This window comes from Phocoena phocoena, chromosome 4 (assembly GCF_963924675.1).
Source record: "Phocoena phocoena chromosome 4, mPhoPho1.1, whole genome shotgun sequence".
NCBI lineage: Eukaryota > Metazoa > Chordata > Mammalia > Artiodactyla > Phocoenidae > Phocoena > Phocoena phocoena.
The window spans coordinates 22,592,141-23,745,573 of record NC_089222.1 but is presented as its reverse complement, the minus strand read 5'-3'; the positions used below and the strand labels follow the sequence as shown (position 1 = coordinate 23,745,573).

Genomic DNA, 1,153,433 nt, shown 5'->3' with positions numbered 1-1,153,433 from the left:
TCTACCTGCCAGTGGGTCACGGCCACCTCCCACAGACAGGAACATCTTGCCCAAACACCAGCCTCCCTCCCCCGCAATAGCACAGCAAATCAGATTGCCCAAAAAGTGCAAGAAGAGGCGCTCCCAGCTCTCCCTGGTGTGGGCAGCATCCACTGGAGTGAAGATGCTGTGGTCTGAAGCAGCCAGCAGGGCTCCGCAAGTGGCTTCCCCCACCACGCGCGGGGATGAGGGACGCTGAAGCGGGCCGCGGCCACAGCTCAGGGCCCTAGAGGCTAAGCTGTGGAGGACGCACCCCTCAGCAGGAAGCCTTAGCTGCCCACAGTGCCCCTCACCTCACCCTAGCTGTGGCATGAGGACAACTGCTTTGCTTCGTGGAAATTCTGGAGTGCCCTCTGAGGTCAGAGACCCAGCTGTCAAAGCCTGACCCATAAATTGAGCTCTCTGCCCCCAACAGACACGGAAACGAATGTCTCTGTTGAGATAAGGTATCTCTTTAAAGTCTGATAAATCGAAGGACGACGTTTTGGAAACAGTGCAGCACGATGGAAAACCTGGGTAATGGACTCAGCCTGGATTCAGGGAAGACACCCACTTCTTTACTAGACAAACACTGAGTACCTGTCACTCAGAGGGTGCCAGGCTGGGTCTGGGGCCACAAAGATGGTTCCACCCCACAGCTGAAGGTTATCCTGGGCAGTGGGGCATCTGACATTCAACAACCTGGCGAGGGTTGAGGGGATACCCACAGAAGTGTGTAGACACTCAGAGGGAGCCTACCCAGCCCCAGTGTGACCTTGGGCTAATTACTTACTAATTCACTACTCAACAGTGAACGAATATTGAGCTAATTACTCTTCGAGCCAATCACTAAAAAGAAAGAGTTGCAGATATCGCAGTTCCGCAAATGCTCCAAAGGCAGTGCTCCACAGGTCAGGTGGCCCATCTAGGCCCTGGTGCCCAAAAGTAGCCTCCCAAGCATCATCAGTGAGGGTGGGCTGGCCAGGAGCTAATCTGTAGAAGAGACATAACTCCTACAAGTCCTTTCTCTAAAATAGGCAATTAACTTAATCCAAGACTTACTGAAAGCCAGGAGAAGGGATGGGGCAGGTTCATGCACTGGCTTTCTGGCTGTCACCCTGCATCTCCACCTCTCTCCAGGGAACACGAGGCTTTTCAAACCACCTGCTTTAGATCCTCTTCGCACAGATGTCCTGACGGGGCACCAACACCTCCGAGGAGGAGTTGTTGCCAAGCTCCGTCCGCAGTCACGTCACGTCTGTGAGGCTGGCTGGGCACTGCCTGCTCCACACTCGGGTTCACCCGCGGGCCTTCTGCAAACAGCAACAAATGTCCCCAAGTTGTGGAGCCTTCTTGAGGCTCCCTTGGCCGTCCACCCCACACTTGCCCATTCGCACGCGATCTGATTCCACATCTCTCCTGATTTTACTTTTCGAATGCTTACAAAGCATCCTTGTGTTCCCACGAAGGCACTGGCCACCCAGGAGGGGATGTCCTCCCTCCCCTCGAAACGCCCCGCCAAAACGGGAATATATGGCTCCACATCCTCCGGCACTGCTAATCCTTTAACCACCCACACTTACACCTTGAAAGACCGCTGCAGCCGCCAAGAAGGCCACCAGCTCGAAGCAAAACCAATTTCGTGTGTGTAACAAAGCCGGCTTCTTTAAAAGACTGCGACCTAAGCAATTTCTCGAGCAAAAACAACGCCGGGGGCTGTAAACCACGCAGTCCTAACCTGAGCATCCTGGAATGTTAACCTGCGGACGCAGCGGCCCCCTCCGCTGGGCCCCGGGACTACCGGGCGCAGGTAGCTGCCGGCAGGAGCCGACCCCACCCCCCGAGGAAGACGGCAGAGAACTTGCCGTCACCGCAGCCTCCTTACCTGGAGACCAGCTGGCTCGCCACGGCCGGCGAAGGGGGATCCTGCGAGCTCCAGTTCCGGCAGGAATCAGGCGGCAGGGGTGCGGGGGCCGGGCAGGAGTGGGCTGGAGGGGCGGGACCGCGGATGGAGGCAGGCGAGGTGCGGGGCTGGAGGTGGAGAAGCAGGACGCAGCGCGGGTGAAGGAAGGCACCCACCGGAGGCTGCAGGGCAAAGGCCTGGGGAAAGGGCGGCGGAATCGTAGGCCGGGTTAGGGGGCGCTGGGGCTAGGAGAGGGGGCGGTGGATGAGAAGGCGGGGACTGGGATCCGGTCGCGTGGGCGTGGGGGAGTGGAAGCGAGTCGGGGGCTGGGGTTTGGGGAAGGGGCGGGGATGGAGGAGGGAACTCAGTAACGGGGTTCAGACCCGGAGCTCGCAAGCGCGCCCCCGACCCCCCACCCCTCTCCCACCGGAGTCACTGCCCGGTCGTCCCGGCCTTGGCGCGTCTAGAGGACCCCTTCGGCCTCCGAGACCGGCACCCCGGGACACCCGCCCGCCTCGAGCCTCCGCGGGAGGCTCCGCTCAGCCTCAAAGGTAACCACCCCGACCGCGGCCCGCGCCGCGCTCACCGCCCATGGTCCCGGCCCGGTCCCGGCTCCGCCACAGCGCGCCCGGCTCCGCGCTCGCCGCCCGCTCCGCCCGGCGCAGGGGGAGGCGAGGGCGGCGCGCGACGACTTCGGGGCAGCGCGACGGTGCGCAGCGCCCCCTAGTGGCCTCGCCGCCCTGGAGCTCCGCCCCGGAGGCGGCGATGCGGTGCGGCCCGGGTGGCCGGAAGGGAGCAGAGGGACTGCGGAGAGGACACTGATTGGAGGAGGTCAAACACAGGCCCCAGAGACGGGCCAGTCTTCAGAGATCCCAGCGTGCGAAAGTCACGGTCACGGGCACCCTGAGTGCGCGGGGACCGCGGCCACCTGAGCGCAGGGCCTCTGCGCGCGTAACAACGCGGGACTCGGGATCAGAGATGCATGGACGCACGCCTAGGCCGGGTACACAGAAACGTCCCGGAGCCCTAGTGTGGGTGCCTGTGGACCGTGTGCCTGACCCGGCGCCACCCGGGGGCCGGTGCTGAGCTGGACGCGAGTGTTTGGGGTCCACCATTGCCGGTGACTGATCCAAACTGTCACGATTCTCACCACCTTGCCTCCCCCCACCCCCCACCTTCCCCCCCCGCAGGCTACTCCACGTTTCCCTTCTGGCTCCCACCACATCCGGCCCTGTGTGTCAACTCTAGACCTTCACCCTGCTGTCTCTGAGTGGCCTGCAGGCGCCCTGGCGAGGTCGCGGCCCGGGCAGCGTCTCTCCCCACCCCTTCCCTGTCCCGTGGTTCTCAGCGTTCTCAGAGCTACTGGAGAGCCACAGAGCACTTGACTGATTTCTGTAACTCCCTGTTAAGACACCCGAGAGACGTGCAGTTGAACTTGATATGATACCGTATTGGGGGTCATTTCTTTCAAATGTTGGGTCCCAGCTGGTGGTGATTCCTACCTGATTTCTCTGCGTGAGATGATCTGACCAACTGCGACTGTCAGAGAGGACTTTGGTGTCAGTTCAGGAGCTGCAGTGACCCCTACGTGCCCTAGAGCAACTGGTCTTGCGGAAAATAGGCTCTTAAGTATATTTACTATTGACCTCCCGGGCGCACTTCCTGGAGGAGTTTGTCACTTGGCCTCTGCTTTCACTCCTGTATTGATGGCTCCCTAATCCACACTCGACACGGAGATACTTTACCCATATTTCTACCTACTCTCTGGTTTTCTGCTTAGAACTTTCCATCTCAGTTCAGCACTCCCAGTACCAAATTCTATCTCTTGCCAGCTCCCAATTGCGTCTGCTCTATGGTCTCACCATTTACGCAGCCCCCTGGTTTGCCTTCCTCAGCTGAAGGCTCAATGTCCAGGGAGGCTTTGCTTCTAAACCCTGATAACCTGCTTTTCTCTCCCCATTTCTGGGATGCCACACTGTGCTCAGCTCCTTCCTGCCCTGACCACTGACACAACCCCTTCCCAGTCATGAACCGCACCTCCCAGCACAAAATCCTTTCACTGTCCACCTCAGCATCGCCCCAGACTCTCCCACCTGTTTCTCAGTCCACTGCACCCCACCCCCACCCAACACCTCTCCTCCTTCCCTCCACGATCCCGCTGGCTGTCCTCTCACTAATTCCAGGCTCTACCCCTTCCCCGGTGCTGCCTCCCTCTTCCCTATAGGAGTTAGGGCACTTCCTGCTCTAAATGACAGGCAACCCAATTCACACTGGCTTAAACAAAAAGGAATTGATTGACTTACGTAAACTAAAAGCTCAGGGCACTGTCTGCTTCAGGCCCTGGAAACCAAAGCCTTCAAGGACTCTCCATCTCCCAGCTTTGCTTCCTTCCATGTGAGCTATACTCTCAGGCTCCATGCGAGACCCCAGCAGATCCAGGCTCACAACCTCGCAGCAGCAAGGCCAGCAGAAAAACGGCTTCTCTTTGCCCACCCTTCCTGCAAGCCTGTGTCCCGACTCTGCTTGGCATAACTGGGTCACCTGTCCATCCTGTTCTCCCAGCTACTGTGACCCCTCCCTCTCTGCTACCTTCTCATCCTCCACAGGGAACCAGTGCCTGCTCCTGGATCCCTTCTCTGTCACAGTGGGACTGAGGGTGACACGGGACACTATTGCTAACCATTTCCCCACAAAAATACACCACAATACGCTTCACCTAGCTGCAGCCCTCCTGTGTTGGCATGGGGTGTTTTGTTCCAAACAAGAAGTGGGGCACAGGCCCTCTCTGTTTACAACTTCCTCCTCAGCCTATCTGGGATTTCTGTCTTTTTATCATCTGTAAGTCAAGACTTGGTACGGAGATGGCCTCAGGCCCCTCGGGGAACCAGACGTCATATTCTTCCTAGACTCACCCTCTCAATCTCTTTCCTCACTTGCCCTATTCTCTGATGGCTTAATCCCCCCTTCCATTCTGAAGGGGGTCTCCTCTCCCTCCTCCCTGTGGATTTGGGCTTCCGAGCAGTACCCACCCTTCCCTGCCCCTGGGGCAGTAACACTTCTTGGCTGAAACTTAAAGGAGGAAGGGGCTACAGGAAAGAAAAAGATTTCCACAGGGAAAATATATATTGGGCAGCATCTCAAAACCATTCCCCCCATTAAACCTCTTTCCTCTGTTGTTGTTGAGGTAAGATGGGGCCTGAAGCAGCCGGTGGTCTTCTGGCCAGCACCAGGGGATGCCATGCCAAAGCCCACACAGAGGAAAACAGAGTCGAGAGACAGGCAGCTTTCTGTTGCTCCTAAAGCCGGGACCTGGATTTTTCAAGTACATGTCCAGTACATCCCTGCTTTTCCCCAAGCAAACTGGAATTGGTTCTACTATCACTTGTAGCCAAGAGTCCTGAGTAGCACAAACCCATAGCACAGCTCCTGGCACATTGGTCCCTGCAAAAGAGTAACCGTCAGCATCTTTGTTCATCGGATACAGGAGCAAGCTATGCCCATCGATGACGATAAAACAGAGTAGAAAGAAAAAAGTGTAGTGCCGTTGGTTCCAAACCTTAGTCTCCCCTTCTATTCCCAGCATTTGTCCTTCCCACACACACATTTTGGCCCCCCAGGGAAACTCAAAATTTGTTCAAAGTCGAGCCCTCCCATCTTATAAAAATAGTCCCAGGGGCTTCCCTGGTGGCGCAGTGGTTGAGAGTCCGCCTGCCGATGCAGGGGACACAGGTTCGTGCCCCAGTCCGGGAAGATCCCACATGCCGCCGAGCGGCTGGGCCCGTGAGCCATGGCCGCTGAGCCTGCGCGTCTGGAGCCTGTGCTCCGCAACGGGAGAGGCCACAGCAGTGAGAGGCCCGTGTACCGTAAAAAAAAAAAAAAAAAAAAAAAGTCCCAGACTCAGCCAAGTCATGAATATTCTGGCAGGCAGGACTTGCTGTCGTTTGATGCAAGCAGTCCCTGCCTGAGCTGCTGGGAGCAGATGCCATCTTCAATTCAGTTTCAACCGGTTGAGCAAAAAAAAGCTGAACAAATATTTGTACAGCCTCCTTTGTCCTGCACTGTAGACTTAGAGGAACAATGGGCTACTGCTCCCACCCTGAAAGGGTTGACTGGGGGAAGACAGTTAGTCTCGGACAGAGTCTGAGGTAACTTAACAATACCAGGGAGGCCCCTAGGGGCCCAGGTGAAGTGGTTTATTAGCACCAGGTTCTAAGTTCCAAAGGTCTGTGCTGCCCACAACCCTGCCTTCCGACAGAGTTATACATCTGTACAGAACATTTCTTTTGTGACCACCACAATATCTAGATGACAAATGTTATTCTTAAGTTCCAGGTAGCATGGGTTTTGTTTCTCTGATTATAAAAGTTCCCATTCATTGTGAAAACTTGGGAAAAGACTAAGTACACATAAAGATGAAAATTTTAATTATCTGCAATAAATTGGTGTCAAATAATATAGTAAACATCAAACTAAGATTTAAAGTGAGAAGACTAATCCATACATGTTTCCATTTCACCACTGGCGACCCCAGGGCCTCAGGGAGATAAATATCCTGCAAAAGGTTAGGGGTCATTTCTTAGGTTCTTTCAAAAATCCTGCACTCTCCCTACCACACGTATACTTTTCAAAACTGCAATCCCGGCCTCCCAGCTCCAGGGTGGTCTGTGCTCTATTGTTTATGTGTGCATGATTCATTGTACTTGCAACTAGCTGCAACCTCTTCCCCCCACCCCAGCAGGCTTATTATACAAGCCCCTTCCCCTCCTAAGAGCAGCCAGGGAGCACAAACTCCTTTTACCATCTATCTGGGTGAAACCTAATTAGAAAGGCAAATCTGGAAGAACAGAACACAAAATAACCACGTTATATAAAAATAAGAGATGGCTTCAAACCTGACCTTGAGCCAAAAAAAATCACAAAGAGGGGCTTCCCTGGTGGCGCAGTGGTTGAGAATCTGCCTGCTAATGCAGGGGACACGGGTTCAAGCCCTGGTCTGGGAGGATCCCACATGCCGCGGAGCAACTAGGCCCGTGAGCCACAACTACCGAGCCTGCGCGTCTGGAGCCTGTGTTCCACAGCAAGAGAGGCCACGATAGTGAGAGGCCCACGCACCGCGATGAAGAGTGGCCCCCACTTGCCACAACTAGAGAAAGCCCTCGCACGGAAACGAAGACCCCACACAGCAAAAATAAAAAAATAAAGTTTAAAAAAAATCACAAAGAACTGAAGTAATCTGCTGATTCATAGATCTAAATATTTATTTTTGTCCTCTCACCTCTGAGCCCAACCAAAAGATGTTTCTAAGGAAAAAAGAAACAAGCAAGCACTAGATGAACTCACACAAATCTTATTTAGAAATCATAAAAGGACAACAAGGATTTCGGCTGTCTATTTCATCTACAACAGTGCCCAAAGTGCCAAAAACTGACGTATAAAAATTGGATGCATGGATGAATGGGCCAGGAGCCCATCCCTCTCATTTTACAATTAGAAGCCAAGCAGGAGGGAGACAGGAGGAGAGTGGGAATCTGGTGGAGCCTTCTGCGATCTCATGGCCGCTTGGGAGACCAAAGAAAGACAGGAGGTCAGTGTCCATGAGAGAAGTGAGGCCCAGCTGACACCCCAGACTTCCTGTTAGGACCCAAAACAGAAAAGATGGAAGCTAGGAAACAGCCTTAGAATGCTGAAAGGAAGTCATTGCCAATGTCGAATTCTATGTTCAGAGAAAACGAGAGACAGAGGGTAATCAATTTGCCCCAAATCAATCACAGTAATGGGTAAGGATGTACATTCTGCTATTATTGGGTGGAATGTCATACAAATGCAAATTAATTCAGTAGTGTTTTTCAACTCTTCCAGATCCTCACTAATTTTTTTTTCTATCAATTATTGAGTGAGAGACTTCGGAGCAACTGAGCCTGTGCACCACATCTACTGAGCCTGCCCTCTAGAGCCCGCGAGCTACAACTACTGAAGCCCACGTGCCTAGAGCCTGTGCACCGTAACGAAGAGTAGCCCCTGCTCTCTGCAACTAGAGGAAGCCCACGTGCAGCAACGAAGACCCAATGTAGCCAAAAGTAAAATTAATTAATTAATTTTAAAAAATTATTGAGTGAGTAGTTGACGTCTACTATAATTACTATAACTAATTTATTTCTCCTTTCAGACCTATTAAGTTTTGCTTCATGTGTTTTTAAGCTTTTATTAGGTGCGGAAATGTTTTGGACTTTTATGTACACTGATGAATTGCCCCTTTATCTCTTTATCCCTTTTAATATTCTTTGATGTGAAATCTACTTCATCTGATGTTAACATAGCCACTCTAATCTTGTTTTGGTTAGTATGGCACATCCTTTTCCTTCCCTCTTCCCTTTAATCTATTTGTGTCTTTATATTTAAAGTAGTTTTTTGGTAAGCATCAAAAAGGTGTACATTGCTTTTTTATTCAATCCGACAATCTCTGCCTTTTATTTGAGGTGTTTAAACTATTTTTATTTAATGAGATTAATAATTTGGTTGGGTTTAATGGTATCACTTTACTATTTGTTTTCTGTTTGTCCCATTCTATATTTTTTTGCTTCTTTTTTGTTGAGTATTTTTTATTATTTCTTTTTACCTTCTCTGCTTATTTGTTATATCTCTTTGGTTTTTTATTTCCAATGGTTGTATTCGGGTTATAGTGTACATTTTTAGCTTATCACAGTCATGCTAGTTTTGTTTTACCACTTGATGGTCAGTATCAGAAACCTATTAAAATATACTTCGGTTTCCCCCTCCTGCTCTTTGCAATATTGTTTTCATACATTTTACATCTACATTTGTTACAGACTCCATAATACATTGTTATCATTCTTGCTTTAAAACATCAACAATCTTTTAAGGTGGTTTTTAAAATAAGAAAGAGGCATTTTATGCTTATATACATATTCACCATTTCCGGCGCTCTCCATTTCTTTGTGTAGACCCACATTTCCATCTAATATCATTTTCCTTTTGCCTAAAGGACTCTCTTTAACATTTCTTGTACTATACGTCTTATGGTGATAAATTCTTCCAGCTTTTCTATGTTTGAATAATATCTTGACTTCGCCTTTGTTTCTGAAAGATATTTTCTCTGGGTATAGAATCCTAGGTTGACCGTCTGTTTCTTTCAGTCCTTTAAAGATGTTGCACCACTGTCTTCTGATCTGTATTGTTTCCGACAAGAATCTACTGTCATTGTTCTCTCTCCTCCTCTTTATGTAATGTGTCTTTTCTGCTCCTGCTTGCTTTTATAATTTTCACTCTATCACTGCTTTTAAGCAATTAGATGATGATTTGCTTTGATGTAGTTTTCCTTTCATTTCTCCTGCTCGGGGCTTAGTGAAAAACCTCTCCACCTGACTTTGATGAGGGCTCACAAGAGTCCTTCCACTCTTTAGTTTCCCAAGAAACTAAAGCACTTATTAGATCTAGCTGCTCCCTCAATACCAGAGCACCCAGTATATTCTTATACATCTTACAGGGAGCAAGGAGCTACACAGCCCTCACCCTCCCTCCTCTGCCCCTTCTCTCTATCCATCCTACCTGCCTCCAACACCCTATCCCACTCCCTTGGAGCCTCCCTGGGTTGCAAAATGGTCCAAAGTAGAGAAGCTGAGTTGAACCATATCTGGGGTGGAGTGGAAAGCAGGCCTGGGACAACTGGGGATGCTCCCTGCTGTTCTGGGGAACCAAAGGGGGGATGGACCCAAGTCCCTTTGGAAGAGTGAGAGGCCAGCATAAGGGCAGTGTGGAGGGGTGGGCAAAGAATGGAGAGGTTGCAGGAAGCCTCCACTCCCCATTCATTCATTTATTGAGTGCCTAGGACATGCCCAGTACTGTGCTGGGGGCCTCGACGACAATAGTGAATCGTCACTGCCAGAACAGCCTCCAAGGCTTATCTGGGGAGACATCTGGCCAAACGGGCAACATCGCAATGTGATCACTGTGGGTTCAGCAGGAAAAAATGTAATCCCATTTTATGTAAGGGATAAAAGTAATGGCTAGAGAGGTTAAAGGGCATGCCTGGGTGACCCAGCAATCTGGTGGCTGAGTTTGTATAAAATCAAGGCCCAGGGTAGGTTTCCCCAACCCTCGCATCACTGCAGCCCTCCCCCACAGATCAAGATGCGCCTCGCAGGGCAGAACTGTCCAGCATGCATGTCATGACATCATGATTCTTCACCAGGGTCCTTTGTGCAGGTCCCAGGTCCTTCAGCAGGGTCTGTACAGCCCAGAGGCGGGCCCCATGCAGCTCCTGATGCCTCACGTGGCTGTGCCTTGTCACTGCAGTAGGCCTGTAAGCTTCTCAGATGGTGATGGCGCTGAATCCCCCAGAGTTTCTCGCGATCAATAAACATCTGCTGATCAAGTTCCTGTTCATGAATGGCAACGACTTCATCAGTAAATATTGATGGATTTGAGGCTCCTGCTCACTCTGGACAACAAGCCAGGGCTTTGGCCACAGGAGGCAGAAAAGAATTTCCAATAAGCTGGATGTGTTCCAATCTCTTACATGGACAAATCTGTAATTGATTCAAAGGGGTGTAGAAGGGGAGGGGGGTCTCTCTGTTGTCATGGTGACTCTGAAAAATTTTATTTCTTTAACGGCATCCCAGACATCAAGACTCTGAAGCAATGGCCCTTTTAAATTGAATCATATTAATAAGATCTACCCAACTGAACGATGTTTCTTTCTTTCTTTTTTTTATTAGATGCATTATTAACTTGGCTAGCAGCAAGACCTCATAAATGCAAAGTGCCCATTCAAGAACACCGCTTCCAGCACAGAATAAATAAGATACAACTCATTAATTCCAGAGATCCTGGCGTATAAAGAATAAGCTCTGAATGGTGATCTTCGGGTTGTAGATTCTTGAAGGGCCTGGGTTGTGTGTGGGTCACTTCCCTTGAGTGAATCCTCAAAACCTGGGGCAGCCCACACAGGCTAGCAGACCAAGCGGGTGACAAAGTATCAGAAGGACGTTGTGGGGAGAAAAACAAGTAAATTTCACATTGTGCAAGAGAGAAACTGCAAGAGAGAAAGCTCTCCTGCCCAGTGCCATCTTTTAACATTGGATTTAGTAATATTTGGCATTTATTGAGCAAGTAATGTGGCAGATAGACCCTAAAATGTCCCCCAGTGATCCCCACCTCCTGAGATTCCCACTCTTGTGTCACCCCCTCACCTCGAGTGACGGCAGGACCTGCGACTTGCTTCTAAACCATAGAATAGGGCAAAGGGGATGAGATGACACTTCTGCGATTATGTTACCTAAGACGTAACTTCTGTCTTGTTAGCTGACTCTCTCCCTCACTGGCTTTGATGAAGCAAGATGCCATATAGTGAGCTACACTACGGAGAAACCCCCCTCTGGCAAGCAACTGAAGGCAGACTCTGGCCAACATCCAGAAAGGAACTGAGGCCCTCATTCCAACAACCCGGAAGGAACTGAATCCAGCCAACAACCACGTGAGCTTGGAAGTAGATCCTTTCCCAATCATACCTTCAAATGAGACTCCAGCCCTGGCCAACCCCTTGATTGCAGCCTCATGAGATTTCCTGGAGCAGAAGACTCAGCTAAGCCATGCCTGGATTCTTGACCCACACAAACACAGAGATAACAAATACCTGTTGTTTTAAGCCACTAGCTTTGTGACGAGTTGTTCCACAGTAGTAGGTAACTAATACAAGCCCCTACCGATGTTCTAAGTGACATGGACACACTGGTAGACAAGGCAGAGAGTTTGCTGTCTTCATGGACATTCCCTTCTAGTTGTAAATAAGTAAAGTGAATTAATAAATTATTAATAAGTAAATTAATAAATTATTGCCATGAAGAAAGGGAAATTAAGGCAAGAGAATAGAGGAAGAAGTGGATGGTATTTTAGATAGGGTTAATGAGTAATGTTGTCTGAACGGAGGGAACATTTGAGCAGAGAACTGAAGAAGTGGGCATATCAGAAGGAAGAGCATTCCAGGCAGAGGAAAGAGCAAGTCCAAAGGTCTGGGTGGGCTCAGGATTGGCAGGTTGAATCCCAGTTAGTACAGGGAGTAAGAGCTGAGCTCAGAGAGTTAGTGGGGTCAGATCACAGATGGCCCTGCAGGCCGTGGGGAGGGCTTTGCTTATATTGGCTACGTGAGAGGACGCCCCCTGAGCCTTCTGAGCAGGTAAGTGACATCATCTGACCTGAGGGTAAGAGTCTCTCTGGAAGGACGATCCTTGTCGAATACCCACATGAACTGCACAGAAGCTACACAGGGCATGGAAAGTGACAAAGAGCCTCTCATCTATTTTTCTTCAGGGATTCTCCCAGAAGCCCTGTGGAGTAGATGGGGCAGGTACAGGAATTCCTCCCCAACTTTGCATCCCTCTAGTTCAAAAGGCTGATCTATATGGTTGGACTCTTGAGTCCTTTTCCCACACTCAGGAGCCCCATTAGAATGGAGACAGGACAAATGGTGAGTCACTCCAGACATGACTCGGGGGCCCTGATCATAATGTCAAGAAGGTTGTGAATATTTGCATGGGAGATGAAACAGATGAAAAACAGTGCTTTTAAGATGGACGGTATTTGCAGCAAGGCAAGTAGATGTATAGAAAACTTTTTTTTTTTAATTTATGGTTATCTTTTTTTTTAACATCTTTATTGGAGTATAAATGCTTTACAATGGTGTGTTAGTTTCTGCTTTATAACGAAGTGAATCAGTTATACATATACATATGTTCCCATATCTCTTCCCTCTTGCGTCACCCTCCCTCCCACCCTCCCTATCCCACCCCTCTAGGTGGTCACAAAGCACCGAGCTGATCTCCCTGTGCTATGCGGCTGCTTCCCACTAGCTATCTATTTTACGTTTGGTAGTGTATATATGTCCATGCCACTCTCTCACTTTGTCACAGCTTACCCTTCCCCCTCCCCATGTCCTCAAGTCCATTCTCTAGTAGGTCTGTGTCTTTATTCCTATCTTACCTCTAGGTTCTTCATGACATTTTTTTTTCTTAGATTCCATATATATGTGTTAGCATACGGTATTTGTCTTTCTCTTTCTGACTCACTTCACTCTGTATGACAGACTCTAGGTCCATCCACCTCACTACAAATAACTCAATTTCGTTTCTTTTTATGGCTGAGTAATATTCCCTTGTATATATGTGACACATATATACAACGGGTATCTTTTTGAAATTACCCAGAAAAAAGATTCTGAAAATGTTTACTGTGAATGAGCTATATAGGACACATTATTGCTAACCTAAAATGTTTCAAATGCCATTCAGATGTGGTTTTTTTTTTTTTTTTGAGTGTACTCTATTGTGTTCTTTTAGAGGCTATATAAACATATTAGGCTTTTTAAAAATTTTTTATTTATTTATTTTATTTATTTTTGTATCTGTTGGGTCTTTGTTGCGTGCATGGGCTTTCTCTAGTTGTGGCGAGCGGGGGCTACTCTTTGTTGCGGTATGCGGGTTCTCATTGCAGTGGCTTCTCTTGTTGCAGAGCACGGGCTCTAGGCACGTGGGCCTTCAGTAGTTGCAGCACGCAGGCTCAGTAGTTGTGTTGCACTGGCTTAGTTGCTCCGCAGCATGTGGGATCTTCCCAGACCAGGGCTTGAACCTGTGTCCCCTGCATTGGCAGGCAGATTCTTAACCACTGTGCCACCAGCGAAGTCCCTAGATGTTTTTTATACTCACATTTATTATTAATCCCTCAAACTTATTTTTTGTAAGGTTTGAGTTCCACACGTACAAAATTTTTGTTAAGTAAACATAAAACTCAGGTTTGAAAGAGAAATCTGTATTATCCCTGAACTTAAAGAGTTTAAGTAAAGGGCCTCTATGTTTTCTCAGTGGGTCATGCTAGCTTGGGCAACGGGAGAGGGAGAAGGCAGCAAACCTAACCGTGTTGGAAAACAGGTGACTGAAACCTCATGCGGCCCTCCATTCATCCCCTCATCCATCCGTGAATCCACCCAGTCCATCCATCCACTCAAGCATCCATCCCCTCATCCACCCATCCACTCAGCCATCCAGCCACTCATCCACCTACCCATCCATCCAACCTTCCACTCATCTGTTCATCCACTCATCCATCCATTCACCCATCCATTCATTTATTTATTCACCCATCCATCCATCCAACAAATATTTAATGAGCACCAAACAGAACCGGATGTTGTAATAGAAAACTGAAGATGAGGCAGACACTGCCCCTGTCTTCATATAGTCTAATCTTTGTTCTCCACACAAATTTGGGTACCTTACCTCAAGCACCAAGTCCTCCACTGCTCTTGAGCTCCATTTATGCAATCACACATCTCAGCCTTGCTGGGGGATGTCCAGATAAACTTTGCTCTCCAGTCTTGGGGACCAGAATCCAAGAGATTCCCTCAAATCACTCTCTGGGACGGTTGTGATCAGATTGGATTAACAGAGGTCTCAGAATCCAGTCCAAAGTCCTTCTGGTGCCTAATTCGCAAAGAAGCTTTTCTAGGTACCAATACTAATTGCACAAAACCTCTGAAACAAATACAGTAAGTCCCCTACATACAAACTTCAAGTTTTGAACTTTTAAAGATGTGAACGTGTATTCACATGTCCAATCATGTCAGTTCTATTTGAGGAGACACTGTTAGTTTTTGAGGCACAGGACCTGAACGTAAAATGGTACAGAAAGTTTGTAGCACCCGTTCAGAATGCAATCCAGTGCTACTGTGACATCTATGACAAGAAAAAAGAAGTACTACCCAGACATCACTGGATCATTTTTTCAAGAGGGTAGATAGAATTGAATCCAGCGAGGAACCAGAACCTGTGCCATCAACGTCAGGTGTGAGTGAAATTGCAGCTTGCCCTCCATCTCCTGTTGCTGACGATCCTTCAGCTCTACCATCTCCCACCTCCTCTCCCTCTTCCAGTCAGTAACTCTTCTTGCCTGTTCACGCGATGCCAGCCCCTGGATGCCAGCTGTTGTACTGAACTACTGTACTTTTCAAGGTACTGTGCTGTAGGATTAAACATGTTTTCTTTACTTTTTTAATGTATTATTTATGTGAAAAATATTATAAGCCTATTACAGTACCGTACTATATAGCCGATTGTGTTATTTAGGTACCTAGGCTAACTTTGTTGCACTTGCGAACAAAATTGGACTTATGAACGCGCTCTTGGAATGGAACTCGTTCGTATGTCGGGGACTTACTCTATTCAAATGTGTTGAATAATTACTACATGCTGGCAGCATTGATGAGTATATTCTTATTTTCAAAACCTACATGGTTCTTCTAGGTCCTGCTACTCTCTACTGCTTCTGCCCTAATCTTGATGTGTTCCCCAAGGCTAACTTCTTAGCCTTCCTCCTTATGTACCCTGAGTGATCTCATCCACTTCTTTTACCAAATCTGAATCCTGGTCCAACTAGATTTCCTAAGCTCTTGACTTGCGTGTCTGTTTTCCTGCTGAACCCACATGTCCCAAGAGGACACAAACTCATTGTGTCCTAAACCAAACTCTTACGGCAAGTACAAAAGCAAGGTCCCAGATCCCTAAGATCTGATGAATGAAATCCATAGGGGATGTCTCCTGGACTGACCAGAGTCAGAGAGACTAGAGCTATTCAGAGACATGAACCCAGCTCAAGAAACAGGCAGCAAAGAGAGGGTGAGTTGTGAAGAAAACCAGGGGCTCAGGGAGAAAACTATGTTACTGTCCAAGGAGGTGAGACTCTGGATAGAGGGGTTCTGGGCGGTCCTGCCATAGAAAGAGACCTTGGCTGTGGGGTGGGAGATTATTTTAGGGCTCTCTGGTTCAGGGTCCATGCTTCCTAAGCAACTGAATGATTAAAATGTTACCTCCTAAGCCCATTGACACCTTCAGAACCTTCATGACTCCAGATCAGGAGCCCACTCTGCGAATATACCCCCTTTCAGGGGAGAGGGTACACCAGTCTCCTGTGAGTATGGTCAGTGTGAGCCAGATGCCGAAAGACATCATTCTGAGCGAGCTGAGAACCCTAGCCCAGCCCGAACCTGGACTCCCCAGGTTCTGGTGGCCCAGGGAGGCACCGTCTGTTTTGTACAGCATTAATGACATCCAGTTGATCCACGTTTGCACCAAGTGGGCAAGACCACCTTCTTGCTGTGATTTCCAGGACTATCGGTTCTGCCATTTCCATTATTTATTCAGTAACAGCTAAGTGTTCACCCGTAGGCGCCGTCACTCCAGTGGCTAAGGCTTCCATGCTGTTTAAATACAGTTTGCACATATATAAATTTGTTCAATTTGGGGAGTATTTGCTAAAGATAAACACCTACTCCATGATCCAGAAATTCCATTTCTAGGTCTCTACTCAAGAGAAGTGAGTGCATACATCCAGCAAAAGACATATATAAGAATGTCCATCATAACTTTTTCCATTATAGCAAGAAACACAAATGTCCATCAATAGAAGAATGGATAAAACACTGTGGATATCCATACAATAAAATATTACCCAGCAGGAAAGAAGAATAAAGTAGTGATACATGTAACAATATAGATGAATCTTATAGACGTACAATGAATGAAAGATGTCAGGCACAAAAGGCTCCATACTCTATCGTTCCACCCATATGAAATTCAAGAACAGGCGAAATTAACAGTAATAGAGGTCAGAGTAGAGGTGACCTCAGGGTGGCGGATACTGACTGAGAAAGGGCACAGAAAAACCTTCTGGGGGCTGGACATATACTTTATCATGATCTGGGTGGTGGCGACATGAATGTATCCATATGTGAAAGTTCATTGGCTGTACATTGAAAAATAGTGCACTCTTGACAGTTTACTTCAAGTCACCCTTTTTCAACGTCACAAAAGAAAACGAAAATAGGGAAAATTTTAAAGAATGCAGTTAGTCCTGAGCAGGGTAGTCCTCGAATCCAGGAAGAACAAGTGTATTTAATCTCTCATTCAGGCTCTAATCAAGCTACATTTTTCTTAAGAGGCAAATAGTAAATATTTTCGGCTTTCTGGGCTATACCAGCTCTGTCACAATGACTCACCCTTGCCCTTGCCCCAGGAAAGCAGTCACAGACAATAAATAAATGAGCTGTGTGGTTGTGTGCCAATAAAACTTTATTTACAGAAACAGGCAGTGGGTCAGATTTGTCTGCAGACTGTAGTTTGCTGACCCTTGATGCAATCCATTGGCGGTGACTTTCTTTCTGGGAAAACTAGGTTGAGATCCCTTCAAGATTCACCAGAGAAGAGTGCAATGACCCATTAGTCATGTCTGTCAAAAGAATGAGCATATATATATGTATAACTGAATCACTTTGCTGTATGCCTGAAACTAACAAACATTGTAAATCAACTATACTCCAACAAAATTAAAATTTAAAAAATAAAGTAAAGGGCTTCCCTGGTGGCGCAGTGGTTGAGAGTCCGCCTGCCGATGCAGGGGACACGGGTTCGTGCCCTGGTCCGGGAAGATCCCACGTGCCGCGGAGCGGCTGGGCCCGTGAGCCACGGCCGCTGAGCCTGCGCGTCCGGAACCTGTGCTCCGCAACGGGAGAGGCCACAGTTGTGAGAGGGCCGTGTATCGCAAATAAATAAATAAATAAGTTTAAAAAAAAACGACTGAGCAGTCAGGCAATCACGTGGCAGTGAGCACCAGCCAGTTCCTCAAACTGAGCCCCCGGGAACCCTTGCTTCACAGAAAACAACCCCTCTTCGTCCTTCCCCTCTAACCCAAGTCCTCCTCCAGCATCTGCCTTCACTGTCTAGCCCCTGGGCCACTGCTCCCCTGCAGGTTTCCTCACTGCAGGTAACTCACCTCCTTCGTGCCTCATAACCCCAGTCTTCCTACTCCTCCTGGCACTCCCAAACCAGCTGGCATGAAATCCCCTCTCCTTGGGGTTCTGGCATACAACCACATCGCCCTCTACCCCTGCTTAGGGCTGACTTGTGTTACCCTCCGGGCTGCTTTCTTCCAGGTACTGTCACTAGCCCGGGGGCCCCAGTGCCTACAGGGCTGACCCTCCCAATATCCTAGCCTCTCAGGTCCTAGATGGCTATGTTTCCCAGGACCTTCACCTTCTCCTACCTGAGCCACCCATTCCCATAGCCACACTGCAGACCTCCCATCACGTAGCCTTAGCTGCTCTCCACGATGAGCATCCCGAATCCCCCTGTTACACGTTCTAAACCCAGCCCGTCTTCAGCTCTCCCTCCCTCCTCCCCAGTACCTGCCCCTCACCTCCGTGAGATCTGCAAACATTTAGTAGACTCCCGCCAGGCTTCACAGCTCTTCACGCAAGCTTTCCTTCCTCTCACGGTATCCTCCACATCCTTGCCCCTCTGTAATCTTATTCAACCCCCCCAACTCCCCAGTTCAGAAGGAATCCAAGTGTCTGCTCCACTGTGCTCACCTCCCCGTGGCTGAGAGTTTCTGGGGAACGTCCCACAATCTCTGGCTGGCAGCATATAACCCCATGGATGCAACTCAGCTGGGTCCTCAATGCCGCAGGAATTCTGCCCCCAAAGTGCCACAGCAGGTCTTTGTAAACCTCTCCAAGCTCCAGCCCCACCCCTCCCCTCACACTCTCAGCAGGTGACTTTGCCCCCACTTCTAAGGGGTGGGGGGTCTTTCAGCATCCTGCCGGCACATCATCAAATGTTAACCCCCTTCCCACATTCACCCAAAAATTGTCTGCACATACCTGGGGGCTCATATCCCCCCATCCCTTCTGGTCCTGAGTGCCTGCCTCAGTGGACCCCTCAGCCTCACTCCCATCCCTCCCGCTGGCTGCCCCCTCCTCCCTACTCCATACCTCCCCTTTTTTAATGCCCACATAAAACCACTGTTGGGAAGAAGACTTTTCCTCTTCCAACTTGTGTCCTATGATTGAGGGCCTGCAAATTAACTGAGAAAAGCCAGACCAACAGGAGAAAAGACAAGGTTTATTTTCACACGTGAGAGCAGGAGATCCCAGTAAAGGAAAAACTCACAAAATAGTTCAAACTAAAATTATTATATATATATATATATATATACTTAACAAAAGTGGGAGTTAGTGCTTCAGTGGGAAAGTATGGCGGGAAATTCTACTGGGCTTTTTTTTTTTGGCCGTGCCAGGCAGTATGCAGGATCTTAATTCCCTGACCAGGGATCGAACCTGTGCCCCCTGCAGTGGAAGCACAGAGTCTTAACCATTGGACCTCCAGGGAAGTCCCTCTACTGGGCTTTTTGATGCTATGGGGAATGGGCAGTTGGTCTTCTAGGCAGCTGTATATTTGTAAGAAACTCCCTGGGAAGGGATTCAGCAGCTGTGTTTTGGGGAGGCTCTACTTTAGTCAGATAAGGTTTCCTTCCACATCTTCTGTTGCTCAAATGCTTTCAATTTAAAATAATCTTTATACCAACTCTGGGGATCTGAGAGGGAAGTCATACCACTCATACAAAGTATCATGGGTATGGTAGATTTTACTGATCATTTTGGCCACCAATGGAGTTTAGATCATAGAAGTACAAACAACCTAAAACTGAACGTTAGAACTTCCTGTTTGTAAAATTCCCTCAGTCTAACTAACTTGTGCCAATTCGAGTACGTCTTCGGGGCACCACTCTCCCTTGCCCTCTGCTTCGCTTTTGTTCACAGCCCAGCAATGGCAACACTCCTCCCCCACTTCTTTTTCAGAGCACTGTCGCCCTCCCCAGCTTCTACACTTAAATCACCCCAGACCTCCTTTTACGTGGCCAAAGACCACATATTCAGCTAAGCAATGGGCACCTCCTGTGAGTCTCTGCAGTACCCCAGTCTCTGCCAGGCTCAGGAGAAGGAGAGAAATTCCTTCCCCCTCTGACCCTCTGGTATGAGAGAGTGGTGGTGGGGAAGAAGCCACAGCCAGTTTTGACTTTATTTATTTATTAACATCTTTATTGGAATATAATTGCTTTACAATGGTGTGTTAGTTGCTGCTGTATAACAAGTGAATCAGCTATACATATACATATATCCCCATATACCCTCCCTCTTGCATCTCCCTCCCACCCTCCCTATCCCACCCCTCTAGGTGGTCACAAGGCACCGAGCTGATCTCCCTGTGCTATGCAGCTGCTTCCCACTAGCTATCTATTTTACATTTGGTAGTGTATATATGTCAGTGCCACTCTCTCACTTCGTCCCAGCTTACCCTTCCCCCTCCCCGTGTCCTCAAGTCCATTCTCTACATCTGCGTTTTTATTCCTGTCCGGCCCCTAGGTTCATCAGGACAATTTCTTTTTTTTTTTTAGATTCCATATATATGCGTTAGCACATGGTATTTGGTTTTCTCTTTCTGACTCACTTCACTCTGTATGACAGACTCCAGGTCCATCCACCTCACTACAAATAACTCAATTTCGTTTCTTTTTATGGCTGAGTAATATTCCATTGTAAATATGTACCACATCTTCTTTATCCATTCGTCTGTTGATGGACACTTAGGTTGCTTCCATGTCCTGGCTATTGTAAATAGTGTTTCAGGGAACATTGTGGTACATGTCTCTTTTTGAATTATGGTTTTCTCAGGGTATATGCCCAGTAGTGGGATTGCTGAGTCATATGGTAGTTCTATTTTTAGTTTTTTAAGGAACATCCATACTGTTCTCCATAGTGGCTGTATCAATTTACATTCCTGCCAACAGTGCAAGAGGGTTCCCTTTTCTCCACACCCTCTCCGGCATTTATTGTTTGTAGATTTTCTGATGGTGGCCATTCTGACTGGTATGAGGTGATACCTTATTGTAGTTTTGATTTGCATTTCTCTGATGATTAGTGATGTTGAGCATCCTTTCATTAGTTTGTTGGAAATCTGTATATCTTCTTTGGAGAAATGTCTATTTAGATCTTCTGCTTATTTTTGGATTGGGTTGTTTGTTTTTTTGATATTGAGCTTCATGAGCTGCTTGTATATTTTGGAGACTAATTCTTTACCAGTTGCTTTGTTTACAAATATTTTCTCTCATTCTGTGGGCTGATTCTTCATCTGTTTATGGTTTCCTTTGCTGTGCAAAAGCTTTGAAGTTTCATTAGGTCCCATTTGTTTATTTTTGTTTTTATTTCCATTTCTCTAGGAGGTAGGTCAAAAAGGATCTTGCTGTGATGTATGTCATAGAGTGTTCTGCCTATGTTTTCCTCTAAGAGTTTTACAGTGTCTGGCCTTACATTTAGGTCTTTAATCCATTTCGAGTTTATTTTTGTGTTTGGTGTTAGGGAGTATTCTAGTTTCATCCTTTTACATGTAGTTGTTGAGTTTTCCCAGCACCGCTTACCAAAGAGGCTGTCTTTTCTCCATTGTATATTCTTGCCTCCTTTATCAAAGATAAGGTGACCATATGTGTGTGGGTTTACCTCTGGGCTTTCTATCCTGCTCCATTGATCTATATTTCTGTTTTTGTGCCAGTACCATACTGCCTTGATTACTGTAGCTTTGTAGTATAGTCTGAAGTCAAGGAGCCTGATTCCTCCAGCTCTGTTTTTCTTTCTCAAGATTGCTTTGGCTATTCGGGGTCTTTTGTGTTTCCATACAGATTGTGAAGTTTTTTGTTCTAGTTCTGTTAAAAATGCCATTGGTAGTTTGATAGGGATTGCATTGAATCTGTAGATTGCTTTGGGCAGTATAGTCATTTTCACAACGTTGATTCTTCCAATCCAAGAACATGGTATATCACTCCATCTGTTTGTATTGTTTTTAATTTCTTTCATCAGTGTCTTATAGTTTTCTGCATACAGGTCTTTTGTCTCCTTAGGTAGGCTTATTCCTAGGTATTTTATTCTTTTTGTTGCAGTGGTAAATGCGAGTGTTTCCTTTATTTCTCTTTCAGCTTTTTCATCATTAGTGTATAGGAATGCAAGAGATTTCTATGCATTAATTTTGTATCCTGCTACTTTATCAAATTCATTGATTAGCTCTAGTAGTTTTCTGGTAGCATCTTTAGGATTCTCTATGTATAGTATCATGTCATCTGCAAACAGTGACAGTTTTACTTCTTCTTTCCTATTTGGATTCCCTTTATTTCTTTTTCTTCTCTGATTGCTGTGGCTAAAGCTTCCAAAACTATGTTGAATAAGAGCGGTGAGAGTAGGCAACCTTGTCTTGTTCCTGATCTTAGAGGAAATGGTTTCAGTTTTTCACCATTGAGAATGGTGTTGGCTGTGGGTTTGTCATATATGGCCTTTATTATGTTGAGGTAAGTTCCTTCTATACCTACCTTCTGGAGAGTTTTTATCATAAATGGGTGTTGAATTTTGTCAAAAGCTTTTTCTGCATCTATTGACATTATCATATGGTTTTTATCCTTCAATTTGTTAATATGGTGTATCACATTGATTGATTAGCATATATTGAAGAATCCTTACATTCCTGGGCTAAATGCCACTTGATCATGATGTATGATCCTTTTAATGGGCTGTTGGATTCTGTTTGCTAGTATTTTGTTGAGGATTTTTGCATCTATGTTCATCAGTGATATTGGTCTGTAGTTTTCTTTTTTAGTGACATCTTTGTCTGGTTTTGGTATCAGGGTGATGGTGGCCTCGTAGAATGAGTTTAGGAGTGTTCCTCTCTCTGCTATATTTTGCAAGAGTTTGAGAAGGATAGGTGTTAGCTCTTCTCTAAATGTTTGATGGAATTCACCCGTGAAGACATCTGGTCCTGAACTTTTGTTTCTTGGAAGATTTTGTGTGTGTGTGTGTGTGTGTGTGTGATTCCTGGGCCTCTCACTGCTGTGGCCTCTTCTGTTGCAGAGCACAGGCTCCGGACGTGCAAGCTCAGCGGCCATGGTCCACGGGCCCAGCCAGTCCATGGCATGTGGGATCTTCCTGGACCGGGGCACGAACCCGTGTCCCCTGCATCGACAGGAGGACTCTCAACCACTACACCAGCAGGGAAGCCCAGTTTCCTGGAAGATTTTTAATCACAGTTTCAATTTCAGTGCTTGTGATTGGTCTGTTTTTATTTTCTATTTCTTCCTGGTTCAGTCTCGGAAGGTTGTGCTTTTCTAAGAATTTGTCCATTTCTTCCAGCTTGTCCATTTTATTGGCATATAGTTGCCTGTAGTAATCTCTCATGATCCTTTGTATTTCTGCAGTGTCACTTGTTACTTCTCCATTTTCATTTCTAATTCTGTTGATTTGAGTCTTCTCCCTTTTTTCTTGATGAATCTGGCTAATGGTTAATCAATTTTGTTTATCTTCTCAAAGAACCAGCTTTTACTTTTATTGATCTTTGCTATTGTTTCCTTCATTTCTTTTTCACTGATTTCTGATCTGATCTTTATGATTTCTTTCCTTCTGCTAATTTTTAGGGGTTTTTTGTTCTTCTTTTTCTAATTGCTTTAGGTGTAAAGTTAGGTTGTTTATTTGAGATTTTTCTTGTTTCTTGAGGTAGGATTGTATTGCTATAAACTTCCCTCTTAGAACTACTTTTCCTGCATCCCATAGGTTTTAGGTCGTCGTGTTTTCATTGTCATTTGTTTCTAAGTATTTTTTGATTTCCTCTTTGATTTCTTCAGTAATCTTTTGGTTATTTAGTAGTGTATTGTTTAGCCTTAATGTGTTTGTATTTTTTAAAGGTTTTTTTTTTTTTCCCTGTAATTGATGTCTAGTCTCCTAGTATTGTCATCGGGAAAGATACTTGATACGATTTCAATTTTCTTAAATTTACCAAGGCTTGATTTGTGACCCAAGATATGATCTATCCTGGAGAATGTTCCATGAGAGCTTGAGGAGAAAGTGTATTCTGTTGCTTTTGGTTGGAATGTCATATAAATATCAATGAAGTCCATCTTGTTAATGTATCATTTAAAGCTTGTGTTTCCTTATTTATTTTCATTCTGGATGATCTGTCCATCGGTGAAAGTGGGATGTTAAAGTCCCCTACTATGATTGTGTTACTGTCAACTTCCCCTTTTATGGCTGTTAGCATTTGCCTTATGTATCGAGGTGTTCCTATGTTGGGTGCATAAATATTTACAATTGTTATATCTTCTTCTTGGATTGATCCCTTAATCATTATGTAGTGTCCTTCTTTGTCTCTTGAAATAGTCTATTTTAAAGTCTATTTTGTCTGATATGAGAACTGCTACTCCAACTTTCTTTTGATTTCCATTTGCATGGAATATCTTTTTCTATCCCCTCACTTTCAGTCTGTATGTGTCCCTAAGTCTGAAGTGGGTCTCTTGTAGACAGCATATATTTGGGTCTTGTTTTTGTATCCATTCAGCCAGTCTATGTCTTTTGGTTGGAGCATTTAATCCATTTACATTTAAGGTAATTATCAATATGTATGTTCCTATTACCATTTTCTTAATTGTTTTGGGTTTGTTATTGCAGGTCTTATCCTTCGCTTGTGTTTCCTGCCTAGAGAAATTCCTTTAGCATTTGTTGTAAAGCTGGTTTGGTGGTGCTGAATTCTCTTAACTTTTGCTTGTCTGTAAAGGTTTTTAATTTCTCCATCGAATCTGAATGAGATCCTTACTGGGTAGAGTAATCTTGGTTGTAGGTTTTTCCCTTTCATCACTTTAAATATGTCCTGCCACTCCCTTCTGGCTTGCAGAGTTTCTGCTGAAAGATCAGCTGTTAACCATACGGGGATTCCCTTGTATGTTATTTGTTGTTTTTCCCTTGCTGCTTTTAATATTTTTTCTTTGTGTTTAATTTTTGATAGTTTGATTAATATGTGTCTTGGAGTGTTTCTCCTTGGATTTATCCTGTATGGAACTCTCTGTGCTTCCTGGACTTGATTGACTATTTCCTTTCCCATGTTAGGGAAGTTTTCAACTATAATCTCTTCAAATATTTTCTCAGACCCTTTCTTTTTCTCTTCTTCTTCTGGGACCCCTATAATTTGAATGTTGGTGCGTTTAATGTTGTCCCAGAGGTTTCTGAGACTGTACTTAATTCTTTTCATTCTTTTTTCTTTATTCTGCTCTGTGGTAGTTATTTCCACTATTTTATCTTCCAGGTCATTTATCCGTTATTCTGCCTCTGTTATTCTGCTATTGATTCCTTCTAGAGAATTTTAAATTACATTTATTGTGTTGTTCATCATTGTTTGTTTGCTCTTTAGTTCTTCTAGGTCCTTATTAAATGTTTCTTGTATTTCCTCCATTCTATTTCCAAGATTTTGGATCAAAATATTTACTATCATTATTCTGAATTCTTTTTCAGGTAGACGGCCTATTTCCTCTTCATTTGTTTGCTCTGGTGGGTTTTTGCCTTGCTCCTTCATCTGCTGCATATTTCTCTGTTTTCTTATTTTGCCTAACTTACTGTGTTTGAGGTCTCCTTTTTGCAGGCTGCAGGTTCGTAGTTCCCGTTGTTTTTGGTGTCTTCCCCCAGTGGGTGAGGTTGGTTCAGTGGGTTGTATAGGCTTCCTGGTGGAGGGGACTAGTGCCTGTATTCTGGTGGATGAGGCTGGATCTTGTCTTTCTAGTGGGCAGGACCATGTCTGGTGGTTTGTTTTGGGGTGTCTGTGAACTTAGTATGATTTTAGGCAGCCTCTCTGCTAATGGGTGGGGTTGTGTTCCTGTCTTGCTAGTTGACTGGCATGGGGCATCCAGCACTGGAGCTTGCCTGCCATTGGGTGGAGCTGGGTCTTAGCGTTGAGACAGAGATCTCTAGGAGAGCTCTCTCTGATTGATATTACATGGGGCCGGGAGGTCTCTGGTGGTCCAATGTCCTGAACTCGGCTTTCCCACCTCAGAGGCTCAGGTCTGTCACCAGGCGGGAGCACAAAGACCCTGTCAGCCACACGGCTCAACAAGGCCAATCTGAATCTTTCTCAGGGATGGATAAGGCTGCTGAAGAAGAGATGTTTTTCTCTCTTTCTGTGAGATCATATTATTTGAGGACCAGCTTATTCTACAGCTTCCAGGAGCCACTGACACCACCTGGAGATAGAGAATTGCACTTGCAGAAGAATTTTCATTAGCAAAAATAAATGCTAGGAAAAACTGACATGACATCTTCAAAGAGCTGAAGGAATTCTATACTAGTTCAGCCAACCTCCAAGACTAAGTGTGAGGGTTCTTCATCTGGCAGTGTGGCAGTCTCAAGTTTTGATTTTAGAAACCACTCTTTTCCCTGGGACACAGGTCTCCCATGTCCCACTCCCCCAACACGCCCGCCCCCTCCCCCAGTCAGTCCCCCTCAATGGAAGAGATGCTCATCTCCCTAGAATCAAACCGCCTGAGTCTGCTGTTCTCACCCCTCCTGCCTGCTCCCTCCTCCCTCATCTATTTTTTTCCTCTTTCTCTGCCTTTGAACTACTATCTCCATTGGCTTCTTTCCATGTGGATTTAAAGACTCTAAATTCTCTTTCAGTCTTTGGGGGAGGAAAAAAAAAAGGAAAAACCCAAATCCTCGTTCCTCATTTTTTTTTTTTTTTTTTTTTGTGGTATGCGGGCCTCTCACTGTTGGGGCCTCTCCCGTTGCGGAGCACAGGCTTCGGATGCGCAGGCTCAGCGGCCATGGCTCACGAGCCCAGCCGCTCCACGGCATGTGGGATCTTCCGGGACCGGGGCACGAACCCGTGTCCCCTGCATCAGCAGGCGGACTCTCAACCACAGCGCCACCAGGGAAGCCCGGGAAGCCCCACCCAAACCCTCTTTAAATCTCGTCTTCCATCTCCAGCTGCTGCCCTAGTTCTCAGCCAAGATCTGGAAAAGTCGTCTCTGCTCGCGGTCCAGGCGTCCCCAGTCCCAGGTCTCCCATCGGGGTGCCGCTCTCTCCACTCCACAGAAACCTGCTCCGTTTACACCACGGGCGACTTCTCTGCTGCGAAATCCAGTGGCCACCCCGCTGCCCCGCTCCTCTCTCTCCGCTGCGTTCCATGCTGGGAACATGCCCTGCGCTCCCGGGTCCTCAGGCTCCGGGACCTTACCCTCGCCCCGCTGGCTTCCCTCCTGCGTCTCGGCTCCGGCTGCCCCTCCACGTGGTCCTCCCCACCGCCGTCCGCCCCTGTAAGGGTAGTTCTGCCCGGCTTCGTCTTCAGGCACCTTCCCACTCTGGGTGCTCTCGCTGAGCAATGCTGGCGTCATAACCATCATTTGTCACACCACGCCTCTCCCTGGAAAGTGCTGGCATCTTGGGGATGATGATTATAGCAGGACTGCGGGTTGCATCTATTCTCCCCTTTTTACCTAGTAACGGATCCCCGATATTTACCTGGGTACGTGGTGGTCCGCAATAAAGACGGCATTTCCCAGCCTCCCCTGCCCGAGGTTGTGGCCATGGGACTCGGTCCAGCTGATGCGAACGTGTTATGCGGGATTTCTAAGAAGACTACCTCAGAAAAGCTCACTTCACTCGGGGTCACCTCCCGCCTACCTTTCCCACTTCCTCCTTTTCACAGACTGGAAGGAGATGTCATGCCTGACTCCACTGCCATCTTAGATCATGAGGCGATTTTAAGGATGGCAGCCCCAAGTGGTAGGTTAAAAAGATGGGAGCAGTCTGGATAACTTGGTAGAGCCTCAACACCTGCCCTGCGTGCCCACCGGGACTTCTTTTATGGGAGAGGAAAGCAAACACACAGAACAGAACACTTGTGCAGTGTGTTTAGGTCCCTGTTGAATCTTTGGAGATTGGGAGTCAGCAGGCATCCTGATACATCTGTCTTCCTCTTACCCATTAAGTTGATGACCTTCTCCCGTCCCAAACTTGCTGCTCGTCTTGTGTGCCCTACCACCCCTCCCTCCCAGCTCCCTTCCTGGCTCACCCTTTGTCCAGACTGGAAACCGTGGTGTCACGTTCAATTCCCTCCTATCTCCTTAGACCCACCCAGTGATCAAATCCTGTCATACCTGCCTTGCCACTGCATCTCAGGATGCACACTGCTTCTAGGCCCTGTTTCAGGCCACCATGAACCACTGCTCCATGACCACCTACAGCTCTCGGGGTCCTGGGATGCTGGGAAACTGCTGGACGCAAGCAGCGATCCTGGGAGCTAAGCCTGAGACGAAAGGGGAGGTGAGAGTGCCTGCGAGCTACGACGGTAGAATATATTAAAAATTACAAAAATTTGTATAGGCAAACCATTTCCTTAAGTTGATGGCCAAATGTGAAAACGTTATTTTTCATATCATTTATAATCCTGTCACAGTCCGCTTAACGAAGTTTGGTTAGATTTCAGTGAAAATTATCTTCCAGAGTAGTTTTCCCCTCCCCGGGAAGCGGGGTGGTAACTTTACTATGATTAGCATACATGGTGCAGAATTTCATGCAAATGAGATGTGCCAGCAGTGTGATCATTTAAATGTATTTAAACAAAAACAAAAAAAGGATGAATGCACAAACTTGCATGGGTGAAGGTGCCTGGGAGCTAGGCCTGGACCGCCTGAGACAAAAGGGAGGAGGAACCCCTGAAGGGACGTGAGGCCCCAGGGACAAGCCCCATCTGCCCCACCATTTCTTCCGGCGCCAGCCAGCTGGGGTGGTGTCACAGGCAAAGGAAGAGCCAGGCCAAATCTCAGCATTGGCATTTTAGCTCGGCTGCAGCAGGCCCTTCCTGGGGACTTCCCTCTTTCACCCCAAAGTCACTTCCAGCCACTTCTTCTTCGGGAGACTTCTTATCAACTCAAGGCCCCCGGCATTCTCAGGTTTAATCTTCCATCTGCTAAGTACCTGCTGTGAGCCTGGTACCATGCTGACAACCTCCACCATCCTTTGGGAGAGTTTTTCATGCCTATTTTGTAGGTGGGACCCTGGGACTCAGAGTGGTGAAGTGACTCGCCCAGGGCAGCCAGGGCAGCACAGCTCGAAAAGAATGGGCCTGAGATTGGCCCCTGGGTCTGTCTGACTCCAAACCGCTCCTCTTCTCCTGTTCACCAATTATTCTAAGGCGGGGTAAGGATCTCCATCACCTGCAGAGCTATTAAGAATTCGGATTCTGGAGCCAAACCCCAGAGATTCTGCTTCAGCTGTTTTAGGCTGGAGCTGGGGAGTCTGTGTTTCCTCAAGGGCACCAGGTCTCCCAGGTGATCCGGACACTCAGCAGGCCCAGGACTGGCCCTGCATCAGGTCCCGCTGCCTCTAGGTGATAGAAGCTGCCGCTTCCCCAGTGCAGCAGGGAGGGAGAGCCACTTGGTCGGCCTTGATGAGGCAGCTGCTGCCCTGCACAGGGGTCCGGCCAAGTATGAAAGAAGGTGTGCTTAGCGGTAGGCCCAGCAGAGCCTGCTGAAAAGGGCAGGTGCCAGGAGACAGCTGTGCCCCTTTGTTATTCCTCCCCAGTGCGGGGCTCAGGGATTGTTGCTTTGAATTCTTTGTGCATTTGACCAAATCTGTCTCTCTTCTTTCTATCCCCCCTACACAGAGGTGCCAAGTTAAGCTGCTGGGCACAGCACTGCCCGTGTCAGCCCGTTTGAACATTTTCATGGGCTCCTCCGCGACCAGAGGATCCAGGTGAAGCTCCTGGCCCCCAGGTGGTCTGACCTGACCTCCTCCTCCTGCCTTCTCTCTGGCTGGTCTCCTTCAGGAAGATGCTGGACCCTTTGCTCTGCTTCCCCCTTCTCCCCCTCCCTGGCCTGGAATATGCCCTAGAGCCCTTCTTCACTCCCCAGATCCCCCTCCAGCTTGAATAACCCGTCCTCCAGGGAGCCCTTCATGACTGCCCTGGCCCATATTCCTTCCTGGAAGACTTGCTGTCATTTATGCCTCGGATTCTGCTGTGTCCTGTGATCTCTACATGTTTGTGTCCTAACGACACAAGCAGAGGTCACTTATCAAGGTCACTGGCTGGGTCTTGAATGTCTTCTTGACTCTGCACCTGCACTCCCCAGCTGTGCCCCAAGCCTTGGATTTTCCTGACAATCTTTTCCCTCCTTCCCCTGTCCTCAAAACTGAGCTTCCCTGTGGCCCTTTACTCTGTCATAGAATCAATAAGCCAGTTTGTGATAACTCAATCATATATTTAATTTTTTCATTTTATTAGAAGAGATAAATTTTACAGCACATCTGCCTTTTTCTAGGTTTTTGGCCTCAGTTATTTATTCATCACAAAAACTCTCTGAGGTAGGTGTAGTACCCATTTTATTGATGCGGAAACTAACGTTCGGGAAAGCTAAGCGATGTGCCCAAGGTCTCACAGCGAGTGAGAGATGGAGCCGGGAGTGAGGTCCAGGCAAGGCCTGTTCAATCATTTCCGTAACAGCACGACGAACTCCTTTACCGCTCTGCAGTGTTAACAAAAGCCGCTAGGTGGCGTCAGAAGGCAGTCTCGAGCTTGGCTGGCCTGCATGGCACGTTGGTGGCATGCCGAACCTGTGGTGCCCACATTTACCACTAGGGGACAGGAGGGGGAAAGAAATGGCACATAGGGCCACACAAGGGGCGGCTCAGCCCCTATAGAACCCCCTTATCAAATGACTAGTGAACCCCATTACCTTAGGACTGGGGAAGGCCACGGAAGCTCATTGATTAGCTTTTACAAACATTACAAGTTTAAAAATGTGTTAACTGAAATCTTCCTTACGTATAATTGAAGCACCACAGCCTAAGCAGAAGTGTAATCTTTTTTGTTGACTTAAAGGCATCAGCATGGTTGGTAAAAAGAACAGAATTCCATCTCCGCAACTTCCTGGCTTGGCCAACAAAGAGAACCACCATTAATTGTCTCCTGTGTGCCAGGCGCTTTACGTGCTTTATCTCATTTCATCTTTACATCTTTGAGGGGTTCTGAGAGGTGAGGTAACTTGCCCAAGTTTACACAGCAGAGCCAGAATTTCAACTTCAGTGGATCCAAGTTCAAAGTTTCTTAAGCTCTCTGAGCCTCAGTCACCTCATCTGTTAAAGGGGCATAATTATAATACCTAGCCCAGTGTTGAATAAGGTAATGTATGTGAAGTGCTTCCGACAGGACAAAGATGTGGAGTGCTAACATGGGTGAAGTGAAAGATGCTGATTACCTGAGTGAGGTCTGTCACATAGTGAATTCTAAAACAGGTACCCAAGCACAGTCTCCCTTCTCTAGCACCAATAGCATTAGAAATTCCAGTGGCAGGTGTTTTCATATCTGATTTACATAAGAAACTGAGGCCAAAAGGGGGATGAGATTTGGCTGAACCCTGTGAACTGGCTGGTGTTCATTCATTCTCATTGATTCACATACTTGACAAACATTTATTGAATACTCAACACGTATCAGGCCTGTGCTAGGCACTAAGATATTGCCCCAAACTTCAGGTATTCACATTCTAGGGAAATCAGGACTGTGCTCTCATCCCCACTGCATTCTGTGAAGTCACCTCACCCATACATTCACTCATAGACCCACCCACCAATTGACCCATTCAGTCACTCACCCATCCACCAAACTAGCCATCCATCCATCCACCTATCTGCCCACATATTCATCCACCGATCTATCTACCCACCTAACTATCAATTCATCCACTCACCTATCTATCAATTCATCCACTCACCCATCCACCCATCCAAACATCCAACCATGAATGTACCCATTTACCTGTACATCCATCTAACAACTGTTTAGATGTTCCTTCCTCTGGGTGAAGGAACACCCTCTTTGGTGCTCCTGTAGTCATTTGTGTTCCCTTTATCACATCACTGATCACTCTGTTGCAATGGTCTAGTCTCTAACCTATATTCCCTTCTAAACAGCGAGTTCCCTGAGAACAGGAAACTGGAGAAGGGAAACTATAAGACATTCAGTAAATGCTTGTTAATAAAGCAGTGATGCCCAAAGCAGGAGCTGGGCAGTCAAGATTTGTCTAAGATGATCCACTGGAATGCAGGAAGACCATTTTAAAACTTCTGTTTGCATTTTAATTTTTAATTAAATAGCAAGAACATAATTAATCCTCTCCTGATACTTGATATCCAGATTGACAATGGTGTCACTGATGTACTGGGTAGTCCTGTCTCACCCTGAGTAGGTGAAGCATCCTGAGAGGAGGATGGGAGTTTCCACCTGTGGGTGGACTACTGGGAACCCCTCTCTCTTGTTCGCTAGTTTTCAGGCAATTGCAAATACAGTCATTCTTCAACTGTGGTGTCACTGATGTTAATCTATATAAGCGAGATCTTCAAGTATCAAAATCTTTGTGTGACTTTGTACAAGATATTGAGTGACTAAAATTTTTGAATTAGTTGGTGGTTAAATATGTTTAACATCATCCCCTGAATTGGATATCAAATGGCAAAACTGGGCTTTATGTTTAGCAAAACAAGGGGGTCAACCAAGAAAGGAGACATGGGATTTGGGACACGGGGGATCCCCCATAGCACAGCAGGGCAGGGGATGTCAGAATGGCTGCTGGGCATCAGACCCAGAAATCAGCCAGCTCAGATGGAGCTGATGGCTGGAGGACTCTGGGGAAAATGACTTGCTGGCAGGCCTTGTGTTTAGCCAGGATATGGTCATTTAAGTACTTCTGAACTGGTTGTTAAATAATAGCTAACATGAGCCACCCTTCTTCCACTGCCCAGCCTCTTCCCAGCAGCTGGACCTCACCACGGTCCAGACCCAGACCCCAGGAGTATGCCTGGCACAACAGGGGGCTTCTAGCGTCTGCCCCAGGCTTTGGTGGCTAGCGCTTTGTCCACTCTGGTTGCTACCTGCTATGAATGATCCCCATATACTGAATTAAATTGGTTTCGTTGGTGACTGAATCTTTTCAGCATAATTCTCTGCTCATTAGAATATCTGATATGAAGGAAAGTTTGGAAACAAAAGTGAGGATGTGATGTAGACAAACAGTACAAAGAAAGGCAAGTAGAAACTCCAGGACAAACAAAAGGCTTACCAGGAAGATAGTTTGCTCATAGTATATTACAGTAGCTGGCTGAGCCGCCATCAGTATTTGCCTTATCATAATTACGTAAACATTGCTTCCCGATTTTCAGTTTTTAGACTCAGCCTGTAAACAAAGAACAGAAACCTTATTTGTAGTTGTGGAACAGAACAGTAATCATGAAGAAATAAAGTAAAGCTTACCAGCGCGGGGAGGAAGGAATAGAGAGGGAAATTGATATTTTCATCTCACCAAGGGAAAGTCAAAAGACACTGGGGAAGGATGGTGGGCTTAGGAGTAGAAATGTAAAGGTAGTATTTATACTGACAAAGTCATCCAAACAAGGAATTGCATATGAGTATCTGAACTCAGATTAATCAGGAAGCTAATAGATAATACCTAAAATTAATAATTCTAGAAAGCACGTTAAAATCACGTTAACTTGAGACACGGTGTGAACCACCAGCAAAGCAGGTGGAAGAATTCAGGGTGGCCCCGCTGGGAGCCCGGGAGGGTGACTGGGGCCTTTCCTTACAAGCTCCTCTGTGCTTCTTGACTTTTTAACCAACCTGTGCATGTGCTAAAAGCCCCAAAGCAGTAAATGGAGGTTTTTTGTGATTAAAATGTACGAGGTGAGGACTGTTTGACAATACTCCATTCCGTGGCAGTTCATGAGATCTAAAATTTATTGACAGACAGCTTTGATGAGACATCTGTTGCCATTCAGACTCTCCCCGAAGAAACTGGGCTTCTCTCCTCTGTTGGACCTCATTGAAGGAGGCCCGAGAGAGGTGACCAGGTGGGGTTCCAGGGCTGGAAGGCTGCCGATGGGGTCGGAAGGGGACTTAGGGCTCTTCAGGTGGGGATCCCAGGTGGGGTGTGGCAGGGAAGGAACCAGACCAGATCCCAGACAGCAGGAGCTTGGCCATCCAGGGCCCCCATGCCTCCTGCACATCCCTGACCGGGATGGAGGACAAAGGGATGGTGGGGGAGAGGTCATTCCTGCCCGATGAACTGGGTCTCAGGGCCACTTGCCTGCTGGGCCAGCTGCCCCCAGCCCCTGGGCCATTCTGCATTCCTCCCCGAGGACAGATGGAGGCAGTGTTGGCTGCCAGACACATGCACAGGTGGGAAGGCAGGTCCTAGGAAGGGTGGCCTGTCCTTCTCATTCCCCTCCTCCCCCCTGCCCCAATCTGAAGAGCTGAGAATACCGGTCGTCAGGGTACCCTCCTGTCCCTCCTACCACTCCACTTTCTGCCCACCCCAGACCCCGCCTGGACCCCCAGATTCCTCCCACCTTGCACACGGCCCTTGATTCCATAATAATGCACCACTCCTCTCCATCAACCCCCGACTCTCAAGGTCCTGCTCCTAACTGACCCGGATCCTTGCTACTCAAAGCATGGTTCTTGGACCAGCATCACGGGCATCACCCGGAAGCTTATTGGAAATGCAGAGTCTTGGGGCTCCACTTCAGACCTCCTGCTTCGGGAGGCGCCTTTTAAGAAAATTCCCAAGGAATTCACATGTGCTTTAAAGTCTGAGAGGCAGTGAGTAGATTACACCATCTGACAAATCAATTTATCCAATACTACTAGTTGACATTAAAAAAAAAAATCCTTCCTATGATCCAGGCTGTGTGCTAAGACTTTGCATGTCTTGTCTTTTTTTTTTTTTTCGCGGTACGTGGGCCTCTCACTGCTGTAGCCTCTCCGGTTGAGGGGCACAGGCTCTGGACGCGCAGGCTCAGCGGCCATTGCTCTGCGGCACGTGGGATCTTCCCGGACCGGGGCACGAACCCGTGTCCCCTGCATCGGCAGGCGGACTCTCAACCACTGCACCACCAGGGAAGTGCGCATATCTTGTCTTATTTAACTTTCACACAACTTTACAAAGTACGGACTCTGCTGAATCCATTTTCCAGATGAAGAAGCTAAAGTTTGGAGAGATCAAGCTGTTTGCTTACGGTCACACAGCAAAGAGCCGAACTGGGATTTGAAGCCAGGCAATCTGGCTCCAAAAAACTCTGAGGTCTCAAGACAGAGGTCAGCAACTCTGTTATCCATCTTGGGAGGCTTTGTGTTTATTTTAAAAAAGAAAAGCAGGGGAGGGTGTCCAGGAGCGGGGAGGAGCTAGGGACATAGTGGGAGTGGACTTGGGTTCAAGAACCACTTTCGAAGAGGGTGACTTTGGGCCAGTCACTTAGCCTCCTCTTTGGAGTGAGAATGATAATGACAGTTTCTGCTCCAAGGCGGCTGGCTGGAGGGTGGGGGGGTGAGGGGGCGGTATTTGATTATTCAGTGAGAAGGTATGCAAATCCCTTTATAAACAATCTTCCGGGCCAGTGCCAGATGCGGGGGATGTAGAGATGGGTGATGACACCCTGCCCTCTGAGAGTTCAGAGCCCGGGGATGGGAGGGGTCGGGGGACTGATGGATCCGCCCATATTCAATTTCCAACAACGCGGGGTGTGTTTGTTACTACATAGACGCGCGGGGGACTGTGGGGACCAGGGGAGAGATGTGGGATCTGCTATGAGCAAGAGGAAATGCTGCCCTCCTTGAGGTGCCCCCAGGATTTAGTTCGGAAGCAGTCAGGCTGGTGAAGGGAGGGGCACAGGGCCAGGGCTGGGATTCGAGCAGGGCACTGCCCAGCAGCTAGAGGGCAGGAGGGTCTGGGGAAGGCAGTGTCCGAAGCACAGACCAGGGTGTGAGAGGGCCGGAGATGGGTCTGAGAGCCAATGGGCAGTTTCCCTGCCCGACCCGGACAGATTGCCCCAAGCCCCTCCCCCACTGCCAGCCTCATCTGACTTCGTGTCTCTTGGCTTCCAGGCTCTTTCTGGCTTCTGACGAAGGCTTCTGATCTTTTCACTGGCATGAAATTGCTCTCCCCTCTCCCTGCTGCTGGGTTTGGAGACTGTGTTTTGGGCTAGCACCTCAGACCCCCACTGTTCTGCTGCCCAGCTTCCTCCTCAGCTCTCACTCATGTCTTGGGAAAACCGTCCCCTGAGTGTTGCCACTAGCCCACAGTGTGGTTTTGTGCCTCTTCCTCCAGGCAGACACAGCCCTGAGCCAGGGTTCACAGTAAAGCAAAAGGAGTGCGGACTGGACTTCAGTCCCACTCGCATTTCATTTGGGCCCTTTGTGCAGTGCTCAACCTGCACAACCGTACATGGTGATCCTGATGCTTAAGAAACTGCCCAGCTTTCTGCTCAGACTGGTTTTGGCGGGGGCGGTGGCGGCGCACCTTGGGAACAAAGACAGTGTTGTACTCATCTCTGACAGCCCAGTGTCCAGGAACAGAGCCTGGTGGGATGAGTAGGTGACCTCACACCCATGTCCTCCAGCTCAACTGTCAAAGTAAGGGCAAGGGAAGCCAGGAGACGCACTGCACAGCTGCATTGCACAGCCTGCCTGATGGGGCCAGGGCTGCACCTTCTGTCTCTACTTCTCCTCAGCTTGGACTCAGGGCACCCTATTTCTGCCCTCCAGTGGGACTCAGTCTAGGCAAAGTATCTGAGGCTAGAGGTGGGAGTAGTCTCTGAAATTCTTTTACACAAAGGAAGATCTGCTCCCCAAGGAGGGATAAGGGACAGGCCCTGCCATGAGGGAGTTATAACCAGGGTGGGGAGATATCACATTTTTCACGAGAACAAATAATGAATAATTCAAAGCCACGTTTCAGGGCCACACTCTGTGGTTCAGGCTTCCCAGACTCCACTAGTGAGCGGATCCACTGAGCTCCTGCTGGGGCCCCTGGGAGTCTGGGGTGAGCCTGTACTGCCTGCTACAAGCTCGAGGGCTCTTTGAAAATTACCTGTTTCATCTTAAAAATCCATGAGGATTTTGCACTCAACTTCTGGGCTTGTTTTAACGTAACGTTGTGTGCTAAACTGCTTTCCAGGAGTAAAACAGAAACTGCAGAAAGATGCCCGCGTTTCCCTGTGACTTCACATCCTGCCAGCACAGTCTCGGAGTGGAGACAGCTGTTGTTTATCCTGTCCTGTCTCCGTCCCTTTCTGGTACTGATGGCTCAGTTTCCCTTAGGGAGAACCATCCCTCTGCACTCTCTGTCCACAGTCAGACTCTGCCCTCTGTCCCTGGGGTTGGACCCCTAAATCAGGTTACATTCCTCTGAGCCCAGTGTTTGCTCGGGGGTGAACACATGGCCCAAGTTGAACCAATAAGCATTAGCCTTAGGACTTCAGCTGCTACTACTGGGATGAGAAGGCTTATTCCTGCTAGGATGGCTAAAGTGCTGCGAGATAGCCTGGAAGTTTGGGGGCTGCCTAGTAGAAAAAGCTGCCTGGGAATGAATCAATCCAAAGGATAGCAGAGCTGAAACATGGCAAGAGGCAAAGTCCCAATGGGTCATGTAAATCTCTGGATCTAGCTATACCTGAAGCCACTTAATTTTGGGGTTAAACTGGTTTGCATTAGGTTTCTTTCATTGTAACCAACAGAGTTCTGACTAATTCAACCAGTGGATACATGCCCCAGTTTAGCGGCCCAGTCTTACTGGAAAGAATTTCAGAGCTTTGGCATGGGAGCCAGAAGACTGGATTTGGGTCCCAGCTTTCCCACAAACTTGCTGTGATTTTAAGGGTTGGATTAGGTCATCTCCAGGGTTGCTTCCAACTCTAAGATCTTCTGCCTAAAAATCTTGTACAAATTTAATGAAAGGCAAATTTACCCTGGACTTGGGGTGGGATTCCTGGACTGCAAATCTGGAGATTCTCACTCTGTGTCTGGGTGGGGCTCAGAAATCTGTATTTGTAACGCAATGTCCAGGTGGTTTTGATATGTAACCAGGTTTGGAAACCACTCAGATTCTTAAATTCTTCTTCCTAAAGCAGCAGTTTAAAGGTGCATCTGATAGGAATTTACTGAGCACCTACTATATGTCAGGGATACCTTTTTCTGACAATGGCCTTCTTGCTGGGTGGGGAGGGTACCCCCCATCCTCATGCTGGACTTGGTATAAAATCCTAAAGCTGGCTCTGAGAATGAACATACATCACTGGTGACACACTTCCTCAGTCATTCAATTGCTTCATAAATGGCATTTAAAACTTTTATTGATGAATAAGCTATTCACTCTCCACTTGGTTCGTTTATAAACAGCAAGAGGTGAACGCATGTATTTATGTTGCTGTGGCTGTTGACGTCTTGTGTAAAACCTTAACAAGACCCGGCCATGACAACCGTTAACTCCCACACTACTTGAATTCAAATGGCTTATTATCAAGATAAACATTTATTCTATGAAGGTATGCAATATGAATGTCATATTTTATACATGGTTACTTGTAACATAGTTCAGCTTGGGGCCAACACCATATTGAATTATTTAAAAGCATTTCTCCATGGGTTATTAAAAAGTTCAGTAAAATATATATTAGTGTATAAAATTTTAATGCATAGTTCTCATTGCAGTATTTGCAAGCTCTTGGTCTTTAGAAGAGGAAAGCCAGGGAAGGCGCACTCCACACAGACTGTGTCTTTGAGAAGTTGCTCGACCAAACACAGCCTGTGCTTTGTCTCAGCAGAGACTTTCAGCCCCGTCAGGCTCTTATACAAGTTACGGGTGAGGAGTCCACAATAAGTGGACAGCCATCAACAGTGGCCCCGAGAGGACTTTGGGTCCCCAATTTCAGTGACTTTGACCCTTGCTGACTTGGCTACAGAGAAGTGTCCAGCAATTCTGTTATGTGTGACCCCTATAGCCCCTGGGTCGCTTAGGGGGTTAAACTCGGCTCTCTCTGAGGGGGACAGGTAGAGGCTGGAGCCTGGGGTGTGACGTTAGGGGGTGAAGGGGAAGCTGGCAGTGGTGAGTGCCTGCAAGGTGAGGATGATACTTCACTTTCATGGCAGGTCTTCTGAGGGAAGGCACAGATGCTGGGGACGGGACCCTAGGGTGTGTGACATTGGGGACCAGCAGTGAACAAATGCTGCCCAAGCTAGGCAGGAGGAGGTGACATCACCCATTTTAAATGGACCACATGGATGATGAGAATCTCAGTGGTGGTTTTAATGACCCGAAGACCAGAGATATTTCCTCAAGTTTTCAGGACTGTGCAAATCCCACTGACTTCTTGGGTGACCCTGGGGAAGAGAGGGTATCCCCAATCATGAGTTATGTTGGCATCTCACTGTCCTGCTAAGTCGGGGCTGAGAGCCAGATTGAACTTGAATTAAGAGAAAAGAACTCACAGCTGTCCCTCAGTATCTGAGGTGAGTGGGGGGATTATTTCCAGGGCCCTCTGCAGATACCAAGATCTGGGGATTCTCAAGCCCCTTATATAAAATGGTGTAGCATTTGCATATACCCTACTGCACATCTTCCTGTGTACTTGAAATCATCTCTAGATTACTTATATTACCTAATACAATGTAAATGCTATGTAAATAGTTGCTAGCATGTGGCAAATTCAAGTGTTGCTTTTTGGAACTTTCTGGATTTTTTTTTTTTTATCTGAATGTTTGCTATCCGTGGTTGGTTGAATCTTCGGATCCGTGGATACCAAGGGCCGACTGTCACGTGGGCTTTGTTGCCCTTGAGTGTTGTGGAGCAAATGCAAACCTATTTCAGTGGTTGGAGTGAATAAAGGTTTGAAATCAGACAGGAGAGACGCCTGAAAGGTGAGCCCTTGTACTGAAATCCTGTGTGTCCAGCACAGACACAGGGAGAAGCGTCTTTTCTACAGCAAGTGAAAATAGTGTCAAGAAGCTGGAACACAGAGCAGAGAATGATTTTTAAGAGACTGAGACCCCCCAAAATGCCTCTTCATCTTTAAAGACTCACAGAGTGTGTTGAGTCATGGAGAAGATGAAGAAAAGGACTTGGGTCTTATGACAAAGTCTAGACATTCAGGACTTTAAAACAGAGCAGGGGACTTCCCTGGTGGCGCAGTGGTTAAAAATCCTCCTGCCAACGCAGAGGACACGGGTTCGAGCCCCGGTCCGGGAAGATCTCACATGCCGCGGAGCAACCAAGCCCATGCGCCACAACTACAGAGCCTGCGCTCTAGAGCCCGCGAGCCACAACTACCGAAGCCCGCGCACCTAGAGCCCGTGCTCTGCAACAAGAGAAGCCACCGCAATGAGAAGCCTGTGCACCGCAACGAAGAGCAGCCCCTGCTCGCTGCAACTAGAGAAAGTCTGCGCGCAGCAACGAAGACCCAACACAGCCAAAAATAAATAAATAAATTTATAAAAATTAAAAAAAAGAGCAGGACATCCTGTTCCCCAAAGGCAGCCTGTCACTTTGAGAGATGGCACAGGTGGCAAATGGAGACGGGTTCAAGAAAGGCTTAGGAGGGAGTCACACCTGACTCAGGCAGGTGTGTTACTTGGGGAATTCAAAGACTGGGGCAACTGTGCCTGATGGAAGGACTCTCCTGACCTTCCCAAAACCACCATAGCCAGCGAAGCCATAGGGATGGGCAGGCCAGAGTGTGTGGGGTAGCAAACCACTGAGCTATCATTCTACATCCACGACGAAGGTATCAGTGAATACATTGAAAACAAGGTACCAGTAACTCAGACGTCCGCACCTGACAGAATGTACTGTTGTCCCACTTCTGTGGAAGCACACGGCACACTGGAGGGGAAATTAAAAACACCCAGAGTGCATCCACCTAATACACATGGAACAAACATGGTTAAACTGTCGAAGGGACGCCACATTTATTTATAGCCTGTGTGAGAAACTCACATGCCTCAGGCCAGCCCTAAGGTAATAATTCTAACCTTTGAGTGATGGAGGAGGTGTCTTTATGAAATCAGGGTCTGAAAGGCATCCATGATTCCACCAGAAGCACAGGGGCCTCAGCTGCAGGGGGAGGTGAGAAGCAGTAGAGTCGGCAGGGGAGGCCGGGGAACACAGGCAGTTCTGTGTGGCAGGAGGTGCAAGTTGGAAGTTTCAGGACAGGAGTTGGAGACATAAACAAATATCAGATCACGGTGGTTCCCTATAATTATAATGACCATCTATTATTCTTTAAATTGGGACACTTTAAAAAAATTAAACATTTTGTTTTGAGATAATTAGAGATTCGCATGCAGTTGTAAGAAATAATACAGAGAGGTCCTGAGTACCCTTTACCCAGTTTCCCCCAATGGTCATGTTTTGCAAAACTATAGTACAACGTCACAGACAGGAGATTGACATTGACACAGTGAAGATCCAGAGCCTCACCACAAGGATCTCTGCAGCTGTGCCTTTTAGCAATACCCAATTCTCTCCCACCTGCTGCCTCTTTAACCCCTGGTAACCATTTTCCTATTTCTATAATTTTGTCATTTCAAGAGTGCTATATCAATGAAATCATACAGTATGTAACCTTTGGAATAGTTTCTTTCACTCAGCATCCTCTGGAGATTCATCCAGGTTGTCACATGTATCAATAGTTCATCCCTTTTTATTGCCGAGTAGTATTCCATGGTGTGGATGTGACACAGATTGTTTAACCACTCACCTGTTGAAGGACATTTGGATTGTTTCCAGGTTTTAATTTTTTGAGCACCCTCCATACTGTTCTCCACAGTGGCTGTACCGATTTACATTCCACTAACGGTGCACAAGCGTTCCCTTTTCTCCACGTCCTTGCCAGGGGTGTTGTCCCTAATTTTTATTATATCTATTCTGATAGGTGCGCAGTGATATTTTATTTTGGTTTCAATTTGTACTTCCCTAATGGCTAATGATGCTGAACACCTTTTCATGTGCTTGTTTGCCATTTGTATATCAGTAAAGCGTCTGTTCATGTCTTTTGCCCATTTTCTAACTGCATTGTGGTTTTTTTCTTTTAACTTTTGAGTTTGAGTGTTCTTTATATATTCTAAATACTAACAGTCTTGCTGAATATGTGGTTTGCACATATCTCTCTCACCCTGTAGCTTGTCCTTCTATCTTCCTTACTGAGTCTTTCATGGAGCAAAAGTTTAAAATTTTACTTAAATCCAATTTATCATTTTTCCCTTTTATGGATCGTGCTTTTGGTGTCAGGTCTAAGAACTTTTTGCCTAGCCTTAGATCCGAATGAGACACATTGGGAGCAGATAGAAATAACAGGAATAAACCACAACTGCACAGGGCAAATCAGGGTGTCTGGTTACACTGTGTACATGTCGTGATAAATAGCTGTACTTAATCTTGTAGGTAAAGGAAAGTAACAAGATGAGATTTAGGTAGAAATGGATTGGCTGGGCTGAAACTGGAGGAGTGAACCCCTTAAGGAGGGGCTTTTAAAATTCAAAGAACCCAGAAGGTCAGGGTGGGAAGAAGCCTCAGAAATGAAGTTCCACCTTCTCAATACATGGATGAAGACACTGGAGCACCAGTGACGTGTACCCTCATCAGGAGATTCTTAATCACAAATCACGGAAACCTTCAGTGGAGGAGTTGAGAATTCATGCCGCTGGGGATCTTGTTAAAATGCACATTTTGATTCAGTAGGTCTGGGGTGGGGCCTGAGAGTCTGCATTTCTAATGCTTTCTCAGGTGATGCCTGTCCTGCTGGTCCACGTAGCAAAATTTAGAGAACATTAAATAGCTCTCAGAATTACCGGGTGAGCCAGAAAACCAGGGGAAGTGGCTTCAGGTCAGGAATAATGCTCAGATCACACGGGGAAGTAGGAACGGGCACTGCGGGGCCCTGCTGGCACTGAGACCCACACCGCTGCCACCCTTGCTGAGTGGATCCCATGGGGACCTGTTTCTTCACATCATGAGCTTCAGAATCACAGGCCGGCATGGGGCATCTGACTGGCAGAGTGGGGTTCAGGCTGGTCTCTTCCTGCAAGGGAAGCTGGGAAAGGGAGCTCCCCTAGTCCAGCTGGCCTAACCCATACAGTGGGGTATCTTCAAGCTCAGTTCAAAGGGGATAGACAGCCAGAAAGAATGACAGTTGTCCACTACATCCCTCTCTTGGGGACAAAGTCTACAGTCTCCTAACAACCAATAAGGTTTGAAGTGATGAAATCTGGGAGGGAGGACACATTCACTCAAGTGTGTGAGGACCAATAATAACTTTTTATTCCTCTACCTATTAAAGAAATGAGTGGGTATTTGTTGTCTGCTATGAGCAAAGCACTGAGGGGAAAATATCCTGTGTTCATATTTCCATCTCGTCAGGAACTAGGTTCCAGATATCTCTGCAAATTTCTTCAGGCTTATGACTTTACTCTGACCTGCAGAAATCACGGAACGGCCTCTCCTCAGGAAAGAGAAGTTTCCCTGGCATCCATGATGCCTTCGAACCTCCGTTCAGATTTCAATTCATTTGCACTAAATTGTTAAACTCCATTTACTTATTTTACCAGCAGGCTCATGGCACATTCTTCTTCATACAGAGGGGAGAATGGGCTGTCTTTCTGGAACATTCCAAGGCATAGTCAAATGATGATGATCTTATAACAATCAGAGCGAGATATGACACACCACAGATGGAAAAAGCGTCAAGATGTTCAAAGCTCGCAAAGTAACAAACAACGGAAAAGAAGGAAGATAGAAGTTGTATTTGCTAACAGATGGTCAGTATGAAAATCTGCAATCCTAATTCAAATATGCAGATATGTACGTTTATGAAGAAAACTGGAAATGGTAACTGAAAGGGTAAACCTGTAAGATTTTTTCTTCTTATTTAAATCTCATTGAAAAGATAATTGTCTAAACAACAAAAACAAACCACAATGGCTTTGGGGGGTTATAATATATATATATAAATAAGATATATGACAACAAAATCAAGAAGGCTAGGATGGGTGAAATGAAAGCATAGATTGTAAGGTTCTTATACAATATGAGTAGTGAATAAAACATCTCTTGAAAGTATAACATGATAAGTTAAAGAGGTATAAACCTTAAAGCAAACTACTAACATAACAAAACAAAGAGCTATAGCTTATAAGTCAACAAAGGCAATAAAATGAAGCATAAACAATACTCAGTTCATCCAAAAGAAGGCAGAAAAGGAATCAAAAGGGAACACAGAACAGATGGGACATGAACTCCCGTTTTTTAAAAAAAGTATTTCTTTTAAGCAGTATAAAGTTGGGTCTTGCTTTTTTATCCATGTAGAAAAATCCAGGCACAGATGACTTCACTGATGAATTCTACGAAAAATTTAAGGAAGAAATAATAGCATTTCTACACAAACTTTTCTAGAAAATTGAAATGGAGGGAATCCTTTCCAACTCATTCTATGAGGTCGGTATTACTCTGACACCAAAACCAGACAAAAGACATTACAAGAAAAGAAAGCCACAGACTATATCCATCACTAGATTGATGCAAAAATTCAAAACAAAATGTTAGCTAATCAAATCCAACAATGTGTTAAAAGGGATTATACATCACTGGTGAGTTTATTCCAGGAGCAGGGTTGGTTTAACATGTGTCAGCTGATCAATACAATTTATCATATTAATGAACTAAAAAAGAAAAACCCTACAATCATCTCAAATATGGAGAAAAACACTTGACAAAATCCAACATCCACTCCAGATAAAAGCTCACAGCAAATAGCAGTTCTTCTAAAGGAAACTTCTTCAAATTGTTGAACCACATTTATGAAAAACCTAGAGGTAACATCTTAGTTAAAGGAGAAAGACTGACTACTTAAGGTCAGGAGCAAAACAAGAATGTCTGCTCTCACTACTTCTCTTCAACATTGTACTGGTGGGTCTAGCCAATGAAAATAAGGCAAGGAAAAGAAATAAAAGACATTCAGGGCTTCCCTGGTGGCGCAGTGGTTGAGAGTCGCCTGCCGATGCAGGGGACACGGGTTCGTGCCCCGGTCCGGGAAGATCCCACATGCCGCGGAGCGGCTGGGCCCGTGAGCCATGGCCGCTGAGCCTGCGCGTCCGGAGCCTGTGCTCCACAACGGGAGAGGCCACAACAGTGAGAGGCCCGTGTACCACAAAAAAAAAAAAAAAAAAAAAGACATCCAGATTGCTAATAAAGAAGAGCCGTCCTTATTTGCAGGCAGCATGATCTCTTATGTAAAAAATCTGACGAAATCTATGAAAAAGACACTGGAACTAATAAATGAGTGTAGCAATATTGCAGGATACAAGAACACACACACACACAAATCAACTGTATTTCTATATACTAGCAACCAATGGTCCAAAGTAGGAAATATTGTTTAAAATGTACAACTGCAGCAACAAGTAATACTTAGAGGTGAATCTCACAAAATTTGTGCAAGACTTATCCACTAAAACTACTAATCACTTTTGAGAGGATTTAAAGAAGACCTAAGTAAATAGAGAAATATATGTTTTTCACGAATTGGAAGACTCAATATTGTTGATATCAATTCTTCCCAAACTGATCTATAGATTCAATGCAATCCCTATTGAAATCCAAGCAAATTTTCTTTTGGAGAGAAATTGACAAGCTGATTCTAAAAGGTATGTGGAAGTACAGAAGACTGAGAATAGCCAAAATACATTTCATGAAGGACAAAGTTGGATGACCAATGCTAACTGATTTCATGACTTATTGTAAAGCTGCAGTAGTCAAGACTATGTATTATTGGCATCAAGACAGACAAATAGATCAGTAGAACAGAATAAAGAGTCCAGAAAAAGTCCACACATATACAGACAACTGAGATTTTACAAACGTGCAAAAGCAATTAGGTGGAGAAATGCTAGTCTTTTCAATAAACGGTGCTGGGACATTTGGGTATCTCTATGCAATAACATGACTTTCATCAATGTCTTATAGAAAACACAAAAATTAACTCAAAGTGGATCAAAATCTCAAAGTAAAACCTAAAACTATAAAACTTCTAGAAGAAAACATAGGAGAAAATCTTTGTGAGCTTAGGTAAAGCAAAGATTTAATAAGACACCAAAAGCACAGTCTATAACAGAGCAAGTGAATGATTTGGGCTTCACTGAAATTAAAGATACCTTCTCTTAAAGGACCCTGCTAAGAGAATGAAAAGACAAGCTACACACTGGGAGAAAATAAAGCATACATCCGAAAAAGGATATCAGATGCAGAATATGTAAAGAACTCTCAAAATTTAATAATATAAAACAAACAAGCCACTTAAAAATGGACAAAAGATTTAACAGATATTTTAGCAAAGAAGATATATAGGTGGTAAATAAGCATATGAAAATATACTTAACAGCATTAGTCATTAGGATCTGGAAATTAAAACCTCAGTGAAATACCACTTTACACCTAAACTTATAAAAAAGCTGATCCTATCAAATGTTGGCAAGGATGTGAAGGAACTAGAACTCTTACATACTGGGAAAGTAAAATGACACAACTTTGGAAACAATATGGCAATTTCTTAAAAAGTTAAACATACACCTACCATATGATCCAGCATTCTACTCCTAGGTATTTACCCAAGAGAAAAGAAAGCACATGGCCACACATGAATATTCATAGCAGCTTTATTTGTAATAACCCCAATCTAGAAGCAACTCAAATGTCCATCAGTGGTGAATGGATAAGCAAATTGTGGTGTATCTATCCAATGGAATGCTACTCAGCAGTAAAAAGGCATGAACTATGGCAGCACATAAAGATATGGATGTTTCATAAAATAATTATCCTAAATGAAAGAATCTAGATTAAGAAAAAGAGCACATAAAAATCAAATATGTTCATTAGTGATCAAAAAATGAAAATAACAAGCTATTAAACTCCAAGTTTAGACTCCAGTCAGTGAAGAAAACACTGATGATAGGAAATGATTAGTGACCTGGAGATCAAATGAGGGGATTTTATTTTCATTTTCAAATGTTGATGAGAAATGGCAAGTTGATTTCAACAATCAGAATCTCCCTGATTACTAACTCATGTGATCAGATGTAAATGTCCATCCTTCCAAATCAGTTCACCTGCAGAGAATCCGTTCTTTTTATTATTATGGGCAATTTTAAACAATGAATAGAATGAACAGTATAATAACGTCTCATGTTCCCATTACTCAGCTTCAAAAATTTTCAACTCGTCACCTATCTTGTTTCATCTGTATGTCCCCACCCACTCCCTGTGCCTGCAGCCCCCAGCATCATGCTGTTTCATCTGGAAATATTTGTTTGTGTTCCTACAAGAAGAGGATTATTTTCAGTCTCGGTTTCAGATTTCTAGTAATTCAGAACGAGTGCTGGCAACTTCATCTGAAAATCTTGGAGGGGCTGGGGAGGAATAGTAATCACATTGATTAACCTGCCAAGAGATTTTTCTTTTCTTTTTTTAAAAAATAAATTTATTTATGTATTTATTTATTTATGGCTGCGTTGGGTCTTCGTTGCTGCGTGCAGGCTTTCTTTAGTTGCGTCGAGCAGGTGTTACTCTTCGTTGCGGTGTGCGGGCTTCTCATTGCGGCGCATCTCTTGTTGCGGAGCATGGGCTCTAGGCATGCGGGCTCAGTAGTTGTGGCTCGCGGGCTCTAGAGCGCAGGCTCTGTAGTTGTGGCGCACGGGCTTAGTTGCTCCGCGGCATGTGGGATCTTCCCGGACCAGGGGTCAAACCCCTGTCCCCTGCATTGGCAGGCGGATTCTTAACCACTGCGCTTCCAGGGAAGCCCAAGATTTTTCTTAAGAAAATTAAAAAATAAAAGATTTATCTTCTCTGTTTACAAAAAAAAGAAAAAAGAAAGTTGCCTTTTCTGTAGCTAGCAGGCAGTGATATCCTATTAGACTCTATGTGAAAATCCTAGGAGTTGTTGTGTAATGTGACCATTATCCAGGAAAGGAGTGTGCATTTTTAGATGGAAATGTGAAATTCTAGAACATATTCCCTGTGGTCAATGAGGCTTCTAAGGGCATCCACACTTGCTTTACAGGAGGCTACTTGATATGGGAAATCACCGAACAGATGTTGTGCTCCTGTGAGTTCTTCTGAGACATCAGCTCCCTGGAGATGATTTCAAAAGACAGTGAGATTCTTTGTTCTTCAAAACCTTCAAATCTCTCAGCCCCCTTTTCTTTTTTCTTTTTCTCTTTTTTTTTTCTGCTGTGGAACCATCTCCCTTCTCAGATGCAATAGCTCTACTAGCTGCTGCCAAGGGAAATACTGCATTGAATCCAAAGTATTTCTAGTGGAAAGGAAATAATTTTGAAAACAGAAATATTAGGGATACAGCTTCTTTTTTTTTTTTTTTGCATTTAGGTATGTTATTCATAAAAGAAGTGCACAAATCCTTAGCACATAGCTTGACGGGTTTTTACATATGTATGTATTCATGTAACCGTCACCTGGATACAAATGTGGAACTTTTCTAGGACCCCAGCAAGCTTCCTCATGTATATTCCCAAGATCAATAACACACCCCCTGCCCCCTCCAAAGTAACACTCTTCTGACTTCTACAATCAGAGCTCGGTTTTGTCTGTTCTTGAACTCACCTAAATGCAGTTATGTGTTCTCTTAGGTCTAGCTTGTTATGGTCAAAATTGTCATGAGATTCATCCATACTGTGTGTAGCAGTAGTTCATGCCTCTTCAAAAAAAAATTATTATGTACTATTCCATTGTATGAATATTGCCCCAATGTACTTATCTATTCTCCTGTTGATGGGTATTTGGGTTGTTTCCAGTTTGGGTCTGTTAGGAATAGTAATGCACACCCTGGTCAGTTATGTGTATGGTAACCATCTTCCCCCAGACTACGCCCTTGCCTTTTCACTTTCTATTATGTCTTTTGATGAAGAAGTTATTAATTTTAATGAAGTTCAATATATTTAGCTTTTTCTTTATGGTGACTGTATTATGTGTGCTGCTAAAGAAGCCTTGCTTACCCCAAGGACATGAAGATTTTTTCCTATGTTTTCTTCTAGAAGATTTTTGTTGTTTTACATTTCGTGTTTAGGTCTATAATCACTTTCAATTTAATTTTTGTCTGTAACATGAGATGGGGGAAGATTTGTATTTTTCCACCTGGATATACAATTGACACAGCAATACTCGTTGAAAAGACCATCTTTCTCCCACTGAGTTCCAGTAACACAATTCATTGACGATGTAAGCGTGGTCTATTCTATTCTATTAGTCTAGTCTAGTCTGTTCATTCGTCTATTTGTTTATCCATATGCAAATCAAACTATCTTAATTATTATATCTTTATAGTAAGTCTCATTATCTGGTAATAATAATTTCTCCTACTTTACTTTTCTTTTTTTAGATTGTTTATAATTATTTTAAGTCCTTTATGTTTCCAAATGAATTTAGAATCAACTTGTCAATTTCCACAACACAACTCAGAAAAATTTTATTGTTATTGTATTGACTATAGATACTTGGGGAGAAGTGACATCTTAACAATATTGAACCTTTCAATGGACATGGTATATCTCTCCATTTATTTAGACCTTCTTCAGTGTCTCTTGACAATGTTTTGTAGTTTTCAGTGTAGAGGTCCTGCACATCCTTCATTAGATTTTCTTATTTTTGTTACTATACAGGACACTGTTTTATACTTCATTTTCTAATTGTTGCTAGCACGTAGGCATACGATTTTTAAAAATTGACCTTGCATCCAGTGACCTTTCTAAATTCTTTTATTAATTCTCAAATCTTCTGTAGATTCATTTCTATGTATACAATGATGTCATCTGCAAATAACGTTGGTTTCATTTCTTCTCTTCCAATTTTTAATACCTTGTAATTTCTTGTCCTTGTCTTATTGAACTGCCTATATTTCCAATATAATGTTGCATAGAAATAGCGAGAATGGGCAAGCTTTCTTGTTTGTCAGCTAAGAGGAAAGCATTCAATAATTTATCATTAAATGTGATATTAGCTACAGGTGTTTTGTAGATTTCCTTTACTAGATTAAGACTGTTCCCCTCTTTCTAGTTTTCTGAAAGTTTTTTTAAAAATCACAAACAAGTGTTGCATTTTAGCAAATGCTTTTACCACATCTGAGATGATAATGTTTTTTCTCTTTTACTTGGTCACTATGATGAATTGCATCACTTTTTGATTTTTAAATCAACTCGTGAAACAAACTGACTTTGATCATGATAAACCTCTTTATATACCCCTGGATTTGCTTTGCATTTTCTTTAAGATCTTACATGTCCATTTTGAGTAGTACCTGGAAACGTTACGTGCATCGTGGGTGCTCAGGAGTGGCATAAACTTCTGATTGTGCCTGGGTCAGACTCTGGGTCATTGCTGGAAGGGCTTCACCCAGGCGTGGTTTCCTCACTCCTGTCTACTCTAAACCTCACTCCTGTATACTCTGACCTCGTCACTCTGCAAGGAGCACTTCAGGAAAAAGACCATTTTAATCTTAGGCCAGTCAAAATGTGCTCACTTTTGGTGGATCAGAATGGCACTGGGGTAATGCCAATCCCAGCAGTCTGGTGGCGTCCTGCAGCTGGCTCGCAACAGCTGATGGTTAAAATTTCAGGAATTTTGAAAGCTTGCTATTGATTACAACAATGATTAAAAATAAATTATATAAACTTGCAATTAAGTAAGTCATATTTTGAAAAGGTAAGAAATACCCTAAACTCATCACTTTTAATTATATTGCTATCGTCTTTGTCCTATGGGTAATTTACATTTATTGTATATATATGCTGGAAATACTACAAAGGATTGGCCACTGATCATCATTTCCCAACTCTGTATTTAGTGCCATCACGTGGGAGCTTGAAATCAGCTATGGTGCGAGTATCTACACTATGGAAAACAGCAAACACTACAAATCAGGGTTTTGAATTTTTCCCCAGAGAGCTGGTTGTTAAACTTTTGCAAGCCCACCACTGTAGCAACTTCCCCATCTGCTCCCTACGTCTTTTCCCTGTTTGGCAACGTCCAGCGTACTCTATATTTACCAGCTTACTTGGTTGTGTACTTTTCCTACTAGAAGATAAATTCCATGAGGGTGGAGAGTTTTGTTTGTTTTCTTCACTATAGTATCCTTAGCACCACCCACAGTGCCCGGCACATGGCAGGCCTCGATACACAGCTGTTGAATGAATGAACGAATGGATGAGTGAATGAGTGGATGGCGAGTGTCCTCCCATCTACCCCTGCCTAAGTCCTGCGGGCGCCCAGTCATCAAGCCCCAAGGATGTGGGCCTTCTGCACTGGCTCTCTCTTCACCCCCCCTACTCCCAAGGGCCCCTGGGACCAACAGCCTTGCCCTGGATTTCCCCACCTCTACTTTCACCTGCGTGCTAAGTCCCCTTCCACAGACCCTCCAGGAAGGCTGTACAAAGACACGAACTAACCCTCATCATTCCTGCCTCAAGCCTGCTGTGATTCCTGCAACAGCATTTAAGAAATCTAGGCCAGGCCCTGCACCTGCTGCTTCTTGTTACTCAGAAGGATCTCATTTTGACGGTAGCCTAAGGCTCCTTGGAGATGCTTCAGCTGTTTGTCATCTGATGTTCAAGTGGGAGAGGCAGAGGGGTGGGCTTCAAAAGCACCCCCAACACACACATCTGGAACACATTGGCTTTTATCTATTTCACTAAAGTTTGGGATCTTTGCAACTGTGTTTGAACAAAGAATTTCGCAGATCTCTAGGATAAAGTCTATGGGCTGTTCTCTTGACACCCATAGATCCACATTCTCCCTTCTCTGCCCTGCTCTGTAGGACTTCTAAGGACAACGCCAATCAGGTTCCCTTGCCTGCTGTGCTTCCTGGGGTTTCAACCAATGGGGAGGCATGGATGGAGATGGGAGGAGGGACAAGAGATGGGTCAGAGTATTTATGCCCCGGCTCCCTCCTTGCCAGATTGTGGTTGGCACAGGCTGTGTCCCTCCATCTAAGGCCACAGCTCTCTTACAGCTGCAGGTCCCCTTTTTCCAGTTACTGTTCCCCTCTTTTAGCCCTCTGAAACTAGTGACGTAACAACTTTCCCCTCCCACTGATGCAGGGTGCTTCACAGTGGTTGGATTCCCCGAGCCCTGCCCACACCTGTGTATGCAGCCCTTTTATTAACTCTCCTCAGCCTCCCTTTTGAGTGTGCTGGCTATGTCCTGGAACCCCGACCCCTCCCAAGCCCTTATCCCTGAGTGTGCCTTACAAGCCCTCATTCTGCATCGCTGTGCCCTGCCTCCACACAGCTCGTCTTCCATCACCTGGGCGTTCCCTCCCACACGCTGAGCCCTTTCCCACCTCCACGCATTGCTTCTGCTGGGCCTTCTCTCCTCTGGGCCCCTTGTTCACACTGTCAGCAGGCACTGGGCTTTGCACCCACCAGTTTGCGTGTCAGTCCCTCTGCTGGGGTGTGGGGTACCCCTGGCGGCAGGATCAAGACACCCCTTGGGGCTGGCACAAAGCCTGGCACACAGCCGGTTGTTGACTCAAAGTGATGACTGAATGGCAACTTTTTCCTTCAAATGCCAACCCTGTGCAGCAAGTCATTAGCATATTATCTCTGCTGGATGGAAAAATCTCCAGGCACGGGGCCAGTATAACAGGCCTCTGTGCCAGCCGGAAGAAACGGCACTCACCCTGATTCTCCCACACAGGCTGGTGGGCTGGGCACTCAACCAACGCCAGGGCTCCTCAGGAAAAGAGTCTTATTTGTTGCATAGACAAAGCAGGTAAGGACACGGTCGCCACGCCAGAGTTGGCTTGTCACTGGCTCATTTACTCCCAAAACCCATCAAGCAAGTGGAGGGGGCACCATTATTATTGGCCAAATGTATCAGCTTCAGTCTGTCCCATACCTTTTATTCTACAGTTTTTCTGATGGGTCATGGCAATGCTCCCTGAGAAATTCTCCACACGCCTCCAGCCCCACAGGACAGGAGCGGGTGGGGTAGAGTCAATCCATCATGAATTGTGCAGCATCAGGACCGAAGTGGCTGGTCCTTCCTCCCCGGTTCTGGAGAGCCACCAGGTCAACGTCACTAGAGGAAGGAAGAGGATTGGTAAGGACTCCCTGCCTTTGGACTTAATCACACTGGTGACAAGCACCATTCAAAATCTTCTCCTCTTTGAGAATTCTGGGTGGGCTGGGGCAGCTTTCTCTAGTCTATGATATACAGTTGGCCCTTCGTATTCACTACCTCCGCATCCTCCGATCCAACCAACCAGATCAGTCTGCAGTTGGTTGAATCCGCGGATGTGGAACCCGTGGATACCGAGGGAACTTGAGCATCTGAGGATTTTGGTATCCCTGGGGCATCCTGAAACCGATCCCTCGTGAATACCGAGGGACGGCTGTACATTCTAACCTCAACCATGTCTTCACTGAGATGACGTAATTCAGCACCTTATCTAGGGGAGCTCAACCCTGGCTGCACATTGGGCTGACCTGGAGAGCTTTAAAAACTATCAAAGCAGGGACCCCAACCCCCAGAGGTCTTGATTTAATTGGTCTGGGGAAGGACCTGGGCCCTGGGACGTTTTACGAAGTTCCTCAAAGGGATTCTACTGTGCAGCTGGGCTAGCCTAATCATATCATCCAGCTCATTAACAGGAGAACCCAAGAATTCTTGTCTTCGTGCTCGAGTTCACCGTCTAACCACAGGTCATCTTTGGTGTCTGGGCAGAGATCCTGGGTGTCTGTGAGCTCCTTGGACATCAGTGGCTGAGCATGTGAGATATTTCAAAGTCAAGTCCGGAATTAGCAGACTCCCCTCCTGAAGCCTCCCTTGGTTGGGGTATGCATGTGTGTGTGTGCGTGTGTGCGCGTGTGCGCGTGTGCGTGTGTGTGTGTGCGTGTGTGTGTGTGTGTGTTTACCAGCTGATGTATGTCCTGGTAATAGTCCAGAGAGGCGAATGCAGAAGTCATGATCCAGACCCAGACAGTTAACGCCAGGAGGGAGACAGTTAACGCCCAGAGAGTTAACGCCCTGATGTGACTTGAGAGGGGTGGACCCAAGGGTGGGTTACAGAACAGAGGCCCCTTCTCAAGGGGCTGACACTGCTCAGTCTCTGCCAGCATCACCATCAAGGAATGTGTGCCTGGTCTTACTACACCTCCCTAATTTTCAAGAGGAGTCAGAAATCTGGATTTTCTGTTCAATTACTTGACTTTTCTGAGTTGAGCTCAATTTTATTAAACCACACACACACACACACACACACACACACACACACTCTAAGTAGGACAACAAAACACATCTGCAGACTGGGATGGGACCCAGGCCCCCAGAACTAGAGGGAACAGCAGACCAACTCCTCGTGTTTTGGATTAAAAGTGGAGATTTCCACTCCTTGTCGAGGACCTGAAGAGCAATGCCGCAGTCTCCTGTCCGTTTGCCGAGGCACAAACGTGCCTTCTGTTGCAGCCAGGTCCCGGGGAGCGGGCACAGCTGTCCTGGCACAGATCAGTCACCACGTAACTGTGCTACTTGCCACCTGCTGCCCTTTGGGCGGTAACATCGTGAGGTGATGCAATCTGTTTCTTGGTGAAAGGCAGCCCCCTAAAGTAGCCAGCGGCATGGCATGAGTGATGGGGAGAAAGCCAGGGAAAGAGGGGCGGCTTTGATCCGGAAAGTGGGAATGTGACATTGGGGTAAAGTGTGAACGGGGGGACTCAGCAGGGCTCAGATCTGTGGGGAACCGAGCTCACCATATGCTCTTCTGCAGACCATTAAAAAGCGATTAGCAGGACTGTTTGAGCTGGTGCCGCTGTCAGGAGCCTCAGAGAACATGCCGGGGATGGGAGGGTCTGGGGCTGGGTGATGATGGGCACTGGCCCTGGAGGGTCATGAGGTGTCCAGGATGTCCACCAGGGAAAGGCCATCTGTGTGTGTGTGTGTGTGTGTGTGTGTGTGTGTGTGTGTGTGTGTGTGTGTGGTGTGTGAGGGTACTGATGCACAAGGAACCCTGGACATACGTTGCACACACACAGGCAAACTGAACAGGAGCCTGGGCAGAGTGCAGTGCAGGGCTTCTGACCTCAGCTCAGCTCATCGGGGCACAGAGCTCCCCGCTTTGAGCAGGATGGGGCAGCCGGAAGTTCCCCCTACTGAGAGAGCCCCCCACCACTGCCTCTCACGTGTTTCGCTCCCTCTTGTTTTTTCAGAACTCGGCATCTCCCCAGAGGCCTTCTTGATCACCCTCAGTAATGGGGTCCCTCTGCTCCCTGCTCTTAGCCCCTGGCCCAGCTCATCTCTTCCCTCTGACGTCATCTCACAGTTGCTTTTTTTTTTTTTTTTTTGCGGTACGCGGGCCTCTCACTGCTGTGGCCTCTCCTGTTGCGGAGCACAGGCTCCGGACACGCAGGCTCAGTGGCCATGGCTCACGGGCCCAGCCGTTCCGCGGCGTGTGAGATCTTCCCGGACCGGGGCACGAACCCGCGTCCCCTGCATCGGCAGGCGGACTCTCAACCACTGCGCCACCAGGGAAGCCCCTCACAGTTGCTTTTCTTCTGCGTCATCATCTCCCCCTCAGAACGTGAGCTCCAGAAGGGCAGGGCCACATCTCCCTCTTGTCCCCAGGCCGCGCTGGGTGCATGTAAATGCCCAACAATACCCGTGGAATGGCCAGGGAGTCAGAGGCGTGGTGTCCCAGAGGATCCAGCAGGAACTCCTCTCTGCCCCCAGGATTTTCCTTGCAGGTTTCATGGGCACCCCAGCTATAAAGGGGGTATCTTCTCATTCCCCACCACCGCCAGGCCTTCTCTGAGTCTATGTGTCTGGCCCCAGGGCTGTGTGGGAATAATGGCACAGGTCCTACTGTCCCAAGGCTCACAGCCTACTGAGCAGATGAGGCCACAAGGCAGAGAGGGGCTCCGTTCCAAGTGTTTGGGTGAGGGTCCTGGGTGCCAGGAGAGGTGTCATCAGCCCAGGAGGCATGGAGCTGGCTCTGAGAGTGGGCAGAGTTTGGTGGGTGGTTAGGGAGGGCTTCCTGGAGGAGGGTGGAGTAAGGACCAGGAGGGCACTGCTCGGGGGAGGCAATTGCATAAGCAAGGTGGATGCAGCCAAGCTGGAAAGCTGGTGCTGAAACGGGGACCCTATGAGTTGGGATAGGGAGGGTCCTCATCCACTGGCCACCTGGTTCAGCCCCTACACCGTGTGGAGGAGGAGGTGACTTATCCAAGGTCACAGCATATATAAAGCTGGGACTCAAACCCAGGCCTCCTGACCCTGAGCCCGCGCCTATGCAGGAAGCTGCCCTTCTACAGCCCAAACCTGCCTGAGGCTGAGCCCAGTCAGAGGTCAGAGTGGTGGTGGAGGACACAGCCCCTGGGGGCAGGTGCAGCATGTCTGGTTCTTTTGGTCTGTTCTCACCAAGGTTGTCTTCCCTTAAAAAGCAGGTGTGAAGAGTGCTTCTTCCTCCAGGAAGCCCTCCCTTCAGGCCCTATCTTGCCCAGCCCCTTCGTGAGCTCCCTCTCACTTTATTAGGCTGTGCTGTAAACGTCTCCACTGGGGATGGGATAGATCTCCTCGAGCTCTGGGTCCTCAGAGGTTGGCACAGTGTGTGTCGGTGGCCTGTACTACTGAGTGAGTACTGCACTAGTCCTGACCCAGACCCCAGCCTGAACTGGCTCCTGACCTCACACGCTCACCCTTCAGCAACTTGCACCGCTTCTTGGTGACACCATGCACTTCCAAAGTCGCATCCAGCCCCACCTCTGGGTCACTTTGTTGGCCCTTAGGGTTTACCCTGCTTGACCCTCTGCCCCCTACAGAGCCACCCTGTGGACATCGTGGCCCTGGCATCAATAATTTGGCCTGTTTTTCCACCATGGAAGCTAGCATTATATGGCTCCAGGCCCCAGGCCCCAGGCCCATTCTCTCCGCCGGGGCAGGCCTTTGTAAAATGACTAGAGTCTGGGATTACATGGGGACAACCGGACAGAAGAGACGGGAAGTGCCTGGGGAGGGATGCACAGTCCTGCCTTCTGAAGGTTTGGCAGCCAGGTTGATAGAAGACACCCTCCCAGTCCCTTCCCAAAGAGCACTGAATAAACTGAAGGACTGAATAACAAACTTTATTAGAAACGCTCTTCATTCGTCGAATTCACATTAAAGTGGCAGGGGGCAGTGCCGTCTGGGGCTCTGGTGTCCTGCTGCTGTGACAATTTCCAGTTAAAAATCAGTCTGGGCAGAGAGTGTTGGAAACGCAAGAGATGCCTGGTGGTGGCAGCGGCGGCAGCAGCATTGTTCCCGGGGGGGAGGACAGGCTGGGGCGGGTGGAGAAGATGCCTCACATCTACCCTTCCAGTTACAAAGCTGCCCCCATGGCCCCAAGCTGATAAATAAACAGCACATCACACACACACACACACACACACACACAGAGACACACACACACACACACACAGACACACGTGAAACAGAAACAAACTCGTACAAGTCTCCTCAAGTGAAAAAATAATTCGCTCAAATAAAGCTTTGTGGCAGCCAGGCTGTATCCTGAATGGACGGTTGCCTGGAGACCCTCAGCCCCCCAGGAAGGCTCCCCAGCCCGTGGACATCACCCCCCCGTGGGTGTCACAAGGCCTCCAATTCCCCCATTAGCACCTTTGGACTAAGTACTGCCCTCACCACACTCTTTTAAAAGGCATCGCTACTTAAAACAATAATAATAAAGGATACACTCATTCCCTGGGGTGAATCTGTCAGACTCAGCTTCCCTGAATAGAGGTGCCCTGGGCATCCAGAGACTGGGGGTCCGGGTGGGGAAGGACGGCGAGTGAGAGGGGAAGTAAACAACGTTCAGAGAGGTAAGCTGGGAGGTGTCTCAACACTGCTTTGTCCACTTGCCAATTCCGCAACTGGGCATCCCTAGGTAACGGTCTCTCAAAGGGGCACAAAGTCCTAAAGTGTCATGACAATCCTACTGCCCTGGGAAGGGTGGGGACCCAGAGGGGCAAGGGCATCAAGCTGCTTTCACCATGCATTATTTAGAGGCAATGTTCTCCCAGAGCTGGCCAATTTTCCCCTGGCCCTGTCTGCAGCGGGGCACACAGCAGAAAGTGTCCTGCCCCAATGTTTTATTCATTCTCTTGAATAAGGAAACAGGCTCTCGGATCAATGCCGGTGGCTGCCTGGCTGCTGTGTCCTGCTCAGCGGGCAGGATCTCCACCCAGCGCAGGCTTCGGGCTCTTTCCGGCTTCCAAGGAGGTGTCTGACTTGGGAGGGCTGCTTCAAGGCGGCAAATACTGTTGGCAACAGACATTTCATTTTCAAAGTTGGGAAGATGTCCTGGCCTTTCAAAGAAGTGAATGTCCTGGGGAACCAGGGTGAGGAGGGAGACTTCCTCCTGATGTACAGTGTGACCGTGAAGCGACAGGCCTGGGTCTGTGGGTGCCCTCCGCCGCCCCTCCATCCCCGGCTCACTGGTACTGCAGATAGTTTTTGAGAGATTGAGGCAGGGGCAGGGAGCCGATGTCCTGTAGGCGCTGGCGGCCCAGGGCCAGGCGGATGCATCTCCGGCACAGGTCCGTCAACGGCAGGGGCTCGGCTACAACGAGAGGGAAGAGAGTTAAGTCTCACTAGAGCTGTCCCTACACCTCTCACCCTTACCCAGCCCCTGCTCACCCCCTGCCCGCCTGCTCCTGAGCTGCCCTTCAGGGCCCCAGGTTCCTCAGAGAAGCCTTCTCTGGTTATAGTAGCTGAAGGCTTAGAGCAGTGTCTTTCACATTGTGGGATGCAACCAACCCGACTAAAGACACATGGAATCAATTCATTAGGTGGTGACCAGTGATTAAAGAAAAAAAAAGAAAGAAAAGGAAAGAAAAGAAAAGAAAGAAGAAACAGAGAGCAATGCCACAGCAAGGGGTGAATACTGCTCCACGAAAGCTCTGTCTCTGATGTAAGTGTTCAGCGTGTCTCAATGTAAAAAATACTTTTCACTGCAGGTCGTGATAAAATGAGAGATGCTGACCTAGGGTGGGTCTGCAGGGGGCTTCCTCTTAGAAACAGGTGAGGTGGCGGGGGCTGTTTGAAATGGCCTTGAACCCTCAAACTTCTCCTCTAGCCTCTTTTGATGGTGAGTGGAGGAATGCATTTTCTTCAAATGTCCAGTTCTAGAAAAAATTCATGAATTAGAATTCATAAGCCATGGAACCTCTGGACATAGGACCGAGGTTTAGTTAGGTTTATTGCAGACATACTTGTGAAGCTCTTATTCTCTTCCAGGCTCTCTAATTGGACCGAGGGGATACAGAGATAACTAAGCCAAGGCCAATGGCAGCCCTGGGTGTGAAGGAAGGCTCGAGGTCTGGAAGTTTAAATATGTGAATAATTGTAGCAGAGTGTAACATGTGCAATAATTCTTAAATGCACAAGGACAGAAACTGAGCAGTTCCTATATGGAAGAGTCGCTTGAAAGCTTCCAAGAGAGGATACTGGAAAGGGGTTTTGAAGGGTGATTAGGAGTTTTATGTGATGTGAGGTTGGGGAGGGTGTTCTAGGCAGAGAGAACAGGTAAAAGCATGGAGGCATAAGACAGGACAGGCTGGGAGGTCTGGAGGGAGAGGAATGGTGCTGATCAGCTGGGTCTGGAATGAAGAGGGTGGTGGTTGCATGCTGTTTCATGTGGCTTCTGCAGCCCTAGTTTCCCCCAACCCACAGAAACATGCTAGAGGCCTGATGCTGCATCTCAGTACTTGTTTTTTTGTCAACAGAACAGGTGGTGTTTTAAAAGCATTCTATAACGTGCTAAGATACAATAAAACTGTAAGTGGTAAACACTAACACAAGAGTTGTGAGAGGAATAATATCACAAGGGAATGGAAGGAATGGGAAGGTTGTTGAGAGTGTTTTATAGGAATTTTCATTTACTGGAGATGCAGAGTTAATGAGGAGAGTCACTAAAATCAAACCCAGACTTGGCAGGTGCGTTGGAAGCCATGCACAAGAGCGTACCCAGCCCTCCTTCATGTGGGGCGAGGCTGCATATCCTCGTGGAGCGTTGGTGGTTTTAAACACTCCCACCTCCGTATCCTCTTTTGATCCTCATACAAACCCTTGAAGTTAGTTAGGGAGGCCTGGGCACCCCCTCTTTCCCAGGCCTAGAAAGCAGATTACAGACATATGGGAACATATGTATATGTATAACTGATTCACTTTGTTATAAAGCAGAAACTAACACACCATTGTAAAGCAATTATACCCCAATAAAGATGTTAAAAAAAAAAAAAAAAGAAAGAAAGCAGATTACTCACCCTGAGTCTTGCGGTCACATGGTCACCATGCCTAGGCCAACAGACACCCCCCTCGAGGTGTCCCCATCTCTCCCCTAGCAATGCCCCTGCACCCAGCTCTCCTCTCACTGTCTCCCACCCGGTTCTCATCCAAGCTTTGCACAGTCCCCCAAATTATGCCTCTGTGAACCCCTTTCCCTGCCTCCCCACCCGAATCTTCCCATCCTTAACATCCTGACCTGCCCACCGCAAGTTCCCATGATCTCCTTTTAGCTCCTATAGCACCAATGCTTGCCGCCTGTGCCACTGGACGTTGGGGAGAAAAAAACCTTTAAAAGCCTTATTTAATGACCAATTGTTACTTATTTACCAAGCAACATGAGAGATGAAATATAATTGTAGCTACTGTTTATTGAAGGCATATTATGTGGCCAGGTGCTGTGCTAAGCTCTTTATCTGTACCAACTCACGTGAATTTATGTATCAAACTCATATCACAGTTACCTCTTAGGGGTGGATGGACCTAGAGTCTGTCATACAGCGTGAAGTAAGTCAGAAAGAGAAAAACAAGTACCGTATGCTAACGCATATATATGGAATCTAAAAGAACGGTACTGGTGAACCTAGTGGCAGGGCAGGAATAAAGATGCAGATGTAGAGAATGGACTTGAGGACACGGTGGGGGGGGGGCAAGGGAAGCTGGCACGAAGTAAGAGATTAACGTTGACATATATACACTACCAAATGTAAAACAGATAGCTAGTGGGAAGCTGCTGCATAGCACAGGGAGATCAGCTCGATGCCTTGTGATGATCTAGAGGGGTGAGATAGGGAGGGTAGAAGGGAGGCTCAAGAGGGAGGGGATATGGGGATATATGTATATATATAGCTGATTCACTTTTTTGTATAGCAGAAACTAACACAACATTGTAAAGCAATTATACTCCAATAAAGATGTAAAAAATATAAAAATAAAAAGGTAATACAGTAAAAAAAAATTACCTCTTAGGTTAGGAACTATTATTATTATCCCCATTTTAAGGAGGAAGAAACAGAAACACAGAGTGGGTAAGTCACTTGCCCAAGGACACACAGCTGGTAAATGGCAGAGCTGGGAGTTAGACCCAGGCAGCTGGAAACTGGAAACTGTCTTATATTTAACCACATTCATCGAGCATCTGTTCTGTCCCTTTGCTACGTTAGGTTTACAGTTAAGTCCCCTACATATGAACAAGTCCTGCTCCAAGAGTGTGTTCATAAGTCCAGTTTGTTCGTAAGTCCAACACAGTCAGCCTAGGTACCCAACTAGCACAATCAGCTACATAGTACTGTACTGTAATAGGTTTATAATACTTTTCACACAAATAATACATAAAAAAGAAAAAATAAATAAGCAAACATTTAAAATCTTACAGTCCAGTACCCTGAAAAGTACAGTAGTCCAGTACAACAGCTGGCATCCAGGGGCTGGCATCGAGCGAACAGACAAGGAGAGTTACTGACTGGAGGAGGGAGAGGAGGTGGGAGATGGTAGAGATGAAGGATCGTCAGCCATTGGAGACGGAGGGCAAGCTGCAATTTCACTCACGCCCGATGTTGATGGCACAGGTTCTGGTTCCTCGCTGGATTCAATTCTATCTACCCTCTTGAAAAAACGATCCAGTGATGTCTGGCTAGTAGCTCTTTTTTTCTCGTCATAGATGACACAGTAGCGCTGGATTGCATTCTGAACAGGTGCTGCAACCTTCGTGTACCTTTCTACATTCGGGTCCTGTGCCTCAGAGACTAACAGTGCCTCCTGAAATAAAGAAAATCCCCTGCCATTTTTCTGCATGGTGAATCTCTTCGGTTCTTCAGTTACTTCTTCTTCCTCTTGTCTCTCTCGGTCCTTTCTCTGGGACGAAGAGAATTCAAGAAATTCCTGGGCAGCTACCATATCTGCACTCGCTGCCTTGCCGCTTACTTTTACCTTGTGAAGGTTGGCTCTAGCCTTGAACCGATAAAACCAGCCAAGGCTGGCATTAAAAGACGCACCCTCTGATTCTTCGCCGCGTTTCTTCTTCAAGTCTTCATAAAAGCTTTTAGCTTTCTCTTGAATCAGCATTAAGCTGAGCGGGACGCAACTCTGATGCTGCTGCTGCGTCCGCGCGCTGAGAAGTTTTTCATCTCCTCCATCACTTTCCCACACTTCTTCAATATCACAGCGGACTTCACATGCTCCACGATCTTGCACTTGTCCTTTAGAATCGTGCCGACGGTTGAACAATTCATGTTATAAGAACGAGCAACGTCTAACCATCTTTTTGCCTCACTCCACGCTCTCAGTTATTTTCACTTTTGTTTCCATCGTTATCGCTTGGCACTTCTTAGCAGTACCAGCAGTACCAGCTACAACTGCCACTTTTACGCCTGCTTCCGGACATCCTGGGCTTGAAATAAAGATACTGTACTACTCTACTCCATACAGTACTGTACGGTAAAGTACACAAAAGCACAACCACTTGTAGAGGATGCACGCACGTGACAGTGTACGCCAGACACGTGGACTAACTTACGTGACCGGACATGTGAATGAATGTTCGCATCTTTGAAAGTTTGCAACTTGAAGGTTCGTATGTAGGGGACATACTGTATCTCATTTAGAGATGCCTACTTCAGAGAAAAGGAAACTGAGGCTCAGAGGTGAAGGGGCTTGTCCAGAGTCACACAGCCCAAAAGCCTACAGGTGGAGCATCACGGTGCCTCCGTTAAACACCATGCAATAATGGAAGATCGCTTTAAGGTACAAAGCGAAGGAGAGGGTCACCTGCCTCCCAGGCTCACACAGTCCATAGGCTCTTACTCTGGCTCCGACCGCTTTCCAGTTCACCAGTGCCCACCTCTCCTGCCGTGAGCTCTGCACCCACCTAAATGGGCCGCCCTGCCACCAAGATGCCTTTTCTGCTCTCATGCGCGCCCATTTCATCGTGGACCCAGTCAGCCACTTTCCCTTTCTTCACGGCCATCAGACCCCTCTCCTCTGGCACATCCCAGGGATCTTCAGAAATCTGGAGTCCCTGATTTCCAGCTCCAGCTCTGCCAACTGCAAGTCTGTGCCTTTGTGAAGGTACTCTGAGCGCTTGTTTCTTCCCTTGTAAAATGGACCAACAATCTCCAGCCTGGGCCTGTCACAGGGGAATGGCCCAGAAACCATCTGTTAAATGAACAAATTGACTTGCTTCTTTGGGGGCGTGTCTTCTACAGCTGTTTCAAGCTATTGAAATAAATTGCTCTTACCTGACAAGGTTGCTGTCTTGAGTTCCCGCTCTCCTGTAAACCCCCTGAGAACAGGGCAGGTCTTAATTGACAGGAGGCTTGTGGTGAGGGTTAAACGAGTTAGAGAGTAGAAAGCACTTGGCACAGTGACCAGCACATAGTAGGTGTCCGACATTCAGCACTTCTAGCTATCTCGTCCCCATCCAGGCATTTGTTTGGTCACCCTTTGTGAGGATGAGCTTGGGCAGGGCTGTTAATGAGGTGGGGTCTGCTAGGACGCCAGCAGTTCCTTCTCTGAATGTTGGAAGATGGGCTCGCATTCTGCATCGGGAAAATTTTGAGCTGTTAACGTTTGGGAATCATTGCCAGGGCTGAAGAACTTCTGTAATCACTTTAAAGCTCTAGGCACATACTAGGTCCTCAATGTCCAAAATGCCAAGCCTGGTCAGCAAACTCAATTCCCTGTGTGTTCCCTGCCCAGTTAGGTGCTGAAGAGAAGGAAAGAGCTGTGTTTCTATTCATTCCTCTGCAGTCACTGAAATCACTCCAGAGCCTAAACTCCAAAGGAAGTGAGGGAGGGGGGAGGGGCCGGAGTTCAGAGCACACCTTTAGCTCTAAATGTGAAATATAAACCATCTCTCCCGGGGCTTCCCTGGTGGCGCAGTGGTTAAGAATCCGCCTGCCAATGCAGGGGACACGGGTATGATCCCTGGTCTGGGAAGATCCCACATGCCGCGGAGCAACTAAGCCCATGTGCCACAACTACTGAGCCTGCGCTCTAGAGCCCATGAGACACAACTACTGAGCCCATGTGCCACAACTACTGAAGCCTGCGCGCCTAGAGCCAGTGCAACAAGAGGAGCCACCGCCATGAGAAGTCCACGCACCGCAACGAAGACCCAATGCAGCCAAAAATAAACAAATAATTAATTTAAAAAAAAAGATCTTGCAATTGTTAAAAAAAAAAACCTCTCCTAATTTCTGAGGGAACTTTAACTGATGACTTCACAGTAACCCCAAAGCGCACAGAGAAAGTAACTTCCAGAGCTCCAAGGATGCCCCGTGTGGCCTAGGCCATCCCCCAACTCCTCTTTCTAACTCCCTTTGGCTTTAGAACTGCCAAGTGTCAAGGTTTAGAAATGATCACCCAGGTGGGAAGAGAAACACAGCATCTTTCAGCCTGGAAGCCATTCTTAGAAATATTTTCCGACAAAGATAAACTTAAAAAGGAATCATTGTTGCAAAAGTGAATATCCAAATAACCAATAAATATACGGAAAAGTGCTCGACTTCAAGAACCATCAGAAAAATGCAAATTAACACCATAATGTGACCCTGCTATATGCCAACAAGAATGGCTAAAATGAAAATAAGACAGTAGCAAGTGCTGGTGAGGATGTGGAGCAACTGGAACTCTCATATGGCTTCAGGTGGGCGTGGAAACTGGCACAAGCATTTTGGAAAACTGGGAGCATCTATTAAGACTGAATCTAGGGCCCACAGTCTCCCCCTGGTGTACACATGCTCACCAAAATGCACGCACACGGATGCTTAGAGACGCGCCCAACTGGAAACAAGCATTCTACTCTCCGCCATCAGTGGAAGGCACACACAAACTGCGTCTCTTCTGATAGTAGAATGCTAATCAGCCGTGAGAATGAAGGAACCACAATTACATGCAAAAAAGAAACATGGATGAATCACTCAAACATCATTTTGAGGGAAAGAAGTACATTTTGTGTAACCTCATCTGTATAGAGTTCAATAGCAGGGTGGTGAAGTTAGGGTAGTGGTGACGTTAGTGGAGAGCAGTGATTGGGGGGTGGGTATCGTTCTGCTCCTTGATTTGAGCTCTGGCAACACCAGTGTGGTCAGTTTGTAAAAATCATCAGGCTTAATCACCTGAGATTTGTACACTTTCAGCATATATGTTATACTTCAAAAACAAGTTTATATTAAAAATATCAGTCACTGACTGAGTTAGGAGGGCCCTGGCTCCCTGGTGGGTGGGTGTGATATGACACAAGCCAGGCACCTTCCCACCTGTCCCAACAGGCAAAGTGGGGGGGAAGGGACTAGTTTGGAATCCCAGCTTCTGCTCCCAGGGAATTCCCTGGTGGTCCAGTGGTTAAGACTCCATGCTTCCAATGCAGGGGGGCCGGGTTTGATTCCTGGTTGGGGAACTAAGATCCCGCATGCCGCGTGGCAAGGCCAAAAGAAAAAGGAATGCAGTAAACATTTATTAAAAGAAAACTATCCAGCTTCTGCTCCCACCACCAGTGGGCTAGACAGCTGGCTCACCTTCACAGAGGCACATTTTTCTCATCTGTAAAATGGGGGCATCAACACCTCCGTCCATGCCTTGTGACAACGGTATGACACAACATGCTCCTTGTTCCAAAGGCGTTCTCTCTACAGTATGTCTTATTCCAGGCCATCAGCCCAAGAGGTACCTTTAAAAAATAGTAATACTTTGCTTATTGTGGTCCTAAAAATGTCCCAGTATATCATCCTAATTGACAACAGTGCTCTGCTCTTGATGAAGACTTACGGGGGCCAGGGCTGGATGTCTTGTTCTGTGCTAAAAATATCGCAAGGCAATCATTTCCAAAGTTCTCCAGGAAGCTGAATTGTCCATAATTCTCCACCACTCACCCCCTACGTGACCCTCAGTAAGCCACAGAACTGCCCAGGGACTCTGTTTTGCTGTCAATAAAATGGGGGTGTTAGCTCATCTGGTTTTGATGGTCTATGTCTATGATGAAACAGTGGAGAGCTAGGCACTTTGTGCCTTAAGCTTCTTCTCTGGGCCCCTTTAAGTCTCCTCTGCTGATGGCGAGGAGATGCCAAGACGCGAGTCATCACCCTACCCCCATTCCTGCATTTATATTTTGAAAAAAAAAGAAGATCAACATTTTTAAGGTCAAGAGGTGAAATTCTTTTGGAACAGTTTAGACAATGGTCAGCCGATGGGGGAAGCTTTCGGTGACAGCCCTGAAATCTGAACTTAAGTAGACATGGTTTTTGGGGGAAAAAAAGGTAAAGACATGCATGTGGGCAAGCACACACACTCTACGAGTCAGACACTGTGCTAATCACTTTTTGCAGACCATGGTTTTGGTGTCCAAAGACTCAGTGTGTCCTCCCCTCATGCTATCGCTTCAGCGAGAACATCCTCCCCTGTACTGCCTGTCAGAAGCCTGTCTTCTCTTTCAGGACCCAAATCAAGTGTCACCTCCTCCCCAATGACATGGCTCCCCCACCTTCTGGGTCTGCACCTGTCAAGTGTCAACCCACTTAGCTAACTACACAAATGTGTCATTACCTGCTCACTTCTAAAATACGCCATACCTCTACCAATTGGCCCTATCGTGGCCAACAGAGACCTCAGCTCACATCTAGAAATCCCCTGGAATCTGGAGGTTTCTCTTAGCAAGCTTTACTGTTTCCCCAACAAAAAGGGTATGACTACAGCTGGGACAAAAGCAGCATCTTCAGATGCACTTGGTTCCAGCAAGCATCACGGGCACAGACGGAAGTGCCCGAGGGGCTGGCCTGTCCACCAGCTCCCCGACACAGTACTAGACAGCAAGATATTCTCACCTAAAGACTCTGCGCTGCTCCCAGGCAAAGGGGAGCTATGTGGCTGTGGAGTGAACAGCAGCTGCATTTTTAGATGTGTTCAGTGGCTCTAAAGGAAGAGCCTCTACCCACCCAGCCTGAAAGTTACTTAAGGAGTTATTCCAGCAAAATGAAAAAGGAATCCAAGAAACAGGATGGCACAAGCTTCCAGGAAAAGGGGGGAGTAAATGGACCACAGAAGCAAAGGAAGGTAGAATGAGTGATACGAAGGTCCATTAGATGGTGATGCTTGGAAGAGCCTCCTTCCAGTGGCCGTCATGTCTCTAAAGTGCCACACCCACAAAGCTCCGTGCCTCCTGACCTCTGACCCCAGCCCTTGGCTTCCCCACCCTCAGAGCTCCCATTGTGCCCTCTGGCAGTGCCACTCCACACAGAAAACTGCAACCCAACTTCTTTTCTGAGAGCTCCCTCCACCTCCCGCCTTAACTGAATCCAGCTTCCTCTCCCAGGACACCACTGCCCTTCAGCCTTCCCTGGGCGCTGTTGGTGTCTCAGGGCCAGGAGGTGGACAGGACCCCTCGCTCCTTTGCCACATACGAAGCTCTGCAGCCTCCATCTGCTATGAGAAGTCCCAGCTCCTCCGTGGCTCACACCACTTGGCCGGGTCCTCTTCTGGTCCTTGTCAGGGCTCTGGCTTGGCCTCCCCGGTCCCTTCTCAACCCACACCTGCCACCCCCCCGGTGACAGAATCCTCCACAGGCACGACCCTCTCATCATGCAGCCTCCTGGGGCTGGAGGCCACGCCCATCCACCCAGCTACCCACATCCTGGGCCACAGCACGGACTGCAGCATCCCTCCTAAATGCCCCTTCCAGGACCCCAGGGATGCTGAATCAGCCACCCCCACTTTGACCATTACTTCCTGCTCTCTTTTGCTCAGTCCATCAGCATTGCCTTTCTTCACCTCCCTCCTCACCCAGCTGACCAGTTAGCTATTCTCAGGGACAAAGCACACGGGGGCAAGGCAGGCAGGACGGTGTGGGGGGGCTGGTGAGTAGCTGTGGGGACACCAGGTTGGGGGCTGGACAATGAATTGGGGACAAGAAGCCTCTGGCATTCAGGTCATCTGTGTTCAGTGCCGCTTCAGAGCGTCTTCTCCCCAACCCAGCCTCACCCTAGTACAAGGTCAAGGCCAGTCTGTTTCAGCAGCAGCTGGCAGCCCTGGGCTCTGGCCGGCCTTGGCCACCGTCTAGCAGAGCGGCCTCCCCAACCTCCTTGGGGCCTCAGCCTCTACCAGTGTGGCAAGTGGCTTGGGAAGAAGGCTGGGGGTCCTTTGTACCAGCTGACACTTGACAGAACAGAAGTCACATTTAATCCTGGCAGTGGAAGGACTCTGACTGCACCCAATCAAATCAGGTTTCAACACACAAGAAAAAGTGAATGGCAAGGCCAGGGATGCCTGTGAAATACATGTTAGATGATGAGTCTTGGTAATCCAGGGCCGTGGCTCCCAAGCTGCTGGCACAAGCCAGGCAGGCTTCCTGGGGGAGGTGGTGCTGAGCCAGGTCCAGGGGGCTAGCTGGTTACAATCTGCTATTATATCAAAAGCAAGACTGGCTGCTCAAAGGCTGCCCTCAGCTTTACCAGGTGAGGCTCATTTTAGCCACAGCATTGTCAAAAGAACGAGGGATCCGGTGACCTGAATCCCCTGTCCGAGGGCCTTCCATCCACCAGTACTCTCTGCCCCGCTGGCCGAGATCTCGGCAGGGCTGTAGCTGCCTGTCCGCCCACCTTGCAGCCATGCCTGGCTCTGCTGAAGCCAGGGGGGTGTTACCTGTTGCCCTTCCCAGCTCTGAGGCTGAATGAATGGCTCCAGGTGGGCACTGGGGACGTCCCTCCTGGGGTGGTTTGGGGCCTTCTCAACCTCCAAGCAGATGCAGCCTGGAGGAACCTCTGTGTGCTTGGGTTGGGAAGGAGTGGGGAGAGGGAAGAGGGTCCCATCACCTGCCCAGCCTCTGAGAGCCTGGCTGGGGTGTAGGGAGCTGTGCTGGATAGGACTCTGAGCTCAGCCTCCACCCTAGTACAAGGCCAAGGCCAGTCTGTTTCAGCATTAAACTTGAACCATGTAAGTGATTGGTGCATTCTGCGGATGGAAAAATCAAGGCACGAAGAACATCACTGTTTTGATCGAAGGCTTCTCAAGAAGGGTTTGGAGGGGTATCAGAGTTCTAATGTCATTTTGGGGACTCTGAGGATAAAGTCTTGTCTAACTTGTGATGCTCATCACACATGCATGTATTCATCAGACTTCTACTTACAAACGTGCTTTGCAGGTCCTGAGCAGACAGCCAGGCCCACAGAGGCTCACGGGGCTACAGACAGGACAGGGAGACTGAAAAAAGCACAGAGGGGTCTGTGCTTAAGAGAAGGAATTGTAGGGGGAGCTGAGGGAGCCAGGAAGAGGGGCACCTAACCCAGCCAGGGGGTGTCCAGGACGGCTTCCTGGAGGAGACTGCAGCTAAGAGAAGTTTTAAAGGATGAATAAGAGTTATCTCTGCTGAGGGCTGAGAAGGATGTCTGTTGGCTCTGAAGGCATATCTCTAAGATGCATTCAAAGAAATCTCTTTTGTGTAACATTGGGAAAAGTTCACAGTTTTCCCAGAAGACACTTTGAGGAAACAATGATCAATTGTTGGAGAAAGTCTAGTCTGTCAAAAAAAAAAAAAAAAAAAGTCAGTGCAGACTGTGGGCTCCCACAGGCAGGGACTGGCTCTTGTCCTCGCTGCCCAGCCCCGTGGCTCTGCTTTGGACATCGTGGGTGCTGGGCCAGTGGGAGGGTATCTGGGGGAGGGAAGACAGCTGCAGTGAGCCTTCACCTCTACAAAGCAAACTATGGCCCAGCTCTTCTGGTGCAGGGAATGAATTTTAAAAGTAGCCCTTTCCTACTGCCCTAAGTCAGCTAAAGAACCCTCCGGCAAGGTTCCTGCAGGCTGACAGAATTAGCAACACACTGTACCGGCTCCGCGGGTCTGCTGGAGGGATGCTCCGAACTCAGCTGAAAAATTTCCCAGAAAATCTGACTGTTTTCAATTTGGAGCCCGCTCCAGGGAGCTGCACAATGACTGGACACCCTGGCCCTGGCCGAGGACAGCCTCTGGTCACGTGCGGAGAGCCTCAGTGGGGGAGGGCCTGGCTGGCGTGTACCCTGCACCACGGACCATCCCAACACCTCTAGAAGTTATCTCTGCTGCTGCAGCCATGGGAGCAACCCGGTTGCCCCTACAGACACTGAAAGAAGCACGTCCAAGATAGGGAGACCAGGGAGGGGAGTAGCGTCCTTCAGAGACAGTTGGTACTCATCCCATCCAGGGCAAGGTTGGGGCCCTCAGGGATGGGACCCCCATTCCTCATGGTGTGTCCCCTTCTAAAGAAGAAAAATGAGCGTTGGGATAGCCAGCTGGAGAGCAGGACTTACTTAAAGCCATGGGAATGAACACAGTGTGGTACTGGGAAAGGAAGAGGCAAACTCGAAAGTTCGAGAACTAAACTAAGCAAGGTGTTATTTAGACACATACTATAGGTGTCTAAAAAGTCTGCAAGGAACAGGAAACACAGAATTCAGAGGAGTGGTTGCCTTGAGGAAGAGGGGATGGGGGCTGGCAAGGCTAGACCATGGAGGCACAGAAGCGCCCGGTTGTCAATTTTCGAGTCCTTGGGTTGGACGACGGATTCGTGGTGGCATTAAATTAGTAAGAAATAAATATAGGAACCAGCAAAGCAGAATAAAAGAGGGCTATGCACGGGACCAATGATGACAGTGTATTACAAGCAACGATTCTGTTTAATCCAATTCTGTGTATCAGTTAAAAACAAAAAAAGAGAAAGGGCAAAAGCGAATGAGAAGAGTCATGAGTTGGCCTTAATCTGGCTCAAATGAGAGCTTGGCTAGAAGATGAATTACAGTTAAATTCTAGTTAATGGGCAGTAACGCTCTTGTCTGTTGAGAACTTAGCATAGCCGCGGGGAAGGCGTCACTGGGAAGCAGAAGCACAGGCCTGGGGTGAGAAGGCGTAGAGCCAGTTCTGGTCTCACAGGGCAGCTGCTTCCTCTGTAGCAGGGGCCAAGCCCCGCCTCACGGGGAGCTGGGGCAGGACGAGAGGGGGGCGGAGGATAGGTACCCGGCGTAGGCCCTGGCACATGTGGGCCATCGTCAAATGACAGCTATTTTGTTTTCAGAGCAGCTAGTCCTTTAGGACAAAGTGCAAAAAAAAAAAAGAGGCAGCTGGTGTGGTGAGCTGAGGACCTGACGCCCTGTGTGGGATGCCTGCATGTCGACAACCACAGATAATTCCCACCAGAGGTCTGAGCAGGCCAGGAGCTGGGGTCCAACCCCAGCCCTGTGGGACCCTGATCCAGCCCTATCCCTCAGCCTCTTCTACTTTGGGGGATGTTCCTTCCAATCTTTCACCAGAAGCGGAAGCGTGAGGACACTCACGAGTGCTGGTAGATTTTCAAAGCCCATCTTGGTGTTCTGGGCTCTTTGGCTGGATTGCTGGCGATGATGATGATGTGAATAGTCACGGCAAGGACTTACCTAGCACGTCCTGTGTCGTCAGATGTTCTAAGCAGTTTATGTCTTACTGTACTTATACTTCACTATGACCCGACGAGGTAGTTACTATCATGAAAGCCCATTTATAGACTGAGGAAACCAAGGCACAGAGTAACTCACCGAAAGCCACAGTTAAGTAGTAAAAAATGCGACTGGAATTCAGGCAGTGTGGTTTGGGGTGTATTCTGTTGCCAAACTCTCCTGGGAAGGTAGGGTGACAGTCCCTGCAAAGGAGATGCAGCCCTACTGATTCTGTCACTCAGTGACAGTGCCCCCATGCCCCGGCCCCCAACCCCATGTGGTAGGGCTAGATCACTGTCTGTGCGCTAGAGGCCCCTGAATGGACTGGAGCGGGGCCCCTGACCCAACAAAGCCCAGCCCTGGCTGGCAGGTAAGCCATGAGGTGGCCTCGATGAAGGACCCTGCCCATGGGGATAGTTACTAATGGGTTGTTCAATCCACCTGGTTCTGTCTGGGATTTGGCCTGAAGACCAAATCTTCAGGAGAGGAGAGGAGAAGGAAGCAGGTGCAGACCACGTGAGGGGTCTTCTCCTCTCCAGGGCCAACCACCAGAATCACCCATCCCTTCCCGAAGCAGCCCTGGGGCTGTGTTCCTTGCAACTACTAAGGCCAACTGGTACCGTTGACCCTTGTTTTCCAGCAAATCGCCAAGGTCAGGCCAACTTCCACTGGGGAAAGGGCATCACGTTAGCTCTTGCTAAACAGCACCAGCCCCAGGTGTTTAATATGAAGGCCTTCTAATGGATTTATTGTGTTTATTTGACCTTTCCCAGTGCGAGCCCAGAAACAGGCCCAGAGGAGGGTGGCAGAAGCTTGTTTTTCTTAAGCTAAGGAAAACTGAGGAGTAAACTGAATCCTTGGTTGGCGTCTGCTGAGTTTTCTCACCCTGGCTCCCCGCCTCCCTTAGTTGCAAGATCCAGTTAGACTCAAGAGGAACCCGTGTTTATGGGATAGCTCTGGAAGAGGAAAACCGTGTCTACTAAGAAGTGGTAAATGACGAGGTCTGCAGATAAATGTTTTCAGTGTGTCGAGAGCCCTGATAAAGGATAATCGGTAGTGTATTTAGCAATGACTGCTCTATTTCCACTTCTAGTCTCAAGGCAAATGATTTCTTGTTTTAAAATAACTTTTCAAACAGTTAATGATCAGTGCATGAATGAAACCACTTCTAGTATCACAAGTATGGTTGGGTTTTTGACCAGAGGCTGCAAACTCCAGTGCCTAGGGGCCAGGCAGGTACCCTAAGTGACCAGTGCGGAGCAGATGAAAGCAGTGGGCAGGGGGAGAGGGGTGGGGTCCACGGACGCCGGAGACACACGCCAGGGGTCATCACTCAGCTCTGGCCTCAGCTCCAAGCAGGAATGTGGGCCCCTGTTACCAGATTCCCTGCCCTTTCCAAAAAAGCCAAGAATCCAGATTTTTTAATGTGACATTTCTGAGTTACTTTAATTTGGTATGGCCAAATGAAATATTGACATTTCTAGGCCCAGACACAGCCCTGGGCTGACAGTGTCACCTCTACTCAGAGTGAAGCTTATCTACCACCTTGCTGGGAAGTCGGAACCTGCCCACCCCACACGGGGGGCAACCCATCCCCCATGAACTGCCAGAAGGTCTGATCCAACCACAGAGGCACAAACTCCAGGGGATCCACGAGTTTGCCCCCCGTCCTTCCACAGCCATAATATCCACAACTGCATGCGAAAACCAGAGCTTCACGAAAACCTATTTTCTCCCTTTGGTCTCCGCGTGGATCCTGAGAGTCCAGATTGAGCAAATGTCACTCACCCGGTCACCAGACACACCCACTCCTTCCCCCCACCAGTTCTCCGTGAGTGTGCAGAGGTGAGAACACTGGAGGAGAGGGCGCCGCAGAGATCCCCACGGGGGGATGGTAGTGGCACCACCACCTCTGCGGCAAGTGCGGAGTTCGCCCGGGCAGGTGCTGTGTGAGCACTGCCCAGTCCTCACAGCGCCTCTGCGCAGGTCCCGTGTGCCCTCACTTTAGAGACGAGCAGAAATGGCACAGCCGTGGGCTCCAGAGTCTGTTCCTCACAAGACACCTCTCAACACCCAGAACATTACTGTATTTGGTGTAAGATGCCTATAACATCTATCTTCCCATAAAATCAGGTATCTTCTTATTTCTTATTTTACTCTGGACAAGGGGCGGCGGATGGTAGAGGTTTATGGACAAAAACATATTAGCAGAGAAAAATGACAGACAACATCAACTTTTTTGATTGTGGGAGGTAAGAAAATGCAGAAAAATCCCTTAGTTCAGGATGTGGCAAAACCAGTTTCCAAAAGGAACGTAGCTTGAGAATCCCCTTGACCTTGGATAACAGTGATAATCACCGACTAATACTGTATTATATACATGCAAGTTGCTGGGAGAGTAGATCTTAAATGTTCCCACCACAAATAAGAAATGGTGATTATGTGAGATGACAGAGGTGTCGGCTGACACTACGGTGGCCATCATTTTGTGATAGATAAGTGTATCAGATCAACACGTTTTGTCCCTTAAACTTACACAAGGTTGTATGTCAACTGTATCTCAATAAAGCTGCAGAAATAAAAGGCTTATTTCCCAATTGAAATAACAATAGTAATAACCTAAGGCAAGTAGCGGCTGCCCTCTGCTGAACCCTGCCTCTAGGCCAAGACTGGCCCGGCCACAGGGGGCTTAGACGCATCATCTCACCGGGCCAGCACAGTGAGCGTAGACACAGCACCACGTCCCGTGTTATTTCGCAGTGAGGAAATCAAGCATCGAGGCTGGGCTGCTGGCACAATACTACATAGAGGGTGAGGGGCGGGCAGACCCAATGTGTATTCGCTATCTTTTTACCACCAGGAGTCCCATATTTCTTGAGGATCCGCTGTGTGCCAGGCCAGGCGCTGGGGAATCACAGAAGTCAGACACCCGCAATTTGAGAAGCGCACAGCTTCCTGAGGGGCCTGGGAGGTGAAGGGCGCTTCCCCCCGCGCCATGCTCAGAGTGCACTAAGTTCACCCCTTGGATATTCCTGCGTGCACACAGTTGCCCTGTTGATTGAAGTCTGGTGACAACTTCCTTGCACGGAATTTCATTTTCTAACTGGGGTGAAGTTTGCATAACATAAAAGGGACCGTTTTAAAATGCGTGATCCAGTGGCATCTGGCGCATTCACAATGTTGGACAACCATCACCTCTGTCAAGCTCCAAACCATTCTCATCACCCGCAAAGGAAACCCTGTATCCATTCAGCAGTTCCTCCCCATTCCTTCAGCAACGGCTAATCTGCTTTCTATCTCTAGGAACTGATCTGTTCCGGATACGCCATAGAAATGGGATCATACAATACATGACCTTTGTATCTGGCCTTCTTCACTCAGCATGTCTTCGAGGTTCATCTGTGCTGTAGCATGTATCAGAATTTCGTTTCTTTTAATGGCTAAGTAATACTCCACTGTATCAATATACCCCATTTTGTTTATCCTTTCAGCCACCGAGGGACATTTTGGGGTGTATTTCCCTTTTGGCTATTGTGATTAGTGCTTCTATGAATATTAGTGTATAAGTACCTGTTTGAGAACCTGTTTTCATTTCTCTTGGGTATACACCTAGGAGTGGAATTGCTGGGTCATGTCGATTCCATGCTTAATTTTTTGAGGAACCTGCCAGACTGCTTTCCACAGCAGCTGCATCGTTGTGCATTCCCACCTGCAATCTGTCCATACACTCACCATTTCTTATTTTCAAATACTTGAGTTGGATAAGATTCTTGAAGTGAGAGACAGAAGACACAGGTCTGTCTCTGCCACAAATTCATTGTGATAGTAATAACATATATATTAATAATAATAATGACAGTTAGCATTTCTAGTGAGTTTACTGCCCCAGGCACTGTTTTAAGAACTTCCATAAATTAACTTATTTAATCCCCACAACCATCAACATCTTTCTTTACAGATGAGGAAAGTGAGTCACGGGGCGGGGGGGTCATAATTGGCCAAGGTCACACAGCTAGTGATCTGGGATTCCAACCCAGGCAGTCTTAACCCAGGTCTAAGGGGCACACATGGCAACAGTTCTCAGCCTGTGTGACGAGGAAGGGCAGGTCTCTTTGCCAAAGCAGGAGAACCCCTTTGCCAGATGAAATTTTATGTACAACCCCAGTCTATTTAGCAGATAGAAGGGAAGCTGCTGGAAGGATGGGGTCCCAGTTTCCCACCTTAAGGTAGGGCCTTGGGGACTTCGGCGGAAGAGGGTTTTGGAACCCTCTGGCAAATTCCACGATTCTGAGATACTGAGAAGTGAGTGAGAAGACAAAATCTCAGACTCTTGACCAATGGCAGGCAAGGGCACAGCCTTTTGCTTTTAAATTTAATGTGTGAGAACAATACCTTAGATTTACAAAGCACGTTGTCTTTTCCGAGGACCTGTACAAACATCCTATTTGCTGTCAGAGTGAACCATTCCAAAACACATTCAAGGATCTATGAGGTCCTAAAGAACCTCTATGGACTAGGATACAGTACTCAGGAACGTGGGAGATGCGCTGATTTCAATCATGTGCCAACTGGAGGAGCCCCACTGTTTTCCTGCTTTTGTTTCAGCTCTTGTGGGGCCTCTTTCCTGCCTCGTCCGTCCAACCTAGGGACCCAGAATCACCACCAATGTCTGTGCACTTACTATGTGCTGGGCCTGTGCTCAGAACTTCTTTTTTTAAAAAAATAAATTTATTTATTTATTATTTTATTTATTTACTGTTTCTGGCTGCGTTGGTGCTTCGTTGCTTTTCTCTAGTTGCAGTGCACGGGCTTCTCATTGCGGTGGCTTCCCTGTTGTGGAGCACGGGCTCTAGGCATGCGGGCTTCAGTAGTTGTGGCTCACGGGCTCTAGAGCGCAGGCTCAGCAGTTGGGGCGCAAGGGCTTAGTTGCTCCGCGGCATGTGGGATCTTCCCAGACCAGGGCTCGAATCCGTGTCCCCTGCATTGGCAGGCGGATTCTTAACCACTGCGCCACCAGGGAAGCCCACGTGCTGAGAACTTCTGACACATCATCTCCCTTCATCCTCACTACAACCCCTTGAGGGAGGTGAGACAGATCTGTGGTCCCTTATCCAAAACCCTGGGGCAGACTGTTTGGGAATTCTGAGTTCCAGAGTTTAGTAATTAGGTTGCATATGCCATGTGTTGCCTAACATCCCAGGGGTCTGGGGCAGCGTCTGCAATCACACACGTTGATGTTTCTATAGCGAAACCTATGACTATTCACACTGAGTGAAATAAGAAACGACTCAAAACAGCCTCACACCAGTTCAGGTTGATCTGGCTGTCAAAGGAGTTTGCCCCAATCTTAGGAATGAAGTTTTGATTTTCAGAACGTAGTCTTGTGCTAACATCTTCATCTGACGAAGAAATGAGGCTCTAAGAGGTGGAGTGGCTTGCCTAGTGAGGGTAACGCAACAGGTGGGTACTGGAGGTAGGATTCAAGCCGGAAGTCTGCCTTGAGAGCCCATGTCTAAACATGGGAAAAGAGCACAGATATCTGGGAGAAACAACAGGGGGTTCGAATCCCTGCTCTGCCACTTTGGAGCTGTGGGGTCCGGCTTCACCCTGGGACCCTCGGCTTCTGTAGAGGTTGTTAGGACTATTCTCAAATATTCCAGCTCTCACCCTCCGGGCACAAAATCACCTTGCCCTTTCCTACTCACCGAAGTTAGGTGCCGCCATAAGTCTTGCCTTGGCCAAAGAGTGGAAGTGCTGTGTGTCACTTCCACCTGGAAGCTTTAGCAGCTAGCTGGTCAGGGCATTGCTGCCTTCTCTTTTCCATTAGTGACCATTAGGATCTGCTTCTAGTGACCCCGGACCTGAAGTGAGGACACAAACCTCGCAGAACAGAGCCTCCAGGGGACTAGTGATGAGCGCGCACCAAGGGCAAAGACAAATCTTGGCTGTTTGAAGTCAGTGTGACTTGGGGCTTGTCTATTACTGCAGCAAGACCCGGCCCATCCTGACTGATACAGGCTCCTTCTCTATAAAGCAACTGGGGTGAAGACTGAATTAAGTGGCACGTGTAAAGTTCCAGGAGAGTGCCCGACCAATGACATTCGTTGATTCCCTTTCCCATGCTCAGCCTGAATTCCCCAGCTGTAAAGAAGGGTGGGGGAGGGAGAGTGGAGGAAGGCGGTAATAGTTACCTTGCTCCGTTTAAATAACTGAAACTACTGTTAACCCATGAGGTATTCATGGAAAGGATTTTGTGGATGTTTACCAACGTATTGAGTCATGTGCGTCCCTCATCCCGCCCTGGCATTGACGGAGAGGCTGGGTGGAGGTGGAGGGAGGTTGGGGATAGAATGTCAGCCCCGAGACAAACAGCTGCCCAAGGACTTCAGGTTCCTGATGGAAGTGACAGCTGTGGACCAAATATCCCCAAAGGCGGGACTGCAAAGGGCCCGCTTGTGTCAGGAGGAGGTTAGGAGGGCCAGGCAGCCTGCTGACAGCTGCTGAGCACGGGGGAGGCACCACTTCCTCCGAGAGGGGCGCCAGATGCAGGGAGCGAGGCTGCCTGGAGGATATTCTCCGTGATGAGAATGTGCAGTTGCCAGGGGACTTGCATTAAGACCCCATTTAGCAACACCGATTAAGGAGCTATAAATAGCACCTGAGCTCTTTCACAGGCCATAAGACATACTTCCCTGCATCGTTCCCAGCCAGCAGCCTGCCCTGCTTAATTGGGGCTCAGAATAAAATACCTGGGATGCCACTTCTGGATGGAAGGGCCGTGTTGTCTTAGGGACCAGCTGCTGGGCTAGGGATGGGGCAGAGGCTGGACACAGGGCTGCTGCCGCAAAGGTGGGAAGGAGGAGGAGAGAGGAAGGGGAGGGGAGAGCACACGTCTGAAGGTGACGATGGAAGTCTGGAGCCACACCACAAGAGGTAGTGCTACATCAGCTGACGGCCTGCAATGGCCACCCAAAACGGCAGCCGCACCCCTCACCTCTGCCAAACCGCTGGTCTGACAAATGAGGACCACCAAGGCAGGGAAGTGGGCCTGGTTGTCCCTGTGTCGATGTGAGGGCAGAAGACTAGCGTTTCGGTCCTATCTCAGTCACTGGACAGCTGGGAGACCTGGGTGGGGGGCTCCCCACTTTCTCTGGGTCTCTGGTCTTTTCCACTGCAACACGAGGGCGGCATGAGAGGTCTCTAAACTCTAGATGCTCAGCCTGGGGCGCTACCTCGGAACTCCCACCAGCGTCAAGAAGAAGGAAGAAGCCCATCATGTGCTGAGTCACCTCCAAGGTCCATGAAGCGGAGAAAGAAGGGTGTGGGACTTCCTGGTGGTGCGGTGGTTAAGAATCCAGCTGCCAATGCAGGGGACACAGGTTCGAGCCCTGGTCCGGGAGGATCCCACATGCTGCGGAGCAACTAAGCCTGTGCACCCCAACTACTGAGCCCGTGCGCCACAACTACTGAAGCCCACGCGCCTAGAGCCCATGCTCCGCAACGAGAGAAGCCACCGCAATGAGAAGCCCGCGCACCGCAACCAAGAGTAGCCCCCGCTAGCCACAACTAGAGAAAGCCCACACGCAGCAACGAAGACCCAATGCAACCAAAAATTAACTAAAATTAATTAATTTTTAAAAACAGAAGAAAGAAGGGTGCGTGTCAGCAGGGAGGGGAATACTGCTGTTTGTGTATTTATGAAAAGTATCTTAGAAGAAAACAGGAGAATCTGACAGCACTCGTTGCTTCTGGGGAAGGTGGCTGGAAACGGGTAGGCAGGGAACTTATAACTGTTATTTTAAATAAACCTTATGAATGCATGTAGTGTATATAAAATCTAAATTTAAAAACTACGGGACTTCAGAAGGCCCAGGTTTTAATGAAGGAATACATGACAAACTAGACCAGTGGGGTCTCTTTCCATGAACTAGTCTCTCCGCTACTACTCTCTGCTTCACGTGCTCCTCAACTTGGCTGTGTGTTTTAAGCCTCTGGGCCTTTGCACATGCTGCGCCCACCCCTGAAATGCCTTTCTCAGCAGGGCCCAGGTCTGATTCTAGGGTGTATTGGGACCTGGCACAGAGTACCACTCAGCACAGCACTCTGGGTCTCTGCGGACTCACGCACACACACACAGCATTCATTTCCGATGATCCCCTTGTGGTTTATCTGCAGAAAATCAAGTCTCTGCTCTCACACCACCTCCTCCCTTGGCCTCATCAGAATGTGCTGGGAAAGTTAATTTGTAACATTGGCCCGAGCAAAATACAATTAGGAAGGGATGCCCTGTAGCAACAAGTACTTGCAATAGAGGTGCCAGCAATGCCACAGGGAGGGGCCTGACTGGGGAAAACTGATTTTGTGATTATTCATGGCACAGATGTCGTCTGGGCCTTCACCTCGGCTGCCTTCCTGCCTGCCAGCTCAGGAATCCCATGGTAACGAGGCACCCCTGGAGAAGGGGCTGCCAGGCGGAGTGTCTTGGCTCTGCAATTCAACTGGCTGGAGGAACTCAGCAAGGCCCTGACCCTCACTCGTCCCGTCCACTGCCTGGGGGGCTTGGGCCAGGGTCCCTCTGACCCTCTCTGGTTCCCATCCATACCTTGGAGGGGGCTTGGACCAGGTCCCTAAAGCCCTCCCTATTTGGAACTCTATCTGGAATTTTAAACCTCAGCCAAGCAGGGCAGAACAATGAGAGAAGCCCACTCTAGATAAATAAGTAATATCTCGCAGTGAACATCAGAGACAAGAGGAGGGGGTGTAAGGAAGCCCCAGTAGTTACAGGAAGATATTCACATGCAAGGCACACGCCCATGTGTAAACCCCAAACCCTAAGAATGGAAGTCACCATTTTGTTTTTTTGGGTTTTTTTTTGCAGTACGCGGGCATCTCACTGCTGTGGCCTCTCCCGTTGCGGAGCACAGGCTCCAGACGTGCAGGCTCAGCGGCCATGGTTCACGGGCCCAACTGCTCCGCGGCATGTGGGATCTTCCCGGACCGGGCCACGAACCCGTGTCCCTTGCAGCGGCAGGCGGACGCTCAACCACTGCGCCACCAGGGAAGCCCGGAAGTCACCATTGAAATGTGTCCTCAGCACGACTGTCCTCTGTGGATGGTAGCATGGGAGGACAGGATACGGTTGCTACCAAATGAAACTTCCCAGGGGCAATGAAGTGACGCTATCAGAAGGATGGCCTTATCACCCTGATTTAACTGAAAGATCAATCATTTATAAACTTCCATTCTACTAACCCTTATGTTAGTTACTAATGGATTCCTGATGGTTTTGCCTCCAGCATCCTCTGCTTCCTTTTTTAGTAAAACATCTTTGGATTCCCTTGTGGAGTGTGTTTGTTTCGAGACTTTGCCCCCTCCCACCTTCTGGGGTGGAGCCTGTGACAGCGGCTGAGCCAGTCAGCACATTCCAATCCAGTGGCCACGGTGACTGGTTGGGGGGGGCGGGGGGCGGGGGGCGGGGAATGTGACCCAAATTGGACCAATCAGAATGCATTCCAGGACCTGTGCTAGGCAAAGCTAGCGCAAGCATGCTGGCTCCTGCTGGATAAGGAGGGAAGTTCCTGCAGTCATTTTGGGATGCTAGAAAGAAGACCCCAACCATGGGGCCTCCATCCAGAACGTGTGTGTGTTGGAGGCGCTTAGGGATGGTGCTCTGTGGGATGGGAGATCTAGGGATCAGTGTGGAATCACTGTCTTTACTTAGATTGTGTCTTTTCATGTAGGTTGAGAGTATGAGGACCTAAAGCCCCATAAGACACCCCTAAGGCACCACTAGGCTTGAAGGAAGAAGGGCTGAGAAATAGAGAGAAACCAGATCTAGATCCTGGCAACGGTGTCTGAACCCTGGATACAGGTGAAGTTGAAGCCAAATTTACCCCAGCACTAAAAAGCACATACATTCCCTTTATCAACGTAAGGCAGTTCGGGTCAGGTTTCCGGTTCCTTACAAGTGAATACAACTAATAACCTCCCCCACTGTGCTAAGTCTTCGCTAGATCCTGAACTTAAATTCTTGGACTACAATCAGAGGTCATTCCTGTTGGAAACACCCTAGTGTGTGGAAGAGGATCTCTGGTCCCCTGAAGAAAGGCAGGGGGCAAGAACTGACCTTAAGCGCCTGGAGTCTGAGAGAATCCCAGAGAAAGAGTGAGAACCCACAGTGGGCCAAGCCGCCCACTTGCAGGAGAAGGTGCTACCTTCACACAGTGGCCTGAAGGCTCCGGAAAGCCCTACTTGCCCAACCCCACTTCCCCCTGTGGTGCCTCAAAATCTACCTGCATAATTTTCCCAAGTTCAATGCAACATAAGAGAGACAACGAAGAGTCAGGGAATGTCTGTTCGAAGGGATCTCCAGGAAGAATACCAGTCCATGCCGGAGCTGCACAATCAAGGATCTGCTGTCAAGAGAGCTGAAGCGGCTGACTCAGGGCCAGCAGGGTGGGTCTAGGGCAGGGCACAGACTGGAGCCCCTGGGCTCTCACTTCCAGCACAGAGTCCCTCCCACTGGCTGCAGTTGCTGTCTGGTTAAGTTTTTTTTTTTTTTTTTTTTAACATCTTTATTGGAGTATAATTGCGTTACAATGGCGTGTTAGTTTCTGCTCTATAACAAAGTGAATCAGTTATACGTATACATATGTCCCCATATCTTTTCCCTGTTGCATCTCCCTCCCTCCCACACTCCTTATCCCACCCCTCTAGGTGGTCACAAAGCACCGAGCTGATCTCCCTGTGCTATGCGGCTGCTTCCCACTAGCTATCTATTTTACGTTTGGTAGTGTATATATGTCCATGCCACTCTCTCACTTTGTCCCAGCTTACCCTGGTTAAGTCTTTGTTCTTCTCTTTTAAATCTCTCCCCTGTTATGTATGCAAAGACTCTGCCACCAGGTGGCAATATGGAGTTACCGCATTCGGTGTGGAATTCAGTGGGCCTCATAGATTTGCTTTTACATAAAACTGTATCTTTATTCATCTCAAAAGATAATTGGCATATGAAGCTATGATTAATTTGAATAAAACCTCGAGGACAAACCAGAAGATTATAATAGGGTTACACACATTGTCTCTTCTTTACTAATTACTTGCCTCTTTCTAACACTGCTGAGGGAGGGAGTTGAGAGAAGCTAGCTAGGCTTTGAAGTCAGACTGGCCTGGCTGTGAAAGCCAGCTCTGCTTAGCTGTGTCTTAGCTGTATGTGTCTTAGCTGTAGGTCTTAGCTGTATGTCTTCGAAAGTCACTCCTCTTTGAGCTCCACACGTCCGTCCATCTGTAACAATGGGTTCACTACTACTCTGGACAGGGCTGCCGAGAAGGAGAACTTCCTTGTTGCATCCCCAGGGCTAGCATACAGCAGGTGCTGATTAGATCTCAGCTGAAGCAATGAACGCCGCACCTACTGAAGTGTTTGGCATAATACAGTAAGTACTCTATAAATGACACTTCTTATCAGAGGCAGAAGGGAAGCAGGTCTACCAGTGAAATTACAGGCCATGGGCAGTTAAAAAAAAAAAGGGAGGGGGGGTTTGTAGGGGATGTGAGAACTCAGCGGAGGCCAGAAATCACAGTGTGTCCGTGGCTGCCCACGAGCTTACTGCATAAGGTTGATGCTTTTCAACCTCAGTGCACATCATCCCCCCTCACCATGCACCTCGGCTCTGAAACCCTTCTAGAATTCTCTCTGCCTCGAGAGGAGGGTCTGCAGGACAATTCCCATTCAACTCTCTCCGTGAGCTCCCTGAGCTCACCTGTGGGCAGGGGGCTAACGGTCCCCAAAGCATGGTGTTAAAGAAGATTCTTGGGGAACAGGGTCTCCTCATCTAACACCGGCTCGAGGGCTGAGTTCCCAGGCTCAGGGCCCCATTCTCTCCCTCTGCAAAACCTGCAGCTGGCTTGGCTGGTGCCCACGTCCCCTCCAGAGGGAACACCCCTCGCCCTCGAGCTGACTGGCCTTCCCAGGGGCACAGGATTCACGTAACTTCAAACCTTCTCAACTCTAAAGGAGCAAATTATGCGACACTTTATTTTTCCCAAGTTGAACGGGCAGAGCCAGCACCTCATAAAGTGATCGGGAAAATATCTGGCTGGTTTTGTAAGCCGGGGCCACAAAGGCTCACTTGTGATGGGCGGCCCTGCCCAGGTCTGGGCAGCGAGGTCCGCAGACAACCACTGCCCGCTTGACACCGGCCACCTGCGTGCAGGCCACGAGGCCTGACAGCCTCTCAGCCCCGCCAGGCCATCTCCTCCCACCTCCCACACCCTTCCAGACCCTGAGCTGCCAAAAACAACACCAGACATCGGCCCTGCAGGGGGGATTCTCGGGGTGGGGGGGCAGGGAGGCCCTCAAAGAAGCTTCTGTGGACTGGTCAGTGGCAGCCACCCAGGAGAGGTCTGCAGTGTGTCTGGGTCATGGTCTGGCCCCAGGAGGGCTCCCCTTAAGGAATCCACCCTCGGGCCTCCCAGCCTCCTTGCCTTTGCTCCCGCCATCCCCCCGCCTGGACCACATCTCCCTGTCCTCTCCACCCACCCCTCCCCAGCCCTGCAGCACATCCTCCATCCTATCACGCTGGGCCCACAGGGACTGTTCCCCTGCACGAGCTGACAGGACTCACCGCCTGTGCCTCTCATGAGATAATGAATCACACCCTTCTTGGGGTGCCTCTTATTACTTAATGGTGGGATTATTTATTTCACTGACACCTCATTTATTTGAAACTTAGGGAAAGAGCTTTTTCAACGTCAGTGAATTTTTCTGACAAGTTATCCTTGTAAGTACCAACTTACTTTCAGCTTGATCTCTTTGGGTGGGAGTTTTTCTAAAATGCATTATGCCTTCATTTTTTTTTAATTTTATTTTTTCCGTTTTACTGAGATATAATTGATACAGGACACTGTATAAGTTTAAGGTGTACCACAATAATTTGATATATGCATATACAGCAAAAAGGTATTATGTCCTCCTCTTAAATGAATTATCCCTGGATGGAATGGAGTCCATTTTTGAGGATGCAGAATTACAAAAGAAAATGCCATCTCTGGTGCCGTGACCTTGCTCTGTTCGGCTCCCGAGTTGGGGGCTGTGTGCCCCTTTGCTGACTGGCCCCAGATGGCGATGCTTTGGGAGCTCATGCTTGCTGTCGCTGTTCTGTGTCCCTCCACGTGGGTAGGTGGTCCATGCTGCGGGGGATGAAGTTGGTGTGTTTGCCTCTGGCCTCACCTACCCCCTACGCGCCCATCTGCTGTTTCTATTCTGTGAAGGGAGGGGGACGCAGATAACAAAGCGTGTGTCAATGCCAGTAGGATGTAGATGAACAGCAAACAGTATCTGAGAAGGGTTCCTTTCAAGGCCCCAAGTGAGTCTTCCCGTTCGCTCTCAGGGTTGGGGTTGTGTAGAGCTGAGGGTGCCACATAAGGGCACCTATGCTGATGCATCCGTGGGGTGGTGAGAGGGATCCCTTGTGCCCATACAGAGCCTGACCCAGGGTAGCTCAGACACAGGACCCAGCTGACTTACTTTGGGATGTGTGACCTGGATGTGGCTCATTCCAGAGCTCCATCATCAGCTCTTACTTTAGAATCAATTGCATCCTAAAAGGGCAGCTGGGCCTGCAGGTGGAGCTGGCTCAGCCTCACCACGGGCTCCCAGGGGCCGTGGCTTCAGGTCGCTGGCGGCTGCCGTCTCCAAAGGGTGTGGCTTTGGGTCGGGTAAAGATTTCTAAAGCCTTGTTGCAAACAAACGCTGCATCTGACCTGTGGTTCTTGGGAAAACAGAGATGTCCAACAACTTTTTGCGGCACACAAGACAGGCATGGCCACTTACGAACCATCTGGTTTCTTGAAAGTTACCACAGCTGGTTCGGGCTGCAGTAAATCCTCTTTTAAGTCCTGGGAACAGAGGGGCTGGACAAAGCGCAAGCTGGGTGCAGTGACTACAATGCACTGTCAGGATCCAGGGACGGGGGAAGAAAGGGCCTAGGAGGGCCCTGGAGACCCCGGGTCGGGTATGGAGGCAGAGATGTGGCCTCTCTCCTCCAGGTAGGGTGGCCCTGCTGCCCTGAAGTTGATGAGCTCTGCCGGGCAGCGTGCTCCTCCCTGGCGATGTTGCTTTCCTCGAGTGGCTACTTTGACCACGAGGCATCTCGAAGGTACCACTTGGCCACCTGGCCTTGGGCACTGTTAGTGAGCTTGTAATCTCGCCCATACCCCAAATCATCCTCACTCAAAATTCTTATATACACAGAGCTTTACTTCCTGCTTGCTTCCTTTGACCATTTTTTTTTTTTTTTTTGGCTGCACTGTCCAGCATGCAGGATCTTAGTTCCCCGACCAGGGATTGAACCCACGCCCCCTGCAGTGGAAGCATGGATTCTTAACCACTGGACTTCCAGAGAAGTCCCAACTTCCTTTAATCTTTGTGAGACCCTGCCTGCCCCCCACTGCCAGCTTTGTTTCCTGCCATGCTCCATGTGTGCCACCTGCCATCTCCATTCCTAAACTGTACCAGGCTCCTTCCTGCCTCAGGGCCTTTGCACATGCTGTTCCCTCTGCCTGGAACACCCTTTTCTTCACTCTCACCCCACAGCAGACACTTTACTAGTTTGTTAATTTTTCCTCTGAGCTTACAGGGTCCCTAGATTGGCCTTCTCTGATGCCCAAGACAGACCAGGCCCCTCACACACTCTCTCAGTACCCTCTGCTTCCCCAGTGTGATGCCTAACACAATAGGAACCACAGGATAATCTCTGTACTTGGCTGTGACATGTCTCCCTGTGGACTTGTAAGTTCCATGGTACGGGGTCCCCGGCTGCCTGTCCATGGCCTTATCTCCAGCACCTAGCACAGGGCCTGGCACATAGTTCACAGTCAGTAAATACTTGCTATTAATCAATGCCCACACCCTTCACTCCAACTCGAGCCATGCCAGGCTGCCCCCAGAACCCAAGCCCTGTCATAACTCTATAATTTCTTGCTCTTTCTGCCTGGATACACCTTTCTTGCCTAAGTAATTCCTGCTCTTTGATGAAGGAATGAATAAATCAATGAAAGCGTGAACCAATAAACAAACTATCAGAATGTCAGAGAATTCATAATTTTCAGAGGCCCTCCACTGCACGACTGAAAAGGCACCAAATGTGTGGCAAGAGAAGTATTCATAGAGGAAAAGGCCCTTGAGTGGGAGTACTGCCCACAGCAAAGCTCCATGAACGCACAAGCATCCTTCTAAAATGCTTTTGGGAAATCCTAAAAAGTCTCTGGTGAGCAAGGGCTGGTGAGCGGAAATGAATAGCGCGGAACCTACTATGATGAATTTGAGATGGGTGTGCGTCATCAGCGCACCTTGAACTTAGGGTGCTGTCTGTTGCTCAGCTAAAGGAAGGGGAAAACATCCATAAGGTGGAAAGAGCCTAGGTGTCTGTCATCTGGAGAACATTATGCAGGTAGTAATAAGAGCTACCTGGCAGTGATCATGTCAGCATGCCAGCGCTGTGCTAGGCAGTTGGTATGCCTTATATTATCGAATCCTCAAGAGAACTTTGAAAGGTGGGAGTTATATCCGTGTTGCAGATGAGAAGATGGAGGTTCGGAGAGGTTGAGCAACTTGGCCAAGGTTACAGAGCTCGCTGTGGCAGGGGTGGGCTTTACCCCAAACAGCTGGACTCCCAAGTCTCTGCCCCGGCTACAGAGCGAGGTGCTGATCAGGGGTCTCCGGGCAGGCGTCCCCCAAGCTGAAGGTGAAATGCTGCCATGGAAACAAGGTTCCCAGCTTCCGGCCCTGCCAGGTCTGCTTCCCAAGTCTTTAACCAGGTCTCCCCCAGCCTCCCAGCCTGGGGTTCTGCAGTGGCCAGGGAGGAGGGGAAGGGCAGCCCTCAGACCACTCGGGCCAGGCCACTAGGGCACATGGGGCCAGCCTGTAGTGGCGTGGTGGTGGCAGTTTCCAAGGGGATAGCAGTTGGGCTCTAAGGTCCCCGTCCTTCTCCACAGGGACCTCGTCCATTGCCGGCCTTGGACAATCTGGGGGGCGTGGTTAAGGGCAGCCCCATTCACCTCCCACCTGTCTTTCCATGACTGCAGAGCTGCAGGTCCCATAAAGCCCGTCCTCGGCCTCCCGGAAGTTACATCCCCGCGTGGTCACCATGTATCTCCACCACCAGAGGAGCAGCTAGTTGGCTTGGGCCCTGGAAACGGGGGGGCTCTGAGCCATTCACAGGAACTCCTTGTCAGGTTCATGCAAGAAGCATTGCCCAGAGAGCTACTGTGTGGTTAACTGTCTGGGCACCGAGGGCACCCTTGCCTTCTCTCTCTAGGCTCCAGGCTCAAGCCCAGGGCAGCCAAGTCCTGGGAGGTAGGGTGTCCCCTCTACGGGCTCTAGTCCCCTCCATCCCTCTCCACCTGTTCAAGCCATCCTGAGGCACCATTCCTGAGCAAATGGAGACCTGTGTTGAGCAGGTGAGGCTTTACCCTCTGTGCTAGTTAGCTAGGACTGCCGCTACAAAGTGCCACGGAGATGTATTGTCTCACAGTTCCGGAGGCAGGAAGTCCACGATCCAGGTGTCAGCAGGGCTGGTTCCTTCGGAGGCTGAGAGACAGAGTCTGTTCCAGGCCTCTCCCCTAGCTTCTGGTGGTGTGCCACCTATCTCTGGTGGTCCTTGGCTTATAGACACATCCCACTGATCTCCGCCTTCATGTTCACGTGGCATTCTCCCAGCAGCTGTGTCTCTGTGTCCAAATTTCCCCTTTTTATAAGGACACCGGTCGTATTAGATTAGGGCCCACTCTCACCACCCCATCTTAACTTATTACATCTTATTTCCAAGTGAGGTCACCTTCTGAGGTACTGGGAGTTAGGACTTCAACATATGAACTTCAGGGGCACACAGTTCAACCCATAACACTCTGTTTACTTTATGCAAGGGGAGGCCAGGGTGATAGGAAAGAATGATACAGCCCAGCAGCTGACTATAGCATAGCTGGGTTGACAAGAGCCCCCAGAACACCACTGGAGAGCCACGAAAGAAAGTGAGACATTTTGCACAGAAGGTAGCACAGGGTGGGCAGAGCCACGGCAGCCAGAGCAGGGGGCCACGTGGTTGCCGTGGGGCCATAACAACCGCTGCAGCAGACCCGTGGCTGCCCAGTCAGGCCAGGACGAGACCAGTCAAGACAACGCTGCAGCGCATGTCTGAGGGCCGCACAGTCTACCACAGCGCCGAACAGAGGGGATTCTCAGAAGGTGAACATAAGCCATGTTGGACTTTAGGTCAGGGGGCCCCAAGAGGCCGGACAACCTCAGCACCAGCCTATTCTGATGCCCCAATCTCTTGTTCTTAACTAAATCTGAGTTCACAGTAAAATGCCTTCCCGACAGGACTAACAACCAAGCTCACTTAACATAAATTCCCTCTAAGGAAACGGTGCCCACCCCCCAACCCCTGGCCCGGGTTCTGAGACTCTGCGAGGCACTGACCAAAAGGCTGAAATATACAAATGTTATACACATGTATATCAAAATACACAAAATACAAAATACTTCAAAATACACATGTTAGTTTAATTAATTAGAGAATCCTTTCCTGGAATATCAGCTGGCACTCAGTATCAGCAATCTCAAAAACGAGCCATTATTTTTACTCCTAACAATGAACCATGCTGATAGAAATAAAAAGGACAGCAAGTAGAAGCAGAAGCATCACTGAAGCATTATGTGTAAAAGGGAAAAACTGGAAACAACCTAAATGCACAGAAGTGAGGATGGTTAATTACATGACGATATAACCAAATGGTGACATATTATTTAGTCATTACCAATTAAATTGTCCCACCACCACTACTTAGCACCCTCCTAGAAGTACTGGCCAAATAATTAGGAAGAGAAAGAAAGAAAAATTGTCATTATCTGCAGACAATATGCTTGTATACCTAGAATACCCAAGAGGATCAGAAGGGAATCTACTAGAGGAATACGAATTCAGTGAAGCAGAAAATCACTAGTAATCAAAAATCAGCAGCTTCCCACTGAACCAGCTAGGAAATAGAACGGAGGACAGGATTCCTTCCATAGTAACTACAAAAAAGATGAAATACCTAGGGCTAAACATAACAAGATATGTGTAAGACTTGTAAGAATAAAAATTTAAATCAGACTATAGGACCTGACAGAAAACTTGAATGAATGGAAAGGCATTTTATGTCTGCAGAGGAGTACTCAATAACTCAAAAACGCCAATTATCCCCTAAAATAATCTATAAATGCAGTATGATCTCAATGAAAATACCTTCAGGTTTTGGGGGACCTTACCAAAATGATTAAGGTTTGCCTGGAAAAGTAAACACAAAAGAAGAAACAGAAAAACATTAAAATAAAGAATAATGAGGCAGGAGCAGTCCTACGGGCTATTAAAAGATTTTTAATCATAGCGCTACAGTAATTAAAACCATGTGGTCCTGGTGAAGGCCTAGACGGATGGATCAATGGAATGCTGCATTTCTCCAAGAATCGGCAAAAAGCTGCTGTTCGTAAGAAAGTGGTCTGGTGGAGAAGGAAAGGCACGGATTTGAGAGCCAGACAGACCTGGGCTGTCCTCCCAGCCTGGGTGGCCTTGGACGCCTGCGGCTTCTGTTCTGAGCCTGTTTTTGTTTCATGTGAGTATCGCGAGAACTTAAGAAGGTTATGTATGTAAAGTGCTCAGAACAGGGTCTCAAATGTACTCACTGAAAGGTCACTATTGCTATCAATAATTTATTATCAATATTATTTGTTTTAAATTAATTTAGGACTTCCCTCGTGGCGCAGTGGTTAAGAATCCACCTGCCAATGCAAGGGACACGGGTCCGAGCCCTGGTCCGGGAAGATCCCACATACCGCGGAGCAGCTAAGTCCATGCGCCACAACTACTGAGCCTGTGCTCCAGAGCCCACGAGCCACAAATACGGAGCCTGTGCGCCACAGCTACTGAAGCCCGTGCACCCTAGAGCCCACGTGCTGCCACTACTGAGCCTGCGTGCTGCAACTACTGAAGCCCGCGTGCCTAGAGCCTGTGCTCCGCAACAAGAGAAGCCATTGCAGTAAGAAGCCCGTGCACTGCAACAAAGAATAGCCCCTGCTCACCGCCACTAGAGAAAGCCTGCGTGCAGCAACGAAGACCCAATGCAGCCAAAAAAAAAAGTAAAATTAATTTAACTATTGAATATTACCACTCTGCCACCCAATCAGAGGCCCCCTGGCCTTGTGTTCTGTGGCACCAGCCACACCCCAGCTCTCCATCTGGTCCTCCCTCCCTAACAGAGCTGCCTGCAGATCCCCGACCCATCCCTCCTCGCCTAACAGAGAGAGGCCAGTCCCCGTCCTTCATGGGAGACAAGCAGGAAGTCCAAATGAAGAGACCTTAAGAGATGTTCCCAAGAAAGGATCAAGACTTTGGGAAATGTGAGTCTTCCGAGAGATGGTGGTCAGCCTCGGAAACACAGTCTCTCTTGTTTAAAAGCCTTGGTCGTGGGCCCAGGACGGTATCATTGAAGCTCTTCCCCTTCTCAGGGTGGGTGAGGGCGGCAGCAGCGGAAGAGATGGAGGAATCGGCATCGTGGGCCCAGGAGTCGACGAAGGCCCTGGCCTGACTTCAAGGATGGCCTGCGTTAGGGCAGAGGGTCACTGGGTCACACAGGTGCTGGGAGCTAGTGATGGAGAGTCCCCCCTGCAGGCTGAGTGGTCTGGCCTCGTTCTGGCCACGAACACAGACTTTCAAGAGAGAACGGAAGAAAGAGAAATGGTATTTCAGGGTGATAAGCTGGAAGCCATGTAACCAAAGGCACCAGGTTGAGGACAGGGGACCCAGAGACAGGAAGGTCAGCCAGGACACTGATGCAGCTGACCAGGAGAGAGGGGAGAAGACAATGGGCCTGGTTCAACCATGGGGCACGTCAGGCACAAGACTCTGGACCACAAATTTTTCAAGGGCCTTAAAAAATGTTTGAGGACTAGGGTGAATGTATTGATTCAAAAGCTACTGAAAGAAAATTGCAAAGTTAAAATTAACACGTTAGTTGAATATTTACTCAAAAAAAGCATCATGTCAAGAAGTCAAGTGCAACCCAGCTGACAGTGACACCTTCGTTATATTTAATGTAGGATGTTGTGCTTTTTTATGGTTGTTGTGAATTTTTAACGTGTTTGTTATGATGATGTTACCACCTGCGTAAGCAGCACAAGCTGGAAATGATAGATAATACCGAGCAGGGAATGAGAAACCCAAATGCCCCCCACAGTCTAGGAAATCTTGCATAGTGCAATAGGACGGAGCCCATCAGGGATTCCTATAGAGTTCTGCTCTTAGGCCTTGGAAGTAAATCTGGCTGGCAGGACATATTATTATTCTGTGACATAATATTCTGCGAAAGAGAGTCACAAGCTCCCTGAGACTGGAAAATGAGAGCCGCCTGCTCAGTTAGCTGAGACTAACAGAGACCACATCAAAAGAAGTATGAGGTTAGGGCTTCCCTGGTGGCGCAGTGGTTGGGAGTCCGCCTGCTGATGCAGGGGTCGCGGGTTCGTGCCCCGGTCCGGGAGGATCCCACATGCCGCGGAGCGGCTGGGCCCGTGAGCCATGGCCACTGAGCCTGCGCGTCCGGAGCCTGTGCTCCGCAACAGGAGAGGCCACAACGGTGAGAGACCCGTGTACCGCAAAAAAGAAAAAAAAAAAAAAAAAAAAGAAGTATGAGGTCCAAATGAAAGGAGGCAAGGTCCCACTGTAACTTGGGTTGGAGAGGCCCTGACTGTGCATCATACCATCTACCTCCTTTGGTCACTAAACTCACCTGCTGTCTTATTAACCTATTTAGCTGCTTCCACCTCTGGCCCTGGGTGGTCATCACATCCGAGGTTTTCCTCTTCCAGAGCAAAGCATATAAGAAGCTTCTGACTGAGGCGGAAGATGCCTCCAGCTCTTCTGCCTTGGGTGTTATTTCTACCGCGTCGATGCTCTTCTTATAGATTCCTGAATCCAGGCGCGGACTCAGCCCAGACTTGCTTGCAAGGGTCTCCTGGCTGCCCACCGGTTTGAACTCAAGATCTCTAATGATGCCACATCTGCTCCCTGGTCCTTCCTCATCCTGTGAGAGTCCCTCTGCCCACCTTGCCAGCCCTGGGTTATGCACCCACCCCCCGGCCCCGCCCAGCCTTCTAAGCCGAACGCACTGGGGCAGATTACCTAAAATGTTCCCGGGGGACAGGGCACCGAGGGTTCCATGCCATTCCAGCATGCCAGGTCCCAGCTGCTTCCCAGGAAGTCTGGGTAGGCACGGGCCCTCCCCAGTCACTCCCCTCACAGAGAAAAGTGAAAATTCCCTCCTTCCTCCTGATGTCTGGGGCCTTGCAGTCAACAGAGCCAGATGACATTAGGATTTATATGAGTTTTGACAACATGAAGTCCCAGCAAAGTCTCAGGGGAGCCGGGAAGGGAGCAGCTGGGGGAGCGAGGAATGAAAAAGTCTGTTCTGAGCCCCAGGACAGCCTCTTCCATTATGCATTTGTATTCATCCTGTAGTCATGGTGCTCCAGGCAGGGGCCCAAATAATACAGAGGACACAGCTGTTGAGGAGCTTACAGTCTCAAATTTTCCGCCTCAGAGTCGCCCGGAAATCCCTTCCTGAACATGCCCCTCTGCAGTCTCAGCCGTGGAGCAGGCCCCTCCCGGGGCACTGCAGGGGCTGCAGCCTTGCCCCCACACCTAGCGTCACTCCGTGCGGCGGTCCCCGCCTGCCCGGGCCTCCCGTCCCCACTGCCACGTCCAGGCGGGCCCAAGACAGGGGCTGGGAGCGCTCTTCAAGGGACAGGCTGGTCACGCCCTGTCGGGGAGCAACTATATATAGTTAGATAGTCAAGGCTTTATCTGCCACACTTTCTCATAAAATGCTTCCCTGGTGCCCTGTGAGGATGCTGCTAGATCCCCCCTGTTCTCTGAGAAGGAAATGCAGCTGCAGAGAAAAGGTGTCGGGCTGGGGGACAAGAGAGTCACAGGCAGGAGGGTGGAGGCGCCACCAGGAGGGGAGTGTCCTTACTGCAGCTACTGCCGTGAGCGCCGGGGGCATAGCCACACTCAGGGTGACCCCACCTGAGGGGCGAGGGAATTGGGGCGTTCACAACCCCCCTCTAGCGAGTGACTGCAGCTGCTCCAGGGCAGTGGGTGGCCCAGCGGGGGCCCAAGGTTTCAGAGCTGGGGCAGGCACAGAGGTCAGGCCACAGGGCGCGGAGAGTCGGCCGAGAGTGACGGGGCCTCCTCCAGTCTCAGCCCTACCAGGCGAGTGGTTTCCACGTGTTTGTTGCAGGACTTTTGAGGTGGGCTAAACAAAAGGCCAGGGGCAAGCACAAGATCCAACCCGTGTTCTCCTCAGGCCGACTCAAAAATTGCCTCCTCCGAGAAGCCTGCCCTGCTCTGCTCGCCCTTCCCTGGGCTCAGGGCACAGAGTGTGTGCAAGGAGCAGCTGTGCAGCTCCACCGCCTCCGAGGAGGCTCCCCGAATCCGGGCACAGACTCAGCCCACACTTGCTTGCAAGGGTCTCCTGGCTGCCCACCAGTTTGAACTCAAGATCTCTAATAATGCCACATCTGCTCTGGCACTGTGGGCAGAGGGACTCTCACAAGATGAGGAAGGGCCAGGGAGTAGCTGGGCGGCTCCACTGCCCCACCGGCCACGTTGGCCTGGGGAGGGCCAGCAGAGTCACTCCTCGGGATGCCCTGTGGGAGCCAGCACAGACCTGCCCGGGGCCAGAGCGCAAATTCCGTGATTTACCAAGTTCCCAAGCACCTACTGTGTGCAGCGCCTTGGTGGAGAGAGGGGTGGACGGCACCCAGTCAGCGCGGGGACGTCCGGGCGGGACAACAGGGGCTGCCGGTGGGAGGCATGGGAGGAGGGGGAAGATGGGCGCAAGCTGTGTCAGCTGCAGAGGGTGCCCACTGGACTCCAACGAGCCCCGGGCAGCCAGGCTGCTGCTCTAGAAACAGCATGAGCATATGCCCAGCTACCGGTAACTAAAGGGAACCGGGCCAGGCTGGGTGGCATCTGTTCAACGTCCACGGCATGCCGGACACTTGGCTGCCTTTTTCTATAGACGCCACCACACTAAAGCCCCCAGACATCCCGGGGGGGAGGTGCCGCTACCCCCCCCCACTTCCCAGAAGAGGAAACTGAGGCCCAGAACATGGCCAAGACTGCCCAAGGTCCCACAGGAGGTTTACGTGGTATTGGGGGAAGGGGCTGTTTGGCCCGAGTTCAGCAAGGCGTGGCTCAGGCTCTGGATGGCTGAGGAAGTAGGCACATGGCTCTTCATACCCAGCTGGTAAGAAGGACCCTTGGCTCCTGTCTGGGCCCTGTTGCAGAAGTTGAGCTGCTTCGTGAAAATGTGTATGTGTGTGATCGATGTGTGTGGGAGGAGGGGGGAGGGGAGGGCGCAGCTGGGCCTGGCAGCTGGCACACAGCTCTCCTCCAGCACTGCAGGGCGGCAAGGTGGCTCTGGAGATCCGGAAGCTTCCCCAGCTGTGACTAATCCACTGGGGCCTCGAGCGCAGGTTCACCTCTCTGGGCCTCCTCTTTGTCGCCTAAGGTGGAACGTTCTGATGAATTAAATTACACCTCAGTCAGTGAAGCAGAATAAGCATGTTTTGGGAATGAGAGAGACTGTGGTTTGGATCCTGGCTCCGCCACTTATTGGCTGGGTGACCTTGGGCGAGTTAAGTGACCTCTCTGAGCCCAATTACCTCATTTACAAAGTAGAAAAGGAAGTAACATCTGCTTGGCAGATTGCTGGGAAGACTTACAATATGAAGAGGGCTTACCACGATATACGGCACGACCACATATTTTATCATTGTTGCCGTTGTCATTATGTCCAGCTGGCATTTTTAGCTTTAAGTTCCAAGAAGCCTTGATTTCTCCCTACAGACTCTATTATGAAAAGGAACAGCTTCATCTCCCTGCATGACCTCTGCAAATGTTCCCGCATCCGCGGGGCTGCCCAGCCTCCTGACCTCTTCTCCCGCCTCTGCGTGGGGGTCCTGGCACCTTTCATCTCCAGGCAGGTCAGGCTCAGCACTCCACGCCACCCCTCTGCTCAGAGCCACAGTGCGGCCCACAGCCCCTGCTGAGCAGGGCCGAGGGAGGGAGACGGAGTAGCAAGAGGCCAAGCCCGAGCATCAGTCTGTCCTGGAAATAGCTCGGCCAGGTTGCTTTACCTCTCTGAGCCTCTTAATACAGGGAGAGCAGCCCCTCCCTGCCGTGGAGCAGGGGTGAAGGAGTTGACAAGATAGCCAGTGTATGCTGGCACAGGGAGGGGCTCCCTCCGGGTGGAGGGGGCACTGTCTCCTCTCTCTCCCCGCCTTGGGTCAGTGCGGGGCTGAGTCAGCAAGTCAGCAAGCTTGGGAGGCCACCGGAGATGCTGCAAACCCCACAGCAGGGGACTGAGCCCCCTTGCCAGCCATTCCTCCAGAGGACCAACTCATGGGCAATGGCATGGCAAAGCCGGCAGCTGCCTGGGCTGCTCCAGCAGAGTGTTGCTGGGTCACAGCCTCAAGCCTCACTCCTGCTGCACAGGGGCCCACAGCGGTGCTAACTGGAATGGTGATGAAGGCCTTCAGCGCAGTATGTCCTGATCACCCCTCCGTGATGGTCGAGAACGGAAGATGTGGTTAGTGAGGGAGCAGGGCTTGGTTGAGCACCGGCTGATTTCACCCTGGAAGTCTTCCTCTTGTCTGCCCATAATATCATCTACTATTTATCCAGTCCTGTTTTGCACCACATACTTTACTTCCAGTGCGTGAACGATGCTAAGAATCAAGCCCCCCGCCCCACCTTGCAGAAGAAGAAGCTGAAGCTCGAAGAGGTGAAATACCCTGCACCAGGGCTCCCAGCTGGGGACAAAGGAAGCTGAGATGTGAACCCTGCTCAGCTTGACTCAAAGCCACGCCAGGCTCCTCCACCCCGTACTGCTAACTCTGGGTTCATGGCTTCTTGCAAAGTGTGTTTCCTGCTGGGTCGGACGACACACTGACCACTAAGACAAGCAGCAGCTGGGTGGGCCGGGTGCAGTGAACGCCAGTTTTGCTGAACTAGCCCTACCTCTGCAGCTGCTTTTCAAGAGGAAGTTTTCCAACAAAAGGAGGTTGCCCTGCCCTGTCACTACCGCTGTAGGTTTCAGCCTGTGTCCCCTGGCCTTTCCGCATGAACCTGGGCCCCTGGCACTACCTGCGGTGGGCACTGCCATGGGAGCTTGTCCCAAGCAGAGCTGGCGTCCACATTCTCAAGGGCAAGCAGCACCTGCTCTGTTTAATTAAGTCGTTTGTCAGCGTTAACAGGCTGTGGCAGAAAGATCAGAGAAGCGGGAGTCTGGGGTCTGCACTGGAGCCCTGGCTCTGTCACTAACATGCAGGGGAGAGCTGAGCACCTCCCTTAAAACTCTCTGAACCCGGGCTTCCCTGGTGGCGCAGTGATTGAGAATCCACCTGCTGATGCAGGGGACACGGGTTCGTGCCCCGGTCCGGGAGGATCCCACATGCTGCGGAGCGGCTGGGTTCCGTGAGCCATGGCCGCTGAGTCTATGCGTCCGGAGCCTGTGCCCCGCAACGGGAAAGGCCACAGCAGTGAGAGGCCGGCGTACCGCAAAAAAGCAAAAAAACCCACTTTGACCAAAACTCTCTGAACCCCAGGCTTCTCACTTGCCAGATGGAGCTAAGTATGTCCTGTCTTATTGCTCAGGACGTTTTGGAGGGTCAAAAACCATAGAAAGTGGATTTAAAAGTTGAAAAGCCCCTGTAAGAGGCATATGCTTGCTGAGACAATAATTTCTATCATTATAACAATGCTTGTTTATGGTCCTCTTACTCTATGCCATTTATTATTAGAGACTTTACATGCACCATCTCACATAATCTCCACAACAGCCCCTAGGAGGTAGTTATGGTTTTCATCCCTGTTTTACAGAAGGAGAAAATGAGACTTGGTTTCTAAGCATTACGGTGCCCCAGGGCTTGGTCCTGAGACCTCTCCTCTTCAGTAGCTACATCCATTACCCCAGGGATTTCACACTGTGTCATGGTTACAAAAACCATCTATATGCTGGACCTCTCCCCTGCACTCCATATCCAACTGCCTATACAGCACCTCTTCTCGGATGCCCTGTGGGCATCTCAACCCTTACATGTCCCAGGTCCAGCTCCTGATGACCCCCCCCCCCCAACCTGCAGTCCTGCCCATCTTAGATAAAGGCACCTTCATCCTTCTAGTTGCCTGGGCCCCAAACCTGGGAAACATCCTTGACTCTTTTTTTTTTTTTTTTAAAGTGTTTTCAGCCATTCTCTAATGTGGTTTAATTAATTAATTTATTTTTGCTGTGTTGGGTCTTCGTTTCTTTGCAAGGGCTTTCTCCAGCTGTGGCAAGCAGGGGCCACTCTTCATCGCGGTGCGCGGGCCTCTCACTATCGCGGCCTCTCTTGTTGCGGAGCACAGGCTCCAGACGCGCAGGCTCAGTAGTTGTGGCTCACGGGCCCAGTTGCTCCGCGGCATGTGGGATCTTCCCAGACCAGGGCTCGAACCCGTGTCCCCTGCATCGGCAGGCAGATTCTCAACCACTGCGCCACCAGGGAAGCCCCCATCCTTGACTCTTTGACTTTTCTCTTTCTCTCAAAAAGAGAAAGCGTTGGTCCCACTTTCAGCATACATCCAGCAACAGCTACCTTTCGTCAGCTACACCATTACCATCCTGACCCAAGCCACTAGCATCTCTCATTTGTACTGAAACAGCCTCCTAACTGGCCTCCCTGCTTTTACCCTCCCCCCTCCCCCCAAAAAACTTATTCCCAAGACTGCAATTAACGTGATGGCTGAAACCTAAGGCAAATCAGGTCACTCCTCTTCCCCAAACTCTGTAGTGACTCCCCATCTCGTTCAGAGAGAAAACTGAAGGTCATACTTGGTCTGCCTCCCCCCACCGCCTGGTTCCTCTCTGGCCTCACCCCCTGTGCCTCTTCCCTTCACCTTTCAGTTCCAGCACACGTGACCCTGTGACTCAGGGCCTTTGCACCTGCTGTTACTTCTGCCTGGAGAGCTCTTCCCAGATACACCCCCACCTGGCTCATTCCCGCTCCTCTTTCAAGTTCTTTGCTCAAATGTCACTTTCTCAACAAGGCCTTCCTCAGCCACCTTATTTAAAAATCGCAAACTCCAACTTCCCCCAATACACTCTAGCCCCGTCCCAGCTTTATTTTTCTCCATAGCACGTATCACCAGCGAACAGTTTACTATTCACTGATTGGCTGATTGTCTACCTCCACCTACTAAAATATACGCTTCATAAGGACAGGGATTTTTGTCTGTTTTGTCCCTGCAGTTCTGTATCCCCAGTGCATGGGATAGTAGGAGGTGCTCAATTAATATGTGCAGAATGAATTTTTAAAAAATTACTTGCCCGGGGTCGCATGGTAGTAGAACTGGGGTCTAAATTCTGGGCTGACCCTATGTATATTCCCAATCTGGGAGGGGGAGAGAGAGAAAGAGAGAGAGAGAGAGAGAGAAGTGTTCTGCTTAGTATCCCCCTCAATTTATAAACAAACTAGAAGGGCAGAAGGAGCAGAAAAGAGGGGTGGGTGGCCAGCATCACCCAAGACTGGTGTTCATGGATGTCCCCGTCCCTCCCACAGTAGATATACCTACATCTCACTTGCTGCTTTGAAGAAACAAAAAGAGCAGTTCCAAGCCGGCTCTAAAGTGACTCCCCAGGTCACCCAGCTGATTAGTGGCGGAGCAATCAACATCCACAAACTCTGAAAAGATTTCTGTGAACTCCCTGAAAATTGGTTTTTTTCAAAGATAACTGGCTTTTGACAAATTCCCTACAGAATAAGGTAAGGGCTTCTGTCCAAGTGCATTCATCATCTCATCTGGTTCCTGACCCTGAGGCCGCTGGCACACACAGACCTGCTTGTGAAAGTCTGCATAAAGAATTCATTGCAGTCAGGCTTCCCTGGTGGCGCAGTGGTTGAGAGTCCGCCTGCCGATGCAGGGGACACAGGTTCGTGCCCCGGTCCAGGAAGATCCCACATGCCGCAGAGCGGCTGGGTCCGTGAGCCATGGCCGCTGAGCCTGCGCGTCCGGAGCCTGTACTCCGCAACGGGAGAGGCCACAACAGTGAGAGGCCCACGTACCGCAAAAACAAAAAAAAAGAATTCATTGCAGTCGAAGAAAATGATAGGGTCAGTTGTTAGAAACACCCCATGTGCTCACCGTCCTACTCTGCCTCCCTGCCCCCACCCCGTCTTTCACACTCCACACCTTTGCTCCAGCAGCCCCCATGGCCTACCTTGCTCCTCAGGCTCTACCCAACCTGGCAGAAGTCCCTTCCTCTGCACAGCCCTCCCCGATTGGATATCTGTGTCCCCTGTGTGCCCTCTGTCCCTGTCTGAGGACTGTGGGAACCTGGGGCTCCTACTCGACTGTTCTACTCTTGCTGGACATACGGACTGGACCATGTCAGCCCCTCTTTGCAGCTGTAAGGCCTCAGCCCAGGTCTGGCCTGCTGGGGGAGGTAGAGAAGGCTCAGCCAGTGTTTGGACAGTGCATACTGACCGGCTGGGCGAAGAGAGGATTGGTCCCACACTCCCTTTCCTTGAGGACCAGTAACCTCTAGCTGGGGTTGGTCCCACTCTTGGGGGATGTGGGTGCCCCCATAAACAGGATCGAGGTTGCCAGGAAGGGCTCCTGGCTGCACCGACCGGTGCGTGAAATCCCCGAGTGTCTCATCCAGTCACGAAGGAAGCATGTTGCAGAATGCTCCCATTTGTGGACTTTTTTTTTTAGTTTATTCAGTAAATTTATTGAGTAGATGGAATAAGCATAAAGAGAACAAGATAGGAATCTGGAAATCAGTATTTGGATACAGACACAGATGCACTTGTGTATGCCTAGAACACATCTGAGATGCTCTACAAGAAAGTGGTCAGGGTTTCCCTGGTGGCGCAGTGGTTGAGAGTCCGCCTGCCGATACAGGGGACACGGGTTCGTGCCCTGGTCCGGGGGGGATCCCACATGCCGCGGAGCGGCTGGGCCCGTGAGCCATGGCCGCTGAGCCTGCACGTCCGGAGCCTGTGCTCCGCAACGGGAGAGGCCACAACAGTGAGAGGCCTGCGTGCCAAAAAAAAAAAAAAAGAAAGTGGTCAGAGTGGGCCTGTCTTAGTTGGGGTTCCCCTGAGATGAGGCTTTGGGTGCCGGTAGTTTTGGGGGGAGGCAATCTCAGGAAATAAAAATGAGGGAGAGGGGAGAGTGAAACAGGAAAGGGAGGAAGACTAGAGAGGGTGCGTTAATGAGTGGACACAGCCGGGGGCTTGTGCTCGGACCCTCTGAGCGGCTGTGTAGAATGTGCCTCAGGGCTGTCCCACTGGAGGCTGGGGAGCCAGGGACACTTACCCACTGAGCCCTGTGCTCCCAAGGCTGCCCTCAAGGTTGTACCTGTGTCCAGCTGAGTGGCCACCTGCAGCTCCAGGGAGAGCAGAGGGCATGGATGCTGCCCTTCAGGAAGCACCAGGCCTGGGACTGCCTGCCACTGTGGGGTGGAGGGGATGGGGGGTGGGCTCCCCAGGAATCAAATAGGAAATGGGGATGGTTAGAAAGCGTTAGACTTTCCACAGTTCTATCCTTCTGTAAGTGTTGATTTGGAAAGGACATTAAGCACAAAGAAGCAGGAAATTCACCTCTTCTCCTCCCACCTAGATACCGTGCGTGGGGCACAGCCTTGCAGCGTTATTTTTTATAGTGTGTGTCAATGCGGTCCCTGTACTTTGTGCCGTCTTTGTGTGTCCCCATGTAGCACGGGTGACGCCTCCCCTTGGAGCTGGTGCTAACAGCTCAGCTGTCCAGGGGAGGGGGATGGGCGGCCGCCGGCCCACTTCCAAGCCAGGCTTGGGAAGGAGTTTGAGGTCCAGATGGAACTCAGAGGGGAGGGCGGCCCCCCACCCCATGGCACAGAGCGGATTTATTGCTGACACCGCCGCCTCCGTCCCAGCTATTAAACACGGTGCTGTCCAAGGGGCCAGCAGGGCCTTAAATCTCCGCCCTGGGGTCACTTCCATTTTCCTGCTCACCGAGCACGACCAAACTTTTGCTTCCTAAAGAAAAGTCTATCCTTTAAGGTTGTAAGCGCAGAAGTGTCCCAGCACCCGGATCCCCGCCACAGACAAGGCAGGGACTCCTCAAGGAGGTGGCTGGAGACACTCACCACCCCTCTCCTCCCGCCGCCAGCCTTGGCAGGTGGGCTTGGCACTCGGCTCTGGGCCCGGGTCCAGCTCTGCTGCCCCCGGCCAGCCCAGGCAAGCCCCTTCGCCTCTGGAGCCTCTGCTTCCTTGCCTGGAAAATGGGTACGGCACACCTGCTCCCCAGGACAATTTGAGGATCAAACAAGGACATGGATGTGAAGCAGCTGCGACGGGGCCTGACATTGTTGGGACACCAAAACTGGGGGCCTCAAGAGCACACCCTGGACTTTTCGCCTCCTGCTGGGTCCCTCCCCTGGGTCCCTCCCCTGGGCCCACCTCCCTACGTGGCCTACCTCCCTCCACCATCTGCTCGCGTCCTGTCTGCCCCCCCTGTCCACAATCCCACCCCCCCCAACTCTGCTAACACGGAATCCTCTGGACACCTGGCTTTCACATGCTCTTCCAGCCCCTCCCTCGCCTCCCACTGTCCACACTGCCTGCCACGGGAGTCCCACGAGGACAGCCCTTCTTCGAGACAGGCCCAGAGAGCTCGTGCTCCGAGCAAGGGTCAGGCGAATTGCAGGCAAATTGGACTACGAGGGCTCAGAAGCCCTGGTCCTCTGTGTCGCATGGCACCTCTGGGGCAGCTGTCCCTGAAGCTCTGGGCAACCTCCACGCCCAGCCCTTTCCCCCTTAAACCCAAGGCTTGCTCCTGTTCAGGACCAACGTTTCCACGTAAGACAGCACGGGCTGTGGGTCAGCTGACCCGGGAGGTCAAAGCTCAGCTTCATTTTTCACCAGCTGTGTGACCCTGGGCAAGTCCCTAGGCCTCACTTTCCCCAGGAGGAATGTCACTAGCAGCCTAGCTGTCTAGTGTTCTTAGGAGGAAAAGATGCTGATAACAGAGCCTGGGACACGGTCTCGTTATTATAATTGTCACCATAGTGCTGACTTGTTGAGTGTGTCCTATGTGTCACTTTACAGCTGTTCTGTCACTAATCCTCACTCTGCAAGGCAGGTCCTGTTAGCCTTGTTTTACAAATGAGGAAACTAAGACCCAAAGGAGGAATTTACCCAGAATCCTAGCCCACACCTGCCTGGTCCCAAAGACTGTGCTCTTCAGAGCCGTTACCTCTTACATGCACATACCGTGTGCCAGATGTGTAAGCCCTTTATGTGTATATTACGACACGTATGGGCCTTACAACAGCCCTTCAAGGTAGGTACTATTATTATCATCATCGCCATTTCACAGATAAGGAGACAAAGGAACTGAGAGGTTAAGTTATCATACACAAGGTTAAGTAACATATACCAGCAGCAAGGCCAGAATTGGAACCCAGGCAGTTTGAGGCCAGAGCCTGCGCTCCTAACTGCTACCCTCTGTGTCTCTTCCCTGCTTTGCCTTCCTTTGTTACATGTGATCCTTCCAGCAACCCCTGAAGACAGGTAGTATTAACCCCATTTCACAGCTAAGGAAACTGAGTTTCTGACACACAGCAGGTGTGAAATTAAGCCAGGAGACAATGCATTTCCAGCTGTGAAATAAAATGGCTCAGAACTTTCCTCAAATTCTTTCTCTATTATGACCTTCTGGAAAAGCTCTCACTGGGGGATGAGGCTGCAGTTACCTTAGTGACACTGTATTCCTCTCTTGTCCTCCAGGTCCATGCTCTAATGGCATGGCCCATTCTGCAGACTCTGGGCTTGCTGAAGCGCAATGGATGCCTTAAGGACGCTGTAGATCAGACACAAAATCAGACTGCAAAGCACCAAGAAACCCTTCACCCAGAATTCTGCTCAGCTCTGGGGCTTTGGAGAGTGGCTGGCCGTGTGCCTGGCTCTGTTTGCAGGAATTGCACCAAACACCTTGGGAATCCCTGGGGAGAGGACCTCCTGGCGGCAGACCAGCAAGACAAACACTGGGATGCATCTTGTCGGCTCCACGCCCACAAGGAAGGGAGACATCATTAATCGAGCAGTGTTCTTTCCCACAGAGGCAAGGTAGGGCCTCTGGATCCTTTGCAGAACAATGTTCTAGTCAGCACTTATTGATCAGAACTACATTTCTCAGCTTCCTTGCAGCTAAGAGTGGTATGTGATGTTTTAACCACTGAGCTATATATAAGCAGAAGCAGAATAGGGTATTTCTGAGACATCCTTTTTTTTTTTTTTTTTTTTTTTTTTGTAGTACGCGGGCCTCTCACTATTGTGGCCTCTCCCCTTGCGGAGCATAGGCTCCGGACGCACAGGCCCAGCAGCCATGGCTCACGGGCCCAGCCGCTCCGCGGCATGTGGGATCCTCCCGGACCGGGACACGAACCCGCGTCCCCTGCATCGGCAGGCGGACTCTCAACCACTGCGCCACCAGGTAAACCCCTGAGACATCCTTTTAAAGAGAGACAGTGTGCCCTCCAGCTCTTTTTCCATCCTACTTCCTGGAACGTAGGTGCCAAGGCTGGAGGTCTGGCAGCCATCTGAGTCCATGAGGTACCTTAGAGAACAAAAATCACAAGCCGGGAAGGTAGAGCAGCAGGCAGGTGGAGCCTGAGGCACTGATCACCTCCTGGAGCCCTACAATATCCTTGGATTGCCTGTTTCCAGACTTCTCTTAAGTGAGAGAGAAATGAACCTCTACTCGATTTTAAGCCTATTATTAGGGATTTGGGGTTGCACACAATCAAACCTAATTCATACTGATATACCTCTAACCCTCAATCATCCTCCAGGTATACTTCTGGCATGCTCTCCAATTTGCAGGCCCCTGAATCTATCAAGCTGCTTTGCACCCCGAGCCAGTACCTGCTGCATGCCATTCTTCTGTCTGAAACACACTCCCCCCCTCCTCTAGTTGGCAAACTCCAACTCATCCTTCAAGACAGCTCAAGTGCTCCTCCTAGAGAAGCTGTCCTGGATTCCCAGGTTATAGTGCATCCACCTTCTGAGTTCTTATGATGCTCTGGGTCCCCTGCTCACCCTGTCCTTAATTATCTGTAGCTGTCTCGGGGGGCTCCTGGTAGCAAGGCAATGTCCAAGCGTCCCCATGGGCCCAGGCAAGGAAGCACAGTGAAAGGCTGTAGACAGAGTGAACAGTGTCTGAATGAGTGCCTGGAGGGTCAGACAGGCTCTGCTACAGAAGCTCCAGCAGTGGCTCTAGCCAGGGAAGACTTCCTGGAGGAGGAGGCAGAAAGTGGCACAGAGCATACCGGCTCAGGCTATTGGGCCAGGCTACTGCCTGTGGCACAGAAAGCAGACACCACAAACCCTCAAGAGATCTTTATATATGGCTTAATGGAATGTCTCCAAGACAGTCTCTTAAGCGTCTCTGTGAGGTCATGGCCCCCAGCTGCTGCCAGGCCTAGATCACCAATTGGTAGTGATTGACAGGGCAGCTGCCTAAAGAATCTCCAAGGCCCCAGGTCAGGCGGGGGAGGGGTCAGGCATTGTTGGAAGCTGAGCCTACTCTGTGCTGGTGTTATACAGCCATCTGGTTTGGGTCAGAGGTCTCCAGGGACAGGTTTGATTTATAGGCCGGTGCAGCCGCCCGGGGGGCATGGAGGGAGGGCACAGGGAGGCCAGGACGGGGCGGGGGGTGAGGAGGAGGAGGGAAGGGCCAGGCAGGGTCCCCCTCAGAGGCTGAGGGAGCACCGTGCTTCTGCTCTCAGCCTCGAGCACCTCAGGTTGCTTTTAATAGAGAAACATCGCAAAAGAAAGTATTGGAAGAGCCAAGAAGTCTTTACTGTGTGCCCACTGTCTACTCAGGGCTGTATCTCAGGCTGTTCCTATCTGGGAGAGGAAGGGAATCCACGTGAGCGCCATCCAGGGCAGCCCCTCTCCAGCGCTGAGCTGGGCTTGCCAAGCTGACAGGTTCCCTGACCCCTCTCTGCCACCCTCCAGCACGGCCATCGTTAGCCGCCCTTTGCAGGTGATGACACCGAAGGGAAAGCACAGAGAGGCCGCAGCCCGGAATGGCAGAGCTAGGATTCAAACCCGGGCTTTCTGCCTGACTTCCCTCTGCTCTGCAGGGCCCCCAGAGGATTCCGGAGCTCAGACGAGGAGAGGTAAGCGGCGGGCCGGAGTCGAAGGAAGACGCGCCACGGAGAGAGGCGTCGGAGCGCTGGTCACTAAGAATGCGGTCGTGCCTTCAACTTTTCTGAGTTGTAAGGTCCTGCACCCCCTCTATCCACCCAAGTGCGCTCCAGCAGCACAGAGCAGAGCTGCCAGTATGGACTGAGGTCACTGGGGAGCACTTCACAAACGAAGTTGGCATCTCTCTGAGCCTTGAGAAAGGACAGCTCTGGGCAGATGGAGATGGAGAAGATGGCATCCAGGCAGGAGGCACAGCACAGGCAAAAGCGGAGGTGAAATCTGCCTGGTGAGATGTGAATGCTGGCCTGAGCACTGGGGGCCCGCTCTTGGAACAGAAGTGCTAAGAAGCCGGCTCTGGTGAGGGAAGCCACATACGAGGTCCATCTCCTTGGGTCTGCCCTGAGGAAGGGGTGCAACTAAGAGCCCTCACTTCCCAGGGCAGAGTCAGCTGTGCTCTCAGAAGGTCGAGAACATGGGGCCCATGCGGGGCTGATGCCTTTCCCACGTCCTCTGCTGGACACGTTCTGGGATCGAGAGGCACCACCAGGGTCCTACCGGGGCTGGTGAGGGTGGGTAGCATGGGGACAGCAGTGACTGTCTCCTCAGAAACCATGGAGCACAGTTCCCCTGGGCCCCTCCACGTACCTGGCACCCCACCACTCCAGTTCCTTGGATATGTGAGGTGCCCCCACTGTCTAGTGAGGGCACCTGGGGCTCAGAGGGGTTCTGTGGCTGGCCCAGGTCACACAGCTCTGCAAAACCTGGCCCTAAGCCCACACCTAGAGAAGTTCAGGTCACCACGCTGAGGCTGAACAATGAGAGCAGGGAGCATTTCAGGTGTTGCAAAACCCCACTGTGATCAGATGGAAGATACCAGAGGCAAGAAGGAAACTTTCAGGACATTTGAACCTGAAATGGGAATCAGACAGACTAGGGTCCACATTCCAGTTCTGACCCTGTGACCACTTGGCCTCTCACAGCCTCAGTTTCCCTATCCATGAAATGGGGATGTTAACATGATTCACCAAAAAGAACTGAATGGAACTGCATATATATAAAGCATTTAGTTTGGGGCAGGGAAGTGTTTAGCAAACGGTTACTTTGACTTATCTTCACAGCCACTTCTGCGGGGAAGCCCACCAGCCGTATGGCGGGACAGGTGGCTCTGGTGGGCTTCAACTCCCCTTTCCACGTTCTGTGTGTCTTGGTAGGGACTTCATGAAAAGCCGGAGCCAGTCCTGAGCCATGAACCCATCCAGGGCTGGGGTGCAGCAGGCAATCCATCATCCACAGTCAGCCAGTCGAGTCACCTCCCAGCGAGGAATGCAGATGAAAGCCCATTTCATCATGAAACTAGACACCAGGCTACTTCCTGCCAAGTGCACCCCTTGCGAGATGCCAGCAAAGCCCCGCTCTGGCCTTTGACCTCTGCCCTTGGTTTGTTTATACACGGCGGGGCTGGGGTCAGAAAATGACAACCAGACCCAGGCAGACACACACATGTGTCAGGGACAAGGAAAGTGTTGGACAACTCCCGGGGCATGAGCACATGCCGGCGAAGGGCCACCAGGTCAGGAGGAAGGAGGAAAGAGCCAGGGGCCCCCCGCATGGTGGCCACCAGTGCCGTTCTGTTCAGCTGCAGTGGGACAGAATGGACGGAAGCCGCCTGCGTGCTCAGGGCTGCAGGGACATGGGAAGAACACACCCACCCCTTCTCCAAAGAGCCTACTGCCCAGATGGACAGACAGGACAGACACCCCAGAACCTTAAAATCACCACTGAGGGCAGCTACGATTACAAGTCAAAACGGACACTCAACCGGGCCTCGTGAAGCAGTCTCTACCGCGATCCGGGCCACCATTTACGAAGGGCTCTCAAGGGTCTGGTTCCATTTCATCTCCTTAACAAGCCTCTTTCTCATTCCTCCCCTTTCACCCACAAGGAGGTGGAGGCTCCGCGGGCTCAGGGATGCTCCCAGGGACACAGACTAGCGAGGGGTTTCCGCTGCTCCCCCAACCTGCACTGGGTGTACCGGGGCTCTTGCTTCTCTGGTGCAGCTGCCCCTCCTCCCCACCAGGGCTCCTGACCCCTGCTGTCCCCCAGGCCCTCCTCCTCGCATTCCTGGCATACCTCCTGTCCTTGCCCCCTCCTGGCTCTCCCCACCCAGTTCTCCAAGTATTCCTGGTAGTGTGGCTGCCCAACTCTCCCTGGGCAGGCAACTGTGCTGAACCTTCTTCCTGACCCACCATCCTGGAGCTGGGCCCTGGGATAACTAACTCATGGGAGAGCTGAACCTCCTTGCAGCCCCAGATGGAAAGAGCCCCATGACGGAAACAGTGGCCATCGCCCTTTCCATGAGGCTCCCCAGTCCTCCCGGTGGCTCTAAAGCAGCACTGTCCACTAGAGTTTGGGGCGATGATGGAAATGTTCTACATCTGCCCTGTCCGATATGGTAGCCACCAGCCACATGTGGCTATGGAGTACTCAAATGTGGCTACTGCAACTGAAAAACTGGATTTTTTTTTTTTTTGCGGTACGCGGGCCTCTCACTGCCGTGGCCTCTCCCGTTGCGGAGCACAGGCTCCGGACGCACAGGCTCAGCAGCCATGGCTCACGGGCCCAGCCGCTCCGCGGCACGTGGGATCTTCCCGGACCGGGGCACAAACCCGCGTCCCCTGCGTCGGCAGGCGGACTCTCAACCACTGCACCACCAGGGAAGCCCGAAAAGCTGGATTTTTAATTTTATTTTCATTAAACTTAAATATAAATAGCCACACGTGGCTAGTGGCTACTGTATTGTACAGCACAGCTATATAAAGTCTGTCATCCAAAAGATCAGACGAGCGGACAGCCTCTGGATGTTAGATACCAATGAATAATGGACTCTTCCAGGCTATCTTGTCTAATCCCTTCTTTCCTGTGATGGAGAAACAGAGGCACAGAGAGGGGAGGTGATTCGCCCAAGGTCACACAGCCATTGCCAAGCTGGAGGGGCCCAGCCAGGTTTCCTGGCTCCTAGTGCAGTGCTCCTTCCAGGACCTATCCCCCCCACCTTGTCCAAGCACCTCCCGACAACTAGTACCTGTAAACCTGGGACATCTCTGCTTAGCCACCAGCACCCCCCTCACTACATGACCCTGCAACCCTACTCACTCCAGCAGCCTCCTTCCAGCCAGGCATCTCAAGGAGCTGACTTCCAGCCAGTGCTGCGTTGATGGCACGATCAGCTGGGAAGCTTATAATACACACACACACTTTCCAGGGTCCATGGATTCAGAGACAGCCAGAACCTGTGTTTCTCCCACTCTCCCTGAGGGTCGCTGAGGTCCAGGCAAGTGTGCCAAGTGGCCAGCTCCAGGATTCCCCACAACTAAGGGAACCAGCAGGTGGGACCCGACCCAGAGGCACCAGTCAGAGGGCTGGTGGGAACCTCTGTCTGCACCTGAGAAGCGCTGACCCATCAGAGACGCTCAGGACTTTAAACCAAGACCTGGGAAAATAACGTGTCAGCTAACAGGGAGGCGGAAGCGGTCAGGGACCAAGGAGGGGTCAGGGTTCTGGTGAGCTATCCTCAAGAGATACCCAAATTATGAGGGAATAGAGATGACATAGGAGAGGTGGGGCACAGGTGGACGGGAGGGGGTCTGGGGCAGACGTGCAGTGGAGGCAGCTGTGGGGTGCCTGAGAGCATCCCATTCCTGGACCCGCCCACTACACATGCAACCTTACGCCCACCCCTTCCCTCAGGCAACTTGGATCTCCTGGGGTCTGGATTTCCAAGGGAGCCTCAATTAAACGTCCCTCCCCTTTCTCGAAGCTTGGCCCCTGGGTGAGTTTTGTGAGTGGCCCTGGGCTGTGATTCTGGCCCCTCACCCCAGAGGGAGCCACCCTCAGGGAGAAGACCGGGATCCCACATGGCACCCCCAGCAGGGCCCAGACAACAAGCAGAGGGCTACTGTCCACCTCAGTAGGCACTAGGGCAAAACCGCCCTCACCCTGGGACACCATCGTGGATGCATTTTGAGGGAGAGACCTCAACAAATGGGACGAGATCTGGAATGCCCCTGTGGCTCCGAATGGATTGACCAAATGGATCCAAATGGGTCGACGCTTCTACTTAAAGGATGACCATGTCTCTGCTGGCAGCTCTGGCCCTCAGTGCTCCCTGGTGAGGTCATGGGCCTCGGAGGTGTGAGAGATGGGGACCTCAGGTGCCTCGTCAAGTGGGGCCCCAGGGCCCCAGCATGGGGCAGCCTGTACCCGTTGGGGTTCCCAGCAGGCAGGTCACGAAGCGGGGCTCGCAGCTCTATTTATAGAAAGCAGCTGCTGCGGAGGAGGAAGAACTGGGGAGAACCAGCTCGGCAGTATTTTCCAAGCTCACCCTGTCTCGGCTTAATTTCATCCCAAGCAAATAAATCATTAAGGAGGCACCGAGTCCTGGGAGATCTGATGAAGAAGGGCCATTAAACGGCACAGCCTTAACTTGAATTATGGAAGGCCTCAGACGAGCAGCCTTATTAGTGTCTGGGTTAGGCCATAACTCATGCTAACCGCCCCCTGGTCTTAACCAAGCGAGGAGACGGGGACAATCAGCCGGCTCCCTGGCCTCAGGGATAGCCCAGCAGGCTGTCTGCTCTCCCAGCGGTTTGAACACCCTCCTGCAAATGTGCTTTGCTCTGTGCCTTGCCTTCCCGGCAACACCCACTCCCACGGGCAGGGGTGAGGACGGATGACCTGGCTGTGCGGTATTTAAGGGTGTTCACAGGCTGTGGCAGTGGGAGCCGCCGGCACCATTGTGTCGGGGAGCCCTTCTGCGGAGCACAGGAAAGCTGAGGCCTGGGAACACCCACAGAGCCACGGCAGACTCACGTGACCCGAGCGGCATGGAGGTGAGAGGCGTGGGTTCAAGGTTGCCGGATGGCTGCCTGCCAAGCTCCTGCCATGAGCGGGCTCTTCATCCCCCCTCAGCCTCAGTCTCCTCATGAGTGAAGTGGGAGAGCAGTGCCTTGTCATCCATGGACAGAACGAGATAACACGCACGGAACGCTCACTGGCGTTTGCACGGGGCTGTGGCAGTTTAAATCAGATGGCGCACGTGCCGTGCTGAGCTGCTCCTGGCCTCTCGTTAAGTGCTCACGCGATGACTGTTTAACACAGAGCTGTTTCTATTTGCGGTAATCCCTTCCCAAACGAAGTCGCCCTCGCGGGAAATTCATGGATAAGAGTATGGATTCACTTGGTGACGAGCCGTCGTGGAGGCCTTGCCCTATGCCCCCTCCCAGCGGCACCCACGCCAGTCCCACCGACGCCCATCGGCAGGGGTGAGCGCGAATGGTCTGGCTGTGCTGTACTTAAGGGTGCTTCCATGCGGTGACAGTGGCTTCGGGAAACCCTTCTGCTGAACAGACTGCCCGATGCCTCAATAGGCTGCATCCCCAGCGTCGTCAGGAGCTTGTCAGGAATGCAGTCTGGGGCCCTACCCAGACCTGCTGCGTCAGAACCTGCTTTTAACAAGATCCCCAGCGGACGTGAGTGGCACATGACAGTTGGTGCGCAGCCGACTACGAGTCTGTGGTGAAGCCCCAGCATCACACCCACTGTACAGGACGGAGAAGTTAGGAAAACTACGCCCGGGTCATCCAGGTAGTAAATGGAGAGATCAGTTATGTCTGGTCCTGCCGGCGCTGAAACCCCCTAGTTCTGTGGTCTGAGCAGGAGGAGGGTATCTGACATGTGGGAGGCACTGAGAGGCCACGGAGGGTCTTCCTATGTGTCGATGTGGGAGTGGGGAGCACCTATTCTAAATTCCACCCAAGCTCCAAAGGCCCTTCCACCCTCACCCATCATTCTCCTCCTGAACTCCTACGTCCTCCTACACTTACGTCGGGCTTTTCAATATGGACTCATAAACTGCACTGAATGCTTAATCTCTTGTTTCTGGCAAGGTGCACTGTCAAGGAGGGATTGGAGGCCTGGGTTTTAGACTGGTTCTGCCGCTCATTAGCGGGTGACCTTGGGCCAGTCCTCCCAGCTCTCTAGTCCATTCAGCTCCCACCTGTAAAATGTGGGTCTTGCACAGGCTGCTGAATGGCCCGTTCCAGCCCTAAAGCCTGGGGCCTGTCTTCAAGCCCTGCTAGTCCCAGAAAGGTGGAGACCGGCCGTCTCCTCCTCACTCCCTTTCCTGCATGGTCCAGTAGCGGCCAGCCCGCAGCCAGGCCCAGCAACCATCTGTTCAGAGGCAGATGCTGGTCTTCAGGCCCACCACCTCACAGCCCATCCCCGCTGAACACACGTGCGGGCACAGCTGGCGAGGACACCACTCGTTTGGACATCCGTGCTGAACACATGCTCACCAGGCAAGTCACCAGTGGGAGCTACAGAGCGCTTGAGCCAGACATTGAGCTGGAAGCCTTTAAGGCTGCTCGAAGGGAAGGCTGAGCACTCCCAGCTCACCTGTGACAAGCTCACAGTGGCCTCTGAACCTCACGTGGCGTTTCCTTCATGCCTCCTAAAGAGAAAAGAGTCCAAGACCTCCCCAGACCAATGTATTCCCTTGTGTGGAATCCCTCAGAGCTCACAGTGTGGACCCAAATTTAATAACAATAATTATTTCCACATCTAATAACACTAAGTAACTTTAACAGCCTACGGGAGCTATAATAGTTACAACCGGCAATTTTTAAACCTACCTTTGTCAGTACCTTCTATGTGCCCGGCACCAGCCTAGTCACTTCCCATATATGACCCACGATCCTGAGGGATCGTGGCAAAGTCCATTTCTATTACTATTACAGATGAGGAAGCCGGCTCAGGGGTGAAGTGACTCACTCAAGGTCACAGCTAACAAGCAGTCAAGTCAGGACTGGGCCCAGGGCTGGGAGATCCCTGAGCCGCAGTTCTTCCCATGACACCAGGCTGTGAGCCTCTGAGAAAGATGGCAGCAGCTCTGCGGTGGCCCACGGTGACACCTGTCCCAAACGGGCCTGCGTTTCAAAGCTCCCTTCTGCAGGCAGGACTTCCTGGACTGAACCTACTCATGACTGTGTTAATTGTGGGGAAAAAAGCCCTCAAAGCAGGGCCACAGCGTCTGAGTGAAACCTTTTTTCAGCTGAAAGTCTGTTCCTTTTTAGTGGGAAACAAAGGGTAGGGGCCAGTTTCTGAATGCTGAGATCCTGAATTGAACTGCTGGGCCATCGTGCAGCCTCTGCTTGGCCCGGGTGTGGGGACAGATGTGCTGTGCACGGTGCACAATGAGGGGTGGAAGTGGATCACTCTGGGGTCAGGCTTCAAGGGGGTGACAGCTCAGAGCCAGCCTCACTTCGTTCCAGGCAACTATGACTCCAGTCCCGCTGCGATGGAGAAAACGTGCACGTATTGAGCACCTACTATGTACTCCGCTCTGAGGGTGGCTGAGGCGGCTAGGATGCAGTCCCGCCTCAAAGAACTGCCGCTCTCGGCAGGAGCAGCAATAACAAAAGAGCAAAACACACCTCTTATGAACCTGCTCTGTTCAAGTAAGGGGTCCAGGGGTCTCACTGTGCTGACATACACCCCATGTAAGGACTGATCGTGGTCCAACAATGAGTCTGAAGCCGTCTTAACTGCAAATTTATGTGATCGTGCCGTATTTTAAATCAGAGACCAAATCTTTCACAAGCATTCATCGGGTGCCCAAGACGAGCTCAGCACTGGGCAGAGCACAATCAATGATGCAGGCTACGTGTGTGATATCAACAGCTCCCCTCCACCCCGCACCTAACGTGAGCCACATGCTGGACCACGCTGCGTTTCCGCATCTATCTTAATACTCACCAACCCTGCGAGGTACATATAATCATTCCCACTGCACAAATGGCAAAACAAAGGCTTGAGGATGTCAATTAGCCAGCAGGGGGCAGAACTAAAATTCAAATCAGGACGAGAAGTTTATTCTCAAAGACTGGAAACTGCCTGAAGGTCCCAAAATAAGGGTCTGGATAATCCAATCATGATCCAGCCACACCATGGAAACCCATGCAGCTGTTAATAAGGAGTGAGGCAGCTCTACATTAATCATATGAAACAATCACCAAGATCGATTAAGGGGGAAAACGAGGTGCAGAGCGGTGTTCACAGTGTGATCACATATGTGTGAAACTTCTCTGTCATAAGATTCTGGAAGGACGTAGGAGAAAGTGATCATGGCGGTCATCAGCAGGAAGAGGGGCTGGGGAGCTTCGGGCTGGAGGTATCTCACCAGGCAGGCTTTTGTAGCATTGAAATTTGTTGCCACAGGCATTCTTTACCTTTCAAAAGTATTTTAAAGTCCCCAGTGTGCCCACTTCCCCACACATGCCTCCTGGCTGACCATCTGTGCCCTGGGGAGCTTCACACCTACCCAAGAAGGCATACACATGTGGAAAAGTGAGTGACTGGGGCAAAGCGGGGATTGGGGAGGGGGGGATGGGAGGAGGACTCAGCCTTGAATTGGGGGTGCAGGGGACAGAGCCCTGGGTTGAGGGCTGTGGTGAGCTGGAGTCAGGGCAGAATGATAGGGTGCGGGGCAAAGGGGAGACCAGGCCTGGACCTGGCTCAGGATGGGGGAAGAGGATGGTGCCACCCAGGAGACACAGGGGAGCTGGGCAGGAAGGTCGTGAGTGCAGTGCACACAGCTCTTGCAAGGGGACGGTGTCCTTGCAGCCATCCTGGTAGAAAACTCTCTCTGCCCTTCATCAGTACCAGAAGCCTTGGCTGGACGCCAGCCTCCTCTGCTGAGCTGATGTGCCAATAAATGCTGGTTGGCAGATCAATTAAACCATCTAGGAATGACGTCTGGAACGACAGTTTCCCTGGCTCAAAGCAGGTGGACAAGGCTTCCCTGCCCGCTGGGCCTGAGATCCTGGGGTACCCGCTCGCCGTCCCCGCTTAGTCAGCCCTGGGCTCGGACACCTGCTCTTTGGAATCAGCGGACAGAGTGGAGGCAGCAGGGCCGGCCCAGGTAGCAGGAGGCGCGGGAATGGTCACGGCGACCTGGGTTTCAGGGCAGCTCTGCCACCGGCTAGCCGTGCGGCCTTAGGCTAACTCTTCACCTCTCCAAGAGTCAGTTTCCTGTCTATAAGATGGGTTGAATAACAATGACATTGCCTCAAGGTTTATTGCGTGGGCTGACAAAAAAAGAAAATGAGTAAAACACTTGGCCCAGGGCACAGAACTTGGGTGGATTCCCCCAAACGTATAATTATTATGACCCTCAAATCAAAGCTGCTCCGTCTGGGGTCCCCTCTCCTCTTCCTGTGTCACTCGCGTACTGCTCACCACCACAAGAACTCCAAGACAGGAGACAAAGCCGTTCTGTCAGCCCTCCTGGCCTCCAGCATGTGCAAGGAGGTGCCAGGGGCTGGAGGGCAATTCCAGAAACCAGCCCGGAGCAGATTCCACGGGCCACCCTCACAGCAGTTGGGACATTTTCAGTGACATTCTCCTGTTAGCGACCGAAGGATGCCTGATTCACAGCCACCGCTGGGGCTGTCTGTATGCAACTAGCTTTTCAGAAGGCCCCGCGGAGTGCTGTGCTCAGCCAAGAGCTTGGTGGGCTGGAGGTGAAACCGGGGGGAGGGACAGCATCTCAGGGCTTCCTCCAAACTCACCGCTGAAGGAAAGGGTCCAGTCCTTTGCTGAGTGGCCACCCAGCCCGGTGGAGCATCCTCTCCTATTCCTTCTCTTCCTGCCTTGTCTGTAAACGTCTCCACAAGGGACCCACTAAGCCAGTGTGCCTCAGTTTGATCCAGTTAGTAGCTGTGTGACCTTGAGCAAATTACTCAAGCTCTCTGGGCTTCAATTTCTTCATCGGAAAATGAAGATGCTAATAAAGGTATTAGCTCAAAGAGTTGTTACAAGGATTAAACGAATTAAAATTTGTAAAGTGCTTAGAATCTAGCCCAGCACAGACTAAGTATCAGAGAAGTGTTGTTAGCGTGGCGCTGTTATTGCTGTTATTATTTGACCCTGGACCCAGTCATCCGGAGCCAGCTGGCCTGTTTGCCTGGCCTCGGTTCTGCACTTCCCAGCTCACTCGGATGGCAGAGCCCCTGGGCGTCCTGCAGCTCTCTACTGTAAACCCCCCAAGACGCTGAGGTGTTTCGTTCCATGGTGTAGCCGAAGAACACATTTGTAATAGGAAAAATGCACTTCCAGGAGCTCTTGTCCTCCACAAACACATACTTCAGAGTTACAGGCAGTTAGCTCTTTCTCAGTCTTGCTTTCATAGTCATAAAAATCAAAAATTGAGAAAATCATGCCCATTAACTTCCTTCCTACACATTAGAAGGGAAGTCTCTTATTGAGGCCACTCTTGTTTTTATCCATAGGTGAAGCCCCGGACCTGGCCCAGCTCACCTGGTTAGTCAAAGCCGCAAGCACCAGTCGCTGTGGCCCTGCTCTGTGCTGGCGAGCTTTATCATGCCTGTTTTACAAAGGAGAACACTGAGGTCCAGAGCGAGGAGGTAATCATCGTCCAGGGCCTCCTGGTGAGTCCTGGGACCAAACTCTAACCCCATCTGTTATACCCTCCATGGCCTTGTGGGGAAGCAACCCCAGAGAGCGGCCCTGCCTTTCTGCCCTAGAGTCTGTCTCTAACTGTGGTCACCTAACCCCCTGAATTTGGGGACCCACCTTCGTGTCCACAACCAACTGGCTCAGAATTCTTTTCATGCACAGAATTCCACCTTGAGTCACCCTACCTGCCCAGGGACTCCCTAGGGCCAAACCCTTCTCGGTGTCCAGGGATCCACTGGACTTCAGCCCAGGTCACTAGCTACAGGCATCACACAGTCCCTTCCCAACCAGCCCGTCAGACTCCCCTCAGCCTGTTCTTTGGTGGCTCACCCTGTAGTCAGGGCTTGTTCAAAAAAGCTGAGCTCCCCCTTTCTGCAATCACACCCTGCCCAAGATAGAGAACATCACTCCTATGTGGAGAAGGGGCCAGCACCACAGCACTCAAGCCTAATCCTGTCACCCAACAGGAGATGCCACAGGCTCGCATCATATGACATCCTGGCCTTGTCTCCCCTTGCCCCCTGGATGGGCTTTCTAGCCTCAGCCAACCTGAAAAAACCACTGCCAACAGGGAGGATAGAATGCTCCAAGTTTTAGTTTCACCAAGCATCTCCAGCCACCTGAAGGATCCAAGAGCTCAAAATGCTCTGATCACAACTGTCCTCTCCCACCCAGCCTCCACCCTCAGCAGCACACCAAGAACACCATGGCTTGAATACCCTTGGTCCTATCCTTCGTGGCTGCAACCTTGTTAGCACCTTAGTTTTGTGCCAGTAAACCAATCAACAGACGATAGTCCAAGCGTGGATCAATACCCAAGAGGAAGCCCACCTTGGGGGCCCAATAGTTGGCTCAGGTAATTCCTCTGGGTATCAGTGCCAGCCTTTAATCCCAGCTACCATATTATTGGTGCCGTCACACAAGATCTCACAGCAGCTATGAAAGGGACCTGACACTGTCCCATTTTACAGATGAGTAAAACGAGCCCTAAAGCATTAGAGTGACTCACCAAAGACACAAAACCAATGAGCACTGGGGATGCAGTGGGAAATGAGGCGTGTCAGACCCCAGAGCCTTGGTACAACAAGGCCATCCTTGTAGTCCAGTGATCAGCTCTGGCAAGTAGATTTTCCAATTCCATTTAAAGAGAGTATTTGTTGTTGCTGTTGATTTTCTAAGCACTGGGGTTTGCCTGGTCATCATGTCTCTGAGGGTTCTCAACATTCTCCACAAGGCACTGCGGTGACTAAACTAGCCCGATTCAGGACACACTCAGCCTCTCTTTACTTAACCAGTTAATCAGAGAAAACAGGCCACTCTGCCATTCGATGGCAACCTGAGTCCAACAACCACGGAAATGAAATATGAGCAAGAGTGTCGCCAATGGTACCACAGAGTGGAGCACACCAGCCACCTTCTGGCGGCCTGTCACCCTTGAAAATGGTCTACCCACGCTAACCTGAGTCAATGTCAATTTTTACTTGAGTCAAATCTTGTTCTTGACCTCTTTTCTGGAGTGTCACTCTCAGCCCCTCAGCCAAAGGGGGGAGCATGGGAAAAGAGTGGGCTTCGGAGGCTGACAGACCTGGGGAGGTTCGGGTTCTGGTTCTCCATAGCTCTGCTCTTGAGTTTCTCTTCTCTGAAGAGGGGCAATTATATCTCTCATTTAAAATGAATAAGCTAGGGGCTTCCCTGGTGGCGCAGTGGTTGAGGGTCTGCCTGCCGATGCAGGGGAGGTAGGTTTGTGTCCCGGTCCAGGAGGATCCCACATGCCGCGGAGCGGCTGGGCCCGTGAGCCATGGCCGCTGCGCCTGCGCGTCCGGAGCCTGTGCTCCGTGGCGGGAGAGGCCACAGCGGTGAAAGGCCCGCGTACCGCAAAAAAATAAAATAAAATAAAATGAATAAGCTGGAATTCTGGCTTTAAGTGCCCAGCACTGGGAGCTTCGTCAGGGATGTGGCAGGAAGCCTGTTTGGACGAGGTGTGTACAAGCTCACAGGTGACTGACTCCAGGCCCCACTCGGCTGGGATTCAACACGGGACAGGCAACCACATGCACCTCTGTCCAGAGGCCACCCTGCCTCCCTAAGTGACTCCCTCCTAACACCAAGAACTATTTTCGTTACTAGGATTTTTAAGCTGCCTCACAGGATGGTTGTGTATATTAAATGAGAGGAGGCCTTAGATTTGTCAGCAAACACAGCAGCCTGTGGGCTTCTGTGCAACCTGCGAGGGTGTTTTGTGTGTCCACACGGTGTCTTAAGCAGCTGCCAACGTTAAAAATTGGAATAGTTCACACAAAATCTAGATTTCTAGGTCCTCTTGAAAGAAATCAGAAGATTCCACAACTTGTGGCTCTCGTTCCCATGAGGCAATAATCAGCCAGATGCCCCCTTTAACAGAGAGCTCAGCAGGGAGACCTAGATTTGAGTGTTCAGCCCCTGCATACAGTAGGTGTTCAATAAATGATAGTTATCACTACTTATTATTTATCAGTAACTCGAGTGCATGGGATTCAAGTGCAGAGATTGTGTCTTCTACTTGTCACTCTCCTCCCACTGTGAACTTGAAGCCAGAAACACGGGAGACATCGTTTTGCACAACCCTTACAGAGACTGAAACGTTCGTAATTAGCATCAACACCCAAATCACTTATTAGGCGCCAGTTCTAAGCACTGTCCTAAGCACGTCACATATATTATTATCTTATTTGATTTCTCACAACAACCCGGAGCTAGATTACTATCATTGAGCCACTTTTGCAGAAAGGGAAACTGAGGCACACGCCAAGATCACCCAGCGAGCAAAAAAGAGTCGAGGTCCAAACCCAGGAGCCTGGCCTCGGAGTCCACGTCCTCACCATGAATTCAGGATTATCCCAAGTGCTGATGGAGGATGGGGCCTCAGGAGGATGTTTTCCCCCGTCTCCCCGCCCCCCCCAGTTCTGCCTGGGACAGGCAGCCTCTGCCCACCCCTTCCCCCCTCAGCAGGCTGCACTTACGGTCAAGGCCATTGATGTAGCGCATGGTGACTTCACAGTGGCCCCACACGGCACTCACCACCGGGTAAAGCTTCTTGCCCTTGAGGCCACGGAAGGCCACGCCCAGGTACTGGCCGTCCACGACGAAGCTGAGTGTGCCCTCGTCCATGTCCAGCACCACGAGCAGCGAGTCGGGCAGCGCGAAGGCCTCATCGGGCCCCAGGAAGGCGGGGTAGGCCACGCCGGGTCGGTTCTTGCCGTCGTGGTAGAGGCGGCTGCGGCCCAGGTCCCAGCCCCAGGACTCGGCGTCGCTGCCCACCAGCGCCGTGTAGCCCACCGAGTGCAGCGGGGCCCGCGCCGTGGCCACGCCCACCACAGCGTGTGTGCCCCGCTGCCGCGCCGGCCAGTGGATCTGCCAGGCGTGCAGGCCGCGGGCGTGGCCCACCTTGCCGCGGATGCCGTCCGTGCTCTGCGCCACAGGGTGCCGGTGGAAGGTGAGCCGGTCATCATCCTTGACGAAGACGTTGAGCGAGCGGTCCTCGGGGTTCCACGCATGGCGCAGCTGCACCGCCAGCCCCGCTGCCGGCATGTCCAGCAGCTGGTCCAGCCGCGCCGGCCGCCCCGGCTCCGCTCCCCGCAGCTCGCGCTTGGCCGGCCGCAGCGCCGGCTCTCGCACCTCCACCGACTTGAGGCTCCCCGAGAGCTTCTGGCCCATGGCTCGCTGCCGGGACGGGGCCGCTGCGGGCCACCGCTACCTCGTGGGAGCTTCCGGTCCCCGCAGCCAGGGATGGGCCACGGGGCTGGACACCAGGCTTCCGGACCGTACACGTCCACAGCCTCTGCGGGGCTGGGGCAGGGGCCCAAGCTCCTGGAAGGAAGCAAAGGACACGGGTTATTACAGCAGCCTCGACAGCCACTTATGCCCACGCCTTGGCTGGGCCCTGGGCATGCATTAATAACAGTAACTAATGAATCGAATGATATCTGGCACTTATCTAGAACTTGCCATATGCCAGACACTTTTAAGTGATTCATATTTATTAGCTCATTTAATCCTTAAGACCTCCCTATAAGACATTCATTATCATTCCCATTTTATAGATGAGAAAAGTAAAGAGTATAGAGGAGATAAGTAATTAACCAACGTCTACGGTTAAGAAGGGGCTGAGCCCAGATTCACACAGGCCACCTGGCTTCAGAGTCTGTGTTCGGCTCTTAGAGTAGTCACAGGCAATTTTATTTTAGAAATAAGGACTGAGCCCAGAGAAGTTGTGATTTGCTCAAGATCACAGAACATAGAGAACCCCAATGCATTTGGTCCCAAGAAACAAGCCCTGTGCCAAGGTTGGGGGGGACAAAGTGCCCAAGACAGGGGGTCAAAGATGTTTAGGGTGTGGCCCATTGGTTCCCATCCCTGGCTGCCCTGGGGAGCTTAAACAGCATTTAAAGTGCAGCCAGGCTTGAGAAGCCAGACACTGAGCAAGGATCCACCAAGGTCACCCAGGGACGTGGACACGGACATAAGATAACCATCTGAGGAGGGGGTGGGGTCTCCATGGGAAGGTGAGTTGGAGGCAGGGGGATGAGAGAGTTGATGTCCAGACTCTGGAGCCAGCGAGAAGTATATGCAAATCCCTCTCTCCATCGCCTAGCTGTGTGTCCACAGGAAGGTCTCTTTGCCTCTCTAAGACTCCAGTTTCCTCATTTGTTGAATGGGGGTAACATGCTCCCTCCAGGTGGTGTGGGAAGCTAAGAGACAATATCAAAAGTCAAGCCTGAGATTCTGCGGGCTCTATCTTCTGGGCATCCTGCATATACACCTTCCCTTTGGATGGGCCAGCTCTTTCTTTAGGCATATAAACATAGTTAACAGCATTGACCCTGGGCAACCTCCGCTGAGACAAGATCCTGGTCTTCAGGACTTGGCCACCATCACTAAGAGACTAGCCAGAATCCAGGGTGCTTGCGCTGTTTGGATGGGCCCCGGGTGTGGGAAGAGATGGAGAGCTGAGCACTGCAACCTGTCCAGAGCATAGGTGTATGTCCTCCCCTCCCTGGTCTGAGAGCTCCTAGGCTTTCCTTGAGATAGGTCAGGAGGCAGATGTTTTTCATGCCCCGCTCTGCCTGGCCATGACCTCCCACCCAAACAGTGGCACAGTCCCAGCCAAAGTGCCATACAGCACAGGCAGCAATGATATGCATTGCTTTTTTAACCCTCCAATTTTATTCTCGACTCCCATTTTCTTTCCTTTCTACTGTCAGACCCCAGCTTCAGCTCATGCTGACCCTATCCAGAGAGTTCTGGCTAATGTTTAAGGAAATATCAGAATACATAAAAATGTACAACACTAGACAGTTCTAAGATAGCAGAATAGTTACTCCTTTTCATATCCAAAATCACCCAAAATAAAGGAGAAAGAGAAAGAGGAATGCAAATTTTGTCTTCAGCAAAACTAGAACACATTTGTAATCCAACCACAACTTATAAAGAGAGGCTGCCAAAAAAATGGTCAAGGGTTGCCAAAACCAGTGAAGAGCAAACGAGGTGTGAGAAAACACCTACAGAAGACACCTGTGGCTGCAGATCTCAGTTGAAGATGGCAGAGCCAGCCAGTAGCTGGCACTCCCTGAAGGAGAAAACCAATGATTCCTAATCAGGAACAATGGGAACAGGGTATGCGGTCTAACCGTGGGAGCTGCCTCTGACACTGTGGGGAAAGAGGAGGGCAGGGCTAACAGAGAAAACTTTGCAGGTCTGCCATCTTCACAGGAAGCAGTGTGTTGCTGAGGTAGAGCGGGAGAAGGGCCTGAACTGGGGGAAGCCCAGGGCTGCAGATCTCTGCTGACTGGGTAGAAACTAGAAATCACTGCCACAGTCCTGTGAACAGAGTTACCAGGAACCGGGGAGCAATCCTGCTCTCCTAAAATGCCTCCTGGCATCTCCTCTCCATGCATCCCTTGCAAAATGCTGATTCAGGAAGGTCCGCCTCTTCTAACTAGGAACCAGCACATGATGGAGTCAAAGATGCTGGAAAAGAAACAGAGGAGGAACAGAACAGGGAAAAATATGGTAAGCCAAGAAAACTCACCGTAAGAAAAAGCTGTCACAAAGCAGATAAAAATTGGGAGCAAATTTGTAAACTAATTTTGTGATCACTTATTTGAGAAGGGAGACAACTAGTACAGCCTAAAAAAAAAAAAGATTAAATACATTTTTACATAGTTACAAAGGCAACCTCCAGAAGAACTCCAGAAGAATAAATTACAGATCTTCCAAACTGTCAAAATGAACACAAAATAAAACACCATACTGAAAGATTTTGCTTTAAGAAGCAATAGAGACTAAGAACCAAGATGGCGGAGTAGAAGGACGTGCTCTCACTCCCTCTTGTGAGAACACCAGAATCACAACTAGCTGCTGGACAATCATCGACAGGAAGACACTGGAACTCACCAAAAAGCTACCCCACATCCAAAGACAAAGGAGAAGCCGCAATGAGATGGTAGGAGGGGTGCAACCACACTAAAATCAAATCCCATAACTGCTGGGTGGGTGACTCACAGACTGGAGAACACTTATACCACAGAAGCCCACCCACTGGAGTGAAGGTTCTGAGCCCCACGTCAGGCTTCCCAACCTGGGGGTCCGGCAACGGGAGGAGGAATTCCTAGAGAATCAGACTTTGAAGGCTACTGGGATTTGATTGTAGGACATTGATAGGACTGAGGGAAACAGAGACTCCACTCTTGGAGGGCACACACAAAGTAGTGTGTGCACTGGGACCCAGGGGAAGGAGCATTGACCTCAGGGGAGACTGAACCAGACCTACCTGCTAGTGTTGGAGGGTCTCCTGCAGAGGTGGGGGGTGGCTGTGGCTCACAGTGGGGACAAGGACACTGGCAGCAGAAGTTCTGGAAGTACTCCTTGGCATGAGCCCTCCCAGAGTCTGTGATTAGCTCCACCAAAGAGCCCAGGTAGGCTCCAGTGTTGGGTTGCCTCAGGCCAAACAACCAACAGGGAGGGAACCCAGCCCCACCCATCAGCAGTCAAGCGGATTAAAGTTTTACTGAGCTCTGCCCACCAGAGCAACAGTCAGCTCTACCCACCACCAGTCCCTCCCATCAGGAAACTTACACAAGCCTCTTAGATAGCCTCATCCACCAGAGGGCAGACAGCAGAAGCAAGAAGAACTATAATCCTGCAGCCTGTGGAACAAAACCCACATTCACAGAAAGATAGACAAGATGAAAAGGCAGAGGGCTATGTACCAGATGAAGGAACAAGATAAAACCCCAGAAAAACAACTAAATGAAATGGAGATAGGCAACCTTCCAGAAAAAGAATTCAGAATAATGATAGTGAAGACGATCCAGGACCTTGGAAAAAGAATGGAGGCAATGATCAAGAAGATGCAAGAAATGTTTAACAAAGACCTAGAAGAATTAAAGAACAAACAAACAGAGATGAACAATACAATAACTGAAATGAAAACTGCACTAGAAGGAATCAATAGCAGAATAACTGAGGCAGAAGAACGGATAAGTGACCTGGAGGACAGAATGGTGGAATTCACGGCTGCGGAACAGAATAAAGAAAAAAGAATGCAAAGAAACGAAGACAGCCTAAGAGACCTCTGGGACAACATTAAATACAACAACATTTGCATTATAGGGGTCCCAGAAGGAGAAGAGAGAGAGAAAGGACCCGAGAAAATATTTGAAGAGATTATAGTCTAAAACTTCCCTAACATGGGAAAGGAAATAGCCACCCAAGTCCAGGAAGCACAGCGAGTCCCATACAGGATAAACCCAAGGAGAAACACGCCGTGACACATAGTAATCAAATTGGCAAAAATTAAAGACAAAGAAAAATTATTGAAAGCAGCAAGGGAAAAGTGACAAATAACATACAAGGGAACTCCCATAGGGTTAACAGCTGATTTCTCAGCAGAAACTCTATAAGCCAGAAGGGAGTGGCATGATATACTTAAAATGATGAAAGGGAAGAACCTACAACCAAGATTACTCTACCCAGCAAGGATCTCATTCAGATTCGATGGAGAAATCAAAAGCTTCACAGACAAGCAAAAGCTAAGAGAATTCAGCACCACCAAACCAGCTCTACAACAAAAGCTAAAGGAACTTCTCTAAGTGGGAAACACAAGAAAAGAAAAGGAGCTACAAAAACAAACCCAAAACAATTAAGAAAATGGTCATAGGAACACACATATCGATAATTACCTTAAACGTGAATGGACTAAATGCTCCAACCAAAAGACACAGGCTTGCTGAATGGATACAAAAACAAGACCCATATACATGCTGCCTACAAGGGACCCACTTCAGACCTAGGAACACATACAGACTGAAAGTGAGGGGATGGAAAAAGATATTCCATGCAAATGCAAATCAAAAGAAAGCTGGAGTAGCAATACTCATAACAGATAAAATAGACTTTAAAATAAAGAATGTTACAAGAGACAAGGAAGGACACTACATAATGATCAAGGGATCAACCCAAGAAGAAGATATAACAATTATAAATATATATGCACCCAACATAGGAGCACCTCAATACATAAGGCAACTGCTAACAGCTCTAAAAGAGGAAATCGACAGTAACACAATTCTAGTGGGGGACTTTAACGCCTCACTTACACCAATGGACAGATCATCCCAGATGAAAATAAATAAGGAAACAGAAGCTTTAAATGACACAATAGACCAGATAGATTTAATTTATATTTATAGGACATTCAATCCAGAAACAGCAGATTACACTTTCTTCTCAATTGCGAACGGAACATTCTCCAGGATACATCACATCTTGGGTCACAAATCAAGCCTCAGTAAATTTGAGAAAATTGAAATCATATCAAGCATCTTTTCTGACCACAACGCTATGAGATTAAAAATGAATTACAGGGAAAAAAACGTAAAAAACACAAAAACATGGAGGCTAAACAATACGTTACTAAATAACCAAGAGGTCACTGAAGAAATCAAAGAGGAAATAAAGAAATACCTAGAGACAAATGGCAATGAAAACACGATGATCCAAACCTATGGGATGCAGCAAAAGCAGTTCTAAGAGGGAAGTTTATAGCTATACAAGCCTACCTCAAGAAACAAGAAAAATCTCAAATAAACAATCTAACCTTACACCTAAAGGAACTAGAGAAAGAAGAACAAACAAAACCCAAAGTTAGCAGAAGGAAAGAAATCATAAAGATCAGAGCAGAAATAAATGAAATAGAAACAAAGAAAACATAGCAAAGATCAATAAAACTAAAAGCTTGTTCTTTGAGAAGATAAAAAAAATTGACAAATCATTAGCCAGACCCATCAAGAAAAAGAGGGAGAGGACTCAAATCTATAAAATTAGAAATGAAACAGGAGAAGTTACAACAGACACTGCAGAAATACAAAGCATCCTAAGAGACTACTACAAGCAACTCTATGCCAATAAAATGGACAACCTGGAAGAAATGGACAAATTCTTAGAAAGGTATAACCTTCCAAGACTGAACCAGGAAGAAAGAGAAAATATGAACAGACCAATCACAAGTAACGAAATTGAAACTGTGATTAAAAATCTTCCAACAAACAAAATTCCAGGACCAGATGGCTTCACAGGTGAATTCTATCAAACATTTAGAGAAGATCTAACACCCATCCTTCTCAAATGCTTCCAAAAAATTGCAGAGGAAGGAACACTCCCAAACTCATTCTATGAGGCCACCATTACCCTGATACCAAAACCAGACAAAGATACTACAAAAAAAGAAAATTACAGACCAATATCACTGATGAATATAGATGCAAAAATCCTTAACAAAATACTAGCAAACAGAATCCAACAACACTTTAAAAGGATCATACACCATGATCAAGTGGGATTTATCTCAGGGATGCAAGGATTCTTCAATGTACGCAAATCAATCAATGTGATACACCATATTAACAAATTGAAGAAGAAAAACCAAATGATCATCTCAATAGATGCAGAAAAAGCTTTTGACAAAATTCAACACCCATTTATGATAAAAACTCTCCAGAAAGTGGGCAGAGAGGGAACCTACCTCAACATAATAAAGGCCTTATATGACAAACCCACAGCAAACATCATTCTCAATGGTGAAAAACTGAAAGCATTTCCTCTAAGATCAGGAACAAGACAAAGGTGTCCAGTCTCACCACTATTATTCAACATAGTTTTGGAAGTTTTAGCCACGGCAATCAGAGAAGCAAAAGAAATAAAAGGAATACAAATCGGAAAAGAAGAAGTAAAACTGTCACTGTTTGCAGATGACATGATACTATACGTAGAGAATCTTAAAAATGCCACCAGAAAACTACTAGAGCTAATCAATGAATTTGGTAAAGTACCAGGATACAAAATTAATGCACAGAAATCTCTTGCATTCCTATACACTAATGATGAAAAATCTGAAAGAGAAATTAAGGAAACACTCCCATTTACCATTGCAACAAAAAGAATAAAATCCTAGGAATAAACCTACCTAGGGAGACAAAAGACCTGTATGTAGAAAACTATAAGACACTGATGAAAGAAATTAAAGATGATACCAACAGATGGAGAGATATACCATGTTCTTGCATTGGAAGAATCAATATTGTGAAAATGACTGTACTACCCAAAGCAATCTACAGATTCAGTGCAATCCCTATCAAATTACCAATGGCATTTTTTACGGAACTAGAACAAAAAATAAAATTCGTATGAAGACACAAAAGACCCTGAATAGCCAAAGCAGTCTTGAGGGAAAAAAATGGAGCTGGAGGAATCAGACTCTCTGACTTCAGACTGTACTACAAAGCTACAGTAATCAAGACAATATGGTACTGGCACAAAAACAGAAACATAGATCAATGGAACAAGATAGAAAGCCCAGAGATAAACCCACGCACCTATGGTCAATTAATCTATGACAAAGGAGGCAAGGATATACAATGGAGAAAAGACAGTCTCTTCAATAAGTGTTGCTGGGAAAACTGGACAGCTACATGTAAAAGAATGAAATTAGAACACTCCCTAACACCATACACAAAAATAAACTCAAAATGGATTCAAGACCTAAATTTAAGACCGGACACTATAAAACTCTTAGATGAAAATATAGGAAGAACACTCTTTGACATAAATCACAGCAAGATCTTTTTTGATCCACCTCCTAGAGTAATGGAAATAAAAACAAAAATAAACAAATGGGACCTAATGAAACTTAAAAGCTTTTGAACAGCAAAGGAGACCATAAACAAGACGAAAAGACAACCCTCAGAATGGGAGAAAATATTTGCAAACGAGTCAACGGAAAAAGGATTAAACTCCAAAATATATAAACAGCTCATACAGCTCGATATTAAAGAAACAAACAACCCAATCCAAAAATGGGCAGAAGACCTAAATAGACATTTCTTCAAAGAAGACATACAGATGGTCAAGAAGCACATGAAAAACTGCTCAACCTCACTAATTATTAGAGGAATGCAAATCAAAACTACAATGAGGTATCACCTCACACCAGCTAGAATGGGCATCATCAGAAAATCTACAAACAACAAATGCTGAAGAGGGTGTGGAGAAAACGGAACCCTCTTGCACTGTTGGTGGGAATGTAAATTGGTGCAGCCACTATGGAGAACAGTATGGAGGTTCCTTAAAAAACTAAAAATAGAATTACCATATGACCCAGCAATCCCACTACTGGGCATATACCCAGAGAAAACCATAATTCAAAAAGACACATGAGGGGCTTCCCTGGTGGTGCAGTGGTTGAGAGTCCGTCTGCCTATGCAGGGGACACAGGTTCGTGCCCTGGACCGGGAAGATCCCACATGCTGCAGAGTGCTGGGCCCGTGAGCCATGGCTGCTGAGCCTGTGCATCCGGAGCCTGTGCTCCGCAAAAGGAGAGGCCACAACAGTGAGAGGCCCGCGTACCGCAAAAAAAAAAAAAAAAAAAAAAAAAAAAGACACATGCACACTAATGTTCATTGCAGCACTATTTACAATAGCCAGGTCATGGAAGCAACCTAAATGCCCATCGACAGACGAATGGATAAAGAAGATGTGGTCCGTATATGCAATGGAATATTACTCAGCCATAAAAAGGAATGAAACTGGGTCATTTGTTGAGACGTGGATGGATCTAAATACTGTCTTACAGAGTGAAGTAAGTCAGCAAGAGAAAAACAAATATCGTATATTAATGCATGTATGTGGAACCTAGAAAAATGATACAGGTGAACCGGTTTGCAAGGCAGAAATAGAGACACAGATGTAGAGAACAAACGTATGGACACCAAGGGGGGAAAGCGGCGGGGGTGGGGAGTGTGATGAATTGGGAGATTGGGATTGACATGTATACACTAATGTGTATAAAATTGATGACTAATAAGAACCTGCTGTATAAAAAAATAGATAAAATAAAATTTAAAAATTAATAAAAAAAGAAGCAATAGGAACAAAAACACAGAGACATAAAATATGATAGTAAAATTATGACCAAAATACTAGCTATGGGGCTTCCCTGGTGGCGCAGTGGTTGGGAGTCTGCCTGCCGATGCAGGGGACACGGGTTCGTGCCCCGGTCCGGGAGGATCCCACATGCCGCAGAGCGGCTGGGCCCATGAGCCATGGCCACTGAGCCTGCGCGTCCGGAGCATGTGCTCTGCAACGGGAGAGGCCACAACAGTGAGAGGTCTGCGTACCGCAAAAAAAAAAAAAAAAAAAAAAAAATACTAGCTATGTTAATGATTGGCCATAGTGAACTACTAAAAAGAAAAGATTGTAAGGTTGGGGAACAAGACAAAACTCCCACCGTATTGCATATTTAAGAGATATCCCCAAAGCAAAGTAATTCAACAATGTTGAAAAAATAGGAAAGGTAAATATATATCAAGTAAGGGCTACATCAAACTAAGCAGGTACAGTAACCTTAATATGAGGCAAGTAAGGTTGAATTCAGGGCAAACGATATTAAGTGAGACAAAGAACATTTTATAACAATAAAGAACATAATCCACAATTGAAGACGGAACACACCAAATAACAGGAAATACAAGAAAGGTCAAACAGATACACAGTAGAGGCAGATGATTTTAATTCACCTCTTTCAGCTCATGACAGATCAATGCACCAAATGAAGTAAAGACATAGAAAAACCAAAATTGCATAAGTGATGACATTTAATTGATGTATACATATTTCTAAAAATTGCCCATATATTAGGCCACAAATAAAACCTCAGCAAAAATTCAGACATAATACAGAACCTGGTAACACAGAAGAAAAACTAGAAATTAATCACAGAGTTATGGATCACAAAATCCTACCACCTGGACGTTTTTGAAAACTCTCTTTTAAACAACTCAGATCAAAAAAGAGACCTATATAGAAATTGTACAGTATCTAGAAAACAAGAATATCAAAAAACATTCCATATATTGGAACCTGTGGGATCCCGTTAAGGTAGAGCCCAGAGGAAGTCATGGCTGGTGTACTTATATTAGTAAATGAAAAAGAGTGAAAATATACAAATTAAGCATAATAAAATAGAAAAATGAAAGATCTAATCAGCACAGCTGTCGGGGAGCCCAACGCGCCACTCCGCGTCCTGCCCCATCTGTCCCCTGGAGTCGCCGCCCGCCGTCACCGCGCCATGACCACCGAGCAACTAGTCCTCCAGGGCCCGGGACCGTGGGGCTTCTGCCTTGTGGGGGGCAAGGACTTCGAGCAGCCTCTCACCGTCTCCCGGGTCACTCCCGGAAGCAAGGCTGCTATAGCTAATTTATTATGTGTTGGAGATGTAATCACAGCCATCGACACACTTGGAAGCTCAGGAGAAAATCAAGGGCTGCACAGACAACGTGACTCTCACAGTAACCAGATCTGAACAGAAAATCTGGTCGCTTCTGATGACAGAGGAAGGGAAACATTATCCATACAAGATGAATTTAGCCTCTGAACCGCAGAGGTTCTACACATAGGAAGCACCCACAGCCAGAGCGCCCTGCCCCTTACCGCCTCACCTGCCTCCACTTCTGCCCCAGGGTCATCACAAACCAGTACAACAACCCAGCTGGCCTCTACTCCTCTGAAAACATCTCCAACTTCAACAGTGCCTTGGAGTCAAAGACGGCAGCCAGTGGGCAGGAGACGAATGGCAGAGCATTAGACCATTCTCAGCTTCCAAGCGGACTCATCATTGATAAAGAATCTGAAGTTTACAAGATGCAGCAGGAGAAACAAGAGTTAAATGAGCCTCCAAAACAGTCCACTTCATTCCTGGTTTTGCAGGAAATCCTGGAGTCTGAGGAGAAAGGGGATCCCAACCATCCCTCAGGATTCAGAAGAGTTAAGGCTCCAGTCACCAAAGTGGCTGCATAGATTGGAAATGTCCAGAAGCTGCCCATGTGTGACAAATGTGGCACCAGCATTGTCGGCATGTTTGTGAAGCGGTGGGACCGTCACCGCCACCCTGAGTGTTATGTGTGCACCGACTGTGGCAACAACCTGAAACAGAAGGGTTTGATTTCTTTGTGGAGGGTCAGATCTACTGTGAAAAGCACACCTGGGAGCGGGTCACTCCACCCGAGGGCTACGATGTGATCACCGTGTTCCCTAAGTGAGCCGGCAGCTCTGCACATAACACTGTTCTGCAGCGAGCCCCTGCTGCATCTTGTCCTCTGAAAGCTCTGGCCTCTCTTGTCTTGAAAGTTCTCGCTTACTTTGGTTTTATCCCTGCTCGTTAGCTAACTGACTCACGCTGGCTGTGTGATGCCCGCTTTTATAATTAACGGAAGATGGTTTTGTTCAGTGTCCCGTTACCAGCATCACTGTGTCTTCTCTTCTCCTCCAATCATCTCTGCTGCAAATGGACATCAGCCAAATTTGAACCAAGCTGAATTTAATATGTCTGACAATGATTCTTTTACTCAATAAATTAATAGACTTCAAAACAAAAAAAAAAGATCTAATCAAAAAACAGAACAGGGCCTCTCACGGTGCCGACTGTAAGCAGCTCTGTGGCCCACACGGGGCATTTCTTAGGGAAATTGCTTTATCCTTGTGCACACCATGCCAACTTTGGAGCTGTTGAAAGACACCTTTAACATATTTGAAAGAAGCGGCCAAGCAGCAGCCCCAGAGGAGACCATGCTGGGTCATGGAGGGCCCGGTGCTTTCCTTGCTGGCCTCGAGACCTCTGCCCCATCAGTGGCAGGTGGGGGCCTCAAAAGCTGCCCACCCTGGCGACGGTGGAGTGGACACACAGCAGCCCTTTGCTACTCCCCCCAAGACAGGACCCAGAGTGAAGTGCTCATGTCCATTATTGGCCATCCACTAAGGAAAATTAGTGACGGCACAATATAACGAAGGGCAGGGTTTGAATCCCTTCCTGTCCATTGGGCCCTGGCAAGGGCTTACCCTCTCTGAGACTCATCTGAAAAGTGCTCTATGTGCTAAGCTTGCCTGTCTTTGCAAGGATCAGGGGAGACATCTGTAAAGTCTGAAATGGCACAGGGCACCTGGGAGGCACCCAGTAAATGTTAAGTGCTCCTTTAAACTGTGTATGTCCTGCGACATTGCCATTTCACCACCTGAATGCATCCTAAAGAAACACCAGGGCGTGCACTAGGATTCAGCTACAGAAGCAAAGGGCAGGGTGGTTCATAGAACCAAAAGGTGGAGATTAATGTAAATGCTCACAATAGGGGGCTATAACTTTTTCATGGGGTCCCCAGCTTCCAGCCAGATCTACTCTGCCCGTACCTCCCCTGCACCCAGCTGGGATGTTGCCTCTGCAGTCCTCGTCCCGGAGAAGTTCCAGCTCCTATGGTCTCCTGCAACTGTGACTGAACTAACAAATGAATAAAAGACGGGCTAAGTAACTCGGTTTTATTCCCCATGGAACCTGTCAAAGGTAGTGGTCAGGATCAGAAGCCAGAGCTGGGAGACAGGAAGTTACTAATGCAGATTCCCAACTCCTAAACCGGGGTCACAGGTTTATCTTCATGTCTTTGTCCAGGCAGTTGGGACCCCCAGTCCTTCCTTCCTCACCTCCTCAATCCAGCCTGAGAGCCCCACCTCCTCTAGGAAGCCCGCCCTGATCCCCCCAGGGCCTCTAGGTGCCTGCCCCACAGTTCTGTCACCCCTGAGCCAGCCACGACTTTCTGGTCCACTGATCTGCGTTTTTCTACCTTGAGGGGCATTCCTCTGGGGACAGGAAGCTCTCCCCTGGGCTTCTTCACCAACTCCCATCCAACCCCACCTAGCACATATACAAACAAGCACCGTGCTTTGGAAGACAGGGAAGAATACATGTATGGGTGTGAAGAGGAGATTCTGGGCTTCAGCAAGTTCTCACGTTCTGCTCTCTCTAGAGGATTCAGCAGGGAAAGGGCCGGGGCTGGAGTCAGGAGATGAGAGCACGGGGCCTCGTTCTCCATTAACACAGTCACTGCCTCTGAGCCGCTGACCCTGGGCTGTATCCAGTCTACCCCTTGTTATACACTGCTGTGCAGCCTTCCTGCTCCCAGCCTCATTTATTCTTTCAACAAACACTTGGTGGATGGCTGTCATGTGCCAGGCTCTGTGAGGCTGAGAGCTAGGGACACGCAGCAGTGGCCAAGTCAGGCTCAGCCCCTGTTCTCTCTCTCCAGACGGAGGGAGCAGGTACTGGTCACCTTTCTCCTCTTGTCTCCACCATAGCTCGTGGCGCTGGGCCAGGCACAGAGGAGATACCACAGAGTCTAAGTTCCTGGTAGGAATAACACTGTCTCTCAACCCAGCAAGCAGACAGCATACTGAACGATTCCTCCATCACATTTCCTCAAACCAAACTTAATTTCTTAGGCCATGCTTGGATGGGGATGCTTAATGACATTATCCGGAAGGATCCGCCCCAGGGCTTCAGTGATGGCTGCGCAAGAAAACAAGAAGATTGCCAATTGCCTTTCCCAGGACCCTGGTGGGTATTGCAACCTGACAGGGGAAATGAGGAGACACGAAGCGTGGATGTCGCACTTCTTCAGGAGCCTCAACGGTTTGCAAGGTGTGGCGCTCAGTCTTCAGAGGCCCAGGACCCAAAATCCCATTCTCGAAGTCTTGTCTGCTGGACTCAGCCAGGCATGGGGTCTGCCAGGAGACAGGACTGCCGCAGGATTGATCATGACTGGGTTAAATGCCCTCCCCTCAATGCGGCCTATGGCTTTGGACTTGCTGAGGTAGGGGTTGGGGGCGGATTTCATTCCTTCATTTAACCAGCAGTAACGATGCCTCCCTGGGGATCTGAGGCTACAGGAAAGTGTAAGACCCGATCACTTCCCTCCTGAGAGAGCTCACGCCAAAGGGGTCAGACCCAGTGACAGGTCTGAATAATGACAAGGACTGTAAAAAGCAGTGCACTTCGATACCACTTGAATTCCTATAATAGACTGCATATTGGTTTCAAATATATACGACACCACTCGTAAAAATGCAAAGCTGATCTAATTCACTCTCCCTGCTTAAAATGCTCCACAGGCTCTCCACAGCTTTCAGGATAAAGTACAAACTCCTAACCCTAACCCTCCCCAAATGCTCCCTGATGCTTCCCTGACCCTCTCCCTCTGTGAAGCCCTTCATGGCGTCCCCACTAACCTGCGTGTCCTGACCCTCTGCTGCCTTCACCCCTTCCCCCTCCCTTGCACGCCCCCCCTTGCACGCCCCTCCACATACACACACCTGGGCAATTCATTCTACTCGGGTATCAGTGCCCCTGGGGAGCTCCCCATCCCGTGCCCTCAGAGCCCCTGCACCTGTCTCCATCACAGACTTCCCACGAGGGGCCCTTACGTCTCCTCAGCTGCCTCCCTCCCACCAGACGGGAGACAATGCAAGAGCAGGGGCTGGGTCTCCTCACCGGAGTCCCCAGGACTCTGCAGGGCTCTGGCTCAGAGAAAATGGTGGATGCACAAGCACGAGCAAAGAAATAAAAGCAACCTGCCACTTTAGAAAGAACCTCCACTGAGGCATGACTGGGAGAGCAGAGCTCCCTGAGCTCGGGCAAGTCGTTTACATTTTCAGCCCTCAGTTTTCACCTCTGTGCAATGGTGCCAACGGTACCCACTTGGACCTGGTTAGGCTGGGATGTTTCTAAGATTTTCTTAGTACAAATATTAAGTAGAGAGGCTATTCTATTAAAAGATGCTGATTCAGAATGAACCTGCCAATGGTGAATGAGCTAAAGAACCTCCAAGCTTTTATTCACAGGCGTCCATTCACTTTTCTCTCTGTAGACGTGCATGGAGCTCATGCGACACTGGGCTGGGCAGGCCCTTTCTTCCCAGGAGAGCCATCTGTGCAGCTCCAGGTGGAACCATCTCACACCCATCTTCCTGGACTGTGAATCAACGAGGCTTCCCCGTGCCTCTCCTTCTTGTGGGGTTTCCATGGGAATCTTCCCACGGGTGACCGAACCAGGAGCCCCCAGGGCGGAAGCTCAGGCTGTCAGCCAGCAAGGAATGCAGGGGATGGGATGAAGGAGGTCAGCATGCTCTGCCAGGTCATTTGAAAGAGACACACCTCCAAGGCAGGAAGGCCAGAGGCCCTATTTCCACGTGTATTCCTGGCGGGTCTGGTCATCGCTCCAGCTGTCCCTGTGCCCTAAGTACACGTGGGTAAAGTTCTGCAGGACAGCTGGCCTCTGTGAGACCCAGCATGGCTCAGGCTGGAGCAGAGCTAGGAGAAAGGGGACAGGGTGGGTGCTGCATAACGGGACCCTCTTGGATCAACTTCTATGACGAAAACACAATGATCTTCATGTCTGGCCCATCATTTATCTCATGAGCCGAACTTTGCCCACTTAGTATAACTGGTTGTCTGAAAACTCGGGATGCCTGAATGAAAAGGGAAACTCAGGCTTGGTCTAGGAGATCATAGTAGGAACCTGCTGGGATTTCTGAAGGTCCCTCTGTTAAGCTTCAGCTGTCTCTGGGAGCATTTTTGAGATACGGGGGTGGGGGTTGGGGGGTGGGGGGGCATTGCTGGAGACGAAGAAGGGATGGAGAGGAAGTGGGGAGACAGGGAGACCCAGAGAGAGAGAAGAGAGGGAGGGAGCCCCAGGGAGCAGAGAGCCACTCTGGCCCCGGGAATCTGTGTGACTTGCGAATCTCACAGAATGTGGCTGACAGGTGAGAGGTCTCTGCGGACTCAGCCCCACGAGTTTCTGGAGAAGTCAGAGCTCCAGGCTCACTCATAAGTGACTTTTCACAGCACTGAAAGCCAGGTGGGGTACTTGGGAACTGCTCTGGGCCTCTCCCTCTGCACACACCAGCACATGGAGGTGTAGAGCTCGGGGCAGTCTCCTGCCACCTCTCGGCTCTGAGGTCCACTTGGCTGGCCTCATAAATGGGGCACACCCACTGCCGCATCTTCAGTGTCTGCTGTGCCCTCTCTGCATGCATCTTCTCTTATGACTGGCAGTTCCAGCCCTCTGTGGATCCTCCCAAACGGAGTCTCCAGCCCCGCTTTCTCTCCTCAGCACCAGACCCACCTATCCCAAGGCCTCTGGCCACGCCAGACTAGGGTCTCCTTCAAACGACCTTGTAAAGCCAGCTGGTCTCTTTCCCCTAGGACACGCCCACCCACTCTAGATATCAGACCTGGGGTTTTGGGGGCCACTGGCACCTCAGAATCTACATGCCCAGGACTGAAAGCAGCCTCTTCCCTCTCCGGCAAACCAGGTTCTTCTCTCGTCCCCATTTCTGCCATGGATCCCCCTGTCTCTCGGTCTCCCGCAATGCCTTCAGCTCTCCCTCAATTCAGATCTTGCCTGGATTACTAAATGGTCTCCCAGTGGGGCTCCCCGACTCCAGTCTGTGGCTCCCAAGCCACCCTCCATGCTGCCACAGGGTAAATCTGACCAAGGCACACACACATCTTTTGTTCAGCTCACCAGGTGGCTTCTCCAGGGAGAAGCCGCACCCCTTAGCTTGGCATGTAAGAGTCCTTAAGATCTGTTCTTGCTTACTTCTCCCACGCCTAGTCTCCCAGCACGGCCCCCATCAGACCAGTCATAGCAGACTCCCCTGAGAGACCACATCCTGCCCATACCTTGGCCTCCGGGGGCCTTCCCACCTTCCCTTGCCTAGCTGACAGTCATTCATTCTCCTCCCACCCGCAAGTGGGACCGGGCACCCTCTGTGGTGTCCCTCCATCCCCCTTCGGCCTCGTCCTGCATCCACAGCTGTCTTCTGCACCCCGTGCTACATTTCCTGCTGGCGAGGCCAGCACCCAGCCAGCCTCTATCTCCTACCAGCACCATACGGGCATCTGCTACCTCTGTCTGCATTAGAAAGCACTTCGCAGACTGAAGAAGAAACTTCCACTCCACACCTCTTGTATAGTCTGCATTTTTAACAACAAACATTTTTCTTTTGTAACTTTTCTTTCATTTTTCTTTCATAGCATTTTAAATGGGGGTTAACTCAATATGTGTAGCAAAAAATCACATGCAATCAACACCGCCCTGGAAAGTTCTTCTGAAGAAGGTTCATGATACCCAATTTGGGTCTACCATCCTCTTTCCCAAGGGGTTCAGCACAGACAACTGTTTTTCCTCCAGCTTCAGAACCGATACAGCCAGTGAGACTTATTTAGGGACCACGTTTTATTTAAAATGGGGACTTCCCTGACGGTCCAGTGGTTAAGACTCTGCACTTCCACTGCAGGGGGCATGGGTTCGTTCCCTGGTCGGGGAACTAAGATCCCGCATGCCGCGCGGCATGGCCAAAAAATAATAACAAAATAAAATGTGTTGCTGTTTTATTTAATTTTTTTGTTGTTGATCTTTCTTGCCAAGTATGTTTGGTTATGTTCACATAAGTTAAGTGCATGTATTTATGTACTTATTTTTTTTAACTGACTCAGGCAGAGACTTCTGGTAGCTTTGCTCCAGGTACCTTCACACCCCCTGATTTTCTGTACCGAGTGGCCTGTTCTACCTGCCGGGCTGCCTGAGACCCTTCATTCCTGTACCAATAGAGAAGGGGCCTTTCAAGAACCTGGCAATGTTACAACAGGTCAGGCAACTTGGGGAGAATCAATTAGCCCCCATATGGTGAATGGCACTAGGTCTTTTCCCAGAGGGATGGGGAACGCTGCACTGGCCCAGGTCTTGGCCACTTTCTGGGGTAGAAGCAAAGCCTCCCAAGGACAGGCCTGTCTAAACGAGGAGAAGGAGCCAGTCTTAAAAAAGCCAAGGGAAAAAGTCCTTGGAGTGTTGGAGCAAAACCAAAAAGACCAGGGGGTGGAAGGTAATGAGAGAGGCAAACAGTGAGAAAGGGGTGAAGGGAGCAGTAACCAGACCCGGAGGGCCCTGGGGGCACCTAGATTTTACACCCTGGCAACCTCGAGGACGTTCTAAGACTGGGAGGGATTTGATCTATTTTATATTTTTAAAAGATGTTTCTGATAAATTATTATTATTTGCTAATCTGATTTGTGAAGAACTGTATCTTATTGTAGTTTTAACTTACATTTTTCTTACTGAGTGAGGTAGGGCAGCTTGTCTTATGTTTGCTATTTCAATTTTATTTTGTGCATGTGAACTGTTAATGGTCTTTGTCTGTTTCTGCCCTTTTTCTTCTTGACTTGAGAACATTTGTACACATTAAAGAGATGAGCCCTTTGTGACAGGAGTGACGATTCTCTCCCCAGTTTGTCATATGTCTTTTAACTGTTTCTGGTGATGTCCCTGTAGATTTTCTTTTTATATAATTCAGTTTATCAGTCTCTGAAATAAAATAGAAATACAGACTGGAGAGAGATTTGAGTGGAATGGCCAGCAAGTTGAATTTTGTTTGCTGTTTGTCAAAAGTGGCTTAAATTCCTTTTATTACTACTTTTAAAGGAAGTTTAAAAAATGGAATCAATCAGAGGGTATGTATCTCAAGAGGATTATGCCCTTGTGTCAAACATGTTCATATCATGCTACTGACACAGTCTTTCTACAAACTCCATTAATCAGTAGCACTTTTTGAAAAATGAAGGTGTGGGAGATGAGGGATTCCCCCATCACCCTCAGTGACGGAGGCTTCAGGATTTTGTTGGAGGATAGAGGCACCAAGGTGGGAAAACAGAGGGAGAGACAGGAGAGGGGAGAGACGTAGTGCACTGATGCTTCTTCCCTAGGTGCGATGACCTCCTGGAAGGGGGGACAGGCAGTTCCTGGATTCTCCTTTTAATAGCTTTTTTCTGAGGCTCAGGCACGCCTTCCTGATTTATGCTCATCGATTGCAGGGGGACAGAAGGTGCATGGAGGAGGGAGGCTCAGATTCCTAGAGAGGAGAGGACTCCTACCTTCACCCCCGAAACTCCCCCAGGAGGAGGATGGGGCAGACGAGGAAACTGAGCTGGGAGAGATGAGAGTACTTGCCCAAGGTCACACCGCTGGTGTGGAGGCGGAATTCGAACTCAAGCCTTACTCCAGAGCCCAGAGCTCCCCACCTCCTAGCGCTGGCGGCCCAGAAGTGCCCTCCTCTCCTTTCCAGTCCGCAACAGCCCACGCTCCGCCATCCGGGAGGCAGGAGCAGCCACTCCCCCTTGCTTCTCCCGCCAGGGAGAGGTCCTGGGCTCGCGTCCCCTCCTGGCTCCGAGCCCGTGGCGCGTCTTGCGCTACCCGGGCGGACACATTCACCGCGCTCCAAGCTCTGGCCTCCTCCCTCCTTCCCAGACCCCACCCCCACGCCCTGCCCGTGACTCACGAAGCATGCGACCCCCTCCCTTCTTAAGCATCGCCAAGTTTGCCTCCGAGCAAGGCCAGGAACTGGCCCCAAGCAGCGCCCGGACCGGGCGACAAGCCTCACTATCCAGCGTCAAGAGTAAACGATAACAGTCACCACTTCACCAGCGCCCACTGCGTGCCGGGCGCTTGATTTCCACCGCTCTGAACACGCCCCACCAACAACCCAGATGAACAGACCCCTGGAAATTACTGTCCCCAATACATACACGAGAGCTGCTGCAGCTCTGGAAAGTTGGATAACACGCTTGGGCTCACACAGCTAATAATAATGCTGGCTAACATTTGATCGAGTATCTCCTATGTGCCAGGCACAGGTCCACGTACATTACGAGGACCACCCCATAGATCCTACCAATAGCCCTATTAAAAGGGCACCATTATCATCCCCATCCTATGGATGAGGAAATCGAGGTTTGGCGCCTTGCCCAAGGTCACCCAGCCAGTGAATGACAGATCATGGACCCAACCCAGGCAGGGTGACTGGGGGGAGGGGGGGAGTTTTTTGTGGTGTCTCCATTACGCAGAAAAGCAGCGGGCTTCGAACCTATGGCACCAGGGGCCGGCCCTCAACGCCCCATGGCTGCGCGCAAACCAACCAGGTCGGACTGCCACAGCCTTTAGAGAGGAATTCCCGAGGACCTGGACGGGACCCACGCCAGGAGCGTCGGCTGTGGCGAGTGCCGGCCCGCACGAGGTCCGCGCGGCCAGATTTCGACTCCCGCGTGCCCCTCACCAGAAGATGGAGACTACTCACCATAAAAGAGAGGGCAAGCGCCTGCCCTGGAGGAATCGCCAGCGCTGGCAGGTCCTGGACTGCCGGGAGAGGCGTCTGCCGCCGCTGCCGCCCACTCAGGGGCGCCCGAGCGACCCCGAAGATGCCGGCTGGCTCCCCGGGGCCAGGGTCGCGTCCTCACGGCCCGTGCCCAGGAGCAGCGCCCCCTCTGCCCAGCAGGGTGGCCTGGAGTTGGAGCGTTCTTGGGAAGTTGGCGCTCCGGCGCGGCGGGAGGGCACAGGAGGCCGGGTGGAAGTGGGGAAGCGCCTTTCTGCGCGGATCCCGGGGGCGCGCCAAGGCCCGCGCTCCAGCGGTTCCTAAGCTCCGCGCCAGACCCGGAGGGCGGCGAGTCCCGAGCTCGGGGCGCACGGGCCGCGCCTCGGCCTCCGGCCCCTGGCGCGCCCAGCGATTTCCCCCGCGCCCTGGGCGCACGCACTGGTGGTTGGAGCTGGGGCCCGGGCCCGGGCTACGGTGCGCTCATCGCCCTCCCCAGGGGCTGGGCGCCTTTGTGCGCGGGGCGCGTCGGCCGCCGCGGCCAGCTCTGGATGCTGCAGCCGCCACCGCCTCCCCCTCTTCCTCCGCCGCCGCCCGCTCCCCGCCTTCCCGGCCGGCCCGGAGGCTGCAGCTGAAAGCCGATCCGGCTGAGCTCATCCCTGAAGGCCACTAATCCAATAGCCGCGGAAGGCGCGGCCGCCGGGAACGCCCCTTCCCCCACCATCCCGCGCCCCGGCCCGTCCCAGCTCGGGCCGCTGCCGGCGCCGCCACCTTCCCGAGGCCACCAGCTGGCGGGAGAGGGAAGTGGAGCCCGCGCCCGCGTCCCCGTGCCGAGTCGGCGCGGTCGCCATTCACCAGCCCGCTAGCCCGCGCACTCCCTCACTCACGCACTCATTCATGCGCGCCCCTCCCTATTCATTCAAGAGCTCCGGGAGCGCCGGGGTCGGTACCCCTGAGCTGGAGGGGACACACACAGTCACTCGGCAGCTTTGCTGTCTTTACCCAATGCATGTGGGAAATAGCAGCCGGGGAAAGGGCATGGTTTAATAACCTCTTCCTCAGACACGTGTCTACACTTAATTTTTTAAGATCAGGATCCAACTCATCTTCTAAAGTCCAATTTCATACCGCACCTGCTTCACGGAGCCTTCCCCGCCCACCCAAGGCGCAAGTAGGTCGGTCTCTCTACTCTGCCTGCTACCAGCGCTGAAGGTGGGCAGCCTCTTTGCCAGCAGGCGCAGAGAGATAAGGAAGAGGGCGTGGCCAGAGCGGAGGCCAAGCGAGTGCTTGTAGCATCAGTGCTTCCTTGGGGATATTGAAAGTTACTGGTCTGGGTGCCTTCGTCTCTGCTCCCAGAGTTGACCTCAGTTCATTCCACAGTCATTTGGTCTGACCCCAGCCCTCTCTGTGCCAGGTACCAAAGAGCCTCGATGCAGAGCGCCCATTCATCTGGGACACAGGCAAGCAAAGGCAATCCAACCTAGTGCGAGAAATGTTTTGGTGGCGGCTCTGGGGCTCCTTTCCCAGACTGGGAAGGGCAGTCTGGAATTAGCTCCTGGAGGCAGAGGGATGGGATGGTCACCTGGCTAGGTTCCTATCACAGCACAGAGCCTATGGTATGACTGGAATGTAAACAAAAAGGTAAGATGTAGCTGGAGGGATGGACAGTGGCTAGGGTCTTGGGAGCCATCCAAAGAGTTTGACCGTTCCCCCAAGATTAGTTGAGGCCTTTAAGCAGGGTAATATTTTGTCAGATTTGCATTCTATAAAGATCTCTCAGTAGCAGATTAGGTGGATGGAGGAAATCAGCTTGGAAGCTACTGGAATAGTCCAAGCAAAAGATGATGCCTCATAAACCAGGGTAGCCGTGGTGGGATGGCCAAAGGGTGTATTGATCAAGTATTTGTTGCACTTATCCTATTGTTTTGTCGTTGCCTGTTTGTATGTCTGTCTCCCCCCTAAGGCTGTGAACCCCCCAAAGGGCAAGAATACATTTTATACATCTCTGGATTCCCTGTACCCAGCACAGAACAGACATGGAGTAAATGTGATTTGAACTGACTCGAGTGGCAGTTCTGATGTACATTCACACTTACTGTGTTTTGGGGGTCTCCACAGCAGGCCTTTCTATCCCCCCCCCCCCCCCCCGCATTAGGAAACTCTTGGAGCATCTACTCTGCAAGTTACTGAGGGGGCTATGGACGCAGGTGGGGGGCAAGAAAAGAAAATCTGGGGAAAAAGATATAGAAGCAAAGGGGAATTGAAAGAAGACTTTCGGTGGCTTCTCCACCTGAACCTAATCTGGCTGATGGGGTGGAGGAAGAGGATGCCATCACTTTCCCTCTTTGCTGGAAACATGACAACAGCTTCAAGGACAAGATGGGGAAGGAGAAATAGCCACAATTTGAGAAACTAACTTCCCTCTCCCTTGGGGGCTCCAGATAGGTTCAACATACTGACCCTTCCAAATATGCCTTAGGCCCAAAGGAGTGGCCACAAGAGCCCCCCAAGTGTCCCTGCAGGCCCTAAAATACTCCAGCCCCTGGATACCAGGTGAAGCAATTTGTCATTTTGGTAGAAACCAGAATAACCTGGCTATTAAAACTCTTCACATTGAGGTAATCAGCCTCTAAGATGTCTCCAGCAGTCTCTGCCTCTCGGTTTCACACCCTTGTGTAACCCCTCTGCTTAGGTGTGGGCTGGCCTCATGGACTTGCTTCTCACCAAGAGAATAATGTGGAAGTGATTAACTGATTCACTTTGTTATAAAGCAGAAACTAACACACCATTGTAAAGCAATTATACTCCAATAAAGCTGTTAAAATAATAATAATAATAATGTGGAAGTGATGGATGACCCATCCAAGATTAGGTTATAAAAAGACTGTGCCTTCTACTTTGAGCATTCTCTCTCTCTCTCTCTCTCTCTCTCTCTAACTTTCTTTTGAATTAGCTCTCTGGGAGAAGCCAGTGCTATATGTGGAAGCAGCCTTGTGGAGAAGCCCCTGTGGTGGGGACAGAGGCCTGCCAACAACTCACTTCAACTTCTAAGTGAGCGAACTTAGGAGCAGATCTCACCCCCCAGTCCCAGCTGAGCCTTCATATGAGACGGCAGCCCTTGTCTGACACCTTGACTGCAAGTTCATGAGAAACCTTGAATCAGAGACATTCAGCTACACTGTGCCCACATTCCTGACCACAGAAACTGTAAAAGAATAAATGTTTATTGTGTTAAGCTGCTCATTTGGGGGGTAATTTCTTGTGCAGTAATAGATAACTCATGCAAGACGTTCTTAACTGTCCAAGGTTGATTCAAAAAATAAATCTCAAAGAACTAGCCAGTCTCACTCCAAAGAAAACACAATATTTCATGCGTATGGCCAGGCAGCCTTTATGTTTAATTTCAATTCAGACTCTTTGGGTCTTAGCTTTCTCATTGTAAAATGGGGACAGAAGGATTTCCTGAGTATGGTTATGTGTTGTAGCATGTTACATACATAGTAGCTGCTCAGTAAGTCTTTTTCTTCTACTTCTGAGCAGTAGGTGAAGACCTGCAGCATTCTTGGGATTTCTCGGGCTAAGGCAAAGTCATGCCTAGAGCAGAAGGTCCACTGGGGGGCTGCTACAGTCAAGGGTCCAGAACCTCTGTTTGTAATGCAAAGCTGTGAACCCCACCATTTGCTTGCCTCTTCTCCCAAGCGGCTTAGAATCTACTTACCAGGTTTCAGCAACCTTGGTCTCCTTCTCAGTCTTCCAAAAGTATCAACTGTAGTTTAATAGAAGGTGAGGGAAAACCGTCAGTACTGAGAAATTCTGGCGCTTGAGGCTTGCTCCGAGGAGATGCATGCCAGGGAGGAGAAGGGTGGTGTGTGCTGTCGGCACATCTTCTGCCCTCCCTCAGAGGAAACCCCATTTGAGCCCAGCCTGCAGTGTGGGGTTGCCCATAAGGGGCCCTCCTCTCTGGTCCTCTCTACAGCTCACTCACCACCATCTATCCCCAACTGCTGCAGCGCCTCCTTACTTCTGCTCCACAGCTAGAGCTGGCTTCTCAAAGTGAAAGTCAGCCCTGCTGCCCCCTTCAGAGGATGGCCCACAGGGTGGTTTTCCCACTTCTTAGCTGAATCTGGCTCCTGTGTGCTAGCCTCACTTTCCTGCACCCTTGCTCTGGGCCAGGCCACCTCTGAGCAACTCCAGGGAACCAAGCTTCCTCCCTGACACCAGCCTTCACACACACTGACCTTTCTCCCTGGCACAGACTTTGCCCGGGTAACTCCAATTCTCTGCTTGTATGCATGCCCTCTCCTCCAGGAAGCCTTCCTGAAAGCCTAGTCTCGGTGTACCCCCTCTTGTGTGTGCCCTCTGGCCTGTGCCCTCTCTCAGGGCCCCAATTCCACTGTTGCTGCTGCCTCTTTTCTTGCCATTCTCCCCTCCGACAAGATGTGAGCACTTCCAGGGCTGAGCTGTCTTTTTCTTCTTTACAGCTTTTGCACTCCCACCTCCATTTCCAACTCACTGATTTCTCTAAGCTCTACAGACCTCCCCAGCAGCCTCAGGTGGGTTAGGGAGCCCAACAGCAGCTTGTTGCCTTACCTCTGTCACAGCACATCGCAAACCCTTCGGGAACTTCAGACTCCCGCAGCAGACAGCGGCTCTCTTAAGGGCACGACTGTGTCTGTTTCACTTCAGTGCTCCTGGCACCCAACCTAGGACCAGGTACGCAGTAGACAGCCAATAAAAGGTCATGGAATAAATGACTGAAGTCATGGCAGAAGGAAGGAAAGACAAAGGTTGGGAGGAAGAAAATCTATCTCCATTACCCCCTCCCTCCCTCCCTCCCTCCCTCCCTTCCTTCTGACATCAATGCTGAGAATTGGATTAATCATATTCCTTGGTTCATGACACACTGTCGTCATTAACCTATGCATGGCCCTTACATAGTTATGTATTTATTCATAATATAGTAAACACCTATGAGTCCACCATCCAACCCAAGGCACCTACATCTCCCATGTGCTCCTTTTCTAGCCCATCATTTTGCCTCCCCATCACGTAAAACCACTCTCCTGATTAAGATTTATCATTTCCTTAGATTATTTTTTTCAAATATCTCTACAGTTGACCCCTGAACAACCCCAGGAAATGGGGATGACAATCTCCACGCAGTTTAAAATCCTTATATAACTTTATAGTTGGCCCACTGACCCTCTGTATCCGAGGTTCTACATCCAGGGATTCAACCAACCACAGATTGTGTAGAACTGTAGCACATATTTCTTGAAAGCCATCTGTGTGTAAGTAGACTCGTGTGGTTCAAACCCAAGGGTCAACTGTGTGTGTGTTTTTGCATGTGTGTATATATATACACACACACATATATATACACAATATATATATGCTTAAACATTATTTTATTTAGTTTTACTTGTTTTTTAAACTTTATTAAAAGATGTTATACTGTATGTAGTTTTCTAGGACTTGCTCTTTGGAGTCAACAAGATTCATCCATATTGATGCATGCAACTGTAGCTCATTCATTTTCATGGCTATAATAGCTTATTGGGTGAACAAACACAATGTTAAAAAATTATTCCTGACATTTGTTAAAGATGGTAAGGAGGGCTTCCCTGGTGGCGCAGTGGTTGAGAGTCCGCCTGCCGATGCAGGGAACGTGGGTTCGTGCTCCGGTCCGGGAAGATCCTACATGCCGAGGAGCGGCTGGCCCCGTGAGCCACGGCCGCTGAGCCTGCGCGTCCAGAGCCTGTGTTCCGCAACGGGAGAGGCCACAACAGTGAGAGGCCCACGTACCGGAAGAAAAAAAAAAAAGATGGTAAGGAAAACTCTTCCATGGGGGCGGGGTGGGGAGGTACAGGGGAGAGCGATCAGGTTCAACTCTGAATACAACAAAGACAAGTGGGGATTTATAGCCAAGGAGCAAGGATGGGGGTCAGGGGATGGAAAATTACTAAGAGCAAACACAGGGGTAGGGAGGATTCTTGCTAGACTGACTCAACAGGGTCCTTGCTGAAGACAGGCCAGCATGAGGGATGAGAGATTTGATCAGATGTTGAGGGTGGTCAGATACCAAAGGGTGGGAGAGTTTTGCTATACTGACTTAGCAGGATTCCTACTCAAACGGGATTCTAGGGGAACAGAGAGGGAAGCCCAAGGTCAGGCCTGGATGAGCAGAGGAAACATTAAAGTTTGGTCAAAAGAAAGAGTCTTTGCCAGCAGTTTATTTTTCCATGGTCCTTTCAAGGAGTGTTGGGATTGATTCTAGTTTGGGGCTATTATGAACAGTGCTGCTATGAACATTCTTGAACAGGTTCCCTACTGCATCTGTGCTAATGTTTTCTTGGGCCTATTCGTAGGAGTGGACTTGTTGATTCACTGTCTAGCCTGGGTCAGCCTATCCAAAGCTATGCTAAAAACTGTTTCAATCCTCCACATCAAATGTCATCAGGGGGATGCAAATCAAAACAAGGTATCACTACGCACCTGTTAGAATGGGTAAAATCCAGAATACTGACAGCATCAAACACCGATGAGGATGTGGAGCAACAGGAACTCTCATCCATTGCTGGTGGGAATGCAAAATGGTGCAGCCACTTCGGAAGACAGTTTGGCAGACTCCTAGAGGAGTTGAAAACCTATGTTTACACAAAAACCTGCACATGGATGTTTACAGCAGCTTTATTCATAAGTGCCCAAATTTGGAAGCAACCAAGATATCCTTTGTAGGTGAACGGATAAATAAACTGTGTACATCCATACAATATTATTCAGGACTGAAAAGAAATGAACTCTTGGGCTTCCCTGGTGACGCAGTGGTTGAGAGTCCGCCTGCCGATGCAGGGGACACGGGTTCGTGCTCCGGTCCGGGAAGATCCCACGTGCCATGGAGCGTCTGGGCCCGTGAGCCATGGCCGCTGAGCCTGCGCGTCTGGAGCCTGTGCTCCGCAACGGGAGAGGCCACAACAGTGAGAGGCCCATGTACCGCAAAAAAAAAAAAAAAAAGAAATGAACTCTCAAGCCTTGAAAAGACAGGGAGGAAACTTAAATGTATGTTTCTTACTAAGTGAAAGAAGCCAATCTAAAAAGGCTACATATAGTATGATTCCAACTATATGACACTCTGGAAAAGGCAAAGAAGTATGGAGACAGTAGGAAGATCGTTGGTTGCCAAGGGTTAGGAGGGAGGAAGGGATGAATAGCTGGAGCACAGATTTTTACAGCAGTGAAACTACTCTGTGTGATGCTGTAATGGTGGATACAGGTCGTTAGACATTTGTCGAAACCCACAGCATGTACACCAAGAGCGACCCTAAGACAAGCTATGGACTTTGACTGCTAATGATGTGTCGGTGCAGGTTCATCAATTGTAACCAATGTATCACTCTGGTGGGGGATGCCCATTATGGGGGAGGCTGTGCATGTGTCAGAGCAGGGGGTGTATGGGAACTCTCTGTACCTTCCACTCAGTTGTGCTGTGTCCCTAAAACTACTCTAAAAATGAAGTCTATTTTTTTTTTAAAAAGCTGTTTCAGTACAGCTACGAAACATGGAGGGTTAAAGGCACCATAAATAATTTGCATCATTCACAGGACACAAAAATGATGGACCCAGGGATGCCCAACACTATTTCCTTGGAATCATTTGCATACAAATGATTTGCATACCAACATAGCTGCAGATCCCAGGTTATTCCATTCCCCTTCCTGTTGCCCTTTACTTCCTAGATGAGCAGAGCTACTAGGGCCCTGAGGTCTGAGCACCCCAGGAGGACTCTGGAATACACCCGAGTTAGCCTGTAGTAAGAAAGAAGACAGGTGAGACTCAGTGGCAGAGACCCCAAATTCATCCAGTGAACACTGAACTTGATGCAGGACAAGGTATTAAGGATACACACACCCACACACCTACACCCAGAGTTCTGGAGAGTTCTGTGGTCATAAAACACCTCGGTACAGTGGGATGGGGTGGCGGGACGGAGGGCAGAACACGGCAGGGTCACACCACAGAACTTTTAGCCTTTAATGGATTTCTATAAGCCTCATTTTTCTCATATAAAATGGGAGAGATACTATCTAGCACATAGAGTTGTACGGATTAAAGGAGGTGATGTCTATAAGGGCTTGCCCAATGTTTGTTCTTCAAACTGTGATCTTGCACAAGTTACCAAATGTCTGGGAAGTTCAGTTTCCAACCTGTGAACTAATAAATGTACCTTTCTCTAGTGGCATTTGTCACATTGGGACCCTGAGCGGCTGAACCACCTTTCTAAGCCTGAGGAGTTCCCCTCTGCGTGCATCCAGGTAGGAAGCAGAGTCGCTTCCTGCTGATGGATAAAAAGCCCAGCGCCCAGTCATGGCTCTCAAATCTCTTGCAAACCCTCTTTGCATTTTATTTTTGGTAAAATCAAACAAATAAAACCCCTTCATGGGACTTCCCTGGTGGTGCAGCGGTTAAGAATCTGCCCACCAATGCAGGAGACACGGGTTTGAGCCCTGGTCCGGGAAGATCCCACATGCCGTGGAGCAACTAAGCCTGTGCGCCACAGCTACCGAGCCTGTGCTCTAGAGCCTGCAAGGCATAACTAATAAGCCCACGTGCCACAACTACTGAAGCCCATATGCCTAGAGCCCATGCATCACAACTAAGAGTAGCCCCCGCTCGCTGCAACTAGAGAAAGCACGCACACAGCAGCAAAGACCCAAGGCAGCCAAAAATAAATAAATAAATTTATAAAAACAAAAACAAAAGCCCCTTCATGTCCTAGCCTCCCTTTCCCTGGATGGGGGTGTGATCTGGATTCTACCAGACAAATACACCAGTCAGATTCAGAAGTTCGCTACTGCAGGAAATTCTCTAGGACTACGGTGTTAGTTCTGGCTGGTACTTCTGGGGAAGTAGAGGCAACTCTTTTCTGGGATCAGGGTAAGAGTGGCAGCTTCCTCATCACAGCTGTGGTAGAAGCTCCCTTACCAGGCCTGTTCTGCAGTGTAGACAGAAGTATTTTCTAGAAAGCTCAGTTCAGAGCCTAATTTTCAACAATCTGAATGATTCCATAAGCTATTTAATCTGTTTTACTAAGTCCCACCTGCATGAAGTAGGTGGAGTGGATTCTATCGTTGACAACTAAGAACCCCTTCTGTTGCCCTCCCTTTTCTAGTCTTCCTGATGGCTTGGCCAATCAGAACCTCCCTCCTGGGTTTTCAAAGCTGGAATCAGCTATTCCAAAAAAGCAAAGATGGTGGAGAATTCATTCTTTGTTTTTGTTTGTTTTTTTTTTTTTGCGGTACGCGGGCCTCTCACTGTTGCGGCCTCTCCCGTTGCGGAGCACAGGCTCCGGACGCGCAGGCTCAGCGGCCATGGCTCACGGGCCCAGCCGCTCCTCAGCATGTGGGATCTTCCCGGACCGGGGCATGAACCCGTGTCCCCTGCATCGGCAGGCGGACTCTCAACCACTGCGCCACCAGGGAAGCCCGAGAATTCATTCTGATGGAGGCATTGGCAGCAGCAACATCCAGATCCCAGGGATGCCATTAGCACTGGTACCCACTCCCATGTCCAGTGATCAGTGCTGGGAATGGCAGCTCAGTAGTTTGGGTTTGGGGTGTGATTCCAGCTGCCCGGCATTTGTTGTTGATTTTATTGTTGTTGCTGCTCCTGCCTGTTCTTTTTCTGGATCTTGCTCTCCAGCTTTCCCAGGCGTTCTGTGATTTCCCAATTTCCCTTCTTTTTAAATCTGGTTATACAGTGAATTACAGTGATTGAGTTTTGAATGTGGAACTAACTTTGCATTCCTGGAATAAATTCCACTTGGCCACGACATATTATCCTTTTAATACATTGTTGGATTCCATTAGCATATATGTTCATGAGGCATACAGTCTGTGCTTTTCTTTTCTTGTAATGTCTTTTGCCTGGCTTTGGCACCAAACTAATGCTGGCTTTCAAGAATGAGTTAACAATGTTCCTTTTTCTTCTAAGAAAAAAGAAGAGTTTATATAGAATTGGTATTATTTCCTCCTTAAACGTTTCATAGAATTCACCAGTGAATTGATCTGGCCCTGGAGTTTTCCTTTTTTTATTTTATTATTATTATTTTTTTTGCCTGCGTTGAGTCTTTGTTGTGGCGCCCGGGCTTCCCTCTAGTTGTGGTGTGCAGGTTCTCTCTCTAGTTGTGGCACGTGGGCTCCAGGGTGCATGGGCTCAGTAGTTGTGGCACACAGGCTTAGTTGTCCCGCAGCCTGTGGGATCTTAGTTCCCTGACCAGGGATCGAACCCGTGTCCCTGGCATTGGAAGGCAGATTCTCTACCACCGGACCACCAGGGAAATTCCTGGAGCTTTCTTTATGGGGAGCGTTTTAAATAGAAATTCAATGACTTTAACATAGATATAGAGCCATTCTGTTTCTTTTTGAATGAACTATAGTAGTTTATATCTTTCAAGACATTTGTCATTTCATCTAATTATTGTATATATTGACATTAAGTTGTTCATAATTTTTCCTTACCATCCTTTTATTACATGAAAAATCTGTAGTGATATCACCTCTCTTGTTTCTGATACTGGTAACTTGGGTCTTCTCTCTCTTATTTTGTCTGTTCAGTCTGGCTAGCAGTTTATCGATTTTATTGATGGTCTCAAATAATCAGCTTTTGGTTTCACTCATTTTCTCTATTTTTTTGTTTGTTTTTGTCTGTTTATTTTTTGGCTCTATTTCCTTTCTTCTGCTTACTTTTGGCATCCATTTGCTCTTTCACTAGTTTCTTAAGGTGGAAGCTGAGATCATTGATTTTAGACCATTTTTCTTGGCTAATATAGGCCTTTAGTGCCATAAATTGTTTTTTAAGTACCGCATCTCACAAATTTTGCAATGTAGCATTTTCATTTACATTCAGTTCAAAATACTTTGTAACGTAATTTTTTTTCTTTTTGATGCATAGCTTACTTAGAATTGTGTTATTTTGTTTCCAAATATTTGAAGATTTTCCAGACATCATTCCAGTATTGATTTCTAATTTATTTCTATTGTGGTCAGAGAACATTCTTTGTATAACTTAAATAGTTTTAAATTTACTGAAACATTTCATGGCTCAGAATATAGTTGAACTTTCTAAATGTTTCGGATCCACTTCAAAAGAACATGTATTCTGCTGTTGTTGGGTGGAGTGTTCTGGAAATACCAATGAGGTCAGGTTGGTTGTGTTATTAAAGTCTTCTCTATTCCTACCGATTTTCTATCTATCTGTTCTGTCAGTCCTTAAGAGAAGGATGTATGACTATACCTGTGGATCTATCTGCTTCTTGCAGTTCTATCACTTTTTGTTTCATGTGTTCTGAAGCTTTGTTTTAGGTGCATATACCTTTGGGTTGTTTCATCCATTTATGAAATGACTCTCCTTGTGCCTGCTAATAATACTCACTGCCCTGAAATCTGTTTTATTTCTTATTGCTATATCTGCTCTCACTTTTTAAAATTAGTGTTAGCACAATGCATCTTTTCCATCCTTTTACTTTTAAAATATGTGGGTCTTATAAAGCAGGTCTGATGGTAATGAGTTCTTGAGGCTTTTGTATATCTGAAAAAGCCTTGCTGGCCCTCACTTTTGAAAGCTTTTCCTCTTGGTAAAGAATTCTAGGTTGATGGGTTGTTTTTCTTTCATTGCTTTAAAGATGTTGCTTCACGGTCTTTTAGCTTGAATTGTTTCTGACAAAAAATTTGCTGTCATCCTCTTTGCTCCTCTGTATGTAATGTGTTTCCTCCTTTCCTCTACCTACTTCCAACATTTTTTCTTTATGAGTGGTTTTAATCAATTCAATTATGATGTGCCTCAGTGTCATTTTCTTTACGTGTCTTGTGTTTGAGTTTCTTTAAGTTTTTTAGGTCTGTGGCTTTAGAGTTTTATTCATATTGGGAAATTTGGGTGCTATTATTTCTTCAAATATTTTTCTGCTCCTCCATTTCCTTCAAGGACCCCTACTTCACATGCCCAGGCTGCATGAAGTTGTCACACAACTTGCTGTCATTCTGTTCATGTTTTTCATCTGTTTCCTCTCTGTGCTTCATTTTCAACAGTTTCTATATTTTTATGTCCTCAATTTCACTAACTCTTCCTTCTACCATGTCTAATCTGTGATTAATCCCACCCAGTGGGATTTCATCTCAAACATTGTAGATTTGTTTCTAGAAATTTAACTTGGGCCTTTTTTTTCTATATCTCCCATGTATTTATTTAACATACTTGGTATCTCAAATAGTATCTCAAATGTATGGGATACAGTCATAGTACTTTTTAAAATGTCCTTGTCCACTAATTCTATTATCTGGGTCATTTCTGGGTTAGTTTCAATGGATTGATTTTTCTTCTCACATTGGATTGCATGTACCTGCTTTTCTGCATGCCTGGTAATTTTTTCCCACTGTGGAGCAAGAGCCTTTTCTTATTTTGCCTGATGACCACTCTGGCTGGTAGGGAGAGAAGCTATTTCTAGTCCTAGGTGAGCTCCAGAGATTGTTTCCTCTAGTTTTTTTTTTTTTTTTTTGCGGTACGTGGGTCTCTCACTGCTGTGGCCTCTCCCGTTGTGGAGCACAGGTTCCGGACGCGCAGGCTCAGCAGCCATGGCTCACGGGCCCAGCCGCTCCGTGGCATGTGGGATCCTCCCGGACCGGGGCACGAACCCATGTCCCCTGCATCGGCAGGCGGACTCCCAACCACTGCGCCACCAGGGAAGCCCATGTTCCCTCTAGTTTTATTGGTAGTTACTTTCCATGCCTTGGATAGTTTCCTCTTGTGCACGCCCTGATCTGTGCTCAGTTGAATCTTCTAGGGGGACCCTTTGCAAATCTCCATGGTCCTCTCTCTGTGCAGCTTTCTCCTTTCCAGTACTCTGCCCTGCAAATTTTAGTTGCCTTGGCCTCCTTGCTCTCGGCTCCATATTCCCAAACCAAGGAGAATACCAAGCTCTGCCAGTCTTCCCCTTTTTTTGCAAACTCCCATATCTCAGAGCTTACTGTCCTTCATTGCCCATTATACAATATCTTAAAAACCATTGTTAAAAAAAAAAACATTGTTTTATATATTTCACTGACTTTTTAGTTCTTTCAGGTGGGAGGGCACATCCAGCCTGTGTTTTTCCATCTTGGCTGGAAGCAGAAGCCTTCCTTTTGTACTTCCCTTTGTACACAGGCAGAGTAATTTTCTGATGTTTACAATGGAGAACACTGGGTGAAACTCCACCTTGTAAGATTAATGGGAAGATTAAATGAGAGAACACATATAATTGCTCAGGACAACGCCAGCACTGAACAAGTGTTCAGTTAATGTTGATGTACTTGTCAGCCTTTGCTGTGGCAACAAACAACCTCCACACCTCAGTGACTTACGATAACAAACACCTCTAGCTCATGGGTGTTCTGGTTTATTGGTCTTTATCTGTCATGACTCAGCTGTGCTTAGCTCACCTTGAGCACCAGTCTTTCTCATTCTGGGACCCAGACTGACAGTAGGATCATCTGAGAAGACAAGAGCATGAGGCCAAATAAATCACTGAAATGCATTTAATGTTTTTGCTTTGGTGTGGTGCCTGTTGCATGCTCTCACATTCCATTGGCCATCCTGAAAATCAATGGGAGACCACTATACTCCATCCTCAGAGAGTGCTGGCAGAGAAAGGATGTGTGATTCTCTTACAGAAGAGGGAGCTGATAACTGGGGACAAAACATAATTTACAACAGCTGGTGATTGTTATTCACATCTTCGGCAAGTACGTTTCCCTGTATGTTTTTGTTCAAAGCGATACTTTGTAAAGAGTATTGGGGTGAACACATCTCTGTCCATTAGCATTTCCTTTATCTTGGGTTTATATCTGTCTTCCACTTGGTTTGTTATTGCCCAGAGGACTCTGATGACTGCAGGAGTTGGAACGATTCATTCACAGTGGGCCCAAAGGCCATTGAGACAGATGGATGTTGAGAACTGGCAACTCAAGGACACACAGTATCAGTGGCCTGGGCATTGGGCGGATAACTTAATGACTTCCTTCAGTCTTCAGTGTGCCACTCCTATCTTAGGCATCCAAGTCTTTATTCATTATCGTTGGTGCAGGAAACAAGGCTCCCAGGATGCATCTGAGAAAATCAGCCCATCCGTGGAGGATGCCAGTCACTTCCCTTCTTCATGTAAGAATCTACTCCACCCACCTCTGCCTGAATGGTTCTCTCCTCCACCGAACTCCAAGAGCCTTGATTTCAGGGCATCTCACTTGCCAATTACTTACAGGCAATTTTGTAACAGGTCTCCTGTTACATTATTTAACTACCACATGGTTTGAAGACAAAGGAACTCGGATTGTCTCAGGGCCAACTTTGTGCCAAGTCCCTTACACGTAGCAGCTCTTCTAAACCTCGTGATGACCTGACCAGGAGGTTATTGGTGGCTCTGTTTCACAGGTGAGGAAATAGAGGTATAGAGAGGTTAAGTGACTGTTCAAGGTCACACAGCTAGTAAGTGGCAGAGCTGGGATTGGAACCCAAGTTTGTGTGCTTTTCATTGTAAGTATTTTGGGTCTTTAGTGGGATTTTATGTTCCTGGAAAACAAGGACTACTTCTTATACTTCTTCGTATCATCCGCAAAAATCCAATACAGAGACTGAGCAATGGTTAGGTATTTAAAAACGTTACTAAATGTCTTTATAAAGAGAGAAGCAGGTGACTTAATGCTCCTTGAGTCCTGGAAGAAATACCAGGTATGGTGTAGGAGGAAGTATCGCTCCCCTCTGCTCTCATTCCTTGGTGGTCTAATCCTCAGAGCTGGCTGAGGCCATTGTGTGGCTGAGAGGATGTATAGATAAGAGGGCTCTGTCAGGGCACAGAAGTAAATCCATGAAGTTGCAGAGCTACAGTAGAAGAGAACTCACCCTTACAATGTGTCTCTCTACTGGGCTTTCATCATTTGTTATCTCAGCAAAGGCACATAATATCTTATAGGGTCATGTTTCTTAACCCCATTTAACACCCCGGTATCAAACAGCAATAAATAACAGAGCTGGAATCTGAATACAGGTCTGGCTGACTCCAAAGCCCCGACTGCTGCCTCTACACCCCACTACTGACACGGATAGCGCACCCTCTGTTGAGAGGAATCCTGGTCAAGCCATCACTGAGGATGGCCGGCCTTGAGCAAATGGGGAATTAATAACTCAGAATATATTCCACCCACACAACTGAAAGTTACCCGCTCCACGCTACCTGATCTATTGTCACTGAAGACTTTTTTTTTTATCAGCTATTACCTGTGTGGTAGTCAAGCATTTCATTACTTTCACTGAATTATCTCATTATGTTCTTGACATAGTCTCTCATTCCCTCTGAAAATAAAGTGGTTTAAGATGAAAACTGCAATTACAGCGCCATCTATTAAAAGGACCTGGGGGTTTCCCTGGTGGCGCAGTGGTTGAGAGTCCGCCTGCCGATGCAGGGGACATGGGTTCGTGCCCCGGTCTGGGAAGATCCCACATGCCGTGGAGCGGCTGGGCCCGTGAGCCATGGCCGCTGAGCCTGTGCGTCCGGAGCCTGTGCTCCGCAACAGGAGAGGCCACAACAGTGAGAGGCCCACGTACCTCAAAAAAAAAAAAAAAAAAAAGGACCTGGGGGGCTTCCATGGTGGCGCAGTGGTTGAGAGTCCGCCTGCCAATGCAGGGGACATGGGTTCGAGCCGTAGTCCGGGAATATCCCACAGGCCGCAGAGCAACTAAGCCCATGTGCCACAGCTACTGAGCCTGCGCTCTAGAGCCCTCAAGCCATAACTACTGAGCCCTCGAGCCACAACTACTGAACCCACGAGCCACAACTACTGAAGCCCGCACACCTAGAGCCCATGCTCTGCAACAAGAGAAGCCACCTTAATGAGAGGCCTGAGCACCACAACGCAGAGTAGCCCCTGCTCGCCACAACCAAAAAACAAAAGAAAGCCCACATACAGCAACAAAGACCCAACGCAGCCCAAAATAAATAAACTTACAAAATTTTTTAAAAGTTAATACCACCAATAATGGGACAAATCAACATCACTGCCTCCTGATATGTTGCACTGAGAAGAACACTACATCACTTCTGTGGTGTTCTGCCCCAAAGTATAATACATAACCTAAAACTAATAACAAGGAAATATCAGACAAACCTAAATTAAGGGACATTCTACAAAACAATTGGCATGACTCTTAAAAATGTCAAAGTTATCAAAGAAAAAGACAGGATGAGGAATCCTTCCAGATTAAAGAAGGCTAAAGAGACCTTAACTAAAGGTAATATACGACCCTGGATTGGATCCTGGGCCAGAAAAAAAAAATTTGCTATAAATTATATTATTTAGACTATTACAATATGGACTATAGATTAGATAATAGTGGTTTTCAATGTTAAAATCCCTACTGTACTGTGGATATGTCAAAGAATTCTTTGTTTTTAGGAAATATATAAGGAAATATTTAGGGGTAAAAGAGCATGATGTATGCAACTTATTCTCAACTAGAGAGAAGAAAGATGACACAAATATGGCAAGATAACAATTGGTGAATTGTGGTACAGCAGAGATGGTCACAAACTTATTGTTACTCTTCTGATTGGGAGACAGACTAATTCCTGTCTTTAAATCTGAGCTGGTCTTAGTGACTTGTTAGACCACTAGATTGTGGGGGAATTGATGCTCTGGGATTTCCTTGATTACGTCATGAGAAGCTTTGAACTTTCGACCTGGGCTACTTTGAAAGCTTTCTCCAGGGGCCTTGAGCTGCTACAAGAAATCCAACTCTGGCTTCCCTGGTGGCGCAGTAGTTGAGAGTCCGCCTGCCGATGCAGGGGACACAGGTTCATGCCCCGGTCCAGGAAGATCCCACATGCTGCGGAGCAGCTGGGCCCGTGAGCCATGGCCGCTGAGCCTACGCGTCCAGAACCTGTGCTCTGCAACAGGAGAGGCCACAACAGTGAGAGACCCGCGTACCGCCAAAAAAAAAAAAAGACATCCAACTCCCTGAGACCACCGTACTGAAGAGGCCCTGGATAGGTGCTCCTGTCGACACTTCCAGCTCAGCTCAGCATTGCAGCCATCTTCACCAAGGTGCCGGACTTGCAAGTGAAGCTCTCCTGGATTCTCCAGATCACTCTATCCACTAGCTGAAGAGCATTCCATGACCTCTGTCAACACCACATGGAACAGAGATCACTCACCTGAGCTCTGCCCAAATTCTGGACTCAGAAAATCATGATACATCCTATAATGGTTGTTGTTTTAAGCCATTAAGTTTGGGGGCAGTTTTTTTTTTACACAAAAATAGATAACTAGCTCTAGGTAGATTGATTTTTTACAAGGGCATTCCTTGCACTGTTCTTGCAACTTTTCTGTATGTTTGATATTAATTTTAAATGTAAAAAAAAATTAGGGCTATCAATTCACGGTTAACATGGGTGTGTATTTTTGCTTAAACCAAAAGCTCTTTTTTTTCAGCAGGAAAAACATTTAGCAATTCCTTAAATCTATGCCAACCTCTAGACCCAAGTTGAACTTTTTGAGTGAAACCTGGTGAGTCAATACCACAAAGGGGGGACTTCCCTGGTGGTGCAATGGTTGAGAATCCGCCTGCTAATTCAGAGGACACAGGTTCGAGCCCTGATCCGGGAAGATCCCACATGCCGCGGAGCAACTAACCCTGTGCGTCACACCTACTGAGCCTGTGCTCTAGAGCCCGCGAGCCACAACTACTGAGCCCACGTGCCACAACTACTGAAGCCTGCGCACCTAGAGCCCGTGCTCCACAACAAGAGAAGCCACTGCAATGAGAAGCCCGTGCACCGCAATGAAGAGTAGCCCCCGCTCGCCGCAACTAGAGAAAGCCCGTGCACAGCAATGAAGACCCAACGCAGCCAAAAATAAATAACTTAAATTAAATTTAAAAAACCCACAAAGGTGTTTGTTGAACTTTGATGCTCAATGTGGAAACCAAGACTCATAAATTGGAAACACACCTGCTAAATGTCTCACCTCTATACTCCATTGCCATTGGATCCAACTGCTTCTTCTACTTTCCCCCTGGATATCTCAGTGGTACTTCAGCTCAACATCTCCTAATCCTAACTCACGTTCTCACCAACCTGAGCCCCAGCCCCCCACCGAAATAAACAAACAATAAATATATCTATTATCCCTAGCCCCCCTTTAGTGCTTGCTATATCGGAGAGTGGCTGCCCTGTTGCATCATTTCAGTATCAGAACAAGAAATCTGGGAAATTCTCCATCATAATTTGCATTGGTTTTGCCTCCTGATCGCTCTCCCATTTGTCCCCTTCAAGCCAAGCCACCATCACCTCTCACCTTCTAACCACTCTCTTTGAATTTCATCTCTCCCTCCTGAGACTTGGTCTCCAGTTCCCTGGGCAGCAGCCACGTTTAGAACACAAATAAGATCGTATCAACTTTCCCGCTGAAAAACAATTCGAGGCTTCCTTTTGTTCTTGGACTTCCTGCAGGAAGCCATAAAGGAAAACTTTAAATTTAACTAGGAAAAATGTATCAAACTCTCTGAGGCAAAAAAGAATACATATAAATTATCATAAAGCAGGCTAAAAGCAAATAACAAATTGGAGGGAAATATTTGCAACAAATTTTTGAGTAACAAAGAGCTATATTCCTCCTTTATATAAAAGACCTCACGAGGGCTTCCCTGGTGGCGCAGTGGTTGAGAATCCGCCTGCCAATGCTGGGGGCACGGGTTTGTGTCCCGGTCCAGGAGGATCCCACATGCCGCGGAGCGGCTGCGCCCATGAGCCGTGGTGGCTGGGCCTGCGCGTGCGGAGCCTGTGCTCTGCGGCGGGAGAGGCCACAACGGTGAGAGGTCCGCGTACCGCAAAAAAAAAAAAAAAAAAAAAGACCTCACGAATCAACAAGAAAAGGATCAACCTCTAATAGCAAAATGGATCTACAACACAACAATTTAGTTCACAATAAAGAGAAAAATGATATAGAAATACACAAAAAATGTGCCCACACAGAAGTACACAAAAAATGTGCCCAACTGCCCTCATAGTTAAATAAAAATGAAACTAAGAAACAAACAAAAAAGTTGCCTATCAGCTTGGCATAGATTGAAAGTTTTGAAAATACAAAATGTTAATGAAGGTATAAGGGTTCAGGCAATTCCCTACATGGTTTGTATAATCAAGGCCATTTTAAACCTTTACAGATTTCAGGCACTCTTACTGTCAGAAACCATGCCCTACATCATACACTACAATACATGTATATCCGATAGTAAGTACAATTTTTGCTGATATTGAAATGTTGAAAGGGTTCTAATAATTTTGCTTTTGAAGTTACTTGACTGTAAGTAATTCTTAGCATGAGCTGTTCAATTTATGACAGGCTATTTAATTTATAACAGCCTATTTCTCAACAGTCGCTATACGTACTTGTGAATTCTTGCAAAATAAGCAAAATATATAGCCTACAGATTGTTTTCAGATATAATGAACTTTGTATGAATAACAGCTTTACAAGTAATACGTTGTAGAGTTATTTAATTAAATATGTATTGATCTCGAATTTGCAGTTTCCCTTTGTGTCAGGAAGCTAATCCATACTGTTCAGTGCCCAGACGTTTCCCTAGGCCCCTGATGCTGAACTATGCCTATAGAACATTTTAATGGTAAAAGGGCCCTGGACAAACATCTTCAGAGGACAATTAGGTAATGCCTCTCAAAATTATACAGGTGCGTACTTTTCACCAAGAAATTCCACTGAAGTGAATTTATCCTACACGTATATTCACACATGTGCCCAAAAATGTCTTTATAAGAGTGTTCCTGGCCACATTGTTTGTCACAATTAAAAATAGTAAGAACTTAAAATATCCATCAATCAGAGATTGAGTAAATACATAATGGCACATCCGTGCATTGGGGTACCATGCAGCCCTTGGAAAAAACTGATGTATATCCAACGGCGCTAATGTGGAAAAGTCTCTGCATGTGTTGTCAAGAGGAAAAAAATGAAGGTATGAAACACTGCAAGTAGAACTCCATCCCCCTTCCCCTCACACACCAGCTGTTTCTTAGAAAAAGCTATATATTACGTGTGTGTGTGTGTGAAATCACTCTGGAAGCACATATGAGAAACCTTGACAATGGTTATCTCTATTGCATGGGGCACGGATCGGGGAGGGCACTGAGTTTTCTTTGACTATAACCCATGAGTCATTTTCATAATAATTTAACAAAGGGATACGAGCAGAGGGAGGATGGGGAAGGGGAGGAGAAGGAAAAACAAACTCCTAAACTGGACCACAGAGTTCGAGAGATCAGGCACTTTCGTGATGCTGAAAGGCTTCATCTTGTGCTCCGGCCCCTCCCGGGCCTCCACGCTCTGGTTGGCTTGTGTCTCTCCCTTCTGCGCATTTCCAATCCCCCCTCCCATCTCTGAGTCTTTACACATGCTTTTCCTTCTGCCTGGAATTACCCCTACTAGCACACACACTTAATTAACTTTTACTCCTCTTTCCCATGATCTCTCACTCCTAAGGAGGCCACCCCTGACCTCTCAGGCTGGACCAAGCTCCCCATTATTCCCTCTTATCTATGCTTTTAATGCAGGGCATGAGTCACAGTTTCAAATCCTACACCTGTGGGTCTTTTCGTGCCTGGCTCCCTTAGTAAATCACTGATAGTCATATTCCTGTCATCTGGCACCTTATCTGACACATAGTAGGTGCTCTGTAAATATTTAATGAGTAAATGAATCACTTACAGAGCTGGGGGGTATCTCCCCTTGTGGAAGTGTGGCATTGTTTATCCAGCACGGCCCCTCTCCTGCCCTTCCTACCCCCATAATGTGAGCTAAAGACTTTACCTTCATCAGAGAAAAGCATTCCTCAAAGGGCCTCCCCCAGTGCTGTTAGAACACACAAGAATGAACACTTTCTTGTGGAGAGCTTGAAGGGGTGTCAACAGGCTTCCTTTTAATAATCTTACGTTTTTGTTGATGTCACAGCTGTTAGAATTTGGCAAAACGAAAGTCCATTTTATATTGGACAATATTTTGTCAGACATATGTTTAAAAAGCCTAAAATAAATTTAAAAGGAACGTGATATAGACAAAACAAAGGTAAAGGATATTTCCACTGCCAATATGGCCAAAGGACCTGATCCTCCCTGAGGAAACAATGAAAACTTTGGATAAATGTACTAAAAAAAAAAAAAAAGACCTGAAGACACTGAAGAAAGAACCAAAGCAGGCAGAGCCTGGGGACGAGTCTATCCTTGGAAAACAATGAATGGCACAGGGTGAGTTACTCATATTCATGGGTTTTAGACTTAAAGTAAGCCTAAGTTAGCTCCACACAAGGTCAGTAAACCTCTGCTAGAAAACCTGCATTTTTGGCCTGAAAATGAAGAAGACAGAGTTCAGGGCAACTGTAGCCACTTGAAAAGTGAAGGTGGATCCTGTAAAGGAGAGAGCCAGAGAGAGGAAGTCCTGAATTCAGCGCAAAAGCTCCACTCACATCTCCAGAACCACTGACCCGTGCATGCCCAGGGCAGACTGTGAACAGCCTCATTAAGAGAAAAGGAATAAAGTGAGATTTGAGCTGCTACTAAAGAGAATTTGCAGTCGGAATCCAACAAAGGTAATCGCCTACCAAGAAACAAATGAATAAATATACAAACCAGAATCTTGAGTTTCTACAAAATAAGATGCACGATGTTGGGGATACAATTCAAATTTATTTGAAATACGAAGATCAGGAGAATTTAGCCCATCAGGAAGAAAAAAAGAAAATTAAAAAAGACCACCTTGAGATAACTCAGATGTTCAAATGAGCATGTAAGGATTTTAAAGCAGCTATTATAACTCTATACTATAATTCTACACGAATTCTTCCAGGAAATAGAAGAGAACACTTCCCAACTTATTCTATGAGGTCAGCATCACCCTGATACCAAAGCTCAAGACATGGCAAGAAACGAAAACCACAGACCAATAGGAACATAGATATAAACATTCCTTTAAAATTTTAGCAAATTTAATCCAACAGTCTATTAAAGAAGAGACTACATCATGACCAAATGCGGTTTATCCCAGGAATGCAAGATTGGCTGAACATTCAAAAGTCAATCAATATAATTCATAATGTCAACAGGCTAAAAAGAAAACTATGTGATCATCTTAATAGATGCAAAAAAAGCATTTGAAAATTTGCCTTTCATTTAGGATAAAAACTCTCAGCAAATTAAGAATTAGAAGGGGACAAAGGGAAATTTCTCAACCTGAAAAAAGAGTATTTATTAAAAGCCTACAGCTAAACTCATACCCCTTGGTAAAGATTGAAGGCTTTCCCCCAAGAATGGGAACAAGAATGTTCACTCTCAATAAAAAATAAAGAATAAATTTGTTACTTTGGGCTGGAAAAAAAAAAAAACGAATGTTCACTCCTACCAACATCATAGTGGAAATCCTAGCAAGAGCAATGAGGCAAGAAACAAAAGCGAAAGCCATTTAAATAGGAAAGAAAGAAACAAAACTGTCTTTATTTGCCAACGACATGACCATCTAGGTAAAAAAATTCCAAAGAATCAACAAAAAATCTGTTAAGACTATTAACTGAGATACGTGAAATCAGAAAACAGAGTCATAATATAAAAATCAATTGTATTTTTACATACTATTAATAACTAATTGTACATTGAAAATTTTAAAACGGTGCCATTTATAAGAGCATAAAAATCACTAAATACATAGGGGTAAAGTGTTTAAAGTATATGCAAGCTTTGTATGAGAGAGATTAAAGAGGACTTAAATAAACAGAAAGATATGCCATGTTCATGAATTAGAAGACTCATTACTAAGATTCAATTCCCTCAAATTGATGTATAGACTTAGTACAATCCCAATCAATAATCCAGGAGACTTTTTTAAATTGACAAGCTGATTCTAAACTGCATATGGAAAAACAATGAATCTGTCATAGCTAACCCATCGGAAAAGGAAGAATAAGTAAACGGACTCACATTACCTGGTTTCATAACTTTCTATAAAGCTATAATGATCCAGACAGTGTGGAACTGGCGCACATATAGATCACATAGACATATAGATCAATGCAACAAAACAGAGCTGAGAAATAGACTAATTCATATATAGTCAATTATTCTTCAACAAAATTGCTAAGGTAATTCAATGGTTTCGAGCCCTGGTCTGGGAAGATCCCACATGCTGCAGAGCAACTAAGCCTGTGCGCCACAACTACTGAGCCCGCATGCTGCAACTACTGAAGTCCGCTGGCCTAGAGCCCACACTCCGCAATGAGAAGCCCATGCGCTGAGAAGCCCATGCGCCACAACGAAGAGTAGCCCCCGCTCGCCGCAACTAGAGAAAGCCCACACCCAGCAACAAAGACCCAACGCAGCCAAAAATAATAAATAAATGAATATATTTATTAAAAATTTTTAAATGGGCAATAAAATGTGTATCTGTACACAAATACAGAATGTTAATAGAAGTATAAATTACACTTTTTTATACTTAAGGGAAAATAAAGTGGTATCTTGGAGATTTTCATTATTTAGGGGTGTGGGCTGGGAAAAGCACTAGGCCATAGGGTGAATAGGGGTACCCAGTGGGGTGTGTGTGTGCGTGTGTGTGTGCGTGTGTGTGTGTGTGTGTTGTGGGCATCCAAGGTCGCTGGCAGGTCAAGATGCTAAGATGGCTTCTTTCCTGTGGCTTCCTTTCTTTCATTTGTGTGTGTATTTTCCCCTCCTGCTGTCAGGCCTCCTCCTTGGCTTTGCCTCTAGGATTGCTTCTCATCCCTCCTGCCCTGGCTGGGGCTGCCCCTTCCTCCCCATCTTCATTGCTTCCTTCTCGAGGCCATCACAATCAGCTGCCTGCTCTCTAGCCGGAGCTGCTGCATTTCTCCCCTTGTCTGTCGGGAGAGATGCCTGAGCCACTGTGGAGCATGCCTGGACTGTGAATGCCACAAATTAAAAGAAGTAACAGGGCTCCCGGGATAAAAAGCAGCACCTGTACAGAGAACAACTGCTCTTAATACTTTTAAGAATTCCTCCATATCTATTATCTCACTTAAGCCTTAGGACTGCCCTGAGCAGTGGGATGAGAGATCCTCACTTTAGAGGGAAGGAGACTCTGGCCCATGGGAGACCAGGAGTGCTGAAACCAGTGCAGACTTTGGAACCTGGGAGAAACTCAGGTCTGAGTTGGCTTCCACTTGCCAGCTGTGTGACTTTAGGCAAGTCACTTACTTTCTCTCAGCTTTCATTTCCTGTGCTCTGTTGTAGTAATACTACTTGCCTCCCAGGATTATTAATGATGATCAAATGCACAACGAAGATAAAATTCTTCTACAAGGAACTCACATACAGATGGCCAAGAAGCATGTGAAAAGCTTCTCAACATCACTAATCATTAGAGAAATGCAAATCAAAACTACAATGAGGTATCACCTCACACCGGTTAGAATGGGCATCATCAGAAAATCTACAAACAACAAATGCTGGAGAGAGTGTAGAGAAAAGGGAACCCTCTTGCACTGTTGGTGGGAATGTAAATGGATACAGCCACTATGGAGAACAGTATGGAGATTCCTTAAAAAACTAAAAATAGAACTACCATATGACACAGCAATCCCACTACTGGGCATATACCCAGAGAAAACCATAATGCAAAAGGACACATGTAAAAAAAAAAAAAAAAAAAAAAAAAGGGACACATGTACCACCATGTTCACTGCAGCACTATTTACAGTAGCCAGGTCATGGAAGTAACATAAATGTCCATCAACAGACGAATGGATAAAGAAGATGTGGTACATACATACAATGGAATATTACTCAGCCATAAAAGGAGTGAAATTGGGTCATTTGTAGAGATGTGGATGGATCTAGAGACTGTCATACAGAGTGAAGTAAGTCAGAAAGAGAAAAACAAATATCGTATATTAACGCATGTATGTGGAACCTAGAAAAATGGTACAGATGAACCGGTTTGCAGGGCAGAAATAGAGACACAGATGTAGAGAACAAACGTATGGACACCAAGGGGGGAAAGTGGTGGGGAGGGGTGGTGGTGGGATGAATTGGGAGATTGGGATTGACATATATACACTAATATGTATTAAATAGATAACTAATAAGAACCTGCTGTATAAAAACAAATAAAATAAAATTCAAAAAGAAAAAATGAAAAAAAAAACCTTCTACAAGGAACTCATTTGATTTCTTTCTCTGTGAAGACAAATCTGCTTATTTGTGATTTTTTTCCTTTGGGAGTGTCTTTACTCACTCATTTTATTTTGAAATATTAAAACCTAAACATTCTGGACTTCCCTGGTGGCACAGTGGTTGAGAATCTGCCTGCCAATGCAGGGGACATGGGTTCAATCCCTGGTCTGGGAAGATCCCACATGCCGCAGACCATTTAAGTCCGTGTGTCACAACTACTGAGCCTGTGCTCTAGAGCCCACGAGCCACAACTACTGAGCCTGCATGCTACAACTACTGAAGCCCGCGTGCCTAGAGCCCATGCTCTGCAACAAGAGAAGCCACTGCAGTGAGAAGCCTGTGCACAGCAATGAAGCCCCAATGCAGCCAAAAAAAAAAAAAAAACCCTAAACATTCGAAGCCTCATGTTATGTATATAATTAAAAATGGAACTGTCTCCCCGCCCCACTGATTATTGGAGACTATTCTTTTCCTTCTCTGTTTTACCTTCCTCTATTCCCTCCCCCTGGTCTTTTGTACATCATCAGACACCCTCAGTCCATGAGTTCTCCCTGTGCTTGAGTCTAACTCAGAAAAAATCCACCAAAGTAAAGGGAACCCTTGTGCACTGTTCGTTGGGAATGTAAACTGGGGCAGCCACTATGGAAAACAGTTTGGACGTTCCTCAAAAAATTAAAAATAGAATTACTATATGATCCAGCAGTTCCACTGCTGGGTATACCTCCAAAGAAAAACAGATCACTGTCTTGAAGAGATAGCTGCAACCCCGTGTTCATTGCAGCGTAATTAATCATAGCTGAGATATAGGAACAAGATAAGTGTTCATCGACAGGTGAATGGATAAAGAAGATGGAATACTATTTAGCCATAAAAAGGTGGAAATCCTGCCATTTGCAACAACATGGATGGATCTTGAGGACATTGTGTAAGTGAAATAAGTCAGACAGAGAAAGACAAAACTGTATGTTCTCACTTATATGTAGAATCTAAAAAAGCTGAACTCACAGAAATAAAAAGCAGAATGGTGCTTACCAGGGCCTGGAAGGTGGCGGTAATGGGGAGATGTTGGTCAAAGGCTACAAAGTTCCAGCTATAAGATGAACAAGTTCTGGGAATCTAGTGTACAGCATGGTGACTATAGTTACCAATACTGTATTGCATAATTGATAGCTGTTAAGAGAACAGATCTTAAATGTTATACACACATGTAGAAGGAATTATGTGAGAAAATGCAGGTATTAACTAACCTTGTTGTGGTAATCATTTTGCAATATATGCATGTATCAAATCATCACATTGTATATCTTAAACTTACATGTGATATGTCAGTATCGTAATAAAACTGGAAGAGAAAAAATCCACAGAGTCATTGCAAGAAAATTATAGGAGAGAGAGAATTATCTTAAAGAATGCCACCTGAACACACGGAATGGGTTGGTGCCCAAAAGGGGGGAAAATACACAGCCCAAGGAGACAGAATTAACTTTGCATACAGCTCTCATAAATCCAGACACACTTGTGCTTCTAGGCCTACCTGGTCCTGAGCACAAGCTCAGAACCATCCCTGCTGAGGAAACCGAGGGCTGGGGTGAACAGCGAAGGAGTCTGGGAGGCTGTGGTGCCCTGGGGCCATCCCTGTCTTCTGTCCCTCACATTCCTATCCACAAAGTCCCCCTCTGACGTCCCCTGCAAGGGCTTCGGCTATGCACCCATCTGGGCTTGGCTGGGCTGGGTTTGGCTGGGAGGAAGAGAGGTCCCCAGGCAGACACAAAGCAGGGGTCTGACCCAGGCCCCGGAAGGCGTCCTGCATTGCTTGAAGGGAGGCCCTGGGCAGCTCCCGGCTGGGGGAGGGGAGCAGGTGGGACCCTGCCAGCAGGCAGCACCCTGGCAAGACAGGTGGCGTAAAAAGGGGACAGACAAAGGTGGTGAAGGCCCCAGGGCAGTCCTCACCAAGCCCCCCACCACACACACACACACACACCTGCTGCCTCAGACCATCCTGACACTGGGGGATGGAAGCTGCCCTGTGTGCTGGTCTGCCTGGGCCGGATCCAAAGAGTTTCTCTGTTTAAGTGTCACAGCCAAATTCCAACTCCCATTTTACAGATGAGGAAACTGGGTTTAAGAAATGCTTGTTCTAGGTCACACGTCAGGATTTAAACCAAGCAGTCTGTTTCCAAGGCCAATATTCTTGACCTGCTTCACTTGATTCTTTCCCTAAGGTAAGTATTGAGCTCTTGGCCTCTTGCACGACTTCTAACCTTGGTCAGAAAGACAAAACACTGGGACTTCCCTTGTGGGGCAGTGGTTAAGAATCGCCTGCCAACGCAGGGGACACGGGTTCGAGCCCCGGTCCGGGAAGATCCCACAAGGCGCGGAGCAGCTAACCCGGTGCTCCACAACTACCGAAGCCCGCCGCCTAGAGCCCGTGCTCTGCAGCAAGAGAAGCCACCACAGTGAGAAGCCTGCACACCGCAACGAAGAGTAGCCCAATGCAAGAGTAGCAGTAACAAAGACCCAATGCAGTCAAAACTAAATAAATAGATTTATTAAAAAAATAATAAAAATTCCTCAACCTGTATTATCAGAAGCCAGGATATATCAGAATTCTCCATGGGGACAAATGAATCAAGTTACCAGATTTCTTGTCTAGAGGTATTCATATCACAATAAAATGTGTGTTTTCAGATGTTTAAAATCGCTGTTTTCAAAAAGAGAGAGTTTTGACCGCACACAGATATGCTGAAGGACAACCAGTCTGAACCGCCACTGGCTCCACTGAACACGTTTTGCAAATATCTGGAGGTGGCCTGACCAGTTGCTGGGTACCACTACTCCTGGGCGGGGTGGCAAATTGCAGGGCCTCCTGGTACCACCGAGCAGGAAGGGTGGTGCCAGGAGGTAGCTGTCATGCAGCACACACATGCTGGCTCGAGGGCTGCCTGTAGCACAAGCTCTGTCTCCATGAAAAGGAATAGAAATAGAACCATTAGAGAGTGGAGGTGAGAACAGTTACACTGATCATATTACCGTGCGCCACAGTTTTGCAGATCCCATCGACTCCTCACGTAGGCAGGATCATCTCCATTTTACAAATGAGGAATGGGGGCTGAAGATGATGATGTGATGAAGGGGTATCTATGTGTCTCCTCTGCCAGTGCTTGCATCCCCCTTCTTCTGGCAATAGCAACCCTTGCCCCCCTCACAGTCAACTATGACTCAGGTCCCGGGATGCACATCTGACCCAGCCGGGTCCCTCACCAATTCAATCCGTAGGACGCAGCGATTGGCTCAGGGGTGTGAAAGTGACCCAAGTCAGCCAAGGAGATTCGGTCAGTCCTGGGGCTTCTGCTGGCTTCTTGGGAAAGAGGAGCTCTCTCTCCTCTGGAATGGCAGAAATGACAGGTGCTTGGTTGGACTGGGGGCATTTTGTGGAGTAAGAACCTTCCTGAGACTGAACCATATAGAGCAGGACCAAGAGACGAGTGAGACCCAGTCCGAGGGTCCTCTGAGTCTGGCATTGCTTGGGCCTTTCATGCATGTGAGCAAAGCAATACCCAATTTTGATTAAGTTCATTGGTTTTCTTTTTCTGCCTATTTCCCTTTGCTTCCCCAGCTCCCCTTCTCTTCTTTTTAACCTCAAGTTCAGATGATGGGGCTAATCCTATTCTTCAGTCATGACCCATTGTCGTCAGCCATTGGCAGGTCTCAGGGGGCAGAGGATGGGCACATGGGAAGATGTATCTCCCAGCCTCCCTTGCAGTCAGCAGGAGACGTGACTGAGTTTTAGCCATTCTTCTTTCAGCTATTCTATCCATTATCCACTCATCTTTATTTTTTTGAGCATACTAAAGTAAATTCTAGACACCTTATCATTTGACCCTCATATAAGGACTTAAAAAACATTACTGGACTTCCCTCATGGTGCAGTGGTTAAGAATCCTCCTGCCAGTGCAGGGGACATGGGTTCGAGCCCTGGTCTGGGAAGATCCCACATGCCGCGGAGCAACTAAGCCCGTGCACCAAAACTACGGAGCCTGTGCTCTAGAGTCCATGTGCCACAACTACTGAGACTGTCTGCCATAACTACTGAAGCCCTCGCGCCTAGAGCCCATGATCTGCAACAAGAGTAGCCACCGCAATGAGAAGCCCACATACCACAACGAAGACTCAACGCAGCCAAAAATAAATAAATACATAAATAAATTTATTAAAAAAAACATTACCACATACCATTATCACACCCAACAAAATTATGGTAATTTCTTAAAATCATCTAATACCCAATCCATGTTTGTGTTTCCCCAACTGTGCTAAAATGTCTTTCTGTAGTTGGTTTGTCCAAATCAGAATCCAGTTATGTTCCTTTTGCATACAGCTTATGTGTTTTAATATCTTTTAAATTCATTTTAATCTATAATAGTAGCTTCTTTCATTCTTTACCCTACATCATTTATTTATTGGAGAAACAGAGTCATTTATCCTGTAGAATTTCCCACATTCTGGCCTTGGCTGATCGCATCCTCTGCTTAATACGTTCCTCCATCCCCTGCGTTTTCTGTAGGAAGATCTAGAAGTGTGGTTCTATTCAGGGTCAGTTTGGGGGCTAGGGATACTTCATAGTAGTGCTGTGTATTTTCCATGGCATTGGACCCAGAGGCATATCACATCTGTATGCTGCACTTTGTGTGATGTTAAAATGGATCAGGGGGTTCATTAACCATCATAAAGCCCCCTTGCCTTTCACTGCCTGGTTTTAGCAGCAATGATGACTGTGGCTTAGATCCATTATTTCAACAGGGGTTGCAAAAATAGTGGTTTTTCTAATCAAATCATGTTTCTTGCTTTTATTCACCATGATTCTTCTCTAAAAATAAACTTTTCCCCATCAACTCTTTGATTACTCTGAAATATAGTCTACCCAGTAAAGACAGGATAAGTGCTTGTTTCTTTTTTTTTATTTACCTGTTTTCAGAATAATGACTTACTCCTTACCAAACTTAAACAAAAACCCCACAATACATTCTTAGTAAGTATCATTTAAAGAGGATTTAAAGTATATATGATATTTCAATAAATTACGATCATTACTCTTTTTGATGCTCAAACTGTCTCATCTTTGGCCACAGAGAGTCCCTTCAAGTGGATTTATCTCCTTTCCATAGGACCCAGGGAGTCCTGAAAGCTTCCTTGTTTTCTGGCACAAGATGTCCCAGACTTATCTTGTCCACATCCTGCCCCAGCCCTGGGGTTAATCATTTTTCCTAGGAGCCCTGATTCCTTTTTGGTGCTTAAAAGAACACAATCATTTTTAAAAATTAATTAATGAAATTTTTTTTATTAAACATCTTTATTGGAGTATAACTGCTTTACAATGTGAAGAACGCAATTATTTTAAAAGCTCTCCTCCTGTGGAAGTGGAGCAGACAAGCAGTTCCCACAATCGCTGGTCAGATCTTTTCTGGTGCCGCCAGGAGAGACAGATGCTGCAAAGAAACCTTACTGCTTTCAAGAGTTTGGCCTCTGGCTGGCCCCGCCGGAAAGGACAATGGAGAAAAGCCCAGAAAAACCAAGCCCAGCTGTCTTCGCATCCTTCCCGCAGAGCAACTGGCCAAGAGCTGACAGGTGTGAGGCGGGGGTTTTCCTGGAGACCCGCTTCCTCTGCTCACCAAGCTGATACCTCAGACAAAGAGTGACAAGTTTCCTCATGGAGGACTCAGTGGTGCTACTGCGAAGTGTGTAATTGTGTCTGTGTGGGAGAGGAGAGGTGGATTTCCTAAGGGCTTTTGTTAAGGCCTACACCAACAATTTAAGGCTCACATCCATCCTAAGAGCTAAGTACCATTTCTAACCCCATTGTACAGACAAGGAAAGTGAGGCTCAAAGAGGTTAAGTCACATGGTTAAGGTCAGCACATAATAAGTAAGTGGATGGGTTATAGTGTGACCCAAGTCTCTTGGACTTCATAAAAACGAAGCTCCCTACACCTGGGGAGGGAGGTGCTTTTACAATATCAGAAACACTAGCAGCAGCAACTGAAATTGCTAAATGTCACTCCAATATCCATTCTCCCTTTCTTTCTTATTATCAGAACTCTGGGGAAAAATGTGCACAGCTGAAAGACTACATTTCCCAGCTTCCCTTGCAGTTAGGGAGTAGCCAATGAAATATAAGCAGAAGATGTTGGCTGGGACTTCTGGGTAAGCTCCTTGTAAGGGAACAGACAGCTGCTGGGTAGCCATTGCCCTCCTCCTTCCTAGCTTCCTGCTTACACTGTGGCCAGGATGACTGGAGCTCCATCGTCCTCTTGGATCATAAAACAGCACTGAGAATGGAAACCTGGCATAAGGATAAGGGAACAAAAAGATAAAAGGAGCCCGGGTCCCTGATGATGAGGAATTGCCATGCCAGGTGGGACTGCCTATGACCAAGATTCGCTACTTGGTCAAACTCTAGTCAGTCTCCCCTGAGCTCTCTTCTCAATTAGACCCTGACTTTTGAGCCTCCCGTGTTCATCTCTGCATTGTTCAGTTTTAACAAGAATCCTGCTGAAGTAGTTTAGCCAGAACAGTGCCCCAGCCATCAATATCTGATCACCCTTGATATCAGATCAGCTTCCTCGTTCTCCACCATTGTCCAGGCGATGTCTGATTGCACTGGCCTGCCTTCAGCAGGAATACTGTTAGGCCATTTTAGCCAGAATCCTCCTTCATCCCTGATGTTTGCTTTTAGTAGTTTTTCATCCACTTACCTCCTACCCTGCTCCTTAGGTATAAATCCCTACTTGTCTTTGTTGTATTCAGAGTTGAGCCTGATCTCGGTCCCCTGCTACAAAACCCCATTGTAGTGGATCCCCTTGAATAGAGCCTTCCTTACAGTCTTGATTGTCATGAATCATTTGTTTTTTGACACCTATCTTTGGACTTCCTTTATGGGAGAGAGAAACAGAACTCTATCTTGTTTAAGCCATGTATTTGGGTATTTTGTTCAGGGTAGATGAGCCTAATCCAAATAGATATAAACAACAACGTCAGACGCAGAAGCACTGCAGAATTCCGGATCTTCAGTGATGCCCTGCTTCACAGGCTATCAGCTTTCCCGAGAAAACTTTCCTTTTATATGACAAATATCTTGCAAAGTTCCCTTTATCATCTTGAAATAAAAATCAGTCACATGTAATATATCCAAATCAGTATAATGTCCCAATTCTAATGTTATGTTAGGAGAAACGAAAAGAAAGTAATTTGTAAAAATATGTATTTCAATATATAAATGCTTGTGCAATTATACCAGCAGACACCATGAAGTATATAGTTAGATGCTAATACCTACACCTAAAATCGCTGTGCTAACCTGTGTGTTTTCTTAGTGACTCAAATACAGGAGTGGTTTCAACTTTCTAAAATGGCAAAACCCTCAGTAAAGTTTCAATCAGAATGAAACAAAGCATAATCTTACCTCGATTTACACAGTTAGATGCATTTCTAGAAAACACAATATTAAAACCACACAAGAGGGAAGAGACATGGGGATATATATGTATAGCTGATTCACTTCGTCATAGGGCAGAAACTAACACACCATTGTAAAGCAATTATACTCCAATAAAGATGTTAAAAAAATACTATGTGTTTATATTAAAAAGTTCCAGGATGAGCTAATTAGGACCAGGTTTTTCATCTACATGAGTTTCTGGTAGGACAATGAGAATTCGTGTGGGGTGCAGGACAGCTTTGTGGTTTGGAGCTGTCCCACACATTGCAGGAGACAGTGGACCCCTCCAGCGGACCTGGGCGCTAAGAGCACTTTGCAAGCGCTCCCTAGTGTGTGGGACTGTCCTGGCTGAGGACTGCTGGCAGCACAGCTGAAAAAATGGCCTCTGCAGCCCCACAACGAGAGCAGAGTCACCACAATGAGGGCTGTGCTTTCTTCTTCAGGTTTCTGCTGGATTCCAAGGCTGGGGTCGGGGAATCACTGTCCCCATTTGTTGGATGAAAAGGCAGTAGACACTGGGAAATTGCCCATGCTAAAAGAGCTGAGCCTTGAGCCCCTCGACGACTTAAATCCTAAATTTTTGTTAGAAGAGCTAACAAACGATAAGAAGTGTAACCATCAACACACTTCTGTTTTATACACAAACACCTAGCCAAGCCAACGCTGCACATTTTTCTCGTAAGACACTTGCCGATTAAATTGGGTTGGCTAATTAATCCTTAGATGATGTGAAATTATAATCTAACCATGCTTTGCTTGCAGCATAAGAATAGAGAGGAAACGCATTTGTGGCAGCTTTCTGCCGAGCTCTCAGCCTGAAATGCGACAGGGATGAGCAGGATAGTCACAAGAAGGACCTTATACGAGCTCCCAAGAACCGTAACATGAGAGGAATCAATACGAAATACACCAAAATTCATATTTCTTCTACCAAAAAACTTGCCAACTTTTTTGTCTTCTAACACCAGATTGGTTTTGCAGAACTTTGGGCGTGGCACATTTATATTACGATTTCTCTCCTTCTCTCTGTAGGCACTGGGTGAACTCAACTTACTGACATAGCCCCTCTCACTGTTTTCATATATGTTTTTCATTTTAAAATAAAGGAAAATGCTTTCTTTACCCAACTCTTTCCTTTGCACACAAGTTTCTACTTTTTTTCTTGAGACAGCAAAGACTGACACTGGCAGAAATTTCTCGAAGCATAGGTCAGGCAGATAAAGGGTTTTAATAAAGGTGGAGTTGACAGCTTTCCTTTGGGCAAAATGGAATGCCCCGCGGGGTACTGCACTTATTGGCGTTCTACTGGGTAGCAGGCCTACTCACAAGTGTATCTCACATTTAGTGCTCAGAGCAGTCCTGTCGGGGCAGGTATCACAATTCTCATTATATAGATGGGAAAAATAGGAGAAGATGACTTAAGTTCCCAGAGCGGGGGGCAGACTCAGGATTTGAGCCCAGATCTGTCTGTGCTAGGAAACCATGGTGATTCTCTCACCCCCTTTGATAATTCCCCATTTGAACAGCTTTGCCCTCCTCTACTTCCTTACCTGGGGCAGGGCGTTCACTGCCCATCAGGCACAATTATTTTGTGGGGCACAGCGAGCTGGACTTTCTGCGCTGGGACTCTGTCTCCGTCTCCAAATCGGAAACTCCAGGGGCGCAACTGTAAATGCAAATTCTACCTACCAAGTCCTTTGGAAAGCAGTTCGCTCTCCTAGTTCTGTCTCTCCCACAAATATAACTGAGTGCAATTATATTGGTCTTTCATAAACAATGAAGAACCGTTGAAGGAAGTTCTAAATTCAAGCAAGCTCTGCCAGGATTTCTCTGTAACTCAGTAAACACTGCTGAATATTAGTAAACAAATAAACAAGAAAACTGATGAATGTGCTCTGTGCTTCCCTAGACTGTGAACACACTCTCGGTGATGGGGGCCGAGGGAACGGCAGGGACAGGCCAACTGCAGTCATTGGCTCTTCTCCTCGTCCCACCTACTTTAAAGGGAAACCCTCCGGGAACAAAGAGGAAATTGCACCAAAAAACACAATATTACTTTAAATCCTTGATTTCCTGTATGACACAGCAAAGTATTTACTCTAATGCCCACTCAAGTCAGCATAAAATCCCATGCCCCAAGAGGAGAAGGGCTAGGGGGAGGTAAAAAGAGGGCATTTATCACAACTGCAATTAGAATCAGTTTTTAAGATTTGTAAAGATACAATTAAAGAATTGTATCTTGAATCGTTTTAAAGATACAATGTCAATATTTTGCATACGATGCCCCTATGGGGTAGAGATTCTAGGAGTACCCAGCTGCTGCTTTCAAATTCGTAACTGCACTCTGGCTAAATTATACCATTAAATCATAAAATTATTAAGACGCAGCCCATTTTTGGACATATATAACCAGTACCAAATTGTGTCTTTCTTAGAGGACAAATACCTGATGGTGAAAATATTTATTCAAATTACATTTAATTTGTTCTCTATCATCACAGAAGACTATAAAATCATTCTGTATTTCTCTCCATGTTTTAATGTTTGTAATCTACCGGGCCCTTAACCATCGCCCAGAGTTTCCTAAAATGTTACTGCAATGAACTTTTGGGGGTACTCCTCTGTGGGTGCATGTTGTTTCCAGGTTCCGTGGGTTCTGAGTGCCAGCTGCTGGGCTCAAAGGGGAAGAACCCCCTGCAGAACCCAGGAGACAGACCGGGCTGCGAGCCCTACAGCAGCTGCCGGGCGCCCCCTAGAGCTTCGGGAGGGGCAAGATGCCTTATTTCTATGTAAGTCTTAAACTCGGTCTATTCCTGAAGCCTTTTCAATTAGAAACAGGTTTGCTGGGACGAAGTGAGAGAGTGGCACTGACATATATACACTACCAAAAATAGATAGCTAGTGGGAAGCAGCCGCATAGCACAGGGAGATCAGCTCGGTGCTTTGTGTCCACCTAGAGGGGTGGGATAGGGAGGGTGGGAGGGAGATGCAAGAGGGAGGGGATATGGGGATATATGTATACATGTAGCTGATTCATTTTGTTATACAACAGAAACTAACACAACATTGTAAAGCAATTATACTCCAATAAAGATGTTAAAAAAAAAGAGAGAGAAAGAAAGAAAGAAACACGCTTGAAATGCGAGAAACGTTACTCACTCTGATGAAACCATCTGCCCTGTTGTGAACTGCACTGTAGCAAGGAACTGAGAGTGGCTTCTGGTCAAGAGTTATCAAGCATCTGAGGCCCTCAGTGCAAGAACTAGTGAGGAACTGAATCCTGTGGATGATCACACGAGTGCGCTTGGAGGCAGATCCTTTCCCAGGCGAGCCTTGAGTTGACTGCAGCCTCAGCTGACACGGCAGCCCCCCGTGAGTCCCTGGGATGAAGGACGCAGACCCACAGAAACCGTGAGACAGTAGGTATTTGCTGCTTTAAGTTATTAAAGTGTAGGCGTAATTTGATGCAGTGATAGATAGGAAGGAAAAAATTTTAAATCATCAGACCCATCAGCAGCTTGAAGAAACAGAGCATCAGTTCCTTCAGTGTCTCCTCTGTGCCTATTCTCCATCCCACCCTCTTCCCCTTTCTCCTGCCAGAGGTAACCACCATCCAGCATTTTTAACATTCCCTTGCTTTTTTTTTTTTGTCTTTTTTTTGCGGTACGCGGGCCTCTCACTGTTGTGGCCTCTCCCGTTGCGGAGCACAGGCTCCGGACGCGCAGGCTCAGCGGCCATGGCTCACGGGCCCAGCCGCTCCGCGGCACGTGGGATCTTCCCGGACCGGGGCACGAACCCGTGTCCCTTGCATCGGCAGGCGGACGGACTCTCAATCACTGCGCCACCAGGGAAGCCCATCCCTTGCTTTTTAAAAAACACACATATATGTTTGCCTAAACACATTTTGTTGAGTTTTGCAGGTTTTTGAACTTTATCTTATATAAATCGAGTTACACGTATGCTTCTGTGATTTGCATTTCTTATTCAAAATTAAGCTCCTGAGACTGAACCATGCCGATCATGTGGTTCATTCATTTTCACTGATGTGAATTTCTCCACTCTTTTGTCCTTGGACACTTAGAATGTTTTCAGTGTTTTTCTATTGCCACCAGCCTGCTGTGAACATTCTTGGGCATGACTCCTGGAACATGTGAGCCAGGGTTTCTCTGGTGTAGACACGTAGGAGTGGGAGGGCTGCTTAGGTATAAGCATCTTCAACTTTATAATATAATGAAAATGTTTTCCAAAGGGATGATACCACTCTACACTCCCAACTGGTGTGCAGAATTCCTCTGTTCTACATCCTTTTTGATCGTTATAAAATGACCTCTTGTGATTTTAATTTGCAGTTCCCTAATTACTACTAAGATGAACATTTTTTCACATGCTTATTGCAGATCAGGTTTTATTCTCCTGCACAATGCTTATTTATGATTTTTGTCCAGGTTTTTATTGGGTTGTCTTTAACCGATTGATTCACAGGTGTTCTTTATACATTCTGATACTATACCTTGTCAATTACATGTGTTGCAAATATATTCGTTTGGCATTATCTTTTCATTCTTTTTGAAGTATTTTGAGGAAAAGAAGTTATAAGGTTTAATGTAGTCCAATCTATCAATCATTTCCCATCCGATGTACACTTTTTGTGTCTTGCTTAACTTTCTCTCCCACTAGTTTATAAAGATTTTCTCCTATATTTTCTTCTTAAAATTGTAAAATTTTGGCCTCTCACATTTACATCTAATCCATTTGAAATGGATTCTTTTAGTATGGCATAAGGTATCCACCAACTGGATATGAATATCCAATTTTATAATTTTTCATATGGATAACCTTGAACCAGCACCATGCTGAATGGTCCATCCAGTTCTCAATGATCTGTGATGCTATCTCAGATACAATCAAGTCTCTGTCTAGGTGTGTGTCTGTTTCTGGGCTCTGTCTTCTGCTCCATTGTTTCAGCTGTATATCCTTGTGCCAATACCAGAAGTCCTAATTACTCCAACTTTATCATAAAAATGTCACCTTGGGCTACCCTGGTGGCGCAGTGGTTGGGAGTCCGCCTGCCGATGCAGGGGACACGGGTTCGTGCCCTGGTCCGGGAAGATCCCACATGCCGTGGAGCGGCTGGGTCTGTGAGCCATGGCCGCTGAGCCTGAGCGTCCAGAGCCTGTGCTCTGCAACGGGAGAGGCCACAACAGTGAGAGGCCCCCGTACCGCAAAAAAAAAAAAAAAAAATGTCACCTTATCTTATCCTTCTTTAGAAGCATCTATGTTATTCTGGTCCTTTGTTTTACCATGTACATTTTATGATTACTTTAATTAAATTCTAAGAAAAATGCTGTTGATCTTAAATCATATAGAATCCATAGGTCTATTGGAGACAATCACTATTGCTCTAAGTTTCCCTACCCATAACATGTTTTATTTCTACAATTATTTGGGACTTCTTTAATAGTTTTCCAAAAGAGTGCATCATTTTGTATCATTTTCTCCATATTTTCTGAGCTTTAGGTCCAGCTATGTTATTTTTCACTGTTGCTATTGTAAATGGTATTATTTAAAGTTTGTAATATTTTGTTTGTTGCTTCAATAAAACACAATTATTTCTATATACCTAGCAACATTATTAAACATATGTTAATTCTAAAAATTAATCTATAGATTCTTTTGAATTTTCCATGTGGATAATCATAATAACTTAGTCTCTTCCTCTCTAATTGTTTCTGGCTAGGATCTTAAGTACAAGGTCAAAAAGTGGTAATGGCAGCATTCTTGACTTGTTCTTGATTTCAAAGGAACTATAGTAACATTTCACTTCTAAGTATGATGGCTACTATAGGTTTTTTGGAGATGTTTCTTATCAGGTTAAAGAACTCACCTTCTACTTCTAGTTTGTGAAGAGTTTTATCATGACTGAATATTAAATTTCACTGGAGGCTTTTTCCACATCTGTGATGATCGTATGGTGTTTCTTCACTAATCTGCTGATGTGATAAATTTGCATTAATACATTATTTATGTTAAACTAGCCTTGTGTTGTTGGGATTATCCCAATTTGGTCATAACCTACTGTGGACAAAGTGTCGCCTGCCATTTCAGTAAACAAAGGATGTTTTGGAGGTCTTAAAGCTATCAGCCACTACAGCCGCTGCCCTCCACTCCTTCCCTGGTGTACCCTGAGGGGATTCAGGATGGAGAAAAACAGGATACTGGCCATGCATATATAGTCAACTAATATTTGACAAAGGAGACAGGAACATTCAATATGGAAAAGATTGTATCTTCAATAAATTGTGGTGGGAAAACTGGATAGTCACATGCAAAAGAATGACATTGAACTCCGATCTTACACAAAAATTAAGTCAAAATGGATTAAAATTTAAGTCAAAATGGATTAAAGACTTAAATGTAAGACCTGAAAACGTAAAAGTTTTAGAAGAAAATAGGGGAAAATCTCCTTGACATTGGTCTTGGCAACAATTTTTTAGATATGACACCAAGAGCAAAAATTAATAAGTGGGACTACACCATACTAAAACGTCTTCCGAAATAAGTTAGACAGAGAAAGGCAAATTCTGTATGATCTCATACGAATCTAAAAGAGCTGAACTCATAGAAATAGAGAATAGAATGGTAGTTGCTAAGGGCTGGGATTGAGGGGATCTGGGGAGATCTTAGTCAAGGGGTACAAACGGCCAGTTATGAGTTCTGGGGATCTAAAGCACAGCATGGTGACGATATTTACAATACTGTATTATATCCTTGAAAGTTGCTAAGAGTCCGATTTTAAATGGTTTACCAGACACACACACACACACACACACTCAAATGGTAATTATGAGAGGGGATGGAGGTGTTAACTAACCTTATTGTAGTAATCATTTTGAGAAAGGAAGGGAGCAGGGCACAACCTTTAAAAGAATAACATAGCCCGAGGACATGACATAAACTGATTAGAACCAAATAGGTCCAAGATGGCAGATGACTAGACCTCGAGCCTCAGTATATGCTCATTGTAACACTTCAGCAAACGAAATGATACATCCACAGGTGCCATGGCAGTTTCAAGGCTGACCACAAAAGGTCAAAAAGTGGGCAGTGGCCCAATTCCTGGAAATCCCCACTCCTTCCCCAAAATAGCTGGAATACTCCTCTCACTCCTTAGCCTATGAAATTACCCACCCCTATAAAAACTGACCACCCCATACCCTGGGGCCTCTCTCACCTTCCCAGATGGCCCACACTCTGACATATGGAGTGTGTTTCTCCCTGAATAAACCTTCTTTCACTTTGCTATGGCTCGCCCTTGAATTCTTTCCTGTGTGAAGCCAAGAACCCACACTTGGTGGCTATCCCAGGGACTCAGAGGTGACCTGGGATGTGACCATCCTCTCGTGCCCCACTCTCTTTCCTGCAACAATTTTGCACACAAAAGTGTACTTTCAAATCATCATATTGTACACCTTAAACGTATACAATGTCATATGTCAACTATATCTCAATAGGGCTGGGGGGAAAATATTTTTGTAATAGTATGGGGAAAATACATCTAAAAGTTCTATTCTCTGAACTATTTCCCCAAATGATGGAATTTTGCCTACCGATTTATAGCTTCTCTAAGATAGGTAACATTTTGCACTTTAAAGAACAATGACACCACCAGAAAAACAAAACAAAACTGTCTGCATGATTTGGATATATGCTGAAGTATGAGAACCACAGCCCCAGTGTACCCTTGGAAGGGGAGTTTTGAGAATCACAGAGCCTCAGTTAGCTGAGTCTCTAAAGGACTGTTAGAGCAGAACCAACCTGTTCTCAGCCCAAGATCCTTAAAAGAGCAAGCAATAAATTCGTATTAGGTTGAGCCATTACGTATTTGAGTCTCTAAACTGTGCCCTAGCCTACCCTAACTAATATAAACGCTTACCTCATTAATCTTCAGCCTTTTTTTCCTTTTATAATATATGGGCTTAAAAGGTAAAATTTTCTCTAAGGACTGCTTAAAAAGTTATCAGTTTTGACATTTAGACTTTTTGTTATCATTCAGTTTAAAATATTTTGTCCATTTGACTGAGGGGATTTGTGGATTCTTTAGAAGCATGTTTCTCAATTTCCAAACTTACAAAGTTCTTCAGTCTTCTTGTTGATTTCCAGTTTAATTGCTTTGTGGTCCCAGAAACTCCTCTGTATGACTTTAATACTTTGAAGTTCGATGAGACTGCTTGGGTCCATTTTTTTTTTTTTAACATCTTTATTGGAGTATAATTGCTTTACAATGGTGTGTTAGTTTCTGCTTTATAACAAAGTGAATCAGGGCTTCCCTGGTGGCGCAGTGGTTGAGAGTCCGCCTGCCGATGCAGGGGACGCGGGTTCGTGCCCCAGTCCGGGAAGATCCCACATGCCGCGGAGCCTGTGTGTCTGGAGCCTGTGCTCCGCAACAGGAGGGGCCACAGCAGTGAGAGGCCCACGTACGGCAAAAAAAAAAAAAAAAAGTGAATCAGTTATACATATACATATGTTCCCATATCTCTTCTCTCTTGCATCTCCCTCCCTCCCACTCTCCCTATCCCACCCCTCCAGGCGGTCACAAAGCACCGAGCTGATCTCCCTGTGCTATGCGGCTGCTTCCCACTAGCTATCTACCTTACGTTTGGTAGTGTATATATATCCATGCCTCTCTCTCGCTTTGTTGGGTCCATTTTTATCAACATTCTGTGTATGCTTGAAAAAGCACGCATATTCTGTAGATGTTGAATGCAGTGTTCCCACTGGGTCAGAGTTGTTAATCATCTTGTTGAAATCTATATGCTTACTGTTTTTATTTGCTTGTCCTATCAATTTCTGAGTGAATTTTGTCAAAAACTACCTCTATTGCTGTGGGTTTGTCTGTTTCTTCTTGTGGTTCTTTCCATTTTGGCTTTATACAATGAGAAAATGTCATTAGATGCACGAAAATTTTAAATCATTGAATCATTGTGTTTTGGTGAAACAAATCTTTTATTAATATGTGGTGACTAACCTTCTTGAATTCTAGGAATGTTTTCTTGCCTGAAAGTCTTTTTTCTCTGGTAGCAATATAGTTACACTTATTTTCCTTTGGGTAGTATTTTTACACCTTATCCAATTCTTTTACTTTCAACCTTAGCATGCCCTTATGGTTTAGCCATGTCTTTCACAAAGTTGTTGTTTGTTTTTAAATTCAGGCTGAAAATCTTTAAACTGGAACATTTGGTCCTTTTCCACTTAATGTAACTACTGATATATTTGGATTTAAAACTATCTGTATTTCATGCTTTTTGTCTCTCCTTTCTGGCCTTCTTTTTAACTGAATTTCATGTTTTCCCCTTCTACTAGTATGGGGAAGAGGCCTTTCATTGGTTATCCTATGTCTTACAATGTATATTTAAAATTTTAAATGAATCAAAATCTTTGTCTTCCTTCTGGTTAATACAAGGTTCATAGAATGTTCAAACTCCCACTTACCTCCTTCCTCACCTTCATAAAATTGTAATGGGCTCGGGGCCTCCCTGGTGGCACAGTGGTTAAAAATCTGCCTGCCAGTGCAGGGGACACGGGTTTGAGCCCTGGTCTGGGAAAATCCCACCGGGGACACGGGTTCGAGCTGTGGTCTGGGAAGATTCCACATGCCGCGAAGCAACTAACCCCGTGCGCCACAACTACTGAGTTCGCATGCCACAACTGCTGAAGCCCGCAGACCTAGAGCCTGTGCTCCACAACAAGAGATGCCACCACAATGAGAAGCCCACGCACCGCAACGAAAGAGTAGCCCCCGCTCGCCGCAACTAGAGAAAGGCTGCGCACAGCAACAAAGACCCAATGCAGCCAAAAATTAAAACATTAAAAAAAAATTGTAATATGCTGTATTTTTCTGTTATTTAAAAAAAATGCCACAATTATCTCTTTCATATGGTTAAACACCTTTTGCATTTACCTGCCTAACTTACTGCTTTTTTGTTTACCATTTTATCTTGCATTTTAGGCCTTCCATTTGGTCTCAGATTCCTTCTGCCTAAATCTTTTAGGATTTCCTTTGGTGAGCTTCTGTTGATAGCAAACTCCCAGTTTTAATTTTTCTGAAATTTCTTTATTCTATTCTCATTTCTGAAAGATTTTTACTGGGTATAAAATCCTAGTTTGGCAGTGCCCTGGAAGGAATTGTTCCATTGTCTTCTGTTATTAATGTGGAGTTAGTTGTCAGCCTAGCTGTCATTGCTTTGAAGGTTCTGTCAAAGGAAAAATTCTGGATGCTTTTTTCTCAAATTTTTCTCTTTGCCTTCGGTTATCTAATTTCACGACTTTGTGTCTAGATAGGGGCCCATTTTTATTTATTCTCTTTGGGATTACCTGGGATTTTGAATCTGTGGAGTACTGTTCTTCATCAGTTTGAGAAAATTCTTAGCCTTTGTAGCTTCAGATGATCTCTATGATCCGTTTTCTCTCTGCTTCTCTGGGACACCAATCAAACATCTATTGGACTTGCTGTGTATCCTGCCTGCATCTTACTCTCTCGTAATTTCTTCCCCTTTGCTGCATTCTGCATTTCTTCTGCTCCATCTTTCAGTTCCACAATTCCCTTCAACATTGTCCAACTGCGGTTTAAATTTTGTTTTTCATTTCTAGAAGTTATATTTGGTTTTCAAATCTGTTCTACCATTTTTAAGCGGCCCATTCTGTTTTCAAGTAGGCCTTATATTTTTAAAAGTGTACTAGTTTGGCAATCTTTATTTGATAACTCCAGAATCTGTTTTTGTTTTTTTTGGTGGGGGGAGGACAGGCTGTTTTTGCTTCTATTTTGAGGGTTTTCCCCAGTGGTGCAGTCTCATAGGCCTCGGAAAACTCTGGATGTGGTTTTACCACGACCTGGGATGAGGGATGAGGATTGCTTTTTCCAGGAATGAATGGGATTTGCTTCTGTTGTGCACTTGAGATTTATATTTCTGGAACCACTTTCATTCATGACCCGAGGGTCCCCCTCCCCACTCTAATAATGCAGATTTGGGCTTTAATTCTGCTCAAGGGTCAGTACTTATCTACAGTCTCAGGGATAGGCTCTTTTCCTCTTTCAATTTTTCTTCTCAGTTCTGCTCAGCACCAAGGAAACTTTGTCTGGTCCCAAGGGGGCAGAAAAAAGAATCCAAATGTACTTCTGGGGTCCCAGCTTAACGGGAAGGGTCTACTAGGCTCCTCAACTTAGGGGAGGCCTGCTTGGTCATCTGCTTCTGTCTCCCTTGTTCTGAAAGGCTATCAAGATTATAGTCAGATCAGCAAACACGTCTAAGTGCCTATTAATTTTATAGGTTCTTGCTGTATCTTGGATTTTGGCCTGCTTGTTCCTCATTATTATATTAACTCTAGGATGATAAGATTTTTGAAGTATTTTATCTAGTATTTTAATTGCACTCATTAGAAACTTTGGCCCTAAAACGTAGCCCATTATGCAGGTAGCAGAAATCAAGATCTTCACCTTGTTTTGATGTTCTTCAGTTTCACTATGTGTATAGGCATGATTTAATCCTACTTAGGATACACTGTGATTCGTGGATCATGGATCCATGTTTATCAACTCTGTGGATTTTACCTTTTAAAATATTGCCTCTTCTCTATTCTCTTCATTACTTTAATATAATGTAGTATTAGACATTCTCATTCCATCCTCCATGTCTCCTAACTTCTCATTCATACAGTCCTTTTCTCTCTCTTTGCTGTCTTCTAGGTCAATGATTTAGATATACCTTACAGTTTAAATCACTTCACTTATGTCTAGTCCATTTTTGACTTATCTATTGAGTTGATGTCAGTTCCTGTATTTTAACTTTTGGTCTGTTTATCCCTTATGTTTCTTATTGTATGCTCATCTTAGTAATTACAGCTACTCTGCATTTTCTCTCTTGACATTTGGAACCTATTAAGTGTTTGACAGTGTTAAATGTGTTGTTTCCGTGTTTCTGTAATCACTCACAGTGGCTGGTCTTAACGTGTTCAGTGATCATCAAGTAATGCTATGAGAATTCTGTAGGCCTAACTTGGAAAGTTTTCCTCTAACGATTTGATTCTACTTCTACTGGTATCCCCATCCTGGAAGCACCTCAGCCTGCTCTGACTCCCCTACTCTTCAGCCCCAGACCCCAAATATAACTGCTCCTGGTCATCTAAGCTGCAGCACCAGTCCCTACCCTGATTGATCCAGATTTACTCTAATAGTTTAGCTTTGGGCTTTGGGTAGAGGAGTGGAGGGGGAAAAGTCCTTGGGGAACCCTTCTATTTTTTTGCCAGCAATGCCTTAAGAAGCATGTTCTAAGATTAGCTGTCACGGAAGAGGTGAGTTGCTCAGAGGTCCAGCTTACTCATGATACCACAATCAGATATTCACTTGTGAAACCTCCATTTTATATATTTCTTGAAACATATTAAGCATGACTACTTTATGAACTGTACTTTGATACTTCCAGTATCTCAAGTCTTCATGGGTTTCATTCTGTAGCTTTCACTCAAAATTTACTCTTTTCCTTAAGTATCTTTATTTCACGTTATTTTTAAATACGTTTAAAGTGAACAAATATTAAATGTACAGTTAATGATTTTCATATTGTGTACACACCTATTTAACCACTACCCAAATCAACATGTGAGAGATGGCCATTATTCCAGAGTTCCACTAGGCCCCCTTGTTAGTCAGCTCCTCCCCCACACCTTCCAGTAAACATTAATTGGGCTTCTATCATGTTGAGTAGCTTTGCCTGTTCCTGACCCTCACATAAATGGAACAGAGGATATACTATTCTGTGCCAGGCTTCTTGCATCTAACATGTTTTTGATACTCATCCATGCTATGGCATGTATCAGTAATTCACATCTTGCTTTTTGTTTTGCTGTGCAGTATTGCAGTGTATGAACATAAAGTGACCTTCTCTTGATGACCACCTTTAGTAATAAAGCTGCTATGAACATTTGAGGACAACTTTTCATTTCTCTTGGGAAACTTTTCCTCCCCACCTGGTAATAATTCTGGGTGATACAGTGGATATAGTTTTAAATTTTCCTAGAAATGGCATCTTTCCAAAGTAGCTGTACCATTTTAACACTCTAAACAACAATGTATGAGTCCCAGTTGTCTGAACATCCTCGGTATGATGTTTACTTGTCATTGTACAGGGTGCACTGTAGGGTTTCCTTGGTTCTAATTCATTAATCATGTTAAGTATCTTCTCATATGCCTACTTTTTTGTAAAGTGGCTGTTCAGGTCTTTACCTTAAAAATTTTCCTTATTAAATGTCCTGTCAGATATACTGTGAATATTTTGTCTGTGGCTGCATTTTTACTTTTAATGGTGTCTTTTAAATTTTGATGTTTCTTCTTTTTAATGGTTAGTGCCAGTTTTTTGGTAAACTTCAATCCTTGCCTACTCCAAGGTTGCAAAGATATTTTCTTCTAGGTTTACAATTTTAATTTTTACCTTTAGACCTATCATCCATCTTTTGTGTATGGTGATGTAATTGTTCATTTTTATTCATATTATTGTCTAGTTGCCCTAGCATACTTATCAGGGGTGTGGAGACAAAAAGCAAAACAAAAAATCAGTATATAGTTTAGAAAGATATAGATCAAATAATCTGGGCCACTAAAACTCACAGTTCATACAATTTTCATCAATCTTATTGGATAATCTTGAAAGCTAAGGTTCAGAAGTAGCAGTTGAAAATGGACTATTCTTGACAATGAGACTCAAGGAGGAATTATGAGGTGGTTTTTTTTTTGTTTTTTTTTGTTTTGCCATACACGGGCCTCTCACTGTTGTGGCCCCTCCTGTTGTGGAGCACAGGCTCTGGACGCACAGGCTCAGCGGCCATGGCTCACAGGCCAGCCGCTCCGCGGCATGTGGGATCTTCCCGGACCAGGGCACAAACCCGCGTCCCCTGAATCGGCAGGAGGACTCTCTACCACTGCGCCACCAGGGAAGCCTCTATGAGGTGCTTTTAAGAGTAGGGAACTGGGTAACAGAAAAGGAGGGTCTAGCACTAAATTTTGTTGGGCTAGATGTAATGAGCTCCTTTGAATTTGACTAGGTTTAGAATCCTGGATCTACCACTAGTTTTCAAAATGTCAAGACAGTTACTTTTGAATCAATTCCCAGGAAAGAATAAATTATTTTTCCTAATGGGCTATTAGAAAACTTTGATCTTTACTTCAAGGAACACCCCTTCCTGTATCAGCCCATATTTCCATCCCTGTTTCAAAGTCTGGGTAAAAATACTATTTTTTTCCAGGCAGCCTTTCCAGATTTTTCTAACAGAATTAATCACCATGACACTTCAGAGAAAATACAACATCCCTGAGGTTCACAGGTAGTATAATTGAGGGCTGCCCATCTAAGACAAACTGAACCTATTTGTTAAGTCTGATTTTCTATGATGCTTTGGAAAAAAAAAAATCCACTGCTGTTCTAGTAGCCTCAGGACTTAATCTAAGCTCTATATATAGATCAGTTTCAAAGACAGACAGGCCATGTTGTTCCAGTTTACTTACTGAGCTCCATTTCTCATGACTCCCCAATGTTTCATTCTAAGCCAATCCCCATCTATCTTTTAGTTTTTTTTTTTTTTTTGCGGTACGCGGGCCTCTCACTGTTGTGGCCTGTCCCGCTGCGGAGCAACAGGCTCCGGACGCGCAGGCTCAGTGGCCATGGCTCACGCACAGCCGCTCCGCGGCATGTGGGATCTTCCCGAACCGGGGCACGAACCCGTGTCCCCTGCATTGGCAGGCGGACTCTCAACCACTGCACCACCAGGGGAAGCCTTTTTTTTTTTTTTTGTAAATCATCTCAGTGTCATCTCAAGTGCTGATGAATAACCTAGTGTAGTGAGTAAACACTAACACCCAAATTGAAAAAGACCAGCTGTAACTAACAACCCTTTAAATATCATGTGTCTATTCACCCAACATACAGGCTTTTGGGAAATCACATGAAATCACTGTATAAACACAGCACTCTACAAATTTACTGAGTTGACTCCATACATAAAGGTAGTCAGGGGGTCTGTGCAATGCAAAAAATTAACAAAGGAAATCATTTAACTACACTTTGCTTGCTTGCCTGAGTATCAGTTGTACAGATGTCACACTTGAACCTTAAGAAATCATTAACTCACAGATTCCTTCTTCTATCACAGCTCCTGATATTTGGTAACGAACACACATCCACACAATTTACACCTGGGACACTTGAGCTAAGTCATACCGTTATTTTGCCAATATCTTCACTCTACCCACCATTTCAGTCTTCAGTGGAAAGAGTACTGTCAGGAGGCCAATTTCAGCATTATGTTGACAAATGGAACATGACAAATTTGTCCTGGTTTCCTTACTAACAACACTAGGTGGTTTGATGGTTGCTACAATTTGGGAAAACCTAAAAAAACAAAACAGACAAAATATAAAGTGGGTAGGCACTACATAACACTTATACCTGTGTCACTTGTATTTGATTCTATCATATGTGGATTCATTTGGTTATTATAACAAGTTTCCAGCTCTTTACCTTTAATATTCTTAGCTTTCCCAAAGGCTGAAATTAAAACAAACAAAAGCTCCTATTGTTAAAAAAAAAATTACAAGCTAGGAAGGAATCAATCAAATGACCTAATCAGGCTCCAATTTCTCAAATATTCTTTGCAAATTAGATATTTTGATACACGAAATGTCCTGGATTTACAGATCAACAAACCTGTGGAAAATATGCAAGAAAAGAAATTTCTTCCTGAACTATGAGGGAGTGGGATTATTTGACCTTTCAATTCCTAGAGGTATCTATCACTAGGTCTAGCAGGTAGGACCCTAACACTTAACTTGAAAAAAATGGCCATGCACTTTTGTTCTACACATTAATCCTAAGAAAGTACGATTACATTCTCACCATACCAGAGTATTAGGATACATTATAGAAAAACTGAAAAACGAACACCGGATTTTCATATGCATATTTTAATTTTTGGAATTTTAACAATTCAAATAAAATTCAGCTAGTTAACATAAATACAGAGTAAATGCACATAATTTACAGCCACATACAGGAATTCAATAGCAAATGTCACATAAATGGTCAAAGGATATCAACTCTTTGAAGTCGATTATTTAGCTATGACTGACAGGTCATAATTTAATGGTTCACATATGCAGGGGTACACATTCAAAATGTTTATTAACACAAAAACTGAGTAAAACTAGAATTTTCAGTTTCTAAAAGGAGTAGCATAAAAAGCAGAGTGTAGATTGAGAAATATAAGGGCACAATGGAGATTTGTGTGGGCCGAAAGTTAGTACATTGTATTAAATACTTTTATATAGTTAAAATCCCCTTCCAATTTAAATCATTTAGAAACATCTATATTCTTAGGAATGTTAAAGTCATGATCAATACTAGAGGAGAAAAAGGCTGAACTATTATTTACCAGCCCCAAAGGGGTCCCTATACTGCTAACAGTCCAGGCAGAAGAGCATGTAAACAACAAAAGACAGCACGAACAACGCTGGAAGGGTAAAGGATAAACTGATTCCTAGCACTTAAGTCCTTCAAGATCAAATCAGTATTTGTAGTGATCTAAAACAAAATCTAAAAATGGTGACGTATTTATACTCCAGTAAAGAGTAAACACGCATTATTCCTAACAACCCAAACTCAGCTGGTCCTAATAGAATAATGCTATTCCACAATGGGCATTTGGTTTTAGGAGACAAAAGTCTGGATTAAATAATTTAATGATATTCTCTCTTGGTGTCAGAGTTAAAAAATCAATTGCTTGAGGGTCCCATCTAGTAAGATTGGTTCCACGAAATTACATACATAAGGAAAACCAAGACAAAAGCTTTGGTGATACAGTTTTTTCCCTGGATTTAAAAGCACTGTATGGTACCCCATAATCACAGGTTGGTCATTCTCAGATTTTTGACTTTGAAATCTAGTAAACTGTTTCTGTAAGCCACAAGTACCAGAGTTCCTATCTGCTGCTCTATGAGTATGTTCTTTCAGTAGGTACCACTTTAACCCGAAAAGTTCAATTTTCTGAGACAATTCTCCAATAAAAGTACATACCAATTTGAAGAGTGCTGACTACCTCTACACTAGAAATAAAAAGCTATCTGATAGAAAACAGATGAAAATAAAACACAGTTTAAAAAAGAAGACCAATGCTTTTTGTTTTTTTTTCTTTTTAAACGTTTGCATCAATTAAAAAAAAATCTCCAAAGAAATGTTTCAAAGACAAACTTTATGTACAATTTTTATATAAAGTTTTCTTTTAAAATTATCTTTGTCATACATAAACTACAGCAGATTGTACTTTGGGGGGAAAAAACAAACTTCATTGCTCCTTTCCAGTTGTCGCACAAAGAAACAAAGTCTGAGACTCTAAGATCTTTTCCTTCCAGCACGTAAATATACTCACTTTTAAAAGCTGAAAAAAATGCACTAAAGGGTCAATACAAATACAAACAGGAATAGAATATGAGTTCATCCTTGAAGGACACTTGTTATGAATTTGCTACAACTAAATAAGATGTTCCTTAGCTGCTGGTTTTTATATCATTCTTAATCATTTGTGGGGTATTCAGATCACTAAGATTAGAGAGTCTCTGTCTGACATTCAATACAACTAATGTTTACAGATCTTCACAAGGCAAATTGCACTGTATTAGGCAGTGTAAGTGGCACATGAAAATGAAAACACTATATATTGACACTTTCTTTACAGATTTAAGTTACAAACCCCATTACTGTTTTTTTGGGGGGGGTGGGGGGCATGTTCCTCACAATATATGTCAAAGCTGAAATTCACCATAAAAGGTATTAATAATCCCAAAGGTAATGAAACTGAATTTGCCTTTGGTCTCCAAAGAGATTGGAATATTTTAAATTCCAATCGAAGCACCTCAAAAACATCCAGTTACTGTTGATTGCAAGGAAGTTAAGGTATAGGAATTTAAGAGGGCACTGTGTCTCACTGGTGACAGTGGAGAAAGCTTGCAATGACATGCTATGATTTTTTTATATGTTAGGGGCACTACAGTGTACATAAGAATACTTAAAACATTTATAGTAAAGATCTCCAAAATATACCTAAATCCCAGAAAAATGTTATGAACACTGTTTCTGCCTAATACATAACCAATACTTAAAAAAAGTAATCTTGGGAATTCTCTCCTACTCTCTCTCTCCCTCCAAAAAGGCCACAAAGTGCATTCACAAAAAGTCATTCTTAAGATAAAGCCATTGCACAAAATGTACAGTTCATGTATACTGAAATGACTACCACACTGGAGTTTAATTGTATAAGTTTCATACACCAGTATAGCAACATCCATAAGCGAAAGTCTTTTAATTGAATTACAGCAAATATCTTCATAAGGGCCATACATATAATACATTTAAAGTATTAAAAGGTGCAGTTGAACTCAACAGCAAAATGTAAAAGCTATATCCTGTTAACACGCTTAATCTGAATTAACTTGAATCTTTCTATGATTTACCATTCAAGAAATTCGGATGGAATAAATTCCTTGTCCAAAGCAGTTTGTTCATTTATAAAACTGTAAGTTAATTAGGATCATTACCTGCCCAATCAGATTGCAGAGGGCCCTCCGTCTATAATGTTTATGCTGCCCCAGGTATTTATAACATCATCTTAAAAAAAGAAAACACCTTGTAAGGACAAAGCTAAAAATTACCATTTTCTCTACTAAATAAATGCAATGTATGCAGAGCTTCTGGAAATAATTCAAAGGTTCAAATTCTTAATGTGAAACCAAATAGAGAAACATTCAGAAGCAGTAAATGTTTTCCATTTTAAGAAAATGATACCTAGGTATGGCAGGGGATAATTCAAGTTCATAATTAATAAGTCACTGAAAAGACACTGCATTCATTCATGTATCATTAGGTTAGAAAAGATAAGAGGACATGCTCAAGTCACTGAAATGGCCAAGAATCAACATTTTACTGGTTGTGTCCCAAACTATTACCATTTGAGTTGATACATTAACAAACAATTTAAGTGTTCACATTATGCTAAACATAAAGCACCTGTGAGCAGTGGAAACCAAAACATTTTAAAGCTAAAAATAAACATGTTTAGACACTACTTCATTTGTCGTCAAAAACACTGACTACTAATCCCAAATGATTAACTTTAAAATATAGTGCCAGATCCTCTCAAGGAAATGTGAAAATACTATATCACTGTTATTTTTCAATTTTATAGGAATTATGCAGAAATTAGAAATTTATGACTGTCAATACTATCTTTGGATAGTTATACAGTTACAGATGGCTCTGTCTAGAAAACTGGAAAAGTGCTCATGGAATAAACACTATACTCTGATTGCCATAAATCAACAAAATGCCAACTGTGTCCTGTGGACATGGTAGAGAAAATGGCAATTTTGAAGAACGAGCGCTTCTAAAGGCTTTTTCTTGGAGGCAGCCAAGGTTTTTTTTCACATTACTAAGAAGACTAAGTAATGTGGTTATGATTACTTTAATTCCTACAACCAAACTTCCACTTAGGTATAGTTCCATGTTCCCACACTATTTTCCTTCTGTCCACCAAGCTGGCTTCGGTACTCCATGGTCCACTGTATCTTTTGGTCTTCCCTCTTTATAGTACAGCAGCCTGGTGGTGCTATCCGTTGAGCAGGTAGACCACTAATTCATAGGTGGCCATCATAATGGCTGTGTTTGGAATCTGTCTCACCAGATGAGTTGTCAGACCACGGTAAAGAGACCCATAGCCTTCTTCTTGAACAAGCAAAGACAGTGTCTGAAAAAAGGATCTATATTTTGTTCCCTCCTCACGCAGTCTTGTTCTTACAACTTCTGTATGGGAAAAAAATAAAGTCATTTTATTTAAACACCAGTGTGATATCTTTATACCCCTCCTAATACTGGACACATCTCATTTATCAGACTGTAAGTGTAAGCTCAGGATAAATGAGGAGTAATTTTTAATGTGCAACTAGTTACCATAGCCATGTCTTTCACCAAACTCCTAAGCTAGCTGGCTAAAATCACATATACTAATTATAAAATTTCAAAGGTTCCTGAATGGTAAAAGACAGAATAAACAAAAATATCAGCTGTATACTGGATATAGATAAAAGGGAGAATAGATGTGATAAATAAAGGTAAAGTCGGAAAGAGAACAGAGGTGGTATCAAAGATGAATACAAAAAGATACAGTGAGAAACAAGCAGGAAAGATTTTTAAGAAGTGGACATTACAATGAAAAAGTAGAATTATTAATTTATTCACAATGGTCCACATACACCAACATGAAATTTCATGTGGATAAGTCTGAAAATGCTTGAAATACTAGTGTCAGCTAAAAGGCCACATCTGGGAAGCAACCAGGCAAAAATCATAAACCTTTAGAGCTGTAAAGGATCTTAAAGGTTAGTCTAATTTTTCTTCATTTTAAAAGGTAAAGAAAGAAATGGGGGCTACTAAGAAGTTTTAGTCAGCTGAAGGCAGAGGCTGGGACAAGAATTAAGAGTTTAAACTGAAGAATCTGTTCTTGCCACGCCCATTATTTTTCGAACTTTTTCAACACAATGCTCCTGATGGGCCTGAGGGAAATGGTTGAAAGTAACTTTCACTGCAAATGTTAACATTTGAAATCTCCTACGTCCTGCCTTAAATATCCATGTCATTTATATATTTCACTCCAAAATACTGTTTATAAACTGTACCTCTTCTTATAATGATATCACCTCACTTGAAGAGACAGGGTGCTTGCAATTCCAAAACCCTCTCTCTCTCTCACCTGAGCAGGTCACAGTCCCATAGGAGGCCAGAACCTACCCAATGCTGCTGGCACTGTCCTCTTTTGATTTCTCTTAAAGAAGTTAGGAATGGCCCTCAGGAAACTGGAGGTAAGCTGACAGTCCCATTTTGTTCAAGAGTTGTTTTTATTCATAAATTACGTTTTAGAGCAAATACTCATTTTCTAGCTGTATTTCATTTTTCCTGACAGAGCTTTAATCACATAGCCTTAGCTTTACAAAGGTGACTGTAAACATTAATCAGCATAACAAAAGTGAAGCACTTAGATGAAAAACCCAAACCAAACTAAACCCTCAAATATACCAAAATCAAAGTTTACACTTTAACAAAACAACAAAAATGTTACAAAAAAACCCTCAGCGTGTTACAGAGAAATTCTTAAGTGGTCTTCTTAGTTATTAATGAAAAAGGCTAATATTATAAAACTTAAAAAACGAAGTTTTAAAAATCATTAATATATACTTATTTGCCAACATGAAACAATGCAAAATAACTTGGGTCTTTGGGATTATAGACTTCAATTCAAATTTGAGCTCCACCACCGAGTAATTAAGCTATGTGACCTTGAGCAAGTTACTTAATCTTAACATTTCCGGTTTCCCATCTGAAAATGAAGACAACTCTGGTTCTGTCCTGGAATTATCTCTAGACTTGTAAGTACTCTGCACGATCTTTGTGCAGATTAGCAATAATGTATACTGTATATATGTACGTAGTAATAAAGTATCTAGTATGGCACCTACATCCATACTTTTTTAAAAAACAGAAACTTGCCCAAGTCACCTGGCTGGAATCTGACTCTGGGCTGAAATCTGACTGTCCAGAGCCCATACCTAATCGCCACCGTGCTACTATAGCATACCTACACTGACCTATTAAAACAGCCTTACGTGACTCACACAGGTTTAATCCCATTACGGTTAACTGTATTTAGTTATACTGTAATTCAGTAAAATTATAAATACTCTAATAAGTTGGCCATTGGCTGGGGTGGGAAAATATTTCTGATTTAACAGAAGATTACTCATATACATTCAAGTCCTCTTACCATGTGGATATGCTATAGTTGTGGCACACGTTTTTGAGGTGGCAGCAGCTAGCATCATTCCCACAAAATCTGATGCTTCTTTTACAGACTCTTCTTCATTTTCCATTGTAGAAGCAATCTTATATTCCAGTAGTTTTTGCTTAATACTTTCATAAATAACAAAATGGATAACAGTCTCGGATATGCCAGCATATGAAGCAGACATGCCCCTATAAAATCCTCTAAGTCCATCTGTCTGATACACTTTACGGACACACTCAAAAGCGCCCATTCGCTTTTCCCCACGGTTCCTGAAAAGCAAAAGGGAAAAACCTTATTAACAAAAATAAAGCAGTATAGGTTTTTAAATAAAGTAAATGAAATATATAGAAATATGCCACTCTACTAAAGAATAACCCTCTTTAATTCATGAGGAAGTAAAATCAGAATTTTAAAACATTCATTTTAGATTTCCTATTCTTCTGTCCCAAATTTGTCATATTAGACAGGTAACATATAGTTTATTTTACTGAATGCAAAATAACTACTTTGAATCTTCAGTTTCATTGAAGTCTGACTGTATGAATAAGCAACAAAATCCACTGTGACTGTGTTCAAACACACTGTGACTGCAGCTCAAGATAAAAACAACAAAATAAACAAAAACCCCGCACATTATATTAAATGTAGTTCTAAGTAAGCTGAGTCTTTTTGCATTTAATAATATATAAAAAGAATGACTGGGACTTCCCTGGTGGTGCAGTGGTTAAGAATCTGCCTGCCAATGCAGGGGACACGGGTTCAAGCCCTGGTCGGGGAAGATCCCACAGGCCGCGGAGCAACTAAGCCCGTGCGCCACAACTACTGAGCCTGCGCTCTAGAGCCCGCGAGTGACAACTACTGAGCCCGTGTGCCGCAACCACTGAAGCCCTCGCGCCTAGAGCCCGTGCTCCACAACAAGAGAAGCCACCGCAATGAGAAGCCCGCACACTGCAACAAAGAGTAGCCCCTGCTCGCCGCAACAAGGGAAAGCCTGAACACTGCAACAAAGACCCAATATAGGGAAAAAAAAAAAAAAAAAAAAAGACTGAGACACCAATGATAATAGAATATCACAAAGCAAGGAGTATAATTAAGCTAATTTCTGTGTACCTGGGGGATTCTTCCAAGCCCACCCAGTTCTTCCCCAAAAGTGACTGGGTGACTTTAAATCAAATTTCCTATGATCCTTTGAAGGTAATGGCCATATCTTTCACCTCAGTAAATAGTGAATGAGGACTTCTACAGTTATCAAGTATTTATGAAGCACTGTGCCCAAGAAAACTTTCTTAGTGCTACTTAAGGGTGCAGCATTTACTCTTTTACAAGTATATAATTTTGAGTTTGTAAAAGTATTTACTACCTTCATTATGATTCCCCCAATAGAACTTTATCTGTAAGAAATGGGTTTAAATGCCACCCACGGGAAAAGAAATAGAAAACTTAACTATTTATAAATTATATACAACTGGATAACATAACAAAATAAAACCACAACTAAGACACCTACCTGATAACCTACAGATTCCTCCAATTTTATAAACTAATAATTGTCTTGAATCAATGACTATCCTCAACTAATGGTACTGAATAAATAGCTTCTTAGTTGAATGATCCATGCAACCAACTGTAATTAGTTTCTGCTGTCAAATCCTTTCTTACAAGGAAGTCCAGGGCTGTGAGTCCTCAAGGTCAATATGCAAACACATCAGCCCTGTTCCAGATCTGTGCTGTAAGGGAGCGTCCTCAAATCAACCTTTCACTACTACCCCAGCCCCATCCCATTTCCCCACCCCTAAGCCTAGGAAATTGTGCTAGCTTGATTATTATTTTTTTCACTTACAACATTAAAGAGTTTTAATCCATGCTTTTCCGGGATCACCTACAATCTACCCTATAGCATACTGAAGCATGCCCCTGGTAGTTTATCACAGTACAGTAGGGACTGGCATCTCACACTTTTTAACCTCTGGGTTGGCTTACCTACCATTACCTTTCATATCTCTGGCTTTAGGAGATAAACTCTGAGTCCTGCTGCAACACAACTTAACATTTCATTAAAAATTATTCTAGATGAAACAAGAATTAGACACTGCTTTTCAAGTCTCCAAATAGCATACAATTCCACATGACAGGATGTGGAAAACAGAGCTTTAAGCAGGCATAATTGTTAATGATTTCTTAGATCAGTTTTATTTATAATCTATGATATCTACACTAGACTTCCCAAACCCTAAAATATAAAAAACAGTGGAAATTGTTATACACAGTCTACTCCAGACTGAAAGGCTAAACAGTTTCAAAACTATCAATGTGATTATTATTATTATAATACATCAGATAAGGTCATTTTGCTCTACTTACAAGTGTTACTTTCTCCCTGTCCTCCATTCTGAAGGCCAACAGGAGTTGAGATGGCAGGACTCTAAGCCACACTGCTTCTAGCTTTGTCTCAGCTGCCAGAACACGTCAAAGGCCCTAAACTTAGGATATGTGAGATTTGCACTATTGCCTCTGGTTAAAAATGGGCTCAAAAAACCATCCCTTGACTATTCCATTTAAAGTTGGTCCCAACTGTTTCCTGGGATATCTCTAGAACCTACCAGTACCTGCCCATTATAGATGTATTGAATGAATAATCTTGCTGCTATGAAGTGGCTGGCGGTAACAGATGAAGTCCATGAATACACGAGAGCTAAATTCCACGCCAGAATGCTCTGGGTACAAGGTTCATGAGTTTGAGCAATGATCCTTAAAGACTCAGTCTAGACTCATTGATCATGTTGTTTATTTAGGTGTCAGGAGGCCGATTATAATCACACATGGAGTGAATGAAAGTATCACAGCTCGGGCTAGATTAATAAGTCGTTTTTCTTTCTTCTTCCTTTACTGAAAAACACAGTGTACAATATACTTTCTTTCCTAGAAACTGTCATACTGCCAACTATTAATGTCACTTTTGCCTCTGATGGTACAGCCAAGTTTTAAAACCAAACCAAAAAACAAACAAAACAAAAAAAATCAGCAGCAAATGAGGGGAAAAAATGTTTAGATACCTGGCACTGAGATCTCATTGATACAAATTTATAGAAGAAATTTAGTTGAAGCCAACTTTAACAAATTTTGTTTTAATGAATTAACATACCTTGCATCAAGCTGTAACCGAGTCTTTATAAGCCAAATGGGGTTGGTCGCTGTGATTGCGGTAAAACCTAAACAAACATGTTTAAAATGAACTCTGGTAAAAATTAAGAACACACTATTAACTTCAAGATTTTTAAAACTATATAAATCTATATTAAAGAAAATAAATATTTAAACTATCAACTGATGTATGCTTTACATTTTTATTTTACAAATCTATTCAACCATGAACATCTGTACTTTTTATTTCCAAATCAGTCTCAAATTCTGACCATAACTAAGATTCTTTTAAGAGCAAAATATGATTATATATAAACTCCTCTTCCAACGTATTCAGAATATCCTATGGGTGGCACTCTCTACTCTCTAAGCTAAATTCAGAAACCCATTTCTACAAAGAAACATAGAAATTTTGTGTATTCTAGGGCTTTTTAGCATGCAAACTCTACAATAGCTAATTGGGGTCCAACTAAATCACAAACCACTATGTTCAAAATGGAGTCTACATAAACGTCAGCATTTACCAATATCTGATCTTAAGTTGATTGTACAACAGAAAGAATTGTTGTTTGGCCTTGTGAATACTTTATATAAGCACACAATTACTAATAGTCTTAAAATAATGGTATCACAGAGATAAGGTTTCTGTTAGGGTTAACAGGACAGATCTATTTTTCATCCAAGCACTTAAAAACATACAAAAACTTAAAAGTTCAAAAAGTTACAAATCAGAACTTCCCTCTTACTTTTATAGACACTGAAGAGAGAAACTTAAAGTAGAAGGTAGTTCTATCTTACTTTAAAACTAAAGAACTATGTATTAACTATCAAGAAGGGTGGTCCCCTAAGATGGCTCATTCCAGGTAGTAAAGTAAGATCTCTGGAACAGTATGTTTCTAGGCTAGTGCATATCTTTTACTTGCTACCTTCCTAGTGTTGTGGGAAAATAGCAGCACATGAAATGCAATCTCGATGATGGAAATTTATGAAGATTGCTTCATCTATACAAAACAGGATTTTCATATAATACTTGTGAACACTTAAGATCACTACACAAACTTGATATAACTTACATCAACCTACATTTATTCATTTGGCCTTTAAATTCAGTGAAAACTTACATGCAGAAATGTCTAAGGATCTTAATTTTTAATACTTGCTATCAAATACTAGCGGGTCAAGCACATTATTTTTAGAAAGGTTTTGAAATATAACCAGCGCACTTAATATTAGTAAAGTACTTTCAGGAACAAAAATGCTATGGTACACTTAGGAGTAATTTGTTTTTTTAGTTAACATATAGTGGAGAACTAATCATAAACCTTTTTTTGCTTTCAAAGTTAGTATGGGTATATCTACAAAGGCAAAATAATTTTACTGAATTGTTTACAAAGTAGAATTTAGTCTCACAGGTTCTTTCCCCTTCTATAATGTCAGATAATTAGCTAACTCAAATTTTACTCCCTTAATCCACTATATTAATACTGTGGAAACAGCCAGATGTTTCACAGATGCTCAGACTGACTCTATTATCAAGCAAAATAACTGAAATAAGTTTGGTTTAATAACTCCTTCAATAATTTTGTAATGATTATATAGTCTCCATTTCTCAAGTGCTTTTAATACTACATACATACATAATATAAAACTAGGAAGGGACCGACAATTTTGTAAGCATCAGCCAGTACTAAAATAATAAAAATTTAATGTGTTGGACAGGGTGTCAGGAAGATGTTTCAAATAAAAAGTTCTTTTCATGCATATATTCTTGATAAAAGGAAAGAGAAGAAAAATATGAAACCAGATCAGTTTAAATATTTTGTTTGGAAAAGATTTTTCTTGCATGTTGGCTTAACTGAGAATAAAGTTATGGAGTTCAATTTTTTTTTCTCTTGAGCCCCATTATTCTCAGTGAAAATGTCAAACTAAAGATATTCAAATTATATTCTAAAGCAAATGTGCACCTGACATCAGAATTCTGGTCATAAGCCTAATTTAATGATTCTTTATTTTAAACTTAAATATGTGCCTTAGCTAAATGTCTATACAGTAATATTAGGAGTTTATTAGTAAAAAGCTGCTCGGCAGCACAAACCAACAAAACACTCTGCGTTACTCACAATGGTTTTTATTAATTATTATGTGGAAAGTTTAGGAAAAAACCATTTGCTTTTTACTAAATTTTGAAAGCCTAAAACTGGGAATGCTTATACACAACTTTTAAAAAAGCAGTCTGTCTAGGTAAAAATCTCATTCAATTTATTATACTTTACTTGAAAAGAAGATGAGTATCAAAGCTTTTTTTTTAAAAAAAGTACAAGTTCTATGTCTAAAAATATAAGCTCAGGACCCAAGCTCATTAACACTCTTCTAAGTCTCAAATTCCTCAATTAGAGGCTGAAAAAAACCCCGTATGTGTAAACTTTAAAATATTACAACACATATTTATAAATATTACTAGGAATAAAATTTTAAATACCCATAATGCTGTGTACATGTTAATAAACTAAACAGGAAGCAAACAACAGGTATTTCTCACTTAACTAAAATTCATTTCCAGACACAGATTGACCTATGGAACATGACACATTAAAATTTAGGTAAGTGAGAGAATGTCATCATCTTATATCTATACAGCTTGTGCTTACTACAGTTGGGGCTCAACTCTCCCAGTAACAAGCTAGTTCTTAATAAAGACACTAGCCTAACTGCTAGCAAACCATTAAGTTAGACAAAAGAATCAAGGCATAATCCACAGGTTTTTAGCTATTGGTCCTTTACCAGTTCTGGTCCTTGGATTTTATGCTATTACATCCTCTTAACCAAAGAAACTCTAAGTATAAACTTATGGAGACAGTACTAGGCTAATTAAATCTAGAAAAATATAATCTATTAATTCAAAACATGAAACAAGCAGGAAGAAATAAAAATTTATTACTAGCTTAGAATTATATATATGGTAAGGCAGTCTGAAGTTGACAAACAGTCAAAGTTAAACATATCTTCCTACTCCTTTTAAGACAAACAAAGATACTGGGGATGGTGCCCCTGAAATTTAGAAACTTCCTATTACTTTTTATTTTGACATTTAAATTTTTTGACATTTTGATAATATGCTGTTTCATATTAATATTCTGAGCACCCCATTAAACATTAAAACTGATTTAGAAGTATATGAAGAATCTACCTGTAGGTTAAGAAGAATTAATGTTGCTGCTCCACAGTCAGTTAAAGCAAAATGGCAGTATACTGGCCATACTATTAGTAGTATAGTTAATAGTTTATTAGAAAGTTAAAAAAAAACTTTTAAAATGCAATTTTTAAAGTTCTGTTTCATCTAATATTCCATCTGATAATGTAAACCAATTAAAAACCAGATTAACAGAAATCCTGGTTATAGTAAACTTGCTGAAAATGTCTATTTCATTAAGTGAGTGATACCTGTAGTATTGCATTTTCAGTTCTTTTTATTTCAATTAACTTCTGTAAGAACAAAACCCACCTAACCTTCTAAGAAAAATATATTAAAACTACTAAAAAACCCCCAAAAATACCTAATTAAAACAAACAAGATCCCATATATTCTTGTCCCATATTTGGAAAGTAATGGTAGGTATTAAGATCAATGTTTTTGTAAGAAAGTAGAAAGCCAAGTATCAACAGACAAGAGAATAGAAAGCACTGTATTAGACTTTTAAAACGTTATGCTAAGCGAAGAGAACTACTGTTTTTTCTAAAAGCTGTCGAACGGCATGATACCATTAATAGCTACGTAAATCTTAAATACTGCTAAGGAATTCTTTGGAGGTCAAGGCTACTATGGCCAAGCTAACGACCCCAAGCTTTTAGTACACGATGACTGAAAAGTTACCCATTTCTTCCTTCTAGAAGGAATATTATAAAGGAATCAGAATTAAAGTTTTATAAAATAGATAATGCACACACAAATTCAGGAAATAAAAATTCATTTCCCGCCTTCTATTAATTCCACAGCTATTATAAATTCCCAGGGTGTGTTTCTTATAACTAGAGGCTGCAAGAGATGCTCAGATCAGTACTCACGAGGTTTAAGTTAGTCCATATTTCTACAGGAAGTGACCTGCGGATGGGGAGCATGAGATGACACGATCTCACTCTTTTCTCGGGAGAAATGTACAGTAAATGCCTAAAATAGACACAGGCTTTTCTGTATCATAACAACAAGCAGTGATCTCATCAGAAACATGTGTACAAAATGAATCCCATTGGAAGGATTTGAGAAATATTTACTGTGAGATCTAACTTTTTGAAAATTTTAAGTTAAAAAAGAAAAAGAAAGGAATATAAGAATGGGCCATAATTTTTTTTAAAAAGTACCGAGTACTGAAAATTCTGCCATCTGTAGCAGTTTCAGAGTCCAAATACTTACCTAAAATAAGATCAATTTTGCCTTAAAGAAAAAATGCTAACCTTGTCAAAGGGGAATCTAAGAAAATATTTAGAGGGGATTATCATATCCCATTTTCCTACCATTCTACCATGCTCAGAGCTGAAATCACAATTTTCTATTCCTTAATAATCAGCCTACTTAGTAAAAAACAAAAACAAAAACAGGGGAGTTCCCTGGTGGCCCAATGGTTAGGACTCAACATATTCACTTCTGTGGGCCCAGGTTAAATCCTTGGTGGGGGAACTAAGATCCTGCAAGCTGCGCAGCATGGCCAAAAGAATTAAAATTAAAATAAATAAATAAATAAATAAAACAAAAATAGAAAATTCAAGTAACTTCATTTTGTAACTGTAATTTTTTTAAAAAAATAAAGTATAGGTGGCTACAATAGTACCTTTCACCTTTTGCACTATGATCAGTAATATTGCACATCCATTTTTATGAAATATTTTGGATTATTTTGTATTCAGTTTCTTGTGCTCTACAAAATAAAAAAACAGGAAGAATGTTTACATACAAACACACAAAACGTCTAGCCATCCATTTGGCTAAATAAACTGCCATGGACAAATTATTTAAAAGAATATTTTATAATGCAAGACAAAATTTCTACTTAATGAGTAAAAATTTAACCTTTAATAATAAGTCAAATAGAAAATGTATCCTGAAAAATAACAGTGAATGCTATAAGCAAATAAAACCCACTAGGTATGTAGTAAATGTTAAACAATTACATTGTTGGTATTGAAAAAATTAAGCAATCACTGTGTTAATATATAATCCAATAAAAATCAGAATTCATTTCTTTTAAATCTGTACCGTTGTATAGAAACGTATATACAACCTAGATAAAAACTTCTGAAAATTGGGAGTTACTATAAAGAAGAAATGTAATACTATTTTTTTTGTATACACGCCTGTGTCCAAGTGTATACAGAGGGATACGCAAATTCATTTTAACAAATACACACAGAAACTCTCAAGAAAATAAATACCCTCAATAGCTAAGATACACTTAGTCTGGCAAATGTCATATGGGGAGGGGGTGGGGGGAAGGCAGGTAAAACAGAGTCACCATTACTTGATTTGATTAAATAGCCTCACAACTGGAAAAAAAATTTTCAATGTATGAAAATTCATAGCTCAAATTGAGAGGTTTACAAATTCTTATACTATTCCCTTGAAATACTAAAACAAAAGAAAACAAGATGGCCTTTAAACAAACTGTCCTTTTAATTAAAAAGGTTTAGTATCTAAAACACTCAAGTTCATATTAATAAAATACAAAATACAACTAAATTGAGGTTACTTGGAATAAAAACTACGTACAAGCTATGTTACTAAAGCTTAATACATGTGCTACTTGATGTGGCAAAATCTTGCAGACACTATCATTAATGGTGTATTTTAGTGCATTTTTGACGATAAAGTGACAAGGTTAGCATTTTTTTTTGAACAGCCAGTTAAAAAACAAGTTTTCACATGACTGCCTCTAAGCACTTTGCATCCCCAATTCACATTTTGAAGATCTCTAAAAATTATCCTGAAGAAAAACCAATGCAGTCTGGTCTAGACTCTTACAAGAATGAAGGGAGCAAAAGGCTACCTTAAGTCTGCATGGGACCATTCAGTTTCACCAACCATGTAGCTATGTATAAAAACTGCAAAGCTAAATGTTATTGCTCATGAATACTGCAAGGAAGCTCTGAAGGCATAGTTCTCAGAAAAATCTAACTGCAAACAAATGGAAGAAGTATTTTCAAATTACACAATAAATGAATAGTGCAAAACTCTCTGAACAAGTATAAGACTATCAATTTACCAAAATTCAAGAAATTCAAGTTGGGAAATAGTATCAATGTATAAATAAAACTGAAAACTATGAGTTAACATTTGTACACATTTGAGAAAAAATACAAAATGGCAATTCCACTGAAATTCTCTGCAATGTGATACAAATATAGTAATAAATTCTGATTAGATATGCCAATGAAAAAAGATGTTCCAGTGGGAATTAAGAGATTCTGAAACTCTAAATTTGTAATACTGAATATATAACTATCCTCAACTTAAAATAATTGCTTACCTACTTTCTTGGCATCAATTCTTTCAAAAAAGAAAGATTAACATTTCTTTACAATTTTCTGGGGTTAAGAAACAAAAACATGAACACTGGTAATCCAGAAATATAAAGACCCTAATACAGTAGTTATGTAGTTTGAAATTAGCCACTAACTTTACACTCAAATTTGTAGAGGGAAAAATCATATCTAGTTGTATTCAACATCTGTAAAAGTACATTAAAAAATTCTAGTTGTAACTAGATGATCTCTGTGGTATTAAAGAACTAATTCTCAGAACATAAACCTATGTAGAGCAACCCACTCATTACAAGAATAAGGTAATGGAGATTCACATAAATTACCTAACTTGCCCAAGATCTCTCTTCATTGGTAAAGAGTATTTCACCACCTTGATCTTTAAAGCTTTACCTTCCAGCTTTAAAACTTCAATGAGTCAGTCAACAATTACTAAATATAAAAAGCCATGAAAATAATTTTTAAGGTACATGCTAGATTTATTATATGGCTATTGACCTTTCAGAAATTAGTATTTCAAACTTACTCTTAGTTCATTAAGTATGTGGTTGAAATTGATCCAATTTATTTCTAAACAGAAAATGGTTAACAGTTTAAGGCACTCATTATTAAGCATCTAATTGAAACTCAATATACTGATCAGTAGTTGACAAACGTAGTTATAATTTGCTTTATAAAGTCACAGCATATTTTGGAAATATGAGACATGGTTAAATATACAACAAATCTCAGAAAAGTATAGAGAATTTTTCTAATGAGAACCAAAGGTCATGGCTTTGTCTAACATGCAGGGCAGCAAATGATTCCAGAACCACACTAGTCAAACCAATCTCCCAGTTTATCTTTAAGGCAGTGCAGAGGCCCAGGACTAGTTGTTTTAATTCAGAATCATACAGTCTCATCAATGATGATAGAAGAGTTCCTGGAAACATTTCTAGAGCAAGCATGTACACATATCTGGTACCTACATTTTGAGTGTTATCTTAGTGCGGTTTATGTGGAATGATAAACATATTTTTCAATACATACGTTACAATAACTCTGAATTATCAATAATATATCACTCACAAAAATTTCAGCATTTGAGCACAGGACAAAATGAATACTTTACCAAGAACTGCCGGCACATTTCAGACAGAAGCCAAAACATGCAGCAAAAAGGGAAAAGGCACTAACAGAAATTGAGGAGAAAAGAGTAAATTACAGCTCTGTAACTTGTAAGTGTAATTATGGTTGGATTCTTAAAACTGTTAAAAGTGATCACTAAATATTCAGTGTACTACACAAGACAATGTAAATATTATATTACCTGCATGCTATCACAAACTCCTAAATACCAAAATGCCAACTGACAAGATTTTACATATACCACCTAATCAAATTTATTGTATACTAATAAATGTAAAAATCATGTTTACAGATGCTAATCAATGAAAAGCACATTAACTGCCTTAACTTTACAAGGTTAAATTCATCAAAATTCAATATTAAGTCTCTAGGTGTCAGAAAATTTTTTGTCTTTTAATATCATATATTCATACCTGCCATTGCAGCTGAAATCATGTGTACCTGGGTAGAATCAGGATCAAATAAACCATTCAACTTTTCCTTGCAGTTTGAATAAGCAGCAAAGTATATTGCTCTAAAATAAAGATTTAAATTTTGTCAATAAGCACGTTGCTTAATTCATAAGATTTAAAAGACATATAAATTGATCTTTATTATTCCAGAGTCCAGAAATCTAAAAACATAATGCCTTAGTTTTTATTTACATTCTCATGTAACATCACATACATATTTTTTCATGAAGACCATGAAGTACTTTTTGTATCAACTCATTAAAGATAAAGCATCCTCAGATAGTCCTACCCCAATAATCCGACAGCAACTAACTGAAAAAGTATAAGACTTTGGCAGGCCTATATAATGTTAATAAGGCTAAGTTAAATACACTGAGTTAAGTAAACGTGATATGAGTACTTTATGTTTTTTTGAAGAGAGGAAGGTAGAACTGACTCAAGTGATCAAAGTATATGTTAAACAATTGTGAGATACTGTGCTATATACCAATCTATACTACACAAAGAGTAGTTCACAGCACCCTTTAAAAGAACAATTGCAAAAGAAATCAGTCCCATCAGGTCAGATCTTGTTTTCTAACATTTGTAAACATTCCATTAAATTTATAAATATTTTCCCTGTTAACTCATTGACTGTGACTTCATGCATCCCAACTACCTCCTCACTGTTTAGCTTTCCAGGCATGAGCTGCTTGCTGTATCAAATATCCTGCTATTGCCCAACAATCCTGATTATCTGTCCAATAAGGGGAAGAGTAAACAAACAAGTAAAAATGGGGAGAGTATCACTGCTGTGCTTTTTTAATGTGCTTAAGAAAAAAAGGAAGTTAATATGACTGAAAATGAAACATTCTACTTCATGAAAAAGAAAAAAAAAAGGATACATTGAATGATACCAAATTAGCAAGGGGAATAAATAATGCATTACTAGAAATGAATAAGAAAAAAAAGCATCCTAAATGAGAAAATGGGCAAGGAATATACATAGGTAATTCACAGAAGAGAGATACAAATGACAAATAATTACAAGAAGGAGGACATGAAAGCACCAAAATAAAACAAGTGTATATTTTTAAAAAAAACAGTGAAAAATCATGTTTAGTCTATTTGGCAAGTATTAAAAGACACGGATAGTAGCCAACATTGGTAAAATGTGGATAAAGAGCAACTAATTCCCTATCTGAGAATAAAAAGATGGCATGCCTTTTCAGAAGGCAATTGAGCAATGTTCACTAAGTTTAAATGTTCATACGCCCTTTTATCCAGAAATTCTACTTTTCGGTAACTATCCTAAAGGAAAATACTTGCTTAAATACTCAAGGATAAAGGTACAGCTATGTTCACAAAACCATTGTTTTTAACAGCAAAAATCTGGAAATAAATCTAAAGGTTTATCAATAAGGGATCAGTCATACTATACAATTTTTAAAAGCTTCACTTATTTTCATGGAGAAAGCTTCAAAACAAATTTGGTGAAACATGATTCAATTTACGTAAATAATAATAAGTCTACATATTATGCATTTTATGTGCATAAGCCAGAAAAATTAATGCAAGACTCTAAACCAACTGCTTATCAATGGTGGTTATGTATGGGGAGGGAAGAGGAGTAACTGTGGAAAGGTGCACACGGTGAGAGGTGATGGGTTTAAGGTAATATGTCAACCTTTACACTACACTTTTTTTAGTCTTTACAATAAGAATGAAATTTTGGATCATTTTTAAAAAAGAAAGAGCCCATAAAAAGTTGAAACCCAATAAATAAGATATGGATCTACTACACTGTTTGAATACAGAGAGCTGGGTACACATTTTCACTCTGAATGTGAACTCTGCAGTGTTCTATCATGTGAACTCTGCAGTGTTCTATCATGGAAGAAGTCAATCTAAGATAAAAAGAAATCATAGAGAAAGGTCTTTTGGCCTTTCATCATATTAAGGCCTTCTTGGTTTTTTGAACTTGGTGCAAAAACTGCTTCACAATGATCTCACTAAGAGGTCCTCTGCACCTGCACACGGTACAATCTGCCTATCCTTTTAAATGGCTACTGATACCCATTTGTTATACCATAGTGCTTTATCTTGATTTCTCTTCAGGATCCCCCCTCATGAAGCTTGAAACAAGAAACACTACCACAATTTGATTAACTTAAATGTATTTTTTTTACCTGGAAGGGGCCACCCCCACTAAATTGGGGCCTAATCCTCTAAACAGGGAACGAGGCCCTTCTTTTTCCAAGATCACCCTGAAAGAGAAAAATATTATTTAGAAAGAAATGTCCTTCAATGTGTGGTACTTCATTTATATGGCAAATGTAGAGTCTAAATTCCCCACGTTTGCACTATGTTATACTCTTTTGTCAGTGTTGCTCACTTATAAAAATCTGTTTTTCTTGACAAAGTATAAATTAATAAAGATTGATAACAGATTTAGTAGCAATAATAGAAAGAACTCCTTTCAGATTGTTTCCTAAAAGTTTTCAAGACATAATTATCAATATAGATTTCTACATTTATTTTCATATGATCATGCTACTCTTATCTTCAATCTCCTCCATTTTACTACCTTTACCAGCAAATTCAATTCCCAATTAGAAATGTAGTTCCCTCCTAGTATTTGAGGTCCTTTCCTTGATATTGGACAACTCCCTCATACTGCAGCATTATCTTATCCAACCATTCCAGTGAAACGCCATGGCAAAATTCATCACCCTAACATCCTTTAGGGTACTAAAATGGTTAGTCCGCTACTATTCCTTCCTCTACTTAGTTAACATTTACTATATTGTAAATATATTTACAATATATTTACTATATTGAATAGGTACTGTATAAAGACTAAGCAGAGTAAGGAGACAGAAAAGAGGGTAAGGCCCCTGCCACTGAGAAGTCTGCTATCCAGTCGTGGAAAAAAGAATTATATTGAAATAAATAATTTAACAGACCATATCAATAAGCAAATACTATACAAGCTAGATATATATGCCCAGTAGGAAAAGGAACAGAGGCATGTCCAAGTCATGGAAGGCTTTCTGAAGGTGAGTTACTAAATGAAGTTTTGGAGTAAGAAAGAAAGATTGAGGAAGAGTAGGTATTTTAATTCAGACTTAACAGACTGCGCCAGTGGTTCTGAAGCACCTGTACGCTTAAGAATGATCTCTCGAAAGGCAGCTGAGCAGAATGGTTAATTAAGGGCCTGAACTGTGGGGCCTGACTTCCCAATATAAAGAGCTCAATTTTGGTAAGTAATGACTTTTATCCTTATTTTCATCAGCAGTAAACAGAGAAAAACAGTACTTTTGGGGGAAGGGGGCAGGTAGAGTGGTGGTTACTATAAGGAATAAATAAGTTAATTAAAAAAAACAGCTTAAGAGTTCCCTGGCGGCACAGTGGTTAAGACTCCGCCTGCCAATGCAGGCGACATGGGTTTCAGCCCTGGTCCGGGAAGATCGCACGTGCCATGGAGCAACTAAGACCGTGCACCACAACTACTGAGCCTGCGCTCTAGAGCCCGTGGGCCACAATTACTGAGACCGAGCACCACAACTACTGAAGCCCACGTGCCTAGAGCCCGTGCTCCGCAACAAGCCATCACAATGAGAAGCCTGCGCACGGCAATGAAGAGTAGCCCCCGCTCGTCGCAACTAGAGAAAGCCCGCATGCAGCAATGAAGACCCAACGCAGCCAAAAATAAATAAATTAAAAAAAAAAAAAAGAGCTTAAAAGAGTACCTGGCCCACAGTAAGCACTTGATAACTCTTACTATTATCATTATTACTGGAGCATTTGTTCAAAATGCAAATTTCTTAGATCCCACCCTCAAAGTATTCTTAATTCAGCAGGTACAGGACAGTGCCCAGCAATCTACATTTTTACCATGCCACCATATGACTGACACAGGTGATACAGAAGCACTTAAAAAAGAACGAACGAAAGAAAGAAAATTTATTTGGCTGTGCCAGGTGTTAGTTGCAGCACATAGGATCTTCACTGCAGCATGCATGTGGGATCTAGTTCCCTGACCAGGGATCAAACCCAAGCCCCCTGCATTGGGAGTGCAGAGGACCGCCAGGGAAGTCCCCAGAAGCACTTTTGATAAAACTAGATTAGACAGAAGCAGAATTAAGAATGACAAATTGTAGAGCACATTTTGAAAATTTCCGTGTTTGCTAGCCCTTTCTGTTAATAATCCCTTTGAGAAGTAAAAGAAAGGTAAGTGTCCTTTAAAAAAAAACACATTTGCAAACACTCACAATTTTGCATACAATTTCACCTAATTTACAGACCTCTTGAAGCTCATCCAAGAGCCCCTAAGAAATTGACAAAGCCTGGGGGGAATTCCTAAAGTTCCAGGTTAAGAAGCCATGAAACACTTCATAGCCACTAGGATGGCTATAATCAGAAAGACAGATGGAGTAAAACAAAGGTTGGTAAGGAATTTTATTTTATACTTTATTTTATTTTTTGGCAAGGAACTGGAAACCTCATTCATTGGTGGTGGGAATGTAAAATGATGTATCCGCTTTGGAAAACAGTTTGGCAGTTCCCTAAAGTGTTAAATATAGTTACCATACAACCCAGCAATTCCACTCCTAGTATATCCCCCAGAAAAATAAAACATGTGTTCCTATAATGGCATTACTCGTAATACTCCAAAAGGGGAGACCATGCAAATGTTCATCAACCAATGGGTGGATAAATAAAATGTGGTACGTACCTATACAATGGAATATTTGGCAACAAAAAGATATTTGTTACAACGTAGATGAACCTTGAAAACATACTAAATGAAAGAAACCAGTAAAAGACCACATACTATATAATTTCATTTATGTAAAGTGTCCTGAATATGCAAATCTATAATGACAGAAAGTAGATTAGTAGTTGTTGCCTAGGGCTAGGGGGAGAGGAAGAGGAGAAAACAGGAGTGACTGCTAACAGGAAAGGGCTTCTTTTTGTGGTGGTGATGAATATGTTCTAAATTTAGAGTATGGTGATGGTTTGAACAACTCTGTGAATATACTAAAAACAATTGAATTGTACACTTTAAATGGGTGAATTTTATGGTATGTAAATTATCTCTCAAGAGATGTTGGGAAATTAAAAACCAAAGGAAGAAACCATGAAACAGGTTGATTAGGACAGAGCCCCAAAATAAGGAAAAAATGGGAATAAGAGTCAACAGAGTTTAAGGCAAGAGAATGCAGAGTCGGAAGCCATCTGGACACCGATGACAGGTGAAACATTAAACTGACTCTTAAATGAGAAATTAAAACAGAGCCCAGAGGGATTCCTACAGTTCCTCTGAGGAAAGTCAGAGAAGGCAAAACCACTGAAAAATAGAATTTAAAAAATATAGTATTGTCACAAAGGTCAAAGGAAGAATTTTAAGAGGAGCATTACATTCGGTAATAACTGTCAAAATCATGATATTAAAATACTCTATTATTAAGCAGATAGAAGTATATATCTACAACAATGGCATTTTAACCCCAAATTGTTAACAATTTTATTCTACCTACTCATGTACTTAAGTAAATTTGAAAAAAGAAAAGAGTGATGAAATCTTTTGGTAGTGAAAAACACACAGTATGAGTTTACTTGCTACTACAAAATAAACACCACTGAACTAAGCTCAAATAGATTATGTCCCAACTGAGCTGAAAAGACAGACACCCAGGGCATTCAGTTACATATCTAAGTTTAAACATATAAAACTCAATTTCAATAGTTTTGAAATTTCAAATCTAATTTGTAACACAATGAAGTATGGTAAAATGTAAAAACACATCTTTTTCAAACCATTAAGAAATGCCTATCACTGAAGTACATTTTAAAATCAGTAGAACTCTGCTTTAAACCTTAGTTATATTTAGGTCATATAAAAATCAAACTGACATAAATTGGATGTACTTACTTGTGTGAGCACTTTGAAAATTAAAAATACACATAAAGAGTTAGCATTTAACATGATCACATTTCAAAAATAAATGAATTTATTTAAACAAAACAAAATACCTATAATGTCTTGAGAAAATAAATCCACTGGATAAATGTAGAAAAATACTCCAAATACACATGATTTGGAAATAATATTACATTTTATCCAATGTACATATTATCCAATTTACTGTTCCTCTCCATTAGGGATTATTGTTTCTACTGAATTTATGGGAGTAATTCTGTCATTAAGTTTGTAAAAACCTTTTTAAGTATGGCAGAATATAAATAAACAAACATGGGCATCACTAAGGTAAAGCCGACAAAAAAAATTCATGAATACTGTGCTCTCACTTTAGACAATGGAGAGGTCCAGGAGACACTACCCGATTGACACTGGCTCCAGCCATGGTGTTCAGCTGAACTTCAGAGATATAAAGTGTCACAGAAGATGACTGCAGCCGTGTTTTTACAACTTCCAGTGGACATGTCAGAATAGCTCCCACCGTACCACCACATCTACAAAAAAATGCAAAGAACAAAACTTATCTACTTAATTCACAAATTAGTACACATGCGCAGAGCTAAGAAACAAATGAACAACTGGGGCTTTGTGAAGGTACTAAAATTTACGATTTTTGATTTTAGAAGACTAAGTAATTTTTTAAATGTTTCACTTATTTGACTGTATACAAACACCTTTAGTAGTTAAAAGTAACTGAGCTTAATATCTACCTAGCAAGAATAATTAGCTGAAGATTCCAAACAGTGGGTATTACTACTGAAATTTACTGGTACATCATATCATAGCTTTTAAACACTATTCTAGGGCTTTATTTGGTACTCCCTGCCCAGATATTACTTGTGTTGAAACCTAGACCATTATTTGAAGTATATCCTATTTCTCAAACTCCTATCTTATCTTTCAAAATTCAAGAAATGGTCTTGAGAGCAATATGAAATAAACCACTGATGGATAATCATACATGTCCCCTTATTTTAAATATCCAAATACTCAGAGGCATTTCACCTACAAATAAATACGGAATTTGAGTCTCAAAATCTGTATGTTAGGCCCACCATACGGGAATCTGTGCAAAGTAGGTAGGCTTAGCTAGAAGAATCCAATTTAAATATAAGGACTGATCACCAAAACAACAACAAAATAAAAGCTCTTAAATGATATTATTTAAACTTTTTGAAAGTATATAAGAGGCTGAGTAATTTATTCTTTTTAAATGCAAGACTGGAAAATAATTTTCTCTTAAAGCATTAATAGCTACTCAATGGAGTTCTGAGAACTGTTTTCTAACCAGAGGAAAATCACTCAAGAGACCTCTTACTGCATTGAAAGAGAAAAGCAGACTGAGTCAGAAGTAACCTGGACCTCCAAAACAGGCATTAGAGCAAGAAGAAAAACAGCTCACCACAGAAAGATACTAAACAATTCTACGTATAGAATTTTAAAAATGTGTATATACAAAAGATATAATAAAAGGAAAGCAGGCATGAAAACAATACCATTCCAAAAAAAGTTAAGACAAGAAATCATTAATAAGAGTATTTCATATTAATTTAACAGTACATGCCATCAAGAAAATAAAACTGAAACAAACTTTATCCAATAAAAGTGAAAAATTAACACAACAAATGAAAAACAGAGAACATCAACATGTAAAATAAAACTTGATTCTTACCTCTTATCATATTTTAAAAAGTAACTCAAAATGGACTATACAAAACTTCTAGAAGGAAACATTTGGAGAAAAATCTTTTTGACTTTGGGTTAGGCACACATTTCTTAGATTGAACAACAAAAAGCAAACGCATGAATCATAAAAGAAAAAAACTGATAAACTGGACTTCACCAAAGTTTAAAATTCCACACTCTGAACGAAACTGTTAAGAAAATGAAAAAAACAAACCAGTCTGAGAGAACTATTTGCAAAACACTTATCTTGTAAATGCTTATATTCAGAAACAAAACTCAAAAATAAAAACAACTAAAAAAAGATGAACAAATACTTCAACAAAGATATATGGATACAAATAAACAGAAAGATTTTTCAAAATCATTTTTCATCAGGAAAATGCAAATTAAAACCTCAGTGAGGTACACTGCACATCTTACTAATGGATAAAATTAAAAAGACTGACAATAACAAGTGTCCATACAGAGCAACTAGAAACCTCAAACACTGCTGGTGGGAATGCAAAATGGTAGATTTTTTTTTCTGGGGGGGCCACACTGTGTGGCTTGCAGGATCTTAGTTCCCTAACCAGGTATTGAACCCCGGCCCAGCAGTGAAAGTGCAGAGTCCTAACCACTGGAACACAGGGAATTCCCGCAAAATGGTAGATTTTGGAGGAAAAAAAAAAAGTCACAGTTTGAGAAAAAGTCTGGTGGTTTCTTACAAAGTTAAACATATTACTGCCGTACATCCCTGCAATCCCACTCCTAAGATGTTGACCTGGGAAAAATCAACACATACAGGCATACTTAGAGAGATTGTAGATTCAGTTCCAGACCATCCCAATACAGTGACTACCACAATAAATTGAGTCACATGAATTTTTTTTTTTAGTGCATATAAAAGTTATGTTTACACTATACTGTAGTATATTAAGTGTGCAATAGCATTATGTCTAAAAAAAGTACATCTTAATTTTTAAAAATGCTGATCAAACTTATAAGTTTTTTGCTTTGACAAAATAGATGAGTTTCTTTTTAAAATTTATTTTATTGACATATAGTTGATTTACAATGTTGTGTTAATTTTTACTGTACAGCACAGTGATTTGGTTATACATATATATTCATATTCTTTTTCATATTCTTTTCCATTATGGTTTATCACAGGATATTGAATACAGTTCCTGTACTATAAGAGTAGGACCTTGTTGTTTATCCATTCTATAAACAACAAATTTATAAGCTTCTGCACAGTGAAGGAAACCATAAACAAAACGAAAAGACAACCTACAGGGCTTCCCTGGTGGCGCAGTGGTTGGGAGTCCGTCCGCCTGCCGATGCAGGGGACACGGGTTTGTGCCCTGGTCCGGGAAGATCCCACGTGCCGCGGAGCGGCTGGGCCCATGAGCCATGGCCGCTGAGCCTGCGTGTCCAGAGCCTGTGCTCCGCGACGGGAGGGGCCACAACAGTGAGAGGCCCGTGTACGGCAAAAAAAAAAAAAAAAAAAAAAAAAGACAACCTACAGAAATGGGAGAAAATATTTGCACATGATGCAACTGACAAGGTATTAATTTCCAAAATGTACAAACAGCTCATACAACTCAATATCAAAAAAAAACCACCTAATCAAAAAATGGGCAAAAGACCTAAATAGAGATTTCTCCAAAGAAGACATACAGAGGGCCAACAGGCACATGAAAAGAAGCTCAACATCACTACTTATCAGAGAAATGCAAATGAAAATTACCATGAGGTATCACCTTACACCAGTCAGAATGGCTATCATCAAAAAGTCTACAAATAATACATGCTGGAGAGGGTGTGGAGAAAAGGGAACCCTCCTACATTGTTGGTGGGAATGTAAATTGGTGCAGCCACTATGGAGAACAGTATGGAGATTCTTAAAAAACTAAAAATAGAGTTACCATATGATCTAGCAATCCCACTCTTGGGCATGTATCTGGAGAAAACTCTAATTCAAAAAGATACATGCACCCAATGTTCATAGCAGCACTATTTACAATAGCTAAGACATGGAAGCAACCTAAATGTCCATAAACAGATGAATGGATAAAGAAGATGTGGTATTATATACACAATGGAATGTTACTCAGCCATGAAAAAAAAAAAAGAAATAATGCCATCTGCAGCAACACTGGATGGACCTAGAGATTATCATACTAAGTGAAGGAAGTCAGACAAAAAGACAAATATATGATATCACTTCTATGTGGAATCTAAAAAAAATGCTACAAATGAACTTACAAATAAACTTATGGTTACCAAAGGGGAAAGGGAGAGTGAGGGATAAATTAGAGTTTGGCATTAGCAGATACAAACCAGTATATATAAAATAAACAACAAGGTCCTCCTGTACAGCACAGGAAACTATATTCAATATCTTGTAATAAACTATAATGGGAAAGAATCTGAAAAGTATATATATAAAAATAACAATCACTTTGCCGAACACAAGAAACAAATACAACACTGTAAATCAACTATACTTCAATTTAAAAAGAAAGAGAGAAAAGCATACAATTTATTTAAGTTTTATGTGTAAAACTTTATAAGAAAACAAAGACCCTAAGAAGTGGCTAAAACTGAGCATTTTTATGCTAGGTTTGATGAAGAATGGAAAATCATGGGAAAATGTGATAGGACAGAAAAAGGGTATGAGCAAAGAAATAAAAATGCTGTTGGGAAAATGGTTCTGATGGACTTGCTGAACACAGGGTTGCCACAAAACTTTGTTTTTTTTTTAAAAAAACGCATTATCTTCAAAATACAATAAAGCAAAGTGCAATAAAATGTGCTATGCCTGTATATGTCTACACAAAGACCTGTCCATGAACATTTACAGCAGCTTTACTCTTAATAGCCCAAAACTGGAAACAACCAAAATGTCCATCAACTGATGAAGGATAAACAGATTGTGGTCTATTCATACAATGGACTACTGCTCTGTAATAAAAAGCAGCAACCTGGATGAATCTCAAAAACATTATGCTAACTGAAAAAAACCAGCACAAAAGGCTTTCATTTTATAACATTTTCATTTTTATGACATTCTGTAAAAGGCAAAAAAACTAGAACAGAAGTAAGATCAGTGGTCACCAAGAGGCAGCTGAGGTGGGAATAACTGACCGCAAAGGGCATGGAGAAATTCCTGGGATAACAGAAATGTCCTATGTTTTGATTATAGTATAGGCATACATCATTTTATTGTGTCCCACAAGCATTGCGTTTTTTAATAAATTGAAGGTCTGTGGCAACGCTGTGTTGTTAGATGATGGTTAGCATTTTTTAGCAATCAAGTATCAATACATTTGGGTTTTTAAAATTTTATTTTATTGGCAGCACCTCGCGGCTTGCAGGATCTTAGTTCCGCAACCAGGGATCAAACCCATGCCCCCTGCAGTGGAAGCGTGGAGCTCTAACCACTGGACAGCCAGGGAATTCCCAGCAATCAAGTACATTTGATCCTTGAATAACCTGGGTGTTAGGGGTGCCGATCCTCTGTACAGTCAAAAATCCACGTATAACTATATAGTCAGCCCTCCTGTATCCGTGGCTCCACATTTGTGGATTCAACCAACCATGGGTTGTGTAGTCCTATGGTATGCATTTACTGAAAAAAATCTGGCTATAAGTGAACCTGTGCAGTTCAAACCCGTGTTGTGGTGTGCGGGCTTCTCACTGCGGTGGCTTCTCTCATTGCGGTGGCTTCTCTTATTGCGGAGCACGGGCTCTAGGCACACGGGCTTCAGTAGTTGTGGTGCTCAGGCTCAGTAGTTGTAGCACACGGGCTTAGCTGCTTCGCAGCACGTGGGATCTTCCCGGACCAGGGATCGAACCTGTGTCCCCTGCATTGGCAGGCAGATTCTTAACCACTGCGCCACCAGGGAACTCCCCGGGTCATCTGTATTTTTAAATTAAGGTATATATGTTGTTTTTTTTAGACATAATGCTATTGAACACAATAGACTACAGTATAGTATAAGCAAACCTTTATATGTACTGGGAAACCAAAAAATTAGTATTTCTCAAAAATTCCATTTATGACTTTAAATAGGAAATTAAAAAATTTAATCCCCCCAAAAGAAAAGATCAAAACCATGATTATATTTTCAGAAATCAAGCGTCAATTAGACAAATAGTAGGGCCATGAAAGATCTGAAACAAAATTAAGCAGGCCAAGGGAGAGTTCTACACTCAATGAATAAGAAACTGATATTTTTAAGCAGCTATGAAATAGGCTTAAAAACCTAATTATAGGGCTTCCCTGGTGGCGCAGTGGTTGAGAATCTGCCTGCTAATGCAGGGGACACGGGTTCAAGCCCTGGTCTGGGAAGATCCCACATGCCGCAGAGCAACTAGGTCCGTGAGCCACAACTACTGAGCCTGCGCATCTGGAGCCTGTGCTCCGCAACGAGAGGCCGCGATAGTGAGAGGCCCACACACCGCGATGAAGAGTGGCCGCCACTTGCCACAACTAGAGAAAGCCCTCGCACAGAAAAGTAGACCCAGCAAAAATAAATAAATTAATTAATAAACTCCTACCCCCAACATCTTCTTAAAAACAACAACAACAAAAAAACCCCTAATTATATATAAGGCCCAAGGAGAGTCTTAAAAACAGAAGCCATAGTTTATTTATGTTGATTGTTGACGCTACGTAGTAAGAGATATGAATCATCACAGTATACACTTTAGTACATACTACAGAACTCAAGAGAGCCTACATGGTAGACCACACTGTATTCACACTACAGTAGTGATTTATTTATAGTAACTCATATTTGTTTTTAATTCAAATTTGCCTAGCTTTTTGAAAGCTGTTTAATATATTTACGTAAGCTTATTGAACATAAACCCCAATAGACCCCAAATTTGTAATAAAATGCAAATTTATATTCTGTAAAACCTAAAGAATATGTCCTTGGTTTTCACACTGAACATGAATTACTTACATAATTAAAATAAACAAAAACAAGCAAAAAGCAAAGTTAGCACATTCACAGGAATGACTACCTATATCATACTCAGTCATTCCTGGTTCCGAGAGAATAAACACATTACACAAAGAAAACAACCAACCAACCTACCAGGGAAGAACAGTATCTATGCCTCACAGGCTTGTTGTAAGGATAATTTACGATAATGATATAACCCATGACATGACACATAGAAAGTACTCAATAAGCATTAGCTACTGAAGTTGTCAGCATCTATTACTGATTATAGCAACTAAATTAAACATTTTTTTTTTTTGCAGTACGCGGGCTTCTCACCGTTATGGCCTCTCCCGTTGCGGAGCACAGGCTCCGGACGCACAGGCTCAGTGGCCATGGCTCACCGGCCCAGCTGCTCCGCGGCACGTGGGATCTTCCCAGACCGGGGCATGAACCCGTATCCCCTGCATTGGCAGGTGGACTCTCAACAACTGCGCCACCAGGGAAGCCCAGCAACTAAATGTTTTAACAGAACTATTACAAATACTTTATGGCAGACGACAGACATATATACTATGATTCCTAAAAAAAACACTTCAATAAATAAAATACATGACGATATAAACTGTACAGAGCTGCGGGGGGAGGGCGGTATAAGTGGGTGTATACACAAGCACTTACACTGTCCTGAAGCAGTTTTACATTATAAAATGCAATAGGTATACAGTACAGGAGTGACACTCCAGTGTTTCTCATGCTGCTTTTTATCTTAGTCACTTTAAAGTAATTATTTTGTACACTGAAATCATCATAATTGATGCAGAGAACAAAACTACTGCTGTCAATAAACATTTAAAAATCTCTATGTATGAAAGCAGGATTAATTACATTAGATTTATCTCTTCACCATGTCAAAACTCACTGTCTAAAGGAAAATGCCACAAGGACAAAGAGAGGAGAAATTAACACGATTTCAAGCAGAGAAGCAAACAGTTTTGCCCTGCTGAACTCCTTACAACAGGCCTAATGACTAAGTGCACCAAGTACTCAAGATGGAGGTAAGGCTAAGAATTTAAAACAGAAGGACCGGCTGACGGGTAATGTAGCAAAGCTAGGATACCAGGTGGTATTCTCTTCCTCCCCACCATGGGTAAAACTGTATTCCAGGGCAGAAGGCTAATTTTCTGAAGCACATGAACTCAAACTGTGAGCTCAGGTTTAACGGGTACAATGGATGCAAAAAACCCACATCAAGTTACAATATTGCAATCTTTCATTATACTGGAGACAAAGATCTCATAAATTTCTAGAAAGAACAAAAGGTCGCATACACAGGAAAAGTCATAATAGCATCACATTACTCAACAACTGAAGATTACTTATTCTAGAATTCTACGCCAAACCTAACTATTAAGTAGATAAAATAAGAAGTTCCCGCTGGTAAGGAGACATGGGGGAAGGGAGCAGGGAAACGTTGGTTTTTATTTCAGCAGCTTTTTAAAAAACTATACGTATAAACTTCTTTATTTTTAAATAAATATTTAATCATAATTTTAGCAGTAAGTATCCTTTAAAAACAGCACGGGTTTTTAACTGGAGAATGTGGTTGATGTTTCTGGGACCCAATGGACTCCATGAAAAAATGATGTATTTGCGCCAGTGTCTTTGACTCAGAACTCCAAAATAAATCCAGAATCTTGACCACCTCTCACCATTTCCACCCTGGTCTAAGCCACAATATTTTGTCGAAGTTACTGGACTAACCTCCTAATTAGTGTCTCTCTTCTACCCTTACCCCACTCCCTCAATACATAAGAGTGACTGTATTAAAATCTTGTCAGATTAAGTCATTCCTCTGCTCAAAACTTTCCAAAGACTTCCTATGTCATTCAGAATAAAAGCCAAAGTCCTCACAATGGCCTACAAGATCTAACACAATCTGATCTTCCCTGATTCCTCCTCATCTCATCTACTATCCACCTTCTCACTCACTCTGTTCCAACCATACTGGCCTCTGCTCTAATTCTAATTATTAGAGTTTAACACACCAAGCATGCTCCTGCGGTATTGGAGGCTAACAATCATCAGTTCGAAGGGAGATCAAAGGATAAAGAGGCCTTCTGATACCCGACTATCCTCAAGTCTCACTGGTTCTACATTCTAAACTTCCTCTTATATTTCCCCTCACCATCCACACTGCAAGTGCCTTAAAGCAGGGCCTCATTTTATTTCTAGCCTTCTAGCTGGTCCTGAGTCCCTTCTGATCCAGTGATGTGGCCAATGTGTCAAGATCAATTGCAAGGTGTCACCAATATAATTTGCTACTAAAGAAAGTACTAAGTTGGATGCTTTACTGTTAAAAGAAAAAGTTACAATTCAAAGTCTCTCATTCATTTGCTTTAAATGCTTCAATTAGCAAAGAATTCCAAGGAGAGAACAGCCAAGTTTGAGAGCAGAAGAGCATATAAATGTGTTATTCTGTAATATCAAAGATCTAGAAAGGGGACTTCTCTGGTGGCGCAGTGGTTAAGAATCCGCCTGCCAATGCAGGGGACATGGGTTCGAGCCCTGGCCTGGGAAGATCCCACATGCCGTGGAGCAACTAAGCCGGTGAGCCACAACTACTGAGCCCGTGAGCCACAACTACTGAGCCTGCGTGCCACAACTACTGAAGCCCATGCGCCTAGAGCCCATGCTCCACAACAAGAGAAGCCACTGCAATGAGAAGCCCGTGCACTGCAACTAAGAGTAGCCCCCGCTCGCCACAACTAGAGAAAGCCCGCACACAGCAATGAAGACTCAATGCAGCCAAAAATTAAAAAAAAAAAAAAAATCTAGAAAGGGGGTTTCTAAGGTTATAAATCAAATAAAACTGTAAAATGCCCCTATACCCTTGGTATACCCACATTAGAAAATCTCAACTATGTGTTCTTCGTAAAACTATTTGGATCAATGCCAATTTTAAAGTTTCAAAGGCAAATGTCATACCTTTTAAAGATATGAGGCCAAGGTTGCTTGGTGAGAGTCAGGTTATCATATAACTATGCATTGATTTTAGAGAATATTTAAGAATTGTTTGACATGGTTATCACGAAACACCTTTACAAGACATTTAAAACTATTCTATTTTCATGATGTTTGAGAAATTATACAATAAGTCAGTCAAGTCACCCCAGGAATTTACTGGAATGTAGACACATTTTTAGCCTATGGTAATTTGGGAGTAAATGTCTCAGAACTTTCAAGTGTGGCTTCTACTTGTTTACTGTATATAATGAAGATAAAATTTTTTGACACGTCAGGGGTTCTAACTACTCAAGGGCTATGGATCCCTTGAGTAAAGCAATGGCTAAAAGCTGCTTAGAATGGAAATTTTTTTTTTTTTTTGAAGCTAGGCACAACGGAACCAAGAAACTGGTTAAAAAAAACAAAACGAAACAATCTGGGAAAATTGATCTTTAAGAAAGAGAAAGGACTCTGAGGGCCCTAAAATACCCTCCCTCACCCAAGTTACAGCAACACAAGAATCAGAAATGTGGGAGGTTGGGGGAAGATAGTGAAGGGGAAAAAGAAATTGTTCACCAAGTAAATATTAGTAACAAGCAGATCAGTTCAGCCATTATGCCAAGAGTCATAAATCCCTAGTCAGTGCAGATGCAAAACTTGATCAGCAGGATAGCCCCAAGGGCCTGAACCACTAGATTCAGCTCCCCTGGCTTTAGAGAACTTAACTAAGCACACCTATGGAGGAATTAAAGGTGCCCCAGGTTTCTGCTAAGGAAAGGATGGGTCAAGGAAAAGAAATGGGATTCTAAGACTGTGGCTGTTACACACATATCTTTGATTCTGACCTTTTGAGCATGTATGGATCAGGACACTTGTTCTGAATAGGCAAGGTTAATTTATAAACGGACAAAATCTATTCTGATTGGGTCCACAATATTTGTGTATGTGTATGTACGTATATACACACATATATATGTATATGCAGGTACTTTAGAAATATATTTCTGTTAACATTAAACAAAACTATTTTGTCAGATAACTGCAGTGTCTAGCTTTGTAAAGCAAAGTGAATAGGTTAAAATATTTTGTCATTTTTCTGCTGCAGGTAACACTCCCCTGTAATTTCCTAATTAGGGCATTAGTCATATTAAGAAATACCACTAAGAAAGAGATTCATTAAAATGTTAGCTACAGGGACTTCCCTAGTGGTCCAGTGGTTAAGAATCCGCCTTCCAATGCAGGGGACAAGGGTTCAATCCCTGGTCAGGGAACTAAGATCTCACATGCCACGGGCCAACTAAGCTGCGTGCTGCAACTACTGAGCCCACATGCTCTGGAGACTGGGCACCACAATTAAGAGAGAAGCTCGCGTGCAGCAACAAAGAGCCCTCCTGCTGCAACTAAGACCCGACACAGCCAAAATTAGATAAATAAATATTTTAAAAATTAAAAAAAAAAAGAAATGTTACCTATAGAGTTTTGCAATCTCAAAACATGTAGCCTGTCTCTGAAATTCCATAAAAATCATTTAGAAAGTCTTACTAAAGATTGTTTCTCTGATAGTATATTTGTAGAGGTTATTTCTTCTGAAGCTTTAACGTTCAGGCAAGAAACAAGTTCTTGAAGAATGAAGGACATATTCTACATACTCGACAGACTAACTTATGAAAAGTCAAATATAAGAGTGGTTGAAAATAATGGTATTTGGCTGGGGGGGTACATGTAGTGTTTCTCATGCAGGAAAAAAATTAACAAGCTAGGCTTATTTGAAATACTAAAGCAAAATCAAAACACTGATAAACTGAAAAAAAAAGAAAATGTTAACCAACAACTTTGATAAACATGGAAACACAGAGAAAAGCCATTATCATACAGCCCAAGATGTAGATGTATAGTCTTCAATGTAAGGAAAAACAATGATATCAAGACTAAAATTCACTACAGAAGCAAAATATGCTGAAGGTATGTGGTAGTTTTAGTAAAAGTAACACCCCCCACCCAAATTACTCTTTTGTTTCTTTGATCCCCCTTTGTAACAAATCTCAAAATCCTTACTGTCTCTAATTTCTCTCCCACTCCCATCAGATTTCCTTCCCCCTGCTCTGCCTTGGAAACTGCTGGTCAAGGTAACCAAAGGTCTCCACAATTGTTAAATTCAATAATTAATAGCTCTCAGACCTCATCTTAATGGACAATAACATACGTCCTTCCTAAATACTGTATATTTGTTTCTTCATTTGACTTTCAGAACACATTTTCTTGGGCACTTTTTAAGTCTACTTTGCTGGTTCCTGCTCTTCTGATCTCTTTTGCTGAAATTTCCTCTCTTCTGCTCTATATTCACTCCCTTACTGACCTCGTCTAGGCTCATGTCATCATCTATGTTCCACTAACTATTAAATGTGTTATCTCTAGTCCAGAGCTCCTAACTGGAGTTACCTACCTGGAGTTACCTAATATAACCAGCCACCTAAACAACTGGCTTTTTGACTTCTCTACTTCTCAAATTTTTGTCTTAAATGGAACTACATACTGATCTTCCCCCAACCTTATGCCATCCACAACCCTCCCATCTCAGTTAACAGCAATTCCCTCCCTTCTTTCATTTTTTGAGAAAATATCTGCCAAATATTCAAGTCTGAATTGTCATAGTCTCTCTATCAATTGTTCTTTTAAGAGTGGTTCTCATGAAAAAAGAGGCTAGTTCAGCTTGAGGATGAAACAACTGTAGAAATGCTTTACTCATGTTTCCCATTTGCCAAACAGAATATGAAATGAAGATGTGTACTCAAGAGTCAAGATTTTTTGTTTTTGGGCCGTGCCATGTGGTATGTGGGATCTTAGTTCCTTGACCAGGGATTGAACCCACGTTCCCTGCAGTGGAAGCGTGGAGTCTTAACCACAGGACCACCAGGGAAATCCCAAGAGTCAAGATTTAAAACATTAATTTTTACTGCTTCAAGAACATTCTTAAGAGACCCTGTGTTTTTAAATTGCAAGCGCTAGTGACTACTAGCACAGTCTGGTGATGCTGCCTTGATGTATGCTAAGGTAACAGCAGCTTCACCAGTCATTGTTTTTGCACCATCAGTCCAAATGTCAACACAGTGAAAAAGGCAAATAATGTGTTATTATTTTTATGAGAAGAGCTTTAATGTCTCAGACCACCAAAAAGGTCTTGGAAACTCCCAGGCGTCCCTGACCCACAATGCTATACTACACTAATCCCCTTACAGGAAAGTAAGTTTGAGAATACATCAGGATAAGCAAATTACCTTAGTCTTGCAATCTATTAGTAAGAATTAAAATGTATTTTTAAAAAGAAAAAAAAGGTTATAAAAATTATGGAAATAAGGCTAATAAAAAATGTAGACAAAGTGTAAATAAACCACATTATACTTTTAAGTAGTCTACTTCTGCCCTGATTTTACAAGGAAACAGGTGCAAGTAATTTAACAAATATTATGACAAAATTTCTACAGAATCAACATTATCTGACACCCAAATGGAGTTTCTTACTGAATAAATGAAAAATAAATGATTTGATAAATGAATGGATTAATTCCAGGATATAAAAATAAACCATTTCTTAGATAATCTGAAATTACTAACTGTATGTATTAAGCTCTCGCTGTCACAGGAGCTACAAAGGAATGAGATTCATCCACTTAAATGTTGAAGGTTTATTCCTCCCATTTGAGGCAATCTCTCTCTCAAATGGAAAAAAACCCAAACTGCCTCTTGGTGGACATATGCAGCTGACACACAACTAAACAATGTAGATCTATAAAAGAATTTAAAAACATACTGCTTACGTCTTCATACACAAACATATAGTGTTATTAAAAGCATAGCTAAAATTAAATCATATTTACACCCTTTTGGGGCAGTTGTGAGTAGCCTCCGTGACTCAATCAACCTAACCGATGACCTTACAAACTCTGAATATTAACCCTGACAAAAACATAATGGGACCAAAGGGTGTGTTAAAGAAAGCACGAGTTATGCATGTGAGTCGGTCACCCAGACCCAAGGTCCAGTGCTAGTCTGTTTCAAGTTTTCCTGATTTAATAATACATCTATAAGGCTACTAGAAATCTGAGATCCTGATAAACACATATTTGAATAAATACGATTATAACCATCAGGAAAACAAACCAAAGGCTCCACCTTAAGACAATTTTTGTCTAAAGATTAAATGCCACTGTGAAATGTTATTGGTTATTGCACAACGGCTAATAAAAAGATCTCTCGCCTTTTCTCTATCTTGTTATTATTAAAGTAAAAAATAAGTTTCCTAACTCCTAATTTACATAATTCTATCATGATAAAAAAATGAAATCTAGTTTTCTATGAAGAACGTCCAAAAAATGATTGCCTAAATATGCAACTTTGAGATATACTAGACATCTTCAATTAAGAACAATGTTACCCACAACTCAGTTTGCATTTCCATAATGCTTAGCATACAGACTTCCAGAATATTCTATAGAAATTTCATACAGAAATCTATTCTAAATGATTTCATTTAATATAGAGCTGGGAGGTTCTTCAGAGATTATTTTAACTCTCATTTTACATGTATGAAAAGCTGTTTAATGTTGGGTAAATTTTTTATACCTTGGTATTTTCCCATATTTTGAAGGGGCAAAACCAGATGATCTTTACCATCCTTCCTAGTTCTACTGTTTCTCTAAAAAAGGTAAGCCAAGTTTTACTGGAATGACTTATGAGACCACATATAAACATGAAATCGAAATGGGATGGAAAAGAAGAAAATTTATAAGGCTGAGTCCCTATCTTGTGTCAGGACCTATAAACAAGTACTTCATTTAATACTCTAAAAAACCTGCATATGCTAGGTTCTTTTTGGGGGGGGGGGTAGAGGGGCTCCTAAATCTATTTGGGTTTAGATGCTGCAAAAATGCCCCATTTCTGTTTTTAAAGAAAACGCTAACCGTAAGGGCCTTGACAGGCATTAGTAACAACAACGTGGCTGATGATCCTAATCCAAACTGGGAAGTTAGTGCAATCAAGCTAACATTTCAAATAAATTTTAAACAAAACTTGACATCTGAATCTTGAATGCAGAGCAATAAAAATGTTAGGACCTAGAATAGGGCCTTAGAGATCACTTAGTACAACTTCTTCATTTTACAGATGAAGATGATTTAAAATCAAAAAGTGCGTCCATTTTTCGCTCAAAATAGTGGTCAGAAGTAGATGTGTGGTATCCTAACTTTCAAAAATTACCTTATGATCTAATTATGGGAGGGAACCCAACTATGTGCACATCTTTACAAGAACATCTACATGGCTAATCGTTTTTAAAAAATGATTTCGTTTGCCAAGATTATTCTTTCGTATCAGAAATATAGAAAGCAAACCCTGCCTAAACCCTGTCTCACGAATTAAATGAACAGTATTAAATGAAAAGTATTTTAATGCCAGAACAGTGCCTGGCCCATAATTGGTGTACAATAAATGTTTGTTCAATGAATGTGCCAACTCAAGGAAAGTACTGTCATAACTGGCAATAGAGTCCACACGTTTAACTCCAATCAAGCCACTGTGAATAGAACCGCCTATGTATTACTTTAATATTCTTAAAGTAGTCGATTTAAAAACAAACTGTATGCTTTAAAGGGATGCGACTTTATATGGTCATAATGGCAGCAAAGCGTCTCAGCATAATTCACCGTAGCCATTTTTGATAAGACTATGATCCTACAGATAAGAAGTAACTCCTAAATTTAAAATTGTTACGACTCTCTAAATAATTTGGAAGGAACAACCTAAAAAGGAGACTAAACTGGGTGAACAAAAGATCTGTAGTACTCAAGTTGGCAATCAGGGAACTGAGACTTTAAGTTTAGTCTTAATCTTGTACACACAGTAACTACTGCCAAAGCTTCTGACTTCTCCCCTACCCCCCACTTTCTCCTTTTAAGCAGACGAAAAGCAGCGGGTGTACAAGACGCCTGGTTCTCAGGAATAGACTCCGACCCCAGAAGCACTGTCGCTTTGTAGCGCATCTCGCAACCTGGAGAAAGGAAATTTTCCAAGACCTAGAAACCTACAGCTATTGCGGGCGACAGAACCCCAAAGCCTTCCAGTTGGCGCCGGAAGCCCCGACGACCCACCGGGGCCGAGGAGGGCCCGGAAATCAGCTGCCGGAGATCCGAGGCGGGGCGTGAGCGACGTGAGGCAGCCCCGCAGCCCGCGCGCCAGGGACGGAAGGAGGAGGAGGCCCGGCGCCCATTTTGTCCTCGGCCTCCGCACTTCCCGCTTTCCCCCCTAACGCCGCCCCGGCCGAGCAACCTACGTGAAGCCTGCAGTTACTGGCCTTACACGGCCCCGCATCCCCGACGTCCGCTAGGCCGCGGCGCGTGAACTGGGCCTGCGTGGACGCCAGCCCCGCCGGCCACTCTCTAGGCCTCGCTCCGGTTCCGCGGGCCCAAAGCCTGACGTCCTGCCGGCGTCGCCCTCCCACCCCTCCCCGCCTCGGCCTCAGTCCCGTGGGCTCCCTCAGCTCCCCCGGCTCCAGTCCCCTCACCCCTCCCCGCCCGGGCCTCACTCGGTTCCCGGGGCTGAAGCCCCTTCTCCCTTCTCGCCCGCGTCTCAGGCCACGGCCCTCGGCCTCAGCCCAGCGCCCTCAGCCCCTGTCTGCAAGCCCCTCCTGGGACGTACCCTCCGGCAAACAGATGCACCAGCGTGTCCCTCTGGCTCATTCTCTCTCCCGCATGTCCTCCGGGCGCTGAGGCGGGACGCGGTTCCGGCCGCCGCGACGGCCGCAGCTTCCGCCCCGGACTGGAGCCGCACGGCGCCTCAGTGACGGCGACGGGAACTGACGGAGACGCGGCTGCAGAAGGCAACCGGCGCGGCCCTCCCCGCCGCGCTGCAGCCACGCCGCCTCCCACCCTGGCTAGGTTTCACCACCCGCGATAGAGGGCAACTCGGCGGCAGCGGGGGCGTGAATATTCCTACCCTCCCCCCCCCCCCGCGATATAAACAGAAGCTACCATTGGTCCGCACTGCGTGACGTCAAGCAGCCGGCTTGCCTCTTTCACGTGATTGCTAAGGGGTTTCTCAAAGGCAGGGGCCGGGAGGCGGGGGCTAGAGCGCGTGCCCGGAGGGTAGTGGGTCACCAGGTCCTCGCACTTAGTCCTTCCTCCCGGAGGGCTGCACCGGCTGCCGCCTGGGCCCGCGCAGACCTGGGGATTCGAACTTCACGCTCCCGGCCCCGACCACGTGAGAAACGACCTGGATGCCCGGTAAGCAAGCGGAGTTGGGACGCGAGCCTGCCCAGTCTCTGATTTACTTTTTTTAGACTATTTTTTTTTAGAGCTGTTTGACGTTCACAACAAAATTGAAAGGGAAGTACAGAAATTTCCCATTGGCCCCTGCTTGATTCACGTTTTAATAATTGGATCTATGACCCAGCATTTATGCTTCCTGGTGTCTACCTCAGAGTAGCATTCAGTGCATGGAAAGGCTTATACAGACACTCGTACAGGATCACAAACAACAGTATGGTGTTTACAAGCAATTTTTAGTATAGTATACTATTAGTGTAGAATAAATATTCTTTATTTTAGAAAGAATAAAGAAACTGGCATTTACTCATTTTTCTAACCAGCAAGTTTTTTCTTGTATGTATATACAAGAAAGTCAAAGACTGAGGGAAAGAAAATGTTTTATCCCTCTACAACATGATTAAATATTTTAAATTTTTGTTAATTAGTAATTATTTCTAAGGTGCAGAAGTGCAGGAAATAATATAATCTGTATTCATCACCCACAATGAACAAATGTTGATATTTCCCGCCTCTTTGGTAACTTCCATTTCACCTGCAGGGTCCTCACCACACTTTCCCACCCATGTGGGGTTATCCAGGGCTCACCTTCCTTTCCTTCCAGGGCCATTTCCTTCACGAAGTCCTCCCTGATTGCCTTAGCTCTCTATGCTCATTACCTGCTCCTAAATTCCCACAAAATGTACAGACTGCATGTCACTGGCAAGTGTGCATCTACTCCACAGTAAATGCTCATCTGTAAAATGGGCATAAGAATACCTACCTCACAAGGCAGTTGTGGGGACTAAACACCTTAAAATTATGTAAAGCACCACAGCAGTGCTATGTAAGTGCTACCTATGATAATTAGTAATGTTATTTTACTGCACTGTATTCTTAATAGCAAAACTGGCAGCAGCTAGTATTGCTTGAGCACTTACTAACATGCCAGGCTCTTATCTACAGCATTCTCTTATTAAACTCTCACAACTGCCCTATGAAGCCATTGATATTATTCCCCCCATTTTTCATGAGGAGACTGAGATTTAGAATAATTGACTTGCCCAAAATTATCCAGTTCATCCAGAAAGAGATTGGATTTGAATCCAGCAGAATCTCTCTGATCCCAGAGCTTCAGTTACTGAAGTAATAGCTGCACATTAGAGAGGGAAATTTTGAAAAAAAAAAAAACAAACAAAACTCCAAAAAGTAGGAATAAAAATTGACACTCTGGCCATACTTCCCCCAAACTTTTGGTGGGGGGGTTAGTTCTATCTTTTTTTTACAGCAGTTTTATTGAGGAATCTTTCACATACCATAAAATTCACCTGTGTATAGTGTACAGTTTAGTGGTTTTTCATATATTCTTTTTTTTTTTTTTTGGTTTTTCATATATTCTGATGGCTGTAGAGCCATCACCACTACCTGATTCCAGAACCCTCTCCTCACCCAAAAAGAAACCCCACACTTGTTATCAGTCACTCCCATTCTCCTCTCTCCCTATCCTCTGCCAACCACTAATCTACTTTCTATGGATTTGCCTAATCTGGACTTTTCATATAAATAGAATTATACAATATGTGGCCTTTTGTGTCTGGTTTCTTTCACTAAGCATAATGTTTTCAAGGTTCATTCATGTTGCAGCACACATCAGTACTTCATTCCCTCTTATGACTGAATAATAGTCTGTCATATGACTATATCACATTTTGTTTATCCATTCTCAGTTGATGGCCATTTGGATTGTTTCCACTTTTTGGCTGTCATGGATAATCCTGCCATGAATATTTGTGTACAAGTTTTAGCATGCAGATACGTTTTCACTTCTCTTGGGAATACACTTGGGAGTGTCACTGCTGGGTCATATGATAATTCAATGTTTAACTTTTGGAGTAACTGCCAGACTGTTTACCAGAGTGCCTGCACCATTTTAGATGTATTTCTTTTAAAGACAATGGCTGTAGCTCCATGTTTTTGGCATAGTGAATGCTGTGGTAATTACATTTAATGAAGCTTCTGAAACTGGTAAGGAGGGAGCCCAAGTTCTTATGTGGAGTAAATTATTCCTGTAAGAGCAATAGCAATTCATAATGTGACGGTTTACTTTGGAACCTCATTCAGATGGCATCGTGGAAGGAGACTCTGCCCCCTGCACATTCCGTCCTGTAGCCCCTGGGGCTGCCCACCGGGGTGTGGTTGCTGAGGCCTTCATTTTTGTGGGGATTCCAGGGTTAGTTGGCTGTCATGTTTGTTGAGGTTCCACTGAACTGTGTCATCTGCCAGATCTTTTATAATTTTCCTTCCTCATTGCTGTTGCCTAATATCTTTAAGTGATTCCTTCAGGACCAGCACAAGATGAGGTTTCTTGAGCCCTTGCCCCTTAAACAAACAAGCTTCTAGGTGCTTTTCCAGAATGATATTAAGGCAGGGTGGGTGGGGCTAAATGAGCTTGCTTTAGGGTCAGGCACACCTGTACCTCTTCCAGACCCCCATTCCTACCGAGGGGGTCTTCTGGGAGCTGTAGTTTTTAACTGAATGTAGAAAGAGAAACTGATGGGGAAACTGTGGGTGGCCACAACTGGTTGCTTGGCTCAAAACAAACAAATAAGCTCATTGTGAAGTAGAGGAGACTGCTACTTTATTTCCTGATTGGTACTAACCTCAAATTTTAATTGCCGCTGAACTGCAGGAGACAATCGTTCTAGACATGGCAGTTGAGGAGGAGGGAGTGATTGGAGGGGGGGATTGGTTTGGTATGCACTCCTGCACTCCACACCTCAGAACGTTATTGCATGTGGATCGGCTGCTTTTGGAAGAGTATTGCCCAGAAGAAGAGGTGTTTGGTTTTCACAAGCCAAAGATATACCAAAGTAGAGAGGGCTGCTGTATTTGCAGAGCTAAATCCTCCAGTTCTCGATTCACTGACAGTAAACTCTATGAAAAGGACTTCCAGAGCTGCTGTCGGTTACATGAGACTTGATCAGGAGACATCTGTAATGCCTGTGTCCTGCTGTGAAAAGATGGAAGAAATTACCATCAGGATCAAAAAAACAAAAACAAAAACCTGGAATCACGTGGTAGATGCAAGGGCAGGACCCAGTCTAAAGACTACACTGAAACCAGAGAAAGTGAAAACTCTTATCTGGAAACAGGATAAAAAGCAACCAGATCAGCAAACTGCCAAAGGAATTTAAACGTCATAATTCTGATGCTCACAGTACCACCTCAAGTGCCTTTCCAGCCCAATCTCCCTGTTATAGTAACCAGTCAGATGATGGCTCAGATACAGAGATGGCTTCTGGCTCTAACAGTGTTTTCCATTTTGGATCTCACATACTGGATAAGACAGAAAATATGCTGTGGCATTATCTATAAAGGCTGTCTTGGGGAAGTCCTCATCTGACACACATCTATTCAAGTCTTGCTGCAGCAATGAGAAAGCAGCTGCTGAGAAGCCAGAGGCACAGGGGCCAGAGCCTCTGCCCATCTCCACTCATGCGTGGTGACTGAGGTTTATGTAGAAAGGAAACAAAAAACAATTTAAATTTTGGAAAACAAAGCAACAAAACGACCCTCCTATTTTTAACTTGGATACCTGCTATTCTGCCAAATGACGATTTCTAGAATAGTTGGGTTTTTTAATAGAGTTTTTAAAAAATTTATTTATTTTATTTATCTATTTTTGGCTGCGTTGGGTCTTCGTTGCTGTGCGTGGGCTTTCTCTAGTTGTGGCAAGGGGGGGTCTACTCTTAATTGCGGTCCGCGGGCTTCTCATTGCAGTGGCTTCTCTTCTTGTGGAGCAGAGGCTCGCATGGACTTAGTTGCTCCGCGGCATGCGGAATCTTCCCGGACCAGGGCTCGAACCCGTGTCCCCTGCCTTGGCAGGTGGATTCTTAACCACTGCGCCACCAGGGAGGCCCTTAGGATAGTTTTGAGTGGGTTAGTTTTCCTTCAGTTCCACAAACTCTGAAGCCAGTGTCTAGCTTACTAAAAGAAAAAAAAATGTACATAATATCGGGTTGGCCAAAACGTTCGTTTGGGTTTTTTCTGTACAATGTCATGGAAAAACCCAAACGAGCCTTTTGGCCAACCCAATATTTAAGATGCTGAGTATTTCATAGGAAAGCTGAATGCGGCTGTAAAGTGCTTTTAAGTCTTTTTTAAAAATCCCCTTGGGCTTTCCTAGTATCCATTTATTTAAAAAAAAAACCCCTTCTAATGAATGAAATTAGGGGAATTTCAGGGGACAGAGGGGATTTGTTTTATGATAAATGTATGTAGTTTTAGTCTTTCTATATTCAGAAGCAGTGGTTAGAGCATTTTTTTAAGATGGCTGGCTATACTTGTTTTCCTTCGTTATAATAAATTTGTCATAACTCAGTAAACATGGACTCGCCCCTATAGGTAGTTGTTAATAACTTTGAAATATTAAGGTCTTGCCAAGGTTCTGATGATTCAAACCTGTACTACTGAATATTAAGCAGGGCAGACTAAGCTCTCTGGTGCGAATATCTTGAAAGAGTAATTTCTAAATATACAGAGGTAACTTGACTGTATATGTTGCATCCCGTGTCACCTCCCTTCATATTGATGTTTGATAAAGATTTTAATTTAGATGAAACTTCTAAAGCGGAAGTTCCTCTTGGGGAAATGTCAAGTCTTTAGGATAAGCAGTCCTATATGAATAGTACCAAAGCATTACCACTTGGTAGAGAACACACTCTATTAAAAATGTTAAATTATCTGAAAAATAAAATGCGCAGGTCTTCAGGATGGCACACGAAAAAACAAAGTTAGTGCTTCTTGGGGCACATTTCTTAGAGGGCTTGCAAGTGTGTAAATAATTTGTTTATGTTGCATGACTGGTGACTTCCTTGAAAATCTGCACAATTCACTTTTAGGTCTGGATTACTTCAGTTGACCTCTGTGAAGGTTTTATCTGTGTAGAATGGTTGTTTGACTTGTTTTAACCTATTAGGGCTTTGGGTTTTTGTGGGTTTTTTTTCATTTTATATTAAAGTAAAATTCTACTAAAAACAATTTTTTTAATTGCTATGGGCTGAAAAAAGTTCTTAATAGCTATTTGCGGGGAAGTGGAGCACAGATGGACCACCGATGCCATTTTCCCCCCACTTAGCCTTTGTTGGTCTTGTAGGTACAGAAAATTCATATGGGTTCTAGATTGGCAACATTAGTTTTAAATATTTGGGTAAGATTTAAAAAAAAAATCTTTGTGTCTTTTTAGCTTTTAGTGGGAGGTTGGAGAGATTGTTTGCTATTCTCAGCCAGATGCCATTAAATTTTTTTCCTTATTTTGCTATTAATAAAAAGTAACACATTCAAACAATACAGAAGTGCGTGAGTTAGAAATTAAAATCGTCACTTCAGCCTCGCTTCCTAAATCCTACTCCTCAGAGGACATCATTGGTAAGAGTTGGGTAAGCGTCCTCCTGGGTACTTGATGCCTTGATGGTAATCATCTCAAAGAGCTTCAGACGTGTACAGTACTCACCATGTGCCAGGCTTTGTTGGAAGCACTTTTCATGTATTTTAACTGGAGAACCCAATGAAGGACATTTTATAGACGAGGAGACTGAGATACAGAGAGGTTAGAGGATTTGTCAAGGTGACTCAACTAGCACGTAGCTGAGTTGGGATGGAAACCTAGGGAGTCGGGCTACAGAATCTGTACTCTCATCCTCTATTCTTCACCATCTCAATTGTTCATTGGTTGAATGAGAATATTAGCTATAGTTTAAAAAAAAAAGGGTGGGGTGGGGTGGGGGAGAGGGGGCTTTTGAGAGAACTTAAGGAGATGTGGTGCCCAGAGGACAAAATGTATACTTCTATCTGAGCCCCAGATGGAGTCATGAGGGCAGTGGCTCCCAAATGCAAGTTTCATGTCCCATTGAGCCACCTCTCCCATCAGCAACATCAGTTACTCAGTGTCACATTTCAATTCAGTCATGGTTAAAGGCTCTCCCTAGATACGCAGGTGATAAGCAGAGCTTGCACTGGAAATATATAAGGAGCTGGTAGAAAATGGATTTCCCCCAGAAGGATTCAGTTAGCTTGTTGGAAACACTGTCCACCAGGGAGCAATTTAGGAATGTGTCCCAGGTGGCTTGGAGAAAAACCCAAAAAAACAAAATACGACTTTTCCTACCCTCCAGGACAGGAGTATTAGAAGGGTAGTGACACCTTGCAAAGAAATGCATAGATTTTGTTGAGATAGGGTGTAACACACTTTTGTGTGGACAATGCCTGGGACCTCAACGGTGTGTGGTAATGCAGAAGTTGTGCCCTGCCTCCCATTTAAGAAACCATCTAAGGGCCTTACCAAGGGTCCCTGCTTTTTTTTTTCTGTTTTTTTTTATTGAAGTATAATTGATTTACAGTGTTGTGCTAATTTCTGCTGTACAGCAAAGTGATTTAGTTATATATACATTTAAAAAATAAATGTATTTATTTTATTTATTTGTTTTTGGCTGCATTGGGTCTTCGTTGCTGCACGCGGGCTTTCTCTAGTTGGGATGAGTGGGGGCTACTCTTCGTTGTGGTGCATGGGCTTCTCATTGCGGTGGCTTCTCTTGTTGCAGAGCACAGGCTCTAGAGCGCAGGCTCAGTAGTTGTGGCGCATGGGCTTAGTTGCTCCATGGCGTGTGAGATCCTCCCGGACCAGGGCTTGAACCTGTGTCCCCTGCATTGGCAGGCGGACTCTCAACCACTGTGCCACCAGGGCAGCCCCAGGGTCCCTGCTTTGAAACCCAACTTGCCTGTTGGCATTTGAATCTTGCTTTTAACATTAATGCTTTGTTTTTATCTCAGAGTAATAAAGGCAAACAAACAACCCAATTCAAAAAAATGGGCAAAGAACTTGAATAGACATTTCTTCAGAGAGAATGAAAAGATGCCCAACATCACTAATCATTAGGGAAATGCAAATCGGAATCACAGTGAGATCCTACTTCACACTGATTAGGATGGCTACTATAAAAACGAAACAAAACAGACAAACAAGATCAGAAAATACCAAGTGTTGGCCAGGAAGTGGAGAAATTGGAACCCTTGTGCATTGCTGGTAGGAATGTAAAATAGTGCAGCTCCCGTGAAAAACTCTATGGCAGTTTCTTAAAAACTTAAACATAGAATTATCACATGATTTAGTGATTCCACCTCTAAGTATGTACCCAGAAAAACTGAAAGTGGAGACTCAAACAGATACACTCACATTAATGTTCATAGCAGCACTATTCGAAATAGCCAAAAGGTGGAAACAACCCAAGTGTCCATCGTCAGATGAATGGATAAACAAAATATGGTTATATACAATGGAATTTATTCAGCCTTAAAAAAGGAGGGAAATTCTGACACATGCTGCAACATGGATGAATCTTGAAGACATTATGCTAAAGTGAAATAAGCTGATAAACAACAAATTATATTGATAGGATTTCACGTATGTGAGATGTCTAGAATAGTCAAATTCATAGAGAAGGAAAGTAAACTAGTGGTTCCCAGGGGTTTGGGGAAGGGAGGAATGGGGAGTTAGTGTTCAGTGGGTATGAAGTTTCAGTTTGTGATGGTGGAAAAGTTCTGGAGTGGGATAGTATGGTGGTTGAACAATAATGTGAATGTACTTAATGCCATGGAATTGTACACTCTGAAATGGTTAAAATGGTAAATTTTATGTTATGGAAATTTTACCAGAATAAAAAAAATACTTCAAGCAATGCATATGGTTGTAAAGTAAATATATAGTATTAGAAAAGTTATAGTAACTTTCAGACTTCCTACTGATTCCTCAGTCTCCTCATTTTTGCTCCTAGAGGTAGCCACTTTCAACCTTTTCTTTAGTTCCCGATTTCTCAATTATAGCAATTCATGCTGTTTTTCTTGATTTATTAATTTCACATGTTATCCATTACACTCCAGGTTATCAGAGATGCAGATTTATCTTTCTTACTCCACTCCTAAACTCCCCATTTTTCCTGCTTCATCTTCCTAATAGTTGTATCATGATGTTTTAGTTAAATTGACAATTATTTATCATCTCATGGCTATATAAATTTTGTCCACTGCAAAGCCAAATGGTGTACATGCTGTTCTTGCACGACTTTTTACTTTTCTTGGTTAACAATTGCCCTTTTTTTTTCTATTTGGTTAGTTTTCTCTACCTGTCCTAATTTTTTCCACATACTACATCATATCTCTCTATCGATGGTTAAAAATATTATTTTCTAACTGTTTTAAGATCAGTCTGTCAACCCCCTTTTCTTCCGCCTCCCTCTGGAGACCTCCCTCCTGGATTCTTCCATCCTCCTGCTCCAGCCTGAACTAGTTCTAGTTACTGTCTTGGATGCACAGTTGTCATCCTGGGATTTACATCCCCTTACCTGTTTCCTGGATCTCATGGTTTTTGGTTTTTGTTCTTCTTCTTGCTGCTTCATTCTGCTGAAGTACATTCTTCAGCAGCTGCCCAAGAAGAGTTGCATAGGAGGCGTTATTATTAGATTCTGCATGCTTTTATTTTATCTTCATATTTGATAATTTGGCTAAGTGTGGGATTCTAGATAGAAAATCATTTTCCCTCTGACTTTTTTTAATCGACTTTTTAAAAATTAATTAATTTACTTATTTGGGGCTGTGTTGGGTCCTCGTTGCTGCGTGCAGGCTTTCTCTAGTTGCGGCGAGTGGGGGCTGCTCTTCGTTGCGGTGCGTGGGCTTCTCATTTGCGGTGGCTTCCCTTGTTGCGGAGCAGGGGCTCTAGGCACGCGAGCTTCAGTAATTGTGGCACACAGGCTCGGTAGTTGTGGCTCGTGGGCTCTAGAGCGCAGGCTCGGTAGTTGTGGCACACAGGCTCAGTAGTTGTGGCTTGTGGGCTCTAGAGCGCGGGCTCAGTAGTTGTGGCACACGGGCTTAGGTGCTCTGTGACATGTGGGATCTTCCCAGACAAGGGCTCGAACCTGTGTCCCCTGCATTGGCAGGTGGATTCTTAACCACTGCACCACCAGGGAAGTTCCCCCACTCTGACTTTTGAAGTCGCTGCCCCATTGGTTTCTAGCATCCAGAGCTAATATTGAGAAGCTTAGCTTGACTCCATTTGTAGCTCTGGTCTTTATATAGAACATGTTTTTTTGCTATTTTAACCTTTTAGGATCTTCCTTTTATCCCTGGTTTTGGGAAATTTCACCACAAAGTACCATGATGGTGGTGGAGTCTGTTCATTCATTGTGCTGGGTACCCTATGGGCCTTTTAAGTCTGTAAATGAAAACCTAGAATTCACCCTTGGAGTGTTCTTTAACGGTTTCTCGTGTGCTGGTTTGGGTCTTTCAGCCCCCAAAGCCAAAAAGTATAGTTGATTTTTTCTCCCCTGAACAGTACCTGGCAAGAAGTTGGCACTGGGTCAATACCCAGAGTCAATGGCCGAAAGTTAAAAGGATAGACTTCTGGTTTGGCAGCAACGCTGTGCAAAGCGGCACTTGGCAAATATTTGGTGGCGAAGAGAGTGATAACAGTTTTATTTCATAGGTGGCCGATTCCCTTGAGTCTGGGTCCCCCCTCACGCCCCACCCCAGAACTGCTTCAGCAGCTTTCCACCTTCTCCATCCTTGACCTCAGGCCATGCCCTCTTACCCTGCTTAGTAGTTGGGTGAACAGAAGAGAAACAGAAAACAGGACTGGGAAGTCTCACTGACCTTGGAGTTAGGGTCAAAGATCAGTGTCGGGGAAAGCCCCACAGCCTGTAGTCAGAATTACCTTGGAAAAGCCTTTAAATCTCCAAGAAGTATGAGGTACTAAGAACTTCTTTTACTTTATGTTTCTCTCTGCTCCTCAATTAATCCCTTAATGTCTTCTTTCAGGATGTCCGTGAAACCATCGCCATCCAATTTCTTGGCCACAGCGAAACTGTTTTTCCTCTTTTCATTGATTGGGAAGTACTTAAAGTTGTTTTCCCAGCTTTTCCATAATTTTGGCTCTGTAAGACTTTCACTTTCAAACAAAATGGAGTAACAGGGATCAGAAATATGAAAATCCAGGCAAAAAATATATATAAAACTGTAAACAAAAAGAACAAAGAGCATTGCTCATCATCCCCTTATAAAGAGAATTAAGTCACACCCCACAGTGCCAGTGTGCCCTGAGGGGAATTCAGGATGGAGAAAGCTGGAAGCATTCTGCGCTTTTGGATGTGCGGTGCCCTAGATAGTTATTCCAGTTGATGCACTTATCTATTACAGTTACACAACTGACTTTTATTCAACAAGTTTTTATCAGTTAGGGATCTGACATGTTGGTGGATGCTTTCCCATGTATGATATCATTCTGTCCTCACAGCACACCTATGAGGTTGGAGTTATTTTTTTCTACTTATAAGAAAAGGGGGGGACTTCCCTGGTGGCACAGTGGTTAAGAATCCGCCTGCCGATGCGGGGGATATGGGTTTGATCCCTGGTCTGGGAAGATCCCACACGCCGCGGAGCAACTAAGCCTGTGCGTTACAACTACTGAGCCTGAGCTCTAGAGCCTGCGAGCCACAACTGTTGAGCCCGCGAGCCACAACTACTGAAGCACACGCACCTAGAGCCTGTGCTCCGCAGCAAGAGAAGCCGCCGCAGTGAGAAACCCGCGTGCAGCAATAAAGACCCGATGCAGCCCAGAATAAATAAATAAAAATAAATAAATTTATTTTAAAAAAAGAAAAAAAGAAAAAGGGAAGGGAAGGAGGGAGGGGGCAGAGAGAGGGAGAGAGAGATTGGAGATGAAGAGGAAGAGGCAGAAAAACGAGAGAGACAGAGACAGAGGCAAAGAGAGAGAGAGAGAGAGAGAGACAGAGAAGGAAGAAGAGAGTGAGACAGAAGCGAAAGGAGAGAGAAGAAAGTTCAACTCCCCTAGCTTGGCATTTAATGGTGAAGTCCCTGTCTACCGCCCCGCTACTCTCCTACCCCTTCCTATAAGCGCAGGTCCCTCTAAGCCAACTGAACTGCTGGCGTTGCCCACATTCACACAGTTGCTTCACTCCTCTGGGCTTTCAGAAATGTCCCAACACCTCCCTCCTCTGCTGTGTGCTTGCACAGCTCTGTGCTGGCCTCTCCAGACCGTGCCCTGTCCACCCTGCAGGCTCGTGCACTCCCTGAGAGCCAGGATTCCTGGCCAACCGCGGGCCCCACGCTTCCCCAGGTTGGGAACCATTTCATATTTGTCTTTGTAGCCTCTTGGGCACTTGGCATCGTGGACATTAAATAAATATTTTCCACATGGCTACCCTGTGCCACGTACTGTCCTAGCAGAGCAACGAGACGGACAAGGTGACAGCCCTCACAGAGTTTATATTCTACTTTACAACAGACGATACGCTGGTCAACAAATCAAATAATTTCATGCTGTGGAAATATTTTACCATGAAGAAAATTAAGTGATAGGAAGATGTAGTTTAGACTGGGTGGTGATGGACATACTCTCTGGGGACATGGCTTTTATGTTGACTGCTGAGAAGGATAAAAAAGAACCAGCTGTGTGAAGATGGGGGTTGTATTAGTTCCCTAGGGCTGCCATCAGGAAATACCACAGACTGGGTGGCTTAAACAACAGAAATTTATTTTCTCACAGTTCTGGAGGCTCGAAATCCGCGATCAAGGTTTTGGCAGGTTTGGTTTCTTCTGAGGCGTCTCCTTGGCTTGCAGATGGCCACCTTCTCATCGTGTCCTCATATGAATGTCTCCCAGTCCTTGTGTGTCCCTGTTCTAATCTCCTCTTATAAGGACACCAGTGCTATTGGATTAGGGCCCACCCACATGACCTCATTTTACCTTAATTTCCTCTTCAAAGGCCCTATCTCCAAATCCAGTCACATTCCGAGGTACTGGAGGTTAGGACTTCAACGTAAGCATTTTGGGAGGACACAATTCAGCCTGTAACGGGGTGAAGTGCATTTCTAGGCATAGCAAGTGAAAAGGCTCTGAGTGAGTTTAAGGAAAAAGGAAGGCAGTGGGGCAGAGCAGAGTGAACAAGAAAAGGCAGGTTGGAGATGGAGATGGATAGGTGGACAGGGGCCAGCTCAGGCAGGCACCTGTAGGTCTGTCGACCGGAAAAAAAAAAAAAAAGCACAACCTACAAGTTGAGAATTATGTTTTATTCAGCAGCCTTACTGAGGACTTAAGCCTGGGGATTCAGCCTCTCAGAGAGTTCTGAGGAACTGCTCCGAAAAGATAAGGGAGGGGCCAGGATATGCAGGAGGTCAAACAAACAAAAAACAGGTAGTCAGACATCAAAAGATTACTGCTAATTAAAGAAAACCGGACATCTTAATGAATTTAGCACTTTTCTGTGTATGGGAAGATGCAAGAGTCTGGGCTTATTGAAATCATTCCTTTGATAAGCACCTTCACTATCCAGGGCCAGTATCCTGGTTTTTTTCCATCCTGAATCCCCTCAGGGTGCACAATTGGGGGTAGTGGCTGCTGGCTTGATGGCTGCAACATCCTTTGTTTACTGATATGGCAGGCGACATTTTTTGTCTGCATATTCTAAGTGAGAGGAAAACCCACTGGAGACTTTTAAGCACCAGTAGTGCAAGGACCCAGTTTTCTTTTTCCTTTCTTTATTTTGGCTCAGAGTCAAATACTGCATTTTATTTGAATAGTCAGTTTCCTATCTTTTATGTAACTTTCCCCTGCCCCATTGCCCCACCCTGCAAACTTACAAATAGAGCCACTTGGTTAGGGAAATAATAAAGATACAGACTTCGGAATTAGAAAGATCTGGGTTTGAATTATACTTCTGCCACTTTGTGATATCAAGCAAGTTAATTAACAGTCTGTGACATTCAGCTATTTCAAATGTAGAAATGAAATATCAATACTCACCTTACATCATGATAATTTCAGTTATGCCTCCTAAAGTAATTGCCATAAACTAAGCATACAATCAATATACATTGAATAATTTTCTTACTGAAAGCTATATAGATTGTTTTAAAACATCAATTGTATTTTATGTCTTTTTTCTCTTAACCATTTTTTAATTGAAGTATAGTTAATGTACAATGTTGTGTTCATTTCAGGTGTACAGCAGAGTGATTCAGTTATATGTATATATATTTATGTATTCTTTTTTAGATTCTTTTCCATTATAGGTTATTATAAGATAGTGAATATAGTTCCATGTGCTATACAGTTGGTCCTTGTTGTTTATCTGTTTCGTATATAGTAGTGTGTATCTGTTAAGGGACCCAGTTTGCAATTTCAAAAGATCACTCTGGTAATGTGTGGAGGCTGGGTGGAAGGAGGGCAAGAAAGGAAACAGGAGATGCCTTAGGGGTCTGTTGCAGTTGGTGGCTTGGACTGAGTGCACACTCTCAGGAGTAGTGAGTAGGCTGGGGTGAGGGGAGAGTAGGGGAATGGGGAGGATGAAGAAAGTCCATGATACCTTTCATTAAAATGTAGTTTTCAACCAAGATTCATCATCATGGTGAGTAGAGGTGCTAATTTAAGAACACTTTCCACGAATAGAGCAAAGTTATTCCAATGAGTCTTGGATAATTTGATTGTTGCCATTCATTGAGCCTTGACTATGTGATAGATACTTGCTTTACGTGTAGTTTCATCTCATCTTCATGACAACCCCTTGAGGGAATTACCACCATCATTGTAGAGATGAGGAAGCACAAGCTCTAGTGAAACCACGGGTGAGCATCAGAGCTGGAAATGCACCCTCGAACTCCCAGTACCCTGGTTTTCCCCCTGCTCTGGGCCCTCCCAAGATGCTTTGCTCACTGCTTACTGTGGGGCTCGGAGGAGGGCTGCTGGCTCCTTTACCTTCTCTGAGCCGCTGAGCCCGTCTCAGATCTGCCAGCAGAGGGAGGCTCACAGACCTGCCGCACAGGCCTTTAATGAGATAGAGCTGCTAAAAGGAACATTTAGCAGCATGTTTTATTCATTTGTTTTCTGTGAAATATTAATCATGAGCTCCTGCTAACACCAGGTTTGGGAAGCAGTGAGTAACTTTGACTTAGGGCAATCTTCAAAGTACTGAACCTGGGACGTCCATGGCAGTCCAGTATTTAAGACTATGCTTCCATCACCCTGATACCAAAACCAGACAAAGATGTCACAAAGAAAGAAAACTACAGGCCAATATCATTGATGAACATAGATGCAAAAATCTTCAACAGATACTAGCAAACAGAATCCAACAGCACATTAAAAGGATCATACACCATGATCAAGTGGGGTTTATCCCAGGAATGCAAGGATTCTTCAGTATACACAAATCAATCAATGTTATAGACCGTATTAACAAATTGAAGGAGAAAAACCATATGGTCATCTCATAGATGCAGAAAAAGTTTTTGACAAAATTCAACACCCATTTATGATAAAAACTCTCCAGAAAGTAGGCATAGAGGGAGCTTTCCTCAACATAATAAAGGCCATATATGACAAACCCACAGCCAACATCATCCTCAATGGTGAAAAACTGAAACCATTTCCACTAAGATCAGGAACAAGACAAGGTTGCCCACTCTCACCATGCTTATTCAACATAGTTTTGGAAGTTTTAGCCACAGCAATCAGAGAAGAAAAGGTAATAAAAGGAATCCAAATCGGAAAAGAAGAAGTAAAGCTGTCACTGTTTGCAGATGACATGATACTATACATAGAGAATCCTAAAGATGTTACCAGAAAACTACTAGAACTAATGAATGAATTTGGTAAAGTAGCAGGATACAAAATTAATGCACAGAAATCTCTGGCATTCCTATACACTAATGATGAAAAATCTGAAAGTGAAATCAAGAAAACACTCCCACTTACCATTGCAACAAAAAGAATAAAATATCTAGGAATAAACCTACCTAATGAGACAAAAGACCTGTATGCAGAAAATTATAAGACACTGATGAAAGAAATTAAAGATGATACAAATAGATGGAGAGATATACCATGTTCTTGGATTGGAAGAATCAACATTGTGAAAATGACTCTACTACCCAAAGCAATCTACAGACTCAATGCAATTCCTATCAAACTACCACTGGCATTTTTCACAGAACTAGAACAAAAAATTTCACAATTTGTATGGAAACACAAAAGACCCTGAATAGCCAAAGCAATTTTGAAAACGAAAAACAGAGCTGGAAGAATCAGGCTCCCTGACTTCAGACTATACTACAAAGCTACAGTAATCAAGAGAGTATGGTACTGGCACAAAAACAGAAAGATAGATCAATGGAACAGGGTAGAAAGCCCAGAGATAAACCCACGCACATATGGTCACCTTATCTTTGATAAAGGAGGCAGGAATGTACAGTGGAGAAAATGAACAATCCAATTAAAACATGGGCAAGAGATCTGAACAGACACTTCACCGAAGAAGATATACAGATAGCAAATAAGCATGTTCAACAACATATGTCATCAGGGAAATGCAAATTAAACAATGAGATACCACTACACACCTATTAGAACGGTCAAAATCCAAAACACTGGCAATTCCAAATGTTGATGAGGATGTGGATCAATAGGAACTGTCATTCATTCCTGATGAAAATGCAAAACGGTACAGCTGAAATAGGAGGGAAGGGAGCAGGGCTCAACCTTTGACAGAATGACTAGCCCAAGAACATGGCGTAAACTGATTAGAACCAAATGGGTCCAAGATGGCAGACAAGTCGACTTCCACTAGACCTTGAGCCTCTGAGCATATGCTCACTGTATGGTGCCTTCCTCACCTTCTGAGATGGCCCACACTCTGTGGAGTGTGTTTCTTCCAAGGCCTCTCTCACCTTCTGAGATGACCTGTGCTCTGTTGGTGGAGTGTGTTTCTCTAAATAAATCCACTTCCTACCTATCGCTTTGTCTCTCACTGAATTCTTTCTGTGATCAGACATCAAGAACCTGAGCTTTGGGACTTTCCTGGTGGCTCAGTGGTTAAGAATCTGCCTGTGAAGGCAGGGGACATGGGTTCGATCCCTGGTCCGGGAAGATCCCACATGCCGAGGAGCAGCTAAGCCTGTGCGCCACAACTACTGAGCCTGCGAGCCACAACTACTGAGCCTGCGTGCCACAACTACTGAAGCCTGTGCACCTAGAGCCCATGCTCTACAACAAGAGAAGCCACTGCAATGAGAAGCACGTGCTGCAACAAAGAGTAGTCCCTGCTCACCGCAACTAGAGAAAGCCCGCGTGCAGCAACGAAGACCCAAAGCAGCCAAAAATAAATAAATAAAATAAATAAATTTATTAAAAAAAAAAAAGAACCTGAGCTTCATTAAGTCCTGAAACCTGGTGTGTGATCTCATTTGGAAGACTGTGGGTTTTGTCCATGTTCGACTCCTGGCCACATGGGTTCAAGTCCCAATCATGGTTTTGGACAGGTTTGAGTACCGACACGCGGGTTCGAGTCCCAATCTGAGGTGGACGGTTTCACAGCCACTTTGGCTTCCACTTTGGAAGACAGTTTGGCAGTTTCTTACAAAACTAAACATATTCTTTCCCTACAATCCAGCAATTGTGTTCCTTGGTATTTACCCATAAGAGCTGAGAAGTTATGTCCCCACAGAAAAATCGGCACACAGATGTTTATAGCAGCTTTATTCATAATTGCCAACATTTGGAAGCAACCAAGAAGTTCTTTGTAGGTGAATGGATAAATAGACTGTGGTACATCCATACAATGGAATATTATTCAGCACTAAAAAGAAATAATGAGCCATCAAGCCATGAAAAGACATGGAGGAAGAACCTTAAATGCATATTCCTAAGGGAAAAAAGCCAATCTAAAAAGAGTACGTACTGTATGATTCCAACTACATGACATTCTGGAAGAGGCAAAACTATGGAGACAGTAAAAAGATCAGGGGTTACCAGGGGCTGAAGGAGGGAGAGATGAATAGGCAAAGCACAGAGGATTTTTAGGGCAGTGGAACTATTCTCTATGATACTATAATGGTGGATACAGGTCATTTGTCAAAATTACACATTTGCCAAAACCCATAGAATGTACAACCTATGGTAAAACGTAAGGTAAACTACAGACTGTGAGTGACAAAGATGTGTCAGTGTATGTTCATCAGTGATAACAAATGTGTCACTCTGGTTGGGGATGTTGACAGTGGGCAGGTTGTACGTGTGTAGAGTCAGGGAGTGTATGGAAATTCTCTACTTGCCACTCAATTTTGCTGTGAACCTAAAACCGCTCTACAAAGTAAAGGGTATTAAAAAAAATTAAACCATCAGAAACAAAACAAAAAAGCAGAGCCAAGCAGTACTATTCATAATAACCCCAAACTGGAAAAGATGCAGTAGATGAAAGGATAAACGAATTATGGTTTATCCATATAATGAAACACTACCCAGCAATACAAAAGAAAGAAAATATGCACAATAACATGGGTAAATCTCACAGATGTTAGTGAAAGAAGCCAGATACAATTCCAATATGACATTCTAGAATAGGCAAGACTAATCTAAAGGGAGAGAAAGCACACACGTGATTGCCTGGGGTGGGGCTGGAGGTGGGGATTGACTGTAAAGGGGATGGAGACACATGGAGGGAATTCACTGGCTGGAACTCAATCAGTGAGGTGATGGAAATGCTCTTAACTGTACTGCTGATTACTTGGCTGTATATATTCGTCAGAACTCATTGAATTGCATACTTGAAATGGGTGCATTTATTGGGCATAAATTATACCTCAATAAAAGTGATTTGAAAATGAAACCATAAAATGTTAGAAGAAAATATGAGAGACTTCCAGAAAGTGAAAGACAAATACCATATGATTTCAGTTGTATGTGGAATCTAAAATATGGCACAAATGAACAGACTCACAGACATAGAGAACAGATGAAAAGGGGGAAGGAGAGGGATGGACTGGGAGTTTGGGGTTGGTAGATGCAAACTATTACATTTAGAATGGATAAACAACAATGTCCTGCTGTGTAGCACAGGGAACTGTATCCAATCTCCTGGGATAAACCATAATGGAAAAGAATATAAAAAAAGAATGTATATATGTGTATAACTGAGTCACTTTGCTGTACAGCAGAAATTAGCACAGCGTTGTAAGTCAACTCTACTTCAATTAAAAAAATTTTTAAGAAGAAAAGAAAATATGAGAGACTTCAGAAAGTATATAATTTTGTCTTGTCTAAATAGGGCATAAAACCTAGATGGTATAGAAGAAAAGACAGACAGATTTGATTATAGAGATGAAAATTTTCTGTAGAGCAAAAAGATGCCACGTACAAAAGAAAACACGTGACAAATTGGGGGAAATATTTACAACTTGGTTTCTCTTGTTCTTAAAGAACTTGAACTGAAACAGTGTGTAAATATAATAAACCTGTGTTGTCTCAAAACTGAGCCTGGGTGAGGGATATAAGGGCATGTATGTTTTGAGGACTGTGGGTGGTGATTGGAGTTGTGCTGGGTTAATCGTGGAGGACTTGGCTTGCTAGAGGAAATGATTTATATATATATATGTATTTTTATTTTTATTGGAATAGAGTTGATTTACAGTGTTGTGTTAGTTTCAGGTGTACAGCAAAGGGAATCAGTTACACATATACATATATACACTCTTTTTTGGGATTCTTTCCCCATATAGGCCATTACAGAGTATTGAGTAGAGTTCCCCGTGGGAAATGATTTATATTAACAGGACTTATCCCATGCCCACCTGAAACTGAGAGATACAACCATAAACTCACCATCCAACTTTGGTCTCAGACTACTAGGGCTGCTGATGTTGTCATTGCTGCCGCTGGTGGTAATGACCTCTCGTGCTTGAGCTTAGTGTATCTGTGCACAGCAAGGTTGGATAAGGGGGCACTGGGATCTAGGAAGATTTTCATTCCCAGGATAGCCTCATTCCCTACCCCTGTGTCTTGATCAGGATGTAGGAAATAGCCCTTTCTTATGAGCTTGAACTGTTTTCCCAAATGAAATCTTAAAAAGGAAACAAATGGAAAACTTCTCCTGGGCACTGCTCCCCTCCTTCACTGCCTTGCGTCTAAGCATTGTCTAGGAACTTGGTTTCTGATTAACCAAAGTCTAGTTCCGGATTAGACTGGCTGACCCTGCTGATCTCACACTTGGCCCAGGCTTCTTTTCCCTGTGGCAGCTCTGTCTGAATACTAAATAAAGACAACCTGGCTTCTAGGCCAAGGTCAACTGGTTGGCATAAAGTCCAGGCCTGGTTAGATGCTGTGTCCTGCCCAGAGCTGGCTTCCTGGTCTCAGGCCTTGGGCCCCAGGTCACCCCCCCTCAGCCCACTCTGAATGGTATTTCCACTCTAAGCCATGCTGCCAGGTTGCCTTGATCCCAGCCCTGGCCCCTGGCTTCTTGAAGAGGAAGTCCCTTTCTTGTGTGTCCCTTAGATCCCCTCCTTGCTCTTCAAGCCACTCCCCATTTGCTTTGAAGTTGCTTGTTTTTCTTCTTCAGGAGCTTTCTGTGGATCTGAGCTCCCAGAAATCCTTCTGAACCTTCCTGGTTACCTGCTATGTGCCAAGTACTTAGCTGGATGCCGGAATCAGCCCTGCCCTCAAGTTGCTAAACCTCACAGTTTAGTGGAGGTGGTCAGACAAGTAAACAGGCTGTAACAAATCATGGCTGTGATAAAGGGAAGCACGGGATGGGGAGGAACAGTGGGAACCTAGAAGGCAGAGAGAGTCACCCAGCTAGGGAGATCAGAGGAGATTCCTGCAGGAGGTGATGCTTGAGCCCAGATCTGAAAGACAGACAGGGAGACATGTCAGGAAGATGCCCCAGGCAGAAAGAATAGCCTTTCTGCTAGTCTGCTATTTCATGCTTCTGTAGAAGCATGAAACAGGAGAGTGAGCTTTGGAACATGGAGGTGATGCTGAAAACTCAGCCTGTGTGCACCGGAGCTGAATCGAACCTTGGAGACAGAGTTTTGGGTGAAGCAGAAAAGAATAGCTTTATTGTTTTGCCAGGCAAAGGGGGGACACAGCAGGCTCCTGCCCTTGAAAACTGTGTCCACACCCAGCAGGATTTGGTGAGGAGTTTTATACCAGTAGTTCAAGGGTGGGGTTGCTGATAAGATTAGGGTGTGTGCACGGTCTGCACTCCTTTAATCTGGTCTCAGGTAATCTTTTTTCTTTTCTTTTTTTCTTTTTTGACCATGCCACATGGCTTGCAGGGATCCCAGTTCCCCAACCAGGGACTGAACCCAGACCCTTGGCAGTGAGTCCTGACCACTGAACCACCAGGGAATTGCCCTCGGGGACTCTTTTTTTTTTTTTTTGCGGTAGGCGGACCTCTCACTGTTGTGGCCTCTCTGTTGCGGAGCACAGGCTCCGGACGCGCAGGCTCAGCGGCCATGGCTCACGGGCCCAGCCGCTCCGCGGCATGTGGGATCTTCCCAGACCGGGGCACAAACCAGCGTCCCCTGCATCGGCAGGCGGACTCTCAACCACTGCACCACCAGGGAAGCCCCGGGGAATCTTTTGATGAGCTTTTCTGGTTACTTTAATCTGACCAAAGGTGGTCTTCTCTGGAATGAAGAATGCTGACATCTTCCACTTGGGAGTTTTAATTCTATTAAGAGCTTAAAGATACTGTTCCTTGTATCCCGTGAGGCAGAACCAGGACCCTGCTCCAAGGCTGCACTATTATTTCTTGGGTATTCTTCCCTTGTCTCTGCATTCCCTCCCTTCCCTGATTAGCAACTGTTTGAATCTGCCCTTTGGGACTCAGGGAAGGTCCTGGAGGCTGGAATCTGTTCCCTACAAACAAGGAATGGGGAACCCAGAAAGGCTTCCGTGCCCAGGAGCCCCACAGGGTCCTGCTCGGTTTCAGAGGTAGGAGCTCATTTTCCTCTGTTGGGCTATATTTGTCAGGAGCTTCTGTTCCTTTCGTAAGGCCCGTCTTACCCTGGATTAGCTATCTAAGATCTAATATAAAATTTAGCAACTTAAAACAGCAAATGTTTATTATCGCATACAGTTTCTGCGGTCAGGAATTGGTAGCAGCTTAGCTGGGTGGTCTGACTGAGGTTGGAGAATCTGCTTCCAAGCTCACTCACAAGGCTGTTGTCAAGCTTTGGTTTCTCACCATGTGGTCTCTCCATAGGGATGCTTATAACAAGATATAACATGGTAGTGGACTTCAGTGAGAGAATGGTAGAGAAGGAAGCCACAGTCTTTTGTAATCTAATCTCAGAAGTCACATCCCATCACTTTTTTTTTGTAAATGAATATATCTCCCCATTTGTATTTGCCGTTGAAATGGAAGTCTCTTATTCTTTAGGACATTTTTTAAAAATTTATTTTTGGCTGTGTTGGGTCTTCATTGCTGCACACGGGCTTTCTCTAGTTGCGGCGAGTGGGGGTTACTCTTTGTTGTGGTGCACGGGCTTCTCATTGCGGTGGCTTTTCTTGTTGCAGAGCCCAGGCTCTAGGCGCACGGGCTTCAGTAGTTGTGGCACGCAGGCTTCAGTAGTTGTGGTTTGTTGGCTTCAGTAGTTGTGGCTTGCAGGCTGCAGTAGTTGTGGCTCGTAGGCTGCAGTAGTTGTGGCTCGCAGGCTTCAGTAGTTGTGGCTCTTGGGCTCTAGAGTGCAGGCTCAGTAGTTGTGGCGCACGGGTTCAGTTGCTCCGTGGCATGTGGGATCTTCCCAGACCAGGGCTCGAACCCGTGTCCCCTGCATTGGCAGGCAGATTCTTAACCACTGTGCCACCAGGGAAGCCCCATCCCATCACTTTCATCACACTCTTCTGATCATACAGAACAGCCTTGGTACAATGTGGGAGGGGATTACACAGGAGTGTGAATCCAGGAGATGGGATCAATGGGGCCATCTTGGAGGCTGGGTACCACATATCCTACGGCTAAACTGGATTGCATCATCTATGATCTTAGGCATAGTAACATGTAAACTTACTTTCCCAGCCATCCATGTGGCTTCACTGGGGCCCCTCATCTTTACTTGGAATCTCTTAGAAAGTTAGACATTTCCTTGCCTCTTCCTGCTTGAGGGGTGAGGGCTTTCCTTTTGGCCTCCCATCTTTTGTTTCTAGTTTGTGGAAGTCGCTGCTTCTCACTCCACTCCTTGGGGGATTTATCAATAGGACACACTCTGAGCCAGATGAATAACCAAATCTTCTCTGACTCAACTAACAAACCGTGTCTACCTTTTGAGCGTCTAGGTACAGCCAGGGGGTAGCTTTTCTTGAATCATGTTACTTTGGTTTTACAATTCCAAAATATTAAAAGGTAACATTCTTCAAGGGAAGAGGACGGCGCTGTTGTCTACAGCTTGGAGAGGTGGTATATGTGGTGTGGTGGAAAGAACAGGGGCTTAGGTTGGAGACAAACCTGATCCTATCATTGGCCAAAGTCCTTAACCTCTCTGGGCCTGTTTTCTCATCTGTGAAATGGATTGCTCTGAAATCAAATGAGATAATTCATGCATAGCACTTGCTGGCAGTAGCTTGTACAAATTGATACTTTATTTATTTACTTTATTTTCTCTTATTAATGATACTGGTTTTAGTTTGATCACTACCATCTTCTCTCAAGATCCAACTCAGTTTTTACAGCTACTTCAAATCTACCACAGTAATCAAATCAACATTGCCATCTCCGTGTTCTAAACTCAAATAGCATCTGAATCAGCACTTCATAATTTAATGCTTCATTACCTATCATCTTACGTTACTTTCTATTTATTTTGTGTCAGTCCTGTCTTCACAGTTAGATTCTGTCTTTTCCTAATTGCTTGACATTTGTTCAAGATACTGGGTGTTCTTGGGAAGTTGGCTACAAAGTGAATTCCCTGCTTTGAGCTCAGAAGACTTTCAAGTGGGGAAGAAAAGGGAAGGAGGAAGGAGCAAAGTAGCTAAGTACAGATATTATCAGGAATCTCTGCATGTAAAGTGTTGTATTTTATTTCACTTGCTATGATTTTGTTGGGTTTCCAAATTAACTGCTAAAATCCTCAGTACAGCTAGCAACCAGCAGGGAAGCTATCAAACCAGATTGGATTCATTTCTTTAAAACAGTGTGAATTAATCTGACTTCTGCAGAGGAAAACAGGCTCTCACCCTTTAAAACTCTGCTTAAAGTAAACCAATCTAATATTAATTTGAAAATATCATGTAAACAGTTCTCCCTGCAACACAGAAGTGCTACTATTTTTAAAAAAAAAAAAAAACCCAAACCTACGTTTCTTTGCCACAGTTAGCAACATATTCATCAACGTGGAGACTGTTTTGCAATAAGGGAAGAATGGTTCCATTAAGGTATCAGATTTGTGGAATCTAGTGGCTGGCTTCAAATGCTATTTTAGGGCCTCTGTGACATGTATAAATGTCTGTGTTGACAGCTCTAGCTTCTTGTTACCAAATGTGAATCAAATTAGTCCTCATTGAAAGAAGGAACTTATTATACAGAGAAAGTCGAATTACAGGGTTTGTTCATTAGTGCACACATTCCTTTTATAGAACCTGCTGTTGCAAATGGGAAGGATCTCTAGCACACTGTACATTGTTGGAAGTTTCCGCAGAAGAAGAATATTGCAGTACTGCTCTGGTAATGACCTAAGCAGCAGGTCATTCTGTGGGTACCTGCTGAAGCCAGGGAAGGGACTGTTCCCCAGAAAAATTCATAGTCATAAATAAAAAAATTTGCAAGGGTTCCATTGATTGCTTCTAAGAGTCAATGGATCCTTGGTTAAGAAACTCTAGGTCAAGTTGACTAGGGAGTTTGGGGTTTTAGGAGGAGGCTGGGAAGTCAGTGACGGCCCGGAGAGTATGGCCGTGTCTCACTGGCTCCCCTAGAAGCCAGCATGGAGTGCTCAGGGTGTTTGAACGAGTGAATGAATGAATGAATGGATGGGTGGCTGGAAACACGGTGAGTGCTGATGTCTATTTAAGATCACAATCGAATCAGGTCAGTGACTTTAGGGAAGAATAGCAGTGTCGGTGATGACCTCGTATATAATCCCTTTTGTCCTTTCTCATGTTTGCTTGGGATAGCAGGTTGGTAAACAGAGGGGTCATGTTTGCATCTGATCTCTGACCCTGTTTGGAGAGGAGAGAATCCAGACTCAGCCAGAAGGCACACACATTGTCCCTTTGTGGGTCCTGCTTCTCCTCTAGGAACCCCCGTGCCCTAAGGAGCTCAGTCTCCCAGGAGGGCCCACCTTGCAAGTCTCCCCTTTCCATAGAGCACTTGGGGCCTGTCTGCACCTTCCTTTTCTTCCTGGCAAGATGCCCACGTCCTTGGTGCCGTGATCTCAGAAGGCAACCGGGTAAATGAATTCACACCAGCCAATGTGTAACACCTCAGCTCTGTTGCTCAAAGGGGATTACTCTGTAGGGGTGCTAATTTGATTACCGGGACAGGCCGTTGGGAGAGGCATTTGTGAGTGGAGTAGCCCTACCCAGGGTGCTGACAGCCTTCTCTGCCAATGAGCATCCCTTGAGACCTCGGAGCACAGGTCCGGGTTTGGGTCCTGGCTCCTCCCGTCACCAGCTGTGGGATCTCAGCCAAGTCATGTTAATTTCCTTTAAGTCTCTCTTCTCTGAAGTGAGGAAATAACTCTTCCAGGCTCCCAGGGTGGATGGGAAGAATAGACGAGTGTGTGAATATAAGAAACTATTGGGCATTTGGCAAATATTTTAATGAATATTATGCATGGACTAGCCTTGTTGGGGGAGGCGGGTAAAGTCTGGGGTGTTGTAGAAATGAGTCCAAATAATCCCATTGAAATTCTGGTATCTAGGGGTCAGGTTTGGAGATAAATTTCAGAAGTGATTGAATTCTGTGGGGCTCCCCTACCCCCGCTGCCCCCAGTGGGTCCCAGCCAACACTGGAGGCCCCTCCGAGAACCTCTTCAGGCCTCCTTGATGAGTCCTCCAGGCCTGGGCGCCACACAAGCAAGAGTCCCCGTGGGAATAAAGGGTAAGAAGTAGAACGTGATTTGAGCTTTGCTCCCTTTCCTGTCTGGGAAGTTGCTGGGGAAAGCAGAGGCTCTGTGTGTCTTGGATGTTTGTGAAGGAGATTTGTGAATAAACAACTTGTGTCAATGTCAGGCCACATTAGGTCAGCCCTTTCAGATGTCCAGCACAGAGCCTTGTCGCTGAGAGGCCCCCCAAGAAGGGGCAGTGTGAGGGAGGCCATTGCTGACTCACCTGCCCGACTAGGAATGCATCTCATGCATTCCTGATAGGACTCTTAAGCACTCGTCATAGAGATGCATTTTCTGAGATCACACGCACAGGGGGAGAAGCAAGGTGGAGTTCAGTATCAGCCAGAGTGGGATGTTGTGGAAATGCTCTGCAGGCAGCTCTTGACGCCGCTGGCGGAGAGAGAGATCTGGAAGCCACCAGTCAGGAGGTGGCAGGTGAAGCTGTGGGAGCTGATAAGCTCTTTGGGCAGGTGTGCTGAGTGACAGGAGGGATGCCTACATCTAGTGGGCTGGTGGGAGCCTTTGGCCTGGGTACAGAATTAAGGGGAGCACTGTCTGTAGATCATTTAAAAACAGTAATAAAAACTGATTAACAGTCAGCTTTTTATTATCATGAGTGCAAGTGATTCTCAACAACATCAATGATAAAATTCTTCTTTCTGCTGGGGCAGAGGGCTCCCACACCCCATCCTTGGTATGCCAGCACCTGTGTCCCCTTGCATTTGTTCATTCCTTGATTGGAGAATGACTTCCCAAATGGCACACCACTCTCCAGGTATGCTCTGACCAAGAACTCTGCTGGTTTTTGCCTGAGGTGCTTGAATAGAATTACAACATGGTGATATCCAGAAAAAGGAAGACAAGAGCTTCTAGAGATGAAAGAGATTCCTGCATCTGGAATTTGTTGGAATCCAACAAATTTCCTATGTGCCTAGTTTAATTTGGGTTTTTGTCACCTGCAATAGAAAGAATTCCAGTTATAGAAATATCATATTAGTAACTATAGGCACAGGAAACTCCAAAAGCATTTGGTTGTACACAAGGTGTTCTGATTGTCACCTAGTAACTGAGGTAGAGGCTACGGTTTCTAGGTTTTTCTTGGCTTTGGTGACCTCTGTAATCACCAAGCAAACAAACACAGTTGGCAGGTCACAGAGACACCTTTATGTACACACCAGAACTCAGTAGAAAGCTGCTTGGACGCCATCCAAGGCAATTATTTACAGAAGTTCCCAAAGCATATAATTATAGGGCCACAGTGCAGGACCCTGCCCCATGAGGGCAGCTCCTGTGTGTAACCAAGAGTGTTAGACAAGAAAATCACTGAACTGGCTGAACTTGCATTTAGGATTAAAAAAAAAAATCAATCAATAAAATAAAATAAATAAATATTCCACTGCATAAGCTTAAAGCGAGGAGACCTGAATCAACAGCATTTCACATGAGAAAGCTTCGAATATTTCAGAGAGGCAGAAGAAGCTGTCTTTGGGTTTTGAATTTATGCCACTCCCAACACAAACAAGTAGTTGACACAGTGGCTAAAAAAAAAAAAAAAGCTGACGTTATATTCCCAAGCAGGCCCTCTCTCATTAGTAGGAAGATGGGTTCAGCACCTTCAGGCTTATAGGGTCCTTGTAGCTCATGATCTCTTAAAGTGAGAGATCCTTTTTTTGCCTAGCAGTTCCCTAAAATAGCTGTGAATATGCCTGCTTGGATGATGTACCTATCCCTGAACTAATCACTGCCCAAGGGGATAGGAGGGAGAGACTGACTTGTCTGGGTCCCTTGCCCACCCCTGTGGAGTACGAGGGAACATCCTCCCTGACTGACAGCCCCACGTAATCCCATGGGTTAGTAAAGGGTAGTTCCACAAAACGGGGAGACAGGGGTGATAGCAGGTAACAACTGTCCACAGGAATCCTGTGAGTTTCAAAACCTCATTTTCTTTCCCATTGCTGTTCCCTTCTTTCCGATCACTTTGTTTAAAAACTTAAGAGTTGGTTAGAGTCTGTCATCAATCAGTTTCCCCCTCTAAACTCCCCTAGGCTGGAAGCCTGCAAACTACATTCCCCAGTCTCTTTCAGCTTGCTTCTGGTAGGATCTTCCAATAGGAGACATTGGCCAGAGACTGGAAGGTGAGAGAAAGACCCCCCAGTTTCTGGTAGGGCCTCTGGGCACAGTGGGGACAGGAGCTGTGGCCAGCAAGCGCAGGCTCCTGGGTATGACAGCCTCAGAAGTATGCTGTGGGTGACAACAGGGCTCTGGGTGACAACACCATTTTCTCCTTTACGTCTTCAGCTCCAGGGTTAGCATGTAGTGGCCCTGCAGTTGCTAATCCTTTGGTGATTTTCCCTCTTTTGCTCCTTTCAATATCTTGTAACCAATTCCTGGTACAGTATTAACGCCTTTTTGTTTAAAATATGTGGAGTGGTTTTTGTTTTTCTAATTGTACTAATATAGTCTTCATTTAATTTTATTAGAAATTCTTATTTTTTTCATTTAAAAAATTTAAAACTTGTGGCAAAATACACAACAGAAAGTCTATCATTTTTTTTTTTTTTAATTTTGGCCTCACCAAGTGGCTTGCCAGGGATTGAACCTGGGCCTCGGCAGTGAAAGCACTAAATCCTAACCACTGGGCCACCAAGGAACTCCTATATCATGACATTTTTTTACAGTGTACGGTTTCGTGACATTAAGTACGTTGATATTGTTGTATAGCCATTACCACCATCCATCTCCGCAACTTTTCCATCATCCCAAGCTGAACCTCCCCATTTCCCCCTTCACCCAGCCTCTAGCACCACCATTTCACTTCCTGTCTCTGTGAGTTTGACTCCTCTAAATACTTCATATAAGTGGGATCATACAATATTTTGGGACTGTCTTAGCATAATGTCTTCAAGGTCATCTATGTTGTAGCCTGTGTCAGAATATCCTTCCTTTTTAAGGCTCAGTAATATTGCGTTATATGTACATAACCCATTTTGATTATCCATTCATCTGTTGATGGATACTTGGTTGTATATCAGCTTGCTAAGGCTGCCATAACTAAGGACCACAGACTGGATGGTTTAAACAAGATAAATTTATTTTCTCACAGTTCTGGAGGCTAGAAGTCCAAGATCAAGGTCTCAACAGGACTGATTTCTTCTGAGGCCTCTCTCTCCTTGGCTTGTAGATGGCTGTCTTCTTTTTGTATCTTCACATGGTCTTTCCCCCGTGTGTGTATGTTTAATTTCCTTTTTTGTATAAGGACACCAGTCATGTTGGATTAAGGCCCACACTAATGACCTCGTTTAACTTTAATTACCTTTTTAAAGGCCCTATCTCCAAATATAATCACATTCTGAGGTCCTGGGGGTTAGGACTTCCATAAATGAATTTGGGAGGCAGAATTAACCCCATAACAAGTTGCTTCCACCCTTTGGCTATTCTAAATAATGCCACTATGAACATGTACAGATATTTATTCGAGTCTCTGCTTTCAATTCTTTTGAGTATATACCCAGAAATGGAATTGCTAGAGCATATTGTAACTCGATGTTTAGTTTTTTGAGGACCTGCCAAATCATTTTTTCCCAGCATCTATACCATTATACATTCCCATCAGCAATGCACAGGATTCCAACTTTTCTACATCCTTGCCAACACTTGTTATTTTCTGTTATTATTTTATTTTCATAATAGCCATTCTTATGGATGTGAAGTAGTAGCTCATTGTGGTTTTGATTCGTGTTTCCCTAACGATTACTGACGTTGAACATCTTTTCATGTGCTTGCTGGCCATTTGTAAGTTTTCTTTGGAGAATGTCTATCAAGTCCTTGGCCCACTTGTAGACATTTTTATTTTTCAAAGAAACCGTATACACACTATAGCAATAGTAAGTGAATGAAATGGGGAAAATATTCACCAGTCATCCCTAGATGTGAGATGACCACAGACAACTGGTACAACCTTACAGAGTCAGCTGTGGCAAGGTGGCACAGCAGGTGGACTCGAGAGTCGCCATTGCCTGGGCTTTGATCTCTGGTTCCTCCACTTACTAGCTATGTGACCTCAGGCAAGTTTCTTAATCTCTTGTGTCTTGGTTTTCCTACTTAAGAAATGGGAGTAATAATACTGCCTACTTCATAGGGTTGTTACAAGGATTAAGTGAGTTAACAATTAGCACAGTGCCAGGTACAAATTCATATAAATTAACTATCAGCATTTATTCTCTGGATCCCAACCTTCTGGGCTGCCTCCACAGCTGGGCTCCATCTTGTGTCCTCTCCCGCCACTGCCGGTGTTTCTCTTTACCCAGTGATCCACCAGGCAAATAGATCTATGTAGCAGATACTGTACGCTAAAAGCTTTTTACATACTAACTTTAATTTTTTACCATTACCTTCAACAATAGTCTAGTGATCCTGGGCTGTGGCTCAGTGATCAGCTGGGAGGGAATCTGGGTTCAGATCACAAATCTCCTCTTCCTGTGTGACCTGGGGCAAGTCACTTCACATCTCTGGGCTTCAGTTTCTTCTTTTTTTTTTTTGGCTGCGTTGGGTCTTCGTTGCTGTGTGCGGGCTTTTCTCTAGTTGTGGCAGGGGGGTGCTGCTCTTCATTGCGGTGCACAGGCTTCTCATTCTGGTGGCTTCTCTTGCGGCAGAGCATGGGCTCTAGGTGTGTGGGCTTCAGTAGTTGTGGTTCACGGGCTCTAGAGCGCAGGCTCAGGAGTTGTGGTGCACGGGCTTAGTTGATCCGCGGCATGTGGGATCTTCCCGGACCAGGGTGTGAACCCGTGTACCCTGTATTGGCAGGCGGATTCTTAACCACTGTGCCAGCAGGGAAGTCCCTGGGCTTCAGTTTCTATATTTGGAAAATGATGAGAGTCATTCCGATTTCACAGGGTCACTGAGGGGTAAGGCCTGTAAAGCACTTAGCACACACAGTGCTTGGCACATAGTAAATGCTTAAAAGATATATATTACTATTATATCCATTTTACAGATGAGGAAACTGAGTGTTAGAGAGCTAAAGTTATTGCCCAAGGTCATAAACCTGATGTTGAGAGAAGATGGACCAAAATCATGTTCTTTATTATTTTCTTCAGGTCTGCATACATGATTTTTGTGCAGTTCCTGTTGTATGATAAGAGTGCAGACATAAGTTTGTATTTTTTTTTAAATTGCATTAAAGCATGAGTAATTTTCATATTGCTATGGAGATATGAAGACCTAACTATGTAATATATTCCACTGAATAATCCAGCATCTTCATACCCACTATTTCCTTCTCTTGGATTATTTCCTCGGGATAAATTCCCAGAAAGGAATTTGATATGTCAAAGGGTGTTAACATTATTTTGATTTTGGATACAGGACATCATGTTGTTTTCCTAAAGAGTTCTGCGATAGTAATTATATTTGTATGACTGTAATTTATTTTCTGGTCTCCTTGAAATAATTGAACATTGATAAATAATGATGTAGATAAGTAATCTCCAGGCTGGAAAAGAGTGAATAGGTTGGGATTAGATGATAATCCTGTTTGGAAACATGTGACTAAGTAACCCCAGTTACTGGATGTGGGTATGTATTAGTTCTTGTCTACTAGATGGGATGCTCACATCATCCGGTTAAGGAGTGTGTATGTTATCCATAACTGACCAGCTCAGTCTCTGGGCATGTGAGGGTATCAGCAGAAGGTATGGCTTGTTTACTGGGTCCTGCTGAGCACTTGGCTCACCTCCAGAAGAGGCCTCTTGTTCTGAAAGGAACCTGGATCTGAGGTGCCTGAGTGGGAGCCATTCTTCAAATTCTTAACTCAGGGTGTGGAGTCCAGGAGAACAGGGCTGACATCCTTTCTCCTTCACTATTAGTCTTGGGATCTACAGAAAGCTCTGAGAGTCTCTGTTTCTTTATCTGCACAGGGGAAGGGTGATAAAGTAGATAGTAAATGTTTAACAAGCCTTCAAATGGCTTCACATATATTAAATCATACCATTCTCAAACAACCCTATGAAGGAGATATTATCACTAATCTCATTTTACAGATGAGGAAGCTGAGGTACAGACTGGTTAAATAATTTACAGTCAGTAAGTGGAGGAGCCAGGGTTTGAACCCAGGCTCTTGGGCTCCAGAGCTTCAGACTTCAACACCACACTCACTGTTGAGTAATATGGAAGGTTAACAAACCTTAGCTTTAAGGGCTATTGTGAGGATTGGGGATGATGGCACATTGGTACGTGGCTCTGGTCTCGCTATTCTACAGAAATGGTCACTCTTGCTAAATTTATCAGTGACGTCCATACGACCAAACCTAATAAAAACTTTTCTGTTTTCATTTTCTCTGACCTCTCAATAGCGTTAAACCCAGTTGACCATTTCCTCATTCCTTTTTTTTTTTTTTTTTTTTTTGCAGGACGCGGGCCTCTCGCTGTTGTGGCCTCTCCGGTTGCGGAGCACAGACTCCGGACGCGCAGGCTCAGCGGCCATGGCTCACGGGCCCAGCCGCTCCACGGCATGTGGGATATTCCCGGACCGGGGACTCTCTCAACCACTGCGCCACCAGGGAAGCCCCTCATTCCTTTTTTTTTTAACTCACAGGCCATGAGGTAGGTTTTTTCCTTTTTCCTTTTTTTTTTTTTTTGTTTAAACAAATATGAATCACAATGGTTCAACAAGTAAGGCAAATTCCACGAATATAAAAGCTGCAATTTGCAGTATACCATATCTAGAACCCAGGGGAGGTGAATTAGACAGAAGTGGTAGTCATTCTAATTAAACAATCAGGTGACATCATGACAAGTTGGTTTTTAGCGTCAAAACTGTCCATTGAAGTTTCTTTTTCCTTAATGATCAGAGGTCCCATGTTGGCTCCAGCCTCTTTGTTGTGTTTCGTGTGTGATCCATCACAGAATGGGAACTTTTTGGCCTCTAACAGCTGCAGCTGTCCCAACAGTAATGATAACAGGCTGCAATCCATTCAGTTCTAAGCTGGAGGTTGCATTCATGGCGCTGTCACTTCCAAAGTGTGTACACAGGACACCCAGCACAGACAGCTCGAGTAGCCAGCCCGAGTCATGGTGCGAGAGGTGTCCCCAGGGCACCGATTCCAGGCTGCTCACTCCTTCTTGAAACACTTTTTTTTTTGGCTTTAGTGACAATCCACTCACAAGGGTTTACTCCTACTCCTCTTGGTTGTTCCTTCTCAGTCTCTTTTTCTCTCTTTTCCTCTTTTAACTGACCTCTAAGTGTTGGTGTGCCCTGGGCTGGTGTCTCCTTAGCCCTCCTCTCTTTTCTTTCCCTGGGAGATCTCACACAGTCCTGTGGTGTAAGATATCATCTGTATTATATATTTGTTGATGACCCCTGTATTAGCCAGGGTTCAACCAGAGAAGCAGAACCAGTAGGAATATACAATGTATCAAGAGATTTATTGCAAGGAATTTCTTATGTGATTTTAAAGGCTTGCTAGGTAAGCCCCAGATCTGTAGGTCAGACTGTCAGGAAGAGCAGGCTGGAAACTCTTCCCCTGTCCCCACCCTGGCTAACCTCCACCTCCAGCCTGGACGACGACTGCCAGCGCCATTTAACCTGTCTCTCTGCTTACATTCCTGCCTCACTCTCATTGTTTACATTCTTGCCTTACGCCACCCATTTACCGGAGTGTTTCTTTAAGGTGCACAGAAGAGTGATTTGACTTAACGTACATCATGAAAGGACTGTCCTAATAAGTTTAGTGAACGTCCGTCATCTCATCCAGATACAAAATGAAAGAAAGAGAAGAGAATATTCCTCCCTGTGATGAGAACTTTTCGGATTTCCTCTCTTAACAACTTTCATCTGTAACATCCAGCAGTGTTCATTCTATTTATCATGTTGTACCTGACATCCCTAGTACTGATTCATCATATAACTGGAAGTTGGTACCTTTTGACCGCCTTCCTCCAATTCCCCCTCCCCGTTCCCCAACCTCTGGTAACCACAAATCTGATCTCTTTTTCTATGACTTTGTTTGTTTGTCAGAGTGACCCTTTTAAAGCATAAACCAGATTTACCTGATTCCCATATTTGAAACTCATCAGTGACTTCCCGTTGCTCTTAGCTTAAAATGGAAACCTCTTACCTTGGTGGAGTATATTGCAGAATTGGTCACAAATTTTTCCCATCCCTGTCCACATGCCCCTTTGCTATGTGACTTTGCCACTCCTCCCATAAAGAGGAGTAGTCCATTTTCCTACCCCTTGGATCTAGGCTGGCTTTGTGACTTGTGTTGACCGATAGAATGCAGTACAAGTGACATTATTTGACTTTTAAGGCTAAGCCTCAAAAGGCCTTGCAGCTTCTACTTTTATCCTCTTGGAATGTTCCCCTGAGACCGACATGTGAAGAAGGCTAGTCTAGCCTCCTGGAGGATGAGCAGTCATGTTGATAGAGAAGAACTCTTCCATCCGAGGCCCTCTAGACTGACCGGCCAATAGCCAGCACTAACCACCAGACGTGTGTGGGAAACCGTCATAGATCATCTAGCCCCAGACGAGCCACCAAATGATGGCAGCCACCTAAGTGACACCAGGTGAGACTGGTGGTTCTTCTGCTAATCCCAGCCCAAATGGCTGCCTTCCAGAATTGTGAGCAAATAAATGGCTGTTGTTTTAAGCCACTAAGTTTTGGGTTGGTTTGTTACTCAGCTCTGAATACCTGTTACACTTCATCTACAAGGCTCCATATGCCTTTGACCAGCTTCTCTAAACTTATTTCATACTGTTCCCTCCCTTGATTGTTCTACTGTAGCTCCACTGGCCTCGTCCTGTTCCTGGAATATTCCAAAGTCTTTTCTTCCTCCAGGCCTTTGCTTCTTTTGGCAGTTGTATGCAGGTTCATCTTCATCTTTCAGTGTGTATTAAAATACCATTCTTCAGATTAAAGTCAAATACCATGGAGCAGTCTCCCATGACCACTCCTCTATGTAAAGTTGCCTCTGCCAGACACTCCCATGTTAGGATTTCTTTCCTTACCACAGTTTAAAATTATCTTGTTCCTTTATTTGTTGACTTGTTTTACTGGAAGGTAAGCACCACGATTCTTCTCAACACAACACTACAGACTGCCACTATCAAAAGATAAACCCTAGCCCCTTTGTAGGCAAAGAGCATGGTTACTCAGTGAGGAAGACAGAACAGCCGGGAACTCTGACAGGTGGCTGAGGGGCAGCATGAGGGAGAACCTCTTCAGTGACTCAGAAGCTGCCTTTAAGTCACACTTCAGCAAGGTTCATCCCTCCCAGGCATCTGGCCCAGAGCACCTTGATTTCTCTTCTTATCAATCCTGCCTCAGTTCTGGGAGTTGCTGTGTATAAATTATCTCAGTCTCAAGGATCGCTCTGGAGACTTGGGATTTTTGAAGAACTACTAACAATGGTTAATGTTTTCATTCACAAATATAAAGTGTAATTTAATTAAACAGATTTTCTTCCTCCTGAACTCTTCATACAAATCTTCAGAGATTTAGGCTCCCTGCTAAAAAAAAAAAAATTTTTTTACTCCTCAAAGTTGGGACAAAGGATGTAAGAAGAGACATTGTGAGAAAGTTCAAGAAATACTGTTTCATTTTCATTTTCTTAGGTTTAAAAAAACCTTAAATTCGAAGAAAAAAGAATTAATCAGAAAACTGACCTCCTGGAAACAGCTGTGGGAAAGCTGAATTAAAAGGGGTGAAGTGAAGGGGCTTCCCTGGTGGCACAGTGGTTGAGAATCTGCCTGCTAATGCAGGGGACATGGGTTCGAGCCCTGGTCTGGGAGGATCCCACATGCTGCGGAGCAACTAGGCCCGTGCACCACAACTACTGAGCCTGCGCGTCTGGAGCCTGTGCTCCACGACAAGAGAGGCCGCGATAGAGGCCCGTGCACTGCGATGAAGAGTGGCCCCCACTTGCCACAACTAGAGAAAGCCCTCGCACAGAAACGAAGACCCAGCACAGCCAAAAATAAATAAATTAAAAAAAAAAAGTAACAAATGTTCAAGTACAATTGGTGTCAAAAAAAAGGGGGTGAAGAATGACAGCTTTATTCCGGATATGAATCTCAATACTTCTCAACACAGGAAATGCATACAATTACTGCAGGGAAATAAGACATATAGCTTATTTATTTAATTGAGTTGAGAGAATCATAATTTTCTTTAAGCCTCTGAGCAAAATATAATGTATTCTAGCACTCAAGAATAATATTCAGAGAAGCCATAGGACAGAAGACTATTTGAATGAGAATGGAGTGGTGGAAGTGGAGGGGAGAGGGAGGGGAGGAGGGTTGCTGATTACTCCTTGTTCTGTGCCTCTCAGATCCATTTTCTTCCCTGCTCTGTGTCCCAGCAGTAGGTTCTCTCCAGCCTCTACCCTCTAGCAATCAGGTCGGGTCCAGCCAATGGAAAACATCAGCAGAGGATTGGAAGATGGAAGGAGAGAGAGGTCAGGGCATTTACACCTCCTCACTGCGGTTCTGCTCCTCTGAGGCAGTGGGTCTCAAAAAGTGATCAGCATACCAGCAGCATCTTCATCACCTAGGAGCTTCATAGAAATGCAAGTTCTTGGCCCAACGCCAGACCTTCTGGGGGGCCCAGCAATCTGTATTTGAACAAGCCCTCCAAGGTGATTTTGATGCTCTGTAAAATCTGAGAACCAATGATGGACAGCCACAGCTTCTGGTGGGCGGACCTTTCTCTGCAGTCCCAGCTTTTACTAGACTCCAGTAATTCTGTCCCCTTCTTTTGTCCTTCAGGTCTGGGGGTAGAAAGGGTTTCTCAGCACGGCTGGTACTTAAGTAGCTCATAACCTCTTGATGGTTGCCTTATCCCTGCCTATTGTGCCTTTGCAAAGTCTCTTTAGTTAAAAGGTTTGAGTGCACTGCCTGTCTCCTGCTATCTGCCTGATTGATTTGCAGAGGCACCAACTGTGGGCAAAGGCTGGAAAGCTAACTGGCCATGGATAACAGAGCACAGGCATATCAGGCTAGCAGAGCAGGGAATGCATGGGAGTGAGCCTCTCCTACGTACCAGGCGTTCACTCGTTTAAGGCTCACAAACCTCCTAGGGGAAGGTATCTTCTGTGTTTCACTGATGATCACCTGAGCCAGACCCCAGACTGCACCTCTGTCATAGACTGGCTGATTCTTCTTTCTGGCCAAGGAGACTCTTCCTGAGAATCCTGCCCCTGGAGTCCTCACACAGGTCACACCTTCACCCCTCAAACCATCATGAAGTTGTTGTTAGGGGCTGGGGGGAGACTGGTAGGCCCCTTAAGAGCTGTGTGATATTGGGCACGTTGCATGGCCACTCTGAGCCTCAGGTTCCTCAACTGTAAACAGGGATTTTAATGCCTGCTCTGTGGTGTGTTGGGAGGATTGCACCAGGTGACATATGTAGAGCACCTGGAACCACATCTGGAACAGAGTAGGAGCTCTATAAACCTGAGTGCCTCTGCCTTCCCCGCAAAGGTGTGCTAGGGAGAGAACCTGACTGGCTAAGTGAATCAGGTCTCACTTTTTAAAAAATATTTTATTGGAGTATAGTTGGTTTACAATGTTGTGTTGGTTTCAGGTGTATAGCATAGTGATTCAGTTATACATATACATATATTCGTTCTTTTTGAGATTCTTTTCCCATATAGGTGATTATAGAAGAATATTGAATAGAGAACCCTGTGCTATACAGTAGGTCCTTGTTGGTTATCTATTTTATATATAGTAGTATGTGTATATTAATCCCAAGCACCTAATTTATCCCTCTCCACCATGTTTACCCTTTGGTAACCATAAGTTTGTTTTCGAAGTCTGTGAGTCTGTTTCTGTTTGGTAAATAAGTTCATTTATATTATTTAAAAAAATTAGATTCCACAGATGAGTGGTATCATCTGATATTTGTCTTTCTCTGTCTGACTTACTTCATTCACTTAGTGTGATCATTTCTAGGTCCATGCATGTTGCTGCAAATGGCATTATTTTGTTCTTTTCTATGGCCGAGTAATATTCCGTTATATGTATGTACCACATCTTCTTTATCCATTCCTCTGTTGATGGACATTTAGGTTGCTTCCATGTCTTGGCTATAGTAAATAGTGCTGCTATGAACATTGTGTGCATGTATCTTTTTGAATTAGAGTTTTCTCCAGATACATGCCCAGTAGTGGGATAGCTGGATCATACGGTAACTCTATTTTTAGTTTTTTAAGGAACCTCCATACTGTTCTCCATAGTGCTTGTGCCAGTTTATATTCCCACCAACAGTGTAGGAAGGTCAGGTCACACTTTTTATAGAGATGTTGGTCTGGAAACATCATATCCCCAAGGAAAGGCACTTCCAACAGGTGGAATCCTCAGGAAGTCAAGAGGACTTGTCTAAGCGCTGAAGAACTTGGTCAGTAATTGAGGCTTGGTGAGAGAGAGGCGGGGCTGACCGCTGGATATGCAGTTTGTTTGTCTTTTAAAGTAAGTTATGCTCTGGAACTTGCCCCCAGTCTCTCTCCTGTGCTCCTCCTGTCTCCTTGACATGGTGATGACCAGAGGAGGGCAGTGCCTAAGGGGTATCTGGAGGAAGAGTTCCCTTAATGTGACTTTGCAAGCTTGGCTCCCTCTGCTTGGAACTATCTCTATCCTCACCCAGGCCAACTCCTGCTAACTCCTACTCTCTGCTCAGACACCGTCCTTTGGACCTGTTCCCTTGCTCCAGCCATTCTAGGCAGAGTTAGCTGCCCCTGTTCCACAACACCCAGCCCCATGCATTCCTCAGTTGCCACAGTTGCCAAGGGTGTGGGGTCTGTTTCCTCTCCAGGCTCAGGCATTTGTCTTGCTCACTTGCATCCCGGGTCTAGCCCAGGACCTGGTTGGTCTGTGTTGGGGCTCAGGGTTCCCAGATGCTCAGCGGTGCATTTAGGAACAGCCTGGGAGAGGGCTTGCCTCAGGCCTGATCCATCTCCCATTCGTCCCTGGTTAAAGCCCATACACATGTATTTCTTCCACGGATGTTGGTGGAGTATATGCTGGGTTCCATTCTGGATGCTAGAGATGCAGGAGTGGATTGCATGCAGCTCTCCTGGAGCCTGCAGGCTAATAGGGAGGACGACTGTACACTAGGTAATACTGATACACAGCAGAAGCCCTCAGTGGCCCAAGAGAGGTGCCAAGCTACGGGGATTAGAGGAAGAAGGGGTGACTCCCTGTTGGGCTCAGGGAAGACCTCACACACAGGTGCTCTGTTGCCTTCCCGATAACAGAATATCTTCCCAGCAGTTATAGCACATTTCTAATATCGTGATAGCTGCTGTGGTGAGGTGGGGTGATCACAGACACACCTATCTCATGGTCTCTTTGCTTGCCTAATCTATGGGTCTCAGTCTTGTGTCACGACTTCTTTTAAAACAATGGCCCTAGCCAGCCCAGGAGGTGTTCTAGAAATCTAAAACAGAGGGGTTTTAGAAATCAAAATGTTTTAGAGATCTCAGTCAAATGGGGACCCATTTGAGTGGCACAGTGATTGGGGGACCTGCTGGCAAGGTCAGGGTGAGGTCAGGGATGCTAAACATCCTGCCAAGCCCAGGACAGTCTGGCTCAGTGAAAAACGGTTGCAGATTGTACATGACTCTCAAGTGCCCTGCCTGACACTCAAGTAGGTGGAAAACTTGTTTATAATGCTCTGAGCCTAAAACCTAATCCCGTTTTATATGTAAACACAAAAGTATTTTCTGCTCAACTTTAATAAACACTGAATTTTCCAGGGGTGCAACTACTGCGTAAACCAAAGAACAATGTACTTTATTTTGTTTGGAATTTTGCCAAGGGTTGTTCAAGGGGTTGGAAATCATGTCACCAATGGCAACACTGTCAGATTTGATGCCCAATTTAACTTTCCTGTATCAGTCTGCATTTATAGCTGCTGCATTTGTATTGATTTAAACCTTATTTTTAAATGCCAAAAATAAAGAAAAAAGAGTTGACAATATATATGCTTTAAAGCAACCATAACAGAGATTATACCCAGTGCTGAGGTGAGATGGGCGGGTGGTGAGATGATAAGTAACTTGAGAATGGGAGTTCTTTTAGGTACAGAGGTAGAGGAATCCTTTCTGCAGAGGGGACATGAGGTGAAAAGTGAAGCATGACAGAGCTAGCCGTGCAAAGGCCCTGAGGTCGAAGTAGCTGGACATGTCTTAGGAACTGTCAGAACCCCCAGGTAACTGGAGTACAGGTGAGCAAGGGGAGCAAGGGCGGAGAGCATCAGGGATTGAGGCTTGAGAAGTGAAAAAGGGCCTTGAAACTGCAGTAAGGATTTTATTCTCTGAAAGTCACTGAGGGGTGTGAAGCAGGGGATGACCTGGCCGAAATCATCTGTTAAAAAGATGAAGCTGCTGGGAAGGTTCGAGGTGAGCCTGGCATATTTTGCAGTGCCAGAAAGCAAAGAAGGCAGTCAACATGGAGACATTACACATGTCATTTTCCTGTTGTCTGGAAAGCTTAAAGGGAGAGAATAAGTGCTCTGTAAATATTTAATGATGCCCTGTGTTGATAGAAACTAATCACAGAGGACAATGCATGGCAGTTCTGTATTGTGGATCTGTGTAGAGCTGCACTGTTTAATGCAGTGTCACTAGCCGTATGTGACTATTAAGCACTTAAAATGTGCCTAGTGCAACTGAGGAACTGAATTTTAATTTTATTTAATTTCAGTTTACATTTGAAACTTGACTCAGTTATTAGAAAATGTTTAGGTGTGTTGAGAATAATTTGATGGCTCATTAATAATTTTATATTGATTACATGTTGAATTGATAATACTGTAGATATATTGGATCAAGTAAGAGACTTTATTAATATTACCAGTTCTTTTTACTTTTAAAAATGAGGCTACTAGAAAATTAAAAATTATATTCTGGCTTACATTATTTTTATTTATTTATTTATTTTTTTTGCAGTACGCAGGTCTCTCACTGTTGTGGCCTCTCCCATTGCGGAGCACAGGCTCCGGACGCGCAGGCTCAGCGGCCATGGCCCACGGGCCCATCTGCTCCGTGGCATGTGGGATCTTCCCGGACCGGGGCACGAACCCATGTCCCCTGCATCGGCAGGCGGACTCTAAACCACTGCGCCACCAGAGAAGCCCACATTATTATTTTTTATTTTATTTTTTTCTTGGCTGCAACGCAAGGCTTTCAGGATCTTAGTTCCCTGACCAGGGATTGAACCCCGGCCCTGGCAGTGAAAACGTGCTGAGTCCTAACCACTGGACCACCAGGGAATTCCCTCTTTATTGTTTTTTTAAAGTTTGTCTACCCTTAGTTGTTTTTTTTTTATTGAAATATAGTAGAGTTACAGTTTTGTGTTAATTTCAGGTGTACAGCAAAACGATTCAGTTATACATACATATATATCTATTTTTTTCAGATTCTTTTCCCTTATAGGTTATTACCTGGCTTACATTATATTTCTAGGAGACAGAGCTGCTCTAGATGTTTTAACGATGAGCCCTCAATGCTGTTTTCAACCATAAAAAATCATTACACGGACAAGGAACTGTAGCGACTTCCACTGTTGAGATTTAATGTTCCAATTAAGTGGAGGCTATAAATGAGATTAATGGGAAAAATAAAGGCAAACCCTGGCCTGGGTGTTGATGAAGTTAGAGGGTAACATGCCAACTTCTCCTTCCTCTTTGTCCTTAAATGCACTCCCTGCCTTTGTGTAGCGTTTCTTTTCTAAGGAAAGGGGGTAAGGTTCTGTAGTTCGCCCAGTCAGAACTTCTGGTCTCCCTTTTCCTGGTCCCCTTCCTGCCCTTCCTTCTCAGGGTTTCACATCCCTTTACCCTCCATATCACCCATCTTCTCTGGAGAAACACAGGATAGAAATTTAACTCTAAAGCAGGCAACCTTTCTTTGTAAAGGGTCAGAGTAAATAATTTAGGCCTTGTGGCCATAGTCTCTGAGGCAACCCTTCAATTCTGCAGTCGTAGAGTGAAAATAGCCACAGACAATGTGTAAACAAATGCGCTGGGCTGTGTTCCAATAAAATTCGATTTATGGATACTGAAATTAGAATTTCATATAATTTTCCCATGTCATGAAATAGTCTTCTTTTGATTTTTTCCTAACTCTTTCAAAATGTAAAATCCATTCTAGACTCAAGGGCCATACGAAAACAGCCTGGCAGGATTGGCCCTCGGGTCCTGGTTTGCTGACCCCTCTCTAAAGTATAAGTGAAGACTCAGTGTAATGAGCTATCCTTTGGGGAATATTGGGGCCAGAAAGATCTTTTCATTCCTTCACCATACAGCTCAGTCCCAGCCAATTGTAAGTACTCAGTACTCTACCTGAGTGACTGAAATTTCAGGAGCCCTGTCAAGGTCGGGAGGTTAAACACTGTAGATCATCGAGGACCTGGATGGCTGGAGGGACTTCTGTGCAGTAATCACTCTCAGCGACAGTTCCCTGCTCCGAGTCCTGTACTCTAAAGGGCCTGCTTTGGCCCTGGTCTGGCTTTAACCTCCCCAAGGGATGAAGAATCTACAGGGCAATGGAGACATGCCCATTTGGAGACTCACCCCTTCCTCCATGCTTCAGGTATTGGGACCCCATAACTCCCTGCCCAGATGAACTCAAGTCCACTTTTATGCTGGTGTGGCCTCTACCCTGGGCCCATTCTCCTGTGCAGAGACCACACTGCCAATGTGCTCACACTTGGGCCAAGGGATGGCCAAGCGGCTGCCGTTTGCGCAGGGTGCAGTGGAGCTTGGAAGCACGACTAGGGCTGTGTGTGTTGCGGTGAGCAGGGGCAGGGGCTGGGCCTGGGATAGAGGGCCAGGGGTGGCTTCTTCTGTCTGGCTGTGTTACGCATAGAATTTTAAATGTAAACCTGACTAGGTAATTATGATGGTATATTTGTCATGGCAGCAGGATAAGCGATATTTTAATCAAGAGTTTGTTAGGTTGACTTATAACTTAAATATTTAGACATATAGTCTTTGGGCCTCCATTTATATCCTCACGCTAAACTCTGCAAATGTTAGGGTAGGCCTGCTTCCACAGTTGAGTTAACTTTGCAATGGAGGTGGAGGGTGGGTGGGAGTCAGTGGTGTGGTAAAGCTGACTTGTACTGGCTGCTGAGAGCCCATTGTGTGCCTCTATTCCCAACTCCATGTTCAGTGATGCCATGTTGGTAGCTTGAAGTTGGTGAAGGTAGGAGTATTTACGCCATGGAAATGGCAATGCCATGAATCAGAGTTTTGGGCTTTTTTGTTTGTTTTGAGAACTGGTTGCTAAGCATTTACCAGCACACCACATGCCGTGTAACTGGCCATTGTTTGTGACAGAGGCTAGCTTGTCCCCACCTTGCCCCGTAGAGTCCTCATTTACTATATGAAGAGAGAAGACCCGGAGAGATTTTCAAGGGACATGTTCAGCAGAAAAGTGTAATTGAAGCTTACTGAATCATTCACTCATTTGTAAGAATTTCTGAAATAAACCAAGTTTCTGGTTGTCCCGAGCCACATGCTTGCATAACGCCAAGCTTTGATCCTTAGGGCAGCATTTGTATAGAGAGGCCCCACTTTAGACTGTGGCTGCTGGTTTTGATCAGCTCTAGCAAGACATGAACATTCCCAGCCTCATACCTTGTGTTTGCAGAATACCTCTCAATTCAGATAAACATGTAACGTTTTCATGGTGAGAATTCAGATGCACATGGTGAATCCCTAGATTCCTTTCCCTGAAAGTACTAGTAGTAGCAAAAGCTATGGGTTTCTCCTCTTATTTTCCATGCCTGCCCTCTGATGTTGAATTGAGAGAAATACAGGTAATTCCCATGAATGCCGTAGATTCTGGAAGACAGGTTTGCAAACGCAGCTACCTGCTGGGCCAGTGTAGAAGAATGAAGATGGCAGGGTGTGAGAAGAATGGGGAGTTGTGGGGTGTACTGGAGAACTCAGGGCCCGTCTAAAAGGGAATGACCCTACTGACTCAGGGTGGAAGGCTACTCCTAAGATTATGAGTCTAGACAGAGGTCATAGCCTAGGAGCCTACAGATAGGTGTCTTCTGTTTGGCCTTCACAGTGTAGATCCATGCAGTGTTTCAAAATAGTTGCGTACATTAAAATTTTTTTATTTCCAGAATTTTGGTAAATATCTGAATATTTGGGGTTAAAATCAAAAGCAAATGGGGACCAGTCTTGAAGTTTCCCTGAGCAGACAAAACCAGCTTAGTCATTAATTGAGCTTAATTACCAGTTACCACGAAGACACTGCCTTCTCACTATCTGAGCTGTTTTGTAATGTTGTACCCCTGAAACTCATCCCAGGTTTGGCTTGAGGGCTCCCAGTTTGCAAACTGTCTTTTTGATGTTGTGCACTATATATATATATGTTTTTACTAATTACTACTTCTGTGATTCATAGGTTTTGTTCTGGCTATTTCTGAACCTTTAGCATGGGCAACCCCAAGTTCACACTGCCACATGGCAATAATTGGGTGATATAAAAACTATTAGAGAAATTTTGAAAATGGCAACTGACATTCAAGAGCAAGTTACTGTAATTTTCCCAAGCAAGAATTATCTCTACGACATCCCTGACAGACGAGGCCATATGTTTTATGCTTTAGGAATTCCAGAAATAGGGAATCCATTATTTTTCATTTGCTTTTAATTTTTTATTATAAGACATTTCATACAAACAAAACTATGTGCGTGCGCGCACACACACACACACACACACACACACACACTATAAGGTATGTAGTATAATAAAATAAACAGCCTCCTCTCCACCATCTATCTTAAGAAATAGAACATTACCAATGCCTTTGAAAGCTACCTGTGTTCTATCTCTGTTGAATCCTCTCTCTCCCCACTGAGGGTAAATACCATTTGTTTTCCTTACCATTCCCTTGCTAAACTTAGTTATTCTGAGAATAATTCTAATAATTTGTTTATTGTCACTTTGGGTTTTTCTAGGTCGAGAATCATTTCATTTGAGAAAATTAACTGTTATTTGTTCTTTTCCAATCCTTGTATCTCATTTCTTTTTCTTGAATTTTTGTACTGATTAGGTTCTCTGATTCAGCAGTGCTGAGAAGTGGTAACAGTAGGGGCATCCTTGTTTTATTCCTGATTTTTTTAAATGTTTGTTTCATTGTTAACTATAATGTTTGCTGTAGGTTTTGATAAGCACACTTAGTTAAGTAAATTCCCTTCTATTCCTAATTTGCTAAGAATAGCAATTATGAATGGTTGTTGACCGTGATCAAATGAACTTTTTCTGCAACTATTAAGGTGATAATATGTTTAACTTTTTATTATGTAATGTACACAAAATTAGAGAGAATGTTATGATGAATCCTCATGACCCATCATCCAAATTCAACAGTGATCAATTTCCTGCCATTCTTGTACCATCTCCTCCCCCACTTTTTTTTTTTTTTCGGGTATTTGAAAGTAATTCCCAGGCATCATGTAATTTAATCTGTAAGTACAGTAATGTGTACCTCTAACAGATAAGGACATTTTTTAAAAAAATCTATTTTATTTCTTTATTTTTGGCTGTGCTGGGTCTTCGTTTCTGTGCGAGGGCTTTCTCTAGTTGTGGCAAGCGGGGGCCACTCTTCATCACGGTGTGCGGGCCTCTCATTATCACGGCCTCTCCTGTTGTGGAGCACAGGCTCCAGATGCGCAGGCTCAGTAGTTGTGGCTCACGGACCTAGTTGCTCTGCGGCATGTGGGATCCTCCCAGACCAGGGCTCGAACCCGTGTCCCCTGCATTAGCAGGCAGATTCTCAACCACTGCGCCACCAGATAAGCCCCCTGGCAGGAGTCCTTTAGACCCAACCAGGTTGTCAGTTACTTGCCACGCAGTCTTAATTTGGATGTTTGGTGGTCGTCTGGGTGGATCTTTTCAAGTCCAAAGAGATAGAGCAATAGGAGAATGAGAAAGACTGAGGGGGAGAAGCCTTGGCCTCAGTGCGCTTCTTCACGGCCAGAGAACTGGTCTCTGCCGGATCCTGCAGGCGACGTCAGCTGCCACTTAACGGGCTACTTGAATCTACGTGGCTCAGGATAAGACCCAGCCACCCTTCAGAGGGGAGCCATAGCCCAATAGGTGGATCAAGATTATGACCTATGAGGCCCCGCATTGGGTGCCAGAAAAGATGTTGCAGGAAAGAGAGTGGAGTGTGAGAGGATGGTCACATCCCAAGTCATGTCTGAGTCCCTGGGATGGCTGCCAAGTGTGGGTTCTCGGCTTCGTGCAGGGAAGGATTCAAGAGCAAGACAAAGTAAAGTGAAAGAAGGTTTATTCAGGGAGATACACACTCCATAGACAGAGTGTGGGCCATCTTGGAAGGCAAGAGGCCCAGATGAGGACTTTTAAGAAGCATAGCCACAATACCCATGATTACTCCCCCACCCCCATAATAATAATTCTTTAATATCATCTAATATCCAGTGTGAGTTCAGTTTTTCCTGATTTTCCAAATTATTGTAATTTTTTTGTTGGTTTATTTGAACCAGGATGCAAAAAGTTGCACACATTTCATTTCGTTAGTGTGTTTCTTAAATCTCTTTAGACTGTAAATTTTTTCTCTTCTTTTTAAAAATGCTATTTATTTGGTGAAGAAACTAATTCATTTGTACTATAGGGTGTCTTGCCTTCTGTATTTATCTGATTTAATTTTGAACTGTTATTTACGTGTTATTCCATCCCTTGTGTTTCTGAAAGCTAATAATTAGAAGCAGAGAGTTGGTTAGAGTTAGGATCTTTTCTTTTTTCTTTTAAAAAAATGTTTAAAATTTTAAAATGTTTATTTAGCAAAATTTCTCTATAGGTGGTGCTGTGTACTTCCTATTTCGTCACATCAGGAGATACATAATATCCGATTGTCTCACTTTTAGTGATCTTAATACTTATCAACTTGTTCAGATGGCATCAGCCTAACCCATCTATTACAGTCTCCCATTCACCTTTCATGCCATGCTTTTGGCAGCCATTGTTGATCATTATCGCTATGATTTCATTAGAGATTGCAAAATAGTCATTTTCTAAGTCATTAACTCTTCCTACATTTATCATTTGTGATTTTTCTGTAAAGAAGAATTTAATCAATTATTTGTTTACCGTGAAAAAGAGTCTGAATGGGAAAGGCAAGATAAATGCTGGATTCTTTTTAAGTGTCAATTTCAGAATGAGTTGACATCCTAGCAACCTCCAAAGACATCCAATGATGGCTTTATAAAATTATCATTACAAATCAATGTATTTTTATATATTTGTTGTGTGGTTTTTTTTTTTATAATATTCTTTTTTCTTTTTTTTAAACCCCACATTTGTTTATTTATTTATTTTTGGCTGTTTTGGGTCTTTGTTTCTGTGCGAGGGCTTTCTCTAGTTGTGGCAAGCGGGGGCCACTCTTCATCGCGGTGCACGGAGCCTCTCACTGTCATGGCCTCTCTTGTTGCGGAGCACAGGCTCCAGATGCGCAGGCTCCGTAGTTGTGGCTCACGGGCCTAGTTGCTCTGCGGCATGTGGGATATTCCCAGACCAGGGCTCGAACCCGTGTCCCCTGCATTAGCAGGCAGATTCTCAACCACTGCGCCACCAGGGAAGCCCTATTTGTTGTGTTTTTTAAAGTATACTTTTATATATTTGGTGTTTCAATCTATTGAAATAATAATTATTGTTATTTTTTAATTGAAGTATAGTTGAATTACAATATTGTGTTAGTTTTAGGTACACAGCAAAGTGATTCAGTTATACATATGCATATGCATATTTTTTTCAGAATATTTTCTATTGTAGGTAATATTATAAGATATTGAATATAATTCCCTGTGCTATACAGTAAATCCTTGTTGCTTATCTGTTCTATGTATAGTGGTGTGTATATGTTAATTCCAAACTCCTGATTTATCCCTCCCCTCATCACTTTCCCCCTTGGTAACCATAAGTTTGTTTTCTATGTCTGTGAGTCTGTTTTGTATGTATTGATAGATTCATTTGTATTAGTTTTTAGATTCCACATATTAGTGATATCATATTTGTCTTTCTCTGTCTGACTTCACTAAGTATACTATTCTCTAGGTCCATCCATGTTGCTGCAAATGGCAGTATTTCATTCTTCATTATTATTTTCAATGCTTAAATTTTCCCATCTTTGGCCAGCAGGAGCTTCTTCAAGCTGTTCCAGTGTACTACTGAGATGCCCCCAGTAGCCTTTGACATGTTCCTTGATTTCTGTTACAACAAGATGTACCAGGATCTTTTTGTATATTTCCTTCCCCAGATGTGGCAAAATTTGTCCAAAGAGCCCTGGTTCCTTTTAAAGGGTAATAATATTTATACACCATAATCTTGGGGTTAGGGATGTATTTATTGATTCTACTCTTTTCAGAATAACCATACCAATATTACAACAGACAACAAGACCGTTGAATGCAGCTTTGATTCCTTTTGATCTTTTTTTTTTAACCCTGTGATCTATCCTACTAGGGTGTACAGTCAAAATACTGTGTTTAAAGTCACTTGAGGGACTTCCCTGGGGGTCCAGTGGTTAAGACTCTGCATTCCCAAGGCAGGGGGCCCAGGTTCCGTCGCTGGTCCGGGAACTAGATCCCACATGCACGTCACAGCTAAGAGCCTGCCTGCCGCAATGAAGATCCCAAGTGCAGCAACTAAGACCCGGCACAGACAAATAAATAAATATTAAAAAAAAAAAGAAAGGATCACACCTGAAACTTACATGATATTGTAAGTCAACTATACTTCCATAAAAATAAATAAATAAATAAAATAAAGTCACTTGAAATAATTCTGTGTAGTTATGCTACCAGACTGACAAAGAATTAGATTATTTTGTTTGTTTTAGTTTTAATTTTTAGGGGTTGCTTTTTATTTTTTGATTCAATTTTGTGTTTTATTTATGCAAAATATTTATATGATTCCAAAGTCAAACCATTGTTAAAAAAGAAAATCCAACTGAGTAAATTTTGAAGATCTTATAGGTTTTATTCAGTGATTCATGAATCAGGCAGCATCCCATCTAGCAGATAGAAAGGAGCTCCAAGAAGCTGTACAAAATGAAAGACTTTCATAGGCAGAAGGGAGCAGGAACAAGGAAGTTACACTAGTCAAAAAAGTGGGTTGGTTATTGCAGGGTTACTTTCCTTTAGGGGATGACAGGGGTCTGTCAGGCAGATTACCTAGCTAGTGCTGAATAGGCAATTTCTCATTGACTGGTTTAAGATGCTATTTCTGGTAGAGTCAAACTCGTAATTAAGTTAAGTCTTGGTTTGGTGACATGGAGCTTAGCATAAGCAACCCTATTTTAGTCCTGTTTTCTTCCTTTTAATACCATAATACAAAGTACATTCAGAGAACTCTAGCTTCTACCTTATCCCAGCCCATCTGTTCTCTTCCTCCCTTTTTATATGACCGTTTATTATTAGGTTTTGGTTTATCTGTTCTTTGCTGCAGTGACTTTTGACACTAACCACCAAGAGTTAGGCCAGACTTCATGGGCTAAGAGCACAGTGCTCCACAGACTGGCCTCACTTCAGACACCAGCCAAAGCTAGGGGGTTTCTAGGGATCCCCCACTTCTGAATAACTGGCTATAGATATGGGGGTTCTCACGACCCAAACAGGTTTGATTATTTGCTAGTGACTCACAAAGCTCAGGAAAGTTCTATAGTTACAATTACAGTTTTATTATCGCAAAAGGGATACAAGTCAGAACCAGTCAGAAGAAGAGACACGTAGGGTGAGGTCTGGGAGGGTCCCCAGTGGGAAGCTTGCTGTGTCCTCTCCCTGTGGCATCAGGACAAGTCACCCTCCCAGCACACTGATGTGTACTGATATGCATAGAGTGTTGTCAACCAGGGAAGCTCACTCGAGGTATCAATACATTTTATTGGTTTTTATTGGGATTTCATTATGTAGGCATGATTAATTGAATCATTAGCCATATGATTGAATTCAATCTCTAGTCCCCCCTCCCTGGAGATCTGGTTGCTATCACCTGGTACGAAGCCTCAACCCTCTAATCACATGGTTGTTCTTTCTGGGTAGCCAGCCCCCATACTGAGTCATTTCCTTAGATAAACTACCTAGTGGCCCACTGTCAGGGAGGAAAACATTTTCGTCTACCCTTCTAGGTTCTTCTGACTTGTGTAAGAATTAAATGGACAATGAGGTGGATTAACAGGAGAAAAATCAAACAAAAAGTTTAATAACAGGTATACCTGAGAGAGACCCAAGAAAACAGAGTAACTCACCAAAGCCCTCACCTTAAATACCATCTTCAGCTAAAGACAAAAGAGGATGTTAGGGGTAGTAGTTTGGGACCTCAAAGGGGAGAAAGGGAATTCACATGGATATGGAAAAGCAAATGTTTGGTAAACAGATGTTTGCTGGGCCGTGCAGAGACAATGGGACACAGAGTGGACTCTGATCTCTGGGTCTTGCTGGGTCTCCCCTATCACAGCTAGCCCATATTCTTTGTAAATATTTCTGGCGATGGCTCTATTCCGGGAACAGGCCCTTTATCCAAATTCCTTCAGGCAGTTAAAAGGGTGGTGACAAGACAAACTTCCTGAGTCTTCTGTTTTTTAAAAACAATCAGCCAAATTAATCCTCATGCCCAAGAGACATATTTTGGGGCAACAAAGTTTGCTCCCCTACCCACCATGAGTCATGTTAGCATAAGCTCTGGGGTGGTCTGAAGAGCCATCATGAATAACAAAGACATTCCTAGCACTCAGGAAATTCTCAGGGTTTAGAGGCTGACTCCCAGGAATGGGAGACAATGGCCAGCCAGATCCTTGATTATATAGGAATTGCTTATCCAGTTTTGAATATGTAAATTGTATTTTTTCTTTAATGTGTTAATTTAATTGAGTACATTAATGCCTTTTCTAACATTAAGCATACTTTGAATTCCTAGGATAAACTCAACTTGGTAATGAATATATTTTTCATGGGTTGCTGGATTCAGTTCGCCCATATTTTATTTATGATTTTTTATCTATGTTAACCTTGATTATTTTATCAATGTATGCTTTTAAAAAAAATTTGAATTGGGTTATAATTGATTTACAATGTTGGTTAGTTTCAGGTATACAGCAAAGTGAATCTGTTATACAAATACATATATCCGCTCTTTTTTAGATTCTTTTCCCTTATAAGCCATTACAGAGTATTGAGTAGAGTTCCCTGTGCTGTACAGTAGGTCCTTATTAGTTATATATTTTATATATAGTAGTGTGTATATGTCAGTCCCAATCTTCCAATTTATCCCTACATCCCCCTTACCCCCTAGTAACCATAAGTTTATTTTCTACATCTGTAACTCTATTTTGGTTTTGTAGATAAGTTCATTTGTAGCCTTTTTTTAGATTCCACATATAAGTGATATCATATGATATTTGTCTTTGTCTGACTTCATTTATATGAGAATCTCTAGGTCCATCCATGTTGCTGCAAATGGCATTATTTTGTTCTTTTTATGGCTGAATAATATTCCATTGTATATATGTACCACATCTTCTTTATCCATTCTTCTGTTGATGGACATTTAGGTTGCTTCCATGTCCTGGCTATTGTGAATAGTGCTTCAGTGAACATTGGGGTGCATGTATCTTTTCCACTTATGGTTTCCTCCAGATACATGCCCGGGAGTGGGATTGCTGGATCATACGGTAGCTCTATTTTTAGTTTTTTAAGGAACCTCCATACTGTTCTCCATAGCGGCTGTACCAGTTTGCATTCCCCCCAATAGTGTAGGAGGGTTCCCTTTCCTCCACACCCTCTCCAGCATTTATTGTTTGTAGACTTTTTGATGATGGCCATTCTGACCAGTGTGAGGTGATACCTCATTGTAGTTTTAATAATTAGGGATGTTGAGCATCTTTTCATGTGCTTTTTAACCATCTGTATGTCTTCTTTGGAGAAATGTCTATTTAGATCTTCTGCCCATTTTTTTTTTTTTTTGGTGGCTTATTTTTAATTATGCAGATATTTTAATCCAATGCCAAAGAGGCTTGGAGACAACTTTAACAGCCAAGTGTCCAAAATGCAGTGATATATGCACAGAGAAACTAGGTAGGGGGAGGTTTTTAGGAAAACCCAGACACTCGGCTGTGAGCACAGGGAAAGCAGAGGCCTGAGTCTCTGTGTGGTTTCCTAGTAGTAAATGTTGTTTGTCAGATCGGTTTTTCTTTCCAACATTGTGACAGGAGCTTAAGGATGGAGGACACCACTGACCTCAGGGGAAACAAAAACAGGCCTCATTTTCCAGGACCGGAAGACCCACCGTGTCTCTCCCGGGGGCCTCTCCCAGGGCCTCGCTTCAGCCTGGTCTTCAAGGTGGGTAGAGAGACTGCAGGCGTGATGGGGGATCACCTGAAAGGGAGCTTCTTGGGGAAATCCTTTTAAAGAAGCATGTGTCATAGCCCAGGTGTTCCAGTAACATCCGCCCAGTTCAGAACATCTCCGCTGGCTGGGCCTCTTAGGAGGAAAGGGATGGAGGAAGGCATAAAAATGCCTCAGCGGACTTTCCCTCGGAACATGGACCCTCCAGGGCGGCTGCACCTGCACAAGCTCTGAGACCCCGTTCCTGGGGGACAGCCCTCCTGGGGGAAAACTTGAGAAATGTGGTCCTCACGCCTAGCTCACCCTGTAGTGGAGCTGGGTGCGTGGGGCTCAGAGAGGAGCAGAGGCTGTTCCAGCGTCGCTCAGACGGTGGATGGGACACCGAGGGCTCCTGTGCAGCCTCCGTCCCTTGTTGCCTCGGACAGGAAGATGGTTTGACTTCTGCAGAACCTGTCATTAGGTCATCTGGTCCAGGACTTTCCAAAACGGAGGACAGTGAGCTCCTGGTGGCCTGGGTCCTGGTGGCCTCGTCCAGCGAGCAGGGCAGCTGTGCCAGCTCACAGCCTGGAGCCAAGCCTGGGGCCGAAGCCTCATTTCCGCGCCCCACATGCCGGGCCTCCGCCATGCCACGGGCGTCCCCAGGCCTCCCGGGGCCTCGGTCGGCGGCCCCACCCCTTCCGGCTCTTCTACCCATTTTTTGATTGGGTTATTATTTTCATATTGAGCTGTATGAGCTATTTGTATATTTTGGAGATTAATCCCTTGTCAGTTGCTTCATTTGCAAATATTTTCTCCCATTCTGAGGGTTTTCTTTTCATTTTGTTTATGTTTCCTTTGCTGTGCAATAGCTTTTAAGTTTAATTAGGTCCTATTTGTTTACTTTTGCTTTAATTTCCATTATTCTAGGAGGTGGATAGAAAAAGATCTTGCTGTGATTTATGTCACAGAGTGTTCTTCCTATGTTTTCCTCTAAAAGTTTTACAGTATCCAGCCTTACGTTTAGGTCTTTAATCTATTTTAATTTTTGTGTGTGGTATTAGGGTGTGTTCTAATTTCATTCTTTTACGTGTAGCTGTCCAGTTTTCCCAGCACCGCTTATTGAACAGGCTGTCTTTTCTCCATTGTATATTCTTGCCTCCTTTGTCATAGATTAGGTGACCATAAGTGCATAGGTTTATCTCTGGACTTTTTATCCTGTCCCATTGATCTAGATTTCTGTTTTTGTGCCGGTACCATATTGTTTTGATGACTGTAGCTTTCTAGTATAGTCTGAAGCCAGGGAGCCTGATTCCTCCAGCTCCGTTTTTCTTTCTCAGGATTACTTTGGCTATTCATGGTCTTTTGTATCAATGTGTGCTTTTGATGTCAAGGTTATAATAGCTTCAAAGAATAAAAATGGGAGTTTGAAATATTTGTTCCTTGAAAGTTTGGTGGAACTCACCTGTAAATCCATCTAGTCTGGCTGGTGTTTAACTGTGGAGAAAATTTTAAACTACTGCCTGAGTTTCTTTAATGATTATAAATCTATTTAAATTTTCAGCTGAGTCAGTTTTATCAGGTTAGATTTTTCTGGAAATTTATTCATTTATTTATATTTAAAATTTTACTGGTATAATATTGTTCACAATACTTTCTTATTCCTTTATTCTTAAAGTTTAAATTTTGAAATAAGTTCAAACCTACAGAAACATTGTAAGAAATATACTACAGAACTATATTCTTTACTTAGATTTTCCCACTGTTAATATTTTGCCATATTTGCTATATCATTCCCCCCACCCCTGTGTTAAAAAACAAAATTCAACTGAGTAATTTTGAAGATCTAATTGACTTTATTCAATGGTTCGTGAATTGGGCAGCATCTCATCTAGTAAACAGAAGGGCACTCTGAGGGGCTGTACAGAATAGAAGGTTTTTACAAGTAGAAGGAGGGAGGGGCAACGAGGCTATTAACAAAAGAAAACAGAGGATTGTTTCAGGCCAGGTCACCTTTGTGGGGAAGGGCGAGGGTCTATCATACATTTTACCTCTGCTTCCTTTGGAGGGCTAGAGGGGTAACACAGGACAGATTACCTCATTGGTGCTGACCAGAAAAAATCCCAGACTGGCGGATTAAGACAGCATCTTTGGGGAAGGTCAAAACCACAGTTAGGTCAGGTATTAAATCTAGATTTGGTACCATGAGCTTTAGCACAAGTGATGCCATTTTAGTCCTGTGGTTTTCTCTTTAACACACTCTCTCTCTATTTTTTCTTTTTTTCTCCTGAATCGTTTGAGACTAAGTTGCAGATAATCATGCCTCTTCGTACGTTAGTACTTCAGTATTTATTTTCTAAGAATAAGGGTACTCTCTTACATAACTACAGGGAACTTAATGAATTCAGGAGATTTAATATTTAGCGAACTGTTAGGCAATCTGGCATTATCTAATATACACTTCATATTCCACTTATGCTAGTTGTCCCAATAATGTCTTCTATAGTGAAGGGGTACAGAGTCTGTCACCCCCAAATACACCTTTTTGGCATAAAGATCATTTTAAGCTGATTAGTTTTAAGAAACAGCAGACATAGGAAAGCTCTGAAAACTGAGTAGAAGTTACCCTTTTGTAAGAGACATTTACAGTGATAAGGGAAATCTCGATTTGTAAGGGCATCTCCCTGTCTTTACCAGGAAGAGAAGGGTGACTCTAAATCTCAGGAAACTTATCAATGGAGAAAGCAACGATGCAAATCTGTATAACAACTTTATTCTTGTCTACTGTGCTTTTTTCCTGGTCACCCCCCATATGTAGCCTCTCCCCTCCCCTGCCCCAATATCTTCTTTTGTCTGTAGCTAGAGATTTAAGGTGGTGGCTTGGGCCATTTCTCTGGGGAGTTACTCAGTTTTCCTGGATGTCTCCCATGTATACAGGAGGTACACATGTTATTAAACTTCTGTTTTTGCCTGTTAATCTGTCTCTTACTACAGAGGGTCTTAGCCAAGAACCTAGGAGGGTAGAGAGGAAAATACTTTTTCCTCCCTAACGTTATTTTTTTCTGGTTCATGACCCAATTCAAAGTTACACGTATTTGTCATTGCTCTTAGATTTCCTTCAATCTTGAAGAGTTCCTCAGAGATTCCTTGGTCCTTTTTTTTTTTTTTTAATTTTAAGTATTTATTTACTTGGCTGCGTCAGGTCTTAGTTGCGGCAGGCGGGCTTTTAGTTGCGTACGCGGGATCTAGTTCCCTGACCCGGGATGGAACCCGGGCCCGCTGCATTGGGAGCACAGAGCCTTATCTACTGGACCACCAGGGAAGTCCCTCCTTGCTCCTCTGTGACATTTACATTTTGGAGAGGACAGGATGGTTGTTCTGTAGAAGTCTCTCATGTTGAACTTGTCTCATGTTCCTCATGGTTAGATGTGAGTTATGCATTTCCTTGTAGGAGCACTACAAAATATTGTTTGCTTCTCAGTGCATAAGTCATCATCACAAGTCAGTTGATGATGATTTGTTATGTCAACTTTGATCACTTGGTTAAGGTGATGTCCAACAGTTTTCTCCACTGTAAAGTTACTATGTTACTTTCTGTATTAAATAAGTAATTTAGAGAGGTACTTTGAAATGATGGAACTATCCTATTCCTTATCAAACTTTCACACATGAGTTTTAGCATCCATTATTGATTCTTGCCTGCATCAATCATTATGATGATGGTTGCAAAACAGTAATTTTTCTAGCACCTTCATTGCTTCTTTTTTTTTTAACATCTTTATTGGAGTATAATTGTTTTACAATGGTGTGTTAGTTTCTGCTTTATAACAAAGTGAATCAGTTATACATATACATATGTTCCCATATCTCTTCCCTCTTGCGTCTCCCTCCCTCCCACCCTCCCTATCCCACCCCTCTACGTGGGCCTCTCACTGTTGTGGCCTCTCCCGTTGCGGAGCACAGGCTCCGGACGCGCAGGCTCAGCGGCCATGCCTCACGGGCCCAGCCGCTCCGCGGCATGTGGGATCTTCCCGGACCGGGGCATGAACCCGCATCCCCTGCATCGGCAGGAGGACTCTCAACCACTGCACCACCAGGGAAGCCCAGGTTGGCATTCTCTTTAAGGAAGAGTTCTTTCTTCTCCTCCAGTTATTTATCTTAGTCCTTTCAAATCTCATCAGCATCCATAGTTTTGTCTTCTTTTTAATTTGCAATATTGTTTATTTGTTCTTTCTCCTTTACTGGTCCAATATTACCAGAATTTTGTGTATTTTATTAGACTTTTCAAAGAACCAACGTTTTGATTTGTTGACTGCCTTAAGTTTGGTCGCCCAGAAGCAGACAATCTGTGGCTTTCAGATAACGGTGCTGGCCAACTTAAGGCCAACCCATAATTGGAATATGTATCTTTTCTAGTAAAGGTGAATTGTTGCCTCCTCCAGGGTAGAAGAGATCTAAGATAATGAACTTGACGCCAAATGGCTGCGTATGTCCTTGAGAGATTGCACCGTATTGGGGGCGCGGCATTGCTCTGTACAGCTGATGGTCAGGTACTCAGCAGCAGTAGTAGCTAGGTCTGCCTTGATGAGAGGCAGCCCATCATGTCAAGCTACTATGACTAATCCATTCATTCATGAAACTTTTTGCAAGATTGAGGTGGCTCAGGCTCACTGGCATTCACTGGATGAGTCATCCTATCCATCTGCTTATTCAGTGCTTCTGTTGCTGCCACTCACACTTTCTGGAGAGCATTGATGTGGGCCAGAAAGATCCACACACTGTGTGCCCATTGCATACTCCATCCACATGCCTCGTCCATCCTCAGACATCCTTGTTTCCAGTCTTCCCATCTTGATCCTTCCAAGCCCTTGACCAAGCAGACGAACCATTTGCCATTACCTGGAAGTCTGTGTGTATCATTACTTCAGGCCATCACTTCCCCCACACAAAGTGCATGACCGATTTACTTTAAACACTGCCCACTGGGAGGCTTTTTCCTCACCACGCTTTTTCAGGGCCATTCTCTGTAGCAGCAGCCCATTTTTAGTTTACACCAACATATTTGGCTGACCTAACTACTATCAGACCTTTTATTTTTTTCTTCCTCTGTCAGCTGGTTGTAGAGAGATCCCCAGGGGCCACTGATGTGGGTTGATGGTAAGGCATCAGGGCGAGAGATGCAGGGTATGTTGGACCTGGACCACCTCTTCATACTGTTTTCTTATTTCCTCCATACCTGCGTGAGCCTCATCCCAAATGTATTATTTTCATTGTGTGACAGATTGCAATCTTGCCTGTCTCAGCTTATGATTTGGTGGGTCTGACAACTGTCCCAGTTGATGATGTTCTGTGGTCAGACCTTCATTTTCTCCCAGGGTCCAGTACTGAGCCAGAAGCTGTCTTTTGAATGGCCCTGCTCCAGAACCTTAGGGGTCTGGGCTGCAACTCTCATCCAGGGTCTTGCCAGAGACTCCACAGAGTGCCCTTAACTACCACAGATGCCTCTAGTATCACTGGACCTGCCAGACCATATGCACGAGCATTAGGGCTGCTTGTACTACAGTCTGAGTCCACCGCAAATCTCTCTCTTGCTCTGGCCCCACTCAGAACTGGCAGCCTTCCATGTTATCTGCAAGGTGTTCAGGCAGTATTACCAAGTGCACTATAGGCTATTTCCAAAACCCGAAACAAGTGTTGTATTTCTTTCTTAGGGGCAGGTGCAGTAACTTGTCCTTTATTTTGGAGAGCATGTTCGGCATATTCTAGACCATGGACTCCAAAAAACATCACTAGATAGGTAGGGTTCCCAACCTTTGTTAGGGTTTATCTGCCACTCCCTGGCATAAATGCTTATTTCCAGGATGTTCCGAGTACTTGTCACTTCCTAGTCTCCATGTCCAAATAATGTGAAATCATCAGTATAGTGGACCAATCTTGGAATGTCAGGACGTTCAAGATTCCTTCAAGTTATATTGTGACAGAGCAGGAGAGTTAATACAGCCCAAGAGCAAGGCTGTAAATGTGCACTGCTGTCCATTCCAGGTGAATGGGAAGTGATTTGGTCATCCTTCCTGATGGGGCCAGATCAGTAGACGCATTCCAAGTACCAGAGGCTGTGTTCATCTGTTCTGTCAATAATAAAGATACTGTATCTGGCATAGAAGCTGCAAATGTGGCTACCTGTAGTTCAGTTTATAGTAGTCTACCGTCACCTTCTATTATCCATCCGGTTTTGCAGGGATTACAGTTAATTAAAAGGGGTGTATGTATCTTTAAGTCTTTGAGAATGGCACTAATCTCTGTCATTCTGCCTGGCATTTTGGGGCCCTGGTCTCAGTGTCACCTCACAACTTGTATATAATAACACTGTAAAGGTCTGGGTATTTTGCTCGCTCCGGTGTACAGCTACTCTGATAAATGGCAGGAGGTCCCTTTGGGGGAAGAATTGGGAGAAATGCTACTATACTTTGTGAAAATTAATAAAAGGGACCTCAACTAAACGTGGAGTTGGGAAGGCCTGCAGAGGGAGCTCTCATGCCCTATCATGCCCATCGTCTGTTACCCCAAACAGGAAGACTTCAGTTACTGACCCCAACAGGAAGAGTGGTACCTTGCACTGCCAAGCAGGTAGTACAACTACTTTACTCCCACAGTAAGAGAAAGGAAGACTTCTTTCTTGCCCAGCAGCCAGCCCCAATGGAAGACGCCACGCAGTTCAGCCAATGAGAAGCCGTACTCACCTGGACTTTTACTTTCCTCCAATGAACTTTCATTTTTCTCCTCCTTACTGATGACTTCTTTTCCTTGTCCCAAAAGCCTGTCATGTGTATCTCCTTGGAGCACCTCTCTGTTTGCCAGATGAGACGTTGCCTGATTCATGAGTCATTTAATAAAGCCAATTAGATCTTCAAATTTACTCAGTTAAATTTTGTTTTTTAACGACCTGTTGTGCAGACTTGTATGGGATCTGGTCTCCCCTTTTATAGACAGCCTCTGGGTTTGAGCAGCATCTGCCTTCTGCTAACTGGCTCTTGTTTTGGTTATACAGTCATCTGTTGGTACCTGCAAGGGATTGGTTCCAGGACCATGTGGATAACAAAATCCATGGATACCCAAGGCCCTCCAGTCGGCCTTTCATATCTGTAGATTTTGCATCCATGGAAAGGGAGGGTTGACTGTGTGAGTGAGTCACAGATCCTTGTTATTAGTGGTTTTCTTACTTTGTTACTTACTATAACAAAGCCCAAAATTAATTACTTATCTCTCCTCCTAAACTTACTTTAACATTAATCACTTTCATTCCACTTCCATCTGATTTTGTTTGGTATTTTAAATCTGTTTTGTATTATTATGTTAACCCCACAAATTATACATTATTTATTACTCCTTTATATAATTGATACTTGTTTAGATTTACTCATATATTTTTTAATTTCTTTGCTCACCATTTCTTCCAGCATATTAGACCTTCCTTCTGGGATCACTTTCCTTTTTTTTTTTTATATTTATTTATCTATTATTTATTTAACTTTCCTTCTTCCTAAAGTGCGTTGTTTGGAAATATTTTTGTGAAGGTCTATTGGGAGTGAATTATCACCGTTTTTATTTGTCTGACAACACCTTCAGTGCCTTTTTTTCTTTTCATGAGCTTTTATACTGAATGATAACATAGAGACAGTGAAGTGCACAGTATTAAGTATAGAGCTCGATGAATTGTTTCCAAGGGAAGACACCCATCCAGCTCCCCAGAAGCCTCTCTCCCGTACTCTTCCTCTGTTATCCACCCCAAAGGTAACCACTTTTCTCACTTCTGTCACCATCTGTTCTTAAATTTTATATAAATGGGATCATACATTAGGTAATGTTTTCTTTCTGGTCTCCTTCTTTAAACATTATGTCTGAGAATCACCCTTGTCATGTGTAGCAGTGGTTCATTCTCTCTTTCTATTCTTTTATTCTTTGTGCCCTGAACATTCCGCTGTTTCTCTTGAGTTGCTATTTTACTCAAGTTGGTCAATGCCCACGTTCCGGTTTTTTTTTTTTGGACTTGCCGCATGGCTTTCAGGATCTTAGTTCCCCCGACCAGGGATCGAACCTGGGCCCACAGCAGTGAAAGTGTGGAGTCCTAACCACTGGACCACTAGGGAAGTCCTGGTCAACGGCCATCTTAAAACATGGCTGCAGGCTCCACATGTGGTCTGACTAACCCAGAAAAGAGGGAGGTATTTTGTTTTTTTGGGAGGAGGAGTCAGGAGGCAGTGGAGTCGGGCAGCCTAGGCTCCAATTTCAGCGATGCAACGGACAGTGAGTTATTTAACTTTACTGAGCTTCAGCTCCCTGGTTTATAAAATCGAAACTACAAGGGATCTGTTTGATGAATCCCAATGTCCTCAGTGCCTGGCACTGTGTCCGACACATAGTAGGTGCTCAGTAAGTGCTAGTTGACTATATGAATGAATAAAGTAATAGTACCTACTCTGCAGGGGTTGTGAGGTTTAGAAAAAATACATGTCAAGTGCCCAGCAGAGGAGCTAGGGCCCCAGAGGTGCTCAACCAAAGGCAGATATTCTTATCAAAAAATGATTGCCTAGGCCAAGGTGCTCGTGGCTTTCTACATTTTCCAGGATGAGAAAGAGTATAAACCATCACTTTGGGTTCTGATGGATTACCAGGCTTAAACTGTCACACAGTACACATTTACTATGGAGTCCCACTCTACACAGGGTGCATCTGGATTGCCAAGCACTGCACTATCCCAGTATGGTAGCCACCGGTCACATATACCTACTTAAATTTAAATCAATTAAAATAAAAATTCACTTAGTCACAATTGCCATACTTCAAATGCTCAGTAGCCACAGGTAGCCAGTGGCTGGCATTTCAGACGGTGCTCATCTAGAACATTCCATCATTGCATGAAGTTCTGTAACATCATTGCATGAAGTTCTGTTGGATAGAACTGGCCTAGAGTCCATGGTGGCAGAAAGCAATGTGATAGAGTGTGGGCAGAACCATAAATTAGGAGGCTGAAATACAAATGTGACGTGACAAGCTTCTGAACTTCAGAAAATGGAGAGGAAGGACAGGTCCTTGGGACATGTTGGACGAAGAATGGACAGGATTTTGTGGCAGGGTGAGGAAGGCAGATAGCACACAGGCTCTGGAGCTTGGCAGGGTTGAAATCCTGGCTCTTAACATCTCCCAGCCCAGTTTCTCATCTGTAAAATGGGAGTAATAGTATCTACCTCACAAGGTGGTTGAAAGCATTAAATTAGGGTGAATGGATTAAGTAGAAAGGCTCAGCACAGGGACAGTCATAAGTAGGGCACGATAGATGGTAGTTGTACTGATATTAAGGTTCTAGTTTCGGGGCTGGGGGAAGAGGTGTTGATTGACAGAAACATCTCTCACTGCACATTTCCTTTCAGGACTCTATCCCCTTCTCCCAGAAACTCTGGTGTCCTCTTTCTCCAGAGGCCCCAGTGCTATAGATCTCTGTATGGTCTCCCTGGCAAGGTCCCAATCATTGGACTCTTGTCCTGTCATTATCAAACTTCCCTGTCTTGGGTTACACTCCCACATCTGCAAGATGACTTAAGATAATGGAGTCAAGTTTTAGGTTGGAAAATACCAAAATGGTCATGTGTCTCCCCCTCTCCCCTAAATCTGATGTTTGAAGCCATTCTGCTGTAAGATTATCCACCATAATTCTAATAGTAACGTCCATACTGGAAGGTCTTCTGTTTGCTAGGACTGTGCCAGCCGCTTTATGTGAGTTGTCTGTCACATGGCCACATATTGTCCCATTTTCCCAGAGGAGGACACTGGAGTTCAGTGAGATGCAGAGACTCTCTTGTTACCCCCTCAGAGAGTAAGACATTGAAGATGTCTTCAGTTTGGTCATTCCCCTGTTGGTTGTTTTGCTGTTTTCCTGGGGTTAGTCAGATGTCAGCATGCTTCACAGGAAGCATGGCAAGAGGGAGATCCTTTTCCAGGAGGTAGCAAGGCTGAGGATGGATGCCACAGGGCAGAGGGGGCAGCCGACCTCCTGGAGTCTGTAGGAAAGAGGAAAAGAGAGCAGGGAGTGTGCCTGGGGTGCGGTTGTGGGACTGTGGGTGTTCCCTCGTGTCTTGGACCTAAAGGAGGAAGCCAATCTTTCCAGCAGAGGCAGTGGAGGTGGTAGCTATAGGTCACATGCTGATTTTCCTCCACCCTAACTCCAACTGCCGTTATATTTCTCTTTACAGAATTCATATCTTTTATTCCCCTCACAACTGCGAGTAAGATATTATTTCCATTTTATGGATATTAAAAACAAAACTCAGAGAAGTGAAGTGATTTTTGCACATCATGAATGGGGGGACCTGGAATTTGAACTCACGACTCTCATATGATGCTCTCCTCTCTGGTTTTTGAATGAAATTCTAACAATATTCTTTTTATAGTAAGTGCTACTTTAATTTGATCTTTCCTAACTTCAAGGAATTTCCCTGTGCCTGTTAATACGTTTTTAAAAGATCTGTTGGAACGTTTGGGTGAATCAGCTGCATTGAAGAAATCTTGCCAGCAGGTGGCGACACAAAACCAATAACTCGGGATCCAAATCCGTGCTTTTCAGAGGACGGAATGGTACTCGCTGCTGTGTCCTTTGAAGGATGGGTGTCTGGCTTCATCTTGTGACTTCTGGGCTACTGGATTCTCCAACTCAGCTACCTCGGGGCTCACCTTGGTTTCCTAAGGCCCTCAGGACAAAGTCCCCACGCCTTAGCCCTGCTCAGACCCTTCTGGTCTGGTGAGTGAGTTCCTCCTCCTTTTGCCCTCCTCTGCTCCCTGCCTTCTGGCTTGATGCTCCTCACGCACCTTGCTTTCCACATTCCAGGCCTTTGTTTCTGCTGGTCACTCTGCCTGGAAGACCGCTTCTGTCCTCGCCCATCTGGTTAATTCCTTCTTATCCTTGGGGACTCAGCACAAGGCACTCCCACAGGAGACCCACTCTGCCTGCCCCTCCCCGACCCACCCAGGACGGGTGGGGCTCCTTCACCGTCATCTGCCTGTTACAGCACTGGTGGCCCCCGGTCCTACTCTTTTCTGCTTGGCACCTTCCTCCTAGACAGTGCCCTTCAGGGTAGGCACTGTGTCCCATGCATCTCAGGTTATTCCTAGTGCCAGGCATGGAGGAGGTGCAGAAAAAAATCGTTGCTGAATGAATGAACAAATGGATGTTTATGGAGAGGGCCAGTGACCTGTCCGGGGACATTCTGTCCGCGGGCTTTTGTGGAGCCCCAAAGGGCCGAGTCTCTTGTAGTCTCGGACAGCCATCACCGGGAGGGCGGCTCTCCCTGGCCTGCAAGGTGGGGTATTTGTGTTTTCCGTGTGGGGCATTTCTTGCGTCATCTCAACAGCCTCTTTGATTCTCCTTAAATACCTCCAAGGAAGGATGCATCTTCTCAAGACGCAAAGAAGAGTAATTTAAATAAGTGGAAGGAAAATGCATTTTAATTGTATTATTATACTAATTTATGTCTCCTGCCTCCCTCGAAAAAGTGCTTTTGCACAGTGTGGAAGGCCATTAGGGCCGAGAGTTGAAACATTGTTTCAGATGGCTGCTGAGAGACGATGGGCTTTGTTTTCATAGCTCTCGAAGCAGGTGGGTAAACAGGCCTGTTTCATTCCCTCTGCAAGGCCAGATCGCGACTCAGGACTCAGGGACCCCTGCTGCAGAGTCTGCGCTCCCAGCACCGTGTCGGGCACACAGTAGGTGCCCAGGAAGAATCTGCTTAGTGGGTTCACGAATGAACGATAGGGGTGGGGCTGGACGCAAGAGTCAGGGGGACACAGGGTGGTTGGATCTCTTCCTGATGAAGTCCCGCGAGATCTGGTTGTAGGGAGCGGAGGCAACATCGCACGTCTGCTGGACTCCTGCTTGCCCCTCTCGCGGAGCGCCACTGCTCACGCTTTCTGGGGTGAGCCTAGTTTCCAGATCAGCGAGTTGAGGCGCAGATGGCTAAGTACCTCGCCCAGATCTCAGTGTCAGAGAGGGGCAGAGTCAGGATGAGGAGCTGGCCTGTGTGATGCCAGCGTTCAGGCTCTTCCCTCCCCCAAGTCAGGCTCTTTTAAAGGATAGCTACCTCACGTGGAGCGCCTGCAATGTGCAGGCACTAAATGAGGCATCTCTATATATTATCCTAGTATCTGGTACATAGACAAAGTCGGGTAATGGCTGCAATCACTGTTAATAAGGATCCTCACAAAATCCTTCTGAAGGAGGCATTGTGATTTACACGGTGTAATAAAGTGCAGATCCTGGGTCGGTAGTTTTGGGGTGCCCCCTGAGATTCTGCATGTCTAACAAGCTGGATCGTGCGGGTCCACGGTGCACCCTGAGTGGAGGGATGTAGAGAACAGAGCTGAGGTAAGGACACCCTGCTGTCTAGAGCTCAGCTGCCTCCTCTCACATTCTCCAGCCTCTAGGCCCCCAAGTCAGGTCCCCCAACCAACCCTCTGGGCAGACCTCTGGGACTGTGCTCTCACGGTGGTCAGGACACTCTGCATGGGGGCCAGCTGGGGCCAGCTCAGGGTACCCAGGTCAGGCCTACCCTCTCAGTGTGAGCACCACTGCTCCAGGCCAGGTCCGTCCATCTGCCCAACCTCCTTCTCTGTTTTTGTCTGGTGCTTGTCTTCCATTAAGTCACCATTTTTTGTTTGTTTTTTGGTAACTGCTTGATTGAGATGTAATTTACGTACCACATAATTTACCCATTTAAAGAGTACAAGTCAATGGTTTTTATTTTATTTCTTAAAATATTTATTTATTTATTTGGTTGCACCGGCTCTTAGTTGTGGCTCACAGCCTCCTTAGTTGCGGCTCGCCAGCTCCTTAGTTGTGACATGTGAACTCTTAGCTGTGGAATGCATGTGGGATCTAGTTCCCTGACCAGGGATCGAACCCAGGCCTCCTGCATTGGGAGCGTGGAGTCTTATCCACTGAGCCACCAGGGAAGTAGTATATTCACAGAGTTGTGCAACCATCACCACAACTGATTTTAGAACATTTTCATCACCCCGTAAAGAAACCATACACCTTGTAGTCATTACCTTCCAACCCTCCCAGCCCTAAGGAACTACTATTCTGCTTTCTATCTCTATGGATTTACCTATTCTGGACATATCATACAAGTGGAATTGTATGTGGTTTTTTTGTGACTGGCTTCTTTCACTTAGCATGATGTTTTCAAGATTCACCCACGTTGCAGCATCAGTATTTCACTCCTTTTTATGGCTGAATAATATTCCATTGTATGGATGTATCGCAAATATCAGTTGAATATCAGTTGGGGTTTTTCCACTTTTTAGTTGTTATGAATAATGCTGCTATAAACATTTGCATTCAAGTTTTTACGTGGACATGTTTTCATTCTCTTGGGTATCATATACCTAGGAGTGGAATTTCCAGGTCAAGTGGTAACGCTATGTTTAATTTTTTGACAAACTGCCACACTGATTTCCAAAATGGCTCCACCATTTTACATTCCCCCCAGAAAGGAACAAAGGTTCTGATTTTTCTAAATTCTTGCCAACACTTGCTATGATGTGACTTTTGGATTGTAATCATCCTAGTGGTGTGAAGTGGACGTCACAGCATCTCAACTATTGTGGTGTCAAAATAAGTTTTTCTAGTACCTGCCCTTCAGCTGTGCTATGTTGACCTCCCCTTCTTTCCAGATGGCAGTAGCTGTCACCTGATCAACCTCTGCACCAGAGATACAGCTCTTCAGCTACTTCTAGTTATTAGAAGAGTCTCATTCCAGTTAAAGACTCAATCCTATTCGCTCAAAAAATGCAACCTCATGTCTGATTCAAAACTCTCCCTCCCAGAGCTGTGTCTCTAAATGTTAGTTTGAGGGTGTGACATGGCTGTGTCTTCAGTCATCATACTCTCCTCTTCCTTTCTGTTCTATGTTCTGGCTTCTCTTGTGGGAAAATAAGAGGGTACCTGTCTCCTCATCTGGCATGGAGACTGCAGGTCTCTGGTGGTCAGTGCTGCTACTCCAGTCAATGCATCTGGTTCTTTCTTTTTTTTCTTTAACATCTTTATTGGAGTATAATTGCTTTACAGTGGTGTTTTAGTTTCTGCTGTATAACAAAGTGAATCAGCCATCAGTATACATATATCCCCATATCTCCTCCCTCTTGCGCCTCCTTCCCACCCTCCCTATCCCACCCCTTTAGGTGGACACAAAGCACCGAGCTGATCTCCCTGTGCTATGCAGCTACTTCCCACTAGCTATCTTTTTTACATTTGGAAGTGTGTATATGTCCATGCCACTCTCTCACTTCGTCCCAGCTTACCCTTCACCCTCCCCATGTTCTTAAGTCCATTCTCTACGTCTGCATCTTTATTCCTGTCCTGCCCCTAGGTTCTTCAGAACTATATATATTTTTTAGATTCCATATAGATGTGTTAGCATATGGTATTTGTTTTACTCTTTCTGACTTATTTCACTCTGTATGACAGACTCTAGGTCCATCCACATCACTACAAATAACTCAATTTTGTTTCTTTTTATAGCTGAGTAATATTCCATTGTACATATGTACCACGTCTTCTTTATCCATTTATCTGTACCACGTCTTTATCCATTTATCTGTACCACGTCTTCTTTATCCATTTATCTGTTCCATTGTACATATGTACCACGTCTTCTTTATCCATTTATCTGTCTATAGTAACTTAGGTTGTCCTGGCTATTGTAAATAGAGCTGCGATGAACAATGTGGTACATGACTCTTTTTGAATTATGGTTTTCTCAGGGCATATGCCCAGTAGTGGAATGACTGGGTCATATGGTAGTTCTATTTTTAGTTTTTTTAAGGAAGCTCCATACTGTTCTCCACAGTGGCTGCACCAATTTACATTCCCACCAACAGTGCAAGAGGGTTCCCTTTTCTCCCCACCCACTCCAGCATTTATTGTTTGTAGATTTTTTGATGATGGCCATTCTGACTGGTGTGAGGTGATACCTCATTGTAGTTTTGATTTGCATTTCTCTAATGATTAGTGATGTTGAGCATCCTTTCATGTGTTTGCTGGCAATCTGTATATCTCCTTTGGAGAAGTGTCTATTTAGGTCTTCTGCCCATTTTTGGATTGGGTTGTTTGTTTCTTTTGATATTAAGCTGCATGAGCTGCTTGTAAATTTTGGAGATTAATCCTTTGTCAGTTGCTTCATTTGCAAATACTTTCTCCCATTCTGAGGGTTGTCTTTTCGTCTTGTTTATGGTTTCCTTTGCTGTGCAAAAGCTTTTAAGTTTCATTAGGTCCCATTTTGTTTATTTTTGTTCTTATTTCCATTTCTCTAGGAGGTAGGTCAAAAAGGATCTTGCTGTGATTTATGTCATAGAGTGTTCTACCTATGTTTTCCTCTAAGAGTTTTAAAGTGTCTGGCCTTACATTTAGGTCTTTAATCCATTTTGAGTTAAATTTTTTATATGGCGGTAGGGAGTGTTCTAATTTCATTCTTTTACATGTAGCTGTCCAGTTTTCCCAGCACCACTTATTGAAGAGGCTGTCTTTTCTCCATTGTATATTCTTGCCTCCTTTATCAAAGATAAGGTGACCATATTGCGTGGGCTTATCTCTGGGCTTTCTATCCTGTTCCATTGATCTGTATTTCTGTTTTTGTGCCAGTACCATACTGTCTTGATTACTGTAGCTTTGTAGTATAGTCTGAAGTCAGGGAACCTGATTCCTCCAGCTCCGTATTTCTTTCTCAAGATTGCTTTGGCTCTTTGGGGTCTTTTGTGTTTCCATACAAGTTGCGAAATTTTTTGTTCTGGTTCTGTGAAACTTGCTGTTGGTAGTTTGATAGGGATTGCATTGAATCTGTAGATTGCTTTGGGTAGTATAGTCATTTTCACAGTGTTGATTCTTCCAATCTAAGAACATGGTATATCTTTCCAACTGTTTGTATCATCTTTCATTTCTTTCATCAATGTCTTACAGTTTTCTGCATATGGGGCTTTTGTCTCCTTAGGTAGGTTTGTTCCTATGTATTTTATTCTTTTTGTTGCAGTGGTAAATGGGAGTGTTTCCTTAATTTCTCTTTCAGATTTTTCATCATTAGTGTATAGGAATGCCAGAGATTTCTGTGCATTAATTTTGTATCCTACTACTTTACCGTATTCATTGATTAGCTCGAATAGTTTTCTGGTAGCATCTTTAGGATTCTGTATGTATGCTATCATGTCATCTGCAAACAGTGACAGCTTTACTTCTTCTTTTCCGATTTGGCTTCCTTTTGTTTCTTTTTCTTTTCTGATTGCTGTGGCTAAAACTTCCAAAAGTATGTTGAATAATAGTGGTGAGAGTGGGCAACCTTGTCTTTTTCCTGATGGTAGTGGAAATGGTTTCAGTTTTTCACCATTGAGGATGATGTTGGCTGTGGGTTTGTCTTATATGGCCTTTATTATCTTGAGGTAAGTCCCCTCTATACCGACTTTCTGGAGGGTTTTTATCATAAATGGGTGTTTAACCTGTTTGAAAGATTTCTCTGCATCTGTTGAGATGATCATATGGTTTTTCTCCTTTAATTTGTTAATATGGTGTATCACATAGATTGATTTGCATATATTGAAGAATCCTTGCATTCCTGGGATAAACCCCACTTGATCATGGTGTATGATCCTTTTAATATGCTGTTGGATTCTGTTTCCTAGTATTTTGTTGAGGATTTTTGCATCTATGTTCATCAGTGATATGGGCCTGTAGTTTTCTTTCTTTGTGACATCTTTGTCTGGTTTTGGTATCTTGTGATGGTGGCCTCGTAGAATGAGTTTGCTATATTTTGGAAGAGTTTGAGAAGGATAGGTGTTAGCTCTTCTCTTAATGTTTGTTAGAATTCACCCGTGAAGCCATCTGGTCCTGGGCTTTTGTTTGTTGGAAGATTTTAAATCACAGTTTCATTTTCAGTGCTTGTGATTTGTCTGTTTATATTTTCTGTTTCTTCCTGGTTCAGTCTCAGAAGGTTGTGCTTTTCTAAGAATTTGCCCATTTCTTCCAGGTTGTCCATTTTATTGGCACATAGTTGCTTGTAGTAATCTCTCATGATCCTTTATATTTCTGCAGTGTCAGTTGTTACTTCTCCTTTTTCATTTCTGATCCTATTGATTTGAGTCTTCTCCCCCTTTTTTTTTTGATGAGTCTGGCTAATGGTTTATCAATTTTATTTATCTTCTCAAAGAACTAGCTTTTAGTTTTATTGATCTTTGCTATCATTTCCTTCATTTCTTTTTCATTTATTTCTGATCTGATCTTTATGATTTCTTTCCTTCTGCTCACTTTGGGGGTTTTGTTCTTCTTTCTCTCATTGCTTTAGATATAAGGTTAGGTTGTTTACTTGAGATGTTTCTTGTTTCTTGAGGTAGGATTTTATTGCTATAAACTTCCCTCTTAGAGTTGCTTTTGCTGCATCCCATAGGTTTTGGGTCGTCGTGTTTTCATTGTCATTTTTTTCTAGGTATTTTTTGATTTCCTCTTTGATTTCTTCAGTAATCTCTTGGTTATTAAGTAGTGTATTGTTTAGCCTCCATTTGTTTGTATCTTTTACAGATTTTTTCCTGTTATTGATATTTAGTCTCATAGTCTTGTGGTCAGAAAAGATACTTGATACGATTTCAGTTTTCTTAAATTTTCTGATGCTTGACTTGTGACCCAGGATATGATCTATCCTGGAGAATGTTCCATGAGCACTTGAGAAGAAAGTGTATTCTGTTGTTTTTGGATGGAATGTACTATAAATATAAGTTAAGTCCATCTTGTTTATTGTATCATTTAAAGCTTGTGTTTCCTTATTTATTTTCAATTTGGATGATCCATCCACTGGTGAAAGTGGAGTGTTAAAGTTCCCTACTATAATTGTGTTACTGTCGATTTCTCCTTTTTATGGCTGTTAGCATTTGCCTTATGTATTGAGGTGTTCCTATGTTGCATGCATAAATATTTACAATTGATATATTTTCTTCTTGGATTGATGCCTTGATCATTATGTAGTGTCCTTTTTCTCTTGTAATAGTCCTTTTTTATAGTCTATTTTGTCTGATATGAGAATTGCTACTCCAGCTTTCTTTTGATTTCCATTTGCATGGAATATCTTTTTCCATCCTCTCACTTTCAGTCTGTATGTATCCCTAGGTCTGAAGTGGGTCTCTTGTAGACAGCATATATTTGAGTCTTGTTTTTGTATCCATTAAGCCAGTGTGTGTCTTTTGGTTGGAGCATTTAATCCATTTACTTTTAATGTAGTTATCAATATATATGTTCCTTACCATTTTCTTAATTGTTTTGGGTTTGTTATTGTAGGTCTTTTCCTTCTCTTGTGTTTCCTGCCTAGAGAAGTTGCTTTAGCATTTGTTGTAAAGCTGGTTTGATGGTGCTGAATTCTCTTAGCTTTTGCTTGTCTGGAAAGGTTTTAATTTCTCCCTCGAATCTGAATGAGATCCTTGCTGGGTAGAGTAATCTTGGTTGTAGGTTTTTCCCTTTCATCAGTTTAAATATGTCCTACCACTCCCTTCTGGCTTGCAGAGTTTCTGCTGAAAGATCAGCTGTTAATGTTATGGGGATTCCCTTGTATGTTGTTTGTTGCTTTTTCCCTTGCTGCTTTTAATCCTTTTTCTTTGTATTTAATTTTTGATAGCTTGATTAATATGTGTCTTGGCTTGTGTCTCCTTGGATATATTCTGTATGGGACTCTGTGCTTCCCGGACTTGATTGACTATTTCCTTTCCCATATTATGGAAGTTTTTACCTATAACCTCTTCAACTATTTTCTCAGTCACTTTTTTTTTCTCTTCTTTTTCTGGGACCCCTAGAATTCATATGTTGGTGCGTTTAATGTTGTCCCAGAGGTTTCTGAGACTGTCCTCAATTCTTTTCATTCTTTTTTCTTTATTCTGCTCTGTGGTAGTTATTTCCACTATTTTATCTTACAGATCACTTATCCGTTCTTCTGCCTCAGTTATTCTGCTATTGATTCCTTTTAGAGAATTTAAAATTTCATTTATTCTGTTGTTCTTCATTGTTTGTTTGCTCTTTAGTTTTTCTAGGTCCTTGTTAAACATTTTTTGTGTTTTCTCCATTCTGTTTCCAAGATTTTGGATCATCTTTACTATCATTACTCTGAATTCTTTTGCCGGTAGACTGCCTATTTCCTCTTCATTTTTTTGGTCTGGTGGGTTTTTATCTTGCTCCTTCATCTGCTCTGTATTTCTCTGTCTTCTCATTTTGCTTAACTTGCTGTGTTTGGGGTCTCCTTTTTGCAGGCTGCAGGTTCATAGTTCCTGTTGTTTCTGGTGTCTGCCCCCAGTGGGTAAGGTTGGTTCAGTGGGTTGTGTAGACTTCCTGGTGGAGGGGACTAGTGCCTGTGTTCTGGTGGATGAGGCTGGATCTTGTCTTTCTGGTGGGCAGGTCCATGTCTGGTGGTGTGTTTTGGGGTGCCTATGAATTTATTACGATTTTAGGCAGCCTCTCTGCTAATGGGTGGCATTGTGTTCTTGTCTTGCTAGTTGTTTGGCATAGGGTGTCCAGCACTGTAGCTTGCTGGTCGTTGAGAGGAGCTGGGTCTTAGCGTTGAGATGGAGATCTCTGTGAGAGCTTTCACCATTTGATATGTGGGGCCAGGAGGTCTCTGGTGGACCAATGTCCTGAACTCGGCTCTCCCACCTCAGAGGCTCCGGCCTGACACCTGGCCGGAGCACCAAGGCTCTGTCAGCCACATGGCTCAGAAGAAAAGGGAGAAGAAAAAAAAGTAGAGTTATTAAAATAAAATAAAAATTAAAAAATAAAAAAGTAATGAAAAAGAAAAGAAAGAAGAGAGGAACCAAACAAAAAAACAAATCCACCAAGGATAAGAAGTGTTAAAAACTGTATAAAACAAAAACAAAAACAAAAGAACAGGCAGACAGAACCTTAGGACAAATGGTAAAAGCAAAGCTATACAGACAAAATCACTGAAAGAAGCATACACATACACACTCACAAAAAGAGAAAAAGGAGAAAAAATATGTATATATATAAAAAAGAAATGGGAAGAGAGCAACCAAATCAATAAAGAAATGTACCAATGATAATAAGCTCTAAATACTAAACTAAGATAAACATAAAACCAGAAACAAATTTGGTACAGAAAGCAAATCCCAAGTCTACAGTTGCTCCCAAATTCCACCGCCTCAATTTTGGGATCATTTGTTGTCTATTCAGGTATTTCACAGAGGCAGGGTACATCAAGTTGATTGTGGAGATTTAATCTGCTGCTCCTGAGGCTGCTGGGAGAGATTTCCTTTTCTCTTCTTTGTTCGCACAGCTCCTGGGGTTCAGCTTTGGATGTGGCCCCACCTCTGCGTGTAGGTTGCATTAGGGGGCTCTAGCTCAGGCTGGGGGGAGGGAGGGGAATGGAATGCAGGGCGAGCCTGCAGCAGCAGAGGCCAACATTATGTTGCACCAGCCTGAGGCGTGCCGTGCATTCTCCCGGGGAAGTTGTCCCTGGATCCTGGGACCCTGGCAGTGGCGGGCTGCACAGGCTCCCGGGAGGGGAGATGTGGATAGTGACCTGTGCTTGCACACAGGCTTCTTGGTGGCTGCAGCAGCAGCCTTAGTGTTTCATGCCCATCTCTGGTGTCCACGCTGATAGCCACGGCTCACACCCATCTCTGGAGCTCATTTAGGTGGTAGTCTGAATCCCTTCTCCTCATGCACCCCAAAACAATGGTCTCTTGCCTCTTAGGCAGGTCCATACTTTTTCCCGGACTCCCTCCCAGCTAGCTGTGGCGCACTAGCCCCCTTGAGGCTGTGTCCACGCAGCCAACCCCAGTCCTCTCCCTGGGATCTGACCTCTGAAGCCCGAGCCTGAGCTCCCAGCCCGCACCCTCCCTGGCGGGTGAGCAGACAAGCCTCGGGCTGGTGAGTGCCGGTCGGCACTGATCCTCTGTGCGGGAATCTCTCCACTTTCCCCTCCGCACCCCTGTGGCTGTGCTCTCCTCCGCGGCTCCAAAGCTTCCCCCCTCCGCCACCCGCAGTCTCTGCCTGTGAAGGGGCTTCTGGTGTGTGGAAACCCTTCCTCCTTCACAGCTCCCTCCCAGAGGTGCAGGTCCCATCCCTATTCTTTTGTCTCTGTTTTTTCTTTTTTCTTTTGCCCTACCCAGGTACATGGGGAGTTTCTTGCCTTTTGGGAAGTCTGAGGTCTTCTGCCAGTGTTCAGTAGGTGTTCTGTAGGAGTTGTTCCACATGTAGATGTATTTGTGGGGAGGAAGGTGATCTCCACATCTTACTTCTCTGCCATCTTGAAGATCCCCTCTCATGCACCTGGTTCTTAATGCCCTCTCTGTAGACAACATCCAGGTGCAGGCTGTCTTGGAGGGTTGCATCGCTGAGTTCTTTTGGGGGGGCTGTGGGCCGTCCTCAATCCACAGCTCTCTGATATTGGAGACGTGGCTGTGTCTGATGTCTTCTCCCATCAACCCTGAGACCCTGCCCAGGCTGCCCACCTCACAGCCCCACCTGTTCAGGTCTCCAGCGTGGATCTCCACTCCTAATGTAATCTCCTCCTTGTGTCACAGGGGAGGCAAGGGCTGGGGCAGGAATAGCCTCTCTCTGTGGTCACTCTATGCCCTCCAAAGGCTGAGGACCCCACACCTCTCATTCATTTCTCCTCCACCACAGGGGACTTTCTGAACTGAGAACCTGGGGGAATTGATCACCTTTTCCCCACAGCTTTGGATTTCAACAGTGATACCAAGAAAAAGGGTAGAGTCCCATGGTACCTCTTACTTCCTGTTCTGTGGGGCAGGGATGAAGAGGACTTCTAATGCGCCTGGCTGGCTTCTCAGGAAACTCAGGCAAGGCACACAGTCCATGACCTCCATGGTTGTAAATTCGAATGACATTCAAATGAAAATGCATGGAGAGCATTTCTGAGTTGCAGGTCAGGAGTGTGGAAGCAGACCCTAAACGTGGGCACAAGAGATTGAGAAAGCCCTCCAGATCAGCCCCAGCACACTTATCCTGCACTTTCTCAACACTTGCACACCCAGTCTGGATGGGATCGGTTTACATTTGCTGTTTCCTATGCCATTACTCAGGGACCCAGCACAGTGGCTGAGAGCCCTGCCACTCGATTCCCACTGCCTGGCTTCAAATCTCTACTCTTACTTTACTAGCTGTGGACCTGGACAGAGTCGCTGAACATTTCTAAGCTTTGGGGTCCTCATCTGTAAAATGGGAATATTAATACTGTCTGCGTCATAGGCTTGGGGGGACTGAAAAAAGACAATGCGTGTGTGTCTTAGTCTGTTATAATAGAATACCGTAGACTGGGTGGCTTACAAACAACAGAAATGTATTTCTCACAGTTCTGGAGTCTTGAAATCCAAGATCAAAGTGTTGGCAGATTAGATGTTTGCTGAGGGCTCTCTTACTGGTTCATAGGTGGCCATTTCTTGCTGTCCTCACATGGTGGGAGGGGTGAGGGAGTTCTCTGGGGTCTCTTTTAAGTGCACTAATCCCGTTCATGAGGGCTCCACCATCATGATCTAATCACCTCCCAAAGGCCCACCCTCCTAATACTATCACACTGGGAGTTGGGATTTAACATCTGAATTGGGGAGGAAGCAAATATTCAGTAGCAATGTGTCTTATGTGGAGTCTGTACAAATTAAGAACTTCATTCCTCCCCCAACTGAAAAACAATTTGCTCTCAATGAATAATTTAACATGTGAATTTAAATCACTGCCTTCTCTAATTGCAGAATGAAAACTTATTTATTGGTGTAGAGGAAACTGGTCACCAGTGGAGGAAAGAGGCCACTTGGAGAGGTGTGTCAGTTACCCTCAGAAGCTCTTCACCCTGGCAACCTGTCTACCTCTCCCTTCAACGCACAAAGTGGGCCCTCCACCCATGACCTCTGCCCGATCACGTGGACACAAGATGGAAGAGGGATGCAAAAGGAGATCTGGTGCTTGAAGATGCCTGGTCTAGAGCTATATTACAAAATTCAAATCTAGCCTGATTCCGGTGATTTAATAGTAACAAGAAGGAAATATTTTTAAAAGCTCTGCATTGTGTTAGACCTAGATAATAGTGGAAGCACTTTTAATTTTGTTTAAAGGTACTATAAACTTCTTCAGAAGGGAAGTCAAATTATAATTGCCCATTGCAAAAATGAAGACTGCTGGGATTTTATGTTTTGAAAAACCCAAAGAGGCAGGAGAAGAATTTTAAAATGTTCATTTTGAGTTACATCTCAAATTTATGTCATAAATATAATTAATCAACTGAGTACCTCCTACTCATACCACTTGATGACATTCCACAATTTTCTTAAACAAGTTTCACACTTAGACATCTATACAAATAGCCGGCTATCATTTAGATGAGTGAAAGTTAGCTCTGTAACATGAAAATAACACACGAAAGGGAATCTGGCACCTAAATACAGAGCAGAGGTGGTTATGGCTTGTCTGTCTTGGCACTTTCACCCCTGTTAATCCCAACTAACCAAAAGCTCTTTCCTTAGTTCAAACCTTGAATATTCAGTTTTCTTATCATTTTACAGAGAGCATCTTAATTTTAAAAGTACTTCTGTGTCCTAGGTAATGTTTCCATCATTTTCTTTTAGTAAGAACTGATTTTCTTATTTGCAAATGAAGCAACTTCAAAAAAGGATTAATCTCCGGAATTTACAAGCATCTCATGCATCTCAATACCAAAAAAACAAACAACCCAATCCAAAAATGGGCAGAAGACCTAAATAGACATTTCTCCAAAGAAGACATACAGACTGCCAACAAACACATGAAAGAATGCTCAACATCATTAGAGAAATGCAAATCAAAACTACAATGAGGTATCACTGCACACCGGTCAGAATGGCCATCATCAAAAAATCTACAAACAGTAAATGCTGGAGAGGGTGTGGAGAAAAGGGAACTCTCTTGCACTGCTGGCGGGAATGTGAATTGGTACAGCCACTATGGAGAACAGTATGGAGGTTCCTTAAAAAACTAAAAGTAGAAATACCATATGACCCAGCAATCCCACTGGGCATATACCCTGAGAAAACCATAATTCAAAAAGAGTCATGTACCAAAATGTTCATCACAGCTCTATTTACAATAGCCAGGACATGGAAGCAACCTAAGTGTCCATCGACAGATGCATGGATAAAGAAGATGTGGCACATATATACAATGGAATATTAACCATAAAAAGGAACGAAATTGAGTTATTTGTAGTGAGGTGGTTGGACCTAGAGACTGTCATACAGAGTGAAGTAAGTCAGAAAGAGAAAAACAAATACCGTATGCTAACACATATATATGGAGTCTAAAAAAAAAAAGGGTTCTGAAGAACCTAGGGGCAGGACAGGAATAAAGACGCAAACGTAGAGAATGGACTTGAGGACACGGGGAAGGGGAAGGGTAAGCTGGGACGAAGTGAGAGAGTGGCATGGACATATATACACTACCAAATGTAAACTAGATAGCTAGTGAGAAGCAGCCACATAGCATAGGGAGATCAGCTCGGTGCTTTGTGACCACCTAGAGGGGTGGGATAGGGAGGGTGGGAGGGAGACGCAATAGGGAGGGGATATGGGGATATATGTATATGTATAGCTGATTCACTTTGTTATACAGCAGAAACGAACACACCATTGTAAAGCAATTATACTCCAATAAAGATGTTTAAAAAAAAACCCCTGGTTTTCTTACTTAAAAATCAGGGAGAGAGAAGTTCTCATTTATTGCATCTGCCTTGGCCTAGTTTCATCTCAGCAGGCCATAGCAAGCCCTCAACGACCAGCAGGCGGCCTGACTCTGTTCTAGAATCTGGGAGAAGTCATCAGGTCAGGCTGTCAAGGATTTTGGTTGCTTTTCAACTAAGCGCTAGAGTCTCAGATGCCTCAGTAACAAGACGAACAGTGCCTCCTGAATCCCCAGTCCTCTGTGGTATAGCCACATGCCCACCTGCCTGCATTGCTTGGGGTAGCAGGCTTCTTTGTCATCTTTGTTCTACCAGAGGGCAGGGAATTAGGAATCATGCCCCAGTCTGTTGCCTGGGGTCTATCTCCCCCGCCACCCCATAACTTATCTTACCAGCTCCATCTTAGCAATGCCTGGCTCTTTTTTATTTTTTTAACTTTATTTTTGGCTGCTTTGGGTCTTCCTTGCTGTGTACGGGCTTTCTCTAGTTGTGGCAAGCAGGGGCTACTCTTCGTTGCAGTGCACGGGCTTCTCAGTGCAGTGACTTCTCTTGTTGCGGAGCACGGACTCTAGGTGCACAGGCTTCAGTAGTTGTGGCTCACGGGTTCTAGAGCACAGGCTCAGTAGTTGTGGCGCACGGGCTTAGTTGCTCTGCGGCATGTGGGATCTTCCCGGACCAGGGCTCGAACCAGTGTCCCCTGCATTGACAGGTGGATTCTTAACCACTGTGCCTCCAGGGAAGTCCCCCTGGCTCTTACTTGCCTATTCTTACTTGCTTTTGTTTCTCTTCTCCTTGAAATGACTTGGCTTGCTCCTGAGTTGCCCCTATCCCACTCACGTGTCTGCTTATTTTCTCTGAAGCCATACCCCCTTACCATGATATGGTTAATTATCAGTGTCTGGCCTGGAAGGGGACAGGTTTGCCAAATGGACAGTGTTAATAATTATCACATATTTCATGTATGGAGCATTCTTGTACTCCCTCTTTGTACACACACACACACACACACACGTTTAATTTTAAATATAATACATTATAAATATATGAAAAAAATAATAAGCATAATTGCTTTTTGAATATTTTGTATCTGTTTAATTTCCTTCATCTTTAGTAGTTTTTTCAGTTTTTTTTCAATTTGGGTCTGAAGTGGTAAACTCAGTCCTTATTTGTTTGAAATAACTTCACTGGGATATACTAGCCTGGCTGAAATTAGTATTAGTATAGATTGATGAGTGTATTCTCTTAGTACTTAAAAGATATTTTCCTATGGTCTTCTGCCCTTCACTAATGCTATTGTTGAAGTGTACCAGTTTAATTATTATTATTATTATTATTATTTGCGGTACGCAGGTCTTTCACTGTTGTGGCCTCTCCCGTTGCGGAGCACAGGCTCCGGACGCGCAGGGTCTTAGGCCATAGCTCACGGGCCCAGCCGCTCTGCGGCATGTGGGATCTTCCTGGACCGGGGCACGAACCCGTGTCCCCTGCATCGGCAGGCGGACTCTCAACCACTGCGCCACCAGGGAAGCCCTAATTAATATTATTTTGTAGGAAATCTGTTATTGTGAAGTCTGTACCAGTCTAATTGTTATTATTTTGTTGAAAGTTTGCCCTTTATCTCTAGCTGCTTGTAAGATTTTCTTGGGCATTCTTTAGTTTTGCTATGATGTGTCTAGGTTTAGATTTACTTATTTTCCTCATACTCATTATGGTTCCTAAATCTGAGAAGCTATGCCTTCATCAATTCTGGAATTCTCAGCCATTATTTCTTATAATTTTTTCAAATATTACCTTTCTCATTTACCTTCTTCTGGAAAGTTTATTAGATATAGGTGAACATTATTGCTCTATCCTCAGCTCTTTTAAATACTCTTTCATATTTTTACATCTTTTTATCTATTTGTGCCTTGTCTGTGGAATTTCTTCAGGTTCACCTTCCAGTTCATTATTTCTCTGTACAGCTTTGTCTAGCACTATTTTACTAAACCTGTCTTAAGTTTTTTAAACATTATTTCAATGGTTGAACTTTAAAATATCTTCATTGAGATATAGTTCACATACCATACAATTCACCCAATTAAATTATACAATTCAGTGATTTTTGTTATAAATGGCTGAATTTTTAATGTCCAAGAATTCCATTTGTTTATTTTAAAAATGTGCCTGCGGGCTTCCCTGGTGGCGCGGTGGTTGAGAGTCCGCCTGCTGATGCAGGGGACGCGGGTTCGTGCCCCGGACCGGGAAGATCCCACGTGCCACGGAGCAGCTGGGCCCGTGAGCCATGGCCGCTGAGCCTGCGCGTCCGGAGCCTGTGCTCCGCAAAGGGAGAGGCCACAACAGTGAGAGGCCCACATACCGCCAAAAAAAAAAAAAAAAAAAAAAATGTGCCTGCTTTAAAAAATATATAATGCCTTGTTTCTTATGATTACATTTCATTTATTTTGGGTTATTATTTTAAACACATTTATTTATGGTCTCTATTATATTGTCCTATTATCTGAAGCTCTTATGAGTATTCTGTATGTTTGCTGACTCTCACTCAAGGTAGGTTTGTTCCTCATTTGCTTTTTAATTTTAAACTTATGTTCAGTGGACATTTATCTATTGGAATCATCCACAATGTGGGATAAAATTGTGTCCTTCTGCAATGATTTTTCATTCACTTCTGTCAGGGGCTCTAGGGATAGTACCAGCTTGTAATAGATTTCTATGCTAATTCATCAGCTTGGGCTTTTCTGGGGTATGCTGATAGTGTAAATTTTAACTTTAAAGCTATGTGAGGGGGCTTCCCTGGTGGCGCAGTGGTTGAGAATCTGCCTGCTAATGCAGGCAACATGGGTTCGAGCCCTGGTCTGGGAAGATCCCACATGCCGCGGAGCAACTGGGCCTGTAAGCCACAATTACTGAGCCTGCGTGTCTGGAGCTTGTGCTCCGCAACAAGACAGGCCACAATAGTGAAGAGGCCCGTGCACCGTGATGAAGAGTGGCCCCCACTTGCCACAATTAGAGAAAGCCCTAGCGCAGAAACAAAGACCCAACACAGCCAAAAATAAATAATTAAAAAAAAAAAAAAAAAGCTATGCGAGGTATGGGGCTGTGATCATAAGTTCCCAGGGGATTTTGTTTTCCCCCAACACAGCTTGCAGAGTGGTGTCTTTTTTTTCTCCCTGTATTTATGGGTAGATTTTTTCCTAGTCTACACTGTCACTAAGAGTATAGTCCTTTGATGGTCCTGGCTTCATGTGGGCTTCTAAGCATCATTTCCTTACTTTGATTAGGTTGATGGTCTCATCTCACAGTGTCCCCAAATGAGAATTAAAACCCAAGCCCTGGGCTTCCCTGGTGGCGCAGTGGTTGAGAGTCTGCCTGCCGATGCAGGGTACACGGGTTCATGCCCCGGTCCTGGAAGATCCCACATGCCACGGAGCGGCTAGGCCTGTGAGCCATGGCCGCTGAGGCTGTGCGTCCGGAGCCTGCTCCGCCATGGGAGAGGCCACAACAGTGAGAGGGCCGCGTACCGCAAAAACCAAACCAAAACAAAAAAAACCCCAAGCCCTGCATATTTCCATCAGGAGACATATACAGGAGTGTTCATAGCAGCTTCATTTATCAAGTTTCAAACTGGAAACAACCCAAATGCCCATCAACAGGAGAACTGCTAAATAAATAGTGGATTTTTTTTACCATGGAATACTACACAATAATGAAAAGAGCAAATTGCTGATACATGTGATAACATGGATGAATGAAGTAGACATACTATTGAATTTAAAAAACTAGACAAAAAACGAATAGCCAATGTACAATTCCATTCTTACAAAAGTCCAGTACAGGCAAAGCTCATCTTTGGTGATGAGTCAGAATAGTGGTTACACTTGAGGGGAGATATTGATGAAGGGTTATGAAGGAGCCTTTTGTGGAAATATTCTAGATCCTGATCTGGGTGGTGGTTACATGGTGGTACACATATGTAAAAATTCATTAAGCTTTGCACTTAAGAATTGCACATTTCACTATATGCTGATTATACCTCAATAAAAGAGTAAACAAACAAAAGCTAAGATCCTCCAGAGCAGTCATAAGGTAGCTAACATGTTTGCCTCTGCTTTGGAGTTCCTTTGTATTTCTGGGCCATGGAGATTAACCTTTCTTTTTTTGTGAGCTCAGTTGAGAAGGTAAAAGAATATTTGTGATATGTTCCCCAGAATCCCTGCTGTTTCTTTGAGGCTGGCTCACATGGGTCCATCATATTGCAGATCAAGAAGTCTTAGGTCTCCTTCTGTCTTAAATCATTTTTGCATGCATGTAGCAGGTGCATCCAGCGTAATACGACATATTTTTAGCATAGTTGTTTCTCTACCTAGGTGTTCATGACAAATCACTTTGAGGCAGATTTGTGTTCAGGAAGAGCCCCTGGTGTGGGCCCTTTTAATTATGTAAGTGTAAGTCCCCCAGGACTTGGTAAAAGTACAGAAGAGGGCCTGATGTGGCCTAATGGAGATGAACCCTATCAATGATTCTTGTATTCAGAGCTGATTTGGGGAGAAGGGTGTGCAAATTTGCAGAGGGGTCAAGGAGTCTCCTGTGGGGAAGGCATGGAGATTCTGATTGCCTCCACTGAAATGTTCAGCTGTACCAGACCTTCTCTGATGGATTGGGGATGATCTAGTCTGAGGTCTTCCAGTAAGAAAATGGCATCCTCTGGAGAGGTGACCCAGGCTGAAAATTGGGGTCTCAAGAATCATAGAGGGGCCATATCTGACACAGGTTGCAGTTGAGGCAAGAAGCCCTTGATGACCCAGCCGCCTTTCCACTAGACTTATAATTGAGGCATACTGGCTGTGCATGTGAGTGTAACCTGAATGACTGCAACATGAGAACCAAGCATGAGACCCCCATGGCCTGTCCAGTGAACTGGAACAATGACAGCATCACCTCTGCAGTGGACCAGTTGTTGACAGCATTACTGCAAGGCAGAAACACACTCAGTGACTGATGACAACTTGGGCTTCCTTGTGGACAGGTCAGACTTTCCAGTTCTCACTCTACCTGGCCTTCAGAAGTAGAACTGAACCCCTTAGGTTGAATAAACTATAGAGCATGAAAAATGAACTTACTCAACGTCCCTTGCAGCTAGGGGTGGTCATGTGATCTAGTTTTAGCCAATAGGATGTAGGCAGAATTCCCATTTCAAGTGAAAAGAAAAATATCTCTTTTCCCTTTGCTCTTCCTCCTTTCCTGGAGGCACAGCAGCTTTCCTGTGACCACAAGAATGAGTCATAAACTAAGGATGCTGAGCCAGGAGCCTGGATCCTTGAGGACATCCTTGAGCAGTGGTCCAGCCCTGGGCTGCCTAACTCTGCATTTCTTATTATGGGAGGGAAATACACCCCATTTGTGTATGCCACAGTTAGTTGAATTTCCAATGTTTACAGTGGAACCCACTTTTAAGTGTTACTAGGGAGAGACCCAAGAGGGCAGACACTGTATTGCTTAGGGCTTGCAACTGCTCGAGTGATGAATTGGAAAAATGAAAGAAATGCGCTCATGTGTATAGCCTCAGCTGGTGATGAGCTGGTGATGATTGTGTGGATTTAGGCATTATCTCATCATTCCCCAAATAGGACTAGGACAGAAGCAAGGCAGGTGCGATCCACACTTGATACCCTTGGCGACTGAAGCCCAGAGATAGTCAGTGAGGGATTTTCTAATTATGAAAGTAATCCAGGTTCATTGTACAAACAGTGGAAAAATATAGAAAAGTATAAAGCAGAAATTACTTGAAATACAGCCCCCTCCAACATTTTGATGCATTTCATCTTGGTCCTTTTCCTTTGTGCAAGCACACGCCCATACTCACACTTTCTGATTTTTCATTGTTTTCTTAAGTGACTTTCCAGAGATTGCGTGGATCGCCAGTGTGGAAACCAGGATGCACGCTGGGGTTGTGGTGTGCAGGACTAAGAACAATCATTTTGTTTAGTAGATGGTAGCCTGTAGTGTAACTTATTAGCTTTTTCTCTTCAAAGAATAAGAAGAGAGAGGATGCAGAGAAGGGCAGGAAAGGCCAGAGTCTTTTCTCCCACTTTAAGGAGGAGCTGACTGAGGTGTACCGTACTTAGCGTAGAGCCTGGCGCACGTCAGATGCTTAATGTTTGTTGAGTAAATGTTGAATGAGTTCTGCATGTGTAGGCACTCTGACGACTTATAAAATCCATCCATTTGTTTATTATTCATTCAGCACACATTTATTGAGCACCTGCTATGTGCTTATCTGTGAACAACGACAAAAATCCTTTCCTTCATGGTGCTCACCTTACAGGGAAATGAATGAATAAATTAAGGACCCAGTGAATTGAGATGAGGAGGAGTTGTTGCTTGGATACCAGTTGCTATAGACTGAATGTGTGTGTCCCCTCAAAATTCGTATGTTGCAACCTAAATCCCCAACGTGATGGCTTAGGAGATGCAGTTTTGGGGAGGTAATTAGGTCAGGAGGATGGAGCCTTCATGAATGGGATTAGTGCCCTTATAAGAGAAACCCCAGAGATCTCTCCTGATCTTTCTACCCTGTGAGGACACAGCGAGAAAAGGCTGTCTCTGAACCAGGGAGAGGGCCTTCACCAGATGACAAAGCTGCTGGCATCTTGATTTGGGACTTCCAAGCCTCCAAAACTGTGAGAAATAGATGTTTTTTGTTTAAGCCACTTAGTCTATGGTAGTTTGTTATAGCAGCCCAAATAGACTAAGACACCAAGATACCAAGAATGTTTTCTTTCTGACCTTTGAAAAAGGAATAGTTGTAGAACTTTAGAATGACAGATATAGAACAGACCTTGGGGAACATCTAGTCCCATGGAATATACTTCTTAAAGCCTGAGAACACAGTGTTCAAGTAAGAACTTACTACAGACAGCCAATTTATAAAGCAGATAAAAGAAGCACTTCTTTGTATCTCTCTCCAGTTCCTTAAAGATGTTCTTTGCTTTTGAATCTCTGTCCAGTTGCCATTTCACTTCTCCACTTCCCTCACAAAAGTTGAAAGGATGTGTACACATGCTCTCTCCATGCTCTACGCTCCCACTCACTCTCCAACCACCCCTGTCCAGGTGTCACCCTTATCCTCCATCAAAACTGCTCTTGGCAAAGTTCTCCAGTGCTTCCGTCTCGCCAGATTCAATGGCACTCTTCTGTTCACCTTGTACTTGACCTCTCAGCAGCTCTGATATGCTGCTTCCTCTTCCTTGAAACATTCTCCCCTTTGGTGTCTATGGAATCATTCTCTCCTGGTTTCCCTCCTATTTGTCTGACCATCTTCTTCCATCTCTTTTGTTGGCTCTCCTCTTCCACCTCTACATTTTGTTGTTACTTTGTTTTTGGCTGGTTTGGGTCTTTGTTGCTGTGCATGGGCTTTCTCTAGTTGTGGTGAGCAGGGGCTACTCTTCATTGCGGTGTGCGGGCTTCTCATTGTGGTGGCTTCTCCCGTTGCAGAGCATGGGCTCTAGGCGTGGGCTTCAGTAGTTGTGGCTCGTGGGCCCTGGAGTGCAAGCTCAGTAGTTGTGGCACGTGGGCTTAGCTGCTCCGAGGCATGTGGGATTTTCCCAGACCACGGATTGAACCTGTGACCCTGCATTGGTAGGCAGATTCTTATCTACTGCACCACCAGGGAAGTCCCCACCTCTATGTTTTGAATTTCCCATGAGTCAGTCTTAGACCTTCTTCTCACTTATCCCCATAGCCACTCCCTAAGTAATCTCATTGATGCCCTCACTTTTAAATATCTTCTATATTTTGATATATTCTAGATTTCTATCGCCAGCCCAAATTTCTAATGAATCCCAGACTTAAATATTCAAATGCCTGCTTGACATTTTGATATCTCATAGTCAACTCAAGATTAGTTATCAAAGCTGAGTTCTCCATCTCCGCCATATTCACATGTCTTTAACTCCAATTTGCCCTCTCTGTATAAACGACCCCACCATTCAGCCACATGTGCAGTCCAGGGGATCCCCTGTGACTCTTCTCTCCTCCAAACCACACAGCCAACCCTACAAGCCCTGCCTCTTTCCTCCTCCCAAATATATTTCTCATCTTTCCAGGTTTTTCCACTGCCACTACTGTAGTTTCAGCCACATCAACTTTTGCTGGATTATTGCAATCACAGCCTCTTATCCAATCTATTTCCACTCTTTTAAAATACAAATCATTTCATAGTACTCTGAGGCTTAAAGATCCTTTCATGGCCTTGCAGTGCCTCAGAGTAAAATCTGAACTCCTTTCCAGGGCCTAGCAGGCCCTGTGTGCTTGGACTCTGCCGACTCTCCAGGGGCAGATCTTTCCACTCTCACCTTGACCACTGGGCTGCGGCCACATGGGACTTCTTTTGGTCTCCCATGTGGGGCAGGGTCTTTCCCGTTTCCGGACCTCTGCCCACAGAGCTCCTCCCTGAGCCTGGAACCGTCTTCCCTTCACTCTCCCTGTAGCTCTTTTTTAGTCTGGATCACAACTTAATGGCCTCTCCTCTGAGTTCTCTCTAAACATTCTACCCAAATATCTGCCTAATTTTCTTTATCACTTCACCCTGTTGGTTTCCTTCATGGCACTTGTCACAATTAGCAGCTATTTGTCTGTTTACCTGTGTATTGTCTGCTTCTCTCACTAGGTTGTGTGCTCACGAGGTCTGTTTTGGTTACTGTAGTGTATCTGATGCAATGTATACTCGTTGAATCAGTAATGATGGATGAGGTGCAAGCCAGATGGTTGGCTTTCTGGCCTCCTCAGTTTGTTGTAGGCTTCCCATCGGTGACTGGAGAGGCTACTGTTTTGGTTGCCCAGCACCCGATCCTCTTATTTCAACTAGAAACACACCCAGGTGGGAGTGGGTGCAGCATGTTGACCCAGCTGGGCCAGCAATGGTTCTCCACGACATGGCCATAGTTGCAACCTAGGAATGGGCATGCAACCCAAGCCTGGTCAACCAGAGTGCTTCTCCAAGGTTCTGCTGAGGCTGGCAGGAAAGACTCTTTCCTCATTAGCTGTGAGGCTATAAGGATGTTTGCTTGGAGCTGCTGAGGCAGTGGGCCGGAGAGAACAAAGCCAGAGAGGCGGAGACAAGGGGCAGGTGGTGGGGGTGTCCTGATGGTGTCCCCATCACGGGCAGCTCACTGAGCATGCTCCAGTCCTGGAATGACCACGTCTGTTAGCTCATTTCCCATCCTTAACACACAGGTTCACGGGACTCATGAATACTGAGAAGCAAGCTTCTTCTGGATGAGTGTTAATACCTTCTATTTCCATTATTATCGTTTTTTTTTTTTTTCCTTTGAGCTGCTGGGAGGCTTCCTTCTTCATTACCCGTGTCACACAGAGAGCTTGTATGCTGCAGGCTTTGATCTAAAACTGTTTTAAGCGAAACAGCTGCTTTTGCTGAGCAGTCTCACCCCAGGTCCCCGGAGAACATGATTGGATAATGAAATGCAAATGGTTGGACCAGGGCTCTGGGGTGGAGGATGCCCTGCCTGCCTCAGCAAACATTGGCTGTCTAAATCCTGCTCAAGACTTCTCCAAACCGTCTTTCCCATCCCCAGCTGTTCCAAGCATCTGAGAATGTCCACATGAACTTGACTTTTTTCCCTGGTCGCTACACGTGTTTAACCCTTCACCGGCATCTCACTTCACTGTGTCCATCCCCTGGCGCTGGCTCAGGAGTGCCAGTGCCTCCCAGCCCCCTGGTGATTGCCACTCCCATGACTTACATCTTCCGAGCTCCAGTTCTTCATCCTGTCTCACCAGTCATTCAATCTCAGCAGGCTTATGTCCCATGGAGCACTACCAGGTCTAGAGGGAGAGTCATTCTTCCACTTCCCCAGTTCCTCGTCCAGCCTCTTCATTCCTTGCAGCACCCCATCCTTCTGCCCTGATCCCAGGCTCTGACCTTCAGACTCATCTTGACCCTTCTCTTTAACTTGCTGTGCAGATCCAGGCAGCTACCTGGATCTGGTGATTTGTTGATTGATGGTTTCATCCAACCCAATTACCCAGGACTCTCTGTCAGGTCTGGTGTAGGTGCCGGGGAGATAGAAAATAAAGCTGCCGTCTCTCCGTCTCTTGCTTAGACCACTGAAGCAGAACGGCTGTGCCCCTCGCCCAAGGACAGATGAAAGCTCCCTAAACTGCATTTTTGTGCATATCCTCTGACGAAAATCCATCATGGCTCTCCGTGGTGCATAGAATGAAGTCCAACCTTAGAGCTGGCAGTATGGCACCCGCATGAAGCTATTGTGCACCTGAAATGTGTCCACCCTGAATTGAGATGTGCAGTAAGTGTACAATCCGTACGGAATTTCAAAGACTTAGCGCAGGAGAAAAAAAGAAGACTATGATATGCCTCATTAGGTTTTTCATTAATTACATGTTGAAATGACAATATTTTGGATACGTAGAGTTTTTAAATGAATAAATTTTACTTAAAAATTTTAATGGGGCTATTAGAAAATCTAAAATTACTTATGTGGCTTGCACTGTATTTCTGTTGTCAGCCCAGGTCTAGAATATGCAGCTTCCCATAATCTGACTTCTAATGACTTAACACATTGTCTCCTGTTTTCCTCACAATAGGCAGAGGTGGTTTGTGTTTTTACACCGTTTTACTGATGAAGGGACTGAGGTTCAGAAAGGAATGGGGGACTAGATAGATGGATGCAAAGGTCAGCATCGGGCACACACGCCTGACATCCCACAAGCCTCAGGAGAGCCCCGTGTAGCATCACATCCACGATGCCTGCATGCCATTGTCCTGTTGTTTCCTGTCTGCCGTTCCCCAGTGGACAAGATAGGGAAGAGGGTCAATAAAATCATGAAAGCCCTGACTGGACAGACCTGGTGCTGGAGGACCGACTACAATTATTTACACAGAGTCACATGTTAGCTGAGCTCAAGAAGAGCTCTAGTTGAGGTTCATCATTGTGGGTACCACTTGGTTGGCCTCCCACCATGAGTGGCCACCATGGTGGACAGAAAAAGTAAGCTTTGGTCTTAACCCAAGTTGGAGGTGTCTGGTGGCTGATTTCTTGGGTTTTGGAGGTTGCTCCTTGTTTCAGAAGTTGGTGGAAAGCAGCTGAGCTGGTCAAGAGTGGCCCCTGGAGCTGCAGGAGTCAAGGGGAAGCAGGACCATGCAGCTTGGGAGAACCTCCTGATATGCAAAGGACTCGCTGGGGCCAACCAGCTGTTAGGAGGTGCAGCTGGGATTCCAACCTCATTGCCTATGCTGGTTCTAACCACCGCACCGCACTGCCTCCCAGAGGACACTTCCCACTTTCTGTGAACCTCTGGCGTCAAGGATACTTCCGTGTACTTCGTGGGGCTCTGTGTACCACATCAGGGGGTTGAAATTTAACCGGAAGACACAAGGAGAAGTTGGAGAGGTCTGAGCAGGGAGTCAGATAGGGAGATTGATAGCCAGGGTCTAAACAAGAAATTAAACATGACTGCAACATGGATCGAATAGGCCTGCCAAAGACCCATTTGCATGATGCCTTTGGAGATTGTTGAACAAATTCATCTAAGGGAAGAAGGAGCCAGGCATGATGAGCTGGACCCTCGGTTTCTGCAAGAGTAATTTCTGTGCATCGAGGTCTTTCTCACTCATACCAGGGGACATGACATGCCCGGCAAGCCTGCTTGTTTAGAGTTAGTTGGCAGATTTCCAACAAAGGATGGCTGGCAGGTGCCTGGGGGATGTGTGTCGGGCAGCAGTGGTTTCTGCCAGCAGTCAGCTGGCATTGGGGAGCATACATGATATAGCCCCTGGAAGGACCAGCCCTGGTCAAGGGTAACTGCAGGGAACTGGAGTTCCCGTGTGAGCAGGCTGTGGGTGACAGGAGCCAGTGATGCTTAAGGCATTTCTGTTCATGTGGCTCCATCTGTCCCCATAGGCCCGGGGAATTTGGGGACTTTGAGCTTCCTGTGCTTGGAGCACCCTTTATTGATCCCTGGACCCTGGTGGGAAGGGAGCATGGCTCAGTGTCTGTTGGCTAATTTCTTCTAGAACCCCCTGGAGGGATTCGTGATTCTAGTGGACCACGGTAGCCCTAGGAGTTGCTCAGGGAGCCTTTCAGGGCCTTTTCCCCATTCTCTGATCACAGGGCAGCTTCTCAGCTTTGACAGATACGTGTATTCAAGGAACCACCTCTTCGGAACTAATCTTCGCATTTGTCTTGTGTCAGAGGTCCTGGCTTCATCTGTAGATGTGAGCTCCTTTGTGGCACACCTCCCAGGAATAGAGAAATGGTAGTCTGGGGCAAACAGCTTCATAGTTAACTGAGTGTAACTTTTTAAAAATTTTTGATTTTTTGCATCTGAGACAAAAATGGAGTGGCATGGGGCAGTGCAACCTCAGTGAAGTGCTTCTCTGTTCTTTTCGTTAAGGAGGCTCCTATCCAATCTCTCATCCACCCAACCACTCACTCCAAACACTTTGGCTTATCTAAGGGGCGAGTGGAGAGCTGGTAAAGCTGATTACTCTTCTTTAGTCAGCCTTTGAATTGGAAACATTGAGAGCAGACAGAGATCTCTGAGATCCTCTGATTCTGTATCCATGTTGCATAGATGCAGAAACAGAGGTTCCGGGAGGGGATGGGACTTATATAGTGGAGAGCTGCTAGCAGAGGGGCTGGGGCCAGGGCCCAGGTGGGTGCTCACTGGCTCCCTACATAGGCATTTGGCTCATGGAAGGATATCTGGGCCCCATCTGCCCTGCCATAGAGAGTCCTGTTCCTGCATTTCATTTGACTCTTGTCACTAGGGCGAGCATCACAGTGACATGGGAAAGGCTCCAGATATCAAGAGAACTGGGCTCCAGACCTGTCTCCATCTCACCAGGCTGGGTGGCCTGGGGCACACTGTCTGATACCAGCCCTGTACTTTTGCTACACTTCACTGCGTTTGGATAAGATGCCTCTTGAGCATGAAACACAAAAACTCCCCAATGATCCAAAGTCTGCGTGCTTTAATTAATACATGCTGTCTTAGTCAGTTTGGTCTGCTGTAACAAAGTACCATAGCCTGTGTGGCTTAAACAACAGACACTTATTTCTCACAGCTCTGGAATCTAGGACATCCAAGATCAAGGTGCGGGCAGACTTGGTTCCTGGCTTGCAGGCAGCCGTGTCCTCACATGGTGGAGAGTCCTGGTTTCTCTTCTTCTTATAAAGACACTAATCCCATCATGGGGGCTCCACCCTTATGACCTCATTTAAACTTAATTACCTTCCAGAGACCACACCTCCAAATACCATCACACTGGGGATTAGATTTCAACATATGAATTTTGAGGAATACAGACACTTAGTCCATAACACATGCATTTATAAGGTGATTATTAAGACCCACTGTGTGCTCAGCACTAGAAATATAGAGATGAAAGACATACTCCCTCTCCACAGGGAGCTTCCAGGTGAACAGGTGAGAGCCATGGAAATAGCATTATCTAACTTGGGCAATTTGTGGGTTTCCTGAGCCCAGCTGGGGGACAAGGAAGAAGGCATGATGCCTGCAAATGACATCTGAGGGGCAAGAAAACTGGACTCAGAGACCCTCTCCTCCTCTGTGCTGGCCAAGGACTCTGAGATTCACAGTGGTAATTAATTTCTCTCTCTTTCAAAGATAACAGGGAAAATGCGAATACTGTGGGGAGGGGACATTTTAGTTTTTTCCCAACCATCAATGTTATGACCAGTAGGTGAGCACCCAGAAGCGGTAGGTGGAAGGGAGCATTGAAGAGGGCCTGGGGCTGGGGGTAGGGCAGAGAGGGGAGGCTGGAGACAGGAAGACACCACTGGCTGCCTGCCTTGCTGGGAGAGCAGGTGCTTCTTCACCCAATGGGTGGGTGGTTTCCATTATGGGTCAGATGGTTTTCTCCACATGTTCCCCCCTTCTGTCCTCTCTCATTTACAGACCTTTTCTATGGAAGGAAGTCATTTGTTGAGAAGAATCTATGGTGTGGGTTCACCCATTCCTCATGCCTTGTCATTAAACTCCACCATTTTTACCCTCAAATGATTTTAACTTTGTTCTGTGAACTCTCAATCCCATTTTATCTTCCCCTTGAGGATTATCTCTAGCCAGCGTTAAATAAAGCTCACTCATTGGGCCACCTGCTGTGACATGGTAGCAAAATTATTCTCAGTATTAGTCTGAGTCATGTAATTGAGAACATAAGATTGTTTAAAAAAATCATTATTTTTGTGATTTGAATTATGGTTGGATTTCATGTGCATTTCAAGGGCATTTCAGGGTATAGTGCTAAATATATATGAATCAGGTCTACCGCACATTTATGTTTTTTAGGTCAGTTATATACTGATTTCATATTTTTATCTACTTGATCTTTTGTAGATTGGGAGAGGAACTAAAATTTCCTTACCATTTTTTTAACCTGTTTCTACTTCCAGGTGCTATAATTACTGTTTTTTGACCACTGCTTCTATGTATCTTGTTGCATTGATATTCATGACTGCTATATATTCATTGTGAATTACGTGCTTTAGCCTTATAAACAGTGCCTTTCTTTGTACTGTTTAATGCCTCATGCTCTGAACTTAACCTTGTCCAATATTTAGGTTATGCCCTCTGCTTTTTTCTTGTTGTTTGCTTTTACCTGTTATACCTTGGCCCATTCTTTTATTTTCAACTTTTCTGAATCATTTTGTTTTTTGTGTATCCCTTGTATATAACTTGGGGTTTAGCTTTGCTTTGTGATCTGATCTGAAATATATTTATAAACAGATAAGTCCATTTACATTTGTTAATATGACAAATATTAATATTTGACCTTGGTGTGGCATATTATTTTATGTTTCTCTTATGTGGTTTCTCAGCAAGTTGTTACAAAATGAATTTTCTTTGTTTGAAAAGATCATTGGCAGTTCTGATATTCAGCAGGGTTTGTATTTTTGTTCTCATGGTTACCTTTATAATTGTAGCTCTGTATAATATTGTGAGTGCTCTATTTCTCTAGACAGAATTGATTAGTTCTTTTGTATGAATAATGATAAAATTAATATGCTTCATGCTCCATACCCTCTTTTCCATCACCCACATTTACTTAGCTTTATGTTTACCATTGTCTTATAAAGTTGTTTACACATACTCCTTATTTGCTTTGTCAGCTTTGTATCATATTCTTTGGCTCCCCTATTACCAATGCAACAAGTTGCAAACTTACCCTACTTTTCATCTTCCCTACCCCTTCCCCTTTCTATTTTTTATTACTTGTATCACTTATACATTGTTAAGGCATCTAACATTTAAATTCTGTCACCTCAACCTCCAGCTTTGTTTAATTAATTAATTAATTTTTATTGAGGTATAATTGACATATAGCATTGTATTAGTTTCAGGTGTACAACATAATGATTCATTATTTGTATATATTGCAAAATGATCACCACACTCAGTCTAGTTAACATTTGATATTTAATCTTAATTTTGTGATTGTGGTACAGAGTACCCTTCACTTGCCTTTTTGCTGTAGTTTGTTTCCTCCATTATCTCCTGGCTGGCTGATGGTTGATCTCTTGTAGATTCCTCAAGAAAGGTTCATGGGACAATATTACATAAGTTTGAAAAGTTCAAAACTGTTAGTTTTGTTTGCTTTTGGAAGGAACATTCTTTGCTGGGTATAAAATCCTTGGCACACAAGTCTCTTTCTCTTTCTTGTAGATGTGTTAACTACATTATCTTCTTGTTTTGAATGTTACTTTGGATAAATCTGAGACATGCCTGAATTTCCCCCTATTTACTGGCTGATCTCTTTGCCTGGACGCCCAGAAGATTCCTTCCCTCTTTCTCTTCCTTCATCTCCTGCTCCCTCACTTTCCCCTTTTGCCCTCCTGTCTCTCCCTCTCCCTCTTTCTCTTTCACCCTCCAACCCTGTGGGATATGTCTCATGGCTGACTGTTCTCATTCAATTTTCCCTGGTCCATGGTGTACCCTTCTAATACGCAGAGTCGAGTCTTCTTTTATTTATTCGGTTTCATCGTTTCTGTTTTCTTCCTTATGGACTCTGATTTTGTATATGTTGGATCTCCTTTGCCTGTTGTAGGTATCATTTTCTTTCTAATCCCCTTTAATTCCATCTTTATTTCATTTAATCTTGGTTACATTTCTTGTATCTGTCCTTTATATCCTTTAATGTCTTTTCTACAATGTATAGTCTCCCTTGTAAACGTTCCAATTTCGTTTTAATTTTTCTGATGGCTTTTAAAAAATATATAAAAAATATTTTTAAGAACTTTTGGCTATGTTGGGTCTTCATTGCTGCACGCGGGCTTTCTCTAGTTGCGGTGCGCGGGGGCTACTCTTTGTTGTGGTGCGTGGGCTTCTCATTGTGGTGGCTTCTCTTTGTGCAGAGCATGGGCTCTAGGCGTGCGGGCTTCAGTAGTTATGGTGTGTGGGCTCAGTAGATGTGTCTCGCAGGCTCTAGAGCACAGGCTCAGTAGTTGTGGCGCATGGGCTTAGTTGCTCCACGGCATGTGGGATCTTCCTGGACCAGGGCTCGAACCTGTGTCCCCTGCTTTGGCAGGCAGGTTCTTAACGACTGTGCCACCAGGGAAGCCCGGTAGGCGGATTCTTAAACACTGCGCCACTAGGGAGGTCCCACTGATGGCTTTTTAAACTTTCTGTCAGTCCCTTTACAGAGTTCTGCTTGCTCACAGTCCATTTCCTCCTGTTTTCTTGCTACAACTTCCCTGAGTTCTGGCATTTCTATTTTGTGAGATTCTTTTAGCGGGATGGTTGCTTTATTAATTTTTAAGTATCCTGGTGAAATATTTATGTACTTTTTTTGCTTTATACATTTTTTTTGAACGAATGTTGTTCACCTGTTGGTAAATTTTGCTGCTCTTCAGCTTTTACCCTACAGTAACTTTGTATAGATGAGGTGATGCCTGTTCACCTTAAAACATCGCTTATCATTAAATGTGCTGAAGTTTTTAGTTCCAGCTCTTTACATACAGCGTCTGATGTAATGCTTCATAAATCAAAGCTTTCTTTGCTTTTCCCAAAAAGGACTGATGGCTGGAAATATGGTTTAACTGTGTCATCCTCTGTGTGGCCTTACTTCCTCTGTTTCTCTGAACCCCAGGGGGACTCGTCCTGTGCTTTCTGCTTCCCTCAGTCCCTGCACCTTGCTGCAAATAGGGTGATAGCTTACACACTTCATGGTGAGTTGCCTGCTTTCAAGAGTTTTATTTCTACTGACACTTTTAAGATCTGCCGTCATTAAGTTCTCTCACAACTCAATTTTTCTTTTTTTCCCTTTCTTCCCATGTGGTTTCTGTCTGATTCAGTTGCTTTTGTCAACCCTTAAGCATATTTTGGAGTCTGCAGATTATATTTGGTTTCTAGTTTCACTGCAAATGGAGTCTGTGGACATATTTTCTTCAATTCTCCTTGCTCCTTTCCCATGATGTTATGGAGAGGATGGACAGTAAGCTGAAATGGGCAGCCATGTTCATACCAGAAGCCCCTACGATGACTTTATTTATTATTGAAGTATAGGTGATGTACAATGTTGTGTTAGTTTCAGGTATACAGCAAAGTGATTCAGTTATATATGTATATATTTATATATCTAAAGACTATATAAATATATCCTTTTTTCAGATTCTTTTCCCACATAGGTTATTATAAAACATTGAGTATAGTTCCTTGTGCTATGCAGGAGGTCCTTGTTGTTTATCTATTTACAATGACTTTAAGGTTATCTTCCATCATAGGTTTTTCTTGTTTTGAAACATTGGAGAACTGAGGTCTCTGAGTCCTTGGAAGAGTCCCTGCCTCTGCCCCTGACTTAATAATAAAGGAGATTACAGATTATTTTAGAAACCTCATATCCTTGGCTATCCAGAAATTTAAGGAATATGTCTTTTAGCTAAACCTGAGTTAAAACTTTAAGCACTAGAATTTTTCACTTGAACCATTTTGGAAGAAAATTGTTCTAAATACTAATGTATTCCTTGCTTTCTTGGAGCTTCAAGAATCTACATAGGTGATTGGATACTAGGGGTTATTCTGACTATATTGTACTAAAACACAGTTATTTCATTGAAGGAGTAGAGGGTGTTGGCTTCTGTAAGAAGAGGCTCCACAACATAAGTTTGAAATTTCTTGTCATACATAGCTTTCCCCCCTTTTTTTCTGGTGAGTATATTTTCTGTAGGTGCCTTTCTTGTAGCTTTGTGTTTGCCTGTTATGGTCCTCCTTTGAGTGTGATGAAGTCTCAGCATTCAGACAACAAGGATTGATGGAATTATATATATAGTAAAAGTAAATACACTTTGGGTGTGACATGAGGGACTCTCCCATGAGGAAAGTGTGCAGACCTGGTAATATCTGCTTGAGTTGCTTGGGAATCTGTTGTTTCTTGGATCTCAGCTGCCCCATTCCTCTTTGGAGCACCCTGCCTAAAAGAAGAGAATTCGCATGGCAGTAACTCATCAAAAGGGCAGGTAGGAAAGTGAAGAATGCACTTCAGTGAGATAGGCAGGCGCTGTAGGCTGCATGGAGAAGGTCATTTGACTAGATCACACTAGGTAGGTTGCGTGTGTAGCCACTGCTAGAACCAAAGTTAGTTTGCTGACCTTTGGCAGAGAATAAAACAAAAGGGAAAGTAAGCTGAATTGTTACCTTTCTGACACATCACATGTTTCTGTGGTTTTGATTTTGTACACGCTTCCTGTTATTGTTGTAACCGAACATTGTAACTCTAATTTAAAATGCCACCGCTGTATAGTCTCTTTTCTCTGGAAATACCATGGAAAGTCTAAGGAAAACATTTGCCACTGCATTCCATTGCCTTGCAGAGAAGGGTGTCTGTGTTCTTAGTGCCCTGTTGTCCCAGCATTGGGGGAGGGGCAGATGTTCGTTATGCAGGCCAAGTGCACAGAGAAGGTTCTAAAGTTGTTAAGTGTAAGCTGCAAGATTCTAAGATTAATTGGGCTTCACTTTCCAGTGAGATTAGTGTATTATAAATCATAGAGGCATATTCCATCAATCTGGCACCTGGATGCAGGAATATGATAACCCCTAACTCAGCAGAAACGTACCTTTCGTCCATTACAGCATCTCTCCTGGAATGAGCCGTGTGCTCCTCAGATAGGGCCAGGGCAACAGACAGCATTTTAAAGACATCTTTGAGATCATTTCCTCCTTTTACAACAGGGAAGGCATTTCTATGGCTCCTTGGTTTTATTCTACAATAACTTTAAAGGAGACAGATTTAAAGAAGTATTTTCTGGGTACTTAGTTTTGTTCAGCCCTTGGGTAAGTTCTCTGGGGTTTCAAAATAAAGATATAATATGATCTCTACCCTAGATGAGCCTACCATTTAGTTGGGGAGAAAAGCCATATTAATTCTGATTATGTGATATTAATGCTAATTAATACTGTTTATTTAGCACTTACTATATGCATACCAATCAAATATACTAAGAAATGATTCATAGAATGTATTTCAAAATAAATGCTGACAAGGTCAGAAAAAGGAGAGATACGTCTTGGCTGGATTAATTGTGAAGGTCCCTAGAGGAGGCAGGCCTGTGCTGGGTGTTGTCCACAGGAAGGCTTTAGTGAGAGGAGACAGGCTACATTTCTCAGTGTGAGGGTACGGATTGCAAGAGATAAGTAATGTTAGGTAGGCAGTGAGGCATACAGGAGGAGGCTTGCAGGTGGCCAGCAGAACCACAGAATGTGCAAGAGTCCCTTGCTCTGCACCTTTTCAAAATGGCAGATGGAGAAGTGAATGCATTACAGCTAGATAGGCAGGTAGGCTACACAAAGATCATTTGACCAGATTATGTCAGCTAGGTTGTGTGTGTAGACACTGGTGGGACCAAAGTTAGTTTGCTGACATTTGGCAGGGTTATTAAATACGTTTTCCTCCCTTCCTCCCTCTCCTCTCCCTCCTTTCCATCCTCCTTTCTTTTTTTCCTTCTTCTTTCTTTTTTTTTTTTTGCGGTACGCGGGCCTCTCACTGCTGTGGCCTCTCCCCTTGCGGAGCACAGGCTCCGGACGCGCAGGCTTAGCGGCCATGGCTCACGGGCCCAGCCGCTCCGCGACATGTGGAATCTTCCCGGACCGGGGCACGAACCCGCGTCCCCTGCATCGGCAGGCGGACTCTCAACCACTGCGCCACTAGGGAAACCCCATCCTCCTTTCTTATTATGAACATTTCAAGCTTATGGCTCTGTCTCTGCTCCTTTAATCATCCTCTTTGATTCTCAGCTCAGTTCCCTTAGCTACAATGTCATGGCCACACACTGTTCATTCTACTTCATTCATTTTTCCCCTCAACAAGCCCTTATTGAAAATTCCGTGTGCATCCTCAGGAAATAGACAATCTTACAAGGAAGACAATTAAGACACAATTACAGTATGTTGTGACGAATACCTTGCAATGAGAAACACAGGATGCTATGGGAGCAGATGGCAAGAGAACTTGATTTTCTTAAGGGGAGGAGGGTGTCGGAATGGAAGTGACATAGAAATTGAGAACTAAAAGTGTGAGTGGAGATGTTCAAAACTCTCCCTAATTTATTTATTCAATCAGTACATAGCCCTTGAACAGTTCTGTGGTCTAAACAGTGTCCTGGGCTCTGTAAACCAAACAGCTGTAAACAAAACGAGCGAAGCACCTGATCTCACGGAGCTTACACTCTAGTAAGGATGAGCAGACAATAAATAAATCAATAAATATATATAATATTTGGGGTGTTATGGAAGAAAATGAAACAGAGTAAGATGATAGAGTGTATGTTCTTGTATGCGTGCGGTAGTATGTACTGTTTTAAATAGGGTGGTCTGGGCTTCTCTGTTAAGGGATATTGGAGCAAAAACGGATGCATTGACGGAGCTATCTGGGTGGTGGGGTGCAGCGGGGAGGGGACAGCATTCTAGGCCGAGGGAGCCACTAGGACAAAGGCTCTCTGGAAGATGTGTGCTAGGATTGTCCGGGAAACTGTAGAAAGGCCAGGTGGCTAGAGCTCTAGGAAGAGAGTGGAGATGGATGCGGTTGTGGAGGTCCCTGTGAGCCGGAGAAAGTAGGGTCTTGCCCCATATAAGATTTACATTTAAGAGGATCCCTTTGGCTTCAGTATGGAGATCTGACAGTAGAGGGGCAAGAGTGGAAGCGAGGAGATCAATTAGGAGCCTATTGTAATGGTCCAGGCAGAAGATGCTGGTAGCTTGCTGGGGTGGAAGAGGGAGAGGTGGCTGGATTCTGAGTATGCCTAAAGGGTAGAACGGACAGGTTTGCTGATGATTTGGTTGGGAGAATGAGAGAAGAAAGGGATCAATGATGACTTAAAGGATTTTGGTAGACCAGATTTGCCATTGACTGAGATGGGAAAGACCATGGGAAGAGCAGGTTTGGGGAAGCAAAGATATATTAAGTTTGTTATGCCATCATCCAAGTGGAGGTTTTATCTAGCCAGATCGTTTCAAGGGAGAGTTTGGTACATTGTCATGGAGATCAGTTGTTTGATCTCAACCCATGAGATAGGTTGAGATCATCAGGTGGGTGAGCCTAGAGAGAGAAGAAATGAGGTCTGAGAGCTGAGCCTTGGTGGGGGGCACAGGCTGTATTGTTTAGAGGTTGGGAACATGAGAAAGATCCCACAAGAGGTGGAGAGGAAGCAGCTGATGAGGTAGAAAAGTCAAGGAGTGCATGCTGCCCTTGACGCCAAGTCAAGAAAACGTGTTTCAAAGAGGATGGAATGACCACCTGTGTCTGACACTGCTGAGAGGTCAATGGAGATGACGTCTAGGGGTCATTGGGGACCACAGCAGGTGTGATGGAGTGATGGGGGCAAGGCCTGATAGGGTGGGCTCAAAAGAGGACGAGAGGAAGAAAGCAAAGGCAGCTCCTGGAGTCACCTCTTCCATGGAATTTGGCTACAGGGGAGGGGGCAGAGAAAGGAGGCTGTAGCTGATGTGGGAAATCGGGTCAAGAGAGGATATCTCCAAGTGGGAGGAAAGCAGCAAGTCTGTGTGTCTGTGGGAATGATCCAGCAGAGAGGAAACATGATGATGCAGGAGAGGGTGGCAATCGCAGGAGCAAAGTCCAGCAGGTGCGAGGGCGTGGGATCCGGCAACCAGCGCACAGGAGCAGTGGTCGCTCATTCCTGCAACAGGAGGGCAGGCGGGTGGGGGCCTGGGAGTGAGTGGCGTATGAGTTCTCTCCTGATGGCTTCTGTTTTCTCGGTGAAATGAGAAGCTGGGTTCTCTGCCGTGCGTGAGGACGGGGAGGAGATGTCAGAGACGTGTGCGGGGGCAGGAGAAGGGGAGGCAGCTGTCTAGGAGGGTGGGAGAACATGGACTGGGGCCCGAGATGTGCCTGGGGGTCAGCAGCAAGGGCCCCCTTTAGGCAAGTGCTCATGAATTAAAAAATGGCCCAGGCGGAATGGGTCAGGACAGCGTTTAACCGGGTAGCTCAGATCTTGGGCTTGTTAAACCCTGGCAGCGGACGTTTTTGAAAGAAGGATTCTCAAGATAGTATTGAACATTGCTATCGGCCTCATGTCGGGAGCGCAGGGCTATATCCTCAACAGGTGACCTCTGGCCACAGCCCTGCAAACCAGGCACAGGACCACGGGACTTCCCACGGGCAGGCAGGACCCCAGAGGCTGGCCACACGTGGTCACTGCATGATTCACTTCTACTTCCTTTAACTGTTGCTGGAGGCATGCTGGAAGATTATAGGAAAGTCATGCAAGCTTTGGGAGGCTTGTAAAGATTGACACACAAGGATTTGGGGCAGAGGTGTGTCAGTCGTTACAAGATAGCTCTTTAGTGCACAAGGAGTTCCAGGCAGAGGGACTGCGTGGTGAAAGCCTTGGTGGGTGGGGAGCATGGACGGAAAGGGGCATTGAGGACCTGAAAGTCGTTTGGAAATGTGGATTATAGGTGCTGCAGGCAGCTGTCCTCCTCACTGTCTTTCACCCTGACATGCTCATTTTAGCCTTTATTTATTCATTCATTCATTTATTGGCTGCGCTGTGCGGCTTGCGGGATCTTACTTCCCTGGACCAGGGATTGAACCTGGGCCACGGCAATGAAAGCCTGGAATCCTAACCACTAGGGCACCTGGGAACTCCCGTCTCTTTAGCGTTTAATCATGCTGGTTTCCCTACCGGGAACGCCCCTCCATTTCTCAGGGTCATGGGGCTGTACAACTCCAGGGGGTGCCATTAACACTGTCCTTTATGTTTCCCTCCTGAGTCAGCTCAACCTCCATCTCTTCCAGGACAGCCCCTTCTCTGGCTCCAAGCCACACTCACTTTCCTTTCTGTGAATTCCTAACCTAGAGGGTAGGGTTGCCAGATTTAGCTAACAAAAACACAGGATGTCAGTTCAATATCACATGGGACATACTTATACTAAAAAGCTATCGTTTATCTGAAATTCAGGTTTAACTAGGCATCTTGCATTTTATCTGGCAACCCAACAAGATTGGGAAACACACAGTTAAGCATTCATTCAACAAACCTTTGTAGAGGTAGGACATGCCCTGTACTGGACATTGCCCTCTGGGCTGGGAGGCACCAAACATGTATTTAGGTTACCAGCCAAGTAGGGTCTCAGAAAAAACACTGCAAAATGTTCAGCTTGAATAACTCCTCCAGAATTTTGCAATCATAATATCTAAAGAAAAGCTATTTTAATTTCAGTGTATATGAAAATTTTGTGACTTATTTCCAGAGTATTATAATTTTTTTTCTTTTCTTGGCCACGGGGCTTGTGAGATCTTAGTTCCTCAACTAGGGATTGAACCCCGGCCCTTGTCAGTGAGAGCACGGACTCCTAACCACTGGATCTCCAGGGAATTCCCCAGAGTACTATAATTTTTAATTTTAATGACATATGGGGATGGAGGCATCCATATCTTTTCAATGCTTTGGACATCGAAAAGTCTCCATTAAGACTTGTCTGTCTACGAGGAGTTTGTCATTTGTTATCATCTTCCACATCACCGCCTTTGGCATTGGTCAGAAGTGGCAGTTACTAGGCAGAGGCAGGGTGACCCAGAGCTGCACCCCTTCTGTGCCATTTACTAGCCGTCAGATCTTGACAGGTGAACTTGATCTCTCTGTGCCACGGTTTCCCCATCTGTACAATGAAATATAATCCTAATATCGACTTCAGAGGGTTGGTGAGAAGATTAAAGGGTTAAAACTTGTGAAGTGCTTGGAACAGTGCAACATTTATCTAGTACTTTTACCATGTTAATGCCATTCATGGGCGATGTTTCTCCGAGGTCACTGAGTTCCAAATACTCTGTCTCGCTAATTTCACTATTCCTGATTTACTTGTAAAGACCAAGGCAAATGTATTTAATTTAGGAGACCCAAGGTGAACTTTATAGATACCCTAGGAATGAGAGCAAATTGAGAACTCACTTACCATTCATATCTAAGTATACATTAGTATACCAGGTAAGAATCAGTTCCAACTGACGAAGCATTTAATAAATGACATTATCTAACTGAATTCCCCAAACCTCTGTGAGAGTTAGGTATTATTAACCCCACATTACATACAAGGAGGTGGAGGTGTGGAGCAGATAAGTAATTGCCTAAAGTCACCTAAGTAGTAGCTAGTTGACGCCGGGTTCAAGTTCGGGATTGTCAGATTTCAAAGCCCATGTTCAAAATGAGTAAGCATATTTCTCAACCTAAAAAGCTTGTGGAGAGAAGAGGCTTGAGACCATTCATTCATTCACTCTCTCACTCCATTCATTCAGGCATTCAGTGACGTGTGGAGCCTGCAGAGGTGTGAAGGACAAGGCCCTGCCCTCAGGAAGGTCACAGTCATACAGAGCTGGTTATAGCGAATATGGTAAGTGTTCTAGCAGAGGCAGGGTAACATAAAGTGCCGGAGTAACACAGAAGAGGCACAGCTAATGGTACCTAGGAATGGGGCGCTGGCTGGGGAAGGCATCAGAGACGAGGTGCCATTTTGCTGGACCGTGCAGACCAAGTAAGAGAAAATTGCTTATTTAGGCACTGAACGGGCGCTGTATCAGATTTGCAACGAATGCCACTTCACCAACATTACATAATAAGGAAACAAATATTTTTGAAATTCTGCTTGGTACAAAGTCCTGTGCTAGGCACCTTTTATGGACAGAGGTTAGCTTCCTGACAACCATCTCAGGTAGATTCTCTAATCTCCCTTATACAGATAAAGAAACTGAGGCTCAGAGTGGTTGAGATGTGCCCAAAGTGGGAAGTTATTACTTATTTAACAAATTCAGTTATCTGTTCATTCATTCAATAAGCATTGGTGATGTGGTTGGTTCTGAATATCAGTGGTGAACCAAGGAGAGCTAGACCCACCCCCCACAGAGACTACTGTCCAGTGGGGAAGACAAATATTATCTATCTATCTATCTATATCTATCTATCTATATAAATATATATATATATATATGGAAAACAATACATCCTTTGAGAAGAAGTTTCAAGTGAGAGTGATTGGAGAGCCCCTAGGATCTATAGTTGGGATTGTCCTCTGGCCCCATGCAGGCTTGTGCCCAGGTTTTAGGGAGAAGGTACCCTCAGTCAAAACTTCCAATGCAGCATGTAGGACTGCTGTGCCCCGAGTCTGCAGGGAGCACGGCAGGGTCCTGGAGGAGAGAGGAGCAACATGGTGGGCTCTAAAGGGTGATGGAAGAGACCGTTGATGTGCACGTGTGAGACACCCTTGGGGGTGCTGGGAAGGGAGGTTGGAGTGGCTACTGTTCTGTAGGGGAGAAAAATCTGAGCTGAGAAATGCAATTTTGTGCTCTAATTCTGATACTAATTTTACTTCTGTTTTTTTTTTAACAAAGTTCAGTGTTAGGGAGAGCAGGCTTCCCGGAGGGTGAAGAGCAGGGCTGCCATGTTGATTCAGACCATGGTACCCAGAGTGTGCAGAATCTGTCCTTGTGGCCATGTGCTTTCCCTGGGTGGGTGTGGTGCAGAATGGGCTCTGTGCTGGCGAGAGATTGGGTGAAAGCACTGGGCATCAGGAAGGCTCAAAGACAGGTTCAGTATTCCCTAAGACCAACTATTCCCCCTTATTGCTTTGATAAGGGCTGATCCTAGGAGGCGTGTTATTCATAGTGATGATTTCTTTGTTAGTTTAAGGTTTTGGTCACAAGCAACAGAAGCAGATCCTGTCTAATGCAACCAGTTGATTGAGAAATCTCAATTCACTGAGATATTAACATCAAATGTTTTATTTCATCCAGCTATACTAGTGATTCTCAAACTTTAATGTAGTTATTATTATTATTATTTTTTGTGGTACGCGGGCCTCTCACTGTTGTGGCCTCTCCCGTTGCGGAGCACAGGCTCCGGACGCGCAGGCTCAGCGGCCATGGCTCACGGGCCCAGCCTCTCCGCAGCATGTGGGATCCTCCCGGACTGGGGCACGAACCCGTGTCCCCTGCATCGGCAGGCGGACTCTCAACCACTGCGCCACCAGGGTAGCCCCTTAATGTACTTATGAATCACCTGGGGATCATGGTTAAATGCAGATTCTGGTTCAGCTGGTTTGGGCTAAGGGCAGACGTTCTGCTTTTCTAACAAGCCAATGCTGCCAGTCTGTGGACTGCACTTGGAGTAAATCTTCCTGCACTTGGAGGAAATCTACCTTATGCGATGCCCCTTGCCCCTTTGTGATTCTGGAAACATGATCCTTGTTTTATTTTCACACTTTCCAACAGTTGCATGTTCTACTCGTTCTGGAAGTCAAAGCTTATTCCTCCTGTTCATTATTTTAAAAACTTAAAGGTTTTAAGAATTTATTAGTCTCAAACATTTTGGACAAATCCTTCTCTTTCTCCAGTGCAGGCTAGAGTTGCGGTCCTGCCTTCTTAGATTGGGAAGGAGGTATGAGGTCTGGTCCTGAGGTTTCCCCCTCTCCCACCAAGTGCATCTCATCAGGGGTCTCCCTGGAGTCAGACAGGGAAGGGAGGCAGGGAGGGGAAGGCTCTCTCCTTAGCCTCCTCCATGCTGGCCATGGGAAGTGTTGCAGACACTACTCCGCTTCAGGCAGCTCCAGCCATCGCTGGAGCCCTTTGCTGGTTTCTCCATGACCGTGCTGTGTGGGGTTTGGGGGAAGTGCTCACCGTGGCCCCTCCATCTCTTGGGAACCTACCAGAGGGGCAGGTTTACCTCCCTTTGGCTCCTGGAGGTATATCCCAGTGGCCCTTTCACCAGGCTGGGCATCCTCTCACATGGCCCTGGAACCAGTTATTCCTGTGGAACCAGCCTCTGTGTCTGGTGCTGGGTCCTGGCTATGGGGCTGGTTGAGTGGAGTGGCCATTCCTGCTTCTCCCACTCACGCAGAAACCCCTCCGTGGGGATACAATACTAGGGTCCAACGTCGGGCCATTGGGCATCCCACGCCTTCCAGGACTAGGTGGGAAGTGGGCCGAGGCTCCCCATCAAACCGTCTCCACCTATCCCACTCCATGCCCAGAAGCCACTCTCTCCCCTCCTGCTTCCAGGAACCACCACCCTCAGAATTCAGTCAACACTCCTGACTTGAGGCTCGTGCTTCTCTTTGGGATCTTTTCCTCCCAGGTGAAGTGATCTCAGGGAAAAGAGGGGAAGGCAGAGGTGAGTCTCACAACACAATCCTTGCCATGTCGGTGCTGATCGCTTCCTCTTGCAGGCGTCCTACCTCTTTTTGGCCCTCCGTGGGCTGGATATTTGGACATAAATCTCTCCGTAGTCTAAGCCATCGCATAGCACCAAGTAGCAATGTTCCCCCGGTTCCCTATGGACAGAACCCTGGCTGCTGGCGGAGCAGCTCACCGATGAAGGTATTTTTGACAGCTCCGGATGTCTGAGGCCGTCAGCTGTGCGCCTGCTACAGGATCTGGACTCGTGCTTGTCACCATCATCTCTCAATAGGAAACTCTCACACATTCATCCAGAGAGACCACAAACCTGAGCCGTTACAAAGCAGACAGATCTTTGTATTTGTGAAAGCTCCCAATTAATACTTCATGGAGAAAAGATTAATAAAACATCATGCAGTTAGCTGCTTCCCTTCAGCCGTTACATCTCATTAAGGACGGCACAAGGCACCCCCAGGACTAACCAGCAAGCGGCTGGCCTGGGCCCTGGCTGGTGGGGCAGCCCTGCTGGTTCAGGGGAGCCACAGCCCCAGTTTTGCATTGTCTGGAGAAGAATTTTCTCCGCTAAGTGATGTGATAAATGGGGTTGGCTCTCAGCAGGACAGCTTTCAGCAGTCGCACCTTTATCTGTATCCCAGATTTTTCCCTTCATTTACTCATTTATTCATTTATAGTCTTCTGTGTGCTTGGTGCTGTGCTAGGTGCCAGGTAAGGAGCAGTGGTTTGTAGCTCCACTTCCGAAGCCCCTGCCGGATGGATCCCATCAAAGGCTTCTTCTGAGCCGCTTCCTGTCTGGTCCCCTCCCCCCATTCCTCCTGCCTGCTCAGCTCTCATCTTCCACCCCGTGAAGACCCTGAAGGGTTCATCCCGCGTTTTGTGCCTTTGCTCTCGTTCTGTACGAGCCCCCCTCCCAGGCTTCCTTCCCTGCATCCCAAAGCTGTACAAAGAGACCCTGTCTCCTCTCCGCTTCATGAAGAACGACATGGAAAGGCAGTGACGGGGGCCATGAAAACCCCGTTTCAACGCTTCCTTCTTACCTGGGCTAAGAAGAATCACGTGAAGCTAGCCTTTCTCATCTGAGACTTTGTTTCCTGTTTGGTCGTGTTTTCTTTTCTCTGGAGTAGAATGGTTAGGAGAGGAAAATAGGTTTGAACGTGAATCTCAGGTCCTAGGAGGGTAGCAGGTAGCCTTAGGCAGGTGGCCGCATCTCCGGAAGCCTCAGGGTCCCGCCCTGTGGAAAGAGGAGGACGGTGCTGACTGCACAGTGTGGCGGAAGGATTCACAACCTACACTTTCTGGAAGGGAATCTGCGACGGTTACGGTTTGGGTAGTGCTGGGTGGGCATCAGACCCAGAAGTGCTGGGCTGAGTGGCCAGGTCTGCCAGCCCCTAGGGGACAGGTCCATCCCCCTGATGCAGGGCACTGGCACTTTTCTGCCTTTTGTTAAATGGTGACACTGTCCCTGCTTCCAGCCTGGCGTCCCTGTGTGAGGCTGTGGCCTTGGTCTGGGATCAGCACGTTGACATGGTGCCCCGGCCCCAGAGACAGGAGCTGACAGCACCTCCTGACTCCCATCAGACTGAATCAGCTCGCGTCCTCCCGAGCAGGCTGTGACCCCTATGAAGCCCAGTTAGACCTGTGGGATCGAGAGCATCGGGCTGGAATGTCACGCCTGGCAGCCTGACGGTCCATTCGTGTGTCAGGCCGCCTTCTCTGAGCCCTTCTAAGCTGGAGGCAAGAAAACCGGGCCTCAGTGAAACATCTTGAGATCCAGAGTGACAGAGGAGGGGCTGCACTCATAGCTTTGTTTGATCACCCCATACAGGCAGTTTGGATCGCTGTAAAGTGAACGGATTAGGAGATGCAATTATCTGGATGATCGCTTCAGCTCACTAGCCAACTTCACCTCCGTGGATGAGAGAGAGAGGAGGGGGAGGGGGAGGGGAAGAGGGAGGGAGAGAGAGAGCGAGAGAGCGGGAGAGAGGACAAAGTAGGAAGGTTGGTTTGGTTTGGACTAGGTCGTGGTGGTCTTCCATGAAGATGGAGAGTTTGGGCTCTGTGCACCCACCCCAACCCAGTGCAGTTGGAATCATCGGACAGTTGGGATCACAGACATGATGAAAGCAGATGAGTTTGTTGGGAAGGTCATCGAAGGTCATTGTAGTGGATGCTGTTGCTGCCCAGCCTAAATCTCTTGTTTATGTTGGGGCCATCTCCCAGCTTCTGAGTGTTCGCTGCCAATAGCTCACAGCTGTCAGCTGTGCGCCTGCTACAGGATCTGGACTCGTGCTTGGCCAAACTGAGCCACTCTGCCTGAAAAATAGCACGCCCTGCCCACCGCCTCCCAAGTCAATGGCTGACACTCAGAGGAGGCAGTCAATCCACTTTGCCTCAGGGTGGCACCAGCTCTGGTACAACTAGTGCCTCTGAACTCACCTGAGGGCTCAAGCTTAGAGCACATCCTTGCTTGGTTCCTCCCTCGGCCTCATCCTGCTTTGCTCAGCTCCATTCTCTGAGAGCATCCCCCCGATATATCACTTGAACAAGAATCCCCATCTTAAGCTTTGCCTCTGGGAAACCTGACCTGTGCAGTCACTGTGCACGGGAGAGTGGAAACCTAGTGCTGGGGAGATGAGGCAGGAGGCTCTGCAATGGTTCAGGCAGAAGTTGATAAGGTCAAGACCAGGGAAAGTGGCAATGAAAAGAGAGAGTAAGAGAGAGATGCCAGAGACATCAGGATGGGTGATGTACAAGGATGCCTGGGTAAGGGGGTGAAGGAGAGGGCAAACATGACTGATACTTCAAGTGGAGGCGAGTGAGGGCACCTGTGGTGATGCCACTGGTTAATGAAAGAAGCAATGTTTACTGTGCCCTTTCCTATCTCTGGCTCCCTTCTCCCATCTTCTCTGGGCCTTTCCCTGCGGCAGCTGCCCCTCTTCCTGGACTTGTTTAGGGTCACAGTTGTACCCTGCACGGCCATCTCCGTTCCTCATGTGTGCCATGTCTCTCCAGCTAGATGGTCATCTCCGTGGGTTCCAGGACTGTGCTATGTTCTTTTCTGTGCAGAACTCCACGTGTGTTTTTCATATGTTAAGAGACTAAAGAGATGTTTGTTGACTAATTGCTAGGTTAGCTCTTAAGACTTCCTCCAAACCTTGGTGAGTCCTCCCTGGCCAGTTTGAGGTTTTCAAAGCTATAATGTCGTGACCTGTAGACCTTGGTTTCTGCACCATTAACTTATTTCTGTTTCTTCTCAACTTTATTGAGGAATAATTTATTTCAGATAAACCACATCTTTAAAGTGTGTGATTCAATGAGTTTTATCCGTTATTTACATTCATAAAACCATTATCACAATTAAGACAAAAAGCATTTTCATCACCTGCATTCCATCCCCCTTTGCCCCTGGCTCCATGTAACCACTGATCTGTTTTTGTCACTTATAGAATAGTTTGTATTTTACAAAAATGGAATCATGTAGTATATGTTCTTTTGTGTTTGGATTCTTTCACTCAGCACAGTGTTTTGAGATTCATTCATGTTGTTGAGGGTATTAGCAGTCCATTCCTTTTTAAAAAAAAAAAAAAAATCACACTTAATTTTGGGATAATTGTAGAGTCGCATGCAGTTGTAAGAAATAGTACAGAGAGGTGCTGTGTACCCTTTACCCAGTTTCCTCCAATGGTAACATCTTGCAAAAATGTAACACACCATCACCAACAGGATACTGACATTGATAGCCAGTCCTCACAGGTTGGAAATCCCTCAGGTTGCCCTTGCTAGCCACGTCCCCTTTCTTCACTCCCCCCTCCCCCAATTTTAACCCCTAGCAACCACTAATCTCTTCTCCATATCTACAACATTGTCCTTTTCAGAATGTTATATTAATGGAATTGTTTGTATCACAGTGTGTAACTTTTTGGGAGTGCTTTAAAAAAAAAAAAGATTTATTTTTTAATGCAGTTTTAGGTTCACAGCAAAATCGAGTGGAAAGGCAGATTTCCCACATGCCCCCTGCCCTCACACAAGGATAGTTCCCCTATTATCAACGTCCCCCACAAAGTGATACATTTGTTACAATTGATGAACTTGTGTTGACACATCATAATCAACCAAGGTCCATAGTTTATAGGGGGTTCCCTCTTGGTGTTGTATATTCCCTGGGTTTGGACAAATGTATAATGGCATCTGTCCACCATTATTGGATCACACAGGGTAGTGTCACTCTCCTAAAAACCCTTTGTCCTCTGCCTATTCTCCTTTCCTTCCCCGCCCAATCCTTGGCAACCATGGATCTTTCTATTGTCTCCATAGATTTGCCTTTTCCAGAATGTCATGTAATTGGAATCATACAGTACGTAGCCTTTCCAGAATGGCTTTTTTTTTCTTCACTAATAATATGCATTTAAGTTTCCTCCATGTCTTTTCATGACTTGAGAGCTCATTTGTTTTAGACAATATTCCATTGTCTTTATGTACCACAGTTTATTTATCCATTCACCAACTGAAGGACATCTTGGTTGCTTCCAGGTTTTGACAATTATGAATAAAGCTGTCATAAAGATCCATGTGCAGGTTTTTGTGTGGACATAAGTTTTCAGATTCTCTGGGTAAATACCAAGGAGTGGAATTGCTGAATCATATGGTAAGAGTGTTTCATTTGTTAAGAAACTGCTAAACTGGCAGAAGCATTACAGTTAGAGAAGACAAATTCATATCCAAAATATATACCTAGTCTAGTGAGAACATGTTGCCACCCACCCCATGATGAAATGGGTGCAATATAATCAACTTGCCACTAGGTGGCTGTCTAATTCCCTTAGGGAATTGTGCCACACTAGGAGCTTGGGGCTGGGCTCTTCTGCTGGTAAGTTAGACCCTTGGTAACAGCAGTAACCAAGTCAGCCTTACTGAGGGGAAGTTCATGTTGTTGAGCTTGTGTATAGCTGCCATCCTGCCAACATGCCCACTTCATACATCATCTATAGAGCAAACCTTGGGGGTGATTGATATCCACAGAACATTCTGTCTTGTCCGTGTTATGAAGAGTCTCCTTTGCAGTGGATGTCCTTTGGTGAGCATTCACATGGAACATAAATATCTTTCACAACATTTAGTACGTTTTTGGTCACTGTTTCTTTAAATATTTGTTTTCTGTTCCAATCTCTTTCTAATTCTGGCGCTCCAATGTCACAAATGTTAGACCTTCTGATATTTCCCCATAGGTTCTTGATGCTCTATTCATTTTCAAAATGTTTTATTTTCTTTGTTGTTTAGATCAAATAATTTCTACTGATCTGTTTTTAAGTTTGCTGACTCTTTCCTCTGTCCTCTGCATTCGGTTTTTGAGCTCAGTGACTTTTAAATTTCATAGATTCATAGTCTCCTTTTTAGTTCTCAAGTTTTCATTTTAAAAATAGTTTTTATTTTTCTGCTTGTATTGTCTACCTTTCCATCCATTTTGAGAGTATTACCTTCACCTCATGGAACATGTTTATAATAGTTCTTTTTCTTGTTTGATTTTTGGGGGGTTTTTTGCGCTACGCGGGCCTCTCACTGTTGTGGCCTCTCCCGTTGCGGAGCATAGGCTCCGGACGCGCAGGCTCACCGGCCATGGCCCACGGGCCCAGCCGCTCCGCGGCATGTGGGATCTTCCCGGACTGGGGCACGAACCCGTGTCCCCTGCATCGGCAGGCGGACTCTCAACCACTGCGCCACCAGGGAAGCCCTATAATAGTCCTTTTAAAGTATTTGTCTGACGATTCCAACATCTGGATCATCTGAGAACTGACATCTGTTGATTGTATTTTCTTTTGAGAATTGGTAGCATTGCCCTGATTCTTTGTGTGCTGGGTACTTTGGAACACTATGTGGTGAACCTTTGGGTCCTGTTAAATTCTCTGCAGAATGTTGATTTTATTGTTTTAGCAGGCAATCAATCTGATTGGGTTCAAACTGCAAGTTCTTTCTTGCCATCTGTGGCAGTGGTTCCAATGTTTATCTGGGTTTCAAAGACTTTGTTATGCTGCTTTGGGTCTATTCCATGCATGTCCCTATCTAGGGCATGGGCAGTGGATGATACTGTAGTTCAGATTTCAGAGTCTTGGCTATGATGCTTTGGGTTGATGCTGTACATGTACAGCTTAGAGGTGATCCTGGTGCTTGTGACAGAATAAAGGGATCTCCCTCTGCAGCCCTCTCCTCTCTAAGATTTCCTCCACACTCTTCGCTCTCCAGAGCCCTTTTCCCAGGTCCTCTGCTCTGTTTTCCTCTGGTGTTTTAGGGCCCCTGTCTGCTGTATAGTTCTGCAGTGGCACCACCCTTTGGTCAAAGTCAGAAGATAAAAGAGGGGAAAACTGGGAAACTCATCCCTTGATATGGATCACTGTTTACGTGTTGGTTCCCTTCCTTAATCTACCTAATTTGTTAACTTCTCGGAGTCTGCAAGTAGTTGTTTTTTTGTACTTTGAAGTTTTAGTTGTAACCAGTGGGAGAGAAGGTTGGGGTGGGCTTAATTCATTTTGGCTGGCTCTGGAATTTCCAGGCAACTGTGTTTTTAGAGCTATTGCTAGGACATTGGAGTATGCTGCCTGAGAGTCGAGTGGCATTATTCCTGCTTCGGAGCTAGTGAACAGAACAAGCTGCTGATTGGGACCTCGAGGAGAGGGTGCCACAGAGAAACAGAGGGGCCTGATTGCCACAAAAAGGCTAGAAGTGACTTCCCTTTTCTTTTCTACTCAAGTAGGTATTTTATTTTATTTTATTTATTTTTATTGAAGTATAGTTGATATATGTTACTTTCAGGTGTACAATACAGTGATCTGACAATCAAATATACTATGAAACGATGACTATGACAAGTCCAGTAACCATCTGTCCCCATGCAAAATTATTACAGTATTATTGACTATATTCCTTATGCTGTATATTACATCCTCATGACATTTATTTTATAACTGGAGGCTTGTACCTCTTCTTTTTCTTTAAAAAAGTTAATTAATTAATTAATTAATTTTTGGCTGCGTTGGGTCTTCGTTGCAGTGCACGGGCTTCTCATTGTGGTGGCTTCTCTTGTTGCGGAGCACGGGCTCTAGGCACGCGGGCTTCAGTAGTTGTGGCACGTGGGCTCTAGAGCGCAGGCTCAGTAGTTGTGGTGCACGGGCTTAGTTGCTCCATGGCATGTGGGATCTTCCCAGACCAGGGCTCAAAACTGTGTCCCCTGAATTGACAGGCGGATTCTTAATCACTGCGCCACCAGGGAGGTCCCCCTGATCACTTTTAATTGGATTTGTTTTTATATTGAGTTGTGTGATTTCTTTATACAATTTGCATATTAACGCTTATCAAATTTATCATTTGCAAATATTTTCTCCCATTCAGTAGGTTGCTTTTTGTTTTGTTCATGCTTTCCTTTGCTATGCAAAAGGCTTTTTACTTTGATATAGTTCCATTTATTTATTTTTGCTTTTGTTGCCCTCGCCTGAGGAGACAGATCCCCCAAAATATTGCTAAGACTGATGTCAAAGAGTGTGCTGTTTCTGTTTCCTTCTAGGAGTTTTATGGTTTCAAGTCTTACATTTAAGTCTTTAATCCATTTTGAGTTTATTTTTGTATATGGTGTAAGAAAATGGTCCAGTTTGATTCTTTCGCATGTAGCTGTCCAGTTTTCCCAACACCATTTATTAAGGAGACTGTCTTTTCTCCATTGTGTATTCTTGCCTCCTTTGTTGAAGATTCATTGATCATATAAGCGTGGTTTTATTTCTGGACTTTCTGGTCCATTGATCTACGTGTCTGTTTTTGTGCCAGTACCAAGAGCTTTGCGGTATAGTTGGAAATCAGGGAGTGTGATACTTCCAGCTTTGTTCTTCTTTCTCAAGGTTGCTTTGGCTATTCGGGGTCTTTTATGGTTCCATACAAATTTTAGGATTATTTGTTCTACTTCTGTGAAATATGCCTTTGGTATTTTGATAGGAGTGTCACTGAATCTGTAACTTGCTTTGGGTAGTATGGATATTTTAGGAATATTAATTCTTCTAATCCATGAGCATGGTATATCTTTTCATTTATTTGTATTGTTTTCAATTTCTTTTATCATTGTCTTATTGTTTTCACAGTACAGGTCTTTTACCTCCTTGGTCAAATTTAGTTCTAGATATTTTATTCTTTTTGATGAAATTGTAAATGGGATTGTTTTCTTAATTTCTCTTTCTGATAGATTGTTATTAGTGTATAGAAATGTTACTGATTTCTGTATATTAATTTTGTATCCTGCAACTTTACTGATTTCATTTATCGATATTAGTTCTAACAGTTTTTGGGGGGAGTCAATAGGATTTTCCATATATAGTATCATGTCATCTGCAAACAGTGACAGTTTTATAGAAGTGACTTCCTTGATCACTTGTAAGCAGATTTCTGTTTGTTTTAGGAACATGCTACGCATGTCATTTGCTACCAGATTCTTTGGAAATAGGGGATTTTTGCTTAAACCATGATGTCTGCTGAGGTGTAAATGACAACTGGTACCTGCAGTAACCAAAGGATGTCATTAGTATTACACGGGCTCTTTAGCTGAGTCCCTGAATGGGTCCTGAAACTCCTGGTATGACCATATATGACTTTTTTCATCATCTTCTTCTTTTTAAAAATATTTATTGATTTGGCTGCACCCGGTCTTAGTTTCGGCACGTGGGATCTTGTTCCCTGACCAGGTTTCGAACCCAGGCCCCCTGCATTGGGAGCAAGGAGTCTTAACCACTGGACCACTGGGGAAGTCCTGATTCTTTTCTTCTTATAAGAGCAAATAGCAGTAGTAATTTTAGACTCTTGTCCTTAAGTAGGGAGACCAAAACCTTTTGCATCCCAGCTTGGAAGGTTTGCTGCATATCCATACTGGGGAGAGAGAACATTATTCTCACTCCTGTTTAAACCTCCTTTGTTTAGCAATACTATTTATTAAATCTTTTGATATATATGTAGTTTTAATCAAAAGGAATTTGTATCTAGCTTTGACTGCTCAGCAGAAGTAAATAAAAATACTAAAGATAAATGTGTTCCTTTGATTCCCAAATAAAGCAAAAGGAAGTTGCTGTTGGAATTTGCCTTGAACCCACAAATTTTTGCCCAGCAAAATTAATACAAAGGGTCATAACATTCAAGTCTGCCTTTTCCTGGGACAGTTTGCTTGGGCCTGTGGGGATTCAGCTGTAAGTTGCAGGCAACCCCTTGGTAACCGGCTTCAGTCAGTGAGGGAGAATTGTCAGAGCTGGCATCAAGGACTTTTAGATAAGGGGCGTATTCTGCTAGTTGGGGAAATGGTTGGGTAGAATGCAGGATGTAGCAAGATATTTCTTGGATTTTGTGTTTGACAGATTTAAAAGGCATGTGAGACCTTTGGCCAGTCTCTGTCACCTAGGGTTTTGAAAACTTTAATTTTATCCTAATTAAAAATAATTGAAGTGCCATTTACTCCAGGGAGAGGGGCAGCCCCAGAGTTTGTGGACCCTAAAGCATTAGACATATCTAAGCCTCACAAACTTTTCATTCTTTCCCTGGGGTCCCTCCTGAGGCAGCACCTTCTGATGGGTCTCACTGAGGGCTCAAGTTTAAAGAAGCGCCATAATGAGTGTTTGAAGGAGGAAGTTAAGAAAAGCTGCCTTCATGCCTTTTTTCTGACTAAGAAGCTTACTAATTAGGGTCCCCAGAGAGCATGGTTCAAGCCATTCGGCACAATCTGACTATAGATTAAAATGCCCCCACCCCCAGGCCCCCAAACAAAAGCCAGAGTGCCAACCAGGGGGACAGTACTGGGAGGGGGCTTCTTCTTGTAGTCTGGGGTAGAAAGAACCGAAGACCAGTGCCGTGAGTCAAAGCCAAAATCAACACCAAGACCGTGGCACGGGGTGGGGGAGGGATGGGAAAGGGGGCCTGAATCGACAATCAGGAGTCAGGCTGGACGTGGAAGGAATGGAAGTGGTTCTGGAACAAAGTGGGCTGGTCCTGGGTGGCTGCTGGCTGGCACTGGTGCAGGCGAAGTTTACCTTTGTTGGTCGGGAGGAGCGGGGGACTGGTGTAGATGGACTTGTTAGGTGGCCCTAAAGGTGTAGGATCCAGTCAGACAATACTGAAGGGGACTCTCAGTGTTTATTTCCCTTTCTCTTTGTCATGGCTGTGGCTATAGAACCAGTTGTAAATAAATGACATTTTCAACTTGTACATTTTCCCATTTTACAGTTATAAGTATTGCTTTAAAATATTTTATTATTAAAAAAAATGTGCTGAATGGTTAAAAAAAAGCACAACTTGGAAAGCACAAAAGAGAATTAAGAAGAAAATAAAAATGCACCAGGAGGGCTTCCCTGGTGGCGCAGTGGTTGAGAGTCCGTCCGCCTGCCGATGCAGGGGACACGGGTTCGTGCCCCAGTCTGGGAAGATCCCACATGCCGCAGAGTGGCTGGGCCCGTGAGCCATGGCCGCTGAGCCTGCGCGTCCAGAGCCTGTGCTCCGCAACGGGAGAGGCCACAACAGTGAGAGGCCCGCGTACAGCAAAAAAAAGATGCACCAGGAATTAAACCACCCGGAGATAACTATCATTGGTATGTTGGTGAATTTCCTTCCTGGTATTTTGGATGTTAAAAGAAACTTGTTGAGCTTGTGTTTTCACCCAGATGAGCTGACCAGGTGAGCCATGCTGGCTAGGTGTGAACCACATCAGCCAGGTGAGCCATTATCCAGAGCAGAGACCTCCAGCTTGAGTGTTGATTGGAGAAATCTCCAGACACATTTGCCCTGAGTAGACGGACCCTGTTAGTGGTCTGACATTATTTTGTCACTATCATTGGTGTGTTTCATCACATGGAGCATCTGATCCCATTTGGACCCAAGACCTGGGAAAGTAAAGCCCAGAACTATGATCCAGTTAAGGGAATTGTTTGCTTCTTATGCAAGTCTAAGGAGGCCCATTTTAAAGTCAGTGTCATCACAGTCACTCAGTGCAGGAGCATAATTCTCCAAGCATCCTCTGTAGTAAGACCTTATTACGATGATGGGTGTAAAGAAATATCCATGAGACGTGCACATCTGATGATAACAAGAACCCCAAACCGTGACATGTCCAATGAACTGTTTAACTGGAAAGGATTTTATCGGAAACGGCGGCCACCCTCCTGACTCTCCAACTATGATGGGAAGTTATGGAGTGTCCATCATCCTCAACACTGCCCACAGAACGGCTGGATGAAATCATATAAATGCAAATTATGCTGTAATTAAAGAGGAAAGAGGCAAGAAGCGAAACATTTAGCTGAGCATGACCTTCAGGGTCCTCTGTTGCCTTTGAGAGTCCAGGAAGGCTCTGAGGGTTTGCTTTGAAATCATCCCCTTACGCTGTTGACAGGGACAGTAGGTTAATGAAGAGAGATGCGGCAGTGGTTTTGAGAGAGCTGGCATGCCATTTCGGGGTGACGGTCACTAGGGGGTGTCAGATTGATGGTTCTCTGACCCCTCCCGGCAGGAGGAAGAGCAGGCTCCCTGTTACTTATTTGTCTCCCCACCACCGGTTATCTTCCAGGGACCCAGCATTGGGGCTGATGGGAAAGGAAGAAAGAAAAAGTGTTCTTCATATGGGGAGGCAGTACTAAGACCGTTTTCATGGGCTGTAATGACATCTATTTTTAATTTAATTTTTTCAACAGTTCTAACATTCAATTCCAAAATAAAGTAAAATAAAATAAAATAAAAACAAGTGAAACTCTCTTTTTCCACTTTCAGCCCCTGCCCAGCACCGCTACCCTCCAACCTCAACCACAGGAACCGCTGTTATTAGATTTCTGAGTGTCCTTCCAGAGTGTCTTTGTGTTGATATATGCAAACATTAATATATACTCTTATTTCCCTCCATTTTTTTTTTTTTTTTTTTTTTTATTTATTTTTGGCTGTGTTGGCTCTTCGTTTCTCTGCGAGGGCTTTCCCCAACTGCGGCAAGTGGGGGCCACTCCTCATCGCAGTGCGCGGGCCTCTCACTATCGTGGCCTCTCCCATTGCAGAGCACAGGCTCCAGACGCGCAGGCTCAGCAATTGTGACTCACGGGGCCAGTTGCTCTGCGGCATGTGGGATCCTCCCAGACCAGGGCTCGAACCCGCGTCCTCTGCATTGGCAGGCGGACTCCCAACCACTGCGCCACCAGGGAAGCCCTCCCTCCATTTTTATGTGGAAGGTAACATACTGTTTTTTTTTGTTTTTCTTTTTTTTTTTTTTTTTTGCGGTATGCGGGCCTCTCACTGTTGTGGCCTCTCCCGTTGCAGAGCACAGGCTCCGGACGCGCAGGCTCAGCGGCCATGGCTCACAGGCCCAGCTGCTCCGCGGCACATGGGATCTTCCCGGATTGGGGCACGAACCCATGTCCCCTGCATCGGCAGGAGGACTCTCAACCACTACGCCACCAGGGAAGCCCAACATACTGTATTTTATACCTTGTTGTTTTCATTTAATATATCATGGAGCCTTTTCCATACCAGTATATGGAAAGCATCCTTCTCCTTTTCTACAGCTGTGTATTGCTCTATGGATGTACCATACTTACTAATCCCCATTCATGGACATTTCGTTTATTTCCAATTTTGCTACTGCAAACAAGTGTCACTGTTTTCTATGTCTGCTTTCCCCTGGGTTCTGAGCCCCATAGAGACTATGTCCTGGGCGTTATTCATAACACATAATACAGTTTCCGATACATAGTGGATGCTCAGTAAATGTGAGTGGTGGAATTCAGTTAAATAGAACACCAAAGAATCCATAGAGGCAGCCATGGTGAACACAGCTGTCAGCCCGCCCACTGGGGTGATTACAGTAGGCCTGGTAAGACCTTCCTTCCGTCCCCAACTCAACTCCAAATCTTCTGGATCATAGCTGGAATCCCTCTATTCCTTTCATCCCTTTAACTTCCTGCTCTCACTTGTTAAAGAGCAAAAGCTCCACCCTGGTGTTTGCCAGTCATGTACCTCTCAGTGGGGGTCTTCATACTCTCAGAGGAGGTCTCCCCTCTCCTGGCCACATCACACATTCTGACCATTTAGGAGGCAGAGGGACAGACACGTACAAGTGAGTCAAGTCATAACTGGCTCTCATTCATGCTGTCAGGTGGTCACTTACTTGGTTGGTCCAGGGCCTCAGAACAGAGACTCTGGGCTCAAATCTCAGCTCTGCCACTTCCTAGTGGGCGGCATCAGGCAAGTCGCTTAATCTCTGTGTCTCCTTTTTTTTTTTTTTTAATTTTTGAATTTTATTTTATTTATTTTTTTATACAGCAGGTTTTTATTAGTTATCCATTTTATACATATTAGTGTATATATGTCAATCCCAATCTCCCAATATCGTATATTAATGCATATATGTGGAACCTAGAAAAATGGTACAGATGAACCAGTTTGCAGGGCAGAAATAGAGACACAGATGTAGAGAACAAACATTTTTTTAATCTGTAAAATAGAGATACTTAACATTTATACCAACCTCATAGGGTTGTGGGTGGGATCAATGAGCTAAAGTACTTATGACAGTGCCTGGCATGCCGTAAGTGCTGGTAAGGGTTTGCTATCATTGTAATTGGCCCTCAGGGTGGGGAGGGGAGTGGGTGCCTGCTATTCACTCTGAGACTCTGCCAGCCCTCCTGGGCAACCTCTCAAAGCTGGGAGGGGTTGGCACTCTCCTTACTGCTTTCCTGGGTCACTTCCTTTGACACCTGTCAAAGCAGGATGGCTTGCATGAACTTCACTAACACTAAATGCTCCTTTCTTGTGTTGCCTTTGCCTTGTTAGTCTCCTGGGAATGAGCACACAGATCTTTGATGAGTTTTGCTTAAGAGTAATAAAAAGTAGCCAGCCTATTAATTCCATCAATTTCCAAGTAAGAAGGAAAAATCATGTCATGATGATAGCACAGGGCAAGATCTGATTGTGGGTTTCCTGTATCAGTGGTTTTATCAGATAGGAAAGGGAACGAGAGGCAGGGCCTACCCTGTATTGTTGCAAGGTTTCTACATTTTTACGTGGAGTAGTACAATTCTAACTTTAAGTAGATTGAAAAATTAAGGACGTATATCATAATCCCTACAACAACCACTAAAAAATATGATTGAAAGAGACATAGTTGAAAAGCCAAAGAAGAATTCTAAAAATTATTAAATTAATCCAAAAGAAAGCAGGAAAGGAGCAGGAGAGGAACAAAATCAGAGAACACAAATAGAAATCACATAAAAATGCTTAATCACTATTCAAAAATAAAATAAATAAATCATTGATACATGGAACAATATGGATGAATCCTTAAATTCATCCAGAATAAGCATCAAAAAAGAATGCATACTGTGAATCTTTATTTTCTATATCTATATCTATCTATCTATATCCATCTAGCTAGCTAACTAGCTATCAAATTCACTTGTATGAAGTACTAAAGTACTGAACTGAATCTATGGTGGAAAAAATCAGCAACCGTTGCCTTAGTGGGAAGAGGGCAGGGATTTAACTGGAAGGGGCATGAGGGGATTTTCTTGGGTGATAGTTATATTATGTATCTTTAAAGAGATTTGGGTTGAATGTGTGTATGCATGTCAGATTCATGAAATGGTACACTTAAGATTTGTGAGTTTCATTGTATGTAAGTTTACCTAAAAAGAAAAAAGTAAATTAATATTCACTTTAATTATGGTACACATGCTAAAATATTTAGGGTGAAGTTTACTGATTTCTGCAACTTACTTGCATAAAAAATAAGGTAAATGATGGATAGAGAGTTGGATAGATGGTAGATATATAATAAAACAATTATAATCAAATGTCAATTGTAGAATCTAGGTAGTGAATACATGGTATACATTTTTTCGACTTTCCTGTATGTTTGAAAGCTTTTATAATGAAAAATTGGCTAAAAAAAAAAAAAAAGAAGGTGAAACAAACCATTTTCAGATAAAACCTGTGGAAATTTGTTGCCAGCAGAGCTGCACTACAATAAATGCTAAGAAAGTTTCATGTGGAAGGGAAATGATACCAGGTGAAAATGTGAATCTTTATGGAGGAAAGAAGAACCCTGGAAATCATAAATAGCACATACTGTTTTTCCTCTATTTTCTATGTTACTTAAAGCCAACTGACTGTTTAAAGCAAAAATGATGACAAATGTATTGTGGCATTTAAAATATATGTAGAAGTGAAATATACAACAACAAGAGTACAAAGTCAGGAGGGGGTGTAAAGAGAATTACACTTTGTAAGTTTCTTCATTGTAAAGACAGAATGTGATAAGGATATATATTTTAATTATGAGAGAAACCACAAAACATAAACAAAAAGAGTTATAACTAAATAGCTGATGAATGGAATGTAGAACTGAAAAATGCTTGATTAACCCCAAATGAAAGAAGGAAAAGAGGAAGGGAGAGCAGAGTAGATAAGTAAAAAAATAAGAATTACATTAAATGTAAATGGACTAAATATGCTGCTTAAAAGGCAAGAGATTCTCAGACCAGATAAGAAAGCAAGGCCTAAATCTATGCTGTTTAAAAGATAAACACTTGAAATACAAAGACACAGGAGGTTAAAGTAAAAGGAAGGAAAATATATGCCGTGCCAATACTAAGCACAAGAAAGCTGGTGTGGCTATATTACTATCCCAGAAGGAGCATTACCAGAAATAAAGTGGGTCATTTCATAGTGAGGGGCTGTGTTTTGGTTTAAATATCCCTACTAAGGATTCTGAATTTCAATCAGAATATTTGCCAAAACAGCTGTTTTGTGTTTGAGTTCTTCATTTTTTATTTCTCTTCCTCTCACGTCTCATGTAACTCTTTCCTCTCTAATATTATTAATTTGTAATAAAGTGCTTTTCCCATTTTTATTTCTTTAAAAACTAATTCACAAAAATAAAATTTAAATAATTGCCCATAGTTTCCCTTTTGTAACAATACATCTGCCTTCCTTTTATCTTGTCCCTCTGTGGTCCTGGTGCATAGGCATTTACAGTTTTTATAGCTGAAATTATAACACGGGTACAATTTTGTGTTCCGGTCATTCTCTTATATCAGTAAAACACCCTGTTTATGTTGCATGTATTATGGCAAGTTTTCTCAGCCTTGGCACTATTGAAATTTTGCGCCAGATTTGTTTATGGGGAGCTGTCCTGTGCATTGTGGGTGGCTTAGCAGCACCGCTGAACTCCACAATTACTAGATTCCAGTAGACCCCCAACCCCCTAGTTGTGACAATCAAAAATGTCTCCACTTTGCCAAAAGTTCCCTGGGAGGTAAAATCACCCCTCGTTGAGGGCCACTGAATCTGGGAATCATTTTTATTCACAGCCTAACATTATATACATTTAGTTGAGGACTCATACTTTGCCAAAATAATTCCTATTACTGGACATATTATTTCCAACACTTTCCATTTAAATTTAAATTCCGTTTAAATTTCACTATAAGAGGCATGCTCATAGCCATTCCTTCCTTCTAGGCTACTTATTTTCCTTAGAGTAAATTCCTGGGTATGGGGTGTGTGGGTTCAGGGGCATTTGACCATCCTCTTTTGAGGACTTTGAGGAGAAGAATGATCCTCAGAGTGATCGAAAGCTGGGGATTTCCATGCCCTGAATTAGTTCCCTGCCAATATAAATCACACAAGTCATTTAGGACCCATCTGTGTCATGGAGAAAAGTGCTAGGTGACTTATACATTTTGGTGCTGGGTCAACAAATTAGTTATCTGAGCTATAAATTACTGCAGTGATCCATAAATCAAATCTGTATTATATAAATCAAAAGATACAGATATATGATGAGAATTTAAGAATACTAATTTATAAAATGCATCATGATAAATTGAACCACGCAATAAAGGAAAACTGTGGCACATCCATCAGTGCCTCCTCACCCAAGGAGACATTAGATGCCCAGACTGGCAGCAAAGGAGCTGGGAAGTAAAGTCAATAGACTCTGCATGGAAGGGGAATATGGAAAACTCTTAGTGATTCCTGCAGAATAGATTGCTGATGTATATTTTAACTTTCAAGAAGTGTCTAAAGTGCAGTTTTCCTTTTCTGTATTTTTTTCCTCCAGAGTGTCTGGTGCCTCTGGATTTAAGGATGGTTGAGAAAGTAGCCAAGCTTTTTCTTGCTTCTGTGCATGCTGCTGCTCCAGCCTGGAATTCTTCCCTCCAGTTCTCTCTCTTCACTTATATTCATCCTCTGGTTCTCAGTTTGAACGTCCTTTCTTCAGGGACACCTTCCCCCACACCCCCGACTGGATCAGGTCATCCTGTCAAGGGCTTCTATAGCTTCCCGCTTCCTCACTGCTTATGTATCCATTCCCACCCATTGTTCATGCCCATGATCGCTCTCCCGCATGAGAGCATAAGCTCCAGAGGAAAATAGTAGCGTCTGCCTTATCCTCTGCTATATATCCAGCACCTAGTACATTGCCACAGACTACACACGCTAGTGTTTCTGGAATAACTGAATGACAGGAGAAAGGAGGGTCCCATAGGTAGGGGCTGGGGGCTTGGAGATGCCATCTCTGGCAGATGCTGGGTCAGTGATGCGTAGTATTTATTCTAAACTTCCTCAGCTGTTTTATGAGAACTTATTAAAGGAATGTTGTGGGTCGATAAGTTTGAAAAAATTGCGTATTTCATTCCGCACTAGGAGAGTTGGGATGCACATCACCATAGGAAAGGCTCTTCTAGTTAAAAATGTTAAATATTGGGCTTCCCTGGTGGCGCAGTGGTTGTGAGTCCGCCTGCCGATGCAGGGGACGCGGGTTCGTGCCCCGGTCCGGGAAGATCCCACGTGCCGCGGAGCAGCTGGGCCCGTGAGCCATGGCCGCTGAGCCTGCGCATCCGGAGCCTGTGCTCCGCAATGGGAGAGGCCACAACAGTGAGAGGCCCGCGTACCGCAAAAAAGAAAAAAAAAGTTAAATATTGTTTCACTGAGGTCAGGGTATCCAAACAGAGGGAGGTTATCTGGGTTGTGAGTTTTGCCGGATCCAATCACCAGCCCCTGATCAACACAGTTTTCTTAGGCGTTTCATGGTCTCCCCATCCTCGACAAGGTGATGCCAGAGACACAGGCTACAAATCCTTTCCTACCAAGAGATCGTGTCTTGTTGGGGATACACATACGTACCTGTAACTGAAATCTCAGCCAAACTCTCTGGGGTACGAAACAAAAACTTATTTTTTTTCTAACCACAGCCTTTAAACCTGCTCTATTGTATTTCCCTTCCCCACCTCTTGACAAGAGTTCCTGCAGACCCCGCGATCTTATGGTCCCTTTAACTACAGAAATAGTCATCCTGACAATCAAGACTCACATTCACGCATAAGCAAGTCCTTCTGGTTAAATCCCCAATTCAGCTTCTCTCCCATCCAAAGCCTCTCCTCCCCCAGCTCAGCTGTGGCCTGTGACTGAGGTCTTCTTTTATTCTTTCTTCATCTTCAGCTCTTCTGGGGTGGGCAGGAGGAGGGGGACTTAAAGACAAGGGCCAGACACGCTTACACCCAGCTCGAGATGGCGGTGGCAGCGGCGGGGGACTCCGACTCCTGGGACGCGGACAGGTTCTCCGTGGAAGACCCGATGCGGAAGGTGGGGGGCAGCGGCACCGCCGGCAGGGACCGCTGGGAAGGTGACGACGAGGACGTCAAGGATAACTGGGATGATGATGATGAAAAAAAAGCAGCAGCAGAAGTAAAACCAGAAGTAAAAATTTCAGAAAGGAAAAAAACAGCAGAGAAGATAAAAGAGAAAGAACGGCAGCGGAAGAAAAGGCAAGAAGAAATTAAAAAGAGGTTAGAAGAACCTGAAGAACCTAAAGTGCTAACACCAGACAGATAAACTGCGGCTAAAGAAATTACAGGAAGAGTCAGACCTCGAATTAGCGAAAGAAACTTTTGGTGTTAATAATACAGTTTATGGAAGAGATGCTATGAACCCATCTTCAAGGGATGCCTTCACAGAGTTTGGGAAGTTACTAAAAAAATTACACAATATGAAAAATCACTATATTATACCAGTGTTTTGGAAGCCTTAGTTCGAGATGTGTGTATTTCACTGGAAATTGATGACTTGAAAAAGATTACCAGTTCGTTGACTGTACTTTACAGTGAAAAACCGAAGCAAGAAAAGCAAAGCAAAGCCAAAAGGAAGAAGAAAGGTGTGGTTCCCGGAGGGGGATTAAAGGCTACATGAAAGATCATCTGGCAGATCATGGTGGTTATGATGGAGGGTATGTTCAAGATTTTGAAGACCTCGCGTGACGTTTTATCTTCTCCTGGTGTCTTCTTTCTGTTGCCCACAATCCGTTCAACATGTAGCACAACTTCCTTTCCTTTCAGTTCTGCCAAATGCTACAATCGGAAGTGCAGTATCTTTTGTGCTGGTTATTAACCCCTCGACACTTAGGTGCTAATGTGCAGATGAGGATCTTGCTGCCAAGGGCTTAAAATTGGGAACCTCCATTGCTACCACATCATAGTTTAAAAAAACAGACCTAATAATGTTGTTGTTGCTATCTGATTCCGTAGCAGCAGTCACTAAATTGGAAACAAAGGTTGCAGCATGACAAAAAATTGTGTAGTATTTACCAGCACCATTCAGAAATACAGCCTTAACCATACCTCCTTGAACTACTTCATAACTTGTCAAGAAAAGCAGTCTGCTGCAAGGGCGTGTGGTGTGCACCTAGTATTAAAGTTGCTTTGTCTTAAAATTGAGCGTCAGGATATTAAATATACATTGTGAAGAAGACGGCTTATCTCAGAGTGAAGATGGCGGCTGAAAAGCTCTACTTTGATATTTACAAATTAAATGACCAAAACCCTCCAACTTGGAAGCTGAAGAAGGTAAACCTCTCCATTATTGCATTACCAAGTTGTGGAATCTCTTGAGTGCATAGACTGTCTAGTTTCTATTTATCAGACTATTCTACTGATGGAGTGCTTCAGATAGGGGAGGGAAACTCCTTACCTATTTTATTTGTCTGATTTAAGTGTCTGAGAAACAAATCTCCTTTGTTCTCTGAGGCTGCAGTGGATCAGCTTTAACAGGGTTTCGGCATTTCCTTTATAAAACTTTGTTTTGTTCAGCAAACTGCGCCATTTAACTACAGTTTGGTAAATTGTTATGTTAACAATTATGACATCTGCAATGTTTTATAAAGCAACTAATTTAATAAAGTCACTATTGTGAGGAAAAAAATAAAATAAAATAAAGACAAAGGCCAAAACCTTTGTGCTTAATGGGCCATGCAGCTGTGGTCCCCTCTCCACTCGCGGGGGCTGGGCGTGGATGGTGTCCAGGGACAGGCAGGGTCATGCTGGCTGTCTTGCAGGTGAATATGTGGACTTTTCTGAAGCCCCTCAGGAGGGGGCTCCCCACGGTCCAGGTCCCTGACCTCTTGTGACGCTCCTGTCTGCCCCCCAACCCAGGCTCTTCCTGGGGGAGCCCCTTGCCCTGGCAGCCCGTCCCTGGGGTGGTGCCAGCCCACTTCCTCCCATGGCACTGGCTAGGACCATGGGAGGGGCACCCTTGTCCCTCCAGACTCTGTGGCTCTGTCACATCATGGGGCTGTCATGGGCTGCTCTGCTCAGCCTCCCACCTTCAGAGCTCTCCAGGTGACCCTCAGGAGACTGTGGCCCCTCCCTCCCAAAGTCTGGGCAACCCACAGCCAAGCCTCCCAAGAACAGTCTTGCCACAGTCTGCACCGGGGCAGCCTTGGGGCCGACATCTGGCTGGAGAGGGGCAGCCAGGCTCCCTTTCAAAAGCACCCTCCACCTTTCCGAGTGGTGCCGCAAGAGCCCTCTTCACCTGGCTCGGCTGGACAGGAGCGCTCACATCCCTCTTCAAGGCCATTTCCTCCAAGGGCTCCCTCCCCCATCAATGACCTGCTCTGGCTTTCCAGGCTGCGTATACAGGAGGGTGCAGTGGTGGGGTCAGGCTTGCAAGATCTCCAGCTTGTTTCTTAGTAAGCACCCTGGGGCTTTCTCCATAATTAGGGGCACTTAACTCTAAAGACCCTCAGCTGTGGGGCTGTGATTCTGAGCTAAGCAGGAAGATCTTTCATTCTTCTGTCCATGCGCAGGTGAACGGGCAGCATCAGACCACACATGACGATGGCCTCGGCTGGAGGGCTTTGCAATGCTCAAGGCATGTCTGGAATAGGACAAGACCACAGATCTGAGAGTCTGGGGAGGTTTCCAGTGGGAATTGGGGCCTGATCTGAGCTTTGAAGGATTTTTCTTTCTTTAAAAAATTGCATTATAAAAGTTATATAGGTTTCTTATAAAAAACAACCACTGTGGGGCCTTTAGGGACTTTCCACCCCCTCACTTGTTCCCGTAAACCAATTCTTCTCCCTATCGTGCGCCACTCCTTCTCCCTATCGAAACCAATTCTTGGAGTTTTTCAGTTGACGGGGACTTGCCAGACAGCGGGTAATTTTCCAGTTGCCCGTAACAGGTATACGCCCTAACCGCCACAATGAACAGACAACTATAACGGCCAGAAGGTGGGACAAAAGTTCCTAAGCCAATGAATTCAAAAGTCACCACATTTACCCAATCATTGTGAGAATATACCCGCCCTATGAGTAAATAAACCTATAAAAAGTATGTGATTCCGCTTTTAGGGGTTCCCCATCGGCCTCCTGCGTGAGGTTCAGGGAACCCCGGTGCATCGGCTCCTAATAAACCTCTTGCGTGTTGCAACGGCTCTCGACTCTTGGCGGTTCTTGGGCGAGTTGGAATCCCTCGTAGACCGCTTGGGTCTAACACCACAAGATAAAATAAAACTCCCTTCCGGTCTCACTTTCCCAGAATAACCTCTCATAGTAGCTCTGTATTGCCCTAGACCTTTTAAAATGTATATATAGGGACTTCCCTGGTGGTGCAGTGGTTAAGAATCCACCTGTCAATGCAGGGGACATGGGTTCGGTCCCTGGCCCGGGAAGATCCCACATGCCGCAGAGCAACTAAGCCCATGCGCCACAACTACTGAGCCTGCGTTCTAGAGCCCGTGAGCCACAACTACTGAGCGCACATGCCACAACTACTGAAGCCCACACACCTAGAGCCCGTGCTCTGCAACAAGAGAAGCCACCGCAATGAGAAGCCTGCACACTGCAATGAAGAGAAGCCCCTGCTCGCCACAACTAGAGAAAACCCGCACGCAGCAACGAAGACACAACACAGCAAAAATACATAAATACATTTTAAAAATGGTTAACTTAAAAAAAAAAAGAAATAAAATATTTAAAATAAACGTCTACGTAAACACACACATCCAAAACACAAATAAAGCACAAGTTTTTTTTGTTTTTGTTTTAAGACAATGTGTACCGGCTTGAAGGATTTTGAACAGTCTTTCACCAAATATTTGTGTGTGGCTGTGGCTTGGGATGACACCCTGTCAGTTACTGAGGGCAGGGAGATAAGGCACGCTGGCCAGGCTTGGAGGAACAGGGCTGCTGGATGTGGCTGTGCCTGGGTCCTGTCGCCCAAGCACATGTCCTGGCTGTGTGCATCCTGGGAAGGTTCCCTCGAGGGAGGAATGCCTTTTCATAATTACAGCAAAGGCATTGGCTCCCTGAGAAAGGTCCAGCTTACTGGTGGAGCCAGAGAAGGGAACAGACCACTCTAATGCTGAAACAAGGCTCGAGGGTGACCCAAAGCCTTGTGCGCAAGGAGATAGGAGATCTCCACACCGAGGGAGCATGAGCCGTGAGGCCGGGGACCTCTGGGGACTCAGAAGAACACCTGGCTTCTGCCTCTGGGATCTGACCGTTTACCTGGGGTGAAACTCACACACCTGAGATAAATGTCAACAAATTGACCAAACGATGTGCTGAAGTGTGAGATACAGATGGTACAGATGGTGATGTGCTGAAGTGTGGTATTCACACTTCACCACAGATGGTATTCTAGACATCTGGCTTCTGTGTGGGGACATGCCGGCCAGGCTTTCTGATGGTCAGTGTAACTCCTCTGCTCAAAACCCTTCACTGGTCTGTCTCCTGTCACGTTCAGGAGAAAGAAAACCCAAACTTCTTTGCAGGGCACATAAGGAGGGCCCTGTGAGATCTGAGTGCCCTCTACCACTCCAGCTTCATTTCCTGGCCTTTGGGTGTTCCAGGACCCTCCACGTACACGGAGACTCTTGGAGTCCCCAGAGCACCCTGCCCTCAAGGCTCTGCAGCTTCTCGGCCTCAGCACATGCTGCTCTGAGTCTGGATGACCTTACGTGCCCCCCGCTGCCCCTCCCGCAGTCTGGCTAACTCTCCCTTGGTTCCTAACCATGGCAATGCCCGTGGGGTTTGGGAATTTCCTTCTGGAAACCACTTCTGACCTTTCTTTAAGTGGAGTTGGGAGCAGCCTAGCTAGTGATATACTTTCTCCTATTCTGTCATTCATTCCTAAAACTTCATGGCAGACAGAGGGGGAAAGGAGGTCCAGATAACCCAGTGTGGTCTCAGAGAGGGAGGCCTGCTGGAAGAGACACTGAGCCTTTGTACATATTAAACTTTACTTGCAGCGGCAAACCGTGACATGTTCTGCTGAGGTAGAAAATGGCATTTTTCTTTAAGCTCTCTTACGTTTGAAAGTTATTTGAATAATAGTATACTCGTATATCCAAATCAATTCCTTGTTAGAATGACTCGATGCTTTTGAAACATCGTCTTTGAGGACACACGTATTTAATCTCGGTGGAATATCATTCCGTTTGCTGACACCATTCAGCCTCAGTATCCATTTGCAGCCAGAATTAACATGAAGGAGCTCTTAATTGTGTTCTGTGAATCAAAGCCCAGAAAAAAACGTAAAGATTTGTCTCAAAAAGAAAACAGGGGCTTCCCTGGTGGCGCAGTGGTTGAGGGTCCGCCTGCCGATGCAGGGGACACGGGTTCGTGCCCCGGTCCGGGAAGATCCCACATGCCGCGAAGCGGTTGGGCCCGTGAGCCATGGCCGCTGAGCCTGCGCGTCCGGAGCCTGTGCTCCGCAACGGGAGAGGCCACAACAGTGAGAGGCCCGCGTACCACAAAAAAAGAAAGAAAACAGACTTCTTATATACAAAGTCTTCTGGGTACTCTGGAAAGCCTGAGATTGTTTCAACCAGCCGAGCAGGTTAGGCTCTTTGTGCCAATTATTGGCTACGAGTGATGGATGGATTTTCCGTCCTGGGCACCGAGGACGGTGGATGATGAAAAATGGTGACCCTGCCGCTTGCACAGACCCTTCCATCTGCCCTGTTGCTCCCCTCCTGCTTTGTGAAATTCATCAGGTGAGCACTGTTCTAATGGCTGCTCCAACCAAAGAAGTAAAAACCTATCAGGGGAGCTACCTATTTGTATCCAATTGTGTTAACTTCCCACTAACATGCTTTTCTCTGCCCTGCCCTTAACTTCCTTTGATGGATGATGTAAGAAACTGATGGGTGAAGCCCTCTATGGTATTTATTGTAGCTGGTTGGTGAGGATATTGTCCACTAAATCAGTGGACCTTGTTTGAAGAGCCATCTGAAAAATTTAAAGCTCGAGTCCAAGAAAGGCATTGTTTCATCTGCAGAACTATACAATGCTTTAATTTTCGTGGACAGATTCAATTTTGTAATTGATTTGCTGTGGCTGCCAGGAAACTCAGAGCCCTATTTGCAGTCCAGTTTTTACCAGTGTATGACCCTGTGAACCTATATTTATGTATGCTGTCCCTTGATTCACCTTCCTATTTTATTTACACTTCTTTTCTGATTTTATTTGATGTATATTTATATTCATATCTCCAGCTCTAGCCCATTCTATCAAACACACAGAATGAGTAGAGCCCAACAGGGTGCTAGCAGAAGATAAGTATTTATAGGTATTTATATTTTCCACTACAGTCCCATCAGACCTGCTCTGTGGCTCATACTTTCTTGCACCTTGGATAAAATCCCCGTGAAGTTCCATAACTTTTCTTGACACTCTTAGGGAAAAAACCTCTTTTGTTCACTTTCCAACACCAGAAGTCTCATCTTACTAGTTACAGTGTTCACTCCAGAGCAGTAACCAAAATTCAGAACTTTCTTCCGGGTTCAACTTCTCCAGCGTTGAGCTCACTTCTGGATGGGAACCTTGTTGGGGAGTTGTGGACTGGGGCGGCAGTCAGCATCTCTTTTGCCCCAAATTGCTGTTCTAACCACCTGCACATTCTCCTGCAGATTGCCTGTTGCTCCTCCTGAGTTGGATGGAAGATAAGGGGTAGGAAAGCTCTTACCTGGCTGAGGTTGCCTTGTCCTAAGGTAGAAACAGTCTTGGTCTTTGCAATATGACCCACTCAGCTTCCATAATGAAGCCTGGGGGCTAAAATACAACACATGTCTCTGCCCCGCTGTTGGTGGAAGGCAGTTTGCTCCTGGGACATCTCAAACCAAATCTCGTACACTTCTCTAGACCAAGGTGTTGCACTTGTCTCTGTACCTGTTACACTCTAAAAGCACAGGGCAAACTCCCCAGATGGTTCTTGAGATGCCCTTTCTGGATCTTCTTGACTTCACAGTTTGGCTGTGGGCACTCAGAGAGCAACCTAGGAGGGTTTAGTGAAGGGACTATGGACAGAGGTGTGGCAAAGTAAGAACAAAAGAAGGTGAGGCTCCCAGATACCAGCATTGTGCCCTGAAGAGGGTAGGGGAGCGAATGATACACTTGGGGAAGATAGGCTGCCAGACAGATGCAGTGGCTACAAGGAGCCAGCCATAGCCAGGTAGGTAACCAGGTGTTATGGGTTGAATTGTGTCCCCTCAAAAACATATGTTGAGGTACTAACCCCCAGTATTCTATGAATGTGACCCTAATTGGAAATAGAGTCTTTATGGATGGAATCAAGTTAAGATGAGGTCATTAGGGTGGGCCCTAATCCAATATGACTGGTGTCCTTATAAGAAGAGAAGACAGAGACAGAGACACAGACCAAGAGAAGATAATGCCAGGTGAAGACGGAAGAAGAGATTGGTGATGCGTCTACAAACCGAGGGACACCAAGGATTGCTGACAACCACCAGAATCTAGGAGAGAAACAGGGAACACGTTCTCCCTTGAGCCTCCAGTGGGAGCCAGTCCTGCCGACATCTAGATTTTAGACTTCCATTCTCCAGAACTGTGACAGATACATTTCATTGTTTTAAGCCATCCAAGTCTCTGGTAATTTGTTTTGGCAGCTCTAGGGAATCAACACAGGGTGGGGTGGAAAAATTCCTTCAGCTCTGTTCTCCTGCCTTGTTCTCTCATGGTGGTGCCCCTCACTGGACAGACCCCCACTCTCTGGAAGCCAGAAAGCAAAGGAGCAGCTGCGCAGTCTCTAGAGGTCAGCCTCTGGGCACAGGGCAGGGCAGAGGGTGGAGGGACGGTGGTTGTAGGTGGAGAATAAGCCCAGCCAGCCCTGCCTCTGGCTTCTGTCTTCTTCAGTGTCAGAGCCAGTGGTGGCAGGGGATCCATCCGAAGGGCACTGGAGAAACTGCTGCCTCGACCCCTCTTTTCTTCCCTTTGAATCTGGTTCTTTCGTGAGCACAAGGGGCTTGGAACACAGCTGGCTCCTCACAACTGCATCTTGGATCGGAAGTCAGCTTTCCCAGGAGAACGATGTTATAACCGGGCGAGGAATGGTATTTCCGTGCCGAGAAGGGCAGTGATGTACAGGCTAAAAGGCTGGGGAACCGTAAATGTGAAAGGCTGTTCAAACTCATTTGTAAGCAGGCAAAGACAAGTCGAAACTGCGTGGAGATGAATCAATTGTCACCCTCTGGGTTGGCTGGCTCCCAGGGCTGGCTACTTCTCCTTGCAGGGCTGGCTGTGGATGGTGCCAGGTGTAGAGACCCAGCACAGCACTGACACATATTAGGTGCTCAGCAAATATGACTTCCTCTCTCTTCCTGCGCAGCCCCTCTCCTCACCTCCCCTAACTGGCACTGTAAAGAATATGACATTGAACGCACAGGGCACAGCATCAGTGTATCAGTGCATCAGTGCTGCGCAGAATCCACCTGTACTGATGGAAACCCCTGCTGCTTTCACACTGAGCGCTCTCGGCAGTACATACTCCTGGGCAGAGCAAGTGCTCTCGTGAGAAAAGTGATTGAATTCAATCACATGGGTCTCAAGGGAAGTGGAAGGGCAGGGTGGGGGCTGAGAGTTAAGAACAACACTTGCACCTTATGACAATGGCATCAGAATTGTAATCCCATTGAGGGATCCCATAAAAGTTGGATGAGGGTAGCTGCAGTGGGTGCTCTGCTCATATCTCCTCAGAAGTTTTCACCATTTCCACCTGTACCAGCCCAACATCCAGGAGCCAGCACCTGCATCTTTGTTAGGGTTGCCCTTGGGCTACTGGAACCCCCTTTGTCCCTGTGCACTGCTGGCTGGAAGTGCCTATGAATTAACGTCTCCCTGGGGTCCGTCCTTAACCACTGGCTGATGGATGTCCAGGCAAGAGTCTCCTGGCTCCCTGGAGCCAGGATAATTCTGAGCCATATTTTTGTGTCACTTTTCAGAATTCTTCCATGAGATTAAATTTCAGTCTTCCATTGTGGTAACTGGCTTAATAACATGCTTTACTCATTGCCTTCACCTCCCATGACTACCAGCCCCCTCTGCTACCACTGTTTCTGTACTTCCTATAGATGGTTTGTCCTCCAGTGCTTGGTGCAGGGTCTGCTTCTGGGGCAACCCAAACTAAGACAGGTGGCGAGCTTGGCCTACTGAGCCCATGGTCTCCAGATATTGCCCCTTCTGGGAGTCAGGGATTGGACTAGCCTTGGCCACTGGCTTCTTGCTTTTTGTGTTGATTCATTGCCAAGAGCTGCATAGCTCACTCACAACCTCAACATAATGAAAACATGTATCTAGCACTTGTCACATGCCAGGCACTGTTCTAAGCACTTTGCATGAACTAACTTATTAAATCCTCATAGAAACCCTGCAGACTAAGTATTATTATTCTCATATCAGAGGTGAGACAGTAGGCTCAAATGAGGGGACTTACCCAAAACCCAGGGCAGGCTAGTAGGGCTTCAAGCCAGTCTTGTGACTTTAGATCATGCTTTTCCCACTGTACATTTACACTCTATGAAATGTGCTTTTTATTTCTGTGTATTTTTGTTAGCTTTCATGAGAATCTGGGGTACAGTAACTGAGTCCTTTTGTGGAGGTTATTAGCCCTCCATGGAGGGATTGGGGGGGAAAAAGATAAAAGAAAGATATTAAGACTGAGTGTTTTGTAATTCCCCAAACTCATATGTTGAAGCCCTAACCCTCAATTGGAGGTAATTGGAGGTGAGGCCTTTGGGAGATAACTGTGTTTAGATGAGGTCATGAGGGTGGGGCCCCAATGATGGGATTAGTATCCTTACAAGAAGAGGAAGAGAAACCAGAGCTTTCTTCTCTCTCCACCACGTGAAGACACAGCAAGAAGGTGGTAGGAAGAGGACTCTCAGCAAGAACCAAATCTGCTGGCATCTTGATCTTGGACTTGCCAGCTTCCAGAACTGTGAGAGATAAATGTCTATTGTTTAAGCCACCCAGTGCATGGTATTTTGTTAGAGCAGGCTGGATGAAGACAGAAGGAAAGAGCCAGCCGTGAGACTATAAGAAAGGTTAAGGATGCTGAGAGGGAGTAAATTCTGGCCCTTGAATGGCAGTGGGTCTCTTAGCTACCAGGATGGGTCATGGAGTGAGGTGGTCACGGTTTGACCTGGGCTTTGGAGAAGAGGGTCATAGGAAAACTGCTCAAACGGGGCAAGGAAAGTTTTCTCCAAGGCTTCCTCCATCTTATGCATTCATCGTGGTTCTGGGTGCCTGGGAATTCTGAAGAATCCAGAGGGGTCGAGTTAACCCCTGAGCCACCATTGGGTACTGGAAGGAGGACCACCAAACCAGTTCCCTCTTCCAGGCATATTCCACTCTGCAGAGTTAGCAAAGTTACCAATATCTTCTTGATATTGCTGGGAAGGAAGGCCTGAGAATTTTCTAGCAAGGTGGGGTAGGGTTAACTTATGAACAATTAAAGACTGGTATCATTCTCATCTAAAACTATAGTGAAAAAGGGGGAACTAAGAGATAAAGTAACTTGGGAGGATCACACAGTAAGTGAAGGAGCCAGATTTCAAACCCAGCGCCTATATCCGGAACCTCCATTTGTAACTACCACACCATATGGTACCCTTAATAGGATGGTACCTGCTCTACTATTTTGTGTCAAATATATTTGCCATCATTCTTATTTTTATGTAAGTGAATATAAAAATAAGCATAAAAGCTCATGGAGATGCAGTTGGCCAAGTGCAGGGGAAGCTAAATGGGCAGAGATCTCTGAAGTCTCTCTTCCTTTTCAACCAAGAAATTCCATATTTATTTGAGGTATGTAAGTTCTCCATAGGATACCACTGGGGTGGGGACAGTTTGGGAACCACCAACATGGTAGGAGATAAGTAGATTTGCATTTTAAGATCAAGCGGATTGAAGTGCAGAAATGGATTTTTGGGGGGTGGGGGTGTTGGGAGCGGAGGGATCAGTAAGAGGCCATTGGAAGAGCAGGAGATGGTGGTAGCTTGGAGTAGGGACCTGGGGACATGCAGAATGAGAGAGGTTGGTGGATTTAAGACCTATTTTGGAATTAACCTCAATGGGAAGTCCTGCTGTCATTCTTGGGGACATTGAAATCCTCATGGATGGTCCATTCCATGCTCTGCCCCTCCAAGTCTTGCTCTTCAGACCTCAAGAAGCCTTCATCTCCTCTCCACTTTAGCCATCGATTCCAATGGCCATCCCACAGCCTATACCGTCCTTATCACTCGATCTCCTCCACTCTGACATCCCAAACTGTGGTTTTACTCTGACCATCCCTCCCAATCTTTCTATCGCTCTCACTGCGTTCCTCCCACAGCATCTTCTCTGTGTTCACATTGAGATTTCTACCCCCTTGATCATTCTAATTTCTTTCTATTTTCACCCTTCATTTAGTCACTTCCTTCCCAATCATACCTTGGGCTCATCACTTCAATCTTTCTCTTGCCAAGATCTTCCCTCCCCTTTATACTTGTCCTTCACTACCACCCACACAAGTGAACACCCTCTACACCAGACGGATCAGTCTGGCTGTCTACCTTCTCCAAATGCTGTTGGGCACAATTACAGAATTTTGCTGGTTGGGCCACCAGAAACTCATGGTTCTTGACCTGAGTTAGGTGCTCAGCTCTGCATGGAAAGATCGTGTTTCCATCTCAGTACTCCCCTCTGTTCCTCTCAGAAGCTCATTCACACTTTCTTCTCTCTCTTCAAACCCTATGTGCAAATATGTTTCTCTTCACCATTGGGGGTTGACTTGGCCTCCACTGAACTGAGAAAGTAGATGCTCAGAAGGGCACCCTCCCAAAACTTGCTCTACTTCCTCAAACTACCTCCACCTCCACTTACTTTGTCTCCTTCCTTCTGGTCTCACAGGAGAAAGCTCTCTTCTCTGGGGTAGGGCCACTTGCTCCAGCTGGGTCCCAATTTTCCTCTCCTTCTCTTTGTATGTTCTGTTCAAACTCTGACCATTCTTCTCATCTTGGAAGGGTCCTTTGATCACCCTCGGCCCCCTGCTCTCCTCATTAGCTGGATAAGATCCCTTCTTTTTTTTTTTTTTTTTTTTAAACATCTTTATTGGGGTATAATTGCTTTACAATGGTGTGTTAGTTTCTGCTTTACAACAAAGTGAATCAGCTATACATATACATATGTTCCCATATGTCTTCCCTCTTGCGTCTCCCTCCCTCCCACTCTCCCCATCCCACCCTTCCAGGCTGTCACAAAGCACCGAGCTAATATCCCTGTGCCTTGCGGCTGCTTCCCCCCAGCTATCTACCTTACTACGTTTGTTAGTGTGTATATGTCCATGACTCTCTCTCGCCCTGTCAAAACTCACCCTTCCCCCTCCCCATATCCTTAAGTCCGTTCTCCAGTAGGTCTGCGTCTTTATTCCTATCTTACCCCTAGGTTCTTCATGACATTTTTTTTCCCTTAAATTCCATATATATGTGTTAGCATACGGTATTTGTCTTTTTCTTTCTGACTTACTTCACTCTGTATGACAGATTCTAGGTCTATCCATCTCATTACAAATAGCTCAATTTCATTTCTTTTTAAGGCTGAGTAATATTCCATTGTGTATATGTGCCACATCTTCTTTATCCATTCATCCGATGATGGGCGCTTAGGTTGTTTCCATGTCCTGGCTATTGTAAATAGAGCTGCAATGAACATTTTGGTACATGACTCTCTTTGAATTTTGGTTTTCTCAGGGTATATGCCAAGTAGTGGGATTGCTGGGTCATATGGTAATTCTATTTGTAGTTTTTTAAGGAACCTCCATACTGTTCTCCACAGTGGCTGAACCAATTCACATTCCCACCAGCAGTGCAAGAGTGTCCCCTTTTCTCCACACCCTCTCCAGCATTTATTGTTTCTAGATTTTTTGATGATGGCCATTCTGACTGGTGTGAGATGATATCTCATTGTAGTTTTGATTTGCATTTCTCTAATGATTAATGATGTTGAGCATTCTTTCATGTGTTTGTTGGCATTCTGTATATCTTCTTTGGAGAAATGTCTATTTAGGTCTTCTGCCCATTTTTGGATGGGGTTGTTTGTTTTTTTGTTATTGAGCTGCTAAGATCCCTTCTTGTTTGCCCCATTTTTAAGGTCCCCAACCCATATGTTACATGACTTCAGAGCTCAAGCCATGAGGTCAGTGGGTGTCAGGGCTGGGTGAGAATTGGGTCCTTCCAACCTTCCATTTCACTCATGGACCAGGTTGGCCCTGGCTATATTTCTACCAGGTGTGTCTTAGAAGCCTGGGCATCTGAGGAGAAATTGAGTTTTCTGAATTGCCATCAACATTGACCTTAAAAAAAAAAAAGCCCAATAAGAAGCAAAGAGGATATATCTCTCGATTTCAACCCTGTGAACTTCAACTGGAGAAGTGTGTTTAGGGAGCTTGTTCTTCGTAAGCTTATTACAAAAATAATACAGCTACATAATTGCAGGGGGAAAATGAAATTTTATTCTCTTTCTGTGATGGCCTCGAGGGAAGATAGAAGCACACAGAAAATTTTCTACCTAGGAAAAATAACCAGAACCTCCCCCAAATGCTATGTAATTTAGTCATTAGGTGCTTTGGAAAAAAAAGTCTGTTTATCTTAAGTCCCTAAAGAAATATCTTCATGGAGAGATTATTTCATTGAAATTTATTTTAAGGAATTATTTAAAGAACATTGGTCTTTACCACCCATTAATCAGATTTCATTTGATCTTACTTTGGTTTCTCTTTAGTTATGGGTAATTATTTTAAGACTGCTGATTGCCTGCTATAAAGGATCGGATTTTTATGTTATAAAAACATTTTGAATGATCTATGGGCCTGAACACCGTGGGGGAGACTGGGAAAGTTCTGGGACGCAAATTGCTTTAAAGTCGATTGGGCTTGGTCTGGGCTGTGACAGAGAAGAATGAAAATGGAGCAGCTCTGGAGCTTTGCTTCAGAGGCCGAAGGTTCCTCAAGCGTGGCGGAGGTTTTAAAGGCGGCAGCAGATTGGACGGAATCTCTGGAGATGGGGTGTGAGCCACGCCCACTTTGGGGGAGGACTGAAGCTTCTGCTGGCTGGAGAGGACACTGCACCTCCTACAACATGGGCTTCCTGGGACCCCAGAAAGAGCTCAGGTGGAAGGACCAATGCTTCTGCACCCCCAGTACGCATCCCTCCGGTGGGAATCATGCCTCTCATTTCCCAAAGTCCAGCAGACCTCAAGGCAGACCTCAAGTGCAAGCAGACAGGAGGGCAGGGACACGCAGGGGGAGAACCCACGTGGTGTAGACGGTCATATGCCTGTAGTCAGCGTGAACTGACAGGGTGGTGGGACCTTGAACAAGTCATTCAAATGCTCCAAGTCTCAGTTTTCCCACCTGAGCAATGGGAGAAATGAGGCTGTCGTAAGGAATCAATGAGATGATGCACATAAAGCCTTCAGCCCAGTGCGTGGCCCATAACAGACACTCAGTATATGTCATTCTTGGGAGTACCTGGTAAATGGGTTCATATGCGCCATCTTGGGAGCTGTTATGATGATTAAATACTGTAACTTAGGTGAAGGACTTAACATAGCGTTGAACCCACAACAAACACTCGACACAGGGTAGTCATTAGTGTGAGTATCAGTAATATGTCCGAGTAAGTATTTGATCAAGTCCCTGCCCACCTTCCGGAGCTCTCCTCTACCCCCTCTCCCCTTCCCTCACGGCCCTCCAGGCACGCTGGCCTCCTTCTGTTCCCCCACTGCCCAAGCCCATTCCCTTCTCACCTGCCCCCTCTATCTGCACTCAGGCCTCCATGTCATCACTCAGCTCTCAAGTCTAAAGTGATGTCTGCAGAGAGACCCCCGGGCTCAAGAGCCTCTCCAAGCCCCCTGCACTGACTGCCGTCTATCCTGCGTGATGCAGCACAGGCCAACATCTACTCAGTTATTGTCTCTCCCCTCCGTCTGGACTGGAAATTCCATGAGAACAGGGATCTCTCTGTCCACTGCTGTTCCCGGGGCATAGGACAAGGTCCAGCACAGATTAGGTGCTCAGAAAACACCTTCCCCAGCTTCAGCCTATTGGGTGCCCATTAGGGAAGCCCATGGGGGGATTCATTTTAGAGTCAACATCCCAGAGCCTTGAAAATGCTCAGTGTTCTGTGGAATAGGCCACTTAAGGAACCTAACAGCACTGGGCACTAAGAATGTCAGGGAAACATATCCCTCCAGAGAACAAAGAAGCTGAATCTACAGACTGGTCTGAATACAAGAGGGGGTTCTGCCTTCTAGGAGGGAGGTGGTGACAGCAAGATCCTCCTGGGGTGCCTGCTGCTCAGGGAGGTGGGAGAGGAGACCCACCTACTTCCTAGGGATAAGTGCTGGGGTCAGAGCCGCACAGACACACCACGGGATGACCTCCACCCAGGGGCCTGGGCCCCACGTCGGGCTCCCTCGGCAGGGTGGGGTGGTGGAAAAGGGGTAGAGACTCAGGCCACATCTGTGGAAGGGCAGTGCATGGTTCCCTGCAGTGATTCAGCCTAGAACATGTGGATGGCCTCAGGAATAACACAGAAAGTGTGGGAGAAACAGGAGAAAGGGGGCAGTGGTGAGGTGGCCAGAAATGGTCAAAACAGAAGGAGTAGGGAGGAGCAGGCTGAGTCTCAGTGTCTAATGGGTATAGGAAATCCATCCATCCATCCACCTACCCCATCCACCCATCCACCCACCCATCCATCCACCCATCCATCCATCCATCCATCCATCCACATATTTCTCTCTCCCTCTTCCCTCTCTCCCTTCCTCCCTCTTTCCCATTTTTCCTTTTCTCCTCTTTCTATGCCCCCTGACTGGTTGGGGACACAAAGTAGTGCCTAATCCAAACTCTCAGTGAACTCACAAATTCGGGAGGGGGAGACAAGCTAGAGCATAAGATACCTTTCTAAAAAATTTTATTTTATTTTATTAAAAATTTTTTATTGGAGTATAGTCACTTTACAATGTTGTGTTAGTTTCCACTGTACAGCGATAAAAAATTTTAAAAGGTGCTTTTTTTTTTTTTTTGAAAGAAAGGGTAAAGGGTGCTTTTTTCTTGAAGTTAAAAAAAATCAATAAATTTATAAATTGTTCCCTGAACAATGGTGCCCGTAAGTCATGCCTTTGCCTAGGGGAGCTTTCTAGAGCCCCAGCGGCTGTCCTGGGGCTGCAGGCACACACGCCCACCTACGCCCCCTGCATGCGGAGGTGCACGTGCTGAGACCCCACCAGTCTCCCATCCTCCAGCAGGTGGCTGAGTCAGGATCAGACTCAGGCTGCATTTGTGAGAGCAATGGGCAAGCAAGTGAAATGATGTCAAGAGCGGCCCGAAGCGCATCTGGAACAGGGCACAGCTGCACACATGAGGGTGAGCCAGGGAGTGTGGGCGAGCCTGGCTGTGCCCATGTGGGTTCATGTTGGAGCCAACTCATGGCTGCTGTCCCAGTACCCACATGGCAGGGAGGTCTATGCGCTCACAGGTAAGTGAGTGTATGTGTAGATTGCAATGGCGTTCCTCATGTGTGGAGCCCTTGTCCAGTGTACAGCTGGACATCAGGAAACAGCAGCCCTGCGGACAAGTAAAGACATATCAATGTCAACAACACCAAGTGCTAAGACAGAGGTGAGCACAGTCCCGAAAGGGAGCATAGGGGGCGGCACTGACATTGCTCCAGGGGGCCCCTTTCAACACTCTTGGACTCCCTGAACCTGGGGTTTCTGGGTTCTGTAAAGAGCTTCTCAGATGGCCAGGAATGACTGCAGCTCTTCTCTCCTTCATCTCCCAGGCCCCGACTTGGCCCCATCTGCCTTTGTGTCTTGGTCCTGCACTTTGCCTGGCTTGCTGGGGTGGGGTCCTGGCTCTGGCCTTGCTTCCTCTGGACTCCGGAACGGCCCCTCAGCACCTTGGACCACATCCATGGACAAGAAGCGCCACGCACCTGCTCCTGCTGAGGCCTGGACACCCCAATGCCAAGTGGGCCCCAGGAGCCCAGCAAGGAGGGAGCAGTGGGGCCTGTGCTCCTGGCGGATTCCTCTGTGCTCTCCCGGGGTGCTGCCCTAGGGGACCATCACAGCCTCCTGGAGGGACTGATGGTCTTTTAAATAATTTACTTATTTTTACAATTTTTTGGCTGCACTGCACGCGGCTTGAGATCACTGACCGGGGACCGAACCTGTGTCCCCTGCTGTGGAAGTATGGAGTCTTAACCACTGGATTGCCAGGGGAGTCCCAGGGACTGATGGTCCTAGGGCTTCAGGCCGGAATCGATGTGGTGAGCAAAACGCTGTGATTGAACAACCCTCACGCAGTGGATTGTACCAGGACCCACATCAACCAGCACGTCGCAGAACAAGCTCTTGAGGGATTCTGGAGTCGTCCGTGTTTGCTTTGTAAAACTTCCCCGCAAAGGATCACTTCGGGCTGGCGGTGGATTGCTGCTACTGGATTATCTTAATGTCTTCCTGGAGAAACTTTGTGCAGGTTATTCTTCTTGCTACTAAGTATCATATCTATTTATCTATCTCCTCAGGAATAGCAATTCAACACTGCCAAGGCTGTCCTTGCTGGAGAAAACCCTATCTTTCCTGAGACGTATGCGTGTGCAATCCTGGTGACTTATCACAGGTCTTCCTGGGCCCAGGCTGCTGGTGTATTCCTGACACTCTGTCTGGATTAGAGCGTGAACGGCGCAGCTCCTGTGTGTTTGCCGTGACTGTCTGCACTCAGAGGTCTCCACGGCTGAGGGTGATACAATTGCATGAGTCCTCTTGCCACCCACACGTCACGACTAGCTATTTCCTGATGCTTTCAAACAAAGTAGTTCTACCGGCATACGCGCATATGTTAGAAGGTAGAGTGGAGTAGTGGGGGAAAAACGAAACAAAACAATAAACATGGATTCTGAGGCCGAGACTAAGGTTTGAATCCTGGAAATATTTGCCCCAGTAGCCGTGTGATCTTGGCCACTGTGGTAGACAGAATAATCCCTGGAACCTTTGAATGTGTTAGTCACAAGGCAGAAGACGCTTTGCAGATGTGATTAAGGTAAGAATCTTGAGATGGGGAGGTTATCTTGGATTCTCCGGGTGGGCTCAATGTAGTCACAGGCATCCTTGTAAGAGGGATGTAGAGTGAGAGGAGATGTGATGATGGAGTGAGGGGTGAGTGAGAGAGGGAGGGAGGGATGGAGAGATTGAGAGAGAGACAGAGAGAGAGAGAGATGACAGAGACAGAGAGACAGACAGAGAGAGAGAAAGAGATGACATTGGAAGATGTTACGCTGGCTCTGAAAATGGATGAAGGAGCTGTGAGCAAAGGAATACAGATGGCTGTTAGAAGCTGGAAGAGGCAAGGAAAAGGATTCCCCTTCGAGCCTCTGAGGGAATTGTGGCCTTGCTGACACCTGGACTTTAGCCCAGTGAAACCCATTTAGACTGTCTCATCTCCAAACCATACAATAATAAGTGTGCGTAGCTTCTTTTTTTTTTAAGTTTTTTTTTGATGTGGACCATTTTTAAAGTTTTTATTGAATTTGGTACAATATCGCTTCTGTGTTATATGTTTTTTGGCCCTGAGGCCTGTGGGATCTTAGCTGTCCGACCAGGGATTGAACCCACACCCCCTGTATTGGAAGGTGAAGTCTTAACCACTGGACCACCAGGGAAGTCCCCAAGTGTGTGTAGTTTTAAGCCACTGTTTGTGGTACTTTGTTACAGCAGGCATAGGAAACTGATACCAGCCAGCTACTTTCCCTTTCTTAGCTTCCGTTAGCTCATTTCTAATAAGAGAAGAGAAGGCAGGCTAGGAATTGCTTTGCCATAAGGTTGTTGTGTGGGTGAATCAAGTAGTGACCGCTACTTCAGAAGGAAGAGGGGAAGGCCTTTGGCATCAGGTCCTTGGGCCCGTGCTTCTCACACTGTCGGTGATGAAGCCCCCCACCCCCCTTTTAATAAATTTCAATCCACTGTGGATCAATACTTTTATAAAATGCAATACAAATGAACCATTAGAAACAAATGAAATAAAGGACATACAAAATCCAAGCCTCACTCTTTTATTATTAGATGCAGCAGCCATAAAATTGTGCTGGGTAATTGCTCTGACATTTTCTCTACATTTACTCTCGCCTTCTGTCCTCGTGTCACTTTCTGTGGGCGGGGAACAGACATTTTGCTGCCTGGTCCCTGCCCACACCCTGAGCTGATTGTTGCCTGGAGGTGAGTATAAGTTGCAGTCGAGGCCTGGGGCAGTCAGATTGCCTTACAGATGAGGTGATGTCCAGGCTGAATTCTGAGGTAGGAATAGGGGTTTACCGGGAAGAAAAGAGCAAAAACAGAACAGGGGAAATGTTGAAAGGACGGAGGCAGAGAGAGAAAGACAAATATCATATGATATCGCTTATATGTGGAATCTTAAAAAAAAAAAAGATACAAATGAGCTTATTTACAAAACAAACATAGACCCGCAGACATAGAAAACAAACCTATGGTTACTGAAGGGGAAAGGGGGGCATAAATTAGGAGGCTGGGAAGTAATATACACACTACTGTATATAAAAGAGATAACCAACAAGGACATACTGCTTAGCGTAGGGAACTATACTCAATATTTTGTAATAACTTATAAGCTGAAAGGATCTGAAAAAGAAGATAGATATATATACACACACATATATATAATTAAATCACTTTGCTGTACACCTGAAACTACCACGAAATTGCAAATCAACTATACTTCAACTAAAAAAATCTTAAAAAAGAAAGGCATGCAGGTGAGGAGTGCTTTGTATCTCAAATATGAATTTACCTGCCAGTGTCTTTGAAGGACAGCAGTCTGCAATTTGAGCTGTTCTTGAACCTTGATAAAGAGGAGACTACAAGGGCTGAGTCGGAATTGCAATTGGTTGATGTGCCTGGCTTGATGCGATGCACCATGATGGCTGTGAGGACTGAGGAGGACCAGTTGGCCACCTCCCAGGTGCCCCTCTGAAGCTGTCAGCTCTGGCTTTCCAGATGGGAGTAGGTTACCAGCCAAGGGTGCACAGTCAGAGCCTCTTCCTCTGTTGGCGACAAGCATGGCTTCACTGGAGCATGAATTCCTCAGGTTCAGTGGCCAGGCTTCTCTTTTGAGCCTCCATGGTCTCTAAGGCAAGGTCAGCACTCAGTTGTGCCTGTTAAAGGCTCACTTGCAGGCTCTTCCCTACAGACACGAGTTCATAATCCTGGAGAGGGAAAATGATCTTGTGGAAAGAAGCCAATAGGAGGGGAGTTGGGAGAGCTGGGACCTAGTCCTAGGTCTGTGATCTCTCAGTTGAAGGTCTGAATGGGAGAAAAAGCGTGAGGAAGAGGGAATTCTTCCTGCCTGACTTTGAGTGAGACATTGTTTTTTTCCTTCCTTTGGACTTGAACTGAAACATCAGCTCTTCCTAGGTATTGAGCCTGATGGCTTTTTTTAAAATGGTGGATTAATAGTCTATTTTTAAAAATTTTATTGGAGTATAGTTGATTTACAATGTTGTTTTAGTTTCAGGTGTACAGCAAAGTAAATCAGTTATACATATACATAATCTATTCTTTTTCAGATTCTTTTCCCATATAGGTTATTACAGAATATTGAGCAGAGTTCCCTGTGCTATACAGTAGGTCCTTGTTGGTTATCTGTTTTATATATAGTAGTGTGTGTATGTTAATCCCAAGTTCATGATTTATCCCTGCCCCCAAACCTGATGGCTTTTGGACTGGAACTTTCACCATCAGCTCCCCTGGTTCTCAGCCCTTCAGACTCAGCTACACCACTGGCTCTCTCAGGTCTCAGCTTGCCAATTGTAGATCTCGGGGCTTGTCAGCCTCCAAATCATGTAAGCCAGTTTCTAACAATAAATCTCTCCCTTTCTCTCTCTCCCTCCAACCACAACACACACACACACACACACACACACACACACACACACACACACACATACAGTTGATTCTGTTTCTCTGGTGAACCTAATACAGCACCGTTATGAAGTAGCGTGATCCGCATGGTGATGGAGGTCTGAGTGCTCTGTCACAAAGATTCCACCAAGACAAGAAAGTGGACCTTTGTTCCCATTGCTTAGCAGTCCCTGGGGCACATGAACCCTCCCTAGCATCAGAGCAGCCCTCAGAATGGCAGCCTGCCCTGCCCTGCCCTGGCAAATTCCAGGTACCAGCCTTCCTTAGGGTCCGAAGCTTTGAGGGGTATTGGCACATGCACAGATTGTTTATCCAGCAAATGAGCATCAGGCATCCTTTATGGGATGGACCTTGTTCCAGGAATACAGTCATGAAGAATGCAGAGGTACGCGTCTCCCTTCTTATGGGGCCTTTGGTACAGCAGGGATGGGAGAGCAGGCAGTAAGGAAACAGTGACGTGTGAAGACATGAGGCATCACGTTGGCTTCTTGAGGCAGTAACATTAGGTAAGAAGCACATTACAAGCGGAGGGCAGAGCTAGGGCAAAGGTGGGTGCAGAAAGGGGGCAATGGGGCTTGGCCTTGTAAGCATGACAGGGTGGTATTTGGTGAGACTGGAGGCTCTGGGATGGAGTCCCAACAGTTAGGTTCACAGGCCATGGAAAAGAGCTCAGACTTACTCCAAGTGGGAAGAAAATTCTTTGGAGGGTCTTGAGTAGGGGACATTGTGATCTGATTCATAATGGAATACCGTGTCCCTCTGCCACAGTGGTCCAGGTGAGAGCTGATGGTGGCCTGGACTGGGGTGTGGGCAGTGAGGAGGGACAGGCATGGGAGCTGGGGTATATTTTGGAGGTAGAGGAGTTGCTGCTGAGGAGGGGTACAAAATTCTGGGGAGGGGTACAAAAGAAGACATGGATTCAAGGAAGTGATCTGGCCATCTCTAAGTTCAGCAGAGGCCCGGACTGGGGTCAGGGATGGCATCTGCCACAGAGAGGTCAGAGCCAGCAGGTTTGGGGCTGAGGCCTTTCCTGGTCAGTCCCTTCATCCCACCTGAGCACTGGGTTAACGCCCGCTAACCTCTTCCTTAGTTGCCCTCTCAGCTGGCCAGAGCTGCCTCTGGAAGCACCTCAGGTCACTAAGGAAACTTGGTGCTACTGTCTACTTCTCTTTTCTTCAGGCCCGCCTGCCATTCCGGGCACCCCTGCCTCCCAGACTGGAATGCTCCTCCATTCCTGGGCCTCGTGGGTGCTGGGCAGAGGTCACCGCATGCCTCTGGGTGAGCGGGGGTGGGTGGAGAGCTGCCCACAGGACACGGTCTTCCCCCAGGGTGCCAGGCTCACACCTGTGCACTGTTCATGCAAGGCCTTCCCCCTCTTCTGGGGTCTAACCCTGCTCATCCTCCGAGCCTTTTCTTCCAGGCCCTCCCACTCCATCCCCGCCCACTTCCAGCCCCTCCCACTCCACCCCCCCACTCCTTTTCTTCCAGCCCCTCCCACTTCCAGCCCCGCCCACTCCTTTTCTTCCAGCCCCTCCCACTCCAGCCCCTCCCACTCCTTTTCTTCCAGGCTCTCCCACTCCAGGCCTCTCCTCTAAGTGCCCACAGCCTATTGGTTAAAGTGAATTGTCTCTTTACTTGAGGGTCATCCTTCCTGAGCTGGAGAATTCCCTGAGGGCAGGGACCATGTCTCACTTCTATTCCCAGTCCCCAGTCCAGGGGACTCTGTCCCTGTTTGGAGTTATGCAACCAACGCATCCATCATTGGCCACAGCAGCAGTGGGCTGGGGAGAGAAACTTGCCTTTCCCAGAGGCGTCCATCTTCCCTTCCACATATGGTACTTAACGCACCAGCAGCACAATGAAAACAGACTCCAGCTCTATCTTTGTTTCCCTGATTAGGCAGACCTAGTTCTGAGTTCAGGTTGTAAATGAGATGCCGTGATTGCTTCTTGAATAGAAGACCCAAATTTACTTGAACTTAGGCAATAAGTATTCTGTTTTTCTGACCTCTTTGGCATCAGGTTCAAAGCAGAATGCATCAGATGTTCTATAAGACAGGCTCAGAGTTGGGCTAAAATTCAAACATACTCATACTAATGGGAAAAAATCTGGAGGTTTTAACCACAGCCTGTGATTCAGCCTGATTGACAGTGTTTCCATTTTGTGAAGTCCCTGTTTTCATGTGAAATGAATGACTCCTTTTTCATTTTGCTCCTGAAATAGGGAGATGTTCTCATTGTGGAGGGAAATCTCTACAAGCAGCCCATTAAATAGTAAAATGTTACTGCTGTGCCTGTGTGAAATTATTACCCACGGAAAGCATCAGTCCCCGAAGGGGGACCATCCTGGAGGAGGTTTGCCCCAATTGCTGAGCTTGGAGGCTATTTGCTCATCATTTGGGGAGACATGCCTTCAACATCAATGTCTTTCTTCTCCCCCAAATGAAACCTTGGTCTGGATGTCAGCTCGGGAAACTCAACTCCATCTACTTCAAGAGAAAAAGGACTTGGTTGGAAGCATCTTAGGTGTGTTGCTGAATCCAACCTCAGAGGTAAAGCCAGGCAGCAGGACCAGAGCCGGCCCAACCCGGTTCCAACCTGGGAGTCTTTACTCTGTGTCCCTTCTTCAGTTTCCTGTCTTTGTCCTTCTGTCTTGCTGTTGTCCAGACTTTCTCTGTTCCCCAGTTCTCATGGTGGGACCTGGTCACCACTACCAGCTCCCAAATTTACGAGCTACACACAGACATCCAGAGAGAGCCTGATCTCTTTCCCAAATGCAGTGCCCCTCCCTTGACCATCCACGGTAAGCAGCGGGTAGGTTGTATTACCATGTGGAGCTTCTACCACAACCCTATGGATGGGGTGGGGAAGGGTCAATTCTTAGAAAAGTCACAGTAGGAAGATAATCCAAGAGGTGTCCGTTACATTGATAGCAAAAGCCTAGAGTCATCCCACAAATGGATAAGAAGTTCAGGGACTCCTGCCATGTTGGAATTCAAGTTCTGACAATGAAACCCATAAATATCTACTTAGGAAAAAGGGGTTGTGATTCCATGTGAAGCTGTGGCTAGATCTAAGTTTCAGACACTTAACACCTCATTCTAGGAGCTTATGCTGCTGACTTGGGGGGGGGCCACCCCTCCCCGCAAATGTGGTTCCTTTTCCTTCCCCAGACTGGCTCTTCCTTATGTAACATCCACAGCAAACCAGGGGCTCCCGGCCACATGATGAAGCTGCTGTCCCTCAAAAACACTCTTTCTGTACATGATCTCTCAGCCTGCCAACGGCCCCAACTTACAGATGTGGAGTTGAGGCTCACAGAGGTTGGGGAACTTGTGAAGGTCACATCTATAGGAAGGAGGACTGGGAAAGGCATTCACGTGTTTCTGGTTCTAAAGCCTTTATTATTTTTTTTTTAATTTAATTTTTATTTTATATTGGATATGGTTGATTTACAATGTTGTGTCAGTTTCAGGTGTACAGCAAAATGATTCAGTTATACATATACATGTATCTATTCTTTTCCATATTCTTTTCCCATATAGGTTATTACAGAATATTGAGTAGAGTTCCCTGTGCTATATAGTAGGTCCTAGTCGATCATCTATTTTATTAAAGACTGTATTTCATTACACACACTGACAACATCATCTACACAGCATCACGTCTTGAGACCAGGTTGTTAGCAAGGAGAAAACAGAGAAACGATGGATAAGAAAATGAAATGGACTCATCATGAGACAGGATGTAGAAGTGTTTGGGTGGACCAGATAGGTTTCCTGGCCACTAGGACCTCAGCTGGGCTTATGACCTATGTCAAGTCTTGTGGAAACTCGTGCCCCTCCTCCGGATGTTGTGAATTTCCAGGTCCCCTTGGCACCCAGCCTCTTCGGCCTGTGGGTGCTTTCTGCATGTGACCTAGCCTCAACCCAGACGTGGAAACACACTTCTCTTCTTAGGTAATGCCCTGAGCCTAAGTAAAACCTATTCACACAAAGTATTCATTAATGTGAACGTAGGAATGTTAACCCTTCCTTGAGGATGGGGGGGTGGGTAGAAGATGGTTACTAGCTGGCCATCCAAATAGGCTAAGGTTTGACATGAGTCACTCCCACTCTTACATTATGTATGGTGAACGCAGCCAGGGACATTTCCGTGCCCTCCTCACCCCATAGAGTCCCCTCACCTCTCAGTATCTGCAGACCTCCCCTCTCCCCTTTCCTACTGTCCCTTGTGTTTCGGAGAAAACACAGAGTTCTCCATTTTCCCATGCCTAGTACCTGCTGGATGGAAATCCTCTTCTTTTCCTCGCCCCTTTCATAGTCCTTGGGTGGAACTAGCACTTCTGTCCAAGGAAAGCCCCGCTCCCCTGTCTGCCCCTGGGGCTGCTGTTTGCATTCTCCCGGGTCCAGCCTTGTCCGTCCACCTGGAGCTGCAGCCACCCTTTGCAGCCGCTTCCATAATTTCTGCTCTTGGAAGTCATTTTTCTCTGACAGCACAGCACTAGCTCAGCAATCCCTGCCCAGAACCTCAGGAAGCAGCCATCCTTGAGGAGAGAGGGAAGGTATTTCCTGCAGGTGAAGCAACCAGGAAAGAATGTGGTGGCAGGTGGGAGCACGGGTGTCCAAGGAGCTGTGGGGAGTGGGGCAGAGGGAGCGTTGGGTTGGGGGAGTGAGAGAGAAGGTGATGCAGGGTTCTGTCAGCCTGGGAGAGGGCTTCACGGTCTGCATAGGAGGAAACGATGGCAACAACAAACTTGTCTTTGTCTCTTTGGCCGTGCGTGAAAGGTAGGGTCTGGTCCTTAAATATTTCTATGTCTCAGCCCTAAGCATAGTTCATAGAGGCAAATGGTAAATAGGTGCTGATGAATGAGTAAGTGCAGGAACAGGTTTTGTCAACTGTGAGAGGGATTTAAGGCATTAGGGAATAGGCAGGTCTAAGGGGCCATTTTATAGCCCCTGAAGCCCCACTTGGCACACACCTACTTCAAGGTCAGCTCCGGGCTTCAGAAAGGCAGTCCCTGGGGTCTGTAGTTGATGGACTAATGAGGCCCACTAGCAAGCCCCTTGGGGAGGAGTTAACCTGCCTTATTTATTCTTTGTATTTCTGTCCCCAGCACATACAAAACGTGCCCCAAAGGAAACGCTTCCAAATAGAGATCCTTGTGGCCACAAGGTGGCGCCATTGTTCCGGCCAAAGACCCCAGAGCCTGGGGGCAGGACCACATGGCTTGGAACTTTGAGTTAAATCCAAACTCCTCCAACCTCTGTGTCAGGCTCTAATCGCAACGCAGTGATATATTCTAATCCCATAACAAGGGGATTAACAACACCACGGTAGCTAATTTGAATTGAAAAGATCTGTTTCAGACAGTAAATTCCAAGACGCTTCCTTCCCTCAGGGGCAGAGAAGGTAGGAGCAGTGCCTGTACAGACTCTTGGATTGCTTGCAGGCTGAGCTGCTTTCACAGGTGCAGACCCACAGACCACAGCGCTCACTGCCTCCAGCCCCTGTGCGCCATTTTGGTGGCTGTCACACAGACAGCTGGGGGCAAATGGGGGAAGGGTCCCCACCTAAATTCCCATCACTCCTTCCCTTTGCACCAAGCTCTTGGCGTTGACGCCCCTCTACTCTTCTCCATGTGTTCACGTCCTACCCTTTCCTCGAGGTCCAGTTCCCAAAGAGGCTTTCTGTGCACCTCCTGCCCCAAGGACTAAGACCTTCTCTGAATTCTGGAAGCTCTTCCGACTTAATGAGCACTGAGAAATATGACTGGTATCTACCTTTTCATTTACTGTTTTTGTTTTCTTTTAACATCTTTATTGGAGTATAATTGCTTTACAATGGTGTGTTCGTTTCTGCTGTATAACAAAGTGAACCAGCTATACGTATACATATATCCCCATATCCCCTCCCTCTTGCACCTCCCTCTCACCCTCCCTATCCCACCCCTCTAGGTGGTCACAGAGCACTGAGCTGATCTCCCTGTGCTATGCAGCTGCTTCCCACTAGCTATCTATTTTACATCTGGTAGTGTATATATGTCAGTGCCACTCTCTCACTTCATCCCAGCTTACCCTTCCCCCTCCCCGTGTCCTCAAGTCCATTCTCTACATCTGCGCTTTTATTCCTGTCCAGCCCCTAGGTTCATCAGGACCATTTCTTTCTTATTTTTAGATTCCATATATATGCGTTAGCATACGGTATTTGGTTTTCTCTTTCTGACTTACTTCACTCTGTATGACAGACTCTAGGTCCATCCACCTCACTACAAATAACTCAATATCCTTTCTTTTTATGGCTGAGTAATCCACTGTATATATGTTCCACATCTTCTTTATCCAATCATCTGTCTATGGTCACTTAGGTTGCTTGCATGTCCTGGCTATTGTAAATAGAGCTGCAATGAACATTTTGGTACATGACTCTTTTTGAATTATGGTTTTCTCAGGGTATATGCCCAGTAGTGGGATTGCTGTGTCATATGGTAGTTGTATTTTTAGTTTTTTAAGGAACCTCCGTACTGTTCTCCACAGTGGCTGTATCAATTTACATTCCCACCAACAGTGCAAGAGGGTTCCCTTTTCTCCACACCCTCTCCAGCATTTATTGTTTCTAGATTTTTTGATGATGGCCATTCTGACTGGTGTGAGGTGATAGCTCATTGTAGTTTTGATTTGCATTTCTCTAATAATTAGTGATGTTGAGCATCTTTTCATGTGTTTTTTGGGCATCTGTATGTCTTCTTTGGAGAAATGTCTATTTAGGTCTTGTGCCCATTTTTGGATTGGGTTGTTTGTTTTTTTGATATTGAGCTGCATGAGCTGCTTGTATATTTTGGAGATTAATCCTTTGTCAGTTGCTTCGTGTGCAAATATTTTCTCCCATTCTGAGGGCTGTCTTTCAATGTGTTTATGGTTTCCTTTGCTGTGCAAAAGCTATTAAGGTTCATTAGGTCCCATTTGTTTATATTTGTTTTTATTTCCATTTCTGTAGGAGGTGGGTCAAAAAGGATCTTGCTGTGATTTATGTCATAGAGTGTTCTGCCTATGTTTTCCTCTAAGAGTTTTAAAGTGTCTGGCCTTACATTTAGGTCTTTAATCCATTTTGAGTTTATTTTTGTGCATGGTGTTAGGGAGTGTTCTAATCTCATTCTTTTACATGTAGCTGTCCAGTTTTCCCAGCACCACTTATTGAAGAGGCTGGCTTTTCTCCACTGTATATTCTTGCCTCCTTTATCAAAAATAAGGTGACCATAGGTGCGTGGGTTTATCTCTGGACTCTCTATCCTGTTCCATTGATCTATATTTCTGTTTTTGTGCCAGTACCATACTGTCTTTTTTATTTTTGGCTGCCTTGGGTCTTCATTGCTGCGCACAGGCTTTCTCTAGTTGCAGCGAGCAGGGGCTACTCTTCATTGCGGTGCAAGGGCTTCTCATTGCTGTGGCTTCTCTTGTTGCGGAGCACCGGCTCTAGGTGTATGGGCTTCAGTAGTTGTGGCACATGGGCTCAGCAGTTGTGGCTCGTGGGCTCCAGAGTGCAGGCTCAGTAGTTGTGGCACATGGGCTTAGTTGCTCTGCGGCATGTGGGATCTTCCTGGACCAGGGCTCGAACCAGTGTCCCCTTTGTTGGCAGGCAGATTCTTAACCACTGCGCCACCAGGGAAGTCCCGCACTGTCTTGATTACTGTAGCTTTGTAGTATAGTCTGAAGTCAGGGAGGCTGATTTCTCCAGCTTCGTTTTTCTTCCTCAAGATTGCTTCGGCTATTCGGGGCCTTTTGTGTTTCCATACAAATTGTGAAATTTTTTGTTCTAGTTCTGTGAAAAATGCCATTGGTAGTTTGTTAGGGATTGCATTGAATCTGTATATTGCTCTGTGTTGTATAGTCAGTTTCACAGTGTTTATTCTTCCAATCCAAGAACATGGTATATCTCTCCATCTGTTTGTATCATCTTTAATTTCTTTCATCAGTGTCTTATAGTTTTCTGCATACAGGTCTTTTGTCTCCCTAGGTAGGTTTATTTCTAGGTATTTTATTCTTTTTGTTGCAATGGTAAGTGGGAGTGTCTACTTAATTTCTCTTTCAGATTTTTCATCATTAGTGTATCGGAATGCACGAGATTTCTGTGCATTTATTTTGTATCCTGCTACTTTACCAAATTCATTGATTAGCTCTAGTAGTTTTCTGGTAACATCTTTAGGATTCTCTGTGTATAGTATCATGTCATCTGCAAAGAGTGACAGGTTTACTTCTTCTTTTCCGATTTGGATTCCGTTATAGATTATGATCTTAAATCATGATCTATATACTAGCAGCGTGATGTTGTATTAATACTATTATAAATAACGCTAAGAATAGGTGCGTTTATTGAGTTCCTGATATATAGTAGTCACTGTGCTATACCTTTTACGTATGTAGTTCCCTGAGATTCCCCAACAATCTAGGAGGCGTTATTTCCAGTTCCCACATGACAGAAAGTAAGCTTCAGGAAGATTAAGTTACCCGCTCAAGTTTCTAAGTTAATACTGGCCAAGCTCTGTGGGCTTGACTGTGGGGTTGGAAAACTCAAGCCACTTTCACAGGGACTCATATGCTGGGGCCATGCGTGGCTACACTTAATCAGATCTGACTCTTGAAGGGCCCCAGGGGCACGGAGAGCATAACAGCTGGAGGAGTGGCCTGGTGGAGGCCAGAGCAGTGCATCTTGGGGACCTTGATTGAAGTGAATCCCTCAAATTGTCCTTCAGTAAGAACCAGACAAGGCCCAAAGTATAATGTATTTGCCGAGTAGAATGTGTGCAAAGAAGGTGTATCATTGCCCACTGGTATGATTTAAGGGTCACCTGAGACTTCTCTGCCCCCAAATATCTCTAGCCTGTTATGGTGCCCCAAAGGATGTCACCATTAGTTCTTATTTCCTTTGAGTTTGAAATGTTTTTCAGTCTCTCAACATTCTCAGTCATCTATCACACCTGGCAAGGGATGAGTTGAGAGCCACTTGGGAGGAGGGTGGGTGCCTGCAAGTGACAGGAGGCTGGGGACAGCTTTGTTTCCCTTGTGTTTTCATGGCCAGGGATGAGGCCCACAGGCAGACAGAAGGTTACCGACAGGGCCTCTGTAAGGCAGGGGAGAATCCCGCTTTTGGATCGGGACCAAAGAGTCCTTAGGACCCTGCTTTTCACCCGTTCTTGGTACCCTGGTTCCCCGAGGCTGCCACTCCTGCAGCGGAAGTTCCAGATACAACGGTTTGTTAAGCAAGAAGAACAGGTGTTGCTAGCAATGCAAGATGGAGTGGGGAAGACAAGTCTTCGGTAGAATCTTCACTCTGCTGAACATGCCTGCCGTGGAAATGCATTTTCTGGGGGAAAGATGTCTCTGGCTTAACACTGAGTATTTCCTTGTTGGAAAAAAAAAAAAGCTAAAAGGGCCTCACTGCTGCCTGCATGAGCAGGAGGAACCCCCAGTTGGTCTCTGATGCTGGAAATTCTTTCTGCAGAGGATAAGGCCTTTCATCCTACTATCAAAAACTAGGCTGAGGCTGCAAGTCGTGGCAGAGTAAATTTCTGATACCCTTTTCCCTGGAGAGTCCATTGCTATGGAGGAAAGGAGAGGCCTGAGCACCTGGGGAGAATGGGCTGGTGGGGCAAGGCAGGCTGGGGTATCAGGGATGTCTTTGCACTTGCTGATTTCATGGTGCACTGTGGGTTGGCCTCCTTATGCAGGTCCAAAGTGTGTGCACGTGGCTGGCTTGGCTTGACTATTTAGTAGTTTTCTGGGTTACTTTTCTAGAGTGGCTCCTACCTTGGTTGGCCTTGTTTGACTTCAGAAAGTTCCCAAAGATATCCAGCCCTAATCCCTGGAATCTGTGAAGGTCACCTTATATGGAAAAAGGGGTTTTGCAGATATGATTAAGTTTGGGATCTGAAGATGGGGAGATAATCCTGGATTATCTGGGTGGCCCCTATATGTAATCACAAGTTTCCTTAGAAGAGGAAGGGCGGGGAGACTTGGCTATAGTCAGAGTGGAGAAGGCCACGTTATAGAAGCAGAGGGAGGCAGGTCAGAGAGACAAGATACTGGTTTTGAAGATGGAGGAAGAGGCCACAAGCCAAGGAATGCAGCTGTAGAGGTTGGAAAAGACAAGAGCAGGGATCCTCCTTAGAGTCTCTGGGGCTTACCTGGCCCTGCCAACACCTGAGTTTTGGCTAGTGAAATTGTTTTGGATTTCTGACCTCCAGAATTGTAAGAGAATACACACGTGTGGCTTTAAGCCACCAAGTTTGTGCCATCTTGTTGCAACACCCCAGGAAATTAATACATGGGCTGAGGTGGGAATTGTCATCCTTGGGATCCTTGCCCTTAAGGGGCTTCCACTTTAGGAGGTGAGATGAGATGCACGGGAATCTTTGGACACTAACTGTGTGCCATATTGTTTCCCAGAACCCTTAGCAGTGGAGTGGAGTGGGGCTGGGCCTGGGGGCCAGAGGGGTTTAGGCTCAGAGACACCAGTTCGAGGCTGGTGCCACCATCTCTTGTCTGATTGACTTTGAGAGCATTACCTGAACTCTTGAATTCCAGTGTCAGAAAATGTGGCTAAGTGTGCAGCCTGCTGTGAACATGAAATGCACTAAGGGTGCATGGTGAGGTCAGTGCCTGGTCCATTCATCTTAAATGCCTCATCCTTCTCCTCACAGATACAGGAGGTATCAACGTTCTGAGTAACTGGGGAAGTGATCGTGAATTAGTAAAAAAAAAATCTGAATTCTAGACTTTTGGTAAAAAAAAACCAAAACCCATCATTTTATAGATGGGGAAACTGAGGCTCAGAGAAATTCCTGACTATATCTCTGGCCCTGCCAGTTGAGTGTTCCTTCCTGCTGGGAAGATACGTTCCTTCCTACTTTGTCAGTTACCAAACCCATGACTAGTTCTTTGGCCTTTAGCTCTCCTCCCTCCCATGGGCACAGATCAAGAAAGAAAAGAAAGGATGGTCCTTAAATGAGTGCTGCATGGGCTCTGCTGACATTGAGGTAGACTCGGATGTTTAGTGATGTAATCTACTGTAGCATAAGAAATAATGGCATCTAAAATCAGGCTCTGATGAGGCTAAAAAGGACAAATGCTTCATTTTCCTTGACTACAGTTGAGTTCCTTCATGCAGGTGAAAAACCGTGAAGGATCCAAGCTGGTGTGTGGAGCGTACACGTGCACACGTGACCAACGGGGCATGAGTGAGCGTACGGCAGCCATGTGAGCTAGCGTGGGTATCACGTCCTCCGTTAACTTGAACTAGGGGCCTCAGAGAGCAGAGCCCAAGATAAGGGTTTGTGTGCAGGTAGCTTATTTTAGCAGGTGATCCCAGGGAACAGGAGTGGGGAACTCAGAGAAGTGAAACAGAGAAGGTGGGAAAGCCAGTCCAAGGGCGAGTCATCCAGCTGGTTACTGCTGTGGACAGTGGGCTCAAGCCTGCTGGGGCCCCGGGTGGAGGGTCCAGGATGGGCCTGGGGCTGATCCCCACGTGGGGTAGGAAAGGGGGTCATTGTTGGCCGTGTCGACAGCCTTCGCCCATCGGGCCTGACCACGTGGCCACGTGTGGTTCACAGGCAGGGGCGGGGCATCTGGCAGGAGAGGGAAACACACAGCTGGGGAGGCAGGTGTTTGCAGCTGGTGGCTGCCGTAATGGGGGCCGTAAAAGGGCAGGCAAAGAGGGTGTGAAATGAGGCTCAAGACACGTGACATTTCCTCCTACTAGAACGTCCTTTTGTGTTGGTGTTGAGACCTCACTTCTGTCTTGTCGTTAAAAGCGTCTTCCATGCATTGGAGACTGCAAGTAGAGACCCGATGGGTTTTGTCCAAGCTCAACAAACTACTTAGAACCTTTCTTAGCTAATTGACGTATCAAGGGAGTGACATTGGGCAAGGATCTGGGAGGCGTCATACCCTGTGCTAGAAGAAAGGATGAGGAGATGAATACAACATGAGTTCCTGTCCTTAAGGATGTACCACAGCTGAGGGGGTGGTGCTGGCTTGTGGCAATTGATGGGGGTTAAAATCTCAGCTCCTCAACCGTTAGCTGTGGACCTGGGAGCCCCACGCCACTTCTCTGAGCCTCAGTTCCCACACTGGCATGATGGAAATAATAATAACGCCTCCAGAGTCAGGATATCAAAGTTAAATGATGCAACGAAGGTATACTACTTAGCCCAGTCCCTGGCACATTATACATATTTGAAATGGTGCTGATAAGAAGCTTGCTTGCAAGTGGGAAGATGCTGGTACATGGGTAAATTCCTGTCCACGTGCTAGGTATTGTGTATGTTGGAGGGAAGCAGAGTGAGGGGTTAGTGAAGGCTGTGTAAAGATAAATTGTTGAGACAATCATACAAGAAAAGATGACATCACATGGTAGTTTTTTAATTTTCAAAGTTATTTCTGTTAATACTACTCACTTCATTTTTTTTTAAACATCTTTGTTGGAGTATAATTGCTTTACAATGGTGTGTTAGTTTCTGCTTTACAACAAAGTGAATCAGCTATACATATACATATGTTTCCATATCTCTTCCCTCTTGCGTCTCCCTCCCTCCCACCCTCCCTATCCCACCCGTCTAGGTAGTCACAAACCACACATGGTAGTTTTAATATAAAACTCAAGTCAAAGCAATTGAGAAACCATCAGAACCACCAGCAGGTTTCAGAAGTGTGGTTGCTTAGATTACACAGCAAGAGGTTACGGGGGAGAAGATTCGAGAAAACAGACAGACATACCATGTTACTAGATTGGAGGAGATGGTATTTTAAAGATGGCATTTCTCCTCAAATTACTGTATAAACTCAATACTTCACGCTCATTGTTAGTATGAGACTTGTTGCTACTTCATGACTGGAAAGAAATTTGTCCATATCTACCCTGTCACAGCTTTGACCTAACAATTCCATTTTTAGGAGTCTATCCTCCAGCAATACTTAAACGAGCACGAACGCATCCAAGTTTCATTGCCATAGTTTGTGCTCGCAGAAAATTGGAAACCGTCTAACATTCTTCAATAGGGAATGACTATATGATATTATGGAATGCGGTGTAATACAGTCTGTGTATACTGACAGGGAGGTTTTCTAAGATGGTGAGTCACGGGACTAGGTAGAATATGGTACCAGTTGTGTGTAAATGAGAAAATGGGCCTGGGACATCGCCAATTTCCCTGGGAACTTGGGCAAGATTAAAGAGGGACTTAATCCTTTTCAAATGAAAGCACATTGTGTTTGTTAGTGTAAAAAAAAAATGGTGAAAAGGAATCACAGATGTATTTTCTTTATAGAATAGTCCCAGTACAGTTTTGATATATTATTGTTCCAAAATGTGACTCTTAAGTGACACTCCTAATTTCATGAAAGTAGCCTAGTCATCAAGTAAAAACCTAAATGAGGGTATTCATTTCTATTTTTCCTGACTTATGGCTCAGTATTTAAAATATAGCTTTTCGTCATGATCACTGAATATTGACTTTTCCATTTTCTTATACTTTTAGATTAATTTCCCTATTCATGTAAAACTCGATGGGTGACATTAAAGTTTTACGTTCCTTTTTATTCCTTGATTCCCCAGAATTCTTTTCCTTTTTACATAAATCACACACGAATATACTCCTGATTTTCACATTTCACTTTACAGCCCACTGTGCTGGTTGCAGTTGTTATCTCTTAGCTAGGCCACGATGTCTAGGAGTCTTTGTCTTTACTGATGAAGCCTGCACTCAGATTTTGGGGCACGGATGCAAACTGTTCTCACGGGGTCCCCGATGGTCTCACAGGTGCCTCATGGTGGATGCTCAGGGGCTCCCTGCCCTCAGTCTTCCCTTTCTTTTTGCTGTCTCCTTTAGGGTCACACTCTCCTGGAGGTCCTGCCTGAGAACTTTGAGTCTTGTGCAACTGGCCGGGGAACTTAGCGCTTCCAGACTCTTCCAGGGAGCCCCCACAAGACAAACAAGTCCCTTTTCCTAGGATCAACGGCATTTCCTAGCTGTCATGATATTAATGTCTTCTCCAGGAGGGGGGCAGCTGGAAAGAAAAGAAGGCCAAGTAGGGAAAAGCAAACCTCCTTAAGCCACAGCAGATGAGAATGTAAAGTAAAGAGGAGCAGGACGCTGTCAGATGGAAGAGGGGGATGGGTGGTCCAGGCAGAGAGGATGGTCAGAGAGAAGGAACAATTTGGGGAGGGTGTGAACTCGCCAGGGCCCCCTTCTCACCCCACCTCCACGTGCTTCAACTCCTCTCAGGGACCTTGTCAAAGGTTGTAGATCCTGACATCACACAGTTTTTCTCTTTGCCTCAGTCCCTTCATGTATAAAATGAGGCTAATGCTAGTGTATAGCTCATCAGATTATCGTGAGGATTTAATGAGTTAACATTTGTAAAGTGTTTAAAACAGGGCCTGGTGAGCCGTGAGGGCTGCATAAGTGTAGATGTTATTATGATGAACAATCTGTGGCCCTTATAGATTAGCTATCTGTTTTTAAATTTTCTTTAGAAAATTTTCTTTTCTGTTCAGGGAGAAAAAAGAATCTGTCAGCTTTTTTTTTTTTAATAAATTTTTTAATTTTAATTTTTGGTTGTGTTGGGTCTTTTCTGTGGTGTGCAGGCTTCTCATTGCAGGGGCTTCTCATTGCAGTGGCTTCTCTTGTTGCGGAGCCCGGACTCTAGGTGTACAAGCCTCAGTAGTTGTGGCACACGGGCTCAGTAGTTGTGGCTCACGGGCTCTAGAGCACAGGCTCAGTAGTTGTGGTGCATGGGCTTAGTTGCTCTGTGGCATGTGGGATCCTTCCGGGCCAGGGCTTGAACCTGTGTCCCCTGCATTGGCAGGCAGATTCTTAACCACTGCACCACCAGGGAAGCCCTGAATCTGTCAGCTTTACACATTTAAACAACAAAGTGTGTTTTTTCAGAAACAGTCCCCTTCATCCTGTCCTGGCCAAAAGTTTTTGGCATTTGCTTTTCTTTTTCTTTTTTTTTTTTTTTTTTGGCGGCACCATGCAGCTTGCTGGATCTTAGTTCCCCGACCAGGGATTGAACTTGGGCCATGGCAATGAAAGCGCTGAGTCCTAACCACTGGACTACCAGGGAGTTCCCAGCATTTGCTTTTCAGTTGGGTTCATCTGATTTGATAAAATGTTGGCCGGCCTCTGGGTACGTGTTCTTTTTGCTGGCTTTGTTGGAGGATCAGTGATGGCCCCATGGCCCCTGTTGAGAAAACTCAGTGTAGTATGGAGGGAAGCTATGCCGTAGGTCCAGAGTTCCCCACAATGTCCAGCCCCCTGCCCGTGGGCCCTGGGTGGGCCTGGGTAAGTCGGATGATGGAGAAGTGTAGCCTGCCTGCAGGGTGAGCAGATAAACAGGCTCCAGGATGGGAGCTTGTTGTGTAACTATGCCGATTGCTACAGTGTAAACACTCCTACTGTGGCTGATTTCAGACAGCCAATATGAGGTCCCTGAATGTGGAGCTGGGAGGAGATGATGTTGCTGGTGTGGACCCGCTTGCAAACTGGTATGAGCCGGCTGGGGCTACCACCACCTGCTTGGGAAGGACATGGACAAACAGAAGAACCTTTACTTTCATAGCAAAGAGGCTGGGGCTAGTAAGGACGGGAATGTTCCTGTGGGGATTTCTTTCCAAGCAGGGAATATTGGAGGAGTCAGAAATGGATTAACATTGGCTGAGCATCTCCTGAGTACTTTCTGAGCTCTATGCTTTGCAGACATGATCTCATTTGATCTTTGTGATGACATTGTGAGTCAGCTAATGCCAACTCCACTTTCATAGGAGGAGACAGAGCCTCAGAGCTTTAAGTAACTTGCCCAAGGTGATGCAGTGGTAGAATAGGGATTGAAACAGTGCTGGTGAAAGCATAATTACTCCTGGGATCGAAAGCAGCAGAGAGTAACACTAATGAAGAAATTATAGGTAATTCTCTACGGGTGAATCCATTCTCACTTCACTCCAATCACTCTGACATAAAAATCATGGATTTAAGACTTGGGAGGAGGCTTTATTGAGCTTAACTCCTCATCAAACAGATAAAGAAATTGAGCTAGAACAGCTGAGATAGGGATAATATGAGCACATGTGAAGCCATAGTTAGGAAGGTGGTCTGTGCTCTTGGGAGAAAGAGGAAAGAGGCGAGTTTACTTCCCCAGGCCCTTTCCTCCCCCAGGGCAAGAGGCAAGGGCATCAATGCCCTAATTTGGGAAAAACAGAGTGATTCCTGGAACCAGGATTGTAAATAAGCCCACAGGAGGATGTGCATCCTTTCCTTTCCATGGGGCCTTCGCATGGGCACTGGAGACATGGGTTCAAACCCAAGGAGAGAGAAATTGCTTGAGGATGCTGATGACATCACACCTGCAGGCGGCCATCCAGCCGGGCACTTGCCCCGTGGTCTCCATCTGAGGAGGGCTGTCTTTGTGAACAGTCCCTGGCATTGTGGTACTTCCTGGTTTGGCTGTCACTCCTGTGCAGAAGGGGTGGGAAAGTTCTGGCCTTAATCTCACATTTCAGCCTTTTTTTTTTTTTTATTAGGGAGGAGCTGAGGAGGGATATTTCAAACCTGCTGTCCATCCTGCTTTGATTTCCTCTATGAATATGATGATTTAGCACCTGGGTCAGATGGGGCCAAGTTACTAGGGGCAGGGTCACCATGCCTTAGGCCTGCAGGCCTGCTTCCCCTGTCACATCCTGTGTCCAAAGACAGTGGGCTTCCTCTCTCTCTCTCTATGGTCCCTGGGCAGAGCCTGGTCAGCTTCAGGCCCCCCTGTCTTTTCTCCACTCCAGATGGTTAAGTGGGTAAGATATTTCTGGTGGTGGAGGCATAAAATAGGTGCTCAGTCGAGATGAATAGATTAGTTTTTTCCTACCCTACTGCCTTTTGGGGGTGTTGCATATACGCCTATAAAATCTGCTGTTGTGCTACCTACAGTTTATTCACTCGTTCATTCTTTTTATTTTTTTAAATTTTTATTATTTTTAATTAATTAATTTATTTATTTATTTATTTTTGCGGTACGCGGGCCTCTCACTGTTGTGGCCTCTCCCGTTGCAGAGCACAGGCTCCGGACGTGCAGGCTCAGTGGCCATGGCTCACGGGCCCAGCCGCTCCACGGCATGTGGATCTTCCCAGACTGGGACACGAACCCGTATCCCCCCTGCATCGGCAGGCAGACTCTCAACCACTGAGCCAGCAGGGAAGCCCCCATTCTTTTTTTAAAAGAATTTTTATTAGAATATCGTTGATTTAAAATGTTGTGTTAGTTTCTGCTGTACAGCAAAGTGAATCAGTTATACATATACATATATCCACTCTTTTTCAGATTCTTTTCCCATATAGGTCATTACAGAGTATTGAGAAGAGTTCCCTGTGCTGTACAGTAGGTCCTTGTTGGTTATTCATTCATTCTTTTGTGCATCGATCAACAGGTATTTATGTGCCAGGAGGGCTAAACTCTTAAAGATCTTGGAAGCAGGGCTCTTCACTTTTCATCTTTCATCCCTGCGGGCTCTGACTTGCACCCGGCTACACGGGAGGACTTGCCCAAGACTTAGGGCATGTCCTGACCTTCAGCTTCTGGAGTGCTTTGGAGTTAGCCCTGTCCTCCCGGGGTGGCCTCAAACTCCTAGTTATAGGCCCCGCATCTGTGGTGCCAGATCACATGTATCTTACCCCTCACCCACCGCAGGCATTAGATTGGACTATGAATCTCTGGGATTTCAAAAGATTCAGGCTTAACGACCCAGCTCAAACTCATGTCTGTATAAAAGTCAGGGAACCTTAGCAAAGCCAGTCGGCACAGCAGGCTGGGAGGCCCATAGAGAAATGGGGGCTCAGAGTGGCAGGGGGAGGAGGGAAGCTGGGGAGGAAAGAAGTACCTAGAGCAAGGCTGCCTCTGCTCCTGGCAAACCACAGGGTCTGAGCTAATGCAACAGTAAAGGGACAGGCGAGCCGGGCCTCAGGCATGGATGGACCTCACTGTCTCCGTGGTCAGAGCAAGGAGCCGGGGGCTTCCTGGATGGAGCTGGAGGTCACTTCCCTTTCCAGTGAGAGGGCAACTTGTCCAAGTGGAAAGGAGAAGGGAATCCTCAGCGGCTGGGAAATGGTTGCCTGGGGGAAGCCCCGCAACCCAGGCTGCTCTGAGGAGGGCCACAGGCTCGGAAGCCCACAGTCCCGATTTCAAGCTCTGGCCTGGCCACTCTGGTTTTATGACCTTGGGTAAACACAAAATCTCTCTGAACCTCAGCTGCCTTTTCTCAAACATGGGGGCGAGAACACCTACCCAGCCTTGTTGCAAGGACTCCATGGGGGGATTGTTTTGAAAGGCCTGGCACAGAGCAGGTACTTGATAAATACTGACCTTCCTTTTCCCATCCTTAATTAGCATTTATTTCTGTGGTTAATGGTCTCCAAAGATGGCACCCAGTAAGTCGGGCTTCCTGATGTTCATGTCTTGCCTCTGGGCTGGCTTGGGACTAGCTCTTGGCCTGCAGGAGGCAGTGGGAGTGATAACTGTGTGATTTCCCAGGCTAGATTCCTAGCAGCTTTGCTGCTTCCCCTGGGTCTCCTAGAAGCCTTGCTCTTGGGGTGTGGCTTCTCAGAACCCAGCTGGCGTGATTATACGAAGCGGGCATGGGTAGTTGCTCTGGTCGACAGCCCTGGCTGAGCTCCTAGGTGATCACCAGTGTGAGCTGCCAGCTGTGTGAGTGAGCCACCACATCACATCACGGACCATCTTGGTCAAGGCTTCAGGTGCCTCCAACCACAGCCACTGCATGGAGATCCCAAGGGAGGGCCAGTTAGTCAACTCGTCGAACCAAAAGAATGAATGAATGAATGAATGAACAAATAAATAACTAAATAAATTTGGTTTTGTTTTGTTTGAAGCACAGTGTTTTGCACTGGTTTGATAAGCAGTAGTAGACAAGGGGAACCGTTCAGATTTATTATTGTGTGCAAACTCCATCATGGCTGATTTATGTCTTGCGGTTAGCTATGAAGCTATCTGGAATGCCCTTTCTAGAATGCAAGGTCCATCTTACCCGAGTTTTGCTGGGCTTAGGGTCCAGCATAGCCTGAAGCCTTGGCCACATGGGTGAAGGAAGAGGATGGGCAGAGAGGACAGCCTGGGGATTCAGCTTGGGGTCCAGAACGTGGTCTGAGTGCCCTGGCTCAGTTCTCATGCTCAAAGAGGCCACAGTTTCCGCATCACGAGTGCCTGTAGTGAGCCCAGCGCTTCACAGCTGTGATGTTGGCTCATCTTCCCCAGAGTCCTGTGTAGCAGAGGTGATCACGCCTGTTCTATAGATGGATAAAGAGAGGCTCAGAGATGTGGAGATATGATTTCACCCAAGGTCATGGAGCCAATGAGCGTGGTGTCGGGCTTTGTGTCCATTTCTGCCTGATTCTGAAGTCGGGTCTCTTTAAGCTGAGACCTGGAGCATTCTTAAGGGGGTACTTCTTCCCCCATTCCAAGAGCTGCCCTTTGGCACCAGAGACATACCACACGCGTCTGGGTGGTGGAGGAGGGACAATTTCCCCTAAAGGGTCAAAACCAAGGCCTGCTGTCCATCCCCTCAGAAGCCTGTGGTTCCAGAGCCAGGTCAAGGGTCTGCCCTCTGCTGAGCTTCCAACCTGAGCATAAGCGGTCATTGTCCCCAGAGCCCTGAATTTCCCAGCAGGGCGGACTGGGGGTCCATGCACAGGCAGGTGCCGAGCGGGGGAAGTACCGCTGCCTGGCCGTGACGAGGCTCTGTCCACTGCCTTCCCACGCCACCTGCTGGTGTCCCCAGGATCCCGAGCCCATCCTGGGCCTCTTCATCAACAGAGGCAATGAACTTGGAGAGGTTTAAAGTGGGAAATGTCTGGGCACCTCTTCTCCCCAACATAGGAACTTACATTTCCCTGCTTTATCTTCAGGAAACTAATAAGATGTGCTTCGGCCCAGACAGCTTTCTACCTAAGCCTATTCTCAGATGGCTTGCCAGTCACTCCCTGTCTACCTGCCTAGCTTTCCGCAGAGATGGCGCCTCCTTTAAATTCCGGACAAACTCATTCTCCACAGTCACACCTGTGGGCTGGGTCAGACTCAGGAAAGCTGTCGGTCACTGTGGGCAGAGGGACTGAACCACTGAGGGGGCTCTGGAGCATAAGTAGCGCCACAGAGTTGCCCCACCTCAGACAAGTGGGCTGACCTCTTGAACCCTTGTATCAGTTGGTCACTGCCCCCTGAGGGTGGTGGTGCCACCTCCCAGTGTCCCTGGATGAGACAGCTCCTGTCATCCTAAGGCCATGCTCTGGGGACGGTCACATGTGCCAGCTCTTGTAGCAGGAGCTGGTATAACTGATGCTGTAGGTTGACCTACAGTGACTCATTTCACCCAAGAGGACCAGGGTCTGTGTAGGGTAACCTCGCTTTGCCCAGGACTGAAAGGTTCCCGGGCTGCAGGATCTTCAGTGCTAAGACCTGGGCAGTCCTGGTGTTTTGCTGAAGGACCTGCTTTCAGCTTCAGGTTCAGAGGATTCACCGGCAAAATAACCACTCCACACTTCAATAAGCAAGAAATAAGGAAATTTATTATATTAGTAGTAGGTTACAGTATAAGGACAAGCTATATCTATACATATACATACACATACATCAATTTGGGAGCACTTACACCTCTATGTATGTTACTAGTTCGAGAGAACGTTCATCACCAAATTGAGACAACAGGCAACATCATCAACCTGGGAGAATTTGCATCACCAGGTTGGGAGAACAAGCAGTATATAAAGGGACAGAAGTGCATACATCACCAATCCAGATCCAAGCAGTGCTGGGAAGTCCCTGCAACAGCAGTCTGGAGTCCTAGCTGGGAAGGTCCCGGGCAATGCATCCACCCCACTGGTGAGACTTCAGCGTGTCATCCCGAGGAGTCCTGCTCTTATCACCAAGCCGCAAACTGATAATCATCCGTTTACGTGCAAACGTGCAGCTCTGGCTATTACGTTAAGTGCTTGTATTTCTAATCATAAGTCTCAGAATGTTCGCTGATCCCCGGGAGCCGGCCAGATTCCCAGGGCCCAGGAAGCTCGGCAACTTGCTCCCTTTGCTGGTTCTCAAGACCGACTTTCGCGGCTTCTGCTGGTCAGCAGTTTGGCGCGAAACTCTTTTCAGGACCTCTGTCCAGTCAGAGGCTTATTACTGCCTCTGAAGCCTGAACAAGACTATTTTACTCACTCGCCTAACACCTGGGCAGCCTGACGCTAGCAGTGCCCCCTACCTGGCGGCAAAGGACCCCGAGTGGGGCGCCGCCCACGTCTCCTGGATTGCCTGAGGGTCGTGACGTGTAAAAACTCTTCTTGGTAATGGGGAGGTAGTGGTCAGTGGTGAAAAGACATGGTCCCGGCCCTCAGGAGCCCAGAGTCTGGCTGGGGAGACCCACAAAAAAGGACAATGGCTGCACTGAGCGGAAAGACGCACGGGAGACTCAGGGAAGGAGGGGTGGGGCCTTTGGAGGGGGACAGATAAGGTTTCCCAGAGGTGATAGCCAGTATGAAGCTGAAAGATGGCTTAGCTGGGTGAAGAAGTTGGGCGAGCAAAGGCAAGGGGATATTCTAACAACGAAGCTTTCAGATGTAAAGATAGAAACCCAATTCAACTGCAGAAAAAATATGGGATATCCAAGCATGGACTTAGAGATGCTTCATGTACTAGTTACCTAATGCTGAGAAACACATTTCCAGCGCTTAGTGACTTAAAGCAACAAACATTTATTATCTCGCAGTTTCTGAGGGTCAGGATTTTGGTAGTGGCTTAGGTGGGTGGTCCTGATTCCAGGTCTCCTATGAGATTGCAGACAAGGTATTGGATGGGGCATCCAAAGGCTCGACTAGCGCTGAAAGGTCCACTCACATGGCTGTGGGCAAGAGCTCTCTGCCTGTTGGCAGGAGACCTGGGTTCCTCACCTGGGTCTTTCTTTAGGGCTGCTTGAATGTCCTCTGACGTGGTAGCTGGCTTCTCCCAGATCAAGAGATTCAAAAGAAAAGAAGATAGAAGTGCCTTTAAGACCTACCTTCAAAAGTCTCCCCCTGTAATTTCTACCACGTTATATATATTAGAAGCCACTCACCAAATCCAGCCCACCCACAATTCCCCAGTTCAGCTCCACCTGTTGAAAGGAGGAGTGCCAAATAATTTGTAGACATATTTTAAAATCATCACACCAGATTTGACAGGATTCAGGGATGAAAATGAGGTCTCTCTCTCTCTCATTCTTTCTCTCCTGCTTCCTTTTCACCAAAACACATGTAAGAAATGCCTTGGCTACTCCTGTTAAACCATTCCCCTCTGTTCCTCATTTACTCAATCAGTGTTTATAAGGCACTTACACAAAGCAATGATTAAGCCAAAGGAATGTATTTCTAACAATAAAATATCAGGCATTGTGGAAGGTTGGTAGGGGAGACATTTTGGGGTAAGAAGCATAACTGTCTCCTTGTTCCAGGTAGAAAACTATCTCATCCCATAATAATTAAATGTAAGGGACCACCGCTTTTCATATCTTTTTTTTTTTTGTTCGTTTCATCCTTACAGCGCTTACTGGCTATGCCATCCTACATGAGCACCAAGGTCCTGGCTATATGAGTGTGACCATCAATGCACAGGGCTCAACACCAGTTGCAGGCTCGCAGAACTGGGCCAGATAACCACCACCAACAGCAAGCATAGCAGTTTAAAAATTCCAGGCACTGGACCAAGTGTTCTATACATATTATCTTGTGTGATGCTCACAACAGCTCCAAAAGGTAAGTACTGGTCTTACTGTCATTATGCAGCTGAGAAAACTGAGGCTCAAAGAAGTTGAGTCAGTTGTTCACAGTTACATGCTAAAATGTGGTGGTTTTGAACCCAGATAATGTGATTCCAACCGCTCTGCTCTCTGCATTCTGCTAAATTGACTTTGGTTAAAACACCACATTCTAGGTCAACGACATGATCCTCTGGGTGGAGACTCGCTTGTGTGGGTTGCATGTGGCATCTCCATATGTTCTATGGAAATGGCAGATGGATACTATCGTGAACTCCCCACGACCCCTGCGCCCCGCCCGGGAACATTTTGTTCTTCGTGATTTGTTCTCCGTGAATCTCCAGGCAAAGTCAGGATTTCAACCACTGTCGCTCCCCTGGGAAATATCTTACAAGAAATAGCAAAGTAAAGCTTAGCAAAAAAAAAAAAAAAAAATGCAGCATATTAGAACAGGAGAATATAGCATAACCGCGTGCATTTTCTCTCTGCATCTTCGTACAGGTGCACTGCACCGAGAAGGGGCTCTGGAAGCATGCTTGAGCAGCATCCTGAGAGAGGCCACCCCAAATGTGGTCATTAGGAATGCGGTTCTCTGACTCTCCTCTTTCTGGGGCATGGCAAGGTCAAAGCGGCACACACCTGCCCCTTTGAGGTCAGGTGTGGCCGTGTGGCCTGCATTGGCCCGTAGAATGTGAGTGGAGGTGACATGTCTCACTTCTGGGTGGAAGCCGTGCTCCCTCCCTCTGCTGCAGGGCTGGCCAGGCTGTAGATGACACATGTTCTGTCAGCCTGGGTCTCGGAGCGGCACAGCCCAGCAAGCAAGTGATAGGCACGCAGTGAGAGAGAGAGTTACACTTTTCTTAAGCCATTGATTTTGGAGTTGTTGGCTACTAGATCATGATCTGGTATGCCATGACTGATGCATCAAGTCTGTCTGTCCCCCTGCTGAAGGAATTACCCAAGGTCTCTAATTGATCTAAGGGACAGATCATGCTTGGAGACTGCTGTAGCTGGATTTGGGGTGGACCCATTGCTCACCTCAAAGTCACACTAACCAAAGTAGATTAAAAATGGAAAATTGAAATGAGGATCATAATGGCCCTTAATAGATGCATGGACATTTAATTTTTCAAAGACTTTCTGCATTGATCATAATTTTTGCCCAGAATAACAACAAAAACTATATGTGACAGATTCTCTTTTTCAATATCTACCATCCCATTTGCTCCTCTGCAATGTGACCTTGCCCTTCCTCCGTCAAGAGATGAGGTTGATTTCCCAATCCTTGATTCTAGGCTGGACTTTGAGGACTTTGAGTACTTTGACCGATAGAATAAATCCAGTGGACTTTGTGCTTTGCTTGTTCTGGGAGTAGCTCTTAATTACCTGCATCTTGTCTGCTGTGTTTAAGCTCTGAGATGAGATACCATGTGGAGAGAGAAAGAGAGAGAGAGAGAAGATATATTAAGAGGTACTATTGTGACAGATATGTGAGTGAAGAAGCATCGTAGAACTGGATTCTCCAGCCCCAGGGCCCCAGCTGATGCCACGTAGGGCTAAGATGAACCACCCAGCTGGATCCTTCCCCAGATGCGTGACCCATATAATCGTGAGCATCCAGATGGTTGTCTTTAGCCACTATATTTTGTGGTGGTATGTTATGCAGAATTAGACGATCACAGCTTGAAAACCACAGGAAAACCTGGAGATAGCTAAGGCGTGACTTATTTTCTTCTTTTAAGGGTAAGGAAACTGATGCTAAATGACGCTAACGCCTTTGCTCGGGATAACAGTGCTCCTTGGTGCAGTAAAAAGGGCTAGAACACACATCTTCTGGTTATCAGCCTTGTCCAGGGTTTTTCCACAACAAAAGACCTCCTGGCACATAGGATGCTTGGAGCATATTTTGCAGAGGATCTACATGACAGGAAAATGAAGCTCAGAGAGACTGAGGGCCTAGCTCAAGTTCACCTGGGGAGTCTGGGTCACTGACCAGACATAATCCCCCGCCTTTTGACTCCAGGGTCCAGTTCGCTGCCCTACAGTCTTCTGACTTCTCTATTATCCAAAAGAAGAAGAGCGAATTGCTTGAACAATTAAAATGTGTTTTTTTTGCCTTTGTTTCTTGGTAACACCCTGTAAAAGTAAGATCATTCTCAGGGAGGATGGTAAATAAAAAGCTATGAAAGTATCTCACTGCCACAGGCTGAACATTTGAAGGGAAATGTGCTGAGTGTGAGCCGTACTTGAAGCCAAGGGAACCGAGGAGACAAGGCAGCAGTCTGTTCCCACAGCCGGAGACCCCAGACTCACTCAGACCCACCCTTGGCCATTTGTTTTCTCAAGATAGAAATAAAAATATCTTGACATGCTTCATATATAATATTTAACAATTATATATATTATAATTTATAAATTATATAGCTTATATAATGGTGCAACCATTTTATCGAGTGGTTTAAAGCCCTGTTACTGTCTCCAATATGTTCTCTCACATCTTTCTCTCTTAATAATGTTACCTCTAGAAGATTTTATAGCTTTCTGGTCACTTCTTGGTCACAAGAACCTTGTTTTCAGGTGTTAAAAGGTCTAGTCAGATCTAAATAAAAACCCTAATCTCACATCTCACTTCTCTTCTTCCGGGTTAGAATGAGCCAAACTGAGGGATCCACAGCGGGAAAGGAGGGTACAGGGACCTTGTCCTGCTTCGTTGATGTCCTTCCATGGCCCTGCTTCTGGCTCCCGCTCCCACTACTTTTTCCCCCAAAGGTACACCCACAGAATCTTACTCCACCTGGCAGTCACTGCTTTTGAATGAGATTCCATCAGACTGCCTCAAGCCCACTAACTCCTGTGTCCACTGGACACATGGGAATCTCATACATCCTTGTCCCACCAAATGGTGGCAGTGCAGCCACCAACTCTGTCCCATCTCTCCTTTTCTGACATTATGGGCAGCTACTGTCAGCCTCTGCCCTTATATTTCCAGGCATGAGTCTCTAGGCTCATGTATCACAAATCCCAGAGTAAATTATCAAGGTGTATCAGTTAGCTAGTGGTGCAATAATGCTGTGTAACAAACCGCCCGCCAAACTCAGCAACATGTAGCAATAAGCACTTATTCTCACAGTCGTGGGACTTCAGTTCAACTGATACAAGTTTGCCTTGTCTGGCAGCTCAGCTTCAAGTGATGGTTCTAGGTGGTCTTGGCTCCTTGCTGCTGGTTGGGCTCAGGTTTTGTTCATGTGTGTTCCTTCAGGACCAAAACTAAAGGGGGAGCAGCTTCCCTGGGGAAGCTAAACCCGGGAGATGACAGAAGTAGAAGAGAACAAACCATGCACACTTCAAATCTCTGCTAATTACCATGTCTGCTAATATCTTGTTGGTCAGAACAAGTCCCATGACTGAGTGCAAATCCAGAGGTGAGGAGGTAGGTGTACTCTGCTCACCATGGGGTCAAAACAAGTCACATGACCAAGTCCAAAATCGGTGGGGTAGGAAAGAACACCCCCATGGAGACGGTTGATTGGAAGGAATATTTGCTCAATAGAAATCTAGTTTACTACAGTCACTAAGATGGGATTTCATTTCTGCAACTCAGCTTCTTGCTGGAGAGCAAACTACCAGCCTTCCTTCTTGCAAGCACCTTCAGTCTCTCCAAAGAGTTCTCCTCTTCCTGTCTTGAGCGGGGGCACACCTTCCCCTCCACCGCAGAGGAAGGGAGGAGACCAGTTCTCAAATCCTACTTTATGTTCAATGAGCTCTCTTTGAATGACTCATCTTCTCAGTTATAAGCGGGATGGAGTATTGGTTACTGGACTGGTTTTGTTGTCTTGTAACTAGTCCTGCATGGATGTGTCTAGGGATTCTCTTTAGAATGGGTGTATATGTACCACCTTTTGTTCTCAGCTTTGGAGCTTCAGCCAGGCAGAAGAAAAGTCCAATTAGCTGGTCTCTTTCCACAGGATTATCTGTTTCTCCCCCTACTCCCCTGCAACACCAATCAGTGGACACCTTTCCATGCCAACATATAAACTCTCGTTCCTTTTAATGACCTTAGAGTATTTCAAAGTATGGAGATATCATTATTTAAATACCCAAGTTCTTAAATGGTAGGCATTTAATTTGTTTTTATTGTTTTGTTATTTTGAACAGCTTTGCAAGAAGTATTCCTGACATGCATCTTTATACGCTTGTTTATTTCCATAGAATATATTTCTAATAGTGGGATTGCTGAATTAGCAATAAACTCCAAAAAATAATTTGTGTTTTTTTCATGGGAAAATTAAAAGCTAACATAATATTTCCATGCAACATTTCCTTACAACCACTACTGCCAGAGGCATTACTCTTTTACATTTGTGTATACTGGCAATTCTGATGTGAAAGTGGAAAGTCCCAATGGTAAATCTGATTTAGAGTTGGGAAGATACAGGCAAGAAAAACACCTCAGTTGCTCCCTTTTCCTTTCTCTAAATTTTGTTGTATACATGCTTGAAAGAATGTATTGCCAGGTTGTAGTGCCAGGTTGAAAGAATATCTTAAGACCCAAGGAGAGACCAGTCACTGGAGTTTCTGGTTCTTTGCAGGGTCTCCAGATTCTTTGCAGCAGCAGCATTTTGTGTCTTCTGAGCCAGACTAACATGTCAAATGCAGGAGTGACAAGGAGGACTGTTCAGATAATACATAGCCACTTAATGGGATGGACAAGCTAAAGATCATGATTGCATCCAGATTCCCTGAATTCATCCTGTACACCATGGAACATAAACTCTTATATTGAATGGTAATAAAGGGTTATATCCCAGCATCTATTCTTCTGTCTTAGTTATTTGAATAATACTATTACATTGTAATAAATTTAAAACATTTTAAACATTTCTTTTCTGATTATTAAAGAAATACAGTCTCTTTAGAAAGTAGAAGAAATGTATAAAGATGCAGAGAAAGATTTACCCCATAATCTCACCACTTAGAGGCCTATAGAATAAATTTGGTGTTTTGGCCCTGATTCATACAAATATTATTGCTTGGTCTGCAGAAAAGGAGTATCACCCCCTGGTGGGAGCTTCCTGAATTGCAGGTAATGCAGGTGATAGATCATTTACTAAGAAAGAAACAACGGAGAAAAGGAAGTGTTAGATTTGTTCACCTTTATTTCAAGACAAACGGCCTTGGAAGATTCAGCAAGAGCTGGGGAGAGGGGATGGAAGAAGCACAGGCTTGGAATCAGAGGAGGAACACAGAGGTGATGAAGAGGGTTTCCAAAAAAGATTCATTTATTCAACTCTCTTGTCCTAAGGCACCTCTGCTTGTTACTATTATTAAATTTCTTCATATTTCATTGGCTACAGTATAGTAAGTTGAAGACAGTGTAAACCTGCTGTTTTTGTTTTGTTTTTGTTTTTTGCGGTACACAGGCCTCTCACTGTTGTGCCCTCTCCCATTGTGGAGCACAGGCTCAGCAACCATGGCTCACGGGCCCAGCCGCTCCGCGGCATGTGCGATCTTCCCGGAGTGGGGCACGAACCCGCGTCCCCTGCATCAGCAGGTGGACTCTCAACCACTGCTCCACCAGGGAAGCCCAAACCTGCTGTTTTGATTGAGTAGCTCTTTGGAAGCAAATTGAAACATAGGCTTCCCACATTTGAAAATCAGGCAAAACTATTTAATCTTTTTAACGTTAGTTTCTATAACTTTAAGAGAGCAAGATGGAAGAAAAAAGTAACAAAGACAAACAAACCAACCTAGCCACAACCTTTCTCTTTGGGTATTAGAGAACTGGCAAAGTGGCTGTGAGGAGAATCTGTGACCCGGGGACCCTGGAAATGGGATTTATCTGCAGGAGCTAAATAAAAGGGGCATGATTCTCTTCCATTTAAACCGTGCTCTAAAAGGTTTCCACTTTAATTATATTAGTCACCACAGGAGGCCCAATGCTCAGGCATTGCCTAGGCAACCCTCTGTCACAGATGCTGACGCTGCACTGGGGGCTGGGGAAGGGCAGCTGGACCATAGCAGGGATTTCTGACCTTGTCAAGTTTGAGGGTCTCCCTAAATGTCGAGCTATTTCTGGCACCTCCCCAGGCTAGTGCTTGTGCTTTAAGAAGCTCTTTCGATATTGCATTTGTTCATTGCCACAGCAGCATCAAATCTGAAAAATGCAAGCTCGTGTGTGGAACAGGTGCTGCTACTTTCTTAGGCTGAGCTCACTGCTTGGTGAGCATGCCAATTCCAGGGGCTCTTTGGTCACTCTGTGGCCCCAATACTGGGCCTTTCTAGGCCAGGAGACCTCTGTAAGCCTTTCATGGCAGTGATGGTGACAGGCCTCCCAAGACTGTCCTGGGAAAAACAGCAAAGAGGCCCTCTTACCCTCATCTCAGTGTAAAATTAAAGAGCTCATAGATGGGCAAATTCTCCTAAATGCAGGGCCTTTGATCTTGGAACCCCTGGACTCCCGCAGGGCAGGGCATGGAGGTTGGATGAGGGGCTTCTGGACTGCATCGAAATCCTGTACCAGATCTTGTGTGTGTGTGCTTTTTGCTAGGGTCTGTCATTTCTCCATATTCTCAAAGAGAGTCTAGGAATTTGGGAAAAGTTCAGAACTGCTCTGCCTTAAAAGATGCAGGTCTCATCAAGACACGGCTGAATGGAATGGCAATCGCGTGGATTATCATTGCAATTGTAGCAACAACTCCCAATTACTGGGCATCTGCGTCAGTCTGGCACTGTGCTTGAGGCTGTGGGGATGTACTCTCCTTCTGTAACCCATGGTCCTCATGACTGTCCTTCCCGGTGGGTGTTACTCTCCCCTTTCACAGAGCGAACTCCGGAGGCTCAGAGAGTGTCAACACCCCGCCAGGGTCCTGCAGAGACAGAGTGGCAGAGACCGGACAGGGGCCCAGGTCTGGTGCCTTGATGCCGGTGCCTCTCTGGGAAATCACCCTGGGAAGGTGACAATGGCTCAAATGAGGTGTCCTCCTGGGAATCCCTGCAAATGTGTGAGAGACTTCACCTTCCTATCCTGTCTCTTCCTGGAGAGCTGGGAGGGAGACCTTGTTTTTAGAGTTGGTGTCAATCTCCTGAGAAAATCCACATGTCACAGGCAAAGTCTCAGGTGAGGTCCCTCCAATCAGCAGGTGGGGACTTCCCTGGTGGTGCAGTGGTTAAGAATCCACCTGCCAATGCAGGGGACACTGGTTTGAGCCCTGGTCCGGAGAGATCTCACATGCTGTGGAGCAACTAAGCCATTGCGCCACAACTACTGGCCTGCGCTCTAGAGCCCATGAGCCACAACTACTGAGCCCATGCGCCACAACTTCTGAAGCCTGCATGCCTAGAGCCCGTGCTCTGCAACAAGAGAAGGCACCGCAATGAGAAGCCCGCACACCGCAATGAAAAGTAACCCCCACTCACCACAACTAGAGAAAGCCCGCACACAGCAACGAAGACCCAAGGCAGCCAAAAAACAAAAAAAATTAAAAAGAAATCAACAGGTGGATTCTCACCTGCAAACCCACAGAGTGCTGGGCTGGTCCCAGGGGAATGTGCCTCATTCATTTCTTTAAAGCTTAGCCATTCAATTTTGCCCACACAAGACCTCAGCTACTTTTAAAGTGGGAAACAAACACTTGAGTTCAGGGTGCTAATGTCCGACGCTGGACATCAGTGGCCCTTCTGTCACTGGGGGACAGGTGCCCAAAGCCTCTGCTGAGATGAGACAACAGCACAGGGGAAGAGCCTGTCTGGACCTTGTCACAGGGTCTTGCTGGGTGTCTCTGGGTCCAGGTGAGGACCTGGGCCCCTCTTTCAGTGTCTTTGTCCTGCAGGCCCCCTGGCAGACTCCACTCACCTTCCATGCCATCCCTCGGGTATCATCTGTCTCCTCTGAGACCCTTTCCCGATTCCCAGGGCGTCTCAGCCCTCCTCCCAACACGACCCAGCCTGGCCTGCACGCGCTGTGCCTTTTTCACTAGGTTTCTCTCCTGAGGGCGGGACAGTGCCCCCCTCATCTCTGTGTCCCCAGCACCCTCCCCATCCCCCCTCCCCCTGCCAACCTCTCACCTTTCAGCTTCATTCTCAGACTAGCTGTGTGTGAGAAAAGGGTGCGGGGTGAAGGCAGAGCCCTCACCTATCACAGCCTCCAGGGCAAGGCTGCGTTCTGTCTCAACCTCTCTGTGCCACTTACAAGCTGTGTGACCTCGGGCAAGTTACTTAACCTCTCTGTGGCTCAGTTTCCTCACCAGTAAAATGGAGATAATAATAGTGCCTATGTCATAGGGTTTTGTAAAAAGTAAATGAGTCCGTACATGTAAAATGCTTGGTACAGTGCCTGGAAGAGAGTCATAAATGTTAGCTCTTTCGGTTATAATTACTATTATTCATTTTCAGCTCAACAACCTATATATGCTCCTCATTAACCACAGGATAAACTTAAAATTTGTTTTTCATTGACCCCTCTAATCTGGCCACAAATCCCCACTTAGGCTTATCACTCATTGGAGATGAAAAACACATTCCTGTGTATTTTTCCTTCTGACACTTCTGGTCATCAAATGTGTGAGGGTTTTCCCACACCAGGCAATTGTGCATGACACCAGCTGGGTGTCCTTTAATTCACTTCAAATCTGACATTGTCTACCTGGAGTCAGCTTCAGATCCCACCAGGGAAGGACTTGGTCCCACAAGACTGTCCCCACTTCAGACCTGTCACAATACCCAGGTCTTTACCTGCATTTCTGAGCCACTGGCTACACATCAGCGTTCCTAAAACCCCTCCTTGGATTTGATCATTTGCTAAAACAGCTCACAGAACTCAGGGAAACAATCACCTATGTTTACTAGTTTATTATGTAATAGAGGATACAGATGAACAGCCAGAGGAAGAGATACAATAGGTGAGGTCAGGGAGGGTCCCCAGTTCAGGAGCTTCTGTGCCCATGGAGATGGGGTGCATCACGCTCTAAGCACACAGATGTATTCACTAGCCCGGAAGCTCTTAGAACCTGTACTTTTGGGATTTTTATGGGGCGTCATCATGAAGGCATGATTGATTGTTAACTCCATTTCCAGACCCTCTCCCCTCTCTGGAGGATGGAAGGTGTGGTGCTGAAAAATTGCAAGCTTCCAGTCATGGTTTGGCCTTTCTGGTGACCAACTCCCATCCAAGAGCCACGTAGGAGCCCACCCAGAGTCACCTCAATAGAACAAAAGATGCTCTCATCCCTTAGGAAATTACAAGGGTTTTAGGAGCTCTGCGTCAGAAACTGGGGTCAAAGGCTAAATGTTAGAACAAAAGATTCTCCTAGAGCCCCTATTTACAAGGGTTTTAGAAGTTCTGTGTCAGGAACCGAGGGCAGAGACTAATGTATATATTTCTTTTTGTTTTACACTCATGCATTTGACACACTAGTCCAGCTTCTACCTCTTTATTTGTGCTGTTCCCCTGCCTGCTTCTCGTTTCTCTGCTCCTTTAATTCCCTTCAACTTTTGTGACCCCAGGGGTGTGGCATGCCTTCCATGAAACCTGGTCTGGACACAGAGCCCAGTAGGGGTGGCCTTGACTTTCTCCCACTGCTTCAGGTGTGGAAGCCCATAGAGGGCGGAACCTCCTCTGTCTGCTCCTCTATTTGGCTGGTGCAGTACTTGGTCAATTTTTACGGAGTGAATTTGTGGTCTACTTTGGTGTTCGGAAAGAAACTTCCTAGGCCTGGCTTTATTAAGATGAAAGACTCTCTTGATTTTCTTGGAAGGCAAAAAAAAAAAAAATCAAAGAAATAAACCCTGAAACATCTACAGTTTTATATAAAAGGCATTATTTCTGAGCTAAATGATTTTTTTCCTAAAGGAAAATTTAGAAATTGTAGCTCCTGGTGGAATTAAAGGAATGAAAATGTAGTCATGCATAGATTCACAGCAGCTGAAGAACTCTGTTTGGGACTCTATTTTGCTACCTTCTACACTTTGGTAAAAAATTCAGGCTTCTGGGCTCAGTTCAGCTGTGCAGTAACCCGTGTCCCTTGGGCTTCTCCCCAAATTGCATCTTTTCCTAGATTCAGTCAATTATTTGCCTTGGAGTGCATTAGTTTTTCTGAGAACTTCTGCACAACCTGACTCTTCCGGTTGTTCACTGGCAAAGAAATCCTTTGATTTCAAACCAGAATGTCCTCACAGATCATTTGGAACCCAGGGTGACAGGGAAATGTCCCACCTTATCCCTTCCATCACGTCAGCCCTTCCTTTCCTCCCTGTTCCTTTCCTGTCACAGAGCTGTGCCTCTTTATTTTTTATTGGAGTAGAGTTGATTTACAATGTTGTGTGTTGGTTTCAGGTATACAGCAAAATGATTCAGTTCTATGTGTATATATTCTTTTTTCAGATTCTTTTCATTATAGGTTATCACAAGATATCGAATACTGTTCCCTGTGCTATACAGTAGGTCCTTGTTGTTTATCTATTTTATATACAGTAGTGTATATCTGCTAATCCCAAACTCCTAATTTATCCCCACCCCCCACCAGCTTTCCCCTTTGGTTGCTATAAATTTGTTTTCTATGTCTGTGAGTCTGTTTGTTATGTAAATAAGTTCATTTGTATCATTTAAAAAATATTTTGAATTTCATTTTATTTATTTTTTTATACAGCAGATCCTTATTGGTCATCAGTTTTATACACATCAGTGTATACATGGCAATCCAAAACGCCCAATTCATCACACCACTACCACCACCACCCCACCGCTTTCCCCCCTTGGTGTCCATACGTTTGTTCTCTACATCTGTGTCTCAATTTCTGCCCTGCAAACCAGTTCATCTGTACCATTTTTCTAGGTTCCACATACATGCGTTAATATACGATAATTGTTTTTCTCTTTCTGACTTACTTCACTCTGTATGACAGTCTCTAGATCCATCCACATCTCAACAAATGACCCAATTTCGTTCCTTTATATGACTGAGTAGTATTCCATTGTATATATGAACCATATCTTTATCCATTCGTCTGTCGATGGGCATGTAGGTGGCTTTCATGTCCTGACTATTGTAAATAGTGCTGCAATGAATATTGGGGTGCATGTGTCTTTTTGAATTATGGTTTTCCCTGGGTATATGCCCAGTAGTGGGATTGTTGGGTCATATGGTAATTCAATTTTTAGTTTTTTAAGGAACCTCCATACTGTTCTCCATAGTTGTTGTATCCCTTTACATTCCCACCAACAGTGCAAGAGGGTTCCGTTTTCTCCACACCCTCTCCAGCATTTGTTGTTTGTAGATATTCTGATGATGCCCATTCTAACTGGTGTGAGGTGATACCTCATTGTACTTTTGATTTGCATTTCTCTAATAATCAGTGATGTTGAACAGCTTTTCATGTGCTTTTTGGCCATCTGTATGTCTTCTTTGGAGAAATGTCTATTTAGGTCTTCTGCCCAATTTTGGATTGGGTTGTTTGCTTTTTTAATGTGGAGTTGCATGAGCTGTTTATATATTTTGGAGATTAATATTTTGTCTGTTTGCAAATATTTTCTCCCATTCTGAGGGTTATCTTGTCCTGTTTATGGTTTCCTTTGCTGTGCAAAAGCTTTGAAGTTTCATTAGGTTCCATTTGCTTATTTTTGTTTTTATTTTCATTACTCTAGGAGGTGGATCAAAAAAGATCTTGCTGTGATTTATGTCAAAGCGTGTTCTTCTTATGTTTTCCTCTAAGTGTTTTATAGTTTCTGTCTTACATTTAGGTCTCTAATCCATTTTGAGTGTATTTTTGTGTATGGTGTTAGGCAGCATTCTAATTTTATTCTTTTACATGCAGCTGTCCAGTTTTCCCAGCACCACTTATTGAAGAGACTGTCTTTTCTCCATTGCATATCCTTGCCTCCTTTGTCATAGATTAGTTGACCATAGGTGTGTGGGTTTATCTCTGGGCTTTCTATCTTTTTCCATTGATTTCTGTTTTTGTGCCAGTACCATATTGTCTTGATGACTGTAGCTTTGTAGTATAGTCTGAAGTCAGGGAGTCTGATTCCACCAGCTCTGTTTTTTTCCCTCAAGACTGCTTTGGCTATTCGGGGTCTTTTGTGTCTCCAAACAAACTTTAAGATTTTTTGTTCTAGTTCCGTAAAAAGTGCCATTGGTAATTTGAGAGGGATTGCATTGAATCTGTAGATTGCTTTGGGTAGTATAGTCATTTTCACAATATTGATCCTTCCAATCCAAGAACATGGTATATCTCTCCATCTGTTGGTATCATCTTTAATTTCTTTCACCAGTGTTTTATAGTTTTCTGCATTCATATCTTTTGTCTCCCTAGGTAGGTTTATTCCTAGGTATTTTATTCTTTTTGTTGCACTGGTAAGTGGGAGTGTTTCCTTAATCTCTCTTTCAGATTTTTCATCATTAGTTTATAGGAATTCAAGAGATTTCTGTGCATTAATTTTGTATCCTGCAACTTTACCAAATTCATTGATTAGCTCTAGTAGTTTTCTTATGGCATCTTTAGGATTTTCTATGTATGGCATCATGCCATCTGCAAACAGTGACAGTTTTACTTCTTCTTTTCCAATTTGTATTCCTTTTATTTCTTTTTCTTTCCTGATTGCCATGGCTAGGACTTCCAAAACTATGTTGAATAATAGTGGTGAGAGTGGACAACATTGTCTTTTTCCTGGTCTTAGAGGAAATGCTTTCCATTTTTCACCATTGATAATGATGCTTGCTGTGGGTTTGCCATATATGGCCTTTATTATGTTGAGGTAGATTCCCTCTATGTCCACTTTCTGGAGAGTTTTTTTTTATCATAAATGGGTGTTGAATTTTGTCAAAAGCTTTTTCTGAATCTATTGAGATGATCATATGGGTTTTATTCTTCAATTTGTTAATATGGTGTATCACATTGATTGATTTACATATATTGAATAATCCTTGCATCCCTGGGATAAATCCCACTTGATCATGGTGTGTGAGCCTTTTAAAGTGTTGTTGGATTCTGTTTGCTAGTATTCTGGTGAGGATTTTTGCATCTATATTCATTAGTGATGTTGGTCTGTAATTTTCTTTTTTTGTAGTATCTTTTTCTGGTTTTAGTATCAGGGTGATGGTGGCCTCATATAATGAGTTTGGGAGTGTTCCTTCCTCCGCAATTTTTTGGAAATGTTTGAGAAGGATGGGTGTTAGCTCTTCTGTAAATGTGTGATAGAATTCACCTGTGAAGCCATCTGGTCCTGGAATTTTGTTTGTTGGAAGATTTTAAATCACAGTTTCAATTTCATTACTTGTGATTGGTCTGTTCATATTTTCTATTTCTTCCTGGTTCAGTCTTGGAAGGTTATACCTTTCTAAGAATTTGTCCATTTCTTCCAGGTTGTCCATTTTATTGGCGTAGAGTTGCTTGTAGTAGTCTCTTAGGATGCTTTGTATTTCTGTGGTGCCTGTTGTAACTTCTCCTGTTTCATTTCTAATTTTATTGATTTGAGTCCTCTCCCTCTTTTTCTTGATGAGTCTGGCTAATGGTTTATCAATTTTGTTTATCTTCTCAAAGAACCAGCTTTTAGTTTTATTGATCCTTGCTATTGTTTTCTTTGTTTCTATTTCATTTATTTCTGCTCTGATCTTTACGATTTCTATCCTTCTGCTAACTTTGGGTTTTGTTTGTTCTTCTTTCTCTGGGTCCTTTAGGTGTAAGGTTAGATTGTTTATTTGAGATTTTTCTTGTTTCTTGAGGTCGGCTTGTATAGCTATAAAATTCCCTCTTAGAACTGCTTTTGCTGCATCCCACAGGTTTTGGATCATCATGTTTTCATTGTCATGTGTCTGTAGGTAGTTTTTGATTTCTTCTTTGATTTCTTCAGTGATCTCTTGGTTATTTAGTAACGTATTGTTTAGCCTCCATATGTTTGTGTTTTTTTATGTTTTTTCCCCTATAATTCGTTTCTAATCTCATAGCGTTGTGGTCAGAAAAGATGCTTGATATGATTTCAATTTTCTTAAATTTACTGTGGTATTTTTGACCCAAGATGTGATCTATCCTGGAGAATGTTCCGTGTGCACTTTAGAAGAAAGTGTAATCTCCTGTTTCTGGATTGAATGTCCTATAAATATAAATTAAATCTATCTGGTCTATTGTGTCATTTAAAGCTTCTGTTTCCTTATTTATTTTCATTTTGGATGATCTGTCTATTGGTGTAAGTGAGGCATTAAAGTCCCCCACTATTACTGTGTTACTGTCAATTTCCTCTTTTATAAATGTTAGCAGTTGCCTTATGTATTGAGGTGCTCCTATGTTGGGTACATATATATTTATAATTGTTATATCTTCTTCTTGGGTTGATCCCTTGATCATTATGTAGTGTCCTTCCTTGTCTCTTGTAACATTCTTTATTTTAAAGTCTATTTTATCTGATATGAGTATTGCTACTCCAGCTTTCTTTTGATTTCCATTTGCATGGAATATCTTTTTCTATCCCCTCACTTTCAGTCTGTATGTGTCCCTAGGTCTGAAGTGGGTCTCTTGTAGACAGCATAGAGATGGGTCTTGTTTTTGTATCCATTCAGCAAGCCTGTGTCTTTTGGTTGGAGCATTTAATCCATTCAAGTTTAAGGTAATTATTGATTTGTATGTTCCTATGACCATTTTCTTAATTGTTTTGGGTTTGTTTTTGTAGGTCCTTTTCTTCTCTTGTGTGCCCCACTTAGAGAAGTTCCTTTACCATTTGTTGTAGAGCTGGTTTGGTGGTGCTGAATTCTCTTAGCTTTTGCTTGTCTGTGAAGCTTTTGATTTCTCCATCGAATCTGAATGAGATCCTTGCTGGGTAGAGTAATCTTGGTTGTAGGTTCTTCCCTTTCATCACTTTAAGTATATCGTGCCACTCCCTTCTGGCTTGTAGAGTTTCTGCTGAGAAATCAGCTGTTAACCTTATGGGAGTTCACTTGTATGTTATTTGTCATTTTTCCCTGGCTGCTTTCAATAATTTTTCTTTGTCTTTAACTTTTGCCAGTTTGATTACTATGTGTCTTGGTGTGTTTCTCCTTGGGTTTATCTCGTATGGTATTCTCTGTGCTTTTTGGATTTGGGTGGCTATTTCCTTTCCCATGTTAGGGAAGTTTTTGCTATAATCTCTTCAAATATTTTCTCAGGTGGTTTCTCTCTCTCTTCTCCTTCTGGGACCCCTATAATGCAAATGTTGTTGCATTTAATATTGTCCCAGAGGTCTCTTAGGCTGTCTTCATTTCTTTTCATTCTTTAGTCTTTATTTTATTCTGCAGCAGTGAATTGCACTATTCTGTCTTCCAGGTCACTTATCTGTTCTTCTGCCTTAGTTACTCTGCTATTGATTCCTTCTAGTGTAGTTTTCATTTCAGTTATTGTATTGTTCATCTCTGTTTGTTTGTTCTTTAATTCTTCTAGATCTTTGTTAAACATTTCTTGCATCTTCTCGATCTTTGCCTCCATTCTTTCTCCGAGGTCCTGGATCATCTTCACTATCATTCTGAATTCTTTTTCTGGAAGGTTGCCTTTCTCCACTTCATTTAATTGTTTTTCTGGGGTTTTATCTTGTTACTTCATTTGGTACATAGCCCTCTGCCTTTTCATCTTGTCTATCTTTCTGTGAATGTGGTTTTTGTTCCACAGGCTGCAGGATTGTAGTTCTTCTTGCTTCTGCTGTCTGCCCTCTGGTGGATGAGGCTACTAAGAGGCTTGTGTAAGTTTCCTGATGTGAGGGACTGGTGGTGGGTAGAGCTGACTGTTGCTCTGGTGGGCAGAGCTCAGTAAAACTTTAATCCACTTGACTGCTGATGGGTGGGGCTGGGTTCCCTCCCTGTTGGTTGTTTGGCCTGAGGCAACCCAACACTGGAGCCTACCTGGGCTCTTTGGTGGGGCTAATGACAGACTCTGGGAGGGCTTATGCCAAGGAGTACTTCCCAGAACTTCTGCTGCCAGTGTCCTTGTCCCCACTGTGAGCCACAGCCACCTCCAGCCTCTGCAGGAGACCCTCCAACACTAGCAGGTAGGTCTGGTTCAGTCTCCCCTGAGGTCAATGCTCCTTCCCCTGGGTCCCAGTGCACACACTACTTTGTGTGTGCCCTCCAAGAGTGGAGTCTCTGTTTCCCCCAGTCCTGTCAAAGTCCTGCAGTCAAATCCCACTAGGCTTCAAAGTCTGATTCTCTAGGAATTCCTCCTCCCTTTGCCGGACCCCCAGGTTGGGAAGCCTGACGTGGGGCTGAGAACCTTCACTCCAGTGGGAGAACTTCTGTGGTATAAGTGTTCCCCAGTCTGTGAGTCACCCACCCAGTAGTTATGGGATTTGGTTTTACTGTGATTGCATCCCTCCTACTGTCTCATTGTGGCTTCTCCTTTGTCTTTGGATGTGGGGTATCTTTTTTGGTGAGTTCCAGTGTCTTCATTTCATTGATTGTCCAGCAGCTAGTTGTGATCCTGGTGTTCTCACAAGAGGGAGTGAGAGCACGTCCTTCTACTCCACCATTTTGGTTCCTAATCTGTCACTGATTCTTATTGAGGCCTTTCTTATATATTTTGCCACCAGGTGACTCCTAAACTGCTTGTTCCAAGTGGAAGGTAGTGTGGGACTGTCAAATGGGGATCATGTGCACGATGCCCTGCTTTTCCAGCTTCTAGGGGATGCTCGCATTATGTATACTGTGGCCCCCTTCCTGGCAACGGTTGTATCACTCCAACCTCTATCTTCACATCCCCTGCCTCTCCATTTGTATCATTTTTAAGGATTTCACATATAAGTGGTATCATGATATTTGTCTTTGTCTGTCTGATTTACTTTACTTAGTACAGTATGATAATCTCTAGGTCCGCCCTTGTTGATGCAAATGGAATTATTTCATTCTTTTTTATGGCTGAATAATATTCCATTCCATTAATATTTGATTACATATGCACATATATAGTACATTGTGTGTGTGTAAAATTTCACTGACCTTGGAATGGATGACATGGTTCAGATGCAGTGAATGTGGAGCACTTGTGTGCATATATGTGTGTGCCTGTATGTGTGTGCATGAGTGTGAGTATATTAGTATATGTGTGTGTGTGTGTGTGTGTGTGTGTGCGTGACACCGCTGAGTGTGTGGGTCTGGGTGCTGCTGAGAGTTTGTACCAGGAAGACATGACAGTGGGCAGAAACAGGGGTACTTGTGGGTAGCAGCACTCCTGCCATTTTGGGGTTCATATTATCTCTCTGTTCCCTGCATATACCCCTTTATTTATCTTGGAGCAGAGCAACTGTTGAAATGATTTTGATAATTTAAATGATATCAACAATTTCTCCACATATCCTGTTTTTCATTATCTCTCAAAGCAAAAAGAGAGATATATAGCACAGGGTAAACTCAGAGTTTAACAACTCAAATCAATGAGCATTTTCTGAGGACTTGTGCTGCCCAGCTCCCCATTCATTCCTGTCTCCCTGCCCTTTTGCAAGCCATCCTTGTGGTGCCCTTCCCTCTGGCCTGTGCCTTGTCCAATTCCTGCCCATTCTTCAAAGGCTAACTCTGGTCCTACTGCAGCCAGGAACCATCTTCCCACAACTCAGGCCACCATCTAGTGGGTCCCAAATGTTTGCTGGTCTGGGAGAGTGCTGCTCCTCATGGTCATCCAGAGGCTTTTAGGAAACACCAGTGCCCAGACCCCTGTGCTATATAATCTGATCAGTGGCTCTGGGGCGGGCTCAGGGCATCTGTATTTTTAAAACGCTCCATCGGTGATTCCAATGCTCACTTGGGGTGGGGGTAGCTCCAGAGGCCAAGCAATATGCCCAGTTGCTTTCCAGTTGGCCTTGTGGTTAGGAAGCAACCCGAAGATGGGAACTAGCTTTAAGTCTCTCTGGTCTCTCCTGAAGAGCCTAGCTGAGCTGGGGACAGTTGATGCCGTTAGCATTCTAGCAAATCACAGAGTCACATTCACTGATGATTCGAGTTTGTGTTCCTAGCCCAGGCCTATCCTTTGGGTCCTAGTCTTACAAAACTGTGTCAGTTATTAAGCTGGTGTCTCCCAGCCCCTTCCCCGCCTTTCTGGACTCGGTCTCTGATGTTGAGGCTGGGGCTCTGCAGATATAGCTTTTTTTTTTGCCAACTGGCTCCAAGTTCTACTAGGGGACACCAGAGGAAGACTGGATGCCTTGAAGGGGGTGAAGGAAAGAGCTCCTTTCTGTCTTGCTCCCTCTTCTGGGTGGCATCACTGCCCTTCCCAGTGATGGTCCTTCCCAGGTTGTGGCAGTTTAGCTGTTACTGTCAGTTTCTAGATCTTTTCCCCACACTCCTAGAACTGGCCTCCTGGAACTCCCCCAGAGACACCAGCACAAGTCTGGCAGCGACCCTCGCTCAGAGATCTGGGCCCCAGCTCAGCAGGGCTCCTCCTCTGAGCCTCTGGTTCTGATAACCCCATCCTCTTCCCTTCATTTCCCCAGTCCTAGGGGTGACAGTGGCTCCTAGGGGTGATAGTTGCCACCTCTGTGTTATCCCAGTGTCCCTTTTCTGTCCTGAGTCCTCCAACATCTATTGAACCAATTCCCATATTCAGTTCTCTCTGTTAAAAGGACTGGTGTGTTTTCTGTTTTCCAGATTGAATCAGGCTGATACAATAACCAGCTGCTGCTGTTTGATTCTGCTCACTAGTCCCTCAAGTATCTCCATTCATCCAAGGCAGAACTCTAATATTTCCCAAAACTGAAACTTGTCCATTCTTTCCTGTTTGGATCCGTCACCCACCTGGTGCTTAATCCAGAATCTTCAACACCATCCTTGATTACTCTCTCCTGCTCACTCATACACACCCCACTGGTCTGAAAGGGCTCTTGATTCCACCTCGAATCTGTCCCCTCAGCCCCGGTAACCACACTTGTGCTAACAGCCCTCCTGCCTTTTCTCTTGGCTCCCTGCAACTCACTGCCCATACAGAACCGAAAGTAACACTACTGAAATATAAATAGGGTTGTGCCATTGCCTGGCTTACAGCTTCCTGAGATGCATGACCTCTGTGATGGCCCACAAGTTCTGCTAAGGCCATTTACCCATCCTTCTTTCCTCCTTGTTTCTTGCAATGCAGCCTCCGGGGCTGTGTTCCTGTTTTTCTTCCTGCCACAGGACTTTGGCACCTGCTGCAGCTCTATCAAAAATGCTTTTCTCCTCTGCTTGTCACATGACTGGTTCCTCTCCATTCTTAAGGAGACAGGTTTAAATTCACCTCTTGGGAGCCCTTCACTGACAGCCTCTGTTTTAGTCCGTTTGGTTGGCTATAACAAAGTATCATAGACTGGGTGTCTTATAACAACAGAAATTTATTTCTCACAGTTTTAAGGGCTTGAAGTCCAAGATAGGGTGCCAGCATAATCAGGTTCTGGTGAGGACCCTCTTCTGGGGTGCGTATGGCTGTCTTCTCGTTGTGGTGGAAAGAGAGTGAGCTAGCTCTCTGGCTTCATCTTATAAAGGCACTAATCCCATTCTTGAGGGCCCCACTCTCATGACCTAATTACCTCCCAAGGTAATTAGGAAACACCATCACATTGGGGTTAGGGTTTCAACACATGAATTTTGGAGAACACAACATTCAGGCCATTGCACCCTCTTTAGAATCGATACCTCCCAGCTCCATGCTCCTTTCCTCCCTAGCACTTTTCATTATTTCTAGTCATCTATATACTTATAGCTTTATCTGTCTTCCTCATTAGACTATAAAATATGTGGGGCAGGGACAATGCCTGTTGAATTTCCCACTGTGTTCCTTGCACCCAAGTCTCATTACAGATGTGTTAAATGAATGAATGAATCTAGAGTGAATATAAAAAGAAAGAGAAAAAGAAAAAAAGTAAGAAGAGGAGAGGTGCCAGAAAACTACCATTTTCTTAGCTATCAACTGTACTAATATACTGTAAGCTCTTTTCAAGTAGATACTGCCACTAATTATCTGTTCTCTAAAGAAAGACTGATTCTCACTGTTCTCTAAAGAAAGACTGATAGAGATGCTGAAATACATAGATATACAGAGAGATTATGGCTGGACACAGTGGTGTATATAGATGAATCTCTTTGTTATATTTGGCACATATATATATATATATATATATATATATACACACACACACACACACAAACATATATGTACTACTCTGCACGTGCAGAATTACAAATCACTATATTGTATGCCTGTAACTTACATAATATTGTACATTAACTATACTTCAATTAAAAAACTTTCCTCCTTAACAGTATTTTCCACTTTGTAACACGCTTTCGTGTTACTCATTTGAATTTGACAACAATCCGAAGAAGCAGGGAAAGAAACATTATTCTTATTTAATTAAAGATCAGCTCTAAAATACCTAATCAAACCACATCATCATATAGACAAAGAAACTGACATCCAGGGTGAGAGAGGGACTCGCTCAAGGCCATGCAACTGGTTAGTAAAGATAAAGTGCTGGTATTACACCAGATCCTTGCCTCCCTTTTTATACCACAGGAAGGGTCCTGGGAGGGTACACTCTGTGTGAATCATAACCCCAGGGAACAAATGATGTGCAAGGGTTTCTGCATCATTAAGAAATTTCATCTTGTGTTTGGAAGAACAGCTCAGCTACCGCTTAAATGGGCCTCTCAGAGAATGCCACTAACTTCATCGTTGCTGAATGCAAGTTTACACGTTCTCTAGAGAGGCAAGATCAGGGTGCTGGTGCTTATCTGATTCTGGCCACCCTACTTGGCTCTGTGAGTAGGTGTGATCATTGTAATGCAAAATTCATATCATTCTTTTTTTTTTTTTAGTTTAATTTCCTTTTAGTTTATCAGTAGTAAAATCCCTGCTGGCATGTCATTTAATTTGCTCCCCGTGCTAATGATGATTTTGAGGGCTTTTACAGAAATGATTATATGGTATTACCAAATCTGATGGTGGATTCAAGCCATCATTTATAGTAATAGGATCATAACGAAGCTCCCTCGGGTATTCCTTCTTGTAGTGCTGTTTGGGGGCGGGGCAGGAATCTGCTTGGCTTCATCTCACATTATTAGAAGATCATCACTAGGGATCCTTCACAGGGAATGGGGCTTTTCTGGCTCTGATGCTGAGCCTCCGGGCAAAATAATAGGTTGCAAAGCCATGGTCCTCCGGGTGAAGCCAGATGAGCTGGCCACACCTGCCACGGGACAGCTCATGAAAAGGATGGGATTAGAGGAGGTGGAGACCACTGACCACCGGTCCCTTTCCATGCGCACTCCCACTTCTCTGTGTAGACCCTCATGGTGCAAACTGACATGTGGGGGATGGGTTCAGAGGAGGGTGACTCTGTGTGCCTGCCTTCCAGCAGTAGTTCCTCTGTCCCTGGTATTAATGTGCAATGTGAGTTTCATTGAGCCACCCACTGGGACAGAATGAATGAGATGCCATCTCTGTCCTAAAGACTGGGGACCAGTGAGAGCGCCTGAGCATCACGGGCTGGAAGAGATGTCTCTGTGGGGGATGGGGTGGGGGAGGAGGGCTCGGGGTTTAGTGAGAACCCAGGAGAGGAAGGAGGTATCATCCCCACTTAGACCACCTGGAGAATCAGCAAAGGCTTCACAGAAGTGGTTGAGCTGGGTCTTGAAAGACTGGTGGTATTTTCTAGGCAGCAGTGGGGTGGGGTTCACGAGTGGGTCGTTCCAGGCAGATGGGGCCTTGTCAAGCTTGGGTACTTCACATTGTCTGAAGGGCCTGGCCAATTTCAGTGAGGCTGGAGCTGACACATGACTCTGCCATTCTTTCCTGCCACGCTTCAAAGAACCATAGGGGGGTGCCTCCCACCAGGCCTTCTACCGCTCTTCCTTTGCCTGGGGATCAGAAAGAGTGAGGAGAGGGAGTACTCTCCTTCTTATGGCTCTGGGGCAGACCTCAGACCATGGGGTTAAAGTTATGGGAAGGCAAGTTCAGGCTCAATAACGAGGAAGCGGATTCTCACAACGCTGGCCTTTTCATATTAAAATAGTCTGCATAGTGAGGGAATGAGCTCCCCATCAATCAGTGACTTGCCCAAACACCGACAGCTAGTTACACCAGGGTCAACATGCACACCCAGGGAGGCTGACTTCAAAGAGAGTGCCTTTTTAATTTTTTTCAACCAACGCTACCTCATACAAAACACCACAGAATTCTGAGCCTAGGATTAGGTCTGAGCTCATGGAAATGTAGCCACTTGCTGACTTTTGTATCTTAGTTTCTATTTAATGAGCAAACAGCAAGCCATGACATCAGGCATTTCCTTTTATTAGCTCTTAGTAGACTTCTGCTGAAATGGCTCAGATGTCCTGGGAACATGGTCTACAACCTCATTGAAGAATGTGGGGAGAAAGATACATATACACACATGTGTGTGTCTACATATGTCTATTTTGTGGTATGTCTCTGAGGTTGCTGCCTGCCCTGCGGGGGGCACTCAGAAGCGTTTCTGGAGGGCAGTCTGGATATTCTTCAGCAGGCCCCACTTAGCTCGGCTCTTCCCACGCCCATCCGGTGTTACCACCTGCAATCAGAAGCAGAGAGCCATGGCACCAGCCACAAGGGAAGCAGCAGCTCCCAGGAGCCCGGCCCCGGCTGCAGGCCAGGCGCTACACACATCACAGCATTAGCTCCTCATGTCGACAGCCACATGAGGCCGGTGCCATGGACCCCATTTTACCAATGAAAAAACGAAGGCACAGAAGAACCAGGTAGCTTTCCTGAAGTCCCGCAGCTAATATGTGGTGGGGTTGGGATTTCACAGACAAGGTCCCACTTCTTTAAGGCAGTTCGAGGACTGACTGCTGATTACCGTGTTGTGGTTGTGACCCCAGGTGGGCTTCACCAGAGATTAGCCCCAGGGGTCCTCCCCCCAGTCCCTAGAAATTGCTTCTGTCACAGCTCTTATCATTTGTAAATTTCAGTGAGTGTGTTTAATTAATTTTCTTACCAGACGGTGAGCACCTTAAATGGGGTGTGGAGGCAATGACAGTCTTTCCTCTCTGTAATCCCAACAGTGGTTATGGTATAGAGAAGATTCTTACAAAAGTGAATGAAAGGTGACTAGAACCATTATTTGTACATCTGCCAACTGTTTCTCTTTGCAGCATCATACTATCTCTGATCACAGTGAATAGTCAATGCTCCCTAGAAAAGGCAGCATACATTGGGTAGCAGAACCCTCCTAGAGGTCTCCCCAACTCAGCTTAGATGTGGAGCTCCGTGCCTTACCTTGAAGGTGGTGGACTTCTCCACAACTCTGGTCTGGCAGCATTCCTATTCCTTCCTAATACACATTTACTGAGAGGGCATTTAGGGAGTGAGGTCAAGATCCAGGTATGAGAGACAGCCCACAGGATCAATCAGGATTCATGGGGCAGATGGGGCTAGGGGTGCAGTGTGGATGAGGAAGAGCAATGTTTGTACAAAGTACAAAGTATATGCAAAGGCTTTTATGTTTGTTTTCAAAGGGAAAGGGCAAAAAATAGACACCATTATTATTATGCTCTCTAGTTTTACAAAATTTAGTTTTAGAGAAAACAGGGCTTCATGCAAGATAAAGATTATGTTATACCTATGATGTTAGATTATTCATTGCTGGATAAAAATGGACATAACACATAGAGATAATCCTGATAAGGGTGGTATAAATGTGTAAGATATACACACAGAGCTATCAGGGGGCAATGAGGAAGGAATAACAGTGTTATGGTGGGTTGGGAATTGACTCATTAAAAATAGAGAATTGAAGTTCTGCCTTAAAGTATAGTCAGGATCTCCAGAGATAAAGACTTGAGTGGGACATGTGAATGGGGCAGTGGGGAATGAGGTGTGTCTGTGAATCAGAAGATCAGATGAAACAGGACAGAAGAAAGAGAGAACAGAACTTGAGATACTAAAGAAATTGAAATGATAGTTGGCATTCCTTCCCCTGCCCAAAAGGCTCAGATGGTTTTCCAAATGAATTCTACCAAACTTTTAAGAAAGAGTTGTTCTAGAAAATAGAAAAAGAGCAATAGTTTCCTAGTTCATTTTTCAAGCTAGTAAAATATTGATTCCAGAACCAGACAAAAGAAATATAGGCAAAATATTATAGGTCTGGTTCATGAATGATGAGAGATGCAGTACTCCAAAACAAAATATGAGCTAACTAAAACCAAGTATATTAAAAAAATAATACATCATGATCACATAGGGTTTAGTCCATGAATGCACGTAGAGTTTAACATCAGAAAAATCAGTGTCATTAATTTCATTAATGCCTAAAGGAGAAAAGTCATATGATTATCTCAAATAATACAAAAAATTCACAAAGTTGCACAAGCTCTCAGAAATTTAGAAGTAGAAACAATTTTCCTTAACTTAATAAGGTTTATATATAAAAAATTACCACTGAATTATACACTTCAAAAGAGTGAATTTCTTAGTATGTGAACTATATTTTAATAAAGGTTTTATAAAAAATGAAAAGTCAGAACACTGTTAAAAAAACTAAATCAAAAATCATCATAGCTCAATGGACAAACATTAAGATCAGGAATAAGACAAGGATATTAACTCTCACAGCCACCATTTTCTGTAGGACCACTAGCCCTGGCCAAAGCTATAAGGAAAGAAAAAGAAATAGCGGCTCAAGGCTTGTAAGGAAAGAGGTAAAACTATCATTATTTATAGACGATAGGATCATACGCCTGGAAAAACAAGCAGAATCAACAGAGAGACTCTCAGAATAATGAGATATTATTGATATTGCTGGAATCAAGATTATCCTACAAACACAGTAGTTTTTATTCTAAACCAGCAGTACATTAGAAAGTATAATCAGATATAAAAATAACATTAATAATATCAACTAAATCTGTAAAATATCTGGTTTAACCAGGAATATATAGTACCTCTATGGGAAGAGTTTAAAAGCTCCATGCTATTCTCCATAGTGGCTGTACCAATTCACATTCCCAACAGTGCAAGAGGGTTCCCTTTTCTCCACACACTCTCCAGCATTTATTGTTTCTAGATTTTTTGATGATGGCCATTCTGACTGGTGTGAAATGATATCTCATTATAGTTTTGATTTGCATTTCTCTAATGATTAATGACATTGAGCATTCTTTCATGTGTTTGTTGGCAATCTGTATATCTTCTTTGGGGAAATGTCTATTTAGGTATTCTGCTTATTTTTGGATTGGGCTGTTTGTTTTTTTGATATTCAGCTGCATGAGCTGCCTGTAAATTTTGGAGATTAATCCTTTGTCAGTTGCTGCATTTGCAAATATTTTCTTCCATTCTGAGGGCTGTCTTTTCATCTTGTTTATGGTTTCTTTTGCTGTGCAAAAGCTTTGAAGTTTCATTAGGTCCCACTTTGTTTATTTTTGTTTTTATTTCCATTTCTCTAGGAGGTAAGTCAAAAAGGATCTTGCTGTGATTTATGTCATAGAGTGTTCTACCTATGTTTTCCTCTAAGAGTTTTAAAGTGTCTGGCCTTACATTTAGATATTTAATCCATTTTGAGTTAATTTTTTTGTATGGTGGTAGGGAGTGTTCTAATTTCATTCTTTTACTTGTAGCTGTCCAGTTTTCCCAGCACAACTTATTGAAGAGACTGTCTTTTCTCCATTGTATATCCTTGCCTCTTTTATCAAAGATAAGGTGTCCATATGTGTGTGGGTTTATCTCTGGGCTTTCTATCCTGTTCCATTGATCTATATTTCTGTTTTTGTGCCAGTACCATACTCTCTTGATTACTGTAGCTTTGTAGTATAGTCTGAAGACAGGAAGCCTGATTCCTCCAGCTCCGTTTTTCTTTCCCAAGATTGCTTTGGCTATTTGGGGTCTTTTGTGTTTCCATACAAATTGTGAGATTTTTGTTCTAGTTCTGTGAAAAATGCCAGTGGTAGTTTGATAGGGATTGCATTGAATCTGTAGATTGGTTTGGGTAGTATAGTCATTTTCACAATGTTGATTCTTCCAAGCCAGGAACATGGTATATCTTTCCATCTATTTGTATCATCTTTAATTTCTTTCATCAGTGTCTTATAATTTTCCGCATCCAGGTCTTTTGTCTCCTTAGGTAGATTTATTCCTAGATATTTTATTCTTTTTGTTGCAATGGTAAATGGGAGTGTTTTCTTAATTTCACTTTCAGATTTTTCATCATTAGTGTATTGGAATGCAAGAGATTTCTGTGTATTAATTTTGTATCCTGCAACTTTACCAAATTCATTGATTAGCTCTAGTAGTTTTCTGGTAGCATCTTTCGGATTCTCCATGTATAGTATCATGTCATCTACAAACAGTGGCAGCTTTACTTCTTTTCCGACTTGGATTCTCTTCATTTCTTTTTCTTCTCTTATTGCTGTGGGTAAAACTTCCAAAACTATGCTGAATAATAGTGGTGAGAGTGGGCAACCTTGTCTTGTTCCTGATCTTAGTGGAAATGCTTTCAGTTTTTCACCATTGAGGATGATGTTGGCTGTGGGTTTGTCATATATGGTCTTCATTATGTTGAGGTAAATTTCCTCTTTGCCTACTTTCTGGAGGGTTTTTTTTAATCATAAATGGGTTTTGAATTTTGTCAAAAGCTTTCTCTGCATCTATTGAGATGATCATATTGTTTTTATACTTTAATTTGTTAATATGGTGTATCACATTGATTGAGTATACTGAAGAATCCTTGCATTCCTGGGATAAACCACAGTTGATCATGGTGTATGATCCTTTTAATGTGCTGTTGGATTCTGTTTGCTAGTATTTTGTTGAGAATTTTTGCATCTATGATCATCAGTGATATTGGCCTGTAGTTTTCTTTCTTTGTGACATCTTTGTCTGGTTTTGGTATCAGGGTGATGGTGGCCTTGTAGAATGAGTTTGGGAGTGTTCCTCTCTCTGCTATATTTTGGAAGAGTTTGAGAAAGTTAGGTGTTAGCTCTTCTCTAAATGTTTGATCGAATGCACTGTGAAGCCATCTGGTCCTTGGCTTTTGTTTCTTGGAAGATTTTTAATCACAGTTTCAATTTCAGTGCTTGTGATTGGTCTGTTCATATTTCCTATTTCTTCCTGGTTCAGTCTCGGAAGGTTGTGCATTTCTAAGAATTTGCCCATTTCTTCCAGGTTGTCCATTTTATAGGCATATAGTTGCTTGTAGTAATCTCTCATGATCCTTTGTATTTCTGCAGTGTCAGTTGTTACTTCTCCTTTTTCATTTCTAATTCTATTGATTTGAGTCTTCTCCATTTTTTTCTTGATGAGTCTGGCTAATGTTTTATCAGTTTTGTTTATCTTCTCAAAGAACTAGATTTTAATTTTATTGATCTTTGCTATCATTTCCTTCATTTCTTTTTCATTTACTTCTGATCTGATTTTTATGATTTCCTTCCTTCTGCTAACTTTGGGGTTTTTTTATTCTTCTTTCTCTAATTGCTTTAGCTGTAAGGTTAGGTTGTTTTTTTGAGTTGTTTCTTGTTTCTTAAGGTAGGATTGTATTGCTATAAACTTCCCTGATAAAACTGCTTTTGCTGCATCCCATAGGTTTTGGGTCATCATGTTTTCATTGTCATTTGTTTCTAGGTATTTTTTGATTTCCTCTTTGATTTCTTCAGTAATCTCTTGGTTATTAAGTAGTGTATTGTTTAGCCTCCATGTGTTTGTATTTTTTACAGATCTTTTCCTGTAATTGATATCTAGTCTCATAGCGTTGTGGTCGGAAAAGATACTTGATATGATTTCCATTTTCTTAAATTTACCAGGGCTTGATTTATGACCCAAGATATGATCTGTCCTGGAGAATGTTCCATAAGTACTTGAGAAGAAAGTGTATTCTGTTGTTTTTGGATGGAATGTCCTATAAATATCAATTAAGTCCATCTTGTTTATTGTATCATTTAAAGCTTGTGTTTCCTTATGTACTTTCATTTTGGATGATCTGTCCATTGGTGAAAGTGGAGTGTTCAAGTCGCCTACTATGATTGTGTTACTGTCGATTTCCCCTTTTATGGTTGTTAGTATTTGCCTTATGTATTGAAGGTGCTCCTATGTTGGGTGCATAAATTTTACAATTGTTATATCTTCTTCTTGGATTGATCCCTTGATCATTATATAGTGTCCTTCTTTGTCTCTTGTAATAGTCTTTTTTTTAAGTCTATTTTGTCTGATATGAGAACTGCTACTCCAGCTTTCTTTTATTTCCATCTGCATGGAATATCTTTCTCCATTCCCTTTCAGTCTGTATGTGTCCCTAGGTCTGAAGTGGGTCTCTTGTAGACAGCATATATATGGGTCTTGTTTTTGTATGCATTCAGGCAGTCTATGTCTTTTGGTTGGAGCATTTAATCCATTTACATTTAAGGAAATTATCAATATGTATGCTCCTATTACCATTTTCTTAATTATTTTGGGTTTGTTATTGTCTTTTCCTTCTCTTGTGTTTCCTGCCTAGAGAAGTTCCTTTAGCATTTACTGTAAAGCTGATTTGGTGGTGCTGAATTCTCTTAGCTTTTGCTTGCCTGTAAAGGTTTTAGTTTCTCTGTCAAATCTGAATGAGATTCTTGCTGGATAGAATGATGTTGGTTGTAGGTTTTTCTCCTTCATCACTTTAAATATGTCCTGTCACTCCCTTCTGGCTTGCAGAGTTTCTGCTGAAAGGTCAGCTGTCAACCATATGGTGATTCCCTTGTATGTTATTTGTTGTTTTTCCCTTGCTACTTTTAATATTTTTTCTTTGTATTTAACTTTTGATAGTTTGATTAATATGTGTCTTCATGTGTTTCTCCTTGGATTTTCCTGTATGGGACTCTCTGTGCTTCCTGGACTTGATTAACTATTTCCTTTCCCATACTAGGGAAGTTTTCAACTATAATCTCTTCAAATATTTTCTCAGTCCCTTTCTTTTTCTTTTCTTCTTCTGGAACCCCTATAATTCGAATGTTGGTGCATTTAATGTTGTCCCAGATGTCTCAGAGACTGTCCTCAATTCTTTTCATTTTTTTTTCTTTATTCTGCTCTGCAGTAGTTATTTCCACTATTTTATCTTCCAGGTCACTTATCAGTTCTTCTGCCTCAGTTATTATGCTATTGGTCCCTTCTAGAGAATTTTTAATTTCATTTATTGTGTTGTTCATCACTGTTTGTTTGCTCTTTAGTTCTTCTAGGTCCTTGCTGAATGTTTTTTGTATTTTCTCCATTCTATTTCCAAGACTTGGGATCATCTTTACTATCATTATTCTGAATTCTTTTTCATGTAGACTGCCTATTTCCTCTTCATTTGTTAAGTCTGGTGGGTTTTTACCTTGCTCCTTCATCTGCTGTGTGTTTCTCTGTCTTCTCATTTGGTTAACTTACGGTGTTTGGGGTCTCCCTTTCACAGGCTGCAGGTTCGTAGTTTCCGTTGTTTTTAGTGTCTGCCCCCAGCGGCTAAGGTTTGTTCTGTGGGTTGTGTAGGCTTCCTGGTGGAGGGGACTGGTGCCTGTGTTCTTGTGGGTGAGGCTGGATCTTGTCTTTCTGGTGGGCAGGTCCACGTCTGGTGGTGTGTCTTAGAGTATTTGTGGGCTTATTATGATTTTAGGCAGCTGCTCTGTTAATGGGTGGATTGTGTTCCTGTCTTGCTATTTGTTTGGCGTAGGATGTCCCGCACTGGACCTTGCTGGTCGTTGAGTGGAGCTGGGTCTTGGCATTGAGATGGAGATCTCTGGGAGATTATCGCCATTTGATATTAAGTGGAACTGGGAGGTCTCTGGTGGACCAATGTCCTGAACTTGGCTCTCCCACCTCAGAGGCACAGCCCTCATACCTGGCTGGAGCACCAAAAGCCTGTCAACCACACGGCTCAGAATAAAAGGGAGAAAACGAAAGAAAGAAAGAAAGAAAGAAAGAAAGAAAGAAAGAAAGAAGAATATAAAATAAAATAAAGTTATTAAATTAAAAATAATTATTAAAATAATTTTTTAAAGTAATTTAAAAAAAAAGAAAGAAAGAAGAGAGCAACCAAACCAGAACACAAATCCACCAATGAGAACAAGTTGTAAAAACTATACTAAAAAACAAAACAAAACAAAAAAACCAAATAAACAAACAAAAAAGACGGACAGACAGAACCCTAGGACAAATGGTAAAAGCAAAGCTATACAGACAAAATCACACTAAGAAGCATACACATACACACTCACAAAAGGAGGAAAAGGGGGAAAAAAATGTATCGTTGCTCCCAAAGTCCACCTCCTCAATTTGGGATGATTCGTTGTCTATTCATGTATTCCACAGATGCAGGGTATATCAAGTTGATTGTGGAGATTTAATCTGCTGCTCCTGAGGCTGCTGGGAGAGATTTTCCTTTCTCTTCTTTGTTCGCAGAGCTCCTGGGGTTCAGCTTTGGATTTGGACCCGCCTCTGTGTGTAGGTCGCTGGAGGGCGTCTGTTCTTCGCTCAGACAGGACGGGGTTAAAGAAGCCGCTGATTGGGGGGCTCCGGCTCACTCAGGCCGGGGGGGGAGGGGTATGGATGAGGGGTGAGCAGAGGTCGATGTGACATTGCAGCAGCATGAGGCCCACCGTGCGTTCTCCCGGGGAAGTTGTCCCTGGATCCCGGGACCCTGGCAGTGGTGGGCTGCACAGGCTCCCCGGAAAGGAGGTGTGGAGAGTGACCTGTGCTCGCACACAGGCTTCTTGGTGGCGGCAGCAGCAGCCTGAGCGTCCCATGCCAGTCTCTGGGGTCTGCGCTGATAGCTGTGGCTCGTGCCCGTCCCTGGAGCTCCTTTAAGCAGCACTCTTAATCCCCTCTCCTCGCGCACCAGCAAACAAAGAGGCAAGAAAAAGTCTCTTGCCTCTTAGGCAGGTCCAGACTTTTCCCCGGACTCCCTCCCGGCTAGCCGTGGTGCACTAACCCCCTGCAGGCTGTGTTCACACCGCAAACCCCAGTCCTCTCCCTGTGCTCCAACCGAAGCCCGAGCCTCAGCTCCCAGCCCTGCCCGCCCCGGCGGGTGAGCAGACAAGCCTCTCGGGCTGGTGAGTGCTGGTCAGCACTGATCCTCTGTGCGGGAATCTCTCTGCTTTGCCCTCTGCACCCCTGTTGCTGTGCTCTCCTCCACGGCTCCGAAGATTCCCCCTCCGCCACCCGCAGTCTCCACCCACGAAGGGGCTTCCTAGTGTGTGGAAACCTTTCCTCCTTCACAGCTCCCTCCCACTGGTGCAGGTCCATCCCTATTCTTTTGTCTGTTTTTTTTTTGCTCTACCCAGGTACATGGGGAGTTTCTTGCCTTTTGCGAGGTCTGAAGTCTTCTGCCAGCATTCAGTAGGTGTTCTGTAGGAGTTGTTCCACATGTAGATGTATTTCTGATGTATCTGTGGGAAGGTGATCTCCACGTCTTACTCTTCTGCCATCTTCAGAAATTCTCCATTTTAAGGATTTTTAAAACAAAACTTCAAAAGGTCAAACCATGAAAAAAATAATTGATGACTTTGATAACAACAAAATTGAAGATTTCTGCTGTTTCATGACATACTTGATGAACAAGGTTATAGACAAATGTCAGAATGGAGAAGATATTATCAATGTCTAAAGCCACTATCTAGAATATATAAGGTAATACTGCAAATCACCTAGGAAAAGAAAAATGCAATAGGAAAACGGGCAAAAGATATTTAGCAGGCTATTTACAGAAGAGGAAATCCTGAAAACAACCATACGAAATGAAATTTTAAACAATAAGGAGATAGCACTTTATACCTATTGGGCTAGCAAAATAGTAAAAGCTGGATCATGTCAAATGTAGGTGGGGCTTAAGATATGGGGTCCTCATTCATTCCTTATGGAAGTGTACATGCATGCAGTCCAATGAAGTACGCACACACTCTACCCCCCAGCAATTTCATTCATGGTGCATGTCTGATAAGGGCTGAATTGTGTCCTCCCAAAATTCTTGTGTTGAAGTCCTATTCCCAGTACTTCAGAATGTGACTTATTTAGAGATAGTGCCTTTAAAGAGGCGATTAAGTTAAAATGAGGTCATTATGGAGGGTCCTAATCCAATCTGACTGTTGTCTTTATAAGAAGAGGAAGTTTGGACACACAGAGACACACCAGAGGTGCACTCACACAAGAAAGGGCCCTGTGAGGGCACAGGGAGAAGGCAGATGTCTGCAAGCCAAGGGGAGAAGCCTCAGAAGAAAGCAGACCCACCAAAACCTTGACCTTAGACTCCTGGCCTCCAGAACTGTGAGAAAATACATTTCTGTTGTTTATGCCACTGAGTCTGTAGCATTTTGATGTGGCAGCCCTAGCAAACTAATACAATGTCCCAAAGAAAGTCCCACGTCCCTATCCCACCCACAAAATGTCAGGAATGAGGCTGTTTACTGCAGCATTATTGGAGGTCACCTGGGTGTCCATCCTGGCTGAATAGACAGGTAAAACGTGGTGAACAAACGCACACTGTAAAGGATGAGGCAGCATTAGGAGTTAGGGACTAAATGTGCCCAGTGACATGGATGGATCATTAAAAACACAGTGTTCAGGGGAAAATGGTAAGACACAGTAAGTTATGTAACAATACTAACATTTGTGCAAGTTAATAACACATTCAAAACAATACACGCCATGTAAGAACACATAAAGGCAGCCAGATGCACATAAAACATATTAGAATGGATATCTAGGGAGGGTCACAAAAGGAAACAAATACATAAATGAGAAAAGGGCCTTGCATGCACCAGTACTGGTAAAGGACCATGAATTGAGGTGTCTGACTAATTCAACCTTCTGTGTATGAGGTTAAAAATGATAGGTCCAGCTTGAGCCTGAATTAGACTCATTCCAGGGTTCTAACCTATTGGCAGGGCAAGTAGGGAGGGACCAATAGGGTTCTATTTACGTGAATGATCAAGAGGCCTTTGGGAAAAGAATGAATTCTAAGGAGATGAATGCAAACCACTTTGATTTCGTTTCAGGGCATGGAGGCACGGTGAGTATGTGGGTAGGTGAGCGGGTAGTTTTGGGGTAGTTATTCCGAATGTGGACTAGTGTTGGTCACTCAAATTCCTCTAACCCCAACCCCTGAAGATGTGTGTCTCAGCCTAAGGCAGAGTGTCTGCAGTAGGGACAGAAGAAAAACCAGAGGGGGATTTCATGAAACCGAGGTAAGATGCCCAGGAAGGCCAAGCAGCCCTGCTCTGTGGCTGGAGTTCCAGCCTGAGTGTGGCCTGAGCAGGTAGGAAGCAGTACTGCAGATGCTGTTTATCTGGCAGGACCACTTCCTGAGCACACGTGAGGCACTGTTGGGGGGTGGGACCCAGTATAGACTGAGAAGGAATTTGAGAGGATGGGTGGGGTGAAGGGTGGGTGCCTTTCCTGAAGAGCTATAGGGGAAGACCCAGAACAGTACCAGTTTGTGAGTATTCTGGGGCCTGAATGTTTACCTCCAAGTCTGATGTAACCTGGGACATCTGGTCTACCTCAGATTGTGGTAGGCAGAATAATGGACCCCCAAGTCCATGTCCTCCTCCCAGGAACCAGTGAACATTTTATGTTACGTGGCAAAGGGGGATTAAGGTTGCTAGTCAGCTGGCTTGAAGACAGGGAGATTATCCTGAATCATCAGGTGGATCCAGTATGATCCCAAGAGTCCTTCAAAGTTGAAGAGGAGGCAGAATCGAACCAGAGAGATGATGGTGTGAGAAGGACTCAGCCTAACGTTATTGGCTTTGGATATGGAAGAAGAGGCCATGAGCCAAGGAATGTGGGCAGCTGCGTAAAGCCGGAAAAGGGGAGGAAATGAACTTTCCCCTAGAGCCTCCGGAAAGCACACAGTCCTGCTCACAACTTAGATTTCTGATCTCCGGAATTGTAAGTTAATAGGTAAAATTGTATTGTGTAAGCTACTAATTTGTTACAGCGGCAACAGGAAACCGGTGCGCACGTGGAAAGTTAGATATTTCATAGGAAGACTTCCTGGAAGTTAGCAGAGATTTGCAGTCAGTGGGAGACATCAAGGTGAGGAGGCTGTTTTCAAAAATGGGGGCCGTGGTCATCAGGTACACTGAGGTTTAGATGAAAAACAGGAGGAGGAACTGAGGTCACAGGGTGTGTGATTTGCCTAAAAGCACATCTCCATTCCTTCAAAAAATATCAACAAGGCACTGGGGCATTAGAAGCTCTCAGCTGGGGACTTGGGAGCCAAGAGAGGTGAGGAAGACCGGCACGATGTCCTCGCTGAGCTTGCCGCCTAGCAGACTGGGGGCTTGGACCCAGGTACACCTGCCCAAGTCCAAAGATCTTCCTCACAGGAAAAATAAAAGTGCCGCTCTAACGGCTGTTGCTCTGACAACATTCTCCTAGAGTGCGGTGCCAGGTCTCTAAGGCTGAGCCCACTCTGCCTAGACTTTGCTGTATCTGATTATCTGATTATGGTACAGGAGACGAAGAGTTCCTGCCTTAGATGAGACCTAGGTTCCCACTCAACTCCTTTGAGTTACGCGAGGCCAGACTCTTTTCCTCTCTGTGCCTCAGTTTCCTCATCTGTAAAATGGAGGCAATAACTCCCTGCCTTCCGAGCGGTTGGGATGATCAGTGATAATGAATATACAGTGTCTGACACAGAGTCAGCCTTCAATAAGTGAGACCTTTAAAAAGCATTAAAGTTAATTTTCGTGCTTTGTCTATTAGACTACATATAAAATCCCTTAAAAAAAATCAAGTGACAGACTATGAAAATCAAATATAAAAGGTGTTATTTCACTTCCTTTACAAAAGGATGTGTGGTGGAAATATTGCATTTTGGATAAGAAATGATTCTGCTGCCTTGTTACAGCATTTTAAATGAAACCTTTCAGGAATACCTGCTTAGAACTGATGCTGAAGGAAAAATATTTCCATTTTATAGGAAGGAGCTAAAGTCATTACTTTTATGAAGCTTTATAAATGTCATTCAAACACACCATCTTCTTTTCATTTGCTATTGAAGCCTTTACTTATGCAAATCATGACAAATGTGAAGGAAAGCCAAGCTTCCCCTGGAATGCTAATATAATCACAAAGAGGGTGGAAGAATTACTTCTGAAGGAAAAATCTATATTGCAGCTGTGAGTCAGATGAAAATGAAGCTTCCAGAAAACCTCATTAGTGCTCTGCTCATTAAGAAATTGTGTTAAAAAGCAAAGAAACTGGAATGAGTTTCCTTCCCTTATAGGGAGCGCAAATTCATCACATAAACACGATTTCAGGGGGATTGTTATTTCTTGATTGATGGTAAAAAACACTTAACAGCTCTCAGGCATCTTATGGTACTTTGTAATTATTAATTTTATTTATTTAGACGTTCGTTCATAGATTCATTTGTTTGGTCACGTTTTCACTCATGTATTAATTCAATAACCATTAAGAACCATTAAGCTATGTGCACAGGGCTGGAAAAGTATTGTGGCAGAAGGAAAGATGAATTAGACGTGAATTTTGTTTTCAAGGGGTTCAAAGTTTAAGAGGGATGACAAAATATCTACCTGAGAAAGGCTGACACACTCCTGTCTCTCCACCCCCGTCCTTGGCCCTAGCATCTAAAAATGACTTAAGATACACATAAAAAAAAATTAGTAACAGCACTGAGTGCGCCCTTCATGAGGAATTAAAAAAAAAATGAGAAGGCAGATGGAATTAGATTGAAGGAAAAATCCATAGTCAAAAGGACCTGCTGTCAAACATGGTAGCAACTGTGGGTGTTCCGTGCTCTGGAGAGAAGAGTATCAACAAGAATTGGTCTGACGGACAGGGTACCTGGCTGGGGTCTAACACGAGGAGTAGCCAGGCGACTTTCTGATCCCACGTCCTTCCCGTGTGAGTGTCTGACCTCCGTGGAGGGGGAGGGGATGCACATGGGTGCCAGGCTCCAGAAGCAGAGCATCGGGATGGAGTAGAGAGCCCCCTCCGCCCGCCTCCAGGAGACTTGCTTCTGGTATAATGACCGAGAGCATAATCCTGCCCCACCCTACATCCTGCTTCCCTTTATCACCAGAGGTAGCAACCAATCAGATTCTCTTCTGCAAACATGTGACCAGAGCCCAAGGGCGTGAAGCTAGTCAGATTGTGTTGGTCGCACAGAGCAAGGGCCAGGAACCTCCAAAACCACATGCAAGCTGAATTTAGGGGAGGAGAAACAATGGGCTAGCTGAAAATGGTGCAAATTTAGAGAGAAGCAGAGATGGAAGGAGGGTGTGTGGGAGACACAGAGGGAGGGAATAGAGAGAGAGAGATTGATTGAGAGGTTGAGAGAAACTGATGACTTTCCAGTTTTTTTGGGTATCAGATGTATGTCCTGGCTGGAAGGGGTCTCATGAGACTCCCTTCTCTCTCCGCTTTTCAATAGCCGAAATGAATGGATTTATTCTCTTTACTTCTAAAGAATCCCTGATTAAGACTTAATCTACTCTGATTCCTAAGAACACCATCATGGCTGTACAGTAAGATAGCTCTAGGCTATCTTGACATTTTTCTTCCCTTTCTCCTTTGTATATCAATAAAATTATACCCATGAATGTATTTCCCCTGGGGATATAAAGCAGAATCAACCTTGCATCACAAAAAAGATAGGAATAATCTTGTCCCTTCCATTATTTGGAGTCCATCCTGGCTTACTCACTGGCTATTCCTTAACTTTCAGATAAACAACAAATAAATTGTTTTAGTATTATAAGTGTATCTTAAATACTGCATGAGACATACTAACACTAAAAGTTTATTCATTGCATGTGATATACTAACACTAAAAATTTATTCACTGCATTGTATAATTATAAATTATAAATTTATAATTAAATTTATATTAATTATAATTTATATTGCTTAAATCTGATACCCTATCCTTGCTTTGATTCACCACTGACGCTAATACTTAACTCCTTTTTTGTCCTTCTCACACCACAATTATTTGTCTGCTAGACCCTGAGCTCCTTGAAGGCAAGAATTACGTCTTATTTTCCTCAGAACTCTACGTACTAACACAATACCTGGCACAAATGTTTTCTGAATCAAAGCGAACTGACGATTCTCATTTACAAAGTTGGCTGAGGCCAGAGGCCCTCCCTGTGCCCTTGAGTTAATGAGTTTTCTGGGAGTAGAGAGGGAGGTCATATGGTGGGTTCCATGACCTCATGATCAATGCTAACAGAGCTGCATCCATAGTGGATGAAGAACTTCCAACTGAGAAATAAAGTGCCTGGTACCTTGCAGATGTCACTCCACTGCCCAGGACCGTTATCGTTGATGGCTCTCACTTTAAACAGATACTCGGTGTTGGGGGTCAGGTTGTGCAGCTCCAGGTTCTGCTGCATTATATCCCGAATTTGTGCACAGAGCTCTGTCTGCACATTGTTCGGAGGGGAATTAATGAGTTCGTAGAATTCCATCTCAAAAGAGTCCACGTCTTCTATTGGGCATGTCCAGTAAACCTAGGAAGAAATGAACATGTCAGTGGGGTACTAGCACACACCATTCAGCTTTCTTTCCCATGAAGATCTGTATCGTGGATTCTCTGGGGTGAGTTTAAGCTGACTCATCCCCTCTAGCTGCTGAAGACTTTGAATTAGACCTTGTGCAACAGTCCTGAAAGGCTTCGTGATGGATCCTGACGTGAGGCTTTCAATGCGTTTCAAGAACAGAAGAATGCTCCTCTGGCTTCTGCTCCTGTCGCTGTGGAGGTGAACTTGTCCTCCTGACACCACTAACCAGAGTGGCTACCATTTATTGAACACATATTATGCATCAGATTCTGTGTCAGACATTGCCTGCCTCGTTTAGTCCTCACAGTTCCCTAGGAGGGAGATTTCATTATCCCATTTTACAGTGGAGGCTCAGCAGGCTTACATTCAGCAATTCCAATGGAACCACAGACTACTAAAGTTGAACAGTGTATCTATTTCAACTCTCTGTTTCATACACAAGGAAGTAGAGTCCCAAAGAGGTGAAGTGACTTATCCAAGTCATGGAGAATATATGTTCACACTCAAAGCATAAAATGTCGCCTCTTGGGAAGAGGTATATTAACAAGTGTCAATTAGCAGATTGTGCCTGGCATATAAATATTTTATAATAATTTCATTTTTAAACAGATATTGCATGGTTTATTTAAATGTTAATAAATTTAAATGTTATTGTGTATAAAGTTAATTTATAATTACTCATAAGTATATAAATTTTAAAATTTGTATGGATTTGTATAATTAATTTATAATTTTTTTATGAATTTACACTTTTAAAACTGTACATTTACGTGACTTGTTAATAAAAATTAACTTATCTTTTCTGATTATCAAAACATACTCATTTAAAATACATACCTGGAAAATACAGAAAAATTATAAGGAAAGAAAGAAAATAAACATCTCTTTTAATCCCACAATTCAGTTAATAATTCGTTATATTTCCTTCCAATTTTGGAAAATACACAAGCACACAAATACATATAAAATACATACCTGGAAAATACAGAAAAATTATAAGGAAAGAAAGAAAATAAACATCTCTTTTAATCCCACAATTCAGTTAATAATTCATTATATTTCTTTCCAATTTTGGAATATACACAAGCACACAAATACATATAATTTGGATTATTATTGCTCTGATTCCTGCTTTCTTTCACTTATTACATTTTATATATGTCCCTATATCATTAAAAATTCAGCAAAGCACCATTTTAATAACTGCCCTATAAGTGATTTACTCCTTCTATAGCTGAACATTTAGGTTGTTTCTAACTTTACACTCTAATAAGTAATGATGCATTGAACACTTTGGGGCATGAATCTTCATTGAATTTTTAATCGCTTCCTTGGGAACGAGTTCTAGAAATAAAGTTGAGTTTTTATGAAAAAACTCTTCAGGATTTTTAAGGTACAGAGTGACAAGAGTAAGGCTAACTTAAAGAATATTTCCCATGCCCAAAGAGTACTGTTAGCCAACCACCACTTGAGAGAGATGCCAACACAGACTTCCTCTCCTGCATTACTGAGTACTATGATTCCTGTGTGAATTACACCCCGTGATCCTGAAATACGGATCAATGATATTTTTACATCAAATACCACTGTTTGGCAGTAGGTTTAGGTGTCCTATCTTGAGAGTCAATAACTTGACTGGATTTTTTCTGTGTAGGGTCCTTTCTTGAGCTCATCAAGGGACCATTTATAGGTGGCATAGGGTGACTGTTCTCCAAGCCCAAGTACAGAACAGGTACCACCAGTCCTTCCCCTGCAGAGCGAGATCCTGCCCACCTCCCAAGTGGTCTGAGTTGTGTGAGATGAGACCTAATGCCATCCCTGATATAATATCACATACACTGCAGGTTTTGCTGATCTAAGATCATTTGGAAATGTAGGTTCAGCTGCTCCGTTGCGGGCATCTGCTATGTGAAGGGCAGAGATATTTTTGCCGTGTCTGACAGCCTATGGGAGGATATGTTGTATATGTTCTACCTTGCCACGTAAGGTCATTCTTGGGGTCAATTATAACTGCCAAGACATAGATTATAATGTCTCAGGAAAATAGAAAAGTAAGGCTTGGTCAGTGCCTGGCTTTCATTTTCTTGTTTTTAGACCCTTGATACTAAATTGTGGTCTGCAGACCGGCAGCAATGCCAACATCTGGACGTTTGTTAGAAGCGTAGAATCTCAGGCCCCACTGAGACCCACTGAAACAGAATTTGCATTTTAACAAGACCCTCAGGTGCATATTAATGTTTGAGAACCACTAGTTTAGGATTCAAGGATGCTAAAAGTCTTTGTGAGTGTTCTCGGATCATGGAGACAAAAGATGGGCTCTGCCACATGGAAGCAGGCAGTGGGTTGGCTTGGGAGATATCCCTGTAGGACCCCAAGAGGAGGCAAGATATGCTCTGATAGAATATCTTTTTTCCTCCCTGGACTTTAATAAAACATTCTATAAACAATTCAATTGAGGTTCAGCTGGATTTGAAAGGAATGTTAAGAGATGCGCCATTTGTTCATGTTAGGCCTAGAAGTTCAAAGAAGAGCCATGTCCCCTGAAGCTGGGTGATGGTAGCTGTAGAGGTCTGTGAGACATCCACACACCTCCAATGCCACCCCCCCTTCCCCAAAAAAGCTGAATCTCGGGAGATAAGAATTGGAATTCCATTGGGGATTATCCTTCTAATCTTTCCAAATCATGAAGAGTCTGGATAGTTTCTTTAGAAGAAGTAGCAGTTTAGAGGAATCACAGCTGATAGACAACAGAGCCTGCTTTTCTAATTCCAATTTCTGTGCTCCCTCTACTGCTACACGTTCTCCTCTGGAAAATATTACCCTCTCCAAGAAGTCTCTTCAAATTACTTTGTTTCCCAAATTGTGCTCTCTTTCAATAAAGAAGCTGCCTTTGAAGTGGAGTTGGGGCTTTCAGATGTACTTCTGGCTATGAGTTAAATACATTGTTTGGTTTAAAACAATCTTGGGCTACTTAAGATTTCGGGAACTTATCCCTTTTGAATGGACTGACCACAAAGAGTCTAGAGGGACAGATTTGAGTGACCGGACCCTAGAGGTCAAACAAGTAAGTGCAACCTTTCCTGACTACCCCGCTCCATTCCATAGCCCACACCCTCCCATCTTCCCTACAGGGCCCAGAGCCTTTCTTACCTTGGCAGCTCTCGGATACACCAGAGTCTGGTAGATAAGAATTGGGCCTGGAGTCTTCAGGGAGCTCTCGTTGAACGAGTACCAGTTGTGGAAGCTGCTGCTGTCCTGCACAGGCTGGTTTTCTACCCCTGCACTCCAGTAAGTGTAGAGGCTGTCTGTGGGCTTGGCAGGTTCAGCTGACTGGGCTCGCCCATAGGCCTCCAGACCCATCTTGGTCTTCTCACAGCTGGGGACATTAAAGGACAATGAGGAGGAGCTTCGCTGGCATATCTGCTGGTTGCCGAAGCTGTGGGTACTGCAAGTGACCTTCCTGGCCATCATCATTTCTGAGTGCTGGGGATAGGGTGATGGCAGGGAGTTCCCTGAGGAACACACCTTCTTGGGCCCTGCGGGGAAGAGTTCGTGGATGGCATTGGAGAGCTCAGCAAAGTCCAAGGGCATGCAGTTCAAGGAGTGGAGCCGGAGCTGTGGGTCTGGCCTGTAGGTGCTCTGGATACCGTCCTCGATCTGGTCCACCAGAATCTTGGCCGACTGCAGGAACGCCACCTGGCCTGTCTCCTTCAGTGCTTCCTTGGAGTAGGCGATCAGGCCACCCATTTCGTTCACCTTCATGGTGGTGACGTACACATATTTTTCAATCTCCTTCTGCCTGGACACTTCCAGATTCTCTATCTGCTCCATGATGGTTTTCTCTTTCTCCTGGAGAATGCTGCGCAGCTTGAGGAATCCATTTCTGATCTCTTTGCGCTTTACCTCCTTGTCAGCTTTAAAGCTGTTTTTTAAAATGTTGAATTCCATGAGGTCATTATCAATTTCATATCGGACTGCAAAACAACCAAGTGAGTTACTTCAGTTAAATTTTTCATTTCCCCAGATGTCAAAGCCAGTGGCAAACTGGAGCAAACTAACTTGGGCTCCAAAGATGTGGGTGGAAAGGGAGGGAGACCACTTGTTGCTGCGCTGAAAGATGCTGGCATAGGTTTATAAAATGAATGTGGCCTCTCTCCATACACCCCTCTCTTTCTCTTTCTGTAATACTTCCCTTGGGTAGGACAGCCATCCTTCCCTGGCATACTTCTATCTCGTAATCCCTGCAGCCTTGGGTCTAAAGTTGGGAGTTCAAGGCCACCTTTGATGTTAGTTTTCACCAGACTTCACTTGTCAGCAAGTTTTACTTGAGAAGAGATGATGTCACAAAGTGATGGATTTTCCCGGTGTGAAAACTTAAGCTTTTGCAGGGGTGGGAGAAAGAACTAAATTTCTGATGACTGCTTCTAAATACTGCCTTGCCTTGTTCACCAAAACCCAGCCCTAGACAATGGTGGCAGATCAGCAAAGTTCCCCTTCACTGTGGTTGCTCTTTAACATGTTCCTTTTCTCTGCTGGGGACTTTGATTCCCTTGGGTTCAGCTGGGCTCCCTCTCTTGCTTACTCCCCACTTACTTTCCAGAAAGCATCTGCTGTTACACTCCAAGGAAAACCGAGTTTATCCTGCCGCCTCTCACATGGCATTTGGATTTTAAGTTCACTCAGTCATTCAACAAACATGTGACACCTGTTCCATGTCACACGCTTTTCTAGGCTCTAGGGATACAGATATGAGCGTGAGAGGCCACTGATGTTCCAGGCACGCATAAACCCAACGATACTGCAGTGTGGAAGATGCTGGGGCAGGATGAGCACGTGGGCCACCTCTGTCTGTGAAATGGCAACTTCACAGTTGCCATTTATAGGGTCTTAGGCATTAGGCAGTGATCTCAAGACATGTCCACCTTCTGTGGCCTACTCTAGAGGTAAGGTCCTCCCCATGAAAGGCTGACTCTGCAGTGATTTGATGGGCTATAATCCTCTCCAAATTTTACTCAGCAGTGGGGGTGACCAAGTCATGTTTCTTAACATAGCCCTGGGTCCACAGTAAGTTGGATCTCTGTGGGTGGTGGCACAGAGGTGTGCATTACAGTAAGAGAAACCCTCGGGTTCTGGCAGACCATGAGAACAGGACCACAGCTGTCTCAGTTACCACCGTGACTAGGATGTGTAGAGGTGCTAGAATGGTGTTTGTTGAGTGAAAGCCATTCTGTCCTGTTTTCTAACATCTTTGGGGTGAACATCAGCAGTGTTGCTCTCTGGCCTGCTTTCTGAAGCCCCCATTTCCTCTGCTCACCTCCTCCCTCACACTGACCCAGAAAGGATGGGGAGGCAATACAGATGGGGGCTGAACAGGGGACTGTCATGATGTGACTGCAGTGGTGCTGAGAAATGCTCCCTGCCCTCTCCACGTGCAAGCCCTGCTGTGACTTAGGGCCCCTGAAATTCCACGTTATACATTAATTCCTTTGACTCTTCAATAGTTACTCACTGTTAGAAGAAATCTGAATAGGAAATTCCTTGCTTTATTAGGGATTAGTTAGGCTCCTCAGAGCTGAGTCTGGAGAGGTAGGATAAAAATGTCTTAGATGAGGGGGAAGATGCCCCTTACAAATAAGGCAGTTTTGCAAGAGCTGGTCTTAGAACAAAGTCAAAGCAAGGTCTCTTTCAGGCACTATATTTAAAACTAGCTACTATTTTTTTTTTTTCTTTTTGCGGTACATGGGCCTCTCACTGTTGTGGCCTTTCCCATTGCGGAGCACAGGCTCCGGACGCGCAGGCTCAGCCGCCATGGCTCACGGGCCCAGCCGCTCCGCGGCATGTGGGATCTTCCCAGACCAGGGCACGAACCTGCGTCCCCTGCATCGGCAGGCAGACTCTCAACCACTGCGCCACCAGGGAAGCCCAAAACTAGCTACTATTTATTAAACGTTTATATAGATCCAATCCATACATTATCATGTATCACACATATGGATCATATCTATATATTATCATACATTACATACAACTTCAGAAGAGGAAGATGTTGTTTCCATTTATAGATGGGGACACTAAGGCTCAGAGAGGTTAAATGACTGCCCAGTGTCACACAGCAAGTAACTAGAAGGACCCAGGGCCTGTCCCTAATTCTATTTGTCTAACTCCAGAGCCTATGTTCTTAATTGCTCCAGTTGCCCTTCTCAGTCTTCTGCGACATCAGAATCACCTGGGGTACTTAAAAAAGAATCCAGCCAAGCTCAGGCCACGGGTTCCACCTTAAGAAAACCCTCTAGGAACCAATGGGGGCTTCCATTGGCCTGGCAACGGGGCTCCTGTAGGCTTTCTTTAATATAGGGGCTTCCCTGGTGCTGTTCCCAAATTGAATAAGTGTCAATTGACAAACAATGTTTCTAGGCATGGAGCAATTGAGAAATCAAGTTATTCCTGAAATGTTCATGCTGGTGAGAGGTCCTGGGGGCCATATTTAGCAAAGTCTGTCCCTGACCCACTTCTATGTCCAATGGGACCTTCCTGCGTAGCTCAGCGGAAAGCTGCCCCCTGGTCAATCTGTTCAGACCTGTTTGTATGGACACTGAAATTTCTGACAGGGGAGAGGCTGGGTTGATCTGGAGCACGCTGGTCATTTGACTCCAGGCCACCACGTAGGGAAACAGACCACAGGTGTATTGGTGGTTCCCGTTGTTTTTCTATCTCTTTATCTTTAGATTCTGGTCACTGTTTAGCAGAATAGGTTGTCAAATGTTGTGGAATTAACATGGACTTTGGAGTCAGAGAGACCGGCTCTGCCATTTACTAGGGGACTTGTGCCAGTTCCTTCTTGGAATCCCAGTTGTCTATCCTGGGGGTGGTGGAATATTAGTGCCTGTACTGTAGGATTATGGAGAGAATTAGACATAAGTCCTCTAAAAGGCCCCGGTAAAGTAGGCCTCTGTTCAAGGAAGCTATTCCCAGGGGCAAAGAGCCTAAAAGGATCCCTGAGATCCTCATGTCTAACCTGGTGGATATACACCCAGAAATTATTGGGCCCTTTGCTGAACTCTGGGAAATATCTCTGTACTGGGTTCCATCACGAAAACCTGAGTCAGTTTCCCTTATAGAAACTATAACTCTATTATATGTAGTCAACATAAAATAACCATGAGCAGGCGTGCAGAGGAAAAGTGAGCTGTTGACCACAACATTACTGGCTATTTCTGGGTTTTCCCATTATTATGTATTTGCTATCAGTTCCTTTACTGTGCTGCTTGCAACTTCAAGGGAAATTTAAAACTGAGGTAACTCTCAGCATCGACTTAATTCTTTTTCCCTTTAAATTGGGAAGATACTGAAGAAACCCATCTTTAGGGTCACAACACCTTAGAAAGGCTCACAGAACTTCAGGATACTACAGGATCAATCTCTTCGTTCTCCAAAGGAGGAAATGAGGCCCAAGGTCATGAAAATTATAACCAAGATTATAGAATCTTTATGTACTTATTATGGGCTAGATCATTCTTTGCATGCTTCAGTTAGAGTATCTCATTTAATCCTCACAACCACCCAATGAGGAAAGAACAAATTGTTCAGGGAAGAACAAATCTGACATGGTATTAGATCTGTTCCTTTTGCTTTAACCTTTGTGCTTTGTTAACATGTGGTTAGTCCGGCAGGCTCTGCACCTTTTGTAAAAGAATGTTGCCTATAGCCTGAAATATATGGGATATATATTTGGGATATATATATATATATATAGCCTGATATATATATGGGATAAATATATGGGATAGCCTAGTCTCAAGGCTCTCATCTTTAAAAGTCCATTCACATAGAGATAAAAAGTTGCAGAACAGAGAACAACATTTGTCTTGTTGGAGGTTTGCAGGAACATCGTGACCTGACCTGTGTGGGCAGCTGCAAGGACAAAGGATACAGACACCAAGAAGCTTGCAGCAACCAACCTGACCCCTCCCTCACCTTGCTTTTAAAAGTGCCTTGCTGAAACCCCTCCCAGAGCTTGGGGTTTTGGGGGACAGGAGCCACCTGTCTCCTTGCCTGACCCTGCAATAAATCTTTCTCTGGTCCAAACTCCGACCTATTGTCAGTTTGTTTGGCCCCACTGTGTGCCGGGCACACGAACTTGCATTGGGTAACACCATTATCCCCATTTTATAGATGAGAAAACCAAGGCACAGGGAGGTTAAGTGGCTGGTGGTAGTTGCCAGATGTGGATTCCAGGCCACTGACTTGCAGCCTGGCTCAGTGTCTCCCAGGGCTTGGACTGCCCCACCAGGTGGAGGTAAGGCTCTCTAAACAGATCCTCCCACATCACCTTCCCCATCAGTTCCTGAGCTAGGAGTGGTGGAGGGAGAAGAGGGGACCAGGACCTGCTTTGAACTTGGCGATGGCGCTGAAGAGCGCGGCAGCCCTCTCGGAGCAGGCATCGATGAGGCTGATGGTGTCGTGGCCATTGTGTAAGGCAGTCTTGCAGAAGCTGCAGAGCAATTCGTCGTCATTCCGGCAGTACTCAATGACGCGGCTGGACGGGTGGTGGATGCAGATCTTCTCGTCCTGGTCCTCGGTGCTGGTGTCCACGAACACGTGGTCCTGCATGGTCACGTCCGAGTGGAAGGTCTTGAGGCAGTCGTTGCACAGGTTGAGGCGGCAGGTGATGCAGCGCTTGTAGGCGATGTTCTGGCTGCGGCAGACCTGGCAGACGATAGGCCCGCTGGAGCGGTCGAAGCGCCACCTGAGGTAGCCATGCTGCTGCATGTAGCGCTTGGTGAGGCGTCCGCGCAGGTAGTTCTCGGGCAGCAGCATCTTGTGGCTGTAGGGCATGCAGTGCGAGCGGTTGCACACGGGGCAGATGAGGATGAAGAAGTTCTCGGTGACCTCGGCGTGCTTCTGCAGCTGCCGCAGGCACTTCTCGCACAGGCTGTGGTGGCAGGGTAGTATGAAGGAGTGCAGGCGCAGCCGGCTGCAGATGGGGCACAACAGGTGGCTGACCAGGTTGCTTTTCGCGGGCATCATCTTCACCTTATCCAGTTGCATGTCGCTGCTCCCGATGCGCAGGGCCATCTTGGAGCTGCAAGGGGAAGCAAACACGGGACCTCAGGGGGAGAGCTCCGTTTCTCCACCTCGGAAGGAACCGGATGTCACTGAGCCGCTTTGTGGTGTGATGGGGAGGGGCATGGCTGTGCCGGGGTGGGGTGGGGGAGCGGGCGGATGGTGCCTGGGTTCTAAACCCCCCTCCACCATCCTTTAGCTGGGCGATGCCAGGTAAGTTAATTAACCTCTCTCTGCCTCTCTCCTCGTTATAAAATTAGTACTCGCCTGATAGAGTTTCTTGAGAAAATTAAAATTGATTTGAATACCTGCACGGCCTTAGAGCGGTCCCTGGAACACAGTAAGTGCGATACAACTGCTTGTTATTTTTTGAGCAAGAGAAAAACAGTCCAGAGGGGCTGGCACTGTCAGCTGGGTCTTGGGGTTCTGTTGGCCCTGGATAATATCACAGAACAGCCACAGCAGACAAGGCCATTCTGGGACTGTGATGGAGCAAAACAGAAACAAGACCACTTCTTCATGTTTGAACTCAGACAAAAGCAAGAACATTGTCCAAACCACAAAAATGATCAAACATCCCCTGTCCTGGTTAAGGACAGTGACTGCTGCTTTTTCACCAGTTGCAGCTTCAGGCTCAACTCTGTTCTTCCCACCTTCTGGGCAAGATTTATTAAGATACCTAATAGGAGATTTACCCCTGTGTCCTCACCTAACATGCGCCTAAATCCTGTAATAACTTAGTGATGCCTTCTTACGGAGACACCTCACACTTGCTCGTGGTGTATCTCTCAGTTGTTGCACTGGGCCAGTAATTCCAGTCTCCTCTGGGCACTGACATTACTGTTGTGGGTGAGATGGAACATAGAAGAAGATGGGCAAAGTGTTCTTCACAGGACACCAGGAGGTTACTTGCCCAGCCAAGCCCAGACCCCGTGCGTTCTGATCACCAGACCTCAACTATGACTTAAGGGGCTAGGTGTTAGGGGCAGGTTGCACATGGTGAAATGCGCTGCTTTAGAGTTGCACTTTTGAGATAAGTTTCTTCACCTCTCTCACCCTCAGTAAACCAAAGCTCACAATATTACTTCCTTCATGAGGATTTTAAAGTCTCCATGAGATAATCCACGATAAGTGCTTAACTCCCTGGACATAGTAAGCATTCAATAAATGGCCACTACAGTGACTCCCCTCTGTTCCTAGCCAGCTCATGTCCACAGCAGGGGAAAACAGTGGTCAAGTCTATGAAAAATATGTGCTTGTACGGTGTGTGTGTGTGTGTGTGTGTGTGTGTGTGTGTGTGTTGAATCTTTGTCTAATATCTGGGGCTGATTTCATATATTGTAAGAACTATGGATGAAGTAAGTGCATACTTGTAAACTTTCAAGTGCATGTTCTAAGAAGCTACAATCAGGGCAAAAGCAGTTTATGAAAATAAATGAATTAGCCATGGGGATGGAGGTATAAAACATACTTATTTGGACCTAGAGTCTGTCATACAGCGTGAAGTAAGTCAGAAAGAGGAAAACAAATACTGTATGTTAACACATATATATGGGATCTAAAAAAAAACAATGGTTCTGAAGAACATAGGGGCAGGACAGGAATAAAGACACAGATGTAGAGAATGGACTCGAGGACATGGGGAGGGGGAAGGGTAAGCTGGGACGAAGTGAGAGAGTGGCATGGACATATATACACTACCAAATGTAAAATAGATAGCTAGTGGGAAGCAGCTTTGTAGCACAGGGAGATCAGCTCGGTGTTTTGTGACCACCTAGAGGGGTGGGATAAGGAGGGTGGGAGGGAGACGCAAGAGGGAAGGGATATGGGGACATATGTATATGTATAGCTGATTCACTTCGTTATACAACAGAAACTAACACACATTGTAAAGCAATTATACTCCAATAAAGATGTTTAAAAAAAACATACTGATTTTGTGACTATTCCTATCCCTTCTTCTCTGTTTGTATTAGCGATGTCTAGGGGTTGCGTTTGACATTCTGCCTGTGTTCTTTTTTGTGTTCTTGCAGTCCCTATATGCCTCTGGATCCTTCCCCATTCCCTTGGCCAGGGACCCAGGTCTCAGAGCCCAGGCAGTCAAGGGTGATACCCAAACATGTTGGAAGGGAGTGGCACCATGGGGACAGTGCCGGTTATGGAGACTCGGGCACCTGGATAGCTCCTCCCTTAGAGATTTGCATGCTGGTGTCCAAGCCTGCCAGACTCAATGTTCTCAGCTTTGTTCCTTCTCTGCTTTCCCAGCCTCTCTGCTTTCTCCTGCTCCAGCAGGGGTCATCTGGAGGGGGGAGGGCAGATGTATACATGAGAGTTGGGTGGATTTCTCTAGTTTCATGAGGTGGGGCTATGAGAATCAGTGTGTAATATAAAGGGAGACAGCACGAGAAATCAGAAAGAAAGAGGGAGAGAGGAGGGTGCTGGGGAAAGAGAAAGAGAGAACAGGGAGAAGAGACAGGTGTTAATGGCCCAGGGAGTTGGGGTGAAGGTGAAAAAGGAAGTGAGAAAAAGAGATGAGTAAAGGCAAAGGGGGATGAATGAGATCAGAGTGAGGCAGGATGAGGAAAATGCTGAGAAGGAAGCAGTGACGAGGAACAGGGGAGGCGGTGGGCCAGACACCAGGAGAGAGGCCAGGTGGAAGATAAGCCTCAGCGGACCCAGCACCAACCCCCTGACACTTGCAGTAGCATCTCTGACCATCATCAGAAAGCCTCAGGCTTGGACTTGGGCATTCAGTGGTCATGATTCCACGCCACAACCATCACCAAGCCCAGCAGCCTTGTCTTTTTGTTGAGATAACTGGCCTCTGCTCCTCTGCACCGTGGCAGCCTCCTCCCAAATTTAGGCCTGTTCCCCTTGTACTTGGGTTCCCATATATCACCTGGCAAGTCTCCTGGCTTCCCTTCTTTTTCCCTCCAGGCCATTCTGCACTTTAGCGCCACCTGGGGGCAGGAGAGTTTTTTTAAAATTCTGATGCCCAGGACATACCTGAAAGCCCATGAAATCAGAATGTCTGGGGGTGGGGGCCAGGCATCAGTAGTTTTTAAAGATCCCCAGGTGATTCTATTGCAAAACAAGGTTTGGGAGCTACTGGTCTAAGCATCTCCAAAGCACCAGTGTCATCCTTCCCCTGTTGAAACGGGCTTGGTGACTCTTCATTGCTGATGTGCAGGAAATGGGGCAGTTGAGAGGAGAGAGGGGTGTGAGAGTTACTTTCTGCACCTTAGAACTTCTGCACTTGAATCCAGAACCCCTGGGTTCTCTGTTCGTGCAAACACCACGCGAGGTCCATGAGCTGAGAGTAATTTTTATTAACCAGCTAGAAAGGGCTGAACTGTGAGAGAGATCATATCCTTCCCCTGAATTCACAGAGCGTTTGCTCACAGAATTGTTTTTCCAGCCGCGAAAGGCTTCCAACCTGCCTCTCATCTTTCCGCCTCTCCAAGTGCTGTCATCTTAGAATGCTGAGTTTTGGTCTTTCCCCTCTAAGAAGTCTGCCTCTGCTATTCCAGATGCCCCTCATGTGTGACATGAAGAGACCGCCTTGGTCAGGGCAGGAAGAGGCTATGCAGTGCCTGACACAGAGGGTTAATACCCTAAGTGAGATATTGAGACCCTCAGTGCCATGACTTCTGGGTAGGAACAAAGAGAAGGCTGGCAGGAGCTCATGGCCACCTGGGGTACTTACACAGGCCATAGGGGTCAAAAGCGGCCTGTGGAAGTTACTGCTTTTCCAATGAGGGTTGCAGATATCAAGGGTTCAGAGGAGGAAGGGCAATTTATATTTTTATATCACATAACAGATTTCAAAGCAATATTAAGCCCCTGAATCATTGCAGGTACCATACTGTCTATTTTGCAGGACAGCATTTTAATTTAAGCACACAGACTCTGGGTTCAAATTCTGACGGCATCTTACTCTTTGTGTGATCTTGGGCCACTCAACCTCTCAAATGCTCAGTTTCTTCACTGGTGTGATGGGCATGAGGTAGGGGTTACCTGGGGTCACGCACGTGGTTCCCGGCAAGTTGCTTACACACTAAGTATTAGCTATTAGTATTTTGTAGAGGTGAGAGTGGTGGGGTTCAGGAGAGCTCAGCACTCACTCACACAGCTGAGGGAGCTTGGATCTGGAACTCAGGTCTATACTGATTAGTGACTGTTTAGGACATGTACACTTAATTGCTACAAAGTGTAGTTTTTTTCTTTTTTCTTGCAGGTGAGGTAAATTTTATTGCTACATTTTGAAACACAAAAAATATTTAAAATAATAGCCCCATTGAATATACGTTTTTACTGTTCCATTAAGTGCAAAACAGACTTTATAGTATTTTTTAGCTCTTTTTTTCTTCTAGTTTTATTGAGATGTAATTGACATATAGCACTGTATAGGTTTAAGGTGCACAACATAATGATTTGATTTACAAATACCACACAGTGATTATCACAGTAAGTTTAATGAACATCTATCAACTCGTACAGATACAAAATTAAAGAAATAGAAAAAAAGAAAAAATTAAAAAAATTTTTCTTGGGCTAAGAACTCAGGATTTATTCTCTTAACTTTCATATATAACTGACAGCAGCGTTCACTATGTATATCCTGTGGTACATCACATCCCTAGTAACCTATCTAAAATAACTGGAAGTCTGTGCCTTTTGGCTGCCCTCATCCAATGCCCCACCCCTACCCCCTGCCTCTGGTAATCAAACATCTGCTCTTTTCCTATGAGTTTGTTTGTTTTTGAAGAGTAATTGACCTACAACACTATGTTAGTTCCCGTTACACAACGTAGTGAGTTGCTATTTCTATACATTTCAAAAAGATCATCACGACATCTAGTTACCAACTCTCACCATACAATGACTGTGTGATGTATTTGCACCAAGACATATTGTAACGAGAGTTTATTGCTCCCAAGTTCCTGGCCTCCCTTTTTCAGATAAAGAGGTGGAATTGGGGCGGGGCTGCTGACCTGCCCTGTCCCCACAGCTGGCAGGGCCCCCCCGCCCCCCGTTTTCCTGAGCCCCGGCGGCCCGCGTCGGGTGCGCGGCACTTACAAGGTACTGATGCTCTGGAGGCGGCTCCTGCGGAACGTGATGGTGGCATGGCGGCAGCAGCGGCTCTCATAGTAGTGGCACTTGAGGTTGCTGCTGGTTGTACAGCAACACTTACAGTCGGGGTCATTGGCCCAGGAGCAGCAGCAGAAGTGGCAGTTGGGGCTCTCGGAGCAGGTGCAGTGGCAGCATTGGCAGTCGCGCTCATCCTTGTAAGGGCAGGGAAAGCAGGTGCAGTTCCGCTCCGAGGTGAAGAGGAACTTGAAGCACAGACAGGAGCATAAGCGGGGACACCTCTGCCATGTAAAACATGGAGAGCAAACACACATGGCGGTCTCCATGGCGCCTACACGATTGCCACCCGCTCCCTGGAGCTCTTGGTGCCTCCTCTACCAGGATCCTGCTGTCCGTTCTCCCGTGGAGGGGTCCCTCCTCCCCTGGATGAGGCAGTCAGCTTGGAGGTTTCGAGAGGTTGGCTGTTGTGAGGCCTTCACAGGCGGTGTCCCTGCTAGGAATCTCATGGGCTGGCATTTACATAGATCAGTTCCAGGCCATTTGCTTATGTCACAATCCCTGTCTCCCCACCATATCTCACCACACAGGATAGGAGGGAGGGTGGGAACCGGGTGGGTAGTGGCAGGTGGGCTGACAGATACTCCCTGTTTCCAGAGGACCAGCTCCAGAGGAGTGTCAATGAAAAGAGCATCCTGTCCTGTATCACACTTTGGGTTATTGGCTGGATTTCCGAAGCTATTTCTCTTTGCTTGGTCCTTTTCCTGCAACTTGGGCAAGTCGACTTCAGGGTATGTCTTCATGGGCTGAAAGCCTGGGTATGATGCATTGGAAAATACAGACTGACGTGATATTCCTCTCCTTGGGCTTTTTTTTTGTATTGATAGAACTCTTTATTTGATGAACAAAGTGCAGTGTTTACAAACAATAATGCCACATATAAAGGGAATCACCATTTGGAGAAAGAATGAAAGGAAACACAGGTATAGGTTCTTTAAAGCACTTCTGTCAGTAGTGATTGAGTTTGTCAGTTGCTGCAGAGTCACTGCTGATTTTTATGAGGCTTGGGGCGTTAGTCACTGTGAATATTTCTTGGCATTTTTTGCAGCCTCATGGGGTTAGGCTGAGACTCAAGCTCTGTTTCCTACGCCCCTGCACTCCTCCCCAGTTCTATCTCACTGTATCCCTTTTATTAAGAGGCTGGAACTCTACATGAGACTCTTTATCTCTTCTTTTAGTATATGCTCAGTAGCTCTAGAAATGACCTTCCATTTTAGGAGAGAATTTTGCTTTCCACTTTATGCAGCTCGCAAAGATCGAAAGAGCAGAAATTTCATTATCATACCATATATGTGATATGAGCACTGTCTTATTTTTTCCAGAAAGAAGCAGAGGTGGGAGCTGAATTTGGCTGTAGGAACTTATTGCATAATATATTCTCTCTTCCTGTGATCATCAGCTTTATAATAAGAAGGAACATTCACTGAGTGTTAACTGTTCCAGCCACACTTTGGTTTTAGATGACTACAGATGAGAATTTTGGACCATAGGCTATATCCTTTATTTATGTATTTATTTATAATTACATAATTGCTTACTTAAATGAATGTGACAGTTCATACTGACAGCAGTGGTGTACGAGAGACGCTTTTTCCACACATGCTTTCTCAAACAGAGTTTTATCAATATTCCTATCTGTTCTCTGGACACAGGGGTTTGAGTTTCACTCCTGAATTTATTTTCATCATTGGTCTGTGCAAGACTTCCTCTTTTTAAAAGAAAAATAAAATTTTTATTAAGATATAATTCACTATTTAAAAACAGTTATTTATTTTAATTAATTTTTAAAATTTTGGCTGCGTTGGGTCTTCGTTGCTGCGCGAGAGCTTTTCTCTAGTTGCAGCGAGCGGGGGTACTCTTCGTTGCGGTGCGCAGGCTTCTCATTGCGGTGGCTCCTCTTGTTGCAGAGCTTGTGGGCTTGTGGGCTTCAGTAGCTGTGGCACACGGGCTTAGCTGCTCTGCGGTATGTGGGATCTTCCTGCACCAGGGCTCGAACCCATGTCCCCTGCATTGGCAGGTGGATTCTTAACCACTGCACCACCAGGGAAGTCCCATAATTCATTGACTATTAAACCCACTGTTTTAAAGTGAACAGTTCAATGGTTTTTAATATATTCACAAGATTGTGTAACTATCACCAAGATTTATTTCCAGAACATTTTCATCACCCCAAAAAGACACACCGTACTTATTAGCTATCATTCTCTACGCCCCATCCCCACAGTCTCTGGCAGATATTAATCTATTTTCTGTGTCTATAGATTTGTCTATTCTGGACATTTCATATAAATGGAATCATATAATATGTGGTCGTTTGAATCTGGTTTCTTTCATTTAACTTAATGTTTTCAAGGTTCAGGCATGTATCAATATTTCCCTTTTTTATGACTGAATAATACCTTTATAATAATACATTTGGATTGTTTCCACTTTTTGGCCAATATGAATAATGTTACTGTGAACATTTGTGTACAAGTTTTTGTATGAACATGTGTTTTCATTTCTCTTGAGTGTATACCTAGCAGTCGAATTGCTGGGTTATATGGTAACTCTATGTTTAACTTTTTGAGGAAATTCCAAACTGTTTCCAAAACAGCTGCACCATCTTACATTTTTACATTCCCACCAACAATATTATGAGGGTTACAATTCCTGTACATCCTCACCAAAACTTGTTATCATTTTTTAAAAATAATAATTATTATAGCCATCATGGTGGGTATGAAGTGGAATCTCATTGTGGTTTAGACTTGAATTTCCCTGATGACTAATGATGTTGAGAACATTTTGATGTGCTTATTGGCCATTTGTATATCTTCTTTGGAGAAATGTCTACTCAAATCCTTTGTCCATTTTATTTTATTTATTTATTTTTTAAATTAATTAATTAATTTTTGGCTGCATTGGGTCTTCGTTGCTGCACATGGGCTTTCTCTAGTTGCGGTGAGTGGGCTCTAGTTCGTTGCAGTGCGTGGGCTTCTCATTGCAGTGGCTTCTCTTGTTGTGGAGCATGGGCTCTAGGCACATGGGCTTCAGTAGTTGTGGCTCGTGGGCTCTAGGGCACAGGCTCCATAGTTGTGGTGCATGGGCTTGTTTGCTCCGCGGCACGTGGGATCTTCCCTGACCAGGGCTCGAACCTGTGTCCCCTGCACAGGCAGGCAGATTCTTAACCACTTTGCCACGAGGGAAGTCCCCCTTTGCCCATTTTAAAATTGAGTTGTCTTTTTTATTGTTGAGTTGTAACAGAGTTCTTTGAATAATATAGATACTACACCATTACCAGATATATGATTTGTAAATATTTTTTTCCATTCTGTTTTTAGTCTTTTCGCTTTTTTTCACGGTGTCCTTTTAAAAATTTTTTTTTCCTTTTTTTGCGGGACGTGGGCCTCTCACTGTTGTGGCCTCTTCCGTTGCAGAGCACAGGCTCTGGATGCGCAGGCTTGGTGGCCATGGCTCACAGGCCTAGCTGCTCCACGGCATGTGGGATCCTCCCAGACCAGGGCACGAACCCATGTCCCCTGCATTGGCAGGTGGACTCCCAACCACCGCACCACCAGCGAAGCCAAAAATAATTTTTATTGGAGTATAGTTGATTTATAATATTGTGTTAGTTTCAGGTGTACAGCAAGTTCATAGTGTCTTTTGAAGGACAAAAGCTTTAATTTTGATGAAGTCTAATTTATCTATATTTTTGTTGTTATTGCTTGATCTTTTGGTGTCATTTACAAAACCTTTGCCTAATGCAAGATCATGAAGATTTATACCTATGTTCTCTCTTAACACTTTATAGTTTGAGCTATTACACTTAGATCTTTGATCCATTTTGAATTAATTTTTAAATTTGATTTGAGAAAATCCATTGACCACAGATGTACAGTTTACTACTGGACTCTATTCTATTCCTTTGATCTATATGTCTATCCTTATGTTGACCACACTGTTTTGACATTGCAGCTTTGTAGTAGGTTTTAAAATTGGGAAATGTGAGCTCTCCACATTTTTTTTTTCTTGTAAAGATTATCTTGGATATTCTGAGCCTCATGTATTTCAGTATAAATTTTAGGATCAGCTTTTCTATTTTTTCAAAAAAGGCCATTAGAATCTTGACAGGGATTGCATTTAATCTTTAGATGACTCTGGGGAGTACTGCCATCTTAACAATATTAAGTTTTCCAATCGTTGAACACAGGATGCTCTTCCATTTATTTAGGTCTTTTAAGATTTTTGTCAACAATGTTTTTTAGTGTTCAGTGTACAAATCTGGCACTTATATGGTTAAGTTTATTCCTAAGTATCTTTTTTGGATACTACTGTAAATGAAATTGTTTCTTAATTATATGTTTGTACCGTTCATTGTTAGTGCATAGAAATATAACTGATTTTTCTATATTGGTCTTGTATCCCGCAATGTTGATGAATTCATTATTGGCTCTAATCTTTAAAAACATTTAAAAAATTTTTTTAAACTTCCTACCATCTGTGAATAGGGATACTTTTAAATGATGTTTTTGAATATGACACCAAAAGCATAGGCAACAAAAGCAAAAATAGATGAGTGGGACTACATCAAACTAAAAACTTCTGCACAGCAAAGGAAATAATCAATAGCATGAAGAGGCAACCTATGAAATGGGAGAAAATATTTGCAAACCATATATTTGATAAGGGGTTAATTTCTAAAATATATGAAGAACTCAAGAACAAAAAAAAGACCCAGATCGTCCAACTAAAAAGTGGGCAAAAGACCCTAATGAACATTCTTTTTCCAAAGAAGACATACAGACAGTCAACAGGCACATAAAAAGGTGCTCAACATCACTGATCATCAGGGAAATGCCAATTAAATCCACAATGAGATATCACCTCAGGAAGTGGAGAAAAGGGAAGCCTTGTGCACTGTTGGTGGGACTGTGAAATGATATAGCCACTGTCGAAACAGTATGGCAGTTCCTCAAAAAATTAAAAATAGAACTAACATATGATCCAGAAATCCCACTTCTGGTTATATAGCTAAAGGAAAAGAAATCAGTATCTTGAAGAGATGTCTACCCTCCTATGTTCATTGCAGTATTACTCACAATAGTCAAGATATGGAAACAACTTAAGTGTTCACTGACAAGTGAGTGGAAAATGAAATGAAAGAAAATGTGATCCGCACACACACACTCGTACTGGAATATTCAGTCATAAAAAAGGAAATCCTGCCATTTGTGCGACAACATGGATGAGCCTGCAGGATATTATGCTATGTGAAATAAGTCAGGCAGAGAAAGACAATTATTGTATGATCTCACTTATATGTGGAATCTGAAAAAAAAAGTCAAACTCATAGAAACAGAGAGTAGAATGGTGGTTTCCGTGGGGGTCGGAGGGTATGGACAGATGTTGGTTAGGGAGTACAACCTCCATTTATAAGGTGTACAAGTTCTAGGGATCTTATGTACAGCATGGTGAATAGAGTTAATATTATAGACTTGAAATTCGCTAAAAGAGTAGATCTTAAGCATTCTCATCATACCAAAGGTTATGGCTGTATTAATTAACTTGATTGTAGTCATCGTTTCACAGTTTATATGTATATCAAGTCATCAAGTTGTATACTTTAAATATATACAATTTTACCTCTTAATTATTCCTCAGTAAAGCTGGGGGAAAAAAAATCAACATACAAAAATCAATGACCAAATGTCATGAAGAACCTAGAGTTAAGACAGGAATAAAGACACAGACTTACTGGAGAACGGACTTGAGGATATGGGGAGGGGGAAGGGTGAGCTGTGACAGAGCGAGAGAGAGGCATGGACATATATACACTACCAAACATAAGGTAGATAGCTAGTGGGAAGCAGCTGCATAGAACAGGGATATCCGCTCGGTGCTTTGTGACCACCTGGAGGGGTGGGATAGGGAGGGTGGGAGGGAAGGAGACACAAGAGGGAAGAGATATGGGAACATATGTATATGTATAACTGATTCACTTTGTTATAAAGCAGAAACTAACACACCATTGTAAAGCAATTATACCCCAATAAAGATGTTAAGAAAAAATCAATGACTTTCATATACGCAAACAAAAACAGAAGATGTAAAAGGAAAAAATACCCATTTACATTCACAAACAAAACAAAAGCAAAAACCAAAGTATATAGGTATAAACATGACCAGAAAAGTTCAAAATCTGTATCAGGAAAGCTCTAAAACGCCCTTGAAAGACTTAAATGTAGACTTGAGCAAATGGAAATATGTACCATATTTATGGATAGGAAAACTCAACATCTTAAAGATGTCAGTCTCCCTAAATTAACACATTCAATGCAATTCTGATAAAAATAGAATTTTTTTCTGATGCTAGAAATGTTGATTACAATGTTTACTTAAAGAACTAGTGAGCAAGAATAGTCAGGAAAATTCTGATGGAGAATAGAAATAAGGGGTGTACTTGTACTAAATATTTTTTTAAAATTTAATGCCTCTATAATTAAACAGCATTGGTGTTGGTGAAGAAATAGACTGACACTGAAAGATAAATAGAAAAATACAAATAGACCAAATTGCATGTGGAAATTTAATATGTATATAAAGGCAGCATCTCAGGTCAATGGGGAAAAAACAAGGTACTTAAGCTATGTGGTTAGGAGGATTAGATAGTCTTCTGTAAAAAAATAAAATTTAATCCATTCTTCACACCAAGATAAATGCTGAGTGGATAAGAGATGTAAATGTGGTGAAAAAGTAAATCATACAAATAATAAAAGGAAACATGGATTAATGGCTTTGTAACTTGGGAGTGGGGAAAACCTTCCTAGTTATGACAAAAATGCAAAAGCAATAAAGGAGAAGATTGATAAATTTGATTACATAAATAAAAATATTTTAAAAGACTGAAACAAAACACAAACAAAGAAGTGAAACAAAGCCCTCACAAAAGTACCAAGCCCACCCACCCAAGTAGAAAGACAATGAAAAATTGAAAACAATGTGTAAACTATGGGCAAAGATTTGATATCTTTAACATCTAAGGAGCTTCTAAATATTGTAGATGGAAAAGATCAGGTTTCCTTCAGAAAAATGAGCTAAAAATATGAAGTTTATAGAAAAAATGTTATTAGCCTTTAATCAATATAAAGGTTCTTACCTTTGTTCACCATAAGTGAAATGCAAAATAAATCAACAGTGAGATACCATTTTCCGCCCATCAGATTACCAAAATTGCAAAAACTTGAGAACATACTCTTTTGGCAAAGCTCTAGATGAACAGAAGTTCTCATATATTATTGGTGAGAATGTTACAAATGGCACAAACACTAGGGAGGGGAATTTGACATAATTCTCGAAATCTCATCTACCTGTTAACTCAGCAATTCCAGTTCTAAGACTTTCTCCCAAAGATATACTGACAAAAATTCAGTAAAGATTCATTCATGGTGTTATTTATTACAGCACTATTTGTAATAGCACAAGACTAGAAACAATCCAAATGTCCATCATCGAGGAATTGATAAACTGAAGTACATCCACACAGTGGTATCTAATGCAGTTATATAAAAGAATGAGAAAAGACCTCTGTTGATTGTTTGAAAATGATTTCCAAGGTATTTTTCTCAATGCAAAAAGATGTAGAAATGTGCGTATAATATCCTACCATTCATCTCAGAAAAGGTCTTAAGTCATTGGTTTATCCTGACATATGAGATAGAAGGATAAACCCAAAATTTAGATTTATGAGGGAGTGTAAAAATAAAGTTGAGGGGAAAATATATCTTAATTTACAGAATTGATTTAGAAACCACTTAAATATTTTAAATAATTATAGCACAAAATTAAACTAAAAAGAGCAATCCTAATACTAAAAGCAAAATGAAAAAATGAGCCTGTGACTTGAGTTGGTGGCATAGCCATACAAAGAGGAATTATCTTGTTAGTTTATTTTTTATTAAAAATTTTTTTAACATCTTTATTGGAGTATAATTGCTTTACAATGGTGTGTTAGTTTCTGCTTTCTAACAAAATGTATCAGTTATACATATACATACATCCCCGTATCTCCTCCCTCTTGCGTCTCCCTCCCTCCCACCCTTCCTATCCCACCCCTCTAGGTGGTCACTAAGCACCGAGCTGATCTCCCTGTGCTATGCAGCTGCTTCCCACCAGCTATCTATTTTACATTTGGTAGTGTATATAAGTCCATGCCACTCTCTCACTTCGTCCCAGCTTATCCTTCCCCCTCCTCGTGTCCTCAAGTCCATTCTCTAAGTTAGTTTAAAACACGGTGATTTGATTGTACATTCCCAGTGGGGTTTATCCCTAAGTAGAAGCAAAACAAAACAAAACAAAGAGAAATCTTATGTTCTTTCAGTAACCATATTGTTAATGGTGGTGTTGGTATTGTTATTCTGAAAGGGTTGTGTGTGTATTTTTCAATAAAATAGATGAGAAATTTTGTTGATGTCGATGAGAATCACAATTTTTGGCATGGGAGAAAACATACAGATGGGTGACTGCTGAAGTTAAGAAAATCAGTAGTCCTGATTTCAATTAAAAATACCAATATCAACTCACGATATATTTTACCTGAAAAAAAAATTTCTTAACTCTGGCCACTGAAAAGGTCAATAAACCACGACTTATCCACTAATAATGAACCCCCTTGTGGTCTCTGAATTTCAGCAAAACGAACCAGGGCTCTTTGGAGAAATGGGTGATCCCAGGTCTGGGGCAGGAAATGTACAAGACAAATGTGGGTTTAGATCTACATTTTACAAAATTCCACAGGTCCCTTTTGGCACTAGTTCTTCTAGCTTTACTAGAGAATACAGGACAAGAAGAACAGCATGCCAGCAGGGCAGGGGAAGGAGTGACAGCTCAGGTATAAAGGAATGAGACCAAATGAGTGGGTATAGTGATGCTGTAGTGCACCACCCAGGTATCCTTGTTAAGTCTGAGATACTCACTCCTCTTGCTGTCTGGAGTGTTGGCTGCTCGCAGTGCACACCTAAATCTTTCTCTGGAAATTGCTTTCAGTGGAGGAAAGCTGCCTTGCTGAAGATTACACCCCTATTCAGGGGACAGTCCTGCCTAAATTGGGACCACTCTAAAGGGCCATCCCAGCTACTGAGGAAGTCCTATTAGAATGGCTGAGGAGTCCAGTTGTAACTATATTATAGCTTAGCTCTTCCCGCTGCACTCCCTAAGAACCCTCCCCAATAAACCTCTTGTGCAATCTCCATCTAGTAGCTTGTTTCTTGGGGAACCTGGCCCAAGAGATGGGTATGGGAGCCGTTCTGGCTTATAAACCCCACCCCCATATAAGCCAATATGTTTTATTTCCTCCCAGGGGAATAAGTTCCAGGGGTCCTAGCAAGGGGCATGCACAGTTACAAGAATGCACTGCATTCAGAGAAGCTCAACCTATGGATTTCCCCTAGGTATTTATTTATAGTTAATTCATAGTCCTCCAGGCAAGGTGTAGTTTACTAACTAGAAGTCATTTCGTAAGCAAGGTTGCCTGGTAACATAGATGACTTCCACCTTTATTATGTTTCCAGGGGAACAGAGCTAGGAAGTTAACTCAAGGTCATTTTTTTCACAGAGAAAGAGAAAGAGTTTGTTAACCCTTCATTCACATTTAAAAACCTATGAATTCATAAAGATAATCAAAATAAAATAAAAATCCCAACAACCCTCACGTAGAGGATACTAGGAAACTAACTTGTTATTTTGAAACCTTGTAATAAAGGGAGCGAATTTATTTAGACTTTGTTGTATGAACTATGCTTCAGGATAATGAGTTGATAAAGGGAATTTTCTCTTTATAGAAGTATCCCGGCCAATAAATGAAGAGGGATGGAATTGAATTATCATCCATTGTAACTCCTACTGAAAAGATGAATCTAGACAATATCACCAGGAACTGCTAATAGATGATTATATTAAACAGTAAATGTAGGGACTTCCTTGGTGGCACAGTGGTTAAAATTCCCCCTGCCAATGCAGGGGACATGGGTTCTAGCCCTGGTTCGGGAAGATCCCACATGTCACGGAGCAGCAAAGCCCGTGCGCCACAACTACCAAGCCTGTGTGTCACAACTACTGAAGCCCACGCACCTAGAGCCCATGCTCCGCAACAAAAGGCACTGCAATGAGATGCCCGCGAAATGCAATGAAGAGTAGCCCCTGCCTGCCGCAAATAGAGAAAGCCCTCACACAGCAACAGAAACCCAACGACCCAGGGACTACTAATAGAGCCAAACCAGAGAACACCAGACATTGTTGGGTCGTTATTTAAAAAAAAAAAACAACCCTCATTATTAAAAAAAAAAAAAGACAAAAACTCTACCCGTGCATTTTTGTGTACTATGTGTATATGAGAGGGAGACCAGAGGGGTGTTGACATGGGTTCCTTGGGGTCGGGGGAGTGGGAAAGTGCTTTGGGTGAATGGTGGAGAGATGAGGCTGCTGAAAAACGCTGGTAAAAATATGAGGAAGCTATGACGTGGCCCCTGTCACTGGCAGGTGGGCTCTATAGCACGAGCATGGGTTGTGGGATCAGGCCGCGTTCCGGTTCAGCTTTGCCCCTTACCAGGGGAGTCACCGTGGAGAGTTCAACAGTGTTCATGGAGCACTTCCTGTGTGCCTGGCTGGCCTAGGAGCTGGTGATACAGCAGTGAAGATGCAGTTCCTGTCCCTTGGAAGCTGCCATGCTAATGAGGGAAGGAGAAAGGTCGACCTGTATAAGTTGCTCAGGGTGCAATGGGCATATTGCTTAACTTTTATGAACCTCAGTTTCCTTATCCATAAAATGAGTTACGACATCTGCTTCACAGGGTAACTATGAGGTTTAAATAGGTGCAACATGAGTCTCACTGCACCATCTTGGGCCACAGTCTTCTGCAACCTGCTGGTATTTCCTCCAGGGGTGGGAAGATGGGCACTGAGAGTGGGTAAGGTGGGGCAGGGGCTTCGGTCAGGGAAAGTCAGTCTGAGAGCTAAGACAGAAGAGTGAGGTAGAACTGTATGATGGTTTCTTGAGAACACAGAAAAAAGGAGCCAGATGTGCATTTATCCTTCACTTGAAAGCATTCATTTCATGCTTACTACCTTATACAGCAGTGAACACAATAGACCAAGATCTGTGCCCCTTCAGAGGTAATAATCCAAAAAGCGGAGACAGACAATAGACATTAAAAGGAATAGATGAGTAAATTCTGTGATACATTAAAGTTCTATGTGAAAGAGGAAAAGCAGAGCAGGGGAAGTGTATTAGTTAGCTAGGGCTGCTGAACAAAATATCACAGACTGGGTGGCATAAACAGCAGAAATGTATTGTCTCACAGGTCTGGGGGCTGGAGGTCTGGGATCAAGACCAGGCTCCCCTGCAGGCTCTAGGGGAGGATTTGTACCAGGCACCTCCTCTAGCTTCTGGTAGTTCCCTGATATTTCCTGTGGCATCTTAACTTCAGTCTTCACGTGACATTCTCCCTCTCTGCATGTGTGTCTCAATGTCTGAATTTTACCTTTTTCTAAGGAGACCAGTCATATTAGACCGGAGGCCACCCTACTCCAGTATGACCTCATCTTAACTAATTACACTGACAATGACCCTATTTCCAAATAATGTCAGATTTGGAGTTATTGGGGGTTAACATGGATTTACAGAACAGGAAGGGAGATTGAAGTGTCCAAGGGGTTGAGCAGCCTGCAGTGTTAAATAGGGAAACTTGTTGAGAAGGGGACACTGGAGAGAAGGTTTGAAGGAGGTAGGGAGTGAGCCATGTGGATATCTGGAGAAAAGAAGGGTGTCCGAAGTAGAGGGGACAACCAGTGCAAAGGCACCTTGGCAGGAATGTGCTTGAGATTTTCCAGGAGCAGCAGGAAGGCAGCATGGCTGCAGCAGGGAGTATGTGGAGTGAACCAGGAGATGAAGTCAGATGGGATCAGGCCCAGATCATGCAGCCCTTGGAGGCCCATGAAGGACTTTGGCTTTTATCAGATATCGGTGGTTCTGGGCAGAGTGGCTATGTTGATAGGACACTGTGGATGGGTGGGGAAGTGGTTAGGAAGTCGTGGCTGTGACCCAGGTGCGAGATGACTGAGATAAGACTGGCATCCTCTACACCCACCCCACTGTTCTCCATTCCCCACCACTCATCTTAATCTCTATCCGTTCTTTAATCCTTAAAGAATGTGAGCTGGTAGTGGCTTAAAGAAATGTTTTGAATGGTTGTCCAATGAATCCTAGGTTTCGGAGGCAGTGCCTTGGGGCCATGTGAGGGTGCAGGAAATCCTAAATGGAGGAACTCCCAGGTATTCTCACCCATTCCCCCTGCCTCTGCTTCATTGCCCACTTTATCCAGAAAATTCAATATCTATGGTTTGTATAGAGGGGCTCATTAAAGAGTTTTATTTAAAAGCAAGAAGATTCCTGCTTCTTAAAAATAACCCATTGTCTTACAGCATTTCTCCTGTCTGAGATATTTTAAAACCCTCTAACTCCAAAGAAATGAATCTCTAACGGTGGAATTTTAGATCATGGTTCTGCTTGTTTTGCTACAAATAGATTTTTTTACTTCATCAAATAATAATGATGATGACAATGATAACTAATATTAATTGAGGGCTAAACTTGCCCGTGTTTAGGATCCTGCCTAGGATTATAAAGAATGAAGCTATTCATAGTCATAGATTCGTGAAGTCATTCATGTTGGAGCCTGGAGAGCTCGTAACAATATTCTAGTTTCAACCCTCTCATTTTATTTACAAATAACTGAGAGAAATGTTGACTTGGTCGAGGTCATCCAAGAACAGCTGGGTTTAGAATCCAAGCGACCTATATCCCAGGTCCCCAATTTTCCCATTACATCCTGCTGGAAGGCAGGTGTCCTCAGACTAGGATAAGGAGTGCCATATCACAGCTGTTGAAACAAAGGGTAGACAGGAAATGAGTGCTGAAGACATTTGATGTGACATTTACCGTCCCTGGGAGTTCAGGTTTATAAGCTCCGCCACATTTAAGAGCCTTTTAAAGTCTCTAATTGCTCATTTATCTGATGTTACAAAAACAGTCTCCACAGATACAAACTGGCAGGTAAATAGCTTGTTGAGCATTTATTTAAAGTGATGAACTAACATAATGCATCTTCTCTTCAGAGAATTGTCAAAAGCACAGGATTGTACCACAGTTTGTAGTAATATTTCTTCTGGAGTCATTATTGGCTGTGGCCTCCTAATTTTCTGGGAGAATATTTCATTTCTTGATCCACGAACTACTGCACTGAAATAAACCTGCCAGTTCCCATGGGGACAAGTGGATCAGAGTAACCTGGTGAAGGGTAAAGAGGATAATTTGGGGCTTGGTCAGATCTGGGTGTGAGTTCTGTCTGCCCCTTAGATCTGTCTTACTTGGGGTAAGCACTTTAGTTCTCGATGCCTCATTTTTCTCTTTGGTGAAATGGGAATTATAATATCTACCTCATAGGCCAGTTGTGGGAATTAAGGGAGTAAAGGCTATAGGGCATCCTCTGCCACGCCTGGCTCTAGTAGGTGCTAAATAGTGACCCACTCTATTGGGAGGCAGAATAGAGATGTGACTTGAAGGCCAAGTGCAGTCCTTGGACCAGCAGCCTCAGCACACTCCAGTTTGGGGGCTTTGGAGTCAGTCTGGTTGGGTTCAAGTTTCAGTGTGGTTACTAATTAGCTATGTGGCTTTGGATAAAATCACTTTCTCAAAGTTGCTGCTTGTTCATCTGTGAAATGGGAAGGATACCATAGGAGGACCCAATTTATGGGTCATTTTTATATATCAGTGAGATGCTGCAGAGTCTCTCGCCATGTCTGGCATGTGATAAATCACTTTTAGGATTTTCTAGAGCCTGCCGTCCATAAGCAGCAAGCCTGTGGTAAATAAAAGTAATATGACAGTTTGGGATAAGGAAAGCTATTTCCATGCACCTGCTTCAAACCAAGGTATTAGATGGATCTTTGGTTTCCAGACCACAACCTACCACCTGTTTGTCTCAGTACTAAATCTTATTAGCGGTTAGCACACTTTGGGAGCAGAAGAGGTGAGGGGAGAAGAGGGCTGGCAGCTGGCTCGAGCATCTGATAAGAGGGTCATACCAGCAGGATTGGAACAGACCTGACGGTCATCTGCTCCAGCCACTGTTGATACAGCAACACTCCACCAACAACCTCGACTCATGCACCCTCAGCCTTTCCTCGTACTTCTCTGGTGTTGGGAAGCTTCTTCCTTCTGTCTGAGGAAGCCCATTTCAGTTCAATTTGGGAGATCTCTAGTTCTTGGGAAGCTCTTGAGTCAATATGCAGTAAGACTCAAGGAAACAGAGTCAGTTTGGAACTGCTCTAGACTGAATATTTGTGTGCCCGCCAAAGTTCATGCGTGGAAACCTAATCTCCAGTGGGATGGTATTTGGAAATGGGGTCTTTGGGAGGTGATTAGATCATGAGAGTGGAGCTCTCATGAGTGGGATTAGTGGCCTTAAAAAAGAGACCCAGGGCTTCCCTGGTGGCACAGTGGTTGAGAGTCTGCCTGCCGATGCAGGGGACGCGGGTTCGTGCTCCAGTCCGGGAAGATCCCACATGCCGTGGAGCGTCTGGGCCCGTGAGGCATGGCCGCTGGGCCTGTGCGTCCGGAGCCTGTGCTCCGCAACAGGAGAGGCCACAACAGTGAGAGGCCCATGTACCGCAAAAAGAGACCCAAAGATTTCTTTGCCCCTTCTGCCATGTGGGGACCCAGCAAGAAGACTTCCATCAATAAACCAGGAATGAGTCCTCACCAGATCCCAAATCTGTACTTTGATTTTGAACTTCCCAGCCTCCAGAACTGTGACAAGATAAATTTTTTTTGTTTAAGCCACTCTGCCAGTGGCAGTGTGAATGGACTAAGACAGGAGCTATATCTCAGGGTTGGGAACAAGGTTCTTCAACGTATTCCTTTCTTCTTATGAAATCATTTTGGTTGATTTTTATTCATTAACCAATTTGGGGGACATTTATACTCCCAAATGGTAGACACATTTTTTTTTCTATGACATATTCACATGTTTAATTCGCAGTAAAAGATTTTTGAATTCCACAGGAAAATAAGTAGTTTCCTGATTGGATTAAGTAAACAACCTATTTAATTTGTATTAGCTCCAAGCTACATTCAAAACCTCATATGTCTGTTGTGCTAATTATATGACAGGGAACATTAACCTTATTATTCAGAACTCTCATTTTATGACAGCCTTGAGTTAGCTTAACAGTAACTGGTCAATGTCACTTACTTGAACAATCTGAATCCTTGCCAGCCCGGCGAATCCTGTCTTCACCGGATAGAAAGGGTTTAGTAGCTGGGTTCCAGGCATCAACACTCCCTGTGGCAACCAAATTTCCCCTCAATAGTTAGGATGAATCATCCCAGGCAGAAGAGTAATCCACTTCTTTGCTTGTTGGATCACTAGCACGCAGATTCCAACTTGACCAGCTCTCAATCTTGACTTTCAATTCAGAGGACTTCCAGGGACAAGTCATCCAGTGGCAAGACTTCCCTCTTGGATCTAAGACTTGTAAAAGTAGTAGAGCCCAAAGGTATAGAGATAGCAAGTAAAAATTCTGTAAGTGGATTGTCAGGTGTAATCATGAAAAGGGTTACTCCTATTTTCACCTTGTGATTTTCAGAAACATGTACACTAGCTGTAGGGAAAACTACCATATATTGGATATAGGTTCAAAAACATCCTTTAGGAGGGTACCCCAATCTTGCAAGGTATTGTTTCCAAACTGGCTCTGTGCTGACTCTTCAGAAAGCTGTTCCCTGATTCTAGGAGTCCAGGTGCTTCTAGGTGATGGGGTAGGTGGTAGGACGGGTTGGAATTCCATGCGTGTGAGCCAGTGCTGTACTTCTTTTGCCGTGAAAATGAGTTATTTGGTCAGAAGCAGTGTTGTGAGGGGTAATGAGACAGTGAATAAACATTTAAGTTCACGGATGGCTGTGCGCTCAGTAGGGCTGATCCATATTCAATAGAAGGACCTATTTCAGTGAAGTCAGACCGTTGCTCCTCTAGGATGGAAGGGCGGCTCGGTAATCATCGTACCACCAGGTGACTGGATGGCTCCCCAGGGAGTGGTGCCAGGTTGGGCTTCCAGCATTGATCTCTGCTATTGGCAGGTCACCACTCAGCAGTGGTTAGGCAGGTTAGAATTGGTGGGGGAGGTCCATTTTGAGCTCACGTATAGTCTCCAAACCTGTCGCTACATTCAGGGGCTCGTTGAGCAAGCACGGCGGTGACTGGGGCAAGAGGTTGACTGACATCAACAGATTCTATTTTGTCCCCCTGATAATAACAACCTCCTTTGAATGAGCAATCAGATAGATAGACATATCCAGATGTTATGTCCAGTTTTAGAGGTCCATCCACACACTTTCCCTCCAGACTTCCTGGTCACCAATTCTTTTCTTTCAAAACACTGACCTTATAGCCAAACCTTTAGCCACTGTCTCTGAATCAATGTAGGCTCTAACCTTCTGTGAGTTGATTCATCAGGCTTCATCCTGCCCGACCTAGAGTACTTGCAGCTATCTAGATACATTAATTCTTCAGTAGGTTGTCAACCTGTTTCATTCCAAGGGATACTGTGATCAATTATCCATTGCCCAAAGTCCCATGGAGTCAAAACTTTGATAGCCAGTGTATCTAAGTTTCCCAGCATGCTGGTTACACAACCTTGTTCCTGGTGATTAATTTCTACCACCTGGTCTCTCTGCTATTTCCAGATCCCATTATTTCCATTAAAATAATGGAGCCATTAAAATGGCGATGGTATTGCACGTCTTATGTTAACTTTATTCCTGAAAGAATAAGTTTGTTGACTGCGCTGTAACTGAAAATTTAAATTTCATTTTCCATTTGTTTTCTGCTGAACTTGGTTTTAGTGTATTGAATTTGTATGCTATGAACTTGCTAAATTCACTTATTAATACTAATAATTTCATTGTAGATTTCTTAAGATTTTCTACACCATCATGTCATCTGTGCATAAATACTTTACTTTTTCCTTTTCATGTTTTTTCTTACTTATTGTAATGGCTGGGAATTCCAGTACAATGCTGAACAGAGGTGGTGATAGTGGACATGCTTGCTTTGTTCCCAATCATAGGGGAAAAGTATTCTATCTTTTACCCTTGAGAGTGATGTTGACTGTAGTTTTATTGATATTGATTGTAGTTTTTAAATTATATTCCTTTTATAAATTCCTTCTGTTCATAGTTCTAAACTTATTAATGGGTGTTACTTTATCAAATAATTTTCTGCTTTTATTGAGACAATCAAATGGTATTTTTAAAAATGTTCTTAATTCACAAATGAGACCATCTATCCTTTGAGTTTTCAATGCAGGAAAATTTTTTTTAATACAGATTCAATGTCTCTGATAGTTACAGGGCTATTCATATTATATATTAAGTCTTGTCAGTTTTGGTAGGTTGTGTTTCTAAAGGAACTTATCTATTTTTTTAACTTGTTGAATATATTGGCATAGTATTCATAATCTCTTATTATTTAGTGTTTACAAGATTTGTAGTGATGTTTGTGCTTCAATTACTGAAATTGGTATTTTGTATTTGTTTCTATTTTTTCTTGTCATTCTTACTAGGGATTTTAAAATTTATTAATAAAAAAAACCTTGGTTTTATTGATGTTACTTACTATCTGTTTTCAATTTTATTCATTTCTATTCTTATTTTTTATTGTATGGTGGTCAAGAATGTACTCTGTAAGATTTCAATTTTTTGAAATGTCTTAAGCCTTATATGATCCAACATATGGTCTAGATTGGAGAACATCCCATGTTCATTCTTCAGTTGTCTATAAATATTAATTAGTCCAAGGCACTTGATAATGTTCTTATCATCTGTATTTTTAGTGATTTTTTTGACTAGTTCTTCTATAAATTACTCAGAGAGGTGTGTTGAAAATTTCCAACTATGATTGTAGTTTTATCTATTTATTTCTTTAGTTCTGTCAGATTTTGCTTTATTTTGGAAGCTCAGATATTAGGCACATACACATATATTAGTGCCTAATGAATTGGTTCTTTTAGCTCTCTTTTTTCTGCAATAGGTATATTTATTTATTTATTTTTATTTTTGGCTGTGTTGGGTCTTTGTTGCCACGTGTGGGCTTTCTCTAGCTGCGCGGTGAGCAGGGGCTACTCTTTGTTGCCGTGCGCGGCCTTCTCATTGCGGTGGCTTCTCTCGCTGCTGAGCACAGGCTCTAGGCACGTGGGCTTCAGTAGTTGCAACCCGTGGGCTCATTGGTTGTGGCTCACAGGCTTAGTTGCTCCGCGGCACGTGCAATCTTCCCGGACCAGGGCTCAAACCTGTGTCCCCTGCATTGGCAGGCGAATATTTAACCAGTGTGCCACCAGGGAGGTCCCTGTAATAGGTATTTTAAAAAATATGATTCCGTCATATTAATTAACCACCAATTTTTAAATGTTCAGTATTTGATGGAGTATGTTTTTGCTTTTAACTTATTTTTCCTTTATATTTAAAGTTCATCTCATGTTGACAGCATATAGTTGGTTCTTGCTTTTTAATTCAGTCTGACAACCTCTGACTTTTTAAAAATTGAGGTATGGTTGATGTTTAATGTTATATAAGTTACAGGCGTACAATATAGTGGTTCACAATTTTAAAGGTTATACTCCATTTACAGTGATTATAAAATATTTGCTATATTCCCTGTGCTGTACAATATATCCTTGTAGCTTATTTTATACCTAATAGTTTGTACCTCTTAATCCTCTACCCCTATATAGCCCCTTCCCCCTTCCCTTTCCCACTGGTAACCACTAGTTTGTTCTCTATATTTTTGAGGCTGCTTCTTTTTTGTTATATTCACTAGTTTGTTGTATTTTCTTAGTCCATTTATATTTAATGCAATTATTGAAGTTGGATTTAATTATAGTATCTTATTGTTTTCTATTTGCCCCATCTGTTGTTTTTATTCTTTGTTCTCTCTTTCTTATCTTTTTTTGGGTTAATCAAATAGATTTTAGTATTATACTTAAGTTCTTTAGTAAGATTATTATAACAGCTTGGTTCTATTTTACCCCCAGTCCTTTGTGCTATTCTTTTTTTTTTTTTTTTTTTTTTTTTTGTGGGACACGGGCCTCTCACTGTTGTGGCCTCTCCCGTTGCAGAGCACAGGCTCCGGACGTGCAGGCTCAGCACCCATGGCTCACGGGCCCAGCCGCTCTGCGGCATGTGGGATCCTCCCGGACCGGGGCACGAACCCGTGTCCCCTGCATTGGCAGGTGGACTCTCAACCACTGCGCCACCAGGGAAGCCCCTCTTTCTGCCTTTTGACTGTTGCTTTCTGCCAAGGCTCCAGGTATTTTCTTCCATGTGTGTGTAATTCACGGGTCAGCTGAGGATTTGGGTTGGCTTTACATGCAGATTGTAGGCTTTACCTCTGTAGCCCCCTGAGTCTCCAGCCACCCCGGCAGCCATGTATTCCATCCTCTGAGTCCTTAAAGCTGCAGAACTGTGGATGTGTGCTTGACTTCCAGCCCCACTTTGTATGGATTGGGGAAAGGCTGCTGATGAAAATCTGCATGAACTAATATCCAGCGCTGTCCCCTTTTATCAAGTTCCTCCAGTATCTACCTGTTTTTGATTGCTCTTTAATGCTTCCAGGTAGATTAGATTTTCCCCAAGTTTGTCCAGAGTTTATAACTGATATCTGTGGGAAAGTTTATCTGATACCAACTACTCTTGTTACAGAAGCAGAATTCCTGTACCTTAAACTTTTAATTTTACCATAAAATATATACTTGCACACAAATTCACCAAGTTTTTCAGTACGGCCATGCCATTTTTCTTCGAGTATGTATCTTTTTTTGAGTACGTATGTCCACAGTTTCTAATTTGGATTTCTTCAAGAGGAGTAGAACAAGAACTTAAAGACATTTGTGAAGGACAAAACCTGTCTTGGTGGTCTTAGGCTCAAACGGACAATTATACTCACCCGACTTCAGCAGGCACAGTTGGCTTCAGCTTCAACCAGAAGGATATAGGACAGTAAATACAGCAAGACAGCATCAGGTATACTTTTTCTGTGGTGTTCTCATAACAGTCAAAAGTCTATTTTTTAGAGCTTTGAAGGACAGCTCAGGTACTATGAAGGAGACCAGAATTGTGGGTATGAAAGTGAGACTGTATTGTCCAATTATGGACATGACAATATCTCCCATCCTATATGCTCTCCTCAAAATGTGAAACTGTGAGTTCTTTCACCTGGTGGTAGAGAGTTTATCCCCTTCCTTTGGACCTACTTTAGAACAATTTTGGAAAAAAATGAGGATCATCTGCCCCTCAAATATTTGCTAGAATTCATTAGTAAAATCATCTGGGTGTAGTATTTTGGGCAGATGTGAGATCTTGATGGGGTAGCTCTCTGACATATTTTTTAGTTTCTACCATGGTTTTCTCCTTAATTTGGCAGTTTTGGTAATTTATATTTTCTTTTAAAAATCATATATTCCTGGCTTCCCTGGTGGCGTAGTGGTTGAGAGTCCGCCTGCCGATGCAGGGGACATGGATTTGTGTCCCGGTCCGGGAAGATCCCACATGCCGCAGAGCGGCTGGGCCCGTGAGCCATGGACGTTGAGCCTGCGCGTCTGAAGGCTGTGCTCTGCAATGGGAGAGGCCACAACAGTGAGAGGCCCGCGTACCACAAAAAAAAAAAAAAAAAAAAAAAATCATATATTCCATTCGTATTTTCAAAGTTACTAATACGGTGTTGGGCAAAATGTTTCTTATGTATCTTTGAATTTTTCAGGCATGTTTGTTGTCTTTATTCATTTCTAACTTTATAACTTTGCACTTTCTTTCATTCTTGATTAGGCTACCTAATAACGTATTAGTTGTGTTGATTTTTTTCTCTAAAGAACCTGATCTTAAAATCTTTAATTCTATTAATTTTTGATCACAAGTTCATTGTTTTTCCTTGAACTTATTTTTTTTCTTTCCCTTTTAACTTTCTATGTTGAATGCTTATTTAATTTATATTCATTCTTGTTTATTTTTGTGTTTAAGTGTTTAAAGTTATGAATCTCCCTGTGGGTACAATTAGAATGTATCCCAGTTCTAACTTGTGATGTTATTATTTTATTTTTTAGATATTTGACAATTGCAATTTATCTATTATCTTTGACCCAATAGTTAATTGAGTGATGTTTTCCCCCTAATTTCCAAGTGTTTGGCATTTCTATGTTTCTGCTTGCTGTTTATTTATTGTTTTATTGTATTGCAATCTTAGAATATAGTTTGCATTATAACAGCTTCTTGGAATTTATGCCTAAAAGATGGTAATTTTTATAAATGCACCATAGCAACTTGGAAAAACTTTAATTATATAGTTCATATATTTTATATCCTTATTTATCTTCATATACTCGATCTTTGGAGATCTAAAGAGGTATATTAAAACCTTCTATTAGTCTTATATTTTTGTCAGTTTCTCTCTGTATTTCCTGTGGTTTTACTTTACAAATGTTGATGCTTTGTTATTTGATTCCCAGCGGTTCATGACAGTATTATCTGCACTGTGGATTGTAGCCTTCATCATTATGAAGTGACTGCTTCTGCCCTCACACAATGCTTTTGACCTTGAATTCAACTTTGCCTAATAGCAGAGTCACAATTTCTGCCTTTTCTTCATTCAGGCTTCTGCCCCAGGTTAGGAAGCTGGTTTGGAGACCGGAGAAGTGGTGTGGCTGCCTGTCTCTCTCTGTCTGCCCTGCCTGTATTGTTTCTCTCTACAGTGGAATAATAGCCTCCCACAGAGGGCCCTGTTTCTCCTCTGGCCCACCCAAGCACAATGTCTCCATGTCTCCCAGGTGAGAGCTCTTCAGGTCCCTCTCCCTGATCTTTTCAAGTTTCCTAAGCACTGGAGATTCACTGGTGAATAAGACACAGACCCTGGGTCTTAAGACCTCTCACTCTGGTGGAGACATTCAGAGGGAAAAGTCACACTAGAGAATAGCAAGGGTTACAATTGATGCAGCCTCTGCTCTATGTGGGTGGATGCTGTAGGACTCAGACACCCCAATCCAGTCCTACTGAGGAGGTCACACAGGTGACATAGAGCCTACATAGAAGATAGCCAGGCAAATGGCAAAGAATATGTGGGCATTCAAGACAGAGAGGATGCAATGATCAAAGGCATGGAGATGGGTATTTATATACATACATCACAAAGAAGGTGGTTGAGTTTCAAAGGAGTGAAATAATTAGCCCAAGGTAACAGTTAGTAGGTAATAGAATCAAGATTTTGAACCAGGTCTTTCTGACTCCAAAGTCTGTGCTCCACCCACTCCCTTGCGCCACTTGCCCAAATGCCATTTTGCCCTCAGTGATGTCCCATTTCCTCATCCTCTTCATGTATTTATGTTATTAATTATCACACTTTCGGGGAATTCCCTGGCGGTCCAGTGAGTAGGACTCTGTGCTCTCACTGCCGGTTGGGAAACTAAGATCCAGCAAGAAGCGTGGCATGGCCAAAAAAAAAAAAAAAAAAGACTAATTACTAATGATCACACTTTCTAGTGACAAAGTGACAAAGCTTTCACAAAGAAGAGCAAATGGCTGACAACGGTTTAAAGTCTGAGCTATTTTCTCTCCAAAGAGATCTGTATTTTAATGAGATTAAAGTCAGAAGCTAAAAGAATGCAACTCCAGCAGTAGAATTCCATTCCTTGTTTAGAGAAGGGAGTCTTTCAGAGCCTGAGAACTTTCACCTCTGGAGCTGAACCGAAGGCTGAACTCACTCTCAGCATCCCTCTTTTCTTTGGTTTTCTATTTTATTTTCCTTTGTTCACATGAATTCCCAATTCTTTTGTACAGGGGAGTCCTAACCCCTCGCTTCTGTGATTGAATCCACACAAGAGCCCTGGACCTCTGGGAGGAAAGTGCTAAGAGGAGACACAGGCTTCAGTGGGTGAGAGCCAAACTTTGCTCAGTTTACAGTTTTCTAAAGCTGTTTCTTCTTATGTATAGGTTCTTCCTTCATTTCCAGGTCTTGTGAGTACTCCTCTTTCTTGGAGTCCAGGGCCTTCTTAGTCTGAAAGGTGTTTTGAGTTGTCAAGGATGCTTAACTCACCAGCGACAGGAGGAAGCCAGCTTCTTCCTGCACCGACCTCAGGCTCTGCATGAGTTTCTTCTATAAATTCATGCTTCCCCTTTTATCCCACACCCTCACACCCCTTTGAGGTGGGAGGCACTCTGAGGCCCTGAATCTGATTGTTCTCTGCCCCAGGGGTGCATCTGCAATGGGGAGGTGGGAGTGATACCTACCAGGGTTCTTGGCTTTCAATAGAGATTGATAAGAAGCCAGATAAGAAATTCAGGCAAGTCTCTTTCGGGGCTTCTGTGGCTGCAGAAGGGAGTGAAAACAAGTAACAGGTTCCCTTGATTGATCCCCAAGCGGGGCAAGCTGGTTCTTCATATGGGTGAGGGTGGGGGTGTGTCCATGGGTTGGGCTGGAGGCATGGCTTAGGTGGTTTGCCCACCCCTTTGGTGGTGTTGAGTGCAAGGGGCATGGGCAGTACACTGCTTTTGCTCCTGACACCCTGTTTTTGCTTCCAGCTCTTCAGAAGTGGCAGTGGGATTTTTTGGTCTTTTTGTATCTTCTTGTCCATAATTTGCCCCACCTGTGCATGCATGCAGTTATTTTTAGTCCCTTATAGTTTCTTTGTATTTTGTTCCTCGAGGAGACATTTGTCCAGCTGCAAGCACTGCAGTAAAGGGTCCCAGGTCCCAGGTCCCAGCCTGTCTCAGGACGGGGTGGCCTTCCCTTAAGCTTTGTCTCTTCTCTCTTTCAGGGACACAGGTGGCCTTGTCAAGAGTCTGGCCAGTGAGAGCCTTCTTGCTCACAGGCATGTCATTCTGTGGCTCAGCCTTTCCTGAGCTCTGCTCTTTCAACATTGATAGGCAGTTGCGTATTTACACTGGAGATTCCAAATGCCAGTGGTTGTTGTTTTGAAACCCAAGGATTTCCTAACACTTGACATCAATTATTCTTGACCTTCCTTCAGTGTCCCTTCATTCAATCAGTCCAACAGACACCACACACACTCTCTTGGGAAGTTAGAGTATGGCCAGGATGTGCTAGCTACTCTAGAAAATGTAGAAATGCAGGCTGTTTGTCACTCACTCAGTTTACACTTTTACCTTCACTGAATGTATTTTTCGAACTTAAAATCAGGGTACATGGTGCGGCATTCAGGATTTTTTGTTTGGTTTGGTTTTGAAGTAACAGAATACCCAATCAAAACCTGCTTAAGCAGAAAAGAGGAAATTTTGGCTCATTTAACTGAACCATCCAGAATTATAGATGCTTTCAGGCACAGCTGGATTTAAAGATTCAAACAGTCTTATATCAGGACTCAATTTCTCTCCACATCTCATCTCTGCCTTTCCGTCTTGGCTACATTCTCAGGTGCCATATGGTAACATGATGGTGGCAACAGGTCTCAAACTCTTTCCTCCTTACAGTTTAAATCCAGAAATGAAGACACTTGTCTCTCTCCCAGAAGACACAGCAACATCTTATTGGCTCTGGTTGGGTCATGTGACCATGCCTAAGCCAATTGCTGTGGCCAGGGAAATGCAGTGTGCTTAGATCCAAGTTATCTGTTCACCCCTGGAGTTGGGCATGGGCTGAACCCACCAGGAGCACATGGACTGAGTGTGGGAGGGGGTGGTTCCCCAGAGAAAGACAAGGAATAGTTACCAGCATGGCAAACGGATGGTAGGGAGCAAAAACTAGATATTCACCGCACCTGCTCTGGCCAAGAATTTTTGAACTTCCAGACATAAAATCAGTTTGAGAGAAGTAATATGATGCCAGTGTATTGTCATTTCTGGGACATATTTTTTGTGCAAAGACAAACTTGTCACAGAATATGTGATTTATGGTCACTGAACTGTTACCTCAATCTCTATGGTCTTTATAATTATTTGGTAATATCTCCCAGGGGAAACCAACAAAGAGAAAACAGTGTGTCTCACCCAGTCTAGATATTGTTGGCAGTTTTAATAGAGATCGTTTTGAAAATCTATTTATTATATGTGCGGAGAACCTATAAATTGCTCTCAACGTTTTCCAGAGAAGTGTGAAGTGCTGTGAAAGGCTGCCAACAAAATGTCAAGTCGGCCAGAGAAACCTTTGGAAAAGATGTTATTGTTTCCCATTAGCTTTCATTCCATCTGAATCTGAGCAGTTGACCTGAGGAAGGAAATAGGAGAGAATAAAGGTATGAAATGCTGAGTAAGCCCTTTACTAATGATTTCAGTGGGAGAGATGCCACCTTTATCATTGTAATTATAAGGGAAACACCCATAGTTTCAAAGACTTTGGAGTGTCTCTGCTTGCAGAGCAGAACATTATAGTGTGAAAAAGAGACCTCAGCACAAATTCTGGTGGGGGGCGTCTTTTATAAGTAAACTCAAGCTAACCAAGTGATTCCCCAAAGTTCATCAGATTTTCAAGAAGGCAACCAAAATTATTAATCATTGCACATATTTTAGAATGAGCACAGAGCAACGAATTTATTCCAGGATGGTGACCTAATAGTGGTGGGGACACAGAACCACGCTGCGTAGACCAGAAAGCAGGGCAGTGGAGGACTGGATACAGGTGAGTAGAAGCCATTCAATTCAAGAGTCTCCCTGAGAAACTTCCATTCCACTAGAGGAATGGTCTCCCTGCCGGCGAGGGGAAGTATTTGGGCAAACTCATTAAAGACAAAACTATGGTAAGTTCCTAGAGAATAGTAGGCCCATAAACTTTGAGGGGCTTGTCTCTTGGGGCCTTGAGTGGTAAAATCACTAGGCTGGAAGGTTTTTCTTTTTCATTTTGTTTTTATAAATTAAATTAACATGATGTATTACTTTTTGGAAGGATTTTGTGCCAAAAGGCCAGTGGTCTTTCCTATGGTCCTGAGGTCTTCTAAAGGATGATCTTAGGGACTTAGATGGCCAAGAAAGAAAGTTAAAAGCAGAAGATGCTAGTGGCCTTATGTAATCTAGAGCTGTAAGGCCCGATGTACTAGTTAAGTTTTATCTCTCCTTTCCCCCTTCTCTCATGTCTCATGTGCTTATATGTAAAGGTCAGCACACCTTCTGCCTGGAAAGGGCCTCATCTAGAAAAGGCCTGGATGGTAACCTGAGAAGGTCAGCTCTACACTTGGTGTTAGAAATTCTTTTCCAGCTATTTTTGGGGTGCTTTCCTTTGAGAATAACTTTCCTCCTCTTTGGAGAGGTGAGACCTTAAAAGGAAGTATCTCAGATGGCTTGGGTTACAGCTGCCTGTCACTCAGGTAACGGAAGCCCTCTACATGGTCCAGCCTAGTTTACAGAATGGAATTTGGGGCCACAAGCTCATGGTAACACATAAGGTGTCTCTGCAGGAGGTTGTTCCTGGGATATATGACTCCTGGGATATACGAGGCAAGGAGGGGAAGCTGAGACAGATCGCCATGCAGAAATGGATCCTGAATATTTGGTGCCCTCGTTCCAGACCCGCTCAGCCTTTTTGCATCATTCATAACCACCCAAGGTGGAATTTAAACCCAAGTCAGTCCGAAGCCACACCCATGCCCTTTTCCCTAAACCTTTGCTACCGAGGAGTAGGGCCATGAAGTACAGGTAAAATTTGGAAAGGCAGAGGGATGGGGAAGGAGGATCTGACAGGGGACAGAGGAGAAAGAAAAGACACAAGAATGAGAAGGCACTAGGTGTACGAGGGGTGGAAGGAGGCAGGGTGATTGACTTGAGACCCATGGGACCTGAGGCCCATGGAGTTGTGGGAATGAAAAGTCATGGTGGAGAATTGGTGACCAGGAAGGGGCTCTATCTTTGGGAACCAGATGGAGAGTCTGGGAGGTCTGAGCAGTCATGGGACATGATGGCAGCCAAGTATCAGGGGTAGGAGCCTGCTGGCCACTGTGGTTATCAGTGGCTGAGCTCCCCAGACTCTTTTATAGACAGGAAGCCCACCCACCGGGCTCCGTTTCCATTACTGCCACAGAGAAGGCTGTGCCGTTGGCTCTTCTTGCTGCCTTGGGGAGTTGTGGGTCCATGACTGAGGAGGTGTGGCTCCCAGCCTGCCCTCGGCATTGTCAGTTAGAGGAGGCTGAGTCCCAAGGCTTTTGGTGGATGTTCCAGAGTCCCCACAGGCCAGTTATGGCTAGATTTAGATGAGTCACAAGTGTGGAAGAGATCCTGCAAGTAGACGAAGATGGGTTTAGAAAGAAAAAAATGGCTCCTTATTAGCTGGTCTACGTCACAGAGGCACAAAGACAGCTCTTGGAGGGAGGGCAGCATGCTGGGTAAAAAAATGGGGCTGAGAGTTTCCAAAAAATAAGCTGCCTCCACCCCGCTTCTTCCTTATCTTTAGCACTTTGGAACCAGTGTGGCGGAGATGCATTTAGTTTCCAAGAAATGGGGAAAAAAAACCCAACTGGCTTAAACAAATAATGACTTGCATGACTAAAATGCCCCTATGTAGAAATTGCCTCCTTCAGGCTCAGGCTGACCAGGACGCTGCTCCATTGCGCCAGCATTCTTTCTGCTCTGCTCTTGGTCAGCTGCATTCCCAGACTGGCTTGCCTTAGAATTCAGGATGGCTGCAGCAATTCTAGGCTTCACATCCACACACCACTCCATCCAGAGCAAGAGAGCTGCTCTTTTCTTTCTTTCTTTCTCTTTCTTTCTTTCTTTCTTTCTTTCTTTCTTTCTTTCTTTCTTTCTTTCTTTCTTTCTTTCTTTTTAACATCTTCATTGGAGTATAATTGCTTTACAATGGTGTGTTAGTTTCTGCTTTATAACAAAGTGAATCAGCTATATATATGCATATATCCCCATATCTCTTCCCTCTTGCGTCTCCCTACCACCCTCTCTATCCCACCCCTCCAGGCGGTCACAAAGCACTGAGCTGATCTCCCTGTGCTAGGCGGCTGCTTCCCACTAGCTATCTATTTTACATTTGGTAGTATACATTAGTCCATGCCACTGAGAGCTGCTCTCATTCCTGATATTGGCTCTTTTCTAAACCATCCAAAGTCCCGAGTTTTATTTTAATTGGATCAGTTACTCTGGTGAAGAAGAGGGAGTTATGCTGATTGATGTAGGACATTTGGGGCCGATATCAGGAATGAGAGTGGTAGGTCAACCTCACTCGGACCATATGCCTGCTATACAGTGGGGTGGTGAGTGATAGACATTGTCGGGGGGAGGGGGCAACCAACAACATCCTCTCCAGGGCTGATCATTTTCTCATCAAGGCAGAGGACAAGTGTGTGGAAGAGAAAAATAAAAAACATTTATACCAATATAGATCTAGGACCACAGGTGGGATGGGTATGCATTGCAATGGAAATGCCGTACAATTCACAGCCCATTATTCTTTTTTTGAAATTAACGAACTGCCTTATAAACATAGTAGTACTGGGAATTCATATTAAATAGTTGGTCTAAATGTGGCATTTATAAATGAGCTGCTTGCTCAAGGTAAGTTATTACTTGAGTACATAATGGTGTTTGCCAGGTAACTGAATACTTAAAATGAGTAACAAAAATTTACTATGAAAATGAAATATTTAAATAAGTAACATTTTCTTTATTCCCACAAAAATATATCATTTGCAGCAAAGGCAATGACTGTAGAGTCATTTGCTCTATGACATTTCCATAACATTGTCATAGAGATAGATAGATAGATAGATAAAATGACAGAAAAGGTGAGTTATCTCCCTTTACCATGTTTTTCCCAAATATCTTGACAGACATAGGCTTCTGGTTCCCTCTGTCTTGATGGGACACAAAAAAGTTGATGACAGCTGTTCACCCACCCAAACTAGAGCACAGCATCTCTCTACGTAAAATTAATTTGAAAACCAACATGTTTTCCTCAATCTCTATCTTTACAGTGATTTGACTCGGGTAAGGAAAGTCATTGCAACAGCCCCAGTAGAGGCAACAGAGGACACACAGGTCCCTCACTCCTTCAGGGGATGCAGAAACTCAGGATAGACCTATCCTGTTGTAGGTGTGGAGAGGTTTGCCTTACCTGTTCAGGGGAATCAAAATGAGAGGAGTTTGCGGTGGTGTTGGATTTTTAAGCCCTTTTGGAATGTGCAAGAGTTCGTTGTTCATGATGCTGGGGTATAATTATCAACATCAGCAAAATAACACCTCTGAAGAGATAGGGCTGAGCCATGTGCTGAGGCCAGAACAGTGCTAACAAATCACCTAGAATATAGAGTTTGACAGTTTGTAAATTTGGGTCTAGTCAATGACACGGCTACATTTTTTCTCATCTGTGGAAGGGCTCCATGGAAGCACCTGGGATCCCAAATCTGTCCCCTACTATTCTGTCTCAGGAGCTGAAATTTTGTTTAAAACTGAACTTTTTTTTTTTTGTCCGTAAGACACATGTCCCCAGACTTTGCTGATCATATGCTTCAGCTCAAGGCACATTATCACTGCCTGTTTGGTGCACATACCCTCTTTCATTTATTTTATTTCCATTTTTCCCCTTTATCCCCCAAACCCACTTAATTTCCCTTATTCTGTAGGAGTCCATTCTAGAATATTTTAGGTACATCCATTCAATCCACCTTCCATGTGTTTATTCAGATAAGTCTGTTCTTCAAGACATATCATGCAGGGCTTCCCTGATGGTGCAGTGGTTGAGAGTCCGCCTGCCGATGCAGGGGACACGGGTTCGTGCCCGGGTCCGGAAGGATCCCACATGCCGCGGAGCGGCTAGATCCGTGAGCCATGGTCGCTGAGCCTGCGCGTCCGGAGCCTGTTCTCTGCAACAGGAGAGGCCACAACAGTTAGAGGCCCGCGTACTGCAAAAAAAAAAAAACAACAACATATATCATGCACAGTGCTGTTTACTTTTTCTACTCAATAGTTTTTTAGATTTATCGATGTTGCTGTGTTAAAAATCAAATCTATTATTCCTCCTGCGTAGGATTCTATCATAGGCAAATTCCACAATTATTTATTCAGAGGGACAACTAGGTTGCTTTCTTCTCTTTGCTATCACAAACAACACAGTGATAAATATTTTTGCATGTTTCTTCTTGTACTTGGATTTGTGTAAGTGTTTCTTCCAGATAAGCATCAAGTTATGGGGCTTATCTTGTCACTTCTTGTCACTCAGACCTTTTTTTTTTTTTAACATCTTTATTGGAGTATAATTGCTTTACAATGGTGTGTTAGTTTCTGCTTTATAACAAAGTGAATCAGTTATACATATACATATGTTCCCATATCTCTTCCCTCTTGCGTCTCCCTCCCTCCCACCCTCCCTATCCCACCCCTCTAGGTGGTCACAGAGCACCGAGCTGATCCCCCTGTGCTATGCGGCTGCTTCCCACTAGCTATCTATTGAGATTGCCCTCAAACACAGCAACACCAGTACCCAGCCAGGTACTAGATAGTAATGGTTTAATATATGTCAATAATTGGGTGTTTTATCACAGCATCAACACTTGTGTCCCACTGAGAGGGAAGCAACCAGAAGCCTGTGGCTATTGGGCTCACTGGGTAAAACACGGTGTTTTCTTATTTTAATGTGCCATTCTCCAATTACCAGTGAGACTGAGAATTTCCTCATATACTCATCAGCAATTAGGGGTTTCCTTCTTGTGATTTTCCCACATCATTTGTCTATATTTTTTTAGGTTTCCTACCTTTTTATCGCTGATATGATAGAGAAAATAAAGGAGGAGGGTATGGGTAAACTACCATTTGTTTAATCATTGTCCTATTGATATGTGGATCATTTCCAGTTCGGGATAAAGCAACAAGTTGGTTTATTATTTGAAAACTCTCAATATAATTCACCACAGTAACAGACTATAACAGAAAATAATTTGTTCTTCTTAATAGATACAGAAAAAAATTTTGACAAAATTACAACAACACATGGAAAATTAGGAATAAATGGAATTACCTAAACCTGATAGAGCATTTATGAAAAACCTACAATTCATATCATACTCACTGGTGAAAGATTGAATGATTTCCCCCTAAGTTTGGGAAACAAGGGAAGCATGACCACTCTTACCACATTGCTTTAACATTGTACTGGAAGTTGTAGCCAGTGCAATAAGTCAGGAAAGAGAAATAAGAAGTACATAGATTGGGAAAGAAGAAGTAAAACTGTTTTTATTCACAGATAACATAGTTATCTCCATAGAAAATCTTAATAAATCTATAAAAAGCTATTAAACTACTAAATGATTTTATAGGCTTGCAGGACATAAAGTCAATGTACAAAAATAAATTATATTTCTATATACTAGCAACAAACACTTCGGAATTGAAATTAAAAATCCTGTTTAAAATAACTGAAAACAGGGCTTCCCTGGTGGCGCAGTGGTTGAGAGTCCGCCTGCCGATGCAGGGGACACGGGTTCATGCCCCGGTCCGGGAGGATCCCACATGCCACGGAGCGGCTGGGCCCGTGAGCCATGGCCGCTGAGCCTGTGCGTCTGGAGCCTGTGCTCCGCAACGGGAGGGGCCGCAACAGTGAGAGGCCCGCATACCACACACACACACACACACACACACACACACACACACACACAAAATAATAATAACTGAAAACAAAATTATTTAGGGAAAATATAAAATATCTAGGGAAAAATTTTTAAAATACATACAAAATCTGTATATACTGAATATACTTTTAGCATACTGAAAAATTATTGCTGGGAAAAAATTTAGAAGACTTAAGAGTCCTCTAGTTTCTGGTTCTGCATGTAAGGAGGTTAGAAGTCACCATTCCACCCTAACAACAAATAAAATGCTGAGCAGACTGAAACATCAACAGGTCGAATCTGTAAGAGGCGGGAGGAGACAAGGCAAACTGCTGCCCCCAAGATTGAAGAGGCAGGAGAATGCATGGAGTCATGGCCTACTGGAGCAGAGATTCATGAGTGGAAACTGCCAAGGAAACCAGTGCTTGGGGTAGGAAAACCTGAACTGTAAACGACTAACTGCTGGAGGCTTACTGTGGACAAGGCTGAGAGTTAAAATCTCTAGAAGAATGTAGTCATAGCGGAAACCCCCAAATATTGTGAGATTTACCTCCAGTAGCTTGATCAGCTTCCCACAGTAAATACTGATATCAGAGAAAGTTCCCTTGTGCGTCCCAGAGGAGCAGGGGAAAAGAAACCATTCTGAAATCTACAGAGCGCTCTGTTCTTCCTAACAAGGCTTGCACTCAGGGAAACTTGTTAACTGGAGCTTAACCTGCTGGGGTGTTTTCAGAGCCTAACTGACTTGGAGAAAGAAAAATAATCAAATCGGGCTAGTTCTAGCCCATCCTGTCCCACCTAAGGGGGGAGAATAAAAAACTGAAAAACTCGGGCTTCCCTGGTGGCGCAGTGGTTGAGAGTCCGCTTGCCGATGCAGGGGACATGGGTTCGTGCCCCGGTCCGGGAAGATCTCACGTGCCGCGGAGCGGCTGGGCCCGTGAGCCATGGCCGCTGAGCCTGCGCGTCCGGAGCCTGTGCTCCGCAGCGGGAGAGGCCACAGCAGTGAGAGGCCCGCGTACAGCAAAAAAAAAAAACTGAAAAACTTTTATGAAGTTCACAGTCCAGAGACATAGGCTCACTAAAATACCAAGCCCTAGTTATAGGACTTATTGAACACTTCTCCTCCCCCACACCTTCCCACTACTTCACTAAAGGCCTATTTACTAGAGTTCCTTTTACCCTGTAAATCATGTCCAGCTATTAAGAAAAAAAATCACAAGGCATACAAAAAGGCAAAAAGCACAATTTGAAGAGACAGAGCAAGCATCAGAACAAGGCATGGCAGGGATATTGGAATTATCAGACCAGGAATTTAAAACAAGTAAGATCAATATGCTAAGGGCCCTATGGATAAAGTAGATAGCATTAAAGGACAATAGGCAATGTATGCAGAGAGATGGAAATCTAAAGCAAGAACCAAAAATAAACCCTAGGGATAAAAACCACTGTAACAGAAATGAAGAATGCCTTAGATGGGCTTATTAGTAGACTGGACACAACTGAGGAAAGAATCTCTGAGCTAGAGGATATAACAATAGAATCCTTGAAAACTGAGAAGCAAAGAGAACCAAGACTGGAAAAAACAGAACAGAATATCCAAGGACTGTGGGACAACTACGGAAAGATTAACATATATGTAATGAGAATACATGAAGGAGAGGAAAGGAGGGAACAAAAGAGATATTTGAAACAATAACGACTAAAATTGACCCCAATTAATGTCAGACACCAAATCACAGATCCAGGAAGCTCAGAGAACAAAATTACACATAGGCATATCATGTTCAAACTACAGAAAGTAAGAGATAATTTTTAAAAAACTCCTGAAAGAAGCCAGAGGGGGAAAAAATGTTTTCTATAGAGGAACAAAGACAAGGAATTACTTCTGACTTCTCAGAAACCATGAAAGAAATAAGAGATTGGAGAGAAACATTTAAAGTATTGAGAGAAAACCCCCAACAAACTAGAATTTTGTACCCTGTGAAGTTAGCCTTCAAAAGTGAAGGAAGGGCTTCCCTGGTGGTACAGTGGTTGAGAGTCCGCCTGCCGATGCAGGGGACACAGGTTCGTGCCCCGGTCCGGGAAGATCCCACATGCCACGGAGCGGCTGGGCTCGTGAGCCATGGCCGCTGAGCCTGCGCATCCGGAGCCTGTGCTCCGCAACAGGAGAGGCCACAACAGTGAGAGGCCCACGTACCACAAAAAAAAAAAAAAAAAGTGAAGGAAAAATTAAGACAAATAAAAATTTGTTTCTCAGACAAATAAAAGTTATGAGAATTTGTGGCCAGTAGTAGACCTACCTTGCAAGACATTCTTTAAAGAAACAATACAGCTCAGTTAACCGGGGTCTATAAAAAGTAAGGAAGAGCACTAAAGAAGAAATGCATGAAGGTAAAATAAAAACTTTTATTTTTCTTATTCTTAATTGATTGAATAGATAAGAGTTTATTTGAAATAATGCCAACAATGTATTTGATTGTGTATGCTTATGTATATAACTTATGTGTATATATATGTTTATGTATACTTTAAAAAGACATAAGAAATGGAGTAATATACTCTGATTATCAGCTTGAAGACTCAATATTAAGATGTCAGTTCTCCTAAATTGATCTATAGATCCAAAACAATCCCAGTTGAGATCCTAGAAATCTCTTTATAGCTTCTTTAAGAAGAGGCTACAATTTTTATAGAAATGCAAGGAACCTAGAGTAGGCAAAGTCACTTTTATAGAGTCGAGTAACAAGGGAGGACACATAGTACCTAATTTCCAGACTTACTACATAAAGCTACAGTAATCAAGTTAGCTTGGATTTGGCATAAGGATAGACATATAACTCAATGAAATAGAATGAAAAGTCCAGAAATGGACCAATGTATATATGGTCAATTGATTTTCAACAAAGGTGCAATGATAATTCAATGAAGAAAAGCTAGTATTTTCAACAAAGAGAGTGGAATCAATTAGACAGTCATATGGAGAAACAAATGAACCTTGATCCTAATCTCATACTATATATAAAAATTAACCCCTAATGCAACTTACTATATTATAAAAACTAAAACTATAAATTTTCTAGAAGTAAATATAGGAGAAAATGTTTATGACCTTGGCTGAAGTAAAGATTTCCCAGATAAAACACAAAAAGCAGAAACTATAAAAGACAAAATTTGATAAATTGGACTTCATGAAAATTAAAACCTTTTGCCCTTTGGAAGCCCTGTTAAGAAAATTAAAATGCACGTCTCAGACTAGGAGAAAATGTGTGTCAGCCATATATTGGATAAAGGACTTGTATCCAGAATATACAAAGAACTTTTTTTTTTTTTTTTTTGCGATACGTGGGCCTCTCACTGCTGTGGCCTCTCCCGTTGCGGAGCACAAGGCTCCGGATGCGCAGGCTCAGCGGCCATGGCTCACGAGCCCAGCCGCTCCGCAGCACATGGGATCTTCCTGGACTGGGGCACGAACCCGCGTCCCCTGCATCGGCAGGCGGACTCTCAACCACTGCGCCAGCAGGGAAGCCCACAAAGAACTTTTAAAACTTAGTATTGAGAATCCAAAGAACCCAACTTTTAAAAAATGGACAAAGATTTGATGACTCTTTACCAAAGAAGTTAGGAATGGCAAGTAAGCATATGAAAAGATGGAAAAAGGAAATTCAAATTAAAACGTCAACAGGATATCACTACACACAAATTAGCATAGCTGAATTAAAAAAACTGATAATACCAAGTGTCAAAGAGGATATAGAACAATTGGAACACATAAATTATGGGAGAGGAAATGGCATAGCCACTTTGGAAAATAGTTTGGTGCTTTCTTATAAAGTTAAACATATATCTATCTACAATATGACCCAACCATTCCAATTCTAGATTTTTATCCTACAGGAATGAAAACATATTCCACATAGAGATTTGTACATAAAGTTCTTAACAGCTTTATTCAAAATCGACAAAAACTGAGAACAACACAAATGTCCCTTAACAGGTGAATGGATAAATAGTGATATATGCATGAAATGGAATTCTACTCGGCAATAAAAAGGAACAGTCTGATGATAGATGCAACAACACAGTTGAATCTTAAAAGCATTGTGTTTAATGAAAGAAGGCAGACACCAAAGAGCATATACTCTATTCTTCCATTTTATGACATTCTAGAAAGAGCCAAACTATAGTGACAGGGTGCAGATCATCATGGCCTGAAGCCAGGAAACTTGGGGGATGCCAAAGGGAACTTTTCGGGATAATGAAAATAGTCTATATCTTGACTATGGTGGTCATTACAAGATGGTTTATTTTTGTCGAAACTCATCTCACTGCGCACTTAAAACAGGTGACTTGGGCTTCCCTGGTGGCGCAGTTGTTGAGAGTCCGCCTGCCGATGCAGGGGACGCGGGCTTGTGCCCCGGTCTGGGAAGATCCCACATGCCGCGGAGCGGCTGGGCCCGTGAGCCATGGCCGCTGAGCCTGCACGTCCGGAGCCTGTGAGCCGCAGCGGGAGAGGCCACAGCAGTGAGAGGCCCGCGTACTGCAAAACAAAAAAAAACAGGTGACTTTTTCAAAGTTAGATTAGACTTTAATAAATCTGATTTTCCAAACTGTTGTAGTGTTTGCTGTGTTGGTTGCAATGTTTCCATGTTGTTGGACAGTGGATCTGGCATCAGAGTGCTGGAGGGCCAAGGTTAGGGTGTGGGTGGAGTACTTTGAAGAAAGGGGATCAGCCTGAGCTACAGAGGAGTCCGTGGCTTTAGGGAAGTCACCTACTTCCTCTGGCACCGAGGGGTCAGTGTCACATTTCTTTCTGCTGGAGCCCCCATCAGCACCCTGGGATCTACCTATGACTGCACAGCTGAAACTCCCCACTTCCATCTGGTGAAGGAGTAGTGGCCCAAGAGAAGTTTAAGGAAAAATAACAATGCTGCCACACAGGGGAGAGAACAGTGCTCTGGGGCTCAGGCCAGGGCATCACCTGCTTCTCTGATGTGGGCTTTTCCTCTGTTGATGGACTGACTGATTCGGCAGGGGCTGGCTGAGCACTTTCCTGGGCCCAGCCCTCTGTGATCCAGCAGGGCTCCACTGGGGACTCCCATTGGTCCGTCATTTCAAGGTTCTCACAGTCTAGGAGGAAAGGCAGACATGAGCATAGATAACCGTGATGCATTTGGCAAGTGCAATGATAGAAAAAGGTATCTATGGGAGTCCAGGGACTGGGACTCTTGTATCTCAATACTTTCACCTATTAAATGTGGGTAATAATAGCAACCTCCCAAGGTCATTGTGGGAAATTAGCAAAATATCTAAAAGCATCTTCAAATCATCCATTGCACAAGTTGTGTAATGAAGCCGCATTCACGGCAAGTTTCTGATCTCTAGGCCCCGCTGGTGTCAGACCCATCATTTCCAAGTGGAGTATGGCTTCTGGCTGAATAAATAAATCATAATAATAGCTACCAGGTGCTGTGCAAACATTATACAATTTAATCCTCATAAACATCACGCGGAATCTGTACCATTAGCCCCATTTTACCCAGGAGAAAAGCAAGGTTCCTGAAAGTTATAGACCTGTCAAGTCACTCGGCCAGTGAACTTTGACTGGAGTGAAGGGGAGTTAGGAAGGTAGGACACCATGTGTTTCTTTTTTCCTCTCAGTTTTATCCTGGCTTGGTTATCCTCATTTTGTTATCAAGAATCACAAACCAAAATGCTGTTAGGAGCCAGGTAGGTAGGTGATGTAGGAGAGAGAGAGGGCTGGGTGTCAGACTGCTTCGGGGGTGGAACTGTGGGGAACACCGCCCGTCTAGAGAGCCAGCATCTTCTCAGCTCGAGCCAAGTTCTTCCAAGCAGGGGTGCCAGCTCCATGTGGCCAGCTCCCCTAGTTTTCCAAGAGAAGCAGAAATCTGAATATCTTTAAAGTAATCTTTAAAGTGAAATATCCTATTTTTAATTTTTAGTTTGAAAATTAAGACCAATCTCGTGTGGACCTAACTAAACGTGTTGTGGGTTAGATTGAGCCCCAAAGTTTGCAACATTTGGTCTATATAATTTTCTTTTAGCCTAAGATTACAAACCCAAAAGGAATTCTGCCATAAGCTTTATTTAAAGATCTGGAATAGTGTATTGAATTTTTGGATGACATGCTGTTTGAAACCATCTTGGCAGGTGTATTAGTCGTAATTTGCCAGAGAAACAGAACCAATAGTATATATACATATATATATATATACACATATGTGTATATACCCTATATATATGAGAGAGATTGAGAGAGATGTTATATTTATTTTAAGGAATTAGTTCATGTGATTATGGAGACCCAGGAAAGAGCCAAAGTTGCAATTCAAACTTGAAGGCCACGTGCTACAGAATTCCTTCTTGCTCAGGGGAGGTCAGTCTTTTATTTCATGCAGGCCTTCAGCTGATTGGATGAGGCCCACCCCACTATGGAGGACATTGCGCTGTACTCAAAGTCTACTGATTTAAATGTTAATCTCATCCCAAAAAACTTTCACAGAAATATACAGAATAATGTTTGGCCAAATATCTGGGTGCTGTGGCCCAGCCAAGTTGACACATAAAATTAACCATCACAGATGGTAATAGAGAGGCAATTTTGACAGGTAGGGCTGGGTTTCCTTTGGGGTCTGGAGCAGGGATTGGTCTGGGTCGTGATCAGCGGTCTTACATTTGGGCCTATGTTCCATACAAGTTGTCTCTAGAACACAACCCAGAAAAGCACCCAGGAAACTAGGAAACGGGGACAGCAGCCTGTCATCCAGACTTGGCAGCCTTAATACAATAACTTTCAAGGGAAAGGCTAAAGTTGGGTGTTTGCTGCTGCCTGGAACAACTTTGTTAATCATTACAGACCTCAGGGTTAAAAGCCAGGATGTTGAAGAAATTGAAGGCTAACACTCTGGGTCAGTGAGTGAAGGTTTTAGCTGCCTGAAGGTCTGTGGGTCATGCTTTGGCCAGTGGACAGAATACCTTGATTTGCATGCATTATTATGAACCAAAGAATCATTTATTTATTAATTCAGGCTTCAAATGGAAAAAGCAGCTGCCTGGAGAGGCTGAGTGGTGTGGAAGAGCGAATCACAGGGCCAGGTTTGGACCCAACCTTTAGTGCTCAGAGTCTGAGCTATGTCTCTGTGTACAGTGTGTAGGTGGCTCTGCAAGGTTAGGAACAGGGCCTGTGCTGAGGGGTTGGACATCTAGCTTCCAGCTCTGATCAGTTTCCTAGGTGTGAGGGACACACAGCACCTGCTCTGGCCCTCGGCATCCTCATCTCATCAATAGGAACATTTCCTGAGTTTGTCTTGGTACATTTTTGGCTACATACTCTCTGATGGTCTTTTCATATGTCAATAATTTTGTGATGTTGTTTACAGAGTAAATAAAAGATAGTTCAGTCTTTCCTCCGTCATGGTTGACCCAAATTTGCTTCTTAATGTTGATCGTTTTAAAAATATTTCTTTCTGCTGAAGAATTCATTTTTGGAAACATCATGTAAATTTTTAGGGTTGTCGTCACATCTGGGAAACCTTCAAGTTTTTTTTTTTTTTCAGGTATGTCTCATGTAATGATATATTTGCTTAAATACTTGTACATAATATCACAAAATTGGACAGTTTGGTCCTTTATGTAATTTCTATATTCTTTTAGGCATCTTTTTCTACCGTGTCTTCTTTAATATTTCAAAGAATTTTACCAAAATTAATTGAATGCACTTAGAGAAATTGACTGAAGCATTCTTCAAATGCTTAAAAATAAGCAAAAGAGAAAAAATAATGAAGATGAAAAAAATGCTTTAAAGGAGCTACACAGGCTACATTAAATATGAAGAACTGCACATGTGATAAATCCCTAGCTACCAAAGATGCATGTTTAGGGGAATTGCCTGTCTTGGTCAGCTGTGGCTTGCTTGATGGAGAAGCCACATAGCTGAATAGTGCTCTGTGTTCCAGCATGAATGCTTCAAAGCCTTCAGTAGGTCAATATGGAATTGGGTTTCTGTGACTTAACACCCACCCACCCTTTGGCTTTGACACCACAGAAATGGTATTAAGGGTGGGAGCAAGAAAGAATAGGGGGTAAGATACAGGACCCTTGCAACAGGGTCCTGTATCCCTGACTTCCGTATGGAAATGCTTCTCCTTACCAACTGGTACACTTCTGTGTTATGGAAACTATGCACGTTGCACTGAAGGTATTTCTCTTTTTGTTTTGGACACTTGGAAGCTCCTATCAAACCCTATGACCTTAGTAAATAAGAAGGACTGTGTGATGTACATTTTTAGGAATTTTGGCTTCAATGCCTTATTCTAATGGTAGCTAATCAATTTCTCTCTCTCTTTTTTTGTCTGTTGTATACATATTTGAAAAGCACCACAAATCCTATTTAGAAAAGTAAAAGAGCTATGAATAAAAGAAGGGTGATGTTTTGGAGAGAATGGCTGACATGGAGTTGAGCAAGAGGGACTATGAATAAAAAAGCTGAGATGGGAGGAAAATGGGTTTTGAATGTTGAAGAAATGTGGGAAATGGAACAGGGGAAGAATAGGAAGTTACAAACAGGATCGAGATTTGAGAGGGTGTTAGCAAAGACCGTGTGAAATCAGAGCAGTGAGGACAGCTCAGGAAGAGGGAGAGTCGCTCCCAGCAACAGTTTAATTACCACATCTCATTTAGTCAGTAATCTATTTTTTTTTCTGGTCTGGGTATATTAAGGATTTTTCTGTTTCGCTATGGTATGTCTACTTTTGGATTAGTTTGTGTTTATCCTGTTTGCTTGTAGAGCAAATCTTAATTTGAGAACTTATGTGTCTCTTAAATCCTGGGAATGTTCTACTTTTATCTCTCAAATATTACTTCTTCATTATCTTCCATGCCTCTTAACTGGTCTTTTTGATAATTGTCTCTATTAGGTTATCCTCTGGGTCATTTCCTCTCAGAATTCTTTTTTTTTTTTCTTTTTTTAAATTGCAGTTGACCTATGATATTATATTAGTTTCAGATGTGCCATATAGTGATCCAACATTTATATACATTATGAATTGATCACCACAATAAGTCTAGTAACCATCTGTCACCATACAAAATTATTACAATATTATTGACTATATTCTCTATGCTGTACATTCCATCCCCATGACTTACATATTCTACCTGTGAGTCAGTTCTTATATTGTGCCCAGGGTAGCATGTACTTCCTCTCTTGAGTTTATTTCAATAGCTATATATTGAATTTTCAAGATTTCTAATAGCATTTCAATGATTTACTAGTATTTTAATTTCTGCCTATCTCATAATTTCTGTTTTTCATTGATGATACTTCTCGTCACTGAGGATCCTAGACATATTTATTTAAAGTCATTGTCAGACTGTCTGGAACTTTACTTTCATCTGGGGTGATTCATGTTTGATTGTTTATTAGTTTATTTTGTTTTCTGTCTTTTATTGCATTTGGTTTCCTCATGTGTTTTGGAAGACTCGTCATCATCAAGAGGGAGGTCTTGCTCTATCCACACATACATTTCAATTAGGATGCATTTGACTTTGTATAAGAGGAAATCCAACCAACGCTGGTTAAACCATATGACATTTACTACTTACTTTAGAACTACAGAGACTGGGTGGTCCAGAGTTCATTGAGTGGTCCAGCAATATCAGGATTCCAGGTTGTCTCTTTTTCCTCGATAGTTACAAGATGCTGTCTCAGCTTCAGGCATCTTGTCTTTGCACAGAAACATCCCAGGTTAAATGGGAGATGTAGGCAGAAAAGGGAACCTTTTTCCCACGAGTGCTTTATTTGGAAGAAAATCTTTCCTAAAAGCCCTGGGCAGTGAGCTGGTTTGGGTCCCTCACCTCGTGTTCAACACATATACTTCCTACTCAACCTGCAAGAATGAAATTTTCAGACAGCCCAGACTAATCCAGAGCTTAGCGAGACAGAAGTTCTAGCTTCTACTCACCACTTTGGATTTCTCTTGCATTTCACATTGATAGACACAGTCATCCTGATTTTGAACTTGGCTATGATTTTAGCAGTTTCCTTTTATATTTCGTCTGTCATTACCATCTGCTCAGATTGGAGGAAAGAAAGGGGGTTTCAAATTTTGTACTTATAATGCTACATAGATCCAAGTCCCACTCTCCTTTATGTTTTAAATTATGGGATGTGAGCACACGTTGGGTAAATGATCAAACTCACACAACTAATGGAGATAAAGTTTACTTGTTTTGAAGGATGTGCGCTGGACTGGTAAGGAGAGGTCCAGCTTGTACTACACTTCTGGATGTGTGAGGCACAGGTGAAGCTCAGAGCAAGACATAAACAAACACCCTCCACAAGATACATACTTAACCCGGAAAGGACACACCTGCTTGTTCAGCTTATTAACGCTTGAGGGCAGAGTTTGAGACCAGATATACTTTCCATGTAAACCTGAACTCAAAAATCAACCACCATAGATAGACAGAATTTTTGTTACTTAAACCTTGAATTAGCTATGCTGCAGCAGTTGTGGAGAGTATTTCACATTAATTACTTTTCATATTAATTAACTGGAATGTCAGTTACCATTTGGAACTGATAGGGGTAGGATATCAACCTTTGACCCATAAATCCTTTTTCCCTGCCCAGAGGGTCTTTATGTCTATGCCACAAGGCCTGGCGTGGGGAGGGGGTTGGCAGGTGGAGGGAATTGGAGGGTCTTTTCTGTAACTTCCTCATGGGAACACATCTTTTTAAAAAAATTTTATTGAAGTATAGTTGATTTACAAAATTGTGTTAATTTCTGCTATACAGCAAAGTGATTCAGTTATACATATATATACACATTCTTTTTCATATTCTTTGCCATTATGGTTTATCACAGGATGTTGAATATAGTTCCCTATGCTATATAGTAGGACTTTGTTTATCCAGTCTTTATTTTTTGGCCACGCGGCAATGTGGGATCTTAGCTCCCAGACCAGGGATCAAATCTGTGCCCTCTGCAGTGGAAGTGCAGAATCCTAACCACTGGACCACCGGGGAATTCTTTATCCATCCCTCTATAATAGTTTGCATCTGCTAATCCCAAACTCCCAATCCATCCCTCCCCCACCCCCCCCCCCCCATGGGAGGACGTCTTTTACAGATCGAGTTATAACACAGCAAGCAAATAACACTTTGTTTCCCCTGCACCTATTTGTATATTGCTGGCTTTTCTAGAGTGGCTGGGCCAGTTTTGGAGCAGAGGTGGGCTGCTTCAAAGACTTTATTTCAAAGGTTTTGTTTTCGGAACTCACTTTCTTCTCTTTCTCTCAGAGGGAAAAATTGGTAGCTCTGTATAGTTTATTTACTAACAGCTTTTCCCAGGGAATTGAAGTTCAGCATTTCAAAGCCTTTGTTTTCAGATTTGTTTTTCTTTCCACTTTTTTTTTTCAAAGATAAAAAGTTAGATCTATACAGTTTATGAAAGTAGTTTTTCTAAGGGGATTTGAGGGCAGCTTCTTAGAGGGCTGAAGTATACATTGCCAAATTCTCCCCAGCTCCCAGCCAGCTGTATTCAAGCAGAAAGGGGCTTCAGCCTGTGACTTTGGCAGGGGGGCTGTAGCTACCATCTTATTACCCCTCCTAACAGTCTGGGGTCCAGCTTTATAGCTGCTCAGCTACTGGCTTCTTCTCAGGCCCCAACTCAACCTCTGGCCACATCCACTTTCATGTTCACGTCCATACCAGCTGCGGGTGTGGGTTAGAGCATTGGTCTTGTAAAATACATGCTTCATGTTTTTTTTTTTTGCGGTACGCGGGCCTCTCACTGTTGTGGCCTCTCCCGTTGCGGAGCACAGGCTCCGGACGCGCAGGCTCAGCGGCCATGGCTCACGGGCCCAGCCGCTCCGCAGCATGTGGGATCCTCCCGGACCGGGGCACGAACCCGTGTCCCCTGCATCGGCAGACGGACTCTCAACCACTGCGCCACCAGGGAAGCCCCTCCCTTGCCCACTTTTAAGGAGCTACTGAGTGCAGCCCTTTAGCTGCTGTCCAGGGGAGGGGATGTTAGTGCTCACTGCATGTAAATGATGGAGCTCTCACAGATGGTGGGAAAGCAAACCAACAGTTTACTTGGCTTTAAGGATGTAGGTACAACATGTAGAAAGCAGCATGTCAAGGCCATGCAAACATGGGAGGGTTTTTCATAGCAGGAAGCCTGCTATGGCCTAGAGCCGGGGTTGGTGAAATATAGATCATGGACCAAAATTAGCTGGCCACCTGTTCTCATAATTGACTGGACCAGAGCCACAGTTGTTTGTTTACATATGTCTGTCACTACTTTCATGCCAAAGTTGGGTAGTTGCAACAGCGATCACATGACCTCCAGACCCCAAAGTATTTACTATCCGACCTTTTGCATCAAAAGTGTGCCAACCCCTGGTCCTCAGTCTGTTGAGGAGAAGAAACTTGAGGCTTCCGGCAAAGCCCTGAGAGATTCAGGAAGGCTTTCTGAAGGCTATCCAACACCACTTAGAGCACCTGTTTTGGCTGTGTGAGATACGAGTGATGCTAAGCCACGTACCAAGATAAATCTAAGTGAGTGTGACTTTTTCTGTGTACGACAGCCTGAGTGAGGTTCCTGGTTGACCTGGGCCCATTGACCCACTCTAAGGGATGTTATGCTCGTAGGAAAGGACAGAACCAAAAATGATATTAGAAACGAAAAAAATATTTGTGATTATTTGCATCTTTGTGAAGGTTTTGGGGTGTTGTATTATTTGCTTGGTGACACCTCACTAGACGTAGTGAGGCCATAAACTCTTCGACCCCTCATCCTAACCCATTTGTAGGAGTTCAAACCCACTTGCTGACCCCAAGGTCAAGGAGCACAGCAGAGCTGTGGACTGCCACAGTCTGAGACAATCCACAAAAGCCACCACATTTGGAGAATGAGTGATGCTTTCCTCCTTGTCGAGTTTCTGCCCACTCATCCCCTGCCACGGGTAGAACAGCTGAGGAAACACGGTGCACAAAACGTGTGGTTTATTTACCCTGGGGGACCACAGCTATGGGAGCGTCACCAGGTGTGCTGTACCTAAGCAGTTCCGGAGCACGCAGATTCAGGAGACGGTTTTTCCTTTACAACCCAAGACTATTCTCCATAATTGTGGTATATCCCTCAAACGACTGTAAAGAAGCTTGAAAATAAGGCAAAGATGTAAGATGTTCTTTTAATGGCTAAGAAGCTCAACCAAGGATTATTTAATTTTTATGAGAATGTTCCTGTGTTTGACCTTGCTATTTGCTATTTGTTAGAGTTGAGACATTGTAAAATTTAACCTTGACTTGTAATTCTGTTTGATAGAGAGTTGCCTCTCTCTCTCCCAATTATGTTTCTACTGCTCTGTAAAACAGTAACTAGTTTTACATCTGGCCCAGCAATGATCTTAAAAAAACGTTTTGTCCTTTTTTTCCCTAGCAATTTCATTTCAGCATTCTTTTTTTAAAAGCCTTTTGCTGATGAACTCTACAAACCCTATTCTTCACATACTCTTGGAAGCAGCTGTATCATTTTACCGGCATGTAGTTATGGTGAAAGGCATGCTCCAAGCCTGTAATGTCAAGCCCCTCCTCCCTTAATGAACTCTCACATCCCATTGGCCAAAGCAAATCTCCTCAAACACAAGGGCAAAGGAGGTGGGAATGAATCGTAGCTCAACAAGTATCAAATTGGTTGTGATGGTTAGTTTCAGATGTCAACTTAACTGGCTCCTTGGGATGCCCAGATAACTGGTTAAACATTATTTCTGGATGTGTCTGTGAGGGTGTTTCTAGACGAGATTAGCATTTGAATTGGAGGCCTGAGTAAAGCAGATGCCCCTCTCCGGTGTGTGTGGACACCACCCAATCTGCTGAGGGCCTGAATGGAGCAAAAGGGCAGAGGAAGGGAGAATGCTCTCTGCCTGACCGCGTAGCTGAGCAGCAGTCTTTGCCCTCGGCACCCCTGGTTCTCGGGCCTTCAGACTCAAACTGTCATTCTGCACCATCGGCTCTTATGCTCATGGGCCTTTGAACTACACCGTTGGTCTACCTGGGTTCTCAAGATTGCAGATGGCAGACTGTGGGACTTCTCAGCCTCCATTATCCCATGAGCCAATATCATTTATCTATCCATCTGTCTATCTCTATATCCATCTATCTATATCAGTATTTATATCTATATCTGTACCTATCTCTGTATCTCTATATATCTTCCATTGGTTCTGTTTCTCTGGAGAACTCTAACTTGATACACCTACCACAGTGGATAAACTGGGGCGTTCCGTTAGCAGGACTCACTGCAGTGCACTCATTGTCAGATTCTCAGAACAAATAAAAATGATCATGTACTATATAAAATGTAAAAGCATGCAAACTGTGCTGATTGCAAATTGCACCCCCATGGATGTGTATCACAGACTTGGTTGAGCTGATTGGAAATAATAAGTAAATTTAACCAATTCAAACATGGTAATGCCATAATCCTGCCCTGGTATCACGTACAGAGATTTTTTTTTTTAAAAAAGAATGCCGCTTGCACAGCTTTGTAAGTAAACAGAGCTGATATAAGCATGTTCATAATAGACTAAGGTTACACCCATTGCAAAAACATCTAGGATGGAATAGAAAATTTGAATTAGAGGTGGGAGACTATAGCCCAGGGGCCAAATCTGATCCATCGCCAGTTTTGTAAATAAAGTTTTATTGGAACACTGTCATGCGCATTCCTTTACATGTCATCTTATGGCTGCTTTTCTGCTACAAGGGCACAATTGAATATTTAAAACAGAGACACAGGGCCCACAAAAAATCTACAATATTTACTCTTTGGCCCTTTACAGAAAACATTTGCTGACCCCTGATCTAGAATAACCCAGGTCTGATTTTTGCCTATTCTTGAGCTACCTCTGGATACACCGCCGTCCATAAGCAGCAAGGTTAACAGTGAGGGTGGCAGGGCAAGCATTGCTAAACCCGCAGCCCCAGAGAACCAGAGCCTCCTTGGAGCTGTGGGGACCTGTTTAGAGCTTCTTCCTCCCTGCTCTTTCTCGAGCTTTCTAGAAAAAAGTCTTCTGAAGGGAAGAATGTTCCGGGTGTTACCATACCTCAGAGATTGGAAAGGTTTCCCTCTCTCATACACCTTGAGCTGAAAATAAGAGATATTTATTTGAAATGTGAAAGACTCCATTTGCAGCAGAAGTGACAGGCACATGCAGTGTCAGGCTGCTCTCTCCCTGCTGACATTGCCAGGATTAAAAATAGCCGTTCTGTTTGTCCTTCAGCCCTGTATTGAACTGGAGCCTCTGAGCCGAGTTCTCCTTAGCTTCATGCTTAATGAAGCATAATTTGTATTAATAGCAGCTATTAAATCTAGAGTGCTTAATAGGAATTTACAGAGGAGGCCCTGAGTCACCGAGCTCCTCAGAAGTGGTCCCCAGAGAGCTGAGCTCAGGCCTGGATGCTGGCGGCGATGAATCTTGGGCCTGATGAGGTGAGGCAGCTGTGGGTGAGCAGTAGAGAAGCAGGCCTCAAACCTCCCATCAGCCTCGAGTTTTCTCAGGTCCCAGGTCCTGCCTGGTGGTCCCTGCATCAGGTGGTGGCTACATCCCAGGAAAGGCAATGTTGGGTACTGGGGAGCAGGTGGACTTGATTATTTTACAGACCTGCATTCAGATTTGGGTTCTGCTGTGTAACCTTGCTCTGGTCCCTTAACCTCTCTGAACCTCAGTTTTTTTTTAACCTGAGAAATTGAATGGGGATGATATGGTATGATAGGAATTTCTATGAAGAATAATGAAGACAGAAATGAACTTTTGATGCTGGTTCTGTACCTCTCTGTTTTCTCATCCTTCTTTAAAAGTATCACCATTTTAAAATGTCATATGGAAAGATTTCTGTAGGAAATGATTGTGGGAAGCAAAATACCTCCTTTTTAGGCCTGCATTAGCAAACATCTCCTTACTTGCCCAGGCTTCCTGCCGTTAACACACGCTGTGTTTGTATTTCCACTGTCGTAAATTCCCTGCTAAAATGTCTGTCCCTGCCCCCATGAGCTCCTTAAAGGCAGTGGGAGAAGAAAATTGTCCTTCTCATCTTGGACTCTCCATTGTCTTAGCACAGGGTCTGGCACTAAGTAGGTGTGCGATTGTGTGGTTGCTGTCATCACTGTCAGTGTACAATTAAGAAAACAGTGTTAAACACGTGATCTAATTGTCTTTTATAATATTACCAGCTGCTTGCACTTGGGTAAATCACTTAGTCCATCTGGGCCTCAATTTCCACATCTGCAAAAATGGGTTAATAATAGTACAACTTCATAGGTTGTTGAGACAATTAACTATAAAAATAAAGCACTTGGGTTGGGCTTGTGACCTATAGTAGTTATTTTTACTGGAAGTGCCGTATAGTGACTTCTACCAGAGGAGAAAAAGCTGAGGAGCCTTCAATGCACAGCCTATAGCTTTTTCTGACAATTGCATGCTCAGTGTGAATGTCCTTTTCTGCCCTGGGCTATGGGGTTGGTCGACATGGTGGAGGCGTGGCTCTAAGCACGGCTTCTGCTCAGCACTTGGGTAGCGGGGAGAAAGCAGCAGAATGTGAACCTTCAAAGAAATGATCAAGCTGGCAGCCTCCCTTTGGAAAGTACTGTTTGAGGCAAGTCATTGCAACTATGGCCCGGGGCCATTTAAACGTGCCCAGAAGAGAACACCTTTAACAATCTACTAAAGCTCTCATAACAGCTCTTGTCTGGGACTCGGGCAGCCTCCAGGAAAACAGACATGAAGACCTGGCCATGTGGGAGCCTGAGCATCCTCACGGAGCGATCCTTTCCAAGGAGCCAGCATTAGGAGAGGAGGAGACTGCTTACTGTTCTATTGTTTTAAAGAATAAGCTCGCGAGCCTGTAACTGTCCACTGAGTGGGAACACGCAACAGGGGGTTCTACTCATTTCTACGATGTTGGCTTAACCGCAATGAGCCCATCACAGTAGTGGGGCTCTTTGCTGGACCATGTACATCCAAACCAGACTTCCCAGAACTTCTACTCATCTGTGGAGTGCAGGCGGCTTCTGCAGGGTTGATGACCTGCCAGGAGCTGAGGCAGATCCCCCAGCTCCAGGTAACAGCCTTTGGGACAAGAAAGGACTTTGCATTTGCAGAGGAATAAACTGTGGAGTGACTTAGGGAGTCATAGGGGCAGGGCAATAATAATCAAGCCGGCTCACGACCTTGCCCCTTTTTCCTTCACTGAGCAAGTGCTGTGGTGCCAGGCACAAGCTGAGACAGTGGATATGAGACAGGCTGGGACCTGGGACCCTTTACTGCAGTGCTTGCACCTGGACAAACGTCTCCTTGAACAATAGAACACGAAGAAACTATAAGGGACTAAAAATAACTGCATGCACGCTGCAGCATGAGGCCCAATAAAGTCTTGCCTGAATTCCTCATCTGGCCTCTTATTTATTTCTGTTGATTAAAGAGTTCAAGGACCCAGGCCGGTAACACAGAAACTTGGAAACAGCAAGTTCCCCCATCAGGGAGCGGATCCAGCTTTTGTTTGCTCTTTACTGATCATGACTATGAAATTAGGTAAAAAGTGGCTATTTATTTAGAATAAGAAAGAAATTATATCAAATTTTATATTTTTAAAAGCTGACAAAACAGAAAAATAATACTGTGCTTGAATTAACAGTCAGACACAGCTCTGTAATGCTTTTTACTAACATATTTTGATAGCATATACTTTGATCATCTCTTTATGTGGCAACAATTTTTTTTTTTTTTTGCGGTACGCGGGCCTCTCACTGTTGCGGCCTCTGCCGTTGTGGAGCACAGGCTCCGGACGCGCAGGCTCAGCGGCCATGGCTCACGGGACCAGCCACTCCGCGGCATGTGGGATCCTCCCAGACCGGGGCACGAACCCGTGTCCCCTGCATCGGCAGGTGGACTCTCAACCACTGCGCCACCAGGGAAGCCCCATGTGGCAACAATTTTATGTTATTTTCTAAGGACGACAAAGATGATTCAGTCATTCCTTTTGCATAAGTTTGTCAAAAATTTCTTTATATTATTGGTGGTTGAGGAAAGTTTCTTTCATCCTCATGTGTCATCAGAGTAATGGCATGTAAATGGGAGAATTGTAAATTTGGGGAAAACTAATATCTCCAGTATATGGATTGTCTGTTCTATTTCTCTTGCTCTTTTGTTTCTTGTTTGGTAGTGCTCTGATTCTCACCATCTCTTTTATCTTCCCTGCTGTTTTGTTATCTATACATTTTATTTTATTTTATTTTTTAAAGATTTTTTTTGATGTGAACCGTTTTTAAAGTCTTTATTAAATTTGTTACAGTATTGCTTCTGTTTCATATTTTGTTTTTTTGGCCCCAAGGTATGTGGGGTGATCTTAGCTCCCCGACCAGGGATCGAACCCACACCCACTGCATTGGAAGGCGAAGTCTCAACCTCTCGACCACCAGGGAAGTCCCCTATACATTTTAGATATCACAGTTCCTTCCTTATCTTCCTCTGGACCACCAGCCTTTTAGTCTAGTGTGATAGAAGAGGTTTGGACATTTTGAATTTGTAAAGTTGTTTTTGAAAAACTTGTTTTAAAAAGTTTTCTTGAGAAATAAATATGTTTTGACCAGGAAAAAAATAACCTGTATGCAAGTGTTTGTAAAGAGCTGCAAGTTATAACTTTTACAAATTTCAAGCTGAATTCAAAATCAAAAAATTAGATGCTATTATAATTAAACTCAATTTAATTACTAATTTTACTTTTAAGTATAACCTTTCAATAAGAAAGTAACTTACATGCTATGGAAACTGGTAATGTTCCAAAATTATTCTGTGTTATAAATATGAGCTTAAGATAAACATAAAATAACATGAACATTTCTTCAAGGTGTGAAATAATAGAAAAAATATATATTGGTCTCTGCCCCTGGTTCCTGACACAGGGGTCCTAAAACCCTTGGTATTTCCTCGGTGATAGGAGTGTCTTTTGTTCTAATGAGGTGACTCTTGGTGGGCTCCTGGATGAGGGCCAGTCACCAGAAAGGCCAATCTGTGATTAGAAGCTTGGAACTTTCAACCCCACCCCATTCCCATCCTCTGGGAAGGGGACAGGGGCTGGAGATAGTTAATGATTGATCATGCCTACGTGATGGAGCCTTCATAAAAAATCCCAGTAGTATGGAGTTCAGAGAGCTTCTGGGTTGGTGAACACATTTACATGCCAGGAGGCTGGAGCACCGCAACCCCATGGGGGTAGGAGCGCCTGTGCTCAGGACCATTCCAGACCTTGTATCTCTCCACCTGGCTGTTCATTTATATCCTTTATTATATTCTTTAAAATAAACTGGTAAACATCAGTGTTTCCCTGGGTTCTGTGAGCCATTCCAGCAAATTATGGAGCCCCAGGAGGGGGTTCTGGGAACCCCAGGTTATAACAGATGAGTCAGAACTACAGGCGACAACCTGGGACTTTGTGATTGGTGTCTGAAGTGGGATAGTCTCATGGGACTGAACCCTTAATTTCTGGGATCTGGTGCTGACTCCAGATAGATTGTGTCAGAACTGAAGTAAAGTACAAGACACCCAGCTGGTGTCACAGACTGTTGCTTGGTGTGTGGAAAACCCACACATCTGGGGTCAGAGGTATGGTGAGTGTTTGAGCAAAGGAGAAACAGAGGAAGAGTACTTTCCTTTACACAAGACTAAAAAGTCTTTTCTAAAAAATGAAGAAAAAGCATTACTTTTTATCTTGGTCTATGAAATGGTAGGTTCTGAGTCAAGAAAAGGAAATGAAACTATCCCCTGACTTTCCTTCAAAAAAAAAAATCTTACGTATGAGCTTTATTTTCTCCAAATAACTGGGAATCCCAAACTTGGAAACTTTGTATTAAATGCTTTTAGTTCCGAATAAAAAATAGTATTGGATAATAAAACCGGGAAATTTAACATTTCGTAGTCTAGTAATTTCCCTATAAAGTGGAATGAGAAGAAAATTCTATTGGTGAATTAAGTTTTTGTTGAAGCTCAGTTCTTTGTAAGTGATTGTGTGTTTTATCTCTGTAGTATTTGAGCACTTACTACAGGAAGCAAAGCTAGAAACATATCATGATTTGCTTAAATTATGCAGAGATTGGGTTTTATATCAAGGGCAAAATAGCTGTGATTTTTATGACTGTAACTTTCTGAATTTCCTATACTTATTTTCAAATACAAACAGCACCAGTAAAAATATATCATTACTCTTAATTAAATTAATATTAGAAAATATATAAATGTAATGTCAATGTGGTAATGTTACAGATAATATGTCAACATCTAAATAAGTAGGGATTTTAAAAAGTAAATTGCTTCCAATGAAACCAGACATAGATGCATATCCATTTATGTTTGTTTCGATTTTCAATTTTCGATTTTACTTCGATTTTACTAATACTTGCTAATATTAATTGTAAGGTATTTTATTATTGTTTTGTATATATTTTATGATGTAAATCGGCTTTGGGGGCTTTGGATTTATATAATATGGAGCATGGCACAGACATGTAACCGTCACTATATACTCCTCCACATTTCTCAACCCCGTGCAGTTTTATGACTAGCCTTGGCCAAAGGGCTATGACTCAAAGCGGTTCATATACCTTCTGCGACAAAGCACTGTAGAGCCAGGACATGACAAAGCAGCTCTCTTCTTCCCTACTAAAGTGACTGCAGAAGCCAAGTGTTCCAGATGGTATAGCTTCAAGATGGTAGACTTTCTGCCAGCCTGGATCCCGAGTAACCATGTGCAGAAGAACTGCCACTGACCCATGGTAGATATGAACTATGAGTGGGAAATAAACCTTTGTTGTGTTAAGCTACATAGCATTATTCTGGCTAATTAACTGAAAGAATGAATGACTATATTCATCTAAATATAACGCAACACAAAACTCAAATAAGAGTTAAATAATCTCCTTGGTGGGCTTCCCTGGTGGCGCGGTGGCTGGGAATCTGCCTGCCGATGCAGAGGACACGGGTTCGAGCCCTGGTCTGGGAGGATCCCACATGCCGTGGAGCAACTGGGTCCGTGAGCCACAACTACTGAGCCTGAGCGTCTGGAGCCTGTGCTCCGCAACAAGAGAGGCCGCGATAGTGAGAGGCCCGCGCACCACGATGAAGAGTGGCCCCCGCTTGCCGCAACTAGAGAAAGCCCTCGCACAGAAACGAAGGCCCAACACAGCCGAAAATAAATAAATAAATGTATAAAATAATAATAATAATCTCCTTGGTGAATCCACATGTATATGCAAAAGCTAGGGTTACATATTAGGGCTTGGAGACAGAAAGTCAGAGGGTAATCTTAGGCAGAACCTCAATTATCTTGTATTTGTCTATGTTCTCTGTTAATCGTGTGGATGTCTGCCTCAGATACTGAGAGTCCTATGGTTTTGTATTTCCTCGAGTCCCCCTGAAGAAAAAGAAAAAGAAAATGGAAGTTGTTTTCTTCTTTAAATTGCTGGTACAATAACCAGATGATGCCAACACAGAAAATGACCTGGAATTGTAAAGTGGAAATCATGCTTGCCATTTGGGGGGCTTCCCCAACCACCAAGAGCTCCTTGGAAGCTCTGTCTGATCCTGTCCTGTTCTAGGATCAAATTCAAGAAAACGTCCCTAGAGACTGATCTTCCTCCTACATTTTGACCACTTCTTCACAATCTCCTATGAATATTCCTTCACTTCTTTGCCTTCAACGTTACTGTTTCAGGATTTGGTGCTATGTCCTCGATTCCGTGCCGTGCTCTCTCCTGTGAAGATCTCATGCATGCTTGTGGCTTCACTGACTTCCAAAAGGCACCGCTATGGCAGGTGCCTCCCCAGTGTTGCGGATGCATCTGGTGCCTCTTCACGGGGCATCTTCACTGAGATGCCCTGTAAGAACCTCAAGCAGCTCATCAACCTTCCCCAGCAAACCTGCTTCTCTCCCGCTGCCCTTCTCAACATCACATCAACCCAGACACTTGGATCAGTATCCTTGGAAATCCCCACTCATCCAAAGTCTTTTTTTCTCATCTATCAATATTTCTTATTTTTTCCTAACATCTGGGCCTCCTCTTCTCACACAAAGCTACTCTTACGCATACTACTGCACCAGCCCCAGTCTTAATTACCCCACTCCTATTCAATTCAACTCTGCTTTAAGTGAGCTTTCTAAATGCAAATCTCATCTGCCTCTTTCAAAGCCTCTCCATCACCCAGGTTAGAGTCCCCTTAGCGTGGTACTCCAGGCCCTTTGTGACTTCACCCCTGCCTTTTTTAATGAGCCTCTTTTCTGTCCCCTCCTCTCCTGACACTCTGAGTTCCAGTGCAAGCTACTTGTGCATCCCTGGACTCCACGTACATCCATACCTCTGGACCCTTGCTCATGCTGTGCCCCCTACCCGAAACGTCTCTCTCATCCAGTTTGTCTGGCTAAGTGCTGGTCATCATTCAGGTTTCATCTTGGACACCATCTCCCCAAGGATACCTTCCCTGCCACCCAAGCTGACCCAGGTCCCCTCCTTTCTGATTCTCCACACCCTTGTGCTTCCCTCTGACATGGAACAATCAGATCATCCTGCCATGGTCTGTCTACTAGCCTATCTTTCCTCTTCCCTCCCTCTCTATGGATGTAAATTTGTAAAATTTGTAAAATTGTTTACATTGGTTTAATTGGGGTGGGGAGGTGGGGAGGGGAGGTGGGCGGGGTCCAGGCTGTTACTCTGGCTTAGCAAGGCCACCAGGAGCCCAGGCTTCTTTACATCTCCCTGCTCGGTCCCCCTCAGCACGCCCACCTTCCGCCTTGTGTTTGGGTCACCTGGTTACAAGGAGGCTACTGCACCTTCCAGTCCTCTCATTCGTGTTCCAGGCAGGAAGAAGGAAGAAGGGGGAGGGCGAAGGCTGACTAAGCCTTGCCTTTTAATTCAGGCAAGAACATCTTCCTCAGGGTCTTTCTACGTCTTATCGGCCAGAACTGAGTGATGCGGCCATGCTTAGCTACACGGGCACAGGGAGGCTGTATAATTTTAACTGTTCTGTTCATTGGCAGGGAAGTGGGAATGGATACCGAATTGGCAGTTAGTAACGTTTGCTGAACTTACCTAAGTTAAAATAAGCGTACTTATGTAATTAAAAGCTTAACACGTACATATTTATTTAACCAGTGCATGAGTAACATTCAATGTTATCATCCCTTTAAGAGTTCCTTCTTATAAAGAGAGCCATTTAAAAATATTTCTCAGATCCATTCTTATAACCTTCTATATCTGACACCTGGGTATTTATCCCTTTTTTTCTTTTTAGATAAAAGGCTATTTTTTAAATAAAATCTGAGGAGGACTCTTTCGGTTAATCGGTGAGATAACCAGGCAGCTGTAAACAGACCTGATTAAGGAAATGCTAGAAGCCTTAACACACAAACCCAAGTGTATTGAATGATTACCAGACTACGAAATGTTACCTTTCCCAGCTTTGCTCCATAACGTGTTTTAATTCATTTTGAGCTTGCTCATAAAGTCCAAACAAAGCAAGTGTTCCTGCTCAGCGGGAAGCTCTGCTTCAAGTGATCCGTCTTCTGCTTCTGCCATCGTCAACGTTGCTTCCAAGGATGCATGTTGCTCTGGATCCAGTGGCAGAAGGGAAAGAGCCTGCAGGACTGACTGTTCCCAGCAAGTTTCTAAGGGACAGGCTTGGAGTGGCTGGCATCACTTCCATACACATGCCACTGGCTAGAACTTTATCTCAGGACCACGCTAACTGGAGCCCCGTAGCAAGGAGAGGGCGCTGTGAACTTCTCGCCAGGGAGAAGAGCAAAGGGGTTTGGGAAAGAGAGAGCTGGGCTCTGCCCCACAGCTGATTCGGCTGGTCAACAATTACCTTCTGGCAAACACTGGTCGCGTCTGGCCATTCGAGGTTGGTGGGGCTAGCTGTTATTATTATTTTTAGTAGTAGTATTAATTTGGACCTCAGGTGCAAAAGGGCTGACTCAGTGCACCCTTCAGCTCATGTCATGTTGTCATCATTGGTCTCTGTTCAAGGCCCCATTCCCTATCGCATAGGTAATCCATGTAACGTGTCAATGTATGTTCTTTTATCTGTATGTGATTGTGAAAACATGTATGGTTTGTGTGCATTTTTTTGTTAACTTATATTGATTCTGTTGGGTTAGAGATCTCATTCTGTTACTTATTTTTTTTCTTCCCTTATCACTGTTCTTACATGATGTAGCTATGTTGCTATGTGTGTTAGGTTGGCTTTCCCAGGAAACAGACTCTTAGATAGAGATTCGCGTGAAGGAAGTTTACTGGGAATGTTCTGTGCTTCCGGATCAACCCCTGGGAGACGGGGAGGGGAGGAGGGAGAGAAGCAGGACTGGGCAGTGGGAAGAACTGACCTGTGATGCAGATGATGGGGACCTTGTGCAGAGCTCTGGAGCTGGAACTCAGGCAGAGTTGCCCTAACTTAAGGCAACGGGCCCAGTCTCAAGGCATCAACCAGTTATTGGACGTGGGTGGGTAAGGTGCTTGCTCTGGTTGAGAGCAATTGTGAGATGGGGATGTGGCTAAGAGCATCTGTGGCCAGAAGCTCCAGGGGCTGGAGGAATAAAGGTTCTGGTCTGACAGAGGCCGGGGAGCACACTCTACTATCTGCTACTCCACACGTTAAGTCCAGTCTGTTATTTCTGAGCCCTGCTTCACATCCCATCACGTTTACTTACACGTCTTCAGATAGCCTCAACTTCCTGGTACGGCAAATGATGTTGCAACAAACATCCCCATTTACCAGGTGGATCCGAGACAGCTTCTCTGGGGATTGTCAGGCTGGAGTCCTGGGTCCCGGGTCCTGGTGCCGGTTGCCTGTGTTCTCACCAGCGGGGCACAAGGGTGTTTGGGCTCCATCAACTTTTGACACTACCCAGCTCTCTAATTTTTGCCAATTGGATTGGGTCTGTGATGTCTGAATTTGGTTTAAATTTGCACTTCTATCATTGCTAATGAGTCTGAGAATTTCTTTATCTGCCTTTTAGCCCCTTGAGTTTCCTCTTCTTGAAATGTCTGTTCATATTCTTTGTTTATTTTCCTCTTGGGTTCTGAGAAATATTTCTGATCTCTCTTTAGCTGGGGAAAAATCCCTCCTGTATAGATTTTAATAATGATATCCAAAGAATTTAAGCAACCCTCTCTGGAGTGTGGATTCCTGTTTAGAATATTTCAATGTTAACTAACCATTCTCTCTCTCTCTTTCTCTGCCTCACATACAATGCTGTTTATTATGAAGTATCTTTGAAGAAACTATCACTTTGATTATACAACAATTGTCTAGTTAATTTTAACTGAGGATTTCTTTGGAGTGGCTGTTAGTGTGTGTGTGTGTGTGTGTTTAACCCTCACTGCTTTCTTTGTGCCTACTATTAATCTTTTTATATGTAAATCTACAAAAACTTACAATATTTTCTAACATTTTAGGGTTAGAACTTCCATCTTATAGTCGACTGAATCTATAAAGGAGCTGAACGAGGGTAGAAAGGCTGGTTTTCTTACTTCTCCTTCCCTCCCGCCCTCTCCTCCTCTCCTCTCTCTTCTCTCTCTGGTATATTGGTCAAAATAAGAGTCTTGGGATCCCTGAGTTCTCTCATTTTGGGGATGTCTTTAAGGTGCATGGTTTTTCTCTAAAACAATATCCCGTCTGAGGGAAATATTTTTCATCCCAGAAAATGTAAAGCCTTTCTAGCCCCATAATGCACGCAAGCGCCAGGCCACCATCCTAGGTGGGCACATCCTTGGACTCTTTTCATAGCTCACCTCCCACACCGGGGAGAAACACCCTCAGGCTGGTCTGCTTCAGCTTTCCTCAGGGGACGTTTATGTCGAGGGGAAGAATCCATTCACACCCATCTGTCCTTGGTCGAGATTTTCATTGTGTACAGACCAAATCCTCCCAGGGTTCTTCCTGCAGACGCCCAGGTTGCCTTCAAGATGGGCTGACAGTGCAGGCTGAGTGTCTCCCCGCCCCCAGGAGAATTCAGTTTCCACCCCAGCTAGCACACAGTTCTGAAACTCGTGCCTTAAATTAATTTTCTCAGCGAGGAGTGGCTATTCTTCAATGCACCTCTTTGATACCACCTTTATCCTTGCGTCTGGTTGCCATGTTTCCTCTTGTATGGACAAGTTGAGGAAATCTGGCAGCTGTTGCAGGTATGTTGGACACGCACCCAGGTTGCTCATCTCTGAAAGCCTTCGCCAGAGTTTCCTGGTAGCGAGCAGTCTGTCCCACTGCCCCTCTGTCAAACCCAGTCCCAGCCGGAGGTACCTTCTAGTGAAAGAAGCATGCTTCCACTTGTGTTTGGGTCAAAAATCTGCTAGCACCAGGCTTTCATGCTACCCTTCCGGCGCTGTTGAGAGAGAGAGAGTGTGTGTATGTGCCGCAGAGGGTCTTTTAAATCAAAGTGATCTCCTGCCAAGTGACAGAGTTGACATATTTTTGTCAGGCAAAAAGTTAGTTTATTATTTATTAACAGAAGGAAAATACACAATGTAGTTTTCAATTTTTTAAACATGTCATGTCTGAAAAGGCTCGTGGCTGCCCATCACCGGCATTGCAGATAAATAGCTACGTTTTCCAGAAAGCAGCCTGCTCTTTTGAGATCAATTCAGGCTCCCCAACCACCTTACCTCATGCTTAGTTAAGTCTGATGGGCACACGGACGAGCTCTGGACTGCAGGATTCCACACGGGAAGGAGTGGCAGATGTATGTCTGTTACATGTAGGTGGTGGCCAGCTTATTAACTGTATCATCAGCCATGCAGTGGGTTTCCCTTTATCTTGATGTTATGGAGGTCTCTTGGTAGATTTTGAGCAGGCAAGTAGCATAATCTTAATCGACAAAACCTGAGTCCATTTGGATTGGAGTAGTCCCACGCCTATTCTACACATTCACAGACTCTCCATCAGGTGGCCCACCCTGGCTGAGGCATGGCGTTTCAGGAAGTGGAATCCCAGGGAGTTTTGGAGTAAAAGTCTTAGGGGAGGAGATGGAGAGAGGAAAGCAAGATGGAAATTCTACCAGATCTGCAGCCCATGTCTCAGTTCATTTGTGCTGGAGAAGGCACTGCTGGGAGGTGTTCCTGGAAGCTCAGATTCTCTCGTCTTCCCAATGATTCTGTTCATAAATATCTGCTACCTTCAACTAGCTAAAGGCGACTTTCTCGTTTGCAGCTAGGAGCCTTGACCAGTACGCTTCCCTTTTCTCCCTCTTCTCTCAACTTAATCATCACTTCCTAAGGGAATTTTAGCTTTCTGATGATGGCAATCCACCCTAGTATACATGCCTGTAGCTCCAGAGGTGCCTCCTTTGAAGAGTTCATAAGTGCAATTATACCCTTACTTATGGGTTATTTAATAATTATTTTGTTCTCCACTCGACTGGTCATCCAGTGAATGAGGAGAGCTGGTACTCCTGGTATCCTGGTACCTGGCTCACAGGAGACACTGGGTAATGACTGTGGAACATCTTTGGGCAACAAACAGACGAATGAATGAAGACTCCAAATTGCTTTCAGGATTGTCATAGAGTCCAGGACTCAGAGGTCAATAGAGACCTCGGGGATGGCTTGCTGGCGTTACTGCTCTGGGAGAGGAGACCCATTTGCCCTTGTTTCTAAGTGTGTATTTCCACATAGTTTGCTCTCCTGTTGGCTTTTAGACTCTCTCTGGTTTACAGACTTTTTAGCACTCGCTTTATTTTTGGAACTATAGCTGTCTAACGGGGACTTCTCAGTTCTTATCTGCTGTGTGCTTGGGGACTAGTGGTAGCCCAAGGTGCTAAAAAGGAAAAGAGCGTTTGTTACTGGGCTCCAGCACCTGCACACTTTGCTTTCTCAAAGGCAACATTTCACTCTTCAAGGCTGGTTATTTCCTAGCCACGTGGTCAGATGCTTGGTTCCGTAGCCCAAGCACAGTGTTTAGAAAACCACATCTGTGTGGGAATCTGGGCTCTGCCACTCACCAGCTGTGTGACCTTGACAGGAGACCTAATCTCTCTGGAACCTAGTTCCTTTATATAAAATGAAAATGAAGATGATTTCCACATGGGGCTGCTGGAAGGATTAAGTTAGAAAATACAAATGAGATGCTGGTCCAAAGCAAAATGCCAGTGAAGTGCCCTTTCCCCTTCCCCCCTCTCCCCCCTTTCTGAAAACATCTATATTGAGGAGATAAGGTGGAGGCCACCCATGGAGAGCGCTGTCCAGGCTAGACCCCAGAACCACTGAATGAATGAATGAGTAAATGAATGAGTGAGTGAGTAGATGAAGGAAGGACTGAATGAATGAGGGTGTGACCCACAATATCTCTGCCTAGGGGAGATCGGAGATCATAACTGTGGTGTAATTTATTGACTGAATGCCTAAAGGGTTGGACATTGTGGCAGACTCTTAATGGAAATTATCTCATTTAATTATCATGAGTCCTTTAAGAAAGGTACCATTATCACCATTTTATAAATGAGGCAATGAAAACTCAGGGAGATTGTCACATAACAGTGGTGCCATGACTAGTAAGAGGTTTTACTAAGGTATCATGAAAATGGAAGGCCCTAGATACGTACGGGTGTGCATAGGTGTATTTGCAGATATATGTACGTGCGTGTGGTGTTTAACTTCATCCCAAGAAAATGGTAGGCCCTTATGACATGACTGCGATTGTTGGGTGACTGTAAATGTTGGTGGTAATTAGAAGGGTAAGGGCAGATAAAGTGAAGGGTAGAACAGGAATAATGGTTTGACAATGTGGCCTTGAGGAAGGGAACTCAAGGTCAACTCACAGAGGGCTTCTGGGGCTGCCTTCCTATCTTTTAGGGAAGAGAGAACTGGGCTGAAGGCCCTGAGTGAGGTCAGAGGGTGGTGCTTGTAGATCCCGGGACCCAAGGCTGGGGGCCTGTGTCCAGCTAGGGTCCTGGTGAAGTTCACAGGCACACATGGAAGTCTCTGCAATGTGACCGATGTATGTGAGCACCCAGATCTTGTCATCCTAAAGGTTTCCAAGTAGCTTTATGAATATAGAGCTCACAGAATATAGGCACCCACTCTTGGACTGATATATGGGTTAAAATCACCAGTTGGAGCCTGGGTGACCCTGAACTTTAGCATCATGGCACCTCGGATTATGCACTTGGCTTCTCTGTACTTTGTAAATGGAGATATAAATCTAATAAAATTTTGTGAGGTTAAAATAAAATAAGGCATATAAAGCACAGCATAGGTCCAGGCACTTAGTTCGAGCTTAATAAAATTCCTATATTAATAATGATTCCCATGACAAAATGTGTTGGAATGGGAAATATTTCTAAGCCATCGTCCATTCAGCTTTATTTTAAGATTATTACAAAGGCCTGGAGAGGCTCTTTGGAAGGTTTCTCCCTTGGTTTACTTTGCTAACACGTTCTGGTCCCAGTTGGGTGGGATTGATGCAGAGTGAGTTTCAGGGCAGGCAGTTAACACGGTGAACAAACAGTGGAGAGGAAGAGATTTCCCAGGGATGCCGTGTGTCGCCCATGGCACCTGGCCTTGGAAGACAACATTGGGCCCTTTACCTTTTCCATTTCCCTTTGGCAGCCCAGCATCTCAGCGTGCACGACACCAGCCAGCTCCAGCCTGTAGGTTTCACCCCTCTGCTGGCCAGCACATCACTGCCAACATCACACCCCCAGTCTGGCACCCTCTATCAGCAGCAGTATCTACTTGCTTGAGCTCCACAACTTTGCGTAGCCTTGGAAGTGCACTGATTGAACCTGAGGTCTTGCCCTCATGAGCACAATCAAGAGGATACAAACTGGAAATTTAAGGCGTGATACTAAGTGGGCTGTCAGAGCATATAGGGCGGGCTTCCCTGGTGGCGCAGTGGTTGAGGGTCCGCCTGCCGATGCAGGGGACACAGGTTCGTGCCCCGGTCCGGGAAAATCCCACATGCTGCTGAGCCTGTGCGTCCGGAGCCTGTGCTCTGCAGTGGAAGAGGCCACAACAGTGAGAGGCCCGTGTATCGCAAAAAAAAAAAAAAAAAAAGAGCAGATGGGGCTTGAGGGAAATGGAGCAGGGTCTCAGAGGCATCGTGCCTAGGATGAAATTAACTGCTTGGTTCAGGACGGTTCCCCTGAATGAGGCACTAACAGAGGGAAGAACTGTGGGCCTGGGTTCCAAGTCCTTATCTCAGGCTGAAGGCGACATTTCCCCAATGCAATGCTGGTCACAAGGATGCTTTAGGAGGCCAGGTGTTCCATAGTCAAACAGGTTTGAGAAACACTCTTTCCCATATTCTCTTCTAGATGATTCCCACTGCACATTTTGACAATTCCTGGCCTTAGGTCATGGGTAAAGGTGCTCCTGGGTTTCTCTTGATACCTGACCTGTAAAGAGTGGTGTTCAAGAGCTGCCTCAAAAAAGCCCACTGTTAACACCTCTTCCCAATTCTGAGTTCAGAGACGTCACATTGGTGGCTTAAAATCAGCCATGGTGGGGGCTTCCCTGGTGGCGCAGTGGTTGAGAGTCCACCTGCCAATGCAGGGGACGCGGGTTCGTGACCCGGTCCGGGAAGATCCCACATGCCGCAGAGCAGCTGGGCCCGTGAGCCATGGCCGCTGAGCCTGCGCATCTGGAGCCTGTGCTCCGCAATGGGAGAGGCCACAACAGTGAGAGGCCCGCGTAACGCAAAAAAAAAAAAAAAAAATCATTCACGGTGGTAGTGTTTACATCATGGGAATCAGCAAATGCTACAAACTAGACCCACTTCCCTCAAAACTACTTGTTAACCATCTGCCAGCACATCACCGCCCAGAAACCTGCTCCCCTTGGTCATGTCTTTGAATATCCACATGGCTGACCTTTGCTTCTCTCAGCCCCGCCCCTTCTGCCACCCTTGCAGTGGCGTTTTTGAGTAGCTATCACCATAGGAACAAATAACCTGAATCAAGGGTGTTGTGGTGTTTTAGTTTTTCTGATGGGTCGGACTCACCTGATCCACACTAATATGGTCTAGAATAGAGGTCACAAAATGGTCAACTGTGTCCTGACGTCAGCCTGCTCATCCATTTTGGGGGGTCCATACAGGATTTTTTTTAAAACATAGGAATTTGTTGCCAAAATTTAAAATTTGGCAGATTTCACATCAAGACACAGGTTTCTGACTATCTTGAAAGAGAAAATCAGAACATCTGGCAATCATGGGCAACCATCCTTGCGTTGAGACAGTTGGCTGGGGCTGAGAAGCAGTTACCCCTGTGGACTTGCACACAGTTTTCTTTACACTGAAGGCCCCATCCAGGTAGCTGTGCTCACTTTTGCTATCTGCTTTACCTCTGCAGGCATTTGGGTTTGGCTTAGAACAAAAAGTCCTATGCCCTGTTCCTCCCAATGTCCACTCGGGACACTTTACAATAAGGCAGGCCACGCTCCAGGGTGCAGAGGGTGGTAGGATCCTCTTCCACTGGGGAAATCAAGGACAGCATCACTGATCAACATCCCTGGAGCTCGGGAGTGGAACTTCCTATCAGAGATCAGATTTCCATGGTCTTGGCTATGGGAGGAGGGATGGCATTCCAGGTAGCAGGACCAGCAGAAGCAAAAGCATGGAGACAGAAATGTTCACCATGTGCTTTGGGAATACCAAGACCGAGGATTCCTGTTGGGCGATTGGGTGATATAAGGGTGAAAGCGTAGGCTGGGCCAGGTCATGGAGCCCCTTGGATTTGAGGTTTCATTCAGTTCAGTTTCATAAATTTTCTCTGAGCCCTTTCTATCCTATCTATGCTCTAGGCTCTCCACTAGAGCGTAAATACAGATCTGATTGAGATGAAGCCTCTGACTGGGACTTTTATCCATAGTTTAGTCATTGGTTTTTGTTGGTGTTTATAAGTTTTTGCCATGGACCCTCTATCAGGTTTACCTATCATGAAACCCTATATTCAAACCCAATAAACCAGGACCTTTTCGGGTTAAAGAATCTAGCTTTGGATTTCCCTGGTGGTGCAGTGGTTAAGAATCCACCTGTCACGCCACAGCTGCTGAGCCTGCGCTCTAGAGCCCGCGAACCACAACTACTGAGCCCGCATGCCACAACTACCAAAGCCCATGCACCTAGAGCCTGTGCTCTGCAACAAGAGAAACCACCGCGTGAGAAGCCCGTGCACCTCACTGAAGAGTAGCCCCCGCTCGCTGCAACTAGAGAAAGCCCGCACGCAGCAATGAAAGACCCAATGCAGCCAAAAATAAATTTATATATATATATATAAAAGAATCTAGCTTGTCTGCCCTGAGGGACGGGGGGAACCCCTGGAGTTCCACGGGCCTTGTATATGAAGGGCGAGTTCCTGTAGCCCGTCAGCTTGGGAGGGCACCTCCCAGCAGAGCTTTGGTCTCATGCAGTCACAGAGTCAGAGAGGGAGGCCGGGAGCAGGCTGCTGTAGAGGCCGAGGGATGAGGGGATGCCTTTGAAAGGGACGGGAGGGAATAGGCACAGAAAGAAAATGAAGAGTCTATTTATCAGACGGCAAGAACATGGGTCCCATTTTTTGGGGAATAAGGGAATGGTGAGAACTGTCAGGGACCCTGTACGCTGGGCTCCAGAGAAGCCCAAGGATAGGGGTGTGTATGTGTGTGTGTGTGTGTGTGTGTGTGTGTGTGTGTGTGTGTTTTGCAGGTGAAGATAGAAGGATTCCCAAACAGACAAGTCTTCTCAGTCTTCTTGCTGCCTCTCTGAGACGTAGTAGGAAAAACATAGTTCGATGTGATAAACATGCTGTCTTAACACCAGGCAGAAGAGCTCCTCTTAGGGTGGGAACAATCTGTATTTGGGAGAAGGTCATGATGAACTTCTTGGGATAGAAAGATGGGCCTGGATTTTGGCTGGAGACCAGGGTATGAACAAAAGATGATGAAGCTGCTCATCAAAGAGAAAAAGAAGGGAATTTTTTTTTTTTTTTTTTTTACTGCAGAGAAGGATGGGGGAGATGTGAACAGGGGTAGGAAAGGAAAGGGTGGAGAGGGCAGGCAGATGGCACCTGGCTGGAGGAGGGTAGCCAGAGGAGTTAAAAAAATGACAGCGCCTATAGGTGGTGTTTGCTGTGTTATGTGCAATGTGGATCCCTTCCACGACGCCAACACCTCCAAGAAAACTTTGTTTGAATTTTCCCTCCTTCTCTCTGGAAGCAAAAGGTAACACTTAACCCCTGGGTGGGCCCAGTATGAATCAGGAGGGAGAGGCAGCTGTACCTGCGACTCCCATAAACCTAGGGAAGTGCTGTGGATCCCAACCAGCTTTGGAGGGGGAGGCAGCGCATCTTCAGCGGGCTTCAGGGGCTAGATGGCCCTGGGCGGCACCTGGGTGTAAGAGAAGGTCAGCAGGAATGGAGGGGCAGGAAGGAACAGGCTAAGAGAGAGAGAGAGAGAGCTGTGCTCAGCCCCACCTGCCCTCTGCAATGCCCCGAGCTCCTCTGGGTCTCATCTTCTTCATCTTAATTAAGATTATACACATTGAGCTCCAGCGCTTTGTAGGTGCTCAGTAAACACCTTAGCTTTGCCTCTGTTTTGGTCTCCAGTAACAGTGCTGCTGAGTTCAGCTCTGAGGATAACAGGGTGCCCTGATGGAGCCCAGATAGTGGCCAGTTTGCCATGTCACCACCCCTCACATCCCACGCCCCTCTCTTCCCCGTGCATGGATTTAGGACAGAGCCCCAGAGAACAGTGACCCAGTTAAAGCTGTTCTTGCCATCTTACTTCATCAAATTGTCTGAAAAATAAAAACTCTCCAACGTCATCCTTACTGTGAAATTCGAAAATCATATTTATTCACCAATTCACAGAAAGTGTCGTAATGACCACCAACATGAATCAGTTTGTAGACATTTACAAGCCAAGGTTGAAAATAAATATCTGTCTATGTGTTGAATAGGCATTTAACAAATTACTTGGAAATGGCAAGAATCTGAATTGTTAGAAATTTAAAGTTTGTGATTCAAACATGGGTAAGATCACAGTCATGGGAAGAAGCCCAGCAGATTCCTGTGGTGGTACTTATTTCTTCCTATATCTTTATATACATACCGATTCTCGGTGCCCCTCACTCTGTGTCAGCCTGGAGTGGATAAGACAGCTCAGTTAGGCAGGGGAGGGGTGCTGAGAGAGGGGAGGGGTGTGAAAGGGCATTTTCTCTGATCTTCTGTGACTGGGCAACCTCGTTCATTGGGCAAGTTGATAGTGTGCTCTCCTGAAATTAGATTCAAGATGCTATAAACACACAACATCCTTCTAACTAGATAGTCCAGAGTTTGCCTTGTATGACACTCATACACACACAATAGTATATTTAGCAAATAAACACATTTTGTAAACGGAAAGAATTCACTCTGAGGCAGCTGGAAGATCTCAGAAGTCTGACACGTGTCAGGTACACACTGGCCCAGCCACGGAGATGCAGACGGCCACAGCGAGAGGCATTCTGGCCACACTGGCAGGAACTGCCCAGACTGTAACAGTGATCTAAGGTGATTCTATAAAATGATGCTACTGGTCTTTCCTCTGTCTGTAGTGTCGACACCACAGAGGTTCCAAGGAGAGAAAGCTCACCGGACCTTTTCCCCACACACTGTGGTTGGGCAGCTGGGAAGAAACAGCCATCCAAGGCATCTAAATGGTGGTGGCATCTCCAGATGAGGGAGAAGGGAAGGGCAGAGAGAAGGAATTTCTAGACCTTTCAGACTGGCTGAGCCCAGAACCTTTACATTTAGTTCCAGAACTGAAGTTGGCAAAATTCAACAGAATATCATTGAGTATTTAGGAAATGGCAGAGGCAGTAAGAGGGGAGCCCCCAGCCCCGTTCCCTGTAGAAATAGCTTGCTGGAAGTTATGCAGATTTGGTTTAAGTGGGATCAGCTCACTTAATGTAACATCCCATCACTGATCACTACCAGAGAGCCAGACCCAAGACCTGCAGCTGGCTGAACACAGCACCGAATCTGGGAATCCACAAAGGCTTCTCCGCAGCCAGTTGTGATGGTCTACGAGGAGGATGTCGCCGACCCGCTTCTCTGCAGCTCATTTAACTTGGGGTATAGTGACACTACTGAGTGTCTACTGAGTGGTGACGAGCTGGACCATCAATTTCTAAACGCTTAGCAAACTCCTACTATGTGCCAGGCACTGTTCCAGTGCTTTGAGAGCTAGAAGTAAACAACAGTAAGAAAAAGTCTAACATCCAAACCAGGGCTTCTAAGGAATTTAAAATGTGAACCATCGACATCTTCATTCTATACTTCACTTATTTCTGCATTATAGATATGTATATGACACATATATTTAGCTGTCCTTAGCTACTTGTCTCTGAGAATTTACATTTAATATATTAATTTTCCAAATGAATGCCCCACAAAATCATTCTGGCTCTTACCTTACTGACATAATGTCCATGCCAATAACACAGCAGACCCACTCTAATCCCTACAGATTTCTTTGAAAACAACTGATTTCTACACGCAATTTCTTTTCTAAACTCACCAACTGGTTTTCTTCAATCTCATGCCGAGCCTGTCCAGCTCAGTCCACCAACAACCGGTTCTGGAAGCACTGAGGTCAGGCTGGAAGCAATCAGCTGGATTGATCCATCATGACTAGTTCAACAAAGAACTGAAATCACCTTCAAACAGCTCTGACTTTGGAAGCAATTGATTTGACTGCCTCTGTGGTCATATGGCCAGACTCACCCCTACTTGGCTGAAATCTGGATATGGCTTTCAATCCAGAGCAATCCTCTGGCTTCCCCGGTGAGGGGTGTCCCTGTTGCTGTCACTCCTGCACAGCCTCACCTGTTCCCTCTCCAACTCTGAGTCACCTTTCCCCTCAATCTCTTCTCTTGCTTTTTTGGGTGATCAGCCCTGGCTACTGGTCTAGCTTAGCGACCTCCAAAATGCTTCTGCTTTATTTCCACCCCTTGAAACTGACTGGTAAAGATGGGCATGACCTCTCCAGAATCCCAGCTGCCAGAGGCTCCTCTGCAGCCGTGTAAGGTAGCTGGGGGGCTGGGGTAGGGGCTCCAGATCCTTGCATTCCATATGCACCAGGACGGATGTACTTTTGTCTCCAGGGGTGGATGTGCACGTGATAGTCACACCTGTGACCCCCAGGCACAGGTGGAGGCCCCCATCACAGAGCTGTTAACGAACTCTTCCCAAGGGCTGATGCCTCGTCATGCTTTTCACTCCCTTTTCTACATGGGGGCTGGAGCCTGTAGCTGAGACTTGTGGTCGATTTTCTGCTTCTGCAAATAGACACAACCTGTGGGCTCATTTCTCTGATAGCTCTTTCCACTGGGGAAAAGAACCCTCCAATTTTGTTTGTGTGGGCATATGTGTGTGTATGTGTGTGCGTCCCATTTCTGTACTGAAATGCTCAGGGAAAAGGGTCTTGGCAGCAGAGATGCATTTTCATTTCAAGATAAAAGCAAACAGACATTAGAGGCGACGTGTTTCTCTTGCCTGTGATTAACACACACCGTCTGCATTTCGGCCCTTCTCATGTCTGTTGCACTCTTTTCATTAGTCTCTTGGGGATTGAGCTTCATCTTGATGAATCTCCTCTACAGCGAATCTGATAAAAGGGCCTGGAGAGCAGCACAGGGCTGGGGGCATTAACACAGTACGGCTTTCTCTCCTCGGATGCTGCCCCTGACTTTGGGGAGGAGTAAGTGGTCTCGTGGAGGCCCACCTACCCCTGCTCCTCGCCTAGGGGCTCCTGTTACAGGTTATAGCTGGGAGGGGGTCCCTCTCCAAACAACCCCACTCTCTTCTCTTTCCACTGTTGCCCTTCAGATGCAGGAGGATGCACTTCCATCCTCCACCACCTGCATTTATAAAGGACCTGAACTTGTACATGAAAAGAAGAGATGGCGGAGTCTTCCTCCACTGGAGCATCTTGGTTTTTCAAACCCCATGCGCTCATGGAAGTTAAGTGATCTCTGCTCTGCCATTTATTTCAGCATGTATGGAGCACATGCGGTGGGCCAGCTGCCCTGCTAGCCACCCAGGTGTTGCGATAGACAAGACCCTCTTCTAGCTTTGAGGAGGGGGCCTGGGACGGCAGAGGAGGCAAGAGTTGGGGAGCCATACTAGCCTCACACAACCATGTTTTCCAGTGCGCTGGTCAGGCACCCCATTAGGCATCTGGGAAATGAGGCCTGTTGTTCCTTTTCACTCAACTGAACGTTCTCATGGAGTGGGACCCTGACTCTGGAGACGTGTCAGCTCAGGGGTCCAGAGGTACCAGCTCCTCCCTGCTCCTGAGAATGGCAGGAACCAGCTGGTATTGGGACATGGTTCTCTCTAGTGTTTCTGGCAAATGTAAATGGCTGGTATGTCCTACCCAGTGGCACACTGCGTGCGTCTCACCCGTATCCAGGCTTCCCAATGAACACTCCCCCTTATTCACTCACTCTACGCGGTGTCCTGGCTGGATATGAGCCTCTCACCCTCAGTCCACAAGGTGTCCCTGGCCTGCCTGCCAACGAGAACAAAACCCACCCTGTTTCCCGAACTACCGCAGGCCTCTGTGTCCACATTCTGCCATCCCACTCTGCATCCTTTTGTCCCATAGGAGCCTTTGTGATAAGTGACTAACCTCAGGGAAACACATAACATGGCCTTAAGGTCTTGGGCCAGAAATGTTTCATGAGAAAATTCACAAAAAGAGGCCAGGCTGTCAATGAAAACTCTTCTGCATCTCAGCGACATGAAGAAACACTGTATCTTCCCCTCCTGGGTCCGGCTAGCTCTCCCCACACTCTCTCCCCAACACACAACTGGACAGCCCTATTTGTTCTTGTTAGTACGTTCTAATTTGTTAGAGATGAGTTATTCCCCATATGATCTCTGTGGTCTCAGGAGATTGAGCATTTAACCAGAAGACCTTTTCCAAGATGGGCTGGAGAAATGGAAGTGTCCTGTGGGGCATTTGGGAGGACTCAGCAAGGAGACAGCTGAGAGGACCAGGGATGGGTCTGATCAGGAGGGGATTAGGGTTCACAGGAACTAAACAGCAGATGCTGGATCTCCCAGGCCATGTATCTGGGCTGTTTCCCAGCCCATTTCTCTTCTATGCTTCCACCCCAAGGCCCAGCACCCCAGCGCTCTGACTCCCAGAAATCCTTACACGAAGACAGATTCTGTAGCCCACAGCTAGGTGTAAATGACCACTAGGGCACTAACTAGTTAACTTCCGAAGGTTTGTGGACCTTCACAGAGTTTCAGCCATAAATCAGAAAGTCAAAGCAATAATCGGTGGACCTTAGGGATCTGATTGATGGGGAAAAAGGGCATTGGTGGAACCTGGCACCTTTGCGGGTTGTAGAAATTCAAGGGCCAAGACATTGTCTGTAGGGAAGGCTGCAGGTTCGATTTTGGGTTTTGTTTTCTAATTTCAGTAGCATCCAGAGTGAGTTACTGCCTTTCCAAGAAAAGCCATTCATTCCCCAACCAATTTAGTGCCTGCATGGTGACGCTGCATGCGTCAGTCTCGTTACAAACAGAGCGACGCTACAGTCACCTGGCAGTGTCCTTAACTGACCCTGCTCTAGTCCTGCCAGGCCCTGGGCAGTTCCACCAGCATACAGGCTGTGTGGAGACCAGTTCTCCTGGTGATGCAAGGTCCTTGCTGCAGTTATTGTTTCCCCTTAAAATACAGCCTTGGAGGAGGTTGCTCAGCTTATAGGAAGCTGGAAGGTGGCCTCTCTAGGGCTGGGTGACCTCACTACCGCTTCTCCTGGGCGGCGTCTTTCTCCAGGACGAATGGGGCCAGACCAGCAGGAAGTGACTCATGCCCCAGGGAGGAGTGGAATTGGGACTAGACCAGGGTTCTCTGAAACCACTGCTTCAGGGAGCGTGGTTTAGATCCTAGAGGGCCCGGGATGGGGGTGGGGCAGTCTGTTTGGCCCCCTCTCATCACTACACAATTCTTTTTTTATCTTGCCAACAGTCGTCTGCTCCCAATGCCAGCTTAAATCCTTCTTCTCATCCTCTGCCTCCGTGGTTTTCAAACCTTAGCTTGCTTCAGAATCAGAGAGCTCATTGAAACACAGATGCTGGACCCCACCCCCAGTTTCCGGTTCAGCGGGTCTTGGGCGTGGCCCGAGAATTTGTATTTCTCATTTGTTCCCAGGTGATGCCGCTGCTCTGGCCCAAGGATACCTTGAGAACCTGGGTTCCACAGGGTGGGGTGTGAACCTGCAGCGGGTCCTCCGGAGTCAGCCCTGCTTCCGTCTCCAGCTCTGACCTGGGGTGTCCGAGGTGCTCGCTCACTCAGGCTGTCCCGTGGCTGTGGGCTTTCATGCTGGTCCCTGGATCTGGGTCACCCTTCCTAACTTCCGACGTCTGGCTGCCTGCTCTTGGTATGTAAGAACTTCCTTTGAAATGTACGTCTCAGAAATAACTACATTTCCTTGTCGATTGCATTATTATGAACTTTCATCAAATCTTTAACCGTGGTCATTTTTAAGTCTTTTGTCATTTACAGACAGTTCTGGGTGTACACTGATGCTTTCGCAAATATGTTCCTATTAAAGGGTTTCATCTTCAAGGAATTCATGGAAAAGACTGACAAGTACAGGTTTCTGGTAACTGACTGTACTGCTGAACTGAATGAATAAGTATTTTCAGAACTCTGATGGAAAACTGATGAATTCATAAAAGTGCTAACAAAAGATCAAGATGAAAAAAAATTAATTACATGGGACTGAGTGAACTGATGAGGACGATTGTAATTTTTGTGACTTTCTGTTCGAATATAAAAAAAAAAAATCCCCCCCCCCCAAAAAAAAAGAACTTCCTTTGATTGCTTTCACTGAATCCTAGCCCTCGGTCATGTTATTTCTGCCCCGTAGGCAGGGTGACTGGCTTCCCTCAGCAGGTGAACTGAGTCAGCCTGGGGTGGAATTAAGAAACGCATAGGGAAGCACTGCCTGCTTCCCTAGAAAGTTCTCCACTTGGCCTCAGCAATGTGTGGCAGGGCTCCCAGAATCACACCTACCACCTGACTTAGGGCGGAGAACTGGCAGAGCAAGTTATCCCCCCTCTCCCAACCCCAAACTTCTGTCCCGCCAGTCCCGATGGCTCATAGACAGCCTCCAGCACGGCAGAGGGAACATCCCAGCAGCTTGCAAGACCAGGAGATCCTCACGGGCAGGGCCACGACCCATCCATCCTCCCTTTCCCATTCCTGGCACCGGGGGTGGCACACCACGGGTGTTGAGCAAGAGTTTGCTGAATTACATTGAACATAGCTGCAAACATGGAATCCCATCTGTTCACTGATGGCATACAGGGGGTGTCTGATTGCTTTCTGGGGTGCTGGTGGAGGTGACATCTTCTGTCTCTTTTCATCTCCCTGGGATAGTCAAGTTTGGCTTCTAACCCACTTCTTACCAAGTCAACTAACTCTTCTTTCTGGTTGGTGCCCAAAGGAAAACTAGGGCAAGGTCTATAAAGCAGATACAGAATAAATGTATAAAGTAAAGCAAATAAAGGCAGGGAGATGAAGGTGCTGGAGTAGACTTCAAAACTTTCATTACTCATTTCCTTTGCCTACAGCTGGACCACGGAAAGTGGTTCCATGAAAATTAACTTGTGCCCAGGGCTTTGGCTTGGCAGCCTCGATAAATGTCTGATGCAGCTAGAGAATGGTGTAGCACCCGTAGCCTGTCAGAGTACATGGCAGGAGGCTTTGGGGATCCCCCAAAGGCCTCAGCATGTTCTTCCCTGAAAAACATCTACTTTGCACTGGTAAATTTTTTCAGAGGATTAGACCAGCTCTCTCACTTTTTTGTAAAACTGATTTGGTTAACTTAAATGAGAGGACGGTTAAGAAAAAGTCCTCCTTTGGCTAAAATTGAATCACACAGCCAAGAAGAATGCTAATTTTGAAGTGTGCCGGGGCAGGCTTTCTACTGATTATGCTGTATCGATTCAAACGGTCACAAGACTTTTAGATCATTTTTAGAGTGATGGCATGAGCAGGGCTGAATGGAAATCAGTCTGAAATAATGAACATTCCTGCTTAGAAATCATTATGCGCTGAGTCATTGGGGGAAGGCCCTGGGCCTGGGAGTTAGCCCTTAGCTCAATAGGGTTTGTACTCCGCGGTCAGCAGGTTCCTGGACCCAAGCCTTTCGGTTCTTGAGGAATGCTTGCCTGCGTTTGAGGCAAGTCAACGAGCAATAAGTATTTTTTGGTTTTGGTTTTGGTTTTCCCGCTGGAACATGGATTTTAAAAAACAGCTTAATTAAGGACAGTGGTGTTATTTGCTGTTTATTTTGCAGGCAAAGACCACTGGGTAGCTGATGGGAGGGCCTAAGATAGGAATCTGTTTTCCCTTGGCAGCTGGAAGGCTGCTTTCCCCACACACATGGTTGAGGTGTGCAAACCACGGCCCCTGGGCAAAATCTGGCCGGCTGCTAGGTTTTGAAAGGCCAGTGGGCTCAGAAGGGTTTCTCCGTTTTTAAATGCTTGAAAATAAAAATCAAAGGAGTCATAAAATTTTGTGACATGCGATAACAATATGAATTCAAATTGCCTGCTCCTTCTTAGTGTTCGTAAATAAAGTTTTTTGGGAAATATAGCCATATCCATTCATTTAAGCATATGCTACCGTGGCAGGGTCAAATACCTGCGGCAGGGACCACACGGCCTGCAAAGCCCGAAACACTTACTAACTGGATCTTTACAGGTGAAGTTTGCCAGTCGCTGTTGTATAGGAACAGAGGACATTGCTTCCCCTTCAGGAGCTCAACTCCCTGCAGGGTCCAGGTCCGCCAGGCACAGCCCTTGCTACAAGCAGAGGTGGGTGGGCTAAGCCCTGCTTGATAGCATGGCTGTGTACATTCAAGAAAGAGGTGGTGAAAGCAGAACCCACGTTTTTGGTAGCTAGATGAACTGGGGCCTTGGTCAGATTTATAGCATTTGATTAAACCTACTAGAATAGACCTTTGTTGTTCTTTAAGACTGATGACCAGCTAGCTGATTGCTTTACTCCACTAGGACAACTCATTCTGTACTGGCTTCTTCACCTCAACCTCTTCTTTCACTTCCTCCCTGTCACCCGAGTCATGTGAGAGGTTTCTGCCTATGTATTTGCAACCTCCAGAGAGCACGATCTGGTCATCCACTTGGCAAGACAAGCACTGGTCTGGCCTGTGGCCAAACTGGTCAGCTGTTCGCCCCGGTACAAGTGTACATGCACTGCCGCTGCTATCTGGGTGAGAAGCCACAGGGGATCTGGCCATCTGGGAGTTTTGGTTCCCAGATGCCAGCAGATGGAGCCTGGACAACGCTGGCCTTACGAACGGCATTTTCCACCCGTGGTTAGAATCCCTGCGAGAGGGCAGATCACATTACTCACCACTCACCTGGATACTCCCCAAAGCTTCTGCTACTTTTATATAGTCTCCCCTTCTTATTCTCACCCATGGTGCTGAGCAGGGTGCTGGGAACACGATAAATGCCCACTGACCCAGCAGCATCACTTCGAGTGCCTTGTCCTTGGGGCTGGCGTGCAGGGTGACCTTCCACGGCAGGAGTTGATGGAAAGGGCTCAGTGGGAAACAAGGGGACTTGACCCCATTGTTTCTCTACATATGACAAGCTCCACTTTCACCTGTTCCCTCCCCCCGCCCCCCCCAGCCCTGAAAAACCCACAAAATGGTTTCACATGCCCCAAGCAGCTCACCGAGCCGTGAATAAGTGATGTAGCCATAGAAGGCAGTTGGAGGGCACCAGACCACCTTCCCCACCACAGCCAAAACAAAAGCCCTAGCAGAAGAAAGCACTCTCATGAACATCGGACTTAAATGTTTTAAATCAAAATCCAATTCGAAAAGAATTGGCTTTAAACCTATAAATACAGTACTCATTTTACTGCCTTAATAATTTTGGAAGAATTCTGTTAGCTCCTAAGTGCCTGGCTAAAAAGTCTGTTTTTATTTAACTAAGGGGTCTGTGAGGACTAAAAATCCAAGATTTTCTCCTTCTAGATGTGCAGACCCTGCCCGATAGAAAAGGGCTATTTGGGAAAATTCACAGAGGTGTCTATTTCCATTCAATGAATATAAAACCCCACACTTCTGCCAGCGTCTTTTCTAAGGAGGGGAAAATCAGAGCCTGTGACTTCTCCTCTCCCTCCCTCTGCATTTGTCTCTTGTATGGTTTCTATGCCTGCCTGTTTCTCCTCTGCAACTATCAAGTCCTCTGAGGAAGGAGCTTCTTCCATTTCTCCCTTTCCCACAGCTGCTGGTAGAGCGCTTGGCACGTAGTAGGTCCTCAGCAATGCCTGTTAGCTGCATGAATACGCATAGGTAGAATCAGGGTGGTAGGCACTGGGCCAAGAGTGGGGAGTCCGATCGTGTCTCTGCCTCAGAATGACTCTGAGCAAGATGCTGAATCTCTGAACCTCAGTTTACTCATCATGAAAATGGGTCTAACAACAGGCGTTCCCCACTCCCTCATGGGATTATTGTGAGGCTCAAAGGAGGAAACAGATGCAAAAAACACGTTAGGAGAAGGAAAAGGCTGCCTAAGGTGGTTTCCTCAAATCAGAAGGTTGCAAAGACCTGTCACAGATCCTCACTGGGTGGAGGTCAGACTAAAAGACATTGATGGTGGTCCCCCTTCATAAGCTCTCTCTGAGTAGGAGAGTAGCTGTGTCTCTCTGACACAGGGAGTAGGATGAACAGATTCCGACCTTTCTTTTGAACCTGAATACCCTGTGCCTAGGGGCCAGCTCTGCCCGTGCCAGTACGGGATGGGCTGGGAATTGGGGTGGGGGAGAGAGGGGACAGATCATACATACTGAGGACAAAAAAAGCCCAAGACATTTGAAACAAAGACGTTCTTAGAGCCTCATGGAAGTCCTCTAACAGCCCTAGCTCTTGCCTGCTATACTCTCCGCCAGAAAAGATCACAGACCAGTTACTATAGCAACAGTTCTCCTCCAAAAGTGTCCATGTTAAGATGGAGATGGAAAAGGTTTCCTTATTAAAACAAAGAAGAAGGAAAGAAGGAAATGGTTTTTGGATGTATTTGCCCTCCACCCAAAGCATTGCTCCTTTTCTGAGAAGAAAGAAGCTGTTATTATGGCAAAGATGCTTCTAATTTCGAGCAGTTAAATCTCCAAACTCTTATTTTAGACTCGGTGCAATTCATGCTTGTTCCAAAACATCCAAGAGGAGTGTTTCTTCTCAAGAGGCAAAACTGTGAACTAGGGGATGAGGGACCCTAAGACTAGACAGTGAGAACCTTGTCAACCTTGGGGTCGCCCTCTGGCCCAGGAGAGCCCAGCCACCCCTGTCACCCAGCTCTGCATCCACCATGAAGCCCTTCCTTCTGATCCCTGGCTGTAGGCTTGTCACAGCTGTCACCCAGGGCAGTGGCTACGTGTAATGCTTCCTGGCCCTCATGGTGTCGTGTGGTGGGAGCCCCCAGCAGGGCAGCACCGCGGGTCTCAGCAGCTGCCAGGAAGGCAGGTTCTCAGAGAACTTTGGCTGGAACCAGGCCCTGCTGTGGCCAAGGGCCTGCTCTTGGCTTCGGACTTTTCATATGAGCTGCTGTGGCCTCAAAAAGGACAAAGGGAAAGGCTCTCCAAAATGGAAGAGCGCGTGTGTGTGGCGGGGGGAGGGGACCAGTGGGGACAGCCTAGGCAAACCCTTCCCTGCAAACTTAATTCGGTACGGACGTTCCTTTGAAGTGTTGAGGACTTAGACCTCGGGTGTGTGGAGTCTGACCATCCTGCTTGTAGGAAGCAGCCTGGAGAGTCAGGTGCGAAGAACCTGATGGTCGGTGTGGAGACACCACGGAGTCAGTGCCCGCACAGGGGGTTGGAACCTCAGGGCCCTGAGAACGTGGAGCCCAGGTAGGGGAGCGACATGAAGGCTGACCTTCTCTGCTGCAGGGAAGAGCAAACACGGTACCCACGGATCCAGGCTGCTGGGTGAGCCCAGTGCAAGAGAAGTGGGGGCCACAGGACAAAGTCCCCCCTGAAGTCCCCAGTGAGGATGACGCTGGGCTTCTGGGAACCACCCCAGGGCTGGGACGCGGGGAGTACCCAAGGCATAAAGGGTGGGCTCCAGGATGCTGGGGAAGGCCTGCTGAGACCTGTCATAGAAGTCAGAGGCGACGTGATAGGCTGGGGCGTACATCGGGGTGGGGCTTCCAAAAGGGACATGTGGGCGGGCGCAGAAGGCGGGCACTAGTAGGGGAGGGTGGAGTCATCCCACTCCAGCTGCGCTTGCGCGACTCCGCCCTGCCCGTGTACGCCCCTGCCCACCCCATACTCCTCGTCACTGCCCTCGGAGTCACTGCTGCTCGAGCTTAGGTCTTCCTCTTCCTCTTCCTCGGTCTCATCTTCCCCACGCCCCGGGGCTCCGTGTTTCTGGATGGCAGGGAGAGAAGGGAAACGCTCATCAGGGATCAAACAGGAGCCACGCTGGAGTTTTAAGTTTCTCCCTCCATTAAGGAGACGTTTAGGGCCCCTTGCAACTCCTTCCCTTGATGCTAAACCCTTGGGCCTGGAGATAGGCTTCCTGGAAGGGAAGTCCTTTGGTGAAAGACCAATCGGAGGGCTAAGGACAAGGACAAGAGATGGCAAATTCCAGGACCCAAACTCAAGGTAAATCGTTGCGTTTTAAACATTGGACATTGAGGCCGATCCCATCCATCATTCAGGGAGGCTTTCGGGCCAAAGTTTCTTTTCTGGCATTTCTGAAACCCATCTACATAGGTGTCCAAGTCTTTAATGACTTGCTTCTCAATGCGAGGATAGCATTTAAGCTTGTAACCCTCTTCCAGGTGCGAAAATAATGTCTCTGGGAGCAGAAGGTCTTCTAAGCCGAGACTCAAAAATACTCCTTTCAGAAGGACAAAGTTAACGGTCCTCATTTTCCACGCCTGCCCCTCACCCCTGGGGGTTTGTGTCCTCAAACTCTACCCCACGCTTTTCCAGTGCCCTCCCCCTCCCCCCAGCTTTTTGGCAACTCCAGTCACATCTTATTTCTGGATTTATGTTTTGAGTTCATAAACCAGCCATAAGAGATGTGAGCCCATGTTTGGCAACATCCCGTCTCTGGAGTGTTTTCTCTTGTACCTTTGTCTCCTCCAGATCCTACTCATTCTTCAAGGCCTCGCTGAGGCTCCAGGAAATCTTCCCTGGACGGCCCCAAAGGCTCTCCCTGCTTATGCTTCACTGATTGCAGGCATCACCAGGTTAGCCCTTGGTGAGCACACTCTGGCCGGGTACTCAGAGCGCTCCGGGCATAACGATCTTGCCTCCTAGGCCCAAGGCCCAGCTCTCTGAAGGTGGAAATGCTGGGGTCCCCAGAGTGCTGCGCTCAGCCCTATACCTACAGCACACGCTGGGACGAGCTGACCGGCATTGGCACGCTGGCTCTGAAGTTGGAGCAGGAGGCCAGGTGAGGCGGGGAAACTGGGGACCGGCTGGGATACTTTTCATTCCTCAGTGGCTCCTCTTCATGGCCACTGACTCCCTCGCTTTCTTACTCCTGCCTTTCCCCCCACCCAGCAGCCATGGGCAGAACAAAGGGCCCGACGGAAGCGGCTTTTCTTGAGTGTCCTATGTCCAGATCAGGGACATTTGGACACTCATGGGTGGATTCTGGGGGCTGATGGCCAACTGGAAAGATAACTTTAGAATCAGACAGACGTGGCTTTGAATACTGGTGGTGCCATTAACAGCTCTGGGAGTTTGAGTACTTTACTTTCCCTCTCTGAGTTGGTCCTACCTTGGTAAATGAGGAGGGTGACTCCCACTTCACAGGTTGCTGGGGAGATTAAATGAGGTGGTGCATGTTGAGGACCCCGTGCAGTGCTGGTGTGACGGGGGCTCAATAAATGGCAGGTATTACCATTGGGGTTTTGTATTAACATATTCTGAGTCTTTAAGTGAGCTCTGCAGGCAGATGGAGCAAAGCCATCTAATTTATACTGGTAGCTAATCAAAAATTCAATACCGAGTCCCTGAGAGTGCGTCAGCTCTGAGCTAAATACTACAGGGGAGGCCAGGGACAGACACTACGTGGCTGCTTGCCTTAAGAAATGTCTGCTTTTGTTTGTTGGGTGAGAGCAATTCATACGTTTTTAAGCAGTGAATGCATTTGGTGGGTAAGTGTGGCTCATGCAGGTTGAGAGGCTGGAGGAGCCCAGAGAAGGGAAGGACCAGTGGGGCTGGGCTAGCTGGGCAGGGCTTCTGGCACAGGAAGGATGGAGCTGGGTGGAGGAGAGGCATCCCGCTCTGAGCTCCCAGCCCCCGCGTGACGATTGTTACCTCCATGGGGTTGACCGTGATAGTAAGTGCCGAGTCGTCCCAATCCATCTCGGCTTCCTTGGCAGCCTCAGACTCCTGGGTGAAGTGCTGGTGGGTGATCCGGACCCGGTACATGCCCATGGCCACGACAAACACTAGCATGCACACGGAGATGATGATGACCACTGTGGCAATGCTCGGGACCACTGGAATGAGGAAGGAATTCGCAGGACGAGGTGAGCGAGGGACTAGCTCACCCTTGGGATGGAACACGATTGAAACATCCACGTGTAGGTTAAAATCTGCCCTACGCTGCCCAGTTGGAGAGCTCTGGGTCAGAACCTTACTCTGTCTGGGCTTCACTTTTTTCATCTATATAGTAGACTGCATCATTCCTATCCCATGGGTAGTTGTGAGGAGCAAATGAAATCATCTATGTGAATTTCCACAGAGTCACATAGTAGGTGCTCAATAAGTGCACATTCTCTTTGATCTCTTGCTTTTTCCATCAAAGCATAGGGCAGCCTCCTTCCCCTCCCCCTGAGAGCTAGAAACTGTGGAGTTCAGTCGGGACAGACAGAAGTGCCCACCAGATAGGAAGACAATATGGAAGGTACTGGAACAGAAGTAAGGGTGGGAGACTTTGCAATATGGTGCATAAGTGTGTGTGAGCATGTGTGACGGGCTCAGGGAAGGCTACATACAGCATGTAGCTTTGAGTTGGGTCTAAAAGGACTTGCAAAATTTTACTCCAGCCCTTTGTAACGTCTGCTATTACACATTTCTTATAACTTCTTGTGTACTTGACCTGTGCCCTCCTGAGGCCGTGAGTGCCTCAGAGCCAGGCCCATAGCTTCTCCACAGCCGGGCACCTCCTTCAGTTCTGGGCGCCTCTGGCGCTGCTGCACCCTAACTGCCTGTTGCGTGGACGGTCTTGAGTCACCATCAGCACCTGGTGTCCTGAGGTCCCTCCTCCCATGTGACCTACCTGAACTGTGCTGGATGCTAGTCTGGGATTCCGGGTGGTGGACAGACTGGAGGAAGGGCGGCTGCACGATGAGGTGGTTGACGTGCTCCTTGTCTGAGACCCTGACCTCATGGAGGACGCTGACCTGAGAAGAGCAGGGAGGGGTGCAGTGGGCCGGGAGTGGCAGGTGGACCAGTGGCCGCAGTTCTCCCGAATAAGCGAAGTGAATGAATGGGCGGGCCGGGGCTTCCCTCACAACTGCGGGGCTCACTCACCTCCAAGTTGAACTCATTGCTGGTGTAGCGCCCATTGAGTTCCGAGCACTTGAGCCTGAACCGCCGGGCCTCCAGGGCAGCTGGACGCCAGTTGCGGTAGCGGATGTGACGTAGCACCTGCTCATAGCGGCTCATGGAGCCCACACCTGTGTCAAGAGACCACACCTGTCATAAGAAGGCAGAAGAGGGGCTGGGGAGACAGGCTGCAGCTGCTGGCGGTGTGGGTCTCCTGAAGTCGGTGAGGGTAAGAGCTCAGGGTGTTTAGGGGCAGACACTGTGTCAGTGCAGACATTCTAAGGAGCCAGTTAAACTGAAACACAGAATTCCCACATAGGTTGGGCTCTGACCAGAACTTTGGCCTCAATCTGCCAAATGTTGCTGTAATACTTGCTGAGATCAAACATGATAAGAGCAGGCACCCGCCTAGTTTCTACAGATTTCCCAGGAGTGGAATGGGAGCCAATTCCCCCGGATACTGGAATAGCTCGTCAAAGGAGGGGCTAGACGTCCATGCTCTGAGGTCAAGGGTTCCCTCCTGACCCACCTCCACAGGAGATGGAGCTGCCATCCCACTCATGACTCCCTGGACAGGGCCACTGAGAAGGGACCACCAGGTGCAGGACTGAGCATGGCCTTACCGTAGATGGAGTAGCCGGCCGTGGAGTTGGTGGCGTCCAGGTGTCGCTGGTGGAGCTCACTGTGGTTGAGCTCCAAGCACTCCTGTTTGGGGTCCAAGTCCCCTCCCAGCACTAAAATGTCACAGAAATCTAAGTTGTGAAGCATTTCTTCAAAAACTGCTGATTTGGGGGCTGTGGGAGGACAGACACATGGAAAACACAGGAGTGAGGACAGCTCAGGTCATGGCCCTGACACACCGTCCTCCTCCTCCGTCACTGAACCCCAGGCTCAGGCTGGGTCAGGAGGAGAGGCTGGGCGATCCCAAATATCACCTCCACTTCTCAGATGGATGTCCAGGCAGCCCCTGAGGCTGGGCGGCACAAATTTATGTGAAGAGCATGAACACAGCAGTCAAAAGATGTGAATTTAGGGCCTCCCTGGTGGCGCAGTGGCTGGGAGTCCGCCTGCCGATGCAGGGGACACGGGCTTGTGCCCCGGTCCAGGAGGATCCCACGTGCCGCGGAGCGGCTGGGCCCGTGAGCCATGGCCGCTGAGCCTGCGCGTCCGGAGCCTGTGCTCTGCAACGGGAGAGGCCACAGCAGTGAGAGGCCCACGTACCGCAAAAAAAAAAAAAAACAAAAAACCCAAAAAAAGATGTGAATTTGAATACCAGCGCTGCTTCTGAGAAGCCGTATAGTATTAGAGAAGCCACCTACCGCTCAATTTCCTTATCTGTAAAGAGGGTTAGGGCATTGAGAGGATTGAAAACAATGTGTGGCACAGAATAAATGCTCAAGAAAGATTGGTCTCCTTTGGGACCAGAGATGAGTGCCCCTTCACCAGGCTCTCGTAGCTTTCCCCCGTGGTCATGGTGTGTGTCTGTCTCTCCCAGCAGACTCTGAGATTCTCAAGGGCAGAAGCACTTTGCGTGACTAACTCTTCAGTATCTGAGGGGCTGGCCTGGAGCAGTATAACGAGGCATTGCTGAAGTGGAGCGGCACTGGTGATATAATTAAATAAGTAAATTGGTAAGTCTAGTTGACAAGCTGTTGCATCCCTTGGCAAAGTTCGTGGGGGAAGGGTAGGCTGAGACACTCCATCTTCTTCTCCAGGGTGGGCAAGGTGTGGAAGTGAGTGGTGGGCTCGGGCTCCCAGACTTTTTGCCTTTGTGGCACCAACCCTACCATTTGCAGAGGACACCCCTCCCCTTGCCAGTTTATGGAAGGCTGGTCCTAGGGCTGGAGACTAGCCAGTCTGGTCTCTCTTCTTCACTGCAGTGTGGCGCTGACCTGGAGGTGCCGGCTCTCTACCCCCAGCCTCCAGGGGTGGCCTTTAGTGTGGAGGTGGGAGCACTTTCTCCATCACTAGAACTGTTGAATGCAATTGCCGTCTGTGGACTTAATCCTGGCATCTGTCCCAGGCCCTGGCAACATGGCAGTCAGCAGACCCATCTTTCCAACCCTTGTTCCTGTGTTTCTAGTTCTTGGACAGCCTATAGCTGTCCCTGCCTGATACTATGACCCCAAGTTTCCCAGGGGAGTGTCTGAGTATTTGAATGCTGGACAGGTTGGCAGTCCTAAATGAAAATCCTACTTTAAAATAAAAAGTGATTAGTAGTTATGGAGTCCTTGCTATACGCTAGGCACAGTGCAAAGGAAATCCTAACAGACAGACACTAGAGGGGGTACTGTTACTATTCCCATTTCACTGATGGGGGAGTGGACAGTCCACGGGGTAGAGTGCGACGGATTGCCTGGGGTCACACAGACAGCAGGGGAGGAGCTGGACGGCAACCATGACCTTCTGATCCCGCACTTTGTGAAAGTTTCAACCTCTGGGCTGGTGGTCTTCGAATATTTTTGATCTTGCGGGCTTTTATTGAAAAATTTGTGAACTAGAGATCATTTAAATAAGTATATTTACTCATTAAGCAGACTGGTGTATTTTGTGCATGATAAAACATTTATGAAAACAAATTTTGAAAGGATTCACAAAAGATGAGAGAGCTATTTTAAATAATTATTTTATTTTGTTTAGTTTTTAAGGGATACCAGAAACATTTTTTTGCTCTCAACAGGTATATGTTGTTATAAATAATTTTGTACACTTACTTTTTAAATGCTTGCCAATCTCAATGGCTTCGTGTAGCGTTGGCAAAATCTAAAAGCACGTTAATATACACTTAACGAAGTCTGTCATTAATAATGGTACACGTATATCTCTCTTTCAAATGGCCTGTGGTTTCTGGGTTTTCTTGGGAGCCGTCCTCTTGTCAGGTCAGGTTGGGTCATCCTGGCTCCTGTGACCCAACTGCTGACTGATTGCTCACCCCCTAGGTAGGGGGCGTGTTCACCACACCATTTTCTCTCGTTCTCTTGCGCTTGCATATGGACAAAATCTTCCATCAGTTTCCCTGATTCCCACTGTGCTGAAGGGACTGTACTGGGTTCAGGGACTTACTGGCAAATCAATAAGTTGGGCTCTGGAGGAGATCCTTGTCTGGTTTAATAAACAGATAATCACCACCGAGGGCTTGCCAGTGTGTGTGAGAGAGAGCGCTAGTGGCTGGAAGCGTACAGAGTGGTTGGGCGTGTGCAGTACCAGCCAGGGGTCAGGGTGGTGGGGTCTTCTGGAAGAGGGGTTGAAGGTAGAGATTTTTGTCAGCAATAATGGGGAACGAGACAGAGAGGGACCTTCCAGGACTAGGGTAGAGAGTGAGTAGACATGTAAGCTAACACAGAGAGAGAGAGGGGTGTGGTGTCATTGGTACTGAAACAGCACAAAGAGTGAGTCGATGAGGGCAGAAGATGGCGGTGGAGAGGGTCACGGGTGGCAGATGCCATTAGCCTGCTTGTTTACGGCACCCATAATAATGATTATTCTTACAACGATAAAAGTGAAATTTTAAAAGTACTAACAATAGCTCTCGGGCACTTGGCTACCAGTCTGCATGCACCTCTCATAAACAGAAGGTGAGATGTGGACCCAGATAATTGCTTGTCCCTGCGTTGCCTATAGGCTGATGTCAGGCCTCGGGAATCCAGATACTGTCAGCTACGGCCTGCAGCCACCGCAGTCTGAGGCCCTTCCTTTTCCTGTCTGATATTAGCCACAGATGAGGGCAAGAGGGAAGATCACACGACCTAATGCACCTTGGAGAGTAACTGGGAAACGGTCCTGCCCAGACAGGTGGTATAACACCATCTATTTTTGTGAGCTAAGAAGGGCTGTCTTGCCAGGCATCCCATTTGCTGGGGACCAGCATGCTTTAAGGCAGTGGGTAGTTAGGATTAATATAGAAGCAGCCCTTCGGGAACTCAGGCCCACTGGCACTAGCACATCGTTAGCAGCTGCTCTGGGAGGGGGAGAGGGAGAGTTGAAAACATTCTTTTGGAGGAGGCAGCAAAGGACGGTTCTCAAACTCGTATTCCCCCCGTAGATCTGGGCCCCAGGTTTTCCTGCCTTCCTTCCACATCCTTCCATCCTTCTCCCCCCACCAGCCGAATATACTGTAGCTTTCAGGGCAACTCAGTGTTTCTTCCTGGCAGACAATTCAAATTACTTTTACTGAACAGCCCTCCCGATGATGAAAGCGTTGGAAAGAACAACTGGAAAGTCCCCTGAGAGTTGAGAGCGATATTGCCGAAGGAGACTTTTGCGGTGTATATATTAAGATGCAGCTCTATTTTTTTCTTCATGCTTCTTTAACTTTTCTTCTCATTACCAAAATAATACACGTGTACTACAGAACATTTTGCAGTTGTAGAGAAGTGAAGGGGAGCAGAAACAAGTTGGCTGTTTTCCTGCTTCTCAGAGAATATCACTGTTAGCATTAGGTGTGTTTCTTTCTGAGCATTTTTCTACATATTTTTTTTCTTGACAGACTTGCGATCACTCTCCACGTAGCTACTCTGTAATTTGCATCTTGCTTTTTTTTTTTTAACTTGCTGTTTGGCATAAGTGCCTTCCCTCCAACATCATACCTCTTCTATGGGGGTACCACAATTTGCTAAGCCATTCATTCCTCTCTGTTATTTATCTGCATTGTTTCCAGGCTTTTTTGTTCTGTTATCATAAATTACCCCGCTATAGTGAACAATACCTCAGTTGTCCTGAAGTGTGATTGATGAGAATCATACTTTACGTGAGAATTTAAGGTCCCACGCCCCCCCCCCAACCCAGTGTGTGCCTGTACCTGTGGTCTTCAAGGCACCGGGGGCCTCGGTTTTGGTGAAGGTGCTCACAATCTTGATGTCGGGGAAGAGGGTAACCCCTTTGGCGCTTTCAAACTGGGCAGTGGGTCTCCAGAAGCGGTCTGTGCCATGGAGGGTGATCTGGGGCTCGACGGCCTGCAGCACCATCACATAGGCGTCCACGTCGGGGAGGCTGATACACACATCTTCTCCAAAGCACCTGGGAAAACAGCGGTCACGGCAACTGAAGAGCAAACCCTGGAATCATCCGGCCATGGACAAAGATACATACAGCCACCTCTAGTCCTCCACGAGACATCCTGACTGCCCGAGAGCCTCTGAGGATGTCAACAGACATTCAGATTCAAAGCCGCATTTTAGTTAAAACTACTAGCAATCTAGGGACTTGAAAAGATTAGCTCCTGGGTGAAATAGGAATTTTCTATACCAGCAACAAGTAACCATTAGACCTTTAATCATCCTTTAACAAAGTAATCAATGGCAACATTAATTAGACAGCAACTGCTTGTTATGTGCATAAGGATTTGGTAAATAAATTGTTGTCTCGCTGGTTAGTTACAGCCATCTTACTGAGTGAGACCCCAGGGCTAAACTCTCCTGCCTGCCGGAACAGCGTATATGTTCTCTCTCTACAAGGATATCGCACAAGTGCGGTGCCTCTTCCAGATGTGCCAGCAGACTGCCATTGTTATCATACTCCTTTTTCCTGATACACTGCCACAAAAATATCTGGGAGCCAGAGTGGTGTGACAACAAGAGCAAAGCCTCGGAAGTGAGACAGACAAGGGTCCATGCCTGGCTCTGCCACTCCTGGACTGGGAGGCTCTGGGCAAGGGGCACGACTCCTATGAACCTCAGTCTCTTCATCTATACAGTGGGGATGAATAATTAATTACCTTATAGTAGTAAGGCTTAAGTGCAGATGACATATAGATAGGAAGCTGCCCAGGAGCCTGCATCATGGTTGCCGCTCAGTAAATGTTGACAGAGCTGACAGTGTCATCAGACCTCATCAGGCATGTGTGTCACTGGCACTCTTGGCTGATCATCTAGACCAAAGACCTAAGCTAAAAGGGAGAACCCCAGGGTCTAGAGAGAGACTCTGGGAATGATGGGTGGACTCCAACTGGTGGCAGCCATCAACTTGCATCCCTTGGCAAAGTTCCTGGGGGAAGGATAGGCTGAGACACTCCATCTTCTTCTCCAGGGTGGGCAAGGTGTGGAAGTGAGTGGTGGGCTCGGGCTCCCAGATTTTTTGCCTTTGTGGCACCAACCCTACCATTTACAGAGGACACCCCTCCCCTTGCCAGTTTATGGAAGGCTGGTCCTAGGGCTGGAGACTAGCCAGTCTGGTCTCTCTTCTTCACTGCAGTGTGGCGCTGACCTGGAGGTGCCGGCTTCCTACCCCCAGCCTCCAGGGGTGGCCTTTAGTGTGGAGGTGGGAGCACTTTCTCCATCACTAGAACTGTTGAATGCAATTGCCGTCTGTGGACTTTATCCTGGCATCTGTCCCAGGCCCTGGCAACATGGCAGTCAGCAGACCCATCTTTCCAGCTCTTGTTCCTGTCTTTCTGGTTCCTTTTTCTGGCTCCAGGTGCCAGGTGACTCCCTTTCTGCTTCTCAGGAGTTTTTCTGGGGTCCCCTTCCTAGCTGCCCTCCCAAGCAGCCGTTTGGCTGAGAAATGATTTGATAGGCCAGTAAGGGTGTTATTTAAAGGTCACAGTGATGGTCTCATCTCCTTAATTTAACTCTGATCCCTGGGGACAAGAACCATGCCTTTTCTTTCTCTTGCATACTCATGGTATTTAGGAGCTCTATCAAGGCTAGGTTGTTTAATTGAATCAATAAACATTTGTTGAGCATGATACTATACACAGAAAACCCCTAAAGATGCTATCCAAATCTATTAGAACTAATAAATGAATTCAGTAAGTTGCAGGATACAAAATTAATATACAGAAATCTGTTGTGTTTCTGTACACTGACCTCAACCTATCAGAGAAAGAAATTAAAAAACAATCCCATTTACAATTGCATCAAAAAGAATAAAATACCTAGGGATAAATCGAGCCAAGGAGGTAGAAGACCTCTACTCAGAAAACTACAAGACATTGATGAAAGAAATTAAAGACATTACAAACAAATGGAAAGATATACCATGCTCATGGATTGGAAGAAATAATATTATTAATATGACCATACGACCCAAGGCAATCTACAGATTCAATTCAATCTCTATCAAAATGCCAATGGCAGTTTTCACCAAACTAGAACAAATAATTCTAAAATTTGTTTAAATCCATAAAAGATCTCAAATAGCCAAAACAATCTTGAGAAAGAAGAACAAAGCTGAAGGTATCACACTCCTGACTTCAGACTATGCTACGAACCTAGAGTAATCCAAACAGTATGGTATTGGCACAAAAACAGACACATAAATCAATGGAACAGAATAGAGAGCTCAGAACTGAACCCATGCATATATGGTCAATTAATCATGATAAAGGAGGCAAGAATATAAAATGAAGAAAAGACAGCTTCTTCAATAACTGGTGTTGGGAAAACTGGACATCTATGTGCAAAAGAATAAAACTGGACTACTTTCTCACACCATACACAAAAGTAAACTCAAAATGAGTAAGGCCTGAAACCATAAAACTCCTAGAAGAAAGCATAGGCAGTATGCTCTTTGACATTGGTCTTAGCAATATTCTTTTGGATGTGTCTGCTCAGGCAACAGAGACAAAAGCAAAAATAAACCCATGGGACTACATCCAACTAAAAAGCTTTTGCACGGTGAAGGAAACTATCAACAATATAAAAATCCAGCCTGATGAATAGGAGAAGATATTTGCAAATAATCTTATATAGTAAGGGGTTAATATCCAAAATATACAAAGAATTTATACAACTCAACAGCAAAAAACAGGTAACCCAATTAAAAGATGGGCAGAGGACCCGAATAGACATTTTTGCAAAGAAGACATACTGATGGCCAACAGACACATGAAAAGATGTTCAACATCACTAATCATCATGGAAATGTGAATCAAAACCACAATGAGTTACCACCTCACCCCTGTCAGAATGGCTAATATCAAAAATAAATAAAAAGTGTTGGCGAGCATGTAGAGAAAAGGAAACCTCTAAACACTATTGGTGGGAATGTAAATTCATGCTGCCACTATGGAAAACAGTATGGAGGTTCCCCTCAAAAACTAAAAATAGAGCTGCCATATATTCCAGCAATTTCACTTCTGGGTATTTACCTGAAGAAAATAAAAATGGTAATTCGATAAGATATATGCACACTATCGTTCATTGCAGCATTATTTACATTAACCAAGATATGGAAGCAACCTAACTGTCCAAGGATAGATGGATGGATAAAGAAGATGTGGTTTTATATATTTATGCTGTGTGTGTATATATATATATTTGTATATATATATAGTATATATATATTTATGATATATATTTGTAATATAGTATATATTTAACACATATTAATACTATAATAATAATAAATGATGTGTGTATATATATATATATATATATATATACACACACACACGGAATATTACTAAGTCACGAGAAAAAAAAATCTTGCAATTGGCAACAACACGAATAGATCTAGAGGGTGTTACGCTAAGTGAAATAAGTCAGACAGAGAAAGACCGTATGGTTTCACTTACATGTGGAATCTAAAAAACAAAACAAAAACAAACACATAGATTCAGAGAACAGGTGGTTGCCAGAAGGGAGGGGGTTGGGGGTGGGGTGAAATAGGTGAAGGAGATTAAGAGGTACGCACCTCCAGTTATAAAATAAAAAACCCACAGGGATGTAACATACAGCATGAGGAATACGGTCAATAACATTGTAATAAATCTGTATAGGGACCTATGGTTACCAGACTTACCATAGTGATCATTTCATAGTATATGTACATATCAGATCACTAAGCAGTACACCTGAAACTAACAAAACATTGTGTGTCAACTATATTTCACTTAAAAATAAAACAACAAAAAGAGAACACAGATCCATTGGGGTGTCCTCATAGGGAGAGCAGAGAAGCTGCCAATAGTTGAAGAGAGGTGAATCCTGTTTTATGAGAGAACATTCCCAGGGACCATCCCCGATGCCTTGGCTGAGCCCCAGGCTGCCCAGCGTCCACTCACTGGACCTTGGAAGAGACTTTCAGGCGCCGCACACCCACGGTTGGGAACTGCCTGGAGTTGATGTAGGAGACCTTCTGGAGGGCACGGTTGATGTTCCCAATGTCGTCACCTTCCATCACCAGGACAGACTGCGAGGGGTTGAAATGATACTGGAAGACAGAAAGCAGTATCACAGGTGAGAATGATCAACCATGTACCCAGTCTCACGGAGACACCCTCCATCTCCATGCAAAGGCCACTAAGGCCCACGCAGGTGTCTCCAGAGCATGTGCAAGTGCAGGAGCTGTGTGCACAGGTAACTGTTTTAACCCCTCAAGCAATCCCTGCTGCCCTCTGGTGGGCTTCGGGACCCTCCTCTGTAAGATTCCCCGTGGACTGTAAACTCCTGGTAATACCACCGGGAGTCACAGGATGGATTCTGAAATCCCAGACACAGTGCTCTTGGGGCCCAGCCTTTGGTGGGCTCATGCTCTGGGCTACTATGGGGTCCCTCCCAGAAACTTTCAGCTCTTGGACTGCCACCCCCTCAGCTCATAGCCCGGAAACCTGGGGCTTTTGTTCCTTTTGCCGTCTTCACTTTGGCCTTGAAATGCTCCCCCATTCACCCTGCACTCCACCTCCTGACCCATGTCTCATCTTTTTAGTTTCCAACCTTAAAGTTCATTTTTAAGTTAATGGCCTTCCTTCTCTCTTAGATCCGATTCTTGGTCTTGCCTTCTAGGTGCTAAACCCTGGTTTCCCATGAGTTTTAATCACTTGCTGTTTACACGCCTGCCAGCTGCCCTAGGTTTGTTATCTATCTTTCTATTCTATCCTGGGTCCCTGGTATCCCACGCTGGGTGAAGGCCCAGGGACTACGATGCTCCCCACTGAGTCACTTGGGTCCTCAAACCAGATAAAGTAGATCCAGACTTGCCTCTTCCGTGGTGTTCCCAGCAGTTACTCTTCTTTTAATGGAGCATGTATATTCAAATACATATATGTGCTAAGTGAAAGTGTCCATCTTATTCCTATCTCCTATCCAACCAATTTCCTCAACCTTATCCCACAGGTGATCACTGTTCCATTAATTTCTTAGTGACAAATTGCATTATTGTTCAAAATTAGTTGTTTCCCCTCCCAGTGAGATGCTTATACAAGCCTGTTAACAGGCTTGATCATGTGATTTATGGTACTCTTCCATACAGGATATACATTTTTGTCCTGTTGCACTCAATAGTGGTCATGTGACTTGCTTTGGCCAACAAAAAGTGGGCAGAAGTATTGTTTGGTTCACACCCAGATGGTAGATTTCACAGCCAGTTAATTCGTGGTACCATGTCCCTCTCCCTCTGCCATGAAATCTGCAAAGTTCCCTAATGGTCTATCAGCCTGGGTCTCACAGTGAGGGGGGCAGAGCTGCAGCCAGTCTTTAATGGGCATGAAGTGCACACCATAAAAAAAAAATTGCTGTATAATTCACTGAAATTTTAGTCACTTGTTACTGCAACATAACCTAGCGTATCCTGACAGTTATACTTAAGCATTTTATGAATATATAATCAATGAATAGAGATTCCCATTTTTCTCCTTTCTTACACCAAAGGTAGCTTGTTACATACTATACTGTACTTTGCTTTTTTCACTTAGCTTTTGTCTTGGAGATCTTTTATTTTTTTTAAAGTTGTTTAATATTATTTAATATTAAATAATTTACTTAACCAGTCTCCTAATACGAACATTGGGTTATTTCCAGTCTTATACTAATAATGGCACAATGAATAATCTTATATATATAACATTTCCTAAGTGTGTAAATATATCTGTAGTATAAATCCCTACAAGGGAAATTGCTAGGTCAAAGAGTATATACAGTTTAAATTTTGACAAATGTTGCAAATTTTCCATTGCTAGGGATTATACCAATATGCTGTCCCTCTCGTAGCATATGAGAATGTTCTTCCAAAACCTCAACAGAGCGTGCTGTCAAACTTGGGACTTTTGCCAATCTGATAGGTGATAAATACTATCTTAGTGTAGTTTTATTTTGCATTACTCTTTCCATGAAGTAGATTGAGTATGTTTTCAAGCTTTTAAGGGAAAATCTGTCTATATTAGCTTTTCCCTGATATGACTCGGATTTCTTTACAAGAGTTCCTGTTCTGTGTCCGGACCCTATCAGGAGGTAGTCATCTCATGAGTACTGTGGTGCCATTGTCCCGCATAATAAGCCCCTTGCATTGTGACCCCCAGCCAACTGATAGCTCAGTCTTTGTCTCTTTCAACTATCCTGTGATTGTTTCATTGTTACCTCCTCCTTGAAGCCTCCCCAGCTTCCCTCACTTAGGGAGCTCACTGAGGACAGGGGCTCCGACCATTATCCCCGAATCTCAGAACCTTGTCCTAGTGCCCTGGAAGCCCCTGTTAGATGAATGAGTGAATGGTCCCCCGCTGCCCTCACTGTTCTTCTCTCCCTATGATCCAGTTTCCTCCTGTCCTCAAAGCCCTGAGAAGGGTCTCTCTGAGCTGCGACGTTTGGTGACAAGCACTGTTCCCTATGCTGGATTCAGGAGCCCCTGGGCATATGCACAGGTGGCGCTACAGTCGGCCTCTTGTTGGTCTCTCTCTTGCTGGGCCTGACTCACTAGCTTAGCGTGCTCAGCCGTGGAGATGCCACATGCTGGTGAATCATCAATAGTTCTGAGTGTTTTACAGATCATCCATTTCTCATTTGAGCAGATTGAAAGTCATTCTTCTAAATATACCACTTAAGTTTCCATGTATTTTGCACTCTCCCCGTCCCTGCCAACCCCTGCTGTAGCAGTCTTTTGGTGCTTTTGCTATCTGTCTGTCTGTGTGCCCCCCACCAGCAGACTGTGAGCACCTCGAGGGCAAGGTCCACTGACTTTTTTCAGCATCTAGAGACAAGATGATGCCCCCTGCAGAAAAGGCCAATCTCTGAGCTGTGCATGAGGGCTGAACAGGAAAATCAAGCAATTCATCCAGGAGGATGGACTGGGCAGCAGCCCCTGGCATCAGCAGAGGGCACTCCCACTGAAGCCTCCTAGGGAGAGGACAGGTTAGGGAATGTGTTGGACCTCTAGTGAATACCCAAGTCTGGCTGCCAGAGCACCCCAAAGACTGCCACAGGGCTTGAGGTGGGCACTGGCTAGCCATCAACACGGTTCTCGCAGGATCAATAAAACCCTCCACTAGAATAGGTCTTGCTTGTATGTTTGTGTTGTCTTTCGTGGCATGACTGAGGGTCGGTCTCTGGTTTTGCGAGACACAGGATGGTATTGGCATTTCCACAGGGGCAGGAGATGGCTTCCTGGGGACCTAGCAAAAGGTGACAGCACTCACTCTCCCTGGAAAGCTGGGCTGTAGCCACAGTGGTTCCTTTCTTTGAACCAAGAAGCGGTTAGACAGATGGTCTTAGCAGAATGGTCAGCTGTCCTGGAGGGTCAGGCTGGGACATCGGTGAAGTCCCTGCCGAAAGCCCTGGCCTGTTCTTTGAGGACAGGCTGGCTGTGGCCCTCCAGGCACCTCGCCTTCCCTGCCAGCTCCTCTGGGCTGGGACAGATGAAGATTCCCTGCAATAGAGGCTCTTCTGTTGCAACTGTCACCCAGGATTACTTTTCAAAAGAAGCTGGGGCATCAGCAATGCCAAGTGCAAGGTCAGCCCAGCAGGAGAAGGGAACTGTGATTTGTTGAGAGCCTAGTTATGAGGTTTTCTAGGGGAGATCTGTATCTATATCTATATCTATATCTATATATCTCATCTGTAAGTGTGTCTTTGCTATATCTGATATATAAATATATGTAAGGATATATAAAAATATGTTATTCAATTCTTACATCACTACAAAATAATACTAAGTCCATTTTACACACAAGGAAATTGGGGCTTAAAGGATTAAAGTACCTTGCCCAAGGTCACCCAGGTCATGAATATCCATACTGTGCTTTGAACCTAGGAGGGTTTTGTCCCAAAGTTCTTGCTTTTTCCCACTCTTCCACACTAGAGATGACAATTTGGCAGGGATGACGCTATGAAAATCAAAAGTGTGTATTCTTTAGGAATGTGGCGATTCCACAGTGTCTCATATGGATACATAACAACAACCACCTCGATCATGTGATGACTCCAGACATGCTGGAGAAATAGCTGGAAATATGCATGATCCAGGGGAAAACAAGTGAGACGAGGAACCCATGTGGGACCCTGTGAGTAGACGGGATGTTTTCTTAATCATGGCAGGACTAGCCAGAGGGGAGGGAGGAGGCCAGGAGCCAGTAGAGAAAGTACTAGTCATTATTCAAAAAAGAAATGAGGGACGAAGGAGGAAAGGCAGGTTGGAAGCAGTTTTAATAATTTTCAAGAATGCCTTCTAATCTGAGTCTTGTGGCGGAAAGAGCCTAGACTTATTTTGGCCAAGTCCCTGAGCCCCAACCTCCTTATTTCTGAAATGGGGTCATAATATCTAATTTGTTGTGAGGAGTAGGGATAATGAGCTTAAAATAGCCCCCAGTGGGTGCACCGCAACGTGTGTGTTATCATTAAGTTCTCATACAGTGAACTAGTTCTTGCCCGCCGCGCCCTAAGGATGGGAAAGGATCGTTTGCAGGGACTGGTTCTGAGCAGGTGGTATTCTAAAAAGTCAGATGAGCCCCCTCCACTCCCCACAGCTCTAGGTGCCACTTCATTTAGCACTTCCTCTTTCACAGGCTAGGACCGCTGTGTAGGAATTGCTATGGTTTTTAATTTATAGTGCTAAGAATGTGTGGCTTTTAAGTCCAGCATCTTTGGTTTATTTGTTCTGTGGTGCTTGGAATCCTGCAACTGTGGCCCCGTGGGATGGTCTAGAGCAGAGAAGATCCACGCAGAGGCAGGGAGCAGATCCAGAATCAGAGAGGGGACAGATTCTGGATCTGTTGGAGGACAGATTTCACTGGCTTGACAAAACACTGAGGGAACAATACAAACAGTAGACCAAGGATCAGACCCCAGGCTCTGCCTGTGAGGATATCTGTATGAAATGTGCCATGAGGGGCTTGCCTGGGCCAGCTGCCATGAAATTGACAGGTGGAATGCTGGCCTTTGCAGTACAGGTGGTCTTGTGAGTTTCCTTCAGACAGGTGATTAGCTATTGAGAGCACCTGTGTGTATGTGTTTCATGCATTTTAAACAATGTTCTGGAAGGTCATTCATGCTTTACCCTGCTTGTGTACTCCTCCCATCTTCCCCCTCTGACCAGGGCTCCAGGGTGAGCATTCTGAACCCCACGCCTGTCCAGATCATGCTCCCGTGCTTGGAGCCCTTCAATGGTTGCTTGTTGCCAACAGAAAAAAAAAAGTAGACACCAGACATTAACAAGGCCCCATGACCCGGCCTCTGCCTACCTCTCTGGTCCCGCTTTCTAGCTTGCCTCCTGCCATTTGGGCACTCGTAACACTGGCTTTCTGCCTAGAGTGACCGCCCTGCCCTCTCCCTTGCCACCCACTGCCTGCCTCTCTCCTGGTTGGTTCTTACCCGTCCTAAACAATACGCTCAGACTTCACCTCCTCCAAGGAGCCTTCCCTCCCTGCTGTTGCTCCCGGTTCTGAAGCTCTGGAGCAGAACTGCCTGGGATCACATTCTGGCTCTGCTCCTAACTCACTCTGGGATGCCTGGCAACTTTCCTTTCTCTTCCAGGCCTCCATTCCTCATGTGCAAAATGGGAAGATTCATGGTACATTTATCATAGGTGGTTCTGGGGCTTAAGTGAGTTAAACCCATAAAGGTTTTAGAACACTGCCTGGTACCCAGGAGACCCTCAGTAAATGTCGGTGCTCATAATCATTGGAGCTCGGATTACAGGTGTCTGCTTGGGCCATTGAGTGCCCCAAAGACAATAATCTTGGAACATTCATTTTCGTGTCCCTCTCCGCAGCCCAGACCAAATTATACGGGTGTCCGCGGAATGTTTGCTGAAGTGACTGCAACGTGAAGTCGAGGCATGATTTGCCCAGATCACTGGTCCCTCCAAGGCCAGCCCAAGTCAGAGCCCCGCAAGCAGTCGGCCACTGAGAGTGTAAATGAGAGGGCCCTCCGTTGGAGGGGTGACCCCTGTCCAGGAGACGCAGGCCTGGGGTGGGGAGGCCGGGCAGCTCCATGGGCAGTGCTGAGTGGGGACGGATGGGAGGTGGTGGGAAACCTCTGTTCTGGTCACTTCCTCCTTGGGACACCTTCACAGCCGCTGGGGCCTCATGGGGCTGTCCTGTGTCCCTGGAGACAGAGGGTGGGCCGCCCTCACTCCCAGAGAGGAGGCCAAGGGGCTGTCTGCTGTCACTGGGGTCCACTATGATGGAGCGGGGGCTGTGAGGATGTCTACCCTGCTCTTTGCTCAGGACCCCGAGGCCTGATGCGGGCAGGTGCTCCTCGGTCCAGGTGAGGCCAGATCTATCTCCGCCCATCGTGGGCGGGGAGGTGCTTGATGAGGACAGTCAGCCACATCCTGCACCCCTCAGGAGGAGCTTTTCTCAAAATGCAGCTTGGATTCCCTTGGATCGTTTGAAGAGTTTTATGTTGTATGGATGACGAAATTGTGAATCTGTTCATATTCCCTTTGGCAGCCAGACATTGCCTGGAGCCCAATCCGGGCCTCAACAACATAAGACCCAGTGACCTCTGCATCTGCTTTCTAATTCCGCCCACCCCGGGGTGACCTTCCTTTGTAATTAGTAGTTTCCATGGTCCAAACTTGTAATCCTACTTTTCTGTATTTCTGAAAGTTATGCTTGCGTAACTGCTCCCTCAGTTCCTTTGGGCAAATAAACAACAAAGCAACCCACCGACCCAGGAAACAATGAAATATAGCAACTCCCTCCAGGTAGACATTGAACGTGTGCCTGCTTTTATGCACTGAACTGATTGCACTCGAGGGCTTCATCTAGGAATTTCAGGAGACGGCACAGAGTCTGTTGTGCGGTCACGGTCACGGCCACCGATCTCCCTGCTGTGGCAGCACCTTTGCCATGGTACCAGCTCGGTGTGACGTGGCAGGAAATGACTCCGCGTCCAGGATTGCACTGGTGTTTAGCAGCCTCTGCCTCACAAAGCACCGTCTCACCGGGAGCGATGCTGGCTCCTTCCTTACCTTTATTCCTTGGCCCAGGCTTTCCAGGGAATTGATATCCAGCCCTTCCTTGCAGGCCTGCAGGCAGGAAACCACCTTCTGACTGTCCATTTTGCCAGGGCGGATGGTGAGACTGGCCAGGCTGCCGTGGAAGAATTGAGCAAAACGAGGCTTGGTGACTTCTCCTCCTAAAAGATAAAGAAGCATCGTTATTTGCCCTGCGCACATTGGGTAGGAAACCTCACTTCAAGGCTCCATCTGGCTGGGGAGCCAAGAACACAGTGGCTGCATCTCCTAAACCCGAGCTTTTCCTTCCAAGTGGTGAGCGCAGAGTTGTGAAGCCCGAGTCTCGAGAGGATGTCATTGGCCGCCAAGACCTTGGCACTCCTCCAGGTGCACCTATTTAGGAATCTGGAATTCCTGAATTGAAAACATTTACTTTCAGAGGCACGGGATGTCTTAAAAGACAGGAAGGGCCTACAGAGTAAAAGTAGGAGAGGGAGAATCTACCAGTGATGAAAGACGCGCCGTGTGCCAGGCTGTGTGCTGGGGACTTCCCCTGAGCGAGCCTGCAAAGAAGGGATCATTGTTTCCAACTGACGGATGAAGAACCCTGGGACTCAGAAAGTTTGAGGGACTTGCCCCAGGCCACACAGCTAAATGCTGGAGCTGGGACTCTAGTGGTGTATGTGACTGCAGAGCTGGTATTTGCTCTCCTGTATTCATTCCACAGAGAGGCTGGCATGCGATTGAGGGGTCCTAGGAGCCCCATGACCCTGGGTTCTGGCTGTCTCACAGTGAGTTGATTTCACATCAGCTCCGATCCAGGTTCTCTGGCATATAAGGGCTTCCTTGATTCTGTTCTACCTCGGACCATCTTCTCGTCACCCAAGAGTTTTTTTTACTGTTCCCTCTACTGGTTATGCTGAGTCCTGTCTGAGCCCAGGTCGGCTCTTCTGCACGTGAAATTGATCAACGCGGCTTGTGTTGCAAAGGCAGCCTGGAAGCCACCTCTTGTCATTTTCCTCCCTCGTTTCCTTAAAATAAAAGCCCCCCTAAGGTCCATTGGAAGCCTCACCTCCTCCACGAAGTCCTCCCCACCGACTTCACTGAGCACAGACCCCTTCCATCCCTGGGCAGCTTATGTCAATGATCTTAGTCTGGATCTTGCATTTCTGTTTGTTCAGAGAGGTAGCTGAATGTACAGGAAAGGTGGATCTGGGTGGAAATCCAGCTTTGCCAGTTCCCTGAGGAGGTTCTCTTGCCTCTCTGAGCCTCCACTTGCTTGTAGGGGATGTTGCTGGGTTTTGCCTCCTGATTCTCCTGCGCTGTCTCAGCCGTGGCCCCCATCCGTGTGCTCCATGAGAAACCTCCTTGTGGACAGCTTTCCCCAGCATCTGGAGGGCAGGTTTCTGGAAGGTTCTGCCAGGGTAACACCACAGCGATTTCTCTACCCTTCAGTGAGCCACGCTGTGTCAGCCAAGTCTGGAGCTCTGCCTGGGTGGCAGAGGGCTCTCCACAGGGTGCTCTTTTTCAGCCCCAGGGAGGGTGGGTGTCCTGATATCTGCATTCCTACAGCCTTCAGAGTTCTCTCTACTTAGCAGCTAATCCTTCCTTATTCTAATACGCTGTTATAGTTAATAATTTTTTATATTTCCTTGTTGAAATTACTGTGTGGTTTCTCTCTCCTGGCTGGGTCCAGACTGATACACCCTCTAGGTTTGCACACATACATTTGCTCACACCCGTCCCTCTCACACTGAGAGGCCACCTCCAGACTGCTCAGATCAGGCAGATCCCACTGGTTCTTCAAGGCCCCTTAGGCCCCCTGCCTACCTTGCGCTCTCCCTGCTCTGAGCCTGGAACACAATAGTTCATTTGAATGCAACCTCACAGCTCAGCATTGTTAGTTAATGTATGCGTGCTTTATGTCTTCAATAGCCTATAAGGGGTGGTTCTTGACTTCGGCTACACATTTTAATCACCTGGGGATATTTATTTATTTATTATTTTTATTTTTTGCGGTACACGGGCCTCTCACTGCTGTGGCCTCTCCCGTTGCGGAGCACAGGCTCCGGACGCGCAGGCTCAGCGGCCATGGCTCACGGGCCCAGCCGCTCCGCGGCATGTGGGATCCTCCCGGACCGGGGCACGAACCCGTGTCCCCTGCATCGGCAGGCGGACTCTCAACCACTGCGCCACCAGGGAAGCCCCCACCTGGGGATATTTAAAAAGATAAACTGACCGTGGTGAGGGGTCCCACCCCCAGAGATTGTGACCTAACTGGTGTGGGGAGTTTTTTTAAAAATTGAAGTATAGTTGATTTACAGCGTTGTGCTAGTTTCAGTTATATGGCACAGGTTCTTTTCCCCTATAAGTTATTACAAAATATTGACTATAGTGTAGTTCCCTGTGTGACACAGTAGGTCCTTGTCGGTGTCCTGTTTTCTATATAGCGGTGTGCATGTGTGAATCCCAGCCTTCTATTTATCCCTCAGCCCTGTTCTTTCCCCTTTGGTAACCATAAGTTTGTTTTCTATGCTGTGAATCTCTTTCTGTTTTGTAAATAAGTTCATTTGTATCTATTTTTTTTTTAGATTCCACACATAAGTGATTTTATAATATGATATTTGTCTTTGTCTGACTTACTTCACTTAGTAAGATCATCTCTAGGTCCACTCATGTTCCTGCAAATGGCATTGTTTCATTCTTTTTGATGGCTGAGTAATAGTCCACTCTGTATATATACCACATCTTCTCTATCCATTCCTCTGTCTATCTCTTTCAGGTGAATCAAACATGAAGTCAAAGTTAAGAACCAGTGGGCTATACACTTCTCTTTTTTTTTTTTTTTTTTTTTTTGCGGTATGTGGCCCTCTCACTGCTGTGGCCTCTCCCGTTGCGGAGCACAGGCTCCGGACGCGCAGGCTCAGCGGTCATGGCTCATGGGCCCAGCCGCTCCGCGGCATGTGGGATCTTCCTGGACCGGGGCACGAACCCGTGTCCCCTGCATCGGCAGGCGGATCCCCAGCCACTGCGCCACCAGGGAAGCCCTACTATACACTTCTTGAGGCCAGGCTTCTGCATACTCCTTGAGTCAGCTCTCTCCTTTATGCCACCCACAGGCTTACTCTAGCCCCTCTCCATACGCTGCTGGAACTTATTGTTTAAGTCTGTCTCCTGGATGGCAGGGAATACTCATGCAGGATTCATTGTAATGAAGACAGTACTGAACAGGTATTGGGGCTGAGGGCTGCCCCAGGCACTTGCACAAGTTGGCTCATTTATCCCTCTCGATAACATGGGCCCCTGTCCCTGTGTCATCAAACACCTTGCACCCTGCCTGGCACATAGCAGACACTTCATAATTGTTTGCTGAATTGAAGAAGATGGTCCAGCAGAGTTGTAGACCTGTGGTGCCTCTCCAGCATCCATCTCACTCCTGTCCTCTTGCAATGGCAGCCCTGAGGTTTGGGGAGTTGACTTGAGTTCCAGGGATGGACTCTGTTTAGTCAAAGGTTATTCCATCTCCATTGCTCCAGGGACAGAATGAGGCCTATACTTGGGACTCCTCATACCAAGATGAAGCCAATCAGCATCTGGCATCCAAAAAGCCATAGGAGTTGGTGTAGGGTTAATCATGAGACCGAATTTAAGCCAGTGAGATGAGCGGAGAAACTGACTGGCAGCCTCTGGGAAAAGAGCTTCCATCTTCTCTCTAGAAAGTTTCTGGAACCTGCTCTTACTCTCTTTCCCTGGAGATCATTACGTGAAGATAGAAGGCTGAGAGCGGCTGCAGCCATCCCGCAAGCAGACCAGGGACAACCAAGGCAATTCCTGGAGGGGGCGGAGCCAGGAGAGCAGAGCAGGCTGAGCAAACCCTGAGCAGACCTCCTCACTGCTTTACCACAGCTGTGGCAGCCAATCATCCATCTTTACAGCTTAAGCTGCTTTAACTCAGACCGTTGTTACTTGACACCCAGAGCATCTTCACATTGGAAATGAAAGGAGAAGCCTCTATTGAAGTGATCAGTCCACAGATTTGGCTTTGAGGGATGACCTGAGGTGGCCATGGCTTTGGGTATGGGGGAGCCAATGTAGGGTCTTTGGATTTAGGCCCTCGAAGACCTCATGGATACGGTGCTCCTCACAGCCATTAGCATGTCCCTACCCTAGGAAAGGGACACTTCTGTTGACCTGCAGGAAGAAGGGTGTGAGCCTGGGTCTGAATGGTAGAGCTGCCACTCTCCAAGGCATCCAGGTGGTCATCCCTTCCCCGCCTTGTCCCCCACTTGGAGCAGCAGATCCAACAACAACTGTCAATGACTGGCATGAATTATGTGCCCAATGCTGTTGAATCTTCATCAAACTCTTGGGAGGTAGGTACTTATTCTTTTTTATTTATTTTTGTACATCTTTACTGAAGTATAATTGCTTTACAATGTTGTGTTAGTTTCTGCTGTATAACAAAGCGAATCAGCTATACGTATACATATATCCCCATATCCTCTCCCTCTTGCACCTCCCTCCCACCCTCCCTATCCCCCCCCTCTAGGTGGTCACAAAGCACCGAGCTGATCTCCCTGTGCTATGCGGCTGCTTCCCATTAGCTATCTATTTTACGTTTGGTAGTGTAGATATGTCCATGCCACTGTCTCACTTTGTCACAGCTTACCCTTCCCCCTCCCCGTATCCTCAAGCCCATTCTCTACTAGGTTTGTATCTTTATTCCTGTCCTGTCCCTAGGTTCTTCATGACCATTTTTTGGTTTGTTTTTTAGATTCCATATATATGTGTTAGCATACGGTATTTGTTTTTCTCTTTCTGACTTACTTCACTCTGTATGACAGACTCTAGGTCCATTCACCTCACTACAAATAACTCAGTTTCGTTTCTTTTTATGGCTGAGTAATATTCCATTGTATATATGTGCCACATCTTCTTTATCCATTCATCTGTCGATGGACACTTAGGTTGCTTCCATTTCCTGCCTATTGTAAATACAGCTGCAATGAACATATTGGTACATGACTCTTTTTGAATTATGGTTTGCTCAGGGTATATGCCCAATAGTGGGATTGCTGGGTCATATGGTAGTTCTATTTGTAGTTTTTTTAGGAACCTCCATACTGTTCTCCATAGTGGCTGTATCAATTTACATTCCCACCAACAATGCAAGAGTGTTCCCTTTTCTCCACACCCTCTCCAGCATTTATTGTTTGTAGACTTTTTGATGATGGCCGTTCTGACCGGTGTGAGGTGATACCTCATTGTAGTTTTGATTTGCATTTCTCTAATGATTAATGATGTTGAGCATCCTTTCATGTGTTTGTTGGCAGTCTGTATATCTTCTTTGGACAAGTGTCTGTTTAGGTCTTCTGCCCATTTTTGGATTGGGTTGTTCGTTTTTTTGTTATTGACCTGAATGAGCTGCTTGTAAATTTTGGAGATTAATCCTTTGTCAGTTGCTTCACTTGCAAATATTTTCTCCCATTCTAAGGGTTATCCTTTGGTCTTGTTTATGGTTTCCTTTGCTGTGCATAAGCTTTTAAGTTTCATTAGGTCCCACTTGTTTATTTTTGTTTTTATTTCCATTTCTCTAGGAGGTGGGTCAAAAAGGATCTTGCTGTGATTGATGTCATAGAGTGTTCTGCCTATGTTTTCCTCTAAGAATTTAATCGTTTCTGGCCTTACATTTAGGTCTTTAATCCATTTTGAGCTTATTTTTGTGTATGGTGTTAGGGAGTGTTTTAATCTCATACTTTTACATGTACCTGTCCAGTTTTCCCAGCACCACTTATTGAAGAGGCTGCCTTTTCTCCACTGTATATTCTTGCCTCCTTTATCATTGATAAGGTGACCATATGTGCGTGGGTTTATCTCTGGGCTTTCTATCCTGTTCCATTGATCTATATTTCTGTTTTTGTGCCAGTACCATACTCTCTTGGTTACTGTAGCTTTGTAGTATAGTCTGAAGTCTGGGAGCCTGATTCCTCCAGCTCTGTTTTTTGTTCTCAAGATTGCTTTGGCTGTTCAGGGTCTTTTGTGTTTCCATACAAATTGTGAACTTTTTTGTTGTAGTTCTGTGAAAAATGCCAGTGATAGTTTGATAGGGATTGCATTGAATCTGTAGATTGCTTTGGGTAGAAGAGTCGTTTTCACAATGTTGATTTTTCCAATCCAAGAACATGTTATATCTCTCCATCTGTTTGTATCATCTTTAATCACTTTCATCAGTGTCTTATAATTTTCTGCATACAGGTCTTCTGTCTCCTTAGGTAGGTTTATTCCTAGATATTATATTCTTTTTGTTGCAGTGGTAAATGGGAGTGTTTTCTTAATTTCACTTTCAGATTTTTCATCATTAGTGTATCGGAATGCAGGAGAATTCTGTGCATTTATTTTGTATCCTGCTACTTTACCAAATTCATTGATTAGCTCTAGTAGTTTTCTGGTAGCATCTTTAGGATTCTCTATGTATAGTATGATGTCATCTGCAAGCAGTGACAGCTTTACTTCTTCTATTCTGATTTGGATTCCTTTTATTTCTTTTTCTTCTCTGATTGTTGTGGGTAAAACTTCCAAAACTATGTTGAATAATAGCGGTGAGAATGGGCAACCTTGTCTTGTTCCTGATCTTAGTGGAAAAGGTTTCAGTTTTTCACCATTGAGGATGATGTTGGCAGTGGGTTTGTCATATATGGCCTTTATTATGTTGAGGTAAGTTCCCTCTATGCCTACTTTCTGCAGGGTTTTTCTCATAAATGGGTGTTTAATTTTGTGAAAAGCTTTCTCTGGATCTATTGAGATGATCATATGGTTTTCCTCCTTCAACTTGTTAATATGGTTTATCACATTGATTGATTTGCGTATATTGAAGAATCCTTTCATTCCTAGGATAAACCCCACTTGATCATGGTGTATGATCCTTTTAACGTGCTGTTGGATTCTGTTTGCCAGTATTTTGTTGAGGATTTTTGCATCTACGTTCATCAGTGATATTGGCCTGTAGTTTTCTTTCTTTGTGACATCTTTGGTTTTGGTATCAGAGTGATGGTGGCCTTGTAGAATGAGTTTGGGAGCATTCTTCCCCCCACTGTATTGTGGAAGAGTTTGAGAAGGATAGGTGTTAGCTCTTCTCTAAATGTTTGATAGAATTCACCTGTGAAGCCATCTGGTCCTGGGCGTTTGTTTGTTGGAAGATTTTTAATCACAGTTTCAATTTCAGTGCTTGTGATTAGTCTGTTCACTTTTTCTATTTCTTCCTGGTTCAGTCTCAGAAGGTTGTGCATTTCTAAGAATTTGCCCATTTCTTCCAGGTTGTCCATTTTATTGGCATATAGTTGCTTGTAGTAATCCCTCATGATCCTTTGTATTTCTGCAGTGTCGGTTGTTACTTCTCCTTTTTCATTTCTAATTCTATTGATTTGAGTCTTCTCCCTTTTTTCTTGATGAGTCTGGCTAATGTTTTATCAATTTTGTTTATCTTCTCAATGAAACAGCTTTTAGTTTTATTGATCTTTGCTATCATTTCCTTCATTTCTTTTTATTTATTTTTGATCTGATCTTTATGATTTCTTTCCTCTGCTACCTTTGGGGTTTTTTTTGTTCTTCTTTCTCTAATTGCTTTAGGTGTAAGGTTAGGTTGTTTATTTGAGATGTTTCTTGTTTCTTAAGGTAGGATTTTATTGCTATAAACTTCTCTGTTAGAACTGCTTTTGCTGCATCCCATAGGTTTTGGGTCGTTGTGTTTTCATTGTCATTTGTTTCTAGGTATTTTCATTTCTTTTTATGGCTGAGTAATATTCCATTGTGTATATGTGCCACATCTTCTTTATCCATTCATGTGTCGATGGACACTTAGGTTGCTTCCATTTCCTGGCTATTGTAAGCAGAGCTGCAATGAATACTATGGTACACGACTCTTTTTGAATTATGTTTTTCTCAGAGTATATGCCCAGCAGTGGGATTGCTGGGTCATATAGTTATTCTATTTTTAGTTTAGTTTTTTTTTTTGCGGTACGTGGGCCTCTTACTGTTGTGGCCTCTCCCATTGCGGAGCACAGGCTCCGGACGCGCAGGCTCAGCGGCCATGGCTCACGGGCCTAGCCACTCCGTGGCATGTGGGATCTTCCTGGACCGGGGCACGAACCCATGTCCCCTGCATCGGCAGGCGGACTCTCAACCACTGCGCCACCAGGGAAGCCCCCTATTTTTAATTTTTTAAGGAATCTCCATACTGTTCTCTATAGTGGCTGTATCAATTTACATTCCCACCAACAGTGCAGGAGGGTACCCTTTTCTCCACACCCTCTCCAGCATTTATTGTTTGTAGACTTTTTCATGATGGCCATTCTGACTGGTGTGAGGTGATATCTCTTTGTAGTTTTGATTTGCATTTCTCTAATGATTAATGATGTTGAGCATCCTTTCATGTGTTTGTTAGCAATCTGTATGCCTTTTTTGGAGAAATGTCTGTTTAGGTCCTCCGCCCATTTTTAGATTGGGTTGTTTGTTTTTTTTCATATTGAGCTGCATTAGCTGCTTGTATATTTTGGAGATTAAGCCTTTGTCAGTTGCTTCGTTTGCAAATATTTTCTCGCATTCTGAGGGCTGTCAGTTCGTTTTGTTTATGGTTTCCTTTGCTGTGCAAAAAGCTTTGAAGTTTCATTAGGTCCCATTTGTTTATATTTGTTTTTATTTCCATTTCTCTAGGAGGTGGGTCAAAAAGTATCTTGCTGTGATTTATGTCATAGGGTGTTCTGCCTATGTTTTCCTCTAAGAGTTTTATAATATCTGGCTTTACATTTAGGTCTTTAATCCATTTTGAGTTTATTTTTGTGTACGGTGTTAGAAAGTGTTCTAATTTCATTCTTTTACATGTAGCTCTCCAGTTTTCCCAGCACTAATTATGAAGAGGCTGTCTTTTCTCCATTGTATATCCTTGCCTCCTTTGTCAAAGATAAGGTGACCATATTTTTGTGAGTTTATCTCTGGGCTCTCTATCCTGTTCCATTGATCTATATTTCTGTTTTTGTGCCAGTACCATACTGTCTTGATTACTGTAGCTTTGTAGTATAGTCTGAAGTTGGGGAGCTGGATTTCTCTGGTAGGTACTTATTCTATAGTTATAGAGGAAACTTAGGGTTACAGGAGAAAGTAGCCAAGGGCACATGAGCAGGAATTGGTGAAATGTGGGCTCTAGAGAGTGAGTACATCCATCTGTGCTCAGGACTAACTGTGCAAACTAGTGGTACTGGGCAGCCCAGTCTAGAATGTGGCTTGGAGAGAGCCGCTGTGGTCTGCCATCCAGGCCCCCTCAACTTCTCACTCAGCAGCTCCATCCTTAAAGACCACACTGTGTGACTCTCCTGGTTGCCAAGACATCTTCCTACACAGTATTTTCGTTCAGCAAAACATCCATATTTCCTATTTTTGACTCAAGAATACCAGATCTGTGATGCACTCTATTTATTAGCGATGCAGCTCCAGGAATGCAATTCTATTAGCATTTTGCAATAGGAGGCCAGCAAAAATTGGAAATATATTTGCACTCAGAGGTGGTTGTGATGTAGGATTTAAAAAAAATAATGGCTACATTGAAAAATCACTTTCTATTTAATATCTAGGGTGTCTGCACACACCACATGGCTCCCCTGCTAACATTTAGACATACACATGGTCGTGAATTATTTTAAGAAAAGAAAATAACCTGATTTCTAATACAAAGAACCTTCTCTAAATATTTGCAAACACAATTTTGGATTCCTCAGGTTAGATCTGCACACATTTTTAAAGTGTTTTCTGTTTGCCTAGCCTTCTGTTTGATTCAGTTGATTATAAGATGGGACTGTGTTCCCTAGGAGCTCACATTTATTTGGAAGAATAGACACTGGAAAAGTAAAATAAAAATATGGGTAAATTTCCAGTACAGCAGATGTTCTAAGGCAGTGCATGATTAATTTCCAAACATGTGATTTAGACAATGTGTCCAACAGATCAGAGGGGGAAAAAAAATAACATCCATGATTTAGTATTAGGTCCCTAAAACATGGCAAATTTCTTTTATATACTATTTTATTTAATGCTTAAGTGGCAGGATAGTACTTTTGAGATCATAGCCTCTCTTCTTTATTTTTTTCTGAAGCCACGATTTTTAATAAAAAAATTACTCAGCCATAAAAAGAAACAAAATTGAGTTATTTGTAGTGAGGTGGATGGACCTAGAGTCTGTCATACAGAGTGAAGTAAGTCAGAAAGAGAAAGACAAATACCGTATGCTAACACATATATATGGAATTTAAGAAAAAAAATGTCATGAAGAACCTAGGGGTAAGACAGGAATAAAGACACAGACCTACTAGAGAATGGACTTGAGGATATGGGGAGGGGGAAGGGTAAGCTGTGACAAAGCGAGAGAGATGCATGGACATATATACACTACCAAACGTAAAATAGATAGCTAGTGGGAAGCAGCCGCATAGCACAGGGAGATCAGCTCGGTGCTTTGTGACCACCTAGAGGGGTGGGATAGCGAGACACAGAGGGAAGAGATATGGGAACATATGTATATGTATAACTGATTCACTTTGTTATAAAGCAGAAGCTAACACACCATTGTAAAGCAATTGTACTCCAATAAAGGTATAAAAAAAAAAAAAGAATTCCAAATCAAAGCTGGCCTCCTGGGCCATTATGAAGAAATATTTATCAAGTGAATAAGAATATGCCGCTCTTCTCCTGATTTCTCCCATCTTACCCTCCACTTAAACGCACCTCTGCCTTGTGATCATTGCCGCAGGGAGGGTTGTGACGGGGGAAGAGAAGATGGGGCTTGAAGCTGAATCTCTTCCTCATTTTCATTTGCAGAATCCTAAACCTTTAGGAGGGTGGGGAAGATGTGGGTATCTTCAACATCTGGGGAAAAATAGAGGAAGAAAATCTGCCTTCCTCCAGTCTAGGAAATGATACCCCAGACTGGCGGGTGGCAGGGAAGGGGTGGGGGGATAAGATGAAAGAGATGCAGAGTGAGGGCACCTGAGGCCCACCACCTGGGCTGAGCCCTGGAAGGGATGTGTGATATTGGGAGGGAATGCCAGCCTGGCATATCTGGACAGATGGACCATGGATGGTTTCACAGAGAACATGAGAAGCAGCAGAGGTATTTCTGTGCCCCTAAGTAAGGCAAGGGAATAGAGAGGACCATTAGTGACTGAGGACCAAAGAGATGGGCACTATTTCAGTGGATACCTGCATGGAAAGATGATTGGAGGCCCCTTGACACCCTAGCGCCTTATACAATCCAGCCCCCTGAAATCAGCGAGCACCCTAAGGAAATGGGAGAATTCCAAATTTGCCAAGGTTAAATCTCCAGTCAGATAGAAGAGGGGCTTGAAATGAAACTAAGACAGATGTGGAAAAACTACTTTTCTTTTTGTGAATCCAGATTCTTACCTGCTAAACATACAACTCCTTTTACAGATGGTGTTTTCAAAGCTAGGTAGGTAAATGGCCTAATGCCCTATGGGCAGAAGTTAGTGAAATTCTGATTCGAACTCAGGTCTCGCTTGCCCCTAAGCCTTTGACCTCCACGCCATACAATACATATGGCTGGGAGAGTTCGAGCAACATTTCTTGGAAGATGTCATAATTGGGGTGCTTCAGAAAGATGGGGACAGGTTGGAACTGACACGGGGCTGGGGGAGAATGTCCAATGACACTGGGTTCTGTAGACACTGAATGGTTTCAGAAGCAACTCCCAATGATTTGTGTCAAGTTTGCTGGGAAACACAGTTGTCCTGAAAAATAATAGCATTTGGCAAGTGTGATTTAACGTCACCTGTGTTATTCTGGGTCGGAGTTTGCACTGGGAATGAATTCCCCCTCAGCTTTCTTTCCACTGAGAGGTGAGCCCATCGACTGTTCACGTAGCTTTAGAATCAGCCATGTTCACCTTCCTCTGAGTAAAAGAACTGTGTCGTGTGAAGGTACTAAGTCTCTTCCCCTTGCAAAGCGTATGCGGATGCTGTGATCTTTTTTTTCTTTCTTTTCCTGCTGTTATTCCCACAGCTATTTAGTCTGAGAAACCCATGGAAAGTAGTGGGGGCCACACTCCCTCTTGCTTGAATTGGAGGCTGCTCTGTGCATGGTTTATTGATGGGGACACTCCTCAATGAACACAATTTCATGGATGGTTGGATGTCAATTTTGAGCAATGCAAATGGTGAGACCATCTGAAATCTTGCTTTCTCTCATTTCCTCATTTCAGTGATGGAGACACACACGGAACGCAAAGACTAAGTGAAGTGTGTAATAGACCCCCATAAGCTGCGGTTTTTAAAACTGTCCGTGCAACCCTGGGGGTTGAACTGTAGTTGCAGGGACTTGTGGACAGGGACGCTCTGCCATCAGGGCTGGCCATGACACAGTCTCAGCAGGCTTTCTCTATCCTTTGGTTTTTACGTCTCCCTCCCTCCGGCCTTTCCAGCAAACATTTACATGGCATGTTCTAAGTGAGTGAAACATACGACTTATGGGATGACCACAAAAGTCATTACTCTGGGGTTGGGGACCTAAGTTGATGGAGTTAGAAGGGCCCTCATATATCACCCAGGATGGCCCCTCCACTCTCCAGGACCACAGAGGCAAGACACGGTCTTCAGAGACTCAGAGCAGACAAGCAGCAGTAGTGAGGGCCTGGAATTCTCTTCTGATTCCAAACTCAACCCTCCCATTAAACCATAATGCCCGCTGGGCCAGTGGTTATCTTTGGCCTCAGCTTGATTTTGTCTGATCTGTGGGAAATAATGCTCAGGGAGTTTGGGTAAATGGTTTGACCCCAGATTCCAGAATCCTCTGGTCTTCCTTACTTGGCTGTGAAACACCATCTGACTTTACATGTCCCTAGAAGCAGAGGTGATGTAGCAGCATAATTAAGGGTGAGGGCTCTGGGTGGCACAGACCTGGGTGCAAATCCAGGCTCTAGGTGACCTTTCCCAAGGTCCTTATGTTCTCTAAGTCTTAGTTTCCTCATCTGCAAAATGGGGATGATAATCACAGCCACACCATAGGGTTGTTAAACAGAAGACAAGCCAGAGCTGAGCGCAGTGCAGGAACTCAAAATTGGCCACTAGTTCTGGTGACAGCAAGAACCAAGGGACTCTGAAAGGAGTCACGTGAGTTTTCTGTCTCTTTTTTCAGTGGCCTTCTCCTGTTTTATTCTCCCCTCTTTGGTGTGCCTCTCAGAGAAGTTAAAATGACACTGTTTTTACTCTAAGACCCTTGTCAACTTTTCTAATTAATATTACTTTCAGAATAAGATTCAACGTTAAAATTGTAACTCAGTTATACTGTGTTTCCACACGTGAATGCCTGAATTTTAAAGCTGATTTCATCTGTGTTGTCTTTTTTTTTTTTTTTTTTTTTTGTGGTACACGGGCCTCTCACTGCTATGGCCTCTCCCGTTGCGGAGCACAGGCTCCGTCCGGACGGGCAGGCTCAGCGGCCATGGCTCACGGGTCCAGCCGCTCCGTGGCATGTGGGATCGTCCCAGGCCGGGGCACGAACCCGGGTCCCCTGCATCGGCAGGCGGACTCTCAACCATTGCGCCACCAGGGAAGCCCATCTGTGTTGTCTTTAAACCAATATACCCTCATGTCAAATGAACTCCAGGTCCTAGAATCACCTTTTCTTGATTTTTTAGTACAGACAATGCAAAGAGACACCTTGTTAGTCATCCCTGTGTGTCAGACCATGAACCATACGCCTTTGTCAAAACAAACTCAAAAATGGGGTATAATTCAATAAACACTAATTATTGACCTTCTCCAGGACATGAAGTAGGAGGAAAGAGAAGGGGAGGAGAATCTGTGAAAGCAGATAGTCCTTACTTTCTGCAAACTCATGCCCTAGTAGTGGGTGGAGATCTGCATTAATAACTCCAATGAGATGTTTCCCAAACAGTGCTCCAAGAACACTGTTCCACAAAGAGTGAGTTCCACAGTGGAATACGATTGAGAAACATAGGTTAAGTAATGTCAAACTGATTGGTTTCTTGGTGGGCTTTTGAGAGCTTTGAGTAAGCAAATGTGCATTGTGACTCTTCAATGGGGTGCTGTGGGGATGGTTTACGCAGTTTCCCAAACTGGACCTTGGCCTCCTTGAGGAAACTGTGGGACCGAGCTTCATGAACCCCTCGGGAAATGCCACTTGAATGTAAGGCGGACTGTGCTAGCACGTGCCTCCTTCTCCCAGCAGCAGAGACCCCCAGGGATGCAGAATAATTTCAACACAGACTTTATTAAGAGAATTTGTATTAAATTAGACCAAGCTTATTAAGTGACGGCATGTATTCCAAGTCTCTGCACTACTTTTAGTGTCTGGCAAAAAAAAAAAAAAAAAAAAAAAATGACCTGAAAATGTACAGCAGATCTCAGGTCCACATGTGGCTCTAATTCCTCTTTGTCTGAGGAATAGATGCTATTGATTACTGCAACCCTCAGGTTTATTTCTGCCTTTTTTTCCCTTTTTTGGCCATTCCTATTCTTTGCCTTGACTCCTCCCCAAAGCCACAATGCGGGTTCTCTCTGTCTGTCCCTTAACAGGTTCTAAGTTTTAGAACCATCCCCTTCTTTATCTCCTGCTGCTTTATTTGTTAACTAGGGGATAGGACTCAGACAGACCAGGAGCTAGGGCAGAAAGTCCTCCTCATCCAAGGCCAGAGGGGTGCCACCATCAGGAACAGGCAAAGCTGGACACTCTAGGGAGGTCAAGGTCCAGAGAGCGCTGAAGGAGAGGCCCCAGCAGAGGCAGGGATGAGGTGGTCTCTGGGGACAGAGCCACAAGCAGAGAAGTGTGTGATGGGCTCCCCCAAGAGCAGATGAGACTCAGGCAGAGGGCAGGGTGGTACTTTCTGGGGTGCATGTCTAGAACTATGTTTCTTCAAACACGTTCAGCCATTTCATTAACAGAACTTTTGCCCTGATATCATACAAAATGGATAAAACAGAGCTGCTCTGGTTGTCGTGTTGGGGCAGAGGTGCCCTGGGGTGTCACCTGCTGAGGCACCTCTCTGAAACCCCGGGGACTCCCTAAGGCCGTGGTCTGGCACATCAGCAGGCTTCCCGATTCACCCCCACGACAGCTGAGTTACAGGCCCTGGTTGGTTGGGCCCAGTGTAGAGGTCCAGGCACAAAGCAGATGTGATTATACCATTTTTACCATATATGGGTAGAACTTGAAGTTTTGCTGTTAAAAATGGATGAGTAGGGGGCTTCTCTGGTGGCGCAGTGGTTGAGAGTCCGCCTGCCGATGCAGGGGACACGGGTTCGTGCCCCAGTCCAGGAAGATCCCACGTGCCGCGGAGCGGCTGGGCCCGTGAGCCATGGCCGCTGAGCCTGCGCGTCCGGAGCCTGTGCTCCGCAACGGGAGAGGTCACAGCAGTGAGAGGCCCGTGTACAGCAAAAAAAAAAAAAAAAAAAGGATGAGTAGGGACTCTAAGGAAAAGGACAAATTGATAGTCTTTCAAACGATCTTCTCCAATGGCGTGACCCGGAGAGAGACAGGGACCTGGTATTTGTCCAAAGGCAGCCGTTTCTGACTGATCAGACTGATCTCGGCCAGGAGAGAGGGTCTGATTCCATCCCCAGAACACTGACACGGAGCACAGAGGTGATGGTCAGGTGGCATGCAGCGGGCATGCAGTGGCCACGCAGAGGAAGGAGGACTTTTTTGAAAGGCGAGGTCCATCTGACTTCAAAAGCCCTTCTCAAGAATTAAGATATACTGCCTGCTCTAGGCCGTACTGGCAACATTTCTTAAGTGTAAATGAAGTCTCAATTTTTTTTTTAATTACTGGAAAAAATACCAATGAAAATAAAGTTCTACCCATTGCTTTGGCTTTCCAATTCACGAACAGGGTACAGTAGGCTAATTGGGGCTGCAGAACACTGCCCAGCCTCAGTGCTGGAGCCAGTTCCCGGGAGCAAGCAGCTGCTAGCACATTATTTTCTATCCTCATTGTTAAACCCCAATTGGAAATTTCACAAATGGGAACCAGTTCCCTTGCCAACCTCAAAAGTACTTGAAAAACTCCCCACGATTACAGGCCCAAAGGGGTTCATTCACACAGCGGGCTTATAGCGTGTATATAAGTGGACTTCGGAAGGTTTAGAAACACGCCGAGATAAAGGCTGCATTATAGGCCATCAACTTCACAGTGCCATGTCCTGTTGAAAGACCTTTCGGTGTCTCCTTCCAAGACAAACAGAGAATCCAACCTCCTAACAAGGCAAGATGGCGCCCTATGGTCTGGTCTCAACTCCTAATCTCAGCCTCCTCTCAACTCATTCTGGTCCATGCACGTTCCAGTGATAGGGCACCCTGGGCGTGCTGACGTCAAGCTTCTCTGCCATGCTATATGCTGTTGCCGTCTTTATCTTCCTAGCGAACTCTTTCTCATCCAATAAAGCCCAATTTTAAAGATTTTAAAGGATTTTTCTCCTATGCTGAAAATTCACCAATAGATTATCATTCCCGTCAGAGAAGATACTCAGATCTTCTCCATGCCCAGAGGCCTGGATGATCAGGTTCTCTCCTATACCATCAGCCCCATCTTCCAGCACCTATAGATGGACCTGGGAGGGCAGGGTCTGAGTGTGACCATTAATCCTGGGGAAAGGGAGAAGGTCAGTGCATGCAGGGAGCCACGGGGAAGATGGCATCCCAGAGGCCAGAGTGTACCAAGGTCTTGCCGACAATCTGCCATATTGGGTTTAGGTGCAAGGAGCAGAGAAGGAGGTGGACGAGGCGACCAGCAGATGTTTTCAAATTTACACATTCATTCAACTGAAACATGCCAAGCACACTCCATGGACCCATCACCTAATCCTTATAATAAGGAGTAGATATTACTCTAGATTAAAAAGAAAAAAATAGGTGAGAAAGTAGGAGTTCAAGGAAGTTAGGGATTCTGCTGGATCCACACAGCTAGTAAGTGGCAGGGCTGGAATTTGACTCAAACTCAATTTTGTATGACTCCTAAGCCTAAACTGTTTTTTCTTGTTCTGTAGAGGATCAGTTGAAGGAGTATACAGCAAGAGATTAGCCAAGAGAATACAGAGTTTCTGTGGCGTTTTGATTCCAGAGTTGTCAGATATCTCAGAAAGGAAAGGGTTTACAGCATTTGTATCAATACACATCAGTTCCTGCATTTTCCCAAACACATAATCACATCAACAAGGTGGCCAGTCAGCAACAGTGGCAGCAAGCCACATGGAAGGCGAGCAGGCTTTGAAGAGTTGAGGTTGGGCACATCTGACGGGGTGGCCTTGGGTAAGCTACCTCACCTCTCAGACCCTCAGTTTTTTTATCCACAAGTGGGGACTTACTAGTGCTTTCTCAGAGGACTGTAAACATCCATGTACATAAAGGGCCTCCTTACAACACTGGCTCTTAAAGTTTCCTCCAGGAAATGACATAAGGCACTTCCACTCACATTTAATTGGCCAAAGCAAATCTCATGGCCACACTTTACTCCAAGAAGAGTGGTCCTAGCATCTATCTGGGAAGAGGACAGAAATACTCAAACACCCTAGTGACCGTTCTTTCTCCCACACTCTTTTAAAGCATTTTTAAAAAATCTTTCTTTCTTTCTTTCTTTCTTTTGGCTGCACTGGGTCTTCATTGCTGCATGCGGGCTTTCTCTAGTTGCGGCGAGCGAGGGCTACTCTTTGTTGTGGTGTGCGGGCTTCTCATTGCAGTGGCTTCTCTTGTTGTGGAGCACAGGCTCTAGGCACGTGGGCTTCAGTAGTTGTGGCACATGGGCTCAGTAGTTGTGGCACATAGGCTCTAGAGCCCAGGCTCAGTAGTTGTGGTGCACAGGCTTAGTTGCTCCGCGGCACGTGGGATCTTCCTGGACCAGGGCTCAAAACCGTGTCCTCTGTTTTGGCAGGTGGATTCTTAACTACTTTGCCAGCAGGGAAGTCCCTCTCCCACATTCTTTTAAAATGAACGTATACTTTGGTTTGAAAAGCACTTTTGTGGTATAGCTTTTAAATAAATTGTCATCAGGTATAATATTAGAACTTCTATTTATGGAGTGACAATGTCATCTTCAGATGTGGCCTAGGTGGATATTGAGGAAGGAATCAACTCCCAGAGAATGGAGTCAAGGATCACAAAGAACATGTCCCACCCCTAGGGCAGGGGCCCTTACAGCATCTGCCCAGAGGGATTTCAGAATTGCTGTGGACCAAAGACTGCTGTGTTTCTCTAACTATTCCTCTTACGTAGTGGAAATGTTTTTTGGTTATTCTGCTTCATTCCACTGTTGTATAGTGTGTGTGTGTGTGTGTGTGTGTGTGTGTGTGTGTGTGCACGTATGGAGGGGGTGATGGCTGTGGTGGTAGCAAATACTTCTTCTTGTTAGTGTATAGGTCTCCAGATCGAGTGGAGCCGCATCTGGGCCAGATATAGAGCCTCCTATGCATCTCAACCCAATGAAAAGTTCATCAGGAATCACTCAGAGAACCTGTGCATTGAGCTTGGAGCCAGTAACAGGTGGGACTTAGAGGTTGTCTCATTTAGAGAAGAGTGGCTGTATTTTTAATGTGGGAAGGGCAGTCAAACGACCATCGCTGACTAAGTGGACAGACCACAGTGTTCATCAGTGTCGTTCATACAATATTTCCAGTTTTTCTTCCAGACATATTGTAGATTTCACTTCCAGGCTTTGTTGGAGTTAGGTGTGGCCATATGACTTGCTTTGGCCAATAATGTGTGAGTAAAAATGATTGGTGTCACTTGTAGGCAGAAGCTTTAAGGGCTTGTGCACCATCCATCATGCTTTCTTTTTCTTCTTTCTCAGCGTGCAGCAGTGTGGCCGCTCTGTCTGCTTGGGAAAAGCAGAGAGGAGCCCCCTCTCTTCTGCAGTGAATACGAAGTGAGAATTGTTTTAAATAACTGAGAACTGGGGCTTGACTGTCACTACAGCACAACTTAGCCTATTCTAACTGATCCAAAGAGATCATCTTAATTCTTTATAAAATCACTTTATTTTGGTGGGGCTGGTCTGCCCAGTTGGCATGTAACTGGGAAAAAGTGGTTTCATCTGGCCTTGTTAGACTTCGGGGCAGGTTTCCATTGCAGGCTGGGGTGACAGGGATCCAGATGTGGTCCCTGAGGGCCTCTAGGGAAGAGTAGTGGTAAGGTTCATGGTGAGGACATGACTGGGGCCCCCTTATCTTATGGGCAGCATCCAAGCTATGTTCTGGAATATCCACGGGCTGACTGGGGGTATCCAGCTGGGGCACTGAGCCACACAAGAGGGCCATCACTCCAGCACAGCTGTGTTTAGTGACTAATGATTCCTGCGCAACCTCTAAATCAGTGCCTTGCTATACTAATTAGTTTCATGGACTCTTGCCAGATGACACAGTCTTCCTTTCCTGTTATCCTGGGGAACTCTGCAATACTGAGGAAGCTCCTATCACATTCTACTGAAACGTCTGAGAAGCTTTCTACTATCACGTGATGTACGTCAGACTTCAAGTAGGTGACTTCTGCTCAAAAACACACTCTCTCACTCAGGCATAAAAAAGAATGAAATAATGCCATTTGCAGCAATGTGGATGGACCTAGAGATTATCACACTAAGTGAAGTAAGCCAGACAGAGAAAGACAAATATCATATGATTGGCTTATACGTGGAATCTAAAAACAAAAGATACAAATGAACTTATACACAAAAAACAGAAATAGACTCACAGACATAGAAAACAGACTTATGGTTACCAAAGGGGAAAGTGGGGAGAGGGATAAATTAGGAGGTTGGGATTAACATATACACACTACTATATATAAAATAGATAAACAACAAGGACCTACTGTATAGCAGAGGAAACTATACTCAATAGTTTGTTATAACCTATAAGGGAAAAGAATCTGAAAAAGAATATATATACACACACACATATATCTCTGAATCACTTTGCTGTACACCTGAAACTAACCCAACATTGTAAATCAACTATACTCCAATTAAAAAATATATACTCTCTTCTGTTGCCTCATTCCTGCTTTGTTTCCTTCCCGGACTTTGTGTCTCTAGTGCTCCCAGGGCTGCACCATTTGCCCTTCTTGTCATCTTCTCTTGCATGGGGCTGCCCAGAACTCACTCTTCGTCCCAGTGCGGAGGGGCCTATGTCTCCCCTAGAGGGAGCCAGCCCTCAGAAGACTTACTCTTATACCATAACCCACCTTTCCCCTAAGCCCCCATGGCGAATGGTCAAGGCCACAGATCTTAGTAACTTTCAAAGAATCCATCAACACGAGTTCGAGTCATCTCAGAGTGTAACCTGCTTATTTGGGGAGCATTTTACTTCCCCTCTGCTCTCCCATTGGTACTTCAAAACACCCCAGCTGCTAAGGGGGCAAAGACAAAGATGCCAGCAAATCTGAGTGGGGAATAGAGAGGCTGCCTGCGTGTTCAGAGGGCTGGTTTTCCCGCCTCCAAAGAGATCAGTCTGGGTGCAGGGACTGGAGGAGGGGCAGCAGCAGAGGAAATGAGGAGGGAGCAGAGACCTTCAAGCGAGAAGGCAACAAGGAGCCTCCATCCCTGGGGAGCAGGGAAGGGGCTCAGAGCTTAGCAGAACTTGAGGGTGGCCCCTCGTGACTTTGAACCTATGCGTAATCCACCCGCTCCCTCCGTCCCACATATTTGTGAATTCCCTGTATAGAGGGTCGGGGTCTTGGACAATTTGATTGGGAATAAAGAGAGATCCTTGGCTCCTGACCCGTGTAGCAATCAACAGAGCCAACTGGCAATTCTGTTATAAGATTCCACATTCAGCCCCACACAGCCCCAGTTTGAAACCGGATAAGGTTCCAGAACAATAAAAGGCATTAGCGACTCAGAGGCAACCTGAAATTCTCATGTTTATCTCAAATCAAAATCTGGTCTCAAGCCAAGTGCTTTATTATTATACAAGCGTAGTGCCTGGATTCATCCTTATTTTTATAAGTCCTGTTTTATTAGTAAGGGATAGAAAATTTTCCTGGCTGATTCTCATACCACTTGCTTTGCCCTTTTCTCTGTCAGTATCTTTCATGGACTGTACACACATGGGTCAGGGAGAAGGTCTGGACTTAGGGTTACCTTGCCAACAAGCGCCGACCGTAAGTTGCATGGCTATGTGAGACGGATGAATGGGCCAATCGTTGGTCACCAGGTATGGTTCATACGTTGCTCCATCCATGTATAAGGTAACCACAGGAAACTCCACATTGATGACATAGTAATGCCATTCTTTGTCACAAATCTAGCGGAAAGAAAGAGAAGCAACACTTAAAATTGAATATGCAGTGAAACATCAAACAGACTGTTATTCTAATTATGAAAGAGGGAGAAGCAACCTTTAGATCAACAATGTTTATTGCAAAGAACTCAATGAACATAATGGTTGATATGCACTGAGGTTATAGAAACTCAAATCAAACGCGATGGGGCAAACCATGGAGTAGAGAAACACCTGAGAAGCTAATTATCAGGCAAACATTTGGCTATCGGCAGATTATCTTGGTCACATAATTACCAGCTCTCTAGGCTGGCAAGTTCTTGGTGGACAGGTGGAGGTGTCCGCTTAAATTTGCGCTGTATCAAATTTTTCTTAGTTTTTCAATAGAGAGAGAGTAAAATTAAAATTGTTTTTCTAAGCTCTGGGATGGATGGAGCTATAAAAAGAAGGATGCTAGATTGGAAGTAGAAATGAAGAAGAAGATAGAGAAGGGGCAGAGGAAGGGAAAGAGAAAGAAGAAAATAGAAGAGGAAAAAATTAGGAGTTAGAAAGGATCAAGGAGAAAGCAATGACCATGGGAAAAGGAAGAAGAATGAGTTTCAGAATAGGAACCTCCCCCCCTGCAATTCCTTTGTCTCTAGATTAAGGCTTGTCTGAAGAGCTGTTGTAGTCTCACCCTCCCTTCAACCCAAGCAAAATAAATTCTGAGACAGACAGTCTGCCCAAGAGGACTCAGTTTTATCCTTCCTTAGAGTGCCTGGGGAGCTAGAGAAGAACAACAAGTGGGTCCTCCTGGCTGGAATCACTCATGTCCCCTCACATGTCCCCTCACAACTTTTGCACCTGTGATTTCTGGTCTCAGGCCTGGGAATGAAAATCTAACCTTAATGGGTGGGTAGAGACATTGGGGGCCAGGATAAAGTCACAATTCCTGACCTCAAGATGCTCAACTCCCACAGCATCATGCAAAATAGAAACCAATATGGCATGTCTTGGGAAAAGCGATAGGAAGCATAAAAGGTGACAAGGCTGGGGATGGGAGCCCCCTCCCTCCGGCCCCCTAAGCAAGTGTCTTGGAAGTCGCATTAGGCTCTCTCTCCTCCCCACTCCCTCTCCCTCAAATCCCTCTGTACCCTGTGGAGTCCACCTCGGAAGTGTCTCTCATCTGCGTCCTCTTGTCTCCATTGCCCCTGCCATCTGTGGCAAGCAGACAGATGAGTTCTGCATGAAGGTGACCCCAAGTGAGGACATCAAAGTCCTCCCTACACCCCGCTCTGGGTTAAATGTGCTGTTTCTCATGAATAGATAACACGAAAGGGATGCTAAATGATATTTTCCCTTTCATTCTGGAATAAGATTTTTTCCCCTTAATGTTCTTTTTATACGGTTCTGTCTCATGTCTCAGAAAATTGCTTCTTTTGAAATCCATTAACCTGATAAAGCCTGATGAATATTTTAGGGGCCCTTGGAAGGTAAGCAGGAGGGGTCCAGGCAGATGTCTCCAAAATCCTGTTACACTTCACTGAGTGTACAGCTCAGTACCTGATACATCTCACTAGAGGTCCTAACTCTATTTACACCCACCTCCTGCTTGATGCCTGAGACCAGACACTGGGCTGGGTACAGGGATCTTGGGGTGGGTCTCTGACCCAGGTGAGGCTGACCTAGGGGTGTAGGTGTGGCACAAAAGACGATCTGAAGACACAGTCTAGGGGTGATGAAAGAGTGGGGAACTAAGGAGAGTTCTGAATGAGGGAGCATCTAATCCAAGGAGACCCAATGCACGCTGGACTTGGGGTTTGCAATCACGGATGGCCAGTCAGAACATCCTGGGGATGGTCTCTGAGGCATCAGGAAACCTCTGACCAGTCCCAGGGTGGAGAGCGGACAGATGGCAGTGCCGTGACCCTGTCCACACCTCATGCCCTTTGAAATACAGGCAGAACAAAATCAGGCAGCACTGGGGGGCTCCCCTGCCCAGGCCACCATCACCACTCTTCCAGTGGCCTCCCTCTCGGGCCTGGCTGCCATGTTGAATCCATGCACTGGCTGACTCTACATCACTCTGCATCTGCCGTAGCTGGATGGAGGCTGGTTCTCTGGCCCGCTTTCTTTCACAACACTTACAGCATTTTTGTAGGACGATACAAAAAAATTCCAAGGAGGAAGCAAAATAAGTCCGTAGCTTTACAGGAGTAGCAATCCCTGTCAACGTTACAATCTTCTCCTAGGCATCCCCACATCCCCCAGCTTTTCTGAAATGTGCTCCATGAACAGCAGCCCTTGTGATGATGTCCCACCTTAAAAAACAGTGAAGCCTTGGTTTTTGTTTTTTCATTTCCCATGTCATTAGCCTATCCAAGTTTCCCAGCAGCCTCAAAGTATACACCTGTAACAATTTTTCAACCTTTTGGGAAAACGGAACTTTTCTATTTATAGCATTCCTATAAGCATCCCATGAAACAAGAGTTGGGAAAGGTCTATTTGGAACACACTGTACATACAACTTGAAAGTTTGCTTATCTCACTTAACATCAGTATTAAAATGCCTTTACTATCTTCATTTTACATGGCTGTATAATGTGGATACACTACATGATACTATACTATATTTTATACTTCATTATTCCCTTATTCTCAGGTATTCATTGTGTACCAGCAATTATAAATGGTACCACAATGCATTTCTTTTTGCACAAATATTTCTCTGCATTTCTGATCATATCCTTGGAAGAGATTCCTGGAATGGAATTACTGGATCAAACGTTGGAGGTATTTTTGAAGGCTCTTGACAATACATCATCCAGTTTTTTCCTGCAATAATTTGTGCTTATTTATACTCCTGCCACACAGTGTGAGACTGCTCGTGTGCTGTACCTTTACCACACTGAGTATTTAAAAAAATAGAAAATCCTGGCAATTTGGAAGGGGGATACGTTCTATCTTATTTTAATATGGCAATTTGGAAGGGGGGTACGTTTTTATCTTATTTTAACATGGGTCACAAAAGATGGCAAGATTTATATTTTCCGAGGTCAGAAGGTAGGGCCTTCTGGGAGTGGGGGGCAGCCTGAGCTGACCTAGAGGTAGTAAAGGTTGGGAGCTTCCCCAGTGAGCTCCTAACTCGGCGTCCAAACAGAGGCTATCAGTCAGACTGGGCTTACTCCTGCAGACTTCCTGCACCAAGTAATCTGTGAAGGCAGCTAAAGGAAACACCTAGTTAGGGTTTCATATATGTGGATCTATGATGAGAAAGAGACCCTCCTTAACCCTCTGCAGGGACAAACGGTAACTGAAAAATGATCAAGCCAGGAGGCAGCAAAGATAACTGTGTCAGGCAATGGCTCCACCATGAAAGGAGGAAATTAGGCAAAGTGACCTTTCCTGGGGGGGGAGAGGAACTTTCATTCCTGAGTGTGCATGAATCCCTGGGGAACCCAGCTGGCACCAGACATGTCCAATGCCAACCCCAGAGACAATGCCCAAGCCCTCAGCTGGACCAAAGACACTTTGCCCTCTGGAAACCTGCAGGTGTTTTCCCACGGTGTCTGGTGGCAGCTGCTGTTTAGCTGGGGAGTGAATCAGAGACCGAGGCCCAGGGACAAACGCTGGATATCTGCCCAAAAGGGTGGATGGCAGGGACAATGACAAGGAGGTCTGAGTTGGGAGCAGGCTGGTACTGCAGGGTTGACTTGGAGACTGGGGAAGCCTCCCATGAGAGGGGAGGAGATCAGGCTGCCCACAAGTTGGTCCAAATGTCCTTGAATGGGCCACACTGGAAGTTCTGAGTTGGTTTTCCTAGGGAGTCAGGTATTTTTGAATGCAGTTATTCAATGTGAGATACATTTACCTATGAACCAATGTGCGAGGGAATGTACTAAGGGCTGCTTGGGATGCAGCACTTATCAGATACATGCTTTGCCTGCAAGATTTTCAATCTGGGGCAGGGCATGGTGGTGGTGGTTAGGTATCAAAGACACAGAAGACTCAGATGCAATTGGAATTGAGATAAGTCTTACAGACAAGGTGCAAAGCACTGTGAGATCCAGACTTCTGGTTGGGAGAAGGTGGCATTTAGGGTGGCTAAAACTGTTAAGATTTCATTAGGAATAGATGGCAAGGAAAAATTCCAGGAAAATGGAGCAGAAACCTTTTATTCCCTCATTCATCTGTCCTTTCAATTGGCAAAGAAGCTAGTAGGTTTGGGGCAAATGGAGATTCACTCATTCACTCACTCCTATAGACATTCATTCACTCCTATAGACATTTACTAACTGCATATCCTGCTTTTTGAAGAAAAGAAGGCACCTCCACCTGGAACTCATGGAGCTTCCAGTTCAGACACAGAATTGACAGAAAAGCTTGTAATAGTTGTGACTCACGTCCACAGATTTGTGCAAGGCACCAGGGTGATGCCGTGGAGGGGGCGGGCGTCTGATTGCACTGGGAGGAGGGAAGGAGCACAGACACAGAGCTTGGAGGGGTCACGTTGGTTTGGGCAAGGTGAGGAGTGGCAGATGAGGCTGCAAGGATAGCTTGGAACTGAGGCCCAAGGACTTGAACAGCTTTTCTTCTGTAGGCAACAGGACTTATGGGCGTTTGGGGGCTGCAGGAGGATGGTCGTCATAGCAACAATCAATCTTGGAACAAGCTTCTCAATGTCAGAGCAGCTTTTCCTCTCCCTTGTACTATTTAATCCTCACTGCAACCCTGTAAAGCAGGAGGACCAGTTCTGTCTTGGGCAGAAAATTATTAGAAAATACAGGGAAAGAAACGACATGGTTTCTAACCTCAAGGCGTTGCTATTGGATGTTAAGTGAACCACAACCCCATGGTGGGCTTCCCCGCTTGGCCTCTCTTCTTTCCATTCCATACACAGCCACTGGCTCAGCTTTGCATACAGACTGCCAAATCAGGATCTTGAGCAGATACTTATCTTCTGAGCGATGGACTCACATGTCAAATTGCCCCTGAATGGTCCACTAGATGTTCCACAGGCACTTCAAACTCACCATGTCCAATATTGAGCTCTACAGCCCCGTGCTCCAGCCCTGCCTGCTCCCTGTTCTGTGTTCCCTGCCTCAGCAAATGCTCCTTCATCCAATCTGTCATCCAAGCTGGGACACTGGGCATTGCTTTCAACTTCCTCCCTCTGCCCCTCCCTCCAGCTAAGTTACTGCCAAGTTCTGATGATGCTTCTCTTGTCCACTCTCACCTCTTCACCCTCGCTCCTACTCAGAACTTATAATACGTACTAGAGAGGGGAAAGGCTGAGAAAGTGTGTGTGGGACAGGCTGTTGCAAGATGGAAAGCATTTCAGCAGGGGGAGCGGGCCAAATGTAGCAGGGGAAGGGTGGGAAAGCTTTGGTATGAGTGGGGGGCAGACAGAATGAGGGGCTGCCCTGGGGCTGAAGGCAGCCACAGAGTGTGGTGAGCAGGGCGGCCAAGGAGGGGGTGGGGGGTCCACTCAGGTCAAGCCTGGGGGTCACGGGTTGGGTGTCACATCTGCTTTAGGAATTTCTGGGGAATTATGTTCTGGACTTTGGGAAGATACGTAAAGCTTCCTAATCCTCAATTCCATCTGTACAGTGAGGATAATAATAGTATCTACATCGTAGGGTTACTGTGTGAAATGAGCTAAAATAAAGCACCCTCAATGCTTAGAGCATATTTTCAACCTGAACAAACCTGGAAACTCTTTTCCTTTTCCAAATACATTGAGATGCTGCACAAACTATAATAAGAACAATAACAAAATAAAACAAAAATAAGAGAGTTAGAAAGGCTCAGGCTATCAGCCATGGTTTCGAAGCCCACGAAAATGAGGAATGTCTCAGGTCCCCTGTGCAAAGAAAACTCGAGTTGGCATGTCTGCATAAAGCCTGGGACTGTCTGAAGCCTGGGTCTTGGGACAACCACTGACATCAACCTAAGGATGCTGGGAGGAAGCCAGCCAACCTCTCTGACACGTGTCTCCTCTGAGATGTTACACACCCAAGCCTGCTCTAAGCATGCGCATTGGTTCCAAGTGTAAACAGCCCACATGGTGTGGAAATCCAGAACTCAGACACTATAAAAATGCAACCTTGGGAGTTCCCTGGTGTCCATTGGTTAAGAATCCGCCTTCCAATGCAAGGGACGCAGGTTGGATCCCTGGTCAGGGAATTAGGATCCCACGTGCCGTGGGGCAACTAAGCCTGCGCGCCGTACCTACTGAGACCACGTGCTCTGGAGCCTGCGCGCCACAACTATAGAGAAGCCCATGTGCCACAACAAAGAGCCCTCGAGCCGCAACGAAAGATCCTGCATGCCACAACTAAGACCCGACGCAGCCAAAAATAAAAATAAATAAATAGATAGATATTTTTACAAAAAATGTATCCTTGAAGTCTTTAGGCCTTTATCAAAGACATACTCAAAACCTCTGGACAGACATGTGCCCACAACCTAGGGCATGAGCAGGACAATTCCTGCCGGAGATGAGCTCAGAGTAAACACTGATAAAACAAAGAGGGAACAATCCTTCGCGTGTGTGAGAAAAAGCATCAAAACTCACATTCCAGGAACCAGAGAAAATGGAGCAATTGGAAAGGGGTTAGGGGAAGGCAGGTTTGAAAAAGAACCAAAGAGAAATGTCAGAAATAAAAGATATAGTTGTTGAAACAAACAAACAAAAAATCGAGAAAGCTGACAAAAGCGTTAGTGAATTGGAAGAGAGATGAGATTAGAGCAAAATGAAAAATTTGATAAAGCAATAAAGAGAGATGAATTCTATGCATGATAGAAGGATACATTCCAACCATCATCCTGTCAGATGTGTGAGGCCAGTGGCGAGGCTAGTGGACAGCAGTGGGGCTGGGATCCTGAGAAACTTGTACACCACGCTAAGGAGTGTGTTATTTTATTTTAGTGCCTTGTGTTCTGGAAAGCTTTTCTTTATTGCAACAGCCTCATCAAATGTTAGATTCAGATGACAATGGACACATAAGCTACATAAGCTCCTGCAGGGTAGGTCAAAACTGACCTGGAGAGCTCCTGAAATGGAGAGCTATTGAACCAGGAGGACAGAAAGCCTGCAAACTGGGTTCTCACTGAGGACTTGCAAGGCCATCTGCCCTCAGGCCACTGTTTTGGAACATTAGAAAGATGAAGTCTTGGTTAGTGCCAAGATCAACCACATGCCAGAGCAAAGATGCCACTCTTATTTGCAAATCTATTGAAGATTTCCCCAGGAGGTTGCCTGCACTTCTGAACTGGCAGGGAGAAGTTCAGTGGGTTTTCAGCAGTAAGTGTTTATGACGGCTCAGAAAGCACCCCGCTGGGCCTCCTGTCAAAAGGCAGTCGACAGATGAATGGATAAAGAAGATGTGGCACATATATACAATGGAATATTACTCAGCCATAAAAAGAAACGAAATTGAGTTATTTGTAGTGAGGTGGGTGGACCTAGAGTCTGTCATACAGAGTGAAGTAAGTCAGAAAGAGAAAGACAATTACCGTTTCCTAACACATATATACGGAATTTAAGAAAAAAAAAGGTCATGAAGAACCTAGGGGCAAGATGGGAATAAAGATGCAGACATACTAGAGAATGGGCTTGAGGATACGGGGAGGGGAAGGGTAAGCTGGGACAAAGAGAGTGGCATGGACATATATACACTACCAAACGTAAAATAGATAGCTAGTGGGAAGCAGCCGCATAGCACAGGGAGATCAGCTAGGTGCTTTGTGACCACCTAGAGGGGTGGGATAGGGAGAGTGGGAGGGCGGGAGACGCAAGAGGGAAGAGATATGGGGATATATGTATACATATAGATGATTCACGTTGTTATAAAGCAGAAGCTAACACACCATTGTAAAGTAATTATACTCCAATAAAGATGTTAAAATAAAAAAAATTTTTAAAAAGCAACAGCTGACTCAGGGCAGCAGAGCACAGGGGAGCAGGAAATATGAAAGGTAGTCTGAGTCAAACAGACCACCCCCATTTGCAATTTGGTTGAGGAACATTCGGACAAATCTTCAAAACCATCCTGAAAAACTGTTCTCGTGATCTGTGCTTGGAGAGTGTAAATCAAGAATTTCTAGCACCCCGGATCTACACTCATCCATGGGGAGAGAAGACACACTGTTATTAGGCAACAATGATTTACCTGGTACTCTGGCACCATTCTATGATTTTCGCCTACATAACCAACTCACTGGACCAGCTGGTTTTTTCCTTCCCACCACCCCCCAGCATGACACCCTGGGAAGATCCCTTAACTTTCAGGCCTTACTAATGGGCCTCATTTCCACTTAGTGAAAAAGTGCACTTCAATTGGTCTCTCATCCAGGCCAAAGCTTCTCTTGCCCAGGCTTGGGCTAATTGGCAAATTCTGCAAAGCCCCACAGAGGTAGGGTTGCCTGAGTTGACGTGCGAGCCAGAGGTTAGAGCACAAATCCTGCTCTCAGTGAAGTAGGGACTCTGCATTCCAAGGGCTCTGTGTCCTGTAGGAGTGAGTAGGCGGGACAGGACCAGCCAATGCATATGTGGCCCCTCACTAGCCATCGCTCAGGAAAATGTTCTCTGCAGACCCTTTCAGGCTTCTTTCCCAACTGGGTTTTGTAAAACACTGTCCTGCAAGATGTACCATGAACAGTGGCTTCCAGAGACAAGAATATTTTGGAAAAGTTTTACTGAACACAGTAAAACAGATTTCTTTTTGCAAGGTGACTCAGAACTGTGGTTCTCAGAGTGTGGTCCCTGGACCAGCAGCATCAGCATCACCTAGTACTATGAACTGAATGTTTGTATCCCCTCAAAATGCATATGTTGAAGGCCTAACCCCCAATGTGATGATGTTTGTAGGTGAGGTCTATGGGAGATAATTAGGTTTCGATGAGGTCATGCAGGTGGGGCCCCCATGGTGGGATTAGTGCCCTTATTAGAAGAGGAAGAAAGACCAGAGTCCCCTCCTTTTCTTTCTGTCACGAGAGACAGGGAGAAGGCAGCCATCTGCAGCCCAGGGAGTGGGCCTTCACCAGCAATCGTATCTGCAGGAACCTTGATCTGGGGCTTCCCAGACTCCAGAACTGTGAGAAAATAAATTCCTGTTGTCTAAACTGCTGGTCTGTGGTATTTTGTTATAGCAGCCTGAGCTAAGACGTTGAGGAACTTGCTAGACATGCAAATTCTCAGGCCCCACCCCAGACCCACTGAACAGAAACTCTGGAGGTGGGGCCTGGCAGCTTGTGTTTCAGCAGGCCCTCCAGGTGATTCAGATGGGCTAAGTTTGAGAACCTCTGCCTCAGAGAACTTAATATGCTAACGTGGCAGATAGAATAGTCAGTTTGCCGAATTTTCTGACCTCATTTATTTTATTTTCCTGTTGGGCACCTATGAACATCACCTGCAACAAAAAATCTCAGAAGACACATGGTGTGAGATTCATTCAGTTCATTCAACACAGGTTGATTGAGCGCCCACTATGTCCCAGGCACTTCTGGGCACTGGGAATGCTACAGTGAACAAAACAGGAAGATTTCCGCCAGTGTTTCCCACTGTCCACCATATGCCACCGTCTCCCACCCCCCCACTGCCCGCATCCCTCCCCGCCGACCCTAAAGCTTTCCTGCCTCTGATCACTCATTTCTCCCAGCTTCCCCAATAAGCATTAGGACTCCCTTGCCCCCCAAAACAAAAAGCCTCTCAAGCCTGCCCAGCTTTTTCACTCCTCCCTGGTTTTCGTTTCCGGGACATGCCATGGAATTCATATGCAGACATTTTCCTCCTGAATTTCCTGAACAGCTGACATCTGTCAGGGCCCTGGGCCTCCGATCTGAGCCTCGGAGGCACGGCCTGCCTGTTGCACTTTGTAAGCAACCATGTACAGAGTGAGTTCAATATTTTTACAGGCCGGGAAGCACATGTCTTCAATTAGACAGTTAGGAAAGAGACTATTTCTCCTCTGGTGCTGTTTCCCTGATCGTAATCAGCTGCACAAAGACCAAGCCGATCGCTCGGCTCGAGAAAGGGGGTTGAAATGGAGTCACTTCAGGATGGGGTTGAGGTTTTTACAATCTCATCCTGTGGGTGCAACCCCCTCCCGCAAAAGACTGTGAGCTTCTCGAGGTATGGTTTAAGGGAAATCATGGCCACTTGACAATTACTGAACGAATGAATGATTACAGTAAAAGCCAGCAACAGTGGAACTGGTTCCTCTAGAAAAGGGTGACAACCCTAATCTTGGAGTCCAGCCTCTAGAACTGTGAAAAATAAATGTCTGGTTTTTTTTTTTTTAAAAAAAAAAAAGAAAGTAAAGGGTGACAAGAGTCCAGCTCAGGAAGCTGGAGCACGGTCATCGGGATGAGCCCATATGTGTGTCAAACACTTGGAATCGGGCCTCCCTGGTGGCGCAGTGGTTGAGAGTCCGCCTGCCGATGCAGGGGACACAGGTTCGCGCCTCGGTCCGGGAGGATCCCGCATGATGCAGAGCGGCTGGGCCCGTGAGCCATGGCCGCTGAGCCTGCGCGTCCGCAGCCTGTGCTCCGCGACGGGAGAGGCCACAATGGTGAGAGGCCCGCGTATTGCCAAAAACAAACAAACAAACAAACACTTGGAATCCTGGCAACCTCATCAGGTTGGCAGCACAAGAGGAAGGATTGCAAAAGCTCAGCAGACATGGAGAGCTCTGGAAGGCGGGAGCCTCATGGGGTAAAGGAAGGAGGGTAAAAGTTGTCAGATATGGGTGAGTCCCAGTATGACTCTGGCCAGGGAAGGGTCCATGCCTATTGCTCAGTCCTCCCCGCAGCCTCTGGCTTTGATGCCCATCCTGGGAGCATCAGCACATCCTTGCAGTCCCACTGAGAGGCGGTGGTTTTGGAGTGAGCCAGCTCGGTGGAAATTTCCCCTCTGCCCTCTTACCTGGACTTGGACCTGGGGCAAGTTTTTTACACTTGCTGAGTGCCAGTTTCTTTATTTGTGCAATGGATAGAACACCCATGTTGCAGGAAGATTTGCTTATGTATTCAATGGATATTTATTGATAGCAGTTATGGGTCAGGAATTATTCTAGGTGTTGAGTATAAAAAGTGAGGAAAAATAGACGCAGTTCCTTCCCTAAGGGAATAGGCAGAAAACAAAACGCTCGCATAAATAAATGTAACATTATATCTGAAAGAAATACTATGAAGGGGAGGTACCAGGTGCCATATGAGCCCATAATTGGGAGGTTTACCTAGTTATGGAGACCGGAAGTGATGGTGAAGGAAAGGAGGCAGGTGAGGGGACCAATGGGGTAAGAATGTTCAAGGCAGGGGGAATAGTGCAGGCGGTGGCCCTGTGGCTGGAGCACAGAGGGTGAGGAGACAGCTCGTGACAGGGTGGGCAGAGAACCTGGCAGTGCAGGTGTCATGGGACCATCAGTCTCTGCTCTTCTCCCCCGAACTCCTTGCCCCCAGGAGCCTTCCTGTCTCCTCAGACTGGGCTCTGTGCTGCCTCAAACCTGTGGAGGTGCCCATTCCCCACAAGGTGCTCACCCCTCAGCCCGACCCTAGAAAGGGGCTGTAGCATGTTCAATGCTGACGCTCTGGAATCAGGCCTCGTGGGTTCAAATTCTCATTTGACTACTTTCTGGCTGTGGGAGAGCAAAATGTGACAGGACAAGCAAGCCACACCCCCTCTCTATGCCTCAGTTTCCTCATCTATAAAATGGAAATGATGACAATAGTAACTACCTCATGAGTACTGCATTTATATGACGTAGTACCTATAAAACACTTAGAACAGCATCTGACATAGTGAGTGCTTAAGAAAAGTAGGGGTTATGGTTGGTGTTTGCCTGCCCCTCATTACCGTCAACCACTTCCATTATTCCTGGCATGAGCTCTCTGCCCTCCCCGCATGTGGTCCAGGACGTGCCCAGCCCTCCTGTGCTGCCTCTCTCCCCACCACGCCACCCAGGCTATTCTGTGCCAGCCCACACCATCCCCGCCCACCTCCACCCTCCCAAGTCCCTCTCAACACTCAAGGCACATATGTAATCCAGCATATTCCAGGAGCTACAGTGAATTAACTTTAATACTATGCTCTATTTAATCTGATACATCCATTTGTCATTTCAACATGTAATCAATATTAAAACTTAGATATTGTACATCACGTTTTTCTTATGAAGTCTTTGCCATCCATTGTGCATGTCACACTAACAGCACATCTCAGCTCAGACTAGCCACATTTCAAGGGTTTGACGGTCACACGTGGCTCGCGTCTATCTCATTGGTGAGGCCAGTCCTTGACTCTGAGATCCACGAGGGCAAGGACCACGTCTGTCTCCGGGTTCTTGGTAAATGTAGATCGCATGAGTGAAAGCATGAATGGATAGGTGAACAGCTGTCATGTTCTGCCAAGCCCTCTCTGCTCTCCGCTGAGGCCTCTTCCTCTGTTACTGGGCACACAGCCTTTCAGCCATGATAGGGACCAAATCCTGGGTACCAAGTGCCCATGACCTTTCTAAAAATAAGGTGAGGGGAGCGCTTAAAAGACCTGGAATCCCAGTGAGCACTATACGGAGAGATATGCCAAGAAGGAGAGGTGGGTGGCAAAGATTCACACTGTGTCAAGGAGGACAGACCCCATCCTAGGGAGCCCTCAGGCTCCTGCCTTCAGGTAGAGAGGGAAGAATGGATGTCTGTGAGGAGCTGCAGAAGAGCAGATGGGAGGGTCCTCTGGAGCCTTCGACCAGCCTTCGGGCCCAGAGAATATCAGGGACTCGTTCAAGGTGAAAGAGCTTGTTAGTGGCAGGGCTGCAGCCCAGAACTCCTGTTTCCTGTCATCAGGTGCTTTTGAATGTTATCTCTTGGCAAAGATGAGAATGAATCATAGGCTCTTTGAAGGGGACCCCAGTATATTAAACAGGTTGCTGAGACGCAGCTAACTATTCAATAATGTATTTGAAGAAAATTACTTTTTCATCCTGCCAGTCAGAATATCGAGGCTGGTTGTCCAGAAATACAGAGTCTGACTTCTCCTTGCAAGTTAAAAAAAAAAAAAAAAAGGAGGCATCTCAGTGGATATCTTTAGAGAAACATAATTATAGTTTAGTTGATATATATCTCGGTGTGAGTGAATAAAACTCCTCTGAATAATTCAAATAAGAAATTCTGCCCCTTTGGAAAATTGAGCTGATCTTGAACAGAATTGGTTAAGTGTTTCCATCTCCAAAGACACAGCACAGGACAAGTCAGCCAGCATGTCCTACATCTCAAATCTCGCCAAGATTTCCTCAGGTGTTGGCTCTGTAAACCAGGTGCCACATGGCTAACCTGTCTCACCTTCGGCCACGTGCCCACCTGGTGTGTATCTGTCAGCTCTCTGGCAGAATAGCCGAGACGTGTGTGCTTTCCAAACGGAGAGGCTGAATCTCCAGCACAGAGGCTCCACCGTGTGGGCTTCCCACACTGATCTTGCTCTGGTGGCCTCTGGAGTGCCTGATTATAATTACAGACTGTCAGTGGGCCTTGGCTGTGAGCATCACATGGTTGCACCAGAAAAGATCCATCCCTGCCACAAGCGGATCACCTGTTCCCGCCTGCAGAGAGATTTCTGTAGAGAGGCCTATTTGCATTTCACAGGGACCTCCAGGGGAAACGTGTGAACAGGTTGTCTCAGCTTGGAATTCCACAGCAAAGAAATTGGGTTCTTTGTTTGCCATTAAGTTTGGAAGAATTTGTGGAAATCTTTAGGGCACAGTTGTGGTTTCAAATCCATTAGCACATCCAAGGTCTTAAGAGCAGTCTGTTAGGGAGATTTGCCATGTGGAATTTTCACACCTGGGTTTTAGTCTCATACAAAGCTTTGGGAACAGTTTAGGTTCCAGCAATATCTCTTCTCCTTCCCCACTTCCCCTGCAACCCGCCCCCCCCAAAGAAAACACCCAAAGAAACACAAAATCCTGCCAGCACCAACCTTCCCTGGCTTTGGAGAGAAGTGGGGTGCTCTGACCAGCTCCAAGCCCAGGGTAGTCACTCAGCATGGACTTCTGAGCACTGATAGGGTGCAAAGCACCTGCTAGTTCCAAGCTTGGGTCTGACTGTAGATATCAGAAAATACGAATGGGCTTCCACGTTAACATAGAGAAGTGTGGCTCATTCATCCTGGCTTCTACCCAAGCTACACTGTTCAAGGACCAGGTTTTACAAAGTCTTCAAACAAGACTGGGAAGGTGTAAGTCCACAATTCTGTGTTGGCCTTTGTATTAGGCTGCTAGGGCTGCTACAATGAAGGACCACTCACCGGTCTTATAAGACCAGGAACTATTGGTCTTACAGTTCTGTGGGCTAGAAGTCTGAGATCAAGGTGTCGGCAGGGTTGGTCCTTCTGAGGGTTCTGAGGGAGGGTCTGCTCCATGCCTGGTGTTGGGTAGCCACGGGCCCTCCTGGGCTCACAGATGTATCCCTCCAATCCTCCATCTTCACATGGCCATCTTTTGATAAGGACACCAGTCATATTGGTTTGCGGGCCCACTCTACTCCAGTATGACCTCATCTTAACTAATTCCATTCACGACAACTTTGCAAATAAGGTCACATTCTGAGGTATTGGAGGTTAGGACTTTAGCATCTGTTTTGGAGGGACCCAGTTTAACCCCTAACAGCCTTCTCTTGTTCCTGCCATGTTCCCAAAGTGCAGGGCTGGGACGTAGAAAGTGCTCCAAGGCTATGCCCAGCATTCCATCCTACCACGCACCACGACAGAAACAGCAAAGTGGCCACGTAGGTCACCACTGTGTTTTGGTTTGAGGAACGAAGATTCTTTGAATCCCGTGTAATAATGGTAAACTGTGAGATGTTATAGGTGTTCAGGGAGTACACATAAAAGGAGAATCCCTAATTAAATAATTTAATCCCATTGAAAAGTCTGCACACTATATTCACCCATTCATTCATCCATTCAATAAATACTCATGCAGCCTGCCATGTGCTAGGCGCCCTGCCTCCTGTGGAAGAGGCTGAGGTCCTGCGCGGGGAGCCTGGAGCCTTGGCTCTTCCAGGCCATGCCTCTGAGGTTCCCTCTCTAGCGGTGTGGCAGAAGCAGGGGAGATGCTCAGACTTAAAATCACTTCATAGAGCATTCATTCTTATGCTTGAGTGTGAGTAAGATAATAAGATATATATGTAAATAAAATATTGGTCTCTACTTCTGGTTCCTGACCTAAAAATCCTTGTAAATAAGGGCGCTAGGAGAACCTTTTGTTCTAACGTGTAGTCTCTGACCCCAGTTCCTGACACAGAGCTCCTAAGACCTTGGCGATTTCCTAAGTGACAGGAGCATCTGACACCAAACTCCTAACCCCCTTGGAATCTCCTGCTTGATAGAAGTGTCATTTGTTCTAATGAGGTGACATTTGGTGGATGGAGGACAGTCACCAAAAGGGCCAAGCCATGATGGGAAGCTTGGAATTTTCAGTCGTACCCGCTATTCTATGGAGAGGGGAGAGGGGAGGAGGAATGGAAAAAGAGTTAGTAATCTATCATGCCTACATGATGAAACCTCCCTAAAAATCCCAGTGGGGTTTGGGGAACTTGCGGGGTGGTGAACACATCTATGTACTGGGAGGGGAACACACCCCAATTTCATGGGGACAGACAGTCCTGAGTTTGGGACCCTTCTAGACCTCGCCCTATGTATCTTTTCATCTGGCTGTTCATCTCTGTTCTTTATCTGTAGGTTTTACTATATAAAACTTATACACATATGTAAATGTTCCCCTGAATTCTGTGAGCTGTTCTAGCAAATGATCCACTCCAAGGAAGGGTTCGTGGGAACCCCCGATTTGTAGCTGAGCTAGACAGAAGTGGTGGGTAACCTGGGAACCTACTACTTGAGATCGGCACCTGAAGTGGGAGCCATCTCCTGTGACTGAGCCCTTAATCTCTGGGATCCGTGCTAACTCCAGTTAGTGTCAGAATTGAATTGAATTGTAGGACACCCAGCTGGTGTTGGACAAAATTGCTTGGTGTGGAAAAGAAAAAACACCACATCTGGTGTCAGAAGAGTTATGAGTGTGGTATAGTGTGAGAGTTAAGGAAAAGCACACAGGAGAATTTGTCCTACATACATCGAGGCTCTAAGGGAGTTTCTGAATTTAGGAGGTAAGCGGAGGGTGGTGCTGAGGAGAGGGAGGGAAGGCCAAGGACGAGTGCTCTCCCAGGTCCTCATGGACTGCAGGCTGCCTTGCCTCTCCTGTGGCTCTTCCTGGAGATCCTGATGAAGGTGACTCTACCAGGATGCCATGTATGACCTTGGTCCTCAGTCCTTGTGTGAGGGGGAGGTTCTCCTTATGAACCTGCTAATATAGCTGGGTCGTGAAAAGCTTTTTCCCTTTGTTCCAAACTCTTGAATAAACTTTTCTTTTTCTTTTTTAGGAACTTCCTTAATAAGTTGCATTTCTCACAAAAGCCTGGGAGACAGACACCCAGGATTTAAGTCACCCCCAACTGGTAGGCAGACTAATGGCCCCCAAAGATGTCTCTACCCTAATCCCTGAAATCTGTGACTATGTTCCCTTACTTGGCAAAGGGGGTCTTCAGAAGTGATTAAGTGAAGGATTTTGAGATGAGAAATTAGCCTGGATGATCTGGGTAAACCCCATGTAATCTCAAGGGTCCTTATAAGTGAGCGAGAGGCAGAAGAGTCAGAGGTGATGTGAGGAAGCAGAGGCTGGTGTGGTGTGAGTGCTGACTTTGAAGAAGGAGGAAGGGGCCATGAGCTGAAGAATGTGGGCAGCCTCCAGAAGCTGGAAAGGGCAAGGAACCCCATTCTCCCCTAGGGCTCCCAGAAAGAACACAGCCCTTCCAACACCGTGATTTTAGTCCCGATTTCACACATCTGACCTCCAAACTGTAAGATAAATTTGTGTTGTTTGAAACTATGTGTGCGGCAACTTGTACAATAACAATAGGAAACAAACACACCCATCTTACCCAACTCATAATCCCTGCTTCTCCAAACACACTGTTGTCTTTTGGTTCTAGGCTCCATTCTGCACCCTACTTCCATCGCTTGGCCCTCCTTCTCCTACTTCTCCCACCCTGATTGGCCCACCCAGGCCAGCTCCTACCCCTCCACACCCTACTCCCCACACTGCTCTCCACCTCTCCACCCCAGCCCCAAATCCTTCACTGACGCCAGTCGCAGTTGCTCTGACCCCTGAACGCCCTCAGTATCTTCAGGAGGGTTGCTTACTATGTGCAACCTATGGCCACTTTATATAAACAAACAAACAAGAATCCCGTCTACCTAAAGACATTTAAATGGGTGAGGCTGGCCACACACAACGTAGCTGGAGAGCTACCCAATCTCCCCAAAGCCAGGTTTCCCCACGAACTAAACGCTGTTTAATAGGGGCTTGTTTTCCTAAAATGCTAACGGTCTTTGCATTCAGAGGTATGGAATTAGTTGGCCGTGGTTCCAGGCAGTGCTAAGCCTGAACGATGTGCTCTTCAAAATCTCTGAAATGTCTTCCCAGGGAAAGGCACCCTTAAGAGAAAGCTCCTACTTCATCTTCCTGTGATCCCCACGCATCAGTGGTACAGTGAGTACTGACCTCTCTCATCTGCTCTGTGCCAGTCACTGGGCTAAGAACTCAGCACGCGTTGCCTTAATCAGTTCTTCCAACAACTCTCGGAGGTGGTAGTATTATTTTCCCCATTTTACAGATCCACAGAGGCTAAATAACTTGCCCAAGGTCTCACAGGGAGTCTGTGTCCAGAGCCTGGCTGGAAAGCCTTGCTGAGCGAAGTGTGAGCCATCCCTAGGCAGCAGCACCTGATAGCAGCACAGGTGTCCCCAGGGAGCTGGTTGGAAACTACAATCTCAGACCCCACCCCGACCCTCTGAATCAGAATCTGCATTCCAACAAGATCTCCGGGTGATGGTCTTGCACATTAAAACTGAGTGGCTCCGCTCTAAACCGCAATGCGGTGGTGCTACCACTCAAGAAAGAAAGAACAATCTATGGTCGGATGTGAATTTGAATAGTGTGTCTGGTAAGGGTTCCTGCAGGTCAAGTGGAAGTAGGCACTGTGGGAGGCTGGAGGGCCTTGGGAGAGGAGGTGAGGCCTCTGGAAGCATTCCATTTCATCCGGAATCATTGAGCTGCCGGGTGACCCTCAGGCTGGGCAGGGGAGGCCCACTCCTACAGGTTTGCTGGAGGACGGCCTGCAAAGGGTGTTAGAGTGTCAGAGGGATGGGGATGGCTCTTGCAAACACCCCTGTCCGGACCACATCTTCAGTCCCTTAGCCTAAGGAGGAAGGGATGGCAATTCAGGGGAGCTAGCTAGTCAGAAGGAGAGAGAGAGAATAGAAGAAAGATGGGGCGGGGAAGGAGGGATGGGTTGCTTTGGGGAGGAGGTGTCTCATTCACCAGATGTGTTGAGTGCAGGGCCAGCTTTCTCAACAGACTCACTCCATTAAGCAGGGTCGGGGCGGGGGGTCTCCTCTCTCCCCAACACTCATGCAGAAGTGAGAGGAACCAGGCTGGTACTCAATCACTATCATGACTGCCTTTAAACCCATTCATTTAGATCTCATTTATTTATTTATACCCACCTCATTCCTCATGAGATTTAGGATTAATTTGTATTAATAATAGATACTTAATAACCATAATGAATGGTGACGGCCCTCATCATCTTCCATTAATGAACTAATACCTTATTAGTTTCAGAGTACCCATCATATTATCCCACATTCTCCTCAGAGTCCCCGGGAGGATGAATGGATGGGTGTTTATGCGCTCAACAAATGAGAAAAGTACATGCTTGAGAAGTAAGGTGATTTCATCAGAGGCAGTTTATGGAGTGGGCAGGGGGTCTCCTGATTTCAGATGGCCTTGCTTCCTTAGTATTTTCTCCAACCCACTAAACCCACATGAAAGCCAAACCAGCAGTAACAACACAACACTAGTCCAATGCAGGCAGAAAAAGAGAGCACACTCCCCGACTCTGATTCAGGAACACTTTCCCCGGTTCGACATGATCTGAGCGCAAGCCACATGCGAGATTCACGACTGCAGACTCCTGCTTGACTGGTTTGCTTTGGTTCCATGGTGGGATTGCCTGTATCTATTAGAAAGATTCTCTCTCCCTCACAGATCGGAGTGTATTCCTAATTTTCAAATATGCTTTTCGTTCTTTCTTTTTTAATTCATGAATTTTATTTTATTTTTTTAATAGAACAGGTCCTTATTAGCCATCAGTTTTATACACATCAGTGTATACATGTCAATCCCAATTGCCCAATTCATCACACCACCATCCCCACCTCCCCACCACTTTCCCCCCTTGGTGTCCATACGTTTGTTCTCTACATCTGTATCTCAATTTCTGTCCTGCAAACCAGTTCATCTGTACCATTTTTCTAGGTTCCATATATATGCGTTAATATATGATATTTGTTTTTCTCTTTCTGACTTACTTCACTCTGCAGAAGTAAGTCTACAGTCTCTAGATCCATCCACGTCTCTACAAATGACCCAATTGCATTGATTTTTATGGCTGAGTAATATTCCATTGTATATATGTACCACGTCTTCTTTATCCATTTGTCTGTCGATGGGCATTTAGGTTGCTTCCATGACCTGGCTATTGTACATAGTGCTGCAATGAACATTGGGGTGCATGTGTCTTTTTGAGTTATGGTTTTCTCTGGGTATATGCCCAGTAGTGGGATTGCTGGGTCATATGGTAATTCAATTTTTAGTTTTTTAAGGAACCTCCATACTGTTCTCCATAGTGGCTGTATCAATTTACATTCCCACCAACAGTGCAAGAGGATTCCCTTTTCTCCACACCCTCTCCAGCATTTGTTGTTTGTAGATTTTCTGATGATGCCCATTCTAACTGGTGTGAGGTGATACCTCATTGTAGTTTTGATTTGCATTTCTCTGTTAATTAGTGATGTTGAGCTTTTCATGTGCTTCTTGGCCATCTGTATGTCTTCTTTGGAGAAATGTCTATTTAGGTCTTCTGCCCATTTTTGGATTGGGTTGCTCGTTTTCTTAATATTGAGCTGCATGAGCTGTTTAGATATTTTGGAGATTAATCCTCTGTCAGTTGCTTCATTTGCAAATAATTTCTCCCATCCTGAGGGTTGTCTTTTTGCCCTGTTCATGGTTTCCTTTGCTGTGCAAAAGCTTTTAAGTTTCATTAGGTCCCATTTGTTTATTTTGGTTTTTATTTCTGTTACTCCAGGAGGTGGATCAAAAAAGATCTTGCTGTGATTTATGTCAAAGAGTGTTCTTCCTATGTTTTCCTCTAAGAGTTTTATAGTGTCCGGTCTTACATTTAGTTCTCTAATCCATTTTGAGTTTATTTTTGCGTATGGTGTTAGGGAGTGTTCTAATTTCATTCTTTTATATGTAGTTGTCCAGTTCTCCCAGCACCACTTACTGAAGAGACTGTCTTTTCTCCGTTGTATATCCTTGCCTCCTTTGCCATAGATTAGTTGACCATAGGTGCGTGGGTTTATCTCTTGGCTTTCTATCTTGTTCCATTGGTTTATGATTCTGTTTTTGTGCCAGTACCATACTGTCTTGATTACTGTAGCTTTGTAGTATAGCCTGAAGTCAGGGAGTCTGAGTCCTCCAGCTCTGTTTTTATTCCTGAAGACTGCTTTGGCTATTCGGGGTCTTTTGTGTCTTCACACAAATTTTAAGATTTTTTGTTCTAGTTCCGTAAAAAATGCCATTGGTAGTTTGATAGGGATTGCATTGAATCTGTAGATTGCTTTAGGTAGTATAGTCATTTTCACAATACTGATTCTTCCAATCCAGGAACATGGTATATCTCTCCATCTGTTGGCATCATCTTTAATTTCTTTCATCAGTGTCTTATAGTTTTCTGCATACAGGTCTTTTGTCTCCCTAGGTAGGTTTATTCCTAGGTATTTTATTCTTTTTGTTGCTGTGGTAAATGGGAGTGTTTCCTTAATCTCTCTTTCAGATTTTTCAACATTAGTGTATAGGAATGCAAGAGATTACTGTGCATTAATTTTGTATCCTGCAACTTTACCAAATTCATTGATTAGCTCTAGTAGTTTTCTGGTGGCATCTTTACGATTCTCTATATATAGTATCATGTCATCTGCAAACAGTAACAGTTTTACTTCTTTTTTCCAATTTGTATTCCTTTTATTTCTTTTTCTTCTCTGATTGCCGTGGCTAAGACTTCCAAAACTATGTTGAATAATAACTGTGAGAGTGGACATCCTTGTCTTGTTCCTGATCTTAGAGGAAATCCTTTCAGTTTTTCAGCATTGAGAATGATGTTTGCTGTGGGTTTGTCGTATATGACCTTTATCAGGTTGAGGTAGGTTCCCTCTATCCCACTATTTGGAGAGTTTTTATGATAAACTGGTGTTGAATTTTGTCAAAACCTTTTTCTGCATCTATTGAGATGATCATATGGCTTTTCTTCTTCAATTTGTTAATATGGTTTATCACATTGATTGATTTACGTATATTGAAGAATCCTTGCATCCCTGGGATAAATCCCACTTGATCATGGTGTGTGAGCCTTTTAAAGTGTTGTTGGATTCTGTTTGCTAGTATTCTGGTGAGGATTTTTGCATCTATATTCATCAGTGATATTGGTCTGTAATTTTCTTTTTTTGTAGTATCTTTTTCTGGTTTTAGTATCAGGGTGATGGTGGCCTCATATAATGAGTTTGGGAGTGTTCCTTCCTCTGCAAATTTTTGGAAACGTTTGAGAAGGATGAGTGTTAGCTCTTCTCTAAATGTGTGATAGAATTCACCTGTGAAGCCATCTGGTCCTGGGCTTTTGTTTGTTGGAAGATTTTTAACCACAGTTTCAATTTCATTACTTGTGATTTGTCTGTTCATATTTTCTATTTCTTCCTGGTTCAGTCTTGGAAGGTTATACCTTTCTAAGAATTTTTCCATTTCTTCCAGGTTGTCCATTTTATTGGCGTAGAGTTGCTTGTAGTAGTCTCTTAGGATGCTTTGTATTTCTGTGGTGTCTGTTGTAACTTCTCCTTTTTCATTTCTAATTTTATTGATTTGAGTCCTCTCCCTTTTTTTCTTGATGAGTCTGGCTAATGGTCTATCAATTTTTTTATCTTCTCAAAGAACCAGCTTTTAGTTTTATTGATCCTTGCTATTGTTTTCTTTGTTTCTATTTCATTTATTTCTGCTCTGATCTTTATGGTTTCTGTCCTTCTGCTAATTTTGGGTTTTGTTTGTTCTTCTTTCTGTAGTTCCTTTAGGTGTAAGGTTAGATTGTTTATTTGAGATTTTTCTTGTTCCTTGAGGTAGACTTGTATAGCTATAAACTTCCCTCTCAGAACTGCTTTTGCTGCATCCCATAGGTTTTCGATCATCGTGTTTTCTCTGTCATTTGTCTCTAAGTATTTTTTGATTTCCTCTTTGATTTCTTCAGTGATCTCTTGGTTATTTAGTAACGTACTGTTTAGCCTCCATGTGTTTGTGTTTTTTACATTTTTTCCCTGTAATTCATTTCTAATCTCATAGTGTTGTGGTCAGGAAAGATGCTTGATATGATTTCAATTTTCTTAAATTTACTGTGGCTTGATTTTTGACCCAGGACGTGATGTATCCTGGAGAATGTTTCATATGCACTTGAGAAGAAAGTGTAATCTGCTGTTTCTGGATAGAATGTCCTATAAATATCAATTAAATCTATCTGGTCTATGGTGTCATTTAAAGCTTCTGTTTCCTTATTTATTTTCATTTGGGATGATCTGTCCATTGGTGTAAGTGAGGTGTTAAAGTCCCCCAGTATTATTATGTCACTGTCAATTTCCTCTTTTATACCTGTTAGCAGTTGCCTTATGTATTGAGGTGCTCCTATGTTGGGTACATATATATTTATAATTGTTATATCTTCTTCTTGGGTTGATCCCTTTATCATTATGTAGTGTCCTTCCTTGTCTCTTGTAACATTCTTTATTTTAAAGTCTATTTTATCTGATATGAGTATTGCTACTCTAGCTTTCTTTTGATTTCCATTTGTATGGAATATCTTTTTCCATCCCCTCACTTTCAGTCTGTATGTGTCCCTAGGTCTGAAGTGGGTCTCTTGTAGACAGCATAGAGATGGGTCTTGTTTTTGTATCCATTCACAAGCCTGTGTCTTTTGGTTGGAGCATTTAATCCATTCAAGTTTAAGGTAATTATCGATATGTACTTTCTATGACCATTTTCTTAATTGTTTTGGGTTTGTTTTCATAGGTCCTTTTCTTCTCTTGTGTGTCCCACTTAGAGAAGTTCCTTTACCATTTGTTGTAGAGCTGGTTTGGTGGTGCTGAATTCTCTTAGCTTTTGCTTGTCTGTAAAACTTTTGATTCTCCATCGAATCTGAATGAGATCCTTGCCGGGTAGAGTAATCTTGGTTTTAGGATCTTCCCTTTCATCACTTTAAGTATATCGTGCCACTCCCTTCTGGCTTGTAGAGTTTCTGCTGAGAAATCAGCTGTTAACCTTATGGGAGTTCCCTTGTATGTTATTTGTCATTTTTCCCTTTCTGCTTTCAATAATTTTTCTTTGTCTTTAATTTTTGACAGTTTGATTACTATGTGTCTTGGCGTGTTTCTCCTTGGGTTTATCCTGTATGGGACTCACTGTGCTTCCTGGACTTGGGTGGCTATTTCCTTTCCCATGTTAGGGAAGTTTTCGACTATAATCTCTTCAAATATTTTCCCAGGTCCTTTCTCTCTCTCTTCTCTTTCTGGAACCCCTATAATGCGAATATTGTTACGTTTAATATTGTCCCAGAGGTCTCTTAGGCTGTCTTCATTTCTTTTCATTCTTTTTTCTTTATTCTGTTCCACAGCAGTGAATTCCACCATTCAGTCTTCCAGATCACTTATCCGTTCTTTTGCCTCAGTTATTCTGCTATTGATTCCTTCTAGTGTAGTTTTCATTTCAGTTATTGTATTGTTCATCTCTGTTTGTTTGTTCTGTAATTCTTCTAGGTCTTTGTTAAACATTTCTTGCATCTTCTCAATCTTTGTCTCCATTCTCTTTCTGAGGTCCTCGATCATCTTCACTATCATTATTCTGAATTCTTTTTCTGGAAGGTTGCCTATCTCCACTTCATTTAGTTGCTTTTCTGGGGTTTTATCTTGTTCCTTCATCTGGTACCTAGCCCTCTGCCTTTTCATCTTGTCTATCATCCTGTGAATGTGGTTTCTTTCCCCACAGTCTGCAGGATTGCAGTTCTTCTTGCTTCTGCTGTCTGCTTTCTGGTGGATGAGGTTGTCTAAGAGGCTTGTGCAAGTTCCCTCATGGGAGGGACTGGTGGTGGGTAGAGCTGACTGTTGCCCTTATGAGCAGCGCTCAGTAAAACTTTAATCCTGTTGACTGCTGATGGGTGGGGCTGCGTTCCCTCCCTGTTGTTTGTTTGGCCTGAGGCAGCCCAACACTGGAGCCTACCTGGGCTCCTTGGTGGGGCTAATGGCGGACTCTGGGAGGACTCATGCCAAGGAGTATTTCCCAGAACTTCTGCTGCCAGTGTCCTTGTCCTCACGGTGAGCCACAGCCACTGCCCGCCTCTGCAGGAGACCCTCCAACAGTAGCAGGTATGTCTGGTTCAGTCTCCCCTGGGGTTACTGCTCCTTCCTCTGGGTCCTGATGCGCACACTACTTTGTGTGTGGGCTCCAAGAGTGGAGTCTCTGTTTCTCCCAGTCCTGTCGAAGTCCTGCAATCAAATCCCACTAGCCTTCAAAGTCTGATGCTCTAGGAATTCCTCCTCCCATTGCCAGGCCCCCAGATTGGGAACTTGATGTGGGGCTCACAACCTTCACTCCAGTGGGTGGACTTCTGTGATATAAGCGTTCTCCAGTCTGTGAGTCACCCACCCAGCAGTTATGGGATTTGATTTTACTGTGATTGCACCCCTCCTACCGTCTCATTGTGGCTTCTCCTTTGTCTTTGGATGTGGGGTATCTTTTTTGGTGAGTTCCAGTGTCTTTCTCTCTATGATTGTCCAGCAGTTAGTTGTGATTCTGGTGTTCTCGCAAGAGGGAGTGAGAGCACGTCCTTCTACTCCGCCATCTTGGTTCCTAATCTCTTTTTTTTAATTGAAGTATAGTTGACTTACAATGTTGTGTTAGTTTCAGGTATACAGAAAAATGATATATATATTTTGTGTGTATGTTCTTTTTCCGATTGTTTTCCATCATAGGTTATTACAAGATATTGAATATAGTTCCCTGTGCTATACAGTAGGACCTTGTTGGTTATCTATTTTATATATAGTAGTGTGTATATGTTAATCCCAAACTAATTTATGCCCCCGCCTTTCCCCTTTGGTAACCATAAGTTTGTTTTCTATGTCTGTGAGTCTATTTCTGTTTTGTAAATAAGTTCATTTGTATCATCAAATATGCTTTTCTTCTGTGGTCATCCGTGTATGTATATAAGCTGCTTGGTTTGTTTGCTCAATTCCCAGATATTTTCTGTGTCCTTAAATAATTACCAGTAAGGCTGATTTGGGGACCAGCCTCTGATATGCAATGAGAAGAAATGCCTTCCTGTTATGCTGAGTGACTGAAGAAGTAGATATTTATGTTCAGAATCCTTGGGGATCATAAGCTAACTCTGAATTCCTGAATTCCTTCCTAGCTCCCTATGAAATGCCCTGATACCCAACCCCTGCCCTCCCCTCAATGAGAATATTTTTACAGGGGTCTTAGGTATCTGTAACTCATGCAAGGCAAGGGGTGAACTTCAGGCACCTGGGTATGCCAGATAGAGACACTCCATGAGAAATATTTAGAGACGGAGGGATTGTACCACTCACTACACCGAGGGCACTTCTGCCAGTGAGCAGAGCTGCCTGGCAAAAAGACCAGCCCCTCCATCTCTAAATGCTGCCCCAGCATCCCAGGCCTTAGGGCAGCTCGGCACCCTGCTGGGTCTTTGTTTGTGGTGATGCAGTTCTCAGGGCCTCAGCCCAGAAAAAGAAGAGAATGTCCAAGCAGAAGGTATCCTCCCATGTGCTTGGCTGGCCATTTAATTACAAGGTCCAATCAAACTAATTACACTTTCGGAACCTTGAAGACATCAGGTAATTAAAGGCTGCCTCACTGCTGAGTCCCGGTAGATGGTTTTCAGTGCAGTTGGTAGATGGGCTGTGAGTCACACAGTGAAAAGGAAACCTTGAGACCAAGGCAGTCAGGAGAAAGAGAAGCATCTGGAAACAGCAAACTCTCCAAGGACTCAATATTGGCTTGATATTTTCAGAGTCAGAGAGATAGTATATGAATTTTTTTCTAGCAAAATCCATCATCATAGAAATCTGATTTTTGTCATCAGATTATATGACTGAGCCACAGATGGTAGGAGCTGAGTGCTGTGAAAATTAAACAACATAAACCAGTTATAGGGCAGGGTTGGGCATATAGTAAATGCTCAGTAAATGGTTATTATTATTACATAATCATTGTTAATTATTTGGGTTAGTGCAAAAACATTTATCAAGTGCTCAGCGTCGGGGACTCCAAGGAATCCTGTTCTTGCAGGTTCTTGGGGTTTCCAATAACAAATATAACCAAGACTTAGAGGAAACACTTCAGGAAACCAAGCCTTACACTTGGGATGAGATGCAAGTTCAAGGCTACCTAGTTGTGTAGAGAAGTGGTGACAACTAGTGGTTGCACCAATTTAGCCTCAAGCACCCACTTTAGCCACCCTTGGGGATGAATGAGAAGGGGTGACTGGAGGATATGACTCTTTTTTTTTTTGTTTGTTTGTTTGTTTGCGGTACGCGGGCCTCTCACTGTTGTAGCCTCTCCCGTTGCAAAGCACAGGCTCCTGACGCACAGGCTCAGCGGCCATGGCTCATGGGCCCAGCCGCTCCGCGGCATGTGGGATCTTCCTGCACCGGGTTACGAACCCGTGTCCCCTGCATCGGCAGGCGGACTCTCAACCACTGCGCCACCAGGGAAGCCCGGATATGACTCTTATCCGAGAGACCGGATTAGCACACAGCAAAGACTTTTATTTATCGCTCAACCCATTCGAAAGAAGACTGAATGTGGCTTGTGAGGATAAAATCTATACAGGTTAAAAAATAAGTCAGGAAATAGGAAGAAGCCACGGAGGGGAAGATGTGGGAAGGAAAGTCTATCAGACACCTGTCTGGTCCACCTCAGGTCTCGGCACCATCTCTCTGTGGGAGGCGGGGAAGGGCACGGCCACACATTGGCTCCAGCTGCCATTGTGGCAACTCTCCGCCCAGCTGCTGCCCAGTGATGGGATTCTCAAGGGCACAACCCAACAGCCCTCACCCTGCTGTGGGCTCCCCAGGCATCTCCGAGCCATGAGGCACGGCAGGACTCATGACACCCAGACATAGAGGGGAGTGAATGCTCCTGGGGAAAATGGGAGACAGGTGCCTGTGGACAAACTTTCTCCCTTTCTCTCCTCACCTAAGACACAGTAGTTAATTATTCATAGTTAATAACTGCTTTGGAAGAGCCATCAGCTGAACTTGATCACAAGCGATGTCTAACCTTGGTAACACGCCCTCTTTTTTTTCAGTTTTAATATATTTTTAATTAAAGTGTAGTTGATTTACAATGCTGGGTTAATTTCTGCTGTACAGCAAAGTGATTCAGTTATACAGATATATACAGTCTTTTTAAAAATATTCTTTTCCATCATGGTTTATCATAGGATATTGAATATAGTTCTCTGTACTATAAAAAAAAAACCTTGTTGTTTATTCATTCTATATATAAAAGCTCACGTCTGCTAACCTCAGTCTCCCACTCCATCCCTCCCCCAACTCCCTCCCTCTTGGCAACCACCACTCTGTTCTCTAGGTCCGTGATTCTGTTTCTGCTTCATAGACAGGTTCACTCGTGTCATAGTTTAGATTCCACTTATAAGTGATATCAAATGGCATTTGTCTTTCTCTTTCTGACTTCACTTAGTACGATAATCTCTAGTTGCAACCATGTTGCTGCAAATGGCATTATTTCATTCTTTGTTTGGCTGAGCAGTATTCCATCGTACACGTGCACCAGTTATTTATCCATTCATCTGTCGAGGCACATTTAGGTTGTTTCCATGTCTTGGCTGGAACACACCCTCTTTATTGGTCTCCCTCATTCCTGCCTCACTCCCTTTTCCATCACTCTCACCTCCTTGGGCTTACATTCCTTATTGTAAAGGAGAAACACATACATTTTCACCTTGGGCTTTGCTTTCTAGGGACTTGGGCTAAGACAGAAAGTTAAGATGAAGCTTTGGAGGGAGTATGTGTGGTTTAGCCCTAAATGTGTCCTGAAAGGGTCTATGCGCTTCGGCAGAGGGGCCATCTGTTTTTTCTACACTCTATGGAAGCCGATGCACAGAGGAAACCTAGTGAGTCCTACTGCTGTACCACGCCCATGAAACGAAGGGACAGCTTTTGTCAAAGAGAAGCAGAGTTCTTCCTTGCATTGAGTCCAGACAGAAATCTCTCTTTTGGGTTCTCAAAAGGAGACAGTGGGTGGTGTAGGGACCACTGGGCTCCGCATCACGTTTATTAATCTGATGAGTTTGGGGGGCTGGTTCTTATAACACACTCAACGTGGCCTGAAAGTTTAACATCAAGGTACTACACTCCAATGAGAATACAGAACTAGAAAGATAGTGTAGTGTAAGATTAACAACAGGGCTTTGAAGAGGCTTAGGTGTGATTTCCGGTTCTGCCAATGACTACCTGTGTGACTTCGGGCAAATTAAGCTCCCTAAGTCTCAGTATTCTTCATCTGTAAGACAGGTCGTGGTAAGGATAAATAAGAGAATGCACAAAGGGTGCTTAATTCGACGCAGCACACAGTGAGTATTCAGGAGAGATCGCTATTGATAAAACTGTTCTGAGAGGGGCCCTGCGATTAAGTCCGGGTACGGTGTGGTTCTCAGACGGTCAGTCTTAATTCAAGGGTTAAGTGTAGAGTCTTTTGAGCTGTAGCTCCCATGTGTTTTTCAAATAATCATACGAACACCAATATATTTTATTTATTTATTTTTAAAAAAATCTTTATTGAATTTGTTACAATATTGCTTCTGTTTTATGTTTTGGTTTTTTTGGCCATGAGGCATGTGGGATCTCAGCTCCACGACCAGGGAGCGAACCCTCACCCCCTGCATTGGAAGGCAAAGTCTTAACTGCCGGACTGCCAGGGAAGTCCCCCAAAATATTTTAAATTGTGACAAATGCTTTGAAGGAAGAGCCTAGGAAGTGAGAGAGTTTTCATAGGGAGTCCTGTAGTCTGGGGGTTGGAGAAAGCTTGCTGACAAAGCCTAGGGCCCTGTCCCCCCTCTGACTAGCACCTTGGGCCACGTGATTCGCAGCTGTGGGTAAGGCCAGCCTTCACGGATGGTGGCCCTCTCAGCCTCTCCAGGAGGCAGTCTGCTGTAGCAGAAAGAATACAGGTTTTTAGAGAGCCCAACTAAGGAGCAGTGTGGCTTAGGACCAGCCACTTCAATGTTCCGAGCTTCAGGTTTCCCATCTGAGAAATGGGGGTAATGGTTCTTCTTTGCGGCCTGCTGTGCTGATTAAAAGAGTGAATGCAGGCAAAGCACCTGGAGCAGATCCCAGCCCAGAAAAACTCAGTAATGTTCATTCCTTCAACCCCCTCCTCTCTTCTGCTGAATTACAACCTGGTAATGTCATCCAGCTCCTGGTATGATAGGGTAGCAGTTTTGCCAAGTATTTCTTTGTGACCCCCCCCACAGAAGTTAGCTTAATGACTAGTGTAAAGCAGGTATACACAGTAGATGCTGCTCACAACATACCTGATAAAGAAGCAAACTTGTCACACTGCCCTTAGGCGCCATGACTAATGCTGCAGTTATAAGAACAGCACGACTGAGATTCTAAACAAACCCTATAATGCATGTAAATGATTCTCCACCATCCTAAATAATAGCACAGATTTAATTAAAAACACTTTAAAGACATCCGTTCAAAGCCTCGCTCCATCCCTCTGTTCCTTTATCAGACTCTCAGTTTGCTGACTGGAGTGTGATTTTTGCTGAAACCTCTGAATGGTAAATCACATTTTCATCCTAAAGTGTCAGAGATAAGGCCACGCAAGAGAATGAAATAATTAAAGGCCAAAGAGGTAAACCCAGCTAGGAGTGCAATGGGAAGACATTAAGTGGGCCAATGATGTTCATGGACTTCTTTATTTTTTTTTCTTTTCTTGTGTTGATTAAACCAAAAGTCTTTGCTGTAAATTAGAGCCATGTTCTCCTGAAATATTAATCTATGTCTTAAGTAAAAAAAAAATGTCCATGGTTGATTGTAACAATTCAAACTGCCGGGGTGAGTGTCCTTGGCAGAGATGAGTAAGGTTTATCAGACTCTTTGTGGAATATTCCTTACATGGTGGGAGGCCCCTACCTCGAATGGAAGCAGAGTTTACCTACAGACTAGTAACCTCTTCCCATCTATGTTCATCTTCACTCATCCACCCACCTACTCAACCAACCATCCATCCGTGCATCCATCCATCTGCCTACCCACTCACTCATCCACCCATTCATCCATGCATCCATCTATCTGCCTGCCCACCTATTCATCCATCCATGCATCCATCCATCTGCCTACCCACCTACTCATCCATCCATGCATCCATCCATCTACCCACCCATCCATTCATCCTTGCCTCCAGCATACACTCCCTGAGCCCCTGCTACGGGGCAAGCACTGTTTTAGTCCTGGGGGACACAGCAGGAAATAAGACAGAGGAAGTTCCTGTTCTCGTGGAGACAGACTACATAATTACATTAAAAAATCATTACAGAATATAAATGAGGGCTGTCCATATTGATATTCATTCAACCAAATTTCCTTGAGCAAAGTGCAAAAGGGCAAGATCTCCTGGTTGCTGAGGAAGCAACTGTTGTTTCCTGAGAGGGTTTAGGCCCATCTCTGATTTAGCCCTGCATTCCTAGTGCCTAATATGAAATCCAGGACACAGTACACACTTAGGAAAAGTGCATTCAGTGAAGAGAATCTACTCTGGGGCTACTCAAGGACAGGGATACTGTCTTACCTGTCTCTGCACAAAGCAGTTCAGATAGGTTTTAATTCATTCCACTAGCATTTCCTGAGACCCATTCATTTCCCAAATATTGTCCGTGTCTTTTGGTGAACATATGTATGTGTTTTTGCTGGGTGGACTGCTAGGAGAATTAGCAGGAGATACTAAGAGATACCGCCAAACAGTTTTCCAAAGTGGCCGCACCAATTTACATTCCCATAAGCGATACGCAGGAGTTGCAATGGCTCTACATTCCTGCCAAGTCTTAGTAGTGTCTTGTTTCTTTTATTTTTTCTCTTTCTCTTAGCCATTCTGGTGGATGTTCAGAACAGCTCACTGTGGATTTAATTTGCATTTCCCTGATGTCTAGTAAAGTTGAGCCTCTTTTCAAGCGTTTCCTGGCCATTCGAATAACTTTAGTGAAGTGCTTACTTGGGTGTTTTGAAGGTCCAGGATTTTTGACTGCTTTGTGCACTGTGTATCCTCAGGGTCCAGAGCAACTCCTGCCATGTACTAACTAGGTGGTCAAAGGACGTATCTGTTAAATAAATGTGCAAATTCACACGCTTTTCCTATTATCATTTTAATATTTTTCCTTTAAGTCAACTCACTTTTACTTAAATAAACTGACTTAGAAAGTAGTTTAATATCATCTCATAGCCCTGAAATCACAGTTGTAATGTACAAGTTACACTTTTTCTCTTACACATTAAAATAAATGGGCAACACATTTTTAAAAATCCATTCGTGTCTTTCTATTTTTTTAAAACGTATTTATTTATTTTAGCTGTGCCGGGTCTTAGCTGTGGCATTCGGGATCTATTTAGTTGCAGCATGCGGGCTTCTTAGTTGTGGCATGCAGACTCTTAGTTGTGGCGTGCATGTGGGATCTAGTTCCCCAACCAGGGATTGAACCCGGACTCCCCTGCATTGGGAGTGTGGAGTCCTAACTACTACATCACCAGGGAAGCCCCCACTTGTGTATTTCTAATTTCTCCCCCTTAATGCCATTGGTGATAGACTAATATCTCCCAAATTAAATGAGTTGATTCCCATGAAACATTTAAGTGCTCTTATAGGTTGGCTACAATTAGCTTTCCTGTATACCAGTGGTATGTGAACCACACCAGCAGACCCAGGGCGAGGGTGAAATGGGCGCTCAGGAAACATGTAGGTCAGGCAGTGGTGCTGCAGCCCCCGTGATGTCTTCGGAAAAATGGCCGAAGCGAGGTAGCCAAGTGGACAAAAGTCACTTGGAGACATGGAAAGACAAATTAACACTTGACTCCAGTTGTGATGTAAAGCGTGTTTTTCAAGATTTGAAGTGACCAATTGTGCTTTCCTCCCTGGAAAAAAAACCTGAAGACTGTTAGTGACAGATGACTTGCAGGGGATTGAGACTGTGCTAAAATCTTATTAAATGAACAGCTTTTAAATGTCCCGCCTTTCTCTCCCTAGATAGGGGGCTGTCAGATGAAATGCAAAAATGGAGCAGCCTCCAGCGATAAAGTGTAATGAGGAAGGAAGCTTTCTAGACTTCCTTAACTGACCACATGTGAGCTTTCCCTGACATCACTGCCAGGCAGGCATGCTGTAGGACCTTTGCAAGGTGTGGGGTCTGCCCCATGGCGACTGAGCCGATGATGGTGTCAGTGTTCAGCCCACGACACTGCCTGGTGAAATAGACTGCCCTTACCTGAAAGGTGGCAAGTCACAGAATCCTGCTCTCAGAAGCCAAGTCTGCTCAGAACATACTCCTAGGGGATGTGCCACATTCTGAAGTGGTCCAGGGCAGATCAGGCAGGGAGGATAAAAGCCTTCTCTGTGTCTCAGCCTTAAGGTTCTGGAATGAAACTCAGTGGGAGCCCCTACTCTGTGGGGCAGATGATTCCATGGTGTTGCCCATGAGCTGCTTCTTCTGAGAATGAGTGTCTAACACACAGGCACCAAGGGCATTCACGTACAGCCTCAGTTCCAGTAGGAAGGGATCCTTCCTTCATAAGATTTAAAAGCCCCTTTCCCACTGCCGTGGAGGTGGAGACACGCACAGAGAAGAAGTGATTGGTGGACTTCCCTGGTGGTCCAGTGGTTAAGACTCCACGCTTCCAATGCAGGGGGCATGGGTTCGATCCCTAGTTGCGGACATTCTGTATGCTGCGGGGTGTGGCCATAAATAAATTAATTAATTTAAAAAAAGAGAAGTGATTGGTGTGGAGCCCATATGATCCACAGAGCAGAGACCTAGGCAGCCATGCGCCTCCACTTAAGTCTTTCATGCCTTTAGCCTGCACCGAGTCAGTTAGAACCTCTGCAATGGGAACAGGGATTGAGAAGCCCCAGGGTAGCCTGTGATGCCCACAGAAGGTTCTGGTCAGACTGACAAGGATGCAGAAAGCCTGGAGTCAGAAAGCTATGCAAGGCGCAATGCGTTGTGTTACCACATTTAATCCTTCCAACCCTATGGGGTGTTATTTCATCCCTATTTTTTACAGAAGGGGAAACGGAGACCCAGTGAACCTACTTTCTCAAGTTTAAATATGGCAGAGCTGGGACTCAAACCCAGAAAGTCAGGTTCAGAAATCTGTGCATTTAACCACTAAGCCAGGTTACCACCCACTACCAAGTACACCAGAGGGCATAGCTTCTTGTTTTCATAAAGCCCAGAATTCCAGAATCCTCCAGGACAGATTCAAACTGGCTAAGCCAAGGCTCTGCTCTCCGGTATGGGCAAGAAAAAGTAAAAATGAGAACAAAGATAAAACAATTTAATTTATTATCATCTAGCATGAATCAGGTGCTTTATGCACATCTCTAATGCTTATTAGCCTATTTTTAAGATGAGGACACAGGGGCTTGGAGGGGTTGAGTAATATTCTAAGTTCCCACTGCTAGAGGGCGGCCATGGTGCAATGTGAACCTGAGATTTTCTGTTCAAAAATCACGCTCTCGCTTCTATATGCTTTCGTCTGCCCTCATGAGGCTGTATATTTTCCCCAAGTATATCACACACAGCCGTCCTTCCTCTGCCATGGGCATTTGAATGGTAAAGCGTCATCTGTCACTTGCGAAAGGAGCTGCAGGCCTCAATTCCCGCGTGCCCCAGCAGCGTGTATGTAACATACCTTTACCGTGCTTGGTGTTCTTATTAAAACAAAAAGCTGTATTACTTTGCTGTTTTACTTGGTAAGAATGACTTTTTAACTTTTATCTTTTGTATTTCTCTGTTGCCAAGCCCATCAGCTCCTGGCCTGCCCACTTCCACAGACATACCAGCTGTACCTGTCAGGGAATCCAGGCCCACGACTTCCCTGAAGTGTAGCTGGTTCAAGAGTGTAGGTTTGGTTCAATTCTCAGCTCTGCTATTTACTAGCCAGTTGATCAACGGCAAGTTGTTCTATACCCTAAGCCTCAGTTACCTCCCATCTGAGTAATAGGGCGATAATGCCTTGCAGGAATTAATGAGACACGGAGGAGAGGTGGTGTGAAGTTCAGGGCAGGGTGCCTAGCCTATGAGCAGCTTATCTGCCGTATCTGCCCGCATCCCCCCAGTGATCTCCTTTAGAGCCAAGACAGAGTCACCATCACCCCTGTGTGCTCACACTGGGCCAGTGTGTTGTCAGCATTCAGAGTTGTTAGGTCCTGTCCCTGCTGTTCACTCCAAGCCTTTGGCTGCCCACCGGGCCTAGCTAGGTGCCCCTCCCTGCCTGTCTTTCCCTCTGTCCTTGCTCTGATCATGGTAATCCAATTACCCCTCTCTCCCACTCAACTCTAAGCTCCTTCAGGGTCAGGCTAGGACTTCACTTATTGCCATAGCACCTGGCAGCAACTCCAGCCACAGAGCAGCCTTCCCGCAACACATGCTGCTTCCTTTTAAAGCTACGTTTTTATTGTCGAGATGCTGAGAGCCACACAAAACAGGTGTAGAACCCAATGAACTATTATGGCGCAAACATCTTCCAGCCACTGCCCATGCAGAGAAAGAACTTTACCAGCTCCCAGAAGCCCACTCTGGTCCCACCTGTCAGTACCCCCTTCCTCCTCCTAGGAGGATGCAGTGACCGGACTTTTACAGTCTTTACTTGTATAGTTTTACAATTCAAATTTGTATCCCTAGACACTGTGGTTTAGTTTTTTAAGAAACTAATTTGTTATGTTTTTAAATCTTTTTTTAATCTACAGATTCCTCCTCCATCGCTTTCTTTTCCTCACAATTTATCTGTGGAAGAATGCAGGGGGCTTCCCTAGTGGTGCAGTGGTTGAGAGTCCGCCTGCCGAAGCAGGGGACACGGGTTCGTGCCCCGGTCCATGTAGCTCAAAATGCTGCTCTGTCCCAGTGTTTCCTGCAAATTGGCAACTGCATCCAGGCTTGTACTGTTGATTTTCCAGCCCAAACCTGGAATCAGCTGTTTCTTCAAGAAAATCTAGTTTCTTTTGACACAAATGATATGCTAAGACCACAATCTGGATAATGAGAGCAGAGCTCTATCGAAGTTCTCTTCACCAGGTCAGGACCTGGCATGGAGAAGCTGCTAAAAAAGCATGTGTTAAATGAATTTAGAAGTAGAAGAGTACTTATTCTACAGTTTATCATCTATGTATGTATGTATGTATCTATCTATCTATCATCTGTGTATCTAGCATCTATCTATGTATCTATGCATCGATGTATCCATCTATGTATGTATGTATCTACCTACCTCCCTACCTACTTATCTATCCATGTGTATGTATATTATGGTGGTGCTGCCCCTATACCACACTTCCATGGATCAGGTGTTCTGCTGCCACTCCCTCATTGATCTTCCTTTACAGTCATTATATAATTTAATCCTCACAACTAAGCCCAAGGTGTTTACAGTTATCTTCATTTCACAGAGAAGGAAACTGAGGCTCAGAGAGGTAAAGTGACTCATCAAGGTCACACAGCTAATAAGGGCAGAGCTCAACCACAAACTCAGCTCTGACAGATTCCAAAGCCTGCCCGCTTTTCACAGCTCTTTCATGAGTATTTGCCCCTGAAATATATTTGTTCATTTTAAAACTTAATCTCAATTGAGATTTATAAATGAGTGAGTGAATAAATGCCTGACTTCATGGGGCTGAGTATAGACACGGCCTGGCTTTGTACTCTGCCCACGAAAGAATCTTTCTTTCCTTACTTTATTTTTGGTTTCCAGTGTGACTTTTTTTTTTTTTCTAGATATGGCAGAGGGATATTTTACTATTCTGGAATAAATCCAAAGCTATATTTCTGCTCTTGGCTTGTGAGGCTCATTTTATTCATATGTTTACAGATGTAAAAATAAGTGGATGATATCTTCAAGTTATTCAAGTCTCAATACACATGTATACCCCGTTTATGGGCTCACTTTTTTTTTTTTAACCTTTTAACGTGTTTCTTGGAGTATAACTGCTTTACAATGGTGTGTTAGTTTCTGCTTTATAACGAAGTGAAGCAGTTATACATATACATATATCCCCATATCTCTTCCCTCTTGCGTCTCCCTCCCTCCCACCCTTCCTATCCCACCCTTCTAGCTGGTCACAAAGCACCGAGCTGATCTCCCTGTGCTATGCAGCTGCTTCCCACTAGCTATCTATTTTACATTTGGAGGTGTATATATGTCCATGCCACTCTCTCACTTTGTCCCAGCTTACCCTTTCCCCTACCCATATCCTCAAGTCCATTCTCTAGTAGGTCTGTGTTTTTATTCCCGTCTTGCCCCTAGGTTCTTCATGACCATTTTTTTTTTTTTTAGATTCCATATATATGTGTTAGCATACGGTATTTGTTTTTCTTTTTCTGACTTACTTCACTCTGTATGACAGTCTCTAGGTCCATCCACCTCACTACAAATAACTCAATGTCGTTCCTTCTTATGGCTGAGTAATATTCCATTGTATATATGTGCCACCTCTTCTTTATCCATTCATCTGTTGATGGACACTTAGGTTGCTTCCATGTCCTGGCTATTGTAAATACAGCTGCAATGAACATTGTGGTACGTGACTCTTTTTGAATTATGGTTTTCTCAGGGTACATGCCCAGTAGTGGGATTGCTGGATCATATGGTAGTTCTATTTGTAGTTTTTTAAGGAACCTCCATACTGTTCTCCATAGTGGCTGTATCAATTTACATTCCCACCAGCAGTGCAAGAGGGTTCCCTTTTCTCCACACCCGCTCCAGCATTTATTGTTTCTAGATTTTTTGATGATGGCCATTCTGACTGGTGTGAGATGATATCTCATTGTAGTTTTGATTTGCATATCTCTAATGATTAATGATGTTGAGCATTCTTCCATGTGTTTGTGGGCAGTCTGTATATCTTCTTTGGAGAAGTGTCTGTTTAGGTCTTCTGCCCATTTTTGGATTGGGTTGTTTGTTTTTTTGATATTGAGCTGCTTGTAAATTTTGGAGATTAACCCTTTGTCAGTTGCTTCATTTGCAAATATTTTCTCCCATTCTGAGGGTTGCCTTTTGGTCTTGTTTATGGTTTCCTTTGCTGTGCAAAAGCTTTGAAGTTTCATTAAGTCCCATTTGTTTATTTTTGTTTTTATTTCCATTTCTCTAGGAGGTGGGTCAAAAAGGATCTTGCTGTGATTTATGTCATAGAGTGTGCTGCCCATGTTTTCCTCTCAGAGTTTGATAGTGTCTAGCCTTACATTTAGGTCTTTAATCCATTTTGAGTTTATTTTTGTGTATGGTGTTAGGGAGTGTTCTAATTTCATTCTTTTACATGTAGCTGTCCAGTTTTCCCAGCACCACTTATTGAGGAGGCTGTCTTTTCTCCATTGTATATTCTTGCCTCCTTTATCAAAGATAAGGTGACTATATGTGCATGGGTTTATCTCTGGGCTTTCTATCCTGTTCCATTGATCTATATTTCTGTTTTTGTGCCAGTACCATATTGTCTTGATTACTGTAGCTTTGTAGTATAGTCTGAAGTCAGGGAGCCTGATTCCTTCAGCTCCATTTTCCTTTCTCAAGATTGCTTTGGCTATTCGGGACCTTTTGTGTTTCCATACAAGTTGTGAAATTTTTTGTTCTAGTTCTGTGGAAAATGCCAGTGGTAGTTTGATAGGGATTGCATTGAATCTGTAGATTGCTTTGGGTAGTATAGTCATTTTCACAATGTTGATTCTTCCAATCCAAGAACATGGTATATCTCTCCATCTATGTGTACCATCTTTAATTTCTTTCATCACTGTCTTATAATTTTCTGCATACAGGTCTTTTGTCTCCTTAGGCAGGTTTATTCCTAGGTATTTTATTCTTTTTGTTGCACTGGTAAAACATTTTTTATTTGAGTCTAGATAATAGGTAGAATAGTTTCTCTTTGCTTTCTGCCCACATAGCTAAAGCCTCATTGTACCCTTATATTTGTGTTGGTAATGAAACCTTTTGAGAAGGCTGTATTTGATGGAAGGGTACATGACCCTTTTAATAGAAGCAGACCACATTATGAAGCTGATGCCAAGCTCTGTTTCCAGGGCAACTAAACAGAATGGCAAGGGGTACTTGGTTTCTAACATTTCATGTAATGTCATGAAGGCAGATATTAGACTTTCCTGTTGGGAAAGGAAAGAGTTTTCTTCCCCATGAGTACACAGGAAGTTACCACCTACCCATCAAAGAGAAGAAGGCAGTGAATCCACAGGGTCAAGCACTGGGGTGGCTCCAGCACTGTCTTATCTTCATCTTGGACAATGGAGTCAGGACAGGATTAGGAAGAATAATTCATCCCCTCTGATAAAGAGGAGGGAAGGCCAAAATATGTACCTTTAATTACATTATAAGGAAATTGACTGCAGAGCCTCCATTGGGCTGTTCTTAGAGGCTGGTTTGGCTCTTGATGGCAAAAGGGCCACAAGGTCTGGAAGTGAGAGATGAGGATCTAAGGCAATGCCAAGTAAATATGGGATGGTCTTGATGCAAATGAGGGATCATTTCTGAGACCTTTGTAGATACCCTAATTTGTAAATATTTTTATAATTTTCCCTTTAACCTCTAATTTATGGCTAAAATCATTGCTTTTGCAGACCTCTTCACTTTATTCACTTTCACATCCAGCATAAACAATTTGAACAAAGAGTGGTATTTCTGCTTAAAAGGGAAAAAAGGACACTTACTCCATCCCAGTATGCTGATTAGCAGATGTCACACACAGGCCTCTAGGCCTCAATGATACACAGTTTTAAAATGTACCTAAGATTTGTTTTAATCTGCTGTGGCAAGGTACACCCATGAAAGAAATTGTTTTCATACTCATAGATCCCTACAAGAAGGAGGCATGGCACACTGTGAAGGGCCACACAGGGAAGCACCAGGGTTGCTCAGGAGGCAGAGTGTGTGGGAAGAATAATTGGCTGAATAATTCAAGTGGGCTCTGGGCTATAAGGGTGGTCCCTAGTTGTCCAGTACCTGACCCTGGAATGCTTTATGGCAGGTGTATAGTGTTCTGGTCTGCAGGAGCCCAGTCAAAGGAGGCAGATGGGGTATGGACTCTGGATTTATTGGCTTTCATAGCAAAGGTGTGCTGGCAGACAATTCATTTACTATCTCCAGGAACCAATAACCCTGGGAGAGGTACTTCTTTCCTGGGTCCACAAGGCCCCCAAATGTCAAAGCATCAAAGTATAAGGGAAAAAAAAAACATGATTGATACACAAGGAGACAAGGTTGACACTGTTGCTTGCAGCCATGAGAGCAGCAAATTCCACCTTGCTCTCTATTCCCACATTCCTAGGTCATTTTCCAAATCCCTTAAACTTACACCTGTTGGTTCTCTTGCTTACTTTCTGAAACCCAAACCTCATAATTTTCTCTCTAGGCCCTTGACAACCCTGTTTCATGGCAAATAGACAACCTACATTCTTAAATATTGTGCCCAATTTCAACTAAGGGCTGGGAGGGGTCAAGAACAGGGGTTGCTTGGGAAGGGTTGGGAGGTAAGATCAGGCCCTCCTTCATCATTCATAGCACCTCTTGAGCACTCTCCTTAAGCATTGTCTAAAACTCCCAGGTTCAATTTCTCCATTCCTGTTGTGGCCCATGCACATCAACTGTTCTTTGCCATTGTCACCACTTTTCTCCTCTCCTTTCTTCTCCTCTCTCCCTTCCCCCTCACTGGCTCTAGATTTTAAGAAATCTTTCTTCTCTCCCCTTCCCTCTTCATATTGTACAATTGCTTTTGATCTCTCTTCCAGTTCATTGACTCTTCTATCTCCAATCTGCTGCTAAATCCTTCTTTTCATTTTAGATATTGTATTTACCACTTTAGATTTGACATTTCTGTATAGTTTCTATTTCTTTGCTGATATTCTCTATCTGTTCATTCATTGTTAAAACATTTATTTAAAGATTTTTAAAACAATTTAAAATAGCTGCTTTAAAACTGCTTTCTGAAAATTCCAATATCTGTGTCATCTCAGGGTCTGTTTCTCTTGAATGATTTTACTCTGAACCTTAGGTCACATTGTTTCCTGTTTCCTCACATGTTTAATAATTTATACTTAACACTGGGGACTGTGGGTTGTACATGTTAGAAACTCTGGATTCTTGTTATCTTTCTCTGAGATTGTTGATTTTTATTAAATTACTGGATGGTCACCTTGTACCTGTAGAGTTTGGTTTTATACTATATAAGGATATTACTGTTTGGGTTTACCCTTAATTTTGGACAAATCCATAAATCCTGGCATATGAACTTTATTTCTAATATATGTCTCTTCTGTCATTTCATTGGAAAACTCTGGGTGTTTACCTAGTCCTTATAACTTGGAGGAATTCCAAAATTTGTCTAATTTCAAGTAAGCAGTAACTAAAATCTCTGATCAGGTTTTTCATCTCTCCTGCTATCAATTTTCACTGGGCTTCCAAAGTTTTCTCTGTGTGTATCCAGTTCAGGGGTCAGACAAGTATTTGAGGGAAGTTTATATTCAGAGTTGAGTTCTCTTCCTGTATATCCCTCCTTTCTGATATTAACTCCCTAAATTTCCAGGAATTCTGGCATTGATGATCTTCATTCTATAACACTTCAAGCTCAAAGAACTGTGGCTTGCTTTCTTTGTTCCTTCTTTCTTTTCATTCTTTAATTGTTTTCATTATTATTTTTAATAACTTTATTAAATAGCTGTATAGATAAAATTTATTTTATATATCATAAAATTCACTTGTAATTGTATGATTCAATAATTTTTAATAAATTTATAGAGTTGTGCAACAACCATCACAATCTAGTTTTAGAACATTTCCATCACCCCAAAAAGGCTGTGCTCATTTACAGTTGACTTTTACTCTGACTTCGAGCCCTAGGCAACCATTGATCTATTTTCCATCTCAAAATTGCCTTTTGTGGACATTTCATGTACATGAAGTCATAGAATATCTAGTCTTTGTTGTTTAGTTTTTATCACTTAGCATAATATTTTTGAAATTCATCTATGTTGTATAAATCGATATGCTGTATATGTTGTTCCTTTTTATTGCTAAACAGCATTCCATGTATGGATACACAATAGGTTATTTATTCATTCGCCCATTAAAGAACATCTTGTTTTTGTTTTGTTTTGTTTTTGGAAGCTCTTTTCAATGTTCCTCAGATAATACCTACACAGCCAAAATGGTACTTGTAGGTCTATGGAGCAGTGTTTGGGAATCACAGTGTAGAAGATCAGATTATGACATTCAGATAAGGACTCATTTTTTAAAATTTAAGCAGCATTTATTGGACACATTTGTTTGTGTTAGACACTGTGTTAAAGGTTAAAGAGGTGAAATAAGACATGAAATCTCAGTGTAGTGGAAGAAATGAACCAACAAACAAATAAGTGTAATAAAGTGTGAAAAATGTGATAAAATTCTGGGGCCTCCATGGAGTTAAGGTCAATTCTCTACAGGAGAGGGAATTACAGGAAAGTCTTTATCAAGGATGTGAGCCTTGAGTCTTAAAAGATGGTCTTGAAAGAGGAACAGGTCAGTCAGATAGTGGGAATAACCTGCCTTCCCATGACACATTCTCTTTCATTCTTAAAAGCCATGCAGGGCTTCCCTGGTGGTGCAGTGGTTAAGAATCCTCCTTCCAATGCAGGAGACATGGGTTCGAGCCCTGGTCCAGGAAAATCCCACATGCCACGGAGCAACTAAGCCCGTGCTCCACAACTACTGAGCCTGCGTGCCTAGAGCCCATGCCCTGCAACAAGAGAAGCCACCACAATGAGAAACCCACGCACCACAGTGAATAGTAGCCCCCGCTCACCACAGCTAAAGAAAGCCCGCGCGCAACAACGAAGACCCAACGCAGCCAATAATAAATCAATAAATAAATAAATTTATATTTTAAAAAAAAAGTCATGCAGATAGGTGCATACATAGTGTTGTCCAATCTGTCTGTGCCTGGGAATTGTATGGAAGCAAATTATTCCTGCGAGTGTCTGCTGAGACCAATGCGTGGAGAAATACGGTGAAAACTTGGCACATACCCCGTTCTGCCAAGCTATACAAATACTCCTCAACAAGATAAGCACATAATGGAAAAGAACACAGAGCTCTGGAGAATAATGGACTTGGTCCAACAGTTTGTGCAAATTACTTAATCTTTCAGAGCCTCAATTTCAGTATCTATAAAATGGAGTTAAGAAATAACATCAAAAGTAACTGGGGAGCTTAGACTTAACGTATGCAAAACAATTAATTAATTTAGGGATTGGTACACAATAGCCTCTCACAAAATGCTAGTTTTCCTTTTTTCCATCACATATAACGTTATTGACTGTTGGCCATTCTTACACCTAAGGGCTACTAGAAGTTAACGCAATCACAAGGCTTATTTTGTGTTTTGATTCTGATTTCTGTTGTCTCAAGAAAGCCACCATCTTCTGAGTAACAAAGAGATGCAGTAGCTGATTCATAATGAGGCCTTTCCTCCTTCTAAATATGCACTAATTGTCAAGGTGATGGAGGAGGTTCATTAGTTAAAAGCATAATTAAAGGGCACTTCCTTTAGCTAAACTGATGAGCAGAAAGTGCAGCAATATTTGCATGTTTAGACATTAAGGACGGAAACAGATGAGTCAGTGAGAGGAAGCAGGGAAGGTAGGGCAAATTACTATCACTGCCCAGGGCCTCCAGGGCTATTGCTTTGCAGGACATCCTTGGAGGAGTGGTCTTCCCTGGGAAATCAGCTTCACTGGATTCTCTTGTTTTATGGGATGAACAGCCCTTTCACCACTGTACCTCAGGAGAGAGGTGATCTTTACTTCAAAAAATGCTAAAATATGATTCCTGATAAGCTGAGCTTGGAATCTGTTTCTTGCTGGACATCCATGCCCTGTTCTAAACACTTAGGTATCAGCATGGATATTGATTCATTCTTGTCATCCTGTATATTCATTAAGGTTGTAAATTCTCCCAAGTCAATAATAGTGCCTTTTACCCTCTTGGCATATGTGTGTCTTGAGGTCATATTCAAGGTTCTTCCATTTATTAGATAAGAGATGTGGAAAGATCCCTACTATGTCTCCTATTCCTCATCCTTAACCTGGGTGTTTTGCCTAAACTGCAAGATTTTTGTTAGAATTAAAAGAAAGTGCTTGGCACAAAGTAAGAACAGAAGTAATGTTCAATGCAATTCTCCTTCTCAGTATACAGCGACTTCATGGTGATCCGTGCCTCTGCCTCGTGTCTCTTAAATGAGGGCGTTAGCACTAGAATGTGTCATTTTGTATCAGGTTTCAATTTTGCCAATTTCTTGTTTTCTATACTGTGGAAGTGACAGAGAGAAAAAATATCTTTCATATAACAAATGCAGACACTTGGGTTTGACGCCAAGGAGGAGTCTCCCTCCCCTCCCACTGGCACCTAATCCCCAAAGCAGTCTAAAAAGACAGGAGCAAGGCACAGCCAGTGTGGTGACTGAGTCAAAGCTGCTTCCACTGGGACCACCCCAAGGCTTGAGCATCTTATTACTGAAACAGTGATTTGATTTACTAAGCATCTGTAATTGTGTTGACATTGTTTTCTTCTTTTTAACAGAAAAATGATAGTCTGTTTTTAAATATGTATTACTGGATGTCTACTGAAAAAAAATGCATTTGTTGCCTCTGGGCAGATGTACAGGCTAAGACACAAATAATGATTTCATGGGAGCAAAAGGAATTACTGAGCAGAGGCTCATCTGGGGAAAACAGACCAGAGAGGAACCGGGTCTGACAGCAAAGGGAGAAAGGTATAGGATAATTAGCATATTTGATTTGTTTAAATTTAGCAGTGGTATAGCCTTCTACTTCAAGATGGAATGAGAGAGTGGGAGAACACAGTGAGATTGCAGCAGAGAAGAGAATTACAGCCTAGCAGGACCCTATGGGACCTTCCTGGTACAGACTCTCCCCTGCCCCCACTATGCTCTGCTTGCCTCTTATATGTAGAAAAACTTTAGCCTCCTAGACCTTCCCTGAGTTCCAAAGAATAAATTTAATCAGAGAAGTGAGAAAATGCAGAAGGAAAGGAAAACAGTTAAGCAAGACAAAACAATAGTTTAGCCATTAAACAAAGTCAAGGACCTTTAGTTCCTCCACAAGAGCCACAGATAATATTCTGAGCCATGTCCTTTGATCTGTTTTGCAAATTCTGAAGCCCCCACCAGGTGGAAGAAGTCAACTGTATGTTGCCCACAAGCACGTAGATCCCAGACAGGCTGGAAACAGAAGGTTGATGATGTTGACTCCCCATTACCTCACCACCAACCAATCAGAAGAATGTCCAAAAGCTGATCAAGCACGCCACAACCTTCCTCCCTCACCCTGTCTTTGAAAATCTTTCTTTGAAAGCTATTGGTTTCTTAGGCACTAGCCGCCTGGACTCCTTGCTTGACGCCATGCAATAAAAGCTGCACTTTCCTTCACCACAACTCAGTGTCAGTAGATGGGCTTTACTGCTAGTGGGCAAGCAGACCCAAGTTTGGTTCGGTAATGGAATGACATTCCTGCGGGTCTCAATTCACCAAGAGTTTGGATTCTCCTTTAGCATAGGCTCTTCAGAAAAATGAAAGAAAATCCTTTGAGTAATAATGGAAATCCAAGAAAGCCTTGAGAAACCAGCTCTTCAAGCAAATGGCTCAGGATATATTGATGAGTAGGGCTAGGGAAGCCCTCAGTGGATTTGTGGAGACTATGTTCCCAGTACGACACAGATAGAGTTATCTATTTGTCATCAGATCTTACTGTTGGTTAGGCTTGAGATCAGCTCCACTCACATCTGGCAGCACTCGTCTTCACCTCGCTGAACTTCCCTTCCTTCCTTTTATTCACTTTACTTTTGTCTCTTGGTAGCTTCCTCCTTTTAATCATAGTTCTGCCCCTGAAACTCTGCAGAAGTCCCTTTCTTTCCAATAATAATGGCAGTGGCTGTTTGCTAACTGCCCACTTGTAGATCAAAACTCTACCTGTGCTACCCAGACAAACCAGAGCAGGGGGTTCATTTGGGAGCTGCTTCTAGGGAGGAGGAAAGAGGAAGTGGGAGAGCAAGTCAGGGACAGAGAACAAGCCAGTACAAGAGGGCACTGTCAAGGTCATGGCTGTGGCAGGTGGGATAAGGGGTTGGCTTCCCAGGGACGCCTGAGAAGAGTGCAGGGGGCTGCCCAGAAATGCTCCCCACCTCCACGCCTAGTTGCTACCGTGCCCTCTGGGTGAGAGGTGCTCCCAGGGCAGTAAAGATGCTGCTCCTGGACTGTGCTCCTTGGAGCCAGGAGGCTCCTCTCGCCTGGGAGCAAGACCTGGGGCACAAAGCTGACAGCACAGTGGGGTGAGGTGTGAAGTCGAGGGGTGACCTTCCAGTGAAGCAGGTTTCTGTGCTTCAGGGGAAGGACAGGTATTATCTAGAGGATCTCATTCATGTATCAGCTTTGTCAGTTGTAAGCTTCCAGGTGAGGTTCTGTCAAGAGAAAGAGGATTTTCTGTTTGTTTTAGCATTTTCAGAACCAAGCATGAAGGTCTCAGTGTTTCTTCCCTAAAGGCAGAGAGGTACCTTTAGGGAAGATGATAAGAGCCACTTATCATGGCTGGTGAGGGGGCCGGCACCTTAGGCTAGAGGAAGAATATGGTTTAGGACAGAAGGAAAGGCTAAATATGCCCCTTGGGAATCCTAATCCAGAGGCTCGTGAAGAAGCAGGCTTGGTGAAAAGCAAAGTAGGCAGTGAATGGGGGATGTTAAAGGCAGTGCCTCTTCCTTCCTCCCTCCCTCCTAGGGCCACACCTCCAAGGGGAGGGGCTCCATAGAGACAGGGGTGTGGGGGTAGGCAGAGGCACCACACACTGTGGGTACAGAAGATTCTCTGAACCTGCCTGGATAGCTGGGCCCAGGGTCACCTCAGTAAAGTGTGGGGAGATGGGAGGTGGCCTCCCCAGGGCTCATGAACAGAGTATGCATTTCCTATTGCTGCTATGAGAAATAACCTCAACCTTTGTGTTAAAACAACTCAGATTTATTATCTTACAGTTTTGGAGGTCAGAAATCCGAAATGAGTCTCCCTGGCCTACAATCAAGGTGTCAGCAGGGCTGTGTTCCTTCTGGAGGCTGGAATGGACAATGTTTCTTTTTTTTCCCGGCTCATAGGGGTGGCTGCATTCCTTGGCTTATGGCCCCATACCACTCTGACCTCTGCTTCCTGTCACATCTTTTCTGACTCTAATCCTCCTGCCTCCCTCATATAAGGAAACTTGTGATTACATTGGATCCACTTGGCTAATCTAGGATAATCTCCCTAGCTCAGGATCTTTAATTTAATCATGCCTGTAAAGACCCTTTGCCATGTAAGGTAACATATTCACAGATTTCAGGGATTAGGAGGTGGACATCTTTGAGGCCATTATTTTGTCTACCACAGGTGGCTCACTCAGGACCCCAAGGAGCCCAGGTGAGGTATTGTGGCATAGAGGTAACCAGTGCAGCAGAGATGGGGCAGGATGAAAGGCTTCCAGGAAAGGAGCTTTAAGGTGGAGAGAACACAGCTCAGGGAATGGATTGAAGCGGTGGATTTCCAGCGTATTGGTGCCCTCTCTAAAGAAAATAGAACAACTGGGCTGACCACGTCAGCAGTCACCTTTCCAAAGAGCAAGAAATCCAGTCATTTCACAGTCCCAACCCAAGAGGACCTAGGGTGTCCTATGTGGGTCTGAGGACCCTTCTCCACCAACACCATGGAGTCACAGATGCCACATCTCCCCAAATGTCTAGAAGTTCTTAGAGATGGGAAGAGGAAAGGAGAGGGACTCAGAGAACTGGGGGTTTATCGGGGGCCCCTCTGTATTACAGAGAAATAAAGACACGAGAGCCACTGTATTTGTGATTCTCCCCATGTCCATCATCCATTCAGAACAACCCTGCAAGTTGGCATCTTAGAAAACATCATTTGCGATTCCTACAAAAGGAGAGGCAAAAGAGATTCTGGACATTCTTCCTCCCCCTCTGTTTAGGACACATGTTCCTAAAGGAAAGCAGGTCTCACTGAAGACCAGTGTCCAGGGCAGGACAGTGAGTGGGGTGGCGTCACTGCTTTAGAGGAAACACGGCCAATGCATCCAAGAGTTAGTCTTTAAATGTGGAATTAGAGCACTGACAATGCCCAATTATTTTGCTCATTAAGATGACTGGTCTGGACTGGACTGACCATTCTCCAATTAACTCCTTGGCACTTGGCTATAATAATGATTGAACTCACTCATTTGACTCCCATTTTGGCTGTAAGAGCAGATGCAAATAAGCTGATTCTACATCATTCTAACACTCTTTTCTCACCAAGAATAAAGGATTTTGCTTCTTCCAGGGGCTTTAGATGCCTTTGCAAGTAGAATGGACCTGATGGGCAAAGGCGTTGGCCTGACAAATGTGAGTATTTGGCTCAAATCCTGGCTCTGTCATTTGTTTCTGGGGGAATTTGGGCCTGTGACGTATTCTCTCCTTTATGTGGGAGGAAAGAGGATCACCTGGGTCTAAGGGACCCTGCCCCACTCACTCTGGCCCCTTTTCTTTGGGTGTGGTGTGGGGCCACTGGGGACCAGACATGCCCCCTACTCCCCCTGATACTGGGAATCCAGCATTCTTCATGAAGGGTGGGGCAAGGGACTAGGACAGGAAGCGCTTAGAAAGGACAAGTGGGTCTCATTAAAGAAGGTTTAAACTTCTCAGATAGTCATGTTATGGTGTGGTTTTCCTGTGTCCAAATGATAGTGGGGTTTTTTGGTTGTTGTTTTTTTGTTTTTGTTTTTATCAGTGACCAGAGTATAAAGGTATACCACAGAACATTTGTTTGGTCTGATGATATGTTTTTAAATGAGAAAATATTAAAAATTGGAAGATTTTCTGTAGAAATCTGATTTCTCACTTCTGAACGACTGGAACTGCACCAGGCCTGGATTCTTGTGTGGCCTGGAGCTGTGTGGTGGTTGAGTCTGAATGAGGACCTACATTCACCCAGCCAGGCATCCATACTTACTTTGACTGCTCCTCCTGTCCATGATTATTTGGGACTCTTGCAGGAGAATGCTCTCCAGGGTCTCTCAAACTGGGTATAATCTGGGCAGGGCTGTAGGCTCCCAGGACAGGGTCATTCATATCCTTCTTCTCTCCCCCAGTGCCTGTTAACAAGTTCTGGCACAGAGAAGGCAATGGCCAACAGAATGTATCTCACTTCCCCTTCCTGTGCTACTTGCGATTTTTCAGAGATGCATCTTTTTCCCTTGTCTGAGCCTGGGGCACCTGTCCTCTTATTGGTCCGTTAAGGCTGTCACTCAAGCTGTGTCTTCCAATAGGTGAACAGGCTGTAAAATTATCCGTGGGTCTCCTTCTCAGCACCAGCAAGTCCAAAGGGAAGATCATTAGAATTCGTGATGCTGAGTCTACCATATCCAAATAACATGAAAGCCAGGAGGGGCTGCAAATTAATAAACCTTTCCCATGTGGGCTGGCAGCTGGGCCTTCTCCTCTGCTCTTGTCTGGGTTTGCACATGACTAACTGCAGGCTTGAGGGATTTGCATTAGCAGATCATAAGTAAAAATCCCATTAAAATGACAGTCTCCTCATCGTTATGATCCCTTTTCAAGAGGTACACTGGATTGCCAGGGCATTTCTTGGGGTTGCTTGGCAATGGATTTACTTGGCAGTCCATATACCCTGGCAAAGGCCTTCTGAGGTGTAGGGCAAAGGGGTGGGCTTTTTGGAAGCACTCAGCTCCTTTATGACAACTACCACACTCCCTGGGCACACACCTGAAGAGCTATGTGGAAGCCCACCCACCTATCACGCCCTGGTTTCCATGCTGACAAGTAGCATCTGTCATGTGATTGATCTCCTGGCTGTGGAAAGAGAAGTGGAAGACCCTGATTCTATCACAACCCCTGCTACTGGCCCCACTGAATGGCCTGGCCTGAGTTACATTTGCTTAAATGTGATACATTTTATGAACATCATACGAGCATTCCTCACATTTGCATCCCTCAAATTCTTAGTCTTCTATTGAATAACAAAATGCTTTGATTGTGGTCCATTCTTTGGGGATAAATTACCAACTCAATAACATGATATAAAAAGCCTCTTGGCATTTAATTCCCACCTGCTCCTCCAAACTAGGGTCCTAACACCTGTTGAAACTGTACCCAAGCCCCTGTGTCCCTGTCTTTTGAAGTAAAAGGCTTTTGCTTTAGTCTCCCAGGCCTCCCCTGAGTCTTAAAAGAATCCCTAAGGTGGGCCAGGAATTTAAAAACACACAAAACATTAGACTGCCTTAAAAGAGTTAATGATTAGGAATGTGAAGATGTAGAAACAAAGAAGAGCTGTTGGGCCAGGAAACTGGTAATAGTTGAGACTATAAACCACCCACATAGCAGAGTCACCAGACCCACCAGATGAAAACTGCTGACCAAGAGCACGTAGACCCCAGACTGGTTGAAAGCAGAAGATTGGTGATGCTTGAAACTTCACCTTGATGCCAACCAATCTGAGAATTGTGCACAAGCTGATCATGTACGCTGAGGGCCCCTCCCTCACACTGCCTTTAAAAACTCTTCCCTGAAAGCCATCAAGGGGTTCGGGTCTTTTGAGCATGAGCTGCCCATTCTCCTTGCTTGGCACCCTGCAATAAACCCTGTGCTTGCCTTCACCATAACCTGTGTCAGGAGATTTTACTCTTTACTGCATGCAGGAGAGAGGACCCAAGTCCAGGTTCCATAACACTGTCAACACCTTCCCCTTCCACCCCATCCTTGTGCCCTGACACACAGAAAGCTTACAGTCCCCTGAAGATGGCCCTCCTAGTCATTCCTTGCCAGCTACCTGGCTCCATACCTCTGAGCCCTCCCACCCTTCCCAGTTGCAGGTGCCCCTGGAATGGGCTCCCACAGACTCCCCCTACCTGGCCCCCTGCCTTCTGTCCCAGCACACATCACATAGGACTGTACATAGGATTGTACACTGTCTGTTTATGTGTTTGTTTGCCCCATTATCATGGATACTTCCAGAGAGCAGAGGCTTTAGTTTAGCTGCAGCCTGGCACACAGTTTATGCTCAGAATAAATGAGGTCCCATCGGGCAGTAGAACATTTATTATGCTTTGGAATCCCTAAGGTGGGCCAGGAATTTGAATACACACAATACATTAGACTGGCTTGAGCTCTTTCTGGCCAAGGCCAGGAAGTTTTGTAATAGTTACAGAGCCACTGGTGGTAAAGTCAGTGAGATCTTTTGTCGGGAGCCGCATAAGAAGTGCCTTTGAGTCTCAGCACGGACGAGACCCATAGTGCCTAGCAAAGCTGGTACTATCAGGTACAAATATGGAGAAGCAAAGCTCTCCTCTGTGTGGTTCCCCTTGTTTTCCCCTGGTTTTGCTTAAAGTGATTTTTATAGGATTACTATTAATGTTAGGAAATATCCCCAGTGCCGACGGAGGGTTTAAGGAAAGACCCCAACTTAGGGTAAAACCAAAAAAGACTCCGGCTCCCCCAATGACTACACCCGAAATCCCCACTCCCAGGCCAGGACATTGGGTGCAGGGAAACACAACAGGAGCATTTGTATGGCAAGAGCTTACGTTAGAAGAAAAGCTAGATGAACTATGGCCCCCCTGGGGAGTAGTAGATATGCTGGGAAATATTTGGGTAAGGTGGCGAGGAGGATTTATGCTACGTTGGGTGTATTCAAAGCTGGATGAAGTAGGCTACATGGCAAGCTTATACAAGTTACATTGCTCTTTGTGCAGAAATGCTTATAAAGGACAAATTATATATTGTAAGTATTTTGCAAAGGAATTTGCTAATAGGTTTAAGGTAGAATGTCCACCCCCAAAGCCTCCCAAATAATTATAAGGAAAAATGTGCGATGTCTGAAGGATAACGGTGAACGTGTAAAGCCTGTGGGAGAGAATTTTTATTACTGTATGGGTTTGTAATTGTTAAGAGAAGAATATGCTTAAGTTTTGGGTTTGTAATTGTTAAGAGAAGAATGTACTTAAGTTTTGGGTTTGTAATTGTTAAGAGAAGAATGTACTTAAGTTTTGGGTTTGTAATTGTTAAGAGAAGAATGTACTTAAGTTTTGGGTTTGTAATTGTTAAGAGAAGAATGTACTTAAGTTTTGGGTTTGTAATTGTTAAGAGAAGAATGTACTTAAGTTTTGGGTTTGTAATTGTTAAGAGAAGAATGTACTTAAGTTTTGGGTTTGTAATTGTTAAGAGAAGAATGTGCTTAAGTTTTGGGTTTGTAATTGTTAAGAGAAGAATGTACTTAAGTTTGTACCTTGATTAATGGCCTGATTGAATAGAATGTGCAAATACAAGAACATCTGCTTTTAAGAAAGGTGAAGAAACCGCAAACAGAATTCCAGACCTAGATGTGACCAAGATATACCTAACCACAGGGGATGAAAGAGACCACAGGAGATAAGAGGATTACCTGATCATAAAACCTGCCTAACCTGCTGATATAATCTTTTGATGTAAATGACCTTTGGTTTTACTGTTGTGTACCTTTATTTTGTGGCTTTGGTATGAGAACTAGAATGTTAAGATTGAAAGTGAGATTGCCTCACAGTATAAAAAGCTTCGGAATTGTAACAATAAATTGGCAGATCCTTGCATCCTCTGAGGTGTCTTGCGTTCTGTCCACGCCGACTCCGTCTCCCCTTTGGGAGAAACCTGTTCTGCTGGGGCTGGTCCCCGGCAAGTGGCGCCCGAACAGGGACCTGAAGGGGTAAGTGTATATATATATTTTTCAGACGGATAGGAGTCTCACCATAGGGTGCTGCAGACCCCCAGTTAGAGAAGGACTGGCAAGAGAGGTGAGTAATCGGTGTCAAAATGGGACACGCTGAGTCCAAGGAGAGGCTCTTGTTTGTAGATATAGTTAAACATATGATAAATGGAAGAGGAATTAAGGTAACTAATAAGCAATTAACTCAGTTTTTTCAGTTTGTACAGGAACAATGTCCTTGGTTTCCAGAACAAGGAACGGTTAATATAGAAACCTGGCAAAAGGTAGGACAAACTTTGCAGGTTTATTATAATCATTTTGGGCCAGAAAAGGTCCCTGTAGATACTTTTACTTTGTGGAATTTAATAAGAAAAAGTATTGCCCCCTTACCTGAAGATCAAAAAAACCCATATAAATATCCAACAGAAGTAATAGATGAAAAAACTCCGTTAAATTCCCCAAAAATATCAAAAGAAACTGAGGTTTTGGCTGCAGCTTTAAAAGACTGTAGCCTTAATGATAATGACTCAGAGGAGGAGGTAAATAAGTCAAAAGGTAAATCTAAGCCTATTTTGTTAAAAAATTCAACCCATGATGAAGAATTAACACCTGCTGATCAAGATGATTTAGATGCAGCAGCTTATGATTATGAGAGAAGAAAGTATGATCTTGGGGCTTTCCCTGTACAAGAAGAAAATTTAACTAAACCACAGTCAAGAAGTTTTAGGGCGTTGGGGCTTCCCCCATTAGCCTCTCAAAATTCTTCTTCTCAATCTAAAAAGTTAGGAAAAGGAGTGACTAACATAAAGGGGCCTCCTCCACCGCCCCCACCTTTTAATAAAATACAAAAAGAAATTATAAAATCCTTTTAACAATTGTGCCAGAGGTTTGGCATTATTCATAATACTGGAATTCCTTATAATCCATAAGGACAGGCAATTGTAGAAAGAACTAATCAGGTATTAAAAAATATGATTTATAAATTACAAAATGGAGATTTAAAATATTTTTCTCCTCATCATATTGTAAATCATTCTTTATTTGTAATCAATTATATAAATATGAATAATGAAGGAAAAACTCCAATGATGATACATTGGGAGGCTAATAACGATAAACCAAAGCCAATGGTTCTTTGGAAAGATGTGTTAACTGGAAAATGGAATGGACCAGACATACTACTAACCAATGGTAGAGGATATGCTTGTGTTTTTCCACAGACCTTTGACTCACCCATCTGGATACCAGATCGTTTAATTAGACATCCGGTGGTAAGGAATTTACCGAAGCGTCTGTCAGGAAATGAGTCTGACACCCGAAATGTCAGAGAAAGAGAAACCGAAGGACTCAATGACAGAAACGCTGGTTCCCCCGCTGCAGCAATTATCACTTAAGTCCACATGTCATAGAGAGACTCAAACTTCTCCTGAGCATTTAGAGCCTAAGCTTCTTGGGACCCAACGCCGGGGAAAAAAGAGGAGATATGCTGCTTCTACTTTAGATGCGCAACGGGTAACATGGGGAACTATAAAAAGGCTTTGCCAGGATGCTGAAAATGCTGTAAACACTCAAAAAATACCTTTGACTACCGCTAACTTTTTTGTGGCCATGTTAAGTCTTTTATCAGTACAGGTGAATGCTAACGATACGTACTGGGCTTATTTTCCTGATTTTCCTATACTACATGCTTGTACATGGAAAGATGCTATTATTCCGGTAACTTCCTCATTTCCTGAACTAACTGATGGTGTTCATGATGTACAAGGCTACGAACAATTTGTTATAAATAATAATTTTTCTTTTAAGGGACAATCGGATTTTCCTCCGATTTGTTTCTTTTTAAATTCTGAGAGGTTAGGAAAATCAGATCGTGTAAAAAATGGATGTTTACCGATAGTAAATTCAGCCTTTTTAACTGATTCTCCTAAAGAGGATAATAATGTTAAAAGAAACTTATGGGTGTTATTAGGAAGATTTATGGGACAAAATAAGGTAGATAATAAAGTACAATTTGTTAGCACAAAACATCCTCAAAGATACCCAGATTGTGATAATGCTTTAAGTAAGGCAACAGAGGAATGGAAATGGATTGATGATGGTGGTGGATATCCTTATTGGATATACTGTATGAATAATAAAGAAATTCATATTAATATTCCTGGAACTAAGTATTATGTATCAGATTGGAGTATTAATACCCCTGAAAGTAATTACCGGCAATATCTAAAATATGCTGCAAATTATGCTTGGAATGAATCTATGATTCCCTCACAAATAAAAGTAAATAGATGGAACAGTCATGGATGGGTAGCACCTATATATACATTTACTAATAACAATGAGACTTCCTTTCAACCACAATTATGGAGATTGCCCTTAGCTACAAGTTCAATTATATTAAGAAGGCCTAATGTTCAAGAGAATAAGTATTTTATCCAGGCTTGTGTGACTTCTCCATATTCCATATTATTGACTAATAAAACTGAAAAATTACAAATTATAAAAAACAATGGAAGGTTTTTTATAACTTGTGATGAATGTGCATTAACAACCTGTGTGAACTCCAATATGAATATAAAAACAATTATGTTATTAAAAAGACCAGCTTATATTATGTTGCCAGTATCTTTATCAGAACCATGGTATACAGATACAGGAGCTGAAATTATAAAACAGGTTAGAGAACTTATGAGGCCAAAAAGATTTGTGGCTACTTTAATTTTGGGGATTTCCGCATTGATAGGAATATTGAGCTCTTTTACTGTTGCAACGTATGCCTTAGTGAAAGAGGTACAGACAGCACAATATGCTAATGATTTATCAAAAAATATATCCTTGGCTTTAGCTACTCAAGAAGCTATAGATAGAAAATTAGAAACTAAGGTTGATGCCCTTGAGGAAGCAGTTTTACATATTGGTCAAGAACTTACTGCTTTAAAAATTCGCTTATCCTTAACTTGCCATAAAAAATACTCCTGGATATGTGTCACTCCCTTAAAAGTAAATCATTCTGAGTATTCCTGGGAAAAAATTCAAATGCATATTTTAAATGTATGGAATTCTAGTGATTTGGGAATTGATTTGGAACATTTGCATAAACAGATTCATGATATTGCAGCCTCACAATATGATATGAATCCCTCTAAGGCTGCTGCAGAATTTTTACAAAATTTACAAAGTTATTTTAATGGTAATTCATTTATGCATATTTTAATAAATTATGGGGCTGCCGGAGTAGTTATAATTTTACTTCTTATTTCTTTTCTAGTCATCATCCGATTAATACAAGCTGCTCTTCAGAGTATACATAGAACCAAAGTGGAATTGCATACTGCCTTTTTAAAAAAAATAAAAAAGGGGGAGATGTCGGGAGCCGCATAAGAAGTGCCTTTGAGTCTCAGCACGGACGAGACCCATAGTGCCTAGCAAAGCTGGTACTATCAGGTACAAATATGGAGAAGCAAAGCTCTCCTCTGTGTGGTTCCCCTTGTTTTCCCCTGGTTTTGCTTAAAGTGATTTTTATAGGATTACTATTAATGTTAGGAAATATCCCCAGTGCCGACGGAGGGTTTAAGGAAAGACCCCAACTTAGGGTAAAACCAAAAAAGACTCCGGCTCCCCCAATGACTACACCCGAAATCCCCACTCCCAGGCCAGGACATTGGGTGCAGGGAAACACAACAGGAGCATTTGTATGGCAAGAGCTTACGTTAGAAGAAAAGCTAGATGAACTATGGCCCCCCTGGGGAGTAGTAGATATGCTGGGAAATATTTGGGTAAGGTGGCGAGGAGGATTTATGCTACGTTGGGTGTATTCAAAGCTGGATGAAGTAGGCTACATGGCAAGCTTATACAAGTTACATTGCTCTTTGTGCAGAAATGCTTATAAAGGACAAATTATATATTGTAAGTATTTTGCAAAGGAATTTGCTAATAGGTTTAAGGTAGAATGTCCACCCCCAAAGCCTCCCAAATAATTATAAGGAAAAATGTGCGATGTCTGAAGGATAACGGTGAACGTGTAAAGCCTGTGGGAGAGAATTTTTATTACTGTATGGGTTTGTAATTGTTAAGAGAAGAATATGCTTAAGTTTTGGGTTTGTAATTGTTAAGAGAAGAATGTACTTAAGTTTTGGGTTTGTAATTGTTAAGAGAAGAATGTACTTAAGTTTTGGGTTTATAATTGTTAAGAGAAGAATGTACTTAAGTTTTGGGTTTGTAATTGTTAAGAGAAGAATGTACTTAAGTTTTGGGTTTGTAATTGTTAAGAGAAGAATGTGCTTAAGTTTTGGGTTTGTAATTGTTAAGAGAAGAATGTACTTAAGTTTGTACCTTGATTAATGGCCTGATTGAATAGAATGTGCAAATACAAGAACATCTGCTTTTAAGAAAGGTGAAGAAACCGCAAACAGAATTCCAGACCTAGATGTGACCAAGATATACCTAACCACAGGGGATGAAAGAGACCACAGGAGATAAGAGGATTACCTGATCATAAAACCTGCCTAACCTGCTGATATAATCTTTTGATGTAAATGACCTTTGGTTTTACTGTTGTGTACCTTTATTTTGTGGCTTTGGTATGAGAACTAGAATGTTAAGATTGAAAGTGAGATTGCCTCACAGTATAAAAAGCTTCGGAATTGTAACAATAAATTGGCAGATCCTTGCATCCTCTGAGGTGTCTTGCGTTCTGTCCACGCCGACTCCGTCTCCCCTTTGGGAGAAACCTGTTCTGCTGGGGCTGGTCCCCGGCAATCTTTGAAATAATATATTATCAAGATCAAAGCTGAACGTTTGAGACCCAGAGAGTAAAAATGCCAAAATTTTAGAATTTTAAAGTGTTCCATAAAAATGGATCAAACAATCAATTAATCACCAGGAGGTTTTAAAAGATCTCAATTTTCCTTTTCTTCTTCCCTCTCTCCCTCCCTCACTCCATTTCTCCTTTCTTTTGATCTCAGTATCCCTTCATCATTATGCCAACTTTTACTGGGCACCAACTGTGTGCTCAGGGCTACAATTTGCACTGAGAATCTGGAGAGAGTAAGACAGAGTCCTGCCCACCAGGATCTCAGCACCAAGTGAGCAGAGAGGAAGGACAAATGGGTCACTAGGATAGAGTAAGTACTGGGGAGTCTGGGAAGCATAGAGTCTGGGGAGCACAGAGGAGAGGCAAACTACTCACAGGGTGACCTGGGATGGCTTCCTGAGGGAGGATACTCTATCAGGTATACACAGTTTGGGCATCAAGTGATTTACTTCCAAGGAACTTCTGGTAAGTTTCTGTCTACCTAGGGAGTTAAATAGGGAACAGAGAAAGCTGGGCTTGTCTGTATATACCATTGGATTGCTAGCATGAGTTTGGTGGAGGTTTCCTATATCCCACCTACTGTGGCTCCTTTCAGGGCATGAGCAGCTGTCCAAGTGAGCTGGGGCTTCTGGTCATCAATAGGCAGCCTTTACATTTTTTAATATTAATTTCTTTAGTAGAAGAATACTATAGACTGAATTATGTCCCTGCAAAATTCATATGTTGAAGCACTAACCCCCAAACATAGCTATATTTGGAGAAAGGGCTTAACCTTCATTAGGAGGTAATGAAGGTTAAATGAGGTCATAAGGATGGGGCCCTAATTCAATAGGGCTCATACCTTTTAAGAAGAAGGAAATGTACCCAAGCTCTCTCCACCATGTGAGGACACAGTGAGAAGGCTGCTGTCTACAGCCAGGAAGAGGGCCCTCACGGGGAGTGGGGGGGAATGGAATTGGCTGGCACCTTGATCTTGGACTTCCCAGCCTCTAGAATTGTTTAAGCCACCCAGGCTGTGGTATTTGGTTGTGGCAGCCCAAGCTAAGACAAGGAAGATGGAGCTTGAACAAAGTGAAGATTTGACAGTTTCATAGGGTTTCATCAAGACTATAAACATTTTGCACTTTGCATAATTCCCATCTCTAAATTAATTTTAAATTAAAAAATAAAAACATTTAAAATTTTAATTAGCAAGTGTACCAAAGAGGCAGCCTAACATACGGAAAAAGCAGGTCCTAACCATGGTTTGCTGTGTGACCTTGGGCAAGTTACTGGACCGTGGTCTCCTGCCTCATATTATCCACCTGGCAGGACTGGGGTAGAGATGAGAATAAGCCACTCATGCAGCGTGCCTAGCACAGAGCGGGCACCCATGAATGGTAATAAATGAGATCAGAGTAGTTTGGAAGGTATTCAGTGACTCTTAGCCCCTCCTTCAATTCACCACTCTGGGAACAGATTTCAGAATTCCTAAATTCACTATATTTTTTATCTATAGAACCAGAATTCGTTCCTCACCTATTTTAAATTCCAAACCCTGTGACTTCATTTGCCTGTATCAGTGCTTCTCAATCCCATCTTAGGAAATGCTGCAGGGCATCTATAATGATCTCAGCCAGTATAGCAATGTTTTTTTTTTTTATTAAAACCCCTCATGATATGGAATTTGTTTTAATTTATCTCAATTCGTATTACGTATGTATAAAAACATCCCATAGAAGCCAAATGGCATTTTAGAAGTTAGTTGAGAGGCTGCCGGGAAGTCAAATAAACAATGTCAAGATAGCATAATTTCTGCAAGACCCAGAATTCCTAATTCAGAGGAACATATATTAGTCCAGATGCCATATTTCCAAAACCCTGGGGTACAGCAGGATGGGATTTACTGAGAATGGACTAGGCAGTTGCCACAGGGCTCTCTCAAACATCTTTTGCATCAACCTGGCATCCTTGACCTTGTCACGCTGCCTGATGTTCCACCATTGAGACATTCTCTGAGGTTAATGAATCTCTCTTTTAAAGAGCATATGTCAGTACTTCTGTATGGAGGAAGGGGGGTAGCAATCATACTCATCTTGGTGGAAATGAGTTCCTTCTGGCATTCTTCCCAGTGACACACTCTGAGATCAGCCCCACTCGGGGTCTGAGGCTTAAGTAGAAAAGGGAGAGGGTGGGGTAGACACGGGTAATTGGGAAAGAGAAGGGAAAGGATTATGAAACGTTCAACCCTAGACAAGATGAGGCAGGTGGCACCCACAGGGGGGTTTGGAGGGAGAAAAGAAGTCTGGGGGCCCCAGAAGCTCCCAGAATATGGGTTGGGCAGAAAGAAAGCAACAACGAGATACAGTAGAATGAGCATCATTTCATCTGCTTCATTAAGCAGCATCCATTCGATGACCCTCTTCCCTGCTGACTGCCACCCTCCCTTCTGACAATGTAAAACCATTGAACAAAAATGCATGCCCCCCACCTTCAAATCTAAGCAAAGGCCAACTCCAGGCTTGCTGCACTGACACTTCTTCAGCGGCACGGCCGCCCGGAGAAGTGCCACCTCCGCAATCTCAGCGCTGCACAGCCCTCCGAAACAGACACTTCAAAGCTTTTGATTCCAACCAGACACTTCATTTGTCATTGACAAATACGACACAGCGGCCCTTGTGATCACAAGTCAGAAGGCCCTGGAGTGAGGCAGAGATTTTCCCACTTCAGAAAAGAACATGAACTGCTCACAGGGCACTGTGTCACTGATGACTTCAAAGTCCTCAGGTCCCTGTTCTCAACCTGTGTCACCAAAAGCGAGGCTGCACCATCTCCCAAAGAGAGCATCAAAGAGGAGACACGGAGCATTTATGACATCAATATGCGCTAACAAAGATCAGAAACTGGGCCTGGGGATGGAGAGGATCAGCTTCCCAGGACCTCCGCGCAGAGAAAGTCGACAAGATGCACGCTGGCTCCTACCGGGTGCGGGTTCTAGCCGGGAAGTGTGGCCCTCCCCACCTCCGACTGGTCTTTAAGGCTGCAGTTGCCATCCCGACTTTAAGATGCTGTGTGTTTCCCAGAGTTGATTTTCCCCCAAATCAGCAAGTGACCAGAACCGTGAGATGCCTACCCACTGCCACCATCCCTGGACTAACCAACCATCCCCGCACGCGGCTGAGCAGGGCGCAAACGCGCTGTGAGCGCCATACCTGGTCCGGCTTCCAGTGGAACTCCGCGGGGCGGAAGGTGTCTGCCTGGTCGAAATCCTTGCGCAAGAGGAAGACAAGGCGGCAGTTGTGCACGTACAGGGCGTAGTGGTGCCGGTTCATTTCTGAAAAGCAGAAAGAGGATTTGAGGGGTTCCAGATTCCCTGTGCTGATCTCCACTCCATCACTTAGCACACCTCAGAAAACAAAGAAACAGGCATTCCACTTTTCTCTTTTACAACCGGGTCTAATAAAGTTCTAGAACACACATAGTGGAGCTCTCTGAAATGAAAGAGGAAGATTCAAGAAAGCTCACAGCAAAACTTCTGCTGAGAAGCCATTCGGGCTTTAAATACCAACCTAACTTATACTCAGATGTTGCATCAGGTCCTGGATAAAATTACGTAGGTTCACAAGCTCTTTTTGTTTTTTTTACATATACTTCTGGGAGGGTCAAAGGGCCTCTCTGACAATCACATCAGCCACTCTGGGTTCCTTTAACATAGTTGGATTCTCCCAGAGTTCTGGGCTTTTATTTTATTTCACCAGGCTTGCCAACAGCAACCACAGAGCATGTCTCCTTTTCTGCCTAATCTGTGTGCAGTGAAGGAAAGCTGCCTCACTTTTAGTTGCTGGGAGGAGGGGACATTGATTTCCCAGCGTTAGACATAGTTCCCTGAATTTCCAAAGCAATGAATAAATACTTCTTTCCCCATACACAGACAACAGATGGGACTATTCTCTCCCCTGATAAAAAAACTTCCTTTCCCGCTTAAAAAAAAAAAAAAATCACACCATGGGTCCCAGCCATGATGTCCTATAGTCACAAGATAACAGCCCTGGGAAGGTGAGGAGCTGTTCTTCGACCAGTACTCAGAGGACTCACACATAGTAGCACACACAGAAATCTAACATGATGCACATGTTTCATAAATACTGGGCTAATGAGCAGGTGACCAGATACCGCAGAAAGAGCATGGGCCCTAGATTCAGAGAGACTTGGGGTGGAGCTGTGTCTCTAGATGATGCTGAGAAAGTTAGTCAGCCTCTTAGAGGCTCGATTTCCTTCATTGTATCATGACAGGGATGCTGGGCTATCCTGGTGTATCATGAGAATAGGATATTGTGATTGATTCTTGCACACCCTCTAGAAACCTTGCCCGTGGAGGTATGAGTGGGAGGAATCAACCCCAGTCCCACTTCTAGGCATGGGCTTTCAGTTGGTTTCAGCCAAATAAGCTCATGAAAAGCCCCCTGCCACAGCGAGTGCTTCAGGACCCAGGCCCGAGTTCAGTAGCGCAGCCCATTCTCCTGGCCGTGGGGCTTCTGTCACGAAAGTGACTCAAGTCAGGCCGGTGATTCTGGAGCTGTTCTGAGTAGTTCTGGGAAAGAACTCTCTATCTCTTAGCAGGAAGCAAATAGAAGAGACCACCACCTCTCTGTAGAAGTTGCAGTATATAAGTGGGAAGCTTGGAGCTGCTGCAGCCATATTTGCTAACATGAAATTGATAGACATACGGCAGCAGATCTGAAAAATTGCAGAGAAAAGGACCCAGCACCTTGATCACACTTTACCTGAAGCTGTTTAGCTCTGTTAGTTACAAGAACCCTACATTCCCGTTATTATTTTGATTTTTAATCATCTGATATCGGTTTGATCTGTATTTCCTGTTCCTTGTAACCGAAAGCATCTTAACTGATACAATGAGGAAATGTGTGTAAAGCATCTGCCCAGAACAGATGCTCAATGACTGTTAGTTATTACAAGGACTATGACACTGCCTCGTGACCATGATGACATAACAAAATAGTGTCAGATGCTGTTTTCACAAAAGCGTTACCGTTCTTCAGGATGCAACCAAAGGATGGAAGGAAGGAGAATGTTTAGTTGTCAAGTGTTGTAGGTTTGGCCAAGGCCAATGTTCGGGTGACCACTCCACCTCTGTGTTGATGAAACACCCAGGTCTGGTTATAGGGATTTTACTAAATACTTCTTGTTTCCCTCACTATTGCTTAAGCTGATTTCCTATAGTTTCTGCTGATAACTATCAGAAAGATATAGAAAGCAGACTTCTCCCCCTTAGCTTCATTTGGAGTCAGGAGAGGTTGTGGTGAAGAGGTGGAAGAAGAATGAAAGAACAGACCTCACGGGAGTAACTCCTGGCCTCCCTCCAGAGGTTCCTCCCTCCCCCGCCCTCCGTTAGCTGTGTCCCTGGGGTCACCACCCACACCAGGGTAACTGGCTCTTCACTGTGCTGGTAATATGATACACTCAGAAATCAGCTTCACTTCTTTGCCTGTCCTTCAGTGTTCTCCCTGGCAACTCCCCTCCATTTCTTTGCCCACGTCTCTGGCAGATCCTAATGTATTCTGGTCACTTTCAGATATTAAAATAGTCTGTAAGGGTTCTCTCCAGATCAAACACCAGTGTCTCATCAGTTAAAAGATCTTCGCTAGTCAGCCTCGCCCCGTGGCTTGGTGGCCGCCAGTGGGGAAAGGATGAGGAAGGTGTGTTCTTTTATTCTTCCTTCACTCCCTGAACCTCCTCCAGGTCCAGTCATGGTCAGGGGCAAGGGAAAGCAGCTAAGAAGGAAAGAAGTGGAGTCTCTTTAAAGAAGCAGTGAAGTTTCTCATTTTCCCAGGGATGTCCAGTGTCCTCTGTCACGTGGGTGTCTACATATGGGCTGCTTCATGAGTGCACTGGCTGGGTTTTGGAGAGGCTCTGCAGAGATCCCCCCACGGCCACGGAAGTGGGTTTGGGCCCCGGTGAAATATGTTTTTAGCCCTCCTTTCCCCACCCCCCAAACCCATAAGAAAGGGCCTGTTATAATCTTTACATAGGAATTGATCTGATAAGTGAGGCAGCCCTTCCTGGGACATTAGTGCCAGCTTCAATCCCACCTTTCTTGGCACTTACCTCTCCATTCCTGGTGTAAGTGATGTTTCCATGATTGATACCTTTCATGATTCCTCTCAGCTCCTGCCCTCCCTTGGTCACTTCTGCCTCCCGCCCACATCTCCTCCTCTTGATGGATCCCCTCTTCCTGGCATGCAGACCTCTTGGCTGTAGCTGTGACCATTTCTGGTTGCCCACTTGGTTCCCATGACTAGAACAGAAACATCTGTGTTCCACCAAACTGTAGTAGGGCCGCCCCTCCCCCGCTGCCCCCCTCTTCTCACCCCACTGCTGAGGCAGCCCCCATCAGCCTCTTGCTTTCACACCCCCTGGGCAAGAGTCAAGTCCAGCTTTCATGTACCCTAGACTCCTGGGACACGAGTCAAACTTCCCCAGAGCTCTCCTGGGCTCTGCTCCAATACCAGCCTGGAGCAGATGTACAAGTATTTGCAGCTCAGCCAACAGGCAGCTGGGAGTGAGATTCCCACCTCCTCTCTACCTCAGACAACCTCGGTCTCTCTGAGCTGTTCTCTGGGCATCTCTGGAAGTGTGGGAGTGTTTCTTTCCCAGCAGGCTGGGGGACCACCCCAGCACTCTCTAGCAGGCTGGCACCTCTGCCTCTGTCATCTGGTGATTGCTGGACCAGGTTGGCCCCTCTGTCTTGGAAAGCCCTGTATGAAAGTAGCTAGCACTACGGGTGGCACGTATCATCCAGATGAAACTCAGAGTTAGCAAGAGAGCTCCATGCCAGGAAGAAGGGGTCCTACAGAAGGAGCAGATGTGTGTTGGGAGAGAAGCTTCTAAGACAGGGCAGGAAAGAAACTGCTCACACCAGGAATGGAAAGAAAAGGGCCAACAAAGATGGTGTTGGAGCGGGCACCAGTGCCTCATGCAGTATCCTTGCGGTAGAGCCATTGCTGGGTATTCAGATAACCTTGTTTCCTTTGCTCCTAGACACGTAGCTTAACTCGTATCACTGCTTCTCCCACGGTTAGGTGGAGCCTTGGGAACAAATTCTGGCCCAGAAAGTGTGAGTAGAAGTGAGACACACCACTTTCTGGTCTAGCTAATAAAACCTTTCTGTGTTCAACCCTCTACTCTAACTTTCTGTTCTGTGGTTGAAAAGGGCAGCGAAAATAATTGAAGTACCTTGAGTCCCTGAATGTCTGAGCAAAGCTAAGCAACCTTATTCCCCAGCCCCATCTGGGGTTGCTGGACAATGGCAGGAGGAAAAACTGATGAAAGGGTGTTAGTCATCGAGATGCTTCTTGTTGGCGGTGAGAGTGGTTTTCTTTCCTTCTGAAAACTGCAATTAGCCCTTGGCGACTAATCAGTTCTGCTATCCAACTATTAATAAATTACTTCATGATAGGCCAGCATTGGTAAGTTCTAATTAGTGGGCAAGACAGAAACGAGTGCAATTTTCACTAAGGGCGACTTGGTAATTTACGTCGATAGCCTTCCTGACATTTATATTCTTGGACTCAGTAATTCAGCTTCTGGTCAGGAAATAATGAGAAGCATCCATACAGGTATATACAAGAATGCTTATTACATATTACAAGAATGCCTATTACAGCATTGTTTTATTTGCATTTAAAAGGAGACAATCTAAATGTCTAACAAAAGGGAGCCAATTAAATGAAGTACAATAGAGCCTAATGACAGAAGACTGTCATGTTATTCTTATTTTTAAAGAACATTTTATCACGTAGAGAAATGATCTGGATATATGTAATGTTATTTAAGAGAAACATAACATAATGGTATCACATGTATTATAAAAATAGATGGAAAACTGTAATAACATTCTACATATACATAGAAGTAAAAATAAGATCTCATTTGGTAGTGAAATATACCAACTGTTAACAGAAAATCCCTCCAAGTATTAGAATTTTAGGTGACTTTTGTATTCTTTTATACTCTTCTGTGTTTTTTAGGCTGCCCATTATAAACATGTGTAGCTTTTATAACTTGGACATTTTTCTAACATATAAAAGCTCTAATCGAGTTTTCATTTGTTCCTGATAATTTTTTATTTAGGGCAAGGAGATATCTGTAGGTTTTTTTTTTTTTTTTTTGGCGGTACGCGGGCCTCTCACCGTTGTGGCCTCTCCCGTGGCGGAGCACAGGCTCCGGACGCGCAGGCTCAGCGGCCATGGCCCACGGGCCCAGCTGCTCCGCGGCACGTGGGATCCTCCCGGACCGGGGCACGAACCCGCGACCCCTGGCTCGGCAGGCGGACTCTCAACCACTGCGCCACCAGGGAAGCCCGAGGTATTTTTTTAAGGCAGAGAAATTAGAGGAAAATCTTCCGCCTCTTTTCTTGTGCCAGCGTTGAACTGATCTGCAAAGGGTTACTTTATACTGAGCCCAAAGCTGAGCAGCGCCAGAACCTGAGGGTTGGAGGGGCTGACATGCCTGTTCGGGGTGCTGCTCTGATGAAAGTGAGGCACCATCATCTAATGCAGGGTTTTCAGCCATGGCTGCACAAAAGAATCGCCCAGACTCTGACTTCCTGAGCTGGGGCAGGACCCTGGCATCTGGGTACTTTTACAAGGTCGCCAGGTTATTCTAGCGCAGAGCAGGGTTGAGAGCCGCTGGTCTAGGAGCGTGGACCTGAAACGCGGGCCAGAGGAGCTAGGGCCAAGTCTGTTCCTTTCATCATCAGTTGTGTTATCCTCGGCCGGTTTCTCAACCTTTCATATTCTAATCTCCTCCTGTGTAAGCCAGAGGTCTTTGTCAGGCCTGCCCCCCAGGGGTATTTGATACATTTCAGAAAGGACTATATGTGTGTGGGTGCTAACCCCAGCCAGGGCTACTTTGCATACATCTGTATACTCCTAAGCCATTGTCTCCTTGATGCCGGCTCTGGATCGTGGTGGGGACAGCCCACCAGACACTGCGAAGATGGGGCCACAGATGGGGTCCTGGGCTGAGCTCTGGACCCAGTCCCAAACCTCAGTGCCACCTTAAGCGGGTCTGCAGAGTCCTTCCTGTACGAAGGACCAGGAAAACAAATCCTGGGCACTGGCTCTGACACAGATTCACCATATGACTGGGAAAAGCTGGGCAACTCCCCCTGTTTCCGTTTCTATATTCAGAAAATACATTGGCTTTTACCACAAATATTGATTGAAACAGGAAATGTGGGGTCCTGGTAGTTGTATAATGTGGAATAAAACTAGAAATAATAATGATTATGACAATAACAACATCAGGTTAATTAGTCGAGCACAGATTTTTTATCTGGAGCTGCTAAGAGATTTCATACCTTATTTCATGTTTTTTTTCCCCATTCTACATATGGGGAAACTAAGGCTCAGTGAGATTAGCAACTCCTCGGTTTTCCTCAAGTAGTGGAAAAGCTGCCATGAGAACTTTGACTGTTGTGAGCAGCAAAGCTGAACGGTCAGCCGTTCTTCTATCCTGTCTTCTCACTGCACTATCTACTGTAGTGTAGAGTAGTTATTTATTTGGGGTATTTTAACAAGAGGAGCATTTGAAATGGGAAAAGGTGGACTTATAATTTAAGATAAACATAACATTTTCATAAGATATCAGAGTATTTGTGTGTGTGTGTGTGTGTGTGTTTGCATGTGGGGTGTGGTGTGGTGTGTGTGTGTGTGTTTGTATGTGGTGTGTGTGTGTTTGCATGTGGGGTGGTGTGTGTGTGTGTGTGTGTGTGTGTGTGTTTGCTTGTGGGGTGTGGTGTGTGTGTGTGTGTTTGCATGTGGGGTGGTGTGTGTGTGTGTGTGTGTGTTTGCATGTGGGGTGTGGTGTGGTGTGTGTGTGTGTGTTTGTATGTGGTGTGTGTGTGTTTGCATGTGGGGTGGTGTGTGTGTGTGTTTGCTTGTGGGGTGTGGTGTGTGTGTGTGTGTGTTTGCATGTGGGGTGTGGTGTGGTGTGTGTGTGTGTGTTTGTATGTGGTGTGTGTGTGTTTGCATGTGGGGTGGTGTGTGTGTGTGTTTGCATGTGGGGTGGTGTGTGTGTGTGTGTGTGTTTGCTTGTGGGGTGTGGTGTGTGTGTGTGTTTGCTTGTGGGGTGTGGTGTGTGTGTGTGTGTTTGCATGTGGGGTGGTGTGTGTGTGTGTGTGTGTGTTTGCATGTGGGGTGTGGTGTGGTGTGTGTGTGTTTGCATGTGGTGTGTGTGTGTTTGCATGTGGGGTGTGGTGTGGTGTGTGTGTGTGTGTTTGTATGTGGTGTGTGTGTGTTTGCATGTGGGGTGGTGTGTGTGTGTGTTTGCTTGTGGGGTGTGGTGTGTGTGTGTGTGTTTGCATGTGGGGTGGTGTGTGTGTGTGTGTGTGTGTGTTTGCATGTGGGGTGTGGTGTGGTGTGTGTGTGTTTGCATGTGGGGTGGTGTGTGTGTGTGTGTGTGTTTGCATGTGGGGTGTGGTGTGTGTGTGTGTGTGTTTGCATGTGGGGTGGTGTGTGTGTGTGTGTGTGTGTTTGCTTGTGGGGTGTGGTGTGTGTGTGTGTGTTTGCATGTGGGGTGGTGTGTGTGTGTGTGTGTGTGTTTGCTTGTGGGGTGTGGTGTGTGTGTGTGTGTGTTTGCATGTGGGGTGGTGTGTGTGTGTGTGTGTGTGTTTGCATGTGGGGTGTGGTGTGGTGTGTGTGTGTTTGCATGTGGTGTGTGTGTGTTTGCATGTGGGGTGGTGTGTGTGTGTGTTTGCTTGTGGGGTGGTGTGTGTGTGTGTGTGTGTGTTTGCTTGTGGGGTGTGGTGTGGTGTGTGTGTGTGTTTGCATGTGGGGTGTGGTGTGTGTGTGTGTGTGTTTGCATGTGGGGTGGTGTGTGTGTGTGTGTGTGGTGTGTGTGTGTTTGCATGTGGGGTGTGGTGTGGGGTGTGTGTGTTTGCATGTGGGGTGGTGTGTGTGTGTGTGTGTGTGTTTGCATGTGGGGTGGTGTGTGTGTGTGTTTGCATGTGGGGTGTGGTGTGTGTGTGTGTGTTTGCATGTGGGGTGTGTGTGTTTGCATGTGGTGTGTGTGTGTTTGCATGTGGGGTGTGTGTGTTTGCATGTGGGGTGTGGTGACCAGAGCATAGCGATGGAGTTAGCTGGATCTAAGCTTACATTCCAGTCCTGATACTTACCAGCTGAATAACTTGGGACAAGTTACTTAAAGTCTCAGGGATGTTTCCTTATCCTTAAAACAGGAAACACAATAATGCTTTCGTAAAATTGTTTGTAGAGATGTGAGGCACTGTTTAGAATAGGAAGAGCTAACACAGATTAGACTTCCGGGGCGTCAGGTACTGTTCTATTGCACTATACATACATTGTCATTTAATGCTGATAAAAACCCCATGAGGTAGATAATACTATAATGCCCATTTTATAGACTGAGAAAGTGAGGCATAGAGAGGTTAACCCACTTGCCCGAGATCACACAGCCAATAAGTGGTAGAGTGTTTTTTGTTTGTTTTGGGTTTTTTTGCGGTACGCGGGTCTCTCACTGCTGTGGCCTCTCCCGTTGCGGAGCACAGGCTCCGGACGCGCAGGCTCAGCGGCCATGGCTCACGGGCCCAGCCGCTCCGCGGCACGTGGGATCCTCCCGGACCGGGGCATGAACCCGTGTCCCCTGCATCGGCAGGCGGACTCCCAACCACTGCGCCACCAGGGAAGCCCACGGTGGTGGAGTGTTTTTAACCACCAAGCTGTGAGCTGCCTTACACAGGCTCCGCGAGATGAAAAATGCCGAGCAAAGCTTAGCTATCACGATCGTGCACAGCAGTGATTTTCAAAGTGCTGTTGTAAATTAGCAGGACCCTTCCATTGAAAATAAACTTCTGGAAATCTGTCTATATATTGATATAACACAGTGAAGGTGGAGCTGCTTTGCTTGAAGCCCCACCCCCACCTCATGTAGCAGCCCTAAGTTCCTTCTGGGGACGCTGGGGCTCTGAAGAACCCGGTCTGAAAACCACGAATCCCAGCTTTTTGGCTATTTGTGTCTGTACCCTGCCTCTCTTTCCTGGTCCTGCTCTACCCCAAGGCGAGGAAATCATCAGCCAGAAAAACAGAGACCAGAATATTTTCCCAGGGCCCCTGTCACACTCCCGCTTTTCTCTCACACCCTTGGTGGCCGTGGCCGTGCTGGACCAGCTGGGACAGAGGGGGCAGACGCCAGGAGGGCTGGACGCAAGACTCACCGGTTTTATCTGAGTTGCAGAGGATGGTTTCCTTCTCAGCTCTCACGCCAGGGCTGGGGCCGTGCTTCATCCACATGGTGACAGTGAACTGATCCGTCAGGTTCTTGGGTACAACCCCGTCAGGAATCTTGGCACCCTGCCTGCCGTCGAACTTGAAGATCATCTCGCTGCTGTCCACTAGCAGTCCTGCGGTCCAGTTGGCGGCGGCGCTGGGGGACGGCAAGAGGTCGATGATGCCAGAGGAGGCTCCTGCAGGGGATGGGGACAGAAAGAACAAAGGGTCATTCCTCCCAGGGTGGGCGTCCTCACGTTCTGTTTTCTGCTCCTGGGTCAGAATGAACTACTTGTCGTACTTACCCAGAGCTAGGTGCTCAGCCCGAGCTAGGTGACTCGGGAAAAGAAGGGTTAAATGCCATCCTTGCCCGTGTTGCTTATGGTCGGCTTGCAGAGGCATCAGTAACTTACAGACAAAAGTATTGCATGTGGGAGGACAGAGTGCAATTAACTATTATACAAGAAAAAAGTGCTGGAGGAATTTAGAGAAATGAGATTACCCTGGGGGTTTCGATAAGCAGACAAGGGTCCTGGAGGAGGCCAGGGTTTGATCCGGATCGATGGATTCATTCACGCGCTCGTCCATCCGTTACCCTGTCAGCCATTTATTGAGCACCAATCGGGCGCCAAGACCCCTGCTGGGCGCCGGCGAAGTAAATGTGAATCACACAGTCTCTGTGCTCTGTGCTCTGGAGGAGCTCAGACCCAACACATTGACAGACAATCGGGTTGCAGTGCGATCAGAGCTGTGACGGGGAAAGTTCAGGTCCTGACCCCACGAGAAAGAGTATGAGTCACTTGGCACTCCCCACGCTTTTTTCCAACCATTCGTTTAGGCCAAATGGTATAGCAGTTGAGAACACGGGTTCTGAAAGTCAGCAGAACCTGAACCTGATGCCCGGTGGCGGCCTGGCTTGCTAGCCTTGTGACTGTGACCAGTGACCTCACCTTTCCGACTCTCCGCCCCCTTCTCTGCCGCCTGCCCTCCCAGCTGTTGTGGGAACTGAATAAGAGACCGCACCTGCACTTGGGGCAGCATGCTGGGCACGCGATGAGCGGAGCTCACTCCACGTTAGCTATAACCCTGTCGTTATTGTTAGAGCTGTTATTATTTCTGCTACCACTGTGATTCCGGGCTAAGGATATCCTGAGGCCGTGGGAGTGCCATAGACAGATTTGTGTCTTGGGAGAATCACACTAACAGCTTTGTGGAGGGCGGAGCTGAGTGAGCCCGCAAGGCTGGCCCAGAAGACAGGATGGCCCAGCTGGGAGGATAACTGGGCCGCCACGGACTTCCCACTGAAGCTCAGGTGCTGCCAGCAGTGTTCTCTGCATCCTTACGTCCCACAGAGGGGCAGGGCTCAGCTACTCAGGGGAGGAGGAAGGTCAGGGGCTTCCTGATACCAGGAAACAAGAGCCAGGGAGTCCAAAGTATGCTCGGTGCAGGGGACCAAGTGTGTGTGGGCTCCCACCTGGCACAGCACTGACCCGGCAGTCGTAAATGGGTTTAATGGACAGTGGGTGTGTGTATTACCTGCCATTTGTCTGGGATCATTGGACTTCTGAATTCGGTATATCAGGGCCTCATGTCACCTAGGGGCTGCGTTTCAGAGTCAGCCACTACAAACATCTACAGTTAAAATGACACATGAAAATCCCTCAGGAAGGTGCCATACTGGAAACCGATGTACTTCTTTGAAAATGTTTAACCTAGCCAGTTTTCCCTGCAGCCTTGGAACAGATGCCCATGGGTTTGCAACTGAAAGCTGGCTGTGTGACACATCTGTATCCTTAGAGCAGATGCTCCGCTTAGCCCTGTGAGGAGCTCGCCCTGGGAAAGGCCTCTGGGACCTGCAGTGACTGAGATGTGGCGGGGTGGGAGGTGGGAGTGGAGATTCCGGTTTCTTAATTTACAATCACCCTGCAGCTATGCTCATCAAGGGGAAATGTGGGCAGCATTGACTACGTTATTAATGCGTTTTTCTTGGGGCTTTTGCCTGGTAGCATGCCTGACGCATAGTAGGTGCTCCATTAATGTTGATAACTGCCTTTTCTTCTACCCAGTGCCTCCGTGAGATGCTTCCGGGCATTACCCAATGCTCGCATGAGCCTGTTCATCCAGCCTCTTGTTCATGCCCCCCACCTCTCATCAATATTACTTGTTCTCCTATAATCCTTGAGACTTACTTGATGTCCATTTTACTTATGTGATAAGCTAATTCACACTAATGTTTTAACGACTAACAAAGCCTTAAATGTTATCACCCTCCATAGGTATTTGAAAGAAGAACTCTATCAAGGTGGTAGCAGGTAGAGATTTGGGGGTGGCTGGGGAATGGGAGATATGTAGTCTTTGGACCAAGTTCGCCTTCCTAGAGCTCCCCAGAATAATGCAACCTGGCAACAGCTGCTCTGCCCCATGAGTGAGTTGGCTCAGACACCAGGATTTGTCCAGCATGACGACAGCTGGTGACTAGGGCTCACAGGGAATGTGTTGGTTCCCGAAATTTCAGGTGGCCAGGGAGATGCAGGCTGAGCACCCAGGGCTCCTGACTTCTAGCTCAAGCCAGAGCAGCCAACACAATCTAGCAGGGCCCAGTACAGGGCCCACACAGAGCCGCAGGCCTGAGCATGGAGGAACCAGGGCAGGGCTGACAGGGCTCAGAACTCCACCCTTTGAGGTTCCTTTTTTTTTTTGTGGTACGTGGGCCTCTCACTGTTGCGGCCTCTCCCGTTGTGGAGCACAGGCTCCGGACGCGCAGGCTCAGCGGCCATGGCTCACGGGCCGAGCCGCTCCGCGGCATGTGGGATCTTCCCGGACCAGGGCACGAACCCGTGTCCCCTGCATCGGCAGGCGGACTCTCAACCACTGCGCCACCAGGGAAGCCCCTACATTCTTTTTTATATTCTTTTCCATTATGGTTTATCACAGGGTATTGAAAATAGTTCCCTGTGCTATGCAGTAGGACCTTGTTGTTTATCCTTTCTATAGGTAATAGCTTACATCTGCTAACCCCAAACTCCCACTCTATCCCTCCTCCACACCTCCCTTACTCCTTGGCAACTACAAGTCTGTATTCTATGTCTGTGAATCTGTTTCTGTTTTGTAAATAAGTTCATTTGTGTCATATTTCAGATTCCACATATAAGTGATATCATATGGTATTTGTCTTTCTCTTTCGGACTTCACCTAGTACGATAATCTCTAGGTCCATGCATGTTGCTGCAAATGGCATTATTTCATTCTTTTTTATGGCCGAGTAACATTCCATTATATATACGTACCACATCTTCTTTATCCATTCATCTGTCAATGGACGTTTAGGTTGTTTCTGTATCTTGGCTATTGTAAATAGTGCTGCTATGAACATAGCGGTGCATGTATATTTTTGAATTATAATTTTGACAGACCTTTATTCTTAGTTTCCTTGGAACATTTTATTGGACACTGAGTGAGTGTCAGACTTGAATTAAGTACTTCAATGCTTCTTCTTAGTTACTCATCAATGTGGTGAATACGATTACGATTCCAGTTTACAGATAAGAAACTTGAAGCTCAGCGAGCCTAGAATCACACCAGCTAGTAAGGGGACCCATCATCAGGGTTTGCCAGCCCTGAAGCCCACACTCCCGCTGCACCACCTCAATCAACCTGGAGGGAGATCTTACAACCTACTGCACATTTAAAAAAATTGAAGTATAGTTGATTTATAAAATTGTGTTAGTTTCAGTTTACAGCAAAGTGATTTGGTTAGACATATATTCGTATGTATATATTTGTATACTTTTTTCGATGCTTTTCCATTATAGTTTATTACAGGATAGTGAATATAGCTCCCTGTGCTCTACAGTAAATCGTGTTGTTTATCTATTTTATATATGGTAGTGTGCGTCTGTTAATCCCATACTCCCAATATATCCCTACCCACCCCCAACCTCCTACACATCTTAAAAACATGGAAACTGAGGCCCAGAGAGGGGAAATGACTTGACCAGGATCACACAACCACTCAGCTAGCTAGAGGCAAGCCCAGCTCTCAGACCCCCAGCAATGTTCTTTGTATCACACAGTATAGTGTCCTGCCAAGCCCAGCCCAGTTTTCAGGACCTCACCTCCCTGGACAGGTGGCTGTCCACAGAGAGGCATGTGCCTTGGCAAGGCCATCGTTGTGGAGCTCTGTGTCTTCCCTGGTGAGGGGAGCAGCGTGCCACCCTACCTGACCCACAGATGTTGCCTCCTGGGAAGCATCACACTGCATTTTACCAGATGGTGCAGGCTTTCACAGACTTAACAGATTGTATTTCATTTTTTCAGTGCACTTAAATAAACTGAGAGAGATTTTCCTTTCTGCTGAAGTTCTCGCTCCTCTCCCCAAAGGATCCCATGGAAAGCAGTGGGTAAACAGGATGCATAACTCAGAAAGGTGGAACAGCAACGTCTGCACATCAGTGTGTATTTTTTTTTCTTTTTTTTGCGGTACGCGGGCCTCTCACTATTGTGGCCTCTCCCGTTGCGGAGCACAGGCTCCGGACGCGCAGGCTCAGCGGCCATGGCTCACGGGCCCAGCCGCTCCGCGGCACGTGGGATCCTCCCGGACCGGGGCACGAACCCATGTCCCCTGCATCGGCAGGGGGACTCTCAACCACTGCGCCAGCAGGGAAGCCCCAGTGTGTATTTGAGACACCCTTAGGAACCCTCACAAAGTCCCTGGGACCCACCACGCTGCTGAGAGTTCACACTGGTCTGGGGCACAGCAGCTACAGCCTGAGTGCAGGAGGCTTACAACCAGAGGTGAGGTCTGGTCTGAAGTCCCTGAGCCCTATCAGGGTAGGGAAGCATCTCTGAGTCAGCAAGTAGATAAAGACAGCGGTGACTTAGGCAGATTTCAGGACACACGGTGGAGCGAGAGCCCACGTGGAGCCTGGGGACAGTGGTCACCATCTGGACTTCTTAATTGCCGGGTTTGCATGCTGCTTTGGGTGGCCTTGGTGAGGCCTTGGAGAGTGTCCTTAGCGTTTCATGGTAGGCTGTGGCAATGGTGACAGACATGGAGCCTCAGTCCTGTCTCCTCATGGTCCATCATGGGGCAGGGGAAAGGAAGGCAAGAAGGAGAGGGTCTCAGGGGAGAGGAACCATTGTGCTCAAGGACACAGGCCTCATTCTATAGAGTATTCTCACGATTAGCAATATAGCAACTCCACGTTACTTCAAACGCTTACGTGATGTCTAAGTTATGCCAGGCACTGTGGTGAGAATGGAGCAACGAACCAGATAGAAATGGGCCCTACCTCTAGTCACCCAGTAGAAAGTCTTTTAGTTTTGGCGCGTGGAAGAGTTCATTGCTAGAGAGTCTCAGGGGAAGCCAGGGAGGCCCTCTTGACAAAGGCTGATAGAAAGCATTCTGTTCTCAACATACTTTTCTGACCCACTGATAGCACTTGGCCTTGTGACTTGCTCTGACCAGTGAAATGTGAGTGCAAGTGACGTGTCATCTTAGGGCAGACGCTTTACAAGCCAGTCCATGGTTCACCACGTGTTTTTTCCATCTGCCCTGAGATCAACAATGTTCTAGATAGAGGCCTTTCTGTTAGCCTGGATCCCAGTGGGAAACTAACATAGAGCAGAGCCACAGTCAACCCGAGAAGGACATGTGGTAGGAATGGAAAACAAACCTTTGTTATTTTAAGCCAATAGATTTTGGAATCACTTGTTACTGCAGCATAACCTGCCCTATCCTGACTGATAAACCACATTAAGTGACTGACATCAGCGGCTACCATTTGCACTTCTCTATCTGCATACCTTCAGGATAGATGTGGAGGACTTTCTGATGTCCTTTCCAGAGCTCACACCGTTGATCCTACCATCAGACTATCATTCCACCTCTGGAATTCTAGACAAGAGGGGTTCCTCAAAGGCCCTGAATTGTCCAGGTGAAGCAAGCTGGGCTTTGGATGAGGGTGGTCAGCCAAGCTCTTGGGGCAGGGCTGTGGATACCCAGTTGCTGACCAGCCTGGGAGAGGCCACTGCAGGCAAAAACCTTCTCCAAGAATAGAAGGGCATGCTGTATGGTAGCTGCTTAATTGACTTCAAAGAAGTCACATCCAAAGAGAAGCCCATTGCTCACCGTCATCACCCGTGGGTCAGTGTGTGCACACTTGCTCATGTATGAGTAGTGATTTAATGGGACTCCCAACACGCATGCATCAGTTTTCCTTAGAGTCAGAGGCCCACTTCAGCTCTCTGAGAATGGAAACAGTGGCTATGACTGGGGGGCTGGTTCTGCCCCCACTGGAAGCTCCAGCTGTTTAGAGGCATCTTGGAGGAACTGATGATGGCTTCCCCTGGTTGGGGTATTCTGAAGCTATAAAAGCCTTGAACTGTGATTCTTAGTGAGGGCAAGCTCTGTTAAGCTGCATGGTGTAGTAGAAAGCCACGGACTGAACTTCTTTTACATGTCTGTCTTCCCCAGGAGACTGAATTGTTAAGTGGTCTTACTAACTTCTAGATAACCTCACGAGTTAGAACATCTGGACACTGAACAGATATTTGCTGAATTAATAAATACATGAATGAATGAATGAATGCATTCGCTACGAAGACCTCCTGGACCCACAAGTGTATAAATCCTGTGAACAGCTCACCGACTGGTAATCTGAACTGGTCTGACAGATCAATCCCTTGATTTAGCAGAAGGGTCTCTCTCTGCACCCTTTCCTTCAATAGGACCTGTCCTCGGAGCTCTTGACTCTACGTATAGAAAGCAGCTGACCCCGAGTGTCATATGGGGAGGTGCCGGCCAGATGCCAGGAGCCTGTGATTCCAGGGAGGAGCAGCCCTGGCCTCCGGTCTCCGAATGACATGTGTGTCACAAACTGCTGTTTATTGTAATATGCAGAGACTCAGGGGCACGGAAGTGAGCTTTTTCTTGGGCTCTGGTTAATGTCAAGTTTAATTTGGCCAAGAGTCACTGGGGCTTCATCATGCGTTTCATACTCAAGGCAGTTCTGTGACACTTCACCTCGGGAAAGCCTGGGACTGAGATGGGAGATCCCTTCATCTTGAATCTCTGAACCCAGAGGAGGTGGTAAGCAGCTGGTCCAACTTCCCCGAGAGGCCTGGCTTCATGTAAGCCAGTGGCAATGGGGGACCATGTCAGGCTAAGTTTTGTCCTACAAGCTGAAGGGGACACAGGTGCAGGGCCCTGTATCGTTTTTGTTTCAAGATGGAATGGAAGTGTTTCCGTACACAAACTGCAGGCAGCGATATGCCTGACGTCCAGTGTTCCCCTGGAAACAAAGAGGCCATTTCTGGTGCTACTGCACATGTCCGGTGTTTCCCGACAGCAGCTTTGCCCAGCTGTTGTCCGACGGCCCCTTACGCAGGATCCCATCATTGCTCGTTGTGGAGCAACGTTGCAGGAGGAAGAAGCAGGTGGGCAGCGACCGGACCTCCACAAGGCACCTCTGGGGAGACACCCTAGCCTGGGTCACCGCACAACAACAAATGTCACAGAAGCAACGCCAGAACTCAAAGACACCAGGAAGAGCCCCAGGACTGACCCTGGTGAGCACAGAGGGCAGGCGAATATTGACTTAAGGGGAGCGTTTGGAATGGCGAAGGAGAGAGAGATGCTAGCGGGAAGAAACATGAACAAAGGCTTAGGGATGGGAATGAACTGGGAACGGGGACAGATGGGGTACCCTGGCCAAGAAGAGGCAGGACGGCAGGGAGAAATGGGCTATAAGGACGGATCAGCAGGATGTAGGTGGGTCCTCGGGGGTGTGGAGAGCCAGGCTAGAGCTAGGCATCCACACCTGGATGTTCCACAGGTCCAGTCATCATTGCTCCCTAAATCTGCCCTTGCCCCGAATTTGGTGGCCACTGGCTGGTGGCACTCTCGTCCAGTTAGATGCTCACATTAGAATCTTCTAAGATTCCTTCTTTTTCACTGCTGACAGCTAATCAGTGACTGACTCTTACCTCCTAAATCTGTCTTAAATTCATCCCTACCGCCACTCCCCCAGTTCAGAAATCATTCTCTCTTGCTTAGACTATGACGATAACATCTTAATTGGTCTCCCTGTTTCCATCCAGTCAATAAAGATTTGTAAAATGAAAAATGCATGGACGCTGGGGCTTAAAGTGTCATGGTGGCTCCCTGGCTGGGAAACCCCGCCAGCAACTTGTCGACTGTCCACTGAAAACACAGAGAAGCTTGTCTCCAGAACCTAAGGTGCCCCATGGGAGTCAGGAATTACAACCCAGGCTCTGCTTTAGAAGCGATCTGGCCTGCCTTTCCCTCATGGTTTGGAGAGCGCGTGGGGCCTGAGGAAGCCGACCCCAGAGCAGACGGGCATCTGTCTCACTCATTTGCTCCTGCCCTTCTTTCCTGAACTCTCCCTCTGCCGATTCAAGAGTCAGACTCCTAATCTGGAGGCAGGAGTGGCCCTGCCTGTCAGGCTCACTCAGGGTTCCCAGAAGTGCGATGGGAGGGTGGCACTGCCGGGAAGGTCACCAGAAGGACAGGCAGACCTCTCTTAACAAATGGTCGCTCCCAGCACCAGATAAGCTCGCATCTCAGGGGAAAGTGCTTTCCTGACTGAATTAACCTGCCTTCCTGCCACGCGAGGCTGGCAGCCCAGAAGCAATGAGCTATGTTAACAACCAGATGCAATCTGACTCTAAAGTTTCTTCGCTCAGAAAATCCTTCTCACTCTCCCGATCTCCTGGTCTCCCCCTCGCAACATTCAGAATCAAATCACCAGTGTGTGCCCTTGGGCCCATCTGATCTTTAACAAGCTGACTCCATCATCTCTTTCTAACCTGGAGGAGTTTAGGAAATGACCGTCACCCGCGGTGGCATGGGGTGGACTTGACTTATAATTCAGGTGTGTGGGGAGCGAAATGGGATATTCATTCAAAGTAAGCTGTCAGCGGAGCTGGCTTCTCCGCTCCCGGACTGAAGGAGAGAACCAGAGGCAGCTTTCTCAATGTTGCGGGCCCCTGAGAGCCACTTTTACAAGAGCAGTTTGGAATATGGAGGTCGTGGTGTTTTTCCGAATCTCCTGCATCATTCCGGAAAAACGTGCCTTCCCACATGCCCTCCTTGCCGGCCTGGTGACATGACAAATAGGACGCGGTGATACCCGAGCAGGGTGTATTTCACATTCAGTTCTCAAATTGTCACTCGGTCCTTTGGGCAAGAGCTGTGTGTGTGAAGGTGTGGGGGGGGGGGGCGTGCACACGTGTATGCATGTGTGTACCTGTGTGTGCCTGTATGCACCTGTGTGTGCATGTGTGTGCATGAGTGTGTGTGTCAATGTTGAGAGAGAAAAACTGCCCTGAAGAGAGTAGTGGAGGGGTCCCCAGGAGGGGATGCAGGCTACGCTGTGTGTTCGGGAGCCTCCTTTTCCTTTGGTGGGGATGGAGTTACCCCCAAGTGTAGGCCCCGTCTAAGAGGAAGCTCTTTCCTAAGCTGCCCACAGCCCCGCTGGAGAGTCAGTGTGAGGGCCTGAATATTCTTGGAGAGAACAGAAATGAAATATACGTGGTGGGGATGAAGGAGACCCATCAACCCGTGCACGGTGTGGTTTACCAAGCACATGGCACCATCCCCCCCGTATTAAGTATCTTATTCCACAGCTGACTTGAGCGGTTTACGTTCCAGCTCCAGAGGCCTGGCCTGGAGTCACAGACCCTGAGCCAAAGAGCCCTTCATTCCCACAGACCTACCTTCAAAGTCTGGCTCTGTCACTTTCTATCTGCGTGACCTTGAACAAGTCATTTTTCCTCTCTGGGCCTCAAATTGTCCATCTTTAAAACTGGGTGAATAAGACCCTCCTCAGTGTAGTGGGGAACTTAGGGTAGGGCATGTGAAGATTCTAGGAGGGTGTACACAGCAGGCGCTCAATAAAGCTAAGCTTCCTCGTGTAGAACCTCCAGCAGCCTGGCTCCTAGTTCCGGCCTGCTCCTTTCTTGGGGCGCCATCTTTCAGCCCGTGGACAGCAAGCCCTCTGTCCCCCACACTTGGACTTTCCAGATCCCACCTCCACTCTCACCCTAGCTCTTCTTTTCCGACTTGGGCAGCCAGGCCTGGCTTCACCGGCATGTGATCTGAACAGTCACACGAGGCCCCCAGCTTGGTTTAATGCTTTGCTGTTGCTGCCTTAAAATTCTCAAGAATTTTGGAAAAGTGTCCTGCACTTCCATTTGCACTAAGCCCTCAAGTTCCATAGCTGGTCCTGAGGGAGGAGACCCACCTCTCCCCAAGTGGCTGACACCACCCTTCACACTGGCCCCTGGGCAGGCACCTCTCTGTAAACCAACACAGTGGAAGGGATCCCTGTTCCTTCAGGCCCTGTGCTAGGTGCTCTTAAACACATGGTGCCGGGCTTCCCTGGTGGCGCAGTGGTTGAGAATCCGTCTGCCAATGCAGGGGACAAGGGTTTGAGCTCTGGGCCGGGAAGATCCCACATGCCGCGGAGCAACTAAGCCCGTGCGCCACAACTACTGAGCCTGCGCTCCAGAGCTCGTGCTCTGCAACAAGAGAAGCTACCACAATGAGAAGCCAGCGCACTGCAACTAGAGAAAGCCCACGTGCAGCAACGAAGACCCAACGCGGCCAAAAATAAATAAATTAATTTAAAAAAACAACACATGAGGTCATGAATCTCTATTTTACTGATGAAGAATAGAGGCACATCACTTGCCCACAGCCACACAGTTGGTCCATGGTGGGATCTGATCAGGTGTGTCTGATGCCAAAACCTGTGCCCTCTGACCCTTTAACCATCATAAGTAAACACTATCCATCCAGAGGTTACACATACCAATGAAGTGGGGAGGGGCGATTCTTTCATAATATAATAACATATGCTTTGTATATATTGTTTAAAAAGATAATTAAAAACTAATCTCAACAGGGAAAAACCTACCACATAATTTCTGAAGGGATTTCTCAGAGTAGGTCTCGCGGTCACAGCCCTTCCCGATGTAGTTGGTCTGCAGTTCTGTGGTGATCTGGATGGAGGACACAGCCCCGTCGCACGTCTCCAGGTGGATGCTGGGGAACAGGGGCACGCTCCCTGAGCCAGGCTGGTACTCAATCCTCTTGGTCCAATCTGAGCAAACAAGGGAAGAATGACAGTAAGTCAGGTACAGACAGTTCCGCTATAACACGTGTTTTGAAAACGTGAATCTGTTCCACCACAATTGATATATTAGGAAACAATTTGAGGATAATGGGAATTTCACATTTGCTTACGCAAGATTTCTTGCACGAGAAATATTAGGTGAATGCAGAAACCTGCACCCAGCTGAGCTGAGCCGAGCCATGTAGGAATGTACAAAACAGACACGTGCACAGACCTCAAACATCTACCAGCGACTCCCCTCACCACGTGTGAAAAGCCACACCCGCCTGGACCACTGTTACAACTTTCCATTCCCATCAGAAAACCCTCTTCACAGTAACGTACCAGCTGCAACCTTTCCTGTGTCCACTTCCACAAGCAAACCTCAGGTCTCTTCAAGTACTATTATTGTAGTACTTATCTATTTCTTAACCACTTAACCTGTGTAAAAGTAACACCGTGCTAACGTTTTCCCTCTCTCTCTTTTTTATGTGTCACTGATGACATTTTCGAGTGTCAAGCCCCTCGCCCCATTTTCCCCGTTTTGCCCAGCAAGGTGAGTTTTAGGAACGTATACCTCTGGTCACAAAATAAAGGCAAACAAGGTAATTCAGGATTACATGAGGCCACGAGGTGAGGTGCAAGGACTCTTTCCCGAACATTCAGGACTGTGATCCACTTAAGGAGGGCTGATGGCCTTATCCCTGCTTTTTAGTGGAAAAATAACTTGGAGACAATAAAATGCTGGAGAGGAACAAAATCACAATCGAAATGGTACCACACAAAACAGAGCAATCAACAAAAATACACAGCAAGCATGAGTGTACACAAGAATTGATTGAAACAACCATAGCAGCCACTGAAAGTCAGAGGCAAGTCGAGGCCACGCTCATGGTGGCTGGCAACAGCGCTTGCTGAGAGCGACAGCTGCCTGAGAGGTCTGTGCCAGCCTGAACCAGACTTGTGGGTAGAAGTCTGAATCATCAAGGAACATGAGTTGTGGATACTATTAGTTTATGAATCTCAAACATTTGTCACATTGCTAGATGGAATCCTTTTGCTAAGGTAGAAATGAAAATCCATGGACTGCCTGCCCTCATCCTTGAGAAACTCGAGAGAGTCCTGCATGTGGGGTCATTCATCAGCCACCAGGGGGTTCCCCACAAACACCCCATGGGCCACCGGCCGCCACCTTGAGGAAACCAGTGGAGTGGAAGGGCTGGGCTTAGGGACTGTCAGATGGCTTTGTTCAGTAAGAATGCATTTATTTGTTTGGGGTTCTTATGTACCTGGCTCTGCTTGTAGCATCACGGATACAGCAGTGAAGGAGTCAGGAAGGGTCCCTGCCTTGTGGAGCTGGGGGAGAGAGGCACATAATGAATATGTCCATGCTGTCCCGTCAGGGAGGGTAAGTGCTATGAAAGGAAAAGTGGTGACAGAGAGTGACTCTTTAGATGGAGAGAGTTCCTGTCTGAGCTGAGACCTGAACGTCAAGGATGAAGGCCCATGGGAAGCCTCAGAGAAGTTCATTTGAAGTGGACGCCGCAATGCTCTTGGCTTGACGCAATCAGGTCAGGAGTTTCTTGGGAAGGTTAGTGAAGGTCTCCTAGCCTCAGGCCCCTCATCAGTACAGTAGGGACCACACTGGGGGCTGAGGGCCAGGTGCAACAATGCGGGCCTGACATGCAGTAGGGCCCCAGTCCATGTTATTCCTTCCCCAGCGAGCAAAGGAGATGTGCATCCCCCCTGCACTGCAACCCTGCCACAGTCCAGCTAACCAGGTCATTTGGGTTTAGCTCTGAACCCCTGAATTAACCAGCCATACTTTAAGGGTTTTCTCTGAGCCATAAGCAAAGATTGCACACCATGTTGTGGGGTTCATCACCAGGTAACTTGCCATGGGAGGATATTTAAATGATGGCGACTACAAGTAAAAGAGAATACACCCAATTACATGTTTTTACTCAGAGCTCTGTGGGGCTGTGTCTTCTCCTGGAGGATGAGATCATGAAGCTGCTATAGCCCACGCTCTAGAGGTCAATCTAAAGGACCAATCACTGGTAGACAGGAGGGTTTTTTCTTAGATATATCTAAAAGTCACAGTGCCGTAAGCAGAGGTCCGCACATGACAAGTCTTGTCGTGTCCTAGGTACACAATGTTTCATACTATTGAGCATTCAATCATGCCATTTCTTCTGCGTGGAGTGCCCTTTCTATTCTCTTCTGTCTGTCACCGCCCCCATGTAAGCTTTCAGGATTTCTCCAGTCTGGGTTGAAAGCCTCCTCTGTGCTCTCACAGCGTATTCACCATTAGACTACAGTATTAGACACCAAGCTGACGGTTACCCTGAGTCCCCATCATTTTGCACAATGACCGGCACAGAGCACATGCTCACTAGACAGTGGTAGGAAGTGTGAATGGATCCTGTAGGATATCATCTTGGAATTATCCGTTCGTGTGCCTGCCTCTTCCTGTAACTAAGAACTCTTTAAAGGCAGGAATTGTGAGTTTATCTGTGATCCCTCCACACCTAGCTCTGAGCACAGGAAATGTTTGCCAGGTGGATCTGAGAAGCCTCAGAGACCTAACCTTGACTTCAGCCATGGCATCCCTTCTTGAGCCACAGAGAGAAGCCACAGCCTGTTTGTAGCCTCTCTGGTACCGCCTCCGTCTGCCCCTACCCTCAGTCCTGCAGAACCATCCATCCCAACAGCAGCCCATTACACGTTTGCTTTTCTTTGTCCTCAGCAAGGCAAGTGGTCCAGAACTGATAATGGAGGAATCTCTTCCCAATAATTAAACATGGTGTCAAGGAGGCGGCCTCTTTCCTTCCCTTCCTCACCCTTCTCTCCCTGGATCTTCCTTTTCTTTAGAGATACAGATTTAAAAATAATCAGGGAAATGGTTTTGTGCAGGGGGACCTTGGTATGGCCTTACATCAGTACCGGTTCCCTTTATTCTGTGGGGACTGTGGGTGTCTCTTTGTCATCTAGATATTTTAGTGGTTATCTCTGATGAGAAATTCCACATCGAGTCCTTTTCTGAAGGAGTGTAAATAAAGAAGCAAATAAATAGCGAAGGAAAAGTCAGTGGAGGCACAGTCCTAGCAAAGTTTTAATTCCTTTTGCCGCCCCTGGGTAGAAGGGACACGTCCTTCTCTGGAGAGAAATCAGGCACAGAAGAGCTTCAGGATCATCACACCTGCCAGTTGCTTTGGTGACCTCATGAGGCTCGTTTCTGAGGGTTTATGAAGCGTAGGCAAAATTGCAACCATATAGTAAAAGAAATCAATGAAGCTTTCTGAGTGTAGCGTCCTGGAGACAGTGGGAAGCTCACACAAACATCTTTCATTTTCCAAGAAGGAGTTGGGGTGGGGATTAAGAGAGCAAAATGCAAGTCATCGAATTCAGCCTTTGTCACGTGAAATATCTATTCATCTTCATTTTCCAGAGGGAAGGATGGCAGGATGGCTAAAAGTATGACCTTTAAATTCAGGGTGTCTGTGTTCAAATTCCAGGCCTCCCACTTCCTGTGTGAACTCTGGGCAAACTACTTACCCACCTTGAGTCTCAATAAAAGTCACACCTACCACCCAGGATCTGGGGGGATTAAATGCAGTCGTTTCAGCCTCAAACACAAGGGACATAGTCAACAGTTATTATTGTTAAGTGATTATTTATGCAATAACATTTATTGCAGGAAATAAGAAGACATACAATTATTAGCACCTACAAGGTGCTAAGGGATTTTAGGTCTCTTCTTTCATTTAATCCTCCCAGCAACACAGTGAGTGAGTGCTACTATCTTTTCGTTTTTTAAAATAAATATATTTATTTATTAATTTTTGGGCTGCGTTGGGTCTTCATTGCTGTGCGCGGGCTTTCTCTAGTCGTGGCAAGCAGGGACTACTCTTCGTTGCGGCACGCGGGCTTCTCATTGCGGTGGCTTCTCTTGTTGCGGAGTACGGGCTCTAGGTGCACGGGCTTCAGTAGTTGTGGCGCACGGGCTCAGTAGTTGTGGCTCACGGGCTCTAGAGCGCAGGCTCAGTAGTTGTGGCACACGGGCTTAGAGGCTCCGCGGCATATGGGATGTTCCCAGACCAGGGCTTGAACCCGTGTCTCCTGTGTTGGCAGGCGGATTCTTAACCACTGTGCCACCAGGGAAGTCCATGAGTGCTACTATCTTAATTGTGCAGATGGAAAACTGTGGCTGAGTGTTGGTGTGACTTGCCCACAGTCACAGGGCTCTTTTACAATAGCTCCTCCATGATTCTGAGGATTTGCTAGAACTGAGAATGGTGAGTTTTACAGATTCATTTTTGTTTTTCAAGATTTTAAATTTTATTTATTAGTTCAGCTGTGTTGGGCCTTTGTTGCCGCGCGTGGGCTTTCTCTAGTTGTGGCGAGTGGGGGCTACTCTTCGTTGCGGTGCGCGGGCTTCTCCTTGTGGTGGCTTCTCTTGTTATGGAGCACAGGCATCAGCGGTTGCGGCACGCAGGCTCATTAGTTGTGATGCATGGGCTTATTTGCTCCGCGGCATGTGGGATCTTTCCAGACCAGGGCTCGAACCCGTGTCCCCTGCATTGGCAGGCGGATTCTTCTCCCCTGTGCCACCAGGGAAGTCCCCAGATTCATTTCTGAACCTTCAATTTGCACTGATATATCAAAAAAAAAGATGATAATCTCTGATGCTCGTAAAGGATCAAGGAGTGTTGTCAGTTTTATCACTGCTTGACCTTGGGGGCAGTTTGTGTGGGTTGCTTTGACACTGAAGACTGGAGAGATCTGGGCTTGAATCTCATCTCCTCTGAATGCAGGTCATGTGACTTTTGCAAAACAGTTGTCATCTCTGGGCCTCCGTGGCCTCATCTGTAGATTCGGGATAGTTACACCTCCTCGTGGGCTCGTCGTGAGCGTTGAAGGCTAAGGGCCCAACACAGCAACCTTCCTGCTGAAGCCTCATGATAGAAACATCCCACTCCTTGGTTCACAAGCTTCCTAAACTTCTCTGAGCTGTCCTGCTTGGAAACAAAATCTTTTCAGTTTATAAAGGACCTAGAGATTAGTTAATGAATTGTGGTTCCACTGTTTTCTCAAATGAAGAGAAAGGAAGTAGACCACCTGTTGTTTTAATAATCAAGCTCGATGACATCATAAGTATTCCTGAAAAGGTTAGCACTGGAATGCCTTCAGGAACTAAATTCCGTCTCGGTGCATTAAGGATTCAGAAACAGGATGATTGCATTATAACTCCTGCTGAATTGGGGGAACATATATTTTCTCATCTGGAGAATATTAACCACTTGGAACTCTCTTATTAGATGCCTGTGGGTGGAACAAAGCTAACCTGAGACTTCTGGAAAGCACAGGCTTTGAGGGCTCTTGTAATCCAAGACACTCAGGTCCATTGTTCCAATTCTGAACTCAGAAGTGACGCAGAAGGATGAAAGGGACAGACACAGGTGTGTCCGAACATTCCTTTTTCCTTTATTGTTCACGTTCAAAGGGCCTCCAGCTCTTCCTGGTCTCACCTTCTAGCAGAGGAAGAAGCATCGGGTTTTCTAGGATTCATACAAGGTAAGTGGCTGGATGTGGGGATGCTGGGAGTGGGAGGGATAGGAAAGGGGTTTTCGCTCCTGATCAGGGATTGTTCAGGCAGCTGACATTCTAACCAGTCTTTGCAGGCATCAACCACCTAGCATCTTTCATGACCTTCTCTTATAAATAAGTGGCCTTGATTTGGCACCAAGGGACTTCCTTTCCCACAGGGCAAAGCCAGGGAGGTACCTATGCTTAATAGGGAGCATCTTTATCTCCACTGGCCATCCAGTGCCTCTGAGTTGGGGGTGAGTAAAGAGGTAGAGATGGGCTGGAAAGGTAAGTGGAGATCAGATGACAGATGCTGGCTAAGAGGTTTGGGTTTCATCTTAGGGCCAGTGAAGAGCCATAAATGGGTTCTTAGTGAGGCCATGAAGAATCTAGACTGTGCTTTGAAAAGATCACTCGGCAGCTGGCTTAGGGCTGGTGCTCATTTTCAGAACACTAGAACATTCCTGATTGCCACCTCTCAATCAACCCACACAGAGAATCACCTCTGACAGTGTCACATGAGGTGGAATTAACTTCAATTCAATTTAACTAAATTCAAAAGTGTTAACTCTGCAGCTGGACAGACTCAGGTCTGAACCATGGCTCTGCCACTTCTTGGCTGTGTGGCCTTAGGTAAATCAGTGAACCTCCCTGAGCTTCATTTTCTCATCTGTAGAATGATGACAACACAAATCTACCTTGCAGAGCTGCTTTGGGAATTGGAGAAAAGGTATGCAAAGCACCAGGAACAGAGAGCTACTGCCACCACTACTATCATCAGTCTTGTATCATTCTTATCTTTATTCTAGATGACATGTATTTACTGAGCATCTACTATGTGCCAGGTAGAGCCCCAGGCATGGGAGGCAGAGATGTGTGACTCATAACCCTTAACTGGATGGTGCTGACGGTCAGGGCAGTGGCAGCCACATGGCCAGCTTTCAGGCAGACAGAGGGACAGAGGGACAAAATGTGGGTCCCAGAGAAAAAAGAGGAAGAGATAAGTTATCCCGACCAGGGTGATCAGAGGCAGCTTCCTGGGGGAAGTAACCTGGGCTTTGTTTTAATATAGGTGGTATTATTATTTAAGTGTGATAAGGCCAACAGATCAGGATATTACTGCCATTGATAAGAGAATTTGTTATACTCACAAGTCCCAAAGAGAGGGGGCTCACACCACCGGGGGCACATGGAGAAGCACAGGGTCAGTCAGGAGGCAGAGGGAGAGGGGAAAACCATAGGCAAGAGCCTGTACCGTGGTTTGAATGGGAAGGAAGAGGCGAGGCAGGGTAAGCAGCCTTAGGATCGCCTAGTTCGTATAATTTCAGTGGCCTCTGGGGCGTAGGGGCTGTCCCTCGATGTCTGGTACCTGGCCCTGGGGTGAGTAGGGCAGGCGAATGTTGGCTGGAGTGTGAGAGCCTGATAAAAGAGGTGGATGGGGATGTGGGTTCTGGGTTGGTTGGTTAGTGTTTGAAAAGCAAAAGGGTAAGTTGTTTGCTCTCTCTAGGAATTACCTAATTGAGAGGGGCAGTTCCTCCAGGCTCAGCCAGTCCCCAGTTGTCAAAGCTTCAGGATGCAGACAGTAGAAGGCATGGTTAACACAGCACTGTAGAATGAGGGGCATCTGGGGGGCAGAGAGAATTCTAGGGTGTCACCACCATGGTCTTGGTGCTGTACAATGCCAACGGGTGCCATTTAGATGGAAAACGACATGAATGGTGCCCCCCGATCAGCAGCCTGGCAGGACTCAGAAAGCATAGACAAATGTAAGGCCAAGGGGTGGGCCTCTAGGAGGCCTGGTGTGAGATGGGCCGGAAAGGAACTTTGGGGCCAGGTTACAAAGGACTTAAGTGCTGGGCCAGGGAGCGGCCCTTGTTGTAAATGGGAGTGAAAAGGGCTGGCTTCTGAGACTCGCCTTCTCTCTCCTCTCCCTACAGGGCTCCTGGGGTGAATTCCTCAGTAACCCAGCCTGACTTTGGGTAGGGCCATGGTGACACTTAGGCAACAGAGTATAGAGATGAGGGGTGAGGAGTCAGACACCTGCCTTCTCTGCTTGCCAGCTAGTGCTCCTGGGGCAAGACACTCTCTACCTCAGTTTCCTCATCTGTAAAATGGGGAGGAATTACAACTACATCTCAGGGAGCTGGTGTGAAAATTAGATAAGACCATACATGTGTTAGAGCCAGGACTCGTGCCAGGCCTGCATGACTCCAAAACCCAACCCCAAAAAGGATCCCTTGCTTTTCTGAGTTCATTTTCATTTAACATTTCCTTTTCTGCTGTTGTGGGTTTATAACCGTGAGATGGGACATTCAGCCAGAAGGAGGCAGGAGGTGGTGAGGAGTCCAGTCCGGGTTCCAAGACCAGCTTCATGTGCAGAAGGGCCCCATACTTGGTGTAACATTCTGCTGTCACTCTCTTGAAGATCTTAGTAATTTTAAAGCAAAAGGCTTTTCATTCCCATTTTGAACTGAGACCCACGAATTACATAGCTTCCTTTCCAGCTGAATAACCTTGGGCATGTTCCTTAATGGTTCTGGGCCTCAGTTTCTTCATCTGTAGAATGGGAATATTAATTACCCCAAAGGGAAGAGCCCGGGCTTTGGGGTTAGACCCAGGTGTGAGTCCCAGGTCTGCCACTTGGTACCACGGACAGGGGGGCCAGTCAGTTCCTTCCCTGCCTGAGTTTACTCACGCAAACACTGGTGATGTTATCACCTATTTCAGAGCTGCCGATTGGGTTTATATCAGATAACAAACACAAACCACTTACCCTGGGCCCAACACATAAGAGGCACATCTACTTTTGAGCATTAAATTATATGGCTTTCCCTTCCCCAATTAAAAACAATTACATGCAGGCACAATTTAAAAAGAAAGAAAACACAAACTCTCTGAACTAATTACAAATATAAGGAATCCTTGCCCTTCCTTTATTACTAACCCCTTGGCATTCACTATACTTAATCTTCACAAGAGGATTTTATTACCTTTTAGTTCTTACTAAAAAGGGAGATCTTAATTAACTACAAAGGAGAAGAAGGGAGAGAAAAAATACCCATAGTTCAGATCAGGGAGTACAACTCAGGTCAGCCCTCTGCCTCGTGATCAGTCCCTGGCCCCTCTGTGGCTGGTCCTTCTCTTCCTCCTGAGAATTATTTACTGTTTGTTTATCACCCATTCATGCTCTGGAGCATAACTTATACATCACTGTGCAGGGCCTGGCACATAATAGGTGCTCAATAGATATCTATGAAATGAGTGAGTGATTAGATGTATGAAAATCTACACACACACACACACACACACACACACACACACACACACACTCCAATTTCGTCAAAGGCGAAGAAGGCAGTCATCTGGAATTCAGAGATTCTGGACTGCCACGCATTAAAATGAAAAGGATCCAAGACGTGGCATGTGTGTGTGTGTGTGTGTACACACATATGTACACACCTCTGCCTGAGTTTGAGTGTCTGTGGACAAGTGTGTATGATGATGAAATTGCACTTACATATGACTCCAATTTTGGAAAACTTCATGTATTTGCAATTTTTCTAATCCCCTGAGATGTCTCAATAAATGTCAAATGAAACAACTAGTAATTTGTCCTCAAATTTTGTCCTGCCTGTGAAGTTCTTTCTAGTTTCCTGATGACAGAGGGAGTCTAATTCTGTCCCAAATCATCACCATGATTACCGACTCCTTGGCCTGATAATACCCTCACATTGTCATCTGGGTGATTTCAGAGGCAGGCATGTAGGTGGACAATTTCAGGCCTTATTCTGGGAGCACCTGGGAAACTTCAGACAGCTTCCTGCCCGATAGCTTCTAGATGAAGCCCGAGGCTTCTATTGTACCATCTTCCTTGGCCTGCCATTGTCAACCAGGAGAACCAGTGCTGAGAGGTAAGGACCATGTAAAGATGGCTTGTGATCAGACCAAGTTGGAAACGTAATCCAAGTCTAAATCATTTCTGATTTTGTGGAGGGCAAGGGCAAGGGCAAGGGCAGATTCTGGGGCAATGCTGCTCTCTGTGGTCTATAGACCGGTGTGGCCTTGGAAGTGCTTGTTATAGTCCTGCCACAGAAATCCAGGGTAGCATTTAGAAATTTTATAGCAATTTGACAGAGTAATTTTACATTTGTTGAATCTAATTATACTTAAAAAATTGGCTTATATTTTGAATGCCTTTGCTAGTTATTTCATTTTTCTAGAAATCTGTCTCTATTATATTTTTGCAAAATCATGCTCCATGATGATTGGGAAAAAAAAACTGGTCCTTCCCCGTACATGATTTGAGAAGTGCAATGGGGAAGAACAAATCTGTTTCTTTGACTTTAACCTTTGTATTCTGTTGTTTTTGCTTCCAGTTAAGAATGTTGCCTATAGCCTGAAATATACAGGATAGCCCATTCTCAAGGCTCTGACCTTTAAGGGTATAACGCTTTTCCATTTGTATGGAGATAAAAAGTTGCAGAACAGCGAATAACATTTGTCTTGTTGGAGGTTTGACTTGACCTGCCTGGACAGCTGCAAGAACGAAGGATTCCAGCACCAAGAAGTTTGCAACAACTAACCATGCCCCCCTCATCATGCCCTTAAAATTGCTTTGCTGAAACCCTTGGAGGAGTTCGGGGGTTTTTTGGGCACGAGCCACCTGTCTCCTGGCATGGCCCTGCCATAAACATTTCTCTGCTCCAAACTCTGACGTTTCAGTTTGGTTGGTCTCACTGTGTTTCAGGCATTTGTAGCCTATCAGACATATAGTGTACATATGCTTTAATGATTAAAAAAGAGGGCACATCGACCAGAAGTAAACAACGTTCGTGTTAAAAGTAAAGATTAAATGCCCCTCTTCTTGGGACGCCAATGCTGATACTTCTTTGATGATAAGACTCCCATCCCAGGTGCCGAGGCCATACTGACTCACTGCGTATGTGCCGATCTGTTCTTTTTTTTGAAAACCTGAAGAAGTATAACCCTGACTTGTTTAATATTCTTTGGTCTGACAAGATATAAAACTGTGCTGAAAACGCTGTTTCTCCAGAGCAGTTTCTCAGAGTCATCTCGGAAAATGGCTTCCGGGTTAGTCTTCAGTCTGGCTCAAATAAAACTCTTTTCTATTCTTATTATTGATTGCTTATTGACTATTTTCGTTGACACCCTCCTCCGCTGGAAGGAGTACACATCCCTGGCCTGGCGATTTTTGGCTTGGCGATATGACTGGCTTTGACCAGTAGCCTAAACGATTCATTTATTTCTGTGATTGTTTTCCATCTGAAACTCTCACCCCCTACCCCATTCCCATCTACCATCACAAGTTCCACAAGAGCAGGGACTGTGTCTCTTTTGGTTAGACTGTAAATCTCCGGTGCTTGGTGCAGTTCCTGGAACATGGCAGGTTCTCAATAAATATCTGAAGAGTGAATGACAAGGATGCTTCACGGAAGGTGTTTCTGCCCAGGTTCTGTTGCCTTCCTTCTAGATTCTCCTGCTCATTCCAGTCTCTCTGAATTGAAAATACTGCTGCTGTTCTGCAAGGCTGGGTTTGGGTTCCTTTCTGTGTGCTGCTTCTCCAGGTCCCCTGGATCTGCACATAGCCCTTGGGTGAGTCTGTTCTGCCTCCACGCCTGGCACAGGCCCCCGGGACACTGCAACCCAGTCTGGTTGGCCCCTGGCTGTCCATGCGCTGTGAGGGGATCCATTCACTTCGGCATGGTTCTCTGATGTCCATGTGATCACCTTAGTTTTCCAACAAGCCTCTGAGCCTGCTGGCCCTCCCCTTTCACCCTGGCTCCACGCTGTCTGGGGCTGTCAGGGCAACAGCCGATGCTGCCATCCAAGGGAACCGTATGGTGTTCAGAAAGCAGGGTCCCCACCTAAAGCTTGGTTGCTGCTTTCTCCCCAACCTTTTCATCCCCAAAGATCCTCATCTCACATGCTTCTCAGCTCCCAAACAGAAACACATCCAGCAGAATGGATGCTGGAAAGGTGCAGAAACCAGGCAATTTAAGAACAGCCATTCCGGAAAACAATTCTCCCAAGGGGGAAATCATTAACTCAACCAACCAGGGTACTTTCTCTTGGATTTATAGAAACTCTTCTCTCTTATGTCCAATAAACATGAGCATTTTCCAGGCAATTTTCTTATCTTGGGACAAATGCATTATTGGTGCAAGACGGAGTAGCTATTCTTCAAGAATCTTTATGTTTATAGCCCTGAAAAGCATTTACAATGCTAGAGTATGGGCTTTCATGCACACACTTTCCGTCTTTTTGTAAAGATGGCTTATGTAAACTTTTCATACTCCAGTCACGTAACTCTCTTTAATCAATAGATCTGTTGCACACGGCTGCAGATTTATTTTTTTAAATAAAAGGACCACGACTCCCCGTGATATTAGAGGACTGCAGGACTTTTCATTTCACTGAGCGACTTTCTACAACTAGAACCAAATTGTCATCTCTTCAGAAAAGATGGCACAAATCTGCAGAGTCCATGAAATACACTGGCAAGCCGAGAGTCCAAGTGCACAGGGGTGAAGGGAGGTGTCCCTCACATGGCCGGGGGCAGCGGAAGTCATGGCAGACAATTAGGAAGATGCTCGGCCAAACTTATCTCAGGCCTCAAAACGCCCAAACACTTTGCTCCAGGTAATACACGCCTGAGAAAGTAATCCAAAATGCAAAGACTTTTGCACAGATATTCACTGATACACAGAAAAGTGGAACCAAGCTAAAGCCAGACAATCACACTGCCCTAGCTGACTTCAAGGACCCCGTCAAGCAGGTTTGACCTTCTTGGAGAGAACGTCACACAGCTGCTGAGAGCGTGGTGAGGTTTCATGACGTGGGACAATATATGTGGCACAAAGTTAAGTGGAAAAAAACCAGAGTTCAAATAACTATGTATGAAGGGAGAAAGGTATACTATAATACTGATAACACTGCACTCAGTACATCATGGGGAATTTTTTTTTTTTTTTTTGCGGTACGCGGGTCTCTCACTGTTGTGGCCTCTCCCGTTGCGGAGCACAGACTCCCGACGCGCAGGCTCAGCAGCCATGGCTCACGGGCCCAGCCGCTCCGCGGCATGTGGGATCTTCCCGGACCGGGGCACGAACCCGTGTCCCCTGCATCGGCAGGAGGACTCCCAACCACTGTGCCACCAGGGAAGCCCGGGAATTTTTATTGTAATTATTTTCCTTTAAAAAATTATTTTTAAATGAGCGTGAAATACTCTATAATTTGAAATATGTTTACATTAAAAAGTTGCAATGGCTCAGTTGCTACTTATTGCACAGAACCGGCAAATGTTGCCTGAAAACCATCCTTCTCCCTTGCCCACCAGGGCCGACAGACAACCTGCCCCTTCTCTTTGCCACAAAGGGCTCCAGTTGGCATGTCTGAGTGCCGCCCACAGACTGGGTACGGGGTGCTTTGTCTTGCATTCAGTAATGAGGGATGTTATAAATCCACGGAGCTGAGAGCCTGAAGAGCAAAAGCCTTGGAGGCTGGGAGGAGGTGACATGCTGTCACTATTTGCTTCTGGGCCTGGAGCCTGGAAAAAGGTGGGAGAGTCTGCCCAAGGGAGGGTGCCATTTGCCAAACCTCCGCGGGTGGACAGGCCCCAGCTCCTCGCTGACAGGTGCTGCCTGTGTGTCGCTGGCCGCCATCACCCAGGGATGCAGAGTCTTGGGCCAGAGACAGACACTGGTGGTGGGAGACGCAGAGGGGCTTCCGGTCTCCAGCTAAAGCCTCATTGCTGAAACAAGGCAAAACAAACAACCCACTTGTCTTAACCTGGCTGAAAATGTGGTCACGTTTTACTCTAAATACTAACTTCCCCCAGTCAGGTTACAGAAATTCGTCATCCTCAGAGTGTACTAGTTTCTAGAGGCCCCAGACAGGTTCCCCACATTGGCCCATGATCTGATAGGCAGCTCCAGGCCCCCCAGGCCCCTTGAGCTTCCACTTTGCCCTGGGCCCACGTGCCCATGCCTGCTGCCCCCGTGGGGGGGCCTTGCCCTGTCCTCCTGACTAGGGAAACCAGCCTCCTGGCTGAGGGTACCAACTGGGGATGCTCTGAAGGCACCCAGACCTCAGCAGCTGAGGTTGGCTGGGCTCCATGGAAAGGGAGGGAGGAGGGACCCTCCCTGCTGAGGCCCACCATGCTCCTCTGGGCCAGGTGAACTCTGGCTGTTCCGCCCACAGCCTTACAGGAGCTCTCTGGAAAGTTCTGTCTACTTCATTCACTGTCTGCATTGGAAATCATGCCACGTCTGTCATGGAGACAAACAAGGAAACACACGCTGGTTCATCCACCTCTGCAGAATTTTCTCCATACCCTTCCCTGCAACGCAAAGTCTGGTCCCCCGTCAGTTAAAGAGCAAGAGATGCTGAGCGGGACGCGGGTGGAAACCGATTGCTGGAAGGTGCAGCATTTAAGCACCAAGCTCTCCGGCGGGTACTCCTCCCTGCCCGTTCCCAGCACGGCCTCCATCCCCACCCCCTCAGTGCACCTGGTGAATGGTACTGACCCCCCTCGATGCAGCTTCAGTGCCATCTCATCTGGGAAGACTTTCCAAAGGCTCAGGCGCCCTGTTCTCTGCTCTCCCAGCCCCTGGGTCCCCCATCACTGCTCTGACCTCCCTGGATCAGAATCATCTATTCAGGATCAGGTCACCTGCTTGCCCTCACCCTCCAGCTCCAGCTCACAGCCCCAGGACTCCCCACCCACCTGGCTCAGGGTAGGCCCTGGGGGGAAGTTCCCTGAGTTGAATGGAAGCTTTGAGAGCCTCTCTTTTGTGCTGGGACCATGGCCGTCCCCCTGCGTGGTTAGAGTGGGGTCAGTTCTCCAGGCCCCTGTCTTGGCATTTCCAGGGTCATGACACACTCCACAGTGTGAATCCAGGGCTGACTCACAGCTCTCCAGCCTGTTGCTCAATCCACCAAGAGCCATGTGATGAGGATGCAGAGAGGAGGGGGCACGATTCTGCCCACTTTAGAGATGAGGACAAGTGCGGCAAAGAGAGGCAGGTGGCTTGCTGTGGTCACATGCATATCACGGAAACCAAGTGTGTTTGACGTGCTGATGACGATATCAGTGTCTAAGCTAATGCCACCCAGTAACGTCTTGGCTGGGCCTCTTATATGTGTTATCAGTCTGCCTGGCATCCATCTGAGGAAGGAGGGCCGTTTCACCGATGGGACAACTGAGCCTGAGATGTGAAACGACCTGCCTAAGGTTACACCCCCAGCAAATGGCACCAACAGCCTGGCCTGACTCCTAAAACCACTCTCGAGGCCTCTGTTTCTTCATCTCCCTTGTGGGTCTAATGGAGCTGCTCCTGTGTGCCGGGCACACTTCTGCCTCGGGACGACCCTCTGAGACAGGTACCGTTATTAGTCTCACTTTGCAGATACCACATCCGAGGGCTCAGAGAGGTAAGTGACTTGCTTAGTGACCCTGACCTGAGGCATGGTGAAACCTGGATTTGAGCCCAGATCTTTCTGGCTTTGGAGCCAGCCTTCCTAAAGCCATACCCTCTCCTGACTCCCCGCAGGGAGAAGATTCAAGTACCTGCAAATATTAAAAGAACTGTCAGCGGAAGAGGAAGTAGGCTGAATGTGTGTGGCTCTGGGGGAGACCCAGGTCCATGGAGAGATAGGGTGGAGTGTGGAGTTCTGAGTCAGAAGACCTATACCCGCCGTGGTTCCACCTCTCAGCATTTGGATGTCCTTGGGCAAGCCCGTCCCCTTCTCAGAATCCAAGGGGTCATCTAAGAAGGCTGAGAGATGCCCTCCTATCCTGAACAAAGGCAGGCACCAGCGACAGGCTTGTGTGGCAGGAGTGATATCTCTCCCCACTGCTACCCTGAAAGCCACTGTCCTCTCTCACGGTACCCTGATGTCCAATGACACATCTTCTTTATAGCACGAGGGAAGGGTTCTGGCTGCAGGATTCTCTGCAAGACAGCTTTCCTCCAATGGTCTCCCAAGGAGGCCAGTGTTCTCCTTTGCTCTGAGACACTGCATCTGACTGGGCAGGAGCCCTGTGTGTGCAGGCAGAAGGGACTGGGGTAACGCCCACCAGAGTTAGTGGAATTCCAATTACTGGGTTTGGGGGCAAAATGTTCCATCGTGATTTAAAAAATTGAAATAAAGGGAACTAGAAAGAGCTGTTCTTCACTGAGCCCCACCATGTGTGGTTCTGAGGGTGGTGCTGTACCTGCAGACTTTCATCCCATCCTCATTAGAAGGCATTGTTGTCCCCTTTGCACCTGGGGAAGCTGAACCAGGCAGGAGTGACTTTCTCGAGGATGCAGACTGCACTGGAGCTGAGCTGGGACTGACGCCTGGGTTCTCAGCCCCCGAGACTGTGCTCTTCCCTCCCCACCCCACTGTCTCCCTTCGGTTCCAGTCTTCAGCTCCGAAATCAAGGACGTGATGCTCAAGCCACACAGACGTACCCAACTCTACGGATTTCAGGGTGTGTGTATGTGCGTGTGCCCATCTGTGTGATAGCATCTATTGTATCAGTTTTGATCATAACATTATTTGCACGGTGGTTTAAATTTTGCAAAGCATTTCCACACATAGAGCCTCTTGTGGTCTTCTTAACAATCTCACGAAAAAACTGGGCCAAGGATCATGCTTCTTAATTTACAGTTGAGGAAACCGAAGCTCAGCCAGGGAAGAGGTTTCAGCAAAGCCTGCGGACCAAGATGGCGCTAAATGCTGATGGAGCCCTTCTTATCCCCATCCAGCTCTGTCTTCTCTGTCTTTGTTCCTGATTCCTGCAGCCCTGCGACCCCATAACCTTCCTGACTCCTGCATCCCTGCGCCCCCATCACCTCTCTGACTCCTGCAGCCCAGCACCCCTGTCACCTTCCTGACTCCTGCATCCCTGCGCCCCCATCACCTTCCCCCAGTGTTGAGTTCAGGGCGACAACTGGGAAAGGTGGGTGGAGGAATCAGAGGAAGAATGGAAGGAATAAAAGGGGAGGAGGGGAAGGTGGAGAATGGGGAGACGGGGTCGGGCAGAGAATTCTGATAAAGAAGAGAGTCAGGAGGACAGGAGGAGAATACACAGAGGGTGTGTGGGACAAAGGAGCTGAGCCCCTGGGATGAACCTCAGATAAAGCCAGGTTCTGTCCTGATGAATGGAAGAGTAGATGGTGGGTAATTGTCATGCTCATGTCTCTTATAGGAGAAAAGTGTCTTCCTGCTCTGGTGTGAAGAGCTGAGCTTGGGCCTGACGTCTTTGCATTTGAAGCTTAACACCCAGGTCTCAGGCTCAAGTGGGGTTTCTCTGGCCGGTGAGATCACCAGAGGCAACTTTAGGTTCAGACAAATAGTCTGAAAGCAAGAGATGGACAATCTGCAAGTTTGTTTTCAAATGAGCTGTAATCTCAAGGGGACAGTGTGATGGACCAGGCTCAATGAAGGAAATGTGAGTTGGGTGAGTCAGAGAGAGGAGAGAGAAAGAATATCGGGCACCTTTTAGATGGAACCTATATATTGCTTCATTGAACTCTAGCTGCCCTTTCAAGGTAAGTCTCCTCACCATTTTGGAGATAAGGTGAGAGGTTAAATACGTTCCCTAAGGACACAACAGTTGTGTCTTTTCTGAACAGTTTTCTGAGATGCCCTTTTATAAAGCTGGTTACATGCCCCTTTGGAAATTCCCAACTTCCTTGTTCTATCCTCCTCCTTCCTCCTCATACCTCAGTCCCTCTGGGATAGACTGACATGAATGTGAATTCCATCTCTGCCATTTACCAGCTGTGAGGTTTTGGGCAAGTCACTCAATCTCTCTTGGCCTAAGTTTTCCTCAGCTGTAAAATGGGCTAGAATTGCTTATCTGTCCTCTGTGCAGTGAACCTTGCTTTGGACTTTTGTAATTTTTTGCTTCTGTCTAAATGTGTCCATTTATTGTTCCATTTCTTTCTAGGCTGTCCTAGGTACTCCAATAAACAACTTCCCACTAAGGAGTCAATGGACAATAATAGCTTGGTGCAAGTGTCAACAAACATTTTCTGGAATGGACCATAGTAAATATTCAGGCTTCGAGGGCCATCTGGTCCCCATGTAACTACTCAGCTCTGCTGTTGTAGTGCAAAGGCTTCCATGAGATAATATGTAAATGAATGAGTGTAGTGCATGCCAAACTTTATTTACAGGCATTAAAATTTGAATTTCATGTAATTTTCATGTGCCACAAAATATTATTCATCTTTTGATTTTTTTTCAAGCATTTAAGATGTACAAACCATTTTGTAGCTCACGGTTTCACAGAAACAGGTTGACTAGATTTGGCTTGTGGGCTATACTTTGCTGAACCCTGGCTTAATAGTGACATTTGGCATTTGCAATTTAAGTGGGGATTATCTTATTAAAGAAGAAAACCACAGGCCACAAATGCAATTGCTTGTGATAAGCCCATGATATCAAACCTAGATTTAATACCTGACCTAACTGCAGTTTCAACCTTCCCAAGAAACGTAAGCTTAATCGGCCAGTCTGGAATTTTATTCTCAGCACCAACAAGGTAATCTGTCACGTGCTCCCTCTCTATCCCCCAAAGGAAGAAGAGGCAATCTGCGTGAGAGACCATTGCTCTTTACCCCAAAGAAGGTGACCTGGTCTCTGAAGCAACTCTTTCTTTTTTCTTTAGCTTTTTCTTTCTTTCTTCTTTTTTTTTTTTTTTTTTTTGCTAATAGCCTCCTTGCCCACGCTCCTTCTATAGAAACCCTCCATTTTGTACAACTCCTTGGAGCACCTATTTACTAGACGAGATGCTGCCCGATTCATGAATTATTGAATAAAGCCAATTAGATCTTCACATTTACTTGGCTGAATTCTGTTTTTTACCAGATTTGGTGGCAGCAGTGGGATTGAAGCAAACTTCCAATGGCATTTGGGGACAACAGGGAACACAGGCATGGTGCCCCGCGAATACTTTTCAGTTCACAGTCCTTCTCACCATTTCCAAGGGCCATTGGCAAATTCTTCTCAGTTTGAGCTCCATTCACTTTGCTTTCAAGCTCCCAGTATAATTGGCTTCCTTTATAGGGCAGGTCAGCTTGAGCTGGTAAATGATTCTGCCTGCAGCCAATTGAGCTGACAGATGATTCTGCCTGGAGCCAAGCCCTTAGCCTTTCAGAATGCAATTTCCAGATTTTTGAGTGGAAAACTCCAGCCATTGATTCTGTTCCCAGATTCCACACTGGGAACTGATGAAGGTTTAGTGTGCAATTCCTCATTTGCTTGGAATCCTTCCCCAGATTCCATGTTGGGGACTGTTTGTGGCAGCTGCAGTTCTCCATTTTGTTTGGAATCAGTCCTCAGTTCCTCAATCCTTGGGGTTTGCTGGTTCAGTCCTTTCCCCAAGGTTCCATGGGAATTGCTGGCGGTGCACACAGGGCCTTCTTTTCGCCAGGACACAGAAACATCTCTTGGTTACTGCCTATATGTTAATGTGCTTGCGTTTGTCTTCTTTTGTGTAGATAAAGGCTAATTGCTAATGAGATCCTTTATATCCAAAGCTTGAGTGTGCCACCTCCGGCATACCTTCTTATTTGATGTCTGAGCGCTGTGATTCCAGAAGCTGTAGGTATTTACAAAAATGGCAAAATCTTGCTCAGCTTGTTTTGTGTCTTGAGAGCTGGGCTTGGTAGCCACCAGCTTGAGGGTTGCAAAACATGGCTAAATAGAAATGTGAGTTATACCCCATTTATGGCTGGGCACAGCTGGATAGAAATATGGGTTAAGCTCCATTTGTAGCCAGGGACCTACCAAACTGCTGTCAGCCCTTAGAGGAATCACAATGGCCATTATGAGGAATAGATAGATCATTTAAAAAACATACCTAAAAGCAAGGGCTCCCAAATCATACAAACAGAACGGGATACCTATTTTAATAGGTATGCAGAAGTCTACAATAGTTTTTGAAATTCCAAAAGAGCTACATTGAAAGACTTACTGCAAAAGCCTAATGAAAACATTGAAGACATAAAAGGTACCTAAAACAAAAGCTACATCCCAATCCTTTGGGGAATTGGAAACAACTGTCTTTGTCTTGAAACTCTCTGCAGGGTCAAAGGTGTGGCTCTCTAGAAGTTCAAAGTTCACCTGCCCTACAGGGAACTATCTTCAATATCCTGTAATAAACCATAATGGAAAAGTATATGGAAGAGAATATATATTTGAATCACTTTGCTGTATACCAGAAACTAACACAACATTATAAATCAACTACACTTCAATTAAAAATAATAAAGCAAGCAAACAAAAACCACAAAGTTCACCTGCCTTTTTTTTTCTTTTTTGCCAATCCCCAAACCTCACCTATTCCTCTCAAAATGCTTACAAAAATCAGGACATTGGAAACAGAATTGTACTGCGCTTAATCTGTGCCTTTGTGATATAAATTTCCTATTCCTATCTTCTTTAGGACCAAAGAGCCATTCTTTGAGATGCAATCTTAATAGGGAAGTTTCTCACCAGAAGAAAAAGAAAAAAAGAGTGAGGAGGTATTTGGAAACTGGGCTAACTAGAAATCTTACAAATCTTTTCCACTAATATTAGTAACTATAAGCTCTCTGTGTGCAGCAGTATCTTTCTTTGTCTATGTATGTAGATATGTTTTTCTACCTTCGGATGGTATTGCCAAAATTAATTTGTAAAAGAGCTCTAGTTGGTTTCATTTGCTTCAGAAATATAACAGAAACTAACTCAGGTATTTTTCAAGTTCATCGTGATTTAGGATAATCTTTAGTAAATAAAAGCTAATTAAAACAGACATATCTTTTAAGGTTATTGACATTGAACATAATGCAGATAAACCACTTTTATTCTGCTCAGTTTTATTAGATTCATGTTTCTCTGTTGCAAAATTTGTCAGCAAAAAATAAAATAACTTAGAATGATGACTGATTTTGTCTAGTGTCCCATGAAGCTTTTGTGGGTAACTTAAACATGATTGATGGCAGCACACGTTTTAGATAGATGTAAATAGGATAAGAATTTATATATAAACTTTTCAGCAACAATTATATTTTATGGTATAGGTACTTAAAAATAGCCTTTGAAATCTCTTTTGGTAACTTGAAACTTTTGAGTTTTCTAAAGTTAAATGGTAGAAATGTATTAAATATCTAGGTCTTTTATAAATAAGAAAATTGTGAGACATTAATTACTGAACATAGGTTTATCTACTTTTGGCTTCCTATTGCAAAGAAACTCAAGATAAATTTGGTTCTATTAGTGATAGGGATAGACAGGCAGTTGTAGAAGTCCCAGTAGGGGATTATAGAGAGGGAAACCTAGGGAACTTTGGGAGACCACTGTAAGTTAATGATAGCTCAAGAAAGCTATCAGAATGTCGTGAAATGAAGCAGGCTTGCTTAACTATAAGGCCATAAATAAAAGCATGAGATATGCCTGAGGTCACTAAGTGAGAGAAAAAAAATGAGGCCTGCATTCTGCCGGTTGAGTTCATCAAGATAATGAACCTTAGGACCAAGGACAGGAATTTAAGGGAAAGGTGACATTCCTAAGTAGGAGACCCTCATATGGAAACCTGAGATGATTCAACATATTTTAGTATATGTTACCACCCTTCTGCTGATTTGAATAAGCGCTACGACAGTCCTAGTTTGACCTCATAGGGTCAAACACTCTCCTGCTTGATACGAAGGAGGAGGTAGTGATGTAAGCCTGACATCTACTTGAAGAATGAGGAAGAAGGTGGTCTTCTCCCCTCCTCCACTTTCCTTTGATTATAAAAATGTAGCCTGCTTAATCTGTGGGGCAGAGCCCCCTCGCCTGCCCACTTGCTTCCCTCACAAGTGTCCTATGTTAATAAATCTACTTCTTGCCCATCACTTGGCCTCTCACTAAATTCCTTCTGTACTGAGACACAAAGAACCTGAGCCTCAGTGAGTCCAGTCACCAGGTGAGTGATTCTAATTAAAAGACCACGGGTTCAAGTTCCAATCAGAGGTGCACAGCTTCATTAGTAAACATGTTTTGTGTCACGCTGAAAGACTGTCCTGTGAAGAAACACATGTTTCTAGAAATTATGAAATGCGTTCATAAATTTGTCAATCTAAAAAAAATGCTCGTCTGACATGTGGTTCAAAATTGCTTACTTCTGAGTGTTCACTAGAAATTAAGGTTTCTAAGAGTTAAGAATTCTAATTCATATACGTAATTAAAGCTATTCGTAATAATAAGGGACCCAACTTTATATGCAAGGAAAGTGAGATGTGTTTCTTGGTTAAGAAAAGATATGAGGTATGGAAATGCATTCCTATTAAGGGAAATGAGAGTAATTTTGCCTAAACTAGAACTTCTGGTTATGAAGGACAAACTAAATTGTGTACAGAAAGTTGATGAGAGCGAGAAAAAGATTGTATAAATTTTACCTTGTATAATCCATCAAACTGGTTAAAATTGAATCGATATCATAAGGGTGTTAAAATATGCTTTACTATCAGTATATGGTCAGGCCACTCAAAATGGCTGTTCTCTTGCTCTCTGTACCTCCCCTGCCAGACCAGTGCCTGCTTCACCTACACCCTACATGCATGACTACATACTTACCCCAGGCCCCAGCTAGTGACAGCATATCGAAGGGGTGGTGAGGGGTGTGCCCCTCTGCTGGTTTCCCTGGTAACTAATGAGCCAACCTGATGTCAAGTTCCCGTATAACTGGCAATCTCCCCATCCCCTGGGGAGTGAAGATGGCCACTCTGTCCTGCCCACCATCCGCTGCTGCACGCGGTGGTGGGGTGTCTATGCAGGACCTTGCTTCAGACGTGTAAGCTCCCCCATCCATTAAACCACTGACGTCTCTGTTGCTGATTCGGGGCTCTTTCTTTGGTCTTGAAGCTGGGCAAGCACAGGCCTTAGAGGCCTGCAGGGTACAGCCCAAACTAAAACTTGGTTTTCTTTCATCTGCTAAAATGACAAAGGAGATTCTCTTTCCACATGCACTGACTGACCCCTGGATTGAGCAGGTAAATGTGAAGCAGGAGGGAAGGAGCCAGGGCACAGCCATTGGAAGAATGACACAGCCTGAGGACATGACATAAACTGATTAGAACCAAATGGGTCCAAGATGGCGGACAAGTTGACTTCCACTAGACCTTGAGCCTCAGTATATGCTCATATCAGCAAGCTAAATGACACACCCACAGGTGCCATGACATTTCCAAGACCATAACCGATCAAAAAGTGGGCAGTGGCCCAATTCCTGGAAATCCCCGCCCCTTCCTAAAAGAGCTGGAATACTCCTTCCACTCATTAGCTTATGAAATTATCCACTCCTATTAAAACGGACAACCCCATACGCTGGTGCCTTTCTCACCTTCCAAGATGGCCCACACTCTGTGGAGTGTGTTTCTCTCTAAATAAATCCACTTCTTACCTATTACTTTGTCTCTCACTGAATTCTTTCTGCGATAAGACATCAAGAACCTGAGCTTCATTAAGTCCTGAAACCAGGTGTGTGATCTCATTTGGAAGACCGTGGTTTTTGGCTGGGCTCCAGTCCCATCCACGTGGGTTTGAGTCCCAGTCTGGGTTTTGGCCGGGTTCGAGTCCCTGCCATGTGGGTTCAAGTCCCAACCTGAGATGCACAGTTTCAAATGCAGGGAGTAAATCCATCTCCTGGTTAGGAGTAAATACAAGTGAGATATGATCAGAAATCTCTCCTTAATACTTGGAGACGTTACAAATTCTGTTGCAAAAGCACTAGCTGTCCAGCAAAGGTCTTTATACTCTCTGGTCAAGGTTTTTCTTGATAATAGAATAGCCTTTGATTACCTTTTAGCTGAACAAGGTGTCTGTGCCGTACCCAACACCACCTGCTATACCTGAGTTGACACTATAGGGAAGTTGAAACTCAGTTACGTAGGATTACTGAACAAGCCACTTGGCTTAAGAGGGGGACTGCTTCAGTGGGGTCTTTCTTTGATTGGTTTGGGTCTTGGGGACCATGGCTCTGAAGTGCACTCCAAACATTGAGAATTATCGTGCTTATTATAATCATAATAATAACCCTGGTGTGTTGTATTCTCTCAAAACCCTTTAAATGCATGTTTGCAGTTGCTAACTACCAAGCAAATGATCTCCCTAAGACTGGAACATCAGAAAAAAAATGAAGAGAATGATCAACTTAAGCATTATGGGCCTGGAACTGTGACCTGTGAATGTCACAGGGATTAAGCAAAGACACTGTGACCTATAGATACCACGCCAAGGATCAACAAAGCTGTGAGAACTACAGAGCAACAGGTGAGAGTGGTGTTATTGCCTTAACTTTTGATCACATCTCTCAGTTAGGCTGAGAGTTTGACCAAAAGGGGGGAACTGTTAAAGAAAACCACAGGCCCAAAAAGGCACTACCTGTGCTAAAGCCCGTGATACCAAACATAGATTTAATACCTGACCTGACTACGGTTTTGACCTTCCCCAGGCATGTAATCCTTTCTTTCTTTCTGTTTCTTTTCTTTCCTTCCTTCCTTCCTTCCATCCTTTCCTTTCCTTTCTTTTTCCTCCCTCCCTCCCCACTTCCTTCTTTCCTTCCTTTCTTTCTTTCTTTTTCCTTCCTTCCTTCCTTCTGAAGTATAGTTAATTTACAATATTATATTAGTTTCCAGTATATAAGATAGTCTAGGGATGTAATCTTAATTGGACAGTCTGGAATTTTCTGGTCAATGGAGACCCTTTACATCCCACAAAGGAAGAAGAGGTAATATGAATAATAGACCCTTGCCCTTCTCCCAAAAGAAGGTGACCTGGCCAGAAACAATTCTTTCTTTTCTTTTGCTAGTAACTTTCTCACCCCTCCCTCCTTCAATAAAAACCCTCCATTTTTACAACCCCTCTGAACACTGGGCGCTGCCCAATTCATGAATTGTCGAATAAAACCAATCAGATCTTCACATTTACTACACTGAATTTTGTTTTTTAACAATCCTTTAGAACACAATGTTGGTACCCTAATGGTAGTATCTTGGACTCCCTGGCAGGACAGTGAAGGAGGGAACTGAGGGCAAGGAGCCACCCTTTGCTCTGTCTTTCAGCCTGCAACAAGGGTGACATCACCAGAGTCCTCCAATGGACACATCGCCACCTTCTGAGCCTGCCTGTTTCTGTTTAAGCAAATCTGGGTACCTACATGGGCTTATCACTCTGTGATCCAAAGTCAATGCCTCTAAAGTAGTCAAACCTAAGTCAGCTCTTTGTGGTACTTGATCAATAATTGATCTGACTTTTGCAAGGGGCAGGGTGAAGCCGACTGACCCCTGGGGCCTGGGTATTTCTCTCCTTGGCAGGGTGGCAGGCAAGTGGACAGCTGCAGAAGGGACAGAATATATACTTGACAAGGCTTAGCAGTGGTTTACTCTACCCAAGGCATGCTGACTGCGTCTTGTCCCCTAGCCTATCGGGTCTCATGGGATTTGCCTGAAAATCTAACCTCCTTTGCTGCTCAGTAATTTGAATTGGTTTTGGAATAAATACGTGACTTTAGAAACTTTTCCAGAAGTGCTCTGCTTAGTGCGCTCAGGAAAATCATCCTTTTCAGCTGGTGTCCCTGCCCCAATTTCTGCATCCCAGCCACCATCTACGTGGTTGGCCAGAAAGTCCTTCTTCTCCAAGATCACCCCTCATCACGTCAGGGCGTGAAAGCCTCTGGGCTCCCCACTGCCCTTGGGGTAACACAGGAGGTCTCCCTCTTGATCTGGCCCCCACTGGCCTGTCCAATGCTGTCCCCCATGCCCTGGCCACACCATCCTCCTTCCCAGCTTCCTGACATCTGCTCCCTAACCTGGAACACTCCTCTTCGCTGTGCTAAAACTATTATCCTTCAAGATTGATCCCAGGTGCCTCTGCCGCAGGGGCCCTGCAAGGTTAAATGCCTCTCCCTTGTGTCCCCAATGCTCCCTCCAGCAGAGCTTGTGTCCCCCTTATTGCCTTCTATACTATGAGTCCTGGTAGGCCTTCTTTCCTCTGTATTCTTGGCCTTTCAGCACACAGTGGGCCTTCAGTAAAGGGTAAATGAATTCACGTCAGAGTATCTCCTACTGCGTCGTGTGTGTCAGTTTCAGTTATCTCACAGTGCGAATAACTAAGGGAAAATTAACCTCAACCAGCAGTTTTCAGGCTGCTGTCTTTTCCGCACAAAAATCTTAGACATACTCTAGGTGTTTAGAAGTATTTTCCGCATGACCTTCTCACTCCAAATGAAGGCCATGGACCAGGAACATGCAGATCGACCCCAGACTTACTAAGTCAGAATCTGGATTTTACCCAGCCTCCCAGGGGCTCATGTACACATTCAGATTTGAGAAGCATTCCTCTCAAAGACACCCTTCTCCTTCCTAACGAAGGCCTGGTTTGTGGAATGGTAGAAACGCCGAGACAGTTTGACGCACCTGGAGAATTATTCAAGCCCAAAAGAACAGAGAAGAAATGGTTCGTTATGTGGCTGCATCTCCTTTTCTTTCTATATGAAATAAGACACCTTACTGTGAAGGTAATAGGGGCAGGAATTGGGCCCGAGGGAGAAGCTCTAGGAACCTGCAGCGTTGGGTGAACCGATGCTGGGTGAGGTGTAATTGGCTGCCGTGGGATGGTGCCGTGGGATGAAGTTGGAAAATGAAGATGGGATTTTGCGGGGGCTGGAGTCTGGAAAGCTGATTTGATGTGGGAACTTCAGATCCAGAATGGCAGGATGTCTGGTCAGCAACATGCCTGGGAAAGAAACGGTGAAGGGCCAGGGAGAGAGTCTATAGTGGTTCTCTTCAGAGGGGAGCTGTTTTGCATAAAGGGGACAGCGACAGACTGAACTTTGGGTCTTGGGTGGCAGGAGCAGGTAATAATAAATACAAAATCTGACTTGCAACAATAAAAGGGAAAATGTCCTAAGTAAGTGTTGTGCAGACAATGTTTTCAGCTTGAAACAGAGAAAGAGACGGGCCGAGGGATTATAGAGAACAATAAAGGAAGGGAAAAAGAAGAGATGTGTTTCTCAGTATGACACTACATAACATAATGTAAACACTAAACAAACAAAACCCTCAAACCAGCAACTGAGTTGCAAATGCTCCTCTAGGACACAGTCTGTGGTCCCTACGAGCAGGGCTCAGTAGTGCCATCTCTGGCTGTGTCCATTGCTATTACTGCCCCCATCCCCCTGAGAGCCTCTGAGGGCACTGCATCCTCTGCAGTGCTCTGACCCATGGACGGATGCAGATTCTTCCCGAAGTCCTCAGGCGTGGGTACCTATAACCGCTTGGCAGAAGGGAAGCAGACACTAAGAAGACTGCAAGTGCAGATGCCTGGCATGAAAAGCACAAGCTCATCTTTAGCATGTGTGCTGCAGGCACACCTTTTTTCTGGCTCCTGTTAGAATCATCCATCTCCATGAGTAAGAGCTGCTATAGGGATACTGCGTGTTCTCAGAGCTCAGGACAAAACACAGAGGTTTAGTTCTCCCTTTCACCCACACAGGTCTAGCTGATGCTTCGAGGATGCTCTTCTGTCCTGGGCAGCTGAGAATGGGAGTGACATTTCCTTAGGAAAATCTCCACCTACCCCTGCAGAGAAAGCTGACCCTTACCACCTACTCAGAATTACACTCTCAGAATACAGCCGAGAAGACAAAACTCACGTAAGAGCAAGGCGCATATACCTGGTACCCTGGGGTCATTTTATGGATGCAAAGCCTTCCTCCCTTTGCTGCCAGCTGAGCCTCTGATAAGCCCTGCTCTGCCATTGGTGAGTGATGGTGGTAAGCAAGCTTTTAGGTGATGGACAGAAAGTTCGGGGAGTGCCAGGGACCGTGAGGAATGTAGTTGTGCCCTCAGGGAGCCCATATCATTTCTGGGAAGACAATATTCACCCACAGAAAAAAGACAGAGAATGGAATACCATAGCCCGAGCAGATGGTGCCTTAGCCAAGGTCTGAAAGGCAGGTGGCAGCAGAGCCAGGGGGTGGGATATCCCTCGTGTATAGCTGGGTAAGGCCAGCATCGCCTTGGGAAAGTGGCAGCCCTACATTCCTGGAAGGGGTTATTGTGATGGAAAAGAAGGCCTGGGGCATCACTGGAGTCTGGAAGGGAGGGAGGGTTCTAGCTGTGAGCAGGTCCCTTGCTCCTCCAGCGTAGCTAGCTCCCTGGGACAAGCTGAGCGCAGAAAGGGCTTGTGATGGCACTGACTGGAAGCGAGTGGTCCAGGGGACAGAAGGCTCTGAGCATGATGGATTGCTTTCACTATGCTGCAGTCCCCTCCTGCCTGGAGGGGAATGACTTAGAACAGGTACAAGAATTTGAACTGCCAAACTGCGATTGCTTGGTGACCGTCATTGCTTGAGAGAAGTCAGCTCAGGGAGGAGCCTCTGTTCTGGGCAATTACGCCCGGCACATGTCCGCAGAGCCCACACTCACAGCTGGGTCCCAAGGGCTTGGGGAGCATCGCGGCTCCTCACCCTGGCATCCAAAATCTTGGCTACCAACCCTCCCCTCCACCGACTGCTCCAAATTCGCTCCCCATTTGCTCCCCAGTCCACACCCCCTCCGCAAGCCAGACCGGCTTCCTGACATTGTTCACTGTGCCCTGAATGGCCTCCCGTCTCTTGGTTCCTCTCCTATTTTATACGGTGTAGCCTTCACCCGACACCCGCTTCAGGAAGAACCAGCCTTTCCCCTAGGAACTGGATGGGCTCTGCCAGCGAGGAGCAGCCTGCTTCATCTGTGGTTAACAAAACAAAACAAAACGAAGCAGACAAACAAACAAGGCTGGCAGACTTAGGCAGGGGGCCACCATCAAGTGGTTGGTCCAGATGTTACACCTGCTTACGTCGCTTTGCCTGGCACGGTGAGCAGGTTCAGGGAGGTGCTGCTTCCCTCTCGTCTTTGTTCCACACAAAGGTACATTTTTCACCATTCATTCATGCATTCAGCACTTGCCAATCACCTGCCTTGTGCCTGGCCCAGTGCTGGGGCTGCAGACACACCAGTAGATGGATAGCATCCCTGCCTCCTGGACCTCCCTGTCTAGAGCTGAAAATAGCCTCATGCCCCGAGGTAGGGGCCCCACGCATTCTTCACATGCAGGATGAAACATTATTAACACGTTTCACTTTGCATACATTTAACACTGAAACAAGTACAAACTCCATTAGGAAATTACATTTAAATATATTTCAATGTGATTCCAAATCTGTAGGTGTCTCATTTATCAAAGACAAAAAAGATTGGGTTCATTCTCCAGATATGGCCTTGTGTTTTGCTTTCCTCACTTTAAATCCCATTGTGAGCTCGTTCCGAGCTTAGAAAGCTTTTATATTCTTTCCAGGCTTTCTTTTCAAAAGTGGGACTTTCACTGGGGCCAGTTGTTACACGTCAGAATAAAACAAGGTGAGTTCTTCACTCAGGTAGCTTTGCACTCATTCATTCATTCGTTCATTCATTCAATGACTGTTACTTGAGCACCTACCATTGGGGCCAGACGTGTGCTAAACCTGAGAAATTCCACTGTGAACAAAAGAGACAGACTCCTGCCCTCAGGGTCCTCAGGGTCTAGTGAATTACACTCAACCAGAGTGCAGGCCCCCTGAGGTCAGGGACACACAGATTCCCACTCTGGCTTGTTCCTTTTTCTCTGTCTCTTGCTTGAAATAGACAGACACAGAGAAGACTCTCCTTTGTTCTTTACCTCTCACACGTCTTAGCTGTGTCTCTCCTACTCAGCATTTCACCTTGTCTACTTTGTTCAAAGGCAAGCGATTCCGGTTCTCTCCAGAGGTGGATTTAATTACCCCCTCCCATCTTTCTAGTTGCAAGATGAAGTAAGATAAAGTTGTGCAGGGGACGATCTGAGGGCAATGACCCAGTTGGGTCCTCAGGTGTCCTAGCTTTGCACCATGAGGTCCTGCCAGTCTGGCCTGCTGAATTGGATTAGGGATAAATGCCTGCCTAAAAGGCAGCCATTCAAGGTCTGACCAGTGACCTATATGTGGTCTGGCATCAGCCTGTCCCATAGGGACATGAACGACCAACACAGCTAATCGCACCCTCTCTTGGGGAGTTAAGAATGAAAGATACAGAGAGAGAGAGATAGAGAAAGAGGTAGAACGTAACAGGGGCCCTGAAGCTTTTAAGACCTATGAAGGGAAGGCAGCAGACAGAGGCACAAAGTGGATGAAACCATGGCACGCCCTAAGTTATGTGTAAGCAGAACCCTGCGACAGCATATCAACAACCAAAACGGTGGCACAGAGATAACTCCAGCATCCCTGCTCGGCCACCGGAACTATTGGTGCCATAAACATGGTTTATGTTATTCCATAAACCATCCAATCGTCTGCGAGCTCCATCTCTGCAGCTGGCCTTCCCATCCTTATTTGCCCTTAGTTCATTGCTACACCTGCATCCTCAAAGGGTAACCTGAACCTTCTGTCTTTGCATCCTAAAAGATCTAAACTAGCACAGATATCCATCTCCATCGAAGGCCATTGCTTCTCCATTACCAGAGCCAACACTTTAGAAACCCCCTAACACAGAGGCTGGATTCTGGATCTCCAGCCTCTTCCTGTACGCCCTCTGTGCAAGCCCAAGGAACATGCAACCTTCCCCAGGTGCTGAGCAATTATTAAAACTTGAAATGCACCAGCTGAACTCCGAACCCTTAGGTAAAGTGAATCGGCCCTTTCTCCTGAGCACTGTGGGACAATTCCTATTGATAGGAAGAGGTCATGAGACTTGAGAAAGGGCACACTGGACAAACTGGGCACACGAGTTGGATGAGTTGGCTTGGACATTCTCAGCTGTAAACTGGGGGTACTATATCGCCCAGGAGTTGTAGGAACAAACAGGCTACTCTATTTCTCACAGCAGAGTGCCTGTGCTTTACAAATTCCTCTAGTGATGCATTGTGATGATTGGAGGGCAAGTCCAGCACCTCCTATACACATGGCCAAGCTGCCTTCACCCAACAGTACTGACAAGAGCAGGCCCACCTTGCCAGCCAGGCTTGCAAACTGGCTTTACGTCCACCTGCACCAGGGTGTCCTGCGCTGAAGGCTTCTGTCCACAGTCGTAGGCGGTCACCAGGATCTCATACTGGCGTTGCTTGTCATAGCTCAGCTTTTCCGTGTTCCTGACGTTGCCTGAAGATACAGGGACATTGAAAATCATTTCAGATCAAGTTAACCACGTTGCAGTTCTTCAAAATCCCTTCTGCCCTCTTTCAACCTTCACCAGAATAAAATGTCCCCTTTCCCTATCTCTTTGTAAAGACTAGGGCAAGTAGGGACGTGGCTTCCACATGTGACCTGCTTGTGCCTTGGTGGCAGACTCTCAGGAACTGCTGGCTGGAGCCACCCCAGCTGTGGAACGGAACTGCCGGGTAATTCTGCCCACACATCTGGAATCCAACTGGTTGTGTTAAGTACGGGGTCGTCAGAAGACCACCCTAAACTGTACCAAACTAACCCTACATTAGGCTGTGTCCCTAATGTAGGGCAACGTATGCTCATCTGACATGAAATCTCTGGGAAAAAGATGGAATTCAGAAATGTCCCGACACGTATTTTTTAACATCTGGGCTCTTCGCCAGGAACGTTCATTGCCTCGTCTCACATTATTTTGCTACCAAATAGGAAGTAAAATCAATACGAGAAAACGTGTGACCTCTCTTCTGAAAGCTACACAGAATAACAGATTCCTTGCCCTGGTGGCAAAGACATTTTTCTCCTTCAAGAGAGACCAGACATTGTTTCTGAGCCATTTGTGTGTATTTGTTCCTGTGGGTTTGATATTATGGTTCAGAAATAAATCTTTGACAATTGATGAGCAAACTTTTAATTGATTATTTTTGCTGAAATACAATTTTGGTTTCAAAAAATGAATCAAGGCCTGATGTGCATTTAATACTTCTTACTTTTTTTTTTTTTTTTTGCGGTACGCGGGCCTCTCCCTGTTGTGGTCTCTCCCGTTGCGGAGCACAGGCTCCGGACGCGCAGGCTCGGCGGCCATGGCTCACGGGCCCAGCCGCTCCGCGGCATGTGGGATCTTCCCGGACCAGGGCACGAACCCGTGTCCCCTGCATCGGCAGGCGGACTCTCAACCACTGCGCCACCAGGGAAGCCCTACTTTTTACTTTTTGATTCCCAGAGCTTAAAGTCTCCCTTTGTTGAGAATAATTTCATTCTGGCTTTTTTTTTTTTTCAATGGTGGAGCTGACAGCAAATTAGAATTCAAACAATATCATCATTCTTTGCCAGAAGCGAAATCAAGAGAGTGGCATGGACATATATACACTACTAAATGTAAAACCGATGATACCTAGTGGGAAGCAGCCGCACAGCAAAGGGAGATCAGCTCGGTGCTTTGTGACCCTCTGGAGGGGTGGGATAGGGAGGGTGGGAGGGAGGGAGATGCAAGAGGGAAGAGATATGGGAACATATGTATATGTATAACTGATTCACTTTGTTATAAAGCAGAAACTAACACACCATTGTAAAGCAATTATACTCCAATAAAGATGTTAAAAAAACAAAAAAACCCCAAATAAACCAACAAGCAAATACACAAACATGGAATGGCTGACTCAGGTATATATATTTCATTTTTGTGCACCTTTGTTAAAATTAAAAAAAAAATTATTGAAGTATAGTTGATTTACAATGCTGTGTTAATTTCTGCTGTACAGCAAAGTGATTCATTTATACATAGATATACATTATTTTTCATATGCTTTTCCATTATGATTTATCACAGGATATTGAATATACTTCCCTGTGCTATATTGTAGGACCTGGTTCATCCATCCTATGTAATACTAGTTTGCATCTGCTAATCCCAAACAACCCCCTTGGCAACCACAAGTCTGTTCTCTATGTCTGTGTGACTCAGGTATATTTTTATGTTTCATCAAAACTAAGGGGAAACTTTTTAATGAGTTTTCTTCCATTCCAACTGATGTATATTGTTCATGCAAATTGAGACAACAGGGACTGACCCAAGAAAGCTCGGAAAATTAGAAAAGCCACATCACGTGTTAAAGATAGGAAAAATTCATCCACCCATCACTCAATATTAGTAAGACAGTACTCAGCACGAGGTCATGAGCAGGTGCTACGAATGTGAGCATATGTCAGGGTGTGGAGGGTCAGGGAGTACGAAGTTGCCCAAGACATTGGACCAAGAATTGGAATCATTTCTTCTGCTATCTGCTCTGGACTGTTTCTAAAAATGCAACTGCGGCCAGTGACTGGAAGTCAAATTTCCTTTAACAAAGCCGGTCAAGAATCTCTGAATAAAAATGTGTTTGCTGTATCTTTGGCCTTGTGGCGGATGTTCAGAATCCCTTTCCTTTTTCTCCAAATATTTGTTTCGGTCTCAGCTCGGGGCCCCAAGCACATCTGCAACAGCTCACTGTGGGGTTGGTAACATCCCCTGTGGCTTCTGTTAATAAATTAGTTCGTGGTTAGAGCCATCACAGGGGAGGACTTCTGCCAGGTGGAAGCACTGCAATAGGACCACGAGAAGTATGTTTCAGCAACATCTAATTGAACAAAGGTTTTAACTTTCTTTAAAGTTAAATGGCTCTCAAAAGATACACTTCGTAGAAGAGGAAGGCTCAGGGTTTACTGTCCGTGTGACATTCAGCAGACCAAACACTACCGATTGCGGTAGAAAAATAAATAAACACACGAGCCCGCAATCCTTGGCTCAATTTACGGCAGCTCCCCTTCTGTAAGAAGTCTTAATGAAACTGAGAAACTACTTTACTTTCTCCACCACCACCGACTTCACGCATGGGAGAATGGGTTTCAGAGCACCGGATTTGAAGCATCAGAGTATAATATTTTCACTGATGGTTGTAGAGGGAAGGGTCGTGTTTGGCTAAGTCACACATTTAAAAACATTTTGAAAGATCAGAAACAGCCCTGCTTTTTGCTTCTGTGACAATTGTGTTATTTTCCCCACACGTGAATGATTTCTCCTAGAGGTGCCTTCTCAGGAGAACTGAGTCCACAGTTAACCCAGGTGAGTACTGATCTCTGGGCTTATTTCTCTGTTCCAGATGAACTTGGGAAGGTTAACTCTCAAAGAACTATCCGTACCTACCACGTGTCATAGTGAAGGTATTTTTTAAAACCTCAGGTGAAGTAGGGGTTGCAATGAGACAAGTGCACTTACCTGCACCCTCCTTCTGATGGAATTTAAATCGGAGTCGCCCTGTAGGAAACGTATGCAGGCCAGTCACTTTGCAAGTGTTCGTACCTTTTGGCCATGCAATTCCACGTCTAACAACTGACTCCAGAAATAATGATAAAAATTGCAGACAGAGGTGCAAATATGTTCATCTAAGCATTATTTATTACACTGAAAAAGAGTAAAGAAACTGGATGCCCAATAGTAAGAGGCAAGCTAAGCCCGATTCTCTGCTTAGACGGACTGCTGTTCGTGCTAATTGCGAAGCATGTTTATGGATGGAAAAAATCCACACAATCGAACCTTAAGTGAAAAGGGGAAGATAAAGAAAAGCAAGGAAAGCGTGGCCTTATTTTGTTCAAGAACTTCATAGAAGAAGTGCTGGTAGAATGTCAGTAGTGGTTCTCTTGGGTGGGATTACAGGTGACTTACTTCTTCTTATACTTTTCTATGCTTCCCTTGTTTTCCACAAAGGACGTGCGTTTCTCTTCTATTCAGGTGGAAGAGAAGTGTCTTCACGTACTTGGAGAACAAACAGACTTGAGGACACACTGTGCTCATAGGTATCCGATGCCTGTTACTCACCAGGACAGCCTGTGGAGGGCTCAGCAGAGGCTGCATGAGACCAACCACTGCTTGGAAGGTCGAAAAGTCTGCCAAGTGGAGACCGGGTGTCACCGAGAGCCGCGATGCTCCCTTAGCCATCATTGCCATCCCTGGCTGAGTGCAGTACTTAATTCCCATGTTACAATGAGGATCTGAGGCCAGGTTTAAGTAGCTTGTCAAGGACCTCTCTCTCTCTCACACACACACACACATACACAGAGTGGTAGACGTAGGATTAAGACACCTTTGTATTTTTGAACTTAAATACCACTGCCACGTGTTCCTGTCAAATGTCACTGAAGACAGTGATAATATCACTGGTGAAAGGGCTTTGGGACCAACACTCAGGGGACCTGGCTCCAGTCCCCACTCTGCCACTGAGGTGACAGCTGCTATTTGGCCAGCTCTTCATGCTTTAGGAATCAGTTTTTCCATCAGTTCAATGGAAGTGAGGAACGAGGCCCTCCCAATCTCAGAGAGACCAGCCAAATGCTAGAAGATGGGGGGCTGGAAGCCGTCTGAAATGGATCCAGAATTTCCCAAGAGGGAGGTAATGCCACCAACTCAGTTACTGGCTCATAATTTCAGTCTGTAAATCCATGGGGAATGAATACCCTTCATGTCCCAGTCACCCAGGTAAATATCTAATAATCGTGGCCCCATGGAACACTACATGCTAAGTACCTGTGAACATCATCCCCAGGCACTGCCTCTCCCTGAGGCCTCACTACCCCACAGTGGGGCAGGGACTGTTACTGCCATCATTTTTCAGGGGAGGAATTCAAGGGAAGGGAGGCCGAAGACTTCTGGTTGGAAGAGGTTGAGTCTTGTGTTAAAAGAAAAAGTCCTGGGGCCTGAATGAGTGGAGCCCAACTCAGCAGTGCTCTTCCTTTTTTTTTTAAATTAATTTATTTTACTTTATTTATTTTATTTTTGGCTGCGTTGGGTCTTCGTTGCTGCGCGTGGGCTTTCTCTAGTTGCGGTGAGCGGGGGCTACTCTTTGTTGTGGTGCGTGGGCTTCTCATTGCGGTGGCTTCTCTTGCTGTGGAGCATGGGCTGTAGATGTGCGGGCTTCAGTAGTTGTGGCCCATGGGCTCAGTAGTTGTGGTGCGCCGGGCTTAGTTGCTCTGCGGCATGTGGGATCTTCCCGGGCCAGGGCTGGAACCGTGTCGCCTGCATTGGCAGGTGGATTCTTAACCACTGCGCCACCAGGGAAGCCCAGCAGTACTTTTTCGAATGTGCATGCAAAGAACTTCTTCAAGGAGCTGGGAAGGTCACTGGGAGAAGTGATGGCTAAGGGCCAACTGGGAAGCTCATTAGAATGGGAGCTGCTTCTGCATCTGCCCTTAGGTCCTGCCTTCATTACTTGAGAAATGCTTTTGTAAACCTCGCCATGGGCGGGGTGGGGGGGGCGGCACGCTCCCGGAGTGCCGGCTCTCCTCTTCATCTCAGGCTGTAAACCAACGCTGGAGGCAAAGGCCTGGCAAAGGACCATTACTTACTTTTAATGAGACAGCTAGGTAAATAAATTGGCATGTGTTAGTGAAATGGCTCATCAAGGTGAGTAATTATCTTCATGACTGGGGCAGTTTACCCTCAGGTGAAGGAATTTGCATCTCCTCTCTCCCAGGTCCTGGCTCTCCAGAACTAAGCAGGAGGCCAAGGGCAGCTTGACCACTTGTTCCAGATACCCTCCCCCATGTCCAGTCTAGCTCTTCAGCAAGGACTTGTCACTCCCCAAGTTCCACAGCTCTTGTGGATATAGACAGCACAGCTGATCGTAGGGGACCAGAAACATACAAAGCAGTTGTTTCATATTTTGTAGAGTGGCGTGTGTGTGTGTATACGTGTGTGCGTGTGTCATGTATGTCTGTGTGGTGGGGACAGGCCAGCCACTTCATAGGGCGTGTAGGAAAAGCTATCAGGAGCAGTTCTTCTAATTGAAATTACCTGCTTCTTAGTCCTGAACCAAACTTTAAAGTCCAATATTTTCTCCTTTGCTTTCTCATGCGTTGATCTTGTGTCCTACACACTTAGCATCTAGTGATGTCCAGGTGTATAACTGACACTGGCCACGTGTTTGAGCAACTTTTAAGGAAACTTCCTTATCCTTATTACCATTTTGTCTGTTTGATGAATATTGGTTTCATCTTCTGAGACAGATCATAATAAACTCCAGGAGACCAAGGATGAGGGTGTCTCCTTGGCCTCCATGCCCTATGGAATCTGCTGCAATTCTCAGGATGCAGAAGACTCTGTCACAGGGTAAGTTTCTCCCTGGTCTCAACATCAGGAAACACGGGAAGCACTGAAGATTTGCGAGCAGGTGACTGATGGTATTTCCCTCTAGGCGTGGGCTACCAGGAGGCTGAGGGCTAATTCACTACCTAACCCTGGTTCATGGCACTCTTTGTTCACCACCCTCACCCTTGACTCTGCCTGACTCTCTATTTTTTATTTTGATTTGTTTTTTTGCTAGATGGTAAGCTCCATGTGGGCAGGCCCGCTTCTGTTTTGACTTCCCCCCTATCTCTATTCCCAGTTCCCAGCACTGTACCTGGCACTTAATAAACATTTGTGGTGTGGATGAGTCTCAGGTTTTGCAACTTTGCCATCACTGAACAGTTAAATCCTATTTGAAACAAAGTGAGGATAATGTACATACACCCACACACTCATGCTAATAATGACACAATATACTTGATTACTATCAAGTTATTGAGAATTACAGTTAAAGTGGGCTGAGTTGATTGGGTCTCTGGCTGTGGTGTTTACACTGCAATGAGTTTTTTAATAATGGTGATGGGGAAGTACCCGAATGGCTTTCTAGGATTCTTTTCAGTTCAGTAAGCTTAGTTTGAGATTGGAGTGTGGTGGGAGGGGTCTTTCATTCCTCATTCTCACTGGGGTGGAAGTTCTCAAAAACCCTTGGCAAGAGCTTTAAAGATTCCTGAATGGATCTATAGCTTGGACGGTGTTTCCAAAATCTCCGCCTTCTCTTTTAGCTTCTCTCTGTCTGGGAGCAGATTGTCGTGGTGTGGCTAATGTTACACTTGTTATACAGGAAACTCAGATGTGGCTGAGTTGATGGCATGGCTCACATCTGGATGACGGCAGGAAAATTCTACCAGAAAACCAACCTGTCTTCAGTATCCAAATGCGTGGCATTGTGAGTTCCATAGTATTTACTGAGGAGGTTTCTGGGGTGTTTTAGACCTGGCCAGGCTGCTGATTACGTAAGGTCATCCCTTCTAGCGCAGGGCTGAGTTCTGGGTTACAGAGCCTACATCAGGGATAGCAAGGGAGGCGTCACCTGCCAAGTGCATTCAAAGCCCTCACTTGGCCTTCAAAGGGGTGGGGGGTGGAGCTGTTTCCCTGCTTCCATTCACCGGGGTCCTCTCGGGACACTCACCGTTTCTGTCGATGGCAAAAGGCACATCAGTTGTGACGATTTCATAGTTGCAAATCTGGCTGTACTGCGGGGAGCAGTCCTCGTCGACAGCCTCCACCTGCAGGATGCTGTCGTAGATCTTGCCCTCTGTCACGACAGCCTTGTAGGCCGGCTCTTTGAAGGTGGGAGCAAACTCATTGACGTCCTTCACCTGGATATGGACCACGGCCCTAGGACCACACACAGGAAGGAAGAGATGGTGGTAAAGAAAGAATCACACCATCCTCCCACACCTCCCACAGGTACTGACTCAGGTCCCAAGGTCAGGAGAGTAGAGAGACCACACGACAGTCGGGGTGGCTGTTGTCTGGGTGTTCTGTCCTCCCTCTCATTGAGACCCCTTTACCTGTCCTTGCCCTGATCCTCTGAGACGAATCCACCCCAGAGAGGTGCCTCCCCTTCTCTGACCTTCCTAGTTACAGAGCTTTAGGCGACACATTTCCTCTATCTCCCCATTCCCTCCGCTATTCATTCACTCCAACCAGTAAGAATTGAACCACTCTTACTCTGGGTTAGGGGCTGAGCTAAACTCTATTTGAGAGTTACAACCCCAGATGAAAAGTACTGTGACGGAGAGAAGCACATGGCCTGGCAGAAATCCAGGGAAAAGTCCCAGCGATGTCTGCAGGGATGGGCTGGCTGACAGAAGGCTTCCCAGAGGAAGTGACATCTGAACTCAGTCCTGATGGTAAAATAGGAGTATCTTCATGGGGAGCAGAGGGGTGGAGTATTCTAGGGGTAGAAGGAGGCCCGCGCTGATGCCTGTAGGGGCCTGGGGACCTGGCCAGCAGTCGGGCAGGCCGGAGCAGCACGGTGTGACCACTGCACATGCATATCTGAAGAGCAGCGTGTGAATGGAGATGGGAGGGCAGGGGTGGGAGGGGTCCAGGGAGCTCCATCAGGTCACTCACTTGTGCGATTTCTTCCAGGCCGTCTCCTGGGGCCCCGTGCCACAGTCGTAGGCCTGGATGATGAACGTGTACTCCTTCTGCAGTTCACAGTCGATGGGGCTTCTGGCGCGGAGCCGGCCCTCTCCCGACGTCTTGTTGAGCACCACAGCCTCAAAGGGCAGCTCCTGGCCATGGATCTTGAATGCACAGATTTCCCCTGCAAGAGGATGGAAGGCAGAGAGCGGGGATCCTGAGAACGGCCACACTGGACACAGAGCTTCAACTGGACCAGATTTGCAAACCCAAAACCAGACCATTTCCTCCACACAGATAATTGTTAACGCAGAAGCGGCCTTTGGGCTTCCCTGGTGGCGCAGTGGTTGAGAGTCCGCCTGCCGATGCAGGGGACGTGGGTTCGTGCCCCGGTCCGGGAAGATCCCATGTGCCGCGGAGCGGCTGGGCCCGTGAGCCATGGCCGCTGAGCCTGCGCGTCCGGAGCCTGTGTTCCGCAACGGGAGAGGCCGCAACGGTGAGAGGCCTGCGTACCGCAAAAAAAAAAAAAAAAAAAAGAAGCGGCCTTTAGAGACTCAGACCAACATGTTCATGTCCTGGATGGTAAAACTGAAATGTGCCCCATCCGGTGTACCCGGCAGAAAAAGTGGGGTGTGTGGGTGCTCATCAAGCAGGGAGCTGGCTGATATCTCACTTTGCCCCTTTTCCCAGGAGGTTTCTCGTTTGCCCTCTGCCCAGTATGAGATTAAGGAACTTGCCCGCAGTCAAAAGACAAATGACTGCAGAGGAAAGGAGAAAAAGGCCAAAGCTTTCAGTGTCTTTTGTTTTGTGACAACATCCTTGATTCTTCAAAGTGTGCTCTGTGAAGCAGCAGCCTGGGCATCCCTGGGGAGCTTGTTAAGAATACAGACTCCCAGGTCCCACCTGGACCTCCTGAGTCAGTATATGCATCTTTTTTTTTTTTTCTGGTGTGTCCATGATGTCTTTTTTTTTTGAAGTATAGCTGATTTACAATATTGTGTTAATTTTTGCTGTACAGCAAAGTGATTCGATTATATATATATAATGGAAAGATACATATATACATATTCTTTTTTGTTTTGTTTTGTTTTGTTTGCGGTACGCGGGCCTCTCACTGTTGTGGCCTCTTCCGTTGCAGAGCACAGGCTCCGGACGCGCAGGCTCAGCAGCCATGGCTCACGGGCCCAGCCGCTCCGTGGCTTGTGGGATCTTCCCGGACCGGGGCACGAACCCGTGTCCCCTGAATCGGCAGGCGGTCTCTCAACAACTGCGCCACCAGGGAAGCCCTTATATCCTTTTCTATACAGTTTATCACAGGATATTGGATATAGTTCCCTGTGCTACATCGTAGGACCTTGTTGTTTACCCAGCCTATATATAATAGTTTGCATCTGCTAACTTAATGAGGGTCCCCAGGTGATCTGTTTGCTCAGTAACTGTGAGCAGCATTGCTTGGCTCTGTCCTTTACTCTCGGTTTAAGCACTCCGCGTTGCTGTAGCCCCCTCCCCCTTCTCCCCTCCCCCCCTTCACGTCTCTCACCTACCACTTCCCTGCGGGGACAGGGACACCACTTGGAGTTGCCATGTTCTCTCCAAACAGTGGGCGTGAGTTTGTGTGAGTTCCAGCATCCCTGTGGAGCCTGAAAAGCCAACTTCTTGAAGAGCTGACCATGTTGTGCAATGAATACATTTCTCTCCGTCAGCTGGGTTCATGTGTATTATAGCTATTTCTCAGCATTAAAACAAGACCACGAAAATATCTTCTTTATCTCAGTTGATGGATGTTTGTTTCTTGAACCCTGACTGTAAGCCCTGTAGTAAGTGTCCTGGAAAGTAATGAAGATTTGAGACACGTTCTCTTCCTGTGTTGAGGGAGCTTACACGCTTGTTGGGGAGACAATGTGCAGATGTCCAGAAAGACCCTTCATAGTGCAAAGGGTTGTGTGAGTGTCACATGACACGGGCAGCAAGGTGTCCAGCTATAGGCTGCTGGGGAGTAAAACACAGGCTTGAGCCCAGGGGCCTGAGTCACGTTCCAGGTTCACTACTGACTTGTTGATTTAGTCAAATTATAGTGACTCTCTGGGTTTCAACTGTGTCACCTGTAAAAGGGCCCAGGAGATAATGTCGCAGGGAGAACATCTACCTGACATGCCCCAAGCCTGGTCTGACATTGCCCCAGCTGCACTGCTGTGACCAGGATGAGGTGCCTACAGTCTAGAGTTTAAGGGGGGCCTCAGGCTCAGGGTGACCAGGCATCTGCCCACAAAGCACAGGCACCGTGAGGAGAAGGGGTAACGCGGCTGCATGGCTGCTGTGTGTCAGGCATCGAGCTTTGTACCTCCGCCCAGGTGATCTGGTTTAATCGTCACAACAACCCTGCAAGGCAGGTGTTTTATACCAATCTGTACAAATTAACAACAACAGCAAAAAGGATCAAAGGAGTTATTACTTGCCCAAGGTCACAGAGCGAAAGTTGGTGTAAACCCCAAGTATGGCTGAGTCGTAACTCCACGCCCTCTCTGCCCCACCGCGCTGTCTCCAAGCAGCCCCATTACTTCTTAGGGGACCGCCGAGGGAATTGCTTCCAGTAACATTCTACATTCCCACTCAAGGCTCACTCAGGAGAGGAAGTCCCCACCCCATTTTACATATAGGAAAGTGCCCCGATCTTTTATTGACAATGTTTTCTGAAATGGTCAGTCAATATTAGTTTTACCTTTAGGCTTTTGGTTTTTATTATTTCGTCGATCCTCAATTTCATTATGAACACTCCACTTTCACTACATTCCCTCCTGGCCATTTCTCAAATGTAGTTGTGGAATAATGGACAAGACAGACAGCTTGTGGGCAGGCTCTAACAAGAAGGCTGGTTCCCATTCCATCGCTGTTGCTCAGGCCAGTTACTGTCTCTCGGACAAGGCTAGCTCTGCAGCCTTCAGGGCAGGAGAACAGGTTACATCGCATCCTCAAGTTTCATTTCTGCTCTGAATTGGCTGGGGTTGAGGGGATGGACTTCTGACATGCCTGCTTTGAGATTCTATCCCAAGATCAATGCCAATGTGGGAATATTAGCAGCGAATGAGCCCAGACTGGATCTGGGGTGTTCTCTGGAGTGGCCAACTACAGCCATGATTCTAAGACCCATCAGACCACACCATTTCTCTTTGAAGAGTCCAATTAAACTAAATATAAATGAGGGTCATTTTCTGTTGGAGATATTTGATCACACCTAAAGTAGTTCTCAAGGCTCAGAAATCCTGAACAAGAAGAAAGGAGAGGAAGGAAGAAAAGGCAAAGGAGGAGGGGGAAATGCAGACACAAGGGGAAGGTAAGAAAAAGTAAACCTCAGGGCAACGTATTTTCATCCAACTAAATTCAGCTCAATAGAACCAGAATTTTTTGAGGATGGAGTAAGTAAGTGCAAGGCACCATGCTGGGTCTGGAGACACATAAAAAATGACTTGTATACCTTAAGGGATAAAGATACCCGATCCTCAAGTCCTCATTACCTCCTAGAAGAGACAGTGAAGTTCACAAGGGCGGTGCCATGCCCACTTAGTTTGCACCAGCTCAGACTGAGATGGGACTTAGCCCCCTTCAAACAAAAACTAGAATTCATGCCACGCTCATTTATCCCACCTCTTCATCTGACCTGTGTGTTCTGGTTGCAAAAACATTCATTCGTTTATTCTTCCATTCACTCACCTCATATTTATTAGGGACCATGCACCCAGCACTGGCAAAGCTGTGATGAACAAAACCCTGGCCTATAAGCTGCTGGCAGTCATGTGTGGGAGGGAAATAAGGAATCAGATAATCAGCTACCTTTATGAAGGATGGCGATGGTGATACATGCATTGAAGGAGGGCTTCTTGGTGCTAAGAGACTTCTGACCTGGGCAGGTCAGGCAGGGAGGTCTAAGCTAAGGATGTGATGGCTCAGCTGAGATCACAGGAAGAGAAACAGGGAGGCACCCAGGCCACGAGGGAGGGGACTGAGTTTCAGGCAGAGGGAGCAGCACACTGTAGAACCCTTCAGAAGGAAGGGACACGGGACTGCAGAGACCGACGTGGCCAGAGTAGAGGCAATGGGGTAGGGCCAGTTTCATGGGTGTGTGACCTGAGAGGCACATGAGGGCCATGTACTCAAGAGGGCCCAGAGCTTGGCTGAAATCTCTGCTGTCACCATGTTGAAATTCTTAATAATTTTATCTTTGAACTTGGATTTTGTAAAGGAAGGCTGATGGGACAATGGAGCGTGTTCTGAGCACAGCATTATGGTGGACCCACGATGTGGGGATGGGGGAGTGGCATTCAGGGGGACTCAGAGACAGAACAAGGTAAGCATATGACAGCTACGAGTGCATAGTCCACTAAGCAGGGAGCTGACAGCCCCGAGAGGCTACCCCTTCTGTTTGAACCAAAATTGTTTTGAACACAGAAAAAAGGCAAGCAACCGAAGAACATTGTCCTTTCCTTTCTTACTATGTTACTTCCCTGTAGTAGCCAATCACTTATGCTGAAAATGATGACAGAGAAGACAAGGAAAGATAAAACAATCCATTATTCCTTTTCTTTTCACACCGTCCTTACTATCAGCAAGTCAAATATAGAGAATGTTGGTAGAATATGCGCATATCAAGAAGTGAAATGAAAACCATGGAGTACCATTTGTGTAGCCTTTACAATGCTCTGGTAAAGAATTAAATACATATGCATACCTGAGCTAGAACATGCAAATGCTGTAATTTTCAGAGATTCTGCACAGCAGTTAACTGCTCTTCTGTTTGCATTTGAAACAAATGGGCATTGCACAGTATGAAGATAAACTGTAAAATCCATGCTAATCATTTAAAAATTGTTCTTTACTTAGAATCACATCAAATAGCAAATTAAAAGCACAGCAAGTTGAGAGACTGTGGAAGGAATGTCCTGGGATAGAATCCTGAGGAGGAAGGGTATTTAAAACTGCAGTTCCCAGTATCTGTGAATGACACGTTGGGCTATCACGATCTTTTGTGAGGCCTGCCGCTAGAACTCGTTGTGACTCATGAAGCACTGTAGTGGGAGGGTGATGTACTTAAAAGATCAGACCTAATGGTTTCTATATAAAAAATATTGTAACAGGGAAGAACAAAATCTGACTCCACGTTGGATCTGTTTCTTTTACTTTAACCTTTGCTCTCTGTTGCTATTTGTTACTATGATCACTAAAAGGATGTTGTCTATGGCTATTGGCGTACATAATGGCCTCCCTCGGGGAACATTGCCCCCCTGCCTAAATGTTAAACTAAAGTGCTTTAGTTCAGCTCACAGGGAAACATTCTGACCCTGCCTACCTGTGAATGGCTGCAAGAAAGAAGAAATTAAGACATCACCTCCCCTAGGCTGGCCAAACCAGGAGATGTTTTGCAAGACTTATGGCCTTTTTACTTTACTTCCTCACCTCTTCCCCATCTCTGTTCTATAAAAGAAACTAGCATCCAGACCCTGATGGTACTCTAGGACATTAGTTTGCCAACTTCTCAGACTCCCGGCTTTCTGAATAAAGTTGCTATTCCTTTCCTCGATACCTTGTCTCCTGATTTATTGGCCTGTCATGTGGTGAGCAGAGGGAGCTTGTACTCAGTAACAATATCACTTTTAAAATCTTGCTTTCCGGGACTTCCCTGGTGGCGCAGTGGTTGGGAGTCCGCCTGCCGATGCAGGGGACGCGGGTTCGTGCCCCGGTCCGGGAAGATCCCACATGCCGCAGAGCGGTTGGGCCCGTGAGCCATGGCCACTGGGCCTGCGTGTCCTGAGCCTGTGCTCCACAGCGGGAGAGGCCACAGCAGTGAGAGGCCTGAGTACCGCAAAAAATAAAAAAATAAAAAAGGATCTGTAAAAAAAAAAAAAAATCTTGCTTTCCTAGAAAAATGGTACAAATGAACCGGTTTGCAGGGCATAAATAGAGACACAGATGTAGAGAACAAACGTATGGACACCAACGGGGGAAAGCGGTGGTGGGAGGGGTGGTGGTGGGATGAATTGGGAGATTGGGATTGATATATATACACTAATATGTATAAAATGGATAACTAATAAGAACCTGCTGTATAAAAAAATAAAATACAATTCAAAAAAATGTTAAAAAAAATCTTGCTTTCCAATCTGCTTTCTGAGGTAGGAGACTTAGTGTGCCAGGACCTGTGTATGGGAGTGCAACACACAGATGCACACACACTTGGGACGAGCAACGGGTTCTATGGGGAAATGGCAGCAGCATGGGGCTGTCTCGCAGTGGCTGTGGCCTAAGGTGGCTGAACTCGGCTTCACCAAGAGCCCCCTGGAGGGGCCGGACCAGAAGAGGAGCCCCTGCAGTGTCTGGGGCTGGGTGGTGCGGTTTCCATGGCTCCAGCCCCTTATCACCTACCTCTATCTCACAATTACCTTTTCCTCTGCAGTAATACGCCTCCTGACACACCAGCAGAAATTGGTGTAGTTGTCTCCTAATTCCTCCCCTAAGATTCTGGGGGAAATGAATGAATGAATGAAAGAAATTGATGAATGAATGAATGAAATGGATTTTTAGAATGTATTTTGTTCCTACTCTTGCATACCCTTGACCAACAGATTGGGTTGATTCTATTTTCCAGGTGAGGAAACTGAGTCTCAGAGAGATTACCTGGTTCATCCAAGGTCACTTTGATAGCAAGGAGCGGATCAAGGACCGATGTCTAGACCCTTTGAATCTAACACTTGTGCCCTCTGTTCTTTCATGTGGGTGTGATGTTCCAGAAGAGGGGTTCTCAAAGTGTAATCTGTAGACCCCTTGGATTCCCAAGGCCCTTTCTGCTATGTCCACAAAGTCAAAACCATCATCATACGAACACTACGACATTATTTGACTTTGTCTCTGTGTTGATATTTGCATTGTTGGTATAAAACCAGTGGTGAATAAAAGTGCTGGTGCCTTAGTAGCACCTGACCTCATTCTATGTGACATACGGTCACTGTAAAAAGAAAGAAAGAAATTTCACTTAAGAATGACTTTAATGATGCGGTAAAAATTACCCATTTTATTAAATCTCAATCCTTGAGTACATGTATTTTAATATTTTAATATTTAATATTTTAATATTCTGTGTGACAAAATGGAAAGTACACATAAAATATCTTTGAGAGCAAAGTACGCAGGGTTGTCTCTAGGAAAAGCATTCATGTGATTTAAGTTGAATGGGAGCTAAACTAGGAAGTTTTTGTAGGGGATGTTATTCTTACTTGAAAGGATGATTGACAGACAAACTATGTTTATTCAAACTTGAGTGTGTGGCAAACTTTCTTTTAAAGTAAGCCTGTCACTTCAAGGAAAATAACTCATAGTAGTGCTTGCCAATGAGAAATTTGAGGCTTCAATTTTGGAAAATTTGTGCCTGCCATAGAGAGTGTGACAATTTACCAATGCTTTAATACTTTTCTGATGAAGTGAGTAGTGCTATTAATGACTGATTGATAATGTATAATGAAATATGTCAACTTTAGAAAGATCTACTTAACCATAAATCACTAACTTCTAAATGATCAATGCATACTGTTACACAGAATGTATGGGTAAAAGATTCATTCAAAGGGCAAAATAGACCAATGGATTTTAATGCAGCAGTGTATAATAAGTTCATTGATGTGATTCCAGGTACTTTATTGTATTGTAGCTAAACTTTAAGAAACCATTGCTTATGGAGTTCTGGTACGGTATCAGAGAAGAATAGCTACAATTATCTGAAAAGATTAAAATACTCCTCCCTTTTCCAACTATATATCTGGGTGAGGCCATGTTTTTTTCTTCACATACTTTGACCTAAAAGGCAGATCACAACAGATTGAAGGCAGAGAAGACATGAGGATATTCAAGGCAGACATTGAAGAGATTGCAAAAATGTACACGATGCCACTCTTCACACTAAGTTTGTTTTGGAAAATGTATTTTTTGGATCAAATTATGTTATATATGTTAAACTGGAATGTGTTTATTATTGTAATTTTTCAATAAGTTAATAAATAAGCATTTGTAAGTTTCTCAGTTTTAGTTTCTAAAACAGTAAATATCAATAGATAAAACCCACAGAGATAAAAGCTCTTCAGAGTCATTAGCAATGTTTAAGAGCATAAAGGGTTCATGAAACCAAAAAGCTTATAATTTATCAACCATAGTTTCCACCTAGATCATGATTCCATATCCTATTCCTGATACTTGAAACATGATCCACCATCTCTCAGAAAAATCCCAATCTCAGAGGAACTCATTTTTCTCTGTATTACACAGCTGGGGCATTTGCAGTAAGAGTAACCAGGCAGAGCTCGATGTCTACAGAGCTCCGAGGGTGGGGAACTTCATTTCCACATCCTCATCCAAGCATGGGTGGTAAACATCTGGCCCTGGAGCCAGAGAGGCTGGGCTCGAATCCTACCTCTATTAACTACCTGTGTGACCTTGGGCAAGTCACTTATCTCTCTGTGCCTGCTTTCTCATCTGTGAAATGGGACAATATTAGCAATAGTTACCTCATAGCGTTCTTGGTTGTTGGAAGGATTAAATGAGTTAATATATGCAAAGTGCTTAACGGTGACTGGCATGACGTAGGTACCATCTGAGTTAGCTCTCCTCACTCTTATTATGTTGTAGAAAAGCCACACACTTCTGGCTAACGCCCTCTCCATGTTTGAGATCGGAAGAGGCTGAATGTGGAGCTCGTTTCACCGTCAGAAGTATTTTGAATGTGTGTCACGTGTGTCATTAAAAATCAGTGTGGCTCCTGAGGTACCTTACACGTATCAGTCACAGCTTTCATATTTTTATTTTCCTGAATATCGTTGGCTAATATCGTTGGCATTCTGTGAATTTGCAAAATCTCATCCAGGGCCAGTACTGCCTCATGCGGAAAGTTCATTGAGGGGGTGGGAGGTGTTGTGCGTCTGATTTAGCTCATCACAGTCACTGGGGGTTGCTAATGGCCTTTATTGGTCAAGAGTCAAGGGTGCTAAATGTCCTGCCTTGAGCAGGCCGGTCTTGTACCATCAAAAACCATCTCATCTGAAATGGCCATAGCATCCCCTTGAGAAACACTACACCCCCAGCATGCAGCTAGTCTGTTGGAGCAAACATGGCCAGGTTCAGGACACCAGCTTTAGGGAAAATGATAGGTCCTGCAAAGGCTTCTCTTCCAGATTGGTGAGGCCCCTCCCGATGGAGGGTGGTACCATCTGCTCTCAGCTGCATGCTCTGTCCTCCCAGTACACACACTTGGCAGGCAGGGAACATTGACCACACCGCCGGAGGGCTGGGCGGAAGAGTTTCTTAAAGCGTACTCTACACGGAGACATCTATTCGTTTTAGGTGTAATAAAATGGAAAGGACAAATGCTAATCACAACAAAAGGTACTCATGCCCAGAATATCAAATTAGGGCTGAACTGAGAAATCTACACTTTAAAAAAAATGGTTGATTTTAAGCCCTCCCATTTCAGAGAAAAACTTGGAGAGTTAGGGAGTTTGAGATTGACATGTATGCACTGCTATATTTAAAATGGAGGGGAGGACCTTCAAGGTGGTGGAGGAGTAAGACATGGAGATCATGTTCCTCCCCACAAATACATCAAAAATACATCTACATGTGGAACAATCCCTACAGAACACCTACTGAACGCTGGCAGAAGACCTCAGACCTCCCCAAAGGTAAGAAACTCCCCACATACCTGGGTAGGGCAAAAGAAAAAAGAATAAACAAAGACAAAAGGATAGGGACGGGACCTGCACCAGTGGGAAGGGAGCTGTGAAGGAGGAAATGTTTCCACATACTAGAAGCCCCTTCACTGGCAGAGACGGGGGGTGGGTTGGGGGGAAGCTTCAGAGCTGTGGAGGAGAGCGCAGCAACAGGGGTGCGGAGGGCAAAGTGGAGAGATTCCCGCACAGAGGATCGGTGCTGACCAGCACTCACCAGCCCGAGAGGCTTGTCTGCTCACCCGGCGGGGTGGGCAGGGGCTGGGAGCTGAGGCTCAGGCTTCAGAGGTCAGACCCCAGGGAGAGGACTGGGGAGCTAGTGCACCACAGCTAGCTGGGAGGGAGTCCAGGAAAAAGTCTTGAATTGCCTAAAAGGCAAGAGACCGTTGTTTCAGGGTGCATGAGGAGAGGGGATTCCTTCCCTGTCTGCCCACAAAAGGCAAAGCACTGCCTAAATGAGCTCCAGAGATGGGCACGAGGCTCGGCTATGAGCTCAGATCCCAGAGACGGGCATGAAACGCTAAGGTTGCTGCTGCAACCACCAAGAAGCCTGTGTGCAAGCGCAGGTCACTATCCACACCCCCCTGGGAGCCTGTGTAGCCTGCCACTGCCAGGGTCCCATGATCCAGGGACAACTTCCCAGGGAGAACACATGGCGTGACTCAGGCTGTTGCAATGTCATGCCGGCCTCTGCCGCTGCAGGCTCGCCCCGCACTCCGTACCTCTCCCTGCCCCCAGCCTGAGTGAGCCAGAGCCCACTAATCAGCCGCTCCTTTAACTTCCTCCTGTCTGGGTAAAGAACAGACACCAGCGGGTGACCTACATACAGAGGCAGGGGAAATCCAAAGCTGAAACCCAGGCACTGTGCGAACAAAGAAGAGAAAGGGAAATTTCTCCGTGCAGGCTCAGGAGCAGTGGATTAAACCTCCACAATCAACTTGATGTAACTTTCATCTGTGGAATATCTGAAGAGACAGCGAATCATCCCAAAACTGAGGTGGTGGACTTTGGGAGCAACTGTAGACTTGGGTTTGCTTTCTGCGTCTAATATGTTTCTAGCTTTATATTTATCTTAGTTTAGTATTTACAGCTTATTATCGCTGGTAGATTAGTTTACTGATTTGGTTTGCTGTCTTCCTTTTATATATATATATATATATATATATATATATATATATATATATATATATAATTTTTTCCTTTTTTTCTTTTTTTTAGTATAGTTTTTAGTGCTTGTTATCATTGGTGGATTTGTTTATTGGTTTGGTTGCTCTCTTCTTTTTTTAAATTACTTTTTTATTTTCATAATACTTATTTTTTAAAATTTTCTATTTTAATAACTTTGTTTTATTTTCTTTCTTTCTTTTTTATTCCCTTTCTCCCTTTTCTTCTGAGTTATGTGGCTAACAGGGTCTTGGTGCTCTGGCCGGGTGTCAGGCCTGAGCCTCTGAGGTGGGAGAGCTGAGCTCAGGACATTGGTCCACCAGAGACCTCCTGGTCCCTTGTAATATCAATCAGGGATAGCTTTCCCAGAGATCTCCATCTCAATACGAAGACCCAGCTCCACTCAACGACCAGCAAACTCCAGTGCTGGACACCCCATGCCAAACAACTAGCAAGAGAGGGACACAACCCCAGCCATTAGCACAGAGGCTGCCTAAAATCATAATAAGGTGACAGACACCCCAAAACACACCACTGGATGTGGTCCTACCCACCAGAAAGACAAGATCCAGCCTCATCCATCAGAAAACAGGCAACATTCCCCTCCACCAGGAAGCCTACACAACCCACTGAACCAACCTTAGCCAATGGGGGGAGACACCAAAACCAATGGGAACTAGGAACCTGCAGCCAGCAAAAAGGAGACCCCCAAACACAGTTAGTTAAGCAAAATGAGAAGACAGAGAAATACACAGCAGATGAAGGAGCACAGTAAAAACCCACCAGACCAAACAAATGAAGAGGAAATAGGCAGTTTACCAGAAAAAGAATTCAGAGTAACGATACTAAAGATGATCCAAAATTTTGGAAGTAGAATGGACAAAATACAAGAAACATTTAACAAGGACCTAGAAGAACTAAAGAGCAAACAATGATGAACAACACAATAAATGAAATTAAAAATTCTCTAGAAGGGACCAATAGCAGAATAACTGAGGCAGAATAATAGATAAGTGACCTGGAAGATAAAATAGTGGAAATAACTACCACAGAGCAAAAAAAAGATAAAAGAATGAAAAGAATTGAGGACAGTCTCAGAGACCTCTGGGACAACATTAAACGCACCAACATTCAAATTATAGGAGTCCCAGAAGAAGAAGAGAAAAAGAAAGGGACTGAGAAAATATTTGAAGAGATTATAGTTGAAAACTTCCCTAATATGGGAAAGGAAATAGTCAGTCAAGCCCAGGAAGAGCAGAGAGTCCCATATAGAATAAATCCAGGGAGAAAGATGTCAAGACACATATTAATCAAACTATCAAAAGTTAAATACAAAGAAAAAATATTGAAAGCAGCAAGGGAAAAACAACAAATAACACACAAGGGAATCCCCATAAGGTTAACAGCTGATCGTTCAGCAGAAACTCTGCAGGCCAGAAGGGAGTGGCAGGACATATTTAAAGTGATGAAAGGGAAAAACCTACAACCCAAATTACTCTACCCAGCAAGGACCTCATTCAGATTCGACAGAAAAATTAAAAACTTTACAGACAAGCAAAAACTAAGAGAATTCAGCACCACCAAACCAGCTTTACAACAAATACTAAAGGAACTTCTCTAGGCAGGAAACACAAGAGAAGGAACAGACCTACGACAACAAACCCAAAACAATTAAGAAAATGGTAATAAGAACATACATATCGATAATTACCTTAAATGTAAATGGATTAAATGCTCCAACGAAAAGTCATAGACTGGCTGAATGGATACAAAAACAAGACCCATATATATGCTGTCTACAAGAGACCCACTTCAGACCTAGGGACACATACAGACTGAAGGTGAGGGGATGGAAAAAGATGTTCCATGAAAATGGAAATCAAAAGAAAACTGGAGTAGCAATTCTCATATCAGACAAAATAGACTTTAAAATAAAGGCTATTACAAAAGACAAAGAAGGACACTACATAATGATCAAGGGATCGATCCAAGAAGAAGAGATAACAATTGTAAATATTTATGCACCCAACATAGGAGCACCTCAATATGTAGGGCAAATGCTAACAGCCATAAAACGTGAAATCGACAGTAACACAATCATAGTAGGGGATTTTAACACCCCACTTTCACCAACAGACAGATCATCCAAAATGAAAATAAATAAGGAAACACAAGCTTTAAATGACACATTAAACAAGATGGACTTAATTGATATTTATAGGACATTCCATCCAAAAACAACAGAATACACTTTCTTCTGAAGTGCAAATGGAACATTCTCCAGGTTAGATCATATCTTGGGTCACAAATCAAGCCTTGGCAAATTTAAGAAAATTGAAATCGTATCAACTATCTTTTCCGACCATAATGCTATAAGACTAGATATCAATTACAGGAAGATAACTGTAAAAAACGCAAACACATGGAGGCTAAACAATACACTACTAAATAACCAAGAGATCACAGAAGAAATCAAAGAAGAAATTTAAAAAATACCTAGAAACAAATGACAATGACAACACGATGACCCAAAACCTATGGGATGCAGCAAAAGCAGTTCTATCAGGGAAGTTTATAGCAATACAATCCTACCTCAAGAAACAAGAAACATCTCAAACAAACAACCTAACCTTATACCTAAAGCAATTAGAGAAAGAAGAACAAAAAAACCCCCAAAGTTAGCAGAAGGAAAGAAATCATGAAGATCAGAGCAGAGATATAAATGAAAAAGAAATGAGGGAAACAATAGCAAAGATCAATAAAACTGAAAGTTGGTTGTTTCAGAAGATAAAAAAATATTGATAAACCATTAGCCAGATTCATCAAGAAAAAAAGAGAGAAGACTCAAATCAATAGAATTAGAAATGAAAAAGGAGAAGTAACAACCAACACTGCAGAAATACAAAGGATCATGAGAGATTACTACAAGCAACTATATGCCAATAAAATGGACAACCTGGAAGAAATGGACAAATTCTTAGAAAAGCACAACCTTCCAAGGCTGAACCAGGAAGGAATAGAAAATATAAACAGACCAATCACAAGCACTGAAATTGAAACTGTGATTAAAAGTCTTCCAACAAACAAAAGCCCAGGACCAGAAAGCTTTACAGGCAAAGTCTATCAAACATTTAGAGAAGAGCTAACACCTATCCTTCTCAAACTCTTCCAAAATATAGCAGAGACAGGAACACTCCCAAACTCATTCTACAAGGCCACCATCACCCTGATACCGAAACCAGACAAAGATGTCACAAAGAATAAAACTACAGGCCAGTATCACTGATGATCATAGATGCAAAAATCCTCAACAAAATACTAGCAAACAGAATCCAACAGTACATTAAAAGGATCATACACCATGATCAAGTGTGGTTTATCCCAGGAATGCAAGGATTCTTCAATATAGGCAAATCAATCAATGTGATACACGATATTAACAAATTGAAGAATACAAACCATATGATCATCTCAATAGATGCAGAAAAAGCTTTTGACAAAATTTATACCCGTTTATGATAAAAACCTGCAAGAAAGTAGGCATAGAGGGAACTTACCTCAACATAATAAATGTCAAATATGACAAAACCACAGCCAACATCATTCTCAATGGTGAAAAACTGAAACCATTTCCACTAAGATGAGAAAGAAGACAAGGTTGCCCACTCTCACCACTATTCAACATAGTTTTGGAAATTTTAGCCACAGCAATCAGAGAAAAAAAAAATGAAATAAAAGGAATCAAAATCAGAAAAGAAGTAAAACTGTCACTGTTTGCAGATGACATGATACTATACATAGAGATCCCTAAAAATGCTACCAGAAAACTACTAGAGCTAATCAATGAATTTGGTAAAGTAGCAGGATACAAAATTAATGCACAGAAATCTCTTGCATTCTTATACACTAATGATGAAAAATCTGAAAGTGTAATTAAGGAAACACTCCCATTTACCATTGCAACAAAAAGAATAAAATACCTAGGGATAAACCTACCTAAGGAGACAAAAGACCTGTATGCAGAAAACTATAAGACACTGATGAAAGAAATTAAAGATGATACAAACTGTTCGAGATATACACCATGTTCTTGGATATAAAGAATCAACATTGTGAAAATGACTATACTACCCAAAGCAATCTACAGATTCAATGCAATCCCTATCAAACTACCAATGGCATTTTTCACAGAACTAGAATAAAAAATTTCACAATTTGTATGGAAACACAAAAGACCCCAAATAGCCAAAGCAATCTTGGGAAAGAAAAACAGAGCTGGAGGATTCAGGCTCGTGGACTTCAGACTGTACTACAAAGCTATGGTAATCAACAGAGTATGGTACTGGCACAAAAAGAGAAATATAGATCAATGGAACAGGATAGAAAGCCCAGAGATAAACCCACACACATATGGTCACCTTATCTTTGATAAAGGAGGCAAGAATATACAATGGAGAAAAGACAGCCTCCTCAATAAGTGGTGCTGGGAAAACTGGACAGCTACATGTAAAAGAATGAAATTAGAACATTCCCTAACACCATACACAAAAATAAAGTCAAAATGGATTAAAGACCTAAATGTAAGGCCAAACACTATAAAACTCTTAGAGGAAAACATAGGCAGAACATGCTATGACGTAAATAACAGCAAGGTCCTTTTTGACCCACCTCCTAGAGAAAGGGAAATAAAAACCAAAATAAGCAAATGGAACCTAATGAAACTTATAAGCTTTTTCACAGCAAAGGTAACCATAAACAAGATGAAAAGACAAGCTTCAGAATGGGAGAAAATATTTGCAAATGAAGCAACTGGTAAAAGATTAATCTCCAAAATATACAAGCAGCTCATGCAGCTCAATATCAAAAAAACAAACAACCCAATTGAAAAATGGGCAGAAGACCTAAGTAGTCATTTCTCCAAAGAAGAGATGCAGCTTGCCAACAAAGAGATGAAAGGATGCTTTACGTCATTAATCATTAGAGAAATGCAAATCAAAACTACAATGAGGTATCACCTCACACGGGTCAGAATGGCCATAATCAAAAAGTCTACAAACAATAAATGCTAGAGAGGGTGGGGAGAAAAGGGAACCCTTTTGCACTGTTGGTGGGAATGTAAATTGATACAGCCACTATGGAGAACAGTATGGAGGTTCCTTATAAAACTAAAAATAGAACTATCATACAGCCCAGCAATCCCACTACTGGGCATATACCCTGAGAAAAGCATAATTCAAAAGGAGTCATGTACCACAATGTTCATTGCAGCTCTGTTTACAACAGCCAGGACATGGAAACAACCTAAGCTCCAGTGACAGATGAATGGATAAAGAAGATGTGGCACATATATATACAATGGAATATTACTCAGCCATAAAAAGGAACGAGATTGAGTTATTTGTAGTGAGGTGGATCCACCTAGAGTCTGTCATACAGAGTGAAGTACGTCCAAAGAGAAAAACAAATACTGTATGCTAACACATATATCTGGAATCTAAAAAAAAAACGGTTCTGATGAACCTAGGGGCAGGACAGGTATAAGACGCAGAAGTAGAGAATGGACTTGAGGACACGGGGAGGGGGAAGGGTAAGGTGGGATGAAGTGAGACAGAGGCATGGACATATATACCCTACCAAATGTAAAATAGATAGCTGGTGGAAGCAGCCGCATAGCACAGGGAGATCAGCTCTGTGCTTTGTGACCACCTAGAGGGGTGGGATAGGGAGGGTGGGAGGGAGACGCAAGAGGGAGGAGATATGGTGATATATGTATACATATAGCTGATTTACTTTGTAATAAAGCAGAAACTAACACACCATTGTAAAGCAATTATACTCCAATAAAGATGTTTAAAAAAATGTGTTTCACTCCAACAACAACAACAAAAAATAAAACGCAAAATGGATAACCAACAAGGACCTACTGTATAGCACAGGCAACTCTGCTCAATGTTATGTGGCAGCCTGGAAGGGAGGGGAGTTTGGGGGAGAATGGGTACATGTATATGCATGGTTGAGTCGCTTGCTCTGCACCTGAAACCATCACAACATTGTTAATCAGCCATACTCCAGTACAAAATAAGAAGTTAAAAAAATTTGAGATTTCCCAAAGTAGAAAGCTTAAAGGGAAAGTTTCAGCAGAGTATCTTTGAACTTGACTGCTCCCTCATGTGTGTGGCTGGCAGGGAGATCTCAGACAAGCCAACACAGGCAGACGGTCTTGGTCTGGGCCCCATCTTGGCTCTTCTCAGCCGTATGACCTTGGGCGCTTCCCAAGTTCCTCTTCATCACAACTGAGGGTATAGCCATGCCTAATCCTGAAAGTACGGTGAGGCTGCAATGACACCCTATACATGAAAAAATTTTGGAAGTATAAAGGCCTATCTACTTTTTATTATTACAATTATAATAAATCCTGCCTGAAAGCCTGCAGTAGTTAGAAGCATATTGGCAACTTACTTTGTTTCTATTAGAAATCAAAGTGTATGGGGGAGCAGGGGGAATGTCACCATTATAGCCCTCTGCGTACTTAGTATTGAGTAAAAATAAAACACTTTTTTATTTCAAAACTCATTCCATTTTCCTAAAGCTTTGTGCTGAGATCAAATCCCCCTCCTTTTGGAAGATTAACACAGCACAGTTATTTTGTTGCTGAAAAACCAATGAAGTTAATGCATTTTTCCTTCTTCGGCAATGTTGTTAAAAGAATAAATGATGTAGCAACTAACGTAGAGGCTGAGAGATTTGGAGGGGTCCCCAGGGCTCAACTAGTCACCATTGGGTCAGGAAGAGCCTGAAGAGCTGTTGGGCTGCCATTTGGTCTGGCTGGTGCCCATGGTCTGGAGGTGAAGGACTCCAGGTACAGAAATGTGCTGTAGTCATCATTCACTCAGCAAATCTTCCCTGGGCGTAAAAAATAGAGTAAGAAGAAAATGAACAGTAATAATTTATAAAATTCACTCTAGCTCACATTTATTGGGCATTTACATTGAGCCAGACATTTACTTAGGATGACAGTGAAAACAAGTGGCCTGCTTCTCTCTATGTGCTGATCTGCCCAGCCAGGGGTGGGAGGTTTAGATGACCTGCGGACCAGCTTTGTCTTCGAAGACAGGAGAAAGGAGAAGGAGGCAGATGCAAAAGGAGGTGAGTGAGATAAAGTACTGCTGAGGCTGCAGTAGGTGTCTGTTCTGGGTGTTGTGAAAACAAAAATGATGATGGATTAGTCAAATCTCTCCCTTAAAAGAAGCAGTTGTTGTGTAACCACCCCCGAGGAATTCTGCAAGAAGGAAATCGTCTCAGCCTAAATAATTCTGCTGAGATAAGACCCGGTTCTGTGAACACTACTGTGTCTCTCTGTTTGCAATGGTGTTTCAGCGCTGCTTCTCCCAGCAGAAGGGTACTATAGGCCAGTGCCTAAGGGTCAAACCCTGACTCTTCACTTGTCTCCTCTGAAACGGATAAAAAGTTAATCTTTCCCATACATTCATTTCCCCATTTGTGAAATGGGAATGCAGCCATCTCCTTCCTATGGCCACCATATTATAATCAGTATAGTACTTTTTCTTTCTGAAGCTGAGAATTTATTATGGCCTCAACCGCATTGGGTGATTTGTGGAAAGTTATAGAATGGAACTCTCACCAAAGCTGCATGAGGAAGTCGGCAGAAAGTGACGGCAGGCCGTATCACATGGGCTCTTTCCTAGTTCCACTGCTGTGATCTTACCAGTGTCAGTGACGCCCAGCCCTCCTGCTGACCTCACCGGTTGATCCTGAGGTGTCCACAATTTGGGTCAGGTGTGGACAGATGGCAGGAGGAGGGAGGGAACATGAAAACCGCACTGACCAGGACTGTGTTTACAGTGTCTAGATTTTTAATATTTGACGAGAGTGTTTTAAACCCTGTGTCTCAAAAATGATGGCTCTGGATGCAATTACCAGATGGGAATAAATACCTTTCTGACTGCCAAGCAGGAATGGGGACTGTCAAATAAGGGTACAGAATCTTACTTAAAAATGAAGAGATCTTATTTGCCCACAGCTATTGGGTACAGGTGAGTAAGACCCACATCCGTTACCTGGAATCTTATCTGAGAAGCTAACTCCTTGTCCCTTAGAGAAAAGAATGGATGTTGAAGCACCCCAGAGAGTGAAAAAGTCCCATACAGATACAATGGCCCTTTACTGCTGTCCAATTATCTCCATCGACACAATTTTGTAAGCATCCACTTCCTGCAGGGAGGGAATCTTACTAGATGCTGAGGTCTCCAGAAGACTAAGACTCTGTCCTTACCCTCATGGGGCTCACAGTTGGGTTTCAGAGATAGAAGCTATATATTGGACCGAATAATTAAAGGTGTTTGGAGTTAATGAGTGCGAGTGAATTCTCAAGATATAGGGGCTGACTACCGCAGCCTTCTCAATTAACCAGAGGAAGAGTTGGTAGAATCTCAAATAGAGTTGGTAGAATCATGCTGATAGCTAAACTCTTTGGAATCTCTTGCTGTTCCCTTTTTCTCAGTGTCCAGACGGGAGTCTGGCCTCAAGAGTGAACCAGTCAGAGGTTCAAGCCCATTTTTTTCAAATTTATTTATTTTTCCTCTATTCTGAGTTTTTCTCATCTACAGTGCCTTTTGGAACTTGGACAGACACAGGAGGCAAGTTTCTCTTCAAAGAATGACTTGTTGAGTGCCCTACTCTACACTTTTCAGTGCAGAGGCCACTAGCCACAATGTGGCTCTCAGACACTTGAAATGTGGCTGGTGTGGCCAAGGAACTAGATTTTTGTTTAATTTTTATCATTTTAAATGTAAATGTAAGGAAACTTTTAAGTATGCTTGGATATGGATTTAAGAGTGCTTTTTAATGAAAAATAGAATGTAAAATTTCTCATTAATAATTTTCTATTTGATAACTTATAGAAATGATAATATATGATACTTTGGGTAAATTCATTTTCACCTGTTTCTTTTTACTTTTTTTAGTGAGGCTATTGGAAAAATGACATTGTATAAGGGGAACATTAGTTAGAATGTCTGCGAACTGGTCACAAACCATGGAAACTAGAAGACAGAGGAACAACGTCTTTAAAAAACGAAAGAAAAATACCTATCAGTCCATAATTCTATAGCAAGCAAAAATAGCCTTCAAGAAGGAAGGTGAAATGAAGACATTTTTAGTTCATCTCCACTAGACTGGGCCTACTAGAAATGCTGAAGGAATTCTTTTCTGGCAAAAGAGAAATGATATCGGGGGAAACATGAGTCTTCCGGGATGAAGGAAGATCAATAGGAATTGTAAGTATCTGAGTAAGTCTAAAAGACTATTTTTTCCTCTTAATTTGTTTAAAATACATATTTTAAACTATTGTTTAAAGTAAAATCATAACATCGTCTCTGGGGCTTATGTATACGTACAATACACTTGATCACTGTAGCATAAAGGATGGCAGGAGAGGGCTGGTAAATGAACCTATATGGTTGCAGGTTTTCTGCAATTTGCACAAAATTATAAAATATAATTCTAGGAAGACTGTGAAAATTCATAGATATATATAAAGAGCAAGTAACCACTACAAATTGAAAAAAAGGCATAGCTAAGACCTCAATAGATAAATGGAAATTCTAAAGAATGTTAAAAAAATCCCAAAGAAGGCAGGAAAGGGGTAACAGAAAAACAAACATCAGAAGTTAAACAGAAGACAAATAATAAAATGGTAGATCTGACTCCAACCATATCAATAATTACATTAACCATTCCAATAAAAGGTTATCAGAATGGATAAAAACGCAAGACCTAACTATAGGCATGCTGTATATAAGAGATGCACTCCAAATATGAAAACACAGATAGGTCAAAAGGGATGGGTGGGAAAGAATCCAATACGAATAGTCAGCGTAGGAAGGTTGGAGCAGCTAAATTTGTATCAGATGAAACTGATGGCAAACAGAGATTATTGCTAAAGGAGGACGTTTTATAACTGTGAAGGAAGAGATAGTGATCATAGAAGCATATGCACCTAATTATAGATCCTCAAAACATATGAAGTAAAAATGGACAGAATTAAATGGAGAAATAGACAATTCCACAACCACAGTAGGAGAATTTTAGTAATTGATAGAACAACAAGATAAAAAACAATCAATAAAGTCATAGGTAGTCTAAACAACATGATCAACCACTTTGTCCCAGCTTATATTTATAGAACATTACATTCAGCTGCAGAAAACACATTCACTTCAACCTCACATGTCATGCCCACAGAGACCATATGCTGGGCTATCAAATGAACCAATCAACGAAAAGGGCTGAAATCCTAGAGTTCGTTCTCTGACCACAAAGGGATTAAAATGGAAACCATTAACATTTAACAATAAGAGATCTAGAGAAACCCCAGATATTTGGAAATTGAACAATACGCATTCAAATAGTACGTGAATCAAAGACGAAATTGAAAGGGATATTAGTAAATAATTGGAACTAAAGATAATATAAAAACAATACATAGGGCTTCCCTGGTGGCGCAGTGGTTGAGAGTCCGCCTGCCGATGCAGGGCACACGGGTTCGTGCCCCGGTCCGGGAAGATCCCACATGCCGCGGAGCGGCTGCGCCCGTGAGCCATGGCCGCTGAACCTGCGCGTCCGGAGCCTGTGCTCCGCAACGGGAGAGGCCGCAACAGCGAGAGGCCCGCGTACCGCAAACAAAACAAAACAAACCAAAACAAACCAATATATCGAAATGTGTGGGGATGCAGATAAATCTGTGCTCAGAGAGAAGTCTATAGCTTTAAGTGCATATATTATTAAAAAAAATCTAATATCAAGAAGCTAGGAAAGAAAAGTTAGGTAAATCCAAAGTATATTTTAAAAACCCTCTTGATTATCGTATGTAAATCATATGTTAAATAATTTGTAATTTTTATAAAAATATCTTCCCGCAAAGAAAACTCCAGGCCTGGATTGTTTCATTAAAAATTTTATCATATATCCAAAAAAGAATAGCACTAATTATACATATTTTTTTTTTAGAAAATAGAGGAGGAAGCAACACTTTCTCTTTTTAAGAGGCTGATGTTACCCCAGTACCAAAACCTGACACAGACATTAACAGACATTGTAAGTGAGGGAAATGACAGACCTCTATCTGTCATGAACATAGACACAAAAATCCGTAACGATATACTAGCAAATTTCATACAACTCTAAAAAAGGATATGACTAAGCAGAACTTCTCCTAGAAATGCAAGATTCTGTCAACGTGATTCACCGTATTAACAGGATAAAGGAGAAGAACCACGTGGTAATTTCAATAGATGTGAAAAAGAATTTGCCAAAATTCAACACCCATAGGTAATACAATCTCCCAGTAAACTAGGAATAGAGGAAACTTGTTCAAACTGATAAAGGGCATCTATGATAAACCTGCAGTTATCATCATACTGATTAATGGTAAAATAACAAATCCTTTCTTCCTAAAATCAGGAACAAGGTAGAAGTCCTGCTCTCGCTACTCAGTAGTTCTTGAGTGCTTATTTTGTGCCACGTACTGTGCCAGTCACTTTAGAGTAACTCTTTGTGCAAGTAGAAATAAGAAGCCTGGAGCACAGAGAGGTTAAGAAGCTTCTCCAACATCACAGAGTAATCATAAGCCAACATTTACATTCAGATCCATCCGATCTCAGAGTTCACCTCTGATCACAACTGTCTTCTTAGTAGTATAATAATAATTATTATTATAGAATCTAGAGGTGGGGGAAAGCCCCTGTGTCTGGCTTCTTCACGCTTTCCCCTCCCACAGGCCCACAGGCAAAAATAACTGCTAACACTTGCAGATGCCGGCTAAAAGGTACATGGTTTCCAGGAGATGCTCGAGAGCTGCCACCTGATTAAAACCTCTCCATCAAAGACACCATGCTATCCATCAACAGTAATATTCATATTGCAGTGGTATTTTGCTACTCAAAGTCAGTCTAATTTGCTCATTTTCATTATTTAGAGGCAGTTAATTAAAAACCCAGCCGATGTTTATTTTGCTCCCCTCACGTCACCAGTGATTTCTTGCCGCCGTGCTTTCACTGCATTACAGTTTAATGACTTGACACGGCCGGTGGTGGGTTTCTTGTGGTTGTGTCTTCCATTATTTTAATTTCAAGCAAGACATTAAACTGCTGTAAGAATTCAGCCATTGCTGGTGAAGCGTGAGGAACAACATGGTGCTCATCTGAATGAAAGAGCAGGCACTACTGGGTTATACACCAGGCAATGGACCCTCGTCCCTTCTACAAAGAGAATGGAGGGGTTCGGCTTTGGGGCAAGCAAAGGACTGACTGCAAGTGTTATACTGGCCGGAAACTGACAAGCTTAATCCAGGTCCCACTCAGCTATTTCATCGTCACCTAATGATGGAGAAGGCATTGCTATGCCAAAAAGTAGCCCATGTCAACTGTGATGTCTCTAACAAAGCTAATGTTCTATTCCTCGAGAGTCATGCTAATTTTCAATTCACTCTATAAATTATCTAAATGTCCTTAACTATGAAATTAATGTTGTGTATCCTTGCCTCTTCGAGTAGAATTGATATTCTGAGAAAATGTGTCATGCTTATCTGGCAATTCCAAACCTGCTTGGCGAGGGCCACTTCAGGTAGAGAGAAGCTCTGCTCTGAAATTGCTGGTTGAAGGTTAGAGTATCAGAAAGCCAAACAGCAACTAACGCACAAGCTTTTTCATCTGGAAATCAAGGAGCAAAAACCGCCTTAACAAGCAGGCTTTTGCAGATTATCTGCAAACGGGAACCTGTGGAAACAGAAAGGCTTGCAAGCTGCGCATTTGAGAGGTTACTAAGCAGCTGATATTACCATCAGCAGCCTTTGTTCCTAAGAAAATGGGGCATCCTAGCTGCTCTTTGTCAACTAATGAAGAACTCTCCCTTATACGTATCTACTGGGAGAACTGCTACACAAGCTCCAAAACCCAGTTTTAAGCATTACCTTGTTTGGGAGCCTGGCTTCTCAAGCTGAGATGGGCACCACCTCCTTGGAGCTCCCCCATGCCCCATGCTTCCCGGCCTCCCTGCACTTTTCTTCCTGCATTGTCAATTGTTTCCACCCATCTTTTTTTTTTCCCTTTGGAGCTTCTGGAGGCAAGAATCTATACTTATCTCCCTGACTTTACTGCCTAGCTTAAGGCCTAACTTAATACAGGTGCTCAGGGGATGTTTATTGGCTGTCAAAGTCTCAATCAGTTTAAAGGAAAAATGGTATGATGGTTAAGACCAGAGTCTTTGGAATCAGGATGACTTGGCTTCAAGTAGTAGCTCCGACATTCCTAACTCTGTGAACATGGCCAAAATGCCTGAAATTCTCTAAACCTCAGTCTTCTCATCCATACAATGGGAATAATAACAGAACCTACCGTATTGCGCTATTGTGAAGTGTAGCACCTTGCAAGATGCTAGCATGGAGAATGTGCACGGTAGGTGTTGACAATTGCTCACACCAGTGGTGGCACCTTTGTACTGAAGCCGAAACTCATTTGCTTCTGGTTTTGACCTTGCAGGAGAGAAAAAGCCTCAGAGAAGGTCACCATCTGGTGTCAGAAAGATCCCAGCAAGGCCATCACTAGGACCCCGCCTCCAGGTCTCCCTTTGCCAGTTGTCAAGCCCCTTCCTCCTTCACTGGGTCGTAACTAGGTCTGTTTAGCCCCTGCTTCAGACCCCAGTTTGCTTCTGGGGCTCTGTCCCGGGAACCATCTTTGGTGGGCTGTCGTTCCAGGTGCCAGGGCTCCTCTAATGCCTGATGCTGTCCCTACGCTTACCCTGTGGCTGACTTCTTCTGAACTGGATACACTGTTACATCCTTCCCAGATTCACCACCGGGCACGGGGCACTCTGCCTGCAGGGACTCTCACCTTACCAACAAGCCCACTGCCAGCAGGCATTCACCCCATTTTACAGATGAGTCAACTGAGGCACAGAACAACTGAATGACTTGTTCAAGGTCACTATGGGATCTGACCCCACGTTTTCCTGGCTCTGGTGCTCAGACTCCACACCGAGCTGCCTCCTTGTATGGCAAGGCCTCTGAAACTGACAGACTACTGCAGGTATACAATACCTCATATTTTCACTTCTTGACAAGTTCTGCCCATAATCCATATCTTGTACTGAAGTTCCCAAATGTTTGGGTGGGGAACCCTAAAGGGGGCAGAGGCATATTTTAAATGTTTAATTCAAGTTAAGGCAAGTGTCAGGAAAATCCATATTTCTAGCTGCAGAAGAAAGAGAAATGGCAGCCCCATCGATCTTACAGAAGTATATGGACTATTTTACTGTTCTATCAATTCTTGGAGCTAATAAGTCAGCATCTCAGGGGACAGCTTCATAGTTTAAAACCAAAGTTCAGAGGCTGCTGCCTGTCAGGCATGACTCCAGCTTTCATTCTGATCAAGGTGAGTGGGAGATGAAGGACCTTCTTACACAACGACCAGACGAGCACCTCTCATCAGGACCAGGGCTGCTCAGCTGGTAACAAGCACCTCCTATGTGGCTGGCTAATTCTTCATTTCCTTGTCATCAGTAGTGCCTGCAAAGCCCACACGGAAGGCAGGCAGATTAAAATGTTAAACTCAGAAGAGAAATTTGAAAATCAATTTGAGGTTCCTGAAGAAAAGGCCAGGGAAGATAATTAAGACTCGTAACTCCCAGCTTCAGCTGCTTCATTTTCTAATTCTGGGACAAAATAAAACCATCGTTTTCCAAGGAATCAGAGTGGGCAGGAATGCAATGGTAGGTCTGAGCATATGCTCCCCAGGCTGAGAGCCACCATGGCCAAGGCATTCCAAGTTTATGGACAGGACACGCACCCCAGTGAGCCAGCCTTTCTGGCAAACTGACTCAAAACAACTCTCTCATTTTCTTTTCATGTACCTTTTTGTTTTTCTGGCCACAGAAAGCCAATGCAAATGGGAAAGGTTGGCTTCTTCCAAGTTTACAGTAAATAACTTGAAAGGGCTGTAGATTGCCCAGGACCTGGGTGTCAGGAGCTAATGCATTCTAAGTGTAACCCGTTTCCAGCAGAGCCAAACTCCGCTTTGACATTTTCCTTTGCTGGACACGAATATTTGTATTTTCGATGCTTTGCTCTGTCTCTGATTTGCCTATTGTGATTCACGCGGACCAGCAATGCTAATAGGATGCTTCATTTCCCCCTGGGGCCAACACAAGATAAATTACAGCTTCGTGATCCATCTCACTGTACTTCTTCGTACTTGCTTCTTCGTACTTTCCATGCAAAACATATGTGGATGCAGTTCACTTTTTAAGCTACCGAGAAACGGAAGGAGAGATGGAATTCCTCCTTCTCTAGGTAGCGGGTATTTGTAGAAGACCCAGAAGAATTTAATTCCCTGGCTCCCAGCAGTGAAGTTCACATAATTATACTATCTCCAGTGAGATCCAAAATTCTGCATAGCCCAGTAAAATAAAATTGACGGAAGGAGTCATTTCTGCAGCTACTCAGAATTGCCTATTTTTTATCGATTAGGAAGTCTGCATCGCACATTTCTGCACAAAATTATCAGCCCTAGTTTTTCATCCTACTCCTGTTCAACGAATGGCATTTGGCCTGGAACTTCTGTGGTCAGCGTAGAGTTCAACTATTTATACCTTTTGTCACTTGTTACTCTCCCAGCCAATCACACTCATGCATGGGATATTAGGGGTAGTTCATGAGCACCTGTTATTTCCAGACACTGCAGAGGAGGCAAACGAAATGGAACACCAAGCTGAGATCTTCTTAGGAAGAGGAGCTGGATGCACATAGCAACGTGACATTTTAGACCAAAGAGAGATTCAGAGCTTTTCTCCTAACGTTTCTCAACCTCAGTTTTCCAAGGATCACCTTCATGATTTTGGCAAGAATCCACAAAGACTTATAATATTTTTACTTCACAATTTTAACTAGATTTGCTTGATTTTACTTAAATTTATTTATAGAGAAGACTTTAATTACTACTATAATTTTTTTCATTTGTAACACTTTTATTGTTTTAATTTTTTAAAATTTTATTTTAAAAGTAATTTTATTGGAGTATAGTTGATTTACAATGTTGTGTTAGTTTCAGGTGTACAGCAAAGTGAATCAGTTATACCTATACATATCTCCATTCTTTTTAAATATAATTTGAAAAACAACACAATCATTGACAAAGTGAAGGCACTATTTAGGTACAATTTCCAGTCTGACATTGTTACCCTCATAGTGAGGAAACAGATATGTGTCTACCTATTTAACATGGAGTCTGTTAAGTACAACAGAGACAAGTGAGGAGGGAGCAGTTAGCCAACTGTAAGCGTACAGGAAGGCTTCCTGGAGGAGGGGACATCTAAGTTGGGCTAGAAGGATGATTAGGAGCTCATCAGGAAGACAAGAAAACCTTCGATATTCCCTTGTGGTCTTCCTTGTGTCTCTGGCACCAGCCAAGATGTCTTGGCATTAATTTACCTGCTGTCCTCTCTGGAATCATGCAGAGACAGTAAATTACTGACTATTTAACATGGACATCAAAATTGATTTGCACCAGCACCTTTCAAATTGTTTAGGTAGTTGCTGTGACATGATCTGATTATTTCTTTCACGAAACAACTCTAAAATGTTGTCTGTTCTCACGCTCAGCATCTCTCATTTGTTTAGATTGTTATGATTTATTTTAAAGGCCACATTTTCAGCTACTCCCACTTTCTCCAGGTTCTGATGCTCTGCTAGGGTCAGAAGCCCAATCTCTCTAGCTTGACACAAATGTCCCAGTTTTCAAAGTGCACGAAGTTTAATGATGCCTGGTTGTGGTGACCTCCCTCCCTGAGCTGAAGAATCCATTTCCTGGCCACCTGACTGTCATATAGCGGAAAACCCCCAAAACCTTTTAGTTGGATTTCCTTAATTTCTCCTCCTTAGGGCATAGAATCATCTCATTTCTCACAGAGCCTATGTGAAGCAGGCTTCAAGTTTATGCAAAGGATAACAGCCTCTGATGCTTCCTCTTTTTTTGATATCACTTCTCTATGGCAGGGAGGTTTTTAGCAGGGTTATCCCAGCAAACTGAGCCCCAAAAAGAATGAGGTACAGCACAGCCCACAGATACAAACAAAGATGGCTGCAAGGGTGCTTGCCACCTTCCATGAAAATGAACAGACGTCCTTGGAAAATCACATTGATTAAACACCACTCATTTGAAAGTAGAGACTACGAATCACTCATCTTCCCTGGATGATCAGCCTCCCTTGGTGTTACGGGGCCACGCGCTATCTGGAGGAAAGAGTGATGGTTGCCGTCTATCAGAGACCCACAAAACAGTCCCCAGCACCCACTGTGGGTGGGACCCGAGTAAGGTGTTAGGCAGCCCATGGGGAATAAACCTGGCAGCGACCCTGCAATCTGGGATCTGGCCTAATGGTGAAACTGAGTTCCCTTGAAACCGAGTTTCTCTGCCAAATTTATGATTAACCTCCCTGCCCAAAACTTTATTTCCTCTTTTCTTGTCCCCCACCTGTTTCCCTCAGGAATGAGGAGCATCAGATCAAAGTGGGGACTGAAACCCAGCAAGGGCCCTGGAGGGCCTTCTCAGGGACAGACCCCCGGCCCCACTGCCATGTTCCCCATCTCTTGTTGGTAGAAAAGTTTTAGTCTCCCAGGGCTCCCCTGAGTCTCAAGAGACTGGCTCGGGTGTTAGTGATTGGAAGCATGCGAACATGTCGTAACAAAAGAGAGCAGTTGCGCCAGGAGAACTGGCAACAGTTTAAACAATAGATCAGCCATATTGCAGAGTCACAGAATCTTTATTTCCTCCCTGAAGGACACAGATAACAGTGTCTGACATACATTCCTGAGTTGTTTTTTTACAGAAATCAGACTCCCACCAGATGGAAACTGCTGACCACAAGCACGTAGACCTCAGACCAGCTGGAACCAGAAGGTTGATGATGTTGACTCTTGAAATACCACCTTGTTACCTCACCATGCACTAATCAGAGAACCGTGTACCAGCTAATCACGCGGCCCAAGACCCCCTCCGTTTTCTCATGCTTGTCTTTAAAAACCTCACACCCCAGCTAGTCAATAAGATGGGTCTGAGACAAAATGAAGTCTCCCATCTTCTTGGCTGGCACCTTCTCGTTCAATAAACTTGTTTCTGCTTTGGTTTGTCTGGTCTTACTGTGTGTCATGCACATGAACTTGGTTCTTCAACAATTGAAAAGGCAGGTATCAAACAAATAAGTATAAGCCTGAAGATGTGGTTACACATTGGGTTTAATGTTAAGATGGGAACGAACAGGAAAATAACTGGGCACGGGGGGATGGTAGGTGAGAAGAGAAGAAATTCTCTTAAATTCTCATGAAAGAATGTGAAGAAATTAGTCAGACAAATTGGGAAACTGGGAAGGAGGGTGGAGGGCAGATGCATAGTGCATCTGGGGTAGAAGAAACAAGCAGTGCAAAGGCCCTGAGGCAGGAGTGTGCAGGCCTCCTCTTACGGAACAGAAAGGGAGTCTGAATACAGTGAGGGTGGGGTCAGTGGCAGGAGAAGAGTCAGAGAGGTAGGTATGGACATATCATGTTTTCTAATTCAAGGCTTTCTGACCCAAAATTTATTCTTTAAAGACTTCTTGCTTTCTGGTATCCAGAAGGCCTTGTGGCAAAGGTGGCCTCTGTGAGTTTGCTCTAAAATGGCAAGCTCTGATTGTTCAGTTCAACCAGCTCTGGTACCTCACCAGCCTTGTGTCTGGCTCTGTGCTCTTGCCTGGGACACTTAGCCGGTCAGCCTGGAGGCTCCTGCTGGTCTGCCACCCTTGGACCCCCCGCGGTGTGGAACTAGAGCTGCAGTATCAGCCCTGCTTGGCTGGGCCAGGACTCTCCCCTGTATGGAGGAACTGTGTGGCCAGTAAGTGCAGCTTGATAACAACAATGAGAAGTCCCACCCAGGATGAGCCAGGCATCACGCTGTGTGCTTTACACGCAGAACTTCATTTAGACCTTGCAGTGATCTTGGCATTAGGTGCTTTTATACAGAGTAGAATGTGGTGGAGGTGAAAAAGGGTTGGGTGATTTCCAAGGCTACACACTTAGCGGGTGGCGGAGTCAGCCATAGAAACCACTGAGGCTTGAATTTTGTCCCCCCAGAAAAGCATGTTGAAGTCCCAACTGCAGAATGGGACCGTATTTGTAACTAGGGTCTTTCCAGAGGTAATCAAGTTAAAATGAGGTCATTGGGGTGGGCTCCAGTCCAATATGATGGTGTCCTTATAAAACGGGGGAAATTTCAAGGCAGAGGCAGGCATACACAAAAGGAAGACGATGTGAACACACAGGGAGAAGACGGCCATGTGACTGGAGTGATGCGTCCACAAGCTAAGGAATGCGAGGACCGCCAGCAAACACCAGCAGCTGGAAGAGACAAAGAAGGATCCTCCCCTGGAGCCTTCAGAGTGAGTGTGCCCTGCTGACACGCTTCCAGCACACAGAGCTGTGAGACAGTGTTTCTCTTGTTTTAAGCCACCAGGCTTGTAGCATTTTGCTATGGCAGCCCTAGGAAACTAATACAGAAATCAAACCTGAAGCTGATACCCTCCGCTTTCTGAGCTGCAAAGCCCGCCGACACTCTTTTGCTCAGCTGCCCTTCAAGTCCACTTGGTCCTGTACTGGGGCCATGGGGATGCAGAAGGAGAGAAGGTCCTGGAAGGACACGCAGTCCAGCCACGGACTGTCCCGTTCAGCTACACAAGCCCCGTGTGAGCAGATGGGGATCCCGCACACGACGTGCTCAGGGTAAGCTTGTTAAATAAATGAGGACCTATGTGTCACAGTCAGCCACAGAGGCCCAGCCTGGGGGTGCACAGACAGGGGGGTGTTTTGGGGTGGGGAGGCAGGAGGCTGGGTCAGCAGGAGAGGCCCTCTAGGGTTGGCTGAAGGTGTTTAACTAGGCTTTGTGCCTCTGACCAGATTTATCTCAAGAGGAAATGAAAATAATCCTTGCCCGTGTTTCCAAATTTTGGAGGAATTGCAGACTTAAAAAAATAAATTATCAAGAACTTCAATAAAAGGGCTATAAATAAGACTTATTTCATTGTTATGTGCTGTCCCTCAAGGTGGCCAATCTGATAAGCATTCCAATTTATACCTGGCTGGACAAGGCTTAGAACTCACATGGACATATCCTTTATTCTTCTCAAGAAATAGGGCCAGACCTCAGTAGGGGCCCTGCTTCCCCCTCCACAGGGGCTGATTCCTATGGAGTCTCCTGGCTCTGTGACAGGCACACACTCCCAAGGGCTCTTCACAAACATTTCTGGATGTTGTCAGAGCCCAGCATTGTCAGAGTGGGCTCAGTGGTCAGGCATATAGACTACTGTCAGGGCGGGGTCATTGAACAGACAAAAGGTAGCTCTCATTCCAACAAATATAGCCCTGCTGGTGCCTGAAATTCCACCAGCAGAGTCCATTTCCTTAGGCTGGTATCTCTTGGTTTTATTTTTGTTTCATTTTCAATTTTTATCTTTATGCTCAGTAGATAAAATTTAGAAATATAAAAAGGTAAAAAAAGAAGGGTAATCCTACTCTTGGGTAGCAATCAACAGTAATTTTTAGGCATATTGACTTTCAATCTTCTTTTGGTAAATTTTTTTGAAACAGTAGATCTCGTGCTTTATGTACAATTCTGTATCCTGTATCTTTGTTTCATATTATAAGGGCATTTTCCTAGCTTATTAAAGACTCCCTGCAGGCATTAATTGTAATGGTTGCATAACGGTCCATTGTATGGATAATGGCAAACATTTTTAACCTACATTCAAATGGTTGAAATGTAGGTTGTTTCCAATTTCTTACAACCTTAAGTAGTACTGGGATAAACAGTTTGTTGTGTTTTTAAAATAATGTTGGCAAAATGATGATGAATTCTAGGAAGTGGAAATACTGAGTCAAAGGGCATGAATATTTTAAAAGTTCCTGCTATGTTTCACTATTTTACTTAGAAATGCAGCCTTCCATTTCCCCTTCCCCAGTGAGAGAATGTATTTTTCTTTTGCGGTACGCGGGCCTCTCACCGCTATGGCCTCACCTGTTGTGGAGCACAGGCTCCGGACGCTCAGGCTCAGCGGCCATGGCTCACGGGCCCAGCCGCTCTGCGGCATGTGGGATCTTCCCGGACCGGGACACGAACCCATATCCCCTGCATCAGCAGGCGGACTCCCAACCACTGCGCCACCAGGGAAGCCCAAGAGAATGCATTTTGTCACCAACATTCCACTATGCTAACATCCATCTCCTAGGAAATGGAACCAACCTTCCCATTTGTGGGGTGGACACTGGCTGAATGACTGTGTTATGACCCCCAGCAAGACTCAGCCAATGAGCTACTCTGAAGAGCCACTCCCCTCCTCTTCCCTGGGACTGGTCCCCTTGGGTATTCTGGGAGCACATTCCTCTCAATATGGTCTGAAGATTGGAGATCATCTGCTTGTTTTTTGGCCTGGCTGGTACCCGAGACTATCAGCAAGAAACAGCAGGCTCCTGCCTGCTAAATGAGATGGTCTCAGCTCCTGCTGGCAGACACCCAGCCGCAACTCAAGGGGAAGGTGATTCATCTTTGCCTCTTCATTCCCCTGGAATGTGCGGTCCTTTGGGGATTTTCAACTAGCATCTCTCCCTCCAGACGGTAGGGTGGGAATTGAGTGGAAGGGAGCAGAACGTAGCTGTCGCAGGGGAAGCCCAGCTGCTAAACTAGTGCTGACAGCCAAGACTGCTGAAGACTTCAAGCCCAAGTGTATTTCAGTGGGTAGCAGGCAGGCTTGGGCTGATTTAAGTCACACCAATTGCGATAGGAAGGGGGTGGGGGGAAGGGTAACGCCATCTACAACATAAATGAGCAACTATTATACGTTAAACACTAGGTGTGACGTTTCATGCATATCAGCACACTTAATTCTGTCTAAACTCTTGAGAGTTATTTTACCAAATTTTAGAGAAAATGAAACCAGAGCTCAGAGAGGTCACACAGCCAGTGAGTGACTCTCAGGCTACAGACATAGTTTATCTGATTCCCACGCTCATGTGCCTTCTGGGTACCTAAAGAAGCCCTTCCTGGTGGAGTCTCAAGGTCTCCCTGCTGCCTTCCTCACAGCCAGATTCAAATGGGCGATAAGGTCCGATGCCAGTGAGAAAGTCTAGGTCTCATGTCTCAGGTCTCTTATAGCCCCAATGATAGATAAACAAATTACAGTCTCTCCTTCCTTCCTTCCTTCCTTCCTCCCTCCCTCCCTTCCCTCTGTTCTTTTCTTTTCTCTCTCTCTCTTTCTTTCTTTTTCTTTCTTTCTTTCTCTTTCTTTCTTTCTCCTTCTTTTCTTTCATCTTTCTCTTTCTTTCTTCCTTTCTTTCTTTCTTCCTTCCTTCCTTCTTTTCTTTCTTTATTTCTGTCTCTTTCTTTTCTTTCCTTCCTTCCTTCCTTCCTCTCTCTCTTTCCTTCCTTCCTCCCTCCCTTCCCTCTTTTCTTTTTTCTTTCTTTCTTTCTCCTTCCTTTCTTTTGTCTTTCTTTCTTTCTTCTTTCTTCCTTTCTTTCTCTCTCTTTCCTTCCTTCCTTCTTTTCTTTCTTTCTTTCTCTTTCTTTCCTTCTTTCCTTTCTCTCTCTCTTTCCTTCCTTCCTCCCTCACTTCCCTCTTTTCTTTTCTTTTTTCTTTCTTTCTTTCTCCTTCCTTTCTTTTTTCTTTCTTTCTTCTTTCTTCCTTTCTTTCTCTCTCTTTCCTTCCTTCTTTTCTTTCTTTATTTCTGTCTCTTTCTTTCTTTCCTTCCTTCCTTCCTTCCTTCCTCTCCCTCTTTCCTTCCTTCCTCTCTCCCTTCCCTCTTTTCTTTCTTTCTTTCTCCTTCCTTTCTTTTGTCTTTCTTTCTTTCCTTTCTTTCTTCTTTCTTCCTTTCTTTCTCTCTCTTTCCTTCCTTCCTTCTTTTCTTTCTTTCTTTCTCTTTCTTTCCTTCCTTCCTTTCTCTCTTTCCTTCCTTTCTCCCTCACTTCCCTCTTTTCTTTTCTTTTTTCTTTCTTTCTTTCTCCTTCCTTTCTTTTCTTTTCTTTCTTTCCTTTTCTTCTTTCTTCTTTCTTCCTTTCTTTCTCTCTTTCCTTCCTTCTTTTCTTTCTTTCTCTATTTCTTTCTTTTTTCTTTCTCTCTCTCTCCTTCCTTCCTTCTTTTCTTTCTTTCTTTCATCTTCCTTTCTTTCCTTCTTTCCTTCCTTCCTTTCTCTCTCTCTTTCCTTCCTTCCTTCCCTTCCTCCCTTTTTCTTTCTTTCCCTTTCTTTCTTTATTTCTTTCAAGTGAAACAAGTAAAGTGTTTATTAGGAGGAGAAAGGGTACATGTGGATGGACACATTGGTGGGCTCAGAGAAAGAGTTGCACAATTGCGGTAGTTTGAATCACTTTTATGGGGCATTTCTTCTGGGTTTCCTCTGGCAATTCATCTTGCTTTGCCTGGTTCTGAGTTTTATTTTGTTTATCTCAGGGTCCTCCCTTGTGTGTGTGCCCATCTCTTAGCCAAGATGGATTCTAGCGAAGAGGCCTATGGTACGTTGACATCACCTACTACGGGGTGGCACCCCCTCCGTTTTTGGACCCTGAGGAGCCTGCCTGTGCATGTGTGATTGGCAAGGTCTCCTTGACCTTGAGAATGAGAAATATGTGGCCTCTTTGTCTCTTACCTGGGCAGGGCTCAGCTTCTCCTCTCTCCTCCTATTGTCTTCACCTTGGAGTGTCTGTCCACAGGGGACCAACTCCTGCTGCTCAGCCTGGGGCCCGTCTATCTCCTGCCTCAAATCCCCCTAAGAGATGTAGACCCCAAGAAATCTTTACTGGGAAGATGAAGGACAAAGGTCTGTCTTCTGTAGCTTCTTCAGGCTGGTAAGGGCCTCACAGACCCTACCTAGTTGGGGCAGTCATTGCACTTCAAGCTTCACCTTTCCTAGCTCCAGCAGAGAACTCTTAGTCTTTGGAAAGACTCCATGAAGACAGGAAGGTTGTAGGTACTAGCCTTGTACAGGCTAAGTGTGTACAGTGCCTGGAACATAATAGATAATTGACGTGTACTGATATTAGCTTCCTTTCTCCATTGGGGTCAAGTGGATTTGCAGTTCATTCGTCACATATTTACTGAGCACCTACTATTTGCCATCCAGAGTAATTCCTGCGAGGATCTGCTGCCAGGAGAAAGGAGTATGGGAGCACTCACAGCAAGACATGGTCTTTCCCTATAGTGTACCTGGAAGGAAGATGGTTATTGTCAAGCTTTAAGACCTCATCAAGAAATGCTGATAGAAGAATGATCCAAAACCCAACTCATGTACCTTTCATGATGCTTCCTTCCTTGGAGACTTAGGAGAATAAGACTACAAACAACATGATGGCTTACTTCAATTAAACTGAGACACTGCTCTCCTGTTGGCAAATCTTGCCAAATTTCCTGGGACTGTACAGTCAGACAAGACCCTGGATTTACAGCACAATTCTGCACAGGGACTTTTACAATGACACGAAAGAACAACTTTTTTCCAGCATTTACAAACAAAATACATGAAAGCTTTACCTCTACGGAGGGGGATTTGGAATTTTGGCCAGTTGCTTACTGGATTATTCAACTAAGTACTTTGAAAGTATTTGGTTGAATACTTAGTTGAATAAAGAAGAGATAGAGGGTTGATGCAGATGGAGGGGGATCTTTGCAGGGAGGTTGTGATATTTCAGTGGGATCATGTGGAAGGAGAAAAGCATCCAGCCTCTCTCCCTTCCCTGTCCATCACTGCCCTTGGCTAGGGAACCTGCCTGCTGCAGCCTAGAAAGTACAGCCTTGAGTATTACTTGCCACCATCCTGATGGCTAAGAAGGTGGAGATAAGGCAAGAGATGGAAGTTGAAAACTGAGCCAAACTGAGCTGCCCAACCAGAGCCTCTCTTCCCAGTATTTGGAATTGATTGACAGTGACTGAGTCAGTTCGATGGTAGTAGGTTCTGGACTACATGGCATGCAGATTTGGGCTGGGTGCTTGGGCTGGGCCTTGGGAAAGCAGATCTCAACTGCTTGAAGAGGGCACATGGAACAGAGGAGCAGAGAGGGAGAAACAAGGAACCCCAATGTGAGAGACATATGGAAAAGATAGTTGATGATAATTTTCCATTTCTAATGAGCCTTGAATATCCTTACTGCACTTTATTTCTCTGCCATTTGCCTGTATTCTCTCAATAAGCCTTCATTGTACGGAGATAGCATGAGTGGCTTGCTGTTTCTGGCCACTCAAGGTGTCCTTTCTGAGACACAGGACAACTCTCACAACTGGTTGCTTCACGACTTTGCCTCAGACTTGCCATTTGGTAATTAAAGAGCATACAAGACAATAAAGTAACAGTAGGCTATCAACAAAAAGATGAAACAAGGCAAAGGCCATTTAAAACAGCATGAAAGGCAAATAACAAGGCTAAAAAAGCCCCAAATAAAAGTTGAATATGATGAGAGAATTAGCAGATAAAATAGAAGCCAGGGATAAAAGTACAAAGGAGATAGAAGAAAGCCATTAAATCCTACATCAGTTGAGAACAATTAAAATACAAGAAATGAAAGAGCAAAGTGAAGACAAAGAATATAACCTACAAACTATAAAGCTAGGTTAATCAGGCAATAAAACAAAATGGATAAGAAGATAGAGCTCATTTGGCCCTGGTGCAATGCCAAAGTCTTGAGTTTCCAAGAGCTAAGACCATCAGGGCCTCTCTAGCCACGTTAGTGGCAGCTGGGGCTTAGCCTCCCACGACTGTGTTCCATGGTGAGGGGTCCCCAAGCAAATGTTCTCTGGCTGGAGGATCTCCCAGGGTCAGAGAGCAGGACATTTGTCCTCCCCTTTTCCATCTTCCCTCTCTCCCTTGATGTGTCCCTCCTCCCTATGAAAGCTTCTTCAATGCCCAAGGGTGAAACCTGGGCCAGGGCAGCTGCCCTCCATCAGTCCCTCAACTACATTTTGTGAGCAACCTAGAACAAGGCCCACTCATACAGTCCCTCAGAGAGTCCAGATATCAAGATTCAGAACTGCCGGAGATGGGGGGAAGGGAACCCTCGTGCATTATGGTGGGAATGTCAACTGGTACAGCCACATGGAAAAAAGTATGGAGGTTCCTCAAAAATTTAAAAATAGAACTTCCACACGAGCCAGAAATTTCTCTTCTGACTATTTTTCTGAAGAAAACAAAAACACTCATTTGAAAAGATACATGCACCCCTACTTTTTTTTTTTTTTTTTTGCTGTACGCGGGCCTCTCACTGTTGTGGCCTCTCCCACCGTGGAGCACAGGCTCCGGATGCGCAGGCTCAGCGGCCATGGCTCACGGGCCCAGCCGCTCCGCGGCATGTGGGATCTTCCTGGACCGGGGCACGAACCCGCGTCCCCTGTATCGGCAGGCGGACTCTCAACCACTGCGCCACCAGGGAAGCCCACCCCTACGTTTTTTGCAGCATTATTAGCAACAGCCAAGATATGGAAGCAACCTAAGTGTCCATCAGTAGATGAATGGATAAAGCAGATGTGTGTGTGTGTGTGTGTGTGTGTGTGTGTGTGTGTGTGTGTATCACAGAACATTACTCAGCCTTAAAAAAGAATGAATGAAACCTTGCCATTTGCAATGATATATTTGGACATTATGCTAAAGGGCATTGTGTTAAGTGAAATAAGTCAGACAGAGAATGACAAATACCATATGATGTCACATATGTGGACTCTAAACAACAAAACAAATGAACAAACAAAACAGAAACAGACTCATGGATACAGAGAACAAACAGGTGGTTGCCAGAAGGGGAGGTGGTGCGGGGGTGGAGTGGGGAATAAGTGAGATAGGTGAGGGAGATTAAGAAGTACGAACTTCCCGTTGCAAAATAAATGAGTCGCAGGGATGAAATGTACAGTGTGGGGAACATAGTCAATAACTTCATAATGTCTTTGTATGGTAACAGATGGTAACTAGGTTTATCATGGTGATTCTTTTGTAATGTATAGAAGTATTGAATCACTGTTGTGCACCAGGAACTAACATAGTGTTGTAGGTCAATTATACTTCAATTAAAAAAAAACAAGATTCAGAACTGCCACCCTTCTCCTAAGTGGGCAAAGGAAGCTGGAAGGCTAAAGGCCTCGTCTGTCTGAAATTCTGAGAAATGCACAAAGGCTTTGGGTTGGGCTGGTGTGGCCAGAGGAAATCATCAGAGCAAAGAGTTGTCTATGAGCAGCTGGCCTCCTTCTCCCAACCCTCTCCAGGGTACTGAGAAGCGTGGGACGGCCAACCTCAGTCCAGTGATACTAAGGTATATTCTGATGCTATCAAGAAGTTATCAGGGAGCACCCAGCACAGTCAAAGGGAACAGCCATCTGACTATGAAAATTATTGGTTCCATTCATTTGAGTTATAAGATCATTTAGGTTTTCCATTTCTTCTTTCATCAATTTGAAAAGCTGTATTAAAATTTTGTTTATGTCAGTTACATTTTCAAATGTATTGTCATCGTCATTTGTAATACCATTTGATTGTCATTTAACATCTGCTCTCCTCTCTTTTCATTCTTGCTCTAGGTTATGTCTTCTTTCTTTTTAACCTGATCATCCTTAGCAGAGGTTTATCAATTGTATCAGTGTTTTCAAAGAAAGAGCAAATCCAAAGAATAGAAATTAATGAAATAGCAAACAAACTTACAATAGAGAGGCCCATTCGGGCAAAAAAGGATAGCTATAAAACACAGCTAACAACACGGAGAGAAAAGCTAACGCTACAAGAGGGTTTAGTCGTGGGTCCTATCAGAGATCACTCTGAAGACACATCAGGCAGGCTGTGGAACTTCAGGAGGACTGTGAAGAATGACAGCATTTGCAGTCTGAGAAGAGCAGGGGGAGGAAGGGGTGGGGGGAAGGCCTGAGCAAAGGTGTAGAACAGACAGGTTGACGGACTTGGTTTCTCTCCCGGGATATAAGGTCACAGAGTTACACGGCAACTAAGGGCCAGATCACAAAGGGCTGTGACGCGAAAGCCAGTGGGCAGGAGTTTGTGGCCCATCCTGAAGTTAGTGGGCACTGACAGTGTCTGCCGGATGAAGGATGTAGCCCTGTAGGAGGATCTCCCTGCAGAGGAGCAGAGGGCAAAGCAGTTGGACAGGGAGACTGCTGGCAGGCTGCGGAGGCCATCCAGGCCTAGTGATGGGGTCCAGCAGTGGGAAGCCTGCGGAGAAGATGGAGAGAAGGGTCTAGAGCCCAAGCAATTGGGAAGGGAAAGAGCCGAGGACACATGAGATGTCCAGTCCTTGAATGAGGGCTCCGGAAACTTCCGGCAGCGATGAGTGACCCATTATAGTGCTCCAGTGATGACAGGGAGCCTCAGCCTCTTTGCTCTGACCCTTTCCCTCCAGCAGACTGGGAAGACAGACCCCACCTCGCTCTTCAAAGAGATGATTACACCTCCCTGACCTTCCCACTCTTAGAGCCTCGCTCGTGGCAGTGTACGCAGGTCAGAGCAATTGCTCCTGTGCCCTTAGAGTTCTCTCCCTCCTGAGCCAACATTCCTGATTGCCAGCGCCCTGTGCACTTAGAGAGCTCTTTCTGCTAAAGACAGCTGTACACCCTGGCCGCGCAGCCCGATGGCTCAAAACAAAGAAGGCTGGAGAGATTCCTTCTGAGGTGCTGGTCTCTGATTCTACCGCTCAATGTGACAGACACCACATAACAGAGCAGACGTCAGGATGGACCTTCTGTGGGAGTTCAGCACAGCAGAAAGATGATCATTTTCTATTTGAAAATGTAGTTTTCACATTGAGCATGCTTTTATGTCTGGTGGTCACTCAAGGAGCAGGCGGGGGGAAGAGGTCGTATTTCCCTGATGGCTGAGCTGAACTCCCAAGAATAAGAAACAACAGTCCTCAAAGTTTCAGTGAGATTCTCTCTCATATTACCAATGTTAGCGTAGTAGTACGATCATGTGTGCTAGAGTATACTCTGCCATTTTTAATGGATATTTAAATACACACTCATAGTTCCTTTTATGGCTATGACCTATGTTTGGAAATTGCTGAGTTAGAACAGGTTTCTTAACTGCAAGGCTTCTTCGAGACTTTGATATGCTAATTTGTATTGAGGATTTCCAAGAGAACCAGCGTTCCCAAGATTATGCATTCTTGGAATCAATTTTTTGTAGAGCATCTCCTGCAACTAGATCTTCACAAGGTACCTGTAGGGAAGATTGGATTTCATCCTGGAGACCATGAAAGCATTATGGCCTGGGACAAAGGCTTGTGTGTTTAAGTGTGGAATTCCTGACAGAACAGTAGTAAACTGAGTTCCTGTCACTCCCTCCCCCCTTTGGATTTCCCAGGCTGGGGATAGCCCCACCTGCTGCATACCTTTCTCCAGATTCGTCCTATGCCTTTGCAGTTATTCCTGCTCCATCCAGATCCCCAATTACAAACCCTCTTGCCATGCAGCTGTTACTGGTTTAGTCTCTCTGGCCACCCAAGGCCCATCATGAAGCATCAACGTATTACAACAGCTCCAGGAAGGGTGAGGTGGACATCTTGGGTGTCCCTCTAGGGTTAGGGCTGGATGAGGAGAGCATGCCCACTTACTGGCAGTGCCACTGTTTAATATAAATCTCCCTGACCACAGATTTGCTGATCACACGCTACTCAGCAATTGTACCATAACTGGTTTGATGGAGAAACCCTGAAATTAATGAATATGTGGCCCTAGGTGAGTCCTATAATCTCCCCGAGTTGCAGTTACTCAGCATAAAGTAAAGATACAATTTCCTTCTCTGACATTCTTTAAGAAGGATTATATCGGATGATGGACGCTGAGGCTCTAGTCTGAGTTTAGACTGGACTCAATATGCCTGGACATAGGTTGTTGGAGGACAGACATTGGGATGATTTACAGGAAGGTTCCAGGGAAGGCCAGTGTTGGCGAGTGTATTCATTTGTTCATGTTGTTCTACAAACTGGGTGACTTAAACAACAGAAATGTATTGTCTCGCAAATCTGGAAGCTAGAAGTCTGAGAGCAAGATGTTGGCAGAGTTGGCTTTTTCTGAGGGTTGTGAAGGAGAATCTGTCCACGCCTCTCTCTGAGCTTTTGATGATCTGCTGGCATCACCCCAATCTCTGCCTTCATCTTTACATGGCGTTTTCCCTGTGTGCATGTTCATGGGAAATCAATTTCCCATTTTTATAAGGACACCAACCACATTGGACTAGGGGCCCACCCACTCCAGGATGATCTCATCTTAACTAATCATATCGGCAAAGACCCTGTTCCCACATAAGGTCACATTCTGAGGTACTAGGGCTTAGGACTTCAGTGAAAGAATTTTGAAGGGACACAATTCAATCCATAACAGGGAGGAATGTGGGATAACCCAGGAAGTTCATACAAGACCTGGGAACTGCAGAACTCTGCATGGTCTGCAGCCTGCATCGTGCCAGTGTCATGAACAGCCTGAATGTTGGGATCATGTATGTTGACAGTATGTTACTAGTTACTGGTGTGGAGGTCCCATTTGCACCAAAGACTGGTGAGGTCTGGGGAAAGTAGCTTGTGTACAGAATGCTTGGCGCGTGTCTGGTCCTTAGTCTACGACGGCTCCTTGTCACCCACCCCCTAACTCCCTGTGTTCCAGCTGAGCCCGTTCTCTCCTTCATCCTCTGTAGATTTTGTTTTTTGCAACCGCCTTCCAGGGCCATTTCTTCCAGGTTCAGCCAACCCTGTTTTCAAAGATCAACCTACACGCTTCCTGTGGCTGAAGCCCTCTGCTTCCCAAAGCCCTGTCAGATCCCTGCCTCTAGAGGTACCTCTCGGGACTCATAGGAGGCATGCTGTATCTGACCCCCTTTATCTTTTAGCAGCCTCGGTGCCAGGGGAATTGCCGGGTGAAATATGTCACCTCTGAGAAGTGAGAAAATTCCTTAACAGCAAAAGGTGTTGTTTTCACTTAGCATGTGTTTAAAATTTTACACAATGCACAAACTTGTGGAAATCACAGACTCTCAGATGGGTGTTTGATATCCAGAGTCACCACGTTTTCCTCGCCAAGTCACTGGAGGTGGCGTGGTGTGTGTGTTTGGTTGGGGTGGGGTGGTACTAGGGTGCTGATGGAAGGAATGTCGTGTGCTCACAGGACCAGCATGGCCCCTGCTGGGATCTGGGCATCAGAGAAAGTCAGCTCATCTTTGAAATGTGTATTTATGCATCTGTAAGCTTGAAGGATTCTCTTTTTTCAGCTCTGTGTCCTTCCCATGTAAGCTTGGCTCCAGACTGCCCAGGGCAAGGGCAGGCTGGGTAAGTACAGTTCTCTCAGGCTAGTGGAGTTATACTGGGGTCTCCTCCATCCTCCTTCAAACCTGACACAACAACCATGTTCTAGAACCACAAAATCAGGACCAAGCTGGGTCATAAGCTTTCCATGACAATGCCTTCTTTCCCTCTATTTCTTCCTTCCTGGTGTAAGTATATATGGAGTATCTACCATATGCCAGGTACTGTGCTGGGTGAAGGATACAGGGTAAGCACCAAGCCATCTTGGGTTTCTGGTCTGGTAGGGCAGGCAGAGCCCCCAGACTTTCAATCCAGGACTGTACTTCAGTCCCATGATTATTGACCTTAAGAAGGTGCTACCCATAGTGAGGCATGTGTATCCATCTCCAGCCTTGATCCGAGACAATCTGCAATTAGGGATTTCAACTCCTGGAGGTAATACAAGGTTAGGTAACAGAAGTGAGTGGAGCAGACTAAGTTAAGGATGACAAGTGGGAGCTTGGCCATAGGAGAGCTGAGGCCGGGTCCAAAGTGGCTGGGCTATTATTTAGCTCTGATTGTGGTCAAGCAGAAATTGAGGACCCACGCTGAAACCTTCAGATGCTTTTATGAGACATCTCCTGATTTTTAAATATGAAAAGCCCATCATTTAAAAAAAAGAATATTAAAAACAAATGAGCAAAAAAACACATTGGGCAATGCAAGTCAGATATGTCAACTGATCAGATTCGATTTCCAGACCGAAAGGACGGCAAGTGCATTGACCAAGCAGGGCCCTGCCCACGTACAGACTTTCCGTGATGAATCATCACTGCTAGCTTCTGCTGGATCCCAGGTTTAATTGGTGACATCAGAGGCAGGAAATCCCCATAGCGGGCGTCCCTCTGCTGTCTGCCGTGAAATGCAAGTATGAAGTTCATAAATATCCATGACATGAAAATCTCTCTCACCGACTCAGTATTGACTTATAATGGCTGCTGATGAATTTTACACAAGACAGTTACACAGGAAGCTATAACAACTGAAGTGCCTAGAATCCAATGGATGAATTTGTTAATTACTCTTCCTCATCTCAACGACTGGTCTCAGGCATTGCTGGGTAACAGAGCAGCGACAATCTAGCCACAGATTCATTCGTTTCCTTAAAAACTGCTACTGAACCTCTACTTAAGGTGGGCATTGTGACCCCCAGTTGGGATGGCGAATCCTTGCCCTAGGGGTCCACACTCTCCTAGAGGAGTAGAGTCAACCGTCAGGCAAAATGCCTGAATTGTGCACTGGCTGTGAGAGGGGCAGGCTAACCCTGGAAATCTATACAGTAAATTACGTTCTTTTGTGGGTGAAGAGGTCGCGTATGTGGCTTACGTTTCATTGGAAGTCAATGCTGGGTTTTCTGGATTCATCCCCCATGCCATAGAGATTTAATGGACAAAACAAGATCTGGTGGGAGAAATTTGCAACATTTTTGTTCTGAAGAAATATTGAATCTTAGTTAATTTGTTTTCTAGGAACTGTAATAAGCATGGAAAATTTAATATTTTAAATGTCTTGAATGTATTTAAGATTGTCCAAGTGTTTAATAAAGGTCATATTGTATTTCACACACAAAAAAGGAGTCACTCGCCTTTCTTTCTAACTGCTTTCCAGATAGTTCTTTTCATTTAAAGCTCACACAGAACACTGTAAGATCATCAATGAATGCTGAAGCTATAAAAAATAACTCTTAAATTCCACAACGAATGAATAGCAGGTAGAGAGAGGGCAAATTCTCTGCTCTCTGACTGTAGGCAAGGCAGAGGCAGAGGGAGGGTGGAGGCGCAACTTAGAGACCTGGGTCTGTCTGGGTCCTGGCATCACTTTTTGACAGCTTCCATGGATCCTCCTGGGGGCCTTCAAGCATAGGTAGAGACAAGAACTGGTTAAGAATTAACGACAACTTGGAACCAGCAGGAAAGTTGAGACTCTGGCCCTGACCCATTGAGGAATGGCGCTCCATTCAGGCCAAAGACTGTATCCTCCAGTAGGGTCTGGATGGCTCTGGGTCCCATGTGTCCTTCCCCCAGTGCTGTCTCCTCCAGCCAGGATGGCTTCTGTCCTTCTACTGGGTTAGTCCCACATTTGAGCCTCTCCTCATGGAATCATTGAATCAACCTCCTCCTCTGCACATACGCCAAAGTCGTCTACTTCTGAGGCCAGCTTTAGTCCTATGGAGCCTTCTCTTCCAGGAAGCCCTTCCTATTTACTTCAGCTCCCTTCTGGAAGCTTCTGAACACAAGCATTTATTGAGTGCCTACCACATACCCGGGGTTTTATCTATAAATTAGGTTCTTTCATTCTCACCGCAACCCAGCATAGAAAGTCTCCTTCACAGATGAGAACACAGTGGGTCAAAGAAGTTCCCCACGAGGTGTGGGGCCGCCCAGCTACTAAGTGGTAGGTGTGGAGTCTGACCTCGTAGTGTTTTCCCTTTCTGGAGAGAAGTCACTCATTTTCTATATGGTGCTTCTTTCAGCCTTTCCTTCAGGAACACCTATACCATGTACAGAAAAAAATCTCGATTTTTTTAAAAAGCATTTTTATGGATTCATGCGTTTTCTCTTAAAACTTCCTCTCTTTAATATCTTGATAAATGGAATTACCATCTACCAAGTGTTTTGATCCAGAAATCCAGGAAGTTTCCTAGATTTTCCCCTTTCTTGTACTCCTCACACGTTACACGTAATTAATGCCTGAAATCCCACCTCCTCATTATCTCACCAATGTGCCTTTTTCTTGCCTTATAGTTTACCTGGACAAGTGCCATAGCCTCCTAACTGGCTCCCCTCCAATCCAACTTCCATAAGGTGGCCAGAAAGTTCTTTCTATAAAGCTAAGCCGATCATGCTACTGCAGTGCTTAAAATCCTTTAGTGGTTAGCATTTACCTTCAAATAAACTCCAACCTCTTTAGCTTCTGCACCAAAGTCTCTCTATATGGGGCCCCGGTTTCTTCTCCCACATATCCACCCACCAGCCTCCCATGCAGAGGTCCTTGCAGGGCCCAAGGCCAGCTTTAGTCTTTTCACATGGGGTAGGTTTCTCTTTACCTCCCTCTTCATCTCACCTCTACCTGTAATAGTCACAGTCCCAGGAGGAAAGAGGAGAGGTGGGTAAACAGACTGCTGACCAGCGTGAGGTTCAGGTGTAGAGAAACCACAGGGACTGGGGCAGGGGCCAGGGACACAGACAGCACCCCAGAGCCTGGGTGGGGGTGAGGAAGCAGTCTCAGAGATCTGAAGCCAGAGGCTGTGATGACCGGGCCACCTGACAGGACATCTGGCCCTTGGTCAAGGGCACATCCACCTGCAGTGGCCAAGCAAGGAGGGTGCCAGGGCAGTGAATAACATGGCGTCACTCTCCTTCCTTCCGCTGAGCGCCTGCCTGGTCCCACTGGCTGAACCAGCTGGAAGCCAGAGGGCAGGGCACAGAGTAAGACAGGAGACGAGGGTTCTGGAGGGGAAGAGGCCTTTGTACCGAGTACACTACTGGGAGGCCACCTTGTCTGGGAGGCCCTCTTGTCTGGGAGGCCCTCTTGACCACTCCATCCCGGCTAACTCAGGTGTCCCTCCTCCGTGCTCCCAGTGCTTCATGACGGGCTCAGTTTGGGGGGGTCAGAGAAGGTGCACTGAGAACGCGCATGGACGTATCTTTTTACATTTCCCTGGTGGCCCGTCTCCCCTCCATCGTGGGTAATGGTCTTCACATATTTACATTTTTCTACCTCAGGTAGGCTTTCTCTGATTTGTTTTGCCAAAAATAATTACCTGGAAGCGTCCAAAGCCCTCCATGGTTTAGATTTCAGGGTCTGGAGATTGTTAGAATCTGCAGGGTTTTAGATTTCACTGTGATTCCCTTCCTCACCCCAGTGATGACACATGTAAACACAGCAGGCTCTTCCTGTGCCCAGACGAGAGTAATGATAGCGCTGAGCACTCGCTACATCTAGGCCCTGTGCTCAGAACTTACAGGCTTACCTAAGTCATCAAGAGTCCTAGGAGGTAGTTACATAATTCCAGTTTGACAAATGAGGAAGTTAAGGTTCCTGACCATACATAGTGCCACACATTTACTAAGTGGTAGAACCAGGACTGGGGTAAGAACTTCAGGAGCTTCATGAATTAAAAATGCTCTGCAGGGAGACCTTCAAGATGGCAGAGGAGTAAGACATGGAGACCGCCTTCCTCCACACAAATACATCAAAAATACATCTACACGTGGAACAACTCCTACAGAACACCTACTGAACGCTGGCAGAAGACCTCAGACTTCCCAAAAGGCAAGAAAATCCCCACGTACCTGGGTGGGGCAACAGAAAAAAGAATAAACAGAGACAAAAGAATAGGGACGGGACCTGCACCACTGGGAGGGAGCTGTGAAGGAGGAAGGGTTTCCACACACTAGAAGCCCCTTCCCGGGCGGAGACTGCGGGTGGCGGAGCGGGGGGAGCTTTGGAGCCGCGGAGAAGAGCACAGCAACAGGGGTGCGGAGGGCAAAGCGGAGACATTCCCGCACAGAGGATCGGTGCAGACCGGCACTCACCAGCCCGAGAGGCTTGTCTGCTCACCTGCCGGGGCGGGCGGGGTCTGGGAGCTGAGGCTCGGGCTTCGGAGGTCGGACCCCAGGGAGAGGACTGGAGTTGGCTGCGTGCACACAGCCTGAAGGGGGCTAGTGCGCCCCAGCTAGCTGGAAGGGAGTCCGGGAAAAAGTCTGGACCTGCCTAAGAGGCAAGAGACCACTGTTTCGGGTGCGCGAGGAGAGGGGATTCACAGCACCACCTAAATGAGCTCCAGAGACGGGCGGGAGCCGCGGCTACCAGCGCGGACCCCAGAGACGGGCATGAGACGCTAAGGCTGCTGCTGCCGCCACCAAGAAGCCTGTGTGCGAGCACAGGTCACTCTCCACACCCCCTTTCCGGGTAGCCTGTGCAGCCCGCCACTGCCAGGGTCCCGGGATCCAGGGGCAACTCCCCCGGGAGAACGCACGTCGTGCCTCAGGCTGCTGCAACGTCACAACGGCCTCTGCCGCCGCAGTCTCGCCCCGCATCTGTACCCCTCCCTCCCCCCGGCCTGAGTGAGCCAGAGGCCCCAAATCAGCGGCTACTTTAGCCCCGTCCTGTCTGAGTGAAGAACAGACGCCCTCAGGCGACCTACACGCAGAGGCGGGTCCAAATCCAAAGCTGAGCCCCTGGGAGCTGTGAGAGCAAAGAAGAGAAAGGGAAATCTCTCCCAGCAGCCTCAGGAGCAGCAGATTAAATCTCCACAATCAACCTGATGTGCCCTGCGTCTGTGGGATACCTGAAGAGACAACGAATCATCCCAAACTGAGGAGGTGGACTTTGGGAGCAACTGTAGACTTGGGGTTTGCTTTTGGAATCTACTTTGTTTCTGGTTTTATGTTTATCGTAGTTTAGTATTTAGAGTTTATTATCATTGGTAGATTTGTTTATTGATTTGGTTTCTCTCTTCCTTTTTCTTAATATATATATATTTTTCCTTTTTCTCTTTTTGTGAGTGTGTAAGTGTATGCTTTTTTGTGTGATTTTGTCTGTATAGCTTTGCTTTTACCATTTGTCCAGGGTTCTGTCTGTCTGTTTATTTTATTTTTTTAAGTATAGTTTTTAGCGCTTGTTATCATTGGTGGATTTGTTTTTTGGTTGGGTTGCTCCCTTCCTTTATCTTTTCTTTTTTCTTTTCAAAATTACTTTTTAATTTTTTAATAATATCTTTATTATTTTAATAACTTTACATTATTATATTATATTTTATTTTTTCTTTCTTTTTTTCTCCCTTTTCTTCTGAGCCACGTGGCTCACAGGGTCTTGGTGCTCTGGTCGGGTGACAGGCCTGTGCCTCTGAGGTGGGAGAGCTGAGCTCAGGACATTGGTCCACCAGAGACCTCCCGGTTCCACGTAATATCAAATGGCAAAAGCTCTCCCAGGGATCTCCATCTCAATGCTAAGACCCAGCTCCACTCAATGACCAGTAAGCTCCAGTGCTGGACCCCTATGCCCAACAACTAGCAAGACAGGAACACAACCCCAGCCATTAGCACAGAGGCTGCCTAAAATCATACTGAGGTCACAGACACCCCCAAACACACCACCAGATGTGGTCCTGCCCACCAGAAAAACAAGAGCCAACCTCAACCATCAGAAAACAGGCAACAGTCCCCTCCACCAGGAAGCCTACACAACCCACTAAACCAGCCTTAGCCACGGGGGCAGACACCAAAACCAGTGTGAACTACGAACCTGCAGCCTGCGAAAAGGAGACCCCCAAACACAGTAAGTTAACTGAAATGAGAAGACAGAGAAATACACAGCAGATGAAGGAGCACAGTAAAATTCCACCAGACCAAACAAATGAAGGAGAAATAGGCAGTTTACTGGAAAAAGAATTCAGAGTAATGATATCCAAAATTTTGGAAGTAGAATGGAGAAAATACAAGAAACGTTTAGCAAGGACCTAGAAGAATTAAAGAGCAAACAAACAATGATGAACAACCAATAAATGAAATTAAAATTTCTCTAGAAGTAATCAATACCAGAATAATGGAGGCAGAAGAATGGATAAGTGACCTGGAAGATAAAATAGTGGAAATAACTACCACAGAGCAGAATAAAGGAAAAAGAATGAAAAGAATTGAGGACAGTCTCAGAGACCTCAGGGACAACATTAAACACACCAACATTTGAATTATAGAGGTCCCATAAGAAGAAGAGAAAAAGAGAGGGACTGAGAAAATATTCGAAGAGATTATAGTTGAAAACTTCCCTAACATGGGAAAGGAAATAGTCAATCAAATCCAGGAAGGGCAGAGAGTCCCATACAAGATAAATCCAAGGAGAAACACCCAAAGACATATATTAATCAAACTATCAAAAATAAAATACAAAGAAAAAATATTGAAAGCAGCAAGGGAAAAGCAACAAATAACACACAAGGGAATCCCCATAAGGTTAACAGCTGATCGTTCAGCAGAAACTCTGCAAGCCAGAAGGGAGTGGCAGGACATATTTAAAGTGACGAAAGGGAAAAAACCCACAAACAAGATTACTCTACCCAGCAAGGATCACTTTCAGATTCAACAGAGAAATTAAAACCTTTACAAACACGCAAAAGCCAAGACAATTCAGCACCACCAAACCAGCTTTACAACAAATGCTAAAGGAAATTCTCTAGGCAAGAAACACAAGAGAAGGAAGAGACCTACGATAACAAACCTGAAACAATTAAGAAAATGGTAAAGGGAACATATATATCGAGAAGTACCTTAAATGTAAATGGATTAAATGCTCCAACCAAAAGGTATAGACTGGCCGAATGGATACATAAACAAGACCCATATAGATGCTGTCTACAAGAGACCCACTTCAGACCTAGGGACACATACATACTGAAAGTGAGGGGATAGAAAAAGATATTCCATGCAAATGAAAATGAAAAGAAAACTGGAGTAACAATTTTCATATCAGACAAAATAGACTTTAAAATAAAGACTATTACAAAAGACAAAGAAGGACACTACATAGTGATCAAGGGATCAATCGAATAAGAAGACATAACAATTGTAAATATTTATGCACCCAACATAGAAGCACCTCTATATGTAAGGCAAATGCTAACAGCCATAAAAGGGGAAATCGACAGTAAAACAATCAAAGTAGGGGACTTTAACACCCCACTTTCACCAATGGACAGATCATCCAAAATGAAAATAAATAAGGAAACACAAGCTTTAAATGACACATTAAAGAATACGAACTTACTTGATATTTATAGGACATTCCATCCAAAAACAACAGAGTACACTTTCTTCTCAAGTGCTCATGGAACATTCTCCAGGATAGATCATATCTTGAGTCACAAATCAAGCCTTGGTAAATTTAAGAAAATTGAAATCACATGGAGTACCTCTTCCAACCACAATGCTATGAGACTAGATATCAATTACAGAAAAAATCTGTAAAAACTACAAACACATGGGCGCCAAACAATACACTACTAAGTAACCAAGAGATCACTGAGGAAATCAAAGAGGAAATAAAAAAAAATACCTAGAAACAAATGACAATGAAAACACGATGACCCAAAACCTATGGCATGCAGCAAAAGCAGTTCTAAGGGGGAAGTTTATAGCAATAGAATCCTACCTCAAGAAACAAGAAACATCTCAAAAATAAACAACCTAAATTTACACCTAAAGCAATTAGAGAAAGAAGAACAAAAAAAACCCAAAGGTAGCAGAAAGAAAGCAATCATAAAGATCAGATCAGAAATAAATGAAAAAGAAATGAAGGAAATTATAGCAAAGATAAATAAAACTAAAAGCTGTTTTTTTGAGAAGATAAACAAAATTGATAAGTCATTAGCCAGACTCATTAGAAGATAAACAAAATTGATAAGTCATTAGACAGACAGACCTGGGCAAGAGAAAAAGGGAGAAGACTCAAATCAATAGAATTAGAAATGAAAAAGGAGAGCTAACAAATGACACTGCAGAAATACAAAGGATCATGAGAGATTACTACAAGCAACCATATGCCAATAAAATGGACAACCTGGAAGAAATGGACTCATTCTTAGAAAAGCACAACCTTCTGAGACTGAACCAGGAAGAAAGAGAAAATATAAACAGACCAATCACAAGCACTGAAATTGTGACTGTGGTTAAAAATCTTCCAAAAAACAAAAGCCCAGGACCAGATGGCTTCACAGGTGAATGCTAACAAAGATTTAGAGAAGAGCTAACACCTATCATTCTCAAACTCTTCCAAAATATAGCAGAGGGAGGAACACCCCCAAACTCATTCTACGAAGCCACCATCACCCTGATACCAAAACCAGACAAAGATGTCACAAAGAAAGAAAACTACAGGCCTATATCACTGATGAACATAGATGCAAAAATCTTCAACAAAATTCTAGCAAACAGAAGCCAACTGCACTTTATTTTTTTAACATCTTTATTGGAGTATAATTGCTTTAAAATGGTGTGTTAGTTTCTGCTTTATAACAAAGTGAATCAGTTATACATATACATATGTTCCCATATCTCTTCCCTCTTGCGTCTCCCTCCCTCCCACCAAACAAAAAATCTACAAACAATAAATGCTGGAGAGGGTGTGGAGAAAAGGGAACCCTCTTGCACTGTTGGTGGGAATGTGAATTGGTACAGCCACTATGGAGAACAGTATGGAGGTTCCTTAAAAATCTAAAAATAGAACTACCATATGATCCAGCAATCCCCCTAGTGGGCATATACCCTGGGAAAACCATAATTCAAAAAGAGTCATGTACCACAATGTTCATTGCAGCTCTCTTTGCAATAGTCAGGACATGGAAGCAGCCTAAGTGTCCATCCACAGATGAATGGATAAAGAAGATGTGGCACATATATACAATGGAATATTACTCAGCCATAAAGGGAAATGAATTTGAGTTATTTCTAGTGAGGTGGATGGACCCAGAGCCTGTCATACAGTGAAGTAAGTCAGAAAGAGAAAAATAAATACCATATGCTAACACATATGTATGGAATCTGAAAAAAAAAAGAAAGGTTCTGAAGAACCTAGGGGCAGTACAGGAATAAAGACACAGATGTAGAGAATGGACTTGAGGACATGGGGAGTGGGATGGGTAAGGTGGGACAAAGTGAGAGAGTGGCATGGACATATACACACTACCAAATGTAAAATAGATAGCTAGTGGGAAGCAGCTGCATAGCTGCATAGAGGGGTGGGATAGGGAGAGTGGGAGGGAGTTGCAAGAGGGAGGAGATATGGAGATACATGTATATGTATAGCTGATTCAATTTGTTATAAAGCAGAAACTAACACACCATTGTAAAGCAAATATACTGCAATAAAGATATTTTTAAAAATACTCTGCAGCCACAACTTTCTCAATTCAAAATATAAATAATAAAAAATATTGACAGAAAACCAATGCAGATGATGGAAGTAAAATACTTTCTAAGCTTTAGAATTCTAAAGTTCTGGATACATTTCTCTGAAGCTGGACTTCTCTCCATTTTATGTGTCCCCCTCCTTTGCTGGTGCCTAAACCACCCCTTGGTGTCCCTACTGGATCACCTGGCCCTGGGTGAGAAGCCTGGAATCTGGGTGGTGGGCTCAGCACCCATGTTCTTAACTACCAGACCCACTGCCAGGCCACCATGGCAAGCACTCCTTTGAGTGTAGAGTGGCCTAGAGTATTTCTTCCTGTCTGCAGGTGGCCACTACTGCAGTCATGTGAGTTTGGCTTTGTCTTCCCTCCTGCACATGCTGCCCAGGCCCCATCCAGTGCTGCTACTGCTCTGGGTTGGTCAGTAAAAGCACCCAGGTCACTCCCAGAACTCAGATCACGGCATCTTCCGTCTTTCCTAGGTGCCCGCTTGTCCCAGAGGCTGGAAGGGAAAAAGCCAAATACAGTAGTCCCCAGTCATCCACGGTTTCAGTTATCTGCGGTCAACTCTGGTCTGAAAATGTTAAATGGAAAATTCCAGAAATAAACAATTCATATGTTTTGAATTGTGCACCATTTTGAGTAGCATGATGAAATCTCATGCTGTCTCGCTCTGTCTGGGATCTCCAACCATCAACATTCTCTGCTCCAGAGACCCAACCTTCGACATCATCAAGGCTCAATGATTCAGTATCACCTGAAGCAGATGATCCTCTTTTTGACATATCCTTAGAAGGTCTGTAGTACCAAATGCTATGTCACAGTGCCTACATCATTCACCTCACTTCATCTCATCACGTAGGCATGTTGTCATGTCACAGCATCACAAGAAGGGTGAGTACAGTATAGCAAGATGTTTGGAGAGAGAGAGAGAGAGAGAGAGAGAGAGGGAGGAGAGAGAGACCACATTCATATAACTTGAATTACAGTATATTGTTAAAATTTTTCTATTTTATTATTAGCTATTGTTGTTAATCTCTTACTATGCCTAATTTACAAATCAAACCTTATATATATTCTGTATTCAAGTCTTTTATCAAATATATGATTTACAATATTTTCTCCAAGTCTATGGCTTGTCTTTTCATATTTTTAATGGTGTCTTTTGAAGCACAAAGGTTTGCTAATTTTGATGAAGTCCAATTTATCAGTTTTTTATGGGTCATGCCTTTAGTGTCATACTAAGAATTCCTTGTCTTTAAGTTAATGAAGATTTTCTCTTGTGTTAGTCTAAAGATTTATAGTTTTACCTCTTATGTTTAAGTTAATTAATGAACCATTGTGAGTTAGTTTTGGTGTATGTTGTGAGGTGAGTCTGTATTTATCATTTTGCATGAGGATATCCAAATATCCTAGCACTATTTGCTGAAAAGACTATCCTTTTCCCACTGAATTAACATGGTATCTGTGTTGAAAAATCACTTGATCAAAAATGTAAGGGCTTATTTCTAGACTCTCATTTCTGTTCCATTAACCTATATTCCTACCCTCCCACCTGTACCCCCACTGTTTTGATTACTGTAGATTTAAAGTTTTTAAATCACAAAGTCTAAGTCTTCCAACTTTGTTCTTCCTTTTCAAAATTGTTTTGGCTATTCTGGGTCCTTTGACCAGCTTGTCAATTTTTGCAAATAAAAGTCTGCTGAGATTTTTATAGGGATTGCATTGACTATATAGATCCAGTTGTGGAGAACTGTCACTGTAAAATCTCCCAATCCATGAACTTGGATTTATTTAGATATTTATTTAGCTATTTCTTATTTTTTTCTCATCAATTTTTTCCATAGTTTTCAGTGAACAAGTCTTGTACTTCTTTTGTTAAATTTGTTCCTGGATATTTTATTATTGTTGATGCTATTTTGAATGGAATAATTTTCTTATTTTTATTTTTGTATTGTTCACTGCTACCATATAAAAATACAATTGATTTTTTAATATTGATCCTGTGTCTGTGACTTGCTAAACTCATTCATTAGTTCTAGTAGAATTTTATTGATTCTGTAGGATTTTCTACATCCAGATTCATGTTGTCTGTGAATAAGGACGATTTTTACTTCTTCCTTTCCAATCTGCATGTCTTTAATATCTTTTTTGTTGTTGCTGTCTTATTTCACTGACTTAGAAACATCAGTTCAATGTAGAATAGAAGTGCTGAGGGTGGACATTCTTACCTTGTTCCCATTTTGTGGGGAAAGCTTCTAGTTTTCATCATTAAATATAATATTAGCTGTAGTTCTTTTTTTTGGTAAATTCTCTTTATTAGGTTGAAGAAGTTTCTCTGTTTTTAGTTTGAGTGGACGTTGAATTTTTTCACATGCTTTTTCTGCATCTACTGAGATGATCACATAGCTTTTGTCCTTGCCAATTTTTCCCATTCTAATAAGATGGTGTAGTATATTAATTGGTTTTTGGATGTTAATGCAGCCTTTGATTCCTGGGGAAAACTTCAGTTAGTCATGATGTATAATCCTTTTTATGTGTTGCTGGATTTGACTTGTCATATTATGAGAATTTTTGCATCTATGTTCATGAGAGATATTGGTCTGTGGTTTTCTTTTTTTAAAACTTTTTATTGGAGTATGTTTGTTTTATAGTGTTGTGTTAGCCTCCACTGCCCAACAAAATGAATCAGCCATACACCTACAGATATCCCCTCCCTTTTGGACTTCCCTCCCATTTAGGTTATGGTCTGTGGTTTTCTTATGATGTCTTTGCGTGACTTTGGTATAATACTGGCCCCATAAAATGAGGTGAGAAGTGCTTCCTCCTCCTTTAGTTCCTGAAGAGTTTGTGAAGAGCTGGTGTTATCTTCTTTAAACATGTGCTAGGATTCACCAGTAAAATCATCTGGGCCTGGGCTTTTCTGTGGGAACATTTTTAATTACTAATTCAATATATTTGCTTGCCAGAGGTCTATTCAGACCTTATGTTTCTGTTTGAGTCAGTTTTAATTTCATTTGTGTCTTTTTAGAAATTTTTCCATCATTGAAGTTGTCTAATTTATTGACACAAACTTGTTCATAACATTCCCCCAGTTTTTTGCTTGCCTTTGGTCAATTTCCAGAGTCCAGAAATGGTTGTTATTTATAATTTTTTTTTTTAGTTTTATTGTCCTTAAAATTTTTTTTATTATCATTTTTAGTTTTTAAATTAAAAAATTTAAAATTATTTATTATTATTAGTTATTACTGTCCTTTTCGAGGAGAGTATTTGCCAAGCTCATCACTCCACCTTCCTCTTCCGGCTCTGATACCATATCCTCATTTCTCAGTGAAGGACTTAGTGTGGATGAGTAGGTCAGACATTTGGGCTTCTATTCAAATGACAACTCCTCCGAGAGGCTTTTCTTGGTCATTCTCCTCTCAAAAGCCTCCTCACTTTCCCCTCCCCCCAAGGTACTTAGGATCACATCAGTCAATTTTAATGTATCATACTGCTAATCACTACATGAATTTCTTCGGTCAGCTTTTTACTTATTTATTGTCTGTTTCTTGCTCCATGCCTCCCTCAAGCCTCCCTGCCAGGATATTAGTGCCATGAAGGTAGAGGCTGCCCTCAACTCTATCTAGAGCTGCTCACCTCAAGGGGCCTGATACATATCTGCTGATGAATGAGGGAATGAAGGAATAAAGAAAGGAAGGGTTATAGGAGGAGTAAGGCCTTGCTTTCCAGACCAGTGGTTTTCTTATCCTCTCTTCTTCCTTCCTAAATTATAAATGTGTTCCCAGAAGCACAACGAGGGGACAACTAATATACGTGGAGCTTTACTGCCCAAGAGAGGTAGTAGACATTTATTGCACATTTGTAAGACTCCCTTGCAGTTAGGTTGGGGCCAAGTGACTAGCTCTGGCTGGTAGAATGTAACTGGAAGTGAGCATATTAGGTCTTGACTGTCCTAACTCAGCAAGATAGATATTTAAAGATGAAGCTGCTGAGGGTCAGAGGTTAAGCAAGATGACCAACCTCACCCAACTGATAAAAGGTGAAGCCAGCCTTATTTCTAAACCTAGTTCAAAAGATTTGGGATCCTTCTGCATTTTCATTATTCCAGGCAACCTACATGGGAGTAATTAAGTCATTAAGTTATTCTAAACAATTAACACCATAAATGGTTTATTGTGAGTTAGGCAGAGAATCAAAAGTTCCATTTCGTTTTCCTTCTACTTCCTTAATATGAGTACACATAATGTTCAGCATCAGTGTGGCCCTGGCTCACTATCAAAATGATTTTTAGGTTGACTTAATTAAAATTTAGGACAGAAGAGCTAGTTGAGTGTGGAAATGGTTCATTATATGATGTTCAAGGTTTAAATGTAAGCCTTGTGCTCGAGCACTTCAAATGCTTTTGTTCGTTCACTTAATCACTCATTCATTTACCCACCAAACATTGTTTTCTGGTTTGACTTCCTCTCACTCCCCTCTAGGGGAGGCAGAGATGAGGACACTCAGCCCCTGTCCTGAAGAACCGAGTCCAGAGGGAGACAGGACAACAGGCTTCTTTACCCCCACAAACACCAGCAAATGAACCACCATCTCCTGCCTCTGCACTAATTCCCAGGGCAGTGTTCCTGGAAGATATTGCCGGGGGGTCATGGGGTGACTGCAGACTTGGAGATGACATCTTTGATTGACAGGACCTTTGCTCTTGGCGTAGATGCCTGCATGTCACAAGGTTTGGCTGCCATCCTGCCTGGGGTGGGGGGGGGGCACTTGGCTGTGGTCTTTGTGCTATTTTTTTTGCCTCCTGATGACTGCCTCGGAGTGCGCCTGTGCGGGGAGCCCCACCGCCCCCGACCTCACTGCATCAGCACCTACAAAACCAAGGGCTGGACTAAACCAGCCTTTCCCTCCTCAGGTGCACATCATTTGTGGCATTTAAAAACCACCCATGCTGTTATCCCACCCCCAGACTAACAGGATCAAAATATGGAAGTTGGGGGATTGGAATGATGGGGTGGGAGATGGCAGTAGAGGATTGATACTTCTGAAAAAGCTCCCAGGGAACGGTCATGAGCTGCCAGGGTTGGGAACTAGAGTAATATTAATCTAGAATAATCTCTTGGGTCCCTTCCAGCTTTGTGCGGAGATTAGAATATGCAAGACATGATCGAAGAAAGGGTCACAGTCTCGAATCATTTCCATGGCTGAAAGGCATTCCTAATGCCTTGTTTTTCATATTGCCTTATGTTTTCCTAAGTGCTTTCATATTCATTAAGGGAATGATCTTTAAATAATAATACTACAGCAAGATAGGTCATTTTAGGCATTTTTCGGTGAAAAATTTTATAGATGAAAAATCCCCCTCAAAAGGAGAGTTCAGAGTCTCTCCCAAGGTCACCAACTATTTAGCCACAAACTGGGATCAGAATCCAGCCAGGCTGTGGACCCTCAGCCCAGAGTCCCTTCCAGGAGCTCTCACTGCTCCCTAAAGCCAGGAAGGTTCTGGGAAGTTTTTCCAAGGGGATGTGGAATGGGGTTGGCCATGTCTCCCTGACACTGCGAGAGACTGGGGAGACAGGCTTCACAGAATTCTCAGCGGAGGAGACCTGTTGATGGGCCATCTCCTGACATACAGCGTGGGGAGCCCCAGCCTGCCCAGCTGGCACTCCGCCAGCCCTCGGTCTGATGGAGGATCAAAGACGTCTTAAGCCTGATGCGGACGCGGCGAGAGCAGCCTCCCTCAGTGTCAGCCTAGCCAATGCTGTAACAGGAAGAGACATTCTCTCTAGGGCACTTCAGACTTAACCCCTTGCTATTGGATAATGGGCTGTCAGAATCTATAAAAAAGTCTGCATTTCTGCCATACAATCCAGAAATGCATCATACTTTCCTCAGTATTAAGTCTCCGCGGCTGGTCAGCTAGGCACTGCATTAAATGGCTCAGATGGAGAAGTCTGAATCGCTGGAGCACCCTGGCGACCCTTGGCCAGGCTGGAAATGATGGCACCCAGATTCCCCCAAACCACAGTCCTCTGTGTCCTGCGTAAAATAATCGGAGTTCCAAATATCTCCTTCCCCGAATCTCATTCTAAAGGCATGTGGAGAAAGCACAAAATGAGGTAGATCCAGAGTCTCCACTGAGCTCTGACCCCTGTAAGTAGCTGCCTCTTCTCTGCCCAGGCTCTGCGTCGCTGTCTGCCCTTGCCTCCCTCACATATAGGGACCATCTTGGGTCAAGGAGGCAAGTGCCGAGTGACAACAATAATAAAAATCTCTATGCTAGATGGGCACATACCTGAGGCACCCAGCCCAGAGTGAGACCTGGAAGGCTTCCTGGAGGAGATGTCCAAGCAGCAGGAGGAACACACGGTGCTCCGTGACCATAGGCGGGGATGGGACCATTGGCAGCTGCTTGGTACCCTCCTGGCAAAGCCTCGCCCTGCTCCATGAGGTGCCCATGGACGTTCCGTCCGTCTTTAGGAACTGCAGACGAGCCATCTCGTATCACAGCCAGCATCTGGAGGGGGAGCACAGGCCAGGCCTGCGTGGGACCTGTGATTTTTATACTTGAGGGAGGTAGAGTGATTTGTGCATGAGGTCTTCTGGGCCACCCTCAGGACTGGGCTTCAGGAGTCTCTGGGGCTCTGGGCTCAGACCAGGTCTGCTCTCTTTTAGGCTCTTCAGGGTTTTTGCTGGAATCTGCTGAACCCTGAGATCATCTGGCTGTGTGTGGGAGGGCTGGCAAGGAACTTCCTGGCCGCATTCATTCTTCAGCCAAGGGCTGTCCTGATTGTAAGCAGCAGGCTTCCCTGGACACTGCAGCCACGGTCACTGAGATGCTGGTCCACACGCTCCCAAGAGGGTTCCCTGGCTTTCTGTCTACAGCAGGACTCCTGGAAAGCTTCTCTGCTGGGGTGGGAGGAGAGGGGAGCTCTCCAGATTTTGGCAGTCTCTCCCAACAGGCCTCTGCGGTTCTGTCCTCACAGCTGTGTGTCTGGATGTGAGAGTAACTGTGTCCATGGGAAAGGGTGTCTAGAGTATGTGCTCACGGAGGTGGCTCTGATGTTACTGGTCCAGGGCAGCATTCAGACACGTGGGGTCAGTTCATCTTTCTGGTCCCTTCTGGCTGGGCAGCATTGAACTGCCTGATGTTAATATCCCTTCGAGGGTAACCACTGCTGTCACTTTAGAAGATTCATGCAACCGAGTAAATTTAATTGGCAACATCATTTCAAGCAATTTAACAAAAACTAAGATCTGCTAGACACCTACTATATTCCTACCGCTCTGCTAGGAACTTTAACATAAAATATCTCGTTTCATCTCTACTTTCCAGATTGATGTGTAGGGAGTGACTTGCCCAGGACCGCAGAGAAATGAGCTATTACGTGGTTGATCTGAGCTCCAAGGCTGGATCTGCTTTGCCTCATACTGACCATGTGTCCTGGGGTGTGTTCCTCTGTAAGCCTGTTTCCTTGTGGATGACACCACATGTAACGTGGCTTACAGAGTAATTGGCGCTCAGTTCGTATTCATTCCGTTTCCTTTCCCCTTTTCATTGTGTGAAATGATAATGTAAACATTAGTGCAAAATGTTTTAAAAGTTTTCTTTTTTTTTTTTTGTGGTACGCGGGCCTCTCACTGTTGCGGCCTCTCCCGTTGCGGGGCACAGGCTCCGGACGCACAGGCTCAGCGGCCATGGCTCATGGGCCCAGCCACTCTGCGGCATGTGGGATCTTCCCGGACCAGGGCATGAACCCGCGTCCCCTGCATCGGCAGGCAGACTCTCAACCACTGTGCCACCAGGGAAGCCCCTAAAAGTTTTCTTTTTAATGGAGGACAATTGCTTTCCTAGGTATTACTTAGCTCAGGTCCATAGGGAAAAGCCCTTGATGTGGCCTTAGCTCATGGGGAGTTTTTTCAGTTGCAGGAGCTTTGGGTCCAGGATATCCTCAGGGACCCGCATTGTGGATCCACTCCTGAGCTGTCCATTGGGGGTGATCTCTCGCTCTGCCGACTCGCAGCTCACTTTCTGCTTTCCACTCCCTCTAATAAGGGTCTACGCCTGTATTTGTCTTCCCTTCAAATTCCCATGCTTTCCGAGCTGTGGGTCCAAGGCTCTTTGGGCTGCAGGCCACAGTCTCTTCTCTGGAGGAGCTCACAGTCAGTGGGAGAAACAAATGATCAGAATTCAGTGTGGCAAGTGCTGGAGGACCAGGGACTGACAAGGGTGGCAGGGGCCCTACCTCAGCTTGCAGGACACAGGAAGGCTTCTGAGAGGACACAAAGACGTCTGAGCTGTGTCTTCAGTGACATGCGTTTCATTAGATGCTCAAAAAACATTGATGGTCATCTTTTCATTCATTCTTATTCAAAGACAAAAGCTTACATTCCTTTACAATTTTAGAAGGCGACAAAGAGATGTTCACCTACCAGGAAAGAAGTGCAGCCTTGAATGGCATAAATTTCTCCTTGTCCTGGACCTGGTCCTCCATCTCCACTCCTCCTGGGAGTAGGAGGTGTAGTGAGTGGGAGACAGGAAGCAGGGCCACCTCAGCCTGCCTTCTGTCACTTGCGCCACGCTTGGGGCCGGCCAGGCTACCTCTCATTCCCCCAACTCACAGGGTGCAGGCAGCAACTTCCTTCTCCAGGACACTTCCTGGGCTACACCAACCCACACTGACCCTTCATCCCTGAAACTTGGAGGCACGTCATGGCCACCCCAGCGTTGTGTCCGATAAGCCCATATTGGTGACAGTTCTCTACCTACAGACGTATTCACTCAGCACCCTCTTTGTGCCAGATGCCGCATTCAATGCTAAGGGCATTTTCTCATTTTAGCCTCAAAACAATCCTCTGTGATTGATATTAATAATCCCATTTTACAGACCGAGAAAGAGAGGCTCAAAGAATCAAAACAAGCAAGTGAAGTAGCAGACAAATTCCCTGAGTCAAACTATTTATTCGGGAGAGTGAAGGTTCATATTTAAGTTTAAAGAAAAAAAATGAGGTGCCACTTTAAAATAAAAAAATGCCATGCTAAGAAAGTAATTCTTATATCCACGCGCGATTTAGTAGCAGAGCCCCTTCTTTCTGTAAAACACCTCAGACTTACACATTAGCTTATCTGCTCTTCTGATAACATAATGGAATCGGGGTGTGGCCTCTCCTTACTGATTAACTCTGAATCTTGCAAGGATCGGCTGAGATCAGTCCTGTGCATCCTCAGACACTTTGTAGAGGGGGGACATAGGCTGGAGCACGCGATGGGGTCTGAAGAGACGTCCACCCTGAAGGGCATCTGCCAGTGAGCAGTACACCTGTGCCGTGGGCAGGGTCCCCCCTCCAGAAGTACAGCCTAGCAAAGGTAAGTGTGAAGATGGTGAGGAAGACGTGCCAGGGGAAGCAGCGAGAAAGCAAAGTCTCTCTTCAAGTCTGTCTCGCAGAAGAAAGTGAAAAAGGGTGACTTTCTGTGCTTGATTCCCAACAACCACAGGCCACTCCAGATTCACCCCTTCTGTGTTAAAACACGACACGCCTGTAGTCACAACGCAGGCTGGGGCTGCATGCTTTGGAAGTGGACCTTCACGGTGTCTCCGGAGATGCCTGAGGGGCTGGGGTGGGGTGCGGGAGTCTGGGAGGATGTGGAACAGGTGGAAATCCTCTTTCTCTGACAGTGCCACCCAAAACGCTAGGACATTGGCCAGTGTGGGCTGATTTGGGGGCAATCACACATGGAGTGACACAGAAATGAGGCTTACATTTCACAAGGGTGGTAATGTGGTGGGTACCATTGACTGACAAAGGCTGTAAAGTTTCTTTACAATGAAAGTGCACATTTGACCACACAAAGTATGCAATTTAACCACACAAGGTATGTAATCTCACAAAGCTAGGTGCACAAACACCCCCAGATGGAAGTCCAGAGTCCTCTCGCGGCCTCAAGTTCTGCCCTGATCCGTGCAACTAGGTGGCGCCATCTCGCGGAGGCTGGATGCTGTCTGGTGTGAGATGCTGCGTTGCCATTTTCAGGAGGGTCTTTCCTAACTGTTTCCAGCCTCACTTCCCCCACCTCTCCTGTCTTCTAGATACCAAGGCTATGTGCCCAGCTACTCTCCAAATACAAGGAGCCATTGTAAAACAAGCCAGCTCACTCCTGAGTGTTCGTGTGTGATGGATGACTTGTTGCCCAGGCTTGACCATTTTCCAGTGGGCTCAGCCTTCAGACCTGCCTCAGGTCCACCCTTGTAGTTCAGAGTCTGCAGTCTGAGGCAGACTCAGCACTTGGGGATGTTCCTCTGCCCTGGATCACCAGGCAGCCTGTCAGTTGAACCCAGGCAAAGATGGATAGCGCTGCATGGCATTTGTATAATTACTCCGACAGTATTACTACTTAGAAATTAAAAACAACATAAATGGCCCAGAGTAAATACTTTATCATTATCATTTATTATTATTTCATTGTGGCCATCTGAGTAAGCTCTAGAGCTGTGAACAGAGAGTAGATGTTACTAGCGATCTGAGACAGAGGACGCTCTCTGAAAAGATGGGGCCTGGCTGAAGATGCCGGGAGGTTGGGTGGGGAGACATGAATTCCACTCCTATGAAGGAGAAAACTGGGCCCAGTTAGGAAAAAAGAAAATCCAATAATAGGTATAATTTTAAAGAGTGGCTTTGAGTAAGTGTGGGACACTGCTGACAGTGCCATAAGTGAAAGGGGCTGCTATATTTCTTAGAGAATCTCTTCGGAGTTTAACGAATGGGTAGGAATCTTTTTTTTTTTCTTTTAACATCTTTATTGGAGCATAATTGCTCTACAATGGTGCGTTAGTTTCTGCTTTATAACAAAGTGAATCAGTTATACATATACATATGTTCCCATATCTCTTCCCTCTTGCGTCTCCCTCCCTCCCACCCTTAATTAGCACATCCATTGTCAGAATGCAAATGCAGCTGCTAACCCAGCAGCTTTGCTCAAAGTATGCCAACTCTGTCCTTATTTACAAGGTAATTGCCCCCAGAGCCTTGTTGTCGATCATAAGGGGTGGGGGGTACGGGGATTCTTAATAGGAATTCCAGGAAACCCTGAGTTTCTAAGCCCAGCTGGGTATCGAAGGGAGAGATTGAGTTGGTCTTAGGACAAAGCCTCACACACCAAACAGCAACAGGACTTTCCATTATGCCTTCATGAGCCCAGCACCTCCCCTTTCCAACAAACAACTGTGGATTCAACTGTAGCCCTAGGACCTCCCTTTGGCTTTGATTAATAAAAAATATTAAAGATCGTTTTATAATTAAAAGCTATCATTTGTTGAGTCCTGGGACATGCATCATCTCTTTTAACTGTCACAGCAACATTCTGGTGGGTCCAATATTATCCTTATTTTTGAAGCAGGAAAACTGAGGTTTAGTAAGATTCACTCAACCGTCACAGGTCACTCATTGGGATTAGACCTGGTCTGGTTCACTTTCTTGCCCAGGTGTGTTACTCAGGTACACTTTTTGCTACAGGTTTAAACCATGGCTGATTCTCTCCCTAAATTATCCAGCTTTATTCCTCTTCACGTAGCTGACACACCTATACCAGTGCTCCAGGAATTTTAACTTGTTCATAGTCCCCAAGTACAATGTGTGAGCTCATGCCCTATGCCTTTGCACTTGCTGTTTCCTTTACTTGAAACGTGTTAAGAAAAAAATACCGGGCTTCCCCGGTGGTGTAGCGGTTAAGAATCCAGCTGCCAATGCAGGGAACACGGGTTCGAGACCTGGTCCGGGAAGACCCCACATGCCGCGGAGCAACTAAGCTCTCGCTCTAGAGCCTGAGAGCCATGACTGCTGAGCCCGTGTGCCACAACTACTGAAGCCGGCGCACCTAGAGCCCGTGCTCCGCCACAAGAGAAGCCATTGCAATGAGAAGCCCGTGTGCCGCAATGAAGAGTAGCCCCTGCTCGCCACAACCAGAGAAAGCCCACGCACAGCAACGAAGACCCAAAACGCCAAAAAATAAAATAATAAATAAATACATAAATTCTAAAAAGAAAAAAGAAAAGAAAAAAATACCAAAACTTGGAAATAAGTAATGATTAGGTGATCCTTTAATGTCATCATGGAGCAGATTCTACAGCTTGTGGGCCAGATCTAGCTAACCACTTGTTTTTATAAATAAAGTTTTATTGAAACCTAGCCACACCCATTTATTTAACTATTGTCTAGGGCAGTTTTTGTGCTGTGATAGCAGAACTGAGTAGTTACAATACTTACGAAGTCTAAAATATTTACTATCTGGGTCTTTATAAGTATAGTTTGCTGACCCTTGCTCTAGGGGGACTTGGCTGTGTTTTTCTTACTGCTTACTATTGATTAGGTCCCAGATATTTCATATTCTGTAAAGGTTAGAGGTTAACATATAGAAAACATACGTTTTCTGGTAAGGAAGAGATGCAGGTAGAAAAGAATCTCAGAAGTTATAAGTTATAGTTTCATTGCCCTGCAGGAATTACCCAGCTTTGCATCTAATTTATCTATCTCTTCTCAGCATTCCTTTTTATTTCACAGACTATATAAAATCCCAGTTCTCATATTCTCTTTTGTACTGATTTTGTCATCTTGCTGGTTTCCTCATTGACAAGTTAAATGAAACTCTGATACATTCCCTCTCTCTCCCTCTCTCTCTCTCCCCATATTGAGAAATGTCTTTTGACAAGCTCTTCTATCCTCTTCTAATCATATGTCAATACTTACCTGAGTTGTCCCCCTCTTTGGGCAATCTTCCCTCATCCCATCCTGGTTACTGGCCCCTCTCCCTGCCCCTGAAGCATCCTGAGTACCTTTCCCCCAGCACTAATTCTCTTAGGTTGGGAGTGATACAAGGGAGGCTGGGCCAATAAGGACTAAGCTTTCTGTAGGGTCTGAGAGAAGAAACTGTTGGCAGGAGAGGGTGGGTGGGATTGGTGTTGAGGGGTCCAGGGTTTGTGAAACACCTAGTCAGCCTTTTGATAACTTTACTCAGTGCCTTTCATCATCTCAAGCAGCTAATCTCTCACTCTCTAGAACTACCGAGAACCCCAAGCTTCAGTAACCTGGAGTCCAATGCAGAAAAATCACTGATTCCTTGGATGAAGGAAGAAACCAAAATCAGTGCCTGATTCTGTGCATACCATCTGCAAAAGGCTAACATGAACTTGAAAGCATCTTGTGAAGACATCTGGGAGGAGGGAACCCAAGAAGTTTCTAGCAAGCAAGGAGTAAATGGGTGAATGGAACAGAATCACACAGAGCACCCACTGTTAGGACTTTGAGATGGCATTATGTCACTCATATGCTCATTACTTAATGTGTCCTTCATTGGTTTACTTTGGGAAACCTAGAACATGTAGAGGAGCTCTCACAAGTCACACTCCATCCCTGCCCTGCATCCTATTTTCTGCATTAGATCTGGTCCCTCACCACGGGCCTTTCAGGGACCCAACAGCCGTGGCAAAGCTTCCTGTTGAAGGTGGAAATCTGTAGCTGGCCTTTTAGCTTGCGCATAATACCTGCATTTTTTGCAAGTTCATTTTATGTGAGTGAAACTCCTCTAGCTGTTATTACCTTCTGAGATTAGTGTGAATTTCCAGCAGGTAGTGTTCTTGGCATCGTTAAAGAAAGATCTGCTTTTCTGGGATGTGGTCCTTTCAGCTTACCAAAGTTATTCCCTTTCTTCCTAAGCTGCCACCAAGCCAAGAGAGAGGACATCATTTGCTGTTGCAGACAGCTCATTTCCCCTGGGGATGGCAGGGTGCCTGTGTGTAGGAAGAGGCTCATTAGCCCCCAGCCGCTGCCTGACTCTTGGTTCTCCTTCCAGGACTTCTGGCAAAGTTTCAAAAACTGTCATAGAAATGACCCTCTCAGTCTTACGGGAGATGTCAACGAGGCGAGAGGGGGGAGAGTCAGAGAAGCCTTTGGAGAGAGATACTGGGATGCAGAATGCTTGTCCCCTGTTTGCAAGCCAGCCTGCTCACTGCTCCCTTAACCTGTGTATCTGTAGAGTCTTGTTAGAGAGGGAAACATGTGCATGGAAGGAGAGCTAGCAAAGGGTACATGGATACTTGTTGCTTCAACTTTGGGTCCTGTTGTCTTGCAATCAGTTTCAAACACCTGGGCTTTCAAATATTTGAGCAACCATTTCAAAGACATTTCAGTTTCCGAGATTTCGGGTCTGGCTATTCCTCAACCCTCACACCACACTCCCTACTGCAGCCGTAGATGGGACTCCCACCGGAATGCCATCTACTGTTTTCTTGGCGAATCTACAGTATTATATAAAAAGCAACCAACAGACATTTCTTGAAGGACTAAATGGATGATTCCTATGGTGAAAGGATTTTCATTTTACAAAAGGGAACATGGGCTTTTTCCCCCCATGTTACATTCCTTCAGTGCATTCTAAAAAGTAATTGGTTTCAGACCCAATGGTAAAGTAGAGCATACATTGATGGTGAGCATACATAGAGTGAGGAAAAAGCAGTCAGCCACAGTAAAGACTGATGGCTGGTCTCAGCAAAGCCACTGGAACCCTATTTGTACCATAATAGGGAGGAGGAAGAGGGGACACAGGGGAGCGCTCTGGGAGAGCAGGCGGAGGGACTGGCTGGAATTCTGCTCTCCAGAGAATTTACCTGTATGCACATGCATGTATGTGTGACTGACACAGTGGAATCTTTTTTTTTTTTTAATTAATTAATTAATTTATTTTTGGCTGCGTTGGGTCTTTGTTGCTGCGCGCAGGCTTTCTCTAGTTGCGGCGAGCAGGGGCAAATCTTTGTTGTGGTGCACAGGCTTCTCATTGTGGTGGCTTCTCTCGTTGCGGAGCACGGGCTCTAGGTGCACGGGCTTCAGTAGTTGTGGCTCGCGGTCTCTAGAGCACAGGCTCAGTAGTTGTGTTGCACGGGCTTAGTTGCTCCGCAGCATGTGGGATCCTCCCAGACCAGGTCTCGAACCCGTGTCCCCTGCACTGGCGGGCAGACTCTCAACCACTGCGCCACCAGGGAAGCCTGACACAGTGGAATCTTTAGAGAAGGAGTTCCCTCTAGTACAGGTCAAACGGCAGCAGGGCTGGCTTCATGTATTAGGCAGATTAGGCCATTCTATATGTGGTGTGACTTGGAGCATAATATAAAGGACTTCCTGTATGAAATTATACCCCTATCTGCTACTGTGGCCTACCTTCCTGTAACAGGGGTCTTTCATTCCTCAGAGAAATTTCAAACTCTAATTCTCTGAGAGAAAGAAAAATAGTGAGATTCGTGCTGAGACGTAAATGACTAACAGCACATCCCTCCTTGAGACCAGACTGGTGCTGATGCCTGGTTGGCAGGAAAAGTGCCCTGGCTGATAGGGACACAGGGACACAGGAGGGAGAATGCAGGGCAATTGTAGACAGGCTTTGCTGATTGACCCTAAGTGGGGGAATGAATCTAAAGGTGATCAGAGAAAGAAAAAGCCCTTCTAACTTGAAAGAGATGTTTTAAAAGTTAAAAAACTTGGTTTTAGGCACCAGTGCTCCAGAAATGAAACCACAGAATTCAGTTCAGCCTATGCAAGCCTGTGGGATTAGACTGAATGATTTAGCTTCTATGTGAGAGTTTGAAGCCAAAGAACTATAGCTACGTCTCCTTTTGGTAACTCTACCATTTCAAGAGGAACTTTTCCAAGGGCCAAAGCTTTATTAACTTTGCAAGTTTAACTTTGCAAGTCTAGGAGACAGACCCAATACCCAACACTTGTACCATGACTCTCCCTTTCTACGCAAGTGACAGTCAATGCGAATTCATCACAGCATCCTCTGTACTGAGTCATTATTAAGCATCAGATCCTTCTCAACTCAGCTCTCCAAGCTGCCAGGATTAGTTGATTGGACTTGGCTCTTGGGTCAAAATCTAATTTTTTTTTTCTCAGTCAAAAGCAATGAAGAGGTTACACATATAAATTCTTCAAAGGTTCCATCTCTATGCTTTTTTCCCTGAAGAAGCAATTCAGGGTAGATCATCCTAGTAGATATGTAGTAGGTCTATGAGCATTTGATGAAAACTCATGTGAAAACAAGCACACACAATTGACTCCTTTAATAATAATTCCTGAGAGGCAGGCTGAAGGAAGCACTACCTGGAGATCATAAAAGTATATTTGCTATGACTGCTAACTCTCTGTTGCTTTGAGAGGAGAAATGATTCATGGAGGTCTTATCTACACAGAGCTCCAGCCATACGCAGCAAGAATGAAGTGTTGTAGTCTGTGTCTTAGTGATTAATCAGATGTTTGCTTCACCAAAAAACAGAGGAACCACGATGAGATAATAAGTCCGTTCCAGGTCCATTCCACCTTTGTTCACTCTCTGGTTTAGTACTCCAGGAAAATGACTGGAGCTCACCAGTATGGTGGACTTTGCGGTACTATCTTATAAATATCCATTGAAGAAAACCACAGCAGACTCAAGATTAAACAAAACTTCCTTGGGATCTCCAACTCCCTCAGATTCCACGTCATTGGAATGATTTAATGTCTCCTGTTCAACAAGGAAAAGTTCAATAGAAAAAATATTTGTGTGTTTATTTTGTTTTTTGATCTATTAGGAGACTCCAAATAACACATTTTACTCGGTGGTATTTTGTGAGAAAAGCATAAAGAAAATGACTCTGTTCAAAATGTGTGAACAGAGTTTTTTCAGGAGAAAACAGAATCTGGGCCCCTTGAAAGAAAATAAAACAAAATTTTAGTAGAGCTGTGAAATCTCTCTCAGGAGAGAAAAGTTATAAAAAAGTAAGATTAGATAAGATATTCTTTCAGTGTTTACTATCTATGTATGAGAAGAAAATAAAAATATGGTGACCTAGGGACTAGTACAGGGAAGTCTATGATACTAGCTTAAGCAGGTTAAGTGGATTGGTAGATGGAGGGTCCCAATTTTAACCATTATTTCAAATTCTGGATCATCTAGTGAGGGCCATGCACATTTCACTCTCTACCCATTACCCATAATCCTCACAGCCACATTCAAGGTTGTCATTATCTCATTTTTGCAGGTGAGTACCATGAGATGCTGAAAGATGAAGTCATTGACTAAGAGTCATTAGGGAAAGTGAGAGGCTGACTGTACAGAGAGACTCAAAGAAAGTTTTCAGCCCCAATTTTAGATAAGTAGGGATTGAAAATGGCTCACTTCAGAGTTTCTGCATATTTGACTCTTGCTACTAAACGTACTTAATTCTCATAATTCAATCCTACAAGCTTGTCGAATAACTCCTACACTGTGCAATGCCCTTGTGCTAGCAGGGGATGCCGCCCGGAAGATCTGAATGGGCAGAACTGGGAAGGTGGGCAGGCAAAGCACAGCCCAGGGCTGTGGATACACAGAGTGATCCAATGAGAGCAACAAGAAGGGCGGGTCACTGAAGACAAGACAGAGGTGCCAGCACACCCTGTACCTGTCCCATAAGTTCTTATAATAGCTCCCTGTAGCCCGTCTCTAAATGAGGATGCCCAAAAGAACTTGTTTGGGCTATTATATGCAGGGTGACTGCATGGACTTGGCTACCATGAAATTCTAAATTTGCATAAACAATGTGGTATCTTGCCTGATGAATTCTAAGGCCAGTTCAGCTGGCATGGAGAAAACAACCCCTGAGTTGGTGAGACTCATCTGAATGCTTGCATGCTTAGGGGAATTAGAAATGACACAAGAAGGGGTAAAAGGGTTTGGGGCTCTTCCATTCCCTGCCATCTCTCCTATTCTGTGTATTGATTTGGAAGTGCCTTTTGAGTGTCTCCACTCACTTCTTTGGATGAAGACCCAGCCTGAGAAGATATGCGTGGTTTCAGAAAGCCGAGATGATGGGCTATTATATCTAAGAGTACCACACTGAACAGGCAAACACAGAGATAATTGAGTTACCTTCAAATTGGTCATTCACAGTGAAAGGCTTTGGAAGAAGCTGAAGTGGGTTGAAAGCAGCCTGTAAGTCTGTCCCCTCCACCCTCCTTATCGCTTCTAGAATTTTCCAGAGATGGGTGCAGCCACACATGTTACTGCCTTTAACCACATGCACGGCCTTCTGCTCCACATTCCCAGCCCCACCCCCTTCACCAAAAAAATCAACACAGGAACACCAATGACGAACTGATGACAGATCCTGCATAAAACAGCCCATATCTACCCAATGCCTCCTGGCCTCGAATCCTCCAAGCCTACTACTTGGGGAACAAACTGGCAGCTAATCAGACCTACTCCCTATCTAAATCAGGATAGGAGGAACAAAGTTCAAAGTGGGCAAGTGAGGGTCTGATGCCCTCCAGTACAGAACCTAGGCCACACGATCTACACTGATTTCCCAGTCTCCACATGCCTCCAAAGCAGATGGCATTTGTGGGACACAGTCAGATGTGCCCAGACAGCTCGGATGGTTCATTCCAAATGGCCCTCCCACTTGGAAATGCTGAAATCCCAGTTCTATCTGTGCTTCCCCAGAGCTGTCAGTGTAGAGAGATCTCAACCCCCTCACCCAATGCCACAAACACAGCATGCATTTGCTTTTCAAAACCTTCGAGCTTGTGCTGTATGCCGGGAAAAGAATGGTGACTCAGACGTGGTTCAACACTCATGGATGGAATGGTGGGGGTGATAGAGACCAACAGATACATCCACTTGGTGCAGGATATGCAGAATGTTATGGGAACCCGGAGAATGGTCCAGGAACCTAAGTGTGTTATCAGGAAAGGTGTCCCAGAGGAAGCAGCGCCTGCCTGGACTCTTAAAAGATGAGTCAGGGAGTGGAATATTTTGACCTGCAAAGGAAGAGAATTTCAGGTCCAGGGGATGGCATATGAAGGTCCAGAGGCCAGAAAGAGTATGACACTTGTAGAAGAAGTACTGGGTGTGATAGATTAGATCACCACTCAGTAAATATTCAAGCACTGTCCCCTGCCCCCTGGAAGGAGTCTATTGGCATGCAACTTGACTTTGGGCTGAGAACATGACTCATTTTGGCCATTGCTATATTAGTGGACACAATGTGAGCAGAGGCTTAAAATATGCTTGCACAATCAGATTTGCTCTCTGTGCCCTTGCCTTTTGCCACGAGAACATGTCTCAGAACACTTCAGGCCCAGCCATGAGATACGTGTAGAGTAAACTTAAACCCTCTCTTAACTGAACTCAGCTTAAATCAGCCAGACTCCAGATGATGACAGACAAGTAAGTAGTAAATACATGCTTATTTCTGTATGCCAACAAGAAGTGGGGTGGCTTGTTAGGCAGCATTACCAAAAATATAGTGGACTGATACACCAGGCAAGGCAAAGAATGGGAAGAGAGAAGGCTGGAGAAGGAAGAATATGCTAATCATAACCAACTGAAAATAAACACAGCGGACAAACAAAGGAAGCAAGAAGCAGCCCTGAGACTTGAGGGCAGGGTCTGCTTTCTTTTGGATGGTCACCCATGCCTGACACTTAGCGTAAGCCTGAGCACACAGCAATTAGTAAAGACAGTTGGATGATCAAACCAGTGAGTCCTCAGCCAGGAAAAAACAACGGCCTATGCATACATCAGCAATACCAGACTACTTGCAGCACTGGCTCAAAACTACCCCAGGCAAAAATTTAGCTATGGCCACAGCCTAGAAACTCAAGTTAACAGAATAATCATATGAACTTACTCAATGTAACCAGGATTTACATGAGGATTAAAGAGGAGTAAAGCTTCACATTCTATTTCTATTTTGTCTAGATCTCCCAGGTTTAAGGAAAAGCTCACAAGCCTCTAATATAGACAATACTGAGTATAATAAAATGCTTGGTGACTGAGGTCAGAAACATTTATTCAGTAAATACTTGTTAAGAACCTAATGTGTGCACTGAGCATCGGTAGACTGTGGAAGACACAAGTTCACTCTTTAAGACAGTCTCTTATATGCAAAGATTTGTGTGAAATCTTAATTCATCAGTCCCAAAATTCTTTCTTGAGCTAACCTCACAGTAACCAATGCTGTGGTTTTGCCTTAAAATAAGCTTTTTCAAGGTGAAATGGAGTTAGCTATTCTTAGGACCTCTAGAATTGAGAGTCAAAAGGTTCTCAGAGCCACTGGAGATATGGAGAGGGAATAAACCAAACAAAACACGAGTATCATCCTTTCTAGCTGACCTAGAGGGTAATTTCAACTCAACCTCTGTGATTATGGGGGAGCCTCTGTGGTGAAACAAAGGAGAGCAGAGAGCCTGAGAGAAGAGTCAGGCGTCAGGGCCCATGGGATGGGGTGAGAGAAACACTATTACAGAAGGATAAAGTCGGGGAGGGAACTGGGACAGAGGCTACAATAACATACCCCACCCATGTGCTCTTCATACAGTGTGACTGACACTCCTCCCATCTGGGAGTGGTTCTGACCACAGTGGAAGCTATGCCATGTGAGTTCCAAAGCTTGGTCATAAAAGGCAAGATAGTTTCCACCTGGTTGTCTTTTGAGAGTCACCTTTGGAACCCCAAGACATCATGTAAGCATCTGAGTGCCCTGAGGCCGCCATGTTGCGAGGAAGCCCAGACCACATTGAGAGGCCACAAGTAGATGATCTGTCCACAGTCCCAGCTTAGTTCCAGATGACAGCCAGCATCAGCTGCCAGGCATATGAGTGAAGACAGCTTTGGATGATTCTAGGTCCCAGGTGTCAAGTCCCTCCAAGCCTTCAAATCTTCCTACTGAGGCAGGGACATTGAGAACAGGGACAGAAGGTTCCCTCCTAAAGTCCACAGCAACCAGAAACGGTTGCTGCTTTATGGCACTAAGTTTGGGGTGCTTTGTTACACGGCAATAGATAACTAGAACAGGAATCTTGATGGGGACTGCCTCCCTGGTTTTAAACCTCTGCAGTTAATGGTTGGCAAGTCATTTGCCCTACACAGGCAGGAACTGCCTGTATCTCCCAGCCCTAAAGCAGAAACACAAGCATACCTAAGGGTTGTAAATGTGTTCCTCTGTACGGGGCCTAGGCAGATACCTATCCCTTTACAATAGAGGTTCTCAACGGAGGGTGATTTCCCCTCAGGGGATATCTGGCAACGTCTGAAGACATTTTTGATTGTCACAACTTGGGGGGAGTGGTGTTACCGTCCTCTTGTAGGTAGGAACCAGGAATACTGCTACATCCTAAATGCACACGACAGTCCTCCACAACAAAGAATTATTCTGTCCACAATGTCGGTAGTGGCAAGGTTGAGAACCTCCGCATGAGAAGACAGCAAGCACCCAGAGCTGCAAAATGTGCTGAGAATGTTCCATATTCACAGGGGAATGCTACCTGGGCCAGGAAGACAGGCCACAGCAAGGTATGATTGAAGACTCTTTTCTCCTCTTTTAGGTGTTAAATAAACAAAGTGCAGTCCACAGGCCATCCATCCGGTGCACCCAGACCCCACAATGTCCTTTCTGAACCTTTCCTTCTGCACCAGGCTCCCTTTAAAGCAGAGCAGTTAGACACCTGCTCTCAGACTCACCCTGGAAAACTGTTCCTTTGGCAAAACAAACAAAAAAAACCCCAAGGATAGTGAATTTTAGGACCGTGTGGCTGCTACAGGTGACCGGGAAACTGGTACCATATGAAAAGCTGTCCATTTTCAATGCGTCACTCTCGCTTCTTTGACAAAAAGCCAGGGATGAGAGAAGGGAGGAAACTGCTCTAATTCACTCATTCATCCCACTGAGAATTGGACGCAATGGGCCCGGCCTGGGGCGGCGGAGCTGGGTGTTTTGAGTGCACGGAGGTGTGGAGCAGATTGTCTTCCAAGCTGCTGGGGTGTTTTCAGGTGGATGGATATGAACTTCTCCTTCAGCGAGATTTACACCCTGTTTACCTTGGGCAGCAAGGAGAAAGTGTAGCTGAAAGTCCCTTTCACTTTTACAGTGAGGGCAAGGCTCCCGGCTGATTTATGGAAGTGACTCTGCAAGATACACGCTCCACAAGGCCAGCAGCAGGGGCCAAGGTCAGGGTCACACTCAGCAGGAACTGAGGCTGCAGCCAGACCACTCCCTGCAGGGACTTCTGGAGGAGCCGTGTGCAGTAGTGTGAAAATCAAGCCACAACGACACAGAAAGAAAGGATGAAGGTCTGATGAGACCCTGTCATTTTTTTTTTTCCAAAATGAAAATACCTCTATTCTCCCTGATTATCAAAGTAATTATGTTCATTGAAAGAAAAAAAAAAAACTTCAGAGAATATGGAACAATAAACAAAAGAGTATAGTATGGAAAAGGGGGGTGGGATACAACTACATTTACGGTGGAGAAACCTGATAAACACGGCCTCAGCCAGGTGATTAAGGTCAAATTAAACAGTGGCAAGTCAGGTTGACAGTATGTATCTTTGATGTGATGCGATGAAAATGGCCCTGGACCTCTGTGATCTTCCTCTCCAAAACTCAGAGCCCCAGTCTAATCACGAGAAAAACATGATACAAATCCCAATCAAGGGGCATTCTTTAAGATATCTGATCAGCCTACCTCAAAACTGTCAAGGTCATCAAAACCAAGGACAGTCTGAGAAGCCGTTTCAGCCAAGTGTAGCCTGAGGAGACAGGATGACTGTAATGTGGCGTGCTGGATGCGATCCTAGAACAAAATAAGGACGTTAGGTAGAAAGTAAGAAAATCTGAACAAGTGTGGACTTTAGTTAATGAGAATCTATCAACACGGGTTCATTAACTGTAACAAATGTACCATAGTAATGTGCGATGTTAATAATAAGGCAAACTGAGAGCGGGGTTTATGGGAATTCTCTGTACTATCACCTGAAAATTTTCTGTAAATCTAAAGCTACTCTAAAAAAATTAAGTTTATGAAATAACAAAAAGGAAATGAGAAGGCTCTATAGTTGCACCCTCCAGGCAAACTACTGTTAACACTACGCTTTAAAGCCTTCTCTTTGCATATACAATCATTCTGTATGTATACATATTTTTATTATTTTCATTTAATGTTTTTTACAAAAAATAAGACTGCTCTATAAGTTTTTAACCCTTTTCATTCATTCTCTGGCAATCACTTGCAAATCTAGTCAGCATAGATTGTTACGATGTTCCATATGCAGGGGAAGGTGAAATTCGCCTTAAGAAGTATGTTAGAACGCCTGAAAGTCAGCTCTACTTTACAAGGTAGCCTGGACCGATACGCAATGCGTGCTTTAGGAAGCCATCTGCTAGGCAAGTACTAGTTTCAACAAGATCATAAAGGGACACATCCGAGCTATAGCCAGGGGAGTGGGGGAAGAACCCTGATGTTTCACACACCACTCACTTCACAACCATCATCTCTTTGAATTCTCACAGAAATCCCGCAAGGTCAACCTGTTCGTACTCATTTTCAGGAAAGGAAACCGGGGGACACTTGTACCTTGCTCAAGGCCAGACAATTAGTCAGTCGTGGAGCCAGTGTCTGAACCAAGTCCAACCCCAAAACCTGGGCTCTTTCTCCCGCATGATGCAGTGCTGTTGCTTGGACCAGGTCTGACTTTCAGAGACGAGGAAACCATGGCCAGATGGGTATAGATCAACCGCAGTGCAGCTGCTGGAATAACGACCATTCAGTAACATATGCTCCAAGCACTCGTCTTGCGTAGTTTGAATACCTGAGTGGTCTCGGGGTTCTATTCTACGTGTGGGAACCACAGAGCACATGCAGTTCAGCTAAGGATGAAAACTTCCAAACTCCATTTCAAGGCCCCCATGGCTCTGAGGAAACACGATGCCAAGCTGAATGCAAAGATTCGTGGGCCCTGGTCCCAGGGATGTCATTTAGTAGGTCTAGTTTGTGACCTCGGAGCTGGCTGTAATTCCAAAGGGTCTCTTCTGGTCTTCTTAATACATTTTCCTCGGAGAATGGGGTGGTGGTGGGGGAGAGAGAGAGAAGGAAGCAGAGAGAGAAGCATAGCGGGTCAGCACAGAACATTGGTCATGGGGCCAGGCCTCTTCTTGGGATTTTAAAAAAGCACAACTAATCCAAACGGAAAAAGCATTCTTGAGATGCTTCAATCCATCCCCTTATGGTTCAGGCAAGGTATCAACGTTCCGAGGGCCACATTCAAACCTCGACTGCCCTCCTCAAACCCACAAACCACTGTCCAAGAAGCAGATGGTATGGTACGGCTGGTCACGGCCGCTGACACAGGGCAGCTTTGCCGAGAGGAAACACCGCATAGCAGGACACATCCCCATTCCCTCCTAATGGAGCAGCATATGCGGGTCTGTGTCAGGCGGCCAGAACCCTCATCTCTGCTCCCACCTCATTAGTTAACAAGAGCCCACAACGCCCCACTGTCTGCTCGGGAAACAGCAGACAAGACAAGCGCTGTGCCCGGAAGATTAAGAGAGCAGCTGGCCAGGCTGGGGAAGGGGAGGGCCTGGCATCTGTACACCGAGAACCTTCAGGCCTGGAGGAAGGATGGTCTACACTTCCCCCGTCTTTTCTACAAGGTGCGTGCTCTCCTGGGTATCGGGCTGGAAAAGCCCCCGAAGAACTAGTGCCAGACCTGTGCAGTAAAGGGCCCTAGTCTTTGCACAATTATTACACATCTTTCTAGGGCCCAGCAAATAAGAGCTCTCCGATGAGGTCGGGGTCACACAGAGCTGGAAATTCCGAGGGTGCGCTTACCATGAAAGCCGCCTCTGACCGCGCGCCCCCTAGGGGCCACGAGTGGAACTGGACATGTTCTGTGCATTGCCACGTTCCATCTTGGCTGCCACCCTTGTGGAAGTGATGTTACTATTTCTGCTTTATAGACGAGGCTCAGGGGGCTTAAAATACTTGCTCCATTTGCACAGCTGGGACTTAAACCCAGCCATGAGCACGAATGGCTCCCGGAAGGCCTGTGGCAGTGTTATGGACGCAGGTTTTATTCTAGGAGCTACGGGGTGACAGACAGATATGTGGCCACAAGTTTGTATTGCAAATAGATTCTTTTGCTGCTGTGTGGAGAAGAGAGTGGAGTGGGTGTGTATGGAGACCCATCACTACGTGCCTGCGAGGAGAGAGACAGCAGTCAGAGAAGTGGGAGGAAAACCAGGGTGCTTGCTCTGGATACCCAGAGGACTGCACCTTATCTGACAAAGTCATTTCCATGGAAAAAGGAGGACACTGTTTATCCACGTGTGGACCGTGGACTCCGCATCAGAATCACTACAGGTGCTCTTAAAATTCAGATTCCTGGCCTCTATCTCAGATTTTCTAAATCAGAAGCTCTGGGTGGGTTTGGGGGGCGGGGTGTTAAAATCTGCATTATCGAGAATTTAGAATTAAGGGCTTGGGCCCTGGAGTCAGAGTGCCTGAGTTTTCATCCCAATTCTGTCACTTCAGTGAGCCCAGGAAAGTTACTTGCTGTCTGTAGAACAGGTCTTATGCTAGTATCCACCCCCTATGGACATTCTGAGGGTTCAATCAGCTAATATTATAAAGCCCTTAAACCAGTTCTAGGCCAAGAGTAAGAGCTCAATTAGTGTTCAGCTACCTCTGAAAAGGATAATGCAAATGGAATGAAAGCTGGTAGAGGCTCAGGTGCTCTTCCCCCCTCCCCCTGCAAACAGAGACGCTTCCTTTGTGGGCTGGTCCGGAGCTCAAGATCTCGGAGTGAGGAAGATTCTATTCTCCATCTGAAATGAAGCTGTCCTACACCCTGAGTGTATCTCCATCAGCTGTGGCAGCCAACATATCCATAGCTCCAGCGCAGATTCAGACGCAAAGGCAGCATCTCGGCCGTTACGGGTTGATTGTGTCCCCTACCTCCACCAAGACGTTAAAGTCCTAACCCCCAGTACCTGTGAATGTGACCTTATTTGGAAAGAGAGTCTTGCCCATGATCAAGTTAAAATGAGGTCATTAGGGTGGTCCCTAATCCAACATGACCGTATCCTTAATAAAAGGGGAAATTTGGACACAGAACGAGACACGTACAGAGGGAAGGTGATGTGAAGATACAAGGAGAATGCCATCTATAAACCAAGGAACGCCTGAGGCCACCAGAAACCGGGAGAAAGACAGATTCTCCCACACAGCCATCAGGAGGAACCAACGTGTCAACCCCTCGATTTCAGGCTTCCAGCCTCCAGATCTGTGAGACAATACATTTCTGTTGTTTATGCCGTTTGCTTTGTGTTTGTTACAGCAGCCCTTGGACATTGATACATCTGCCAACACAGAATGGGCAGTAACTGGGCCCCAGAGTAGAGAGAGAGAGAAATGTCGGCTCCCAGGAAGGAAGCCCTACATCCCTAAATTGGGAGCCTGGATCTGGCCAGCTGAGCCCCAGCGGGCAGCGGCCCTTTTGGAGACAGTCACCTTGCTGCTGATTGGGAAGAGGTAGGTGCTGCGTGCTTCCCTCAACTGTTCATCTCCAGGGAGCTGGTGGAGGGTGAGTATTGCAAGGACCACTAGCCCCTCCCTCGCTTGTGAAGCTGTGCGATTTGGTTCACGACGATGGGGTGCACTCAGCAGACACATCAGCCCATTGTCCAGTGAAAGCTGCCAGTTGAAGCCCCTGGCAGCTGAGTTTCTGTGGCACAGTTCACACAGAGCAGTGGCAAACGGCTCCATAAAGAAAACACAGAAGACCTCCGTCTCTTCCACCCCCTCACCTCCCGCCCCCAGGACTTCAGCTTTTAATACACGGAGAGCAGCTGGCTTTCAGAGAAACCTTGGCATGCCTACACGGGCTCTGACAGGCTGATGAAAGCTGGGGGCTGTGTACTTGGCAGAGGGTCAGTTCCCAGCCCCACCTTTTTACGTGGGGCCTGGGTCGGCGACCTCTGTGCCCCAAATCCGAGTCCTGAGCAGTGGGAGAGCTCTGCCACTCCACGGGCTTGTCTGTACTTCAGGGGATGCCCGGTGCAGGCCAGTCCACAGGCAGAGCCCGGAAACTAGAAAGAAGGAAGGTCGAGCCCCCTAGAATGACATTCAAATCCCTTCATACTCGTCTCCAACTGCAGGCCCCCCTTGTCTTCTTCCTCCCCTCACCACCAGGCTCCAGAAAGGCTGAACAAGGGATCCTTCCTGAATTCAAATCTGGTCTCCATCGCCTACCTGCTTTGCGAGCTTGAATATGGTCCCGAGCCTCTGTTTCTACCTCTGTAAAATGGGGAGACAAATATCTATTCTTTCTGGCTATTATCTGGTTATTATAAGGATTATAAGAAGTAAAATGTTCAAAGGGCCTTCACGGTGTCCAACGCACAGTCAGCACGCGGGAGAAGCTATTATTGATCGTCAGTAACTCATGCATCGGTAACCTAATTGGACAGTATTCAACCTACAAATACCTCTGCTGATTGACAACAGAATTACCAGAATCAAAAAAAGCAGTAATTGACTCATTGACCCTCACTCGCCTGCCGCTTCCAAAGGCCCGACCGTGACACTGGAAAGGACAAAAGAGGACTTTTCTGGTTTAACTAATTTAACTAGTTTAATTTAGATTCTGGTGTGGCATGGAGCCTCAGTTGTCAGGGAGGGGGAGGGGTTCTGAAGGTCAAAGAGTAAGCCATTCTGGGCCTCCTGACTCTCACTTACCCATGCGCACACACACACAGACACACACACACAGACACACACACACAGACGGACACACACATACACTGACATACAGACACACACAGACACACACTGACATACATACACAGACACACACTGACACACACATACACTGACATACAGACACACACAGACACACACTGACATACATACACAGACAAACAAGACACACACAGACACACACTGACATACATACACAGACACACACTGACACACACATACACTGACATACAGACACACACAGAGACACACTGACATACATACACAGACACACAAGACACACACAGACACACACTGACATACATACACAGACACACACTGACACACACTGACATACATACACACACACAGACACACACTGACATACATACACAGACACACACTGACACACACATACTCTGACATACAGACACACACAGACACACACTGACATACATACACAGACAAACAAGACACACACAGACACACACTGACATACATACACACACACTGACACACACATACACTGACATACAGACACACACAGAGACACACTGACATACATACACAGACACACAAGACACACACAGACACACACTGACATACATACACAGACACACACTGACACACACTGACATACATACACACACACAGACACACACTGACATACATACACAGACACACACTGACACACACTGACATACATACACACACAGACACACACTGACATACATACACAGACACACACTGACACACACTGACATACATACACAGACACACACACAGACACACACTGACATACATACACACACACACAGACACATAGACACACACACACTGACATACATACACAGAAACACAGACACACACAGACAAACACAGAGACACACAGGCACAGACACACACACAGAGACACACTGGCATACATACAGACACACACAGACACACACACAGACACACAGACACACACAGACAAACACAGACACACACACAGATACATACACACAGACACAGACACACATAGACACCCACACGGACACTCACAGACACACATACACACACAGATACATCACACACACGCAGCACAAAGACACACAGACACACACACACATACACATCACACAGAAACAGACACAGGCACAGACACACATGCACAGCACAAACACACACACAGACACACACCACACATGACACAAAGACACAGTGCCATATTCAAGTCTTTTGTAAGCTCGTTTTCCCCTTCCTCTTGGAAGAATTGACTTCCCGAAGCTCATGGCCTCTGAATTTTAGGTGTATGATTGAATTGATATCAGCATGGCGGGAATCGGCAGCCATCTGAAGAGATCTTTTTACATAATCGTATTCTCCCTTCTGTCTTTATTACAAATAATGGTAACCTCTTAGAAATGCAATCTCGAAGGCTTCTGATCTGATTTTCTCCTGTCTTTAACTCTCTTTGAGACTCTGGCTGTCTCAATCAGGGGCAACCAGACTGCAGGCTTCTGTCTTAGAGCACAGTGGACCCGGGCCTGCAGAGGAAGAGGGGGCCTCGGAACTGGAGGATGCACAGAGTCCTCTGACTCATGTCAGAAAAAGAGCCACTTCAAGTCTTAATGGGGCTTTCTCTGCCTTCTTCATCTCTGAGCAAGGACACGACTCTGAGTTCCCTTGACAACTTCTCCCCACCTGCTGCCTGCCATAATCGATCATTTTTAAGAATTAGAAGGTTGCACTGAAGTGTATATCTCTTTAACCACTACCACCCTCATAGTATACGATCCTTTGAGTCCTCAGTGCACCTTGCTCCATTTCCTGCCATAGCCACCAAGTAAGTCACCAGGTCCAAAGGTGCTGGGTGGCCAGAGGCAGGCTTCCTATCCCACACTTGGATTTTAATCAAGACCAGGATGCAAGTTACTATCCACAGGGCAGGACACTCAACAATAGTCCCATCTAGAGGGGGAAGGTGCCCCAGCCTTCGAGTCTCTGCAAGGCAACCTGCAGCCAAAGAAATGTCTGGTCAGGGTCAGGTGTCAGTCACTCCTTCAAGAAGCCCCCATGGCCACTCCTCTATTGACATTCATACCCGCCTGGACATAAGCAGCTCCCCTGGACACTCAGGCTCTGTGCCTGCCTGCCCATGAGGTAGCACCAAGTGGTAACAATGATGGCACATCCCTGAGGCTCTGGGGTAAAGGAAAGGTTGACTTCCAGGGTCCTCAGCCAGACTGCTGGCTTGGCTTTACACTTGCTTGCCGGCCGGTTCCCACACTTCCCCTCCAACTTTTGCTGTTGATGTTCAGCCCAAACTCAAGGCTCATCTCCCCTACCACCTGCTGGCTCCCCTTCTGCTTCCGCAAACGCCTTACACGCCCCCATCCTGTAAGACTCCTCTTAAATTCTACATCCTCTGTGAACATTTCCAGATACCATGATGATTTAGTGATCCTTCTCTTGGCCTCCCATGGGCTATCCCTTCTTTCTGTCACCGATCAGAACTTATTGCAATTGCTTTCTGTGGGCCTCCCCACGTGGCTTGGAGGTGCTCTAAGGCAGGACCCTGGCCTTCCATTCATACCTCCACAGCCTAGCCCGGGGCCTGGCACAGAGCAGGGTTTCAGCCGATGTTGTGCGCTCACTGAATGAACATGGGCTAGTAAATGCACGAGTGACACAGAGCAGAAAGTTGCAGTCGGGCAGTGATGAATGAGGCCATCAGGCTGTTCTTGCATTTTAATATTTTAGGACTGCTGTACTTCCTCCACTTATTCAGGTCACATCCATGAGAATGAGTCATTTCTCAGCGGTGGGTGTGCATGACTGGGTTTGCTCATTCTACAAAGCCTTATTGTAATGGGTGATAGGCAATGACTTCAGATACTGCTTGATACCTTTGGGGTAGCCCTTGGATGTGTTTCCCAATGGACCTTTGTATGCAATGTCTCAATCAGGGTGGGGCACCCTCCAGAGATAAGAGCACCGTCATTCTGCAGATGAGGAAACTGAGGCCCAAGAAGTTAAGCAGGTGGACTCCAGGGCACGTGGCAAGCTAAGATAAAGCTGAAATGAGGCTTAACCCCGCCGCCTTCTGTTATACTATCCACAACTCCAGTTTGCCCGTCCTTGATCAAAGTGACATATCCAGACATAAAATCCACGTGTGATTTTTATCTCATCTGCTCATAACAGTCTCACCAACAGGCTGAATGTGGAGTTGCAGGGACTTCTGAGGCCAGTGTTTTGGCCCTAACAACTGTGTAGATGGCCTGGTCTAGTGAACTCACCAGCCATATATCTGATTATAAGCTCAGGCTTTCTCTGTCTTCCCCTCAGTAACACTCATAATCAAATTTCAAATTAACTCAGAAAAAAATAATCATTGTACATCTCCTCTCTGCCGAATACTGTTAGTTGCTGTGATGAAACAGAAAGAGTGAGGGAAAGATAGATAGTGTGATGGGGTTCCTAAGTGGTAGCAGAGAATTCCACTGGGGTGAGAAGGCAAGGGACTGGATAGCGGAAAAGAGAAAACCAAGGATGATGTGAGTAAAACTGTAGTCAGACCATGGGGCGGGGGCCCTGGCGAGAGCCTACATGCCATGCTAAGGAGTTTGGGCTTTATTTCCTAGACAGTATATAGTCATGAATCATATAATGTTAGAGCTGGGAGGATTCTCAGAAGTGATCTGGTCCACTCATCCATTCCACAGATGGACATGCTGAGGCCCAGGCAGGAAATGTGACTTGCCAACAGTCACATGGTGAATTATTGGCAAATTAAGCGCACAGTCAGAGCTCTGATTCAAGAAGTCCTCACTGGTGGCAACACAGAAGTGGATTAACTCGTAGAGAGATGGATGAGTTGGACAATGCTGACACCCCTTGGCAGAGAACTCATGTATTTACAGAAAGGGAGGCCGAGAGAAGTGGAAAGAGATCCCTAAAGGAGGGGAAGGTGGAGAGAGGAACAAGATGACATGTAATGAACTCCATCTGGGGTCACCCTCAGAGTCAGGCTCCGGGCTGGGCACTCTGTATTGTCTCTTAAATTGTCTGAACAGCCCAGGGAAGGACCGTGAACTCCCTTGAGAAGGAGGTCTGATGTTCAGAGAAGATCGATAACTTGCCTGAGCTTGAACCTGGCTTTGAATAAAGGTCAGTAAGACACAAAGACCTCAAGCTTTTTCTGCCCTCCCTGAATTTTACAAGGTCACACTAAGATCTTGAGCAAATGAACAGGGATTGGACCCCTCCTCCCAGCCCACTGCCAACCCCCTGCCTGCCTCTCTTCATGCTCCTGTCTTATGCCTCTGTCCAGAAGAAGGGCAATGAGACCCTGCCTATAGACTTTCTCACCAGAAAAGACAATGAAATTCACCTCGGAGATGTGTAGACCAGAAAACCCAGTGTCCACGCTATGAAAGGGATGGGGATCAACAGAGGTAATCAGAGTCTCGTATCTTCATGACTCAGCACCGTTCCAAGTTGAGAAGACCATGTCCACATCCACAACGTTTCTCATCCATTCATTACAGCCAAGTGTTCATCCCAGCCCAATGAACCCCTACTCCACATGGCTTCCCATCCAGGAACACAGGTAGATTTGGGGGGGAAATCAACTGAATTTCTACTATTTGCAAAATCTAAGCAAGAGTGAAGCCATTGCCGAGCACCTGGAGTGTCTCCCTGTTTCTTACAGGGTTGATTACTATCAGCACCTTACTGGGCTTATCCTGCAGGACAGGGCCTTGCTCACCCCCCCACCCCCACCTCATCCAAGCCTCATCTCTCTCTTTTCTCTACCTCCAAGTTTATGTTCCAACAAAACTGAACAGTTAGAGCCCCCTGTGGACATTCTCGTCTCCTTGTCCTTGAACTTGCTGTTCTCTCTTGGAATGTCCTCCACATCTCCCACCCTCCTCCACCTTTACCTTGTGTGAAGACAGCTATCTGTCACTGCCTCTTCCCCAGTCTGGGAGAGGGACCCCTCACGCTCACAGAGCCCCTGTGCATTCCTCTGTCACTGCACTGATCACCGGTCTATCTCTGTCTGCCTGTCCCTCCCCAGGACAGGGGCTGGATTTCTTCATGTCTGCAGACACAGAGCCAAGCGCATTATCAGAAAACACTGAACACCTTCTTGAAGAATAAACATATGAATAAATGAACAAATAGATGAATCCCAATAAGTACTACAGTGATCCAAGTGAGCTTGGAAGCTTATTAGAATGAGCAGAGACTTGAAGACAAACACTGGAGAACATGGGAGTACATTTTGGGAGAAGAGTGAGGGAGAAAGTCAGTATTAGTCAAGGGCAGATGCAGAAATAAAATGTCATACAGGGCATGGGAGAGAGACTGCCTTGGTTACAGTGTCAGCCTTGTGGATAAAAGTAGTCAGACATAGGGCAGAACCCCAGGTGACTGAGGACCACAGCTGGCCTATAAGATGGCCTTTGTGCAAAGTGGAAAAAGGTACCTTCTTGGTACAGATGCCAACCTGAAGCCACACGGCCTGGAGAATGAGTGGTCAGTATCCTGTTAAGAAACAAATCTTTTATTCTGCTGGCTGCAGCCTAGCACTTGAGGGTGTGGCCTGGTGAGCAGAACAAGTATCAAATTTCAAACTCCTGTGTTAGGTGCGCTTGGGCAATACCTGCACAACTGTGGCCTGACCTTGATGGTCTGGGTAAGATGTATAGAGAACAAGAAGCACAACTGAAGCCTAATTCTTTTCATAGACGCTGACTTTTAGAGCTGTTTGGTCTTCTTGTCAGCCTCCAAGCCTCAAAGTTCACTTCTTCTTCCAGAAATCCTTCCCATATTTTGAGCCCATGTCTTGAAATGGGCCCCCCTGAAAGCAGAGCCTGAGACAAAGACTTGGACCAGGTAATTTCCTTGGAAGGTGTCTCAGGAAGGCAAAGTGAGGGGGCAAGGAAAACAAGACAAGGAAACTTGGAAAGGTGCAGAATTGAGCTAGTTATTGCTGTGGGCACAATGGGACTCGATCCTTCTGGGAAGCCATTGAGAATCACGTAGAATGCACATGGAGGTTTTCCCTCTAAAGAACGAGCAGCTGAGATATTTATTAACCATCCCCATCCTCCACCTCCCATTTGTGGGGAGTTGTTACTGGGAACATGAACTTCCCCACACTTCTGGGCAGTGCCTGAGTGTGAAGTGGGTGCTCCGAGTGGATGTGGAGGTGCTGAGAGTATGCACTGACCTGTCCATCGTGATTGCACTGAGACCAGAGGGGCTGAGGGGGCAGGATTTGGGACACAACAAGTAACTGACACAGTATACCTTTAGGTCAAATCAGACATTGGGAATCTTCTTTTTACTTGCAGGAGTCAGGAAGAGAAGCAGCCCCTCTGGTCCTCTCTCTCCCAGGAGAAGCCAAAAATGTTGGTTGCAGACCTGGCTCTCTGCCATTCATTCCCTGCAGCAACCAGCATCATGGGACCCTAAGAAAGGCAGCCTCTAGCCATGAATGATAAAGGTGCAGGCACCCACCAGTTCTTGGGGGCCAGGTGGGGTACTCAGAGCCATTCCTCCCTGAAGAGGGGAAGGAAAAGGCACCAGCTTAGCTCTGGCCCTTGGGTAACATTGAATTACTTACATTTAATATTTTATGGCAGGCGTAATGATATAAGCTTCATTCTTTAGCATCTATTAGAAATAAAGGAACATTTATATTTTAGTGGCACCCAGCCATAGATTTCCCCATGCCTGCTTTTCTGGGGCCTTGCCATGAATACAGGAAGCAGATGAGAAGCCATCGATCAGAGCTTGGATCTTAACCCCATAAATATGACCCGAATTGCTTATGCCTATAAAATCAAAGGAAGAGGCTGATTTTTTATGAGGTTGGGCTGAATTCCTTTTTTAATTCAAGGTGTGTCACATGTAGTTATAAGCACAAATCACCATCCTTTCAGGGAAGGTTTGGAGATTGTCCTGTGAATACCAAGTATCCGGCACAGAAAACAGACATGGGAAGGAGGACCCGAGCAGGGTCCTGGGCAGCAGACACCTGGACCAGCCATTTCTGACACATCAAGCAGAAAGTCACAAAGTCAAAAGAAGATGTCTCAAACACTCATTAGGATAGCCGCTATTAAAAACCCAAACCCAGAAAATAACAAACGCTATGAGGATGTGGAGAAATTGAAACCCTCGTGTAATGTTGGTGGGAATGCAAAGTGGTACAGCTGCTAGTGAAAACAGTATTGTGGGTTCTCAAAAAATTAAAAATAGAAATACCATATGACCCATCAATTCCACTTCTGGGTATATACCAGAAATAATCAAAAGCTGGGAATCAAAGGGACATTTGTATATTAATGCTCATGGCAGCATTATTCACAATAGTCGAAAGGTGGAAGTAACCCAAATGTTCATCAATGGATGAATGGATAAACAAAATGTGGTAGATACACACAATGGAATATTATTCAGCCTTAAACAAGAAGGACATTTTGACATGTGATACGATGTGGATAAACCTTAGGAATGTTATACTAAGTAAAATAGGCCAGTCACGAAAGGATAAATATTTGCATTATGACACTTATATGAGGTATCTAGAGTATTCAAAATCCTAGAGTCAGAAAGTAGAATGGTGTTTGCTCAGGGCTGGGAGAAGGAGGAAATGAGGAGTAATTGTTTAATGGGCACAGAGTTTCAGTTTTGCAAGATTAAGAGTTTTGGAGATGGATGGTGTGATGGTTGCACAATGATGTGAAAGTACTTAACGCCACTGAACTGTGCAGTCAAACATTGTTAAGATGGTAAATATTATGTTATGTATATTTTACCATAGTTAAAAATTTGAAAAAGATAGATACAAGAGGGGAGATCAAGATGGCCAAGTAGGAGGTTGCCGAGGTCACCTCTCTGCATGAACACATCCAAAATACATATACATGTGGAGCAATTCTTGCTGAAAAAAAAAAACTGGAAACTGGAAGAAAGTCTCTTCTACAACTAAGGCTGTAGAGAAAGATCTACAGGGAGTTAGGCAGTAAGGGAGGAGAAGTGATCAGGTCAGGACCCGGGACCCCTATCAGGGGACACAGAAGAGAAGGGAGATATCACAGGCTTGGAGATCCTCCTTGGGGAGTGAAGGGCTCAAACCATATATTGGGCACCCCAGCCCTGGCGTCTGACACTAGGAAGATGAGTCCCCTTTGCTGGTGTGAAAACCACTGGGTCTTACTGGACACCTGTAAGAAGCTAAGACTCTGCTCATAAAGAACGTGCACACACTTTGGCTTATTCCTGGAAATAAGGTGGAGGAAGCAGATTGAAAATGGCTTGGGGTTCTGGTCAGATTCCTGAGACTGTCCCAGCATGCATCCCAGCCAGCACTTGGTGCCTGCTCCAGCTCCTCTTCCTTTGGTTCAGCTCTACACTAGAGAGAAGACTGCCATTGCCAAGGAGAGTGTGCACGTGGTGGGGTCAGAACTGGCTTGGACCTGGCCCTGCATCTGAACGGAGTGAGGGCAGCTGTTGCTGGCAAGTGTGTGAAGGCAGATAATTGGAAACAGCCTAGGGCTCTGACTGGCTTGCTGGGACCATAGCAGCCAACACCTCAGCCTGCACCGGGTGCCCACTCCAGCTCCTCTTGCTCTGGCACTGCTCTCCACTACGGTGAAGGTGCCATTGCTGGGGGTGGAGGGAGAGCACACAATTAGAGGGAATGGAACCGACTTGGATCTGACCCTCAGGGCTTCTGCTCCAGCACTTTGGATGCTGCCCCTGCTCCCGATAGGGTAGTGACAGTCATTGAGCATAGGAGAAGCCCCGGCTCACACCTTGCATTGGTTCTAGCCCTAACTTCCACCAAGGTAGTAGCTGCCAGCACACCCAGAGGAAGATCCAGGTCTCCCACCAAAACCACTGGGCATGCACAGACTGCATAGGGATGACCCCACATAAAGACACACTTTCAAGACCTAGATAGGTAACTGTTTCACCTAATTTCATAAAGACAGAGAAAGGTAAACAAAATGAGAAGAAAAGAATTTGTTGCAAATGAAAGAACAAGAAAAAACCTGAAAAAAACAACTAATGAAACAGAGATAAATAATTTATCAGATAAAGAATTCAAAGCATTAGTAATAAGAATGCTATCTGAACTTGGGAAAAGAATAGATGAACATAGCAAAAATTTTTACAAGGAACTAGAAAATATAAAAAAGGACCCATCAGAACGGAAAAATACAGTAACTGAAATGAAAACATACTAGAAGGAATTATCAGCAGACTGGCTGATAAAGCAGAATTCATAGGAAATCTTCAAGATAGAATAATGGAAATCACCCACTCAGAACAGCAAAAAGAAAAACAAATTAAAAAAGAAAGAATAGTTTAAGGGACTTACAGGACAACATCAAGCATAATAACATTTTCATTGTAGGGGTCCCAGAAGAAGAGAGAGAAAGGGATAGAAAATATATTTGATGAAATTATGGCTGAAAACTTCCTGAACCTGAAGAAGAAAACAGATTCAGGAAGCACAGAAAGTCTCGAGCAAGACGAATCCAAGAGACTCACACCAAGACATATCATAATTAAAATGGCAAAAATTAAAGACAAAGAGAGAATTTTAAAGCAGTAAGAGAAAAACAAAGAGTCACATACAAAGGACCCCAATAAGGCTATCAGCTGATTCTTCTGGAGAAACTCTGCGGGCCAGAAAGGGGTGGAATATATATCTAAAGTGCTGAAAGGGAAAAACCTACAACCTAGGATACTCTACCCAGCAAGGTTAGCATTCAGAATTGAAGAGTACAAAAAGAACTTCTCAGACAAGCAAAAACTAAAAGAGTCCATCAATACTAAACCAACTTTAAATGTTAAAGGGTATTCTCTAAGTGGTAAAGAAAAAGCTACAAGAAGTAAGAATTTACAAGAATTCTCCACTAGTAAAAGCAATATATATAGGAAAGGCTATGGGTCAACCACTTAAGTAGGCAAGTACAAAGATAAAAAGGCAAATATTGTAAAGTCAATTACAACTACGATAAACAATTAAAGGACAGACAAGAAGATGTAAAATATGACATCAAAAACAGAAAATGAGGAGGGAGTGAAAATTTATATCTTACGTATATCTTTTAGAATGTGTTTGAACTTAAATGACTATCAGTTTAAAACAAGTAGAGACAGTTATAGGTCGACATATATGAACACCATGGTAACCACAAATCAAAAACCTACAATACATACACAGACTAGACAGAAAGGAACTCGAGCATACTGCTAAAGAAAATCATCAAACCACAAGAGAAGAAACTAAAAGAAGAAGAAAAGAATAGAGAAGAACTACAGAAACAACCAGGAAATAAGTAACAAAATGTAACAAGTACATTCCTATCCATAATCACTTTAAATGTCAATGGACTAAATGCTCCAACCAAAAGACACAGGGTGGCTGATTGGATTTAGAAAACCAAGACCAATGTATATTCTGCCTACAACAGATTCATTTCAGATCTAAAGACACACACAGACCGAAAGTGAGGGGAAAGAGAGATATTTCATGCAAATGGAAATGAAAAGAAAGCTGAGTGGCAATACTCATATCAGATAAAGTAGACTTTAAAACAAAGTCTATAACAAAAGACAAAGAAGTGCATTATATAATGATAAAGGGATCACGACAAGGAGAGGGTGTAACACTCATTAACATATATGCATCCAATATTGGAGCACCTAAATATATAAAGCAAACATTAACAGACATAAAGGGAGAAACTGACAATAATACAATAATAGTAGGTGACTTTAACACTTACATCGATGGAAAAATGATCCATACAGAAAATCCATAAGGAAAAAGTGGTTTTAAATGACATTTTAGACCAGAAGGACTTAACGGATATCTACAGGACATTCCATCCCAGAACAGCAGAACACACATTCTTTTCAAGTGCACATGGAAAGTTCTCCAGGACTGATCAGATGCTAGGCCACAAAGCAAGTCTCAACATAATTAAGAGGATAGAAATCATATGAAGCATTTTTTCTGACCACAACAATGTGAAACTAGAAATCAATTGCAAGAAGAAAAATTGGAAAAACACAAACACTGGAGACTAAACAATATGCTACGAAAAAAAAGAAAAAAGGGTCAATGAATAAATCAAGGGGGAATCAGAAAATACCATGAGACAAATGAAAATAAAAACACAACTTTCCAAGGTCTATGGGACACAGCAAAAGCAGTTTTAAGAGGAAAGTTTATAGTGATACAGGTCTACTTCAAGAAATAAGAAAAGTCTCAAATAACAACCTAACTTACCATCTAAAGGATTTAGAAAAAGAAGAACAAATAAAGCCCAAAATCAGCAGAAGGAAGGAAATAATAAAGATCAGAGAGGAAATAAATAAGAGACTAAAAAAACAATAGAAAAGTTCAATGAAACCAAGATCTTTCAAGATATCCCATGTTCATGGATTGGAAGAATTAATATTGTTAAAATGTCCATGCTACCCAAAGCAATCTATTACATATTTAATGCACTCTCTATGAAAATACTCATGACAAAGAATCCTAAAAGTTGCATGGAAACACAAAAGACCTGAATAGCCAAAGCAATCCTGAGGTAAAAGAACAAAGCTGGAGTTATCATGCTCCCTGACTTCAGACTACACTATAAAGCTACAGTCATCAAACCAGTATGGTACTGGCACAGAAACAGGCACATAGATCAATGGAACAGAATAGAGAGCCCAGAAATAAACCCACACACATATGTTCAATTAATGTATGACAAAGAAGGCAGGAATATACAATAGGGAAAAGACAGTCTCTTCAATAAGTGGTACTGGGAAAACAGGACAGTTACATGTGAAAGAATTAAGTTAGAATACTTTCTCACACCATATACAAAAATAAACTCAAAGTGGATTAAAAGCCTCAACATAAGACTGGAAACCATACAACTCCTAGAAGAGAACATAGGCAGAACACTCTTTCACATAAGTTTGTAGCAATATTTTTTTTAGATCAGTCTCCTCAGACAAAGGAAACAAAAGCAAAAATAAACAAATGGGAGCGAATTAAACTTAAAATCTTTTGCACAGCAAAGGAAACCACTGGAAAATTGAAAAGATAACCTACTGAAGAGGAGAAAATATTTGCAAATGATATGTCCTATGAATCCAAAATATATAAACAGCTCATACAATTCAGTATCAAAAATATCCAAACAACCCAATTAAAAATTAGGCAGAAGACCTGAATAGACATGTTTCCAAAGAAGACACACAGATGGTCAATAGGCACATGAACAGATGCTCAACATTACTAATTGTCAGAGAAATGAAAATCAAAACCACAATGAGATATCTTCTCACATCTCTCAGAGTGGCTATCATCAAAATTACACAAATAACAGATGTTGCCAAGGATATGGAGAAATGGAACCCTAATACATCGTTGGTGAGAATGTATACTGGTGTAACCATTATGGAAAATTGTATGGAGGTTCCTCAAAAAGCAAAAATAGAATTACCATATGATCCAGCAATTCTACTCCTGGGTTTGTATCTAAAGAAAAAACCTCACTAACTCATAAAGATATATGCACCCCAATGTTCATAGCAGCATTATTTACAATAGCCAAGGTATGGAAGCAGCCTAAGTGTCCATAAACAGATGAATGGATCAAGAGGATGTGGTGTACATACATACATACATACACACACACACACACACACACACACACACACAATGGAATATTACTCGGCCATGAAAAAGAATCAAATTTGCAACAACATCAATGGACCTGGAGGATATTATCCTTAGTGAAATAAGTCAGACAGAGAAGACAAATACTGTATGATATCACTTATATGTGGAATCTAAAAAATAAAAGAAATGAATAAATATAACAAAACAGAAACAGACTCATAGATATAGAGAACAAACTAGTGGTTACCAGTGGGGAGAGGGAAGGGGGAAAGGGAAAGACAGGGATATGGGATTAAGAGGTAAAAACTACTATGTATAAAATAAATGATACAAGGATATATTGTACAGCATAGGGAAAATAGCCGATGTTTTATAATAACTTTAAATGGAGTATAATCTATAAAAATATTCAATCACTATGTTGTACTCCTGAAACCAATATAATATTATAAATCAATTTCACTTTAGTAAAAATACATAAATAAATACAAGATATAGATAATAGGAGGCCTTATGGATGATCAACTTCAACCCACTGATGAAACAATTGCGAGAAACAGGTCCAAAGAGCAAAAGTAACTTGATTAAAATCACACATCAAGTGGATGGAGGACCCAAAATTAGAATGTAGATCCTGACTCTCAGTCCAGTGCTCTTTCGACAATCCCACACTAACTCATTTCATTATTAAGCACTGTGCAAAGTGTCAATAAGAAGTTTATGGAACTACATGCCAGGCATTATTCTGAGGTCTTTACATGTACTAGCTTATTGAATACTCACAACGACCCTGTGAGTAAAGAACTACTATTATTTTAATTTTACAAATGAGAAAACTGAGGCAGGGAGACGTTAGATAACTTGTCCCAAGCCACACAGTGACAGAGCCAGAGTATGAACCTAGAGTATTAGACTCCAGAGTCCACTGTCTGAATCACTCTACTGTCCCACTTTCTCATCAGAACTCCTATTATCCCGTGTTTCAAGGGAGCCTTCCCAAATACAAACAATATAATGAACCGTACTGTGAGGATATGTCTCAGTTCTCTTCTACCCATTGTGTATATGCTGAGCTCCCTAGGGCTTCTAGCTTAGGCAAAATTAGGAAAAAGAGAGGAGTTGAGAACTGTGGGAAAACAGCCAAAGATATGATTCCCCCTCAAATCCCAGATGTTTTACAATCCAGTGAGGTCACTGAAAGAAGAGTCTGTGTGGACTGGGAAGCTCAGTGAAACTTCTCTGTTGAGTTTCCATCTGCCCTGAATTTTGAAGAATGAACATGATTTGGCTTAAAGGTATGGCCTATGTGCTGAATATGTGGTGTGCAGTCCCATCCTGGGAACTGTGGGGAAGATCAAAACACAAATGTCATTTATTTACTTTGCAGGATGCCAGGAAAGGTCTGTCTGCACTCATTTGGCTGGAAACAGGGTCCATCTCCTGGAACTTTCTAGTTTAGGGCTAGAGAAGACACCTAGTTTCTTTCTGAAGAAGTTAAAATAGTCACAAGGCCAGTATAGGTGAAAAGAAGACACAATGAGTACCCAGAGCAATTGATAAACCAACCTCGAGAAACCTGTGGTTCCCACAGACTTCTGGGACCATCTCGGGGTACTGGGATTGAAGTACGACTGGCCTGAGGTGCTGGAACTCCAGGTCTTCCACCCACACAATTTCACTCAACAAATGGGCCTGTGACTAAATATGTCTGAAAACTATAGTAAGAAATTAACATGCTATACTGGGTTCTCAGCGCCCACAGCATTCTGTGGATTGGCAAGTAAACCAACATTTATTGAGTACATGGTACTAATTGCAGTTAATCCCCACAGAAACACTAGGGAGTAGGATTTACAGTCATGTCCACTTTACAGATTAGAAATCTGAGGTGAATGAAGGTAAAGTGACTTGCCCAAGATTGCACAGCTCTTTGTCAGTAGAGTCAGTACATGAACAGAAAGCTGTCTGACTCCAAAACCCATATTCCCTTGAGTACACAAAGCAGCACGTCCAGAGTTTTTGCTGACTCCATCTTCTAAAAATGGGGAGAAGTATGAGGGAGGTTTGGCTATGGAAGATCTATACCCCAAATTTGAGACCAGTGGTGCACTGATCTTACATGAGTTCAAGGAGGCTTTCAGGTCTTCTCCTGCATGAAGGCACTTCATAAGTTGCACCTGTTGCCCCAGCAACAGTGGCAGGTGGTGAGTGTCTGGGGTTATCCTCCCTGTTATTGTCCCTCTGGAGGGCAGAATGATGGCTATGCCGTGAGGAGCAATAAGAGCATTTGTTACCATAGTGAACGGTAGAAGATCAGATTTTGATTGGGTACCAGTAAGCCTAGCTTCAATTCTAATGATTCTCAGTTTTCCCCATAAGACTGAGTCCTGGCTCATTCAGGGATGAGGCAAGATAAACCCATCCTCTTTGTCTGCTGTGTGCTTTCTGGCATTGCTTTAATGATACTGACCTCTTTGCCAAGAGCTATATACACAGTCTCTTTAATGAGGTGTTATTTTTTTCTGTGCAATAGCTAATCTTGTTTGACTGCATTTTTAGTTATTCTTCAGGGCAAACACTTTGTGTTAATCTTAGCAATGACAGATAAAATGTCATGTATAAAATATTTCACATCCAGAAAGTCGACCTTTCACTCTTAAAATTGATGTCTGAAGCAAATACGGTTGTAGAGAGCACTTTGGGAAAATGTCACACTAAATTGTACAGGTCAATGAGACAGTTTTGTCTGAAGGTGCAGAGGCGAAAAGAAAGCTGCAGATTTTAACGAGGACCTAAGCTTCCATTCCTTTGGTCCTTCATAATTGGCATAAAGTCATGGCGTTCAGTACCACGGACAGCACCATGACATGTCTTGCCTGGCTAAAACTGGCAGCTGGTCAGAAAGAGTAGTAGCTTTTGGAGAATTCTGCCTCTCAGGCTCTCGAGTCCTTGCCAAAATCTGTCATGCATTAACATGCAAACTTCTAAGTTTCTTAACTAATCAGAGCTGATGTTATTCTGAAAATGAAGAAAAGCTGGGATTATGAATTGATATCGTGTATGGGAAATGCTCAACACATTCTAGGTTCCCTGTTCCTCAGTTCCATGGAAGATTTAGGTAATTCACCGAACAACCAATGAGAACATGATCTCTGGAAGCTTCAGACACAAGACATGCAATGTTGAGAAGATCTTGCCTTTCGAGGCCTACTTCTTCCTCTTGTCTTGCCTCTCCAACTAGATGCTTTCCTTATTGATGGTCAACTACTAATCTATGAGATGCTCTGACAGTCACATAGAGCTTTATCTCCCAGAGGGAAAGCATTGTTTGGGGAATCTTAAGAAATGAGGGGCTATTCAAGGGTCAAAAAGTAAAGCAATAATGGTGGCACGTCAGGTATGATGCCAAGCAGCAGGGGAGAGTTTGGATATGAAACATGGAGGGTGGAATTCTCACACACCCAGTGTTTGTTAATGTATTAAAATGGTACTTCTTTCTGTGGCTTACACTTCATTGTGGGGTAGGACTGTACGGAGGAAAAGTATACATTTGACTTCTTAAAGGCTTTGATCCAGTAATAAGTTATGGACGAGGCATTTGGAGAAGGTGGAGGTCTTCATGAACAATTCACCCATCATGAAGTGAACTGCACTGTCCACTTAGACATTAAACTTGTTGTCTGGAAACCTCATCTCATGCTTTCTGATCCATTTCATCAAACTTCTTGTCTTGGAGGCAGCTTCAGCTCTTTAATCTCTTTGTAATCAAAACAAATGTCTTAATAAAGATGCATGCCAATCCTCTTTAATTTGTCACAGGTATTAACTGTGGCTTCCCAAGTTGTCAGCATTTTCATGACACGTTTGCAGTCTCAGAAGCGTCTCCTAACCTGCATGTCTCTGGTCACCATCACCACAATATCACTTCTAGTTTATACAATCTGTTTTCAGGGCAAAGAGGTCCTCTCCCTCATCTCTCGCTTATTTCAACAAATCTGTGAAAAATGCATGAGATGCAGAGATTTTCCCACATAGTCTGGGCTGCCTTTTCACATTGATTTTGACAGAATAGAAAGATATAAATATACATGCAGATCCATGCCAAGAAGGCATTCTTTGTGGTCAGGCTAACCACCATTATTTTTTAAAATTGTTTTTTTCCCTGTTAAAAGAGTAAACAGGTGAATTATAGAAATTTTGAACATTGTAGGGAAAAAAAAGAAAACCAATCAATCAGGTTCCTATACCTTAGAAAAATCACTGTCAATATTTTGGTCTGATTTCTTCTAGTGGATTTTTTCCTATACATACTTTTATTTTATAGATATGTTTGCTTTCCTTAGTGGAAACAATGTGGTGTATATGCATTTTTATTTTACTCACTATACATTATAGAGAATTTTTATATGTCATCTAAAATCATTTTTAATACTTCAGAATTAGGGGGGTATATTATTGATTATTAAACCATTTCTCTATTGTTAAACAATTAACTTCTTTCTTTCTCTTTCTTTTCTTTTTTTAAAATATTTAATTTAATTTTCATTGTTTTGGCTGCGTTGGGTCTTTGTTGCTGCGTGCCAACTTTCTCTAATTGTGGCAAGCGGGGGCTACTCTTCCTTGCAGAGTGCGGGCTTCTCATTGTGGTGGCTTCTCTTGTTGTGGAGCACGGGCTCTAGGCATGTGGGCTTCAGTAGTTGTGGCACGCGGGCTCTAGGGAGCAGGCTCAGTAGTTGTGGCGCAAGGGCTTAGTTGCCTCACAGCATGTGGGATCTTCCCGGACCAGGGCTGGAACCGTGTCCCCAGCATTGGCAGGCAGATTCTTATCCACTGTGCCACCAAGGAAGTCCCTCCTTTTCTTTCTTGCTTTTAGAAATTATACCACAGTTTACAGCTTTCTACATAAAGCATAAATATTGTAACATGATAGTTTTTTAATAACCGGGTGCTCCATTAACTGCTTTAAATTAGTAGCAACACTTTAGTGAAGGCCTAATGTGCGCACAGTCCTTTTCAAGGTAGTATGGGAGAGATGTGACAGTATGATATCATGTCCCCAGCCTTGAGCCTTATTCAAGGGGGTATGGCACAGGCTCTTATCTTGCTGCTCTTCAGAGATCTACTCATTTTCCTTATTGGTAGATTTCCTAGTCTATTGATATCAGGAGGACATCCACTTCTGGGTATGACCTGTGAACCTGTGATCACAGACCTGGGATTTGAATCCATATTTGTGTGAGTCTGGAGCCTTGTTGACGGGGAGATCAGAGAAGTGAAGCGTGTCAAGCATATTGTTTGTGAAGGTGAAGAGGAAGCAGGTAGCTTCCTTAGCACCTGTGCTCTTCATTGAAATGCGCATGTGTGGAACTTACTGCTTTATAAAATCTTTTTTGCATCTATGAATCTATTTTAGTATCCCCCAGATATCTTGTGGAAGAGGAGACAGGTCCACAGAGGTTTAAGTGCTTTTGTCCCCAGGCACAATGCTAGCAGGCGTCAGAACTGGAAGCTAAGTTCCCCGACCAGTGGTCCAGACCTCCCTCCACTAGAGCCCACTGCTGGGGAAGCCTGCTCAAGGGAAGAATCCCATCCTCCTTCCTGGTTTTCTCTCTTCAGTCCCCACCATTCAACATTCTTATTTTTTCAAGCACAGCATCTACCCCGTGGTGATGTTAACAAATATAATACATCAGAGAAAGAATTACAAATATTTATGGCTGTAATAATTTCTCACCCAAAGAGGGGGCAGGGATCAGATCATTAGAGAAAATCAACCCAGCATGAAGTGTGATTTTTATTTCTCCCTTCAATTTTAATTCAGATAATGTAAGTGATTCTCTAGAAGTGAGAAATTTTGGCTCAGGGAAACAGGACTTTGCATGACAGAGATGTTGGTTTGCAAATAGGGGACTTAGTTAATTTTTTAAATAAATTTATTTATCTTTGGCTGTCTTGGGTCTGTTGCTGTGCGCGGGCTTTCTCTAGTTGCGGTGAGCGGGCTTCTCATTGTGGTGGCTTCTCCTGTTGCGGAGCACAGGCTCTAGGCGTGTGGGCTTCAGTAGTTGTGGCTTGCGGGCTCTAGAGCGCAGGCTCAGTAGTTGTGGCACACGGGCTTAGTTGCTCCGCGGCATGTGGGATCTTCCCAGACTAGGGATCGAACCTGTGTCTCCTGCATTGGCAGGCGGATTCTTAACCACTGTGCCACCAGGGAAGTCCCGGGGACTTAGTTTTTGATTCACTGATTCCATCAGAACTTTGTAACCCAGACATCCCTTAGAGGTTTTCCACCAGGGACGTAGAGATTCCAAGAGTGATGATAGCATTCCAGTGGATGTGTGTCTGAGACACACCTTGTCTTCTCTCTCACTCACTCTGTGTCTTTCAAAACCTGCATTTGGGCAAATTTTTTGTTTATTTTTAAGGTTCAACCAGAAATAATAGAAGGGTTCATTTCAAAAGAACCATCTGCTCTAGAAAATTTCCCTGACTCCCTCCACCCTCAGGCTGGCTTGGGGTTCCTCCTCTACATTCCTGCAGTCCCTGGAGATGATCCTCACTTGGCATCTGTCACTCTCCATCCCACTGGCTGTTTTCTCGTCCATCTCCCCCACTAGAATCTGAAGTTCTTTAAGCGGAAACTCTATCAGGCTTGTGTCTGCATTGCCAGCCCTTAGCGTGGAGCTTGCCAGTGAGATAAGCTCTCAACACATCCTTTATTCCATCACTCCTAAATGGCACCCAGAACATGACTCAGTGTGGGTTCACATCTCAGTGTTCAGGGTGGGAATTTGTAGCCAGGTTATCTCAGCCTGATGGGAACCAGCAACGTAAAACTCAGTCCAGGGGAAGCCCGGTCTCTCCTCCGCACTGAATTTCTGTCCCTTTCTATTTACTGACAAAGTCCTTGTGCTGGGAGCTTACTTACGACTAAGACTCTGCCCTGCAAACAGTCCCTGCCACCGAGCTTCCCTTCTCCTGTGCAGGGGGCTCTGCAGACTGGAGACATAGATCCACAGAGGGTGGTAGGAGGTGCCGGTGAGGGGCCTGGGGTCTACCCTAGAGCTAGACACTAGTTGAGCCACTCTACTCTAGGTGCTGGTCCTGTGCTGGACAAGCCTGCAGCCCTTCTCCCCTGGGACCCTGGATTCCCCAGGAAGCTGGGAGCACGGGTGGCCCCTTGACAGCCAGTTTGAATTGGACACTAAAGTAGCAGAAGCGGGAAAAATACGTATTTCTCAGGACTCTTTCCGAGGAGAACAATCTGATCATCTCTGGGGGTGGCGTGGGGCTGAAGGACCACCGGAGTCTCCTAACTACCTTCTCAGAGGGAAGCTCTGGTTATCTGAAGGCTCTGGTTATTTGAGGGCTTCGGTTTCTCAGTGGGGTGCACACCCCTCCCCCACCCTCAGCCTCACTCCTAAATAAAAGTGTGGCAACATTTTAAGGACTATCATCTTGAAGGGGTGCTACGTCATTAGCTTCTGGGTCCCCAGCGGTTTCCCTATCCCTGCTGAAGGAGGGTGGTGGACCTGAGGGGCATCCACACCTGAGCGTGTAGGAAGCAAGTGCAGAGGAGGTGGTACAGACTGGACAATGCAGACCACTGGCGGGAGCCGTGAAGGTCCAAAGAGAAGAGGGGGGAGGCAGGTTTGGTGCTGAGGGGGGTACATGCTCACCAACTGGCTGGGCCAGACCCCGCCTCACAGGTAATTATGTAGGAGATTGATTTCGCTGGGCAGGAAGTGTTGAAGGTATTGGCAGAGAGGAGAGAGGTGGGCCGAGGAGGCTTGAGCATGAGTCTGGGCTGACCCTGTGTCCAGGGCTACGGAGGGTCCTGAGACATGTCCTTTCTAACCTCGTCTTCAAGACCCGAGGCCCCCATTCCAGGAACAAGCTGTGCTCGGCCCAAGGTATACCCATACAGCCAGGAACGCCACGCTTTTCCATAATCATTCACCATAATCACTCACCGTCAGTCACCTAGACACCCTTGCCCTTTACCCTTTGTAACCAAGCCCACTGGTTTCAGCTTCACGCCCCCCCAAAGATAAGGGGGCACCCTGCATTCTCCCAGCATAACCTTTGTATGTGTCCATTGGGTGGAGCGTTGCTCTTGGCACTCAGTAGACATGACTTCAGATCCCTTTCCCTGTTGTCTCTGCTCACCTCTCATCAAACAAATGAACAGGTGCCAGCAACCCAGTCTCTTAGGGACCGCATTTACCTTCTGTTTCTGTCTTCTCGCACATTTTCCATCTATTCTTGCATTTCTGGGGAGGCATCAGGCTACAGTCCCATTCCCCCAAATGGCCTCTTCCTACTTGACACGGTTCGGAGCTCCAACTAATAATATGACGCTCCTGAACCTGGTATAATCCGGAAGATACATAAAAGTTGAGCCCCCCTCAAAGAAAAAGGAAGCATGGGCATTACCTATCTGAAGGTAGGGTCTGGTTGGCACCCAGCTCTCAGGAACTCTGCCAGCCTGACTTTGTGTGGCCAGGCCTGAGGTGTCCACTCAATGCCAACAGTGTACCCTGGAGCATGTGACACCTGCAACTAAAATCACCAAATCAGGACCATGTCCTTTATCGCTCCATCATTTCCCAGCAACCCTATCACACCCTCTTCCTCTCCTTTGAGAGAAGGTGAGAGAGCTGTCACTTTTAGTTTTGGACCCATGGCTGGGACTCCCTTTTCTGTGTTTCCTCTCACCTGGTTTCCCCATCCCCTACCTGGAAACTATAAATGGGGGTGAGTTCTGACAAGGCCCCCCAGTACCAGATCTGTGACGCTGACCAAGTGGGAGGTTGTCCCGGCAACCTTATCCCTTGGCCCATCCTCGGGATCTCCTGGCCGCCTTGCACCGTGCAGGGCTCCTGCAGGGAACCCAAGAGCAAGGGCTGTCAGAGCAGCTGGGCTGAGGGAAGATGCGACGCGTGGCTGCCTGTGGTCAGACCCTGGATGTACATCACGCCCTGAGATGACACTTCAGACGAGAATGCATCTCACGGCAGAACAAGGACGTTTTTTTAGGACACTAGAACACAGCGTTCAGAGACCACTGGGAATGCACTTGTAATAAAGTATAAAAGCCATAAACAGCACCAAAGTGTTGGCAGCGAGAGTGGCCTTTTCTCTGAGGGGAAGTGGCTCAGATGACACTTCTCCAAAGCATCAGTGTAGTGCTGTGCCTGGGGCGTGTTTCAAAAGAACAAAACGATTATTATTTGAAGCAGAGACAGAAATTCCTACAAGGGTTTGCGCCTTTGCTTATTATTAAAGTGATCTACAATCGCACTAAGGTGGAAGCTCAGAACTTTCGACGTGATCTCTTTATCCTTCGTGGCAAACCTCGGTCATGGTACTTGTGCTGGACACTGTTGTTGGCTGCCTTCCCAGTATCCATGTTCTCACCCCCTTTCCTAATTGGATCCTGACTTGACGTGCAGTCAGCCCGGCCCCAGCCTCACAGGGGCAGCCTGATTACTTAAGAAGCAAATCAGTGCAGGGTGTTTTTCTGGCCATTGTAGCTTGACTAGGAGGGGACTCACAACCATGGCCCAGACAGACTGAGGATAAGAATACATGTGGTGTGGTTGGGGCACTGATTCTTTTTCTCATTCTCCCCTGGGATGAGAAGAGAGTGGCACACAGACCCAAGTGCCACTGGTGGCCACCTTGTGATCGCAGTGAACCGCGCTTAGCATGGTACCCATGCTGAGGACAGCAGAGAAGAGGGACAGAAGACCTGGGTCCCTGATACCGTCACTGAGCTTCTGGATCTATTCCCCCTGCCTCCGGGCTTCCGGTAGTAGGAAAAAAGACATTTCCTAAATTCCTGATTCAGGGGAAGGTGGAATTACTCTTGCACTTGGAAAAGTCCTAACTGATCAAGGACTATTATTTTCTTCACTTTACTGATGAAGAAACTGAGGCTTAATTAGCTTTTCTAAGGTTCTACAGCTAGTAAACTGTGTAAAATCCAAGAATAATTTTACTCCAAACTCCAAACTCTTAATTACTGTTACATATAGGCTCTTATAATAATATGCAAAATTTTCACAGTTCACCTTTCTTGAAAGGAAGAAAAATACGTTAAATCAATATTGTCCCCCGAGAACTCAGAGCATATATTGTTTTGCAGGGAGGGTTGATTTTAAAAATTATTTTAAACTTCAAATCTTCCACTTTACTTTGTCTTCCATTTCCTCTTTGGCTAGGTACAGAGCAGGCACTCAATCTGTGTTTCTTAAATGACACGCCTCAGCTCCCCCAGTAGGGAACGGTGGCTCCGAGGAGGGGCCTTGGGTCCCTGGACTCTTTCTTGCATCACAGTAATTCCCTGGAACTCTAGCAGGTGGAGACATTCGTGCCAGCGTGAAGAAAATAATCAGCTTCCAGTAACAGCAAAGTTTTCACAACTAATCACTAATATTTAGGTCACAGCCTGAGACTTGAGGGGCCCTCGTTACTCTCCTAGGAACAGGTGTTCCAGAGGGGCTACTCAGTAACTGCTCTGCCCTGTTGGGTACTTGTGAGTTGGCTTCTTCAGAAACCCAGCATCCTGACATCATTCTTTGCTGGAAAACAGGGATTCCTGACCTACCTGCTCTGTCTCTGCTGAACGTGACTCCGCCCTCTGCTCTCCCCAACACCCTTGGAATTCATCTCATTACCTAGCCTCCCAAGCCCTTTCTTTGCCCCTTTTTCCTGTCGAATGGCATTGGGCGGTCACTGGCCCACCTGTCTGCCTCTGCCCAAGGCACCTGGCGTTTTCCTGGATAGCACCGTTCCTGCGAGACTTCCCAAGTGATGACGTAGCACAGGTGTTAAGAGCACGGCCCCTGGAACCAGTCCACGAGGCTCTGTCGCTCGCGAGATGAGTGACTTTGGAGAGGTCACCTCATTTCCCTGTGCCTAGCTGTCCTCACGTAACACGGGAGTTGAAACAGTCCCTGCCCCATGCGGCCAATATGCACTGCCCCGCAGTCACACTGCAACGAGCCGCACAGCTCTGGAGGCTCTGTTGTGTGCACAGCCTGCACGTCAGTACAAGGTGGCCCTGACTTGCGCGTAACAAGCACTTAATACATGCTTCATCTTAGGTATTATTATTGTTATTATTATTACTTTTATTGAGTAAATTCCCTGGGATCCTCCCTGCCACCCACGCCACCCCAGCTGGCCCCCAGCTGCTATGTCCTTACAGAAGGGGACAGGGTGGGTGAGAGTCTCTCAGGGCTATGTTCGGCATGGATCTTTTGTAATGGTGGGTGGGGGGTTGCAGTCTCTAGAAGCCTTGGTTACAAGAGGAACGATATTAGTGAAGCTTCCTAGGGAACTAATGAGCCTGGCATTAAATGTGAGAGAGGGCACAGCTGCATCTTTAATGTGAATTTTGGTATTTCTCCATTCTCTAACAATTGGACATTGAGTCAGGTATCCTTAACAAGCCCTTATTTATTTATTTATTTATTTAATTGAAGTATAGTTGATTTATAACATTGTGTTAGTTTTGGGTGTACAGCAAAGTGACTCTGATATATATATGTGCGTGTGTGTATTCTTTTCCATATTCATTTCATCTATAGTTTATGATAGGATACTGGCTATTTCTCTGTGCTATACAGTAGGTCCTTGTTGTTTATCTCTTTTGTATATAGTAGTTTTATCTGCTAATCCCAAACTCCTAATTTATCCTTCTCCCACCCCCTTTCCCTTTTGGTAACCATAAGTTTGTTTTCCATGTCTGTGAGTCTGGTTCTGCTTTGTAAATAAGTTCGTTCTTAACAAGCCCTTTGAGTATTGGGAGAGTAAATTAGCACCCAAGGTGTCACCTACACTGTCTCAGTTGAGCCTCCTCGTGTCCCTGAGAGAAAATCAAAGCAGAGAGATGTCCTATTTTGCATGTGAGGAAAAGAAAAAAAATCTGAAAAAGTGGTGACTCCTGACAAAGCTGGGCACTGCTGGGTCTGATACTAGAACTGGGGGCCGGAGGCCACCAGGCTGCAGGGCAGGCCTGGCTGGGAGGTTGCCGGCAGAGGTCTCTGGCCTCTGAAGCCACACCCCTTAGTTCTGGTTGCTTCAGAAAGCCATAAAGCTGCAGCTTCCTTCCACCGAGGTGACTTATTAGATGTGCCCTCCCAGGAGATTCCTTAAACTGTACCACCTGCAAAAGCAACAATCCTGTTGATAATTGAGCCATCTGGTCCCCTCAACGCTTCTTGGGTATAATTCATGGAGATTGTTTTCTTTGTTTGTTTGTTTATTTTTTAAAGGCTCGGCTTCATTACAAAGAAGTATTGTTCTCAGAGGATCCACTAATCGGGAAAATCACCGAAACTCTCAGATGGAAATGCCTCTAATAATTCACTTTATTATGACTCCAACTAGCACTGAGAACTTATTTTCTTGATTCCCTCGAGCTATCCCTAAAGTGAGACAATTTTCCCATCAACATGCTAACAGCCTACTCTGCATTATTCCATGGCAAGCTTTATTTGTATTCGCAGTGAGTTTAAAACTTGGAGTAGTTTGATGAGATGAACATGAGGTGTCCCTTCAAAAGTTGAGTGGATACCAATTTCGCAATGCCTCCACTAACTATGTGCGATGAAATATTAACTTCACAAATGCAGTGACAGATTAGAATATCATTCGCCTCCAAGGCAGTTACAGCTTCCGATCACATATCACCACCACCCCTGGGAAATGTGTGCTCTCCCCCGTTAATCACTCCCCAGCCTGCATTCAGTGAGCACCTGCTTTTGTCCCATGCAGCTCTGGAAGACGCGAGACACGGTCCCTGGCATCAGGGAGCTGGCATACCAGCAGAACAAACCGATGATTAAAATGCCGTGCGATCGAGAGGCAAAATGGGTAACACAGACACTAAGAGATGTTGAGAAAAGAAGACAGTGTGGGTTGAAGAAACGGATCCACAGAAACGACATTAAATAATTGTAAGAGTACAGGCACCATTTACCAAATGCTACTTGCACTGACACCATGCTGAGCATCTGACATAGGCCACTGAATTCAGACTTGATCATGACTCCATAAGTCTGGGGCTCCCCCAAACCCAAACAGCTGTCATTGTTGCAACTGGCATGGCCATGGTTCTCCTTTAGGACCTAGGACCTAAGAGCTGGGGTCATGGATAAGGCCAGGTGAGATCCCATTCCCTGTGCTGCCCTCTAGAAAGGGCTTCTCTCCTTGACACCACTGCTCATACCGAACGGGAATCATATATTAATCTGCCTGTCCCCAGACCAGGCTGTGAAGCTCATAGCTGGGTCTGATTTATCATCACACCCGTGGCACCTCAACAGAGTGCGACACACAGCTGGAACTCAGCAAATGCGCATGGAATGAGTGAGCGAGTCTAAACATTTCCAGTTCCTCCAGAGCTGGGGTAGATAGATGAACGCTCCTTTGCAAGCCCATCCTGCCTCTTTCTCCCTCAGCTCAGCTCCCCTCCTGCCTCGCCCATTGCCTCAGTGAGACGGAAATCAACTTGGAGGCAGTGATCAAACATGCTTCACTTTTCATTCCCCCTACTCTCTACTCCAGACCCTGTACCACACTAAGCCCACGACAGCCTCCAGAAACTGACTTAGGTTGTAACCTTGATGAAAGACAGCAGCTCTGACTTGGGACTTTTGCTCAGACAGGTGTGGCAGCTGGGTCCCCTGGAAGGCAAGTTGCTAGGAGGAGCCCCCACATTCAGGGGCTCCTGCGCAGGACACTGGAACCTTTTGATTGCCCTTTCCTAATTGAAAACCAGTTTGATAACTAAAGGACTTGAGCAAGGGAGCAATGGAAGGTCACACATTTGGCACATGGGGAAGGCAAAAAAGCCACAGTAGTGAGTGGATAACAGCATCCACTCATTTGTTCTGAAGAAATAAACATTTTCGTAATTCGCCTACTAATTAAAATAGCAAATACAATCAAATCCAATTAACGTGGATTGGTCTGTGGGGCTTTAAATCAGAGGAGCCTGGTTGATTGCTCTGGAGTCATTAATTAAGTCTGATGTGATTTCTTCCAAGCAAATCTTCTTGGTGTACGCCTTTCCCAATTACAGTCTTTACGATCAGCTGGGAAATCACAGGTGTCATTCAGACCTGGACCTGGGCAAGGGCCTGTTTCAAGGCTTTCACTCACTTAGTTCTGGGAAGGCTGTCCACGTTTCTGAACCTGGTTGGTACAGGTGGCAGTTCTGGGGTCCAAGGAAGGATCAGGGAGGTGAGTGAAGGCTGACCCCCTGGGTCTTCACCCCTCCCCATATCAGCAGTGCTTTTCACTGTCTATGTCCTGCCCTCAGCACGAAGCACCCACAACCTTCCGGGCCACTGTACTATTTCCTTGGCCTAGGCTGGGAAGTGATGAAATGCTCTCACGTAACCGAGATACATGGAAACTTAGTTCACGCTTGCGTTCCCTGAGGGTATTTTTCAGTGCTCGCTTTGTGCTAGAAGGTGGCCATGAGTGAGCAGAGGCCCTGCCCTAAGGAACGCAGGTGCGTTTTCTTTGGGGAGACAGATATTTACGGTGACAGTTACGCCAATGCCCCCAGGGGCCAGGCCTGGCACAAAACCAAGAAGTGGTCCTCAAGTAAGAAAAACAGGGAGGGATGGGACTAAATGGTAACCTCCTTCCTAATGGGGTGACCACTACTCACTCACAATGATGGTTTCATGTCAGGGATCCATGCCCCAGTTCCTGAATGTTCTAGGTTTACTGAATGGTTAGAAATCTAGATTTTTATGCAAAAATCCCTGTTTTTGTTTGTTTTTCTAAATTGGCTTATTAAAAAAAAAAAAAAACAACAACACCCACTGGAACATTGAAACGTGGGCCCCTGCAGGGTATTATGGAGATAAAAAGAAGAGCACCCAACTCCCCCATGTGGGTAGTCCTGTGAGATCTCCAGGAGAACAGCCACACGGATTAGGCTTAAAAATAAGCAGCTCTTACCCAGATTAAGGAGGTGAGGACAGGTAGGAGGCATAAGAAAGTATACCTGCAAAGTCACGGTTCAAAGGGATAATCTGATCCCTTCCCCGTCCCAGGGGTCTTTCAAGTGAACAGCCATCCCAGGAGCAATGCCAGGGCAGCAGCTAAGGGAAGCACCGTGTCAGGAAGCCTCGGGGTTTTTGTATATCATGAAAAAGTTCTGGGCTTTGAATTAAACTCATGGGATTTCCTTTCTACCCAAATCCCTCCCTAAGAGCTTGGCTTTGAGGATTGCTATTTAATTTCTCAAACTGAAGATGGAAGCGAGAAAAAAAAAAACATTTCATGGCATAGTTGTAGGGATCCCATGAGACCGTACTCGGGAAATCTCCAGGACCTGTCACCTGCCAATGTGTGCCCTACAGGTGACGGCGTGGTCCAAAGCACTTCCTTTCCTTGAACCAGGCTCTCTGTACTGCGTACTCTAGTCCCTTGGCCCTGTGGACACCCAAGGACTGGGATGGAGGTGGGTCAAAGGGCAAAGGGGGAAACCCCAGAAGGTAGGACCTGTTTCTGTTCCCACTTTGAGCTGCCCTTGACATTCCCAAACTGGCAGAGCTAAGTTCCCAAATGCCTGAGGACCAATGGCAGAGAAAGCTGCCGCTGCATTTGCTGTGATTTGGAGATGGGGGCATTGGGCTTCGTGTCGCAAAGCCATTATGATGTCTAGACTCTCTATCAATGACACACTTCACGTTGTGAGTACAGAAAGAGTCCCTGAGTAGCTGATACTGAGGCACTTGAAAGCTGTAAAAACCTCCCTGTCAATCTCTGAGTCGTCCCACTCCTGGAATCATTATGCCCCTTTGCTACAACTTTATAACCCATTTGTGCTTCTTCTAAAGCGTTGACCGCAGTTGCCACCTCCTCCAGGCGTTCTTGGCTCGCCTCTGCTCTCAGCCCCTCTCAGCGGTAATTTGTCATATAATTCAAAATGACACTATGCTCCACTGCACTGCCACCTCCTCTATGGAGTCTTCTTGAGGCCCCTCCCCCGGCAGAGAGGATTTGGCCTCCACTGAGGACACGGAGGCTCCACTGAAGAGAAAAAGGAGCAATGGACTACGGAGTTAGAGAGCCCTGCATCTAGTGACCCAGGCCGACCTCTCTGAGCCTCAGTCTCCTTAGCTGTAAAAAGACCTAGCAGTCCTTCATGTGCAATGAGAAATGCACAACGCACGGCATCTGACATATAAAGGGATTCAATGAAGAGCCCTAAAATGATCTGTTGTGCTTGTTTTTCTGTCTCTTCTGCTAGAGGACAAGTTTCCAGATGGTGGTGACAGCTCCTGATTCATCCACCTTTATAACCCAGCACCTAGCACCAGGGATTGGCACATTATTTGAGTCATTCAATGTAATTGCCTGAACTTTTTCCCCCCAGAGGCCTTGCGTTGCTTCTTTCAAATGTTTTCTGTATGTTAAGGAAAAAAATTAACAAATATACCAATAACATAAAATAGAAATTGCCCAGGATTAGGGTGGAGACCTTTGGACACAAGCTAACAAAGAATCCAATTGCCAGAAATGTCAACCCTTAAGAGGTTTTGCTCTCGATTTTTAAAACAAATGCAAATTCCCAGCGCTATTTCTCCCTTGTACCCGTTGTCAGTCTCTAAAACCAAGCCAACCAAATCGTGTTCCTCTGAACCGCCCCCCCCCCCCGCATTTTTCCCTTGATCCCAATTAATTACAATTTCATTGTGGTTTTACAGAGGTCACTTCACCGCTGACTGCAACTCGCTGACTTGTCTTAGCTCTTGACAAGGCTCGTGTGAAAGAAGGAAGGACCCAGAAGATGTTCAGTTCCCATAGTTCTCATTATTTTATTTTAATTAATTTATTGCTTTAGGCCTCGCCTTGGGGCATGTGGGCTCTTCCTTCCCCAACCAGGGGTTGAATCGGTGCCCCTTGAATCGGGAGGGCGGAGTCTTAACCACTGGACCTCCAGGGAAGTCTCAATTCTCATTATTCCAAAAGAGAGCTTAGAATTGTCTTGCATACCCCCAAGACAAAGGGATGACTTCAAAGCGGCTCACAGTTCAAAGCCGAACAAGAGTTGCAGACAGATAGGCTGTCAAAACAGTCTGCCTATTTCCCTGGGGGAAACGGAAGACAAATAAAGAGGAGGAAAGTCAAACTCCTCACGTGCAATGATGAAGGAGCAGGTCAGGGGCCCAGCGTTGGAGAGAATCACTCTGAGAATCGCTCCCCAGCCAGCCCGACGGAGGAAGGTCACAGCGCACAGAACACGTGTCCCCGCCGGAAGGGAGGAAACCATTTATTTCTGTGTAACTGGGATCCCAATTTTTAAAGTAATGCCCACCTAGCGATCTGAAACCAACTACTTGTTAGCAAAACTAGCACAGAGCAAACAGCTACCAGGAGGAGACCTCAGATTCACGTCATAATGAAACTCTTGGCCGTCTCACTAAAAGTAAATGTCTCCCATGCTTCTAAGCATTTGGAGAAGACAGGCACAGACTGCAGGGGAGAAAGGAAAGCCCTGTGAGTCTGGATGAACCGCAGAAAGCAGAACCAGGCTTAACTGGATTACCTCTAATTAGGTGCCTCAGATGAAAACGGAGAACATTGGATGCACGTGTAAAGAAGTAACCGGAATAACCTTCATAATTAGAGATGCAACGTTAGATAAGGCTTTTCATCCCCTGCGTGGTTTGTTAGTACAGTCTCACTCCTCCATCTTCCCACCCACAGGGCCCAGGACACGGGGCCCATGCCCAGGCAGAAATCCTGGCCCACACTCACTAGCTGTGGGACTTGGGCAAGTTACTTTTACTTAACTCTTTGTGTCTCTCTTTCCTCATCAGCTGGATGCAAATGATTAAAATAGCACTTACTTCATAGGGTTCTAGTGAGGATTATAGGGGTTATTACATATAAAGCCCTTAGCATAGTGTCTAGAACATAGTAAGTATTCATAAGCCTTAGTTGTTGCTATTATTAATGCATGTGCCCACCCCTCATCTATTTATTCAAACAGTATTCATTAGGTATTTTCAATGTCCCCAGTTCTGGGCTAGTCAGGTCTGGTCACACCAGCCCTAATTCGATGGCTTCCCACTAATCTTTTTTTTTTAATTGAAGTATAGTTGATTTGCAATGTTGTATTAGTTTCAGGTGTACAGCAAAGTGATTCAGCTACATATGTATATATAACTAAATATATGAATATATATATTCTTTTTCTGATTATTTTCCATTATAGGTTAGTATAAGATATTGAATATAGTTCCCTGTGCTATACAGTAGGACCTTGTTGGTTATCTATTTTATATATAGTAATGTACATCTGTTAATCGCAAACTCCTAATTTATCCGTCCCCCCGTACCTTTCCCCTTTGGTAACCATACATTTGTTTTCTATGTCTGTGAGTCTGTTTCTGTTTTGTACATAAGTTCATTTGTATTGTTATTTTAGATTCCACATATAAGTGATAGCATATATTTGTCTTTCTCTTTATGACTTACTTCACTTGGTATGATAATCTCTAGGTTCATCCATGTTGCTGCAAATGGTATTATTTCTTATTTTTGTGACTGAGTACTATTCCTCTGTGTGTGTGTTTGTGTGTGTGTGTATATACCATGTCTTGGCTGTTGTGAATAGTGCTGCTATGAACATTAGGGTACATACATCTTCTTGAATTAGAGTTTGCATCTTTTCCAAATATATGCCTAGCAGTGGGATTGCTGGATCATATGGTCACTCTATTTTTATTTTTATTATTATTATTATTTTGCGGTACGTGGGCCTCTCACTGTTGTGGCCTCTCCCGTTGCGGAGCACAGGCTCCGGACGCGCAGGCTCAGCGGCCATGGCTCACGGGCCCAGCCGCTCCGCGGCATGTCGGATCTTCCCGGACCGGGGCACGAACCCGTGTCCCCTGCATCGGCAGGTGGACTCTCAACCACTGCGCCACCGGGGAAGCCCGTCACTCTATTTTTAAAATGAAGATTCTGTTGACCTCCCAGCCACGTCTTGCTCACCTGTTCCTTCCCGTCTCTGCTCTGGCACCACTGGCCTCCCTCCAGGCTCTGACCAGCCCCGCTCCCCGCTCCCCACTCCCCAGGGGTCTCTGCTCAGACCCTTCCCTCAGCCTGGGATTCTCCAGGAAGGTAGAGTCTGTATCTGTTTTTGTTTGTTCTTGAATCCACAGCAACTAACATAGAAGCTGGTTTGTACCAGGTGCTCAATTAATAGTCATGAACTAATGAATAATAAATCAATGAATTAAAGATGAAAAATAATACATAAGACAGTGCTAAGGCATGATGGTACTAGCTAACAATTATTTAATGCTTGCTCTGTGACAGGCACTGTTCTAAATGCTTTCCTTGTATTATCTCATATCCATTCCAGCTTGAATGGCATGAAGTAGACTAGTTGGAGAGCAATGCACTGGAACAGGACTGGGTAGGTAAGGAGATCCCAGCCTAAGTCGACAAGGGAGAGAGCTGGAAACAGACCACTGGAATCAGTGAGTTAACCGCATGGTAAGGGAGAACAGAGGGCTTGGCCGCAGTCCAGAAATGACGTCTCAGTTGTGTTTGCAGACTCTAAGAGCTCACGGAGGTGACCAAATCCTGAAACGACGGCTGAAGGATGCATAGGGAATTCTACTTCTACAGGAAGTAGATGGGGCCTTTCCAGAAAGAAGAACGGCAGCTACAAAAGCATGAAGGCGCACGAGAGCCTGGGAAACCAACCAGTGTATGAAACGAGGCAGTGGTAGTTCACCAGGGAGTGGTGGGAAAGGGGCTGGGGAGATGGCGGGGGGAAGCCAGACCAGCCAGAGCCTGCAGGCTAGCCTGTGTCCACAGAGGGCTGTATAGGAAACGACCGGATGTAGATTTCATAAATATATCTGTGGCGGCAGCACTGAGTTTAGATGGGATGGGACCCGGCAGGAGAGAGGAGAAAAATTGGGAGACCTCTTTAGTAGCTCAGGGGACAGATGTTCGGACCGGAGAAGGCCAAGTCAGCAGGAGATGGAGATGGGGCGGGGTGGGGGAGGAGAAACAAGGAAGGTTAGAACCCCAAGACCAGAACTTCCCTGGAGGTGACAGACGGAGGTCGGGGCAGAGAGGCCCAGAAGAGTGACGATGCCACAAACAGCAACAGTCCCAAGCGTCAGTTCTGCTCCAACTGGCAGGCTTCTGTCCTGGAAGAACTGCATGTGTGTTCGCGTGTGCATGGTGGGAGGGGGAAGGGGGCAGAACCCAGGCCTGAGAAAGTGGGAGGACAGGGCCAGGTACCTGCAGACATTCAGGACGTTGCCCCACAGTATGGGAAGGAGCAGAGGGGCTGAGGAAGGACTTGGTGATCTGGGGGATAATTCCTGGTAGGGCACATGGGGTGATTCTTGTAGCTGCCCGGCTCTTGCAGCTGTGACCTGAAACTCTTGACTGAATGCCCCGATCACAGAGGGACCCTAGTATGCCCAACAGGTCTGCTGGCATCCCCAGGTCCTGCGTCCTCTGGCCTGCCTCTTTTGCCACCAGCTATGCCCTGCTTGGGAGAGGACCAGCCCTCCACGATACTGAGAAATCTATGGTAAGACTTGTCCCCAGAGCTTCCCCTCACCCTACTCCACCCCCAGAGCCCTCTGGGCCACTCACCTCCTTGCCCTCTTCAGACACCCAGTGCCCGGGGTCTTTCCCACCTTCTCCTGTCTCAGACAAGAGCCAATTCGACAATGCAGACCACAGTCCTGCATAGGGCCTGCCAGGCCTGCATAAACTGGGGCCACCTCTCACCAGCCTTACCTGGGACCACCCTCCTGTGGGAGCAGCAGGTGACCCAGACATCTTCCCAGTACCCATGTGTCCCCAGCATCTTGCTGTCTCAGCCCTTCACAGGTGTGTTCATGGTCACCTTACCTCGACCTCCTACTCAGTCTTCGGCTTGGGCCTAAATGGGCCTTCTTCAGAGAAGCCTTCCCTTGGATCCCCAGTTACGGGGTCTCGGTACCCTGTACTTCTGTTTTGCCTCTCTTGTCAAGATTACAATTCAAATAATCAGTTGCTTGATTACGTACTCAGTGTCTGACTCTCTCATCTGACTCTAAGTTCCATGAGGGCAGGGACCAGGACGACTTATTCACCGCTATATCCCTGGTATTCAAAATTAGAGCCAAGCACATAGCATGCACTCAATTAATATCTGTTGGATAGACATGAATGAATCATGAATGCAACCATGGCTCAAAGATCACACAGCCAGTAGAAGTTAAATCAGGATGCGAGTCCCCTATTCTGCATAGGCCAGTCCAGTTAGGACCTAGTTTTTAGCAGAGAATTTGCCTTTATATCCATGTTAGGGCGGTGCTTAGGAAAGCAGTGGGATGGGGGAGGGAGAGAAGGGATCTGACATGCATGTTGATTTTCTGAGAATGCCGTATGGCTCAGCACAAAACTGGAGTGAGGATTGTGCTCCTGAAACGTTAAACACTGTTTAATAATTTGGCGCCGTACGATGAGGGGTTTCTGTCAACACAGAACACGCAGCACTCCAGCTGGCTGAGAAACGAGCGGGGAGGTTTTGAAACATTCACGGGTTCCCTTGGGGAAGGCCGACTGATCTGATTTCAACACCACACACAATGATTTCGAATTGCGTTCATTCACTGCAAAATATGCTTGCCACAATTAACCAGGTAGGCTCTCCCAGAGGAGATCCAGGATCTTCCAGCAAGACCACATTTATCTATCAGAATGCAGCATCCATTCCAGGGGGGACTGAAAAAGATTGGCAACCACTGGGGTCATTTATGGTGAGCCTACTACGCGCCAGCCCTTCACCCGCGTTTCCTTCCTCAGTGTTGAGCAGCGCTGTCTGAGTTGAGTTGGTGATCCTTACAGCTGTGTTGTGGTGAGTCGCTTGTCTGGGTCCTTACGTCTAACAGGAGCGGCGCAGCCCTGGGCATCTGAAGCCCTCTGGCCCCGAAGCCTGTGCTCATCCTCCGGTTCTAGCTTGTCTGGCTCCTGGGTTGATACTGGTGTCATTAGTGTCCCAGAACTGAGGGGTCTGTAGCCTTCTATTGATGCCAAGAACCAACTCCAATGTGGACGGCCACTCCCTGGGCGCACGTTTCCAAAAGGCCCAAGATGAAGTTGACAGGCTCAAAGTTCAGCAAATGTTGGGGGATGGGGGTCTATCACAGGGGTGGGATGGAGGTCCTTTGGTCCACTTCTCACCTTCAAAAGAGCCTTGAGACTTGATGTTTGGTCTTCATGGTTATACCTGTAGATCATGTTAAAGGGACACCCCAAAAGACTTCAAAGGAAGCCTTCACCACATGACTCTAATTGTTAAATGTAATCATTTAAACACACCATGGTATTTCTAATGGGTTTGGCATTGCCCTGTCTTCTAGTATACCAGAAACCAGAAGTAGAAATGGCTGAGACCCTTCTGCTCCCATGAATGGTGGAGGAAAGCATAAAATTCACAAACTAGGGTCTGGCCATTTTAGGGAAGTTGATTTCAACAAGACAGAGGAAATGCTGGGAAGGATGAAGGAGCAAGACACAATGAACCAATTAAAAAAAACAAATATTCAGGGCTTCCCTGGTGGCGCAGTGGTTGAGAGTCCACCTGCCGATGCAGGGGACGCGGGTTCGTGCCCCGGTCCGGGAAGATCCCACATGCCACAGAGCGGCTGGGCCCGTGAGCCATGGCCGCTGAGCCTGCGCCTCCGGAGCCTGTGCTCCGCAACGGGAGAGGCCACAGCAGTGAGAGCCCCGCGTACCGCAAAACAAAAAACAAATATTCAGTCAGCAAATATTTAACAGGCACTCACTCCATGCCTTGCCCCAAGTCAGGCATGGTCCCACGGACATGACTAAGCACGGCTGAGCACCCACTGTATACCTCACACCTCATGCCCGGTCCTGAGGGGACTGTTTAGAGATGATCAGCCTCACCGTTCTGTTTGTGCATCATGGGGGAGTGAGCCATGGAGGGGTTGTCAGAGGCAGAGTCTATGCCCTGCTGAAGGGTCAGGGAAACACAGGGGCCAGGAGTCCCCAGGGGGAACAGCAAGGAGGGTGGGAGGAGGGGCAGCATGGGATCCCATGGGGAAGTCGCTGTTGGCTCATTGGAGAGGATCGGGGAGATGTTCCACAGGGCAAGGGACTCTGAGTTACTCAATGATGCTCGTATAGAAACAACAGAAATGAAAAAATAAATAAAAAAACAAAAACAAAACCCCCAAAGGGATCCCAGAACACCAGAAATCTGATGGGGATGCAACAAACTGCCCTGAGTCGGTAGAAAGCCACTTCGCCAACTGAGACATAAATTTGCTGGAAAAGCCACACTCTGTGGGTGCTGAGAGCAGAGGCTGAGCAGTAACAGGATTGTGGGTCTGGAGCAGGTGAAGTGACCCGGGAAGCCCGGCTCTCTAGGTAGAGCAAGATAGCACACAGACGGGGAGGGGAACAAAAATGTGTGAGGCAGCCGTTGTTCTCAATACATTCATTTTGTCTCACTCTCAAGTCCTGCAAATCAGATTCTGTATTTTGCTTCCAGTTAACAGAGGTAGAAACAGAGACTCAGAGTTTCAGCAATTTGCCCAAGACCGCAAAGAGGTGGAGTCAGGGTCCGTGGACGATGGAGCCAGGAGGGTTGGCAGTAAAGCCTGAACATGCTGCCGTCCTCGTAGAGGGGTGATGCTGTGGGGAGGAACTGTATCTTCTAATGGGAGAGGTCACGGTGAGTGTTTGTAACAAAGGGAAACAATTAGAACAGGAGGGATTGTCCATGGCACTTGGGTCATTGATTCAGAGTATTGATGAGCGCCGGCTGCGTGCACAGAACTGGCCTGGGCACTTGGCGTTCGTCACTAACACGATGGGAGTCCCGTGAAATCACGGCGGTGCACAGAAAGAGTGCTGTGAGTCTATTTGGCAAGGGCAGTCTGGTGGAGACTGGGTCTTGGAAGATGAATAGGATGTGGATTTGTTCAGAAAGGAGGAGGCCTCTCTGAGGTGGGGAGGAACACACCATGAGCAACGGATGGGTGTGGGGATGACTGCGGTCTCCACCGCCCGCTTTTAGTCCAAGCAGAGAGATGGACACTTCAAAGCACCATCCCCTCCCTGACTGTAAAAGTAACATATGCTCACTGCAAAGATCCTTGGAAAGACAGAGAACTATAAAGAAAAAACTAAAACGTCATCCATCAGTTTATGGTGTCTATCCTGCCAGGCTTTGTTCTGTGCGTTGAAAAAAAAACAACAAAAAAAAACGAATCCATGGTCAGATACATATAATCCCCTGGCTTGCTTTTTTTTTTACTTAACAAAATCTCGGAAGTATTTTGTTCTCCTAAAATATTTTTCAAGAATCTGGGTTTCCATGGCTGCATGGTCTTGGTTTAGGGGCCTCCTGCGTTCTTCTTTGGCCCTGCGAGCGTGTTGCCTGTGCTGGCTGATGCGGACATGGCTTTCTGGAATGGTGAGGCTGACTCACCGAGGCCTCCTTGGCCTCCTTTTGGCCTCCTCTTGGCGTCCTCTTGGCGTCCTCTTGGCCTCCTCTTGGGGCACCGCCTGAGGGCCCAGTCACCTCTCCCTGCGCCCTGACTGTTCTCCCCTCCCCCTCTCCTCCCACGGTGTCTGGCCTAGCTTGGGGTGATCTAAAGGAAACAAGAGGAAGAGTCTACTTTCCCTTAGGAGGCCAGGGCCCCAAATACCTTCACCCCACCATGCTTGCAAACAGTGACTAAAGGATTTTAGAAGGTATTCTCTAGAGACAACAGAGTTTAAAGGAAATCTGTTTCAGGTTTCTAGACGTATTAAGAGATGCGATTTCTAATTTAGCTCCTATTGGAAGTGAGCATTTCAGGCTACTACTATAAAGATGAAGCCCCTTTTGACCCTGGCTTTTGTGGTGACAGCTTGAATCCATTTATAAGGTCCTCAGCATAGAGCGGAGAGGCTGCCCCGTGTTCAGTACTGAGGGAGGGGGCATCGTGCACAGGTGTGTGTGTGTGTGTGTGTGTCTGTGTGTGTGTGTGTGTGTCTGTGTGCGCGTGCATGCACGTGTGTGACACAGCTCACCTGATTCTGCCCTTCAGGGGTAAAAAGACTAGCATGCATCGCTTACTACTTACAGACACGTGGGGCACTAGGCACTTGATAGAGATAATTTTTCTTTGGGTTTATACCAATAGGCATGGAAAGTACATTGTCAGCTTTTCTAACCTGAGGAGACAGACAGGTTAGCCTCTTGCCCACCTACATAGATGTCACACCTACTAAGTGGTGCGGTTGGGTAGGGACTCAGATCTGCCTGGATGCAAAGCCAGCTCTCTTTCCACAACACCCCTGCCCCTGCGCTGGCTTCAGGAGGTCAGAGGGGTCCGCTGTCTCCATCACCACGGCCCCAGAGAGCCAGTGGCAGCACCCAAACCTCCAACAGGGGCTTAAGTCAGAGCCCCACCGTCAGCCAAGGACTCCATTTGGAACTGAACCCAGCATTTGGGAAGATTATTAGGGATGAAGAAAAAAACATGAAGGGCTCTGAGGTTAGCCACAGTTATCAGAAAATTCAAAGAAATGAAGTCTCATGTAGTTACAGTCTGGAGCCATTTAATCTTCTTACTGTCAATTTCCGAGGTCACCACCCGGGTTGCTTATATCTTTTTCTGAGTTTTACATATATTGGCCGTTTAAACCATACAATTCTCCTAATGAGCAAGGTTTCTGATCACCATTTCAAAGATAAAGAAGACGAGGCTCAGAGAAAGAAGTAACTCACTTAAAATTGAAGAGAAGGAGTGGCAGGCACTGCTGTGGACCTCATTTTCCCCAAGATTCTGGATTCTCACGGTGCCAAGGCCACACGCCCTGCCTTGTGAAGGTGACCCTATGTAAGGCCAGAGTGGGGTTCTTGGTCATGGCTGGTCTCCTCACGCATCTAGCCAGAGAGGGTTGACACCTCCTAGGACACAGGGCAGTGTTCCCTCCTTGAGAACATCCAAGTTAACGGAGCCAAGTTACAATGGCCAAGGGCCAAGCTGGGACACTAAACAGCCCCTCAGGCTCAAATTTGCTCTGACACCCTTTGTAGACATCTCTAGAGACCTACTTTGTCTGTCCCACTTGCCTTTCAACTGGATTCATTTTAAAATTTGGATGTAAATGTGTTTTGTAAACTGTAGAAAGCTCTATGCTGAGAGGATGTTATTATAATTACACCTGAAAAAATCCTGGAAGAATTATTTAGAGACTTTCCCTCTTTTATAAATGAAAAATTGTCCAAAGGAGCTAAATGACTTGTCAAAGATGGCGAGGTGGGGAAATGGCAGAGCTGAGACCAGAGGCTGACCTTTCATTTGGATCCAAGTCAGTGAAACACTAATTGAGCACCTACTGTGTATTCAACATCTTACCAGGCACATGGGAGAAAAAGATGTCAGTCTCTGAATGAAGAGGAGCGCAGCTAATCCCCTCTCGTTCCCCAAGACTAGTGGTAGGTTTGGCACCGAATAAGCACTTAGGAAATACCTGCTGAATGAATGGCTGAACTCATACATGCTCACACTCTTGTTTCCTCTTGTGAACATTTAGAAACTAAACTGCTTATGTGAGGCCTGAATTTTCCAAGAAGGCCCCAGGCTTTCCTGCCATCTCCCCCCCACCCCACCGCCGTGTTCATCTGTATCCCCAACAAGATCACATACCCTTCAACGGTGGAGACCTTGCTCTTGTTCTAGCCTCCCGTGCTGTGTGCATTTCAGGGCTGGACAGAGTCTGGGGATTCAGCAGTGGCTGAGGAATCACGGTCCTGCACCATTTCTGGGACTGACAGCCTCGCTAAGGCAGGTACGCCCCTCGCTCACGCCAGAATGCAGGCATCCTCATTTGGAAACCTAGGCCACCTGGTTCCACACTGGACTCACACCATCCCCCCAGAAGCCACCATTTCCCACCCCCCCCGACCCCACCACCCGGCCTCCCATAGGGAAACACTCCCCTGTCTGCTCTATGTACCTGCCTTGCCCCCCATTGGAAGGTGGGCCACACAAGGCACTGCCCTCCATTGGACGGTGCGCTAGGCACCGCCCCCCGCTGGAAGGTGGGCCGCGCTAGGTACGCTCTTTCTATAACTCCAACCTCCGCAACATCTAGATCAGGGTTTTCCACATGCCAGGTACTTGATAAGCTTGAGTGAGACACAGAAAACATTTTAGCCACACGTGTTCGGCTTATTTTCAGTGAAGGTTTGCTGGCCTTTGAGGGTAAATGCTTTGAAGACGATATTTTTCAAAGAGCTCCTATGCGAAGCCAGAATTAATAAGCATCTAAATTACAAATCTCACCACGTAGAACAAATTGGATTTCTTTTCATTAATAGCAAGGAAGCAGAAAACAAGCCCAATCCCAAGGAAGCCACATGAATACATGTGGCTGGCATTCTTTTTTTCCATCTCTAAACCCATCTTTATTCAATTATGTAGCTCATAAATATGGCCCCTGTATGTCAGCACAGCTAACAAGTGGTCTCCAAGGTCAGGGGCCTTCTGACAGCTCACCCAGCCCTGCAGTAACAGTCATGGCTCTGAGTATGGGATTCTTTTTCTCTTTTTGCTTTTGGAGGAAAAAAAAAAAAAACAAAACTATGAAAGCTAGCAAAAACCAACCAAGCCTTAAATGATCACAATGTTCCAAATATTAAGATGTGGGCCTAGTGGCTTTTTAATCAAATAACTGTTAATGCTCTTCTCTATAATAGCATAGAAACTCCGTTATGGATGGAAAACGAAGGCCAGTCCATGCACAGAATATTTTTACATATGCCTTCTTAAAAATGTATTTGCTTTAAGAACAGGCCTCTTGGGCTTCCCTGGTGGCGCAGTGGTTGAGAGTCCGCCTGCCTATGCAGGGGACACAGGTTCGTGCCCCGGTCCGGGAAGATCCCACATGCCGTGGAGCGGCTGGGCCCGTGAGCCATGGCCGCTGGGCCTGCGCGTCCGGAGCCTGTGCTCCACAACGGGAGAGGCCACAACAGTGAGAGGCCCGCATACCGCAAAAAAACAGAAAACAAACAAACAAAAAAAACAGGCCTCTTTTGCAGTAGTCTGAGTACCATAATAGCAAAGGCTCTTCTCCAAAACAATTTCTGTAAGAGTTGGAGGAAAAGGACGTTGAGTACGTTCCCCATTTTCCCTGCTGAGCAGGGGTTGGGGGTAGCCTCCAGGAAAAGCACTTGATGCCCTGCTTGTAGAGCAGAAGCCTAATGCCTAGTAAGTTAGCCAGTCATACATCCCTGACCTTCTTGTCTCCAAAACAGAGATTCTCCAAGGGCAATCCAGGGACCCCTGGGGTTCCCTGTGACCCTTTGGAGGAAGAGCCCATGAACTCAAGACTATTTTCATAATTTCATGAAGATGTTTTTGTCTTTTTCATTTCTAGTAACTCATGAATATACAGTCAAGTTTTACAAAAGCTACGAGGTATAATATTACAAAAGAGGGAATGAGAAAGCAGCCATGAGAATTCTGCTGTCTTCTATTAAGCTAGATCTTAAAAGAAATTCGCCATTAGGTAAAGCAGTGCCACTCTTCTCACTGGATTCACTTTGTTTTGAACAATATAGAACATAAAATCTTCAGCAAAGATGTTATTTATGGGGCTTCCCTGGTGGCGCAGTGGTTGAGAGTCCGCCTGCCGATGCAGGGGACGCGGGTTCGTGCCCCGGTCTGGGAAGATCCCACACGCCGCGGAGCGGCTGGGCCCGTGAGCCATGGCCACTGAGCCTGCGCGTCCGGAACCTGTGCTCCGCAGCGGGAGAGGCCCGCATACAACAACAACAACAACAAAAAAAGATGTTATTTATGTTCACATCTAACAGGTTGATGATTGTTGAATGAATAAATATTTCTAAAATAGGTCAGTTTTCATTCTAATAAGGTAAGTGTTGATAGATAGAACCTACATAAATCAGTTCTTCGTGGGCCTCAATAATTTTTAAAGAGTGTAAAGAGGTCCCAAGACCAAAGAACATCAGTGGCCCTGTCCAAGGATCCCCCTCAGCTCTGCATGGACCTACCCTGCTTCTACTCATCCTGCAGACCCATCTCCAGCACCCCTTCTCTGGAAAGCCACTTCAGAGGCCCCATTCCCCAGGTGAGCCCAGGCTGGTCTCTATAATTGCACTGATTACATACACAGGTTTCCTTGTCTGTACTGCCCAATGTCAACTCTGTAAGACACAGCTGGGGAGTTTTCATTCCTGCATTCTTGGTACCCAGGAAGAATTTAGTAAATGCTAAAAGAAGGAAAAATGGCAGAAGGAAGGGAGGCAGGCGAGACAGTCCTTACAGGGATTTGGGTCTGAAGGTTGTTAATTAGCATCAAAGATCCAGTAAAACCCATAAAATTCTCAACTACAATGTTTCACTGAAGGGCCTAATATTGGCTCAGTCTTGTGTCAAGGTCTTCGGTTTCTATGTAGTATACATAAAGCTACCTTGATGTATTTGCTAAACTGGAGATTTTGGGACCCTACCTCCAGAGATAAACAGCAAATCATATATAGCTGATGAAAGGTGGAGGGGTAGAGGGGGAAGCCTGCTTTCTGGGCAACAGCTCCCAGCGAGGAAGACAAAACTGTAGTTTTGTGAGCAGCCAGAGGAAACATCTGCAAGTTGCTCACAATTTGGAAGTTCTGTCAAAAGGGGAGGCTATACACAAAACCATCATCCCATGTGGCATTCTTCCAACCACGAATAGACACCTTGTTATCACAGGAGAGGAGAGAGAAAACTTCCCCTGACAGCTTCAGCACGCAAGTCTGCATAACTCATGCCAAATTCTTGAACGGCACATGTCCATGCAAAGCAAATTACAGGGAAATCACTAGTGTGATAGAACACAGCCATGATCAACAGAGACAGACGTCTCTGCAGCCCCTTCACGACACAGCGAGGTGGGATGGAGAGCCGCTTGGGGTGCAGACAAGGCTCAGTGGCTGACACAGAAGACACAGTAAGAGAAGACAAAGAAGGGGATCTGGACAGGGTGTGGACTGACACATACCTCGCTATACCTAGCTAAGGACCTCGCCACTTCTCTGATGAGAAAGGACTGCAGGTAATACGAGTCCAACGTGACAGCTGGACTTAAACATGAATTCTTTCCGCGAGTTTGTTATGCAGATAAACGCATATATGCATGCTATGATTATAATAGCGGTTTAGTAAACAGAATCTATTACACAATGTAGTTTCATTCTCAACTAATCCTTCAAACAAACTTCTTGATTAAGCACTCCCATAGGTTTGGTTAAGGAAGAGAGATGGGAACAGGGGGTGCCCATGTAATCACTCAAGTCAGGATCTGGGGGGTGGGCGGCTGTCCAGGAGCACAACCCCTTCCAGGAACGTGGCTGCCAGAATAGGGCCTGCTCCCATTCAGCTGGGTCATGTACTACAATTGATGGAAACTTTGTCCTGGAGTAGTTTGGGAGAACTTCCTGCAGGAGGAAGCATTAGGCACTGGCCTGTTAGGCAGAGTTGAGGGGAAAAAGTACGCAGCTCAGCCTATTCAGAGTCCAGGTGAGAGTGAGGGGCTGAGGCCAAGGAGAAGGGGGAGGGTTGGAGGCCAACCTTGAACTGGGTGCTCACTGTGTCCACCACCTGGCAGGGCACTATTCTGAGAGGTTTTTTTTTTTTTTTTTTTTATCGTAAAGGGGCTGCAGGTATTTCTCTTCAGCCCATGCCCAGACCTGGCATCCCCCAGCCCAGCTTTTGCTCAGGCCTGAAGTACCTTCCTCGCCTCTTCAAATCCCTTCATCCTCTTAGCCCGGCTCTGATTGTCCCTAACTCTCCCCATTCTGCCCAGTTGGGTTTCTGCCCTCCTGCCTCCTCACTCCAACTGCAGGTTACCTGCATTTCCCTTTAGGTCATACCTTAAAGTGTGGTTCCTTGTGTGCTCATCCCTCCTTGAACCCCTCCCACTGCTGCCCCACTGGACAGTGCACATACAGGAAGTACATTTCCCTTTGCCTGCCTGATACAGATTTTATGAATGAATGAATGAACAGCTGAATGAGTCTCCCTGTGTGATCCCGGGCAAGTGACCTCCTCACGCTGGGCTCCGTCTTCCCCATCTGTGGAAACTGGCCATTGACTGTGGCCTCCCCAGTGTGAGGAAGGTGGGCGGCCAGTCAGAGCTTCTTGATTTCTCAGTGCTTCCTACTCCCTCTGCACAGTGTATTCCTGGCACAAACGCTCTTCACCCCACCAGACACAGCACAAGCAGCCTCTCCCTGCTGACCTCTTTGCAGCCCCGCTGTGTCCTCAGCATTTCTTATCACATATGCTGGGCAGCTATGAGTTTCTATGCCTGTCTCTTTCTCTAGACAGTGAGCTCCTTGAAGGTTCATGTAAATTACATGAAGGTTCAATGTAAATTACAGTTATTGGTATCATTACTATTGTTATTAGCTTCCATGTAATGGACACCATATTTGAGACATTTTTTTAAAGATTTTACATAGATGATTTTCTTAAATATTTACAACAGTCCAGTGAGCTAATATCTGGATGCTACAGGTGAACTAATTATGCCCATTTTACAGATGAGAAAAACTGAGGCTCAGAGATGTTAAGTGAACTCCAAGGTCACACAGCATGTACGTGGCAGGTCTGAGTGCACGCCTGTCTAAATCAAAGCCAGAACTTTTTGTTTTTTTTAATTTAAAGTTATTTTTATACAGCATGTTCTTATTAGTTATCTATTTTATACATACGGGTGTATATATGTCAATCCCAATCTCCCAATTCATACCAGCACCCCCCGCCCAACCCTGTGTTCGCCCTTTGGTACAAAGCCAGAACTTTAAATGACTATTCTTCACATCATCACCCCACTTCTTACCATGAGGCCTAGCACATAGTAAATGCTTAGTAAATTGTTGGTAATGGATACATGTATGAATGACTATTAGGTTGAGCCATCATTATTAAGCTTGAAAGCCCTACATATTATCGTCTATGCTCATAAAAAAATGATTCATCCAGAGTCACATCGCTTCTTTGGGCCTCAGTTTCATTGTCTAGTCACCGGTTATAACACTATATGTTGGGGGTCAGCAAACTGTGGCCCCCAGGCCAAACTCAGCCCTATGCCCATTTTTGTACAGCCCGCAAGCTAAGAATGGTTACTGTATTTTTATATGTAAAATGTAAAAAAGACAATAACATTTCCAAAAAACTGGTAGCTCAGTTTTGCTCCTTGGCCTGCAAAGCCTAAAATATTTACTATCTGGCCCTTTACTGAAAAAAAGTTTGCCGACCCCTGTTCTCTGTAGTAATTACTTCACAAGTTTATTGTGAGAATCGAGTAAATGTTTTTGGAGGAAATGTTCTGAAACGGAAGATGCAGTAGCAAAGGCATTCCTATGAATAATAACTATTAATATTAGTTAGAGTGTCGATGCCAGAGGTGGCCGTCTTTCCCAAAGTCCTTGGCATCTGTTTAAAAGCAGTGGGTGTGAGACTTCATCTCCTTCTACCCTCCGAGTGGCTGTGTGATTTCTCTGTAAGATTGATTCTCAGAGTCGATGCAGAGATCACTTCAAGGACTGAGCCTGGCTGACTAAATGCCAAACTGGCCAAAATACTTGGCAAACAAACAACTCAAACTGAGTCCAGATGTTTCCTAATTAGTCAAAATATTAGTAAGAAGTTAATTACTCTAAATAATGCCCAGAGAGCTCTGCATAGAGGAGCAGCTGGAGGGTCTAAATTTCACCTGAAGGAGTTGGGCACACCCTGGAGATGGCTCCAGTGGTCCTGTCCTTGTCTGTCCATCCATCTGTCCGTCTGGCAGACTGGCCACTCCTGCTGGCTCAATGCCAGCTTGCTGCTGCTTCTCTCCTGAACCTCAGGGTCTAAATGTGAAAATGAACTCAAGTTACCCCTCTCCCCTCTACCTAACAGGGCAGTTATGAGGAACTAATGGAAAAACGGATGTGACAGTATAGCCTTTGCTATGATCAGAAAGAAGAAAACACAGTCCTCACGGGAGAGACGGTCAGAGCCGGAAGCCATAACGAAAATATTGGTAGATTTGACTTTATGAGTTCGACATTCAACTAACATTTATTAAGCTCCTATTATGTGCCAGGCGCACATAAGAATCCACAAACTTCTATAGGGAAAACAAACTTAAATGTCAAATAAATTTTTAAAATGGGCACATTGTATATGACAGACAAAGGGTTGGTATCATTAACTTATAAAGAGCTCTTACATACCAGTAAGAAAATGATGAGCATCCCAATTAGATTACAAAAGGGTGTAAATGAGACAATCCATAAACAATAAACCAAGTGAGCCGTAAACAGCTGAAAAGATGCTCAGCCTTACCAGCAATCAAAGAAATGCAAATTAAAATGACAGTGGGATGTCATATTCCATTATAGCAGTGAGGTAGCGAGTTAAAAGTGCCTGATGTGGGCAGACCTGTGAGAGGATGTTGAGAATGCAGGTTAGTTCAAACCTCCCAGAGGGCAACTTACCAGTACATATCAATACCTTCAATCAACATACCCTGTCTCTACCAACTTTCCGACAGGATGGTTTTTAGGGAACCGATACAGTGGTTCTAAAGATTCTAAAGATCACCTTCAAGAATAAATATGTAAGGACTGCCAGGGGGCTTCAGAACAGAAGACCTTTCCAGATACTAAGCCAGTTAAAGGTAGAAAGCTGTGGGTTTTAGGTACAAGAAAAGACAAATGGATCAAGAGAGGAGCGTGGAAAATTCATAAACAAATATAAAGGCTGCATTGGAAATCAGGGAGGGAGGGTGGCAGAGATGACTGTTCATCAGACAAGGGTTGGAGCATTTGTATAACTTTTCAGGGAAAAAAATAAAGCTAGATCTTTACATCGCTTTTTAACCCAAAATAAATTTCAGATAGATCAAAGATTTATATGTAAATAACACAAGTACCTAAATATTGAACAAAAACGTGGGTAAATCCTTTTATAATTTTTTACAAGCCTTTCTACAAACGAAAAGCTATGATAAACAGAAGATAAATTAAAAAGCTAGGGTAAATATTTTAATATATATGATGGATAAAGGGCTAAAATCCCTAAAATAAAAACTGATTCCAAAGTCATAAGGAAAAGTTCAATACCCTTCCCCCCAAATGGACAGAGAAAACAAATAGGCAATTTACGGTAGAAATATAAATAGTCGATAAACATATGCTCATCCTTGCTTATGATAAAATAAATATAAAGAAAAACAAGGTATCATTTTTTCCTAGAAAACTGGCAAAACAATATATTGGGTTGGCCAAAAAGTTTGTTCGGGGTTTTCCGTAACATCTTAACGGAAAAACCCAAATGAACTTTTTGGCTAACCCGATATATAAAGGTATGTATTGATATAAAGTTTCAGAGAGACGGAGGGAAGGAGAGAGAAAATGAATGCTCATTGATGGCAGGTTTTGATACACTCACACATCGTGGGTGGGGATGAAACTTGGTCCCCAGCCTCATGGAGTCCCTGCTTCCCCATTGGCTAAAAATGAAAATGACAATAGTTGCCTGCAAACGCTATTTCTAGTTGAAATATATGGTATTGAAAGTACTGTATAAGTTTATAAAGCACAATCGCACGCCTTATTGTGTGCAGTTCTCCCAGCAACCCTGTGAGTGATATATCATTATTCTCACCCTCACTTGGCAGATGATGAAACTGAACCTGAGAGAGGTTAAGTAACTTGCTTAATATTACTTGACTAATAAAGGTTAGAAAATGGATTTACACCCATGTAGAGTCTTTGGACTCTGCATCTTGCAGGGTTCTCTTCTCTGTGTAGCACTTATTCTAATAGGCACTCAGGAATGCTGGGATAAGTGGAGATGCATGCCGTAGCAGGTGGGTAGGGCTGTCAAAGGGTTCGTTCTTCAACAAAGATTGGCGAAGGAGTTAGCGCATGGCCAGCACGATGTGAGATGCTCGGGACACGGTTGTATTCTAGGCAGATAATGTTCTTGCACGTTGTGGGACTCTATTATAGTGGGGCAGATAGAAAAGAAACTCATATCAATGGCATAGCTAACTGCAGCAGAGAAGGCTCAATTGAGGAGGAGATATTTGGGCTAAGATGCTTGTAATGGCATGGAAGCCGCTGAGAGCCATGGGATGGACAGAGCGACAGCATACCAGGGAGGGAGCAGCAAGTGCAAAGACCCCACCTGTTGGAGGAACAGAGAGAGGCCACAGGGTCTGAGTGTCCCAAGCAAGGACAAGATCAAAAGAAGAGCATGGGAGGCAGGCCTCCTAGAGGCCCTGGGGGCTTTGCAGGCCATGGGGGAGGGGACGGTTTTTATCTTCAGGACCTTGGGAAGTCTTTAAACTGAATGAAACAAGACAGAAATATGATGTGGAATTTGCTTTAAGAAGACCCTCCAGCTTTGAATGGAGAATGTACCAGGGAGGGGCAAGAGCTGGAGCAGAGAGACCTGTGGGGAGGCTCATGGGGTCCTCCAGGTGAGGGACGATGTGGCCATGGATGTGGCCGGGCAGGGGGGAACTCAGTGATGACTGTGAGTCTGAGTGGTTGGGAGCTTGTGGCTTAGAGGGCGAGGATGGAGGGATGACCATCTGTGGTGGGAGAAGGAGGCAGGGCTCTGCTTTTGACTTTGGATTCAAGGTGCCTGGGAGGCAGTGGAGCAGAGATGACCCTTGAGCCGGGGAATATGCGGGCCTGGAGTTCACAGGAAGTCTGGCCTGCAGAGGGTAAAAACAGTGCATCAAAGACTCTCCAATGTTTGGCGGACGAAGAGGAGGCAGCAAAGGAGCAGGAACTTCCAGAAATACCACAGAATCCCAGAGTCCAAGGGAGAAGTGTTTCAAAAAGGAGAGAGGGCAGTGGGCATTGCTGAACGATGTGAGGGCCAAAGGGAGCAGAGAGGGGAATGTCATCTGATTGAGCTTCGCGTCATCTACTGGTGACCTTGACAAAGCAATTTCAGCTGCCCATCAGGAAGGGAGGACAGATCAGAGGGGAGTGAGGGGTAATAGAGCGAGGAGGTCGGGCAATGAGTACAGGCAACTTGTTGGAGATTAATAACCGCTAACAAACAGTGAAAGCTCATGCCGGGCCCCTTCTGTGTGCTTCACATGGATTCACTGATTTAATGTTTCAACAAGCCTATGGGACGATTATTAATGATAGCCCCTTTTTACAGATGAGGAAACCGGGGTGCAGAGAAATAAGCAGTGCTTTGCTAAGAAGGGTAGTAGAGATCTTTGGATGCAGCTGAAGGTGAAGAAAAAAGAGGGATTTAAGTTTTCCCTTTAATACCAGGTACTTGAGCCTGTTTGTATGCTGATGGGAGCAGTCCCTTAGCTGGGGGTACGAAAAAGGGTATAATTGCAGGTCAGGTGACACATCGGCCCTGAGAGGAGCAAGGACTTGCCTCCACTGAAGGGCGGGGAGGTTAGGGAGCTGTCTTCTGATGGCTTCTATTTTCACAATAAATTATGGGGTGGGGTCCTCAGCTAGAGGAGTAGAGGCTAAAGGTGGTTTGTAGACAGAAGAGAAAGTGTGGATCGGATTCCTTATGCTTACACATTGCATTATCCATGCCACACTCTCAAGTGGAGGGTGAACCAGGGCCCACCAGGATCTCAACCAGGGAAGAGCCTTCCCTGTGTCCCCCATTGGCGGGGCTGGGTGTGTTTGGGTCTGTTTCCCCTGATGGACCAGGAGCTTCTCAGAAGACATGGGGATGCCCCTTTCTTCCCTTCTTCTCGTCATTTGTAACAATCTCTCCATCTGTCCCTCAGCCTCACCTCAAAGGCCCCCCCTCCAAGAGGACTGAACTGGTCTTCTGTAGTCCAAATCAAAGAACTCCTTCCAGATAGACGTTCTTTAGCACCTTGCACCTTGCAGGCTCCTCCTGCTGGATTAGCGCTCCCAGTGATAGGAAGCTCCCCGAGGGCAGGACTCCGTTCTCTCAGCCCCCTCTAAAGCTCTCTCTAATTACCAGTCCCCTAAATCCCCACACAGGGCCAACTGTAGTGCCTGACTCATGGAAATGGCTCAGTAAATGAGTGCAAGATGAACTCAATCCCATGTCAAACCAGGCTCAAAAAAATTCATAACATGGGAATTCTGAGACAATTCCAGAACACATCATTGTCTTAAACATGCAGAAAGACAGTGAAAGTCTTTTCCTAAGCCTATTAGCAAAATTAGAGCACTAAAGGGATTTTGATCTTTATTTCTCCACCTTTTACATAAAGTCTGGTTTTAAAAGCCTTAAAAATGTCTGTTCAGCATCTAGTAGTCTGGTCAAAGAGGCTTCAGAGACTGTTTTACATGCCTCCTCAAGCCCTGTTTCTAACCCAAAAACACAATTTCACCTGACGCAGTATGAAAATTTGTCATCATCTAGCATATATGAAATTCTGATAAAATCCTGTGTTTTGGGTCCTTAAATCTTGTCCGATGTGTAAGAAACTCATATATGAGACTATTGACAGGGTTATACTTTTAGTTCATGAGCAAGTTAGCAGGGATGTGATTTTAGAAAGGCAAAAATTGCTAAATTCTGTCCTCATACAGGTGTATCTTTTGGTGCAAGCATGTGCTCATTTCTTCATTCATTCATTTATTCATTCAACAAATGTTAAGTCATCTATGATGTGCCGGTCATTGTCTGTTGAAGAAGGAAGGGAGTAAAGGTTTACTCAAGTGTTTGGCCTTGACTCTGAAGGCAGTGAGGAGAAGGGTTTGAAAGAGGACAGAGGCCTGGTTGGCCCGGTGCCAAAGCTGGAATTGTGCTATGGAATTAGGCTATGGTCCCCATAGGTGCTGTTCCTCCAGCTTAAGTTTTTGGCCCATTGCAAACAGATATTAACTAGGTACCTGAAAAAAGACCTCAACTTCTAAAAATACAACTCAGTGTATGCCAACAAACTTTGAAATTGGATTCTGAACCAGTCTCTCTGGGTTTGAATCCCAGCACCTCTGCTTCCTAGCTGTATGACCCTGGACAAGTAACCGAATTGCTCTGTGCCTCAGTTTCCCCATCTATGTAACAGGCATGATACCACAACTCATCTCATAGAGTTCTGAAGATTAAGGGATTGAATCCAAGTAAAGTCCTTGGAACCATGCCTGGCACACAGTAAACACTTATACTGGCTTTCTTGGGGCTACTTTGTGTCGGGTCCTGTGGATACAAAGGGAATAACTATGGTTCCTCTCCTTAGGGAGCAACCAGTGGAGATCCCAGAGAGCTTTAGCACGGTCTGCTCAGGATAGTATTGCAATAGCAGCAGCATTGACCCAGGTGAGGTAAAACAGGGCAGGGGAGGAGAGGTGTCTGGGGAGGCTGCCGGGGTCGAGGTAGGTGGGTATGAAGGATGCCTAGAAAGAATCCAGTTCATTCAGGGGGCTGTGGAGAATGCCGGGCCTGCTCAGAAGCAACTGGATCCTCCCCACGAATATCAGTAGATTAATTCATTAGTGTCCAAGCCCAGTTCACAGTCATTTTCATATAAATCCCTTGGAAGGTGCTAATGGGACCTTCTGCGGCATCGATGATGGCACCGCAAGTGATAATTAGTCAGTAGTGTTGGTGGAAGCAGGAGCTGCTAACTGGAGCATAGTGAGAAGCAAAACCAAAACAAATCGATCAGCATTTCCTCAATCCAATATTACAAACCTCAGAAATTATGTCCTGGACTGGGGAGGCTGAAAGCCATAAAAAAATCTCAGGGAATCAAAGTATCCCAATCAACTGTGCTTTTTCTCAGCCAGCACTGAAGACTCTTCCCAAAACATCCAGGAAATGGTGTTCAGTGATGGCAATAGAATCTTCTTCCAAAGACCTGGATCTCTGACAGGATCCTAGGGAGTTGGAGAGATCATCATTTCTTACTGACAAGGGTCTTGGGTGAGAGCGGAAGGGCCAGCAGAATGAGTTGGCCATGCGCTGATCTTGACATATGTCCCGAAGTAGAGACCTTTCCCTCCATCTCTTCCTTCCTTTCTATCTCCCTCCTTCCTTCACCTTTCTTTCCACTCTCCTTTCACACTTTCCTCAAATTTTCTATTTCCATGTGATATGTGTTCATAATCAAACATTCAAAGATTACAGCAGGGATATATCTGAAACTTAAGTCGCCCACACTCATCTCTGACCCTCCTGTTTCCTGTTCTACTGATTGCTTTTCACACGAAGGTTATGCCTTGTCTACTGAGAAGAGGAAGTGATTAGCAATCAGTGGTTGAGTTCAAAATCTGAGCTAAAATCACCTTGATAATCGTAACGTAAGCTCCTCCCCCATCCAAAGCCATGCTGAAAGATGAGACGCCGAGTCCTCGGAGGTTTTGGAAGTGCTTTTTGCTCATCAGTTCACCCCTCTCCTCCTGAGCTCTGGGGATGCTCTCAGAGGGAGAATGCAGTTTGAGAGACACAGATAAAGTACATGACACGGTGATCTGGAGATCAGACAGACCTGTGCTGGAATTCTGGCTCCGCCCATTACTCATAAGTTGTGTGACCCTGAGCAAGTCACTGAATATCTCTGGGCCTCAGTTCAGGATTTGTGAAATGGGAATCTAACACCTACATCACTGGGCTGCTTGAGAGAACTGACATATATAAAGTATTCCCTTTTGCTTAAGAAAATATACTATGTTTTCTCAACTTCCACTGTTGTTATGGATAACCTTTTTTAAAAACAACTTCAGTGAGATATAACTGAAGTGCAAGACACTGCACACATTTAAAGTGTACATTTTGATCCGTTTTGGTATGTGTCTATACTGTGAAACCATCGCTGTAATGAAGATAACAGGCCTTTTCATCAGCTCTCCGCATTTCTTCATGTCCCTTTACCATTCACCCATCTCTCTGCTGCCATCCCAGGGATTTCTGTCTTCAGAGATTAGCTTTCTGTCTTCAGAGATTAGCGTTCATTTTCTAGAATTTTATATAAATGGAATCATAAAGAATGTCCCTTTTTTTTTTTTGGCCTAGCTTCTTTGACTCAGTAACTATCAATGATTTTGAGATTCATCCGTGTTGTTGGATCTATCAATAATTCACCACTTTGTATTGCTGAGTAATATTTCACTAACTGCACTCTTTTAGTTGCTAAGGCCACCTTAACAAATCACACATCATCCTGGAAAATGCAAGAAGCCAGAAAGATGTTATTGCCTCTAATTCTCAGAAACCTTTGCTTACTATTATATTCTCCTTTGATACGTGATACATACTCCTCAGCTGGGCTGTTAAGGCCCTTCATTATCTGCTCCTTGGATTGAGCCAATCTCTTTCCCCTCCGCTGACCAGTCTGCTCCCTCACTCCAGCCAGGCTGGGCCCCTCCCTGTCACCCACACTTTCCAGGGTCTCTCCAGTGTCTGTGCCCTGGCTATGCTGTTCCACAGCCAAGAACGGTCTCTTATCCCCTCTCCTCTAAAAAGCCAGCTATCCTGATGGTCCAGGGCCTGCCTTACCTCCTACAGGACCCTGCTGCTTCCCTGGCTACCATTCAGCCCCTCTTCCTGGCTGAGCTCAGCACGTACAGAGGAGCAGTTTCCTCCCTCCTCCAGCAAACAGCCTCCAATTGGAAGCTCCCTGCCCGGCTCTGAGCTGAGCCCAGGAATAGGGAGACCAGCAAGACGGTCCCTGCCCTCAAGGCGCTCACAGTCTAAGGCCGGACAGGGAGGCAGACAAATGCATTGTTAGGCCCAAGGGTAGACAGAATGTAGGGTAAGAGGGAGAGGTCATGCATACATCTGTTTGTCTGCGATGGGGAGTTGGGAACGGGCATCATCAAACCATTCTTTCCTCCCCAGTTTGTCAGGGACATCCTAGAGCAGGGAGCAAGTTTTGTGCCTCTCCTCTTCGCCCCTGCCAACCATATCTATACAGGGCTGAACAGAGATGATATTCATATTTAATTGATTGTGAAGGAGAAATGGTACAAAGAGTCTCTCCTTGAAAGCATCACACCTAACACGGAAAGGAACACACCACCAGGTGGGAATCAAAGGCTCCATGAAGAGCTCCCCACTAAGGTTCATTCCATAGGCCATCAGGATTGCCTCCTTGTGGGACCTGCACAGGGAGGCTCGTTTCTTTACCGGGGCTGCACTTCCAGATGCTGCTCAGAGGATGGGGATGAGATCAAACCTCTTGCTCCAGAGGCCACCTGCACCCTCTACTGTTGGAGAAGCAGCTCATCTTAAAGCCCAACAATAAAATTTCCCAGGCTTCACGCACCACCCTGATTCTCACAGGCACCCTGAGGGGCGAGCAGGGTTGGGCCTAAACTTCCCACTTGGCCAAGTCACTGAAGCCCAGGTGGCCAAAAGATGCCTCCAGAGAGGGTGATCAACCTGTCCCACTTTTCCTGGGACTGTTCTGGTTTGAACACTGAAAGTGTCATGCTCTCAGTGCTGGGTGAACCGGTATGGTTGGTCACCTCCGCTCCAACACACATCCTCTGGCTCACCTTTAACTTGAGCCCAGGGAATCTGGAAATGTGGTCACCTGGCTACCGGCATGAGCATCAAAAGCCCTCAGGCTGGCCATCACCGATCTGTTTCAACAAGCCTTCCTGGACCTCCCGATGCTCGCTCCGATTTGAGAACTACTGCTGTAGGCGCATCCGTTGTAAATAGCCTCACGCAGGAGTATACGTCAGCTCCTGCCTCCGCTACAACCGCCAGAGCCCCTCCTTTGCACCTGTGCCGCTCTGATGCAGCAGTGGTTGGTGTGCGGGGTGGGTACCTGCAGGAAACCCCTGCACCCACGCAGGCTGATGGATGGGTCCTGTGAGGTATAACACCCCCTGAGGTGACAGGAGATAGAGCCACTGGGTAAATGACACCCTCTTCCATCCCTTGGGCCAGCAACTTGAAAGCACAGTCTGTACATAATCAATAATAAAAATTAATCAAAAGGAAATAAATGTAAAAAAACAGTTCCTCAATCTCACGGGCCACATTTCAGATGCCCACCGGTCACACGTGGCTAGTGGATGCAATAGTGGACAACAGGAGAACCTTCTTAGCATCAGGCATCACAGGAAGTATCCCTGGGCCTCAGTTTGCCCACAGTGGTGACCACGTGGAGGGCGTTCCTTTGTATCGGCTGTTCTTCCCTTCCCTCTCGCACTCTGCTCAGCCCCCTGTCTTGTCACCTGGAATCAGCCAGCCTTTGTCCCGCTCAGCTTTCTCCGGGCAGGGTGGGAGGCGGGGGCAGCAGGCCAGGACCGGCAGCTGCGCGGACGAAGCCCACCCTGACTCCAGACCTCCGCTGGTCCCCCGCTCTGTCCATCCCCCTGTCCCCAGCGTCAGGCTGAGTCAGGTAAACCGGTGGAGGATCTGCCACCAGCCCAGCAAACACAGGCTGTTGACAGAGGGGGTCTTTACACTGAGAAATGTGACCTGAAGCTAACCAGAGAGCAAAGCTTCCGGCATGAACCATTTCAGACAGAGGTTTGCATTGACTTTGAGAGGATGTGTGCTGCTAAAGTCTTTCTTTCCACAGAAAGTGGGCACCTGAGGCAGGCGCATCCAGGTGGGGCAGCTCGTGAGGTAGGAAACCCACAGTGGGAACACGCACTCCTGATCTGAGAACTCGATGCCCCCAATCCCCTGCAGTGTGAGAATAATGTGATTTTCTTAGAAAAAAAATCACTCATGTCTTCTTTAGGACTCCATCAATATTAGATATGTGGCACAGCCCTACAATTGCTGTTACCCTCAAGACTGGTTAAGTGTAATGGCGTCTTGACGTCTTTTCAATTCAGTTCGATTTGACAAGCCTTTACTGAGTAATTATGGTGGGCCTAGAATGGTGCTTTTTAGCCTGACCATAACTTCGAAGCCCAATCTATTCTTTCACTTAAAAATAAAATCTAATAGCATTTAATTTAAAATATATGTAATTCTTCATTTTGACAAAAACCTACTCAGTTTTCATATGTCATTACTGCATCTTTGGTAAAGGCTTGATTTTAATAATAAATATCTGGCTGCGTTCTTTTTAAAAGAAAAAAAAGATATGTTCTTTTGGATGACAATTTTATTTGATCGATAATTGCATCAACTCCTGCCAAAAGCACACACGAGCTGCCCAAGGTGAAATTTACCAGCTTCCAATTTTTAATTAACCTGTATCTCCTTTTCATGCAGAAAATGCCAATATCAAGTTCCTATATAAGTCATAACTTAAATGCAGCCCATCCAGCTCCTGGCCCTAAGCTTTAAAGAAGGGAGCAATCAAAGCAGCTGATTGGGCAGAGAACGTTATCAATTAACGAGAGAAGTTAAAAAGACTGTATTACATTAATCGGAAAGACAAATTTCAACTGAGGCTTGCTATTTTCAGTCTGTGGAGGAATGAGTTTTCTGTTTGGACTCATCCACCTTTGCCTGTGACTGAGTGACCCAGAGCAAAGCAGAGACTCTGCCGGGGCTGGGAGGAGAGGGTGCCCTAGAACAAGGCAGATGAAGCCCAGGTGCAAGTCAGGCTCTGCCATCTGGGAGACGCGTGTCCATCTCCTACCCCCTCTTGAAGTCCTTATTCCTCCTCTGAAAAGTGAGGGTAACGCAATCAGCCCACTAACCCCAAAGGCTCACTGAAGAGACCAGATAAGATCTGGGGAAGAAAGTGAAGCATGAATCACCTGCAAGGAAAAGCGGACACTCTGTATGTGGGTGTGGGTGCATGCACATGTGTGTATATATATGGTGCACATGTGTGATTGTACGTGCGTATCAGTATCTGGGTATGCATGCGTGTAACCTAAAAAGTACGTAGACGGGGCTTCCCTGGCGGTGCAGTGGTTGGGAGTCCGCCTGCCGATGCAGGGGACGCGGGTTCATGCCCCGGTCCGGGAAGATCCCACATGCCGTGGAGCGGCTGGGCCCGTGAGCCATGGCCGCTGAGCCTGTGCGTCCGGAGCCTGTGCTCCGCAACGGGAGAGGCCACAACGGTGAGAGGCCCGCGTACCGCAAAAAAAAAAAAAAAAAAAAAGTACATAGACTTTGGCTCTCAGAAAAATAGGAGGATGCATGGAAATGATAAACGCCAACGTCCTGCTGATGAAATCTGGAAGAGCTTCACCTGAATTGGTGATATTTTATTTAAGCCAGGTGGTAGGAAAACAGGGTTTGCTATATTAGTCTTTAGAAACTTCTGTATTATGAAATCTATCTATCTATCTATCAATCTATCATCTATCTATCTATCCATCTCTCTCTCCATCTCCCCATCTCTCTCTCTCTCTCCCTCTATCCATCTGTCTCTCTGTCCATCTATCTAGCTATCATCTATCATCTATTTATCTAAAGAACAAGGGGATAAGCCTCCCCTTGCAATAGGAAAATCGGAGGTCTGACACCATGACTTAGGGACTGTATCTCATCCTCAGTTGAGCATCCGTGTATGTCATCTCTGGGGAAGGCAGCAGCTCCATTTTAAGGGAGAAAGTCATTCTGAGGAGTGATCATCACTTTTCCTCTGGAAACAGCAGCCCAGAGACTCTTTTGCAGTGGAACCCATCCTCAGCTCGGTGAGGATGGGTTGCAAATGATCAAAGTCGAGATGCCTGAAACTTTAAAGCAATACACACACTGTACAACAGCACAGTGAGAGAAGCGTGAATCCCTTTTAATTCAGACCTAGTTGCAGAATTCAGTTCCTCTGTCCACCAGCTCTGGGAACTTCAGCAAATCACCCCACCACTCTATAAGTTGGTTTCCTTGGTGTACACAGGATAATAATAACCCTCCAAGCAGATGGAGATCACACATGGGGAAGGAAATAGGGGAGAAGAAGGAATTTGTGGGGTTGTTTTAAAAATTGAATTAGGTGCCAATGTTTTAAACTTGGGAGATTTCATAAGAAGTCCCATTTCCAGCTTCTTGGAGAATCAGAAGTTCTTCCTCACCCATTCCTCTTTCCCATGCCACAGAAGCCTGCAGTTCTGTGGGCACCGCACACTCCCCAGCCCACCCAGCCCCTGCAGGCCCACGGCAGCCGTGGTGCCACCTGTTTGCGCCTGCGCACTTGACGGTAAGGCTCTCTCTGTGATGCTTAGGGGGATGTGTGTAAAGGACCTAGCTCAGCAGTACATCCCCACCATCCTTTGCCAACAAGGATATACAGTTTCTGGCTGGTATGCTTACTGCCTGAATAATTCCGCTATTGAGCTTTATTTCTCTGTGGTTGGCACGACCAGTCGCCTGCCTCCTCTAGCAAACAAGCATTCCTGTCCCCACACTCCTGTCCTCTCTGGACCAGTTAGCTAATCTGATGCAGCAGTGTGTGTCTGGAGGGCCGGTGCTTGAGAAGGGTGGGTAGTTCCCTTAAGGCTGGGCTTTCATTGGTTTCATGTCCTTTTTCCTGATTGTGGTTCCCAAGCTTGTCATTGGCTGTCTCTTTGACAGTTTCTTTTCCAATTTTTTAAAAATGAATTTATTTATTTGTAGCTGCGCTGGGTCTTCGTTGCTGTGCACAGGCTTTCTCTAGTTGCGGCCAGTGGGGGCTACTCTTTGTCGTGGTGCGCGGGCTTCTCATTGTGGTGGTTTCTCTTGTTGTGGAGCACAGGCTCCCGGCGTGTGGGCTTCAGTAGTTGTGTCTCGTGGGCTCTACAGAGAGCAGGCTCAGTAGTTGTGGCACATGGGCTTAGTTGCTCGCGGCATGTGGGATCTTCCCGGACCAGGGCTCGAACCCGTGTCCCCTGCGTTGGCAGGCGGATTCTTAACCACTGCCACAAGGGAAGCCCCTCTTTTCCAATCTTGATCAGAGGGCTCCCTCTAGAATCCTCCACTACTCACCCCCAACCTCAAAACTTGTGCTCCTAATCAGTTGTGGGTTGAGGAATCAGACTGCCAAGCTTTTAAAATCAAAGACCTTTTCCCCATAAAATCTTAACGAGTGGACTGTGAATGGGGGCCTGGGAAAATTTCTCAGAGTAAATTAATTAGGTAACTGGAAGTGTCCCGCCCCATGTTTCTGGATTAAGAGATATGGGCAAAAAAGCGGTGATCACAGAACCCCAGACCAGCTCTGCCTATAGTGAGTAGCTACTGAGATACTCAGGTGAGATACTGAGATATTCAAGGTGAGCTTAATGTTTTGTGTTTGTTTGTTTTATTTTTTTCATTTCTGAAAGTTCCTCAAAGTCCAGGAGCTCACTGAGGGCAGGAACAACTCTCCTTCCTGGTATCTTTCACTGTACCTGCCACCTTATAGGCACCAAATCAATATTTGTTAAAATGAAAAGAATTTGTTCCTATTATGTTCCAGTATTCGAGGCACCCATATGCATTTATATATGAATTCACTCAAAAGCATCTACAAAGTTCCTACTCTATATGAAATGCTCTTTGAATGAGATTTTAAATATTTAATGACACCGCCTCCCAACCCCTTGTGAGGCTATATCCACCACACACATGGACTCATACTCACACTTTGACCTTGAGTTTTAAAAGAGGCCTTAGGGAAACTCTAAACCATGGCCAGTGTGCTCTCCATGGCATCCAGGACAGATACTGCTAGTCAATTACATCAGTCATGTCACCCTTTCTTACTGAGCTCAGATTCTACCTCAAAACCCTTCTCCCTACACTCCCCTGGAAGACTCTACCAATTAAGCCTAACCGGCTTTTGAATGAATAGAAGTTATTTACCATCGCAGATCAAGTTCAGGGTACCAAAGCCCTTGTTTAACCAAGACTGGGGCTGTCCCCAGACATGTGAGGTCACTAGCACCGATTCTCAAACTCCCCCAGACGCAGCCCTGGCTCTCCCGGCCCCCAGTGCACCTCACCTATGACCCTCAGGTGTGTCACCTCTACGTAAAGCTGCCTGCCCCCCCCCCCCCCAGCCCACACTGCATCATGGCGCACTGGGAGACGCCCCAGTTCTACAACTGAACAGAAATGCAAGTCTTTCCTGAGCTGTCTCAGAAGCCATCCAAGGAGACTTCCTCCACGACGCACAGCAAAACATTCTGAACATTCTCTGTCTCTTTCTCAGTTCCTCACAGGCATGGCAGCTGTTTCCCAGTTACTTTCCTCAGCCTCCTAACTGAAAAATTCTCCTTTCACCGGCCCCCTGCCTCTGGCCGTCCCTTGTCCCTCTATGTTCCGGATATCTCCTACTCTTTCCACCAGTCACTTTTTGCCTTTTTCAATGCAAATAGATCCAGCCCCTCAATTTTCCCGCTTACAAAGGTACCACGATTCTGCACAAAAAAGTCCAGGACTTGATGTGACAGTCTGCGTCCCACTTATGGGCAGGGGACGGGGAGAGAACATGGATATTGAAATGGTAAGGTTCCATCCTCCTCTGTTTATCTCTCTGCCCATCTGCTCTGAGGATGCCCTGCGCTGCCTCTTCTCAAAGAACCAGGGCCTGTGGCAGCTTCAGCCCACAGGCTGCTCACCCAGCAGTGACCTGGCCACCCTCCCCGTGCCCTGATCTCTGGTGTTGAGCCCGCAGCAGCCAGTGGGAGCTCTGCCTGCAGCCCTGGGCTTTTCTCTGTCCTCTGCAGTCAGGGGTCCCCTAGTGGGCATCGAACAGGGAAGCCCTGCAGGGGACGGGCACATAAAATACCATCAAGATGAGCCTCACAGACGTAACGCTGAGGGAAAGAAGGCAGACACAAGTGTCCCTGCTGTGCGATTCTATCTGTGTAAAGACTGCAACAGGCAAGGCTGATCAATGGTGATAAAAATCACAAGAGTGGTTATACCCTGAGGGTGGAAGGCAAGAGGGGGGCTTTCCGGGCTGCTGGAAATGTTCCATACCTTTGTCTGTACAGTAGCTCCTGTAGATATGGAAAACATAATTCTTCTGTGCCTGCAAGATTAGTGAACTTTATATAAATTATGCCGCAATTGGAAAGAAAAACAACCCGCCTTTGGGGGCATTGGCAAAGAGGTCATTGTAAATATGCACAGGTAAGCTCCCTGGCACTGCTCTGTGCTATGCTCTGCTGGGGCCCGGGCAGCAGTGAAGAGGGACAGGGCGGATCCTCGCAGAGTTCAGGGACTGGCCGCGAGACAGCCGTGTGCTTCTGGGAGAGGAGACAGCTGCAGGCCAGTCCTGGAGGGTAAGCAGCCACTGGCCTGTAAGCAGGAGAGGCAGGCTTCCTGGGTGAGGGGCGGCTGAGAGAAGCCCCGGAGAGTGGCGGGGGGCTGGAGTGTGGCATGAAGGCAAGGAGTGCCGGCAGGGAGGGCAGGGAGAGCAGGGCCAGACCTCAGGGTAACACCCGTGAGTGCCTGGGTCCACCACCACTTATCTCATTATTCAGGCCAAGACCCTCCAGGGGTCTAGAGGATGACTTATATGATTCAGTTTAGAGCCGCCAGTCTTGAATACCAAGTAGAGGCAGGAGCTCAGGGAAGGGCCATCTCAGACCACCCAGATCAGGCCCGCCACCTTGTTTCAGCCTCCACAGACAGGTGGCGGCGAGAGGGGGTTTCCAATGGGGCGGGCCTCAGACCTGACATCTCCCAGCACCAGGAGGGACAGCCTCAGCTGCTCCTAAAAGATGCAGGTTAATCCTTCCTCTGAAAGCACCGTTGTCACAACTAACAAAGAATTACTCCTTGTCTCCATGTATTGTTCATTTCCTCTTTCAATAAAGCCTCATGGAACACGAATATTCCTTCATTTCCATTACTATTAGTTGCCATGTCTCTGAGGTGAATAATAAGGCTGGGCAATCCATGGTAATGATGGAACCACTGAACACAACATCTCCTCCACCATCTCTCCCCTGGCATCTATCTGCTTTATTAAGTGGCAAAGTATACTATTTTTTTAAAAAATGCACTAGTAAGGGAAACAAATCTACAAATAATTATTTAAAAAAGTTAATCGGTGGTATAATTCAATTATGCAGCATGCAACGCAGAAAAGTTCTCTTAATTACAACGGAATTGAATAGAACATTCTTCAGCCTTAACCTTGTTATTTTTCAAGGTGAGCTATTACTAACTCACTTCTAGGATGGCTTTCAATAGCCTCTCTTTGCAGCAGCTGTCTGCAGAACTATTCAGAAGGGATGTGTCTCGGGCTGGATGCAGCTGGAGATGGATGGCGGATAAACAGATGACTGGAGACTGCAGGTGAAAGCAAGGCGTGTGGGCTCTGAGGCTGGACACCCCTTGCCACTGGAACAAAGCCTGTGACCATGGGGGAAGCAACTTAGTGCCTCACACCTGCAACTGACCTCACCGCCCCTACCTTGCGGAGCTCCATACCTGAGATCACAGGTACTGGTAGCTGACCTTACTGACGTTCCACCCACATCCTCCTGGCCCACATCTGAGTTCACCTGCAGCTCCACGACTGTTCGCTGTATGCTGATGGCTTCTTACCTCAAGAGCCTGCATCTTCCAGCTTCTCTGCCCAAGGACTTTGCCAGGGTCATACAGATTGCTCAGCTGCTTTTGAGGGGCAGTCCAGGAGAGCTGATCCCCAGGGGCAACTCTCAACCAGTGAGGGACTTGTGTTGACAAACACAACCTCTCCACCCTTCGGTGCATATTCTCACGATATCAGTGGCCATCGTGGTCTTCAAGGGGCTGAGGGGATTCCAGGATGCAGGACTTTCAGTGCTAACCCTGGGTCAGTCTGGCAGACTGGGATGGTTCATCATCCTAATTATATGTCCGAGGGTCCCCAGGGGGGTAGAACCCGGCTGCCTGCAGCAGAAGTCTGTGCGTTTATGCTCCATTCACTGGCTTTGCTCCCTTCCATCCCATGTCCCTCACTCCTGTACTTGAGCTTCCTGGGGTCACCCCCCAGTAAACCACCTCCATCCTTGTCTCAGGGGAAGCCCAGACTGACTTAGCACTCAGCTTCGAAGTGGTTCTCTCCCCACTCTCGCTCTTTGCTCCACTCCAGACACTTGTTCATACCTGGGCTGAGTGTGGGCTGGTGAGGTGACCAGGACCACAAAGGAAAGGCTGCCTGCTGGAAGTTAAGGGGAGTCCCAGAGCCTTCATATCGGGCATGCCAAGGGGACACACACCCCACTGCATCCTCAGTGACCTGTGAATGGTCACGGTGCTGCCAGCTGGCTCATTCTCCAGACACTAGGACCAGCTTGGACATTCCCCACTATTCCCGTGCCCATGGAGCTCACCTGGCCGAGGAAGAGAGAGGGGCACTCTTTGCCCTCCGGGTGGAATAGGAAAGACCGGCCTCTGGTTTGTATCCAGGCTCTCTCCCCAACCCACGTTAGGGCCCAGGCAGCCGAGCCTCCCTTGTCTCTGGTCTCTGGTCCCCCAGTGCTGGCCGCTGCCTCAGCATCTTCGCTCATGTGTTCCCCTGCTCACATCCTCCTGTGGCCTTTCTAACTCCTACCCTTCAAGATTGTCAGCCCATATCATCCAGGAAGCTCCCCTTGAATGATCACAGCCACCCTGATCTCCATCTTTCCACAATTACCTGCACCGCTTTGCGTTCACTCGCTGCGGCTCGCGTGCTGCTCCACTGCGCCCCCTGCTGGAGGTGAGTGCCAAGGGGGTAGAATGTGAACACAGAGCTATGAACCGTGTGGGGCGCACAGGAAGAGCTCAGAACCTGCTGGGAGGTGATGAGCCATCATGGACATGAGTCAGACACCTCCTAAGAGGGCTCCTGAGAAGCAGACCCTGAGACGCAGGTTCTTGTTTAAGGGATTCACTAAGACATCCTCCCAGGGGAGACCTATAAGGAAGTGGGGTTGGCCGGCAGGAAAGGGAGGAGGAGTAGGTGATTTCAGGCGGAGTCCCACGGAGGCGTGGCTTCACTTGGATTCTGCGAGGGTCTCTGGAGGGTAAGATACCGCTCAGAACTGTCCTGACCTGAGGCAAGGGGCCTGGACTTTCATACTTCGCCAGACAATCACTGGTTCAGGGTGCCCTTGGGGGAGATGCATGGATCCCCAGGTACCTCCATCTCTCTATTGACGGGAAAAGCTCTATCCAGGAGGCCACAGGCAGTCCTCCAAAGACACTCAGCTGCTGGCTACCAAGAGCCAAAGCCAAGGAAGGCCCCTGCTGCCTCCTCTGGCCACGTGGGCACACAAGCCTCCACACTCTACACAAGTTGCTGCCTCATAAAGGCAAGTATCTGAAACTTCCCCAGTTCTCAGCCTAAATTTGGACCCATCTGCCCTTGCTCATCTTACCCTCTGTTTTGCGATCCATGCCTGTCCTTTGCCCTCTGACCCCCAACAGCTTTGCCTCGCTCCTCAGATCTGATGAGACCACTGTCTCACAGGCCCAGAACTCTGACCTGCCTCCTTAAGGAGAAGCACACTCCCCGCTCTGAATACGCTACTTCCGGTAGCCCTGGGAACTGTCCACGCTGCATCCCATCCCAGGACGTGGTGCAGACATGCCTGACAGATCTGCCCTGTCTCAACTTTCCCAACATCCCGGCCATCCACGCGTTTCAGAACATGGGAACACGACTGTCTGCCTTTCTGTCCTCTTACTGTGGGAAGATGTGGCCCGTGCTTGGCAGTTGTACCGAGTAAGCCCTAATGGGGCCAATTTACATGAATGGTTACTCTTGAGATTGACTGAATGGACAGAGCTGGGGTACCGTCAGGCAGGCTCTGGGGAGCTACCCCAGCCCCCAGCTGTCCCAGCAGGGTCTGTGTCTAAGTTGTCCTCAGTCAGGGTTTTCGTTGCTCAGGAGAAGCAGGGCCAAAGCCACCGTCTCCCTGACATTCCTCATCTAGGAAAAGAGCCTTATATTAACCTGCATGACCTTTCCTTGGTGCACGTATGGTTTGTTCCCCTGTGGGAGGGGCCCAAAGGCCCCTGAGCCCCATGTGTTCAGCTCAACGTCAACCAGCAAGTGCCGGATGGACAGAGGTCCCCGAGGTGAAGGGTACAGACCTCTCCTGCTGCCTCTGACACTGGAGCTGGGCAGGGCTGCAGTGCAACCTTCGCCCAACGCCTGTCACCTGAGCGCGCTGCCGGCCGCACGTCCATGGCACTGTGAGTTCAACCGTTAGACATCCTTCGAGGCTTTGTGAGCTGCTCCAGCCCTGCCGCCTTTTGGAATTAATCCAGACACCCCCAAAAGTCACAGGTGCTGACAGCGAGACAGTGAGCTGACTAGATCATATCTACAAAACACCTTCCTAATGGAAAAGAATATGAAAAAAAATGTATGTATGTATGACTGAATCACTTTGCTGTACAGTAGAAATTAACACAACACTGTAAATCAACTATACTTCTATAAAATAAATAAAAAAAAAAAACCACCTTCCTACAATTAAATAGTCAGCGTTTCAAGGTTTGGTCAGAGCCATCGCTCCGACCCCATCGCCAGGAATCAGTAGAGCAGGTGCGTTATGCCGAGGGATTGCTTCCAGGGGCTTTCCGAGGAGGACCTGGCTGGAGGTGCAGGGACACCAAGACTGAGCATCTGTTAGGAGCCGACTTTATAGCAGGCGCGGGGCTCTGACACGACAGCTCTTGTAAATTCTCACAACAGCGCGCACAGACTTTTTCCCTCTGCACCTTGATACTGCTAGCTGTACAATTTTTATAAATTTATAAAAATGTTAACCATTTTCTATGTGATATGGGAAAAATATGAATTTGGGAATCATCCTGAGGCCACATATACCTATGAGGCTTCGGTTTCCTCAGCCATAACCCTGCTGTGAAGGTTAGTTGAATGAACGCGGTACAATATCTTGCAGCATCACGGGTGACCGATATTTTTAAGGAAAAGAGGGAAGTGAGTCTATTTTCCAACCAGCAGGAATTCAAAGACGGGGAATCTGATTTCAAAGACACAGCCATTGTTTAGGAAGTTTGCCCTCAAAATGTGGGCTCATGCATTCCTTCACCTCAGGTGTTTTGTCTTCATCTGAATATGTCACACATGACAGGGGAATGAGAGAGGCAAGGGGGACGTAGGGGTGGGGTTCAAACCCCCAAAGAGCTAAGTCCATGTGTGTAACAGCTTTTCCCTCAAGGTTGTCAAATGAACCAAGACTGAAAGGAACGTCGCCAGCCACAATCTTCCTTAAACATTCTATGACTTTCCCATCTGGTGATCAACACAATGAAATGCAAAATACTGAATATTACATTTTAAATAGTCATCCCAATTATAATAATCGTATTGATTGGCTATCATGTTCTGGTCACCGTGCACACCCTTTCCCATACAGGGTCTTATTTCTTGTCACACATCCTGTGAGGTCTTAACTGCTGACCTTATACATGTCCTATGCATATTGATTAAACTGTCACTCTGCGTCTCATATCAGAGGGGAAGAAACTTTAGCCAGCGATCTTTCCCGAGATCTCTCAGCTAGACTCAGAGGAGTTGGGATGTGGCTCTAGATTTAACTTGTTCAAAAAAGCTCTTAAGTCTTCTTTTCCCACATCGCTCCGCAGGCGTTTATGGATTGAGGTATGAGCAAAAGAAAACCAGGGTAGCTGCTTTAAACGGGAACACATGTATATGTATAACTGATTCACTTTGTTATGAAGCAGAAACTAACACACCGTTGTAAAGCAATTATAGTCCAATAAAAATTAAAAATAAACACCGTGCTATTATCGTGATGAGCGGGAAAAGGAGGTTGGAGAATGCAGTGAGTTGGTTTCCGTTTGTACTTTTATTCTAGAAGCTAAGTGTTCACTTAGCTGAACCACTTGTGGTTTGAGTAATCACGTTTTGCCTCAGCTGGGAACCCACACACACTTGTGTGTCTGCATTACACCAGCGCACTTCACTTGAATTGCACACGCTTTCCTTCTTTGGAAATTAGTCAGGCCTAGTGAGCAGCTTCGTGTACTATTAAACGGGCAGATCTTTTGATGACGTCAACAATCAGCCCGGAGGGGAGGTGGGCAGACGGAAGCACCCTGAATAACCTGCCATTTGCTCCTTCCTGCCTGGACTTAGCTGGCATTTGGGCTCCTGCCCTCTTGGGTGTCTGGGTGAGCAGAGGTGACCTCCGAGAGATTAGGGGATAAACGATTACAGAATGCAACGGCGCTGTAAATCCATACGACTGGGAGGCAATGATGCACCGAGGCATCAGTTGTTTGGTGAACCAGTACAAAGTGATTATGAGAGCATCCCAGGAAGGAAATCACCCAGAGACGCTGGTGAAGAATTATCTGGCATGAGGATGTCAGGGAGTAATTTCTCTTAAATTATGACTTGGTTGCAAGGGTGCTAAATTGAGGTCAAAGGCAGGGGGAGAGGTCAAAGGCAGACGTCTTACTGGGTCTGTCAGAGAGGAGTGATGTTGGGGAAGGCGCTGCATGCCCTCCCTTGGGACCTCTCTGGACCACAGGCTCCAGAATTCTGCTATCAGCCACAGCCAGGGGATAACGCATATGCTTTTCAAGTAAAGCGGAGCTCAACCGTTCTGTAGGCCATAATAAAATCATCTGGAAATGCTGTGTCCCTGTGGCACTTGCCACCTCCTGGACCAGGATTTCCAGTCATAGATCCACAGACCCACAAGGTGGACAACGTGGATCCCTACACCCTAGCATCCTTGCCCCTCCTGCACCCACATAACCTGACCTCGCATTAGAGGATCCCGTTCTTTATGGTCCAATGCATGGATCGCTCTGGCGGGGACCCTGGGGTTGACAAGGAACTGACTGTGGGTCACACACGTTCTTCCATTCTCTGATTTTGAATTCTGTCGTCACACCCAGACCGCAGGTGCACCCCAAGCAAGGACTCTGTCTCATTTTGTCACAAGGGTGGCTGACATAGAAACTGGGTGACTGCCTTCTTCCATTCAGACTCCTCCCTCCTGCGGACACCCCCAGTAAGAGTGGAGCCAGGTGCCTCTGGGCGCAAGTCCAGCTCCAGCATGAACTCTCACCCTTGACCTCCCTGAGTCTCCATCTCCTCACCTGTGTCAGGAGGTCCCGAGTACTGCAGGTGAGTGAGCGAGGCAATGAATGAACAGCACCGAATAGAGGCCGCGGGGTTAGTCCCCTCAGTAAATGGGAACCATCAATCCTCACTCACTAGGATATCTAAGCAGTACTGGTATTTACTCTTTTCCAATTTCCTTGGCATGTTCATCTGTGAAGATGCACCTCATATGTTGGCTCTGAGGCTTAAACATGCTGCTGTCTGTAAAGATGGGGCCCATTAGGGAGCATTTGCTCGAGAAACCATCCAGCATTTCCTCCCCTTTGCTTTCCATCTATCTTTACCACTTCAAACTCATCAAATCCTCACACAATCCCTCTGAGATAGGTACAATTATTATTATCACCATTTTACAAATGAGGAAACAGAGAGGTTAAGTAACTTTCCTGGGATCACACAGCTTCTGAGTGATGGGGCTGGGATTTGAACTCAGGAGTAAGCCCCTTCTCTTAACACTACCCCAAGTTCCTTTGGGGAACACCTGGAGAAACACCCTGGAGACTCAGGTCAGGAGCTGCATGTCACTGGTCCCAATTTCCTACAGCACTTGGTTTGATTCCCCATTGATAAAAGAATTGCGCTATGCATGGAATTTAACTCAATAATAATGAAAGCTTTTCCTTCCAGAAAGGTCCACTGTTTAATTACCTCCATTTCTGTGAATGTAGTGCAGGCTTGGGCCACTCTGCCCCACAAGTGTGTCGATCATTAGATTCCCGTTAATTAATATGGAGTTTAATCTTCTTTGATTACAAACATTGATTGTTGCTGATCTTTCAGCCATCCCTGCCAGTGTGTATGTATCTGAGTTCCAAAACACTCAGGCACCATCATGCCAGGAGAAAGGTGAAATGAAACATTAAGCTGGGTTCATGGTCAATTTAATTAATGCAAATGTGTGGCTCTGTTCATTTTTCCCAATGATGCTTTTCAATCAACCTATTGGGAACGAACACCTCTTGACTTTATTTTCTATGTCCTCTTAAAAAAAATCCTTTCTGCAACAAATAAACAAGGTAGGGCCTAAAGGACACTGTTAAGTTGTATGCAGTTCTACGACTCCACAGAAAGCCTGCCTCTTGATTGAAACTCTGCAAACAAAGATAAGGGTCTCTCAGCAAGGAGAGAGTAAGCCTGTGAATCGGCAGGACTGATGGTAGAAGGTAGGTGTGAGTGTCAGGGAGAGACAGAGAGAGATGGGGGGAGGGAAAGAGAGAGAAGAAAAGAGAGAAGCAAGAAGAGGTAGTAAATGTAAGGTTTATCCACTAACAGATTTATTAAAGATTTTCTTGGTCCATAAATCAAGAGGCAGATCTCTACCAAATATTAATATGTAACATCTGTGTAGAGCCTTCCAGGGCCCAGAGCACCAGCACACCCACTAACACACACACAACAATCAAGGCAGGTACATATTATGGTTTCCATCCTGCACATATAGACAATGAGACTCTGAGAGCTCAAGTGGGCTGCTTAAGGTTACACAACGTCGAAGTCAAGACACGGGCTGTGTGCTTCTAGCCCACTGCCACCGGGATGCTGTGTGCAGTTGTGCAGGTTGCACACTGCATGAGAGTGCCTGGGTGCTCCCACAGTTCACAGGCTAAGTCAACACCATGGCTGGGTACAGACTCAGCCAGAAGATTGGGACTCTTCCTGATTTTCACAGCGAAGCTTCTGCTTGCCAAGCCACATACCCGTGGATGGCATCTGTCCACAAGATGTGCCATTCTCTAACATGCCCCAAAGTGCCTCATGGAGCAGCTAGTCCAGCCTGCCCACCCCCTTGCCCATCAGATCTATCCCAGCACCCGTAACTACCATGTGCATGTGTTTCTCTACATGCATTCCCTGAACTTCCTGAGGGGTAGAACTGGGGTCATCTCTGTGACCCCAATGCCCAGCATGGGGTTTCTAAACCCCATGAAAGAAAGGTTGGTTAAAGGGCTGAGGGAATAAATGCATGAAGGCATGTCCAGCACCCCTTTCACTGCACATTCCTGGCCAGACCTCTGCTGGGTGATCCCTCCCTCTCTGAAGACCCAGAGCCCTCAGTTCCTCCCTGTTCGGTCTCAGGTCATTGTGCAATTACTAGATAGTAAGCTACGTGAGGGCAGCTACAGGGCATGCCGGTGAACCTCTTCACCACAGAGCTCAAAGCTTGCCATCTCATATTATTTTCCTCCCCTTTCCTCTGCCTCCAATCCATTCCCTGTTTCTATGTAGTCTGTTTCTCAAGGACAAATGATATGCGTACGTGACAGGAGATAATGGATGTCACTGTGGGTGTAATTTCATTTCACAGAATCAATCAGAGTCCAAGGAGAGCTACCCCTTCCAGGAATCCAGGCTTCTGGGCTGTTCTACTGAAGCCTTTATCCACACTGTTCTGTCCCTATGCTGGGGCTTCTGAGCCAAACCAGAATTCTCATGCCTCCAAAGCTCCATGCAATGTGAAGTTGAGGTATCAGAAAGATGGCAAAGCCCTTCCTCAGAACACCCTAGAAATCACTGAGGTTTCCGCTTGTACTTTCAAAGCCTTACCTGTCTGCTGGCCCAGGGCATGGCAGACCACCTGGACTTCTGCCTGAAGGCCGCAGCACAGTGATTTTAAGCAGCTTGAACCTCGAGAATGTAGGTACGTTCCCAACTAACAAAGGATGTGTCCATGCACCTTCAGCCTCCTTAGGTAATTTTTATTGCTTGACTCATCTGTTTCAGTGAGGTTCAGCTTTTCTCCCTGACCTACAGTGTCCCCTCAGTAACCATAGGCTTTCGTCTTGCTCTGAAACTCAGAAATGTGCGGCAGACCTGGGGATTGGAACCTGTGGACAGAGATGTTTAGGCCAGGGCAAAGGCATTCTACATCAGAGAACATATACAGAGGAGCAAAGTGGAGCTGGGTTTGCTACAAATCTCACTTATCTAGATTTGCTCCTTAGGCTGCATTCTCCTCACCTTCCTTGTTAAGGAAGGATCTGAGGCTTCAGAAGAGCCGTGGCAGCTTGAAAGGGGGACCCAAGTGTTGTAACGGAGAGGAAGATACACAATCTTCCCCACCTACACACTCAACTTGATGCTCTGGGAGGAACCTGGTCCATCCTCCATCCTCCTAGGATTTCCCAGTTTCCAAATGTTGCAGCTCTATTCCAGGGATGTAAAACATGGGTCTCACTTGTCCCAATTCTGTCCACCTGCACTCATGGTAGACATTGCTAATTGATCACGATGCTCTTCTGTACTGAGCCAGTTTCAGCCTTGGCATTCTTTCCAACACAGTGTTCCAGACAATAACTAATAATCAGAGTTGGCACATAAAAAACCCACAGTTCTCTTCATGATCTCAATAGAGCTAAAATAGAGAACAAATCATTGGTTCACATCCACAGTCAGGTAGAACAACCAGTGGACCTAAGAATTGGGTATTTCAACTTACTGTGGAGGACGATCACTTGTTAGACTAATCAAATTCTATATGGCGACCATCAGCCCCATGCTACACTGTCAGAGCTTTAGTGCCTGGCCCAAACAAGATGGATGAAAAGAAAATTTAGCAATGGAAATCCAGACACATTTTCATTTATTCAGCCACTTCTTGAGGCAGAACAACCTACTTAAATCAAATGATGGGTTTTAGCAACCAGTACGTAAACAGAATACCAACAGATATATCTTTGAATTGTTCTCTAGTAGCTGAGAACAGGAATTGTTCTTTAGGAATGCACACGTGTGGGTGAAGCCAGGAATTTCTTACACTTAAAGTAGGAGTGCTACTTCTTGGAAGATGCTCTCTTCTTTTTATAAGAACACCCAAATTACTTTACATAAATGCACTCAGATTGGTTCAAGATGGCAGAGTGGAAGGATGTGTGCTCATTCCCTCTTGCGAGAGCACCAGAATCACAACTAACTGCTGAACAATCATCGACAGGAAGACACTGGAACTCACCAAAAAAGATACCCCACATCCAAAGAAAAAGGAGAAGCTGCAGTGATATGGTAAGAGGGGCGCAATCACAATAAAATCAAATCCCATAACTGCTGGGTGGGTGACTCACAAACTGGAGAACAATTATACCACAGAAGTCCACCTACTGGAGTGAAGGTTCTGAGCCCCACGTCAGGCTTCCCAACCTGGGGGTCTGGCAATGGGAGAAGGAATTCCCAGAGAATCAGACTTTGAAGCCTAGCGGGAGTTGATTGCAGGACTTTGACAGAACTGGAGGAAACAGAGACTCACTCTTGGAGGGCACACATAAAGTAGTGTGCACAAAGGGACCCAGGGGAAGGAGCAGTGACACCATAGGAGGCTGAACCAGACCTACCTGCTAGTGTTGGAGGGTCTCCTGCAGAGGTGGGGGTGGCTGTGGCTCACCTAGGGGACAAGGACACTGGCAGCAGAAGTTCTGGGAAGTACTCCTTGGCGTGAGCCCTCCTGGAGTCCATCATTAGCCCCACCAAAGAGCCTGTAGGCACCAGTGCTGGGTCACCTGAGGCCAAACAACCAACAGGGAGGGAACTCAGCCCCACCCATCAGCAGACAAGTGGATTAAAGTTTTATTGAGCTCTGTCCACCAGAGCAACACCCAGCTCTACCCACCACCAGTCCCTCCCATCAGGAAGCTTGCATAAGCCTCTTAGATAACCTCATCCACCAGGGGGGAACCAGCAGAAGCAACAAGAACTACAATCCTACAGCCTTTGGAATGAAAACCACATTCACAGAAAGATAGACAAAATGAAAAGGCATAGGACTATGTACCAGATGAAGGAACAAGATAAAACCCCAGAAAAACAATTAAATGAAGTGGAGATAGGCAATCTTCCAGAAAAAGAATTCAAAATGATGATAGTGAAGATGATCCAGGACCTTGGAAAAAGAATGGAGGCAAAGATCGAGAAGATGCAAGAAATGTTTAACAAAGACCTAGAAGAATTAAAGAACAAACAATCAGAGATGACCAATCCAAGAACTGAAATGAAAAATACACTAGAAGGAATCAATAGCAGAATAATTGAGGGAGAAGAACGGATAAGTGACCTGGAAGACAGAACGGTGGAATTCACTGCCATGGAACAGAATAAAGAAAAAAGAATGAAAAGAAGTGAAGACAGCCTAAGAGACCTCTGGGACAACATTAAATGCATCAACATTCACATTATAGGAGTCCTGGAAGGAGAAGAGAGAGAGAAAGGACCTGAGAAAATATTTGAAGAGATTATAGTCGAAAACTTCCCTAACATGGGAAAGGAAATAGCCACCCAATGTCCAGGAAGCACAGAGAGTCCCAGGCAGGATAAACCCAAGGAAAAACATGCTGAGACCTATAGTAATCAAACTGACAAGAATTAAAGACAAAGAAAAATTATTAAAAGCAACAAGGGAAAAATAACACACAAGGGAACTCCCATAAGGTTAACAGCTGACTTCTCAGCAGAAACTCTAAAGTAAGAAGGGAGTGGCAAGATATATTTAAAGTGATGAAAAGGAAAAAACTACAACTCAGATTACTCTACCTGGCAAGGATCTCATTCAGATTTGATGGAGAAATAAAAAGCTTTACAGACAAGCAAGAGCTAAGAGAATTCAGCACCACCAAACCAGCTCTACAACAAATGCTAAAGGAACTTCTCTAAGTGGGAAACACAAAAGAAGAAAAGGACTGACAAAAATAAACCCAAAACTCTTAAGAGAACTGTAATAGGAACATACATATCGGTAATCACCTAAAACGTGAATGGATTAAATGCTCCAACCAAAAGACACAGGGTCGCTGACTGGATACAAAAACAAGGCCCATATATATGCTATCTACAAGAGACCCACTTAAGACCTAGGGACACACACAGACTGAAAGTGAGGGGATGGAAAAAGACATTCCATGCAAATGGAAATCAAAAGAAAGCTAGAGTAGCAATACTCATACCAGACAAAATAGACTTTGAAATAAAGACTATTAGAAGAGACAAAGAAGGACACTGCATAATGATCAAGGGATCAATCCAAGAAGAAGATATAACAATTGGAAATATTTATGCACCCAACATAGGAGCACCTCAATACGTAAGGCAAATGCTAACAGCCATAAAAGGGGAAATTGACAGTAACACAGTCATAGTAGGGGACTTTAACACCCCATTTTCACCAATGGACAGATCAACCAAAATGAAAATAAATAAGGAAACACAAACATTAAATGACACAATAGACCAGACAAATTTAGTTGATATTTATAGAACTTTCCATCCCAAAACAGCAGATTACACTTTCTTCTCAAGTGCATATGGCACATTATCCAGAACAGATCACATCTTGGGTCACAAACTAAGCCTCAGTAAATTTAAGAAAATTGAAATCATATCTAGCATCTTTTCTGACCACAACACTATGGGATTAGAAGTAAATTACAGGGGAAAAAAACGTGAAAAATACAAACACATGGAGGCTAAACAATACGTTACTAAATAGCCAAGAGATTACTGAAGAAATAAAAGAGGAAATCAAAAAATACTTAGAGACAAATGACAAGGAAAACACAATGATCCAAAACTTATGGGATGCAGCAAAAGAAGTTCCAAGAGGGAAGTTTAAAGCAATACAATACAATCTAATACAAACAATAAAATCCTACCTCAGGAATCAAGAAAAACCTCAAATGAACAGTTTAACCTTACACCTAAAGGAACTAGAGAAAGAAGAACAAACAAAACCCAAAGTTAGTAGAAGGAAAGAAATCATAAAGATCAGAGCAGAAAGAAATGAAATAGAAAAAAAGAAAAAAACAGCAAAGATCAATAAAACTAAACGCTGGTTCTTTGAGAAGGTAAACAAAATTGATAAACTTTTAGCCAGACTAATCAAGAAAAAGAGGGAGAGGGCTCAAATCAATAAAATTAGAAATGAAAAAGGAGAAGTTACAATGGACACTGCAGAAATACAAAGCATCCTAAGAGACTACTACAACAACTCTATGCCAATAAAATGGAGAACCTGGAAGTAATGGATGAATTCTTAGAAAGGTATAACCTTCCAATGCTAGCAAACATTTAGGAAAGAGCTAACACCCATCCTTCTCAAACTCTTGCAAAAAACTGCAGAGGAAGGAACAGTCCCAAACTCATTCTATGAGGCCACCATCACCCTGATACCAAAACCAGACAAAGATACTACAAAAAAAGAAAATTACAGACCAATATCACTGATGAATATAGATGCAAGAATCCTCAACAAAATACTAGCAAACAGAATCCAACAACACATTAAGAAGATCATACACCATGATCAACTGGGATTTATCCCAGGGCTACAAGGATTCTTCAATTTATGCAAATCAATCAATGAGATACACCATATTAACAAACTGAAGAATAAAAACCAAATGATCATCTCAATAGATGCAGAAAAAGCTTTTGACAAAATTCAACACCTTTTTATGATAAAAACTCTCCAGAAAGTGGGCATAGAGGGAACTTACCTCAACACAGTAAAGTCCATATATGACAAACCCATGGCCAACATCGTCCTCAATGGTGAAAAACTGAAAGCATTTCCTCTAAGATCAGGAAAAAGACAAGGATGTCCACCCTTGCAACTATTATTCAACATAGTTTTGGAAGTCCTAGCCATGGCAATCAGAGAAGAAAAAGAAATAAAAGGAATACAAATTGGAAAAGAAGAAGTAAAATTGTCACTGTTTGCAGATGACATGATACTATACATAGAAAATCCTAAAGATGCCTCCAGAAAACTACTAGAGCTCATCAATGAATTTGGTAAAGTTGCAGGATACAAAATTAATGCACAGAAATCTCTTGCATTCCTATATGCTAACAATGAATGATCAGAAAGAGAAATTAAGGAAACAATCCCATTCTCCATTGCAACAAAAAGAATAAAATATCTAGGAATAAACCTACCTAAGGAGGTAAAAGACCTGTACTCAGAAAACTATAAGACACTGATGAAAGAAATCAAAGATGACACAAACAGATGGAGAGATATACCATGTTCTTGGATTGAAAGAATCAATATTGTGAAAATGACTATACTACTTAAAGCAATCTACAGATTCAAGGCAATCCCTATCAAATTACCAATGGCATTTTTTACAGAACTAGAACAAAACATCTTAAAATTTGTATGGAGACACAAAAGACCCTGAATAGCCAAAGCAATCTTGAGGGAAAAAAACGGAGCTGGAGGAATCAAACTCCTTGACTTCAGACTATACTACAAAGCTACAATAATCAAGACAATATGGTACTGGCACAAAAACAGAAAGATAGATCAATGGAACAGGATAGAAAGCCCAGAGATAAACCCACGCACCTGTGGTCAACTAATCTTCGACAAAGGAGTCAAGTATATACAATGGAGAAAAGACAGTCTTTTCAATAAGTGGTGCTGGGAAAACAGGACAGCTACATGTCAAAGAATGAAATTAGAACACTCCCTAACACCATAAACAAAAATGAACTCAAAATGGATTAAAGACCTAAATATAAGACCAGACAGTATAAAACTCTTAGAGGAAAACATAGGAAGAACCCTCTTTGACATAAATCACAGCAAGATCTTTTTTGACCCACCTCCTAGAATAATGGAAATAAAAACAAAAATAAACAAATGGGACCTACTGAAACTTAAAAGCTTTTGCACAGCAAAGGATACTATAAACAAGATGAAAAGACAACCCTTAGAATGGGAGAAAATATTTGCAAAGGAATAAACGGACAAAGGATTAATCTCCAAAATACATAAACAGCGCATGCAGCCCAATATTAAAAAAACAAACAACCCAATCCAAAAATGGGCAGAAGACCTAAATGGACATTTCTCCAAAGAAGACATATAGATGGCCAAGAGGGACATGAAAAGGTGCCTAATTAGTATTAGTAATAATAGTAATTATTAGTATAATTATTACTAATTATTAGAGAAATGCAAATCACAAGTACAATGAGGTATCACCTCACACCGGTTAGAATGGGCATCACCAGAAAATCTACAAACAACAAATGCTGGAGAGGGTGTGGAGAAAAGGGAACCCTCTTGCACTGTTGGTGGGAATGTAAACTGATACAGCCACTATGGAGAACAGTATGGAGGTTCCTTAAAAAACTAGAAATAGAACTACCATACGACCCAGCAATCCCACTACTGGGCATATACCCAGAGAAAACCATAATTCCAAAAGACATATGCACCCCAATGTTCATTGCAGCAGTATGTACAATAGCCAGGTGATAGAAGCGACCTAAATGCCCATCAACAGATGAATGGATAAAGAAGATGTGGTACATATATACAATGGAATATTACTCAGCCATAAAAAGAAATGAAGTTGGGTCATTTGTAGAGACGTGGATGGACCTAGAGACTGTCATAAAGAGTGAAGTAAGTCAGAAAGAGAAAAACAAATATCGTATATTAACGCATTTATGTGGATTCTAGAAAAATGGTACAGATGAACCGGTTTGCAAGCAGAAATAGAGAAAGAGATGTAGAGAACAAACATATGGACAAAAGCGGGGGAGGGTGGTGGTGGTGGTGGGATGAATTGGGAGATTGGGATTGACATATATACACCAAAATGTATAAAATAGATAACTAATAAGAACGTGCTGTATAAATATAAAATAAAATAAAATTCAAAAAAAAATGCACTCAATACTTTTTCAAGTTTGCCGTGGTTGTTTTGCATCTCACTGTTGGGGTGTGATTTCCAGTGCTGTATGCTTTCCTCTCTTCTACCCATTTACACTTTTATTGGTTCTATTCACCTATAAGATTAAGAATTTAGGAGCATCTACTCAGGGAACCACATATTCTCTGCATTCCCTCTGGAGATTGAGAAAAATTCAAGGACAAAAGGTTTGGAGGCTCACCAAGCCAACACTGAGTGCAGAGAGAGGGACCAGACAGTAGGATGATGGATTAAGTCACCCTCGGCAATCCAGCGCCCATGTTTCTGGCGTTAGGCTATTGAAGAGTGTCAGGTGCAGTACTGGAAGATTTGTTAAGAACACCCACGAGTCAAGTGGATCCGTTGTAGCTAGCTGAGCAGAGGCAATGCAGTATTGCTGTCTGCACCAGCTACGCCCGCCTAACGAGGGGCCCAAGAACCCTAGAGCCTAGTTTGCCCAGTGCAGGAGTGCTTTCTGAATGTATTGTTATAGTTCACAGGAGGGAAACTCAGACCAGCGCAGATGCCTCTATCTGTGTAATTTTTCTGGGCCTCTAGCCTTGACCATCTTTTTGATGTGTAACATTCTTGCTGACTGACACATTTTCCTTTTCAGGAGCTCTGTGTGGGAGTGGGAAGAATGACGAAAATCTAGCCCTTACCTAAGAAAACTCAAAGCACTGATGGCTTTATTTTTCTTCCGGATAAAACCGGCTTTTCTTTCATATCTGAAGCAGGAGAATCACTCTTAAAAGTCAATGCCGATGGAAAGTGCATTCATACTGCACTTAATCACACTCAGTGGAGACGGGCTAGCGTGAGTCATTGCCTTTTTAGACAAAAGCTTGTTTTCTTGCCGGCTGGCCTCAAGGAGCCTTGGGTGGCCCACACACAGCTGTGGTTTAGAACTGGACCCCATGGAGACTGTGCAGTGCCCCTGAGTCTCTGAGCCCTCCCTGCTCTGTTGAGAAGCTCTTAATCCACACTTTCTCTCTCCTACTACTGTCTGAGCCTCCGGAGGTGACACCAGCCTAGGACTCCCTCAGCCCCTGTAAGCACCCCCAGCAGGGCGCACCTTTACCTGGAACTGTCTTTGTTTCCACATCCGTCCCCTAACCAGAAAGGGTAGTGTAGACCCATGATTGAGGGCCTGGGTGTCTGCAGCTTCATAGTTTGGACCCAGTTACTGGCTCTGCCATGTACTGTGTAAATTCAAGCAAGTTACCTGACCTCAGGTGCCTCCTCTAAAAAGTGACAGTAGTAATAGTACCTCCTCATAGAGTCATTGTGGAGATTAAATGGACTACAGTGGTGATGCGCTACATGATGGCCAGCACATGCCCCCAGTACTTTATAAGCATTGGGGGTAGAGAGGTAGGGATCAAAGACGATCAGCTCTTCCGTGGCAGGGCTCTAAGTCACCTCTGTAATCTCAGCATCTAGTCTGACACAGAGAAGGCTCTCAACAAAGGCCTGCATGTGGAAGCTGGCCTGTTTGCTTAGATCTCCCCCACTGGCCTAGTTCCCGGTTAATAGCCATTGTTCTATGAGAACCATGACCGGTTCTTACTTTCTTCTCTCTCTGTCTGGTGATCCTGGGGTACTTCCCTAACAGGCTAGAGATTATATTTTGCTGGCGGGTCAGGGGAACTAGCGCAAGGGAATTGTCCTCAAAGGGAATCATCACCAACCATAGCTGATTCTTGTTATTCTAGTTATTCGCAGTATAGTTATAGTCAAGAAAGTCACCACAAACACTGAATTCATGAATACTGAATCATTGCCCTGAGGGGGAAATATAGGATTAGGTTCCTGAGATCCTCTGGTCATAACATTTTCATCAACTGATAAACATGTAAACTTGTTTTAGACCCGTTTCTGTTTAAAGACACCGTACTTAATACATATCGTTGACTCATTAACATTGAACTCATGGCCAGAAGGACCAGAATTCACACCTGATCGAAGCTCATCTAACACAAGTATTTTCTCCATAAGGGGCACTAGACAGCATTTCAACACTATGCTTGGAGGCCATTTTAAACAGCAAAATCACCTGTAAAAAGCACAAAAATGCAAAAACCACAGCACTAAATGGACAATGAAAAGGATACTTGTTAACAAGATGAGTTGAAACACAAAGACAGAGCATCACCTTGTTCTACCTCAGCTGGAAACCGGTACATTAGGCAACTCAAGTTTTTGCCACTTTGCACGTACCCACAAATGACTGTGAAGGTATTGTGAGTATTGATATTGGGATTGCAAATAATTTTTTTGCAAGTAGGTGAACTTGCAAATATGGAATCTGTGAAAGATGAGGATGGACTGTGTATGATCATGAAATATGGATACTCAGTATGGCATTCGTAATGAATGCTTGTGAACTGAGGCTCCGAACGTTCTCAGACTATCAAATTTAGCTTTAAACTTTCCTTCGGGGATGTTTCTCCTTCTTGGAACCATCAGCGAATAGTTAATCTGAATGTTTTAGTGCTCGAATAAGAGAAGCCTCACCACTCACATGAATCTGATCACCATTTGCCTTCATCTCAGCCATCAGCCCCTCTCGCTGCCATACTGTACATTTTTCATAGTCTGCTAGATCATTTCCAACACATACACATACATACACATTTTTCATTCTCTGCTGGATCATTTTCAACTGCAAGTAAACATACACAGAAATATAGTATATACAAACACAATTATGTTGCAAAGTTTTTACTATAATCTCCATTTTCTAAATCAAGAAACCTAACCTCAGAGAGGTTAGGACACTTACTGAGGTCACACAGCTAATCAGGCAGAACAGGGCAACTATAACATCTATAATTTTTATAGCATTATCCTAATTAGCTTGGGTGTATGGTTGACCTTGAATAACTCCCAATATCAATGATAAGTAGCAGAGTAAACTCTAAAATTCTGATGGCTAAGATAAGCTATAAAAGATACATGGAGCTGATATACAATTACCAAAGGGACTGACCCAAATGTGAGTCAGTAGTGTAATACAGACATCACATTTGTGAGGTTATCCATTTACTGCCAAGGACATGTCCACATGTAGCTTAGTACCTCCCTACATAAACAGTCATGATGATATAGGCATATCATGATTTTCATCAATGAGAAAGCTGATATAGTGAATCAGTTTTGAAAATAAAGATAATTACACAGAAGACCCTTCTTTTTTATTAGCTTTTTTAATTTTAATTTTTTTATTGAAGTAGAGTTGATTTACAATGTTGTGCCGATCTCTGCTGTACAGTGAAGTGACTCAGTTACACACGTATAGACATTCTTTTTTTTTTTTTTTTCTGTTCTTTTCCATTATGGTCTATCACAGAATATTGAATATAGTTCCCTGTGCTATACAGTAGGACCTCATGTAAACTATTATACATAGGATGGATAAACAACAGAAGACCCTTCTCAAGCACTCCTTGCCATCAGACAGCTTCCGGTAATCACATGGCAAATGTCAGAAGAATGGAAATTTCCAACATTTCGTTAAAACCCAAAGAGGTCTTGCACCCCATAGAAAACTCAAAGCTCAAAGATATTAAGATGGAAGTTTCCACAAAAGACATTAAAGGAAAAAAAAAAAAAGATGAATAGGGAGGAAGTAATGGAATGTAACCATACGTAGAAAAATTCATCCTCGCTTCAGGTTTGAAAAGAATATATATCACAGCAGCAAATGGGAAATGACAAGCCTCCCATCAGAAACACGACTTTCATTCTTATTGTGTGCATTTACAGCTTTCCCAAGGATTTGACTAAAGAGAGCCAGAAGAAGAGAAAAGGAAAAGACAAATGAAATGGAAATGACCTCATCTATTATCTATGGCCATATGGAAGAAATAATGCCTTCCCAAAGCTGGGCCATGGATTAGCTGTCAAATAAAAAACCTACGTATAGGGCTTCCCTGGTGGCGCAGTAGTTGAGAGTCCGCCTGCCGATGCAGGGGACGCGGGTTCGTGCTCCGGTCCGGGAAGATCCCACATGCCGCGGAGCGGCTGGGCCCGTGAGCCATGGCCGCTGAGCCTGTGCGTCCGGAGCCTGTGCTCTGCAACAGGAGAGGCCGCAAGAGTGAGAGGCCCGCGTACCGCAAAAAAAAAACAAAAAAACCCCCCCAAAACCTATGTATAAATACTTGACCTAAGCACAAAGTATTAAAGTAATTTCAGCTACATACCTCTGTGAGGCAGTCACCACCCAGGTGAAATTAGCAAGTGAGTAGTTAGAGGTCTCCACACTGGGCTTTCTTTTCCTAATCTCAAGGTCCGTTTAAATAACTCTACTAAAGGGAGCCTAAGACAATCAAAGGAGGCTGAAAATCTATGAAAATGTGTAAAGAGGAAATTAAAAATGTGATTAAGCATTGGGGAAAGGATTCAATCAATAAGAAAGAATAACAAATTAAAACAAAGATAAGATCATTTTGCAACCAACATAGGAAAAAACATATAAGAATAGTGCCCGCAGAATCTATGAAAGGCAGAACGTCTGGATACAATTAGTGGGAAAATAAAAGAGTGAATCTGAAAAGAATAGATGTGGAGAATCTTAGAAATGTTTATATCCTTTTGACCTAGCAATTTGTCTATTGGAACTTCATCTTAAGGAAAGAATCTGAAACGGACAGTGATATTTTGGCACAAAAGTGATGACTGTAATAGTTTTAAAAATATTTATGTTTCTATCTGCAAAGGTTTGGAAACAACCTACATGCCCAACAGCGGGAAAACTGTTAATTAAACTGTGACACATCTATATGTCAGAACAGTTTGCAGCCATTTAAAAACACATTGTGAAGACATTTTTAATGCCATGGGAATAATTAATATACACAAAAATAATTTTGTACATAGAATGTGATCTCATAGCACACACACACACCGCTACACAAAGAACGCTGGAAAGAAACAGGCTGGAATACCAACAATGCTTGCCACCCCTTGCCAGCGAGACTACCACCGATTTTAATTTTCTTCTGTATAAACAACTGAGCAATTACGAATTTAAAGGACGAGAAGATACTCTCATGACACTTACGATCTGCAGTAAATCTTTTCCATCATTTCTCCAAGTAATACAAGACCTTCCTCATTACACAGGCAGACTGGGTTACTGTTGATTATGTCTCGTCCACTGGATCATAGTTTTTCTACTTATTACCTAAACACTTTCCCTTATTAAATCATTTTAATCTCCTACGTGATCCCCAGAGACTCCCACTCGCGGCATGCACCAAGGGCTATTCATGGAGCACACACTCAATTCTTGTACAGTCTTTGCTTAGTTTGAAGCATGTTTGCTTTCAGAGTTTGAAACTGATCCTCTACACCCCTCTTCAACAGTTCCAGTGAGCACTGAATTCAGTTCCATGAATATGGTCATTTATGAAGCACCTATGTCTTTCTACATCACACATACTTGTCTCAAAAGCTCCTGGTGCGTTAAGCTTGTCACCCCAGCCAGACCTCGGAGTGTGACATCCAGCTCCCAGCACGTAGCACGGAGTTAGGCATAGAGCAAACCCATGCCTGGTGTGTGCTTGCTTGCAAAGACATCCATTTCTTACATCAGAATGCAAATTAAGCACAAGAAGTGCATTACAAATGTCATGCAATGGCTCTTACGACATCTTAGTTAATGATGTGTCTTTGATTGTCTTCCTGTTGGACTAAATCAAATAGAAGTCTCAAACAATCAGCAAATTTTAACCGGAGGACAGCCAAGTTCAAAAGGGAAGCACTGCAAAGCCTTGAGAAATACTCCTTTTCTATAATGTCAGGTCCAGCATACGTTCTAGGATGTAAAGCAGGGAAGACAGAGAATGGAAATACCGACCAGGAACTCATGCTGAAGGATGTCAAAAGGCCAATGACCACTTCTTTGCTCCTACTTGGGGCCTGGCACAGTGAAGGCACGTTCTCTTTTCATGTCACTCAATCGGAAATAATCCAGTGGGATTGATGTGATGATACTCTTTTTACAGGGCTCGGTATCAGACTTCCACTCACACGTTGGAACAGGTTGCGACTATTCAATACATATTTTTCTTTAGGAATTAGTCTGATTGTGAATTTTAAATGCAGCATTTTTTAAACACTGCAGTATAGTTGATTTACAAAGTTGTGTTAATTACTGCTGTACAGCAAAGTGATTCAATTATACATATACATATCATTTTTTTAATATTCTTTTCTATTATGGTTTATCATAGGATCTTGAATATAGTTCCCTGTGCTATACAATAGGACCTTGTTGTTTATCCGTTCTATACATAAAAGCTTACATCTGCGAACCCCAGCCTCCCACTCCATCCTTCCCCCGACCCCCTCCCCCTTGGCAACCACCAGTTTGTTCTCTATCTCCAAAAACACAGAATTCTTAAGGTTGCTTTTGGGAGAAGTGTGGTTCAAAATAAAGTTTAAGGTCCACCTTCATCAAAAGGGACGGTAGGTTTGTAGTATAGTCTGAAGTCAGGGAGCCTGATTCCTCCAGCTCCATTTTTCGTTCTCAAGATTGCTTTGGCTATTCGGGGTCTTTTGTGTTTCCATACAAATTGCGAAATTTTGTGTTCTAGTTCTGTGAAAAATGCCAGTGGTACTTTGATAGGGATTGCATTGAATCTGTAGATTGCTTTGGGTAGTAAGAGTCATTTTCACAATGTTGATTCTTCCAAGAACATGGTATATCTCTCTATCTATTTGTATCATCTTTAATTTCTTTCATCAGTGTCTTATAATTTTCTGCATACAGGTCTTTTGTCTCCTTAGGTAGGTTTATTCCTAGATATTTTATTCTTTTTGTTGCAATGGTAAATGGGAGTGTTTTCTTAATTTCACTTTCAGATTTTTCATCATTAGTGTATAAGAATGCCAGAGATTTCTTTGCATTAATTTTGTATCCTGCTACTTTACCAAATTCATTGATTAGCTCTAGTAGGTTTCTGGTAGCATCTTTAGGATTCTCTATGTATAGTATGATGTCATCTGCAAGCAGTGACAGCTTTACTTCTTCTTTTCCTATTTGGATTCCTTTTATCTCTTTCTCTTCTCTGATTGCTGGGGCTAGAACTTCCAAAACTATGTTGAATAAGCGTGGTGAGAGTGGACGACCTTGTCTTGTTCCTGATCTTAGTGGAAATGCTTTCAGTTTTTCACCATTGAGGACGATGTTGGCTGTGGGTTTGTCATATATGGCCTTTATTATGTTGAGGAAAGCTCCCTCTATGCCCACTTTCTGCAGGGTTTTTATCATAAATGGGTGTTGAATTTTGTCAAAAGCTTTCTCTGCATCTATTGAGATGATCATATGGTTTTTCGCCTTCAATTTGTCAATATGGTGTATCACATTGATAGATTTGCATATATTGAAGAATCCTTGCATTCCTGGAATAAACCCCACTTGATCATGGTGTATGATCCTTATAATGTACTGTTGGTAATCAAGAGAGTATGGTACTGGCACAAAAACAGAAAGATAGATCAATGGAACAGGATAGAAAGCCCAGAGATAAACCCACGCACGTATGGTCACCTTATCTTTGATAAAGGGGGCAAGAATATATACAGTGGAGAAAGGACAGCCTCTTTAGTAAGTGGTGCTGGGAAAACTGGACAGGTACATGTAAAAGTATGAGATTAGAACACTCCCTAACACCATACACAAAAATAAGCTCAAAATGGATTAAAGACCTAAATGTAAGGCCAGATACTATAAAACTCTTAGAGGAAAACATAGTCAGAACACTCTATGACAAGAGTCTATAAATCACAGCAAGATACTTTTTGACCCACCTCCTAGAGAAATGGAAATAAAAACAAAAGTAAACAAATGGGACCTAATGAAACTTAAACGCTTTTGCACAGCAAAGGAAACCATAAACAAGACCAAAAGACAACCCTTAGAATGGGAGAAAATATTTGCAAATGAAGCAACTGACAAAGGATTAATCTCCAAAATTTACAAGCAGCTCATGCAGCTCAATAACAAAAAAACAAACAACCCCATCCAAAAATGGGCAGAAGACCTAAATAGACATTTCTCCAAAGAAGATATACAGGTTGCCAACAAACACATGAAAGAATGCTCAACATCATTAATCATTAGAGAAATGCAAATCAAAACTACAATGAGATATCATCTCACACCAATCAGAATGGCCATCATCAAAAAATCTAGAAACAATAAATGCTGGAGAGGGTGTAGAGAAAAGGGAACCCTCTTGCACTGTTGGTGGGAATGTAAATTGATACAGCCACTATGGAAAACAGTATGGAGGTTCCTTAAAAAACTACAAATAGAACTACCATACGACCCAGCAATCCCACTGCTGGGCATGTACCCTGAGAAAACCATAATTCAAAAAAAGTCATTTACCAAAATGTTCATTGCAGCTCTATTTACAATAGCCCGGAAATGGAAACAACCTAAGTGTCCATCGACAGATGAATGGATAAAGAAGATGTGGCACATGTATACAATGGAATATTACTCAGCCATAAAAAGAAACAAAATTGAGCTATTTGTAATGAGGTGGATAGACCTAGAGTCTGTCATACAGAGTGAAGTAAGTCAGAAAGAGAAAGACAAATACCGTATGCTAACACATATATATGGAATCTAAGAAAAAAGAATGTCATGAAGAACCTAGGGGTAAGACCGGAATAAAGACACAGACCTACTAGAGCATGGACTTGAGGATATGGGGAGGGGGAAGGGTAAGCTGTGACAAAGCCAGAGAGAGGCATGGACATATATACACTACCAAACGTAAGGTAGATAGCTAGTGGGAATCAGCTGCATAGCACAGGGAGATCAGCTCGGTGCTTTGTGACCGCCTGGAGGGATGGGATAGGGAGGGTGGGAGGGAGGGAGACGCAAAAGGGAAGAGATATGGGAACATATGTATATGTATAACTGATTCACTTTGTTATAAAGCAGAAGCTAACACACTATTGTAAAGCAATTATACTCCAATAAAGATGTTAAAAAAAAAAAGAAATAAAAAGAAAATGGTGGGTAGGCACGTGCATTTTGAAAGGAGAGTCCCAGTGCCCAGGAGAGGACTGAGGCAAGGAGGCACTTGTGGCTATATTGGGCGGAAGGTCTCTCCTCTTTAGTGGTCATACCCAGGGCTAACTTTGAGCTAGAAAAAGCTTTGTCATCGCACGTGACCTCATATCAGCCAAATGTGGGGAGAGGGAACATGTGGGTTGCCAGAGGTCTGACTTGAACACATGGAAGTCAGTTTTTCAGATTCAGAATTTAAGGCTCTTAAGTTTCCAAATGTCCAAATGCCCTGGGTTATTTATTTGGAGGCCATAATTTCTGTTCTTCAAGTTTGTGCTGGAGCTGAAAGAACAGGAGTCATAACTTCGGTTATGTGTTCAGTTTCCGAGAAACCAATAGCATGTGGCCAATGACCACTGAGCATTTCTATGCCTCAGTTTTCTCGCAATAAGCTAGAGAAAATGGTCTCTGCTCTGCCTCATTCGCAAGGATAACATGAGGACCACATGGGACATATCTGAAGGCTCCTCATAAAGTGGAAAAAATTTCTACATTCTTAAGCTATTTTAAATCCCAGCCTTTGTAATTTTATAAGTGACATGGATCTGCTTCCCATAAAAATATACCCACCTATATAAAAATTGTACCCACAATTATTTCAGACAGTTCATGGAATTCCTGAAGCCACAATGAGTTCTAGCTTGAGAAATTCTCTTGTGAATTACTTATGGGAAACTCTCATAAACTTCCTCCCCACAGGGCCCAAGACCTCCTCACCTCTACATGGAATAATTTTTCTTTCTTGCAGGAAGCCAAGAAGATTATTTCCATCTCTTATATAACATTTGCAAGGATCTGCATCTCTTCTTAGACTTGTCATGTATTTGTAACGAGAGGTGAGAACATAGGAAGTCTGCAAATATGTTGTGAAGAATCCTTCCTTATCTATTTTATGATTTCTAGAAAAGACTGGGGAGAAATATGCCCAAATTAAGTAAGGGACCCACAATTTCTGCCCCAAAGATAGTTCCAAAGAAGGCAGAACATGGCTCCCTGACTGCTGCAAAAAGTTACCCAACTGCCCCCAACAAGGCCTGCCTATGGTTTTGAGAAGAACTGATAACCCACCCTCATCACCAAGCATGGGGTCTCCGATGCCAGGAGTGTCACTCAATCAAAGCCTCCCACATCTGTCAGGACGATGACATGGCAACTGTCATGTCTGGAGGATGTGAGAATAAAACAAAGACCGAAACTCTTGGTGGGTCCCTGTCTCCTGGGATCCAGAACTTCTATCTCCTTGTAATGAAGAGAATTCAGCTAAGGTCTGTCCCACGGAAGGGAGCCATCCCTGATTCTGGCAGCTCTGCAAACAGCCTTTCCACTTCCTGTTTCTGTCTGTGTTCTCTCTTGGTGTACACACCTTTCCCTGGAAGGAAGGGCTGGTACACCCACCTGTCAGAGGCCCCTGCTCACACTTCCCCTGCCTGCACTGTGCTGTTTTGAATTTTTTAAGTGAGGTATAAAAGAGCAATTATACAAATCTGATTATGTAACATCATAAACAAGTGTAGCTCCTGCCAACACTAATTAGGGGCACCATCCCCTCGGGTGCCACGTGCACGGCGCCCTTGTGCTCAGAGCGGCTGATGACAGGTGTCCTGGGTATGCCGATAGGTACCCCATGGAGGTAACTCCCATGCGCCACCCTCCCAGCCACTGAAGGACCTGGAGTGACCATGGCAGAGCTCAAGTGCTGACCTTGACTAGCCCCCATCTTAGCACCTCATCTTGCCCATGACCAAGATTTGCTGACTCAGTCATTGCAACTGGAACTTTTTGATCTCGAATCTGTCTTTTTCTCTCCATCCCTCTGCCTTGACCTTGGATAGGGCTTCCCCTGTCCCTTACCTGGTGTCCTTATACAGGGAGTCAGAAGGATCCCGGTGGTCAAACTCACACACGTGTAAACACGTGTAAACCGTCTTAGGCAGGAAGGCACATTTGGCCAACAGCGAGATAGTTTAGGCTGGGGGCAGGGAAGATCCAGGGATTGATGTTACCTTAGCACGTTGTCCTGGTCTCTCTGGCTGCCCCAGAGACACACAGGCCAGCAGATCCAGCCATCGTTGGCTTTCATGAAATGGGCTGGGTCAAGGCTGACCCTCCGTCAGCTGCCCACATATCCCTTCAAGTCTCTGAGCCTCAGCTGCTACTTCCCTGAACGACATAATCAGCTCAACGAGACGCATCTGTACACCACACTTTCCTAACTTGCTTTCAGCTTACAGAGTTGCGCTCTTCCTTCCCACGATCCTCTGCAGACGTGCTTTTCCAACTTTCACATAAGCCAGATGACCCAGAGAGCTTGTTCAAATGCACAATCTGATTCAGTAGTGAGGGCTGAGGTCTCCCCAGCTGAGGCCCGTGCTGCTGGTCTGTGGACCACGCTTTGAACGGTAAGGGTCTCTGAGTGTTAGCATGGGACCTCTGACAAGGGTAGACTGCTCGCATCTTTACGCAGGATGGGATTTCAAGCCTTGGGCTTCATTTTAGAATCTGCTCCCTCCTTCCCCCGCTCTGTCCACTAAACCTGCTTGCTAATCTCCTCGTCTCTGCTCGGCTCTCATCTATCCCTGCTCCCCTCAATTTTGTTTCCAAGGTCTTCTTTACAAATAAAACCCACATCTCATTGTGTCACCCCCTTGCTTAACATTCTGCAGTACCTCTCCATTGTGCTTAGAAACCAACTTCTTTATGTGGCATCTGTGGCTCGTTAGAACCTAGCCCTGTCTCCCCACTGCTGTCTTCATATCTCAAGCTGCTGCCACAGCAAACATGCTGTGGTCGCAGGCGTGTCATAGCTGTGTGTCTCCAGGCTTTGAGTGAGATGCTCTGCACTGAAACCCTTCCTTCCCACCTCCCCCTTCTGCACCCAGGCAATTCTTACTCCTCCTCTCAGGCATGGCCCCGAGTCCACTGCCTCGGAGTACTAGACCCATGCCTTCCTGTTGTTGGTTTACTCCTCTGTTTCCCTCATGTGACAGAGCTCCATGAAGGTGGGAGCTGGGTGTCCTTTTCATCATGTACACGGGGTGCTGTTGACAGCACAGATCACAGGCTTGGCTCAGAGAAGGTTCTCAGTAGCTCAGAAGGAGGAGGGAGGGAGGGGAGAAAGAAGGATGGAAGGAAAGAAGAAGGGAAGGGAGGAAGGAAGGAAGGGAGGGGGGGAGGGAGCCAGCAGCTGCTCTTGGTGACTTTCTTGTCTCTCCCCTTGCCACCCTAGTCAAGGAACCAGGTGTCCATCACCAGGCTAGAGTAAAGATGTTGTCTCCAAATTTCGAAACATTTTTAGCTTTTCCTGCCAAAATTTTGAGGAAAGCAAATTAGCTCTTCAGACTCTTACTCACAAAACATTCATTTAATAACTAGGCAAACTACCAAAGTATAGAAACAGATGCTGAATAAATAACATAGGCCAGAGAAAATTTTCATGGTAGAAGATACTCATGATTATTCTTTCTCAAAAAATTTTAGAAATGTCAAATGCAATGGCCTGGCCCCAGAAGAGATGCCAAATTTTAGTACTGAGAACGATGACGTTACCTTCCGGTAATGTCACTCATTTGTACATTTCTTCCTTCCACAGACTGTGCCTGAGTGCCTACCAGGCAGGACTCAGTGAAAGCCAGCCAGGAAGGACGTGGCACTGGCACTCACACAGGGGACCACGCACCGACACATGCATGCAGCCCGTAGGGGTCACAGCCAACATGTACTTGGAACAAATGTCACAGCATGGGCACCTCGGCCACACGGAGAACCAGCCGGTGGGGAAAAGGCTCTTCAGGGAGTCGGCTGCTTAAGAAATCTTTTATAATTTCATGTTGTCAGCTCTGGATTTATTAAAGGTCACCAAAAAGCAATATTCTTTTCCACTGAAAAACCAGGCTTTGAATTAAGGTCTGCCTAAAACCACATTTCACGTTAATGGAGACTGTATGATGAAAATGGATTTTAATTTTAGTGTTTTCCTCTCAAGTTTGGGAAAAAGAGTGATTAATTAAAGAGAAGGCTTTCCTCTCTTTTCTCCCCCTGGGTGGGTTTTCACAGCCATTCAGCCTAATTATCCCTGGCCGGGACCCTGCTGTAGCTGAGCACAGCTCAGAGAAAGCTGCAGAGAAAATTCTGGCTGCAACCCCAGGGGCTGAGGACCTTACAGGGACAGTGGCTCCCATGTTACTCCAGGGAAGCCTGGAACAAACAGCATTACATCAAATGATTATGTAAATTTGACTTCTAAAATGTAATTAAAATAGATTTTGCTCATTTCTTCCCTATGAAAACTTCATGAAGCATTAGCCCCAGCTGCCCGAAAAAGGCACAGCCAAACAGTTATGACTCTCAGCTGAAACCATCTGACATGGAAATCTTCCCTGGCTTATTCTCAAATGATGGACTAACCCTTCCACTGTCAGGGTTTGGCACATTCTTTGGAGGGCCCTGGATGAACGCGGTTTCTGAAAAGCGGAACCAGATCTGGCTCTCTCAGTGTTCCTAGATCCTGGTACGGCACCGGCACCAGTGAACTGTGCTGAGTGAACGCGTGATGGCTCAGACACGCTTGCTGCCGGCGCCTCATGTTTGGCTCTCAAATATTGTCTGTCGTCCCAGTAGGTTGTCCGCTGCTCTTGTTTTGATATATCCCTCCACAGCACAGCTTATTCCCAGGTTTCCAAGAAAAAATGAAGCAGGCTTTTCGCGTAAGCCAACTGAGCTGATCTCTGAAAATGGATTGCTATTCGCCTGATGCAGAAAACCCCACAAAAATCATGTAAATCAAGAGGTTCAAATCTTTGTGTCCACTTTACAAACACCCATGTGACTGCCCAGGCCATCAGGTTTGCATATCCAGTAAGCCACCGAGGATCTGAAAGACGTCACTTTACAGGAGCAATGGGTGGCATTCTGTGTGTCTAGGGAAACAGTGGGGCTGGACACAGGGTTGGTGGCCCCCACAGAATGCTGTTTTTGCTGCACATGCTTAAAAATGCAAAGAGTGGGGGCTTCCCTGGTGGCGCAGTGGCTGAGAGTCCGCCCGCCAATGCAGGGGACACGGGTTCGAGCCCCGGTCCGGGAAGATCCCACATGCCGCGGAGCGGCTGGGCCCGTGAGCCATGACCACTGAGCCTGTGCGTCCGGAGCCTGTGCTCCGCGACGGGAGAGGCCACAACAGTGAGAGGCACACGTACCACAAAAAAAAAAAAAAAATGCAGAGTGATGATAAACTTAAGGGTTTAGATGTAGATTCTCTGGTCACTGAGCACATCCAGGTGAACAAAGCTACTGTATCTACAGAACTCATGGTCGGATTAGCCCTACATGAGCTCCACCTGCCACATTGAGCGGACTCTTATTAAAGAAGAACAGATTGTCCCTAAACTCCAAGAGGAGGCTGCATGGAAGAAAAAGATACTCCAGAAGAAACTGTAGAAACAAAAACTTATGGCCCAGGAATAAATTCAGCATAAAATGAAAGCAAAGCAAAGTTAAAAAAAAAAATTAAGCAGTTACCTCTTGAAAGGGGCTCTTGCTGTTTCTTAAATTGACATGATTCCGGCTGGTGTCTGGGGTCACACTGCTGTCTTTGTGGGTTCTCCTTGGCAGTCACAGGCCATAAGCCAGGATGCATGGCCGGGTTGGAACTGCTGCTGCCGCCAGCCTGTTGTCCTGCTGGGCGAGGCTCTCTGGTGACTGTCCTAACCGTAGGCTTTTCCAAGCCCCTCCCTGAAATCTGTAACCTCCTGTACTCCCACGTTCTCTTAGCTGGGACCCATGAGTTGAAGTAGTTTCCAAGAATGGTGAGTGATGAGAATATCTAGAATCTAGCATGTAATAGAGGAAAGGAAATAGGTTTTCATGCCAGACCACCTGGAGCACAAAGTAACTCTCCTTTTAGAAACCCCCTAAACCTTAATTTTCTCATCTGTAAAATTGAGATAATAATGCCCTCAGGTTTGGAAGACAATTAAATTAGAAAAAATCTGCAAAGTACCAATACTGTACCTGGGACATTATAGGTACCCAATATGGAAGTCATCTGCTGTTATCCCCCTAGCCCAGGTCATGTCAGCTAGTTAGACCGGAATCCATAGCCCTTGACTCCCCCTGACCATTTCCTCCTGAGGGCTCCAGCCCCCAAAGTAGTGTGGTGCCCCATAAGCCCTCTGCACAGCATCTGCTCAACCCCCAGCTTTGTCAGACTTCTCAGACTACAGGCTGGACACATCGACTAAATGTTCTTGTGTGAGCTGCAGGGCAATTGCTCCGGCTATAACATATGTCTGTGTCAATTTATCTTCATGTAAGCTCAGATTTTCAGCTGGACTCATTTGAACAGAGAAGTAACTTTGGAGACAGGACAGACTCTCTTGAGGTTCTGTCTGTTGAAGTGACATCTTAACAGAGGTAGGGCTTGACTTGTACAAGTTGGCTGGCATCTCAGCCCTGCTGTGGCTCCTGGAGTCATAGAGAACGTACTTAGGAGAAGCAGGGTGGTGGGAGTGGGGGACTGTGGCCGGGAACAAGGAATCAAAGACCTCATGGGCAAACCCTTCCTCAGACCCTCTCTCTCTTCCCATAGATACAGTGGTGGTTACTTTCATGTGTTATGTTATCTTATCTGGCCATGAGGTACCCAGATTAAACATTATTTCTGGGTGTGCCTGTGAGCACGCTTTGAGATGGGTGGGCATTTGAATTGGTGGAGGACCCAGTACAGTAGATTGCCTTCGCCAATGTGGGTTGGCCTCATCCAACCCTTTAGGACCTGAATAGACCAAAAGGCAGAGGAAAGATGAATTTATCCCTTTTTTCCTTCCTCACTGATTGAGCTGGGACATCTCTTCTCATCCTCTCCAACCCTTGGACTGGGATTTATACCACCAGCTCCTCTGGTTCTCAGGCCTTCAGAGTTGGACTGAATTAAGCCCCCAGCTTTCCTGAGACTTCAGCTTGCAGACAGCAGATCGTAAGACTTCTCAGCCTCCACAATTACATGAACCAATTCATTCATACACACACACACACACACACACACTCACACACACACACACACACACACACAGAGAGAGAGAGGTTCTATTTCTTTGGAGAACCCTGACTAATACAGATACTGAACTAAAAAAGCATGAATTCCTAAAGTGTCAGTGCTAAGTGGTCTCCTAGAAAGCATCTGATCCACGTCTGTCATTTCAAAATAGGCTAAATGGAGCCCCAAGGAGGGAAAGTGACTTGTCCAGGGTCACATAGTTACTTGGTGGGAGTGGGAAAACCGTGGTTGAAACCTGACCTTCAAATCTGTGGAATGTGGCTCCTTCTAGCTCCTTTGTGTACACGAACAATTTATCATAAACTAATCTTCAAACGTGTTATGGAAGCCCTCAGTTGGAGAAATTCTATAAGGACTCCTTTTGTTCTTGTGAAGATCCTTTAGCGGTCGGTGTGCACAGGTGGAATTGCTGTGGCCAGACCTCAGCCCTGGAGATGGGAGATGAGCTGACACCCGAGTGTCCCTGGTGCCTCAGCCCCTCCTTCACATCCTAGTGTTCCAGCCGTCCCTCTTCTGACTGCTGACGGATGTCTTCCACGTACTATTGCTGAAGTTCTTAGAGTGAGTCTCACACGTGCTCTAGAGCAAGCCCACTTAATGCACCACGGCCCGGCGGAGGCCTGCTGCCCACAGCATTCCAGGAAGATCCTTAGTCTCCTCCGCCTCTGCCCAAACTTGCCACCTCCCCTCCTCCGGGCTGGGGTCCGCTGCTGCTCTGCAGACCCAGACACTGCTGCCTGCAGGAATCATGACAAGGTGCCTTGTTCCTGGAGGGCGGCACTCCCCCATGGGGCCCCTGGGCAGTACGGCTTGTGTCCTTACTTCAAAACGGCCCCTTCGGTTTAACCTATTTTTCTGTGGGATGTCAAATCAAATGCTTTGTTCTGCCCCAGGAATGGAATGGACGTCACTGCCTCTCGTCTCCTCTCAGACACCCACAGCCAGGTCTTTGAAGTTTGCCTCTCACACGACCATCAGCTTGTGCCCTCAGATGCCTGGGAGGTAGCGGGTCTGAAACGTGCTGACGGCTGGAAGCCCCTACCGCTCATACATCCTGTTTGATTAGAAACGTGATCTCAGTCCCGGCAGCATGTTAGAATCACCTCAGAGAGCCTTTAAGGAATCCTGATGCCTGGCCCAATCCGGGCTCAATTAAATCAGAGTCTCTGCGGGTGTGGCCTGGAAGTCGGTGAGTTTGCCAAGCTCTGGGGAAGGCAGGGTGAGTGGGTCCTGTGTGGGACTAGCTGGGCTGGGGCATGGGGAGCCTGTGGGGTGCTACGCCTGCTCTGTGTCGTCACTTCCTGCCACATAAGGGGGACAAAGGTTTTGTCTGGGGAGGGTTTGAGGAGCGGAGGTGTCTCACCGTCCATGTGCCTCATGGCCCTCCACACACTGAAATGCCTGCATTTCCCACTCAGATGATACCATTCAAACAAAAACTAACAAACAAAAAAGCAAGCATGCCAAAAACCATTTGCAGGGGAGAACAGCAGCAAAGGAAATACATCACATCATTTTGTTTCACTTTAGAGACCCAGGTGTTCTGTGTTCTCGCGCTTGTTTTTTTAAATGAAAGAAATCTGTCTGATATACAGGTTTGATGTTGATGATTTTTTAGGCTTAGGGAAAAAGTGGCTTAACACAAATGTAGTTCTGGGCGCTATAAAGATGCCACAGCTTTCCAAAGGTCACCTCTCACCAGTACGGTGACAAGTAGGGGCATGAACGGTCCAGTTTGCCTGGAACTAAATAATTTCCCAGGACGAAGGACTTGTAGTGCTAAAACTGGGAAAGTCCCAAGAAAACCTAACAAGCTGGTCATCCTACCAAGAATGAGGTCCTCATTGCTGAGTGGCTGGGTTTTCAGCGTGGCCACAAAGGAGACACAGGGTTAAGAATGGACCCTCGTGGGGCAGACATCACTGACAGCCAAGTCATGACCCAAGGTCTATGTGAAGGACCTCTCATGATCATCAGCTCACTTTTCTGAAAACCAACCAAAATCTCAACGGCATTCATTCCTAATTAGAAGGGAATCTTCATAAGCCTGCCATGGTGGATGTGTTCCCCACTCTACATTTTCTGGTATCACTTCATAACTACAGCCCCCAGGTATTTGGTGCCAAGAATCTTTTTTTTTTTTTTTTTGGCACATCTGGTGGGATCTTAGTTCCCTGACCAGGGATTGAACTCGCGCCCTTGGCAGTAAAAGCACTGAGTCCTAACCACTGGACCACCAGGGATGTCCCTGGCTCCAATGATGCTTTCATCCATTATTCACAGTCCTTACAATAACTGAAAATAGCATTATTATTCCCATTTTAATAATCGTAGGATTGGATCCCAAATCTGTGTGAATCCATAGCCCGTGCCCTGCTTACTACATTTGCTGCCTCTCAGAAATAAGTGAGTGTTCCCCAGGAGATAAGCAGCCCCCATAGATGGTTTCTAAGGAGCCCAAGACCCCCTCCTGGAATTCCCCGGACTTGCCATCCCACCTGCCCAGAGGTACCCCCGTCACTCTCTGTCCATCCCTTACTTGGACTGATATATTAGTTTGAGATTTCCCATTGTCACTGAGATTTCAATATAGTAATAATAATAATAAAATCATCACCATCATTACTATAAGAATACCACCAACAACAGTGTTAAACGCATTTACTATGTGCCAGGCATTTTGCAATGCCTTTTACAACATGTTTCATGAAATCTTCATCCTGTGAGAGGGGTATCATGCCCACTGTTCAGTTGAGGAAACTCAGGCTTAGAAAGACAAAATAAATCATCCAGGTGTACACAGCTACTTAGGGGTTTCAAATTCACATGTGTCTGATTCCTCCTCCTGGCTCAGACAGGCTGGGACAGGGAAAGGCATCTGGAATGATGCTTTGAACTCATGGCAGTGAAAAGTTCCCCCGCTAACAACTGCCCACATAGAGCAACAATTATTTAGCAGGGATATCCTCTGATTGAAGGGGCAGGAGGTACATTCAATTAACATTTCATTCAGAGTCAAAATTCATGATTCTTCTGGGGAAAATAATAAAACATCACCTTAATCATAATTAAAAATGATACTCAGCTTCCATCTGATAGGCATCTAAATCTATTTTAGTGTTATTAGTGTGGAAAAGGATTCTCCATCAGTGTTGTTCCTGGCTCATAAATAAACTAAAGTAAAAACAAAATAAATTTTAAGTTGCAAGTATCAACGTAAATGCATTTTTACAAGTTGTCTTATTTACCGTCACGGATTCACAGTTTATTGATGGCAAGCTTAAAAAAAGCTACAGATATCTGTACTGCGTAATAAGACTTTAAGAAAATAAGAATATCACAGATACACATGCCCCCAGTAGCTGCTATCAGCCACATGCTAGAGCAGGGCCCGTGCTATACAGCAACCTCCCTCAGTCCCAGGAACACGACAATTAACTGGGAATTCACAAAGGGCGAGGTCACTGTCCAAAGCCACCACAGATCCCTGAAGTCAGGAAGTGTGACACCTCTCCGAATCAGAGTGAGACCATGTCACCACAGAGCTGCACTGCCTCTAGAGAAGGAAAGAAGTATGCACTGTGACCAAGGACATCCTCAACTCCAAAACCTGCCAGTCTTACATTTTCCTTCTTGGAAGTTAATAGTCTCTGGCACATGGCAATGTGTTTCCCCCAAGGTCTGGAAGCCCTAGACCAGTCCAGTACACTGGACCCTCTCCCTGCATTACCCTCCCCTCTCCTTGTCAACCTGGTAAACTCATGGCTTTTCTTCCAAAACCCACTTTAGTCATCACATAGGTAAAGGGTTAAATATTCCTTTTCCTTTGCAACCTTCAAGCCCTGTACGTCCATCATCTGTCCCGCTTATCCACAGTTGGGTGATTTCTTTATTTAAATGCCTGTCTCTCCTTCAAGCCTTTGAACTTCTCGGGGATGCAGCTGAGTTTCCTTCATGTTTATATTCACCATGCCTAGCACAGTGCCTGGCACAGAAGCAATTCCCTACACATGTTCACTGCACCGGATTAGAACTAAATTGGTGGAATATGTCTTAGCCCGGGACTTCTGTCTATTTGGACTTTATCACAGGTGTACTTTTATTGAGTTATTTATTCATTCAACAGACATTTCCTAAATACCTACTGTGCTCTCAGCCTTGAGGACTAAAAGCCAAGTATAAGACACTTTGCCAGCCCTGTAACGTGTGGTTGTCAAGTTAGGAGACAAATGACATGCATAGTAGGACAACTAGATCAGCGCTTCCAAAAATGTATTCTGAGAACCCAAGACACTGTGAGGAAGAGGGTCCATGGTGAGTCAGCATGGGGACCCTCCCAGAGCTGCTTCCTGGGGAGTCACCCTGGATGTTAGCACAGCTCAGGTCTCAGCAGTCCTGCAGCAAGATACACCACCATGTTTTTAAACCCTGACATTTCAAAATTTATTGAGATTTAGAACTTTTAAAAATATAACATAGGGCTTCCCTGGTGGTACAGTGGTCTGCCGATGTAGGGGACACGGGTTCGTGCCCCGGTCTGGGAAGATCCCACATGCTGCGGAGCGGCTGGGCCCATGAGCCATGGCCGCTGAGCCTGCGCGTCCAGAGCCTGTGCTCCGCAATGGGAGAGGCCACAACAGTGAGAGGCCCGCGTATTGCAAAAAATATATATATATATATAAAATAAAATAAAAAATTATATATATAAAACTTAAAATGAACATTCTGTAGGAGCAAATGTTACAGAGGACAAATTGCAATTTACATCAACCTAGAATTATAAGCCTAATGAAACATAAACACAGATAAAAAAGGAAACTCCCTTCCCTCTCCCAGAGTCTACAGTCCAAGTTCTTAGCACTTCCTGTAAAGGCTGAGACCATGGAACCCGTGGAGGCCCTGCAAGCATACAGTGGAGATCATTACCTGTGTGTCTCAGCCACACACAGCCCAAATGGGGCACTTTCACTCTGTACTGACATGAGGAACAAATAGGTATCCACAGAGCATGTACTTCTTTGCAATCATTCACACATATGTACACATGTCCTCCATCTTCTCCACCCTGTGTTCACCAAAACCTCCTACCATCCTTTAGTGACAGACAGATGAGAGCACCATTACCCAGGATGCCTCGGGAAATCAACACCCCTTCATGACCCACGTGTGGGAAGCACAGAACTAGCCAGTCATTTACCCATCAATGGCTTTCCTCCTAAAGTCTGGATCAAAATATTGAGTCTCATCATCAATGCCTTTATATAGTGAATAATTCCACGCTGACTTGGGAAATGAAGGCCAAAGCACACTGCTCTTCCTGTCCACTCCCAGTGGGCTTTGTCACCTATGCCTCCCGTGTCTCTGGCACTGTGCTACACTCCAACATGATGGGGATGGGCTGAACTATGAGACCTGAGAAGCCCTCTGCCCCTAGAGTGTGTTTTGGAAAATGGAACTGATACAATTAGCAAACATGTGCTTCTGAGGATCAAGGAAAGAAAAAAGTGCAGTAGGCTGCAGTGACTTGGCAAGGGTTCTAGAAGAATCAGGGCGTAACAATGAGTCAGGGAGAAGAGAAAGAAGTGGACATTGATAAAAACAAGCACACAAAAAGTACAGATAACCCTGGCAGTGTATGCGTACTCCTGCATATGAGTCCAGAATGAGGGAGACATGGGTCAGCCCAGGCTCTTCATCCGGGAGGGGTGGTGGTGTTGCAGTGGTCCTCTGGGAGAGAATCGCTTGGGGAAGTAGCACTTTTCCTCCACAGGCTGTTGGGCAGTGAGGACTCCATCAGGCCCTATCGCTCCTGTGAATGCCAGACATGGCAGCCTGGGGAATGGGAGTCATGTCCTCTCATAAAGCCTAGAGTCCCGTGATCTCTCACTGCTTATAAGTTTCCCCTCGGGAAGGTGATGGCTGAGTGTGAAAACCCCGCAGGGTCCATAAAAACCCTGTAGTGTCCAGCCACGAGGGAAGACAGTGTGGCAGAGGCTGTGTCTTTATCTCCTGTAGGGAAAAGTTAACTTCCCTGGCCTCTGGGAAGCCAGAGAACAGAGAATGGATGTTTGGAATAAGGCATGCCAGGCTCCAAAATGTAAAGTCAGTTTGAGTAAAAAGTACTCTCAGAAGTTGGCCCACGGTAGACCGTGTCCACCTTTACCAATATTATTTTTCAAACGTTCTTAATATTTCTGCTCACATTTCTCATAGACAGATTTTCCTGGAAAATATTAAAGATGCATTTAAAAATGACAACATTTTTCTCAAGGAAACTTTCACTGATTCCCGGAATAGGCCAGGTTCCTCCATTTTTATGTATTCATAAGGTACTATACAAGTCCTCTCCTCTGTAGCACATAAGGAGAGCTGTATTTTTTTTTTTTTTTTTTTTTTTTTTTTTGGCCACACTGCATGGCATGCGGGATCTTAGTTCCCTGACAAGGGATCGAACCCAAGCCCCCTCGCAGTGGAATCGTGGAGTCTTAACCACTGGACTGCCAGGGAATTCCCAAGGGAGCTGTATTAATTAGCATATGTGCTTGTTGAAGGCCTGTCTTTCTTTCTGAAAGCAGGACTCCACCTGTCTTGTTCACTGATACATCCCCAGATGCCAGCACAGTTCCTGATCACAGTAAACACCCAATCAAAATTTGTTAGAAGAATGAATGAAGGCATAGTCTAATCCCTTCTGCCAGAAGAGTCTGAGACACTAGGATCAGGGCAAGATGCCTGGGAACAGTTACAGGACATTACTATCAAGATGAGAATTAAATGCAAGATCAATTTCCTCCTCAGTCAGCTCTTGTTTATTCTAACAAACAGATCTGAACGAGTGACCTGGACCACAGGCCAGGGTCAGTGAATTCATGGAACATTGACTCCATTCTCCTCTCCCTCATCCATGGCAGATACTAAAATTTAAGTCCTCACAGAACACTTACTTGCTGAACATGGACATGGCCTGAGAATATTTTACAACAGAGCACTCCCAGCGGTCACTGCCAATTGCTTGGAGATGACGGGAGTTATAAAACCTATTTAACATCCTAAGCATAGGTGACAGGGACAGGCAGGCACTATTTGACAAAATGGATATAAGTTGCACCATGAGACGGTACTCTTAATATTCCTTGTTTAAAAACTACCTTGCTAAAAATATTGAGAAACAGAACACATAGAATGATAATTTACAAATCATAATTCCTACAGCTGATTTCATGCATTATCATTTTTCATGTTCTGTCACATTGTCAACAATTACAAGTTCCCATCTCCTAGGATGTCGGTGCATTACAACCTGATGATGGGGGACGCATACCACTTCCCCCACTCTTAACCTCCTAGATGATGGTCAGCATGTCATCTGGGAAGAGGAGGGTTCTCCGATAGACAGGGTGAGTGTAGAGGCAGGGAACCTAGTAGTGCCACAAAAACTTTTAGCTTCCTCTTTTATCCTGGCTTCAGAACACCCCTTATCCCCTGGTCAGTCTTTATTGCTTCAATCTCTTGAAGCTGGCTCTCTAGCTCTCTATTCTGCTGCTTTTCTAGGACCAAAGTTAAGGATCATCTACCATGAGTAAAGGCCCCACCTCTTGGCCGACAGCACATGTGTCAGCACACTGGCAGTATAAGTAAGATCCATGTGTGTATAATTTTACATCTGTATAAATGTTATCTGCCCTCTCAACAAACCTGTCAAGTTGACAATATTGCTCCATCATTTTCAGATGAGGAAATGAGGTTTAGGGAGGATATGTAACTTAGCTAAGGTCTCGTAGCTGGTAAATATTATAGCTCAGTGGGGCTCAAATCTTGCCCTTTGTTTCTAAATCTCATTCTTTTCCCACAATGTCATGCAGTCTCTCATGCTTATTTTCTTTGTTTATGATAACTTGCTCTGTAAGGACTACCATAAAAAGAGAAGGATATCCAGGTGCAATTAAGGTAGAGCTATGGCTGAGGCTTGGGCCAGGCTTGTAGAAATGCCAAGGCCAGAGGTAAGTACACAGATGGAATGTCTGTGCCCAGGAAAGGAAGAAAGGTAACCTATTCTCTGGCATGAGATCCTACAAGATAGGAAATCTTTTGTTTCTTTTATAAATGTTTCTGTATCTATGTGTGTATATGTATACATACACACATACATATATGTATACACACATGCATGTATGTATACACACAAATATATATACACATATATATCATTTCATGTCTTCTAAGATGCATTTTTTTTCATATTTTATCAACGAATCTTACAATCAGTAAATCAATGGCATCTCACAATTTCTGGCCAGGCTGTAGTCACGCTGTAGTTTTCATTGCCAGTGTGTACACATCAAAATGTGAAGAATGACTTTTAGCACTTGGAGAAAGTTCAGGATACAACAATGAAGCACTTTTTAAAGATGCTGTATGAGCAATGCTCTAATGGCATGAAGGATACTATTGTAGGCAAAAACTTTGGCTTGGACAACTCTGAATGACAGGTGATTAGAAAATTCAGCCTCTAAATGTGAAGATAATTTGAAGGCTCCTCAACCATTTAATTTTACTTATATTATTTTAAAGTATGCGTGGGAAGGATAACAGTCTACTGTTCGTTTTAATGAGTCTTTTAATAAGCATAAAATAACATTTTTTTCCTAAGTATTAGGAAAACGTGTCACAGATTAGCTGGCAACGCTTTTCCTTTCTTAGTGGTACAAATAATGGTGCATCTCATATGTGATGGCATCTTAGCATCAATAAATAGAACTCACGTACGTATTGTGTATGTATTCATATGTGTATGTATGTATTCTGCAACCTTGAAGAAAAATTTAGTTACAGGTCTGGCCTGAATCAAAATTGTGAAGTTATCTCATTTTGCTTTTCATGCCACCAACCACCCCGCCCCACACTCACAGCCAGTATCTGGGGAGATTGGCAGCAAAAACTGCAATTATTAAGGCCTTCCTGCAACCCCAATGTGGCAAAGATTGCTGGGATAGACTGTGAGAGGCAGAGTACGTTTGAGAAATGCACAGATTTGTTTTTTCACTTTGATTTCTCCCCCCAGATGAATGTCTTCAGTTCAGCTCGGTAATCTGACTTCCCTTTTAGATCCATATCCATTGTACTTTACACCATGAATGCTGAACAAAAACTCTAGAATTCAAGTCCCTTCTTGCCTTAGTCATTCTATTATTTCAATGCATCACAGATTTCTTTGTAGCTGAACCCAAGGCTCTGAGGCATTCTTGAAATAGTCCTTTTAAAGCTGACATTTTTAAATCACCCCTAACTCAAATTAAAATGGTTTTGACATGGTGTTCTGAGAAGGCACAGTGCTTAATAGCAAACACTTCTCATGTATTAAGCAGGATTAGTCAGCCTAATTCTAAAAAGATGTCATAATGAGTATGCCGCTATAGACGTTTTAAAACTTGCGCCAAATTTGCTTCTTTTTTTTCCTTTTAACATCTTGGAACGTGAAGGGAAAGTTCCACTTCTGAAAATGAAGAGAAATCTCTTATTACCAATTACAAAACATGATGCAAGAAAAATGGATACGGTTCAGACTTATTATTTCTTTGTCCTAGTGGAAGTAAACTATATCAAAAAATAGTTGCTTCTGGACAGTGTAGATTTTCTTCCACTCTGTGCAGAAAATATTCTTAAAATAGAACACAGAGAACTTAGCTGAAAACCATGCATAATTCAGCATAGAGAGTTAACCATAATCTCTTTACTCTGTTCAGGTAAATGGTTTGTGTTCTGAAAACAGGAATTTTCCAGATAGTGGTGAAAAGTCAGGTTATATTTTTCTTCAATACAAGAATCTGTCACAAATGGAGGCTCTTGCAATCCATCCTGTGGCCCCAAAGGGTCAAGGGAAATGTCCTCAGATCTGAGACAGGATGCAAATACAGCATTGGGATTGAAGCTTGGAGAAGCACCCATGCTTAGTTCTGAGCACAGGAATGGGCAGAATGGGACTGTTCCTTTGAATGCTGGATGATTTATGTGAAAACACACATTGATCTCCTTCTTCCGTAATAGGGAAATACCAAATTATCACTTATACAAATTTTGACTTGATTTACAGAAATACTTCTGAGACAATAGTGCCTCAAGTTTAAGAACATGACTTCACATCTCTGGCTACTCCAGTTGTTAACCATGCAAGCTTGGGCAAATTACTCAACCTCTTTGTGCCTCAGTTTCACCGCGTGTAAAACAAGGATAAAAATAGTATCTAATAGGACTTCCGCTTCCCACCGTGATGGAATAATAAGAAACGACTGCCTTAAAAATCCAGAACACTGGGAAAATGTATAAAACACTGGTTTTCAGATATTGTACAGCAGGTAACACAGCACAGTGACCCCTGAGAGAAGAGGAGTACGAGAAAACTACCAAGGCTGAGGGAAAAACTACTGAAAAAAAGCAGACAGAATAATCCACGGAGCTCAGTGCTAGGAATAGTTTGCGTTCCCACCATCCAGGGAGGAAAAACCTCGTAATGCATGAGGCATGGAGTAATGCCTCAGTAATGAGGACAAATTATCCCTAGACTAACAGCTGATCTGGCCCCATTTAACGAGGCTTAAAAGCAAGGCTTGAAAAACTAAAACTGATTCCAAGAAACTTAACTGCATTCCAGAATGAAGGTCCAAGATATTTAAAGGTATAAAAAAAGTCCCACAACTCAACACCATAAAATTCACAATGTCCAGTATCTAATAAAAATTTACCTGGCATGCAAAGAAGCAGAAAAATATATTGCAATATAAGAAGAACAACCAGTTGATACAAACAGACCCGGTGGTGGCACAGCTGATAAAATTAGTAGTCAAGGACATTAAAACAACTATTATAAACATATTTCGTATGTTTAACAAGTAAAAGAAAAGAAAGCACAGGCAGATAAGGAAAGATACGGCTGCTACCTCCCCTTCATATCTGTGGCTTTTCTCTAAAAAGTCCTTTTCTCAGAATTTTCTTTTCCCAAGTATTTTATTCTCCTTCATTCCCTTTCTTCCAGTAAATAAAGTGTCTTCACCTTCTTTAATTTAGCTCAAAGCAGGGTTTAAACCTTGGATGAAGACAAACCTTCCGTTCACTCATAGATTAGGAGTACATTAGTCTCCACACTAGGAGGAGGCTTAGGAACCCCAAGGATGGTCTGGGTCTTCCCCTTGGGGCCCCTACCTCTCCCAGCTCCACTGGTAAAACAGCTCTGGAACCTGTGGGCACAGACCAGGTAGACAGCAAGAGCTCCCCACAGACAGCAAGGGCTGCTCACCAGAGCACAGTGGAAAGGGAAGACCTGCCCCCTACCAGTCACAGCAAACTAGAAGATTAATTAAAGTCACTCGGACCAACAGGTGGGTCCCCAGACCTGCACAGCACTGGACACATTTAGGCCCTGATTTATCACTTCCACTGTGTTCACTGAGCATGCATTTAAATGTCTCTCCAAACGGACTGATCCATTTTTGCTCCCAGCAGCACTTAGGCTCTCCTCTACCACCAGCCTACTTCTGGGGGGCGGGGTGGGGGGAATGTTACATGCTAACGAGGAAAGTCTTCAGGGAAGGGAGAGGGTAGAAAAAACTTGTGTGGGACTGTCAGGGCCCTCATCTAGCCCTCAGACGCCAATCACCGGGAGGAGCACGGCTATCTGGGGCAATTTACATTAATCAGTCCATATGCCCAGCTGTATGCAGACAGCCATGGGCTAAAAGCACGGAGGACAAAAATGAGTGTGTTTTGCACGTACTATGTGCAAGAAACATTTATTAAATTATATTTAATCCTCACAACAACCTTGAAAGATACATATTCCTATTTTGTAGTTGACAAAATTGAGGCTTAGAGAGGTTGAGTGAGTCACACAGCTAAATAAAGCCTGAGGAGACAAGTCTCATTTACAGAGCAGTTGTTTGTCCTAGGGCTGTATGAGCTGTGGAAAAGAGGACAGCACTGTGGCTGGGGACCGCAGTCCTGGGTGGGCTCCTGTAGGAAGTAGCACAGCTGCTGGTCTTTGAGAAACAGGCTGTGAAACAGGATGAGAGAATTTGACCTTAGGGGAATAACATGATAAAGCAAAAGAACAAGAATGATCAGGTCAGTGAAGAGGCCCATTGATGGGGACAGAGGCTGAATGACATCAGAATGGATGAAACGGATGGATGCCAGTTTTGATCTCCTCACATGGGCACTGATATATATAGACGATTTTATGCAGACAAGGAAGTTTTAGGAAATCTGGCGTTCCTAGAGAGCTAAGCTATTCCTCTTGGGGAGGAAAGTCCAAAATCCAGGAGATCTCCTTGGAATGTCTTGCTATGCTACTAGAATACAACTGAATGAGATCATAACAGCTGACATTTATTAAGCATTTAAAATAAACCAAACACTGCAATAAGAGTTTTCCATGTCCCTCCACTCTCCACTATAACTTTGGTAGTTGGACGTTACCTTCATTGAGCACATTTCAAAGAGGAGGAAACTGAGGCCCAGAGGCTTAAGTACCTTATTTGCTCCAGTTCACACCATCGAGCAGTGAGCCAACCCTAGGCACAGGCAGTGAGATTCCAGAGCCTATGCTCCGCCTCCTTACAACTCAAAGTGTGGGCTGCAGAGCAGCTGCATGGGCCTCACCTGGGAGCAGTAATGCTTGTATATGAAGATCTTTTTCTTAATGAATATGAAAGTACTTAGAAAAACGTAAAGTGTTATCACAGGGAAAGTATTAGGAATACCTTTCCGCCATTGGATTTAAGACCATGACCCTTTCTTGGGTTATGCCTTGCATATGTAAATCTCAGCACAGAGCTGAATAGGCCCAGATGCTCTTGAGCAAAGCTCTATAGCAGGCGTTGGCAAACTTTTTTTTTTTTGTAAAAGGCCAGGGAGTAAATATTCTAGGCTTTGCAGGCCACATGTTCTCTGTCATGACTACTCAACTCTGGCATGAAAGCAGTCATAAACAGCACATAAACAAACAAGGGTGGGGCTTCCTGGTGGCGCAGTGGTTGAGAGTCCACCTGCCGATGCAGGAGACATGGGTTCGTGCCCAGGTCTGGGAGGATCCCACATGCCGCGGAGCGGCTGGGCCCATGAGCCACGGCCAGTGGGCCTGCGCATCCGGAGCCTGTGCTCCGCAACAGGAGAGGCCACAACAGTGAGAGGCCCACGAACCACAAAAACAAACAAACAAACAAACAAACAAACAGGGTGGCTGAGTTCCAATAAAACTTTATTTACAAAAACAGGTGGTGAGCTGAATTTGGCTCTAAGTTTATAGTTTGTCATCCCTATTTTAGAGCACCAAATATTACCCTCTGAAAGAGGGGCTATGGAAGGGAGGGAAGGTAAGAAAAGCTACTTCAAACTGAACAGACTTTCTACTAGCCACCTGGATGAAGGACATTTCAATGGGGGCAAGAAATCTTTGGATTCTGGGTGTCCGGGATGAACATTACAACTACTAACAGGGTGAAGAAGAGTATCAGACTATTTATGACAGGGAGACTTTTTGCCCCTTCATATCCAACTCTTGTTAGATGAGCTCGATAAAGTAGAGGGAAATGTCAACTACCATCCATCAATTCTTTTTTATTCATTTATCTTTACTGAATGACTACTATATACCATGTAGTATAAATAAACACAGGATAAATTATGCAGTGCTCCTGTTCTCAGAGAGCTCATAACCCAATGGGGAGGAAGATGTAAATAGGTTGCCTACCAATGTGCATGCTATCTTGGAGGTAACCACGGGGCATGGCGTGAACTTGGAGGAGGACATCTTACACAGACCAGGAGAAGGCAATCAGAGCAGCTTTCTGGAAGAAGGTAACCCTCCATTGATACTTGAAGGCTTGGAGGATACGGAATCAACTAAGTGAAGGAGGAGTGGCAGAGTAAACAATGTGCAAAGGCTAGAGGCAGGAGGAAGTGCAGGGGGCTAAAGCAATCTGAGTGCAAAACCAGAGAATTAGTCTGAAAAGGGAATGGAGGGCAATGGGTGAAGCAGAACCTGCGGCCAGATTATCAAAGGTCTTTGCACCCTCTGAAGGAGGTGGGCTCAATTCTTAGGGCAATGAGGTGCATTGAAGTCTTTTAAATCAGAGAGAAAAAATGCATGGATTTCCGTTTTAAGAATCCAGAGAAATTTTACTAAGGTTTCACTATGGAAAATGGATGTACTGGGGAGGAGGGGGTGGGGTGCAATACAGAGGAGAGGCCAATCAGGAAGCTCTGGCAGTGACAAGGCTCAAAGGGAAGGGGTAGTCCTAGAAGGAAGAATTATAGAAGGAGAACTGATAGAGCTTGGTGAGTTTTGAAATGGCAGTGGTGAGAGAGAATTAGTGACACTCAAGTTTCCGGCTGAGTAACTGGGTGGGTGTTAGTGTCATTTATAGCAACATTCAATACAGAAGGAAGATCAGGTTTGGAGGAGAGGTAGTGAGATCAGCTTTTGACTCTGAGTGTCTGTGGGACAGACTAGTAAAGATGCTGAGTAGGTAGATATATGGGACTGGAAGTTACGGAGAGCTCTGGGCAGGAGGTAAGGAATTTGGAACATCAGCTTTTAGGAATCGTGATCAAAGGGATGGCAGAGAGGAGACCACACAAAGAGGGTGAATAGAGTAAGAGCAAAGGGCCTTGGAGGAATCCCAGGGGAGAGATGGTCAGAGTAGGGAGACGATGAGGGAGAAGGGAAAGGGCACCCCTGATGAGGGAAGGAGGACCAGGAGAGAGTGGTATAACATCATTGCCAAGAATGGCACATGGATTATCTCCTGTAATGTTTCCAACAGCTGTATGGCTAGATCTGATTATTCTTATTTTACAGAAAAGAGAACAGAGAATCAAAGGGGAAGAGTAACTTGACTAGGTTTGCAGTGCCAGTAAGGTTTGGAGGTGGGATTGAAACATGTTTGTTTTTTTAATTTGAAACCTATGTACTTCTATCCCACAAGCTACATCACAGGTTTCAATAATAAAATGAATGCCTTTCATTTGTATGTACTTTACTCTAGACGTTGTTATAAACATTTAAAATATATTCACTCATAATAATCCAATGATATACAGTACCAATAATGTAGTACCATTATTATCCTTATTTTTCAAATGAGATAACTGAGGCACAAACTTGTTTAAGACTGTGCAGGTTAAAAAAAAAAGGCAGATCTTGGATTTGAACACTGGAATTCTGGCTCTCAAGTCTGTGTACCTAACCACTACACTATACAACTTAAATTGATCTGAAACCTTTCATTCAGCAAAGGCTGATGGAGTGACTACCACATTCCAGGCATCGTGTCCAATCCTGCAATTAAAAAATGTGCTAAAACATTACAATTCCTACCCAAATAGATCTTACAGTCCAGTACCGCCTAGAACTGATTCTCAATCATATTTAGAAAAGACAAACAATGAAGAGACAATAGAGTTGAGTGACAGAATGTGGAGGAAACTTTAACTGGGGACAGTTGAGAGAAATGCAGGCTTTTATTTAACACCTCAGTGTGGAGTACTTTTCTAGACCTGAGATGAGCTATAATGGGCAAACTAGTTGAAAGGGCACAGTCACTTAAGGATATTTCAGACTTGTCTTTACCTGAATCTGTTTCCCCTTGTGTTTTTCAGTGGAAGGTATTTTTGTGATGGTTAATTCACTGTTCATGAGACAATCTGCACTTTTTAAAAAATCATACAGCCTTTTTCAGTCTCCTTTTTATGGTGGGAATAGACTGAGACATTTAGAATTTAGAGGGCTGGGATTTATGGAATCATGGAGTTCATCCAGTGCTGGATGATTGGGAGGATATTAACAACTCTGGAGGCAGGAAGGGGAAGAGTGTCTACTTCAGGTGGAAAGGACTCTTGGGTAACATCACCCAGGACAGTGGGAGCCTCCCCCCAAAGAAGCTAAGACCCTTGTTTCTTCTTAATAATGGTCTCTTCTATCTCTGGATAATAGCTCTTTTCCCAATGCTCACCATGGGATTTCATTGTTATGGAGATGAGAAAGGTCTGAATTCAGAGGAATCTACAATAGATGCTGCAATGTGGAGAAACAGTAGTTACTTATAAAAAAAAATGAGAGAATAATTCCCCTATTTATTAAAAGCCAAGTTTGAGCTATCTCATTGCCTTCAGGAACGGCCAGGCTGACCTGCCAATGAAGTCTCCTGAGAACCTATAAGGCTTTTTGTCCTCATACTATTATGGGAGATCCCAGGGAGACTACAATATCTAGAGGGTGGTTTGGGAAGGATTCCCTCTACAGATAACTAAAGGTCATTTCTGAAATAGATGTATTTACTCTTTGAGACATGCTTCAGGGACTGGACTAACCAGTCATTGAGGGTATCACAGGTAAGTCTAAAATGCCCATGGGTTTGACCTATTTCTTTGCATGTAGGCTAGCTGCCTATTGGACCACGCAATACTACTATGTGTAACCTTCCCAGCAAATACATTTGCCTCATGTCAGTGCTGTCAGGATGTATTTTTCCAAACATCAGAAACCAATGCCAAAACTAGCCCCTACCCCTGCTTACTGAGACCTGATATTTCATCAGTGCCCCACCCATCCATTTCTCCATCCATCCCAGTCATCTAGGAAACACTGGATGACCATTTACTTTACTGAGCCTTACTCTGAGGGCAAGGAGATGAACCAGACACATCCTCCAAGCTGCTCACAGACTATTAGAGAAGAAAGATAGGAAAGAAATACTTGCAATAGAGTGAGATAGATTCTACGATAATTGTATATCAAAAACAAAAAGTAGATTGGGCTCCCATCTCACATCCTGCTCAGAGTGACAATCATGGGAGAGAGCACAAGTGTGAGAGAACTAGTCAGCAAAAGTCTCTGTCTATATCCCCATAGGGCAGAAAGAAATTCTTCATTGTGAGAGCTTTACCTCTCACAGAGCAAGAGCTTATTTTGCCTTTGTAAGATAAGGAGAAGGCTGGAAAGTTGGGTCTAGAGGAGCCCTGGAGGAATTTGTGGAGAAGGCAAGAGTGGATACAGTATTTCCAGGCTTTCACAGTGAGCATGGCAGCTTCCCCACTTCCTTCTTCACTTCCTTGTTTCCTTACTTCCTTAACGCCTGAAAGATTTTTAGCTCTCTTGAATAATCACATGAGGAACATCAATATATTTTTTTGCTTTGTCAAAGGAAAACAACTTAGGATGCTAGGAACAAGAGAGTGGAATGAGAACCCTCAGAACCTCCTTTTCCCATGAAGATACTGATCCAGCAACAATACATGAATCAATTCCCTCAGTCAGAAAAGCAGAAGCCAGTTAAAAGGATCCCATACCCCAAGTGAGTGCAAAACCAGCTGTTATAACTATAAAATGTTTTATGTATGCCCCATGGTAACCACAAAGAAAATACCTATAGATGATACACAAAAGAAGATGAGAAAGGAACCAAAGCATGTTTGCACAAAAAGTCAACAAAATACAAAGGAAGATTGCAAGAGAGAAAAAGAGGGACAAAATTGCCATAAGATAGACAGAAAACAGTGAACAAAATGGCAATAGTAAGTCCTTCCCTATCAATAATTACTTTAAATATAAATAGTTTAAGCTCCCTAATCAAAAGACATAGAGTGGCTGAATGGATTAAACAAAGCAAAACAAAACAAAGATTCAACTATATGCTGTCTACAAGAGACTCACTTTAGATTTAAGGACCATATAATGAAAATGAAAAGATGGAAAAAGATATTCCACATAAATGTCAACCAAAAGAGAGCAGGGATGGCCATACTTATATCAGATAAAATAGACTTTAAGTCAAAACTGTCACAAGAGATAAAGAAGGACATTGTGTAATGACAAAAGAGTAATTCATCAAGAAGATATAACAATTATAAATATATATGAACCTAACATCAGAGCACACAAATATATGAAACAAACACTGACAGAATTGAAGGAAGAAGTAGATAGTAATACAATAATAGTAGGAGACTTCAATACCTCACTTTTGGTGATGGGTAGAACATCCAGACAGAAGATCAATAAAGAAACAGCAGATTGAACAACACTACAGACCAAGTGGACTTAACAGACGTACAAAGAACATTCCACACAACAGAAGCAGAACACTTATTCTTCTCAAGTGCACACAGATAATTCTCCAGGATATAGTGTTTTAGATCACAAAAAAGTCTTAACAAATTTAAGAAGATTAAAATCATTTTCTGACCACAATGGAATAAAACTAGAAGTCAATAGCAGAAGACTAAAAAATTCACAAATATGTGGAAATTAGACAACGCACTCTTGAACAAAGAAAAAATCAAAAGGGAAATTAGAAAATATATTGAGACAAATGAAAATAAAAACACAACATATGAAAACTTAAGAGATGCAGCAAAAGCAATACTAATAGGGAAGGTTGTAGTAGTAAACACCTACATTAAAAAAGAAGAAAAATCACAAATAAACAACATAAATTTATACCACAAGAAACTAGAAAAAGGAGAACAAACTAAGCCCAAAGTTAAGAAAAAGAAGGAAATGTTAGATTTGTGCAGAACTAAATGAAATAGAGAATAGAAAGGCAATAGAAAAAAATCAATAAAACTGAGAGTTGGCATTTGGAAAAGATCAACAAAATTGACAAACCTTTAGTTAGACTAACTAAAAAGAAAGGAGAAAAGACTCAAATAAATAAAATTGGAAAGAGGAGACATCTCAACTGATGTCACAGAAATAAAAAGAATTACAAGAGACTGCTATGAACAATTATACACCAAAAAAATTGGATAGCCTAGAAGAAATGGATAAATTCATAGAAACATGCACCGTACCAAGACTGAATTATGAAGAACTAGAAAATATGAACAGACCTATGAATAGTAAGGAGATTGAACCAGTAATCAAAAACACCCAAGTAAAGAAAAGCCCAGGACTCAAGAATTCTCCCAAGCATTTAAAGAAGAATTTATGTCAATCCTTCTCAAATTTTTCCAAAAAACTGGAAAAGAGGGAATACTTCCAAACTCATTTTTTGAGGCCAGCATTATCCTGATACTAGTGCCAAAGACACTGCAAGAAAAGAAAACTACAGGACAATATCGCTGATGAATATTGATGCAAAAATCCTCAACCATATACTAGCAAATTGAATTCAACAATACATTAAAAGGATCACACACCTAGACCAAGAGGGATTTATCCCTGGGATGCAGGGATGTTTCAACATATGAAAATCAATTGATGTGATATATCACTTTAACAGAATGAAGGATAAAAAAATCACATGATCATCTCAATAGATGCAGGAAAGGCATCTGAAAAAATTCAACACCTTTTCATGATAAAACAGAACAAACTAGGAATAGAAGGAAATTACCTCAACATAATAAAGGTCATATATGAAAAGACCACAACTACCATCATAATCAAAGGCAAAAGACCTGAAAGCTTCCTCTCTAAGATCAGGAACAAGAAAAGGATGCCCACTCTCACCACTTCTATTCAACAGAGTATTGGAAGTCTCAGCCAGAGCAAATAGGCCAAAAACAACAACAACAACAAAACAAATAAAAGGCATACACATCAGATAGGAATAAGTAAAACTGTCTCTATTTGCAGACAACATGGTCTTATATGTAGAAAACCCTAATTATTACACACACACACACAAACTGTTAGAACAAATAAATTAATAAACAAATAAACAAATTAATAAACAAATAAACAGTAAAGTTGCAGGTTACAAAACCAACATGCAAAAATCATTTGTGTTTCCATACACTAACAAATTATCTGTAAGTGAAATTAGGAAAACAATCCCACTTACAATAGCACCAAAAATACTAAAACATTTAGGAATTAACTGAGGAGGTGAAAGACTAGTACACTAAAAACTACGAGAGAAGTTAAAGACATAAACAAATGGAAACACATCCTATGTTCATGGATTGGAAGACTTAATATTAAAATGTCCCTACTATCCAAAGCAACCTATAAATTGAATGCAATCTCTATTAAAATTCCAATGTTATATTTTGCTGAACTAGAAAGAAACCCAGAAAATTCATATGGAACCACAAAAGACCCTGAATAGCCAAAATAATCTTGAGAAAGAAGAAAAAAGCTGGAGGCTTCACACTTCCTGACTTCAAAACATTATAAACATTATAAAGCTATAGCAGTTTTATATATATATATATATATATATATATATATATATATATATATATATATATATATATATATATATACACACACACCAGTGAAACAGAATAGAGAGCCCAGAAATAATCTATGCATATACAATCAAAAGATCTTTCACAAGGGTGCCAAGACTTCACCACAGGGAAAAAAATAGTCTCTTCAACAAATGGTGCTGGGAAAACTGGATATCTACATGCACAAAAATAAAATTGGACCCTTATCTAACACCATAGACAAAAATCAACTCAAAATGGATTAAAGATTTAAGCATAAGACCTGAAATTTAAAAAAATCCTAGAAGAAAATGTAGGGGAATAGCTTCATAACATTGGTCTTCACAATGATTTCTCAGATACAATACCAAAAGCACAGGCAACAAAAGAAAAATTAGACAAGTGAGGCTCCCTCAAACTAATTAGACAAGTGGGACTATGTCAAACTAAAAATCTTCTGTGTAGCGAAGGCAACAATCATCAGAGTGAAAACGTAACCTATGGAAATGGGAGAAAGCATTTGCAAACCATATATCTGCTAAGGGGTTAATATCCAAAAAATATAAGGAATTCCAACAACACGATAGAAAAAACCCAAATGGCCAATAAATATGTGAAAATATGCTCAGCATCACTCATCATAAGGGAAATGCAAATCAAAACCACAATAGCTATCACTTTACACCTGTTAGAATAGCCACTATCAAAAAACCCCCCAAAACAAAAAATAAACACACAAAATAATAAGTGTTAGTAAAGATGTGCAGAAATTGGAACCATTGTGCACTGTTGATGGGAATGTAAAATGGTTCAGCTGCTATGGAAAATAGTGTGGAGGATCCTCAAAATATTAAAAATAGAACTACCATATGATCCAGCAATCCCACTTCTGGGTATTTATCCAAAGAATTGAAATCAGGATCTCCAAGAGATGTCTGCACTCCCATGTTCACTGCAGCATTACTCACAAGAGCTAAGAGGTGGAAATAACCTACTATCCTTCTTTCCCCACACCCTCCTTAATCCTGGCAACCATTAAGCTCTTCTCCATTTCAATAATTTTGCAATTCAAAAATGTTATATGAATGGAATCATGCAGCTGTAGCCTTTTGGGATCGGCTTTTTTCACTCAGCCTCATGCTCTGGAGACTCAGGTAAGTATCAACAGTTCACTCCCAATGTGTTTTCAAAGGCATTTTCACACCTAGGGGAAGTTCTTCATGAGCTTGTGTGAATATGCCAATAAAATCCCTTGCAATGTTATAGGAGGAAACATATTCTCTAGAGTCGTTCCTTTTTTTTTTTGTAACATCTTTATTGGAGTATAATTGCTGTACAATGTTGTGTTAGTTTCTGCTGTATAACAAAGTGAATCAGCTATATGTATACATATATCCCCTCTTGCATCTCCCTCCCACCTTCCCTATCCCACCCCGCTAGGTGGTCACAAAGCACTGAGCTGATCTCCCTGTGCGAGACAGCTGCTTCCCACTAGCCGTCTCTTTTACATTTGGTAGTGTATATGTGTCAATGCTACTCACTCACTTCGTCCCAGCTTACCCTTCCCCCTCCCCGTGTCCTCAAGTCCCTTCTCTACATCTCAACAACCACCCACCTTCTGGAGGTTTCGACACTGCAGTAATGGCCACAAACATTTTGAAAAGTTTCCAGTGTGATTTTTGTGCATGTGAACTTGAAAAGGGAATAAAAATGTCAGTGGCCATATTCATCTTGTGTAAAATCTTTGAACTTTATGTTGCACTAAAATAATAAATTGTCTCTGTAATAAGACACGGGTGATTAAGCAAGAGAAGCAGTTCACGTAGCTTGAGTTGAAAAGAAGCAGTGCAATTGAAGGAATGTAATCACACCCTAGGAACTCAAGGAGGGGGTGTGTGCCCAGTGGAGGTGACTGGTTTATGCTTCTTTGTATAACGTATAAGGGAAGTGTAATTTAATTTGCAAACAGCAATCTTTAGAAATCAATTAGGAGTTTATTCCAAAGAGGGCAAACGCCAGTCAGTGATTTACAGACTTCTCTGCAAGAGAAGGGAAGTTCAGCATTTAGTGCTCAAGTCTTGCCTTACATATCTCCGCAGGACTGACTCCGGGGGTGGGAGGATGTGATGGGACGACAAGAAGAGGCGTCCTTCTTTGCAAGTAGCCCCTTGCTTGGGCTCCTTGGTGGAAGAACAGACCCTGGTATTTCTCGTTATACTGTAGACTTGCTCTTTCAGTCATCTCTAATCAGCATTTTCCTTATCATTCTCAGAACATAGAACATAGGCAGTCGGTCTAATAAGAATTAGCAAACGAAGATTTTGAGGTTATGTAAGTTTGGGGAATGCTGGTTTAGTCAAAGTTAAGGAGGCATCTTTACTGCAGGAGTGCTCAGACCCTTTGATATGAGGTTGTGCATGGGAGATGTACAGATTATTATGAGTAAGATTGTACAGTTATAATGACTGATTGTAAGATTGTAATCAGGATTTTTTTTTAACTTGTCTGACCAGGGGACCTCATTTTCTTGTGAAGATTTACCCAGACGATAAGCTGTGACAAAGAGAGAGAGAGGCATGGACATATATACACTACCAAACGTAAGGTAGATAGCTAGTGGGAAGCAGCCGCATAGCACAGGGAGATCAGCTCGGTGCTTTGTGTCCACCTAAAGGGGTGGGATAGGGAGGGTGGGAGGGAGGGAGACACAAGCGGGAAGAGATATGGGAACATATGTATATGTATAACTGATTCACTTTGTTATAAAGCAGAAACTAACACACCATTGTAAAGCAATTATACTCCAATAAAGATGCTAAAAAAAAAAAAAAAGATTTACCCAGACGAAAGCACTCTGAGTCCCACTCTGAGGGGACTTGTTTCCTGTCTGTGGGGCCTGTGTGCACAGGGACACCATATAAACAAGAAGATATGCTCTATGCTGGGGGGACTTTCCATAGTGTTTCTTGATGTATCACCACTCCCTAGGACAGTGCCTGGCTCATAGTAAATGCTTACTGAACACAAGTTGAACAGCTAAAAGTAACTATTATTGCTTGGGGAATTGTGCTGAACTTTTTTTTTAATATATTACCTCATTTAAGTCTCAAAACGATACAGAGAACTAGGTCTCATTGTTACTTGCTTCTATAGATGAGAAAACTGAGGGTTATGATGGTTCATTAATTTTCCCAAAGTCATACAGATAGGAAGGGGCAGGCTGAGGCTTGAATCCAGGTTATATGACTCCACAGCCCACGCTGGTAACGGTTTCTCTACATTTCTTCTAGGAAGGAACAGATACGTAGATAAATGAATCCAAAACCCATGCAGGAATCACTCACAGGAAGGGAACTAGCCCAAGTGGCCCTTCTGAAACACCCCACTCCTCTGAGCTAACTCATGCTTGGACATGGCCTTCCAGAATATTCAGGGATAACACACATTTCCAGAACCCTCCTGGCTGCAGAGGCTGGCACACATGCCTGAGAGAACTGGAGTGTCATCAAGAACCAGAGTCACCAGAATCACTTGGCTTGATCTTCATTTAGTTACGTGGGGGTTCTCTTAAGAGTCCACACTGAACACTGAGGCATTTGGAATCAAACAGCCACAGAAACTGGGGTTAGGAGGTGGGGGGAGGCGGTGATGAAGGCCATGGAAGCAATTAAATAATCGCCTCCAATCAGGAATTAGGAGTATTTATTTTAGCACAGTAGATGGAGGCTCAGGAGAGGGGGCGTCTCAACCTCTCAATGTTCCCAGTATGTCTCCATGATGCTTCTACCCCCACTGTGGCAGACAAGAAATAACAAACTTGCCCAGGAAAGTGGACGTTGATATGGTAAAAAGCCTTGTGCAGAGAGGCATTCTGAGGATCCCTCTTTGGAAACAGGAAGTTCGTCTCTCAGAAAGTGCTGAATCAGAACCCAAGCACTCAAGGGTCTCTTGAGCTCTGGCCAAAGGCTGGCAAAAGACTCCAGAGGCCAGCTCCGCCACTGGGAGCTCACCTTTGCTTCCTCCTGTTGGTGCTTTCTCCATGCATTTTGTGTTGGGTCCAGGTAGGAAGTCACCTCTGACCCAGGATGGGTAGGACATTTAGTGGTCAACACGACTGCCTCTCAACAGAGCACAGTGGTTAAGAAGAAAAACTTTCAAGCCAGATTGTCTGGGTTTGATTCTTAACGCTTCCACTTTCTAAGTGTGTCTGCTTTGAGCCAGTTATTTTATTTCTCTGGGCCTCAGCGTCCCCATCTATGTAATTGGGATAAAAATGACAGCATCTCTTACGATTATGATAAGGATTAAAAGATAGAAGAACGTAAGGTATTTACATGTGAGGCTCGTCTTCTGCATGACTATATGTCTTGCTGACCCTCTGGTTTTCAGATCAGCCTCGGTGTGTTTAGTGTGGCGAGACAGCCTCTTGGTATTGGATCAACTCCAGGGCACTGATAAATTCTACTTTGGGGAGCTGCAGTGCCGGGGTCCCAGTCCTGGCTGCCCTGTGAGTCTTGTAGACCCTGGATCCTAGATCTCAACACAGGTGCCAGCCAACCTTCAGTACAGTTCCACATCAACCCCCGAAGGATGGAGATGTCACTGGAATTCCCGAGGTCTGCTGGCATCAGAATGAGACGTGGAGGCTCCTAATCTAGCCTGTCCTCCTGCCTCTCAGCATTCCAGGTCTCAAGCATTTGCCCCACATTCTGATGGGATGTTTAGTTCTTAGCTGCAGACATACTCCAAGGACTGTCTAGAGTGATAATTGAGAATTAAAGTCATAGGCAAAGACTTGAGGACAGCAATTGTGCGTTTAAATTTATTGTCCTGCTGAGTATCCATCGTGTTTCAAGCCGTAAGAGCCCTTAAATGATATGATTAATTCATTCTTTCAATAATAGAAAACACTTTTTCAGCAACTGGTAAAGGCCTAACATTGTAGAGATTCAAAGAATAAGACTTGGCCCTTGATCTCTGCTTTGAATGGTGGTACATTTGAAGTTAGACCCAGTATGGGACTGGGCTCACGTGTGTCCAGGGCCTGGCTAACTCCTCACCTGTCCACCACTCCCCACCTGCCCTCAGTGTGGTCTCCTTACAGCCCCAAATCCACAGTCCCACAGAGACGGTACCTGAATTGACTTTCTGGCTTCCTGGCCCCAGAGGCCAAAGTTATTAATGTAGATAATAATATTGACCGCACCAGCTGGTTGTGAGGACACAGTGTAGGTGAACCTGCTGGGCACACAGAAGAAACATCCTCCTCCTTTCCTTCCCTGGATGGAAACTGCCTTGTCTCTGTCACAGATCAGCACAAAATGATATTGGGTCTTGTTCTGTTCTTTCTTGCCTCTGAGTTCACGCATCTGCTTTTGCTTTTGGATTTTCAATCAGATGGAAAGCATTATGGAAGCAGACGCCAATTCTGCTCATGTATCCTTATGATGTGTTTCTACTGAAGACATTTCTACTGAATTAAATGGAAATGGCTCTTGGAGAACTCGCCTCTGAATGCACCCAGAATCTTCTTCTTGAGTGACGGTGTTAATAGTAATAGACAAGGGAGGGGCACTTGCTCTGCTGCCCAGGCAAGGATGCTTGGTTCCAAAGCTAAACACATCTAGACCAATTTAAGGCTAAAATTGGAAACTGTAAACTAACCACGGGGTTCAGGTGGGAAGACAAGAGGCCGGATTCCACATGTGGTCCTGATAAAGTCTACAGCTCTATTTTCCCAGGGAACCTGCACTCCCCGCTCCCACCAGTGTTACAGGCTAGCGACCAAATACATCATGACACTGACATAGAGCGTGATGAATAGAGTGAGATGACACTTGGAAGGTGGGCCACCTCCGCCAGGGGGTGCTGTGAGCAGATTAGACCGCAGGCCTCTGAGGACTCCTGCAACAGGTGACACAGCACACTCTGTACCCCTGCGACGCATCTGATTGTTTTCATCTGGGAGTTATTTTCCCGGTAGCAGGGAAACCATGAGAGGCAGGATAGCATAGCATCTGGAGCCCGACGGCCTGGCTCTGCCACTTACAGATGTTGACAACATACCTGAGCCCTCACGTCTTCCATCCTCCAACTAACATCTATAAAATGAGGAGAATAAAAGTGCCCACTGCCTGGGGTTGCAGTGATGCGGAATGAGTAAATATGGGCAAAGCTCTCGTAACAGCATGGAGCACAAATCCCATAACCCAATGAAAAAATGGACAGAAGATCTAAATAGACTTTTCTCCAAAGAATACATACAGATGGCCAGAAGGCACATGAAAAGATGCTCAACATCACTAATCATTAGAGAAATGCAAATCAAAACCACAATGAGGTATCACTTCACACCAGTCAGAATGGCCATCATCAAAAAGTCTACAAACAATAAATGCTGGAGAGGGTGTGGAGAAAAGGGAACCCTCCTACACTGTCTGTGCGAATGTAAACTGGTACAATCACTATGGAGAACCGTATGGAGGTTCCTTAAAAATCTAAAAATAGAGCTACCATACGATCCAGCAATCCCACTCCTGGGCATATATCCAGAGAAAACTATAATTTGAAAAGTTATATGCACCCCAATGTTCGCTGCAGAACTATTTACAATAGCCAAGACATGGAAGCAACCTAAATGTCCATCGACAGAGGAGTGGATAAAGAAGATGTGGTACATATATACAATGAAATATTACTCAGCTGTAAAAAGAGAATGAAATGATGCCATTTGCGGCAACACGGATGGACCTAGAGATTATCATACTAAGTGAAGTAAGTCGGACAGAGAAAGACTTATTATATCACTTATATGTAGAGTCTAAAAAAATGATACAAATGACATTATTTACAAAACAGAAACAGACTCACAGACTTCAAAAACAAATTTATGGTTACCAACGTGAAACAAAGGGGGGTGGGAGGCATAAATGAAGAGTTTGGGATTAACATAAACACACTATTATATATAAAATAGATAATCAACAAGGGCCTACTGTATAGCACAGGGAACTCTACTCAATATCCTGTAATAACCTATATGGGAAAAGAATCTGAAAAAGAATGGATATATGTATATGTATAACTGAATCACTTTGCTATACACCTGAAACTAACACGACATTGTAAATCAACTATACCCCAATACAAAATAAAATTTAAATTAAAAAAAAATAAAATTTCCAGAGAAACAAAATGAAAAAAAGGAAAAACCAAAGCCGTAAGTAAGCAGCAGATGTGATAGTGACAATGCTGTCTTTCAGAGACATTCCTGTCCACCTGAGATGGCATGCCCTCAGGGAGGTGCGGAGGTCAGCCAGGAAGCTTGGGAGAAGGCAGGCTTCCAAGCAGGTGCTTTCCTGATGAGTGCTTTACCAAGCGGATGTGCAGAAGCCCAGCTGCCCCTGCGTCAGAGTTGAATCCACTGGCCAGTGTGGAAGGGCTGGGCACTGCCCCTTCATCAAGGGACCACCAAGGTGCTCTTTCCCACTGTATTTACCAGCCTCCAGGACACCAAGATAGGACTTGCACCGAATGAAAAGTGAGCAGCATCCATAAAATATTTAAAAATTCATCAAGAAAGAGAACTCTGGAAACAAGATTGCTCCTAGATAAAAAAGTCACCCTTGTTTTCGTAAGGAGCTCAAAATTCTCTGAATGAAGGAGCTGTGGTTTGAAAGGTTACCTGTGGGAAATCTGGAGCTTTTAAAGCCCTGAGCTTTAATTAAAGCTCACTCACAGGCAACTAATGTGTGAGCCCAGAGGTCCCCTGCGTGCTCTCTGGGAAGGCAGGCCAGAGAAGGGCTTTGATGAGAGGAAAAACTCCTGAGTCCTTGGCACCCATGTGAGAGCCGTGTGCCCCCGTTCCCGTTCCCTCTCTTTAGGAAAAGTTGTAAACCCCACTCTGCAGAGACGAATGCACCCGGGCACCCGAGTGTCCATCATTCCTGCAGTTCACGTATGACAGTTGCTATGGTGCTACCCAAATGGACCATAGCGTGGTTGGAGTTGATGCGCTGGTGGTATTTTTTTAAATTCTGAATTATTAAAATTAAAAAAAAAAATAGGTCCACGCTCCTTCTACAATAATCTTGTGTGTCAACCAAACACTGCCACTTGGGGTTTCCTGCTCCGCCCAGGGTGGGTTCCCCTTTTGCCACTCCACCACCTCTGCTCACGTCGTTCAGTGAGATGGTTCAGACTACTGCACCATTTAATCCTGCCTCACACGACCGTGTTTGTGAAGGCTGTTTCTGTATCCTCATCCCTCTGGGGACGCCACATACTCCGTTATCAGAAGCAAACTCAAGTCGTCATTTCCCTCAACGGATTCACCCCAAACACTATCTTCGCTCCAGGTGTCACGGGTCTCGGGCTATTTTGTAAGACTGTCACCTGCCTTGAAAGGTGTCTGGGGAGAAAGCTCCTGTGGGCTAAATTTGGCCCAAAGACATGCTTGCTTGACCTGCTCAGTGTTTTAAAAAATCTGACTACTTGCTGAAATGTAAAATTCAGGAGGTTTAGACGGATCAACTCAGATTCCCCCTGAAAATCAGGAGAGCTAGCGATCTGGGCCAACGAGGCAACAAGTGCTGGGTCCTGCTTTCCCTGAGAGCAGACCTTCTCCAGCTCATCACGATCCCAGGGCTCCTCTGTCTTATACTCTGCCCCCTCACTCAAATTCACATCCTACTTGGTCCTTGGGTGGGGTCTTTCCAACCTAAAAAGTAAGAACTAAATAAGTGATCCAAGGTTTATGAGTGCCTGGATTGCACTGAGAGCACCACCCCAGAGCCCTAACAGCTTTGCAAATAAGGGGATGCAGGATGTTGCGTCTTTGCTTACATAGCACTGATGAATACAGGCAAAGAAATAGCAAGTCCAATGACTCCAGAGTTTTGCTTCCAAATCTGCCAGTATGTTGTGAGAAAGCCCCTAAACAAAGAAGGTAAGAAACCTAGGACCAAAGCACCTAAGATTCAGCGTCTTATTACTCCACGTGTTCTGCAACACAAACGTCAGCGTATTGCTCTGAAGAAACAGTGTACTAAGAAAAATAAGGGGGCTTCCCTGGTGGCGCAGTGGTTGAGAGTCCACCTGCCGATGCAGGGGACGCGGGTTCGTGCCCCGGTCCGGGAAGATCCCACATGCCGCGGAGAGGCTGGGCCCGTGAGCCATGGCCGTTGAGCCTGTGCGTCCAGAGCCTGTGCTCCCAACGGGAGAGGCCACAACAGTGAGAGGCCTGTGTACCGCAAAAAAAAAAAAAAGAAAAAAAAAAAAGAAAAATAAGGAAGAGGCTGCAGAATATACTAAACTTTTAGCCAAGAGAATGAAGGATGCCAAAGAAAAACGCCAGGAACAGATTGCCAAGAGACGGAGGCTGTCCTCTCTGAGAGCTTCTACTTCTAAGTCTGAGTCCAGGCACAAATGAGATGTTCTAAGAGAAATAAATAAGATCAGACACCAAAAAAAAAAAAAAACTGAAATCTCTCAGCTGATAGGGGCGGGCACTTTTCTGATAAGAACTGGGAAAGTTCTGCTGACAGTAGCTGAGTTACATAGACATTGTGTTTTTACAAAATAATAACTGCTATATTTCTTGTCACCATTTATTTACTTTTGTTTTTATTTCCTGAGTTCCAGCTCCATGATGAGCTCTTCAAAAATGACCACAGGCCCTATTGCTGGTCATCTTTCTGCTGGAGCAGATAGAAAATGGATCAGCTCTTCTATGCTGGGTCATTAATTAAGACTTTGGGGATGATCTGGTTCATTGCAGGGCCACAAGAGTGCTAATGTGCTTCGGAGCTAGAGCAGAGCACGGTTTGGTTTCTTCCTTCCTTTCTGCTTTAGAGAACTTTTAAAATTTAAAGCACCATTTCCAAGCTTCCTCGGCACTTGACACTTCTTGAATAGTTTCATTTTCTAGCCCAGCAACAGTGCTCTTGCCTTCTAAGGCAAATATGGCTTTTTTTTTTTTTTTTTTTTTTGCTCTAGAAGCAGCTGACTGGGAGAAAACCAAAGGTGAGGGAAGGCTATCTGAAGAAATATGTCATGTGCTACATACAATTTCTAGGGCCAAAACCCCTCTCTCAAGACACCAACAATTTCTATTCCTTCCAGATCTTGAAAAGGTACAGAAAATATCATAATCCTATGGTAGACCAAGATTTATTTTGCTTTTTGCATTTTCCTACCTTTAAATGTTTGTCATGTAACAAAGAAATCAACAAAACTGTATTTTAATGGTGACTATTGAATGATGATCAGTTTTTCTTGGATCTCAGCAAATTGTGGAGGAGGTGCCACTGTGGGCTGAATGAGGATGAATTCTAACAGGAAAAGTCAGTTCTCGGGACAAGTTACAAGTCTGCTCCACGGACAGCCATCCTGGGTCAAAGTGGCTTAGTTTAGTTTGTCAAATTATTTTTGATTGGCGAAAACATCCCCAGCCTTGGTGCAGAATTGCTTTTAGAAGAGTGAAATAACAACCTGTGCTTTTTAAAATAACCTTTTCTCTGAGGATATAGAAACCAAACTGGAACATGTAACAGACCCTCAGCTCCAGCCAGAGCCAGCTCCTGGGGAATCACGAAGTCAGCCAACTCCAACTTGAGATCCCCTCCTTTCTCTGTTACCTGGCAGTTAAGAAATTGCCCCCCTGGAGTCACATTTTTGGGATTCCAATCCTATTTACTAGCAGTGTGACCTTGGGCAAGTTATGTAACTTCTCCGGACCATGGTTCCTCATCTGTAAAATGTATTGATAGCACCTCCTGCATGGGTTTTTGTAGGATTAAATGAGTTAGTACACATAAAGCATTTATACTAGAGCATGGCACATGGTAAAGTCTTAAATATGTCAGATTATCTATGGAGCGTCCTTTCACTCCACTGTCAGTTGGCTTCCCAGGTTTTCTTACCTGGTCTTTGATTCACTGTCTGGACATATCCCTCCCACTTCACTCCCATTACCATCAAAATCTAATATCTGCATGGAACTTTGAAGTTTACAAAAAGCACTCACACTCTAAACCTCACATACTCTTTAGATCAACCCCGGGTATTATTCCCCACTCTGCTTGACTGTTTTGGACAACTTAGCATCACCTTCTCTCCTCTGTGTTTTGTTCTGTATCAAAGGCCTAGAGTCCTGGGAACTAGATTTCCTAGAATTCTACCCAGCAGGTAACAGATTTCTATCTTTGTAGGAGTAACAGCGGAGAGGCACATGTAGGAGAGTTTGAAGGTGGAGGAAGAGCAGAGCCCTACTGCCCCTGAAGCCATGGGGGGTGAGCAGCCATGGGGGCTCTCCAGCAGAGAGCAGATGGATGGACCGATGCCAGGTGCACTGGGCATCCTTCTGCAAGTCACCCCCACTGGTGCTGCAATTCCTGACTTCCTAAATGCTAGTGGTGGCTTTCCCTTTCCTTCACCCCACAGCTTCTCTAAAGACCTTATGTCCTCTAATCCCCTCTGTGAAATCCCTTCCTGTTGGAAACACCTGGAGTGTTAGCCATTTCCTTGACCAAACTCAGACTGATATACTTGCTTTATATTAAATAACACACATTGAGTATGTACTATATACAAAGCACTGTTTTAAGCTTTTCATACATTACTTATTAAATCTAACACTAATGCAGTTTGAAAAGCAGTGCTATTATCCTGATTTTTCAAATTAAAAAAATGGGGTACAGAGAGGTTATGTTACTTGTGCACGATTATTACTAGGCTCTCCCCACTCTCTTAATTTACTGAATGTTTGTTCTATGCTTGGCATTGTGCTAAATGCCTACATGAACAAAGAGTCTCAGGTTTCCCAAGGTAACACTAGTACTTAAGAGCCAAACAAGGATTCCCATTCCTTCCCAACTCTGCATCCAATGTTTCTTTCTCTCCAACCTCTGATACCTCTTCCATGGAGACAACTATCACGGGGATAAAGACAGATAAACTGTTATGGTTAAGGCGTGTCTGGCTAAGTACTAGTTGTCTGCCCCGTGTTCTATGTGCACCTTACATTTTATGGAGGAAACTGTTTTATCCCAAAGAACGAGCCTGTAGTGGTGGGTCTTGAAGGCTGGGGAGAGTTTGGGATTGTTATAGAAGGAAGAAGCGGGGGTAAACAGGGACGGAGAGAGGAAATGAAAAGAAGAGGATGTGAATGCTGTAAGAGGGAGTGAAGAAAAGAATACGGGAAAAGGATGAGGGCAGAGGAGGAGGAGGGAGGGAGAAGGAAGGCAGAATGATGGGCAGCTTTTCTGATTATCAAACCTACCAGTGGCACAGAAGAGGGCAGAAAGAGAATCTCCCTACCTTCTATTTCTACCAGGGGATTCAGGTCCCTGTCATTGCAAAATTTAATAACTAAGTGCATTTACTAAAATATTCATCCCTCTGCCCTAGATTTATATCATAATGCACAATCCGTAAGTGTTATTTTAGTTGCTTGATAAAAATTTGAAACATTCAGATTAACGCACATATAATAAATAGTCTAATTTTATTACGTTGTATAAACACTTCCAAAATATACGGTATCTGTGATTTTCCAAAGGGTAAGAAAACAGATAAGGCTTCAGACAGTCAAAGAAAGATTGCTTTCATTAAATTATGCAGTTATTGAATTTCTCCCCCTATGCTGTACTCTCCCTGGTCTCAAAGTTATCTGCCACATGAGTAAGCACTTGTGGTGGGAATTTTCCCTCGATCTCTGGATGCGATCCTTGAAAACACCATTTAAGTAATTGGGAAATTCTTTATTGAAGGGCTGCAAGCAGTGAAGTTGTGTCAGAAAGAGGTCACACGAACTGGTACGTATTGTACCAAACTATTTGGAAAAGATGCAAGTTCTGACTCTAGTCCCTGGGATACCTTGAAGCTAAAGAATATTGATCACTGACTCTGTGCTGGGCACTTTGAAAACCCTTTCAAAGTGGGTAGGCATGTTCATCCTTTTTTTTAAATATATAACAGATAAGAAAGCTGAGGCTTGGATAACATTGTCTAAGATAGACTTAGGATGGCTATTTTGGGGATACCTTATAGGCGTGGTTCTTTATTTTAGATTAGAATGATAAACCAAACTGCCTGGCTCGGTTGAACTTTCCAGATCACTAAATCTTGAACAGATTGGCTCAAGGATGGGAATTAAATTTGGACCTTCAACCTCCTCTGGGGTCTGTGAGTTCCCTCTGCTCTCATATTCTTCCAGTAAATCCTCTTCTGCTTCAGCCAGCAGGGTCTGTTTCTGTTGTTTGCAACCAAAGCATTCTGACTGATAGAGAACAGAGCTGGATTTGAGCCTCGATCCTCGTGAAGCCAATGCTAAACCTCTGTGAAGGAAATGAGACTCCTCCTCCTGCTGACCCCACCAGGGGCCCTACATTCACGTCACAAGGTCAGACCTTAGACTAGGTGAATGAGGGTAGACTAGATGTCCCCCTGGACCAAACAGGGAAGACAAGACATTGGGCACCAACTGCTACCCCCCAGGACAGTGCTTCTGCCTGGTATTCTGGGCATCTCTGGGCCTGCTTGCCTAAGCCTGGGGTGGGGGGGCAGGTTCTCCTCACTTTACTCTGATAAGAATCAATAGGCATCCCTAGTTTCCTTGGAACTGGCTTCCTCCACTGCTTACGCCAAGCAAAATGGTCTGGGAGAGGGATCATGCTCTCTGTCCCCTTTGCTCATTGGCATTTCCTAAGGGCACTCGGCATCATCTCGGTGACCCTTTCCCCCTGCCCAGGCCTGCATTCCAGGAGAAGAGATCTCACCCAAGGTCATCCCAGTGCCCACTCCCAGAACAAAAGCTACTACTCATCCTGCCTCCTCTTTCTTTGGGGCCTGAAGCTATGCAGATCCCGGGTGACATGAATACAAGTGTAATGGTGAGATGAAGGGAGAGGATAATCTCAGAGTCCAGGGCTGGTTTGGCTTTATCTAGGGTGTTGCATTCCCTCCTCAGAGTGACACTTTGAGAGAGGATTTTCCAAACTGGGTGCATTCAGGAGGCTGCCTGAGGCTCACAGGGTCTAGAACCCAAATGGCAGAGGATTTGGCAAAAGATTTAGAAGAATTGTTAGTGGGGTGACATGCTAGTTCCCATCACGCATTCAGAGGGCAAATGTGGCCACGAGGAGGAGGTACACTTAGTGGCTGAGGTTCCAGAGGACAGAACTAAGAAAGAAGGATGGGAATTAAAAGGGGGAAGATCTTGGTTTACTATGGGAACAAATGTTGTAATTAGGGTTGCCTTCTCTGGTACTGAGTGTTCTGTTCCTTTAAGCATCTGAGCAAAAGTAGGAGATGTCTGCCCAGGGATGCTACTGGAGGGATTCCAGGCTCTAGAAGAGAAGATCTGATCATATGATCCCTGAAGTCCATCTCTCTTGAAGATTCCAGGATTGCAAGGTACTTAAACGTTGATGGACAATAGGGGAGTAACTAAATAAACTGTTCTATCCATGTTCGGAAATCTTGACAGCCTCTAAAAAGAATGAATCAGAGCTAAGGGTGCTAACACAAAACCAAATTTACAACATATTGTAAATTTGAAAAAGCAAGCTGCAAAGAGATATTTCCATGTAATCCTATACATTTTGGAGGATATGTGGGCACACGAATACAAACATGCAAACACACACACACGTCAGGAAAATTAATACAAAATATAGTTGAAGAGTGTGGGACTGGAAATGGTAGGTAAGAGGAGTTTAGACTCATTTGCAATGTTTCTCTTCTTTTTTCTTTTTATTTGTTTAAACAAGGAGAATATATTAATGCACTACTTCTGGTATTAAAAATGAAAGGAAAATTGCTAATGGCTATGAGGTTATAAAAATGAAAGGAAAAGTGTTGATAGCTATGAGCTATTTCTCCCAGTTAAGGAGTCTGAAGTTCCACCTTGATTGTCGGTTCGTTGGTTCATTCATTCCTCAATAGCCATTGAACGCCCCCTGTGCACCGGCAGTGTAAGGAGACAGGGCGTGGTGCAAAGACAGACAGACGGAGTTCTCTCCCTCAAGGAGCTTATGGTAGAGGAACCAGGAACTACAGTAGGGTGTGGCGAGCACACAGCCCAGGCAGGAGGCATCAGGATCAGCTTCCCAGAGCCTGAGGACTGAGGCCTGGGGCAGGGGATCCTAGAGTGGGGGATAAGTATTCTGGGTATAAGCGACATTATGTGGCAAGGTCTAGAGTGAACAGAAGGGCAGCCTATTTGAGAACATGAAATAAGGTTGTTATAGCTGCTGTAAGTGGGACAGAAAAAGATGAAGCTAAAGATATAGGCAGAATGCGGATACTAGAGGGACTTATGGGTCATGTTTAAGAGTTTAGACTTTAGCCTAAGTCAGCAGGGAGTCACTGAAGAATTATAAACAGATGAAAGGTTGAGGGTGGAACTTCCGGCTCGCTAAAGGCGGTTTCCGGGCCGGGTGGCTCTGGGTAGTCCTCAGAACACAGCACATAAGCTTTCTACTTACATCAGTCTGGATTTCAAAGAGGTACAACCAAATCAACGTGTAATCATCTGTATGCAGATTAATTGCTTTGTGGATAACCCGTGGCAATTGCAAAACGTTAACCCCGTAACTGATCTTCCATTCTTGCACGGGACAGTGATGGCTGCCTTTCTGTCAATAGTCACCAACTCCCCTAGCCCTGCAAACTCATTCTAACACTGGATGGAGCCTAACCAATCCAGAAGGAAAATCTCTGCCCAAAATGATTAAAATAATGCATAAGAAAGCCAAACGTAAATGATTGCTCATTCAAGGGAATGCCCACGGCAGGAACGCATCACATTCCCGCGGAGTCAAACGTCCGTGGTTGATTCAGCGCAGCCATGCAGGAAACAGGGGACAGGGAAGGGGCTTGGTCCTTGGTGTCACTGCACTGCTGTGCTGTGGAGTCCTGGCTGCTCACTAGATCCCTGATGTTTGACGGGTCACTTAATCCCTGGGCAACAGTCTCTGCATCTGATATCCAACATGGATGATACAGGGAAAATCTATGCAGATTTAGAGTCAAAAGTCAACAGGCATGCTGAGAATTGGAAATCAAGCATAGTCAAAATTACACTTGAAAACGAAAACAACAAAACCTTACATCCTCTCTGAATTGTGAACACCGGGCACTTGGAAGCCCAAAAGATTCCATATTTTTTCTTTTTCTTTTCCCATATTTTCCTGATTACTGGAGGTGAAGGTCTAGTTTGAAAGGCTGAGGGAGACATGGTGAACAGGGTGAGGGGCAGGGGATGTAGAGGTGAGATAAATGCAGGTTTCTCTTTTACAATCCACATCTGCTTTCATTCAAGTAAATTGAATGTGTACGATGATTCAGCTCCATTGTACCACGGTAGCTATTACAGCTACTTAAAAGTTTTTTGCTGTGGGGATAAATAGATATATATGAATTACCCAGCATATCTTATGTGGTTTGGGGCCTCTCCTTCTGTCTATTGGTCATAGATAATTGAGAACAGACTGCTCACCCCTGCAAACAAATCACTCTAGAATGGACCTTAAAGAACAGAGCTGGAAGTTTCTTTAAAATCATCTCAACTGAATTGCTGAATTTATGGAGGAGGAGACTGAGGCCAGGGAAGGGAGTGATGTACCAGAGCCACACTGCTGGTGAGTGACAGGGCTGGGACAAGGTCCCAATTCTACTGACCGTCATATCTCCGATTCTACCACGTGGAGCCTCCACAGGAGGCTGGGCGCTATCCATGCAGGGAATGAGGCAACCCTCTCCAACCCTAAGTCTACAAAACCTTTCTTAAAAGCCATGCTCACTGTAATGTAAAGAGCAGAGTCTCTAGTTACTGTTGAAGTACTTGAGATTAGGAGTGGGGGTATTATGAATTTGGAGACTTGAAGCTTCCTAGGAAGCTGAGGGGATGCTGCAGTATCCTTGACTTCATGGATGTCTAAGTATTTTTCATAAACCCTCCTTGTCCCCACATTTCATCCCAATTATTGTAAATAGGTCCGCTCTGCAGGTTTCTATAAAAACCCTCCTCTCTCAAGCCCACTGCGTGGACAGGGCCCACTAAGATCTACTCAAGATGAAACATCCAGGCGAGTGGCATCCTCCCTGAGGAATGGGACAAAGACTGGTCAGGACACGGGTGGCTTCACCGTGATAAGTTATCCAACCAAAAGGGAAGCAGCTTGATGTCTTCTTGAGCCTCTACAACCTCAGCTCAGGCTAGTGCACGATTTCCCTGAGGATGACACAAGCAAAAGTGAACATTTCTCTCAAACTTCAAGAGTCTGTACTCCAGGTGGGAATGCCTCTTTCCTGCTGGGCGTGTGTCATGTCAGTTGACTGGCTCCTTGATGCCAAACACCTGCCTGAAAGTGTGTAATACTTCCAGATGTTTCTTAGTATCCAGCATGCTCCAGCTACGGCTCTTTCTATCCATTTGAACACCACAGCTCTGGTTCTAGGGTCGCACCCTTGAAAACATATTCTGATCACTCACGGGATGTGGGGATTGGTAGATTCAGGAAGCGTGAGGGAAGGGCTCTAGTGTCAGGCAAGCAGAAGGTCAAATTCTGATCCTCCACGGACACAACCTGTAAGTCCCTTTGCCCCGGTTCCTCATTTGTGAAACAGGAACATGGCAGCAACCTCCCAGAGTCATTACACAGATGTGGTGATACATGCAAGGATCCTAATAAAAGAGGGTGACACAATCGGTACGCAGTGAAGAATGGATTTTCTCAGCAGAGACAGGAGAGGTTCCATCTTGTTCACCACTGCATCCCCAGCACTTAGCACACGGCAGGAGCACAATAAATATGAATAAGAGAGGGAATGTATGAATACCTGAATGGCCCTGTAGGTACTTAGAAAGTCCTCGAAATCTATGTGAGAACTCAATTCATTGTCTCCAACTTCCACTTAAAAAGTTAGAACCACTTCAAAGTTGAACCACTGAAAAGCCCTCTTCCACTACCACTTGAACTGAGTCCACTGCATCTTACCATGCTGGCCTCTTCATGCCACTTGTCCTCTCCAGCTTCCAGCCCACAGGGAGGGGGGTGTATATGGGGCCCTGTTACCTTCTCAGCCATTAAATACTGGGGTGCTCTGCTCACTCAGCCTGGGGAGCTGCAGCTTCAGACAGCAACACAGACATCGCTGCACTTCAACAGGGATCTCCTGTCTGGAAGGGCCCCTCATTAGCAGCAGCTGATGCAGTCTCACTTGATACCCCTTGGAAGTATGTACGAAGGCACAGCAAGGACCACCCCTCACAAAAGCACCCACATCTGGCCCTGGAAGTTAACCTCCTGCCAGAATTGAGAGGAAAGTGCTATCTCTCACTAATCAAATGAAAATGAAAAGGATCCATTGATGGCCACCTAAGCTCTGTGGTTGAAAGGAAGTAACCTGCTGACCCCAAAGTCCATTGAGCCCCCCACATACCCCCGATCCAGAAGTGCGAAGTCAGTACCTACCCAAAGGCTGAGCCATCTTTTTTCTACTAAATGGTTCCTGGTTTGATACGCAGAATGCTGTCCTCCACACAACACCCTCAACTCTCCACTCTGACTCCTGCTGACAACCAACCACCAGGAGACACACATCATTGTTTTTACTCTACAGATAGTTGAAGTCCTTAAGTTTCAAAAATCTGAGAGCAAGAAATGGGAGTCCGTAGATGAAATCGCAGTGACATATTTTTCCTAAATAAACGGTTCTCATAAGAAGCTGCTGTGATGGTCACAAAGATATGAAGAAACTTGGGAGCAGTTCAAACTGGGAATTGTTATTTTCTATCCATTGTATGCTGGCAGAGTATAAAATAACCAGAAAGTGGTGATGGGTATTAATAATAATAGGTTAGATTAACTGAACTCTTTCTATGTGCCAGGCATGGCTACAAGCTCTTTACACGTATTGATTCATTGTATTCTCCTAATTACCCTCTGAGAAGTAAAGAGAAGTTACGCAGCTCACTTGAAGTCCCAAGGTCTTTAGTTGCAGAACTGGGTTAAAAGATAACAAATAATGTGAAAACCCAACAGAATTAATGAGAACAAGATGAGTGAAATAAGAAGGGTTGCAGCAGAACCCCAAAATGCAGGACTACAATGAAAATTTCTATTGGTGACACATAAAAGCAAAATGGACGCTGGAAAACTGTGTGAGTGACGAAAAAAATAAAACAAGAAGATGTCTAAGAAGGCAGGTAAATGCCAAAGCAACACACGACAATATCAGAACACACAAAACTCACAGAGGGCAGAGATTCTAAGCATTACCGGTATTCGGGGGAAACAGAATCAGTAAACAAAGATATTGTAAATTTCTCTTGGCTAAAATGAAAAAAGAGAAACAAAAAGCTAAAACAAAGCAAACAAAAAAGATTAATCATAATCGTAAGATTAAAAGATCTTACTGTATTCCAAAATCAGTTAAAAGAAATCTTTTCTTGGATACGGCCAGCTAAATCAAGGATTAATAAGATTACTTTTAAGACAATTAGTGAAATACTTTTACTCATAAGAAATTAAGTTAGAGCCTCACCAATCCTACATCAAAACAAATTTCAAATACAGGTATCTCTGCTTTTTGAAAGTTTGCTTTACGCCCCTTCACTTTTTCAAAAGACCTACATTAGTACCTGCTTTCACTAAATGAAAGAAATCCGAAGAGGATTTTCACTTTTGCAAAAAAAAAAAAAAAAGGCGAAAAGCAAACATAGCATCTAGTGTTTGTTTTACAGGGAGCCTATATTCACCTCGACCAGAATGACACCACCAAGATCTTTAAAGCCCAGGGAACTACACTCAGCACCTCAACATCAAGACACCATAACTTTGAACCGTGTCTGTGAGCATCTGTGCTTTATCTTGATTTATCTTGCGTATCTGTTAGCAAGATATGTCCTAAGATAACTGCTCTTTGCTTTATGTCATTTTGGCTTATGAAAGCCTTGAAAGAAATGCTCTGCCTTCGGATAATGGGGGAAACCTGTAGTTTAAAGAGTTAATTTAAAAATGAGCCATGTATAACCTTGGGGGAAAAACTGTATTAGTGTTGTTTGGATATTTGGATGAAGAACAAGTTTTCTTTTTACTTAGAGCAAAAAGTAATGGGAGGGACTTCCCTGGTGGCACAGTGGTTAAGAATCCACCTGCCAATGTAGGGGACACGGGTTCGAGCCCTGGTCCGGGAAGATCCCACATGCCGTGGAGCAACTAAGCCCGTGTGCCACAACGACTGAGCCTGCGCTCTACGGCCCGTGAGCCACAACTACTGAGCCCGCATCCCACAGCTGCCGAAGCCCGTGCACCTAGAGCCCGTGCTCCACAAGAGAAGCCACCGCAATGAGAAGCCCGTGCACTGCAACGGAGAGTAGCCCCCGCTCGCTGCAACTAGAGAAAGCCTGTGTGCAGCAACGAAGATCCAACATAGCCAAAAATAAGTAAGTAAATTTGTATTAAAAAATACTATTATAAAAAAAGTAATGGAAAAAAAAATCACAAAAGAAAACATCAATGGATTTGACTAACACAGTTTAAGATTTATATCCAAAACAACCTAATCAAAATTTAAAAGCACAAAAGAGCAATATTTCTTACAAAAAGTATAGCAATAGGTTACTATTATAAAGAAGAAATTAGAGATAGATATTTTTACATTTTAACAGGGAAGCAATAATCATTTACAAATATATGGATAAAAAACTTACAAAACAAAAAATATGTATATACCCATAAACATTTTGGAAATGTTCACATTCCCTAGTAATCAACAAAATGCAAAGTAAAACTGCAATTTTTCTTTTGGGGCAAAACAGAGGAGAGAGCAGTTTGTTTCTTAATTGTTAAGTGAGTTCTTTTCTGGAAGCCAGTTCTGCACTGGGTACCAAGAATACTAGCAGTGTTCACATTTGACCCACCAATTCAACTCCTAGAAATATATCCCATGCACCAATAAAACAAGTGCATCAAGGGGTATCCAGGAGGACTTCTCCAATCCCAAGATGTTCAATCTGCTCTGTTCTAGATTATTTTAAAAACTACCATCAACCTCAGTCCTCACAGGTGTTTTGACCTTCTGAATTTGTGGATCATGTTCCCAAACATCATCTTATTTAATTTTTGAAACAACTCCCTGAGGAAGGCATTATTATCATTATCCCCACTTAAAGACACTGGAAGACAAAAAGGGCAGGTCAATGTAGTCTGAGTTAAAGGTCACAGAAAATTTTCTCTGCTGGCTGAAATCATGCCACAAAGACATGAAAATATAATGACAGAATGGGAAGCATGGATCACCTAGACCAAATCCTTTCTCTTAAAAATTAAACAATTGGCTTTCAGAGAGGGGAAGGTTCTTACTGAGGTTCACGTGGTGATTCTGGAACACTCTTTTTCTTGCACTAACTCATTGGAAAGCACAAACATTCCTGGGAAGGAGGGCCTGCTCTCAAACTCTTCTCTTTTCTGTTTGTTAGATTATTAGCTAAAACACAGGCATCTTAGAAGTTGGAAATGGGACATGTGATGGGTCAGTTGTGATGGAGAAATAGGAGGTAAAGGAAGCTCTGAAAAAGGGTCTTGGAATCTCCCAACATTCCACCCTTGCGCAGGAGGGCTCTGGTCACACAGTGATCCTGGGGATGGGTAAAGAAGTAGGAACAGAAGAAAGAGAGAACCAATCCCAATTGCTCACTCCACTGCTCAGGTCAGGGCAGGCAGGCTCTGATATCTCCCGGGACTAAGAATTCGTGGTTCAACTAGCTGTGTTGTAGACCTACCTCTGCCATTTCAAGCCAACCAAGTGCCTGTTGGCCCCTGAGATTTCCCTGGAAGGACCCTGGACAGCGTTCCACTAGCATCCCAAAGAGAAAAGCCCATCAGACGCTCCCTAAACAGAGATGCTAACAGGCCAAGTACAAATGTCTCCCTGGAGAGTCCATGGGGGGCTTCCCTGGGAGATTTTAAACCTGATCTCAGCCTCTCTCCTTGGCTGCTCTGAATCCACTTGGTAGTGCATTTATCAAATCCTTCATTATTTAAAAGAAGCAGCTCTGAAGAGTTGGTTTGGGGAGCTAATTCAGGTCTAGAAGAGGAGTTAGGTTTGGCTTCTACTGTCAGGTATCCTCACATTTGATAAGAGCAGATGGGTATTAATGAAGCCAGATTCCACCTGGAGCACTTCAAGCTCATTTCCTGCTGGCTGGGGACGCAATTCCTCCATCAGTTCCTTTGGGGATACTTTGCCAAATCCCTGCCCTGCCACTCATCCTTAGCCTCCGCCTTGGCCTCTGCTTCCAAGCTGGGGAAGGCTGGCCCCAGCCATGAGAGCATGCCCTTCCCTCCAGGCATCTGTCTCCTGCTGAGCCCAGGGCTCCACTCTGGAGAAGGAGAAGGTGTCCTGTGGGTTCCCTCCCTGCCTCTCTCTACTCCCCGACTCCACTACTGACAACCCACCCACCTACCCTCCCACCCCAGTGAACAGACTAATTTGGAGTTGTTTACAGCTATGGGTCTCAGCAGCAGTATTTCCACAGGGAGCAATGTGTTACCAATAAAAGCAAACGTTCTGAAGTTTGTGAATGATTTCCTTTCTATTGTTTTTAAGTAGGAGTGGATTCAAGGTTATATGGATCATAAAATCTCTTACGCCTGTGGATTCTGGTGCATTAATTTCAGGGACGGAAGATGGAACTCCCAGTCCCTAGAGGCACAGCGCACACTCCACCCACCCCCTGGGCTGACCGGCGGGCACCACTTGTTTGGGGCTTTGTGAGGCCTGGCTGTTTGCATTGATCAGGGAGTAAGAGCTCCTTAGGGCAGGGACCTTGTCTCATTGTCCTCTGTGCTCCAGCCCCAGACACGGTGCCTGCATACGGTGGGTGCTCAGTCCTCATGGAGTGGCAGAAGGCAGTGCTTTGACTGATGGACTAATTAAGACCTGCATCGTCAGCACGCGTAGAACATGGCCATGTGGAGTCAAGTCTGAGCAGCAAGGGCACCCAATCTTCAGTCTCCTCACCCCTCCTCTGTGGATTTCCTCGCCTCATCTGCTTTCCAACCTCAGCTTACTATGTCTCTGATACCTCACCTTTTGTGACCCAGGAGGTACCTGGAATCGTTTTTCTCTGAATCCCTGTTTCATGGTTTGGCTAAACTGACCATTTATCACGTGCTCAGGTGCTCCTCGAGCACATCCTGCCTTCTGAGCATTCCTCATGGCTGGGCATAATGTCCTCCGCCTTTGCATATATCCTTGCCTTCCGGCGTCAAGTTGAACCACACATAGGTATAATGAAAAAGAAATGTGAAAAACATGGCATTTAAATGTGTGTCAGAGGGACCTGGGCTCAGATCCCAGCAAACCCCTTTGGATGCTGTGTGACGTCAGGCAATTTACATAACCTCTCTGACTTTCACTTTTCTCAACTTTTAAGTGCACATGATAATGTTTACCCTGTCACAGGCAGGACAGAGGCCACATCTTATAGAAAATGTCTGCCCTTTTCTCACACGCCTCCTGACTCCCCTACTCCCCACCATATTTTGAGCCCCTAAGAATCATGGGCAGGTCAATAATGCCGTGAGGTCCACCAATGCATTGTCATTAAGTGTCACCAGCTCCTTCCAATGCCTCATAGATCCAGAACAGGGGACAGGCAGGTCTGACCCGTCACGAGCACTACTGCAGCCTGGCTGCCTGTGGGGCAGTGACCAGGGTAATAAGACCCCAGGCAACTGCAAGGACCTCAAGGTGGCTTATGTTGCTGCTCAGATGGGGGCAGGGGAACCCATCAGCACATCTAGCTCTTCCGGGGAAGGACATCTGGACATATCTGGAGTGACCAGCTGAGTATCACACTGTTACCCTTAGCTCCAGATCCTTCACTGCACCCCCAAGTTCTGCCCAGGTACCACATTAGGTCAACCAACTAGCCAAGGAATGAGCCTTTTTCCAAATTAACACAAAACCACAGACACACGTGCAAATAATTCTAAGAGTTAATTCACCCAGAAGTTATGATGCGCCAGACACCATTTTCCGTGTATTCATTCATTAATAAACCCGTTAAATCTGGGGCATAGGTATTGTGATGACCTTCACTTACGGGTGAGGGGAGGGAGGCACAGGGAGGGTCAGTAACGTGTGCAAGGTTGGAGAGAAAGAACCGGATGATAACCCATCAGTTCTCCTTCTCTGGGCCATCACGTCTTCTGGGAGGGTCCCAAACAGCGATAGCCCCCACTTGTAGATCCCTGCTGCATGCCAGAAGCTATTTCAGGTATTACAATTTCCATATTCCAGAAGGGGAAATTGAAGATTTGAAAAGTTAAATGACTTACTCAAGATCTCACAGAAAGAATTTAAAGTCGAGCCTTATTTCCAACATGCCACACTGCATTCCAAAGGACATTTTCCTTTGGAAAATGGAGAGCAGAAGGAAAGGGGAGATCCCTGGAGATTAATCACCAAAGGAAATATCCTCATAGGGCAGTCCTGGTTGCCTCCTACTAACGAAGACCCAGAAGAAACACCCTTCTCTCCTGTCTTTGTTCCCTCCACCAGCATCTGCCAGTTAGGCAGAACCTGGGAGCTTCCTTCCTTCCCATGTTAAGTGCAGGTTCCACGTTAAGTACAAATCTCTGCAGCATTTCCCTCTTCCTTCTCCTCCCCTGTCTTTGAGCATAACGCTGTTCATTACCATCCCTGTAACCTCTCCAGGATAAGCACTGCCAAGAGAAACCATTGTCTTGTCAGAAAAGTCCATTAAGGCTGTCAGGCTCCCTAACAAATCAATCAGGCACCAGGAGGCCTTTCAAAACGATATCATTTGCTATTCAGGCGGAAACAAATAACTTTCCCAGGTGAGCGGCAGAGGCGCGGGCCACGGGCCAAATTGCGCCACGGTCTCAGGAAAGAGCTGACATTTTCCACCAACAAATGGCACAGGGGGTGCTTATCTCTCCCGTATTAAAACAAAACCACACTTTTCTTGACCCCTCTTTCCCCATCAGCTAGTCCCCGGTTCTTTGTGGGTCCGGACTCACCTTCACCAATTTCTTTCCTCTTGTTTTCTATTGCGCCAACTCCAATCAGACCTTCCTTCACCCTCCCCTGAGACTGCCCTTTTCAAGGTCATCAAAGACCTCCGTGTTGCTACGTGCAATGACCGTTTCTCAGTCCTCACTCAGCTTCCTTGACCTAGCAGCAGCAAGGGATCACTCTCTGTCTTTGTCAGAGATACTAACTGCTGTAACAGCCAATCCCCAAATCTCAGGGGCTGAAAATCATAAAGGATTATTTCTCACCTGTGACATATTCCGGAGTGTGTGTGTTGTGTGTTATGTGTGTGTGTGTGTGTGTGTGTTCGGGGTACAACTCTAAAGAGTCATTAGGGGACCAGATACTCCCATCCACAGGCTCCACTCTCCCCTGAGGCCATGGAGAGCCGGAGATTTTGTTGGCCAGGCCTGGAGGTGGCATACCTCATTTCCACCCACATTTCACTGTCCAGGACTCAAGGCACATGGATACACCTAATTTCAAGGGAAGGTGGGAAATATAGTCTAATTCTGTGCTCAGGAAAAAGAGGAACTGGTTTGGGAGCAGCTTACTAGTCTCATCCACGCTCCATCCACACTGTCTTCACTTAATTTCCAGATCCTTTATGCTCTTGCTTTTTTCCTAATAACTGGTTATTTCTGCTCAGTCTCCTTTGCTTGTCCCATCTCTTCCCTCAAACATCTGAATATCCCATGGCTTAAAGGATTAGCTGTATACCAACAATTCGCAACTTATTTCCCCAGCCTGACCTTTCTCCCAAGCCCTAAACTTGAGTATCCAATTGCTTACTTCATATCTCCACTTAAATGCTATAAGACATAGCAATGGATTATTCTAAAGTGAATGCCCAGTATTCCTTCCCAAACCCACTCCATCCACAGCCTTTCCAACTCAGGCAATGGCACCTCCATCTTTCTAGCTCGGGCCCAAAACCTTGGTGCCATCTTAGACTCCTTTATTTCTCTCACATCTCAAATATAACGTATCAAGAAATCCTGCTAGAAGACCTAAACAGACATTTCTCCAAAGAAGATATACAGATTGCCAACAAACACATGAAAGGATGCTCAACATCATTAATCATTAGAGAAATGCAAATCAAAACTACAGTGAGATATCATCTCACACCGGTCAGAATGGCCATCATCAAAAAATCTAGAAACAATAAATGCTGGAGAGGGTGTGGAGAAAAGGGAACCCTCTTGCACTGTTGGTGGGAATGTAAATTGATACAGCCACTATGGAGAACAGTATGGAGGGTCCTTAAAAAACTCCAAATAGAACTACCATATGACCCAGCAATCCCACTACTGGGCATATACCCTGTGAAAACCATAATTCAAAAAGAGTCATGTACCAAAATGTTCATTGCAACTCTATTTACAATAGCCCAGAGATGGAAACAACCCAAGTGTCCACCATTGGATGAATGGATAAAGAAGATGTGGCACATATATATAATGGAATATTACTCAGCCATAAAAAGAAACGAAACTGAGTTATTTGTAGTGAGGTGGATGGACCTAGAGTCTGTCATACAGAGTGAAGTAAGTCAGAAAGAGAAAGACAAATACCGTATGGTAACACATACATATGGAATTTAAGAAAAAGAAAGTCATGAAGAACCTAGGGGTAAGACAGGAATAAAGAAAAAGACCTACTAGAGAATGGACTTGAGGATATGGGGAGGGGGAGGGGTAAGCTGTGACAAAGAGAGAGAGTGGCATGGACATATATATACACTACCAAACGTAAAATAGATAGCTAGTGGGAAGCAGCCGCATAGCACAGGGAGATCAGCTCGGTGCTTTGTGTCCACCTTGAGGGGTGGGATAGGGAGGGTGGGAGGGAGGTGCAAGAGGGAGAGGATATGGGGATATATATATACGTATAGCTGATTCACTTTGTTATACAGCAGAAACTAACACAACATTGTAAAGCAATTATACTCCAATAAAGATGTTAAAAAAAAAAAAAGAAATCCTGCTAGCTCTACCTTGAAAACCTACCCACCAAAAAATGAATAAATTCCACTAGTTCTCACCTCCTGTTAGATGCCACCAGCATTCCCAGCTGGATTATTGCAGTGTCCTCCTCCCTGGCTTTCTGATACTGCCTGCACCTCCTACAATATATTCTCAATGCAGCAGCCAGAGAAGTCCTACCAGAGGTAAATCAGTTCATTCCACTCCTCTGCTCCAAACCCTGAAATGGCTCCACTTCACTCAAAAAAAAACAAAACAAAAAACTGAAGTTCTCACCACAGTCCACACCCATGCCTCTGTTTCAGTCCTGTCAATGAAAAACCTTCCTGGCTGCCCACTGAGTACAAACTCCCAGGTTGGCAGAGAACGTGCTCCACATTTTTGTCCCATTGCTTTTCCTTGCTGTGGCTCCCACTTCCTCCATACATGAGGCCTGTGTGCCAGGCAAAGGGACCGACCACAGCTTTTTCCCCCTGCATCTCTGCTCCTGGCTTCCCTTCTCCTTTTGAATGAAGCCTCAGGGACCCAGTCATCTTTCAATGGCCATTTCAAGAATTACCTCCCATAATAAAGGTGAACTGAGATCACATTAGTCTTTAAAGGCCACAGTGGACTTGAGGGCACCTCTCATGTCAGCTTCCTCACTAAGTAAATGTTTAGAGGGCAGGGCCTTTGTTATATTCACCTCAATCAAAAAGGATAGGACTTTAAACTCATTTATCTCCCTTTGATTTAAGAGACATTTTACTCTGTGCAAGGATGGGGGACCTAGAAGCTAGCAGGTCACCTTCCCCGACTTCAGGGTGGTCCCTGTTGAGAGAGGAGAGAGCTGGATGAACAAGCAATTCCAAGGTCATATTGTCAAGGTCCCATAGAGGGAAGTATTGGGTGATGGGTCAGTGGGATGGGGGGAGGAGCTGGGAAGGCTTAGCAGGAGGTGGTGGCTGACCCAAGGCCTGAAGATGGGGTAGGTGTTAAAGAAGAGACAGGTGTGGGAGGAGCAGGCATTCTAGAGTAGAGATCAGTGAGGGACTCAGTAGTATTTTTGTTCAGTTCAATCTGTGAGAAATGTTCTGTCTTTGATGCTCTTTCAAATGTCTGAATATATACATACAATGCCTTAATGAGATTGAAGAATTACTTGGATGCCTTAGAACAGGGGTCCCCAACCCCCGGGCCATGGACTGGTACCAATCCATAGCCTGTTAGGAACTGGGCTGTGCAGCAGGAGGTGAGCGGTGGGCGAGCGAGCAAGACTTCATCTGCCGCTCCCCATCGCTCCCCACCGCTCACGTTACCGCCTGAACCATACCCCCACCCCCTGCCCCCGTCACCCTGGTCCATGGAAAATTTTTCTTCCACGAAACGGGTCCCTGGTGCCAAAAAGGCTGGGGACAGCTGCCTTAGAACCAGACACACTTTAAAATAATAATAATAACAGGATCTTCCTTTTCAAAATAACCTTTGAAACACTTCCAGATGCTTTCATATCCATGATACATTCTGGTTTTTGTTTTTCACTACTGTTCTGTAGATATAAAGAACATGGTAATAACACTGCCATTTCACAGATTTAGAAATAAACTTGGAAATGTTGTATGGCTTGCTAACATAGATAAGCTAATTGTTTTAAACACAGGTTCCCCCTCTTCCCCTGTTAAGACTTTCTGCTACATTTGGGGGTCATTACCCGGAGTCTAAGGATGGAGTGGTTTAGGGGCTCCATGAATCCCTTAATACTTAAGCGAAATTCTCTGAGCATTTTTCAGGGCACTAAGTTCTCTATATTTCATTACATATCCCGGGGACTGCAATGTTAAAATGTGTACAAACTATTGTACCATACTACAGTCAAGGCATGATGACCTTGACCAAGGACAAACTTGGGACTGGTTCATACAGCTTCTTCCTAGAATGAAGCTTCAGGGGAAGAAGAACAGGCTACATGTAGAATACAGACTTCTCTGAGCTGAACTGCCTTCATGCCTGCACTAACGGTCTCCGAGGAAGGACCCGGAAATAGTCACCAGCTGCTCCAATCCTAGCATAATAATGCCCTTCAGCCAGAACTTGAACTCTATTTGTGTACAGTGTCTGGTTTCAATGCCACTAAATTTAAAAGATCATTGCAATTTCTAACACCCATTGTCTGATTTGGATGAAATGTCATTGAAGTCTAATTAAGTGATTGCTAGAGGCAAACTCTGCTGGGTCCACCTGATGGTCAGTTACTATTTAGTTAGTTCATCCGTGTGGGTCTCTGGAGAACAACTTTGGAGTGCCTCAGATTCACCTGCAGGGCTTGTTAGCCGTCTAGCTGTCCACAGCTCCTCCAAGCCCACTGACCCCATCTCTGGGAAGGCCAGCTGTGGGCAAGTGTGGGGACTCTGGGATGGAAGGAGATAATTGGGAGAAAAGATGTCAGTGCGTCCCAGTCATCCCTGGTGACAATAACCAACTGGGCAGGAGCCTGAGTGGCTCCAAGCTTGAAAAGCACCCAGCTGGTTGGAAGCACTGATCTATTTGGTGGTTTTCAAACCTGGCTCTGCATCAGAACTGCCGAGAAAGTCTCAAGACAATTCTGATTCTCAGGTCCACTTCAGACCTACTGAGTTGAATTCTTTAAGGAGGAAACCCATGAATGTGATTTTTAGGTCTGTAGGTGACTCTGATGTTCAGGCAAGGGCATGGATGATTAGATAAAGGATTACTCTGGTGAATTAAGCCTGGACAGCCACAAAGATCATGCAATTTGTATGTGGTAGACGGATTGTCCACTTCTGGCCCTGATGCCCTTGTGGAAACTTGAGAGAAAGCGAGGGAGCTAGCATCTAGATCGAAGATAAGCACGCAATAAATCATTGCACCTGTGGGGTTTGATCAGGTCTTGGCGAACCAGACCTGCGTTATCAGACGAGAATCAGACCTGGGAACCAGAAACAGACCTACCCCGGAGCTGACAGAGTCAGGCAAGTAATCTAAAGCCCCTGTGTCTCTGTTTATTCATCTCTAAAGTGGGGATAATATTAACTTCAGCCTAATGAGATTGTTCAGAGCAGGGAGTGGGCATACTACCACCCACAGGCTAAATTCAGCCAGCCTGGTTTTTTAGCCCACAGGCTAAGAATGGCTCTTATATCTTTAAATGGTTACATTTTAAATGGTTATATTAAGTACCTACCTAATAGCTTTTTTTTTTTTGCGGTACGCGGGCCTCTCACTGTTGTGGCTTCTCCCGTTGCGGAGCACAGGCTCCGGACGCGCAGGCTCAGTAGCCATGGCTCACGGGCCCAGCCGCTCCACGGCATGTGGGATCTTCCCAGACCGGGGCACGAACCCGCGTCCCCTGCATCGGCAGGCGGACTCTCAACCACTGCGCCACCAGGGAAGGGAAGCCCTACCTAATAGCTTTGATGTTACCTTTTGACCTGCAAAGCCTAAAATATTTACTGTTGGGCCCTGTAAGAAAATTTGCTGACCCCTGGTTTAGAGGGTTAAATGAAAGAATTGGTGTGAAATGCCTGGCATGTATTATATGTTATTTACAAGAACTTTCAGGATCTGAGACCTCCTCCTGGCTGGCAGCCAGCAAGAAAGAAGGGACATCAGTCCTACAGCCACAGGAAGTTGAATTCTGACAACAACCAGGGAGCCTGGAGGAGAACCCCTGCTCCAGGTGAGAACGCAGCCCTGCCGATACCTTGGCTTCTGCTGGTGAGACCCTGAAAAAAGGACCCAGCCACACCATGCCCACCCAGTCTTCTGACTCTCAGAAACTGAGACTGTAAGCGGATGTTTGTTTTTGTTTTTGGCCACTGCGTGGCTTGCAAGATCTTAGTTCCCCGACCAGGGATTGAACCCAGGCCCTCAGCAGTGAAATCGCAGAGTCCTAACCACTGGACCGCCAGGGAGTTCCCAGATGTTGTTTTAAGGCACTAAATTTGTGGCACTTCTTTAAGCAGCAAGTGAAAACTCAGACAAGCCTTCAGACACCAAAAATCTGACTTTTCTCACCAGGAAAAGGCACCCTGACTTTCCTCTCACTCTCTGGAAGTCTCCTGCCTACTTTTCTCTGCCTTCTCTTTCAGGTTCCCTGGCATCCATGGAGCCCCACCGACTATCCCTCGCACTCAGGGAGTTTGCAGTCCTTGAAACGCAGGCCCTTGGGTATGCCACTCAGCTGTGCGTGACTTCATCCATTCCTCAGGGGTTCCCTGGACCAGGTGCAGGGGATACTGACACGAACAAGCCAGGGCTCCTGCCCTCAAGGAGTCACTAGTTCAGGTAGAGCAGGGTATGGTAACACCTTCAGTGCAGCATACATGGAGCAGGAAAGAGAACTGTGCTGGGTCTGTTATGCCCAGCAGTGCTCACTGAGACGTCTGTGTGCCAGACACTCTGCTCAGCCCTGACGAGACAGAAGTAATTCAGCCTGCAAAAAGCTCACCTACTCTTGTGACTCCGGCTCAGCCTCACAGCCTCGATGGCTACGGCAGTGTCATTCACCTCCAATCCAGCTCTAACATGCCTCCGCACCACGACATTGCCAGGTCCTTTAAGGCAGGAACTGAATCACACCCATGCCTACATTCTAACCCATGACTCACAGACAACTGAGAACTCAATTCACCAATTCTCAAATGCCCTCTTCTCTAAAATTTAAGCAAATTCCTCCCTGTTTTTCTTCCACCGACCTTCACAAAAACATTAGCAATGCATCTTTAATACAATGAAGGTCTGTGCTCCACAATTATAAAATACTGAAGTTAAATCCTCATAAAATAAACACAAGTGAAGTGATTGAAAGGTTTAATCCTTTGCCAAATGTGTGGGTTAATCTACGTGTACGTAGGTGTATATGTGTGTAGCGTGTTGGCAAAGCAGTCATTTTGGGCCTTCGAGTAATTTTTTCCTCAGACCTCCACTGGCCAGCTGGGCCAATCCAGGAGAACAGAGCCACGGTAAGGCTTATACGGTCTGCCCAAGCTGAGGGCTCAGCTCTTCTTGTGGTTGCCAGGGTGTGTGTGGCACAAATACCTTAGTCCCATGGTTAGCTGATCTGCCTTCCCCAAAGACGCCAACATACCATGAAATACGCAGCTGGGCCAGCCCACGGGGACACAGTCATTGGCTGGTTCAGAATGGACAATTTAATTATGGCAAGAAGTCAAAATTTAACAGGACCATCGACTAAGACCCAAATACAATGAGGTGAAGACATTTTTGTCTACTGCAGAATGCATAAAATGTCCACTCTATAGAGTGATGCCGCGCCAAAACTCTCCTTACTTTTGCTTGAAGCCTCAGTACATTTGACAGGCATCTTTGAGACCACTTCAAGAGCCACAAATGAAATTCTCAAGTTTCTCAGGATCTGTAGGGTATGAAAGCTGGAGATACCTTAGAGATAATCCAATCTAATAGTCTATCCTCTTGATTTACATACGAGAAAACTGAGGCTCAAAGAGAGGAAGTAAGTTTTCCAAAGTTACGTCCTGAGCTACATGCAGAGTAGAAACTAAAACTGAAGCCTCCTGCCTTCCAGAGCAGGGCTTCTCAATCTCGACACTCTTGATGCTTTAGGTCAGATAATTCTTTGGTGTGGGGAGCTGTCACGTGTATTCTAGCATGTTTTGCATCATCCTTGGTCTCTACCCACTAGACGCCACAGCAACCCTCCACCCCATTAAGAAAACGAAAAAATGTCTCCGAACGTTGTTGAGTGTCTCCTGGGGGGCAAAAATCACCCCAGCAAAGAACCAGTGACCTGAACGAATGATGCCAGCTTATGTGAATTCTGACTCTAAGATGTACCTGGCTGTATGATCTCAGCAAGTCACTTAACCTTTCTGAGACTTGAGTTTCCTTAAAAATAGTGCCAGCTTCACAAGTTCACATGATTGGTGAATGTAAATGGAATTATGTATGTAAGTCTGTCAGTAGAGTGCCAAACACACAGCTACCTTGGCAGCAGTAAGCTGAGGCTGGGGCCTCCTCACATTTGGAGGAAAGGGAGAGGGCTTGTGAGTCAGGCAGGGTTGTATTTGCCATGCAGGAAGACAAGCTATGTGCTTTTCTGTTTGTTTTTGTCATGTCTTTAAGCTTCCTTATCTCCAGCTGCAGGGTTCTGCAAAATGAAATTCAATTAGTATTTGTCATCCTTTTCCTGGCTGAGTAAGTCAACTTCTTTTATTGCTGAAACTCATAAAAGAAAAAAAGTGGAATTGCCCAAGAGCTCTGAAGATTTCAAGGTTTGGAGATGGAAAGGCCTGAGTATAAGAGAGGAGAAGTAATTTTTTTCATAACAAAATAACCATGGTGTCATTGTGATCACAGGTAATGTTCAGGTATGAATGTAAACAGAAAGTTCAATGCTGGGGTTTTCAAACTCTGGCTTTACTACAAAATCTGTGTGTGCAGAAACACAATACTGTCCAATACATGAGAGGGGGACAGCTTTTGCCTCTCTCGGGTTGCATCCCACCGTGGGTATTTATGCTGGTTGGGAGTTCAGGGGACTTGAAGAAACATAAGCATCTTCACAGTCAGGACTGATCATCTCATATCCACCCTAATGACCAAAAGGGGTCAAAGGAATTTGTGATGGTGACTTCCTGGGTTCATCCCTGTCTCCTTTCTACCCTGGAAATGGCAAGTGGTACCCATTCCATTCCAGCCCTTGGTTTGACCAGGCAAATGCATGCGAGACAGCGGCTCTTTCCCTTCATTCCCATCTCCAGGCCCTGTCCGTGCAATGATAACTCATGCCCGAACCCTACATCCAGACGTCAGCCCTCCTATTTCCTTGGTTTTCATTAAGGTGACTCTGGATTTTTTTCCCCAAACCATCATGAAGACTGGGAAAGCTCTGCTATCTCTGACAATGATCAGGACACACTGATGTAGCTAGGAGGCTCCTGTTCTCTCTCTTTCGGCTGTCATTGGAGCCAGTGGAGCTGTCCCCAGGTAGTCCTCTTACACAACAAGAAAGATGACTTTGGATTCCTGAGGAAATCCACTAGGATTAACCATCAGAAAGATGGTGCACCTAGGGAGCTGCCCATAGAGTCACATCTATTTCTGAAAACCTCTTCTCCATCATGATGTCCACTATAGGAGGGTGTGTTTTGTTTTGCTCCTGTAAGCTCCATAGTGAGAAGTCCTTGACTGTCTCATTGACCACTGTAATTCACATGCAGTAGACTCTCAAAAATTTCTTTTGAATGAATAAATGAACAAATGTGGGATAGGCAAACATCCTTCTTTGGCAGTGTGCAAACCTCCAAGTGTACCAAACCCACAGTCCTTCATCCTTCACTGCCTGGGTAGCTTAAACCAGAGGACACATGCTGGTGGCCTGGGGCAAAGTTCAGCCACCAGTGTTCTTTAATCTGTAGACTGTCTGCCCACACAGTGCTCTATAAATAAAACTGAATTATTTACTTTTTAAAAAAATTTTGGAAATTTCATACAAAATTCTGGATTTCTGGCTTCTTTTGGAAAATGACAAGACCTGGTAGACTTGGGGTTACACTTACAGAAGAAAATCATTAGACTTTTTCCTATTTACTAAGCATAATTCAAAATCCTGGAGATATATATATACATAGGAAGACTCTGAAAGTTGGAGAGAGGCAAACCAGTTAGGGAGCTTGGGAACCCAAGAAACAGCATGATGGTGAGTTCCCTGGGTTTTCTTTTTGCCTCATATATCCCAAACTTGAAGCTGAAGAAGGCTGCAACTCAGAAATGCAAATAGGCACAGCAAAGAAACAACAAAATCCCAAGCAAAATGTTGCTTTCTCTAGCCAAAGGACCAGAAAAAGTGCTACATAGCAAAACAAATAATTTTCATACAATTGCCACTCTATTCAGATAAATGCTACATAAAAAACTGTGACCTCATCTCTACCCATGCCATAAAAGGCTGAGTAGGGATCCTAGACCTCCAGTCTCATGATGCTGTAATGAGGTACCCCAACATCCTGGCTAAAGTTTTGTCAGGGAGGGTCAAGTAGGGTGCTGGGACTTTCATCCCCAACAGGCAGTAATGACGACCATCCTACAGTGTCAATGAAGACCATGTGGGGAGCCTGGGTGTCCACCCTCACCTGACAGTAATGAGGAGCCCTCCCTGCTCCCCACTGGGATGGCGTCAGAAGAGGCTTAGGAAAGAGTCAGGACTTTTACTGTTGCTCAGCTGTAATGAGGCTGTCTCCACTGCAGTATCACTGGAGACCACGTGGGAAGCTGGAATTCCCTCCCCAACCCAGAGGTAATGAGAAAGCCCCCTCAGGTGTTAATGAAAGCCAAGTAGAGAATCTAGACTCTTACCTCCAGTTGTCAGTAAGGACATGGTGCCCACCCTTCTCTCTTGCTCAGTGTCTCTCTTGCTCAGAAAAAGCCAATTAAAACAGATGGTATAAATAAGATTTAGAGTCTCACAGAACAATATAAAAATTTTCAGGTTTCAACAGAAAATCACTCATTATACCAAAAATTAACAAGATCTCAAGCTGAATGAAAAACAGAACATCAATAGATGGCACTGCTGAGATAAAGGACATATGAGAATTATCTGACAAAGGTTTTAAAGCAGGCATGATAAAAACACGTGAATGGTCAATTATAAACAGGCATGAATCAAAATAAAATAGAAAGCCTAAGCAAAGAATTAGAAAACCTCAGTAAAGAAATGGAAGATATAAAGAAGAACCAAATGGAAATTTCAGAAGGGAAAAACACAATGACTTAAATAAAAATCTCAGTGGATGGGCTTATCGAGAGAATGGAGGAAGAAATCAGTGCACTGGAAGGGAGCAAAACAGAAACGACCAATCTGAGCAACAGAGGGAAAACAAACTAAAAAAGATGAGAGAGAGTTACAGAGCTTCAAGGACTCACGACAAAAGATTTAACATTCACATCACTGGAGTTCTGGAAGAGAGGAAAAAGAGAGCAATGCTGGAAAAATATTTAAAAAAAAAAAAGTAATGGCTGAAAACTCTCTTTTGGACAAGAGACACAAACCTATAGATTCAAGAAGTTGAGTGAATGTCAAACAGGATAAACCCAAAGAAGTCTAAGCCAAGGTGACACAATTAACTTCTGAATATATAAGACAGAAAAAATATTGAAAGCAGCCAGTATAACACTTTATCTATAGGGGAAAAACAATTAGAATAACAGGGGAATTTTAACCAGAAACCAAGGAAGTCAGAAGGAAGAAGCACAATATTTTTCAAATGCTGAAAGAAAGTAATTGTCAACCTGGAATTCGATATCCAGCAATAATATGATTCAGGAATGAAGAGGAAATCAAGACACTCTCAGAGGAAGGAAAACTAAGAGAATTGGTCATCAGAATACCTATTCTGAAAGAATGGCTAAAGGAAGTTTTTGAAACAAAAAAGAACCTGTAAAAGAAGGAAACCTGGAACATCAGGAAAACAGAAAGAACATGATAAACAAAAATATGGGTAAATTTTGGAGATTAATCCTTAGTCAGTTGCTTCATTTGCAAATATTTTCTCCCATTCTGAGGGTTGTTTTTTGATCTTGTTTATGGTTTCCTTTGCTGTGCAAAGGCTTTTAAGTTTCATTAGGTCCCACTTGTTTATTTTTGTTTTTATTTCCATTTCTCTAGGAGGTGGGTCAAAAAGGATCTTGCTGTGATTTATGTCATAGAGCGTTCAGCCTATGTTTTCCTCTAAGAGTTTGATAGTGTCTGACCTTACATTTAGGTCTTTAATCCATTTTGAGTTTATCTTTGTGTATAGTGTTAGGGAGTGTTCTAATTTCATACTTTTACATGTACCTGTCCAGTTTTCCCAGCACCACTTATTGAAGAGGCAGTCTTTTCTCCATTGTTATTCTTACCTCCTTTATCAAAGATAAGGTGACCATACGTGCGTGGGTTTATCTCTGGGCTTTCTATCCTGTTCCATTGATCTATATTTCTGTTTTTGTGCCAGTGCCATACTGTCCTGATTACTGTAGCTTTGTAGTATAGTCTGAAGTCAGGGAGCCTGATTCCTCCAGCTCCATTTTTCATGCAGCTCAATAACAAAAAAATAAACAACCCAATCCAAAAATGGGCAGAACACCTAAATAGACATTTCTCCAAAGTAGATATACAGATTGCCAACAAACACATGAAGGAATGCTCAATATCATTAATCATTAGAGAAATGCAAATCAAAACTACAATGAGATATCATCTCACACCAGTCAGAATGGCCATCATCAAAAAATCTACAAACAATAAATGCTGGAGAGGGTGTGGAGAAAAGGGAACACTCTTGCACTGTTGGTGGGAATGTAAATTGATACAGCCACTATGGAGAACAGTATGGAGGGTCCTTAAAAAACTCCAAATAGAACTACCATATGACCCAGCAATCCCACTACTGGGCATATACCCTGAGAAAACCATAACTCAAAAAGAGTCATGTACCAAAATGTTCATTGCAGCTCTATTTACAACAGCCAGGACATGCAAGCAACCTAAGTGTCCATAGACAGATGAATGGATAAAGAAGATGTGGCATATATATACAATGGAATATTACTAAGCCATAAAAAGAAGTGAAACCGAGTTATTTGTAGTGAGGTGGATGGACCTAAAGTCTGTCATACAGAGTGAAGTAAGTCAGAAAGAGAAAAACAAATACCGTATGCTAACACATATATATGGAATCTAAGGAAAAAAAAAAAAAAAGGTCATGAGGTACCTAGGGGTAAGACGGGAATAAAGACACAGACCTACTAGAGAATGGACTTGAGGATATGGGGAGGGGGAAGGGTAAGCTGTGACAAAGTGAGAGAGAGGCATGGACATATATACACTACCAAACGTAAAATAGATAGCTAGTGGGAAGTGGCCGCATAGCACAGGGAGATCAGCTAGGTGGTTTGTGACCACCTGGAGGGGTGGGATAGGGAGGGTGGGAGGGAGGGAGATGCAAGAGGTAAGAGATATGGGAACATATGTACATGTATAACTGATTCACTTTGTTATAAAGCAGAAACTAACACACCATTGTAAAGCAATTATACTCCAATAAAGATGTTTAAAAATATGGGTAAATATAATAGACTTTCTTGAGTTTGCTAAATTACATTTGACAGTTGAGGCAAAAATCATAACATTCTCTGAGGTGATTCTAAATGCATGGAAAAAATATTTAAGACAATTATAAACAGGGGAAAGTAAGGGGACCTAAATGAGGTAAGGTTTCTATATGCTGTCTGAACAGACAAAATAATGACACCAGTAGACTCTGATAAATTATGTGTACATACTAGCCAGAACAACCACTAAAAAAGATACACAAAAAGATACACTCAAAAACACCATAGATAAATCAAAATGAATTCTGAAACACATTCAAGTAGTTAACTGGAAGGCAGGAGTAAGAAAACAGAGTTCCAAAAAGACAGAACACAGAGAAAATAATAAATAAAATGGCAGACTTAAACCCTAAAAATGTCAATAATTACATGAAATGTGAATGGTATGAATACAGCAATTAAAAGACAGAGATTGGCAGAGTAAATTAAACAAAAGATCCAACATATTGTCTATGAGAAACTTACTTCAAATATAATGAAAGAGGCAGACTCAAAGTTAAATAATAGAAAAAGATATAGCATGCAAACATTAATCACAGCAAAGCAGGCTCGCTATATTAATATCAGATAAAATAAACTTAAGAGCAGAACAATCGGGCTTCCCTGGTAGCGCAGTGGTTAAGAATCCACCTGCCAATGCAGGGGACACGGGTTCAAGCCCTGGTCTGGGAAGATTCCACGTGCTGCGGAGCCACTAGGCCCGTGAGCCACAGTTACTAAGCCTATATGACACAACTACTGAAGCCCACGTGCCTATAACCCGTGCTCCGCAACAAGAGGAGCCATCGCAATGAGAAGCCTGCATGCTGCAATGAAGAGTAGCCCCCACTCGCTGCAACTAGAGAAAACCCACGTGCAGCAATGAAGACCCAACACAGCCAAAAATAAATAAATAAAAACAATTTTTAAAAAGAGCAAACAATTGCTAGAGACAGAGAATGACACTATGTAAAGATTAAAGGGTCAACTCACCAAGAAGACATAGCAATTCTAAACATGTATTCACTAGACAACAGAGCTGCAAAATTTGTGAGGCAAAAACTGATGAAACTGAAAGGAAAAAGATAGAAGTTGAAGCTTTCAACAGCCCTATCTCAACAATTGATAGAACTGGACAGGAAATCAGTTAGGATATAGAAGAAAATCAACAACACTATCAACCAACAGGCACTTTTAGAACACTTCACCCAACAATAGCAGAATATATGTTCTTTTCAATCACCTGAAGAACTTATACAGAGATAGATCCTGAGCCATAGAACAAACCTCAAAAAATTTAAAGGAATTAAATTCATACAAAGTATGCCCTCTGACCACAAAGGAGCCAAAGTAGAAATTAACAACAGAAAGATAACAGAAAAATTTCCAAACATTTGGAAACTTAGCAAAACTCATGGCTCAAAGAGGAGGTCTCAATGTAAATAAAATTAATACATTGAAGTAAATAAAAATAAATCAAAATTTGTACAGCACAGGTGAAGCAGTGCTGAAAGGAAAACAGATAGCATTTAAAGCATACATTAGAAAAGAGAACCTACTAGAGAATGGACTTGAGGATATGCGGAGGGGGAAGGGTAAGCTGTGACAAAGTGAGAGAGTGGCATGGACGTATATACACTACCAAACGTAAACTAGATAGCTAGTGGGAAGCAGCCGCACGGCACAGGGAGATCAGCTCAGTGCTTTGTGAACACCTAGAGGGGTGGGATAGGGAGGGTGGGAGGGAGGGAGACACAAGAGGGAAGAGATATGGGATCATATGTATATGTACAACTGATTCATTTTGTTATAAAGCAGAAACTAACACACCATTGTAAAGCAATTATACTCCAATAAAGATGTTAAAAAAAGAGAGAAAACATCTAAAATCAATAATCTACACTCTTACCTCAAAAGCCTAGCTAAAGGATAGCAAAATAAGTCCAAATGAGTAGATGAAAGGAATGTTAAGATAGGAACAAAAATCAATGAAATAAAATATAGAAAAACAATAGAGAAAAATCAGTAAAATAAGGAGTTGGTTCTTCAAAAAGATTAGTAAAACTGACAAACCTCTAGCAAATTTGACAAAGAAAAAGGAGTGAAGACAAATTTTCAATATCAAGAGTGAACTAGTATATATCATTCCAGGTTCTTGCAGACATTAAAAAGATGATAAGAGAATACTAAAAACAATTCTACACAAATACATCTGACAATTTATATGAGATGGGCCAATTCCTTGAAAAACGTAACCTATCACCACTCGCCCAATGTGAAATAGATAATTTGAATAGCCTTATAACTATTAAGGAAATTTACTTTATAATTGTAAAACTCCCCAGAAAGCATTTTCACTGAAGGACTCTAACAAACATTTACAAAAGAATTAACACCAGTGCTACACAATCTCTTCCAGAAAATAGAAAGGGAGAAAACATTTCCCAATTCATTTTATGAAGATAGTATTACCCTGATATGAAACCAGATAATGGCATCTGGTTTCGTATCAGATGAAGAAAGATGAAGAAGATGACACAAATAAAGAATATGGCAGACTAATATCCCTCATGAATATGGGAGAAAAAATCCTGAATAAAATATTAGCAAATAGGGCTTCCCCAGTGGCACAGTGGTTGAGAGTCCACCTGCCGATGCAGGGGACACGGGTTTGTGCCCCGGTCCGGGAAGATCCCACATGCTGTGGAGCAGCTGGGCCCGTGAGTCATGGCCGCTGAGCCTGTGCGTCTGGAGCCTGTGCTCCACAATGGGAGAGGCCACAACAGTGAGAGGCCCGCGTACCGCAAAATAAATAAATAAATAATTAGCAAATAAAATTCAGTAGCATGAATTTTACAAGTAGAATTATACACTATGACTAAACAGGGTTTCTTTAGGGATGCAAGGTTGGTTTGATATATGGAAATCAATCAATGTTATCACCATATTGACAAACTAAAGAAGAAAAACCACACATTCATATCAATCAATACCAGAAAAAAATAATTTGACAAAATGAAAACCCATTTATGACAAAACAAGGACAAAAAAACTCTCAGAAACCTTGGAATAGAATTCTGCCTCAACTTGATAAGGAGAATCTACAAAACCCCTATATGTTATATTATACTTATTGGTGAAAGAGTGAATGCTTTCCTCTAAGTGCTGGAACAAGGCAAGAAAATCTTCTCTCATTTCTAGTCAGTGCAGTAAGGGAATAAAAGGAAACAAAACTGTTTCTAATTGCAGATGACATGATTGTCTATGTAGGAGTTCAGCAAGGTTGCAGGACACAAAGCATAACAATAAACATATAAAGGCAATTGCATTGGACTTCCCTGGTGGCGCAGTGGTTAAGAATCTGCCTGCCAATGCAGGGGACACGGGTTTGAGCCCTGGTCCGGGAAGATCCCACATGCCGCAGAGCAACTAAGCTTGTGTGCCACAACTACTGAGCCTGTGCTCTAGAGCCCGTGAGCCACTACTGAGCCCGTGTGTCACAACTGCCAAAGGCTGCACACCTAGAGCCGGTGTTTCTCAACAAGAGAAGCCACCACAACAAGAAGCCTGTGCACCGCAACAAAGAATAGCCCCTGCTCGCCACAACTAGAGAAAGCCCGCACACAGCAACGAAGACCCAACACAGCAAAAAAAAAAAAAAAAGCAATTGCATTCTTATACATTAGCAGTGAAAACATGAACAACAAAATTAAAAATACAATATCATTTACAGTCGAGCCTTCTTTGTAAATTAAGTTCAGACATTTAGAGTCATGTCTGATAGACTACATGTGGGCGTGAGAGGAGGGGTGAGTGGAGACACCCAGTGGAAACCAGACAGCAGGCAAGAATATCTGCGCTTGTGAGAGAAAAGAGAAACACTACAAATGAGAAAAAACTCAGATGGTAGAGGGCAGAATCAGCGGCAGAAACTTGAGTGGAAGGTTACGTACCACAGCACAGCTCTGGCCTGCATGGGAACCTATCCTACATACCTAAAGCTTGGGAGCGCCCATCCATCTCTGGGAAGGGAGGACAGAAAGAAGTGTAAACACTAGGAGTCGAAACAACATTTCTGCGGGAACCCTCAGCAAGGGTGGACCAGAAGAGGAGAAAGGCCATTTCCTCCTTGGCTGGGAGAGAGGTGGTGAGGGGAGGTGATGAAGCCCTATTACTGGGCCAGTCAGCATCATGGTGGATCCCTAAGTTCAGTGTTAGAGTAACAAGCATCACAGGTGGGCAGTGATGGAGCACGCACTGGTGGAGGCTGAGAGAATACACACCCAAATGGTATGGCCAGCCCAGGGCAGACACCATAGGGGACGGGAAACAGCACTGAGAAGGATGGCCCAAAGATCGCTGAGGTGGAGGGACAGCAGAGGGGCAGGCAGCAGTGGGGGAAGCTGTGGTGAGTGTTATATCTGGCATCTTACCTATTTAGGACTCTAAGAGAAAGACACAGAAAAGGCAAAGGGCCAAGGGGTGCTCTTGGACACTGGACTTGGGGCCAAAGAGCATTGTGTTTTTATCCTTGCAACCTTCGGCAAAACGGGCCAGGAGTGGGCTTTGCAGATATGCCCACACTTTCCAAATTGGTTTCCTTCTCTGACCTTGAAATTTTGCTATTAGTATCATTAATGTGCAGAAAGAACTCCTGTTACACTGGGATTCACCTTTCTACTAAAAAAATTACAAAGTATTATATTTTAATAAAGTCCCAAGCTGACCGTTGCCAGGGATGTCATTTACCATGGCACTCAGCTGGAACTTAGATAAATAATAATAATTTTTTAAGTTTGTAAATCATATTGAACTTGGCTTAACAGGCCCTCTCTCCAAACCTCTGAAAGGATGGCTCATAAAAAAACTAATCAGTTTATACAGACTGTCAAGGTTCATGGAGGACAGCTGGCCTCTGATGCCTCATCGGTGATTACAGGCAGCTACAAGATCATAAAATCGAGCTCTGAACTCACGTCAAGGTATTCAGTGATCTCACGCTGGACACTGTGCCAAAGCAGAAGAACTGAACTATAAATGCCTGCCTGTACTCCTGTTGGAATCTCACAACAAGCTAAGACATTTAGGACTTGCATTCATCCGCCCCTAATTCCTATTAAACTAAAACCATTGACCTTACAAATCCATGTTCATAATTAATATTTGTGATGGGGTCCGATTCCAGGCCTATTCAATATGGCTACTGCCGTAAGCTGCAGAGATAGCTTCTAGAGAAGGGATTTGAATCAGTATTAACTTGTCTAAGCTTGGCTATTAAACGGTCCAATTATGGACAGTTGCAGCTGGTTTTCAATTATCATTGGTTTCACCGTGATGATCAGCGGTTACGGCTTTTTAAGAGGATTTCTTCAGTGTTTTCAAATTCCCAGTGCTTTCTTCTCTATGCTGTTCCCTTATTCTAACTTTCTTGGGCTCTTCTCTCTCCTGTAGCTCAAACAATGCCTCATGCCCTCAATATGGTAAACCACATTAACAGGTGGTTTTTATTTGGCCTCTTTGGTTTTCAGAGACAGAGACATAGTCATCTCAGGGCAGAGTGGAGATACAAATACAGAGATCAGCAGGAAACCTGGACCACTCGGGAACTGAGGCCACAGTTCCCATCAGGGCCCACTTAAGACTCTGCTCTCTCTGGTCACATCTGTTTCTCCCTGGGACCAGCTGCCTCCTCTCAGTCTGCTGACCAAGCCCTTATACTGTGATTTGCATGTGTCACAGAAGTTTTATCTGCAACCCTCACCCTCCAGTGTGGTCCCTCAGTACTCAGACAGGAAGCCAACTGGCCTACGTGGTCTTTTCTACCCAGGTAGCCGGTCACAGGCTGGAACTAGCCAACTCATCATCCACCTAGAGTCAGATATCCACCCCAGGTCCAATCACAGTTAGGCAAGGGGGCTGGGTCATGTGGCCTGGAATCTGGCCACCAGGGGCAGTGAGTGTGAAAGTACCATAAACGTGCTGGCATCACACTTGTCAATAAGGCCAAAGATTGGGAGTCCTTTACGCTCCGATGTCTTTGAGCTTGGAGCTGGAAGGGTGCCTGTGCCTTTTGAATTGTTTCTCCAGCAAAAGCAAAGGCTTTGTTTTTGTTTTGTATGTTTCCTGATTTGTTATATAAGGAGCTCTGGACTTTGGACTTCAGTTGGGCCCATTGTCTTTGGCTGAGCTGGACAGAGTCAGGGACACTGACATAGAGATGAATGAAGCTAAGAGTGTCCTCAGGGACTGAGGCCAGGAACTTGACCTGAGGGGCACTGTGCCCACTCTCACTGAGTCCACCAGGCATGGGATGAAGCAGAACCAAATGACGGCAAAACAGAACAGTGGTTAACAGAGAGCAGTAGAAAACAGTGCACTGGGGAGCCCTCCTGCAGAACAGAATCACCCTCAAAATTGGGACACCTGGCAACATTTTTCTGGCAGGAATATCAGGATTGCTACAGGCAAGTCCAGTGATTGCTGTGTGGCTCCCATTTTCCTCCCTTTTGAATCAGAATTTATTGTGTTTTTCCTTTCCCTGGAGGGTGTGTAGGGGAAGATAAATTATCTTTTTAGCTCACAGTTCTCTGGATCAAGAGGAGCTGTGTCCAGACCTGAGGAGGATCACAAAATCCTGGCTTCAAGCTAGATGCCATGACTGGATACCACTTTTGGGAGTCCCAGGATGCAGTGAGCATATTTTGCCTGAAGAGGGATGTGAATAATTGTGGCCTAAGAGTAGTGATAGAATGACTGCACTGATGACCCTAACTTGCCACCTCTCTGTGCCCTTTGGTACTTTGCTCCCACTCTGGGCTTGGCCATGTGACTTACTTACCTAGTGGGACAGTAACAAATTGTCCCAAGTAGCTGCTTGCAAAAGTCCTTGCACATTTCTGTGCTTTTAAGCTTCTCTGCAATCAGCACAGGAATATATATGCTCTGGCTAGCCTGCTGACAAGCCTAGGATTACATTACTCTAGACCAGCCAGCCTACAGCCTGCCCACCAGCTGTCTGCAGACACCTGAATGAGCCCAGCTGGCACCAGCTGAGTCTGACTCAGATTAGCACAACTGCCCAATCAACAGGTAGACTCATGAGAAAGAATGAATGGCTCTTGTTCAATGATCCTAAGTTTTGCAGTGGTTGTTGGACAGCAACACTTAACTGAGATGTCAACTTTACCATTTGGAATGACAACTTCTTTACTACTATGTTCTGAGCAAATTATACAATCTGACTTAACTTCAGTCTCTCCTTCTATAAAATAGGGTTAATGAGAATGCCTATTTCAGAGGATTGTTGTAAAAAGTAAATGATGTAGTGTGTGTAAAACACCTACTACAGTGCCTGCTATGTAGTGTGGGCTCGATAAATGTTAGTTAATTTTCAGTGCTGTGTGCAAGTTGTTTCCTGTACAAGGATGTATGATCAAGGGGACAACTTAGGGGTTAAAATCCACCTCTTTCTCCACTTACCGAGTAACGTGCTCTGGTGCAGGACAGTGTCTGTCTGAAAGAAGGAGCAGCTGTTTCTAATTGGCACTGTTACCATATGGGCTGGCAACAGTCCTGCTATTATTATTAATTTTACTGTTCACTTTTCATCTTGTTTTAGTATACTGTCATTTATTCAGAATCCCAGGAGACTTGAAATTCCTGCATTCAAGGGCGTCTCTCAAGCTCTCTCTCAGGGCCAGCACTCAAGTTCTCCACATCCCTCCTGCTGGGGTAATTAACTTGATCCAGTTTATCAGGACCTTCTCAGTTTTGGCAGTGAAAGTCCCACAACCTAGGAATCTCTCAGTCCCAGGCAAGCCTGCCTCCTTGAATGTCCCTTACTCTTCATCCTTATTGATGGAGAACAGCCCACACTACCCACTGGTTCTCCCTTAAGCCTTAGTTTTACCTGGAACATGACTTCACCTTCACTAGTCTTCTCATCGAGAAGGTCAGGGTCACTGGTGGAGAGCTTCCTACCACCAGTCACCTACCTCCAGTGACCTCCAGTCAGCCCCTGTTGTGGGGATTTACATGGGACCCTCTCCCTCTTCCTCCTCCTTGACTGACCACCCCTTGCTGCCAAGCTCCTTTCCCTGCACTCTGGCTCTAGTCCCTCCTCCAGCCATCCCTTGTGACCATGTGTGACCACACTCACAGGGTCTCCAGCTGCTGCCAAAGAACCCAGTCCAACCAGGCTCCTGTGGAGAGGTCTGGGATACCAGGATTAAGCATAGAATGTGATGGAGGAGAAGTGAGCAGTAGAATCTTTATGATGAGATGGGCCATCCAAAACTTACCAAGGCTGCAATGCCACATGGCCTGAGAGAAGTTAAAACCAACAACAAAAGGCCACGTGGCAGGGGATACACAGACAGACAGTTTCAGCAACACTGAGAGCCACTTTCGGGTGGACCAAGAAAGAGGATAATTAACGAAGAAAAAAGTGGAAGGATTTGTTATAGCCAAGAGAAAAAATTCAGGGCAAAGACCCCAAACTCATGGGCAGCAGAGAACCAGGGAAGCTCCTTATTCTCCCTTTGGCAGAGCAGCTCCACCCTAGAAAGTGTGGCGGCAGGAGTGCTGTGTTCTCTTCTCAGTGAGGTTAGGGCTTTGTGCTCCAAGCTCCCGGTGCCCAGGGATGACTTGATGGCTCCTGTCTACCCGCACTGGAGCTGAGATCTGCCTCCTGAGCTGCCCGGCCCTCAGCAGACAGGAGGGTGATATAAAATGTGTGAAAGGGGAAAATTGGAGTGAGTGCACTGCCTGAGAAGGGATAACCAAGAAAGGACCCCCATTATGCCCCCAACCCCACATCCATCACTGTCAAGGCTGGCAGCTGCCAAGCTGGCAGAAGAAAGAGAACCAAGGAATAGAGATGATCAACACTTCAATTCCAGAGTGATGGATACATCAGGCCTGCCTTTCTCCCAGCCTGCCTCGCAAGCCCCTCCCGCACCAGCAGAATCGGGACCATAGGTGCGGTCCAATAAGCCTTACTGCTTCTGGGGACTACAAACGGACCTTTTCATCGTCACCCCCCTCCCCGTCCCCCCAGTGATCAAAAGCATCAACTTGACCAGATCTTTTGCCTTATTTACTGGTTGTTGTGCCTTCAGCCCTCAATTTTTTTCAACTTTAAAATAACTTCTGTATCGTTCTCAAATCACATCTTGCCTACAGGTGGAAACGCTTAGATCACATTTATTGTAGTGAGGGGGAGACATTGCCATAGGGATGGAGGCCTGAAGCCTGCAGAGATGGGGACAGGGGACTCTGCCACAGGCTACAGACAGGGGTGGGAGTCCCCTCCAGTCCTTACTTCCCAGTCTAATCTGAACCCCACCATCTGCTCGAAAATTGGGCAATCACAGACCATATCAGCAGAAACATTTGACAACACAATCTCAACCTGTCACTGAAAATAGGACACATCTGTTTATTTTATTTTATTTTTTACTTACTGTCTATGAACTAAACCATAAACATCAAATCCTGACTCCTATGTTTATATAAGAAAGGTATTTTAAGCAAAGTTGCCCATGGCAGTGTAATTTTTTTTAAATGGGAAAATCTTGTAAACAACTCAAATATACAAAACACAGTAGCATGATTAAGTAAACTATGATAAAATTATATGATATATAATTATGCCTACATTTCAGTAGTATTTTGTAGTATTTTTTAATCTGTTTCAATCTGCTTGGAAAATGTTCTGTGCAAAGAAAAAAAAGACTCTGAACCATACATACTATGATCCAAATTAATAAGACCTATGTATCTAGACATGAATAAAAACAGGCTGGCAGGGTTTTAGGAGTGTGGGGATACTGTTTTCTTCTTTATTCTTTTTAGTAATTTTCACATGTATTTGAATGAGTAGAGGCTGGTTCCTGTATATGCTAGATTCCAACTCTGTGTGTGAGTTATGTGGCTACTTCCCCAAGGCAGTAGCCCACATTGTAGATTCCAGAGCTAAGTCTAAACCTGATTCTCTGCAGGCCCTGCTATGCACTGATCTCTGGCTGAGGCCAACTGAATGCTCAGAGAGCAGGGTGGGACACCACCGTCTGGCCCTCAGGAATGACCCCCGCGGCAACCAACTTGGAACGCAAAGGCGCATCCGTGGTGAGGCTGACACAGACGGCCACTCTGCTGCCAGGACCACAGCTCAGAGGGCCGCGGGGCAGGACAGACTGAAGATGGCTGAGTCCAGTGCCAGTGATCCCGAGGTTGCTGGATGGGGCAGTGAGGCCTGGATGTGACCGTTGCCTGGTATCCACGTGGTACTCAGCCAAAGACCTCTTTTATGGTTTTTTGCCACTGCCATAAATGACCTAAATACTTATTTACTTACATTTTTCTTTAAATTTCTTTAAATTTTTCTTTAAGTTTTAAAAACTTCATTGAATTTATTTAAAAAGAAAACTGAAAAGCCAGCAATATGTGCCTCAGATAGAGCGTAATCTAAATAAAATACAACAGAATGTTATTAAAACTCTAGCGCAACGCTGTTGCCTACGGAGTGCTATTGGGATAGCGCTTGCTCTATCTTTGTCAAAAAGAGAGATTAGCAAGTGTTTGAGAGGTACTGAAGACATCTTGAGCCTCCCAAATTGCACCTCTCTCCTTGACATAATCAGAAAGATTAAAAAGTTAAAAGGGAATGGATTAGCATGGGATTCAACTTTCTTTAACATTATGTCCGGGTACCATGGAAATCTTCTACTGCCAGTGACATATACCTCAAACACCGGACAATCGGCAGAGGGGAAAGAAGGAAGGACTTGGAGTCTGAGGGTCTGGAATTGAGTGACAGGGCTGGTCTGTCCTTAGCTTGGTAACCTGGAGCAGTTACTTAATTTCTCTAAGTCCCAAAGTCCTTATTTGCAAAACTGAATCATAATAGCTGACCTACTTTTTCCACAGGGTTGGTGTGAGGCTTGGATGTAATTTTGTATGTGCAGGAGCTGGCATACACGTGTGTGTGTGTGTGTGTGTGTGTGTTTGTAATAAAAGGGCACATGGTCTGTGGCAATCTGAAAGTATACCTTGCAACGAATAGGTTACTCCACAGGGATAAATGATAGGTAGAATGTAAGGGGACGTTCATTTTCAACTAACATTTACAGAGTTCTGCACAATTCACAAACGACTTTCCCCTGCATTAGTTAACCGGTTGTCCCCAGACTGCCACATAACCAAACAATACAGGCAACGTAGCTTGGTGGTGCAAGTGGGTGACGGCATCAAGCCTTCAGAACAAACTCCAAGCTTACTTTTCTTCTGTCCTTAACACCATCATCACAGATTTTAATCACACCGTTGTAATCAACCTAAAATGAATAAAACATGGCTATCGATGACAATGAGAACTATCATTGCTCTGATTACTCTCATTACTACCCTTGCTAGGATTATCAGAGCTATGATACACTGGACATCTCCTGGCTGCCAGCACTCTTGGTACTTTGCATTAGTATCTCATTTAATCCATGTATTAAGCCAGGAATAGGTACTGTGTTTACCTCCATTTTAAATATAAGGAAACTGCCCCTCAGAGGAGTTCAGGACCTTATCTAAGACCATATAGCTGGTCAAAGGCAGAGGCTAACTGTGAAACCATGTGTGTCTGCTCAGAGCCTGGGACTGCTCACAACCAGGATTCCCTTTTCGCTCTAAGACACCATCGCTGTACAAACCTCCAGGGAGGATCTCTGCCATTGGGCAGCTTTGGGGCCCAAAGCACAAACAAGGGTCCTGGGTGAGTCCAAAGGCAAGGAGGCAGATAGACGGGCAGATGCTGCACAGAACAAGGAGGACCCATGGAGACAACCATGGAGGAAAAAGCAACTTCTGCTACAACCGGTTGATCAAACCAGGCCAAATCATGCCCCAGGCAATTTTCTGGGCAGCCTTCAGAGAGTCACCCAGGCTGGGAAGCCAGTCAGTTGTACCTGATCATTCTCTGTAGCCCTGTGCTCCCCAAAGATAAGTCCAGACTGGCCCAGTGTAGACAAATGAGCAGTTCTAGTACTTCTGAAAGGCAATCTAATTCCCTTCAAATTTAAAAGTTTCCACGGTTTCCTAACAGGCCTCAGTGGGGCTCATGTAGAAATTAATAAGTTCACAGTGTGCCCAGCTTGCTTTCATTACCATTTTTTTTGCCAAGCAGTGGACAGAATTTGCATTATGACTCAAGGATTTTTCTGTATGTGATTCTCTTAGATCATGTCCACTGAGCTCAGACACCGGGTTGAGAACTGAGTCAGGTCTCATGGACTTGACTGAGGTCTGAGGGAGGTTTCACTGACTGAGAGAGAGCGCCAGCTGGGTCAGCTGGGTCAGGAATCAAACACAAATATCACAGGGAAAGGGAATTCACAGCAAGGATGAAAGCCCTGGGCTCCAATCCCAGCCCCACAGCTAGCCTGCTCTGGGATACTGAGTAACTTTCTTGGGCTCCCTATGAGTCAGTGATCTCCTCTATGAAAGGAGAAGAGAGAAGGATCATGAAAAGTAAACTCAAATCTACAAAACTTCTACTATATCTTGAATCTTTGCAACATGCATCCTAGACATTCTTTACATTTAATCAACACAGCAACCCTGGGAAGCTTATACATTTATTTCACAGATGAAAAGAGTGAGACTACTGTAATTGGTGAATCCATCTTATTGCCAGGAAACCACACCATCAGAATGAGGCATACAGGGTCAGGGAATGAGAGACGTGTGTGAATGTGATCGCAAATGCACACAACTTCTCTGGAAAGCATTTTAACAGGTTTCAGAACTTTAAAATATTTGACCAATTAATTCCAATTCTGAAATCCATCCAAATGATAGAATCAGAAATGTAGACACATATTGTAATAAAAAAGACTTGAAATAGACAAATTGCCAGTCATCTGACACCAGTCTGAATGGCCATCATCAAAAAGTCTACAAGCGATAAGTGCTGGAGCGGGTGTGGAGAAAAGGGAACCCTTGTGCACTGCTGGTGGGAATGTAGATTGGTACAACCATTATGGAGAACAGTATGGAGGTTCCTCAAAAAATTAAAAAAAACGAACAACCATAGGATCCAGCAATCTCACTTCTGGGTATATACCCAAAGGAAATGAAATCAGGGTCTTGAAGAGATTATCTGCCTTCCCATGTTCATTACAGCATTATTCACAACAGCCAAGATACGGAAACTACCTTCTGTCAACGGATGAATGAATAAACAAGATGTATACAGACATTATTCAGCCATGAGAAAGAAGGACATCCTGCCCTTTGTGACAATATGGATGGACCCTGAGGGCAGCATGCTAAGTGAAATGTCAGACAGAGAACGATAAATACTGTATGATATCACTCATATGTGAACAGTGAAAAAGCTGAACTCATAGAAACAGACAGCAGGATGGTGGTTACCAGGGGTTGTGGTGGAGAAACGTGGAGATGTCAGTCAAAGGGTACAAACTTCAAGTTATGAGTTTGGGAGATCTAATGTTCAGCATGGTGATTAGAGTTAATAATATTATATTATATGGGCTTCCCTGGTGGCGCAGTGGTTGAGAGTCCGCCTACCAATGCAGGGGACACGGGTTTGTGCCCCGGTCCAGGAGGATCCCACATGCCGTGGAGCGGCTGGGCCCGTGAGTCATGGCAGCTGAGCCTGCGCGTCTGGAGCCTGTGCTCCACAATGGGAGAGGCCACAGCAGTGAGAGGCCCGTGTACCGCAAAAAAATAAATAACTAATATTATATTATATTAGATACTTGAAAATTGCTAAGAGAGTAGACCTAAAATATTGTCACCACAAAAAGAAGTGGTAATTATGTGAGGAGATGAGGAGATGGAGGTGTTAGGTAACACTATGAAGTGGTAATCATTTTGCAACATATAAGTGTATCAAGTCAACACGTTGTATGCCTTAAACTTACAAAATGCTCTATGTCAATTATATCTCAGTAAAGCTGGAAAAAAATAAAAGAATGGTATACTATAGAATATTCATTGAGTTGGAAATCATGCAGCCATTTAATGAGATGCAGAAGAGTATTTAATAAAATGGTGTATATTCATTAGTAGGAAAAATAAGTTATAATATTGAATATAAAGTGTATCACTATTTTTGGATTAAAACAGAGTAGCAAAATGACTGGAAAGAAATACACTAAAATGTTAACAGAGACTCTCTCTGGGGGTAAGAAGATTTCACATTTTCTACAATAAGCACATTGTCGTAAGCAGGAGATATATAACAAAAGCTATTTTATATCCCCGAATTTTGTATTTATCCACAAAATTCAATCATGATTTTTATTTAAATGAGTGACATTGTAGGTAGGAAATTTTTCTTAAAAAGTTTTTAAAGAGGGAAAATCTCAAGAGAAACAACACAGAGCAAAAGTGATATGGGTGGAACCATCCCCCCATGAGCTTATAGCTCATCTCACTGGCTAAGCTGGAAATAAAGACCACTGGGATGAGGGTGGAAAAACTGACACACAATACCAGAGCAGTTGATAAGGGGGGGACCAAAAGCTGCAGTTGACTTCAAGAAGTGATGGAGCTGGCAGATATGAATTTTTCAATTTTATGAGAACGATAGGGATCTGAAATAAATCTTCAGTATTTTATTTTTAAGATAAATGTTTTAAGATAAATGTTCTTTGCAGCAGGCATGGCTGGTTAGTGTCTGTGTCCTGTCTCAGAGCCAATCATAAATAACACTGAGAAAAATAGCTTTGACCATTCTAAAAAGCACCTTTACTTTTTACCCTTAAGAACCTGGAAGATTATATTTTGATGCATTAAGCTAGATTTTTTTTTAAACGTAGCTGCCAATATCAGGCGGAGTGTACAGATTGTCTTCAGATGGAAATAACTGCTCAGGGCTTCGCTTAGAAGCAAACCTTAGTTTCAAGAGGTGTCAGAACACCTGCGGTCACATCTGATGGTCTGAATACAACTTCAAGTTTAAAAGTATTTGATGGATTTAGAATTGAAGGAAATCCTTCCGTCAATCTTCAGGTGAAATGATTAACTGTCCTTCAGGTCGCCAACCAAGGAAGGTAAGTGTTTGTAATCCAAACTTTCAAATAGCAGATTTGTTTGAATTTTTTTTTTTTTCCATTTTAGTCTTTACATTAGAGTTTATAAGTTTACTGTAGAACAGCTTGTTCAACGACCTCAGTTTCCTAGTACACTACTGGATGAGAACAGGGCTACACTGAGGCGGACACAACGAATAAACAGACACATCCCTCACTTTTAAAGTGTTAGCCTCACTACCTTACAGTGACTTAAAAGCATCTGTTTAATTCATCAAGATAAACCAGAATCCTGCAGGTTTTATGCAAACTTTCCCAACTTCTAAATGCTGTCTCTATTTCATTTTTTAAAGCACACAGTGCATGCCAGTCCAAACATTCCCATGACCCAAACATTTTTGCTAGTGTTTGTTTTAAAATCTCATTTCCATGGGGTTGGTGAGAATTGCTGGTTAACCTCAGTATAGTTATATCCAAGAAGGGGATGAGTTGGAATATTCCCAGGCTGGTAAAGAAGGTCTGGGGAAGACACCTCATCTACTGTGGAAAAGACAGCATGGGATTCACACTGCCAAGTGGCCTTTGGTTGAGCTGGGACCTCTGAGGATGGATGGCTGGAAGATGTATGGAAATGTCCCAACTCTAAACACCATGGAAGTCACAGTTAGGTACCCTTGGTGGTTATCATTCTACATAAAATAAAGATTAAGCCTTCTTCTGAGAGTCTAGAGTATCTCCCCCATGCTCCGCGAGAATGCTTATGGGTTTGTCTTCACATAAGGCTGAATTTCCCCATTTAACTCACCCCCTCACTCCTTACTTTATAATGTTCTGTAATGAAAAACAGGACTTCACAGAGCTTATCTCTTAGAAGTGTGAAAGAGTCATTTTTTTCTGCCCAAGTAGCTCATAATGTAACAGACAAACTGTCAGAAAAACTAGACTTCATCATGGTAAAAACCTCAGCCTGGCACCCATCAATCATAAAGCAATCTTCCAGAAATCTTGAAAACCTTCATTAAATTTCCTGTCTTTCTTCTGACAGTTATAAAATATTAACAATATCACTCATTATGTAGGCATCTTCAGAAATTCTTTGTCCAGCCCCTCCCCGCCCCGCCCCGCCATCACCCATCCCCTTTTCTTTGCCAAAATCTATGGAAACGTGAGACACAGCCATCTTCTTTCACACACCCCTCCTGGGATCTGGCCCTTGCAGGAGGTTAGAGGAGGAAGCAGTGGTCATCTTGATGACAATGAGAAGGCTCTCAAGCTGCAAGGGCAAATGTCACTGCCTCCAGATTCCTCCTCTAAAAGCCACACCCAAAAAAAAAAAAAAGCCACACCCATTTTGAAGCTCAAGGGCATAAGTCTGTCCTACCCTGAGCAAATAACTCCCGATCCTTTCTTCTTTCCTTTTTCTCTTGTCAATCTACCAAGTTACAAGTCTTCACCTGTTCATGATACGTGGGTAGTGGGGACAGTGGGTTATACATCTTCTCGTGTCGATGAGAAGATACAGAATTTTCCCTCTTTCTAGAGGGAAAATTCCCCCACAGGCCTTGCTGGCCCAGCTTTTCCAACTCCAGAGGCCACTTCAGCAATATACCATCTCTCACAACAAGAAGATATAAGGGTCTTGCATTGCAGGCAACACCAAGGAGAAAAACCATAAGGAGATACAGAATCCACACCAGGAATCAGAAGAAGCATACAGCTTTGAAAGCACAAGCTGATCTGTGAGAGCCACAGGTGGTGACAAGAGCAATGAAGCCCAAGCCTGGGTTTCGTGGGGGTTTCCCGACTTGTCTCCCAAATGAGCAGAGCCCAACCATGCTAAGCTATCAGCTCACCTGCAAAAGGAACCGGTGCATCTTTATCCAGGGCGACAAGTGGTGGGTCCAAAATGACTGTGGCGTTGTTCTCTGTTATGACCCCGTGATAAGAAGTCTCAATCCATGGCTTGTGCTTGTTCACTGGAAAACGATGGAAACAAAAAGATCGACTTTTAAGATCATTATTTGAATCCATAATAATATTATGAATATTGCCCGAATCCCATGATTTCTATTTCTAGATGCCCAGTATAGATATTTAAAAAAATTAATCAAAAGCTTTAATTCTTAAATGCTACTATCTATTCAGACATGTTTCAGAGTTAAAATCCATTATCAATCAACAAACTAGCAGATTACAACTGCATGCTGGGATCGCTGACCTCAATCTTATCCAATCCATCATTAGGAGCTGTTACTGAATTTTATATACACGTATATGGATAAGTACCAACAAATGTGTAAATATACAACAAACATTTTAATATTTTCTGATCCATTAAAGACTGAGTCTATCTAAATGGTCTAAATTATATAGCGTTTTAAGTTGCTCTTCGATAATTTGATCAGCTGAATGATATGCTGTATAATGTACAATTAATACACTTAAAATACGTATCAAATATATATTACTAGTTGAGGTGTCCCCCCCCCCACAAAAGAGGGATTGGAGTCCTAACCTCCAGTACCTTGCAATGTGACTTTATTTGAAGATAGGGTCTTTATAGAGGTAATCAAGTTAAAATGAGGTTATTACGGTGGGCCCTAATCCAAAATGACTGGTGTCCTTATAAAAAGGGGAAATTTAGCCACAGAGACAGACATGCACACAGAGAGAGCGCCACGTGAAGAGTGAAGTTGTGCTGTCACAAGCCAAGGAACTACCAAAATCTACAAGAGAGACCTTCAGAGCCAACATGGTCCTTGACAATTTGATTGCCGACTTTTGGCCTCCAGAACTGTGAGACAATAAATTCCTGCTGTTCTAAGCCACCCAGTCTGTGGTACTTTGTTATGAGCAAATGAATACAAGATAACTTAAAGTCAACCAGCACTAAGACTTGTGCCAGGATTGGTGTAATAGTCCTATGTGAAAGTCTTATCTGGTGAATATCCTATTTCTGCTCATTCCAGCCCCTTGATTTGTCTCTGGCCCAGTTCTCCTATGTGAATGGCTGCAACGGCCTCTTGACTTGTCTTCCAGTAAGAAGTCTTGTCCCATGCCAATCCATCCTCCACACTGACATTAAGAGTGATCTTTCTAAAGTAGTAATCTAATTTTTCAACTGGGAGCTCCTTGGTTTGTCCTTTTATTCCCCCACAGGAATCTGGGTGCAGAGTAGCTGCTTTAGAAATGAAATGACAGATTATAGGGAGCCCTAGAATAATCAAAGCGGTCCTAATGCTAATCCTCACACCCTGCTTCACAGTTTAAGAGATGTTGTCACATATGTAATGCTCCCCCCAGCAACCTGAGAGGTAGGTGTGATCATTATGGAAATGACAAAGACACTACTTTCACAAGGGGTGACTTTCCCAAGATGGCCACAGGGTTAATAACTAACAATGGTGAAAACCCAAAACTCTTTCCTACATCATGATATCCAAAAAGTGCCCCCCCCACACACTCATATCATAATATATGTAATACACATTACACTATATAACCCACATTATAATATATATTATACACATTGTTTCAATAGCCATGGCAAAGCAAAAGCTTATGCATAGATTTGAGAACAGATCTGTGGCAGTGGCTCTGTCCCCTTCCCACTTCATCATGCTTTGAAAGGTCAGTTAAGCGCGGTTCCAGGATTGGTGGTAGGCTCAACCTGGGCCACTCTTTTGCCCTTTGTCACCCATTCCACAGCAACCGTGAACTAACCGAGGGGCAGTTTAGCGGGGCATGGACATATGCGTTGTTATTCTCAGTTGACCTCTGAGACCTATTTCTGATGATTGAATCATGCCCAGGGTAGAGAGCCCCTTGCCTAGAGCAGGTTTTAATGGGGCAGCAGGCTCATCCATGCTCACTTGTTGGCATTCAAACTAGTGCTTCATTATGGACCCTGGAAGAATTACAGCCACTCTGGGTTGTCCCCACACTCCTTTGCTCTTTTATTAGCCATCAACACAAATGCAATGTAAATAATTTGCAACTGTTGGGAAAAATAATTAACCTTTTTTTCCTTTAATTAAACCTAGGGGCCTATTCATTAGAAATGTGTACAGAAGATATACCAGGAGCTTACCCAGTGTTGCAGATTCATGCACCACTTGGCTCAGCGGCAGACAACGGAATCTAGAGTCACGGCTGCTGGGCTGTGGCCCTGGTTTAGCCACTTCAGGGCTGATTCAGTGCAAGTCAGCTGGCCACGCAGCATCTCAACTCCCTCAGCTATAAAATGGGGAAGATGACACCGCCCACAGGGTTGTCATGTCATTCAGATGTCCTCCACTGGCCACATAGCCCCTGCTCTTTCATTACCCGCCTGCTCTCTGGGCAGTGAAAGTGTCACAGGAAAGGTGCTCTGCAGACCCTGAAGTTAAGAAGTCGAGATTTCTGCATCATTAGTGGGGATTCTCCTCTCTATCGCTACTATAGTTAGTTGAGTACCTACCACATATTAGGCATTTTGCATTCATTCATTAATCCTCACAACAACCCCTCTAGATGAGACGTCGTATCTCATTGTACAGGTGAGGAACTGAGTCTCAGAGGGGTTTAAATATTCCCTTTTTGGAAAATAAACAGGTTCATATTCCTAAAATTTCTTCATTTCTCTCTCACTTTCTAACTTCCTTCAGATCTATCTCAACTTTGCTTTGTCAAGGTTGATAAACATTTGCACTTTGATGAGTAACCCCAATCTTCTTTGCTTTGTGTATAGACCAAATCCTCAGGTTTGCAAACCAATAACTTAAATTTACATTATTTTGACTACAAGGATACCATTCATGGCTGAGCCAATTATCGTGCAAGGATTACTTTTCCTTCCTAGCGGTCCAACCATCATTCCAAGAACACCATTCCTTGTATAGAGACCAGCTGGATTCTTGATTCATTCATTCCATCAAATGGCTGGATCATCCTCCATTTTAACTTGCATTATATTTGCAACCAGCCTCCTTCATTTATTTTTTTAAACTTTTTATTTTATATTGGAGTATAGTTGATTAACAGTGTTGTGTTTGTTTCAGGTGTACAGCAAAGTGATTTAGTTATACATATACCTGTATCCATTCTTTTTCAAATTCTTTTCCCATTTAGGTTGTGTCATAGTAATACTGAGCAGAGTTCCGTGTGTTATACAGTAGGTCCTGGTTGGTTATACATTTTAAATATAGCACTGTGTGTACTTGTCAATCCCAAACTCCCTGACTATCTCTCCCCCCAACCTCACCCTTCTTCCCTGGTGACCATAAGTTTGTTCTCTAAGTCTGTGAGTCTATTTTGTTAATAAGTTCATTTCTATCATTTTTTTTAGGTTCCGTATATAAGCAATATCATATTGTTTATTTTTTGTTTTCTGAACTTAATGATTGTCTTTTTATTTCTGATGAGTAATGAAACACAGAATTACTTCCCCACATCCCAACAATATTATAGCTTTTTAATCTTTCCATCTATTACTCATTCCTCATTTGTGAAATGGAGACACTTTCTTCATGGGAATATTGTAAAAACTGCACGATCATTTAGGCAAATCTAGTACTCCTGACATGACTAAACATTCAAATACTCTGAAGTCTCCCTAGCTCATCTCACGCTTCTGAATGGTTGAAGTATAACCTTACATTCTCCGAGGTATTTAGCCCAGCTTCATTCATTCAACAAACATCTATGGAGTACTTAAAATGTGCAAAAACAGTCTAAACATTGGCGGTACAATGGGGGAAAATGTCCCTGAAAAAGCATTTGACAAAATTCAATATTCATTCGTAATTAAATCTATCAACAAATGAGGAATAGAAGGAAACTTCTTCACTCAGATAAAGAGCTTTTATAAAAATCTATAGCTAACATCATACTTAATGATTAGAGAGTGAATATTTTCCCACTCAAGTTGGAAATGAAAAAGTAAAATTGTCTTTATTTTCAGAGAACGTGATCATCAATGAAGCAAAATCTACAGAATCTACAAAAGTACTACTAGAGCTAATAAATGAGTTGAGGAAAGTCACAGGATAGAAAGTCAATCTATAAAAATCAATTGTATTTCTATGTATTAGAAATAAACAATTGGAAATTTAAATTTAAAAATATTAATATAATAGCATCAAAAATTGAAACATTTAGGAATAACTTTCACAAAATACATGCAAGATCTGTAAATTCTCTAAGATATTGCTGAGAGAATTTAATGAAGACCTGGAGAGGTCTTAGTGGAGAGATAGACAGTGTTCATGATTTGGTAGACTCGATATAGTTAAGATGTAAATTTTCCCCTAACTGATCTATAAGTGTCAATGCAACCCAAGTCAAAATAATAGCAGAATTTTTTAAATGGTTAAACTAATTCTAAAATTTATATGAAAATGAAAAAGACGTGATATAGCCAAAACAATTTTGAAAAAGAAGAGCAAAGTTGGAGGACTTACACTACTTGATTTTAAGACTTATTATAAAGCTACTGTAATCAAGACAGTGTGATACTAACATAAAAATAGACATACAGGTCAATAGAAAGAATGAAGGGTACAGAAATAGACACACATACATATGGCCAATTTCTGACAAAGGTTCCAAGATAATTCAGTGGGGGAGAAGATAGTCCTTTCATTAAATGTTGCTTTGGAACTTCAATCCTACTGCTGATGATACACAAAAATTGTCTCTAAATAGATCATCTTAAATGTAGGAGTTAAAATTACAAAACCTTTAAAATAAAGCATAGGAAAAAAACCCTGAGTGTCTTTGGTTTAGGTGAAGATTTATTAGAAGGGACAAAAACAAGTATGAATCATAAGAGATAAAATTGATTCATCAAACTTTATAAAAATTATAAATTTCTATTCTTGGAAAACAATTTTAAGAAAATATTTTAAAGTTACAGACTATGAGAAAATATTATATAAGCATAGCTCATAAAGGACTTGAATCCAAAATTTATAAAGAACTCTTACAACACAAAAATAAGACAAGTAATGTTTTTTTTTAAAAGGCAAAAATTTGAACACACTTGTCACCAGAGTAAATATATGAACAGCAAATAAGAACAAGAAAAGATGTTCAACATTAATAGTTATCAAAAATGTGTAAATTAAAGCCACTATGGGATATCACCATGTCACTACTAGAGTGGCTAAAATAAGACTGACAATACCAAGCTCTGATGAAGATGTGAAACAACTGAAAGTCATCCATTGCTGGTAAGAATGTAAAATAATATAGTCACTTCGGAAACAGTTTAGCAATTTCTTATAAAATGGCTCAGCAATTCCATTCCTAGGATTTATCCCAGAGAAATGAAAACATAAATTATACAAAAACCCTTGTAGGTAAATGTTCATAGACTCTTTATTCAGGATAGTGCCAACGTGGAAACTAAAATGGCCATCAACTAGTGAACGGATAAACAAATTGCAGTATATCCATATAATGAACACCTACTCCGCACTGAAAAGAAATCAACTGATTCATACAACAAAATGGATGAATCTCCAAAGTATTTCACTGGTGAAATGAAAGAAGTCAGACACAAAAGACTTCATGCTGTTTGATGCCATTCATATCACATTCTAGAAAATGCCAAAGTATAAGGATAGATAACAGATCAGTAATTGCTAGGGTCTGCTTGCAAAGGGGCACAAGGGAACTTTCTGGGTTGAAGGAACTGTTCTGTATCTTGATTGTGGTGATAGCTACACCTCTACGTGTCTTTGTTGAAACTTATCAATTTGCACATTTAAAAAGAGTGAATCGTATTGTGCGTAAATTATACTTGAATAAATATGGGACAAAAACAAAGTCCTTATCCTCAAGAGACTCTCAGACTAGAAAGGGATCCATGATACCAGTGTAGCAAGAGGTAGGTAAGAAGAGGAAAAGCAGACTGCTATGGAAAAAGAGAGGAGAAGTACTCACCCCACCATGGTAATCCAGAATTACCTCCTGGAGAAAGTAGGTTCTAAGTCCTGAGCAGTAAGAATTAAGCAGGGATACAAGATATGGAGGGTCCCAGGCAGAGGAACATTGCATGGGCAAAGGCCTGATGGTAAAAGCACCCTGCTACACCATGGGGAGAATGTGAATAGTTATATTTGGTTGGAGACCATAGCTTGAGGGGCAAGGCCAGCTAAGAGGCTGGACTGATGGATATCATCTACATCACCCAGGGCTTAGTGGCTTGCACAGAATCATCCAGGAACCATTTCCAAACTCTGGCTTCAAGAGACACTGGAAATATTACTCAGCCTTAAAAAGAAATGAAATTGAGCTATTTGTAATGAGATGGATAGACCTAGAGTCTGTCACACAGAGTGAAGTAAGTCAGAAAGAAAAAGACAAATACTGTATGCTAACACATATATATGGAATTTAAGGGGAAAAAATGTCATGAAGAACCTAGGGGTAAGACAGGAATAAAGACGCAGACCTACTGGAGAACGGACTTGAGGATATGGGGAGGGGGAAGGGTGAGCTTTGATAGGGCGAGAGAGAGTCATGGACATATACACACTAACAAACGTAGTAAGGTAGATAGCTAGGGGGAAGCAGCCGCAAGGCACAGGGATATTAGCTCGGTGCTTTGTGACAGCCTGGAGGGGTGGGATGGGGAGAGTGGGAGGGAGGGAGACGCAAGAGGGAAGACATATGGGAACATATGTATATGTATAACTGATTCACTTTGTTATAAAGCAGAAACTAACACACCATTGTAAAGCAATTATACCCCAATAAAGGTGTTTAAAAAAAAAAAAAGGGGGACACTGGAGAACCATCTCCTTTCCAGAAAGAAGCAATAGGTATTGATGCTGGTGGCTCGGCTGTAATTTCCTATTTAATCTCTTCCCTTCCCTGACAAACGTTTTGCCTTTTTGTTCCAATAGACTGAGGCCAATCAGCACACGCTTTGCTCCATTTGCTTGTAACTTCAGAACTGACTTTTCATCGGTTCTTCACGAGATAATGTCCCTGTTTGCTATACAACCCCTCTTGAGTCTGAACTCTGTCATATCATGCCCCCTTAGGAACTGCTTCTTGCCTCTGTCCTGTCTCCTTTCCATGATGTTTCAGCATCTGGAAAATGCCTGTGTCTTTGCACTCATATAGAGGAAATGCCAGTGTGATATTTCTGCTCCATTTATATAGAGAAATTAGGTCTTGCCCCTCAGTGTGCCTTTAACTAGAACACAGATGCATCTGCAGAACACGCCTTGGCTCTCGTCTCTCGGCTTCCACTCAATGCACCCACTGAAAACCTGCATTAACACAGTCCAAGCAGCAGGGCCAAGGGGCTGATGATTCACCCTTTGAGTCCTTCTACCTACATCCTTCAATTAACCCTCTGGCCACTGCTAGCTCCTCAATCCTCAGAATTCTCCCTGGGCAAAAGTGAATTGTGAGTAAAAACATACCAGACTGCTTGCAAAATGCTCCAGTGAGGTTAACTACATCCTAGGAAATGGGTCACTCTAGTGACTGTCAGGCTGTTCTTCTGCCTGCCATGCCCAGTTTCCCCTTCTGACTCCAACCCCTGGTAGAATTGCCTAGACCAGGGGGCATCCGTGGGTGGAGTAGGCTGGGCCGATTGGTCGGATCTTTAAACTTTCATTTAAGAGGCCGAGAAACTATAATGTATTTGGCGATGGGCACTTGAGGTGAAAATTCATAAGGAGTTGGGGCTGGCGTTCATGCAGTGATCACCCAACCCAACATTTAGATGGAGATGGAACGCTATTAAAATCCAAGAAAGCTAATCGGTCAGGAGACAGAGGATTTGGGAGCCAACATACAGAGAGAAGAGAAGCACCCCAAGCAGCTGCAGAAGATATAGAGGCTGGCCCCCCATCCTGTTCCCCGGTCCTGGCCCCGCTCACCCTTCACTGACTCGCCAGCCTGCCGTGGCTTGTCTGAGGCTCCCAAGTGAAGCCTTTCAATAATTCTTCCCCCAACCATCATGTTTTAAATTTGCAGTAGTTTGAGTGGGTGTCTGTTCTTGCAATAAAATGACTCCTAACTACAATAATTGTCATAGCATTTCAAAAAGTATTTTTATTCCTTGCTTCGGAGTGAGGGTGGGATGGGATCTGTGTCTAGGTGGAGGTAAGCCTGCCTAAGGGCAAATCTGGTCCTGACTTCCCTGCCTAGGATCCATCAGAAGCTCTAGCTCTCCTGCTCTCCAACCACAAGATCAGGGAAGCCAACCAAAGACCCCCGCTCCCTCCGTGACCCATGCCTTTGCCCTCATTGTGCTGTCTACCCCTGTCCTCACGCTCCTTTCTCCTGGCTCCTGCCTGTTCATCCTGGCAGAGGCAGCTCCAGCCCCCCCTCCTCCAGTGGTCCTCCTCTGTACACCTTGTCACCCTGCATTGCCTGCTATTAGGCAATAGGTCCGCCGCATTGCCATTAGCTGGTTCCTTGCCCCTCCTTCCCCCTCTTCAAGGAGAGGAAGCATCCTGGTCACAATGATGCCCACAGGTCCTGACACAGTGCCTGGAACCTTGATAAATGAGGTGAGCACACCTTTGCCTTCCCAGCACCTCCTGAAGCAATTAGCAGCTCTTTGGTTCCAATGAGCAGGTATTGCGACGTCACCCAAATAGAAAGAGGGTGTGCCTCGCAAAACATAGGGTGACATTTGCCATCACTTAATTAGAGGCACTATATATCTCTTGCTAGAGGTACCAATTAGAGAGTTTTAAATGCAAATCCCATGTGTGTGACTCACATATGCAAAGATTCACAGAGGATGAGGGTTACATTATACCGTGTTAATTGGGTTGAAAAAGCATTTGAAGAAAAGATGGCTGATGGGTGCTTTCAGTGAGGGCGGACCAGTGCTCTCCTTCCCTTCCTTCCTCCTTTCCTTCTATCCATCTATCCATACATTTATCCACCTTTCCTATTTTTTTCTTCCCTCCCATCTGTCATTTTCCATCCATAAATACTCAATTGTTTAGAGCATGGGTTCTCTCAAAGTCATTAAATTGCCCCAGCCTGGGGATGAACCATATACCATTATCCCATTGGGTACTGGCACGTGGGCAAGGAGAAAGGCTAGCAAGAACTGTGCACTGGGGAATTGCGTAATCTCACAAAAGTGTGATTTTTCAGTTGTCTCTGCACAAGCCATCCAGATAAAGCCAATTTCCCGAAGCTTGCCCTAAGACAGACCCTGAGATTAGGTGTAAGTGGTACCGGGCTTAATGTCATAGTTCTGACACTATGTAACCAACAGGGTATTTTAGTCAAGTATCAATCTTCCCAGACCTCTGCTCACTCTCCTTTAGAAAATGGAGGTAATACCAACCCCGCAGGGTTACTGGGAGGAAGATGAAATGAGACACTAAGTCAGAGCTGACTCACTGGTGATGAGCACCTTAAATGTCCCCAGTAAAGGCCCTTTGATTCTGAATCTCAACACCCACAGCCTCGGTGAGGACCCCCATGGGACCCAGCCTGCCCCATATAGACATGCCCAAGTTACCCAATAAATCTACTGGTGGGCGGGGAAGATTAGATTAAGACTGTGAAGAAGATTCGGAGCCATTCAGGAAAAAATCTTTTAGAGTAGGAAGAGGGGAGAAAAAGACTGTGATGGTTTAATGCTCCCATTCAATTACTAGAGCCAACACACTTTTCCACACAAAATGTCTTACCTACTGAACAACCTTACTGGACTGAAGTGTGCACTAAATCGCCATACCTATAATTCCCCAAGATTGTTATTACTTCAATATCTCATCCTTCACTGCATTTAAAATATCTCTAACCCTTAAAACCGGCCCGTAACTTACTTTGGAATTGATGCTACTACATGTAATTGTCTACAACTCTTTCTGTAATCCACTGTTCAACCACGACCACTACATGACTCATCAGGAGCGGCCACTCCGGAGGGCCTACTATGTGCGGTCTCATTAAATCCTCCCCATCGCCCCTGTGCGAGGGTTGCATGGGCTCCACTTCATGGATGAGGTTATGGAGGTTCAGGGAGTTTAAGGAAATCATACAAGGTCATGGTCCCTAATGGAAGGACTGAGGTTCCCACCCCACTGGGTCATTCCTCCCCCAACCAGAGGTCAATGCAGCAGCACATATTTGTTTCCATCCCCTGTGGGTCGAGCCTTGGACCAAGTGCTCTGAGGGGGCACAGAAGAGCCAAGACTGAACAGACCGGAGAACAGGCAGAGTTCTCCAGAGAAACAGAACCAATGGGAGACAGAGAGATTGAGACAGATAGAGATAGATAGAGCTAGAGCTAGAGCTAGATAGACATAGGATATATATATATATAGATAGATAGATAGATAGATAGAGAGAGAGAGAGAGAGAGAGAGACATACATATATAGATACGTGTGTGTGTGTGTGTGTGTGTGTGTGTGTGTGTGTGTGTAAAGGAATTGGCCTACACAATTGCAAGGGCTGGCAAGTCTGAAATTCACGTGGCAGGCCTGCAGGCTGGAAGCTCAAGTAGGAGTTAATGCTTCAGTCTTGAGGCAGAATTTCTTCTTTTCTGGGAAAACTCCATTTTTGCTCTTAAAGTCTTTCAACTGATTGGATGAGGCCCATCCACATTATTATTTTTTTTTTTTTTTGCGGTACGCGGGCCTCTCACTGCTGTGGCCTCTCCCGTTGCGGAGCACAGGCTCCGGACGCGCAGGCTCAGCAGCCATGGCTCACGGGCCCAGCCGCTCCACGGCATGTGGGATCTTCCCAGACCGGGGCACGAACCCGCGTCCCCTGCATCGGCAGGCGGACTCTCAACCACTGCGTCACCAGGGAAGTCCCACGCACATTATTGAGGACCATCTCCTTTACTTAAAACAATTGCCTGTAGATGTTAACCACATGTCCAAAATGCCTTCACAGCAACACCTGGATGAGTGTTTCATTGAATAACTAGATACCATAGCCTAGCCAAATGGACACATAAAACTAAATATCACACTCACTGAAGAATCTTTTAAAATATTATATTCAAAATGAGTGAGAAGATTGGATGTGAAAGTACAACTTCCTTTTAACCTCAGACAGAAACACACCAAATTCCTGTTTCTTTACTGGCAAACTAATAAATAAAACCTTTGTGGCTTTTGCTATCAACTTTGTTCTAGAAGGTAGCAAATGTGAGATACATTTTTATTGCAAATTCCATTTCATGTCTTAGATCCCAAGGTGTTCAGAACAACGAATGGCAATTATCCGGTTTACAGTATATTCACTGCAGAACGCTCACCTGTTTCTCAGTGCTTCAGAAAGAAAGCACTGGCAGGTCAATTTCACTTCTTATTTATGTGGATTGTTATCTGCATTTCTCCAGCTCTGGCTCCTTCCTGGGAAGTTGTAGGATAGCAGAGGTAGAGGATAGGCTAGAAAAGTCTGCCCTCTACCACCACCAAACACACAAAATCATCATAAAGCTGAAAGCCAAATGCCCTAGGTCACCCTCATAATCAACCCTGATCAGGGTATCAGACAAGGTGGTTCCATTTGTATTCACGTTGAATTATCTGCACTCCCACCTGCTCAGCTCAGCTCCGCACCACTGACTCCGGAAAGCATTCTCTGACCCTCCCCTTCCTCTCCATCCCTAAAGACACCCCGCAGACTGAATTAGCTCTTTCCTTGTCCCACCATAGCCCCCTGCCTATCCTTAGCACATCAAGGACTAAACCAGGCTGTAAATATCCTTTTGTGTCTTTCCGCTACCAGATGGTGGGTAAAGATGCTGGGTCTTTCATGCCTGTATCTCTAGCCCTAGCACAACAGTTCTCAAAGTACGGCCCAGGAACCCTGAGGGGTCCCTGAGACCCTCTCTGAGGGGTTCACAAGGTGAAAACTATTTTCATGAAAGTACTAAGGTTGTATTTGCTGTCTTTGTCCTCATTCTCTCGGGAGGAGTTTTCCAGAGGCTGTATAAGAGGTATTACAACAGAGTCCAGAAAGAGTTCTGAGAATTCAGCTGTCTTCTAATCAGCCAGGCACTTGCAAAAAGGTAAAACAAGGGCACTCTCCTCATTATTTTAAGATTTTGGATAATATAGTTATTTTTAATAAAAAGTACTCTATTTTTATCAATACGTGATAGGTTTTTAAATTATTTTTAACTGAATTAATAAAGATATATATATATATATATATCACATTTTATTAGCTGTAATTACTAAGGAAATAAAGAGCAATAGGTAAAATCCACAAAAACCAAAGCTTGTGGGTTGTTAATGATATTTAAGAATGTTAAAATGTTCTGAGACCAAACAGTTTGCTGTATAACCTGGCAAAGGACTTAAAACATCGTACATACTACTCACGTAGGAATAAAGAGAAAAGGTGTGAGCAGAGGAACAGGGGAGAGTGAACAAAGAGACAGAGTTGAGGGAGGGAAAGAAAGGATGTCTAAAGTTGTCAAGGCCAGGCTCACATAATCAATTCTTAGATTCATCTTTGTTGGGGGAAAGTCCATCAACATGGTGACAAGATCAGTCCTTTCTCTCGTTCTGGTTGTGAAAGAAGAGCAACTGGTTGACTTAGTTTGCACACCACTTATAATGTCATGTAGCTAATTTTTGCCATGCTGATTTTTCTGGAAAAAAGCAAGAGGAACTTCCTCTCTTGCTGTATGAACCTGAGCGCGTGCTGTCAAGAGAATAACTGTCTGAAATCACAGTCCTTATATCACTTGCAACCTGGTTGGAGACACCACCATAAAAAGACACAAACTCCATATACCATTCCCGCAAAAGGCATCAAAGGTTAAAAGCATCATGATGAATTTCTGAAATAAATCTGGACTCTGAATTTTCAGAGTGTTTGGGAGGCAACCATTGCATCTCAACAGAGAAATTATGATCTTAGCAATTTTAGAGGGTAACTCCACTGCTAAAGGTGTCAATTTTTCCTAGAGGTAAATAGAACAGGTCTTTGCAGCTGGAAGAGTCTCTCAATGCTTAAGGCATCCTTCTCAAAAGAAACTTTTGGGATCCCTGATCTGACAATTTCTAAGCACTCTGGGGTCTGGCACGTGACAGGTGCCCAACAAATGTGATTAAAAGATCAATAAATGAATATGCTTTTACTGCTTTTGTCAATTATCTGCACAAAGACCCATGTAGCACTCTGCATGGAATCACTGTTCCTCACCAATTATAAGTTCTCTTAACCAAGATATCTGGTTTGGACATATTTACTTCTGAATAACTTTGGTTGATCAAGAGAATGTTGGTTTCCACATACACCAACATTACTTCTGGGGATAACTGAACAAGGAAGAAATAAGGAAATAAAAACAAAGAGGATGTATGGACAGATAGGTAAAGGACATTGGCAGAAGATAAACACCAGCCTAGAACAGTTCAGCATGGAATGAGAATTCCATGGAATTCCATGGAATTGAGAAGGTCCCAGGAGGAGAGTAACTCCGACTCATGAAAACAGATTGTCACAGGACATTTGGTGGGGAACAAGATATACGTTATTATAGGTTACAAAACACACAAATGTATGAGCAATGAACTGATTTAGGGTTGGAAAAGTCTACAAGATTCTCATGAGCACAGAATGATGCATGGAATTAATTGTGCAGAGCTCACGACAGTGAATTTCAGATGGGTATCGTGCTACTGATAGTGTATTATTTGGTTTGCTGCATATGAGTGAAAATGGAGATATTTATTAAAAATGTTATATGTTAATCCTCAAGATCACTTTTGCATATCCTTTTTTAAAAATGAGGATTGAATTTCTCAACAGTGATGGCTGCTCCCCTTGTATGTTTCCAAGAACTCAATCCACTTCACACAGGGCACGGGCAAGACCTCCCCTGCTGCCCTGCTGGCATCTGGTAGGGTTAATATGGCCCTTGTCCTTTCTGATGTCAGCAAGGTCTACTGGTCCAGGTCCTCCAAGAAGCCGATACCAAGACCCAAGATGGGATTAAATGTGCAAGAATTTTATGAGAGAAAATGCAGATTCGACCTTGGTGCAAATGTAATCCCAGTGCAGGAAAAAGAAAGAAAAGGTTGGGTGGAAGTGTCTCATACCATCATGCAGTCTACGTGTGACTCTACAAAGCCGAAGCCCTAGGGCCTCCTCAAGCCCAAGTCAGCAGTCAGAACAACCCCATGTCTCCCAGGAGTCTTAGCGTCCCCCAGTATCCCCACACTCCACAGGAATAGCCCGTGGAAGGCATGGCCTCAGAGCCCAGGTATTTTAATTCCCAGCCCCTAATTTTGGGAGAAAGGAAGGGCAAGGATGTTCAGCTTTTGAATCCGAGTTACCTGCTCATTTCTTACAGATGAGTCCCTGACCAGGTATAATCTACCATCCCCATTCAGATGTTCAGGAAGCCCTCCCCTCTGGCTGACACTTGGGAACAGAGGCAACTTTTGATTTCCTTCCCACACTTGCTCCTCACATAAGGGGCATCATCTCAGAAAATGGCACCATTACTGATGCTCAAGCAAAAACCCCAGGAGGGGCTTGATCCCTACCTTTTCCTAACCAGCAATCCTCTCACACCCACACATAGTCCATCACAGGTTCTGCCATCTCTACACCAACACAGTAGAATGTGGAAGCCCTCTTCCTTCTATTTGGCAAGATCCTATGCCCAGCCAATATTATTCCTTGCCTGAACCTCTGCAAGAACTCTCAACTTTATCTTTGTGTTTTCACTCTTCTCCCCTACAATCCCTTTTCCACAGAGCTTCTGGAGCGACGGTTTCAAAGAGAAAACCTGATCATGAAGCAAGCCATGGCCATTTCTGCTTAGACCCTCTCAAATCTGCCCATCACATTTGAAATAAAATTCAAATTTCTTCCCATGGTCTATGAGGCCCAGTCCTGACTCATCCCGCATCACTTTTCCTCCCCCACGATACACCAGCCACACTGGTTTCCTTTTTATTCCTCAAATTCACCAAGCCGAGTCCTACCTGGGGTGCTCGCACTAGCTGTTCCCACTGTGTGGAATGGCTTCCCCCAACAGCATGACTAGCTGCTTCCCATAACTCTGCCCTCAGCTCAGACCTCAAAGAGCCCTTTCCTGAAGACCTCATCCCAACTGTCTCTCCCTGCCCCCATAACCCACTCTTTAATCATTCTATCACAGGGATCACACCTTCTGTAAGACTTGACTCTGTGATTGTCTGTCTGGCCCCTGTGGAATGGATGCCCTGTTTTGTCCATCACTGTTTCCCCAGAGTTGAGACAGTGTCTGGCCCACTACAGGCTCTGATAAATACATGCTCAGTCCGTGAATAAACTGGCACCCACCATGACTGTCAGTGAGGTCAGGGAAGTGTCTTTCTGACATGGGGCCCCCTCTTGTCGAGCACCTTCCTGGCTCAGCTCAGCTCCCTCCGGAAGCCCCATTTCCCACACGGTGTTCTCTTCCACCTCCCTGGCTGATATCACAGCCCTCTGATCGCCCTCCCCATGGCACCCCAGGCATCCACCATCATCCTCCATTGGTGGATGATACTCAGACTCTTTCTATCTCAAGCCTCTCATTTTCATCCAAAGAGAATCTGAGAACTCCAAAGGCCTTTTAACCTCCAAAGAATGAGGCTCTCAGAGAAGGAATTCAGGGGCAAGGTGATGATTTTGAGAATGACTTCTCTGATTCACCTGTGCCATGATTTCCGTTTTTTGTTTTGTTTTGTTTTGGTTTTTTTTGCGGTATGCGGGCCTCTCACTGTTGTGACCTCTCCCGTTGCGGAGCACAGGCTCCGGACGCGCAGGCTCAGCGGCCATGGCTCACGGGCCCAGCCGCTCTGTGGCATGTGGGATCTTCCCGGACCGGGGCACGAACCCGTGTCCCCTGCATCGGCAGGCGGACTGTCAACCACTGCGCCACCAGGGTGGCCCGTGATTTCCTTTTTAAACAAGACCCCTAAATATACACAGGTACACCCAGCCCTCATAGCTCTTTCCACAGCACCCACTGCCTGAGCTGGGCAGAATGCCGAAGCTCCAAGCCAGAGTTCCAGCCACATTCCCGCCACAGGTAGGCGGCTCCAGCCCTGAGGAGTGACATGATCACAGGCAGAGCTTTTGCATAGGGTGGCGTGTTTTTAAGTGCCCGGCAGCCCCTTGTCTTCCCTGTGCCAGCGGGTGCATCTGCTCCTCCACCCCTACATCTTTTGTGTGTGTGTGGTGCGCGGGCCTCTCACTGCCGTGGCCTCTCCCGTTGCGGAGCACAGGCTCCGGACGCGCAGGCCCAGCGGCCATGGCTCACGGGCCCAGCCACTCCGCGGCACGTGGGATCCCCCCAGACCGGGGCAAGAACCCGTGTCCCCTGCAACGGCAGGCGGACTCTCAACCCCTGCGCCACCAGAGAAGCCCCGCCCCTACGTCTTTATAAAGCAGCCTCCATCTACACAGTGTGAGCGACAGGGTCCAGAAATGGAGCTGAGAGGGGTCATGTAGGTTACAAGGTGCTAGGATCCCCCCTCCCCTCTCAACAGTAGAGGCCGAAACCTCATCTCTTCCTCTACAGGAGTTTAGCAAAAGCCCCACATCATGCCCTGGCATGCAATTCTGAAATCCTCATAAACCAACCTCTCAGAGACGCCACATACACCAGGAAGGCACCCAAGCTCCAAAGCCCATGTGGCTCCAGTCACAGGTGGATCAGGCTTCCTTTGGGAATGTTTGAGCTGGAGTTCGTGCGTGTGGGGACACTCCTTGGCTCCAGAGCATGTCCCCAGGGTTTGTACCTACCAGGCTCTCTTTCGGTATCTGCTGGATTCATGAAGCATTTATGTCTTGGATATGTAGATTGCCTCCAACTCCACTAAGCATGGAGTGGGAGAAAATGGGATTTCCTACAGCACAAGGGAAGGGAACTAGCTATGAAGCGTAGCTTTATGATACGGGGGCTGCTTCATCCTGGGGGTTGAAAGAGAGAGTAGATTCAACCCCCTGGAAACAACTTTCAACATGGTTTCCACCCACACATCCATCTGGACTAATGGAATGTGAACACTGATTGCCCATGTACATGGTGGAAGCCACAAGTAACAGTTTCATTCCACAAAGATTTATTTAATGAGTAACTACTGTATGTGGGAGGGACAATGGAGGTACAGCACTAAGTAAGTACACTGGTAATTAAATTGGCATCTGTGCTGAGAAGGAGAAATACAAGATCCCATGAGGATACATGTCAAGACCTTTTGAGGTTGTTGGAGGGCCCACTCTTCAAAAGGGACAGGTGAGGGCTTCCCTGGCGGCGCAGTGGTTGGGAGTCCGCCTGCCAATGCAGGGGACACGGGTTCGTGCCCCGGTCCGGGAAGATCCCACATGCCGCGGAGCGGCTGGGCCCGTGAGCCATGGCCACTGAGCCTGTGCGTCCGGAGCCTGTGCTCCACAACGGTGAGAGGCTTAGGAACATAAGGGCAGCTTCTGCTTGGAGAAGCTCCCAATAACATAAGAAAATGAGAACAGGATTCAGAATTCTCACTGTGTGATTGGGTAGCTCAGATGTAATTTTGTAGTAACTTCAGAGGAAGGGGAGGTCAATAATGACCTTCAGGAGGTGAGGGCTGGACCTCAGCTGGGTCCTGCGATGATGAGCTGGGTAGACAGAGTGGTGAGGGAAGGGGAAGACCCTGGATATCTACTTCCATGGCTCCATTCTCTCTCATCCATTAATTCATCTTTTACCATATTTATTGTATATAACGTCCCTCACAGAAAAGTCTCCTGTGTGTCTGCTTTCCAGCCCCACTACCTAGGCCAAACCGCTACCTAGGCATCCTCCCTACTGAAGGCAGAGTGGCCTGTAAAATGCAGGTTGGACCACCCCACCCCTTGCTCCTCTCCTTCTAAGAGCCCCCGTCGCCCTGTAAATAAAGATCACACTCCCTAGCCTGGCACACAGGCGTCTCATTCTATAATCTCCATGTGCCTCTGACCTCTGCTCATTGCCTAGCACCCTGGACACCTTGAGCTAATTCCCATTTCCTGGGTGTAGCCTGCTCTCTCTCCAGCCCTGCCTGTAGCCCAGAGCTTCTCTCCCACCAATTCCTAGGGTCTCTGGGGGATCCATCACTCTTCCTTCATGACCTTATTTCATGGACCAAGGGTATCCCCAAACCCCACACTTTCCTACCGCAACCACTCATGTATCTCTTCCACACACACTTAAGCAAACGCTCCTGAAGCTATTCACATCTGTAAATGTTTGTCCCCTAGAAGTCTACTGCTCCATCGATCTTCTGAGGCCAAGCCGCTAAGTGTTGCCCAAGCGTTTACTGAGCACCTGCTGTGTTTCCAGGCTCATGTCGACCACCAAGAGAGGCACAGGGGCAGGCATGGGTCTTGCACTGATCACAATCTAATGTCAAATGACATCACCGCCAGCAAGGAAGCCCTTTCTAAGAAGGTGCAGGAGCTGCCATGTACAACTAGGTCCATGTTGTATGTTTGACTCTGCTGTTGCCATTCTTGGGTTGTTGTTGTCCGTGTTTTCCATGGGTTGAGCACCTATCCTATGTGCCGGGAACGGTACCAGGCTGTGGCAGGCAGGGTTCCCTGGGAAGCAGATTCTAAGACAGAGTTTACTGTGCAGGATATTTCATTAGCAGTGACCTTGGGGTCACAGCTGTGGAAGAGAAGGGATGGAAGCAGGAATGGCAGAGGGAGAACTGATGCAGGCTCAGTGACCCACCAGCGATGCTCTAGAGCTTGAACGGCCCTTTCTGCGTTATCCGGGGTTGAGCTGAGATGCGCAGGCCTTTAGGCTCTTGCATTCATCAATCACTGGATGAGGGCCCCTGGGAGGGATTTAACTTTGGCCAATATGACTCTTCACAGCTGAGGCAGGGCCTGAAGGGGCTGACAGCTGGAAGCTGTTTCTGCCAAGCGTTCTCCCAGCAGCTGGGGCACATCGTGGGGTTCACTACACAGCTGCTTTCCATATCTTACTTTGGAAAATCACAACAGCCTGAGAGGTAGATGTCATCTCCATTTCACAGATGAGAAACAGAGGCACAGAGAGAGTATCCCGCGACTAAAGTTCTACAGGTGGATTTGAACTCAGTTCTGATTTCACAGCTTATACCTGTGTCACTGTGTTCATTCCTCCCAAGCAAGTGGGTAGGGGCTCAAAGTGCCCCCTCTCCTACATCTTGGGCTTACAATAGACCAGAAGGACCTCCTCTTCCCTGAAATAACCAGGAGGATGCAGGCAGAAGCACCACTGTCGGATCAGTCTGGGCACAAGTGGACTGGACCACTATGTCTACTCACCTGTACCTCTGTTGCTGGGACTGGGTAGCATTTAAGCCACATTCAGGACCCCAGGAGATTGTACCAAGTCTAGGACTCATGGATGAGATTAACTTAAATAAAAAGACAGGAAGCCCAGTTAATTTTGAATTTCAGATAGACAACAAATGATTAATTTAGTATCAGTAGGTCCATGCAATCTCTGGGACATACTTCTGCTAAAAGGTCATTTGCTGCTTATCTGACATTAAATTAACTGGGCGTCTGGTATTTTATCTGTCAAGCTTTCTCATGGGTGAGGTGCAAGTCGTGTTTCCTTATCCTCAAGATGATCCCGGTGACACGAAAGTTTCCTCAGACCAAGCTCTCTCCCAGTCTGCAATCCACTTTCCTGCACCCAGAGTTTTTCATTGCACACTTAACGTGAATGCACCCCGGGAGAGGGGACCCATGAGCTGCATTTATTCACCCTCGAGGTATTACTGAGAGCAGGTTTTGGGGAATACACACAAAATAACACAGATGGGGAAGAGGGATGCCAGGACAGGGCATCACTAAGGGGTGAAGGGCTCAGGATGAAAGAAAAGTCTCATGATGTACAGGGCAGCCTGGTGAGAAATGGGCAGCCTCCATCTTTCTCAGTCTCCCTGAGGGGGGTCCCAGTCTTTCTGGAGTGCTCAGCGGGTTCCTGGGCTCTCCCCTCTCTGGCTTGGAGGAGGACACCCTTCTCACACTCCCACAATAAACCCCTGCCCATTAGCAGCCAGCTGCACCCATGGCCTGCTTATGGGCCACCCAGAGTCCAGTGGCCTAGTGCCACTGCATCTGAAACAGACGCAGGTATTGCAAAATCCCCAGCTTCGCACTCAGAGTTTCCTGGTCCCGTCATTGGCCTAGAACCTGATGCTTCTGAGCAGCTCTGTGATAAGGAAACGGTGTTTAGATCATCCGAAAGGCCATCACAAATGACCTGAACATCTTCCCTTTCTCCCGACTTTCCAGACGAGCCATTCCCTTTTATTATCCAGAGATTCATAAAAATGCATAAGTGAAGGCAACGGCTTAAACAGTTTTCCTTTAGGAGTTCGGCACTAAATACACGAAACGAATTCCCTCAGCCTTTGGACAAGAAAACATTAGATATGGACTATTACTTGTGTTATCATTACATTAGAGGGTCATTATGAAAAATAAAAGTTCTAATCAGCGTGAACATTTATAAAGTGCCATGATGGGGAATATGCCAGGCTAAGCCGTCTCAAATATTCAGAGGAACCACAGTGAGTAATGACTTTGAACAAAAAGAGTTTGAACACAAAGAATCACTTGAACAAATCCCACTCAAAGTCGTTAGCAATTAAAGGCTTTAGGGAAAAGACGACGTCCACCCCACCTCTCCAGCTAAGTGAGGGTTCTCTGGGCGTTCCTTGGTGGCCTGTGACAATACTCACTCTTTACCCTCCCACTCAGCCTCCATCTGGAAGAAGCAGACCTTATGTAGTCCCGGCAGGGTTGGAGGCAGCCCCACGTCCCTCAGAGGGCCACAGCGGGGGGTCAGGAGCCACTACGTGAGCAGTGGACTCTCCACTCCTCTTTAATTCTGTCCTTTCTCACTCACCTGTTTGTTTCTACTGTGATCCTCTTTTATGAGTTCTAGATGATTCTGGAATGAGATACATTCACTGCCCCCTAACACAGGATGATTTTTAAATTAGGATTGACATATATACACTACCATGTGTAAAATAGATAGCTAGTGGGAACATGCTATAAAGCAAAGCTCAGGGGCTTCCCTGGTGGCGCAGTGGTTGAGAGTATGCCTGCCGATGCAGGGGACACAGGTTCGTGCCCCGGTCTGGGAAGATCCCACATGCCCCGGAGCGGCTGGGCCCGTGAGCCATGGCCGCTGAGCCTGCGCGTCTGGAGCCTGTGATCCGCAACGGGAGAGGCCACAACAGTGAGAGGCCCACACACCGCAAAAAAAAAAGCAAAACTCAGCTCGGTGCTCTGTGGTGACCTAGATGGGTGGGAGGGAGATGCAAGAGGGAGGGGATATACGCATACATATAGCTGACTCACTTCATTGTACAGCAGAAACTATCACAACATTGTAAAGCAACTATACTCCAATAAAAAAAAATAATAAAGTGAGCAAGTTACCCCCTTGTCATGTTGCAGGGGACCCTGCCACATCCATGGGAAGTGTGGGTCAACCCCATGGGCCCAACACCAGGGCAGGATTCGGTGTGTCGGTCACCCCAGAGTGGCCATAAACAGACTGAATGAGTGGGCAAGGGGCAACCCATGCAAGCAGTAGGGCCAAGGATCCAGAAGAGAAGCTGAACCATTCCTGGAGACCAAGGGCCCTCTCAAGGGGGGCCAGGGGACAGGAGGGTCGTCTTAGAAGGCTTTGCCTCAGGACTCCTTCTGTCCTCCTGTGGGACACGCTCCCTGACTTCCCAGGGAGAGCAACCGCCTCCCCAGGATGCCCACTGGGTCCTGCACAGACTCTTATCTGAGTGCATGCAAACAGTTCAGCTGAACTTCCTTGTTTCCATCTATTACACCCTGGCCTCCGCTAGTGAAACAGAGTATCAGACGCCCTGACTCATCCACCCATACATCTGTCCATTCACTCATTCAATCAGTAATTCGCTCAAAAGATTGACAATCAGCAAGTTCCTTTCACGGTGCCAGGTGCTTACCTTGTCTCTGTACATCCAGCACCGGAAACAGAGTCTGGCACAGCGTAGGTACTAAGTAAATGTTGATGAATAAATGCACAGGTGCCTGAGGACTTGTTCTGCTAAGGGGGCTGCATTCCCAGCTGGGCCTATTGCCGGAGGGATGGAGGAGACCGTTGAGGATAATATCACTGTGGGTAAAGTCTCAGTTCGAGACTGACGTAAACATCCCAGCTGACCAGCCGTGTCTCCCTCACTGTTGCGTCCCAGCACGCGAAAACTCTCCTGCGCCAGCACCATCACTCTTTTGGATTAAGATATTTTCTTCTATGTGCTGCCGGTAAAATGTTTACTAGAGTGCTTTCACCGCTTTGTAGGTGCAACACCCATTCCTGTAGAATTTTCGTTTCCCCCGGTTGAACTTCCTCTGAATTACCTACGTGCTTTATTTAGCAAAACCTCAAGGAGCCTTGGAGGAGGAGAAGCGCTGCCCGTTCGTCTCCACACACCGCCTGCTTCACGAAACCCTTTCATTTCACCTTCCTGGGTGCTGTGCTGTGGCTCACCCTCTTGCTTCCAGCCGTCTCGTCCTTCTGCTTTTCGGCGCTATGCTAACAACACTCAGCTGAACTTCTGCTATTTCTGTAATACCCCTTTCCTAATAAAAACAACCTGTGTCGTACACTTAACTGCAGTTAGATCCTTCCTCCCTTACGGTGCGTTCAGCGATTTTAGGGCATCCCAGCTATTGTAAGGTATCATATGCTTAGTTGAACTTACTGAAGTCCACTTGTCTCCAGTTTTGTTTATTTTCTTTTCTGTAATGGATTCTGTGCCCCTTGGCGTGTACTTTTCAACAGGCTTTCTGAGCCAGCAGGGATCACAGGAAATTATACCTCACCAGGGAGTAGACAGGTGGGTTCAGGGGGTCCTGGGGAAAGGTCTTCCCAGAGTCTGCACTGTGGCTCCAAGCATTCTGGCACTGCACGTCCAAGCCCCTCTAACTAATTCCCAGAAACAAAGCAGGCTTCTTCTGGAAACGTGTTTTCAAATGGCAGGCAATCTCACTCATGGGCAATGGTTTTCAGCGGACAAAATGTTCTGTAACGCCATCTGTCCCACGTGGGCGGGATGTGTCGGAACGATCATTCTGCCAGCTCCAGGAATGATATTCTTTGAACCCAAGGAACTTTCCTATGCTTGAAAGAGACACTGGAATCTTCCCTGGAACTTGTTAAACTGCAGAAGGCTGAACAGAGCTCGCAGATGAAGCTGGAAATATGTTAGAATTTGCTCTTGGGCTCAGACCTGGGGCAGCCCTGGGCAGGACACTGTTTGATCGTGAGCCTTGGCTAGCGGAAAGCAAAGCTGCATTTCTCATCAAACACCAGCGCCTGCTCGGACCACTGAGAGAGAGTTCTTCCAAGTAGTCCCTTGAGAGCCTATGTACTTATTCCAGAGATTTCAGCCTTGCTGGAACCATTTGGATAGCTTCTTTCTGAGAACTGCCTTGAGGAGCTATGATCCTTCCAGCAGATGCTTTACGCAGCCTGTATGTGCTGTGCAGAGCACCTGGCCCATGCCATTCATTTCTCCTAGAAACCCCACACCTTTAGGAATCATTTTCTCTCCTATGGATCAGGAGACAGTAGGCTCAGAGACACTGAGGGTTTCCCTGTGGCTTCCCCACTCCTATGGGCCAGGAAGGAAGGTGAAATTGAACCAGGAGGGAAGGGGCAGGGCACAACCTCTAAAAGAATGACGTAGGCCTTGAGGATATGACATAAACGGGCTAGAACCAACTAGGTCCAAGATGGCAGACGATTCAACTTCCAGTAGACCTTGAGCCTCTTTATACGCCCACTGTAATACATTAGCATCTAAATGACACACCCACAGGCGCCATGACAGTTCTGAGCCCAATCATAAAAGGCCAAAAAGTGGGCAGTGGCCCAATTCCTGGAAATCCCCACCCCTTCCCCCAAATAATTGGAATAATCCTCTCATTAGCCGATGAAATTACCCAGCCCATAAACTAACCACCCCATATTTGGGGGCCTCTCACCTTCTGAGATGGCCCACGCTCTCCCTTGGCCACTCTCACTTTCTGAGACGACCCCATTCCCTAGGGCCGCTCCCGCCTTTTGAGATGGACCACATTTTGTCTATGGAATGTGAATCTCTCTAAATAAATCCACTTTGTATCTATCACTTTGTCTCTCACTGAATTCTTTCTGTGACGAGGCAGCAAGGACCTGAGCTTCTTTAAGTCCTGAGACCAGGTGTGTGATCTTAATTAAAAGACAGTGGATTCAAGTCCCAATCTGGGTTTAGGCTGGGTTCAACTCCTGGCCCATGGGTTCAAGTTCCAGTCTGCGTTGTGCAGTTTCAAAATCAGGGCTGCCTCATGTCAGAGCTTGAACTCTTCCCACCTACCCATGCTTCTCGCTGTCTAGAGTTTTGAATAAATATCTACTGAGCTGACACCATGTAATGGATGCTCCACTGGAGGCTGGGTTACAGAGTTCTGATGAAGATCTGTCCTCTGATCTAAAAGAAATCACAGTGTGGGGAACGATGCCATAACTCAATCCTTCCAAGATGACAAAACTACCAAGGAACGGACATGGAGCTGCAGAGGTTGCAGGAGCAGGAAGTGGTCTTCTTGGGGGAAAACTGGAGTTGAGAACCTCATTCATGGAAGATAAGAGTTGAAATGACCCTTCAAAGATGACAAGGAATTATCAAGCCCCCAAAGAAAGGGAAGTTGTTACAGGCAAAAAAAAAAGTCACATGTAAAGGCCCAGAGGCAGGTGAATGTGTCGCCTGTTGGGTGAATGAAAATGGTTTACTGTGATGCAAGGTAGTGTGGGGCGGGGCCCAGTGCATCTTCTTTATCCACTATTTTTCAGTCTTAAAAAGGAAGGAAATCCTGCTATTTGCGACACCACGAATGAACCTAGAGGACATTATGCTAAGTGAAATAAGCCAGTTACAGAAGGACACATACTGACTGATTCCACTTATATGAAGTGTCTAAATTAGTCAGACTCATAGAAGGAGAAAATAGAATGGTGGTTGCCAGGGGCTGCAGGGAGGGGGAATGGGGATTTGTTTTTCAGTGGGTGGAAGCTTTCTATTATGCACGATGAGCCATCTCTAGAACTAGAGATTAGCTGTACAACACAGGGCCAATAGTTAACAATCCTGTATTGTGTACTTTAAAACATGTTGAGATGTTGAGGATAGATCTTGAGTTAAGTGTTCTTACAAAAAAAAGTCCACAAAAGAACATAAGGCAATTCTTGGCAGTGATAGATATATTTAGCACCTTGATTGTGGTGATGGTATCATCAGATGTACGCATTAAATGTGTGTGGTTTTTTTGTATATCAATTACATCTCAATAAAGCTAAAAAAAAGAGCCCAGCATCACTAACTTTCAGAGCAAGTAGCGCTTTGAGCCTAATCTAGCCAACCCTAGCTGCACGACTTTGGGATTTGGGGTTGTATGGACTCTGAAGACAACCTAAAAACAAGAAACGAAAAGACATTTTAAGTACTTCCAATGTAATCCGAAAAAGTGTGCCATCTCCTCAGGTGACGACTTTTAACATCAAGCCTCATCTGGGGGCCTGCTCACATTAACAGGAGTCCTATTTGTCTCCACCCCTCATAATTTTTACCTGTTATCAGAAAGACCTGGGAAGATGTCAGTTCTCCAGCGAGTCAGGCAGCAGCCCCGTTGACAAGCATCCATCCCCTAATCTCCAATCAGACTGAGTTCCCTGCCTTTCACGTGAGTGGGGAGGCTCTTGCTAACAAGACTCTCTCTCTCTCAAGACTCAGCCTGAAAAGAGCGGTCTTGAAGGCGTCTGTTAATTTTATCTGGCGGGAGCACACGGGAGCACATGCAGCTCAAAAAGACATCTATTAAGTTGCCAGTCATGATATCATTCACTTTCACAGTGTTTAGTATCTACCAAGCGGAAGCTGACAGCCAGCACAAAGGCACTCTGGGAGGGAGACGGCAGACATGCCAATTAGCATAGCACCCTCCATGTACCTTCGTGGGTTAGGAAAGCTGGAATCCTAACATGTCTTTCTGCAAGCTTCCTTCAAAGATCTCAGGCAAACAAGCCATTGGAAGTATGCTATCAGAGCATCCTGAATTCTTACACAAACCATTAGGCTTTCTGACCGAAGCCTGTCCTGCCTTGTGGGGTGATGGGCACAGCCAGCACACAGAAGCTTCTCCCCTCAAATGACAGAACAGGGTGAAATGCAGAGAGAGTGAGCCATCGAGCTCTAGAAGATGCGCTTCATCCAGGGCCCAGGAAGGCTTAGCAAGGCTGATTCTAGATGTAAACAGAGGTACTAAGAACCATTATACTGAAAGGGAAGGGAAGGGATTTCCATGAAAGAATTGGGTCTACCTGGCAAAATTACCTGTATTCATATCTGTGAAGATTAGAATCCCTCTAATGATGATAATCACAACAGCTGCTGCTGTTTGGGGTTTGTAGACTATGTCAGGCACTTGTTAGATGCTGTACACACGTTATCATAATTCATAGCAGCCCAATGGTCCTGTTGTGACGAGGGGATTATTATCTTTATCAGACAGATGAGAAAATGGAGCTCTGGGAGCTCAGTGGTCACGACATTAGCAAAAAGTGGAGGTGCATTCAAGTTCAGGTTGATTGGCCGCTCTTTACACTTGTAGAGTTTAAAGTTGCCCACAACATCCCAATGCCCTTTCAAAGGCATCATCGCCTCTGACTTCCCATGAGGTGGATGGGACAGGTGTTATTCCCATCTTACAGCTAGGGAAACTGAGGCCCGAAGAGATAAGGTACTTATTACCTGAGGTGACAATGGGCTAAACCAGGTTTGGGATGCTACCTCCTGCCTCTCAGGACTCCTCTCCAGGTCACACAAGGGCCTGAGAACGTTAGACCCGTCATTACTTGAGCAAGAATGTCCAGACACAAAGACAGGATGATGATAAGACTCAACACATGAAAAGGGGTTTGAAAATACGAAGAAAAACTATCACAGAAATTCAGGTGTATCACTTGGTCACTCATGACTCTTCCTGTAAATTATGGAAATGGAACCTGGGAGTCTCTAGCACCCGGTGTGGGTTTGTCTGGGGGGCCCAGCTCTGGACAACTCCTCGGTTTTTTCCAAGGACTTCCAGCTCCCTCATACCCCTGGGGTGGAACCTTCTCACTGAGAGGTCCTCCCTGGCCTGGGCAGCCTGGACCGTCCTGTGGTCCTCCAGGCTCTCCTCAGGCTGGGGGTCCTTTGTGAGCAAGCTTCATGCTCTTAGGTGTCCCTTGTCCCCAGAAACTACATCCACTGGTCCTAATGATATTCTCAACAAAACCATGAACTCCATCCTCAGTGTACACACACAGGAAGTAACAGGAGCCAAGTTGAGACTTTGCAAACACACACCTGGATGCCAAGACTAACTGAAGGATGTGTCCTCTTTAACCTATCCACCTCCTTAGGGAAATCACAAATGACTCTATCAATCAGATGAATGAGGCAACCGAGTCCAAGAAGAATGAAGTGAGGCGTCCAAAACCTCAGGGCCATCACATGCGCTTTAGAACCCAAGTCCCATCTTCTTCTACCCCCATGGAACAGCTCTTCCGTGTTTTGGTTTCTGCCTTAATCAAGGGAGGCAAGGTTGGAAACTATTCAGGAAAAGAGCCCCTTCTTGGGATAAGCATGGCTCTTAGGGCCACAGAACTCACACCACGGAGTCAAGAGAAGGTCCTCTGTGACAGTAGAGCTGGATGGAGCATAGAGGCTCTTCCTCACAGTCAGGGGGTGTGGGTGAAGCCCCATCAGCTGTGCGAAGAGTATATGCTACGTGAGGGGCACCTGCCAAGCCTGAGCAGGGCTAGCGGCTGGGTTTCCAGGTAGCAGAAGCTGCCAGGAGCTGACTGACCCCACTCCAGTGACCGTGCATGTGCTCTAGCCTGAAGACCACCTTCCGAGGTCCTGGGGGATTCTGTTAGCGGCTGTTTCCTGTGCTGGACAGGCCAGCAGTTCTCCCACATGTTATTACTGCCATTATTCTCCTAAGACAGGCAGCTTCCCCGAAACTCAACAATAGTGACTCGGGTCTCGAAGACCCAACATCAGCCATGCTTCCTCTAAAGCAGCCCTTATGATGAGCTTGTCCCTGTCACTCCTGCTGCACCTCCCCCAGGGGGGCTCCAGTATGATCCCTGGTACAGTCCAATTCTGCTGATGGCAAACAGGGCCCATCTGGTCAAAGCACAAGGCAGAGAAGTACTGCCCAAGACTGGTAGGGACCCCAGCACCAGGACTCCACCCAGAAGGCATGAGGCAGGACTGGGGACATAGTCCAAGGAGCGGGCATTAAAACTGGAGCAGAGACCTCACATCCTCTGAGGCTCACCCTGTGATAAAAGCTGCAATTGAAGCAGGGCCAGAACCTAGAACACCATGTCCTTCAGGATCCACTTACCTCCTCCTCCAAGAGCCTTGCTGGACCCCTGCAGCCCACAGCCCTCCCCAACCCTGGCGATGTTCTGTGGAAAGGAGCCACTGGACCCTGGGTCACTGGCCGTCTCCTAGTGCTACTGCTTTGCTGCATACCGGAGTGGTATCTCTGAGTTTCCTTCCTTGATGGAGACCAGAGAGGTTTGAAGTGATTTAGGGAGGGGTCTCCTGTCACTTCCATGGTGCCTGGGACATGGTTGAGATCACCGCAGGAAGCCAATGACTGCCTATCAGGAGGCACAGTGGTAAGCAGAGGGAGGCAGATTTGGGAGTTAGGCAGCCCTGAGTTCCAATCCTGACCCTGCCACTTAAAAGAATGTTCCCCTTGGGCTTCTCTGGTGGCGCAGTGGTTGAGAGTCCGCCTGCCAATGTAGGGGATATGGGTTCGTGTCCCGGTCCGGGAAGATCCCACATGCCGCGGAGCGGCTGGGCCTGTGAGCCACGGCCGCTGAGCCTGCGTGTCCGGAGCCTGTGCTCCGCAACGGGAGAGGCCACAACAGTGAGAGGCCCGCGTACTGCAAAAAAAAAAAAAAAAATGTAGGCACTCAATACATGCAGACGGAGTTAAAGCCAGTTAAATATGGGATGCCACTTATATTTCTTTATATCTGCTTCCCTGTAAAGTAGACATTTTCATCCCTTGTTGTACATTAGAATCACATGGGGAGGGAAATCTGTGGTGGCGCAGTGGTTAAGAATCCGCCTGCCAATGCAGAGAACATGGGTTTGAGCTCTGGTCTGGGAAGATCCCACATGCCAGGAGCAACTAAGTCCATGCACCACAACTACTGAGCCTGTGCTCTAGAGCCTGTGACCCACAACTACTGAGCCCTCATGCCAAAACTACTGAAGCCTGTGCACCTACAGCCCATACTCCACAACAAAGAGAAGCCACTGCAATGAGAAGCTGGCGCACTGCAACGAAGAGTAGCCCCCTGCTCGCCGCGACTAGAGAAAGCCTGCGTGCAGCAACGAAGACCCAACACAGCCAAAAATTAATTAATTAATTTAAAAAAGGATTGCGTGGGGAGTTTTGAAAGATCCAGATGCCCAGGCTACAGCCCAGACCACTCACATCAGCATCTCTGGGAGGGGGTGAGACCCAGGCATGAGTAGTTTTTAAAGCACTCAAGGTGATTGCATTGTACAGTACAGGGATAAAAACCACTGAACCAGGTGGGTCAGTCTGCGATGCTGGTAACCTGCAGGGAGGCAGGAAGCAGAAGCCAGCCCCTTGTCTTCTTCATCTCCACCCCTCCACCTCTTGGTCCCCACCCTCAGCCCATAGACTCAGCCATTCTCAATGCAGAGGCAGAAAGCCAGCTCACGAGTTGGAAGAAGTCACTTGGACTTCACAAAAACCTCTGGAGAAAGGAAGAGCAAATGTTAATATTTCAGTTTTATGAATAAAAAAACAACATTGTTCCTGTGAGATTCTGAGACGTGTTCAGTACTTTGCCTGAGTTGTTGGGCAGTCAGAACTGATCTGAGAGAGGACCTTCAACATGGCGGAGGAGTAAGACATGGAGATCACCTTCCTTCCCACAAATACATCAAAAAAACATCTACATGTGGAATAACTCCTACAGAACACCTGCTGAATGCTGGCAGAAGATCTCAGACTTCCTAACAGGCAAGAAACTCCCCACGTACCTTGCTGTGTGGCTGACTGGGTCTTGGTGCTCCAGATGGGTGTCAGGCCTGAGCCTCTGAGGTGGGAGAGCCAAGTTCAGGACACTGGACCACCAGAGACCTCCTGGCCCCACGTAATGTCAATTGGTGAGAGCTCTCCCAGAGATCTCCGTCTCAACACTAACACCAAGCTCCACTCAACAACCAGTAATCTACAGTGCTGGACACCCTATGCCAAACAACTAGCAAAACAGGAACACAACCCCACCCATTAGCAGAGAGGCTGCCTAAAATCATACTAAGTTCATGGACACCCCAAAACACACCACCAGACATGGTCCTGCCCACCAGAAAGACAAGATCCAGCCTCATCCACCAGAACACAGACACCAGTCCCCTCTACAAGGAAGCCTACACAAGCCACCGAACCAACCTTATCCACTGGGGGCAGACACCAAAAACAACGGGAACTACGAACCTGCAGCCTGCAGAAAGGAGACCCCAAACACAGTAAGTTAAACAAAATGAGAAGACAGAGAAACACACAGCAGATGAAAGAGCAAGATAAAAACCCACCAGACCGAACAAATGAAGAGGAAATAGGCAGTCTACCTGAAAGAGAATTCAGAGTAATGATAGTAAGGATGAACCAAAATCTTGGAAATAGAATGGAAAAAACACAAGAAACATTGAATAAGGACCTAGACAAATGAAAGAGCAAACAAACAATGATGAACAACACAATAAATGAAATTTAAAATTCTCTAGAAGTAATCAGTAGCAGAATAACTGCGGCAGAAGAATGGATAAGTGACCTGGAAGATAAACTAGTGGAAATAACTACTGCAGAGCAGATTAAAGAAAAAAGAATGAAAAGAATTGAGGACAGTTTCAGAGACCTCTGGGACAACATTAAATGCACCAACATTCAAATTATAGGGGTCCCAGAAGAAGAAGAGTAAAAGAAAGGGACAGAAAATATTTGAAGAGATTATAGTTGAAAACTTCCCTAATATGGGAAAGGAAATAGTCAATCAGGTCCAGGAAGTGCACAGAGTCCCATACAGGATAAATCCAATGAGAAACACGCCAAGGCACATATTAATCAAACTATCAAAAATTAAATACAAAGAAAAAATATTAAAAGCAGCAAGGGAAAAACAACAAATAGCTTACAAGGGAATCCCCATAAGGTTAACAGCTGATCTTTCAGCAGAAACTATGCAAGCCAGAAGGGAGCAGCAGGACATATTTAAAGTGATGAAAGGGAAAAACCTAAAACCAAGATTACTCTACCCAGCAAAGATCTCATTCAGATTTGACGGAGAAATTAAAAGCTTTAAGACAAGCAAAAGCTAAGAGAATTCAGCACCACCAAACCAGCTTTACAACAAATGCTAAAGGATCTTCTCTAGGCAGGAAACACAAGTGAAGGAAAAGACCTACAATAACAAACCCATAACAATTAAGAAAATGGTAATAGGAACATACGTATCGATAATTACCTTAAATGTAAATGGATTAAATGCTCCCACAAAAAGACACAGACTGGCTGAATGCATACAAAAACAAGACCCATATATATGCTGTCTACAAGAGGCCCACTGTAGACCTAGGGACACATACAGACTGAAAGTAAGGGGATGGAAAAAGATATTCCATGCAAATGGAAACCAAAAGAAAGCTGGAGTAGCAATTCTCATATCAGACAAAATAGACTTTAAAACAGAGACTATTACAAAAGACAAAGAAGGACACTACATACTGATCAAGGGATCAATCCAAGAAGAAGATATAACAATTGTAAATATTTATGCACCCAACATAGGAGCACCTCAGTACATAAGGCAAATGCTAAGAGCCATAAAAGGGGAACTCGACAGTAACACAATAATAGAAGGGGACTTTAACACCCCACTTTCACCAATGGACAGATCAACCAAAATGAAAAAAAAAAAAATAAGGAAACACAAACTTTAAATGATACATTAAACAAGATAGACTTAATTGATATTTATAGAACATTCCATCCAAAAACAGCAGAATACACTTTCTTCTCAAGTGCTCATGGAACATTCTGCAGGATAGATCATATCTTGGGTCACAAATCAAGCCTTGGTAAATTTAAGAAAATTGAAATCGTATCAAGTTATCTTTTCCTACCACAATGCTGTGAGACTAGGTATCAATTACGGGAAAAAATCTGTAAAAAATACAAACACATGGAGGCTAAACAACATGCTACTAAATAAAGAGATCACTGAAGAAATCAAAGAGGAAATCAAAAAACACCTAGAAACAAATGACAATGAAAACACCACAGCCCAAAACCTATGGGATGCAGCAAATGCAGTTCTAAGAGGGAAGCTTATAGCAATACAATCCCACCTCAAGAAACAAGAAAAATCTCAAATAAACAAGCTAACCTTACACCTAAGGCAATTAGAGAAAGAAGAACAAAAAATCCCCAAAGTTAGCAGAAGGAAAGAAATCATAAATATCAGAGCAGAAATAAATGAAAAAGAAATGATGGAAACAATAGCAAAGATCAATGAAACTAAAAGGTGGTTCTTTGAGAAGATAAACAAAATTGATAAACCATTAGCCAGACTCATCAAGAAAAAAGGGAGAAGAGTCAAATCAATAGAACTAGAAATGAAAAAGCAGAAGTGACAACTGACACTGAAGAAGTACAAAGGATCATGAGAGATTACTACAAGCAACTATATGCCTATAAAATGGACAACCTGGAAGAAATGGACAAATTCTTAGAAAAGCACAACTTTCCAATACTGAACTAGGAAGAAATAGAAAATAGACACAGACCAATCACAAGCACTGAAATTGAAACCGTGATTAAAAATCTTCCAACAGGGCTTCCCTGGTGGCGCAGTGGTTGAGAGTCTGCCTGCCGATGCAGGGGACACGGGTTCGTGCCCCAGTCCGAGAAGATCCCACATTCCGCGGAGCGGCTGGGCCCGTGAGCCATGGCCGCTGGGCCTGCGCGTCCGGAGCCTGTGCTTCGCAACGGGAGAGGCCACAACAGTGAGAGGCCCGTGTACCGCAAAAAAAAATCTTCCAACAAACAAAAGCCCAGGACCAGATGGATTCATAGGCAAATTCTATCAAACATTTAGAGAAGAGCTAACACCTATCCTTCTCAAACTCTTCCAAAATGCAGCAGAGGGAGGAACACTCTCAAACTCATTCTAGGGGCCACCATCAGCCTGATACCAAAACCAGACAAAGTTGTCACAAAAAAAGGAAACTACAGGCCAATATCACTGATGAACATAGATGCAAAAATCCTCAACAAAGTACTAGCAAACATAATCCAACCGCACATTAAAAGGATCATACACCATGATCAAGTGGGGTTTATCCCAGGAATGCAAGGATTCTTATATATGTGGAATCTAAAAAAAAAAAAATGGTTCTGAAGAACCTTGGGGCAGGACAGGAATAAAGACGCAGATGTAAAGAATGGACTTGAGGACACAGGGAGGGAGAAAGGTAAGCTGGGACAAAGTGAGAGAGTGGCATGTACATATATACACTACCAAACGTAAAATAGACAGCTAGTGGAAGCAGCTGCATAGCACAGGGAGATCAGCTTGGTGCTTTGTGACCACCTAGAAGGGTGGGATAGGGAGGGTGGGAGGGAGACGCAAGAGGGAGGGGATATGGGGATATATGTATTTGTATAGCTGATTCACTTTGTTATACAGCAGAAACTAACACAACATTGTAAAGCAATTATACTCCAATAAAGATGTAAATAAATAAATGAGGAAAGGAAGGAAGGGAGGGAGGGAGGGAGGGAGGGAGGGAGAGAGAGAGAGAGAGAGAGAGAGAGAGAGAGAGAGAGAGAGAAGAAGGAAGGAAGGAAGGAAGGAAGGAAGGAAGGAAGGAAGGAAGGAAGGAAGGAAGGAAGGAAGGAAGAAAGAAAGAAAGAAAGAAAGAAAGAAAGAAAGAAAGAAAGAAAGAAAGAAAGAAAGAAAGAAAGAAAGAAAGAAAGAAAGAAAGAAAGAACTGAGCTGAGACTTGACTCCTGGCCGTGGTCCTCTACCTCCCAAGAGTCTACTCTACCGTGACATGCGCTCTCCAGCTTCTACCTAGAAAGTGTTCACACACTGAGCACCTACCATGTGGTAGACACTTGACTCATCCCTAATCCTTAGCAACCATGCTGCCAGACAAAGTATGATGATTCATATTGTATAAAGAGAAAACCCAAGTGCAGAAAAGTAATTAACTTGCCTGTTATCATACGGATAGTAAATGATGGAGCTGGGGTAGGACCTGGATCTTTTTTGTTCTTAGTGCTCTTTCCATGTCTGGGAGAGAAGACATGAGAAATGCCAACACAGCCTCTCAAAATGGACTTTGATTTGCAGCCATCACAACAAAGCAACTCAGAACCAGAAAGAGGCACGTCTATTTTTCTAATTTTGCACATTCCTCTATCTTTTCTACAAGTCCTGGAGGAACCAGGAGCAGAGAGGACCTTGGAGGGCTGTACTGACCTGGGTGAGAAAAGAGGGTGGTCCAGGGATTGAATGGTTCAAAGAGAAAGCCATTCAGAGCAAGTGTTCGTGTGTTTCCAGGGCCCACCAGGATCCAGGAGAAGGTGCTAACATATCTTCCAATGCCCCACAAGGTGAATTTGTCGTTCAGCGCTGAGGTTCAGACACAGGTCCCCATGTCTTCCTGGCTTCACTCACCCTTGATCTCAGCACACCCCAGCCGTGCTGCCTCAGGGCACCTGGACAGTGCACCTACCTCAGGTGAGTCTGACCCAGGAAGGATGCTCCTCGCTAAGCACTGGCCCAGTGGCTGCACGGGGTCCCCATTTGCTGGACAAGGGCCAGACAGGTGGTCCAACACAGCAAAGGACCCTGCCAAGCAGCACTGTGGGGACAGCAAGGCTGGTTTCCTTTTCTATCTGTCCCTGTCCCTTGTCACACAGCACTCTGTCCTCCCTTCAAGCACAGAGTCTTGGAAGAAATCTGCTATCTGCCATTTTGTGTGTTTGCAATATTCACAACCCATACCCTATTGTATTATTATGTTAGACTCTCGTCCCTGTGGAGAGATGTCAGGTCTCAGGAAATTAGACAAAGGTAAGTAATTTAGAGGAAGGAGAGCTACTGCCGGCTAGGAGAGTCTTTATTGGAGAGTCCATCATTTGCTGCACTGGTCACTGGATTTTGCGTTTCCACGTGCATATGTCCTGTGTGTGTGTCCTTTCCTAAGAACTTCTGTTACGCAAGAAAATTAACAGACAAATAAAATGGCAATAGAGAAAACAAAAGGATGTGGAACCACACAGACGTGGATTTCAATTCTAGGCCTGACGTGGCACAGCCCACACAATCAGTCCTTCCTTGATTCCTCATTTTCAGGGCAGGGGACAGGGAAGCAGGTTCTGCTCTGAAGATGTCTGTCTCATGGTGCTGGGTGAGAACTCAGTGAAGAAAGACTGAGGCAGTGTTTTGTAAACTACAAAGCTTTATGTAAATATTGCCGTAGTTGCAATAACAGCTACCGTTATTACATCTCTGTGATTTGCAAGTATGCTAAGCCACACACATTCAAATCATATCAGTGTTGCCCCTAACACATTACAAGCCCTGGGTTAGGTACAGTCTTTGCCATCAAGAGCTTACGGTCTAGGAGGAAGAGGTTCCCAGCCAGAGGACACTGAGAGGTGGGTGCTAAAGAAGTCGGAAGGGAGGGCTTCCGTGGTGGCGCAGTGGTTGAGAGTCCGCCTGCCGATGCAGGGGACGTGGGTTCGTGCCCCGGTCCGGGAAGATCCCACATGCCGTGGAGCGGCTGAGCCCGTGAGCCATGGCCACTGAGCCTGCGCATCCGGAGCCTGTGCTCCTCAACGGGAGAGGCCACAACAGTGAGAGGCCCGCATACCGCAAAAGAAAAAAAAAAAAAAGAAGTCGGAAGGGAGCACAGGGAGGGAATTCAGGTTCCAGACGAGGGACACCTGACCTAGACTGCGGTCCAGGAAGGCTTCATGGATGAGGTGACCCCTGAGCTTTGTCCAGGAGGATGTATAAGAGCAGGTTGGAAGGCTGGGGATGGTGGTAACTTTCTAGGCAAGCAGAGAAACAGCATGTACAATGAAACAGAAAAAAGAACAAGTATACTATATTTGGGATGTCAGTAATTTGATATCTGCAAAGGACCCCAGCTCTTGCCTAAGTGATTTCATATCACTGGGTTCCTGAGCCCTACTGAGGTTAGGACCGGAGAAAGATGAATCTCTCCTTGCCCCTGATTAGAGAGCTAGCCCTCATCAGTGATTCCTTCTTCAGAATAAATCAATGCACCCCCAGTACATAGCCCAAATCCCTGCACGTTGTTGGTTCTCAATAAGTATTTGTTGAATGAATGCATCTTCAACCTCCAATATAATCTAGAGGTAGCAGGTTATGATTATGGTAGAGTATCAAACAGCCCTACATTTTTGCAGCCCTATCATTTATAAACTGACTTCAGCTATCTCTACAGTGACCTGACATATATTCTGCTACTCAATCGCCACAGTCCATATCTGACATTAAACCCAGCTACCCTGGCTCTATCCGCCCACAACTCCTCCTCCAAGTGCAGAGTAAGAAGAGCAGTCATTCGTCAACCCCCTGCTTCCTGCCAGGACTGTGCTCATGGGTTTCCCTAAGTTTTCCCATCCAATTCTCCCAACAAGCCTGCAGGGCAGTTAAGAGTCACCGTGTTTTACAGATGCACAAACTAAAGCTCAGAGAGGCAAAGTGATTTTCCCAAAGTCACACAGCTGTTTAAGCAATAGAGTCACAATTCCAGCTCAAGTCCCTTCACCCCCAAAACCTGTGTTTTTTGCCTTGGGACCAAATCATAATAACAATAGCAACAAAAATAACAATCATATATTGAGTCTCGTGCCTCTCACTGACACAGCAAGGTACTAATTGTCATCTTACTTAGTCCATATAATTCCCTTGAGGTAAGCACCATTGTTCCATTTTACAGTTGTGGATCTTGAAGTTCAGAAAGGCTAAGTAACTTTCGTTAAGACACAGCTATTAAGTTGTGGCACTAATTCTGCCTAATTCCAAAGCCTGTCCTCTTCCCACAATATCCCTTTGGTGTCAGTTACAAACACAGCAAAACTCGAGGGGGTATCTGTCTATCTTCAGTAGGAATCCAAGATCCTATTGGGGCTTGATGACGAGGAATGATATATATTTTTAATTGCTAGAGCACTGTCATCCATCCAAATCATTTCAGGGGAGCTTGGCTGATAGCCATGATCAGCCTCACTCTATTTGATAAGCTCTGAAGAAATTGCTCATTAAGAATGACAGCGACCTTTACTCTGTCTTCCTGGATCTAAAACCTTTGAATCTTCTTAATACCAAGATAAACAACGACTTACCCATATTAATGCTCTAAGATAGAGATGTAAATCTCCCAAGCGTACACCTGCATTTACAGGGCTCTCAAGGCAAAGAGCAGAAACATGACTTGGTTTGGGGTTATACGATCTTAGAGATTAGGGTTTAAGCCAGATTCCTAAAATGGAGGGGCTCCGGACAGAAAGAGACTCACACAACACATTTCTTTTATAAACTGACTTCAGCTATCAAAAAAAAAGCAACATATACTCCACCCGATTAACACGTCCATTTGTCAAAAAACCAAATCTTATTGCTCCACATGTGATCATGGGTGCTCCTCTATGACTCTGCTTTCAGGGTACGATAAGACAGTGCCACGGGCCGCCCATATGGCCCTGTAATATCTGCTTTCATCTTCCCCCTTCAGATGATTTTCTTTGATGTTCCTAGAAGTTTAGGTGCTCATGAATTTCTCCTACCCACTCATCTATGTTTAGAGAATGTGAGACTAGAAACACATCAGAAAGAACACATCAGATCAACCTCATTCTCCATTCAGCTCCAGATTCCACCTCCGAGGATGGCCACAAGGACGACACGGAGGAAAACTGTGTCGGAAACTCTCCAGGGCTTCCCAAGTGTGTGCCCCAAAAGAGGGAGGGAGTGTGACTGGGGACATCAAAAAGTTTTCAGAATCAATAAGTTGGGGAAACTCGGAATGAAACAAAATTAAACAGGTATCTTTACTACAGATCTCAGAGTATTTTATATGCAAATAAGCATTGTATAACTCCAAAGGATGCCTGTGATACCCGGTATATCCCCAATATATCTTTTTAAAAGCATCACCTCGAACTGTTGTTATTATGAGGAATACCCTCTTGGAAATGCTGTCTAAACCTTTCTTGAACCCATTCTTGTTTGCAAAGTGATCACACCCTGGGGCAAGAAATTCCACGTGTTCTCCATTCTAAAATGCTCTTATATGCACCTTCCAACCTCTTTTTTGCAACCTAGTTGGGAAACTCTTCACAAGCCATCATCTAGGGGTTTGCTGAATGTATTTATATATTTTGGAGCTTTTGACGAATATGATGCCTGATGGATTAGTGGAATGACAGAGCATGCATCTTGGGCACTAAGTAACAGCTGTTCCCTCCCCCTCCCCTCCTTGCCCCAGCCCAGCTCAGCAGTGATAATCTGCACTGCACAGTGTGTTGTCTGGTGGTCTCTGTGCTGCATTGGGAGAAATCCGTAAAGACGATATTCAGCAAGTGTCAAACCATCTTCTCCTAAATTGATGTTCAAGTGATAACTCCCTCTGCCCAAAGAGACCTGATGAAATACCTAAGCTTTCTCCGTTTTAGCGCAGTCCACATTTCTATGAAAACATTATTTTAAGGGGAATGTCTTGAGTCCCGACTGTTTGGATGGTCTTACGAGCCCCATGCACGGCTGCTTTTCCCAAGGAGCCAGTTGTCTGGGGGTGGGGCTGGGACTGTCCTGACTCATGGAGAAGAGCCTTCCTGTCTGATGTTGGCCAGAGAGCAGAGAGCCATCCAAACAGGAGACAGACAGACTCGGGCTGTGAGAGCTGTGCGACTCTAGTGGAATGACTTCTTCTACATCCAGAAGAGGAACATCCAGCTCAGAGGACATGCATACAAGCAAAAGGGAAAACTAAAGGCATCTTCTGTGCTAAACTGAGGAAACTGAGATTCAAAGTCAGTAAAGCTATATCACAGGTAAATGATGAGGTGTGGTTCTGAGCCAAGTGGGAGCTTTAATTTCAAGTCAGTTGCTCTTTCTACTCTAACTGCAATCAGCTACCCAAGGGACATGGGTAGGGGGATATCGCATCAAAGCTCTGACCTCCTGAGGTCCAAACTGCAGCCAGAAGTGTCCTATTGCCTCCATGGTGGGCTGTGGCTATTCTAGTAGGGAAGGATACTATTCCTGCATTTCCAGGGCGAATACCCAGGTTTTCTATGTGGTACCGAATGCCCTGCATGGCGTACCTGGATTCCTACCTCCCAAGTTTTTCCAGTAGTGTGTAATATGGTTGGCCTCCCAGTAACATCTGTTCATGTTCTTGAACCTGGCCATGAAGGTGGGCTCCTGGCTGCCCCACTTTTGCCCCTCTCCAGGGGTCAACCTTCAGACGCTATGGGAGTGATCTGGGCCTTTCAAAATGTAACCTTGGCCATGCTTCTACCCAGTCCCTAGTTATTGATGTACCGAGCGTCAGTTGCCCCCCAAGTGTCAGATCACTCTTGGAAATACCTTGGCTATAAACACAGTGGCTTAGGCAAGGATCAAGACCTTGTCTATGATTCCACTGAAGAATCAGACCTCTGTGTGATTTCCAGGTCGACAGATAGATGCTGCTCCATTAAGCAAACATCTTAAGAATGTACCCCACCTCCATTTTAACATCCTTTAAAATGATGACAAAAATCTATCATTTTCCAAAGACATTGAACATACCTTTCAATACAGTATGTTCGAAATGGGACTTCCCTGGGAAGGCCTAAGGGGTCTTGCTGTCCCCACAGGGACACAGATGCAATTACAAGGGACTAAGCATTTTCTAGCTATTGAGTTGAGCTACTCTTGTAAGAACTGCTTGAGACGTCCTTTGCTATTAATCATGTATTTCAACTTTAAGAAATACAAAAATATTTTAAAAGAGCTCACCTCACTGGAGCACCTGTTTTGCGCTATACTTTCACATATCATCTCGTTCAATCCTCAGGACACCCTATTGTGCTCAACATCCGGCCAGAAAACTGAGTTTCAGACACCCTAAACAACTTCTCACGGCTAGAGAGTGATAGAGCTGGGACGGGAAATTGGGTCTACCAAAGCCCAGGGTCCAGGCATCTTTCCTACCCCATGCCTCCTCTCCTCTACATTTCACAGCACAGGGGAATTATTTTCTCTTCTTTTCCTGCATGGGGAGATGAAGTTGGTTTACACAGTATTTTTTAGATGTATGCATTCTAACTGAGGTTACCTGTATTAGCGTGAAAAACTAAGAAGGAAGGGACATATGGGTCTATTTATTATTCACCTTCAAACACAGAAAAAAGAATTCTTTAAGTGTTACCGGTAAAAATCATAGAAGCCAGAGGAAGGCATTTCCCCTTAAAGTGAGGCATCTTTTACATTCTTTCCTACTGTTAAACTTCAACCAACATGATGTGATATTTGAGCCCGCCATGCAGAATCGCGATATGTATCATAACTGCAGCTCTCCGTGTGAGCTATGTATCAGAAACCTTAATGTAATTGCCAGACTGAATCTTAATTCATCTCTGAGAGAAGCTTATCACTTTGGGGGTGTTGTATCACCTGCTTTTAAATCACACACAACTAGAGCCACAATGATCTATTTAGTCTTCAATGTTTTAAACGTTGCTGCCTGTGTCTACATTAATTTCTATATGCCAGCCAGTTCAGACAAAACACTGGCCAACTGTAGGGCAAGTTTCGGGCCTTCCCTGTGCCATGTTCTTACCTCTGTCTTTTTCCTTCCAGTCCATCCTCCTCTACACAAATGTCAGAGTGAGCTTCCTAAAACACAAAACTGCCTGGGCCACACCCTGCGCAAAAGCCTTGAATGGCTCCCCATCATCAACAGGACACAAAAGCTCTCACCATCCAGCCATCACTTGCCCCTATCCCCCCATCTCACACCTCTACCACCTTCAAGCAGAAGCAGAATTAAAGACAACACCAGAAGTAGTTAACATTGGGCTAAAAACTGTCAGAGGGAGCCAGGTCTGCCTGTTGCCTCTAAGGGACTGTGGGTATTCTGGATGTGAACCGCAAACTTGGCAACCTCTCTTAGAATACAGAAAGAAAGGACAAAAAGGTAAAAGTCAAGACGGAGAAAATGCTAAATACAGATGGCTACAATCATCAAGCACATACATAACTTGTATTCCATAAGAAAACACCAGTATAGTATACACTATAGAAGCAACAAATAGATATGAAAAAAAAGAGAACATTTCCTGAGCCAAAAAATGACCTAAGAGGACCATTGCATTTACAAAAAAAAAATTCCTCCAAGAAACTCACTCTTAGTAACCTGAGAAAATTTGGATTTGAAAGGACAAAATATGGTCTAAGAAGTACCTGAACAAAAAATTATGAAAAAAAGTTTGCTGCCAAAGAAATAGGGTCAGGCGTCCTCAGACTTCTCCTGTGGTTCACTAACTGCAAGTCCCAGATCTATCAAGTTGTGAGGGACAGAGTTGTTGAGACCCAACAGACGAACAAGGAGTCACGTTGTCCTTCATGTATGAAGGAAGTGGAAAGGTTACCTCTGGCCCATAAAGGTTCAGAAAGCCTGCCCCTGATGTCAACTTCTTGGGGGTGACGGTATCGAAGTACATCTATGGGAATGAACTCAGTCCAATCAAATCAATGGGAAGCAATATTAAGAGCTCAGGCATACGATATAAAAGGACTGTCAGTGCTGAAAACAGTTAAACACAGGATCCAAACATTGCTTTGAATCGGGCTAAAACATCGCAAATTCCGAAACTTCTTGAAAGCAAAGATACAAAATATAAGATCGGCACTAGAAAAGCATCGCCAGCTCCAGCCTCCTGCAGGCTAGTTCAGGACCCCTCCTCCCAGCCCCTGAGCTTCCCTCTGTCACAGCACTTAACGCCACACTTGTTTCATGTTTGTTTCTTTACTGTTAGAAAGTGAGCCCCTAAGAGCAGGGGCTATTTTATTTGTGACCCCACCACTCCGCCCTGCCATGTGGCATATAGTTTGTAATTGTGAATGTTTGTTGAAGGGACGAATGAGGAAAAACATGGTGTCCCTTCATTATACCCCCGGGCAACCTTCCCTAAGGACTTGATCTCTGATTCTCGGAAGGACTTCAGTGAGGGTTTCGTGGCACGTGCATCTGATACTTCCTCTGATCATCAGTGGAGCTTCCCTCAATGTCTCCCGAAAAAATGCAGTGGGGTGCTCCTTACACGGCGAGCCCCACAGTGGCTGTATAGAGTGTAAGTGCAGAGGTCCACGGAATGCTGTGGTTCTCTCCAGCACTCTGGAGTCCGTTATTGCCACTCCCGAGAGGCAAAGACGGCAACTGAGGCTCCCAGGGGTTGTGTGATTTTCCCAAGTGTACATCATGAGGGATGCATGGGAGCTGACTGTGTCTCTCTGGCTGTGAAGTCTCCGCCCTGGCCCTCGTCTGGAAATCTGTGTTAGAGACGATCACAATATGACACACAGGACTTTTATCTCCTGAATGTCAGCAGGCCAAACCTGGCATCTGTCCCACCAGGCGCCTCGCTCAGCATGCTGGGGAACTTGTGTTCACTGTACATTAGGCAGCTGAGTTTACCAGGAGAACGTGGCGTCCCCTTGATGAATGGCGTCAGGGTTGCATTTACATGAAAGCGGGCTTCCTAGGCGTGATAAGGGGCTGAGCAATGCATCACTTGCTGTGCCGGCGTGCACAAGTCAGAAGTGATGAATAGGGCTGCAAGACGAAGGGCTCAGGCCAGTGCCGAGCTTCAACACACCAGGCTCGGCTGATGTGGTGCCCGATTAGGGGTTCCAGAACGCCAACCCACTCAAGACCCAGTCATTCATGTACCATTCTGCTTGTCAACAGTTGACTGAGCACCTTGTCTGAGCCAGTGCTTGCCAGATGCTGCAGATAGAGAAGGAAGGTGTGGTCCTTCCCTACCATCCAATAATGAGAGCATAGAGTATTGAGCATTTACTATGTACCAGACACTACACGTGCCTCGTCTCCTTGAATCTTCACCACTTCCCTGTGAGGTAGGTATAATCCTCTTTTAAAGAATGGGAAAACTAAGACCAAGAAGGATTAACTAACCATCCCAAATCAGAGCTAATTAGGAAAAAAAAACCTGGGTTGGAACTCAGATCCACTGACTCCAGGAGTCCTTGCTAGTAGTTATTCTGCAGAGATGCAGACAACGGTAGCTATGGGTCGTATCACACATTCTTCATGCTTTGACTATCTTTATTCTCATGACAACTTCATGAGGAAGATGTTATTTTCCCAATTTTTCAAATGCGGAAACCAGAGTTCAAAGAAGTTAAGACATATGACCAAGGACACACAGCTTGTTAAGGGGTTGGAAACTATATGCTGGTATCACAAATTCTTCCAAGAGCCTCACAGGGCTGCCAAGGGAGTGGCCAGGAGAGGTGTTTCCCAGCCTTTGGTCTATAAAGCGGGTGAGTCTGAAAAAACACTCTCACCGAATGTGACCCTCAGATCTTACACAGTGGTAGGAATCTGGTTTTGATAACATACTGTCACCACAGGGGAGGCTGGGGAATCTCTCTGTGCTAGTTTTACTTCTTATAAATCTGTAATTAGTTCAAAAGAAAAGTTTTTTTTTAAGTGATAGGAATCAATTCAATTTGACAAACACTAAACACTCAAATTGGGATCAACTCTTTGCTGCTGTCAGGGGAAACTGTCATGGCCACTCAGTTTCTAGGATCACAAGTTTTTAGATATAAGATTCACATTTCCTAAAATGTGATGACTTCATGTTCTAACCCTTACTGTGGAAACACTATCTACTCTTCCTGCTGAGAGTTTAATTATGCATTGTGTCTGCATTTCTGATTCCCACATGTGTTAGTCTCACATGATCCAGTCAGCCCATCCCCTTTCCCCGACAAGGTCCCTGGGCTGGACATTTTCCACTTCCCCTCCAGATGGACCTTCCCTTCTCTGACCAGCTGTGTGCTCCGGGAGACAATGGACCATATCAGTGAGCTCCCGTGACCGCCCACTTGTGGTTGGGTTCAGAAATCGGGGCTGCTGCAGGGATTGAGGAAGGGAGGAGAGAGGTTGGGGTATTTACTGCCCCAGCAATCTCCCCTTAGCTTCCTGCAATGTGGCCTAGTTCCCCCACTGAAAGGAAAGTCACAGCTTTTAGGAGACCCTCCCTTCCCAGCTTTATTTTCAGGTTCGTAATGAGTCCCGCCTCACGCCGGGGGCGGGGGCGGTGTGGGGGGTGAATGTTTGTTATCACATGCTCCACCATGTCTAGACCAGGGTACCACACTATCTCTTGTCGTTCACAACATCCTGCCCACACTTTTGTAAATAACCCCTTTATTAGCCTTTCTTCAAACTACCTAATTTGAATGTGCCATCTGTTTCCTGCCAGGATGCTGTCTGATGCCATCTTCGAGAGCAGAAACCATATTTAATACATTGTTTCATTACCTACGGTATCAACCATAGAGTAGAGTCAGGCCCACAGTGGGGGGGAATTACCTGATTGGGTATCTCCTCACTCATTCAAGAGTTGGACTAGTGGCCACTTTATTTAAATTTACTTTTTTTTTTTTTTTTTGCTAATGAAATTCTATTTTAATTGGGAGAGCTCAATGTTTCCTAATCTATTATGGGGACATGGATCTCTTAAAAAAATCTGATGATCTATAGACCTTCAACCTAGAAAAACATACAAATGTATGTTTTTGCAAATGTTTGCATAAATTTTCAGGCAGTCCATAAACCACAGGCCAAGAATCCCTGCAATGTATCCATTATTTATTAAAGCAAAGATTCTATTGTAATGTGAGTACTTGCTTCCTAATTCTGAGACACAGTCAATTCTAAATGCTTTACTATTACTACTGTGTTATTATTATTATTATTATTAAAATGGGGATGACACTTGGATTTACAAGTCAGTGTGGTATTCCCAGGATCTGGGATGAAGCTCGAAAATTCTAAACTCTTATAAACAACAGAAGAGAAAAATAAAAACAGAAAGACTTAGATAGTCCTTACTCTGTGCCTGGTACTGTCCTAACTGCTTTATAAATATTGACTCATTAACCCAATAGTCAGTCCTATTCTTACCCCCGCCCCCCCAGTCTTCTCAAGCCCTTGATATTAGCCTGGCTCTTTCCATTTGTAAGGGTCAGGGAAATCACTTCTTTTTTTTTAATATTTTAATTTTATTGGAGTATAGTTGATTTACAATGTTGTGTTAGTTTCAGGTGTACAGCAAAGTGAATCAGTTATACATATACATGTATCCATTCATCTTTGGATTCTTTTCCCATACAGGCCATTACAGAGTATTGAGTAGAGTTCCCTGTGCTACACAGTAGGTCCTTATTAGTTACCTATAATAATGTATATATGTCAATCCCAATCTTCCAGCTTTTCCCTCCCCCCCACCCCCTGGTAGCCATAAGTCTATTTTCTACATCTGTAACTCTTGACTAGGAAATTAGACTCAGGTGGGATCTGAGAGCCATGATTCCTGACAGCTCACTCATCCTACTTCCATAGACTCCTGCCCTCAGCACTGTCATTCCACTCAGCCATCTGCGTTATGGTCACCTGTTTGTGCACTGCCCCTGCCATCACACCAATGGTTTTCAACATCTTTCCCACGGTGATGCGTTTGATCCAGAACTGTAGCATGTTACTAACAGTAATTGAACCTACTGTGGTTTGAAACCTTCCTATGTACAGGACTAACCCCACTGTAAGAGTTTTATAGGCATTGCACCTTAGTTAATTCTCATGACAATTCTATCATCAGGAGTGTTACTATTCCCACGTTACGGATGAGGAGGCAGAGGCTTAGAGAGGTTAAGCCGTTTGGACCAGGTCAAGTGACTAATAAGTCCTGGACCTGGGATCTGAACCCTGGCAGGTTTCCCCAGATTATTACTGCCTTCCGGGTTTGAGATAATATTGGGGGGCACTCCCATCTATCCCAGCCCGCTGACCCTAACATCACCCGATTTCCCCCACTCACGAATGCATCCCGGTATGCAACTGAAGGAGAGGGACTCTATCATGATAACCTTGAACCTGCTCTGAATTTTTTGAATTCAACAATTTGCTAATTGCATTATTTTCACCATTGCCAGGAAAATAGCACTTGCACCTCCTGACACATGCCAGCCTACTTGTGTATCTGCACAAAATGTCAGGGATCCACTACTTTGGGCAGCATCCAAATATGGCCATTTCTGTGAACCCAGCACAGCTGAAGCCCTCATCATTTAAATGAGAGCAGGCAAGGGTGCATGAATGAATGAAGTTGGAAAGGATGACCCTCAAGTCCTAAAGGTCAAGTAATAAAAAAACTGCAAAAGGATTGGAAGGAGAAGCAAGTGATGGAGAGACCATACTAGCCTGTTCCTCCTCTTATGCCACCTAATATCCCTTCCTGATCCTCTAACCCATCTGCCTGCCAGTCCTTGTGAAACTCAGAGAATATCGAAAGCAAACTCACCTCAATCCCTCACCCAGGGCTGAGCTTTGCAAAGTTCCTTTACCTTCTTATTCTGATGGAAACCCAGAAGTCCCTAGGGCACTCAAACAGGACTTTCTAGAGGTAGAGGCTAATTTTTCTGCAGCTCAGAGAAGGGGGAAGGTGCCTTTTGGACCCTCACTGCCACTTCCAAACCCTGTCGCTGCCTTCCTCGTTCAAAACTGTCAGCTCGGGCTTCCCTGGTGGCGCAGTGGTTGGGAGTCCGCCTGCCGATGCAGGGGACACGGGTTCGTGCCTCGGTCCGGGAGGATCCCACATGCCGCGGAGCGGCTGCGCCCGTAAACCATGGCCGCTGAGCCTGCGCGTCCGGAGCCTGTGCTCCGCAACGGGAGAGGTCACAGCAGTGGGAGGCCCGCGCACCGCAAAAAAAAAAACAAAAACCTGTCAGCTCTTTTGAAGCATATCATCACGCTTCTGTCATCTGCCAAATTCCCAGTCACCCTGCGCCCCGCCATTCACCAATGACTTCAGACCTGCCTCCCTGTCTTCATTTGGGGGCACTTGAACATCAATGGCAATGGTCTGTCCATAATCATGACCTCTGAGTTCCTTGACCTCCTTGACCCAATCTTCTTCCTCCTCCCACCTCAGGCACCCGGTCCTAAGGTCATACATCATCACCAATCACTGAACCAACTACAAAATTTCTATTTAGCACCCATTACTGACCATCACCTCCCATCCCTCCAGCTCATTCACTCTGGCATAAATGCACTAACAATTCTTTGACACCCCCCCCCCCCCGACAGGGCCCTGCATTGCCCCCACTGACCCTGCCACTTTGTTGCTGTCAACCATGTCCCGGTGTCTTTATTTCCATCCTTATTCTGCTTAGAGTGGACCGTCCAGCAGTTTAATCCCTCTCTCACAAACCTGCTGACTGCCTGGGCTCTCTCTCCTTCTTTCTCTCCTCCCTTACTCCAATCCCAGTTTAACCCAAGTACCCCCCTTCTCAGATTCTGCCCCATGTAAATGTGTTTAGAGAAAATCAAGTAAACAGTTCTAGCTCAGCCTATACGTTGGAGTCCAAATTTCCAGTGAGTGGTCAGCACCATGGACAGCGCTACAACATTTTCCCCAGGAAATTCACTGTCTCACTCCCCATCGGATAATTTCACACCTTCCCTTCTCTACTTAAAACTCCAACACTCTCTCTCCCCCTCCTAACTCTCAGCCGTTAACTCTGCCTCATATTTCATAAAGAAAACAGATGAAATCAAGGAACTACCTCATCTTCCCACTCCCAATTTCTCTGGCTTACTGGCATCTGTTCTCACATACTCTGCTTTCCCTCCTATCGCGGTAGCAACTTCCCTGCTCCGAAGGTCAAGCCCTCTCTGTAGATCTCAGACATGTTCCTCTTGCCCACTCAATGCCCTCTGTCTCCCAAACAGTGAACTTCATTCTCACCATAAACATGCCTTGACACTGACTCTCTGAAAACATTCCCCGCCCTACAATTCCACTCCCCGCTTCAGTCTATGCCCCATTTCCATGTGCCTCTTCATGCAACCTTTCTCAAAAGGGTTGACAACACTCAAGGTTCTCACTCCTCTCCCCCTCATCATCCCTCAACCCACTCCAGTTGGGCTCTGTCCCCACCGCTCCACTGAGGCCACTCCTCCATTGGTCACAAGTCACCTCTGTTCTGCTAAATCTAATAGTCAGTTCTCGGGCCTCACCTTATCCAGCCTCAGAGAAGATCACACTGAATCTTTGTGTCCTCTAGGCCTCTGCGTCACCACATTCTCTCGGGCTTCCTCCTACCTCGTGGCTGCTGTCCCCTGTCTCCTTGACTGAGTCCCCTCTCCTGGCCTCAGTCTTGGCCAAGGGCTTGGTCATTGGCCCTTGGGCCTCCTCTCTATGTTCACTCACTTCCCACGTGTTTTCATCCTGCAGGAAACTTTACCTCCTCCTGTATACTAATGATGCCACCATTTCATCCCCAGGCCTGAGTTTTCCCCGAGCTTCACACCTGAATATTCAATTGCCAACTCTGCCAGCATCTCCACTTGGATGTCTCATAGGCATCTCAGCATGCTCAGAACTAGACTCCTGATTGGCTCTCCCAGACCTGTTGCTTGCCGAGTCTTCCCCAACCAGTTACTGGCAACGCTATCCACTCAAATGATCAGACCAAGCACAGGGGGGTCATCCTTAGCTCCTCTTTTCATGCTGCCCGCACATCTCATTCATCAGTAAGGCCTGTGGCTCTACCCTCAAAAATGTCCACAAATTCATCCCTTTCTTACCATCTCCTACTACTTTTAGCGTAGTGCACGTCACTAGCAACCCTTGCCTGGGCTACTGCAGTAGAGAGCATCTTGTCTCCCTACTTTCATCACTATCCATATTGGTTCAGCTCCTCTGCAGCAGTCTGCTTACAACCCTGGCAGCTTTGTATGGTAATATTAAATAAAGATCAGCTGTAATGAGGTCCTCCCTGATTTGACACTTGCTTTCCTCTCCATCTCATTGTCCAGCCATCCCCAAATATGAACAGGCCTATTTTTCAATACCCTGAACAAGTTTTTACCCAGGGTCTTTGCATGTGCTGTTCCTTCTGCCTGGGATGTTATACCTTCTGTCTTTTCACAGTTGGTATCTTAGCCTTCAATTTTCAGCTCAAGTGCCATTTCCTAAGAGAAGCCCTCCCTGACTACTCACTCCTGGTATCTCTCTTATTTATTTTCTCTATAACACTGAACAAACACTTATAATGCACTTACCACGCTCTAGGCACTGCTTTAAGTGTGTTACAAATATCAACACACTTAAACCTCATGCTAATCGCATGCTATTAGTTTTATTATTATCCCCCTTTATCAGATGAAGAAACTGAAGCACAGAGAAGTTAAGTGACTTGCCCAAGGTCCTATCATCTGGCATATGTCAGGGCCAGGAATAGCACTCAGGTGAAGGCATTGGGGTGTATGTCTTCCAGGGGTCCTTTTTGGTGGGGGACAATGCTAAAGAGAAGTCACTAGTGTAAGAGTGAAGGGGTCTGATGTGCCCTAGGTTAGGAGTAGAAGGTGCTCTAAGACCCACTGTGTGACCTTAAGGGAGCCCACCTCTCTCGGAGGGTCCATAACCATGATTGTTTTTCCAGCCTTGACATAAATGGGTGGATGACCTGGAAGCTTACCTCAGGTGTCGTAGGTACTACTAATACCACCACCCCTGTGACTACTAACACTGCTTATAATATGATTATGACAATATCTGGAACTTTCGGTTGAATGTCTCCTGCTGTGGCCCTGTGCTTCATAGGCTCATAGGCTCATCTAATTCCCGCAACTGCCCTTAAAGACTATCCTCATCGGGCTTCCCTGGTGGCGCAGTGGTTGAGAGTCCGCCTGCCGATGCAGGGGACACGGGTTCGTGCCCCGGTCCGGAAAGATCCCACATGCCGCGGATCGGCTGGGCCCGTGAGCCGTGGCCGCTGAGCCTGCACTCCACAATGGGAGAGGCCACAACAGTGAGAGGCCCACGTACCGCAAAAAAAAAAAAAAAAAAAAAGAAAGAATATGCGACAGACCTATGGGCTACCAAGGCTAAAACATCCGGCCTGTTACAGAAAAAGTGTGTGGACCCCTGCACTAGGAGACCAAAGTGACTGGTGTGTGTACCTGGCCCTCTGGGGTGCTCTGGAGAGCATGCTGTGCTCGCTGCTTTGCCACTCTTCGGACAGACACTGTCCCCCCATGATCCCGAGTGGTGCACACTCTTCCTGCACCGTTAAGTCTTGTTTCCACCCCACTGGGGAGATAATGTGGTACAGGGCAGCATGCTCAAGAGGGCTCTTCGTGGGAATTTCCTAGGAATCCATTTCTTGGGAGTAAACGCATTCTTTATTATCTAATAAAAGTTATATTGTGAATCAGGAGTCCATGATTCAGCTACCGTGATCCCATTAGCAGGAACGGCCACTCCTTGCCACGTGGTTTCTGATGTGGACCCAACATTCTGCCCCTCACATCCATGCAGTGTGTTTTGCTGGCTTTGAAGTTAAGGGGGGCCATCCAGGCTTGCCTCCTCATACACGCCAGCCCCGTACAGCTAATAGATTCATCCTGTTAAGGATGCATTGACAAGCTCGTGCGCTGGGGAGAGGCACCCTCCGGGGGCAAAACCTGCACTGAAGGCTGGTGCGCCCCCAGGAAAATCAGCATTATGGTCACACCTAAGCACTTCTGAGGGGTGTGTGAGAAGTGTCCCCTGCAGCAGGGTCCCCATCCACCGGGATCTAATGCCTGATGATGTGAGGTGGGGTCGATGTAATAATAATAGAAACAAAGTGCACCATAATGTAATGCTCTTGAATCATCCCCAAACCATCCCCCCTCCCCACCCAGTCCTTGGAAGAAGTGTCTTCCACGAAAACGGTCCCTGGTGCCAAAAAGGTCGGGGACCTTCTGCTCTGCAGGACAACAGGAGAGAGAAGCATGCGGAGATGACCCATGCTCAGCTTTGCTCTGCTCCTGATTGGATCAGAACTATAATTAATGACCCCCATTACAGTTGTGTTTTTACTCCCTCTAAAGTTGGTGTTAACTTCGAACAGCAGACTTGTGTGTTTTCTCACCGATTCATTTTCTCAGGAGGGAAGGTGAGATGAGCTGCAGGATTCCTGCGCTTGCCCCCTGGTGCCGGCGGTGCCGTCCTCGCCCTAAACTCCCAGGTCTCACTCTTCCGGGGGTGAGCTGCAGAGCTGAGCCTTCCCCTGCTGGGGACTGTGCTCCTTCCGGAGGAATTCTCCCACTGGGAGCGCTTCCAAGTCCAGAAGGGAAACCCTGAAGGCACCCATTTTAGGTACCAGCAAATCGAGGCTAGAGGAGCTTCCCTCCACGCAGCACCCAGGTGGCAGCGGAGGACCCCAAAGGCAATGCTGTCTCCGAGACACAGGAGGCTGCTGCCCACGCATTCCAGCAATCGCTGTGCTCTAACTTGCGGCTTACATGAACCCGGCATTTACTATGTGCTGGCTGGTTTACACCCACTACTTCACTGAACTGTGTCTTGTCTGCACATCTCACCCACGTCTCTGGGGTAACGGGAGGGACCAAGGCTTCTCCCTCCTTCCACTCCTCAATGTCTAGCGCTAGGCATGCTCCCATCACCTCCACCACCACCACACCCCCTCCGAAGCCTGCTTTTCCCCACCTGTATCACAGAGCTCCAGCAGGGAAATGATGAAGATGTCATGAGGCCAAGTAGGCAGATCCCTTGACCTAGAGTCTGCCCACGACAACTTCCATGACTGCTAAGTCCCACGGAAAGGAGCTCATTGAAGAGGTGGTTAGGGTAGGAAGGGGCAGCAGAGACCAGTTTTCTATAAACTACACTTATCACTGCCCCTTCTCCTTTCAGTGAAAATTTTACTATCAACCACATAGGTCCAACGCTTTTAGCTCCTCAAAGAGTTTTCACAGTCATAGATTTGCTGAGCAGAGCAGCTCTGGGACAGGAGGGGAAGGTGGGATTATGGCCATTTTACAGATGGGGAAATCCAAGAGGCAAAATGACCTGCCCAAAGTCACAAAGAGAGCTCAGGGCATGCCACGGTGCTCATTACTAATGACTGATTGACCCTGGGTTGACTTGATTATGAGATTCTGCTGAGTGGAAGCCATGGAGCCTTAGCATGTCTTTTCTGCTCCCCATATGGTAGGAAGCAGTACGCAGAGATAGGCAGTGGGAAGGGGAAGGAACATGAGCATGACCTGTGGAAACTCTGAGCTGTGACACCCTCACTTCCTGAGCCAGCATCCGACCCCTTCTGGCCCTGTAACTAGCGGGGGGCTGGGTCTTCTCTCTCCCTCCCTTATGCTTTCCTTGGCTCCCACCCACCTGTTTCCACTAGCCTCTGGGACTGCTTCTCCACCTTTAGCCCCAGAACTCCTGCCCCGTGTCCTAGGAATGCAGGGGCACCACCAGAGGAATTGTTAGCAAATGAAGTGATGATAATAACAGCACCACCGCTTACAAAGCCTCTTCCCTACTCCAGACGTGACATCTATTTCTGTCTTAGGAGACAACGCATTGTCCCTATTCTAAACATGAGGAAGCTGAGCCTCGAAGAGGTTAAGTAACTTGCCAGTGTCTGAATTCAAACCTAGAGGTATCTGAAATTGAACCAGTGTCCCCCCGTGCAAACTTCCCAGCAGAACTCATTCTGAGGCCCAATACATCCCCGTCCTTTTACCTGGCCCGACTTCCATGACAGAACCCAGGTTGCTCCACTGAATTATGTCCACTTTGCCTCTTCTAACCACTGTCGATTCAGAAAAAACCATAGTGTCCTCCCCAAACCTCGGCACTGCCAGATCCTCCGGAGCATTCAGCTTTGAAACAACCTCGGAAAGTCCTAGCAGTGATGAGTCCAAATGATGGCTTACAGCTCTTCCATGGAATTGGGAAGTTTTTCCATCATCCCCCTTGCCCAGATAGCCCATTCTTTTATTTATTTATTTTTTGTCTTTCAATCGCAGCGTACGTCTTGTATTAGCTCAGGCTGCCATAACAAGACTGGGTGGCTTAAACAACAGAAATTTGTTTTCTTATAGTTCTGGAGTCTAGAAGTCCAGGATCAACGTGTTAGCAGGTTTGGTTTCTTCTCACGCTAATCTCCTTGGCTTGCAGACGGACATCTTTTTGCTGTATCCCCACATGGTCATCCCTCTGTCTGTGTCCTAATCTCTTCTTCTTATAAGGACACCAGTCACATTGGATTACAGCCCACCCATATGACCTCATTTTATCTTAATTACCAATGTAAAGGTCCAATCCCCTAATACAGTCAAAGTCCGAGGTACTGGGGGTTAGGACTTCAACAATTCAGATAACATGGCCTAAGAAGGAAGCAGTTAGCAGCAGGACATCCCAATTACAAGGTTTCCTAGAGGCAAAGGGACCAAATGGGAGGAATATGGAACCCAGTTAGGAGAACAGAGTCCCAGGTCTGACTCTGCCCCGGGCTCCCTTTGTGACTTTGGGCAAGTTGCTTCACCTCCATGATTTTCCCATTTGTAACATGGGCAGTTCTCCACTTTCCCCTCCTGTCCCAGAGCTGCTCTGCTCATCCTATAAGTCTATGACTATGAAAGCTCTTTAAGGAGCTAGAAGCATTGGACCTATGTGGTTGATAATAAAATTTCCAAAAAGGAGAGGGGTGGTGATAAGTGTGGTTTACAGAAAGCTGATCTCTGCTGCCCCTCCCTATACCCTAACCAGAGACCCAACTCTTCAATGAGCGCCCTTCTGGGGGAGTTAGCAGTCATGGGCAGACTCCAGGTCAAGGGATCCACCTGCTTTGCCTCATAACATCTTCATCATTTCCCTGATGCAAGTACCGCTAATTCTGTGTTACAGGTGAGGAAAGGCAGGCTTAGTGGGGAGGGATGTGTGGAGGTGGGGCGAGCGTGCAGAACGCCTGTGCTCTTGGCCTCCTGCTGGACCGAGCCCTGGTTACCAGCACTGAGGGTGCTGAGCTGTGTAAGACACAACTCCACCTTCAAGGATGCCCCAGGCTGCAGAGGCCACCGCGATGTAATGCCCAGTACAGAAGAATCGGATTGAGGAAGAATTACTCTTCATCATGCAGGAGCAGAGGAATACTCGCCAAGGGAGCAGGGACACCTGAGCAGGGCTTTGAGGTCTGAGAAGGAAGCAGGCTGAGAAAGGCATTTCAGACACAGGAAGAGCATAATGTACTCAGGACCATCCTAGTAACACCGTTCCCCTGCCTGCATGGGACTCTGGTGTGGGAGGAAGAAGAGGGGTCAGGAGTACAGCAGCAACGCCAGAAGACAGACCGAAAGCAAACAGCACCCAGGTTCCAAAAGGGGCAAAACGGTAGATGCTGGAAAACCAGATGAAAGCTCTCCGCGCACTTGCCGGTGGTATATTAAATGCGGGGGGTGGGGGCGCGGGGTTGAGTGCGGACTTAGCAGAGGGTTCAACCACAGCTAAAAGAAAGCTACCTGAGCACAAACACACCAACCCACACTCTCTTCCAATAGGGCAGGAGGTTGGAAGGAGTTGGTGTTTCCCAAGGCTGCGTCTGGTCCTCCAGGGATGAACTTAAGTGGTAAGGGCACCTGGTGATGAATCAGACTGACTCACAAAGGGCTTGGATCAGAGTAGGACAAAGTGAGGGGCCCAAGGTGCAAAATTTAAGGAGGCGCTCCCTTCTGGCATTGGTGCAAGTGCACGGCCATCCCTGGGATGGTCCCCAGGAGCTGCACTGACCTCACCTGACTCTTGGCCCCGCTGGAAGGGAGAAAGTCAGTCTCTTTTCAGTTTGAATCAAATCCTTCTGTTTGCTCTCTGTCTCTAAACCTGGCTGCCCTTTCTCTGGCTTTGAGTGGGCCTCATGCTTACAGCCTCCTGCAGGACACAGCGTCTGGCTAGAATTTAATACTATTGCTGTGATTTCACCATATTTACTTTCACAGATATACAGCGAGTGACATTAGTTTCCATTCGTGGTCAAAATAGAAAGTTTCCTTGAAAAATAAATTTGAGTAAAAAAAAAGTAAGCTCCTCGGAAGAAAACTATTAAGTCAATAATAGAGCAGGGCAACTGCGGATGGGGAAATCTCATGAGGTGGGGATTGTGGGACCGCAGCTGGCAAACACCAGGATTTCCCACTCAGCTGTTCCTCAGATGGAATGGGTAGTCTTCCAGAGGCAAGGAAAGCTCATGTCCCGGCATTAAACCACAACACACCAGACACTCAGTCCACTGAAGAAGCCACAACTACCCAGGACAGGGGAACGCAGGCTTCCGGTCCAGCAATGACCCTGGGTTTACATGTCCCATGCAAATGATGCAGGAAGCTGGCTGCTTCCAGAACTTCTCAGCATAACCACCGGGGTCGCTCTCGGTCACCATAACAAGCTTCTCCACGCCAAAGATTTCTGATCAAAGCTGGCAGGCTACTTTTTCTTTCCTGAAGAGTGAGAGCCTCTGAACCAGTGACTGTTCATTGAGAACAATACAATGGAAACAGCTTCTTGGTAAAGGTTTCTTTAATGTTTCAACGCATCTCTTGGGGAATGACACCCTGATGACCAAAGAGGGTATGGCTCTGGTGCCATCCCTTGAAAGAATCCCAAACACAAAAGCCTTTGTCCCAGGAGGCCCTGCCAAGGTGCAGAGATCAGAAAGGGACAAGCTGGTTCGGGGAGAAAAATCTAATCAGAAGCAGGGACTTTTTCTGCCTGCCCTTTGCGGACGACCTTCTGTTCACATTTCCCTGCTCTATCCCTGCGCCAGTGGGAGTGAAGAATGAGCTCTCTTTCTAGCCTGGTGAGCAGAGGAAGGGGTGAGGTTCCAGGAAATATGTGACCCCTCAAAAGAAGCAAGGGATGAGGCTGCCCATCATTCATGACCTTATACCTTTGAATGCTGTAAACACACACACAGAGAAAAGCAATGTATGTTTTAGGGAAATGCTGTGCACCCCACTAGAGAGTCCTGTAACTGGGAAGATAAAGACAGAATCAGACAGAATCACAGAAAGAAAATAAATAGTCTCAAGGACCTACTGTATAGTCCAGGGAACTCTACTAAATATTCTGTAATAATCTATATGGGAAAATAATCTGAAAAAGAATGGATATATGAATATGTATACCTGAATCATCTTGCTGTACACCTGAAACTAACACAACATTGTAAATCAACTCTACCCCAATACAAAATAAAAAATTTAAAACAAAAGGAAAGAAATAGGCTTAGGGGCTGAAGAGCAGGGTGCAGCTCCCAGATCCACCTCTCACTTGCTCAGAGCACGTGATTTCAAATAAGCCTTGCAACTCTTGGAGCCTCAGTTTCCTCAACTGTAAAATGGGCTGGTGCTTCCTCCCTTCCGGGAACAACTGATATCGTCATCAGAAAGCATACTGGAAATGAAGATGTGGTAGCCAAACCGGCCAACACTTTTCCTTATTATAAAGAATGAAAACAAATAGTATCCAGGTGCAGGAGTGGGTCTGGGAAAGTCAAGGTGTGAGTCCCATCAGGGCAAGAGAGGGGAGACTGCAGCTGCTCTCACCAAGAGGGTTCCAGTGATGGCTCCTGGCAAAGTGGGCATCAGGCATCAGATGTTAACCACATTAATGATGGATAAGCTGTGGGCAGAGGGTGAAGGTCTTCATGCAGCCAGGATGGTGAAAACAATATCAACCCACTTGTTAGTCATTCATCACTTACTTTCATCCAACAAATACTTGAGTGGCACACCTACTGTGTGCCAGGCACCAGGAATAGAAGTGATAGATGTATGATATCCTGCCTCCAAGATCCTTAGAATCCAGTGGCCATCTGAAGGCATGAACTCACTTGAATGCACAAGCTCTGCCATGGAAATTGGACAAATCCTATTTTAAGAGCTATTATGGCTTTGTCTAAGACCGTCCCTTTATTCTCCCAGCACAAAATATATTGAGTAGTTTGGGCTGGGGGATGTAACTTTAGAGATTAGCCTCATGCAAGTCTGTTCCCCAGAGCTTACAGGCTAGTGATGGATACAAACAGAAGAGAGAGAAGACAGCATGCTACATGATGAGGGTCATGACAGACGCAGTGGGTAGTAGGAGCACCGTGGGGCAGACCTATCCCAGCCCACGGGTGAGGACAGGTCTAGAGGGGAGATTCCTTAGCAAAGAACCAACAGATGCAAAGTTCTAAAGTTGAGCAGTTCAACAGAGCTGGGGATGGGGCAAGAGGAGTGGGGAGCACAGCCACTGGGTTGGGAACTCCTAAGGTGAGGAAGAATGACATGAGATCTGCCAGGGAGGGGGTGTTTGGACCAGGCTTGTGGGCAGAGGCAAGGAATCTGGGCTTTATCCTGAAGGCCAGCAAGGAGACCTGGTTGGAGTATAACTATCCACATCTGCTCAGAGGCAGCTGTGAGTAACTGCAGGCCATCACCGGTCCGCAGAGCATCCCACGTTCACTGGCCTGACCTTCCACAGTTATCCCATGCACCTGGTGCCTTCCTAGGATTGCAAATAACTTCCCACATTTCCAGTCACTGATTCATGCGTGATACATACACACACACACACACACACACTCAATTGCTTCACTCATTTTATTTTTAAAATTAATCTTTTAATCTGAGTCCTGAGCTACCACCAATGAGTGGCATAATTTTGCATAGTCTATCCATCCAACCGCTCTCCGCCTTGCGGTCCTGACCTGCAAACAGGAATGATCACACCCAGCTTAACTTGGAGGGTTATTATGAAGGGAGATAAGATATTTTTTCAGGAAACTTTGAAAAATTTAACCCCAGGTTAATGGAATTATGTGACTGAAACTCTTACAATCACAGCTCCATTCTCACCCGTGTGAATGATGCAGCAATGTGGGTTGGAATCAGGGCACCAGGTGGCACGGCCCTGAAATGGGAGCTCGGGTGAATGCAGTGTGAGCACCGCTGGCCATGCTGACTGGGGGGCAGCTCCCACTAACAGCTGGAGTGAAGCCTCGAGAGCCTGTATCACTGAGGGAGAGTCGGGGTCTGCACGCAGTCCACAGGCTCTCTTTGGCTGGACCCTCAGGTTCACAGGGTCTCAATAGACCACTGAGAAACACAGCTGGGGTGCTGCTGGATGTTCTGAATTTGATGTCAGGTGGCCTACTGATGTGCCAGGGAGCCAGCCCTCCAGAAAACAAAAGCAAAAATCTCAATGTGTAGCGTTGGCTGATTTCCACAGTGTAAAAACTCCAAACTTGGCCAATTTCAAGCCACCGGTGGTTTAAGAATTGGCTCCCCAAATTCCAGAATATTTAACAATTGGTTCCCCCATGCTGGCAGAGCTGGCTCCAGCAGAACACTGAGGCAGCCATCAGAAGGATGGAGTTGGCATCTCACGGCCTCTCTAGAAAATTACCATCAACAGATTATGAGCCATTTTCTGTGATAGGCATTTGCACTTCACTTTGTTTAAATGAAAATCAGCCTCAAAGCGATCTTTTATGATATGTTTTTCTCCTGTTCTGTCTCCAAAGGCATGTTTGCAAAGAGAACTTTCTACCGTGCCTTTTCCATAGCACCAGTAAGTAGGGATCTGCCCAGAGTCCTAAAGGGGCAGACAGTCCCCTTTCTCTCACGGTGCTTCCTGAGTCAGACGTGCAATCTTAGCTCAAGCTCATCTTGCCTTTGCTTAGGACCCAGCACTTCCCCAGGTCTGTATGCATCCATGAGAAGCCAGAGGTGACAGTGATCACAGCCCTCAGATTCATCTGTATTTGACAGAGGGATAAATAACTCTTTCCCACTTACTGCGTTTACAAAGGAAATCATGGCATTGTGTATAATATACAGTGTGTGGTTGTCTGCATCTACACCACTTTCTCCCTGAAATTTCCCCATGAAGATGCACTCCTATGACTTATAAGGCTCCTTATTATTGTGGGTTTTAAAAATGTATATGTTACACCAAGAAATTTAGAGGAAAAGTAATTATTTGGAGTGTAGTGAAAAAGACACTTTTAATATTTGGTCCTCTCCCTGTTACTGCACATCATCTGTGATTTCAAAAGCAAAATAAGCTTCCCAAATACAGGTGGTCCTGAAATTGCTTAGAAGACAAGCCGTTAAAGGAATCTTTCTCTTTTCTTTGCCACCCCTCATAGAACAGAAATGAAAATCCCATCAAGATGGTGCTTTCTCTTCTTCTTGAGCAGGAAATCAAAGCAGATTCTATTTTGAAGAAAGACACTGGCTTCAACAAACTAAAGAATTCCTTCCATTTCTTTCACTGGCGTTTTGAGCTAGCCTTGCCAGTGACACCCTGCATCTTTACTCCTATGCTTTGCACACACTTTTGTATTGTGAGGATGTGGAGAAAAGGGAACCCTTGTACACTGTTGGTGAAAATGTAAATTGGTGCAGCCACTGTGGAAAACACTATGGAGGTTCCTCTAAAACACTAAAAGTACAACTACCATATGACCCAGCAATACCACTCCTGGGTATATATCTGAGAAAAACAAAAACATGAATTCAAAAAGCTACATGCACCCCAATATTCATAGCAGCACTATTTATAATAGCCAAGATATGGAAGCAACCCCATTAACAGTTAAATGGATAAAGATGTGTGTGTGTGTGTGTGTGTGTGTGTGTGTGTGTACATAATGGAATACTACTCAGCCATAAAAAAGAATGAAATTTTGTCATTTGCGGCAACATGGATGGACTTGGAGGGCACTATGCTAAGTGAAATAAGTCAGACAGAGAAAGACAAATACTGTATGATACCACTTATATGTGGAATCTAAAAAGCACAACAAACTAGTGAATATAACAAAAAAGAAGTAGATTCACAGATATAGAGAACAAAGTAGCGGTGACCAGTGGGGAGAGGGAAGTGGGCAACATAGGGGTAGGGGAGTCAGAGGGACAAACTATTAGGTATAAAATAAGCTATAAGTGCTTTTGTAAAACACAGGGAATATAGCCAATATGCTACAATAGCTATAAATGGAGTATAACCTTTAAAAATTGTGCACTATGCTGTACACCTGTAACATATAATATTTTACAGCTACTACACTTCAATTAAAAAAAAAAGACACATTAAAAAAAAAGAGCACAGGCCTTGGGGTCAGACTTCGAGTTTGAAGCCCAATTTGGCATCCCATGAGCTGTGTGGCCTTGGGCAAGTCACTTGCACTCTCTAAAACTCAGTTTCCTCAGCTGTAGAGGAACGTTCCAGGGCCGTTCTAAGGATCAAAGAAATGAGTCAATGCATATAAAGCCCTTAGCACCGTGGCTGCTGGTGCAGAGCAGGCACTCCATAAATGCTGCTGCTGTTTCTGTCTAGCTGCTCTAATACATGTACCTTGTCTTTCAGCTATACTTTGACTGCTTGAAGGGATGGGCCATTTTTCTCGTCTCATAGATCCCAGGAACACACCGAGTATAGGTGCTAAGCAAGGCCTTGCAGACCGAGGTGTTGTTGAATCAGGATGTGGAGGCACGAAGAAAGAGAGCTGGGCCCAGGTAAGAAGGAAGCCCTGGGGGAGGGAAGAGGGTGTCTCCTCTGTGGAGATGGTGGCACTTTGCTTAGCTGAGACATCCCAGACCTAAGCAAGAACCCTGCTCCTTCACCATGTGGCTTCAGACTTGTCTCATGGTAGCCTCTGCTGAAGGGACCTCCCCAGGTCCCTGGTGACTCAAGTTTCCACTAGCGAGGTCACCTCTATGACTTGGCTAACAAAGACGGGGTCTTTCTGAGCCACATCCGTGAGCTCATCACCATGGACTGGGGGGATCTGGCCAGAGGAGATGAACAATGAAACACAATCTCAGATGGAGAGGGCAGGGCAAGAAGACTTGATACATGTAGCAGGACAGGGACTGTGTTTGCGGGGATGGGGGTAAGTGTAAAGCATCAAAAGGGAGATGTCCTCCCTGGGCACAGACTACTTGAGACTGTCCACTAGAATCACTGTCCCTCCTTGAAGCAATGAGCTCAAAAAGAAAGCCCATGAGATGAGGACCATAGAGTGATACATGCTAAGCCTTGACTGTGCAGCTTCATCCCCTGAGGACAATAGGAGAATGGGGTTGAGGAACCTAGGACCCCTCTGGAGCACAGTCAGAAACTGGACAATGGTTCTGTCCAACTAGTCTGCTTTCCTTTCCTGGGATCCGATTGTAAGTCTTCTCCTGGTCTGGGGGTTAACAGGGCAGCAGGAGGAGAAGCCATCACCCAGCGCTCCAGAAGTTTGGAGCTGTCTGGCTGGGAAGCAGCGCTTGCAGGTGGGCAGCCAGAGTCAGCCTAGAGGTTGAGAAGCAGCAGAGAGAGCTCAGGACTGAGAGTTAGAAAGTCAAGCCCTTACTCCCTGAATGATTGAGGTCAATGAACCTTGAGGAACCTTGGCTTTCCTATAGCTACAATAGACATCACCATCATCATCACCATCCCAGTGACTGCAGCAACATATTTACCTTCCAATGGAATTATTTTAGACCGTCCATAGTTAGCTTTTAAATTTTTCTCTAATAATAAAGAACAAATAAAAGCATTTGGAGGAATAGCAAAATGAAAATCCCCAACCTTAGAATCAAAGTTCTCTCTTCTCTACAGAAGTGTAAGAATTAAGTTCTTAACTCCATAACATGGTGTCCCATCGTGTTTAATGGTTACATTTCCCTTTTTGCTTATTGCCAAGATATTACTGTGCAAATATGCTCTGAGATTACTCTTGAAAAATGGCCCATTTCCCAGTCTTTTGCGTTTTCTGTATTAATGGTCAGGAGTGAGCAGCTCTTTAAGAAAGATGTTGATCATCTTAACATGCATTTGGAATTCAAGAAGTTCATCCTGATTGAGAAGCCCAAGGAAGCACAGATCCATGTACCATGCTTTTCAAAATAAAAGGATTGATAAATTCAAGGCAAAACCTGAGTACAAAGGTGGAATTATTCTGATATTTGCAGATTTTAAGATGAGTGGTGATAGTGACTTGAAATTGTCAGCCCTTTAACATAAAGAAATATTTTAACAAATCTGGGAGTAAAATTGCCATACAGAAGTCTGAGAATCATGGTTCTGGGAAAGCCGATGAGGGTTAACATGACAATGGAGCTGGCGAGATGATTGTGATCAAATGGTCAAACTGGGAGGCAATCTAGAAAGCTTTAATGAATTCCCTTTAATTACTGCAGAGGAAAATGAGCCCCAGAGAAAAGCATGGTTTCCCTAGGTCCCTTGGGCGTTGACTACAAAGTTAGAACTGGAGCGCATGGCCTCACGATGAGTCACATGAAACCCAATTCCTCACGGTCCCTTTTGCTCCAGGCTGATTCTTCAGTTCCTGTCTCTGTGCTGCCTTGAAATTCTTCTTCTGGAAATAGAGGGTCTTTCCACCAACCTGGGAACTTCCTCGGTTCCCTCAGAATTCTCCCAGCCCCTCTGAAGAGCTGCAAGCGTGCCAGTGCTTTAATAGAATACAGCCACCAGGGGGACTTCCCTAAAGTCCCACAGCCTTGGAAAGACCAAGGAGCAGTCTACAGAAAAGGCTCATGCCCTCGCCACGACCGTCGCTGGCCTCCAGAGGCAGCAGGAAGGAGCCTGTCCACCCACCTCTACCTGAGCCACAGCCAAATATCCCCTTGGTCAGGCAGGAGCACTGCTTCCAATGAGAGCAAACCAAGGCTCTTCAGGGCACAGGTCCAGCTAAGGCTTCCCCCAAGCATGAGTTCCAGATTTTCTCGGGAAGCAGTCAGAGCTGACCTGCCAGGAGGTGATGTGATCTTCCTCAGAAACACCTGGATTTCTGGGACAGCAGAGAGCTCACCGCTGGGGCCAGCAAGCTCACGCCAAGGAAGGGGCCATGGTGCAGGTGGTCTTCTCGTGTTCTATTTGGGCAAGGAAGAGACAGGAGTGATTTCCATATGTAGTGTACTGAGACCCAAGAAAGATCCACAGGCCCAGAACTAATGCCCTTAGCTATGAACCACAGTGGCTGGGATTCTACCATAGGAATTCCACCTGTCCCCATCTCTTGTGTTCAAATCTGGGCTTTTCCACTTCACAGCTGCCTGGCCTGAGCGAGTTATTGGACCACTCTGAGGCACACGTTCCTTACCTTTAACATGGGATCATGGTTCCCAGCTCATAGAGCTGTCCCCAGAATGGGAGACTATAAGGGGAGCTCTCCCTGGCACCCAGCAGGAGAACAACGAATGTTGGTCCCTTCCTTTCCCTTTGGCTGCAGGGCTTCCCTTTCTGGGCACATCTTCTACAGGATGTCCAAAGAGGGAACGTAGTGAGTGTGTTCGGATGCCTGCTCCCTGCAAGAAGAGATGGGACTCTTAGCTGCAGGGGGAGTACTGGGCCAGCAGGAGAGAGAAATGCCTGGAAAAGGGAGGCTGGAGAGAGGTGGGGTTGGGGGTGGGGGTGGCTTAGCCGCACTGCCACTGCCACTGCCCAGGTTCCATTGGCTTCAGGAATCCCTAAAGAGTTTTCTCCCTAAGGCTTGGGCAAGTATGATGGAGGCTTTGATTTCTAAATAATTGCACATAATATGGTATTAAGCACCGAGATTTATAACTTAAAAGAGCAAGGATAGTTTATGCCAAACACACTCCAATTTCCCCACGTGAGCTAAGACTGAAGGTTTGAGATGGCCCATGTCAACTCCCTGACTTGTTGATACGGTGGTTCTACCTGTATGTACATAATTACTGGAAGAGTCAATGTTAAAATTTCTGAAGAAGATCCCATCTGGAAAATCCATTTCTATATTTTCTGGAGAGGAACACCCAATGCCTGGTATACAACACCCTCCCACCCTTCTCGCAGGGCTCCCTTATCTGCCCTTCACTGCGCTGGCACAGCGGCTGGATGGGAACAGTGGGCTGGGTGCAGTCTGAGGTACCCTACTGCTACTGGCTGTCTCTCCTCAGGGAAGTCCCCTAAATGTTTTGAACTTTGTTTTCTTAGCTATCAAACTGGGAGATGGACACCTATGTCCCTGCAGTCTTGTGAGGATTAAAAGAACGAGGAGGAAAAAAAATCGTGTCATTAATCCCCAGTAGAATGGTGAATCCTTTCCTCTCGGGGTAACAAGGGAGAAGCCTTAGAGAGTGTTCTCGCTCCTGCATCTTCCCTTGGGTTCCACTCCAAGGTGAAGAGGTGAGGAACCAAACTCTGCCCTGCCCTCGGACTGCAGCGATGCTGACTGAAGGGGGCGCCACTGGCTAGTGAGACAAGCAGGGAAGTTTCCTTCTGCTTGTGGGGTGTACTCAGAATGTTCTCGTCACCCTGGAGAGGTGAATATGCAGATGTCTGCTCCAAGAGTCCCTGCTTAAAGGACCGGGTGAGTCTGACATTTCAATGCCAGGGAACCCCTCTCCTGAAAACTGGCCCTACAAGACTCTTCCCTGGAGCTGTCCTTGGATGTCACAGAACAACAGGGACACCAGGAGCTCCTCCTGTCTGAAGGAGGGAGACTAGGGAAGAGCTAGGGGAAGACGGCAGATCCAGGGGATCTGCGCCTCCTTGTGTTAGAGGAAAAGGGTAGGGAAGACTCTGATAAGAGGCTGGAGAGTCAAAACTAAAGAGCCCAAAGGGCAGCCTACTTTTGGGGAGCCAGGGCAGGATGTGGGGACCCTCCAAGCAGATGCCATCACCAAGGACCACATCATTCTGGAAGCTCCCTGTGGGCCGCGCAGAAATTCTAGTGTGTCCTTGTCTGTCTTTTCCCAGCTGTCCTAGCACTCAGTGAAAGAATCCATCCAGATTGCTAGTCCTCTCAAAGAGAACTTTTCTCATCAATGCCCGACAGTGAGAATGTGTAAAAAAGGAAAAGCTGTCACATCATTAATTGAATGACCATTTCCAAAGCGAGTTCCCACTCAAATGTTCCCCCTGCTTACAGCTTAACAAGAGTGTCGGGGAAAAATACTCAACACTTGACTTAGCATAAAATAGCACAGAGGTGCAGTAATAACATCATTTTTGGTAAGCATAAGGTAAAATGAACATGTGTTTATACTTCCTAATTCTATTTTTCATGACAGTGTTCTAAAAACCTATTGTGAAATTTTGCTATCTTGCTTTTATGAAGGTTCATTTTGCAAGTGGCCTTTCTTCTGTATAAATTATGTGTAAAGAACAAGGGCCTTGTGCACTGTCCACCATCATGTGTGGGTTTGGGAAGACTTAACTGACCCTCCCATCTCCTTGTGGGCCATCCTGGAGAGGGACCTTGTTTTCTAGAATTCCAGGCAGAAACTGGAATGTGGACACAGGGGAGGAGACGGAATGCTGGGACATCTGAGGCCAGGCCTCCTGCCCCTTCTCATGTGTCAGGGAAGCTGCCCTCTGGGGTGACAGGCGGTGGGCATCCAGCCTGCAGGGCCCAGGAGGAGTACTGAGACACAATTCTGGGCTCACTTTGCCAGTGCGAAGAAAGCCCTTTCGGATCAATCTGCCCCTTCCTGGGAGAATTCTGGCAGGCTCTGGAGAGGTTTCCTGGAATTGGCTCTCTGGAAGCAGCATATTCTAGGGACGATGTGGGTCCCAGTGGGGACCTCTCTCTGGCAGAAATGGTCCTGGTCATCTATCACTCAGAGAATCTATCCATCTGCAAGCTGTGTTGCTCAGGGTTGGACCGTATTATAAGAAAGAAAGGGTGGAGGCTCTGCAGACCAGATCTGACACGGTAAGGCAGCCTCAAATGCCTGCCCTACACATGGCCATTTGAAAAAGCAAGAACCCCATTGGTCCTCCCCAGGGGAGTGATCGTGTTCTGCAGGTGCTCTGCAGGTGACACCAGGCCCACCACCTTGGTCCCCACAGACTGAGCAGGGGGTTGGGGGCTTACACTGAAGGAGCTTGGACTCAGGGACCACCACCTCTTAGGTCACCGAGCATGACCTGTGCTCCAAGGGGACCCTATGTGTGCATAGCAGCAAACGGACCCAGAGCTGCCCTTTCTCAGGGGTGGTAGTACAGATGCCAGGGAATAACGGGAAGGCAGGTCCTGTCCCAGGACACAGAGGTGCAATGCCAGGTGTCTATAAGGCCGGCTACATTGTCTAGTCTTGGGCTAGTGGGAGGCCAGTGTGCCAGGGGTCTCATCGAACAGCATCCACACTGACTGCCTTTCCTGGGGAAGGCACCTGCCTCGTGGAAGGAGCCCAGCACAGGGTAGATGCTCAGTTAATGTCTGTCTGATGAATGACTCTGTGAAATCTGCCTGGTGTAGATGCCGGGAGTCAGCAGTCAAACCTTTCACTGTTGCTCTGAGGAGGGGAGAGGATTGACGCTCAGTCGCTTGGGAGAAAAGTCATGTGTTCTCTCCTTCACTGAGGGACCCCGGGGCCTCGAAGTGGAGGAACGGAGGTTACCGTCCATGACTAGCTATGACTAAAGTTACCAAAATGTGTGTCATGTGTGGGCCCTTTAAATGTTAGGGTTGAGAGAGTTTCGAGCTGTCTTAGGATACGATGCCTTCATTCCTAGAACTCCGCTAGTTCGGGGAATGAACCTTGACAAAAACCAGATGTTCAACCAGGGTCGGTCACAAGCATGGTTATTAACAGGCACCTGAATGCACTTTGTCAGGAACTTTAGTAAAATAGCTAAGTCAGAGGGATCAAATATTTAAAGGTGATGCATCTCAAGAGGGATGAATTTAAAGAAATAAGCCTCTGAAGAAACTTGGTACTTCCCTCACTCATTCTTAACTGCTATTAGTCACTGTTTAACCTAAACCTGGAGCTATCTCAAGACCTGAATAGAACACTTCTTTCTAAGCCACCCCGAGTCCTTGCCCTGGAATGAGATTCCTTCCATGTTACCACCAGAAATTCAGGTTTTGCCTTTAGTTTTCTGTTTCAGCATCAGCTTCTTTTTTTCATCCTGGCTTTGGGTTTTTCCTGAATTATGAACAGCGACTCTTTCTGCGGTCAATCAAGGGGTATTTGGTATGAGATAGAATTATTACACTTTGCACTGTTGCTGAGGATGTAAAGTCAGCCCAGATAATTCTGCTCTACTGTGAAGTCAGCAGGCTTGGGGTGGGAAGCAAGAAGAGAGGGGGCTCCTCTCAGCTGGACACTGCTTAGTTGGCAACAAAGAAAGAATCCTGGGTCTTTTCTCATATTGTGCTGGGGACAGAATAGAAATGTCTGCTGCTGGCAGCTCTCACTTGGAGAACAATGACTTTCCAAGTGTGGGTGGTAATACTGCAGTGAGTTTCTCTCTTTCTCCCGTGCCCCTAGCTCGCTGCTCTGTAAAGAAGAGGGCAGGAGGGAGGGGCTGTCTCTGGAAGAATCCAGGTTATCCTTTGAAGGGGGCCATAGAACCGGTCAGCAGGGGGAAAGGTGTCCTTAACAACCGCACAGGAGTGAATTGTGCAAGTTGGCAATATTCTGATGAAAGCTGTACAGTTCCTTCCATTCCGGCTAAGATGACCAGCCTTTACTGTGAACAAACATCTCCTTGTTCTCTGATAAGAGCAAGGTGAAGATAAAGTTCTATTCAGCTTCCGCAGTTCCCGCTACCGTCTCCCTCCATCATGCTCCGGTTCCCTGAAGATGAGAACACCACAGTTTTTCAAGGACTGGCAGGTATTTTGTTCTCTGTTGTTGCACGGCCCTGGTATCGTGAAGCCTTTTTTCTTGTCTTTATCTTCCCTCCCCAACTAGTTTAAACACTCCTTGAGAGCCCAACTGGGACTGAGTACACAGTAGGTGCTCTATAAAGGCTTGTCCCATTGGGTGTGATTCTCCAAGAATTTAGCAAAGCCATGGAAAACGAGAGAAAAGAATATCTCCCCCACCCCCTCCAGAATATTGCTTTGTATTTTATTTTTGACAATCTAGACATGGTTGAGCATACTTCCTGGTTCAGACTTAATTTGGTATCTTGTGACTAGGATCCTGAGATCACAGCTAACACGCTTTCTCCAAAAGGACCCTGAAAAATACATGAATGCATAACTCACTTCTCCAGGCTGCTGTTGGAAGGATAAGCGTACAGTCTCTAAATGACGCTACGAAGAGCCTGTGATGATGGAATTGGAGGCACTATGGCAGGCATGAGAGGTTGAGGGAACACTGTGAATAGAGGCTTCCTGTCTCCCCTGAGAGCTCACAGTGGATGGTGTGGCTGACTCTCCCCCAGTCACAGCAGGCCAGCTGTGCACGTTCATTCAGTTCTGCAGCAGGGGGTGCGGCAGGCAGTGTGAAGGCAATGCAGAAATTAGCATCCCCGTGGCTTGGCTAAATGGACAGACCAGCATCTTGTCAAAAGGGGATTTCTCCAGGCGTTCCATCCAGCTGCCACAGCTACATGAACTGGTTCTGGCCAATGGATTACTATGAGCAAAACTGAGTGGTGTCACTTCTGGGTCAGTGCAGTTAAAGCAGTTGTGCCTTTTCCATCATTCTGCTCCCTTCCTTGGCCACATGTTCCAGATGGCACAGCTCTATGATGGAACTAGCCTGAATCCCTAGGCCATCCCCCAGGAGAAAGCACACGTACACGGGCACAGTGGAATAGCTCGGCAAATGCAATGACGACCGATATTAATGTTAATATTACTACTGCTGTCTGGTGATCAACTGATAACGTGGCAACCAAGGTCAGTCTGTGGCCAGCATGAGGCAGTGAAGTCCACTGGGGAGGGTGGGAGATAGAAACTCACACCTACCCCGTGAGTACTTACTGCATACCAGGAACACTGCCTTGTTTGATTCTTATACAAATCCTAATGATAAAGGAGATATTAGCTGCTCCATTTTCCAAAAAAAAAAACTGGCAGAAGGGCTCAAGGACACGTGACTGGTAGTGCCCAACATCAAGAGGGAAACCCAGGTTTGACCCCTGCACATCTGCTACCCTCTTCCTAACAGGTTCCCTACAATCTTGCCTTTCCCTTTGCCCGCACGAGGGCCTGTAGTGATACATCCTGACCACAAGGGGCATCACAAAAGCTCCCAGTAAAGACTGTCTTGGCAGCCTCTCTAAGAGCACCAAGGACACAAGGTGAGAGCAGAAGGTAATTATAATTGCACTTGGGCCTTGGTGCTATCAGGAAGCATCACTTCAGGGTTTATGGTAGTCTCCCAACTCTCTACAGCAGCCGAGTGGCCCAAAGATGCCTCTCCTATCTTGTTAGATCGTAAGCCTCACAGCCCACCTCTGTTGTACGTATGCAAGAAACTATCCCCAGCCCATGAATAGGACTGTGGCCGTGTCCTCATGCTCAGCCTGGACCCTCAGTGGTATACTGGGCTGCGTGGGAGGCTGCGTAATCAGAAGTACCTTTATTAAAGAAAAGGAAAGGAAAACCTTCAGTGACACAGATTCCTACTTTCCTATCACAGGGTCATATATATATATATTTTTTCTTTTTTTTTGCGGTACGCGGGCCTCTCACTGCTGTGGCCTCTCCCGTTGCGGAGCTCAGGCTCCGGACGCGCAGGCTCAGCGGCCATGGCTCACGGGCCCAGCCGCTCCGCGGCATGTGGGATCCTCCCGGACCGGGGCACAAACCCACGCCCCCTGCATCGGCAGGCGGACTCTCAACCACTGCGCCACCAGGGAAGCCCCACGGGATCATATTTTAAAGAGAATTTAAGAGGATCCCATAGTTTCTAGTCTTTAGAGTTTAAAAGTGAATATTGAAAGCAACATTTTAAATCATATTCTTTTGCTTAAGAAAAAGCTGCCCACCTTGATCACTGCCGAAAGTTAGTAAGTGGAGGATGAGGTGCATTGCCTTCCGGTGGCAGATGGTCATTTGAATACCTCAGTACAGTCCACAGACAGCCAAGGGCCTTGAGCGGGGAGCCACTGCCACATCACAAGAAGGTGGGAGAGAAATAAGAGGAAAAGGCCCCATGTCAAGTCAAGAAAGGAAATGAGTTCACAGCAAAAGATGAGAGGAGTCGTTAGGGTAAATAAAGAGAGCTAAGGCTTTCCAAAAAGGAGTTCATGAAAGTTGCATGGTTTTAAAATAATAAGAAATGCAATTTACGGAAGGTGGTGATGTGGGATTTTAGAAAGAGTTATTCGGCATGTGTACGCAACGTGTGTCGCATGTGTATGTTTCTTTGGGAGACAGGAGGGAAAAACACTTTGTGTAACCTCTCAGGAGGAGGGGTAAAGTCCGACACTGCCAGTCTTTAGACAGGGCTCCGCAACATCTGATCATCAACTGTCAAAAAGATCAGCGGCAAGAGCATCATGGTACTGCCTCGGCAGCGTCTCCCCACAGGCTGGCCCAGAGCCCAACCAAAAGAAACTGTCCCAGTATCCTCAATCCACCTTTTGTTCCTGTGTTCATCTTACCCCTTAACCTGAGACAGCCATTTTCTTCAGGGTTGGCAAACAGGTTTCATCTACTCTGTCAGCAGTAACTGAGCCTGCAGCATCACTCTGAGAGGAATTCATGATAGAAATGCTCTAGACGGCTAAAAATGTGCATCCCGCCCCCTCCTTTGCAGATAGGGATGGCGTGGGACCCAGTTCTTGCCCTTGAGACGGAAGCAGCAATCTGGTGGTGTAGTGGATTGAATACATCCTCAAAGATACGTCCACATCTAGGACCCTGTGAATGTGACCTTATCTGGAAAAGGGGTCTTCGCTGATGTAACTGAGTTAAGGATCTAGACATGAGACCATCCTGAATTATCCAAGTGGGCCTTAAATCTAATGACAAGTGTCCTTACTAGGACACACCAAGGAGAGGCACATGGGAGAAGAGAAAGCCACGTGAAGATGGATTCAGAGATGAGAGTGATACAGCCACAAGCCAGGGAATGCCTGGAGCCTCCAGAAGCTGAAAGAGGCAAGAAAGGCTTGTCCTCTGGAGCCTGGAGGGACCCCAGCCCTACGGACACCTTGATCTCAGACTTCTAGCCTCCAGGCTGTGAGAGAACAAATCTCAGTAGTTTTAAGCCACCAAGTTCATGGTAATTTGTTACAACAGCCCTAGGAAACTAATCTAGGGGGACTTCCAGCAGAGCTCCTTAAAAGCTAGCAGTTACTCTTTCACCCTTTTGTTCATTAAAATCTGCCCAAGGGGAGAAAGTTGCTATTGGATGAGATTGTCTGGGCCATGTGTGGACCAGCGGATTCTTGTGTCCTTCTCTGGACTGTGGCATCTGGCACGCCCCTCACTTGGCTAATTGTCCCAACACGTGACTCTTAATGCTTCAAGTGTTCACATATGATCTCACCTCTAAATATGGCTTGAACCTGTGGTTTAATCCTAGATTTATGATCTGGGCTGGAGAGTGTTTGCTCTTTTGGGCATGGCAGTCCAGTGAATTTCACCTTTCCCCCCTGCTCCTGAGTGGGTACTCAACTCCTAAGGCTTTTGCATAATATAAAACAGTAATAATTAATAATAATACTTTCGGGAGCACAGAGTCTATAGCTCAGTAACTTAGAGCCATCAAATAAGTTGTTTGGAAGCCAGATAGGAGAAAAACAGGGGACTTCATGTCTACTATAAAACAGTGAACTAGGTCCAAAGAGGATTACATATTTTTCAGTATTTTGTGATTGCCTCTAAAGCCAGGGGTATGAATAAAATCTCCAGCAAAAAAAAAAAAAAAAAGTTTACTGCCTTCAAAATAGTAAGTATGCAGTGTCTGTATATTTCCAGGCAAACTTATTTTGATTAAATCATTAATGTCACTTTATAGCTCTTTCTCTCTCTCCCTCAGTCTTGCTGAAGGCTTTAACATCAAGTAATTCAACAGTGACAGTTGGAGAGAAATCAGCTTTGAGATTTCTCATTAAAGGTAATGCTGTGTTAGTAGCCAAATACTCAGAAATGTGAAATGTTAAAATTTAATGGTGCGGAAAAGGCTTATTCTAACTTTGCGGATTGTACCATCTTTGTGGAAGTTGGTAGAAAATATCAGTTTGGATTTGTGGAAGCCCCGCGCGGTTGTAATAATGACAGGAGTTTGCAGAAGTCAGTATCCACCAAGCTGCAATCCTTCTGTGGTTCGCTCTGTGGAGTTCTTGAAACCTCCCATTGGCTCTCACACTTGCATAGAATAAAGTTTCCCATTGGTCTCTGCTTCTTCTCTCTACACTCTTCACCATTACTGGCCTTTAAGCTGAATAGGCAAATGTATTCAGTTTATATTATCTTCCCAATGTCATTTTCAGAAATAGTCTGCCCAGTGTCTTATATCACTGCATTGTGCCAAGCATTTAGGAAGTTCATTTCTCTAAGAGGAATAGCAGGAAATAATGTTTCATTGTATTTTAGGCAGAGAACAAAAATACGAGGACTCCCATCCAATGTAATCAAAGCTGCCGTTTGCATTTGGGGGAAATAATTACATTCTTTATCTCCTGATCGTAAATCACTTCCTGAAAACCTCCAACACCTGTGACAATGAAAATGTACAACTCCACAAATCAGTCAATGAATCCCATCTGGAAACTCTAATAAGAGCACCTTCCAGCCCTGTAATTGCACTGGAATCGAGGAGAGTTGCAAGAGGAGGTATGTGTGGGCTCTCCGGCCCACCCCATCTATTTCTCTTCTAGAATTTGAAAGCACATGTGCAACTACATATCGTTCTGAATGATTTGTGTGGTTTTACCTACATATTTCATATAAGCATGCCTTATCTCCTCAACTTGACTGCAAGCTGCTTAAGGGCATATAGTAAAGGCTGAATCATATTAGCCGCTATGATCATTTTTATGATGCTAGTTATCCCAAGAGAGATAGTAGCCCCTCAGTAACGCTGGGCAAAGAAACTCCTAAGCAGGAAAGCAGAAAGTCCAGATCAGACGGTTGGTGTATCTCTCCAGTTTAAGGATGGATTGGAGAGAGGAAAGGACTTCCAGGCCTGGAGACAGGAAGTCACCCAAACCACTCTGTAATCTTGGATAAGCCACCCAAACCCAAAGTTTGGAGTGGCTTTCACTGAAAGTGCAACCCCCTCCGTGTAGTAAACCACCCAAACTTTCTGAGACTTGGCATCTTCATGTACAAAGTTAAGGAAATAATAAAGTTGCCATTGTTACATATGTAATAATATATGTAATAGCAGAGTTGTTATTTATATTAGAAAAAAATATACTTGGAGTTCCTGGTACTTTATAGGTACTTAAAAAGTGTCCATTCATTTGAGATGATAAACCTATAATATTATACCCAATATTAGGGCTGGGAGAAGTCTGAGAGCTCAGCTGGTCCAAACTCCCAGCTTATAAATGAAGAAAGCAAGGCTCAGAGAAAGGAGTTGGACCACCCAAGTTTAACCAGGAACTAGACTACGCAGGGTTAGCGATAGAACCCTTGTGTCCTGCGCCCAGATGATGGATCTATTTACCCCTGCCTACTGCCCCTCTTATTTCATGCTTCTTCAAACAGAACACCAAGTCCAAGAGGATTAGAACCGTGCCTTCTCTTGTTTTCCCCACGGCATAGCAGACCAGTCCAGGCAAGAGACCACAGATCCCTTGTGAGATGAAGCAACTCTGAATCAAGAGCCTGGATCCACTGGCCAATGTCCAGCAGGGGCCATATCTATCTCTGGGCATTTTCAAAGGAGGCTTTGATGGATCTCCACCTGTACTGAAGCATACACCAGCTAATGACCCTAACTGATACGGTCCTGGGTCACGACTCAGAAGACTTCCCACAACCAATCATCACCAGAAGAAGCCATGGGAACGGGGGCCAGTCATTCAGCAAAAGAGAAAAATACCAGGAATGTATTCCTGCGCAAGACCCTCCCAGCACCCTAGCACCAATATCACGGTCTACCATCAGAGCTCCATCCCTTCCAGCTATGACATTTAATCTCTGGCACATCACAAAAGCTTTGGGGAGATGTAATGTCCTATAAGCCATTAATGTTAATTGGAATATCAGAAACCTTCTACTGGGAAAGCTGGGAAACTTCTAAGTGAAACGATCTTCATTAGATAGCACTGGCTTGAGAGGCAAAGGGGCAGGAGTTAGAAGCAGAATTAGTCATGCCCTGAGCTATTCGGGGAGCTGGAGACAGTAGGAAACCACTGGCCACCAGATGGAAAATGAGATTTTGGGAGCAGGAAGGCAGGCAGGAGGAAATATGATATGGTCTGAGAACTCTGAAACTACACTTTGGAGTCATTTGGTAAAATGAAATGACTTTCCCTTAGAATCTATTCTCTGCGAAAGGCGCTTTTGTTTTTCCAAGAAGCTGACTAAATTTCAACCAGCGTCCTTAAATTTCCTCATCCACCCATTGTGGTTTATCTCCTAGGAGAGCAGCTTGACACAACTGCAGGAGCATTAGACACAAGAGCCCGTCGCAGACAAATCAACGGCAGCCCACTCACCCACAGTGTGGGTGCCAGCTTGTAGCTCTATTACTTCCAAGTCCTAAAGCTAATTTACAGGGTTTCGAGCAGCTGTCGCTGCCCTTGGAAAACACATAGCACTAAAGAGACACAGATGTTTGTCACTGATCACTAACACGCTCCCTGTCCCCCAGATGTTCTCTTCCAGCCACTCACCTTTCCTCTCCCATTTCTGCAGAAATCTGAGTATAGCATGACCAATACTCATAACCAGGAGACCAAGCAATGTGTCCAAACACTTTCTGAGAATTGAGGGTGTCTGTAGCTGAAGTGGAATACTATTAATAATCATGCCAAGGCTTGATGCTAATTATTGTGTAAGGCAGAAAATGCATGTCACTCGCCCTCTGTCAGCTGACACTTTCAGGAATGGAATAGTTGTAAACAGCCCACCGGTTCTGCCCATCACTGGTCTTCCACATCCATACCCACTGTCTCTGTTAGCAGGAGATTTGTAAGATTTAAAGAACTTCTCATGTTTGACATTTGGCTTGAGGGCACTGGGGAGCACAGTCAAGCACGCTGGAGCACCGAAATAAGGGGCGGGGCCACATGACAAGACAGTTTCAGAGACCGTCCTCCCTGCATGGTGGTAATTCACGGAGAAACTTCAGAACAAAATGCAATGGTGCAAGTTCTGTGTATTCCATTAATATTCTCTCCACCACGGTTGCTCCCAAACCCAAATACCCTTAATATGTGAGGAGCTATAGTCTGGTGTTGGGAGGGGGACAGAACTAATTGGAAAGGGATAGAGAAATTGAGCCCATAAAATCTTTGTGAAAGTCTTTTGTAGGGTTGAAGACACCATTTGCCACCTATAATGTGGTGGCCTCATACGGTCAATAAAATCTGCTTAAGTTTCTAGAATCTGTCTGGGTCTTAACTGAAGGTACTTCAAGGCCTCAAGAGGGCATTGAGAGTCCCATGGGTCCTGGCAATGACTCTGAAGTCCTGGTCGCAGTCACATCATTGATGTGTTAGAACATCATTCATGCAGAGTTAGTATGCTACACATGAAACCTGCCACAAGGAAAAGACTGTATGCTGACGAGGACCCCAGGACATGGCCAATTTCCATATTCAAAGGGAGATTCTTGACAGTATAACTTGGGGACACAGACCTTGTTGGGGGCGTAGCTTTTTTCCAATGTTTGTTGCCATTGCTGTCGCAGACTGAAGGATATAGTATTACTACTGCAAAGCACTCTAGCCGCTTAATTTTGGCACTTAATTTTGATGCTGCCTTTATAGTTTAGAAAGAGTTTTGAGGGCTGAACAGTTCATTTGCTAATATGTTTCTCCTTTCTTCCCCACAGAAGCTCTTGCACCATTTGAAATAAAAATTCATTTCCTTGGATACATGGACTTGATGCTAATTAAAATGCCTGTGAGAGTTAAAGGAACCAGCCAGCCCCAGGAAACTAGAAGGTCAATTTTATTTTCCAAAGGGCATGGGGAGAAATTAAAATACCCTTAATTCAAGTCATAGATTCCGTAGAGTTTGAAGAGAAAGGGCATGGGCTCTGGAGTCCTACAGACGCGGGTTTGATGCTTGACTCTGACTCTGCCTGAGTCTGTGACCTTGGACAAGGTCCTCCGCTCCCCATCCCAATGGATTAGGAAGAGGTTTTAAGTGTGACTGTCAAGTTCATGCAGCAGGTGATTCTGCTCTATCTTGGTGCTGGGGGTTAGGACCTGGTGTCTCTCTTATACCAAGAATATTAGCAATGGAAAAGGCAGTCCAAGCTCTGTTAATTGTTTGAATTTCTCCTATGGAACAAATGGGCTGGTTTCAGAAGGAACTGTACCCTCTCAGGGGTGAGGCCATTTACTATAGATCCCCCTGGGGAGTGTCTCCAACAATTAAGCCCCTCCCAGATTCCCTTCTCGGGTTCTTGCCCTATCTGGACACTATTGGTACTTTTTTTTTTAATTAATTAATTTATTTATGGCTGCGTTGGGTCTTTGTTGCTATGCGTGGGTTCTCATTGCGGTGGCTTCTGTTGCTGCGGAGCACGTGCTCTAGGCACGCGGGCTTCAGTAGCTGTGGCTCAAAGGGTCTAGAGCGCAGGCTCAGTAGTTGTGGCGCATGGGCTTAGTTGCTCCGCGGCATGTGGGATCCTCCCGGATCAGGGCTCGACCCCGTGTCTCCTGCATTGGCAGGCGGATTCTTAACCACTGCGCCACCAGGGATGCCCTATTGGTGCTTTTATTTGCTCTTTGTTCTTATTATTGACTTGACTTTGAATCAACTCACTCTAATGAGTTATCCTTGTCTTAAGATATTATTACTTCCATCTGAGAAATAGTTTGACATGTTCATTGCATGTGTTTTAATACCCAATGAAATCAGTGCAGAACTATACATCAGCCATGTTCATCCTGCACCATTCCAAATCCTTTTGCACACTGCTCGTTAGGAAATACTTCTCGAGGGGAGAGTGAGAGTGGAAGATCGCCACGGTTTCTTCCCAGCCCATCTTTAAAATGACCAGATCTATGCCCCTCTACCGCACCCTGTGGACGCTGAGTCAGAGCCCACCCTGCACTCTGAGGACCCTCAGTCATTGGCCTTGGGACACTGAAACTCAACACCCAAGAATATGAAATGTGCACAATCCATAGGGATCAGAGGGAACTTTACTGGGCTCCATTATTTGAGGATAAGAGAGAAGGAGGCCAGAAGTGGGCCAGGGGTGCAGGGGGAGAGAGATTAAAAGATTGAAAACTGGCAAGGAGGAAGGCAGAGAGGACACCTTCAGGCCAAGGAGGGTGTGGACTGGAGCTGGGCCCCCTCCTGGCTGGCTGGCCTGGCACCATTATTTATTACTTCAACTGTCACTTAGTCGACTTTGTAAGTAGACTCTGGCTTAAGTAATAATAATACCTGTGAAATAACGGTTCAGGGAGCAACACAGAGGGCAATGGCCATGCTCCCCTCACCTGAGGAAGCCTGGCTGGGCCATGGTTGAAAGAGTCAGGTAGCAGAATAGGCCTGTAGCCTGGCCTTTATCCATTCTCCCTCTCTCTCCAGTTCTGTAGCTCCCATCTGAACACCTTGGGTCACAAAGGGCTTAAATCGTCCCAGGAGTCCAGATGGTGCAGACACACCGTGGGGAAGAACTGATGGAGCTGGTGGCCTCCAGAAGGGCAGAATGACGCCCACCCATCCCCCGTTCCTGGTCCTTGGCCCTCTGACCAGCTGGCTCAGAGAATGTCCACCCACCAGGCAGCACCCAACTCACCCCTCCCAGGGGATGGTCAGAGACACACCATGGGGCCGAGTGGGGATGGGGGGCTAGGGGAGGCTCTTTCAGGATTATCTTTTCTCTGGTACTCAGTCCCCTCTCTGAATCCCTGAGGATGGTAAGCACGCAGGGAGCTCACTGCGAGCAGAGCTTTCACTGTCAGTGCAACCCCCTCGTGTAGTCATGAACTTGCTTGAAGCAACAGAGGCTGGATTCAGACATAGGTTATCTGACTCCCAGCCCACTGCTCTCTGCAAAGTGACCTCATCTCTGTCTCTGTCTTCCCAACCCTTCCAGCCTGGAGCACGGCAGTGCCCACAAGCACTGGCCCAGGAGGAGACATCTGCTGGGGACGGGTGGGGTTGGGCGCCCACTCTGTCTCCCAGATCTGAGACCTTAGGCAAGACCCTCGGCTTCTTGAAGACTTGATTCCCCATGACAAAAACAATGACACTTCCCTCTAAGTTCCCTGCCACGGGGACAGGAATGATGTTTGTAAACACCAAGCACATGCTAAGTGAACACCAGTTTCTTGCTAGGAACTACTCACTACTGCCTACCCAGGGCTCGGAGCAAAACACGGCATCGGTGTCATCCTTATCCTTATCAAGGTGCACGTTTTTCCTGGCAGGACTACCCAGCTTGTCCGAAAGCATGTTTCCGGGGAATGGTACTGGGAAGATTCCTCAGCGAACCGGACAGCAAGACCACTTCTCAGGTCTAAACATTTCTAAATAAGGCCAGGAGGGTTGAAAGGCACACACTGCACTCCCAGGAGCTCAAAGTCTCATCCACGACAGGGATTCTGAATCAGTCCCCCTGAAGCTTCGGCTGATCAGGGGGCAGGAGGGAAGCCCAGGATGTGCTCCCTTTAAAAGTCCCGTGAGTGATAGCGAGGCACAGCCAGGCTGGAATAATTGCACCACTATTTATTTAACCAATATTTACTGAGCATCTACAATGTGCTGGGACTGGGAACATCACGATGAATAGAGGAAATCAGACAAAGCAAACAGAAATCATAAGACTGTGCAACGAGGCATAAAGGTGAACAGGGGCTGCTGTTCCCGTTCATAACAGAACTTGAAAACACAATGGAATTTTTGTTTTCTAACATCTCTGTTGGAGTATAACTGCTTTACAATGGTGTGTTAGTTTCTGCTTTCTAACAAAGTGAATCAGTTATACATATACATATGTTCCCATATCTCTTCCCTCTTGCGTCTCCCTCCCTCCCACCCTCCCTACCCCACCCCTCTAGGTGGTCACAAAGCACCGAGCTGATCTCCCTGTGCTATGTGGCTGCTTCCCACCAGCTATCTACTTTACATTTGGTAGTGTATATATGTCCATGCCACTCTCTCACTTCGTCCCAGCTTACCCTTCCCCCTCCCCGTGTCCTCAAGTCCATTCCCTATGTCTGCGTCTTTACTCCTGCCCTGCCCCTGGGTTCTTCAGAAGCACACAGTGGAACTTTTAAGCGCATCATCAACAGAATCTCTTGTGGGATATTTTTCCTTTTGATATTTTCCTTTGTGCTTGGCTCCCAGGAACCACAGAAGGCCTGGAGTCGCGGATGGCCCATGTGTGTTACATTTCAACGACAAAAAGTGACGAAGATGTTTTCATTTACAGAGTGATTTAGGAAAATGATTTCATAGGGAAGTGCAGCAAGTCACCAGAAACATTTTGAAATGTCTTCAAACTGTAAACAGATTTTGGAAATGAAATGCTCTCAGTTTCTTTCTCTGATTGTCACTTACCACCCAGGCAGGGCAGGATGTTTACCAAGAATTCCTTCCCCCAAGGACAGCTGGGAGCTGACACAGCCAGCAGGTGAAACTGGGGAAAACCTGTTCACTGGCACAGCTCCTGGGAAGCCAGCCTCCTGAGATTACAGTCAAGGAGTAAATTTCCTTCTTTAATTTAAAAAACAAAATTATTTTTATTTTGTATTGAACTATAGTAGATTTACAATGTTGTGTTAGTTTCAGATGTACAGCAAAGTGATTCAGTTTTATATATATATAGATATATTCTTTTCATATTCTTTTCCATTATGGTTTATTGCAAGATATTGAATATAGTATACTTCTCTGTGCTATACAATAGGACTTGTTTATCTATTTTATACATAGTATTGGGTTGGCCAAAACTTTCAGAAAAACCCAAATGAACGTTTTGGCCAACCCAATAGTTTGTATCTGCTAATCCAAAACTCCTAATTTATCCCTCCCTCACCCCGTTTCCCCTTTCGTAACCATAAATTTATTTTCTATATCTGTGAGTCTGTTTCTGTTTTGTAAATAAATTCATTTGTACTATTTTTTAGAATCCACATACAAGTGATATCATATGGTATTTGTCTTTCTCTGTCTGACTTCACTTAGTATGAGGATGTCTAGGTTCATTCACGTTTCTGTAAATGTCATCATTTCATTCTTTTTTATGGCTGAGTAATATCCCATTGTATATGTGTATACACGCCACATCTTCGTTTAGATTTCCTTTTGTCTCTAGATTTTGCGTCACTTTTTTCAAACAAAAGAGCTTCTGATCTGGTCACGTGATGAAGGTGTGTTCTTCAACCCGACCTGGCCATGCCCTGGGTCTGTCTGGTCCCTCGTAGGCACTCTGCACACAGCCTATCTCATGCCCAGTGTTTATGGAGCATTACCTGTTCTGCACCATGCTGTACCTGGTGTTTGTCCATAGCAATCCCCACAACTGCCTCAGGGGATCGCTGTCATCAGCCCACCTTTAAAATCAAGAAACAGTGACTGGCTCTGAGGCAAAAACTTGCTCAAGGCACCACAGCTGAAAAGGGAGCCCTACTCCACCCAGCCCAGCACATCACACCAGGAAGAGCCCAGCATCACAAAGATTCTTCCATCAGCTTACTCGGCCTGCATCCTTCAATGCTCCCCAATAGTTCACACTCTCAACCTGGCAAATGAGGGCCTCCAACTTCCTACCACAAAGCTCTGTTCCATCTCCCCGACCAGCATTCTCTACTGCCCCACCTCCTTTCCTGTCTTTCTTACCCATATTATGTCGAGCCTGCCTCAGAGCCTGAATTTCCCCCTTCAGAACTTGCCCCTCTCCCTAGGCTAAGTTTGCTCTTTCCTTCAAGGGTCACATTCATCCAGACATCCTTCAGGAAGACTTCTCTGCTGGTCTAGCGTTCTCCTCCCATGAGAATCCACTGTTGCCTACTTATGGGTCTGTGTGTTTGTGCTGTCTCTCCAGTAGGACTTAAGTTACCAGAGAAAAGGTGTCAGAACTTGAACTCACTCTTCCCTCATATCTCCTGACACTATGCTAGAGACCAGGAAGCATTTGACCTGCATTTGCGCATTCTTTGATAATGTCCCTGTTTTTTCCCATTGACCCTGGATGGAGCAGATTTTTTTTTAAACATCTTTATTGGAGTATAATTGCTTTACAATGTTGTGTTAGTTTCTGCTGTATAACAAAGTGAATCAGCTATACGTATACATATATCCTCATATCCCATCCCTCTTGAACCTCCCTCCCACCCTCCCTATCCCACCCCTCTAGGTGGTCACAAAGTTCAGAGCTGATCTCCCTGTGTTATGCACCCGCTTCCCACTAATTTTACAATTGCTGGTGTATATATGTCAGTGCCACTCTCTCACTTTGTCCCAGCTTACCCTTCCCTCTCCCCGTGTCCTCAAGTCCATTACCTACGTCTGCGTCTTTATTCCTGTCCTGCCCCTAGGTTCTTCAGAACCATTTTCTTTTTCAGATTCCATATTTATGTGTTACATACGGTATGTGTTTTTCTCATTCTGACTTACTTCACTCTGTATGACAGACTCTAGGTCCATCCACATCACTCCAAATAACTCAATTTCGTTTCTTTTTATGGCTAAGTAATATTCCATCATATAAATATGCCACATCTTCTTTATCCATTCATGTGTAGATGGACACTTAGGTTGCTTCCATGTCCTGGCTATTGTAAATAGTGATGCAGTGAACACTGCGGTACATGACTCTTTTTGAATTATGGTTTTCTCAGGGTATATGCCCAGTAGTGGAATGGCTGTGTCATTGTAGTTCTATTTGTAGTTTTTTAAGGAACCTCCATACTGTTCTCCATAGTGGCTGTATCAATTCACATTCTCACCAACAGTGCAAGAGGGTTCCCATTTCTCCACACCCTCTCCAGCATTTATTGTTTCTAGATTTTTTGATGATGGCCATTCTGACTGGTGTGAGGTGATACCTCATTGCAGTTTTGATTTCACTTCTCTAATGGTTAGTGATGTTGAGCATCCTTTCATGTGTTTGTTGGCAATCTGTATACCTTCTTTGGGGAAATGTCTATTTAGGTCTTCTGCCCATTTTTGCATTAGGTTGTTTGCTTTTTTTGATATTGAGCTGCATGAGCTGCTTGTAAATTTTGGAGATTAATCCTTTGTCAGTTGCTTTGCTTGCAAATATTTTCTCCCATTCTTACGGTTGTCTTTTCTTCTTATTTATGGTTTCCTTTGCTGTGCAAAAGCTTTCAAGTTTCATTAGGTCCCATTTGTTTATTTTTGTTTTTATTTCCCTTTCTCTAGAAGGTGGGTCAAAAAGGATCTTGCTGTGATTTCTGTCATAGAGTATTCTGCCTATGTTTTCCTCTAAGAGTTTGATAGTGTCTGGCCTTACATTTAGGTCTTTAATCCATTTTGAGTTTATTTTTGTGTATGGTGGCAGGGAATGTTCTAATTTCATTCTGTTACATGTAACTGTCCAATTTTCCCAGCACCAATTATTGAAGAGGCTGTCTTTTCTCCATTGTATATTCTTACATCCATTATCAAAGATCAGGTGAGCATAGTGCATGGGTTTATCTCTGGGCGTTCTATCCTGTTCCATTGATCTATATTTCTGTTTTTGTGTCAGTGCCATACTGTCTTGATTACTACAGCCTTGTGGTATAGTCTGAAGTCAGGGAGCCTGATTCCTCTAGTTCTGTTTTTCTTTCTCAATAATGCTTTGGCTCTTTGGGGTCTTTTGTGTTTCCACACAAATTGTGAAATTTTTTTGTTCTAGCCCTGTGAAAAATGTCAGTGGTAGTTTGATAGGGATTGCACTGAATCTGTAGATTGCGTTTGGTGTTATAGTAATTTTCATAATGTTGATTCTTCCAATCCAAGCACATGGTATATCTCTCCATCTGTTTGTGTCATCTTTAATTTCTTTCATCAGTGTCTTATAGTTTTCTGCATACAGGTCTTTTGTCTCCTTAGGTAGGTTTATTCCTAGGTAAATTATTCTTTTTGCTGCAATGGTAAATGGGAGTGTTTCCTTATTTCTCTTTCAGATTTTTCATCTTTAGTGTGTAGGAATGAAAGGTATTTCTGTGCATTAATTTTGTATCCTGCAACTTTACCAAATTCATTGATTAGCTCTAGTAGTTTTCTGGTAGAGTCTTTAGGGTTCTCTACGTATAGTATCATGTCATCTGCAAGCAGTGAGAGTTTTACTTCTTCTTTTCCAATTTGGATTCCTTTTATTTCTTTTTCACCTTTGATTGCTGGGGCTAAAACTTTCAAAACTATGTTGAATATTAGTGGTGAGAGTGGGCAACCTTTTCTTGTTCCTGATCTTAGCGAGAATGGTTTCAGTTTTTCAACACTGAGAATGATGTTGGCTGTGGCTTTGTCATATATGGCCTTTATTTTGTTGAGGTAAGTTCCTGCTATGCCTACTTTCTGGAGAGTTATTATCATAAATGGGTGTTGAATTTTGTTGAAAGGTTTTTCTGCATCTATTGAGATGATCATATGGTTTTTATCCTTCAGCTTGTTAACATGGTATATCACACTGATTGATTTGTGTATATTGAAGAATCCTTCCATTCCTGGGATAAACCCCACTTGATCATGGTGTATGATCCTTTTAAAGTGCTGCTGAAAACTGTTTGCTAGTATTTTGTTGTGGACTTTTGCATCTAAGTTCATCAGTGATATTGGCCTGTAGCCTTCTTTTCTTGTAACATATTTGTCTGATTTTGGTATCAGGGTGATGGTGACCTCGTAGAATGAGTTTGGGTGTGTTTCTCCCTCTGCTATATTTTGGAAGAGTTTGAGAAGGATAGATGTTAGCACCTCTCTAAATTTTTGATAGAATTTGCCTATGAATCCATCTGGTCCTGTTTTGTTTGTTGGAAGATTTTTAATCACACTTTCAATTTCACTGCTTGTGATTGGTCTGTTTCTATTTTCTATTTCCTCCTGGTTCAGTCCTGGAAGGTTGTGCTTTTCTAAGAATTTGTCCATTTCTTCCAGGTTGTCCATTTTACTGGCATATAGTTGCTTGTAGTAATGTCTCATGATCCTTTGTATTTCTGCAGTGTCAGTTATTACTTCTCCTTTTTCATTTCTAATTCTGTTGATTTGAGTCTTCTCCCTTTTTTTCTTGATGAGTCTGTCTAATGGTTTATCAATTTTGTTTACCTTCTCAAAGACCCAGGTTTTAGTTTTATTGATCTTTGCTATCGTTTCCTTCATTTCTTTTCCATTTATTTCTGCTCTTATCTTTATTTCTTTCCTTCTGCTAACTTTGGTTTTTTTTGTTCTTCTTTCTCTAATTGCTTTAGGTGTAAGGTTAGGTTTTTTTTTTTGAGACTCTTCTTGTTTCTTGAGGTAGGGTTGTATTGCTATAAACTTCTCACTTAGAACTGCTTTTGCTGCATCCCATAGGTTTTGGGTCATCGTGTTTTCATTGTCATTTGTTTCTAGGTTTTTTTTGATTTCCTCTTTGATTTCTTCAGTGATCTCTTAGTTATTTAGTAGCGTATTATTTAGCTTTCATGTGTTTGTATTTTTTGCAGTTTTTTCCTGTAATCAATATCTAGTCTCATAGCATTGTGGTCAGAAAATACACTTGATGTGATTTCAATTTTCTTAAATTTACCAAGGCTTTATTTGTGAGCCAAGATATGATCTATCCTGGAGATGTTCCATGAGCACTTGAGAAGAAAGTGTATTCTGTTGTTTTTGGATGGCATGTCCTATAAATATCAGTTAAGTCCATCTTGTTTAATGTATCATTTAACGCTTGTGTTTCCGTATTTATTTTCATTTTGGTTATCTATCCATTGGTGAAAGTGTGGTGTTAAAGTCCCCTAATATTATTATGTTACGGTCGATTTCCTCTTTTATGGCTGTTAGCATTTGCCTTATGTACTGAGGTGCTCCTCTGTTGGGTCCATAAATATTAATAATTGTTATATCTTCTTCTTGGATTGATCCCTTGATCATTATGTAGTGTCCTTCTTTGTCTCTTGTAATAGTCTTTATTTTAAAGTTAATTTTGATTACTACTCCAGCTTTATTTTGATGTCCAATTACATAGAATATCTTTTTCCATCCCCTCACTTTCAGTCTGTATGTGTCCCTAGGTCTGAAGTGGGTCTTTTGTAGACAGCATATATACAGGTCTTGTTTTTATATCCATGCAGCCAGTCTCTGTCTTTTGGTTGGAGTATTTAATCTATTTACGTTTAAGGTAATTACAGATGTGTATGTTCCTATTACCATTTTCTTAATTGTTTTGGGTTTGTTATTGTAGGTCTTTTCTTTCTCTTGTGTTTCCTGCCTAGAGAAGTTCCTTTAGCATTTGTTGTAAAGCTGGTTTGGTGGTGCTGAATTCTCTTAGCTTTTGCTTGTCTGTAAATGTTTTAATTTCTCTGTCAAATCTGAATGAGATACTTGCTGGGCAGAGTAACGTTGGTTGTAGATTTTTTCCCTTTCATCACTCTAAATATGTCTTGCCACTCTCTTCTGGCTTGCAGAGTTTCTGCTGAAAGATCAGCTGTTAACCTTATGGGGATTCCCTTGTATGTTATTTGTTGTTTTTCCCTTGCTGCTTTTAATATTTTTTCTTTGTATTTAATTTATGATAGTTTGATTAATATGTGTCTTGGCATGTTTCTCCTTGGATTTATCCTATATGGGACTCTCTGAGCTTCCTGGACTTGTTTGACTATTTCCTTTCCCATATTTGGGAATTTTTCAACTATAATCTCTTCAAATATTTTCTCAGTCCCTTTCTTTTCCTCGTCTTCTTCTGGGACCCCTATAATTTGAATATTGGTGCATTTAATGTTGTCCCAGAGGTCTCTGAGACGTCCTCAATTCTTTTCATTCTTTTTCTTTATTCTGCTCTCTGGTAGTTATTTCCACTATTGTATCTTCCAGGTCACTTATCTGCTATTCTGCCTCAGTGATTCTGCTACTGATTCCTTCTAGAGAATTTTTAATTTCATTTATTGTGTTGTTCATATTGTTTGTTTGCTTTTTATTTCTTCTAGGTCCTTGTTAAATGTTTCTTGTATTTTCTCCATTCTATTTCCAATATTTTGGATCATCTTCACTATCATTACTCTGAATTCTTTTTCAGGTAGACTGCCTTTTCTTTCTTCACTTATTTGGTCTGGTGGGTTTTTACCTTGCTCCTTCATCTGCTGCATATTTCTCTGTCTTCTCAGTTTGCTTAACTTACTGTGTTTGGGTCTCCTTTTTGCAGGCTGCAGGTTTGTAGTTCCCGTTGTTTTTGGTTTCTGCTCCCAGTGGGTAAGGTTGGTTCAGTGGTTTGTGTAGGCTTCCTGGTGGAGGGGACTGGTGCCTGTGTTCTAGTGGATGAGGCTGGATCTTGTCTTTCTTTTAGGCAGGACCGAGTCCAGTGGTGTGTTTTGGGGTGTCTGTGAACTTGGCATGATTTTAGGCAGCCTCTCTGCTAATGGGTGGGGTTGTATTTCTGCCTTGCTAGTTGTTTTGCATGGGTTTCCAGCACTGGAGCTTGCTGGTCATTGAGTGGAGCTGGGTCTTAGTGTTGAGACGGAGATCTCTGGGAGAGCTCTTGCTGACTGGTATTACGTGGGGCTGGGAGGTCTCTGGTGGTCCAATGTCTTGAACTTGGCTCGCTCACCTCCATGGCTCAGGCCTGATACTTGCCCAGAGCACCAAGACCCTGTCACCCACATGGCTCAGAATAAAGGGAAAGAAAAAAAAGAAGAAAGAAAGAAAAGAAAAAATAAAATAAAATAATAAAGTTATTAAAATAAAAAAATTATTAAAATAAAAAAGTAATAAAAATTTTTAAAAAGGAAGAGAGCAACCAAACTAATAAACAAATCCACCAATGATAACAAGTGCTGAGAGTTAAAGTAAGTAAACATATAAATCAGAAACTAGTCAATCACATACAGCAAACCCCAAGTCTACAGTTACTCCCAAAAGTCCACCACCTCAACTTGGGGATGATTTGTTGTCTATTCATATATTCCACAGACGCAGGGCACATCAAGTTGATTGTGGAGATTTAATCTGCTGCTCCTGAGGCTGCTGGGAGAGATTTCCCTTTCTCTTCTTTGTTCGCACAGCTCCTGGGGTTCAGCTTTGGATCTGGCCCTGTCTCTGCGTGTAGGTTGCTCTCTGGCATCTGTTCTTCACCCAGACAGGAGGGGGTAAAAGGATCCGCTGATTAGGGGGCTCTGGCTCACTCAGGCCGGGGGGGAGGGAGGGGTACGGAATGGGGGGCTAGCCTGTGGCGGCAGAGGCCAGCGTGACGTTGCAACAGGCTGAGGCGCGCCATGTGTTCTCCTCCTAGATGGAGCAGATTGATGGATATAAAGAAGCTGAAAAGGAAGACCACCAAAATGGGATGGCCTTGAACACCCAGGGCTTCATTTCTCTCTCAATTTCTTGGGTGTTTAGAGCCTGGTGAACAGATACATTCTGTTCTCCATTGGGCACATCAGAGGGCTGTCCTGGGACAGTGCCCTCCTGCAGATGCCAGGGTTGGGGCCTAGACTTGAGGGCCTGCACTGAGGGGAACCACCTAAGTGTTTAACCAGGGCACTCAGAGACCAAAAAGTCCAAGGTCAAATCTGAACCTTGGCCAAGAAAGGAAGCCAGAGGGCAACCCCAAAAGAGCAGAAGGACCATGCTTGATTTCTGAAGGGTGCACAAGGCCATATGTAGGAAAACAAGCCCCCAAGTAAGACTCCAAAGAGGTCTGAGCAAGTGGAAAAGGAGGTGAGGGGGTGAGCGGGGACCAGGGCTCAGCCAGCTTGTGTAACTGAGTTCAGGCTGAGTGGTACATGAGGAAGCTTAGCCTCTATGATGACGGGTCCCAGGACCAGACTAAAAAGGCTTAGAAAATAAGGAGAATGCATCAAGCGCCAATGAAATCCTGTTTGTGGGTCTTGCCTCAGATAACCTACTACAAGCTGTGAGGGCCTCTCCAGCAGCCCAGGAAGAGCCCCAGGGATGATATATGATGTCACCACATCCACTGTGGTGGGCCACATCTTCCTGGTATTGAAGGTCTCCCTGACACTTCAGATTCGGGTAGAAGATCTGGGGTTGGGGGAGTGATAGGAAGGGGCCAAGTGACAGCTGCCGTGGAGAGCTGGCTTCCTTTGTTTTTCTGCAGTTATAATTCTGTGAAGGTCAGTTCAAATCACCTTGAATGTCGGTGTAGACTTGGTAGACATAAATGTGAAATGGGGTGGGGTTGTGGGCTCAGCTATATTCTAGATTAAAAATATAAAACTTTCAGAAAAAATGTCTCCCCCAACAAGTTATGGCATGACCAGGTGTCACATAAAAGTCAACCTTGTTCTATGTGTTCTGTACAAGAATAAAGGAGACTCTGGATTATAAACTGTGTCTGGAACTCATTGTCTGGCCATTATCAGAACAAATCCCATTCTCAGATAGTGGGCATCTGTTAAATCTTCCACTATTCATAGCAAATGTTGCCTGTGGGACAGAGACGTTTATGATAGCACTATCTCTTCTGTGATAAAAGTGTTCTAAATCTTATTTTAATCTTATTGCATTTGCATCGGTTTTCTTAGGGGGAAACGAATAACGGGCCACAAAAAACCCAATGAATCCGAGATGTCAGCATAATGAAGGGCTGACGAGAAATGTAACTCTCCTACCTTCATCCTTTCATCCAAACCACAGAGATCTGTAGCTGCAAATACCTTAAAATCCATACTCCTTAAGCTGGACTCTGAGACCCATAGGGATATGGCCTGAGTCTTGCCCCGTGGTCCCGCCATTCTTGCACCTTACACTCAAGCCATGCCAACATTTTGAAGTTTCCAAATATTTCACACATTACCATATCTCCCTGTCTTGCCACCTACGAAGAACTTACCTAACCTGGTTAACTCAAAACTCACCTTTTCTGAGAAGCCTTCAGTGACTTTCTTCTCCCATCTCTGGTTGGGTTAGGTATTTCTTTTGGGGACCCCTACAGAAATTAATGATGGTCTCTATATAAGCCTCAATTTACTGTGCAGGTGTGTTTACTTTTTTATTTTCTTTACTTAACTTTGAAAGTACATTCCTCAAACACATGGGTCTATCTTATTCACCTCTTTATCCACAATGCAACGACCCAGCTCAGGGAAGTCTAGGATGGGTAGAAGGGTGGACTCATGCTGAGAGATTGATTCTGGCAGGTAGAAAAGTGGACTCTTCCAATGAAGGACCCTAAGAGACACCTATAAAGGCAGGGGATATTATAAATTTACCTAGGATATTAAATATATAAATTCAATTAAAAGCATGGCCACAATTCATATTTTTAATCATTAATTGGCTTATTTGCCTGATCCTTGACCATCCGTCTACCTGGACTCTGTCTTAATCTCAATGACCTACTGAGGAAACTTAATCTAATCTTAATCAGATGTTCTTTCTACCTCCTTCCCTTAAACTCAACAAAGGTAAAATGGGCATATCACAACTCCTATCTGCTTGGTCTTTAATGACACTGGTTCCTGATCCAGTACTTTACCCCAGCTCCCAAATCCTGTCTCAGATATCAGCTGGGATCCTCTTCCCTCCATTTAAAAACCTTCTCCACCAGACAAAAGGTCTTCAAATCGCCTTTCAAATGAGCCATTGATCTGGGTTTGAATTCAGGTTCCGCCATTTGCCAGCTGAGCAATCATGGGCAAGGTATTGGAGTTCCATAAACCATAGCTATATTTAAAAATCTCTAAGCCATTTGTGAAATGGAGACGATCACAGTTCCAACCTGAAAAGGCTGTTGTGAAGAGTAACTGAGACAGTGAAAGAGAAGCTCTTAGAACCATGTGTGGTACACAGTGACACCTAATACATCGCCAGGATTTGTCAAAGACAGCTGTGCAATAACGTGGAATGAGAGCAATGCCTAAAGATCAGGCAATGGTAAAAGTCTTATTTTTTAAGAAATGAGAAAGCATGAATCCAAAACTACTTGTCATAAGATACACAGTGATGCCCAAGAAAATTGTAGAAAACATCTTAGATTATTTATAAGCTCTTAAAAAACAAAACAGTAATCCTGAGGACCCCAAATGGACTTATTAATGACAAATACATCAGGTTAACCTTAATTTTTTACTGGATTGATGGTCAGGGATATGCATTAATAATTACAATAATAGCAAGTACTTATGTTGCATTTACCATGTGCCCAGGAACCATTCTAAGCACTTTATACGTTTGATTCAATCCACAGGAAACCCCAGTGAGGTAGTAGGTACTATCAGTATCTTCAATTTACAGTTGAAGATACTGAGGCACAGAGGGTTTAAGTAATTTGCCTAAGATCATACAACTATAGGAAGTATCAGAGGTAGGATCTGAACTGAAGAAGTGCAGCTCCAGAGCCCGTGTTCCATGCATTACCCTAAACCCAGCAAACACACTACTACTCTGCTACCACGTTCCCATAGCAGACATTGCTAATCGATCCCAGCATTCATTGTCACTGAACAGAGATACAGCCCCAACATTCTTCTCAAGATAATAATACTTCAGAGGGACCACACCTAACCTGTAGGCATAGTCACACCAGAGGAAATCCCTTTCCCATTTCTGCCATTGTTATAACATGTTCAAATGTCCACAGGGTAGTCAGCAAAGTCTATTATGAAAGTCTTATGAATTAGGTGGGGGAAAAGCCCCAAGAGAGATTTGCAGTTGGCTGAACACATCTAATAATTTCATACGTCTCACTAATGGGTCAATGCTCATCTGAGGGGCTCCTCAGGAGTTACCCTAAATGAGCTGTACTTTAGCTGGCTCTATGCAACGTGACTGACCAAGGACTTCTACAAAGGGCTAAAGCACAGAATCTGGCAAGTACACAACTGAGTCACAAAGGAGATCGTAGTTCAAAACCTCCTCTGAAGGTATAAATCCTAGGGTGTCCACAGGGAACAAGTTTTCAGTCTCTAGATGTAGTTCTTTTAAGCCTATATCCACCCAGGCTTGTGTGAGATCCTGGGGCAGCAATGGAGGGAGGAGCACAAGAGGAAGCAGAGTCAGGATGCTAAGAGCCAGGTGTATCAAAGTGGCACCTGTGTCTCTCATCAGACAGACCCCAGCACCCAGCCACAGATCACTGGTCATGTCCACTCTCTGGGCAGAGTAGTTGACCCCACAGGACGTGCATTCTCATGAAAGATACGTACAGCCCAACTGACCCCTCCCCACTTCAAGGCCAGGGTGGCCCCAGGAGGTGGCATGGTGAGCAATGTACCTAGTGTGTCGAATATCAGCTCATACCACAGTCCTACCTGCAGAGATATAACAAGGAAAGTAAGTGGATCTAATGCTGATCAGAAGGACTGTGCCTAGGAGACCGTGATGCTTCCCAGTTGCTGGCAGGAAAACGCTCCCTGTGCAAAGAGGGGAACAAAATGCTCTGATCCACCATTTTTCTTTCAGCACAACAATGACACCCATCTGTTCGTTGATTTCTTTTATAGAAGGCAGGAAATGAGGTGTCCACAGAGACCCTGGATGAGTAACGCATAACAGTTGCCAACAGAATCGACCCTCGATTAACTGTACTGGCGGGGAGAGGTTGCAAGAATCCCAAATACCTGACAATCCTAGAGATATTCTATTTCTCTTTGGCATTGTTGTGGGGAGCAAATGGTGGGAGATTCAGCCACACACATTGGAAACAAACTCATGGATTACACAAAATGTATCATATGGACTTATTATGTATACATAATACATACACTCACGCTCACATATACACACTTCCATTCACATGTACAAAGAGGTTGGTTGAGTCCTAATTCAAAGAGCAACAGGGCTTCATTAGGAGGGCACTGCATTCCCTGTCATTGGAAGGGGTTAGGCAGGGATGGAAAACACTTATCGCAGAGGCTGGAGAGAGGATTCAAGGGTCTGATGGGAGGACTGCCTCTAGGCTTCCCCCAAGCCCCTAGAATCTCTGCTTCTGGAACCTGCTCAAGTTCAGCAACAGACTGTATCCTACATGAGTGTGCCCTGCACTGTGTAGTAATCAGAGAACCTTCAACTATTGTCTCCTTGAACCTGTGAATTTGGTAAAATAACCGTAAGACAGCAGCATATCCTATTACAGTTGTCTGTAGGCTCGGTTTCTGACAGACGTTGGCAGACTCTCAGCTGCTGCAGGAAATTAGATTTTGTCAGGCAGCTGGAATACGTATGAATGAATGAATATTCACCCATACACACCCCTCCTCCTCACCTCAGTGAAAACCCACGGATGTTAAAGGACTTGCCAGAACTCACGCAGCTGGTTAGAGGCTTCACTGAACAGGAACTTCATCTTCCCATTCCCCGCCTGGTACTCCAGCCACTTCTTGGGCTGGTAAGAAAGGAGGATGCCCTTATTTATTTAATATGTGATCCCATACACATACTTCTCCGTCTTTAGGTCACCAACACAGGGTGGTATGCTGCAAACATGTGTTGGTGCCTCTCAGAAGGCAGATGGGAGATGCACATGTGTCCAGTTTGCCATAAGAAAGGCAAAGAACATAGTAGAGATGTTGACTCCTTGGGATTTGGCCTCCCATTCCTCTGGGGTTGTGTACAACATCAGGAAACATCTACAGTCCCAGACCAAGAGAACCTATTACTTCTCTTTGGTAAGAACTTTCTAAAGTTAATGAAGAATGTTTCCTATCAATCTCTAGTTTATGTGTCTCATCAAAAATGTAAGTACTGAGTTCACCTTTGATGAGTACTGAATGGAGGCAGAGGATCAAAGTTCATAAGAAAGGAAGGAAGGAAGGGAGGAAGGAAGGTCGCTGAGCTTAGGACACATAGATGTTGACATTCTTCCTCCTGTTCTTCACCCTGGCTGTGTCCTGCCCACAGATGCCTCTTAGGCAGTGTTACCACTAGAACTGGGTAGCATCTCTGTACTGAGTGAGGACTCCGGAGGACAGCTGGGCTAAAAACCCTACACTGAAAACACAGACTCACCATATGCCACTCAACACAAGAACCAGGGTCTGCCCCTGGAAATACAAAGACACTCAGGATCAAGGGGTCCAAGGGTGATGAAAGATTGGAGGGATAAATCATGGTAGGAGGGGAAAAGAAGGGCAGATATCTGCCATTCAGATGTCTCTGAATGGCCAGGGTTGCTGTTTGGGAAGGCCTGGTTTTATTCTTTCAATCATTCATTGATCTAACCGTTCATCCATCCATCTATCTTTTCTGCCGTTTATTTGATACAGATTAATTGAACAGCAACATAGTGGATTTACCACTGTGCCAGGTCCTGGGCATAGAGTAGTGAACAAATTAGATCACTTTTACCGCAGAACTTACAATCTTGAAAAGAAGACAGAAAATAGTCAAATCACCATGCAAGCAGATAAGTAAAAACTGTGATAAATTCTATGACGTAAGAGTTCAACTCACGAGTGCTTATAAATATGACCCCGACATAGTGTTCAGTGATTAAAAGGATTCCATGGGGAAGTAACATTTCAGCTAAAACCTAATGGAGTTTAGTAGTCCAAAGAAGAGGAAATAGCATGTGCAAAGGCCCTGGGGTGTAAATGCAAATGCTGTCTATGGCTACACCGATTTGAAGAGTAAGCACATTTTCTTCATGTTCCTGATGGCAAGCCCTGTGCTTGCTACTGAGACAAACATGGGGAATGTATCAAAGGTACAGCCTGGATGTAAGTTCACTGCAACCAGGGACCATGTTCAATTCTCCCTCATATCTCCAGCACCTAACATAGCCCCTGGCAAAGGTCAAGCCCCAGAATGAGTAATAAGTAGGAATCTATGGTAGATCATGAGAAGGTTCATGGATCAATTTAAACGATTGGAAGTAGTACAGAAAAGCAACAAGAGCACCCCAGAAAGGGGATGGTAACAAGGCTTGAAAGCAGTCACGCATGTGGGGTATGAGAGGGACAAGGAAGCCACCTCTCCACTTGGAGCAGGTTGTGTAGAAGCATTAGAACTGTTGTGAGGGGCTTGGAGAAGTAAACAGAGGTCAAGTTCTGGAGGATCTTAAAATCCAAGGTGAACCTAACTCATTCTGATCCCAGAAATGAGGCAGAATAGAGACACATGCAGTTCCAGGATGCATTTCCGAGACTCTGCCTGCCACCTGCAAAGCAAAGCCTAGAAGCATGGCCCACCGGACAGTTTCTCAATAAGTAAACCCCAGTGCAAAAAGCAACGTGCATTCCCATCATTAACCCTGCCAGTCCTCTGGATATAGCACACAGTCCTCTGAAGTCAAGGAGTAGGAGAGAAGGCAAAAAAAAAAAAAAAAAAAAAAAAAAGCCAGCTACAGGAGAGGAGCCTAGAGCCCTCAAATAAGGTCAGAAGAAAGATCACAGAAAAGGATTAACATTCCTGAGTAACTCCCCAACCCTTGGGCACAGAACAATGGTCACAATCCTCTCTCTGGACGCCCACCTGCTGGGAGTCTGGACTGTACTTGCTCCCCTGCAGCTGCTCCAGTTAAAGTGTTTTGTCACTGCAGCACTCCTAAGAGACTTGTTATCTCCAAACAGCTGGGGGGAAATGTCCTGCCTGACACTAAATCCAGGCAGGTGGAGGGTGGTGAACAACAGAGGGGGTTGCAGTTAGTTAAATGAATCAGCCAATAGGTAGTTAGATCTGCATTTTATACAAAAATAATAAGAAGTAAGCTAAATCCTGAAGAGTTTAGCAACCTGCTGAAGGCCAAACAGCTGTTAAGTTGAAGAGCTTGATAATTTACCTCTAAGCTCTCTTCCGTCTCTAGAGCAGAATGCTGGCTAAATTCAGTAGATCAAAATGAGCAAGGCTCTACCTCTCACCGGACAGATTCCTGGAGTCTTCCTCTCTGAAGCATTCAGAAGTGCTACTAAAGGACATAGGGGTGGCAGGATGCTGGGGCAGCTTGGAAAAGGGAAGAGGAAAGAAAGAAGTGGCTGGAATTGGAGAACCGGAGTCAGGGTGGGTTCAGGGAAAGGGGACTGAGGAATTTGCCAGTATGACCTACCAGCACCTGGGGCTGCAGTGCAAAGGCTAGCAATTTCCTCTCCCCATTCCCTACTAAATAAAATGAATGTCTCTGCCTCATGACACAGTTTGCATTTTCAATCTGATTCATGGGGAAACATTGGCAAGTAATCTTTATCCGTTTCAAATGTTTAACTTTTCACTCAGAATACTAATGGCAAACTTGAGAAAGGAGGAACATCAACCTTGGCATGAAGAAATTAATCTTTCACAACAAAGGAACAAATGAAACTTCCCCAAGCTTTTGATTCTTTCGTATTGTCTATCTTTTCTTCATGGTTCATTTTTAGTAGTATCTTGACATCTGTGAAGGATTTGCCCTAAGCGGGGGGAATAAACCCAAACTGACAAATGCCACTATAGGGCAAAACTCCCCCCATTCAGTGTGTCTCTACTCGAAGAGAGCCCTCAGCTTCTCACACAGCTTCACCTCTTGTCCTATCCTGTTGTTAACAGAAGCATCTTCTTTTCTTTTGGAGATCCATTTTCCACAAAGAAATAGCATGTCTATGTCATCCCTAGAATCGCTGTGTATGTTGTAGAGTTGAGGATGTGCGAGGTCGGCCAGCCTCCATCTCCATTTCATTTCAGTGACACTCTCTTTCACACACAGCATCCTCACAGTGCCAGAAACAAACATGCGCTTCGATTAACTTACTATGTAATACGTATCTTTAGCCCTGTTGTAGAGATAAGGGGAAAGAGGCTAAGAGAATTAGGTGTCCCATAGCTGGTAGGTGACAGAAGTAGACTGAAATCTCCCCAATTACTGAGCAGGACCCTGTGCAGCCCTCCCGGGTACAAAAGCCTTTCTTTGTCTGCCAATTATTGTTTGTAAGAAAAAGGGCTTCAGCCTCCTAGACCTTCCCTGAGTTTCAAAGGGCAGATTCAAACAGTTACTCGTTAGGCAAGTGAGGGAATGCAGAAACAAAGGAAAAGTAGTCAAGAAACAATAGTGCAGCAGTAAAGCAGAGTCTTGGTTTCTCCTCAAGGGTTATACATAACAACATATCTTTGAGTGTTTCTACAAGAACTAAGGACCCCAGCCAGGCTGAGCACAGGATTCCTGGAACACCACCCTGTTACCTCCCCACCAACCAATCAGAAGAAAGTCACACACCTTGCAGCCCATCCCCCAAATTTTCCCTATTAAAACTCTGCCCTGAAAATCTTCAAGGAGTATGGGTCTTTTGTGCATGAGCCGCCCATACTCCTTGCTTTGCCCTTGCAATAAACCATTCTCTGCTCCAAAACTTCGATGTTTTGGTTTATTTGGCCTCAATGTGCTTCAGGGCACATGAACTCAAGTTCAACAACAACTGCATATATCTGTGTTACACACCTTGCAATCATCTCATTCTTATAGCAAACCTTGGATGTTGCCTCACCTGTGTGGATTCACAGAGCTCCAGTCCCTGGGAGAGCACTGATTTGAGGGTATCTTGAGCAGTATCCTCACAGACGGGGGGATGAGCAGACACAGCCAAGAATTAGAGCTGCAGGTGGGGTTCTGGAAGCTTATGAAGGGGGCAGAACTTCAGACAGAGTAGAAACAACCAGAGGGAAGCTGGGGTTGGCGAAGCTGAGCATCCTAGGGGACCAAAGGAGTCGGGGGCTGGGAGGGCTTTTGTCTTGATGGAAAAAGACCCACAGATGAGGGAAAGAAGATGGAGTTCGGGTAAGCATGAGCCCAAACTGGACCCTGAATAGATGAGGCTGAGACCCACTGTGGCTCAAAGGAAAAGACTGGAAGCCGGCCACGTGGGTACTATCTTCCAATATTCATTCATACATTTCCTAGGCACCCATGATGTGCCAGCTACCCACAGGAAGGTCCTGGAGGTTCAGAGGTGAACAGCACACAGTTTTTTGCCATTTTGGAATTCACTCTAGAGATAAAGACTAGTGAAGAGATGAGCACAGTACAGTTGAATTAAGTGGGGTGGTTGTGCAAAAGAGAGTGGGGCGCAAGAGGAGGGTCCCATCCCAGGTCTCAGGCGAGTCCCTGGGATGGCCACCAAGTGTGGCTTCTTGGCTTCACACAGGAAAGAATTAAAGAGTGAGCCACAGTAAAGTGAAAGAAGGTTTATTCAGGGAGATACACACTCCACAGACAGTGTGTGGGTCATCTCAGAAGACAAGAGGTGCCAGGGTATGGGGCTGTCAGTTTTTATAGGGCTGTGTAATTTCATAGGCTAACAAGTGGGAAGAGTATTTCAGATATTTGGGGGAAGGGGTGGGGATTTCCAGGAATTAAGCCACCACCCAATTTTGGTCTTTTGTGGTCGGCCTCAGAACTGTCATGGTGCCTGTGGGTGTGTCATTTAGCATACGCTAATGTATTACAATAAGTGTATACTGAGACACAAAGTCTAGTGGAAGTCTGCCATCTTGGACCCAGTTGGTTCTAACCAGTTTATGTCGTGTCCTCAATGGCTGTCATTCTTTTAAAGGTTGTGTCCTGCCCCCTTCCTGTCTCAGGGTGATGGCAGAGACCTAACTGCTGTCAGAGCCTAAGGAAGGGCACCCACTGGGCCTGGGAGCGGAAGAAGGGGAAGAAGATTCAAGGACGGTTTTCCAGGTGCCCATATCCTCTCCCTTCCATGAGGCAGCAGGAGGACCGTGAGACTGGAATGTGAACCCTGGCCTCACTCTAGCAGTACAACTTTAGTCTACGTTAAATATTTTATTCTCAATCTCCTCATCTGTTAAGATGTGGATAAAATACCTCATGTCACTGAATTGTGAAAATAATGTATACGAATATATCTGCTGCAAAGTAGGTATGTATTAATTCCTCCCTAGCAAATAATCAAACTTATATGCACTGGACCATTTAAAAAGCTAAACCTGAAAAACAACATATTCTTCCTCAGAATTTTTTCTAGCTTTTTAAAATTAACTATTTGAACCTCACTTTGGGAAAAAAAAAAAAATAGACTCATTCCTCCTTTCCATCCACCCAGGTAATCTTTTCTACAGTGTCCATGGTAGCTGACCCTTCCACTTCTGCTTGGGCATTTCCAAGGCTTATTATTATCTTTTGGAGGAACTTTCTATATCTTTTAGAGATTTGAGCTTGCTCCTTAAAATTGAGACTTAAGTGATTATTGTTAATCAACAGACTTAAAAAGTCAAATACATCACACAATTCTTTCTTGGCCTGTGGCTGAGAGGCCATTGACTGTGTGACTATAACAAAATATGAATTCCAAGATGGTGATGGCATCAGCAAACCAGAGCCATGCCTTATTTACTGAGTAGCTGTTTCCTGCCAGGAGCTGTGCTAAACACCTTTACAAATATGCATGATGGTACTTGAGCCTCATAACCACTCTGGCTAGGGAGATACTTATGCTGTTTTACAGATGAAGTGACTGGCCAATGGTCATGCAACTAATAACAGGCAGAACCAGGATGCAGAAACAGGTCTTTCTGACATCAAAGATCACACTCTTCCCCCCAGCATCCCCAGAGCTCCTCTGTCTGCACAGACATCATTTCTCAGTCCTCCTTTACAAAGACTATGAAAACTCCAGCTTTATTTGACCCAACATGGCTGCTGTGTCTATCAGAAAGTTGGATTTTTTTTTTCCCGAATTCTCATTTTCTCCAACTTATAAACTAAAAGGAAAAAGTATCAAGTTCATAACCAGTTCAATAAAAACCATCCCAGAAATAAACGATTACATTTATTATCATAACTGCTAATACTACTGATTTTTCCCCCACACCATTTCCCTTTTCTTTGCTGTCTTTATAGGCCACCAGCAGCAGGAAAACTCACCATTAACCCCACAGACAGCACTAATAGATCACCGTGCTGTCACTCTCGCCCTCTTCTGCGATAGAGCGTAATAACTCTAGGCTGTGGCACAGCTTTTCACCTATCAGTCATCAAGGGTCCCTATTGGAGACAACATACTCATTACATAGAGCTCCTCAAGCTGTTGTCAGCTTGCAATCCTGGATTGAAAAGTCACTTTTAATTTTCTAATGCTCCCAGCTGTATATTGCATCACACTTGGTTCCATGTTGGTAAAAAATGGGTCAGTTCTGCCTCAACCATCTCCCCTAGACCTTAGTGACAAACACTATGCATTGGACAGCTCCAGATTCGAATTCCCAATTCTTTAATTGAACAATCCACCAGCAGAAGTTAGTTCGGTGCTTCTGTGCTTACCACCTCATTGAGAAAATAAGCCAAACACAGATGCAAAGTCTATCATAGGAGAGCCGGTCTGAGCATCTCCTAACATTGATCCAAAGGAGGATGGGGTCAGGGGCAGGGGGGTAGGTTCCACTTTTGTCTTCTGTCCTTCCTCTCTTCCTTTGCTACCCCAAATTACGCTTCTTAGTTGACCCTTTGCAGGGGAATTTCTCCACCTATCCCAGCAACTTCTCATGGTTGATTCATTTCCCTCCAGTTTCAACCATTTCCCCTGAGATGGAGCTACAAGCTTTCATAATCACAATCAAATCTGGACTGGATTCCAGGAGAGTCCACACGTAAATCAGCAAACAGTCAAATTCCAGCAGAGGGGCAAGTCAGCCATTCCAAACACTGGCAGCTATGGCCAGGTGGACATTTGATATTGGATGAAAGGGCACAGGAAAAAGGGCTGTGTGGGCAGTGGGTAGATGAGGATTCTAGGGTTGAGTAGCTTCAAGCCATAAGATTTGAGTGTTTTTTTTCTCTCCTCTCAATGAAGGGGAGGCTGAGAAAACCCTTCCCACTGCAGGCAGGATGAGGTTTTGTAGGTAGGCCCTGTCAGCAGTGCAGGGCAGGCCTCTTCTGCTCAGGACACTAGCAGGGCCTGTTTCCACTGAGCAGAGGGTGCCTCTCCCATTTCTTATATTTGCAAACTTCCGCGTGGTACCAACAGAAACACAAATAACTGGTGCAATAGAAACACTGGTAGAACTCTTAGGCTCTCTAAGAGCCTTGCTTTAAATGTTTAAGCATTTAAACAATGCTTTTAACATTGACCAGGTGCTTAGGGAAAGACGGAGAACCTGACGATGTGTATGAGCTCTCTGATAAGAAACCAGTCAGTCAGCCCGGGATGGCCTGGAACAGATCAGGAGAGGACATCCTGGCAAAGAATGAAGGAAAAGTCAGCAGTTGGCAGAGAAGTGCTAGGACAGAACAGGCCCAGAACACAGCTATGACCAGAGACCCAGCTCCAGCCCTGACTGTCTAAGAGAACTTCAGGCTGACAGCGAGGATTCCTTAGGCATCACGTGTAGTTGATCAGAATTCACTTTTTACTCGTTTGCTTCTAATAAGTTTGATACGCTTTCCATTTCATTGAGAGAATCTGGCCTTTCCCAGTCATCTTTGCGATAGTTGTCCTTGTAAGTTCAGAGGTGGAAAATGCAATTCAAGCATTAGTGCTGGGGAGCCAAGTGGAGAGGAGGGGTAACCAGCAGCTGTGAAGCACGGTGCCTGGCTGGGCCTGGATGAGATTGGCTGGGTGGGCAGAGCACCACCCTGTGAAGCAGCTCTGGGCAAGGCAGTGTTTGGAGCCATGAACCCACAGATGCAGAAACCATGGCCTCCATTTTCATGGTGTCCTCGCCCGTCAAGGTGTCCTCGGTCAAGCCGGGAAGGCAAAGAGCCGTAAAAATGCAGAAAACAATTCATACTACACAAACAAAGTGTCAAATAAATCATGTGGGCATTCACTGCTGTTGAGTTCACAGGAGGCACAGGGGGTCAGGGAAGACTTCAGAGAGAAGCTGGGCCTGGAAGGGCGGAGAAACCACTGGCAGCGAGCGGGCAGTCATGGGCCACATAGCTCAGGTCCACAAAAGCTCCACCAGAACAGGGTTGTCAATCTGTTTCTCTCACTGAGGCTTCCCTGGTGCAGAGAAGAACACCCAGCAGAGTTGGCACTCAGTAAAGATTTACTAAGTGAATGAATGAAATAATATTTACTGAGCTCCCACTAGGTACTGGGTATTGGGGTTGTAACAATTGATGAGAATCTTTCACTCCAGTGGCTTCTAGTCCAGACAGAAGAGTAAGCAAATGTTTCTCATTTAGAGTGTTAGGTGCTATTGTGAAGCTGTGCTCAGGACATGCATGACCACCAGGCCTGGGAATATTCACCTAGTTTCTCTGTTGTGTCCTGTATTGGGAATAAAAGACATAGAGAGCCCTCACGTTTGAACTGTTGATACCAAGCAGGACCCTGTGGGGCTTCTGGGCACAAAAGCCTTTTCTGTGTCCCCCATTTCCTGTTTGCAGGAAATAGGCTTCATTCAGCCTCCATGACCTTCCCTGAGTTCCAACAGGCAGGTTCAAACAGTTGCTAACCAGAGAAGGGAGGGGATGGAGAGGCAGGGGAGTAACAGTTAAAAGAAACAATAGTGCGGCCTTGGGGCACGGTCCTGGCTCCCCCTCAAGGGATACACACAACAATATCTTTGAGCTCTTCCGCAGATACTGAAACCCCCTGCAGGTGGAAGAAGTAATGGTATGCTGCCCACAAGCACGTAGACCCCAGACCAGTTGGAACCAGAAGGTTGATGATGCTGACTCCCACTTACCTCCCCACCAGCCAATCAGAAGAATGTCCACGAGCTGATCACACCCTCTCTGAACCCTTACTGTAAAACTCCTCACTACCCACTCCAGGTCGGGACACACAGTTGGGAGGGCATTAGCCTGCTGTGGCCCCCTTTGCCTGGCAAAGCAATAAAGCTATCCTTTTCTACTTCACCCAAAACTCTGTCTCCGAAATTTAATTCGTTATTGGTGTGCAGAGGCCGGATTCGGCTTCACTATGGGAGTCAGAGCATAATGCGTGCAGTTCTAGTGCAATGCTCTTAGGCACTGCAGAGCAAAAGCATTAGAAAGAAGGGCCCAGCACTAGACCCAACAGTTCTTCTAGGGATTTATCCCAGGGTTAGAAAGATTAAAGATGTGCCTATCGGGCTTCCCTGGTGGCGCAGTGGTTGAGAGTCTGCCTGCCGATGCAGGGGACACGGGTTCGTGCCCCGGTCCGGGAAGATCCCACATGCTGCGGAGCGGCTGGGCCCGTGAGCCATGGCCGCTGAGCCTGCGCGTCCGGAGCCTGTGCTCCGCAATGGGAGAGGCCACAACAGTGAGAGGCCCGCGTACCGCAAAAAAAAAAAAAGAAAGAAAGAAAGATGTGCCTATCAAATTATCTCAAAGGTCGTTTATTGAAGCACTGTGTATAGCAGAAAGAAAAAGAACCCAACCAAAAATATTGGTTAAATAAATTGTGGTACCTTCAGACAATGAAATACAATGCAGCCATTAACACACTATACCAGAATATTCATCGATGCAGAAATATGTCTCCAGTATATACTTACTTGAAAATGTAAGATTCAAAGAAAATGCATACTGTAAGATCCATTTTTTTACAAGTATATGTTTTCCTTAAGAAACATTTGAAAAAATGTACTCAAGAAAGTTAAAGTGATTATCTATAAATGATTAGATTATAGGAGGGTTATCCAGAGTGAACATGCATTGCTTTTGTATAAGGAAAAAATGTTATTTTAATAAACAATGAACAGTCCTTCCTGCCCCATACACATACTAAACAACACCACAGACTAAACTGGCCATCTAGCTCATGTCAGGTGAGTGAAGATTCCACGGCATTCAGGGCCATCTTCCCTGGGGATAGCCCTGTGGCTGGGATCAGCTGCCCCAAGCCTGCCCCAGCTCCTGGCCAATTGTGAATACAGTATTTAACTCCATCATTTAAAGGCTTTTAAAGAACTAACAAACACCTAGCAGGTTAGATCCCTAACACTCAGAATATCTGGACCATATCTTCTCTGCATTTCTCTTTATAGAATTTACCCTCTCACTACTTCAAGCTCAAACGCCCTCATCATTAAACAGAAGGCTCTAGAAACTCCTGAGTTTATTATTTACTGATGATCTCTGGAAAGGACCTGTGCAGAAGCAAATTCTCTCTTCAGCTGCCCTGAATAATCTGACAGCAAAGAGATTACCTCCAGGAGGGCAGAGAAAAAAAAGCAGGCCGGGGGGCCGGGGGACAAGACAATAATGAAAACCCATGTGCCATATAATGACCAGAGTCCTCATTTTCCTCCTAATTTTTTGCTAAGGATGAACCACCCGGATGGACTTGTTTTATGATGGGATCATAAGGGAGCCGCTTGCCGGCAGGTCTGCTCATCAGGTGGTGTGTGGGAGGCAAGCACTGACAACCACAGGCTGCCCAGATGACATGACCCTCATAGCCCAAGGCAGCTCCTTCCCTCCAAGCTATTTCTGCATTTTTAGAACTCATTTTCCGCTGCTCTGACTGTGGAAGCCTTGCTCCTTCCTGTGGGTGGCTGAAATGAGGAGAGCTGGTGATCACAACGTGAGTTTGTCAGAAGTCACCCAGGCGGTCTGGAGGGAGCACTTTAATTAGTGAAAATGAGCGCAAGACAGGAAGTAAAAGGGTAACTGCCGGGCAGCAGACGCTGGTACCCACCCGAGTGACGATGACGTGGACCCCCCCATCGCTCTGCCAACATTGAAGCCCTCACTTGTTCACGTCCCCTGTGACTGTGAACTGGAGATGAGACGGTGGCAGAGCTGAGCTTCAGAACCACGAAGAGCTGGGTTTCACTGGACTGCCTTCCTCTCACTGCCTCCACAGTTCCAACTCACACATCATAGCTGTGTGACAGCAGGCATCTGTGGGATGGAGACACTGACACTGCCTGAGCAGGGAGGGTGTAAGGAGCTGTAATAAACAGGGGGAAGCTCCTGCCCCAGGGTCGGGAATGATAAACGGGAGGGTGTTTCTGTTTAGATGTAAAAGTATTAGCATTTAAGGAGAAATCAATCATCGAAAGATAAACCCGAAAAATCCCCCACTTATTTGGAAGTCAAGAAACACACTTCTAAATAACCCGTGAGTCAAAAAAAAGAAATCATGATACAAACAGAAAATATTTCGAATTCAGTGACATAAAAAATATACCCATCAAAACATGCAGGATTCAGCCCTAAGTGAAGAAAGGGCAAACATGAATATGCTAAAACATCCATCTTCCTAAACTGGAAAAAGAAGAGTAAAATGAACCCAAAGACAGTAGGAGAAAGAAAAAGAAAAGAGTAAAGCCACTACTGATAAGATAATCAGCGTAATTTAGAGAGGATCAAGAAAGTCAATGGCAGGTTCTTTGAAAAGGCAAATGAGAATGATCAACTTCTGGTGTGGCTGATAAAAAGAGAAGGAGGGAATAACCAGCTTCAGGATTACTAGTGGAGGATTTTGCTAGGTGTGACTGCTGCCCCCAGAGTAGGCCTCTACCTACCACAGGTTGCTGACAGTGCAGGGGAGAGACAAGACATGTGTCCATGAAAAGTACCAGGAAGAGATCTCGGGCAAGTGAGGTCTCCAGGTAGGAGGTTCAGAGGAGAGAGAGCACCTGACTGGGAAGCCAGAGAAGCTACTCCAACTGAGGTGAGAGCAGAACCCCTGCTGGGTCCTACAATGAGATCATTTAATGCCAAAGGGACTCAAATGATGTGAAATAAGATGGCATCTCATAGTGGCCACAAATGCAGGGAGTCAACTGGAACTGAGTTGACATCTGCAACTAACTAGCTTTGTGACCTTGTACAAACTACTTAACCGCTCTGTGCCTCTATTTCTTCATCTGTAAAATGGGAGTAATAAGAGTACCTCCTTTACAGGGATAACCCTCCCAGACTTCAGACAATGCTACAAAGCTACAGTAATCAAAACAGTATAGTATTGGCACAAAAACAGACATATGAATCAACGAAACAGAATACTGAGCCCAGAAATAAACCCACACACCTACAGTCAATTAATCTTCGACAGAGGAGGCAAGATTATACAATGGGGAAAAGATAGTCTCTTCAGCAAGTGGTGTTGGGAAAGCTGGACAGCCACATGTAAATCAATGAAGTTAGAATACACCTTCACACCATACGCAAAAATAAACTCAAAATGGCTTAAAAACTAAAATATAAGACATGACACCTTAAAATTCCTAGAAGAGAACATAGCCAAAACATTCTGGCATAAATCGTAGCAATATTTTCTTAGATCAGTCTCCCAAGCAAAAGAAATAAAAGCAAAAATAAACAAAGGAGACCTAATCAAACTTATAATGCTTTGCACAGCAAAGGAAACCATAAACAAAACTAAAAGACAACCTATGGTACAGGAGAAAATACCTGCAATAGATGCAACCAACAAGAGATTAATTTCCAAAATATACAAACAAATCATACAGCTCAATATACAAAAAACAAACAACCCAATCAAAGAATGGGTAGAGGGCTTCCCTGGTGGCACAGTGGTTGAGAGTCCGCCTGCCGATGCAGGGGACACGGGTTCGTGCCCCGGTCCGGGAAGATCCCACATGGTGCGGAGTGGCTGGGCCCGTGAGCCATGGCCACTGAGCCTGCGCGTCCAGAGCCTGTGCTCTGCAACGGGAGAGGCCACAACAGTGAGAGGCCCGCGTATCGCAGAAAAAAAAAAAAAAGAATGGGCAGAAGACCTAAATAGACATGTCTCCAAAGAAGAAATGTAGATGGCCAAAAGGCACATGAAAAAATGCTCAACATCACTAATTATTAGAGAAATGCAAATCAAAACTACAATGAGATATCACCTCACACTGGTCAGAATGGCCATCATCAAAATGTCTACCAAAAATAAATGCTGGAGAGTGTGTGGGGAAAAGGAAACCCTCTTACACAGTTTGTGGGAAGGTAAATTGGTGCAGCCACTATGGAGGTTCCTTAAAAAACTAAAAATAGAGCTACCATATGATCCAGCAATCCCACTCCTGGGCATACATCCAGAAAAGATGCAAACTCTAATTCAAAAAGATGCATGCATCCCAATGTTCATAGCACCACTATTTACAATAGCCAAGACATGGAAGCCACCTAAGTGTCCATTGACAGAGGAATGGATAAAGATGTGGTATGTGTATACAATGGAATATTGCCCAGTCATAAAAAAGAATGAAATAATGCTATTTACAGCAACATGGATGGACCCAGAGATTATCACAGTAAGTGAAGTAAGTCAGACAAAGACAAATATCATATGATATCATTTATGTGTGGTATCTAAAAAAAAATACAAATTTATTTACAAAACAGAAACAGACTCACAGACATAGAACACAAACTTATGATTACCAAAGGAGAAGAGGGGAGGAGAGAAGGATAAATTAGGAATTTGGGATTGACGGATATATACTACTATCTATAAAATAGATAAACAACAAGAACCTACTGTATAACACAGGGGACTATATGCAATATCTTGTAATAACCTATAATGGAAAGAACCTGAACAGGATATATATATATTTGTTTATGTTTATAAGTATAACTGAAATCACTTTGCTGTACAACTGAAACTAACACAATATTGTAAATCAACTATACTTCAATTAAAAAGAGAAGGGTACCTCCCTTACAAGGCTGTTGTGAGCATTAGAAGAGGTGGGTACAGAGGACATGCTCAGTTGCACTGAGGGTTACTATGAATATTATTATTGTTTTTACATGTCTATGAGCAGAACTCAATGTACCAATTTGGGCAGGGAGGCAGAACTGCACTTCTGTGGACAGGCCTAGATAACCGGGGACCCCTTTCCCCTCCATGCCCTCAGCAGTCACCTATGAAGCACCTCCAATGTGCCAGGAACAGTTAAGGTTTCCAGCACGTGGTCCAGGGAGGGGCAGCTTCAGTCCCTGTCCAGGCCAGTGCACGCTCCCAACTGAGCCTCCTGTGCAACACCCTCATGGGCGGGGAGTAGGCAAGATGAGGAAATCTCTCTCAGATACTAAAGGGCCAAAGGATCAAGACAAAAGTGGTTGATTATAGCCCTGAGCCGAAGTGGGCAACTTTTCGAAAATACACATTTTACTTAAGGAAAATCAAAGGTCAAATGGCAGATGGAAAAAAAAAAAAAAAAAAAACACCCAACAGCAAGTTGTTGTGTTGATCTCAGTTTTTAGGTCAAGAGCTTTGGGGCTGGTGATCCCAATGCCCACAGTGGAGGAGGACGGCCTACCCGACCAGCCACCTCTGGCGGCATGACCAGCAATCGGGCCTCCCCTCGCAAAGGCACACAGCCTGTGCCTTCCGAGAGCCTCGAGAGAGTGGGGCGAGGCAGGCAAGAGAGGACTGAGTTCACAGCTTTTCAGGCGAGTTCTGCCAGACCCAAGGACCATAAATCCCAGAAATGGAAAACAGGAGTGAGAAATAAAACCCCTGGCTTCCAGAGAACTGCCAGCTACTTTCTTTGGGCTGTAAATAACCACAGTTAAACCAAGCACCCTTTGCACTTCTTGGCAGTGAAGTGCATGAAAACATCTGATGCAAACGTTTTAAATGCTTAAATGCTCTCTGCCAACATCTACTTAACCGCCCAGAGCTGCATGGTCCAAATCTTTGAAGTGAGCCGGGTATACCTCTCCCTCCACTGCCCCTGACCACTGTCTTAGGGGGCCCTGACCGGTGGGATGCTGCGTGACATCATGAGTGCGGAGCAGGGGTCAATTAAGCCTGGCAGAAGGAGCTGGGTGGCCCTGAGCGGTGGGGCCATCTGTCCCAGTGCCAGCTCTGGCACTCACCATTCCGCAAGCCCTAAATCAGTCGACTGGTAAGTGGCTGAGCCCAGATCCAAGCCTGTATGTCCTGGCTCCAAAGCTCGGGCACGATTTCAACAGGCACATCACAGGCTCCCAGGAAATACATCCTGGGTGGTAACTGTAACTATGATTTTGGAGCTGGGACTACTTTTTCTCCCCTCGCCCCTTTCTTCCAGCTCCTTCTGGGTAACTCTCCGATTTCACCACATTACAGTGAGCCTGGTAGTCAGGAGCTCAGTCTTTGGTGATTTTGCATTTTCATTTTGATGATATCTCCTAGGTCAAGGAATCAAAGCCATCTTTTGGACCACCTGGATAGCCATCTTTGAACCAAGAACTGCTCAAAGACGTAGCCCCATCGTTTGTGTTGCAGGGTCACTGCAAATGAAGACCAAATGACATCATGGAAGTCTGTGGAAATAAAGATTTCAAAGTTAACTTGAAAAGAGAAAAGTGGTGGGGAAATTGAGTCCTCTGCGTAGAATAGGCAAAACCGGAACTCAAACAGGCTGTCCACGGCAGTCTGCGCATGTGCACGTGAACTCATTAGCAATGAGCACGGCAGTAAATAGCCCAGGAAGAATGTTTCTGGTCTCAGTGCCAGTGATAATTAGATTTATTACTATTTAACACACATTTCAATAAGCCAGGATGCTCACCTTACTTTCAAATAAACTGGATAGCTTCACAGGATTATCAACGACCGCTCATTAAAACCGCTCATTTGAAGGTTTTGATTATTCATGGGTCTGAATAGCCTGAACTAACAAGCAAAACCTAAATGTATTTATATAATGTAAAAGGCTAGGGCTTCCCTGGTGGCGCAGTGGTTGAAAGTCCGCCTGCTGATGCAGGGGATGCGGGTTCGTGTCCCGGTCCGGGAAGATCCCACATGCCGCGGAGCGGCTGGGCCAGTGAGCCATGGCCGCTGAGTCTGCGCGTCCGGAGCCTGTGCTCCGCAGCGGGAGAGACCACAACAGTGAGAGGTCCGCGTACCCGAAAAAAAAAAAAAAAATTGTATTTATGTAAGCAGGCCTTCTTTTTATTGGTATTATTGAACCGAAAGTATAGATTCTCTATATAAAATCGAATCCGTGTCTATACAACGCCATTGTTTAATACGTCCATCCTTCAGTTTCAGAATACACACATCTTATAAACTTGATAGTGTTAACTTGAATTTCATTGGTTTTGTATTTGTTTATATATGATTTATACATTTTTTAAATTTACAGGATTATTAGAACTATAAAGCTATGAGGTTTATACTTAGTTCAGTAGTTCCACATTCTAGAGAAACCTCAAAATAAAAATAATTAAATTCAATAGAACGGGTTCCTGAGAATTTCTTTTTCCCTTAAATGGAATGGATACATTACTCAGGTTTGAGAAACACTGACACAATGAAACCTTAATGATGGGTATTTAGGTCGTTTCCTGTTATTTTACTAATACAAACAATGTGCACTTAATCTTTTCCAAGTATCTTTGCGTGTTTGAGGATACCTGGAGAATAAACCTCTAAAAGCGGCAACAGGGGTCAAAGTGTAGATGAATTTACGATGCTCATAAGAGCAGTCAAATTACCCTCGAGCGAGACTGCAATTGCTCTTTCCAAACTATGTATGCAAATGTCTGTTTCCACGCACCCTTGACACTTTTTATGTCTTTGCCAAGCTCGTAATCTGACAGGTATTCAATAAACTAAGATAGATCAGAGTTGTTACAGTTTACGCTTCTTCAATGAGGGGAAGAATGAGCATTTTTCCATAGTTTATTTGATATTTTTCATTTCTTTCTTGTGTACGTATGAACTGCTTGTTGATGCTCTTTGCTGATTAGATTGTTTTATTATTTCCTCATTGATTCATTGGTCCTCTTTGCTTACAACCTCTGTCCCTCATGGTGAGGATATTCTGTTTTGCAAGTGTCTTCTGGTTTTGCTATAGTAAATTTACTGGGAAGGCTTTAAAAAATTTTTTTAAGTAAAATACATCAACTTCCTTTTGTACCGTTGTTTCCTTTTAGCTTTTAGATGATTCCACTGATTATTATTAAATATTGTATTCATCTATGATTTCTTTCGTATAAGGTATAAACAAAGTGCTGAGACTTTTTTCTAGATATCAAATAGCTTACTGAATAGTCCATCTATTCCTCCTGATTTTAAATGTCATCTTATCTTATACTAGATGTAAGTTCTACCAATATTTGGACCTATTTCTCTACCCTTTCATAGCACTGAACAATTTTCTATTCATGTGCCAATACCGAACTGATTTAAGTAGTGTGTATTTATCAAAAATTTTGAAAATGGGTAAGGCTAGTCTGCCCATATCCATCTTTTCATGTTTACATGGATATTTTCATGTGTTTAATTTTCTGGGTCAGAAATCTGCAAACTTTCTGTTAAAGAGACAGTAAATATTTTCGGCTTTTTGTGGGCCATACAGTCTCTGTACAGTGACTACTCAGCTCTGCCTTTGTAGCTGGAAAGCAGCCACGGGTCATATGTAAACAAGTTTTGAGTGTAGCTGTGTTCTAATAAAACTTTATCTGCAAAATCAGCGGTGGTCTGGACTTCAGCAAGCCCTAGTTTGCCAACCTCTGTTCTAAATGAACCCTAGTGTCATTTTTGAAAGCTTTCCCACCTAAGCAGCCAAACCAGCTTTGGACTGCTGGTTGGGACTGCTTAGAATTTAATGATTAAAGTGGGAGAATTGACATTTTTAAACGTTGACTCTTACCATCCAAGAACACATTCTTTCCTTCCATTTATTCACAGCTTCATTTTTGCTCTCAATAAGACTGTGAAGTTTTCTTGTTTAGTGTGAGGTATTTTATCTGTTTTTATGTTTGTTACTGAACAGGAAATTATTTGTACCCATTGACTTTTGTTCAACCCACTGGTTCAACCTACTAGTTTAATGCAAGGCTTATAACCAGATCTATGGACTTTTCTGGGATTGATAGAGAAATCCCATGGGGCCTAGATACCTTCACAAATGTTGCATATTTTCCTGGGAAGAGTCTATAGCTTTCATCAGAAGCTCAAGATCACTATCCATTCTCCTGTCCCAAATTAGGGATGCCCTGCCCCAAGATGGGTAAAGGCCAGGGCTTTGGTATTGAAATGGAACCCAAATATAGGTAACCAGGAACATACTGGCTGTGGAGTCAGGGAGAGTGAGAGCCACCCCCCTGCCCTGGCTCTCTGGGGGTAGGAGTGATATAGCCAGGTTTATGCAGCAGTTTCCTACTGCTGTCCATGTGGGCAGTGCCGCCTCAGGGCTGAGATATCCCAGAGGGCCTGTGGTCATCAATCTTGCCCACATCCAACTTTCCTTGACTTTCAGGCTGAGGTCTCCTCTTATTATAAACCCTCTATACCATGGCCAATCTCACCTCCTTCCTATGGAGCTTTTTTTTTTTTTTTTTTTTTGCAGTACACGGGCCTCTCGCTGTTGGGGCCTCTCCTGTTGCAGAGCACAGGCTCTGAACGCGCAGGCTCAGCGGCCATGGCTCACGGGCCCAGCCGTTCCAAGGCATGTGGGATCTTCCCGGACCGGGACACGAGCCTGTGTCCCCTGCATAGGCAGACGGACTCTCAACCACTGCGCCACCAGGGAAGCCCACTTCCTATGGAGTTTTGCTCAGCTTAACTGCTTACTGAGATCATGAACTGTCTATTGCCAACTGCCCCCTAATGCCTTGCCAGGATCCTTTCCTGGCCCTCTTCTAGCCCTGCAGTCCTATCCTCGTGGAGAAAGCCAGCACAGGAGGAGGAAGAGCACAGACTAAAGGGTTCAACAAACCCAAGTTCAAATCTGGCCTTTGCCAAAGTGTGCCATAAGGCAAGGTGTGAACTTCTCTGACCTCAGAAGTAAAAGGCAACCTGCATGCCTCCGAGCATGGCGGTAGAGATTGAAAGAGTTAATGCATAAGAGCTGAAAGCCACTCTTACCATGGAGCTTGCTGTTCAGCAATGGGATGGTCATAACTCACTTCTTATACAGCCAGCTGGCATCAATCAGGCTCAGCCTCTGCCTGTGAAACCTCCGGAGACTGGGAACTCTACCCTTCCCCCCAGCAGCGCAGACTTTCTATGGGGTCTCAGCAGTCTATACTTAGGAGAGGTCTACCATGGCCCTGCCTTTAACCTGGTGTCTCAGTGCCATGGTGTACCCAGGATGTCCCCGTAGGTATCACTCCCAACAAGTGAGAGGCTTATGTCTTCACATTGCAAAGAGCTAGCCTGAACTGAAAATGAGTATAGGACAATTCTGAGATCCAGAATTGGATCTCAGGCAAAATTTAAGACAAGATTTAAACTTGAGTTTTCCTCTTGGGAAAGGAAGACTCTCTCACTGTCACTTCCCAAGCCTTGGTTTCCCTGTCTGCAAGATATGGATAAAAATAAGGGCAGCTAAATATTAATGGACACCTACTATGTGACAGGAGATAATTCCTCCTCCAAACCCTATGATAGGAGATTCTGTTATCATCACAGAGACACACAGTGGTTAAGTAATATGCTTAAAGTGGCAAAAATGACATTTGAGCCACGTAATATGATGTTAGAACCGACTCTTTTTTTTTTTTTTTCCGTTCTTCGCGGTACGCGGGCCTCTCACTGTCGTGGCCTCTCCCGTTGCAGAGCACAGGCTCCGGACGTGCAGGCTCAGTGGCCATGGCTCACGGGCCCAGCCGCTCCGCGGCATGCGGGATCCTCCCAGACCGGGGCACGAACCCGCGTCCCCCGCATCGGCTGGCGGACTCCCAACCACTGCGCTACCAGGGAAGCTCTAGAACCGACTCTTAATTGCCGTCATCTACATGCTAATATCGTTGGAGTGCTTTAAATCACATGTAATTCATACATTTCCTGCACTGGGTCAGGTCCACAGTAGATGTTCGATAAATGATAGTTGCCCTTTTATAAGGCAGAAATTGACCCTCACGCCAGGAATTGGCCTCTTACCAACTGGCTATCACTTTAGAAATTGGCCAAATCTTCACTGTCCACTCCGTCAGGGATTAGACATCCCATCCGAAGTGGGTCATCATCAGAAATCGGTCATTCCATCAGGATGATTTAAAGAGGTCATGCTCCAGCTAAAGCCTGCCCAGGAAGCAAAGTATCACAAGGTAGCCTTCAATTCAACAAATACGCATTGTTCTCTGGTGGAAAGAGAAATGAAGCACACTGCTACGGAATGCACCTAAGATCCAAGTACCCAGGGATTCTTAAAGTCCATCTGGATGGGAAGAAGAACAGAGAGGCATAAGCTCGAGATAAACAGTCCATATGGAACCTGAGGGCAGCCTACCATGTGCCAAGCACTGCTCCAAGAAGCTCCTGGTATCATTTTATCCAGGCCTCAACTCTGAAAGGGTTCCTTGGGTCTATTTATAGATGAAGATTCTGAGATCCAGAGAGGTTAAGTGAATGTCTGGATTCCTGGAGCTTAAAAGAGGTAGTCAAAAGGAAATGGCCCTAGATGCTTTCTTCCAAACTTCAGGGCCGCCCTCCACTTGGCTGTAATGGGTCCCCACATAAACAGTGGCGTATGCCCAGGACAAACCCTGCCTCTTGCTTAACTAAACCAAGGCTGGCCTTGCTCTGGAACAGACACTTGGCCTCACTTTAAATCACCTCCCAAGGAGTATTTGGTTGTACCTGTTTGCCACGGCCGTGGGCTTGGGAATCATAGAGAGATAGAGTTGTGTCTGCAGCGCCCAGCACAGAGCCTGGAATAGAACCAAAGCCTCATACACACAGGGTCCAGGCTGTACAGACACAACCTCTGCCAAGAGGGCGGGCCTTCATGTCAATCAGAGAGAAGGTAACACACATCGTTAATTCTTATCCTTCTTAGGGAGGCAGCAGGATGAGGTGAGGAGATCGGTTATTTCAAGAACTCCATTTCCTGAAGCCAGTGAGGCAAAGATACCAACTTCAAAACAATGGAAGCAGCCCCATTTCTCCCAGAAAAGTGTCCTTCCTCAAATGGCCACCCGCAGGGGAGCCTTTGTGATCGGGGGGATGACGGCACCTGCGATCCAGGCATTTACTCGTCAGGCACACCCAAATTTACATCCCTCGTGATCATGTGTGATCACTGGGAAATCATTCAACTTTCTGGGACTCCATCTTATCTTTTCGTCTCTAAAATGAGCATAATGCCTACCTTCCTGGACTTTCTGGAGGTTCACATAAGATCATTTACGTAACATACTTGCCACAAAGCGGTTTTCAATGTGGTGTTTCTTCCTTAGGACAAACAACATCATCTACCTAGGCCTGCAGAGACCCCAGGGACATTAACTGTCTGAAGCCATAGGAAGTAGATGAAGGCTGTGCCTCGCCCCATCAACAGAGCAAGAATTTGCTTAGGAGGTTGGGATTAACAGATATACACTCTATATATAAAATAGATAACCAACAGGGACCTACAGTATAGCACAGGGAACTCTACTCAATATTTTATAATAACCTATAAGGGAAAGGAATCTGAAAAAAGTGTGTATATATAACTGAATCACTTTGCTATACACCTGAAACTACTTCAATAAAAGTAAATAAATTAATTAGAAAAAATTTTGATAGTTGCAGAGAATGACAGCAATCACTTCTAAAAACAAAAATTGAGAGAGGTAAGGAACCCAAGGCCATTCAGCCCAAAGAGTGTGCTGGCCATGCACTGGGAGCTTTGCTCAATGATCTTCAGAACCGCCTACGAGTAGGTGACTGTGTCCCCAGTTTAGAGAGGAGGAGGCCGAGGCCCAGTGAGTTTGTGTAACATCACTGCCTCCCTCTCTGAGTTGGTAAGACAACTTCCTGCTACCCTACGTTATCTCATTTAATCCATCAGGGAGTCACACAGGCTGGGGGTGCAGGGAGGGTCGGGGGTGTCAAACCTCTTCTCCCCCAAGATTGATGAAATCCACTCCAGGCATCTCTTTCTCTGATTAAAACACATGGATGATAAATTACCAAACTCCTTGACGTGGAAATGTGAATGATAGGAGTGCCACTGACAACTGGTTCAGGGTGGTCGTCACAGAAGCGGAAAGAACTGTCACGCATAGCCTACCTCCTTGCCATTCTTTTCTCACTCCTAAGCATCGGTGAGTGTCTGTGGGTGAAAGGAAATGAAGGTGATGCATTAGAAGGGAATCTGGAGGTCACAGTGGTCACAGATGAACATAAATCAACAACCTACTGCTTTGGTTTAATGTAACAGGAGCCTAAGTAGAGGATTCTTTCCCCCAAGGTAGCAAGGCTGTAAAATGAAAAGAGTCTCTCCTGACAATCATCAGCCTCTCCTGTTTGTGCTTATTCCTTTCTTTTTTCTTTTTTTAATTAATTTATTTTATTTTAATTTATTTATTTTTGGCTGTGTTGGGTCTTTGTTGATGCACATGGACTTTCTCTAGTTGCAGCGAGCGGGGTCTACTCTTCGTTGCGGTGCACGGGCTTCTCATTGCGGTGGCTTCCCTCGTTGCGGAGCACGGGCTATAGGCGCGCGGGCTTCAGTAGCTGTGGCACACAGGCTCAGTAGTTGTGGCTCACGGGCTCTAGAGCGCATGCTCAGTAGTTGTGGTGCACGGGCTTAGTTGCTCCGCGGCACGTGGGATCTTCCCGGACCAGGGCTCGAACCTGTGTCCCCTGCATTGACAGGTGGATTCTTAAACACTGCACCACCAGGGAAGCCCTGTGCTTATTCCTTTCTGATGAAAGTTTTGGTGCCTTCAGCCCTATTCACTTTCCTGTCTAGCCCTTCTTCCAGGAAAGCATCTCCTAGAAATCAGCCACACTTTTATGTTGGCTATATACATCCACGTATCTTCTTTCAAAGGGTTATTTCCTCCCTTGGCCTTTTCTCTCATGATGGAACAAAAGTTTGGTGCCTCCAAACAATATTTCAGGCAACAGAGAAAGACTGGAGAGACAGCTTTGGAGAAACACTAGGACAGAGGCTATGTAGCCTCCTTGTAGAAGCAGGAAGTGGGAGATTGCTTCTCCAGCTCCCATCTGTTCCTGCAAACAGGCTGCTGAGGGGCTCCTGACAGGCACCATGGAGAACAGGGTGGAACATTTCAGAAAATTTCTGGGCTTGTGCCTACCTGAAAAATTGTAGGATGATGGAGTAGAAAAATCAGGGACCTTAGAATCAAGGTGTAAATCTCATCTCTCCCACTTTCTAGCTGAAAGACCACTGGCAAGTTATTTAATTCCTTCATTTACTCATTCTGTTGAATAGGGATAATACTATTTGCGTATCGGTTGTTGATGGTGAGCATTATGTGGGATAGTGAATGTAAAATGGGTGGCAAATCATGGGAACTTGATAACCATTAGTTCCCGTTCTCTCTCCACCATGGTTGAGCAGATCATATAAGAGTAATTCTTCCATGGGATAGTAAAAGTAGTCAGTTAAGATCTAATATTTCCATGCAGCATTTTATCACCCATGAGTCTAGTGCCCGTCACTCCCAAGGCTGTACTTGCCAACACTGTGCTTTAAATGAATGAAGCAAAGCAGGATGATGCATTTAATGGTCCTTGGGAACTGAACCTTGAAAATCCCAACATCTTCGGACCTTCTGGTTCCAGAGAGACAATATGGAGAGTCTGGGATGCCAGTTAAATTTGGATGGTGACCCAGAGAGAAAGAAGATTTGCTTCCCGGGGCATCTCCCTCTGCCCCCAGCCTTCTTGGCGTCGCCTCTCAGGATAACATATTCAAGACCATGGGAAGCACCTAAAGTCTTGAAGTTATCAACACAATGGCTTTGTAGGAATAAACTTCTTGACCGTGATGAGGGCAATCCTTTCTCTCAAGTTACTGTTAAAGTTGCGTCAGTACAAGTGCTCAAGTTTTTAAAAACCCTGTCCCGTTGACAGTCACAGAACTCAAGGGTGAGTAGGTGGTGAGGGCTAGCTACCAGGCTGACCATGAAGTTAAAGAAAGGCAGGGCCCAGGTGGCCAGGTCTGAGCCTCAAAAGTAGGAAACTGTGGATTGGTCTCTAGATCCAATCTGTCCCAGACCCTGGCTCACCTGCCCTTGCCTCCCACACACTTGCCCTTGGCCTTGACCACCTGACTTCATTCTAATCTCCCTGTGCCTTTGACCACGTCCTGGTCATTGTTTTGCCCCATCTACTCACCTGCTCCAGTAAAACCCTGACTCAGTTTGTTTTGACCCTCCTCTGAAAATTCATCTATTTTGTCTTGATAATTCATTAAACACGATTTTAAATTGCTTCCATGGCTATTAGCCAAGTTAACTTTTTGAGTCAAATCTGATCATATACGATTCCTTAGGATGCCATACATTTCAGAAGCTTCCCAATATCTTAGCTTAGAGATGTAGGTTTTATGCTCTTGCAATTTAATTTAATCTATTCCAAAATCATGGTTATATTCCATTTCTCATCTTTAATCTTGGGTATTTCTGCTTTCTCCCTTATTTTCTTGATTATATCTCAGAAGAGCATGCCCATTTTGTTGGTTTCTTCAAAGAATCAGCTTTTAGGTTCACTTATAAATTCTAATGTTTTTCTATTTTTCTAATACATGAATTCCTACCATATTTATGGTTTATTGCTTCCTAATTTCCTCAGATTTCTCCTTTTTAATTTCTTGTGTTGAATGCTTTATTTATTTTCATTCTTTCTCATTGATTATTAAGAATTTAAGCCTGTGGACTTGCTTCTAAGTACAACTTTGGTTACATTCCATAAGTTTTGGTATACAGTGTTGCTCTATGAATAGCTTGTAATTGTGGTTTTGATTTTCTTTTGTACACAAAAGTTGTTTAAGAAAGTCCTGTTTTTTCTTTCCACGTGATTAGGTTTTATTTTGCTTTGATTTTCCTGGTAAGTACTGCAACATGATTCCCCATCAGCAGGGATGACATTCTTTTTTTTTTTTTTTTTGCGGTACGCAGGCCTCTCCCTGTTGTGGCCTCTCCCGTTGCGGAGCACAGGCTCTGGACTCGCAGGCTTAGCGGCCATGGCTCACGGGCCCAGCCGCTCCGCGGCATGTGGGATCTTCCAGGACCGGGGCACAAACCTGCGTCCCCTGCATCGGCAGGCGGACTCTCAACCACTGCGCCACCAGGGAAGCCCAGGGATGACGTTCTTATTCCACTTTTCAGAGAGAAGAACCTGAAGCATGGTGAGCTTAAGCAAGCAGACTGGAGTTTCTGACATAATAAGCAATAAAACCAGAAATGAGAACCAAAACTTTTTGCATAAGAAGACAATCTCCAAGATCCTTATTCAGCAACAGGGAATGCGCACAACCATCAGTGGGCTTTTCCAGGGTTGGGGAGGGACGTGAAGAGTTTTCAGCAGCTAGAGACAAGGCCTCTAACAGGGCATGGAGGTCCTCCTTCAGTGACGCTGAGAAGACACCTCCCAGAGTGCTGTACGCTGCAGCACTGAGCAGGCTGTAAGGTGGTGAGTGGTGTTTCTCCATCTGCCAGCCTAGGTCCAGAAAGGCCCTGGAGAGTCTCAGTACACAAGTGCCCCAGATGCAAGCCTTCCAGCACCCAGAGGCCACAACTAGACTTGTCCAAACGGGGCCAGTGCCCACATCACTCCCTAACTGTGTGCTACTCCCTAACCGTGCTTGTTATTTAATCCTATGGAGTAGTTCTCAGCCTCCTTCACTGATAAAGAAACCAAGGCTCAGAGAGGTTAGGGAACATATAAAGGGCAGGGTTGATGGTGCAAGATGGCACTTCCTCAAAGGGTGACAAGACATGGCAGGAAAACATGGTGGTGGTTGAGACATTCCTATTTCAGAGCAGGCTTCTGGCAGGAGTTCAGCCAGGGTTTTGAACCTCTGTTTATATATTTAACTTTTAAATGATTTATTTCCAACAATCCTTCCCTAAGATGAGGGGGTACTTTACCCAGCCCTGGGTACTGTAGGTTTAGGGTGGTAGCCCGTACATGGCAGGTGCTCAGTTAACGTGGGGTTGGGAGGTTCCTTCACCCCTTTCCCACTCTAGCTTGGGGCTCAAGCTGGAAGGCCATGGCCTACCTTTTGCAGAGTCTGACACCAGTAAAGTGCTAGGACTGGCAGAGCCCAGAGAGACCATGATGTCCAGGGGTTCACTACTGGGGTTCATGGGTACAATTCAGGGGGTACCTAAAATCTGGATAGGAAACACATCTTTATCCTCCCTAATCTCACAGCAATTCAGGATTTCCTTTACTATGTATGTAGGCAGCAGACCACAGCAATCCTAGCTGTGGATCTAGGACCTCGGACTTTGTGACCAACAGAAATCACAGGTGCTTGCGTCGCACGTCACAGTTACCACAGACATCTCAGAATATCATTTACATCCATCGCTACTTCAGAATTAAGATAGGTATTACACCCACAACCAGGTTTTGTCACTTAATGTGTTAATAAATAAGCATATATATTGCACTATCACAGTTTATAAATCTTTTGATAGCTATTTCAATATAATTAGTTCCCTTTATAATCCAATGTATTTTATTTTACTGATTAAAAAACATGACTCTGAGAAGGGGTTTATATGTTTCACCAGACTACTACAGAGGTCCATGGTCCAAAAACATGTTTAAGAACCCTGGTTATATAATTATTAGAGAAAGGCAAATCAAAGCCACAATGAAGTATCACCTCACACTGGTCAGAATGGCCATCATCAAAAAGTCTACAAATAATAAATGCTGGAGAGGATGTGGAGGAAAGGGAACCTTCCTGCATTGCTGGTTGGAATGTAAATTGATACAGCCACTATGGAGAACAGTATGGAGGTTCTTTAAAGACTAAAAATAGAGCTACTCTATGATCCAGCAATCTGATTTCTGGTCATATACCCAGAAAAGACAAAAACTCTGATCCAAAAAGATATGCGCCCCAATGTTCATAGCAGCACTATTTACAACAGCCAAGACATGGAAGCAACCCAAGTGCCCTAAGAATCTGTGGCGTATATATACAATGGAATATTACTCAGTCATAATGAACAATGAGATATTGCAATTTGCAGCAACATGGATGGACCTAGAGAATTTTATACTAAGTGAAGTAAGTCAGACAGAGAAAGACAAATATGTGATATCACTTACATGTGGAATCTAAAAAGTAATACAAATGAATCTATGTACAAAACAGAAACAGACTCACAGACGTAGAAAATAAACTTATGGTTGCCAAAGGGGAAAAGGAAGGGGGAGGGATAAACTAGGAGTATGGGCTTAACAGATACAAACTACTAAACATGAAATAGGTAAGCAACAAGGATTTACTGTATAGCACAGGGAAGTATATCCAATACCTTGTAATAACCTATAATGGAAAACCTAAAAACATTATATATATATATATATATATATATATATATATATATATATATATATAGTTCAGTTATATATATACGTATATCTGAATCACGTCACTGTGTACACAAAACTAACACAATATTGTAAATCATCTAAACTTGAATTAAAAAAAAAAGAAGAAGAACCCTGGTTATAGACAAGGAAATAGGCCCAGAGAGGAGAAGTGATCCACCCAAGGTCATACAGCAGAGTTGGGACCAGACTCCATCTTCCAACCCCACTAGCACAGGATGAATTTACAATAAGGGGGACATGGGGGTGTGGGTATGTGTGTCATCATATGACACAGCTTAGTCATATGAGGACTCGTGACAGCTGTGGGAGGAAGGGCCAAGGCAGGGCAAGGGTAAAGGGAAGACTGCACCGTCTGCAGTCCTGCCTGCTCAGCCAGGGAGGCCCTCAAAGCAGCAGTTACAAGTATTTATTATTTGTTTTCCCGAAGTCTGCTCACATTGAACCAACTAATAGATTAGATGATCCTTCGGTGGCCACACAAGAGGGTGGTAGGGCTTGGTTTGTCTTTGCAGTTAAAACCCACATCACGTACATGCGTTCTTTATACTTGTATTTGAGCAGCTTAGGGAGAGGATATAATCCCTCAATATAATGCCTCACAAGGGTGGGCGTGCTTGTCTGTAGACTAGGAAGCCCTCCACTTAGAGAATGGTCCTTTACCCCATTACCTGAGACTTGCTGAGGTCAGTAACTTGGAATCAGAAAGAAGGTGCTTCTCAAAGGACAGTGTACACACGTTTAGCGGGGACTACATCACTGCACCCAGCATTTTGCAAACTGGGTGCCTGGGACTCCTGGCACACAGCCACCATTCTCCTGGCCTTCTCCAAACGCCTGACTCATCTCCTCATGCTGAGCCCTCACTTGGCATTCCTTCTCTACACTTCACCACTTTTCATCATTATCACTATTATTATTATAGGGTAGCAATTGCTACAGCTCGAGGACTGCTAGCAGGCAGGAACTGTCTGTAAGGGAGGCTGCTGCATAAACAACCATTTAAAATACTGTGTGATCAGTGTCAGGATCGGTGAGCACAAGGCTTCCGGGCACTTAGCTGAGTCCCGAAGAGGCAACATAGGCACCAAAGGAGTTTCAGGCAGAGAGAACAGCACATGCAAAGGCACTGTGGTAAGAGATAGCATGGCCCATTCAGTCCTCAGCAGGACTTCCCATCTGCCTGGTGCAGAATGCAACTGTTTCATGTCCCAGTTGGCTATAACAGTCCGGATGCGATTTCTTGGAAAGGTGGACTTTATCCTGGTCTCAGAGGAAAGGTGGCGAGAGTACTCTCGGAGGGGGTTCCAGCCCAGAAGAGTGGTGCAGGGGACTTCCCACCTCCAGCTCTAGGAGAACACCTGCCCCAGACCTGGAGAGAAGCTGGCTGGTGGGGATTAGAGTAAGCCAGGTTCCTGTGTGCTGTCCACAGACATGGAACACCCGCCCACCCCCACTCAGGGCGATCTGGAGAGATCCACGACCTATAAATTCAGGAACATCCGGAAGGGAATGTGCAAATTCAGTCTCTGCAGTGAGCTTCTCATTTCCACGGGGTTACAGAGAGTGGGGGCTAAGTGGATTTGTGGACCTGTGTTAGCAACTAACTGATGCTCCAGATAAAGGTAACTAACTGTCCATTCATGTGCATTTATCTGCATGCCTTTTAATTCCTCGCCTTTGAAGTTTTAACTACAGCACTGCTTACAAAATAGAATTTGATCCAGAAAAGCTCGCTTTGAGAAAATGATCAACGTTACTATTTCCGTGTGAATTGAGAAGGTTGGAGTCTTGGGGAAAAGCTTGGGATTCCCTCGGGGAATCTTGCTTCTTGGCCCCCAGGCAGTGAGTAAGGGGTGTCTCCTCCTGTTTGCCTCTGCTCAGGGCTTCCCTCTGCCAGAGCACTGGGCCAGCGTCCAGTCCTGGTCTGTCTCCTCCTCTGTCCTCTCTCCAGGCTGGAAATTCACTGACGGCAGGGATCAAGGTTCATCCTTTCCAGGTTCCCTTGGCACAGACTCGACCCCAAGAGATGCTCAGAAAATGCTGAATGAGTGACAAGAATGGCACACCCATGAAACTCAGATCCAGCACTCAGTATGTATGCCTGTGAAACTCAGATGTTTCCCTGTGTTGCCCACCACCGTGGTTATTAAGCAGTTACCCAGGTCAACCGCAAGTCTCATTACCCCAGATCCCACAGAGAGCAGCCCACTGGTGATGGGCCCAGTCTCTAAAGGGCTTGCTCTAGCAGCCAGATGGGGAGTACTTCCACTGGACCAGGCATGCCTGAGGCCCTATCACATCAGTCATCCCATCTGGACCTGCCATTTCGAGGCTCAGCTCACTCAGACCGTCAGGGTGTGGCAGAGCTGGGTCCCCTGAGATCCAGGGTTTCCGCATGTCTGGGAAAGCTGAGGCTGCCCTTGCCCTTGCCAAGTTCACTTCTAAGAGGACTCTGGGGATTGTATCAAGGCAGCTGCTGGTCAATTCTGCTAGCAGTGGGACAGCCTTGGTTATAGTCGTAAAAAGCCCACCTCCCCTGACCCCATTCCCCCACCTCACACACCTCTTCTCCAGTAATGTCACACGTGACCTTCACTGACAAGTTTATTCTCCTGTATCTAGAGGACTAGCCTTTTAGCTTTCCCAACAGTACGTATATTACATTATTCCCTCGAAGCTAGGCTATCTGCACAAATAAGGCATAATAACAGAAGAAAGAAGGATAACAACCCTTTACTGAACACTTCCTATATGCCAAGAACCTTGCTGAGTTATTTACACACATGTTATTTAGTTCTCCTAACAGCCGTGAAGGAGTTTCATTATCCTGATTTTATGGATGAGGAAACCGAGGCTCAGAGAGATGAAGCAGTTTGTCAAAAGCCACAGAGCTGGTCGGGCAGGGCTAGGGATTTGCTCCTGAAACAGAGATTTCAACAGGGATTTCAGCTGCTCCTGAAATCTGCCTGTGATGATGTTATGCTTAATCCCATCGTTAAGTGAAACCATTACATCCTGAATAAGCTCTTTCTGCATTACTAAGAGTCCCTAATTTTTGTTGTTTAAAATGCATACTCTCTTTGGACATTTTGTTTTCTTAGTAAGCTAAACACTTCTGTTGCAATTTGGGAAATCATAGATTGAGGATCCACGGAAGCAGGAGAGATGGGAAGACACAGGGACAAGGGAGCAGGCCCACCCAGCTGCCTCCAAGCGAGTAGCTGAAAAGGGCCAGTTCCTTCACTGCACGGACCTCAGTCTGTCACCTGAAAAATGGGGATAATCATATCCAACCCGCCATGCTCAGAGGAGGCCACTGGGAGGACTGGACATGATGGTAAGCGTGCAACGGCTCGACACACAGGCCCGAGAAGGAGGCCGGGGTGAGGTCCTGTGTCCCCTGGCACCCTCTTGTGTAGCTTTCAATGGTGGCCTGCTCATGAACACATGTACCTCCAGCAAGGGCAGGCCTATGTCCCAGTTCCTAGCACGTCACCGTGAGTCATCTATTCAGCATTGAACATACATTTTTGGAGCCCCCATTGTGTCCCGGGCATGGTTCCAGGCCCTGGGGAGATGGCAGTGGACCAGCTCTGCCCAGGTGGAGCTGCTGCCGGCCTCCTGGGGATGAAAGCCCACACTCCTGGGGCACTCATCACGGCTGTTCCAGGTACCTGGTGCATCTCAGTCCAATTGATGCTCGCCCACGCAACTCTGAGGGAGGAGCCAGCATTACAGCTAAGGAAACCGAAGCACAGAAGGTTAGGTGAGTTGCCCCAAGTTGCACAGGTGGGAAGCAGCAAAGCTGGGTTTGAACTGCGCTGTCTGGCGCCAGAGCTCACACGCCATCAGCACTCCCTGCGGCCGCGTATGTCTACCTGCTTTCCCTCTGTCTCCAACCCTTTCACCTTTTCCTCCACAGCTTCTTCTGCTCTCCTTTCTGGTAGCCCCCTCCCTGTGTCCCAGGCCCTCGTCCGTCCTGGAAGCACAGCAGCCTCCCTCTGGCCTTCCTGCCTCTTCTAGCCTCTGCCCAGCTCCCACGTAGCCTCTGTCACCTCCATTCCATCTTGCCTCCCACCCCAGCTGAGTCCCCAAGAGTCCAGGTATAGAGCCCTGGCCTCAAGGCCCAGCACGGTCTGCTCTGACATGCATTTCTGTGTTTCTCTACCCGCTCCCCAATGCTCAGTTCACAAAAACTATCCTCCGTGCCAGAGAACTTAAACTTTTGGGGGAATCGCTGACCTTTTTGAGAAAGTTATGGACCGTCCTTCCCCAGGAAAATAAACATGTATGAACACTTCCCAAAGTTAGCACGCACCTTCTGCACTGTCACGATGCCACCATGAAGACCCCAGCAACAGACACACATATTTTTTTTTTCCCCTAAAGATTTTCTGTTTTTTTAATGTGGACCGATTTTTTAAAAGCCTTTCTTGAATTTGTTACAATATTGCTTCTGTTTTACGTTGTGGTTTTTTGGCAGCCAAGGCATATGGGATCTTAGCTCCCCAGTCAGGGATCGAACCTGCGTCCCCTGCATTGGAAGGCGAAGTCTTAACCACTGGACCGCCAGGGAAGTCCCTAGACACACAAATCTTATTACTGTTCCTCAGTTCCTTAAACGTGTGCCTTTCCATCTCCCTCTCAACATTTTCTCCCACCCCAGATGCTTCCTCCATTCCTCTCTTCCATCTAATGAAATCCTCGTGATCCATCAAAACCCAGCTCCAATGTCACTAGGCCAGACAAGAGCTCTCCCTTGATGTTTTCACCACCAGCTGCCCTCATGGGATTTCAGTGCTCCCTGCCTGGAATTTGGGACCACACCTCATTTCCACCTACTCCAATGGACCTCTTTAGGGCAAGGATGCTGGCTTAGCTGTCTCACAATCTTTCACCTCACGCAGCACAGAGCTCTGTAGACAGCAGGCATATGGTGTCCATTTTTTGAAAAAAACTGAAAAGTGGAAGCAGCCATCCTTATTTCCAAATAGAAGATTCTAGGATGCTAATGAAATGGAAATGGATGTTTCATCATCTCTGTCCCACTAATAAGGCCCTGTAAAGGGTGGGCTTCTGGAAAATTTCACCAGACATAAGCCTAGGAAAATGATCTCTTGCCTTTGCCATTTGTTAACAATATAAACATTTCATACCCACTCATTACTGCAGTTCTTGAATTCCTACTTAAATTTCTATTCCTTTAGTAATGGTAACCTAGTTTATGGGAATCTATGGCTTCAAAATAAGGTCAGATCCTGATAATTAGTTGTGATCCATATTTTGTATCTGATAATTAGCTTATAGCTGCAATGAAAATTGGGCCCTACATTTTTGGAAGGTGGAGTGTTTTAAGAAAGCAAGGTATTCTTCATGTGCTCTGATCTCTGCTTTTGTTAAAAGGTTGTTAAAGTGAGAACTATAACATAGGAGAAACATGAATATATTTGCTCTCAAGATGCAATTAAAACAGAATGCAAATATGACTAATGAGACAATTAACTTTTCTAGAAATATTATGCAAGAAAATCAATTCCTGGGATGTAATATTTCTATGCTAAAAAATTCAGTTTGATGGCATCAGTGACCAAAGGGATCTAGGAAGAAAAGACATTGCTACTGTCAGGGAAGGCTGAGGAGGGCATGAAAAGTACCCATTTCTTTCCAGCTTGATCTGCTCAGCTATGAAACAGATGCAGCTGCAAACGCTCCCATGTGGCTCCTGCATGTGTGCTGCTCTGAGCAATTCTTTTCAACATGGCACTGCTAGAATGGCATTAATTCAGGAGTCAGGAACACTTGGTTCAAATCTCAGCACCACACCGGTTACAGCTAAGTGGTCTTAGATGGTCCATATCATTGCTCTGGGTCTTGATTTCCTCCCCTGTGAAATGGAGATTGTGATACCTGTCTCATGGACAGGTGAGGATTCCATGAGCCAATGCATGTAAAGCACTTGGTATGGAGATTAGCAGGCTAATGTGTCCTGGAGAAATTGCTATCGAAGCTGCTGAGTGGGGAGGGCACAGAAAGCCCCTGTTCCAGGAAGAGGCTCTGGCATGAGGTAGGGATTCTAGCAAGGATGACTCAAGAGTCAGGATACCGGGTCCCACCCTGCCCTTCACGTTCAAGCCAAGCGATCTTGGGCATTGTTGTCATTCTTTCAACATCCGCAAAACAACAGCATTCGCCTAAGTGATTTCCAAGGCACTGTTCTGGGAACCCAGCACTGTCCAATGCTACAAAATAGTTCACACTTTCTTCCAAATAGTTTATTACAAAGTAGCCTCAATTTCCCCAAATGTGACCTATTCCACACTTATTTGGGTTTCGGTCCACAGTTTGGTGACCAGAATTACACTGCAATTAAACAGTCCAATCTGTAGCCCTTAAGGGCCTCTAAGTTCTGCAAACTCTCTCTCTCTCTCAGTCCTCATTCAGGAGCTGCACCCTATCTTTCCAACCATGTCTGTGGGCATTGATCCAGCCCACGTGTTCCACGAGCCAGGCTGAGGATACAGAACATGGTCCTGTCCTCAGGAAGACTGGAGTCCAGTGGGGATGGCAGACCAGAGAATGACAAGGCCAACCGGGTGGGTCATGGTCTACAACAGAGAGCGCACAGGGGCCCCGCAGGCAGAGAGGGGCTTGGCAGGGTTAGGAAAGGCTTCCTGGAGGAGGTGATGCTCAAGCTGAGCCTTGGTCATCCAACCAGACATTCATACAACAAGCCGTCTGCAACTATTTATTGAGCACCTACTGTGTATGAGGCATTTTGCTCGATGCTGAGGCTATAACACTGAATGTAACCATGTCATTTCCTACCTCAAGAATCCACAATACTGGGCATATATCTGGAGAAAACTCTAATTCAAAAAGGTACATGCACCCCAATGTTCATAGCAGAACATTAGCACAACAACTAAGACATGGAAGCAACGTAAATGTCCATCAACAAACGAATGGATAAAGAAGATGTGGTACATATACACAATGGAGTACTACCCAGTCATGAAAAAGAATGAAATAACGCCACTTGCAGCAACATGGATGGGCCTAGAGATTATCATACTAAGTGAAGTAAGTCAGAAAGAGAAAGACAAATATCATATGATGTCACCTATACGTGGAATCTAAAATATGACACAAATGGACTTATTTACGAAACGGAAACAGACTCACAGACATAGAAAACAAATTTATTGTTACCAAAGGGGAAAGGGGGTGGAGGAAGGATAAATTGGGATTTGGGGATTAGCAGATACAAACTACTATATATAAAATAAACAATAAAGCCCTACTGTATAGCACAGGGAACTGTATTCAATATCCTGTAATAAACCATAATGGAAAAGATTATGAAAAAGAATATGAATACATATGTATAACCAAATCACTGTGCTGTACACCAGAAGCTAACGCAACATTGTAAATCAACTATACTTCAATAAAAAGAAAAAAATTTTTAATAAATAAAAATTGCAAAAAAAAAAAAAAAAAAAGGATCCACAATGGCTCACTCTAGCCACTCATTGCAGTGCTCATTCTATACCCTTCTGCCTTACTGACAGAACCTCCCCACTGTGGCCTGGCACCGAACCCCAGCAAGCAAGCATCTTTTTTCCCAGAATGCCCCTCCATCCTAGACTCCCTCCCCACATCCAAATTCAGCCCAAAGCCATCGGCACTCTCCAGTTCGGCCTCCTCCCAGGCCTTCTCTTTATACTGATGCCAAAGGCCCCGGTGCACATCTGCTCCTGATGGGGTCGGTATGAGAGGCAGCCCAGCTATTTCACTTCCACGTATCTCACACCCCCAACTCAACTCCTTTGAGCGGGGGCCCTTGTTTCCTTCTTCTTTTATACTTTATCGTGTCAAGGACAGCTCTAAACGCCAGGCAGACTGGGAGACTGATTAATAGGGTGCTGAAATGAGATGTTTCCTCTACTTGTTATCACCTTCCTAAGATTAGCACTAAACCAGGGCATGTTTTGTTTTCTTGTCTGAGGTGTCAGAAGGAAAAAGGCATCATTTACTGAATATCTACTACGTGCTGGGTACTGTGCTGGATGCTTTCATTTCACCCCTTTTAACCCCCTCCACAAGCCTGCAGGCTAGCATTTTTATTTCCTTATTGCATATACAGAAACCAAGGTTTAAGGAGGTAGGTTAGGGACTTTCCTGGTGGTCCAGTAGTTGACTCGATGCTGCAGGGGGCTCAGGTTTGATCCCCACTCGGGGAACTAAGGTCCCACATGGTGCGCGCCTCGGCCAAAAGATTTAAAAAAAAACGGAGGTAGGTTAACTTGCCCAGGGCCTCACCACTAGTAAGGGGCAAAGCTGAGATTTAAACACAGCTAGGCGATTCTGAAATCTAAGCTGTTCTTCCTCCACCAAGCTTTCTCTCAGGAACACATGCCCTTTTCGACTTCCAAAGACCTGCTTAAATTCTGCAATCTGGAAAGATACACAGAACTTGTTTGCCGTATGATTATGGTGGCTTGAAATCAGGTGAAAATCCAGGGCCTGCTCAAGGGAGAGGAAAGCCCATCCGAGCCAGGGTTTAAGCAAACAAGATAAGAAGAATAAGAAAATGGTTTCTGGACACTGCCATCCATCTCTGGGAAGCCGTAGATAGGAGGCAGCAGGTGATGAAGTAGAATGAAATTCTGAGAGACAAAAAAAAAAAAAGATGAAAATGGAGGTTTACACATCACTGAGCTGCCTTCCTATCTAGAGGGAAAACCCAACATTAATAAAACAGAAAACCTTCAACAAAATCAAGCCAATTTTTCTGTCAAGTTCAGAAACAACAGTCCATAAACCTACAGGCGTTTCCCAGGTGTGTTCCAGAAATAGCCAGGTTTCTGAGAAGTTGAATGGAAATGAAATTCAGGGGGAGCTTAGTCCCTGCTAATCGTGTGAGGGAAAGCTGCCTTTGTGGCTGCAGGATGGAACAGAAGGAGTGTCTCTCGTGACATCAGCTTTAAGTTTTCCTCCTAAGTGCCCTCCTCCCCGGTCAGGGCCATCCTTGACAGGGAGTTAACAGTAGTCGACAAACGCTTAATACACGGCAGAGTGCGCAGTGAATCAACCTCTGCTAATAAATTTGTCCATGAAGAACACTCACACACACACACACACACACACACACACACACACACACACACACACAGAGTGCAGGGTCTCCTACAGACTGACCCACTCGCACCCTACTTACTAGTCAAGAGGGGGCGCTTTTGTCTCCTTCCCTGGTACCAGGCAGGGGCCTCTGGCAGAGACAGGGGCATGTGGGTGTCAGTGGTGTGAGAGGAGGTTACAGCAGAGTCTGTGGGGTCAGACAGATCTAGTTTTGAGAGTCATTCCCACCACTTACTGGCTACACAGCCTCGGATTTGTGCATCTTACTTTCCTTACCCGGCCCATGGGGTGTAATCCCTTACCTCTTGTTATCCTGATATCTCAGCATCTGTCAAGGAGGGAAAAGCATGCCTATTTCTTGGCTTAAAGTAAGAACTTAAAAGGACAGTGTAAAGCTCTTGGCATAGGGACGGCACTTAATAAATGCCTGGCCTCCTTACTTGGCCCACCCTCCCCGAATCTGGCCAGTTCTTTTTTTTTTTTTCTCTATAATTTTTATTAGAGTAGAATTGATTTACAATGTTGTGTCAGTTTCTGCTGTACAGCAGAGTGAATCAGTTATACATATACACGTATCCACTTTTTTTTAGATTCTTTTCCCATATAGGCCATTACAGAGCATTGAGTAGGGTTCCCTGTGCTACACAGTAGGTCCTTATTAGTTACCTATTTTATATATAGCAGTGTGTATATGTCAGTCCCAATCTCCCAATTCATCCCTCCCCCGCCCTTACCCCCTGGTAACCATAAGTCTATTTTCTACATAAAGGCCCAGCTCACCCTCACTTCCTCCAGGAAGCATTCCTTGACTCTATGGGTCCCCAAGGACCACTCCCTTCCATGAGCTCTGTGGTACTGTTGGTCACCACCAGCCCCTTGTGGTCACTCACCACCTTGTCCTGTGTGCTGGGAATCCCCAGCCAGACTGAGCTGCCTGAGAACCAACTGTGGTCACCCACTGGGGTCAGGCCCAAGCCTCCTTCCAAGCAGACAGTTAGTAAATCTGTGTCTACAGACAAGGCATACAATCACCCAAGAGGGGTTTCCAGTGACAGAGAGGCTCCTCACGTGCATTAACCCTGACTATGCCCAAGCACTTGACAGTAATCATCTCACTCTATCCTACCACATCCCTCTGAGACAAGGGTTACGGAGTCCATTTCACAGATGAAGAAACTGAGGCTCACAGAGGTGAGCTAATTGTTTCCCCAAAGCCGTGAGGCTCAGAGGGGCAGGAATGGAGGAAGAACCATGAGGGAGGAAGGGAAGAAGGAGAGATGGGTGATGGAGAGTGGGGCCGACAGAGACAGAGCGTCAGCCAGGAGGGACTCCTCTTTGTTGAGCCCCTGTTGTGAGCAGCTCTGAGCTGGCCTCATACCCGCCCCTTCCCTTAAGGCCTTCCCCACCACTCGGGAGGCGTCTGGTGCTCTTGGCACTGGCCACACACTTCTGTTTATCATGCCCAGTGAAAGCTAATGAGAGAGTCACCGTGGCCCTGACCTCTATCTCCGGCCAGCTGACCAGTCAGTTTATCTTCTGTACAGTCCAGTAACTCCGGAGAACCAGAATTGGCACTAGATTGCTTTCCTCTAATAAAATTTACGGTGTATACAAATTCAATTACATCATCGTGTGCGCCAATGGTGGCCGAGGAGCCCAGGTCACTTACACACATCCATCACCAGGGTGCGGAGTCAGGGCCATGAAATTGTCTCCCACCCAGAGCCCAGAGGATGGCAGAGGCAGAGCGAGGGCACAGAGGGGCTGCCGACTGGGAGGGCCGGGCTCTTGGGCAGGGCTCATCCTCCCTGCACCCAGGAGGGACAGGGAGCCCACATGGATGCTCTGGGAGCCCACATGGATGCTCTGGGAGACCTGACTGCCAGCTCCACCCATAGGAAGGGTCTGTGCTTACTCCTGCAGACCCATGGTTGGCTACGTTTTCCTGATGGCAGCTATGTCTGTCCTTACCACACAGCCTAGGGAAGGCAGAAACGACGTACTGTGCCCACACCCAACGCATGCTATTTAATCCTCCCCAGATCGTCATTGTGCAGAAGTGGGGCTGTCAGAGAAGGAAAGTGAGCTCAGAGAGGTTAGGTAACGTGTCCAAGGCCACACAACCTATAAATTGACAAGCTGTGCTTGGAACCCAGGTTTCTTGGGCTCCAAGCACATGCCAAGGATTTTCCAAACAGGAGGAGAAGGCTGCACTTCAGAAGAGAAGCTCAGGGAGGCCAATGCTTCCCTTAGGGGGTATTGCCAAACCCACTTCACGGCGGTGGGAGATTCAGCTGGTTAGAAATAAATATTTTAAACAAGTGCTTTTCCCCACCCAGCCTGGGATTCTTCTGATCTGGCAGGTCTAATAAACACAGACTTAAAAGAATAAACCTAGAATGGGGTGGGAGCAGGTTTGGCTTTCTGTGATAACTTGATACCAGAAATATCTGAAGAAAATATTGGCCTTCTGCACAGGTTCAACCAGCCAGGCCTGGAGGGGGATAAACAGACTTCAGTTCTCTATCCACTGAGGGTCATTTGACCTCAAGCAAATCATTTAAACTCTCTGAGCCTCAGTTTCCACTAAGGCAGGGGTTCCAGAGTGTGGTCCCTAGACAAGCAGCATCAGCATTGCCTGGGAACTTAGGAGAAACGTACATTTTCAGTCCCCACATCAGACCTATTTGTTGCACCTGCAGCTCTGGGGCTGGGGTGCCACAATCTGTGTTTCCAAGTCCTCCTGGGGATTCTGATGCAGCTCAAGAGCCCCTCTGCTTGAAGGCCATGACCCGCATGCTAGGTACACACTGGAGTCACCTGGGGAGTTTCTACAACAGTCTCAGAACCCAGGCCACGTTCCAGACCAATGACATCACCATCTCTGATGTAAATGAGGTGACACCTGGGCCTCAATACTATTTTGAAGCTTCCCTGGTGATGCCAGATGCCTGTTCTCTGGAGATGATCACACAGTCCTTGCAGGAAGTGGAGGGCCGGGTCTAAGAGCACAGATGGAGAAACACAAGTGTGAATGAGGCCTCCTCTTGGCCCCTGTGGCCTGCAGATGGCCCACTGCTGCACCCTCTTCCCCTGCCTTTTGGGCAGGGCCCAGCAAGCGTGCAGGTGTGGTATGAACGATGAGAGCGCTTTTAGGAAGATGTGCAGCAGCCATGCTGAGGATGGATTGTGAACTATAATGGGGCTTCGCAGACGTCTGTGATATTTCATCCAGGTCCAACTGTTTTTCATTCATCAGAAAAAGTCCTGAAGGTCTGCAAACTTGTGCAAGCTGCATAGGCCCTAAAATTGATGGCTTCTCCCGACAGCCTCTCCCTGGAGCAATTTGCCATTTAAAGCTCGGTCCTACCAAAGACCTTGAAGCTGTTCACGCCATCAGCCTGGCGTGGACTTTGAGTGGGAATCAGATGCTGTGTTTCCTGCCTCTCTTGGCCTTGAATCCCAGCCGGGGAACACCAGAGGCTGCGTGGAATCCAGGACAGCCTCCGGAGGCCCCTCTGTGGGAGCTTTTCTTGTGGTTGGTCCAGTGCCGTGTTTCTTTCTTTGATGTTCCTGAACCTTTGCAGCCCTCTTCACCCCTGCTTGGCCTTCAGACCCCTCAACAGCAGTAACAGTAAGGATGACAAGGAAGCAGCCACACACACCAGGCCCACTGCGGGGCCCTCACCTGAGCCAAAAGCATGGGAGCTGGTGACACCCCTCTCGCCCCTGCAGACTTATTCTCCAGCTCACCTCCATGTCTGGGAGGCTGATGTCCACGGTCTGCTTCATCCACGCTCCCTTGTTGTCTGTCTGGTTGGTTTTAACCAAAGGAAGGCACCAGGAGAAAACAGAAATGGCAGGAGGAGTGACAGGCTGGGGTGTTCGTTCCTCTGACTCTCTCCATCGGTCCCAGTGTGGTCCCTGCTTGCCTACAGAGGGTCTCAGCTGCTGCAGACCATCCTGTCTCTACAGCCACAGGTCTGGGCAGGGCCCAGTTGCCGGTCCCGCTAACCGCTCTCCCCCTGCCCCTGTGGCCTGGGCGCTAAGGGCTGCCATGTTGCCAGGCCTGGGCGCTTCAGTCTCCCTTAATAGCGTCACCCCTTTAACACTGCCCACACCTTGGAACCACGTGAAACTGCTGTGTCTGTAGGTCAGAAATGGTCAAGTCACTGGCAGCTCCATATGGTTCATCTAGTAAAGAGTCCCTTCCTTAACTCTCTTCAGTTAATCCCTCCAAGTGGGCCTCTGTGTCCTGCTCAACCCACACGGCAGGTGTGGGGAGATGCTGTTAGCATCCATGCACAGGTGAGAACAGAGACTCAAAGGCCTTTGCTGAGAAAATAGTAAAGTTGAGAGTTTACCGTGTGTCAGTTGCTGCGCTAACAGTTCATACAGGTGGTCTCATTTAGTCCTCAAAACTCTGAGGTACAGGCTTGTTATTCTCCCCATTGTAGACTGTTATTGTCCCCAGTGGGGACATCGAAGCCTGGGTAAGTTAAGAGCAGGTAACTACTTCTGGTCAAACTCAACCAGAAGCAAGAGGGAAGGAAGCTTGGAGGAAGCAGCCTCCAGAGGTTGGCCCCCCCCGGGCACAGGACAGGACAGAGAAGGTGGAGACGGGCCCGAAGGGACAGGAGCGGATTAACAAGGTCCCGTGCTTTGGGTTCAGATAAAAGGAGAGAGTATGTGGGCCCAGCGCTGGGCTGGTGGCCTCACTGCAGACCCTTAATCACAGCCTGGTTTTTATCCCTCGAGCCCGTGTGCTGCTTCTACCGAGCTCCTTCCCGCTGAACTGTATGACCTTCCACTCTCTTCATTCTGCCTGTTCCCTCCCACTGGTGGCCCCTGACATACTTAGGACAAGATTCGGTACATCATACAGCTGTAGGAGGCGATGGAACCACAGGTGAGAGTGATTAAGCCTGGAGAATGCCAAGTGAGTGGCACACTGTCCCAGGGTCACCACTGTCTTGAGGCTTTGCAACGGGGCACAGCCCACCTCCCCTTCCCCCGACTCTTTTAAGTTCACGTTCAGCCCCTGGGACCCTACTGCCCTCCTCCCAAAGCGATGCAGTCGACAGGAAGCTTTGGAACCACAGAGACCGTGCCCAGCGCCAGCATCTCCTAACTGTGACCTGGATCCCTCACCTGGCCGCCCTGCACACAGCATCCTCCCCTTCGGGGAGGTAAGGCCCTCCCCTGCTCAGAGAGACTAAGAAGACAAAATAAGATAGCAAAGGTAAAACATGTAGAACCTACAAACATTTGATAAAGGACTGGTTCTGGTCCCTCCTTCTGGAAATAATCATTCTAGTCTGGAGATTATAATTGCTGGTTAAAAAGAGAGGCTAGGGCTTCCTTGGTGGCGCAGTGGTTGAGAGTCCGCCTGCCGATGCAGGGGATGCGGGTTCGTGCCCCGGTCCGGGAGGATCCCGCGTGCCGCGGAGCGGCTGGGCCCGTGAGCCATGGCCGGAGCCTGTGCTCCACAACGGGAGAGGCCACAACAGTGAGAGGCCCGTGTACCGCAAAAAAAAAAAGAGAGGCTAAAACTGTTTATCGCACTTTGATTTTATGTATCTGGGATTAGAAAACTTGCCGTAAAAGATGGTTTTCTTGGTTTTACTGTGAAATTTCAGGATTTCCTTGGCAACAGCCTTTAGGAAGACAAGTCAGTCAAAGGCCACCCAGAGAGGGGCGAGTTGAAGGCAATGTATTCCTCTTCGGGGCTGGCCCTCTGCAGGGCGTGCTGGTCACTGTGTCCTCCGTGGAGACGCCTTTCGTGCCTGGGCCAGAGTTAACTCCCTGCTCCCCGTGATGCCAGGTCCCTTTGTTTCTCTGGCTCAAACTCGACTTCCAGCCAGTGCCACCTGCCTGGGCTTCCCCAGGAGTCTGCAAGGACCACAGAGTTGGGGCTCATCAGTGCCGGCCAGAGGGGTACAGCTGGTCAGACTAGGAGGGAACAGAGACGGTGAACCAGGTGGGGCCGGAGACCAGGAGGTGAGAGAGCAGACTCTCTCTCTGGAGCCGCGGGCAGGGTCTGAGTCTGGCCTTCGCCCCTGGGTGTGGTGGGGCTGCAGGCACCTCACACAGCTGCAGGGCTATGGCCTCAGTAGGAGTGGACGCTGAGTTTGCCGGTTCCCTCTCCAGCCTACGCTGAGGCCTTGAACACAGGACCACCCCCAGAGGAGGAGCTCACACAGAGGCACCAATGGGGCAGGGGGAAGGATCCGGAGCCCGAAGTCACCCTCCCCTCATTCACAGCCAGTTCTTCTACTCACTAGCTGTGTGACGCTAGGCAATCTGTTGATATTTAACCTCTCTTTGCCTCTGCCGGCTGTCATTCCGGACGCTGGCCAAGTCTGGGGGCCATTCAGTGTGCAGGCAGTGTTTTTGAGGAAGTCTTCAGTCTCACCACAGATCACCCCTGGGCCCTGGGCATGACGCCTGAAATTCCACTGCAGACCACTCATTCTTGAATGTGTTCATTCATTCAATCATTTAACTCTGAACTAAGCTGGACTTCCCAAAGTATGTTCCAGTACAACCGTGGCATACAAGCTGACAGCAGGGGTTACCCCGGAGGGTATTATTTTAATTTTAATAGCCATGTATACTTTTAATTTCCTCATATCAATATTTAAGGCAAGCTCTATCAGCTTTCCATTTAAATAAACAATGCTAAGATTTCAGATAAATGTACCTCCCTTTAGATCACGCCCCCCCTCCTGTCTCGCCTCACTCATCATGGCAACCATATCCTTCTGGTCAATTTTTTATGCTTTATACTTCAATTTTAACGGCCATAGTTTTCTTTATTTCCTTGTAACGTTATTGAAGGCAAGCAATAATCATTTTCCATTTATAGGGGTGACATAGGTTCCTTCTTAAATTAATTTCCATACGAAGTGAGTTAGTTAAAAGAAAGTATTGTGTAAATGAAAAGCCCAGGTGGAATATGACATGGCTGTTAGAAAGAATGAACTACTGATCTACGTATCAACACAGAGACATAAGCTGAAATGAAAAGAACGTGGTAGGCTCAATATGCATTTTGTGGCATCGTTTACAGAAAACTTAAGACATACCCCGAAGAGGACTACTGATATTTTTCATGACTACATGTATAGAACTGTAAAGATACGCAAAACTGACTAACAGGATGGTGTCTCCTGTGGAAGGGAGAGGGGAAAGAGAGGAAGGAGTATGGCCAAGATTGATGATCAAAGGGGATATAAAGTATTAAGAGTTTTAAATCCTTTTTTTTTAAGGAGAGACAAAGTGACCTGAAGGAAATATAACATGATGCTAAAATTCTGGATGGAGCAACACGACGTCTACCAAATCTTCTTGCCTTTTCCTTTAGTTTATAAATCTCTCAACATAAATAACACAGAGGGTATGAAGATGTGCAAAAAGTCACCCAGAAGGGATAGCTGGAGGTGGCAACGCCAAGCTAGGCCAGTTGCCAAGTTCCAAGGATGCGAAAATGACAGTCGAGTCCTGGCTCTCACAGTGTCGTACTCTAGTGGTAGGTGCAGAAAGGAAACCGTCCCAAATCTGTGACAGATGTGAGGCAGGAAAGGCCTTCTGGAGGAGGCGACACCAGAGCTGTCGTTAAGAATCGGGGCTGCGATCCATCGGCCGATGAACAGAAAAATAAAAGGTGATACATCCACACGATGGAATGTTACTTGGCAGTAAAAAGGATTGAAGTACTGAGACATCCCTCAGCACAGATGCACCTGAATGACGCTGGGCTTAAATGAAAGAAACCAGACACAAAAGGCCACAGATTGTACGATTCAATTTTTACGAAACGGCCAGAATAGGCAAGTCCATAAAGAAAGAAAGTAGGTTAGCGACTGCAGAGGGCTGGGGGAAAGGGAGGTTGGGGAAGTAACAGGGAGGCTGCTCACGGGTACAGGGTTTCTTTTTGGTTTCAAATGCATAACGAATCAAATGAACTGAACTGTGTATTGACTGCTAATATGCATGGGGTTTTGTTGATGAAAATGTTCTAAGACTGATTGTGGTGATGGTTGCACAAGTTGGCGAATATACTAAAAATCACTTTATAACACTCTTTAAATGGGTGAATTCTATGACTTGTGAATTCTATTTCAATAAAGACGTTTAGGGCTCCCCTGGTGGCGCAGTGGTCGAGAGTCCACCTGCTGATGCAGGGGACGCGGGTTCGTGCCCCGGTCCGGGAGGATCCCACATGCCAGGGAGTGGCTGGGCCCGTGAGTCATGGCCGCTGAGCCTGTGTGTCCAGAGCCTGTGCTCTGCAGTGGGAGAGGCCACAGCAGTGAGAGGCCCGCGTACCACAAAATAATAATAATAAATAAATAAAATAAAGGCTTTTATATTCAAGTAAAATAAAGACTCAGGACTAGGGTGTGATGGAGCTGGAGGGATCGTGACTGAAAACAGCTCAGCCCATCTCTCTACTTGAGCAAAGCTTTCTCTCTCCCGCTCTGCACAATCTATGCTTGGGATGCTGAGACACAGTAGAGACCCAGGCAGACAGGACCTGTGCCGCGTGATGAGGAGAGAAGCAATCACTCTGATGGTCTAAAGTGACACAGAAATGCCTTAAAAACGTTGTAGGAAATCGTCAGATCTGGAAGGTGGGGAAACATCGTTCAGACAGAGGGAATGACGTGTACAAAAGTGTGGAAGCAAGAGAGACTGAGGCTTTGCAAGGAGTTTGGGCAGGATGTAAGCACTGAAAGGAGATGGCTGTAAAGAGACAGGCCAGGGGTGGCAGAGCCTTGGACACACAGGTGATGAAACCTCCGACAAGACCCGGCTTCCCATCTTTCCTCCTGCACCACCTACCCCTCCCCACAACGTGTGAAAGGAAAACTCCATTTCCTCTGGGACTGTCCTCTACAAAGATCTTGTCTAAGCTGGTGCTGAATTCTTTTGTTGGCTCCCAGACAAGAGACCATAGCCTGCTTAGAATCTGCTTCTGCTGACCCCTCTGGTTTCTGGAAAATGAACTCTGTGTACATGAACCAGATGGTCCCTTGTGCAGAGTAGATGGCCGTCTCAGCCAGGAGCTAGCTCTACGTGGCCAAGTCACTCTCACAGACAGCACTTACACGGCCTTGGGAGGAGACTCTAAATAAACTTGCTTTGAGTCGGTTAATTAAAGTCACGACCACATCTTGTCTATCTCAAGATGATAAAAAATGAGCTATTATGTCTCTCCACTGCTCTCTGGATTTAACGTGATAAATATCAGGAGTAATATATCGTGTGGAGAGCTCACCGAGGCACAGGGGAAAGGTATCTCCAATCTTTATTACATTGCCTCTTCTCCACGAGGGCCACCTGATTTGGAGGGGGCTTAGCTCCTTCATTTATCACTGCTACCGGCAACAGGAGCTGGATGCCAAAGCCCTGTTTTCTTCCCTCATCCCCCCGTCATGCTAGATATGACTGATTCATGGCTGGGCCAGCCTAACAGCCGGATCCCACACACTCCACCTAGCAATCATGAAAAATACTCTCTCCCCTTCAACGGGACTGTCACCCTCACTGCCTTATCAACAGGCAAGATTTTATTCTTTTCCTCCTGCCACTGGGTTCAAATGAAAAGAGAAGTAAAACCATATTTCTAAAGAAGCGTTCCATTTTCTTTAATCTCTTCAAATTGCTTGTCCACTCGAACTCTCTTTTTGCCAATGGGAAGACACACCGGCACTGAATAAAACATTCAGACCCCGGCAGCATCTGGATAAGGTCGGGTCAGGCTGCTCGGGGAGGAATACTAACACTTGCAAGTAGGGCGACATTAGTCACTGGCCTTCCTCTTTCCACGTCCCGGGCACAGAAACAGCATGTGAGAATGATACCCGTGGTGGAAATCTCCTCCTGTGTATAACACACCTTGTAACGGTTCTGTTGAAAAAGTTGACTCTACTTAACATACGCAAGGCACGGTCTGGCAACTTGAAAATGTTCAGGAGGTTCCTTTCTTTGCACGTTGGCACCCAAGGGTGTCAACTAAAACTTACAATGTGTTTCTATAATAAATGACACAGAGAAGTTAGGATGCACGCAGATTGAGAACTGCAGTCAGCTTCAGGGCCAGGACTGCCTCAGCTGTGCGCAGGAGGGCAATGCCTAAGAAAGACACCAAAGGGGATGAGGAAACGAAGGCGCAGCTACGGAAAACAGCTGATGTGCAAGGCACAGGAGAAACTGACCAGGTGAGCTCAAAATCTGGTAGCTTTAGCGGCTTAGTAAGCAATGGTATGAAGTGTACAAGCTCATCTACAAAGCCTGGCTTACAGGAGGCAAACAATGAATTTTTTTGTACAAAGGGATATTGAATGCTGGAGCTTTGATTTCTTAAAACTGCTTAAAGTAAAAGAAGGAAAGTCCCAATTTATCTAACTGAAAATAATTTAGGCAGAGTTTGACATTTTTGACACTTAGAAGTTGTTACTGTTGTCTAATCTAATTCATATTGTTTATCTGTTCCTACTTATTTAATAAATTACTTTAGGGCTTCCCTGGTGGCGCAGTGGTTGAGAATCTGCCTGCTAATGCAGGGGACACGGGTTTGAGCCCTGGTCTGGGAGGATCCCACATGCCGCGGAGCAACTAGGCCCATGAGCCACAACTACTGAGCCTGCGCGTCTGGAGCCTGTGCTCTGCAACAAGAGAGGCCGCGATAGTGAGAGGCATTCGCACTGCGATGAAGAGTAGCCCCCGCTTGCCACAACTAGAGAAAGCCCTCGCACAGAAACGAAGACGCAGCACAGCAAAAATAAATAAATTAATAAGCTCCTACCCCCAACATCTTCTTTAAAAAAAAATAAATTAAATTACATTATAAAATACATATGCATTTATTAATACTTCATATATATATATATATATATATATATACACACACACATATATAATATAATTTACACATATCAAATGGAATTCTCCCTCAGAACTTAGAATCCCAGTCCTCAAGTTTTCTTCAGCCCCACAAATAAGCCAGTGGCAGGGGAGAGATATAGGGCATTGTTGCGGAGAAAGAAATCAATAGTGTTTTTAACACAGGCTCTAAATCTGAATTAGCTACAGGAATATCGTGCATGGTTATAAACTAAAAAACTCTAATTTATTTACAAATAGTTCCACGTGTTTTTCATATTGTCAGTACTGATAACACAAGTATTAACGTGCAAACGATGGACATACAAACTAGAAAGATCCATGTGACTAGGAATGAAGAATTTGACCAAAATCCTAACAGTGAACAGTGGTAGAAGCAGGAGAGGAAAGCAAGTTGGCAAAATGCACCCAAAAGCCTTAAAAGGTCTCTACCCCTTGGCCTCAAAATTCCACATTCTAAGAGTTCATCTTAGGGGCATCATCAGAAATACACACGAAAGATTTATATTCAAATATGTTCACCGCAGACACATTTACAAAGAGAACAAATGGAATCAAAGTATTCAGGAAAAGGAAATGGATTAAATAAATTATGGTGGATGCAAGGGACAGACTTGCATCTATTAAACAATGAATGAATGAATGAAGTTCCAAATCAACACTTGCCCAGAAACCCTTAAGAGAAGAAGAGAAGTATGAACTGGCCTCACCAGATACCTAGGGATAAGTGGCTCAGATCGTCAGGATCAATGAAGTAAAGACAAACTCACTGGAACAGATCAGTTTGAACTCATAATGTGTTTTCTCTAAAAACAGGTTAACCCATGTGAAACTGCCAATATCGGATCACTTTAACCAGTAACATGACAATTTCATATAGATTAGCCGAATACATTTTCCCAAGCTCTAGCTAATGAAAAGACTAGAAACAATGAAATACCCAGCAGCAATGGCACCCCTACTACCTAAAACACATTTTTCAGTAAAAGGAACAAAAACCCCTTAGAGAAATGGCTAATTCCAGGTCTGGGGCAGGAGATGAACAAGAGGAGCCATGTGCAGCCTGTGTATGTTTCTGCCACGACAGGAAGCACAGATGTCATCAAAGACTACGGAATTGTGTCTCAGAGAACCCAGGTGCCGGCCTAAAGAGGCTTCCACTGACCACAGATGGGTCGATTTGAATACCAATAATAATGTTAACTGAAACATTATTATCTGAATAATTACTGAAAAGCACATCAAATGTGCTTCAATCCATGTTTTCACAGAACACAAAACACACATTAGTTACCTTCAAGTAAGGAAGATTAAGGAACCAACTCCTTAGTTTGAAATCTGCCAAACAGTTAATAAAGGGACGTTTATCTTAATAAAAGTCTTTCAGCTAATAAGGGCAGAAGGAGTGATAAACTTGGAATATCACTATTCCACAGGCCCCAGTGAAATAATTACTTAGGCAATAATCATTAATGACTACCAATGCCACAGAAGTAAGGATATTAGATCCTTATCCAATCAGATATTACATACCATCTGATGGAAATATGCTACACCACATGAAGTCATCTTGCCAAAACTTCAAACCAGAACCTAGCAAAGTTCTAGAGCTAGCTATCAATTTACCGGAAATACAGAGGAGAGAGGAACATGTTATAAAGACATCACAGGGACATAATTTCAGAATGTGGGAAAATCTACAGAAAAGATTAACATATAAACTGCAAGAAGAAAAAGTGCACATGCGTGCGTGCACACACAGGGAGACTTTTAAATGAAAACACACTTCTGAGACATATCAGCCAACTGCAGTTTATGGACTTAACTGGACTTTTTTCAAACAAACCATAAAAATCTTTTATAAGCCAATTGGGGAAATTTGAACAGTGACTGAATATTTCATGATGATAAGAAATTACTATTAATTTTTAGGTGAGATAATGACACTGTGGGTATGTATTTAATGATAAGCCCTTATCTTTTAGAGATCCAGGCTCACGTATTGATAAAAGACACGATGGTTAAGAGGTCCTTCAAAATACCTCCATGGCAGATGAATCAAAAGTGTTGAAACTTGGTCTTCCCTGGTGGCGAAGTGGTTGAGAGTCCGCCTGCCGATGCAGGGGACGCGGGTTCGTGTCCCGGTCCAGGGAAGATCCCACATGCTGCGGAGTGGCTGGGCCCGTGAGCCATGGCCGCTGAGCGTGCACATCCACAGCCTGTGCTCCGCAACAGGAGAGGCCACAACAGTGAGAGGCCTGCGTACCAAAATGTTGAACCTGTGGAACCGTACGTGAAGGTTTATAACAGTGGTGTGTTTCTTGTCATATCTGTTTGAAATTTTCCAGCCTCAAAAAGTTCTTTAAAAGTTTGAAAATAATCATTAAGATTGTTAAAATGTGTCAATGTATTTGTTTTCAGAAAAGGGATGTTACAAAATTGCATGTACTGTATGATTCCAAATTGGTGTATAAATATATACGTATAACACAAGAGAAAAGACTAAAATTATACACTCCAAAATGCAAACTGTAATTATCTTAGGGTGCGGGGATTATGTAAGACTTTTATTTCCTTTATATTTTTATTTTCTGTAATTTGTACTTTTTTATAGCTATCACACACATTTTAATCTAAAAAGTATTACCACTCTTTACCTCTAACAGTGTACATAATGTTCAAGAATTTGATTAAATATACTCCCATCTATAAATAAATACGATCTAAAATGTAGGTCAAAATTAATGACTAAATGTTGGAAACATTCTGATGAGTGACAGAATGTCTTGCATTTTATCTGATGCTCAACCTCCTATAAAAACAGATCTAGTATCCTCACTGAAGGGACAAGAATAATGGGAATGGGCAGAGCATTCGATGTGATGCTGTGATTTAGACATTAATACTATGTCCACTTCATGCACAAAGGGGAAGGAAAGTAGACTCTGAAAGTGAAAATCCAAACATTTCCAAATGTCTTAGTTGTGCCCAGATTTGGGCATTTTTTTAAACTAATTTTTATTGGAGTATAGTGATTTACAATGTTATGTTAGTTTCTGCCATACAGCAAAGTGAATCAGTTATACATATACATATATCCACTCTTTTTTAGATTCTTTTCCCATATAGGTCATTACAGAGTATTGAGTAGAGTTTCCCGTGCTATACAGTAGCTTGGACTTTTTACCTACATATCTGTATTATGATATGTACCCCAGGATATCATTAATTCCCACTTACTTCAAACAGGTGTATCAACAAGGAAAGGTGCAGGTGTACAATGCCATCTGAATCTTCAGGGCAAACACTTGACAAGGTCATGGGATTCTTCTAGACTTGAGCCAAGCTGTCTCAGAGTTGATTCTAATTAAAAGCAGCATAAATCACTCTATGGATTTTGGGCTGGGCTGGAAATGTTTTAGATCAAGCGTACCTCAGAGATACTGCGTGTTCGGTTCCAGACCACTGCAATAAAGCGAGTATGTCCATAAAGCGAATCATGTGAACACTTTGGTTCCCCAGTGCACATAAAAGTTATATTTACACTATACTGAAGTATTAAGTGTGTCTAAAAAAACAACGCACGTGCCTTGATTAAAACTACTTTACTGCTAAGAAATGCTAACCATCATCCGAGCCTTCAGCAAGTTGCAGTAGTAACATCCAAGATCACTGATCACAGATTACCATACAAGTATAATAACAATGAAAAAGTTTGAAATATTGTGAGAATTACCAAAAGGCGACACAGAGACATGAAGCGAGCTAATGTTGTTGGAAAAATGGTGCCGATAGACTTGCTCGACACAGAATTGCCACAAGCCTTCAATTTGTTTAAAAAAAAAAGAAAAAAAAAAAAAAGGAGCAGTATCCGAGAAGTGCAATGAAGTGAAATGCAATAAGAAGAGGTGTGCCTGTAATGGAGTGGAGGAATGGAAACCACTCTGAAAAGTGAAACAAAACACTAGCAGAATGTGTGTGCTTGCCAGGGCTTCAGAAGATAAATGTTCAGCCACTCATTCACCAGATACTATCCAGCATCTAGTTGGTGTCAAATCCCAGGCCAGGCAGTGGGAAAGAAATCAGGCAAATGAAGCGGTCCCCAGCTTTGCAGAGCTCACAGTTTACCGGGAGAGACAGATTTTAATCCAATAAAAACACAAATCTATAATTACAAGTGGGGATGAACGCCCTGAGGCCAAAGAACTGGCTACTTTGTGAGCATAGGACAGGGGGCCTGGTCCAGCGCTGGTGCTCAGAGCAGGTGCCTTCCAGCTGAGATGTGAAAGATGTGAAAGCAGAACGTGGCACCCGCGCAACTGGAGAGGTGAGCTGGGGAGAACACGCACAAAGAAGAAAAGCGCTGTCTTAAGATGGTACTTCCCAGGGATGAAGAGGAAACAAGCATGACTGGAACCCAGGGAGCTCAGAATGAGGTCGGGAAGGCAGGCAGAGGGTGGTGGATCCTCTCATTTAATCCGCATAACAGACCTGGGATGCAGGTATTATTATTATCCAAGATGGAGCAATTTCCCACAACTAGTAGGCTTAGAGCTGGGACTCAAACCCCGACTCCAAAGTCCAGGCTCTCACCATGCTCTGTTTCTTCTATGTTCACAGGGCCACTGTGTTGGGAATGACTGGGAGTGGCAGGGTGGGGTTGGAAGACCACCCAAGAAGCTCTCAGAGTCATCTGTTTCCCATCACCCTGTATAATTCACAAAAAGCTTACAGTACACTGAGGAAAGACATTCCAGCTAATGGGCCATCCTAGGTACTTAGTGGTTCCCTTGACAAGGTGCCACTGGGATCTCCAAGCCCTCTTCCAGTCTTGGGATGAATCAGAATTCCAAAGGAGGTAGAGCTTTGGTAAAAGTTCCTTAGCTGACGTAGGCCATAGGACTAGCTAGCATCCTGGCTGGCCAGAATTTAAAACTCCCGAGGAAAATGTTGTTTTCAGAAAAATTCCAACATGTATGATTAGGCAGAAAACAATGTCCTTTGAGTGTCAATCATCCCTAAACCAGGTAAGGGTAGGCTCCCAGAAATTCCCATAAAAATGACCCGAAAGGCCACTAAAGGCATAAGAAGGACAGGAAGGGGGGTCCCAAAGCCCACGGTGTTTGGATAGACTGTGTGTGTGGATAGATTGCCTCTTGCCCAGAATAGGATAACAATGCTTCAGTCCGAACTACCATTGTAGACCCACCAGGTACCCGGGCTTTGCTTTATTAATATACCTAATGGCCACCCTGTGAAGTAGGCATTACAATTCCCACTCTGTGGATGAGAAATTGTAGTCAAAATTTATTTTGACTTCAAGTCTCTCCCCCAGAATAAATGAATTATTGAATGAAGAGGTTGCAGGAAAAAAAGTTGACTGATATCAGTGGATATCAAACTCCGAAAAATTCCCCCTGACCTTCCTCCATGCTTCTCACTCTTGGATCTCCAGAAGCTGGAATTCCAGCTGAAGGAGAAGTTCTGATAAAGGAGAGGAAGGCAGGGCAGGCTCCCCTAAATCTGCAAGCCCCCTGGGGTCAGCGTTTGCAAGCATACTACCCACGTGGAATGCCTTACGGCAGGAAGGGGACCATTCCCAAGGAAAGAGCACAGAGTACCTCTGCAGAGAGGACAAGCCCCATTTCAAACTTTGATTCCAATTTGGCATTCAAGACTCCTGTGGCCTCTGGGATTTTTATTTCCTCTTTCTCTGACAGGATGGTGACATCCTGATTCTAGGTTAATGACTAAAATATGAGAATTCTCATTAGATGCTCCCCCATAGTACCTCCCTCTCCCCTACTGCTAGAGACAACTTCTATAAAAATCATTTGCTCCTTTCCATACTGCATAGACTTGGATTTAAGCATTAACTCAGTTGCCTCAGGCTGTCACCAAGAAAATTACTTATTAATTTCTATGCACTGCAAAGCCATCTCTAAAACAAATAGAGAGTTGACTTGAGATTATCAGCGTTAACCTCCATGTTCTGGCTTTGTACTTTCTGTCAGAGTCTCGAAATGTTTCAGATATAGCGTCATACACATTTGGTCACATTTACAAAATGCAAATTTACTCAACATTAATTGAAAACGTCCATCGGTGAGGTCTTGAAAGTTTGCACCCTTTCAAGCTATTAAATGGTTAATGAGAGACATTTTCTCCCATATGTTATGATACAACTAATTATTTCCACCTCCTCCTGTCTAAAAAAAAAAATGACTCAGTAGATTAATAGGCTGTAACCTTTTGATCTTCAGCCCTCTAAGAATATGAAGAGTGCTATGGACCCTCTCCCTAGTAAAACCCAGCATTTCACCCAGTTATGCACATCCACACAGAAAAAAAGTAATTTTGCACACACATAAAACAGCATTTCAGTTATTTCCTGGCTCACCTAAGATCCCAGGAACCCTGAAGAATGTTCTGCCTCTCTTCCTTTTTCAGTCTACTCAACTGTTTATTAAACCGATGGCTGCCCGTTTCACTAGTAGTATCGGTGCTGAGCGAAGGACGCTTGCAGAATGATAAGCGGTATTTGTGTTTATTTCTCTGCTCCCACACTAAATTATCAGGTGTTTTGCATGCACTTTAAGAATGTGCTTGTGGCCTCTGGCGAAGACAGATAAATGCACCATTGGAATGGGGCAAGGGGTGTCATACCTGGCACCCCAGGGAAGTTACAGCAGAAGGGGAAGTCTCTTCTCCGAAGCCCAGCAGCTGGCCCAAGGTGGGTGTTCAATAAAGCTGCTTTGGGGACTTCCCTGGCGGTCCAGTGGTTGAAACTCCGCACTTCCACTGCAGGGGGTGCGGGTTCGATCTCTGGTGGGGGAACTAAGATCCTGCATGCCATGTGGAAAGGCCAAAAAAGTTAAAAATAAATAAATAATTTTAAAAAATAAAGCTGCTTTGGTTATCATTGTGAAGTCATTACCTTTGAGAACCTGGTCCTTGATGCAGTTAGGTTGACCCTGCCACCATGCTATGTCCCTTTGGTCTACACAGGAGGTCTGTGCAGCCTCAGTGTTCTCTTAAGCTGTGTCCCAGAGCATATCATAATTTTTCTATATTATCTACTATGTGCCAGGCCTCCTATTTCTTTTCTAATAGCGAAACAACTCTCTAAAGTAGGGGTCATGATTGCAATTTTACAAATAAAGAAACCGAGGCTCAGAGAGGTGAAGGGACTCACGCTGGCTTACTGGCTGATAAGTGTTGAAGCCAGACTCCACCGGACCCATCTGACTCCAGCGTCCTCGCTCTCTGTCAAGGGCCAGGCTGCCTCTCTCATCTCTACAGCCCTTGTCACTTTGCTTACTCGCCAACTCATCTCTCGAAAACAAACCCAGAGGAGTATTTTGTCACCTTCGATTTGGTAAATGGGGAATTTGAGGGGCAAGGAGACCAAGCGACTTGCCCAAGGTCACACAGATGGCAAAGAGCGGATGCGGGAAGCCAGGTCTTGGGTCCTGGGCCACTGCCGACTCTGCACCATGCCTGACGCCCAGCTGACAGGAAGCAGGAAGGCGTGCCCACACTTCTGCCACCCTGTACCCGCTGTGGACCACCCAGAAATGGTACTTACTGGCCCTGGAACCTAGGCTTGGTGGGAGCAAAGACAGAGCAGGAGAATAAGAATAAATTTGAGGCAGACTCATAAAAAGACTACATGGGAAATATATTTTTAACGAATTAATTTTTCCCCTGAGTGTATTTATGAGCCTGTTCTCCCCAGCAAGCCTGTTCATTTTGCACAGACATAATTTTCAGGACAAGCCCCATGCAATATGTCCAGGGGCAGCACCCTCCTTTTGTCTGCAGTAGGGGGAGAAGGAGGTCAAAGGGTCCTCCCACCGATTTGTGCTTTGCTCTGGGCCCAGAGCAGCGTGCCCCAGTATCCCCTAGGCTAGAGAGTGCCTGGACAGCTGAGCAGTTTGAAGGTCCTGGAGTGTAACCTCCCCATTTTACAGAGGGGTCCTGAGGTCCAGAAAGAGGAAGGACTCACCCAAGGTCCCCAGTCAACTGTGCAGTGACTACAGGCACAGACGGTAGAGCCAGACTGCCTGATTTGAATGCCAGCTCTGTCTCGCACTAACCATGTGACTTCGGATGGATAATTCAGTCTGAGCACAGAATTACTCGAAGACATAGGAATCTCCCCCAGCACATCTCAAATCATGCAAGCTGCCAGCCACCTGATTTCTTCCCCAGGTCAGCTTTGGATGACACCACCCTGTTTCACTGTAGCAGCAGAAACCCAGCTCTAACAGACAGCTTCTGAGTCTGTGTCATCTCCATTACACCAAGTTCCAACTCACGTATGCCGTCCTTGTTGTCAAGAGATGCCTGGAATAAGGAAACTATACAAATATCCCTTGATCTTCAAACCCATTCACTTAGATGCTTCTCCCAAATAGAGAAGCCCAGAATCAATTTGGTGCCTGAAAGTTGAGAGCAAAGCATCAAGACTTTGGATAGCAAGGGATACCTGCTCTATCTCAAAACATTTATCCAAACGATTAATCTCCTCACTTGGGACAGCAAGAGTTGCGGTAGTAAGGATGCCTCCCCGGGACCCTTCTGGGTGGCCGCCAGGACAGAGACAGTCCACACCTCAACCACTCCAGGGATATGGTGGTTACGTTCACCCAACCCGTTGACAACTGTTAAGTCACTCCTCATTAGCAAATAGCCAGGAATGACCAAACAAGGCTCTGCCCATCTTCCTAGTCCAAGAATGTCTTCCCTCCATGTGCCACGTGTAAAAATCGGTTTGATTTATCACAAAATGAAACAGAGGCAAAGCTTGACCACATCCCACCCCCACTGGCTTCCTAAGAATACCAGTCCTTTACCTGGATTTATTGGAGGCCCTTAAAAAAACATCAGGCGTAGCTGTTGAGATCTTTGGCAGAAGGGCATCCTAGCCTTTTGACGTGGCGCTGTCAAGATGTTCCAAGATGAATAAAAGCTAGAAGAGGCAGTGTCAAGCTGACGTCTCCTCAACAGAAGGCTGACATGAAAAAGGAAGGACACGCGCCCACCATTCAACCGGGGCTCCTCTTCCTTCAGCCTAATTTATGCCACAGAGCCCTTACCCTCTTCCTCTGGCTGTAATATGTACCACCGAGGGGACGTCAAGGCGGAAGATGCCATTTATCTGCCATTTGGAGTCCTTAGAGAAAATACTGTTGGGCACGCCTTTTTAATGAACAATTCCAAAAGTGCATTCAGGAGTTTAGATTTCAGTTACATCATCTCCAGTGAGGGGACAAGACCATTTTTCTTGTAAAAAGACTGAAGAGGGGTAGGAAAGAACATTGGGTGTCAGGTACCTGATTAGTCCTGTGTCCTCCCACCCTGGGGCTGTTTCCTCAATGGAAGGATGTGGGGTACAAGGTCTCCACCGCCCCTCAGCCCCATGTTCTCTGAGTCTTCTGCCTGTCTGGTGAGCGGAGACCTCCCGTACGCATTAGAAAACAGGGAAAATGGAGGCTGCACGTGTGTCCTGCAATCCCCACTTCTGTCCACTTCTTAGCTCCCTGATGATACACTTCAGCATACACCCAGCTTTAAAGAGTCAGTATCAGGGAGCAATGCAAATCGAAACTACAATGAGGTCTCACCTCCCACCGGTCAGAATGGCCATCATCAAAAAACCTAGAAACAAGAAATGCTGGAGAGGGTGTGGAGGAAAGAGAACCCTCCTACACTGTTGGTGGGAATGTAAATTGGTACAGACACTATGGAGAACAGTATGAAGATTCCTTAACAAACTTAAAACAGAGCTACCATATGATCCAGCAATCCCACTCCTGGGCATATATCCGGAGGAAACCATAATTCGGAAGGATACATGCACCCCAATGTTCATTGCAGCACAATTTACAATAGCCAGGACATGGAAGCAGCCTAAATGTCCATCAACAGAGGAATGGATAAAGAAGATGTGGTACATACATACAATGGAATATTACTCAGCCATAAAAAAGAACAAAATAATGTCATTTGCAGCGACATGGACGGGCCTAGAGACTGTCATACTGAATGAAGTAAGTCTGACAGAGGAAGACAAAATGTCAGATGATAACGCTTATATATGGAATCTAAAAAAACGGTACAAATGAACCTATTTACAAAACAGAAATTGAGTCACAGATGTAGAAAACAAATTTATGGTTACCGGAGGCGGGGGGTGGGGGCGGGGGAAGGGGGGAGGGATAAATTGGGAGATTGGGATTGACATATACACACTGCTATATATATAAAATAAGTAACTAATAAGAACCTACTGTATAGCACAGGGAACTCTATTCGGTGCTCTGTAATGACCTATATGGGAATGAAGTCTAGAAGAGAGTGGATATGTGTATATGTATGGCTGATTCCCTTTGCTGTGAAGCAGAAACTAACACAACATTGTAAATCAACTATACTCCTATTTAAAACTTAATTTAAAAAAACCCAAACAAACCAACAAAAAAAGAGAGTCAGTGTCAGGGAAATACGAAAGAGCAGGGGCTCTGTGGGCAGCCATCCTGGGGCTTGTATTCTACCTCTAACCAGAGGTCTAACACTGGGGAAGTGAACTAACTCTTCATTTCCATCCCTATAATGGGTATAATATTATCTACTTCACAAGGGGATGATGTGGCATGGGGTATGTCAAGCAGCTAGTATGTGTCTGGCACTCAGCAAGCCCTCCAGACAGGAAAGGGTGACTTCGCATCCTGCTGCCGGCCCCGGCTCTGTGGTTTTTGCCAGCACACAGCTCCTGACAATTCTCAGTGCTGCCGCATGCCGTGATGGACAGTGTGTTTCATCACTGAACCAAAACACAGAAAAAATGCCGAGCCAAGGCGAAATGCTAAGAGAACCAGCTGAAGCTCTGACCTCTCAGAAATAGCTTTGGCTTCTCTGAACTTGACTTTCAGGAACTCTATCTGCTGTATTCTGGCAACTTTGAAATTCACTGAGGTCTCCAACCTGAATCTTTGGAGATCTCAGTGTTAGACTGACCAAGGTGAAGCAGAGGGATCAGGAGATGGTGAGCAGAAATAAGGAGGAATCCTAGAAGAATCAAATGATAGTGATCCCAGCACCAGAGATGAAAGTAACACAAACGCGAAAGCTCTGGAGGAAATTTAATTTCAAAATTTATAATATTTAGGCATCTGAAATATAGCATGTCTCATCTCTGTGTTTTGCATGTGTGCATTTCTTACATGCAGACATTCCTCAAGCCCACATTCCCTACCGAGTTCTTAATTCATTGAGTCAGATAGTTTGGGGAACAGTATTCTAAAGGCTTGGCAATGTTTTTACGAGGATGACTTCAAATTTCGAACAATAAAGTTAAAAGTCAACATGTGGGGGCTTCCCTGGTGGCGCAGTGGTTGGGAGTCCGCCTGCCAATGCAGGGGATGCGGGTTCGTGCCCCGGTCCTGGAAGATCCCACATGTCGCGGAGCGGCTGGGCCCGTGAGCCATGGCTGCTGAGCCTGCGCGTCCGGAGCCTGTGCTCCGCAACGGGAGAGGCCGCAACAGGGAGAGGCCCGCGTACCGCAAAAAAAAAAAAAAAAAGTCAACATGTGGGGCACAGGCCTTGTACGCGTGGGCCTGACATCCTTATAGGTGTTCTGTTTTCACCCGGGATCCTTTACAGATCTAAATTCAACTGTGAACGCTAAGGACACACGCATTACCATATGGACACCAGACTTTGAATCACAAAACTCATTATTTCTGCCATACTTAAAATGTAAAAAGTCAGGGAAAAAAACAACAAAGGAGAGAATTCATTTCTCTTCAAAAATTGTTTCCTTCCTCCATTTGCTGCAAACCACCTCCATTCTCACTCCAGACAGAGGGAGAGAAACCTCTAGAAAGCCTGAGAGAATGTGCTGGAGTCTCAGAATGAGAATTTCCCAGATCCTGGGAGTTTGGGGAAGAGGCAGAGAAAAGAGGCGATGGAAATGATTTTAAGACGTAACAGCATGAAGATGGAAGTGACCCACTGAACCCATCACACAGTTTCAGAAGGAAGACCTTGGCTTCCTGCACAGCCTTCCCCGTACAAGTCAGTGGGGCTTTTTAAATGTAATACAGAAGCTCCACGACTCACTCTGCAGGGGCCATGCTCTTCATAGCCATAGCTTCTGGGATGGCTAATTCTGTGTGTCAGCTTGACTGGACCCCAGGGTGCCCAGAGAGCTGGCAAAACCTTATTTCTGAGCGTGTCTAGGAAGGTGTCTTCAGATGAAATGAACATTGAATCAGTGGACTGAGAAGCCGTTTGCCCACCAGTGCAAGTGGGCATCGTTCACTCCACTGAGGGCCTGAATAGAACAAAAAAGGCAGAGGAAAGAGGGATTTGTCTCTTCCTGCCTGGTTGCTTGAGCTGGGACAGAGATCTTCTGCTCTCTGAGCTTCAGATTCGCAGGCCTTCGGACTCAGAGTCAATTACAACCCCGGCTTGTCCTGGGTCCCCAGCTTGCAAACAGTGGACTGTGGGACTTCTCAGCCTCCATATTTGTATGAGCCAACTTCTCAAAACAAATCTTCGTGCGTGTGTGTGTGTGTGTGTGTGTGCGTGTGCGTGTGCGTGTGTGTGTGTACACATCCTACTGGCTCTGCTTCTCTGGAGACCCCTGACTACTACAGCTTCTGAGACAGAAAACCCAATTTGGAACTTTCTCATTTTCTCAAACTCTACCCCCTTGGCTAAATCCCCGCACCCCATACGCCCTCTTCAAAGAGGCAGATCCAGGAGCAACACCCCTCTACCTGTTGAGATTCTGGGGCTGCAGGAACAAATCGTCACACACTGGGTGGCCTAGAAACTTCTTCTCTCACTGTTTTAGACGCCAGAAACCCAAAATCAAGATTTGTCAGGGCCATGTTCCTTCTGAAGGCAGTAGGGAAGGGCCGTTCCTTGCCTCTTCCAGCTTCTGGGGACCCCTGGCCTTCTCGGCTTGGGGCTGCATCCCCTGCATCTTTGTGTCCTCTCCTCTTCTGATAAAGATGCCAGTGGTTGGATTTAGGTCCCAATTTAACACGGTAGAACCTCATCTTAACCAGTTACACCTGCAAAGATCCCATTTCCAGATAAGGCCACCTTCTGAGGTTCTGTGGACACCAGTCAACCCACTACTACGTCTAAGGCAAAGCTGTCTCTCCGGCTCCTGCACCCGACCCGCCGAGTCATATGGGCTCTGACGAAGCCTCTGGGCTGACAACTGCAGGAGAAGGACCGACACTTATTTTTCCAGGTTCTCCTGAAATACACAGCTGAAGGGGAAGTCTCACCACCAGTCCCAAATCTACCTGTGATGCCACTGGCAATAATCCCCAGAGCTCCGTTGAGGGCAGGGTGGGGGGAGGTTTTCCCCCCAGGCAATGCGTGATGAGGCTCCCAAGGTCACTGTCCCGCCTCTGGCTCAGGAACCTGGGCTCTCAGCCAGGTGGCAGGGAGGCGCCCCAGGCACGGGCAGTGCGGAGTGGGGAGGCCTCTGAGATGGGGGTCTCCGCTCCCCTCTGTGGGCCCCTGGTACCCATCTGTAAGACGAAGAGCCAGCTCTGGCTCCCAGACGTTCCTGGCAGGGGACAGTGAGCTAACCGAGACAGGAGGGCCTCAGGGACAGATGTCTCACACTGAGCCCACCCAGCCCCAGAGTGTCACTTTGCACTGGGTGGCTCAGGGCCCTGAGGGGTCGGAACTTTGACTCCAGCCACTCCGCGCCCCCATTCTGGTGACCAATCCAACAAGAGACAAGCGGCACTTCCATTCCCCAAGCCCCATAACACTCTGTGACACGGAGAGGAAGCAGAGGAAAGATGGCCCTTGAATGGGGAGGCAATTTTTTTTGTTTAGTTTTTTTCTGCTTTCTGAGCCTTGAGACACATTTTGCACATACCAACCCCGCACAGGACATAAAGGGCGCGGTGATGTATTTGTAAGCACTTCCATATACTATTTATTTTACCTACTGAAATATCATTTCTGTCGGCGAAAGATATCGGGTATGGTCAGCTTTTACGCTCACGGCACCTTCCCCTCCTAACAAAACCCTTCCCTATAAATCTGCGGTCCACAGCCGGACTTCAGAAAACACTTTAATAGTTCCCAACTCCAATACTTTTCCATAGTGATATACCCTCATGTCAAAAATACTGAAGTGCTGAGGCTTGAATTCATTCAAGAGAGCTCATCAACACCTCTCCAGTGGGAGGAGGGACTCGATCTCCTCCCAGCCCCCTGGGGGAGATGCAGGGGGTGAGGGGAGAGGCTGCAGAAGAGGTAGACCCGCAAACACCACCCATCACTCCCCCTCTGGGAAGCAGGATTGGGCCACCTGGAGGGGGAGGGGGAGGGGGAGGGATGCCCTTCACTATCATCAACAACAGCCATGGTCACTGCCCTCAATCCCATGTAACTCCACGCAGGGTACCTCCTCCGTTCCCGTGAGCGCCCAGCCCTGAGCCATCCAGCATTTCCTTGCATGACCTGTGAGCTGCTTCCGCGCCCATCCCACACTCAACTCCATCCTTACCCCGATAAAGCAAACCCAACCTCAGGTAGGACACCCAGCAAGATGGCTATTACTGAAGATCTCAGAGGGGGCCACATCATATATCATACCGAACACATCTTTTAAGTCTTCCTCGGACATCTCTTCGGCCTCATGGCTCTCTCCTTCTTCTCCGGCTTTGCTCATGAAGAATGATTTAACCCCTCCTCGACATCCCCCACCAACATCCATTGGGAAGCAGTGGGAGATTAGAAATAGCCATCTGTAATATTAAGGATAACAAAACCCCTATATGGCTGTGCTCTTTGTTTTCACCTCTGATGGAGAAGCTGATGAGCACCTTGCCGCAGTCACACAGCCAGGAGCCAAACCGTGACCTCCGCCTTGCAAAGTAAACACCTAGAGAAAAGTGAACCCCTTTCTGCACGCGCACCATTTTTGTGAGTGTATTTTAAGGCCTACCACTGGGTGGACACGGATTTAGTTTGGGTCGGCATCCCCATGAATCAAATTTTGCTCACCAAAAGTCTGAATGTACCCAAGAGAGTAAATGGAAACAAAACCACTTGGGGAACAACACTGGGGTCCCTTTCAAAGTTCCTGTTCACTGACAAATAATATGTAGCTGAAGGGAAAGAATCTGAGAAACAGCAAGGTTCCTGACCAGGGAGATCCTAGACAGGGGACCAACCCTGTCTGGTCCTTAATTTCTCATCTGCCAAATGCAAGCAGTTGACTATGGTTCCAGCTTAATTTCCTTAGTGTAGTTCAAATAATTTTGTAAGTGATCACTAAAGTCTATTCTAAAGGGCCAATCCCTGGCATTGGGTATATTCGTTTAACAAAAGTGGCAACTATTATATATTGAGCAGCAGATATGTGCCAGATGCTTTATATGTAGCATCTTGAGACTGAAAACAATCCTGCAAGATAAGGGTTATCATCTCCATTTTACAGATGACAAAACTGAGGCTCGGAAAGCCCAAGTAACTGCCTCGAGGCCACAGAGCTGAGATTTGGGTCTGTGTGCATCTCTACGTGCAAAGTTTGTGCCTCCTTTACCCGCAGTATCACCGTGAGACTGAAAACGAATAGTCCTATAGGGACGAGAAGCCATCCCACAGACCCAGCTGTGTGAGGTGTGGGTAAGATCCAGGCCCGACTGCTGCCTGAACCACAGGGTATCTGCTAGTGACCAAACGTCCACTGGGGCCAGGCCAAGGCTGCCAGAGGGCTGCAGAAAAGTCCTTTAACCCCTCAGTTGTCTCCAGGGAAAATAAAACCTCGCTTCATGGGCAAAAGGACACGCGGCTGAGGTGGGCCCTGCCTGCGGCTCAGTCCAGGTCTCCCTGGGGGAGGACGGCACACTCCCCCAGGCTGCCCACACGTGCGAGGGACAGACACAGGGGAAGACAAAGCGTGGGCACCCGGGCAGGGGGTGTCCTGTGCCGTGGGATGCGCACATGTGGAACACTGCCACCTCCATGCTCAGACTTGACATGTCTTATTAGTACACAGCCACAAAGTGTAATGAGCGCTAATGCTGCATCAAGAAGTGTGCTAAGAGCTTTACATGAACTCCCTCATTGAATCCTCACCTTCTACACAGTAGGTATCCATACTTATCCCCATTTTGCAGATGAGGAAACTGAGACCCAGATTGGCTATACTCTACAGTGAGTGGAGCTGGGGTTCAAACACAGGCAATGGGATTTCAGAGGCTGAGAGCTTAACCTCTGCTGATGGTCCCCAACCCCCATCGTCCCCCATGGGACCTTCCGTGCTGCTGTGGATCGGGGAGGAGGACAGTGCCGAGTCCTGGAGCAGGAACCAGAACCCCAGGTCTGGGGCCAGATGGAGGCCACACCCAGGCTCAGCGATTCCAGCCTGAGCTCTCTTCCCTTGAGACCAGACTCCTGCCAAGAAGCAGTGCCTGAGAGGAGCAGGGTAAGGATGGTAGCGGTGAGACACACAGCATCCAGTGAGAGCTGCCTGGTAAACAAGGAGTCAGAGCTCTGAGCTCCCCTGGGGCGCCCACCACCATGAAGGCGCCCTGGCGCCCAGCTTGAGCAGCTCCCGGGGCAGCAGACTCAGCTCACGTCACTGAAAGCTGTACCAGCGTCTCCTCTGCCTTGTGAAGCCAGGACTGGGACGCTGGATGCAGGACAGCACCCTCCACAGAGCTGACCTGTGCAGAGGTGCTGCATGCGGACCCAGGACCCGCTGAGGGAATGGGGGCTTGAGGTGCCCCTAGTTGGGGAGGCCAATGCCCCAGCGTGTCAGGGACACAGAGCAGCCCCACCCTCAGAGGACCTTCCAGTCTGCTCTCCGTATTACAAATGGGGACACAGCCTCAGAGAAAGCAAGGGCAGGTCCAGGCACAAACCACAATTTTTCTTTCAGACTCAAGAAAACAATGCCAAGTTTCCTCTGTTTGAGGGAGTTCTACCTGCTCTCTTCAATGCATTTGCATTTCAGGAACAGAACCGGTCCTAAGCCTTGCTCTGGGCGTTCATTCCAAATTGTCAGGGTTCTCCCCAGCCTCCCCACAACCCCCTGATTCCCTGCTTTGGCCATATTGACATAGAAACTGAAGACTCACAGATAACGGGCCCCTGGGCTTCTCCGTCATTCCCAGTAGGAATTAAATCATTTTTGTGGGATCTGTGTGTGCCCCATCTCTCCCACCATTCAGTTACTCACTCCAGAAAGGCCAGGGTGGTCTGCCATACTCACCGGTGGACCCCCAATGCCTAACAGAGATGGCACACAGTAGACGTCCAATAAATAGTTTTTGAATAAAAGAAGACATTTTCACAACCATACCAGAAATTTATCTCACAAACTGGTGGTTCTTCAAGAGACCGCTTCTGAGATTGTGTATTTCTCCCAGTGACTCTCGGCACAGTCTGGAATTCCTCTTAGGGACCAATTTCCTGGGCCACCCCTCCCCCCATTCATGCCACCAGTGTCACAAGCCTGGGCACCAGTAACTCTCTTGTGAGGTCCCCCTCCCCGAAGGTAACTTCTACCTGCAGGACAATCTCTCCTCTTGCTGTCCTGGGCTTGGTTCTCTTCCCCTGGGGGTGAGATCTGTTCAATTCTGTGTCTGCTCACAGAGCCATTGATTTCGGGCAAGTGGTGGTGTCCAGGGACCAAGAAGGGATGACCAGCATGCCAGGAGGGAGGGGCCTCCCAGGACACACATGTCCCAGTGAAGGGCAGAGGTCACCGTAGAAGGCTGAATCTTTTTATTCCCAATCCTGCATCACCTTCCTCATCTACCCAGCACCTTTCCTATATCAGAGGTGTCATGATGGGCTCTTAAGGGCACAAACTCTGGGAAGGGTCCATGCAGTAGAAAGGGGGCTCTTCATTTCATATGTCTTGTTCAGAGGGTCCACTTCTGCGCCTGCCTGCAGAGGTCCATGACTTAGCTCCCATGGGGCCAAGCATCACATTAACAACAAAATCATCTAATATTCCACAAGTCACGCCCGCATTTGCCTTATTTTTACAAGGGTCTGGCACTGTTAGGTAACACCTACCTGCCTCCACCCCTTCCATCCCATTCTCTACTCAGCAACACCACGTGTCCTTCTGCAATGATGTCACTCCCCTGCTTAAGCCCCTCAGCACTCCCCGTAACCTCCAGGCTGAACGTCAAGGAGTAAGTACCCTTACCAAACAGCCCTTGCCCAATTCACTGTCAGCCTTAACCCCTGATACCCTGTGTCTCCTACTGTCCATTTCAGCCTCAGAACAGCTGCACCTGCCTGGCTGCCGCACCATCCGGGCCTCTGCACACACAGCTCCCCTGATTCTCTGCTCACCTGGCACCTCTTCTGGGTCACCAGCCTCCATCTCCAGGTAGGGCTCATCTCTCTTTCTTGCGGAGCTGCACATCACACATAGATCTGTCCTGGCACCTACTTGTGACACTGTGTTGACTCTGCCTGTCTCTCTGTCCCTCCCGACTGTCAGTCCTCTACAGGGGCAGCCTGCACCCCATTCAGCTCTGATGCGACCAGAGGGGCCAGGGCCCGAGGACAACCTGAGCTTCACAAACATGTGGGGCTTTGTAATATCTATAAAAGGCACAAGAAATCCTGTCGCATTTCTTTGATGATGCTTCTTGACTTGCCCACGTTCAATCACTTGATTTCTTAAAAAATCTTACTTAGAAATGACTCTGAGGGACTTCCCTGGCTGTCCAGTGGTTAAGACTCTGCACTTCTACTGCAGGGGGCACGGGTTCGATCCCTAGTTGGGGAACTAAGATCCTGCATGCCATGGGACGCCAAAAAAGGAGAGCTGACTCTGAGCCCTTTTTGCTGAGAGATCGCACATGGACCATTACATCAGTTCAGGGCAAGCAACCCAACCACCCACAAAAGCTCATCAGCCCATTGAGGTCTCCCCCACCCTTACATGTATTTGTACAGCTAAGGAGCTGGGTAGGACTGCAAGCAGCAGGGCAGAGGAGCCCCCCTAGGAGGATGGCCTGGAGCACAGCAGGCCATGTGGACACAGTCAGGCAGACCAAGGAGCCAAAGCATTATTAATGTAGGAGGCGCCTCTCACCTGCACAGGGATGGCTCAGGCCTCTGCAGCCCGTGCTTCTCCCCTCCTCACCCAGTAGGCTGCCTGGCTCCTCCTAGAGTCACCTGGGAAAGTGAGGGGCCTCCAGCACCTCTATGCTTCTCTTATCTCGGGCATCCAGGCTGCACCCCAGCCACAGGCTCTGCCCCATTGCCACTGCCTCCAAGGGTCCCCTCTACCCTGGAGTGGACCTGGAGTTCCCGGTATAATCTTCCACTTTCACCCATCAAGACAGCTTGGCATGCACCATGTTCTCTCAGCATCTCTCCAGGCCACTTGTCTTCAGAAGCGCAGTGCCCAGGTCCCAGCTCTGCCCACTGCCAGGCTAGGTGCACTGTATTCTCACTCTGATTCTGTGCTTCTCCCCCAGAGGTGTGCTGGATGGCTTTTTTTTCTTTTCTTTTTTATTTTATACTTGCATATAGCTGATTTACAATGCTGTGTTAGTTTCAGGTGTACAGCAAACTGATCCAGTTATACATATATATGTATCTATTCTTTTTCAAATTCTTTTCCCCTTTAGGTTATTACAGAATATTGAGCAGAGTTCCCTGTGCTACACAGTAGGTCCCCGTTGGTTATCTATTTTAAATATAGCACTGTGTGTACACGTCAATCACAAACTGCCAATCTATCCCTCCCCCCAACCCTTCCTCCCTGGTAACCATAGGTTCATTCTCTAAGTCTGTGAGCCTGATACAAATGAATTTATCTACAAAACAGAAACAGACTCACAGACTTAGAGAACGAACCGTATTTCATGGTTAACCTTCAATGGTTCCACACTGTAACCTGAACTAATGTATTAACAAGGGAGAACGGCTCCATTCTGGACATGAATGGGGGGTCTTCTTGCCTTAAATCCCTAAGAAATGCACCCCTTATGGGTAGAACAGCGGGTACCGTGGCATGTGGGTAAAAGTGTTTGGACCCATAAAAAGAGGGGACTTCATGGCACCCCCTCAAATCATCCCAAAGTAGTTCCATGGACGCCCTTAGTGCTCCTGGAACATGAATTAAAAGCTAGCAGTAGGATTCTTTCTTGTCTTGTCTTGTTATGGCACAGTCCTGTGACTGAAGAGGATGTTTGACTTCGACATCGCCTAGGCGTGTTCTTCCCAGTGTTTGCTTATGCAAGCAGGACTAACCAGGAATGTTTTGGAGAAGCCTTTTCTTCCAGCTCTACAAACACTGGCCAATGCCCCTACATCTTCTCCTTTAGCCGAAATAGATATCACTAATGTTGCTGAGTTACCTGTAGTTTTGACAAGACCAAGTGGATTAAATCCTCAGGCCAAGAATTCCCAAGATTATCAGGCCTTAACAGTTCATGACAATCTGACTCTAAAAATTTGCAGTGAGATCCTAACATGTCCATATTCACCAGAAATTCGGGTCTATACGAAAGCCTTGAGTTCTTTAGAACTCAGGAGCAGTCTTGCTAAAGATCTTCTAGTTCTATTGAATGAGATTCTGGAGCAAGTAAAAGAGAGAACGTGTCTGAGAGCCTTGCAGAAAATCAAGGTTCAGTTAGAAAAAGGAAATGAAGAACATGGTGACCAAGCTATAATGGCACAGGAAGACGACACAACTACAACTGTTTTTCAAAGTGAAGATGAAAAGAATAAAGAAGTATATGTAACTCCTGTCAAGAATGTAAAAGCATCCCGAACGAAATCCACGCAGCAAAGGACCAACAGAGGACAGAGAAAAGTGATAGCTTCAGCTAGAACGAACAGGAGACGTCAGACTGTCGAGGCTGAGGTTGACTCTGAAAGTGATCATGAGGTTCCAGAGCCAGAATCAGAAATGAAGATGAGGGCTTCCCTGGTGGCGCAGTGGTTGAGAGTCCGCCTGCCGATGCAGGGGCACGGCTTTGTGCCCCGGTCCGGGAAGATCCCACGTGCCGCGGAGCGGCTGGGCCCGTGAGCCATGGCCGCTGAGCCTGCGCGTCCGGAGCCTGTGCTTCGCAGTGGGAGAGGCCACAACAGTGAGAGGCCCGCGTACCGCAAAAAAAAAAAAAAAAATAGAAAGAAATGAAGATGAGACTACCAAGACGAGCCAAGACAGCGGCACTAGAAAAAGTAAACTTAACCTTGCACAATTTCTCAGAGAAGATAAAAATTAGGAGAAGATATGATGGAGGTGGAGTCCTTTGAAAAATGTCCTTTAAAATTACATTCAGTTCTTTGCTTTAATAAAGTTACCCTTGTATGAAAAAAAAAAAAAAAACTAAAACCTAGCCCCAACATACAGAGCCACACTCATGTACACACAGCCCACCCAGCCCCCATTAGAACATCAGGTACACACCGCGGACGGGGAATTTTCTAACAGAACAGGGCTTGCAGGTGTCTCAGAGCTAAGTGTAGAGTGAAACAAGCCTGGCTCCTGGCAAGGTTGCGGGTAAACCGCATCACTGAGTCACTTGCGTGGACCTGGCTCTCCTGACCTGCTTTCAGGCCATCATCAGCACACACCCACCCTTAGAATCCACTTCCTCTCAGGGCTCTGTGGTGGAGTTAAGCTCTTCTGGAAGCTTCCGACCCCTTCAGCCCACAGGAGCATTAAGGAGCACAGGGGCAGTAACTCAGGCTACTTAAGAGTATGCAATAACATCATGGCACTTAAGAGGCAGGGGACCGTCTGCGTAGCTCAGCACGATGCTTCCCCCGTGGAGAGAGACCCAGGGAAACTACGGCTCCAGGAAGCATTGGGGGCATCAGATGGGAGAAGCTGGGAGCCCCACATCTTAAAAGTTATTATCTCACAGGAGAGTAGTTTTTTTTCTCCACCTGGTATCTAAACACGGGGTGGAAATGAGTGCTGGGTAGAGAAGGGAGCACACGAGCACTTAAGTCATTTATAGTTTACATTTTTACGGCACAGCAGAGACCGGCATCCATTTTCCACCTGCAATTAGACGACGGAGCAGGCTGCCAAGTCTCCATGTAAATAGTGCCTATTAAAAAAGTCGACACCACGCGATGGCTGATCAACACCGAGGATTTATTCACTGAGCTAACAGCGGTTTTTACTTTTGCCATTACGCGGGGTGATACATAATAATTTAGATAATGCACCCGGCCAGATACACTTAAAACTCTGGTGTCAGAGTCCTGCCTTAGAGGCCAACCAGCCCTGGGGGAGGAGGGATGAGGCTCCCGGTCACAGCAGAAAGCCTGGAGCCTGCTGGCCTTGGACCTGCCATCCCGGGTGGGATGTGGCCCATATGGCACCCAAGGGGAGGACCTGGGCCAGAACCACTGCCTTTCTCCTTCCCTCGCAGCACTCTGAGCCTGTCTGCAGGCCAGGACCCTCACTCTCCTCGTGTATCAACAGGGACAAGACAGCCATCACAGGGGACAGAGCGGGGGCAGTCTGCGAAACTAAAATGAGCTACTTGATGGCAGGTTTACGGAGATTCAATTATTCATAAACGCATGTGTGTACGTGCATGAGGGTTCTACCTGAATACACATGTGTGCACACAAGGAAAGCCCCTCCCCTACTCCCTCCAGTACAGGCAAGACGCCGCCTCCATCTAGGGTGGGGTCTCCTCAGAGACTTTTTTCATTTGTTTCACTTGTCTGGCACCAGATGGTGTTTAACGCCTTTGCTGAGTTCTGGTGGCAGGTATTGAATTTCCCCCTCAGCATTAACCCGTTCTTTGTGTTGGGCCCCTGGGTGAAGACCTAGGCTGGCGATGCTGGGCGAGGCACTCGGACAGGTTTTTCGTGGGAATGATGCTCTGGGGACAACAGGGACAAGCTCTATGCACTCCACAGGGTTTTAACCCCCCTCAAGTTGTGACATCTCCCAAATCTGTGCTCCCTGGGCATCTCCCTCAAAATAAGGGAGCACAGTTTGGCACGCCCCCCAGAACACTCATCACCTACTGCCCCAGCCCAATTCTCCTTCTCCTGTACCAACAGGCATGGGCATCCCCAACGTACCCAGGAGCCAGACCCACCCTGACTTTCCCCTTCATCACTCATGCAATGGGTTCTGATTCCTACTAGTTCCTCTGGCTAAGTATCTCCCCACTCCAGACCTCCTCTCCATCCCCACTTCTGCCACCAAATTTGTCATTTCCTACCTGGATAAATATAATTGTCTCCCAACGCCCAGTCTCCCAATCCACCATCTGGCCCTCCTCAGCATCCTTCTAATATATAAATCCAATTATGTCCTTCTTCTAAATACTCTAAACTCTTCAGTGACTCCCACCAAAAGCAGGATGAAGTACAAACAAATAGGATGTGTGTGTGTGTGTGTGTGTGTGTGTGTGTGTGTGTGTGTGTATGGATAGATAGATAGATGGATAGATAGAACTGGTTCATGACATTATATAGGCTGGCAAGTCCAAACTCTGGAGGGTAGGCTAGCAGTCTGGAGTCCCAGGAAAGAGCCAGTTCAAGTTTGAAGTCCACATGCTGCAAAATTCCTTCTTGCTCAGGGTAGGTTGCTCTTTTGTTCTATGAAAGTCTTCAACTGATTGAACGAGGTCCACCACACTAAGGAGGGCAATCTGCTTTACTCAAAGCCCACCAACTTAAATGTTAATCTCATCGAAAAACACCCTCACAGAAACATCCAGAATAATGTCAGGTTAAATATCTGGGCACTGTGACCCCACCAAATTGAAACATAAAATTAACTATCACACAGTCTCTCTTCTATAATGATGAGTTGAGGCTTCAGGAAGCAAGCAAGACTGATCTTTCTCCTGCATGACCAGGGCAGAGTGCTGGTGGCTCTACACAGAGTATAGAGTGAGTGGCTCTACACAGAGGAAACTTTTTATTTTCCACAACCTGCACTGCTATGACCCGGTCCAAACACCATCATCTCTTTCTCAGGTCACTGCAACATCCTCCTGATGGGTCCTCTGGCTTTCTGACCTGCTCCTACTTAGTTTACTGTCCCTATACAGCTGGGGAAGGTGGAACTTCTCCATGGTATTACCACGTGTGTTGTGACAGTGTTTGTCCTGGACTATCTTTTTGAGGACGTTTATAGAAACAGATTCGGAGGATAGAGATAGTATCTCCTTCCTGGGTAGAGGGCAGATTGTCTCCTGAACAAGATGATAAAGATGCTGTCTTACTCCAGGACAAACTTGGAGCAGCTTTGCCAATAGCCCCTTATAAGACTGTGGGTTCCTAAGCCCGGGGTTCCTCAGCAGTGACACACACCCACTGTGTGCACAGCATCCACCTGGGCTGCTCCGAATGGCCCCGGTAGAACTCAGGGAGCAAGGGGAATGGTTGTGAACGAGAGTCAGGGGCTGTGCTGCCTGGTATCCTGTGAGTAATAAAATCCTTTATCTCTAACCAGGAGGCTTGTGTCTGCCAACATCTATGAGACTGTGGCAGGTGAATTTGTTAGCTTGGAAGCGGACTCTTCACGATTTTTGACATACAGCAGTCCAATCGCTCATTTATTATCTAAGTCAGGTCACGTTGCTCCTCTACTCAAACTCCTGCAATGACCCTCATCTCACTCAGAGGAAAACGCAAAGCCCCTACAATGGCTGCAAGGCCCTGCAGAAGCCCACCTCCCACCCCCATCAGGCCTCTGACCTCATCTCCTCTCTTCCCCCATCCTTCACTCTCCTCCAGACACAGTGGCCTCCTCACTGACCCTCAGACACACACCAGGCACATGTCCTACTGTGGACTTTATACCGCCTGTCCCATCGGCTGGACGCCCTTCCCCTCATCCACGTTGCTCCCTCCCTTCCCCACCTCCTTCACATCTTTGCTCAATGTCACCTTCTCACCGAGACCATCCTGAATGCCTATGTAAAACCACACCCTCCCTGCCATCACAGGCCCCCAGTGCTACCTCCCTAAGCCCTGGATCCCCAAAGGGCTCCCCACCTGCACAGATGCCTCCCCAAGTGTGGCCTTCTTGGGTCACTTTCCCCAGTCTCAACATCACCCTTGCCCCAGGCAAAAGTGCCCTGGTCACAGCCCCACCCCTGACAATGCCTGATGATAAAGGAGGGCACCCAAGGTTCTCTCAGCTTCAGAAAGGGAAAGGTCACCTGGGACATGATAACAGAGAGAAAGAAGCAGCTCTTCACTCAGCAAAAGGGCAGCGCATTGGCTGGTCCTGGAGGCTGGTGGAGGGAGCAAGGGGTGACTGGCACTGGCTGGTATAAATGTCTGCCTCCCAGGAGCTGCAGATATACTTGGGGAGGGAGACGTGGCCCAGGGCTGCGCTCCAGCCCGGCGTCCGGAAGGAGACTATAGTGATTCAGGCGTTCGAGGCACACGTGGACCCCGCTCCCCACCTCCAGCACAGGCTGGGAGCATCTGGAAGACTCAGCTTATTTTTCCAACTGGTCCATTTTCTACAGCATCTCATACTCTTTCCAGTTACAGCTTCGAGTTTGGTGATGATGACAGGCTTGCTCTGCTATTTATGCTTCTGATTATTTTTAGTGTTTCGCGATTAAATTTTCTTAAATTACAACTTTAGACCCAGGCATCAGATTGTCTGTAACGTGCCACGGTGTGTTCATATGTGCCATTTATATATATTTGGGTTGCAATAGCCTCAGAAAAAAAAGACATTTCAATAGTTGGCACCCAAAGCCCTTGTTTCCATATCACCCACCCGTTTCCATGCACTTCTTTTCTATTCCCACACTCAGTGATGCCCTCCATATCCTTGTAAGCCCAAACACAGAGCTGGGCGAAGTAACTAAGCCCTCGTTCAAAGCCACCAGAACTCGTCGGCCTTTTCCCATCACCTCAGCACCCCACCGTGGGCTGGGTCCACGGTTAGCACAGCCTGCGATTCTGCCCTCAGCCCCGGGGCCCAGAGCTGCAGCCCCTTCTACTGTTTTCTCTCACCCAGAAATAGATTCATCAATTCCCAGAAAGGCTACCTGAAGTGACGTGGTTTACCTTCTGACTCAGGGCCCACCATGCTCCCCATTGATGCTCTCCTAAGGCAGTTCCCCTCCCACAGTCGTGCCTGGACCATCCACCCACTGCACAGGCCCTCTTCCCTTGGCTCTACCAGGATGCACTGCCCTGACAGCCCCTGGCTTTTCTCCCTCCTGCCGCCTGGACCAGGTCAGCACTCTTTCCCCGACGGACACATTCACCCATGGCTGTGTAGCTGTAACGGCCACCCTCCATGCCTCTGTCTCCGGCCCCACCTCCAGACCACATTTCCAGGGCCAGCTCCGCTTCTGTGTAGATGCACCTTGGAATTTCAGGCTCACTGGCTTCCCTCTAAAGCGCCTCCCGCCTCCTGACCTCCCTCGCTGGGTTAATGCAGTCTGCAGCTGCTCAGTCACCCGGGGTAAGCCCGCGGGATCAAGGGCACTGGCTGTCACTCACCGCATACCTTTTCCAGCCCTTCTGACTCGCCTGCCTCACCACAGAGGCAGCGAAAGCTAATGGCTCGCCTTTCTTGCAGCTGGAGGTGGTCATGAGACACGATTCTGTCCAATGAGTTAGAGACAGACGTCTGCTGGGGTGTCTGAGAAAGCTTTTACTGTCCTGAAAATATGGACCCATGCAGCCGGCTACCCTTTCTCCTTTCAGCTTCCCAGTCCCCCCAAATCCCCCCAACACTGAAGTGCACCTGGAGCCGCTGCAGCAGCCCTGAGGCCCCGGGCACAGCAAGTACACGGCCAACAGCTGAAGGGGGAAAGAGACCGCTGGGGACTTTGGTGGCGCGGCTGAGGGATCCCCCAAGCTCTGAACAGCCTGTCTCCAGATTGCTTCTCCTAAGAGAGAAAGAGATGTCTGCATTGTGTTTTCTGGCACATCCTTACTGATCCACTTAGTTCCTTCTTATCTCTTCTCCCTCCGCTCCCTGGCTTGCTTGCAGCAGACCTTCTCACTCAATTGCTCTCTCCCTTTTTTCTCTCTCTTCCTCTCTCCTGTCTCTCATCACTGTCTCTTCAAGTGCTTGCTTTCTGAGCACCCACTCTGGACAGGCTCTGTGCTTCAAAGAAGCAGGAGACAGTGGCGTCCTTAGTGCAGGGCGGTGCGGACAGGCTAGGTTCCCCGTGCACCTTCCGCCGTGCTGAGCCTCGTCAAGTCTCCTGTCGTGGTTCCTTCTGCCTTCTTCAGCGGCTTCCTGCACACCCCCAGAGAAAGCGGCATCTCGGATCTCCTCCTCTGATGGACTGCAATGACCCTCATCTCCCTCAGAGGCATCTCTGGCCTTACTCTCCTGACTAGGATGGTTCTGTATCCCAGAGCTGGGGTCCTCTCCCTCACAGCCCCCGCTCTCAGGCTGCGCCGGCCACTTGAGCCCTCGGCTCAGCACTTAGAACCCCCCTGTCCCCAGACACTCATTCTTCCTGCAGGGACTCTATGAAACCCTGTTGTGAGGGCAGCAGTGGCCAGGGAAAGGGGCCCTGTGTTCCAGGGGTTTAGGAAGGACCAGGGTTACATTCTGGCACGTCTTCCAGAGACAAACGGTCCTGTGGGAGTCATCAGAAGGGCCAGGCCAGGAAGGTTATGAGCGCTAAGTAAACATACACTCTGTGCTAAGCCCTGGGCCGGTGGCATCCATGTATTACCTCTCTTTTTTTTTATTGAAGTATAGTTGATTCACAATGTTGCATTAGTTTCAGGTGTACAGAAGAGTGATTCCGGTGAATATATATATATTCTTTATCAGATTCTTTTCCTTTATAGGTTATTACAAGGCAGTGAATGTAGTTTCCTGTGCTATACAGTAGGTCCTTGTTGCTTATCTATTTTCTATATAGTAGTGTATATCTGTTAATCCCAACTTCCTAATTTATCCCTACCTGCCTCTTTCCCTTTTGGTAACCACAGTTTGTGTTCTATGTCTATGAGTCTATTTCTGTTTTGTAAATAAGTTCATTTGTATCATTTCTTTTAGATTCCATACATAAGTGATATATATTTGTCTTTCTCTGTCTGACTTACTTCACTTAGTATGATAATCTCTAGATGTACCCATGTTGCTGCAAATGGCATTATTTCATTCTTTTTTGTGGCTAAATAATATTCAAAAAGTCTACAAATAATAAATGCTGGAGAGGGTGTGGAGAAAAGGGAACCCTCCTACACCGTTGGTGGGAATGTAAATTAGTGCAGCCACTATGGAGAACAGTATGGAGGCTCCTTAAAAAACTAAAAATTACCATATAAGTTACCATAAGATCCAGCAATCTCACTCTTGGGCATGTATCTGTAAAAGACAAAAACTCCAATTCAAAAAGATACATGCACCCCAATGTTTATAACAGTACTATTTACAATTGCCAAGACATGGAAGCAACCTAAGTGTCCATCAGCAGATGCATGGACAAAGAAGATGTGGTACATTATCTCATTTTTAAGTGCACAGCTGGGATAGTTGTATACAGAATGGATTCCAAGGCTCAGAGAGATTCAGCAGTGGGTCTGGAGTCACACAGCAAATAATGGGCAGATCCATGGTCTGAGGTAAAGAGAAATGGGGTTGGAGGAGCTGGTGATCTGTAGGTCAAGGTGGCAGACAGGCATGTCCTGGAGCAGAGGATACCCTCTCCCCATGCTCTGTCACTGGCTCCTCAGCTCTGCTGAGGTACCCTCCCAGAACCGGGCACCCACAGACGCCAGCAGAGTAGCTGTAACAGACATGACTCTAGCACTGCCACACCACCAGTCAAGGGTTATAGATCCTTGGCAATGTTGCACCCTAACCAGCTGCCATGTTAGCAGTGCTTGGCGCCAGGAGGGTCCCTGGGTCCCTGGGTCTGAGGAAGAGGGTCTGCGGAAGCAGCCTGCCTGCCAGGGCACCTCAAGTTCTAAATGTGGGGAAATGGCCCTGGGCAGGTGGGGAGGGGTCCTGGTTCTCTGAGCGCAGACCAATCCCCCAGGTGACACGTCTGTAACCTCTGGAACACACAGGCCACTCAGCTGCGTCTGTGGGGTAAAGACAAAGGGATCTCCAAATCTGCAATACGAGGAGCCCTTCTTTTTTCAAACTGTTTTATAAATGCCAAAGTGCTTTCATATCCACTGTTTCATCGGGGCCTCACAACAATCAAGGCAGCATTATTTTTCTAATTTCCTACACAAACAGCATCAAAGCAAGGCCCCAAGAGGCTGGCTGTGCTGAGGACCACACAACTTTAGAGTGCAGTGGACAGCGGTAACAGTCAACTTTGTCACCCTGAATTTCCTTCTGGTTTCCAGTGGGACTCCGGGCCCAGAGAACCCCACCTCCTTGGGCACAGCAGGCGGTTCAGGGAAGGGCCTGGGACCCCAGTCAGGCCGCTCAGAATCCTCCATTCACATTTGATGGAGTCCTCAAGAGAGAGCTAAACATACACCTGGAGCAACTGAGCACCACCACCCTCCCCAGAAGAACGCCTGCCAGAGAACGAGGCCAGGTTACAAGAAATCCAGGCCTAGAAATGGGAAGATGAATTTCTGGGAACCATCATGGAGCACACAAATCCAGCCATGTCTGAAGCCCCTCCCACCGCTGGAATTTTCATGTGTGGGTGAGTCAATATATTCTCATCTTAGTTAGGACAGAAAAAGTCTCTTACACCAACACAAAGAATAAGACCAAGGCCTCCTAATTGGTGGCAAGGGCACAGAAATCTCCTGAAAGACAGAAGAGAAAATGAAAGAAAAGCATAAGACAACCACAGACAGGTACTTTCACTCAACCAACGACTATGTGAATTCGACAAAGCACCACGCTCATTGGTTGGAAAGACAGCCCAACAGACAGGATTCCTGTCTTCAGGGAGCTTAATAGAACAGGACAGGTACAGACACTTTGGAAGGGCTGGGGGGTGGCAACAATAATAATACAGAACTAATCTGATGGAGAGTCAGGAAAGACTTTCTGAGAATGTCACATTTAAATTGAAACTGAAGGATGATCAAATGCAAACCCCATGAAGCAAAATCTGGGCAGGTACAAGAGCACAGGTGAAACTCCATTGCCGAGACAGAAGTTTCGTTACCAGTGACTCACGCATATTGGGGCATTTTTGTGTGTGGGAGCCATGGGGATTCTACACTTTCTTTTATAATTTGGACGTAAATATATATGAAAATCTTTCCAAAATAATCAGACAAGCATGCCAAGAAATATTTACAAGAACCTTTGTTGCAGCAACAGTTATAACAACAGAAACTTACGATAACTGAAATTTTAAACTAACAGAATATACCGATATGCCCTTACAATTGAAAGATATTTTAAAAGACAGTGTAGACACACATTTATTGACTTGGAAGGATGTACATGTCTAGGAGAAATAAGCGGGTCTCAAAGACTATATATAGGATGATTTCATGTATTGAGTGCAAAAGAGGAATTCAATAAATATTTACTGAATGAATGGCAAATAAATACCTCTGAACAGATAAACATCAAACAAAATGTTTGCTGTCATTATTTCTGGGTGATGGGATTATTGGTGATTTTAAATCGTTTTCTAGACCTGCTTATCTGAACTAATTTTTGGTACCGTGCACACGAATTACTTGCACAATAAAGAGGAGTGAAAAGAAATCTTTCCAAAGCAATCAATGACTCAATAAGGTCAGTTTTAAGATCGAGACGTATAATTAGGACACGGGACCTTAAAACAAAACAAGAAATAGTGTGGCTGGACAAGCAAAATAAATAAGAAAATGTTCCTCCTCTAAACGTGGAACAGAAATAAACCTTTCTTCAATGTCACAGCCAGAATTTGTTTAGCAGAAGCCCATGACATATTTCATATTTCTTCAGCAATCTGTAACACAGCACATTAGTTAAATTGTCATAAAGGAAAACATTTATATTGATGCAAAAATGAAGTCAACAGGCTTGTGTTTGTATGGTGCCAACAAAACCATCTTTAAAAAGTCTATATATGCCAAACATTTAAATATTGAGGCAAATCTGCAAACAAATGCCCTTTGGACCAACTTCTGGGGTGACTGATCGTCCCCCATGTTTCTCCCAGATGTTTTAGCAGAATAGAGAATACGGCCTCAGACGACCAAGCCAGTGGCTGGGTAGAATCACAGCCAGTTACACTGTCACCATCACTAAGAGTATGTGCTGGGCAAATAACACCACCCACTCTCTGATGTCCTTTTGAAACCAAACTGTAATCCTCCGCTTGTTCGTATCATTGGGAAAATTCTGTTAACTTTGAAACTCTGGAGGTCCTGATAGAGGCAAAGCACTGCCTCTGATCCTGGCAGATTTGAAGAAAGCCGACCGCAGGTGTTATGAAGCTCCTGACAAATGGGGGGCTCCGGGCCCTGGGGACCCCTATAAATTGCAAGAACAGCTGCCTGCTCCTCCCTTGCGACAGCGTGGAAGTTCACAGGAGTCTGGAGATGTCAGGAGAGGCACACTGCAGGAGCGGGAAGTGAGCTGAGCCTTGGAACACTAACCAAAAGGAAAAGGATGCCAGGGCCAAGGGTGCCAGGGACATGGTACACTGAAAAGACCTGGGTTGTAGCTTCTGGGAGCTGGCCAGCTCATAGCTGCTCCCTTAAAGAAGCATGGGACACTCATGGGGCAAACTCAAGGACTTGGGAAAGAAGAAGGGCCATCACCCCACAGAATCATGCCCCCAACACTACTCGCCCTGTGCTGGAATCAGCTATTTACATGTGGTCATTCTCCGCTGGAACACGAGCTCCTAGTAAGATTGTCCCCTATTAGGCCTGGCATCCTTGAGGCTGGCACAGTATCTGACCAAGAGTCTTCAACTCAGTAACTATTGGCAGTTAAATGAGTAGATGAATGCCTAAAATAAAAATTGCATCTCCCCCAAGGCTAGGTTCTAAGTCCGCACAGGCTATGAAAATCATGGGTGGTCAGGCAGGTAGGGCTCTGCGTGTGAGTCCTGGTGAGCAGAGGGTGAAAGAAGGTCTAGGAGGCTGGTAAGATAATTTGAGGCAGCCTGAGGAAATGAGTCAGAAGCTGGATTAACAGGAAATCCCTTAAATTGCCCAGACCGTATATAGAACCAGCCAGCATCCTTCTTCCACTATTGGACAAGGTCACTGGTTCTTCTATTAAGGCCAGAGGAAGTGGTTACCAGCTCACAGAGGGTTACCATGGGGCACAGAGTCACATATGCACACAGAAGTATGCAAACACAAGGACACATTTGGCATTGCAAGGTTCTCACACCATGGCGGGTACTTGGGAACCTAGGCCAGCCTGAGCCTCCTGCTTCCCCCAGGCCTGCTTACTCTGCAGCCCACCTGCTTGGAGTGGAATGCTGGAATCCCTAGCATTATTTCAACTGTTCTTTTTCTCTCCTTTTCAAAATTGCTGGAAGCACAAATAAATGAAGGAATTAAATTCATAGATGATGGGACTCAACTATATTCCGGTACGTGAATTACCATAAGCTCAAAAAGAAACAGGGATGAGATGGGATGAGATAGGATGGGGAGAAGAAAAATGCTCCACCTTAGAGGACAGCCCTGGCCAGCGGCCCCGATGGGTACCACTCATGCTGTGCTAACCATGCCAGCTGCCAGAACACCTGCCTCTCCTGCTCCCCTGTGTCCTGTTTCCACACCCATCTAATCAGGCCCTGGCCTGAGCATATACTCTTAATGATTCAGTCCCAAATGAGGCCTGCGTGCTCCTGGACACACCTATGTTTCTCTGCATGCTGTTTCTTCAGCAAGCCCGGCAGCTTGGGGAAGCCATCCAGCAAGATGAACGATCCCCCACCCCATTCCATCTTATTTTCAGATTCCCTAGTGAGTGATAGACGAAGAGGGCTCCATGGTGGGCCAAGCAGGAATAAAAGGGCAGGAACGGGCATAGATATATAGTTACATATCACTATCAGTGCCGTGCCGAGCTGTATTGGAGACAAAAGGAAAAATCAGTAACACTGATCTTATATCTATTTTAAATTTTGACATTTTTTTCATCATGGATTTTTGCATTAATTTTGATTTTCTAAAATGTTGCATTAAAGTAATATTTAGCTTTATTTCTGAGGTTGTGTGTGTTGGGGGTGTGTGTGTGTGTGTGTGTGTGTGTGTGCAAGCCTCCTGAAGTTTCACCCGAGATGGGTACTTCACTCATCCCAACCTAGGCCTTACTGACAGAGCTACTATTTGTTATCAATCATATACCAGGCACTGCACTTAAAAAGTATATATAAGGGCTTCCCTGGTGGCACAGTGGTTGAGAGCCCGCCTGCCGATGCAGGCGACAAGAGTTCATGCCCTGGTCCGGGAAGATCCCACATGCCGTGGAGCGGCTGGGCCCGTGAGCCATGGCCGCTGGGCCTGAGCGTCCGAAGCCTGTGCTCCCCAACGGGAGAGGATACAACAGTGAGAGGCCCGCGTACCGCAAAAAAAAAAAAAAAAAAAAAAAAAAAAATTATATATAAGCCTCACAATACTCCTATCAGTACTTAGGAACATTCCCATTTGACAAATGGGGAAAATGAGACATGAAATGTTAACAGCATAGAAAGTGTCACACACCTGGGGAGAGGTAGTGAGGACATAAATTCAGGAGGCAATCAAGTGGACCATGCTTGATTAGAAAACATCAACCTACTGTGTATCTTACTCAGGGGAAAAATGGCATGGGGCAAGCATGGTGAAGCGCTCTGCAGCCAGCCAGAGAGATTTAAATGGATCCCATGGTGCCTGCAGAAGTTCCAGAGACTTGGAGACGAACCACTTCCATGAACATTTCCATATGAACTAAGGAAAGGCTTCCCAGCTAAAAGCTCCACATACTGAAGAAAGCCTTGTAGGTTTTTTAAAAACTAGGCTTTGAATTTTTCATAAGATTATTTTAGATTTGTGGGAGGAAGATTATTATAAAATCTGTGGCCAAAAGTCTTTTTCTTGAAATTTAAATTTTTCAGAAAGAAGAAAACAAAATATCTCACAAGAAAAATGTCTAACTTGATTTAAAGCCATCGGTCAGCCTTCTTTACGTGCTCATGAATACCACGTTCTCATTAAGGCCCAGGGATCCATGGAAACCCCACTGAGAAATTGTGAAACCTCCACGGGGACTGAACTGGGAGCTGCTTTTCCAAGAATGTGGATGTTATATTGAATATCAATATATCAGCTCGGGCTCCTGAACCATCGTTTTGCTAATGTTAGCAGTAGAATGAATGAACTTAGATATTGCTAACTCTAGCCTAGTTCAAATATACAATATTGCTCCGACTAAGCCGTCAACCTCAGAAGCTGTGAGTTATCACCATCCTGATATGTGTGGGTTGGCATCGCTACAACTCTGTTTATCATTTCATTTCTTTTACCGTAGTTGTTTGCCAGCTACCTTGCCAGTTGGTGACGACATTAGCCAAAGTCCAAACGTGGGGAGACGGGGACACACATCCCAGGTCAAGATCTACTTCTTCTCCCACTTGGCTACATTCATTTTTCTCCCATCAGATTTTCTTCAGCACTTATCAGCGCCATACCCTTTAGCACATAATTAAATATAGTCCCATCTTGTTAAGAATTGAGAAACTTGTGTCTCCTCAGGTAGAATGTAGTGGTTCAACAGCAGGAATTTTGTTTTACTTATTCACACAGCACGCAGAGTGGGTGGGATAAGCACATACTAGCTATAAGTTAGAAGGTTTACTGGGGCCAAAAGGAGACATCAAGGAAGGTAGGTGGGGCTCTGTGTGCGAGTCCTGTTGGGCAGACGGTGAAAGAAGGTCTAGGAGCCGGACACCACTATTTGAACAGCCAGAGGAAATACAGCCCGAGGCTGGATTAACACCAAAGACAGGGAGGGAGGCCAAGGTCACCACAGAGTGAGAACAGACAGGAAATACGGTGAACAGGGGAACCAATAATCACAACACAAACTGGGAGGATCTGGAGTGAGGAGGGGGACAAAAACCAGCTCACGCATGTGGTTTAGGACCAAGACCATGCCTGACATGAGGGTATTGGGGATCACCTAATAGCCGAGGAATCAAGGGACACTGTCCTCCTTAGAGCTGCCCTGCCAAGAACTACCGCATCCCCAGGCCAATGTCTGCAGGGCTTAGCTCCTCTACCTTTGGGTTCCTGGGGCCACCTTCCCCAGTTGTGGTGATATCCAGGGCTGGCCACTAGTTACCATTCTCTCTTCCCTAGCCTTCTCCAATGGCCATAGGAGATGAGAGCTACCTGATGTAATGATACTCGTTTATGAATCATAAACTTTGGTTCCAATGGACCAATAGAAGGGGCATGTCATATGGCCATATTGTGGAGAACTGAACAACAGTGCCTGCTCCAGGATGGAGACAATACTTTTCTCAGCACCCAATAAAATCATGGGGCCCTCGCAAATAAACCCACTGGGTCTTTCACGAACTGGCCAAAGGTCACAACCAAATTATTGCAAGAAGCCCTTCACACTCAATTTTACTTGTATTACTTGGAGGGGCTAGAAAACATCTCTTCCTGCCTAGAAATTTGTTTCTTTTTCCAATTCGGACATCTTCCTCAAGTCCTCACTCCTAGACGAAGAGCTTCATTATGCTAGTGAATTACTGGAAGGTCATGAAGGCAAGAAACTTGGTCCCTGAGAGGGCCCCAGCCTTAGAGAAAGTCTCTAAAGTACAGGCTCCCAAATAATTCTAAAGGTTCACCCTTCCTGCTGCCTCTCTGAGTGGCCTGTAGTGCTGATTGCTAGATGGGGTTTCCCTGTTGGGATCCAGATGGCCAGAGTTGGATTTACACTGACTTTCCCCACATCCCACCTCATCAATGTCGGCCCTCTCCTGGAGGGCTCTCCAGATGGCACCTGTCATAAATGGAAATCAGGTCAGATTAGTCATCTGCTTACATTAAGAAAGCTACCTTCCAACTGATCGACTATCTCTCTTTTTGTGTTTAATTATGTGAATAAACAAGAGCACTGCATATTAATGGAGGTGCTTGTTTAATTATTTGGTGTAAGAGAAACTGCAGCTTCATCTTTACAATGAGGAAAACTGCCTGAACTATGGAAACTTCAAAGAGGCACTGAGCACTGACTGGTGTGTAATATATAAATGTATATGTTTTACTGGATCATACTTTTCTCACCTTATCTACCTAACAGAAAGAAAGGGGAGTCCTCCCTGGCAAAAAACAATATTAGAGCTTCTACAGTTTTCTGTATTCAATGACCAGCATACAATAAAAAATTACAGGACATATGAAGAGGCAAGGAAATTTGACCAATAATCAAGGAAAGAAAGATCACAGAAACAGACCCACGTATTATCCCATTATTTGAGTTGGCAGATAAGGACTTTAAAATAATTGTGATTGGGTTTCCCTGGTGGCACAGTGGTTGAGAGTCCGCCTGCCGATGCAGGGGACATGGGTTCGTGCCCCGGTCCGGGAAGATCCCGCATGCCGCGGAGCGGCTGGGCCCGTGAGCCATGGCCGCTGAGCCTGCGCGTCCCGAGCCTGTGCTCCGCAACAGGAGAGGCCACAGCAGTGAGAGGCCCGCGTACCGAAAAAAAAAATAATAATAATTGTGATTAACCTGTTGAAAATAGAAGAAAAGATGAACAAAATGCATGAAAAAATGAAGAATTGCAACAGAAATTTGAATGTGTAAAAAAGAATTTAAAAAGGTATTTTAGAACTGAAATATGCAATGTATCAAGTTAAGAATTCATCAGGTATATTTAATAGCAAACTGGACAGAGCAGAAGACAAGATAAGTAGATAGCCACACTAATGTACAGAGAGATAAAAGAATAGGGGAAAAAAAGAGAAAAGAATACAAGAGATATGTAGGAAACACCCAAGTGGTCTAACATAACTGTAATCAAAGTTGTAATATGTTTTGACTTTGGACAGACCTGGGTTGAACCTCCCCCTCCTCTGAGGTTACTTACTGGGTCACTTACTGGATGAGTGAATGGTGTGCTTGGTCAGTGACTTAACTCCTTTGAGTTTCAGTTTCTGCAGGTACAAAACGGGAACAAATAAGCCAACACTGTACCTCTTTTTAAAGTGAGGCAGGAGGATATTTTGAAGTATTTATCTGCGTGCTTCTCCTAACCTTCTCTGTCCCCAAATCAAGACACATGCCAACAAGCAGAACTCTGGAATAAAGGCCTTAATACAGAACTCCAAGGCTCACAAGCCCTTGGTCAATGTGGAAGATGGAAAGAGAAGGATATAGACTCATGGAGTGGCTTCTCTTATCTCTCAGGCACAATGAGAGAGCACAGGATGGGAAAGTGAAGAAAGGAGAGATAATGTAGGTCAGGGAAGAGCAAGATGAGAAACCCAGGCGGCTCCACCAGAGCAAGCACCATCCCTTCCCAGGACCCAGAGATCACATGAGAACAGCTCAGCTCTTAGAGATGCTTTGCATTGCCATTATCCAGTGATGACCACTGAAGTGGACTCCAGTAGGAACAATGCTCATCTGGGCCCTGGTGCTCTGCTAAGTCTTTTTTTTTTTTTTGGCAGAGATTTTTTTTTCTAGTTTTATTGAGATATAATTGACATACAGCACTGTGTAAGTTTAAGGTATAGAGCATGATTTACATACATCATGAAATGATTACCACAATAAGTTTGGTGAACATCCAATACACAGATATTATTTTAAAGAAATAATAAGATGTATATAAAAGAGTAAAATCCCCATTCCTTCACCCTCCTACAGTCCCCTCCCTCCCCAGACATAATCACTATTAAGTGTGAATTCTTCTTATCTTTATATATCCTGACGTGTAGTTTTTTTTTTTTACATCTTTATTGGAGTATTATTGCTTTACAATGGTGTGTTAGTTTCTGCTTTATAACAAAGTGAATCAGTTATACATATACATATGTCCCCATAGCTCTTCCCTCTTGCGTCTCCCTCCCTCCCACACTCCCTATCCCACCCCTCTAGGTGGTCACAAAGCACCGAGCTGATCTCCCTGTGCTATGCGGCTGCTTCCCACTAGCTATCTACCTTACGTTTGGTAGTGTATATATATGTCCATGCCACTCTCTCGCTTTGTCTGCTAAGTCTTTTATCTGACGCTCTCCATTTCGTCAACCCGTTTTATGGACTGAGACATAGATAAAATAAGGCAATAATTCCAATATTTGGTAACATTATTTGCAATTGTATTAATTAACAATTATTATGACTTACTACATATTATTTCATTTATAGCTAGCATTGAATGAATGCATACTATGTGCCAGGCACTTGTCTTAACATTTTACGTGTATATTAATTTCATTAATTCACTTATAATTAATTCTTTATATTTATTTATCACAACAACCTTCTAAGGTAAGTACTAACTAAATCTCTTCCTCAAGGTCACCCAGCTAATGAGGTTGTCAACTCTTACCTACTACCCGAGGGATGGATGCTATCTGGTGATAGTATGTTAGGAACCTTTTATACTTGGGCTGGCTGAACCCAGACAGCAACATCTGGGGCTCAGCCCCTCATCTGCAACGCAGTTCTGTGGTTAACCATCGCTACCCGTGCGGCACTGCCGTGAAGTGTAAAGGAGGTAATTATATAAAGTGCCCATCAGGGTGATCAGCACATTGTAAACACTCACTAGACGTGCTGTCTCTTACCTTTCATTTGTGTGATAACAGAGAGCTCAGAAAAAAGGGAAGGCCTGGAATTTTTAAAGTTCCATACATATAATTCGCACAGAAAATGAAAGTTACAAACATCTACTTTTCTTGTCGTGCTTTTTCCTGTATTTAATGGAAGTGAAACAAATAACAAATACGTCTGTCTCTGATTTGGTTTAGGGCTGTCAGCTACAGCATCAGACCTTACCAGGGTATATCAGAAACACTACCTTAGTAGGTCTCATCCCTGTCAGGCACATCTGAGATGCACTTCAGGCTTCCAGAACAGGTGCCCTTCTCTGACTGAGCAGATAACCACACAGGCCCCACTCAAGGCTCACATTCCTCCTTAAAGAGCTGCACATACAGAGTGAAGTGAGTCAGAAAGAGAAAGACAAATACCGTATGCTAACACATATGCATGGAATCTAAGAAAAAAAATGTCATGAAGAACCTAGGGGTAAGATAGGAATAAAGACACAGACCTACTAGAGAATGGACTTGAGGATATGGGGAGGGGGAAGGGTAAGCTGTGACAAAGCGAGAGAGAGGCATGGACATATATACACTACCAAACATAAAATAGATAGCTAGTGGGAAGCAGCCGCATAGCACAGGGAGATCAGCTCGGTGCTTTGTGACCACCTAGAGGGGTGGGATAGGAAGGGTGGGAGGGAGGGAGACGCAAGAGGGAAGAGATATAGGAACATATGTATATGTATAACTGATTCATTTTGTTATAAAGCAGAAGCTAACACATCATTGTAAAGCAATTATACTCCAATAAAGATGTTAAAAAAAAAAAACAACAAAAAAGAGCTGCACAGGTGGAGGAATGGCCCTGGGGCCTGAGGCAGGCAGGTATGGGATGCAGATTTATTCCCCATCCCCAGGTTCCCCAGGAGTCAGGATCAGAAAACTTCAGGGCATCTCGGGCCATCACCGCAGAGACTGCCCCAAGTGGCTGATGCCTAGAGACATCTCCTCTCCAAAGGGCAGGCACAGCGGCATGTGTGCCCCAGGCAGGGCAGGCCATGGGGACAGGAAAACATAATGGGGCCATTGGAGGCTTCAGAACAAAAAAAATCACAAGGGGGCTTCCCTGGTGGCGCAGTGGTTGAGAGCCCGCCTGCCGATGCAGGGGACACGGGTTCGTGCCCCGGTCTGGGAAGATCCCACATGCCGCGGAGCGTCTGGGCCCGTGAGCCATGGCCGCTGAGCCTGTGCGTCCAGAGCCTGTGCTCCACAACGGGAGAGGCCACAGCAGTGAGAGGCCCGCGTACCGCAAAAAAAAAAAAATAAAAAATAAATCACAAAGTCCAGGGAGAAGAGGAAAGCCAAGGCTGAGGCTCCTGGTCTTCCCATCAGAGGTAATTTCATTTTAAACTAGGCCTCAAGGTTTCCAGAAATCTATTTAGATCTTATGTAGCCTCTACGTGTGATTAGAATATAAGTCAGAACATCAGTTGAGGAAATGGGGCTGTCAGCTTCTGAGACCACTGTGGTCCAGGGCAGGGCAGGGTCGGGCAGGCGGCCTGATGGGAAGGGGGACGGCCAGTTCCTGAAGCTTAAGCGGGACGGTCAATGTCCTGGCCTGGCCGCAGTTCATCCTGCACCAAGTGCCACACACCGAACTGTGCACCTTACAGAGCCTTCCCAGAGCCCTGTGTTACGGACACTACTATCCCCAGTTTCCGTAAAGGAAACTGACACTAGGAGACATGAGGTCTCTGCTCCAGGCCTCCTAGTTGGTAGGTGCAGGGATGCAGAGCCAGGTCTGCATGATTCTTAAGCTCAGGGAGCCTCATTTCCCAGCAGCACGCTCTGTTCTGATTACTGAGGTATCGCCCTGGGCCAGACACCGCACCAGACACTCTACGAACATGGTTTCATCTAAATTCTCACAATCCCCCTGGGAGCAGGAAAGAAAACGTTTTAACCAGATGCCTATGAATGCTTTTTCTAACATAAGACCATACAAACCTCTAACTGGCAAGAAGAAAGCAGGGGGCACTATTATCTAAACACGTAATTCCAGGGTCCTAAGAAAACTATCATCTCCAGGCCTCTCCCTCATGGAGAGATATACCACATTCATGGAAAGGGTGTTTTCATCATTAGGGAGATGTCAGTGTTCTCCAAAATGGCCTATAAATTTGATGCAACTCCATTCAAAAACAACACCAAGATTTTTCAAGGGATTTGACAAACGGATTCTAAATGTATATCGAAGAGAAATAGACAAGGCACAGCCTGCACTGCTTCTGCAGAAGAAAACAGTGAAGGAACTTACCAGATACGAAGACTACACAGAGTAAACATAGAGATGTGATCATTAAGACAGAAGAGTGTTGGTACAGGACTAGAAAAATGACCAATAAACCAGAGATCCCAGGAAGAGATTTTCACATACGTAGAATTTTAACATCTGAAAGAGACAGCATGGTCATCACAGGGGAAAGAAGTGGTAATTCAATCCACGGAGCTGGAAAATGTGGTTCTCTGTGTGTAAAAATTGAAACTGGCTCTGTAACTCATCATTCACAAAAATCAACTCCCTGTGTGTGTGTGTTTGTGTGTGTGTGTGTGTGTGTTTAGCTATCTATCTTTCTGTCTTTGGAACAGGAAACGATTTCCTAAACAAGATTAAGAAAGTTCTACCAATCAAAGAAAAGATTGATACATTTGATTTCAACAAAATGAAAAACTTTTACTCATCAAAAGATGACTCAAAGAAAGAAAAAGGACAAGCTACAACCGGAAGAAGGTATCTGTGGAATAGACGACCAACAAAGGATTAGTATGAACACTATAAAAAGCACCTACAAAGAGATAAGAAAAACACAAACAACCCAATAGGAAAATTAGCAACAGACATTACCAGGCATTATCACAGAAGCAAAAACACTTACAGCCAATAACATATGAAGAAATGCTAAGCCTTAGTAGCAGTCAAGAAATTGGAAATCAAGATCACAAGATTTCATTGTACATCCATTCAACTGCAAAAATAAGGATGCTGACAATATTCAGTGTTGGAGAAAATGCAGTTTAATGTGGCTATTCTACACATTGCCAGTAGGGTATAAAATGATACAAGTATTTTGAAAAGCGATCTGGCATCATTTTGCAAATTTGGCCAGTCACCCACCCAAAGGCCCATCAGCAGCAGAATGGACAAATAAAGCGTGTATATTTCACACTGAGATATTAAACAGGTACACTTGACGAGTAACATCTGCAAGTTGGCTGGACAAAAAAAGTCCCAGAAGACAATATCCAGTAAGACACTGTTTTATAAAGTTCGAGTAAAACCAAACAATTTAGGTTTAGGTATCATGTGTGATTTTAAAAACTTAAAAAAAAATAAACAAGGGAGTAATAAACTCGACCTTCAGAATCATGGTCCCCTCTCTGGAGTAAGGGAGGCATGTAGCTGGGGTGGGGGAAGAGCACATGGGTACGTGTAAGTTATTAGTAATATACAATTCTTGGTTTGAGTTGTGAGTTCATAGTGTTTGCTATATTTTTAATAAATAAAAGAGGGCCACTGATAATACTGTGTCATGAAAAGAACTATGATTAATCCAATTCTGTATACCTAAGGTCCAATTTTAAAAATCAGGGATACGGGCGCAATGGAATATTGGCGATTGCCAAACACTGTCATCTATAAAAAGTACCTATATATCACCCACACTGCTGTAGCCAGAAGTTTTCCATCCCCCCTTTACACCTTAGCACAGATAGCAGGTATGACTACTTTTCCTTGTCATGCCCATGACAGACATCGGTAATGGATCTGCTAAGACGTCAAGCTCCTTCTTCACACAGCTCTCCCCATACTCCCTTGGGATGAAGCATGTGGAAAAGTGGCTGAGTTCTGTACAAAGAAGCCCAATCAGGATGTCAGAACCGCAGACAATTCAGAGAAGAAGTATTCAAGGGATCACAGGCAAGAGAGAAGAGAAAAGTCAGCTTACGGAGCGAGATGCAAAGTCCATAAAACTGCCATGTGGCTCCCTGGTTGACAAAGCCCTAGGCACAAGCCCCTGCCTACTTGGTTCCCAAGAGGAAGGGAAAATCAGAATGGACAACAGCATATTTAACTTGACACATAGGAAATATGCTATTCTGTGAGGTGTGGAGGCTGGAAATGAAAACCAGTTTCCCAAAGAAATATCTCTGTTCATGGGTGACTGGGTCATTTGGGGTCCCAGAGGAAAAACTGGATGTTCAGAGCTCAGGAAAGAAATGTGATTCCTCTAATGCATCCTTGAATGCTCACTGCAAGCAGGACCTCGGCCTGGACAGACAGATGCCAAGGAAGACCCAGGGGCGTGGCTGATATCACCAACTTTCAACTCTCCAAAGCCCCTCAAAGTCAGAGCCACAGCTCAGAACAGGCACCCAGCAAATGTCAGAGAGACAAAGGTCAAGACACCAGTAATGCATGGTGTTCTTTTTGTTCAAAGGCAGTCTTTTGAGCCTGAGACCTGAGTCATTTAGGAAGGACATCAGGATTCTAAAGAAGGAAAGACAGGGAAGAAATCATAAGGAGGGGACCATCTCTCTCTTGTAAACTCCCTAGTGGCAACAGAAACATCTCATAATTCTTATAACACCTTCACTTCCTAGCAGAGTATGGGGCAGAGTATATTCTCACTAAATGCTGTTGATTGCCTAATCAATTTCTCCCATCCAAAAGTCTCAAGTAAACAACAAGAAATATGCAGGAAGGATGCACCTGGAGTTAATATCATATAAGCACTGAATAGGAGCGGAGGCTGGGGGACAGGGTGGTTAGCAAGGGGGAAGCAAAGGGAACCAGCCCTCTCGAGGGCACTGCACATTGCGGAAGGTGTGCTTAAAGTCCAGGATCTCAACACGGGCATAATCATATGAGACCTCACAAAAGGTGAGGTCACAAGAAATTTAAGCCCTCACAAAAAATTGTCTCCATGTAGGAATAATAAAGACAGAATGCCAGATGTGTGACTCAGAGCAATAGAGTAAGCATGAGATCAGAAATTAGGAGATCTAAAGTAAGACATCACATCTCAGTTTCCTCATCTGTCACATAGTATGACACCTACCAAAGTGCTGCAAGGATCAGATAATATGGATGTGAAAGTATGATATGGAACATTATAGAAGCACAAGGAAAGGTCACAGGCAGTTTCTAAGCCAGCTCAAAGATAGGTCTGGGTAAAGGCAAGTTGAAGTTTCTGGGAGGCAAATGCACTTCGGTGTAGGAAGACACAGCGCCTAAACCCAAGACCTGCACGGTTTCAGGCATAGCACAAAAGTGCTGGGTCTGCCTGTGAGTGAGCTTTGTTCTTCACCCCTGACACTAGCAGGTACGAAGGGTAGATAGGCCATCATCCCTGGGGACTGAGCCAGGCTAAGCCGGCACTCCACTGGGAGACCTTTCTGAAATCCCAGTGAAGATTTCACCACAGGTGTCCTGGGTTGCCCAGGAAGCCCCCAGCAAGCAGCCCATGGGGACCAGTCCTGCTGCTACAGATTCCCAGCACCAGTCACAAGTCTCTTTGTGCAGCGGCATGCGTTTATCGTTCACTTGTCACACACTTTTGTCAATTTCTCCCAAGCCCACTAGGTCAGTATCTTTATCGCCATTTGACAGATGAGAAAACTAAGACTCAAATTGGCTCAAAATCATATAACTGGTTTGTTGCAAAGTCAGGATTTAAACCAAGATATGCTTGTTCACAAAGCGTACAATTTTGCCCACCGTTTGGGGAATTTGTGTTAATAAATCAATCAGTGTGAATACATTAACACACAGGGAGGTGCAGGCACAGTATACGAGTTTCTTTTTGCGGGGTGGGAGAAGTGGGGACATACTCTTTGGGCAAAAGGCTCTCCAGGAGAGGGCGTGTTGGGGGTTAAGCTGAGGTTTTGGTGCCCCTTTGCTCATTATCCACAGACCCAGGATTAGCTGGGCGCTGGCATCACTCACTCCTCTTCGTCCTTGCAGGTCAGGAGAGAAGCAGCGGTAATGGGAAGCAAAGGGCCCTCCAGGGTCCCCCATTGCAGAGGTCTGTGGTACAGGCTGAGTTGGGACGTGAGGCAGAAGCCACATGGATCTAGAACCACATGGATCTGAATCTTGGAACCAGTGTGTTCCAGAACCTCTGCACGTAGAAACAAAAAGAGGAAGAGAGACCCCCAGGCCCAGAAGAAGGGTTTGGCTTAAATTACCCAAAAGAGGTATTCTTGGAAAAGGAGGAAAGACCAGGCTGGATCTTTCTATGGGAGCAAAAGAGAGAAAGAAGGCCCATGCCCAAACCTTTCACCAGTGGTTGCTGCCAGCCACACACACACACCAGGAACTGTTGCCCAAATAAGATCTCAGGCGCTGGCCAATTAGCCCTCCTCCCTTATAGGGGAATTAAAGATGGGCTTGGGAAGAGAGGCAGGACTATAAGAAGAGAACATGAAACTATTAACTCCCTGTTCATCCCATTAGGATGCAAGAGAGAGGACCTCAAAGGGTACAAGAGCACCCTGAGACAGAGCGACGAGCAACGGGGGAAGTGGGAGAGGAGAAACAATGACTCTTCTACACCACATGTGGTCTTGAGCCCTGATAGATGCTAGTGTGACTCTGAGCTTCCTCTCTCAGGTGCAGCTCATGTTGTTAGGGGCTACCACATGGACAGAACCTTGGAGAGTGAAGAAGAAAGCAGAGCTGAGAGATGGAGAAAGCCATGTCCTAATCACACTTCCTGAGCACCTGGATTCAGCCATGCCTGAAGTCCACCATTAGGCTTTTCATTGTGTGAAACTATAAATCCTTTGTCTGTTTGCTTGAGCCAGTTTGAGTTAGGTTTTCTATTATTTGCTCCTGAAACAATTCTGGCTCATATAAACGTCACCACTTCCCCAGGGACCTAACAGAGAATGGTACATAGTGGACATCCTATAGATAAGTTAAATCTAACAACTCTGTGGCAGCCTATTTAAATCCTGGCCTTCAAAAGTACAGCTGAACATCTCCCTGTGCCTTCTTGGGAAAAAGAAAATCACCCTGTTCTATTTTGACTTCTGATCTCATTGCGACATCACTGATTCCTCAGGAATTGCTAAGGGGAGAAGCTTATTGTCTTCTAACTTTTGGAAGAGTTCTTCTAATTAAGGCAATATTAAACAGTAATAACTGTCTTATAATTTTATGGCAATGCCTATGATCACATAAATAAGCATTTTATATCCAATTAGCGTTTTATATTTATTCAATCCTAAAACAATCTAGCATTTTTATTAATCAAATAAAATAGCATTTAATAGATACGGTTGTTTTAGCTTCTGAAATTAGCCACATATGAAATAGCAGTACATCTAATTATGCAATATATTGCCCCAAAAGAACAATACATGCTTGCCAGGATTTCCATCAACATGACACCCATATTTACCTAAACAAGCTAAAACCAACATTTTCCAAATTTCCATTATTTGCATAATACTCTCATGATTTCCGCTGTAGCCATGTGCCACCTGTCGTAGTATGTACTTAAAATATTTCTTTAAATAGACCCATATTGTTCATTTAAATAAGTTTATTTTAAAAAGGAAACTTTATATGAGTTTGATATGCTAGCTATGCTTTAAAACAATATTAAAATAAAGACATAGCTATTAACATAAAAACAGTTTATCTCTATACCCAGTTAAAGCCATTCTGTGTGCCAACAATGGTCATCAAGGTACATTTGGGGGAAATGTGAATAAACCATTCCAGTGAGACCTCCAAGGTCATCCTGTCTAGCACCTTCCTGAGCTTACCTGTGTCACACGGCATCTACCTGTTTATCTCTAACGCATCCAGGTTGGGCCTCCACCTTGGACCTTCCTGTAGTGAGCCTTCTCTTTATGAAGCATTTCATTACTTATTTACTGATAGACCAGGAACTTGGCAGTAAAAAGTTAGGATCATCTTTTACATGGTGGGTGACCTCTTTGATCCAGCAGGACAATTTTAAGCGAAGGGTGCATTTCTGAAGGTGTCAGACAATTTAAAATAGCCACATTTGCAGACCTACAGATAAATACGAAGTCAGGAGAATGAACCCTAGAAGCACATAAATCTGTAAACACTCTTGCCTATTTTATTTCAAAGCTGCTTTTTATTTTCTCAGCATGGTCATAATATTCCTCAGAGTGGTCACCCTTATGTTACCACGCAACATATTATGGCAGTGGCCTGGCCTCCTCCTGGTATATCAGGCCCAAACCTATTGACATTCAGAAGCAATTTTCAGGACAAACAATCTTTTTTTTTTTTTTTTTTTTTTTTTGCGGTATGCGGGCCCCTCACTGTTGTGGCCTCTCCCGTTGCGGAGCACAGGCTCCGGACGCGCAGGCTCAGCGGCCATGGCTCACGGGCCCAGCCGCTCCGCGGCATGTGGGATCCTCCCGGACCGGGGCACGAACCCGTGTCCCCTGCATCGGCAGGCGGACTGCACCACCAGGGAAGCCCAAACAGTGCTTCTTAATAAACACATGCATGACATTTATACCCCTATAGGGTATAAAAAAAGAGGATTCCAATGATAGTAACAGTGAATGTTAAAGTAACAGCACAATGGTTACCAAAAATGCCTCGCAGCCTGCTAGCAACAAAAGGACCCCCAGGATATGGACGAAGAACTGGGTATTTCTGCTTACCAGTTCAAGGGTGAGTGCAGATGTTACTTCAGCCATCTGGCTTGGAAATCATGTAATTTGTAAGGAAAAAGTTATGGGCAGGCCAAACGATTTCCAAATTTGTACGTAACGTGACACTTTTAAACCTTTTATTGATATCACACTTGCAAATCTGCTAATTCCAATGCACATGGATTACACTGTTGCTGGCAGTGGAATCCTCCTTTTACGAGGGAGGAAATTGGGAAGAACCGTGGACTGCAGGGCGGGTGGGAAAAGCCTTGCCATGGTGCTTGCTCCGGGGAGAAGGAGCTTGCCATTTGACGGCACCCCAGACGCAGTAAAGCTCAGCGCACAGCTGCTGAATACGTGATCCCCCGTTGATTCTCACACCCTCCGTTTGGAGCTAAGAAATCAGAAAGCTCCGGGAGGTTCCGGGATGCACTCACCTGTGCAGGTTCTGAGAACTCCGGTCCCCGGAGACAGCAGCCTTTACTTCAGGCAGGGAGAAATGAGAGCAGACAGAGCAAAGGGAGACGCAGAGGGTGGACAGTGGGAGAGCTTTGTGACAGGCCACATGGAGGCAAGGAGCACAAGCCTTGGGCAGAGGCATTCTGCAAGTGGAGAGCAGAAAACCATACAGGAGTGAAAACCCTCAGAAAGGCAGGGGAGAGGAAAACCGCAGCCCCAGAGCATGGGAGAAAAGTGAGCAGAAGAGGAAGTGTGGGTCTACGATGGGATGCGGAAAAGCAACCCTGCAGGGGAAAGGCGGGGCTCTTGGTGGCCGCAAAGGTGCCTCTGAGGCCCACACCACCACGCCGCAGCCCAAGATGGGCAGAGGAGGAGGGTGCTGATAGGGGTTGCAACATCAGAGCTGAAACCCCAGAGAGGTCCTGGACCCAACATTTTCACCCGTGTGACGTTGGCTGGCTATCGTTTTTGCCCTCAAAGGCCTCTGTGAGGAGGGACTGAATAACACAAGTCCAAGCGCTTCCCAAGTTGTAAAGCAGACGAGAGGGCCTGTCCCAGGGTAGAGGGCTCTCCCTGCACCTGCTGAGGATGGAGTGTGGCTGGACTCCTTTCCATATTAGATGCATGAGATGGCACGTGGCTTTCACACTCTGTCCTTACACTTACCAAGGGTGACCAAGTAATCACCACGCAAATCCACCTGTGTTACAAGCCCCAGAGCCCGGATTTTTATTCATATAAAAATAGCGCAGTGCTTAAGAATCCGCCTGACAATGCAGGGGACACGGGTTCGAGCCCTGGTCTGGGAAGATCCCACGTGCCGCGGAGCAACTAAGCCCATGCGCCACAACTACTGAGCCTGTGCTCTACAGCCCAAAAGCCACAACTACTGAGCCCACGCACCTAGAGCCCCTGCTCTGCAACAAGAGAAGCCACCGCAATGAGACGCCCGCGCACCACAACAAAGACCCAACACAGTCAAAAATAATAAATAAATAAATTTATTTTTAAAAAAAATCTCCAAATCCAGGCAGGCCCCCACCAACCAGCAGCAGACTTCCATTTACACAGGGATAATACTGAGCCCCCCAGTACTCAAGCCTCACCATGCTCTCTGATGACTGCTTGCAACTTTCTCTGCTCAGATATCCTCCCTGCACCTCGCCCCTACTACGGTATCACCTTGCCTCTCCAGGTAGCCAGCAGGAAGGCCAGGTTAACTGCCCCTGCCCTAGTGCTTCCACAGCTTAGTCTCCCCATGAACCATGAAATCCTTGGGGCAAGGACTACATCTTAATCACCCTTGTATCTCATGACCTAGCAGAGCAACCAGCACATAGTAGATGCTTAAAAACTCTTTCTGGAAGGTTTTTTAAAATGTTTTAATATTTTCTTTTCCATTGAAGTATACTTGATTTACAGTGTTTCAGGTATACAACAAAGTGACTCAGTTATATATGTATTCAGTTATATATTTTTTTTCTTTCAGATTCTTTTCCATTCTAGGTTATTGCAAGATATTGAATGTAGTTCCCTGTGCCATACAGTAGGTTCTGTTGTTTACCTGTTTTATATATAGCAGTGTGCATCTGTGCTTAATAAACTTTTGAGAAGGGGAAACTGACTGTCTACTGATGCCCCACAAATACTATGGAAAATGGACCAAGGAGTCACCACACTGGGGGTTCCTTTCATTATATTGCAACTTTGCTCTCAACACTGTACTTTAAAATTCCACCCAGCTGAAGGTTGCCCATCTTTGCGAAGACTAGCATGACTTGTTTTTCTTTTTTTCTTGTTTCTTTGTTATTTGTTTTTAACTCATGACATTGAAAAGGAGAGTCTAATTGGGACCAATAAGATGAAGGGAATGTTTGACACGCCAACTGGTGGCTCTAGGTCAGCGCTTCCCTGAGAGGAAAACACAGAGCAGGGAGGTAAGGGCAGGAGCTCTATCTTCTGGAGAGTCAAGTACTTTTAATAATCCAATTAAAGCAACCTGAAAGTACAACTGCCTTCTCCTTTCACTTATACCATTCGAAAAGATCTTAAGCAATGGCCATGCCCAGGGCTGGGCCCTTACAAACCGCTGGCGCTTTGACAGAGTGTATTAAGTTGTTCTTAAAGTGTTGATACCTCTTACTCAGAAATTAAAGCCATAGAAATGTACCCTAAGGAAAGAACATGAGACATGGGCATAGACTTCTATTGAAAATGTTAATTATGGCATTATCTAATATCAGCAAACACTGGATGGCCAGTGGAACCACTAAAAACAGCCGGCAAAGCTCATCATTCCCATATTTCAGCTCAACCCCCGTGTAATCCCACCGTTCTCACCATTCAGGGCTGCTCTCCAAGGGCTGCTTTGCCATTATGTCATTGGTTTGCAGCTTATGTCTTACAGATAGCTGAGGTATTATAGAAAAGGAAAAGCACTTCCTTAATACTATTTTCCTGCACACCAGCAAACAGCGCGGAGACGTCGTTGCTGGAGGTGGAATTTATCCACCTCGAGCGGTAGAAGCTTTCCAGGTCTCCTGTCTCCAGCACTCTTTATCCTCCTGGTGAGGCCAGTTGAGGCGCCAGGCACACATACACACACAAAACAAACTGTACACCTTGAGGGCAGCAGGCAAGTCACCAAACCCCTCTGAGTTCAGCCTCTGAGCTACAGGAGCTGGAATTAATTAAAGACGTGGCTTTTGATTTTGTCCTTGGAAACCTGCCTTATGTGACAGCTGCAATTGTTCCTGAACTTGTACTGCACTAGTAGTCTACAATGTACACTTTAGTATTTACCTAAATACTTCACTCTTTTTTCTCAGATACAGAGAACGGGCCAGGTTCCAATTTAGCACGGGAAGGCTGGTGCTAGCCAGCTTCCAGCTCTTCTAGTTGCATTAACATTGTACAATTGGCACTTTTCTAAAGACATCTTGATGGGAATGCTGCTTTGGAGACCTAAAGCCTCACTAAAGGCATCAAGCTAGATAATAGGCATGTATGATCTATCCTGAAGTTAGGCAGCGTACATAAGAAAAACGGCTGAGGATGATCAGATGTATCTCTTTGGGCAGATACCCAGCCCTCAAAGCAATCCTGTTTCTCCAACATCCCCACCGTCTTTCAGATATGGTCCAGTAACACCAGACCATAGCCAGCCCCTGAGTGTGCAACAGATGCTGCCTACAAACCCAGCTCTCTGGTGCTGTGTTCTGGTGCCAGAGCTGCGTTAATCCCGAGAGAATTACCTCTCCTTCCAGCCAGGCAAGAACGCATCAACACTGACCTACTGCTAAGGACAGAGCTGAGCGCGATCAAGCAGCACAGGGATGCACAAGTTCATAAAGAAAAGCAGGGTTGGGGAGAGCTGCCCAGAGCAACAGAGAAAGTTCAAGTTAGGCTCTGAACAGTCTGGGCTGCAAGGGAAGGGCAAGCAGAATCTTTGCTACTAGACTTGACAGAAAGCTATATGTGCTCCACAGACGGGGCAGCAGGGTGGATGGAACAAACGCCCTCCCCATAGTATGCTGAACCCTGTGTCATGTGAAGGGGAGCAGGGACTGGGGGCTGCATACAGGAACACGGACAAAGGAAGGTTAGACACCCAGCTCTGCCACTTACACTGGGCAAGATCCGAGCCTCTATGGGCCCCATCATACTCCCTCAAAGGGCTGGGGTGAAAAGTAATGAGGTAACAGAGCATAATACCCAGGAACACCAAACCATGTAATAAAGACATGTTATTTTTAAGAATTACATAATGATGATTCACAACAAAAACCTCTATGCACATGTGATAACTTACTTTAGAATTTTCAGTACATCCTGGAACATGCTCTATAAAAATTCAGTTCTATGTGCTATCTCAATAATATCAGAGAGGAACACATGTCTGCTCTACCTCCCAGAGTTAGGAGATGAGAGGAGAGATGTTGAGAAGTTGGAAGGGCTGAAGTGCTAGATGACACCAGGGTGATTCATTCCCGTCCACTACACTGGACCACCAGGCTTGAGGTTGCATTGTCTAATGTGCTAACCACTAGCCACGTGTGGCTATCTCCATTTAAATTAATTACAATTAGATAAAGTTTAAAAATTCTATTCCTCGGTCTCACTAGTCACATTTCAAGTGTACATGTTGCTAGCAGCTGCCGTAGTGAATGGCACAGACGTACAACATTCCCTTCATCACAGGAAGTCCTACCGGACGGTGGTGCAACCTGAATGACACAAACTGAAGCTCATGGCAACCTGGCCCTAAACACAGACCCCGCCAAAGGAATCTCTGGGCAACCAAGATTCCACTGCCTTTTCCTCCTCAACTGTATCCCTAAGTCACTATATTTAAATAAGATATTTTTAGCGGCAGCTCCAGACATCTTTGGGAAGCTGATGAAAGTAATGGATTCTCTCTCCAGGAAAAACAATGCACATCTGAACACAAACACACACTCCTACACGCACAATTTTGCAAACGATGTCAGAGTTTCAGGAGGTACACACCCATGGACCCCTGATTAGGAACCTCAATCTAGAGAACAACCCAGAAGGCCTGTTTATCAAATGGTTGACTGATATAAAGCTGGGAGGAATACCTAAGAGGTTTTACAAGAAATAAAGCTCAAAAAGCTCTACTTCTGTTTCATACAACTTTATTTGGGGTATTCCTTTCTTTGTCCTTATTTAGACCGAAATGATCAGCTCCCTAGGCTAAGCTCAGTCCACTCCACTCCGCCCCTGTGAGCCTCATAGGTCTCAGCTGAGTTTGGATTTTAGGCAGAACACAGTGGGCAACCACTGGAGAGTTTTAAGCAGCAATGCGACATGATCTTACTTGTCTTTAAAAAAATCTGTTGAGTGGACAATTGTCTGTGGATAATGAATTGTTGAGAGAGTGTGGAAATCAGAAACAGGAGACCAGGTAACAGGTGATGTAGGCGAAGGTGGCAGACAACAGCGACTTACACATGGTTGTGGCAGTGGAAATAGGGAGAAGTGGGCAGACCTGGGACACATTTTGGACGCAAAGCTGATGGCATTGTTGCCAGTTTGGAACGTAATGGGTAAAGAAAAGTATTTTGGCTGGCAAGCGTGTGGTGCCAATATGAAAAGGAAAAGATTGGAGATTGGAGATGGAGAATAGGTGAACAAGACTTCTGTTGACTTTTGAGATATTCAAGCAGAGAATTGGGAGCAGAGAATTCTGGGAAATTCTCTGGGGATTTGGGAATCCAGGGGAAATGGGAGCAGAGAAACTGACGAGATGTGTCTCTTTCTGTCTCTTTTGGTAGATGACGCTTTACTCTCTTGAAGCAGCATCTGTGATGATACTCCTTGTTTGTGACCACCTGAAGCCTCCATAGCCATGGGTCGTCCAGGAGAATAGTTCCAGGGTAAGAACCTGGGCTCTTGGGTAAGATCAGAACTTCTCAGTCTCCTCTGTTGCCGTGCACTGGTACCTGCCACCCCTCATCTCCTCAGCTTCCCCAAACACGTTTCCCCACCAGGCCCCTCCTACACTCCCTGCTCAACTCCCATGATGAGCATTTTTGACCACACTATGGTTATCAATAACCATCGCTTGGCTCACTAACGAGATGGATCAATTTATGGAATGACTCCAGTGGGTTTTACTTCTGGTTCTGAGAGAGAACCCAGAGAGGAAAAAAGGAATGTAATGAAGGGAGACCACTGGGGAGGTTGAATCAACTTACGAATGATTAAAAAATGATACTGCTTTATATATTCATTTCCAGAAGCATTCGACTGCTGGGTTTTAATTTCATGTTATGACAAGTACACAAAGTTAATAACATGCTAATGATTGGGTAAGCTCCCCTTTAAAATGTGAAGAACTTTACACAAGAAAAGATACACAGTATCTTCTAAATAATCTGGGAGTTGACTGTAAAATATATTAAAAATTACATACTAAATTATTACATCATTTAATACTATAGTGTAGCAAAAGAAAAGTGGCATTTTGATTCTCCAAGAAATTTCAATCACACGGGTATCTGAAGATTTAATAAAAATGAGCTCTACACATAAAATTCTATATTTTTAGAAATCCGAAGGATAACAGTCTTAGTAATATGCAGTAATTTCTCCTGTCCCTCAAGTTCATAATATAATGGTATGTGGATTTTCTTGGCTGTAGGGTTAAAACAGGGGATTATTTCAAGGCCTTGGAATGAATATGTGAACCAAGTTATGACAGTGAATTAAGGAAAAAGCTCATTTCTCTCTTAGGAGTGCTTTCAGGCATGTTTCTCCAGATGAGACCCACAGCTTAAAATCTCTTTCCTAATTAAGATTTTAATGTGGTTAGATTATATTAAACCAGATAAAAAACACCCCTCCCATCTTTTTTTCAGTCCATTCATTCTTTTTGTAAACCGATTCCCACATGAGTGGCTGCTTATGAAAGGTGAGTAACACACACATAATCAAGTTTCACTGATCAAAACATGCAGGCAGAACATGCCATAACCAACCCCAAGTTCTTCCAGTAACATCAGGGGGAAAAATACCAGATTAGGGGCAGATTTTACATAGGAAAGAGCTCACCTCTGAGGTTTTTATTGGTTGCTTTTTTTTTTTTTAACATCTTTATTGGAATACAATTGCTTTACATTGTTGTGTTAGTTTCTGCTGTATAACAAAGTGAATCAGCTATACGTACACATATATCCCCATATCCCCTCCCTCTTGCGTCTCCCTCCCACCCTCCCTATCCCACCCCTCTAGGTGGTCACAAAGCACCGAGCTGATCTACCTGTGCTATGCGGCTGCTTCCCACTAGCTATCTATTTTACATCTGGTAGTGTATCTATGTCCGTGCCACTCTCTCACTTTGTCCCAGCTTACCCTTCCCCCTCCCCGTGTCCTTAAGTCCATTCTCTACATCTGTGTCTTTATTCCTGTCCTGCCTCTAGGTTCTTCAGAACCATTTTTCTTTTTTTTAGATTCCATATATAACACTCTTAGAGGAAAACATAGGCAGAACACTCTATGACATAAATCACAGCAAGATCCTTTTTGACCCACCTCCTAGAGAAATGGAAATAAACACAAACATAAACAAATGGGACCTATTGGTTGCTTTTGTTTCTGAAGTGTTTGTGATGGTTCAGAGTATTGTTTATTACGGAACCCATAGAAATACATATTTTTCTTTGAACCAATATCTGGAATCTGCCTAATATCAACATTAGTCAACTTATCTCAATAGTGTCTGGTTATGTCTAGTTCCTATTAATTTTTATCGAGTCCTTAATGTTTTCTTTGTCTTGTACCCTTGTTGTAAGCACATTTCTTCCTCACGGGATGCAGCAAAGTCTGGTTTTCAACTTTAGCCCTGATGTAAATACATCACAGGAGGATTTTAGTACCAATTCAGTGAAACTAGAGATGGATGTCTACTTACAAGCAGGTTGGGTTTGGATCCCGTCACCCAATGGTGGGGCGGGGTTGGCAAGTCTCTTTGCCCTGGTGCACAGCTTTTTCTCAGATCTATGAAAGCTTGTAAGATGTGAAATAAAGAAGCCCCTCCAACCATTGTTAAAAGACCTCCTAGCATTTCTAACTATAAACAATTATCTTTCAGCAGAAGTTAAGCCCCTACAGAAGCATTCAATACCAAGAGTATTACATTCGCTTAAGGAACCCATGAAAGTTTTATAACTAAAAAAAAAATTTAAGGTATTTTAATATTACTGTGATACACTGTCATTCAAAAGTATAAACATATTAAAAATTAATACCAAAAGACCTCCCTAAAGTGTAACTGGAGCATGCAATAAGTTCATTGTCCCCTCATAATCTAAAAATAAATTGAAATCATAATAACCCCAAAACATGAAAACTCAACTAGAAACAAACACAAAAAGAGACAAGAGATTAGTAGCATATTTAGTTTGTTGATGAACACCTAATTTGGTTGGGAAAAGCTGCCCACAGTGCATTTGGCTTCTCCTTAGTAGAAAATAAATTATTATTGGCTAAATTAAGCAAGTTCCTCATCACTCAGGTCTATTCTTCTTTGTTCTTCTAATAGAGAGAAGGAGATACACAAATCATGGCAACTCTCCCACCAGCCATCTCTGAATACTGAAGACAGATATTGACCAGCAAGAGACAGAGGGAGCTGGGGCGCGGCAGCCTTGGAAACAGACAGAATTACCTTCTCCACCTGTGAGTCCCAGCCTGGAAACCTACTTTTTCACCTGCTTACCTTGCAGCACGAGCCCAAGGGAGACATGGGCTCTCAGGGTCATTATGTGGTTCAAAGTCATCGTAGATAACTGGGAAGAATAAAGACTCTCTAATAAGGCAACCATCTTCCTTCACAAAGCAGCCAAATGTCTTTATACAACTAATTGAAATTGATTTAGCAAATGCAGGGACACAATTTGGAAGCCTGGACTCTTTATTGTTCCTTTGATTTAGTCTGCCTAACCTGTCTCATCATTTAATTCTAATAATTAGATATAGCCAGAAAAGTAAGCTGGTAGGAATAGTCAGCGACCATTAATTAATATCTGGTATTCCGTTCGTTGAAGAAGAAAGTCCAATTTATGGAAACTTAACATAGCCACCTTGAAGCTTAGGCAATGATAAAAGATACATGGTAAGGGGTGAGACTATACTTCAAAGGACACTAATACCCATATAGATGTATGCTCTTTTGCATGGGGCGCTCTTGCCCCTGCAAAGAGGTTAATTCCATCCATATCTCTACTTCCTAGAACAGAGCTAGGAATACAGCAGATGCTTAAAAATATTTGTTAAATATCACTACATTTTCACAAAGAGGCCAATCTGGGAGTGAGGGCTACATCACTCCAATGCACACAGCCAAATCGTCTCAAAAAGTCCGTTGAGAGAATGACATTTTCCAGAAAGCTTGAGAGAAAAGAGATGATGTCACTGAGATACATCAGTAAAACTCCAACATGTGCAGGTGACCCATAGACAGAGATCCCTTTGATCTGCCCAGTGAAACACACACATGAAGGTTTCTCGAGGGCAGCGTATTCTGGGCTCCATTCTCTGCCCCACCCTCCATAATACCACACACCATTCATTCCAGACATCCAGGTGACAGTTACACGAGGAAACTAAGAAAGCAGTACGCTACGTCCACAACTGCTGCTGGAAGGCAGGATGCGCCACTACCCATGGTCACGTAACTCTCTGTGAGCGTGACAAATCGAATGCAGGGCACAAGTCCAATGCCTCTATAGCCTATAGTCCCTGGAAGTGTTCTGATCACAGTGGGTGCACAACTCGTTCACTGGGAGAGTCAACAAATATCTACCTAGTGCCTACTGTGTGCTGGCACTGTTCCAGGGCTGTGGATATATCAGGGAACCAAGATGACAAATGCTTTCATGGAGATTACAGTCAAAGAGGAAGATAAATAAATACGTGTATAATATAGAGCAGAAATGGCAAGTGCTATGGAAAAATATAATGCAGGAGAAGGCGAGACCATGATGTGGAGAAGGGTTGCCATTTTACACGTGATAGTCATGGAAAGCCTATCTGATGAGCTGACATGGAAGCAGAGACCTATCTGAAATGAAGGCATGTGAATATCTCGGGGAAGAGTCCAGCCGAGAACTGCAAGTGCAAAGGCCCTGAGGCAGGAGCAAGTTTGAAGCGGTCAGGAACCTTAAGAAGGGCAGTGTGGCTGAAGCAGAGTGAGCTGGGGACAGAGTGACGGGCCATGAAGCTAGACAGACGGGCAGATCATGCAGAACCTTACTAATCATCGTGACGACTCTAGATTTCCCTCTGGGCACCCGTGGAAGGCATCTGAGTTTTAAGATTTCCTTTTTTCAGACTGAAGGTCCAACGTGGGAGCAGGGAAGTGTCTACTGCAGTAACCCAGGGGAGGGATGATGATGCCCTGGACCAGGGTGGTGACTGGACAGGTAGAGAAATGTATGGGTCATGGGTGCATTTTCAAAGCAGAACTCACAGGACTGTGCGATGGATGGGATATGGAATGAGAGAAACAGACGAGAGACAAAGATGACTAAAAGATGGCCTGGACAAGTGGGTAAGCGGACACGCCATTGGATGGCACGATGCTGGCGATGATCTAGTAGAATGAAGAGCTCATCTCGGTTCTCCAAAGTTAAAAATTAGTCCTCACAAAACCGAGCAAGAAACCCACATAGGGTTGTCTGTAGGAACCTGGTCTTCAGCTACCTGCATGATGAGAAAGAATTGAACCTGTTATTTTGAGTTCCATGAACAAGGAAATGTAAATGACAAATGACAACAGAATTGCCCACATTTGCCCCGCACACCCTTAGAGAACAAGTGACAGATCTCAAGGGCTCTGCGGTGTTGGGCAGTGGGCAGTGGTCACTGCTAATGCGGCCCTCACAGAGGAGGCAAGGAGCCCTGGCGGTCACCACAGACTGGCCTGGAGCCCTGGCCATTTATCGTGGATCACAGCCCACTGCTGGACAGGCCTCAGAAGTCAGGGGACCAAGCTGCACAGCCTCCGAAGCAGATGTCCACATCCTGGGGCATGGGCAGGGGGACCCACTAGGTATTATATATCCATTTTTTAACATTTTCTTTTTAAAAAATGTGTGATTACTTTTTATCAAAGTCCTACATACACAGAGTTAAGAATCAAACTGTTCTGCAGGGCTTGCTACAACACAGCGGCTATCCCGAATCTCCCCTCTGCCCCATTTCCCACTTCCCAGAAGCAACTGCTTTTAACTACGTTAGCTGCTTCTTTCGTTATTTACCTCCATATCTCTAAATAAACGTGTTTATGTTACTTCCTCATTTTTCACCTCTAGGCATCATCTTTCCACTTTGGAAGAAGAGGATTTAGTTCTTGTTCTCTCTCCACTCCGTACAACTAAACATGGACACACTCGCATAAACACAACATACACACACGCATGTGCACACACACATATATACGCACACACATATGCACGTACACACACCTGTGTGTGCACACACCACCCCCAATCTTACCAACGGAGCTGGCTATGTTGCACTCTGGTTAGCACTATATTCAGGGTTTACACAATTATGATTAAGTAAATGCCATTCCCACCTAAATCATACAGATGCCTCACTTTCCCTTATCTGTACAACATTTTGTAATAACTATCGTGATTTCTGTCTTTCTTCTTTCTACGCACTTTCTCTAAGTTACCGAGCAGAATCTAAACCTGTAAACTTTAAATGTATAAGCTCACTCTCTCTGACTCTCTGTGCCTCCTGCACTCGATATCGTGGAGATTTCATTGAGAAAGGAGACAGCAGCCCAAGAACAACATTTCAAAAACAAATTCGTAAGTATCCCCTGAGAAAAGAGCTTTCCCCCGGAGCGTGGGAAAGGCCTGGCGTAGCACCCAGCAACAGCGGGTATTGGGTTTCATTGGATTCAAGCTTTTGGAACAATTGAACGGACGAGCTCAGAGGGTCCCTTGCTTTTCTCTGCTTCCTCACTCTGCTGAGACAAAATGTCCCTTTCGGTCCTCCCTCAACTTTGCACTGGCCCTTCCTCTGGTGTTTGAACTTAGCACAGCGTTCTCCAGAAAGTGACGCTGCTTCTGTGTGAGGGTCTCCCTCAGAACCAGCCCTTCCCACTGTCAAAACGAGAACTACCAGTGCCCCTGCCCCCCGTGTCACCACATGTCACGGAAGCAGGCCAGCAAGGGAAACATTCGGAACACGCTGAGCAGCGAACATGGGGAAATAACCTTGATTCCAAAACTATACCTTTCTCAGCAGGTGAAGAATAAAAAATAATGCGATTGACCCCTTCCCTGGCCAGGACACAGAAGCAACAGCAGGTCTGTTCTGTGCCGGGCAGTGGCTTTCCTACAATGCCCAGGCTGCCTGGTCGGGGGCCTGGCTCTCAGCCTCCAGGCCAAACAGACCTGGTAAAAAGTCAGCACGAGGGAAGGAGGGTCCCCGAAAGGCTGCAAAGCCTGTGAATTAGAATGATGCCCGTGGAGCTTGGTAATCCTGATATCAGGGTGCTTAATCTAGCAGGTGCCTTGGAGATTCACAGGTGAGGAAAAAAGGCACAGGGATAAAAATCCATACCAGTTGACACTGTTTATGGCTAACACCATCATTTTGCTCAAGACCAATGTGGGATTCTGGAAGAACAAGAGAAGAGGGGACAGACGGTGAGTCTCAGGTCTTGTAGTGTCTGGGGCCCAAGTTTGCTCGGCGAGACTGTCTCCACGCTTGGGGTTCTCTCCCCACTGGGGAGCTGGCTTTCTCGGTGGTCCCCTCCTCCTTTGGTCCCTCTCCCATCCCTGTCCAAACCTCCAGTGCGCTTGCCCAAGGGGCTCTGAAGCACCGCCCAGCTCTTTGTTTAAGGAAATGTGGTGGGGATAAGAGATCAGTTAAGGCTGCAGGAAGACGGGAGAAAACAGCAGGCATCAAACCAACTCCCATTCTCACCTACAAATCATGTGTTAGAGCTGCCAGGCAGGTCCTGGAGGGTTGGAGGTTTCGTCCTTTCTCTCCCACAGGTTCCTGTTTGCAAGTGGCTGCTGGTCCTTTCCAGGCTGGGGCCCAGGTGGTAAGTGGCTGAAGCAGGAAGAGGAGGCAGGTGGAGGAGGCGGGCGCTTCATTACTGGAGGTCTCCAGAGGAGCAGACTGCATATTTGGATTCTAGGGATTACGTCTGCTGGGGAGGGTGGTAAGTCTCTAAATCGCCGACGCACATGCGGGCACACATATATCACATCAATAGACACAGCCGTACGCTCACACCCCCGCAGTCATCAACCCTCAGCATATCCAGCTCCCTTCTACTATAGATGTGGAAGAAGCGGCCTGGCGAGGTGAGGCGACTTGTCCATGGCAGGCTGCATGCTGGACCAGGACACAGAACCACCGTCCTTTCCCCCGCCCCAGCCATCTGCCTGCTGGGTGAATCCATCACAGGCCTGCTGGTTGGCACACTGGGGCAGGTTTGGGCAGAAAAGGCAGGGACTTAGGCTCAGACAGACTCCATTCGACTCCTGGCTCTATCACCATTGGCTGAGTGGCCTTGGACAAGTTGTTGACGCCCCCACCCCCAAGCCTCAGTTTCCCTCATCTGTGCACTGAGGAGGAGTGCTCCCTGTACCGTTTCAAGGATTCTGTGAGATTCCACGTGTACAGCACCTGGCCCAGCGCCCCGAGCACAGCAGCTGTTCCCTTAAGTGGCAGCTGTTACTAATTCTCACCTTAATATTCAGATCTGTGGCAAACTTAGATGGCTTGGCCCATCCTGGCAGAGCCTTAAACTCTAGGTGGTCTCAGGGTAGCAGAACAGGCTCTTCCCAGGGTTTCCAGGCTGGTCTGCCAGCTCTGACTGCTCTGCAGAAATATCTGGTGACAGTCTGGGATAAATTCTGAAACTCAATGATTTACACAGAGAGGTCATGGTACTTTGATGAGTTGTATTCCTCAGCCTTTTGATTTGAACTCACTCCATGGCTCCACAGAAAAGTCAGCTTAATGCTACCGCAAGCTTCAGTCTCACGCCTCCTAACTGAGTCATGAGGATTATGTGCAGTCAGGTGTCCAAAGCCCTCAGCAAGTGCCTGACACCCTGTAAGAGCTTCTGGTTGTGGCGGCACTTGTGCTGTTGCAATGACCATGGCCATGATTCAGCCGGCTCCCGGGGGACCAGGGAGCAGGGTCTGCACGTGATGCAGGGCCTTCTGATTCACTGAGGACGCACCGCCTGCAGAAAAGTGATGGGGGAATGGTCCGTTCATCCATGCACTCACTGTACAAGCACTCACAGAGTCCCACTCTGTCAGTCTGGCCTGGATGCAGGGACCCACACATGACCAGGAGCCAGTCCCTGGTCTTCATGACCTTGTGTATTGAGAAGCCTGAAGCTCTGCACTCCTATCACTGCTTGTCTAAGGGTCAGACATCACAGGTCCCTTCTTAGAACCAAGATTTCCTGAATCTCACTTTGCAATGTCTCCATCGGTCCCTTAGTCCTGATTCAGATGAATGACCTCTACTCAGGGTACCATTCCATATTTGCAATTAATACTGGCAATAATAGTACCACTCTTTGGTTCATGAACACTTAACAAGCACCCACTCTGTGCTCTCCAGAGCCAGTGGGCCCTTGACAGCTGTGGTTTCTGCCCTGAGGGAGTGCACGGTCAAGCACAGCCCTCGAGTTCCATATTCCAGCACCTGCCTCCCTCTGCCTAGCAGACTTCCCGAGCCCCACCCCCGGCTCCTGCACCTCCCGCTCTTGAGGCCTTGCCTGTGACCACACCCCCCGCCCCCTGCTCTCCGGTTAGGGCTCCAGTTCCCCAGGCCCAGGGGCTAGGTGACCACTCCCAACCCGACACTTGCTCACCCAGAGTCTCAGCTTCCTCCTCTGCAGAGTAAGTCAGGGGTCCGGAGATTCAATGAGATAAAGCATGAGCTGGGCCCTGTGCTCAGGGTGAGGCAGTGCCCCACCTTCCCCTTAGAGAGCCCCACTCTTTGGCCGGCTGAACCCCTGTGCCCAAGACACCCTCTGAGCATCCCCTCCTCAGCTCGCCTCTCTAAGATAAACATCCAGGGCCTCTATACAAGGCCAGAGGGCAGCCAGCACGCAACCCCGCTCAGGCCCAGAGTAAATTACAGCACCAGAGGTTGGGCTCGTGAGCAGGGAACCCGCAACTGATTTTATATATCCTTTGGAAAGAGAAGAATATTATCGCACTTTATTTTCCTATGGCTATTATCCCCGTAAGAGCTCATGTCTACCTCTTAACAGGGGTTTACTTGGACTGATGAATTGCTTAAAAACCTTCCTGCCCAATTTCAATTTATCCAGTGCAATGTACGCTGTAAAACATTTAGCAAGAGTATAAATTCGGTCAGTGCAGGACGCTGCTGTTCTTCCACAGACACCCCCTCTCCGCTTCGGAGGGCTCTGTGGAGATCACCCAGTGACCTCTGGGGAAGCAGGGGTGCGGGGTCCACACAGCCCAGGCGTGTCACTTCCCCCACCCCCACCCCGAGCAGGACAGCTGACAATGTCTCTGGGACCGTGTCTAGAGCAGGGGTGCAGAGGGAGAGTCCTGTGGCTGAAGGTATCTCGGTTTCATCCAAAGGACAGGAAAGATTAGTCCTTGACCCATGGCTCCCATTCCCAAACCAGTTCTCACAGGATGGGTGGTGTCACCTTGAGGCCCCAAAACTGCAGCTTCACGCTGCTTTGCAAAGTTTCCCCAAAATGCTTACATCAGATTGCTTTCTCTCAGGCTTACAAGCACCTTGGCTTGGGTAGAGTCACAAAATTGGCCACTTGGGGCAAAGACGGTGTTATGGATAACCCAGCAGCTTCCTGCCCAGTCCTGGCACCTGACTGCACAAATTCCAAGCTGAATTCTTCCTCTGGACATAACTACAGGTCCCATCCTTTCCCAGAAACCTGCCAGTGGGTAATATCAGCTTCCTAGAAATGTCATTCTTCCCCAGCCAGGCAGGGCTCGGAACCCCAAGTTCTTGGCCTCCCTCTGCCCCACGGCCTAATCTCAGGTGTCACAGGCTGGCTGACGACCCCTTCTTCCTGAGGAGTTCTTCCCCCCTGTTTGCCCCGATGCCATGCCTTTAGGCCAGACAGGCCTCCCCTCCTGAAGCCATCATCAGAGACGAGCCCTCAAGTCCTCGGCCGAGTTTCTAAGTCCAGGCCACTAACCTAAGCCAGCCACCAAGGTGGCTGCCGCTGGAACTCAATGCTCAGGAGGCCCAGACACCTGCCTGCTTCTCAGCCACATACTTCCCTCAAAGCCAGTCACAGACAGGTGGCTCCTCGGTGATGCGGACACCTGGCAGAGGTGTGGGCGTGGCTCCAGGTAGACCACGCCCTGCCAGAGCCCACCTCAGGGCTGCGGCCTCTGAATCAAGGGACCCTGGCTTCAAGGCCCTGCCCCAGGTATCCATCAGGAAAGTCCGCTCACGGCGAGCACTGAATAAGGGTGGGCTCCTCTTCCCACCAGTTATCCAACATCTCGCTCGTATATAAAACTCTGCAGGAATACTTTCTCTTTTTCAAGGTAGACTAAAGGAACAGATGATTTCTAACAATAAAGACAGATGTGCAGACAAAATTCCTAGCAAAAAATACCAGATGGCCATTTCTGGTTTTTTTATTGATTCATCCATTCATTCATTCATCCGGTTATTCATTCAATAAACACTACTGAGAGCTAACTGAGGGCCAAGGCAGAAGAAAGCAGTGGTTCTACAATCCTCACATTCCGCCCTGGACTGAGGCAGCGGGGTCACCTCTGGCATCGCCCTCAAATTCCCCATCACGCACCCCCTGCCCTGTGGGAACTGTCGTGGTGTAATGGATGTTACTGACCACAGTTTACCGAGACCTGGCAATGGGCAGTGCTTTCTGCTAAGGGCTTTCATGGATAATCTGGAATCTTCAGAAACCTCTGAGTAACTGGGATTACCCTCATTTCACTGAGGAGAATGCCAGGCTCTGAGAAGGAGCTGGGCGACGCTGTCAGCTAGTGACGGAGCTGACTGCAGCCCACTGTCAGTATCCACAGCCCGTGGTCTTCCTTTTCCGCTAGACTTAAAACTTACTGGGAATTCAGATCCTCAGGGAGTGGTCACTTCGTTACTTCCCTCTTCATGCAGCTCCTGCCTGCAGCGTGGGGGAAGAGCAGAGGACTGAAATGTTTTTAGGGGGCCTGAAAGAAGAATGAATGAGGACCTTCCAATATCCCTCAGGACCCCATCAAGCCCTTTCCTCCAGGAAGCCTCTGCAGACACAGAGTCTCTCTGACCCTCTTCAGCACCTAAGGTCAGGGATTCAGAGGCTATCAGAGGCTGTACCGGCAGAGGGTGACACCGGAGCCCAGTGGGTCTCGATGGCTGATGTCATACACAGGCATGAAGCACAGCTGGGGCTGGGATCTATGTCTCCTGTCCTCCTGGCTCCGGTGCCTGCCGACGGAGGAGGGGCAGTACCGCCCAGGCCACTAACTGTGGGCCTGGTCTGCACTCCGCAGCTATGGGTGGGCTCAGAACCCAGAGCACCTGCCCAACTCACCTAGATGGAGACCTCTTACTCTGCTCAACAAGTCCTTCACTGGGCAAACTCTTCCCTTCCTTCATGCCTGGCTGAGGCCTCACCTCCTCCAGGAAGCCTGCACTGCTCTCCATCCTACACTTCTCCCCAAGAGACAGTCATCTCTCCACGGCCAGCGACTGAAGCTCCTTCCTCTACATGTCCCAGGCCCCAGCCCAGGGCCTGGGACAGAGGCGCACTTACTAAATGATTGCTGAATCAATTTTGTTGAATACACCAGAAATGATACAATAGTCTCAGGCTCAAATAGCTATTTCATTATCTGGTGAGGAATTAAAAGATGCCAACTCGTCTTTAAAATAATTGACTGCTCTTTTATGAGGCCTCTCATCTCATTTTTCTCCAGCCCTGCAGAGCACTGAGGCTTCTCAGCACCCCTCCTAATCAGAGGTATATTTATTCTATAAGCGTTTCATTTACTGGCACTGAGATTACAAATCTTCAGTGGTCACTGCTTTTCTCTGGCTTCAGGAAGGACTACATATAGCTATTCGGTCCCGAGAAGAGCACATGAATGCCAAGAAGAAAGCCTGATAATTCTAAACCATAATCTTCCCCTTGACTGACGTCCTCAAGGCAAAAATTCGCCATTAAAAGCAGCATTGACTACCCAGGGTTTTACAGAGACCACGGGCCCTCCATAATGCTGTGCAAAGCATCAGACACAGGGCAAGGGGCAGGTGTACAATGGATCTTGCCATCGTCCTGTTAGCTTTTCTGGAAGCCGAATCCCATCATTATGCTTAAGAGCTATTTCTAAAATGAGCACCCTCTCCCAGCCACTGACCCGTCATGACTTGGTAAAGAGAGAGGCCACAATTCCCCTTGGAAACAACAGCAAGAACACCAGTCAACTCCTGCCGAATGGGATTGCAGGAGGCAGCCTGAGGGCAGGGGTGGGGTACAAATATTGCAGATGCCTCTGACAGGGGCAGAGGGAGGGCCCTCGAGGCCAAATGCAGGTGCGTTTGCAAGGCAGTTCACAGGCCACTGGCGACAAGTGTTGTCATGAAAATGGTCACCAGGGGTTACTGACACATCACACTGCTGTCACAAAGCACATACTGTTCTTATGTTTCACACCTTACAACTGGGCTTTGAGCACCTACCCTGTTCAGGCCAGGGTGTGAGGTGCTGCGGAGGCTACAACGTTGAATCATCATTGTAATGACCTCCATTTACTGGCACACAAGGAGAGCACCCTGCACCAGAGGCTTTACGCACGCCATAGCTTGCAGTGCCAGGAACTCTGGGCAAGAGGTGTTTTGTTGTGTTTTTTATAAATTTATTTATTTTACTTATATTTATTTTTGGCGGCGTTGGGTCTTTGCTGCTGCACGCGGGCTTCTCATCGCGGTGGCTTCTCTAGGTGTGCGGGCTTCAGTAGTTGTGGCGTGCTGGCTCAGTAGTTGTGGCGCACGGGCTCAGGTGCTCCACGGCATGTGGGATCTTCCCGGACCAGGGCTCGAACCCGTGTCCCCTGCATTGGCAGGCGGATTCTTAACCACTGCGCCACCAGGGAAGCCCAAGAGGTGCTTTATCTGAGAGAAGGTTCTAACCTATCTGCTTAGGCAGGTTTAATCAGTGACTCTCAAACTGTGTTGCTCAACAGAACCACCTGAGGGCCTTTTAGTATTCTGACGCCCAGGCCACGGCCCAGCCCAAATTACCGGACAATGTCTAAGAGTGGGGTGCAGACCTCCTTTTTTGGAAGCCCTGCGGGTGACTCCAGCAATGGTCTAGTAACCGACTGAAGTTCCCACGGCTGGCTGTAGGAGGACAGGGTGACTTGGACTCAAATAGGTCTGACTCCGAAGCTGGGGTCCCATCCTAGGTCCCTGCCTTCAGGTTGCTCACAGACTCTATAAGGGGAACTAGGCCAGTCTACAATGTTGCAGGAGAAAGTCAGTCAATGCCACGATGTGGGTGCTAAGCGTTAGAGTTCAAGGGAGGAGAGATCCTTGAATTGGGGGCAAGTGGGTGATGATTTATTTGGTAAAGTCTCCTTTGGAAGGGGCCTAGAGGCACAGATCCATAGTGTGGTCATGGAAGACGGTACAGGTGGACTGTAGGTTATGTATGATGCAGGGAAGGAGGGGAGCAGAGCACACAGGACCCACGTAAAGACAATGACTCAGTTAGGTTGGAGCTTAGAGGCCTAAGAGTAGGCAGAGGCAGGGCAGAAAGACAGGTGGCTGCAGGGAGGACCTGATGATGTATGTGGTTGGCAAAAGGAAGCCCCTGAAGATTCTCCAGTGGCAATGGAGACGCTCTTAGAAGAGTCATCTGGCTGTGGCACAGGGGAGACACTCAAGGTCTACCACGGAACAAGAAAATGACTGAGAGATCAGGTGGGTTGGGATGGAGTTCAACTAGGAAAAGGATGCAGCCTTCCCAAGAATTCATAGCTGACCCAGGCTAGGGCAGTGAGACTGAAAGGAGTAAGAGCCATCTGAGGGCAGAACGGACAAGACTTGGCAGAGACTGACAACCCAGGAAGCCTTGCTTTTGGTAGCAGCCCTGACACTTACTAGTTAGGTGACCTTGGGCAAGTCACTTAACCCTCCTTGCCTTGATGAGCGGGAATAATCAACCCCTCTCTGCCCATCTCAAAGGCAGGCTGTGGGTCTCCCATAAGAAAATGCATATGAACATGTTTGGAGGAGTGAGAAAGCATTATATACAAAGCCCTGCACAATTTCATGATGGCCGTAATACTCTGCACGTTCTCCTCACTTTTCCAGCCTCTTAAACTTGAAGGCTATGCTACCATATGAGAAAAAAATGCGAATAATGATCTCTTTTATAGCTCAAAGTTATGAACAAATAAAAAGAGTTTATGTCTTTTGCCGCTGCTAGAGAACAGACTTACCAACATGAATTTGAGTTAAAATGTCAATAATTTTTCACTGGAGTTTCTTAAAATATATTTAATTTCTTTTTACATCTTCCCCTTATTTTATGCAGCAATATATTTGACATATTGAGTTTCTGGAATACTTCAAGATCCAAACTAAACAGAACACAGAGCCATAAAAAAGTTACAGTCTGTCTTTCGCTTAAGAAAAAGAAAAAAGAAATCTCTCAGAAGACGGCGGTCACGAGGGTCATAATGTTTATGCCAAGAGTCCTCAATCAGTCACACTTCTTGAAATTTTGGTAACATCCTACAAGGACTGAAGAAGAGGACAAGTTTGAAGGTTAATCCTCTATTATCCCCAGAATTCCATTAACTAGTGTTCCACAGTTCCAAGGGACCCAGTGCTTGCAACTGTGAATTTCTAGTTAACTCTGACCTCCAGTTTCATTTGTGGCCTCTAGTTAATTCTTCAGTCCCCATGGCCTACAATGTGAGTACTGAATTCTCCAAAGACTTCACATGTTCAAGAAGGCATAAAATGCCATCCAAGTGGAGAGTCCCATTCGGGTTTCTCAACCTATTCTAAACCAAATAACCAATCATTAAGTATTTGGATTCTACCAAACATTTAATCATGTTTGTTGCTATACAGATACATGTGCGCACACACACACATATATATACACAGATATATGTCTATACGTGTGCTATATATATACAACACGCACATATACACACATCCTTATTTTATCTTCACAACAAACTAGAATTATTGTTGCCCACTTTGCAGAAGAAGAGGTTATATAACTTGCCAAGGGTCACACAGCATGGACCTTGTGTTACAAAATATTTCAGCAGACCCAACACCCTGCATTCACTCTCCCATTTCCAGAGAACCTTAATGTGAGACCATGGGACCTAAGAGGTGTGAATCATCCCATGTGCTTCTCTTCACTCCAAGAGAACCAGAAGGACCACTTGGCAAACTGACCACCTGACAAATAGGTAGTGTCTGCAAGCATGTTATTATGTGTAAATATTAGTGAGATGTGTAAAAAAACACATAAAAAATAAAATAAATGAATAAATTAAAAAGTTATTTGCCATAACTTCAAAATATCCAAGAGACATTCAGAGTATTTTATTCCTGGGAAACTGGGAGTTCTCACTGTTAGGCAAAGAATACATTGGCAACCACTTTTAATAACAAAACAGCTTTTCCTAAAGCAGGAGGGAAGATGAAAAGCATCCACAGTTTTGGAAACAAAATTATACAAAGAGGGCTTCCCTGGTGGCGCAGTGGTTGAGAGTCCGCCTGCCGATGCGGGGGACACGGGTTCGTGCCCCGGTCCGGGAAGATCCCACATGCCGCGGAGCGGCTGGGCCCGTGAGCCATGGCCGCTGAGCCTGTGCGTCCGGAGCCTGTGCTCCGCAACGGGAGAGGCCACAACAGTGAGAGGCCTGCATACCGCAAAAAAAAAAAAAATTATACAAAGAAAGCACAGTTAGCTCCCAGAGAATGCATGGGGTTTTGTCCTGTAGCCACCTTGAGTCCCATATGCCAAATCCCCTCGGCTTGCTCCTGAAGGACAAACGTGGGTGACAGCCATGACCATTCTCTGGTGGTCCTTCCTTGGATACCTGGGTGTTGCTGGGTGCAGATGGAAGAGGACAGTGGCCACACTGCTGACAACTGATCTGACCTCCACGCCCAGGAGCTCAGGTAGAGGCATAACCTACTGAAAAATTAATCACATCCTAATGGATATGATTTAAAAGCTTCAAAAGACAAGGCCACCTTGCAGGTTTCTGTTGGGCCAGTCACAGAAGAAGGCAGAAGAATGGCAAGAGGCCTTCCATTCACAAGATCCCTCAAAAGTAGCTCTTATTCCTCTGCTCCCAAAATCCATCCCATTCATCTATCATTCCTGTGGCTTCCGGCCAGTGCCTGACTCCTGCCACGATCAGGCCATTACCAAGGCCGTTACCAGGGATGGTGGCAATTACAAGGCTGAAGCTTAAAGAGCTGTGGGCTTCCTCCGCCCTCAATGCATTTACACATGTCTGTGACCCTACACATTTTCCCCTCCTGATTTATACTCCAGTTTCCCAGTGGAGACGGCCTGGGAGCCTGACTGCATGGTAGGGGGCTGATCCCCTGCCTCACTCTTACTAGTCACTTTTCTCCTCAATCTCCCGCCTCTGGCAGGGCCCAAGCACAAACAGACCCAAAATAAGACTGAGCCACCAGCCTGACTCTGGGCACCTTCCCTTCACTCATTCAGTCCATTGACAGACACACATGTACCTTTGAGGACTGTAGTCACTGATCTCAACAATCCCAGGCTCCAGTGGGATTTTTTTTTAATTTTTATTTATTTATTTTTGGCTGTGTCAGGTCTTTGTTGCTGTGCATGGGCTTTCTCTAGTTGTGGCGAGCAGGGGCTACTCTTCGTTGCAGTGCACAGGCTGCTCATTGCTGTGGCTTCTCTTATTGCAGAGCACGGGCTCTAGGCTCGCGGGCATCAGTAGTTGCAGCACGCAGGCTCAGTAGTTGTGGCTCGCAGGCTCTAGAGTGCAGGCTCAGTAGTCGTGGCGCACGGGCTTAGTTGCTCCGTGGCATGTGGGATGCTCCTAGACCAGGGCTCGAACCCGTGTCCCCTGCATTGGCAGGCAGATTCTTAACCACTGCACCACCAGGGAAGTCCCTCTAGTGGGATTTAGATTACTGAATAAATAAACCATGAGAGTGCAGTGTGGTCTGTGCTCCAAGGGACAGCAGGGTTCTATGCAAGCTCAGAGAGAAGGCTCCAGTCCCAACCTGCAGCAGCCTGGGAGGGCTTTCTGGAGCAGGTGAGGCCTGGCCTGGTGAGTCTGAAAAGACGGATAGGCATTAGCAGGCAATTTGAATGGGCAGAGAATGGCCATCCCGCAGAGGAAACAGCGTCATCCAAGCAGGAGGTAACATCAGTCGTGGTGTATGTGTGGGAATGACAAACACAGGGTCCAGCGTTAGGCTGGGGCTAGGTCATAAAGGACCATAGATACAGTCAAGGAGCTTTGACTCCATCCTCGATATGATCGGAGCAGCTGAAGGGATTCAAACAAACGGCGGCATACTGGGATCTGGGTTTGACGACGATGTTTCTGGCCACAGAGAAGATGATGGGTTACAGATCGTGGGGAGACAGCAGAGTTACGGCCTGAGTAGGAGGCTACTGCTGTCGCCCCAGGCACAGCAGTGCTGAGAATGGAAGTCGGTGTCATCCTCACTCACGACCAAGACCTACTTGGATGGCAACGCTGGCCTGCAGAGCCCAGATCTTCCCAGGTCATTTGGTCACAGTGAATTGGAGCCCAGGGGACCCTTTCCACTGGCTGGTCCATTCTCCTGGTCCTGGCCCGAGCCCTTCCAGCACCTCCCTGCCCTCCGGGGACCAGTGCTGATGAAGCCCACCACCTTCCAGAGGTGAACAGCACAACACTAGCTCAGTGGGCCGACCGTCGAACCACCGTCCAACAGGTTGTCAGGGAAAGTTGATCTTGAAAGAGAGCAACGAGAGAAGGGCTCTGGTTTTAGAGATGGTGAGCGGAACAGCAGGCCGCAGAACACTGCGGGGGCATCCTGGGGCTTCAGGGAGACGTGGGAGGTCTCTGGAGGATGCAGGAGGCTGTGGGAAGGCTCTGGGCCCCCTGCCAGGGGACGGGCAGGTCCCCGAATGGAAGAAAGCTAGGCGCTGGTGCCTTACCTGGTTCTCAAGAGGGTTGGGCCAGCTCTGAGAAAGGAATGTGTTTGCTCCCCTGTCTTGATACCATAAACCAGAGCTGGCCACCCTGCCTCACATCTGGATGGAGCAGTGCCCTTTACCCGCCCTCCTTCCCCTTCAGCGCTCACCAGAGCAGAGGTCCCAAGACCATGACCAGAAGCCCACGCCCCAGGTGTGGAAGATGCCATTCCCACCCCACAAGAGAGAAGCAGATCAGCCTGGCTTCTGCCCAGAGCTGCACAGGGCCCACGGCTCGCTCATAAGTCCAAATGCCCCCTTCCTTCCCCTCTGCCTCTCTTCCGGGTCACGGCGAAGGTCATGAGAGGTACCACTCCAGATACCAAGGCAGAGAGGTGGGTTCAGACAGTGCTGTTGTCAAAGGATCAATGACTGCATCTCTGGCAGAACCACTGCCCACAACTAGACTTGTGCAAATGATAGAGCCTTTCGTTCATTCTTTAAAACAGCCTTTGAACAGAACTGCAGAAAAGCTTTTTCTTTACCAAGTGACACCGTGTAAACGTGCCAGGGACCCAGAGAAGGTGGCACTAAAACCTAAAGCACGCAAAATGATATCACTGCAGAAAAGTCTCAAAGTATAAAATATCAACCGTGGTGGTGTTGCCCGAAGCCTGCCATCAAGATGAATGGAGGTGCCTAACACATCAGATGGCATTTGTCAACTTGCTGTTCTGAAAGACAAAGCAGGTCATTCCCGACGGAAGAGAAGGGAGGCGGCTGCCACGGCCAGACACATGTAGCTGGGAGATGGAATCGAACCTCCTGGAAACACCAGTTTATGACAAAGGCAAAATGCATTTCTTGTTTGCTTAAATAAAATGAAGAAAGAGAGAAGACAAAGCACCCCGGGAAAGGTTCGGGGTTGCACAGCCCGCAGGATTGGGGAAAAGACACAACAGTCTGTCCTTCGGTGCATAAGCCCGTGTCTCACTCCCTCTTCAGAAAGCATCCTGGCCCGGAAATGCAGACCGTCCCTCCAACTCCACAGCCTCCAGAGCCCCTTCTGGGTGGCTTGGCCCTACGTTGCCTGCTTAAGGGCAGCAGCCCCTTCTCTCTGAATGCTTCCTCCAGCTCATGCTTTGAGCCCAGGCTCAGGTGTCATCTCCACCCGAGCATCCTCTGGCTCTCCAGGCTGGGTTAGAACATGTGCTTGCAACATGTCCCATGCCTACCTTTCTCATCCTGAAATCACGCACTTTCTCAGATGCAGTGGGCCCTTCCCCTGCCATGCAGAACACCTGCCCTGACCCCCGGCATGGCCCAGACTGGATTATTCGAGGATCGTTCTCCCCTTAGACCAGAAAACCCTTGAGAGCACGTCTGGCAGGGCTCTAGTCCTGAGACAGAGGACACTGTGAGGTGAGCTGAAGGAGGACGGTGACGCTAGGGCCACGGTTCCCAAAGCGCGTGCCGAGGCATGCCGGGAGAGCCACCGCAACCTCACAGAGATGCCCCTGTATGTTTTAGATTTTCCGAGGGACATACAGTGACATCTGCCTGGTGCCATGCAAACGACTAGCTCGAGGTAGCTCACTTTCAACGTTAGAGGGCTGCCTTCCTTTCATGATGCCATCTTTGTGAGCCCTAGTTTTCAGGATTCTCATGATAAAAGGCAAGAACTGTGTAAAAATCAATGCGGAACAAAGTATGAAGATGGCACTGCCCAGTGTGGTTCCACAGTCTGAGACATCACGTGGTGCCTTGTAGGCACTGAGTTGTTAGAGCATAACTAGTTATTAAACTTGGGGGACCAATCGATTTAATAAGCAGAACTCCTTTCGGCCTAGGGGCACTGTAAAAAATAATTCCTGAGACACAGGTAAAGGGTGCTGGGAGCTGAGAAAGTTGGGGAACCTCTGCCCTGGCGATGTCAGCCAAGCCGACCCGCAATGCTATTCACTCCAATAGCCGCTGAGCTGCTACTGTGGGCCAAGCACTGCGCTCAGCATGGGCCACCCAGACGGGCTTCTCAAGGGTGAGTCCGGCTCTGGCCCCAGCCCAAGACGTCGTCCAGGAAGAGCTCCTTGACGAGCTGTGCTGAGAGACGAACCCACCACAGTCATCGTCCTTCTCGTAGCCCAGAATGCAAAGCAGGAAGCAAAGGCCTTCTGGATCTGACTGCAGTCCCCAGAAAAAGAAACTAACACCAAACTGATGGTTCATGGAACTCAACAGAAGTCCTTATCAGATGCATCAGAAACTTCTTTCTTTAAGGTCAATGTGGTGAGGGGCTCCGAGAAGGCTCAGAGAAGAACAAAGACAGACTAGCATGGAGACAAACTCTGTTCGTCTTCCTGACTCCTAAGTAACCCCAGAGATTCTGGGGTGCAAGGCCCTAAGACAGGCCATGTGAGAGCTGGCATCCTTGGGCTGCCACAGTGGACAAAGGGGATGGATGGTCCCAGCCAGCATCTCACTACATACTGTGCTCCTGGGAAGAAGAGTGGAAGAGGGGTTCGGGCCCTTCCAGCCACAGCAACCTCCTCTGCAGAGCACAGGGGTTCATGTTTGCAGGACCAGTCGACTAAGAGTGAGTGTCTCTCACCACTTAGAGGACGAAAACGATCTCACCCTTTCTCTTGCCATTTCAAGGTCCATCCCTTCCAAGAGGTACGCACTCTGTCGACTCACTCCCATTAGCTGGGACCTTGGGCAGGTTTACCCGAATCTCAGAGTCTTGGTTACTCACCAGAAAATGGAGATAATTCTCGCCCACGTTTGTTATGGGTGTTCAACAACATGATGAACAGAAAGTTTCTCAAACAAGAAACAGAGTTCGTCTCCTCTACTAAACTCTCTGAAGCACACAATCTAACGTTAGGTTTTATCTTGTACTGCTTTCTCATATGTACCCTATGCTTCATGAAACCTTCTCTCGTTGCCCAAAGGACATAGGTTTGATCACTCGGTCCTCTGACTACGGTTGACGCTTACTTTTCCCCTTATGCAAATTCATGCATTTATTTGTCCAACAATTATTTATTGAATGTCTCTTCCAGCCAAGGACAGCAAGCAAGAAAGGCCAGGCTGCCTTCACGGAGTTCCCAGTCGGTCCCGCAACGTGGATGCTTCCACAGTCCCATACCTGCCACCTCCAACCACCACACCCCCTTAATACTAGGAAGGGTATCGATTGTAGAAGAAGAAAAGAAGGTGATGCGATTGGCAGAGGACTAGGTTATTTCATCACCAAGTATTATAAAGAGAAAGTTGAATCCAAGCGGGACACTCGAATCAAAGACCAGCAGGACATGAGTCTATTCTTCTGAGAAAAAAGGATGATGAGCAGAGACAGGGCTGCAGACCAGAGTGAGAAGCAGGGGTTTAGAAACCACTCTGTGCACAGATCATCCCCCTTAGTTACTCTCTGCTGAACGTGTAAAAGAGTGACAGGAAGGGGTCTCTGTCCTCCTCACTTCCACTCCTCCCTGACCTCAACTTTGATCAGGGAACCAGCACAAGGTTCAATAAGCCAATTAAGGGCTTCCCTGGTGGCGCAGTGGTTGAGAGTCCGCCTGCCGATGCGGGGGACGCGGGTTCGCGTCCTGGTCCGGGAAGATCCCGCGTGCCGCGGGGCGGCTGGGCCCGTGAGCCATGGCCGCTGAGCCTGAGCGTCCGGAGCCTGTGCTCCGCAGCGGGAGAGGCCACAACAGTGAGAGGCCCGTGTACCGCAAAAAAAAAAAAAAATTAAAAAAATAAGCCAATTAAAATAACTTAATAATAACTATTATTATTATCATCATTATAATGCACCAATGTTTTGCCCTAAGAGGTAATTACTACTAACAAAAGATACCAGTTAAACATATAACTACCACATGACTCATCCATTCTATTCCTAGGTATTCACCCAAGAGAAAGTAAAGCGTATGTTCACCAATGACTGGTACATGAATGTTCATGGCAGCTTTATTGGGAAGCAGCCCAGATGTCCGTCAGCTGAATGGATAAACTAATGTTGGTTCACCCATACAATGGAACACTATTCAGCAACAAAAAGGGATGACCTATTAATACAACAGATGAATCTCAAACTAATTATGCCGAGTGAAAACAGCCAGGCAAGAAGAAGAGTAGATTTTGTATAATTCCATGTATATAACGTAGAAAGTGCCAACTAAACGTAGAATGATAGGAAGCAGAGCAGTGGTTGTCTGTGGGACGGGAGTGAGGTGGGGAGGGGTAGCAAGGGAGAAGGATGGGGGGCATAAGGAAAATTCTGAAGGCGATAGATTTGTTCATTATCTTGGTTGTGAGGATGGCTTCATGGGCGCACATGTATGTCAGACTTATCAGGTTGTACACTTGGAATATATGCAGTTTACTGCATATTAATTATACCTGTTTAAAAACATGATAATAGCGGCTAGAGAACTAAAGGGATATAAATAGGAAGATCAACCAACGGACCCCTCTTGGAAAGCAGTTTGGCAAAACGTATCAGGGACCTTATAATGTCCTTACCCTTGGATACTTCTTCTAGAACTGTATCCTAAGGACATAAAAAGAAATACAAAATTTTCACTACAGAATTATTTAAAGTGAAAAAAGGAAATAGAAGCCACCAATATATCTGAAAAAATGACTGCTCAGATAAATTATGGTACGCTCACATATTGAAATATTATGTAGCCATCAGAGGCAATGTTTATGAGGAGTTTTTAATAACCTGGAAAAATACTTATGTGATAATGATAAGTGAAAAAAGTAAGATATAAATTATATATGTGGTATGAATTAAATTATGTAAAAATATGCATAGAAAAATCTAGAAATACCTTGAGGATTACCTCTGAGTGATGGGAAACATAGCAATGTTTAATCTTTTAATGCAAATTTTTAAATGTTGCTACTATTTTTTATGCTTTTTATTAATTTTCTATAAAAAGAATGTATTTTTTTAATTATAAAATAAAATAATATTCAAGGAAACCCTCTAGTCTTTTCTGTTCCTTGAAAAAGCAAGACTTGCTATAAGGATAAGAACCAGATTGCATTTCTCTAATCTTTGCATCTGTGAAAATGTAGATGTGTCTTTCCTGCAAATTGCCACTCTGTAACTTGAATCCGTGTTCCGTCCTCTACTTTTAGAAAACCTAGAGAACCAACCAAAGAACACCATATGCTGTCACCTAATTTTATTCTCTATTTTGTTGAAGCTCCACTTCTATCCACATTTTGAGTGTAAGCCCTTTGAAGGCAGAGGTGGGGTCTTCTCTTTCATTTATATCTCCCCTGTCCCTCCCACCCCACTGTGCGGTAACATGGAGGAAAGAGCTGAGAGGGCAGTGAGTCACACACACACACACACACACACACACACACACACACACCCCATGATGACCGTAAACGAATAATAATGTCACGTCATGTTCTTATGCAGGCAGGGGATTTGGGGAAGAGAAATAATGGCCCCTCAACTCAATGTTTAATCTTGTGAGGTTGTATCTTCGTAGCAGTCAGGGTCTAACCAGGAAAACAATGACTACTCTAGATACTTTAAAGAGAGGAGATTTAATGCAAAGAATCAATTCCCCAAGTGACAGGGTACAAGGAAGTTAAGCAGCAAATGGCAAGACAGGAAGCCATCACCGCCAAGTGCTGAAGGGATAGAAGAGGCAGGGTCACCAAAGCCCAGAAGGCGCAGCCGCAGGGCAGAACCTGGAATCTTGGCAGGGCAACAGCGGGCGCAGGAGATGCGTGGCAGCAGTGATTTCCGGGGACAAGAAGCAGAGGGAGAAACACTTTGACTTCTCCTTCCCCCACTCTCCAGTCTCCACCAGGGCCTCCCATGGGTTGTACCGAGGCAGAGACAATTGGCAAATTGCTGGGGACCACAGTGCCCTCCCTTACAAAGCCCAGGAGCAGGAGGGTAGGGACAGATCTGACAGCAAACAGGCAAAGGAATGACACAGTCATTGCCCACAGTTCATCACATTTCATTGTATCTATGGCACCATCCATTAAAAGACCCATCTTGATTTCAGAGATGTCAACATTTGAAAGAACAATTGTCATCCTAGAATTGATGAAACATGGTATACCTGTGCAGACACGGCGGGATGGCACAATGCTTCGAGGAGTATCTATTTTCCCAGACATATTGGGTTTCCTTTGCGTGACACCGTTGTCTAATCCTGACTCTACAGGGGCACACTCTGATCCCTTAGAAGGAGCACGGAGTTGCCGGGTGTGTTTCTCTGCAGGTTCCTAGTGGATCTCCCTTCCCGGGTGCTCCTTCCCCCAGCCCACCAGGTAGGTCATAACTCCAAGTATATCAAGGCTTCAAGTTCATCGTGTCAACCTGGGCAGAATCCAGATGTGTTATTTTATCCACGGATGCCCCACCGCATTCTACCACGGATTTCGGTCTTTTGTACTGAAATGCATACCGTGCCAAAGGAGAAAAGTAACGACTTGGGCAGAAGAAGAGGAAATATGAACAGCAGAAGGATAAAGCTAAGAAAGAAAGAGCACACATCACTCACTCCCAAACCTCCTGAACACGTGCTGGAGGTGGGGTACATACCCCACGTGGTCAATAAGCCCTCCCAAGAGTGGGTCAGCAACATCCTCAGTCCTCATTGACAGTCCCCACCCCCAGGCTCCTAGGAGACATCACTATGGAACAAGGGTTCCGGTGGCCATTACCCTGTCCAGACTACAAATCAGGCGGGAGCAGGTATTTGCTCTGACCAGCCTTCTGAGTGACAGCTGTCCCCAGACGCTCCCTGTGAAGGAGTGCAAGCAGCCTGGGCGCCCCGGCTAAGCCCTATTTCTGAGCAGCCCCGGCTGCCTCTGCAGTGTGGATCAACAATCAGACACGAGGTCCCCCACTGGCAGGTGGGAGAAACAGTGGCTTTCTCACAGGCAGTGACTCAGCAGGACAAAAGAATCAGAAAAACAAGGGAAAGTGCTTGCCTTTGAAGAGTTTGACACATGGGCTCCCATGGTGATCCTGAGACTGTGAGCCTGAGAATGTTTCCTGCGCTAGCCCAGCCCCCCTAGCTCGGGGTGGTGAGGCTCAACATTACAAAGGGGGTCCCCGTTCCGCAGGCCTTCAGATGGCAGCCCATGGAAAACAGGCTGGTCTCGGCTTGTGCCCAATATGGCACGCACTCTCTTCTGACTTCAGCTCTTTCCCTGACATCGTCTGCCCTCTCCAGAACCCTCAGAGTCCCACACTCCACAGCATTTCATTGAATCAACAAATCAGCCGTGCCTTTGCCCACTCACCCAGTCAAAAGTTTGTGAGTTACCAGGTACTGGGGAACAGGGATTGAATTAAGAGATGAGCCTTGCCCCTTTACAGGCCTCACTATCTGGCAGGCAAATCCAACTTTTCATATTAAAAAAAAAAAAAAAAAGTAAGGCTCTATTTGAGGTATGCACAGGTTAGAGTCAGGACACAACTGTGGGAGGAGAAATGCAAAATGTCACAGAACAGTCACCCATGAAGAGAAAATCCCTCTCCATCTCGGGGATCTGGTATGGAGGTTGTGCCTAGGGAGGAGGTGAGGGCATCCTAGGTCCTTCAGGGGGAGGGAGTGGTCCTGCCTGGAGGGGGAAACACCTGGTTCCTTCCTTGTGCTCTAAGTGCCAGACCCAGGCTGGAGATGAGGCTGGAGAGCTGGGCGGCCCCAAGGCACGGAGGGCTCCCTGCTCAGAGCAGTCATCAACCCCCCCATCACCTCCACCAGCCCTGACTCTCCAGCCTACTTCAACGCCCGTGTTGCCCTCCTGCCCAGAATCATCTTTGAATATTTTACAACTATGCCTTCCCTGCTCTCAATCTACCGGGACCCAGGTGGTGGGGCTCACAAGACAGAGAATCGCCAGGCTGGACCCATGAAGGTGATGGCGGCCTCTCGACCTGGCCCCAGTGCCATTTTCTGAGGGACTCCCAAGCACACAGGAGGAGAATGTAAGAGGAGAAGACACACTCTTGCCCTCAGTGAGTACAGAATGGAGTCAGGGAAAAGGATGAATACACAATAAATAGAGAACAAAATAAGGAAAGGTGTCACCAAATAGGAAGCTGCCTACCAGAGCGATAGTAAGAGCACAGACTCAGAAGTCACAGATCGGCTTCAAGTCCCAACATCATCACTCATGGACTTACTAAGAGCACTCGGAGACTTCTTCAACTATAAAGTGGGGAAGTTATCCGACCTACTGCACAGAGCCCCTGTGAGGGTGAGCTGACCTGAGCTGACGGGTGTAAAGTCTCTAGAACAGGGGTAACTATGCTCAAGGTCTGACCATCTCCTCATCACCCCCTTCCCTCCAGCCTTTGGGTCGCACCTCCTACGGGGACCCATCTTCCCTCCAGAGGTCCCACTGTGCATGCTGCCCCCTCACAGCATGTGCTCCCTGCCTGCTACCCAGGAAATGAGTGTCCTCCATCCTTTCTTTCTTGGGGCATGAGAGAGTAGAGACCACTCTGGCTAAGGCCAAGGTCAAGGACATAGTCAAGGAGAAAATGCAAGCCATCATCCAGTGAGAGAAAGCCCTGAGGTGAGCAGGACCTGTTTCCAGATGACTTAGGAGAGGATGCAGCTGGGTCCACAAGAGGCGGTGCAGCTTCTACTCTGTGTTCCGGTAAGAAGCACGACTGTCCTTCATGCAGGCAGGAAGCTGAATCATAGACAGCCTCGGGTCAGTAGCCCCAGCCGAGCCCAATCCTTGAGTCATCCAGGCCCAGGCGCCAGACACGGGAGTGAAGAAACCTCCAGATGACCCCAACCAATTCCTGATCATTCAAGACCGCAGGCATCACGGAGCAGAGACAAGCTATCCTCCCCACCCCACCCCCATCTAAATTCCCAAGCCACGGGATCTATGAGCATAAATTGGGATTAACATACACACACTACTATACAGAAAATAGATAATCAACAAGGATCTACTGTATAGCACAGGGAACTCTACTCGATATTCTGTAATAATCTATATGGGAAAAGAATCTGAAAAAGAATGGAGATATATATATATATGATATATATATAAGACATATATATATATGTAATTGAGATATATATATGATTCACTTTACTGTATACCATTGTACAATATTGTAAATCAACTATACTCCCATAAAAAATATTTTTTAAAAACGTTGTTGCTTTACATGGATTCGTTGGGGAGTAGTTTGCTAGGTAGCTGTAGATAACCAGAATACCAGCCTCTGCTATGCCCAGTGGTTAACATCCTAGGTCTTACTTTATCTTTCCAACAGCATCTT

The 1,153,433-nt window shown here is 45.1% G+C and overlaps 4 protein-coding genes and 4 pseudogenes across 4 annotated transcripts; 4 read left to right on the top strand and 4 right to left on the bottom strand.

Annotated features, from left to right (window-relative positions):
* Positions 1-56,594: 56,594 nt before the first annotated feature.
* SPSB4 (splA/ryanodine receptor domain and SOCS box containing 4) lies at positions 56,595-119,795 on the bottom strand. The gene is made up of 2 exons (XM_065876752.1): positions 119,102-119,795; positions 56,595-58,085 (listed from the first exon to the last, which is right to left on the bottom strand). Exons 1-2 carry the CDS (start codon positions 119,793-119,795, stop codon positions 57,958-57,960), a joined length of 822 nt encoding a protein of 273 aa, XP_065732824.1. The 3' UTR covers positions 56,595-57,957.
* Positions 119,796-129,762: 9,967 nt separating this feature from the next.
* LOC136122841 (PDZ and LIM domain protein 1 pseudogene) lies at positions 129,763-130,732 on the top strand (annotated as a pseudogene).
* A 61,194-nt stretch (positions 130,733-191,926) lies between these two features.
* Positions 191,927-228,115, bottom strand: SLC25A36 (solute carrier family 25 member 36). The gene is made up of 7 exons (XM_065876385.1): positions 227,894-228,115; positions 211,904-212,068; positions 207,778-207,855; positions 205,571-205,671; positions 197,503-197,569; positions 194,340-194,629; positions 191,927-192,325 (listed from the first exon to the last, which is right to left on the bottom strand). The coding sequence occupies exons 1-7, from the start codon at positions 227,932-227,934 to the stop codon at positions 192,132-192,134; spliced, it is 936 nt and encodes a 311-aa protein (XP_065732457.1). The 5' UTR covers positions 227,935-228,115; the 3' UTR covers positions 191,927-192,131.
* Positions 228,116-231,205: 3,090 nt separating this feature from the next.
* On the top strand, positions 231,206-232,004 carry LOC136121932 (SIN3-HDAC complex-associated factor pseudogene; annotated as a pseudogene).
* Positions 232,005-345,043: 113,039 nt separating this feature from the next.
* Positions 345,044-351,536, top strand: LOC136121931 (eukaryotic translation initiation factor 3 subunit J-like; annotated as a pseudogene).
* A 65,546-nt stretch (positions 351,537-417,082) lies between these two features.
* TRIM42 (tripartite motif containing 42) lies at positions 417,083-446,599 on the bottom strand. The gene is made up of 5 exons (XM_065876770.1): positions 446,262-446,599; positions 440,504-441,201; positions 435,270-436,093; positions 431,844-432,068; positions 417,083-417,169 (listed from the first exon to the last, which is right to left on the bottom strand). Exons 1-5 carry the CDS (start codon positions 446,597-446,599, stop codon positions 417,083-417,085), a joined length of 2,172 nt encoding a protein of 723 aa, XP_065732842.1.
* Positions 446,600-523,282: 76,683 nt separating this feature from the next.
* Positions 523,283-1,087,282, bottom strand: CLSTN2 (calsyntenin 2). The gene is made up of 17 exons (XM_065875795.1): positions 1,087,207-1,087,282; positions 931,978-932,100; positions 683,341-683,536; positions 682,391-682,599; positions 675,171-675,320; positions 644,342-644,527; positions 633,350-633,598; positions 624,306-624,427; positions 563,862-564,024; positions 542,729-542,895; positions 535,611-535,759; positions 531,408-531,625; positions 527,233-527,403; positions 526,595-526,740; positions 526,341-526,464; positions 525,374-525,558; positions 523,283-523,465 (listed from the first exon to the last, which is right to left on the bottom strand). Exons 1-17 carry the CDS (start codon positions 1,087,280-1,087,282, stop codon positions 523,283-523,285), a joined length of 2,817 nt encoding a protein of 938 aa, XP_065731867.1.
* A 1,582-nt stretch (positions 1,087,283-1,088,864) lies between these two features.
* On the top strand, positions 1,088,865-1,093,826 carry LOC136121928 (condensin complex subunit 3-like; annotated as a pseudogene).
* The last annotated feature ends 59,607 nt before the right edge of the window (positions 1,093,827-1,153,433 follow it).

Bases quoted from the DNA above. Each gene is read 5' to 3' on its own strand.
- SPSB4 (XM_065876752.1), bottom strand. From the start codon at position 119,795: ATGGGCCAGAAGCTCTCGGGGAGCCTCAAGTCGGTGGAGGTGCGAGAG. The intron at 58,086-119,101 runs GTAAGTGCAGCC...CTCTCGTTGTAG, and splicing joins CTACATCAATGGCCTTGACC to CCGAGCCCCTGCCGTTGACG.
- SLC25A36 (XM_065876385.1), bottom strand. From the start codon at position 227,934: ATGAGCCAGAGGGACACGCTGGTGCATCTGTTTGCCGGAGG. The intron at 197,570-205,570 runs GTATGAATATAT...ATGTTTGTTTAG, and splicing joins GATTTCAGCTGCAATGGCAG to GTTTTACCGCAATCACAGCG. The intron at 194,630-197,502 runs GTATGTTAATTC...TTTGCTTTTCAG, and splicing joins CGGTTACAGCTTGATGCAAG to GAACCGTGGGGAAAAGCGAA.
- TRIM42 (XM_065876770.1), bottom strand. From the start codon at position 446,599: ATGGAGACCGCCATGTGTGTTTGCTCTCCATGTTTTACATGGCAGAGG. The intron at 441,202-446,261 runs GTAAGTGCCGCG...TTCCCCTTGCAG, and splicing joins CTCCAGAGCATCAGTACCTT to CTCCAAGATGGCCCTGCGCA. The intron at 432,069-435,269 runs GTAAGAAAGGCT...ATTTCTTCCTAG, and splicing joins TGTATCCGAGAGCTGCCAAG to GTTTACTGGACATGCCCAAT.
- CLSTN2 (XM_065875795.1), bottom strand. From the start codon at position 1,087,282: ATGAGCAAAGCCGGAGAAGAAGGAGAGAGCCATGAGGCCGAAGAGATG. The intron at 633,599-644,341 runs GTAGGTTTTTCC...CATCCCCTGCAG, and splicing joins ATCCCTTCAGAAATTATGTG to GAGCCTCCTCTGGCATCATC. The intron at 531,626-535,610 runs GTGAGTGGACGC...CTGTTTTCCCAG, and splicing joins AAAGTCTCTTCCAAGGTCCA to GTGCTTTGGAGAAGATGTGT.